This window comes from Anabrus simplex, chromosome 2 (genome assembly GCF_040414725.1).
Source record: "Anabrus simplex isolate iqAnaSimp1 chromosome 2, ASM4041472v1, whole genome shotgun sequence".
In the NCBI taxonomy this organism is placed as follows: Eukaryota; Metazoa; Arthropoda; class Insecta; order Orthoptera; family Tettigoniidae; genus Anabrus; species Anabrus simplex.
This window is the reverse complement of record NC_090266.1, coordinates 986,306,342-987,371,545: the sequence shown is the minus strand read 5'-3', so window position 1 is coordinate 987,371,545 and position 1,065,204 is coordinate 986,306,342. Positions and strand designations below refer to the sequence as shown.

The window sequence follows — 1,065,204 nt, the reverse complement described above, 5'->3', positions numbered from 1 at the left end:
GGGCGATTACCATATGTTATGATGATGGGGAAGTGGTCACTGGTGTAGGTATCAGATAATGTGTGCCAGGTGGTGACAGGGACCATGGTTGGACGACATAATGTAAGATCAACGGCACTGGGTGGAGATCCAGGCGGAGTTAAACGGGTCGGGGAACCATCGTTTAAAATAAACAGATTCTGATGATGTGAGGTAGCAAGTAAATTGGAGCATTTTATTGTATCTATGATACACCCCCATTCAGTGTGATGGCAATTGAAATCACCGAGAATGAAAAGGTGTTGGAATGTTGCAAATTGTTGGAAAAATTGCGTCCATTGGTTCTGAGTAATGTAAATGTGGGGGGGGGGGCAATAGATATTTATAAAACTAGTATTATGGTGTACTATCCCTACTGCATAAGTGTGTGGAATGAAATATTGCAAAGGGAATTGTGTAAAGGGTAATGAAGTTTGTACACATGTGGCGACTCCATCAAAACCGTTACCATCGTATCGGAATACTTGATAACCTCTTAAACTGAAAATGAAATGTGGTTGAAACCACGTTTCTTGTAAGCAAATAATATTAGCTTGCGTTTCGTTTATTAATATTTGTAATTCATGCCGTTTAGAGGTGGCACTTCGACAATTCCATTGGAGTATTGTAATCATGCAAGAATGTTCATGATAGAATCTCGTAGTTTATATAATACATGGTGAATCTGAGGCTCGTGGCTCATACTTTGAATAAACATTACCAGCAATTGCTGGATTTCTTGTTGAAGTCGTCCCTTGGTAGGAGGATAGCTTATATCTTGGGGGGCTGCCGAAGGTTGCTGCCCAGTAGATGGTGACAAACTTGATGGGTATGATAAGTGCAGAGGTTGTTGCATGGCACTCGTTGACGGGAATGAATTTACTGGAACCGAAGGTTCATTTCGCAGAATGGCCATGTATCCTTGTCGATCAAAGCCTGGCTCGGGTGTTGGAGGGGGAGATTGCATGATGACTTGAGTAAACTTACGTTTACGGGGGTTTGGTGACGGAGGAGATGAGGGATTCGATGGTAGTGGAGGGAACTGCTGTTCTTGTTGTTCGGAATGGTAAATTGGAAGGGCAATTCGAGCTTTAGCCTCGGGAAAAGACAGGTATTCAGTACTCATTAACCTTTTAATGTTAACTCGATACTTGTGTTCAGGACAAGTTGAGGAACCCGTAACATGATTTTTCTTACAGTAGGCGCATTGCGTGAATTGCTCAGTACAAGCCTGGGTTTCATGTTGCTGCGAACATTTCCCACAAGGTGCGTTTTTGGCTTGACATTGCCGAATTGTATGTCCATAGCGCTGGCATTTACGACAGCGAATAGGTGATAAGATGTAAGGTTCAACTGCCATATACACCTTATATAAGGCTACATGGGATGGTAGCGTTTGAGCCCTGAAAACTATTTTTATAGAACCTGTAGGAAGGTATTGGGTTTCTCCATCTTGAATTGCACGACGATTAAGACGTTGCACGCTTTTAACCGGTGCCTCAGTTTCCAGATACTGTAAAATTTCATCATTCGATGGGCCTTTTTCAACTCCACGAATAATGCCTACTCGTAATACTTGTGAAGATGGAATATAAGCTTTAATTTTTAGGGTTTCAAGCATAGGGTTACTCAAAAAGGCATTGGCTTGAGAAGCCGTATGGGAAGTGACTTGTAGTCTATTGCGTCCCTTACATTGGATAGATTTGACGTTGAGCTTAGTTTCATAGAATCGGCGACCAAGTGCCATAGGGTGTAAACTGCCTATGTTTTGACCATTAATGGATTCAACGAATACAAAGAAGGGTCCATGATGAAAGCGATTATAATATTCCGGGGGAGAAGTTACTGGGGACACCTCGGATTGATTGTTAAGTTGTTCTGGATTAGAACGGTCTGTCACTTCCGTACTACGCCTCTGTACAGTAGTCTCAGATGACTGAGAACCTTGCTGTTGTGTCGTATTACTATGTGAATCATTTATGGATTCCTCATCCATGGGGACGACAATCTCACGCTCCACTCGTAGATTATGCCCGGCCACTTTCAACGTTCCGCCACTATCGGTCTCCATGACTTCTCACTCCTTCACCACACTTAAGCAAAACACAAGTGATTACCACTACCGCGCACCACGGACGACGATTAAGACGTTGCACGCTTTTAACCGGTGCCTCAGTTTCCAGATACTGTAAAATTTCATCATTCAATGGGCCTTTTTCAACTCCACGAATACCGTGGGCTGCCACTCTCGTGTATAAATGGCGCAGCTGGTAGTTGGCCTTTTTCCATTCGTTGCTTGTCATCGCTGGGGTGGTGAGGAGTCCGGGATTGATGTACCTCGCTTTCTGTCGTACAACGGTCACTGCGTGACTGGCTGCTTATACTTCCTGCTCATTCGATATTCAAACGTGCAACCACGGCCGACTGGATACCTCGCTGCGCCCCTTTTATCGGCCTTGACAATCGCTTGTGAAGCCCAGCATAAAGCAGTAATTGGAAAGTTTCACCATAATGCCGCTGGAGCGCTGGCCTACTACCCAATGACAGGAAGCTGTATACCGAAAATTGCCGCATTTCCAGTTTTATTTTTTGGTTTTGCTGTCGTAAATGTTGGCAATGTGTTCGCAATGAATTGCTTGTTGGCTTGATAATGAGATCTGATCGTTATGCGCTAGTGAGTTTATTTTTCATTGTATAGTGTGGTGGTTATATTTTTTTAAATGTGTTTACAAATCTTGGAATTTGAGACATTCTTGTGCACATTTTCGTACTTCGAGCAGAAATTTTATAAATATAAATATAATTTTCATTAAACACATTGTGTACAAGGTATTAATTAATTAAACGAAATTAGCATCATTTGCATAGTGAGACAAAGTCAATGTCCTGTCTTTGCACTCAATGATATGATACGTGGTGCATGGTCCTCCACATATGGTGCACTGACATCTGTCGGTGGGGCTGTGGTATCCCTTGGTTGAACATATTCGGTGATGTAGTCCGTGGGCTGCCACTCTCGTGTATAAATGGCGCAGCTGGTAGTTGGCCTTTTTCCATTCGTTGCTTGTCATCGCTGGGGTGGTGAGGAGTCCGGGATTGATGTACCTCGCTTTCTGTCGCCTGTCTTCTAGAAATCTGGTGCTTTGTGGTGTTGATATCAGATCATGAGCTTTCGTCAGGTCTTCTACAAAGAAGGTTGTGTCTGCCAGGATATAGGTTATTCTGTTTTGCGTGTATTTTGAGACACAGAGCATTCTTTTCAAGTAGGCTGCTTTAATTCCCTTTAATCGCTTTAGATTTGAGTATGTGAGGTGGTTCCATATAAGCTGTATGCCGTATGAGACAATGGGAGCAATCTTTATGTCGAATAGTCTCAGGCTAGTTGTGACGGATAGTAGATTCAGTTTCTTTATCTCGAAAGTCGCCTTTATTGCTCTTACAGCTCTGTCTTCAATGTGCTTGGAAAAGGCATGTGCTGTCACTTGCAGTGTGAGTCCTAGGTACTTGTAGCTTTTGACTATTTCTAGTACTTCTTCCCCGCAAGTGAATCTATCAGTGTTTGCCAAATTTCCTCCTTTTCTGAATTTCATTATTTTTGGCTTTTCTTTATTTATAACTAGGTCATTTTCTTGGGACCACTCTTCCAATTTGTTTATGGCTTCTTGCAGGGGCTCTCTTCTTTCTGAGAGCAGGATCATGTCATCAGCGTACAACAACATCCTCACTTCTTCGGTTTGTATCCTTTGTATCACATCATGGGTAAGTACGTTAAACATAACGGAAACAAGATCAAAGAACAAAGTGATTTCTCGCTATAACTTCGTCCTGAACAAGGATTTTAATTTCTGTGCTAATTCGTTTTTTAATGGTGTGTTGATTTGCTTTTCTTTAACTGTGTTAGGAAATATTCGAATATATATTGCTGTGTGCCTTTTTTGTATTTCGAACAGGAAAAAACCAAAGGGACACTATCATTTCACGAATTCTCTGTAGACCAGGACAAAACTACGGAGTGGCTAAAAGCAGGTAACACTCTCGTCGAAGTTTTCCGTTTTTATGTCGGGTATTTACCTTCGTTCTTTCTTTCTCTTTTCTTACACTGTTTACCCCTCCAGCGTTGGCTTTTCTCTCGGACTCAGTGAGGGATCCCAACTCTAACACCTCAAGGGTAGTATCCTGAGGCGTGAGACTGCGGGTCGGGGATACAACTGGGAAGGATGACCAGAACCTCGCCCAGGCGGCCGCAATTTCTATGCTGTATAGGGGCCTTGTGTCCGCGATGGGAAGATTGGAAGGCATATCCAAGGAAGAGGGAAGGAAGCAGCCGTGGCCTTAAGTTAGTTACCATCCCGGCATTTGCTTGGAGGAGAATAGGAAAACTATGGAAAACCACTTCGAGGATGTCTAAGGTGGGAATCGATACCACCCTCCACACAGTTGACCTCCCAAGGCTGAGTGGACCCCGTTCCAGCCTTCGTGCCACTTTTGAAATTTCGTGGCAGGGCCAGGAATCGAACCCGGGCCTCCGTGAGTGGCCGCTAATCACGCTAATCAGGTATTTTTACCCATGAATTTTCTTTCATAGAATAATCCTTTAGGTGGTTTCGTATTTGCCATATGACAGAAACACAACACATTTTTGTTCAAGATAATCTGAACTTTAACACTTAAACATTGACAAGAAAGAATCACTGCTGCTATGACGGTAAGGCCAGCGTATGAAGTGTTGTTACCTGAGCAATGGGGCCGATGACCTAGATGTTAGGCCTCTGTAGACAACAATCATCATCATCATCATCATCGAGCAGAAAACAGTTTACATTTTATTTACTCAAAATACTTTTCTGTCACTGAATTTTTTAAAAAAATTCTTCTTCTTCTTTCGCTATTTGTTTTACGTCGCACCGACACAGATAGGTCTTATGACGCCGGTGCAATAGGAAAGGGCTAGCAGTGGAAGGAATCGGCCGTGACCTTAATTCAGGTACAGGCTGATGTGAAAATGGGAAACCTCGGAAAACCATCTCCAGAGCTGCCGACAGTGGGGCTCGAACCCACTATCTCCCGGATGCAAACTCACAGCTCCATGCCGCGCGGCCTACATGTTCCACTCTACTGCATTTCAAGTAAAATTTATTTTCTGAATTTAGCACGACCAGCTTGCCCGGTATTTAGTATTCTAGTGAAAGGTATGAATGAAATGTAATCTGAAATTATATATATTGAAATTAACATTTAAACATGTTTGAGTCAAAATCTTTAAGTTCTGCATGCAACGAATATGGAAAAAGTAAGACTCTTATGTTTTGTCAAGCCCCCTTCCTGAGAACAGCTCTAATTGAACAATGACTCTTAATCTCAATATTAACATCAGAGGACAAAAGCATTGTGGTAAGTTCTGCTATGTATCTAAATGCCATGATAATAACAACGATTACTATTATTCCTCACAATTAAGGAACGTCAGTTGGACTACTCCATCCTCCGCAGTTTCATTTCACGACGTTGTTTTGGCACACATCAATGAAAGTAGCCTTTAGGATTAATCATTTTAACAATATTAGTCAATGTAACATACTATTTTATTCCCTAAATTAAGATACATCGGCAATATCAGAACGTCAGCTGGACTAAGTCATCTCCCCGCAATTTCATATCACATCATTTTGGCAAATATCAACGAAAGTAACCTTTAAGATCAATAATTTTAACAGTATTAACACATGTAATATTCTCCATAGCTATAAATTGCGATAAATCGGCAACCAAAGTCAATAATTTTCCATAAAGCAATATGCATTTCTACCGCAAATAGGTCGGCCGCCAGCGCCACGTGTCGAGTTGTGTAACTACTGCGATTACAGTGCGTGGACCCGATTGTCAAGGCAGGTAAGGAGCTAGCTAGAGCGACGCATCAAGTTGGCCGTGGTGTAACACGACTTACAAACAATCTGCCGCTAGATGGCAGCACCAAACGTACCCAGTTATCGCGTGAATACAGCTAGATAAGCATACAAGCAAAATTTAAAATCTGAAAGTAACAGAAAAATTAAAGAATTGTACGCATAAAGTGGTGCTCTTGAGTGATAGCTTCAGGACTTTTCGAGAAAGAAGTTTCGTCGAACAAAAAAGCTTGGAAACTTTGTCTGTATGGTACTTCCCTATATTATTAAGTTGAGGTTTGACAAATTTGGCCACCACAGTTTCTAACACAAGTTCCTGGTGCTTATTGTTACTTATTTTTACTAAAACACTATAAAATCTTACACTGACACAAAGAGGGTAGAACATAGCTTTTTATAGTCTGGAGCAGACTTGCAGATTTCTTGCAGTACGGTAGAGCCGCCTCAACAAATTTCTGTAGCCCCATCCATTAGGCCAATAAATCGTTGCTGGGGATAGCGCAGGCCTCCTGATTAAGCTCATCAATGGGGATGCATTAACTGAGGTGGAAACGTCATTCAAGCACGTGCTGCATTCTGTTTTTTTCTTCGATTACACGCACTAAATAACCACACACTATAGAGCATCCAGGGTTAAGAAAAGACTACAGGTCCTATGGGCTTTTACTTCTATTCGTGTTAACCACTTTAATTCTAAATATATATAATAATTATAATAAATTCCTATCGAAATGTATATTTTTCCTTATGAAACAAACATTGGTTGTACCATACAATTCTGAAGAAGCCGTAAAATCAATTTGATATCTTTGAGTTTATCGTTTTAAATATGATATATGCAGTTCATTACTCGGAACAGCCGGCCATGCTTGTCGTATCGCGCGCCACATTTCAGCGTGTAGTGTGTATTGTGTACAGTAGTCAACGCGTGTAATAACTCAGCTTAACTACTGCGAATCATCATTGGTGAGGTCAGCGCGGCATGTTTCTCATTTTGCGTGTGTCACTCATTACAGTAATTGCTTATGTAAGGGAGATATTCGGCAGATTGGGATTGAAGTGATCGTCTTTCTGGGGTGCATAGTGTTTCGTTATAAATATATTGTTTCGTTTCTGGTGTATTGCATTGCTTTTGGTTGTGAATGTCGTGTATTGTTTGTGTCTGTTTAGTATTTGATATAATCAATCAGCCAGTAATATTTTTTTAAATTATGGCTGAACATGTGAAAAGGAGAAGTGGTGAAGTTCTCAGGAGGAAGAAGCGGCAAATGGTGCATAATACATTTTCATATTTGAAAATAAAGCATCCAGGACAAAGTGTAAGCTGGGTAGTAGACGAAGCCGCAAAGGCTTTAGGAATTTCGAAGTCTTCCGTCTTCAAAATAAAGAAGGAAGCCAGCGAAGCGCCACTCCAGAGTCCCAACAAGAAGCGGCAAAGGAAAAAGTTAATTCGCAATAATTCCAGACTCATTAAATACGACGATTTTGTCAGAAGCGGAATACGGCGCACTGTTCACGAATTCTATTTTAGAAATGAACCGCCAACTCTGAATACAATCCTCACTTCCGTAACATTAAACCCGAACTACCAAAATTTAAGAAATCTATGTTGCATGTTATTCTCAGGGAAATGAACTTTGTATACTAGAGAAGGGGAAATAGAGCAATGTTAATAGAAAGGGAAGATGTTGTGTCTTGGCGTCATAAGTACCTCCAACAAATTAAAAAGTACAGAGAAGAAGGCCGGAACATTGTTTATACAGACGAAAGTTGGGCTAACACTGGAATAACTGTTGCTAAAGAGTGGAAAGATAAAACAATTACAACGCCAAGACAAGCTTTTCTTGCAGGGCTTCCAATTGGGATGAGAACTCCTACCATTCGTGGGCCGCAATTTGCTTTCGTTCACGCCGGTAACGAAAACGGGTTCGTGCCTAACGCTGAATATATCTTTTTATGTAAAAAAAAATAATGCCGACGCACACGATGAGATGGACGGAGTGTGTTACGAAACATACTTTTTTAGAAAAGCTCTTGCCAAAATTGCTTCCAAATTCTGTTACCGGCATTGTTATTGATAACGCTTCTTATCACAGCAGAAAAAAGGAGCTTATACCGACAAGAAGCTGGAAAAAATGCGCTATGCAAGAATGGATGAGGGAACATTATATTCAGTACGAAGATGAAATGTTGAAAAAGACTTAATGGACATTATTGCGTTGGAAAAAGGAAATACGATAAATATAAGCTAGATGAATTTGCTTAAGAAAGAGGACACACAGTACTTCGGCTGCCCCCCTACCACTGCGAATTAAACCCCATTGAACTCGTATGGGCTCAGGTGAAACATTATGTGAGCTTACATAATACGGACTTCAAAGTGAAAGAAATTAATTAATTGAGGAAGGTTTAGCGTGTGTCAAACCAGATAACTGGAGGAATTATGTGAATCACGTTAAGAAAACTGAAGACGATATGTGGAAGGCTGATGAAATTCAGGACGACATCGAACCCATTATCGTCCACCTCGGTGACTCTTCAGACGAAAATTCCTCAAGCAGTACGTAAATGGAAGAGATGAACATTCCACCTCCGGCTTGAAATCTGCACATTGCTGACAAGGTAGAACAGTAGATGGAATTATTTTAAAATTATATTTTTATTTTACTGTATTTTTCTATCTGTGCTAGTGTGTTTTCGCGTTCTCATACGACTAGGTCATTCGGCATTCTGTGTTGTAGGTTGTGGAAGAATATTTACTGTAAGTTACGGTATCGTATTTTGTGATAAAGACGAAGCCCTTGCATCTGTTGTCAGTTACGAGTAAATTTATCTGAAATGAGCTGTAGGATACATCACCGAGATAGAGATATATCGCCGTCATCAATCCTCAACTGACCTTCCTGTGTTGTAACCACACAGTATTTGCCTTAACAGTGAAATGATTCTGGGGGCTAATAAACTCAGCACTGCGCTCCCTTAAAGCAAAGCAACGATCATGAAATTTTCTCAGATATAAGAAGCAAGACAATCATTTCCGGTTCTGGACACGCATGTTATTATTTATGTTACCGGTATTATTATTTAGTCTGGCCGAGGCGGTAAAGGTGTGCTCGGCTCGCCCGGAAGGACGTGGGTTCGAATCCCCTTCAGGAAGTCGTAAAAGTGTAAGAAATGAGATTACCACTTCCGGAGGTGCACATGGCCCTGAGGTTCACTCAGTCTATACCAAAATTGAGTACCAGGTTAATTCCTGGGGGACAAGGCGGCCGAGCGTAGAGCTAACCACTCGACCGATCAGGTGCCGCGGTTGCGGATAGTGGAAGCCTTTACCTTCCACCCCTCCAAGGGCCTTCACGGCCTGTACGGAGATGACTTTGCTTCTTTTATTAGTTAGTTTTCATCCCTACATGTTCAAACTCTTACTCTATTTCGAATGATACAGTCAGTGGGTTGATATCCTTAGAAACGTTATGGCAAAACGAAATTTCATAACTGTAATTTCATTAACAGAGATACTGGATATTGAGATAATAGGGCAATTATGTTATTATTATTATTGTTATTATTATTATTATTATTATTATTATTATTATTATTATTATTATTATTATTATTATTATTATTATTATTATTATTATTATTATTATTATATCTACTACACAGTCTTGAAACAGCTGAATCAAGCGATGTATAATTTTATGTCATCACTGTATATCACAAGCAGTGACAGAGCCGCGGTGAGTGAGCGAATATGGCAACAGTGGAAGACAGCAAGCCCATAAGGCCTGTAGTCTTTTCTTAACTCTGGATGCTCTATAATGCCTGGGAAGCAGTTTCCAAAGTGACACACACTGACTCAGGGGGCTCACGAACATCTTCCAGTAAATCAAGTACATACTCAGCGGGCATCACTGGTTCTGTTTCGTCCGGGAGAGGATACTGAGGCAGAAAATTGTGAATGTTGCTTGTGGATAACGTTAGCACCATCGGTAGACATTAAAATACCGGATTTCAAGATTCTCATTATGGAATTCTGAGTAGCCCAGGAGTCAGTCATGTCATTCCAAGCTCCTCCCAATCTTATAGAACTAAACATGGCTTTAACTGGATCTGCTACAAACGCCCGTGTCATGGAATGAAATACCACGGCATTCTGGTATCCTATCTTTGATTTGCAGGAAGACACGCAGCAGTACCCCATTTTCATTGAAAACTACTACAGTACTACCCTATTTCCCGCTATTGCATTCCGACAAGTCTGGAGCCGGTTGGTGCTGCCATCTGCTGTGGATATTTAAAAACGGAGTGTTTCATTTAGTGCCATGTTAAAATGTTGTAATGAGCAGACAGTATAAGCAGGCATCGGATGCAGTTCGAGCAGGCAGTGAGTAATTGGAAATTAAAAACAAAGCAGGTTGGATAGGGCGGCTCGGATCGCCGCGACATCTTACGGAGAACTTTTGTATCTTATGCTGTGTAATGGCGGAAAGGGCCGTGTCTTTGAACAGCTGTTTTCTAGTCGTGTACTTTCCTGCAGGGTGTGATAATTGCAAAGAATGTTATTTAACACCGTAAATCCTGCTAAAATTGACATGTTTCCGTGCAGTGTGCTGATTTCAATGAATGTCCGGCTCCGTGCTGGCCTTTGGTCCAAAGAGTCCCGCGTTGAGGATTTTAACATTCATTGGGTAATTCCGATGGTTCGGGGTCTGCTGTGAGTGCCATTTTCAGCATTAGAATTCATGATAGGTAGTGATGGGTTGCGACTGGAATCGCGAAGAGCCGATTTCATATGCCTGGGGAATCGGATACCCGATTGATTGATTGATTGAGTGATTGATTGTTTGATTGATTGATTGATTGATTGATTGATTGATTGATTGATTGATTGATTGATTGATTGATTGATTGATTGATTGATTGATTGATTGATTCAGAGAGACTGTTCTCTTCTTGCACTTCATTATGTGATATGTATCACACTGTTCATTGCACAATACACATATACACAATCCTGGCTGGCCCCGTGGTAGGATTTCTTGACACAGATACGGTGATGAAAGCCGTGTATTGCAAACCGTCTCACCATATGTCTCAACTCATATTCCTCTTTCATCCAATCCTTATTTATCAGTGCGTCCGTACTGTAAAAACTTTCCTCGATCGAGTCCCTTTTCTCTCGTAGTTCTCGTAACAGCTCCTCGTATGCCGCAGTTTGCTGTAGAGGCATTTGTAGTCTTAAATCCTCTATCAAGAAGGTTTCCCGTGCTAAAACATATAGGTACGTACCGGGATCGGGTGAATTTGGATACCCCTATGACCCTCTTAATGTATCTCGGTTTTATGCTTTCCAGTTCTCGTAGTTGTTTTCATGATAGACACTCCCATGTTACTTTTAATCCGTATGTGAGCGTTGGTAGCACTTTGACTTGGAAAAGTTTCATGGATGTCTCCAGTGACATTCTTTGCAGATGTTTGATTTCACTTATGCTTCTAAGTGCGGCAGCTAATCTCTTCTTTATGTGTACTTAGAAGGTCGTCCCGGAGACTTGTAGTGTGATCCCTAGATACGTGAACTGGTTTTTCGGTGTTAATGTGTGTCCCCCACGTGCAATGTAGTCACCTTTCGATAAGCGTTCTCCTCTCCTGAATACCATTAATTCTGTCTTCTTTAGATTCATCCTTAGCTCGTTGTCATCCGCCCATTGTGTGACAAGCTCCATTCCGTTTTGCAAATATTTTATGTCATCAGCGGCTAGTGCCATATCATCCGCATATATGTATATGCTTTCGTTTTGTGCTCCCTCTTTGATTTTTGTAGGGAGATCCTGGGTCAGCGCATTGAACATTAAAGGGCTCAAGGGGTCCCCTTATAGCACTCCGATGGTCTGATCTATCCAGTCTGATTGGGATACCCCGTCACTGAATTGCACTTGGTTTGCCGCTAGTATGTTAGCTATTAAATTCGTCATATCCGATCGTCCGACGAGGCTTTCCAGTTTCTCGATTAATTTCCTTCTATTGACAGTGTCAAAGGTTTTGGTTGTAATCAATGAAGATTACATACTTCTTCCCGTGGTCTTGTGTTCTTTCTTGTATGTCCTTTAGCAGACAGCTCGCCGCTATCAGGGTGGATCTCGTTTTCCGGAATCCAAATTGTTCATCAGGTAACAGTGGTTCCATCAGGTTACTTATTTTCTGTGCTAATAGTTTGGTGAGTATTTTAAATGCCACAGACTGCAGGGCTATCCCTCTGTAAGATTCTGGTTTGCTCGTGTCCCCTTGTCCTTTATATAGCATCTTTGTGGCTGCCTTCCGCCATGCATTAGGTATGTTACCAGATTCCACGCATTTGTTCATTACCATTGTCCACACTGGTTCTAAGTATGGTAATGTAGCTTTTAGATGTTCTGAGCAAAGTCCGTCTATTCCCGGTGCCTTGTTTACCTTGCTTGTTGAGATGTCCTTTCCCACTTCCTCACTTGTGAAGATTGTAGTTCTTTCTATCACTTTCCTCTCCTCTAACTTCGGTCTGGTTTTCTTAAGGGCTAACACACCTCTCATACGATTCTCCCAGGTCTCCATGGGTATGACTGCTGGAAATCGCGGCTGCCGTGGTCTGAGTGCCTTATAAGGGTTCTTCTCAGCATCTTTACAAGCTTTTCGTCTTCCTTTGCCCTAAATTCCCGTTTTTCAGCTTTAGTAGCGCCTTGAATTTCTTCCTCGCTGTCTGGTAGCATTCTAGGTCTCTTTTGCCTTTCGTTCTCATAGCTATGTGCAATTTTTCTAGGGTAATCCGCCTTTCAATGTAACACTCCTTGTCGAACCATTTTTTCGCTTTCCTGGTGTCATCACTTGCTGCATTTCCTTCTTCGATGAATTCCGTTATTCCTGCTATGGCCTCGTCCAGATTGCCCTCGCTGATATCTTGTAGTATGCGTGGTATCTTACCAGTGTTCTCCTGGAGCATATGTGGGTCCAAACTTCTTTGTATCCTTTGTGTTTTATTTGTTTATTCATGTGTGTGTAATGTAAGTTCGTTTTGATTTATAACCAGATCACTGTACAAGCCATGTCTGCTCTCATTATAGTGTCCTGGATTTATATACTCTAATACGACTGTTATTTGATCAGAAAATACGATTTCCTGTTTGAAATTAATCAAATTGTATGGATTGTCAACAAATCAAAACATGTACGGGGATTGTGACATAGTATAATACGGTACCAGTACTACTATTTCAACAAAATTCAATTTTACTAAAGATAGTACCTAAACTAATGTTAAGCTACCACCAACACTGTACCTTAATTAAGGCCACGGCCGCTTCCTTCACATTCCTAGGCCTTTCCTGTCCCATCGTCACCATAAGACTGATCTGTGTCGGTGCGCCGTAAAGCAAAATAGCAAAAAAACACCCACCAACACTTCTGTTCATGCTTCCCCTACTATTACTCGAACTACGACCGTTATGTCCCATTGCTCCCCACTTATGGCGTTTCCTTTCCCCATCCCACCCTCCCTTACTCAACAGCATGCAACATACCAACAGCCAGCTGAGGAAAATGCCACCGATAAGGACACAGCGTGCTCACCGCATCCACCATCACCGCAGACAGACCAGCATACCATCAATCACTACTGATCTGCATTTAGGGAAGTCGCCCAGGTAGCAGATTCCCTATCTGTTGTTTTCTTAGCCTTTCCTTAAATGATTGCAAAGAAATTGGCAATTTATTGAACATTTCCCTTGGTAAGTTATTCCAATCCCTAACTCCCCTTCCTATAAACGAACATTTGCCCCAATTTGTTCTCTTGAATTCCAACTTTATCTTCATATTGTGAACTTTCCTACTTTTAAAGACACCATCCAAACTTATTCGTCTACTGATGTCCTCCCACGCCACCTCTCCACTGACAGCTCGGAACATACCACTTAGTCGAGCAGCTCGTCTCCTTTCTAACAAGTCTTCCCAGACCAAACTTTGCAACATTTTTGTAACGTTACTCTTTTGTCGGGAATCGCCTAGAACAAATCGAAATATTTTTCATTGGATATTTTCCAGTTCTTGAATCAAGTAATCCTGGTAAGGGTCCCATACACTGGAACCATACTCAAGTTGAGGTCTCACCAGAGACAAATATACACTATCCTTTACATCTTTACTACAACCCCTAAATACTCTCATAATCATGTGCAGAGATCTGTACCCTTTATTTACAATCATATTTATGTGATTACCCCAATGAAGTTCTTTCCTTATATTTATACCTAGGTATTTACAATGATCCCCAAAGGGAACTTTCACCCCATCAAGGCAGTAATTAAAACTGAGAGGACTTTTCCTATTTGTGAAAATCACAACCTGACTTTTATCCCCATTTATCATCATACCATTGCCTACTGTCCATCTCACAACATTATCGAGGTCATTTTGCAGTTGCTCACAATCTTGTAACTTATTTATTACTCTGTACAGAATAACATCATCTCCGAAAAGCCTTATCTCTGATTCCACTTCTTTACACATATCATTGATATATATATTTTTAATACCCTTTATATTATTATGGACAACCATTAGACGTACTATCAAAGAAACGTGAGCTTAAACTATGCGTGGGAAGTGAAGTCACCTCGTATATTTTCTCGCCCCGAGCTAGAAGAGTGTGTGTGTTATGCTGCTACTAAATATATAGTGAGAAAAATATTATATCCACTTGTGTAGTAGATCGTATAATTATCTGCTTCTACTTGAAGACTGTGTTCGATTCACGGCATTACTATAAAATTTAAACAGAAGTATGCGAAATGTTTATTATTATTATTATTATTATTATTATTATTATTATTATTATTATTATTATTATTATTATTATTATTATTATTATTATTGCTCAGCTTTGCGGTATAGTGGTTTTTGTGATTAGCTGCTGCCCATCGGAGGCTCGCGTTCGTTGCCCAACTCTGTTACGAAATTTTAAAAGTGGTATGAGGGCTGGAACGTGGTTCACTCAGCCCTAGTCAGTGTTTAAGCCTTCGCTTCAGAGAGTCCCGGGTTCTATTCCTGTCTGTGATAGAGATTTTACTCTCGTTTGATTAATTATTCTGTCTCGGAGACTGACTGTGTTTGCCTCAAAAGTTTCCTCTTCATATTCAGACAACACAGTGTACTACCGAAATCCATATGTATATATCAGTTCGCACATGCGACCCTACAAGTAGTGAAGAACCGCAGAATTATTATTATTATTATTATTATTATTATTATTATTATTATTATTATTATTATTATTATTATTATCATACATCCATACGACACCTATCCAAAGGATGCATAAGTGCTAGTCATTTCTTCAGATAGATAGCGCTCCCTGCAATCCTACTTTTCTCCACGGCTAACAGAGTAAGAGTGTGCATGAGTCATCCGTTTTTTGCAATTCGTAGCTCTTACAGCACAGGCGAACTATCATTCCTCCCACGGTCCTGCCACATCCCCACCCGCAGGACCACGCTATAAAAAGTCGTAGCGGACGAAGGTTCAGCACCTATATACATAGAGTCTTTGTCGGTGCCAGTGGATGCCATTTTCTTCACCGTCAAGAACTTCTAGAACATCCTCGACGATGTGGAAGCTTCCACTATGAGTCAGCAAGCTTCACGTACATTACCTCCTGACATATATACTGAAACGGCGAAACAGACCAGGAAAATTACTCCAGAATATTCAGGCGGCAGGGAGAAACTACGTGCTGGAGACCCATTCTCAGTACCACCATCAACGGGATCTTGTTTTACATCCCACGGCTCACTCCTTCGCCAACCTTCTAATTCTGGCGCGGCTCTTGCCGAATTCGGATTTCTTCGGTTCTGAATCTGAACGAGGCCAACATCGTGGCCCCTTTCCATCTTCCAACTCGATCGCCAGCAGCTAGCAATCCGTACATGCCTTTCAATGCACGCAGATACGCTGAAACAGCCAAAAACCCAGGTTTACATCCGTATATTCGTCAGCGGAGCATTGTCACTCTAGTACCATTGCCAACAGTTCTTTTCTACGTCATCAAACTCATGCACGTCGATCTTGACAAGACCTATACTCGATCCATTTTTAACAGATTCACGCCAGACTTCAGCTCCTATAACCTAGAAATACAACTAACCCGGGACAGGTATTTCAATATCAAAACTTCAAAGCCATATTATAATCATCTAATCACCACCATCGGGTTAACACACTTTGGGGAGCACGCTGCTGCTACCAACATCACGCATCAAACACCGGCTCGACGCTCTGCTCCTCCATATCGCCCTACGCCTATTCTCACTGTGGTCGCCTGCAGGGTGGACAGAATCTGGACGGATGACGATATCGCAGCCCAAATTCAGCTTGCGGGCCATTCGATCTACAAAGTCGTCCGAATTCGCAATGCCCAGGTTCCCACGTCCCTCATCAGAGTGCTGTCGAGGGACGTAGCTACGCTACATGCCCTGCTTCGAGACGGCGTCTTCATCTACGGTCAACAACATTGGGTTGAACCGCCACGCTCTGCGCCACCCCAGAAGATCAGATGCAAGCGGTGCCACCGGTACAACAACGCCCCAGGTGCTCCCTGTGTAAATGACGAGGAATGTGGTATCTGTAGCTAGGAGGATCCTACTTCTCAGTGCACTAATAAGGCTTCTCGAAAATGCTTCAGTTGCGTTCAACCACATCCTTCCTTTTCAAAATCAAATCAAAATCTCTTTATTTGCAAATGAGATGTCTACCTCGGTGGCAAATGGTACACTAAAATACATTATTGTCAAGCACTAAATATTAAATTAACAAGAGAAGAAAATTTTCCTATAATACATTATTATACAATTTACGCTAACAATTTTTTCTATTAAACACACAGCTCATCCTTAATAAATTTATATTGTTTACAAAATTCTACTTATAATATCTCCTGTACTACTTACAAATATAGTCAACTGATATACAGTACGTGGAATTACTTCAAATGATACTGTACAACTGGTATAAGATTAAAATTTACATTGCATTTTATTTATTTATTATTGTTTCTTTACCCATTCTGGAACCTAAGTAGCATAACGACCTGCTGCGTCTTAACCAGAGCCCCTTTTGCCACCACTTTTCAGAGTTCCTGAAGGGCCTTCACAGCTACCGTAGCGGTCCCAGGGCACTCGAAGTCCCCACTGTACTTCACCCCTACAAGAAGTCCCCTACTTTGGCTGTCCAACTCCTTAGACCAGGGGATGGAATTAATTTATTCACACACATTTTTATTTATATGAACCTGCACTGGTCGAATGCCCTCTAACATTTCATTTATTTTCTCTGTTACTGTTTATTCTCTTCTTGAATATCTGTACAGATTTTGGAAAAGGATCAAACACTACCCCTGGCAAACTGTTCCACTCCTTCACACCCTTCTCAATGAATGAAAATTTACACCAATCGCTACTGCTAAAATTCCTTCTAATTTTATATTTGTGGTCAGTCCTGCCGATATAATTATTTTCCAACTGAAGCCTCTCACGGATATCTCCCCATGCTGCTTCTCCTGTATAGGCTCTATATAATCCTATAAGTCTAGTTTTCTCCCTTCTCTTACTTAAAGCTTCCCACCCTAGTTCCTTTAACATTTCTGATACACTACTCTTTCTCTTGAAATCCCCTGTTACAAATCTTGCTGCTTTCCTCTGCACACTATCTATTTCTTTTATTAGGTATTCTTGGTGAGGATCCCAAACACTGTTTGCATTATTCCAATAATGGACGAACCATACTTAGGTAACTTTTCTCTTCTAATTCTTTGTTGCATCCTTTAAGTAGCCTCATTATGACATGTAACGACCTGTATGCTTTCCCAACAATGTCATCAATATGACCTTTCCAGTGCAAATTACTTTCAAATCTCACACCTAAGTATTTGCATTTGCCATCTTTTGGGATAACTACCCCATCCAAAGTATATTCAAATTCAGTTTTCTAAAACTCCTGTTTGTAAATGTTGTAACAGTTGATTTGCCTCCATTAACCTTCATAGTATTCTCTTCAACCCATTGTTGGATACTCTCAAGGTCCCTTGGTAATTCTGAAAAATCCTCAATGGTATTTATTTCCCTATAAACAATTATGTCATCTGCATACAATCTTATTTTTGATGTTATATTATTCCCTAAATCATTTACGTATATTAAGAAAAGTAACGGACCTATTATACTACCCTGTGCAATTCCCTTCCAAACTTTCTCTTCCTGCGATATGTTATTTCCTACTTTGATTTTCTGAACCCTCGAATTTAGAAAAGTTTTTACCCAACTTGTAACCCTTACGTCCAATTCTATTCCCTCCAATTTCTTTAATAATAGTCCATATTCCACTCTATCAAAGGCTTTGGCAATATCTATGGCTATGCAATCTAACTGGCCTCCTGAATCCAATTGTTCTGATATGTCCTGCTGAAATCCCACCAGTTGTGCCTCACAAGAAAATTTCTTTCTAAATCCATACTGGCTCCTCATGAACCAATTTTTATCATCACATATCCCTCTGATGTACTTTGATATTAAACTCTCCAGTATTTTACAAACTATACAGTCAGGCTGATTGGTCTGTAGTTCTCGGGTTTCCTTTTATCACCCTTTCCTTTATAAATTGGTATTATTATAGATTCCTTCCATTCTTTTTGTATTACACTATTATGTATGACATAGTCAAAGAGAAATTTTAAATAAGGCACTATGTACCACCCCATTGCCTTTAACACCTCCCCAGTAATTTGATCACTTCCTGCTGCTTTTCCTTGTTGGAGCAGTTGGATTTCTCTGAAAATATCTTCATTTGTGAATGAGAAGCTTCTTGTTTCCCTCTGTGTCTCTCCCTCTCTATCTTCTGTTTCAGTTTCCAACTCCTGACAATCATCTACTGAATCTCTGAATTCCCTACTAAAGAGGTTTGCTTTCTCAGTATCTGTTAAATAGTGTTCACCCCCTTCTCCCACCATTGTAGGAATTTGGATTTCTTCTCTTTTTTGATTCCTGATATATGAATACAGCTTTTTCCATTTCCCTTTGTGGTCATTATGCTCTTGAAGAATGCCATTCATATAATTCTCTTTTGCTTCCTTTTTGACTCTATTCAGTTCCATCATTAGCTGTTTTCTACTTTCTCTACTCTCCCTACCTTCTTTGATTTTCCTGTTTACTATTCTACATTTTCTTTTTAATTTTCTTATTTCCCTTGTATAATAAACAGGGTCTGAGGTCATTTTACCCTTCTTAACAGGTACAAATCTCTTCTCTCCTTCCCAAATGATTCCTTTGAATTTAGCCCAAAGTGTATCCACATTACTCCCTTCACTTATCCAACAACTGAATTGTGATTTAAGGTAAGTCCCAAATTCATCAACATTAGTTTTTCTGTACAATTTCTTGTCTTGTGTGACCCTCTTGTTAAGCCTTTTTGGTACCAGTCCCACATCCATTATTACAGCCTTATGGTCACCTATTCCTTCAATTACCTCAGTTTCATCAACAATTTCCCATGGTTTAACCAAGTATACATCTAGTAAGTTATCGAGACGAGTTGATTCTTGTACTACTTGTGTAAATCCTCCCTCCCAAATTAATTTATTTGCCAGTTTATGTTCATGGGCTTCACTTGCAGCTCCATTCCATTCAACTTCAGGCAAATTTAGATCTCCCCCAATTATTACCATATCATTATTATTGTTTTTACAAGTATAATCTATTATTTTTTCAAAGATTTCCATGTCTCTTTCCTCTCTTCCAGGCCTGTATGTTCCTATAATTCCCACATCCTTCATATTATCACAAACTAATTTTATCCCTAATATTTCATCCCTTTCATCGGTAAACCATTCATGTGAACAGTAAGTTTCCTTCATCAGAATAAACACCCCCTCCCGTTTTATCTTCTCGGTCTCTACGATAGACTGTGTACCCTTCTGGAAATACTTCTCTATTACCCACCCCTTCTCTCAACACCGATTCCACTCCTATCACCATATCAGTCTCATAAGATTCCATCAATGTACCGAATTTTAATTGTTTATTTACTACACTCTGAGAGTTTACCAAGAGCAATCTCAGACCCCCTTCCTCCCTAAAACTTGACTGTTGCAATTGGGTAACTTGAAATTCCTTACTTTCCTGAGTTTCATTTTCTAGTTGGCTGAGCCAGCTTGAAGTACAGCTGGCTCTTTCTACTAGTTTTCCTGGTCAGTATTATAACTCAAGGGAGTTGCCTTTTTTACAGTACATATCTTAGATTAATAAAATCTAGAACAATATTTGCTATCTTTCGTTTACCTGAATTGTTTAGATGAAGGCCATGCTTTTTGTAACAGTGTCTCTCGAAACTGCTGCTATCAATTACATGTGTATTACGAAAATGTTTACAAATTTTAACCATATCTCTATTAACTTTGTCGACTTCAATGTTCACACACGAGTCTCTAATCAAATCATGCCTGTGGGGCACGTTCACCACAAAGATGTTAGTGTGAGTCAGCTTACCTAGTGTACATTTAAGTTCAGAAATGACATTCTTAGCGTCGTTGTGAGCTACGTCGTTCGTCCCGCCGATTATCACTACTGCATCACGACTTCCGAGATTTCTTGCCGCCTGCTCCGTGTTTTCCAATACCTTCTTCATTGTGGCCCTAGGATAGACGACAGCCGATGCTGCAATATCTATATTGTTCATTTTCTCCGCAATTCCCCTCGCTGGCTATCACCAAATATAAGAATTTTCGACACTATCGCCGGTGCACTGTGTGGGATTTTAGGCCTAACTTTGCCGCTTCTCGTAATGGAATTTTCGCTATACTTTTGACTGCTTCCCGTACGGATAACTTGCGTATCACTTACTTCCCTCAGAGCTGAAAATCTATTTTTGGTGTCAATTAAAAAATTGTCTTTATTTAAGTGTACACTTTTCCTCCTAGAATTTGAAGCAACTTGACACCACGCGCTAGAATTCACAGAGCAACCTGTGTTCTAATTGTTTACTGGTACCGGTACTTTCGATTCCAGTAAACGTACCTTCTCCTTTAAAATCTCATTCTCCGCTTTTAATGCTTGTAAATCCTGTTGCAATAAAGAGAGAATTACAAGTACATTATCATTACCTCCATCCTCTAAGGAATGAGACGCCAGCGATTCGTTGTCCGTTGTAGGCCTAGGTTTGTTACCGCTATTCAAATTGCTCTCGCCACAGCTAACACAGCTCCAAGTATCTTTATTTTTAGCAAAGCCAGCACTACATATACACTTAAAATGGTACCAAATTAAACACTTTTCACACTGTATACCATTCTTCACTCGCTTCTTGATTACACCACACTTATTCCCGATTATTTCGCAAGAGAACCGGGAGCTATCTTCACTTACATCCTTCGTTGACGCCATCTTCTACATCTACATATTCATATAAGTGTCGAGCCCGCCCTGCCTCTGACCCTACTAAACCTGATAGTGTCATCCCTGTCATTTCCCATGATCTTCCCACCCCTGCTGCCTCCTCTTCCCTTCCCACGCCCTGTTTTGAGAACATAATTCGGTTTATTATCATGGTTCTTCAGAACATTCTCCCTTTCAACCGACCTCATATCCTCTCCCAAGTCCAGCTAGCAGCGCGTTTGGTTTTCAACACCAATTTTGATATCATGTATACGGGCAATAAGATGCATTTTGCATTTTTCCCCTTAACGCGGTACCTCTAATGAGGTAAATGCTTCAAGTATATTTTGTTAATCTTCAATCTCTACAAACCAGCCCTGCTCTCCTGGACTTCGCCTTAAATCTGTACGCCCCGGACGTCTTTATCCTTAACGAATCTTTCCTGGCCTTCAACCAACAGCCACGTTTTACGAAATACCGTTTTTATTGTGCTCATAGGCTCTACGAACCCAGAGGCGGCGTGGCAGTTAATATTAAACATGGTATTACTACTAAACGTCATTATTTTACCTTCAATAACTATTTATCGGAATACATCATCCTTGAAAAGTTTCTTCCGAATAATTCTTCCACCACTTTCGTTACTCTCTGCCTTCCTCCTCGAACTCCTCCTATCGACCTCATTCTATATCAAGATTTTCGAGGTGTGTATATGCGCGATCAACTACCAGCGTGCCCACGTGAACTTGAAACTGCCGTAATTAACTTAGACTTAACTTAACTCACGTACTTGGAAATAAATACGTTGCCTATTTAAACGTAAATATAAAGTATGGTATTTCGATAGCTATGGAGACTTACACCCTCCATTTGAGCTCATACGTTATTTTGGAAGCAGTGCAGACATTGTTTACAATAAAAACCGTGTGCAAAGACTCAATACACGCATGTGCGGACGATTAGATCTTACGTTCTTATATCAAACCCAGACAATAGAGAAAGACTATTTGTGTGCACGTGATGACTAGCAGTGAAAGAACGTTTGTTGTACGTGGAGAAGGACCTGAATCAACCGTCTATTTTAATCCACGGATCGAACTTGGATATCAGCTACCTAGTGTTGGACTACATATCGTTTGAATGCTACAATAATATTTATAATGTGCGTGATAGTGTAAACAAGTTCTATTGCGATGAGTATGTGCTAACGCTACCCTCAGGCAGTTATTCAGCAGACGATATTCATGACTATATTGAAAGTTCGTTAATTAAACAGTTTGGAGAAGAGACTTTTAGTAATAATAATTACAAGTTATTAATTACTGTAAGCAACATTACACATAAATATGTTATTGAATCACATTTAAGATTGACTTCAAATCACAACCCGATTCGATTGGTCCATTGCTTGGATTTTAACCAAGGGAGCTCCTACCGAACGTGCGTACGTTATGAGTCTGATCAAACTATAACACTCTTCGATGATCATCATGTAAACATTACTTGCAAAATTATTACAGACTTGAATAGTAACCACAATCTTCACACGTCTTGCACTATTTCATTATTACAGAAGAACGTGGATATACAATTCGTGAGAAACCGGCAGTATTCCAAGATTCAGGTTATACGCTACAACAACGAAATTGAAGAAATGCTAGATATTATGAATACAGTAGAAACTCGTCAAGGTGTAGTACGAAGCGAGTTTCATTCTTATCAACCTTTTACGTTTGGTTTAAATAACAATGATGGAATTCACTTTATTATTAATCAGCAAGATATATACATCCTACCACACGAAAGCTACCTCCATACTGAAGGACGACTAGATAAGTCAGATGGAAGTGGACCAAGCACATCACAACTAAACAACCATGCTCTAACGTTTTTCTTTTCTGAAGCGCGATATGTAGAAACTAATGTCGAAAAGGATAGAACGAAGAATGTTGGTTTTGCAAGTGCAATGAAACTCTAACCTTCTTTTTCTGATGAAGAAAGTATTTTTTTTGCGGATGGCAGGATGGTATCCAAAAGCTACTAACAACTGGATGATTAATGAGGACGGAACTTTTACAGGTACGTTAACATTGAAACATATTTTTTTTACTTCGCAGAAGACTTTACACGTATTATGATCAACGCAAAACAAGAACTTATTCTGATCCGTGATCGAAGTGATTACAATTCTCTTAAAGCAGCAGAAACACCGGTAGACTAGAAAATTACACTTCATCGTATATTGGGGAGGATTCCAAATGTAACATTATCTGATCGTGAAAAACTTCGATTGCTCAAGATTGTAGAAAATGATACACTATCACTTATACGTTTTCGAAGTTGGAAGCTGAATGAATATCCTCTGTTACCACCTAAAACAAGCATATCTGGGATCTTAAAACGTCACGTTTTACTGAGAAGCTCTTGTATATTATTTTTGTATTTCAATTCCATCGTAAATTCAATCACGAAAAGAGATAGCTCACAGTTTGATCACTGTAAATGAAGAAATGTTAGACTATATCTCAGCGGAATTACGTATTCCTACGAAAATATGGACATTAATTTTGAGAAAAATAAATTTGGGATGCTCTATGACATGTTTTGTAAATTCCAATCACCGTATTATCAGAAAGAAACTTGTCCACTATTTTCGGTTCAAGAATTTAAAAATAAAGCACCGATTGCAGATATAGACTGCTCTTATCATGAATAAACTATAAAAGAATCTCCTGTCGATATTTGTTTAGAATTTGTAATATCTGAAAACATTCCTGCTAACACAGCAGCCTATTGTATTATTATTATTCATATGAGTGATGCTACTTACCATCCGCTAACGAATATTGTTACAAGACTATAAATAAGGATAGCCCTTTATCATCAACATTAGTGTGTGCTTCGACATCGTACGCTATGGAACAGAAAGAGTACACAGTTAATAACAAACAAAACTGTCAATGTGCATGCTGTTCGCATGCTCATACGCAACATCTTATTTATCTCACATGAGTAAGTGAGGCTATTAAGATCTTCTATAAACATAGAACCTTATATGAGATGCCAAAACACCTCATTCAATATTTACCGACAGAAATTTTATCTACGTACGCTGGCCCTTACGTGCACGCTTTTTGGGACATCCTTCCTCTACACAGTAAGATGTCAATCGATGTAGCTTTATGCAGAACCTGTCACGTCATTACAAGCATCGAGGAGAAGACGGTGATGATGATTGGGATGGAGCAAATCCGAGGATTGAACACTGCACACATTCTCTGGATGAACTTTTTCCATTCATTTCAGTACATGATGACGATGACTTAGAAAAGGAACAAGCAGCCATTTTGTGTAGTAGGCCAACTCAGTCAGCTTTCTCCATAAGAGCCTGAGTATATCCGCCGTCTTGCGCATGCGCCTTTAAGTCGTCTCATAAGAGACTATGGATAGCCGCCATCTTGCGCAATCGCCCATTTCCTAAAACATTCTTTATAAGGAGCCGTGTATAGTCGTCATCTTCTGCAATCGCCCATGGCATGTTTTTTTCTCCATAAGAGCCCATTTATAGACGTCATCTTGCGCATGCACTTTAAAACCGTCTAGCCGCCATAGTGTACAATCGCCCATGGCCAGCATCTTTCTCTATAAGAAGCCGTGTATAGCCGCGATTTTGCGCAAGCGCCCATGGCCGTCCCATAAGAGCCTACGTACAGCCGCCATCTTGTGCAATCGTCCATGACCGGCATCTTTCTCTATAAGAAGCCGTTAAAGCCACCATATTACGAAAGCGCCCCTATGCCGTCTCATAAGAGCAGCCGCCATCTTGTGCAATGAGCCCCCAAGCCGCCTCATTAGGAGCTGTGTATAGCCGGCATCTTATGCAATTGACGTCGGGAAGGGCATCTTGCCGTAAAACTACGTCCAGTAAATTTAAGCCCCTCCAAGATAACTACTGTCTTCGTCGAGAAGGGCATCTAGACGTAAAACTAAGGTTAGGTCATCCATAAGTTTAGGCTTGCTCTCTTAGGCGTCGGGAAGGGCAACTAGCCGTTAAAGTGAGGTCGCGCCCCACAAGACTGCGACTGTGAGGTTAGGCTCGCTCTCTTATGCAAAAAATCATCATTGCTCACCTACTATACTAGTGGTCAATGACCCCAGGCCTGAAACCGCCATAGCTACACTACTAGGTGCTGACGCAGCAGTCCCGTGACCCACAGCGCGGCATCTGATTGGCCCGCTGTTGAACTCTATTTGCCATGCTACTGATTGGATCCACACTCGTTGTATTCCAATAGTTTGCATTACAATACTTCACTAGCGCAATGATGTACAATGCGGTTCAACACTTAAATCTTGACCCTATTATAAGTTTATAGCACTTCATTGAATCCTCATAATCTCGAATACTACACATGAGCTGTTAACACTTTCTGAAACGATGTTCATCAGAAAGGTTTACCCTCTAAGCTTCCAGTTCGATGATTACGTTGCCACGTTGTGTCTATCAGAACATTCTAGAGTATACTGCGATCGAAATTCTGCGTAATGTCTTGCTGTGACGGTCGGTGGTTTGTAATATTACACCCAGTCGAATCTAATGCGATGTGATGTCGTACTTTGCTGATCCGTCCGAACGGTAATTTAATATAAACATACTCGAATGCAATAATGCCGTGCAGTACTGTTTCGCAGTTGACGAAATCCTACAATGCGACGTAGCAGTAACTCTCGTATTCAGTCTGTCTGTCGCGCAGTCTCACGCTAAAAATATTGTTTCTCTTCCTTGCAGAGAGATTTCAGTCTGTAGAGCGGTTTCATTCCTTCTGATTGGTTGACAGCTATTCTGCAACGTGGTTCGTCGTTCCATGTAGATGTATCTGGAATTCATTCTCCCTTCGTCCCCGGCGCTTGCTGCACGGCGTAAGCCGTATGACGTAATCTATGTCCTTGGCCGCCTGACCTGGTTTAGCTCGCTCGCAGCGGAACGGCCTGGTAACCAGCTGATGCTTGTTCGTGCGTATACCTGTATCAAATTACGGGAACTGAAGCAAACCTCTAAAAATCCTATAAAACACCATTTGGACTCTCCCTACCTTCCTTCATAACCTTTTCACCCTCATCTCCCAAGTAGAACATGCCCTCCATGTCGTTGACCAGCTTCATATTCCTTGCCCTTCTTATCCCCCCGAAGCTTTTTCATTACTTCTACTCGCCCATGACTATTATCGATCCATTAACGTACTCGTGACCCCGTGAATTTACGCGAACATTGACGTAATTTACGAAAGGCCAGGTCTTACATTAAAGCACTTACAAAAGACAATGGACGACAGCTTGTACCAACCCAAAAGACATACACGAGCCTCATAAATTCTGGACTAATTTTTGATGCTTGACTAAAACAAACAAACCTCTCCCGTCTTACCCTCTTCATTTTGGTCCTTCCCTATCTATTACTGACAAAGAAAATGCAGACGATTTTGCAGATCACTATTCATGTCTTTTCTCCCCTGAATCCATCCCACATTATTCCCATCCCAACGAGCCGCTTATCTTGCACCATACTAACCCTGATCAACCTCACTTGCAAACATCTTTTTTACATTTTCGAGATATTGATTTTCTCCATCCTCCTAATTTCCCTATTACCCCTTTGAAATCATCACTTTTATACGACATAAACGTAACACTGCTCCTGGACATGGTCACCTTATCTACCGCCATTTTTCGGGAAGCCCCTCTACTCCTCATCCATATTCTTTGCCCTATATATAACACAATACTATATACTGGTATGTATCCCAAACACTGGGGTCGTGTCATTATTGTTCTCTTCCTCAAACCTCATAAACTTTCCTCCGATAGCAATTCCTATCGACCTATCTCCCTTCTAACCGTCCTTTCTAAGATCTTTGAAGACACACTTTGCAAACGACTATCTCGTTATTTACACTCCCTTAACTTATTGTCCTCTTCTCGCGCCGCTTTCCGTTCCCATTTCTCTACTCAAGATCACCTTTTTCATATTACTGCTTACGTGTCTATTTATCTCAAAACCCATAAATGACAATTTGCCTCGACGTAGATAAAGCACTCGATTCTGTTTGGCATGCCGGACTTCTCTTTAAACTCAGTCATCTTCCTATCCCCACCACTTTCATTAGATTCATTTCGAATTATCTCCACTCTAGGACAGTTCGCATTTCCTTCCCAATTGATATTTGGTAAATTCAGATCTCCTGCGACAACCACATTCCCACATGCATGTGCATTACATACCAATCACTATTGCTTATCTTACTCTCGTTTTCCATTCTTTTTCGCAAGGTCGAAGCACCGCTTGCGATGGGAATGAAATAACTTACTTCCATTCATTCATTCATTCATTCAAGATTCAGTGCAACTTTCCGCAAGGAAGGCGGCCGTACCTGGCTAAGAATCCTGCAATATTTTTGGTCGATGACCGGAATGTGGTCCTCTGGGAGAGAGAAAAAAGCAATCTCTCTCTTTCTCTCTCTCTCTCTCTCTCCACCTTCCCATATTTTCGGCAGCGGGCTGGGAGGTAGCCCCGAGGAAGGGAGGACAGTACCCTCTTCACAATCCCAAAAGAACCAAAACCTCGATCCCTAACCTAATCCAATGGGGTCATAACATTACCTACTTGAGGTTAAGCCTGCTCACGTAGGTAAGGTTTGACGTCATAATGACGTCATTGACTATGGGTCAATGACCTCGCCTACACCAAACATGTTTCTGACTCAGCAAAATATCAAATTTCCTGCCAAATCCGTGGGAAAATGCTGAAGATGCACCCATTGTTTCAGAACATACTCACTTCTGCATTCTTTGTAAACATATTTTCTCAAATAACATGAAATTTTAAAATATTAAAATTAAATAGCAGAAAAGTAACAACCATCATTGATATATCTTATCACAAAAGAATATTCATCGGTTTGTTGTTGTCTTTAATGTCCTGCGGAACTCACTTGGTTACTCTAAAACTTAGTTCTTTCACAAGGAAACAAAAAATACGAGAAATAAGAAAAAGAGAAGGACACACACAAATAAAAACAATACTTTTTATAAATCACTGCACATTGTATTCCTCTAACATTGTGTTTTGTTTCTGTTCGAATTTCTGTGACTACCTTCGTGGAGAAAAACAAAAATGTACATTAGCCGCTTATAGCACTTCCTAAAATTGATACAAATTCATGCCAAGCACTGACTGGTGTGAACACTGTTCCACTACGTTCCATCTTTCATTACGGATAAGTTTCAAAAAATTTGCAAATGCGTGCTCCTGTAAATTATGACCACTAATGTTAAAGGAGATTGCCCCAGCTGTGAGCCACAGAACATCATTGAATTTCTGAGTTGACATTTTCTTGATTTCAAAATATTGGAGTTTCTTTCTACCTTCATTTCCTATCCTACAGGTACTAATCCTACTGACTGCATCGTGTGTCTATCTCCATATCATTGCTGCATATCCCCACGACGTTATTCGATGTTCCAGAGTGTCCAGTTGACCACACGACTGGCAGGCATCATCCATAATTTGAGGTGCCTTTTCAGCTTTTCGGTTTAGGTACAATCTAACCGATGTACTCATACCTGGTCATTCGCCACTCTGTTGGAAGTGATGTAATTTGAATTTCTTCCATGTGTTAGTTCAGTCCGTCGTTGGATATTTCATCTGTATATACGGAGTAAATGACCGTTCCTAAATTAGAACAAAATATATCGATTTGGACGTATAAGTTGTATGGGCATTTGTTAACTTGGTTGTTAATCTGTCGAGTATAGCTAATTCTTTGTTGAAGAATTCTTGCCTTTTTAGAATTATACTTTGCGAACTTGGCGCACGGAACTTAATGTAGGCAGTGTCGAATGGATCACCTTGTGCTATCTAGGCAAACCGAGTTTTTTCGGCAATGCAGCACAATTGTTATCAATAACTGCAATTTTCAGACCATCACGATATTCTGGCATATTTAATTGATATCTTCGAATTCTGTAACGGTATCCGGGCCGCAAGACGGACCCTACTGACATTTCCAAAAACTGGCATATCATGTATGGCGCCGGATGATTTGAGCAATGTGCCATTTTTTAGACATGGCATAGGTATTGATTTTTGTATGAAGTTCAATCTTCCTGATAAGTTTTCCTTCAGTTGAAATCTCATAACATTCCCAAGGATTGTCCAGTTATTACGGATAGTTTCTTTCATGTTAGGAAAGGAAATTATTCACAGAATTATTCAGTTGCCGTTAATTGGTATTTCTAGCTCATGTGGGTTTTCTGTGACTGCTGGTTCAGAGAATGGCATTATGCATGATTTGGAGAATTTGACTCACGCATCCAAAGCCTAGGAGAATGCATCCATTATTTGTTTGGCTTCTGTATGGTCTCCTTTGTCGGTGATTAATGCTGTTACATCGACTGCATATACAAGAATCGTTACTATTTCACCATTAATACAAAGACCTCTAAGGATTTTATCAAGATCAGGAATTAAGGGTCCAATGGCCAAAAAAATTGAACCACAGATAAGGATTATACTTGTCGGGAGGATTTTCGTATGAGAATCTTATGTGATAATAAACCATTTATCAAAATTCTGGAGATGGCAGGCTATACAGTCTTTGAATACACTGATTCAGGGTGTTGGGAAATCGAAAGTACTGCATTACTCTCCAATGTTACACATGCGCGACTCCATCAAAGGCTTTATTGAATTAGAATTAGAATTAGAACATTTCTTTATTGCCACGCTAGTTTGCACCTTCGGCTTACTAGCAATAAAGACAAAATGGATACAAAAATACAAAGGCAAACATACAATATCTACTATCCTCTCTTAAACTCTACCTACACTACCTCACTAAATCTACTACGATGCTCCTAACAAAGGCGGATGACCTGTCCATATGTTAGGGCACCAAACGATCACAGGTAATAAATAATGCAAAATACATAGAAATAAAAGAACAAAACTATAGTTAAACAATCACAACTCTACACCCCTTGAACTACTACCTACGTCCCTACCAATTTAGTAGCGTCACCCAGGCGGATAACCATACCATGGGTAACTCCATCCTACACTAAACAAACCATTAACTACCTTGGTGGCGCTGCAGAGGCGGTTAGAAAAGGCTTTATTGAAATATACAACCTGCGACTATAAAGTTCGGTTAGTGAAGTCAGAACGGTCGATCCGCCAACACTGGCGACACACAATGCTGGACCTGCGTAGCATCAGGTTGTGACCACCTACTCCCAACGTTGTTTACTTGAACATCTTGTGTGTGCCGTGTAAGACCTGTTTGACACAGTGCGTGTTTAGTGCGTTGGTTCTAAACTGCGAATAGGAACATGAACGACCAAAAGATCAATGTACAGTTTTGTTTTAAGCTTGGCAAGACCCGAAAGAAACGCATGCGGTGCTGGTACGTGTTTTTGAAGATCAAGCACTGTCCTTGCAGTGTGTGCGCGAGTGGTTCGACAGTTTTCGAGGAGGCCGGTAAAGTGTTTCTGGCAACCCCCTTAGCGGAAGACCGACAACCACTGTCAGTGACAAAAACATTGAGAAAGTGTGGACATTAATCACGAACGATCGGCGATTAACTGTGGGCATGATAGCGGATGAACTTCAGATTAACCTTGAATCCGTGCGACAAATCGTTACCCAGAATTTAGGGAAGAGGAAAGCGTGTTCTCGTCTTGTGCCAAATTACTTGACTGACGATCAGAAGCAGGCACGTTTAGAGGCTTCACAGGATTTTGTCGAAACGGTGGATGCGACACCAAATTTCTTGAACTGTATTGTTACTGAGGATGAAAACTGGTGTGTTACGTATGACACTGAAAGGAAACGGCAAAGCATGGAAAGGCGTTCTCTGGGAACGCCTCGTCGGAAAAAGGGCAGCGGCTAAAATTCACGCATCTAACTCGCTTCGAAAGGAAAGAGATTTGACTATATTCCTGACATCCAACGAAACGTGACGAGGCTTTTGAACACCATCTCAAAGGAAGCCTTTTTGCAAAGTTTCCAGGACATGTATCGCCGATCTCAGCAGTGCATAGTTATGCGAGGGGACTATTTTGAAGGACAGTAAGGTCACTGTCGTGCATTGTTCACCCATGTTGATAGTACAGGACTACTCATCGAACTTTATTGTCTCAGGTTGTATATTTGAGTGTGCAGCCCCTAAGTTCGCTCTTTCTGAAAAGTATAATATCTCTTATAACAGAAGCGTTGTGGATGATATTTTTGTCCGGCACTGCACAAGATTGTCTTGGCCAATCATAATTGGAAGTATGTTTTAATCCTGTTTGTTAGTACTTTGGTAAGCAATTTGTAGTCTGTGTTGAGGATGGTGATAAGGTCAGTAATAGATGATACCAGTAGCGATAGTTGTCTTAGTGATCAAGACGAGTATGCGTTCCGTAAATTTAGGTGTTGCTTCATTTTGAAATATGTAATTCAAAACTTGGGTCAGGTCATCTCCTGCTACTTCCTAGAAGTGTTTGTACCACTCATAGGGAATGGAATCTACTCCCGGGGCCATGTTGACCGCCGTCGCTAGTAAGGCAAATTCGATTACCTTTTCGTTATAGGTGATTGGAGATCCTTTATAGTACCCTCGTCCATGTAGCTTTTTTGTTGCCTGCAACTTATCATTCAGTTCTGAGTATGATATTTCTTCACCTGATATTAATTCACCGAAATATCTGTCTCGTTCCCTAAGAAGCTGCTAACTCATCTTTAGTGTTTCACTACTGCTACCTGTCCACTGACGGATGAACTGATTGGCGATTCGTGCCACGTCCTTATTTGGCGATGTAATACAGCGATAAACGTTATTTTTCAACCACGGCAGTTCTCTCGACGTGCTGTTTTGGATTCTCCAAACTGTTCCTTCATCTCGCAGATAACTTTCTCAATGCTGCTCATATTGACTGCCACATTTTAACCAGCCTGTTCACGATTATGAATGTCCTGTAAGACCATATCCTATAATTCCAGTTTTTTATTTGGGGCTCTTTCAGAGGATATTATTTTTGCAGTCGATAGTATGAGAGTCTTAACCATGTCGATCCACCATTTTGCTATATTATCCTATTGACTGTTATATTTGTGACATTAGTTATTAACATTATCAAATCGCTGAGTGTATTCTTCACTCTGAAAACATCTGGTGATTATTTTCTGAGTCCCTCGACCATTGAGATACTGGTGATTATTACCACACATTAGTGTAAATAAAAGGGCATGATGGTCACTGTATGGCAGGGGATAAACTTACATCTGTTTATTCTGTGTTTAATTTGGTGTGAAGTGTTAGCCTTGTCGATTCTCGAATTCCATGTACCTCTTCAGAAAATATATTGTACTTAATGAGTATATAGCGTACCGGTACTCAATATATCCAACAAAGCATAGACTGTGTCAACGACTGAAGTCCTGTAGAGAAGTAAAAAACCCCAACTTGACCCTGTGGATTCAATGTGCAGTTGATGTCACCAGCTAGGAGTATTGGAAGAGATGTAGTAATGTGTGGTAAAATGTCATGTCGAAGGAGGTGGTTTCCTTCATTTTTATTTATAGAACCCGACAGACTGCACACATTTATTATCCTGATATCATCCATTGTGGCAGATAACATTCCACCTGAAGAATGCGTAACTACATCTCATACAGGCATGCCTGTATGGTAAAGTATTATTATGCCACGACTATCTGGTCCTAAAATAATGATGTAATTGTGATTCACAAGGAAACTTATACTGACCTCGTTTACCTCCTGTAGAAAAATATAATCGATATCATCATCAATCCCTAGTGAACTGCATTTAGGGCAGTCGCCCAGGTTGCAGACTCCCTATCTCTTGTTTGCCTGTACTTTTCTTAAATGATAGCAAAAAATTGGAAATTTATTAATCGTCTCCCATGGTAATTTATTTCAATCCCTAACTCCCTTTCCTATAAACGAATTTCTGCCCCAATTTGTACTCTTGAATTCCAACTTTACCTTCATATTGTGTTCTTTCCTACATTTAAAGACACCACTCAGACTTATTTGCCCACTGATGTCTTCCTATGCCATCTCTCCACTGACAGCTAAGAACATACCACTTAGTCGAGCAGCTCGTCTCCTTTCTAACAAGTCTTCCCAGCTCAAACTTTGCAACATTTCTGTAACGCTACTGTTTTGTCGGAAATCACCCAGAACAAATTGAGCTGATTTTTTTATTTTTCCAGTTCTCGAATCGAATAATCCTGGTGAGGGTCCCATACACTGGAACCATACTATAGTTGGGATCTTACCAGAGACTTATACGCCCTCTACTTTACATCCGTACTACAACCCCTAAACACCTTCCTAACCATGTGCAGATATCTGTACCCTATATTTACAATCGCATTTATGAGATTACCCCAATAAAGATCATTCCTTATATTAACACCCATGTACTTACAATGATTCCCATAAGGAACGTTCAGCCCATCAACGTTGAAATAAAAATTGATAGGGCTTTTCCTATTCGTGAAATTCACAACCTGACTTTTAACCAAGTTTATCATCATACCAATGCGTACTGTTTATTTCACAACATAATCGAGGTCATTTTGCAGTTGCTCACAATCTTGTAAATTATTTATTACTCTGTAGAGAATAACATCATCCGCAAAAAAACCTTATCTTTTTTACTCATGTCATTTTCATATATATAAGAACAAAAAAGTCCAATTGTACTGCCTTGAGAAATTCCCCTCTTAATTATTACAAGGTCTTCGTCTACTCTAATACTCTGAGAGTTATTTCTTAGAAATATAGCCACCCATTCAATCAGGTATTTGCCTAGTCCTATTGCACTCATTTTTGCCAGTAGTTTCCCATGATCCACCCTATCAAATTCTTTCGACGCGATACAATCCATTTGACCTCCTAAAACCAAGATATCTGCTATATCTTTGCTGGAATCCAACAAGTTGAGCTTCAGTGGAATAAACTTATATCGATCCAGCTATTAATTTCGCAAACAACTAATCATAACATAGTCATAATCATACTCACGGACGAAACGACCTAACAGAGCTTGCGACAGAGGGTTCCTCAAACCACTGACATTCACGGTTTCAAATGTCAGTAGATGTAAGGCCATAAGAAAAATGAAGAAGAAATAATTATTGTAAAAGGTGCGTTGAAAATTTAAGTACAAATAAACAATTGGCTTTACGTCCGGTATTAATCATCTCTTCGCAGCATGCAGGCGTGGATCACTACCACCGTGCTGTGTAATCTACCGAGGAAGATTCTTTGGTGGAAATTTGGATGTCTCATTTCTTTTACTGATTGTGTACTAAAGAGAGCATGTGGTTGTGCCATTCTTATGTCTGCAGCTTTCAAGACGTTGTTTCGTATTCATATCTGCTGTGTCTCTTTTCCGGGACTCGTGTATTTTATCGCTGGTGTGTGTTTTTAGTACATCGCATTATTTACAAGGTGGAGTTGAGGTGGTATTTTTCCGGTCATGGGGCGTTATGGAGAATATCCTGGATCCCCGCAGAGGCATACAAGTAGAAACCATGCAGTAGCACAATGTATTTAGTAAGTTCCAATTCTACTCACCCTAATGATATGTAAGTGAACTTGACACAGGGATTCATTTTTCAAAATTCCCTGGTGACGTCACTGTAGAACTGCTCACATGCTTTCAAATCAACAAGATGATCCTTCTCTATAGACATCATTCCCAATGAAGAGAGACGACTCTGACCTGGAGAATTGCGGACGAAAGATTTTATTCGTTTTAGGGCTGAGAAGGAGAGTTCTACAGATGATGATGTACTGGGAATGTTTGTAACAAATGTGCACAATTTTCGAATCTCAGGAAGACCACGATGGAGACTACTGGTCAATCGGAACTTCTGTATTTGAGCCACAGTCTTATCTTTCAAATGTTCACAAGTTGACATTCCCGTCAATTCGGATTTAAGTCGTACTATATCAAAATATTTCCCATAGACTTCGACAAATTTACTGAATTGATCTATAGGAAAATCTCCAGAAATAATGAATTTTTTACAATCACTGTGCAGTGTCTGCAAAAATCGTTTGAAATATTTCAACTTAGAATTCTGGCCTGTGTGATCTAGATATCTAAGGTTCAAAACTGTGTGAATTTCTCTCAAAGAATTATCATTCTTAATGATATATGTGCCGCGTGACAGTACTTTTACGACAACAGTCACATAGGAATATTTTTAGATTCAATGCCGATATAGCCTGGTACTGGCATGTATTTTCAAATTGATTTTATTTGGCCCTATTTAAGGAACATGGAAAATGTCTTTTTTTTATTTTATGAAATCACATCTTGCGTTTTATAACGCTTTTATTCCAGCTCATATACCTTAAATTTTCTTTTAGATTAGCCTATAAACTGTGTTCAGTGAAACGGAATAAATTTTCTCCTCATTAACACTCTCAAGAGTAGAATAATGCGCCGGGCTCAGTGGCTCAGTCGCTTGAGGCGATGGCCTTCTGACCCCAACTTGGCAGTTTCGAACCTGGCTCAGTCCGGTGGTATTTGAAGGTGCTCAAGTACGTCAGCCTCGTGTCGGTAGATTTACTTGCGTGTGAAGGAACTCAAGCGGGACTAAATTCCAGCACCTCGTTGTCTCTGAAAACCTTAAAATTAGTTATTGGGCCGTAAAGGCAATAACATTATTATTAGTAGAATAATAGTAATATATGAGTTTTCTTATATGTTTATGTAAGAAAGCCAATACTACTGTAAACAGCATAGACCTGTTTGCTCAGTTTAAGTGTACGTTGGGCAGTCTTTACGGAATTTGGCAGCTGCTAGATTGAGTGTTGTCAGCCATCATGAAGTCACTAATTGGGTTAAAATGTCACTACACGAAATTTAGTGAGCTAGGTCTCCATCGAGGGAATATTGATCATTAAGTGGATGAATAAATACAACATACCTAATAAAATTGAAAGGACTCAGGTCCTGCTTCTGGTGTAATTGCTGCGGTAGACGACAAGATGATTCATTGTGTTGTTGCAATTGGAATATGCAGCTGAGGTTCTCATCTTACTTACTTACTTAGTTATCCGGCGCTACAGCCCAGTGTGAGCCTTGGCCTCTTCTACGATATTCCGCCATCTACTTCGATCCTGAGCGGCTGGTCTCCATGGGCGGATGTTCATTGCCCTCAAGTCAGCTTCAACTTCATCACTCCATCTATTACGGGGCCTTCCTTGTCGCCGTCTTTTGTCTACTCGGGATTTAACTACTTTTCTTGGCATTCGATCTTCCTCCATTCTTTCCACATGGCCAAGCCATCGCAGTCTCTGTGCCTTAATAAATCTAACTATATCCTCCTGGTCTAGTATGTTTTGTATTTCAGCATTCGTCCTTATCCTCCAACCATTCTGGTCTTGAATTGGGCCATATATTCGTCTAATAACCTTTCTTTCAAATATCTTTAACTTATTTGCGTCATCAGATAAAAGGTTCCAGGCTTCTGAGCCATATGTCACTACAGGTCTAATAAGGGTCTTATATATTTTGAATTTTGTAGGTTTAGACAATAGACGAGATTTAAATAATGAAAGATTAGCATAATAGGCCCTGTTTCCAGCTATTATTCTACGATGTATCTCCTCACTTATTCTATTATTATTTGTCAACATGGTTCCCAAATACTCAAAACTTCGTACATTCTCAAAATTATGTCCGTTTATTGTCAGATTATCTTGACTTCTTCTGCCCTCTATAACAGTCACATGCATATACTTAGATTTACTGTCATTCACCTCTAATCCCATCCGTTTTCCTGCTTCCTCCATTTCAAGAAACATTTCCTTCAAATATCTATCATTCCTGGCCATTAACACTACATCATCTGCATATGCACAAATTTGTTCTCATCTTACACAAGGCAAATTCAGAAATTATATAACTGAAGGGCTTATTTCTAAAGGAACGTAACTCCCCTTTTTTCGGATTTCAAACTGAAAGTGGGAATGTATTCCCACAATAATTCTTTATCATGTAGAAACGTATTTATTTCGAAAGTGGAGTGTACCCTGGTTGAAATGGCATCTAGGCTTTGGTTTTATTTCCAAAATGCCGCAAATCCACACGACCAATAGTCCGGCGCGCGCATATCACATGACTGCTTACCGATTTTGACGGTACTCCGCTCTTTCGCTTGTGGTTTCGTAATTTCTCTGCGGTTTTCTGTAATAGTGGCGAATATTATTGCATATGGTGACGTGTGATGAAGAAATTAAGAGGCAGGCCAATCATTACGCGCGGAAGGGAAACTAATATAGCAGAATGGCAGAAAAATATGGACATTCGAATGTGTTGAAGTGATGGTCGGCAGGCGGCGATCACGTGTAATCATAATGATAAGCGATGTCAGATACAGGGGCTGTATAAGAGAGAGTGTGGCAGCTTTCATGGGCTTTTTTATGAACTCAAAAGCAAAATTAGGCAAGACAATTTCACGTTGAATGCTATTGTAGTGCAGCCTGTTACAGGAAAACGTGATAAGTTGATTTCTTCTAAATCATTTTCTGAATATTGAAACCCTCACAGAAACACATTATGTCCTTCAACTTGAATGTAATAATAATATTTTTATTTTGTGAATTTATTGAACATGTGAAGTGTTTGGACCAATCGTTCCTTCCAAATATTTTTTCCCCATAAATGTATGTGTTCTGAAACACGAGACATAACTCAAGACAATCAACTTTGTTCATTACCAGTCATATGTTAGGTTTTGCTAAATTAGTTGTATGTTTTTATGCATTGTAGGCATTTTATTTTCTATTCGTATTATAAGCATTTTGAAATTAATAAATTGTGAATATATACAGCATTTGTGAAGTATTTGATTAAATATATAATTAATCGTTATACTGTATTTGATAGTTTTAGCACCTACATTGTAAACTAGCCTTACGCCGTCCCGCATAATTTGCACATCCTGCCCACTTTTGTTCCAAAGTGACGTAAATCAAAGACCCTCCCCTCCATTTTGTTGACATTCCTTGCACTACGATTTTAATCACCATGAAAAGCATATTTTGTTTAAAGTGATGTAGCTGCGTAGGAAATGTGAAGTACCTTATTAGGAATCCCATTATTAAAAAATTTCGTTTCTTGAAAATTTTCATTTCTTGAAGATGCGTCACTTTGGAAATGAGCCCTTCCGTTACTTGTAATAGGTCTTCCTAACACTTTTAAGATCATTTTTGGCGTGAAGCTTGACGCTGTTCTGACGTGGAGTCTGATATGCATCTTTATTTTCAACAAGTTCAGCTAACTAAATTACTTTATATCTCCGCATTAGAACAAGGTAGAGAAATATTGGCAACCCTTTGAATGGAGTAACAGCAAAATAATTTAAATGCAAAAAGACCTCCACACAGCTTCGGGCTGGCTATCATCTTAAGGCTATTCCTGGAAAATTTAGCAGCCATATGGGATCCGTTACCTCATCTCGCCAGTGATTAATCCGTGCTACCCGCTCGACGGTACCTTGGGCATTCTGACTTTCTCCAAGCTGCTAACAGTAAGTTGGCAAACGGTAGCTCGTGAATGGTGACAAAGATTCAGGTGCAGTAACATCATGCGCAGTGTTTCGAACTACGTGTGCCACCGAATGCAATTCTAAGATTGAATGCGTTACGTCTGTAACTCCTCCATTTGCTCTCTCTTCCTTTCTACAGTGGATTAGATGACGAGACTACATACGAGCCACACGTAGTCAAGTAACGTAACTAGTGCAGTTATGCGTATATTTTTAAATGTTGACAGATGGAATTAATAATTCTGACTTGAAAAATTCCTTTGCGCTATCATGACGCATGCAATGAATGCCTTGCATGCAAAGAAAATACTCCCCTGAGAAGATCCACATCTGTGCATAAACCACAGGCTGTTTCCAGTGATTCGACCGGGTCAGGAATGGAATGAATAAAGCCCCATCTAGCGGCGAGGATAGGAATTTTGCCGGCTTCCGTAGCCTGTTGCACTCCTCTGCGACAATGGTTAATTACTGACATATGAAATGAAATTAAACTGGAGAGTGTAGCTGGAATGAAAGGTGGTAAGGAAAACCGGAGTACCGGGAGACTAACTTGTCTCATCTCTGCTTTGTGCGGAGTGAGCGGGATTTGAAGCACCGAACCCAGCTGTGAGAGGCAGGCTTGATGCCCCATGAGTCACTGGGGCTCTATCTATATCTGTATATATTAATGTACTATAATATGTAACATAATTTGTGCTATGTAAATACAGTACCGTATAACTTTATATGCCCATTGAGGGTTCCGGAGAATCCCAGTCAATAAAAGCTGGGTGGTGTAAGCACGAAACAACACTTGTATTATGGAGTGAGGGCGATAGTTCGTATTTTAGATTAAGTTCGGAGTCAGGAATGCCGTTAACGACAGTTCGATACTTCGTAGAACAATGTTGCGATCGAATACGTGCTATGCCTGAAGTGTTCTTTTTCATTTCCTTAAACATGTTATTTACAAAGTACAACATACAAATTAGAAAATAACATTATAGCAGCAATATAATAACAAAAAACAACTACAAGTTCAATAATATATCTGAGGAGAAAATGAAAACAATGCAAGTTAAGAGCAGAAATGGAGATAGAAATAATAGAAACAACAGGTCAAAGTAATACATCATTACGAATGTAATGTACAAACTAGTAATATTCGTATTAAAGGAAAATAGCAATAGTAATAATAAAAACAGAACAGTATCAAATACAATTCTAATTTTTTATAATAGTGTTATATATTTATAAACATTATTTAAACCAAATACTGTGAAAACAAAATTAAACTATCATATCTCAAACACTCATAATTATAAGTATGCCATTCATTTCGGTGGAAAAACCACGGACACTTTCTCAGAGGAGTTTGGTCTCCTCATCTAGAATGGTCCCTCACCGTTGTGATTTTCTAGGTCTCTAGCATGTAGCAACCCAGTTAGTAACTGAAACATATGTACAAGTGGAATTACGAATTCAAGACATCCATTATGCTGATGAAGATCTCAAGTGATACGTAAAAGGCGACCAAAGGCTGCGCAAAGCTGTCTGTTCCGGGAAAGTCGCCATCGTTCCTTCCTCAGTCAGGGTTAGGGAACATTGGTTTCCTTTAACCAAAAATGATATAATGATTGACAGCGGCTAGAAACTTTAAGACTACGTTCCTTTCCTTGCTCGATTGTTGTGGAACGTTAAATGACGAGATCTCCTGTTGGAGATAATTATTAGCCTCTACCCCCTATATTTTGTTGATAACGTTCAACGTCCGTTTCTATATTACAGCATCATTTAAGCACGTAGTCATCTGGTGATCCAAAGTGTTTGTGGAATCACATAGATGACATCTATCATCCACTAGCTGCTCCTGTCTTCATTTTTTTTACCAAAAGGGATGATCTCATTTGCTGTATACCACAATCGCCATTGCATGTATTCTCCCAGAAAAATTGTTAGTTCATGCTGGGGTGTTTTAGTTGAATGTTTGGCTTCATGTTTCTACTTTGAGGCATGAAGTTCTAGAACTTTTTAACTTGATGATCAAAGGAGCCGTCAACGACTTGGTTACACGGAAGCGGTTCAATGATTGATATGGCTTTGTAACAATATTTAAATCACGGTTTCTTCGAAAATTAGTATCTTCTCTTAGTTGACTCAAATCACAATCGAAGGATTCTCCTCTCATGGCCTTGATGACGTGTTTGACGAAGAACGAACTAGATTTCAGTTCAGCTACGTGCAGTCGCAATCCGCCACGATGTTCATTTAAGTTAAACTATTCTCTTCGCACTCTGTACCGAAAGCCTTTCCAATGAAAATAGCCAATTGGCATTTCTATGCGTTGACAGTTAACATGCGGAGGAGATAGTATTTGGGGGATGTCATATTTTAGATAAGGAGTAAGTGTTAAAAAAACCAAGTTTTTGAAATAAATTTAGACTTCGTGCAAGATTTTCTTCAAACTGGAAGCGAAAACCATTCAGTAGAGCAATCAAATTTAGTTCTGTTGTCGCGCATATGTTCTTGCAGAATGTGATATCCGAGATTCTTCACTTGTTGGTCGTGGAACTACCGATCTTTTCTGCACGAATTGTGCGTCGCTCAGATCCTAGCAGGAGAATGGAGGACTTTTCAAAATTTACATTTGCCCCTGACGCATTTTTAAATTCCACTAGCACAAGATGCACGTATGAGGAGTCATGACCTTCGGTAAGGAATAACGTCAAATCGTCTGCATAAGCACGCAGCGTAAAATGTTCAGTGTTTAAACGAAGGACATTCAGAGTGCTGTGCAGTTTACGAATAATTTGTTCCACGGTTAGGATAAAGAGCAACATTGGCAGTGGACATCCTTGATATACCGACCTGTTAACTGATATTCGACGTGGCAAATGGTCGTTGATCAGCAACCATGTTTTAGCCGAAAGGTACACGCGATTCAAATCCGTTACAAAATTGTTCAGGGAACCGAAGATGTCTTTGGATTCCCAAATATAATTGTGCGACCTCCTGTCAAATCCTTTGCTGAAATCTATGTTTGCAATTACTGCAGGCTCTTCAAGTAAAACGGGATAATAAAGAATTAAGTCCCGAACTGCCAACAAATAGTCATAATAGTCTACCTGGGACCCCACACGTTTGCCAAGTACCAATCCATGTAGGAATGATCTGTTTTATTCTATTAGGTAACACTTTAGCAAGTAATTTATAATCAGTATTTAGTATCGTTATTGGTCTATAATCGGTCACGTATCAGCAGCTTACTTTCTTCGGAATCATTATTGTTACTGACTTTTCGTGGATCACAGAGAGGTGAAAGATGGTGCTGGTTTGAATGGGTCTATCTACGATAGTCAAAGATTAATTTAAAACTTTACAATAAAGGTTATATTTCTTTTCAGATATTAAATTTTAACAAACAATAAGATTTCAGGTACAGAGGTAGTTTCGTACAAAATAGAAAACAGAAAACCTACAAAAGGTTAGTTACAAAATCCGAGATTCCAGTTCCCTATTCACCAGGTTCCTACATCACTATTACTGCATTTAGTGAGGTAGGCAAGCAGATAAAACTCCCAATTTGTTCAACAAAAAATTTAAAGCATAATTTTCAAGAGCACTTTGCTCCAAAGGTTACAAGTTATGGCCTTCCTAAGGCACCATTCAATATTCACACAAATATACTTTACATCTGACGGAAAGAGCCTCAATGCCCTACAATTCTACCAAGGAGACTGCGCTCCCAAACCCTTACAGCCTACTCAAGGCAACCTTTAAGTTAAGAGATTAGGGCGTCGTTGTTCAATAAAATTTACACTTTCAGGCCTCTCTAGGCACAACCTACATTTAATAGTTCAAACAGATATCACTGTCTTCAACACTCAACAGTTTAGCCACTTAACAGAAAAGTTTTTACAGGAGTACAGAAAGATTCATTCTACCGGGCCTTGGTGAGAAGAAAACAAACAGGTCAAAGTTACTGGCCCGAAAATCAAAATGATGCAGAGGCGGACACTTGCGCTCCTTGAAATCAAAGATTAAAACCGTACTTGGACTTGTGGTCCGACGATGCAGAGACTAATCCTAAACTACTCCTGTGACTAGATCGACAAGCTAAGTTACAATTTACAATTGTGAAAAAAGTTACAGAATCGTAGTCACCTCAAGACTAATTGAAGGGGAACTCGAGAGGGTAACGCACTCTCTATCCCCGGTTTTCAGTTTAAGTAATTTTGACTTACTTGAACTTTTACACGAAAAGGAAGAAATTTTATATGTTAGGAAAATGACTATTGCATAGTTAAAGATTGGAACCTTCCCCTCGAGTCAGCTTGCGGAGGTAACTTCTGAGATAGATAAATGATGTTCTGCCTGCCGAAAAATGAGGGTGCCCCCTCGCCTCTTAACACACACACACACACACACACACACACACACACACACACACACACACACACACACACACACACACACACTCAGTAACACGACGATCAATAAGACAAGTTAACTCGAAAAGGCGTCAGCTTTTAACCATAGTGGAAGGTTCGAGAAGACTCTGGACTAAAACCGAACACACTCTCCCATTTCATTGGACAATTGAAAAGTTACAAGTAGCATTTTACTGGCTGAAAATTAAATACACAAAATTTTTGATTGGCCAGAATGCAAAGTTGGCGGGATCAGTAAGAAGTGTTGCAAACCGTGAAGTATCAATGACAAAGAAAGTCTATTCAGTTCAGAAAACCTATAAACACAAAATTTCCTTAAATTTTTAGTTATTCCACATTGCACCAGAGTGCATGACCTCAGTTCTTTAATAGAGACATCTATGGAGAACAGTCCCAAATTTTAGAAATAGCTGTTGTAAACTATATGTGTTAGATAACGTTCTTGAAGGTGCTTCATTTAAATGCAGGGATTTGAGGTGTACCTCCCGGTACAATTATAATAACGCCTTCTGTAAAATCTGGTTGTCAATCCTTCGTCGAATGCGCAGTTAAGGACTTGGGTAAGGTCATCTCCAGTCACACAACTAAGCGTTTGTACCATTCATAAGGAAGCCATTCATTCCGCGCGTCTTTACAGGGGCAGTTTTTTTGAGAATAGAATAGAATAGAATAGAATAGAATAGAATAGAATAGAATAGAATAGAATAGAATAGAATAGAATAGAATACTCCCATCCCCTAGTTGCGGATCGCCAGGAACTGGGGAAAGAGTAGGTAGTGATTTATTGCAATTCATATTATTCAGAATATAGCATTTCAATTTATCTGCTACTACCTTGAACATTACACTTAGAGCTACCAATTACTATTTTTAGCCAGTCTATAAATTCCAGGTTAAGGAATGACAACTATTTATTTTGTCCTAGGCTTGGACAGTGTTTTATTGTCTACGGCAGCAATTATGTATCTTACCTTTATTATTAATTGGCGCGAGAATTTGTTTGTTATGAATCCGAACGGTTTTCTCCTCAGCTTACAATAGACGCCGATAATTCTCTACCTTCAGCTACGGAGTTCCGGCAGCTGTGTAAGACACAGTTCATCCATTGAGAGCTAAGAAGATTCACATGCAATTTAGGACATTAACAGTGACAACAGCACTATAAAGATGATTCAAAACGTTGACTTTGTTCTTGGTTTCATTGCATACGTTTAGTTAGTGCTAATCTCCTTTCACTTCCTGCTGCCACATAATTCTTAAAATACAAATACAACTTTGCTATTCGTCCTGGCATAAGCCTTTCTTTGTTTAACAATTTAGCTAATGCAAAGAATTCCTTCTTTCTTTCTGTCTTTTGCTAGTGGCTTTACGTCACACCGACACAGATAGGTCTTATGGCGACGATGGGAATGGATATACGTAGGAGTTGGAAGGAAGCAGCCTTGGCCTTAATTAAGGTACATCCCCAGCATTTGCCTGGTGTGAAATTGGGGAAACCACGGAAAATCAACTTCAGGGCCGCCGACAGTGGAATTCGAACCCACTATATCCCGGATGCAAGCTCGCACCCGCGCGCCTCTACGCGTACGGCAAACTCGCACGGTCCTTTCTGTTTTAATTTGTATTCACCACAAAAATTTTAAAATCTAAGTTCATCAGTTCCCGTACATTCTCGCAATAGATGAACCTCTTCGAGTATTTGTCCACAGAGTAAACAATGATTTTCATTATGTTTGTCTCTCAGCCCCTCATTTTTATATATCCCCATTAGCTACCACACCACACCTTTTAGTTCTCTATTTGGGAGCCTTTCTTTTCTTATTGACGTATTTTGGATAATTACACCAAATTCTGATAATTTTCCTTTAGTCTAACATTCTTCCCTAATCACATTTTTCTCAATGTTCTTCACTCTTATCGTTACTTTTTTGATGAATCTCGTCTCTTTACTGTGCATCTCTTTATTCCAGTATTCTCCCATTCCTATTCGGTCTAGCATCCTTTTCACTTTCGACAACCAATAATCATCATCCAGGTCTTTCATCTGGTGTTGGTATGCTAGGATCGATATTTCCCTCCCATCTCCTCTTCATTATCTTAACCAACATATTACTACTTTCCCGGTTATATCTAAACCGAGCTCGATAGCTGCAGTCGCTTAAGTGCGGCCAGTATCCAGTATTCGGGAGATAGTAGGTTCGAACCCCACTGTCGGCAGCCCTGAAAATGGTTTTCCGTGGTTTCCCATTTTCACACCAGGCAAATGCTGGGGCTGTACCTTAATTAAGGCCACGGCCGCTTTCTTCCCACTCCTGGCCCTTCCCTGTCCCATCGTCGCCATAAGACCTATCTGTGTCCGTGCGACGTAAAGCAAATAGCGAAAAAGGTTATATCTAATTGGATGCTGCTTTCTTCGCATAGTCTTCTAGCTCCAATATTTGTTGTACATTCGGGTAGACCCATTATTATTTTACAGAATTTTATACATATCATATAATTCTTTTTTGTATACTTCGATACCGCATATTTCTGCTGCACACAGTGCTCTTGATATCACAAGCGAATTTAAATTATGTCTGTGGAACTTGTATTCAATATTTGGCATCATCCTCTCTAAAGACATTGTGCTTGCTAAGGCGGCCAATCCCTTCATTTTGGCACGTCTTGTTTGTTCCTGCCACATAGCATTCGATGTTAATATAATTCCTAAATATTCGAATTTATTGGCAACTTCTAATTCTACACATTCTAACCAGCAGAACCTTTCGTTTCTATTTAATTTACTTCCTCTTTTACAAACCGTTACTTTTGTTTTCTTGATTTTGATTTTCAAACACCGTGTTCTGCAATATTCAGCAGTTTTCTTAAGTCTACTGTTAGTGAGAGCAAATGGATGTCGTCTGCAAAAGCTAGGCCGGAATTTTTTAAATATTTAAGCAGTGGCTTGTCAAACCCTGCTTCCCCTGTTAGTCTATTACATCATTAATAAAAATAAAAACAATATTGGTGATAACTTACATCGGTGCTTAAGTGCAATATTCGAAAGTATCCTGCCTAACATTAAATCTTGCTTTATTTTAATCGAGCATATCCCTTCTGCATATAGTTCTTCTACGGTTTTAATCATTCTATTTGACATCCCTATCATAGCCAGCTTCGAAACGACAGCTCGCCTGCTAAACAGATGAAATCTATTTCAACGCCTATTGCTACAGTGTACCAGGTGAGACAGCCGCGCCTGACGTTTTAAGTTGTTAGGCATCCAAAAGTACGTCAGTGGGGTGATGGTCGATTTTCCTTTCCCGTATACCAAGATACAGTCGCTTTAAAGGATTTACTGCTTCATCACTGCACGGTTTTTGGAAAACATGTATGCGACAAGTATTTACACAATACATCAAACTGTCATACGGTTATGTAAAGTGTAAGTGCAAATTATAAACTTTCGATTGGTTACGAAATTATCGCTAAAAGCGATTGCATGCTTATAGAAAACGTGTGTGAGTTTGTGAAGCGGGACGTAGTTTTAGACCTAGTAATCTTTCTATAAACTAGAGTCGACAGTCACCGTGGTGTAGTGGACTAACCACAGATGTGTTGACGCTTGTTGCGTTGGTAGGTGGGTTCGAACCGCACGAGCGATACATACTTTTATTCACATTTTAAACGTTGATAACAAATAGGAGGCCATTCGTGCCCCATTCGACCAATAGCATTCATTCTGAATGTGCAGTGGCCTGACACTTGGTGTAGCCTAGCAATCCTGGTCATTTCTTCGCTATGTATTCAACAGATAATTATGTTGACATGCTCCTCATCTACGGCGAAGCAAGACAGAACACGCAGGATGCACAGCGCCTGTACCAGTAAAGATTTCCACACAGACAACAACCAAGCGCAAATACGTTTAGGAGGGTGGAGCGACGTTTGCGAATAACTTCGTCACTTTTCCGAACAGGTCCTGTGAGAAAGGCACCAGTTACGTCCGGTGAAACGGCTGAGATGGTTTTGGACACTTTCCGGGAGAATCCTCACACGAGTACCCGGGCATTAACACAACAGGCCAACATCAGCCAGTCGTCTGTTTTAAGGATATTGCATTCCAGATTTTTGCGTCCGTATCACCTGCAACTACATCAAGAACTACACGGACGAGATTTCTAAAGTCGCGTTGATATCTGTGCGTGACGGCTTTGTATCTCACATTTTATTTTCGGACGAGGCACGATTTCATAATATTTGCTCTGTGAATCGTCGTAGTATGCATTACTGGAGTGTTGAAAATCCCCGCGGGATAAAAGAGCCAGCATTTCAGACACGATGTGGGGTGAATGTCTGGTGAGTTATACTGGGTGATCACCTAATTGGACCATATTTCTTCGAAGAACATTTGACAGGAGCTCGGTACCTACAGTTTCTAAAAGAACAACTACCATTGCTGCTAGAGGATGTGCCCCTGGCTGAGCGCGTAACCATGTGGTATCAACACGACGGAGCTCCCCTCACATGTCAGCAGATGTTCGCAACTACCTGAATGTTACACATCCCGGACGATGGATACGATGGGGAAGACCTGTCACCTGGCCTGCTAGATTGCTCTATTTGACGCCACTGGATTTCTTCCTATAGTGTATTTGAAGGATGTAGTGTACGCTCAGCAGCCGGAAAATCCTGTAAGCCTTCGAAACCTACACCTACAATGCCAGATTTTGCCATACTACCACAGCCTCCTTCCCTGTTCGTCTGGTGTCCACAAGGATCTATTGGAGAACGAAATAATGTTCGAGGCAGCCCATTGGTTGCATGGAGATGTTATTCCCCGTAGCGAGCTTTCCCAGTCTGGCACAAGAATGCTGCAGTAAATTTTGACAGTGGTTGCTAGACAGAGCGATTGTACGCTAGTTGGAGGGATCTTCCTGGTTTACCTTCTGGAGTATTTAAACTGTTCGACTCTCTTTCCAGGACGATGGGCCACGAAGAATCATGAAATAAATGTTGAATATTGAGGCGAGGACTCAGTTTTTGTCGACCTGATTCCAATTGGCATATTAAAGGTAGTCAGGTCCCGGGGAAGTGTTGGGTGCTTTGCTGAGTCCCGTAGCGACTTCCTCTGGAGTTAGTTCGTCGATGGAGTCGACGTAATTCTCTTTTCTCGGTAATCTCGCGATCGCATCTGGGGCTGGGTCCTTAGTGTAGCCATTCCTGGTCCGGTGGACTTGCTCGATGTGCTACTCTAGCTCCTCACGCAAAGCTGCACAGTAGGGGATTCCTGTTTTAGGATCTGCCTCATACCCTTCCTTCGATCCATGTGGTAGAGCTTCTAGATCCTGGCGGGTTCCTTGGCTTCGAATTGTAGTGTACTTCGGCGTCATCGTCGAAATGATTGGTCATAGCTCGCTGGTGGTTGTCCTCGACAATCTTCGGAACGTTCGTATAGTTTGGCGTTAATATCTCTTTCTACAGACGGTATCAGTCAGTCAGTCAGTCAGTCAGTCAGTCAGTCAGTCAGTCAGTCAGTCAGTCAGTCAGTCAGTCAGTCAGTCAGTTCCTAGTAGTTTCAGTCGAATACCTTCCAGTGGGTAAGTCTTGAATTTCTTCAGCCATTCGGCTTGAATCTGGCTAACTATGTGGTTGCCAGTTTTTGGAGAGGCGTCGTCGTCGTCAAGATTAGGTGCGTTCTAGGAGTCGCTATCTCTTCCTTGGAATTCGTCAGAATTTTCACAAACCTGGGGCGCTCTAGTCGACGTCATCATCGTCGTTGCCGTCGTAAATTCAGACCGGTTGGGCTCCCTATGTGACGCGCTTGTTGAAGTGCCTGGGGTGCCAGTGTTGGTGGTGTGCTGCCTCACGCATCTCTGCGTCTCGTCCGGTGTGGAGGGAGATGGCTCTGCGTCTGCGTCTTATGGATGGTCCGAGACCAACTACAATCTATCAAACGTTAATGCAGAATACCACATGGCGGAAAATTTGGGCCACTGCCTTCTGTGGGACGGAGCTGGGCATTAATTCTTAACAATATAATTAAAGCTGATAACGTTCATGATCTTCGCAAAAAGAATTAGTATGTGAAATATACATCATGCTCCCATAGTTAGAAAACAGGAAATGGTTTAAAATAATATACCAAAATCGAAACAATTATTTGACCAACTTACATAATCCTGCACCAGTATATTTGACAATCACAAAATGCAAGTAATTCATATTCGTTTGTAAAACAACAACACACAACACATTACAAGAAAAACGCAAAACATCCATGACAGTGAAATGATATACCGTACTCAGTTTATAAGTTATTCACCAAGCAAGACTACTTTAAATACGCACCTGACTCACTAATATATCTCTACAACCCATGCACTGGAAATGGCAAACTTTAACCAACATTATTTGGTAAAGCACAACAACGCACACACAACCCATTATAAGAAAATCACCCTTAGCATAGAAATGGCATACCATAAATAGTAAATAAGAAATTCGGCTACTTATACTACTTTAATTATGCACACAATTAAATAACATAACCCTACAGCCAGACGCACGAAAATGACAAAATCTAACCAACATTCGTTGGCAAATCACATCAATGCACAACATATTACAAGTAAAACACAAATTGCACAGGGCAATGAAATAACATTCTCAACAAATCCATATTCACGAGCCTAGTCCTACTTGAAACATACAATTAAAGATGTATTTATAAGAAAATCACCATTATTGATAAACACATTTGCTAACAACTTAATGCACTTTTTAATAATTGTTTTCAACTTTATACCGCACTGGCTCTCATCAGCAAGGTTACATACACTACTCTCAATTAACTGAAATCCTAACACTACCTGCCTCTCTTTGTTTCTGTAATTTAAGAAATTGTGGTTCGTAATTGTCATTAATTAACACCTGGAAAAGTCCGAACAAGTTACCGTAGAAGGACATGATTATTAGTGATGGACACTTCCCTTCACTAGATTAAAATACGTTATCACTTCTCTATCAATATCCACAAGCAATTTATTTTCAGCCTGCATAATTTTATTGTAGACATCAAACATTTTACATAATATTTCAATCATTTGCAAGCTGGTGTAGCTGGCAACGCAAACCAAAATCCGTAGTGCTTCAAAGGGAACTGTCATGTGAACTACTGCTTCTAATGCAGGCTCTAACGCATCTAAATGATAAATAATTCAATCATGGCTATTGCTATAGACATAACGAGCAATGTTTTTCAAACAAATTTCACCATGATTCCCAGACCTTATATTCAATACACCTGACACTTTGAGATGTCTTTCAGACTCAAGAATTTGGTCCACAGAATTACTTTATGTGCAAACAATCAATCTCTAATAGGCACCAAATATTCCCTCTAAACTGTCTGTCTGCAATTTGGCAGTAAGCACATAAGGCCAGTGGTACTTACTGAAAATATATTTACACCGTTCTATCACTGTGGTAAGTATGATCTTCAAAGCAGTGCATGTTTCACTTGTCTATCTTCCTTCTGTTTGTGACATGTTCCACATGACTATACAATCTTCCTTCTGTTTGTGACATGTGCGACATGTGTATGTTTGATTTTAACAATGTAAGGAATTAAATTTTCATGTCATCAGGACCAGTAATTAGGGAATCCCCGTTATTTTTGGTGTATTTACCTTTCGTGGGATGCTGTACATTAGAGATGGACCACCACTTTTCAATTAATTTTAGAAACTGAATTGTACCATGAGATACATCCACACCTGGACTTTTAAGCTATTCCAAACCAGCAACATTCTTATGATCAAAGAATTTTACTGTTAATGACACATTCTGTTCCTATTGTTGTTGGATACAGAGCCTTCCTAGATAAATTTTGAGCCATTTTCAGTAACAATCTCTTCTCTGAAGGAAACAGCACTTTGATGTCTGAAAATTTGTTCTCAGTAGTTGAAAATTTACAAAGTGACTCTATACCAACATCGACATTGACCCATTCACTTAAAACAGAAAATGTGTTATTATTGCTTGGTATAATAAGAGAATGCCGCAGAACATATCAGTAGTTCTGGAGAGTATCTGATTTGATCAGTTACAGAGGTCTAACTGTTCCAGGACAAATTTTATTTTACTAGTTCTCTCTGCTTTAAATTCACAGTCTAACTCAAGTGCATTTTTTCAAAAGGTTCATCAAAATAAAAAGTTTATCAGTGAGACCAATGTTATCGTCAGAATAACTTGTGACATGACTTACCAAAGAGTCAACCTTCGTCCATCTGTCACATTTCAGGTCTTCACGAGCATCATATTCCATATTCCATATTCCATATTCCTAAAATGTTCTGTAGGCAAACACATCTGAAACTTTAAACTTTAAACCTCATTGGAACGGATGAAACGTTAATAAACGACTCATCATCCACCTTGACAAACAGCACATGACCTTCCTTCACTATTACAATGAATGGTTTAAAGCATTCATTCTGAAATTCACAGATGAATGTGATATAACCTGTATTTTTCCACTTTCACAACACTTACTGAAATAACCTCTAAATACTAAAAACATCACATCAATATATCTATATATCTAGATAACCAATAGAAATAACAATAACAGCACTACAACACAATTTAACACACAAAAATATTCGGCGGATAATAACATCGCGAATTCCAGTTGCAATATAATCTCAATCAACCACACATATTCCTATTTGCTAACACGGCGGGACAACGCCGTTGATGCGACACACAGCTCTGGTTGACACACATAGACCTTTCTAAAGCGCACAGCAACTCTTCGTCGCAGAATCTCCAAATATTTTTGCTCGGCCGCGTGGCTTCCATCTTTACTTCGCCAGCTCGCCGACCCCAATTAAACATATCAGTTGACACCTAGTTCGAAGTCAGCCTTCCCGACACCGTGTTTACCTGCATCATTCCCGATGTTGATCCCACCATATCTGAAGACGACATCTACAGCCACCTTCGCTCCGCCGACGACCCAGTTCACGATGCCTGCAGGCTGTTAGACGGCTCCAATTCATCACCATCATCGCAGATTCTTCTGCATCTACACACGTTTGCCGACATGAAGCGCCTGCTCGACAGCGGAGTAACTATTCACCAACCCTGCTACTTAGTGGAGCCAAGTCCTCAATCTATAATAGATCAGCACACCGCAGACCCGACTACCCTGCCAGTCGCACTCGCGCCTCAACCCAGGACATTGCAACAGCAGTCATCGTCTCCTTTATTCACTTACCCCACAACTACCACTACCACCTCCACGACCACTACATCAGATCATGCTCCTTCCTATGTTCCCATCACTTCTCTTACGACATGTAGTCCTTCGCCCACAATGACCACAACCCCCTATATCTTCAACCCCTGTATAACCTCGTCACCAGCAACTCCCTGACAACTCCTCGGACTCGCCAGCAGCAACGCTGCCATCGCCACCAACATCTTGGCAAGACGACGCCGCAGCAGCCGCCGCAATATCCTCATCGCCAACGCAGCCTCCACCAACCTTCCACGCTATGTCTAGCTGCGTCATTCGTGGCATAGACCCTACCATCTCTGAACGAGACATCCTTCGGGAATTTCAAGCCGCAGGTCCCCCCCCCGCGTTTAGGATTCGGAACGCCGACGGCCCTACGTATATGGTTCGACTACATCTTCCAGCTGCAGATTATGTCCAACACCTTTTACCACTGGTGCCAATATCTACTAGCATCGCTACAAAGTGGAGCCTTCTCGGTCCCCATCCCAAGTAATTCGCCATCCCTCCACACATACCCATCGTCGAAACCTGCCAGCCCCTCCCCGTTTTCAACCTCGTCAACCCATTTGTCCACCCCTTCCTTCAACTACTTTCTTCCCCCCACACTTTCCGACGCTAGATATCTTTCGACTCCTCATCACTTCCCTTTGTAATCTCACAGCCACCCTCAACCATCTAACCTTACATATATACCCTGGAAATATCATCTAACCTTTCCTCTTCGCCCACATCTCCTATCATTTCTCACTTCGTCTACCCACCTTCCTTCTCCATCACATCTCCTCGACCTGCTCGCTTCTATTGGCCATTTAGGTGGCCCGCCCCACCCTTCAGGGTGGGGAATGAAAACTAAACGCACTCACACTGTTGATGCCCATCATATCTCTACATGTGGACTGAATTCTCCTCCACAGCAAAGTATCTTATTTTTTCGGTCGAGTGTCGCCACAGCTATACCTTCGCACACCGACGACCTTAATCAAGCATATAGGCTGGTACCAAGTTGGAAGTCGACCTCCCCAGCATGTACACTCTTATGGTCGGTGATGTTAATCCCAATATTTCCGATGTCGATATCTACACGGAACTACGCTCGACAGACATCCATTCGGCCTCCAGGCTCTACGCCGGACCTGAAACATCGTCTGATGTACTCCTGTATCGTCCTTCTTCAGAAGACTACTTCAATCTTCTAGATAATGGAGCATGTATTCACCGCCGCCTAAACGAGTCGAAGCTACTCCTCGACGCAACCCATCCGCCTGTCAAAGTCGATTCTTTTACAGCAACCACGCCGCCTCCATCCACTACACCATCCCATCCTTTCCCATCTAGCTGCACTACCACCACAACCACTACAACCCCTCCTGCTCAAACCTCCCCCAACATTTCTATAACAACTTCAGTTATGTCCCATCCTTCCCCCTTAGGATGTCTCCACTCCCCGTCCCTCCGTCCCCTGATCAACTGCGTCCCCACTGAACCCTACTTCAGCCACCTGCCGATGGATCTGCCACCGATACTCCTGCAGATACGGCACGTCAATCATCGTCACCGCCGTCGTCCGACCGCCCTACCACCTACAGTTGCGTCATTCGCTGTGTGAACCCCAGCATATCATCTGAAGACATCTTCTATGAACTCCACCAAGTACGGTTACCTGTGTGCCGAGCGTTCCGGATCTTCAACCCAGATGGAGCAACGTATTTAATGCGACTCCACCTTCCTACATTCGACGTCGCTCAACGACGTATCCACCAATGAATACAGCTCTACGGCCGCCACCACCGGGTTGAACGGTTTCGTTCTTCTCCTCAACATTTAACCCGTCCTGCCACACCTAGTCGCCGTCTCAGAACAGCCCCTCCTCCTCAACCCCCTAGTACATATATCTGACCTTATCCACATCCACTCCGTTGCTTTTCGCCACCATTGCCAACCTCTCACTTCCTTAGCCTCCTACGCACTCCACTTGTTAACTTCCCCTCCTTCTATCACATCCTTGCACTTCATCTTATCCCTTGAAACCTTGTTTAAACCTTACGTTCTTTGCATCTTCAATATACACGTCTTTTTATTTGTAAATCTGTCCATAAACCACTAGGTAACATACACATACTTTATCCCCATCTCATTTAGTTATTCATACCGTCTTTTACCCATCTCCCTCTTCTCTCAATTCTTCCCAACCCCGTCTAATCTCCTGGCCGGAGAGAGTGCGTTACCCTTTAGGTGGCCCGCCCCACCGCTTCAAGGTTGGGAATGAAAACATTTGAACAACAACTGTTGATGAGCCACGACATCACATCTCTGTCGTTGCACTACTCTGCTTCTACGCAAGGCATTCTTTTTCTACGGCCAGGTGACTGCTTAATTTTAATTTAGCACCCCGCCGATGTAACGTAGCACCTGCCTTGCCCACAACATTCCTCTTGTATTATCAGAAGATGACATCCTCACTGCACTTCGTCCAACCGGCGCCCATGATATCTGCGGGCTCTACGAAGGGGCTCAACCATCTATAGATATGTATTTTCACTCTCCACCAGACCTTTCTACCGTCTACAAGAATGGAGCAAGAATTCGTCGCCACATTTATCAAGAGGAACCTACTCCAGAGCATATTCTAGCCCAGCTCCCGAAGAACGAGTCATCTTCACTGCAACCACCGCTGTGACCGACGCAAAGGCACCAACTCCCTATCCCTCACCACCGCCACCTTCGTCCTTCACGTCCAAACACCACTATTACTACCGCCACAATTACCACCTCAGTACACACCTCCTTCTACATGCCTATGACTACCACTGTTATGTCTCATCCTTCTCCACTCATGGCGCCTCTTCTGCCCTTCCCTCTCTCCCTCCCTCCTCTGATCTAACACACCACCAGAACGCATCGTTTTATTCGCCGGCCGAGGGAAATTCATTTCCAGATACTCCTGGAAACATGGCACATCCGCCATTGGTACCACAGCCTTCTGCCAGCACAACACTTATAGCTGCGTCGTTTGCGGCGTGGAGCCCAGCTTACCATCAGCATTCATCGTCCAGGAACTCCACCAAGGAGGGCTACCCGTGCGTAGAGCCTTTCATATGTACAACGCCGATGTTCCCACATATCTCGTCAGACTTCACCTTCCAACTTCTGAAGACGCCGCACGACTCATCGCCACCGGAATACACCTCAACGGCTGCCACCATCGAATCGAACCATCTCGTTCACCTCCCTAAACTTCACGTTGTCACCCCACACCTCGTTGCAGTCCCCGGTCTGCCCCACCTCCCCAAGCATCTAGTCCATCATTTCGCCCTTATCCACTAACGCCCATACCTAGTAACTTTTCACCTTTGACATCCTTCGCCTTCTCCTCACTTCCCTTGTTACTTTGTAACTTCTCTTCCTTCTATCATATCCTTGCACTTCAACTATTTTTATCTCAATTTGTTTACACCTCCCCTTCTTAGCATCGCTGTCATATCTACTCATGTATTGTGAATCGCTGTATAGTACTGTAATTTCATAACTGTATTATTCATAGCTCATAATAAAGCCATCACCTTCCTTAGCCAAGAGGCCGATTCTTCACATCTCCCATCTTCTTTTTTGCCTGTACCCAACTCCTTCTTCTAACAATTTTCCCCAACCCCGTCACCTCTCCTGGCCAGAGAGAGGGCGTTACCGTCTAGGTGGCCCGCCACACCCCTTCAGGGTGGGGAATGAAAACATAGCAAGCAAGCTGTTGGTGCGTCTTCCACCGTTCATAGACAGTACCTACACCGAATTCTAAAAAGAGAAGACATTATTTTAAAACGTATATAGGTAGGCGGACTGAGCTCCTTCGGCGGAAGAAGAAGAAAGAAAAGAAGAAGTATTCCCTACCACTGTGGCGATGTGTTCGACAAAAGTGTTGGTGTCTTACCGCAAGTAGGAACTACAGCCCTGCACATATTAAGGCTTGTGTTCGGTGACTCCCTTGTGTACAGAGGTTCACCCAAAGAGCCAGAGTAAAACAAGTACTATTCTTAAGGGACAGTGTGTTATTACACCACAATTAATTCCGTAACTAGCATCCCCGTTACAACCATCACCACCACAACCGCCGCCGCCAGTTCGAGCAGTATTAACATCGCACTTACAAACATTACACAAGCAAATCTCTCTGCAACTATTTGTTCTTCTGAAGATCTACCATCACCCGCATCACGCCATCTACTCTTTCCTCCTCCGCCAATACACAAGGGCTCAAACCGAATATAATACAAATGTATTCATCCTCAACAGGTCGCGGAAAAGAACTTCTTTTAAGGAGGTTAGCAGTCGACACCACTCCAGCAGGTTCCAATCACGAATCACCAGCAGCTAGCGACAGTGTTACAGCAGCAGGATCCAACCCAGAATCGCAGCCAATGGATGCAGCAATAATGAACACCGTTTCAACCACTGAATTTCCTCCTCTGTCACAAGCACCCCGTCTGATAAATAATATACGATTCATCCAACAACACTCTCGAGGGCCCCACCACTTCCTCCTCCGGAACCCAGTCCCCGAATTCCGATCCTCTCAGACGATCTTCAGTACTCTCCATCTTTTCAGTACGAAACGAGAGGAGATTGTCGATATTCAAACAATTTCAAATGGTTCCATTATCAAAATCAATGACTAGAAGGCCATCCACATGTTGGTCAACTCCATAATAGCCACTCATTCAGGTAGACACCAGGTTTCAACAGCTTTCAGAACCAAGCACCAACACTCCTCCACCAACCCCAGGCACATTCCCTTAAGCTTTGTGATCAAGGGAGTTGACCCGGACCTCACTGACGATGTCATTATTTATGAATTAAATGTAGAGAACATCCCTGCACGGAAGGTATTCCGAATAAGAGACTCGTCCGGTCCGATCTTCATGGTCCGCGTTTTGCTTCAAACCGCCTCGGCCGTCGACCACCAATTGAAATTTGGAGTTTAATTATTCAAACTGCCCTACAGACTCGAAATATCTCAGGCTCCTCAACCCCAACTAATTCCCCGTGAACGGAGTCTTTGGTAGCATCAGCACATCACCGCTTAATGCCCGGCCCAACAACCGGTCTGTGGACATTGACCCAAGCACACCACAATAACCAGTAACCCAACATCCAGGCCCAAACCGTTTGTAAAATTTGCGGCCAAGGCCATCCCACATATTCCCGCCTATGCAAAGCCGAAAACCGTCCAGACCTAGCAATCCCCGTGAGAACCATTGACCCACTTGCCCCACTGCACTCCTCCCAGTTCGTCCCAAAATCGATGGAAGACATTGTTTTCTTTTTCACCCTTTCACTCCTAAACAACTTTCCACACCACGGTCTTCTTGTTCTCACCCACCTGCAAGCAGCAGCCAACCAAGCACTGAGACTTAATTTCTTGACACCCTACCCCGGTTTAAATACTCATTTTCAATTCCAACGCCTCGAGACCGTTGTATGAGGGATAGCACATCCATCAGAATAAGACCCTCCCATCCAATCTCCATTAATTATCTTAATATTCAATCCTTCTCCTCCAAAGGCCCACACCTTCAGCCTCTTCTTCATCAACACCCTGCAGAAACCATTCTACTTAACAAAACCATGCTCCACCGCAACAAGCTCGCTCGCCTACCTAGTTTCACACTCTATATATCAGACCACCCAGATGGTGACGGTTATGTGGGTGCAGCCATAGCCACCCGCCCATCTCTCCCGATTCGTATTCACATCCCACTATACCCCTATTCATATCCAGAATCCATTATTGCACCTTTTTATTATAGATCTCGAATACTACACCTCGCAACTATTTATATCCGATACCGAACACCCCTACCCATCACATTCCTTAACTGCCTTCACACAACATTCCTCCATTTCCTGTCTTAGCAGACCTCAATCTCCACTTCAGATCAAACACTGAACTCCACAACTTTGACACAGTTCTTTATAACATAGGTGCTTCATTTATTCCACTCCCAGGACCATCCCTCCTTCCTAACAAACCACCTCCGATGCCATCATTGTTCATACATCTCTCATAAACTTCCTAAAGGTTTCATTCCTCCTCAGCATAGGCAGTGGCAATCTCAGTCTCAATCGAAATCCCTACGCATGGCTAATGTTCTAATCCCACTCCCCACGACCCACCACAAATTTCTCCAAAGCCAATTGGTTAGGATACCGAGATTCACAACTCCAGCTCCCTGTCACAACCACTTCCTGCTTCCACCGATGCCGATTCAGTGGAATCCTTAGCTCAGTTCATCCAATACACAATAACCAGACATTCCGCATCCCACATATCCACTTCCCTCAACACTCCCCACAAACTTCGACTCCCACCTAAATTCCGACACCTGCAGAAACTGTCCCAATCTTATCGGACAGAATATTCCAGGTCCCGAGGTCCTTACTTGCCCCACCTCCATCGTTAAACCATTCGAACCATCAACAACTACCTAAAGCTTTATCACAGAAAATCCTGATCTCAAACCTGTACCGAACTCGATTCCCATCGTGCATCCCCTTCCACTTTCTGCAGAAATATTTCCTCCCACCTCGCCAAACATCGACGCCTTCCTATACCATCCTCCATTATGGAAAGTGCTCCCCAACGCACGCCACGGAAAACTGGAGATCTTCTCCTCAAACTTCCAACAACGCTTCACTCCTTCCATTTATCACCTCTATTCCCAAACCGGTACAGTATTCTATCAAAACCTACTTTCCTCCCCTTCTCTACTATGCTCCCACACTCTTCCGTTCATAACCTTACACCCAGTGGCCTCAATACCCCAATCACGGTCACTGACATTTCAAACGCCTCATCCTCCACACGTGATACTGGTCCTGGTCCAGACCAAATCCACTTCCGCCATATCCGTCAAGCCCCAGAAGAACTCATAATAATCTCACACTCCCTATGAACCTTTATCCTTATCCCTGGCTTTTATCCCACTTCTTGGAAACGCTCCACAATGCTTACATTCCCCAAACCTGGAAATATCCTATACAACCCCGATTCCTATCTGCCCACCTGCCTGATTACAATCCTAGCCAAAATTCTCGACAAGATCCTTAAGCGCCGAATCCACTCCTACCTCCAAGCCAAACACTTACGGCCTCCCTCCCAGTGCGAAATCCGTCCTGGTCTCTCCACCACACACCCGCTCCACCGCCGTCTTCAATACATCGCCATAAAATTCAACCAAGCCCGAAGCAGCCTTCTTATCACTTTCTACTTCAACAAAGCAGTTGACTCAGTCTTTCATCCAGCCTTAACCTATAAACTTCATCTTTTCAATCTACCCACGTCCTTCATCCGCTTCTTCGCTTCCTATCTTATCAATAGAACAACGCAACATGTGTATCCATCTAGGGCCATCTCTCCCAACCCTTCAAATATCACTCGGAGTGGCCCAAGAATCCCCACTCTCTCCAATGTTATTGAACCTCTTCGTGGCAGACATTCCCCAACCTTCTCCAGCACTTCAGCTTCTCCATTTCGCAGACGGCACTGCTGCCCTTGCTCCGCTTTTATCAGTCCAGACCAAAGATCGTGACCTTCAACCGCACCACAATTTCCTTACCACCTGGTACGACCGATGGTTTCTATCACTTTACCCCACCAAAAAGCAATCCATCCTGCTTCGACCCCGGCCAAATATCTCCCATCCGCAACCCTGACCACCTTCGCCTTCAAGTCCACAAGACCACTGTTAATCTTCAACGTACTCTCAAATACCCTGATGTTACCACAGACCAGCACCTGACTTTCCTCCCCAACTTCCTTAACATGAAAACCAAAGCCTCCTGCAGATCCCAGCAGGTACCCGCTAGCTGGCCAAGCAGCTGTGTTCTCAATTTCAAACTACTGCACTTACCATATAAACCCGTCAATAGATCTGCAACCACCAACGGACACCCGACCTTGGTAGCTGTTGCCCACTCCCCGCGAAACTTTTACCACCCTCTCTTGTCCATAGAATGCCACCCTTTCCAAGTAGCCCTCCGTCTCCTGTGTCCCTCCCCTCCATCACACCTCAGACCATTGTGGCATCTTTTCCCTTCCTGAACTAGACACCCATATCTCCCTCCTTTCAGAGAGATTTCTAGACAAGGACCTAAGTCCGAAGAACCCACTCACATCCCAACTCTTTACACTTAAAACTCCCGACATATCATTTCTCCTCTTCATTTCCATCGTAACCTTACTCAACCCACACACCTTCCACCCCAATAATGCGGAATGTTACTGGGCAACCAATTCAACTTACCCACACCTAACCTAGTTGACTTTTGACTTTTGCTGCTGATGATGATGCTTGTTGTTTTAAGCGGCCTAACATCGAAGGTCATCGGCCCCCTTTTGAGTTTTTACATCCAACTTGGCCAATTTATGATTCCAGGTAAACCGGAACATTTTGGCAGCCCTCTCAGTCAACATGCACCATTCTAACTATACCATCCTCTTTCTTTTATCCATTATTTTTGCTACGGAGATATCCGTGGTAGTTAGAGGTGAAAGAAGGTGCGGGCTGGAATAGGTCTCAACTACAAAAGTTCGAAAGATGAATTAAAATTTCAACAAGGTTATATTTTCAAAACTTAACAATTGTAACATAGAATTTTGAGCGTACAACAAATAACAACAGTTAAATCAGGTACACAGCAACTTTACAAATTCTGGGCTACAAGCCCCAAAGTCTGAGCTCTCAGCTCACACCCACAATTTAACAAAGGGCAGAAAACCCCTTCACTACACGGAGCTCTTGCTCCCGCTTAATAATGTCAGGCCTCCTAGAGGCACCTTCCAAAATACCAGAAAGAGCTAACCTGCTCTCGATTTTTACAAGCCTATCAAAGGCCACAACAACTCTTACTACTAACTGCCCTCAAGGCACACAAAGAAGCAGGGGCATTTAATACCCAACCTATAGGGCCTTCTCATGAAGAAAACAAAACATCCGGTTAATTAAATGGCCCAAAATACAAAATTGAATGGAGGCGAATACCTGCACTCCTACACAAAAGTTATTAAAACCTAAGAGACACTAGGCCGATAATACAGGGGCTAATCCCAATCTATGGAGGTGACTCGTATGAGGAAACTTAACACATTAAGGAAGCGTAGAAACGGTTATGAAAACTTAGTTACCTCAATTTCAAGATGAAGGGGAGTTCGAGAGGGTAAAGCACTCTCTATCCCCACTTTACAGTAAAAGAGATTTGTAGTTTTAACATAGACTAAAAATGAATTTACATTTTAAAGTGGTAGGTTACATATTAAAGGTTTCGAACATTCCCCGAGAGTTAAACTGCTGAGCTAGCAAGAGATAAAAATGTTAAGAGGCCATTACCTTGATGAAGAGCTGGTGCCTGAAGAACGGGGCGCTTCCCGCCCCCTGCTACATATCAACACACTGAGTGAGATGTTATACTAGTGGCCCGGAGACAAGAAAATCAGCAGTTCTTATACCCTCCTGGAAAATTCGAGACCTTTCAAGAATGAATAGACACACCCCCTCAACTTTATTGGGTAGCTTAGAGCTACATATCCATATCGAAGAAGACATACATGGTTGACTGAGAATTAATTAATTAATTAAATAAATTCGGGATTGGCTAAGTTTAAACCTGCCAACCCAAAAATAAAAGAACAAACATTTAGTAAAGACAACAACTTTTGAATACAAAATTTCTTCAAGAAGGTTCATTCCTTTGCACACAGATAGGTCTTACGGCGACGATGGGACAGGAAAGGGCTAGGAGTGGGAAGGAAGCGGCCGTGGCCTTAATTAAGGTACAGCCCCAGCATTTGCCTGGTGTGAAAATGGGAAACCACGGAAAACCATTTTCAGGGCTGCTGACAGTGGGGTTCGAACCTACTATCTCCCGAATACTGGATACTGGCCGCACTTAAGCGACTGCAGCTATCGAGCTCGGTAACAATGTATCATTAAGCGACGCTCCAGTATTGGTTTTGGCTGATGCGTCAAAAACTACTCTGACTGATGTAGTTGTGCTTTGTTTAAATACTGCATGGTGTGGCAAGTAATAATGTTCAGAATCATTTGTTACATGTCGGCCTACCTCCCTCATGTGAGATAACTGTTCATAGTCGGACATGAAGTTCGCATACTGTTCATGCAATAATGGATTATTCTTGAATTTTGCTTCCAGATTTGAAATCGCTGTGTTACCATATCACGAGAATTTCCCAAGGGTGATCGAGTTTCTTTACGAGGTAACCTGACAGCGAATCTTCCTTCAGGAGTGCGTGTGGTGTTATCCTTGGAGTGATGTAAACACTTTTGTTCATCCTGAGTTTTAGGTTTGGTGTGCAATTCTTCTATTTCCCGAAATTTACGAAGTTGCTTGTCGTGTTGATCTTCCTTTTTGACAAAGAGAGAAGTGACTGTGTTGCATGCGGGGTGGCTGTTTGAGTAAGGGCATTTAACAGTAGTATAATACAGGGATTCGGGCGCCTCCTCCCGCGGGAAATTTGAATTCTGGCGGGAAATTTGAATTTTGCGGGAAATTTGAGTTTTGGCGCGAGATTTGAATTTGTAAACAGAGCCACGTGCTTTTTGACAGCTGTCATCGACAACAACGCATCGCTAACCTCACTGCTGCCATCTTGACGGGCCTAAACCTCAGTAGTGCCAACTTAACCTAACTAGCACGAGGTAAACAAAGCCACATGTTTTTTGACAGCCACGTGCTTTTTGACAGACAACAACACATCGCTAACCTCAATGCTGCCATCTTCACGGGCCTAAACCTCAGTAGTGCCAACTTAACCTAACTAGCGCGAGGTAAACAAATCCACGTGGTTTTTGACAGCCACATGCTTTTTGACAGACAACAACGCATCGCCAACCTCAGTACTGTCATCCTGACGGGCCTAAACCTCAGCAGTACCAACTTAACCTAACTAGCGCGAGGTAAACAAAGCCACGTGCTTTTTGGCAGCTGTCATCCGCCATCTTTAAACCACAGAGCACTGTGCTGCCCTCTTTACCGCAGTAGCTACAAATTCGTCACCTGTCATCGGCAGTGCTGCCATCTTGGCGGGTCTAAACCTTAGTGCTACCAACTTAACCTCACTAGCGCAAGATAGACAAATCCACGTGCTTTTTTGACAGCTGTCATCCACCATCTTTAATCTATAGAGCACAGTGCTGCCCTCTTTAGCTACTTACCTTTGAAATGTGGTGGTGGATAATTTGAAAAATGCTTTTTTGACAGCAGCTATTTTGCATCGCAAACCTCAGTGCTGCCCTCTTTAGCTAGATACCTTTGAAATTTGGTGGCAGGCTATTCCGCATGACAGCAGCCATCTTTAATCAAGAGAGCACCGTGCTGCCCTCTATGTGGTGGCTGCAAATTCTACATGCTCTTGTTTGGAAACAAACTCACGTGCTTTTTTGACAGCTACCATCCGCCATCTTTAATCAACAGAGCATAGTGCTGCCCTCTTTAGTTAGATACCTTTGAAATGTGGTGGCGGCAAATTCCACTTGCTCTTGTTCGGAAACAAAGCCATGTGCTTTTTTTGACAGGTGTCATCTTCCATCTTTAATCAACAGAGCACCGTGCTGCTATCATGCAGGCAATTTCGTCAGCAGTCCTACGCCATCTTTAATCTAGAGAGCACCGTGCTGCACTCTTTAGTTGAAATGTGGTGGCGGCTAATTCCACGTACTCTTGTTTGGAAACAAATTCTATGTGCTCTTCAGCTGTCATCCACCATCTTTTATCAAGAGAGCACCGTGCTGCCCTCTTTGTGGAGGCGCATAATTTGAAAAATTCTTTTTGACAAGCAGCCATCTTTAATCCAGAGAGAACAGTGCTGCCCTCTTTAGCTACTTACCTTTGAGGCGGTTAATTTGAAAAATTCTATTTGACAAGCTGTCATCTTTAATGAAAAGAGCATCGTGCTGCTATCTTGCGGGTAATTTTTACGTCACAGCTGTCATCCACTATCTTGCATTGCTAACCTTAGTGTTGCCCTCTTTAGCTACTTACCTTTGTGGCGGACTATTTGAAAGAAAAAATCTATTTGACAAGCCGTCACCCACCATCTTGCATCGCAAACCTCAGTGCTGCACTCTTTAGTTGAAATGTGGTAGCGGATAATTTGAAAAAATTCTTTTTTGATAAGCACCCATCTTTGAGCACCGTGCTGCTATCTTTATCGTAGTAGCGAGTAATTTAAAATCTAGATGCTTTTTTCTAACAGTTGTCATCCGCCATCTTTAATCTAGAGAGCACCGTGCTGCCCTCTTTGTGGTGGTGGTAAATTCCACGTGCTTTACAAACCCACGTGCTTTTTGTCATCCGCCATCTTTAAACAAGAGAGCGAAGTGCCGCACTCTATGTAGTAGCGGATAATTTGAAAAAATCTTTTTGACAAACAGCCATCTTTATTCAACACAGTTACCGCTATCTTACATCGCTTACCTCGGTGCTGCACTCTTTAGTTGAAATGTGGTGGCGGTTAATTCGAACAAGTTTAATCATACATCGGGGGAGCTAGAGTAAGCACGTGCTGCAGTGATGACGTCATCATGCATGTTTAGACTTGTCCGTTTTCTTAAGAATAAGTCGGTGTAAAGGAATGCAATAAGTATGCATCATAAAAACAAGAGTTTGCATGTGCTGCAGTGATGACGTTATTGTGCATGTTTAAACCCGTTCGTTGACTAAAAGCTTTAGTCTTCGAGAAACAGTGATAGAGAGTGGAGTGCAAACATGACGAAAACATTAATAGTTGATGTGCAAGGCTTTAAAGTAAACGGAAACAAATTTGTGTTTAAAGAGGTGGCTGTGTTAGATTGCAGTGTGTTGTGGGCACCAAAACTTGTTAGTTTAGTATTTAGTCCACCGTTCGCTTACTGTTTGCAAACAGATGAAGATAAAAATCAGACTCAGTGGATTGAAAACAATTTAGGTTTGAAGTGGGAAGAAAAAGGAATACCTTATCGTTTTCTACCTTTAATGATGAATGCACATTTGTCAAGAGCAGATCTTGTTCTTTTAAAGGGTTGTGAAAAGAAAGAATGGTTGCGTAATTTTCTACCATCATCGTGTGAAGTTATCGACATGCATGAATTGGGGTGCCCATCTTTTAAAACTCTTCCGAAAGAGCATAGTATAGAAACAAGTAAACAGTCTTTACAACATGTATGCATGCTATTTGATTGGTTGTGTTGCAGTGCATGCCGGGAAGTGAACAACATATGTAAACTGCAATGTCGAAATAACCTTAGTGTAAAAGAAACTTTTGTAGAGTAAAGACATCATGTCATTTCTAACAGATACTAAGTGTAACGCAGTTGAAAAGGCGATCGTAAAGTTTTATGCATGCAAAAAGAAACTAAACACTTTTACTGAAGAAGAGTTAAATGCATTACCAAAGACATTTTTGGTTAATGTAGCTGCGAATGCTGTAAAGAAGATTTGGGATAAGGTGCCTCGTGAGTGGACTCAAGATCCTGTTTTGTCAGAGCTTCAAACGTGTAGTTTACATCATGTACACGTGAGTTTAGGTAGAAGACCTTCTGTGAGACAGTGCCGTACATGTCAACTAATTAAACTGTATCACGGACCTAAAACTAACGAGTTGTCTTCGCTTATAAACACTTATCATGCCTGTGGAGAGAGTAAACAAGGAAAAGGTGAAGAAACGTGCTGGGAAAAAGATGAGGAAGCATGTTGGGCGTGGACTCATCAATAGAGTGATTGATCTTCTTTTCTCCGTGCTTCATCTCCCCTGCGGCCCTAGAACACGTTCGCCTGACACGTAGTTACATGCTGCCTGCATAGAGTATGTCGTGTAGCTGTTAAAATCTGCTTCGTAAAGTTATGCTCTGTGTGTGTGTGTTATTACCTAGTGCTTTAGCTGCTCAGAAGATAGCAGCACTTGTCGTTGTTGGTGCAATAAAACGAAAACTGAGTAACAAAGACCGTAAAATAAACAAAGGATAAAAATGTATATATAGTCTAAAATAAATATGAATTGTCAAAACATATTACAGGTGTTGTTTAATCCTACAGCATGTCCTAGTGACTTAGAAGAAAGGAGAGGTAGAGGATTAAAAGAAAACACACATAAGATTTAAAGTACATCCTCTTTATTAATCCATGAATTAAAGCTGTTATTAAAACCAAGGCATTTAACATACAGTTTATTGCCACGACGTCGAATAACACGTTCAACTAAATAGTGATCAGGATATTTTGTTTTCTGCAGTTCTTCGATGTAGAATCCTCCTTCAATAGGCTGTCCTCTGAGATCGCGAAGTAAATACGTAACTGGATTAGTAAGCTTAACTCTTCTGATTTGAAAAATTTCAGTGCTCCAGTTAGGTGTGTATCCTTTTGCAAAGATAGACTTGTGTTTGCTGATGCGAACAAAATCACCTTCTTTAAAGCGATGGCGACGTAGATCAGCTGTTTTAATTACAAGATGAATAGCATTTATACGAGGTGTATTCTTTGTAACAAGACGTGGCTTTGTTCCGATAGTGCGATGAGGTGTATCGTTGTAGGTAGATAAAATTCTAGGTAGCAGATCAATCCAACGATATGAAACTTGCGCTGTAAATTCTCGCCACATCATTGTTTTGAGTGTACGATTAAAGCGTTCTACAACACTTGCCTTGAGATTGCTGAACGTAGAGTAGTGTTGAATGCCAAGTAACTTGAGGTAAGAAGAAAAATCCTTGTTGTAAAACTCTTTACCTTGATCAGTTTGAAGAGGCCTTGGGCAGCGTTTCGATTCTTCAACAATATGTTTAAATGCTTCTTTAACTTGAGCTGCTGTTTTAGAACTCACGGGTTGTGCAAAAGCAAACTTCGAGTACACATTGATAACAGTAAGTAGATACTTATTCCCGTTATTACTAGAAGTATATGGAATCATTTCTACTAAGTCTGCTTGCCAGAGATCATCTTTTCCTCGTGTAATAACGCGTCTGCGACAGTAGGTGCGACGTGCTGGTTTATGTTACTCATGTGCGATGTTTACCTTTACAGGTGAGATCTTCTCTTGACGAGCCATTACAAAATAATACTGGCATAACGTAGTTCTCTTTCTATTTCTAGAATTTCTGATCCGTGACCAGTGTGACCAGCCTCTTGCGATGCTCTTAAAAGTTGTAATCGTTCAACGAGTAAGTTTGGGTCATTCCAGTATCTTACACCCACATACGGCAACAAAGGCTTGTAGATAACATCTAGACTACGTGCAGTCGGAAACAGCTTAGAAATAAACTCACGATACTTGTAACTCTTATTCGCATTTACAGCTTCTGTTCTGTTGTAATTACGTCGTGTTGAGTCAGTAGCAAAACGTATTGCTTTATATTTTTTAAGATCATCTTGTAAAATTATATCCTTGTCAGGTATTCGTGAGAAAAGAAGTTCTAAGAGTCCTTTCGTAGGTTTATAGGTAACACCTTTTACAATGAGTTTGTTGTTATTAATCTTAACATTTGAATTTCCTATCCGGAAACAGCCATCTTCGTAGCGAATACCGTAGGTAGTGTCAGTTTGTCCTGTAAAAAGTTTTTCTATATAAGGTGCAAAGAGAGATCCATAGGTATCTTGAATAAAAGTTCTAAACTGATTGCGATACTCTGGTGTAATCATAAACTCAGACAAAGATGGTAGATTTTGCGTCGATGTAGTAGGTGTTTCAGCAATAACATCTGTAGTTAAAAACTCAACACGCTTAGATGGTGATGTATCATTTAGTTATTCTTCTCCTTCTTCCTTATCTTCCTCTTCCTCTTCTTGATCTACATCCTGCTCCTTCTCTTCCTTATCTTGTTCATGCTTTTCTTCTTCATGCTTCTCTTTATGATATGATGTTTGCATAGAAGCAAAACTTGAAGTAGACTGCGGTAATGAAGTAGAAATCAAAAATGTCTTTGAGTGGTGTACTTAGTTGTGTTTTTAAAAATAAATCCGTGTCTGCGTGAATACGTTTAAGCTCTTGAAATTTCCGTCGGATATTGTTTCTAGCTTGGATGATATGTTTTGTGATCTCCGTGCTAGATGTTAACATGATGATGGTTTTTAAACAAGTAGTTACTGTTATTCTGTGTTAATGCATATAAAATGATCGAAACCCATGCGATATCGTCCATGCTGAACATCACTTTCTTTATCGATTGGACCACTGCTTGGATTTTCATCGAGGGAGCTCCTACCGAACGTACGTTATGAGTCTGATCAACCTATAAAGCTCTTCGATGATTATAATGTGAACATTACTTGTAATATTATTACAGACTTGAATAGTAATCTACAACCTTCGCACCTCCTGCACGACTTTATTGTTACAGAGGAACGTGGATATACTATTTGTGAGAAACCAGCAGTAGTTCTTTATCATCCTGTGTCTGTAAAACACATTAGCATCATTACTCTTAGACTTGTAAATAAACATAATCAGCTTTATTTTTAAATTCTTGAGGTGTAAATAGCGGACGATCTTTTTTCTGATAATACGATGATTTGAAATTTACAAAACATGTCATAGAGCATCCCAAACTTATTTTTCTCAAAGTTAATGTCTATGTTTTCGTAGGGATACGTAATTCCGTTGAGATATAGTCTAACGTGTCTTAATTTACAGTGATCAAACAGTGAGCTATCTTTTTCGTGATTGAATTTACGATAAGTTTGAAATCCAAAAATAATGTACAAGGGCTTCTCAGTAAAACGTGATGTTTTAACAGCCCAGCTATGCTTGTTTGTAGGTGGTAACACAGGATATTCATGCAGCTCCCAACTTCTAAAACGTATAGGTAGTGGTGTATCATTTTCTACAATCTTGAGCAATCGAAGTTTTTCACGATCAGATAAGGTTACATGTGGAATCCGCCACAGTATACGATGCAGTGTTATTTTCGATTCTACTGGTGTTTCTACTGCTTTAAGAGAATTGTAATCACTTCGATCACGGATTAGAATAAGCTCTTGTTTTGCGTTGATTATAATACGTGTAAAGTCTTCTGCGAATCCAAAAATATGTTTCAGTGATAACATACCCGTAAAAGTTCCATCCTCATTAATCATCCAGTTGTTAGTAGCTTTTGGACACCATCCAGCCATCCGCAAAAGATTACTTTCTTCATCACAGAAAGAAGGGTAGAGTTTCATTGCACTTGTGATACCAACATTCTTCGTTCGATCTATTTCAACATTATTTACTTCATATCGCGCTTCAGAAAAGAGAAATGCTAGAGCATGGTTGTTTAGTTGTGAAGTGCTTGGTCCACTTCCATCAGACTTTTCTAGTCGTCCTTCAATATAGAGGTAGCTTTCGTGTGGTAAGGTGTAAACATCTTGTTGATTAATAATAAAATGAATTTCATCATTGTTATTTAATCCAAACGTAAAAGGTTGATAGGAATGAAGCTCACTTCGTACTACACCTTCACGACTTTCTACTGTATTCATAATGTCTAGCATTTCTTCCATTCTGTTGTAGTAGTGTATATCCTAAATCTTGGAGTATCTGCTTATGGGTATCTGTTAACTCGATGAGTCTCTGCACACATGTAGTATGTCTTCGGAATGTACACCGTGTTTTATAGATAGTTTTCATACTGGTTTAAGATGTAGTTTGTAAGCTACGTACGCGTGCTGATCTAAATGAATAAGCTGATTATGCCAACTGAATGGAAATGAAATCTGAATTGAATCGATAATATGATCGATCGATATGAATTTTCTAAACCTTTATTATTTTAAGCATACAACTGAGTCACACACACAATATATAACATTTCCCGTTGCGAAACGTGTTCCTAGCATGAATTCTATAGTTGGAATTCAAGAGGACAAACTGGGGCAAATATTCATTTATAGGAAGGGGAGTTAGGGATTGGAATAACTTACCAAGGGAGACGTTCAATAAATTTCCAATTTCTTTGAAATCATTCAGGAAAAGGCTAGGAAAGCAACAGATAGGGAATCTGCCACCTGGGCGACTGCCCTAAATGCAGATCAGTATTGATTGATCTTTAAAAAAAATCTGGTGAACACCAAGTGGCTTTCCGTATATTCTTTCTCTGAAACCATGTACTCTTCACTACCACCCGAGTTTCCCATGGCAAAATCAGTTAGCTTCTGTCCATTATCATTTTGACTCATCATGCAAACTTTCCTTCCCAACTGTCTCCCTATAGGCTTCTTCTTTACCCACTTTAGCGTTGAAATCTCCAAGTATGATTTTTACATCTTGTCTTGGGATGCATTCTATTTCTTGTTCCAATTGTGCATAGAACATATCTTTCTCTTCATCCTCAGTCTCATCTGTAGGTGCATACACACATACAAGCGTGATATTGAAAAAAATGGGCCTTCTTCCTTTCATTTACAGGTTTAAAATTCAAAACTGCTGACTTATATCTGTCATCTACTAGGAAGCCTGTGCCATCTATTGTACCTCTGGCTCCACCATTATGCAGAACTGTATATCTACCACTTCTAAAAACACCATTTCCTTTCCATCTGACTTCCTGAATTGCTGCTATTCCAATATTATACTTCTCCATTTCTTGTTTCAGACTGTTTAGGGCTCCTGGTTTATTCAGGGTTCGTACATTTCACGTTGCTATATTCATATAATATTTCCGTTTGCACCATCCATTTCCTCGCGTGGGTCGTTTACCATTGTCATCAGTCCGGCTATTCTTGTCTATGAGTTTCGTAACGAGTTGTTTTTCAGATATAGGGTTGTTAGCCCCATGATCAACCCCTTACCTGGAGGACCAGGCTATCCTTCTGGCCTATCACCTATGATTTGTCCGGCTTGGGTGGTCCTACTAGGAGCTTATGATCCCGCCGGGATAGCTCTCAGGATCACTTAGGCACGGAAGCTCCCACATCGCGACAAGATGAAGATACCAGCGTGGGAGAGGGGACCATTTTACCTCAGGGATATTTTACCCGAGAGGAAAGAGTTGCATGTCCTCGGGAGTTAGTTACGGCTGTAATAATAATGTTATTTGTTTTACGTCCCACTAACTACTCTTTTACGGTTTTCGGAGACGCCGAGGTGCCGAAATTTAGTGCCACAGCAGTTCTTTTACGTGCCAGTAAATCTACCGACACGAGGCTGACGTATTTGAGCACCTTCAAATACCACCGGACTGAGCCAGGATCGACCCTGCCAAGTTGGGGTCAGAAGGCCAGCGCCTTAACCGTCTGAGCCACTCAGCCCGGCGAGGCCATATCAGTCAGTTGGCTAATTGGCCACGCAAGTTTCACCACCGCTGCACTGTCACTTCAGGGGGGTGTATTCCGGCTTCCCGCGCATTTGGTGGCAGACGAGTCAAGTATAACGTGACGTCACTGGGAAGAAAACAGGCAGCTGTGAACTCGCCACTCGCTTCGAAGTCTTGGTTGTGTTCAGTTTGTGGGTGATAAATAGTGAGGTCTATGTTATAGAATCTAACTTACCGGTGTAAACACTTCGTTTCTCATTTAACAGGCGATTGGTTTCTTTAGTGTTCTACGTATTCAAGTAAAATGAGTAAAAATAGAACTAACTGTGCCGTTGCTCTGTGTAATAATATTGGTTACAAAACTCAGGACATAGTTTACCATCGATTCCCAAAGAATGAGGCACTCCAAAATACATGGGTAGCTCGGTGCAAGCGAATGGACAGGATAAATATTAATAATGCAAGAATATGTTCAGAACATTTTCTTCCGGATGATTATGAACGAGACTTGAAAAATGAATTACTGGGTCTCCCAATACGGAAGATATTGAAATCGGATGCTGTTCCTTCCCAGAAAATACCGAATTGGCATGGAAATAAAACTGAGGCTAGTGCAGTAAGTCACATTCACTTTCCTTAATCTCGCCTTTAATTTTTATGTTTTTAAATTTAAAATTACATTTCAGACTTGAAATGCTTGTTATTAATAGTAGCATATACCGGGCGGGTTGGTCGTGCGGTTGATGGCTGCGCAGCTGTGAGCTTGTATCCGGCAGATAGTGGGTTCGAATCCCACTGTCACCAGCCCTGAAGATGGTTTTCCGTAGTTTCCCATTTTCACACGAGCCAAGGCCAATGCCACTTCCTTTCCACTCCTAGCCCTTTCCTATCCCATCGTCACCATAAGACCTATCTGTGTCGGTGCGACGTAAAGCCAATTGTAAATAAAAAACGGGCGAGTTGGCCGTGCGCGTAGAGGCGCACGACTGTGAGCTTGCATCCGGGAGATAGTAGGTTCGAATCCCACTATCGACAGCCCTGAAAATGGTTTTCCGTGGTTTCCCATTTTCACACCAGGCAAATGCTGGGGCTGTACCTTAATTAAGGCAACGGCCGCTTCCTTCCAACTCCTAGGCCTTTCCTATCCCATCGTCGCCATAAGACCTATCTGTGTCGGTGCGACGTAAAGCCCCTAGCAAAAAAAGTAACATACTAAGAAACCAACAATACCTTTCTTTTCTGTTTAGGTTATAACGGAACGAGAGCACCGCAGTGACACGAGATCAGTTAGGAAAAGGGCCGTAACAACATTAGACTCCTTATCTCCGAAGAAACTGAAACTAGACCAGGCAACCAACACAGAACCCGCTCTTCATCCAGATATATTAATGAAAGAACAGGAAATTTTGGAGCTAAAGAAAGAATTAGTGATTCTGCCTAAGAAAAATACTCTCCTGGAGCAAAAAATTGCTGCTCTGAGGAAAGTTAAATGTAAGAAACACGTGATATGTGCCAAGAGACCTATGCCTTACAAAATGAGACGTGAAACTATAAATAAAGAAGTAATGGTAATTTTGTCCCAGTGTTTTACACCAGGTCAAATACGATGTTTGCTGAAAAGGAAGAAGCGTGTCAGATGGAGCCCTGAAGATATTGCAAATGCACTCACTTTAAGAGCACTTTCCCCCAAAGCGTTCGCTTATTTGAGGAAAAGGAAATACCCTTTACCCTGCCGGTCAACTCTTCAGAGATGGACAAAAGAGTTTAAATGCAGACCGGGCATTTTGAAAGAAGTGATAAATTTAATCAAAGCTAGATCACAAATGTTTAAACCATTCGAGGCAATGGCTGTTTTAAGCTTGGATGAAATGAATATTGACGGTCGCGTGAGTTATGATTCCTCCGATGATGTGATACTCGGGCCGCACAAAAATGTTCAGGTGGCGATGATTCGCAGTTTATTTTCAAAATGGAAACAGCCTGTGTATTACGACTTCGATGTTACGATGACAAGCACATTGTTGCAAACAATTATCAAAGAGCTTGAAGGGGCTGGAGTGCGTGTAATTGCTGTTACTTGCGACATGGGGGGAAAAAATGCAAAAGCATGGAAAGAACTTGGGGTATCTACAAGCAAGACATATTTTTTCAACCCTGTGGACAGTAATCGGAAAATCTGGGTGTTCTTCGACGTCCCTCACTTGTTAAAACTATTACGTAATCATTTCCTTGATGATGGAATCACTTTGCCAGATGGGACTACTGTGACAAAGACACTAATAGAAGATCTCCTAAGGCATCAGAAAAGTGACCTTTCAATCGTACACCATATATCAGAGGTTCACCTGAACGTTACAGGACGTGCTCGTCAAAATGTCAGAATGGCTGCACAGCTGTTTTCACGTCGCACTGCCCAAGCAATTAAATATATTCTACACAAACATAATGAGGGGAATATTCTTGAATTAATAAATGATGTATTCGATGTTTTGAACTCAAGGGTCCCTAACGATGAAATCGCTCCCCTTAGAAGTGGTTATGGCCTCAAACATCGAAGTCAAGAAAACACTTTAAAACGATTTTTTGACATTTGCTCGAGTATGCGGCTGGGTTAAAGAAGCAGTCTCCTTCCGTTCCAGAAAGGGTTTTTAATATCCATAAACTCCCTTATTGGACTCTTTGGAGATGTGAAAGGGATTGGGGCAAAGTACATTTTGACTTCCAGACTGAATCAAGACTGTCTGGAAAATTATTTCTCTAGACTTCGGGGTCTCGGTATATTTTATAACAATCCCACTCCCTTCGAAGTGAAGAACAGAATGCGCCTCTTAATACTAACTGGGAACGCAAACGACATGCCTCTATCTCGTGGAGCTTCTGTTGCTCAGGACAGAAGTCAACTTTCTACATTTTCTGACCCCCTGACGCCTGACGAAGGAACTGAAGAAGAATTCCAGAATTTCCTTTCCAGCGAACTTTGCATTGAAGTGACTGACAACCCGTCCGATGTTATGAGTTTTGATAGAAGTGAAGAAAACTTGCTACTTGATACTGACCTAAGCAGTTTAACGATTCCCAATGAAGATGTAACACACGATGCTTTAAAATACTTGGCAGGTTACGTCGCCTACAAGTGTAAAAACATAGACAGTTCGTTGGGAACAAAAACGGATATATGTCGTCTTGATCCGAAACTATCCTCTGAACAAGACTGGATCACTATTATTTCTAAAGGTGGGCCTCACTTCTCCTTCCCCTGAGTGGTTGGCTATGACAATGGAGTTTGAAGTTATTTTTGCTTCCTTCCACGGGCACTGTATTTCAAGGTGCTACAAAGTAATGGAAACATTAACATCAACTATACACTCGAAATTTCCCGAAGTCGATAGGAAAATCATTGCCTTATATGTAAGGACAAGGACGTTCATTCGTATCAGACATTTGAACAAAAAGGCCAAATGGGAAGCAATGAAGAAGAATGCAGTAAAGAAGAACCTACTCTGGGTTGTATCTCCTTAACAGCCATATATTACATTTCATGCCTTAACAGAAAAGAAAAAAGCTTTAGCCGGTGACAGTGTCGACAACTTCAACTTTTGAAGGATATTTAGAACATAACAGGGCAAAAACAGCCCACTGAGCGCCGTAGCCTGTTAAGTCGTGGTAGCCTGCAGATAGTGGAAGGATAGCCTTGCGAAATCCACATCCGTCTTGTCTGATAAAGAAGAAAACTGTTAAAACAATTTTAAGAACTACCTATTCATTGCAATATGATTATTAACAACAAACGTGCCTAACTAAGGCTTACGAGGCTGGCACATACATTGTGCACTATAATTTGCCCTACGATAGATATTTTCTATTTTTCTCTCACTCATTACACATATTCATGATTTAAATATAAGTTCCAAGTCATGACAGAAAGACATACCAGTTTGAAAGCGGAAAAGAAACGATAAATGTTACTTTGCATTCAGCATTTAATGCAAGAGAATATTACAGACCGCAGATGTGTTCTTCCCGATGACGTCACAAGCCGTTGACCAATGGCAGCACACATGCCCGGAATGGCCTACCTGTAGAGTATTCTAAGTTCCTTGCTGTCACTTGCTATGCAGGCGAGGTGTTCCTTGATATCTGGTCTTATTTGTTATGTCTTTGTTATCATTTAATATTCTTTGATACATTCCGCGTTAATAACAACAGCGGCCAGTACGTGATTTGATTTACAATTGTACAAAAAGATTGACTTGTGTACTGAGAAGTGACGGAATGGAGAAGTGTCATCGAGATATTATTGTTTGAAAGGGCAGTTAGAAGATGTGTATTGCTTACATTTTGTGCATGTTGTGAAATATGATTCATGGTCTGGATGATTATTCGGGAATCAACCTGTGTTCTGGTTGATTATAAAAGAACGTTTTTAAGGTGGCTATTTTTCTTTATATTCTCGATATATCCTGCAGGTTATAATGTCCAGAGTCTGACAAGTGTTACAGAATATGTCCGTTCACGCCGTTGTTGTATGGGAATGGGAAAATCGGCAGGGACGTTGGCGTCCATATAGTCCTGAAGTTTCACAGCTGCTGGAAAGAGCATATTCGAAAAAATTAACGAGAGTAATATTAAGTGATGCCGACCCAGTGTTAGAAAGATATTATATCAATTTAAAAACAAAGACTCAGTGTTCTGAAGATTCTGGTAAGTGTACAGTGATGTATTCCTGTGTATATCTTTTGCTGTGATATCATAATTGTATAAAACTCTAAGAGGGTGGGTGCCAATGAACCAAAATGTACCGCATGATAGTCGTTCACCAAAAGCTACTATACCTGTAATATTGAAAGAAGCATTCTGACGGATAGGGCTGGGGGGAGGAGCAATGCACGTACCACTGCACAGTGTTGACACATTCCTGCTTTCCTATCTCCTTCTCCTCGCTTTCGGCTGACTTGTTTGTTCGATCAGACTGCTGTGTTCTATTGTACACAACTCAGAAATGAGGGGTTTGGCAACTCCAAACAACACGAGCCGTCCAGGAGGCTTATCTCCATGGCAACCGCAGTAGACCCGCCCACGTTTCCATGGCAACCATACACCCTATTCCCTTATTCCCACCCAGGCAGGTAGAAAGCAGACCTCCTTCTAAGAAATGTCCGAAGGCTTCTTTCAGTATTACGACCTTAGTCTCAACTAACAGTGAAACGCGCATCTTAACAAGTACTAACTACTTACGCCTCGCTTGACTAACCATATTTAACTTAATGTAAGCAGACCAGTAATCCGTTACCCTCAAGAGCCTAACAATAACAGGGCAGTGGCAGTGAATTAATATAGGCCTACATAGACACCGAATGAAGTCAAAACACTTGCCTCTTTTTGCTTCGCTCAGCATATACGCTTTGAGCAGTTTAAGGTACCCCTGAGTTAAGTCTAACCCTTTATGCCTGCTGCAAACAAGCCAGTAGTGTGTCATTCTACAAGAAATGACCACTGTTAGTTCAAATGTTGTACAGTATGCAAAACTTTTAGTGATACTTTGGCTCCCTAGTGCTGAATCGGTAGACCTTGGTTATCTTAGAGATTCATATTGGCAACCTCTGACATAAAAAAAAAAAGAATCGATTATGCATCGCCGTGAGACGTGGTGTTATAATTACAACACTTTAAATACTGTTGTTATACACCTGCCTGGCGTATGTACTGGCTCGGCAGGAATACTACATTGAAGAGCTTAACATGTAGTTGAATCTGCCTTCTACTGAGGCTTATCAACAACTATTGCATGAGCTGCAAGAGAAATGGAAGGAAATATGGGACGATTTCTATGCGACCGAAGCAATGATGCCGACTGACTGGATGGACTCGAATTACGAGCTGAGACATGTAGTTAGCCGCCTTGCGGTTTATGGGTTTCACCATAGAGTGTGTAGCATGAAGAAGTTCCATATCCCAGACATACAGTGTCTGTGTGAACTGTGCGGACGGCCATGTGACAGATATCACGTACTGTGGTGTAATCTACGGGGCTCCTCTCTAAGAAAGATCTGTGAAAATTAATTATTCCATGCCCATTGTGCAAAATTTTATACTATTATTATTTAAACAGCAAGGTCAAAATATATTATAAGCTTGAACGTGTGTGAGGAAATTCAAAGTAGGCCCTACATCACATGAACAACATAGAACTCCTACACGGAAAGGACGGTTTAGAAAATTCATATCGATCGATCATACTATTGATTCAATTCAGATTTCATTTCCATTCATTTGGCAGTATTACCGGTACCAGGATAGCTCCCTCCTTACTCCTCACCCCCGTAAAACGAAGTATCACTAAAAGTTTTGTGGACTGTACATTCAACAGAGGATACAGCAGATGTTTTCTAATGCTACTACAAAAAGAATGGACAAGTGTCCTGTATATCAAGTGCATATACACTTAATCCAGTTAATCCAGTCAGTTTACACCTGACTTGTATCTGCTTGTATGTATACTACATTGGAGTGGGTATTAAGACCTATAAAGAGCAAATGAATGTCAGGGAAGGAGTACAGTATTTAATAGAATATCAGCACTTCGAGTCATCACATTCCATCCCTGCCTTGTGAGGTCATTGTGAGCAAGTACTGTACTGCAGCATTTTCCTTGAGTACGAGGCCACTGTGTGGCTTTGCCTAGTTCAAATTCTGTTCAGAATCTGCAAATATTTACTAAAGAAACTGGTTTAATAGAAATGTAGTTAATTATCGTTATGTATGAGTATAATAAGTTAGTTAACTGGAACTTTCAGATGTCTATTGGTTCCCATTTTAGTTTTAATTTCCCACCAGACCTCAGTAGGAACATCACTTCTTCCTGCTAAAGCATTTAGACGCACATCTTATTAGTTATGTTTCTGCAACAGCAGTTACTAAATAGGGAGGATGGCAGACGAACTGTTGCTAAAAATTGACACTTCGAGACAAAGATTTTTCTAATGTGGAAATTAATGAAATCTTAGTCGTAAAGGTAATTCAACAGTATTCTGTAAGAAGGAAGTCAGCTCCCAGACGAAACTAACTTTGCTTTACGGGAGCGAAAGCTGGGTGGACTCAGGATATCTTATTCATAAGTTAGAAGTAACAGACATGAAAGTAGCAAGAATGATTGCTGGTACAAACAGGTGGGAACAATGGCAGAAGGGTACTCGGAATGAGGAGATAAAGGCTAATTTAGGAATGAACTCGATGGATGAAGCTGTACGCATAGACCGACTTCGGTGTTGGGGTCATACGAGGCTAGTGGAGGAGGATAGGTTACCTAGGAGAATAATGGACTCTGTTATGGAGGGTAAGAGAAGTAGAAGTAGACCAAGACGACGATGGTTAGACTTGGTTTCTAGCGATTTAAAGATAAGAGGTATAGAACTAAACGAGGCCACAACACTAGTTGCAAATCGAGGATTGTGGCGACGTTTAGTAAATTCACAGAGGCTTGCGGACTGAACGCAGAAAGGCATAACAGTCTATAATGATAATGTATACTGTATATGTATTTGGAATGCATCTCAGAGGAGAGATGTGTTCATTGCGATGTTCAGGAACCCACTATCTTGCCCCCAGAAATAGATTTACTTTTATAACCTAATGAAGAGCATTACACGCCATTTTCATTGCTGAAACACCTACTTGCATTCCTATTGGTGAGCATAAAATGGCACGTGATCTCATTCCTGTCAGTTATGCTAGTCGTATTCAGTTACCAACCCGACACAATAAAAACACTTAAGTAAATGTAACATGTTAAGAAATGAATTTTGTTTCCTCAGGAATGTAAAGGCCTAAGGCTGCATCGCGGCCCTAACCTGGGGTCTTACGCCCCCAGACCCCCTTTGCTTGCCCCTATATCACTGGTCTTGTCCAGGTCATATCCTAACTGTCCGCACGGCAAGAATCAGCCCAGACCAGTGGTGTTTCCACAGTAAAATAGAGACCTAAGCTCGCTTCGCGGCTCTAACCTGGCGGGTTACGCCCCCAAACCCCCTTTGCTTGTCCCTATATCACTGGTCATGTCCAGGTCCTATTTTAACCATCCGCACGACAAGAACCAGGCCAGACCAATGGTGTTTCCACAAGAAGGTAGAGGCCTAAGGCCACTTTGCGGCTCTAACATTGGGGCTTACTCCCAGTCACGAAAATTAATATTATTATTGGAATTAACCATTTAAGATTAAAATCCCTAACCCAACCGAGAATTGAATGCCAGGCCATTTGAACCATTGAGCTCCATTGAGCCAAGGAGCCAGACTGAAGGAACTCAAAAACATGTAAAATAATCATCCCCATTCCGACTCACACTTAAAGTTGGTTTTCAATGATTTCTACTACCATTCAGTATTCTAGTTTTTTTTTCTTTTTTTTGGTTGCTATTTTGTTTTACGTCACACTGACACAGATAGGTTTTATGGCGACGATGAGGCAGGAAGGAGCTAGGAGTGGGAAGGAAGCGGCCGTGGCCTTAATTAAGGTACAGCCCCAGCATTTGCCTGGTGTGAAAATGGGAAACCACGGAAAACCATCTTCAGGGCTGCCGACAGTGGGGTTAGAACCCACGATCTCCCGAATACTGGATATTGGCCGCACTTAAGCGACTGCAGCTATCAAGCTCGGTGGTTTTGGTTTCAGGATCACACAAACTTAATAGAATGGTTCAGTGTGGTGTATGTATCCCTCTTCTCGAAGCTGAGTTTACATCTTCCACACCACGAACCTGCTACGCAGGCGTAGCAGGGGGAGAGGTGATACTCCCACGTGGCGCGTCCCAGGTGGCGGATAGGGGGGTCCTCACCGGCTTGCCGGCGGATTTGAGGGAAATAAAATACCTCTCGCGGACCAAACACACTACCCCCTGCGGGTGGGGGACACACATGCAGAATACACCCGTAGTATCCCCTGCCTGTCGTAAGAGGCGACTAAAAGGGGTGACCAAGGGCTGACTGAATTAGAACCATGAAACTAATTTGGAATCGTACCATCACGCGGGGAACACCATAGGTTGCCTGTACTTGCGAGTAGTACCACTAAATTCGGTACGAAATAGGTTTGTGATTAGTAGCAGTAAAAGCCTGGCCTGGTGGATTCCAGTACCCGTGCGTCGTACCCATGTGTGCAACACCGCGGGTCTGGGCGTAGCCTGTGAGTTGTACCACTATATGAGCAGCACCGTGGGTCTGCGTTGCCTGTGATTAGTACCCACTGTGTGAGGAACACCACGGGAATACCGGCGCCCGTGTTTAGTACACCTAGGTGGGGAACCTTCTCGGTTTGCGTTGACTCTGAGTTGGGCCATTGTGTGAGACACACCATAGGTCTGCGTTACTTGTACGTATTGCAATACTTGTGAGTAGTACCATCTTTTGTGAAACACCGTGAGTCTTCGCAACTTCTGATTAATGCCCCAACATGACACATACCATGGTTCTATTTTACTCGCGACATGTACCATTCTGTGGGGCCTTAGACGTGGATTTTGCACCCCCTTTAGACACCAAGCATCATTGTGATTTATAAGTGGTTCCTTGGTCTGTAATACTGTTATTTTCGATCTGTATTGAGTCCGATCCACTGGTTTTTGTTTGTTTGTTTTGTGTTGTGTTGAGTTCCTGTCCATCCATTCATTCTTCATGCCATATTTTATTTTTATTTTGGTCAGTGGATGCCTTTGCAATTTTTGTTCTTTCATTTTGTACCATTAGGGGCCGATGACCTCGATGTTAGGCCCCTTAAAACAAGCAAGCAAGAAAGCAAAGCAAACATCTTCCACACATCGATTAATATTTGAGTACCAGTAAATACTAAAGCCTTAATAATGGGAACAAGCATAGTTGTGTTCATATGTTCGATTTGAACTGCCATTAATAATAACAACAGCAGCAGCAACAACAACAATTACATTGCAATTGTGAAATTTCATGGTGGCAATGCTTACTTGCAGTACAGCAGTATAACACTGAAATTTACATTAAAACAGTTTATTTAACAACATGGTATGTGGCTTGGGTTACAGTAGTCACATCCTAGTTAGGGAACCATGGGCAACAGCTGAGTGGCGTAGTAAGTGGTCCTGAGAGTCGGGATGCAAGTTGCTATGGATTGGGAGTGGGCATCTCAGACATGTTCTGAGTCATGGCCGTCCTTGTGCTCAGGTGGCTAGAACTATACAATCCACCGGTAGTCCCTAAACTGTTAAGAGGGGAGATCTTCACTTGGACTATGTGTCAGTAAGGGTAGCATCCTGCTTCACAGAATTTTCACCAAGCATGCTCAGAATGTTTTATTATGGAAACCTCGGACCTATGGGAGTAATGGAGCCCCACTATGTTTTGACCAGCGGGGGACTCCTTGGAAGCAACTTGGTGAACGAAATGGAATTTGATGGGAAGCTATCAATATTAATGGGGCTTATGGAAGAAAGAATATAGAACTAGCTAAGGATGCATCTGTTTGTGTTAGGAGTTAATGATAAATGGGTGACTTTAACCTACTTAGTACGAATGACACTATGACACTGATCAATTAGTAGATTTGTGTACTACTTGTAACATGACTGTTTTCCCACTACAACCCCGAATCGTGTGTATGCAACTAACTGTTCATCACACACACACTCATCGATCTCATTATAACAAACAACCCAGGTGAAGTAATAACCCATGGGCAAATCTCTGTACCATCCATTTCGACCCATGACCTTATATATTTATCCTATTCTCTCAAAGTACCTAAATACAAACCTAACTACATACCGGTAACTGTCAGATATATCACTATGTTTACACAAGGAGTATTTTATTACGCCACCTATTTAATACAATTCATTCCACTGTTGCATGGTCAAATGAACATAGAAACTACCAAATTTTCAAGGTACATGTTTTGCCTTTTTTTTTTTTTTTTTTTTTTTTTTTTTTTTTTTTTTTTTTTTTTTTTTGCTAGTGGCTTTACGTCGCACTGACATAGATAAGTCTTATGGCGACGATGGGATAGGAAAGGCCTAGTAGTTGGAAGGAAGCGGCCGTGGCCTTAATTAAGGTACAGCCCCAGCATTTGCCTGGTGTGAAAATGGGAAACCACGGAAAATCATCTTCAGGGCTGCCGACAGTGGGATTTAAACCCACTGTCTCCCGGATGCAAGCTCACAGCCCGGCGCCTCTAACTGCACAGCCAACTTGCCCGGTTACCCCTCTTTTATAGAGCGTTATCAGCCTTATTTAATCCTAAGAACAAAATTTGGTCTGAAGACCTTATCAAATTTGCAGTTCTTCACATGCCAATGCAAGGCTCTTAGTGTCATGAGTGGTTTCATTTTTTGGGGGGTAAAATTGATGACCGGGTTTTCCTTTTAACTGAGGAGTATGGTGAAATGTTATGACAATGCTTCACCTTTTCAGACAAACAAGACACATCTGCACTTGGACTGTGCTTAAGAATTTTGCAAGTATTCTAAGTTCCTATATGAGAATCCTTACTCACTATTTTGCTCCTGAATAAAGTAACCAAAGGGTCCCACTGCAGTAAAATCCTATCTAAACACCTTCTTAGTTGATAACCATTGAGTAGGCACGTGCTTCAGAATATTCCTGATCTCTGTGTTGTGTAAAGTCTGAAATTCTCTGAACTTTTCTTTCCTCTTTGCACTCCTTTCCAGATAATAAAATATATCAATTATACTTTCATCTACATTTACGGGCAAGCATGCTGCACCCTTCTCTGCAGCAAGATTAATTAGGTGACAAGAGCAGCTTACGATGATTATGTTACTATTTTCCTGCTTCAAACATCCTGCCACACCATTCTTTAATCCTACCATTACTGGAGCATTATCAGCACCAAGAGCTAGGCAGTTTTTTAATGGAATGCATAATTCCTGAAAAGTTGAGAGCAAAAGATTGGCAATGTTAGCTCCACTAGCATCCCCTCTTAAATTAGGCACAGAGAGAAGACAACTCTGAATTTCATTTTCTCTGGAAAAGATATAGGAATTAGGTAAACTGTTTGCAATATTCTGTCTAAAAAGGATTAAAATAAGAAATACTAAAAAAGGGAATACAGACTTAAAATGGGAATTCAAAACCGTGTAATTTGATTGGTGGAAGATAGGTTTGATGATGATGATGATGCTTGTTGTTTAAAGATCATCGGCCCAAGATAGGTTTGAAAACAGTAATTAATTATTTCATGTTGAAATAAAAAATGGGGGATTACCTTTAAAATCCAGTCTTGTAATGATGACTGTTCAAAGGGGCCTAACATCCAGATCACTGGCCTCTGAGGAACATGATGATAACTTGTGTAGGAAGCATAATAACTAGAGCCCGGAAGTTAGGCATTTATTTTTGGTTAAAATAGGCAGGCAAAAAGTCACTTGAAATACTGAAAATAGGCAGTACTGTAATTAAAATAGGCATTTATTACGAGTGAAAGCAAAGAGGACTCTCACTTGTTATTAATGAAAATATGTATTTTAAATATTCATTTCTTATTATCAATTTATCACATAATTAGCGTACATACTCTTACTTTCCTTGGTTACAAGCAACAACAAGGTGCTTTTTCAAACTATCAACTGTCATAGATAGATGCTTGTCAGAAAGAATGTCTTTCATCATGGAAAAGGAACGTTCTACTTCCACTGAAGTGATTGGCGCAAATTTGAAACGAGCTATTTCGGAAGGACACGTGCCAGTTAAAACAGAATTTTCACCTTTCAGAACATCACGAATGTTCTTCATTTTTTCAGTGTCCACATTAGCACTCAGAACATGTGTACGCTTTTCACTAACACTGCTTCCTTTTTCTCCTGGTGCTTGCAACAGTTGATTTACTGCATCTTCAAAGATTGCCATAGATGATACCAGCGAATCATCCCTTTTCTCCAACTTCAAGATTGCTTCTGGTATCACACTGTAATGTGCTGTTATAAATGCCAGAGCATTGCTGAGCTCTTCATGGTCCAGCAACTTTTTTACCTTGCGAACTGAAGCAACTTCGTCCACTGATACTGCATGAACTACCTCACGTATCTTGTCCAAATTGTTGCTGTAATATATGTCTGCTGAGATCCAGGTTCCCCATCTGGTGAGAACTGGCTGTGGAGGTAAAGGGAGCTCTGGTGCTACGTTCTTGAAAACCCGGATTCGAGAGGGTGATTTTAGGAAGATTTTCTTGGTATTTGAAACTAACTTATCCACGTGAGTATACAAACTTCTTATCTCTTCAGCAATTCTGTGCAGTCCATGGTCTAGACATGTGAAGTGGAGCATTTTAGGAAAGAGAACTTTCAAGGCTGTAGCTTCTTTTCTCATGTAAGGTGCCGCATCTGTGACAAATAGTAGGACATCATCATGCCGTATTCCATCCGGCCAGAGTAACATTAATGAATTTGTGAACAACTGTGCCACTGTGGAAAAATTTGCTCTCTCCATCTCTTCTGTCGTCAAAAGAAATACTGATGATAGGTCAGTTTGCTTTGCTTCCATAGTTCCAATGATGACGTTGGTCATGTAACGTCCCATTGCATCCGTAGTTTCATCATTGGAGATCCAGATATTCTTCTCTGCAACTCTGCTTCGAATCCTCTGCAGGGTCTCTATCAAATTCGTTTTTCTTAATGTGGATTCTCACGGAACTACTTCTTTAGTGTACTTCTGCAGAAACGTCCTGAGGGATTGATTTTCCAGTTTCCAGAATGGAATTCCGGAGTCCAAGAAAGCTTTACATAGATCCAGGGAAAACTGAGATTGCCTGCTGGATGTTGTAACTGCTGTTGATATTAAATTGATCTTAGGGCCAACAATATTTAACCTAGACTTATGTTTCGTTGTTGCAAAATGTTGAGTTATAAAGTACTTTTTTTTTGATTAATAGATTTTTCACAGATTTTGCAAAAGAGTATAGCTCCATCAGTAGAAAGTGTATCCGAATTTCCAAACATAGCCATGTAATTTACCACGCAACGATGAAAATTTTGGCATGATAAATAAGTCGGCGCGAACACCCGAGTTGCCTTTAACAAGTTCACCAGTAGACTAACCGCTTCTTATAATTTCAAAATCGGGAATACCAGGTAATTACACATTGTCACAGCAAAAGGGATGTGAGGAAGAAGAGACGTAGTTCCCTCATCCTCTCTCTTTTCTGGTATTCATTATGGTTGTGCATTCCTTTCACTAATGAAGGTTCTGCTATTTACAGAGGTTAAATGAATGGGTTGAGAAAATAAGCTTTCGAATGCCTGAAAACTAAACGATTTACAGGGAATGATATTCTAAATAGATATTTGAGACGGCAATATGTAATTTAATTTGTGCAACCTTTTTTGTCTTCGATGTACGGAAATTGATTATGTGCTTTTAAAAATGTGTAAACCGCAGAAAAACATTGCATAACGATCAAAAAAGGCAAAAAGAGCTTTAAATCATAAAATAGGCAATGGAAGCCACAATAGGCAAAAAAAGGCAAAATACAAATTGTCTCTACACTTCCTAAATGCATGAAAACATATTTATCTCTATCTGATTCTTCAATATATCCAGTCAGATAAAAAAGGCATTTTGCCTAACTTCCGGGCTCTAATAATAACTAAAACGTAGAAGTCCTTACATTTCATGATGAGGGTGATAAAGGGCAGTGATTCCTAGACGAAGGCACTGGGCTATTTATCGCTCATGAGGCCAATCCTAGTACATATAGCAGTCGCATGAAGTCTGTACCAAGGAGGGCTGATCATGAACCCGAGCTGGTATAGCAAAAGGCTGCGAGGTTCAAGCTTAATGATTTCAATCCTAGAAGTGGTGTAACAAGAACAATAGATAAACTTGTGTGGGAAACACTGGAGAGTAGAAAGAAAAGAGCACGGTTTTGTGTCATGTACAATGCCTATATGAATAAGCCAGCTTGGGGAGAGTTGAAAGCCCTGTTTGATAAGCGGCAGGCTAGAAAAAATAGCATAGTTATGTGCCATGTACAATGCTTATATGAATAAGCCAGCTTGGGGAGAGTCAACTAGAAAAGTCCTGTTATTCTACATAAGCAGGACCAATCATTCGCGTAAAGTGAAAAGTTGATTGCAGAATATGGTAAATATTTGTTTGTAAATTTAAAATAATCAGTGGATTTAATTCACAATGCCTTATTTTCTGATAATATGATGGCAAATATAGATTACAGTGGAATAAGGTATTGCCTTGAAGTGCAGCCATATATAAATGCAAATTAAAACAGAGTCCATAGAATAGTTAACAATAAAGTAAAAACTAATAGAAAATACTATACATGATAAAACAGGCTACTACCCTTTTAGGTCCATACACTTAACCTTTCCTGTTTTTATGATTTTATTTTGGTCTCCTTCTTCTTAATGATGTCCATACCGAGGTCGATAGCTGCAGTCGCTTAATTGCGGCCAGTATCCAGTATTCGGGAGATAGTAGGTTCGAATCCCACTGTCGGCAGCCCTGAAAATGGTTTTCCGTGGTTTCCCATTTTCACACCAGGCAAATGCTGGGGCTGTACCTTAATTAAGGCCACCGCCGCTTTCTTCCCACTCCTAGCCCTTTCCTGTCCCATCGTCGGCATAAGACCTATATGTGTCGGTGCGACGTAAAGCAACTAGCAAAAAAAAAAAAAGATGTCCATTATCACCTGTCATAAGAGCATCTGATCCAGGACAGTACACAAGAACCTCCTTTATCCGGCCCTCATTAATCCGGATCGAAAATAACAAAAATTTATTTTTACTTGTACAGTATTTCTTTTATGGGGTCGATTCTTGAATGTCTTTTCCGCCAACAATAGTTAAGGATAGCTATTCGAAGTAAGTTGGCTGTGGTCTATCAAAGGTACTGTCCCGGCTTTCGCCTGGAATTGAGAATGGGAAACCGTGGCAGCTTCTGAGTTCCTTGACACATTTGCACGCATTCCCGGAGGCTCGGACATAGATGTGAACAATATAAATGACTGGTTGAAAAACGACTGTAATTCAGGCTACGGCACCATGACAGATGAATAAATTATTGCCTCTTGTTCCTCGGCAGGTAATGGCGAGAGTGATAGTGAATTTGAAAATGAAACGAGCGCTCATCGGAAGAAACAATGACTCATGGAGATGCAACAATGCAGCTGGACAAACTGACGGCCTATTTAGAACCCTAGACTGAAACCGCACCGGCAGAACTGATGTTGGTAAAACATCTTCCTGATCGAACTGTGTGCAAATTCTATACAGATGTAAAACAGAAAAAGCTCACACATTTTAGTTCATAAAACAGTCGTAAATGTAAGAAAAGTGTTGTTATATTTTTTTTGTACAATTGAAAAAAGGTATTACTGTACAACTTATGTTAATATGTAACATGTACTGTATTTGTTTTTTAGTTTTCCGGATTATCCGGATTTTCGATAATCCAGACCAGTTCCGGTCCCACCATCCGGATAAACGAGGTTCTTGTGTATTGAAAGACCTCGTGCCTATGTTTCTTCCCATTTCATATGAGACCATATTTTTGTGAATTTATCTTCATTTTGTTATTGATTGTTCACTTATGCACTACATTTTGATTGGTTTTTAATAACCCCATGATCTTCAGAGTTTTGGTTTTTTCTGTATATTGTACAGTTGTCAGCAAACAGTCTGCAGTCACTTTAGATTTTATTCAACATATCGTTGATAAATGTCATAAATAGAAGTGGCCTAAAAGCACTACCCTGCAGGATTTCCGACATTGTAGAAACTTTGTTGGAATATTTACTTTCCACTTTCACCATTTTTGTGCAGTGTGTCAAAAATATTCAGATCCACAGAACCACCCTTTTATCAATATTTGTTTTCCATCAGTTTTCAGATTCAAATATCATGTGGTACTACACCAAATGCTTTAGCAAATTCAATCGTGTCAACTTGCACACTTTAGTGACTCCTTAATATCCAACAAGCAACATCCTGTGACTCTTGCAGGAGAATCTTCTTTTTTTTTTAATATGGAAGCCAGTATCAAGTTAATAGACAATGGAGAATAGCATCAAATAAAACAGTTTATAAGGAAATTGAACCAGTATTGAGCACGATTAGGAAAAAACCAATATCATTCTTTGGACATCTCATTAGAACACCTGGCACCAGAATTAGCAGAAGAATAATTGAAAAAATTAGGGAATAGCAAGACCAAGATTAAATGGATCATGCAAATTAAGGAGCATATTAAAGAACTACAAATACACTGACTGACAGAGCAAATGCAACACCAAGAAGGAGTGGTTCAAAAGGGATGAAAGTTGGGGAAAAAACAGAGACGGCACGGACGAATAATTGATGTTTATTTCAAACCGATATGCAGGTTACACAATGCGCACGGCATTGACTCAGTAGGATGTAGGACCACCGCGAGCGGCGATGTACGCAGAAACACGTCGAGGTACAGAGTCAATAAGAGTGCGGATGGTGTCCTGAGGGATGGTTCTCCATTCTCTGTCAACCATTTGCCACAGTTGGTCGTCCGTACGAGGCTGGGGCAGAGTTTGCAAACGGCGTCCAATGAGATCCCACACGTGTTCGATTGGTGAGAGATCTTGAGAGTACGCTGGCGACGGAAGCATCTGTACACCTCGTAGAGCCTGTTGGGAGATGCGAGCAGTGTGTGGGCGGGCATTATCCTGCTGAAACAGAGCATTGGGCAGCCCCTGAAGGTACGGGAGTGCCACCGGCCGCAGCACATGCTGCACGTAGCGGTGGGCATTTAACGTGCCTTGAATACGCACTAGAGGTGACGTGGAATCATACGCAATAGCGCCCCAAACCATGATGCCGCGTTGTCTAGCGGTAGGGCGCTCCACAGTTACTGCCGGATTTGACCTTTCTCCACGCCGACGCCACACTCGTCTGCGGTGACTATCACTGACAGAACAGAAGCGTGACTCATCGGAGAACACGACGTTCCACCATTCCCTCATCCAAGTCGCTCTAGCCCGGCACCATGCCAGGCGTGCACGTCTATGCTGTGGAGTCAATGGTAGTCTTCTGAGCGGACGCCGGGAGTGCAGGCCTCCTTCAACCAATCGACGGGAAATTGTTCTGGTCGATATTGGAACAGCCAGGGTGTCTTGCACATGCTGAAGAATGGCGGTTGACGTGGCGTGCGGGGCTGCCACCGCTTGGCGGCGGATGCGCCGATCCTTGCGTGCTGACGTCACTCGGGCTGCGCCTGGACCCCTCGCACGTGCCACATGTCCCTGCGCCAACCATCTTCGCCACAGGCGCTGCACCGTGGACACATCCCTATGGGTATCGGCTGCGATTTGACGAAGCGACCAACCTGCCCTTCTCAGCCCGATCACCATACCCCTCGTAAAGTCGTCTGTCTGCTGGAAATGCCTCCGTTGACGGCGGCCTGGCATTCTTAGCTATACACGTGTCCTGTGGCACACGACAACACGTTCTACAATGACTGTCGGCTGAGAAATCACGGTACGAAGTGGGCCATTCGCCAACGCCGTGTCCCATTTATCGTTCGCTACGTGCGCAGCACAGCGGCGCATTTCACATCATGAGCATACCTCAGTGACGTCAGTCTACCCTGCAATTGGCATAAAGTTCTGACCACTCCTTCTTGGTGTTGCATTTGCTCTGTCAGTCAGTGTAAAAATAGACAATCTCAAAAACAAAACAGAAAAAACTAAGATACTTCAAGACACATGCACCAGGCTACAGACAAAGATGAATAAAAGGTCTAATGGGAGGGTATTTTCAACAGAATGAAGGAATGCAGCATCTCTCAGAATGAAAAAATATTGGGCTGATAGGAAATCAAGAAATCATTTTTATAATTGACTAGAGTGGTCCAATGTAGGCCATAAAATGTAAAATAAAGTAAATAAGGAAGCCATACTTTGCAGTGTCGACTTAGTTTAATGGAACTTAAAAGCTTTTCAAACTGTCGAACACACGGTTAAATATAAATGTTACACTATAACACACCTGTAAAAATTCCACACTATTAAACAAAGGATCCTTTTCTAAAACCATGTTGCAGGTCATTAATCCACAAAGTATCTCATTGTTCCCTCAGATACTTGGGAATAAGGTCTTCCATTTGTTTACATACAATGGACGTCAGAAGAATAGGGTTATAGGTATTATCAGTCCCTCCCCTTCCCCCTTAAAAGTTAGATTACATTTATTGTATTATAGTCATCAGAAATATGCACATTGTTGATAGTTTCATTAAATACTACTGTATTTCTAAACAGCATATAATAAATCTGCCTCCCAGTTTGAGAACCTTCCCAGCAACATTGCCAGGCCCCTTTGACTTATTTTACTTTAACTTCTTAATTCTTTTCTGAGTATCTCTATGCCTTATTTGGAAGAGAGAACAGTCATTGTTATCATTAATGTCTATTGCCAAGCATTTTTGTTCATGAAATACATTGCCATACCAATCATTTAATTCATTAGCTGTAACTAAATTATCAGTAATTACCTCACCTTCTCTGAACATTACCATTGACACATCATGACTATTGTCGCGGCCACCAAATTAGGCGGGTGAGGAAAACTGCGCTGTCGTCAGATATGGGAACGGCGAAGCGACAGATGGTTCGAGAGTTGCTTAATACCGGGCACGGATTGGCAACGCTGATCGTGCAGTGCTGTCTAACTGAAGCCCATCCACTCCTGGCCATCTTACCCGAGTCATTCCCCGTCATTCAGCTGTTGAGTTCGCACCGTAAGTGCAGTTAAAGATGGATAGTTAATGTGAAGTGATTCGGGCTCAAGTCAAGAGAGAAGTGGCAGAGAGGAACAAAACATTCAAAATAAAGGACGTACACTACCGCTCATTAATTTCAATACACCCTGGTATTTAAGATTTGCAACACAAATCAAACGTTATTTTTCACAAAAGATAATTATATTAACTTACACATATATAATACAATCACAAACATTATATTTTACTTTCATCAAAGTATCCTCCTTTGGATTTAATGACTGCCTCACAAACTCGAGGGATGCTGTCAATCGGTTTTTGTAGGTATCGTGAATCTATATGATTCCACACATCCTTAACAATATACCAGAGATGTTCCTTGCTGGATATATTAACTTCCCTGATACATCTGTCCACTTCATCCCAGACAATTTCAATGGTATTACAATCGGGGCATTGGGACGGCCATACCATATATTTCAGTACTTTCTGTTTTTCCTTTGATGCAATGTAGTTCGTACAGTATGCCGACCGATGTTTTGGGTCATTACCCTGTTGTAAGGTGAACCCTTTCCATATTAAGCGCAATCCACTTGGTATTGCATGATACTGGAGTATGCGGTAGTACTGCTTCTGATCCATACATCCTTCTATTCTCACAATGTCGCCAACTCTATCTCCGCCAAAACATCAACAAACCATAATAGAATCTCCACCATGTTTAACTGTAGATAGAACACACTGCTAGGCTACCCTTTCCCCTACAAATTGGCGAACAAATATTCTCCTTTTGGTTAAAAAAATCTCAAACTTCGATTCATTCGTCCACTCTTCCGATGTCCAATTACGATGTTTTCTAGCCCATTCAAGTCTCTTATGTTTATTCATGGGCCTTGAAAGGGGTTTCCTTGCTGTGACACATCATTTCAAGCCGGCTTCTATCAGTCTCTTTTTTACTGTTGCAACAGATATTGTTGTCGTGTTCATTTCTGCCAATTCTGCACAAATTTGGGGCACTGTTTTGATTCTATTTATCTTACTGGTATTTCTGATATTTCTGATATATTTATCATCGCTTTTAGTTGTTTTACGAGGTCGTCTGGTCGTGGAATGTCCTTATTGCTGCCTGTTGTCTTCTGGTGGTGAAGGGGGTATTGCACTCCCCCTAAAGACACACTACACTGTTTCGCAATTTGGCGAACAGATAAACCTGCTTGGCTAAGTGCTACAATTGCAGCACGTTTTTCTATGGATATCTCCACTCGTGGAGCCATACTAGCGATGTGCACACTTCAACTGTCACGAAGGAACTGACATGCAGGAACCACATGTTATGTATCGTGGCAATGCTTGCCGTTCGCTGCAGATATCACATCACTACAGGGAACAACACAGGTGCACCAAATGCGGCGTCCGTCGGCAAATAGGTAAACAAACATATCCGATAGATACATAACGTTTATGTACACAACATTGTTTGTTGGATACTATTGTATCTTGATGACCACAGACAAAAATCATGACCTGTGTACAACTGTTGTACTATTCCTTTGCTTCCTCAACTGTACCCACGGTATTAGACCTTATCTATAGAGAAGTAGTTGTCAATTATTGGGTGTATTGAAATTAATGAGCGGTACTGTAGAAAAACTTACGTCAGAAGCTATCAACCGTGTGACTACTGAAGATTGGGAAAAGTGCTTCAATCCTCAAACAGGGAAATCAATTGTAATTGATGCTAAGTGATACAGTGCAAGAAGCTTTTACAAAAACCATTAAAAAAGCAGCAAGAATCACACCAAAATTTTCCATGCTCCTCTGCACAGGGGCATGAGGTAAAGACTCTTAATGAAATTAACCGTCATTGTCACAAAATCTAGCTAATCAGTGGATATGAGCTAACATAGCCAACCAGCAAATGTGCCCACACACATCTCAGTATGACCCATTACCTTCTCACCACAATGAGCTTAGTTGAAGTAAATTAGTGGGCCAAAGAAGATGAGAGTGATAATGTGATTGTTGTCATGATTGGTGCGCTTTGTGATTTTCATCACAAACAGTGCTTTCTCGTGAATAAGACCTAACCAGTTACTATCAGTAATTTCAGTTGTGGTAAAAATAAGTATTAACTGAATTCAAACCTGATCCTGCCAGTAACTGTGGTCTGCTGTAAACCAGAACCAAACTAGTCTTAAACAGTAACCATCAGAAAGGCCGTACACCCTGCCAGGTATCTTCAATAATGATCATTTTTGTCCACACCGTGGTTAGTGCACTGTGCATGGGTTATATTTGCAGCCGTGTAAACCCGTCAGTCATTGGTGCTCCAAGTGGAGAATAGTAGAGTGAGGAGAAAGTGAGAGGGAAAGATGGTGCTATGTTAATGTTCCAGTGTTGGTAACTTCCCTGACATGCTCTAACCCATGCATTTTTTGAATGACAGATTGATAAAAGAGGTCCAGAAAGGATGGTCTGCTTGATTTCTTGATATTAATCCCTTAGATATTCGGTTACAGGTATTTTTAGGAAACATGGTGTATCACCCTTGCTATGATTACATATGAATATAGGAATATGTGTTCAACTCGCCTTGTGAAATCTGAAAGTATTCTAGTGTACACAAAAATGTGTGTGTTATTCAGAGATGTAGGGTTGAAAGATAGTTGATGATGAAAGGTAACTATCTGCAAGACTTCTTGCAGTGATGAGAAAGGCCATCTTTTTACTTGCTCATGACCTACTATGAATTATGTACTTTTTTATAAACACAAGTAAATATGAATTGCCAACTGCTGAGCTTGAAAACATTTGCAAAATGCGTGTGATGTCATAATGATATCACAAAATATTTTCCGTTCTTGGTGTTATGCTAAGTAACTTTTATTCCTGGCATACACAGTTGCAAAAATTTGGACTTACTTTATGGATACTAATTTTCTGTCTTTCTCTTGTGCTTTATGATATCAAGTCATCATCACCATTATGATAATTTCCTCTATTCCAGCTGACACAAATATGGTTCCTCTCCACTTTGTCCCGTCTCTCCACCATTCCTCATCCAACACTGTGTTCCAGTCCGGCTTCTGTTGTCCTATGCTGATCTTCACAGAGTCCATCCATCGTCTTCCTCATCTTTCTCTTCCCTGTCATCTGTCATTCTAGTGCTTGTCTTGGCAATCTTTCTTCTTTTATCCTCTTAAACACTCTCAATTTGTTCTGTTTCAGTTTACCATTTAATTTTTGCACAGTTAACTCTTTGCATATGTCTTCATTTCTCACTATATCCCCCCCTTGTCTTCTGTACCATATTCTCAGGAATTTCATTTAAGCTGCCTGTACTCTACCCTCATCTCACTGAGTCATTGTCCAGGTTTCTGCTGCATATGTCATTTTAAGTAAGTAATATCCCTTGTAATATTACTTCTTTAGCCTTCATTTGTACATCTTTATTCCATATTAATCTCCATACCTGGTAGTAGAAGGCATCTGCCAGTTGAATCCTTCAACTAATTTCCATATCCAGTCTTCCATTTCCTGTCAGTTTGCTTCCCAAGTATTTGAAGTTTCTATCATTTCCAGTTTGTTGTCTCAAATTTTGACTCAGCTATTGTTGAACCTCCTCACCTTCTCTCCAGATCATATCATATCATCTGCAAACATCATTCCATTCATTCTTTCCCTCGCCTCTAATCTTCCCTTGCTGCCTTTACGATATCATCCATCACCATTATGAACAGTAAAGGTGACAGACATCACATTCCCTTGTTTTGTCCAGTGTCAGTTCCAAACCATTCTGATCTATCCACTGTGGTCTTCACACAGCTGCAACAGCTATCTTATATTGCTTGTATCATTGTTATTAGCTCCTTGCCAATGCCCCTGCATGTCAGGCTTTACCTCACTTTTGTTCTGGGGATGCTGTCTTATGCCTTTTGTAAGTCTATAAATGTCATTTACTATATCCTTGCCATATTCCCAGCTCATTACCATATTCTGTCTCAGAATGAAAATGGTTATTTTCAACTTCTGAATCCAGATTGTTCTCTTCTAACTGACTGTCCATCTTTTTTCTAGTTCTTCTTTTCATTATCTTGCCAACATGGGAGATGTTGGTGATTCCTTGGTATTTACCACACATCTTCTTATCTCCTTTCTTGGAATATTGTTATTATACCCCCTCCCCCCCTACACTTTCCCAATCCTTGGGCACTTTTTCCTCTCTTCGTACACACATGAGTATTCTATTAGTCCACTGAGTCTTGCTGATCCTACAGCCTTGATCATTTCTATGACTACTTCACTTATTCCCACAGCTTTTGCCATCTTCTTTCCATTTGCCCATTCCACATCTGTCATTGTAATGTCTGATTCCTTCTCTGTTACTTCTTCTATTCCTGCTGCCTGGATACCTTCTCCACGTCTGGTTTCTCACATTCAGCGGTTCACTTAAATATTCTTAATATCTAGACATGATATTGTATAGGCTTTTAGTCTTATGCCGTGTCAAGAAAATAAGGTGAAATTCATTACGTTTCGCAGAGAACTGTGCTCTGTGTCGTCAGAAGAAAATCTCGACTGTCCACGAGAAAGGCTTCTTAAACAATGCCTTTTTGAAATTTAGACGTTACAATAGAAGTGGAAATGGTACATTCATTTGTCACCAGATGGCTCACTAGACGTGGCACGGCGCTCTAGCGTTCGAAGTGGAAGCTGACTGAACCATCAGAATCAGTCTAAGAGGGTCACATAACATGTGTACATAACGTATGACATTGACACAAGCCTGGAATGAAACATCTGGCGATGAGGAACGTACGAATTTGGAAAACACCGAGACGAAATAACAATAGTGAAGGGACAGGGTAGGGAACTACCTATGTAAATCCTTAATGGCTGGCAACCAGGTATTACTTAATTGATAACCAGTGTCCCTATTGAAATTGTTAGGATTTCTACGTATTTCCACAGCTTCCCGTATAATGCTGGACCTGTAGTGTCTAGTGTGGTTAAGAGCTCGAGCATTTTGGAATATGACATCATGACCCAACGATACAGCGTGCTCAGCTATTGCCGATTTGTCTGGCTGGTTGAGACGAATATTACGTTTGTGTTCCTTGTTTACGGGTACCAATGGACCGGTATATTTGGCCGATGTATACCTTACCGCAAGTACAGGGAATTTTGTATAACCTAGGATGTAAAAGTGGGGACAATTTGTATTCGGTTTTACTCCGACTGTGAGCAATTTAAGTGGCGGTGCCAAAGATGGTTTTCATATTGTGTTAGCGTAGGACCTTGGCAATTCGATCTGTGCTGTTGTTAATGTAAGGCAAATAGGCAGTTCCCTTCACTTCTTCCTTCTGTGAGCTTTACTTGGTCGTTTCTCTGGGATGCACGGCTCTATGAATCTGCAAATCGCTGTAACCATTACCATTGAACGTGGTTTTGAGCGTGTGCATCTCCACCTGGATATTTGATGGCTCACAAATCTGTCTCGCCCTCTTGGCGAGTGTCGTGAGAATGCCTTGTTTTTGTGCTGGATGGTGGTGAGAATCTGCATGAAGTTAGCGATTGGTGTGGGTAGACTTATGATAGACGGTACGTCCTAAGTCGCCGTCTTGTTTCTTAGTAGAACATCCAAGAAAGGAAGACATCCGACCGGGGGAGTTGGCCGTGTGGTTAGAGGCGCGCGGCTGTGAGCTTGCATTTGGGAGATAGTGGGTTCGAGCCCCACTGTTTTCAGCCCTGAAGATGGTTTTCGTGTTTTCCCATTTTCACACCAGCAGAGGTGCCAACTATTACGGATTGTCCGTAATAATTACAGATTTCACTTTGTGATTACGGCATTACGTTCGATGGGGAAATTATTACGGAAAAGCAACATTGTCACGATAAATATTTTTACGAAGAAAAAAGGAAAGAAGTAAATAATGTTCAATTCCTTAGAGCATTACTGGTCAACCCTCCTCATTTCAATGTTTGTAAGTTGGCAACAAAACATATTTGGCAGTTATATGGTCGTCACTTCCTTTTGTTTCCCCACTTCCTTTTGTTTCTCGCGAACGTTGTGAAATCACAACCAGCTATATAGATATACGCTGCTCTCTTAGCTAGAATGACGCGGGAATGACTCATCAAGTCGGCCGTGAAGTAGGCTCTATTCTTTGCTCTGCTGTTCTCCAGTGCCCATTGTGTATATTTAGTGCATTTCAGTTCTAATTATCCTAGTCATTGATTCGAAAAGAAGTGATTGGTTTTGTAAATAGATCGAGTGGTATATTTAGCGCATTTCAGTTCTAATTATCCTAGTCGTTGATTCGAAAAGAAGTGATTGGTTTTGTAAAATGAAGCGGAGCAATTGTCAAATTGTATCTTCTTCTAAGAAGACAGCAGTGTTAGAGAAATATGGAGACGGTTACACAAAGGACATACAGTGAATCAAAATTACGAAACCAGTCTGTTTCATCGTTCTTCATAAAAGTAATGAAACTGCAGTGACAAATGCAGAATTGCTGTTCACATCATTTCTTTTGGATCATAATACTCTGGTATCAGTTTCAGACCACGCTGGAAATTTGTTTAGATCAATGTTCCCCGACTCTAAAATATCTCAGAAATATGGTTGTGCAAGAACTAAAACCTCTGCTTCAGTTCAATACACAGCATCTGAGGCAAAACTGGAAACAAGTGAACTTTTGCAAATAACGCCTTTTTCTTTGGCTACTGATGGTAGTACGGATTCAAATGCAGTTAAACTTTATCCTATAGTTGTCTCTTCCTTTAATGCTCATAGAGGCCAAATATCAACTCTTCTGTTGTCATTGTTAGAGAGTACCGACATTACAGGGGAGGGAATTTTCTTTGTTATTAATAGTGAATTGTATTCTTTAGCCATTCCATGGGAAAATTGCATTTATTTTTCATCTGACAGTGCATACATAATGTTTGTCCAACCCTTGTCCCGTTTCCCTACGGGGTCGGGTATGAGGTGAGATGAATTTGTCGTGGCGGTTTTTTATGACCGGATGCCCTTCCTGACGTCAACCTCATCAGAGGAGTTAATGAGAGATGAAATGAATGACGTGATATATGATAGTAGGGAGAGGGTGAAACCCGGTGCCGGCACATAGCCTACTCCTGTCGAATAGCACCAAGGGGTCTGCTCAAGGCTTAACGTCCCCATCCGACGGACGAATCACCATCAACAGCGTCATATGCCCTCACTCCATATGAGCACTGCGGAGAGGTTTGGAATTTAATCCAGGCTTTTGGCACGCAATCTAGTGATTAGAAATTGTATACCACCACCTCCCCTACCCTGCCGGCCAACATTCTGATGGTGAAAATTTTTTCGACCAACGGGACTCGAACCGGCTAACCTCGGTGTTAGACCGTTTTTAGACTTCAGCGCCTTAACGATCATGGCCACCAGGCGGGCTACAATGCATACATAATGATGGGGGCAAATAAAGGTGTTGCCAAATTTGTGAAGGACAGGCATTCTTCTGTTTATGTCCCAGGTTGTTCATGTCTTCTCATACACGTCTGTGCACAAAAAGAAGCAGTCCAATTACCAGTCAATGTAGAGAACATTTTGGTTCAGTTATATTACTATCTTGATAAGAGTTCTAAAAGGCAAAACATGTTGAAAGTTTATCAGGCTGTTTGTGGCACAGAGGGTCACAAAATTTTAAAATATGTTAGTACCCGTTGGCTCTCGCTTCTTCAGTCTATTGATAGAGTTCTTGAGCAGTGGGAAGCTTTGACACTCATATTTTGTAGTGAGACCCACCATAAAAGAGACAACCAAGCAGTTTGAAACTGTGAAATCTTTCATACAAGATCCACACACAAAACAGTTTTGCTACTTTCTTCAGAGTACACTTCCTGTTTTTAACTCAGTGAATGTATTTCTGCAACATGATGCTCCAGCCATACATCTTAGGAGGAAACTTACTGGTCTTTTAACTGGCCTGTTGGTCTGATTTGTTCAGCCATTCAGTCAGAGTCTACCTCCCTTTTGAGTGGTGAATTCAAGAGGAGGAAATACCAGAAAGCCAATGAGGACTTGGTAATTGGAGCAAAAGCTAGGGCATACTTGAAAGATAATGACTGTAATGAAGAGATGTTTTATAATTCTGTCAGAGAGTTTTATATGGCAGCTTGCAGTTACATTACCAGGAAATTTCCCCTTGATGATGAATTTCTTCATCATGCCGAAGTTGTAGACATCTCTCTCAGAATGAAGGTTTCCTATTCATCTCTTGAATATTTTGTTCGAAGATTCCCAACTTTGGTCAAGGGGAGTGAACATGACAAATTTGAAGAGGAATTTGCAATTTACCAGTGTGATACTTTCCCTGATTATATTGAACATGGACCTAACATTGATGTGAATTGGGGCAACATTGCAGAGGTTAAAAATGAAAGTGAACAAATCAAATATAAAACCTTAAGTAATGTTGTATTTGCAGTACTAACTGTACCTCATAGTAACTCTCCCGCAGAAAGAGTTTTCAGTGTTAGGAAAAATCAGACAGAATTCAGGCCTACATTAAGTACATCCACACTGGAATTACATATGGTTCTGAAGACTAAAATGTCATCTCAGGGGGAAGTATGTTTCAAGAAAATCTACACTGAAATGCAGCTGCTGGGTGCAAAACAAGCTACAAGGAATTTTTTATCGCAGAACTAACAGGCACCTCTGCACCAGGCAAATGCTGGGGACGTACCTTAATTAAGGCCATGGCTGCTTCCTTCCAACTCCTAGCCATTTCCTATCCCATCGTCGCCATAAGACCCATCTGTGTTGGTGCGACGTAAAACCAATAGCAAAAAAAAAAAGGAAGACATCTGTCCGACTCCATTCTCCATAGTGAATTTAATTGAATGATGTTGCTGATTTAGGTGGTTTAGAAATATATGAAGTTTCTCAGGACCTTCTGTCCAGACCACAAATGCATCATCAACATATCTCCACAATATCATAGGTTTGACGAGCACCGAAGCAATAGCCTCCTCAAAATGCTCCATAAAGGAATTAGCCACTACGGGCGAAAGTGAACTTCCCATAGCCACTCCATCCATCTGTTTGTAAAAATTCCCACCCCACAAGAAATAGCTGGAGGTCATGCAGCGGTAAAATAGCTTAGTAATGTCCTCAGGGAACAGGGGTTCATTGAGAGACATGACCGAGTCAATCGGCACTTAAGTGAACAAGGACTCCACATCGAAACTCAACAAAAGTGCATTAGGTTGAAGGGTTATGGTGATGATAATGATATGGCGGTGATGATGATAATGATTCTTAACTCATCCTCTTTCACTTCCTTTTTGTCCTAATGAAAATGGGAGAGCCGTAATGTAACCCTGGTGCGAAGATTTTAATTTCTACCAATAGTGAGATCATTCAAGATGGCTCAAGTTTTTCCACACATTCAGTTTTTCTCTCCCAAAACAAATGCATTCAAATCTCCAGCATAAACTGCTTTAATTTCCTTGATAATGATATCCATGAGTGTGGTGAAGAGTAGTGGGATGGGAAACTGCCTTGTTGTACCAGTCTCTTTGTTTTAAACCACTCCAATCTGCCATTTCCCACATGCACACTGCTCTCCCAACCTTCATACAACATTTGTATGTTCTGAAGTAGAGATTTTGGAACCTTTAGTTTGTCTACGGTCCCCTATATTTTATTTCTCGGCAGATTGCCATAATTCTTTTCTAAGTCAAAGAGCAGAACAGAATAGGCTTTCCCTCTTTTCCAGTATGTGTCTAAAGGCAAAGGTATGATCTGCCATCCCTCTGTTGTGTCTAAATTGATGTTGCTCTTAAAACTGGTGTTGTGCTATTGCTTTTAGATTTTTCCATTATCATGAGACAGTGCGACAGCAGTTGGTACACTTCCTTCTAATTCCTTTGTTAATAATGTTATAGTCAGCCCTTTTTCCTATCATTGGCTTGGTAAATACACAACTGACTTCAAATGACCCCAGGGAAAAGTTGTGCGTATTTAGATTGGAAGACCTGGCAGGAAATTGTATGGATCCATACCAACGAATCCAATCTTACCAAGTTACTTTCAGATGGTACTGCATGGTCCTTCCACAATGTGCTGGTGCTCCGTCTCGATGAAAATAAATGCATTCTTTGGAGTAGTTAGTTCCATAAGTGCACCCTGCAAGAAAGTGAGATGTGCGTGCATTTAGTCCGTCAGGCAGTAAATTTCCTGGTGCTCTAATGGTGTGATTTCGCCCAGTATCATGCCTACAAGGTGCTCATTTATTTATTTATTTATTTATTTATTTATTTATTTATTTATTAAATGTGCCAGTAACAGAGAGACACTCCAATTATAGGTGGCTATTACAAAGTATTTGACACAAATAACACCAATGTACCAAAAAGAAGAAAATATGAATATGATGTGTAAATGCGATGATAATGCTCTGTATGAAATTGATGAAACAGTATCTCATATACAGAAGTCTGTTACTACATTTTAAACAAATTGTAACCAAATCATGTAAATATTATACATATAAACAAATCACTTCAATGAGTACAGTTCTTTTAATGTGTTTAACATGTGTGTCATATTCATAAGCAATGTCAAGATCTGTATGATATTTATTAATTAACTTATTGTATGTTTCACACATGTTGATAAACGGAGAGTTCTTAAAAGATACAGTTTTGGAGACTGGAGTTACAACAATTGCCAAAATCTTAAATTTCCTTTTCTAACATTAAAGCATAACTCGTGAAGCAAACTATTATCATTAATTAATCCATTAACAATCTTATAGAGATAAATTTGTTGAGCTATTACACGCTTACTGGGTAGCGATATATATATATATATTCATTCAACAGAAATTCATATGAAACATAATTTCTAAAAGGGGATATCTTTTTTTTTATAAAAATATCTTAAAAAGTGGTTTTTTTTTTTTTTTTTTACTCTTTCAATTTGATTTCGTTTAGATTTATAACATGGAGAGCAAATTGTACATGAATACTCAAGTTTTTCCGCCTGTTTCCATTACTTGATGGATGCAGTATTTTTGTAGCCGTCTCTTGGTACAGGCCAGAGCAAAGTGTAGCTTCCACCGAAGTCCCAGTCTCATCCATGGCTGTGACAATATGGAAACTGCTGGGGTATGGGTGGTGCTGAGTAATGACATTTGAAGCACAACTAGTGGCTGAGTGTTATGAAAGGTGTTGCTCATAGGATCAGTCATGCTGCAGTGGCACCTGCTGGTCCAGTGAGGAAAGCAATGGCAAACTACCTCACTCCTCATCTTGCCTAGTACGCCTCATTTGGGCTCTGCCATTGGTTTTTGCAGTTTCCCTATAACTGCATAGCCTTCGATGGAGCTGTTTGAGGATCCAACCAGCCTCTGGGCTGATGACCTAACAGACAGGCACTTAAGTTTTGATCAGACAGTACTATTGAACAGTAAGATGAGTGCATATGTTATAGTGAAATCTCTTGAATTTCTGATTAAAAACCCAATTTCTTATAAGAATCATTAACCATTGTATTAATATGCTTCTTGAAAGGTGAATTTCTTGTAACAATTACCCGTAATTCATTAACAGAGTGAACAACTGAGTTCTTCATTATTCATTTTATACTTGTAATTCAATGCATTTTTCTTATTTGAAATTTATTTATTTACTTATTTCATTTATTTATATTAAATTGTATACAGTTTTCAATACTCTGTGTGTATAAGTAATCCAAATCATATTGTAATTTCAACATATCATCAACATTTTAAACCTCTTTAAACAACAAGCATCCAACTATAAAATTTGACATCATCAGCATATAATGAACACTGAGAAAACCTAATTCTAGTTGGCAGATCAGTAATATATATAAAAAATAAAGAATAAAGGGCCAAGGTTAGACCCTTGTGGTACACCAGAAGTAACATTGTATGCGTAAGACTTATGTTGATGATAACAAACATATTGTTTCACCGGGCGAGTTGGCCATGCGCGTAGAGGCACGCGGCTATGAGCTTGCATCCGGGAGATAGTAGATTCGAATCCCACTATCGGCAGCCCTGAAAATGGTTTTCCGTGGTTTCCCATTTTTACACCAGGCAAATGCTGGGGCTGTACCTTAATTAAGGCCACGGCCGCTTCCTTCCAACTCCTAGGCCTTTCCTATTCCATCGTCGCCATAAGACCTATCTGTATCAGCGCGACGTAAAGCCCCTAGCAAAAAAAAAAAAAAAAAAAAAACCATATTGTTTCCGTGCACCAAGATAAGATGCAGGCAGTTTTAACCAAGGAGGGGTCAGACCAAAGCATGACAATTTTCTTATTAAAATGCCATGATCTGATTTTGCAAAGTCTTTAGAAAAGTCTGTGTATATTACGTAGACCTGTCCTTGATTATTATTCAAAACAGCATATACATATTGTATGAATTTTAATAGATTAGTTGTAGCTGATCTACCTGGCATAAAACTATGCTGATTAAAATGTTTACCGACTCTCACATGATTAAATACATGCGTGCACATTATTTGCTCAAATACTTTAGCCGGTGAACATAAAATACAAACAGGGCAATGGTTTTCAATATTTTTACTGTCTCCACATTTGAAAACTGGACACACTTTCGCTATCTTCCATATTTTTGGAAAGGTTTGCGTTTTAACCACAACACATTCGAACATGCTTACTGAAGGTACAGTGCTATTCCATCGGCACTACATGAACCTTTTAGGTTTTAATTTTCTAATAGTTGACATGTATTCCTTTTTATCCACTAATTCTCAAGATAACGGATAATTAACATATAAATCAGGTGAATCAGGAATATCATAGTTTGGTGGAGGTTTTGAATATACCGATCCAAAAAAATAATCATCTGAAGACAGCATTGTAAAATGATTCTTCTTCTACTACTTATTCTCCTTAATTTATTTATTGGGTTCCGCTTTCGCGTTATACCCAGGCACTAGTCGTTTTATCGTGCAAACCCAAAACTATGAAGGATGATATATTCATTGTAAAGGGGGGGGATAAGAATTAGCTGAAAAAACTTACATGGGTATCATATACTGGGTCAGAAGCAAAACAAAACAAAACTTGGGAAAGAGCATGTACAGGGACCCAAGGTTCTACTCTTCACGCCAGTGTGATCCATCACGGTGGCTATCTACATCACAAACATGACCGGATCAACACATAGGCAATGTGGTCTTAGATTGTAATAATGGCTTTAAACAAAAACATAGACAGGGATTTAGCGATAGAGGGTCATTGTACACTGACTGACAGAGCAAATGCAACACCAAGAAGGAGTGGTCAGAACTTCATGCCAATTGCAGGGTAGACTGACGTCACTGAGGTATGCTCATGATGTGAAATGCGCCGCTGTGCTGCGCACGTAGCGAACGATAAATGGGACACGGCGTTGGCGAATGGCCCACTTTGTACCGTGATTTCTCAGCCGACAGTCATTGTAGAACGTGTTGTCATGTGCCACAGGACACGTGTATAGCTAAGAATGCCAGGCCGCCGTCAACGGAGGCATTTCCAGCAGACAGACGACTTTACGAGGGGTATGGTGATCGGGCTGAGAAGGGCAGGTTGGTCGCTTCGTCAAATCGCAGCTGATACCCATAGGGATGTGTCCACGGTGCAGCGCCTGTGGCGAAGATGGTTGGCGCAGGGACATGTGGCACGTGCGAGGGGTCCAGGCGCAGCCTGAGTGACGTCAGCACGCGAGGATCGGCGCATCCGCCGCCAAGCGGTGGCAGCCCCGCACGCCACGTCAACCGCCATTCTTCAGCATGTGCAAGACACCCTGGCTGTTCCAATATCGACCAGAACAATTTCCCGTCGATTGGTTGAAGGAGGCCTGCACTCCCGGCGTCCGCTCAGAAGACTACCATTGACTCCACAGCATAGACGTGCACGCCTGGCATGGTGCCGGGCTAGAGCGACTTGGATGAGGGAATGGCGGAACGTCGTGTTCTCCGACGAGTCACGCTTCTGTTCTGTCAGTGATAGTCACCGCAGACGAGTGTGGCGTCGGCGTGGAGAAAGGTCAAATCCGGCAGTAACTGTGGAGCGCCCTACTGCTAGACAACGCGGCATCATAGTTTGGGGCGCTATTGCGTATGATTCCACGTTACCTCTAGTGCGTATTCAAGGCACGTTAAATGCCCACCGCTACGTGCAGCATGTGCTGCGGCCGGTGGCACTCCCGTACCTTCAGGGGCTGCCCAATGCTCTGTTTCAGCAGGATAATGCCCGCCCACACACTGCTCGCATCTCCCAACAGGCTCTACGAGGTGTACAGATGCTTCCGTGGCCAGCGTACTCTCCGGATCTCTCACCAATCGAACACGTGTGGGATCTCATTGGACACCGTTTGAAAACTCTGCCCTAGCCTCGTACGGACGACCAACTGTGGCAAATGGTTGACAGAGAATGGAGAACCATCCCTCAGGACACCATCCGCACTCTTATTGACTCTGTACCTCGACGTGTTTCTGCGTGCATCGCCGCTCGCGGTGGTCCTACATCCTACTGAGTCGATGCCGTACGCATTGTGTAACCTGCATATCGGTTTGAAATAAACATCAATTATTCGTCCGTGCCGTCTCTGTTTTTTCCCCAACTTTCATCCCTTTTGAACCACTCCTCCTTGGTGTTGCATTTGCTCTGTCAGTCATTGTAAAATGATTAAGTATATGTATGTAAATGTCACACATATTCCAGCTTCTTATGGTCAGCTGTTGATGAAGTAGTTCTCATAATTTCCACCCGCAGCAGCACATTGCTATATGCACAGAGCCTATACTCTGAATATTTCCCTCACTTTCTGTGGATTTACTTCAGTTCCAAGTTATCTATTATTTCTTTAGAAAACCAGACAGGATATTTTGTGTGTTAAAATTCTTCCTTGGTACTGTTTTAGAAAATACGGAGTGTACCTGGGCATAAAAATACTCAACAGCCTGGTCAGCGTCTCTGAATTCAGCAGTTCTAGGACAATCCATTCACTCAAACATTTTATACATTTGAAAGAAATTAGCCCTTCCAAAGTCAAATAAATGCTTAGATTATTTAGGTTGTTGTGATACATGATTACGCTCTCTGTTTAATAGTAGTGTGACTGCAATTGGAGGATGATAACTATCCTCCTTAACAAAGGGGCACTCATCTCTATATACTGTTAATGTGTTAACATTCGTAATAAGGTAAAGGTAAACTCTTGTCCTCATCCCAAGGTGGTGCAGCTCTTTTCACGCACGCCCCCAATGGAGGTGAGCTGCATGTACCATTCCAACCACATATCAGCCCTCCTGCCAGTCTTAAATTTCTGGCAGTACCGGGAATCGAATCCAGGCCTCCGAGGACGGCAGCTAATAACACTAAGGCCGCTGTTAGCTGTGGGCAACTAGTTGCTCTGGCAAGTCACGGACCATTGGATCAAATGGAGCTTATTAGCCGCGGGCGACTAGTGGCGCAACTGAGCAACTAGTTGCCGGCCGTCATCTGAGCCGGCAACCGCTCTGGCGACTTTTAGTTGCCGACAGTTGGATTTGAACCCACTATCTCCCGGATGCAAGCTCACAGCTGTGCGCTCTTAACCGCACAGCCAACTCACCCCGTGTGTAAGTATTATGAAACGTTTACTACTCATATTGAAATACAGTATGCAATGCCCATATAAATTCTATAATCGTTTACATTTACAAGTACCATTGATCCATTATATGGCTCTATTAGTGAATTACAGCTCAACTGGGAAACACTTGTTTAGTCCTATGTCATTCCCCGTTATTTCTTCTTTTATGTGGCCAAGCATATTGCAAAATGACGACTTTGACATGCGCAGGTAATTGAAAAATTTACTATCATCCTCATTTAGATCGTCAAACAATGTATAATATAATCCTCTAGTCAGCCGAAAAACAAATATAGGATGTTTCCACACTTTCCTAACCCTTCAGTTTTTCCATTTTAATAGAAGAGCAAGAAGAAGAAGTTCTTCGTAGGACGCCATTCTCTCAACGGACTATTCCCCGGTATGAACCGAGCAAGTATTCACAAGTTGCGCCACTGATCGCCCGGTACTTAAATCCACTGGCAACTAGTTGCGCCACTAGTCTCCCACGGCTAATAGCGGCCTAACCGTTACGCTATGGAGGCGGACAACATATGTAATAATAAGATCAGGTGTATTTCCATTGGCATTGATAATATTATTGATCAAGTGCAACTGATAGTGACATAAACTCAGCTAAGGATCTATATACTGGTCCAAAATTTACAAGATTACTTTGCTCACCAGTAATTAATGGCAGATTAAAGTCACCAGCTATAATATCTAAATTTGAAAGGTCCTTATTAACTTCAAACAATCTATAGAAGTCCAAATATGCTTCCAGTTTAGTTGCAGGTGGAAAATACACTGACATTATTACATAACTGTGACCCACTACTCAGGCATTGCCAATTAACATGTCCATTTCTATAGGACAGCAATCCAGGTGTAAAACTACCTTGTAGTCTGAATGATGCACATGTGGATAGTGTTCTGCTTACTCATCCCTGCTCTACTCAGTACAGTGTGAGGGACGAACAGGCCAATATTGCATCCATCATGCTAAAACACAGAAAAAATTACAGTAGTCCTTCACCAGGTATGCTGAATGTGAAGACAGTTCATTATGAGTTTTACTTGTGAACTTGTATACAATAAGAGAAGGAAACGTAATGTGAATGAAAATGTGTAACAATTAATAAGTAAATGAGCAATTGTAAAGTAATAAAAATGTACACAGTTGGGGACTTGAACTGTAAGCCATACGCTCAAGAGAGACATTTTACTTCTGGGCTAATTCAGCAACTCGCTAATTGCTTTCCTCCTAACATAGCAAGAATACTATGCTTCCGATGTGATGTTGCTAGATGCTCAAATTTAACAGCCAATTCTGACTCCTCGAAACAACAACATTTTAACAAAGATAATTGGACTTAGAATACTCTATGAATTCATGTACTGGTCTTTTTTTATATGGCAGTTCCATAGCACTGTGTGTTGTGTTCTGTGTGTGTGTTGTTTTTTTTTTACCGGGCGAGTTGGCCATGTGGTTAGGGGCACGCAGCTGCGAGCTTGCATCCGAGAGATAGTGGGTTAGAATCCCACTGTCGGCAGCCCTGAAGATGGTTTTCCGTTGTTTCCCTTTTTCACTCCAGGAAAATGCTGGGGCTGTACCTTAATTAATTAAGGCCATGGCCAATTCCGTCCCATTCCTAGCTCTTTCCTATCCCATTGTCGCCATAAGACCCATCTGTGTCGGTACGACGTAAAACGAATTGCAATTTTAAAAAAAAATTCTTGTACAGTTTCTCTACTTAGTAACTTTTAAGATAAATGCAAAATATTGCCATTACTAAAGAAATTAGATACTGTACATAGATCTTCTTTATAGACCATTATGCCTTTGAGAATTCAGTCTGCAACCCTCTGTCAGTGAAATGGACACCTCCTTGACCCTTTATTTGCATCTAGCACTGTTCTTCTCCAAGATCACCTTCTTGGTCTCCCTCTCTTTCACATTTCCTCCGTAGTTGAGTCTGTTATTCTCGGGTAGTGTATCTACTTCTGTTCGCCTTTCATGACCCCATCATTGAAGACAGTTCATAGTTTCCTGCACTCATCAACACCTGTAGTTCCAGATCCATAGAAATCCTGGGTAGAACTCGAACTGCACGTTCCCAAACCATCTGGAACATGTGAAACTTACAGAGAAACTGCCTCCTGGCCATGAAGAATCTTGGGCTGTATCAAAGTCATTAAACAGGCTACGAGTTGGGATTGGGAGATCAAATGACAACCTATGGAAATGGGGTATTTTGCTAGGACACCTTGTGCAACTGTGGGGAACATCTCAGATGACATGACACCTGATGAACTACTCTTTATCCCCATACCAGTGCTCATCTCTTGATCTGGCACTAGGCAGCACCAACTCCATGAACATCGCCAAATTCTGAGCTAATACAAATATGTGGTAAATAAGTAGCACACACTGCTTCATCTATCAAGTTGATTCCATACTTAGCCTTTATCTCTTCACTTGTAAGTGCCTTCCTGCCATAGCGCCCAACCTGTTTGTACCAGCGATCAGTCCTGTTATTTTCAGGTTTGTTACTTTCAGCTTAGCAGAAGTTACTTAAGTTATCATGAGTCCACCTGGCGCTTACTATTGTATAGTTGGTTCTGAAAAAAAAGAAAAAGCATGCAAAAATACTGTGTTCTTGCCAGGCTGAGTGGTGCAGACGGTTGAGGCGCTGGCCTTCTGACCCCAACTTGGCAAGTTCGATCTTGGCTCAGTCCGGTGGTATTTGAAGGTGATCAAATACGTCAGCCTCGTGTCGGTACATTTACTGGCATGTAAAAGAACTGCGGGACGAAATTCGGGTACTGCGGTGTCTCCGAAAACCGTTTAAGTAGTTAACCGGACTTTCGGATTAACGGGACTCTAGTGTAATTAAAACAACACCACAGTGAGAAATAAAACTAGTTCAATGTAAAAATTAGTCACGATTCAAGGTCATCAGAGCTACCATCATCAGAATTTTGATCACTGTCACCTTCCCGTACTACCATCCATAGAATTTGAAATTCCATATTTCTTGAAACTTTTCCTAACCAAGTTGTTGGAGATGTGACCCCATGCAGTCTTTATCCATTTGCATAGAAGTTCCACTTCGGGTCGTTTCACTCGTCCAGTTGGTGTCAGTGCATGATCACCGGCAGATGCCATCCATGATATACTAACAATGCCATCCACTCGGTGTAGAGCTGCTTCATTGCAGCTTTGAAAGGCCGGTTCACACAAACATCCAATGGCTGTAGCATAGAGGTCAGCCCTCCTGGAATTATTACAAAATCAGTTTTTCCTTTACTAATCAATTCCTTTACGGTGCCTGAAGTATGCTCGCAGTAACTGTCGAGCATAAGCAGGCTGTTCTTCTGCAATAAAGCTCCCAGGCTACTGTAACCGTACGAAAGTACAATCCCCAAATTTTAGGTTAAAAAATTTCGTAAAATAATTTGTAATGTTGAAGTCATGAACATGTAATTTTGTTTATTTAGAATGTAAAAACATAATAGTATAAGAAGAATGTGTAGTTAGGGAATATTGCATATGTGCATCATTATATTTTGTATAAATTTCCGTTTGGGTAAGAGTCTGTAAATATGGCCTAGCCGTAAGGATTGTGCAACCGGGAAATTAGCGACTATATCGGGAAGGACAGTTGAAGTCAGTTGAATGTGTTGCAACAAAGTGGCTTGGAAACACGGGGTACGGCCAGGTAGTATAGGCTGAAGATTGGAGTGGATCAATGTGGATGTATGTGAGTGGACGTTCGATGTCACATCTGACGCACGATAGCCAATATGAGGGCTTTGTTTTAAGCGAGGTTGGGTTGACTGAGTGACGCGTGAAGAAGTGCCTGTGAGAGCGTTGCTACTAGTAAACTTTTCAGGACGCTATAACCACGTGCAGCAAGCCTATATAAGTTTGTACGCGTGTGCGGCAATTTATTCTGACTCTGATTCTGTTTCTGGTTGTGTTTGTGTTCTTGATTCTGTGTGTTCTCACTTGGACCGGCACGCTGGAGCTACTTTGCGCAGATTCCTAGGCGATGCTCTATTGTTCTTAAGTATATTTTACCTACGGAGTGAGCACGCTAAATATCGCTGATGCTACGAGTTTCTGGTGGCCGTTATGTAAAAGACGCTACTAAGTGTTTATTTGTAATTCCAACTCTGTATAATGATTAGACTATAATTCTTCTACGAGATAATGTACAGTGAATGTGGTGATGCATACCGAATCTACATTTGGTAGTGGATGTGTGGTCGTGCACAGAGCTAATTCTTGGTAAAGGAAATCGTCGGTCGAGTATGCAGTTTCAGTTGGAGAAACGTGAGGCGTTACACTAACCTGTGCGACAGTCGGGAAGGTCTCAAGACGTCGATGAAGAAGTGTGTAAATAAGGTTAGGGATGCTCTTCGTAAAGAAGGTTGAATCCGTACGTAGAGAAAGTCGTCGAACTTTTCTTTACCAGAATACGATTTTTGTTTTGTAACAGTGGAGAGTGTAATGGGACTCTTACCTGGAGGTATGTTAAGAAATGTATATCTAATGAAAGTAATGATTTTGTTGGTGGTAGTAGTGTGTATATTTGCCTTTGTAAACGACAAACGAGTAGGTCTTCTCAAGTACTGATTTATGTTGGTCGTAGTTGTTTGTAAGTTGCCTTTGTGGACGGCAGTCAGGAGTGGGTCTCATCAAGTAATGATTGTTGTGGTGTTTATTATTATATATTTTTATTATTTTGGGAGTAAAGTCATGGAATGAAACTTGCAGTAAATCTTTTTATCAGTGGAGTGAGGATGAACCTGGCATGCTACCCACATCTAATTTCAGGGGTAAACAGGTAAGGTTATAAAGTAAGTCTGGAGCTTCGTCAGCCTGATGACTGTCGTCTTGGGAGAGGGAGTTGCTCATTGCTCTACATAGTTATATATTCCTGTTATTGTTTTACAGGTGGCGCCCAGTCTCGGTATTTATACTTATTTTACTCACCGTTTATTCATTTCATATTTTCAATAAATTGTGGATGTTACAAGACATTGCCAAACACGCGTCACCCAGTCCTCAATTAACTCACTGTCCATCCAGCTAGATTCTTGTATTTGAATGAAAATATCAGACGGCAAATTTCTTTTCAGAAGTATTTTTCTTTTCAGAGCCACATCTGGAGGAAGTTTGGTTCCGTCAGCTAACATGCATAACATTACCATGCATTGTTGCTTTTCTTTACCACCTGTCCTGACAGTAATGATTTAGAGCCCTTGATGTGAACCATATTGTCTACTGGCATTTCAGAATAAAGGGGTGTCTGATCAGCATTCCCAATTTGAGAAACAAATGGGAATTTTGCTTCTGCAAACGAATAACGTAGCAATGAAAGGCCGTCAACTTTTCTTCATGGGCAACAGGGAGACTTAGTGAAATTGGTGTACATTTTTGCAGCATACACAATCCGTTTCTTCGATAAAAGTTCCTTATCCATCTACAGCTTGCAGTAAAACCCTCCTTTTTAAGTTCCTTTGTAACCTCTAATGATTTTAGTTGACATATTTCAGTCGATACCCCATAAGCTAATTCACACCTTTCAGTCACGTATTTATAAAGCTGTTCTTCAATTTCAGGAAACTGTGCACTCTGCCCTTGGAAACCTCTACGATCACTGTTACTTTTTAATAACATTTCCATTATCTTACTCCAATTGCAAATACATGATTAATCAATATATTTTCTGCTGGTGGCACGATTTCTGATAGTTTCAACTTCCATTACAGCTTAGTAAATTTCTCACTGACAGTAAATGACCATAAAAGTTTTTTGGAATTCATCAATTGTTACCACCGATTCTTCTTCACTCAGAACACAAAGTATTGATCAACTGCCACACCATGTGGTTCCAGTAACTTGGAAGTGAATGGCGGAGCGAGATTTCAGCCATTGCCATGTTGCGTGACATGAAACCACTGTTGACCTGTCTTCAGAACAATGTGTTATGAGAGCATGATATGAAAGGCTATGTACTGCACCAGAATTTAAGGAGCAATACTTCTGTAAAAAAAAAAAAAAATAGTGTGAGTAGTTCGGGATTATGCAGTATGTACCCTTTATCCTATAACCTTTCGTACTGACCAGCAGCTTTTCTTTTGGTACTAACACCTTCTCTAAATCTACGAAGCAGAAACACAACTGTCTATCCTTCTCGTAGACTTTTCAGTTGTTGGTATAAATTGGAAATCTGGTCCTGGCAGCCTCTCTGCTCTGTATTCTAAAAGCTCTCTGATTTTCATCCAAATTATTGTCCACCAGTGGCTCTTCCATTGATTACACTCTCTTTTTCTATAGTCTCTGAGCACCTTGTGTGGCATACTTCCCAAAGAAATGCTCCTATAATTGTCACAGTTCTCCCTGTTCCCTTGCTTGATGGTTGGTGTAATTACTGCTTTCATCCAATCAAAACATACCTTATCCAAATTCTCTCCTAATCCTTTTACTCGTAGAAGTTCTTGTTTGGAGCCTTTTTTCCCATTTTCAAATTGGTTAAACGCCTGTATTTTGATAAAGGCTATAGATGCTAAATTTTCATATCCTGAAGATTTTCCACCCTCATATGTGTGCAGTCTGACTTATATTTCTGAGTCTTAGCCTTCCAATATCAAGTTCGTAGCAGATCAGATAGTGTCAGCCCTGTGGTGTGGGGGTAGCCTTTTGCCTCTTATCCGGCGGCCCTGGGTTTGATTCCCGGCCAGGTCAGGGATTTTTACCTGGATCTGAGGGCTGGTTTGAAGTCCACTCAGCCTATGTAATTACAATTGAGGAGTTATCTGTCGGTGAGATAGTGTCCCCGGTCTAGAAAACCAAGACCAAAAGGATTTGTTGTGCTGAACACGAGACCTCGTAATCTGTAGGATTTCGGGATGAACAGTGGTCGTTTGGTAGGCCAGAGCCCTTCGGGCTGTTGTATCATGGGATTTGGTTTGTTAGATAGCGGTGTACAGTCATTAAGAAAAATCCCCACAGTACCAAAGAAAGAAGATACTGACAGTTTCAGTATTATTTAATGTGTGTAAAATTAAAACTAGGCAGCAAAGCAGTTTCCTTAAAGAACATACTGAATAAAATGATAATTGGTCAATGCTGGTTATACTTTAATGTGTAAAATGTGTATTTTTCAAGGTAATGTTATTTTTTCTGGTGGACTGTTCATTTAGAGTGACTTCATATTCAAATGTGCACCAATGATGTCTTACGATGTTGAAAGGACCATATTACTGTCAGTGCAGAATTTTGTATGGGTGTTGAAATGTAATGGTCATAAGAATTACGACATGAAATGGGAAATATAATTTCATGAACATTAATATACCGTTTGTGAGAGTGGAAATTTTGTTTGTATAAGTGCCAAGCTGGGTAGCTCATATGGTTTAGTGCTGCCCTTTTGACTTCAAGCTGGCAGGTTCAAAAATGGCTCAGCCCGGTGATATTTATATGCCAGCCTTGTGTCTGTTGATTTACCGACTTCTAATAGAACTGTAGGACAAAATACCAGCTCTTCAGAGTCTCCGAAAACCGTAAAAGTAGTTACTAGGATGTAAAAATAACATTATTTTTATAGGTGTTTGTTTTTAGTTCTAATTTTGTTTTTTAAGATGCTGGAATATTATCCTGTCATTGGTCAGCCTTAATATTATAAACATGTACTTGGGTGTGAAATTGTTATAATTTTTTTAGGAAAAGTTGCCTTTATAAGGTGAGACTACACCTTCCTTTCAAATATATTGTGTGTTTTCATTATACATTATACTCTTTCCTACCTGACCTCCCTTGGTCATTTCTTTTCCTTTTCCGACCCTGATGGTATTAGGTTTGCAGGGCCTAGAGAATCATTTGTTTTCACACTCTTCAGAGCCCTTCCTTTTCTTTTGCCAATATCTTTGTTCTTTGAAGTGTTGGGCCTCTTCCCTTTCTCTTCTGATCAGAATTAATAGGAGATGTATACCTAGTTGTACTTTCCCTGAACAGTCAGGACACTGTTTAAGAACAATGTAGCTATACTGTTAAAACTTACGTGCGCACAGCCAATATATTTATCGTAGTAAATAGAGTGATCATACTTATCTCTTTGGTGCAATTGGTTTGTCTTGTTTCCAAGATACCGAATTTGATCTTGGCTGAGTTCATTCGCATTTGAGGAAGTTTAAGTATAACTCTATGTTGTTGCTCTCCAAACTCTAATCATCTTTATTTCTCCTCATTACACAGGGGTGTAGCCGGTGGGGGGGAAGCGTTACTGTGGGTTAGAAACCCCCCTCCACATGGAATTTTTACAAAAAAGAAAATAAACAGAAACTCGCAATAAACAGTAAACTAAATACACATTCAGAGACATAATTGAGAACCAACATATCTGTAATTCATTTATTTATTCTCCAGTCACTATAATCCATAAGCACTGACAACGTTTTACGTGGTTCTTTATCTTGATCATATGTCTTCCTCAGAATTTCAGTGCTTTAAAAATGTGTGCCCTTGTAATGACAAGTCATGCATACACCTTCATTGTGTTCTACCATCATTTTGTAACTATTAAAAAAACCCATTGACCAATCCTGGCAACACTACTGTCATTACACAAACTTGTGATGGCGCAGCTCATGTACTTGATACTGTTTGCTTGTTTTTGGTTTTGTTTCTCCTACTTGACTCGGCATTTTCTCATTACAGATATTTGTTTCATCTTTGAAATTTCAATCCTTACACTAAGCTCCCTATATTACTGTTCAAATTCATGCTTATCTAACTGTAAACTTTTCCTAGAATCTGGTTACAAATAGGCCTCACCTTAAACTATACTTTATCCATGTTTTCCACTAACTGAAGACCCCCATCCCCACCATCCAAAGTATGCATTCAATAAATGATCCACATAAAAAGCTTAATGCAGTACTTCTGTAAGTATTTAAGTTCTAGAAATAACTATCATAATTCCTTTATAGCAGTCACATTCTCAAAATTGCTTGCAAATTTATTCTCCAGTCACTATAATCCATAAGCACTGACGTTTTGCTTGGTTCTGATCTTGATCATATGTCTTCCTCAGAATTTCAGTGCTTAAAAAAATGTGTATGTGTTATCTTCATCTTGGTGAGGAATGAATTATCTTAAATATTAAAAGAGAATTGAACTACTTGCTTTTCTTTTCCCCCAGATATGTGAATGATCTTAATTCAAGAGACATAGATTACAGGAAATCAGAACCTTGTAAGCTGTGAAAATCTCATCCATGTTACCTAGGATGTGAATTGCAGTCATTTTGATGAGAAGCTAGCGATGAAATTGTGGAGCTGTTTTGCCTTTTAATTTATTCATTGCACTGAATAAAGTATGATGCATTAGTTTACTTAATGATACAATTCTCACTAGATCAGTGCAGACAGACAAGTGGGAATGATGGATGAGGACAGTACTGATCATTGGTATGATGTATGTTGATGACAGTATGCATGGGTTTGTATAAATGAAAGTTGAGGAGATTATGACCCAATTGGAGGGATCTGAACTCCAAGAAAGTGGGTGTGAGGTGGCTTTGCACTTGCGCCAGCAATGTACTTTTATTATTTTAACATATGGATGCAATTATACCTTCTCGGAACATTTTGTGGGAGATGACACCCTTTTATGTGTAAACTATGGCTGTCAAAATGTATGTTGTAGAGCATTCATTGGAAATTGGTATAGGTTGTTATTTATGGTAGAAGACTATGTGACTTACATCTGTTACTTAGTAAGTTCCGCAGTTCATTGAAATTTGATTAATAGGCAATATGTTGGAGGAAAATTTTGTAGATTGTGGACAGTTTTATACAGGGTTATTCAGCTAAGTTGTCCACCTCAACTATTTTCTGATCCATTAACAATATAGATATTCTGTTTTAAAATTCCTTAATTGCACTAGGGGGCTCATAAAACACTTTCCAATTTGTCTCCATCAGATACGTAATTACCTAGAAACTTAAGCAACTTCGTTTTTTTAATGGGACTATACTAATTTCATCCAACAGAACAACTAAGAATCGAGCAACAAGTTCAGTGATGTGCTTATTGTGCAAATCTGATGAGTACTTTTGGAGATATAAAGGGGTTTTCTATGTGTAGGCATTAGACAGAAAGCTATGCGCCACTTGCTGTGATGCTGTGTGACTCACGTCTTGTTGATAAGCACATTTTGGGCAGGACCCGAGAAACAGTAGAATGATGTACAGTATTTTGAAGTTACAAAACTTTTGTTTCGTTGACAATGAATCTGAAAGAGATGAGATAACACAGTGAAATAGTAATAATTCAAGTGCTTTATTGTCATTCTCATGAGTACACAGTGCATGAAATTAAATCAACAATTTCAAAATCCAGTGAATGACATGGTCATTGGAAAAAATTAATGGAGAATGTTATTGTTAGGCTCCTTGGTCTCTTCTTAAAGCCAACATGTGAGATCGATGTACTTACAACAGGCATTGGTCAAGTTGAGAATAAATTACGCTGATATGCTAGCACACACCACTGTTTAGACAATTTGGTTCAGGTATTTTTATTTTTAGGAGCAGTATTTCATTCTCCCCCCTTCACAACCACTTCCATCACACAGGGAAATGTACAGTCACTCAAAAGTGGTTGACATATGTGACAGAGACTAATTCAACAAGGTTTTATGAGCTCCTTAATACAATTTAAGAATTTGGATCAGAATGTCTATATCTTTAAAGAATCAGGAGATATTTGATGTGGACAACTTAGCTGAATAACCCTGTATAGATATTCAAAGTTGAGAATAAGTCTAAGATAAATGAACAAGAACAAAAATGTGACAGCAATGGGAACTCAAACCTAATTCTCCCTGCTCCCTGAATGGCTGCGTTACCTATTGCATTTTGAAGATAAGAATGTTTTTTTATTATTTCAGGTGTCCCTCACAATGTGCGTCGAAAGTTCTATCTCCCTACTTCTCCAGCTGGGAAAGGCGCTAAATGGGAATGGGCAGGAGATGGGCCAGCTGAATGGCACACGTATGATATGGATATCCAGTGTTTAATTGAAGAAGCATGGGCCAGGGTGAGTGTGTTATAACGATAACCCATTGCATTAGAAAGTGAATTATTACTTTCCTTCTTTGGTTAGAATTTCGTTGTCCATCTTCGTTTCAGCGGGGCTGAGTGGCACAGACGGTTAAGGCGTGTTGGCTCTCTGTCTCCAAGTTGTAAACTCTTTCAAGAACAAAATGAGATTAGTTACTTGTAGAGTCCAAATCGGCCGGTTCGATCCTGGGTTCAGTCCGGTGGTATTTGAAGGTGCTCAAATATGCCTGTCCCGTATTGGTAGATTTACTGGCACATAAATGAACTCGTGCAGGACTACATTCCGGCACCTCAGCATCTAGGAAAACCCCATAAAAGTACACGCATGTTCATAAAAAACAGAACACCATGAAAGACTAGAGATAGGAAGTTCATATTCACGGGATATGTTCATTAGTATATTCTGCAGAAACGATTAGCATTTCAGTCACCTAGGTTCAGCATGTGTCCTGTTGCCTAGTACGCACTGGGTCCTCCATGGGCACTGATAACTTCTTGTATGCATGATGGCATCCTGGGGTATAGCCATCCATGCTGCATTCACCTGGTTCCATAGTTCATCTATGGTGGTTGGCATTGGGTCACAGCGCCGCACCTGTCATTTCACCATATCCCACACATTTTCGATTGACAAGAAGTCTGGTTATTGGGCGGGCCAGGGCAACAATCTGACATCCTGTGAAACAGGAAGCCACGTGTTCATGCAGCAACATGAGGTCGCACATTGTCCTGCTGAAATATGGCGTCTGGGGTGTCGTGTAGAAAGGGTATGGCTACGGGTTGCAGGATGTCATTCATATAGGTCAAACTGGTCACAGTGCCCTGGACATACACTCACTGTGATTTGTGGTTGTACCCAACAGCACCCCACACCATAAGGCCTTGAGTTGGCGCTGTATGTATTGTGCGAATGCAGTCAATATGATGCCTCTCCCCCTGTCTGCAGCAAACCAAAATGGAGCCATCATTTTCAAACAAACAGAACCTGGATTCGTCCGAAAACACTTATCTGCAGCCATTCCTGTCCTCACTGATGTTGTTCCGTACAACATTGCAATCTAGCATGTTTATGCATATTAGTCAAAGATAGGTGGAGAAGTGGACGACACGCTGGTAACTCAGACTGTAATAAACGGTGACGGACTGTCACTCCTGATAGCGTACGATATGCTACACTGTTCCACTGTTGCGCCAAAACCGAGGAGGACGCAGATCTGTCCTGCAATGCCCTTCAGATGAGGTGTGGATCTTCTCAGGGGATGGTCTAGGTGGTGCGACCAAACCCATCTCGTCGTGTTCTACGGCCTTCTGTGAACCATTCTGTACACACCCATTGCACTGCCAACACATTTTGGCCCACACGAGCAGCAATTTCCCTGATGGAAGCATCACATTCTCTCATGCCAATAATGCGCCCTCTTTCAAGCTCGCTCATTTGACGGTACGATTCTTGTATATGTCTGTGAGACATCCTGCATATCTGTTCAAGTCACACTGACCCATTACCTTCGGTTTATAGCGACGAGAGCCGCAAGCACATTTTACCAGTTGGTGTTGGTGCGCTGATATATCGATGTGGACCTTGAACCTGATGGCTGACATGGTTCAAATGCTAATAATTTCTTCAGATCATACTAATGCACGTGTCCTGTGAATATGAACTTCCTATCTCTAGTCTTTCAAGGTATTGTAGTTTTTATGAACACGAGTGTAGTTAATGGGACGTAAAACCAACATCATCATTATTATTATTTCTTTGACACTTGATTTTACGATGTGTGGAAGTTTTACAGGAAGAGCCCGTGTTAATACTGGAATAAGGCATAGTAGGCAAGTTCTAGAGATTGCTTTTGCTTCAGTTTAACGTTTATATAAAAAGAGGGTTGGTTCTGTAAGCTTTCCAAGTAAAAGAGAAAAGTAGGTACATTTTCATCGACAAGAGACAAATCTTCATACATGTAGGAGTAACTTTAATTTCACTCCCTTACAATTAAAATTGATAAAATTTGCCTGGAAGTTTGAGTCTTGTTGACCATTTTACACAATCATCTTTACTGCCAAAATTGACAGTAAATTTTGTAATGACTTAATTAGTTTAAATCTCTTCTGTTTAACTATTATTTGTTTCCTGCACAGACAATGGTTATCTACTAACTTTATATTCTGCTTCTCCTAAGAGAGATAACACATACAAACTAAACAAGTTAGCAAGCAAACTAAATGATTCATAAATTGAAATCTTGCTCTCATCACTCGGTTTCATTTTCCTGTTTTCCATACAATTTGCGTGTTTTTGAAGATTGTGAGTGCTCTCTGAAAGGGTTGTCATGTGCAATCGAAAAACAGTAATTGGCCATTATATGTACATCCCAACGTCCCTGGTAGCACCGCTCTGCATATTTGAGATCCTGGTAGAACATTTCATCTTGCTCTGTGACGCTAAGAAATGAAGCTTTAGGCTCGTATTACAACAGAGTTGGTTAAACTTGTCCAACCTTATGTTTCTTACAATTTCTTTTGTATAGATGGTCCTTAATGTTGCCTAGGAATTTTGTCACTACTTCTTTGAGTGCACTCCATTCATCTTCCTCAGTATTGGTCATAATTTCTGTGAAATTTTTGTCCGTCATCCGTTTATAAATCTGTGGTCCATCAAATATTCCTCCTTTGATTTTTGCATCCGATAATGTGGAAAATTTTGTGAATCTGAAGTGCGGACTATTTTTGTCTAATCCCTTGACATACTGTTTCATCATTTCCAGTTTCATGTGCAAGTGTGGAAATAACATTTTTTCATGATCAACAAGACTTACATTCCAGACATTTTTGGATCCTGATTGAAGTTGCTCCCTTTTGAGACCTATGTACAGTACCCCAATGCATATTTTTTGCCCTGCTATCCCATTCATATAGGAAATGGGAAATTTTGTTTACCCTTTTCGTTGTCCCAACACCAGTCCAATGACCTTCAAATCGTTGCAAATTTGCCACTAATTCTCGTGATATTTAATTCTTTCAAGCACAACCTTACTGTATAATGTTTAGGACAGCTTTGTGGAGTGTGTAAGTGGTATGGAAGCCAGAATGTTGTTGTTATGAACCAAAACAGCCTTAAGACTTCTTTTGGAAGAGTCAATAAAAAGGCGACAGTTGCTAGGATAATATTCTTTCTCTCCCAATTGATGCAGAATATTTCAAACATCTGTACAAAATACAAGTTGATCTTTTTTGTGAATAATAATTTTGAAATTCTTTCTCACAATTTCTGTACCAGGAAAATGTAACCCCAGATGCCAGCATATTCTTTTCGCATAGTCTTGAGCCAAGTAATTAATTCTTTTCTTTGGTTAACTCAAAATCCGTGATCAAATCATTCAATTTGGATCATGTAAATTTGTTTGTTGGTGTGCCGTATTGATGTGGTTCGAAATCCATTCCTTCAGCGTCCAATTGCAAGGAACTGCTTTCAATTTCATCACTCAAGTTATCTGTAGAGTAGGTACTGGAAAGCCAGGTCCATGAGGAACGGGCCGAATAGCTGACAAGAGGTTTGGACAACCTATTTAATTTTGTTTTTATTTTTATTATTGTAACCAACATAGTCATACAAAAATAACAGTCGTTAATAACGTTTCTGCTCTCGCGTTTGCATGTGTGGGGCAAACGGCACTGCATTTCATTTGCCCTCATACCAGTAATGAAGTCCCTCGACACAGGTATTGCATGCAGTATGAGGCGCGAAAAATTTGTTTTGATCTCCAACTTTCAATTAGAATTAAGAGAAATAAAGTTTCTTCACAAATGAGTCTATTTGATGCACCTTGGAATCGAACACACAAATTTCATAAATGTAGCAAAACTTTTGAGGACTTTGTTTACACTGCCTTCAGTGCACCTGATACGCTAACCATGACGGCCTAAAAATACTAATTTAAAAGTTTCATGAATAACGATCGATTGCAACACAGTTTTTATATTGATATTAATGCACGGATACAAATGAATATAAAACATGTACTAAACGCGTACTTGTTGGGGTGCGTTTCAAGCACAACTGACTATGAAAAGAAATGACAGCTCAATATAAACATCGGATAGGGACTGGTGTTTAAAACACTTCTGTTTATCCAATTAGCATTGGACAAAAGCAAAACTGACAATCAGTTACATGTTCCTCGGAAGCTTTGGTACCAATCGTAATGAAACTCGGAAACAATTGTTCTCTGTTGTCACACAAAAGAACTTGTCACAACCTTGGCACATTACTTTTGTTTTCTTCGTACAACCTTTGTTTTTACATCTTATGCTATTCTTTATGTCCATCATCACAGGCAAGGGTTGCCTTTTCTTTTGGCACGGTGTGCCATCAGTCCCATTGCTAGTTCTTGGTCTTTTGGCAGATACCTCATCTTTGCTGCCCTCAGAATCATTCAGTACATCTTCTTGAGATAAAAAAGATTCTGCAACATCAATCTTGAAGTCTAGAAATTGGTTGATATTCTTTCGTTGGGCTCCAACACCTAATCTGTCCATTTTGTATTGCACCCAGCTGTTTGCAATGCTGAGATCAATAAAATGAAATATTGTCCTCACCGTCCATTTCTTTGTTCTGCTGCTCATTCTATAGTAACTAATAATTCGATCAGTAAGATCGATACCTCCCATATAAAAGTTGTACAGTCTTACGATTGCAAGACGAGGAACAATGACCATCCTTTTTTGACCATAGATGGCAAGAGTCTTCTGGTTGCACTCCCATTTTCGTCGATGATAACAGAACAGCTTTCTGATCATACCACTTCACTATATAAATTGCCCTGTCCTCTCTAACAGACTGATCTGAAGTTCCTCGAGGCATTTTGCTCATCATCTTGTCATCAGTTAGATGCACTGCACGTGGCACCCTAGACTTCATTATTGTGCCCATGCTTGGGATATTCCTTTCTGCTAACTTTTATAAAAGTGGTAGTGATGTAAAATATCTGTCAAAAAATACATGTGTCCTACCTGGTAAAGTTTCACATAGTCTTAGGACAGCAGATCCACTGACACCAAGCCCTGAGCTCTGACCTGTTGCTTCAGGGAAGGTTCCCTTGCCTTGGTAAATTTTGAAATCAAGAACCAGACCTGAAAGAGCAGCAAGTACAAAGTTTTTAAGGCCTTCAGAATTTGACTTCCCTCTGACAAACTGTTTAAGTCTGCAAACGCCAGTAAATGGTATAATTTTCTCATCGATGGCTGCATTTCCGTCACGTGGCAATTTCAAACACCCCTCCTTCACCCTCTGTAATATTGGCCTGACTTTCCATAGCCTATCAGTCTTCTTAGTTTCTTCAGAGACCGTCATGTCATCTGTAACTTTTAAATTAGCCCTGATACAAAAATATATATCACGGGTTATTCTGTCTGCAATTGCCGGTACTCTTGTTGACCTGGCCCAATACTTCTTAATGTGTGGATAACCCAAACAAGACATAAGAATGCTGGCCCCAATAAAAACTAGCATTTCTTTGTCAATAGCAGAGGCTTCTCTGTCACTTGCAAGTATCTCATGTTAGTAAATTCTGTCATTTTATGCACAAAATCAAAATACTGGTTCAGGTAGTCCGAAGCCTTCCAGCCTTCACGTTCAAGTGGTGATTCTTCTACTGATGGTGCAGGAATTATAAGGCCATCAAATCTGGAATGCCATAATTATAGAGTTAGTAAATCATCTCGGCCTTAATCCCCACCACATGCTAGAAATTCTGAGAAAATCACAGCAGTGAAAATTTATGGGAGCATATTTAGATATACTTACCTCTCTGATTTTCTCCAAAAATGTCTTCTGCCTTGAAGTCTTTCCCGTCCATCATTATCTGCAACACTTGGAATTATTTTCTTCATTTGAAGCGTCTGTCACTTGCTGCAGGATAGGCGTAATCACATCTGAACAATCTTGTTCATTCTCGTCACTTAATTCAAGGTCTGATAAATCGCCATTTACGAGAATATCCAAAATACCATCTGCATTCAATGATCTGTACCCTGTAAAGTTAATTATTCTGCTTTAATAACAATAAAATAACCAATTTTATTTAATACTTGCTGAAATCACAAAACTGCTGGCTGAAAGTTTTAAGTTATTGTAGTCATGGTATTAATGTCAGCATGTACCGATGTCCATTACAATGGACATTCAGTTTTAATGAACATTGCACCTACTTACAGCATTTAAACATATCAATAAAGATTATAATATGAAAATATTTAATTATTAGTATAATTCTATGGTTTCAAAGTTTTAACGTCATACATTTTTGATTCTTATTAGGTAAATAACAAGGGACTCTTACCTGCCATGATTTCCCTCCACTACAGGAAACAAATGCTTGCTTGTTTTGCTTCTTACTTGAAGTAGCGGTCAACAGATGGAAGCACTATATAGTCTGTTTGCTTGGACACTGGGTTTCTATGCCAACAAATGTAAATTCAGAATACTGTGAAGAAAAACAGATGGACATGGGATCTCAGGAGGTTATACAAGTGGTCTGAAATAGCAACTCTACTCTGTCTTACCTGCAGTCCAACTTCCCTTGCACTCTTAATATTGCGTATCTAAATTTCTAAAAGTAGAACTCAGAACTTCTGCCCTCGCTTAAATCTCAATATGTCATCTTCACATACAGGAATAATCACGTGTTTCCCTCCCTTGATGCGTAACACACTATTATTCCAAAGTGTTGGGTGAGAATATCTCTCACCGTTACAACTTACGAATGTCGATACTACAAAACAGAATTGCAACAAAACTAGACGTGATACGAAAAAAAGACACTTTTTGGACTCAGGGCATCAATTTCCATTGAAAAACATACTTTATATTTTACCGCAAAATCATGTTTCTAGTGTAATCAGTGGATCTAATTTGCAATCCATTACTTTCTTATTAAAAAAATTAAATTGGATTAAAATATAATAGCATGAAATAATGCATTGACTTTGAAGTCCAACTCGTTGGCTGAATGGTCAGCATACTGGCCATCGGTTCAGAGGGTCCCGGGTTCGATTACCGGCCGGTTTGGGGATTTTAATTGCTTCTGATTCATTCTTCTGGCTCGGGGACTGGCTGTTTGTGTCCGTCCCAACACTCCCCTCTTCACATTCACACAACATACCACACTACCAACCACCACAGAAACACGGAATATTGATTACTTCCCTCCATGTAGAGTTTGTGTCAGGAAGGGCATATGGCCGTAAAACAGGGCTAAATCCACATGTGCGACACAGTTCGCACCCGCAATTCGACAGGTGTGGGAAAAAGCAGTAGGAAAAGAAGAAGAATGCATTGACTTTAAAGGGAAGTCCTGCATTTCAATCAGATTAAAAGTTTAAACAATATAATAAAAATACACAAAGATAGTTAAAAACAGAGTTAAAAAGTAAAAACTTTGTTACATATAAAATTATAAATAGATTGAAACATCACGTTTAAAACATGATAAAAAAAAGACCATATCCCTCATAAAACAGATGACGAGGTCTACTGACATCTCAGCCTATCTGTTGATTGCAGTTTTCTGCCACTAGCTTCCCTTTTCTTAATGATTGCTTTGTTGGAGGTCTCATTAAATTACTTATTTTTCCTCCCGATTCATCTCTTTATGGCTGTCTTTACTGTATATACAACCATGTTTCTGATGTTGTCTTGCTGGATTGCACCTGAACCCTTCACTTCAGCCAACATCTCAAACAGTTTCTAATCTCAACTAGTAGGTAGGTGATTTCTGATTTGCTCCTTGGTTATGTTGCTATCTCCAAGCATTCCACTTTATTGACCATGTTTGTTTCGGTTTCAGGCTAATCCTAGTTTGGCTTTTAACCAAGAAATATTTATATCATTACTTGACCCATATGGGCATTCCTCATGCCCAGTACTTGCCACCCTGAGATACCCATGTTCCTTTGTGCAACTCTCTGTGGGGGAAGAAAGTAGATCATTCCTCAAAAGCCTCGGCATTCCAGCAACAGAAGGCGTTGCTCTGGTAACGAGTCAAGATCTGTATTCTCTTCTCCCATGCTTGTACCAGCTACTGGCTGTCCTTCCTCTTGTGATTGCACTCACTGCATTTCCAGCAGATGATTCTTTTTTTTTTTTTTACAATTTGGTTTACGTTGCACCGACACAGATAGGCATACCTGCCAACTTTCCCGATTTAGGCGGGAGACTCCCGATTTTCAACAGATATTCCCGCCTCCCGATTATTATTTCTCCCGATTTTAGCTTATTTTTTGGTGAACTTCAAACATTTGTTTTCATATCCCGCCATTTCAGCTTTGTACGCCAGTGGCCAGAAGTCCTTCGCTCAATGGCCGCTTTCAAATGAAATATCGATGTTTATTAATACGAGAAATGCACACGAATGTGCGAGGTTTATTAAAACCTATATATCACGACGCGTATAGCGATTGTCAATCTCTTGTTCTTGCGTGCTATGTTCGTGTTCGTTCACTTCAGTCTACCGCAAAAAATAAATTTCATAATAAATCCGTATTGTCAGCCTCAATAAGAAATAAGGTCTAATTGATAGAGTTGATTCCACCTTTACAGTACAATACAGTATTCTCTTTTATTGTATTTTTAGAAAAGGGACATGTTTCGTCTCTTCTGTTGTGAGACGTCTTCATCCTAAGCTATTATGGTAAAAACACATGATAATCTTTAATACTAAAAACAATGACATAATATTAAAATGTTGAAGAGTCAAGGTGACTCAATCTGTCACATTTAAATACAGATTTTTAAAAAACACAGTTTTAATGTACAAAATCATGATCTGGGGTTTTAATTAAAAATATGCTAATCTGATTCAAAATTTCATGCTAAAATCAGAGTTCAAACTTGAAAAACATCGATGTCATCTTGTGTTGGAAGCCTTGAGTACGTGAATATCTGATCAAACAGGACTTGTTTATAGGTGGAATAACTCAATATTGAATTGTATTATGTGGTGGGACAATTCTTGCAATCGGTAATTATTTGAAAAATCTAAAAAGAAAAAAGGAACAAAAGGTAAGAGACTTGTACGAAATATTGAAATAGATAGTGTTTTTACGGCATCTGAGTATTTACTTCTCCGCCTTGTTTGTCTCTCTCCTTTGTCCGGCCGGCTCGCGTGTGGCTCCGTGAGGGACTGTTGTCTGCTGTTAATTGTGAGCTAGGAGCGGCATGTTCCAGAGCAAGGGTGAGGGGATTAGTAGTAGGGGGAGTCGAGTGGAGGGGAGCGGATGAACTAAGAACATTACAATTGTTGGTATTTTGAAAAAAGGTTTTTATAATTTCTTCAAAAAGGATGTTGTAAGCTTTGGAAATTTCGTTTTGATTACTGTTGGGGTTAATTCTTTGATCAATGTCAATAAAAATATTTTTTGTATATGTTGAGAAGAGCACCTTTATTAACTATTTTTAGGATGGAAAGATCTTGTTCAATGTCGGAAAATGAATGGTTGTATTCAGACATGTGACTACTCATTGCTGAGAATTTACCCTATTTTTTGGCATTAACGAGTTCTGAATAATGAATATAAAAGCTGCGTCCTGTTTGCCTAATATAGTTGGCGGAACAGTGGGGTACAATTCAGTTTATAGACTCCTGAATTAGAGAATTTAGATCTGGTATTGATTTTATGATGTTTGAAAAACGAAGTAGAATTATTATTAACAGTCCTAAAAGTTAAATTAAAGTTCTGTCTTTTAAAGAGATTTGCAATTTGGTATATGTTATCGTTATTGTGAGTAAATGTGATGTAATTCTCTCTTCTTTATTTTTCCGACGCTTTTCAAGTTTGAACTCCGATTTTAGCACGATGTGACCATCTTTTCAATTCGTTTTGTACATTAAAATTCGATGGGACTTTTATCATCCAATAATAGGGAACATGCATGATCCAGGGTTTTAATTAAAAATATGCTAATCTGATTCAAAATTTCATGCAGAATTCAAAAATGTGATCAGAATGTACAAATAATAACTCCAAACATGATAAAAATCTAAATCAATGTACGAAACTGTCACGTGACGCAAGTACGCGATCTCATTGGTCTGACGTCATCGTACAGGTTGACTGAATTAGAAAACGAAATAACACATAGTGTGCTGTGAGAAGCAGGATACACTTCACGTATTTCTACTTTATGTTAGTGTCTGGTATGGTTAAATTCGAGGTCTAGACATTGGATAATAATCTGAGCGATATATTTTAGGCTTAAAAAATGAATCCTGCACAGACAGTGAGGCAGAAAACCTAGAAATGGTGTAGAGTTGCGATATGCAATAGCACATCGCATACCATCCCAAACAAATTGTTTATAAATGTTCCAAAGACGCTAAAACTGGGGAGAAATGGATTTTGGCGTGCCGGAGAAATGCTGGTGATATATCGGAAAAGTCTACAGTTTATTTTTTTGAAGATTTTAACGTAAGATGAATTTGTTTGAATTTTCAATCACTTTTCCATGTCAGCTGTTGTAGTGGTAAAATTTTAATTTTAATGTATGATGCTTTATTTAAATGCTTCAATTACATCTTGGAATATGAAAGTAATAAACAGTGCATTAATTAATACTGATTATTAAAGTATTCTCCAAACCTAACCTATGTTTTGGGTGATCCATGTCAAGATAATAAATCAAAGGGGTTATGAACCATTTTGACAGCTCTAATTCTACCAATTTATCTTGGCATGCAACAGTTATTTATGTCTTTATTGAAGAGCTTAATTTGTAAAGAAATTTAGGCTATATCTAACTACACTACAATATAACAAAGAATAGGCGTGTACATCATGAAAGGAAACAACATGAATTTAATAAATGTATAACTCTACACAAAACCAATGCTTGTCTGTTGGGGTCCTATAAGTTAACAATGCTCAATTATAATAATTATCATAATATTAATGAAATAAATAACATAATTGCACACAGGTGAAAATAGTGATGTTGGTGTTTAAAATATTATCCAACTAACCTAAGTTTTAGGTTATACAACTAAGTCAATAAACCAAAGGGTAAAAATACCGGGCGAGTTGGCCGTGCGGTTAGGAGCACGCAGCTGTGAACTCGCATCGGGGAAATAGTGGGTTTCAAACCCCACTGCCGGCAGCCCTGAAGATGGTTTTCCGTGGTTTCCCATTTTCACACCAGGTAAATGCAGAGGCTGTACCTAAGGCCACGGCCGCTTCGTCCCATTTCTAGGCCTTTCCTGTCCCATCGTCGCTGTAAGACCTATATGTGACGGTGTGACGTAAAGCAAACAGAAAAAAGTCAAAGTCACAGCACCCAAAGACATTTCTGTATTGAACGACTAAAATGTCACCAGGATCCTTTTTTGCCTGATATGCTCAGCTTGTTAAAAGCCAAATGTAATTAATGTTATTGGCTTTATGCCCCGCTAACTACTTCTATGGTTTTCGGACACGCCGATGTGCAGGAATTTAGTCCTGCAGGAGTTCTTTTACGTGCCAGTAAATCTACCGACACGAGGCTGACGTATTGAGCACCTTCGACTACCACCGGACTGAACCAGAATCGAACCTGCCAAGTTGGTGTCAGAAGGCCAGCACCTCAACCGTCTGAACCACTCAGCCCGACTTGTGAAAACTAGACGAAGTCATATTTATCTTTATCATGTTTAACTTTTTCCCTCCACAAAGATATTTAATGTTTCTCTTTCATGGGCCCCGGAAGTGGGTAGGCCAGTTGTCCCAACCATAAATATATATTTTTTTGGGAATGATAGATTATAGCCCTATAGTACTATGATCTATCTTTCTTTCTTTCTTAATCAGTTTATCCTTCAGGGTTGGTTTTCTCTCGGACTCAGTGATGGATTTCACCTCTACCGCTTCAAGGGCAGTGTCCTGGAACGTGAGACTTTGGGTATGGTGATGAAACTGGTGAGGAGGGCCATTACCTCGCCCAGGCGGCCTCACCTGCTATGCTCAACAGGGACCTTGTTGGAGGATGGGAGGATCGGAAGGGATAGACAAGGAAGGGGGAAGGAAACGGCCGTGGCCTTAGGTTCCTGGAGGAGAAGTGGGAAAATACGAAAAACCACTTCCAGGATGGCTGAGGTGGAATTCGAAACCCCTCTACTCAGTTGACCTCCCGAGGCTGAGTAGACCCCGTAAAACAACTTGCAAAACAAAAGTTTTATTCTTCATACTAGCTGATGTACCCGTGCTTCGCTACGGAATTCTACATTGCATACGGAATTCTAGTGAACACGTTGTGAGCAAGATTGTTTTAAATTGATTAGCTTTTAACGTTGCCCTAGAAACACGACGGGGAAGATTTTTTTTCTTTACGTCGCACTGACGCAGATAGGCCTTATGACGACGATGGGATAGGAAAGGTCTAGGAATGGGAAGGAAGTGGCCGTGGCCTTAATTAAGTTACAGCCCCATCATTTGCCTGGTGTGAAAATGGGAAACCACGGAAAACCATCTTCAGGGTTGCCGACAGTGGGGTTCGAACCCACTATCTCCCGATTACTGGATACTGGCCGCACTTAAGCGACTGCAGCTATTGACCTCGGTAGGACGGGGAAGTCACCAAACATCTTTTCTCATATGAAGACGGAGTTAGGGAATTTTCTCTGTAATGGTAGACCCACTTGCATACCATCAGTCACAATCAGGTTGGGGAGTTTTCCTTATAATTGTAGACACTCACTCTCCACCTGCCATTTTACATCCTCAGAAAGACTGTCTTAGTGGTTTTCCCAACTGAAAGGAACATACATTACAATGACGTCAGTAGGAATGGCGCGATTAAAGCAATGCTTTCATATGAAATAGTCGATCAAATGAAACACCACATATTTTATCACTTTTAACGTACACTGCCGATCTAAGAGTCCAAAGTTCCAGAGCTGGAATGACCAAGCCGCAGACAGCCGTGATCCGTGAACACTCTTTGTCTATTTCTCGGCGGGGAGAGGGTCGAATAGTGGCGACTCCCAGGGCAAAAACTATGCCCTTTTACTAATCTGTTTTCTAGGAGTACCTGATGAGTCGGAAAATATCAATTCACTACAATGGCGGTGGAAAAATTATGTGACTTGGAGGCAAATTTTTCCTCCAAGCCAGAGGAGAAACCCCCTCTTCACTGATGATTTGGAAAAAAATGAATGTAGAATTTAATAAAAGTGAAGAGGAAGAAGCCTTTCCTAAGAAACGACTCTTTTCAGGGTTCAATTTTGAGTTATTTAGTGAAATGCGGTGCTATAAATTGGAATAGGCCTAAATTATTATCCTTGACCAGGTCATACTACTACTACTACTGCTACTACTACTACTACTGCTGCTGCTGCTGCTGCTGCTACTGCTACTACTACTACTACTACTACTACTACTACTACTACTACTACCAAGCTCGATAGCTGCAGTCGCTTAAGTGCGGCCAGGGCCCTGTTTCATAAAACATCTTTCACTAATATTATTAGTAAGAAACCAATAATATTAACTAATAATATTAGTATTATGTTTCATAAAATTGTTAGTTGTTTCATAGACAACATGACTAATAAAAGTCACTCATAATATTAGGATTATTTCCATGAGTGTATTTTGACTCATAATTCATATTATTAGTGAAACCAAAGTGAGTGGTATTTTAATATTTTGGCATAAAATCATGAAGGTCACTGAAATGGTAGACTCTGATTCAAATAGTGATAAGGAACGAGTGTAGGTATTCACCGTTCAATAAATGTTACGTCAAAAACAGCCTGTACTGACATGTAACAAACATATGAATACCGTTACAATGGGAGATTTAGGTTAGATTACATAACTTTTGAGTATTTGCTTGATTGGTAGGTAATAGAACGTTCCATTGCAAGGAATGAAGCATAACCTTAAAATAGCAGGTTCGCATTGCACTCCACCGGTTGGTAGTGATTCACAGTATCATTGTGTTTCTCTAGTGCAGTTCTGCTCGGACACTCCAAGTATCTTTTAAAATCTTGGCTTATATCACCAGTAAACCAAGATGATGCTGGTGATGATTATTGCTTTAAGAGGGAGTAGGCTACAACTAGGCAACCATCATCAATAATAACACTAATCAGATAGAAAAATGGAAAGGATCCAACATTTTGAAAAATGAAGGTATCGCCTAAAGAAAGAGAAGGGCCCTGGCAGAAGTAAGTTGAAGCAATGGCAGGACTCATCTCAGTGCCCCATGTTCGCCAACACACGCTCCCAAGTTGTGAGCCCTGGGACCCCTTTTAGTCGCCTCTTACGACAGGCAGGGGATACTGTGGCTGTTATTCTACCGCCCCCACCAACAGGGGTGGTAAACAAAGATTTTGCTAGTCCATCTCAACAGAGATTTTTAAGAGCACATGAAATAAAAAAGTAAAAGGAACAAGGAGACTTATAGTGTGCAAAAGGCTGCGAATAGTTGACGTTTTAACTCGATCACTTTCCGCAAAGAAATTTTCTTCTCACATTATTTTCTCTTCTTTTATCCATTTTCATATGTATTGAAGTTACAACAACGAAAATATCAAGTGAGCCTTTTGAACATGTGGATTAATAATCGGTTGTAGTCAAGCATTAGCCTGCAATAGACCGATTCTAACCTCCATTTGTATCAGCTGACTAATGAACTAATAATATTAGTGAAGATATTTTATTAGTCATGTGTAAATCTTTATGAAACAGAATTTGGTTAACTAATAATTATTTTTATGAGTTCTAATATTATTAGCTAATATTATTAGTTAGTTTTATGAAACAGAGCCCAGTATCCAGTAATCGGGAGATAGTGGGTTTGAGTCCCACTGACGGCAGCCCTGAAGATGGTTTTCTGTGGTTTCCCATTTTCACACCAGGCAAATGCCGGAGCTGTATCTTAATTAAGGCCACGGCCGCTTCCTTCCAATTCCTAAGCCTTTCCTATCCCATCATCGCCATAAGACCTGTCTATGTCGGTGCGACGTTAAGAAAATAGAAAACTTTTTTTTTTTTAATAAGTCTGCCTCTGCCTTAAGTATGCACACTGCTCATTCAAAACAGTGTGTCAGAGTAGGGATCGAACCGCTGGAATACTATGATGAACCAGTGAGTTACGTACCAGCAGTATCAGAAAATGTTTGAACCAGAGGAATGGAATGCTAAAGAAGAACGTTTTGTAACTCTCCAGCTATTTCCCGCTACTACAGTATTCAGTCAGGCTATTATACGCGGTACGCAGCAGTAATCCCATCTGTCGGAGTTGAGAGGCAGCATAAGAGACAAATAACATCACAACAAACAGTGGTCAGTGTAATGTTATTGTTGATGAATGTTATGCGCTTTCGATATTGTAGGCCTTCACATTTTGTTTTCTTCAGACTCTGAAATACCACTCATCATAGTCGGTACGGTAAAACTGAATAAAACATAAATGATCGGATATTGTATTCTTTGTAACTTTTGTTATCTAGTACTTTTCGATAGGGCCCAAAACACAGGTGTTTAAAAATGAAATTTTAGGCTCATTCCCCTTAACTACAATTTTATCCAAGGTGAATAAAATTGTTTATAGTTTAGACTGTGGATTATTATTCCCCGACTCTATATACCGATTTTCATTAAATTCTATTAACCCATTTTCTTGTGGCTCGGCGTCGATCTGGACTTAGCAACAAAAATACAAATTCATGAATATCTGTGTTATCATAGCCGGTACAGTAAAAATGTATAAGACATAAATGGGCAGAAATTTAATTCTATATAACTTGGTTATTTAGTATTTATCGATACAACCACAAATAATATCAATATTAGAGAATTAAATTTTAGGCCTTCCCCTAAACTACCATTTCATTCAGCGTGAATAGAATTATTTATAGCCTAGATTGTAGTGGCTTGTTCTCCGACTTTGTATAACAGTTTTCAATGAGATAGGACCACTAATGACGTAAATATTTAAGAATTAGATTTTAGGCCTTCCCCTAAGCTACCATTTCACTCGGTGAGAATAAAACTATTTACAGTCTAGATTGTATCGTCTTATTCACCGACTTTGAATACCAATTTTTATTAAGATAAGACCACTAATAACATAAATATTTGAAAATTAAATTTTAGGCCTTCCCCTAAACTACCATTTCTATCAGCGTGAATAAAATTATTAATGGCTTAGATTGTAGCGACTTATTCCCCGACTTTTTATACCAATTTTCATTAAATTCTCTTTAGTCGTTTTCTAGTGATGCGTGTACATACAAAGAGACAGACAGAAATTACGGAAAAGAAAAAAGTGCAATTTCTTTTTACTGTGGACATGACCGATACAGAAATACCATTCTTTCCAAATTCTAAGCAATGTACAGACAAAACTCTTATTTTATATATATAGATTATTGTTTACTACGTTTTATTAAATTTACTCTGTTTTAGTTTGTTTGTATATTTTAATGTGTTTTTTAAAATATTAATTTGCATGATATATCATTTTAAGGCAATGTCTTGTTCTACCATAGTCTATCATCTATCGTTTTACTGAAAGTAAGGCATTGCAAATTAGTTCCACTGATTATTTTAAACTCGCAATCATTGTTCATCATCCTCTGTTTTTAATTCTAGTCAGTGGATACATTTTAAATTTTAATTATCAAGTCATCCATCTTGTACCATTAGTGGCTGATGACCTGAGATGTTCGACCCCTTTAAACAACAGGCATAATCATCATCATCATTATCAAAACAGTCCTTGAATATTGTTTTATAATGAACTAAAAAAAACTTAATATTCAGCAGTTAAAATGAACGTGTTTATTGAGTACAGTCATATTTCCATTACTTGATGCGGTGTGCAGTACTGTTGTTACGAAGTTGAACTTCTTGTTTTTTACAGGGAGACCAAACTACGGATGTAAGCAAAATTTATGTAGCATTTCCATATATTATAAATTTCTGCAACCTTACCCAAGTCCGTAATAACACTGGTTATGTTCGCAATATAAGAAGAGTTCAGCAAGCTCCCTATCCTTTGGTAAAAGTTCAGTCTGATGAGTTAAGCAGTGTGACAGGTAGGTTTGCATTTGATCTCTATGTATAGTGAATAAAAATGCATTAGTATTTTTGTCTAACCTTTAATGGTGGTGGTTGTTTTTGATTCAGGTCGAAGAACTGTTCAGAGTAATAAGAGCCACCATTCCAAGGTCCCCACATCTGGAGGACTGAAAGATGTGAATTCTTTATCAAAGGAAAGTGGATCAGTGCCTAAAAAGCAAGGAAACCTTACTAATGGGAACGGCAAGAAGAACATTAAAAAGTACAAGAATTCTGGAGACGGTCCTGGAAATATAGCTCGAACTATACTTAGTAATCTCAATATTTTTGGTGTGTAACAAATATTTGTCTCTCTCTTTTCACCTGCTTATCACATCAAGTATTCCTTTCCTCTTTTACTTAAACTGGCAATTTTTAATTTTTTGTAGCTAATAAAGGAAATACTAATTCGGCTGTAACAAATGTCAGCACACCCGTGGCTTCTGGAGCTTTATCAGTGCCCACTGCATCTGTAATAAGCAAAGGTACTATACCAGCTCATCCAAATTGTGGAACTGATTCAGTTTTGGACGCTGATTCAAGTAGTACAAAAAGTGGACGACGACCTAGTGTAGATACCGTTTCCACATATCTGAGTCACGAGTCTAAAGATGGAGAGCTACGAGCTTCTCAGGTAAGCATTTCAATCATCTCACTCATGTTATATAATGTTGCATTTAGTTGTAAATAATGTAGTGAACCATAATGAATAAATTTGAGGCCAATTAATAACAAATTTTCACATCCCGAAGTCCACGTTCACTATTGGATTAAAATTTTATATCTCGTATGTTAATTGTTTAATGAGAACTCAAATGTAGGAACACATATACAACGTGCGTTCCATAAGTAATGCGACCAATTTTTTTCTGACGCAATTGTACACCGCAGCTTGTTCTAACCTGCTGGGCTAGGTGGAGGGGGGTGTTAGCTTCAAACACTCTTTGTCTCATTCGGCAGCAAACAGCCAGAGAGTCAGGACATGCGTTTCCGTCAAGCCCGTTTTGAGTTCATGTAACACGGCACAATGGATCGTTCTGTAGAGCAACGGTACGCTATCAAATTTTCCGTTAAACTTGGGAAGTCCGCCACCGAAACGTTTCCATTACTTCAACAGGCCTTTGGTACTGAATGCTTGTCCAAATCACAAGTTTTCTGATGGCACAGGTTGTTCATGGAGGGCCGAGAGGAGATAACCGGCGAACCTCGCAGTGGACGGCCATCAACCTCACGAGTCGACAAAAATGTGACGCATGTGCGCGATTGTTTGAACTCTGACAGACGGCTGAGCCTTCAATTGATAGCACAAACTTTAAACATGGCAAAAACAACAGTTTTCCGCATTGTGACTGAAAAGGAGGGTTTCGCGCTGCCGAAGCGACATCAGGGACACGTGGAAAGTTCATCACGACAACGCGCCGAGTCACAGTGCCTTCATTGTCAACGACTTCCTGGCCAGAACCAACACCCGATTGGTTCCCCAGCCTCCCTACAGTCCTGACCTGGCTCCCGCTGACTTCTTTTTTTGTTTCCTCGCTTAAAAGAAGTCATGAAAGGAAAACATTGGGACACGATTGAAAGAATCCAGGCGCATGTTACATCGCCTCTAACACATTACGGAAAAGGCCTTCCAGGATGCCTTCCAGGCATGGAAACACCGCTCCCAGAAGCGTATCGATGCAAGAGGGTGCTATTTTGAAGATTTTTGATAATTTGTACGAATATATTCAATAAATGATTTTTTATGAATTTGGTGACATTATTTATGGAACGCACCTTGTATATCTGTACATTCCTGACTTTCACCTGCTACTTTATTTTGAATGACATGGCGCGTCCCAGGTGGCGGATAGGGGGGTCCTAACTGGCTTGCCGGTGGACGTGAGGGAAATAAAATACCTCTTGCGGACCAAACACACACCTCCTGTGGGTGGGGGAGGCAGACGAAGAATTCACCCACGGTATCCCCTGCCTGTCGTAAGAGGCGACTAAGAGGGGCGAACAAGGGATCCAATTAGAACCATGAAACTACTTGTAACTTGTACCATCACGCAGGGAACACCATGGGTTGCATTTACTTGCGTGTAGTACCACTATGTTAGGTACGCAATAGGTTTGTGATTAGTAGCGACAGTTTGTGAATCAGGATGTGGGTCCTACAGTACCTGTGATTCGTACCCGTATATGAGCGACACCATGGTTCTGTCTTACCTATGCTCAGTTCCCTCTATGTGAGGACTTCCACGGGATAGTACGGGTCCCTGTGGTTAGTCCACTTATGTGCGGAACGCCATAGGTTTGCGTTGTTTGTAAATAGCGCCGCAATATGCGAAACACCATAGGTCTGTGTTACATGTGTGCATTACACTACCTGTAAATAGTACCATAATGTGTGGAATACCACAAGTCTCAGCTAATTTTGATTAGTACCGCAACATTACACATAGCATGGTTCTACTCTCCTAGCAATAAATACCATTATGAGGGGCTGACGACCTGGATTTTGGACCCATTTCGACTATATGCATAATCGATTCAGCATCGTGCTATAGAAGCAGTCCCTTGATCGGTAATATGATTGTTTTGTGCCAGCTTCTGTGCATGTGAGGAGGCACTGTAGGTCGGATCCACTGATTGTTTTTGTACCGGGAGGTACACCTCAACGCCGCGCATATAAACCTAGCGCCTAAAAGAACTCCTCTACTGGCGAAACAGTAAAATGGAAACTACACCTGCTTAGAACTTTACTCAGAAGATGTCTCCACAGAAATCTAATGTAATTTTGTTATTGTGAAGTTTCCTGTACTGTGTGAATTTCTACTTGTTTTGTTTGCCATTCATCAAGAAGTTTGGACATTCTTCCATATATGACACTACCAAAAAACTATGGTCATGCCCCCTGGTGCGAAGTGAAGGAACTTTTGATTTATTTGATTTATTTATGTAATTAATTTTCTATCAATCACAGTCTTCTTCGATTTTGAGTGTAACCTTTAATGTACCCAATAAAAATGAGAGGATGTGGCTAGTTTAATCTCTAATGGTCTCGAACTTTCCCCGAGGGTTTATAAACTGCGGATTTTTACGTCTCTTGGCCAATTGATCGTCATCTTACTGTGTGCGTGCGTCAAGCAGGAGGCGGGAGGCCTCTTCGTCAGCTGCTAGAACTTCTACAAGGTAATGGCCACATAACATCTTTCTTTCTTTCTTGCTAGATCCACAGTTTAACCCGAGGGAAAGGTCCGAATCATAAACTATGTAACCTACTTTTTTGAAAATGTAACTTCTGCCGGCTAATGTAATAACTTCATATAATCTTTAACTGTAAATTGGGGATAGAGAGTGATATACCCTCTCGAGCTCCCCTTCATCTTGGTTTGAGGTGCCACGCATTTGTTTCTGCTATGTATTAAAGTGATTTCCATGCGTGCTACCTCAGTAGTTTGAGAATAGCCCCTGTTTCGTTGGCCAAGTGCCCTATAGGTTTTAAATTTTTGGAGCTTAGCCTTCGACTCCATTCAAATTGTACTCGGGCCGTTTATTTAACCTGTTCTTTTTCACAAAGGCCCTGTAGGTTGGGTACTAGATACCTCTGTGTAATAAGATTTCTAGTTGTAAATAGTGCCTTGTAAGGCCAGAGAGTATTAGATTTTCATGCTATGTTGCCTTGAGTAGGCTTGGAAAACTGAGAGCACGTTAGCTCTTTTTCTAGTGTTGTAAAAGTGCCTCTGGGAGGCTTGATATTGTAATTTAGACAGCAGGTGCTCCATGTATTGAGGGATTTCTGCCCTTGAGTAAAATTGTGCTCTTTGTAAATTTGAACTAGGAGCTCAGGAAAAGTGAAGCGAGGGCTTGAAGCCCATGATCTGGTAAAACCACTAATCTTAGATTTTTCCCAATCTTGTTTAATGTTTGCTACTTGTACCTGTAAAAATTGCGAAGTTGGAAATTGTTGAAAACATAACCTTCAGTTCAAGTTATAAATCCAATTTTTGACATTGTAGTTAGACCCATTCACCCCAGCACCTTCTTTCACCTCTGCGATCCACGATACACCACGGAACAGTTTTAAATTCATATCCGTCCATCCATTCATTCTTCGTCCTCATGCTTTGAATTCTGGTCAGTGGAGGATTTTGGAATTTTATGTTTTCATTTCATTTTGTCTCATTTCGTACCATTAGGGGCCGATGACCTCGATGTTAGGCCCCTTTAAACAACAAACATCAATCAATCATTATTTTGAATGAGATGTATAATTATGAATTCTACCTTTAGTTTCATTTCTTTCTCTTGTTTGTGGAAGTGTTGATCCAAATCTACTGGAGTGATTGGCATGAAAGTTGGTATTTAATTAGAAGACATATCGTACAAATCTACGCTGCTATTTGTTACAATATTCCTAGGAACAAAAACTATCACAGGTCATTGCACTGTTAGAAAACATACATACATTATCATTAAAGACTGTTATGCCTTTCAGCGTTCAGTCTGCAAGCCTCTGTGAATTTACTAAATGTTGCCACAATCCTCTATTTGCAACTAGTGCTGTGGCCTCATTTAGTTCTATACCTCTTATCTTGAAATAGTTAGAAACTGAGTCTAACTATCGTCGTCTTGGTCTCCCTCTGCTCCTCTTTCCCTCCATAACAGAGTCCATTATTCTCCTCGGTAACCTATCCTCCTCTATTCGTCTCACATGATCCCACCACCGAAGCCGGTTTATGCATACAGCTTCATCCATTGAGTTCATTTCTATCATAGCCTTTATCTCTTTGTTCCGAGTACCCACCTGCCATTGTCCCACCTGTTTGTACCAGCAATCATTCTCGCTACTTTCATGTCTGTTACTTCTAACTTATGAATAAAATATCCTGAGTCCACCCAGCTTTCACTCCCATAAAGCAAAGTTGGTCTGAAAACAGACCAATGTAAAGATAGTTTCATGCGGGAGCTGACTTCCTTCTTACAGAACACTGTTGATTGCAACTGCAAGCTCACTGCATTAGCATTACTGCACCTTGATTCAATCTCACTATATTACCATTCTGGGAGAACACACAACCTAAATACTTAAAATTATCTACCTGTTCCAGCTTTGTATCACCAATCTGACCATCAGTTCTGTTGACTTTCTTACCTACTGACATCAATTTAGTTTTCGAGAGGCTAATTTTCATACTATACTCATTGCACCTATTTTCAAGTTCCAAGATATTAGACTACAGGCTTTCGGCACAACCTGCCATTAAGACCAAGTCATCAGCATAGGCCAGACTGCTTACTACATTTCCCCCCAACTGAATCCCTCCCTGCCACTTTATACCTTTCAGCACATGATCCATGTAAACTGCGAACAGCAAAGGTGTAAGATTATGGCCTTGTCTAACCCCCGTAAGTACCCTGAACCAAGACCTCATTCTGTTAGAAAAATATCATACTTTTCTTCTTTTCATTTAGCTTGTGGGGGATGTTTACTAACCAATTATCACATTTCAGAATGAGGATTTGGAGTGATAAACTTCAAAACACTCCGGTATCTGAAGAGGCACTTATCTCTGCTACAGTACCATTGAATACAGGGTCTTTGAACCTCTGACATTAGATTGCAGAGAGCGAAATAAGCCTTTATCTCATCGTCGTTAGTATCAAACAGCCACCGAGCAGAGTAGCCATCACCTTAACAGCGTCTAGTTTTACTAGCCTTGCGTTTCTGGATTTGGGAGGTGGAGGGGCTGGTCCACACCATTGGCTGTGTTGAGAATGGTTATCCATTCTCCTGCACTAACGCAAATGCCAGGACATATCATTTTATAGGCCATGACCACCATCCCCTCACACTTTCCACACCTCACTTAGCTACTTTAACGCTCTTTGGCCTGTGAGAGGGATAACCCACTAGGAGGGCTGCCGTACCGCTAAGGGTACGGAATGAAAATGTAGTAGTAGTAGCAGCATAATTTATCTTATGCACAATTGCTCATCATCATTTTCATTTCCCCTTGTCCACCTCCTGCCAGTTCAGGGTGTTGATGGCACTACTTCACTGTTGTTTCTCCTTCCATCACTCCTCTTCAGTAATTGTATTTGAGTCTAGTCATCTTTTTCTTACACTGTTCTTGACAGAGTCCATCCATCTTGCTCTGGGCCTCCCTTTTGCCTCTTTTGCTGCTGTCTTAGCCTACAACACTTGTTTTGGTATCCTTCCCTGCTGCATACTCATAACATGTCCAAACCATCTCAATTTATTTTTCTCCATCCTATCACTCAGTTTTTCTATCCCAATCTCTTTTCTGACCCTCAACATTTCTTACTCTCTCTCTGCTTGTCTTCCCTGTCCCACTCCTCAGGAACTTCACCTCACCAGCCTGAATTTTACTCTGATGTTTTGCTGTCAAAGTTTGTCTCTGATGTGTGCATTAATATAGGGGTATAGTGCATCCTGCACATTATATCTTTTTTCATTTCATAGGATATTCTCTGTTCCACTCCAGGTTCCTTACATTCTGGTAGAACGTATTTCCTGCTTGTACCCTTCTGCTGATCTTTTTATCCAGCCTTGCATCTTGAATAATTTCACTTCCCAAAAATTTGAAGTATTCAACAACCTGAAGATTTCGTTCCCGGTTACTAACGATTCCTTTTCCTTGTCTTTCTCCTCCTGTCATCACCAGTGGTTTGCACTTCTCCATACTGATTTTCATACCATATTTCTCAATATTGTCATTTAAAACCTTTAGTTGGATTTGCACTTCTGTATTGTTGACTCCCCAGATCACTGTCATCTGCAAGCAACAATATTTCAATCAATCAATACTGTAATGTATCCACACAGACTCACACGAGATGCTGTCAGTTGGTACAATTACTTTTATTCACATACTAGCTGACCCGACAGACGTCATTCTGTCAAAAATAAATGACAATGGAACGAACTCAAATTCAGTCTGTACTGCAATCAAAAATCAGAACAATGCAAATGACTACATTATCAATATCAAATTAGTTAATTTTCTACTGCTACCAAAAGTTAATTATCCCCCTTTGCAAATTGAGTAATTTGATACGTTGATGGCGTGAAGAATATGTGGCAAAACTTACTCCTCTTTCTTCGTTGGAAATAACTTATCGTAGAAAACACTGATTCCAATCAACACTATGAAGATATATTTCATTGTAAAGCTTTATGGTACACAATATTGTTTGTTTGATTACCTGGCGTGTAAACAAACAAAGTTGATGGTTTTCCAACATGTGAACAGGCAACATACAATTGGCCATGCAAGAAACATGGGTTTTCAAGATTAATGCAATGCAATGCAATTAATGCAATGAATGTAGCAATTGTATATGTGAGGACTTACAGAAGGCAAAATAACTTAATCAGCCATATATAAAATTATTTGCACATAAAGTTGGTGTCCAGGTTGAGGAGGTAATTAATACTGGTGAAGTACTGAAATATACTTATGGTAATTAAGATATTTCCAAAAGTTGAAACCTAGAAAGCAGCTGGTATTGATGAGTTTTCTGAGATACACTCAAGTCAATAGATTAGGATATAGTGTCTAATTTGAAATACTCATTTGATTGTTGTTTGCGTGAAGGGCCCATACAACATGAATGGAAAGTTGCTCTAATAGACCTGTTGTGTAAAGAAAAGGGGTGATAAACATAAAGCAGATAATTACAGGCAGTCAGCTTGACATGTGTTGCCTTTAAGCTCTGGGAAAGCGTTCTGTATGATTGTATTAGACACATTTGTGAAATTACTGTTAGATTTGGTAGAAGGCATTTCGGGTTTAGGGAAGGTTATTCCAATGAAGCTCAACTTGCAGGATTCCAGCAAGATATAGCAGATGTTTTAGATTGAGGAGTTCAAATGAAGTGTGTCGCTATTGACCTATCCAAGGCTTTGATAGGGTAGATCATGGGAGACTGCTGATGAAAATGAGGGCATTGTACTTGACAAAAGAGTGATTAAATGGATGGCAAAATTTGTAGAAAATGGAACTTGGAGAATTAGAGTAAGTGAAGCATTATCTAATCCTGTAATGATTAAAGGGGGGTTGCATTGAGTATAGTATTATTAGATTTTTATGTTTTCTTCTATGTTATGTAAAGGATATGAGCTGGTATCACAGTTAAAGATTTTTGTGGATGATATTATAGTGTATAGAGTAATAAATTAGTTCCTGGATTGTGAGCAAATCCAAAAAGACCTGGATAAACTTGTTAGGTGTGATGAAAAGTTAGGTTGCAAATTTTACCTAGAGAAAAGTTCTCTCATTTTTACTTATTGCGTTGATGGGGGAGAAAGTACCTGATGGGGATCACTTTAAGTACCTAGGTGTTAATATAAGGAAATATCTTCATTGAGGTAATCACATTGAGGTTGTAAATAAGGGTTGCAGATCTCTTCATATGGTTATGAGGGTATTTATGGGTTGTAGTAAGGATGTAAAGGGTGAGGGCGTAGAAATCATTGTTGGAACTACAGTATTGTTGGTCGAGCTAGTTAGTGGTTGGCTCTGTAGTATCTTTTGTGATGAAATTAGTTGGTTAATTTTGTGTGTGTGTGATCTATTTAGTTCTCTAAACATTGGTGTTTATTGTTTATTTTTAGTAATTGAGGTCAGTGGTATTTATCTAAATTTACATTATTTATTTACATTAAGTAGTTCCATAGGTGTCCAGTAGATTATGTATTGCAGGTTAGCTTTTACTTGGTTTTGGTTTGGGAGAAAGAAGTAATAATATCAATTTTTAAAAAAATAGATTTGTTGAAGACAGGATGTAAGAAGCTGTAACTTCCACAGCGTTAACATTCTTACAGGAAAGAGACACAGTATCTCCAAGGGAAATTTGTTTCTAACTATCATGAAGGCAAGAATTTCTGTAAATAATACAATGCCCTTCTAAATTTTGTTTAACGCTTTCGCTCCCAGCATCCGTATATACGGACATTGGCAATGTGTGCAAGAAATCCCAGCATCTGTATATACGGACGTTTCGTAAATATTTTTTAAAAAAATATAAACTCTCTCAAATATACGCGTAACTTACACCAAATTAATCGGGAAGAAATGCTCTACTCTCATATCAACTGCTTCAACAAACTTAAATATAGTATACAGTGCCAAAAGAAGCAAGCAAAATCTAGAAGGCATTGACCTTGTGCGCCAGCTGACTACGTTGCTCGAAGCAAGTGAACAGTGTTGTTTGTAGTTATGAAATTTGGTGGTTTTGTTTATTTTTGAATGTTCTTTTAACATATGGATGGTTAGAGGCCAGCTATCTTTTTGTATTTGAAATTTTGAAGAAATGAGAAAGAAATAAAAAACGTTCTGATTTGGTCAGTAGATTTTTGAAAATTTTATACCTTTTTTTGCATGACTATTTACTTTTTGCATTTAGTATCTTTTAGAGTATGTTATTCAAATAAAACATTAAAAAATGATTCAATTTGGACAATAAATAAGTGAAATATGCATATTTTAGTAAAATACTACAATAAAGCTAGAAAAGGGCCTGGGATTTCTTGCACATACCCTGTCAAAGTATCTGGGAGCAAATGGGTTAAAGAAAGAAATTCAACTCGATATACAGTATTTCACTGACGAAATAGTTAAGTCATTGTACTGTTATCGATTGGTGCTCTTCTTATTCAAATATTGCATTGTTAGCTATGTATGGTTGAGGACAAAGGATATAGTGTAGTCAAGAAAACAAAACTAATAAACAGCTGTTTCCTGTATTCCGATAACTAAATTGCAGTACTGTGTAGGTAGTTCAAGTCTCTGCCATAATTTATACGAGGGCTATCTGGAAAGTAGTACCCGTTAGCGCCGCATGAAGCACTGACAACTCGGGTAGCCACTGGGCAAGGTCAGACCACGTCAGTGGCTTGTCTGCCTGCTCTGTGCGAGGTTGCGTGACGCTGGCATTGCCTGTGTTGTGTCTGTGATCGTTTAAAATGTTTAAACAAATTGAAAACCCCGCCAGTTGTGAAGTGAGGGCCATGATTAAATTTCTTAATGCACGAAACGTTCGACCTTGTGATATTCATTGCCAGTTAACGGAGGTGTATGGAGACAATGTGATGGACGAGTCGTCTGTTCGGTGCTGGTGTCGCAACTTCAACCTGGGGAGGAGGAATACACACGACGAGGAGCGTTCAGGGAGACCATCTATCATTAGAGACCAATTGCTGAGCGCAGTAGACGAATGGGTGAAACATTAAAGAAATTACGGCGGGCAATACAAAATTGACAGCGAGGTCTATTGTCTACAGGCGTCATTCTCCTTCATGACAATGCCAGGCCTCATGCAGCTGCGGTAACACAATAACTTTTGCAGCAATTCAAGTGGGAAACCTTCGACCATCCCCCGTATAGCCCGGACTGGGCCCCTTCGGATTTTCATCTCTTTACGAAACTTAAAGACTTTCTGGCGGCAAAAAGATTTGACAGCGATGAAGAACTTCAAAGAGCTGTGACTACGTATCTCAATATGCTGGCAGCAGAGGACTATGACGCTGGAATACAAAAACTAAATTTGCTTGGAGATTATGTGGAGAAGTAGTGTAAAGTATGCTCTTTCCAATAAAAATGAGTATATTTGTTAATATTTACTCCTGTGTCTTTATTGCGCAAACGAGTACCACTTTCCGGATGGCCTTCGTACTTGCACCCTTGATCTTTCAGCACTTAAGAGCAGTTTCCATTTCTTTTAGCTTGTAGGAATAAAACGAAAATACTTTCTAATAAGGATTTAGTCTTAACTACATTTCTGTTGTTTCAGTTAAACAATAGGTTTTTTTTTTTTAATTTGCTTTACGTCGCACCGACACAGGCAGGTCTTATGTGTGACAATGGGAAAGGAAAGGCCTAGGAGTGGGAAGGAAGCGGCCGTGGCCTTAATTAAGGTACAGCCCCAGCATTTGCCTGGTGTGAAAATGGGAGACCCCGGAAAACCATCTTCAGGGTTGCCGACAATGGGATTTGAGCCCATTATCTCCCGGATGCAAGCTTACAGCTGCGTGACCCTAATTGCACGGCCAACTCGCCTGGTAACAATAGTTTTTAGGATACGTCTAAACACAGTTCAAAATCACTGTAGTGTAGTTATATCTAATAATATTCTTTCTTCCGCATATCAAAGAAATGGTGTTCTAGTATCGGCACAATCGTACTTACAGAAGTTCCGAGACCTGGGAGCCGGCTTTCTTAATGAAGGGGGAGCATCATCTGATGGTACTAATCTTCGTTATCATTTTCATGACTACCTAACTCTGAAGAATTCACGACTATTATGGAGAAACATATTCATGATTACTTGTAGAATGTTCATTCAGTTACTGATGCGATTAATTTTACAGCTTGTCTCTTTTTTCCAGCTGTATTATGAAGAGTGGAAAACTACATATTAAAACCTTTGTCAAAAGGAGGTCAGTTTAAAACCTTGAAATAATTGAATCATGACTTGTTAAAAGGGCTCAAGACTGGTTTTTTAGGGATTTTGAGTTAAGTATCAATACAAGATCTACAGACCTCAATACACAATGTTATGTTAAAACAACTTTAGTCCTGGAATCCTGCAGCATAATATTGAAGATGCTTTTCTGAGATGAAGTGTTAATAGGATTTAAGGAAACAACAATATCGCTGGAAACTCTGAAATGTTCTGTCCCACATTCTGAGAAGATAAGTTTCAAACCTACAGAGTAGAGGGAGTTCAAATACTCTGCAGATATGAAGGGTTGTGTAGTTACTTCTCCATACATCAGCAGTCCTGTTTGTCATATTTTCAGACTTGCACAGCCAGGAGTACAGGAAATAGTTCTTCCAAAGACTTGAGCATACCCACGGGGTAGTTTTTCCATCAACACAAAAAACTAGCTGATATTAAGCAGGTGCTAACGTACATTCCTTGTTGTACAGAAGAAGTCATATTTTACTGGGAGATTCTGCGGTGGAACATTGAAGAAAGAAGGGATGATGTTAGTGATGAAGTGCTCATGACTTCTAAAGTAGTTAGCCTTTGCAAATGGCAACATTTTATACAAATCTATTAAGTACTTTTACTATTTGTCACTTGTCTGTAAAAAGTGTGTCTATGTCACTTCAGTGGTATTAATATTAAAAAACAGACATAATGAAACTATTTGCATGTGTATGGTTTCAAACTCTGTCATATACTGACAATATTCAAGAATGATTTGTTAAAAAGGACTAAAGTCCATGTATTTTAAACACCTTAATCTGTATGTAAAATTGCATTAAAATTAAAGGACTTTTATCCTACATGTTATACATTACAGTTTGAATCATGAGAATAGTGCAATTTACAAGAACAATCTTAACTGGTTGATAAATAATGTTTTTTTAAATGTCTCTTAAAATTAGGTTCTATGGACTTATGCCCTTTAAAAAGTCATGATTCAATTCTTGGCTACATTGTTATCTAAAAGCATAGTGCCAACACAGAGCAGCAACATTTCAGTGCAAATCATCAAGCCAGGTCTTTCCTTTCACATCCAGCAAGGCAAGGTCGTCCCAGAGAAGGTGATAATCCAAGAGAGGAGAGGGTATGATTTATAGCTCCGTTTGGGTAGAAAGTGTCAATGATTCCAAGAATTGGTATGGTGCAACAATAGAGTTAGTAAAATATACAGTAGAGGTAACAATGGTGCTGCATTCGCATGCGAGTTTGAGCAAGTGCACTGTTTGGCAAAAGCTAGCTTGTGTTTGGCACTGTCACTACAACAGCTTCCTGATAAATTGAAATATGTACTTCTCTGAAGGAAAATACCAGTTTCTATGGTTGCACAGAGATGTTCATAAAGGGCAGTGGCATATCACTTCACAAGTATGTTTCTTTGACATTCATTTTCATGCATATTAAAAATATTTTGTTTGACACTTGTTGCCGACTTCGCGTTTTTTTTCCCCTATTGGTGTGAGTGAGATTTTTGGACCCTACCTAGAGGATGAAAATCAATCTTTTAGGAAATATATGGGTTGGCATTCTTCTTTCACTGAATGGCCATGCATTTGAAAGTGAATATCCTGAAAATCATATCATCAGGTTGATCAAGCTGATTGCAAAAGCATATACGAATATACATACGTGTGCATCGTGTTGGCAGGTCGTACATGCATGATCCCAGTGTTAGACGTAGGCTAATAAAACAATTTTGTTTCACAACCAGTAAGTTAATACACAGTTACTCTTCATTATTATCATAAGGTTATGTTGATTTCTTGACATATTCCGTACAGTACTGATAATATTGATGAGTATAATGTAATTGGTTGCTCATGCTTGTGAATATTCAGTTTTTAGAGATTAACCAGATGGATTAAATTACAGATAATTCCTTTCTTGGAATGCCTTTTCACCGGGTGAGTTGGCCATGCGGTCAGGGGCGCGCAGCTGTGAGCTCGCATCCAGGAGATAGTGGGTTCGAACCCCACTGTCAGCAGCCCTGAAGATGGTTTTCCATGGTTTCCCATTTTCACACCACGCAAATGCTGGGGCTTTACCTCAATTAAGGCCGCGGCCACTTCCTTCCCATTTCTAGGCCTTTCCTGTCCCATCATCGCCATAAGACCTATCTGTGTCGGTGCGACGTAAAGCAAATAAAAAAGCAGCTATGGAATGCCTTTGATGTACATGATAACTTGGAGTTGTGTATAGTGCTACGTTTTTCATTTTTTTTTTTTTGTTTGTATTTATAGTGGTAACAGCTATTTAATATTCTGTATTTTCTGTAAATACAGTTTGTTACTTTCCCTCCTTACAGTATGTGTAGAATCCCCCATTCATACCTTACCAAATATTTGCGCAACACCATGTGAACATCTGCATCCTTTATTATTATTATTATTATTATTATTATTATTATTATTATTATTATTTTTTTTTTTTTTTTTTTTTTTTTTTTTTTTTTTTTTTTTTTTTTTTTTTTTTTTTTTTTTAGATGCGAAAAAGACCAGAAAACTGATCACTCAAAGCTCACTTAGAAGTTGTGCAGCCTTCAGTTTTTCTCTCATTGTGGTTCTTCGTTCCACTTGGCTCCTGTCTTCTTCTTGTGGTTTCTCTCTAACTCTACTTCCCACTTGCTAATTTTCGTTCTGTAGCAAGTTCGGTCTGCGATGTTGGCTACTTTGATTCCTGATTTTTCCAGGTCTTGGCGGAATTTCGATGTCCACCCATTTGTTTTGATGTTTTCTGTTGCCTATAGTAAAATTCTTGTCAGTCAGAAGAGCCCAGAAATGGTATTATATCTTCTTGTGCTGTTAGGAGTTGTGGAGCTTAAAATTGTTAATGAACTAACTAGTCGCTTTTTCACTACCAAAATTGACATATGTCTGCTGGGAAATTTAAAAAATTAGAGTGCAATTTTTAACTTAGTTGCAGTACCTGTAGGATATGTCTTCTGTTATGGGAACCTGCAGCTGTAATTCACCCAAAATTGGAAATACAAATAACTGATATATAAACAGACTGTCAGAACAGTTATTAAAACTTAATCTCCATAAACAAATTGAACTGTATTGTTGCTGAAGTGAGGTTGATTGTGACTCTCCGTTTTGCTGTTATGTGATAGTACATATATCACGCCCTCGCACAGTATTCAGAAGTATGAGTTATTATTATTGTCAGTATTCTATTTTTATTATTATTATTATCATCATTAGTATTATTTCATTTGTATATTTATTCGTAATATTTTAAGCTGGAAGGTCTCCGTATGTGATATGGGTGATTTATTTTGTATAAATGGATGGGATAACTGCTATTTTAACTTGGAAACTTTGTATGAGTCATGCGGGCATCCCAGAGTCCGATGAGGTGGCCTTGTTATTGTCATGGAATCTGGAAGAGCTTCAGAGCGTGGTCTTGACCAGAGGATCTTCTACTCATGATTGTATGGGCAGGATCAATCTAGACGTATAATGTGAGAGGAAGGGGGAAGCTGAGGTCTATATAGGCATGTGATCAAACAGCGAAAAGGACTGGACTTCAAACTTTGGTGGAGAAGACTTGACTTCACACAGCAGAGGAGAAGATATGTAACTTTTGTGGAATGTGGTCTTCTTATGTTTGTGAAGTGTGGTAATAACCTGTAACAGTGGAGTGCTTAACACGTTTGCTGCTATGCAAATTACACATTCCCGCCCCCAAAAACTGAAAATGAAAAAATGATATAAAAACTTACCAAATAATGTCCAAATTTCAAACATGTGCCTATAAGGATGATACATGCCTAAATTAACATTTCTGAAGACGTCTAAGTCTGTGAGTCGGATTTGGCCCCTCAGCACCGTGCGCTACACCACTGATCACTATTTTGTTGAAAATCTTATGTTATAATGAAATATATTACAATAGTTACTGTTTATGACATGTTAAAAATTGTAAAATCCACATTTAGCTTTATTAATGTTGTTTTTTCACTATGTTTAATTTAATAATTTACAGCTCCACCCACCATCCACTATTTGGTCAACTTACATATCTTTGTGGTATTTATCAAAGCAACCAACCGGGCAAAGCCTCAGCAAGTCTGGACAGCCTGAACAGACACACGTTGATTGTTTTTTACTTCCTGCTTTAAAGCAGACCCTACACTTTTTGCGTTCGGTTCCGCCTTTGGAGTCTCACTCATCATTCTTCACCAACCGATGTAAGTTGTTCTTTCTCGGAGGAGTGCGCACTAGCTCTGCTTGACGGGGTGGCAGAAGTAATTCCACTGTTTGTAGGCGAAAGTCGTATAAAACCATTTTTGGATTTCCAAGCCTGGTATTGTGCATATTGTATAAGTGGAAAGCATTGATGATCATCAATTGAATGATGTGGACAAAAATTTGTTTGTACCAGCGAAGGGTTTTCCTTTCAAAAGGATAGTACACCTTCAGTTGGTCACACCGATCCGTCCCTTTCATGTGTGCATTATATTGCACTTTGGCAAAGGTCTTTCTTGGCCCCTTTTATTTGTGACAGTGACCATTGTGTTCTCAAATTGCAAGGAAATGTATTGTACCACTCGCTTCTCCCTCCATTTGCCCACCATAATTCCCTCAGTGTACTTAGCGATAGTTCCACCTTTAGGCAGTATTGCCGTCTTCACAATTGGAGGGTCAGCTCGGAGTGTTCGTGTACTGTATGTGTTTTCTGACAGCAGCTTAGAGGCTAGGGCAAAACTATTATAATAATTGTCCATGAACACGGCATGGCCATTATTCAGAAGTTGCTCCAAAAAATGCATGACCACTTTTGTAGAGTGTCCTTTCCCAGACAACTGGTCGTTGGCTCCGGCTAAATTTGAAAGTGAGGCCCTCGGGTTGATTTACAGCATGAAGTTTTATGCCGTACTTATGCCATTTCCCCTTTATATACTGCTTGAAAATCAAGCAACCCCACAAAAGTACCATATCTTCATCAGTGGACAGTTCCCGTGAAGGATAATAAATGCTAGACATTTTATTGTTGAAAAAATCAGTAATTTGTCTCACCTTTTCCAGCCTGTCTAATGACTGGGGTTTGGGATCATTGATAGGTCTAGCCGGCGAAAAGTGTAGGCATCGTAATATAAGTCATATACTGTCAAAACGCAGGAACGTTGAAAAGCCAGTGAGTTTTCCAATAATCATGTAGTCTGCTCATTCGCCATGTTCCAGTATGAATCAGCAAACCCAAAAATGTCTTTAGTTCATTGACATCAACACCCTTCCATCTTGTCTCACGACAAACAAATTCCAAAAAATTGTTATCAAGCAACAATTGAAACCAGTCAGTTGGCTTGTTTTCTCCCGGTATCAACACTGGCAGTTTGTTTTCTTTGCTAAATGGTATATTCTTTATGCCGAATGTTTGATTTGACCAGTTGGGTTGAGTTCCGGTTCGTCCTCACTTTCCGTTTCAGAATCAGCCCTTTCTTCACTCATAAACTCATCATCACTGCCGGACAAATCAACACAACAATGAGCCATCACACACTCACGATAAAAACAATTTAAATATAATTCAAAGTTATAACATATAGGCCCACTACTACCACAATCGTAAAATATCACCAAAAGATGTGAGCGATGAACAAAGAGCGAAAATATATCACGCCACTACTACTAAAGATGCGTGCGACATACGATGTGTCTTCGCCAAGAGCTGAGCTCACACCGACAGCTTAGAAATGGCATGGCAACGCGGACCAGATCTGGGTCACGTGCACTGGCAGGAAGCGCATTAAGTGCTGGATCCGGTCCCTCAGCATTGAACGTGTTAAGGCATTGGTATTGTATCACTTGTGGTGGTTTGGTATTCTATGTTTTGAAAGCTAGGGGTCCTGTATCTCAGACTTTCCATAATTTATATTCTGGAACAGCAAGCGTGTATTGCTTGAGTGAATGTATCTTTAAACCAAGTGTTAGAGTCAGTGAACACAGTATTATAATGAGAATATGCAAGTTGTGTTGATACACAGACACAGTGAAGGGTATTCATCCATATATATATATATATATATATATACTTTGTAATGAACTTTCATCGGGCTGGCTGCAAATAGCAGCTAGATCCTCGCTTTTGGTTTCCCACTGTTTTTGTTATTTTGTTGTAAATATGGAGTCTTCCAGCGGTATTTTGTGAGTGTACTTTATGTATATTGTGGTGTGTTGATGAGGTGCTCATGCACGGATATTGTTCAGAATATAGTTAATTATTTTTAGAATCAGTGAAGTTATTGATGAACCTAGGAGCAGTTCCTACCTATTTAGTCGTTTCCTGAGGGTTAGGTAAGGCCTGAAGCAGATGTACCAGTACGCAGCTTTATGTACACGCCCTGGGAGAGAGAGAATTATCATGCTCTATCAAAATTCGAGGGATCCATTCTGGTGAACTCTGACGCTCATACTACGGACATTTTGATTAATTATTTTTTAAAATTTATTTTATTTTAATTATGTTAGTGATTTATTCAGTATTTATTCATATATTTTGAATTAGATTACAATTCACGCCCACCGGGCAAGTTGGCCGTGCAGTCAAGGGCGCGCGGCTGTGAGCTTGCATCCAGGAGATAGTGGGTTCGAATCCCACTGTTGGCAGCCCTGGAGATCGTTTTCCATGGTTTCCCATTTTCACACCAGGCATATGTTTGGGCTGTACCTTAATTAAGGCCACGGTTGCTTCCTTCCAACTCCTAGGCCTTTCCTATCCCATCGTCGCTATAAGACCTATGTGTGTCGGTGCGACGTGAAGCCACTAACAGAAAAAAAAGAATTTTTACACCCAAGCGTGAGGCGGTTCAGTATTTTATTTTATTCATATTTGATTATTTTAATCATATTGCGATGGTTATGAATTATACTTATTATTATTTACAATTATTACAGTTAATTACTTTATAACACATGAGTATTGGCTTAGCTGGAAGGAACATATCACTTAATTATTGTAACTCTGATAAATTTATTTCCTTTTTAAAATTCCATTTGTTTGCCAACAGAAATGTATTAAAGTGATCCTTTATTTTTGATGCTTTCTTGTATTATTATTCTCATATTTCCTGTGTTTGTAATGCTGTAATTTGGATTCTATTTCAAGGATAATATTGTGGGTGTTTTTTGTTCTGCCTCTTGTTTCAGGGGGACCTCTTGGATTGTAGTACAGCTAGTGATGATGTGTTTGACTGTGGACATAAGATGGACAGAAGAAAAGATCATGATACAGGAATTGGTTCAATTGTTGGTGTAGATGCAGCAAGTGATGTCATATCCCGCTTTGTACGAGTAGTTGAAGAAGGCTGCTGGACTGATGCTCGCTGCCCTATCTGTTTATTGGAATTGTCGCCAGAGGGCACTTCCAACATGGTAGTTGCTTTGACAAGATGCTGTCACCAACTTCATCTTGATTGTCTCAATGCTATGCTTACAAGACAGTCTTCTTATAATAAAGTAAGTTTTATTGCTAGTAGGCCCTAATGATGATTTAGTTACCAGTCAGTGCATATTAATAAATATGCACTGCCTCAAAAAAAAAAAAAAAAAAAGCATAACACTTGATATTTGGTAGAAAGGTCAATTCAATTCTACATTGAATATAATTGCCATACTTTTTCCAATGCTTATTGATCGACTAGTGTTCTATGAACATTACTGAAGAAGAAGCAACAATGAATAACAACAGAAGGGAATAAACACAGAAGGCTTTTGAATGTAATTTTGTTTCCTATTCAAATAATGGTGAGTGCTCCCGCACATTTCTTATTTATTTTGCACCCGTTATGAAAACCATTATTTCAGCATTGTAGTAACTCTTGTCCCTTTGACGCTGATTGACCAGCATCTGAGCAGTACCTGAGGGGTATCTGAGCCATAAACAACTTACCAACATGCCTCTAAGTCCCGTGGACTCGGCAGAAGCATTGGCATTAGTGAATTTTTATAGTAGGGTTTTTAAATATATATATTACCAGCATTCATCGGGCTGTGAAAAGTTTTCAGGTTCATACCTACTACACAAAACGTGGTTCAGGCCATCCTAGGTGCCCTTCTGCCATGCAAGTTCGGTTTTTGAGGCTACAAGTGTTGAGGAACCAACTTCTTACAGCGGTTCAGGCTTGGATATTCTGATGCAGGTCCACGACGTAGCTGTGATTTGGAACATGGTCAGAAGGAGGCTCCATAATGCAAATTTAGTCTCTAGAGGACCAGAACTTCTGCCACAGCACCGGAGAGACCGTCTTCATTTTGCGTAAGTCCATGAACATTGGACTGAGGATCAATGGCTTCATTGACAAGTCCAGATTCCACCTGAGGTCACCTGGTAGAAGAGACAAGGTGTGGAGGAGGGCAGGAGAACACGTTCCCCCCCCCCCCCCCCGTGTGCCTTCTCTGAGATTACACCCTTTGGTGGAGGTTCCGTGATGTGGGATGGCGTAACTTCAGATAACTGTACCGATCTTCTACTCGTTGAGAATGGCTCCCTCACAGCACACAGGTACGTTCAGAAAATTCTCATTAGTATCTTAATGCCATTTGCATTTGAATTCAGTGAAAACTTCATGCTTATGCACGATATAATGCTGATCAGGGCATTAAAGAGTTTCTTCAGGATGTCAATATTCCCACTCTAGAGTGGCCAGCAAGGAGTCCAGACCTCAACCATATTGAGCATGTGTGAAATATGAGTTTTCAACAATCTGGCCATGCAAGAAGAATGGTAGAACATACCACAAAAGGACATACGGGGCTTGATCAGGAACATGCCCAGAAGACTCGCAGCGGTAATTGCAGCCATGGGTGCCAGTATCTCCTACTTATAATAATGTTATTTGTTTTATGTCCCACCAACTACTTTTACGGTTTTCGGAGACACCGAGGTGCTGGAATTTTGTCCTGCAGGAGTTCTTTTACGTGCCAGTAAATCTACCGATGCAAGACTGACGTATTTGGGCACCTCCAAATACCACCGGATTTTTGAGCCAGGATCGAACCTTCCAAGTTGGGGTCAGATGGCCAGCGCCTCAACCATCTGAGCCACTCAGCTCTGCTATCTCTTATTAATGACATAATCAACATCCAACAAGTTTCCAGTATATTTCCTTAAACTTGCTTCATTTAAATCAGTAATTTTGCTAATCCGAAAATCTGTCATATTCTGCTTTTTTAATTAAAAACGTATCTTCTCAAATCAAAATGTTTTGAGGATTGTTGTGTGTGGAATAGGTGTGAAAAGGTTCTTTCTTTTGTTCTGTAGCGATGTTTTAAAAATAAAAATGAATTTTTTCCACCCTAAACTGAGATTGTTTTAAAAATATGGTGTTATGCTTTTTTTTTTTTTTTTTAAGGTCAGTGTATACATTTAAAAATTGGTCTTTTCAGGATTCGTTGTAGTATTAATCTTCATCATCAGTGGCTGCTACTTGTTTCTGAGTATACCGAGCTCGATAGCTGCAGTTGCTTAAGTGCATCCAATATCCAGTATTCGGGAGATAGTGGTTCCGAACCTCACTGTCGGCAGTCCTGAAGGTGGTTTTCTGTGGTTTCCCATTTTCACACCAGGCAAATGCTGGGGCTGTACCTTAATTAAGGCCACGGCCGCTTCCTTCCCATTCCTGGCCCTTTCCTGTCTCAGCACCGCTATAAGACCTATCTGTGTTGGTGCTTCGGAAAACATCTTGTTAAAGGATACAAAAAGTATACAAATTCTGCTGCTTACAATCCAGTCGCACTCAGTGCTATTTGTGCTTGTACACTTGGTGACTGAACTAGCCAATTGTAGCATGAAGATTGCACTCGATGAATGGCAAAGGACGGGGCGGCATTTGACAGTGTATTTGTAACTGTCATTTAACCTCTTCATACCTGCAACACTCTTACTCAAACACTTCAACAGCAGTAGAGGTGGATTGGTGCCAAAGTGAGCGATCCTTGTCAAGTGTGTCCCAGGTTTGAAGGTTGATGTTTGTTTAAGCTGGTCATTATAATGCTTCAAAGGGGTGCCACAAGGTCTTGTGCCTGAGGGAAGTTCATCATAAAGGAATTTGTGAGGAAGCCTAGTGTCACTCATATGGCTCACATGCCCAGACTGCCGAAGCCCGATGACCAAAAATAGAGGCTTCTACACTCTTCATGCATGCTTTCTCAAGAACTGCATGTTTGGAGACATAGTTCTCCCATTTACACTGACTGACAGAGCAAATGCAACACCAAGAAGGAGTGGTCAGAACTTTATGCCAATTGCAGGGTAGACTGACGTCACTGAGGTATGCTCATGATGTGAAATGCGCCGCTGTGCTGCGCACGTAGCGAACGATAAATGGGACACGGCGTTGGCGAATGGCCCACTTCGTACCGTGATTTCTCAGCCGACAGTCATTCTAGAACGTGTTGTCGTGTGCCACAGGACACGTGTATAGCTAAGAATGCCAGGCCGCCGTCAACGGAGGCATTTCCAGCAGACAGACGACTTTACGAGGGGTATGGTGATCGGGCTGACAAGGGCAGGTTGGTCGCTTCGTCAAATCGCAGCCGATACCCATAGGGATGTGTCCACGGTGCAGCGCCTGTGGCGAAGATGGTTGGCGCAGGGACATGTGGCACGTGCGAGGGGTCCAGGCGCAGCCCGAGTGACGTCAGCACGCGAGGATCGGCGCATCCGCCGCCAAGCGGTGGCAGCCCCGCACGCCACGTCAACCGCCATTCTTCAGCATGTGCAAGACACCCTGGCTGTTCCAATATCGACCAGAACAATTTCCCGTCGATTGGTTGAAGGAGGCCTGCACTCCCGGCGTCCGCTCAGAAGACTACCATTGACTCCACAGCAAAGACGTGCACGCCTGGCATGGTGCCGGGCTAGAGCGACTTGGATGAGGGAATGGCAGAACGTCGTGTTCTCCGATGAGTCACGCTTCTGTTCTGTCAGTGATAGTCACCGCAGACGAGTGTGGCGTCGGCGTGAAGAAAGGTCAAATCCGGCAGTAACTGTGGAGCGCCCTACCGCTAGACAACGCGGCATCATGGTTTGGGGCGCTATTGCGTATGATTCCACGTCACCTCTAGTGCGTATTCAAGGCACGTTAAATGCCCACCGCTACGTGCAGCATGTGCTGCGGCCGGTGGCACTCCCGTACCTTCAGGGGCTGCCCAATGCTCTGTTTCAGCAGGATAATGCCCGCCCACACACTGCTCGCATCTCCCAACAGGCTCTACGAGGTGTACAGATGCTTCCGTGGCCAGCGTACTCTCCGGATCTCTCACCAATCAAACACGTGTGGGATCTCATTGGACGCCGTTTGCAAACTCTGCCCCAGCCTCGTACGGACGACCAACTGTGGCAAATGGTTGACAGAGAATGGAGAACCATCCCTCAGTACACCATCTGCACTCTTATTGACTCTGTACCTCGACGTGTTTCTGCGTGCATCGCCGCTCGCGGTGGTCCTACATCCTACTGAGTCAATGCCGTGCGCATTGTGTAACCTGCATATCGGTTTGAAATAAACATCAATTATTCGTCTGTACCGTCTCTGTTTTTTCCCCAACTTTCATCCCCTTCGAACCACTCCTTCTTGGTGTTGCATTTGCTCTGTCAGTCAGTGTATTATTTAAGATTGAACAAAGTTTCTACTGATGAAAATGTTCAAGTTTCTTGATGTAACTGCGGTTCAGGGTCCAGGTTTCACATCCATAGAGCAACAACAATATGAAGATAACTGCTTTATACACCATGAGTTTGGTATGAACTGTAGGTCTATATTCTTTCACGACCTGCTTGGATAGCTGACCAAATGCCAAATGAGCAGCATAGAGTCTGTTTTCCAATTCCTCTTGTGAGGTATATCATTGAGACAAGATGCTCCTAAAGTATGAAAAGTGATCTACCTGTTCTAGAATGATGTCTTGAGACAGAGGCATTGAACTCGTCTTGAGACAGAGGCATTGAACTCGGCAAGGCTAATCCCTGGGAAAGGTTGGGCAAGTATCTTTGTTTTTTGTGCGTTGATGGTGAGGCCAAAATGATCATACACTCTCTTGAAGCTATAGATTGTCTGCTGCAGGTCCTCAGGGGTAAGAGCAGGTGATGCAGTATCATCAGCTTACTGCAGTTCAGTTATTCTGGTCATAGGAGTTAAATGAATAGAATGAAGTCTCGTCAAGTTTAAGAGATTACAACTTAGGAATTTCACGTTGGTTCCGTATTGACAACATCAACGCGATACCTTAAATCACCTTAGCTGGCATACTGTAGTATTAATTAAATAATAATTCAATAATTGCTAGTATTAATTAAAATCTAAACTGTAACCTTTTTCATTTGCAGTATTGGTGTTGCCTTTATGCAGTTCACAGTGTACTTAATAATGCTTCTTGAAGAGTCATTTGAAGTTAGAAAGCAATTTATTTTTTTAATCCTGGATTTGTAGTTACCTTTTATTGTAGTAAATGTAGTTTTTGTATATGTCTTATTCTACTGGTTACCTGGATGTGAGATTTGACAAGAGCTATTTAAAGCTTAGTTGGCACATTTTAAGAGTAATTTGTGCAAGTTCATATAAGTATTCACAAGTTAACAGTGGATTTAACAGAAAAATATATATTGAAAACAGACTTTTTACAGAGACATATAGTACGCGAACCTTTTCTTGAGCTCTGAGCTCCATAGTGCTGAATGGGAACTTGGGCTCAAGAAAAGGTTCGCGTACTATACTGAGCAAGTCAATAAGAACGTCTACCTAAAATATCTCCAGATCACCGAACAAATTGGCCATCCGGTTAGGGTCGCCTAACTGTGAGTTTGCATTCGGGAGATGGTGGTTTTGAATCCCGCAGTTGGCAGATTGAAGATATCTGACCTTGAAAACACTGATGTTATTAAGCCCATGCAAATATAATAAGACGGTATGGTTGTGTTTATTGTATATGGATGTAATTTTTATTAACCCTTTGGCACTCAACCTATATGCAGGGGTTTGCTCAAAGACACTCAAACTAATTTCTGTGATTTTCCAAACCAAATTACAAAAAAAAACCCACGTAAACAGTTTAGCACACATTAAAATAAAATAAATCACACTAATACAGGAAACTATGAGCATTTCAGAAATGAATATACCTAGGACATAGTGTTATTGGTAAGGCCAAAAAAAAATTATTAAATTTTGAAAATAAATTTTAAAAATTAAATTATGGATTTGTAATGACAGAAAAATCAGACATTATTGCGTCTTCCATCTTTACTGTTAGACGTGAAAGAAAGAACATTTGATTCTGAATAATTTGATATCAATATGATGTGTGTGCTGCAATTCTTTCATGAAGCATGGCACAAAGATATTCACTGTACATGTAACGGTCATCGATGTCAGGTCCTTGCAGTCCGTTGCACGGTGAACAGCTGTGACTGTGTCATTTCCCACATAAAGGGAATGACTTTCGGCAAAAGGAGATCATTATTGCTGTATAAATCATCTGAAAATTCAAGGATATCGGCCTCATTCGGCCTTGAATATGGCCTAGGAATTACGATAAAAAGATTACGCAAGCACGTGCAAAAACAGAGTTATGAAAAGGAGTAAAATTATAGTTTACGGAGTACAGCGAACACATGATATACCAAAGAAACAAAATAAACTCTAAACTAAACTCATAGCAAGATCAAATTGTTGTATTCATAAGCCAACCAAAACAGATTCACGCAATAATAACTTCAAATAACCACAACATAAACATTCACGGTCAACAGATTTCATTTTTAATGACAGAAAAATAAAATAAAAATATTTTGTAGGGCTGGTGGATATATCTGTAGAGTAAAACGCAAATTCAATACTTTAAGGTACAGTTACGATCAACTGTTATGATTTGACAGCCACGCAAATGACCAAAATCCCTAAATAGGACAGAGCCGATGTATCGGCGCCGTGAGCTTTCTCACCATAACCTCTCGCGCTGATAGATCAGCACGCTGAGTGCGAAAGGGTTAAGGGTTCCTGGTATTGTTAGCTAATGGCAGTAGCAGTAATTACTTTTATTTCTTATTTCTAAATTGTCCGTTTAGACCAGCTATCTAAAAATGTGATATCCCAAAGTGGAGGTTAGTGATAGAGTTTGTGAAAAACATGTTAGAAGGCATGGGAAACTGCACATATTTAGCAGGGAGGAAGAAGATATATTTGCCGAACGTCTTACTGCAGTATCAAAATGGCGTTTTCTCTCTTCAGTCTGTTGTGGAAGTTTTTCACTGTTTCCCATTTTCACATCAGGCAGTGTGCTGGGGCTGTGCCTTAATTAAGCCTACAGCTGCTGCCTACCCAATCCTAGCTCGTTCCCATTCTTGCATTGCCGGAAACCTTCGATGTGTTAGTGCGACGTTAAACCACTTGCAAAAAAAAATCCAGATCTGATAAAGATTGACATCCTGTTTCGATATTCTTGAATGATATTAAAGGGCTCTTAAAAAATGGTATGTTCCCCTTTTTAATGAGATTATGTGTAATAGAGACATGGATATAAATGTGAAGCTATACTGGTTTCATCCACTTCAATGGCAGTGCTTTTAATGTACTATCATCGTTCCTTTGGGAGCAAAACAGTATTCCCAACCATGGTCTTTCAAACATGGTGCATACATTGAATATTACTCACTGCAGGATGTTGTGGCAGGTGGGAATGAGTCGCAGCATGTTGATAAACAAGTGATGTGTTCCACCCATTTGGGAAGACTGTACATAGATATGTCACACCATTGTCCATAAATCTGGTACGATGTATTCCACAATTAGGAGACTTCCATCGTAACAGTGGTTAATTGGAAACAAGAGATGAAGTTACAAGGATCATACAGTGTTAGTTAGTACGAAAATGTTTAACATGTTCAGCTAGTTTTGTTCGAGAAACCAGGTACTGTTCTACTGTTCTGTACTTTTCTACCCTCCACTCATCGAGGGGCATTATTGGTAAACTTTGAATGTACTTATGCACAGTACATAGTAGGAGACATATTACAGGTCATATTGCAATTTCTTGATGTTATTAATTTCATAGCAAATATGATTTAAAATTGTAGCTGTTTCAACGTAACAAATGGGCTTGAGTTGACCATCTATTTGAAATATGCGAGCCGGGCTGAGTGGCTCAGGCGGTTGAGGCGCTGGCCTTCTGACCGCAACTTTGCAGGTTCGATCCTGGCTCAGTTCGGTAGTATTTGAAGGTGCTCAAATATGCCAGCCTCATGTTGGTAGAATTACTGACACGTAAAAAAATGCCCTGCAGGACTAAATTCCGGCACTTCAGTGTCTCCGAAAACCTTAAAAATTACATTATTATTAAGTACCCGATAACACTGCCCTCGCACTTTCCCGGCTGTTTTTGGCCATACTGTCATAAAGATTGCTTGTTTACATTTGTTTTATAAAGACTTTAAACTTTATTTTTAACACAGTTTTACTGAGCGAGTGGTTTTGCGGTTTGGGTCACGTAGCTATCAGCTTGCATTCAGGAGATGATTGGTTCAAGCCCCACTGTCGACAGCCCTGAGGATGGTTTTCTGTGTTTCCCATTTTCACACTAGGCAAAGGCTGGGGCTGTACTTTAAGGCCATGGACACTTCTTTCCCCTCTCCTAGCCCTTTCCTATCCCATCCTTGTCATGAGAGTCATTGCTTCGCAAAGCAAATTAAAAAAAAAAAAATGTAAGAAACCCATACAATTTTCAATCCAATTTTAAGTTTACTGTTGGTAATACAAGTGCATACATTCTATCGCAAAAAAATTGAGTGAAAGGATGTCTAAAATTAGTTGATACTGCAGGCCCGGAAGTTGGTTTCGGATATCCTCGTAATTCTTCCGCTCTTGTCCAAGTAGTGTTGTTTTGCTAACACGCATAAATCAAATTTTGGGGATGGAAATTGCCATTTTGATACCACAGTAAGACGTTCAGTGATGATTTCTTCCTCCTTGCTCAGTATGTGCTGTTTCCCATGCTTTCTACCATATTTGCCACTAACTTGATCACTAACCTCAACTTTGGGATACCATATTTTTAGGTAGCTTGTCTAAACGGACAATTTCTATGCCTTAATAACCTCAATCGCAGTTCTAGGTGTGGAGACGTGTCTCCCATCGTAACAATGTATCCACTTTTGCATGGGATGTTGCTAAAACAGAGCAATTCATTCAATTCACACACAAGGCACAGAAATTGCACCAATTTGTTTGCAAGAATAGCAAAGTGGGCGACTCAGTACGAGAATTGAATTTCTTTGCATAATTCCATTTTGTTAGGGAAAAAAGAATTATTACTACTGTTGCTAGCCAACAACCCTTCATTACAATTATGTACATATAGGTACAATAAATACAACTGTGCTGTATTATTAAAAGTTGGACAGACTTATTCATATTGGTGTTTTCAAGTTCAGATATTTTTTATTTGCTAACAACACGTTAACATATTTTTGGCTGCTCCTGCCACATGACTGAAGCCTCTGCTTCATCGGTGTGTGCATAAGTTGGGTCTTGGATACATTAGAAGAAGAATATCAATGTTTGATTGTAATTTTGACAAATTGGCCAGATCTATACACCCTGGCCAGTTCAAGCTCACTTGATGGTCCTGTGTTTTCTTGCAAAATTAACCCACTTTGTTTATTAAAAATATATGCGAGAAATGTGGGTGCATAAATTATTCAACTAATTCAGACATACACAATATTTATTTGCAATTTATTTAAATTTAAAATGAGACATCAAATATACTATACAGAAAATTTGTTCAACTCATTTGCACTAATTGTCATTTGGCATAAAATTACTCCATAAGGCTTCTTCTGAACAATCAAGTAATGTACATCAAGTCGGACATGAGGGTTTGAAGTACAGACTATGGAAAAATGTTCTTCCCTTTACTAGCTGACAACTTGACTGGAAGCAAAATAAATATGAATTATCAAAAGTACCAATCACAAAAGTCATAATGACATGCATTACATATACATTTGTAATGGAAATAGGGTTACTAACAGTCCGGCTTTTGCCGGACATGTCCTGCTTTTCAATCATTTTGGTTATGTCCGGCCGGCATTTCTAATTTATCGACATTGTCCGGCATTTTTCGTTACAAGATTGCTCACTTATGTTTTAGGCTGAAGACAGTATGTTATTGTATCGTACATCAACTCCATGTGCTCAGGGCGCTACTTCCGAGGGTGGAAATAAGTACTACTAATATTCGATATATTGAACTCGAAGTCCAGGCATCGATCAACCAATCAACGCGCTTCATTTCCACGTTTATGTTGAGAGAAACCGGAAGTGTCGAGAGCTACAGTTTACATGTGCTTGCCATATGATTTGCAGCTATCGTGTTTGGTTATCTGGTTGTCGCCGTAAATTATAGTGCGAGTATGCAGCGAGTAGAGTGAAATATTAATCTCATTGCATCCTATTACGTACTGGTATGTCATCTTTGCAACCTAAAAGGAGTGAATCTAAAAAAGGACAGTGTAAATTTTCGGATAAACTAAAACATAAGTATCCTTGCTTTACTCACGGACACATTGAAAGTGAAGTGAAATGTGCAGTGTGTGATAGTTATGTTAATGTCGGATACAAAGGTGTTGGTGACTTGGAAAGACACGTTAACAGTGAAAAACACAAAAAGACGGTGAGAACTAGGTCAATATCATGTTCAATGTTATCATTTGTCACTCCCAAATATTCACCAGATGATACAGTTCCAGCCGCAGAAGCTACAATGTCATTTCATACAGTTTTCCATCACCAGTCATACAAATCAGTGGACTGCACAGCTAAATTGAATAAGAGTATGTTCTTAGGTTCTGAAGTAGCACAGAAACTCACCTGTGCAAGAACTAAAACAGAAGCCATAATAAATAATGTTATTGCTCCTCACTCGACAGATATTATAATTGAAACTCTTAAGAATAAAGTTCCATTTTTTGGCCTAGGAACAGATGCAAGCAATCATGGTGCACTAAAGTTGTTTCCAATTGTCATCCAATTCTTTGATTACAAAAATAATGGCATTCAGATAAAAGTTCTTGGTTTACAAGCATGTCCAAATGAAAGTTCTGAATGTATTTCCTCCTATATTTCAGATACTCTCAAAAAGCATACAATTACTTCTAGATGCATTGCATTTTCTGGAGACAATGCCAGTGTTAATTTTGGAGGCCTTGCATGCAGGGAAGGGAAGAATGTATTCTCTGCTCTCAAAAAAGACTTGAATGAAAACATAGTAGGTGTTGGATGTCCTCCTCACATTCTACATAACTGTTTGCAACATGGAGCTGATGCTCTTCCTGTTGATATTGAGTCTGTGGTGATGAAAATTTCAACTTCTTTCATATATATGCAGTGCGTATTCAGGAACTAAAAGACTTTTGTGAATTTGTTGATGTAAATTATCTGCAGCTTTTAAATCATTCTAAGACTAGGTGGTTAACATTGTATCCAGCAGTTGAATGAATCTTGCAATTGTTCCCAGCTCTGAAATCCTTTCTTTCTCAGGGTAGGAAGTCAGTGCCTTTATCAATTAGAAACTTCCTTGAAAATGACTTTTCAGAGCTCTATCTTTTGCTTCTTTCCTCAACCATGTACATTTTTCACTATAAAATTTTGTCACTTGAGAAAAAACATAATTCAGTTGTAGAAGTGCTTGCACTATTAGAATCTGTCCAATCTTCATTGAAAGGCAGACTTGAAGGTCAATTCATTCCCCTTAAAGTCAGACAGATGTTAAATACATTTTCAGAAGATGGTTTGGATTAAGAATGCAAAGTGTTTATGGAGAATGTATCTTGTTTCTATGAAACCTGCACTGAGTACTTGGATAAATGGAAGCATCCTATAGAGAAATTCAAATGGTTGAAACTTCAAAACATTAAAGACCTGAGCTTTGACGATATTGTACCATGTATTCAGTACTTACAGTCAAGAGGTGTAGAAATAGATTATTGAAAATTATTCGACCAGTTCTGCAACGTAAGGGCTTATTCTAAAACTTCAACTTTGGATAAAGATACAACACTAGACCAACAAGGGTCTGTTTTTTTTTTTTTTTTTTTTTTTTTTCTCTCTTAGTAAGTGCCAGAACATTGAGGTATTTTCTGAACTTTTGAACATTTGCCAGTTTTTTTGTTTTTTTTTGCCATACCAGGCAGCAATGCCTCCATTGAATGTGTGTTTTCATTCATAAATGCTCAATGGACAAAGGAAAGGAACCGTTTGTTGGTAGAATCATTGAAAGGAATGTTACTTGTGAAGTTCAATTTCAAAGATGTATCATGTGAAGAATTTTATAAATATATACCTCAAGAAAATAACTTGCGTCTTCTTTCAAAAGTAGGTTCTGTTGAAAAACACAGCTTCAAGGAAATGAACTGCAGCAAGGACTGATAATTAAGTAAGGTATTTCCTTTTGTAAAAAGTTGTGTGTAATATATGTATAATTTTGTTATCGATTGAAATTGTCAGGCATTTTTCTTAAATGTCCTGCTTTTTGCTAAGCAATGTCCTGCATTTGGAAATTTTCAGTTGGTAACCCTAAATGGAAAGGAAATACTGATATCAAAGTGGATAGGAATATATTCACCAGACAGGGTGCATCAAAAGAAAGAAGTCTAACACTTTCGAAGAATAATTGTTTCCGCTATCACTGCTCACATCTCTCCATAAGGACGTCATTTTCACTTCCATCTAATGTATTTGAGATTCCCATTTTCTTGAAGCTTCGATCAATCGCCTGCAAATAAATCATGTCCCAAGTGTGCAGTATCCACTTGCAAAGGAGTTCCACAAATCATTTCTCAATCTTCCCTGTTGGAGGAAGTTCGTGCACACTTTCTGCCATCCAGCACTGATAAATTTTTCACACATTGTCCTTGAATAATTTATGTATCGAAACAACTTAAGGTTGAAGTACCAATGTAAATCTGCCAGGAATCGCTGCAAAATCAGTGTTCAGGATTTCCACAATTTTCTTAGTGCCGTCGGTCAGGTGGCTATGAAAACGGTTCAACAGAAGGAGTGCTGGGCATTACAGGAAAGACCCCACTCAATTTCCCCAAACTGTTCGTATCTTATCTTGTACGAGTGACGTGTTCATCCACCATTTGTCTTGGATGTGAACATGGATCCCCCTTGGAAATTTAACATTCAGCATTGTTTTTCTTTTCGGAAACGCTCTCTACCATCAGCTGTTACAGCAAGCATTTCAGTACATCATTGTTCTGCACTTCCAGTAGTGCGTACGATAACTCTCGTCCCTTTTTATCGGTTGTTCGACATTGTAGCATATGGTATCCAAACTGACTGGCATGTGACCTGCATTTCCTATTTGGGAAGGCAAATATTTCTACACTTTCTGCTTCCCAATCACGAAGCAACAAAACTTAATGACTTCTTAGTTAAAATCATTTTCATTCTTTGGCATGTTCATCATCGAAGAGAAAGGTCATTTCTCTTCATAAAATCAATCAACCGGCCTCATTTAACCTTAAAATCTGTGGTGTTGATCTCACTTGTTGCAGCTATTTCTCGTCCTTTAAAAATACAGCATTTTGTGAGAAACAGCACATCTGTTGTTATGTAACAAAATCACATATATCTGCAGATCCTCCACTACCGAGCTCGATAGCTGCAGTCACTTAAGTGCGACCAGTATCCAGTAATCGGGAGATAGTGGGTTCGAACCCCACTGTCGGCAGCCCTGAAGATGGTTTTCCGTGGTTTCCCATTTTCACACCAGGCAAATGCTGGAGCTGTACCATAATTAAGCCCACAGCCGCTTCCTTCTGATTCCTGGGCCTCTCCTATCCCACCGTCGCCATAAGACATATCTGTGTCGGTGCGACGTAAAGCAAAAAAAAAAAAAAAAAAAGGTCCTCCACTTGCGGAAACTTACCGGTTTTTGGGTCGCGAAATGCTGTGTGAGACTTGTTAGTCGCTTGAGGTGCAGGTTTCTGTTTTCCACCAGTATCTTAAGTTGCACTCAGATACTGAATACTTGCACCCCACTGCCCTATTTCCATATATTTTGGCATCACTGGTCACTGCAAGTTTAAATGATGCAGTATTTATTAAATACTCGCTCACTGTGGATTAACGAACAATTCTGATACCACAGAACAGGCATGTAGCTGAATCACTCATAAAATATGTTTGTACCAGACTAGAATATCTAGTCAGGTTTGCTCTGATTAACTCAGTTAACTAGTTCAATGGTAATTCCTAATGGGTGGTAACAGGAATTTGCACAGTATTTGGAATGCCAGGTTCAGGAAGCTTGCTACTTTACATCTTTATTTTGAAATGCAGCTAGAACTGCGCAATGAATCACCAAGAAAGTGGCTGCATCAAATATGCAAACATTTCTTTTTCTCCACTTTGAACCATATAAATTGGGGAGTAGTGGATTTTGGATGGTTCTACCTCTGCCTCACACACCTGGGAGAGGCCTCCACCTCGTGGAATATGCTGAGAAAGGGTGCATGCCTAACCTCACATGACGTCACTTAGTGAGCGATTTGAGAAGTAGAGTGGCTGGCTACATGTGTAGGCTTAACCTTACAAGTATGTTAACCTTATAGACCCAAGTTTGAGTCTAAGAGTACAAGCTTAACCTAGCAGACTCAAGGTTCGACATCCAGGCTAACCATATAAGACTGTAAGCTTAACCTCACAGGCTCGGATTCAATCCCAGGCTCAACCCAACTAGCCAAGATGGCTTTTATACACTTTTCTTATGGACCTAAGTCAGCAGAACTACCTTAGGGGCTCACAACTTGTAAATAGAGCTAGAGAGGTGGATGGCGACAATTCATTTTTCGTATGGCACTAGGGACGTTTTGTAAGGTCTAATGCATATGCATTGCTTTTATATAAGAATAAGGCTTATATAGGAATAACTTTGCAAGTCGACTCAGGGCCTTGTAGCTGAGCTGGGAATTCTGAGCAAAATGGTGACTATACATTGTTTTAATGGGACTAGGGAGATTGTGCAAGGCCTAATATGTATGCATTGCTTATATAGGAATAACTTTAGAGGGCGACCATAGGGCCTCCTAGCTGAGATACTACTTTTGAACAAGATGGTGAATATACCTTGTTCATATGGGACAATGGAGGTGGTGTAAGGGCTAATATGTATGTATTGCCATATGGGCGTAATGTTGGAGGGCTACCGGAAGGGCTCAAAGTTAAACTTGGAATTCTGAACAAGATGGCAACAATACATTGTATGGGACTAGGGATGTGGTGTAAGGCCTAATATGTTTGCATTGCTTATATGGACGTAAAGTTGGAAGGCGATCTCACGGTCTTGGAGCTGAGCAACCGTGGGGTCAACTGCAGTAGCATTTGTGCTGATGTGTGATGCTCTGTTGGTTTTGGTGTCCGGAACACGCCTAGTTGATTTTAACTTTTTGAGCTTCTAGATAATACCAATGTAATTGGTCCCTTATTGGACATTATAAATTTTCCAGCTAACTTATTCCTGCCAGCTTATAGATGTCGTGTAGTACAGTTTTTCGGTGCAAACTCTTTAAAAGCCTGTGCAAGAATGCTTCTAATGGCAAACGTCCTGAAGAAGCTTGTAGTGTAGCTTCATCGAGAAATACTTTTAAAGAGCTCAAACCTATTCAAGCAGATAATAATTTATTTATGAATAGTACAACTCTACAAAATATTTTAAATTCTACTTAATTGTCTAGATCTACAACAAATTCTGTTCCTGTGCTCACATCTCAAGATAAAGAGAAGCAATATAAAGGAAGAAACAGAAGATCTCACCTTTTTTTACTATCAGAGCTTTTTAATTGTACATCATTATCTAAGCCTACTACACTTTCTATGCCAGAGCAGCAGGATTAGATAGAAAATGAAGAAAACAATGAAAAAGAAGATCTCGCCATCTCTTTGCCAACAAAGCAGGTTAAGTATGAACCTACAAATGCTACTGCACAAACTCCTATTACATCAAAACAAGTTCTACTGTTTCCTATACATCATCTGTCTGCACGTAGTCTCAATGCTGTCTATAACCTATGTAGACGTAACATACTGCAAAGACCCTAGCCTATTCATAGAACGTCAGCAACTGCTACAATCCTATTAAGATGCTGGTCTCACAGAGTATAAAAAATTTAAGAAATAGAAAATGAATTACATCATGCAGGTTATTAGTAATAGCTTTTCAAAGCGAAGCGAACACCTTATCTGCAAACTATCTCTCTTACAGTACAGTTCCCTAAATAATTTCATATATTCTTACCGCTACACATAAACTTTTTATGTAGCATATATTAGAATATGATGCAGACTCTTTTAATAACCTCCTCCCCTTAGGGTGTTTAATCTGCCTCTAGCTGTAGAGCCGGTCTCAAGCCCGGATAAAGGACAAGAAATATCCCAGATAGTAGACCAGCTGAAATGGTAGGTTAGAGGGAAAGTTCAACTGTGTTAGTAGCCGTTCTATCGAAAAAGATACCACATAACCCAAGTTGTAGAAAATAAAATTCCTAATTATTTTTGTCCTAACATGGATTTCTGTGCAGGCTCAGAGATAATCGTGAATTTAGACTTTTGTTGTGTTGTACAAATTGTAAAAAAAAAAAAAAAAAAAAAAAAAAAAAAATGCTTAGTCTGTGCTCATTAGTAACTGCTCATCAGCCCATGCACAATTGCCCCTGGGATGATTTTCAAACTCAGGGAAGATGGATAGGTGTTTGTAGTGTATTCAGAATTAAATAGCATCTTCTCAGCCTAAGTTAGTCTACATAAAGTTGATATCCTGGTAAGTTTTTAATGTCACCTCCGTCTGTCATTCTTAAATCAGCCTTTTAGGCTGATGACTATGCAATTTTCAAGTCTCAATAGGCTAGCTCAGCCTAAATTAGTGTACATAGACATGATGCTGCTACATTTCAACATCACTTCTGTATGGTCATCCTTAGAACATCTCTTTGGTTTTGATGACCGTGCTGTTTTTAAGACTGTTAAGGCTAGTGTTCAGCCGCTTGAGTTACTCACACTATGTCTATATAGAGTAGACATCACCTTTGTCGTTCTTAGATCAAGTCTTTGGGCTGATGACCCTTCAGTTTTCAAGACTCAAAAGGCTATCGCTTTGTCACCTGAGCTACTCAACCTAATTTGCTTTCAATCTAAGAAGTGGGCTGGGTGTTAGAATTAGATTCCATCTCCAAATGTGCAGGTTACCTATATAGCATTGAGTCAAAAACCAGCAGCCTCCCACTACAGTTGTAGCATGAATCTGTTTTTCACTTCTGAAGTTTTAATCTCTAAGTGATGTAAGCATTACAATACACAATTAGAAGTCTCCAACGTTCAAATCTATAAGCTTGAAAACTTAAAATCAAGAAGTGAGTGTTCCAAACACTAAGAACCACAGAGCATTACACAACAGCAGAAACGCTAGCGCAGTTGACTCCACGGTCACTCAGCTCCGAGACCCTGAGATCGCCCTTCAACAATCCATGCAAATGTATTAGGCCTTACACCATCTCCCTAGTCTGATACAAACAATGGATTGCCACCATCTTGTTCAGAATTCCAATTTCTGCTCCAAGTCCCTGAGGTAGCCCTCCAACATCACGCCCATATGAGCAATGCATACATTCGCCCTTACACCACCTCCCTAGTCCCATATAAACAAGGTATATTTGCTATCTTGTTCAAAAGTATTATCTCAGCTCTGAGGTACTTAGGTTGCCCTCCAAAGTTATTGCTATATAAGCAATGTATGCGCATTATGCCTTACACCACCTCCCTAGCCCCATTAAAACAATGTATAGTCACCATCTTGCTCAAAATTAGTGGCTCAGTTCCAAGGCCTGGAGGTCTCCCTCCAAAGTTATTCCTGTATAAGCAGTGCATACGTATTAGACCTTACACCACCTCTCTAGTCCCATACGAACATGGTATTATCGCCATCTTGTTTAGAATTCCAAGTTCAGCTTTGAGTTCCCGTGGTCGCCCTCCAATGTTATGCCCCTATGAGTAAAGTATGCCTATTGGGCTTTACACCACCTCCCTACTACCATACGAACAATGTATTTTTCCCATCCACCTCTCTAGTTCCATTTACAAGTTGTGAGCCCCTAAGTTAACTCTGTTGATTTAGATCCATAAGAATAATGTATAGTGGGCAACTTGCATAGTTAGGTTAAGCCTGGGATCGAATCCACGCCTGTTAGATTAAGCTTATCTTGGATATCGAACTTGGGTCTTTAAGGTTAACGCCCCTGTAAGGTTAAGCCTGCACACGTAGCCAGCCGCCCTACTTTTCAAATCGCCCACTAAGTGATGTCATGTGATGTTAAGCATTCATTCTTTGTCAGCACATTCCATGAGGTCGAGTCCTCTCCCAGGTGCACGAGGCAGAGACGGCGGCAGAACCATCCAAAATCTACTACTTTGGGGTGCAAAAATTATGCAGGGGTGTTAATTATGCAAGGATAAAGTACCGTATATATACAGACTGTGTACAATGTGAGGTTCAAGTAGGCACCATATCTGGTGAATATCTTCCTGTCCACCTTCTAGCTTTGATCTTTGATATCAATGTTTCCTTTCCGTTACAAATGTATATGTAATTGTTGTTTCATTAGGCATGAATTCATGGTGGTCCAGCACAGTCATGACTAGGTTCCTAAAGTTTGTCATGTAATATTTTTTCTTAGTTCCTTTAGGAAACTTAACAAGCACATTTTAGTAATTACCGATTGAAGTATGGGGGCACTTATTAGTCCTATAGTATTGTATTTTGACTGTTTGTTAAGGCTTCGGTCATATTTCTGTCACTTTATAACACGTCTTACTTTAGTGATATTTTATTCATTTCTGAAGCATTTGCTTACCAGTTGTTATCGCACATCGCTGAATTGTTACTTGAAACATCTCAAAATTTCCCTTAACATATTGTTGTCCGGGCGCGTGCTACTCTATTCTTTCCTGTGGACCGGCAACAGAAGCACACCTAACATGAGAAGTAGGATGAAATATAAATACATGTAACTTTTAAATGACATGAAATAAATCATTGAAACTTCTTGAGAGCACTTACCACTGTCACTGCTATCACTGGCATCTTCACTTATATTATTGTTGCCGTCAGCAGTCTCGTCTGAACTGAATGTCGCACTTTCAATTCCGCGCGTATATTTTTATGTTGGCGGACGCACATCTTCACAATCACTAATACGAGGTGCATTCAAGTTCTAAGGCCTCCGATTTTTTTTCTAACTAACTACTCACCCGAAAACGATGAAACTGGCGTTACTTCTCGACGTAATCACCCTGCAGACGTACACATTTTTCACAACGTCGACGCCATGATTCCATGGCAGCGGCGAAGGCTTCTTTAGGAGTATGTTTTGACCACTGGAAAATCGCTGAGGCAATAGCAGCACGGCTGGTGAATGTGCGGCCACGGAGAGTGTCTTTCATTGTTGGAAAAAGCCAAAAGTTACTAGGAGCCAGGTCAGGTGTGTAGGGAGCATGAGGGATCACTTCAAAGTTGTTTTCACGAAGAAACGTTTGCGTAACGTTAGCTCGATGTGCGGGTGCGTTGTCTTGGTGAAATAGCACACGCGCAGCCTTTCCCGGACGTTTTTGTTGCAGTGTAGGAAGGAACTTGTTCTTCAAAACATTTTTGTACGATGCACCTGTTACCATAGTGCCCTTTGGAACGCAATGGGTAAGGATTACGCCCTCGCTGTCCCAGAACATGGACACCATCATTTTTTCAGCACTGGCAGTTACCCAAAAATTTTTTGGTGGCGGTGAATCTGTGTGCTTCCATTGAGCTGACTGGCGCTTTGTTTCTGGATTGAAAAAAGGCATCCACGTCTCATCCATTGTCACAATCGACGAAAAGAAAGTCCCATTCATGCTGTCGTTGCGCGTCAACATTGCTTGGCAACATGCCACACGGGCAGCCTTGTGGTCGTCCGTCAGCATTCGTGGCACCCACCTGGATGACACTTTTCGCATTTTCAGGTCGTCATGCAGGATTGTGTGCACAGAACCCACGGAAATGCCAACACTGGAGGCAATCTGTTCAACAGTCATTCGGCGATCCCCCAAAACAATTCTCTCCACTTTCTCGATCATGTCGTCAGACCGGCTTGTGCGAACCCGAGGTTGTTTCGGCTTGTTGTCACACGATGCTCTGCCTTCATTAAACTGTCGCACCCACGAACGCACCTTCGACACATCCATAACTCCATCACCACATGTTTCCTTCAACTGTCGATGAATTTCAATTGGTGTCACACCACGCAAATTCAAAAAACGAATGATTGCACGCTGTTCACGTAAGGAAAACGTCGCCATTTTAAGTATCTAAAACAGTTCTCATTCTCGCAGCTGGCGCTAAAAATCCATCTGTCGTATAGTGCTGCCATCTTTGTGATGTTTTGACAACGAACGCGGGCTCCTTTTAAAACAATGCACATGTTTCTATTTCTTTCCAGTCTGGAGAAAATAAATCGGAGGCCTTAGAACTTGAATACACATCGTACTTACACTTTCACAATCAACTAGGGACATCAAATAAACTATCAGCATGCAATTCTCCAAATATTTCTTCATCGTTCAAGCTGTCTTTGCTACGGCACGCCATGCTGGCACCTGACAATACACTCGGTCACGCAGTACTGAGTGTTGTGAAACCACACTTCCTGAGCCAAAAGCGTTGTCAAGTAAAGAATATATCTGTCTAAATTCTGATCAACAGAGACTTTAGTTTGTAAACAACACGAAATATTTCAATTAATAAACTGCGGAGAGGATAAAATCACACAAGAATGAAGCAATGTGAGAAAACGTTAATTTACGTAGCCAGTCGCCCGCGCACCAATACAAAACTACGTTAATTAATGTAGTCTTAGAATCGCGCAGCCGTGAGCTTGCATCCGGGAGATAGTGGGTTGAAGAAGCCCCACTGTCGACAGCCCTGAAGATGGTTTTCCGTGGTTTCACATTTTCACAACAGGCAAATCAAGGCCACAGCCGCTTCCTTCCCACTCCTAGCTCCTTCCTGTCTCATCATCGCCATAAGACCTGTCTGTATCGGTACGACGTAAAGCAACTTGCATAGTGTGCTTAAGTTGGACAGGGTGTCCACCCGTATGGAAAACCTGGGAAACAGGGAAATGTCAGGGAATTCGATAAATAACGGGAAAACCTGGAAATGTCAGGGAATTCAGGAAATATTCTGGAAATTCATTCTTCTGCCAGATCCATGTAATATAAACACATTTTTCAGTTTTTATAACATTACTCTAGGGCATGTCTTTTATGCCAGGAATAAATCATAATGAAAAGTTAATAAATTGTGCTCTCGAATGTGAAGTAACCAATAATATCAATAGCTATATGATAGATTGATTGAATTTTCAATGTTTTGATCTGCTTACTATTGAATATTCTGTGTTGTTGAGGAATGGCGAGCTTGATGAATTTGGCCTATATTGCATTCTCAGTTTTTCTAATCGCTTAAATGCATGGCTTCCACAACAATATATGCATATAGACAAAATTCCACAACCCAACGGATGACTGTGTTTGTTTACTATGTAATGACTTGTGCGATAGTTACTACCTCGTAAAATGTAAAAACAGACACAAAACACTGACTGAATGCAAAAAAGTGTGAAATTCTCTTAAACTTAATACTCATTCAAGTGCTCATGATTATTATTATTATTATTATTATTATTATTATTAAATGCGCTGACGTAGGTAAGCCTTATGTAAATGTGTAGTGCATTGTAACACCATTTGGGCTGCGCCACGTTGAGTTTCCAACCTATCTTTCGTGTGAGGGGTTCGGAAGTTTTGAGGCACGACTAGTAGCTTGTAATAACATGTGTAATTTTGTGAATACAGAACAAGATTTAAAATAGTGACATCACATTGTGAGATGAAGGTTACCGGGCGAGTTGGCCGTGCGGTTAGGAGCTCGCATTCAGGAAATGGTGGGTTCGAATCCCACTGTCGGCAGCCCTGAAGGTGGTTTTCCGTGGTTTCTCATTTTCACTCCAGGCAAATGCTGGGGCTGTACCTTAATTAAGACCACAGCCGCTTCCTTCCCATTCCTAGGACTTTCCTGTCCCATCGTCGCCATAAGACGTATCTGTGTCGGTGCGACGTATAAAAAAGGATGAAGGTTGTTTGTTGGTTAAGAGATTTTGAGTTTGTGAAGTATGTTTGGATGTATTCAGTCTTGATCCAGCCAATCCCAAGCTGCCATTCATATTGATTTATATCGGTTGAGTGCAATTTCGAAACCTGGCTGACAATTGTATTGTCTACATCACCATGTGGTTAAGCTACCTCACTCTTGTGTGTGTGGTATAGGTTTAATAGTGTTCATTGTAGATGGAATTGTATTTACATCTGTGTGTTGGTTAGTATATAGTTAGTCTGTGTATCATACCTCAGTATAGTTAATGAAAGACAAGTGGCAAGAATGTGACTCAGCAAAAATTGGCACCGTGGTCTCGATCAGCCATATAACATCCTTCCTATGTCAGTCATTAGTCGCGAATAATTTATTTAGTTTATTCTTATTAATAATGTACCTATTCTTGTTTGTGTCGGATATTATTAGGAAGTGCATGCACTATCTTAGAAGGATTTGCTAATTTGTTTTCACTAGTGATTTGCGTGTGATTTTTGTAGTACGGTATTACATTTTACGAGGGCTGTGTGCCGCAGTTATATTGCATCAGCTGTTATTGAAGCAGTAGAGTGCTGGCAGCATAGATAAGGCAATGCTCACAGGTTTTACGAACTGTCAGTTTAGAAGAAAGCTGTGCAGAATTTAGGACTATTTAAAAGATTTTTTACAATATCCTTATCTTTCGTCTTTTTTCAGCTAACAATATCTTCATCAAAGCCAAGGAAAACTTTGTTTAATGAAAGGTGGCTGCTTGATGGTACTTTCAGAACACGGTTGAAACCCATGCCTCAAGACAAATTTTCAGCATATTGCATAATATTGTAATCTGCATAATATGTAAAACATCATTTACTGGTAGCAACATGGGGAAGCAGGCATTAAAAAGTCACATGGGAGGAAAGATCATGCCAGTAGTGTCAAGTTCAGCCAGTTCTCATCATCCCTTTCAAGTTATTTTAAAAAGGAACATTCGAATAGTGAAGTAACAAGAGACTTAAACTCAGTGCACAAGTTGCCCTCTGCCTGCCACAGCTACCACAACAAACTTTATCACATATGACTCCACTTCTTCTTCCATTAAAGAAGGTTCACCAGAGACAAGATGTCTACAGAATTATCTTTCAAGAGTGCAAGTAACCAAAGCTGAGATTATATGGTGCATGCATACTGTCATGCAACACCATTCTTTACGTGCCAGTGAAGCTAGTGTACGTTTGTTTCCAGTAATGTTTCCAGACTTTGAAACAACTTCGAAAGTTCAACTGCACAGAACATAAGTTGCATATAGAATCACTCACGGTTTAGCTCTCTATTTCCATAAACAAGTTCTTGAGTAAGTGCACACATTTCACCGTTGGATTTGACGAGTCACTGAATAAAGTTTCTCAGATGGACCAAATGGATCTTGTAGTTCATAGTTTCAATCCTGATACTAATGAAGTATGCACTTCTTATTTTGATTCCATGCTTCTTGGTCACTCTACCTCCTCAAATTTGTTAAATTTTTTTTTTTTTTTTTTTTTTGCAAGCACAGCAAGGACTCTATCTAAAAAAAACTTACAAATTTCAATGGATGGTCCAAATGTTAATTAAAAAAACTTCAGAATTTTGGTAATTTATTAAATGATGATCTAGATGCTCCTATTTTGTTGAACATTGGATCTTGTGGCTTCCATACTGTGCACAATTCATAGAAAATGGCAGTAAAAGAAATCCTAAAAGTTTCAGACAGATCTTCCATTTGCATCACTCCTTTATGAATCTTTTATTGATGATAAATGTCATGACAAGGTTTGTTAAGTCTGAGTTGCTGCAGTCTTCAGAAAATGTCCTAAAACGAATTTAGACAGAAAAGAAAATCTTCTGCCTGCATCTAAAATTGACATAGGTTCTGCTGCTAAAGCAGCACTTCATGGCACTCCTGGATTAAATGATAGAGATATGTTAGTGTTTCGCACAGGTTGTCTAAGTGGAATGGTAGCTTTATGCCAGAAGTTACTTGAAAGGTCACCGCTGGCATATCGTAGTCATCATCAACTGCAGTTTCCAGCTGTTGGCTGGGTCTGCTCACCGCTGGCATATAAACTGACTAAATTAATTTCTTGTTTCGATCTAAGTGTAGCCAAGTAGCCTGTAAGCAGCAGGCTGCTAAGGATAGCTTTAAATGCCTTTGTTGAAAACAAATGGATCTCGGGTAATGAAGCCGATCATGTACAAAGGGGGGTCACTTCAGTTTGTGAGAATGATACTTTGAAAGAAGAAGTGAATTCTTTGACTTCTAAAGACGAGAGGTTAGATCACTTTTGGCTTCGCACTGTTTTTCCAACAGTAAATTTGAAAACAGTAAAGTGGGCTTCATTTCTCAAAATGATACTAATACTGTTTCATGGAAAGGCTTCACTTGAACGTGGTTTTACTTTTAATAAAGAAATTATAGTGGAGAACATGCTACAAGTATCCCTTGTAGCACAAAGAATAATATATGATGCTATCCCAAAACCTGGTGGAATTGAAAAGGTCTCCATTAATAAGAACGCTCCATGCTGCAAGGAGTGCTCATGCTTTGTATGTTCAAAATCTAAAGGAGAAACGTGAAGCATTGGAAGTAGAAGATTCTTTGCAAAAAAAAAAAAAAAAAATATAATAATAATAATAATAAGAGAAAGGCCACTTTGTTGCTGAAAGAATTAGAAGAAAAAAGCTCGACAGTTGTTGGTGGCTATGAAGAAATTTCTTCACTGAAGCGGTAATGGTAGTACATTTTAAAAAAATCCTAAAGTGAATTTAATTAGACTAAATTAAACTTCCAAGTTTTGAAATTTAATATGCACATTAATTGCTTTTTTTAAAATGTATTTTAATATTACTGATACTTCCTTTATAATTTGGTTTTTTGTCATTTTGTGTCAGGGAAAAAACTGGTTTTTATGTCTGGAAAACAGGGAAATATCAGGGAATTTTAAAATCTGGATTTGGTGGACACCCTGTTGGACCTTGTAGTGACTTATTTGGACTCCAAGAGGTTTGGTGTCAGAACTAAGATCACCATACAGGATTTGGCATGAAAATTTTATATCACTTATCCGACGGACATGGCTAATCCATCTAAGCCGATGACCAATGATGAATGATTCCATGCTCTTGGTATACGCTTTCTCAAGAACACCAATGTTGGTGATATGGTCTTCCCTTTTGATCCTAAGGATGGATCAAAGTTTTTGTTGGTGGAAACACTCGAGCTTTCTCAAGTCACGTTGGTAAAGGGTCCACCTTTCACTCACAACCTTACAGCAATGTTGTAATGACAACAACGTGGTACACCATGAGTTTCCTCTTCACGGTCAGATCTTTATTCATGAACACCCGGTCTGATAGTTGTCCAGATGCTGCATGGGCAGCATCGATTCTCTTCTCTACATCCTGCTCATAGTTACAGTGCACAGATAGGATACTACCCAAATACGAAATGTGGTCTACCTGCTCCAGTGGAGTATCTGAGATGGAGATGTTGAAATGTGGAAGATTTGTGCCTGGTGAAGGTTGTGGCAGAACCTTGGTCTTTTGAACGTTAATGGTGAGACCAAAACGACCACATGCACTTTCGTAGCAGTTAACTGACTGTTGTAATTCTTCTGGTGTGAGTGTAGGTGATGCAGCATCATCTGCATACAGCATTTTGGTTAGATTTGTAACCTGCGTGAGCCTCTGGGAGGGGAGTCTTGCTATGTTGAAAAGCTCTCCATCGAAACGATACCTAACCTCTACACCTGGGTTGTTCGTAGAAGGGTAGAATGGCAGCCAAATATAATGCACATAGTTGTGGGGCAAGCACGCACCCCTGTTTCAGTCTATGAGTAATAGGAAATTCATCCAAGATCCTATTCTGATGGCAAACCTGTCTAGTCATGCTATCTTGGAGGGCCTGACCCAGATCACCGAAGCGCTGAGGACAACCAAAGCGTTTCAGTACCGCCCACATAGCCGGTCTTGCAACAGTGTCAAATGCCTTTTACAGGTCATAAAAGATGAGAGGATTCTTTTGCTCTCTGCATTTTTCGTGAAGTTGCCGCATTCAGAAGATCAGATCAGTTGTGCGTCTGGAATTTCAAAACCCGCACTGGGACTCTGGGAGGTCTCTCTCACAGGTAACCTGGAGGCCGTTAAGCAGAATCCTTACGAGATTTTTACCTACAATATACCGCGGTAGTTACCACAAACACTGCGATCACCTTTCTTGAAGATTGTGATGATAGTTGCATATTTTAGTTTGCCGAGTACTTCTCTGGCTTCACAAATTTTGGAAATGAGGGTGAAAATCCTCGTTTTGAGTGATTAACCACCAGCTTGAATGAACTCCAGAGGGATGTCTGGGCCAGGTGCCTTTCTGGGTTTCAGACGATTGAGAGCTGCACTGAATTCTCGGCAAGTTGGCGGAACTGTAATCCATGGTTGTTCGGGCTGTCGAGGCACGTCGCAAAGAAAGTCTTCATCAGCAGTGGAAGGATGATTTAGAAGGGTGGAGAAATGCTCTTTCCAATGCTCCAGGATTTCATGGCTGTCAGTAAGAGTGGTAGAGTTGTCAGCAGTTTTCAGTGTAGCTGTGAAAGTGCTCTTTTATTCCTGCATAGAAGTTTCTCAGGTCATGAGCATCAGATAGTTCCTGAAGTTCCTGAGCTTTATGTTGCCACCAGGTATTCTTAATTTCTCGTATCTTTGACATGTTCGTTTGAGTTCTAAAAAATGTGGTTTCTTCGTGTTGGAGGATGGATCTTGAAGATGGGATAGATAGGCTTTCCTTTTTGCATTGATGAGACACAAAATTTCCTCATTGTTCTCGTCAAACCAGTCTTGTCTCTTCTGCGAAGTGGCCCATTCTTGCTGAATGTCATTTGTGCTAGTTGGGTTAACTGTTAGCTGTACATTGATCATAATCTGAAATTCTGTGGCAAAGGATTCATCCTGAAGTTTAAGCGTTTTTAATTTTCTTCTGGTCAAGATGTGGAGATGCTTAGGTGGTTTAGGGCATATAGAAATTCTGAGTTGACATATAAGGAGTTTGTGATCAGTCCAAAAATCATCAATATTTCTTGCTGTTCTGGTAATAAGTACGTCCATTTGATCACATTGCTGTTTTATGACATAATCAAGAATGTGCCAATGCTTGGATCGAGGATAAATCCATGTGGTATTGAAGTGGTTAGGCAATCGATTGTGTCACCGGTTGGTGGGACGGAGAACTGAAACTACAGTGTGTTCGGAAATGTAAATTTCAATTTTTTTTATTTGTCAGAATGTCACCGGTTGGTGGGACGGAGAATTGGAACTACAGTGTGTTTAAAATTTATATTTCTAAAGTTTTTGTGTAACTGAAATATGTTTGTAAATTTTTTTTAATATGGAAACATCAAGAAACATTGAACTGTATGAACATTGCAACATGCAGAAGTGTTTTAAAGTGATTTTTTTTAAATGTAGTTTTTATGTAATCTGATGTAAAATTTGTAAGGTAATTTATTTTGGAGCATCCTGTACCTGTACCACACGTGTGGTTTCCTATGATGAAATTTTGGGTGTTGTAATCGTAATGTTCCAGAACTTGTGCAATTGCTAACGATGTTAAAATTACCATATATGGTAACGAGATTTCCTATTGGCAAAAAGGTCCAGGAATCTAGGGTAAGTTTGATCTTATTGGCTAATTGTAATCGGGCCATTTCCGGCCTTGTGGCCGGCTTCGAAAAATGATGCGTGTGCTCGGCGTCATTTTTCCATCCAACCGCCCAAGCGAGCGTTCGCGCTCGAGGGCTGCTGCCCTCGGGAACTCCTGCCTTTCCGAGGTATGTGTTATTTCAGTGTTTGCAATGTTATTCTCAATGTTTTCTGGTTTCGTTTCATTTAGTTTAATTCCTTTTGCGTTTCATTACTTTTTTGCTTAATGTCATTTTAAAGGTTAATTTAAAGTGTCCGAGTTTACCCTCTTGTTTCCGTGTCGTGGAACTGTATTTTGTAAAACTTTCTTGTCATTTTTAATATAGTTGAGCTAGAGGGTGTTTCTTGTAAATCTTTTCTCCCCCATAACGTCATACGTTCCCATGGACCTAATTAAGGGCTTCCCGCAGCTTCCACCATCCTGTCTTAGTTGTCATTTTTAGGCCTGTAAGTGTTCCCTGTATTTGGTTTATATGAATCCTCCGCCTCTGCGTCATTTTCCTATCTTATTTTTATTTATGTACACGCTCGAAACTAGCGGTTACATTTGGTAGCAGAGTTTCGAGCGTGTACATAAATAAAAATAAGATAGGAAAATGACGCAGAGGCGGAGGATTCATATAAACCAAATACAGGGAACACTTACAGGCCTAGAAATGACAACTAAGACAGGATGGTGGAAGCTGCGGGAAACCCTTATCGAGGTCCATGGGAACGTATGACGTTATGGGGGAGAAAAGATTTACAAGAAACACCCTCTAGCTCAACTATATTAAAAATGACAAGAAAGTTTTACAAAATACAGTTCCACGACACGGAAACAAGAGGGTAAACTCGGACCCTTTAAAATGACATTAAGCAAAAAAGTAATGAAACGCAAAAGGAATTAAACTAAATGAAACGAAACCAGAAAACATTGAGAATAACATTGCAAACACTGAAATAACACATACCTCGGAAAGGCAGGAGTTCCCGAGGGCAGCAGCCCTCGAGCGCGAACGCTCGCTTGGGCGGTCGGATGGAAAAATGACGCCGAGCACACGCATCATTTTTCGAAGCCGGCCACAAGGCCGGAAATGGCCCGATTACAATTAGCCAATAAGATCAAACTTACCCTAGATTCCTGGACCTTTTTGCCAATAGGAAATCTCGTTACCATATATGGTAATTTTAACATCGTTAGCAATTGCACAAGTTCTGGAACATTACGATTACAACACCCAAAATTTCATCATAGGAAACCACACGTGTGGTACAGGTACAGGATGCTCCAAAATAAATTACCTTACAAATTTTACATCAGATTACATAAAAACTACATTTAAAAAAAAATCACTTCAAAACACTTCTGCATGTTGCAATGTTCATACAGTTCAATGTTTCTTGATGTTTCCATATTTTAAAAAAATTTTAAACACACTGTAGTTCCAATTCTCCATCCCACCAACCGGTGACATTCTGACAAATAAAAAAAATTAAAATTTACATTTCCAAACACACTGTAGTTTCAGTTCTCCGTCCCACCAACCGGTGACAGAATGTAAAAGTTTCAAACAAATTTATTTTAAAACCACCATTCCAATACTTCAAAAATCTCTCTAAGTCTAAGATATAAATACTACATACGTGTTAAAATGGGACAAGTTTCGCTTAGGCTTTGTAAGCATCTTCAGCCATACTTAATCGAAAGCTAAGTCAGGGCCCTGAACTGGGTTTCTCATTAAAGTATAATACGAGATAAAACAGTCATAAAATCTAGTTTGTGGAAAAAGCAATACTTAAATGCAAATAAAATTCAATAATGCACTTGTCATAGTATTATATGTACATGGAATGAATACTAGTGTTCATCTAAAAAAGTACACTCAGAAGTGAAGCTTCCACGGTGTGAAAAATTATTTAATTTATTTTCCGGGTTGAACCGTGTTGTACTTGTACGCATATCACGTACAGTTTGCCGACGTTTCGAATACATTGCAGTATTCTTTGTCAAGGCTACAGTGTAATTCTGCCTGGGAGACTGATTACCTCGGATCGAGTAGGGGTATTTCAGTCGCCTTGACAAAGAATACTGCAATGTATTCGAAACGTCGGCAAACTGTACTTGATATGCGTACAAGTACAACACGGTTCAACCCGGAAAATAAATTGAATAAAAAAGTACACGTTAGTTATTTGTAGAACGAGACAGTCATAATGATCTGATATACAGTTGGATTGTACAGACTGTTTGACATTAATGAAGCATGGATTAATTTAAAATGTCGAAAAATAAATCTTCGAGCGTTGTTGACTGAGAATCGGGAGGTTCGATCCTGGCTCAGTCCGGTGGTATTTGAAGGTGCTCAAATACGACAGCCTCGTGTTGGTAGATTTACAGGCACATTAAAGAACCCCTGCAGGACTAAATTCCGGCACCTCGGCATCTCCGAAGACCGTAAAAGTAGTTAGTGGGACGTAAATCAAATAACGTTATTATTATTGAGAATCAGGTACGTAGAATACAGTGGAGTTGTTGACTCCAAGTGGCTGCGTAATAAGGTCAAAAGGCGCTTGAAGCAGCAGTATAGAAGTGTTGTGTCCCCTTCTAGAATAATCTTTGTAATGGATTGTAGTCGCGAGCTGTCTAGCGTAGATTCAACAAATAGGGTGTTCAATAAAGCCTTAGATGTGGGAGAATTCGCAATGTAGCGCGTGTTGAAAACTGAAATGTGTAAGAAAATAAATGTAAGTTTTGAAGCATAGAGAACATTCTATTAATGAGTGGAAGTTTAACAACGCTTACCCCTAGTGTTGACATAGAGGTGACTAGTCTTGTTGGTTGTTTGAGACGATCTGGCAGTTGTTATTCTACTGCTACGTGTATTGTAGGGGTGTGTCTGTGAAGGCGGAGAATGAGTCAGGAGAGGGGAGGTAGGCGGAGCATTGAGGATATTAGGAGTAGGTGGAGGGGGTGTGGCGTGAATCGGTGACTTGGGAGAGGCTACTATTGCATTATGGAAATTGGTGACGTGTATATAATTAAATATTTTCATGAAATTATTTGTATTTATGTTGAAGACTGTAATTTAGGGATTTGTTCAATTAATGGGCTATTTGTGTCAAGAACATCGTTTAGATTACTATTAATGTTATAATGCTGGTCTAGAAAAATGTAAGCGTTTTCAAACTCGGTCATCAGTTTACTCTTGTTGATGTGTTTTATAATATGAAGGTCATGTTCAATCGTGGTAAAGTTATGTCTGGTATCCTTCATACGATTGCTCATGGCGGAATATTTTCTTTGCTTTGAAGCATTGTAATGTTCCAAATATCTAGTTTTAAAACTGCGTCCGGTTTGTCCTATGTACGTAAAGTTACATTGGGCGCATTTGAGTCTATAAATTCCGGAATTCGAAAATTTATTGTGTATTGAATTTATGGTATTGGAGTTAAAAAATATATTATGATTCGTGTTACGAGTTTTATACGCGATTTTGACGTTATATTTCTGTAGCGGATTGGTTATAAGGTATATAGCCGGGTCAGTAAAGGTAAAAGCAGCAAAATTCGTTTTTTCGGGTTTTTCGCCTGTTGACCTTATTACGCAACCACTTGGAGTCAACAACTCCTCTGTATTCTACGTACCTGATTCTCAGTCAACAACTCTCGAAGATTTATTTTTCAACATTTTTAATTAATCCACGCTTCATTAATGTCAAACAGTCTGTACAATCCAAATGTATATCAGTTCATTATGACTGTCTCGTTCTACAAACAACTAACGTGTACTTTTTTAGATGAACACTAGTATTCATTCCATGTACATATAATACTATGACAAGTTCATTATTGAATTTCATTTTCATTTAAGTATTGCTTTTTCCACAAACTAGATTTTATGACTGTTTTATCTTGTATTATTATACTTTAATGAGAAACCCAGTTCAGGGCCTTGACTTAGCATTCGATTAAGTATGGCTGAAGATGCTTACAAAGCCTAAGTGAAACATGCCCCATTTTAACACGTATGTAGTATTTGTATCTTAGACTTAGAGATCTTAAAGTATTGGAATGGTGGTTTTAAAATAAATTTGTTTGAAACTTTTACATTCTGTAATCCAATACGGCTATCATAATGAGACTTGTAACGTGTAATATAACAGCCAACCAGGCAAATACGAAAAACAGATATCTTAATCTTAAAGTCAAGGTCTACAAAATTTCTAGGGATATCTATTTTTTTTAAAGAATGCTTGAAGCTTGGATTAATTCCAAAGTTTTAAAGACACTTACAAAGAAAAAACATTCCTTCTCATAATTTACAAAATACTCAGAAAAGAGTTAATGATATTTGGTTGAGAAATGAGGTCAAATTACATTACAAAAAGAAATCACTTCTGAATCTACAACTTTACAGAACACATTTGGAAACTTCTTCAAGTATGCCCCCCTTAGAATGGGATTCTTTTTCCTAATTTGTTAATGACAAAGTATCAGTTATAATAAATAAAAAACAAGAAACCCTGGCTAAGAAATTGGAACTTCTAAAGGACACACAATTAACTCAGCTAAAACAACCAAGTCACATTCGCCTCATTTAAACGATATTCCTATGACAGTTAATTTGTCTAACACTAGTTTTTCGGACAGTGAAATGGCTCTCGTAAATAAAGGGTTGAAATTCAATTGGCCTGTCCTAATAATACGAACGATTTAATCACTACAATTGCCGAAATTGAGTCCAATATTTCAAAACTTCCCGTTGATAAACAAAATGACATCAAATACGAAATAAAAAAGAAACTCCCTTCTTTAGCAAATGAACTAAGATCCAAGTCCAATCCGATTCTTAAGAAACAGATACGCGAGATAAAGAGTAAAATTAAGAAGAATATAATTGCTACGAAAGCAGACAAAGGTTCCACAACCGTGTTGCTTAATAAAGATGACTACATCAAAAAAACTGAAGACTTCTTTTCTGCTAATACATATACCATAATAAATAAAGACCCAATCCCTAGGATCCAACGAGATTTAAGGAATTTATTGAAAAATTCGTCCTTTCTTTTACAAGAACACGAATGTCACAAGCTTATTTTAATGAATCCCAAACTACCAACGGCCAAAGCCTTACCAAAAATTCATAAAAAGGAAATACCCGTACGCCCTATCATAAACTGCAGAAACAGCCTCACCTACAATGTTTCTAAATTCTTACACAGTTTCTTAAGTAAACACTTTAAATTTAATAACCTCACCTACGTCAAATATTCCATCGATTTTTGCAAAAAACTCTCTAAATTTAAATTACAACACAATCATATCATGGTTTCATATGACATTGTCAATGTGTATTCGAATATACCTATAAACAAAACTATCAACATCATTAAAACTAATCTTTCAAAACAGAATAACTTAAGTAAATTTGAAATAGAAGAATTCATCAATCTACTGAAATTTGTTCTAAACAATAACTTTTTCACTTTTAAGCACAAAATCTGCCATCAAAAGGGCCTCGCAATGGGCGACCCAGTTTCGGGTATTCTTGCCAATATTTTCATGGAGAACCTAGAAACGAATAAGATAATTAACAGTATCAATGGTCTTCAATTGTGGATAAGATTTGTAGACGACACATTCGCTATCATTGACAAACATCAAAATAACAGTGATAATATATTAAAGTACCTCAATGACTTTGACAGTAATATCAAATTCACTAAAGAAGACGAATCCAATAATTCTCTGAATTTCTTGGATTTAAATTTAACAAGGGCTAAGGATAAATTTATATTCCAAATTTGCAGGAAACCTTCGTCCGCTCTGTTGACTATAAAGAATGATTCTTTGCATCCACATTCTCATAAGCAGGCGACTTTTTTACAGTTTAATTCACAGGGCTCTAAAAATCCCACTGTCTAATGCAAACAGAAAGAAAGAACTTGGTTAGATTAAAGATCTAGCTGAACTCAACAGCTACAAACCAGATGGTCAATAAAATTATAGGTAAAATCAAACTAAAAGCTGCTTCAAAATTAACTCCCGAAAAAAACGAAAAAATGAATTTTGCTGCTTTTACCTTTACTGACCCGGCTATATACCGTATAACCAATCCGCTAAAGAAATATGACGTCAAAATCATGTACAAAACTCGTAACACGAATCGTAATATATTTTTTAACTCCAATACCATAAATTCAATACACAATAAATTTTCGAATTCCGGAATTTATGGACTCAAATGCGCCAAATGTAACTTTACGTACATGGGACAAACCGGACGCAGTTTCAAAACAAGATATTTGGAACGTTACAATGCTTCAGAATATAGAAAATATTCCGCCATGAGCAATCATATGAAGGATACCGGCCATAACTTTACCACGATTGAACAAGACCTTCATATTATAAAACACATCAACAAGAGTAAACTGATGACCGAGTTTGAAAACGCTTACATTTTTCTAGACCAGCATTATAACATTAATAGTAATCTAAACGATGTTCTTGACACAGTAATCTAAACGATGTTCTTGACACAAATAGCCCATTAATTGAACAAATCCCTAAATTACTCACAGTCTTCAACATAAATACAAATAATTTCATGAAAATATTTAATTATAAACACGTCAGCAATTTCCATAACTCAATAGTAGCCTCTCCCAAGTCACCGATTTATGCCACACCCCCTCCACCTACTCCTAATATCCTCAATGCTCCGCCAACCTCCCCTCTCCTGACTCATTCTCCGCCTTCACAGACACACCCCTACAATACACGTAGCAGTAGAATAACAACTGCCAGATCGTTTCAAACAACCAACAAGACTAGTCACCTCTATGTCAACACTAGGAGTAAGCGTTGTTAAACTTCCACTCATTAATAGAATGTTCTCTATGCTTCAAAACTTACATTTATTTTCTTACACATTTCAGTTTTCAACATGCGCTACATTGCGAATTCTCCCACATCTAAGGCTTTATTGAACACCCTATTTGTTGAATCTACGCTAGACAGCTCGCGACTACAATCCATTACAAAGATTATTCTAGAAGGGGACACAACACTTCTATACTGCTGCTTCAAGCTCCTTTTGACCTTATTACGCAACCACTTGGAGTCAACAACTCCACTGTATTCTACGTACCTGATTCTCAGTCAACAACGCTCAAAGATTTATTTTTCGACATTTTTAATTAATCCACGCTTCATTAATGTCAAACAGTCTGTACAATCCAAATGTATATCAGATCATTATGACTGTCTCGTTCTACAAATAACTAACATGTACTTTTTTTAGATGAACACTAGTATTCGTTCCATGTACATATAATACTATGACAAGTTCATTATTGAATTTTATTTGCATTTAAGTATTGCTTTTTCCACAAACTAGATTTTATAACTGTTTTACCTTGTATTATTATACTTTAATGAGAAACCCAGTTCAGGGCCCTGACTTAGCTTTAAATTAAGCATGGCTGAAGATGCTTACAAAGCCTAAGCGAAACATGTCCCATTTTAACATGTATGTAGTATTTTTATCTTAGAGATTTTAAAGTATTGGAATGGTGGTTTTTAAATAAATTTGTTTGAAACTTTTACATTCTGTACTCCAATACGGCTATCATAATGAGACTCATAACGTGTAATAGGCAATCGAAACCGAGTGTTGGTGATGAAGAGTTCATGTTCTGCACATAGACCAAGAAGCAATAGTCCATTTGCATTACAATTGCCAACTTCTTGCTTACACACCACATTTTTCCATTGCTGATTATCTCTCCCAACTCTGGCATTGAAATCGTCATGGAGTAAGAGCTTATCTGCAGATGGATACCTTGGTGATGGTTGTGCTCAGCTGATTGTAGAATTCATCCTTTACATCATCAGCAGCATCTAGGGTTGGAGCATAGGCAGATATGAGCATCATAAAAGCACCTTCTGAGAGTGAAATGCGAAGAGTCATATGTCTTTCGCTGATTGCAGTGGGAGTAAGTTTTTAGTCTTCACAGCGAATCCCACACCATGGATACGACGTTCTTGCATCTCCTTTCCCTTCCAAAAGATGGTATATCCTGAACCAAACTCAGTAATTTTGTCTTCCATGGACAGTCTGGTTTCACTTAAATCAGCAACATCTGTGTTAAGTCTAGACAGCTCATGGGTAACGAGAGCTGTTCTTCTCTCAGGCCTGTCTATTATCTGACACATCAAGTAAAGTTCTTACATTCCATGTTCCAATTTTCAGAGTGTGACTCTTTCCAGCTTATGATTTCTGAATTCTGTTTAGCCCACCTTTTCTAGGGCCTTCCCCATGTGGGGTGGGCAGCTGTAATCCTAAACAGGCCTACCCAAACACAGATGCAGGGCCGAATTCCTGATTAGTCACAGTCTCAGGGAGATGACCCATCACACATCTGCTGCCAACATGCAGATCCAAACTAGGGGCTTCCAGTTTCACTTGTAACCTTCCCCCACCACCCTTATCCCATCGCCACTGGACTTTGGAATTAGTAAGTGACATTTGAAAGAAGTGCCACTAGCATGGATTTGTTTAGGGTGGATCTCAGCTTGTCAGGAAGTGACCCACACTCTGTGATCTCAGAGCTGTGTCCTGCGGCATGTATGGAATGAGACATGCAGGATCAAACACCGAGACTGCAACGAACTGCTGCAGGCTCAAAGTACTGCTGAGGTGCGCCTTCACAGCCAGTTTGTCTGGCATGACCTCTTTTGCCTCCACGACTGTTGGGAACCAGGAGAGTAACAGATCCCTCCTCCGCTCATTTTGCCATTGGACCAAACACTTGTGATGGGTTCCAGTGTCATTTCCTATACTGACAGGGCCATCAACCTATCTAAAGGGTCTCATCCGCCCAAAGCCATTGGCCCCTTTAGGGAGTCAAGTTATTTACCGCCGCCTGACACTCGGTGTTGATTTGGGAATTATTTTTGACAGCAAATTAACTTTTAATAGCCATATTGCCAAAGTAATGAGTTTGGTTAACAAGATGCTTGGTTTTATTATTAGAAACTCCAAATTATTTACTCAACTGGAAGTAATTGTTAAGTTGTACACAAGTTTAGAACAAAGCAAATTAGAATATTCACCAGTAATCTGGGACTCCCCTTATAAGGACCAAATTCTTCACATGAGACTGTACAAAATACATTCCTATGGTATTTGTACACTGCCTGACAAAATAATTGAAGCACCGAGAAGGGGAAGAGGAAACGGAATAAAACTTCGCGTGTTGAGAGGGTATGTGATGTTATTTCAGTGATAACAAACTAGAGTCAAATTTACAAAGAACTTAGAAGTACAAACCCAATTATCAGTATGACTTTGCACCTCCTTTGGCCGGCATGTATGCACTGGTTCGGTTAAGAAGGGTGTCATAAAGCTATTGTACCCTCTCTTGATGCAAGCTGGCCCACAACTGTTGTAACTAGTCCTTGATATCCTCGATACTGACACTGGGACAGAGTTGACGTCCGAGCTGGTCCCACACGTTTGATCTAGGACAGATCTGGTGAACTTGCTGGCCACGGGAGTACCTCGACATCAAACAGATAGTTCATAGAGACTATGAACTATGGATGGGCATTGTCCTGTTAAAAAATGGCGCCGTGATACTGTAGCATGAGAGCTAACATGTGAAGACGTAGGATGTCAGTGACTTACCGTTGTGCCATCAGAGTTCCCTCAATCACTACCAGCCATGACCTGAAGTCATGCCCGATGGCTCCCCACACCATGACACCACAAGTAACACCACTGTGCCTCTCGAAAATATTGGAAGAATGGGACCTCTCACCAGGTCACTGCCATACTCGCAGACGATGGTCATCCGGGGTAATGCAGAACCGCGATTCATCACTGAACACACTGCGATCCCATTCATCAGCAGTCCATGCTTCTCGGTCATGGTACCACTCCAAATAATTGAAGCATCAATTGAAGCATCGAGAAGGGGAGGAGGAAACAAAATAAAACATCACGTGTTGAGAGGATATGTTATGTTATTTCAGTGATAACAACTAGAGTCAAATTTACAAAGAACTTGGAAGTTGGGAGCCAATTTCTTCTTCTTGGATGGCAGGCACAGATGTGAAGGGGTTACAGTTGCTTGGTGCCCAATACGGCGATCCTACCTTGTGGTATTCAGGCGTGGTCAACAGGAATCTTGACGGCGAGTATGCCTGCCCTCACATTCCCATGCAGTCCAACATCGCGCCACTGTCACATCCGAATGCTCCACAAATCTGGATATTGCATGATTCGACCAGCCAGCCAAATGGAGACCCACTATGAGGACCCTTTCAAACACTTGTCAGGTGCTGATAACGCTGTCTCACACGAGGATGTGGCATCTCCATGTCCTTCACAGTGATCACTCAACATCTGAAGCTGTTCACGCCCTTTATATACCCTACCAGGCCTGGTAACAACACTAAACACAAACAAAACTAATGCAATCTGGTGTCCATTCTACCTGTCACAGAGAATTTCAACTTTCATTTACATACCCGCCGATAGTGTGTACATGTACGAAGTTATGTTGACATCCAACTATTTCTTCTGGGTGTTTCAGTTCTTTTGTCAGGCAGTGTATTATAAAACTATTAATGTATTTTGTCCATTCAACATTTCAACCCAGTTTTTAGGAAATTTGTTTGATTTCGTGTCTTTGAAAAGCAGGAAAATATTAATTTCATTACAATATTGAGGAAAACTTTAAATGGAAAAATGGACTGTCGATTATTACTTTCTTTCATCCCTTTTTGTGTACCACAAAATCACAACGGCAAACACTATTTCACATCTTGAGATGTAGAAGCGTCCATTTTATTCCACCGTTAGTTAAAATATTCTTGGTTTTTAATACAATTGGTGCTCAAGTTGATTTATTCAATAAACAAATAAAGGCAATTTTTACTAAATCTTAATCGTTATTGAATTCCTTTTTGCTTGAACGCTGGGTACTCCTTAAGTTGTTTTTTGTTTGTTCTCTTTACCAATTTGTTTAGTAATTTTCTATTGCTAATCTTTAACCTAGATTATTATGTTTTTTATTTGTAGCTTTAAACATCAGTTGTTTACTTATTCTTCCTTCTTACAATTGGCTTTACTTCGCACCGACACAGATAGGTCTTTTGGTGACAATGGGCCAGGAAGAGGCTTGGAGTGGGCAGGAAGCGGCCGTGGTTTTAATTAAGGTGCAGACTCAGCATTTGCCTGGTGTAAAAATGGGAAACCACGGAAAGCCATCTATCTTCAGGGCTGCCAACGGTGGGGTTCGAACCCACTATCTCCCTAATACAAGCTCACAGCTGCGTGCCCCTAACCACACGGCCAGTTCACTTGGTATTCTTATTATTAGTTTTCTTCTTTTCCGTCTTTTTGGCTAGTTGTTTTACGTCGCACCGACACAGATAGGTCTTACGGCGACGATGGAACAGGAGAGGGCTAGGAGTGGGAAGGAAGCGGCCATGGCCTTAATTAAGGTACAGCCCCAGCATTTGCCTGGTGTGAAAATGGGAAACCACGGAAAACCATTTTCAGGACTGCCGACAGTGGGGTTCGAACCTACTATCTCCCGAATACTGGATACTGGCCACACTTAAGCGACTGCAGCTATCGAGCTCGGTCTTTTCCGTCTTGTTGTTATTTTTGTTTTGATATATTTAGAGTTTAAATCTGATATGTCAAGAAGGAACGTAATTAGGCTTAAGCCTGTGTACCTTTATATCGTTAAATAAGTAAATTATTACATCTTTCACTCATATAAAGAGAGCTGCATGTCCGAGTTAGTTATGACTGTAGTTTCCCATTGCTTTCAGCTGTGTAGCAGTATCAATATAACTAAGCCATGTTCAGTATTATTACAAGGTCATATCTGTCAATCATCCTGACTGCCACCCTTGCAACATCCAAAGAAGTGATAACCCCCACTTTTCAATGAACCATTTGTTGGTCTCGTCTCTCAATAGATACCCATCCGATACGGTTACACTGTGGCTCGGTTACCTGCTTCATTGGGACACACATGCCTCCCCACCATGGCAAGGCTACATGGTTCACAGGGAAGGAAGCTGTGGATGTATACTGGGTTTGTTGGTGGGATTATGTAAGACTAATGGAGGAGGTTAGTTGACTAGGAAAATAATGGAATCATCCATAATGGCATGGAGAATAAGATAAATGGAGAGAGAGAGACCAGAATGACAGTGATTACTCTTTTTTTTTTAGTGATTGAAAGTAAAAGGTATTGAACTAAACATGGACACAGGGCTAGTTGCAAATAGAGGGTATAATGAAGATATTTGTATGTGTGTGTTTTTTTATTTAATGAAGGTCCTGTCTACCTGCGTAGCATAACAGTTAGCATTATTAGCTGCCATCCTCGGAGTCCTGGGTTTGATTCCTGAAACTGTCAGAATTATAAGATTGGTAGGTGGTTAATAAGGTGCATGCAGCTCACCTCCATTGAGGGTGTGCCTGAAAAGTGCTGCATTTCCTCAGTATGAGGGCACTTTTTTTTCTTTTACATTGAAGTTCTCTATACTTTCTTTATTGATTGTATGTCTAAATGTTCTTTTATGATACATTTCCAGAATTTGTACATTCAGTGTCCTGTATGCATGACCATATATGGAGAAAAGACGGGCAACCAACCAGATGGGAGCATGGATTGGACAATTCTGAACTATTCACTTCCAGGACATCAAGGTTCACGAACAATACAAATTACATATAAGTGAGTAAATTCACCATTCACCTTTTTTGTAAAGTTTTTTATAATCTTTTCCTGCAAATGATTCAGAAACATTCAGCTCTGAGATGAGAGAACATGCTTTCTACAAAGATTGGCCTGCTGGATTGAACCTTACGCAGTCACTTTGGAGAGTTTAAATGTAATACCCCTACCAATAGATCTACTGTTGTGCTAAGGATCAATTTTCTAAACAAAATTCTGACACTTGCTTCTCTTAAAACTGAGAATAGCTGAAGGGGCGTTTACATGACATCATCACTGGGTTCTCACCTAGGTAGCTGCAATTCAAATCCTGTCCAATGAATGTGAAATTTTAGAAATAGAAAGTCACACTGTTTGGTTTGGCTGCTACATAAAACTGGAGGTTTTCATGGCTATGATCATAATACTGATTGTCATGTAAAACTGAAATTGGTCAGGAGAGTTCTGCCTTAACAGTGTCCTCAAGGATGTATATGAGTAATTATGCATCTAACCCCTGGTCAGTGCTGACTAATGCAAAAGTTACCGCTGCTCCTAAACCAGCTTACACATAGCTTCTTGGCACTGCATTTGGTACTCAAAGACCCTGTGTTAGTGTTAGCCAATTGAGGTAATGTTGTACTCTATTAAAAGACCTCTTTAAGGTCCAGGGAAGCAAAAGTAAGTGAATTATTTTTTTCTGAACTCGGAGCCATATTATATGAATTAAATTGATGTGCTACATCTTTTCACATTTCCTGCTTTGTTCTTGGTCATTGAACAATCTTTTTGAATCGATTTGTTGAGAATGATTTTGAAGGCATTGTGTGAATGGCTTGGAATTTGAACTAGGTTGTAATTACTACCTTCGACAAGACTTCCGTTTCTTTAGTAGATGAGTACGTTGATGGCTCTTTTTCCATTTGGTCAGTGTTCATCCTTCTTTAACAATTTGGTTGGAGGATGTTGTTAGCCAGCCTGCTGCATCCCATCTTTGAGAGCACCACAACTCTGCTACATGATCGTCTTGAATCTTGGGTTTAAGCTGACTTCCTTAGCTTCAGAACAGTCTACTTCAGCAGCATCAATTTGTTTGATGTGTCCTTCATGGACATTGGTGTTTGGGATTGACTACAGACAGTATTTTACTGTCGAAAAATTTGTAATATAACTATTCTTTCTTGTGCTCCCCCTCTTCAATGTCATTGTTCCAGAATTACATATTTTTGTCATTACGTTGTCATCCTGGTTTCGTTATTCCAAGAATAACGTGGCAGCTTGGTGAGCAGCCTCTTTCACTTCTGTCCAGCGTTGTTGTGGTAGACAGTCGTGTTATTCGTATTTACGATATCAGCCTCCTCCTCTTTAAAGTGCTACCATTTTATTTTGGTTGATCCTGTTCACGTTACATGTTTTGTTTTCAATGGCTTTAAACCCAACTTGCAGGTGATTGATCAGTGTTGCGTTGCTACTGTTTAGTACAGCATAACCTTTGTGTTTAGTATGTCTTTATAGAGTTCTTGATGCTTGACGAGGATTTAGTCTATTTTCGTTGCCTTTTAGCCACAGTAGTATACATGATTTAATGTGTGCTTTGTGTTGATGACCAGTTTTTGTGTTTCCATATAATCAAGGCTAGGCTGGCCATTCTTTGTTCTTCTCTCTGTATCTTTGTCTGCCATGAGCTGCTGTATCTTCCTTTATATGCCTGGCATGTCCACTGATATCGCCAGCAATGATGAGAGAGTCTGTTGGTAGCACTTCTGTGGTTTTCTCATCGATTGTATACGAAAGGCATCTTTGGTCATTGTTTGGGGGGTGGGGCATGATTATTGAAGAATTTGATTTTTCTTCCATGTCCAATGTAGATATAATCACTTTCATATTTCTCGCTTTGTTCAGGCCAAGTCTTTGTCGAAAATCTTCAGTGTGTTTCTTGGCTAGTTTGGCACACAACCTGCTGCCAATCATTTTAGATCAGTTTCCAGCAGGAATTGTGGCCACTCCTAACATGGGGTACAGGCATTAATTAGAAATGTATACAGCAGAATTTAGAGCCACAACGTTGATTTTGTTCCTGATTTTGAGGTCAACAGAAATATGGTGCATAGCATATTTAGTGTTGTAATAATTTTACATTAAATCTCAATACTGTCAGTAGAAAACACAGAATTTCACATTCATTTTGGGGAAAATTTGCAATGACTGTTTAATATTTCACATTTTATCCTAAATTGATTATCACATTGTCGCAACAATTATGTATTAATAGAATTTTTTAAAACATTTAAAGTTATATATTCTGTATTACTGTACGTTCATTTCTATGAGGAATAAGAATAGTGAGAAAAAGAATTAGTACCATATAAGTTTATAGATATAATTTGAGCAAATTTAGCTCGATCTTGCTGTATAGAGAAGTACAAATTGTTTTACTTTTGGTGCATTTATAGCTTTTATTTTCTTCATGTAGGTCATTATATTACTTTCATTCCTTGCCTTCCAGTTACTAACGTTTAAATTCTTCATGCAAAGATGTTATTCTGAGTTAACTAATGCAAAAGAAATTAAGATTCATGCAATACTGCACATTTTAATTCAGAGTTATTCAGTTTCAGTGCACGTAAAGCTACCTGCTAAGTGTCAACGAGCATTTGAAAATTATTTGACTCTCTCTGGTAAAGACTTTTGTCACAGTGTTGTCACCTTGTCTTTCCCTTCCTGGTTCCACCTGTAAAGACAGAGAAATTATGAAACATTACAGTAGTTATCATTAAGTGTTGTGTTTCTGTATGGAAATGAGAAATGATGAATAGCAAGGTAATGTAACATTGAAACAATTATTTTCATTTGAAACACCTTTATCATGAAAATTTGTCTTAGTAGTACAGGTATTTTTGCTATTTACTTCCCTTCAAATATTTGCCTTGTTGCTTTTTCTACTGTGTGATAAACAGTGTCCTGTAAGTGAAATTGGGTTGGTATAAACAGTTGTTTTGTCCATTTTAACTACAGTTACATTACTGTAAGTGAAATCGGAATCAAATGGAGAGCAGTGACTTACCGTGTAAGCACACATGGATGGAACAATTCTTTACTCCACTGATGAAGGCTGGAGTTGAAAATATTGGACCCATGTATTTCTTTTGTGTGTTCTCTTTCTATGCGTGCGTACCTATGCATGGTTTCTTGTACACATATTTTTGACCACTGTTAGCTTTCTTTTCTGAGCATTAATAAGAGCAATTGTTCAACTTTCTAAATCTGTATCTGGTAAAATATAGTTGCAATCGCACATATTGTAAATGACAGTCGTCTGGACCTTGTCCATATATTGTTTTAGGTTACTGTGAATTAATTTGAATGGAATATCCCTTAACCCTATAATTACTACTTATACCATTCCTTTGTCACTGAGGGCCAGTTCTGCCACCTACATGTAAAGTAACGTGTAATTTGCCCTCTGCATAAAAGATGTTTCCTTTCTACCACTCCCGGATAGCGTTAACGGCAGAATAAATCGTAGTTACCTGGCGTGTAAATTTTCAGCCACCTCAAGTGTCCAATGATACTTTGCCTGCTGGGCAAGTCTGGAGAACTGAACATTGTTACCTATTTTTTTGGTGACATACAATTTAAATTAGCTCAGTATGTTATAAAAACATGATACCACAACAGTGATTAGTAATGTATTGCAGGTTTTTAATAGTGAATGCTTCCTTTGAGTTATACAGTTACATCACACTCTCGCGTCTGCAGTGTCGGGGGCGCAATATGTCAATACGCATGTCAATACGCAATATGTATGTCATGTAGAACACTGCATGTATGTTTTTCATTCGCTCTTACTCGATTGAAGGTCGTGACTCACACGTTTACCCCAAGCGGAGAGCACTTGAAACGATGTTGACGAGCAAACTATGCTCACAAGAAGGGCAGTCACAGGAACAACAGGTAGTCATTTGAATTTTTATTAGAAAGTGATAAAATAATGCCATAACATTTTCGTTTGTTCTGATTTGTCTTTTTATTCCTTATATTGTATACCTTTGTTTGTTTGTTTTTTTTTTACGTCGCACCGACACAGATAGGTCTTATGGCGACAAAGGGTTAGGAAAGGGCAACGAGTGGGAAGGAAGCAATCTTGGCCTTAATTAAGGTACAGCCCCAAACATTTGCATGGTGTGAAAATGGGAAACCAAGCAAAGCCATCTACAGGGCTGCTGACAGTGGGGTTCAAACCCACTATCTCCTGAATGCAAGTTGACAGCTATATGACTCAAATTGCACTCACTCAGTAAATGCACAATATCTTTGGTTTGAATAGAAAATTAATGTAAAAATAACGAATGAGAGCAAAAAAATTAAATAACGATTTATGTTTGTTGTGTTGTGAATTCTGATTTTATATTTACTATTTGAGATTAATTTACATTTCCTTTGTTATATCAATGAAAATTAAATATGGACTTTCTCCAATATTTCAGACTTAAATGTAATTCCCTATTAAATGTTGTATTTCTGTGAAATAAAGAAAATATTTCCAGTTGCAAAGAAAATCAATTACATACAGCTATTGTATATCAACAAAATATTGATTCTGTCTGTGTCAAGAGAGCTTCTCTCTGATATCCAGCAGCACTAACATTTATCTCGCTTGCTGCACTAGACGCAGGAACAGAAAATATTATTTGGGCAATTGTTGCAAGTATGGGATAAAAAGTACAGTTTTTGTTCCACCATTTAAGTGGATGATCATAATCAATTGCATCTCTGACAAGGAAAAGTTTAACTTCATGTTTGCCTCATCAGTTTCAGTATCATGCCAATCTGCAAGTAATAATTTCATTCTTTGCTTGTGACTGGAGAGTTGTTGTGATGGATCAACCTCAAAAAGTAAAACAAGAATGTGAATACATTATACTGTGACAAAATAAAACGTATACATACAGATATGACTTTTAGCCTTACCATCACGGGGGTGAGGATATCAGAGCACATGTGCTTTATCATCCTCAGGCCCACGGTTCAAGTAAAAAAAAAATTTAAATACAATTTTTAAGTTTTCAGGGTGCAAGACATATCAGTTACAACTTATAAATCTCATTTTTGTCCCGTATTGGCATCAACTCAACTAATGTTAGGTTGAAGAAGAAACCCACTTTCCATTACTTATTTGTTGTTTATTGCTAGTCTGTGTAATCATAAAACATATTCCAGCTTAAAATCTAGTTAAATGATCTAAAAAGTACATGTTTTGTTCCTGATTTTGAACACCTTCAGATAAAAAATGTGTGTAAAGGTACAAAATATGGCATGTATGAAATAAAAAAACACTTATGATGATGATGATGATGAGGAGGAGGAGGAGGAGGAGGATGAGGATGATATAGAAATGTTCCTTCATGATGAGCTAAAACACTCAACAAGTCAATGTTCAAGTTTGTGATAAAATCTGTATGTAAGGGATCCTGGAAACTTACCTCCTTTCTTCAGAATGCTGGAGAAGTTGCTCTAGTATTCTAGTATGTACTTTAAATACCTTGCAGATGAGAATAGACTTAAAATTTAAACATACAATGACCGGGGGAACCTCCTTAAAAATAACCAAAGTTGAGGTTAAATCTTGATATAAAGTTTTAAGTGTTGAAGGGGATCTGTAACCAAAGGAAAGAAACATTGTTTTAGAAAAAGAGAAAAAACCTTGTGAATTTACGGTGGTGAAGTGTCAGAAGAACAATCAAAATACTTACCTCCCAGCCAGTCCCTCTATGTTTACTTCCCTTTTGTCGTGAGCTGACTGAGTGTGTATGTTATACTGTTGGCTTGTGAGAGGAGCATGAGACGAAAGAGAGGAAACGGAGGAGAAAGTAGGGGAAATATCATGGGGAGTGAAGCCCATGGGAGAGGGACTACGGGATGTTTTTACGGGTCCTTTGTGATGGCCTTCCTACATAAACCTAGATTGGAAGCCTCTTCTAACAGTATATTTATATTACCACTTTTCTCATTTACATTCTGACTAGGGTTTTATTTGTGATCAATCTCAATATTAATGTTTTCCAAAATATTCATCAATTTACTTTTATTTAAATTTTGCTAAATGGTTAAGTCTCTTTCTACTGTAGTAAAACTATGATTATATTTGGTCATTTGTAAGCTCATAGCTGAATATCTCTTGTTCTTTCAGCATTTGCATGTTCCTGATATCTTAGTAAATTTCGTCCTCTTTGCCCAACATGAGAAATGGTAGTCTACACACTTAAGTTTGTATATCCCCGAATTTAAGAATCTATTATTACTCGCAACACTATGATGATTAAATATTAGACGATGGTTATTATAACTGTTACAAAAAGCTATATTGAAACTAAGTCTCTTGAAGATGTTTGTTTCGAACCCCACTGTCAGCAGCCCTGAAGATAGTTTTCCGTGGTTTCCCATTTTCACACCAGGCAAATGCTGGGGCTGTACCTTAATTAAGGCCATGGCCGCTTCCTTCCCATTCCTAGCCCTTTCCCATCCCATCGTCGCCATAAGACCTATCTGTGTCGGTGCGACGTAAAGCAACTAGCAAAAAAAAGATGATGTTTGTGATTTGATAAATGTTTCCGTTATTATAGGTGAAAGTGGCAAAGTTCTTTTTATGCTCTCTTTTTTAGCTGTGTTTGAGGTTTACTTTTTATTTTGTTTATTAATCTATCAATGTAGTTTTTTGTATAACCATTTTCTTAGACAAGGGGATACTGTAGGCTCTATTCAACATGCTTAAAAAAGAACTTCTTTTAGTGCTTCAGGGTGATGTGAATCTTTACGTATAGTATTTATAGTTTGAGTTGGCTTTCTGAAAACCTAAAAAGATACGTTTTCTTCTTTTCTTTTGATAGTTAGATCTGGTAAATTTAACTTATTATTATTCTCAGTTTCTCATGTAAATTTTATAAAAGGTCTAAACTGTTGATTTTGTCTATTAAATTGGCACTACTATTGATTTGATCATCTGCAATTATGAAAATGTCATCAACAAACCTTAGTCAGATAATACTTTTTTTGTTGTTAATAATTTTATGATGAAAAGATGAACTTTGCAACCTTCACCTATGATAACAAAAATATTAATCAAATCCCAAACATCTTCAAGAGACTTAGTTAGAGTATAGCCTTTCGTACCAGTAATAATAATCAGCGTCTAATATTTTAACACCATAGTGTTGTGAGTAATAATAGATTTTTAAATTCGGGGATGATATTATTATTATTATTATTATTATTATTATTATTATTATTATTATTATTATACAAATGAACCCTATTTTACAAAGTATTTTAGGGTTATAATTGAAACATACAATTATAAATTAAACATAATGATGGTGATTTAGAGAACCAGTTTATGAAAGATGCAATGAATGAAAATTTGGAAATGTTTGTAATAGCATTTCTGTATGAAAATATGGTATAGTGGTTGTGAAAGCTGAATATTACAGCTCTTCAAATGAGAGTCCAAATCAAATTTTGCTCCCATAAACACAGGACAATCAAATACTAAATGATCAACTGTTTGAATGGACCCACAAAAGCAAGAATAGTCACCTGTCAAAATAATCTTAAAACGTTTGAAATACAATTTGAAATTTCCATGGCCTGACATAAATTGTGTTAAATCAAAATTTGGCACTAAAAGTTTGCACTCAAGTCGGTTGTACAATGTGGGAAAATATATTCTTCTAGTAACAGATCCATTTGAAGCAGAGGTCCAAAGGAGTTTCCATTGATTCAAGATACGTTATTTGATTGAGCAGCAGTTTTTGCTAGTTGATCAGCTCTCTCATTTCCGGTGGATCCAGTATGCCCGCGAATCCAGGAAATGCAGATATAACTGTTTTGGTGAGCTATAGTTCTTATAGCAACTGCTAGCGGGTTCATATTATATTTGTTATCTATAGACTTCAACACAGCATGCAAGTCACTGAGTACTTGGACCCTTTTGTTGTTATCATGACACCACTGTATTGTACATTTAATGGCTAGTAGTTCAGCCTGAAAGACCAAACAGCAAGAGGATAGTTTATACTGCGCTGTAAAAACTTCACTTTCGTTTTCACATACTACAAAAGCACATCCTTACCGCCGTTGCTTGCTGTACGAGAGCCATCAGTATAAATGGTGCAGTCATGAGTGCCTGTGCATTTGTTACGGAGAATCTTCTTGAACAATCATGGATGAACAATCTGTAAAAGGTGGCATTGTTGTTCTATAACAGTATTGATGATAGGCTGAGGTGATGGCCTATTTTTCGTAAATAATGTCAGTTCGGCTAGTCCAATTGCAGTCAAAAAGAGTGGCTCAATTTCAGAAATAATAAGTGCTGCATCGGTAGTTGTCCAGTAAGCTCGGAAGATCCGGAGCATAAAGCCTCTTTGAATTTGCAATGATTTATTCCAGGCCCATTTCTTTCCCAGTGTGTTTCGGAAAGAAGAGGCACAGTATAGGATCAGTGGCACAAATGCCGTATAATAAATTATTTTAAGTACTTCTGAATTCAGTCCCCACAACGGTCTGCATGCAACAGTTAGTCCCTGTAAAAATTTACTGGCTTTAATTTTTTAAGTTCTTGAAGTGAGTTCTGAATGTGAGTTTTTTTTGTCCAGGGTAAGGCCCAAAAATGATAATTGATCCTCAGTTTTTATCTGATGTCAATTCATAATTATTCTTGGTTTCTTCTGTTTTCTTTTCCTCATGAGAAACATCGCTTTGGTCCTCATTGCATTAAATTGCAGTTTGTTAGTTTCACCCCAATTAAAAACACTACACAAGGCAGAATTTGTTCAAACGGTGAGATCTCTCACATTTTCAGCTTCAATTAGAAGAAGAGCATTATCAGCATAGGCAATGACCCGACATACCGTTGGAAAAATTAGCTGTAAGAGGTCGTCATAAAGGATATCCCAGAAACCATGGATACATGTTGATCCTTGCAGACAGCAGACAGCCTTTGGAAACATATTTTTGGAGACTGCTGTTCCAGTCTGAAGCTTCACTCTTCATTTACAAAACTAAGACTGAATTAGGTTATAGAGATTTTTTGGGCATCATTTCTCCTTTGACTGGGACAAAATTTTGGGCCACCAAGCATTGTCAAAAGCACCACTTATGTCCAGAGAAATTAATACAGCAACTTTCTTCATTAAAAATATGTCTTGGATCCATTCTACCACATCATGAACAGCATCTTCGGTTGATTTTTGAGGGGTAAAGCCATACTGATTGAAACTTAGAAAACTATAGAAATACATGTGATACATAACTCGATCAATGAATAATTTCTGTAAGATCTTTCCAAGCACAGGTAGGAGACAAATTGGTCTGAATGATTTGGGAGTAAAATTAACTAGAGAACTTCCCTTCGGGATTATTTTAACAATTGCCATTTTCCAAGAAGTTGGAAAATGGTTTAGAGCCAGACATTTGTTGAACAGAATGTCAAATAAGGGAGGAGAGCAGTAGTGAATGTTTTTGATTATATTAGCAGACAGTCCGTCCCAGCCGGGAGCTTTCTTGTCATTCTGCTAAAGGATAATGCATTCAACTTCCTGTTGAGAAAATAGTGCATCATCTTCAGTATCAGGAGGAATTTCTGAAAACGTTTGAAATGATGCTTGTTGTTCTGAGTCATCTTTCTCATCTGAGAAGAATGTTTTTATCAGAACGTTGGCGGTATCAGCGAAATTTCTTGTGTAGCCGTTTTCAGTTTCAATTGAGGTGAGGTTGGTATTTAAATTTTCTGGTTTCCTAGATAATTTATAAATATACGAGGGTTGGGGCAAAAGTCATGGCAACTATTTTTTTCTTGAAGATACCAGTCCAGTTGGAAGATGTGACACATACAGATGAAAGGATAAGGTGTTAACTACATGTGTGGACAATGAATAGCACTGAAATATCGTAACACCCTAATTTATTACGGTAGTATACAGGGCAATATGGCCTTCCCAGTGCAAAAGAATGACAACACAGTACACCTAAAGTTGACGTGACAAACCGGGGCCTAAAGACACTCAAAGTAGTCCCCTACTACTGACACCACACGCTGCCAACGATGTGGGAGGCGCTGAATACCATCTGACTCAGCATTTGCCACACCATGTGTGAATCGCGTTACCTGTTGGCGCACAGCATTAGCAATGTCCTCTCGTGTTGCAAACCGCCTACCACGTAGTGGTTTCTTAATCTTTTGAATGAGATCAAAGTCACAGGGCGATATGTTGGGAGAGTACAGTGGGTGCTCCAATTCTTCCCATCCTCAACATTGCAGTAGCTGCCCTACACCCACTGCTTTATGTGGTTTTGCATTGTCGTGCAGGATTATTGCACTGTCTACAAGATCTGGACTTTTCTCCCGAACGCCACATCGTACCTGTCACACCAGGAAATCCCTGTAGTACTGTGTGGCCACTGTTCTGCCATGTGGAACAAAGTGGCAAACAATGACACCCCTGGTGTCATACGCGATGATCACCATCAATTTGACTGGGAAAGGATTCTGACGGACCTTCTGCCTCCTTGGTGATCCAGCATGTCGCCACTCCGCGGACTGACGTATCAGTTCTGGTGTGTATGCCCTGGCCCAAAATTCATCAATGGCGATTATTCGTGACAAGAATTGATTGCCATCCTGTTGCCAGCATGCAAGGTGGTCGGAGCATATTGCATAGCGCACCCACCTTTGAACTTCCGTCCGTCAGTGGGTACGGTACCCACCGCGATGCAATTTTGCGCAGTTGCAGCTCATTACGCAATATCCTGTGGATGGTGCGTTCCTCGATGCCACCTGCCCTCTCTAACTCAAGTAGCGTCCATTGTCTGTCTTCATCCAGGAGCTGCTCGATGACGGCACGCTCCACGTTGGCCCACACACTGACAGGTCGTCCCGAACGTTGCTCATCACTGGTCCTTGCTGAAACTTTCCTACCCACCGTGCTACTGTACGGTATGGTAGGGCATTATTCCCAACGGCTTCCACTAATTCACTGTGACATTCCATCGCATTTCTCCCTCGGAGAACGGCTATTTTAATGTAAGCGCGCTGCTTAACACGGGTTACTTCCATCTCGCACAACACTCACCAACTGACTAATTTCACAGCCCTCGCTGTGCTACTACCAGCTATCACACAGCCATCTGTTCTTCTGCATACTCACTATGCCTGCAGAACTTCCACACGACACATACACATTTGTGATCCGTTCACATATCTATAAGTAAAAAAGTAGTTGCCATGACTTTTGCCCCAGTCCTCATACCCCCAAGGGTTGTTTTTCGTTGGAGCAGAGCAAAATTCCTTCCGACATACTGATTTCCATTTTTGTATTAATTTTCTGTAGTCTTCCTTAGTTTTCAAGTATACAGTACTTCTTCATACCTCTGACGTAAAAGAGGGCAGCGACTTCTCCTATATCGTCTGTGACAAGCCAGTACTCACTTTTGAAGTATAGAAAGTTCTTCATCCACCAGAATTGTTTACATGGCTTTTGAGAGATCTTAGGTAAGTTAACCTCTGAAAGCTTTGTTATGGTTTCATTTAAGCAGTTTACTATGTTATTCAACTCGTTTGAGGATTTGCAGGCCTCTATCTTAGTTGCTTTTTTCCCAAGATTTCTTCTGCCTACTAAATGAAAGTGGTCCCATTTTACATTTTTTGTTCTATATAATCTTGTCACATAATTCGAAGCATTAATAGTAGGCCTGCTTGACATAGATTGTAATGTAGTCACAGTGATTGAAGCACGGTCTGAAAGTGTTGGAAGATCACTTACTTTCCAGTCTAAAATGAAAGGAAAAAGTGAAGGATTAAACACACTTACATCTAAAAAGCTCTGGGAATTACTTCGGAAGTAGGTTGGTTTGTCGCCGTTATTGGGAATAGTTAGGTGCCGAGCTCGATAGCTGCAGTCGCTTAAGTGCGGCCAGTATCCAGTATTCAGGAGATAGTGGGTTCGAACCCCACTGTTGGCAGCCCTGAAGATGGTTTTCCGTGGTTTCCCATTTTCACACCAGGCAAATGCTGGGACTGTACCTTAATTAAGGTCACGGCCGCTTCCTAACCACTCCTGACTCTTTCCTGTCCCATCGTCACCATAAGACCCATCTGTGTCAGTGCGACATTAAGCAACTTGCGATAGTTAGGTTATTGGCGCTACAAAATTTGTTAAAGAGTTTTCCTCGAGAATCTTCGATAGGGCTGCCACATAATTCGTGTTTGACATTGATATCTCCAGTGAAAAGAATTGGTTTTCCTTTCAAATCATCTTATATTCGCTGAAGGGCATTTGTGTCAATGTTGATGTCCCTTCTGGAATCAGAATACAGGGTATGCATTACATGTATAAAGTTCATGCTGATTGAAGATTGTGCAGATAACAACTCTGTCAGCAGGGCAGTATTGTGGTAACATTAAAACACTTTTCGATAGCTGCACGAATCTGTTCTTCAGGTGTATTATTTCTGGATACATGTATCTGAAATTCTTGACTAAATCCAATCACTTTATCTTTCCTCACATTGGGTTCTTGTAGGCATAAAACTATTCCTTCATCACGTTCTATGTTAAGGAGAAGCTCCTGCGCAGGCACAAGTGATTGTAAATTTTGTTGATATATTAATAGATTAACCGTAATTGATTCTTGATTTAATTATATTTAATATTTTCTTATAGATTGGACAGTCTATAGAAGTAGCAGGATGCTGGGTGTTAAGTGTGCCATCATGATTCTTGAAGTAATTTTCTGGTTTTGAGATTTAGAGTTTACACATTCAATCTTCGTTTTGTGACAACTATCGATATTATGAGCTTCTGAGCAATAGGAGCAGGTGTGTTGCTTTATGCAGTCAGTAAAGAAATGTCTGTATTGAGTGCTGCCATCTCGCGACTTCTCATAAAGCATAGTTGTATGTCGTCTTGGCCTTCGGATAACATTTGTTTCACAGCTGGATTCTGTTCAATAATGCACTCAATCACTTCATTCTCAGGGAGGTTAACTTCAATCCCGTGAATGATTATTCTGTGATTTTTCTTTTATGGAATAAAGGCTTTCAGTTTAGAGATATTGTCTTCAAATATTTGGACCATAGTTTTGCACTCATTTTCATTCCTTAGCTCAAGAACCACACCTTAATTTCATATCATTTTGATTTTGTTAACACCAACTTTCAGTGATTTGATTTGTGTTGTGGTTTGCAATAGTCTAAAGGTTTGTTCAGAGTCCTTAACACCGAGCTCGATAGTTGCAGTCGCTTAAGTGCAACCAGTATCCAGTATTCGGGAGATAGTAGGTTCGAACCCCACTGTCGGCAGCCCTGAAAATGGTTTTCCATGGTTTCCCATTTTCACACCAGGCAAATGCTGGGGCTGTACCTTAATTAAGGCCACGGCTGCTTCCTTCCCACTCCTAGTCCTTCCCTGTCCCATCGTCGCCATAAGACCTATCTGTGCCGGTCGACGTAAAGCAACTAGCGAAGAAGAGTCCTTAACTTCACTTTTGTCTTTAGGAGATACTATAACCACATGCTTAATTGACGTTATTTCATTTTTAGACTGTGCAGCATTAGCATAAGTAGCTTGTTGCGTACTGGGTTGTGTAGCACTCACCAGTCTAGTTAACTCTTTTTTAAAGGTATCCAATGTCAGCTTTATAATATTAATGGACGAAAGCACTTCATCACACCAGATTCTATTCATTCTCTTGTCTGATTTCAAAGTATTGTATATTAAATTAAATTAATTTTCGGCAGAGGGATACATTTCACGAACATTCTCAGCCACCGCCGTAAACTCAAGTGTGTAGACTATGCCATTTCTTATGTTGGGCAAACAGGACAAACTTTGCTCGGGAGATACCAGGAACATGTAAATGCCAAAAAACAAGAGATATTCGGCCATGAGCTTACACATGACCAAATATAATCATAGTTTTACTACAATAGAAAGAGACTTAACCATTTTGCAAACTTTAAATAATGGTAAATTGATGAATATTTTGGAAAACATTTATATTGAGAGTTATCAAAAACAAAATCCTTGTCAGAAAGTAAATGAGATAACTGATAATATAAATATACTGTTAGAAGAGGCTTCCAATCTGGATTTATGTAGGAAGGCCATCAAAAAGGAGCCGAAAATCATCCCGTACGCCCCCCTCCCATCAGCTTCACTCCCCATGACATTTCTCCTAATTTCTTCTCCGTTTCCTCTGTTTCGCCTCATGCTCCTTTCACGAGCCAACCGTATAACATACACACTCAGTCGGCTGATGATGTAAGGGAAGTAAACCTAGCGGGACTGGCCGGGAGGTAAGCATTTTGATTGTTCTTCCAACACTTCACCACCATATATTCACAACGTTTCTTTCTCTTTTTCTAAAACAATTTTACTTTCCTTTCGTTACAGACTCCCTTCAATACCTTAAAACTTTATATCAAGATTTAACTTCAACTTTGGTTATTTTAAAAGTGTTTCCCCAGTCATCACATTTTTAAATTATAAGTCTATCCTCATCTACAAGATATTTAAAGTACATACTAGAATACTATAGCAACTTCTCCAGCATTCTGAAGAAAGAAAATCAGTTTCTAGGACCGCTTACATACAGATTTTATCACATAATTGAGCATTGACTTGTTGAGTGTTTTAACTCATCATGAAGGAACATTTTATCTCATCATCATCAGTGTTTTTTATCTCATATATGCCAATTTTTGTACCTTACACACATTTTTTAGCTGAAGATGTCCCAAATCAGGAAAGAATCCTGTGCTTTTTAAATCATTTAACTAGATTTTAAGCTGAAATATGTTTTATGATTACATTGACTAGCAACAAAAAGCAAATAAGTATTGGAAGGTGGAATTCTTACTTCAGCCTAACCTTAGTTGTGACATATCAGTTTTATTTTAAAATATACGACATTGAGTTTGAAACTAGTTACTGCCCCAATACCATACGTAACCTACGGTATAGGTTACATAGGTTACAGTGGGTCTTAATGTTTATGATGGAAAAGTATGGGATTTTTTTTTAATGCTGGTGGTTACTTCAAAACACACTGAAGTAAATCATCAGTTTGTTATATTTATATCTCAAAATAAATAGATTAAAAAGATATGTTCATACAAAGTTAATACAGATTTAGGTTAAATGAGTTAACAGCACACTAAAGGTACACAAACCGAATACCGCACAACAAATCATAACTCATGCAAAAGTTTGTAGCAGTTCTGATTTGCGTTCATACAGAGAAACATCTACAAGTAAAACACATGACCCTGCATTTTGGATTATCACATACTGGTAGGTAATAGGAAGGTTTCACATTTTCGGGGATTTCCAGCAGATGATCGCAGTTCTTTTTGTGAAGACTGTCAGGATACAGAGATATTGTTGCCTTCCATTTTCGGGGCATCGTTCCAAATGTCATTTTGTTTGTATCATCATCTTTCAATTCCATCTCAACTTGTGATTGTTAGTTCATTAGTGAGTGTTGCAGAGCAGGAAGCCAGGACTCAGCATTCGAGAGACTAAGAGGGGCTACTGTCCTGAGAATGGTTTTCCATGGTTTTCCATTCTCCTGAACTAAGGCGAACACCGGGATAGTTTCTAACATAGGCCACCACCGCCAACAGCCTCATCTTCTCCACATATCTCCTTCACTGCTCTAAATCTCCCTGGTCTGAGAGTGAGCGTTACCCTCTAAGAGGCCCGCCGCACCCCTTCAGGATAGGGAACAAAAACTTTTGTAGTTAGTCAACTTAATGGTCGTCGTCAGATAGGTCTGTAATATTGGACATGTTTTCATTGACAATTTACAGAATCACATTGGAAACAAGGCCAAAAACAACAGAGCAAAAACAAACATTGTATAAAATATTACGTCAACTAACAAGGGACCATCAATCAATGTTAAGAAAACTTGAAACTGATTTTTAAACCATCGGAAGGAGCAAACTGAAATATGTCAAACCCTCGAATATTACATCCTGTCATGCATGTATGCACAAGTAACAGGGTGGTAAAGATGTGCGGGTGGGGGTCGTCAGTATCCAATTGGAGTGAATTTATTTTGAACTGCTGGTGCAATGTAAAGAGAAGCGGGCAAGAGAGAGTGAGAGAGAGAGAGGGGGGGGGGAGGGAGACAGCACTGTGAGTGCAGTGGGGTATGTGAACATTGTATGCCTGTTAAACTACGTATTCATTTCTTTTAAATCATAACTCGGTAAACAAAAACTTCAAATTAATATGTACATGTTTTAAAGACACAATTAAATACTAACCTGCAGTTGTGTTGTAATCGCATAAAAATATTCAAGGTAAACATTTAATCTCTATATGTATGAGTATGTATTGATTAAACAATTACATACTTGCCAGTAATGTGGCAGTCATGTTTAATCCCCGTCAACATTTATTGGTGGCAAAGTTAGGGCTCAAGGCCCTCTCTTACACTTAATCACTGGAGGAGTATAAATCTACGTAACTTATAATTACAAATAACACAAATAATAATAATAATAATAATAATAATAATAATAATAATAATAATAATAATAATAATAATAATAATAATAAGCTGATCACAATTATTATTGTCCTCCATAAGGAATTCGCAGGCACCAGTTTCTTTTCTTTCCTACCGAGCTGGATAGCTCCAGTCGCTTAAGTGCGGCAAGTATTCAGTATTCAGGAGATAGTGGGTTCGAGCCCCACTGTCGGCAGCCCTGAAGATGGTTTTCCATGGTTTCCCATTTTCACACCAGTCAAATGCCGGGGCTGTACCTTAATTAAAGCTACGGCCGCTTCCTTCCCATTCCTAGCCCTTTCCTGTCCCATCGTCGCCATAAGACCTATCTGTGTCGGTGCAACGTAAAGCAACTTGCAAAAAAAAAAGTTTATTTCCTAATACAATAGTCTGTGCTGTTCTCAAAAGTTTCTTTCGTGCTAATTAGGCCCGCTAATTTTCCCCCATGTCTATGGGACAAATGGAAGTGCGGTGAACATTCTTGATTATAGATCAATGACATGCGTTTGATAATATTGTTAAGCTGTTGCGTACCGAGTTCGATAGCTGCAGTCGCTTAAGTGCGGCCAGTATCCAGTAATCGTGAGATAGTGGGTTCGAGCCCCACTGTCGGCAGCCCTGAAGATGGTTTTCCGTGGTTTCCCATTTTCACACCAGACAAATGCTGGGGCTGTACCTTAATTAAGGCCACGGCCGCTTCCTTCCCACTCCTAGGCCTTTCCAATCCCATCATCGCCAAAAGACCTATCTATGTCGGCGCGACGTGAAGCAAATAGCAAAAACATAAGCTGTTGCAAGTTCACATCGATATTATTTAACACAGTGAAATCATAGATATGTCGGTCCATTGTTTTCAACATTCAGTAAAAATGCCTGTCTAACGGTTGTAATTCAGAAATTGTTTTTGTTGGAAAGATTTTCACTTTTAACTTTTCAGTTACTTTATGTATTAAATTATTATCTTTGTAAGGAGCCCAGGAATCCAATAGTAAACAGTTCAGTGGACCAGTGCGAGGTAAAAATGTCAACTCCAAAAGTATACGGAAAACGTCTTTTGTCATTTTTCCAGATTTCGACCACTGCACAATTAAATTAGATGCTTTAAACATATCCTGCTGGACAGCTTGACTTGGTGGCTTTGATTCCTCCAGTTCAATAAACAGACAGGGAAGGAGACGTCCCATGCATGATAAAATTGGCATAATTGTGAATGAATCTGTCTGTGCGCTTTGTGATTTCATGATATCACACACTATCTTCTTACCACGGCGATCAAGTTTTCTCCCAGAATGCAATTCTTTATTCATGCCAGTTTGGTCTGCATTATACTCATTGTCGTCACCATACTGGTCTATAAGCAACATGGTCTCTTCTCTCCAGGAATGCAGTATGTTGTTAGTAGTGTCATCTTTTTCTTTTTTCGTATGATAGACTGCGTAATTTTTCATTATCCTATTTGAAATGCTGCTTGAAATTCCATACCCATGTTGCACTTGCAGACAAAGGTAAATAAAGTGATTTGGCTTCTTCACGAGCCCATTTTTTTAAATTCATATCGTGCACTGTCAAGTTATTTGCATGAGCTTTCATAAATTTTGTATTATCTGTGACTGTTAAACTAGAAGATGGCTTGCCAATAGAATCCGTTATGCAATATCTTCCTTATTTAAAAAAATATTTTAAAAGTTTTTTACTGATATTTTCTTATTTTTCTTTCTTGTCTTGTTTTTTATTTTCTATTAAAGGATGAGACACACACAGTCCCCGAGCCAGTGGATATAACCAATTAATTTTTCCTCTTTCGAGTTGATGCCGTATGGGCGACTTGCCCACCTGTGAGGATGGGGCCCTACCTAGAACGATTTCTAATGCTTACAACAACAACAACAACACACACACACTCAGCCCCTGAGCCATTGGAATTAACCAATCCCCAACCCTGCCGGGAATCGAACCCAGGACCCCTGGACCAAAGGCCAGCACACTATCCATTTAGCCTCTTTAAAACGGTACAACTGTGTCTCATGCTTTAATCAAGGGTATCTGTTTTTTTTCATAGAGTTCCATAAGTGAGGAAATGTTTGCTTTGGCTTATGCTTCTTTGCATCCAGCCGTGTGTTTATAATCTATTAATCGTTCTTTTTTCTTCCAATGACCATTCTTCTCTATGTTTTTCTGGGCTCTGTGGAGCTTCTGATGTTGATTCCTGTTTTGATGAAGGTGAAGTAGATTCTTCTGACGGAGATTGGTATTTGTCGGGCAGTGACACTGTTTCAGATACTGGTTTGTATTCATTAATATCTAAAGTCGGCATATATATTATTTAACACATTCACTACATTAGACTACATTAGGAGGGTTAATTTTTTCTAGGTAGGAGGTTACTTCGGGATAACCCGTACACAACTCACGATACCTCACTGCAGTCGCACTGCTGCCTCCCTCCCTCCCTCCTCCCCCCCCCCCCCCTACCCTCTCTCTCTCTCTCTCTCTTCCAAAATACCTTCGCTCCGATTGACACCGACAACCCCCACCCGCACATCTTTACCACCCTGTAACTTGTAGATACATGCACGATAGGATGTAATATTGGAGGGTTTTACATATTTCAGTGTGCTCTTTCATATGGTGTAAAAATCGGTTTCAAGTTTTCTTAACATTGATGGATGATTGTAAGATGCACTGTAACCTATATGTTACACCATTACAAGATATACCACTGTTCGTTGCGCTTTGCCGATTCCTACAAAATTATTCATGAATTACATATTTGTGATCTTCTAGAATCATTATTATTCTTTTTAGAACATTAGATTTATTATTATTATTATTATTATTATTATTATTATTGTACCGGGCGGTACACCTCCACGCCGCTAATTCAAACTTTGCGCCAGTTGAAACTCCTCTGCTGGAGGAAGTCTGAACTTTATCTACTGTGTTAATTTTCAAGTTTCTCAGAAGATGTCACGACTTGGAAATTTTTGAGTTTCTGAACTGGGTCGTTTTCGATGTATTTTTGTTTTACCTGTAGTAAGAAGTGTGAACTTTCTCTTCTAGAGGACACTACTGAAGAACTACAATAGTGCACCCTAGTGCAAAGTGAAAGAACAGTTTTTTTTTTGGAGAAATTTTTATTTCAAAAGTTTGTTTCTTGTTAAATTTCTTTCTGTTATTGTTTAAGTTGGCTGTATAACCCTTTTCTTCCCCTTGTTTTGAATTTAGCCAATCCCGAATTTCTTTAATTAATTTATAACCAATCAGGTGTATCTTCCCCAAAGGGGATATATTGCTTAACCCTAGCCAATAAAGTTTTTGTGGGAGGGTGTTTTCATTCCTCAAACGCCTCGAACTTTCCGCGAGAGTATATAAACTGCTGATTTTCGGGTCTCTGCGCCACTTCAGTACCATCTTTCAGTGTGTAAAGTACATAGCAGGGGGCGGGAAGCGCCTCGTTCTTCAGGCAGCAGTTCAACCACAAGGTAATGGCCGTTTAATAACTTCTTTTCTTGCTAGCTCAGCAGTTTAACTCTCGGGGCGGGTCCGAAGCGTATCCACCATGTAAACTTTCCCTAAAATGTAAAGTTTCTTAGCATCTATTCTCTTTTAAAGTTACATATTGGGATAGAGAGTGCTTAACCCTCTCGAGCTCCCACCCATATTGTCTTGAGGTGAACTTATTTTTCACAACCGATTCTTCCTTAACGTAATGTAAATTGTTCTTTTCTAAAGTCACCTCTGTAGTATGGGATTAGCCCTTGCATTAGCGGCCTAGAGCCAGATTAGGTTTTAAACAAAATGTATTAGTAGTGCAGATCGCCTCCTCTCAAATTGTTATTTTAGAGGTCATGTAATTAACCTTTTTCTCACTTAATAGGCCTCAGTAGGTTGGGTATTTTACCCCTGTGTCTATGTCCTTAGAGGACAACTTGAAGGTGGAGTTTGGTGTGGCCTTTGATAGGCTTAAAGTTGAGAGCGAGTGGCTCTTTCTTGAAAATTGAGTTTGTATGCCTCGAGGAGGCTTTTCTGTGTAATTTAGAGCAAGTGCTCCTGGGCATGAATGGGGTTTTCTCCCCCTCTGTTAAATCTTGTTTTGGGGTAAAGTTGGGCTAGTTGCCCAAGAATTGTGAGTTCGGGGCTCGAAGCCCAAATCCTGTAAATACTGCAATTGTACTTTTGTTGCCTTGCTACTCTGTACCTGCCATGCTTGTTATTTCTTAATTTTGAAAAGAAAATATAACCTTGTTAAATTTTATCTTAACTTTAATTTCGTATTTTGAGGCCCGTTCACCCCCGCACCTTCTTTCACCTCTGCTGTTCCACAGATACCTCGGAACAATTATTATTATTATTATTATTACTGGAAAAGTGTACTTACTTCCACTGCGATGCGACTTCCGCCTAGAACCACTAGACTCCATTTTATAAACATTCATTGTGACCAAATGTGGAGAGAGAAATTTATGAAAATCAGCGTAGCGAGTGCCGCACCCTCTGAGATGGTATTGGAATCATTAGTAGTGGCTTCATTGCTTGGCGACAGAGAGAAAAAATTGGCAACCTAAGAAAGCTATAGGTTATGTGGGGCCTGAGGAGGTTATGGCACTGAACAAATATTATCTCTCTTGTTGGAGCAGAAGATTTAGTTTACGAAAAGATGGCCACGGGAAGGTGCCTATTTTGTTCACTTCATCAGTTGATACTTTCTCTTGCAAATAGTGGAGTGCATGTTCCTTAACTTTCCAAATCTCCTATGAAAATAGTAACAAATATAATAAAGACTTGTGCAGAAAAATGCTGAACTTAGTAAAGCATAATATTGTATATCTGTGTTTTTGTAAATGGAGCGTAAAATTTAAGCGTACCTCAGTACCCTCATTTGTTGGTCTACAGTGAAATTTAAGCTTATGTATCCACAGAAGCACCAATTGAATTGTCGAATAAGTATCCCCTTCGAGATCTTCAGTCGCCTCTTTAAGGAGTTTCAGAATGGTAACGAGATGTCCTACCAGGTCGTTATCATATCCTTCTATCTTATCGTAGGCACTTTTTGCTTTTAGTAACACACAAACTTTATCATATTTTACAAAAACTGAATTCAGCATAGTAACCAAATAGTTCCATTTAATTTTGATTTCTTGTTTTAGTGTTAGTTCAAAATAATTAATGTAACCAGTTTTCTTCATAAAACCAAGTAATTTTTTTGTAGCACTGATTGTGATGCAACATTTTCCTAATACAATTCCAGGTAAAGTTAATCGAAAACGTGCTTCAATACTCTGTTCAAACAGTATGCGATACATGGGTATTGACGGTAAGGTTCAAGGGCCTTCAAAATACAGGTACTTGATCCTCGATCAGTCGTGAAACAAATGTTGTGTAATTGTTCAGGCTCTATTCCCAGTTTGATGAGCTTGTCTTTGATTTCCTGTCTGATATTTTCTCCAGTTTTTCCTCTACTCTGGGAAAATGGATGTTGCTAAGACAAAGCTTTCTATCGTCCATTTAGTATCAACCTAATGAGCTGTCCAAAAATCTGCAGTACATGCACAGGCACAGTTTTCTATAGCATGAATAATGTCAGACATTATCTTTGCTCTTATTTCAGCGGCCTTTGTTTGTATGTTAGATGAGATGATTTTAGAATGGGGTAGAAAATCGACATTTACTCTTCCATACTGTGCACCAGTATTAACTACTTCTTGGGCCATTTCACGAAAGCCATCACCCTACATGACACTGATAGGACGTAAATCAGAATAAACAGTTGTATTTTAACATTTATATTGAATTTCAATACAGGCTCAAATATGAGAATATTTACTTAAAACTCTGTCAAATGCTGACTTCAAATCAATAATGCTGCAAATAAGTCTCCTTCCTCTTTTCTGCTACATTTCTCAAACAGAAAATCCAATCTTGTGTTTGCCGATGGGGTCTAAATCCAGCCTGTTCTTCCAGTTCTTCCTCCACTTGCTCTCTAAGTCTATTATAGTTGAATGTAACTTCTAGAGAACTGATGCTAAGCATATCGCTCTGTAATTATGACAGTCTGTTGAGCTCCCCTTCTTGTGAATGGGTACTATGATGTTTCACTCCCAATCTTCTGGTATTTTCTCAGTGTCTCAAACTAACTTGAAGAGATCCCAGATCCACTTCTCTAGTTCTCTTCCTCTGAATTTCAAAACTCTGGGTGAATATTATCCCAGCCTGCTGCTTCATCAGTCTTGATTGCCTTAATTGCCTCATGTACTTCCTTCAGTCTACTATCTTCTTCCTTTTCCCTCTCTCCACTGTTATCCTCTTCCATTGGTGTCATGCCCACCATTCTATTGCTTTCCTTGAAGGTTTCTGAGTAATATTTGCTCCACACTTCCAGGATGTCCTTTATGTTGGTTTTCAGCCTGTTATTTTTATCCTTAATCTTTCTAATTTTCTTTCCCCTTTTTCCCTTCAAGGTTTTCACCACATGCCAGAACTTTCCTTGATTTTCCTCATAACTTTCTTCTATTTCCCTTTCAAACTGTTCCCAGGATTCCTTTTTAGCTTCCTTGACTGCTCTCCCTGCTGCATTTCTTAGTTGTATATATGTTCCTTTGTCTTCCTCATTTTTGGATTTCATATATCTTTTCCATGCTTTTTTCTTGGCTGCAACCGCTTCCTTCACTGTTTCGCTCCACCATCTTGTCTGTCACCTATTTCATTCGACTCTGCTGATCCCACACACCTCTGTAGCTACCTGGTTAATCGTCTCTTTCATCACCTTCCATTTGTCTTCCACATTCCACATACCTCTGTGATTTTGCTCCTTCTGTAAGAGTTTTTCGCTCAACTTATTCTCATACTCCCGTCACTTGGAGATATCCTCTAAGGCAGATACTTTCACTTTGACATAATTCATTTTTGTTGATTCTGGTATATATCTGAACCGGCTTCCCATTACCAATAAACGATGTTCAGTGTTGAGTTACGCAGTGTGGAATACCCTCACATCCATTACATCATAGTGGGTATTCTTTGTGTTCACATAGTAGTGTACTGTACTGTACTGTACTTTGTGCATTTCTGCTTATTGCCTCGAAGGTAATTTAGTGGATCTGTTTATGAGAGAAGAAATAATTCCCTATTTGCATTTCATTATCTATGCAGAACTCAAGCATTCTCTTCTCATTGCTGTTCAGACTTCTGTCTGCCCCATACAACTCTTTTTTTTTTTTTTTTTTACAATTGGCTTTACTTCGCACCGACACAGATATGTCTTTTGGCGATGATGTGATAGGAAAGGGCTAGGAGTGGGAAGGAAGCGGCCGTGGCCTTAATTAAGGTACAGTCCTAGCATTTACCTGGTGTGAAAATGGGGAAACCATAGAAAACCCTCTTCAGGACTGCCAACAGTGGGGTTCAAACCCACTATCTTCCGAATACTGGATACTGGCCGCACTTAAGCGACTGCAGCTATCGAGCTTGGTATTCCCAACTCTAGCATTCCAGTCCCCCATTATTATCACCGATTCTATGGTATCTCCAGCTTTGTCCAATGTCCTCTGGAGGGCAGAGTAAAATATCTCCTATTCTATCTCATCACTATCTTCAGTAGGAGCATATATTTGTATGAGAGCAGCTTTTTGGTTATTATCCAGATCTAATCTCATTATCCTTGAGCTTACTGCCTTCCATTCCACTACTTTATTACTTAATTGTTCACTTGTGATAATTCCGACTCCTTCATTAGCTCTACTTCTCTTATTCTACTCCTGAATATCTCAAAACATATCCCTGGTCCAGTTCCATCTCCCCTGTTCCCTTTTTCTGCGCTTCGCTGATCCCGAGAATTTTGAGTTTGTACTTCATCATCTCCTCTACCATTTTCACTTTGTTGCCTGTCAGAGAGGTAATATTCCAGGTTCCAATTCTCATATTCCGTTTCTCGCCAATTCGTATTCTTGTGATTCGTCCGTCTTCAAATCTGATATTTCTCTGAATTGTTTTGAAATTCACTCCATACGGGTAATTAACCCTGTGATGGAGCTAGGACAGTGAGAGGGCTGCTCCCTTAAACCCTCTGTCCTTGCTTCATTTCATTTATGGGTTTACTCCCATAGCATTTGGGTCAAAACCCTATCCACAAGCCGGTGGATTGCCTCAGTTTGTCTGCAGGTGCTTATTTGGTATAACCTTATTTGCACCTGCACTGCATATCTACAAGAACTTCCCCTACTAACCATTGGGACGCACCATGTCGGGGTTGAGGCCCCCCATCCCAGTCTGTTCCCTGAAGAGTACTGACCACTCCTACTCAGTTCAGAACTAGTCCCCAACCGGGACTAGACAAGGCACGGGCATAAAGCTCAATCGTTGATAAAGTTGGAATCAAGGTACTATTGTAGGCAAGATATATATGAAGTTGAAGTATTCTAAAAGTACTCCTGTATTGAAAAATTAAATATTAAAATACATTGCAAGTTTGTATCCTGTTAAAATAACATAAGATTAGAGATGTTTCATTTGTCCCAAGAACAGGTGGTGTATGATGTGATGTGTAGTATAAAGGAAGTTCTCTTCAGAACCATACACTTAGTTTAAAACTTGTACAGGCATTTAGTAAAATAAGTAGAGTTCATATAATATGCTCTATGTTATGTAATGAAGTTGAATTAAATCTGAGGATTGACACCATCTTAACTATTATTGGATAATACTTGAGGTGGGGATTTTCCTGTAGTAGCAAATTAAGGCCGAACTGGTAACGTTTGATGTTAAATGTAATAAACATCCTCGCCGGCCTTATGCTATTTGCCAAAATGCTGTCTTCTATGACTGCTTATAGCTGATGTTTGAAAATTTAACTTTTAATATCTCGAGATTTGAAGTCCAAATAGGTGTTAAGCCAGTGTCAGACTTACAACAACTTGATTCAGGTCAAGTAGCATGAGGCCAACGAGGACATTTATTACGTTTAACATCATTCATTACCAGTCCCCCCTTATTTTCCCACTACAAGAAAAGCCCCTCTTCAAGTATTTATTCAATAATAGTTGACATGGTGTCAATCTCAGACATAATTCAACTTCATCAAATAACACAGAGCATGTTATATGAACTCTACTCATTTTAATAAATGCCTGTACAAGTTTTAAACTAAGTGTGTAATTCTGAAGAGAGCATCCTTTATACTACACATCACATCATATACCACCTGTTCTTTGAATAAAATGAAACCTCCAATCTTATAAGATGTTATTTTAACTGGATATAAACTTACGATGTATTTTAATATTTAATTTTTCAGTGTAGGTGTACTTTTAGAATAGTGTATTTTAACTTGGTATATATCTTGCCTAAAATGGTACCTTGATTCCAACTTAATCAATGATTGAGCCTTAAGCTGATGATGTTCCCTATGAAGAACAAAAATGTACTTATAATACATAAAATAACATTGTGAATTTGTATAGATGGGACTTTTCTGTTATTAAACAAGCCCAGTAAGGTTGACAATATGGACCAAATATGAAGTTTATAACTACTAATAATTATGCAGTATATGTGCTACTTACAGAAAGTGGTGATCTGATTAATATGATTAAACATCAAAATGAAATAAATTATTATCAATGAAGAGAAGCATGTAGAACTAATAAAGACCGTAGAGCTAGTTGCAAATAGAGGATTATGGGGAACGTATTTAATTCACTGAAGCTTGCAGACAGAATGCTCAAGGGCAATAAGTCCATAAGGAAGATATACAGGGCGTATCCGTGATGATGTTACAAACTTTCAGGGATGGTGGAGGACAGCAAATGGATCAATTTGAGATATAGAACTGCAGTCCGGAAACGTTTGAGTCAAAAGTAGTTAAAAATCCAAGTTTAACGTCCGTTTGTAACAGAATTAATTTTTCAATATAGGTGTACTTTTAGAATATGTTAACTTTGTATGTATCTTGCCTACGAGTCTACCTTGATTCCAACTTCATTAACGATTGAGCTTTAACCTAATGATGTTTGCTTTGGAAAACAAAACATGTAATATATAAAATTTCGTCCCGCAGTAGTCACCCCACTCGATTTCTTCTTGTGGGGCCATATGAAAAGCCTTGCGTATGAGACAACACCTGTTGAGACTGAAGAGGATTTCTTGGCAAGAATTCTCGCTGCCTGTGGTGCTGTTCAAACGACACTGGGGATATTCGAACGGGTATGACAAAACTTTATGCGATGATGCCATGTTTGCATTGATGCAGGTTGACGCCATTTCGAACATTTGTTGTAAATGGAGCAGCTTGTGAAACTTGTGCAGGTAAACGGAGTTAAATGAGTAGAATTTTGCTTAACTTTCAACTCAATTGTTTCTAAAATATGGTTCCTTATCTCAAATTGATCCATTTGCCGTCCTCCATCATCCCTGAAAGTTTGTAACTTCATCACGAATATGCCCTGTATATCTTCCTTTCTGCAGGCTTCAGTGAATTAAATAAGTGCCCTATAATCCTCTATTTGCAACAACATAGAGGTAGAAACAGTGGCATGGAACAAACATAACTTTGAATTTAAATTGTATTGAAGTACAAAGCCTAAATATTACTTTATTCTGTGTAACTTCTCTTTGCGGGTGAGCACTTTGACCACTCTACTATGAGAACGCTTACCAAAATGATGGCTTACATGACAGCTTATAACTGTTGTATGAAAATTTAACTGTTAATATCTCAAGATTTGAAGTCCAAATAGGTATTGATTTTGAACCCACATACATTAACCTCATGAAAGCGTGATATAAATCGTTGTCCGTAACACTTCAAACCACCGGGCGAGTTGGCCGTGCGTGTAGAGGCGCGCGGCTGTGAGCTTGCATCCGGGAGATAGTAGGTTCGAATCCCACTATCGGCAGCCCTGAAGATGGTTTTCCGTGGTTTCCCATTTTCACACCAGGCAAATGCTGGGGCTGTACCTTAATTAAGGCCACGGCCGCTTCCTTCCAACTCCTAGGCCTTTCCTATCCCATCGTCGCCATAAGACCTATCTGTGTCGGTGCGACGTAAAGCCCGTAGCAAAAAAAAAAAAAACACTTCAAACTCCCCTTGTTAGTCTTGTTGGTGATCATAAGCTAATGCAAGTACAGGAATACAAGACCGTCTAAATGAGCTTCATACATCTGATGATAGACAGCACCTCAGTTGAAAGCGAAAAATTACGGAAAATCAGTCGTCTAGCTCTGGGTAGCTAACTAGCATTTACGCTGAGGTGGTAGCATGCAAGTCAAAGTACCAGTAGATGGTTGAATTGGCCCTGATCTGAATGGTAAAATTTTAAAAAACCAGGATTCATTTTTGCATAAACTTTGTTAGTCATTTCTCAATATCCTCCTGAGGCACCCTGTCCATTTGAATGGACATCGTGGTATTCCTTCTAATATAATATTTGTTGAAAAAATGAAATGGCATATGGCTGTTAGTGCCGGGAGTGTCCGAGGACATGTTTGGCTTGCCAGATGCAGGTCTTTTGATTTGACGTCTCTGGGCGACCTGCGCATCGTGATAAGGATGTAATGATGATGAAGACGACACAGCCCCCGTGCCAGCGAATTTAACCAATGTTGACTAAGAATAACATGTTTCCATGGAACATCAACATGTGTGGTACATGTTCTACGTTCTTTACGGAATTAAAAATAAATTCAAGGTCTAAAATATGTGTATTGTCATAAAATGAAAGCAATAACTATACATTTTAGTAATCAGTATGAGATTTTAATTCAGTAAGTTGATGAAAGTACAGGTTAAAATGTATGTCCATTTTATTGGACATGAGGGCATGGTGCATTTATTTGTTGTTCTGCCATAACTTCAACTTTTACACTGTACATTGAATATTTAGTAGCCATTGTAAGATTTTAACCCAAGGAATAGATGATAAACAAAAGTAATGTGCCAGAGATGTGAAAAGTACTTCTGCGTCACTACAAAACAAAAAAAAACAAAAAACTGTTTCTGATAGTTACCGGTACATGAAAAGTGATGACTGATTGAAGAGAAAAATCAAGTAATAAAACGTCATATTATCATGTGCTCTATGTAATATTTGTTCTTTTTCTTGGCCAGTATTTACATTCTAATTGATTATTTTTAAACATCCATTACAATAGCAAGTATCTGTAGCAACTATGTGACTCCAATGTCTTTTTTTTTTTCCAATTTTTTAATGTAATTTTTGGCAAATGTTTTGTGTCACATTTTGTTGTTTGATGTTTATGTGTCTGTATATTTACTTGATTTCCCATTATTTCATGTAAATTGATTGATATATATACATATATATATTCAATAAATAGTGGAATATCAAAAATTGAGAAATAAATAAGTTCACTTACATTTTTACTGAAAGAAGACCCAATGTCCATTTAAATGGACAGCCCTCACTTAAGCCCTTGGGCATCAATATCAAAAAATTACTCCATAACCCTTTCTATTAGCATATTTCAATATGTATAAACAAGTTTCATCAAAATCTCTCAACCTGAGCTATGTTGGGTCTCAGGAGGTTATGTTGAAGCTCCACCGCTTGCTTACTCTATAAAGAAATATGTCTCAAATATTTCAGCTGTTTTACTTTCTGAATGTTTTCTTAAAATGTCTTTCTGTAATTTCTGATTGCAGTATTGTATCGGGTATCCAGGGTGCTGAGCATCCCAACCCCGGCCGACCATACTATGCTGTTGGCTTTCCTCGTATTTGCTATCTTCCAGATATAGAGAAAGGAAGAAAAGTTCTGAAGCTACTCTCGGTAGCATTTCAACGTCGTCTGATTTTTACAGTCGGCAGATCGGTGACTACTGGCCGTGAAGATGTTGTTACCTGGAATGAAATACATCATAAAACAGAGCCTGGACTTGCAAACAATGGCCATGGATATCCTGATCCAAATTATTTAGAGAACTGTTTGCGTGAGTTGGCTGTACATGGTGTGACTGATGATACTCTTCTATATCAGGAACTGTGTTGAAACAAAATGTCAGCACTTATTTTCATACTTCCAAAGCCAATCATTTCTGTATTCTACATCATGATTACTGTTAACAATTAAGTGGGTTAACTTATTATCAAAAGGCTTCTTTTTTTTTCCTGATTTTGTTTTGTATACTGTTTCATATATTTTATAAAATAAAAATTATATTTGGGGCCAATGACCTTAGATGTTACACCCCTTTAAACAACAAGCATCATCAAAAATTATAATTTGAACTGCAGCCAAGACATTTTTCCACCACTGTTGAAATCTCACATGAAAATATGTTTTGTGTTGTAAATTGCAACTTTAATTTAATCAAGATTTATATTATCTCATAAATCTGCATGAAATATTAAGTATTTAATAGACATTATGTCTATTAATATGGGCCAGGAAAGTTTCAATTTGAGTTTTTAATACATTGCTCTTTTGTTAACTAAACTTCAATGGTATCCTTTTAACAGTTATTAAGGTGGATTTTTTAATCTTTCCTGCAATCCTTATAAATTGAGTTTATGTTGATTTCTTTTTTCATCTCATCTTTTAATCATTTAGGCCATCTCCAGCTTCCCTTTTGAGTATATGTGCACATGCATAACAAATGCAACAACTTTTATTATGAAGCATTGCCACTTAAACTCTTTATACGATAGTGTGTTAAATGAATGTATTACTTTTAGAATAGTATTTTAGCGACACTCGTTTCTTCACCTCTCCTGCTCAGATCTCAATTTTCAGGATTCCTCTGTGAGAATTGGTTGTCTCCATCTGCAGACTTTGTCTCCACAGCTGGTCCAAACATGGTGTTATAATTAAAGATGCCTGTATACCTATTGTTTGTTAATATAATGAAAGTTAAACACATCTGGTATTTACCTACATAATTTTCCCACCCATAATTTTGAAATGGAATTTTAGGGTGAAATAAAAATTCAGTTAATTTTTTGACCTGATTATGTAAAAGGTTTCAGACGTCGAAGTGTTTCTTATTCCTCCTCTTCTTTTTTCGGAAATGTGCGGTGTGAAACATCTATTGTTTCACATCCGTTTGTGGGTGGTGACTGAGAAGCACAAGCAGCAACACTGTTGTAATGGGACTGCTCGGCAAGCTACGCATAGTGCTGGTCTGTGTAAGCATTGATAGTACACTTGTAGTAACCATGTGGGAGGTGCACATTTATCTATAATGTATACTAGTCTCTGTGCTAATTATTTGTACATACATGAGTGAATAGTGGTTAACAATGTGTAAGAAAAAATGGGGTAGGCACTGTCAATCAACATTAATAATTGTCTACATCCTCCTTGCATATTAGATACTGTTATTGAGCCTCAGTGGCCCTCTCTTGTGGCATTGTATGCAATAATGTCACTTACCCTTGTTAGCCCATCTATTTACGAATAGAGTGAGACTAAAATCTTTTAAATAGGTTGACGCATTCACTCGCTATGAAGTATCATCATTCATAGCAAGATATTCATGGTGCTTGGAAACGTATTTAGTGCCCGTAATTGAGTGCTGAAAGCATGAGACTCCTGCTGGGAGAGGTCGCATCTTTGCTCTAAATTTATAATTATTGTAACGTTTAGCTGAAGTCTTGAATTACCTAGCGATATCAAACTAACGTAGAGATAACCTAGCATAAAACGTGATAACTCATTTTGATGGTATTACAGGACAGCCCTTTTAAGCCAATACACTTATGGTATTCAGTGCCTCTTATTGTACCCTTATATGTTTACGTGCATAACTGTTACCAGTCGGTGGGTGTGCTATTTACCAACTGATGAGCCCAACTTAGCACACTGGGGCGAAATGCTGGCAACCAGAAATGAGTTAGCTGGAAAATATATAATGTCCAATAATGGACCATTTATAATGGTATTATAAATTTACTCATTTGGGACAAATATTTCAGGTTCCCTATGGGAATTAGCATCTATATCATCTGATGGCCAGGCAGGCATCAATTTTTGGTAATGAGACAAAGTCTCTCATAGTGCATTGGCACTGCCGGTGGCTCCAAATAGCCTACGCAGTGGCCTCCATGGGTATGCACTAGCCATGCGTCTTGGTGGGTGTGCTATTTACCAACTGATGAACCCAACTTCGATGCTTGGCATCTTAAAATAATGACGGTATAAACAATTATAATAAACATTTACAATAACTTCTTGGTTATATCACGTTATAAAATACAAACATCTAATTCTATTCTCAGAATAATGTTATAATACAAAAAACACATAACAAAAAACTTGTTAAAAGAGTCTATACCTGTGTAAAATTCTAAATTAATGCATCGAAAGACATTAAGTATTAGCAGCTCCAACTATTGACCTTCTCAATCATTAATTACTTCGTCCTTCCTTGGTTTCAGAAAGCTTGTCAAATATTCTATAAACAAAACAGGACCTTGACCTTCATTAACTTGGAAATCATGCAAGCCACATAAATCTATCCATCTCTTAATGGTTCGAATATTTGTCTGAAAGACCAAACTTGTTGCATACAGTGGTGTCAGTAGTGAGGAATGGAGGGAGTAAAAAAGATATACTAAATGAAAATAGAAAGGAAAAAAAGTGGCAGGCCAAAGAAATACAGTTACTGATTAGACACTGTAAAGAAATGAAACCAAAAAATATGGAACAGAATAAACAAAATTTGTAAAGATAATAAGTATAATACCCAAGAATGTAGTAATAATGAATAGATAGATTATTTCAAGGGATTATTAGGGGGTCAGGATTTACGAAAACCTAGGGAAAATGAGATTAGCATACATAGAACTAGGAGAGCACACTACTCTTATTAGATGTTCCAATAACTACGAAGAAAGTATTAGAGGTAATGAAAAACAGGAAGAGGGGAAAAGTCAGGTGCTATAAGTGGAATAACTTATGAATTTTGGAAAGAGATAGGCAACAGGTCATATGCTGGGAACTATAAGAAAAATATTTAACATAATTTTTTAATGGCAGGAAAATCCCAAGATTTTGGCAAGAAGGAGTATAAAGTCCCATATACAAAACGAAGGGAGAGATCCAATACAAATAATTATAGAGGCATTACTTTGTTGGACACACTCAGCAAGATTTATGCTGGGATATTAACAAAAAGACAAACAAGACTCCATATATCAATCCAGGTTCAGGAAAGAAATACTTAAAGAGAAAAGAGGGTAATTGGATATTACAGCAATAGATTTGCAGAAAGCTTTTGACTCTGTAAGCAGAGGGGTGTTCGTTACAAATGTGGATAAAATAGGAGTGTCTATTAAAATGATATTGCCAAAAAAGAACTGTATTCAGAGGTAAAATGTGCGATTAAAGTGAAAGAAGACTTGGCAGTGGGAGAGATATATTAAAAAATTGGTCTAAAGCAGGGGTGAAAATTATCACCTATATTGTTCATACATTTTATTGATATTTTGGAAAATGAAAGAAATAAGAACATGTTAAGCCCATGTCTTAACAATAAAGAAATTCCTTGCCTAATCTTCACTGACGACATCCTTCTGTTATCTTCAAAATCAGGTGGTATGCAAAGAAGCATCACAAAATCTACAGAATATTGTACAAAGTGGAATTTAAAAATAAATATTAAGAAAATGAAAGATATGGTATGTAAAAAGGGAAATAAACTAAAGAGAAAAGAAAGGTGATGGTTAGGTGTAGAGTTAGATGTAGTCAATAAGATACAATATTTAAGAATAATACTAATATCTGACGGTAAGTGGAAGGAACAAATAAGACGAGCAAAAATGAAAGGACTGGCAGCTTTATCTAGCACGAGATGTTTGGAGAGGAAGATGCCAAATACTGAATATAAAGTACGGAAAAATGTTCTAAATTCATTTCAAAAATCCAGAGCACTGTACTGTAATTGATTTATTACAGCTGATGGAAGTGTAATGGACTGGTATAACTTGGAAACAATTCTCTAAACCCATGGGTAAATGGTGGAAATATAGAGTTTGATTAGTAGTTGTTATTATTATCAGGGGCATATTTTCCTTGCATGCAAGGCATTCATTGCACGAGTTATGATAGCGCAAAGAACTGTCTGTAGTACATTTGTATGTTGTTTCAAGTCAAGTGTTATTAATTTAATCTCTCAGAAGTTCAAACATTCCGCGCAGCTGCACTAGTTCTGTCACTTGACTACGTGTGATGCTGGTATAGTCTCGCCATATAATCCACCGTAGAAAGAAAAAAAGAGTAAATGGAGAAGATAAGGTTGTAACGTATTCAATCTGAAAATTGCACTCATTGGGAAACATAGTTCTGAAACCCTCCGCATGATGTCACTGCACTTAAACCATTCATGTGCTACCCTCTGCCAAATGTTAGCATCTTGGAGAAAGTTGGAATGTCCAAGGTAACGTCAAATGGGAAGTACGGATTACCCTGGCGAGATGAACTCTGTTTTCCAGGACTGGCCTTAGAACGATAGCCAGCCCAAAACTGTGTGGAGGTTCTTTGGGTTTAGATTCTGTTGCTGTTAATAATCCATTCAAAGATTGCCAGCATTTCTCTACCTTGTTCTAATGCAGAGGTAGAAGGTCCTTTTAGTCAACTGAACTTGGTGAAAATAAAAATGGGTAATAGATTCCACGTCAGAACTACTTCAAGTTTCACGCCGAAAGGCACTCTTAGAAGTGTTAGGAAGACCTCTTATACATTATACATTCTCTGAATTCTCTGAAAGTGCTTTGCATAAGATAGGAACCTCAGCTGCATATTCATATTCCAATTGCAACAACACAGTGAGTACTCTGTCCTCTACCACAGCAACTACACTAGGCGAGGAACCTGAGTCTTCTCATTTTAATTAATTTAATGCTTCAGTATTACCCCCATGTAGTCCGACTCCTTGGCTGAATGGTCTGCGGACTGGCCTTCGGTTCAGAGGGTCCCGGGTTCGATTCCCGGCCGGGTCGGGGATTTTAACCTTAATTGGTTAATTCCAGTGGCCCGGGGGCTGGGTGTGTGTGGCGTATTCATCCTAGGTAGGGCCCTCATCTTCACAAACATGCAGGTCGCCTAATAGGCCGTCTACTAGAAAAAGGCCTGCACCAGGCCTCCCCGGAGGCCATACAGCATTAAATACCCCCATGTAGACCTAGTTCACAAAATTTTATGTAGTAACATTTTATTTTAACCCAATTAGTGACTGTGATAGTTAGCAACACTGAATCTAGCAGCTGCCCAAGTTCAGTAAAGACAACCGAACATACACTTAAACTGAGCAAACAGGTCTATTCAATTTACAGTAGTATTGGCTTTCTTGCATAAACAAATAAGAAAAGAACACAAACACAAATATTAATATTATTCTACTCTTAAGAGTGTTAATGTGGAGTAAATAATCCATTCGACTGAACATAATTTATAGGCTAATCTAACAGAAAAGTTAGGGCATATGAGCTGGAATAAAAATGTTATTAAATGCAGGATGTCATTTCATCAAATAAAAAGAGCATTTTCCATATTCTTTAAATCACACCAATTAAAAATGGAATCAATCTGAAAATATATGCAAGTACCAGGCTATAGTTTTTCGCCGTTGCGCCTGAAAATATTGCTATGTGACAGTGTTGCCAAACAAGTACTGACACGTGGCACATAGCCTATATCATTGAGAACAATAATTTTTTGATTAGAAATTTGCACAATATTGAACCTTAGGGAACTGAACCTTACAAGCTGAAATATTTCACACGATTTTTCTGGGCACCGCACAATGATTGTAAGAAATTTTCATTTTTTCTGGTGATTTTCCTAATGAGCAGTTCAGTAAATTGATTTAAGTCTATGGAAAGTATGTTGGTATACTACGACTTAAATCCGAATTGAGGGCAATTTTCACTTCTGAACACTTCAAAGATAAGACTGCGGCTCAAATCCAAAAATTCCTATTGACCAGTCGTCTCCAGAGTGGTCTTCCTGCGTTTTATAAATTGTGCACATTCGTTACAACTATTCCCGCTACATCATCATCTGTAGAATGCTCTTTCTGGGTCCTAAAGCGAATAAAATCTTTCATCCACAATTCTCAGAGTCGCCCCTCTACATGAGTAATGATGTCTATAGAGAAGGATCACCTTATTGAGATGAAAGCACGTGAGGAGTTCTACAGTGATGTCACCAAGGCATTCTGAAAAACGAATCGCAGGGTCGAGTTTACCTACATGTAATTAGGGTTAGTAGAATTGGAATTTACTAAATACATTGTGCTACTGCATGGTTACTAGTTGCATGCCTCCGTGGGGAATTCAGGATACGCCACTGATTATTATTATGACTTGGGAGGTGTGGCTATGAAGTTGTTTACCGTACGTCTTTCTATCTACGTAGTTATGTACGACAGGTTGTCGGTATAGACTTCATTTGGTATAAATCGTAGTCGTATAATTTATTATTTGTGTGTTTTATGATCTGTCTTCTGTAACAAAACGTGAGGTTATGTCACGATACATCTGCTGTATGTAAATAAATACGACTTTATTTAATGTAAGAACACATAAGTAAGAGGATATAATTTATTATTACATATAAATCATCATCATCATTGTACAGTTCCAGTTTCTCGGGTACTGTTAATGAGCCTCTTTCACTTCTTCCTGTCCATATACAACTTGTCATGGAGAATATCATCCACTGTCCATTCTCTGGTAACTAGATCAACCTTGATCATGTCCATCCATCAGGTTTTAGGTCTTCTTGCAGGTCTTTTCCCCTCCACCTGTCTTTCCAAATTTATTCTGGCTGTTCATGTAAGTTCCATCCTCATCACATGCCCGTACCACCATAGTCTGGATGTGCCAATTCGGTCTAATAGGGATGTCTTTATACTGGCTTCTTTCCTCACCTCCTCATTTCTTAACTTGGCCATCTTGGTCTTCTGGATGGTGGATCTAAGAAATTTCATCTCTGTTGCTTACAGTCTTGATGAATCCGGCTCCATGGCTAAATCGTTAGCATGCTGGCCTTTGGTCACAGGGGTCCCGGGTTCAATTCCTGGCAGGGTCGGGAATTTTAACTATCATTGATTAATTTCCCTGGCACGGGGGGCTGGGTGTATGTGTTGTCTTCATCATCATTTCATCCTCATCATGACGTGCAGGTCGCCTATGGGAGACAAATCAAAAGACCTGTACCTGGCGAGCCGAACCCGTCCTGGGATCTCCCGGCTCTAAAAGCCATATGCCATTTTGTTTCATTTCATCAGTTTGGCCGGTTTTGGAATCATGTCATCCCATAAAAGTGTTCTTACTTGTTGGTAGAATTCTGATCCCTTTTGCACTCTGCTCTGTTTGTAATTTCCTTTCTGACCAAATTATCACTCGAGATTACATTTCCAAGGTAAGGAAAATATCCACACACTCTAGCTGGTGGTCTCCTAGTTTTACACTTGCTGGACGCCCTTCTTTGTTGACTCCCATCACCACTGTCTTTGTCTCGCTGATGTTGAGGTTATATTCCTGGAACTGGGATTTCCATACGTTGAGTCTGGTCTGTACTTCCTCTTCTGTTTCACCCCAAATCATGATATCATCAGCAAAGGCCACTACATTCAGTTCACCTAACTTTTCCTTCATGTTCTCCATTATATTGTCCATAACAGTGATGAACAGTAGTGGGGACAGTGCACTTCCTTGCTGAACACCACTCTTGGTCTCAAACCATGATGATCGACCTTCCCCAATTTGTACACAGCTAGTACAGTCTTTGTACAACATCTGACTTTTCCTTACCAGTCCTTCGGGCACATTTCTTTTCCTCAGACATTCCCCGATCTTATCTCTTATAACAATATCCTAGGCCTTTTCTGTATCCAGGAATACAATGACCAGTTTCTTGCCTTTCTCCCAATACTTTTCCATCAGCATGTGGGTGCTAAAAATTAGATCCATTTTTGATCTGTTACTTCTGAATCCATATTGCTCGTCCTCTAACTGTGTTTCAGTGATGGTTCCCGATCTCTTTTCTAGAATTTTTAGCCCATGAGACAGTAGGGTTATTCCTCTATAGTTGGTGGATTTATGTCTGCTGCCTTTCTTAAGCAGGGGAATTATAACGCCCTTGCTCCAATCTGCAGGTATTTTGTTACCTGTCCATACGGCATTTAGTACTCTGTGCAGCCATTGTATATCCTGGATGCCTGCTGCCTTTATCATGCCCGCATTCACTTCATCTGCACCTGAAGATTTTCCTTTAGGCATTGATTTTAAGACTGTCTCAGTTTCTGTCCAGGTGATGCGAGGTGCGGGCTGCTAGCTAAGAGAGTGCTCGTAACTGTACATGACCTTACACTGGCTACTTGTCTAGGCTTAACCTTACAGACCTTGGGTTCGACTCTAGGCTTAAGGGCCTAAGGCCCAAGTTTGATGCCACAAAGTGCAAACTTACCCTAACAGCCAACATGATTATGGTTAAGAGGTGGGGGGGCCTTAACCTAACAGGCAAGACGAGTTTAGACTTAACCTCATAGATCCCGGGTTTGACTCCACTCCAGGCCTAAGGGTGTTAACCATACAGACCCTAGTTCGAAGCCTAAGAGTACAAGCTTTAACATAAGAGACTCAAAGTTCAACCCACGGGCTAATTGCGTAAGTGTAGAAGCTTAACCTAACAGACTTCAAGTTCGATATCCGGGCTAACTGCAGGCCTAACATTATGCTGACCACACGTTAACCTCCCAGGACTTAGAGTTGAACTTGGAACAAGATGGCGGCTATAAGGCTTAATACGTATGCTTTATTCATAGGGGTGTAACATCTTAATAGAAGGCTGATGCAGCTGCTAATGCAAAAGATGGTCGCTATACAAGGACTCTTACGGGACTAACTCTGAGCAATTGCATCTACACCCCATATGAATGTGTCAGTCAATGCAGGAGGCTCAATTTCATCAGAAATATAACATATTGCCTATATGAACATTAAGGGCAAGGCTATCACCCTTCAAAGTGCCAAAATGTTAACTTCTAAACAATTTCAGGTACACCCTATATCAAGGTGTAGATCGACGCAGGAGGCTAGATTTCATCAGAAATATATCAACATATTGCTTATATTAACCATAACGGTAACGCTATCAGTCTTTAAAGTGCCCAAATGTTAACTTCTGAACAATTGCAGCTACACCCTATATCAAGGTGTCAATCGATGGAACAAGATGGCAACACGGGTCTAGGGAGATCTGCTTTATTCACAGGTGTGTAACGTCTGAATGAAACCTCAGGGGCTTGGAGCTGAACTTGGAATTTTGAAAAAAGATTGTGACAATGCATTGTATGGGAGTAGGGAGGTGGTATAAATCCTAATAAGTTTGCATTGCTTATATTGATGTAACGTTAGAGGGTGATTTCAGGGTCTTAGAACTGAGCAACTGCAGAGTCAACTGCGCTAGCATTTGTGCTGATGTGGAACGCTCTGTTGTTTTTAGTCTCTAGAACACTGATTTTTTTAATTTTTACCTTTTGAGCTGATAGATTTGAAATTTAGAGTCTTCTAATTGTCTGCCGTAATGTTTACATCACTTAGAGATTGAAACTTAATGTTCACAACCGAAAAACAGTTTGCACAGCAACTGTAGTGGGAGGCTGCGGGTTTTTTACTTGATGCTAAAGGGCAGAGGGGGAACCCATGTAGATACCGGCTTTACGTGGTACTAGGGAGATATTGTAATATAATACATATGCTTTATTCATAGAGTGTAACGCTGAAAGGCGACCTTAGGTCTCGGGGCTGAGCGACCGCGCCCTTCTCATTGCCGTGGCAAAAGTGCTCCTCCTCGTAAACTTAGTAGTGTATGACTACCTCCTCCTCCTGAGTGCAAGCTTAACCTAACAGGCATGGATTCGACTCCAAGTTTAACTTTACAAGGGGCTTTAATGCTACTTCAAGTTTTGAAGCTGAGTGGCTGCAGAATCTAAGATGCTAGCATGCGAGCTGATGCATAACGCGCTATTTGTTTTTGGTGTTGGGAACAATTTTTTATTGTTATATTTCGAGCTTATAGATTCGAACTCTAGAGACCTTCACTTGTCTACTGTGATGATGACATCACTTAGACAATGCAGATCTCAGTCTTTGAAGAGACATGAACTGCTCTGATTATACAGTTAGAGAAAAATACAGTGAATGTTTCAGTAACACAGCAAATCTACCTACCAACCCGTCTTCCACTTGTGAGTGTGTGGCCTGCTTCTTTGAACAAGCGAATAACACATTAGTAAGTGAGGCTATTGATGCCTCTTATAAACGTAAATTTTTGCTGTATATGATAAAGCATTTACTACCCTACCTACCATCTAATTTTGTGGCAAACTATGCCTCTAACGATGTAGAATATTAATGTAACCTGCTACCACTTCACCTTAAAATGGCACACGAAGTTGCTGCTTGTCAAAGTAATCAACATTAATTTGGAGAGGAAAAGATTGCTTCGAAGATTGGGATGGACCATACCCTATGATCAAAGACTGTTCACATTGTACCTCACAGTAATGTAATTTATTTGTGTTGTGTATATCTATGGTTATTTTTCACTAAACAACTTCATTGAATGATCTACCAGACTTACTGTTTTGTTGTAGTCCTACTATGAGCTGTCACAACCTAAGCTGCTTAACATTTGTATTATTCCTACCACAAATACACGGGAAGCTGATGACCCACTTGACCTAAAATGAAAAGTTCACCGTGCTAATGACCATACTATCCTCACCATAAGATTGTACTAATAAGACTAGGGAGATTATGTAAGACCTAATACATGTCCTTTATTCATAGGGGAGTAGTAGAGATACACGGGTTCTAAACCACCTCGTCAGCATTTTTTGTGCTGAGTCAACACCCGAGGTCATTGGCTCCTAGTATAGTAGTAGTGAAATGGCAGATTTTGCATAAGAGAGCAAGCCTAACCTTACAGACGCCATCTTCGAGGTGCTTAACCTCACTTTTACTGCTAGTTGCACTTCCCGACGTGGATTTTGTCTGAAAGCAAGCCAAACCTCACAGTCGCCATCTTGGAGGAGTCTAACCCCACTTTTACGAGCAGCTGCCCTTTCCCGACGCGGATTTTGCATAAAAGAACGAGCCTAAGCTCACTTTTACGGACAGGTGCCCTTGCGGACGGCAACAGTCGCCATCTTGGGGGTTTAACCTCACTTGAACAGGTAGATGCCCTTCCCGACGTCATCTTGAGTAGTAGGGCATTGGGGATACTTGCGACGCCAGCTTGAGTAGTAGGGCAATGGGGGATTTGAATAAGAGAGCATGCCTAACCACACGGATGGGACTTAACTACACAGGACCTAGTTTTACGGCTCGGCGCCATCTTGAGTAGTAGGGCAATGTGGATTCGCGTAAGAGCGAGCCTAATATCACTTCCGGCTAGATGCCCTTCCCGACGCCATCTTCTGTAGTAGGGCAATGTGAATTCTCGTGAGACAATCTTCATTAATACGACAATGGGGGATTCGCATAAGAGAGCACACGTAACCTCATGGAGGGACCTAATTTTACGGTTAGATGCCCTTTCCGACGCCATTTTGAAGGGGCCTATCCCCTCGTACACTATTTTGGTGGGGTCTGGCCCAGTCCTACTCTGCTTAAGGCTTCACGTCTCCATCCGACGGAAAAATAGCGTGACGTTACAGCGTGAGTGATTTTAGAAGGTCAGCTCATGGCTTTATGTCTCCACCATCCGACAGTAACGAACAAGTCTAAATATGCATAACTATGACGAAGTGATCTTATGATTAAGGCTTTACGCCCCCATCCGACTCAATCCCTCCTCCTCCTCACAGTTTTACCGTTATCGGACAGATGGCCCTCCCCGTTAACTATTTTTGAAGGAAGACTAACTACACCGTCACTAAGGCTTTACGTCTCCATCCGACGCGTGACCTCCCATCCTGAACAAGTTAAAACACGTTGTTAATCAATGCTGTTACAGAGGACCTGAAAAAGTGCATTGTGCTGTGCCCCTCTACAAACAGCAACTTTTTGTGTTTAGAACATATAACCTGTTGTTATCTTACAGTAAAGATTTGAATAGTCAGCATACATTCCCCATCGTGTTCTGAACAGAAAAAAATTACCTTGATTATAAATATATGATAGAAGGAGGGCGTGATATCTTGTCGATAAAAAGAAGAGAAATTGACAGGCAGGCAGATGATTAATGGATTTGAACACTAATCTCTCTGTTGATTGTCAGATTAAAAAAGAAAATCTCTAACACATGCATCAGAAAAAAATCTGTATTGTAGTTATGGATTCGAACTCTGATTTCTCTTATTTAGTCACCGTAACAGAATAAAAAATCATGGATTCAAATCCTCTGCTCTCTGTTCAGAGTTAGAATTTTTAAAGTCTCAAATACATGCAACACGTGGAATCGAACCCTGATCTCTTTGATTAATAGTAGAATAAATATACCTTACTCCTTATTTCGTATGCTGGTTACACATGATTCATGGCACACAGTTTCCATAAAAATAATGCATGCATAGAATCGAACACTGAAACTCTGATGTGTAGTAGATAACATCAATAAACTATGAAATGTGGAAGATATGAACAGACTATACATGTTAACAAACACACTACACCACTTCTTTTTGTGTTATACCCAGACACAGGCGGTTATAATTTTGAAACACACTACCGTAAAAATCGAACACTAGTTATGAAATACGGAAATGAACGGTGCATCAAAAAAATATATATTTGTAGATGTCAAGCAAACTGCTGTAAGCTGCTTCTCGCACACGTACATGTTTTAAACACCGTGCGCAGTAGAAAAATCTAAGATAATGTATTCACGCACATACACTTCATTCACATTTTTAGTATTTGTTTAACTTAGATTATCTTTATACTTACATATGAAATTAATCATGTTTTAAGGTGGACTTCCCTTCTTATGATTCTTTCTAATTGCTCTAATTTTCCTTATTTTTGATGTAGAAATTGCCTTGCTTCTTTCCTTTATCATTATTATAAGTTGATCAAATATCCTATCATGATCAATTAATAGTACAATATTTCTATTTATCTTATTATTAGGATTATATCATGAATGAAATCAAGGTGCCTTAGAATGAGCATATTAGGGTTGTAGTTAACTATAACATTTGATTTGCAATCAGTTTCGACCTGATCTTAGATGATTACTTCCTTATTTACCTTTAATTGATACCAAAGTAGAGGTATATTACTGTTAATAATATTATTGAAATTTATTTCCAATTAAAGAAATGTGTTGTTCAAATTAAAGCTGCTAACTTCTTATTTTAATGGTTTAATTCCATTAACATTTCTCAATTTATATAGTTTAAATAAAAACAATATATTTTCATTGTATAAATAATATATTATATTTATAAGTACTTAAAAGTCAATAAACTTCCCCAACATCTTCAGTGTTCTGCTCTGCATAAGCTATTTAAGTACAAAATCAACATAATCAGTATAACCATCCACAATACAAAACTAATTAAATAAATTGTAATACTATTATTTTGTCAATTTTGAATTACCCGAGAATATTGAACAGATTGATTATAAATTATCTGGCCACCCCAGTCCTCACTCCAACCTTGATCCGTAGTCTTAAAGATTTGTTTCCCTAAATATAAAGGCAGGTAGCTTACCACATAAGTTCTAATGAAAGGTATAAATCATATTGATCCTAAAAAATTAGATACCATAAATGTCTTTAGTGATAATAAATTATAAGACAAAGAAAACTTAGCAATCTCGTACCCTAATCAACCTCCCAATACTCTTAAAATCAGTGCTAATAATTTTAAAGTAGCTGGTAAACAAATTATAGCAGCTGATGGAAATAAAACCCAACTTAATATACATCCCCCTAAAATTGCTATTATAACCAATACTAGCATTCTCTTTAACATGATTCACCCTTCGTAATTTAATGGATGAAAGGATGTAGAATTAAATTCATCTGTCATCGAATAATACACTAATCGTAAAGAATAATATACAGTCAAACCTGTAGAGGAAAATAGAGAAAAACTAAATATATTAATATAAGATAACCCAACAATCTCCAAAATTAAATCCTTGGAATAGAAACCGGACAAAAAAGTTGTGCCACAAAGCGCAAGATTAGAAATATTAAAACAAACAGCCGTTAGTGGCATTTGATTACAAATATTTTCTATGAACCGAATATCCTGAGAATCCTTTATATTATGAATCAATGAACCAGCACACATAAATAAAAGGGCCTTAAATAATGCATGTGTTAAAAGATGGAAAAAAGCCAATTTAGGAAATCCTATAACTAAAATTCTCATTATCAAACCCACCTGTCTTCAGGTTGATAAAGCAATAATCTTTTTAAAATCAAACTCAAAGTTGGCTCCTAGGCCCGCTATAAACATAGTAAGACCAGCTATAAGTAGTAAAAACTTTGACAATCAAGTATCAACAAACGCTCCATTAAACCGAGTCAACAAGTAAACTCCCGCCGTACCCAATGTTGATGAATGTACTGAAGCTGATACGGGTGTTGGAGCAGCCATAGCCGCCGGTAATCATAAAGAAGAAGGAATTTCAGCACTCTTAGTTATAGCAGCTAATACCACTATAGCACTAATTAAAATTATAATAAAAGAACCCTTACTAAAATCCAAGTAATATACATAATTCCAACTCCCATACGCCATTATCCACGTAATAGCTATTAATAGTGCTACATCCCCAATTCGATTAGATCGTTAATAAACCCGCATTATAAGATTTAACATTTTGATAATAAATAACTAAACAGTAAGAAACAAGCCCTAACTCATCTCATCCCAATAAGATTCTAATTAAATTTGGTTTAATAATTAAAAATATTATTGATAATCAATTATTAATACCAAAATAATAAATCGATTAATAGTTAAATCACCATGCATATATTCATCACTATAAAAAATTACTAATGCTGAGATGAACAATACGAACCCTATAAACAAAAGCGATATTCAATCAAATAAAAAAGTCATAACAACTGAACTTCTATTAAAATTTAATACTTCTCGCTCAATAAAAATCACTAAATCGTACATAATAAAATAAAATCCTATAATAACTCAAATTATCGCCAGAATAAATTAAAAAACGCAAAAAAAAACAGATAGACAATGATCATAAAATGGTTTGAAGTAGTTACCTACATCATTGGAATCAAAAACAAACATTTTATATTAAACTATTTAAACATAATATGCATAAATCTCCCTTTAATACTAAAATATTCAATGGTAATGAAGTAATAACAAAATAAATTCACGACTACATCCTCTTGAACAAGAGTAAATTCCAGAATATATTATACCATGTTGACTATAAGCATATAAATATAAAGTATATACCGCTCTAAAAAAGATAACGACATTAATATAACCATAGACACTCATGATCAAGCGACTAGTCTACTAAACAGGCCAATTTCGCCTATTAAATTTAAAGGAGGAGGCGCAGCCATATTAGAAGAACTAAGAAGGAATCACCATCTAGCCATTGAAGGTATAAAATTCATCAAACCCTTACTTACTATCATTCTTCGTCTACCAAGACGTTCATACGTAATATGAGCTAACACAAACAAACCAGAAGAGCATAATCCATGAGCAATTATAAGTGTATAATTTCCTCTAAACCCTCAAACACTTAGTGTCATCAAACCCCCTAGAACGATCCCTATATGAGAAACCGAAGAATAAGCAATTAAAGCCTTTAAATCCGTTTGGTATAAACATACCAGGCTAACTAGCACGCCCCCAACTAAACTAATTGCAACTCAAACATAGTTATACTTTAACCCTAAAGAAATTATTATTGAATAAACACGTAATAATCCATATCCTCCTAACTTCAACAATACTCCCGCCAAAATTATAGACCCGGATACTGAGGCTTCCGCATGTGCTTTCGGTAGTCATAGATGAACGATAAATATTGGAAGTTTTACTAAAAAGGCCAAGATTAAAACCAAGTAAAATATAACATTAAATAAATTTACATTTTTTAATAAACTTAAATCCAAATCACCGTAAATTCTATATACATTAAATAACCCTACTAACAAGGCAAAGGAAGCTAATAGAGTATAAACAATAAGTATACTCCTGCTTGTTACCGCTCAGGTTCGTATCCTCAACCTAAAATTAAAAACAAGGTAGGAATCAGACTACTTTCAAAAAATAAATAGAAAGAAAACATACTCATTCTTCTAAAAGTACAATATAACATTAACAGCAAAAATAAAACATAAATTTGCTAGGTTCATATAAAGTGAACGAGTATCACCACGTTTGCCTGCACGCTGCTACCTCGACTGGATGTTCTGACTCAGCATATCTACATCTAAAATAAAATATCAGATGTGTTTTGAAATGTTACAGTTTCCCCATCTTGAACCCACTTTTACGGTCAGATATCCCTTGTTATTCTGACTTGCGAACGTTTTACTTTGAAAATCTGAATCTTGCTTGTAATGATTACCGTTCATTTACCAAGAAGTTTCAGTCCCCAGCATTTGCTTGGTAACAACCGGTGGCAATGGAGCAATGAACTTCCAGTTTATATCAAATTGTACTCAACTACGTAATTTTCATAACTCCCTTGTCAATCTCGAAGCTTTGCTAAGTCCCTCTATCCGTAATATACTCGTACTGGCGTTCAATTCATGTGCGCTACGCAAGGTCTGTAGCTGGATACTCTTCTAGAATGAACCCCCTTGCAAGGCGAACTCTCATTCTGTACAAAGGCGAGGTGCGGGGAAACGTCGGCCAGCATAAGGCAAGACTAGGATATCGCAGAAACGGAAATCTGTGCTTTACGCATGCGCAGTATGCCACTCTCAAGTCTCGCAAGTCGTGTTGTTCGGATATGTGCCTGCCATTTGTTGCCCTTACGGAATTTGACTAGGCAACTGAGAATAGTGCACTTAACTGTTTGTTTATTTGCTTCTTGTTTAAAGGGGCCTAACATCGAGGTCATCGGCCATGTGCACGTAACTAACACTAGAGTTGAAAAGTATAATTACTACCAAAAGTCACATTAAACTGCCAAATTCCAATTGATATCTTGTCCCAAATATACCAATACTTACCAAACTTCTATTCGTTTGCCTTCTTTGAAATAATTAAATTTTGGAGAGAAACTTAACTTACAAATTGTTGAGGCAAAGAATAGCGGCAAGGTAATACCAATGAAAACTTTTAAATATAGTTATTACTATTCCCATGGCGACATCGGAAGCAGAGAAGTGCTTCTCTACCCTGAAGAGAATAAAGACTTTCTAGCGCAGCACAATGACCGAGGATAGACTTAATGCTCTTGCTATGTTCTGACCCCACATCATCACAGCTCAGCATTCTCGAGGAGCTCTGGCTTCAAAAATCTCCGAAGGCTTTTCACCATTTTTGTTGCCGGCCGGGTGGCTCTACATATTTAATTCAGCTCCCCGCCGGACTCAAAAGCATATAGGCCTGACACCGAGTTGGAAGTCGGCCGTCCTAACACCATGCGCACCTGCATCATCCCCGATGTTCATCCTGCCATATCCGAAGATGCCATTTGCCGCGCCCTCCGCACCGCTGGCTTCCCAGTCCACGATGCCTACCGGATGTTGGACGCCTCAACTTCATCACCATCATCGCAGGTTCTTCTTTACCTACCTACGTTGGACGACTGGAAGCGCCTCCTTGACACCGGAGTGAGTATTCACGATCGATAATACCTAGTGGAGCTTATTAACCAGCCCATCTTAGCCCAGCTTACAGCAGATCCCACCACAGTGCCCGTCGTCAACGCGCCTCAACCCAGGCCACTGCTACAACAAACATCGCCCTCCTTTCCCCCTCATCACACACCTCCCACTACTACCACCACGACCGCTACGATGTCAGCCACTACCGTCCACCATATTCCTGTTACTACCGTTACGTCATGCCATCCTTCGTCTGTAAAGATATCATCCTTCTCTTCTACCCTGACTTCTGCAGAACCTTGTCCCCAGCAAATCCCCGCTAACATCCTAGACTCCACCGCCGCGTCACTACCAGACGACATCGCAGCAGCCGCCGCAACATCATCGCCTCTGTCGCAACCACCACCCCTCGACACTATGTCAAGCTGTGTCATCCGCGGCGTAGAACCTACCACATCGGAACGGGACATTCTCCAATAACTCCAGGCAGCAGGCATCCCCGCTCGTCGTGCATTCAGGATTTACAACGTCTCCGGCCCTACTTTTATGGTCCGAATACACCTTCCCACCGCCGATGATGTGGAGCAACTTATTAACACTGGTGCCTACATCTTTCGACATCGTTTCAAAGTGGAGCCCTCTCGTCCCCTCCCCCCCCCCCCTCCCAACCTTTTCTCCATACTTCCAACACTTCGTCGCTCCCGGCCAGCTATTCCTCCATTTCAACGTAGTCAACCCGTCCGTCCACCCCTACCCCCACCTAATTTCTTCTATCAACCTCCTCCGCAACTTGAACTCCTCAGACTCCTCACCACCTCATTATACAACATAACCGCAACATTACACCTTCTAACTCTTCAATTCCATCCTAGCCCACTCATCTAAAACTTGTCGATCATTGCACTCTCCTCTGAATATTTAATCCTTACACAGATCACCGATAATTAAATACTATCCGCACACACCTAATTACATACATCAAATTACCATCCTCCCCATACCATCACTCCTCCAACCTGCCGAAACACCTGGCCAGAGTGAAGGCGTTGCCTTCAGAGTGGCCCGACCCTCCCCTTCAAGGAGGGGAATGAAAACTAAAAAAATTGTTGTGAATTGAAAGGGACTTTGTTCAAGACTCTGCGGACTTCAATGAAACAGTTACAGATAGGTTTGCATCCTTCGAGGAGCGCAGGATGGATTTTTTAAATAAGCTGTCTGCATAGGGTAAGTTGATTGTGAAACATTTCTTATTTTGCATGTGGTAAATTTCGGCATGTAGGCCTACCGTATTTGTTTGCTTCTCTCGTATTTGAATACACTTTTAAAAATTTCTGCCATCTTACAAAATTCCGTCATATCGACGTTATCTGTCTACAACTTGACAGATTCGATCCTGGCTTATTCTAAAGGCGCTTACATACAACAGCATTGTAATGGTAAATTTACTAACACGTTAAAGAACACCTGCGGGAACAAAATTCCGTTACCACAACGTCATCTGACTACTCAAGGTAAGTTTTTCTGATTAAAACACAAGGGCTTGTATGCTGACTGTTTAAAAAATGAAAAATCTACAACCTGTTTTCTTGTCAATAACCGGGTCGAGTATGGGAAAAATGAAGCTCTAAAAATGCAGCAAAGATATGACTTGTGTCGGCTGCCGAGGCTTGTCGCTGTAGTCAGCGTAACGTTAAGCCTGCAGCCCGGGTATCGAACATAAAGTCTAAATGTTCGGGACAAAATTTTGTTACCACAACATTATATGACTACTCAAGCTAAGTTTTTCTGATTAAAACACAAGGGAATGTATGCTGACTGTTCAAAAATTGAATAACCTACAACCTGTTTTCCTGTTAATAACCGGGTCGGGGATGGGAAAAATGAAGCCCCTAACATGCAACAAGGATAGGAATTGTGTCGGCTGCCGACGCTTGTCACCGTAGTCAGCGTAACGTTAGGCCTGCAGACCGGGTATCGAACTTGAAGCATAAAAGCGTACTATGAAGACTTACAGCCGCTGTCTTGCCTCGGAAGCCGAAGCACTGGGAAGACTATCTTGCGCATTACTCCCTAGGCCGTCTTCTTAAGTCCTCACATAAAAGATAACGTCGAGAAGGGTATCTTCCTACCGTGTAAAGGTTATGCTCTTTTAAGATAACATTGAGAAGGTCGTAAACTAATGTCTCACATACAGTGTGCGGGATTTTTAATACTCGGTATTCAGCGATAGGCGGCCAGCGCGCTGCCGCCTGAGCTATAGAGGCATATAACAATGCGAATTGAATTAGGCACTCCTAGACATGATACATCTATAAAATAAAAGGATTCATTTATGTTTTAAAATGATGCATTGCGGTAGTCTTATGCATTGTCTTATCAAGTGAATGAGCGTGGCCGCCTTGCTTGCGCGCATGTCTCCCTGAGGTCTACAACAGGAAAATGGGTTTCATTTTTCTGCAGAGACAGCGCTCACAGTCCCGCAGCTTTGTTCACCATGTAACATTCTCTAACATACAGTAGAAGTGAATAATAAAATTAATCAAATATGATTTTAAAATTGATGCACCGGCCATGTAGTGTCGGCGGTCAATTCCCGGTCAGGTCAGAATTTTTTAACCTGCATCTAAGGGATTGTTCGTAGCCGGGAGTTCGATTCCCTGGTTATGTTAGGTTTTTTTCTGAGTAGTCTTCTCCTCTGCGCAAATGCTTGGGATAGTATCTAACTTAAGACAACGACCTGCATGTCACAAGAGACTACTAAGAGGGAGCACAACTAAAGAATATGTACCTTGTCCGCCTCTGTAGTGGTTATCTGCTACCCACAGAGACCTAGGTTCGATTTCCAGCTCTGCTACGGGGTTCGCTCATTCTTAGGTTAACTCAGTAGAGGTGGGTTCGACTCCTACCAAGTTGTAGACAGATAACGTCGAGGTGACGGAATTTTGTCCCGCAGGCGTTTAACGTGTTAGAAAATCTACCGTCCCAAGGTTGGTATATTTGTGCACCAACATATAACATTAGAATGAGCCAGGATCCAATCTGTTAAGTTAACGTCAGAAGGCAAGCGCTTTAACCGTCTAAGCAGCTCAGCCTGTCGAGTGTAATTAGTAGGATATAAGATCAGTTAATTAACATTACACCGCGCGAGTTACAGTGTTAAGGGCTTTTAGTGGATCTAGTTAGAGAGACTGGCTACCCATGTGCTATACAAAGCAAATGCCGCGACTGTAAATAAACAGCGACGATACCAAGTAAATGCTGCAGTAGGAGCATAACAATTATTATCCGACTCCCGTTGCAGAATGCTCAACGTCGTTACCAAGCAAATGCTATGACTGCATCAAGGAAATGCTGGGGACTGAAACTTCTTGGTAAATGAACGTTCTTTTTGCTAGTTGCTTTACGTCGCACCGACACAGATAGGTCTTATGGCGACGATGGGATAGGGAAGGGCTAGGAGTGGAGAGGAAGCGGCCGTGACCTTAATTAAGGTACAGCCCCAGCATTTGCTGTGTGAAAATGGGAAACCATGGAAAACCATTTTCAGGGCTGCCGACAGTGGTGTTGGTAAATGAACGGTAATCATATAAACCGAGATTCATATTTTCAAAGTGAAACGTTTGCAAGTGAGAATAACAAGGGATATCTGGCCGTAAAACTGGGTTCAAGATAGGGAAACTGTAACATTTTAAGACATATCTGATATTTTATTTTATTCTAATTCTCTGTACTATACGGAATCGGTACTCAACGTAAGGTAGAAACAGCGAAGTTATGTACTTGTTTGCATGTGCTGTATCAGAACATCCGGTCGAGGTAGCAGCGTGCAGGCAAACGTGGCGAGACTCGTTCACTTTATATGAACCTAGAACTGAGAGTAGAGCTCTTCCTGCGCTGTGTGTGCAAATCCACCGTAAAACATGATTAACTTCCCTTATTGTTTTCATATGTAAGTATAAAGATAATCTAAGTTAAACAAATACTAAAAATGTGAATGAAGTGTATGTGCGTGAATACAATATCTAAGATTTTTCTACTGTGCACGGTGTTTGAAATATGTACGTGTGCGAGAAGCAGCTTACAGAATTTTGCTTGACATCTACAAATATATATTTTTTGATGCGCCGTTCATTTCCGTATTTCATAACTAGTGTTCGATTTTTACGGTAGTGTGTTTCAAAATTATAACCGTCTGTGTCTGGGTATAACACAAAAAGAAGTGGTGTAGTGTGTTTGTTAACATGTATAGTCTGTTCATATCTTCCACATTTCATAGTTTATTGATGTTATCTACTACACATCAGAGAGTTTCAGTGTTCGATTCCATGCATGCATTATTTTTACGGAAACTGTGTGTCATGAATCATGTGTAACCAGCATACGAAATAAGGAGTAAGGTATATTTATTCTACTATTAATCAAAGAGATCAGGGTTCGATGCCATGTGTTGCATGTATTTGAGATTTTTAAAATTCTAACTCTGAACAGAGAGCACAGGGTTTGAATCAATGATTTTTTATTCTATTACGGTGACTAAATAAGAGAAATCAGAGTTCGAATCCATAACTGCAATACAGATTTTTTTCTGATGCATGTGTTAGAGATTTTCTTTTTTTTAATCTGACAATCAACAGAGAGATTAGTGTTCAAATCCATTAATCATCTGCCTGCCTGTCAATTTCTCTTCTTTTTATCGACAAGATATCACGCCCTCCTTCTATCATATATTTATAATTGTACCATTTCACTGTTATGAGAAGTTACGACCGTAAGTAGAACAAAGATGGAACCCATGTATCTTGGAATAATTAACGCCGAAAGATCTGAATCATACCGCATGTGAAGGCGAAAGTGCTCACACCAAGTGGGAGAGAAGAAGAAGTAAGATCCAGAAAGCAGTGAAAAGGATCGAACGGGAATATTGTTATTAACAATTATTTAAAAAAACGAGATTGGATTGCTACCTAAAATATACGAGTTGAAGACGGAAGTAACTGCACCAGAATCTTAAGGACGGCACAACAACATATCAGCTCCGCGGGATAAAGAAGGAATTTTTAGAAGCTACATTGCGAATTGAACGGGAGACTAATAATTTCATTCAGCGAACTCCAAGAGACGTGAAGAGAGGAAAATAACAGCAACAAGCTTACGTCACTGCAGTCCCTGCTGACGTACTTCACGATATTACCGAAGTGAAGAGTTGCAAAGGGAATCCTACAATAACTCGAAATTGAGTGAAGAAAGAGAATTAATCATTTCAAATTCTAAAATTACATCACCCTAAGGAAAATATTCGACCAGTAAATCAACTCTTTCAGAGGGAACAATCTTAACATTAGACAGTTTCTCACAGTTATTCACAATGGAAATGCTAATTAATCTCATATGCCATTCTATTCCAACTAGACCACAGATGAACATGAAGCTCTAAGGAGATGATAAGCCAGACTGCCCAAATGGGTGCCGCAGGATGACGTTGCCGACCGAGATGACTGAGCCCAGAGGAGGAATATGCGAATATTTCCCGTCCATCCAGGGAAATAAGTAGCGACGTTTCAATATGTCCTGTCAGCTGGACATATGACGGCGACTGGAGCTGCTGAATTCAGATAAGTCTTACTTTTAAATCAGTGTAATAATGTTTGTATTCAACTGTAAATGTAGTATGATTTATTAATTTGTTCGGTGCGAAATGATTAAACGACAAGAGTGGTATGATAAATTAGAATGAAGGTGGATAGGTAATCTTCAGATGTGCATAACAAATCCTTAGATAGGTAGTCACTCAGTGATAAAAGCCTACGTTCGAAATGTGATCCATGTAGAGTGAAATTCTGAGTTAGTCATAGTGACAGTAAGTTGTATGATAAATAAAAGAGCGATATAGATACGTGTGTACATTGGTTATAGTCAATGGATGTCAAGTTAGGAACCAACAGTAGGATATTTTTACTTCGCCATATTTATGAAATATGAAATATCTTTATTGCCCACCCTAGTGTACACCATCGGCTTACAGGCAATAAAGACAGACAGAGCGAAACAAAGGAAAACAAGCAATAATAACAACTACATATCTCTTAAAACTACTTAACTACATTTACTACCTCTACATCTACTCAGTATCATCCCACACGTACGCGGATAGCCAGCACACATGCAGTAGGATATGCTTGCTAGGTAGACAAATCTGTTTATGATAAATGGTGGTTATGACTGAATGAAGGTCATAGTATTTGGAAATGTGACCATGAACCGTAATTGAAATAATAAGGGCCACTATGGCAAGAAGTGAACCCGTGTTAGTAAGGAGACAGATTATGGTTTTGAAAGTATAATAGTAATATTTTAAGAGAAGTTGATACGTGATTGATGATTGAGAATAATGATAGTTATTGATTCTTCGCGAGGATGAACACGGTGACGTGGCTATGCACTTAACGGTTTTCATGTAGAGTTTTGCTAATTAGGAAATGAACGTGTAGCAATTTCATGTTCTGTTTATCTCACGAGCAAGCATGTAGAAATACAAATAAGATCTGGGTGACATCTGTTGGTTAGAACGCTCTCTTGGTAGTGTCAACAAAATCTCAGTTAGGAGGACGAACTGAACACATGTGCTGTCACAATTTTTTTTCTTAATACCAATCTATTCTCAGACGAGAGGAACGTAGTAATTTCTTAGGCGACATCCCATCACTGATGACTAAATGGAAATGTAGGAATGATTTTCAACGGTCAAGTCTTCACACTATACTCCACTCTTGATAGCATATTTCAGACGAGACTAGTAGGGTAGTCATTAACAAGTATAATATCGCACCTATGTTTAGCTTAAAATGACGAGAGGATTTGGATCTTTAAATGATATATGTGTCTTATTGGTTCTGATTGAACTTTTATGAGAACTACATTGATTTGAAAGGGGAACTTATCGGAATTCATGCAGAATAAACGGACGTAGACAAAGAAGCATTAATATTCAACATTCAACATTTAATTAAATTTTCAATGGTCATTATTCCATATCCAACATTGTGATTTAATTATGTATGGAAACATTAGGGAACTATCCTCCCAGATTAGCACCCATAGGTATTTATTAGCATGTTGAGAAGGATAGGATTATTCTATGGCAGTAAATAAATATGAGCTCCGAGGGAGAGCTAATAGTTAATTCAAACCTCATATGTAGTAGGGAAAAATTCCAATTCTTGAAATATGGTTATAAGTCTCAAAAATGCGTCCTGGATACCATGAAGAAGACACCCTCAGTCTATATTTTGCTTATTGGAACTCTTGTTGTAAATATTTCTTTCTTTTTTCTTTGCTAGGGTGCACCCAGACCAATAATTTTTTTTCTTGTTACCCAGATAAGTTATTAACTATACAGATAAGTTTTTCTTTAGTTATCCAAGTAAGTTTTCAATTACTTATACGAATTTTTAATTACCTATGTTAGGAAATCCTTCACTAATTTAAGTATTCAAACATACTCGACTTCGTTTCAATCCATTAATTGAACGCTTTATTCCAATTTAATTATTGCTTTAAGGGCCTAAGAGGGAGAATTTGACATTTTCTTTTGGACTTATGGGTTTTAATTTGATAATTATGAGCTGGAGCATAATAGTATTCAACTTAATGGTGGCCTATCCAGAACTTAATACCTTGCCATACATTGCATTCTGTCCCTGATTTTGTGGGCAAGCATGACCTGAGCACTTAACGTAATGGATTCCAGTAGATCTATTACAGATGATGACGAGATCAAACAACTTTTACTTTAGAATGCATAGTGGGCGCTGGACGTGCCAAATACTGGTAGATTTTCCATGAACATTACTTACATATATTTTTGCACGATACCGGCCTTTTTGATTCTTCTTTCTACCCAGAAACGTGGAAGGGCTGAATAAAGGAGTGATATAGAGCAATTAAAAGAAAAAAGGAAATGAGTAATTAAATATTGAATGGAGAAATAGGTAGACTTATGAGGTTAAGTCCATGTTCCCTCGAAATAGGCCAAGTGAACAGTCGACCATACAATTTCCTTTACCAGATTTTTCTTTTTATGGAGGATAGTTCAATATTCGAATTCTGGATTGAAACATTGATATAATAAACAAATGTAGAAAATGTTAAACAGTTCTTTCAATGTGTTTGTAGTATAGAGACCTAGATTTAAGTAAATGAGAGCGATAACATCTTGATAGCATAAGAATTAGAATAAGTAACATATGAAAGTCGTTTCTATAGGTGATTTAAGTCTTATTTGGCTCCGCATGGTATATCTTTCTCTGATTCGGAACTCAACACCCAAATTATTGAACTGTTTAGTTGGAAAGATCATAATTAAGCTAGCCTGGATATTATGCGTCCTTTCAGGGAGCCTGGAACGGCGCATAATCAAGGTAATTTTTTTCTGTTCAGAACACGATGGGGAATGTATGCTGACTATTCAAATCTTTACTGTAAGATAACCTCTGCGAACCATGTGACCTTGCCGCGGTGGGGAGGCTTGCGTGTCCCAATGATGCAGATAGACGAGCCGCAGGTGCAACCATATCGGATGGGTATCTGTTCCGAGACCAGACTAACAAATGATTCATCGAAAGGGGGTAGCAGCCTTTCGGTAGTTGCAAGGGCGGCAGTCTAGATGATTGACTGATACGGCCTTGTAATAATACTCAACATGGCTTAGCTGTGTTGATAGTGCTACACGGCTGAAAGCAACGGGAAACTACAGCCGTAACTACCTCACGAGGACATGCAGCTCTCTCTGTATGAATGATGTACTGATGATGGCTTCCTCCCAGGTAAAATATTCCTGAGGTAAACTAGTCCCCCATTCGGATCTCCGGGTGGGGACTATACGAGAGGGGGCGATCATCAGGAAGATGGTTACTGACATTCTGCGAGTCGGAGCGTGGAATGTTAGAAGTTTGAATCGTTGTGCTAGGTTAGAGAATCTGAAAAGGGAGATGGATAGGCTAAAGTTAGATGTAGTTGGTATAAGTGAAGTACGTTGGCAGGAAGAACAGGATTTTTGGTGAGGCGACTACCGAATTATCAACACAAAATCAAACAGGGGAAATGCAGGAGTTGGTTTAATAATGAATAAGAAAATAGGGCAGCGGGTAAGCTACTACGACCAGCATAGTGAAAGAATTATTGTCGTCGAGGTAGACACCAAACCAATGCCCACCACAATAGTGGAGGTCTATATGCCTACTAGTTCAGCGGATGATGCAGAAATCGAAATAATATACGAGGAGATAGAAGATTTAATACAATATGTAAAATGTGACGAAAATCTAATTGTGATGGGAGACTGGAATGCAGTGGTAGGCCAAGGAAGAGAAGGTAGTACAGTAGGAGAATTTGGATTGGGACAAAGGAACGAAAGAGGAAGTCGGCTGGTTGAATTCTGCACTGATCATAATTTAGTCCTTGCCAATACTTGGTTCAAACACCACAAACGACGGCTGTATACGTGGACGAGACTTGGAGACACTGGAAGGTATCAAATAGACTTCATTATGATTAGGCAGAGATTCAGAAACCAGGTGTTGGTTTGCAAAACTTTCCCAGGAGCAGACGTGGACTCTGACCACAACTTGTTGGTCATGAAATGCCATCTGAAGTTGAAGAAATTGAAGAAAGGAAAGAATGCAAAAAGATGGGATCTAGACAAGTTGAAAGAAAAGAGTGTGAGGGATTGTTTCAAGGATCATGTTGCACAAGGACTAAATGAAAAGGCTGAAGGAAACACAATAGAGGAAGAGTGGAGAGTCATGAAAAATGAAGTCAGTAGGGCTGCTGAAGAAATGTTAGGAAGGAAGAAAATATCAACTAAGAATCAGTGGATAACTCAGGATATACTAGACCTGATTGATGAACGACGAAAATACAAGAACGCTAGAAATGAAGAGGGCAGGAAAGAATACAGGCGATTAAAGAATGAAGTGGATAGGAAGTGCAAGGTAGCTAGGGAAGAATGGCTGAAGGAGAAGTGCAAGGATGTCGAAGGCTGTATGGTCCTGGGAAAGGTAGATGCTGCATACAGGAAAATCAAGGAAACCTTTAGAGAAAGGAAATCTAGGTGTATGAATATTAAGAGCTCAGATGGAAAGGCACTTCTAGGGAAAGAAGACAAAGCAGAAAGATGGCAGGAGCATATCCAACAGTTGTATCATGGTAAAGATGTAGATAATTTGGTTCTGGAACATGAAGAGGCTGTTGATGCTGATGAAAAGGGAGACCCAATTTTAAGGTAAGAGTTTGACAGAGCTGTGAGCGACTTAAATAGGAACAAGGCACCTGGAATTGATGACATTCCCTCTGAATTACTGACTGCCTTAGGAGAAACCAGCATGGCAAGGTTATTTCATTTAGTGTGCAAGATGTATGAGACAGGAGAAGTCCCATCCGATTTTCGGCAGAATGTTGTTATACCTATTCCCAAGAAAGCCGGTCCTGACAGGTGTGAAAACTACCGCACCATTAGTTTAGTATCTCATGCCTGCACAATTTTAACACGTATTATTTACAGAAGAATGGAAAAACAAGTTGAAGCTGAGTTGGGAGAAGATCAATTTGGCTTCGGAAGAAATGTAGGAACACGTGAAGCAATCCTGCCTTTACATCTGATCTTAGAGGATCGAATCAAGAAGGACAAGCCCACGTACATGGCATTCGTAGATCTAGAAAAGGCATTCGATAATGTTGATTGGACCAAGCTATTTATGATTCTGAAGATGAAAGGGATCAGATACCGAGAACGAAGAATTATCTACAATCTGTATAAATATCAGTCTGCAGTGATAAGAATCTAGGGCTTTGAAAAAGAAGCAGCAATACAGAAAGGAGTGAGGCAAGGCTGCAGTTTGTCCCCTCTCCTTTTCAATGTTTACATAGAACAGGCAATAAAGGAAATCAAAGAGAAATTTGGAAAGGGAATCACAGTCCAAGGAGAGGAAATCAAAACCTTGAGATTTGCCGATGATATTGTTATTTTATCTGAGAGTGTAGAAGATCTCGAGAAGTTGCTGAATGGTATGGATGAAGTCTTGGGTAAGGAGTACAAGATGAAGATAAATAAGTCCAAAACAAAGGTAATGGAGTGCAGTCGAACGAAGGCAGGTGATGTACGAAATATTAGATTAGGAAATTAAGTCTTAAAGGAAGTAGATGAATATTGTTACTTGGGTAGTAAAATAACTAACGATGGCAGAAGTAAGGAGGACATAAAATGCAGACTAGCACAAACAAGGAAGAGTTTTCTTAAGAATAGAAATTTGCTCATTTCAAACATTGATATCGGAATTAGAAAGATGTTTTTGAAGACTTTCGTGTGGAGCGTGGATTTGTATGGAAGTGAAACATGGACGATAACTAGCTCAGAAAGAAAGAGAATAGAAGCTTTTGAGATGTGGTGTTACAGAAGAATGCTGAAGGTGAGATGGATAGATCGAATTACGAATGAAGAGATACTGAATCGAATTGGTGAGAGGAGATCGATTTGGCTAAATTTGACGAGAAGAAGAGATAGAATTATAGGACAAATCTTAAGACACCCAGGACTTGTTCAGTTGGTTTTTGAAGGAAGTGTAGGTGGTAAGAACGGCAGGGGTAGACCAAGGTATGAATATGACAAGCAGATTAGAGCAGATGTAGGTTGCAATAGTTACGTAGAAATGAAAAGGTTAGCACAGGGTAGGGTGGCATGGAGAGCTGCATCAAACCAGTCTATGGACTGATGACTCAAACAACAACAACAGATTATATGTTCTAAACACAAAAAGTTGCTCTTTGTAGAGGGGCACAGCAAAATGCATTTTGCAGGTCCTGTGTAACGGCATTGATTAACAACAAGTTTTATCTTGTTCAGGGTGGGAGGTCACGCGTCGGATGGAGACGTAAAGCCTTAGCGACGGTGTAGTTAGTATTCCTGCAATAATAGTTAACGGGGAGGGCCATCTAGTGCAGGAGGGCCACCAGTCCGATAACAGTAAAACTGTGAGGAGGAGGAGGGATTGAGTCGGGGACAGTCTGTCGGAGGGGGGCGTAACGCCTTAATCATAAGATCAAGTCATGTTATGCATGTTTAGACATTCGTGACTGTCGAATGGAGGCATAAAGTCATGAGCTGACCTCTTTTAAAATCACTCACGCTGTAACGTCACGTTATTTTTTCCTTGGATGAAGACGTAAAGCCATAAGCAGATCACTCGGTAACACAGGTGCACAATTAAGCAGTATGTCGGATGGAGACATAAAGCATTAACCTGACCTCTTTCAAAATTACAGATAGCGACTGTGTAGTTAGAACCCTCTTAAATAGAAACGGGCTGATCGTAAAACTATGCCAAAAATGACGACTGTATTTAGACCCTCCAAGAATTGCGAGGGGAAGGGCATCTATTCGTAAAACTGCGCCCAACAGGGCGACAGTGCTGCTAGGCCCTTTCAAAATGTCGTCTGTGAGGAGAGAAGGGATCTGACCGTAAAACTGAGCGCAAGATGGCGACGGCAAGGGCATCTGTCCAAAAAACTGGGCCCAAGATTGCGACTGTGTAGTTAGGCCCCTCCAAGATTGCGTCTGGAGGTGCATCTGCCCATAAAACTTGGCCCAGTATAATTATACTTCTCCAGAATGTCGTCGGGAAGGGCATCTAAACGTAAAACTACGCCCTTGTAGTTACGCACCTCCATGAGGTTAGGTTTTGCTCTCTTATGCGAATCGCCATTGCCCTACTGCACAAGATGGCGACGGGAGGAGCCACATTGCCTACTAGGCAAGATGGCATCGGGAATGCATCTAGCCGTAAAACTAGGTCATGTGTAATTAGGCATGCTCTCTTACGGGAATCCCCCATTGCCCTACTACTGTTGCCGTCGGCAAATGAATTTGCCCGCAAAAATGACGTTTGTCCCCTGTATGGTGGCGTCTGTGATGGTAGGCTCGCTCTCTTACGCAAAATCCGCATTGGGAACGGCAGCTGGCCGTAAAAGTGGGGTTAGACCCCACGAAGTTGGCGACTGTAAGTTAGGCTTGCTCTCTTATGCAAAATTCACGTCGGGAAAGGCAACTAGCCCTAAAAGAGGGTTTAGACTCCTGCAAGATGGCGACTGTGAGGTTGGGCTGGCTCTCTTTAGCAAAATCCACGTCGGGAAGGGTAATTAGCCGTAAAAGTGGGGTTAAGCCCCTCCAAGATGTAGTTTGCAAGGTTAGGTTAGCTCTCTTATGCAAAATCCGCGAATCGGCATTGCACTACTGCTACACTAGGCGTCAATGACCTCTAATGAGACTATTCATAGGTACACTACTAGGGGTCAATGACCTCGGTGCTGACTCAGCACGAAAAATGCTGGCGTTGTGGTTAGAGCACTTATAGCTCTACTACTTAGGGGCATAACGCTGAAAGGCGACCTTAGGTCTTGGAGCTGAGTGACCGCATAAATGGCAAAAGGGTGAAAGGGCTACATGTCAAAAGGGAAAAATGGCTAAAGGACAAACAGGCTAAATGTCAAAAGGACAAAGGTGTAAAAAGGCAGAAGGGCAACTCCTACTCTACCTGCTAGCTCGATCCTCCTTATAGAACTAGTAGCTTAAAACTAGTTCCTCCTCCACATAAACCGAGTAGCGTATGACAACCTATTCGTCCTCCTTAAGGACTTAGACTTCCTCCTCCTCATAGACCTAGAGGAAAGAGGTTATGTATGGTCTAAGGCTTCGAGCTGAACTTGAATCAAGTTGGTGACATGGGAGTAGGAAGATGGTGAAAGGTTTAATACTTGTGCTTTATTCATAGGGACATAGCGGCTACTCATTGTACTGGTAGGACTAGGGAGATGGTCTAATGATTAATACGTGTGCTTTTCGATAGGGACTTAACTTTAGAAAGCTACTTCAAGTTCTTGAAGCTGAGCGGCTGCAGAGTCAAAGATGCTAGAGTGTCAGCTGATGCGTAACGCGCTATTGGTGTTTGGAACACTGAATTTTTTTATTGTAACGTTTCGAGCTTATAGATTTGAACTCTAGAGATTTACAATAAATTGTCTACTGTAATGTTGACATTACTTAGATATTAACACCTTGTGTTCAGAACTGAAAAACGTTTGCGGTTTACACGACTGGTAATGGGACCCAGGGCTCTTCACTTTGGACCGATGAGAATCAGGCTAAATAATTGACTGCGAATTGAAAACGTCCGTTAAATTCAAAAACACCCAACGTTCGATCAATGAGAAATTTAAAACTCGTCGACCCGAATAGGAAGGTTAAGCCTGAACAAAGACCCAGCGTCATGTGAGTTTAAGAGTGCGCGCTTAACCTCACATAACCTTTTGCTCTTATAGCATCAAATAAAAAACCCGCAGCCTCCCACTACGGTTGCAGCGCGAAATTTTTTCGGTTCTGAATATTATCAGTTTGAAAATTTTAACTCAAAAATACAGAGCGTTCCACATCAGCACAAACGCTAGCGCAATTGACTCTACAGTCGCTCATTTCCGAGACTCTGGGATGATCCTCTAACGTTACATCCATATAAGCAATGCAAACATTTTAGGCTTTATACCACCTCCCTGGTCCCATACAATGTAATGTCACCATATTTTTTCGGAATTCCAAGTTCAGCTCCAAGCCCTCAGGTTTCATTTCGACGTTACGCACCTATAAATAAAGCAGATATATTAAACCTTACGCCAACTTCCTAGACTCATGCTACCGTACCTTTCGACCGATTGACGCCTTGATATAGGGTGTAGCTGCAATTGTTTAGAAGTTTTTTTGGCATTTGAAAGCCTGATAGCCTTACCGTTATGGATCATATAAGCAATATGTTGATATATTTCTGATGAAATCGAACCTCCTGTGTCGATTGACACCTTGATATAGGGTATACCTGAAATTGTTTAGAAGTTAACATTTTGGCAATTTGTAGGCTGATAGCCTTGCCGTTATCGGTCATATAGGCAATATGCTGGCATATTTCTGATGAAATCTAGCCTCCTGCGTCGATTGACACCTTGATATACGGTGTAGCTTTAATTTTTTAGAAGTTGATATTTTGGCACTTTGAAGGCTGATGGCCTTAAAGTTTATGAAAAAATAGTCAATCTGTTTCGATAGAAATATCGAAGTAAGGGTTGATCTTTCCAATGTTGCACTTATATTAATTATCTCATGATGGGAAAAGGGTATATATATTTTTGATAGTAAAATTTCATGGCTGATAGCCTTGCCGTTATGGTTCATACAAGTAATATGTTCATATATTTCTGATGAAATCAAGCCTCCTGCGTTGACTGACACCTTGATATAAGTTGTAGCTGCAATTGATCGGAGTTAGTCCTATAAGAGAACTTGTATAGCGACCATTTTGTGCATTAGCCGCTGCGTCAGCCTTCTATTATGATGTTATGCCCCTATGAATAAATCACACGAATTAAGCCTTATAGCCGCCATCTTGTTCTAAGTTCAACTCCAAGTCCTGGGAGGTTAACGCATGGTCAGGTTAACGTTAGGCCTGCAGTTAGCCCAGGTATCGAACTTGGAAATCCGTTAGGTTAAACTTCTACTTTTACGCGGTTAGCCCGGTGTTGAATTTTGAGTCTCTTAGGTTAAAGCTTGTACTCTTAGGGTTCGAACTAGGGCCTGTACGGATAAGGCCCTTAGGCCCGGAGGCGATGCCGGGATCTGCGAGTTTAAGTCTAGACACGGCATGCCTGTTAGGTTAAGCCCCTCCTTTTAACCATAATCACGCTGGCTGTTAGGTTAAGCCTGCATTTTTTGGCATCGAACTTAGGTCTTAAGCCCATAATCGAACTCCATGTCTGTAAGCCTTAGCCTGAACACGTAGCCAGTGTAAGGTCATGTAAGGTTAAGAGTACGCTCTTACTCAAATAAGGTTACGGGCACGCTCTTAGCTAGCAGCCCGCACCGCGCTGTGACGTGACTCGCCGGATCAGGCCTCGTCCAGGGTAGGATAGTGGTGGTGGCCGCAGAACTGCCAACTTTACACTACTGTAGTTCATTAATGTGTGTAATTGAAACGGGAATGCCCTGTTGACATTCGCCGTCAAAGTATTTTGTACCGGTACGCAACTCGCGCTATCTCCCGTCTGCTATGGTAATAAAATGAAATGTCGTATGGCTTTTAGTGCCGGGATATCCCAGGACGGGTTCGGCTCGCCAGATGCAGGTCTTTCTATTTGACTCCCGTAGGCGACCTGCGCGTCGTGATGAGGATGAAATGATGGTGAAGACAACACATACACCCAGCCCAAGTGCCATTGGAATTAACCAATTAAGGTTAAATCCCCGACCCGGCCGGGAATCGAACCCGGGACCCTCTGAACCGAAGGCCAGTACGCTGACCGTTCAGCTAACGAGTCGGACGTCTGCTATGGTGTGAAAAGACCGCTTTGTGCTCCGGCAGCGGATGTGACGGCGAGGCAGGTGATCGTTCGCTGCAGGGAGCCAGCCGAGGCCAAGTGACGTCATGATCGAACATTCCATTGCTTCTATTTCGTTATCTGCAGAGTAGAATGTCCGATAAAAATTTTAACCGCGTCATCATGTAGATCCTTACAACAGATAATAATGTACCGAGTTTTAAGAAAATCGGCGGAAGAATGGCCGAGTTATTAAGGTTGAAGAATCTTGTATTTGAAACTTCGCAATCAGACCCACGGCGTATAAAAGAAGCGTGCTGGCTCAATAGAATTCATTTGTTTCCAGCGAACTGCAATACTCAGTCTTAAATACCATGTAAATATTGTAAATAGTATGCAACCAACTGTAAATACTGTACATATTGTAAATAATGTGTAACTAACTAAGATACTGTTCAATGGTACCGTGTAAACAATATGACATATACACATGTATACCGGTACTATACATATTGCAATGATCATAACCTCTGTATACTAACAAATCTGTAAATATTGTAAATATCCTAATAACCCCCAATAAAGTTATTTAAAAAACCGGGGGAAATGTATATAATTTCAAATGTAAATTGTAAACAACTCGATATTGTAACCGCGTAAAAATAGCTGTAAAATTTGTAAAATATCACCAGTAAATATGTAAAGGAAAATGTAAAAACACATATTGTAACAGTGCATAAACAAAATATAAAAACTCAAAATATGTAGATCGCAGTGGCGTATGCTGCAATCAAGACATGGGCTATCACTAGACTTAGGTTACTCAGTTTCGATAGTTGGTTTAGTGAACGTCAAGCCTTAAGGGTTTTGAGCTGCAGCTAATTGCCATCGGAATAGCCTGCTATGTTAAGGATGGTTCACAAGACCTAGCCTCTGCTACTGCCAATACTCAAAACCTGATCAATGTAGATCGTAGCCAACGAATCAGCCTCATCGTACTCTTAATTCCCCTAGCTCGGGGGCTGGGTGCTTATGACGTCCTCACCATTCATTTCATAAGGTCACCATCAAGCCTTATTATTATTATTATTATTATTATTATTATTATTATTATTATTATTATTATTATTATTATTATTATTATTATTATTATTATATTGCGAATGAGCCCATTAGGACTACGCAAAGTACTTAGAGACAGGCATTTGCCTTTCTTTGTGCCCACACTTCCTTCATTCGTTTGCTGTGTGCTTCTTTTCTCTCTTGAGACCATGTTGTTCCGGTTTTCTTCTTTGATTTTTCCTCTTGGTCAACTTGCCACTTATGAACTTTGGTTCTGAAGATAACCCGGCTTTGGATGTCTTCAGGTGTAATTCCTGCCAGTTTGAGATCTGTTTTAATTTCGCCAATCCATTTTATTGTGTCCGTTTTAGCTTTACTTCGGTTTTCATAAAATTCAACTATTTGCTTGGTAAGTCTCTGGGTTCATCCTTTTTATATGTCCAAAGAATCTTAATCTGCGTTTTCTGATGTCGCTGTGAATGTTAGAAAATTGTTTGATTTCCTGTTTCCCTCTAAGGCGGTACTGTTCATCTACGAGTTTTGGGCCTAAATTTTTTCTAATGATCTTGCGTTCCTTTTTCTGAATATTTTCTAGATCAGTTGTCCTGTTCAAAATTAGTGTCTCTGATCCATAGAGGCATTCTGGTTTAATAACTGTATTATAGTGTCTTAGTTTAGCATGCTTGGAGAGACACTTTTTGTTATAGATATTTTGGGTGAGTCTATACGCAGTTTCCATTTTTTGGCATCCAACTTCATTGGCTTTTGTTTCCATTCCATTCTCCTGAATTATTTCACCGAGATATTTGAATTGCTGGACCCGTTTTATTTTGCCATATTTTGTCTCCATGAATTTAGGGGCTTCTTTGCTGCAGGTCATGTATTCAGTTTTTTCAAACGATATTTGGAGGCCGACTTTTTCCGCTGTTTCTTTCAGGATTTCGATCTGGTTTATGGCTGTTGAAACGTCACGAATTAAGATTGCCAGATCGTCCGCAAATGCCAGGCAGTCTACTGCTAATTTGCCCCTACCAAGAGTGATTGGTTGGTCAATCTTGAGGGCAGACTTCTGTTTGCGCCATTCCTGTATTACCTTTTCAAGGACGCAGTTGAAGAGTAGTGGAGAGAGCCCATCTCCCTGTTTTACTCCTGTTTTGATCGGAAAAGGGTCTGAGATTTCCCCCATGAATTTAACCTTATATTTTGTGTCTGTCAATGTCTCTTTTACAATTGCGAGTGTTTTCCGGTCTAGACGCTGTTCTTTTAATATCTGAAACAGTGATTGACGATCAACTGAATCATAGGCCTTTTTGAAATCAACAAAAGTACAAACTACATTTTTGCTACAAATTCTCTGATGCCTTAGGATTAACTTTAGGTTCAAAATTTGCTCTGGACATGAACGGCCTGGTCTGAAACCTGCTTGATATTCTCCAATTTTTGGTTCTAGTTGCTGTTGGGCTCTATCGAGAAGGCACTGAGATAAAATTTTGTACGCAACAGATACCAATGAGATTCCTCTGTAGTTATTTACATCTGTTCTGTCTCCTTTCTTATGTAAAGGATGAATTAGTGCACTTTTCCAATCTTTTGGAATTTGTTCTGTTTCCCAAATCTCTTGGATGATACCGGTGAATTCTTTTATAGTATTTGGGCCTGCTGATTTGAGAATTTCTGCTATGATCCCATCCTCACCTGCAGCTTTATTCATTTTAAGTCGTTTTATCTGTCTGGTAATTTCTTCTTCATCCGGTGGTACTGAATTTGGGTTTGTGAAGTCAGGTTCCTGCGGTGGAAATCTTTGTGTTGGCTCTGGGCAGTTAAGCAGTTCTTCAAAATACCTTGCAAGTTCGGTGCAGTTTTCTTGATTGTTCAGTGCAAATTGCCCATTTACTTTCTTAAAGCAAAAGTTTTGTGGCTGATACCCTGTTAGCTTTGTTTTGAAGTTCTTGTAGAAATTTCGTGTGTGGTTTCTTTCGAAGTCCTTTTCAATTTCCAGTAGTTGATCTTTCTCGAATTTCCTTTTGGTCTGTCGGATTAATTTCGCTGCCTCTTTCCTGACTGCCAAAAACATTTTGTGATTCTTATCGGTCTTTTTGCTGTTCCACTTATTGTATGCATTCTGCCATGATTGGATGGCTTGTTCACAGTCTGCGTTCCACCAAGGGTGTTTTTTTCTTTTCTGCAGAGGAATCAGTGTTTGTGCTGTTTCAATTAGTTTGGTCTTGAGTTGCTGCCAATTGTTGGACTGCTTTTTCTCTAATTCTTCGGTGAGAGATGGCTGGATCTGACTGGTATCAAATTTCGGAATTATTTGCTTCCTTCTTCTGAACCTTTGGGGTATCAACTGTAGTTTGACTCTTGTCAGATAGTGGTCTGAGTCTATGTTTGCACCCTTCCTTACTTGGACATTCATAATTTCTCTGTGATTTGGGTACGAAATTGCCACGTAGTCAATTTGAAACTCGCCCAAGAGGGAGTTGGGTGATCTCCATGTCATTTGTTTAGAAGGTTTCTTCCTGAAGTGAGTTGACATGACTTTAAGGTTGAATGCCCTGCAGAATTCGACTAATCTCCGTCCATTCTGGTTCGTCCATTTATGTGCTGGGAATTTTCCAACTGTTTTCCTGTATTTCCTTTCCTTGCCTAGCTGAGCGTTGAAATCTCCTAACAGAATTTTGACGTGGTTTTGAGAAATTTTTGATGCTGTTTCTTCTAGTATTTCCCAGGATTTGTCTACCTTCTCGCGATCTGTTTTATTGTCTTCATTGACTGGCATATGTGCATTGATCAGTGTGTATGATTTGTTTGCACACTTCAGGGTGATTTTCATTAGCCTATTGTTTGCACATTTCACACCTATTACTGAGTTAAGTATGCTCTTCTTGACTGCAAATGCAACTCCTAAATGGGGTGTGTTTTTGAGAATCCGTTTGTCTGTTTTACTTTTGAAGAGTCTGTAGTTCCCGAAATCCATTGCGTGTTCGTCAATCAGCCTCGTTTCTTGGAGTGCCAGTATTTCTGTTTTTTGATCATTTAGGGTTTGCTCTAGTTCGTACAACTTCCCTGCCCGCAAGAGAGAATTTATGTTCAGTGTTCCGAAAAATGTTTTGCTGTTTGGGCGAAGTTGGCCAGAGGTCTCCGACTCCCTCTGTTTGCGTGTCCAGCCAGACTCCCCAGAATCCGATAGTCTGGTTGTGCTGCTAATGTCAGCAGTGGATTGGTTACCACCTGGGGTACAAATTTGTTTTCTGCCACGCCTCATGGTACTTGATTATCCAAGTATTGGACCGTAGTCCAGTTTCTTAGGACTGGAGTGGATAGTTCCAGAACATACATTTCCAGCCGCACCTCTGGTGAACAGACGCTGACCACTTTGCCGCTTGCTGCAAGTCAGACGCGAAGTGGATTTCAGTCAGTTCTTCCGCCCTCTCCGCCATCGGGATGAATCCTCTTATGCCGTCGAGGCCGTTGTCCATTTTCCTTGTTCCCTCAGTTGATCCGCGGGTGCTTATTTGGTTATGCCTTATTCGCACCTGTCCTGCATATCTACAGGAACTTTCCCTATCAGCCATTGGGACGCGCCGTGTCGGGGTTGAGGGCCCCCACCCCAGTGTCTTACATAGAGTTATGCCTAACTCCTACTCAGTTCAGAGCTAGACCCCCACACATGCTGACCGGGCACGGATTATTATTATTATTATTATTATTATTATTATTATTATTATTATTATTATTATTATTATTATTATTATTATTATCTCTTAATCCGTTTGTCCTTCAGGGTTGGTTTCTCCCTCGGACTCAGCGAGGGATCCCACCTCTACACTCAAGGCCAGTGTCCTGGAACGTGAGACTATGGGTCGGGGGATACAACTGAGCAGGAGGACCACTACCTCGTCTAGACAGCCTTACCTGCTATGCTGAAGAGGGACCTTGTGGGGATGGGAAGATCGGAAGGGATAGACAAGGAAGAGGGAAGGAATCGGTCATGACCTTAAGTTAGTTACCAACCCGGCATTTGCCTGGAGGAGAATTGGGAAACCATGGAAAACCACTACAAAGAATTCTTGCTGCCATTGCAGCATTAACAAGGCATTACATTATTTTCCCCGCAATAAAAGAATGCCCGAAAATCATTCAAAACATATCAATTATCACATTTCCCCGGTGATGTAGGAACCTTAGATTGCACTCCTACAAGAATTAGGCATTATCGAATGTTGTGATATAACAGTCCGTTATTTCATTTTTTAAGCACACTCGCATAATTTTAAATTAAAACTATAACATTTGTTTCGCATTCGTCATAATAACGCTGTTGTTGCCTCTTACTTGACATGTTTACTTCTTAGCGGTCTCCGCTAACCATAACCTATAATAATGTCAACCATGTGTCTGTGTGACAAAATACTATTTTAACACGCCACTAGGAGCGCTATATGTAAAAAACAAAAGACGCTCACTGCCAAACGCGTTCAGAAATCTTACGGAAATGTGTTAATTTGTCTTTAACAATTGTTTCGTAACAAATGTTGGAAATACGTTCGTGAAACAGGGTACTTTTAAACGAAGTGTTAAATTAATAACAATTGTTAGTTAACATTTGAGCAAAATGTAACACAGAGTTGAAGAAACCGGGCCTAAGTGTTAGAAGTGCGATCTTAGGACTTTAACTTCGTGTGAGATTGAAGGAGGCGAATTATCTCTAGTTATTGGTGGTGATTAACTTGTACAAACAGTGATACAAGAGTGATAAAATTGGTTTCATAAAGTGTCGAACTGAAAAGACTTAGATGATTGATGTTTTAAACAATCACGAAGCGACTTGTGAATTTCATTTCAGTTCGCAAAGAGTGTACCTTAGTTTAGTTTACGGGAATGTTCCGCATGAACTTTTCTCAAATGACTGTGTTTTTCGTAAGACAGTGCTTAGCTCAATGCTCAATCTTTTCGTAAGACTGTGGCTCAGTGAAAACTTAATTTCCTTCCATAAGACTGTGCCTTCGTGAAAACTTAGTTTCTTACCATAAGACTGTCCTCAAACAAGACTGTGCCTTCATGAAAGAACGTAATTTCTTTTCATAATGTTGTGTGTGCTCTAACTTGCATTCATAGAACTGTATATTCATTTCATCATGTTCAAGCATTACGTTAGACTGTGTCTTAGTGACTTAATTTATTTCTTTTCATTGGACGGTGCCAAAGTAATGGTGTTCATTTCATTTCGTAAGGCTGAACCTTAAAAACTAAGTTGTCTAAGAGAATAGTATGTTAAGAAGAGCAGCTCGGTAAGTATGTTGAGAAGAGTTGCAGTAGGCTAAGCATTTTTTTTAAATCTCTGTTCGAATCGATCTTCTTAAGACAAAGGTATCTCTTGCTAAGCAGCAAACATGTTCTGAACACAACGATCAGTGCTCTGAACACCTGTTGTAAATAACGGCATCGACTATAGTGTTCGATTCTAGTCTTGTTACCATTGCAGTAGACGATATATTTTTTTCTCTGTTAGAATCTACCTTCTTAGGACATAAGTATATCCTGCTAAGCAGTAAACATGTTCTAAACACAATAATCAGTGTTCTCAACACCTGTTGTAAGTAACATCAGGTTCGTTTCAATATAGTAAGTATGTTAACAAAGTCTTAGGGTGTTGAAAACAGCAGCTTCGTTTAAGTATACCAAAAAACTAGGTTCTCTAAGATAATAGTATATTGAAAAGCGCAGCTCGCTATAAGACGGTAAATATGTTGAGAAGGGCACCTTGCTATAACATAGTAAGTATGTTGAGAAGGGAATCTTGGTTTATAATTAAGATGGTAGTATGATGAAAAGCGCAGCTTGCTTGCGGCGTGGCTAGGTCCCGTCAAGATCAATTTAAATTCCGTGCTACAAAGTTTACTTCTGTTAAGATAGCAGCATTCGAGTAGGCCATGTGCACGTAGTTGAAGATAGCGGCTGTTATCTTGACAGATACGAACAAAGCACGTGGAATTTTTCAAATTGCCCGCTACTACATGCAAAAGGTAGCAGCTATGAAGATTTAGCCCCGTCCAGATTCCAGCACTGAAGTTAACGATAGTCTGTTTTTAAAAGATGAAAGCTATCGCCTTGACAGCTGTCAAAAAGGCACGTGGAATTTCAAATTGCCCGCCACTACGTGCCTAAGGTAGTAGCCATGAGGTTTAATGCCGTAAAGATAGCAGCACAGTGCTTCCTTGTTTAAATATGGCAGCTTTCAGATTGACAGCTGTCAATAAAGCACGTAGAATTTCTCAAATTGCCCGCTACAATCTGCATAACGTAGCAGCACGATGCTCTCTTGTTTAAAGACCGCAGCCGTCACCTTGACAGCTGTCAATAAAGCACGTGGAATTTTTCAAATTTTGCGCGTCCACGTGCATAAGGTGGCAGCCATGAAGGTTTAGGCCTGTCAAGATGGCAGCACTGAAGTTAACGATAGTCTGTTGATTAAAGATGGCAGTTGTCATCTTGACAACTGTCAAAAAAGTACGTAGAATTTCAAATTGCCCGTCACCAGATAAAGATAGCAGCATTGAGGTTAGCGATGCTTTGTTGTTTAAAGATGGTAGCTGTCAGCTTGACATCTGTCAGAAAAGCACGTGGCTTTGTTTACAAACAAGAGCACGTGGCTTTGTTTACAAATAAGAGCACGTGGTCATGACGTCACAAGGTCAATAGCTGGGGTCAATTACCTCGTTTGCTGACGTAGCAGAAATATTGCTGACGCCATGTGCTTTGAACATTTTTTTGCCCTACTACTTTTAGTACCATTTAAACATCCCGAAAAGACTGCGCGATTACTGAATTAACCTAAAGCCGAAGAAACAGTTTAACAGATATAAATGCAATTATATCAGGGCGTGTGAAGTAATGAGGGAACGACTTTATAAACTGTGAATAATTAGAGCGGTAAAACATACAGTAGCGTGATCAAAGTAACAGGGAATAATTTTAGCCTAATTTATGGTAGTTAAATATGTGGAAGCAGTAAAAACGCCCAGATAATAGCAATGTCTTTTAGGCTGATTACAGTGTGTAACGGCGCTTCATTCGGGAGAAAGAATTGTGGAAGTGGTTAACGTGCGAACGAGGGGAATCGAACGGTGGCTGTGTAAACGGAGGAGAACGAGACCCATCCAATTCATTCCAGCAGAGAAGACGACATCACCATGGATTGCAGTGGAAGACGTCCCAGAGAGCTTCGAACCATGGACTACCAAGCTGCTAAATCAACCTATGGTCTTTTGGAGATGAGGCCGAGAGGCAACACTTGAACAAGTTAATTTCTAAACCGATGTAATCATGGGTTTTAGCAAGTTTCAGTAAATTTTCATGTAAATAAATCATTTATTTGAATCGAACCATGTGTTAGTCTAAATAGGTTTCGGGACGGTTGCATGTATAATTTTAGTGTAAATAGTTTTGCTTGCATTGTGTTTGGTTATTTGAGTGATATATGTTAGATAGATGTGTTTCACTGCATATTATTTAATGTTATTCTTGTCTTGGGTGGAGTCATGGTAGTTCGAGTGCTACGACCATTCCGAGAATAAGGACGAAAGGGCATTATAGCAATTGAACTGGGAGAAGATCCTTGAGAGGAATAAGCAGCTAAAGGAATAGGATTTGCATGGCAGATTATTGATTTGCATGATATCTCAGAGATCCAGACGAGGGTGAGGACGATATGTCACGGCAGATTAGTTCACAGCTATGTGGGAGGTTTGAACCGGGGCCAAGTGAATGTGAAATGAAGAAATATTGAAAATATTCCAGATAGTCCGATCTTAGAGTATACTTCGTGGTCTATCTGATGTGAATTTCAAGTCTGGGGATAATTATACCAGATAGCGTGATGTTATTGTAAGAATTGTATGGGAGGTTATGACCGCCGTGATTGCTGAATTTGCCCCAGTGAAAACAGGCTTAACCGAGATCAGCGTCCTTGTTTTACGAGTGAAGGAAGGAGCCAGGCATGTGTTGAAAAACGAGCCCCCCCGCTGCATGAGCGCCTCGTCGTTAGTTTTTTAGGTCTGGAATGTGGGTTGTATTTACTGCCTCTTAAAGGGAACCTGATTTGAAAGATAGCCGCCACCCGACGACCTTGCGGATCTGCTGGTTCATTGTGGTCTATGACCTTTCTCGGAGATAATCAGATAAACCAGATGTGATCAATCCGTCAAGACAAGTGCATTTCCATTCATGTGTGTTTACAGGCAGTGTTTTAAATGCGTAATTTCATTGGTGTGTGCTTGACTTCATTTCTTATTATTCTTGGCTTAGTCGTATTTTGTCCAGGGAAAATAACCCCGTATGCTCTTAGCTGGGATGCGAGTTTCTGAACTCATTCATTTGCATATTGGATACCGGGCCACTATTAGAGTCAGTGAATATTTTTGGGAGGAAATTTACGGTCCTGAAAAGTGTTATGCGTGTGTGTCCTTTAAGATAAGGGAATTATGTAGTGCGAACCTTGACGACCTATGCCCATGTTATATTACATTTTCTGTAACAAATATGTTACACCGGATTGGACTAATTTTATCACTGGTGTGAAGAGAAAGGGGAATAAGATGTCACGTCTCTAAGAAACATAATGTGAACTATGTTTGTATGGGGAAAGTCCCATCAGTTGGTAAATTTAGTAATGTTTATTTCGATAAAGTATTTATATATTTAAAAGGTGAATTTCTATGTTTTTTCTGTTGTAATAAATTTTGGTCCTTTAGTAACATGTTGATTTGTCATTCACAAGTTAGTGTATTAGTTTCCTGTCCTGCTTCGATTTCCATACTATTATTATTTAATTTTTATTAAATCCACTGGAGAAGCGTTCGCGAATATATCATTGGACACCCGGCCGAAGAAAGCAAAATATCAGTAAGGTCCATACATGGCGCTAGTTACGTGGGGCAATCTGAAGGGTTTTCCTGAAGAGAAAGATGTTATGAATGTCAATCTTGATAACCATGTAGACAGGGACATAAGTGGCCCACTGCCATGGGACGTTACCATTGTTACGTTGGAACAGCAGGGTTGGTTCGCAACTTGGTAAGCAGTAATGAGTGATTCGTTGAAAAATTTTAAGTTAGATATATGTAAATGATAAATAGATAGGACCAGTGAATGAAAATAACCTATCTGATCACTCTATGGACATGTCGAACATTTACATGCAATCTATTAGTTTGCTGGAAACAACGGAATGTCTACCCAAACTTATGAGGTACCACGTGCATGGTTATCCTTCAGAAAACCATTACCGCAGACATGATAAACATTACTAACCATGGAAACGGTGCAGCCGCAGTCTCACATTAAGAAATGACAAATATTACGTCGGTGTCAGCGGTTCAGGGCCTTGTGAGCCAGTGTTTCAGAACACATTCGCCTACAGTCGAAGGTAGTGACGGGATATTTGGTATATACGGTGTGTTGTACATAATATTCTGGGCCCAAGTGTAGGAGTTTTTTAACAGACTAGGGGCAAATTAATGTCAAATTATTGAATATTTACGGGAATTTCTGTTATTCTGAAAGACATTAAAACATAGAAAGTGGTTCGAATAGACAGTTTCGGAACGGATGTTTACACTTTTGGATTAGTGTGTGATTTTTTAAAAGTAATGTAGCAGAAGCAAAGGAAAATAAAGTAATCTTTAAGGGCGAGACGGGACGTGAGATATCTTGGTAGATTGTCGCGGAGCTTTATCCCGAAAGATCGTTTTCTTAATAAAAGTAGTTAGTGATGGCAGTGACACCAGAGAATTTGTTGGCGCGGATAGATGAGGCCGCGAGAGACAGTAAGGAAAAAAAATGGAAAATACCGCACGTGAGAATCATAGACAATTATCAGAGTTAGCCCAGAGTGTGAAAGAAAATAAGGAACAAATGGAATATACCACACGTGAGAACCAAAGATCAGAGTTAGCGCAGGGTGTGAAAGATCAGATGTTACAACTAGAAACAAATACTAATTAAGGGTTAGATACGATAATGGAGGACAATAAGACTACAAAACAATCACCAATAGAGTTGGACATGAAAATCAGGGTAGTTAGGACATGTTGTGAAGGGAGCGCTGGGACGCTGGCAATGCAAACTGAAGCAGTGCAAAGTGGAGCGCAGAAAAAGATAGAAGCACTTGCGGATTCACACGGGACACTACACAGTAGCGTAACAGAGAATTCCAATTGCGCGGAGACGAAGTTAACTGCATTTTGTGAAGACCTCCCAGGTCTCAAGGAAGAAATGAACCGAAATATTCGTCAGATCGAATCACTTGGGAAGGAAATTGAGAGGAAGTTTCGCAAGATGTCGAACGAAGTTAGTGATAGGATTGCACGGGCTCAAGAGAAGATAGAAGGGGGCGTGAATTTGGCAATGGAAACGGCAGGAAATTAGACAGCCCAGAAGGTGCAAGACATCAGGGGACAGATGTAAGTAGTATAATTGGACAGCTCTGCGGCCGCCTCCGCCTCAGGGCTCCCAGAGGCCCCTTCCACCTCCGCCTCACGGGGGGCCCTCCCAGAGGCCTCCTCCGCCTCCCGAGGGGCCTTCCCAGAGGCCTCCTCCGCCTCCCGCGGGAAATTTGAATTTGTAAACAAAGCCACGTGCTTTTTGACAGCTGGCATCGACAACAACGCATCGCTAACCTCACTGCTGCCATCTTGACGGGCCTAAACCTCAGTGGTACCAACTTAACCTAACTAGCGCGAGATTTGAATTGGTAAACAAATCCACGTGTTTTTTGACAGCCACGTGCTTTTTGACAGACAACAACGCATCGCCAACCTCAGTACTGCCATCTTGACGGGCCTAAACCTCAGTAGTACCAACTTAACCTCACAAGCGCGAGATAAACAAAGCCACGTGCTTTTTGACGGCCACGTGCTTTTTTGACAGCTGTCATCCGCCATCCTTAAACTATAGAGCACCGTGCTGCCCTCTTTATCGCAGTAGCCGCAAATTCGTCACCTGTCATCGGCAGTGCTGCCATCTTAACGGGCCTAAACCTTAGTGCTACCAACTTAACCTTACTAGCGCGAGATAAACAAAGCCACGTGAATTTTTTGACAGCTGTCATCCGCCATCTTTAATCTATAGAGCGCAGTGCTGCCCTCTTTAGCTACTTACCTTTGAAATGTGGTGGCGGATAACTTGAAAAATGCTTTTTGACAGCAGCCATCTTTAAGCACCGTGCTGCCCTCTTTAGCTAGATACCTTTGAAATGTGGTGGCAGGCAATTCCACATGACAGCAGCCATCTTTAATCAAGAGAGCACCGTGCTGCCCTCTATGTGGTGGCGGCAAATTCTACATGCTCTTGTTTGGAAACAAACTCACGCGCTTTTTTGACAGCCGTCATCCGCCATCTTTAATCAACAGAGCACAGTGCTGCTCTCTTTAGCTAGATACCTTTGAAATGTGGTGGCGGCAAATTCCACGTGCCATGTGCTTTTTTGACAGCTGTCATCCGCCATCTTTAATCAACAGAGCACCGTGCTGCTATCATGCGGGCGATTTCGTCAGCTGTCTTCCGCCATCTTTAATACACAGAACACCGTGCTGCCCTCTTTATGGCAATTTGAAAAGTTCTGTTAGCTATCATCCGCCATCTTTAATCAAGAGAGCACCGTGCTGCCATCTTTAGCTAGATACCTTTGAAATGTGGTGGCGGCAAATTGAAAACTTTCACGTGCTCTTGTTTGGAAACAAACTCAGGTGCTTTTTTGACAGCTACCATCCGCCATCTTTAATCAACAGAGCATAGTGCTGCCCTCTTTAGTTAGATACCTTTGAAATGTGGTGGCGGCGAATTCCACGTGCTCTTGTTTGGAAACAAAGCCATGTGCTTTTTTGACAGGTGTCATCTGCCACCTTTAATCAACAGAGCACCGTGCTGCTATCATGCGGGTAATTTCGTCAGCTGTCATACGTCATCTTTAATCTACAGAGCACCGTGCTGCACTCTTTAGTTGAAATGTGGGGGCGGCAAATTCTACGTACTCTTGTTTGGAAACAAATTCCATGTGCTCTTCAGCTGTCATCCACCATCTTTAATCAAGAGAGCACCGTGCTGCCCTCTTTGTGGTGGCGGATAATTTGAAAAATTCTTTTTGACAAGCAGCCATCTTTAATCCAGAGAGAACAGTGCTGCCCTCTTTAGCTACTTACCTTTGAGGCGGTTAATTTGAAAAATTCTATTTGACAAGCTGTCATCTTTAATGAAAAGAGCATCGTGCTGCTACCTTGCGGGTAAATTTTACGTCACAGCTGTCATCCACCATCTTGCATTGCTAACCTTAGTGTTGCCCTCTTTAGCTACCTACTTTTGAGGCGGACTATTTGAAAGAAAAAATCTATTTGACAAGCCGTCACCCACCATCTTGCATCGCAAACCTCAGTGCTGCACTCTTTAGTTGGAATGTGGTAGCGGATAATTTGAAAAAATTCATTTTTGACAAGCACCCATCTTTGAGCACCGTGTTGCTATCTTTATCGTAGTACCGAGCAATTTAAAATCTAGATGCTTTTTTCTAACAGTTGTCATCCGCCATCTTTAATCTAGAGAGCACCGTGCTGCCCTCTTTGTGGTGGTGGTAAATTCCACGTGCTTTACAAACCCACGTGCTTTTTGTCATCCGCCATTTTTAAACAAGAGGGCGCAGTGCCGCACTCTATGTAGTAGCGGATAATTTGAAAAAATTCTTTTTGACAAACAGCCATCTTTATTCAACACAGTTACCGCTATCTTACATCGCTTACCTCGGCGCTGCACTCTTAGTTGAAATGTGGTGGCGGTTAATTCGAACAAGTTTAATCATACATCGGGGGAGCTAGAGTAAGCACGTGCTGCAGTGATGACGTCATCATGCATGTTTAGACTTGTCCGTTTTCTTAAGAGTAAGTCGGTGTAAAGGAATGCAATAAGTATGCATCATAAAAACAAGAGTTTGCATGTGCTGCAGTGATGACGTTATTGTGCATGTTTAAACCCGTTCGTTGACTAAAAGCTTTAGTCTTCGAGAAACAGTGATAGAGAGTGGAGTGCAAACATGACGAAAACATTAATAGTTGATGTGCAAGGCTTTAAAGTAAACGGAAACAAATTTGTGTTCAAAGAGGTGGCTGTGTTAGATTGCAGTATGTTGTGGGCACCAAAACTTGTTAGTTTAGTATTTAGTCCACCGTTCCCTTACTGTTTGCAAACAGATGAAGATAAAAAGCAGACTCAGTGGATTGAAAACAATGTAGGTTTGAAGTGGGAAGAAAAAGGAATACTTTATCGTTTTCTACCTTTAATGATGAATGCACATTTGTCAAGAGCAGATCTTGTTCTTTTAAAGGGTTGTGAAAAGAAAGAATGGTTGCGTGAATTTCTACCATCATCGTATGAAGTTATCGACATGCATGAATTGGGGTGCCCATCATTTAAAACTCTTCCGAAAGAGCATAGTAGAGAAACAAGTAAACAGTCTTTACAACTTGTATGCATGCTCTTTGATTGGTTGTGTTGAAGTGCATGCCGGGAAGTGAACAACATATGTAAACTGTAATGTCGAAATAACCTTAGTGTAAAAGAAACATTTGTAGAGTAAAGACATCACGTAATTTCTAACAGATACTAAGTGTAACGCAGTTGAAAAGGCGATCGTAAAGTTTTATGCATGCAAAAAGAAACTAAACACTTTTACTGAAGAAGAGTTAAATGCATTACCAAAGGAATTTTTGGTTAATGTAGCTGCGAATGCTGTAAAGAAGATTTGGGATAAGGTGCCTCGTGAGTGGACTCAAGATCCTGTTTTGTCAGAGCTTCAAACCTGTAGTTTACATCATGAACACGTGAGTTTAGGTAGAAGACCTTCTGTGAGACAGTGCCGTACATGTCAACTAATTAAACTGTATCACGGACCTAAAACTAACGAGTTGTCTTCGCTTATGAACACTTATCATGGCTGTGGAGAGAGTAAACAAGGAAGAGGTGAAGAAACGTGCTGGGAAAAAGATGAGGAAGCATGTTGGGCGTGGACTCATCAATAGAGTGATTGATCTTCTTTTCTTCGTGCTTCATCTCCCCTGCGGCCCTAGAACACGTTCGCCTGACACGTAGTTACATGCTGCCTGCATAGAGTATGTCGTGTAGCTGTTAAAATCTGCTTCGTAAAGTTATGCTGTGTGTGTGTGTGTGTGTTATTACCTAGTGCTTTAGCTGCTCAGGAGATAGCAGCACTTGTCGTTGTTGGTGCAATAAAACGAAAACTAAGTAACAAAGACCGTAAAATAAACAAAGGATAAAAATGTATATATAGTCTAAAATAAATATGAATTGTCAAAACATATTACAGGTGTTGTTTAATCCTACAGCATGTCCTAGTGACTTAGAAGAAAGGAGAGGTAGAGTATTAAAAGAAAACACACATAAGATTTAAAGTACATCCTCTTTATTAATCCATGAATTAAAGCTGTTATTAAAACCAAGCCATTTAACAGTTTATTGCCACGACGTCGAATAACACGTTCAACTAAATAGTGATCAGGATATTTTGTTTTCTGCAGTTCTTCGATGTATAATCCTCCTTCAATAGGCTGTCCTCTGAGATCGCGAAGTAAATACGTACCTGAATTAGTAAGCTTAACACTTCTGATTTGAAAAATTTCCGTGCTCCAGTTAGGTGTGTATCCTTTTGCAAAGATAGACTTGTGTTTGCTGATGCGAACAAAATCACCTTCTTTCAAGCGATAGCGACGTGGATCAGCTGTTTTAATTACAAGATGAATAGCATTTATACGAGGTGTATTCTCTGTAACAAGACGTGGCTTTGTTCCCATAGTGCGATGTGTATCGTTGTAGGTAGATAAAAGTCTAGGTAGCAGATCAATCCAACGATATGAAACTTGCGCTGTAAATTCTCGCCACATCATTGTTTTGAGTGTACGATTAAAGCGTTCTACAACACTTGCCTTGAGATTGCTGAACGTAGAGTAGTGTTGAATGCCAAGTAACTTGAGGTAAGAAGAAAAATCCTTGTTGTAAAACTCTTTACCTTGATCAGTTTGAGGAAGCCTTGGGCAGCGTTTCGATTCTTCAACAATATGTTTAAATGCTTCTTTAACTTGAGCTGCTGTTTTAGAACGCACGGGTTGTGCAAAAGCAAACTTCGAGTACACATCGATAACAGTAAGTAGATACTTATACCCCTTATTACTAGAAGCATATGGAATCATTTCTACTAAGTCTGCTTGCCAGAGATCTTCTTTTCCTCGTGTAATAACGCGTCTGCGACAGTAGGTGCGACGTGCTGGTTTATATAACTCATGTGCGATGTTTACCTTTACAGGTGAGATCTTCTCTTGACGAGCCATTACAAAATAATACCGGCATAACGTAGTTCTCTGTCTATTTCTAGAATTTCTGATCCGTGACCAGTGTGACCAGCCTCTTGCGATGCTCTTAAAAGTTGTAATCGTTCAACGAATAAGTTTGGGTCATTCCAGTATCTTACATCCACATACGGCTACAAAGGCTTGTAGATAACATCTAGACTACGTGCAGTCGGAAACAGCTTAGTAATAAACTCACGGTACTTGTAACTCTTATTCGCATTTACAGCTTCTGTTCTCTTGTAATTACGTCGTGTTGCGTCAGTAGCAAAACGTGTTGCTTTATATTTTTTAAGATCATCTTGTAAAATTATATCCTTGTCAGGTATTCGTGAGAAAAGAAGTTCTAAGAGTCCTTTCGTAGGTTTATAGGTAACACCTTTTACAATGAGTTTGTTCTTATTAATCTTAACATTTGAATTTCCTATCCGGAAACAGTCATCTTCGTAGCGAATACCGTAGGTAGTGTCAGTTTGTCCTGTAAAAAGTTTTTCTATATAAGGTGCAAAGAGAGATCCATAGATATCTTGAATAAAAGTTCTAAACTGATTGCGATAATCTGGTGAAATCATAACCTCAGACAAAGATGGTAGATTTTGCGTCGATGTAGTAGGTGTTTCAGCAATAACATCTGTAGTTAAAAACTCAACACGCTTAGATGGTGATGTATCATTAAGTTCTTCTCCTTCTTCCTTATCTTCCTCTTCCTCTTCCTGATCTACATCCTGCTTCTTCTCTTCCTTATCTTGTTCATGATTTTCTTCTTCATGCTTCTCTTTATGATATGATGTTTGCATAGAAGCAAAACTTGAAGTAGACTGCGGTAATGAAGTAGAATTAAAAATTTCTTTGAGTGGTGTACTTAGTTGTGTTTTTAAAAATAAATCCGCGTCTGCTTGAATACGTTTAAGCTCTTTAAATTTCCGTCGGATATTGTTTCTAGCTTGGATGATATATTTTGTGATCTCCTTGCTAGATGTTAACATGATGATGGTTTTTAATCAAGTAGTTACTGTAATTCTGTGTTAATGCATATAAAATGATCGAAGCCCATGCGATATCGTCCATGCTGTACATCACTTTCTTTAACAATAACTAAAAAGCTGTAACGGTGTAATGACCAACATTTAGCACATATACTTTTAAAGTCATCGAATGTCATATCAGTGTTAACATGATCGTTATACACATGTCGCATGTTGCGCTCATCTTGCCGAAAAAGCACAATAACATTTGCGTTGGCGCGTATCAACTGCTTAGGCACACGAGAATAGGTTTGGCACAAATAGATGCAATCAACATATTTATGCCGACCCATACTAAAGAATGCACGAATAACGTTTTGCTGTTCTGTTGCGACGTCATCAAAGATCATAAGAGAATTAGGAAGCACATCGTCTGGTGATGGTACTTGCTCATGTGAATTAAATTTAAAATATCTTATTCCATCTTTAACTAGATCGTGCATTACAGTTTGTAGAATAGTATATAGCGGCTGATAGAGTGACTTTGCGAAAACGTAAATATTCTCGAAGCGTACACCATTTACAGAAGTAATAAGTGTGAGTAAAAGATTTGTTTTCCCGCATCCCGACGGACCTGATATAATACATCGAACAGTAAAAGGAAACAACGTTCCATGACTTTTTCCTGTAGTTGTACTAGAACTAGGTAAGAGATGAGGTACAATGTCGGTAACAGGTAGCGTGTCTTGCTGCTTTATAATCTTCATGATAACTGAATCATAAAGTATGTAATAGTAATATATATATTAAACGAAACAAGAGGTAACGGTTAGTTTATGATTTGCTCACGACTAGTAAAGTCGTGTCCAGCATGGTGAAACAACGATATCCAAACGACATGAAGAAGAAGAAGAAAGTAAAAACTGTTGGATGGAAAGATGTTATAAAGGCTGCGCAAAAAGCTATTCGAGGGGAATGCAATCCTCGTGTAGCTATTACTAAAGCGTTACTCGCAGCAAGAGCGAGAAATTCTCCAAAGTGCAGAGCAATATTTAGTAAACGTGCACGAATTATTCCTGTACCAAAACGAGGAGGATTTCTTCCTGCGCTGTTTGCTGGCTTAGCAGCTTTAGGGTCATTGCTAGGTGGTGCTAGTGCTGTAGCGAGAACTGTCAAAGCTGTAGAGGAAGCGAAACAACAGTTGAAAGAGAGTGAACGTCATAACAAGACGATGGAGGCAATTGCTTTACAAGGCAAAGGTGTGAACATGAAGCTAGCGCCATACAAGAAAGGGCTTGGTATCTACATTTCTCCAAAAAAGTCTACTGAATGCACTGCCATATCGAGCTCTAACGCATGATGAAGTTTTTACGTTTGCTAAACAACTAGGGATTCATTATTTTCGAGGAGTGTATATGCGCGATCAACTACCAGCGCGTCCACGTGAACGTGAAAGTGCCGTAATTAACTTGGACGACAGTCGTGGACCTGGGACTCATTACGTTGCTTATGTAAAACGTAAATCTAAAGTATGGTATTTTGATAGCTATGGAGACTTACCTCCTCCTTTTGAGCTCATACGTTATTTCGGAAGCAGTGCAGACATTGTTTACAATAAAAACCGTGTGCAAAACTTTATTACACGCATGTGTGGACGATTATGTCATATGTTCTTATATCAAACCCAGACAGTAGAGAAAGTGCATTAGTGTCTACGTGATGATGAACAGTGAAAGAACGTTTGCTGTACGTGGAGAAGGACCTGAAACAACCGTCTATTTTAATCCACCAATCGAACTTGGTTATCAGCCACATAGTCTTGGACTAGTATCGTTTGAAAGCTACAATAAAATCTATAATGTGCGTGATGGTGTAAACAAGTTCTATTACGATGAGTATGTGCTAACACTACCTTCAGGTAGTTATACAGTAGACGATATTCACGACTATATTGAAAGTACGTTAATTGATCAGTTTGGGGAAGACAGTTTTAGTAATCATAATTACAAGTTCTGAATCACTATAAGCAACATTACACATAAATGTGTTATTGAATCATCATTTAAGATTGACTTCAAATCACAACCTGATTCGATTGGACCACTGCTTGGATTTTCATCGAGGGAGCTCCTACCGAACGTACGTTACGAGTCTGATCAACCTATCAAACACTTCGATGATTATAATGTGAACATTACTTGTAATATTATTACAGACTTGAATAGTAATCTACAACCTTCGTACGTCCTGCACGACTTTATTGTTACAGAGGAACGTGGATATACTATTTGTAAGAAACCAGCAGTAGTTTTTTTTATCATCCTGTGTCTGTAAAACACATTAGCAACATTACTCTTAGACTTGTAAATAAACATAATCAGCTTATTCATTTAGATCAGCACGCGTACGTAGCTTACAAACAACATCTGAAACCAGTATGAAAACCATCTATAAAACACGGTGTACATTCCGAAGACATACTACATGTGTGCAGAGACTCATCGAGTTAACAGATACCCATAAGCAGATACTCCAAGATTTACGATATACACTACTACAACAGAATGGAAGAAATGCTAGACATTACGAATACAGTAGAAAGTCGTGAAGGTGTAGTACGAAGTGAGCTTCATTCCTATCAACCTTTTACGTTTGGATTAAATAACAATGATGAAATTCATTTTATTATTAATCAGCAAGATGTTTACACCTTACGACACGAAAGCTACCTCTATATTGAAGGACGACTAGAAAAGTCTGATGGAAGTGGACCAAGCACTTCACAACTAAACAACCATGCTCTAGCTTTTCTCTTTTCTGAAGCGCGATGTGAAGTAAATAATGTTGAAATAGATCGAACGAAGAATGTTGGTATTACAAGTGCAATGAAACTCTACCCTTCTTTCTGTGATGAAGGAAGTAATCTTTTGCGGATGGCTGGATGGTGTCCAAAAGCTACTAACAACTGGATGATTAATGAGGATGGAACTTTTACGGGTATGTTATCACTGAAACATATTTTTGGATTCGCAGAAGACTTTACACGTATTATAATCAACGCAAAACAAGAGCTTATTCTAATCCGTGATCGAAGTGATTACAATTCTCTTAAAGCAGTAGAAACACCAGTAGAATCGAAAATAACACTGCATCGTATACTGTGGCGGATTCCTCATGTAACCTTATCTGATCGTGAAAAACTTCGATTGCTCAAGAATGTAGAAAATGATACACCATTACCTATACGTTTTAGAAGTTGGGAGCTGCATGAATATCCTGTGTTACCACCTACAAACAAGCATAGCTGGGTTGTTGAAACATCACGTTTTACTGAGAAGCCCTTGCACATTATTTTTGGATTTCAAACTAATCGTAAATTCAATCACGAAAAAGATAGCTCACTGTTTGATCACTGTAAATTAAGACACGTTAGACTATATCTCAACGGAATTACGTATCCCTACGAAAACATAGACATTAACTTTGAGAAAAATAAGTTTGGGATGCTCTATGACATGTTTTGTAAATTTCAATCATCGTATTATCAGAAAGAAGATCGTCCGCTATTTACTCCTCAAGAATTTAAAAATAAAGCACCGATTGTAGTTATAGACTACTCTTATCATGAAGAATCTATAAAAGAATCTCCAGTTGATATTCGTTTAGAATTTGAAACATCTGAAAACATTCCTGCTAACACAGCAGCCTATTGTCTTATAATTCACATGAGTGATGTTACTTACCATCCGCTAACGAATATTGTTACGAGACTATAAATAAGAATAGATCTTTATCATTTTCATTAGTGTGTGCTTCGAGATCGTACGCTATGGAACCAAACTGTAAATGCCCATGCTGTTTGCATGCTCATACGCAACATCTTATTTATCTTACACGAGTGAGTGAGGCTATTAAGATGTTCTATAAACATAGATCGTCGATGCCGAAACATCTTATTCAATACTTACCACCAGGATTTTTATATACGTACGCTGCCTCTTACGTACATAATTTTTGGGACATCCTTCCTCTACACCGTAAGATGCCGATCGAAGTAGCTTTATGCAGAACTTGTGAACGACATTACAAGCATCGAGGAGAAAATGGTGATGATGCTTGGGATGGACCAAATCCGAGGATTGAACACTGTACACAGTGTATGAATGAACTTTCTCTAGTACATCATGATGATGATGATGATTCCGAAAAGGAATAACACCAAGGTAAGAAGTATATGATCTTCTCTGTAAAGCATAACATACTTAGTATAATATATTTCTAAATGTTTTGTTTAATTTGAATGTTGCAGGAGGGATTTCAGAAGCATACGTTGTTAAGAAGCACACCAACCTTGTCAGCAGCAAAAAACGATCACTGTTGTAGTACATTTGTAAATAAATATTTGATCGCATTCAAAAAATGTTGTACTTATTGCATTGCTTTACACCGACTTACTCTTAAGAAAAACAATCAGGTCTAAACATGCACAATGACGTCATCACAACAGCACGTGCTTACTCTAGCTTTCCCGATGCATGTTTAAACTTGTTCGAATTTACCGCCACCACAATCATTTACACCGACTTACTCTTAAGAAAACGGACAAGTCTAAACATGCATGATGACGTCATCACTGCAGCACGTGCTTACTCTAGCTCCCCCATGTATGATTAAACTTGTTCGAATTAACCGCCACCACATTTCAACTAAAGAGTGCAGCGCCGAGGTAAGCGATGTAAGATAGCGGTAACTGTGTTGAATAAAGATGGCTGTTTGTCAAAAAGAATTTTTTCAAATTATCCGCTACTACATAGAGTGCGGCACTGCGCTCTCTTGTTTAAAGATGGCTGATGACAAAAAAGCACGTGGGTTTGTAAAGCACGTGGAATTTACCACCACCACAAAGAGGGCAGCACGGTGCTCTCTAGATTAAAGATGGCGGATGACAACTGTTACAAAAAAGCATCTAGATTTTAAATTGCTCGGTACTACGATAAAGATAGCAGCACGGTGCTCAAAGATGGGTGCTTGTCAGAAAAGAATTTTTTCAAATTATCCGCTACCACATTTCAACTAAAGAGTGCAGCACTGAGGTTTGCGATGCAAGATGGTGGGTGACGGCTTGTCAAATAGATTTTTTCTTTCAAATAGTCCGCCTCAAAGGTAAGTAGCTAAAGAGGGCAACACTAGGGTTAGCAATGCAAGATGGTGGATGACAGCTGTGACGTAAAATTTACCCGCAAGATAGCAGCACGATGCTCTTTTCATTAAAGATGACAGCTTGTCAAATAGAATTTTTCAAATTAACCGCCTCAAAGGTAAGTAGCTAAAGAGGGCAGCACTGTTCTCTCTGGATTAAAGATGGCTGCTTGTCAAAAAGAATTTTTCAAATTATCCGCCACCACAAAGAGGGCAGCACGGTGCTCTCTTGATTAAAGATGGTGGATGACAGCTGAAGAGCACATAGAATTTGTTTCCAAACAAGAGTACGTAGAATGTGCCGCCCCACATTTCAACTAAAGAGTGCAGCACGGTGCTCTGTAGATTAAAGATGACGTATGGCAGCTGACGAAATTACCCGCATGATAGCATCACGGTGCTCTGTTGATTAAAGATGGCAGATAACACCTGTCAAAAAAGCACATGGCTTTGTTTCCAAACAAGAGCACGTGGAATTCGCCGCCACCACATTTCAAAGGTATCTAACTAAAGAGGGCAGCACTATGCTCTGTTGATTAAAGATGGCGGATGGTAGCTGTCAAAAAAAGCACCTGAGTTTGTTTCCAAACAAGAGCACGTGAAATTTTTCAATTTGCCGCCATCACATTTCAAAGGTATCTAGCTAAAGATGGCAGCACGGTGCTCTCTTGATTAAAGATGGCGGATGATAGCTAACAGAACTTTTCAAATTGCCATAAAGAGGGCAGCACGGTGTTCTGTGTATTAAAGATGGCGGAAGACAGCTGACGAAATTGCCCGCATGATAGCAGCACGGTGCTCTGTTGATTAAAGATGGCGGATGACAGCTGTCAAAAAAGCACATGGCTTTTTTTCCAAACAAGAGCACGTGGAATTTGCCGCCACCACATTTCAAAGGTATCTAGCTAAAGAGAGCAGCACTGTGCTCTGTTGATTAAAGATGGCGGATGACGGCTGTCAAAAAAGCGCGTGAGTTTGTTTCCAAACAAGAACATGTAGAATTTGCCGCCACCACATAGAGGGCAGCACGGTGCTCTCTTGATTAAAGATGGCTGCTGTCATGTGGAATTGCCTGCCACCACATTTCAAAGGTATCTAGCTAAAGAGGGCAGCACGGTGCTTAAAGATGGCTGCTGTCAAAAAGCATTTTTCAAGTTATCCGCCACCACATTTCAAAGGTAAGTAGCTAAAGAGGGCAGCACTGCGCTCTATAGATTAAAGATGGCGGATGACAGCTGTCAAAAAATTCACGTGGCTTTGTTTATCTCGCGCTAGTAAGGTTAAGTTGGTAGCACTAAGGTTTAGGCCCGTTAAGATGGCAGCACTGCCGATGACAGGTGACGAATTTGCAGCTACTGCGATAAAGAGGGCAGCACGGTGCTCTATAGTTTAAAGATGGCGGATGACAGCTGTCAAAAAAGCACGTGGCCGTCAAAAAGCACGTGGCTTTGTTTATCTCGCGCTTGTGAGGTTAAGTTGGTACTACTGAGGTTTAGGCCCGTCAAGATGGCAGTACTGAGGTTGGCGATGCGTTGTTGTCTGTCAAAAAGCACGTGGCTGTCAAAAAACACGTGGATTTGTCTACCAATTCAAATCTCGCGCTACTTAGGTTAAGTTGGTACCACTGAGGTTTAGGCCCGTCAAGATGGCAGCAGTGAGGTTAGCGATGCGTTGTTGTCGATGACAGCTGTCAAAAAGCACGTGGCTTTATTTACAAATTCAAATTTCCCGCGGGAGGCGGAGGAGGCCTCTGGGAAGGCCCCTCGGGAGGCGGGGGCGGAGGAGGCCTCTGGGAGGGCCCCCGTGAGGCGGAGGCGGAAGGGGCCTCTGGGAGCCCTGAGGCGGAGGCGGCCGCCGAACTGTCCAATTATACTACTGAGGTATAAAGCCATAGCCCTAATGAATGAATAAATTATTCGCAAAGAGGAAGGGCTGAAACAGATGATTAACGCCCACCGTAATGTTTACAGAGCCCAAATATAGAATTTACTACGAAAATACAAACTTGGTCACAAATTGAAGAGAAGACGCTGACTAAAGTCGATGGATTGTGCACGAAAGTGGAACAATTGCAGGAACACATGGAGTTATTGGAATTGCGGGAGACTAGGGTTGATAGCTTGAATAAACTGCTACGTCAGACTAATGAAACCAGGGAGGAGACACGACCGGAAGGACCAAATACGGTAAGAGGGGTGTGAAAGACCGAATACCAGAAAATGAAGTTTTGCAAGCAGCGTAACCTGAATTCCAGACTTCGACACCTGAAAGCCGAGGAGGAGTCCTGATATATACCGTTATTAGAGCACAGGAAGATAAAGCAAAGAAGTATACGGAACATGGAGGAACCACGCCACGTACATTCTTAAGGGAGCTGGAGGAATACATGAATGATTGTGGTATCCCCGAAGAATAGCGCTTACGCACAGAGGAGAAATTTATAGGTGACAGTGCACTCCAGTGGATGATTGCATTTAAGTATACGTTTGGAAGCTACAATAACTTCAGAGGCATTTTGGAAAAAATTGGGGGATAGGATGTACATCCTAATTTGCAAATGGAGCTAAATTCGCGCAAATACGCTACGACACTCCCAACTAGACTCTCTCCAAATTTCTTGACTCATCTTATTAAGATGAGGGAGTTTGATAACCCTTTGGAAGAGGAATTAATTGCTGTAATCGGAAAGCAGTTACCAATAGAAGTGCAGCGAACGTTAATAGCGGCAGACGTGAAGACGGCATTTGAAGCGGAGCAAATCTTGCGGCGAATGGACAAAACTACAGCCCAGGCACAACCCAGGAAGCGACATACGGAAGCCGTGAATTCCTTTGAGACTGTGCCAGATGAGAGACCATGGCCATGTAAAGAAAATAATATCGGTCAAACCACACGGACGCAAACAACCCGAAATGAGGAACGGGAAAACTACAGAGGCTATCAGCGTGGATCGAACTGGGGACGCCATCGTTACCAGGGAAGGAGGAGAGACTTCCAGAACGGAAGGGACACAAGAGTGGGACCGTCGGCTTATAAGTACCAAGGCCAGTATAACAGGGCATACCGGTACCCACAGAATAATTACGGAGGACGGAAGAAGCCTTATACACGCTGGAAGGAACGAGATGGTAGGAATGAGAGACATAGGCCGCAATATATTCTTCCGACGGGGGGTGAGAGAGCTCACGAGTCTCAACGTTACGTCAAGGAGTTGACAGAGAAACGATGGGAACAAGAAAGATGGAAGGAGGCCATAAGAAAACAAGCTGAACAGGGGGCGTGCAGTTTGGAATACCAGACGTTCGTAAACAGAAACCAGGGTACAGCTTTAGACCCAAGGACGGAAGAATACCCAGGGGACGGAAACAGATACAAAAAGCAGAAATGTGAAGAGGGGAGATAGCATGAATTTCAAGGAGGAGAACTCTAATGGAGAGTGGACGACTGTTACAATAGATAGCTGGATTATAAGACCCGACGATCTAATTGACGACCAAATCAAAGTAAATGTGAGGACAATAAAGAAATTACCAGTAATACGTGTTAGGATAAACGATCTTAAAATTTGCAGTCTGGTAGACAAAGGTGCGACCGCAAGCGTAGCTTTCCGTGCACTTATTAATGAAATCCAGACTAGGGCGCATATTCCAGTAATACCAATTTCTCATTTGAAAGTTCGAGGTATTATTCCAGACAAAACTACGATATGCAAGGAGAAAGCCTATTTAGATGTTACAGTGGGGAACTCAGTCCTGTCACATCCATGTGTAATGCTCCCAAGAATGGAATAGAACCTCATTCGGGGAGCGGATTTTCTTCGGGAATATCAGGCTGTTAACGACATGGGGACGAATAAAATTAAATTTAGGAATGAGGATATTCAAGAAGAAATTACGCTGAATAAAGTCACAGAAGGCAATTCGGAAGAAAGGGTATGGTTGACAACCGCCGAAGAAGGGGGAAAGGTGTGGAACGAAATTTCACCCGAATGGTTAGGCAATCACGAGGGTATCCTTCAAGAGTTTGAAGTAATTGTCGCAAATTTGGAGGAAGAGAATGAGACAGAGATATTTAGAAATTTACCACCGAAGATAGATATGGGAAAAATTGGTATAGAACACAAGGAAAATTTACAGGACATTTTGGAGTGCCATGAACCCGTTTTTGGAACGAAGTCGGGGAAAATTCCCAACTTCGAGTACAAAATTAATGTAAATACTTGGGAACCGTACAAACAGAAACCGTATCCGATCCCAGAAAAGCTTTATCCACAAGATAAAGAAATTATCGAAGAAATGGAGAAAAATGGCATCATTTCAGTCAGTAACTCCGTTCATAAACCCTACTCTCGCCGTGCCTAAACCTAACGGTTCATTTCAGCTGTGCTTAGATGCGCGGGCCATAAATAGAAGATTGGTACCCGAGTAGGATCAGGCACCGGCGATCAAAGATCTCCTAAGGAAATTTGGAAACAAGGAATTCCTTAGTACAGTCGATTTGGTGTCGTCTTTCCACCACATTGGCTTGGATATGGAAAGAAGTGTACTGATAGGATTCATGTTTAATAATCAAACCTCTATCTTCCGAAGCCTTCCCGTCGTATTGGCCAATTCGAGTTCAGCCCTAATACGCGCATTGGAAATGAACCTAAGTCAGGAGGTAAAGAATTTTACAATTTAATATGTAGATGACATCATGATTAGTTCAGAGGCTCTAGAAGAACACTTGAAGCAAATTGACCTATTACCTACGGACCTCAAACGTAGTACCTTCAAAATAATTTGAATAAGTCCCGTGTCTGTCAGGCAGTGTTTTAAATGTGTAAATTTCTTGATGTGTACTTGACTTCATTTTTTATTATTTTTGCCTTAGTCGTATTGTGTTCAGGGCAAAATAAGCCCATATGCTTTTAGCAGTGATGCGATTTTCTGAACTCATTCATTTGCACAGTGGATATGAGGTCAATATTAGAGTCAGTGACTATTTGGGGGAAATGTATGGTCGTGGGAAAGTGTTATGCATTTTTGTCCTTCAAGATAAGGGAATTATGTAGTGCGAAACTTGATGACCTATGCCCATGTTATATTAACGTTTCTGTAAAGGCTGGTCTCCACTAATTAACATTTAACACCAACATGTTAAATTTAATGCGTTACAGTTAACATGTATATTTTGATTGTTTTCCAATTGACTTTGCTTGTTAACTCAGAATGTTGAGGTTAATACTTTTAACATGTTGGCGTGTTTTCCGCTCCAAGTGGAAAACATGTCAAGTCAATTCGTTGTTCGTGAGATGTCGGCACATCTCCGGCAATTTCCGTGCCAACAAATAGCCTAAACGACGAAAACCACGTGCTTTTCGTGAAGTAGGATTATAGTTACAACACTGCGCAGCACTCATTCTCTTTGTTATAAGCTACAAATACAGTATGCGCACGTGTGTCGTTCTCTCTGCACTATACTAAAAATTAGTCAGAAATGGAGTGGAGCAAGGAGATTACTCTGGACTTAATTAACAATATAATAGAAAGGCCTTGTTTGTGGGATGTCTCATCAAAGGAATACAGAGATAAAGCGAAGAAAGCCGACAGGTTCCAGGAACTGGAAATCATCTATAATTGTTCCCGCGAGTGCATCGAAAAAACTAGACCCCTCCGCTCCCTGTACAGTCGATGATTGCAAAAGGTTCAGAAAAGTCCGGGGCAGAAGTGGACGAAGTTTATACTTCAAAGTGGTTTGCTTTTGAAGCAATCAACAGGATGAGGGGAGGAAATGTGCCTAATAAAACTGCATTTATAAATCATAACAAGAAGCAACGGTGGCAATAACAAAGGCCAAATCCTCTTCACCTATGTCCATTGTCCTTGTTTGAAAATACTACACACGACCTAAATGTATTACGACAAATTGGATATGATGAACTACCTGTATAAAAACAGAGGAAGTCAAGTTTAACATGTTATATTAAGTGTGGACACAATGTTAAATGATACAGTATTTAACACTTAACATGTTGATGGTGTCACCAGTTAAAATATGTTACACCAGTTTAGACTAATTTTATCATTGGGGTAATAGAAAGGAGAATAAGGTACGTCACTCCTTTAAGAAACATAATGTGAACTATATTTGTACGGGGAAAGACCCACCACTTGGTAAATTTAGTAATGTTTCTCTCGATAAAATATTTCAATATTTCAAAGGGGAATTTCTATGTTTTTTCTACTGTAATAAATTTTGATCCTTTAGGAACATGTTGATTTATCATTCACAAGTTAGTGTAATAGTTTCCTGTCCTGCATTGACTTCTATAGTATACACCATACACGAATCTACCATTGGGCAGCCAGACAAAGAAAGCAGGATGGCAGTACGGTACACTATGTTGGAAAAATATTGAGAGTCATTAATGAACCAACTGAAGGGAAAGAGTATGAAGTAAAATTTATGAGATGTTCAAAAAGATAATGTGAAAATGTATTTCTCCTCAAGAAGATGACATTGCAACAGTGGCACATTCTGATATCTTGTTTGTCCTGCACAATCCTCAAGAGTTTGATAAAGAAACTCACGTCAATGATCATTCATGAAATCCCAGTAAAATTTAACTCATTCAATAAGCGCTAGAGAGACGGCTGTTAATTTATATTTAGAAGTTTTGTATTCAATGTTAATGATCCTTTCTCAACCATTCAGTGACTAATATGATTTATGAATACGTTTCTTAGTTATTTATTTGTATTCTTGTTTTAATCGCATTTTCCTTATCATTTCATTTGCAGTTATTTTTTATTGATTATTACAGTTATTATTTCTGTTGTAGTTATGTTTTACTATCTTCAGTAACAATGCTCAGATTGTACATGTTAATTAAATATCCTTTTCAACTTTCTTTACAGACATTTCTTGACCAAATCTACTTCTTGTGTGTGGGCCCCATTATGCCCCCATGACTGACTAATGGTGCCCCAGGCATGCAGTACTGTAGGTCATTTCTTAGGAAATGACTTTTATTTCTTGATCAAAAACCAATCAATATTTAGCCAATATATAAAATGAATTTTAAAATATAGATGATTCATTAATTATAAAACAAAACGTAGACAGATAATGTTGTATTTAAAATAACATTTGAGGGTTTATATTTCAGTGGCACATGGTACCCAAGTTTCCCCTAAACACTTATATCAACCCTTAAGCTATCAAGAGGAAAGCCAGTGGCAGCTTAAAATGCAGCAGCTTTAAATGAACAATTGGTGTTAGAGTATGATCATACCCTCTACTCAGAGACATAATAATCAGGCAATTTTACAGTGAGTTTTTTCACAGGAATGGACATGACTTCGTCATACTTTCACATCTTACCAAATGAACACAGTAGACTATTCACAGGGTTTTTATTTGAAAATTTTACCTACATTATCGGCTATGTTCCATTTGGAATTAAGGACTCTGGTGCTGTCTTAATTAGAACCTAGGAAAACCAATTGTCAGATGAGGTTAAGGCTCTCACTGCCATTTAAGCAGACGACGTTCTCATCACCTCTGATACATGGGAACAGCACCAAAAGGATATTCACAAGGTTCCACAAGAACTAATGCATCTACAACACAGCCAACCTCAAGAAATGTTTCTGAATTTACCAAATGTCAAATAAGTTGATCTGGAAGGACAGCTGAATCAGAAAGTGATGGAACAAACTAGAGGGAAGGATATTCTAGATGTGGTGCTTGTTAAACCAAATGAGCTCTCTAGAGAAACCGAAGTAATAGATGGTATTAATGATAACGAAGCTGTTCTTGTCGTAGTTAAAATAAATGTGACAGAAAGGAAGGTCTTAAAAGTAGGATTATTAGACAGTACCATATGGCTGATAAGATAGGCATGTGGGAGTTCTAAAAAAGTAATTATGACCAGTGGAAAACAGTAAATAAAAATGTAAACAGACTGCAGGATGTATTTAAAGCAATTGTTGAGGAATATGAAAACATGTATGTACCTTTAAAGGTTGTAACGAATGGTAAAGACTCACTATAATATAACAGAGAAGTAAAGAGTCTAAGAAGGAGGTGCAGGTTGGAAAGAAATAGAGTTAGAAATGACTGTGGAAGTAAAGAGAAATTGAAGGAACTTACTAGGAAATTTAATCTAGCAAAGAAGTCAGCTAAGGATAATATGATGGCAAGTATAACTGGCAGTAATACAAATTTTAGTGAAAAATGGAAGGGTATGTATAGGAGGTACTTTAAGGTAGAAACAGGTCCAACAAGGACTTTCCAGGAATCACTAATGAACAAGAAGAGTGTGTATGCAAGGAACTTCAGAAGGCAGAAATATTCACTCAGCAGAACGTAAAGATTGTTGGTTACAAAGATAATGTCCAGATAGAGGAGGTGACTAATACTAATGAAGTAGAGTGTTAAAATTTACCTATGATAACAATGACATTTACAATAAGATACAAAATTTGAAAACTAGAAACGTAGCTAGAATTGATAAGATTTCTGAGGATATACTAAAGACAATGGGATGGGATAGAGTACCATATGCGAAGTACTTATTTGACTATTGTTTGCATGAAGGAGCTATTGCACGTTATAAATTTCATATTAGAGCCCGTATTGTCAAAGTATCAACTTGTGAAAATTTAGATTTTATAATTCCACCTTTTCAATACAGTATTGTAAAGGTGGAATTATAAAATCTAAATTTTCACAAGTTGAAGGAGCTATACCAAGTGAATAGAGAGTTGCTATAGTAGCCCCTGTGTATAAAGGAAAGGGTGATAGACATAAAGCTGAAAATTACAGGCCAGTAAGTTTGACATGCATTGCATGTAAGCTTTAGGAAAGCATTCTTTCTGATTATATAAGACATGTTTGCAGAAGTAACAACTGGTTCGATAGAAGGCATTTCAGGTTTAGGAAAGGTTATTCCACTGAAGCTCAACTTGTAGGGTTCCAGCAAGGTATAGCAGATATCTTGGATTCAGGAGCTCAAATGGACTGTACTGTGATTGACCTATCTAAAGCATTTGATAGGGTAGATTATGGTAGACTACTGGCAAAAATGAGTGCAACTGGACTAGACCAAAGAGTGACTGAATGGGTGGCTGTATTTCTAGAAAATGGAACTCACACAATTAGAGTATGTCAAGCATTATCTGATCCAGTACCGGTAACCATTAAGAGGGGAATTCTTCAAGGCAGTATTATTTGAGCTTAATGTTTTCTTATATATATATATATATATATATGATATGAGTAAATATACTTAAATATACTTACCAGATACTGTAATAGGAGTTGAATCATGGCTGAGAAATGATATAATGGATGCAGAAATTTTCTCATGGAACTGGAGGGTGTATCGCAGAGATAGGATAGGAATGGTGGGAAGGGAGTATTCGTTCTGGTGAAAGCAGAATTTATAAGCTACGAAAAAGTTAAAGATGACAAACATGAAATTCTAGGGGTAAGGCATATCTTTAAAGATAACAGGAAACTTGTTGTCTTTGGAGTGTGCAGACGAGGAAAGGGTAGCGCAGATGCTGATTCAGAATAATTTGATAATATAATCAGCTATGTGGGAAACGATAAGGAAAGGAACGTGATTATAGCGGGTGATCTCAATTTACCACATGTCAATTGGGAAGGTAATGCAAACGACAGGAAGCATGACCAACAAATGGCAAATAAATTAATATGGGAAGGGCGCCTGATTCAGAAAGTGATGGAATCAACTAGAGGGAAGAATATTCTGGATGTGGTGCTGGTAAAACCAGATGAGCTCTATAGAGAAACCGAAGTAATAGATGGTATTAGTGATCATGAAGCTGTTCTTTGTAATAATTAAAAATAAATGTGAAAGAAAGGAAGATATTAAAATTAGGACTATTAGGCAGTAACATGTGGCTGATAAAACAGGCATGAGGGAGTTTTTAATCAGTAACTATGATCGGTGGAAAACGGTAAATAAAAATGTAAACAGACTCTGGGATGGGTTTAAAGCAATTGTTGAGGAATGTGAAAATAGGTTTGTACCTTTAAAGGTGGTAAGGAATGGTAAAGATCCACTATATTATAACAGAGAAGTAAAGAGACTATGAAGGAGGTGCAGGTTGGAAAGAAATAGAGTTAGAAATGGCTGTGAACGTAGGGAGAAATTGAAGGAATTTATTAGGAAATTGAATCTAGAAAAGAAGTCAGCTAAGGATAACATGATGGCAAGCATAATTGGTGGTCATAAAAATTTTAGTGAAAAATTGAAGAGTATGTATAGGTACTTTAAGGCAGAAACAGGTTCCAAGAAGGACATTCCAGGAATCATTAATGAACAAGGGGAGGGTGTATGTAAGGATCTTCAAAAGGCAGAAGTATTCAGTCAGAAGTATGTAAAGATTGTTGGTTACAAGGATAATGGCCAGATAGAGGGGTTGAATAATGCTAAAGAAGTATTAAAATTTACCTATGACAGCAATGGCAGTTACAGTAAGATATAAAAGTTGAAAACTAGAAAGCCAGCTGGAATTGATAAGGTTTCAGGGGATATACTAAAGACAATGTGTTGGGATATAGTACCATATCTGAAGTACTTGTCTGATTTTTGTTTGCATGAAGGAACTTTAACAAATCAATGGAGAGTTGCTATAGTAGCCCCTGTATATAAAGGAACGGGTGATTGACATAAAGCTGAAAATTTCAGGCCAGTCAGTTTGACATGCATTACATGTAAGCTTTGGGAAAGCATTCTTTCTGATTATATAAGACTTGTTTGCAAAATTAATGACTGGTTTGATAGAAGGCAATTTGGGTTTAGGAAAGGTTATTCCACTGAAGCCCAACTTGTAGGATTCCAGCAAGATATAGCAGATATCCTGGATTTTTTTTGCTAGTTGTTTTACGTCACACCGACACAGATAGGTCTTACGGCAACGATGGGACAGGAAAGACAGGAAATGGCTAGGAGTGGGAAGGAAGCGGCCGTGGCCTTAATTAAGGTACAGCCCCAGCATTTGCCTGGTGTGAAAATGTGAAACCACGGAAAACCATTTTCAGGGCTGCCAACAGTGGGGTTCGAACCTAATATCTCCCGAATACTGGATACTGGCCACACTTAAGCGACTGCAGCTATCGAGCTCAGTAGATATCCTGGATCCAGGAGGTCAATTGGACTGTATCATGATTGACCTGTCTAAGGCATTTGATAGGGTAGATCATGGAAGACAACTGGCAAAAGTGAGTGCAATTGGACTTGACAAAAGAGTGACAAAATGGGTGGCTCTGTTTCTAGATAACAGAACTCAGAGAATTAGAGTAGGTGAATCTTTATCTGCCCCTGTAATACTTACGAGGGGAATTCCTCAAGGCAGTATTATTGGACCTTTATGTTTTCTTATATATATCAATGTGTACAGAAGTGGAATCAGAGATAAGGCATTTTGCAGATGATGTTATTCTGTACAGAGTAATAAATAAGTTACAAGATTGTGAGCAACTTCAAAATGACCTCGATAATGTTGTGAGATGGACAGTAGGCAATGATGATGATAAACAGGGTTAAAAGTCAGCTTGTGAGTTTCACAAATAGGAAAAGTCCTCTCAGTTTTAATTACTGCGTTGATAGGGTGAAAGTTCCCTTTGGGGATCATTGTAAATGTATGTATGTATGTATGTTCAGTCTTCAACTCTAAGGCTGGTTGGATCCTCAACAGCTCTGCCATCAGCTGTCATAGATGGCCCAGGCATCACTGAAGAGGCGTACTAGGGAAATGAGAAGTGAGGTAGTTTCCCGTTGCTTTCCGCACCAAGCCAGAAGTTGCTATTACATATCAGTCTGCCAAGCCCACTGAAATGCATGCACCAACTGACCCTATGAGCAACGTTTTCACACCATTCATAGCAGGGACTGGCTGCACAAGGAATCGCATTACTAGCATCGCTCATACCTCTGTCACTTTCATATCGTCAAAGCCAAGGATAAGACAGAAACAGATTAATGAAAGTAATAAAATTGCTCTAGCCCATACCAGACGACATAGTGCACTGTAAACACTAGGTCCTGCCAGCAAAGGCATCATTGTAAATACCTAGGTATTAATATAAGGAAAGATCTTCATTGGGGTAATCACATAAATATGATTGTAAATAAAGGGTACAGATCTCTGCACATAGTTTTGAGGGTATTTATGGGTTGTAGTAAGGATGTAAAGGAGAAAGCATACTTGTCTCTGGTGAGACACCAACTACAGTATTGTTCCAGTGTATGGGACCCTCACCAGGATTACTTGATTCAGGAACTGGAAAAAATCCAAAGAAAAGCAGCTCGATTTGTTCGGGGCAATTTCCGACAAAAGAGTAGTGTTGCAAAAATGTTGCAAAGTTTGGCTGGGAAGACTTGGGAGAAAGGAGATGAGCTGCTCGACTAAGTGGTATGTAAAAAGTTTCAAACAAATTTGTTAAAAACCACCATTCCAATACTTTACAATCTTTAAGTTTAAGATACAAATTTTACACAGATATTAAAATGGGACACGTTCTGCTTATGCTTTGTAAGCATCTTCAGCTACACTTAATCTAAAGCTAAGTCAGGGCCCTGAACTGGGTTCCTCAGTGAAGTATAATACATGCTTTAATACAAGATAAAACAGTCATAAAAATCTAGTCTGTGTATTACAAAGATTATTCAACGTTGCTGAATGAGAATCAGGTACGTAGAATTACAGTAGAGTTGTAACTAAAATTCAATAATAAACTTGTCATAGTATTATATGTACATGGAATGAATACTAGTGTTTGTCTAAAAATGTACAAGTTGTTTATTTGTAGAACGAGACGTGGTCATAATGATCTAACATACAATTGGATTGTACAAAATTAGTTGATATTAATGAAGCATGGATTAATTAAAATATCGAAAAATAAATCTTCAAACGATGCTGATTCAATCAGGTACGTAGAATTACAGTAGAGTTGTTGACTCCAAGTACTTGTGTAATAAGGTGAAAAGGTGCTTAAAGCATCAGTGTAGAAGTGCTGTTTCTCTTTCATGGAATAATCTTTGTAATACATTGTAGTCATGAGCTGACTAGCGTAGATTCAACAAATAGGGTGTTCAATAAACCCTTAAATGTGGGAGAATTCGCAATGTGGCGCGTGTTCAAAACTGAAATGTGTAGGAAAAATATATGTAAGTTTAGGAACACAGAGAACATTCTATTAATGAGTGGAAGTTTAACAACGCTTACCCCTAAGTGTTGACAGAGAGGTCCTTGTTGGTTGTTTGAGACGATCTGGCAGTTGTTATTCTGCTACTACGTGTATTGTAGGGGTGTGTCTGTGAAGGCGGAGAATGAGTCAGGAGGGAAGGGGGGGACGGCGGAGCATTGAGGACATTAGGAGTAGGCGCAGGGGGTGTGGTGTGAATCGGTGACTTGGGAGAGGCTACTATTGCATTATGGAAGTTGCTGACGTGTTTATAATTAAATATTTTCGTGAAATTATTTGTATTCATGTTAAAGGCTGTGAGTAATTTAGGGATTTGTTCAATTAATGGGCTATTTGTGTCAAGAACATTGTTCAGATTACAATTAATGTTATAATGCCGATCTAGAAAAGTGTAGGTGTTTTTGAACTCGGTCATCAGTTTACTCTTGTTGACGCATTTTATAATATAAAGGTCTTGTTCAATCGTGGTAAATTTATGGCTGGTATCCTTGATATGATTGCTCATAGCAGAATATTTTCTGTTTTGAAGCATTGTAATGTTCCATATATATAGTTTTGAAACTGCGTCCGGTTTGTTCTACGTACGTAAAAGTACATTGGGCGCATTTGAGTCTATAAATTCCGGAATTCGAAAATTTATTGTGTATTGAATTTACGGTATTGGAGTTAAAAATATATATTATGATTCGTGTTTCGAGTTTTATACGTGATTTTGACGTCATATTTCTTTAGCGGATTGGTTATACGATATATAGTCGGGTTAGTAAAGGTAAAGGAGACACCGAGGTACATCCCAGAGAAACGACAAAGCAAATCTCACAGAAGGAAGAAGAAGTGAAGGGAGCTGCCTACTTGCCTTACATTCACAACAACACACATTTAATTACCAAGGTCCTTTGCAAACACAATATAAAAACAGTGTTTGGCACTGCCACTAAAATTGCTCACAGTCTGAGTAAAACCAAGGACAAATTGTCCCCACTTTTACATCCTGGGGTATACGAAATTCCATGTACGTGCGGTAAAGTATACATCAGCCACACATGCCGGTCCATTGGTACCCGTATCAAAGGACATGAACGTAATATTCATCTCAACCACCCTGACAAATCGGCAATAGCTGAGCACGCTCTATCGTCGGGTCATGATGTCATGTTCCAAGATGCTCGAGCTCTTACCCACACTAGACACTACAGGTCCAGGATTATACAGGAAGCTGTGGAAATACGTAGAAATCCTAACAATTTCAGCAGGGACACCGGCTATCAATTAAGTAATATCTGGTTGCCAGCCATTAAGAATTTACGTAGGTAGTTCCCTTCCCTCTCCCTTCACTATTGTTATTTCGTCTCGGTGTTTTCCAAATTTGTACGTTCCTCGTCGCCAGATGTTTAATTCCAGGCTTATGTCTATGGCTTACACCTGTCATATGTTATGCAAAAACCTTATGTGAACCGCTTAGTCTGATTGTGATGGTTCGATCAGCTTCCGCTTCGAACTTCTACTTCTATCTTCTATTATAACGTTCCAAATTCAAAAGTGTCATTGTTTAAGAAGCCTTTCTCGTGGACAGTCGAGAATTCCTCGGAGTACAGTACGCAGAACACAGTTTACTGCAAAACGTTAAGAATTTTACCTTATTTTCTTGACACGGCACAAGCCCAAAAGCCTATACAATATCATGTCTCTAAGTACAGGCCGTAAAAGCATTAATGGCAACACATTCATCTTACCAAACACTCAGAAGATTAACAAGGAAGCTGCTGATGGTAGTAGCAGACCAAGCAAAGAAAAGCCCGCATCTTCCCAAAAACCCTTTTCAATGAAAAGAGGCGTTCATCAACGTGTGCTATACAGAGAGTTGAATAAGAGAACCATGCCTACACATTCTGTACGTCCAGAATTTATTAGTCATGCAAAATACTTAATTTCGCTCTGAGATTAGTAGGCAAATAGAAAAAAAGGATAGCAATAAATCCATGCTTTTCCACAAAAATAAATATGAGTAGCCATCCTACACAGTTCACTACTAAGGGTTAATTTTGTTTCAACAACTGCGATATTTTCATTTCCGCCTTGTTCCCTTCTGTGCTCAAGGTTACAGTTTAACTTCTCAGCGCTGTTGATTGTCATTGAACAGTGCTTAAATGTGAGAGACTCACATCAGTATATGTACCAACACAAAAAATTAATTTTGAATGTCAAAACTCCAGTATTCAAGTGTTTCGTAAGACCAACAGTAATAGTTAAAGGAATGATAAAATGCCTAGCAACATCTGCTTGTCACAGATGAAACAAGCCACAAGTGACAGGAAAAGTTTATGGTGTATAATTTCAGAATACATTCTTTAAAGAGAGGCTGCATCATTATGGTGTAACAATCATAAATATTTTTTTATTATTTAATTTTTTTGTTAAATTCAATGACATTTTATTATTATTTATTATATACAATACACATATCTTATGTCATGATTTGAAGAACTAAGCTGACAGCAATTTTGAACCCAAACTACCTCTGTACAGGTTTCAAATGGCCCTTGGAAGAGTGGAAGGTAAAGGCTTCCAATATCCGTAACCTTTGCACTAAGCAGGATAGTCATTAGGTATATGTCTGGCCACCTTTGACCCCAAGGAACTAACTGGTACTCATTTTTGGTGTAGGCTGAGTAAATCTTAGGGCCAAATGCCTCTTCAGAAATGCAAACCTTGTTTCTAAATTTTTGATTTCCTGATTGAAAAGAAAGTTGGAAATATAGCTCAACAGAGAAGGAACCAATACATACCTGACCTACAGAACAATATTGTAATATCTCTTGTGCTCTGAAAATTGCCTAAAATTCAAGATGCGAAAGCAATTGCAAAGACTATGTTCCATACATAGCGGGTTTCTTAGTCAAGGTATGAAAGCACACTTTGTTTTCCTGAAAAGATGCAAGTTTGAATTCCCATCACAAAGACAAGAAATTTAGAAACAAAATTTTTACTGCTGTAGACCACATGGCCCTGGTATTACTAACCTAGAAACAGAAATAAGTATTGTATCAGGTTAAATGGAACTTATTCTGTTATGAGATGGGATGAAATATAAACGGGATTGTATTTTTTATTTAAATTCATTTATTGAAAAGCACAAGGCGATAAAATTTATTTTTCCACATAGTTTTCTGCTTTGGAAATGCATTTATTTCAGCGTATGGACAGCTTTTTGATTCCCTCATCGTAAAAAGAACAAGGTCGTGTCACCACCCAGTTGCGCACAAAGTCTTCCAAACTTTCATCATCTTCAAATCATTGCCCTCCAGAGCTTCTTTAAGCGATCCGAACAAATGGAAATCGCAGGGCGTAAGTCCGGGCTGTAAAGAGTATGATCAAGTGTGGTCCAGCGCATTTCCTGTAGCTTGGAGACAGTTAGAGCTGCAGTATCGGGCCGCGTATTGTCGTGGAGGAGGATGACCTGTCGAATCGGTTGGTCTCGTCTTTTGAGGCGATATGCAACCCTCGCCTTGTTCAACAGCTCGCAGTAGTAAGCAACATTGACTGTACATCACTCATGCAAAAAATCAATCAGTAAAATGCCTCACCAATTGAAAAAAAACGGTTACAAGAACCTTGCCAGCTGACAGTCGAGTCTTTGCTTTCACTGCGCTACCTCCCCTTGCCTCCACCAGGCCTTACTGGCTTGTTTAGATTCGGGAGTGTAGTGGTGAACCCATGTTTCATTGCAGGTGACGATCCGATTAAAAATGCATCACCATTTTCCGCAAACCTTCCTGTAAGCCTCCGACAGACCTCCAAACATCTCAACTTCAGATTTTCGGTCAAAGGGCGAAACACCCACCTGGAACACACTTTATGGAACTTTAGGTCGTTTGTGATGATTGCTTGACAGCTCCCATAATTAATTCCGACTTGTTCTGCAATTTCTGATACACTCGCCCATCGATCATCGTCAATAATGTCTTTAACTGCACAAATGTTTTCTTCTGTAATGCTGATCTGAAGACAGCGATCGTGTTGGTGATTTTCCACACGTTCTCGTCCTTCCTTGAACATTTTATGCCAGGCAAACACACGTGTCCTTGATAATGCTTGATCACCGAACTGTGCAGTCAATCTCTAGCAAATTTCCACCGCTGCAACTCCTTCACGAGCAAGAAATTTTATAATTATGCATTGCGCAGTGGAGGGGTGCACCCGTTGCTCCGACACCATGAGCGATACTGATGAAACAGCGGGAAATATCTAACAGCATGCTCTCCCCACTCCTAACGGTCTCGCCTATACATAGCAGAAGCATGGGGCCAGTCCTACCAACTGTTGGTGTTCAGGAACAAAAAACCTGTTTATATTTAATTGACCTTCGTAATAATGTTGTGAGTAGTAGAAGCTTTTAGCTTCCTTTCCTCCTTCTCCACTTGAACAGAAATTGCTTTATATCTTTGAGAATGTTTAGTCAATGAATATTATTTCAAAATGATTCTATCCTATGGTTTATTCTGTTATTAGTCCCATTTTCTGATACGAGGTCCGGGATGAGGTGAGAAGAAATTATGTGGCCTATTTTACAGCCAGATGTCCTTCCTGTTACAAACCTCAGCTGAGAAGCTAATGAAGATGAAATAAATAATGGTGAACGAAACTGAGTATGAAGGTGGAAGGAATTGGCTGTGGCCTATGAATAGGAACTGTCCCAGCATTTGCTTGGAAGTGAAAATGGAAACCACAAAAAACTATTCTCAGGACAACTGACGATGGGTTTCGAATTTACCCATCTCCCAAATGCACAGCTTGGCTCCATAGTCATAGCACGTTAACACGTGTAGCCACTCTGCTTGGTGTTTTATTTCTTATTATTAACATCTCAAAAGTGAAACTTTCCTAATTTGTACTTGGAAAATAAACTAAATATTGAATAAGTCAAAGGTCTTTGATATATCTTGGTTATTCAAAAGAAACAAATCCTTTAAAAAATGTATAGAACATTCACACTTATTTTTCATTCACATTTATTCTGAAATAATAATATTCTGTTCTTGTTACATGGCAAAAAATTATTCCTATCCAATTCAGTTATAAAGTAAAGACCAGTCTCTTAAGCTCCTTATATTGATATATATTTTCACCAACATTATCTGTAATATCAAATGATACAATAAGGTTTTAGAATTTGTTTTGCATACATTTTTTGATCATGTGAATTTCCTCTTCAGGCTTATTCAAATTTTATTCCCTGAGCTAAAGGAAGTTCTTTACTGAAGTTGATTGTAATGGTTGAACGTCTCATGTACTGTTTCCACGAATCTGAGCCAGATTCACGACCTCCTCCTGTGTGTTTCTCTCCACCAAATGCCCCTCCAATCTCAGCACCACTTGTTGGGATATTGACATTCACAATGCCACAGTCTGATCCTTTTGGTCCAATCCACTTGCAAGAAAAATAGAGAATTATAGTATAAAATTAATAAATAGAAAGAACATAACTTTCCTGGAACATAACAGATTTACGAATCAGTGAATGAGATTTTAGAATATTCAGCACATAGAATCTGCAGAACCTGTCTTAAAAAATGTTATATACATTTTATAACAACAACAATACCAGTAATATTAATGTTTACAGAGTAAAGTAGATATGTATAACCAGGCTGAAGATGTAAACCATCAGCATTTCAATAGAAAGAAGATTAACTCACCATACATCTCATAAAGCCTCATGTTGTTGTTTGAGTCATCAGACCATAGACTGGTTTTGGTGCAACCTCCATACCACCCTATGCTGTGCTAATCTCTTCAATTCTATGTAACTACTGCATCCTACATCTCTTCTAATCTGCTTGTCTTATTCATACACTGGACTACACCTACCGTTCTTACCACTTACATTTCCCTCAAAAACTAACTGAACAAGTCCTGGGTATCTTAAGATGTGTCCTATCAGTATGTATTTTTCTTGTCTAATTTAGCCAAATTGATCTCCCTCACCAATTTCATATAGTACCGTATCTCTTTATTCATGATTCGATCTGTCAATCTCACCTTCAGCATTCTTCCGTAATACCACATCTCAAAATATATATTTTATTTTCTTCCTTTTTGAGCTAGTTATTGTCTATATTTCACTTCCATACAATGCCATGTACCATAAAAAAGTCTTCAAAAACATCTTTCTAATTCCTATACCAATGTTTGAAATGAGCAAATTTCTTTTCTTATGAAAGGCCTTCTTTGTTTGTGGTAGTCTGCATTTTATGCCCTCCTTACTTCTGCCATCTGCCTTGTCTTCCTCCCCTAGAAGTGGTTTTCCATCCAAGCTCATAATATTCATACACATTGTTTCCTTTCTCAAGAGGTTTCCTTAATTTTCCTGTATGCAGCATCTACCTTTCCTAGAACCATACAACCGTGAACTTTCTTGCACTTCTCTTTCAGCCATTCTTCTTTAGTTGTCCTGCACTTTCTCCTTCATTGCACTTCATTCTTTAGTCACCTGTATTCTTTTCTGCCTTCCTAATTTTTTACATTCATGTACTTTTGCAATTCATCAATCAGATCTAGTATTTCCTTAGCTATCCATTGATTCTTAGTTGATCTTTCCTTTCTTCCTAAACTTTCTTCAGCAGCCTGACTGACCCCATTCTTCATGACTGTCCGTTCTTCCTCTATTGTGTTTCCTTCAGCCTTTTCATTTAGTCCTTGTTCAACATGTTCCTTGAGACAATCCCTCACACTCATTCCTTTCAACTTGTCTAGATCCCATCTCCTTGCATTCCTTCCTTCTATTTCTTCAACTTCAGATGGCATTTCATGACCAACAAGTTGTGGTCAGAGTCCACGTATCTCCTGGGAGAGTCTTGCAATCCAACACCTGGTTTCTGAATCTCTGCCTAGTTATACTGAAGTCTATTTGATACCTTCCATTATCTCCAGGTCTCATCCACGTATAAAGCCGCCGTTTGTACTTTTGACCAAGTATTAGCAAGGATTTCATTATGATCGATGCAGAATTCAACCAGCCGACTTCCTCTTTCATTACTTCGTCCCAATCCAAATTCTCCTACTGTATTACCTTCTCTTCCTTGGCCTACCTTTGCATTCCAGTCTCACATTAGATTCTCGTCGCCTTTTACATATTATATTACATCTTCTATATCTTCATATATTCATTTGATTTCATCATCATCTGCTGATCTATTAGACATATAGACCTGCACTATTGTGGTGGGCATTGGTTTGGTGTCTATCTATCCTTTCACTATGCTGGTCGCAGTAGCTTACCTGCTGCCCTATTTTCTTATTCATTAGTAACATTTTCAACACTAACATATTTTAACATGGACCCTCGCAGTGAACTGGGTCTTTTTCCTGAATTTAACTTACTACACAACAGCAAAACATAGTAGATACCTAATTTTTGTATTACATGAAGGTGTCAGCTATCCAAAAAGAAGATGTTAATCAGGAAGTACATATCTAAAGGAATTATACTAGTCTTATGTAAAACATCAAAAAATATACAGAAAAAATCTTTTACATTCAAGTTATACCAACAAGCCTGATCAAACAATAAAAATTAATCATTTAATGTGACTACATAAGCCACAAATAAATGCAATTATATTTGAAATACAAAATTTACCTATTTAGGATTAGTTTGTTTTGGTATGGTAGCCCTGAAAACATTGGGCTTGCACTCCTTGCATCACCGCCTACTTTCTTTTCGTGGTACAAGTGACTCATCAGGCTGTGCCTCTTCATCTAAACGAAAAAATAAGCCCAAATTTCTGGAGAGGTGAAGTATTTCTATTGTTTGTATTCAGGATAAAATAATGCAGCTAAAAACTCTCATTCAAAAGTGATGTAACAAATATAAATTTTGCCACGTATCCAGTGATGCCATCACCATGGAACTACACATCCAGTGATGACAGACATTCTTGAAGTCTGATGACTGCCACTTGTATCTCAAAGTGAGGGTTTACAAGTGGAGAAGACAGTAAATATGTTGGAAGATAGTCCGCCTAGTCAATACAATTCATTTATTTACCTTTCACCTTAACATCTAGTACATATTTCGAGAATATTATGCATTCTCTTCCTCAGCTAGTGGATTAAAATTCAGTATACAATAAGACCTGACTAAAATACGGGGGCCCCCCATTAAAATTCAAAACAATAAGTATGACAATGTGACACTTAAAAATTTTGGATAGTTTATTTATTTATTTATTTATTCAGGATCAGCAACAGCATAACGCCGAATTACAACGATCTGAGCTATGTACAACAGATATGAATCTAAAATGAAAGATATATAAATACTTACAAAGGACACAAATATACACAATAAAAACTGCACAATCATATATAATACATATTTACATAAACAACGTTATTAACAAAGAAAAATACATTTACAGTAAATACAGGAGCAGAACGGGAAAGAACAAGAAGGAAAATTAAGTTATATGATAAATATCATGACAGAAGGAAGGAAACGTTACGAAGAGATCTAGGTTGTTGTTGATAGATAATGTATTAAACATTGCTGGAATACGTACCGAAAGGGACCTTTGGGTGAGAGAAAGCCGGGAGTAAGGAGTATGGAATAGGGTCTTCATTCTGGTATTACGGGATGGGACGTGGAGGGGAAATAAGGAAGCTAAATCTGGAGACCTAAACAGACCATTAACTGCTTTGTATAGCAGCTTTAGGTCGGCTACTTTCCTCCGAGCAGAAAGAGTCTTGAGGTTCAGTTTCCCAAGCACTTGGATAGTGCTTAGATTGCGACATGCAGGGACCCTGGCTCTGACGATAGCACAGAAAAATGATTGTACACGGTCAAGGTGGCAGAGGTTAGAAGAAGCAGAAATGGACCAGACTGGAGAGGCGTATTCAACAATAGGTAAGATACAGGAAACGTAGAATGCTCGGAGGGCATTCACATCTGTGATGTCAGAAAACCTGTACAGTAAACCAAGGAGTGACATAGCACGTGAGGTAACCCTGTTTATGTGCGAGACAAACAACAATTTACTGTCAAAATGCACTCCTAAGTCTTTTTGATTGTCAACAAGAGCAATCGGTTGGTTCAGTAGGTGATATTGTTGTAGAACGGGGGATTTACGAAGTGTGAACGAAATGGTGGAACACTTGGAGGGATGAGGTTTAAGACGCCATGTAGTACACCAACCTGATAGTGAATCAAGTGCATTTTGCAATTGGATCGTATCTGTAGGAGAATCGATCTGCTTGAAGATTTTACAATCATCAGCAAAGAGCAGTATTTCACATGAATGGTGGGAAACAGTATCGATAAGGTCATCAATAAACAGGGCAAAAAGAAGTGGACCAAGGACACTACCCTGCGGGACACCAGAGAGGGTGGTGGTGAGAGAAGAACTGCATCCATCAAGAACAACGCGCTGTAGTCTTTCGCTCAGAAAGCTATTAATTAGAGCTAGGAGTCTCCCATGCACGTTAAACCGTTCAGAAAGTTTGTGCACAAGAAGGGTGTGATCCACGGTATCAAAGGCCTTCGCGATGTCGATATAGCATACATCAAGTTGAGAGCCCGCGTGGATGGCAGACGTGGCATGATGGAGGAGGATAGCCAAGTTAGTTACGCAGGAGCTTCCAGGAAGGAAACCATGCTGCTGAGGGGATATATAGGGATTTGTAAACGCAAGCAAATGCTGATGGATGATCCTTTCACAAATGATTGATAAAGCAGGTAATATAGAGACCGGGCGATAATTTGCAATATCCGACCTCTGTCCACCTTTAAGAACTGGTGTGATATACGCAAGTTTCCAGGAGCTCGGAAAGTAGCCGACTGAGAAGCACCGATTGAATATCACACTAATAGGGTATGAAAGACTTACTGCTGTATTCCTAAGGAAGATAGGACTGAGACCATCAGGACCAGTGGGTTTATTTTCTGACAAAGACGAAAGTAGGGAGTACACTTCAGATTCAGTGGTAGAAATATTACTGAGGCTATGGGAAGTAACAGGTTTACATTTAGGAAACTCAACATATTGCACAGGTTTAACAAAATTAGAGGTAAAATATTCATTAAATAATTCAGATCTATCTGCTCCACTGGCTACAGACTGGTCCCAGGTTACTACTTCCGGTATTCGTTTATTGTCTCTTCTGTTATTTATAAGTGACCAGAACCTTTTACTGTTGTGTCTTACTTCAATGCAGGCTCCGTTAATATAGTCAGAGTAATCCCGCCTTAATAAGTACTTGTGGTGTTTGCGAAGGTCCGAGAATATTTTATAATTACTCTCGGAAGGTGCATTCTTCCATTGTCTCCAGGCTACCGATTTTTGTAGTTCAGCACTTTTTGTATCACTCTTCTTCCATGGAGGGAATTTTCTGGACATCGAACGAGTAGGAATGAGGTCCCGAATCACAGCAAGCGTCCAATCATAAAATAAGTCCACCGCATCTTGAACTTCACCCACATGCAACAAATGCCATGGTAACAGGGACAGGGTACGATTCACAGTCTGCCAGTCAACTTTACGCCACACAGGCACAGAGCTCCTAAGGACAGGTCGATGACATCTCGGAGCACGGGGAGGGGTGAGAGTGAAAGTTGCTTCAAAGGACTTGTGGTTGGAGTTAAAAATATTTCGTCCCACAGAAACAGATGAGGGCTCGTTATAGGAAAGCAGGTAGTCAAGAAGACTATTTCCGCAGGTGTTTTCCAAGACATGCTGTTTGAAGTTCAGTCCAGTAATATAGTGGTCAAATTGGTAACCCAATACCCTAGTAAGAGGCCAAATGATGTCAAGCGTGTAAGGGGGGAAGTATGACTGTAGTATCACGGGCGGTTCCTTCCACCCCTCCTTCCATCCAACACGCAACCCAATGTAATTCTGTAACCAGTTGCCATACAACATCAGGTGCCTCAACATCTATCTAACACATGCATGCCACACGTAATATTTACATCATCACACTGGTAAAGTTTAATATTTTTACCCCGTTGTATTCTCATTTGTTCATGTCGGAGCCTTTTGTTATTTTGAATTAATATCCTTTTTATAGACCATTTTAACCTATTTTCAACCTGGCTGCATAAGACATCTATCAACCGAAGATAATATCAGGACTCCAAGTTTTAACGCAACTTCATTTATTCTTGTACAAATCCAATTGAACTACGCAAGATAGTATTATAATTCCTAGGACACCGTAATTTCGCCTCATTATACGACGCTGTGTCCAATATTTTTTAATTTAAATAACTAGTATAATTGGACAGTTCGGCGGCCTCCTCCCGCGAGAAATTTGAATTCTGGCGGGAAATTTGAATTTTGGCGGGAGATTTGAATTTTGGCGCGAGATTTGAATTTGTAAACAACGCCGCGTGCTTTTTGACAGCTGTCATCGACAACAACGCATCGCTAACCTCACTGCTGCCATCTTGACGGGCCTAAATCTCAGTAGTGCCAACTTAACCTAACTAGCGCGAGGTAAACAAAGCCACGTGTTTTTTGACAGCCACGTGCTTTTTGACAGACAGCAACGCATCGCTAACCTCAGTACTGCCATCTTGACGGGCCTAAACCTCAGTAGTGCCAACTTAACCTAACTAGTGCGAGGTAAACAAAGCCACGTGTTTTTTGACAGCCACGTGCTTTTTGACAGACAACAACGCATCGCTAACCTCAGTACTGCCATCTTGACGGGCCTAAACCTTAGTGGTACCAACTTAACCCAACTAGCGTGTGGTAAACAAAGCCACGTGCTTTTTGACAGCTGTCATCCGCCATCTTTAAACCACAGAGCACTGTGCTGCCCGCTTTGTGGTGGCGGATAATTTGAAAAATGCTTTTTGATAGCAGCCATCTTTAAGCACCGTGCTGCCCTCTTTAGCTACTTACCTTTGAAATGCGGTGGCGGTAAATTCCACGTGCTTTACAAACCTATATGCTTTTCTGACAGCTGTCATCCGCCATCTTTAATCCAGAGAGAACAGTGCTGCCCTCTATGTGGTGGCGGCAAATTCCACGTGCTCTTGTTTGGAAACAAATCAACATGCTTTTTTGACAGCTGTCAACCGCCATCTTTAATCACCGTGCTGCCCTCTTTAGCTACTTACCTTTGACAGCTGTCATCCGCCATCTTTAATCCAGAGAGAACAGTGCTGCCCTCTTTAGCTACTTACCTTTGAGGCGGTTAATTTGAAAAATTCTTTTCGACAAGCAGCCATCTTTAATCCAGAGAGAACAGTGCTGCCCTCTTTAGCTACTTACCTTTGAGGCGGTTAATTTGAAAAATTCTATTTAACAAGCCGCCATCTTTAATGAAAAGAGCATCGTGGTGCTATCTTGCGGGTAAATTTTACGTCACAGCTGTCAACCACCATCTTTAATCCAGAGAGAACCGTGCTGCCCTCTTTACCTACTTACCTTTGAAATGTGGTACGTCACAGCTGTCATCCGCCATCTTGCATCGCAAACCTCAGTGCTGCACTCTTTAGCTAGATACCTTTGAAATGTAGTGGCGGCAAATTCCACGTGCTCCTGTTTGGAAACAAACCTATGCGCTTTTTTGTCAGCTATCATCCGCCATCTTTAATCTAGAGAGCACCGTGCTGCTATCTGTGTGGTATTGGAAATTCTACACGCTCTTGTTTGGAAACAAACCCATGTGCTTTTCTGACAGCTGTCATCCGCAAGAGAGCACCGTGCTGCCATCCTTAGCTAGATACCTTTGAAATGTGGTGGCGGAAAATTCCACGTGCTCTTGTTTAGTAAACAAAGCCACGTGCTTTTTTGACAGCTATCATCCGCCATCTTTAATCAATAGAGCACTGTGCTGCAATCATGCGGGTAATTTCGTCAGCTGTCATCCACCATCTTTAATCTACAGAGCGCCGTGCTGCTCTCTGTAGTAGCGGGCAATTTGAAAAGTTCTGTTACTTGTCATCCGTCATCTTTAATCAACAAAGCTTCGTACTGCTATCTTTAGCTACATACCTTTAACATGTGGTGGCGGATAATTTGAAAATAAAAAACTTCCGTTAGCTATCATCCGCCATCTTTATTCAACAGAGCATCGTGCTGCTATCTCTAGCTACATACATTTAACATGTGGTGACGGCAATTTGAAATTCTATCTATATGCCATCTTTAATCAACAGAGCACCGTGCTGCTATCCCTTTGAATTGTGGTGACGGATAATTTGAAATTCCGTTAGCTATCATCATTAAACATTAGTGCATTCGCTAACCTAACCTCTCATCTACTATCTTGAAGGAGATTATACGACACCTCCTCTACCTCTTCCTCCTCCTCCTCCCCTACCACCTCCGCCTCCTCCTCCTCCTCTGTCAAGGCATAACTTTATCGAACACGCATCGCGAAGGCAAGAGTGTGCAGCGATATGCATGTTTAGACTTGCGGATTACGAAAGAAACATAACAAGACTTGAATCGAACCCTGCACTCGATGTCGTTAACTTCAACATGTGATTAAAACATTGTCTGGTGTGTTCAGAACACTACATAAGTAGAATCGAACGCTGTACAACATGTTAGGGGATACCTTTGTTCTAAGAAGATCAGATTGAAACATAACAAGACTAGAATTGAACACTGCACTCGATGTCGTTAACCTTAACATGTGATCAGAACATTGATTGATGTGTTCAGATCACTAAACAAGTAGAAGCGAACACTGTACAACATGTTAGGGGATACCTTTGTTCTAAGAAAATTAGATTGCAAAATAACAAGACTAGAATCGAACACTACACTCGATGTCGTTAACCTTAACATGTGATCAGAACATTGACTGATGTGTTCAGATCACTAAACAAGTAGAACCGAACACTGTACAACATGTCAGGGGATACCTTTGTTCCAAGAAAATTAGATTGAAACATAACAAGACTAGAACTGAACACTGCACTCGATACAACATGTGATCAGAAAATTGATTGATGTGTTCAGATCACTAAACAAGTAAAACCGAACACTGTACAACATGTTAGGGGATACCTTTGTTCTAAGAAGATCAGATTGAAACATAACAAGACTAGAATCGAACACTGCACTCGATGTCGTTAACCTTAACATGTGATCCGATACAACATGTTAGGGGATACCTTTGTTCTAAGAAAATTAGATTGAAACATAACAAGACTAGAACCGAACACTGCACAACATGTTAGGGGATACCTTTGTTCTAAGAAGATCAGATTGAAACATAACAAGACTAGAATTGAACACTGCACTCGATACAACATGTGATCAGAAAATTGATTGATGTGTTCAGATCACTAAACAAGTAAAACCGAACACTGTACAACATGTTAGGGGGTACCTTTGTTCTAAGAAGATCAGATTGAAACATAACAAGACTAGAATCGAACACTGCACTCGATGTCGTTAACCTTAACATGTGATCCGATACAACATGTTAGGGGATACCTTTGTTCTAAGAAAATTAGATTGAAACATAGCAAGACTAGAATCGAACACTGTAAGAACATTGTTTGATGTGTTCAGAGCAAAAGTACAACTTCAATGATTTACCTAGTGTAAAAATCAAAAACACACACTGTACACATATCGCATAGCTATCTCGCCTATCACTTGCCTAGTATGAAAATCAAAAACACACTGTGCACATATCGCATAGCTAACTCGGCAACACTTCAAATGATTTGCTTAGTACGAAAATAAAAAATCTATACCGCGTAGCTAACTCGTTCATCACACTGCTAAGACGCTTAGTCATTGCAAATACACTGATATATGTCATACGAAAATCAAGAAAGCATACTGCGTAGCCAACTCGCTCGGGTCACTCGCTTAGTAATTGCAACACGACTAGAACACTGATACACGTTACTCTTTTTTTCTCGAAACACACACACACACACACACACGGATAAGAATGTTCCGAGATACTACATACTTACATGTTAAAAAAATAGGGGGATGAAAGATCATAAATTATACGTACACATGTTGTCTCCTCCAAGCTGTAAGACGAAATAGACGCAGTACTGCGAGTTTCCGCTCTAGCTGGCGAACGGAAGTAGCATGATATCTCAGCAAAAAAAAAAAATACGCTTGAGCTTGCATACATGCAAGTCAGACACAATGATGGATACCGCGATTCAAATCCTGGCAACTTATGCTGTCAGGAAGGGCATCCGGCGAGCATCTAGCTGTAAATCCCCGATTCTCATGTTAGAAAGGGCAACTTGTTGAAAACATTCTTAATCCCAGTTCTTTGACGTCAGGAAGGGCAACCGGTCGAAAACAATAGTGTATGATGTAAGAGGCTAGATACTGCCAGTTTTGCGTCAGGAACGGCAACTAGTCTTAAAAACAAATTCTTTCGATTTAAAATCTTAGTTTTGCGACAGGAAGGGCATCCGGCTGTAGAACAATACTTTGTGATACAGCGATTTAAAATCTAAGAAGAGCATCTAGCTGTAAATCCCCGATTCTCGTGTTAGAAGTTGTAAAACAGATTCTTAATCCGAGTTCTTTGACGTCAGGAAGGGCAACCGGTCGAAAACAATAGTGTATGATGTAAGAGGCTAGATACTGCTAGTTTTGCGTCAGGAAGGGCAACTAGTCTTAAAACAAATTCTTGCGATTTAAAATCTTAGTTTTGCGTCAGGAAGGGCATCCGGCTGTAAAACAATAGTTCGTGATACAGCGATTTAAAATCTAAGAAGAGCATCTAGCTGTAAATCCCCGATTCTCGTGTTAGAAGTTGTAAAACAGATTCTTAATCCGCGTTCTTTGACGTCAGGAAGGGCAACCGGTCGAAAACAATAGTGTATGATGTAAGAGGCTAGATACTGCCAGTTTTGCGTCAGGAACGGCAACTAGTCTTAAAAACAAATTCTTGCGATTTAAAATCTTAGTTTTGCGTCAGGAAGGGCATCCGGCTGTAAAACAAAAGTTCGTGATACAGCGATTTAAAATCTAAGAAGAGCATCTAGCTGTAAATCCCCGATTCTCGTGTTAGAAGTTGTAAAACAGATTCTTAATCCGAGTTCTTTGACGTCAGGAAGGGCAACCGGTCGAAAACAATAGTGTATGATGTAAGAGGCTAGATACTGCCAGTTTTGCGTCAGGAAGGGTAACTAGTCTTAAAACAAATTCTTTCGATTTAAAATCTTAGTTTTGCGTCAGGAAGGGCATCCGGCTGTAAAACAATAGTTCGTGATACAGCGATTTAAAATCTAAGAAGAGCATCTAGCTGTAAATCCCCGATTCTCATGTTAGAAGTTGTAAACAGATTCTTAATCCTAGTTCTTTGACGTCAGGAAGGGCAACCGGTCGAAAACAATACTATATGATGTAAGAGGTTAGATACTACTATTTAAAATCCTAGGAGGGTATCCAGTTGTAAGACAGATTCTTGTGATTTAAAATCTCGCGTCAGGAAGGGCAACCGGTTGAAAACAATAGTGTATGATGTAAGAGGCTAGATACTGCTTTTTAAAATCCAAGAAGGGCATCCTGTTGTAAAACGGATTCTTGTGATTTAAAATCTCGCGTCAGGAAGGGCAACCGGTCGTAAAACGAATTCTTGCGATTTAAACTCATGCGTCAGGAGGAGGCACTCGGCTTTAAAACATATTTTTAATTCCGGTCCTGCTACGTTAGGAACCATATCTAGCTGTAAAAACAGGAGCTTCAAACATTTACAGTTTTAAGCTTTAGGAACGGGTTATGGGTTACATTTTCTGTTCTACTACATAGAACACTATCCTTGAAGTTGTATCGGCGCAGTCATTCAGAGCGAGGTATGGAATGCATGTGTTAGCTGAAATTGTACACTCGGCTTCCGGCTGCACTAACCTTGAACGAAGACACGGTGTGCTGATGAGCGACTTGTAACTCACGTAGCCCGTGTAAGCTCCTAACATAAATTATCATGATTGTACGGAGAGGTTAAAACACAGTGCTAGCATATAGCCCCCCTCCTATCGAAAGAGCCTGCACGGCGCCGGCATGTAGGCATCTCCTGTTGAAGGAGCCTGTACAAGGTTTAACACCTACCATCAAGAGCCCTTACTTAATACTGGCTCTTTTTTTGCACGCCCTCGAAACTACCTAAGAATGTAATATACTACCGTAGGGAGAGGGTAAAACCCAGTGCTGGTACATAGCCTACTCCTACCGAAGAAGCCTGCACACAGCTTAACGCCTCCATCCGACAAATGTATCACCCTCAACACACTTGTACTCACAATCATTTTCGAAGGAGTCTGCATAAGGTTTAACGTCCCCATCAACAACCCTTACTCAATGCTAGCTTATTTGCACAACCCGCCTCTTAGATCATACACCATAGTTTTACGACCGGTTGCCCTTCCTGACTAGGATTTTAAATCGCAGTATACGCGATAAATTTGTTATAGCGGGTTTTATAACTAGATATCCCGGTACCGGCACATAGCCTACTCCTACCGAAGAAGCCTGCACAAGGCTTATTGCCTCCATCCGACAGATGAATCACCATCAACGTCTTGTACTCAAAATCATTTTCGAAGGAATCTGCACAAGGTTTAACGCTCCCTATCAACAGCCCTTACTTAATACTGGCTTTTGTTTTGCACACCCCGCCTCTTAGATCATACACCATAGTTTTACGACCGGCTACCCTTCCTGACTAGGATTTTAAATCGCAGTAAACGCGATAAATTTGTTGTAGCGGGTTTTATAACTAGATATCCTAGTGCCGGCATATAGCCTTCTCCTACCGAAGAAGCCTGCACACAGCTTAACGCCTCCATCCGACAAATGAATCGCCCTCAACACTCTTCAATCATTCCCGCTACTTCGGGAGATAGCAGGTTCGAACTCCTACTGTCGGAAGCCGTAAAGAAATAGCAAATGCTAGGCGAGGGACCTGCGCGATCGTCATAACATGATCTAGCCGGATGCCCTTCCTGACGGCATAAGTTGCCAGAATTTGAATCGCGGTATCCATCATTGTGTCTGACTTGCATGTATGCAAGCTCACGCGTATTTTGTTTTTTGCTGAGATATCATGCTACTTCCGTTCGACAGCTAGAGCGGAAACTCGCAGTACTGCGTCTATTTCGTCTTACAACTTGGAGGAGACAACATGTGTACGTATAATTTATGATCTTTCATCCCCCTATTTTTTAACATGTAAGTATGTAGTATCTCGGAACATTCTTATCCGTGTGTGTGTGTAACGTGTATCAGTGTTCTAGTCGTGTTGCAATTACTAAGCGAGTGACCCGAGCGAGTTGGCTATGCAGTATGCTTTCTTGATTTTCGTATGACATATATCAGTGTATTTGCAATTACTAAGCGTCATAGCAGTGTGATGAACGAGTTAGCTACGCGGTATAGATTTTTTTATTTTCGTACTAAGCAAATCATTTGAAGTGTTGCCGAGTTAGCTATGCGATATGTGCACAGTGTGTTTTTGATTTTCATACTAGGCAAGTGATAGGCGAGATAGCTATGCGATATGTGCACAGTGTGTGTTTTTGATTTTTACACTAGGTAAATCATTGAAGTTGTACTTTTGCTCTGAACACATCAAACAATGTTCTTACAGTGTTCGATTCTAGTCTTGCTATGTTTCAATCTAATTTTCTTAGAACAAAGGTATCCCCTAACATGTTGTATCGGATCACATGTTAAGGTTAACGACATCGAGTGCAGTGTTCGATTCTAGTCTTGTTATGTTTCAATCTGATCTTCTTTGAACAAAGGTACCCCCTAACATGTTGTACAGTGTTCGGTTTTACTTGTTTAGTGATCTGAACACATCAATCAATTTTCTGATCACATGTTGTATCGAGTGCAGTGTTCAATTCTAGTCTTGTTATGTTTCAATCTGATCTTCTTAGAACAAAGGTATCCCCTAACATGTTGTGCAGTGTTCGGTTCTAGTCTTGTTATGTTTCAATCTAATTTTCTTAGAACAAAGGTATCCCCTGACATGTTGTACAGTGTTCGGTTCTACTAGTTTAGTGATCTGAACACATCAATCAATGTTCTGATCACATGTTAAGGTTAACGACATCGAGTGTAGTGTTCGATTCTAGTCTTGTTAATTTGCAATCTAATTTTCTTAGAAGAAAGGTATCCCCTAACATGTTGTACAGTGTTCGCTTCTACTTGTTTAGTGATCTGAACACATCAATCTTTGTTCTGATCACATGTTAAGGTTAACGACATCGAGTGCAGTGTTCAATTCTAGTCTTGTTATGTTTCAATCTGATCTTCTTAGAACAAAGGTATCCCTTAACATGTTGTACAGCGTTCGATTCTACTTATGTAGTGTTCTGAACACACCAGACAATGTTTTAATCACATGTTGAAGTTAACGACATCGAGTGCAGGGTTCGATTCAAGTCTTGTTATGTTTCTTTCGTAATCCGCAAGTCTAAACATGCATATTGCTGCACACTCTTGCCTTCGCGATGCGTGTTCGATAAAGTTATGCCTTGACAGAGGAGGAGGAGGAGGCGGAGGTGGTAGGGGAGGAGGAGGAGGAAGAGGTAGAGGAGGTGTCGTATAATCTCTTTCAAGATAGTAGATGAGAGGTTAGGTTAGCGAATGCACTAATGTTTAATGATGATAGCTAACGGAATTTCAAATTATCCGTCACCACAATTCAAAGGGATAGCAGCACGGTGCTCTGTTGATTAAAGATGGCATATAGATAGAATTTCAAATTGCCGTCACCACATGTTAAATGTATGTAGCTAGAGATAGCAGCACGATGCTCTGTTGAATAAAGATGGCGGATGATAGCTAACGGAAGTTTTTTATTTTCAAATTATCCGCCACCACATGTTAAAGGTATGTAGCTAAAGATAGCAGTACGAAGCTTTGTTGATTAAAGATGACGGATGACAAGTAACAGAACTTTTCAAATTGACCGCTACTACAGAGAGCAGCACAGCGCTCTGTAGATTAAAGATGGTGGATGACAGCTGACGAAATTACCCGCATGATTGCAGCACAGTGCTCTATTGATTAAAGATGGCGGATGATAGCTGTCAAAAAAGCACGTGGCTTTGTTTACTAAACAAGAGCACGTAGAATTTTCCGCCACCACATTTCAAAGGTATCTAGCTAAAGATGGCAGCACGGTGCTCTCTTGCGGATGACAGCTGTCAAAAAGCACGTGGAATTTGCCACCGGCATAAAGAGGGCAGCACGGTGCTCTCTGGCGGTTGACAGCTGTCAGAAAAGCACATGGGTTTGTTTCCAAACAAGAGCGTGTAGAATTTACCACTACCACATAGAGGGCAGCACGGTGCTCTCTAGATTAAAGATGGCGGATGATAGCTGACAAAAAAGCGCACAGGTTTGTTTCCAAACAGGAGCACGTGGAATTTGCCGCCACTACATTTCTAAGGTATCTAGCTAAAGAGTGCAGCACTGAGGTTTGCGATGCAAGATGGCGGATGACAGCTGTGACGTACCACATTTCAAAGGTAAGTAGCTAAAGAGGGCAGCACGGTGCTCTCTGGATTAAAGATGGTGGTTGACAGCTGTGACGTAAAAGTTACCCGCAAGATAGCATCACGATGCTCTTTTCATTAAAGATGGCAGCTTGTTAAATAGAATTTTTCAAATTAACCGCCTCAAAGGTAAGTAGCTAAAGAGGGCAGCACTGTTCTCTCTGGATTAAAGATGGCTGCTTGTCGAAAAGAATTTTTCAAATTAACCGCCTCAAAGGTAAGTAGCTAAAGAGGGCAGCACTGTTCTCTCTGGATTAAAGATGGCGGATGACAGCTGTCAAAGGTAAGTAGCTAAAGAGGGCAGCACGGTGATTAAAGATGGCGGTTGACAGCTGTCAAAAAAGCATGTTGATTTGTTTCCAAACAAGAGCACGTGGAATTTGCCGCCACCACATAGAGGGCAGCACTGTTCTCTCTGGATTAAAGATGGCGGATGACAATTGTCAGAAAAGCATATAGGTTTGTAAAGCACGTGGAATTTACCGCCACCACATTTCAAAGGTAAGTAGCTAAAGAGGGCAGCACGGTGCTCAAAGATGGCTGCTATCAAAAAGCATTTTTCAAATTATCCGCCACCACAAAGAAGGCAGCACTGTGCTCTATGGATTAAAGATGGCGGATGACAGCTGCACGTGGATTTGTTTATCTCACGCTAGTGAGGTTAAGTTGGTAGCACTAAGGTTTAGGCCCGCCAAGATGGCAGCACTGCCGATGACAGGTGACGAATTTACATCTACTATGATAAAGAGGGCAGCACAGTGCTCTGTGGTTTAAAGATGGCGGATGACAGCTGTCAAAAAGCACGTGGCTTTGTTTACCACACGCTAGTTAGGTTAAGTTGGTACCACTAAGGTTTAGGCCCGTCAAGATGGCAGTACTGAGGTTAGCGATGCGTTGTTGTCTGTCAGAAAGCACGTGGCTGTCAAAAAACACGTGGCTTTGTTTACCTCGCACTAGTTAGGTTAAGTTGGCACTACTGAAGTTTAGGCCCGTCAAGATGGCAGTACTGAGGTTAGCGACGCGTTGCTGTCTGTCAAAAAGGACGTGGCTGTCAAAAAACACGTAGCTTTGTTCACCTCGCGCTAGTTAGGTTAAGTTGACACTACTGAGGTTTAGGCCCGTCAAGATGGCAGCAGTGAGGTTAGCGATGCGTTGTTGTCGATGACAGCTGTCAAAAGGCACGTGGCTTTGTTTACAAATTCAAATCTCGCGCCAAAATACAAATCTCCTGCCAAAATTCAAATTTCCCGCCAGAATTCAAATTTCCCGCGGGAGGAGGCAGCCGAACTGTCCAATTATACTACTTAAATAGACATTAATTTAACACCCATTAACGGTGGATATCGGCAGTTTTAATGCAATTTCATTCATCCTTATCTCAACATTTTTGAACTACGCAAGGCAACTTCAAGGACACTGTGAATTCATATCATCACAAGACGTTGTATTTAATTAGACATTAATTAGACGATATTGTGTTTTTAATTTGTACTTGACAAAATGGGATTTTAATTCTATGTTTGTACTATCCAAAATTTTTAAGTGTCACATTGTCATACTCATTGTTTTGAATTTTAATGGGGGCCCCCGTATTTTAGTCAGGTCTTATTGTATACTGAATTTTAATCCACTAGCTGAGGAAGAGAATGCATAATATTCTCGAAACATGTACTAGATGTTAAGGTGAAAGGTAAATAAATGAATTGTATTGACTAGGCGGACTATCTTCCAACATATTTACTGTTACTAAGTCAATACGGATCCAATCCCGACCATCATGGTCAAGATTATTAATAATGATTATGCCAGCCAGGCTAGAAAAATGATAAACAAATTTAAGAACACCAAGGTTAAAATTCTTAGTATTTCAAAAGACCTGAACTTTCTTAAGAAATGTATTAAAAGTGACGTTATACCTAAACATTTGAATTCCGTACAAAAGAGAGGTAGATTGCTGCGTCATGAAATGAGAACACAGCGGAAAGTAAATCACTTGTGGATTAAAGATGAAATCAGGTTCTTACACCTCAAAAAACGAAGCTGAACAACACGCTTTATGAATTACACGTACACATCACTAGTCAAATTTCGACTCTGGAATGGGAGGAGGCGCAATTTAACATTGACCTCTCATTATTTACAATATTAAAGAAAAAACAAGATATTTTAGATAGAAAATACCAGAGGCTCATTGAAGACAAATGCATCACCAAAGATGAAATACGAAATAACAACACATACACGACAACACACACATTTTATCCGCCACTCAAAAACCTGACCAACGTTGATTTCAACGATGACAAACTCGAAATCTTAAGTAAGGGTCCCAAACGTAACTGGCCACACACGAGTAAGACTGTCCAAAATAGAGAACTAGTGAAACTGATAGAGGAATCTGAAGTAGCAATTGCAGAGGTACCCATAGACGAACAAGAGAACATGAGGTTCGAGGCTAAAAATAAAATTTGTAAAATAATGGAACATAAAACCATCGCAGATACCCACACTAATAACAATCTCCGAAATATTAATAAGAAGATTAAAGATAATAACATAATTGTCACGAAAGCTGACAAGGGTAACACTATAGTTTTAATGAATAAAGATGATTACATCAGTAAAACGAATGATTTCCTGAAGGGAGACAACTTTCGTCAGATAAAGAAGGACCCCACTAAGAACATGCAAAAGACTTTCAAACAAATTTTAGCTAACACTAATTTTTTGATGAATTCGAATGAAACAAAACACTTGGTAAATATGAACCCAGGATTACCGAAATTGAGGGCTATGCCTAAGGTACACAAAGAAGGCATACCTATTAGACCGATTGTTAACTTCAGAAACATTCCTACATATAAAACGGCCAAATTTGTACACACGTTTTTAAAGAAACATTACAGATTTAATGTAGATACAAGTCTCCGCAATACCGTAGATTTTTGTGATAGGACAAAAAATTTAATTTTATCGCAATATAATACTATCCATAGCTTTGATGTGAAAGATATGTATTCGAATATTCCGATCACGGAGACTATCAACATTGTTAAGAACAACTTAAACACACATAGTTCATTGAGTAAAGTAGAAATTGATGAATTCATCAACTTATTAAAGTTTATATTAGAAAACAACTTTTTTACTTTCAACAACAATGTGTACAAACAAGTTAATGGGTTGGCCATGGGATCACCAGCGTCTGGTATCCTTGCAGATATATTTATGGACCATATGGAATCTAATAAAATAATCGGTAAAATAAAAGGATTAGACTTATGGTTAAGGTTTGTTGATGACGCGTTCGCTATCATTAACGAACAAGAACTCAAGCCAAACGAACTGTTAGACCAATTAAACAACCTTGATAAACATATAATGTTTACAATCGAGTCGGAAGATAATAAAAGTCTAAACTACTTAGACGTAACATTAACTAGAGACAATAAAAACCTGATTTATCAAGTATTTAGAAAACCTACACACACAGATGTTGTTATTAGGAAAGACTCGAACCACCCAGGAGAACATAAGAAAGCGGCATTTTACAGCTTCATCAATAGAGCAGTAAGAATACCATTAAACAGAAATGATTTTAATAAAGAGATAAACATTATACAAGATATTGCCAAAAGAAACGGTTACCCCAAAAGCTATGTCAATAGGATAAAGAGTAAGGTCGCGAATAGACCTAACACCCTACTTGTAAATAAGGAAGAAAAAAAGAAATTCGCTACATTCACTTACATTAATAAACAATCATACAGTTTGGCTAAACTATTTAGAAAACACAATATCCATGTATCATTTAGGACAGACAATAATAATAATAATTTATTGTTCAATTCGAATAGCGTAAACACCAACAGTAGGTTCAGTAAATCAGGAGTATACAAACTGTCGTGCCAAGATTGCGGAAAAAAATATGTCGGACAGTCAGGTAGAAGTGTGGTGGTACGGTATAAAGAGCATGTCAATGCACGAAAACATTCTAGATACCCTGCAATGTGTGAACACATGCATGAAAGCAACCATCATTTCACAAATATTGAACGTGATATGACTTTATTACATTCATTAAGCAAAGGCAAACAAATGAATGCCTTAGAGAAATTAGAAATATACAAATTGCAAAAATTTGATAATGAGAACAACCCAAACGAACACATTGCAGAAGACAATCAGTTGTTAAAATTGGTAACCCAATACCCTAGTAAGAGGCCAAATGATGTCAAGCGTGTAAGGGGGGAAGTATGACTGTAGTATCAGGGGCGGTTCCTTCCACCCCTCCTTCCATCCAACACGCAACCCAAGGTAATTCTGTAGCCAGTTGCCATACAACATCAGGCGCCTCAACATCTATCTAACACATGCATGCCACACGTAATATTTACATCATCACACTGGTAAGGTTTAATATTTTTACCCCGTTGTATTCTCATTTGTTCATGTCGGAGCCTTTTGTTAATTTTTAATTAATTTCCTTTTTATAGACCATTTTAACCTATTTTCAACCTGGCTGCATAATACATCTATCAACCGAAGATAATGGCAGGACTCCGAGTTTTAACGCAACTTCATTTATTCTTGTACAAATCCAATTGAACTACGCAAGATAGTATTATAATTCCTAGGACACCGTAATTTCACATCATTATACGACGCTGTGTCCAATATTTTAATTTAAATAGACATCATTTTAACGCCCATTAACGGTGGATATCGGCAAGACTTCAAGTTTTATTGCAATTTCATTCATCCTTAACTCAACATTTTTGAACTACGCAAGGCAACTTCAAGGACACTGTGAATTCATATCATCACAAGACGTTGTATTTAATTAGACATTAATTAGACGATATTGTGTTTTTAATTTGTGCTTGACAAAATGGGATTTTAATTCTATGTTTGTACTATCCAAAATTTTTAAGTGTCACATTGTCATACTCATTGTTTTGAATTTTAATGGGCCCCCCGTATTTTAGTCAGGTCTTATTGTATACTGAATTTTAATCCACTAGCTGAGGAAGAGAATGCATAATATTCTCGAAACATGTACTAGATGTTAAGGTGAAAGGTAAATAAATGAATTGTATTGACTAGGCGGACTATCTTCCAACATATTTACTGTTACTAAGTCAATACGGATCCAATCCTGACCATCATGGTCAAGATTATTAATAAAGTGGAGAAGATACACAGAAAATACAAATCTTGAAATAAATCATAGTTATGTCCAGTTAAATTATTTCCACTTGGCGAAGTTCAAAGTTAATTCATTACTAAGAGCGCAGAGGAAGAAAAAAAAGTTTGTATATGTTGAAAATAAATGCAAGTCTCTTTGTGTGGGACGTACAAATAAATGAAGTTACTCAATATTAAGTTGGAATAAATTAAAGCCTATTCATCATTGGAAACACTGTTCATGCATTAAAAAGAAACAGAGAAAAAGCACAATTTTGTAGAAGTCATACAAGGAGAGAATATTCACAAGTTCCTAAACATAATCTGTACAATTGAATAAACACTTGAAAATTATTTACACCATTAAAATATATAAGTTCTTGAACACTACCTCTAAGCATGAAGAAATGACTAATAATGAAACATATTCACAAATTTACAAGTTTTCGAGCACTGCCCTGAAGAAGTGATTATCACTGAAAATTGCAAGTTCTGTCCCAGAGAACAAAGAAGAGAATTATCCTAAGATTTCAAGTCTTGGGATGAAGTATTCACAAAGTGAAATATCACAAGTGTCAATTTGTAATATGCGACCGCAGAAAGTTTAAGTCTCTGCACAGTACTTGACATGAGGTAGCAATCTAGTCAACAGTGAGCAGACTATCCAGGAAGGCTGTAGATCATTGACTGGATATCTGGTGTAGTTTTCACTGAGTTTATATAGTTGTGATGCGGAACCTGTGAGTCACGTCTCACTTACTGCATCAGCTTACTTAAACCTTTAATAAATACTACAATATTCTTACGATTGCTGTAAAAACTAGTGAGGTTTGTAGGCATTATAAAACACACACATTGCCATAGTCCGTTCTTTTGTATCATAATAATTAGAGGAGATATTAAATGAAATACAATATCAGCTGGGCCTGGGTGACGTGTAACTTGCTGTGGCCGGAAGTGGTGCAGCATACATCATTAGCTCTATGTTGGAAGTTGTGCAAATGATGTATTCTCAAGCGGTAGAAATACTTAGTTATATTTAATGCAAAATAAATTCTGTAGCGGCATTACTGATACAGATCCCCCTTCTTTAGCAAAGAGAAAATTCAGATAGGATTTTCTTATCAATCTTCCTTCTTGAAGGATTTCTTCAGGTTTGCAACGTTATAAATGCCTTCAATGGTTCCATCCATCTGAGCGACTTGGTAATCTCTGTTCATTGTTACTTCTGTTAGGTGGTAGGGTCCTACGTACTCTTAACAGAATTTAGTGTATTCTTGTAACCCGTAAAAGATAACTTGCCACGACATTGCCTAGCTTTGAAGGAGAGGAGGATGATCTAATTCTAGAACTGGTCTCTTGTTCAATGCACAAGCATCGAGACATATACATATTGTGACCGTTCATGACCTCGTCACACGTATATGGAGACATCCTGTAGAGAGAATATGCCGTTTTCCGCGCGGTTCTACGTTAAATAGCCGCCGAACGGGATAATCTTGACGGTTGCGGGATGCGAGCCGCCCCCCGTAGAGTCACGCGCCTCTCCTCTCGTTGCGCGTAATTGAGAAAACAGGGAGTACAAGCGCCCGTAAGTGGAATTCTTTCTCTCTGAGCGAAAGAGTTGGGGCAAGCGAGATGTCACATGACTGAGAGGTGAGGTCACGAAACAGCCTCAAGGAAGTCGTCCCAACATTCGAGACGATATCACCCCATGTATTCCCCTAAATATCTGGTGGCACCAATGTATAGCTTTCAACTGTTTCGAGGCTATCAACATTAATAACTCGGAAACACTTGATAGATAATTTCGACTTATAGCTTCGATGAAGAAGATTTTATGTGGATTTGTCATCCAGAGAACCATTCTACATAATAAGAATAATGGGAAGTGCGCAGGTAGTGAATGTCTTGAAGTGAGAAAGACCAGATGCCCGGCCCTGACAGGACCAGGAAAACTAAAAAATCCCTGGAGTCAAGCTCCACCTACTTTAAATAGGTACTGACGCTTTGATAATTACAGGCGAACCCGTGAAGGATTCGCAATGAAAATTGATCAACGGAAAGTGGAATGTACAGGCTTTAATTTGATACTAAATTCAACGTGTAAATGTATCTGCTAGCGGATCGATGTATGACAAGACGGCGTGGACTGATTCCCCCTCCAGAAATAATTCTTTCCACCATATAGGCGAGAGGCAAGAGACCAGTGTATCCCAGTATATTCTGTGCCTTCGGGCTAATCAACAGGCCTATTCGTGAGTGAACAGTTAGTATGAATACTCAGTGTTTTACATTGTGGAAATTCCTCATCGAACAGTGATATGTAATAATAAATGACAACACATAGTGTTTGACAGTGCGTTGCAAGCTAGATATTTATCATGCTTCTAATGCAGTCTGCAATGATCTGGATGTGAATTTTTTATTCGGATTATGTATCAGAGAGGCGCGGGGTGTTCAAGATATAGTTCGATCACAGTGTTGCAGTGAGGTTCGAACCGACGACATCAGTGACTGGCATTCAGCCATCATTTTTTTTGTAGACCGGGCAGTGTCCATCCGTATTCGCTCTAACGCAGTGAGTTGCACATTGTATTAAAGATTATTGAAGCGGAGTGGGCCGATTGATGACCGATAAAAAAAAAATATTAACACGTATGTTCAAACCCTGTGAGTGCGTCCTAGTGTGTGGTGCTCGTAGATTCAACTACAGTATTTATGGAGAATTAGTGTGTGCAAGGGAAGGCAATGGTGTCGAGCTGCAGGACAGATTAACAATCTAGGGCTAGGATACTTGAATCTATGAGTACCGTACCATTAGCCGAGACAGAATTATAATGCATGACACAATTAGTGCATTTATAACGCATTAATCCTTCCTCATTCCATATTTGACCTCCGAGAACTTCAGGGCTGGTGAGCGGTCCGCTGTATAGTCACTTCAACACATCAGGTATACTCTGGACCTTCCGACGACATCTGAGGATCCAATCGGCATGCGGACGAACCGGCAGATGAGGACTCTGGACAACCCTGCAGATATCAACGCCCCGATGACCGCCTAAGCTGATGGATGTACTCCCTGAGGGTAGCTGATCGCAGAAGTGATGAGTACTCTTTCATTTATCTTGATAGCTAGTCACGTGTAGGGAAGTAAAATCATTTGCATGTAAATACTTTGAATATCATTTGAGTATAACGCAGGTTTCAGGGATTATAGTTGATAAGATTTTCCTGTGAGATTTTCTTCGTGGCTGGAGCCACTCATTTCATTAATTAGGGGATAGAATGCATGCTAATTAATAAGGCCCTAGTATAATTTACAGGTGACGTGATGTAAATAAAAGGGAATAAGGTTTCATAATATGATCCGATCGTCCAAGGCAGAGTTTAAATGCTACGAATCATCACAAATTTCCCGATTAGTTATTTAGGATGATACGTCACCTGATGATAGAATTTCCTCCTGTATAGATTTAAGGCTGCATACTACAAGACGGCAATGAACCAATTGTGGGGTGTACTCGAACTACATAGACCGCGATTAACCATGAATTTTTCTTTCTTTTTTTGTCCTGAAGGCTAGAGTCTTCTATTTAAATGTACATAGTTTTCGGAATATGAGGATCGAAAGGACGGTACTTGATTTGTGAGTTCGTAAGTATGAAACTACAGTGGTGTTTACATATGTGGATTTCCCCGGTACACCTGGGTACTTAGCAACATGGCGGATAGATGTGTGAAGTGCTCCGAGAAATTTAAAGATAATAATATGAAGGTAGGCCTAAAGTGTAAAAAGTGCCTTAAGTGGTTTCACATGAAGGAAGAATGCATGAGGTCAACCAAACACGAAATAGATCGCCTCCTTAGTCTTCCAAAAAAGGATAGGCTATGGATATGTTTGACCTGCAACTCGGCGTCACTCGAACCTGAGCTTAACGTTCCACCTGACTCAAATTTACAAGATTCCATTTCCACAAAATTCAACGTAATATTAAGAAAACTTGGTGAACTAGAGTCAGTGTATAAAGAACTGAAGACTTCTGTTCAATTTGTCAGTGACAAATTTGACGATTTTAGTGTTGAGGTGGGCAAAATGCAATCAGAACTCATAGTGCTGAACAACACAGTACAAGACTTAAAATCGAATAACCGCACCCTTTCCGGAGAAGTGACACAGCTGAAACTGGACGTTGAAGAACTAAAACAATATTCAAGAGCTAATAATATGAAAATATCCGGGATTCCGTACCACTCAGAAGAAAACTTAACCGAAATTGTCCAGAAAATTGGAGAAATCCTTGATGTACCAATACATCCGGACAGCATCGACATTGTTCACAGGGTTTCTTCTTTCAACAAAACCAGTGTGAAGCCCGTAATAGTCAGATTTGTCCAACGCTGGAAAAAGGATGCTCTTTTGCAATCAGCAAGACGCCAGAAGAACCTAACCTCTTCTCTCCTAGGCTTTGGTGGTCCAAAAGTGAATATATACTTGAACGAACACCTTACGCCCTACAATGAATCTCTCTTCAAGAAGGCTCGTGATGCTAGGACAAAGGGAATTGAACGTGCATTTGTGAGACAAGGGAGGATTCTGGCAAAAATCTCTGCCACCTCCCTCGAAGTATTTACAATAAAATGTGAAGACGATATTGAAAAATTGATTAGGCTCGCAGCATCTAGGCCTAAATGAGCTGTCAGTCTTCACAGATTCCTTCTTATGTTTTATATTTATGTATATTTGTTTCTCTTCCTCTTCTTTTAAACTACACTAATGACAGAAAGACAATGGAACTCATACTTTCAATATAGCGATTTGGTTACCTCACTTGGAACAGTTGCTCCAACCTTGAGAATAATGTATCTCAATTCACGTAGCATACGAAATGGTAAGTTAGAGATGATTGCTGATCGCATAGAGTTAATTCAGAATATCGATTTTATAGTTGTTGTCGAAACATGGTTGTCTGTAAACGGTGATGAGTCTAACTTTTACAATACCCCAGGTTATGAAGCATTTCATTCCTTTAGAATTCCTTCTGAAAAATCACTTAAGGGTGGGGGAGTATCAATTTACACTAAAAACAAATTGTGGCAATGTAATATCATCTATAATGTCCAAAAGCATCATAATATTCTGGTTCTGGAGATTTCTAAGTCAGGGTGTAGTTATATTATTATAGCTGTTTACAATCCATTCACTTCAAACTGGACACAGGTATGTGATAACATAGAAATAATACTCAACAAAATAAAACATAGAAATATAATTGTTGTTGGTGACTTTAACATAAATTTACTCTCAAATGCAGTATTAACTAATGAATATAAATCGTTCATGCAGAGCTATGGCCTTAAAAACTGTAACACAATATACCCTACCAGACTGAGTTCGAACAATTCACTAATCGACCACTTTTTATGCAGCATACAACTTAATAACTGGTCTGTAGATAACATAATTGATGATATGAGTGACCATAATCTCTTACTCTTTAGTTTAGATATTTCAAAAACATCTAATTATAGGCCTACTCCCAGTGAGCCAAAACGACACTCATATAAACATTTAGATTATGAAAGGGCTAGATCATATTTTGAGCAACACCAATTCCAGTGGGTAGATGGTGGGGACATAAATGCTTCATATGCTGCTTTAACCAGATACATTCAAAGTGGTCTTGACTATGCATCGACAGTTAGAAAATTTCATCATCAAAATGCACACACCATTCTGAATGCATGGTGCACACCAGAACTTGCATCACTCTGCAGGCATAAAGCACTTCTCTACAGTAAATTGAGAAAACACCCACACAACAGTATAATTAAAGAAGAATATAAAAGTTACTGCAATAGAGTTACAACCCTGAAAAGGACTCTCAAGAAGTCGTACTATGATAATCAATTTAAAAACAATCTACACAACACTAAACACACCTGGCAACTCATAAACGAAGTTCTTGGTAAACCTTCAAAGTCAACAATCAATATTACACGTATCAAGCTAGGGAATGAATGTTTTGAAGACAAAAGTGACATTTGTAATGCCCTGAATAATTTTATCTCAGTCCCTGCCACAATGTCTTCAAATATTGTTCCACATCCTGAACATACTGCTACAATCAATAATCATCCTAATTCCCTTTTCCTAGAACCATGTTCTCCAGAAGAAGTGTCTACAATAATCAATTCTCTCAAACATGCTCGCTCAGTTGCAAGTGATGGTATTTCCAGTAAACTTCTCAAAATCTGTAATCGAGCACTCTCTGGTCCAATATGTGAATTTATCAACTGCTCTTTGGCAAAAGGCATTGTCCCTGATTCATTAAAGATCTCTAGAGTGGTTCCTATACACAAACAGAATGATAGATCCGACCCTGGAAACTACCGAACCATCTCAATACCACCTGAATTATCTAAAATCTTAGAAACTGTTGTCAAAGTTAGGCTTATTAGTTACCTCGAAAAATGCAATTATTTTTCCAGATTTCAATATGGCTTCAGAGAAAAGGCTGGGGTGAATCCTGCCTCAATGGACATTATAATTGAGCTTCAAAATTATATTGATAAAGGTTACAAGACTGCTGGGCTGTTTATTGATTTAAAAAAGGCTTTTGATACTGTTAGCCATGAACTTATGATATACAAACTGGAAAAGGCAGGTGTTAGAGGTCCCTCGCTGCTCTGGTTTAAGGTTTTTTTATCAAATCGACAACAATATGTTCAGATTGGCATGAATAAAAGTGAACTACAAAAGATCTGCTTTGGTGTACCACAAGGTCCCATATTGGGTCCAATTTTGTTTCTTATATATATTAATGACATAGCCCTGTGTTCTTTTAAGGGTAAAATATCACTTTTGGCAGATGATACTTCACTGTTCTATTCATCAAATTCTGAAGATGAAATAGTTGCAGATATCCAGCATGACTGTTATATCTTAGATGAATGGCTGAGAAAAAATCTTCTAACAGCCATTTACTCAAAAACTGTCTGTATGATGTTCGATAAATCACAAAATGACCTAAATGCAACTACAAATATATTATTTGGCACTACGAAGTTGAAATGGGTTAAAGAAGTTAAATATCTTGGACTAATAATTGATAGTGCCCTCTCCTGGACACCTCATATATTAAACGTAAAAAATAAAATCTCTGTCTTGGTTGGTATCATTGGCAAAATTAAGTACCTACTAACAATTGACACTCTTCGTCTAATTTATTTCACAATGATACAATCTCGACTTTCTTACTTGTGTTTCATTTGGGGCAAAGCAACCCAAAATAACTTAAATACTTTGGAGGTCTTACAAAACAGGGTTATTAGATTTATGTATGGATTTCATCAACTATATTCTCGAAATAAAATGTACTCTGAAACAAATATATTACCTCTTAAGAAATTAATCTCATTAAACGCATCACTTCTTATTCATAAAGTCTTGCATAACAAAATGTTCACCAACTCTGAATTTCCTAAAGTCACTGACATCCATTCATATAAGACAAGGCAAAAAAATAAATTACATGTTCATCAAAATTATACAACAAGGTTTGGCACTAAGGGAGTGCAACACTTACTAATATCTGAATATAACAGCATTCCTGACAACATAGCAATCATCTCTAAAACTGTGCCATTTCGTAATAAGCTTAAGAAGTACCTGTTAGGCACTATAAATGTGTAACTGTTATTTCTCTGATATTTTCATTTCCAAATCTTAAAAGTCAAAAAGTTGTTCCTCATGTATTGTTACTCTGATGATAATCCACTTAATATAATCCTATCCATTAGATAAATTGTGATACTTAAAGTATATGTAAAACCACTATTATTACTTTTTCACTTTTAGACCTTATGCGTTAATCCGCCATTGTTGTGATTATCTATGTATTGTTCCTCTTGACAGAGCTCTTGCTCTCTGGAACCCTATTTATCAATAAATAAATAAAAAATAAAATAAAGAACAGATACCATATATGGGACGATGGAAATGCCGTCATATGAATGAGATGGCTGAGGCCATATGTAGGATGTCATGCTGACAGCGCCAATGAATCGCAGAGAAAAAGTTGTTTTGCGATAATATGAGTATTTAAATATAGCAAGTAAGTGAATAGCCTTGCTTTGCAGGGAAGGAAAAAGAAACAAAAGGGAACGGTCGGGCCGACACGTCTGACAGTTTTATGGCCCTCTGGGGAGCAAACGAAAACATGCATAATTCAAGATAAAGACACATATCTTAGGTTTGACAAATGAATGAACTCCTTCCACCTTTGTTATTATTATTATTAAAATAAAAACCGTGATAGGATTTTCAGTTTTTTGTACACCCCACATATGGAAGTCCTGAGCTCGAGGCTCCAGGGTTCGAAGGAGACTGTTGCCCACATGTGGTAACTAAGCTGAGCTGTACCAAGATCCTGTGTTGTTTTTTTTCTTCTTTCTTCTCTGGCATGGAGAAGCAAATGCAAGGTGTTATGTTATTTCTTCCAGTGAGTGTATTATATGTTAGGTGATGCAATTTATTGGTTGTCGGTTGATATGCCTGTTATTTTTAGGAACATCGTTGAAACGAAATGTCACGTGTTATATTAACGCCTAGGTAAATCCCTGTGAAACAGGCGTTATGAGGGGCTAATACTCAGCGTGATAAATCAGACGAGGTTATTAGCATAGAGAATGTGACATAGCTATCATGTGTTTCAAAGTGTACTCGATAATTTCAACGACCCTCAATTAACATGGTATGATTAACTTGAGTGATACAACTCATGCCGTAAAGAAGATATGCCCTTGTAAATAACATATGTGTAAAATGCTTAATATAATAAGATCTTCGTGTGTTAGATAATTCAACGGGGACGCCCTTTTCAGTGTGTTTAATGATTTGAAGGTTATGAAATGATAAATGCCGGTCTGAGAGAAAGACAGAAAAGGACATTCAAGCTCAGACCTGATTATGAAGTAGTGTAGTGTATTAATAAATATTTCGGCATATCTGTATGTAATGCAATTTCAAGTGTTTTCCTTAGTTAATTAAAAGTGTTTCTGCAAAATAGACGGTACTCCTTCTCACTAGTAATGTGTTCGTATTCCTATGATATCCGAGACTCTTTCCCCTTACTTGGAATTAAATAGTTTAAGCTCCCTTCCGGACATACCACGTATCCAAGCTCTTGAGCAAGCCGAGGAAAACTCAAGTAGGGGTGATGGTTTTCGATTCCAGGGAATGTCCAAGGGTCTTGTCGAATAAATCCTTACAGCCACTTTATAAGCAATTAATATAAATTGTTATGCACTGGAGCCCTGGACAGGTGCAATATACTTCCAGTTGGCTTATGTACAGCAGCAAAAGAGTTAATGCAAGGAGTTATACATTTAGAAATAATGTCATCTTTCATTTACCTGATAAAAGTTCTGGCTTTGCCTTGATATTTTTCTGGTGTTGGATATGGTTTACTGTTGTATGGTGAATTATTTTTGATATTCAAATGGTATTTAAAGTCTCTGATCTCTTTGGACTTGTCATAAAATACATCAGGTTATGTAGCCTCTGCCAATTCAGTGTTGCAATCTGGGCTTGCAATTACACGGGTGATCAATGTAATATTCCTGACTTTCATCATAAATCTCCTCTATAACGGGCAGCATATTATCCTCAATGGGTCCCTCTTCACCGGGATCACCCTCTTCAATATTAATATTCCCAACTGGTGCAGCATCGCTTTCCTTGCATGCCTCTATTGCACCAATGGAATCTTTGTATGGGGTTCCAAACCCTTGGACTGTAATGTTTTCTCCATCTACCAGTTTCAATTCTACAGAGTCAACATGATATAAATGAATGACATTGGCAGAGTATAATAGGGTTTGAAGGATAGTCCACCATTCAACACAGTACTTGAAATTTATTAAGGCTCCTTTTATAGTTACATGCCACATGCTACACGCCACATGCCAAGCAGGTGAATTAACATTGTTTAAATGGAACCATTTTATACTTACCTGCTCACGTCTCGCGGTCGCTTCCTCCCGCCAGGTATGTGATTGAGGCGGGTTGGGACGAGTAGGTGGCCGCCACGCCTGACATGTCATGCCACGCGGGTGGGACCAAAGCCTTATGGGAATGTTTATAGTTGACGTGTCAAGCTGGGCGGTTCAGTGTAGTTTGTGGTCTAGTCGAGTGCTAACGAGGACAATGGATGCTGGTTTAGATACAGAGGTGCTCATTAGCAAAGTGCAGAGTAGACCGGTATTGTGGAATCCAGGCAACGTCTACAAAAACTGAGATCTTCGGGAATAAGGCGTGGGAGGAAATCTGCAGAGTTATCATCCCTACGTATGAAGAAAGATTCATATAATGCACACTCCCGAAACCAAACAGATTCGGGTCAGTCCCAATTGAGTTATGTCCTCCCGAAAAAAACCTTCTACATCTTTGTCTGATCCAGGCCAATTCCAAATTCACTATATTCATCCATATCAACGCCAGTTATCATATGTGTATTTGTTTAGATGAATCTACACATTCTTGGAAATCAGCAAGTACCGAATAATGTGAAGTGACTAGTCAGCAACATACAAAGGACAATGAACTTCACTCAAAGCCAAAGTTACAAACATAGTATTAGAAATAATTTATATTTAGTTATTTACATGGTATTTTATATAATGTCTTTTGTATTTAATACATCTGTAGATTGTAGAACTTAGTTCTACTGTGTATGCCGAAAGAAAAATATACATACCCCAGAGTTACACAGAACCGCTCTATTGGACGAATGGGCATGAAGTGTTTTCTTGTAATATGGAACTGGCATTCTATTTTTCCAAAGAATTCATCAAATGATTTTGGGGTCATCCTAAAATAATTAAAACATTGTTTCGTCCTCTCGTAGGTCAGTGTAAAGGGTTTCGATAGCTCCTGAAAATGAAAACCTACAACCTGTTTTCCAGTTATTGACCGGGTCAGGGATGGAATGGATGAAGCAGATATAGGCTGTTAGTACGATGGGGTTGCCACTCCCAAAGTGATTTATTAATGACTGATAGATGCTATGAAATGAGAATGGAGAGTGTTGCTGGAATGAAAGATGACAGGGAAAACCGGAGTACCCGGAGAAAAACCTGTCCCGCCTCTGCTTTGTCCAGCACAAATCTCACATGGAGTGACCAAGATTCGAACCACGGTATCCAGCGGTGAGAGGCCGATATGCTGCCATCTGAGCCATGGAGGCGCTTCGAAAGCTCCTCTCATATATATTTGAATGTTCAGAGGATGAAAATTGAAATGACTTTTCCTCTTCGTTTTTCTTGCCATTATCTCTCAGAGGTATGCAGCTGCGAAAACTTTAGTTGTAAACTCTGCCATTGTACCTGCTCGACCGATATGAAACTATAAAAGGGTCCTTTCCAAGGGCTAACGCCACATGCCTGGCTTCAAGCATGTAGCATGTTGCATGTAAGTATAAAAGGAGCCTAAGCGAAGACCAGTTTTGACTCCCTTGGAGTCATCATCAGTTCTTGTAGAACAATTAAATCAAAGGGAATCTGATAACAATCATCATGAGGATTGCCTACATACATCTCAATGGGTTGACATAAAACATAATGACAAAATTATATACACAATGGCATTTGCCTAAATACATATCAATAGATTGACATAAAACATAATGACATTATATACACAATGACATGAAACGCTTGGCAATTTAAGAAAGTTCTTGGATCTGGGTTAAAAATACTGTCGTGCGTTTGTAGAACATGGAACAGACTTGTCGGTCTTGTTTCAATTAACTTGAAATCATAAGAACTAGTTGAAATAAAACCTAATATAATTTGTATAAAACCTAATATAATTCGTCATTAGGTATTATTTCAACTCGTTCTTATGTTTTCAAGTTGATTGAAACAAGTCCAACAAGTTTGTTCCATGTTCTACAAAACACACGGCAGTGTTTTTAACCCAGATCCAAGAACCTTCTTAAATTGCCAAGAGTTTCATGTCTTTGTGTACTTAATTTATCATTATGTTTTATGTCAGCCTACTGATATGTATTTGGGCAATTGCCATTGTGTATATAATTTTGTCATTATGTTTTATGCCAACCCATTGAGATGTATGTAGGCAATCCTCATGATGATTGTTACCAGATTCCGTTTTATTTAATTATTCCACAAGAACTAATGATGAATCCAAGGGAGTCGAAACCAGTCTTCGCTTAATAAATTTCAAATATTTTACATTGTATTGAATGGAACATCCCTAAAACTCTATTATATTAGTTATACATCAGCATCAAAATGAAAATCAAAATCTATGATATGCTTGGCAGAGTAGTCAATGATCCCTCCATATTTCACTATGAAGTCAGATCCTGGGATTAAAATGATTTACATCCAGAGGCAACACCTGAAAAACGTGTTTCAACTGAACACACTCAATACAAAATTGCATGAAAGCCTGTTGTTTACATTTAACACTTCTATCAGGTACGATTCCCTTGATTTTTATCTGTGCTACTGGCATTACTAATGTGCTATGTTTTTCCTTTATAAGTTCTAATAACTTATCAGAAATGAGCGAATCTTGAGCTCCCGAGTCTATCAAAGATGTGACTTTTATGTCTCTTATCTCGATATCTATAACTATGGCTCATTCCACGTTAAGAAAACAGTATTGCTCTTACGGACCTACAACGAGTGAAGATACCCCCCTCTGAGACACCCATAAGTCCTCGTGATTAAGGGATGTTATACTGTACTTTGCAAAGTATTATGAAAGATAGATAAAAAAGATGAGGCATTTTTGACTATGAGATATCAAAATAACTATATGACATTTTATTTTTCATAAATACATTCGTAGGGAGGAAGTACAATGGCGGGAACAGCCATCGCTTCGTTGCCTTGCTTCATTTGACTTCTATGTTGCTCTGGTACAAGCATCTGTGAACTGCGGGCAGCTCACTTCTGTAGTGAAGTCATGTACAATATTTCTTTATTGCATGTGTGTTTTCAGGCTGTGAATCAGTGCGTACTTGTCCTGTGTTTAGTGATAGTTATGGGATAAGCCTGTGTAGGTGATTTCTTTCTTTAACATTAATACTGTGATCTTTTGTAGACTCATCTACAGTATTCATTTGTTGCATCTGTTTTCTGGCCTTTATATCAGTGCATACTTGTCTTGTGTTGAGTGAGTGTTATGCAATTAACTAGCCTACTTGTGTGATTTCTTTCTTTTAACATTAATACCGTGATTTCTTATGTAGAGATGTCGTTTACGGTATTTGTTTGTTGCGTGTGTTTTTCAGCCTTTATATCAGTATAGAGGCTTAATGTATTTTGTTGAGTGAGTGTTATGTGATTAGCCTAAGTGTGTGATTTATTTCTTTAAATATTAGTAGTGATTATTAATAGTGATTTGTTTGCATTATGGGTGAGAACATCCATAAAAATAAGCAGGGAGAGATACTTAGGAGGAAACAAAAACAAACTGTGCTTGACGTACTTAATTACCTTTCTCGAAAGAATCCAGATAAAAGTCTCAGCTGGGTGGTTAAAGAAACTGCTGAAGCAACAGGCATTTCTGAGAGGACTGTTTATAAAGTGCGATCAGCAGCCACTACAGGACCTTTGGCTTCTTTGATTAAAACAAGAAAACGTAAAGCACCATGGAAAGGCAGCAGGTCATCAAGTTCAGTGATTTTGTACGCAGTGGTGTAAGGCGTAAGGTGCAAGAGTTTTTCCTTAAAAACAACCTCCAAACTTGCAGAAAGTCCTACAGTCTGTGAATAATGATAAAGACCTTCCAAGTTCAAAATAACAACTTTGTATCGTTTGTTGAGAGACATGGGTTTCCAGTACGAAGAGAAAGGGAATTCAGCTCGTTTGACGGAAAGAGAGGACATTATATCTTGGCGTCACAAGTATCTGTCAACAGTTAAGAAATATTGAGACGAGGGAAGGAACATCTTTTACACTGATGAGTCATGAGTTAACATAGGGCACACTGTTGGGAAAGAATGGAAAGATAAGACCATTTCAACTCCACGGGATGCTTTTCTGTTAGGACTCCATTGCGGTCTTAAGTCACCTACAGGTCGTGGTCCACGGTTAGCATTCTTGCCGGCAGCGAGAATAGGTTCATGCCAGGGCAAAGTACGTGTTTCAGTGCAAGAAGAATACCGCAGATGCTCATGATGAAATGGATGGCGATTGTTATGAGGAGTATTTTAAAGAACGTCTACTACCGAACCTGCCGCCAAACTATGTCATTGTTCTTGACAATGCCTCCTATCAGAGCCGCAAGAAAGAAGATCTGCCTACGAAGGCATGGAAAAAAGAGAACTTACGGTCATGGCTTCGAGGACGTGGTATAGTGTATGATGACAACATGCTGAAAACAGACTTGATGGCCCACGTAAACAGTGTGCGATGAAAGTACGATCGGCACAGAATCGATGAAATGGCAAGGGAAAGTGGTGTCCGGTTCTTCGTTTACCACCATACCATTGTGAGCTGAACCCTACTGAACTAGTTTGGGTGCAAGTGAAGCACTATGTTGCTATGAACAACACCACATTCAAAACAAGGGAGGTGGAAAGACTCATCGATGAAGGTTTCCTATGGGTGTCTACTGAAAACTGGGCGAACTACGTGAAACACCTGTATGTATTGAAGCGGACATGTGGAATTCTGATTTGATCCAGGATGAAATGGAGCCCTTCATCACTGCTGTCGGCAGTAAATCTTCGATATGCTTACAATATTGTGATTATTTATTCCACCTTTTCAATACAATTGGTTTTATGTTCTTAGATCATAATGCTACAACACTATTTTATAGGGGCATGTTTCGCTTGAATTTCAAGAACCCTCAGTTTACATAATCATCTCAAGGTTAAGACCTGTCATATTTGATTTGCTTTGACAAATTTGTGCTAAACTATAATTCTAAAATTAAGTAATAAAATATATAAACACAGGAATTTATGAACACATTAATAGTTTAACAATATGAGTGACTATACTAAAATTGGAATAACCATTAATTCTAAAGATATTGACGTCCAAAACACAGTATCTTCGAATGTTGAAAATTTGGCTAAAATTGTTTTCTCAAAGTTCCAGTTTATTAAAAACAATTGTAATTTGACTTCTATGTTAAAATTTGAGTCGTAATTACAGTTAAAACTTATTAGTGTCTGAAGATTAAAATCTTGGAATTCAGCTTCAAGTTTTAATTTTGTGACTTGCTACTGTAATTTAAAAGTTCTGAACAGGAAAATGTTGAATTAGTTAGTTTCATCAAACTAGTCTTGTTTTTACAATCAGATTTTTCGTTGGTAGTAGTTTGTATTTATGAGGGTTTTAGTCAAAAGGGACTTCAATCCAAAATCTTGAGGAGTTGATTTGTTTCTTTCATAATATTTGAATGATGGTGCGTCTGTAATCAAGGAAATTTACGTGAATAATGTTGTGTGTTATTGTGCTTATACAGTGATCTGATGGTATGCATTCACTTACCCCTTTGACTGCTACTACAAAACCTCGTGTTTCTACTCCTTGTGTTATATGTATGGAAAAGCTGTTGTGAAGGGCGGGTAGGGGATTTATGGGAAGAAATATCAGGCGGGGCGTTTGACATTGGCCTATCATGTGGTGAGGAGTCCTTATCTGTTGTCGAGGTGGGGGTAGGGGAGGAGACGGTAGGCGGGGCGTTGGGCCTTGGTGTGTTGTGTGGAGGGGAATCTTTATGCATTGTCGAAGTAGTTTCTGTGGTGGGAGTTTTCAGATTAAATATCTTAAAGAATTTACTATTATCTGATTTGAAAGTTTGTAATAATATTGTCAATTGCTCTATTAACGGACTTTTTATATCGACCGCGTCATTCAGGTTTCTTCCTTATTAAAATATTGGTCCAAATAAATATATATATTTTCAAACTCCGTCATTAGCTTCCCCTTTTCAATCCTTTTGATTATTGTGAGGTCTTTGTCTATTGAGGTATATTGATGGCCGGTTTCTTTCATATGGTTACTCATTGCGGAATATTTATTGTGTTTTATGGCGTTAAAGTGTTCCATGTATCTAGTAAGGAAGCTGCGGCCAGTTTGTCCAACATATGAAAATTTACACTGTGTGCATGATAGTCTGTATATTCCGGAGCCTTGAAATTTGTTATTGTTGGAGTTTACTATGTTATGATTAAAGAATAAGTTTTTATTGGTGTTGTGTGTTTTGAAGGCTATTTGCATATCCTGTTTTTTCAGTGGGTTTGCTATTTGATGAATCGTTGGACTGGTGTAAGTAAAAGTTCCGTATTTTGATTTTTTAGTTTTTTCTGGTGTGAGATTTGTGGCTAATTTGAGTTTTGCTTTATTGATGATTCGTTTTACCATCTCTATTTTGTATCCATTGACTGGTGCTAGTTCTTTTATAAAATTTAGTTCCTTCGTGAAATTCGCGGGTGATAAGGGTATTTTCTGAGCTCTTGTAAACCATACTAAAAAAGGTAGCCTGTTTGTGGGATTTCGGGTGGAGTGAATAATTTCTTATTGTTATTGAAGTGTGTGTTGGCTTTCTGAATATTTGGAAATTGAATTTAGAATTTAAGCATGTTATGGTAACGTCCAGGAAATTTAATGAATGGTCTTTCTCGTCTTCTTTAGTAAATTTTATTTTTTTGCTAGTTGCTTTACGTTGCACTGACACAGATAGGTTTTATGGCGACGATGGGAAAGGGAAGGGCTAGGAGTGGGAAGGAAGCAGCCGTTGGCCGTAATTAAGGTACAGCCCCAGCTAGTAAATTTTATGTAACTGTCAATATTATTTAAAAAATCTAAGATTTTTTCGCTATTATTTTTCCGGTTATCTATTATTACGAACGTGTTGTCTACAAATCTTAGCCAAAGGCAGAGTCCTTCCATGTTCGGTTTAATTATTCTATGTTCGATGTTGTCCATATAAATATCTGCTAATATCCCTGAGCTTGGGTCACCCATAGCTAAACTCAACTGGTGGTAAATTTTGTTGTTAAAAGTGAGTTTTTTTTTTTTTTTTTTTTTTTTTGCTAGTTACTTTACGTCGCACCGACACAGATAGGTCTTATGGCGACGATGGGACAAGGAAGGGCTAGGAGTGGGAAGGAAGCGGCCGTGCCCTTAATTAAGGTACAGCCCCAGCATTTGCCTGGTGTGAAATTGGGAAACCACGGGAAACCATTTTCAGGGCTGCCGACAGTGGGGTTCGAACCTACTATCTCTCGAATCGAATTTAAGTAGTTTAATAAATTCATCTATTTCAAGCTTACTTAGGTTACTATGTTTGGAGAGGTTTGAATTAATAATTTCCACTGTTTCTTTAATAGGGTTTTTTGAATACATATTAGTAATGTCAAATGAGCTCATCCTATGGTGGGGTTGTAAGTTGAAGTTCTTAAGTTTTTCGCAAAATTCAATGGAATTTTTAACTGAGGAAGTGTTATAGAACTTTTAATGTTTTTTAAGAAACTGATGTATAAATTTTGACATTTTATATGCTGGGCTATTCCTGCTGTTTATGATTGGTCGAATAGGTGTGTTGGTTTTGTGTATCTTGGGTGGTGCCTTTGCCTAAGGTATTGTCGGGTTCATGTTAACCATTTTTTGTTGTTCTTGCTCATTAAATAAACAAGTTGAACTTTTAAGGATTGTTTTTAGATTTCGTCGAATTCTAGAAACCGGGTCTTTATTTACTATAGTGTAAGATTCATTAGAAAAGAATTCTTCGTTTTTTTTAAATGTAGTCGCTTTTATTTACTAGGACTTTTGTTTCGCCTTTATCCGCCTTGGTTACAATAACGTTGTTATCCCTTATTTTTGTTTTTAATTCCTTTATTTGTTTTGGGAGGGTCTGGTTGGAGTTGGTTTTCATTTCTTTTTTAAACTTGGGAGTTCCTTTTTTACTTCGAATTTAATATCATTTTGTATTTCTGCCAGCAATTTCCCTATATTTATTTCTGATTCCGCTGTTGTGGTTGTTAAATCTTCCGTTTTTTGCAAATTGGACCAATTGAATTTAGCTCCTTTATTAAGTATGTTCATTTTATTTTCAGAAAAGTTGGTGTCTGATAAATTAATTGTCGCGGGGGTGTTATTCATTAAAGAAATCGGGTCTTTTTCTCTATTTACGTGTGTTGTTGAATTTTTTTGAGCTTCTCTTAGGTTTTCTAATTTGTTTTTCAGAGTTTTTTGCTTTCTGTCTAAGATGTTGGAAAGTTTTTCGTTGGTATACTGTTGAATTGAACTCCATTCTAATGGGGATGTAAATTGGGACGTACTTAAGTGTACTTTGTAAAGTTGCAAGTTTAGTAATGATTTCTTTCTATATAGCAACTTTATTTCATTTTTTAGCCATATTTTGTTTACTCTGTTTTGGGTGTCAAGAGATTTTGAACTTGATATGTTCTTTCTTTGGGTAGACCTTAAAAACTTAGGTATTGTACTGCACTTTAAACATTCTTTCAAAAACCATATATATTTAGCAATCTTACTGACTTTAACCTTGAGGTTAATATACCTGTTTGTCTTAGTTTTTGCCTGGTTGGCTATCATATTACATGTAACTAATCTCATGATTAGACCCGTATTGAATTTGCTATAATATGCTTACAATATTGCGATTATTTATTCCACCTTTTCAATACAATTGGTTTTATGTTGTTAGATCATAATGCTACAACACTATTTTATAGGGACATGTTTCACTTGAATTTCAAGAACCCTCAGCCTATATAATCATCTCAAGGTTAAGACCTGTCATATTTGATTTGCTTTGACAAATTTGTGCTAAACTATAATTCTAAAATTAAGTAATAAAATATATAAACATAGGAATTTATGAACACATTAATAGTTTAACAACATGAATGACTATACTAAAATTGGAATAACCATTAAGTCTAAAGATATTGACGTCCAAAACACAGTATCTTCGAATGTTGAAAATTTGGCTAAAATTGTTTTCTCAAAGTTCTAGTTTATTAAGAACAATTGTAATTTGATTTCTATGTTAAAATTTGAGTCGTAATTATAGTTAAAACTTATTAGTGTCTGAAGATTAAAATCTTGGAATTCAGCTTCAAGTTTTAATTTTGAGGCTTGCTACTGTAATTTAAAAGTTTTGAACAGGAAAATGTTGAATTAGTTAGTTTCATCGAACTAGTCTTGTTTTTATAATCAGATTTTTTGTTGGTAGTAGTTTGTATTTATGAGGGTTTTAGTCAAAAGGGACTTCAATCCAAAATTTTGAGGAGTTGATTTGTTTCTTTCACAATATTTGAATGATGGTGCGTCTGTAATCAAGGAAATTTACGTGAATAATGTTGTGTGTTATTGTGCTTATACAGTGATCTGATGGTATATATTCACTTATCCCTTTGACTGCTACTACAAAACCTTGTGGACTTTGTTACATTATGGTGACTGTTATCTGTTGTGGTTCTACTCCTTGTGTTATATGTATGGAAAAGCTGTTGTGAAGGGCGGGTAGGGGATTTATGGGAAGAAATATCAGGCGGGGCGTTTGACATTGGCCTATCATGTGGTGAGGAGTCCTTATCTGTTGTCGAGGTGGGGGTAGGGGAGGAGACGGTAGGCGGGGCGTTGGGCCTTGGTGTGTTGTGTGGAGGGGAATCTTTATGCATTGTCGAAGTAGTTTCTGTGGTGGGAGTTTTCAGATTAAATATCTTAAAGAATTTACTATTATCTGATTTGAAAGTTTGTAATAATATTGTCAATTGCTCTATTAACGGACTTTTTATATCGACCGCGTCATTCAGGTTTTTTCCTTATTAAAATATTGGTCCAAATAAATATATACATTTTCAAACTCCGTCATTAGCTTCCCCTTTTCAATCCTTTTGATTATTGTGAGGTTTTTGTCTATTGAGGTACATTGATGACCGGTTTCTTTCATATGGTTACTCATTGCGGAATATTTATTGTGTTTTAAGGTGTTAAAGTGTTCCATGTATCCAGTAAGGAAGCTGTGGCCAGTTTGCCAACATATGAAAATTTACACTGTGTGCATGATAGTCTGTATATTCCGGAGCCTTGAAATTTGTTATTGTTGGAATTTACTATGTTATGATTAAAGAATATTTTTTTATTGGTGTTGTGTGTTTTGAAGGCTATTTGCATATCCTGTTTTTTCAGTGGGTTTGCTATTTGATGAATCGTTGAACTGGTGTAAGTAAAAGTTGCGTATTTTGATTTTTTAGCCTTTTCCGGTGTAAAACAAGACAACATAATTTCCAATACATTCCTCTTCCCGCGATCTATTTAAATTCGGAGCTCTTCTATTTTATGCCATATTTTAATATATTACCATCTCCTGTTGGTTGCAGATCATGAGGCAAGCTGCCCTAATCAGAAGACCGCCATTTTATATAACAGAGAAGCTACCATAGGACTTTTGCAAATCAAACAATCAACACATCCTTTTACCACAATCTAAAGAGGAATATTTGCAAGTCAAACAGTCAACACGGCCTTTTACCATAAGGCATAGATATCAAGGATAATTAAATAAAAAACCACCTATTCAATACTTTCCACGTTTAATGTGGTTATTATCTACATGATTTTATGTAGACTCATTTGGTCAGGTACATGTTTCACCCATTATTTTGGGCATCTTCAGCCTGTAAACAACCTTTAGGTCAAGGTTTGGGACCTTTTTAACTAATATAAACATACTAATATATACACTATATACAACATATACATTATATACAATATATACAAACATAAGTCAATACAGTAAAGTTTTTTGGTCCTAATCTATTTAATATGGAAAATGTCCAAAACTAAAATGGATCTTCTTTTCGGTGAAGAGGATTGCAAATCGGGGTTTATGTGACCCCTATATCATATTAAGTACTTGACGTATCGTGTCTGGTGACAGGATGTGTCGTCAACAATAAGAGGAGATTTGAACTGATTGTAGGTTGGTCAAGATTGAAAATATAAATTTAAATTGAATGTGTTTTTACTTGGCAGTTCTGGTTAACTTAAAATGTTCAAAACTAAAAATAAAATGAAACGGATCTTCTTTTTTCTTCTTGAGAAGGGGTGATATTAAAACTGGAGCTTGTTTGACCCACGATTTTCATTTTCATGTTCTTGACGTAACTAATATTTAAATGTGTTGTCGTGTACAAGTGGAGATTCAAAAGTCTACATGTTTCACCCATTATTTTGGGCATCTTCAGCCTGTAAACAACCTTTAGGTCAAGGTTTGGGACCTTTTTAACTAATATAAACATACTAATATATACACTATATACAACATATACATTATATACAATATATACAAACATAAGTCATACAGTAAAGTTTTTTGGTCCTAATCTATTTAATATGGAAAATGTCCAAAACTAAAATGGATCTTCTTTTCGGTGAAGAGGTTGTTTACATGCACGAATACACACCTGCACTGCCACCAGAATGGGATGCACTGTGTATTGATGCGACTATTTGGGCACCCTTCACTGTGACGTGTGTTTCATTTGGTCTGAATTTGTAATAATATACTCCTGCAATGATGAACTACCTGCCACATCACTTGTGAATAAAATGACCTTATCCTTGTGGATGTTTCAGTTATTTTTCTGGCAGTGAATTACAAGTGTTGATTTGTAATACACGACCATAGAAATTTTAAGTCCGCGCACAGTACTTGACGCAACTTAGCAACCTAATCTAACAGCGAGCAGACTATCAAGCAAGGCTGTGGATCGCTGACTGGATATCTGGTGTAGTTTTTGCGGAGTGTATATAGTTGAGATGCGGAACCTGCGATCATTTTCTCCCTTATTCCACCTGGGCTTCTCTACCGGTGCATACAAATTGATGACTGGCTGTTGAAACAAATGGCCAGACAAGTGTTTTTAAACGCAACAATTTTTATGGTAATGAACGTTAGGTTTTATTCTGTTTACCCCGTCTAAACTATTTGTTAAATAACACAGTTATTAGTGCAGTAAAAGATACTGGTTTCAGAACATGCCAGCAACACAATGTATTTTTATTGCAGCTGCCTTTGTTGTAAGGCCTTGCTATAGACTAGTGGATTTTCGAAGAAATTGTTTTAAAAAATCATGACAGAATTATGCATGATATCAAAAGAGACTGTTTAGTTAATGGTTTTCAGATGATATCAGAAACAGAAATGACAAGAGAGAATGGTGGAAACTTTGAATAACTGGTGATCAACACAGACTCTCGCACACTATGTTACTTAACATACTTTTATGTAGCTGCTAAAAGTTGCATTTTTACTGGAAGATTATGGGCCACAATCCATTCACCTGCATTTTGACCTTTAAAGCGGCTTTGCATTTCTATATTATGTGATAAGTTCCATAGCGTCTAGCCACATCATACTGCACACTACTGAATCCATACTTCTTGCGTTATTTAACAGACAAATGTTATGTTTAAGAATGTCAATCTTACTGCATGTTTAGTATTTTCATGACAGCACATTTTGCAAGAAAAATAATAAAAATAATGGAAAACACATTGATGATGGAACACTTTTACATAATCATGGCAGGAAAATGATGCAAATTGTTATTTTCCCCCAACTTTCCATTTCAAAATTAAGGATGGAGAAATTATAGGAGGGAGAAAATTGGATGGGTAAATATGGTATTAAATAACTTACTTAAATCTCTCTTGAAAGTCGGCTATTGTATTACCGTATTTAATAGCATTACATCATCCCCTGCGCCCCGCACATAATTTCGCCCCCAAGAATTTCTGAACATATTTTCTGAATCTTATTATTCTTGCATTTTTGGCATGTCGCATTATTTCCACTAGCATCTTTGGTAAGAAATCGGATATCCCTTGCACCTAACAAGCCTGTTTCCTAGATTCCAAGCATCTATAGATACCTCTGTGAACAGAAAATCCAAGGCCATTAACCATATCTTCCAATTACCTGTCACTCTGGCCTGTCTCCAGGCGGGACCAGGCTGCATTCAGTCTCGCACAGCAGCAAGATGAGGAAGTTGTGAAGTGATGTGCAAAAAATATAAGTGCAGATTAAACTTACAGTTATTTGTTATGCAGAAAATAATGGAATCAAGTGTGCAGGAAGAGAGATTGGTGAAGAATCAAAATTAATTCACTACTGGCGGGCTCAGAAAGAAGAATTAAAGAAAGCTAAATCCATGCGTCTCATTTAGTGGCCCAAAGTGTGGAAAATTTCCCGAGGTCGAGAAAGAAGTGTTTGACTATGTAGCAGAACTGAGAAATGGTGGCATTGAAATATCCTATGAAAAGATTCACATGAAAGCATTCACATGAAAGCAAAGGACGTAGAAAAAAAAATGGCATTACAAGTGCAGAATTTAAGGCGAGCATGGGAGTGGGCTGTTCGTTTTATGCGAAGACATGGATTTAGTCTTTCACAAGTTCGTCATCAAAGATAAGAAAATGGATTTCTTCTTTCTCAAATTGGAAACATAAACTCCTGTTTATTTTGCTATGCCATGCAGTATGACAGGGCATATGAATGGTACATCCAGCATATTAATTAAAACAACAGGCGTGGAGAAATTACGGTGTACTATCACGTTGGCAGTAACGGCAGATGGTAGAAAGCTAGCACCCTTTGTAGTTTACAGTAGTAAAAATTTACCAAAGTACAAACTTCCAGCTGACAGTGTCGTTCGAGTGCAGGAACAAGGATGGATATCAGCTGAGGTAATGAAAGACTGGCTGAAAGTTTTGTGGGATTGATGTCCTGGAGCTTCATAAAATAAACATGTCTGTTCTGAACAGTTTTTGTGGCCATTTAGCAGAGCCTGTTAAAAATGAGATGTCCCATTTCAACACCATTCCCATCATAATACCAGGTGAGCTAACATCAGTTTTACAGCTGCTAGACATCTCTATGAATAAACCATTTAAAAATCATCTCCATAGGTTTCATGGGGAATGGATGGCATTTGGTTCCTTAGAACTGACAAAAAGGGGCAGTGGTGCAAAGAGCTTCAAGAAGACCGGAATATATAATGTAATGGACGGCTCAGAGGATGACTTCATGTGGGACGATGCAACAATGAAGATTATTTCTGTACCGGTACATCTTCTGAAGAAAGCTGGGAAGAGTACAGGACAGATACTTTGATATTACTAACGTATGAATATGCTGATTTTTGATTCCTGCACTTTTTATGCCTGATATGTATTATGCAACATTTGTGTTGCCAGGGTTGACCCCAAGATCAAGTTTACCTGTACTGCCGATGAATTTGAACATGAATACGGCACGGTGTTTGAAGAAAAGTCTCACAACTGTTCAAATTTTGTGTTATTTTAGTTATTTGCTTTTAAATATTCATTTAAAAATAAATAAATGATTTTGAAGTTGTATATCTCCATTCTACATACAATTATTTTTGTATTCATCAGGTAATGTCCGCGTATTCCCCCCCACCCCCTCAAGTTTTGTCCTCTAAATTTTAGGGAAAAAGGGGAAATAATGCAACTAAATATAGTATACAGTAATTCCCTTTTGCCAATTTTCTGGGACCAATTTCTCTCTCCATACCTTCTTGAGCAGTCTTACTTTAAGTGAAATCCTGAAGGTTTCTGCTGTAATTACATCTAATCCCGTACCTCTATGCAGTACCATCTTTTTAACACTGAAAATAAACATCCTTAGGACTTGAAATGGTGCACATTTTTCAATTTTGTATTATATCTAGCATTCAGTTTCCTTAGGTTTCATCGGAAATGCTGAATTTTGTATCATACCCATGGCATTTTATTTTGAATTCCAAGTAACTGGATTACAAATTTTTGACAGTCTACCATTATGACCAAGCCATCAGCTGCTTGCAACGTCTTCACCCAGCTGATTTCCAAACTTCCATTTCATGACTTTCAATAAATGATTGATGCAGATTTTGACCAATTAGAATAAAAAATTTCAGCCTTGCACAATCCTTGCAATTTCTTTAAACTGCTGCTTGATTTATTAAATTAATGTAGTAATGGTCCACCTTTCAATACTATAATATGCAATATTCTAAATTACATTAATTAGGGACTAGTTTCGGCCTGGGCTGGCCATCTTCAGCCTTAATGTAAAACACCTAATAACTAAACAAATGTACATGCACACAATTGACATAAAAACAAATGAAAACAAATATATACAAAGTGACATTAAAAACTGGGATGGAATATGAATAAATTTGAAAATGAACTAGGTTCTAACATCTTGAGTATGTTCATCATTGAGAATAATTTCAAGTATTAAGTATTAATTTATATACACAGAACTGTTAGTTCTAATACTGCTGATCATTTCAATAGGAACTGGTAAATGTTGATCCTGTAGTTTGTCATCAGATCTACATGTGTGGTGTTAGCTATATGTAATCCATTGGACACTGCTGTAAATAACCACTAGCTGACAGGGAACTGTTAGATGTTGTTTCATCTTCAATCAAAATAATAAATGAGATGCTCTCATGGTGCTTGTTAAATCTTGCTGAAATGTTGTTGGATATTGTCAGGACAGCACATGAAGATGTGGTTAAAACAGATACATTGTGTCTGGTATAAAATTTTTGCGATTCATTGCGGTGCCCATGAAGTTAACCTGATAAATTAGATAAAATTAAATTAATGAATTGAATGAGAGAATGTGTTAGTTAGATGGCATAGGTTATATGAGACTTACCTCTCAATACAGCATGAGGTGTGTGGTCCATTGTTGAGTGGGTTTTTTTTTTTTTTTTTTTTTTTTTTTTTTTTTTTTTTTTTTTTTTTTTGCAAGTTGCTTTACGTCGCACCGACACAGATAGGTCTTACGGCGACGATGGACAGGAAAGGGCTAGGAGTTGGAAGGAAGCGGCCGTGGCCTTAATTAAGGTACAGCCCCAGCATTTGCCTGGTGTGAAAATGGAAAACCACGGAAAACCATCTTCAGGGCTGTCGACAGTGGGATTCGAACCTACTATCTCCCGAATACTGGATACTGGCCGCAATTAAGCGACTGCAGCTATCCAGCTCGGTATTGTTGAGTGTGCTTCAGACTAACTGTTGTGAAATTCAAATGAAAAGGAAGGAGAGGGGAGGGGAAGGTCAGAAGGAGAGGGGGTTGGGGAAGGGGGGGGGGTTAAGGTGGGGCTGAAGGATGTGGGAAAAAGGATGGTTGTTGAGGAAATGTGCTGTGAATATTAGGAAAAACTGAATTATGACTTGTTGGTTTGACATTGCTGAAAATGGGAATTAGAAGGTCAAAAAGGATATTTGGTTTTTCTGAAATTTCATTAAGATTATGATTTGGGTTGAAATATTGATCTAAATGTATGAAGCAGCTTTCGGTAATGTTAAGGAGGGGTCCTTTACTGATGATTTTGAGAATTTCCATATCTTGTTTTATGTCTGTGAATTTGTGCTTATAGTCATGCATATGCTGTCCTACAGCTGAAAATTTATTGTATTTCAGGGCATTGACGTGTTCTGAGTACCTTATTTTAAAATTTCTCCCGGTCTGTCCGACGTAAGAAGAATTACAGCTGTTGTAAGTGATCCTGTATACTCCTGATTTTGAATAACTATTGAACTTGTTTATGGATGTGGCATTATGTAAGATTTGTGCATTCCTATTCTTTGTTTTGAAAGCTACTTTTACATCGTGCTTTTTAAAGATGTTGGTGACTTGGTAGATTTGTTCGGTGAAGGTAAAGATAGAAAGAGAGGAGTTGTTTTCCTTATCTTTTTTCAAGGTGGTAGAAGGGCGGTATTTATATTTATTGATTATTTTTTCTAAAAAGAACCTGCTGTATCCATTGGATTTAGCTATATGACGAATAGTGTTCAACTCATTTTTGAGGTCTCTTTTAGACATTGGAACATAGTTGAACACTATTCGTCATATAGCTAAATCCAATGGATACAGCAGGTTCTTTATAGAAAAAATAATCAATAAATATAAATACCGCCCTTCTACCACCTTGAAAAAAGATAAGAAAAACAACTCCTCTCTTTCTATCTTTACCTTCACCGAACAAATCTACCAAGTCACCAACATCTTTAAAAAGCACAATGTAAAAGTAGCTTTCAAAACAAAGAATAGGAATGCACAAATCTTACATAATGCCACATCCATAAACAAGTTCAATAGTTATTCAAAATCAGGAGTATACAGGATCACTTGCAACAGCTGTAATTCTTCTTAAGTCGGACAGACCGGGAGAAATTTTAAGATAAGGTACTCAGAACACGTCAATGCCCTGAAATACAATAAATTTTCAGCTGTAGGACAGCATATGCATGACTATAAGCACAAATTCACAGACATAAAACAAGATATGGAAATTCTCAAAATCATCAGTAAAGGACCCCTCCTTAACATTACCGAAAGCTGCTTCATACATTTAGATCAATATTTCAACCCAAATCATAATCTTAATGAAATTTCAGAAAAACCAAATATCCTTTTTGACCTTCTAATTCCCATTTTCAGCAATGTCAAACCAACAAGTCATAATTCAGTTTTTCCTAATATTCACAGCACATTTTCTCAACAACCATCCTTTTTCCCACATCCTTCAGCCCCACCTTAAACCCCCCCTTCCCCAACCCCCTCTCCTTCTGACCTTCCCCTCCCCTCTCCTTCCTTTTCATTTGAATTTCACAACAGTTAGTCTGAAGCACACTCAGCAATGGACCACACACCTCATGCTGTATTGAGAGGTAAGTCTCATATAACCTATGCCATCTAACTAACACATTCTCTCATTCAATTCATTAATTTAATTTTATCTAATTTATCAGGTTAACTTCATGGGCACCGCAATGAATCGCAAAAATTTTATACCAGACACAATGTATCTGTGTTAACCACATCTTCATGTGCTGTCCTGACAATGTCCAACAACATTTCAGCAAGATTTAACAAGCACCATGAGAGCATCTCATTTATTATTTTGATTGAAGATGAAACAACATCTAACAGTTCCCTGTCAGCTAGTGGTTATTTACAGCAGTGTCCAATGGATTACATATAGCTAACACCACACATATAGATTTGATGACAAACTACAGGATCAACATTTACCAGTTCCTATTGAAATGATCAGCAGTATTAGAACTAACAGTTCTGTGTATATAAATTAATACTTAATACTTGAAATTATTCTCAATGATGAACATACTCAAGATGTTAGAACCTAGTTCATTTTCAAATTTATTCATATTCCATCCCAGTTTTTAATGTCACTTTGTATATATTTGTTTTCATTTGTTTTTATGTCAATTGTGTGCATGTACATTTGTTTAGTTATTAAGTGTTTTACATTAAGGCTGAAGATGGCCAGCCCAGGCCAAAACTAGTCCCTAATTAATGTAATTTAGAATATTACATATTAGTATTGAAAGGTGGACCATTACTACATTAATTTAATAATTACATTGTACTTGCAATTCAATACGGATCAGAACCATGAAGTTTATAACCTATGCTGCTTGATTGTCAATACCTTTCAGTATGGCCATCTTTTTTTCCTTGATATTCTGTTATATGTCTACTTTAGACAAAGCTTAAGTGTTTAATTCTTTTATAGTGTTTTCCAAGTATATGGTTGATATAGAAGATCTGGTCATGACAACCCCTTTGAGATCAGAAACCGGACACATTTACCACCACTGATTGGACACTCTTCTCCAAAATACCTGTAATACTTTGTCTGGTGCGCTGATTGTATATTGTATACTTCAGCAGTCAGATTTCTGCTATAAATTAAGTAAGTGCCCCCATAATCCTCTTTTTCCAGCTAGACTTCTACCATCTTCAGAGTCACAACTCTCACTTTCTTCTTATTGTTATTATTATTATTATTAATAATAATAATGTTATGGGTTTTATATCCACTAACTACCTTTCGGAGATGCCGATATGCCAGAATTGTGTCCTGCAGGAGTTCTTTTGCGTACCAGTGAATCTACTGACACGAGGATGACATATCTGAGCACCTTCAAATATCACTGGACTGAGCCAGGTTTGAAGATGCCAACTTGACTCGGATGGTCCGCACTCAGCTCGGCTTTCTTATCATTAAAGACAGAGAATTACCATTATCTTCTTGGTCTTTCCCTATCCCTGCAACCCTTCATTGTCCGATTACATAAATCTCCAAGGTAACAAACCATCTTCAATTTGCCTCACATGACACCATCATTTATGCTGTTCATACATACAGCTTCTTTCAGTGTGTTCATTTCAAATTTAGGCTTCCTTTTTTCATTACAAAGCTCTTCCTTTTTCTAAGGCAATTATTGTTGTTGCTTTCATGCCCAATATCTCCAGCTAGTCAAAAAGAGATCTGGACTCCACTGAGCAGTCGCTCCTGTTGTATAGTAAAATTGGCCTGGACACAGAGTGACATACGAATTGTTTGGTATGCAAACACTAAATTTCCTCATACAAAGTATCACTGATCACAGAATTGCAAGGCCAATACCATTATTTAACTTATTTCACCTTGCTTCTTCTCTGGGAGAATGCACAACTAAGTATCTGCAATTATAAAATTTTGCATTTGTTCCTACCATTCAAATTCCTTACGCTGTTCCCAACTGACATCACTTTAGTTGTATATGATGGCATTTGTCCTATGCTCAATGCACATTCTAACAAATTAGATGGAAAGTTTTCAACACCATTTGACATTACAACCAGGTCAGGACTCCTAGCAACAATGATGAGCCAAGTATCACTGTACCATCAAATTTCACAGCAGTCTGATTGTTGGCATAAATGATTTGAATTGTCTGAAATATTCTGCCTTTGAAGCTAAAATTATAGTGATGATCCCTAAATCATGTTGTAGTTCGTGAACCATGGACGACAACTGAGAGGCCTAGTAAGCGATCCTGAAAATTTGGATACCAGTTACAATGGAATAAGAACAGGTATTTTGGACATATTCTGGGTAATGGTCCTTCCCATACCAAAGTAATTAATTCTACCTAACTGAAAGGTAGTTGTAGTCCTTAAGCTATTAGTTTAAACAGACCACTGGGACTATGAATTTTAAGCACTTCTAAATCATTCACTGAAACATGCCAAAATTAGTTTCATAAACGAACTACTTGAAGCACTTACCTTGTATACTGATTGAAGATTTGAAGTAAAGATGCTTGAAGACAATCCTTGCAATACCTCATTGTTCCACTTGATTCCATCATCAATACTTGATACTCGCAACACATAGACAATAGGAGCAAATGTTTCTCTGTGTACTACACTGGCATTGTGAGGTACGTTACTTATAATAGTAGGTTCCACATAAAATCCAGGTCTTTCTAATGCCTATAAAGGAATAAAGAAGAAAACACCCTGAAATGGATGATTTACCAACAATCTTCTCAGTATATTTCATAGGAAAAGAAAAAAATTCATAATCAGTCATATTCTATCATACCTAGGATAACAGTAGATATGTGAGGTATGAAAGGGTGAAAATAATGTGTTATCACTCCCTCATTAAGTCATATAACTAGAAAATTATACAGTGCCAACCCAAGAGATAAAACAAGGAGATTTTATAAATATTTCAGGCATCAACACTGCACTGTATTTATCCATACTATTAGATGCACATTTTTTCCAATTAAGACAACAAGAATCTTTGGTGCAACTATGAAGCAAGGGAAAATTTCACCATATGATATGCGAATGAAATTTCTGAAAAATCAAATATATAATTTGACATAATTACTCCACTCTATGACAAACATAAACCTAGCGTGAACAGAAACCCCAACATCTCCACTGCTACTATATTACCCCTCCATTCCCCTCCAACCGCCCATTCACCAACCCTCCAGCTTGCACACTTAACTGCCAGCCTCGGTTCAATCTCGTACTCAGTGCGGCACAATTTGCTTTCTTTTCCAGACATCTAATCTAATCTGGTCAAAAAATATCTGATCTTAGTCAACTGTCTGAATTTCTTCTAAATGGGCTACGTTTGCAACAGTTCCTGTACTACATGATATCCCTTTCAGCCAGCCTTCGTAACAGTTGTTATAGTATCACATCTTAACAGCACTCACATTTAACTATTCTGGAATTCAAAAAACGACTGGTTGTTATTCACACTTATAATTTGATAATTGTGCAATTAAACTTAAAGAGTACTTTTAATCATTTTCTCAAAAGACATTAGTATTCCTCAAATCATTGTAACTAAATGGCTATAAAGATTTTATGAACTTTTTAATATGTCTGTGTTTATCATGTTTTAGATGTTTTTTTTGTACTTTTCAGTGTTTATCATTTTATTATTTTTCCAATTTTGTGTTATTGTAAATGGCTGAGGATGACCTTATTACTAAGGGTCAAAACTAGTTCCAAGAGCTTTTAATGAAAATATAGATTATACTTATCATTAACATTTTGTATTGAATAGATGGACCCATTTCTACCCCATTATACGAGGAAAAATTTGTGACAAAAAAGTTATACATATTAAAACATGCACCATCTCTAATGTGAAATAATCAATAGCATCAATAGTGATGTAGCAAACCAATATCAGCTACAAATGATGATTCAATGGTCTCTCTACAAATGAGTCAACAATCAATAACTAGCATCAGTTAGCTGTGTAACTTACGTAATGAAACGCAGATGGCATACATCATACCATACGGTTAGTGACCCTACAAACTCACTGTATGATTGGCAAACTGAAAATAAATTACAGCAGCAATTATTGACAAAACAAAATATCTCTAACACTATATTACTAACACTGAGCTCGATAGCTGTAGTCGCTTAAGTGCAGACAGTATCCAGTAATCGGGAGATAGTGGGTTCGAGCCCCAGTCGGCAGCCCTGAAGATGGTTTTCCGTGGTTTCCCATTTTCACACCAGGCAAATGCCAGGGCTGTACCTTAATTAAGGCCACGACCGCTTCCTTCCAATTCCTAGGCCTTTCCTATCCCATCGTCGCCGTAAGACATACTGTGTCGGTGCGATGTAAAGCAAACAAAAAAACCTAAAAAACACTATATTACTACTATTAACACGTAGACTTAACCTCATTCACTATCAATTTCAGCACCACTGTCATCCTCACCCCCCCCCAAAAAAAACCACAGCACTCAACGCCCTTGAAAGGGCCTTGGCCTGCCCAGCGACCACTGCTCAGCCTGAAGGCCTGCAGATTACGGGGGATTGTGTGGTCAGTACGACGCATCCTCTCGGCCGTTATTCTGGGCTTTTGAGGCCGGGGCCGCCATCTCGCCGTCAGATAGCTCCTCAATTCTAATCACGCAGGCTGAGTGGACCTCGAACCAGCCCTCAGGTCGAGAGAAAAATCCCTGACCTGGCCGGGAATCGAACCCGGCGCCTCCAAGTAAGGGGCAGGCACGCTACCCCTACACCACGGGGCTGGCACCACTGTCATCACCCATCACAAATTCATATTTACATTAAAAAGAACCAATTGTGATGCGAGTTTTCATGCAATGTTGTTATAAATCTTGAATTTGAACCTGACTGCTGCATCCTTCATTTCTCATCATTAGGGGGCGGATTTCTATGACCCAAAACTGCATGAAATACGTTTGCATTCATGACCTAAGAAACATAAAAATATTATCTATAAATTTCAAAATATGACTTAATGACTAGCATTTACATTACATTCAAGAATACTTTTGTTACAATTACTACAGGCTGTAATTAATGTAGAGTTAAAATAGTTTTAATTCTTCAAAATCCTTAACCCAAAAATTAACTATAATGCTGAATAGTTCATGAACTCATTAAGGGGAGTACCATAGGTGGTCTGGGTGAAAAGAAATGTTGATTTTTTTTCATGGAAATTTTTTTTTTTTAATTTTAGTTCTCTCTTTAATTTTATGTATGTTTCATTGATTTTGGATGACTGTAAGTATTTTACATTTATTTTGAAATAATGTACTGCACAAGTAATTTATACAGGATCTGTGAGCATTTGTTCGGTTTAAGACAAGATATCTCGGGAACTATCTGCTCTGCTCTGCTGTTGATTTATAGTAAACATATTGCTGCATAGGTTGTTTTGGTTGTTGTGATATTACAGCATCCAAATTTTGTAAGACGCATTCTGTCTTTTGTTGTGTATAATTGGATTTGTTACTCACTGAGTTGTGTTTCTCTCTTAGATATGTCTCCACAAAAGGTAATATTTAAGAGGAGAAGAAATAATGGAAATAGATTCTCCAGAACATTTCCTGCTGGAAATTTACAACCAGAGAATGAGGGGGGGGAAAGCAAAAATAAACAAAGTGTGGGCAATGTTCTTCCACAATTCATTGGTGTAAATACCGCTGAGGCAGCAGGAACCGTTAACCAATATACCCACAGAAACACCATCCCTGAAGCTGTTGGAGAAGTAATAAAACCACTATACAGAGATTTAGGACATCCAGATCTTCTGAAGAAATGCCTCACAGGAAAAACTCATAATGTAAATGAGTCTTTCAACAATGTTATATGGACCACGGTGCCCAAAAACATATTTGTGGGCTTGGAAGCACTGAAGATTTAATTACCCATTAGAATTAAAGACAACACAAGGAGTGTACTGAATCATGAGCACATGCTTTCGTGGAAGTAGAACATCAGAATTAATTAGCTAAGTAATTAATTTGAGAAAAAGGGATCAGAGCAACCTTCTGTATTAATGATATTTGTTCATTCGATCAAAATTTCAATATGACAATTATACTGACAGGATTCTTGAAAATCACACAAAACATCTGACATTACAGTGATTAAATGTAACTCATAATCTTGGAGTGAAAATATAAAAATTGTATGATTTATTATTGTTAATTTTAACCAGGAAGGCTAATGAATGAATATTGAATTTATGAAATATGATTAATTTAGGATTTTTAAATTAATTTCAGAATAATTATTTTCATATTGATCAAGGTGAAATCAATAATTATTTTCTTAACGAGTCTATACAACTACACTTCAAAGATTGATAATGAAGTGACGTAGTTGCTAATTTAGAAAACTTGACCCAGAAAGTAAAGAGTGTTTATATTAATAGCACAGGTATGAATGAATAGTGTGTGAATGTTTTAAAACACGAAGTGTTCATAAAATGCAAGTGATATTTTTAAAATTATTTATACCCAATCATCATGCAACCCTAATCCAGCACGCCCTGAGTCCCTTCTCATCTCTATTCCTAACCCAGTAGGGGCACAATACAACTCGTTAGCAGATTCTCTCGGAGACACATCTTCAAATGTAGATGAACAAACTGGAGCTTCATCTCACTGAATAGAGATAGATCTCAGAATTTCTTGAGACTGCCCAGTAGGTGACTCAAAGTGATAGAGATCAGGCTGAAAACACAATGGTGGACGTAATGATCGTTTTACAACAGAGAAGAAAAAAGCACGAAGAGATTCTCTTGAACATAATTAAAATATCTCTATGAGTTTCATGAAGAAAATGTGGATTATCACAACATTCTGGAACCAATACATGAGAAAAGGTGGTAATCTTAGAAACGAGGAGAAATATATGTTTTTGGCTTAATGTAGGTGTAGTATGGTATGGTGGTGTGGTTTAGCTGAAGATATAAGTTTCAACCAGATTGCTTTGGCAGGTAGTCAGAGCAATTAGGTCATAAGCAGGAGCCTGGATGCAATTTCCAACAACTATACAAACATTAGAAAGTTATGCATTTCATAATGCTATAGGAGCAGTTGATTGTACTCCCCTTGTGGCTGGGATGATATAATACATCCACGATATCCCCTGCTTGTCGCAAGAGGTGACTAAAAGGGTGCCCCAGCAGCTCTTAACTTGGGACCGAGGGTTGGGGACCACGAGGCCCTAGTTGAGTCTGGTACTGTTTTGACTTATTGGTGCCAGGCTCCTTCTCCTTCCATCCAACCTCCCTTGGTCAACTCCTCTTCCTTTCCGACTCTGAAGCTTTGTGAACCATATGGAGTCTTTAATTTTCTTGCCCTTCGTGCCCCTTACGTTCCTTTCGCTGATGCCTTCATTTTGGTGGTGGTAGTGATTATTATCCCATGGTGTAGGGGTATCATGCCTGCCCCTTACTTGGAGGCCCCAGGTTTGATTCCTGGCCAGGTCAGGGATTTTTACCTGGACCTGAGGGCTGGTTCGAGGTCCAATCAGGCTAGGTGATTAGAATTGAGGAGCTATCTGACGGTGAGGTAGCGGCCTCGGTCTCGAAAGCCAAGAATAATGGCCAAGAGGATTTGTCGTGCTGACCACACGACACCTCGTAATCTGCAGGCCTTCGGGTTGAGCAGTGGTCGATTGGTAGTGTCAGTGATTATTATTTTAAAAGAAAATACAACTGGGCAACCATCCTCTCTTAACTCTAATCAGAAGGACGAAAGGAAGAGGTCCAACCCTTAGAAGAACGAAGGAATTGGCAAAAGAAATGGAAGAACCATTAAAAATGTGAAAATGAAGGACTCATAAAACTAACACCGTTGGGGTCGGCAAAGAACAAGAGTTAACCGAGGAAGGTCGGATAGTAAGTGTAAATATGAAGAGCATGGAGCAAGTAACTGGAAGCAATCCCAGACTCGGCTAAGGACTTCGTGGTTGCCAACTCCTAGTTAAGAGTCCGTGGGTTCCCCTATAAACACCTATTATGTCAGGCAGGATATGATGATGAATGATAACAACAACAATTCAGATATACATTTGAAGGTATGATAATTTGACACCATGCAGGCTGCCTATACATCAGTTTCAAACTTCTGTTTTACTCTATCAAAATCAAATCAATCACTACTGATCTGCATTTAGGGCAGTCACCCAGGTGGCAGATTCCCTATCTGTTGTTTTCCTAGACTTTTCTTAAATGATTTCAATGAGATTGGAAATTTATTGAACATCTCCCTTGGTAAATTATTCCAATCCCTAACTCCCCTTCCTATGTTTTCTCGTAATTTCTCGAGTCTCCAATAATCTATGAGTTTCCTGCTAACAAAATGCAGCTATTTTTCTATTTTTTAAAAAGTTTTTTTTTAAAGTTTTCAACAGTCATGGCAACACTGTGGTCAAGGGGTAGGGGTAGCGAGTCTGCCACTACTTTGAAAACTCGGGTTCAATTACTGGTCAGGTCAGGGATTTTTACCTGAATATATGAGCTTGTTCAAGGTCCACTCAGCCTACATGAGAACAGCTAAGGAGCTATCTAAAGGTGAGGCAGTGCCCCAGTCTAATAAAACTAAGAATAATGGGCAAGAGGATTTGTTGTGCTGAACACGTGTCTTCTCATAACCTGTAGGCTTCAAGTTGAGCAGCAATTGCTTGGTAGGACAAGACCCAACAGGGCTGTAGCACCATGGAGTTTATTTTTGATTTATTTCAATAGTCACACTTTGTTATTTGCAAGGATATCTTTCATAGTGGAAAATTACTGCTCTATACACATGATTTTCATACTTATTACCTTTATAAATATTTATGCTGCCATTCACTCGGTATTTAAAAGATCACAGCATTCGTTATATAAGCAACCTACGGCGGTGGTTTTCCTGCAGCACATTTCGGGAAGTTGAGACTATAAAGATCAATGATGATAATAATAATAATAATAATGGTGTTATTGATTTTATGTCACACTAACTACTTTGATGGTTTTTGGAGATGCCTAGGTATTGGAATTTTGTCCCACAGGAGTTCTTTTACATGCCAGTAAATGTACCAACATAAGGCTGACTTACTTGAGCACCTTCAAATACCACTCAACTGAGTCAGGATCAAACCTGCCACGTTGGGCTCACTATAAAGATCACTTCACTGTACTTTTGTATAATCTTGATCAAAGGAGCGAGAATCTCCACAACTTCACCCTCCATCACCATTGTTCTCAAGTAAACTAAATTAGAAGAACTCTAAATGACCAAGCCACATCATGAGATGTTTAAAATCCTTCCTCTACTGGGTGGTATTTATTTACATAACTGTGGTGTCACTTGACCAAGGCTAGTGTGTGAGATACATCTCAAGCGAAGAAGAAATATTTCATTAGTGGGAAACAAATTTTATTCATCTGCATGGCCAGATCTATCCCACAACTAACTTCAGTCTCAATCCTCCTTTGAGATCTTTCGCACAAGATACATCTCATTTTTATTCATATCACCCAGTAGTTACACGGCCTGAACCATGCAGCTAACTCGCTCTGTGTGGTGTATCTTCTTTGAAAATGGACGTCAAAATGTTCATCTGGAACTATGGGGCATGCACATTTCAACACTTAATCAAAATCATTTGTATTTATCCTGATCAGCCTTCTGTGTATTACTGAGTACTTAAATTACTCACAGCTGAAATAATAATTCATCATAATCATTATTATAATCTATTTCAAACTCTACACCTTGATAGACTTTATAAATGAAACTAAAGAGTAATTAATTAATTAATTCATTTGTTTATGCTTTTAAAAGTGACAAAGTTAAAGCTCTTGGCCCTCTCTTACAATTAACCACTCGAAGTAACTGAAAGGAATTGTGCATAACACATTAGCAGAAAATAATATCCAAACACCAAGAAGGGGTTGTGCTAGATTAACGAACGTTGCTAGGCATGTTTATACATCTGAAAGATAACGTTGATTCAAATTTCCCGCAAATCGCATTAGCGTGGCGCTAGTAGCAGCCCCATGATGTTGCACATCAGATTCGCTTTAAATACAGCCTGTACTGTGCGAGAGAGTTAGTTACTATGATATTGGACGGAGTGACTGTGAGTGGGTCAACGATGCCTTTACGACGACGAAGAGGCCAGTATTAACAGATCACTGCGGTTGAACAAGGCCGGATAACAGAGCTACGCGAAGGTGGTTTTCCCTTCTGCACTACTGCAGAACAACTTTGCAGGAATGTCTCCACTGCACATGAGTGCTGGCAGCAATGGTCATGAGAAGGTACACTCGCAAGAGGACTGGGCTTTAAATGTTCCCGTGGCACAACAGAGAGGGTATTCGGCGTATGGCTGTGGTGCAGCGGAGTGCATCTGCAGCAGCAATTCGAGCAGCAGTTGGCACCACAGTGACACAACAAACTGTTCGAAATCAGTTACTTGAAGGACAGCTCCGAGCCAGACACCCTGCAGCATGCATTCCACTTACCCCAAACCACCGCCGTCTGCGACTTCAGTGGTGTCAAGCGAGAGTTTATTGGAGGATGGAATGGAGGTTCGTTGTGTTTTCTGATGAAAGCTGGTTCTGCCTTGGTGCCAGTGATGATTGTGTGTTGGTTAAAAGGAGACCAGATGAGTGCCTGAATTCCAACTGTCTGCAGCGTCAACACACTGGACCTACACCGGGAGTTCTGATCTGGGGAGAAATTTCCTATGACAGCAGGAGCACTCTCGTGGTTATCCCATGCACCCTGACTGCAGATGTGTATGTCCGACTGGTGATTCAACTGGTTGTGCTGCCATTCACGAACAGCATTCCCGAGGATGTTTTCCAATGGGATAATGCACGCCCTCATACTGCTGTTGTAGCCCAATGTGCTCTACAGAGTGTCAACATGTTGCCTTGGCCTGTTTGATCCCCCGACCTGTCCCCAGTCGAACATGTATGGGACATCATTGGACAACAACTCAAGCGTCATCCACAACCGGCATTAACCATCCCTGTATTGACCCACCAAGTGCAATAGGCATGGAACTCCATTGCACAAGCTGACATCTGGCATCTGTTCGACACAATGCATGCACGTTTGCATGCCTGCATTCAACAGTCAGGCGATTACACTGGTTGTTAATGAATCAACATGGCATATTTGCAATGGCTTCTCTTGTGCAGATATTAACCCATAATCTTGTACCTTTAATCAATGAAAGATGTTACCTCAAAAAAATTTCCATATTCTACATTCCTTATTTCATTACACCAGTGTAAGTTAAGAGGAAAGCATATTGGTGTAAAGACACTTCGGAAGTACATTTCACTGGACTTTGTTAAAATTGATAATATGGTATTTACCACAAAAACTTAAACAACTATCATTATTAATACCCATGATTGGTGGGTAAATAACAGGCATGTACAGAAGAAGAGTATTCTCTTATGGCTTCAATTACACACTAATTTTAACAGTCCAATTAATATACCTGAACGTTTATTCTCACCATTTCCTTTTAAAATTATAAGAAAAACTTACCTTGCCTCCAAATTCAATCTTCCCACCACTACTGACTGCTTCTTGAATTGTAGCTTGATATGCATGTACAGCAGCGGAACTATGCAAGGGACCATAAAGTGTTTTCTCATCTAAAGGATCTCCCACACGAGACAAAATCTGCTGATAGGCTTTCTTCAAGCGAGTTAAAACTTCATCATAAACCTGCCAATCAAAACAGGCAATTAATTTTCATAGGATGCTTTGACCCTTTTTTAACTTTTAGAAGGAGACTAAACCAGAAAGATGAAGGGACAAGGATACAGAAAAGTTTGGGTAAAACAAGAGTCAAATAAAAAATGCATTTGTGTTAGAGTTTCTCCATTATATATCTGAGTTTGCAAAAGAAGAACATTGACAAAGGAAATATGATGAGCAACCTAAACGAAAAATTCCAGTAAAAATGTCAACAAATCAATGACCTATGAATGGCTTTAAGAAGAAATGTAGTATGGTTGTTGTTCTCGTATTCTTTGTTACAGTTTACTGTTGAACTTATTTTAAGCAAGTAAGTAAATTAGTAAAATATGTATCTTATTAGTATCATCTCCCAGTAATATATCATTTTTAAAATGCTGATAATAATGGGTCAAATCTAAAAGAAGGAAACTATTAGAATTTTAACCATATCATGCATCATGTTCATAATTTCTAACTTTTATGAGGCTAACACGTCCCACATGATAAATTTCATATTTTAGCCCATATTGTCGTTAAGTATTAACTTGCAAAATTCTTACATCAAACGTTCGACCTTTACAATACTTTGAATCGTCTTCATTGTTAAGACTACGTAAAAATACATCAATGAGACGTTTCGTCCTGCTTTCGAGACATTTTCAGTCACAATCAAGGACCATTAAAAATATACTAAGGACATAATAGAACCATGATGCAAGTTTAATGGACTAGTATAACTTGGAAACAATTCTCTAACCCATGGGTAAATAATGAAAATATCGAGCTCAATTATTATTATTTACGTAGTTATGAGCGGACTTTATTCGGTATAAATTGTGGTCGTAACTAAACATGTGAGATTATGTCACGACATATCCGCTGTATGTATATTAATATGAGTTTATTTAATGTAAGAACATGTAATTAATAGTATATCATTTATTATTACCTGTAAGTATGATGTATAAATCCAGCGTAATAAGTGGAGGTCAAGGAAAGTTCTAGGCCACTGACCACCTTCATGACACTGAGAGGATTGTACCAGTTTACAGTAATGCCTTTTGGACTGCAGAATGCTCCTGCAACCTTCATGCGACTGATGGATAAGATGATATCAGGATATATGGGAGATTTCTGCCAAGTGTATCTCAATGACATCTTAATCCACAGCAAGAATTTTCAAGAACACCTTGTGCATCTGAAGAAAGTGCTGGAACGACTGAAGATTCATGGACTGACTTGCCAGCTGGAGAAGTGTCACTTCACCCAGTCCCGCGTAGAATATCTTGGCCATGTCCTAACATCTAAAGGGGGGTCGATGACCTGCGATGTTAGGCCCCTTAAAACAACAAGCAGCAACATCTAAAGGCTTAGAAAGGCAACTGGAGAAGAATCGAGCTATTGAGAAAGCTGAACGCACGCAGACCAAGTGACAAGTACATTAGTTCCTTGGCTTGTGTGGATGGTATAGCAGCTTCGTGCCACACTTTGAAGAGAAGGATATACCACTCACCGATCTACTCCATAACAAGCACCTGTTCCGATGGACCAGCAAGGAAGAGGCAGCATTCCAAGGCATCAAGGCTGCGATATGCAACGCTCCCAGTCTAGCCCTCGGCGATTTTAACATAAATCTCCTGACCCAGACTAGTGACTCGGACCGAATTTGCAGAGTGTTCATTTCAATGAACATGACCATCTTACCATTAGGCGCAACTAATCATGTACACACACGTAACGGCTCAACCCGCACTCTAATTGACTACTTAGTGACAAATAATCCCCATAAGGCTGTCAAGCATGGACAAATCTCTGTCTCTGGTATCTCTACACACAATCTTATCTACCTGTGCTACTCACTGCAGGTGCCGAAGTGTAAAGCTAAGTATATAAACTACAGAGACATGAAAAATATAGACTTAACTCAACTACAACATGACGCATATAATTTGCCTTGGGACGACATACGACAATTGTACAACGTGAACTTGAAGGTACATCGATTTAACTCCTAATTGTTAGGACTCTATGACAAGCATGCTCCCGTTCTCCAGGCAAGGGTTTCTCGCTCTCCTGCTCCGTGGTTAACCACTGAGATAAAAGCGTACAGAGCAACAAAAGAGGAAACGGATTTCGAACAATACTGTCGTTTACGGAACAAAACCAAACAATTAATTAGAAAAAGTAAATTTAAATATATCAGAAATCAAACCAAAAACCTCAATACAGTTAATGCGTGGAATCAGTTACATTCAATAGGAATAGGAAAAATTAAAGAACCTCATATTCCAACAATATCGCTGGACACACTTAACTCTCATTTCACTGGTAAACAAATTAAAGTAACTCGACCCCAATCCAGAATCCCGTTACACGAAGATGGCAATTACTTGAATATTGAACCAACATTCTCATTGCGAACTGTCAGTATAAACGAAGTAAAATGAGTCTTAAATTCCATTAAATCTCAAGCGAAAGGAGCAGATCATATTCCAATAAGCTTCATAAAAAAAGTCATCGGTACAGTATTGGCGATCATTACTCATATCTTCAATTATTGCATAAATTCAGGAACTTTTCCAGACATTTGGAAGGATTCTCTAGTGATTCCAGTATTAAAGAACACCACATCAAATTATTCATCAGACTACAGCCCTATATCAATACTCCCTCCGCTTGCGAAAGCCCTTGAACGACTAATACACGAGCAACTAACTGAATATCTCACAAATCATTCACTACTAGACCCGTTGCAATCTGGCTTCAGGAAGGGCCACAGTATGACGACAGCACTTCTTCGGATAACAGATGATATCAGGCTTCCTATGGTTAAAAGGCAGGTGACGACACTCACGCTCCTTGATTTTAGCAGTGCATTTGACGGTCAACATACAACTCCTCCTTTCAAAATTGCACTGCCTTGGCGTCGCCCTAAGTGCGTTCAATTTCTTTATATCCTACCTCACAAATCGTCGTCAGTGTGTCTCAGTAAACGATGTTACGTCCAAATGGGCTATCAGATTATCTGGCGTGCCTCACGGATCTGTGCTGGGACCTTTATTATTCAGCCTGCATATCAATGATATTTCATCCCCACTTGTCCACTGTAAATACCATCTGTATGCTGATGATTTACAGGTATATTACCATACTAGTGTAGATAGTATATGCGAAGCAATCCAACATATGAATACAGATCTAGGACGACTCACAACGTACACCAGAAAAAAATGCCTTACTCATCAACCCATGAAAGACCCAAAGCATAATAATTGGACACAAAAAATTACTATGTGCTCTAAATAGTAATCACAATCCTCCTCCAATTACCATTGATGATACCGAAGTGCCATACTCCAAGATAGTTACAAACCTTGGGGTCACCTTAAATGAGACTCTGACCTGGAATGAGCATATAACTAATATGTGCAGAAAAGTACATGCATCAATTTATCCTTTGAAGCATCATAAAAATGTTCTCCCACTGGACCTTAAATTAAAACTCATACAAACACTTCTATTTCCAAACTTTGACTACTGTGACAGTTTATTGACTGACCTAACCTGTGAACAAGGAGTAAAACTACAACGTGTACAGAACTCTTGCATTTGATTTGCCTTCCAGCTCCGACATGATGCTCATATAACACCATACTACAAAAAGTTGGGATGGCTACGTTTAAATGACCGTAGAAAAACCCACCAAATGACCCTCATCTATCAGTTGCTTTCTTCAAACAGCCCCACCTATCTATCGTCCAATTTTAGGCTTCTTTCTTCATTCCACGAAATTAACACTCTTTCCGGATCACTACTTGAAACAGCACTGCATCGAACAAATACCTACAGCCATTCATTCTTGTCTCTGCTTCGAGGTTATGGAATGCGATCCCGGAAGATATTAAAAAGCCTTGCTCGTCTAGGGCATTTAAAACAGCCTACCGTAAATTCCTCCAGAGTACATACAACTGACTCGAATGAATGTAAGAGTGAATGACGTGTGAATGAAAAAAAAAAATTACGTACTAGATCTAAGTTCTTAGGATATCCCATTTACGTTCTTACTACTCTCATTTAAGGTTATAAACTGTTCCTAGAAATAGACTACGTAGTAAGATAAATTTTAGTATACTCAGATTGTAACATACTAATATTCTGTTAATTTATTTTAGCCTTATATTTGAATAAGTTTTCCTTTAAGCTAGTTGTAGATATATTCTTTAGGTTATAAGTTGATATTTTTTTGTTATTATCCACTCTCTATTTATCCTATAATTTTTCATTAGTATTACTCTTAATTAATTGTATCATTGTAATTCCTTATCTGACTTACATATCTCAATAACAGTAATTGATTACAATGATATTTTAGATTAATACTGTAAAAATAAAAAATTGGATGTGGTTAAGTGTAAGAGAGGGCCAAGAGCCCTAACTTCGCCACTTAATAAACACAAATAATCATAATAGCCCATCCCGACCCCTCAACGGAAGATGTGCCTGCAGACGGACGCCAGCGACTCCGGCTTAGAAGCAGTGGCTTCAAATAGCCTATGCAGTGGCCTCCACGGTATGCACTAGCCTTGCGTCTTGGGTGGTGTGCTAAGCCCCAACTGACGAGCCTAACTTAGCACACGAGGGCGAAACGCAGGCAACCAAGAATGAGTTAGATGGAAAATTTATGATGTCCAATAACAGACCATTATATTGGTATCAACACTATTGCACCGCTGAGAGGGAAGTCTTAGCCGTGGTGTGGGCCATGGGCACATTCAGACGTTACTAGGAGGGAAGGAATTTCCAGCTGCATACTGATAACAGCTCTCAAACGGTTGAACTCGGTCTCTGCCTCAAAATCTAAACTGATGTGATGGGCTCTGTTAATCGTAGAATTTGACTTTGATGTCTGTCACATCCCAGGATCAACGAACGTAGGAGCAGACAGTTTATCTAGACACCTACGTGATGGAACCTGAAGCCAGGAGCACCATTGTCGAGAGGGAGTTTCCACAAAAACACCAGAGCGAACCCAGTGATCATGTACTTATGATCATCAAGAAGGAACTTGATCTGGGAGTGATCAAACAGTGGCAGGAACAAGACAAGCCCTGTAGGACCATGACACAGTGGATTAGGAGACAAAACACCGATAGTCGACTCGTCCCGAGAGAATTCAAGATATGCTACAAGAACTTCCGGGTTGACGGAGGGTCTTAATTGAACCCAAATGGTTCATGTCATTGGCATATAATTCTTGTAGTTGGACAAAAGTAATATTATATGAGACAGTCTATATGGGAAGCAGGATGTTGTAATCCAGCTTGCTAAAATTATATCTTTGACAGCGCACATGTAAAGAACAGCGGATATTGCATCAGAAAGAAGGCGATGGAGCCTTCCACTCTAGTGAGAGAAACGTGAGATCAACATGCGGCAGAGATATTAAATTAAGCTGGCAAAACTTTCAAACCAGTGAATCAGAAGATAGCGCCACGAAGGAAGAAATGAGGCAGCAGCAGGGACATCAATATGAAGGCGCTGTGATATAAGCTTAAATCCGTAAGAAGTGATTACTGAGGACAAATAAAACTTTCATATAAATATAAAAATGCAATAGAGATATCCTGGCAAACCTTTTTAATTAAATATGTGGCTACTGGAAGCAGGATATGATGAAACTGGTCCGGGGAATCCCAAGACGCTTGTTCCATGAGGCACGTGGGCAGGAGGATGCCAAGTGGTGAGGAGCAGCACTCCACTCTTAACTTTGGGACTGAACGGTTCAGAAGCATACTGTGATCATCGCTGGAGAAAAGTGGACTGAGCATTTATCGACGTAAAGGAACAATAACCTATTTAAATCTGGACTTAATCCGCAAGGATTATTCCCATAATGGGAATTCATTATATTCAAATTGCCTTAGATTTGAATTATTACGTGTAAAGTGCCGATAGACTTGTTCGTCAAGCAACAGTGAACATGGTTATAGATGAAGTTGCGGGGCATGTTGGAGTTTGATTTACCATTGAATCACGGATTCTTCCTGAAATAGGATGTTAATTAGACTGTTCCGGGAACTGAATGCGCGCGAGAGAGGAGCATGTATTTTTGTGTTTATAATTTGTATCATAATTCATTTGTACCTATTTTTGTATGCTCAGTGATTACCAATTGTGTGTCCGACTCGTTGACTGAATGGTCAACGTAATGGCCTTCGGTTCAGAGGGTCCCAGGTTCGATTCCCGGCCGGGTCGGGGATTTTAACCTTCATTGGTGAATTCCAATGGCTCAGGGGCTGGGTGTTTGTGCTATCCCCAACATCCCTGCAACTCACACACAACACATAACACTATCCTCCACCACAATAACACGCAGTTACCTACACATGGCAGATGCCGCCCACCCTCATCGGAGGGTCTGCCTTACGAGGGCTGCACTCGACTAGAAATAGCCACACAAAATTAATTATTACCAACTGTGTGCGGACACATGTATACCAATTGTGCCGTACGTAAATTTTGACAAGAACATGGACCTCAAGAGGAGAATTTTTGCTGACGGTGATGAGTAGAGACGGGAATTATAGGCACGAACAGGTTAGAATGCAAACGTATTTGAAGAAGGCGCAAGTGTACTCTAGCCACTCTACAGTTATGTCGGGGAGTTGCATAAATTTTAGGGGTTCTGTTTGTCCAGATCGATTATATATGCAAATCTCACCGCAGAACCGTCATGCGGGTAACATGCACCTGCGCCTTGGTTAAATATGTTTCATTCTAACCTATTCGTGCCTATAATTCCCGTCTCTAGTGATGAGAGTGTGATAAACAGATATAACTTGAAAATAATATTCCCTCAGCCATGGGTAATTAATGCAAATATCGAGCTTTGATTATTATTATTATTATTATTATTATTATTATTATTACTTGTATGTGTGGCTATGAAGTGATGTACATCCAGTTAGTATTTGTATTATTATTACTACGATATTATTGCGCTGTTTGTCAGGTTATGTCATGAAACATGTGCTGTACCGTACATAAATATTCATATGAGTTCAGTTAATGTAAATACCTGTAAATTAATATTATAATTTATTCTTACCTGTATATAATCTATAATCCATAATTATGAAACACACTGTAACTTCCAGAATGGTAATAGACGAGAACGATTGAGAATATTCTGTACATTAAAATCTATGTATTAGGCACTCTAGAATTTTCACAATGATATTTCCTATGAAGTATATTTCTGGAAGCCTGGCCAGGATATATATAAGGAGACGATTTTGATGGCATGATTTAGTTACTGACAGAGAGTTATTAGTTGACAAGTTATTGTTCAGTAGAGTTATGGTGTAGCAAGGATATACTTGTGAACTCGTGACATGCATTGGATGCACAAATGCAATGAGAAGAAGGCTTCCACCTAATCAATACATTATTATTATTATTATTATTATTATTATTATTATTATTATTATTATTAAAAAATTAAAATTAGGACCAGTTTTGACCTTTCTAGGTCATCATCAGCTGGTCACACAATCACATATAATATATCATGCAATACAAACATTACCAAATCCAACAAGGAATGTCATAAGCGACAACATGTCAAATAGTTCATGAATGGGGACAATCGTTGGATTAAAACTTAGTATACATTGTCTTAACATAAGTGGCATACATAAAAGATATCTATAAAAGTTAAATTGCTCATAGGCATGAGATATCAAGTTAGGTGCTAGTTTTTGTAAAATATATATGATATCACAAAAGGCATGTGTATTAATCACAATTGGTTGGTCTTGTGGAATGTTGTGGGTTGCACTTCCTGTTCCATGTGCCTTATACACTGTAATGAAATCTTTTCCAATATTATCTTGTTCGTGAGTAACATACGTAAAACATGTTGTAAAATACGTTGTAGGAATATGAATTGTTCATAAACGTGAATTACTTGATGTTAGGTCCTATCTTCATAAGATATGTAAAATAAATGAGCTATACATTTCCTTGCCTGCTGATAGTTTTTATTTTGACTTTTTAAATGGTGACTATAATGGACTAAATTATTATCTGTCACAGTTCAGCTGGAAGGTGATGTTTCAAAATGTATCAATTGATAAAGCAGTAGAAACCTTCTATTCAGTACTACATTATGGCATGGAACTTTACATCCCTATACGGAATTTTAAGAATCCTAAATTCCCAACGTGGTTTAATCATAAATTGAAGTCCCTGATTATTGAAAAGAAGAAAGCACACAAGCGATACAAAATATCAGGTCTCAATAGTGATTATCAGCATTTCTCGAAATTAAGAAATGAATGCAAGTCTGAATATAAATCTTGCTATGCAATGTATGTCTCCAACTGTGAATGAAGTATTACTTCCAATCCACAGAAATTCTGGCAATATCTAAGTTCTAAAAGGTCATGTAATAATATTCCTTCAACAATGCATCTTAATGAAGTTACAGCAGATACTGGAGATAATATTGTCAATCTTTTTGCTAACCACTTTTCATCTGTTTATTCTTCTTATCAGAATAGTAGTAGTATGTCATATGATTATCCTTTCTCTGTCAATCTATCAGTTACAAACATTAGTAAGGCAGAAATTTACAACAAACTGATATCTCTGGAATTAAAGAAAACTGTAGGACCTGATGGTGTTTCAACTTACCTGCTCAAGTACTGCTCATTTATTTTATGCGGAGCACTCTTTTATCTGTTCAACTTATCATTAAACCAAGGCGTTTTTCCAGTGGAATGGAAGAAAGGATTTGTTAGTCTAATTTTCAAAAATGGTGATAAAACTGACATAAAACAATACAGACCAGTTATAATTTCTTCTCATATTTCCAAAATTTTTGACTCAATAATTCTTGACAAAATCACACCTCTCTTTAGAAACATCATCATTGATGAGCAACATGATTCTTTTCAGGACGGTCAACCTGTAGCAATCTTCTTTTATTCTATCAGTTCCTCTTGGATGCAATAGAGAACCACTCCCAAGTGGACTGCATTTATACAGACTTCTCAAAAGCTTTTGACAATGTCGACCATGATATCTTGCTGCAAAACCTAACAGGCTACGGAATTAATGGGCCTCTCCTCTCATGGTTTGAATCATATCTTAAAAATCGCCTGCAGATTGTTAAAATAAGGAATCATTTTTCTGTGCCTACTATTGTTACCAGTGGAGATCCTCAAGGGTCTCACCTCGTGCCCTTACTTTTTACTCTCTAGATAAATGACATTAAAAATATACTTAAGAATTCTGAATTGCTTTTGTTTGCTGATGATGCAAAAAAATTTATGCAAATTAATTGTCCATTTGATTGTTTAAAACTTCAAGAAGATTTACATCATCTGGAAAAGTACTCTATTCAAAATGGGTTGAAACTTAATCATGAGAAATGTAAAATAATATTGTTTTTTTAAAAACAAGAAGAAAATATCATTTCAGTACAAATTTAGTAATAACAACATTCTAACCCCCGTTTCACAAGTTAATGACCTTGGTGTTTTATTCAGTTATAAGCTATCGTTTAATGAACATATTGAAAATATTTGTAAGAAAGCATTTCAAAGATTGGGTTGCATTACTAGATATTCTAGAGAATTTTCAAACTTAGCTACCTATCGATTGCTGTACGTATCTATGGTACGCCCTATACTAGAATACTGTACACCTGTTTGGAACCCTTCTCATCAGACCTCTATCCATAGATTAGATACAGTACAACATAAATTTCTTTGTTTATATTCATTTAGAGCAGGATTCTCATATGATAATGTTGATTATACATCCCTACAACAGTCCTTAAATCTGCATAGCCTGTCACAACGCCGTGCATTATTGGATACACTCTTCATTTTTAAATTGCTTCATTCCTTGGTGAATTGTCCACAACTCCTTGCAAAAATTAACGTACATGTACCAGACAGACGCACAAGGTTCAAGAATACATTGTCTACAAATTGGCACAGAACTAACTATGCATTCAATGGGCCAATTGAACGAATGTCAAGATCTCTAAACAAAGTGGATATTGATATATTTAACTGCTCATTGTCAAAATTTAGAAATCACTTACATAATCTCCAGTATTGACTATTACTTTCCTGTGATTACTTGTAATATAACCTGTGTATATATCTGTACATATTTTTCTACTTATACTCCATTGAACTTTCTTTTTAGTGTGTTTTGTTTTGTTTATTCTTCTCTACTGTTATGTAAAATGGTCTTACCGTTAATAAAGTATTATTAAGACAATGTATACCAAGTTTTAATCTGACGATTGTCCCCATTCATGAACCATTTGATATGTTGGATTTGGTAATGTTTGTATTGCATGATATATTATATGTGATGGTGTGACCAGCTGATGATGACCTAGAAAGGTTGAAACCGGTCCTAATTTTAATTTAATAATAAGTATTGATTAGGTGGAAGCCTTCTTCTCATTGCATTTGTGTACAATATCAATACGGAATGAAACTTATAGATTACAATGTAGTGGATGCAGTTGCCGTATTGAAGTGTCAGGCAGTTTTTTAAATGGCGGTTTGTGATGTGAGTGTTTTGTTGTGACAGCAGTGATTAAGGTTATGTGTGTGTTTAATTTTTAAATAGATGTGAATAAAGTAACTGTACCGACTGACAGCATCCCGTGTGCATCTTTGTGGATACGTCAATGGTTGTGTTTATATGATGGAGTGAGCACCGCATCGATGGGCCGACTCGATGGCTGAGGTGGTGGGTGGCTGGCTGAACATGGAGCGAACCAGACCAAGATGAGTATTTCTGATTATGCATGAATCAACTTGATGTGTAAATTTGTAAATAATAACTTCTTGCATGTGATGGTTAAGATTTATTTGTTTTAAAATGTAGCAAGGGTCAGCTAGATTTAGATAGTTAATTTTGTAGTACTAATGCCTTGGGGGTGTGTACTTTGTATATATAATCTGTGTGTGTTAATGTTATTTTGATCCTTAGAATATAGTCCCAAGCGTGTGTTGTGTTATACGATCTTCTGAAATGATGTAAGCATGTGGCAATGATCTTTTGAAATAATATCAGTGTGTGTTAATATTTTAGTAAGGATAAATGGCATTTAGTACATTTAAGTAGTTCTTGGGGCATATTAATTGTAGTAATGGCATGTTGCATGAGTATTCCCAATCTTCGAGAGAAGTTCATTTATATTGTGCTCCAGATTTGAATCAGCGGCCATCAACGAATATTACAGTATATATTTAGAGTCTATGTTCATCGATAAGTGATTTGATTTTGTCAGGTTAATGATATGTGCTGTGAGTTAATTTATATCTTTTAATATTTCATTATTAAGTTTATTCTTGAGCCTTGAGATAGGGTACTTTAATACTCAGAACACTAGTGAGAGGAAGTGAACCAATGATAATGTGGAATGAGATATTGTCAAGTATATTTGAATGTAAAGAGATTAAGTGCTCTCAATGAATAATAGTGTGAATCCTGGTGAGGTTTGAACCAGTGGACATGATGATTGAAGGCAAGACATTGTCTATTCCAAAATGTAGATTGCAGGAATATTTGGTCACAAGCACAGTGAAGGCTGGATTATATGAAGTATTATTTGAAAGAGATTGAATGAGCTCGCCGAGAACACGGAGATATTGTCAGGTGATGACAGTCATATAGCTGAGGCGCAAAGGAAATAGATGTGTTTATATTCCAAGTCGAAACTTCTCCACAGTACTACGTTCTCACGTGTTAAAGAATAAACCCCGTTGGAATAGGGTCATCAAAGAATAGTTACCATGTCATTTATTACCTAATTCTAATTGATCAGGTAGGCTACAGCATATAGATATTTAAAGATTTTACGTCATTTGTAATACTCTGGTTAAAGGTAGGGATTTTCAGGTAATGAAACACCTCGATGAACGCCACTTCGACTCTCGACCAGCTCAATGGACTTGGGATTTCCTGATGGTTATTATTGCTGGATTTATTCTGTTGTTATATGTGAACTGTGTTTATTGTACATTTTGGTAATGCAAATTTTGATTTGTGGTTGTAGTAATTTTTGATTTGTGGATTCAGTTCCATATGGCAGGAGTTCTATTCCCACTGCAGTAGAATCAATGTAGATGTAAGTTTTTGGAGTATTTTGTGTTATTTGTATCATGTAGGGCCCTTTGCTACAGACTGTGTTTCATTTAGTGAGACTAAGAAATAAAATAGCTGATTATGTATGTGTGGAGTTAGTATTTTCCTTATTAAAAATCAGATATTCTCACGTAGTAGTCGTATCTGATGTACTCATCAGTCCACATTCATTTCATGATAGTTGTTATAGATGGAATGGAGTAAGACATGATAGATGATGACTTAATGGACGATTAATGAATTAATGTACAGTGAAAAAAATGTAACTTAATGTTTTTAATGAAATGTAATTCAAATTAATTGATAAGGATAGCACAGGTCAACTATATTTTGGAAATAATGTTAATAAATTAATGACAAAACCCAATAAGAGGTAATTAAAATTTAATTAATTAAATTGATGTCGGCTGAATTTTTTGTAATGAAGTCGTAAATGTAGATTTATCAAATAATGTAATGATGTTTCAACCACTCAATATGTATTTCTATGGAGTTGGAGTTTATGAAGAGTATTATTTTTCTGTCAGTAATTTAATGAGTGGAATTGGATTAAATTTGAAACAGGCCGACTTATTAAACTTAACATATAAAACATTGGGGCTTAATGGAAATAATATCAAATGGATATTATCGATTTGTAATATTGATCTATACTATGGGTTTCAGTTGACCTAGTGAGAGTGAGTAATAATTTTTATTTCTGAAGTGTTACCATATGTTTTATTTTCGTATTCGCTTTGCCAAAGTTTTCTTTTCAGTAAATTTGTTTGCAAAAAGGTTCTCATTCATAATCTTTTTATTATTTTTTTCTTTTTCTCTCTTATCCTTCCTGCTTAGTGATTTAAGATTAGTTTATTTTTTTCGAAGATATCACCGGGGATCACCTGTGTACGACCCTGGGATCATAGCCGGCGCCCAATATCATAGGCTAGAAGGGTAGATAATGTACAGATCACACCTCTCCGACATGCCTGTAGTAGTAGTGATCCCTAGACAGCAGACGACGGGCATCCTTGAGAAGTTCCACGACAGCACTGAAACCCGACATCCAGGAGGTGAAGAGACATACCATTCTATCTGACAAAGATTCTTCTGGGTCAACATTTGGAAAGACATCCTTGATTATGTGAGGGTGCTACATCTGCGCCTGCACCGAGCCGAGCAACAGGAAGGCAGATTCCAGTCAGCAAGGAAGATGGCCGCAACGCCCTTGGGAGGTCATAGCCCTGGACTTGATGGGTCCTTACCCTAGAACACCAAGGGGTAAAACAGGACTCCTAGTAATCACCGACCTCTTCACAAGAGGTACCAGAAGCCATGACAGGATGCATCACCAGTCTTCTAGAGTGCATTCTGTCAGACAAAGGGAGTCAGTTCACATCAAGGAAGTGGCAGCAAATGATGAATGAATGGGGTGTGGAGCACTGGACCATCCCTATCTATAACCCAAGGGCCAATCCAACGGAATGACGGAACCAGGAGCTAAAAAGGATGCTATGGGTCCACCTAACAGACAAGGAACATCGACTGTGGGACCGTCAGATACCGCAGTCACACTTTGCCCCATGACAACGCATCAACCGTGTCACCGGCTATTCCCCAGCAGAGCTGTTCCTTGGTCGACAGCTATATGGCACCAAGGATTTGGAAATTCGTCCACCACTCACTTCTGGTTAAGATGAAGCAGCTGTTTCCCTAGCTGAATGGCAGCATAAGCAGCAGCAGGACAACAAGGAAAAGCAAGCTTTGGCCGAGAAGGATCCCTTACCCAGGCCAAGACTCAAGATGTCGAAGAGACCCAGATCTTCCTACAATGCCCAACAAGTGCTGCAACGTAACCACCTAGTCAGTAACAAGATTGGAGGGTTTCACACAGGTCTTGCACCTAAGTGGGTTGGTCCCATCGAGGTGGATAAGCAGTTTGGGCCATGGTGTTTACTTACAAAAGACCAACCTTCCTGTCAAGGTCCACACATCAGAGTTGTGGTGAATCACCCAACCACTGCATATACAGAGTAAGCCTGATACTGCCACGGGCCCACCTGGAGGAGAGGCTACTAATGACACAGCACAGTCTGGTCATGAGGAGAAGAACGCATTGACTACCACTGAGGAAGAGGCTGGCAGCAAGGCAACACCGACCCCCGACACGGCACGATCTGATCAAGAGGAGGAGAGCACACCCAGCGACGTCGAGGAAGATATAATATACAACCAAGGCAAAGTCGACGAGTGTGATAGACTGTTGAAAGTATTTCAAGTTATAGTGGGGGGGATAGTGATGCAAATGTAATGGACTACTATAACTTGGAAACAATTCTCTAATCCATGAGTAAATAATGTAAATATCAACCTTGATTATTATTATTTACGTAGTTATGTACGGACTTTATTTGGTATAAATCGTGGTCGTAAGAAAACATGTGAGGTTATGTCATGACACATCTGCTGCAGGTATATTAGTATGAGCTTATTTAATGTAAGAACACGTAATTAATGGTATAAAATGTATTATTGCCTGTAAATATGATGTATAAATCCAGTGTAATGTTGTGCGACGCACAGTAACAATCCAGAACAACACCTCTTGTCACTAGAATTGTATAGAAAATTCCTTTAATTGTAAATAAGCTATTGGTGACTCTAGAAATTATGAGAAAACATGTGTCATATTCTTCTAGAAGCCTGGCCAGGCAATGTATAGAAAGAGGCAGTCTTGGGAGTTGGAGTCGAGTTGTTTAGCGAGACTTGTAGTGGAAGTCATTAGCTGAGTGTGTGAACCCATGATGTGATTCTGTTGTGTTGGTAATCGGTTGAAATGCTAATGGAGCAGTCTTCTTCTTCTTCTTTGTAGTAGTGTTTTGTCCAAGACGGCAGTTTAATTAGTGTGTGTGTATAAATTGTATATAATTTGTAAATAAAAGTTATTTACACAGGGACACAGCACAGACTCCACGACCGCATCGAATCCTATTGAGGATGGTCCAAGTTCTTCTCGGGAGATCAAACCTTGAATTAGGTGGGAAGAAAGGCCAGAGATGATCACCTGTTTTTGAGATCCATTCTTCCTTCCATTGGACAAAGGGGTTGAAATTATCTTCTGTGAGCTTCTGAGTGAACTTAACTGGCGGATGTCTAGATTTCAACCGGTTCCTCTGAAGATCAGGAATACTGGAGTGAGTGGGCAAGTCAGGGTTCTCATTTATCTTGGAGTATTCTCTCAACAGTGCTTGTAGTCTACAGAATGAAGGAGGCATGATGTTGCTCAAGACAGGAAGCCAGTGGGTAGGAGTTGATCTTATTACGCCTGAAATAATCCTCATTGTGTTGTTGAGCTGAGTGTCCACTAGTTTCACATGGCAGCTGTTGATCCACACAGGTGCACAATATTCTGCTGCAGAGAAAACTAAACCAAGGGCAGAACATCTCAAGGTAGTTGCAGAAGCACCCCAGGTTGTACCATACAACTTCTGCAGAATGTTGTTATGACTCCTAATCTTTGCTGCTGTATTTACTAGATGTTGCCTGAAGGAGAGTGTCCGATCTAATGTTACCTAAGTACTTTGGGTAGTTATTATGTCTGAGGACCTTACCATTAAAAGATACTTGGAGAGTACAGCTTGCCATTTTGTTATTTAGATGAAGGCAGAGCACCTCAGTTTTGCTGGTGTTTGGTTGGAGTCTCATTTCCAAAAATAGTCACTAAGAATGGAAAGGTCATCAGTTAAAATGTTCTCTGTTTCTTTCAGGTTACTATGACTTGTAGCTAAAGCTATATCATCAGCATAGCAAAATTTTCTAGATTTCGTTGGTGGCAAATCTGATACATACAGATTGAACAAGAGAGGAGCCAAGACTGATCCTTGAGGAAGATCATTATTCAATCTTCTCAGCTTGTTAGTCCTATTCCCTAGAACAACCTGAAAGAGTCTATTATTAAGCATGTTTCCAATTAATTGTACCGTGGTTTTGCATGGAAATACCTGAAGAAGTTCATACAGCAGCCCTTCTCTCCAAACCGTGTCATAAGCAGCAGAAAGATTAAAAAAGAAACAGCAGAGGTTTTCAACTGTTGCTGAAAGCCTGCTTCAATGCATGTTGTGAGTGCAAGGACTTGGTCACAACAGCTAAGATTCTGCCTAAAACCAGCTTGGTTAACAGGAATATGTTGATTAATTACAATGCTAATTCTGTTGTATAGTAGTCTTTCAAGGAGTTTATAGTAACAGCTGAGGAGAGCGATTGGTCTGTAGCTTTGTGGCATATCTTTTTGGTTTGCCAGGTTTCAATATGGCAAGGATTTTAGTCTTCTCAAACTCCTTAGCAAGAATACCTGCCTGAAGTATGTGGGTAAAGAAGCACGTCAACCACCTTCTCGCATTCCGTCCCATATTTACGATAAATTCAGGATGTATTCCATCGAAACCTGGTGCCTCACCAACTTTCATGTCCTTTAATGCTGTATCAACCTCATCAATCGTGAAGGTTTCAGAGTACTCGGAAGAAGTTGGAGAGGTACGTTTAAGCATCCTTAGGTTCTTCTTCACTGTTTTTTGAATGTTTTTTTATCTTTAGTAACCCTTGAAGTTAAACCAATATGGGAGGCTATTTTGTTTGATGAGATAGTTGACTTCTGTCTAACTCCTGTTGAGCTTCCTCCAAGTTTCCTCAGTAGGCTCCAGGCTTCTCTACTGGAATGAGAGAAATCCAAGTTACTAACTGTTTCTGCCCATTTCTGTCTATGATTTTCATCCAGGCTCTGTAATAGCTCCTCACCAGTCATACGGGCACCTGTTTCAAGAAAATCTTTGTATAGGATATCGCTCTGCTCACTCCATCTAGGAAGGTATTCTTTCCTGTAGCCTCTTGGGATGTGCTTTTTGGCTACAGATTTCACAAGCCCTACAAATCTCTGATAATTATCACTGACAGCAGGAATCCATCTGATGCATCTGTCCAGCTATTCAGAGAATTTCGTCCAGTTTGCCTTTTTTAAAGTTCCAGCGTGGTCATGGGAAAGTTGTAATTAAGAAGGTATTAACAGAGATGTCCATTTCAAGGAAGACTGGTCTGTGTTGACTATTTGGGAAGTCCCCCATAACTTCATTCATCATGGGTACAGGGTTGCCTACAGAGTCACATGTGACGAAAAAGAGGTCTGGGTTGGACTCGCGCTTCCAAGCAGCAGATCTAAACGTGCCTTTGTCTTTGGCTTCAAATATAAGATATACATTTTGGTCTTCTGACCATTCTACTAAAGCCATGCCGCAATCATCGTTTCTTGCATATTTCCAAGTTTCATGATGGCTATTGAAGTCACCAGCATAGATAGTTGGATGACTTGCATCTGGAAGAGCTGGGGTTGACCATGAGATGGCTGGAGGTTCGTAGATATTTGCGATGAATACATCTTGCAGTTTTATTGTTACAGTATGAATATTATTAATTGTACTAGATGAGATGAATTCAACCTCCTCCAAGTTTTTACGGGCATATGTAGCAATTCCATATACAATGTCAAAGGTAGCACCAATAATACTTAGCTCATCTTCTGTAGCAGCATGTGTTTCTTGAATGAGTACCAGATCAATGTCATTATTACGAAGCAATTTTGACAAAACGTCACACTTAAGATCTACTGAAACCTTCAATATTGAGTTGACAAATTTTAATACCATGTCCAGGTTTTCGAGTCATTTGGCTCGTAAAAGAGCTGTTGAGTGGATTACTTCGTAGAGTACCGAGTTCGATAGCTGCAGTCGCTTAAGTGCGGCCAGAATCCAGTATTCGGGAGATAGTAGATTCAAACCCCACTATCGGCAGCCCTGAAAATGGTTTTCCGTGGTTTTCCATTTTCACACCAGGCAAATGCTGGGGCTGTACCTTAATTAAGGCCACGGCCGCTTCCTTCCCACTCCTAGCCCTTTCCTGTCCCATCGTTGCAATAAGACCTATCTGTGTCGGTGTGACGTAAAGCAACTAGCAACTTCATAGAGTTTGCATATTTGCTGGGAGATCTTTAGGTCCAGCACCCAATGTTGTTGCTTCCTTAGCAACACCCAGGGGTCACATGTAGGGCTTTTTAAGGTTTAACCTATGGACGTGAAGCAACAAACTGAAATGTCAACAATGTCCCGAAAATTATGCGGACCAGACAGGGTGCAATTTTCCCATCAGATATAAGGAACATGTTAATGTGTTGAGATATGGCAGATTCTCAGCAACGGGTGCTCATACAGTGTACACAATTGACAGCATCTCCTGTGAGCGTCTTTGCGGTTACAACCATTAGATAAAAAAGTCTTTGTATCTTGTTGCAACATGACGTGTATACCTACGGTATGTCAGACTTGAATCAAAAGAACAAATTAGATACTATTTATTTAATAAAAAAAAATAAAAAAAACGGGCTTAACAGGCAGTTTGTAGACAAAATTACAGACAACAAACAATGCTCATCTTTTTCATAATCATCACACTATCAGCAAGGTCAATAATAAATTTCAGAGATCTGGAGTTTACAAACTGAAATGTCAACAATGTCCCGAAAATTATGCGGGCCAGACAGGGCGCAATTTTCCCATCAGATATAAGGAACATATTAATGTGCTGAGATATGGCAGATTCTCAGCAATGGGTGCTCATATGGTGAATAGTAATCATACATTTACAGATATAAAGTAAGACCTTTGAATTCTCCAACTAAGCAACAAAGGCAATCTACTGAATATTTTTGAAAATATTTTTATAAATATTGATCAAAAATGTAACCCAGCACATAATCTGAATGAAATCTTGCAGTAAGCTAATATACTTTTCGAAGCGATAATCAATAAATTCTTTACAACGAGGTGCCAAGTAAAACATTACAACCTCGCACCTCTCCTCTGGCTTCAAACTCTCTACAACCTCCCCTCCAAGTCAATTCTCAATGACCTTTTCTAGTACAGCACTCAGTTAGCTCCTACACACAATGTGAATCGGACGGCATGGGATGGGCGAGGAGGTGAGTGACTTGATGGGCACACACTTAATGCTTCACATTTTACTTATTCATTTCCATTTTTCTTTTTTTAGGCTCATATTGTGAACGTCAGCTACAATCAACTTATGCAATTCAACAAAAGTCCACCTGTCTTTGACTCATTACATGAAGCTACTTTGATTTGGATATGTTCATAGTCTTTGTCTGCAACTTGGAAATTTGTCTTAACACATACCACACCTTTCGGCAGTGCTATGTTGAATATACTGTTTGTCAGTGAATTCTCTGTCCTCTGTACTTGCTGTGCTTGGATATTCAGCACTAGGACTAGGATGAAGCATATGTTTTGAAAAGAAAAGTGCGAGAACTTATTTCAGCAATAGATTTTGCTTGAAAGTGCAAGCTCTTGGATGTTCAAGTGTCTTATTTCTCTTTTAATTCCAATTTTTTTTAGGAATTCATTTTGTTGAAGTTTATCTGATGTACAATTAGTTAGTGGTGTAAAACCTTTTCTTTGGTATTTAGAAGCTCAGGTCGTTTTATCTTGTTGGGAAATTCCTTTTACATGAGTTGGAACTTAAATAGTGGCAACACTGCTGTGGAGACGCTATGCAACGGAATCTAATATTGTCGCTGATAGCACACGTTGGTTACAAACCTACCTTACCTCAGAGCAAATGGACTCGCCATTCCCACATCACCTGCGTGCGCATAAGCAAGAGAAACACAGTCACATCTGAGCTAACGGTCCAACGTAACGTTATCACTATGTTTTCCAAACAGGAACAACGGAGTTGGATCAAGACGGAATGTGCCAGAGGTCGTACAGCACGGCAGTGTCATCAAGATCTTCAAGAGGCTTGCGGGGAATCTGCATTGCCTTACAGAACAGTGGCACGTTGGGTAAAAGCCTTCAACGATGGTCAGCAAGCTGTGGTGGACATTCATCAGGCAGGTCGTCCTACAAGTGAAGAAGGAGTGGATGCTCTTGCCGCGTTACTGGACAGTGATCGTGAGCATTCGCTTCAGAACTGTTGCAGAGATTTGACACGCAGTAGACCACTCCATTCGCATCACAAACAGAGTAGGCTCTGCTAAAGGTATACTACGACTTCCACATCGCTGGCAATGGGTTATACACAATGCTGGTGACTACATTGAAGTACAGTAAAGGTTGCTAACATGTAACTCTTTTGTATCTGTTGTAAATAAATAGTTGCCACTATTTACGTTCTAACCTTTGTATATAAATCCTGTTTTCCCAATCTAGTCAGTGCTGCATTAATTATGGTTGTACTGCAGTTGTGCATAAATTTCCATTGTGGTCTTGTGTAACATTAACATTAATGGTGCTATTTTATAGGAAGAAGTATTTTAATCAGAGCTTGTTTTAACACCTTTCCTCATTGTATTGTTACTTTTACACAATAAAAAGTACAATAATGATGCTGATGAAAGAATGTACTACAGAAAGCACAAATTTATATTACTGGGTAACTAAATTAATATGACGCCTTTCAGTTGACCTAATAACTGTATTTCCTTGCTCTCCTGACCTGGCTTATTATTTTTAGGTGTTAGAGCATAAGTGAATATAACTGTTGTGATCCTCAATTCATGGTGGTGTGCCTCTGGCAGCATTCACCTTCTCGCCGTGTTGCTTCATGAAATTCTGCTATTATGTCGTGGCCCAGTCAGCTGTTCTGTCATGACCTTAAGTAATCTACGCTCCTCTCTCTTGTGCTCTCACTTCAATGCATGAAGGCAACCCTAGCCTCAGAGCTTTCAGGCCTCATTTTTTGACCCATTAGAGAATTGACTTTGTTGTACCATATGTGTAATTTTCTCTTTATTTGGTCTATGTTTTTCTTTTATACCTCAGTTGTCAAAAACTTACTGGAAATTTGTTTTGTTTTTAGTCCTTAATCTTTCTCAGGGTTCTTATGATCCACATTTTCCATTTCCCACACCAAGTTGATACACTGACTCCTTATCTCATCACTATCCCCGTACATAGTCATGACGGGTGGCTCAGAGGCATGTTGGGAACTATTAACCTAATTCATCCATGGCTTAAAGGCCCGGAAATAATTTCTTCTATATTCATCCAGATGCCGTTCGTGAAAGCCTAAGTTGTTATATTTGATTTAAAGATCAGTTCATTTTCATAATGACTGCAATAACTATTTTGTTGTACAATAGGTTTGATACAGAACAACTTAACTGTTACAGAATTTCGAGCAACACTTTGACTTGTAGCTAGAGCCTCCGTGGCTCAGGCGGCAGCACTCTGGCCTTTCACAGCTGGGTTCCGTGGTACAAGTCCTGGTCATTCAATGTGAGATTTGTGCTGGACAAAACAGAGGCGGGACACGTTTTTCTCCGGCTACTCCGGTTTTCCCTGTCATATTTCATTCCAGTAACACTCTCCAATATAATTTCATTTCATATGTCATTCATTAATCATTGCCCCAGAGGAGTGCGACAGGCTTCGGCAGCCGGCACGATTCCTATCCTCGCCGCTAGATGGGGGCTTCATTCATTCCATTCCTGACCAGGTCAAACGACTGGAAACAGGCTGTGGATTTTCATTCATTTTGACTTATACCTGTTATGACAGATGCTTTTCAGAAGTGGTCTTCTTAATTACTTTTTACACATGTCATAAGCTCACACAACAGATTTGCTTTGACATGCCAATAGAAGCTGTATGTGTCATTTTCATATTGACAGAAAATTGTTCCTCACGCTGTTCTCCATTGACATGCACAAATCTACAGGTGTACATCTCTCACATCCCTGAATGTTGTAAGGAGTAGCTACCAGTGGCACATATGATAATGATAAACCATAGGCCTGAGCCAGGATCAGGAGTTTAGAGCACCAGTGCTCTACCATCTGAGTCACTCACCCTAACTCCTTTCCATTTTACCATTTCATGTTTCACAATCCTGATTCCTAGAAGACTCATTCACTTCTTGATGCATTTCTTCTGCACTTAAATTGTCTTCCAAATTCCTTTAGTCACATCTTAGATTCTAGCATGTTTCACGATAGTTTAAGATAAGACAATTAATTATGATAGATACACAGTCCAAGATTTGATATCAATACTTTTGCAGGGCTGTTGTAAGTTTATCGCTTCCTATGATTCTCATAGAAGACTATGCAATTAGAACTTGCCTTCCTACAGAGACTCTTTTATGATTTGATTCTCATACGTGTTTGATGGATTTTTCTATGACAATCTAGCTAGTTCTTCATGTCCTTACATTCTGCACATTAGTCTTCCTTTGACCAAAAAAGTTATACAATGAATTATTTTCAAAATATTACTTCTCATGATGTTCTTCGACCATAAAGCTCCCCTACATACTTTATATCTTTCAACTAATAGTTTATAGATGGTGAAAAAGTTCAAGCTGAAACTGACCATGATGTGAACATGGCAACATTTGGTAGATGATACATGGGCTATTCTCCATGTATCACATGCCTGTCACCGAGTACATCCACATCCTTGACATATTTTGAAGTAAGATCAGCCTATTATTAATGTTCAGGATGGATGTAGGACATGATTATATTTTTTTGTTGGTTTCCAAAAGGTAGTTAATAATGAAAATTTAAGAGGTCTGTTCAATCCTTCCAATTTTTGTCTATATTTTAGATTGGATTTGAAGGTGGCCATGGTCTGACTTTCACCCAATGCACGAGGAAGTTTTAAAATAAATTATAAAAATGTCCCTGTGATGTGAACTCTTGTAAAACTGGAGGTGCCCAATATCCACAGGCACATGAAAATACAAGCTTACTTTTTAAAGTTATATGACTCAGTTCTTTGGAGATTTCTACTTCCCAGTATGATTTATCTTTCATCTGTCCTCCCCAGATATACTCTCCTCACAAAATTATTTCCTTTTACTGTTCAGCCTTTTCCATTTTTAATGATGACAAAGTGATTTTATATTTTCCACTAACTACTCCTATGGTTTTCAGAGAATACTGAGGTGCTGGAATTTTGTCTTACAGGAGCTCATTAACATGGCAATAAATCCGCCGACAAGTAATGAACTTCAATCTGGTTCCGTATTGACTTTAAATATCTAGAAGCTAGTGTATTCGAGCACCTTCAAATATCATCGGACTGAGCCAGGATCAGGAGTTTAGAGCACCAGTGCTCTACCATCTGAGTCACTCACCCTAACTCCTTTCCATTTTACCATTTCATGTTTCACAATCCTGATTCCTAGAAGACTCATTCACTTCTTGATGCATTTCTTCTGCACTTAAATTGTCATTTATCAACCCCATTTCTTCTGTTACATTAAAATTTTCCTAGTTGTTTCATTCTATCATATTTTTAATGTATTCATTCAAGAAGCCATAAATAAGTTTAAGGCAAATACCACAGGAGTAAATGTAAATGGGCACCATATCCAAAGCATTTGATTTGCAGATGACATAGCAATTGTAGCAGACTCCAAGAAAGAGTTGTCTAAGATGCTGAATGTATTGTCATCAGCACTGTCAGATTCACGCTTAAACATTAATGTCAAGAAGACCAAGATAATAGCTGTGAGTAAACATCCTGAACGAATTCACATCAACATCAAGCTTAGTGACAAAATAGTGGAACAAGTTACCAGTTTTCCGTATCTAGGAAGCCTGATCACCATTGACAACAGGTGCAACAAAGAGATCAAAAGGCAAATAGCACTTGCCAAACAGGCGTGTAGTAATAAGATAAATCTTTTAATCAGTTCAAAAGTAGAGTTTGGAATTAGGAGGAAATTTGTGATTTCTTTTGTATGGAGTGTGCTATTGTATGGCTGTGAATCTTGGACAATCAGAGATCAGTATTGGAAATGACTGGAAGCGTTTGAGATGTGAGTTTGGAGACAAATGCTAGGGATTAAAAGGATTGAAAAGAGAACAAACAAAAGCATTCTAGAAGAAATTCAAGGGAAGAGAGAACTGATGTTAATGATACAATGAAGAAGAGCTAAATTTGCTGGCCACATCTTGTGACACAATACCTTTCTTACCAATCTGCTCGAAGGAAAAATCACAAGGGAGAAAGGCCGAGGACGATCGAGGGAAAAATTCCTTCAAGACTTGGCACAGAGTCTCCATTATGGTTCTTATTATGAAATGAAACGAGGAGTTGAGGACAGGAAAGAATAGTTGCATAGACAATGTGTGCACTGATGATGATGATGATGATGATGATGATAATGATCTTTAGAAGATGAGGCAGCAATCGCTGAACGGAGTTATGAAGTTATGGTCTTTCTCACTGTCATTCCCAAACCACTCCTTTCTGCTCTATTCCTTACAACTCATTTACAAAGTCTGTTGAATGAGTTGCCTATTATGTGTTGCTAGTGTTGATAGCTTTTCAAAGAAAAAAAAAATTCTATTTTAGGTTATACCATTTCAAGCAGCTACAATGGCATACTGGAACTTTGAAGAGTCACCCGTTGTATTAATAAATTGACATCCTGAATTTCAGAGATGAAGCAATGAATATACTGTATTAAGAAGTGTTTCCTGAGAACGTTAACCTGTATAATGATGGAATGTTAAACAGGATAGAGGAGATGGGAATTCTGATGGACGTCCATTAACAACACACAACTGAAGGTGAACAAAGTCAGAAAAAAATTAGTAAAATAACCCTTATTTTCGTTTTTCCAATGTAGATTAATGCAGATTCATTTGTGAATGTAGTGATTTCTTTTGGTAATTTTATTTTGTTTGTCATTTAGTTATCTGTGATACATTAAACTGTGACCAAATTATTTGAAGGAGTGCACATTGTCCATGTGAATGTCCACATAAGTATTACAAAAATGGTAGTTTGCATGTTCTTATCAATAATTACAACTTGAAGTCCAAAGGTGTCCATCGCATATAGGTCAAGATTTTAACACCAACACTAACACAAGGTTAGAACCACATCAAAGGACATTGTAACAAATACGATAATCAGAGGAACATTTTTAATAACCTCCCTGTTTTAACTGTGCAGTGTTTACATTATATGTACTTTTTTACGTCAAGACAACATTTTTTATTACATAGACAGGTGACCCCAATAAATTTTAGATGCATGTGCAAGCAATATCAATCTGAATAGACCCATATGTAACCACAAACATATTACAGGACATAAGTCAACACATACCAACTGTAATATATTATTTTATTGGTGATTGTAATTTGCATGAAATGTCTTTTCTATTTATGAAATTAAGGCTGAAGATGACCCAATACAATAGTGTTGAAACTACTCCTGATGAGTAATAAGTAATAACATCAAAATAATGGTAGTGAATAAGTGGACCTTCCCATTATTGTTGACAGTGATCAATCATCAATATCGACCAAAATGAAATTCATTTCATATGAGTTTCAAGTGATGTTGTAATGGTATCTTAATAATAACAATCATGTTTAACAGCTGCGCATGGACATTCTTTGAGAGTTGATTAATGAGGTAGCCATTGAAGCTGATAGAGACATTAAAGGTTAAAATGCAGAATTAAGAAGATATAAAGTAATGAAGTTACTTCAACATTAGTGACAGCTTTAAAAGATTTCAGCAACTGAAATTATAATTGATGAGGGTAAGTTATGATTTATACATCTGAGATATCATTGGAACAAAATTACATTTTATGTTTACAAGTGTAACAAAGAGTTACTGTAAACTGAACCCTTCATGGGCAGTGGCAATTCATGACCATAGGCAGCGAAAAAAATTGAAAAATAAAAAATGCGCACAAAATTTCTTAAAATTTAATAAATCGATGAAAATATACCCAAATTAACCACATGTCTTATTTAAGAGTGCAAACCCAACTTTGAAGTGGTCTGAAGACAAAATAAATATCCTCTTATAATTTTTTCATTGGAAGAATGGCACAAGGGACACTCCATGATATAATCTTACGATGGTTAACGTTAAGTACACATTAGTCCTCGGTATGTCTACCCGTTAGTCCCATTTCCTGATAAGGGGCTGGGGATGAGGTGAGATGAATTTATATGGTGCATTTGTACAGCTGGATGCCCTTCCTGATGACAACCTCATTTGAGGAGCTAATGAAGGTGAAATGAATGATGGTGAATGAGATTGGGTAAGTAGCTGGAAAGACATGGCTGTGGCCTACAAACAAGAACTGTCCCGGCATTTGCCTGGAAGTGAAAATGGGAAATCATGGATCATTCAATATTGACATTAATCTATTTTTGCAATTTATAAATTTAATTCTGGGTTTCTGTATTAGCATTAAACTCAATTTTGGTTTCAAGAGATGATTTTCACCTTCCAATACTTTTTAATGGCTAATCTATGATTACATAAACTTAGCTTATCATCTATTTTGGACTAGGTTAACATCTAATTAGTACATGTTTCATCCCAACTTGTGGGACATCTCCAGCTAAAAAGTGTGCAATACAAAAACTGAGACAGACAATAAAACATTGGGTAATTTAAAATCAATTAAAATATGTTCAACACTGGTAAAATGTTTGGTAATACTTGAGAAAGTTTGGTAGCATTCCAATCTATGAAGAATAACGTGCACTAAAGAAATGTTTTGCTGAGTGGTTTTTTTTTTTTCTTCCTCTTCTAGGAGAATGATGTTATTGTCATTAACACTGCATTGTATTTGATTAATATTTATGGTTGGTTGAACGTATATATGTAAAATGAGTGCTCTTTACTTACGTTCTTATGGATTTTAGTTTGTTTGGACAAGGGGAAATTCCTTTAAATCATAGTTGAAGTTTGGTAGGAACGTAGTGTTATCCTTTGATGATAATGTGTAGTTAAGAGTTTGAAATAAAAAGAGGAGATAAGAATGGTGTAGAAGTGAAGAAAAACCTTGTTGTAGTGTTGGAAATGGCGAATGTATAAGAGATTAGTTCATAATTTATGTTCATAACTTATTTTTCAGATCTTAAAAATGGAAGTAATTGTTTTAAACAGTGCATGAATATATTCCATGTTGTGGATCATAGTCACGTCTCTAATGATAATTTTTTAAATTTACATTTCAAGTTATTTGTTGTTTAATATCAATAAATAAGAATTATTTATTTATAGTAATTCTGGCATTATTATTTCGATATATGATAAGATTTTATGATTTTAGAGAGTTTTAATTGGGGGGATTATCATCCTCTATTTAATTAATTGACATATTATCCTTAACTGTACTTTAGTTAAATTCATTGTGCCCGTACCATGTATTATCTGAAACGTACACCCTGCAGATGAGAAAGAGATCCCTGAAGAAACATGGAAGCTCACGATGAGGATTGAAAATAAGGAAGGATTTCATATTCATCGAGCTTAGCCGTGGTCGTTGATTTATCTTCTGTCTGTACGTACGCGTACAACCTTTTTATAAGGTGACATTGCATTGTTTGCTGCCAAAAACAAGCTTGATCTCCAATGACAAACCAAAATATGTCACACTGTTGTAGTATTGAATAGGTGGAAACAATTACCCTCACTCCTTAATGTAAACCTGGATTCAATATGGACCAAAAATGGAAGTTTTTGATATTAAACAGGATAGCTTACCAAGCAAAGACTAAAGCTCAATAATATATGAGCTTAAGAATAAAAATAGGAAAGTTGAGCAAGGATATAAACTTTATTAAAAAGTGTATCATAAACAATCTGACACCTAATTAAAAAAAATGGAATGAAAAACAAAACAAAAACATATGACATGAGACAAAAAAATATTGAGAATAATCCAACACAATAGTGAAGGCCTCTGTAAGTTTTAAAGTTCAGATATACTGGGTCTATGATTGTTGACGATGCCCAACTTTTTGAAGAAGTGATTGCAAGTACTTTTCTTTTTTTTTTTTACAAATTGTTTTATGTCACACTGACACAAATAGGTCTTATGGCGACAATTGCAAGTATTAACACAGTCTGAACAATGATAGGGATCATTTGTGATAACTGGATGATAAAATACATCAAAGCAAAGATCTATCACACTGTCGCCCAATATCTCGCACTCTTATGTTAGAAATGCTTGGTCGACAACAAAAAGGACTATCAACAGTAAGATACAAACTCAACATCTCCCAAAGACAAGCTGACAGTTACACAACACATACTGTATAGCCAACCCACTCTATAAACTTTCCTAAATCTGTATGATAATTGAGGCATCATTTCAATGATTCAACATTTAGCTAGAATCTGGCTGAAGTGGATTGCTCAACTATTTTATAATTTTTTATTTATTAAATAATGCCGTTGTGCCTCCTCCTGTTCTCATAAAATATTTAAATATAACGAGAGTACTAATGAATGGTCTGGTAAGAACATGAAATATCTCAGTTGACTTTCCAACAGCAATTCACTGATGAAGCAACGAGAAGGGCAAAACAGGTTTGATATTTAACTTCAATTAAAATTGTAATCAAGTACAGTCATGACTTTTTCTTTTCCTCAAACACTGAGATGAAGTAAGATTAGGAAGAATGTGACATTAATTCAATATAGAATAAGAGGAACATATTCTTATTTTATACAATATACCTTATCATGGATAATAAGTCTTCTAGTGGTTGTACATCGTTGACCTGCAGTTCCAATACAAGCAAACACAGACGAACGGACAACCATATCCAAGTCTGCATCTTCTGCAACAATTATTGCATTGTTGCCCCCTAATTCTAGTAGAGGACGTCCAAATCTATTTTGCACTTCCACCCCAACCTAGAATGAATGTAACAAAAGCTATTAATTATTTTGTTTAAGAGTAATAAAGAAACCAAGAGCTCAGTGAGAGAAAGGAAGGTGAGGGGATGGAAGGAGGGATGGATGGAAACTAACAGTAAAAAGAAATGAAAGGCAAGAAACTGTGGGAGTAGATGAAGTTGCAGTAGATAAAAATAAATAAATAAATAAATAAATAAATAAATAAATAAATAAATAAATAAATAAATAAACATACAAACAAATAAATAAATAAATAAATAAATAAATAAATAAATAAATAATCTGCATTTAGGGCTGTCGACCAGGTGGCAGATTCCCTATTAATTGTTTACCTAGCATTTTCTTAAACATTTTCAAAGAACTTGGAAATTTATCGTACATTTCCCTCGATAATTTATACCAATCTTTTACTCCTCGTCTTATAAATGAATATTTGCCCTAATCTGTCCTCTTGAATTCCAACTTTATCTTCATGATCTTTCCTACTTTTCAAAGCTCTGCTCAAGCTTATTTGTCTACTTAAGTCATTCCACGCCAACTCTCCTCCAACAGCTCAAATCATACCACATATTGCATATTATAAACTTCATTTTTGGCCTGTATGGACAGAGTTATACTTGAAAATTGTATCAATTAATCATCGATCGATCACTGATGATCTGCATTTAGGGCTGTCGCCCAGGTGGCAGATTCCCTATTAATTGTTTACCTAGCATTTTCTTCAATATTTTCAACGAACCTGGAAATTTATCGAACATTTCATTTGATTTTTTATTACAACCCCTTACTCCTCATCTTATAAATGAACATTTGCCCCAATCTGTCCTCTTGAATTCCAACCTTATCTTCATACTAGCAAGATACCCGGTGCTTCGCTTCCACCGTCAGCTGAGCCTGTCAAATACGTCCTCAGTTCGTACATCAAATGGTTTTGGGGGAACGACTATTTATTTTATAATCTATCACTCACTTGAACCTCATATGGAAGAAATTGAATGTTTTAAACAATATCTGATTTTAACATCTAGGGCGTAAAAGCGACCAACCTGTGAAATTTTGATTTTGTACATCAAACCGTAATGGAGGAATTAATACTTTTTTAAGGGGTGAATGTTTTGAAATATTTCTTAACATTATAACATCATTAAAAAAGAGTTATGTTTGTGCATGAAACGGTTTCAGAAGAATGGATATTGTATTTTTGAGAGTCAACTACCATCTAAACCTCTCGATGGAGAAATGTTTTGAAGTATGCGGTATTTTACACGTGGAACATAAAAGAAGACCCTTCTTATAAAATTACAACTTTGTACGCCAAACAGTTTTGGAGGGATGGATAACTTAGTTTACGAAGCTAACCTCATTTGACACTTTGGCCTCCACCCAGAACACGTCCTCCCATTTCCCCTTCACACTCACTGCTCAACGTAGCAACTACCAGTACTTGTTTTCAATTCAAATAGACACATACCTCAGCAGAAGTGAGTCCTTTCCCGCGCATTGGGCCCAATAACAAGGAAGTAAGTAATACAATTTAAATCATATATTATATTATTTCATCTTCCATCTCTCTTTACTTATACTTAGTTTTTCTTTGAATTTCAGACAGAACATTATTCAGTTCCACAAATAACTTTACTGCTTCGGCCCCATGTTAACTTGAAATCCTGGAACGTTCAATTCTAAATACAATTTAAAGGAATGTCTATCAAAGATCTTAAGGATTTTTTTTGTCAAGAAATACTTTGAATCCAAGTTTTTATTCACTACTATATTCATCTTACGATTTTATGAATACAACTGTTAGTTTCCACAAACTTTATCATCAAGAATTTTAATTAAAAAAGTGAAGTGTTGATTATGCAGAGAAATGGTCAACCTGAAGGTTACATTGAAATAGAGGGTAAAGAACTCAAGATGTCCAACAAATTCAAATATGTAGAAAGCATGATATCAGCAACAGGCTCCACTGAAGAGGAACTTACCAGCAGGATTCATGCTGGAAGAACATTCTATAGAGTTGTTCAAGACCTGATATGGAACCCAAAAATACCATTGAGATGCAAGCGAGCAATTTATCTGACTTATTACATGCCAATTTTGACATATGGGAGTGAGACATGGACCATGAGGAAAAAGGATGAAGCAAGGATTCAGGCAGCCGAAATGAGATTCATCCGAGCAATGGTTGTCAAAACAAGACGAGATAAAATTCATAATGAGAACATCAGGGACATGGCTCAGGTTGGCAGAATGCAGGATAACATAACTCTGCATAGACTCAAATGGTATGGTCACATGTGAAGGATGGATCCTGATCGCATACCCAGAAAAATGTACGATCTGCAGTTAAAATATTCAAGACCAAGATGGCAGCTGAAATGAAATGGCGTATGGCTTTTAGTGCCGGGAGTGTCCGAGGACAAGTTCGGCTCGCCAGATGCAGGTCTTTCGATTTGACACCCATAGGTGACCTGCGTGTCGTGATGAGGATGAAATGATGATGAAGACGACACATACACCCAGCCCCCGTGCCAGCGAAATTAACCAATTAAGGTTAAAATTCCCGACCCTGCCGGGAATCGAACCCGGGACCCCTGTGACCAAAGGCCAGCACGCTAACCATTTAGCCATGGAGCCGGACAAGATGGCAGCTAAGAATGCGATATACAGACATGGTGAAAAACGACATTCAGCAACGAGGAGGGGACTGGGACAACAACGAAGAAGGAGAAAAGTACAAAGACAGAAGTTGGTGGAGAGGCTTCATTCGCCGACCCATCATATAGATGGAACGACGTGGGATATGTATGCATGTAATGCACATCCATTTTATTGACTATGACTTGAAACTTTAACACAAAGTTTGCTAATAATTTAAATGTCCTAGTGTATAAAAGTATTTTTAATTTGTCTTATCAATCTAGTAATGTAATTTTTGTATCTGTATTGTGAGATTTATTCTAGCTGATGATGCCCCTTAGGGGAAGAAACATGTACTAGATTTAATAAATTATATATGTATTGAATAGGAGGACTGCTTAAATATAATATTTAAGTTATTCTTAAATATTCCCTACTTTATTTTATAGTCAAAACAGGTTTTTATCTAAAATGAAGATGTTAAAACTTGTTACATGTAATACATATATGTGTGTTTAATTCTTAATAATCAAGTTAATAGCTATGTTAATAAGCTTTTATTGTGTCAATTAATAATAATCAATTTGATTTATATAAGTCTCAATGTCTTTGTTCTTCCAGAAAAAAAAAAAATTCTTAGACATAATCTGCTATATCAGAATCACTAGCAAAATTGCTTACATTACTTTGTTTCTCACCAAACAGAGCTTTTTCAATTTCAGATCCCAAAATCAATTTTTCTCAGAACTGGCCCACCAATACATCCCCTGATAATATTCACCTTCTTCTTTTGACTATATGAAGTTTAAATTCTTAACACAGATGGCAGTAAAGATTAAGGCACCTAAGAGTAGATAGTTTCTAATTTGTCTCAACAGAGTGCATAGGGCAAATTATTCCTCTCTTCAATTGTGCATAAAAGCGGCAGGCTTACAAAATATTTACTATGAAATATAATGTCGTCAGAAAGATCAAGGCTTCTAGAACTCATTGGTATACACAATTTCCATGAACGCTTGGTACATGCCGTACAAATGCTGATTTCACCTAATAGTCTGTGGAGATTACAGTATATGAATACGGCATATCGACGCAGTGATTATTAAGTGCAAGCGTACACATGTAGGAAGACGTTAATGAGTATGTGGTTATAACCAGTAACAGCCATGTACATTATGGCATACAAAAAAAAAAAAAAAAAAAAAAAACACTACATATTTCACAAAAAATTTAATGTTAGTCCATTTGAAACGTGGTAAAATTCAAATAGTTTGATATTACAACAATGTGGCAATGTATCATAAATTAATAATAATAATAATGTTATTTGCTTTACGTCCCACTAACTACTTTTACGGTCTTCAGAGACGCCAACGTACTGGAATTTAGTCCCTCAGGAGTTCTTTTACGTGCCAGTAAATCTACTGACACGAGGCTGTTGTATTTGAGCACCTTCAAATACCACCGGACTGAGCCAGGATCAAATCTGCCAAGTTGGGGTTAGAAGGCCAGCGCGAAGTCAAGTAAGGATGACATAAAATTGTTAGTGGTAAAACTGTAGAAGTATTGCAAAGAAAGTAATAGAATTAAGTAATTTAATATATATACTGTATATTTAACAGATATTGTAAAGAGAATTGAATCAAGGCTAAGAAGTGATATTATGGATGCAGAAATTTTCTCACGGAACTGGAGTGTTTATTGTAGAGACAGGTTAGGAATGAAGAACAGCCAGAATAAATTTGGAAAGACTGGTGGAGGAGAAAAGACCTGCAGGAAGACCTAAAACCTGATGGATGGACATGACCAGGGTTGATCTAGTTACCAGAGGATGGTCAGTGGATGATGTTCTCCATGACAGGTTGTATATGGACAGGAAGAAGTGGAAAAGGCTCATTAACAGTACCCGGGAAACTGGAACTGTAGAATGATGATGATGATGATGATGATGATGATGATAATGAGAAGGGGGAGGGGGGGTTGAATGCTCATACTGGTAAAAGAATAATTTGTAAGGTACAAAAAAGTTAGGGATGAGGAACATGAAATTCTTGCTGTAAGATTTATCTAAATAATAAGTAATAATGTTACTGTTTTTACGTCCCACTAACTATTTTAATGATTTTCGGAGACAGCGAGGTGCTGGAATTTTGTCCTTCAGGAGTTCTTTTACGTGCAAGTAAATCTACCGACATGGGACTGTAGTATTTGAGCACCTTCAAATATCACAGGGCTGTCAGACTTGAACGTGCCAACTTGGGTTCAGAAAGCCAGTGCCTCAATCATCTGAGCCACTCAGCCTAGCTTATCTGTAGGGATAATAGGCAACTTCATGTTACTGGGTTGTACAGACCTGGCAAGGCTGGTGTTGACGCTAATGCAGAATTATTAGATAAGATAATATAATCAGCTATGTGGAGATTGACACAGAAAGGAACGTTATTTTAGCGGGTGATCTGAACTTACCAAATGGTAACTGGAAAGGGAATTACAAACAACAGAAAATATGCCCAACAAATGGCGAATGAGTTAATATGGGAAGGACAGCTGAATCAGAAAGTGATGGAACAAACTAGAGAGGAAAATATTCTAGACGTGGTGTTGATGAAACCATATGAGCTCTATACAGAAACTGAAGAGATAGATGGTTATAAGTGATCATTATGCTGTTTTGTCATAGTTAAAAATAAATGCGATGGAAAGGAATGTTGTAAAAGTAGGGCTATTAGCCAGTACCATATAGTTGACAAGAGATGCATGAGTGTAAAAAAAAAAAAAAAAAAAAAAGCACTTATGATCAATGGAAAATAGTAAATAAAAATATAAACAGCCTATGGATGGTTGAGGAGTGTGGAAACAGATGTGAACCTTTCAAAGTGGTAAGGAATGCTAAGGACCCACAGTATTATAACAGGGAAATAAAGAGATTAAGAAGAAGGTGCAGATTAGAAAGAAATAGTTACGAATGGTTGCTGGAGTAAAAATGGATTGAAGGAGCTTACTAGGAAATTGAATTTAGCAAAAAAGTCAGCTAAGGATAACATGAAGGCAGACATTATTGGTAGCCATATGACTTTTAGGGATCAATGGAAGGATATGTATTGTTACTTTAAGGCAGAAACAGGTTCCAGGAAGGACATTACAGTGATCATTAATGAACAAGGGGAATGTATATGTGAGGACTTGCAGAAGTATTCAGTCAGCAGTATGTAAAGATAGTTAGATATAAGGATAATGATAGAGGAGACAACTAATACTGGCAAATTATTGAACTTTACTTATAATAATAAAGACATTTACAAAAAGATACAGAAGTTGCAAGCCAGAAAGGCAGCTGGGTTTAATAAGATTTCTGGGGATATATTAAAGGCTATGGGTTGGGATGTAGTGCCACATCTGAAATACTTACTTGAGCGATACCAAATTACCAAAAGAATGGAAAGTTGCAATAGTAGCCCCAATGTGCATGAGAAGGGTGACACACATAAAGTGGATAATTGTAGGTCAGTCAGCTTGACATGTTGTTTGTAAGCTCTGGGAAAGCATTCTTTGTGATTATATTAGGCATGCTTGTGAAATTACTATCTGGTTTGACAGAATGCAGTTCGGGTTTAGGAAAGGTTATTCCAGTGAAGCTCAACTTGTAAGATTCCAGCAAGATATAGCATATTTTAGATTCACGAGATCAAATGGACTGTAACACTATTGATCCATCCAAGGCTCTGGATATGGTAGATCATGGGAGATTACTGACAAACATTAGGGCTATTGGACTAGACAAAAGAGTGGTTGAATGGGTGGCTACATTTCTAGAAAGTAGAACTCAGAGAATTAGAGTAGGTGAACTGTTATCTCATCCTGTAATGATTAAGAGTGGGAGGTTCCACAGTGCAGTATTATTGTACCTTTAGGTTTTCTTACATACTTCAGATGTCCCGCGAGCACCGTACTCTCTACTTATAAATGTCCCGCATGCAGTAATGATGAACGGGATGTCTACTAACTGATTTTTACAGGCAGATTACATCAGAATATGAAGAGATAACACCCGGATGAATGCTTGCAGCATGTTCCTCAGCACTACTTGTCTAATGCGCCCCCTTGGATTACCAAACCTTGTTTTCAACCTCATAGTACTAGCACTACATTTGCTGCCTGCATATCAGAAATGGCTAATGTGTTCAGCAACGATGAACACACAGATATCACTTTAATCTATAGAGAATCTGATCGCAATGTAGCTGAAGCTCGCAGATGGTATGCGCATGAGTCTCCAAATAGACGCCCATGTATTTCGCTGAATAGAGCTGCAATTGAGAAGAGCTAACAGATTTTTCAAGGCACATACCAGCAGGGACAGACCCATCTGCCATAATGCTGACGTTGTGCAGAATGTACTGCTATAGTTTGAACACAATCCTTCACATGGTAAGATGAACTTCACCTTACTGTGATGATGATGATGATGATATATAAACCATCGTTGTTACAATGTGCACATGTTTAATGTTACATAGGGCAAAGAAGACCTGCAGATGAGCTAAGAGTATACCCAACATCAATACAAAGGATCAGGAAGGAGAGAATATGGCACCCACATAATGCACACCTACATCTATTTTTTTTTTGCTATTTTGCTTTACGTCGCGCCGACACAGATATGTATTATGGCGACGATGGGATAGGACAGGCCTAGGAAGGGGAAGCTCCGGCATTTTCCTGGTGTGAAAGTGGGAAACCACGGAAAACCATCTTCAGGGCAGCTGACAGTGAGGCTCGAACCCACTATCTCCCGATTACTGGATACTGGCCGCACTTAAGCGACTGCAGCTATCGATCTCGGTCACACCTACATCAGCAACTCAATGGAGATGATTTCGATCACAGGGTAACATATTGCTGAAGAATAGCTGCGGCATTACTGCAGGATTCATATTTTATAAGGAATAACCTGTGGAGTGATGATGTTACTTTTCAAATGATTCCATCGTCAACACTCACAATCTCCATTATTGGGCTCCTGCAAATCCCCACTGGGTTCGAGCACAGCATATGCAACTCCAGTGGGAGTTAATGTCTGGTGTGGTATTCTGGGAGAATTCATCATTGGGCCTGTGCTTATAGCTCCAGGTTCACCAGTAGGCGTTATCTGGAATTTTTAGAGACCGACTTGTCTCTAGAAAACCTTGTAGAAGATATTCTACTGCAGCTAATGGCAGAATGTGTGTATTCAAATGACTGCTACTGGTTTCACAGCATCCAAACTACAGCACGTTGTAATGCTCCTTTGAAAACAAGTGATTAGGCATCTCATACATCACTAGTGCATGTGGGACATTTGTAAGTGGTAAGTACGGCGTTGGCAGGCCGCCTGATATAAATAGGACTGGAATCACAGATAAAGCTATTTGCAGATGATATTCTACTGTATAGAATAGTAAATGAATTGCAGGACTGTGAGCGACTGCAGGGGGGACGTAGATGATATGGTGAGATGAATAGCTGACAATGGTATGATGGTATATTGGATGAAAAGTCAGGTTGTAAGTTTCACCAAGAGGAAAAGTTCTCTCAGTTTTAATTACTCCTCATGGGGAACACTAATTACAAAGGCGTTAATATAAGAAATGATCATTGGGGTAATTATATTAACCAGGTTGTTACAAAAGATTACAGATCGCTCCACATGGTAATGAGAGTATTTAAGGATTTAAATGACGGGGCGTATAAGTCTCTGGTAAGACCCCAATTAGAGTATGGTTTCAGCATATGGAGCCCACACCAGGACTACTTGATACAAAATCTGAAAAAGAAGCAAATGAAAGCAGCACAATTTATTATTATACTTTATTATTTTCATGTCCATATTGATGAAACTCACAATTGTATAATGGGGATAATTCCACCTAATCAATACTACCTGTTACAAGTAAAATGTATTTACATTAACAATACACCATCTGCAGGACCGGTTTTGATCTACAATTGATCATCCTCAACTGCTTGAGAACATAAGATAATACACTGACTGACAGAGCAAATGCAACACCAAGAAGGAGTGGTTCGAAAGGGACGAAAGTTGGGGAAAAAACAGAGACGGCACGGACGAATAATTGATGTTTATTTCAAACCAATATGCAGGTTACACAATGCGCACGGCATCGACTCAGTAGGATGTAGGACCACCGCGAGCGGCGATGCACGCAGAAACACGTCGATGTACAGAGTCAATAAGAGTGCGGATGGTGTCCTGAGGGATGGTTCTCCATTCTCTGTCAACCATTTGCCACAGGTGGTCGTCCGTACGAGGCTGGGGCAGAGTTTGCAAACGGCGTCCAATGAGATCCCACACGTGTTCGACTGGTGAGAGATCCGGAGAGTACGCTGGCCACGGAAGCATCTGTACACCTCGTAGAGCCTGTTGGGAGATGCGAGCAGTGTGTGGGCGGGCATTATCCTGCTGAAACAGAGCATTGGGCAGCCCCTGAAGGTACGGGAGTGCCACCGGCCGCAGCACATGCTGCACGTAGCGGTGGGCATTTAACGTGCCTTGAATACGCACTAGAGGTGACGTGGAATCATACGCAATAGCGCCCCAAACCATGATGCCGCGTTGTCTAGCGGTAGGGCGCTCCACAGTTACTGCCGGATGTGACCTTTCTCCATGCCGACGCCACACTCGTCTGCGGTGACTATCACTGACAGAACAGAAGCGTGACTCATCGGAGAACACGACGTTCCGCCATTCCCTCATCCACGTCGCTCTAGCCCGGCACCATGCCAGGCGTGCACGTCTATGCTGTGGAGTCAATGGTAGTCTTCTGAGCGGACGCCGGGAGTGCAGGCCTCCTTCAACCAATCGACGGGAAATTGTTCTGGTCGATATTGGAACAGCCAGGGTGTCTTGCACATGCTGAAGAATGGCGGTTGACGTGGCGTGCGGGGCTGCGCCGATCCTCGCGTGCTGACGTCACTCGGGCTGCGCCTGGACCCCTCGTACGTGCCACATGTCCCTGCGCCAACCATCTTCGCCACAGGCGCTGCACCGTGGACACATCCCTATGGGTATCGGCTGTGATTTGACGAAGCGACCAACCTGCCCTTCTCAGCCCGATCACCATACCCCTCGTAAAGTCGTCTGTCTGCTGGAAATGCCTCCGTTGACGGCGGCCTGGCATTCTTAGCTATACACGTGTCCTGTGGCACACGACAACACGTTCTACAATGACTGTCGGCTGAGAAATCACGGTACGAAGTGGGCCATTCGCCAACGCCGTGTCCCATTTATCGTTCGCTACGTGTGCAGCACAGCGGCGCATTTCACATCATGAGCATACCTCAGTGACGTCAGTCTACCCTGCAATTGGCATAAAGTTCTGACCACTCCTTCTTGGTGTTGCATTTGCTCTGTCAGTCAGTGTATATACAAATCATCGAACATCACTTAATCTAAGAACATAGTTAGAAACATAGTAAACAACACTCATAACAGGTTAAAATCAATAAAATTTGATGGTCATGTCCATAGATCTGTTATAAGGTTCGTTATACTTTTGTATTGGAGTTCTATATCTTCTTTATGATTAAACTGTGTTTGAAAGGTTCCGGTATAAGTTACTGATGGAATACTTCATCCTTGGTGTAATACCTATGCTGGCGAAGTGCAAACTTATAAGAAATAAATTGACAAGAAGGTCCACTTTTTTAATACAATATATCAAGTAAATGATATTACATCATCTTGGGACTAGTTTCAGCCACTTAGTGGCCATCTTCAGCCAAATAAAAATTAAACAGATTATGTGATAACTAAAACATATGTATATCAGACAAAGACAATGTTGGAGAAATAATTATAACTAGAGCCCGGATTTCCATGCAAATGCATGTTTTTAAATAAGTTGGTTACAGTTCTCAAACTTTGCAAATATTCGTTGTATGACTTAACGATTCCAAGTAACCGTTCTTTTTCCGTACATGTTTGCATGTTTTGGCCTTCTTAAGGAGAAAATTCATGCATAATGCATATTTTTTAAAATTTTGGATTTAATAGCGAATATTTCGACATTTAATATTGCATAATATGACTTTTCTTCTGACTTTGGATCATATATAATGTTAACTTGCATGATAGTGCCTTTTATGAATGTTGGTTTGCAGAATTCAGGATCATTTTCCCTCGTTATACATATGTCTATTACTGAGGGACAGAGAGAATGTATTCCTGGCATCCTATGTGACAACTAAAGTTAGTACATACGGTAGAGGTCCTATAATCCAATTAACCAAGCACTTTCTTATCTGTTGCTTGAGTAAACATTGATGTAAGCCAGAAGACCCTACGTCGATCTCTGTAATTCTTAGGAATAAGGTGTCCCAGTTATACATTGCTATAAATTGAATCGTAAATTGTGCATTACTCATTGACAGAAATGATCCGTTGAAATCGTTATTTTGAATTCGTCAAGCTTATAAAGGACGTATTGTGATGAAAAGGCAAAAGACGTGCAATTTGACCTCACTTTGTCCCAAATGTCTTCATTTAAGTATGCACCTGTCACTTCTTGTGACGGGGAAAGATCATTTTCTGTACTTAAAAATGTGCTGACAGATGAACGGATGAGCTTAAATCAAGACACTTTGGAGAAATTACGGTAGTTGTACAAAGTTTCAAAAGGAACTCAATTTTGATAGTGCATATTTTTCGGTTTATTGTGCATGTTTTGCCATATGATAGTGCATGAATGCATGCATATTTTGAGATTTGATAGTGCATGGAAATCCGGGCTCTAATTATAACATTAAAATACATTTAAGAACAAAAATTATATGATCTTCTTGTCATAATATGATGTCTTTAAGTTGACTTAGGACCTCAGGCAAAGAAGTAAATCTGGACATGATAGCCAGAATTAGGACTACATGAACATATAGAAAATAAATTTAAAAGGAGAAAAACTATTTATGAGACTCACCTCTAATGTGAGCACTGATTTGCTGGAGGAAACAGACAGGCCATGTAAACAAAGGAGTTGATAGGGAGAGGAGGGGAGGGGGTAAGGAAGAGAAGGGGGAGGGTTCGAAGGGAGAGGTGAAGGAGAGAAGGGGTGTCTAAGTTGGGGCTGAAGGATGAGGAAAGAAAGACTGCTGCTGAGAGGGAAATTTAAAAAGATTATAAAAGAAAGAATTCTTTTTATCTGAGATATGATTACTAAAGATAGGAAATAAAAGGTCAAATAAAATGTTGATTTCTCTGAAATTTCATTTAGATTGAAGTTAGGATTGAAAAACTGTTCCAGATGGATAAAACAATTTTCTGTAATATTGAGCAGGAGGCCTTTTTGTATAACTTTGAGAATTTTCATGTCTTGGTTGATATTAGTGAACTTACGGTTAGTATCACCCACGTGCTGTCCCATGGCCAAAAATCTGTTATATTTCAGGGCGTTAACTTGCTCTAAGTAACTTGTATGGAAGATCCTACCTGCTTGGCCGACATAAGATGCATTACAATTATTACAATTGAGTCTATAAACACCTGACTTGGTGAACATATTGCTTTGATTAATAGAATTGGTATTGTGTAAAATATCTGAGTTCCTGTTATAAGTTTTGAAGGCTATTTTGATGTCATGCTTTTTAAATATGTTTGTGATTTGGTAGATTTGTTTATTATTCAACGTAAAAGTAGATAAAAAATTGTTGTGAGTTTTTTTTGTTAAGGTGGTTGAAGTTTGGTGTTTATGTTTATTAATGATTTTCTCTATAAAGTAGCTGTTGTTGTCATTAAATTTAGCTATACTGCAAATGATGTTTAATTCATTTTTAAGTTCTTTCTTAGACAGGGGTGTACCATACTATGGCATGCTGCACATTTATGGGCATGTGGGTGTATGGAATCTTGATGGATTGTGCTAGCAGTTTGCGATGGTTTTCTGAAAATCTTGTAGCTCAATGAACCAGGTTGTCCGATGATTGTTAGATCTAAATAATTGAGTTTTTTATTGCTCTCTGATTCTAGTGTAAACTTGATATGTGGGTCAATGTGATTAATATTGGATAGAGTGGTGATGGCACCAGTTGCACTTTCATTTATGATCACATATCTTGTCCAAAAACGAATATTACTAAAGATGTTATTGTTAATTTTGATGTGTTCTAAATAATCCAAATAGGTTTCAGCTAGGATGCCTGATATAAAAAAGTTTCAAACAGATTTATTAAAAAACACCATTCCAATACTCTACAATCCTTATATTTAGGATACAATTGTTACATAGATGTTAAAGTGGTACATGTTTCTCTTAACTTAGTAATCATCTTCAGTCACATATCATCAAAGTTAGGTCAGGGCCCTGAACAATTATTTCAAATTTGATAATACCATTTATCAGCAAAATGGGTTAGCTATGGGATCGCCAGCATCAAGCATCCTAACTGAAATCTATTTGGATCATTAGAACACACCAAAATTAATAATAACATATTTAGTAATATTATTTTTTGGACAAGATATGTAGATGACACTTTTGTGATCATCAACTAAAGTGCAACTGATGCCATCACCACTCTATCCAACCTTAATCACACTGACCCACATATCAAGTTTACACCAGAATCAGAGAATGAGAAAAACCCAATTATTTAGATCTAATGATCATCAGACAACCTGGTTCATTGAGCTACCAATTTTTAGAAAACCAACGCAAACCGCTAACACAATCAATCAAGATCCATACACCCACATGCCCATAAATGTGCAGCATACCATAGATGTTAAACACAATCAATCAAGATCCATACACCCACATGCCCATCTCATCTCACATGCCCATAGCATCTCACTGTCTAAAAAAGAACTTAAAAACGAATTAAACACCATTCACAATATAGCTAAATTTAATGACAACAACAGCTACTTTATAGAGAAAATCATTAATAAACATCAACCTTCAACCAGCTAAACAAAAGAAAAAACTCACAACAATTTTTATCTACTTTTACGTTTAATAATAAACAAGTCTACCAAATCACAAAAATATTTAAAAAGCATGACATCAAAATAGCCTTCAAAACTTGTAACAGAAACACAGATATTTTACACAATACCAATTCCATTAATCGTAACAAGTTCACCAAGTCAGGTGTTTATAGACTCAATTTAATAATTGTAAAGCATCTTTAGTCGAACAAACAGGTAGGAGCTTCCATACAAGATACTTAGAGCATGTTAACGCCATGAAATGTAACAGATTTCGGACCATGCGACAGCACATAGGATACTAACCATAAGTTCACTAATATCAACCAAGACATGAAAATTCTCAAAGTTATACAAAAAGGCCCTCTGCTCAATATTACGGAAAATTGTTTTATCCATCTGGAACAGTTTTTCAATCCTAACTTCAATCTAAATGAAATTTCAGAGAAATCAAACATTTTATTTGACCTTTTAATTCCTATCATTAGTAATCATGTCTGTCCGACTCGTTGGCTGAATGGTCAGCATACTGACCTTCAGTTCAGAGGGTCCCGGGTTTGATTCCCGGCCGGGTTGGGGATTTTAATCGCTTCTGATTAATTCTTCTGGCTCGAGGACTGGGTGTTTGAATCCGTCCCAACACTCTCCTCTTCATATTCATGCAACGCACTACACTACCAACCACCACAAAACATGCAATAGTGATTACATCCCTCCATATAGGGTTGGCATCAGGAAGAGCATCCGGCCGTAAAACAGAGACAAATCCACATGTGCGACGCAGTTCACACCTGTGACCCCACAGGTGTGGGAAAAGCAGTAGGAAAATAAGGAGAAGTAATCATGTTTCAGATGAAAAAATTTTTCTTTTACAATCTCTTTAAATTCCCCTCTCAGCAGCAGTCTTTCTTTTCTCATCCTTCAGCTCCCACCTCAGACACCCCTTCTCCCCTCCCTTCTTTACCCCCCTCCCCTCCTCTCCCTATCTACTCCTTTGTTTACATGGCCTGCCTGCTTCCTCCAGCAAGTCAGTGCTCACATTAGAGGTGAGTCTCATAAATAAATTTTCTCCTTTTAAATTTCTTTTCTGTATATTTATTCAGCCCTAATTCAGGCTATCATTTCCAGATTTACTTCTTTGCCTGAGGTCCTAAGTCAACTTAAAGACATCATATTATGACAAGAAGATCATAACTATAATTTTTGTTCTTAAATGTATTTTAATGTTATAATTATTCCTCCAACATTGTCTTTGTCTGGTATGAATATGTTTTAGTTATCACATAATCTGTTTAATTTTTATTTGGCTGAAGATGGCCATTAAGTGGCTGAAACTAGTCCCAGAACTGATGTAATTTCATTTACTTGATATATTGTATTGAAAAGGTGGACACTCTTGTCAATTTATTTCTCATAATTGCACTTCAATATGGAAAAAAATGAAATTTATAGCTTATAAGAAGTGTAAACTTTTACAGGTCATCATGGTTGTTCCGAATTGAATGACGTTATTCAAAGCACGCACTGTAATTTTAATTTTGACTATAGTCTTTTTAATATGTTTACGACTGTTCAGGGACATCATTTTAAGATTAAAACAATTAAGGCTGAAGATGCTCTTTATATGAGCGAAACATGTCCCTAAGAAGAATTAATAATTATGAAAGTGTAAACAGCAATAAAGGTGATTTGTATTGAATAGGTTGACAAGAAATACTTCTTATTATAATTGCTGTGAGGTGTACTGTAAACTTGTTGAATATGGTAATGAGGTACATTGTGGAGATCTCCACAAGCCAATGTTTACCAATTTAGAAGGGTAAACAATGGCAATTTAATTCATTTTGTCTTCAGGACAGCCCTGCTAGCGCTAAATGTAACGTAGCAAATTTTCAACGGGTTCTCTTCGATATTATGACAGCAATTTTAAATTAACCCTTTCCGCTCGTGTGTCGACCTGAGGTCGACAGCCGTCACTTAGCTTTATAGTTCGTGTATGTTTCGGCGCTCGTTGCTAGGTTACCTGGAATGCCAGGGCTTTTGTACTTCATTTTGTAAGTGCTGGTCCCTTCCGGAAACCATAAGAAAACAAATAGGTGTGTTTTAGTTTTTCTTTGCTTGGCAAAATTGGTCCGTTTCCTTGACAGTGGAAAGCAGTCACGTGAAGCAACATGGCGGCGTACAGTCTGACCGAAGCTGAGATTCTTGCTTCTATTTTGGCTGATTTTTATTATAGTGACCATGAAAGTGATGAAAATTTTGAATCTGGCAATGAAAGTGATATATCCATTAATGATTCAAATGACAATATTGATATCAGCATCGCAAGAAATCATGGAGGAGGCGATAGTATTGTGACTCGTCCCGGTCCCAGTCATACCGTGCTGATTTCAAACATACCTTGGAGATCACGTAGAACGGGTGATGCAGGATTAGCCAAATTTCCTTACAGATTAGTCAGTGGATTCGTAAGTTGTGGCAAAAGACCTAAAATAGAACTAGAGTACTGGTAGCTATTTTTTACTGATCAGTTGATCACCTCTATTGTCCATGAGACAAACAAATTGGCTGAAATGAAAATACAGCAAAATACTCCACTTTAGAAGAGCTGAAGGCATTTGTTGGTATAATTATCAACATGGGGATGAGCAGTAAGGCAGAAATGCAAGATTATTTTAGTGAAGGCTGGTTGGATAAGCAAGCAGGGCTCCATCCAGGCATTTGCTTTGAATGCTTCCACACACTCAAGACATACCATTAAGAAAGTGAAAAACATTATTTTGTCATGTAAATACCATACATTCATTAATTTTGTAGTTCCTTGCTGTATATATTGCTACAACCAGTACTTAATACCAGGTTTTAAAATATGAAGAATGCTGACAGAAATAAATGCGAGTTGGGAGAAATCAGGCCTTACAAGTAATTCGAGTGGAAAGGGCTAATGGTTATTAAATATGCGGAAATAAAGAATAATTGTGCACCCCTAGAAAAATGCGGCATTACTAAAGCCAATATTCGGCTTGGCGTGAAAACAAAGGTAGTCTAAAAATGCGTAGTATACAAGAAAGGCATTCAGTGGCCCACAACAAGGAACGTGAAATTGTGAAGTTTGTGCGCAATAAATGCAGTCGGAATGTCAATAACACAAGATGCGATACGAATGCGGGGTCACGAATAAGCATTCCCCAATCTTACAAAGGCAGTATCAGATACCTCTAACGAAAATAATTAGGGAAGTAGGTAAGATTTACATGATATTTGTGTGTGTTTATTTTATTTTTTAAATTAAATTTGAAATTTGTCAGAAATAAAATCACAATTTCTCAAAACTTATTTTAAGTCTGATTTAATTTTTTTGAAGGAAGAAGTGAGGGTCGTCTTGCATTCAGAATTGTCTTGGATTTGGAGAAATACAGTAATTCACTCTTTTCTTTGTTTTTCTCTAAATCCCTTGTCAAATCATTCAATTCGGATTGTGTAAATTTGTTTGCTGGTGTGCCATATTGATGTGGCTCGAAATTCATTTCTTCAGCGCCCCAGTCTGCATGGGGTGTAACTCCAAGTTGCAACCCTATGTTGAGCCAATGTGTTGTGGGAATGACTCCTAACATGTCTCCCAAGCATATCCCAGACATGATCTATGGGGTTTAGGTCAGAACTATAAGCAGGCCACAATCTGCACTCAATTCTGACTTCATCCAGGTAACGTACACAGATGGCAACGTGTGGATGAGCATTCTCATGCATCAAGATGAACTTCTCGCCAATGACAGGTACAAAAGGAACCATGTGATGCACTCAAATCTCCTCGATGTATTGGTGAGCTGTCAGACTCCCATTCTTGGCACACACTCTGTGCACACATCAGCGGTAATCCCAGCCCAGACCATCACAGAGCCTCCATTGAATGGTGCCCTTGCAGAAAAAGTACAGATGAATAATGTTTCCTTCCATCTGGTGCCCTCAAACAGAAACTGGATTCATCCATACAGCACTGAGCTCCACTGTTCCACAGTCCAGTTTCGAAGGGCACCGACAAATTGCATCCAAGAGGCATGGTCCTCACATCCAAGCAGAGGATCTGTAGCGGGTCTCTTGGGCTGTAATCCCACTTCATACAACCTCCTCCTTACTGTCTTTTTGTTGACATTCGTGTCCTGTACTTACTGCAAATGATTTCTGACCTCCACAGTTATATATAGTCTGTCCTGGCATTACAAGAAAGCAATAATCGCGCACAGTAGTGCTTCTCCTATGGCCAGAACTGGGCCTACTGGTGTGGATATTGTCCTCACTGTACCATTTAACAGTTATGTACATTTCAGAACAAGACAGGCTTATAACGTCTGTTTTGTAGCGTATACTGTGCCTATTCTCCACCAATGCCACGGACCTCACTGCGTTTTCACAAGAAGGAGCCATTATGACGTGACTTAGAAGCGAGACAAACTGTTGTAGACAAGCCATTATGTCTACAAAAATATGTGACATGAGAACTGACAGCTATAAACCTTAAGACAAGCTGTCTGTGGTTATTCCTGTCCGAAGGCAGAAAACAGTATTATTGGTGTTGTGATTATCATGATCAATAATATTTATTAATTATTGTTCTGAAACTTCTGAAAAGGGCTAATTAACTCATGATACATTGCCAAATTATTGTAATGTTACAATATTTAATTTATGCAAGGTTCAAAACAGACCAATATTAATTTTTGTCTGAAATTCGTAGCATTTCACATTTTATGTCAGGAAGTGTAGTTGTTGTCTTTCTTCATAACGATGTCTAGGAAGCCGACTGCTGCTGCTTTTCTCACCGAGCTAAAAGGGGCAATTATATACCTCGTACCAGTCTGCCAAGACCACTGAAACATATACACCAACCAACCCTACTAGCTATACTTTCACACCATGTATCATAGGGACTGGCTGCATGTGAAATCATGTTACTAGTATTGTTCATATCTCATTCGCATTTAGACTGACACAGCCAAAGATCAGACTGAGAAAAATAGATGTAACAAACATGTTCCAGTCCTTTCCAAAGATATATTGCACTCTACCCTCAGCAGACATAAAGTGGGTATAGTAGTAGTGAAATAATGAAAGTGAAATGCTACTATACCTGGCGTCCCACTTTAGTACTTCCAGTGAAAGACAGAAGAGGGAGTCTAGTATCCTTTGCCATGGCTTCTCCTATGTCACTGCCTCCGGCACATAAACTACAGACAGCACCCGGCAAATTGTTACGTTCCAGGACAGATGCAATCACCTTGGTAGTAGCTACTGATACAAGTGATGTTGATGGGGCTCCTTTCCACAGAACACAATTGCCACATACCTATAAGAGTAATGAAATTTAATCATAAACATGTCACACAACTAGTTCAACATCATGCATAAGAAATACATGCAACTTCAAACTTGTTTGGAACATTAAGTCCCAAAGTTATATTTTGAACATCTTGAATGTTGAAGTCAAACACTCAAAATGATGTCATCCTTCCAAGCAGCAGAAAATGTTATGTTTAAGTGATACTTATTTTCCAGCAAAAATTTACACTACATAGCAAAACGTCTCTGGACACCCCACTGAATACGCTCTCTGTGACTTCTGGCTATGCATCCCAGGGTATATAAGTGCGGCCACAATGTGTCAATATCACAGACATATTTTGTGTCAGAATGAGTCAAAGTAAAGAATTGAGTGAGTCTGAATGGGACACGACTGTAGGGAACCATAAGTTCAGGCATTCTGTAAGAGAGATTTCACAGGAGTTACATGAGCCTAAGTCCACTCTTAGCGATGTTTTATGAAGTTGAAACTTCAGGGAAGCACCAAATACAATCATCACTCTGCTAGACCTAAGAAATCAACTGATAGGGACCATCAAACTGTAATTCGTACTGTACAAACCAATCTACAGACATCGTTGTCAACTAATGCAAAGGGCTTCTTTTGCAAGTCATGGACAGAGGTCAGTGCCAAAACGGACCATCGGGAGTTGATAGCATTCAGTTTTCAGGGTCATGTTGCTGTCAGAAGCCACTGATGACATGAACGAATGCACAACGTTACTTAAGAGTGGTGCAAACAATGCTGTTATTGGTCTGTGGAGCAGTAGGAGAAGGTTTTATGAAGTGATATGTCATGCTATATGCTGTGGCACTCAGAGGTGTATGTTGACCTGGTGGATGCCCAGTGAATGGTATTTATCTGAGCATGGTGTGGCAACAGTGAAATTCAGTGGAGGTGGTGTGATGGTTTGGGGGTGCTTTATCTGGCTTGGGCTCAGACCATTAGTTGTGGTCAATGGCACAATTAATGCAGGTATTTGAAAACATTTTCACCTTTTCTATATCAGCATGATAACAGTCCTGTCCACACAGGAAGGGCCACTGCATCGTAGTTTGAAGAAAATCAGGTGGATGTGCTGGATGGGCCTGTTCTAAGCTCCGACATGAACTGATAAACTATAGCATCAGTTGCATACCAGATCAATTCGCCCAAAACCTGACAACAATTATTTATCATGCTTCAGGAAGAATAGAAACAAATTCCAGCTTCAGTGTATCAGAACTTAGTGGTAAGCCTTCCAGTAAGAATAAATGCTAGTAGCAAAAGGAGGTCCTAAACGCTATTAGTTACATGGCTAGCATCTTTGGCAAGAACAGTGAGGGGTATATATATTTTTTTTTTACAAGTTGCTTCACGTCACACTGACAGAGATTGGTCTTATGACGATGATGGGATAGGAAAGGCATAGGAGTGGGAACAAAGCGGCCGTGACCTCCACTAAGGTACAGCCCCAGCATTTACCTGGTTTGTAAATGGGGAAATCACGGAATACCATCATCAGGGGTGCTGACAGTGGGGTTCGAACCCACTATCTCCCGAATGCAAGCTAACAGCTATGCAACTCTATCTGCATGACCAACTTGCTCAGTAGTGAGGGAAGTCTGGATACTTTTGGCCACATAGTGTACCAATGATTACCAATTACTACTTTCACAGTATAGTACAGTACATGGAAATACCACACACGACTTTTTAGGGCAGGTGTAAAACGTCTTTTGTATCATGACTTTAAGAGATTTAATGTTATGAAATTATTATTGCACTACACTGGACAAATTTCTTAGAATGAGTCATTCTAGTGAGTATGTGCCACTTACAGTAATAAGGCATTCATTCCGAGTGTGAACTATGGTGGATTATTAGGGTCCTTAAAATTAAAATCACTACTTTGAAAGGTAGCACAGTTTACTATCCCCTTAATTTAATAAAGTACTATTTACATTTGTTTACAAATTTATTTGTGTTTCAGTTTTCTATTGGACACAGTTTTTACTCATGATCTCTTTGTACACACAACCTGGTGGCATGTTAAATTCCTGTTCACCAATAAGACTTTCCATGGTGCAGCCTTCTTCCAGAACAATTCACTTCACAGCTAACAAGCCTCACAGATCTCTGCATAGCTGTCTGATGGACTCTCACTTTCCTAAATGAAACATCACTGAGTTGAAACCGGCACATAACTCTTTGCATTCACTTGCCACTGACTCGCTCAACATTGACTCCACTTTTTATACAGGCCAGCGGAAGTTTCTTGTAGTTTCCATTTCCAGATAATTCTGGCAGTCTACTCCATTGTTAGTCAACTTCCAGCTTCTTCTCAGAGCTTTCTTATCATGAGGCAGAACAATTCACCAATGTTATTGTTTTTCTCCTTGCTGGTCTGCCCATACTGTTGTCGCTGCCTGCCATTATCGCCTCTCACCAGCATTACTGACTTCAGCCGATTCCCCAAGCTCGGCCTTCATTGTCACAGTATTATGAAGATTTTGTTTTACTGATTTTTAACTGTTAAATAAGTGTTATTTTGTATGAAAAAAAACTATCGACCTATCTCCTTCCCTGCAAACCATGTCACCTTGCTGTAGTGAGGAGGCTTGTGTGTCCCGATGAAGCAGACAGCCGAGCTGCAGGTGCAACCATATCGAATGGGTATCCGTCGAGAGACCAGACTAACGAATGGTTTATCGAAAGGAGGGGTAGCAGCTTTTGGAAGTTGCAAAGGCGGCAGTCTGGATGATTGACTGATATGGCCTTGAAATAATACTCAACATGGCTCAGCTGTGTTGATACTGCTGCACGGCTACAACCGTAACTAACTCCCAAGGACATGCAGCTTTCTCTGTATGAATGATGTACAGATGATGGCTTCCTCCTGGGTCGAATATTCCAGAAGTGTCCGACTTGTTGGCTGAATGGTTAGCGTACTGGCCTTCGGTTCAGGGGGTCCCAGGTTTGATTCCCGGCCGGGTCGGGGATTTTAAACTTCATTGGTTAATTCCAATGGCCCAGGGGCTGGCTGTTTGTGCCGTCTCCAACCTCCATGCAACTCACACACCACACATAACACTATCCTCCACCACAATAACACACAGTTACCTACACATGGGAGATGCCGCCCACCTTCATTGGAGGGTCTGCCTTACAACGTCTGCACTCGGTTAGAAATAAATAGCCACACAAAATTATTAATTATTCCAGAAGTAAAATAGTCCCTCATTTGGATCTCTGGGTGGGGACTACACGAGAGGGGGCAATCACTAGGAAGATGGATACTGACATTCTCCGAATCCGAGCGTGGAATGTCAGAAGTTTAAATCATTGTGGTAGGTTAGAGAATCTGAAAATTTAGATATAGTTGGTATAAGTTGGCAGAAAGAGCAGATTTTTGGTCAGGCAACAACAGAATTATCAACACAAAATCAAACAAGGGAAATGCAGGAGTTCGTTTAATAATGAAAAAAAAAAAAAAAAATTGCAGCGGGTAAGCTACTACCAGCATAATGACAGGATTATTGTCGTCAAGATAGGCACCAAACCAATGCCCACCACAATAGTGCAGGTCTATATGCCTACTAGTTCAGCAGATGATGAAGAAATCAAAAGAATATATGAAGAGATAGAAGATTTAATACAATATGTAAAAGGTGACGAGAATCTAATTGTGATGGGAGACTGGAATGCAGTGGTAGGCCAAGGAAGAGAAGGTAATACAGTAGGAGAATTCAGATTGGGACAAAGGAAAGAAGGAGGAAGTCGGCAATTTAGTCCTTGCTAATACTTGGTTCAAACACCACAAATGACAGCTGAATACGTGGAAGAGATCTGGAGACACTGGAAGGTATCAAATATACTCCATTATGATTAGGTAGAAATTCAGAAACCAGGTGTTGGATTGCAAAACTTTCCCAGGAGCAGACATGGACTCTGACCACAACTTATTGGTTATGAAATGCCATCTGAAGTTGAAGAACTTGAAGAAAGGAAGGAATGCAAGGAGATGGGATCTAGACAAGTTGAAAGAAAAGAGTGTGAGGGACTGTTTTAAGGAACATGTTGCACAAGGACTAAATGAGAAGGCTGAAGGAAACACAACAGAGGAAGAACGGACAGTCATGAGGAATGAGGTCAGCAGGGCTGCTGAAGAGATGTTAGAAAGAAAGGAAAGATCAACTAAGAATCAATGGATAACTCAGGAGATACTAGACCTGATTGATGAACGACGAAAGTACAATAATGCAAAAAATGCAGAGGGCAGAAAGGAATACAGGCAAATAAAGAATGAAGTGGATAGAAAGTACAGGACAGCTAAGGAAGAATGGCTGAAGGAGAAGTGCTAGGATGCTGAAGGTTGTATGGTCCTAGGAAAGGTATGAATATTAAGAGCTCAGGTGGAAAATCATTTCTAGGTACAGAAGGCAAAGCTGAAAGATCGCAGGAACATATCTGTCACCGGTGGTGAGTTGATAGTCGGTGGAATCATTTTTGACTTGACAAAAGAAACTAAGGAACTGACATTTTTTGAAGAATTCGACTAAAGTTTTGTTGTAAAAATTATGTAAAATTTGTGTGTTTTATTTCTGATGAAGTTGTATTTTAAAGTATTTTCAGGACTCACTGAAGAGACAATTATTTACTTAATCATTGACATTGATATTGGAGATCTCCAGTAATATGTTTGTTTGTAACCCATTTTTTGTATCACCCTGTAGTGCCACGTGGAGGCTTCGATCACGAAATCGCTGAGTTTTGCAATCAAAAACTCTAGAATGAATTTCCCACATTACCATATATGGTGCTGTAGTTCTATTGGTGAAAATAACACTAATTTGTATTGGTGAAACTTCGGATCAAAACATAGGTAGCTTCCCTGATTGGCTGTTTGAGTATTTCCCAATTTCCGGCCTTTTGACTCCTTAGCAAGAGCAAGGCTCTGTTCAGCGTCTTTGGTTTTCGTACGTCGTAACGATCGGACGCACCTTGTAGCCATCACGGGGTAAGCATGTTTTCTGTTCTCAAGTGTTAAATTAAAATATAAATTCATTCGTTCGGAGTTTGCCTTAGACCCTGGTTTTCACTGCTTTTGATTTTGTAATGCCGTAGTTCGTCAGCTAGGCATATCCTTTATTTTGGAGGCAATTCCTTTTATTAACCTTTTGTGAATATGTAAACTTTAATTTTTTTTTCTTTCGAGTTGCCTCCAGTAATTCCGTATCAATTTAGTGCACACCTGTTGAGCTTTGCGTCCCTCACTGATGTGTATTAGGAGAGGACTGCTTCTCTATGGGCCCCTACGCTAAATTTAATTTCTGTTGTTTCCTTCCCTTGTAACATTTTCCAACTTGCCTTATATGATGTTTGTAATTAGGTCATTGCCCCCTTTAAATTTTCATTGTAAATTTCAACATGGAAATCATGCTCACTTATTTAAATGTTATTGTAATTTTGTGTAAATATTCACTTTCCTGAAGAAACGCTGATAGGAACCTCGTGGTTTGATTTGATTTTTTTATATTAATGATGTTATTTAACCTTGTGCACTTCATACCTTGATTCAATTCTATATGTTAAATAAATTAGACAAAGGGTTAATGTTCTCATGTTTCTTTCCCTACAACGTCACGTAAGATCTCATCCTCTGTAGGGCTTCCCGGCCTGCTTTCCATACTTCCTTTCTCTACTTGTCATGTTGGTTATCCAACGAAGCCACGTGTTGGTAAAAATTAAGATGTTTTCCTGGTTTATCATCGGCTGATGTCGTTCTGTAAAGTTTGTTATTTTGCATTATCAAATAATTACGTGTTTTATATGTATCTTTCATTATGTGCTCTCTTTTTTTAAAAAAGGGGGGGGGGGGGGTAACAATATCCAATGGTTGAATTAAGGTACAGACATAGTTGATATGGTTCTGGAACCAGAAGAGGCTGTTGATGCTGATGAAATGGGACACCAAATTATTAGGTCAGAGTTTGACAGAACTTTGAGAGACCTAAATAGGAACAAGACACCAGACATTTCCTCTGAATTGCTGACTGCTTTAGGAGAAACCAGCATGATGAAGTTATTCCATCTAGCGTGTAAGATGTATGAGTCAGGAAAAGTGTCATCAGATTTTTGGCAGAATGTTGTTATATAATATTTATTCAAAACAATCTTTGGAGGTAACCTCTTCAATACAATTTAATTTTATTTTATTTTTCTTTACAAATAGAATCTTTACATTAACATCGATTCAGTTGTTGGGATGTGTTCTGCCCTCATTTAGGGCATCATCAGCCAGTTTCTCAACTCAAAATCATCAAATTACAACCAGAATTCTGATTTTAAAAAATGTTAAAATATTTAGTTCAAGTTATTTTAAAATTTCTTGTTTAACAATACATGAAAGTACCCATTTGACTAGAATAACTACTTGTGTGAAGAAGAATGCATTGAGACAACGTTAATCCTTAAATAAAAGTTCTGGGATACACAAACTGACTATGAATTAAACACTGTTGAATCACCTGGGTAGTTATTTAAATTCAGTATTATTGTCTATTAATATGATGGTTCTTCCTTGGGCAAGTATCCTTGATAATGCACTTTAATGTTTATATTCGAAAACTTTTTTATTAAGGTGTTTTAACTGCTCCACTTCTGTTACCTCTTATTGAGAGAAAATATGTAAAATGGATATCCGTATATATGCTGTCAGTTTGAGATTGCAAATAGTTGATTAATTGACCTACTTGATACTGCATTCTCTGCTTAAAAGGGCTATTTTGTAACCATTTGTTAAATAACTTAAGAATCATTGTTGATTTTAACTGTCGAACCACTCTCTCCAACAACAAGCGGCTCACAACTTTAACAGTAAAACATCTATAACCAACGTGACAAAAAAATTTTATGTGCTTATTTTACTCACATAAATCAACAATATGACAGTCAACAGCGATTGCAGCAGGTCCTCTAGAAACCATTTGTACTTACATACTATGATCCTAGAAATGGACGAACAATTGTTTTCATTGTTAAGCTTTGAAAGACGCACTTTCCAAGTCATGGCTATGAATTTATTTTTTATTTTATTTTTTTGCTAGGGGCTTAACGTCGCACCGACACAGATAGGTCTTATGGCGACGATGGGACAGGAAAGGCTTAGGAGTTGGAAGGAAGCGGCCGTGGCCTTAATTAAGGTACAGCCCCAGCATTTGCCTGGTGTGAAAATGGGAAACCACGGAAAACCATTTTCAGGGCTGCCGATAGTGGGATTCGAACCTACTATCTCCCGGATGCAAGCTCACAGCCGCGTGCCTCTACGCGCACGGCCAACTCGCCCGGTATGAATTTATTTGCTATTGACGATTAAGATGCCAGATACCATACCACCTGGACTACATTTATGAAATAAAAAAAACATACGCCTCAACCCAGGATCGACCTCTCGACCTCTTGCATGCTAATCCAAAACTCTATCCACTGCACCAACTGTACAGCACGACTAATATGTGCTGACAGAGGTAGTTACCCTACATGTGGATACATGTGTTGCCAGATTGCCACTCTTCAACATCCTTTTTTCTGCCGGGTACACTCGCAGGACAAACTTTTGTGAGAGACATGTTTTTATTGTTGGCATGTGAGGAGTCGTGCTGCGAAGCCCGAGTGCGCAAATTTCGGTTCACCCTATATATACGTACATCATCATCATAGACCGTTATGCCCTTCAGTGTTCAGTCTGCAAGCCTCTGTGAATTTATTAAACGTCACCACAATCCTCTATTTGCAACTAGTGCTGTGGCCTCATTTAGTTCTATACCCCTTATCTTTAAATCGTTAGAAAGTGAGTCTAACCATCGTCGTCTTGGTCTCCCTCTATTTCTCTTACCCTCCATAACAGAGTCCATTATTTTCCTAGGTAACCTATCATGCTCCATTCGCCTCAAATGACCCCTCCTCCAAAGCCGGCTTATGCGTACAGCTTCATCTATAGCCGTGATCTCCTCATTCCGAGTGCCCTCCTGCCATTGTTCCCACAAGTTTGTACCAGCAATAAGTCTCGCTACTTTCATGTATGTTACTTCTAACTTATAAGATATATTGAATCCACCCACCTTTCGCTCCCATAAAGAAAGGTTGGTCTGAAAACAGACAGATGTAAAGATAGTTTCGTCCGGGAGCTGACTTCCTTCTTACAGAATACTGCTGATCGCAACTGCGAGCTCACTGCATTAGCTTTACTGCACCTTGATTCAATCTCATTTACTATATTACCATCCTGGGAGAACACACATCCTAAATACTTGAAATTATCTATATGTTCTAGCTTTGCATCACCAATCTGATATTCAGTTCTCTTGGATTTCTTACCTACAGACATCAATTTAGTCTTCAAAAGGCTAATTTTCATACCATACTCATTGCACCTATTTTCAAGTTACAAGCTGGAAGCTTTTGGCACAATCTGCCATTAAGACCAAGCCATCAGCATAGGCCAGACTGCTTACTACATTTCCATCTAACTGAATCCCTCCCTGCCACTTTATACCTTTCAGCAGATGATCCATGTAAACTACGAACAACAAAGGTGAAAGATTACAGCCTTGGCTAACACCTGTAAGTGCCCTTAACAAAGAACTCATTTTACCATTAATTCTCACTGCAGCAGAATTGTCAACATAAATGCCTCTGATTGATTTTAATAATCTACCCATAATCTCATAGTCCGCCAGTACGGAAAACATCTCTTCCGTCGTGCCATGTCATATGCTTTCTCTAGATTTACGTAACATAAACATGACTGTCTATTCCTCTTGCAGCATTTTTTTATTACCTGGCGCATACTAAAAATCTGATCCTGACAGCCCCTCTGTGGTCTGAAGCAACACTGGTTTCTGCCCAATTTCCTCTCAACCACTGATCGCAACTTCCCTTCCAAAATGCCAGTGAATACTTTGCTTGGTATACTAATCAATGAGATACCTCGATAGCTGTTTCAATCCTTCCTGTTCTCTTGCGTATAGATGGGTGCAATTACTTCTTTTGTCCATGCTGAAGGTACCTTACCAACACAAACTACTTCACCATTTCACGTCTAATTTCACCTATACCTGCTCCTTTATGACAATGGAGTTTATTTACCACCTTTATCACTTCCTCAAGTGTAATTTCACCAACATCATATTCCTCCTCCCATTGAGCTTGGTTGTTCGCGACACCACCAGGAAGATTACCTTTTACGTTGAGAAGATTTTCAAAATATTCCCTCCACCTGTCCAGGGATTCCCTGGGATCTATTATGAGTTCACCTTAATGACCCAAAACACTGTTCATTTCCCTTTTCCCTCCCTTTCTAAGATTCTTTATTACTGTTCAGAAAGGTTTCTCTGCTGCTTGACTAAGCCTTTCCAGGTTATTACCAAAATCATCCCACAACTTTTTTTGGATTCAACAACTATTTGTTTCACTCTGTTTCTTTCATTTACATACAACTCCCTGTCTGCATCAGCCCTTGTTTGGAGCCATTTCTGATAAGCCATCTTTTTACATTTACAAGCTGCTCTCACTTCATCATTCCACCAAGATGTTAGCTTTTTTTTCCATCTTTACACATAGTTGTTCCTAGGCATTCCCTTGGTGTTTCTACTACAGCATCCCTGTATGCGACCCATTCTCTTTCTATATTCTGAACCTGCTGACTGTCCACTGTTCGGAACTTCTCACTAATCATATCCATGTACTTTTGTCTAATGCCCTCATCCTGGAGATTTTCTACCCTTATTCGTTTGCAGACAGAGTTCACTTTTTCTATCCTAGGCTTAGAAGTACTTGGTTCACTACAGGTCAGATAGTGGACTGTATCATCGAAAAATCCCTGGAAAACCTGTACAATCCTAACAGATTTCCTGAATTTGAAGTCGGTTTAGATATAGTCTTTTTGGATCTGGTACCCCTAGCCTCCCATGTGTAGTGGTGAATAGCCTTATGCTTGAAGGATGTATTTGTAACTGCTAAACCCATACCAGCACAGAAGTCCAGCAAATGCTTCCCATTCCTATTAGCTTCCATATCTTCCCCACATTTACCAATCACTTATTCGTATCCTTCAGTTCTTCAGGTCCTATTAGCTTCCATATCTTCCCCACATTTAGCAATCACCCTTACGTATCCTTTAGTTCTATTTCCAACTCTTGCATTGAAATCGCCCATTAGCACTATCCTATCCTTGCTGTTTCTTTTTTTTTTTCTTTTTTTTTTTTTTGCTGCTGGTTGCATTACATCGCACTGACACAGATAGGTCTTATGGCGACGATGGGATAGGAAAGGGCTAGGAGTGGGAAGGAAGTGGCCGTGGCCTTAATTAAGATACAGCCCCAGCATTTGCCTGGTGTGAAAATGGGAAACCACGGAAAACCATTTTCAGGGCTGCCGACAGTGGGGTTCGAACCTACTATCTCCCGAATACTAGATACTGGCCGCACTTAAGCGACTGCAGCCATCGAGCTTGGTATCCTTGCTGTTGACCCTGACTATGATGTCACTCAATGCTTCATAAAACTTGTCAACTTCATCCTCATCTGCACCCTCATATGGTGAATACGCTAAAACAATTCTTGTCCTAATTCCTCCAAATGCCAAATCTACCCACATCATTCGCTCATTTACGTGCCTAACAGAAACTATGTTGCGTGCAATAGTATTCCTGATGAACAGCCCTACCCCAGACTCTGCCCTTCCCTTTTTAACACCTGTCAAGTACACTTTATAATCTCCTATCTCTTCCTTGTGATCCGCCCTTACCGGAATATCATTTACTCCTAGCACATTCGCCAAGTTCTTTCCAAGGAATCCCTCGCCTGTCAAATGGGATTGGGACTCTGTTACTCCCATAAGTCCCAGGCTTGCTTAAAATGTTCTGAGCTCGGTAAATTTGTGAAGCAGGATGCTACCCTACTTACACATAGTCCAAGTGAGGATCTCTCCTCTAACGGGTAAGGGACCACATATGGATTGTATAGTCCTAGGCGCCTGAGCGCAAGGAAGGCCATGATTCAGAATATGTCCGAGATGCCCACTCTCATTCCGTAGCAACTGGTGTCCTGACACTCAGGACCAATTACTAGGCACTCAGTCGTTGCCCATGATTCACAAACTAGGACATGACTACAGTAACCTACACCATGAATCATTACTTGCAAGAATTAGGGAGAAAAAAATGTTAAAAGGGTTTCAGTCTTCTTCACTAGCTTCTTCTACTGCAATCGAAATCGAAACAGACTTTCAACGTATTAGGTCGTGTTACATACATGTAGTACGTATTGAAGAGATGTTAAGTACAGAACAAAAATGGCCAGCCGGACACCAGTGGGATCCGAACCCACAACCTCCCGATTTCGCGTCGGTTGCTCCACCAATTGAGCTATGGTGGCCTAGGCCATCTTTGTTCTGTTTGAAAGGATCTGAGCTACAGGTCTGGCATATTCATTCTTCTACTGCATTTAAAACATCAAGCAAGAGTGTACTTTGAATGTTAAATTTTCTACCACTCTTAAATTCTTCATATACAGCAGAAAAGTCATTCAAAACTGTAATTGGGATCACTGAAATCCTCTCCCTGCTGTTATTTTAACAGTACGTCCATCTTTTTCTCCTCAAGCTCCAGCATCTTCCCATCGAATGGATCAAGTTTATGCTTTCAGGCTCTTTGCTTCGGCATTGTGGTATCTGAGGACCCATTTTTCTGCTATGATACCTCAACATCGCTGCCGATAGCATTATCACTTCCGCCCACATGAAGGGCGCTTGATGTTGATGGCATATCATAGGTAATTTCCCACAGTCGTTTACATCATGGTGTCGATAAACACCCAAGGTGATATTACGTTTGTTGCTTTGGAACCGCTGTTTGTCTTTGAAAGCTTCTGGAGTTCCTTCCAAAACTTGTCTTTCAAGCTCTTCCACTTGATTTTTGCCACGTCTCCTGAAGTAGAACACAAAAATAAATATTGAATAAATATTATATATGGTAATTAATGTAATCTGATATTAGCCCTAATGACTTAAAATACGAAGGTCGATTAAATATAAACAGGATTTTGGTTCATGAATATCAACAGTTGGTACGACTGGGCCTGCACTTCTGCTATGCTTAGGCGGGACCGTTAGGAGTGGGGAGAGCGTGATTTTAGATATTTCCTGCCGTTTCGTCAGCAACGTTCGCGATGTCGGAGCGACAGGTGCACCCCTCCACTGCGCAACGCATAATTATAAAATTCCTTGCTCGTGAAGGAGTTACAGCGGCAGAAATTTGCCAACAGTTTGGTGATCAAACATTGTCAAGGACGCGTGTGTTTGCCTGGCATAGAAAGTTCAAGGAAGGACAAGAACGTGTGGAAAATCAATAACACGATCGCCGTCTTCAGACCAGCATTATAGACAAAAACATTCAAGCGGTTAAGGACATTATTGAAGACAATCGATGGGCGAGAGTATCAGAAATAGCAGAACAAGTTGGAATCAGTTATGGGAGCTGCCAAACAATCATCCCTCGCCTTTTGACTGAAAATCCGATGTTGAGACATTTGGAAGTCTGTCAGAGGCTTACAGCAAGGTTTGCGTTAGAAGGTGATGCATTTTTGAGTCAGATCGTCACCTGCGACAAAACATGGGTCCACCACTAGACTCCTGAATCCAAACAAGCCAGTAAGGAGAGGCGGAGGAAAGGGGAGGCAGCACCAGTGAAAGCCAAGATTCGACTGTCAGCTGACAAGGTTCTTGCAACCGTTTTTTCAATTAGCGAGGCAGTATGCCGATTGATTTTTTGCATGAGCAACGCACAATCAATGCTGCTTACTACTGCGAGCTGCTGAACAAGGCAAGGGTTGCATATCGCCGCAAAAGACGAGACCAACCAATTCGACAGGTCATCTTCCTCCGCGGCCCCATACTGCAGCTCTTAGTGTCTCCAAGCTACACGAAATGCGCTGGACTACAGTTGATCATCCTCCTTACAGCCCGGACTTATCGCCCTGCGATTTCCATTTGTTTGGACTGCTTAAAGAAGCTCTAGCGGGGCAATGATTTGAAGGTGACGAGAGTGTGGAAGACTTCGTGCACAACTGGGTGGTGACACGACCCTGTTCTTTTTACAATGTGGGCATCAAAAAGCTGCCCATACGCTGGGACAGATGCATGTCCAAAGCAGGAAACTATGTGGAAAAAAAATTGTAACTGCCTTGAGTTTTTCAATAAATGGTTTTAAGTAAAAAATAAAATCCTGTTTATATCTGATCCCCCTCATAAAATACTTTAAGAATATTTCTAATAATGTCCTTATTGTCCAGGTTTCTAGTGAAAAGGGTTATAGTTTCGATCATTGGCATTTTTCTTCAGGGTAGAAAATCTACGGTCAGTGTGATAGTGAAAGAAACTTGCGAGGTCATCTGGAATTAATTGGTTGAAGAATTCTTGCCACAACCAGCTCAAGAAAAACTAAACAAATTGGCCACTGACTACTATTGCTTTGGTGCAATCAACAGGAAACACTGTCAAATAAATCGCCCAGCTAATTCCAGCTCCAGCTATTTCAACAATCTCAGATATTTCTCCTTAGAACTACGAGGTATTACTGAAGCAGACAAAAAAAATTTAAATACTGAAGTGGGGTTGAGAGGAAAGCAGAGTGATGGAGGCATTTTCACAACTTCCACTCTTTATAATTTATTAGAAACCAATAATTTCAATGTGCCTAGTGATAAAGGACTACCAAGCTCAGATGTAAAAGCGCCACTGGTACTTCTTGGCAATGAAGCCTACCCTCTAAAACTCTACATGTTGAGGTCATACCGGGGGAGAGGACTAACGCCTAGAAGGGAAAGATTTCTAGTGTCCAAAAATGTGTAGAATGTGTATCTGGAACATTACGTGCTAAGTGACAATTTTTGGATACAAATTACAGTTTATAACCATATTTTTTCTGAAGAGAATAACGTTGTCATGATGGAAGAAAACACCAATAACAAATGTGACAGTGATATTAAAAGTGATTTCAAGCTCATGGAAGAGGATGCTGTAGACTTTACCTAAGGAAAGTTGTTTTCCTCTTAAAGCTATCGAAAATACATGTACATAAATGCTAATTTATGTATGTATTTCAAATAGAACAAAAATGTACAGATTAAGACCCTATTGGAGCACATTTTAAACTTGTTTGACCTTTTTAAAAAACCCTCAATATTTTCATTAGCTTAGCATTTATAAAATAGTAGGTTACGCAAATTAGTAACAAATCAAAATGGCAGCACACAACCAGCTAAATGTAAGATATATTCGCAAAATCTATTATAATGACGAATTATTTAGGTCATTAATTTTACTGAGCGAGTTGGCTGTGCGGTTAGAGTCGCGTAACTGTGAGCTTGTATTCGAGAGATGGTGGGTTCGAATCCCACCATTGGCAGCCCTGAAGATGGTTTTCCATAGTTCTCATTTTCACACCAGGCGAATGCTAGAGCTGTACCTTAATTAAGGCCACGGCTGCCACCTTCCCATTCTTAGTTCTTTCCCAACTTTGCATTGCCAAAAACCTTCCGTGTGTTAGTGTGATGTTAAAGCACAAGGACGACATAATTAATTTTCATAACTCAGCACATTACAGGCTCATATACAGTCATACATACATATATACATTATCATTATAGACTGTTATGCCTTTCAGCATTCAGTCTGCAAGCCCCTGAGAATTTACTAAACGTCGCCACAATCTTCGATTTGTAACTAGTGTTGTGGCCTCACTTAGTTCTATACCTCTTATCTTTAAATCGTTAGAAACCGAGTCTAACCATCGTCGTTTTGGTCTCCCTCTACTTCTCTTACCCTCCATAACAGAGTCCATTATTCTCCTAGGTAACCTATCCTCCTCCATTCGCCTCACATGACCCCACCACCGAAGCCGGTTTATGCGTACAGATTCATCCATCGAGTTCATTCCTAAATTAGCCTTTATCTCCTCATTCCGAGTACCCTCCTGCTATTGTTCCCGCCTGTTTGTACCAGCAATCATTCTTGCTACTTTCATGTCTGTTACTTCTAACTTATGAATAAGATATCCTGAGTCCACCCAGCTTTCGCTCCCGTAAAGCAAAGTTGGTCTGAAAACAGACCGATGTAAAGATAGTTTCGTCTGGGAGGTGACTTCCTTCTTACAGAATACTGCTGATCGCAACTGCAAGCTCACTGCATTAGCTTTACTACACCTTGATTCAATCTCACTTACTATATTACCATCCTGGAAGAACACACAACCTAAATACTTGAAATTATCGACCTGTTCTAGCTTTGTATCATCAATCTGACATTCGAATCTGTTGAATTTCTTACCTACTGACATCAATTTAGTCTTCGAGAGGCTAATTTTCATACCATACTCATTGCACCTATTTTCAAGTTCCAAGATATTAGACTGCAGGCTTTCGGCACAGTCTGCCATTAAGACCAAGTCGTCAGCATAGGGCAAACTGCTTACTACATTTCCACCTAACTGAATCCCTCCCTTCCATTTTATACCTTTCAGCAGATGATCCATGTAAACTACGAACAGCAAAGGTGAAAGATTACAGCCTTGTCCAACTCCTGTAAGTACCCTGAACCAAGAACTCATTCTACCATCAATTCTCACTGAAGCCCAATTGTCAACATAAATGCCTTTGATTGATTTTAATAATCTACCTTTAATTCTATAGTTCCCCAGTATAGTGAACATCTTTTCCCTCGGTACCCTGTCATATGCTTTCTCTAGATCTACGAAACATAAACACAACTGCCTATTCCTCTCGTAGCATTTTTCAATTACCTGGCGCATACTGAAAATCTGATCCTGACAGCCTCTCTGTGGTCTGAAACCACACTGGTTTTCATCCAACTTCCTCTCAACGACTGATCGCACCCTCCCTTCCAGGATGCCAGTGAATACTTTGCCTGGTATACTAATCAATGAGATACCTCGAAAGTTGTTGCAATCCTTCCTGTTCCCTTGCTTATAGATAGGTGCAATTACTGCTTTTGTCCAATCTGAAGGTACCTTACCAACACTCCACGCTAATTTTACTACTCTATGAAGCCATTTCATCCCTGCCTTCCCACTGTACTTCACCATTTCAGGTCTAATTTCATCTATTCCTGCTGCCTTATGACAATGGAGTTTATTTACTATTCTTTCCACTTCCTCAAGCATAATTTCACCAACATCCTTTTCCTCCTCCCCATGAGCTTGGCTGTTTGCAACACCACCATGATGATTTCCTTTTACAATGAGAAGATGTTCAAAATATTCCCTCCACCTCTCCAGTGATTCCCTGGGATCTATTATGAGTTCACCTGAATTACTCAAGACACTGTTCATTTCCTTTTTCCCTCCCTTCCTAAGATTTTTTATTACTGTCCAGAAAGGTTTCCCTGCTGCTTGACCTAGCCTTTCCAGGTTATTACCAAAATCTTCTCATGACTTCGTTTTGGATTCAACAACTATTTGTTTCGCTCTGTTTCTTTCATCTACGTACCAATCCCTGTCTGCCTTGGCCCTTGTTTGGAGCCATTTCTGATAAGCCTTCTTTTTACGTTTACAGGCTGCTCTCACTTCATCATTCCACCAAGATGTTCGCCTTTTCCCATCTTTACACACAGTTGTTCCTAGGCATTCCCTTGCTGTTTCTATTACAGCATCCCTGTATGCCACCCATTCACTTTCTATATCCTGAACCTGCTTACTGTCTACTGTTTGAAGCTTCTCACTAATCATATCCATGTACTTCTGTCTAATTTCCTCATCTTGGAGACTTTCTACCCTTATTCGTTTGCAGACAGATTTCACTTTCTCTACCCTAGGCCTAGAAATATGGTACTTAGTTCACTACAGATCAGATAGTGGTCTATATCATCGAAAAATCCGCAAAAAACTCGTACATTCCTAACAGATTTCCTGAATTCAAAGTCTGTTACGATATAGTCTATTATGGATCTGGTACCTCTAGCCTCCCATGTGTAGTGGTGAATAGCCTTATGCTTGAAGAATGTATTCGTAACAGCTAAACCCATACTAGCACAGAAGTCCAGCAAATGCTTCCCATTCCCATTAGCTTCCATATCTTCCCCATATTTACCAATCACCCTTTCGTATCCTGTTTTTTTTCCAAGAAAGAATTACCTTTCTATAGCATTTCTAACAGTTATATAAGTTTTTTTTATCAATATTCCAAAACCTGTTATAAAGCACATGGCAGGTTTTGCAAATGGACTACTCATTTGTTATCCAAATCCTTCGCGTTTTATGACTTTCCACACTTTTGCATTGAGGATACAATCATATTATGCATTTTCTAAATTGAAGAATGTCATCACCATTTCTGTTCCACATTCCCAGTGCTTTTTCATCTGTCTCATACCCATAGCTTGGTTGGTAAGACTTTAAAAACCTATATAATATAATCAAGTCGTTGTCCTTTAAGTTCACTAATAAAAACAGAGATAACAATTCTTTAAACTGTCACTTTTATACTCTTACATTCCAAAATAAATAATTTATTTTTAAAATTGTTACTTACCATAGCAATAGCACTGTTCCATCCATACACTGCTATTGGAAAATTGAATGCAGAAATTACTCCAATGATACCTAACGGGTTCCACTGTTCTAGAAGCATATGGCCTGCTCTTTCTGAAGGAAAAATATGTCCAGAAAAATTCCGTGAAAGACCAACTGCATAGTCACATATATCCACATACTCTTGTACTTCTCCAATACCTTCAGGAAGAATCTTACCTGAAAATTTAAACAATTTACCTAACATGAGCAGACAGACATGTGGTTATGATTTATCAGATAGAAGAATATCAGTATGAAAACATTAATCATTTTACAAAAAACCTAACAGATGACTTGTTTTTGTTTTTTGTCCCACTGATGGCTCTTAATGAATTGTAAGTGCCACATGGTTTAGGGATATCTTTTCTTTAAACAACATTCCCCTGATGTTTATTTTTCAAGTATGTTCACAGCATTACACTCCAGTGATAATTTTTCCTTGATTTAATCCTAGGATTTGGTAAAATCCACTTCTCTTTTGCATGTTGTTAAGTAGCACAAGAAATAAAAGATCAATGCATTGCAAATTCATTATTTCTTTTGTTTTAAAGGGTAAAAACTGGGATTACCAACTTTTTACTCTGACTAATAAATCTTTTAAAATATTCAGTATTTTAATTTTCCAAAAACCATAAAAGTAGTTAGTGAGATGTAAAACTAATAACATTATTACTAGCATATTAATTAGTAAATTTTTATGTTCAGTAAGGCTTGTCAAAAATAGTACATGGGGTATATATCGATGGCTCCAAGTATTAACATTGTAACATTTCCTCTGTTCAAACATCATAAAAGAAGGTACAATTTTATTTGTGCTATCTTTCTCCTAGGAGACGACGCTAAGATCTGTTATTATTATCAGGAGAAAAATACTAAAGTAATGGCTTTGGTGATGATCGTAACTCATTTAGGCTATTCTCTGACTTACATTGTTAATACTTGGAGCCGTTGATATATATTTTTTTTCAGTATTCAAAGTCCTGTATATAAAGGATATTAAATGAAAAATCAGCACCTGTTCTGACATAATTTTGTTATGGATAACTCTGCAGGACAGTGGTTTTACTTTGAAAACATTTGTATTACTGTTTCATTGAAACTAAGTATGTTATTCATAACAATCATTTCCACTTTAACTGTAGACAACACAAGTGTTTTTTCAGACATACTCCTTTGAAGATAAATCTCTATCTGCTTTGTTATTAAGAAACTTTTTACTAATTCACATGTCAGTAAAAGGTTCCAACTTGAAATATCTTCACAGCCTCCTTAAATGATACTCTTCATTATTCGAAAATTATCTGAAACAATTACATGGCACCTGCTAGCTGCCTTTGTATAAATAAAGGAGAGTTTTGTGTAGCTCTTCCTGGTTGGGAAAAGGGGTAGGATTCTACACTAGTGTCCAAAAGTTAAGCATACATTACGAGTAAGCAGGGCAACAGGAAATAGACCGCAAATCGCACGACATATGCACCTACCAACCCTATGTGTTCGCTCTGTATAGGAAAGGAATGTTCCCTGCTTTGACTAGCAGCGTAACCACAAGGTAAACACAGCCAGTGCCTGCGCCCCACATCCCCTCAGTCATGTTTGCCCTGTTATAGTGTGCGGAGTGAACCCTCGTGGTGAACGTGACAACATAATGGCACAACGATGCCATTTGGAGCCCGTTTTGCAGGGTAGAATACTCGGCTGCCTGGAAGCAGGCCAGACACAGACCGAAGTTGCAGTATCCTTGAATGTGCCAAAAAGTGTCATTTCCAGGCTTTGGAGACGATTTTGAGACACAGGAGATGTTAGTCCTAGGCCAGTAACAGGTCGACCAAAGGTAACCACCTCAAAGCAGGACCGATATCTGGCCTTAACCGCCCGACGTAGTCAGAGTGCACCTGCAAGACAATTGTCGGTGGAGCTTACAGCCATCTCAGGGGTTGCCGTTTCCCAGCAAACTGTGTATCGGAGGCTCAGAACAGCAGGGCTGTTTGCCCGACATCCAGCGGTGTGCGTCCCGCTCACTTCAGCACAGAGACAGACCCGTTTACTGTGGAGCCGTCAACATCGAAACTGGACCATGAATGAATAGAGGCATGTGCTCTTCACAGATGAATCCCACTTCAGTTTGCAGAACGACTCCCGTCACATATTAATCTGGAGAGAACCGGGTAGCCGATAAACTTCCTCTTAATGGACGATAATGCCCGACCGCACTGCGCTGGTGGATGAATTTCTGGCTGGGGCAGACATTAATCGCATGGACTGGCAGGGAGGTCTGCGGATCTGAATCCTACAGAACATGCCTGGGATGCATTGGGAAGGCGAATTGCATCCCGTCAGCCTCCACCAAGGACCCTCCTAGACCTTCGCATTGCCCTTTCGGAGGAATGGGATCGACTGCCGCAAGAGCCCTTGGACCATCTGATAGAGAGCATGCCACGTCGCTGTGAAGCACGTGTGGCCGTTAGGGGTAACCATACACCCTATTAACAGCATATTTTGTTGTGGAAGACATTGCCAAGTTTTGTTAGTTGTTTTCAAAGGACAAGTTGTGTGACATATGGTGTGTGAGTCAGCTACCATTTGTTCAGCAATCCGTCTGACATTCCTGTCAGGTAGTATGGCCTTGTTTAGTGATTATGCTTAACTTTTGGACACTAGTGTATATATTCATCCACTTTTTAATGAGGAAATTTGTGTTATGTTATATATTTACTGGTGACTATATATTTTAAAACTAAAATTATATATTAACCCCATAAATATTCAAGGGGCCTAGGACTGTTGGCATGTAGTCATATTTTAATTTATACATTTCTGTCAACAAAGTGATTGTACTTGCGAATGTTGATATCGTGATCATAATCAGGGGATCTCCAGTTATGCATGGAATCTGAACCACAAAGATGTGATTTTTAATTTTAAAAATCCCACATGCATTGGTTGGGATTCAAACTGTGTCTACCTTGGTGTTAATATATCAGCAATGTTACACAGTTATTTACTGTTCCCTCTATAATCAACATCTTAAAAAGAGTGCTGTTCGGTAAATATGCTACAGTATATAGTTCGTTTTTTAAATGGAGAGAAAAATTTAAAAAATCAGGAAAAATCTTACCCATTTCAAGTGATACTAATTTTCCAAGAGGAACAATCTTCTGACGTAGTGCTTCTCCAATCTGTCGTACAATTTCTCCTCGTTTGGGAGCTGGCAGGTCAGCCCAGACCTCCCAAGCTTCCTTTGCAGATTCAATGCATGATTCATATTCTGCAAGAGTACCTAGTTGAACCTTGGCAATTGGCTCACCATTGGAAGGACATATTGAAGTCACCACCTTTAAAAGAAATCTTTAATATGACCTCTCTTGATCTGAACTGGAATGTGCTTCAAATTAAAATTTTATTTACTTCTTCATGCTTCAGAAAGTAATGAAAATACTAATGATAGGCTATATCAAATGAATATAGTAGAGGTTCAGGTAATTATACAAATAATTTAGTTCAGGCTCAGTGTTCTGTACAGTCTTAGGGATAATAAGGATAAAAACTCAAATGCATTATATATTGAGGAGGTGATAAGCAGAAATGAACATGTCCACAATGTAGATAAAAGAGATAAAACATGGAATGGAAGACTTTTAAGCACACTCAAACATATCCCATTATACAACCCATGAAAATGCATGTTTCAGTGCAAACATGAACCTATCCACATATACATGTTCTGCAAAGAACTAGTCCATACGGCCAATAGGCGACACTGATTCAAGTCACGTGATTTCCAGTCCACTTGCGGCCAGATGTTCCTGCGCAGAGCAGCTTTTAACATTAGTTTTGTATTTCTGCGTTAATGTAAATGTAAATCTACAGCCTGTTTCCAGTCATTTCACTGGGTCAGGAATGGAATTAATAAAGCCCTGTTCTAGCGGCGAGGATGGGAATTGTGCCGGCTGCCGAAGTCTGTCACACTCCTCTGGGGCAATGATTAATGAATGATTAATGGAATGAAATGATACTGGAGAGTGTTACTGGAATGAAGGATAACAGGGAAAACCTGAGTACCTGGAGAAAAACCTGTCCCGCCTCCTCTTTGTCCAGCACAAATGTCACTTGGAGTGACTGGGATTTGAACCACGGAACTCAAGGTGAAAGGCAGGCACACTGCCGCCTGAGCCGCGGAGGCTCTATTTCTGTGTTAATATTAATAATTATTATTATGCCAGTACTGTAGTTAGGCAGTGAAATGGGTGAAGAATGTGTTCTTGTGAAGAGCGCAAACAAGGGTAGCAGAAAGAGAAAGAAGAATAAATCACAACATGAAAAGGATAAGAGGAAGCAGTATGTTGCTCAAAGAGGATTTCATTTTTTTTTGTGCATGTTAACACAAAAAACAGTTCACTTGTCATGAAATACACCCACGAGGTGCATTGCACCTGAAACAGTTAATTTATGAAGATCAAAGAAAAGCACTTCAAGAGAGGATGAACGAATGATGCCGCTTAAAAATGTTCAACGAAGATGACCTTGAAACAATGTTGGTGAAAGTACACCTCACAAATTTAATATTAATTATATTTTTTTCGCACAAAATGGAATTATATATCCAGTGTGCAAGAAATATTTCATGCATATTACATTAATGAAACCAACTTGGCTGAATAGTATATTGAACAAAATAAAAGAAGGAAAATTGATAAAGGAATATAAAGGTGGAGATTACATCAGTCACAAATCCGCAAAGAATACTAACAGTGTTAGACAATTTATACACAACTTGCATTGCAATGAAAGTCATTACAATTAAAACCAGAATGGCTGTACTTGCACAGTGAACTAAATATAACAGAACTAAGTGTACTGTAAAATAAATCTGTGATTAATATTTATTTAATAGCGCACAAATGTGCATTAAAAATACATTAATCTTTCGCATATTCTAGTAAAGATTTTGTTCTTTTGTTGCACTTGCTGAAATGATAGCGATCGCAATGTTTGTCACACAACATACACACACAATGTAGAGACAGTTCATGGAAGCCTGATCGCCGGCATAGACGATGGTGAAACCCACGTACCGCCAGCCTATTCGAACCACTTCTCATGCCATTATTTGGACCGGTCCAGCTGCGGTCAATCATAGCATCAGTTGAGTAAAAGTCCAGGCTGATTTCTACTTGTTTCCTCTTTCTCTCTTGGAGAACTTCCTCTTCTTGCTGCGCATGTTGAAGCTGCATTCTCATTTTCAAATCTTCCAGTAAAAAAGTTTCATTGGATAATTCATATGCAAGTCGTGATGGTGACATTTTGGAGATGCCCAGTGTTCATTTCAGAAATCTGGCCATTACATTTTCAATAGTCCGAAGGTCGGACACCGTTAGTCTTTCCCAAATAAGTTCCATATCATATGTGAGAACTGGGAGAACCTTAGCGTAAAATAAGGCCATGGCTGTGTCTAGCGATAGTCTACTCGGGTTTGTAATGTCATATATGCTTCTGATGGCTGCTAAAGATCTTTCTCTTACGTGAATTCTAAATGAGGTGACCGTAGGTTGTAAAGTGACACCCAGATATGAGAACGAGTTCACTATGTCTAAGTCCACCCCTCCACATTGTATTCTGTCACAAGATGAAATTCTCCCCCCTTTCCGGAAAACCATCTGATCTGTTTTATTCTTATTTATCACAAGGCTGCTTTTGACTGCATACTCTTCAAGTTTGTCCATTGATCTTTGTAGCTCTTCCCTGCTACTCGAACCCATGATTAATGACATCTCTATTCCAAAGAATATTCATGAATGAATATAACATAGGGTTTAGAAGCGCAGCTTCTGATATTTGCAGTTTCTACCCAAGAATCGACGAGCAAAGGAAGGTGGCTTCAACGAAGCAAATGCTGCAACTTACCACACAGAAAAGAGTAAAGGCCTTCTATGAGCTTTTACAGGAAGAGAATGAGCAGGTTCAGAATGAGCACATTCTGTTTTGACCTGAGACAGATCCAGCCATTACCAAAGTGTTCCTTTCAAGAAGAATTTTACACCAGGCAGATAAGATTTTACAGTTTGTGCATTGTCAACAGGAAGTCAGAGTCAGTAGCATAGGCAGGATCGGCCAATGGTGATGATGACAGAATACAATGAATGTGCCTGCGCATGTGTGGTGCGTGCATGCAAGACTTGTCATTATAAGGACACCGATACAAATGAATTATGTTGATATTTAGACTGCAGTACACTATAAAATCTTACATTAAAATACAGAACAAGAACATGATCAAGGTCATCAGTTTTACAGCATATGGTATTGATGGTTATGAATTTCATGTTTTTGGTCCGTATTGAACAATATATAATAAGTAATAATAATAATAACTTAAATGTTTCCACCTTTTCAATACAATATATTCACAAAATTACAAAATTATACGGTACTAGTTTCGACCCATCTAGGGGTCATCATCAGCCGTATTGGAGCAAAGATCATTTGTGGCGAAATCCTAAGACAATATTATTTTAAAAAATAACAAGTGAAATGAGAATAGTTAATAATACAAGGAATATACATAATAAGACGTTTTTAACAAAGAATAAAGTATAAATTTAATCAAAGGTACTTTTCCAAGACAATTACACTTTCTCCCGCACCCTTCAGCCCCACCTTAAGCCCTCTTCCTAAGCCATATTTCATTTCAATACAAGAACTTACTGATTTCCATGATTATAATTTTTACAACACCCCATTTATACTTTATTCTTTGTTAAAAACCTCTTATTATGTATATTCCTTGTATTATTAACTATTCTCATTTCACTTGTTATTCTTTAAAATAATATTGTCTTAGGATTTCGCCACAAATGATCTTTGCTCCAATACGGCTGATGATGACCCCTAGATGGGTCGAAACTAGTACCGTATAATTTTGTAATTTTGTGAATATATTGTATTGAAAAGGTGGAAACATTTAAGTTATTATTATTATTACTTAGCATATGGTATGTTCAGTTTAGAATCTAAAATCCAACTTTCGAGGCTTCTTATAAAACAGATTCAGCAGATCTGTTGGTTCTACAATTATGTCTCTGAATGTCTATTTAGTTTACTGTTTATTGTGAGTTTCTGTTTATTTTACGTTTGTAAAATTTCCATGGGGGGGTTATAAATCCCAGTACCCCCCCCCGCCACCAGCTATGCCTCTGAAGTCAGTGGACCCTGTATTTTATATGTGGACAGAAGAGTTCGTAGGGCGGGATGCAGCAGAAGTGGTTTCAGCCTTGTTGCATTTTTTTTTAAACCTGTTGATTTTAAAGATAAGACTGTGGTGAAACCTTTTTGAGACAGGTGTGTGGCACAAAACAAGAACAATATTATGCTTCATACACTCATATTTTTTTCCCTAGGACACATGACTGTCCTGTTGAAGAAATTCATCCCACTTTTCCAATTCGAGGAAAAAGTTACTTACCTGTTGACCTCGTTTCTTGTAGAGAAACTACTATGAAAAAAGACAACAATTGTGACAAAGGGGGCATATAAAGAGGTCTGCCTGACAGTTGGTGAAGCAAGAAACCTTGGTGAAGACTCATGGACAGGAAATCCCTTTCTAAAGACCTACAAAATTTTGATCAGGTAAGTGAAATGAAGAGAATTTACATACAAAAGTAAGGAGCTATGGGAAACATTCATATTGATATGGATACAACTGCTGCATACATGTTCCAGCAAGAGCTACAGGCCGGTCAAAATCGACAATAAATTAACAAAACATGATGTATCTCAAATTTTTTTAGTATGTTGTTTGGACCCATTAGGACTATGTATACCCAAGTTTGCAACTCTCAAAAAGTTGTGGAAAATTTTTTACACACGAAAAACAGCAACATTTTTGGACATGTTTCAGATTCTGCACTATATCTCCTAATCCATGCATTTATCATCGAAAGCTTCTCCATATGGTTTTTAAAAGCATTAAATTTGTGACAAATTAAGCCCAACCGGAGCTCTGTAGGTCAATTGGTTACCGAATTACGGCACATTGAAAATAGGCCAGTTTTTCCAAAAATTGAAAATGTTAGTTTTAGACCTTCTTTGGACAGAAATTGCATCGAAACCGTTGATCCTATGAGTAGAACGTGTAGAATACTATTTGTAGGCAATTTAATTAGCTTTAAATTAAGCACAGAGCGGGGTCTGTAAGCCTCCTAGTTCACTCAAAATCTCATAAGCCCGTAAAACGTATAATCGCAGAAATGTATTTTAATATATATCCAATCCAACCCAACCCAACCCAACCCAACCCAACCAAATCAAATCAAATCAAATCAAATCAATCAATCAATCAATCAATCAATCAATCAATCAATCAATCAATCAATCAATCAATCAAATTAGACACATAGTCAAACTCGTCGCCTTGTTTTTGATGGCCTTGGGCCGTCACTTTCGTTGCTCTCTTCAATAGGTAGGATTTCATCCCCTATAGGTAGGTACTCCAGTATTGGTGGATCGTCAGGGTCGTCTTGAGGCTCGTCATCGTCATCCTCTTCAATGATGGTAAGGGCAGTGTTCTGGTACGTTTCCCCAAAGCAGGTAGTACACACAACAGAGCATCTAAGCCCTGCTTTCAGGCAAGTGCAGCCACCTCTGCAGCCCTTCTTGCATTTGCAAGAGAAAAGTTTCAGGAACTCTGCGGGGGCAGGAGCTCGTCGACTGGTAATGGGGATGAGTCCAGCCGACGTCAATTCCCAACCCCAGTCAGTGGCCTCTTTCTCCACCCCCAACCACTTTTGCACCTGGTGGCATGTGCGGCAGTGGTGATATGACGCAGCTTCTGTGGTTGGGGCAAACGGGCCAGATTTGCTTTGGCATTGGAAGCATACATCGTTGAGGGTGTCTGTCGTATACATTTGTTTTAGTGAATCCTAGACCGCAGAGGAGCACGAGCAAATCCACATCCTCTCCAAAGATGATGACGTGGTCACTGGAGGTACTTTTTTGCAGAGCAGTCATGACAATATCACGGTCTGCGTCTTCTTTTGATATTTTTGTCTAAATTCCCTCGAGATCAAAAGTCGAAAAGAGATGCTTAATGAGACGAACCTTGTTTTTGTCATTCGAGAGCATGTTCTCTTGGGGACTGTGATGATGGCCGATGCGTCAAGCACAGTTTCCACTGATGCTGCAGAATACCGTTGTGTTCGCTCTGCAAATTTGGCGCTCTTTTGCGCGCCATCCTCAGGATACCCGTCAAAGACTACAGACGCACATTTCTCCCAAAGTGGTTAAATATGTCGCTTATGTAGCTTGCTGTGATAGCCCGTATTGAATCATTCCAATGCCACATGACTTTATGGACGAGGTATCCTCCATCGAAGACAGTAAATGTTGGTTTTTTTTTTTTGCTAGGGGCTTTACGTCGCGCCGACACAGATAGGTCTTATGGCGACGATGGGATAGGAACGACCTAGGAGTTGGAAAGAAGCGGCCGTGGCCTTAATTAAGGTACAGCCCCAGCATTTGCCTGGTGTGAAAATGGGAAACCACGGAAAACCATTTTCAGGGCTGCCGATAGTGGGATTCGAACCTACTATCTCCCGGATGCAAGCTCACAGCCGCGCGCCTCTACGCGCACGGCCAACTCGCCCGGTAGTAAATGTTTTTGCCTGCACACTGACGATCTCTGTGGCTTGAGTGAAGGCAGCATAAAAAAACTGATTTTGTACCTTTACGCATCCCTTCATCGGAAAATAGGGCCATTGGATATGGAGCGAGCTCGTATGTGAAGTAGGACTTCAACTGTAGGTCTGACTGTTTCATGATACACATGCGCTGGAAGATGGTGAGTGGCTCGACATTGATTCTCTTCTTGTGGATTTTTATAGAGGTTGTAGGCGTTGAAAAAGAGAGGACTTTTTCTTTCCTCGAGATGCTCGGTTCACCCCTTTCAGTCCTTCTTCTCGGGCAGTGTGGCGGCCACCTACAGTGCCACTGCTAATGGATACGAGTTTACCTATCGATGGGAACGGTGGATGGTTATTGAACCAGGCTTTCAGTTTTTTCACGTCAGAGGTATCTCGTGCAATTTGCGCAGGTCGCATATCGACACGCTGATCACTTGTTGTGGAGGAAATATCCCAATACCCTTCTACCTCTTCACATATATTCAGCATATATACCATCCTGCCCGTCCAACGAGAAAGCACACTTGTAGAGATACCTCTGCCATGGCTTAGGCCACCCTGGCTCTTCACTGAACGTATCAATACCTGTTCAATTGTCAAGTCAGTCCACAAACCTGACCAAAATTTTTCGGATCTGCGGATGGTGAAGCATCCTTTCGTGAACAATTGATATTCTGTTGGGTCCATCCGGCCTTGCAGAGTGCCCATTCATCACTTTTTCGACACTGGTTTGAGCATATAACGTGGCAAGGAGCTATTTGAGGCCACTCCCCGCCATGATATTGCCAATTGCTCCCATATATGACATCAATAGGTGGAAGCCACCCAATCGTACTTCCACACCAGTCAATTCAGCACCGGGATAGTTTTAGACAATGTCCCTTTCTTTCATGTACAATTATTCAACTTACATACCTCCTATATGATCATAACACGTTTTGCATGTTCAAATCTCATTTCATGCAACAAAACAGTGGTTAGATACATTTCTGGAAAAATGATTTTAATTTATATGGTTTTTTTCAGATTTGGAGAGAACTACGAGGCTTACAGAGCCCGCTCTGCTCTTAATTTAAAGCTAATTAAATTGCCTACAAATTATATTCTGTAAGTTCTACTCGTAGGATGATCAATGGTTTCGACGCAATTTTGGTCCAAAGAAGGTCTAAAACTAAAATTTTCAATTTTTGGAAAACTGGCCTATTTGCAAAGTGCCTTAATTCAGTAACCAATTGACCTAAAGAGCTCCGGTTGGACTTAATTTGTCACAAATTTAATGCTCTTATAAACGTATAGAGTATCTTTCATCGAAAAATTAATGGATTAGGAGATATAGAGCAGAATCTGAAACGAGTCCAAACATTTTGCAGTTTTTCACATGTAAAAATTTTTCCACAACTTTTTGAGAGTTGCAAACTTGGGTACGGGTCCAAATAACAATAAAAAATCAGAGATACATCATGTTTTGCGAATTTAGCGATTTTTGTTGTCGATTTTGACTGGCCTACTACAAAAGTGGAAATCTCTTCTGAAACGTGGATGGACCCTTAAGAAACTCTTCTACCAACCAGCAGCAGAAGTACTCCTCAGCCACCCAGTCCCAAGAAGAAAGATGTTGATGGTTTACTGAAAACCATTTTCAGAGAAGACTGATGAAATCTGAAGGACTGAAGAATGTATACACCCATCATTGACAGTAGTCCAGCTCCTTGGCCAAATGGCCAGCGTAGGCGCTCTTCAGTTCAGAGGGTCCCAGGTTTGATTCCTGACCAGGTCAGAGATTTTAACCTTAAGTGGTTAATTCATTTGGTTTGGGGACTGGGTGTTTGTGCTGTCCTCAACATCCCTGCAACTCACACACCACACACAACACTATCCTCCACTATAATAATACGCAGCTTCCTACACTCGGCAGACGCTGCCCACACACGTCGGAGAGTCTAACAAGGTCTGCACCCAGCTAAAAATAGCCATGTGAAATTGTTATATTGACAGTATTCCCATACTGTGCAACACAGATGAAAAATAAATTTTGTGTGGTTGTTCAAAAGACAATTGATGATTGTGGTTTATGTTTTAGTCACCTCAAGAACCATTCTAATAATAGGTAATGCCATTGTTACATCATTCTATTTTGTCATGATTATTTGAAATATTTTAACAGTGACATAGTGAAAAGTATTTAGTTTGTAAGTGGAGAGATGCTTCTTAACCTAAACACCAACATCAATATCTACATCTGTGGATGTAGATGAATGCTCGACGTCGCGATTGACATGTCTAAAGCATTTGATAGGGTGGATCATGGGAGACTACTGGCAAAAATGAGTGCAATTGGACTAGACAAAAGAGTGACTGAATGGGTTGCTATATTTCTAGAAAATAGATCTCAGAGAGTTAGAGTAGGTGAAGCTTTGTCTGACCCTGTAATAGTTGAGAGGGGAGTTCCTCAGGGCAGTGTTATCGGATCTTTATGTTTTCTTATATATATAAATGATATGAGTAAAGGAGTGGAATCGGAGGTAAGGCTTTTTGCGGATGATGTTATTCTCTATAGAGTGATAAATAAGTTACAAGATTGTGAGCAACTGCAACGTGACCTCGAAAATGTTGTGAGATGGACAGCAGGCAATGGTATGTTGATAAACGGGGCTAAAAGTCAGGTTGTGAGTTTCACAAATAGGAAAAGTCCTCTCAGTTTTAATTACTGCGTTGATGGGGTGAAAGTTCCTTTTGGGGATCATTGTAAGTATCTAGGTGTTAATATAAGAAAAGATCTTCACTGGGGTAATCACATAAATGGGATTGTAAATAAAGGGTACCGATCTCTGCACATGGTTATGAGGGTGTTTAGGGGTTGTAGTAAGGATGTAAAGGAGAGTGCATATAAGTCTCTGGTAAGACCCCAACTAGAGTATGGTTCCAGTGTATGGGACCCTCACCAGGATTACCTGATTCAAGAACTGGAAAAAATCCAAAGAAAAGCAGCTCGATTTGTTCTGGGTGATTTCCGACAAAAGAGTAGCGTTACAAAAATGTTGCAATGTTTGGGTTGGGAAGAATTGAGAGAAAGAAGAAGAGCTGCTCGACTAAGTGGTATGTTAGGCATAGATATCAAGGATAATTTAATAAAAAACCACCTATTCAATACTTTCCACGTTTAATGTGGTTATTCTCTACATGATTTTATGTAGACTTATTTGGTCAGGTACATGTTTCACCCATTATTTTGGGCATCTTCAGCCTGTAAACAACCTTTAGGTCAAGGTTTGGGACCTTTTTAACCAATATAAACATACCAATATATACACTATATACAATATATACAAACATAAGTTAATACAGGTAAGTTTTTTTTGTGGTCCTAATCTATCTAATATGAAAAATGTCCAAAACTAAAATGGATCTTCTTTTCGGTAAAGAGGAATGCATATCGGGGTTTATGTGACCCCTATATCATATTAAGTTCTTGACGTACCGTGTCTGGTGACAGGCTGTGTCGTCAACAATAAGTGGAGATTTGAACTGATTGTTGGTTGTAGGTTGGTCAAGATTGAAAATATAAATTTAAATTAAATGTGTTTTACTTGGCAGTTCTATTCTGGTTAACTTAAAATGTTGAAAAATAAAAATAAAATGAAACGGATCTTCTTTTTTAAATCATAAGTCTTGAGAAAGGGTGATATTAAAACTGGGGCTTATTTGACCCACGATTTTCATTTTCATGTTCTTGACGTAACTAATATTTAAATGTGTTGTCATGCACAAGTGGAGATTTAAAAGCCGATTGTTGTAGGTAGACTGGTCAAGAACGTTGTGAATGAAACTGTTAGCGTCTTGACTTTGGGTCTCATGTGACGTCAAGGAATTGACAAGAGTACAATATTAAGCTGTTTCATAGTTTTAGGCTGCTGCTTAATTGAGAAGAAACTCCTAGACACTTGATACAGTCTTGTGTGAAAATTGTTCCCGTTGATGTGTTGCTTGGTCTTTGGGAGGGATCTTAAGAATATCTGTAATGAAGTGGAAAAAATAATTTTGAATTTAAAAATTTAGAGCACGCGTTGTGATAAAATGTATTAAATTAACACCTCTTAACTGTAAAATGACTTACTTGTTCAATTAATACTAGATGGACCTGTCTGTTCCGGCAGCGCCTGTCTTATCACCATTTCTACTCCTGGTGTTGTACTGGTGCGGTAATGGAGGGGCGGGGCATGGAGGGAGAGTGGGGGTAGGCTGGTCTATGGGCGTGTGTGCTGTTGCTGGAGGGGAGTTTCTAGAAGCAATATGGGCGGGTTTAACTTTTGGCATGGTGGATGAAGCATTTGAGTGTGGAGATTTAAATAATTGAGGGATTTTGTTTTGATCTGAATTCACGATATTAATTAATCTAGGTGAAACATGTACCTGACCAAATAAGTCTACATAAAATCATGTAGAGAATAACCACATTAAACGTGGAAAGTATTGAATAGGTGGTTTTTTATTAAATTATCCTTGATATCTATGCCTAACGGCATCTTCAATACGGAACAATAATGAGAGTTGTTACTTGTAAGTGGTATGTTCCGAGCTGTCAGCGGAGAGATGGCGTGGAATGACATTAGTAGACGAATAGGTTTGAATGGCGTTTATAAAAGTAGGAAAGATCACAATATGAAGATAAAGTTGGAATTCAAGAGGACAAACTGGGGCAAATATTCATTTATAGGAAGGGGAGTTAGGGATTGGAATAACTTACCAAGGGAGATGTTCAATAAATTTCCAATTTCTTTGAAATCATTTCGGAAAAGGCTAGGAAAGCAACAGATAGGGAATCTGCCACCTGGGCGACTGCCCTAAATGCAGATCAGTATTGATTGATTGATTGATTGTCCAGCCCCTCATCAGCAAATGATGTGATTAACGTCGAGAACTTCTTTGACGCCTTTCGGTGGCGGGATTTCCTCTTACGAGGGGAGTGCACCCATTTCACAGTAGATGGACATGCTGGCGCTAATGTATATCCTTAAGATTGAGGGTATGATTCCCCTTTTCCAGGAGGGGTAGGGAACCACCTGATAAGTCTGATAAGGTAACACTGTGAGTTTAAAGGAGACAATGAAAGCACCGGTGGCAACGTCTTTGCCATTGACTTTGAGTGTAATATGCTGGACATGTGTCACGCCCTGGTTCTTGTTCTGGTTTACAAGGGCTGGGAGACTTATTCCCAGTCCCAGTCAACAATGCAGCCTCCGCCGGCTTGGGCGTGGCTTTTGCCGACCTCTTGGGAGAGGGAGGGTTTGTCTTCCTCCTCTGCTGTGCCAGTTTAGGCATGGACTTTGAACTTTTACTCTTTGTGGCATCGCTCACAAGAGCAACTGCCGCTTTTGGTGTAGCGATCTTTACAGAAGGTGTTACTAGAATACGACAAACTAGAAAGACTCTGCGCTATAACATTAAAATCTATTTGCTTTGTGGGAGCATTCATGGAATTGAACTTACAGCGTACTTCCTGGTATGAGAGACCATCCAGGGTTATGATCTCCTGGATCTTCTTCCCACCGAGATAAGACAGGGCAATTTCTATCTTGAGGAGAATAAAAACCAGTGCAGTAGGAGCATGTGTTTGGAGGCGTGCACTGTTCCTTGCCATGAGGTTCTTATGTGTACAACACATAGACTTATTCGAAGAACAATATAAAATGTGTCCGAATCTTTGGCAGTTATAGCCAATGGGATCGAGATGGGATGTATGGCCTCATGTTGTAACAATAGGTTGTAACCTTGATTTTCTCCGGTAACACTGTGAGTTTAAAGGAGACAATGAAAGCACCGGTGGCAACGTCTTTGCCATTGACTTTGAGTGTAATATGCTGGACATATGTCATGCCCTGGTTCTTCATGTCCTCCATCAGCTCATCATCAGTGTTACGGATCAAGTCGCGGTGGAAGATGACATCACAAACCAGATTCAAGGTTTTGTGCTCTACCACCTTGACGGGGATTTCACCAAAGTGGTCACAAGTGAGCAACAGATCCGCTTGCACAGCTGTGCACGTCTTTAAGAACAAAGTAATGTTATGCATTTTTTTAAGCTCTTCCAGTTTGCCGTAATGTGTCTACTAAACAAAATAGACTTCACCAGCTTGAAGTCATTCGCATTGGTTCTAGTAGCAACCAGTAACCTAGGGAAGCTGGATCCCATATTTTCACTGTACTCCTGCTCTCAGGGGGCGGCTGCCACCCCTCCCCAGTGTCCCAGGGAATCAAAACTTAAAGACTTGGGTGGTGGACCACCCTGGACAGGTTTTGGTCATTTCGAAGCCATGACCACAACCATCCACCCACAATGCCACCCACACCGATCAGGGGCCTCTTTAACTGAACAAAGCAGCCAAAGCAATACCTACCTGGTCGTAGCAAGTATTGCCTGAGGTCCAATGTTGGACGGTACCTAATACGGATTGACTGAGGCAATGAGCACTAGGAGTCCCTTCCTCATATCATCTATAATAGCATGTATCTCATACAGTATACAGAGTGATAAATATAGATTTTTTTAAAAATCGATAATAATATGTTCTTCTCTCATTCAGTTGTGCAGGGACATGCTTTGTCAGGCAGATACTAGACCCCCTGTTCCTATCTGCCATCAGAATGGCCAAACTCATGTTAATGAAGAAAAATATAACATCTCCTCACCAATTCTCGAAACCTCAATGGAGAAGAACTGTCACTTCCTGGAAAAGTGGTCACCCTAGTATATTCAAGACTTACGTTTGCAATAGCTCCTCACTCAACCACAACTACTACATTTACATAGATGGCTCTCGCACACCTAATATTGCTGAATCTGACAAAGTGGGATGCGCATTCGTTGTCTATGAGAACAACAGTGAAGTGTTTTCAGCCCAGTATAAATTGTCATCCAGCTGCTCCATATTTCCAGCCGAGCTATGGGCCATCATGTGGTGTGAACAAAACAACAGCAGTGCTCGGATAATAAGTGAATCGCAGGCTGCATTGAAGACAATCAATGACAAGCAGAATGTCAACCCAATGGCTGCTGCTGTAAGATCTACAGCAACACAGTGCCCCACATCTGTCCTTCCTGGATCCAAGGACACTCTGATTATCCTGGAAATGAAAAGGCAGACATCCTTGCAAAAGCAGGCTCCTCATCCAATGTAGAAATTACCTGCAAAATATCACCCCCAAGCTATGCAAAACCCAAAATCAGAACATATCTAATAATTCAGTGGAACAACCTCTGGACATCAAGTACAAAAGTCACAAGATAATTATTTTTTCCTCAACATATATAGCCGACTCCAGTGCAAAACATTAGTGCCTGAATTTATTCTCACTCAGTTTCTCTCTGGCCATGGAAAGTTTAAGTGCTACTTTGAACACTTTAACATGAATATTGCAGACAAATATTTGTGTTTTTGTGGATCTCCTCAAACAGTGAACCATTTACTATTCAACTGTCCCACGTTTGGAAGGACAAGATTCGATCTTGAGTGTCATCTAAATAACTGTCATGTGGAGCTCTGAAAGTCATTATGCCATCTGTTCAGAAAATCCTCCTGCTATAAATAGTTCCTTGAGTTCATCGACAATAGTTTAGCTTCCTAATTTTTTGTCATCAATAATTAATTAATTAATAATTAATTAAATGATCACAACTATAAACCTAATATACACATGTAAAATAGGGTTCAAACTATTAGGATATTCAATAAATAATTCTCCAAGTTCTATTTTCTAGAAATATAGCCATTTAATTACTCTTTTGTCTAGTCCAATTGCCCGCATTATCATTAAGAGTCTCCCCTGATCTACCCTATCGAAAGCCTCGAGCGAATTGGTCATGTGGTTAGGGTTACACAGATGTGAGCTTGCATTTGGAAGATAGTGGGTTCGAATCCTACTGTCAGCAGCCCTGAAGGTGTTTTTCTCGTGGATTCCCATTTTCATACCGGGCAAATGCTGGGGCTGTACCTTAATTAAGGCTATGGCCATAATCATCCCAATCCTACCCCTTTCCCATCCTTCCATTGCCAAAGACTTTTGATGTGTTAGTGAGACGTTAAATAAGTAGAAAAAATCACTAAAATTTGTATGACTGCCAGTTATACTTGGTATTATGTACCCTTAGCTCACTTTTTGCTAAATGCAATTTGAAAGCGAGTTCCTTCAATTTTGCCTGACTTCCATAACCATAACTCTGTTTCCCTTTAACCTGAACTTCTTAATTTTTCTATTGTAATATAATGGGTGTTTACTACTTCTTCTTCTACCGCTTCTCCCATACCTGTGGGGTTGCGGGTGCAAACTGTGTCGCACATGTGGATTTGGCCCTGTTTTACGGTCAAGTCTAACACAGTCATCTCTCGTAACATGAGCACCACGCTCTCTCTAAAAGATCTGCGCCAAGTTATTACTGCAACTTATTACTGTATAAGAAAAACCAATGAAAATTGTACCATTATATCATATTTTAGACCTAGTTATTCCTGTTACTGTTTCTTCTGCAAAACTATCGTTTTTAAATTTTTTTTTTCAAGTTGATTTACGTCGTACTGACACAGATAGGTCTTACGGCGACGATGGGACAGGAAAGCGCTAGGAGTGGGAAGGAAGCGGCTGTAGCCATAATTAAGGTACAGCCCCAGCATTTGCCTGGTGTGAAAATGGGAAACCACGGAAAACCATCTTCAGGGCTGCGGACAGTGGGGTTCGAACCCACTATCTCCCGAATACTGGACGCACTTAAGCGACTGCAGCTATCAAGCTCGGTCATTTTTGAAACTGAGATTTATAAAGAACTATCTGTGAAATGGCATGACCCAAGACAGATTCAACAAACTCAGTCTCTTTAGCATCAGATGTGACATTGACTGGTGTCAATGAAATCTTCAAAGCGCTTGCATCCCAGAAAGTATATCGCATAATCCATTTTCTGTAGATTCTAATGTGAGTACAGCAGAGTTTTAAAAATATAAGATAGGCACACATATTGTATTTATTTATGGTGTATTTCAGACCCTACAAAATAATTTTTAAAATAAAATCCATTTAAGACCTTTGTATATATAATTGGATACAGATTGCATTGAAGTTATGCTTCTATCTGCTGTAGTTAATTTATGTGTGTTATTGATACGTTTTATACAATTTCATTGAGGGAACCAATTTTCTATCCTGCAGGCATGCCTGTATCATATTCGCTATGCATCTGTTGGTACAATTTTTGTTTGTATATTTTCAGAGCATAATATAGTTTAATATAATGGTATGATCACATCAAGGGTCATATAATTTGTGGCTCTGGTAATGGTAACAGAATTTTTTTTTTTAACTTTTTCATATTGGATCCTTAGATTCATCCAGAAAGACCATATTCCTGCTGATATGTCATATCTGGGAATACGATAATTACAAAGGAAACTACATTTTTAATAAAACTCACCATTGTGGCATTCATAATCTCAATTTATTTGTTGTTCATATTAAAAAACTCAGCCTTATGTTTGAGTTCTATTTGAAGAGGTTCAAAACCTTTCAAAATCAGCCGTGAAATTTGTCAAATGTAAGTCGCTTTCATTTGGAAGTGCCCTATTTCAGAACTAAGAAGAAATGGATGTAGAAGAACAGGAATTGATAAGGAGGTGTATGAAGATGTGGAGATTGTCCTTGTCATGTTTGTCTGATCTGTACTGATCTATCATAGTGTTCATCCTGTTAATGTTTATATCTTTCCCTACCAAACCCAATGGTGCTACAGCTCTGATGGGTCTTCGCCTACCAAGCGACAGCTGCTAAGCCTTAAGGCCTGCAGATTATGAGGTGATGCATGTAGAGTGCAATTAATCCTCTCAGCAATTAATTCTTGGCTTTCAAGACTGGGGCCACCATCTCATGATCAGATAGTTTCTCAATTGTTCTCAAGTAGGTTGAGTAGACATCGAATCAGACCTCAAATCCCGCTAAAAATCTCTGACTTGGCCAGGAATTGAACCTGGAGTCTCCAAGTAAGAGGCAGATTCGCTACCCCTAGACCACAGGGCCGGCATCATTTCTGTATATAACTTGATAATATGAGACGACGTAATAATGCGTGACAATAAAAATTGAAAAGATTGCTCCTCCTAATCAACTCAAAACATACTTCAAAGAATTATCTTTTATTCAGGACTAGTTTTGGCCCCTCTCATTGGGCCATCTTCAGCTTTATAGATAACCTTAAAATAAGTTATTAGAATTTGTTTTCAATAACAACTATTTCCTTTTGAATAATATAATTTACCTCCAAAATGGACTACCTATGGGTTCCCCGGTATAATGGCCGGAATTTATCTTGACCATCCAGAATATAATGTAGTAAATAAAACAGACAGCATCTTTTTCTGGATAAGATTTGTAGGCGATATCTTTGCCATTATAGGTGAGAGCAAAAACTAATGGTCAATTAATTCTAGATCAACTTAATTCTTAAATCCCTTAATAAAATATACAATGGAAACAGAATCTAATAGATCATTAGATTATCTTGATTTAACAATAACCAGAAACAATGACCATCTTTCATATAATATTTACAGAAAACCCACTCAAACTATCCGTACAATAAAGAAGGATTCAGTACACCCCAGTTCACAAAAGAGGTGTGCCTCTATCCAAATTAGACTTAAATAATGAATTAAATCTAATACATTCTCCTTTTCCTCCTACAGCTTTGTCCCACCGCTGTGGGGTCATGGGTGCGAACTGTGTTGCACATGGGAATTTGGCCCTGTTTTACGGCCGGATGCCCTTCCTGACACAAATGCTATGGAGGGATGTAATAACTATTGCATGTTTCTGTGTTGGTTGGTAGTGTGGTTTGTTGTCTGAATGTGAAGAGGGAAGTGTTGGGACTAACAAAAACACCCATTCCCCAAGCCAGAAGAATTAACCGGGAATCGAACCCGGGACCCTCTGAACCGAAGACCTGAATGCTGACCATACAGCCAAGGAGTCAGAAAATTAAATCTAATATGTTCAATAGCTAAAAAAACAATGGTTCCAAGAAAGAATTCATAGATAAAATAATTAATAAAGTTAAACATAAACCGAAATTTCACTTAAGTAACAAACCAAACAAAATAACTTTTTGGCACTCACATTCACATTTTATAATAATAATAATAATAATAATAATAATAATAATAATAATAATAATAATAATAATAATAATAATAATAATAATAATAATATGCATACATACATTATCATTAAATACTGTTATGCCTTTCAGCGTTCATTCTGCAAGCCTCTGTGAATTTACTAAACGTCACCACAATCCTCTATTTGCAACTAGTGCTGTGGCTTCATTTAGTTCTATACCTCTTATCTTTAAATTGTTAGAAACTGAGTCTAACCATTGTCATCTTGGTATTCACCAAATTACGAACATGTTCAAAAAACACTAAGTTAAAATATCATATAAAACTTCTAATAATAATTATACTTGGTTTTACAATTCCAAATCTGTCAACAGATCAAGTAAATTTAATGGTTCAGGAGTCTACAGATTGAAGTGCAAAGATTATCCAGCAAGTTATATACGCCAGACGGGAAGGATTTTTTGCACCCTTTACATGGAACATACTAATGTTGTGAGACACAACAGATATTCAGCTACGGGGCAACATATGGTACATTGCGGTCTCAACCAGACATGACTTCACAACATCGCTATCGCCGCAATACGAGGTTGAGTAACCACACTCCGCAACCATCTATATAACATTTGAAGAACCATACATCATGCCACATTCCAAATTTGTTCCAAACTTATTCCTGAGCCTTGTGATGGGTATTTCTATCTGGCATACTAGCAAACTTAGAAGACAAAATACTGTGTAGTTGATATACTTTGTCCTTGTGGCAGCTTCCTCATGGGAGAAGTTGTATTAATAAAATATTAATATTGAACAAGACCTTCAAGTATTAAAAGGTATGCAAAAGGGCAACCTACTCAATATCATGGAAGATTGTTTCATCAATATAGATCAGTAAGTCAACCTGAGCATAATTTGACAACAGAGAAAGTAAACATGCTTTTTAATTATGTCATTACTTGCATTTTCACAATTTATTTTAAAAAATATGCCACTCTGTGTAGCAAATAACTGCACCCCCCCTCCCCCTCTGCTCTTTATCCACAACTCCCTCCCATCGTTATGTCATCTGATTCCTCCCCAAACACCTTGCATCGAAGTGAGTAACACGCAGATAATAATGAGCAGTATACGGGGAACATGTCCAACAGGCGCTCCAAAAGAAGGAGTAAGTTTAAATTAGATAACAGGTAGACTACGCATTCCAAAGTTATTCATTCAAAAATTTGTTAATTTCTATGTTTCTTTTAGATATCCACTCTACCTTCAGCCCAATTCAAGATGTAGTTTTTAAATAGAGGAGCCCTTTCATTCAAATAACATTGGCAATTTACATTGGCAACTGAAATTGTTGAATGATGTCCCCTTATACAGTAAAGAAGTCAACATTTCAATACTATCAACACAGCTTCAAGTAATTATACCATTAAATACACACACAGAGCAATGACTATCAACTTTCAGGCAGTCAAGGATGTATTTTAAGTATAAGGAGACTGTACATGATGCTTATAAACAAGTTTTATAAATAGGTCAAATGGACCCGACTTTTATTCTCTTTAATAAAAGTTCAGACATATTCAGGTATATAAGCATACATTAGAGTCGACAGTGAACTTTAACAGGCAACTTGAAATTTTCTACCAGGATCAACACGAACTATAAACCGAACAAAAGATCGTTACATTGTAATGTAAACAGAGTTTTATAAATAAGTCATACAGACTAAGGTTTAATTACATCATATACAAAGGTGCATAAATATATATCAGTAACTTACTGATAAGATTCACACAAATCTTCACAAAGTTCAAACGGACTACACATTGAAACCTATGTTAAAGTTTTATCAAATATGACGTGCCCTTTTACGAGGGTAATCCCAAAAATAAGGTCTCCTATTCTTTTATAAATAGAGAACTCTGTTCGTGTGGCTGTTGGTTACAATATTGTGAAGAATGTTTCCCGCGCTCGCGTATACACATGCGCACGCTGCGCTGAGCCACTCGGTCTTGGCTTGGCAGCCGTTGAGAATGGAGCTCCCATTGTATGTTACTGCCAAGTGCGAAGTGTGCGCAATTATTCAGATTTTTAACACAAAAGGTACTGAACCGATTGAAATCCTTTACCAATTGAAGAAATGTATGGTGAGTCGTGCATGGATGTCAAAAATGTTCATAAGTGGTATAGAGAGTTTGCAGCTGGTCGGACTGAAATTCACGACGAACAAAGGAGCGGGAGACCGACAATTTCCATCGAGACAGTCGTGAAGGTTGAGCAAATCATGCGTGAAGATCGGCAGATCACCCTGAATGATCTCTGCACTTTGGTTCCTGAGGTTTCCCGAAGCGCCGCTCACAGAATTTTAACGGAAAAGTTGAAATACCGGAGGTGTGCGCAAGATGGGTGAAGACCACATGCGGCAACGAGTTGATTCTTCCCGTGCATTTCTTCAACGCTTTGTAGCTGAACAGGACAACTTTTTGGACTCAACTGTCACGGGTGATGAAACCTAGGCGTTCCACTTTACACCTGAGACCAAGCAACAATTACACCAGTGGCAGAATCCCTCTTCGCCAAAGCTGTGGAAATTCAAGCAAACACAGTCTGCCGGTAAAGTCATGACAACTGTGTTTTGGGATCGAAAAGGGGTATTGACGGTCGACTTTATGCCTGCTGGGACCACAATTAACGCTGACAGGTATTGTGAGACCCTGAAAAAACTTTATGGGAATCAACATCTATGGGTAATTCAAAACTGGAGAAGAGGAATGTTCAGCAAGGGCGTAAACATTCTCCATGACAACACTCGCCCGGCAAACCGTTGCTCTCCTGCAACAGTTGCAGTGGAACTTCATAACCCACCCAACCTATAGTCCCGACTTGGCGCCCAGTGACTATCACTTGTTCCCTAAGTTGAATGAACATTTGGCTGGAAAGCGGTTCAGCACCGACGATGAGGTGAAAGATGAGGTTCACAATTTCCTGAACAACATGGCGGCGAGGTGGTATGACATGGGCATACATAAACTGTCACAGCGTCTACAAAAATGCATCAACCGAAATGGTGATTATGTAGAAAAATAGCTAAATGTCCAAGCTGTAAAATGATGTAAACCATTGTAGAAATAAACAGGTCTAGGCCCTATGTATTTATAAAAAATAGGAGACCTTATTTTTGGGATTACCTTCGTACACTATGGTTGTTAAATGAGTTCCTTAATGTGTGCTAATTTGTATTTTATGTTTATCTATAAAGCTGAAGATGGCCCAATGAAAGGGGCCAAAACTAGTCCTGAATAAAAGATAATTCTTTTAAGTATATTTTGTGTTGATTAGGAGCAATCTTTTCAATTTTCATTGTCATTGTAAATTATCAACTAATAAATTATATAATCATCAATGTAAAGAGATAATAAACTTTTCATACATACATACATACATACATACATAAATTTTCATTATTGACTGTTACGCCTTTCAGACACACAAAACAACTACAAAACAAACACGTGTTTAATTTGCATACGAAAGTAAAAGAAGTAACAGGTAACTTCAAAACTTGACCTTACACTCAACTACCGAATGCAGCAAATAGTCTGATTCTAGTGAGAAGGAAGCAGAGGAAGAATGTGTGAACTATGTGCAAAATCTATTTGGAGAAGGAAAAAAAACACTTTTACCATTAGGCCTAGTGAGTACAGAACCTGGACCTGAAATTTTGATCAGTGAAGTGCAGAGGGTCGTAACATTATTAAAAATAATTTGGGGTGGAGGATTTACACAAGTAGTACAAGAACCGACTCGTCTCAATAACTTACTAGATGTATTCTTGGTTAAACCATGGGAAATTGTTAATAAAACTGAGGTAATTGAAGGGATAGGCTGTAATAATGGATGTAGGACTCGTACCAAAAAGGCTTAATAAGAGGGTTACACAAGACAAGAAACTGTACAGAAAAACTAAAGTTGATGAATTTGGGACTTACTTTAAATCACAATTCAGTTGTTGGATAAGTGAAGGGAGTAATGTGGATACACTTTGGACTAAATTTAAAGGAATCATCTGGGAAGGAGAGAAGAGATTTGTACCTGTTAAGAAGGGTAAAATGACCTCAGATACTGTTTATTATACAAGGGAAATAAGAAAATAAAAAATAAAATGTAGAATAGTAAACAGGAAAATCAAAGAGGGTAGGGAGAGTAGAGAAACTAGAAAACAGCTAATGAGGAAACTGAATAGAGTGAAAAAGGAAGCAAAAGAGAATTATATGAATGGCATACTTCAAGAGGCTAATGACCACAAAGGGAAATGGAAAAAGCTGTATTCATATATCAGGAATCAAAAAGGAAAAGGAATCCAAATTCCTACAATGGTGAGAGAAGGGGGTGAACACTATTTAACAGATACTGAAAAAGCAAACCTATTTAGTAGGGAATTCAGAGATTCAGTAGATTATTGTCAGGAGTTGGAAACTGTAACAGAAGATAGAAAGGGAGAAACACAGAGGGAAACAAGAAGGTTCTCATTCACAAATGAAGATATTTTCAGAGAAATCCAACTGCTTCAGCAAAGGAAAAGCAGCAGGAAGTGATCAAATTACTGGGGAGGTATTAAAGACAATGGGGTGGTACATAGTGCCTTATTTAAAATTTCTCTTTGACTATGTCATAAATAATAGTATAATACCAAAGGAATGGAAGGAATCTATAATAATACCAATTTATAAAGGAAAGGGAGATAAAAGGAAACCAGAGAACTACAGACCAATCAGCCTGACCAGTATAGTTTGTAAAATACTGGAGAGTTTAATATCAAAGTACATCAGAGGGATATGTGATGATAAAAATTGGTTCATGAGGAGCCAGTATGGATTTAGAAAGAAATTATCTTGTGAGGCACAACTGGTGGGATTTCAGCAGGACATATCAGATCAACTGGATTCAGGAGGTCAGTTAGATTGCATAGCCATAGATCTTTCCAAAGCCTTTGATAGAGTGGAACATGGAATATTATTAAAGAAATTGGAGGGAATAGGATTGGACGTAAGGGTTACACGTTGGATAAAAACATTTCTAAATTCAAGGGTTCAGAAAGTCAACGTAGGAAATAATGTATCGCAGGAAGAGAAAGTTTGGAAGGGAATTGCACAGGGTAGTATAATCAGTCTGTTACTTTTCTTAATATACGCAAATGATTTAGGGAACAATATAACATCAAAAATAAGATTGTATGCAGATGACATAATTGTTTATAGGGAAATAAATAACATTGAGGATTGTTCAGAATTACAAAGGGACCTTGAAAGTATCCATCAATGGGTTGAAGAAAATAATATGAAGGTTAACTGTTACAACTTTTACAAACAGGAGCTTTAACACTGAATTTGAATATACTTTGGATGAGGTAGTTATCCCAAAAGATGGCATGTGCAAATACTTAGGTGTGAGATTTGAAAGTAATTTGCACTGGAAGGGTCATGTTGATGACATTGTTGGGAAAGCATACAGATCGTTACATGTCATAATGAGGCTACTTAAACGATGCAATAAAGAATTAAAAGAAAAAAGTTACTTAAGTATGGTTCGTCCATTATTGGAATATGCAAACAGTGTTTGGGATCCTCACCAAGAATACCTAATAAAAGAAATAGATAGTGTACAGAGGAAAGCAGCAAGATTTGTAACAGGGCATTTCAGGAGAAAGAGTAGTGTATCAGAAATGTTAAAGGAACTTGGGTGGGAAACTTTAAGTAAGAGAAGGGAGAAAACTAGACTTATAGGATTATATAGAGCCTATACAAGAGAAGAAGCATGGGGAGATATCCGTGAGAGGCTTCAGTTGGAAAATAATTTTATCGGCAGGGCAGACCACAAATATAAAATTAGAAGGAATTTTAGCAGAAGGGATTGGGGTAAATTTTCATTCATTGGGAAGGGTGTGGAGTGGAACAGTTTACCAGGGGTAGTGTTTGATCCTTTTCCAAAATCTGTACAGATATTCAAGAAGAGAATAAACAGCAACAGAAAAAATAAATGAAGTGTTAGAGGGCATTCGACCAGTGCAGGTTATTGTAAAAAAAAAAAAAAAAAATGTGTGTGATTAAATTAATTCCATCCCCTGGTCTAAGGAGTTGGACAGCCAAAGTAGGGGACTGCCTGTAGGGGTGAAGTACAGTGGGGACTTCGAGGGCCCTGGGACTGCTACGGTAGCTGTGAAGGCCCTTCAGGAACTCTGAAAATTGGTGGCAAAAGGGGCTCTGATTAAGACGCAGCAGGTCATTATGCTACTTAGGTTCCAGAATGGGTTAAAAAAAAAAAAAAAAAGTAAATAAATGCAATGTAAAGTTTAATCTTATACCAGTTGTATAGTATCATTTGAAGTAATTCCACATACTGTATATCAGTTGACTATATTTGTAAGTAGTACAGGAGATATTATATGTAGAATTTTGTAAACAATATAAATTTATTAAGAATGAGCTGTGTGTTTAATAGAAAAAATTGTTAGCGTAAATTGTATTGTATTATAGGAAAATTTTCTTCTCTTGTTTATTTAATATTTAGTGCTTGACAATAGTGTACCATTTGCCACCGAGGTAGACACCTCATTTGCAAATAAAGAGATTTTGATTTGATTTGAACTGGATGAGCAGCAGGACCAGATGATATTCACCCTGAAATTCTGAAAGTACTTGATGAAAACAATGTTAGATTACTAACCAAGTTTTTTTTAAATTATATATATTGGACAGGATACATCCCACAAGAATGGCTGAAGTTAGTCCTAATTCCCATTCCTAAGAAGCCAAATGCAACAAAAAGTAGCCAATACCGACTCATTAGTTCCATGAGTCAAGTTCTTATATTGTTCCTAAATATAATACATTTCAGAATTCATAAAAAATGAAAACTGGACATAGGTAACGAACAATTTGTTTTCTGTAAGGGCTTTGGGACATACGAGGCCTTGTTCTGCCTGACGACACTTTTACAAAATTGTAGAGACCAGTCTAAAGAAGTATACATCTGCTTCATTGATTATGCCCTAGCATTCAATTGTGTCAAACATTCCAAACTCCTGCAAATTCTGAACACAGTAGGAATAGGTAGTGAAGATCTTACATTTCTCAAAAAACTATATGAACATCAAGAAGCTTCCGTAAGAATTAGAAACTCTTAGACTCGCGCTAAGATCAAACAGGGAGTATGGCAAGGATGTGTATTATTTCCCCTGCTATTTAATCTATACTCTGAGCGGATCTTCCAAGCTGCTCTTCAAGAAGTGGAAGATGAAGTAAAAGTTAATGTCAGGGAGATCAACAATCTGAGGTACGCAGATGACACTGTCATCTTGGCTGACAGTACTGAAGGTCTTCAGCATCTGGTGCACAGAATCGTAGCAGAAGGGGATAAACTTGGTCTCAAAATTAACACCAACAAGACCACGGTGATGGCCATTTCCAGAACACGTAACATGCATGAACAAGTGTGGAAGTTAAATTACCTTGGCAGCTGGATTACTGAGGACTTGGACCCAGATTTAGAGATCCATGTACGAATAAAAATAGCTTGTACTAGCTTTCTGAAAAATGAGGAATCTATTGTGTGACAGAAACCTCAATTAGGCGACACGTCACAACTTTACTTTACAAAAAACAATGTCACAACTTTGTCAGATGCTATGTTTATTCAGTGCTTTTGTACGGCGCCGAAACATGGATTCTGAAATGTAACACCATTAAAAGAATAAATGCCTTTGAGATGTGGGTGTTCTGAAGGATGTTACGGATCTAATACAAAATATTTGCAATTTAGGAGCAGTTTAGCTATATTCTTTATCGATAAAGCTTATTATTCCGTTGATGAATATTTGGAAAATTAAGACTTACATTACACCCAGCTATGTAGGCCTACTGGTATGCATTTGTAATTTTATCCAAATATTGTTAGAGGGCCTATGCATTTTAGATTAACGCTGTTTATCATTAAGTATAATTCTTGGATAACATTTATCACAGACACTCTAAGCTAAAAATGAAAATATTTTAGTTTAATTTTGAATAAAAAATACTGTACAGAGCAATAAAATGTACTTAATGACTTCAATGTTACAGGAACATAACAGAACTGCTTAAGTACTAATTAGTTGTAATTGTCTTGCCTCTCCGGATGCCGTCCATTTGCCATTGTAGACACCAGCATTTATCTTTTCTAATCCTAGATCCTGGAGAAAAGAGTATTTCGGATCCTCAATGAGAAATTTTGCTGAAGACATCATCCGGCGAAACTGAGCAGAAATAAGCCTATTTACTTTAACAGTTAAGACGATTACCATCTTCGAACTATAAAAGACTGACCGAATAATACAGTGTTGACAAATATAACATTAAAAATTTTTATAACTAGGTACAGAAAACTGAGAGGAACTAGTAAATGATACACAAATTAAATCGCGATTAATGTTGATACATTTAAGGTATGGACACCATGTTCACACATGATTACACGAATCAGAAAAATAGACAACAGTGTTCTAGGTTGAACTTTGGACTTTACTTTTTCAACCTAAATTGCGTATTTCTTGGAGGTTATCTCAAACTTCTTTTCTTCTTTTTATCCCTCTTGTTTGTGGCTGCTGCGAGATTCCTATCAACCGGGTATACAGTCATGCGGATTTGTTTACAATCCCGCGATTCAATTGGCCAATAGCAACGAAGGAGTGATGTTGCCATGGGAACGACAGAGACAAACGGCACGCTTGATGAATGTGTTAAAGCAATAATACTGTACTAGTGTACTGTTGCTACTGTTTGCTATCTTTGGACATGTACTTCAACCCTCCGTGGAATATTACGCCTACTTGTACTGCCAGTTATGTTTATGTTATGTAGAATAAATAGATATTCGAAGGCTTATGATACACTTGTATTTGTAAAATGAATAGTATTATTTATATTTAGTCGCTAACTGAATAATTATGATAAAAAACTTTCTTTTGCTATTGGTAGCACTCAAACTCTTTGATTGGTAGCGCTGTTTGTTGTATCTTTGGCCACACGGAGAGAGCACTCATTCCTGGTTCCTTTGATAGAGAGTACTGTGAATGGAGGCTGTTAGCTTTGGCATTCTCTTTGATCTTTGGTTATGTCCCAAAACTTTCGTCTCGGATGGATATCGCACCATTTCATTTAATTCATTGCATCGAAGAAAACAAGGGTTTTTATTTACCCGTCTGTATGATCAACCCGTATTTAAGACATTGTAATGAAATGCCATTACTGGAGGCAATTTTCAGTTGTGTGTAGGAAGTTGTACTAAAAAAGAAATGGATTCGCAAATAGTGTTCTTTTGTGGAACTGTTGTAGCTCTAGCAATAGGAGCGTTTATTTTGTGGGGCCCAAGTTCTCACAGGCGAAGAAAGCCCGGTACGTAATGCATTTAATGATTTCAAATTTAAATCAATTTTTTTTGTTGTCCATCTTGTATCCCCGCGTATTTGTTTTGCTCCACGGGTGCCTATAACCTGTCATTACGTTACATCTCGAGGTTAGGGGACAAATTTGTCAACTATTCAAAATTACTTGCTTCTCCGTTTCTATTCTGCCTAGCAAAGTCGTAATTTCCATGTAATGTAGAGGGAGATCTGTAAAGAGTTTAGGAACCCATCCTAATTTTGAAATAACATTTTGTTGTCCAGTGTGACCTATAATAACATAGTATTGAAGTCCAATTAAGCCTCTTATTATTTTCTTTTTATATTTTCATATTGAAGTGAAATTTGATGTTATGATGCATCAATATTGGGTCAGACACATTAGATCTCCGAAAGGAACCTAAACATTAGAGACATAAATGTATGAGGAGAAAGAGTTTCAGTGAGTCCTTTGTTATTTCCAGTGGTTGTAGTAGCCTGCAGAGGTTCTCAGATGACTGGGCACTCATCTTAAGGGACATAGACTTCAACCCTTTGGCAGGTTTTGTGCTCTTGCATTAGTGAAAAGCTCAGGTACAGGAGACAGAGTAATATGCTTATAATTTATGCTTCAAGAAGTAGGATATTCATTTGCAGAGGTTTATGGGTTCGTAATAGGGTGGCCACGTTTCTAAGAAAGCAAGCAGGGATTCTTCATAAAGCTAATGTTAGGAGGAATGTACGTGTGGTGTGTTTTTCGTGTATGTAACTTTCTGAATGAATTATATTTCTCAAACAAATTAGTATGAAAATACGACCAGTTGAAGTAAGTGAAGACTTGCACCAATTCAAATAGTATAAGTGTAGCCCCACTGATGTTTCAGGCTCTTCATAGCTATGACATATGAAAGCTGTTGAGGTATGGGTAGTGCATCTCAATATTATGAAAGGTGCTACTTATAGGGCTCATAGAAGAATAGCATTTTGTGTCCTAGAGAGAAAAGCAAACAAACAAACTAACTCGTTCTTCATCATGCTGTGTATGCCTTATCATGGTGCCGCCATCAGTTTTTTTGCAGTTTCCGTACAACCACATAACTTTCAGTGGGTAGTTGTCATTGTAACAACGTTGACGACTCACCATCTCCCCTCTTGCTCTCTCCTTACTCTGATATTCTCTGTTTGGTGTGCTGATGGCCAATGGTTTTACATGAATACTAACATAACAACTAACTGTAGTATGAACAAAAATGTCTGTTGGTCTTGATGTCTACAGGGGCTACTAATAACCCCACATAGTTACTGTTAGTGATTTGATAGGTTCTGGTTAATTGGGAAGTGCTGTTAGTGACAGGATTAGGTCATCCAGTGACCCAGAATATGTATAGTTGTTGTCCTGATTCTTCCTCATGGTCACTGTGAGTGACTGGTTTAAGATCTAATTTACCAGAAAGTACTGTTAATGACTGATAACATTATGGTTTACTGGAAAGCACTGTGTTAGTGACAGTTTTAGGTTAGAATGTGGTAAGTGCAGGTACCAGGCCTGCTACTGCCAGGCTAAGTAGCTCGGGCGGTAGAGGGATGGCCTTTTGAGGTTGATCCTGGCTCATTCCTGTGGTTTTTGAAGGAGCTGTAATAGGTCGGCCACATGCCGGTAGATTTACTGGCACGTAAAAGAACTCCTGTGGGCAAAATTCTGGCACCTTGGCATCTCCCAAACCATAAAAAATGTAGTTAGTGGGACATAAAACTAATAACATTTAAAAAAAATTGGGGCCTAAACACTTATAACTGTAAGTCATGAAGAAAGTCCCCCCCCCTCTAACATATGTTACATTGCATCAAAATACAGATAATTTGAATGCATGCATAGAAGAATGTGAGGACATGCTAGCAGGAATCTTGCATTTGTGGGATGGTAGGTTTGAAACCCACCATCTGAGTGAAGATGGTTTTCTATGGTTCAATAATTTCATACCAGGTTACTGCTGAGGGTGAGCCTTATTAAGGTTATGGCTGGTTCAATCCCAGCTCATTCATGAGGTATTTGAAGGTTCGGAATGTATGTCGGCCTGATGTCAGTAGATTTACTGGCACATTAAAGACCTGCGGGACTAAATTCTGGTGCTTCAGCTTCTGTGAAAACTGTAAAAGTAGTTAGTGTGACATAAAACCATTTTCAGACTTGCCATCTCCCCCGATTTAAGCAGAAACTCCCTAATTTTGGTCCTTCTTCCCTCTTTCCTAATCACAGAAACTTATCTCCTGATTTCAAAAACAGATTTTGTAGGCTATTCTTATCCTTTTGGAAAATCCCAGGTTTTCCTCCTCTTTTAAGTAGCTGGAGAGAATTTATAAATGAAATGTTGTATGGCTTTTAGTGCCGGGGGTGTCCAAGGACATGTTCGGCTCGCCAGGTGCAGGTCCTTTGATTTGACGTCCGTAGGCAACCTGCACGTCGTGATGAGGATGAAATGATGATGAAGACGACACATACAGCGAAATTAACCAATGATGGTTAAAATTCCCGACCCTGCCTGGAATCGAACCCAGGACCCCTGTGACCAAAGGCCAGCACGTTAACCATTTAGCCATGGAGCCGGACAAGAGATCAGCGGGCACTGGCAGGACAGATGCAATCAGCTGGTGTGTTCATAAATATGACAGAATCTCTAACATAATGCTTTTTATTTTATCATTTTTTCACATTGCAATGTCAACTGTGAGACCATTTGTTTGCATATTTACAAGGACAAAATCTCAGTTCAGATCAAAGCTTCCCAAAAAAGAATTTTAAAAAACCCACCTTAAAGGCTGCCACACACAGAGAACTAAGATAAGCTACGCTATGCTAAGCACTGCCAAGCTATGCTGTGCTATGTCTCGAATAAAAATCTAAGCTAAACTATGCTAGGCGGCGGATTAATTGAAGAGGAGGCTCTGTTATTGACCGCGGTAGCGGAATATGAACAAAGATAAAGAAACAGAGAGAAGAGATGATTCTGCATACATGAAATTGGAAAGAGAATAATTTGTGGTGTATTCCATCAAGCATTGTGGAAATGATGAAGAATTAAAAATTACTTTCATCTAAACCGGGAACAGTTTCATGAACTCCCCTATATTACTGAGGATGATATTAAGAAAAATTGAATCTAAAGGTACCCAAATTATAAAAATTAGGGTTAAAATGTATCTAAAAGTACCGTAATAAATCATACGTACAATCAATTTCCTAAGTTTGATGATGATGTTGCTTGTTGTTTAAAGGGGCCTGACATCTATGTCATCAGCCCCATTTCTAAAGTTTCATTTATTTCTTGTCAACAGTTGTCTTTCATGGTTATCTTTATAATTTGGCAGACAAGTATACTTTTGTGTCTCTTCATGCAGTCTTTCTTCCTTTCATCTGCCTTCCATGATAATTAACGAACACAGAAACAATTAAGCAGTAAAATAGGTACTGTATTGAGGTAATTCACAAAAACCACACACATGCTAGATGTCAATAAAAAAAGAGTTATTGTGCGCATGCACGAATCCAGCTATGAAAATCACCTCCTTGGCGATCTGTTAAATTTAGCTTGGCGTTGCTTATCTTAGCTTAGCTTAGCTTAGCTTAGCATAGCATAGCTGCCACTGTGTGTGCCATTCCAGGTAACTTCATTGGAGCAATTTTTTTCATTGGGTTGCATAGCATATCGTAGCTTAGTTAAGCTTTCTTGTGTGGTGGCCTTGAAACCTGTTCAGCAAAGCCATTGCTTTGAGCATAAATCTAGTTCAGAAATTTACGAAGAGTCCTAAGGCAGTTACAGTGAAGAGTCGTGTTCTAAAGCTCAGATACATACATTATTTCAGTATTTATTAGCTTATATTCACTGTTTTGAATTTTAGCCATAACACTGTCCATCGATTCGCATGACATGACTCAATCATTCCTTCATCCTTTTATACCTCCGAATTCCTGGCCTTTGTTCTTTGTAAACAAAAACTTATTCATCTGTGGATGAACAACATTGTTTGCAACTCAGTAAAGCAACCAAGGTCATCCTCCATAGTCAGCATACTTCACATTGAACATGCCCTGTCAAACAAACTGGAGCAAACACGGGCATTTTGATTACATGTTCCACTCATGCGCAATGGTGGTTGCATATGCAGCAAGGCAGATCTTGCTCTGTCTTGATTACCCGTCTCAAATTCAAATAATGTACGCCTCTAGTATCCAGGTAGGTGTACATCCTATCTACAGTTATTCAGAAATTATGCAGGGTTATTCAGCTAAGATGTCCACCTCAAATAACTCGTGAACTGTTTAAGATCCTGACATTCTGTTTTTACTTTCGTTAATGGTATTAAGGGGCTCATAGTTACACATGCAGTACTTTTCCAAGCTTTTAACAAAATTTATCTTAAAGCATGTTTCCATATGAGAACGCTGTTTCATCCAGTAACGGCTTATGATATACTATCAAGCTTACGCTCACTGGGTTGTCGCACAGATCGCAGCACAGAAGGACCGGTCTCGAGTTTCTTGTGAGAGTCTCAAGATCTGTGACGTGAGTCTCGAGCAAGAGCATTGTCCATCACTACTGTTTCTTGTTAACAGTTGTCTTTCATGGTTATCTTTATAATTTGACAGAAAAGTATACTTTTGTATCTCGTCAATCACCTATCATCCTTCCCTTTGCAGATGAGCTACTATAGCAACTCTCCATTCATTTGGAATAACTCCTTGAAAACGGTAAATTTTCCAACCCATTGCTTTTAGTATGTCCCCAGAAATCTTAATGAATTCCAGTTGCTATTCTAGTTTTCAGCTTTTGTACCTTATTGTAAATATTTTTTAAAATCATAGATAAATTTCAGTGCACAATTAGCATTAGTCACCTCCTCCACCTGGAGATTCTCCTCACATCCAACAGTGTTTACATACTGCTGACTGAATACTTCTGCCTTTTGTAAATCCTCACATACTGATGATTTACAACAATACTACTGCAGGTAGCATTTTCAGATTTTACATTAAAGCAGTTTAAAAGTTCCTGTTTATGCCAGAAATTGCCCAGGAGACTTATTGGCTGTTAGTGTGGTCTAGAATGCTGACAGCCATACGTCTCCGTAGTGATTTCTGGCATACACAAGCTTTTAATTTGCTTTATTGTAAAATCTGAAAAAATGCTAGTTATGATACTATTGCTCTGAACCATCGATTCCCCTTGTTCATTAATTCCTGGTATCTCCTCTTTGTAACCTGGTTTCTGTCTTAAAGTACCTATACATACCCTTCCATTTTTCACTAAAATCCATATGACTGCCAGTTAGTTTTCCATAATGTTATACTTCTTCGCTAGATTCAATTTCCTAGTAAGTTCCTTCAATTTCTCCTTACTTCCACAAGCAGTCCTAACTATTATTTCTTTCCAATCTGCACCTCCCTTTTAGTCTCTTTATTTCTGTGTTATAATATTGCAGATCTTTACTTTCCTTACGATCTTTAAGGATACATACGTATTTTCACATTCCTTAACAATACCATAAGCTGTTTACATTTTTATTTCCCCGTTTTTGACCGATCATAATTACTTTTTTAAAACTCCTTTATGCCTGTCTTATCAACCATATGGTTCCTACTTTTACAAACATACTTTCCATAGTATTAATTTTTAACTAACTTACTACAAAAACAGCTTGGTGATCGCTTGTACCACCTCTCTCGTCAGTTTCTCTATACAGCTCATCTGGTTTTTCCAGCATCATGTCTAGAATATTCTTCCCTGTAATTGGTTCCATCACTTCGTGATTTTTCTGTCCATCCCCGATTAACTTATTTACTATATGTTGGCTATGCTTCTTGTCATTCGCATTACTTTCCCAGTTTACATTTACAATTAATACAATACCATTCCTTTCTCCATCGTTTCCCACATAACTGATTTTGTTATCAAATAATTCTGCATCAGCGCCACCCTTTCCAAGTCTGTACACCCCAAAAGCATGAAGTTGCCTATTATCCTTTGAGATTAGCCTTACTCCTAGATACTCATGTTTCTCATCCGTAACTTTTTTGTATCTTACAAATTATTCTTTCACCAGTATGAATGGTCTTCCTGCTGTTGCTATCCTGTTTCTATGATAAACACTCGTGTTCCATGAGAATATTTCCGTATCCAAAATATCACTTACCGGGCAAGTTGGCCGTGCGGTTAGGGGCGCACAGCTGTGAGCTTGCATCCAGGAGGTATTGGGTTTGAACCCCACTGTTGGCAGCCCTGAAGATGGTTTTCCGTGGTTTCCCATTTTCACACCAGCTAGATGCTGGGGCTGTACCATAATTAAGGCCACGGCCACTTCCTTCCCACTCCTAGACCTTTCCTATCCCATTGTTGCCATAAAACATATCTGTGTCAGCGCGACATGAAGCAAATAGTAAAAAAAGAAAAATATCACTTCTCAGCCATGATTAGACTCCTATGACAGTATCAGGTAAGTATATATCCACAACCATAAACCAGCAAGATCGTATGACAAATCTGAAAATCAGGAATCTCAAACAAGCAATATGACTGAGTTGATAGTCATAAAGGCAGCACTATAGTAGTTATGAAAAAGCAGGACTGTATAGAAAAAACACACTCATTTTTCAAAACTAATAATTTCATTACAGTAAAAAAGGAACCCACACAAAAAAATCCAAAAGGAACTTAAATCTTTTATTTAAAATAATACCTTTTTATTTAAAGACTATGAAAAAACTAATAAAAATGCGTCCCAAATTGCCCATGGCAAAAGCATTGCCTAAAATATATACTGAAAATACCCCAATAATGCCCATTATGAACTTTCAAGCCAGCCCCACATACAGATTTGCGCAGTACATTCAACAATTCTTGAAAATTCATTACAGATTACACTCTTAACACGTCGATCAAAACTTCCATTGAATTGGTTAATGAAATAAATTTAAGTTTTCCCGAGCATCATACAGTACATTCTTTCGACTTAACAAATATGTATGCCACTATTCCTATAAAACTAACCATCAAATTAATTACAGAAATCCTAACTTTTCAGTAAATTAAGCTGGGGAAAAATAGACAAATTCGTCCAAATTTTGAAATTTGTTCTGAATAATGACTATTTTAATTTTAGTGGTGTAATCTATCAACAAACAGGCCTACCCATGAGATCTTCTGCATCAGGGATCATAGTAGACATTTACGTGGAGCATTTGGAACATACCCACATTTTGGAAAAAATTAATGAGATATAATTTTGGACTCACTAGGTCGATGGCGCTCTAGTAATCGTCTATAAACACATTAGCGATGGAAAATACATACTTAATAAACTTAATGAAAATAACCCTCCACGTTGAATTCACAATAGAAAGTGAAAAAGATAAATCTATAAACTACCTCAATTTGACGAAAGCAGAATAGGAGACTCTCTTTCAAAGTTGATAGGAAGCCTAGCCTGCTCATACCCACAACACTTAAACAATCTTTTCAGCACCTGGATTCCATAAAAGAGCAGCTTACAACAGTGTGGTCTATAGGGCCTTTAAATTACATTTGTCCAAAAAGAACTTGAACGAAGAAATCAAAGCAATTTGGGACATACGTCGCTCAAAGGTATGTTTTCAGTAAAGTTTTTATCAATAAGACTATCAACAACATAAAAATAAATTAAAAAAAAAAAACACTTTTACCGACGAAAATCAAAAAGGAAAATTTTTCACTTTCAATGATGATACCTCTTACTATTTTGCTAATACGTGGAGCGTTCAATACATAACGCTACACATTTTATTTCTTGGCCAAGTTCGGTTTTAAAAAAATGAAATTTTGATTGGGACATCTTTGAATATTCCTGTTTCGTCTCGTAGAGTTGCATTAATTTCCGATAGGTGGCAGCGCTATAACTACCCTTCAGAATGGCATCTGTCTGTAATGGAGGTGCATACCAAACAGAGAGCAGTTATTGACGTTCTTTTGGTGGAAAACCAGGGCATCACAGATATTCGTAGGCACTTGCAGAATGTCTACAGAGACCTGGCAGTGGACGAAAGCACGGTGGGTTGTTGGGCGAAGCGTGTTTCATCGTCACAACAGTATCAAGCAATCCTGTCTGATCTCCCACGTGCTGGCAGGCCACACAGCTGTGACGCCTGCAAGGTTGGAATGTGTGGACACCCTTATTTGAGGTGATCGACAGATCACAGTCAAACATCTCGCTGCTGAATTTGACATCTGTTGGTAGTGCTGACACACTTATCCACCAGTTGAAGTATTCAAAACTTTGTTCCGCTGGGTTCCTTGACACCTAACAGAAGACAATGTTTGACAAGAAATTGTCATCTTCAGCCTCATAACGAGCAAGCAATTCCACACAGATGTTTCTGCTTTGCTCTTTATGGTCTTCTGGATTCATCGCTTCAAACCGGAAACGACACAGCAATCCATGGAGTGGTGTCACACCAATCTCCCACAAAGGAAATGTTCAAAACTGTGCCCTCAGTTGGTAAAGTTATGGCTACGGTCTTCTGGGACTGAAGGGGTTATTCTGTTCAATGTCCTCCCTCGTGGTGAAGTGTATTGTGCTACTCTAAGAAAATTGAAGAAATGACTTCAGCATGTTCGTAGCCACAAAAATGCAAATGAACTTCTCCACGACAACGCAATTCCTTACACAAGTCTGCACACCCAACAGGAGTTCACAAAACTTCAGTGTACCGTTCTTCCTCATCCACCCTACAGCCCGGATCTCACGTCTTCTAACTTCCATCTATTTGGCCCAGTGTAAGATGCACTCTGCGGGATAGTACAACTTGAGCAAGCAACCACAGTGGACGTGTCGAATGGTGAGTGCGGTGTAACATGATAGGCATTGAGCAATATCAGGTGGTGATCAGGAGCTAGCAGCGAAGGCAGAAGAAAACGGCAGGATATGCGGCAAACAAGGGAGAGCCGTGGAAGGTGGGTGAGGCTATCTTGGTAGCAGCGGTGATAACAATGCTACTAATCATAGGAGGCGTGGAGATGAATCCGGGCCCTGACATGAGCTGGGAGGACTGGGAGAGAATTAAGGAGCTGATAGGGGACGCTGTTAAAGCAAATGCTGGAGATGGATTGGTAGAGGAAATGAGAAAGTAATAAGCAAAGGGATTTGAAGATATGAAAGCATGGTTCAAGGAACAGTGGGGAGTCACAGAAAAAAATAGAAAATAATGGAAGCGCAACTGGAGTGCTAAAGGAGCAGGTGAAAAATCTGGAAAAGGAGATGGTTTCTCCAAAGAAGAAGTTAGGTAATGTTAACCAAGAAAGGATGAAGAAATGTATATATATTTATGGGTTACAGGAAGAACAGAGTGAAAATAAAGTGAACCTTGTATATAAAGTGGTGGACCTCATCCAGAATAAATTGAAAATAAACTTCAGTGAAGTTGATATAGACGATGTTAAAAGAAGAGGGAAAGTGAAGGGTAGGAGACCAATTAAAGTGAAGTTAATGTCAACCATAATGGTGGAAATAGTATTAAAAAATACAAAGAACTTACAAGATGAAAGGATTTGGGTAAAAAAAGACTTGGGAAGAGAAGGGGTCGAGAACATGAAAATCCTTAAAAAAACATCTAGGTAGAGCTAGACATCAAGGTCTTAGAGCATTTATTAAGGATCAAAGGCTGGTGATATCAAATGGTGTCTGATGGAGAGTTTGGTCTGTGATAAAACTAAAAGGCATGGAGAAAGAGCTCAAGCAGAAAGAGGAATAGATGAAGCGGCCTAGAGACAGAGAGGAGAACGCCTAAAATAAGGGAGGAAACCTGGTTACGTTGGCTGAGGTGTTGAGGCAAGAAATCAGTGCAGTGCAGTGTAGTGTGAATGAAAAATCAGGTTCGCAGGTTCAGGAAGTGCTAGCAGCTAGTGTTCTTAAAGAAAAAACCGGATACAGTGATTGTTGACCTGACGGAGGGTAAGAAAGAGAGAGACTCTATGATCAAGGGGAGAAGCAAAAGCCTGAAGGACGTAGGGAAAAAGAAATAAAGGTTTAGAAGATAAGGAAAGGAAGGATGACAATAAGACGTCAAAGAATGATGGAAGGGAGGGGAAAGAACGAGAGAATGACGAGAAGCAAGAAAAAAGATGGCAGTTGGGAAGGTAGGGAAAAAAGGTTGTAACTAGACTGGAAGATAGGCTTTGTTAATATTGAAGGATTATTGGGTAAAATAGGTAACATAGAAGTGAAAAATTTAATAGGAAGTTTTGACATCGTAGCACTTTTGGAAACATGACAAGAAGTAGGCAGGGAGATAACTTGGGGGTGGGGGTGGGATTTACGGCGAGGCACAAGTCAAGAAAAAGATTAAGTAAAATGGGCTGTTCGCCCGGAGGAATAACGGTGCTAGTTAAAGAAGAGTTGAATGAATTTATAGAGGATATTGAGAGTGACATTGAAGGGGTTATGTGGATAAGATTTAACATGGGGAGAGAGAAACATGTGTGCTTGGATTTTGCCTACTGTCACCTGAAGGGATCTCCATATGCAAACGTTAAGTTCTTTGAGGAACTACTCGTAGAAACCAGTATCGTAAAGGAAGGTATGAGGAGGATGGAGTATTATTATTTGGATTTTGGAATACCAGAATAGGCGAGCGAAGCCCAAGGTTTAGTAAAGAAGGCGAGTTGACAGTAGGGTTAGGAAGAAGTAGTAATGATAAGGTAATTAACAGCTACGGTGGAAAACATTAAGAATTCTGTGAAGTTGGGAATTTCTTCATCCTGAATGGTTACTGGGAGGGAGACAGAAAGCAGAATATTAGTGAATAATGGGGGAGTGTTATTGACGTTGTAATGAGTTCGGAAGACTTACTAGAGAACATCAAAAGTATAGGAATGGAGGACTGGACTGAATCGCACCACACTTCCGAATGGGTTAGATTGGTGAGAAGAAGAGAGGAAAGTAAGGAGGAAGGGAGAAAAAGTCCTGGAGAGTGGGGTAGAGGTTCTACTAAATATGGACAGAGAACTGAAAAGGAGAGCTAGGCGCACTTATGGATAAAGAGATACAATTAATTAGAATTGATTGGGAAAGGGCACTAGGAAGGTTTTGCAATGTGAGTGAACGCTTTAGACTTTTTCAAAATAATTTCCACCACACTTAGTACACTTCTCCATACATTGAATTCGGTCACTGAACCAACTCTGCCACTTTTCTTCAGTTACATTTTCACACTCTTGATCCCATGCTGCCAGAAGCTCCTCTTCGGGTGCAAAATGCCACCCTTTCAGCTTCATCTTCACTTCTGGGAAGAGTGCGAAGTCACATGGGACAAGATCAGGACTGTATGGAGGGTGATCAAGCACTGTCAACCCTGATCTGGCAAGAAAATTCATTGTTACATTAGCACGATGTGCTAGAGCATTGTTGTGATGCAAGAGCCAAGTGTTGAGCCGTGACCTTGCACGGAGCTGCTTGAGAGCCTGGATGACTTGAGGCAGACAAGTCTCACTGTACCACTTCGCAGTAACTGTCCTTGGTGTTTCTAGCACAACCCGAGTCAGGAAGCCCCGTTTAGTGAAGAATACTGCAATCACCCTTTTTTTCACTGACCTTGACTTTCTCACAGTCACAGGAGTACCCTCATCTTCAAACAGCCACACCTTGTTCTGGGATTTTGTTGGGACATTGTAATAATAAAGCCAAGTTTCGTCACCTGTAACGATGCTATTGACGTTACGTGAAGTCCCATTTTCAAACTGTTTTAGCATTTTTCGGCACCATTTCACTCGATGTGCCCTTTGTTTCTCTGAAAGTGAATGGGGCACCCAAAGGGAACAAACCTTTCTAACATGGAGATCGTCGTGTAGAACTGAATGAATAGCTGGTGCAGGGATGTGGAGGGTTTCTTCTACCTGCCGATATGTCAACCACCTCTCTTGCTGCAACATTTTCCTCTCAGATTCAATGTTTTCGTCAGTCGCTGATTCAGACTGTCACCCAGAACGAGGATCATCTTCAACCCCAAAATTTCCCCCCTGGAACTCTTTGTACCAGCGGAAAATTATTGTCCGATGTGGACAGTCTTTCCCCAGCACAGGAGTCATTTCCTCCAGGCACTGGTCAACAGTCAATCAACGAGCAAAGTTGCAGCGGATAATTGTGCGATATTCACCTTTAGACTACACTGACATCTTAACTTGCTCTCAATCCCACTGCTTGGTAACAACTGGTGTGAGGGTCACGCCTTGTTTTCTAGACCGGTTTTCACCCCTCTTTTCATCCCTCACCATAACAGGGGTGTCCAGCCAACTGTTTTTGCGTATTGCAACTTTCCTAGTGCCCTATGTAATATAGATACAGTGCTGGAGTTAATAGAATATCCTATATGGAGAGTGGCACGGGCAGTCGAACGCAGCAGAAGGAAAAAAATGTAAGGTGATGGTTGGTATAACAAGGAGTGTGAAATATGCAGAAAGGCAGCGATAAGAGCATTAAGAGAATATAGGGCAAAGGGAGGGAGCAAAGAACGAGAAGTATTTTGCAGGCTGAGGAAAGAGTACAAGAGCAAAATCGCGGAGAGGAAGAAGCAGTGGTTGAAGGACCAATCAGAGCTAATAAACAGGGAATGCAGAACGAATCAAATTGAAAGAATATGGGAGAGAATAAATATTATTAATAAAGGAGGGAAGGACTGAAGAAAACGAATATTGATTATGTACAGTGGGTGACATATTTTGGCATGTTATTGGGAGGAGGAGACAAATGGGAGTATAAGGAAAGAAGGCAGGTCTTGTGGTCTAATATGGAAGTAAGTATACACGAACTAGATAAGGAATTCACGCTAGAAGAAGTCCAGGGGTTGATTGGTAAACTGAAGATTTAATCGGGGGGGGGGAATGGTATCAGCAATGTATTTTGGAAACAAATAAGTAAATACAACCAGATAGGAGAGGGAATTGTCCAGTATATAAGAAGAAAGGGAATAGAAACTTACCTAACAACTACTGAGGAATAACTTTTAGATTCATTGAGCAAAATTTATACAGGAGTCTTGGCTAACAGACTAAATTTCCAAATACCAAGGAGGATCCAGGAAAGGGAGGCAAACAATAGATAATATCGTGATTGTGAAGTTGATAGCAGAAAAATACACGGTTTGGGAAAGAGGTAGCGTATTTCTGGCAGCGGTCGATTTTGAGAAAGCGTTTGACACTGTGAGTAGAAGAGCGTTAATAGAAAAATTAGGGCGGCTGGGAGTTTCTAGGCAGATGATATGTGCGATAGAAGCGTGAAAGTATTTAGTAGCGTGAATTAGAAGATAAGTAAGCCGATAGAATGCAAGCTGGGTCTAAAACAAGGCTGCAAATTATCGCCTATATTATTCGTGTTATTTATAAATGATATACTGGATGGGCACGGAGGGGCTAACTGGGCTGTCCCGGCGGTGAGCAGTATAGAGATTCCTGGCCTGATATTTACAGACTATATTTTGTTAATGACTCTAACGAGGGGGGGGATTGCAGAAAAGTTTGGTTAAATTAGCAGAATACACAGATAATTGGTCGTTAAAAATTAACTGTAAGAAATCAAAGGTGATGATTATAAGTAAGAGGAAGAGGGCAAAAAATGTAAGAGAATGGGCGATACGGGGGTAAGAATAGAGGAAGTGGATAGATTAGAATACCTAGGAGTGCTACTAAATAGCAGAGAAGGATAGAATGATCACATCAAGAGATGCAAATTGAGAGGGGTTGCAACTCATGCTGAAATAAAAATTCTAGTTGCTAAATACCCAGGGGTAAGCTACAAAATACTGAGGCTAGTGCTAAAAACATTGATCCTAAGTAGAGCTTTATATGGCGTTGAATTATGAGGATTAGAAAAGAAAAGGGTTAGCTTGAACTAAATAATACATCAATTCAGCAAGACTGTTATGAGATTACCGCAATGTACAGCCAGTGTGGGGGCATTATAGGTCATTTTTGCTCTGATGGCAGGCGGCCTACATGCTGTCAGGGGAAGTGGGGTGCGGGCAGTATGTCACTGCCCAATCAGGTAAAAGATCGCCTGGCGGTGGCGCTGAGAACTACTCAGTCTCCCGGGGAGTTTGCCGCGTTCACTTCGCTCTCCGATCTGCTGTGTTGCTGAGTAGCCTTGCAGTGTGCATGTGGGTATTACAAGAGTTTGCTTGACGAGTTTTGTTTTAGGATAATTCTTGTTTTATGAGTAATTCTTGCCACATTGGCGTGCTCGTGACATGTGATGTGACGTTAGTTTATTTCTGTTTGCATTGTTCTATGTTCTTGTATGTAATAACTGCACTATGTATCTTACAATGGCAAAGAGGAAGGAGATAAGGAGCCAGAGTAGAAAAATGATCAGCAATGTTCATGAATATTTTCAAAAGGAAGCAGAAAATAATGGCCCTTTAGTCAGTGTGTATAAAGTGTAGCAGAGAGTGTTGGAAGCTTGCCAAGTTAGTACGCGGACCGTTCAGCGTATAGGAAAGGGAGGTAAAGACATTACCTACCCAGTCATCTGGTTCCATCTCATTTCAGTCACCGTGCAAACGAATCAAAAGGAACTGTATAACAAAGGCAATCGACGGATTCCGTAAAGATGTAATAAGAACTCTCCTCAGTTACGGTATTTTATTACATAAAGGGTGAATACCCGACACTGAACAAATGGGTTGTGTAACTCTGTACTTTTGAAAAAATTATTTTTCGGTTTGTTATCAATGCACTTTTTATATACATTATTAATTAACTGGTATCGTACTTCATCGAAGGTATAATAAAATATTAAAAATAAATAAATAAAAATATATAATAATACTCATCCACAGGCCATACTCGAATGCATACGAAGCTCTGTGGATTTCAACAGAACTTTAACAAGCGCGGGCACTCCTGGCGACGTTGTAATAGTGGTCTCGGTCTCTTTCCCCTAACGGCCTCTCACGTCGTGCTGGATTGGTCGGCCCCATGCTCCCCGCTTCCCCATGACAGCATATAGGCCGCCCGCCATCAGAGCAGAAAAGACCTATAATAATATGTGGAGAGATTATCAAGGTGGATTGCGTTAAAAGAGTAATGAATTATTGGTAGAGACTGAGAAGGGGCGAAGGTGGTATTTTGCTGCAGGAAGCATATAAACAAGAATTGAAAGGAATGTATGACGATTGTTGGCTAGCAAAAATTAAAACCTATCCGGCTCCATGGCTAAATGGTTAGCGTGCTGGCCTTTGGTCACAGGGGTCCCGGGTTCGATTCCCGCAGGGTCAGTAATTTTAACCATCATCGGTTAATTTCGCTGGCACGGGGGCTGGGTGTATGTGTTGTCTTCATCATCATTTCATTCTCATAACGACACGCAGGTCTCCTACGGGCATCAAATCAAAAGACCTGCACCTGGCGAGCCAAACATGTCCTCGGACACTCCTGGCACTAAAAGCCATACGCCATTTCATTTCATTACAGCCTATGTTGAGAATCTGGGTATGGGATATGTTTGGAGGGAGGGATGGAAGGGAAACAATAGCAGAACACAGAGGGCCTTGACAATGAGAATTAAGGACGTACAGATGCAGAAATGGTTGGAAGAAAGTAGGGAAAGGCCTTCGCTCAGTCTATTCCATGAGATCTACCAAATCTCTAAGTTAAGCATAAGATTTGGGGTAGGAAGATTAAGGTATGGATATTATGGTGGCTGATGGGGTTGTACAGAAATAAGGGATGGATTATGAGCAAAGAGAGTTCACAATGCATCCTCTGCGAGGAAGTCTGATGATCTGCATTTACTTTGTGCTTGTACAGATACAAAGAAGCTAAGGGCAAAGTTACTAAATGTGAAGCAACTAGAAATATGTAGGCAAAAAGGTGAATGAGAAATTTTAGTATTGATAGCGAACCAATGGAGAAAGGAAAGCTGCCTGAATAAGTTCCTTTGTGCGGTTAAAAAGCTATGCTTAAGGAAAGAGAGGTAGTGTATGATGCAATAACCTGGAATGTAAACAGAGGAGTAGCCAGCATAAGTAGATTAGTAGTTGATTGGCACTCAGCAATTTAAAATGTTATGATAACGTCAGCGTGTAGTGGTAACTCTACCAGACATTTTGACTGGGCAGGATGCAGAAGTAGGTCTTTACATGGTTGCTCAGTCTTTCTTCTTTCACTGTCTTTCGTCTTAGCAATGTGTCGTCTACCTTTTTTAAAGATTTAATTGTGTGTTACGTAACCTCAGCAGGGTACATAACATTTCCCAGTCATCTGGTCAGCACCAGACCTTACCCAGAAGTGAGCACTTCGGGTAGGAGCGCTTATCATTTTATTATCATTCCTAATAGTTCAGTTATTTAGGCTCGTGAGCAGCCTCACGTTTGCTGGTAATTCTTCCATTAGTTCAAAATCTATACTGTCGCGTGAGTAGCCTCACATTTCATGGCAATCATAGTTCATAGTCCCTTCGGGCTAAGCGGCTCTCTGGTAGTGAGTTGACCGTGAGCCATTTTGTTTATAATTCTAATTTAACTATTACTATCATTGTGATTAATATTCAGTTCTTGCTTAGTTGTATGAATTTGAACAATGTAATGGGCGAAGGCCTGTAAGTTCAAACTTCAATAAATACAAATACACTCTGTGGGAAGCACTACATGGATGATGGGGAAGTTATCGATGCAGCTTGACGTTGGCTCTGTCATCAACCAGTCGAGTGGTACCATGCAGGCATACAGGCCCTCACATTATGGTAGCATAAAGCCATAGCATTGAACGGAAATTATGTTGAAAAATAGGATATTGTAGCAAGAGGATTGGGGAATAACATGGTGTATTTGAATCCTCGATAAAATCAACCTGCGTTTAAAAAAAAAGTGTTGCATTATATATTCAACTCCCTTCATATTTTCAAAACACATAACATGAATGTTGCTTTCAAAACCGAAAACACCAATGAAAAACTAATATTTAACACCCATACCGTCAATGAAAATAATGAGTATTTGAACACGGAAGTTACATGCCAAACCTGCAATAGTACTTACGTTGGACAAATCGAAAGGGGCTTTGCCACAAGATACATTGAACATTATAATGCTACAAAATATAGAAGATTTTCCGCTATGAGCGCCCATCACACGGGTACCAATCACAAATATACCTACATTAAACAAGATTTAACAATTCTAAAACGAGAACAAAAAGGACCCTTGCTTGATATTTTAGAAAATCTGTACATTAGCATGGATCAATTTAGCAAACCCTCCCAAAACTTAAATGAAATTAGCAAAAGAAGAAGCTTGCTAATTGATACTTTCATTCCAATCATTTGTAACCAGACGCCTAACATACACCACCCGCAACACAGATGACCTGTAACCCCTCCATCACATTCTGCCCCTCCCAAATTCAATCACCGCTGTTTTCCCCTGCTAGCCCTGCCACTCTTAGTTTACAAAACTTTGCTTGTACTTGCGGGAACACCCTCTTTCCTGAATGTCTTTAGGGTTCTAATTACGTGCAGTTAGTTCATTTTTACAGGTTTCTTTACAGTGCACCACATCATATAGCAACGATGGGGTAGGAGTGGGAAGGAAATGGCCGTGGTCTTAACTAAGTTACAGCCCCAGCATTTGCCTGGTATGAAAGTGGGAAACCACAGAAAACCATCTTCAGGGCGGCCAACAGTAATGTTCGACCCCACTATCTCCAGAATTCAAGCTCACAGCTGTGAACCCCTGACCACACAGCCAACTTGCTTGGTCCAGTTTCTTAGTTTTTCACAATTCATTTTCCTATCCTTTCCCCTTTTCTTTATTTTTATTCTTTTCACATGAGCTATGGTCTTAAAACGTTTTTCCACCAATTCTATAGCTTGGTCCACATGATTGCTTATTAGTGCTTCCTCTATTCCACTCTTAATTATTTGAAATTCTTTTCCTCTTAAATATGTCTTTTTTTTTTTTTTTAGATGTGTTACTGCACCACTTATAACTATTGATTATTCTATTCTCTTTTTTTCTTTCAATATTTACCTGCTCCTGCCCCTCCTCACATACCGGTAATGTAATAACTACCAGGGAATGATATGAGTCAGCCCACTCTCTAATTTATATTTTACTGTATCATACCTAGAGCATCTCTTATGCACACAACCAAATCAATTGCACTAACCCCATGCATTGTAATATATGCCAGCTTTCCTATTTCATCCCCCCACCACCATCCATTCAGGATATATAAACTATATGTGGCACATATTTCTGTTCTAACAGTTTTCCCCACATTTATTCTGTTCTTTATCCTGACTGCTTTATCCCTTCTTTACTTTATGCTGGGATTGACTACCCTATTCGTGCATTCCAGTGTCCCATTATAATAATTCCTGCTTCCTCAAATTTAACTCTAATCAAGTTAATTTCTTCTGTTAGATCCTTAAAAAAAATTATGTTTGTATGCGGTGACCCTTGCAAATGATTTTATAGGAGCTCTATAAATATATATCTCTCCGTCTGCTAGCAGTCAGTTTGAGTTTTATCCAAACTAGGGCCTACATAATTCTTATCATTACATTCTTTGGCCTGATTTCTTTTTTTTTCTGCAAGCTGTTTTACGTCACACCGGCACAGATAGGTCTTATGGCGATGATGGGATAGGAAAGGGCTAGTAGTGGGAAGGAAGCGTCCGTGGCCTTAATTAAGGCACAGCCCCAGCATTTGCCTGGTGTGAAAATGGGAAACCACGGAAAACCATCTTCAGGGCTGCCGACAGTGGAGTGCGAACCCACCATCTCCCAAATATTGGATACTGGCCGCACTTAAGCAACTGCAGCCATTGAGCTCGGTGGCCTGATTTCTAATCTCCTCCTTTGTTAGAAGTTTCTTTCTCATGTACCTCTTTCTTTTCATTACACTTCTCATGCCATACCGTTTCCACAATAGTGTCATCCTTTCGGGCATCCATGTTTATGAAAAGGCAACTATCTCAAAATGATCAACAAGCTTGGACACTTCCTCATTCCCTAGTTTACTTAATAAACCTTCTATATTAACAAAGCCAACCTTCCATTGTAGTTATTTCAGTTTCCTGTTCTACTCTATATTTATGGGCTTTTCATATTGAACTATACAGTACATCCCTGAGGAGAAGTATCCCCCCCTACGACATTTCCTTCATGTTTCTGTCCCTTTGGATCGGTGGGATCTCCCTTCTTGGCCCAAATGTCTTCACATTCTGTCCTTATTTCTTTTTGTTTGGATCCTCTAGTTTACTACTGTTACTTACTGCTGCCAGGGTTGTACTGGTACAGGCTTCCGTTCTGACATCAGTTGACAATCACTCGCATGTTGTTCCTCACCACTGGTGACATTGCCCTCGATCTCCATAGCTGTCAGAAATACTGCTGGCATGCACTTCTCTTCTGCTCCTTATATGTCAGCAAACCTTTTCCTGGATTGTGGCAATATCAGTGCGCTGCCTTACCGAGCCATTGCCTCCAATTGTGTAGATGAGTAACTCGCCAACCGTTCCCCATGATGGTCCTTTCTCTCTTCAGGTCCAGTCTGTCTGTTGTCTGCCTCCATAGCTTTAGCGTTATTGGCTGCTGTCCTTGGAGGTACTGTCAGAGATTTAAGATAGGTAGGAGGGCTGGTATATGGTTAGAATAGCACATGGAGCTCACCTCCATTGGACTTATGCCTGAAAAGAATTGCACCACCTCGGAATGAGGACACAAATTTGGTCCACTTCTGTAATGTAATGTTTAGCACTATTAGCTGTTGTCCTTGGGGGCCTTGGTTTGATTCTAGGTACTCTCAGAAATTTAAGAATGGCAGGAGGGCTGGTATGTGGTTGAAATGGTACATGCAGCTCACCTCCATTCGGGGTGTGACTGAAAATAGTTGCACCACCTCAGGATGAGGATATGAGTTTACTTTTATCTCTCTGTTAATCCATACCTCCGTCCCCTTTAAATTCTTGGCATTAAGGGGAATCTGGTAGGCTTTCATCCTGGATGCTAGTTGCAACTTTATATGTCTATTTCCTAGTGCTGAGAATGATAGGAGCGGAGCAGTTGTTTCCGCTCTTCTTCCAGAGACCTCCGGTAGTCCTCCGATTGAATTCAGTGGTGGAAAATTCAAATGCTTTAATGTGGGCAATACGGTAACAGTGATCTTGGGTGGAATTGCAATTTAGGTTTCAGTACTAATTCCACAGATGCTTGTGTTTACCACTGAAATGCTGCAGTCATTTCAAGATTGCCGCATTATTTGTTACTCTATGAGTAACAGATTTTGATCTGTTGAAATTCAGTTTGCAATAGGTGCAGGTAGATAGAATAATGTAGATTGAATATTGCCATGTATTATACCCTTGCAAATGCACTTACAATATTATTAATAGTAAAAAAATGTTTAAGTAATAATTATATCCATTGCATGCAAACATGTATTAATACGATGTTCTTACATGAATTATACGCGTAGCTCATTTATTACTGAAGAGAAAGAACTGATTGGAATTTTTTGTATGCTGTACTGGGCTGAGTAGTTCAGACGGTAGAGTGCTGGCCTTTTGAGCGTAAGTTTGCGGTTTCAATTCCGACTTTGCTCGATGGTACTTGAAGGTGCTCAAATATGACAGCCTCATGTCGACAGGTTTACCGGCACATTAAAGAACCCATGTGGGACAAAATGCCGGCACCTCGACGTCGCAGAAAACCACAGAAGTGGTTAGTGGGACGTAAAATGATAATGATAATCATCTTTCTTTCCGGTTACCCTCCAGGGTTGGTTGTACCTTCAGACTAAGTGAGGAATCCCACCTCTACCGCCTCAAGGACAGTGTCCTGGAGTGCGAGACTTTGCGTCGGGGATACTTTTTTTTTTTACAATTTGTTGTAAATCCCACCAACACAGATAGGTCTTATGGTGACGATGGGATAGGAAAGGCCTGGAAGTGGGAAGGAGGTGGCCGTGGCCTTAAGGTATAGTTGCAGCATTTGCCTGGTGTAAAAATGGGGGAAACCACCTTTAGGGCTGCTGACAGTGGGGCTCGAACCACTATCTCCTGGATCCAAGCTCACAGCTGTGCGCCCCTAACCACACAGCCAACTCGCCCGGTGGTCGGGGATAAAGCTGGGGAGGAGGATCAGTACCTTGCCCAGGCAGCCTCACTTGCTATGCTGAACAGGGGCCTTGGCCTTACGTTAAGTACCATCCCAGCATTTGCCTGGAGGAATAGTGGGAAACCACGGAAAACTACTTCGAGGAGGAAATCGAACCCCCCCACCCTTCTACTCAGTTGACCTCTCGAGGCTGAGTGGACCCCATTCCACCCCTCATGCCACTTTTCAAATTTCGAGGCAGAGGCGGGGCGGGAATCATCTCCGGGGGTGGCAGCTAATCACACTAACCACTACACCACAGAGGTAGACAGTAATAATAATATTATTATTATTATTATTATTATTATTATTAAACACATTAAGTGAGAATGTATATATTTCATATATTCACGTTCTTTATACTTATAAAGCAGTATTTACTATGTCGCTAGCACATCCATTGCACACCACTACTGGAACTGCAAGCGAGCACACATTCAGTACTGTTCCTCCGTCCTCCGCTCGCTACCGAAACACTGATTGGTTTCTAAGCAACAGTTTACTACCACAGAATACCGGATGGAGCGCTGCACTCACACTACCGATTGCAGTCATAGGAGCAACTGCTCCATTCCCAGCTCTACAATTTTCTTCAGTCATCCACATCGTATTCAGTGCAGTTCACTCTCACTCATGCCGTTATTACATCCAACACATTTGTTAATAACGACAGTTTACTCTCGCCCCTCTTCTCCTTAATGCCATTGATGATGAGGCATCTTCTGCGTTGAATAAGTGTTGCTTTTTGGGCCTGTATTTCTAGCTCTCCTTTAACCTGCCCCAACACCATGACATGTTTGTTTAACATGTCCATGTACTATTGATATTCTTTTAGGCCTTCTCTTATCCCTGCCAGTACACCTTTCAGGCTATTTTTCAAGTTCTGAATATCATCGTTCTGGTTCATAATCAGCTCCATAGTTATGTCTGCTTGGCTCACCTCCTTTACCAAATTCTTTATCTTTCCAATATCTTCCCAACTTAGGAGCCCAGGATTTATCTCTCTACTCCAATCACCAATAATGCAGTGATCACTATTGCTAACATCATCATTTAGGAGAAATTTATGCCATTTATTATTCCATTTATCAGGTATTGTAAATGGTTATTCCATTGGTAGATGAACGCCACCGAGCTCGATAGCTGCAGTCGCTTAAGTGCGGCCAGTATCCACTTAATTGGGAGATAGTGGGTTCGAGTCCCACTGTCGGCAGCCTTGAAGATGGTTTTCCGTGGTTTCCCATTTTCACACCAGGCAAATGCCGGGTCTGTACCATAATTAAGGCCACTGCCGCTCCCTTCCAACTCCTAGGCCTTTCCTATCCCGTCATCGCCATAAGACCTATCTGTGTCAGTGCGACGTAAAGCAAATAGCAGAAGAAAAAAAAAAAAAAGAACCCCTTGTACAGTTCAATAGCTATTACTATTTCGCTTACACGCAGCATGCACACGTCTGCTATGCTTCCAAGGTTCTATAAAAAAAACCTATGAAAACAAATATTCAGAAAAATAGAAAAACTGCTGTTCATGATAATTTGTTTTCAGATATTGAAAATATCCTCATGTGCCTTGATAGAACTGATGATGACCAAATGTATTCCAAGACTATAAAATGATTCTGCAATCACACCAAGAGGAATGTCTGCAGAATCTCAAAATATATTAACTTCCACATTATCCTGTTGTTTGTAAATTCACTAAGTACCAACTTCCTTTCACTGTTTTTGGAGACACTGAGGTGTAGCTATTTTCTGCTGCCCAAATTCTTCTACAGTAAATCTGCCAACATGAGGGTGGCATATTTGAAAACCTTTAAATACCACCCTATTAAAACAGCATCAAATCCTCTAACTTGGGGTCAGGAGGCCAGCTCTCTTCCATCTGAAACACCGGCTAATTATTTTCAATTACACTGATGTAATATTTGTTCCTGATGGGGGTCTATTGCTGAGAATAGCTGGCCAAAAACAACCAGGAGCACTTCGAGGTAATTTATTTTCAGTGAGAAACAGTTGTGAGATTGGTGTAATTAATCATAATTTAAATAAAACATTCTTGTCTTATCCTTGAGAGTTCTGGAAAGTACAGTATTACCCCATTTGTACATTCCTGTGTTCAATTTTTTCCCATTGTTTACAACATTTTTTGTTGGTTCCCTGAGATTTCCTATGCTTACAATGTATTAAATTCCTCAAATTTAGGTTTGTGACATTTTATGCTTTCCGCCATTTACGCCGCATCAGGCTGTTTGAGAGGGCAAAAATTGGGGTAAAATGACGTCGCAACTAACCTAATACACTTCAAGTAACCATGGCATGATGATTAAATCAAACACCATTGTAAATTCTTAGCATGGAACTTCCCCTTTCCCTCATGGCTAGGCATGCGACGATGCTTAACCCACACACGTTCATTCTGTGAAATGCTACATTGATGAAGTTATCAAGTGATTCATTGTTCATCTTGCCCGTGTTCATTATTTAGTGATTTTTGTTTTATGCTTGCTTTTGCTGTTGCAGTTGTTAAAGTTATTGTTGCTTATTCGTCACATTTACCATATATACGTGAATACTACACCCATATTCTCTCCTGAATTTAGCGAAGAAAAACTTAGGTGCGCTATTATTTGAAATGCGGTTGGTATCAGTACTGCTTCACCTCAAACAATGGATCCTGTTATACTCTAGCGTCATCCGGCTTTCGTCTTTGCGACGTCTTTGCACGCTAGAAGTGAAATGTGAATACATATCAGGTAAGGCTACAGGTTCTCGTAATTTGCACGTTCAAGGCTACATATAACAAAAGTTTTCATTCCACACCCTGAAGGGGCAGGGTGGTCCACGTAGAGGGTTACAGCCTCTCTCTGGTCAAGAGATTTGGGTGAGTTGCGGAGGTGTGAAGGACGGAGGAGGTGGGTCAGACATTCCAACTCTCCGGATTTAAGCAGGAGACTCCCTAATTTTTGTCCTTCCTCCCTCTCTCTTGATCGCAGAGATTTATCTCCTGATTTTGAGAGCAGTGTTAGTATTCCTGTATTTTTTGACAATCCCATTTTTTTCTCGTTCTTTAAGTAGCTGAAGAGAATTGATGATCATTGGACACTGGCAAGACTGATGCCATCAGCTGGTCGTGTTCTTAATTATGACAAAATCTCTAACATAATGCTTTTTATTTCATCATTTCCCCATAGCACTGCCAACTGAGAGAGTATTATTAGCATATTTACAAGGACAAAAACTCAATTCAGACCAAAGCTCCCCGAAAAAGAATTCTGGAAAAAATTAAATCTTAAAACCCATTCAACAAGGCCAGTGCTTTGTGCATAAATCTAGTTCAGAAATTTATGAAAAGGCCTAAGGCAGTTACAATGATGAGTCATGTGTTCTAAAACTGAGATACATGCAGTATTTCAGTATTTATAAAATATATGCAACATTTCAGTATTTAAAAAATTAATTAATAGGTGAATTATGTAACTGAGCAGTATAATGTGTTAAATATTCTTTGAAGTTGCATCATCAACGATGTGTCATAACATGTCGGGATATGCCGCAGAAAGAACCTCCTGATTTTTGACTTTTGAAAGTTGGCACATCTGCATCTTTATTTTATTTTGTCATACACAGGAAGGAAGGTAATTTGTTTACTTTTGTTACATATACCAACACCAACTTTTTTTTTTTTTTAGCTAGATCTTAGTTTGGGAATACAATAATTCTACAGCGTTAACAAAAACTTGATTGTAATTAACCATTGTATCCTGCGCCTGGAATTCTAAGTATGGAAACAGACAGCAAAATTTGCAAGCATGCTACTGTGTTACATAATTGTTCTCTTGATACACTTACAAACCTACTCTATACATACTGTGGGTGGCAGCATTGATGATTATACAGATTCATTGAAGATGGAACTTATTTGCTAAAATGAGAGACCTGTGGGGATTTAAACCAGGGTTTCCAGACATGTAAAGTTGAAATGAGAATTTAAGCCTGAATGGGTGGTTGAGAAATATAGATTGAATGTTTGATTTGCTGCGGCTTGTAGGTGTTTGAGGACTAAGGATCTGTTGTAAGGGTGAATATTGAGCAATGAAATAGGAAACGGATGAGATCTTCAACTGCGGGTGGTGAGAAAAGGGAATGGTTGGGTGATGTGGGTGATTTGATGGTTCTAATTGGTGCTACGAGTTCTGGTTGGTTTTGGGGAGGTAGAGGGTAGCTTCTGCAACGGCGTGAGTATACTGGGTGAGTACCTCCATAGGTGTGACACTGGTTGGTTGGTTGGTGTGTGTTGGGACATCTGGGCATAGCGTGTTGTTGATTGCAGTGTCCACATAGATGTGCAGTGAGTGGTGGGATGATTCTTGTAGGCGAGGCATTACTCTCACATAATGAATTAGGGAGGTGGTATACGAGATGGTTTAACTTAATGGTGATGTCGGTGAGTGGAGACTCCACTGGCCAATACCCTGTCAATGTCTTTACGTGATGTAGAAGAATCCGTACTATGTATGTTGGACCCATTATTTTCTTGATCCGCAATGCCTTCGGTGTTTAGCGCGGAGAGCATGGTGTCTTCAGTAATAGAGGGATCTACCCCTCATATTACACAACTGAGGAGTCTGTAGCATTGAGGGGGAGATGGAGTTTTGAAACGTGGCGGTGAGAGCAGTTGAAGTGGGGTGGGGTGCTTGATCCCAGACTTTCAGAACCTATGGCAGTGGTGAGTAGATTGGCAGCAGCGTCCTCTTTGACCTGTATGGTGACTCCACTTGTAGTTCTTTTGATATCCGCTGTGTCTTCTCGGCGCATGTTGTATCTGAATACAATGGAGAATATGGTACGGCATGACTGGAAGTCAAGGGAGGGATCGGAAAATAAGAACGAATGTGTTACTGCTGGAGTGGGTTGGAGGAAGCAGGAATAATTGATAGGATGTCTAATGCTAGATATAGCAGAGAATGCAAACTTGGGAGATGTGGAGGTAGAGGTGGTGGTGGTGGTGGTGGTGGTGGTGGTGGTGGTGGTGGTGGTGGTGGTGGTAGGAGGAATATTCTGAATGGAGGTGCCCGTGGGTAGTGGTGGGTCAGTTGTTGTTGCTGGAGGTGCCAGTTCTAGGTCCACTGCCTGGGTGCTGTGAGCTCATTCCTCTTCTGGCGTAAATTGAGGTGTCAATCTCATAAATTGAAATTGGAATCTGGAGGTGTGCCACTGTGGACCTGGTGTCACTGGGATGAAACTGGCTTAATAATTAGGTGCTGCGTGACTGGACATTACAGCTGAGTGGTATGCAACTGTGGCTGATTGACTGAGTTCAAAGTTGGTAGTGGTTTTTGCTGTGGTGGTAGACAACAAAGAAAAAGGGATGAGTACCCGTACTGAGACAAGTGCAGCTGTGGACATCTAATGTAGATAACTGTCATCTGTAGAGGAAGGTAAAAATCATTTTCATAATCTTTATGAACTTGAAAAACAAATCGAGGACAAGAGAGATAAGAAGTATAAACAGAAATTGATTCTGGACTATTCCGGTTGTCACTGGTGGGAAACTTGGCTACTGTTTGTTCTGCAACCAACTCCTCCACAATTTTTTCCTCTGCTGTTAACATAGCATCATCCACCCAAAGAAAATCTTCAGTAGTGCAGTCTGACTTGCACAGTTTTCCATATGGAATAAATGTGTGTTAATGTTGTAAATAGGTACAAGAGCAGTAATTAAAATGTTCCATCCAGAGAAAGAACGTTTATTGCTTCTTAGATAATCCTATAGGTCTTCTAAGAAAGATAACCAGATTAAAAAATATAGGCTACTTTATTACACAATATTTTACCTACCTACTGGTACCATTTTCCTGGTCATTGGATGAGCAGAATTACAAAGGCAGTGTATTATCAACAGTTAGTTAACATTGGACCTTTATTTGAGATAAGTTAGTTAATAGCATTAAGATTGAAATACTCTATAAATGAATAATATGCATTTGTGTAACATTTCCCTCCTTTTCCAGAGCATTTATACGTACAAGAAGTTGGTTCCCTTGATTCATACTCCCACCTCATTTACATCATTAGTCGTTGGGTCCCTTGAAAAGTGTAAAAGAGGGTAATACCGGGGGATATTTTAGAAATCTGAATCATGAAGATTTTATAGTTGGAGCTGGAGGTGCAATAACAACCAGATTTGCACAGTTCTGTAAACTGTGTAGATTGAGGGCAAATTTATGAACATGGTGTCCTTAGTGGCTGTAAAGGCTTCAGTTGCATTTCTGAGGAATTATTGGTATACCAGTTATGAGCGTCACGTGGAAAACTGACCTTTCTTTGCTTTAACATATTCCTCTGTCACCATCTCAATTATAAAGACGTAGATGCACCAGTAGCTGACACTTTAATATATATTATTTTTAGATAATGTAGGCAAAAAAAATTCCTAAACTAGTCACTCATTATTTTTATATTCCATCAGATAGATCCCATTGTGCCCAACAAGATACATCAATAGAGAATATTCTTATAATCAGTAGTCATCCCTTAAAATTATTTTTTTAAATGTGTGTTTTCGTATCTGTGAGTTCTTTTTTCCTTGTCTCGTAAGGCCGACACTTTTTGCACCTATAGCTGACATAGATTATACTGTATGATGTAACTTTTTTTTTACTTGTTGCCTTACGTTGCACTGACCCAGGTAGGTCTTATGACGATGGGAGGGGAAAGGGCTACTGCAAACCATCTTCAGGGTTGTCGACAGTAAGGTTCGAACCTGCTATTTCCCAAATGGAAGCTCACAGCTGCGCGCCCCTAACTGCACGGCCCACTCACTCAGTATATAACAAAACAAATTACTTAGTATTAAAAACTTCATTTTTTGTCCGTATTGACTCAAGATTTTACAATGCTTGGTAAAGCTAAAGGTTCCACCTATTCAATACATTATCATAATGGTCTGTTTAGAACATCACATATTTATTTAACTTATTGTATTGCAAAATACATCTTTAGCTTTACCAAGCATTGTAAAAACAAATTACCCTTTAATTAACTAATCATTGTTTATTACGTTACAGGCTAAACATCTTCTATGTATATAAAATGAGAGTTTTGTCTGTACATTGCTCAGAATTTAAAAAGGATGGTATTTTTGTATCAGTCGTGTCCATAGTAGCAAGGAAATGCACTTTTTAATTTTCCGTAATGTATGTCTGTATGTATGTATGTATGTATGTATGTATGTATGTATGTATGTATGTACACACATCACGAGAAAACGGCTGAAGAGAATTTAATGAAAATCGGTATGTAGTGTCCGGGAATAAGTCGCTACAATCTAGGCCATAAATAATCTTATTCACGCTAAGACAAATGGTAGTTTAGGGGAAGGCCTAAAATTTAATTCTCAAAAATTTATGTTATTAGCGGTCCTATCTTAATCAAAATCGGTATGCAAAGTCGGGAAATAAGCTGTTACAATCTAGGCCATAAATAATCTTATTCATGCTGAAAGAAATGGTAGTTTAGGGGAATGCCTAAATTTAAATACTCAATTTTTTTATAATAGTGGTCCTATCTTAATGAAAATCGGTATGTAAAGTCAGAAAATAAGTCGCTAAAATCTAGGCCATAAATAATTTTATTCACGCTGAGCGGAAAGGTAGTTTAGGGGAAGGCCTAAAATTTAATTCTCACATAACGGTATTTGTGTTATTAGTGGTCCTGTCGACAAATACTGCATTACTTAAGTTGTATAGTATTACATTTCTGATCATTGATGTCTTATACATTTTTACCGTGACGTACCGTACCGTACTGTACAAATGTATTTGTATTTTTGTTGCTAAGTCCATATCAGCGCCAAGCCATGAGAAAATGGGTAAAAAAATTTAATGAAAATCGTTTATGTAAAGTCGGGGAGTAAGGAACTACAGTCTACGCTATAAATAATTTTGTAAGACGCCCTAATATCACAGAGTTGGAAGAAAACTAAATGTGAAGGCCTACAATACACAAAACTCATCTCTTAACATTGAACAACAATAACATCACATTGACCATTGTTTGTTGTGATGTGCTTTGTGCGGTGGCTTTGTGTCTTATGTTGCCAGTCATGTCTGATAGATGGGATTACTGCTGTATACCGAGTATTTCTTTTTTGAAATTTGCTTAACGTCGCACCGACACAGATATGTCTTATGGCGACGATGGGATAGGAAAAGGGCTAGGAGTGGAAAGGAAGCGGCCCTGGCGTTAATTACGGTACAGCCCCAGCATCTACCTGGTGTGAAAAAGGGAGACCACGGAAAGCCATCTTCAGGGCTGTCGACAGTGGTTTTCGAACCCTCTACCTCCCGGATGCAAACTCACAGCTGTGTGCCACTAACCGCACGGCCAACTCGCCCGGTCGTACCGAGTATAACAGCCTGCATGAATATTGGCGGGAAGTAGCTGGGGAGTTGGATAATTTTCTTCTTAAGCATGCCATTCCTCTGGTTCATAAATTTTCTGATACTACTGGTACGTAACAAACTGGTTCATCATAGCGTTCGAGCTATTCAATCCCTACCCTAAGGCCCTGATTGGAATGAGCAGTGTGTATATTTAACGGAACAACGGCAGAGGAGTGTTCACGGCTGTCTGCGGTCTGGTCATTCCAGCACTGGAACTTCGGCATCGTAGTACTGTTCGTTAAAAGTGAGAAAATGTGCAGTTTTTCATTTGATCGAGTATTTTATATGATAACATTGCTTTTAATCCGTACATTCCTACTGACATTTTTGTAATGGCCTAAGTTAACCGTAGTTAGGAAAACCACAAAGACAGTCTTTCCGAAAATCCCGTAGCGAAGCACGGGTACATCAGCTAGTTACAGATATAAGCAGGATACTTCCCCTAGCCTTGTACAGAAGAGTAGTTTTAGATACCCTGTATTTTGAAGCTGCTGTATTTACTGGTATTCTTCTTTTCATCCCATCCTATGCAGCAGCCATGGATGACTGGGTACTTTAGAATTTTACTTTGTTGAGGGGCCATTTTATATCATCACTTGAAAGATAGGTGTGACAAAAAAAAAAAAATACAGACCATGTATCAGCTTGGGGTTATGGTATTTATCGGCTGCTTACACCTGACGCATGGGATCAGCTTCAGATTCCCTTATTGGAGAATCACATAAACAGAAATATTGTATCTAGCTATTACGTATGTGTGTATGTACGAGGACAGATCAGATATAAATGGGTATTATTTTTTAAATTTATTGCATCAACCAAAAAAATGCGCATATAAACATCACTTTTCTGCATAGTGTCCTGCCTTCAATACACATTTTCTCCATCGAATTAGCAAGATTTTGATGCCGTCCTGATAGAAAGAAGAGGGACATGTGCGGAGCTAGTTGCGCACGAACTCTTCTACACTTCCATTATCATTGAACCGCTGCCCTCCTAGGTCTTGTTTTAGTGGTGCAAACAAATGGGAGTCGCAGGGCAATAAATCTGGACTGTACAGAAGGTGTTTCACAGGTGTCCAGTGAATTTCCTCCAGTTTTTCCTGCATTAAAGCAGCAGTATGTGGTCTTGCTTTGTCATGGAGAAGAATGATGTTTTGAATCAGTTGCTGGCATTGCTTGTTGCGATACGCAGCTTTTGCTTTATCCAAAAGGCAACATTAATAGGATGCATTTATTTTCCTTTGCATGTGAAGAAAATCCACCAACAAAACACCCGCGGAGTACTAGAAAACGGTTTCAAGCACCTTTCCAGCAGATGGGCATGTTTTGGTCTTGACCGGATCTGCTTCGTCTCTTTGCCGCCACTCCATGTTTGCTTGCTTTGACTCTGGGGTGTAATGATGCACCCAAGTTTCATCACAAGTCACAATACAATGCAAGAAATCCTCTCTTTCCTCCTCGACGCAGGAGTCTCTGACAAACTTCTTGGCGTTAAGTTTTTTGTTCCTGGTCGAGGAGACAAGGATCCCACCTGGCAGACAGTTTCCTGAAACGGAGTTCATCTCGGATGATGGTTTGAACACTTGTGTAACTTATTCTTACGGTTAAAACAATTCACAAAATTTTTATTCGCTGATCTTTACCAATAATGTCATGAATGGCAGTGATGCTTGTCTGCGATCTTTCAGGAGGTTCATTTTCCACAGCTTCTCTTCCTGCCACAAATTTTTTAGCCCACTCATACACTCGAGTCTGTGTAAGTGTTTCTTCCCGAAAATGTGCGCAGAGCCATCTCAAAGTTACGGAAGATTTGGTCCCTTTTTTGCAAAAAATTTGATGATGATGCATTGCACAACAGACGTGTGCATCTCTTGCTCACTCATACCGTACTGAAGCAGCCCAGCTCTCCACCATCATTTGCTCACGTGACCTTCTTCTCCAGAAACCCCCCACCAACATCCTGCAAAGCCCCGCCTCAGAATTATTACTAACAGTGCGGTACATTCAAATTCCAATTTATATTTGGTCTGCCTCCATCCAACCCTCGTCCTGTTTTTCTACAGGGTTGGGTATGAAATGATATGAATCTTCGTAGCAAGATTTTACGACCGGATGCACCTCCTCATGTCAACCTCATCTGAAGAATTAATGAGATGAGATGAAATGAATGACTTGTTATATGATAGTAGGAAGGGAGAGGGTGAAATCCATTGCTGGCACGTAGCCTCCTCCTGTTGAATAGCACCAAGGGGTCTGCTCAAGGATTCGTATCCTCATGTAATGAACGAATCACTATCAGTAGCGTCATATGCCCTCACTCCATATGAGCACCATGGAGAGGCTTGGAATTTAATCCAGGCGTTTGGCACGCAATCTGGTGATTAGAAATTATATAGTACCACCTCTCCTGCCCTGATGGCAAAATTTTTCGACGAATGGGACTCGAACTGGCTAACCGCGGTGTCAGACCAAATAGACTTTATGCCTTAATGATCATGACCACCATATATGTATCTAGCTAGTTTAAATTGCATATTTCTAATTTGAAACATACCAAAATAATTTTTCACCCTAAGCTGATACAAGGCCCACTATGGTGTACTAATTACATAATATATGTAATAATTTATAAAGGGGCTGCCTGGCCGAGGTGGTAAAGGTGTGCTTGGTTCGCCCGGAAGGACGTGGATTCGAATCCCCGTCAGGAAGTATGGATTTTCAGGCGTTTGCTCTATTAACCAGCGCTTCGTCTTAGGTCTGACACCAGACTCGTCAGAGTGGGATGTGTCTGTCATATCCTAAGGATATGGCAAGCTGGGGACTGGAAAGGGTTCTAAAATGCACTATACTCTACAATGATAACACCAAGTTAAGGTGGCTAATGCCCAGAATTATTATATTAAATTGCCCAAATTAATTCACCATACAATTATATACAATTATATACAACTCTTGAATGTTACTTTGATCTTGAATTTAGGAAACTACCTATTCTACTCAACAATCTCGTCTAGCTAATAAGTCCTTGGTTCCCTAATTAGTTCATTTATTACCAGATAATACTTATCTTCCGAGAGGATGAAGTCTTCCACGACGTCTTCTCTCTTGAAGCCTGAATTTCACTTTCACAATTTATCACACGCAGGTATCTGGTTCCCTTCACAATACCCAAGAGATGCAGTTCTGATAAGTCTTTGTGTTACTGTCCTTGTGACTCCCTAGTGTTGACCTCACGGCGTATACTGGAACCTGCCGCTCCGTGGTTACCTCTTCCCAACTATGTTGTCCAAATCTAGTACAGTTCGTTTCCCTGCTCGACTCTATGGTGGGCTCATCTGGGCCTCCAGAATTATGATTTCCCTTGAGTTCTCCGAGTAGTTGAGTGACTATTAACTGGGCTCCTCCAGAGACCTTCACCCGTAATAATGAACAGTCAGTAGCTTTTACCACTCTCCCTGTAATTTAAGTTCTTTCTAGCGGTAAAGCTTAAATGTTTCAATTGCCGATCAATATACCTGTACGTTTCCCTGGTCGCATATATACTTAATGACTTCCCGTTTGATTTAGCTGAATTATAAGTTTGCTGGTGTGTTCCTTTACCCTAACACTCTATTACTGGAGTGTTTAAACTTATTGGCACAATGCCTACAATCCCTATTACCAATGCTGGTAATACTGAGTTGAACTTTTATAAAGTTCTATTCGCGACCTGATCGGCTTATTGACCCCACCAGACTTCCAGCTTAACTTCCCAACTACCTCTTCTGACTGTGAGCTATGAACTAACTGATCACCTCTCTGAGTTCTCCCTTAAGTTAATTCTGTATTTCGCTGTTGCTATGCTCAGCCGAACTTTGAACCCTGTATACTTCTGATTTGTCTTATTCTCATTGGCTGGGCAGCATCCCTTCCCTGAGAGAATTCTCAACCTTCTCAATTGTTCCAGAAGGTCGAATCTCGGAATTTTCCCTGTACTACGTGCTGTTCAAGCTGTGCTCTGTCATTCCTTTGACCATTTACATACTGTGATAAGGAATGACCAATATCCTGTGTTTGTTCAAACATTTCACCACTGCGTGAAAGCTTCTACTGCTCAGAACTGCATCTCCTTAATAATTCCCAATGTATATTTCAATCACATTTTCTTACACATATAATTATTTCATCTTGATGCCTTAAGTTCTATTTCATTTTCTGACTCAAAATTTCTTATATCTACTTTTACTGCTGCATTGTGAGGTCGCGGTTCGAATTTATTTTCGAACCGTTTGCTCACGACTTATGACATGCGGGAGTGCCTGATCAGCGACACGACATGTCAGACCCCACCCACTGACGCTGGGTGTATGCAGGTGAACTTATCAGAAGCCTATTTAAGAGGCACAGTCTGATAACTGCATACGGGAGATAAAACTCCACAATGGAATTAATGCCCGCCTAGCAATTCCGAACGGAAATTCTAAGTTCCCATAGAGGGAATTAGATATTTTTCCACCAATAGAGCATATCAAAAATCAGATCAAAAATTAGATGTATGGCTTTTCAGGCGTTTGCTCTATTAACCAGCGCTTCGTCTTAGGTCTGACACCAGACTCGTCAGAGTGGGATGTGTCAGACCCCACCCACTGACGCTGGGTGTATGCAGGTTTTTGATATGCTCTATTGATGGAAAAATATCTAATTCCCTCTATGGGAACTTAGAATTTCCATTCGGAATTGCTAGGCAGGCATTAATTCCATTGTGGAGTTTTATCTCCCGTATGCAGTTATCAGACTATGCCTCTTAAAGGAGCTTCTGACAAGTTCACCTGCATACACCCAGTGTCACTGGGTGGGGTCTGACACATCCCACTCTGACGAGTCTGGTGTCAGACCTAAGACGAAACGCTGGTTAATAGAGCAAATGCCTGAAAAGCCATACATCTAATTTTTTATATGCTCTATTGGTGGAAAAATGTCTAATTCCCTCTATGGGAACATAGAATTTCCCCCGTCAGGAAGTCGTAAAAAATGAGTACCAGGTTAATTCCTGGGGGCAAAGGCGGCCGGGCGTAGAGCTAACCACTCTATCCCATCACATGCCGAGGTTAACAATGGTGGAAGCCTTTACCTTCCACTCCTCCAAGGGCCATCATGGCCTGTACGGAAGTGACTTTGCTTTGCTTTATGTATTAATTTATAACCTTCACTTCACCACTGTTATATAATTCATACAAATTCATTAAACATACTATCAAACATTGATTTAACTTTCAGAACCCAATAAAAATATATAATACCTTATTTATTTGCACTAATCTCCTTATAAAAAATGCTAAGGTTCCCTCCGAACTTTGTTTGCTGCTGCTCCCTTTCATACACAGGACTTGCAGATCTGGATCATAACTTTCATTGCTGCCAACACATTTATTCTTCCAAAGAGAAACATTTAGACTACAAACTGATGCAAAAAGAAATCAAGTATGAGTGGAGATATTCTCTTTTTTGTACATCTTAAGTTAGGCTGTCATCTATAGGTACAGGGTCAGGCATAGGTGCATCTACCTTCTGTTTGGAATGCTTTGTCTATTTAGCAGCCTCATGTTAGAGAAAGCTGAATGGTATATGCTGTTGAAAATACAAATTATGCAATTTTTTAGCATGTAAGTGGCCAACAACCTAGATGTTAGGCCCCTTTAAACAACAAGCATCATCATTAGCATTTAATGAAGACATGTTTCATTTTTGGTTTTCATTATTAATCTTCATTTTTATCAAATTCATCATCTTATCCTTATGACCAGATTGTTGATTAATTATGTTCTTTTAGTACATGTTCTGTAATAATAAATTTGTGTTCTTTCAGGATATATTGTGGGCCTTGTTAATGTAGGAAATTCTTGTTTCATAAACACACTGCTACAAACATTAGCCTCTTGTTCACATTTGATTGATTGGTTATCATCTCAGAAGAGGATACCTGGAAGTTTGGCTGATGCTGTATGTACCACAATTATGGGTAAGTTTGCTTGAAAGTTTGAGAGTCTGTGAATTCTTTATTTCAGTAGCCATGTCTGTCCTTAATTTTGGGTTCTTATACAAGCTGGTTTTCAATTTATTACACAAGCACGTGAGGGTTGTAAACTAGAAAGGAATAAACAAGTGATAAATCAAGTCTTATATACGATTACTTGATAGATTTAAATTATCCAAAATGGAATATCACTTGATAGTTTAACATTGAATTAAACATTTTACGTGAACATTTTTTTGTGTGTGCATTGATTAGAAATCAAAACTGATCTCAATCTTTTGATAGTTGGTAGTGTTACAGCATTATAAGTATTTCATGTCATTCTGTTTGGAATGATTGATAGCTATAATAATGTGAACGTAAGCTTCAAATACAGTAAAACCTTGATTATCCATGCTAATGCCTGGGAAGGGGTGAAAGGTTAATTTAAAAAAAACCCAGTATAATCCGTATTACTAACTTTAATGGACTTTAAAGTACATAAATTACATACCGTATAACCTTAAAATGCCATGCATGAAACCCTCTTTAAAACCAAAATGTAGTCAGTGCAATAATATTGGGACCTTTCCCACCGTCCCCCATGACTCATGGGACCATGTGACAACAAACTAACCCTGTCGGGTCACGAACACATGGGACCACGCTCCACGGAAAACGATAGTCAAGGGACCTTTTCGGCCTGTGACGATTTCCCCTCATTGGGATTGTATAATTAATCCACTCACATGAAAGGTCATCGCCCATACGGCACAGCAAGGTCGCTGCTAACTCTCCCGTTCCTAAGGTCTCAATCGCGGCTACTCAGGATCATAGACCGTCCGCAGCAAATAGAGAATATAAAACTTAAACTACCTTAAAGGCTTACAATGAACGGAAGAGGTTTCTGGATGCTAATTTTTCGGTATAGATAGGCACAAATAAGTTTCAAAATAAAAATTTACTAAAGCGCTCGGTAAAATTTACATAAAATTACTGACATCCTCGATAACCACAATACAACAGATATTACCAAAAAAACACACATATTTTATCAGCAGAGGAATCCGTGCTACCATTTATATCAGCGGTTGCCTCCACATTCCATAGAAAGATCTATGTGGATAGCAACTGATCGCTGATCACACCTCTAATATAATAAATCTTCCCTTAGGACTTGTACATTGATTGTTACCTCCTCTTTATGAAATGAAGTGTGTCCTAGAGGAGCACAATATTTGTTTACACTTCACATTTCTTTCATTTGGTTTGCATGTGACATTTCTATCCCATTGGTTTGCATGTCTCTTATCATCCCGGTTAAACATAAACTGTTGAGTATAAAAACATAGTCAAATAACCCTGAATTATATAGGCCTACAAGTATAAGCTATGCCCCTCCCAATGCAAGTATTCCATGGGACTAAACCCCTGATTACAAATTAAAAATTTATTTACATTAAAACAAACACAATCTCCGCATTAGAATGGTCGGCTCACTTAAATCTATCGCCAGAAAATATCTATAAAAGAAATTTTAAATTAAATTGGAGATAATTAATCCAAATGCTCCGACCGTATCATAAATCCATCACCCAAACACGAAAAGAATAAATGGTCTCAAGTCTTCCATAATTGAATTGAACACCGACTTGAAAAGAAAACTAATCACTTACAACCTCTATCCATGGACTTTCACGAAGTCTAGATTCAAATTGAGCATCGATTAACAATAACATGAACACACTCTGAAAAAGAAACATCTCATATACACTGACTGACAGAGCAAATGCAACACCAAGAAGGAGTGGTCAGAACTTTATGCCAATTGCAGGGTAGACTGACGTCACTGAGGTATGCTCATGATGTGAAATGCGCCGCTGTGCTGCGCACGTAGCGAACGATAAATGGGACACGGCGTTGGCGAATGGCCCACTTCGTACCGTGATTTCTCAGCCGACAGTCATTGTAGAACGTGTTGTCGTGTGCCACAGGACACGTGTATAGCTAAGAATGCCAGGCCGCCGTCAACGGAGGCATTTCCAGCAGACAGACGACTTTACGAGGGGTATGGTGATCGGGCTGAGAAGGGCAGGTGGGTGCTTCGTCAAATCGCAGCCGATACCCATAGGGATGTGTCCACGGTGTAGCGCCTGTGGCGAAGATGGTTGGCGCAGGGACATGTGGCACGTGCGAGAGGTCCAGGCGCAGCCCGAGTGATGTCAGCACGCGAGGATCGGCGCATCCGCCACCAAGCGGTGGCAGCCCCGCACGCCACGTCAACCGCCATTCTTCAGCATGTGCAAGACACCCTGGCTGTTCCAATATCGACCAGAACAATTTCCCGTCGATTGGTTGAAGGAGGCCTGCACTCCCAGTGTCCGCTCAGAAGACTACCATTGACTCCACAGCATAGACGTGCCTGCCTGGCATGGTGCCGGGCTAGAGCGACTTAGATGAGGGAATGGCGGAACGTCGTGTTCTCCGATGAGTCACGCTTCTGTTCTGTCAGTGATAGTCACCGCAGACGAGTGCGGCGTCGGCATGGAGAAAGGTCAAATCCGGCAGTAACTGTGGAGCGCCCTACCGCTAGACAACGCGGCATCATGGTTTGGGGCGCTATTGCGTATGATTCCACGTCACCTCTAGTGCGTATTCAAGGCACGTTAAATGCCCACCGCTACGTGCAGCATGTGCTGCGGCCGGTGGCACTCCCGTACCTTCAGGGGCTGCCCAATGCTCTGTTTCATCAGGATAATGCCCGCCCACACACTGCTCGCATCTCCCAACAGGCTCTACGAGGTGTACAGATGCTTCCATGGCCAGCGTACTCTCCGGATCTCTCACCAATCGAACACGTGTGGGATCTCATTGGATGCCGTTTGCAAACTCTGCCCCAGCCTCGTATGGACGACCAACTGTGGCAAATGGTTGACAGAGAATGGAGAACCATCCCTCAGGACACCATCCGCACTCTTATTGACTCTGTACCTCGACGTGTTTCTGCGTGCATCGCCGCTCGCGGTGGTCCTACATCCTACTGAGTCGATGCCGTGCGCATTGTGTAAACTGCATATCGGTTTGAAATAAACATCAATTATTCGTCCGTGCCGTCTCTGTTTTTTCCCCAACTTTCATCCCTTTCGAACCACTCCTTCTTGGTGTTGCATTTGCTCTGTCAGTCAGTGTACATGTACACATGATACAATGGCTGTAGTCACTCCTGTGTGACCCGCTGCATGAGCGAGCTGTCGGTCCCTTCTGTGCTATTCTGAGGTTCGAACCTACGACTCTGGTTATCTCCATCAAGGACACTGAAATAAAAACCCTAATTAACCTAATCATGTCATTGACAGTCGTAAAAAAAATTCTACATTGCTTTCGGGTCATGGCTCACGGACTGGGTATGGTGGTTACATCAGTATTCTGTCTTTCTTCTCACAGAAAACTACGTTTTAAAAGAAACTCTTCTCTGGCGAGGCAAGTTCTTTAAGCTGCTTCTCACTCGGGCAACAAATCACTGCTTGTCAAAGCTCCCTTCCACAGCACGGGCGAAAGGACATTTAGCACGCACAATAGCGGCAGTCACTGGATCAATAAAACCATACAATTGAGCTAATGCAGGGTACACCTGCTCGAACTAACTCATACTATCATTATGATCCAACAATTCATTTCTCAAATTAAGCAGCCATATTATCTCAAAATTCCCTCATTTTGCCAGAAGTCTGGAGTTCAACCACACATTTCTTCCTGTAGCCTTCATCGTACTTTCGTCAGCCTTTACCATAGAGCAATATCTCCTAATCTCTCCCCTTAGAGGCGAGGTTGTGTACCTGTCATAACTAGCCTGACATTTAAGTAGATCGGTATAAAATCATCGATCAAAAATATAAGAAGAAATAATAATAATAATTGTAATAATGATAATAATAATAATAATAATAATTTAAATGATTAAATCTTGCCAAAAACATTAAACAGACTTTCTACGTGTAACCTCACTAGTGTAGGGAGGACAGTGTTCGAACCTCGGCATAGCATTTCTCGTACATCTTCAGTTATAGCCAAAACTTATATACTAGCATGCAAACAAACTACTGCTTCTACTTTTACGAATATAGTGCTGTCATCTATTCCACCTGTTTTCTCTGTATGGGCACTTGTTAAAGAACCTGTCACCTGCTAATCCTGCCCGTCTTATGCAATTGCGCAGATGAGATCCACACCATGAATCTACACAAATTTCTATTCCTTTTTCCCCTTCAATTCCTTCTCAGCACTAATAAACAAAAACTAGTACGGCATGCAAATATGGGCACTAAAAGGGGTCCCAAAACCTATACATTACTACTGGATCACTCCCTTCCCATATCTATCTAATTGAATCAAAATGAACAAGGGGTCTCCCGACCATTCTAAGCGGGACTAGCCTATCAAATCACATGATTAATAATCCTATCCTATCATTACTTTTATTTACAAAGGGGAAATACTAGCATTGGAATAAAACATAACTTGGTACTCAACAGTCTGATGTATTCTAGCTTAAGCCAGTGAGGAGGACGGACGTGTCGTGTGGCGTGCGCCTGCTGAGTGGAGTGGATTAAGAGTGAGGAAGCGGTAAGGTCAAGCGGTCGGCAAGGAGATAGATACGATGAATTGGGTAGACGTAGAGGTTATGAGGAAAGTAGTAAGAGAAGTAATACAGGAGGTATGTCCGTTTGAACAATTAAAGAAAATGCTTCAAGAACAAGGCCAAGAGCAAGAAAAGATGAGACAGTGGATCCAGGATTATATGAAGAATACGAAGGCGATGATAGAAGGCAGCGAGAAAGAACTGGTGTCACTAAGAGAGAAAATAAAAAATATGGATGAAGAGATGGTAAACCTGAAGAAAGAAATCGAATTCTGCAGACAGGAGCGCAAGAAGAAATCCATATTTATTTATGGGGTGGAGGAAGACAAGGCAGAATCTAAAGTGGACATTATTTACAAAGTGGTAGATGTTATACAAAAAAAAAAATGAAAATAAATTTCAGTGAGGTAGATATAGACAATGTGGAGAGAGTTGGCAAGGTGGGAGGGCACAGGCCCATAAAAGTGTCGCTGCTATCTTCATTGATGGCAGACATAGTGATAAGGAACGCTGGTAATCTACAGTGTGAGAACATTAGAATTAAGAGAGATTTCGGAAGAGAAGAGAGTAGAAATTTTAAAATTCTTAAGAAACATCTTGTGAAAGCAAAAATTCAGGGATTGAAAGCGTATATTAGTGGTCAGATACTCGTGGTGAGCGACAGGAATTGGACCCGAAAGTGGACAATATCGAAACTGAAATTAATGGATGAGAGTTTGAGGCAAGAAGAAACTAGCAGGGCTGACAGTTCGAGGCAAGAAGAAACTACCAGGGCTGATGTACATACTGTAAATGAAGGAACACTGAGTAGATGGGGTTCCTGGGAAGAGATCATGAAAAGAGCTGAAGAAAAAGTAAATGCAAGAAGGATGGAAGTAGTCAGGAATTTAATGGACGAATTAGTGTCGGAAGTTTGCGCGAGGGAAGAAAAAGAACCACAGGGGAAGACAAGCGGACAGAATCGGAGCGAGAATAATGGTTTGAGGGAGGAAGCAGAAGTAAGAAGTGCCGGGATCAAAGGGAGAAGCTTGAGTTTGAAGGACCTATGGGACAAAAAAGGAAAAATGGAAGGAATAATTACGAGAAGTAAAAAGTCAAGTAACAGTAGTAAGTAACATAGTTTGCCTATGATGGAGGACAGAAGCGTAGTTATGGTGGTGTTTGTATGTGTGTATTTACTCAAGTAATGGTGCCTGTATGTGTAGTATAATTGTAATTGAAGTGATGGTGTCTTTAGGTAGAAGATGGATAGACCAAGTGTATGGTATTTATTCAAGTGATGGCATGACGGAGATCGTATTGGTGAGTGATTTATTAGTTAATGATAAGAGGTATATATGTAAGGATATGTGGTATGGAATTGAAGAGAATGATTGTGGAGTGCGATGGATGGATGATAAGAGAGGTAGTGAAGCTTAGAGGATATTATTCAAGTGAAGAATGATAAGAGGTAGATATGTATTGATGTTTAGAAGTTGGATCAGAGTTTAGATGGATGGATGATAAGAGAGGTAGCGAAGTTTAGATGGTACTTACTCAAGTAATGATGTCTATATGTGTAGTGTAATTGTTACGAGTTTGGAGATATAAAGGAGGTTGGATGGTATCTACTGGAATTGAAGTGTTAAATATGAAAGGTGATGATAATAGATATATGATGGATGAATGATAAGAGAGGTAGCGAGGTGATAAGGTGTTTTTAAGTGTACTGTAATTGTATGGCACTTATTCATATAATGGTGTCTTGAGATATAAGATGGATGGATTGTTGAGTTCGAAGGGCATTGTAATGGTTAAAGTAAAGAAGTGATGGTATCTGCATGTGTATGGTATGATGGATGAATGATAAGAGAGGTAGCGAGGTGATAAGGTGTTTTTAAGTGTACTGTAATTGTATGGTACTTATTCAAGTAATGAGACTTGAGATATAAGATGGATAGATTGTTGAATTCGATGGATGGATGAGAAGAGGGGTAGCGAAGTCTAGATGGTATTTATTCAAGTAAAGATGTCTTAATGTGTATTATAATTGTAAAGTGAATGAGGACTGGAATTGAAGTGTCAAGTATGACGATGATGGATGAATGTTAAGAGAGGTAGCGAAGTTTAAATGGTATTGGTAAGTGATTTATATAGTTAATGGTAAATCGGCAAGCAAAGTTGGTTTTAGATGATTATTTAATTAGATTAAGCATGGTTGAATGAGATGAGCAGGAATAGATAGGTAGTGTAGTGGTAAAGTTGCAACATGAGTAGAATACGTAGTAGCAGAATGTGAGTGCAACGGAAGTATGGAATCAGCAACCACGAGGGAGTCAAGTAGAGGAAATGTAGTAGGAATGGAATGTGCTAAGGTTAGCGTGTATGGGGTCTGTGACATTCATAATACCGCTGAAGCATGGAATCAGCAACCCTGAGAGAGACAAGTAGAGGAAATGTAGGAGGAATGGAATGTGCAAAGGTTTGTGTGTATGTTCAGCAGGGGCATGGTGGCGAATGGATGATAAGAAAGATAGCGAAGTTTAGTGGGTATTTATTCTAGTAAAGGTGTCTTTATGATAAGAGGTAGATATGTAATGATATGTGGCATGGAAATGAAGTGAATGATTGTTGAGTTCGATGGATGGATATTAAAAGAGATAGCGAAGTTTAGAGGGTATTTTTTCAAGTGAAGGTGTATTTATGGATATTAGGAAAGATAGCGAAGTTTAGAGGCTATTTATTCAAGGGAAGGTGTATTTATGTGTATTGAGACAGTATTGGTTTTGATTTATTAGTTAATGATAAGAGGTACTAGGATAGAATTAGTATAGATTTAATGTTGTAATTAGTTATAGGCTAAATTCAGATGTAGGGGGTGCCCTAGCATGTGAGCTGGTCATCCGTCCATGTTAGAGGCAGCTTAGGATAGATTAGTATAGATTTAGAACTAGTATAGATTTAATGTTGTAATTAGTTATAGGCTTAATTTAGGCGTAGGGGGTGCCCTAGCATGTGAGCTGGTCATCCGTCCATGTTAGAGGCAGCTTAAGATAGATTAGTATAGATTTAATGTTGTAATTAGTTATAGGCTTAATTTAGAGATAGGGGGTGCCCTAGCATGTGAGCCGGTCATCCGTCCATGTTAGAGGCAGCTTAACAGATTTAGCTAGGGGTGGAACCTTGCATGGTTGTCCGGTATTCCGCCTGTGTAGGGTCCACCAAGTTAGTAGTATGTAATTTGGCTTAGGCTGGACATTGTTATTTTTCTTTATAACGGATCAAATGGGTATTATTACTGTAGATCTAAAGAAAAATAATAAATCTAAATCTAAATCAGTCTGATGTATTCTGGCCCCGTCCGGAATTCCAGGGGCTTACTGATGGCGGTCTACTCCATGGTGCTGGCTCGTGGAGTCTTGGGTTCTAGACGTTCCAGATGGTTTCTTGCATAATCCATTTGAGTGGCACAGGAATCACTGTAAATATATTATGGTTTACACACCTATACACACTTCTTTTTTACACGACACCATAAACTTCCACCTCTCCGTTCTGTAATCACTGACAGTTGCGTGTTACTAATTACAGCGGCTACCTCATCAAGTCTACTTCAATTTTGAATCAGATATGACGGACCTTTTCAGTAGTATCACTGTTTAAATTACCACCCCGTATCGTCGTGACGCTAATCCACTGAATTTATCCCGATATCCTATTTAGTTCATTTGTACTGGAACACTTCTCACTGCCCACTAATGAACACTATAATCTCACCCGAGTTACTGTCCATGAATTAGCGTGGACTGTAACAGTACTTTCTCCGACGTCTACCTTTTTCTCTGTCAAAACAAGTCGTTGAATACCATATTTTTATTCCTATCTATTGTTCTCTTCTACAGCTACTGATAGTTATTTTAAAAGAGCGTTCTTCGTCAGAAGTTCAGTAATCCATGGTATGACTACTGTACAGTTATAGCCTACTTCACATTATCGCGTACTTACAGCCTGCTTCGCGGCCGATATATTACGCACGTCTTCTTAATATCAGTTTACTCACCTTATCAGCAATGTACAAGTGTAAAACACAAAATTTCACTCCCGCTTTGTTCACTTTCCGTACAAAAGAGCGGCAATATCGAATACGAACCGGCCGTCGCTCCACGTCGAAGGCTGCTCCATGACTACTCTGTCACCCTGGGAAGTGCAAAAACTTATAGGCAAGCCAAGGGTCGGGGAAGCCTGCGGACCTCACCCCCTCTCTTATTTTGACATCTCCTTGACCAACCGGCCTGTGGAAATCAGCAATACGCCAGATTGTGCGACTCGGTTAATACAAGTACACTATGTTGTGCGGAATTCGAAATGATCGGCAGTTTTGTAGCAATTAATTTATAAGCTCGGAGGGGAAGTGGGAAATCCCCGAAGGCATCTGGCGATACTCGTAGCGTCGGCACGCCGAGTCTGTTACATAAGCTCCTTTTAAGCGCATTTACATGGGAGATTATCTTCTACCTTGACTACTGATTTCATAATTCAACCAATATTCTTCACACTGCTCTGACAGATGAGTTCTGGTTAAACAATCCTTATTTACGCTGAAAATACCTTTAAATTCACCCCATCGCTTTGGCATCGCTGTACGTTGGCATTTGTTTCAAAGATGGAGTCCTCAAAACGGTGTTTTCTCCTGCTTCTTCTGTGACGTGTGCCTAGTTTGGGGGTTTTCTAAGCCACCCACTGGGTGCGTCAGGCGCCACTCTGTCGAGAGACTCGTTGTGCAGTATGATGCAACTGCTAGCATCCACACAAAGAAAGCTTCCAACCTGCTTCTATCCCAAGCATATACTTAGAAATAAATATTAATTGTGATGATACGGTCACAATATATATTAAATATTCAAGCCAAATTACCAGCAGAACATGAATAAATTAATTTACCTAGTGTCATTTAAGCTACTTTAAAAAAATCCATTTTTTTTTCTCTTTCTCCTACAACTTATTTTCTCCTTTATGTCCATTCTGAGCTTTCCTATTACAAGAATGTCTAAAGAATCCATATCGTCCTCTTGCTCCTAGAATTCCATTAAAGTTACAGCTGACTCCAGTGCGGTCTGAAACGGTACGCTATTATTTGTGACACACACTTCTTCCCCATCCCCCTCACTCTTACACTTCACTTCGCAGCTGACTGCCTCGTTGCCGTTCTCGCTTTTAGTTACTATTTCATCGTCAGTTAAACTGTGATGCCTAGGCAGTACATCGTCAGTATGAAGCCACTCCTTAACATTACTTTCATCCACTTCTCCAAAATGAATGTTTTTTTCAATAGTCTTCAGTATATCTTTGATCATCAGCCTTTCATTTTCATCATTAATGAACTAATCAAAATCATCGGCGAGCTCCTCGACATCAACATATAATTTTCTCCACGATCAAGTGATGTTCTGAGTGGTTACTAGATCCCATGATTTCTAGGCACGATAAAGCGCTTCTTTAAGATTTAGGTTTGTCCACAACTCAGACATCAACGTTTCTTCGAAAAGTAGGAGGTCTAGAATTTCGCGCTTATTATGCACCTTAAAGTTGCGATGACACTCTGGTCTGTTGGTTGAATTAATGAGACTACATTAAGTGGTAAATGGGAAACAAAAATGTTTCCGTCCTCTGATTTCAACTCTGTATCAACAGGGTGATAGGGAACATTATCAAGAAAAAGAACGACCTGTAATGGCAAGCCTTTGGACGCCTAGAAATCTTAAACCCGCAGAATGAATTTATTATGGTACCAAGTCCCGAAAATATTGCATGCTATCCATGCAGATTTGTTATGACAGTAATCTACTGGAAAACATTTCATCACTGTTCCTTTGAAAGAACACATTTGAACAACACAAGATGGGAATGTGCTCTTGACTAGACTTGTGACTAGGAGCTGATTTCTCCTACACAGCTGTTACTCTTTTACTGGGTAAGCACTTTCAGTACAGTCCAGTTTTATCGGCATTGTACACTTGACTTAGAACGGAATTGTATCTCTCAATTATGTGCTTAAACTCGTATCTAAAGTTTTCTGCTGCACTGCACTGCACTGCACTGCACTCCTTTGATGTTTAATTCTCGAATACCATGTCTGTCCTGAAATCTTTGTAGCCAATCGTTAGACGCTGGTGAGGACCCTGAGAGCCCCATGTTTTCTTGAAAAATTTGTGCCTGCCTTGTTATCATTGGACCATTAATAGGTACACCTTCGCCTCGCTTTAAAAAAAAAAAAAAAAAAAAAAAAAAAAAAAAAAAAAAAAAAAAAAAAAAAAAAATTGCTATTTATTTGGGGCGTTGACCTAAGAAAATCTTTTGCCCCTTCTTTGCACCATATGTTGTGAACCTGTGTGTATTTGGAAATGGCGGAAGTGTAAAGTGTTGAATGTGAGGAAAGGAACATTAAGGATGACACAAACACCCAGTCCCCGGCCAGGGATATTAATCATTTACAACTAAAAACCCCTGACACTGCCAGGAATCGATCCCGGGGCCGCCGGGTGACAGGCGGACGCGTTGCCCCCTACACCGTGGGGCCGACTTCGCCTCGCTTTAGCTGAAACCATGTGAACAACACAGCATCCAGTTCTTCTAAAGATGATGCTTTCCTTGCTTTTCTTTTAGCAAGTCCAAGCAAATTGTCAGATCTCGCCGCAAATCACAACACTTTGTCTCTATTCTTCATTAGGTCCCGCACTTTTGTCACACCAGCACCGAACTCTGCTGGTAAATTTGAGAGTAGTTCTTTCTTTAACTGTTCAGTTATATTCACTTTTTTCGATGGTTAAAACTACACGTTTTCTCTTTGCTGTAGATTCTGAACTCAACATTATTTGGCTGGTAGAACAAAAAATAAATGTTCATATTTATCAGTCACACTCACCTCTCCTTGCTTGGCACTACAGGATGTATCCTACCTGTCTATAAATAGTGGATGTTGACAATGGCGGACCGCTTGGCTGGTTTCCGATTCCTGTGCATGGTGAAATATTTTCAATACAGTAGCCTAAGAGGTGAAAATATTTCACCTTGACCGAGAACGAGATGAAAGATATGTACTCGGAGATGTTACACAGTATCAAAATAAGTTGCAGGTATTATTCTGAAGTAGAAATGACCAGCATACTGTACTGAACGCTGCTTGGGCTGGGAGAGGGTACATTATATTATTTGTCAATAATGGAATGGATAGTAAAATTTATGAATTCGAGTAGCATCCCTCTCTTTCATAACAGTTAAAAGTTAAATAATTTTACACAACATAAAATTATGTAGTAAAATATGTATGACGTCATATCTTCAACGCCGATTGCTGATCTATGCACGTGTACGTGCAGTAGCTGTTATAATGATGGACTCATGAGTTGGAGAGTCACTGTACTGTCACTCCAAAACAGAATACTTTATCACGATATCTTGACATCAAGATTACAACTTTTATTATAATTTGGATCCACCTTATTCCATACATAAAAACTGTTGTTTAGATGAAATTACAACATATTTTTCAATCAGAACTAGTTTTGACGCTATTTTTGCATCATCATCAGTTGATATAGGTTCTTGGAAAAATTGGCAATCACATAAGTTTATCTACGTCAAATTGAACACAGTTTAAAACCACATTAACAACTTAAAACTGTGTTACAATTATACTGTCTCAAAGTCCATATTTTCTACAAGTCCGAGACCTGCGAGTCTTGATGAAAACGTATGTAAACCGGTTTGCTCACTAATAAAATAACGTGGATTTAAAAGAACAACAACTTAAAAATAAAATAGTCTTGAAGAAACATCAGCTTAATTTAACACACTTCTTAAAATGTGACGTAGAATCGTATTAAAATACTTCAACGAAATCTTCAGAGTCGCTGTAATGGAGCAATCCTAGTGAGGGAGAAACGAGCAATCGGTCCTTTAAGACGTTAACAAGTACAACGTTCCCAGTTCAATGCGGACCTGAAATAATAGGAATGGAATAAACTATCACTTAACTAAAGAGGCAAAATATAAAATTACGTCTTACAACGTAAACGTTTTTACGTGACTCACCTCAAAAGATCGCTGTCCATGCGAAGCACAATGAAGCCTAGTGAGCAGTGTTGTGTTAGTAATCAAGTGTCCAAGGTTGGTCAGGACCGAAGGGGGGAAATAGGGGAAAGTGGGAGGAGCAACTGAGGAGCGGCAACTTGTTGGAGCTCCGGAGGGCGTGGCCATAAAAAGCAACTAGTAAAGCTATTACGCATAATATGAAACACCGTTCTATTGACCGGGATATGTACATTTTTAAAAAACTCAATAAGGAAATCAAAAAGAATATTTGATTTTTCAGAAATTTCATTTAAATTAAGGTTTGGATTAAAATACTGATCCAGGTGTATATAGCAACCCTCCATAACATCCAGCAAACTTCCTTTTCCTAAGTTCTCCAAGATCTCAATATCCTGTTCTATAGATGTGAATTTATGCTTTAGATCATGTACATGCTGGCCCACCGTGGAAAATCTGTTATATTTTATGGCATTGGTATGTTCCGTGTATCTAATTTTAAAACTTCGTCCTGTTTGACCTAGATATGTGCACCCACAGTCGTTACATTTAAATCTATACACACCCGATTTTTTATAAGGGTTCGATCTATTAACTGAGGCTGAATTGTGCAATACTGTATTATTATTATTATCAGTACGAAACGAAACCTGGACATTATGTTTCTTGAAAATATTAGTAAACTTATATATATCCTTATTATTATAAGTAAATATTGCGAACGCCTTCTGATTAGGTTTGTCTTTGGGCAAAGCAGTTTGTAAACGGTACCTGAACTTGTTGATGATACGTTCAATAAAGCATTCACTAAAACCATTAACCTTAGCCATTGATTGGATTATATTGTGTTCTTTATTCAAATTAGCTTTTGTCATGGGGATCCTAAAAGCCCGTTCTACTAAACTATTGTATGTAGAGTTTTTGACTCTGTGGGTGTTCTAAGTCTTGTCTAATAGTGACTGCCGTTTGCGTAGGCTTTCTAAAAATACTATAAGCAAAAGATGAATCCGATCTGTTGATTTTTAAGTCAAGAAAATTAATTGATTCATTACTTTCTGACTCCAAAGTAAATTTAATCTGTGGGTCAATGTTATGAAGTACATCTAGAGTAGCCGTTGCGTCCTTAACACGTTCGTCTAAAATTACTAATGTATCGTCCACAAATCTAGACCAAAAGAGAATGTTGTCAAATTCTCTGTCGTTCTCTATTATGTATGTTTCCAAAGAATCCAGATAAAACTCCGTCAAGATTCCCGAGGCCGGAGATCCCATTGCCAACCCATCCTGTTTATAAATGACCTTGTCAAAGACGAAGTAGTTATTATTTACAAGTAACTTAACCAATTTCATGAAATCTTGTATTTCAAGTTCACTTAGCTGACTGTAGGATCTTAGATTCTTAAAAACAATAGGAAGCAACTTATTGGTTCTAATACTCGGAAACATGTTGACGATATCAAATGAATGTAAGGTATGGTGAGCTTGTAATTTAAAATTGCTTAATTTATTAACCAGTTCTGTGGAGTTCTTTATGGATTTGTTTGCCGTAAATCTATAGTGTTGTTTAAGGAATTTCTGAATGAACTTAGCTAATTTGTATAGAGGACTGGGTCTGTAATTTATTATGGGCCGAATGGGAACCCCGGCCTTGTGAATCTTGGGGAGTGCTCTTGCTGTTGGAAGGCCCGGGTTCATATTTACTAGTTTTTGATTCTCCTGTTCGGTAAAGAGGAAGGAAGTATTCTTTAATGTTTGTTTTAATTGGCATTGTAGAGATTGCGTTGGGTCTTTCTTGATCAATAAAAAGTTTTCATTATCGAAAAATTGTTTAGTCTTGTAACTTTTGCAATTTATTGAAATACTGAACAGATAAACGTTGACTCAAATAAGTGTAAATAACAAGGATAATGGGCGCCACCTGCAAAACAATTGCAGGAATATCTAATTATGTAGAGCAACGAGCCACTCCCTCTCCCAAGGCGACGGTCATCAGGCTGACGAGGCTCCAGACTTGCTTTGTAACCTTACCTGTTGCTATATAACCCCTGAAATTAAATTTGGGTAACATGCCAGGTTCAGCCTCACTCCACTGACAAAAGACTCACTTAAAGTTTGATTCTATGACTTTACTCCCAGAATAAGAACTAATATGTGACAAACACCAACAAAATAAACACTTATGCAACCCACTTAGTGCTTGCTGTTTACATAGAGCTAATATACACAATACTACCCAACAAAATCATCTCTTCACGAGATTTATTCGTTTGCCGTCTACAAAGGCAAATTACACATCATTAAAATCATCACTAAAAATCGAACATCGAATAAGAACTAATATGTGACAAACACCAACAAAATCAACACTAATGCAACCCACTTAGTGCTGGCCGTTTACATAGAGCTAATATACAAAATACTACCCAACAAAATCATCTCTTCACTAGATTTACTCGTTTGCCGTCTACAAAGGCAAATTACACATCATTAAAATCATCACTAAAAATCGAACATCATTATACTTTTAACATACCTCCAGGTAAGAGCCCCACTGCACTCCACTGTTACCGTGAATCCTAATCTGGTAGAGAAAAGTACGACGACTATTTCTCTACACATGGATGCAACCTTCTTTACTAACAGCATCCCTAACCTTATTTACACTTCTTCGCCGTCTTGAATTCTTTACAATTGCTGGCTGGACAGAAAGCGTTACATGTCCGGAGGCAAGCAAACAGCAAAATTCTCCACCAACTGAAGCTGCATACTCAGGTGACAAGTTCCAAACAAACACTTTCTTTTACAGAAAGTCCACTGCAAAGCCGGTAAGTCGTTGAGATTATACCATGATCACTCCGTAACAGATACTCACGTACAATAGCAGATCGTATAGCAAACTGCGCAAATACGTCGCTCCCGCAGACCAGTACAAATGAGAAACACACAGTATCAGCATCAGAGTCAGAAACACAATGAGAATCAGAATCAGAATGACTCGCCGCACACGCGTACCCACTTATATGTGCTTGCTACACGTGGTAATCGCGTCCTGAAAAGTTTAGTGGTAGCAACGCTCACACCGGCACTTCTTCCCGCGTCACTCTGTCAACACAAACCTCGCTCAAAACAAAGCCCTCGCATTGGCTATCGAGTATATGATGTGACATAGACCGTCCACTCATGTATGTCCACATTGATTCACTCCAATTCTTCAACCGATACAACCTGCCGTACCCCGTGTTTTCAAGCCACCTGTTGCAACACATCCAACTGACTTCAACCGTCCTTCCCGATATAGTCGCAGTTTTCCCGGTTGCACAATCCTTACGGCTAGGCCATATTTACAGACTCTTACCCAAACGGAAATTTATACAAAATATAATGATGAACATATGCAATATTCCCTAACTATACATTCTTCTTATAATATTACGTTTTTACATGGTAAATAAACAAAATTACATGATTTTAACCTAACAAACTATATACGAAAATTTCCTAACCTAAAAACTCGGGGATCGTACATACGTACGGTTACAGTCTTATGAATGTAATCATCCTTATGCACGATTACCATCACATTACCTTATCTGCTTTAGTGATAATGAGCTCCTCATCTTTAACCTCCTTTTTAAGTTCTGTAATACACTTTTTATCAATACTGATCTCCTTGGAACTGTAAACGGCATTATCTTTATTATTAGTAACTAAACTATTGTGCAATTTTCTTTTTAAATCTAATCTAACTTCCTCCTGCACCTAAGTGAACTTGAAATACAAGATTTCATGAAATTGGTTAAGTTACTTGTAAATAATAACTACTTCGTCTTTGACAAGGTCATTTATAAACAGGATGGGTTGGCAATGGGATCTCCGGCCTCGGGAATCTTGATGGAGTTTTATCTGGATTCTTTGGAAACATACATGATAGAGAACGACAGAGAATTTGGTCTAGATTTGTGGACGATCCATTAGTAATTTTAGACAAACGTGTTAAGGACGCAACGGCTACTCTAGATGTACTTCATAACATTGACCCACAGATTAAATTTACTTTGGAGTCAGAAAGTAATGAATCAATTAATTTTCTTGACTTAAAAATCAACAGATCGGATTCATCTTTTGCTTATAGTATTTTTAGAAAGCCTACACAAACGGCAGTCACTATTAGACAAGACTTAGAACACCCACAGAGTCAAAAAACTCTACATACAATAGTTTAGTAGAACGGGCTTTTAGGATCCCCATGACAAAAGCTAATTTCAATAAAGAACTCAATATAATCCAATCAATGGCTAAGGTTAATGGTTTTAGTGAATGCATTATTGAACGTATCATCAACAAGTTCAGGTACCGTTTATAAACCGCTTTGCCCAAAGACAAACCTAATCAGAAGGCGTTCGCAATATTTACTTATAATAAGGATATATATAAGTTTACTAATATTTTCAAGAAACATAATGTCAAGGTTTCGTTTTGTACTGATATAATAATACAGTTGTATTGCACAATTCAGTCTCAGTGAATAGATCAAACCCATATACCAAATCAGGTGTGTATAGATTTAAATGTAACGACTGTGGGTGCACATATCTAGGTCAAACAGGACGAAGTTTTAAAATTAGATACACGGAACATACCAATGCCACAAAATATAACAGATTTTCCACGGTAGGCCAGTATGTACATGAACTAAAGCATAAATTCACATCTATAGAACAGGACATTGAGATCTTGGAGAACTTAGGAAAAGGAAGTTTGTTGGATGTTACGGAGGGTTGCTGTATACACCTGGATCAGTATTTTAATCCAAACCTTAATTTAAATGAAATTTCTGAAAAATCAAATATTCTTTTTGATTTCCTTATTGAGTTTTTTAAAAATGTACATATCCCGGTCAATAGAACGGTGTTTCATATTACGCGTAATAGCTTTACTAGTTGCTTTTTATGGCCACGCCCTCCGGAGCTCCAACAAGTTGCCGCTCCTCAGTTGCTCCTCCCACTTTCCCCTATTTCCCCCCCTCGGTCCCGACCAACCTTGGACACTTGATTACTAACACAACACTGCTCGCTAGGCTTCATTGTGCTTTGCATGGACAGCGATCTTTTGAGGTGAGTCAGGTAAAAACGTTTACGTTGTAAGACGTAATTTTATATTTTGCCTCTTAAGTTAAGTGATAGTTTATTCTATTCCTATTATTTCAGGTCCGCATTGAACTGGGAACGTTGTACTTTTTAACGTCTTAAAGGACCGATTGCTCGTTTCTCCCTCACTAGGATTGCTCCATTAAAGCATCTCTTGAAGATTTTATTGAAGTATTTTAATACGATTCTACGTCACATTTTAAGAAGTGTGTTAAATTAAGCTGATGTTTCTTCAAGACTATTTTATTTTTAAGTTGTTGTTCTTTTAAATCCACGTTATTTTATTAGTGAGCAAACCGGTTTACATACGTTTTCATCAAGACTCGCAAGTCTCGGACTTGTAGAAATTATGGACTTTGAGACAGTATAATTGTAACACAGTTTTAGGTTGTTAATGTGGTTTTAAATTGTGTTCAATTTGACGTAGATAAACTTATGTGATTGCCAATTTTTCCAAGAACCTATATCAGCTGATGATGATGCAAAAATTGCGTCGAAACTAGTTCTGATTGAAATATATGTTGTAATTTCATCTAAACAACAGTTTTTATGTATTGAATAAGGTGGATCCAAATTATAATAAAAGTTGTAATCTTGGTTCAATACGGACAAACAATGAAATTTATTAATTTAATTGACATCAAGAGGCAGGCTGAGTGACTCAGACGGTTATGGCGATGGCCTTGTGACCCCAACTTGGCCGGTTCGATCCTGACTCAGTCCGGTGGTATTTGAAGGTGCTCAATTACGTCAGCCTCATGTCGGTAAATGTACTGGCACATAAAAGAACTCCTGCGAGACAAAATTTCGGCACCTCAGAATCTCCGAAAACCGTCAAAGTAGTTAGTGAGACGACGTAAAATCAATAACCTTATTATTATTATTATTATTATCATTATTATTGATATAAAGTGTACGCTCATTCAGTTTTGGGGAGACTGTATATTGCCTTTAAAAAATCAATATTTTTTCTTTAAGGCGACGGATGATCTGCAGAACGGTTAATCAAGGTTTTACTGTGTCTGAATCGGGACGTTCGACATCCTAACCCTGACAGACAAGACCAAAGTGCTGGTAAGAGTTCATGAAAGTGAAGGACGTAGCCATCCATGGTCGTAGTGTAACAAAATGGAGAGGAAGAGGGGAAAGAAATATGAAGGAAGGATACAGGCTGTTTTACAGTGGAGGGCAGGATGCAGTAAACTGAGTAGGAATTATCATTATAACGGATATCCTGGAATATATGGAGGAGGTGAAGAAGATCAGTGACAGAATTATCATAGCAAGGATACAGTTTTAGACAGAAACACAAGATCTGTTCCAAGTAGGATATGCTCTACTCACTGGAGAAACAGGAGAGAGAGTAGAACAATTCTTTGAAGAAATGGAGAAGTAATTAATTATAATGGGAGATCCGAATGCACAATTGGGAAAAGAGTGAGTGGGAAGAGAAGACATTCTGGGGCCATATAGATATGGCAACAAGAATCAAGAAGGAAGAATGGACTTTTGCCGGAGGTATGAGCTAATAATAGGAAACGCATGGTTCGGGAAGGAAAGTAGCCAGAGGATTACCAGGTATGGATGGGGAGGCAGAAGAATGAAAACGTTGATTGATTAAATATTATTGGAAAGATGACATAGGAAAGATCTTATGTATGTTACAGCTATGTCTTAGGAAGCATTTGGGGGTGACCACAGAGCAGTGACAGCGAAGTTGAAAATAGGTAAGGTTAGAAAATTACAAGAAAACTACAAGTTTCTGGAGATTGAAGGAGAGTAGGTTCAGGAAGAGGTCAGGAAAGAATTACAAAAACTGATACCAAGGACAGATATTGGTCATGTTGAACACTAACTGAATAATTTTAAGAGTGCATTTTTATGGTGTGCAGAGAAAACCTGTGGCAGAATGTCAGGAAAGGTAAGAAGGAAGGAGATAAAATGGTGGAATGATGGACTGAAAGGTAAGGTAAAGGAAAAGAAGAAAATTTTGAAGGAATGGAAAACACAAAAGACTGAAGAGAGTAGTGCAAGATACATAAAAGCAGAAAGAGTGTGCAAAAAAAAGTAGTAGCTGAAGAAAAGTTTTGAAACATTTAATCAGGAATTAAAGGAATATTTAAACTGTAGGAAAAAAAAATCCCATTTGTAATTATAAGAAACAGTAGGAATGAAATGGTCAACACATATTTTGTGAAGAATAAAGAAGTAATACTGATAAAACCAGAAGAGATAATGAATGGATAGATAAAATACCGTATTTACTTGTGTATTAGACCCCCTCGCGTATTAGACACCCCCTGGCTTTTCAAGACGAAGAAAGTGAAAAAAGAAATCTTGCATATAAGAGCCCCCAACATAATTCGTCAGAGAAGAACAATGATTCCACTTCGAAGCGGGTACAAGTCTTATTACAGCTCTGATGACATCGCACAAATTTGTGAATAATTTCTTCGGTTCGACCTACGCAATGAAAACTCGTCAAATCCATGCGGTACATCTGTGTTTCGTAGTTAAGAAATGTCCGCCACCGTAGCGTAGGTCTACTGCAGGTCTGATGACGTCGCACAAATAGGTGAATAGGCCTAGCTTCGTGTCCGACCCGCGCATTGCAAGCATGCATCAGTCATGCTATATGTCTGTGTTTTTTAGTTAATAATGTCCGCCAGCGTAATGGTTAGCACAATTAGTTGCTGTTCTTGGGAGTCTGACTTCGATTCCCGGTACCGTACTGCCAGAGATTTACGAATGGCAGGAAGGTTGATATGCGGTAAAAGCAGTACATGTACCTCCCCTCCACTTGGGGTGTGTCTAAAAAGAGCTGTACCACCTCGGGATGAAGAAACGAGTTTACTTTAGTTGAGAAATATTTGCGCATTCGCGGTTATTGCTATTTATACAGCAGGCGAGATCATTAACGAAGTGGTTGTTTAATATCTCGTAACCCGGGCCAATATAGGTATATATACACACTGACTGACAGAGCAAATGCAACACCAAGAAGGAGTGGTTCGAAAGGGATGAAAGTTGGGGAAAAAACAGAGACGGCACGGACGAATAATTGATGTTTATTTCAAACCGATATGCAGGTTACACAATGCGCACGGCATCGACTCAGTAGGATGTAGTACCACCGCGAGCGGCGATGCACGCAGAAACACGTCGAGGTACAGAGTCAATAAGAGTGCGGATGGTGTCCTGAGGGATGGTTCTCCATTCTCTGTCAACCATTTGCCACAGTTGGTCGTCCGTACGAGGCTGGGGCAGAGTTTGCAAACGGCGTCCAATGAGATCCCACACGTGTTCGATTGGTGAGAGATCCGGAGAGTACGCTGGCCACGGAAGCATCTGTACACCTCGTAGAGCCTGTTGGGAGATGCGAGCAGTGTGTGGGCGGGCATTATCCTGCTGAAACAGAGCATTGGGCAGCCCCTGAAGGTACGGGAGTGCCACCGGCCGCAGCACATGCTGCACGTAGTGGTGGGCATTTAACGTGCCTTGAATACGCACTAGAGGTGACGTGGAATCACACACAATAGCGCCCCAAACCACAATGCCGCGTTGTCTAGCGGTAGGGCCCTCCACAGTTACTGCCGGATTTGACCTTTCTCCACGCCGACGCCGCACTCGTCTGCGGTGACTATCACTGACAGAACAGAAGCGTGACTCATCGGAGAACACGACGTTCCGCCATTCCCTCATCCAAGTCGCTCTAGCCCGGCACCATGCCAGGCGTGCACGTCTATGCTGTGGAGTCAATGGTAGTCTTCTGAGCGGACGCCGGGAGTGCAGGCCTCCTTCAACCAATCGACGGGAAATTGTTCTGGTCAATATTGGAACAGCCAGGGTGTCTTGCACATGCTGAAGAATGGCGGTTGACGTGGCGTGCGGGGCTGCCACCGCTTGGCGGCGGATGCGCCGATCCTCGCGTGCTGACGTCACTCGGGCTGCGCCTGGACCCCTCGCACGTGCCACATGTCCCTGCGCCAACCATCTTCGTCACAGGCGCTGCACCGTGGACACATCCCTATGGGTATCGGCTGCGATTTGACGAAGCGACCAACCTGCCCTTCTCAGCCCGATCACTATACCCCTCGTAAAGTCGTCTGTCTGCTGGAAATGCCTCCGTTGACGGTGGCCTGGCATTCTTAGCTATACACGTGTCCTGTGGCACACGACAACACGTTCTATAATGACTGTCGGCTGAGAAATCACGGTATGAAGTGGGCCATTCGCCAACGCCGTGTCCCATTTATCGTTCGCTATGTGCGCAGCACAGCGGCGCATTTCACATCATGAGCATACCTCAGTGACGTCAGTCTACCCTGCAATTGGCATAAAGTTCTGACCACTCCTTCTTGGTGTTGCATTTGCTCTGTCAGTCAGTGTATTTGGAGAGAAGTAAGTTTAAAATGTGATAAAAGCTATCCAGTTAAAACGATTGTTTTACTTGCCAATGTACCTAACAAATAATAATAATAATAATAATAATAATAATAATAATTTTATATCCCCATGTACTTTTAACGATTTTCGAAGACGCCAAACAAAACATACTAGGGTATGCGTTAATAAAAAGAAGAGACAACAAAGTACGAAATGAAACATTATGATAATAAAACACATTACCACCACACCTGTAGATATTCATATATGCGGTATATTTTCCTGTTATTAATTTTTATTCTTTCCGTCGAGGAACTTTTGGCACCCTGATTGCGATAATGTACCTAACCTAAAGAATGTGGTCTGTCTTATCTCATGGAGAGCTGTTTATAAAATCTTGATGTGATAAATGTAGAGAACAAGCATGAAATGTACTTAAAAATAGGAGTCCATGTTTCAACAGCCGCAGTTATCAAAAGAATGTTTCCAGTTCCTATGTATTACATTCGAAAGTACAACTCGTAACATACGCTAGTTATTAGCTGATGGTTTGGCACACAGAACACCGGTTTGGCATGCCTTCTACAGATGGCTTTATTCGGAAGGAGTAGCTTCTGCTACATATACACCAACTGGGAATATAAGAGACCATCTCCAGGAACCATTTGGGAATAGATTCACACTGTTTAGACTGTATAGTCAGGAACTAAATGATTTTTAAAAGCTTTAAATAGACGGGACCTCGTAAACTCTCGATTGCGGTGCATGGCTCAAAGAGAATGAAGCATGGCTGACGTGACTGACAAGATGGCAGTGAAGATGACGTCACTCAGAATTCCGACACGCTGTTAGCAGGGCAGGGAAGTTGGCGGCACAAGGCGATAATTCAAATGAAAGCAGTGATCAGGTTTACTGTTTGGTAGGCCTACTGCTGAACTGACAGAAACAAATGACTGGCCATTAAGTTATTTGGTATCAATATTTAATTATATGATAACACGATATCCTTATCCTTTTGTTCTACAGGGTCGAGTATGAAGTGAGACGAATCTTCGTAGAGAATTTTTACGGCCGTATGCCCTTCCTGATGTCAACCTCACCCGAGGAATTAATGTCATGTAACAAATGACGTAATATGAGTAACTAAAACGGACTTTTATATGTACCATAGATCTAAAAGTCGTGTTCACCCTTTATTGTCTTTTTACATTTAGAAATACTGTCTTCCGACGAAAATAGCCAGTATAATTTAAATAACATTCTAAGTTTGTTAAATAATAGTATAGAATGTTTACACGTACAATTTATAGCCTAGAAGTCATGTGTTCGCTGCAAAAAAATTTGAGGTTATCGCATATTACACCCCCCTTTACTATTTTTGTCTGTAAAAGTGGGGGGAAAAGGGGTCTAATATGCGAGTAAATACGGTATTTCAGTGAACTTCTGAACATGATAAACCAGGCATTTGGAGAAGGTGTCCAGGCAGCAAGAATAGAAGTAACAGAGAAGGAATTGGACATTACAGTGACAGAGGTGGAATGGCAGTTAAAAAGATAAAGATGGAAAAAACTGTGGGAATAGACGAAGTAGCCATAGAAATGATCAAGGCTGCAGGACTAGGTGGACTCCATTTGACTAACAGAATGCTCAAGTGTGTATGGAAAGAGAAGAAAGTGCCTGAGGATTGAGAAGAGGGGATTATAATACCAATGTTCAAGAAAGTAGATAAGAAGATGTGTGATAATTACCGAGGAATCACTATTATCTCCCATATTGCCAAAATAAGGGAAAGGATATTAGGAAGAAGAATTAGAGAAAAGATGGAAATTTGGGTACAAAAGGAACAATTTGGATTCAGAAGTGGAAGGTCAACAGTGGAATCCATTTTCATTCTGAGACAGATCATGGAGTAGAGCTGGGAATATGGGAAGGATATAATGACTTTTTTAGACTTAGAAAAGGCATCCCCAGAACTAAACTTTGGGAAAGCCTGACACACATGGGCATTGGCAAGGAGCTAATAACAATGATAAAGGCAGTATATGATAACTATTGCAGCTGTGTGAAGACAACAGTGGGTAGATCAGAATGGTTTGGAATGGACAATGGCCTTAAACAAGAGAGTGTGATGTCATCTCAACTCTTCATAATGTTGATGGATGACATCGTAAAGGCAGCAAGGGAAGATTATGGAGGGGAAAGAATGAATAAAATGATGTTTGTGGTTGATGGTGTTATCTGGGGAGAAGTTGAGGAGGAGGTACAACAACATGTGAATGTACTGAATAGAAGGATTAAACAATGGGAATTGAGAATCAATGTGGAGAAGAGCAAGACAATGGTGATGAGTAGAGAAATTTAATAAGGAAAAGGAGCTATCAAAATTGGAGACAAGGAACTGGAAGTAACAGAACTCTTCAAACACCTGGGAAGGGAATGGTCTGAAAATGGAAGACTTGATGTGGAAATTAGTAGAATTATTCATCTGGAGAGTGCCTTCTACCACCAGGTATGGGGATTAATATGGAATGAAGATGTAACAGTGAAGGCTAAAGAAGTAATGCACAAGGGATATTACTTACCTACAATGACATATGCAGCAGAAACCTGGTCGATGACTCAGAGAGATGAGAGTAGAGTGCAGGAAGCTGTAAGTTAAATTCTGTAGGAGTATCGTGCAGAAGACAAGGAGAGATAGAGTGAGAAATGAAGACATGCAAAAAGAGCTAAATGTGCAAAAATGAAAAGATAAACTGGAACAGAACATATTGAGGTGGTTTGGGCATGTCAAGCGGATGAAAGAAGAAAGACTGCCAAGACAAGCTCCAGAAAGACAGATGAAAGGGAAGAGAGGACAAGGAAGACCAAGATTAAGATGGATGGACTCTGTGAAGAACAGCGTAGGTACACGGAACCTGAACTGGAACACAGTGTTGGATGAGGAATACTGGAGAGACAGGACAAAGTGGAGGGGAACTATATTTGCCCCCACCTGGTGTTAGTTGGAAAAGGGGAAATGATGAAACTTCTTTTAGTTTGACAATAGATGGATTCTTCAGGGCTTTTTTTAAATTTTAGATTGCATACATATATACTGGGTGGTCCACCAGCCCCTTACAATCCAGTTTTATTCATCCCTTCACATTTACTACAATTCTGAAAGACATCGGTCCCTCTCCCTAAACCCAGGTAATATAACGAGATGTGTGTTTACGGGCTAGAAGACATCAGTAATCGTGAGCGCCACTAGTAATTCATTATGCATACCTCGATTGAACTCGTAAAACGATTACAGATACGCAGAACACGTACTTTAAAACAGGAGGTACCGGGCGAGTTGGCCATGTGGTTAGGGGCGCGCAGCTGTGAGCTTGCATCCAGGAAATAGTGGGTTCGAACCCCACTGTCAGCAGCCCTGAAAATGGTTTTCCGTGGTTTTCCATTTTCATACCAGGCTGTACCTTAATTAAGGCCACAGCCACTTCCTTCCCACTTCTAGACCTTTCCTATTCCACCGTTGCCATAAGACCTATCTGTATCGGTACAATGTAAAGAGAGGAAAAAACAGTCTGGGAGCACGGTACTATATAGGCTGGGAAGTGGGCACCGTACGTCAAGTGCCGCAGTAGCTCACATGGCAAGCGGGCGGGGGATATTTGATAGTGGACAGTGCTCGAGGTAGGAGGTTCGAATCCCGCATAAGAATTTTTTTAACAGCCATTTGCTTGGGATGTGGTAAGGTTGCACCATAATAGCTTCCAAGGACTGATTTGTTTATTTGACCCTGTAATCGTTGCATTGGGTATGGTGCTGGGTTAGACGAGGATGAGTAGCTGATGATCTGTGGCCATTTAGCTACGTCGTACATTTTCCAAGCTTCGTAGACCACTGGTAGGGCAAAGTATGCTCCATTGGAACGATAACCAAATGCGATGGCAGGTAAGGATGTAGCTGCACGAACTCCCCTCTTTCGAAGCGATTCACAGCACAAAGTTCATTCACATCCCTTGAGATGTATTCCAGCGACAAGTATGTGGATATGTTGCTTATCCATGGAGAAGCTAGACAGAATGCATACCAGGCACAACGCCTGTACCAAGAACGCTATCCACATAGACGACAACTGACGGGCATGACATTTCGGAGTGTAGAAAGACGGCTGCGGTATACTGCATCCCTGGGAAGGACACGGTCTGTTCGAGATCATCCTGTGACATCTGTTGACAATGAAGAGGTCGTGTTTGACGCTTTTCGGCATAACCCTCATATTAGCACACGGGCCATTGCACAGGAGATGAACATCAACCGAGCGTCTGTTATGTGGATATTGCATACCCAACGGTTTTACCCGTACCATCTGCACTTATACCAGGAGCTCCATGGTCATGATTTCGATGCCCGGGTGGTGTTCTGTTAATGGATCCTACAGCATGTAGACACTGATCCTGCTTTTCTAGCGACTCACTTACGGACGAAGCACGATTCCAGATGATTTTTTTCTGTGGGGCCATGTAAAACAGCTGGTGTTTGCAGAGGAGCTGGCCAGTCCTTGTCACCTTAGAGAGTTCATCACCGAGGCATGCCGATCTGTTTTGCCAGAGTGTTGCAACGGTCCTTACAACATCGCGCGCAGCTCTGGATCGACCATGGGGGTTGTCAGTTCGAACAGGTGCTGCATTAAACGACGTGGATATCTGAAATTCTGTCACAGGTTTCCTAGCCTCTATCAACCCAGCTCCATACCTACGGCCCTTTCCAGGGCCAAATAAACAAATCAGTCTGTGAAATATATCGGTATTAAGTAAACCTTGCCACATCCCAGGCAACTGGCTTAAAAAAAAAAAAAAAATTTGCATGGGACTTGAACCTTCTAATCCTCAAGCACTGTCAACTATCACACATCCTACAGCACGCTAGCCATGTGAGCTACTGCGACACTTGACCTACGGCGCCAACTTCCCACTCTATACAGTACCATGCTCCTGATCTGTGCGTCCACCTTCTGTTTTAAAATATGTGTTCTGCGTATGTGTACTCGTTTTATGGGTTCATTTGAGGTACCCATAATGAATTAATAGTGGTGCTCACTATGCCCAATGTCTTCTAGCCATAAACACACATCTCATTATATTACCCCGGTTTAGGGAGAGGGACCGATGTTTTTCAGAATTGTAGTAAATGTGAAGAGATGCATAAAACTGGATCAAAGGGGCTGGTGGACCATCCGGTATACAGTTTAATGAGTTTGAGTTGTTACATTTTCTCCACTGTAGTGAACAGTAATTTGAACTATGTTCCTGATTGTGTGTGTTTCTCAATCACTGTAGTTCTGAATGGTCAGCAGCCAATTGAAGGAGAATACTACACACCATCTATTGTATTGAAAGCTCTAAAGCTTCATGGGTGGGTGATTTCAGCTGGCGAACAAGATGCTCATGAACTATTTCATATAATTATTTCAGCATTAAAGGATGAAGTTCAGGCAACATCTTTTATGGTAAGTTCTAATTGCTGTTAATTATTTAGTATATGAATGGAATTGTGGAATGCTATCGGCAACATGAGCCCAATATGAATTTCATTCTGAATATCTATTATACTAATACTATTGGAGGATTGTCTTTTGTGTTGCATTATATTCATTATGTAGTTATATACAGATGTTCCTGAGATTCATACCTTCCATTCAGTAAGAAAAGATCCTATCTTAAATTGGTGAGTTTAGAGACGTGTGCAATTTTTCCATTCTCCAATGGTAAATGCATCGTTTGAAGTGAAAACAAGTCATATCCTCATTCTGAAGGCAAAATATAAACTTAATGATATCTCCAGTTAGTTTGAAAGCATATTGTGTTCAGAAAGAATTTCACCGGGTAGCAGTACTGTTTATGTCTTCCCGCTCTTATTGCAGCCGTTGTAAACCATACCTTTAGTAATCATTCTTTGTTATTGGTTGTGTTGTCCTTAAAGCGAGCAGTTCTGGATGTTGTTCTTCAGAAGTGAAATCTAAGACAAAAGAAGGGAGATACGAGAAACTGTGAGTGATATAAAATGGAAACAATGAATGGCAACATTTACCAGAGAGAATAATTTGAGGTGAAAAAAAGTGTTAAATATAAAAAAATGTGTTATGGCCTCTAATCAAACCAAATGGTAACTATTATAGTTTGAATTTATATCAACCTTCAAAAATATGTATGGGTATTACAAGAGAGTTTCTCATGATTTCAGATGCAGGATGAGTTGTTTCTCCATATTTACTCTGACATATAGCTGGAATTCTGAGTAACATAACAGATTTTGATGATTTGCCATCACAATTTCTTGTATTCACTTGCCAAATGTGAAAATATAGGCTTCAAAGAAAAAAAAAATGATAGGCATGTGATGAAACTAAATGTAAGCATTTGGAAGAATACCCTACTGGTTCACATCTTCTTATAAATAAAATTGTAGGGGTCCATTATCTGTAATGTTATTTATTTTGCCAAAGATGGATATATTTATCCGTTTCAGGTCAATTCAGGATCGTATCAATAGCTTTTAGCTTTCATGTCTGTTCTCTGTTTGTTTGTTTGTTTGTTTGTTTGTTTGTTTGTTTGTTTGTTTGTTTGTTTGTTCTGCCATCACGAGTAAATAGATGAATAGATCTTGATCAAACTTCATATTTAAAGGCTACTTATCCAGGAGCAGGTTTTGATATACATATCATTTAAAAATCAATGAATAGACTGGTGGTTTATAGGAAGACCAGAAGTTTTTTTTTTCAATTTTCTCTTACACTATTGATTCTATGTAAAATCTGTAGAATGTATGTGAAACGCCCCTTCATTTTAAATAATTATTGTTGTACATAATTTTGCTTACTTTTAAAGTGACTGAGAAAATTACTATTTTCTACGGGCTTCATGCTCTGCAGCCAATGACGGACACCCTCACAGATGTACAGTTATTTGAAGGATCCATGACAGGAGAAAATCAGAAGATGCATCATAATTCTCTCGGCTTTAAAATTACCCCCCCCCCCACCTAATGTATCTGAACACTGAGGTAACATGAGGTAGAAATGTCTGTCTGTCTGTCTGTCTGTCTGTCTGTCTGTCTGTCTGTCTGTCTGTCTGTCTGTCTGTCTGTCTGCTTGTGTACTCCTAAAAGTGGAAAACTGCTGGACTTGTTACAACCAATAGGATTCTACTCACTCAGAATTGTGTTATCAGGTGCATATGATATCATGGTAATCACATGGAGTTGTTATTTATAGGTAGATTATTCTCAAATATTTTTGTTAACATTAGGTCTATCAAAAGACTGTATGCAACAAACATTTAGAAATATGTTATTTCCGTTCCTTTATGCCATGTTCGTATTTGTCATATGACGGATAATAATGTAGGTGGTAACGAAAAATTGGATTTTTAGTCCCAAGTCCTGTGGGACATGTCGTGCATGTCACTTCAAGGTGGGCAACAGGAAAAACTAGACACATTTTACTCTTTTTGATAGGACAGATATTAAGGGAAGTATCACCAATGTCAAAGCTCCACAACAGTGGTCAGGGATACAGTATGCAACCTGAGAACCATGAAGAATTTCGCACAACTTTGGACCAGGAACTGTATCGTGCAATAAATTCAGAAATCATCAACATTCTCTCTCGACTTTCTTCAGCTTCATCATATTTCAAGTTACTGCCACATGCTTTCGTACGAAAATATCATTTTAACGTGTTGCATTAAATGTGTGAATAGAGCCATGTTACTTTGTATACATTTCTGAAGGTAACATGTAATCCACTGCAAATTCCCGTGTGAACAACGGGTACAAATGTTAGTTTTCTATAATTATGTGAGAAATCAAGTATGAAAAAAAGGCATTCGTTGCAATGCATGGAATCACAAAATCTCATGTTTGTAGCTGTTGCAAACAGTTGAAGTCAAGTTGAAGAATCCAAATTTATCTGGAAATGCCAAATGTTCGTGGTTCACAAAAGTTTAAAAAAAAAAAAAAAAAAAAAAAATACAAAAATTGATGAGGCAAAGGAGATTTGTTCTCATGAAGATACAGTGGGTACCATAATTTCCCACATGTATGATCCAGGTATTCAGCAATGGACCAGCTCTTCCTCCTGATTAATTAATTTTAGAAGTGAGTCTAGTGCTCCCATGCAAATACCCATTTTTTTCTTCTGTCTAAAATTGGTACAAATTAATTTATAGCTTTTAAATGTTGTAAAAGAGCAGAAATGGCTAGTCTCTAGTTGTACGCCTCGACCATAGTTCATAGAAATGATAATATTTTATTTTATTAAATGCAGATCCTACCTCTTCTAGACATTCATGTTCAGAGGATTTTTGTTACGGACAGCTATAGATTAATAATGTTTGTGTTCATGATTTGAAGTTTAATAAATCTGTCTTCTCTGCAGGAAAGAATTGCCTATAAAGATTTTAAAAATGTTTGTTTATTGTTAGACCTACTTGGTATGATTTTGAAAGAAAATGCACATACAGCTTTTCTGATGGATATCAAGGGTAGGATCAAAGCCACACCATCATGAAATTTCTGATGATCCTCACTCAATGCTTTAATGAAAATCACCACTATTTATCATTGCATGGACATTCTTTAAATTTATGAGATTGGAATATTTTCCCTATATAATAAGCTTACCGGGCTAAAAAATAAGTCACCCTAGTGTGCATGTACAGATGAATCGTTTAACCTGTACAGACGGCGCAGCAAACGAATCTCCTCCTCAACCGCACACGCACTGCCTATACGCAAGCATAAGGCGGTAGTGATCAGTGAGACATTGATGTTTCAAGCGGACAGTGTACGTCAACATGGGTAGATGTAAGGATGTGACAGAGTGGCAAAAAAGAGACAATATTGTTTGGCCGTGCCCATGGCCATACAGTGCGTGGAGTTGCTGGATTTGTTGCTGTTTCGCAGCGGACTGTTCAACGTGTCTACAAGCAATGGTGTACTACACTTGGCCTCTTCAGTTGGTGAATAGCACACCCACCAAGACGCATGGCTAGTGCATACCGTGGAGGCCACTGCGTAGGCTACTTGGAGCCACCGGCAGTGCCAATGCTCTTTAAGAGACTATGTCTCATTACCAAAAGTTGATGTGTGCCTCTCTATTGATACCTCCCTATAACCCTTCTAAACAACTTAGCACACGGGGGCAGAGCTTTGGCAATCAGTAATGAGTTAGCTGGAAAATTTATAATGTCTAATAACGGACCATTTATATTTGTATTATAAATTTACTCATTTGAGACAAATATTTCAGGTTCCATTTGGGAATCAGCATCTATATCACATACCACTTAGTCGAGCAGCTCGTCTCCTTTCTCCCAAGTCTTCCCAGCCCAAACTTAGCAACATTTTTGTAACGCTACTCTTTTGTCGGAAATCACCTAGAACTAATCGAGCTGCTTTTCTTTGGATTTTTTCCAGTTCTTGAATCAAGTAATCCTGGTGTGGGTCCCATATGCTGGAACCATACTCTAGTTGGGGTCTTACCAGAAACTTATATGCCCTCTCCTTTACATCCTTACTACAACCCCTAAATACCCTCATTACCATGTGCAGAGATCTGTACCCTTTATTTACAATCCCATTTATGTGATGACCCCAATGAAGATCTTTCCTTATATTAACACCTTGGTACTTACAATGAACCCCAAAAGGAACTTTCACGTCATCAATGCAGCAATTGAAACTGAGAGGACTTTTCCTATTTGTGAAACTCGCAACCTGACTTTTAACCCCATTTATCATCATACCATTACCTACTGTCCATCTCACAACATTATTGAGGTCATTTTGCAGTTGCTCACAATCTTGTAACTTAATTACTACTCTGTACAGAATAACATCATGTGCAAAAAGCCTTATCACTGTTTCCACTTCTTTACACATATCATTGATATATATAAGAACTCTATCAAATGCTTTAGATAGATCAATCGCGATACAGTCCATTTGACCTCCTGAATCCAGGATATCTGCTATATCTTGCTGGAATCCTACAAGTTGAGCTTCAGTGGAATAACCTTTCCTAAATCCAAACTGCTCTCTATCAAACCAGTTATTAATTTTGCAAACGTGTCTACTAAAATCAGAAAGAATGCTTTCCCAAACGCATACATGCAATGCATGTCAAACTGACCGGGCTGTAATTTTCATCTTTATGTCTTTCACCCTTTCCTTTCTACACAGGGGCTACTATAGCAACTCTCCATTCATTTGGTATAGCTCCTTCATGCAAACAATAATCAGATAAGTATTTCAGATATGGTTCTATATCCCAACCCATTGTCATTACTATATCCCCAGAAATCTTATCATTTCCAGCTGCTTTTCTAGTTTTCAACTTTTGTATCTTATTGTAAATGTTATTGTTATCATAGGTCAATTTTAATACTTCCTTAGTATTGGTCATCTCCTCTGTCTGGACATTATCCTTGTAACCAACAATCTTTACATACTGCTGACACACACGGTTTTGCGAATATTTTACCAGGCAATTAGTGAAAATGGGGGAGTTGGTAACCCTCCAGCTGAAACAGAACTCATATCAGCCATCACTAAACATTTCCCAGCTGACGTTCAACGGATGTTGATCGCAGCAAATGAAAAGACGGCTGTGAAGGCCGAACATGTCTTACGACACCTCGACCAAACATCGAGCGGACATCACCCTAGGGTCAGACAAACCGAAATGATTAATATGTTGCATTGTCAAGGGAAACAAAGCAATATCATAGTCAAAGATCAAGGCACGAATACCTGTGAGACATATGCTGGTTATCGAAATGTAAGGGACACCCAATGGAATTCTCGTTCTTGGGGAGAACCTAGACGACAATATGGCGGACCGCAGTACAGGCAAAATGGGTATAACATAGACCGTCGACCCTATTCTAGGTGGCCACGCCAGAATAACCAGAATTTCAGGCAGCAGAAAGAATACTAGCCAGGGGAGCTCGAAGATAGAAACGCAGGCTGACTCAAACGGCGGAATGCCAAGGAGCTCAGAGCCTCATGTTACAGAACCATAAAGCCAATCAGAATAGATTAAATCCTCATGCCCCGGAATATGATGGATGCTAAAGGAAATCCATCCTAAAAAAGCGCGATTGCTAAGCGAGGAGATAGCCGAGTTCCAGAGGCTATCAATTCTCAAACTAGCCGGGCTGAGTGGCTCAGACGGTTAAGGCGCTGGCCTTCTGACCCCAACTTGGCAGGTTCGATCCTGGCTCAGTCCGGTGGTATTTGAAGGTGCTCAAATACGTCAGCCTCGTGTCGGTAGATTTACTGGCACGTAAAAGAACTCCTGCGGGACTAAATTCTGGCACCTCGGCGTCTCCGAAAACCGTAAAAGAGTAGTTATTGGGACGTAAAACAAATAACATTATTATTATTAATTCTCAAACTTATACATGGACAATAGTAACGATCGACACGTGGGTGATACAGCCGGATGAGCTGTTGGAAGACAAGATCCGGATGAATACAAAGGTCGTAAGAGAACTGCCAGTAATCTACATAAGAGTAAATGGAGTAAGGGTTTGATGTTTAGTGGATATGGGCACAAGTGTCAGCGTAGTATCGAAGGCTTTTTTGGTAGAACTGGAGTTGAAAAACCACATTCCAGTGATTCAAATATCGAATATTAAAGTTCGCGGCGTGATTCCCGATCGAACTACGATTTGCAATACTCAAGCATTCCTTGATTTGGAACTGGGGGACAATGTTATTTCACATCCATTTAATGTACTAACGATGATGGAGTTTATTATTATTATTGGGTCAGACTTCCTACGAGAATATAAAGCCAGTATCAACATGGAAAGTAATGAGATTTGCTTTACATTTGATTCTGTCCAAAAGCAGATAAAATTGAATGAGGTTGAAAATTTAGATCTAGAAGAGATGATTTGGAATAGCCAATTATGTTCGCAAGAAGAGGAGGAGGAACATTTCTTAGAAATGGACGAGATGAGTAGGAAGATCTTTGATGAATCTGACATTATGATCGCGGCAGTTGAAGCAGAGGAAGAAGAATCGTTATTTGAATCATTAGTTCAGAAGAAGATAAGTGAAGCCAAGATTGGAGATGAAGATAGAATCGGCATGCAAGAAATCATAGAACAACGGAAAGAAGTATTTGGACCACGACCAGGGAAGATTCCAAATCTTCAATATACCTTAGTTGTAAACAGTTGGGAACCTTTCAGGCAGTGCCCTTACCCTGTGCCAGAGAAATACCATAATCAAGTAAGCCAGATCATCAGTGAAATGGAGGAAAGTGGACTGATTTGTAAATCCCCCACATAATTCTTAAACCCGCTTGTGATTGTAAAGAAGACAAATGGGTCACTACAAGTTTGTTAAGATGCTCGGGAAATAAACCAACATCTTGTTCCAGAATAGGACCAAACTCCTTGTATCAAGAATATTTTGAAGAAATTTCATCTTAAGAAGTTGTTCACAGCGGTCGACTTGACTTCTTCATTTTACCACGTGGAGCTTGATCCAAAGACTAAAATAATAACAGGTTTTATGTTTGATCAAACTACATATGTTTTCAACAGGCTCCCATTCGGCGTAATGAATGCAGGATCGGCCCTCATTAGAGCTTTCGATAGAAATTTGAGTGATGAAGTGAAGGGCTTCACAGTCAGATATGTCGATGACATTTTGATTGCATCGGAAACTGTATACGAACATCATGAGAATATCAGGAAATTACTCATAGATTTGGACCAAAACAATTTCAAAATTAACCTCTTGAAATCGCAATGTTGGCAAAGGAGCATTCTATTTTTGGGTTATGTTATTGATTCTGAACATGTGACCCCAAACCCAGTAAAGATTCAGGCCATTCAGAAGCTTCCAAGACCAACTAGGGTGAAACATATTAGGCAGTTTCTGGGTATTTGCAATTTCTTTGCGGACCACTGTCTGGGGTATACAGAGGTCGTGGCCCCTTTGAAATATTTGATGAAAAAGAATAATCGTTGGAAGTGGGACGATGACTGCAAGGTGGCGTTCATCAAAATGAAGGAACTCAGATGTGGGACAGTTCATAGATTAGTTAATAAATTTCATGAAATGGGAAATATTAATGATAAGTCAGTGTACAGTGGTGACAGAAGAAAATCATGAAGATATTGGACTATGCCTGAAGAATTCTCCTATGAAATCTCTTAGCTATCTTTCTTAGCAGACGGGAATTTCTTACTATTCCATACAAAAGGCTATAAAGTTACTTAAATTAAAACCCTATAAATGTACTGTGGTGCAAGAACTTAAAATGGGTGATCCTCTGTGTAGGATTAGTTTTAGCGAATGGATTTTGAATAAAGTGCATGTCAGAGAACATGTTTCCAAACTCATTCTCTTCTCAGACGAAGCATGGTTTCACTTCCATGGGTACATTGTTTTTCTTTTTTGCCTAGAAAACAGGATGAGTTTCAATTACTTGGAAATCATTCAGGCAGTCAGTATACCTTAGTTCATAGGTGCACAGTGAGAGAGCCTGCTCCTTGAGCCAACGGCTTGAGTGGGGAGAGAGCCGAGAGCAACTGACTTCTAATAGTTTGTGCTGTAAAGACTAAATGGTGATGTGGAGTCAGTGCACAAGCAAAGCCACAACAATATACCTGGCAGACAGATTTCTCAAATATGCACAAAATGGCTGTCAAACTATTATCAGTGTTAACTTTTGGTCCTAAGCATAACCTAATAAAATGAATATAATAAAATGCATTTAATTAGCATTTGTCATTTGTATACGCAGAATAATATATGCATACACAAAATTGTTGTGGCTTTGCTTGTGCACTGACTCCACATCACCATTTAGTCTTTACAGCACAAACTATTAGAAGTCAGTTGCTCTCGGCTCTCTCCACACTCAAGCCGTTGGCTCAAGGAGCAGGCTCTCTCACTGTGCACCTATGAACTAAGGTATACTGACTGCCTGAATGATTTCCAAGTAATTGAAACTCATCCTGTTTTCTAGGCAAAAAAGAAAAACAATGTACCCATGGAAGTGAAACCATGCTTCGTCTGAGAAGAGAATGAGTTTGGAAACATGTTCTCTGACATGCACTTTATTCAAAATCCATTCGCTAAAACTAATCCTACACAGAGGATCACCCATTTTAAGTTCTTGCACCACAGTACATTTATAGGGTTTTAATTTAAGTAACTTTATAGCCTTTTGTATGGAATAGTAAGAAATTCCCGTCTGCTAAGAAAGATAGCTAAGAGATTTCATAGGAGAATTCTTCAGGCATAGTCCAATATCTTCATGATTTTCTTCTGTCACCACTGTACACTGACTTATCATTAATATTTCCCATTTCATGAAATTTATTAACTAATCTATGAACTGTCCCACATCTGAGTTCCTTCATTTTGATGAACGCCACCTTGCAGTCATCGTCCCACTTCCAACGATTATTCTTTTTCATCAAATATTTCAAAGGGGCCACGACCTCTGTATACCCCAGACAGTGGTCCGCAAAGAAATTGCAAATACCCAGAAACTGCCTAATATGTTTCACCCTAGTTGGTCTTGGAAGCTTCTGAATGGCCTGAATCTTTACTGGGTTTGGGGTCACATGTTCAGAATCAATAACATAACCCAAAAATAGAATGCTCCTTTGCCAACATTGCGATTTCAAGAGGTTAATTTTGAAATTGTTTTGGTCCAAATCTATGAGTAATTTCCTGATATTCTCATGATGTTCGTATACAGTTTCCGATGCAATCAAAATGTCATCGACATATCTGACTGTGAAGCCCTTCACTTCATCACTCAAATTTCTATCGAAAGCTCTAATGAGGGCCGATCCTGCATTCATTACGCCGAATGGGAGCCTGTTGAAAACATATGTAGTTTGATCAAACATAAAACCTGTTATTATTTTAGTCTTTGGATCAAGCTCCACGTGGTAAAATGAAGAAGTCAAGTCGACCGCTGTGAACAACTTCTTAAGATGAAATTTCTTCAAAATATTCTTGATACAAGGAGTTTGGTCCTATTCTGGAACAAGATGTTGGTTTATTTCCCGAGCATCTTAACAAACTTGTAGTGACCCATTTGTCTTCTTTACAATCACAAGCGGGTTTAAGAATTATGTGGGGGATTTACAAATCAGTCCACTTTCCTCCATTTCACTGATGATCTGGCTTACTTGATTATGGTATTTCTCTGGCACAGGGTAAGGGCACTGCCTGAAAGGTTCCCAACTGTTTACAACTAAGGTATATTGAAGATTTGGAATCTTCCCTGGTCGTGGTCGGTGTGACGTAAAGCCCCTAGCAAAAAAAAAATGACTGATTCACCAATATCATTCTTACCATGCACTATACAAATTATTTTTTGACAGGCTTTTACCTCCATTTCATAAAAATAGCATCACATGCCAAAAAGTGCTAATTTTGCCCATCTGTATTCAGAGCACACAATTTCTGCTGATTGATACTCAAGATTACTGAGAGATGCAATCAAATAGCAACATTGTAAGTGGTTACAGAATAACTTGTGTTTTCATACACTATGGCAGCTTGCAAAATTCTGAAATGTAGAATTTTCCAGACATTATAGTGAGTTAGGCGTTACAGTTTTCTGTATTTTGCTCGGAAGATGTTAATTCCCAGACCATACAGTATTCAAACCAACTCTATTGCATTCAAGAAAATCTGGATACATTCGTGCTATCTTAAGTAACATACATGAAAGTATTTTAAGTAGGTAGTGGTATGGATGGGAGAAGAAAAATGGCAGGTCGTTTGGAACTTAGTTATATAGTATACTGTAGCTTACCTTTGTCATGTGATATTACAAACTAAAATTTCTTAGTGTTTGACTTATGTTTGTTTTTATTTTAATACAGGGGGTATCCATTTCTGATGCTTTGGGGGAGTCTTCAAATGATAGATTATTTCACCTAAGAGGCCATGCTGTTGGATTTAATCCCGCTGATGTTGACGCACCTGAACCGCCAAAGACTTTGGGGAACCCAGAAACGGCTGTTTGTCGTAAAATCCAAGAACATTTTAAGTCAGTGCTTCCTTTCCAAGGTCTGTTGACCAGCCAACTCAAGTGCTTATCATGCAATCATAAGGTATTGTGAGTTTTTTCATTTACAATTTGCATTGCAAATATAGGTGCACTCTAAAACAATTAAAAATATCTTTGTATAGTATATGTGAATGAATGAATGAATGAATGAATATTTGTGTAAGAAACAGTTTAGTATGTAGAATTCTTCAGCTTAAAAGGTATATTACGGTAATTGCACAGAAACATGAACTTTGTCTGTATTATACAGTATATTGAAGTTCAGGTTAAAGATACCTTTTTACACTAATGGACCATAGCTGACCCAGCTCCAAATAGAAATAATTCCCATTCTGAAATGAGGTTGCAGATTTTCACGTACCACTTTCCTACAAGAAAATTCACCTTGTTCAGGATGAAAAAGAAAATCCACAGCTTGTTTCCAGTCATTCGATCGGGTCAGGGATGGAATGAATGAAGCCCCCACCTAGTGGTGAGGATAGGAATTGTGCCGGCTGCTGAAGCCTGTTGCACTCCTCTGAGGCAATGATTAATGACTGACATATGAAATGAAATTATATTGGAGAGTGTTGCTGGAATGAATGATAACAGAGAAAACCGGAGTATCTGGAGAAGAACCTGTCCCGCCTTTGTTTTATCCAGCACAAATCTCACATGGAGTGACCGGGATTTGAACCACGGAACCCAGCAGTGAGCACACATCATTACTTCACAAAACGGAAGGCTGCGAAGGCTGCATCAGCCGTCGTTCCTCCAAGGACACAGTAGATTTTGTCAACATCAAGGTATGAAACCACTCTCTTATATACTAGGTTTCCTTGTGCAGAGTTAAAACATGCTTTTAAAAGCAATCTCCCATTTTATTTCATTTCATATTTCGGGGAAGTTCTTTTAATAATAGTATGGCAGCAATCGGCTTCAAGGATCCTGAATTAATTGAATTCAAGAGACACTTTTATAAAATTAAAACATACAACATTCACCTTGGAAGGAGCAAATTAAGAAAATATCCTTGTAAACTATAGAAAAGTGACAAAGGAAAAATTATTTTTCAAAAAACTTTTTTTAGTAGACATCAGAATATCATACAGTATATCATAGTGAAAAAAAGTGCTGGATACAAAAACGTTTTTATAACATCTATTTAAATGAATAGACATAGTTTTGAAAGTGGGCTAAAATAAATATCCATTTTCCCTCCCATTCACAACCCCATTCAACCATCCACATTGATTTTAATTGATTTCAATTTTTAAATTCACATAGATTTTAAGTAAAACAAGGTACTTATTAAGATGTTCTTAAGAAGATAAATACTTTGTAATTTCACCTAAGCGTTGTAATACAGCTGAAGATGTTCCAAATTGAATGAAACGTGTACTGTATATGATTAATTAACTTGCGTAATGCAAATATAACGATCAAAAATGTGTAAATTTACTGTTATTGATTCATTGTAAATAGGATTTGATATGGGAAATGAAGCTGATTTCTTGCAAAACGTACCACTTAGTCAACCAACTCGTCCCCTTTCTCCCAAGTCTTCCCAGCCCAAACTTTGCAACACTTTTGTATTACTACTCATTTGTCGGGAATCACCCAGAACTAATGTAGCTGCTTTTCTCTGGATTTTGTCCAGTTCTTGAATCAAATAATCCTGGTGAGGGTCGCATACACTGGAACCATACTCTAGTTGGAGTCTTACCAGGGACTTATATGCCCTCTCCTTTACATTCTTACTACAACCACTAAATACCCTCATAACCATGTGCGGAGATCTGTACCCTTTATTTACAATCATATTTATGTGATTATCCCAATGAAGATCTTTCCTTATATTAACACCTAGGTACTTGCAGTGATCCCAAAAGGAACTTTAATGCCATCAATGCAGTAATTAAAACTGAGAGGACTTTTCCTATTTGTGAAACTCACAACCTGACTTTTAACCCCATTTATCATCATACCATTGGCTTCTGTCCATCTCACATTATCGAGGTCATTTTGCAGTTGCTCACAATCTTTTAACTTATTTATTACTTTGTACAGAATAACATCATCTGCAAAAAGCTTTATCTCATATCATTGATATATATAAGAAAACATAAAGGTCCAGTAATACTGCCTTGAGGAATTCCCCTCTTAATTATTACAGGGTCAGCTAAAGCTTCGCCTACTCTAATTCTCTGAGTTCTGTTTTCTAGAAATATAGCCACCCATTCAGTCACTCTTTTATCTAGTCCAATTGCATTCATTTTGCCAGTAGTCCCCCATGATCTACCCTGTCAAATGCCTTAGATAGGTCAATCGCGATACAGTTGATTTGACCTCCTGAATTCAGGATATCTGCTATTATCTTGCTGGAATGCTTCCTGTTCCCTTGCTTATAGATACTGTGAGCTTGCATCCAGGTGCCTGGAAGGGGAGAATAATTCTCCTAAATAAATTTACAGTTTACCGCCTATAACCTCAGCCACCCTACCGCAACAATGACTTTTTTCAACTAATCATAAGGACATTGGAGCTTAAATCTACCGCACTATTCTGCCATATTAGAAATTAGTTAATATAGGTAGTTTGGAATATGAATGTTTCGAATCCCACTATCGGCAGCCCTGAAAATGGTTTTCCGTGGTTTCCCATTTTCACACCAGGCAAATGCTGGGGCTGTACCTTAATTAAGGCCACGGCCGCTTCCTTCCAACTCCTAGGCCTTTCCCATCCCATCGTCGCCATAAGACCTATCTGTGTCGGTGCGACGTAAAGCCCCTAGCAAAAAAAAAAAAAAAAAAAAAAGCTTATAGATAGGTGCAGTTACTCCTTTTGTCCGATCAGAAGGTCCCTTACTGAAACTGCGTGCTATTCTTATTACTCTATAAAGCCATTTCATCCCTGCCTTCCTGATATATTTCACCATTTCAGGTCAAATTTCATGTATTCTTGCAGCTTTATGAAGCCTTACTGATCCATTCCTCTTGCCACTGTGACCTGCACTGTAGTTCTGGGCTGTAAGTTGATGTGCTGTTTGAACGGATGGTGATTTTGATTTGAGATGCTGGAATGCAACAATGATGTCATCGTTAATGGGTGCAGTATTCTCTGGCCAGATTATTGTGCTGCCTTATCCTGGGAAGCTCAGTATGTCTCGGCGCAGGCAACCAAAATAAGTGGGTGGGGGTTGGTGGGTAGATTTGATTGTACCAGTAATGACTTGTATAATCTGGCTGCTTGGCTGAGTGGTCAGAATCCAGGCCTTTGGTTCTTAGGGTCCCTGATTTGATTCCCAGCCAGGTTGGGGACTTTAATCATGTCCGGCTAATTCCTCTGATTCAGGGAATAGGTATTTGTATTTTTCCCAAATACTCGCATCTTTAATATACACTCACAACACATTACACTACCAACTACCACAGGAACGTGCAATACTTAGGCTGACCAGACATCCTCCTTTCGTGATATCTGTCCTTCCAAACTTCGTGAGTATGGTAGAACACCCAAGCTTCCTAATCAGCAGATTGTAAACTTCAACTGTACCGCATTGTCATTACACGGCAAAAGAGTGAGACCTGTTTCGTACATTTGCTGCTAGTCTGTACAAATGCTGCCAACTAATCATGGTTATAGACATGATACTATATAGCCTTTTGGGCTTATGCCGTGTCGAGAAAATAAGGTGAGATTCTTTACGTTTCGCAGAGAACTGTGCTTGGCGTCGTCAGAAGAAAATCTCTGCAAAACGTAAAGAATTTCACCTTATATCTTGACACGGCATAAGCCCAAAATCCTATACAGTATCATGTCTATAAGTACGGGCCATGAAAGCATCAATGGCAATCATGGTTATATAAGGGGTCTTTAGTCATAGCAACTTTAGAATTTTCACAATCTCGGGTTGACAACATTTCTTCACATCATGAATTCTCTGGTTTTGATTCAAATTTCCATTAACATCAGTCTGGACCCTGGCATGCTCATTACATCTGTTACCATCAGCAGTATTAAATCAAAGCAAAAAATATAACACAACACTATAACATACCTGTAAAGGAACATATTAATACCATAATGATTATTTCATTCTACAAGAACGTAGTCGTATTCTATCAAATCACTTGTAAACATGCATATAAATGTACGCTACCTGACAAAAAAAAGTTGAAGCACTCCGAAGAAATGGTTGGATGTCAATGTACCTTCTTACAAACCATCGGTAGGTATGTAAATGATTATACAGTTGCAATTCTCTGTGTAAGGTTGAACGGCCACCAGAGTGCATTAGTGTTATTTGTGTTTAGTTTTGTTACTAGGCTTGGTAGTGTATATAAGGGGCGAGAACAGCATCAGATATTAAGTTATCACTGTGAAGGACACGGAGATGTGGCATACTCATGTGAGATATAGTTATCAACACCTGTCTGAGTTTGAAAGGGGCCTCATTGTGGGTCTCCATTTGGCTGGCTGGTCGAATCGTGCAATATCCAGATTTGTGGGGCATTTGGATGTGACAGTGGCTTGATGTTGGACTGCATGGGAACGTGAGGGCAGGCATACTCATCGTCAAGATTCCGGTCGACCACGTCTGACCACCACAAGGGAGGATTGCCGTATTGTGCACCAAGCACATTGTAACCCCTTCACATCTCTGCCTGGCATCTGAGAACAAGTAATGTTCTGCGTCCAACATTCTGTCTCATCCCGCACCATTGGTCGGAGACTAGCAGCAGTCGGACTAGGGAATTACAGTCTCATACGTTGGCTGCCATTAACACCACAACACAAACAGCTGCGTTTGGAGTGGTGCTGTGACCGGGAAAGATAGACTACTGCATTGTGTTCTGTGATGAATCACGGTCCTGCATTACATCGGATGACCATCGTCTCTGAGTATGGTGGCGACCTGGGGAGAGGCCCCATTCTTCCAGTGTTTTGGAGATGCACAGCGGTGTGTTCATGTTTAGTGTTGTTACCAGGCTTGGTAGGGTATATAAGGGGTAGGAACAGCATCAGATATTGAGTTGTCACTGTGAAAGACATGGAGATATGGCATACTCATGTGAGACGTTGTTATCAGCACCTGTCAGAGTTTGAAAGGTGCCTCATTGTGGGTCTCCATTTGGCTGGCTGATCGAATAGTGCAATATCCAGATTTGTGGGGCATTTGGACGTGACAGTGTCCTAGCAACAGCCGGACTAGGGAATTACAGTCCCATGTGTTGGCTGCCATTAACACCACAACACAAACAGCTGTGTTTGGAGTGGTGCCGTGACCGAATTCATTGGGTATGATTTCAGGTCATGGCTGGTAGTGATTGAGGGACTCTGATGGCACAACGGTACATCACGGATATCCTACGTCCTCATGTGTTACCTCTCATGCGACAGTATTGTGGTACTATTTTACAGCAGGATATTGCTCGTCCATACGTGGCACATGTCTCTATGAACTGTCTTCGTGATGTTGAGGTACTCCCATGGCAAGCAAGATCTCCAGATCTATCCCCGATAGAACATGTGGGGCCACCATGTACGTCAACTCCATCCCTTTGACAGTATCCAGGATATCAAATGCCAGTTACAACAATTTTGGGCCATCTTGCCTCAGGAGAGGATGCAACGGCTTTATGACATCCCAACCGAATCAGTGCATGCATCCAGGCCAGAAGGGTGCAGCATCTTACCGTTAAGTGCGCTCGTACTGCCAAGATTTTGTAAATTTGACTCGATTTTGTAATCATTGAAACAACATCACGTACTCTCTCAACACGTGAAGTTTCATTTTGTTTCCTCCTCCCCTTCTGGGTGCTTCAATTTTTTTTTTTTTTTGTCAGGCAGTGTATGTACAATATTGTTTACACTGTGTAAAATTGTCAGTGATAGTGAATGACTGATGTTTTGAAAAAAATGTGACAAAAAATTATATGAATGTTGAAGCCTATTATTGATACTTTCATATATTTGAGAAAGCTTTCTGTACTTAACGCTCTGTTTACACCTGTTTACACATGTCTGTTATCTTCAGTCAACAATCCTGGACTGATTTCATGTCATTGGCCTCAGTCATGGCTTGCTAACATAAACCTGTCTGTAAGGGAAGACGGAGGAGGAGTACTCTGTTCAGCAGAGAGAGAGAGAGAGAGATGTGGTACATGGCTGTAGCTTATTTGTCTTAATTAGTGTTGGAAATCATTGTATGCTCACGTTTATTGAAACCATATAATGTGCAGCAATGCATTAAAGAGCGCTTTCTATGACTTTATCCTTAATGATAAAATAATAGCCTACAATGCGATCCTGTTTGGCAGGTTGCTGCCTGAATTCAAAGTTTTTAGTACATTAGGTAACCCATAGTCCAGATGTATTTTGCGTCAGTGTAACCTCCAGTGGGATTAAGTGAAAGCTAAAGAAAAATAGTGTGAAATGTTGTTTTATTGAAATTAGAATTAAATAGTAGCACGAAGAGAAGCAAATTTTTAATGTGTGTATGGTTGTTGAGCTTGGTTTGTTTTTGTTTCTTCTTGTGATGTGGGCTATTGTGTTCTTTATGTTTAATGATTTGCTTTTATTTTTTATGTGTAAAATTTGTGGGTTCGTGTTGATGTCTGTGAAATTGTGGGAGCTGTCATATATGTGCTCTCCAAAGGCTGAATACTGATTTTATTTAAGTGCATTTTTGTGTTCTTTTTACCTGGTGTGGAAATTGTGTTTTGTTTTGCCTACATACATATTATTACAGTTTGGTTCTTGACATTTGAGTTCACAAACTCCTGAATTGCAAATTTTTTTAAAATTTTGTTTTTATTGCTCTTGCTAATGTGTCTTTGTAGCATGTTGTTAATTCTGAAGGCTAATTTTAGACCTTGCTTTTTGATAATGTTATTAGCTATCTTGTATGAGTTCTTGTTCACAAAATTGAGGATTATGTATTTGTTGCTTTTTGCGGCGAGGTATTTTCAATGTTTCCTTAATAATTGATCTTTGTTACTTGGGTGGTTGTTGTCTTTTGTGAATTGCTTTATTGTTCATATTTTGTTGTTGAAATCTTTTGTGCTCATTGGTATGGATATTCCTCTGTTTATCATTGTATTCAGTCCTGCTAATTTGTGCATGTGCTAGTGGTAGGATTCATTGTCAATTTTCTGTGAAGTCTGAGTGTGTTTCCTGTATATTGACGATGCACGAGCTACACCTCGTATCCCACAATGCTGTTCCGATCTATTATCCTCCTTAAGACTAGTCGTGCCTCCTAGCCACACATGGGTATTCAGTCTATGAGAACAATGTTCATTGTGTTCATTTTCCTATGTTAATGTGTAAAAGAAAATTAACCTTAACTGTAGGAGTACATAAATACTTCATGAACATATATATTCCTAGAGTACGGTACAATAAGGTTCATTTTTCTTTACATATTGGCACAGGAAAATGAATGCAATGAACATTGTTCTTATGGGCTGCATATCCATGTGTGGCAGGGAGGCGCAACCAGTCTTAAGGAAAATAATGCCGGGCAGAGTGCCTCAGATGGTTGAGGCGCTGACCTTCTGACCCCAGCTTGGCAGGTTCGATCCTGGCTCAGTCCGGTGGCATTTGAAGGTGCTCAAATACGCCAGCTTCAGGTCTGTAGATTTATGGCATGTACATGAACTCCTGCGGTACTACATTCTGGCACCTTGGAGTCTCCGAAAACCGTAAAAGTAGTTAGTGGGACATAAAACAAATAATATTATTATTATTAATCCTTCTTTAGTCACGCGAAAATTATTACGTTACTAGTCGCGCACGGAGGTAACCTCCGGGGCTAAAATGCGCATAATTTTCGTCCTTTGAGATGTTGTTTTGGCATGTTCGTTTGCAGTGTTCTTCGGTATAATAATTTTTTTTTTTGCTAGTTGCTGAACGTCGCACCGACACAGAAAGGTCTTATGGCGACGATGGGACAGGAAAGGGCTAGGAGTGGGAAGGAAGCGGCTGTGGTCTTAATTAAGGTACAGCCCCAGCATTTGCCTGGTGTGAAAATGGGAAACCACGGAAAACCATTTTCAGGGCTGCCGACAGTGGGGTTCGAACCTACTATCTCCCGAATACTGGATACTGGCCGCACTTAAGCGACTGCAGCTATCGAGCTTGGTTCGGTATAATTAAAAGAAACCCTTTTAAGTATTAGTAGGCTATTCTTACAGTTTGTTTGATCTAAAATCAGAATACTGTAGACCTTAACTGTGACGAATGGTCTTATGATATTACCTATGACGATCACATCATATGAAATATGAAATATTTTTTTTTTTAAATACGTTTAGAAGAACTGAACAACAAAGTCATCGACCTAGAAAATAAATAATATGCATTAAAATATAAGGTTTTTTGCTTATTTGCACACGGAGGAAACGTCCAGGTGATGTCACTTGTCACAACAATGATCCCACACTCGCTCACAGGATGCACGATCGCACCGAAATGCTGACAGGACGAGTCCAAATGAACAAGGAGAAAGGTATAGGGGTGGGGACACCAACAGTTCAACTGAGAAGTTCAGTACCATGCAAAATGTAATCGGCCCGGAGGAAATCTCCGTGAGCGACTAAAGGAAGGTTAAGGAAAATAATGGATAGGAAGAGCATTGTGGTATACGAAGTATTGCTCATGCACCGTCGATATTTTGTACGACATGTTATTATATGTACTAATTTTGATGTCAAAAATGTTGATCTTGTTAGTTTCAGGTTTCATTGTGAATTTTATTGACCTTTGTAAGGAATTCATTGTGTCCAAGAAGTGCTGTGCATTTGGGGCGTCATTGTATTTGAGGCATATTACGTCATTTATCTGCTCCGTTGTAATATCCCTTTATAATTGTAATTTATAATAATTTATAAATGTTTTCAGTGTTATGTAGGAATATGTTTGCTAGTTTTCCTGATAATGGTGGGCCTGTGCTGAACCCTTTCTTCTTTTAATAGATTTTGTCATTGAATTGTTTCAAATTGTTCTTAGAAGATAAGTTACCTCATTTGTTTCTTTAAGCTAGTATTCTATATTTTAATTTATTCTTCAATTGGCACTGTAGTACATATTGGTTATGTCAAAGGATATAATTCTTTTGCTCTTTGTTTTATTAATCTTAGTTATTCTGTTAGTTCTGTGGTGCTTTTCGTGGATGTATCATCTCTGATTGAACTTTTTTACTTAAGCATTTGGTTGAATAGCTTGCTTACATTGTAACTTGGTGCATCTCTGAAATGTACTATTAGTCACATGGGACTTGAGTCTTTGTATATTTTGGGAAGGGCTTGAAATCTCTTTATGGTCTTTTTTTTTTTCCTGTTTTGTGAGAATAAGTTTCTTAAATAATTTGTTTTATCTCATTGTGAAATTTATTTGTTGGGTTGCACTGGATCTCTTGTCTTCCATTGTTCTTAGTGAATTCCTGTGCTTTTTCTGTCTACTTGTCTTTTATCATTTTGACTGTTGTTCCCTTTGTCAGCTCTGGGGATGATTAGGTTCTCCATTTTTAATTTGCCTTTGATAATTTTTAAATATTGAGTTTGAAATTTTGAAATTCAGTTGTTGTAAGGAATTTTCTTTTCTATCTACTTTTTGGGCTTTATTGGTGGCTACATTTTTTAAATAATTTCTTTTAGTAGTAGTAGTAGTAGTAGTAGTAGTAGTAGTAGTAGTAGTAGTAGTTTGTGGTATGGGTTACTGTAGTCGCCCTAGTACTTGAACCATGGGCAGTGGTTGAGTGGCCTAGTAAGTGGTTGTGAAAGTCGGAATACCAGTTACTGTGGAATGGGAGTGGGCAGCTCAGACATATTCTGAACAGTGGCCCTCCTTGTGCTAAGACGACCAGGAATATGCAATCTACTGTGGTCCCTAAACTGTTAGAGAAGATATCCTTACTTGGACTATGTGTAAGTAGGGTAGCTTTCTGCTTCACAGAATTTTCCAAGCTTAGAACATTTTATGCAAGCCTACCAGTGGCAGCACCAGAGTCCCACTTCCATTTGACAGGCGAGGGACTCCTTTGGAACAATCAATCTGCTTCACAGAATTTTCCAAGCTTAGAACATTTTATGCAAGCCTACCAGTGGCAGCACCAGAGTCCCACTTCCATTTGACAGGCGAGGGACTCCTTTGGAACAATCAATCAATCAATCAATAAATACTGATCTGCATTTAGGGCAGTCACCCAGGGTGACAGATTCCCTATCTGTTGTTTTCCTAGCCTTTTCCTAAATGATTTCAAAGAAATTGGAAACTTATTGAACATATCCCTTGGTAAGTCATTCCAATCCCTAACTCCCCTTCGTATAAATGAATATTTGCCCCAGTTTGTCCTCTTGAATTCCAACTTTATCTTCATATTGTGATCTTTCCTACTTTTATAAACGCCACTCAAACTTATTTGTTTACTAATGTCATTCCATGCTATCTCCGCTGACAGCTCGGAACATACCACTTATGATATACTAACTGTACCGGGCGGTACACCTCCACGCCGCTAATTCAAAAGGTGCGCCAGTTGAAACTACTCTGCTGGAGGAAGTCTGAACTTTATTGACGGTATTAATTTTCTACTTTCTCAGAAGATGTCACTACCTGTAAATTTTGGAGTTTTAGAACTGTGTCATTTTTTATGTGTTTTTGTTTTGCTTGAAGTAAGAAGTGTGAACTTTCTCTTCTAGAGGACACTACTGAAGAACTACAATAGTGCACCCTAGTGCGAAGAAAAGAACTGTTCTTTGGAGAAAATTTTATTTCAAAAGTTTGTTCTTTGTTAAATTTCTTTTAGTCATTGGTTAAGTTGGCAATATTACCCCTTTCTTTCCCCTTGTTTTAAATCTAGCCAGTCCCGAATTTCTGAAATTAATTTTCCACCAATAATGTGTTTCTTCTTCATGTTGTGTAGGGGTTTCTCTTTATTCTCCAATAAAGTGATTGTGGGCGGGTGTTCTCATTCCCCTAACGCCTAGAACCTTCCGCGAGAGTATATAAACTGCTGATTTTAGGGTCTCTGCGCCACTTCTGTTCCATCTTTCAGTGTGTAAAGTACATAGCAGGGGGCGGGAAGCGCCTCTTTCTTCGGCAGCGGTCAACAACAAGGTAATGGCCAATTAATAACTTCTTTCTTTGCTAGCTCAGCAGTTTAACTCTCGGGGCGGGTCCGAAGCTTTTTCCATTATGTAACATTCCTTAAAATGTAAAGAAACTTGTATCTATTTCATCTTTTAAACTGCATATCGGGATAGAGAGTGCTTAACCCTCTCGAGCTCCCAATCATATTGTTTTGAGGTGAACTTATTTTTCTCAACCTATTCTTCGTTAATATAATGTAAATTGTTCTTTTCTGAAGTCACCTCTGTAGTATGGGATTAGCCCTTGCATTAACGGCCTAGTGCCAAGTAGGTTTTAAATAAAGTGTATTAGGAGTGCGGAGAGCCTCCTTTCAAGTTGGTATTTTAGAGGCCATATAATTAACCTTTTCTCACTTAATAGGCCTCAGTAGATTGGGTATTTTACCCCTGTGTTTATGACCGTTGAGGACAGCTTGAAGGTGGAGTTTGGTGTGGCCTGGGAGAGGCTTAAATTTGAGAGCGAGTGGCTCTTTTCCGGAAACTGAGTCTTGTATGCCTCGAGGAGGCTTTACGGTGTAATTTGGGGCAAGTGCTCCAGGGTTTGATTGGGGTCTTCTGCCCCGTTGTTGAAATTTGTATATCGTAAAGTTGGGCTAGTTGCTCAAGAATTGTGTTTTCAGGGCTCGAAGCCCAAATCCTGTAAATACTGTAATTGTACTTTGTTGTCTTGCTACTCCGTACCTGCCATTCTTGTTATTTCTGAATTTTGGAAAGAAAATATAACCTTGTTAAATTTTACATTTAACTTTAATTCCGTAGTTGGAGACCTATTCACACCCGCACCTTCTTTCACCTCTACCTACCACGGAAATCTCCGTAACAAGTGGTAGCAGAGCGTGGTTGAATGGGTCTCATTTTAGCCCCTTTTGACGGCTAAATATTGTTCTGTTCCGAACTCTAATCATTTTCTCAGTTGCTGGAATTTTTGAGGTTTTCAAAATTGTTCTGTCACCATGCCCAGCCCTCGCGATGTTCTCCATCTTAACTATTTGCGCAAGGAAGAGTTGATCTATGAGTTAACTATCAGAAATGTACAATCTGGAGGCACGGTTGCAGTAGACACAAACAAGCTTAGAGAGTCCCTAGATTTGCCCATTTCCATCCCCAATTTGGGAGAGAAAGAAATTGACGACTCTCTTTCCACGATCACGGAGAATACTACTGGGCTAGCTTCTGTAGTTAGTTTTTTTGATGAAAATGATCCTTCTCCTAATCAAATTAAGCGTGTGCAAGCTAGGCTGTTTCATTTTTCAAATAGAGTTAACGATCTGTTGTCTCTAAAGTTGAATGACGTTCAGAAGAAGGAAGCTAGTGCGCTGCTTGGAAATATTTCTGAATTATCTAGCAAGGTCACTCAATTGTTAAATGGGGAAGTTCCTCCCAAAACTGATCAACCCGCCACGATGAATGCTGGGAGCGAGGAAGAGCCTCCTAAGGGAGAAGTCAATAGGATAACCGTTGCTGCTCAAACTATCTCTGCCCCATTAGACAACGAGTCTGAACGCCGTAACTCATTGAATAATGTACGTTCTGAATTAACCTCTTTGCCACTTAAACCTTTACCGATTATGTCACCTGGGTTCAGTAGTTTGCCCCATCCATTGGCAATGTTGCTCAGGGGTATCTCTAAGTTTTCAGTTAATACCACCAGTGAAGTAATTTCATTTTTAAGATTTCTAGTTGAATTTCAGGATCATGCCCTTGTGTTTTCTCTTTCCCCATGTCAGATTTTGCAAATCATCTATTCCTATGCAATAGGTATTCTCTCAGACAAAATAGTTAGAGCCATTGCCGAGCAATCATCAATTGAAGACTTCCACGCCCACTTGCTAGCTAACTTCATCCCGGCTAGGGCAAGGTCCTCCCTTATTCAGAAGTACTATTATCGTGTACAGCGTTTGGATGAAAACTTGGCTGACTTCATCCAAGATATTAAATTCTATACTAGGGTGTTTGCTCTTCACTTTCCGGAGGACCAGATTGTACAAGCCATTGTGGAAGGCATTTCACCATCCTATAGGTCATATTTGTGTTTCGCGGCGTGCCCGCAAACCTTCTCTGAACTTGAGGCATTGGCCGTCTCAGCGGAAGGAGTTAGATACGCCGATTCATTGCGTGTCGCGAAAGAACCCCCGCCTTCTTTTAGTAATACTCGGCCTCCACCTCGCCGATCAGTCACACCCCGTAAATGCTATGCTTGCGGGTCGCCCGACCACCTTCGGAACAAGTGCCCATTGCTCAAATCTAGTGTGACAAGGAATGGAGCTGGTTCATCACAAGGCTGTTTTAAATGTGGGGCTTTCTCACATATCGCCAAGAATTGTCCCAATTCGAATAGCACCCCCTCCTGCTCAACTTCTGGTGCAACTTCCAACAACAATATAAAGTGACTAGTGCCTTCGGCTGAGTCGATTAATCCATCTTCCCGAGACTCAGCCCCGGGTAAACAGATCGAAAAATCAGGGAAATTTCAATCTTCAAATCCATCCCTTGAATGCCCCAAGGAGTGTCTTAGGATTGCGGCGGATACCCCCGCACCGGTTCCTTTTCTTAAGATTGAGTTAAATAATGAACCTGTAACAGCTCTCTTAGATTCAGGCAGTGTTTGTTCGATTATTTCGGCTGAATGGTATTCTAAATTGAAATCTGTTTGTAAACTACCTGACTATGTCTCATCTCCTGTTCAATATGTTTCGGCTAATTCATCTCCATTAGAAATTCTAGGTTCCGTACAGGTCAAAATTCGTATTTTTAAATTTACATGGAAAACCAAACTGTTTGTGGCTAAGCATTTGTCTTGCCCCATCATACTGGGAGCGGACTTTATTTCTCACACTGGTCTTGTGCTCGATCTTCAGAGTAAGTCGTGCACATTCAAATTTGCGTTCAATTGTAAAATTCCCTTGTTAAAGTGTAATTCTGTATCATGCTCATCTATTTCGCCTACCCAGGATGAGATGTTGTTAGACCTTAGACATCTACCTGAGGAGCAGGCTGATAGTATTCGTAAATTATGACAGTCATTTCCAGAGGTGTTCTCTGATACTCTTGGTGTTACTGACCTTATTGAATACAAAATCGAGGTCACGGATTCGATTCCTGTCCGTTTTCCACCTTATAGGCTTTCTCCACCTAAAATGAAGGCTCTGAAAGAAATCATCGATCAGATGTTGAAGGACGGTATTATTAGGCCCTCTAAGTCGGCGTATTCATCACCTATTTTTCTAGTCCCGAAACCCCAAGGAGGCTTCAGGCCTGTCATTGATTATAGGGCTCTCAATCGGAAGGTGGTGTTACAATCTGTGCCCCTTCCTGACCTTCATTCTTGTTTTTCATGGTTTCGTAAGGCCAAGTTCTTTACTATCTTGGACTTGAATCAGGCCTATAATCAAATTCCCCTTGCCGAAGAGTCTAAACAGCTTACAGCGTTTGCCACGGATTGTAATTTGTATGAATACAACCGCGTGCCTTTCGGGCTCCCTACGGGAGCAGCTGTACTCATTAGGCTACTAGATAGGGTCTTCTCCGACATCAAATTTGAGTACTTATATCACTACTTGGATGATGTCGTCGTATTTTCAGAAACTTTTGAAGAACATCTAGATCATCTGCGAGAAGTTCTCGATCGCCTTCGTAAGGCTGGGTTAACTGTCAAGTTGTCCAAGGTTGCCTTTGCTAAGCCCTCTATGTCATTCCTAGGGCATATTGTGTCACCTGATGGTGTTGCCGTCGATCATTCCAGAACACAGGCCATCCGTGATTTTAAACCTCCTAAGGACGTTAAAGATATCGCCAGGTTCATTGGTATGGTGAATTTCTTCAGGAAGTTTATTCCTAACTTCGCTAATAGAGCGGCGCCCTTGAACCTTCTTCGTAGGAAAGGCATCAAATTCGAGTGGGGTCCTTCTCAACAAGCCGCTTTTGAAGATCTTAAATTAGCTCTCTGTAATGCCCCTGTCCTTGCTATGCCGGATTTCTCAAAGAAATTCATCGTCCAAACGGACGCGTCGTCGTCAGCAGTAGCTGCAGTCCTTCTTCAAGAGACTGAACTAGGGAGGCGACCCATCGCCTATGCATCTAGGACTCTATCGGCTCAAGAAGCAAAATACTCCATATATGAGCTCGAAGGTTTGGCAGTCTTATTCGCCTTAGAGAAGTTCCATCTCTATCTGGAACATGTCAAATTCGACCTGGAGACAGATAATCAAGCCTTAAGCTGGGTCTTAGGTAGGCCGCGTCGTACTGGTCGTATAGCCCGTTGGGCCATCCGTATTTCTGCCTTCCAATTCGATGTCAGGCATATCCGAGGTACCGAAAATGTTGTCGCTGATGGACTCAGCCGTATGTTTTCCAACGACATTGAGAACCATGAACCGGTCGATAGTTCATCTCCTCCCGAGTCCATGTTATCTGATGTTAATGCCATCTTAACAGATGCCCCCATGCTTTTTAGGGATATCGAGAAATACCAATGTGAAGATCCGACGCTGGCTCCGATAATGGAAACCCTTTCTTCTGGGGAACGTGTGGTCCCTTATGTTCTGAGGAATGGTGTTCTATGTTGCCCTTCGAGGCAGGATAAGATGATGAAAGTTGTCGTTCCAGCTGTTCTTGTACCTATGATCTTCAAGTACTATCATGAGACCCCATTAGGGGGGCATCTTGGAATCTTTAAAACTCGTGAAAAGATTCGTGAAAGGTTCATCTGGAAGGGTATGGACGGTGAAATCCGTGAACTTGTAAAAGCTTGTAAATCTTGTTTGCTTAGTAAACCCACCATGTCCACCAAGGTAGGCCTTCTGTCTTCGCATCAAGCGTCGCGCCCCATGGAACGCCTGTATATCGATTATGTAGGACCCTTCCCCCAGTCGAAGGGAAATGCCAACAAATTCATCTTTGTATGTGTAGATGGTTTTACAAGATTTTCCTGGTTATTTCCGACTAAGCTGGCTACCGCTCAGTCCACCATTACTTGCCTAAATTCTATTTTTGCTTCTTTTGGTCCGTGCCAATATGTTGTGTCTGATAATGCTAAGGCGTTCACATCAAACCTTTTTCGTAAATTCTGTTTTGACTTGTCTATCTCTCATGTAACTACTTCTGCTTATTACCCTCAACCATCGCTGGCTGAACGGGTTAACCGTAATCTCAGGTCCGCGCTTATTGCCAATCATCATGAAGATCATTCCAGGTGGGACACGTCCTTGCATTGGTTAGCTTTTGCTTTGAATTCGGCGGTTCATGAATCACATAAGTTTACTCCAGCCTCTTTGATGTTCAAGTTTGTTCCCAACACGCCGCTCTCTAACCTCTGGTCTCTGAGTGACATTCTACCCGAGACAATAGATCCGGACAACATCAAAGATCTTTGGAAGAAGGCTAAAGCCAATCTTAAAGTCTCTCATGAAAAGGTTAGGGAAAGGTATGATCGTGGACGGAGACCCACCCCTTTGAAGGTAGGTGACCAAGTTATGGTCAAGAATTTTGTTCCCGCGGGCAAGCTTGCCCCCAGATTCCATGGGCCTTGTATCATTCTCGATTTCCTTACGCTGGTCACATTATTATTAAGTAATCCAGCCACCGAGAGGATATTTAGGGTTCACCTATCCCAGGTGAAACCGGTGTAATTTCTGTGTTAACGTGCTTCATATTATCTTGAAAGGAATATGAAGGTTATATTTTTTTTGAGTTTTCACTTTTAAGGCATTCTGACCCTTTTATAATATTTTCTATATTTAAGCATTTTTGTAAACCTCCCCCGATTCGTTAAACTGCCATTCTGTCCTTACCACGGCCATTACCACGCTCCCGTCTCCTGCTATACACACTGTGGCTTGCTTATATTAAATGCCATGGATATCTGCACGCCGCTGGCCCCTCAACCTCTCCACAAAGTCTGTGCCCTCAAAAAGATGATGGTCCAACAATATTCTGCCGCCTAGCTTTAATGTTTCAGTGCCCCCGCAGCCGCGCGGCGCTGTGCCGCGACTGGGTTTGAGGATGGTCCCCCTCGACCCCAGCGAGGACGACATGTGCACGGCGAGCCGGAGCTCTCCTCCCGGCCAGGGCTGATGTGCGGCGCACGACCTGCTACTTGCCCGCAGCCTGTATATCTTCACCGCGGGCGCGGCGTGTTTCAACACCACTGCTCCCCTCATGGTGCGGGCGAGCGGTATCTCAGGGTACTTGAGGGGTCCGAGCGGCCTCTCCCGGACGCAAGCGGCAACGGCCGATCTGGCCATTCAACTTAGTCTACATCAACTACATGGACATTCCAGTTCGACATTACTACCTTCTCTTGGATATTTCTGCAATACCTGGTGGACTTAGAAATTTTTTTTTTCTCAACTTTAAAAACTAAAGTTTATCTTCTGAATTCAACTTCTACAAGCATAAAGACTTTACTTCACCTGCAACAACAAAAATTTTGAAACTGAATTTAACCATATTAAGAAAATCTTAAAAATACTTCTGCAATTAATCTCCACATCTACATCAAAACTTGGACCTAGTTTTCAAACAAATTTCATGTGTCACCCCTGGAGGAACATTTGAGGGGGGAGGTCTGTACCGGGCGGTACACCTCCACGCCGCTAATTCAAAAGGTGCGCCAGTTGAAACTCCTCTGCTGGAGGAAGTCTGAACTTTATTGACGGTATTAATTTTCTACTTTCTCAGAAGATGTCACTACCTGTAAATTTTGGAGTTTTAGAACTGTGTCATTTTTGATGTGTTTTTGTTTTGCTTGAAGTAAGAAGTGTGAACTTTCTCTTCTAGAGGACACTACTGAAGAACTACAATAGTGCACCCTAGTGCGAAGAAAAGAACTGTTCTTTGGAGAAAATTTTATTTCAAAAGTTTGTTCTTTGTTAAATTTCTTTTAGTCATTGGTTAAGTTGGCAATATTACCCCTTTCTTTCCCCTTGTTTTAAATCTAGCCAATCCCGAATTTCTGAAATTAATTTTCCACCAATAATGTGTTTCTTCTTCATGTTGTGTAGGGGTTTCTCTTTATTCTCCAATAAAGTGATTGTGGGCGGGTGTTCTCATTCCCCTAACGCCTAGAACCTTCCGCGAGAGTATATAAACTGCTGATTTTAGGGTCTCTGCGCCACTTCTGTTCCATCTTTCAGTGTGTAAAGTACATAGCAGGGGGCGGGAAGCACCTCTTTCTTCGGCAGCGGTCAACAACAAGGTAATGGCCAATTAATAACTTCTTTCTTTGCTAGCTCAGCAGTTTAACTCTCGGGGCGGGTCCGAAGCTTTTTCCATTATGTAACATTCCTTAAAATGTAAAGAAACTTGTATCTATTTCATCTTTTAAACTGCATATCGGGATAGAGAGTGCTTAACCCTCTCGAGCTCCCAATCATATTGTTTTGAGGTGAACTTATTTTTCTCAACCTATTCTTCGTTAATATAATGTAAATTGTTCTTTTCTGAAGTCACCTCTGTAGTATGGGATTAGCCCTTGCATTAACGGCCTAGTGCCAAGTAGGTTTTAAATAAAGTGTATTAGGAGTGCGGAGAGCCTCCTTTCAAGTTGGTATTTTAGAGGCCATATAATTAACCTTTTCTCACTTAATAGGCCTCAGTAGATTGGGTATTTTACCCCTGTGTTTATGTCCGTTGAGGACAGCTTGAAGGTGGAGTTTGGTGTGGCCTGGGAGAGGCTTAAATTTGAGAGCGAGTGGCTCTTTTCCGGAAACTGAGTCTTGTATGCCTCGAGGAGGCTTTACGGTGTAATTTGGGGCAAGTGCTCCAGGGTTTGATTGGGGTCTTCTGCCCCGTTGTTGAAATTTGTATATCGTAAAGTTGGGCTAGTTGCTCAAGAATTGTGTTTTCAGGGCTCGAAGCCCAAATCCTGTAAATACTGTAATTGTACTTTGTTGTCTTGCTACTCCGTACCTGCCATTCTTGTTATTTCTGAATTTTGGAAAGAAAATATAACCTTGTTAAATTTTACATTTAACTTTAATTCCGTAGTTGGAGACCTATTCACACCCGCACCTTCTTTCACCTCTACCTACCACGGAAATCTCCGTAACAAGTGGTAGCAGAGCGTGGTTGAATGGGTCTCATTTTAGCCCCTTTTGACGGCTAAATATTGTTCTGTTCCGAACTCTAATCATTTTCTCAGTTGCTGGAATTTTTGAGGTTTTCAAAATTGTTCTGTCACCATGCCCAGCCCTCGCGATGTTCTCCATCTTAACTATTTGCGCAAGGAAGAGTTGATCTATGAGTTAACTATCAGAAATGTACAATCTGGAGGCACGGTTGCAGTAGACACAAACAAGCTTAGAGAGTCCCTAGATTTGCCCATTTCCATCCCCAATTTGGGAGAGAAAGAAATTGACGACTCTCTTTCCACGATCACGGAGAATACTACTGGGCTAGCTTCTGTAGTTAGTTTTTTTGATGAAAATGATCCTTCTCCTAATCAAATTAAGCGTGTGCAAGCTAGGCTGTTTCATTTTTCAAATAGAGTTAACGATCTGTTGTCTCTAAAGTTGAATGACGTTCAGAAGAAGGAAGCTAGTGCGCTGCTTGGAAATATTTCTGAATTATCTAGCAAGGTCACTCAATTGTTAAATGGGGAAGTTCCTCCCAAAACTGATCAACCCGCCACGATGAATGCTGGGAGCGAGGAAGAGCCTCCTAAGGGAGAAGTCAATAGGATAACCGTTGCTGCTCAAACTATCTCTGCCCCATTAGACAACGAGTCTGAACGCCGTAACTCATTGAATAATGTACGTTCTGAATTAACCTCTTTGCCACTTAAACCTTTACCGATTATGTCACCTGGGTTCAGTAGTTTGCCCCATCCATTGGCAATGTTGCTCAGGGGTATCTCTAAGTTTTCAGTTAATACCACCAGTGAAGTAATTTCATTTTTAAGATTTCTAGTTGAATTTCAGGATCATGCCCTTGTGTTTTCTCTTTCCCCATGTCAGATTTTGCAAATCATCTATTCCTATGCAATAGGTATTCTCTCAGACAAAATAGTTAGAGCCATTGCCGAGCAATCATCAATTGAAGACTTCCACGCCCACTTGCTAGCTAACTTCATCCCGGCTAGGGCAAGGTCCTCCCTTATTCAGAAGTACTATTATCGTGTACAGCGTTTGGATGAAAACTTGGCTGACTTCATCCAAGATATTAAATTCTATACTAGGGTGTTTGCTCTTCACTTTCCGGAGGACCAGATTGTACAAGCCATTGTGGAAGGCATTTCACCATCCTATAGGTCATATTTGTGTTTCGCGGCGTGCCCGCAAACCTTCTCTGAACTTGAGGCATTGGCCGTCTCAGCGGAAGGAGTTAGATACGCCGATTCATTGCGTGTCGCGAAAGAACCCCCGCCTTCTTTTAGTAATACTCGGCCTCCACCTCGCCGATCAGTCACACCCCGTAAATGCTATGCTTGCGGGTCGCCCGACCACCTTCGGAACAAGTGCCCATTGCTCAAATCTAGTGTGACAAGGAATGGAGCTGGTTCATCACAAGGCTGTTTTAAATGTGGGGCTTTCTCACATATCGCCAAGAATTGTCCCAATTCGAATAGCACCCCCTCCTGCTCAACTTCTGGTGCAACTTCCAACAACAATATAAAGTGACTAGTGCCTTCGGCTGAGTCGATTAATCCATCTTCCCGAGACTCAGCCCCGGGTAAACAGATCGAAAAATCAGGGAAATTTCAATCTTCAAATCCATCCCTTGAATGCCCCAAGGAGTGTCTTAGGATTGCGGCGGATACCCCCGCACCGGTTCCTTTTCTTAAGATTGAGTTAAATAATGAACCTGTAACAGCTCTCTTAGATTCAGGCAGTGTTTGTTCGATTATTTCGGCTGAATGGTATTCTAAATTGAAATCTGTTTGTAAACTACCTGACTATGTCTCATCTCCTGTTCAATATGTTTCGGCTAATTCATCTCCATTAGAAATTCTAGGTTCCGTACAGGTCAAAATTCGTATTTTTAAATTTACATGGAAAACCAAACTGTTTGTGGCTAAGCATTTGTCTTGCCCCATCATACTGGGAGCGGACTTTATTTCTCACACTGGTCTTGTGCTCGATCTTCAGAGTAAGTCGTGCACATTCAAATTTGCGTTCAATTGTAAAATTCCCTTGTTAAAGTGTAATTCTGTATCATGCTCATCTATTTCGCCTACCCAGGATGAGATGTTGTTAGACCTTAGACATCTACCTGAGGAGCAGGCTGATAGTATTCGTAAATTATGACAGTCATTTCCAGAGGTGTTCTCTGATACTCTTGGTGTTACTGACCTTATTGAATACAAAATCGAGGTCACGGATTCGATTCCTGTCCGTTTTCCACCTTATAGGCTTTCTCCACCTAAAATGAAGGCTCTGAAAGAAATCATCGATCAGATGTTGAAGGACGGTATTATTAGGCCCTCTAAGTCGGCGTATTCATCACCTATTTTTCTAGTCCCGAAACCCCAAGGAGGCTTCAGGCCTGTCATTGATTATAGGGCTCTCAATCGGAAGGTGGTGTTACAATCTGTGCCCCTTCCTGACCTTCATTCTTGTTTTTCATGGTTTCGTAAGGCCAAGTTCTTTACTATCTTGGACTTGAATCAGGCCTATAATCAAATTCCCCTTGCCGAAGAGTCTAAACAGCTTACAGCGTTTGCCACGGATTGTAATTTGTATGAATACAACCGCGTGCCTTTCGGGCTCCCTACGGGAGCAGCTGTACTCATTAGGCTACTAGATAGGGTCTTCTCCGACATCAAATTTGAGTACTTATATCACTACTTGGATGATGTCGTCGTATTTTCAGAAACTTTTGAAGAACATCTAGATCATCTGCGAGAAGTTCTCGATCGCCTTCGTAAGGCTGGGTTAACTGTCAAGTTGTCCAAGGTTGCCTTTGCTAAGCCCTCTATGTCATTCCTAGGGCATATTGTGTCACCTGATGGTGTTGCCGTCGATCATTCCAGAACACAGGCCATCCGTGATTTTAAACCTCCTAAGGACGTTAAAGATATCGCCAGGTTCATTGGTATGGTGAATTTCTTCAGGAAGTTTATTCCTAACTTCGCTAATAGAGCGGCGCCCTTGAACCTTCTTCGTAGGAAAGGCATCAAATTCGAGTGGGGTCCTTCTCAACAAGCCGCTTTTGAAGATCTTAAATTAGCTCTCTGTAATGCCCCTGTCCTTGCTATGCCGGATTTCTCAAAGAAATTCATCGTCCAAACGGACGCGTCGTCGTCAGCAGTAGCTGCAGTCCTTCTTCAAGAGACTGAACTAGGGAGGCGACCCATCGCCTATGCATCTAGGACTCTATCGGCTCAAGAAGCAAAATACTCCATATATGAGCTCGAAGGTTTGGCAGTCTTATTCGCCTTAGAGAAGTTCCATCTCTATCTGGAACATGTCAAATTCGACCTGGAGACAGATAATCAAGCCTTAAGCTGGGTCTTAGGTAGGCCGCGTCGTACTGGTCGTATAGCCCGTTGGGCCATCCGTATTTCTGCCTTCCAATTCGATGTCAGGCATATCCGAGGTACCGAAAATGTTGTCGCTGATGGACTCAGCCGTATGTTTTCCAACGACATTGAGAACCATGAACCGGTCGATAGTTCATCTCCTCCCGAGTCCATGTTATCTGATGTTAATGCCATCTTAACAGATGCCCCCATGCTTTTTAGGGATATCGAGAAATACCAATGTGAAGATCCGACGCTGGCTCCGATAATGGAAACCCTTTCTTCTGGGGAACGTGTGGTCCCTTATGTTCTGAGGAATGGTGTTCTATGTTGCCCTTCGAGGCAGGATAAGATGATGAAAGTTGTCGTTCCAGCTGTTCTTGTACCTATGATCTTCAAGTACTATCATGAGACCCCATTAGGGGGGCATCTTGGAATCTTTAAAACTCGTGAAAAGATTCGTGAAAGGTTCATCTGGAAGGGTATGGACGGTGAAATCCGTGAACTTGTAAAAGCTTGTAAATCTTGTTTGCTTAGTAAACCCACCATGTCCACCAAGGTAGGCCTTCTGTCTTCGCATCAAGCGTCGCGCCCCATGGAACGCCTGTATATCGATTATGTAGGACCCTTCCCCCAGTCGAAGGGAAATGCCAACAAATTCATCTTTGTATGTGTAGATGGTTTTACAAGATTTTCCTGGTTATTTCCGACTAAGCTGGCTACCGCTCAGTCCACCATTACTTGCCTAAATTCTATTTTTGCTTCTTTTGGTCCGTGCCAATATGTTGTGTCTGATAATGCTAAGGCGTTCACATCAAACCTTTTTCGTAAATTCTGTTTTGACTTGTCTATCTCTCATGTAACTACTTCTGCTTATTACCCTCAACCATCGCTGGCTGAACGGGTTAACCGTAATCTCAGGTCCGCGCTTATTGCCAATCATCATGAAGATCATTCCAGGTGGGACACGTCCTTGCATTGGTTAGCTTTTGCTTTGAATTCGGCGGTTCATGAATCACATAAGTTTACTCCAGCCTCTTTGATGTTCAAGTTTGTTCCCAACACGCCGCTCTCTAACCTCTGGTCTCTGAGTGACATTCTACCCGAGACAATAGATCCGGACAACATCAAAGATCTTTGGAAGAAGGCTAAAGCCAATCTTAAAGTCTCTCATGAAAAGGTTAGGGAAAGGTATGATCGTGGACGGAGACCCACCCCTTTGAAGGTAGGTGACCAAGTTATGGTCAAGAATTTTGTTCCCGCGGGCAAGCTTGCCCCCAGATTCCATGGGCCTTGTATCATTCTCGATTTCCTTACGCTGGTCACATTATTATTAAGTAATCCAGCCACCGAGAGGATATTTAGGGTTCACCTATCCCAGGTGAAACCGGTGTAATTTCTGTGTTAACGTGCTTCATATTATCTTGAAAGGAATATGAAGGTTATATTTTTTTTGAGTTTTCACTTTTAAGGCATTCTGACCCTTCTATAATATTTTCTATATTTAAGCATTTTTGTAAACCTCCCCCGATTCGTTAAACTGCCATTCTGTCCTTACCACGGCCATTACCACGCTCCCGTCTCCTGCTATACACACTGTGGCTTGCTTATATTAAATGCCATGGATATCTGCACGCCGCTGGCCCCTCAACCTCTCCACAAAGTCTGTGCCCTCAAAAAGATGATGGTCCAACAATATTCTGCCGCCTAGCTTTAATGTTTCAGTGCCCCCGCAGCCGCGCGGCGCTGTGCCGCGACTGGGTTTGAGGATGGTCCCCCTCGACCCCAGCGAGGACGACATGTGCACGGCGAGCCGGAGCTCTCCTCCCGGCCAGGGCTGATGTGCGGCGCACGACCTGCTACTTGCCCGCAGCCTGTATATCTTCACCGCGGGCGCGGCGTGTTTCAACACCACTGCTCCCCTCATGGTGCGGGCGAGCGGTATCTCAGGGTACTTGAGGGGTCCGAGCGGCCTCTCCCGGACGCAAGCGGCAACGGCCGATCTGGCCATTCAACTTAGTCTACATCAACTACATGGACATTCCAGTTCGACATTACTACCTTCTCTTGGATATTTCTGCAATACCTGGTGGACTTAGAAATTTTTTTTTTCTCAACTTTAAAAACTAAAGTTTATCTTCTGAATTCAACTTCTACAAGCATAAAGACTTTACTTCACCTGCAACAACAAAAATTTTGAAACTGAATTTAACCATATTAAGAAAATCTTAAAAATACTTCTGCAATTAATCTCCACATCTACATCAAAACTTGGACCTAGTTTTCAAACAAATTTCATGTGTCACCCCTGGAGGAACATTTGAGGGGGGAGGTCTGTACCGGGCGGTACACCTCCACGCCGCTAATTCAAAAGGTGCGCCAGTTGAAACTCCTCTGCTGGAGGAAGTCTGAACTTTATTGACGGTATTAATTTTCTACTTTCTCAGAAGATGTCACTACCTGTAAATTTTGGAGTTTTAGAACTGTGTCATTTTTGATGTGTTTTTGTTTTGCTTGAAGTAAGAAGTGTGAACTTTCTCTTCTAGAGGACACTACTGAAGAACTACAATAGTGCACCCTAGTGCGAAGAAAAGAACTGTTCTTTGGAGAAAATTTTATTTCAAAAGTTTGTTCTTTGTTAAATTTCTTTTAGTCATTGGTTAAGTTGGCAATATTACCCCTTTCTTTCCCCTTGTTTTAAATCTAGCCAATCCCGAATTTCTGAAATTAATTTTCCACCAATAATGTGTTTCTTCTTCATGTTGTGTAGGGGTTTCTCTTTATTCTCCAATAAAGTGATTGTGGGCGGGTGTTCTCATTCCCCTAACGCCTAGAACCTTCCGCGAGAGTATATAAACTGCTGATTTTAGGGTCTCTGCGCCACTTCTGTTCCATCTTTCAGTGTGTAAAGTACATAGCAGGGGGCGGGAAGCACCTCTTTCTTCGGCAGCGGTCAACAACAAGGTAATGGCCAATTAATAACTTCTTTCTTTGCTAGCTCAGCAGTTTAACTCTCGGGGCGGGTCCGAAGCTTTTTCCATTATGTAACATTCCTTAAAATGTAAAGAAACTTGTATCTATTTCATCTTTTAAACTGCATATCGGGATAGAGAGTGCTTAACCCTCTCGAGCTCCCAATCATATTGTTTTGAGGTGAACTTATTTTTCTCAACCTATTCTTCGTTAATATAATGTAAATTGTTCTTTTCTGAAGTCACCTCTGTAGTATGGGATTAGCCCTTGCATTAACGGCCTAGTGCCAAGTAGGTTTTAAATAAAGTGTATTAGGAGTGCGGAGAGCCTCCTTTCAAGTTGGTATTTTAGAGGCCATATAATTAACCTTTTCTCACTTAATAGGCCTCAGTAGATTGGGTATTTTACCCCTGTGTTTATGTCCGTTGAGGACAGCTTGAAGGTGGAGTTTGGTGTGGCCTGGGAGAGGCTTAAATTTGAGAGCGAGTGGCTCTTTTCCGGAAACTGAGTCTTGTATGCCTCGAGGAGGCTTTACGGTGTAATTTGGGGCAAGTGCTCCAGGGTTTGATTGGGGTCTTCTGCCCCGTTGTTGAAATTTGTATATCGTAAAGTTGGGCTAGTTGCTCAAGAATTGTGTTTTCAGGGCTCGAAGCCCAAATCCTGTAAATACTGTAATTGTACTTTGTTTTCTTGCTACTCCGTACCTGCCATTCTTGTTATTTCTGAATTTTGGAAAGAAAATATAACCTTGTTAAATTTTACATTTAACTTTAATTCTGTAGTTGGAGACCTATTCACACCCGCACCTTCTTTCACCTCTACCTACCACGGAAATCTCCGTAACACTAACAATTTGTTGGTTATTTTGATCCACCTTTTCAATACAAATTACAGTTTGTGTTGCTAAGTTGTAATGTTACAACACTAATTTACCAGGACATGTTTCGCTTTTATTCACAAGCACCATCAGCCTATACAATTGCCTCAAGGTTTGTCATATTTGGATTGTTGTTACAAATTTCATTACATTGAATGTAAATCTAATTTCAGTGATAATATTTAAAACACAAGAATAATATACACATTAAAAATTATGACAATATGATTTGCAATGTTAAAATGGAGTAACTCTTAATTCTAAAACACATTGACGTCCAAAACACAGTTTTTACAATTTGAAAATTTGGCTAAAGATTGTTTGCAATGTTAAAATAAAATTGATTCAACTATAATTTGGCTTTAAAATTTGAGTCATAAATATAAATATTGGATGTTAATATATAGGAGCCATAATTTCTGAAGTGCGTTGGTTTCTAGAATACAGTAACATTTCAGTATTGAGAATTTTAGTTAAGAATTGTGCTCTCTAAATAATGTTATTTAAAAAGACTGTAATTTTGCATTATGCGTGATTAGTCATGATGATAATCTAGAATTGAAGTCTTGGGTTCGTTGGAAAATGGCTTCTAGATTTGATGAGGCTTGCTGCTGCAGTTTGGCAATTTGATCAGAGGAAGTATTGACATATTTAAGTCTTGTTTGTAGCGACCAGACTCTCCGTTGGAAGTTGATTGTTTTGATGTAAGTTACGGTTAAAAGGGGCTTCAATCCAAATTTTGAGTATCTGATTATCTTTCTTTCGATTTATAGAATGGAAGAAGCATCTGGAACAAATGTAAATGAACTTAAGTAATATTGTGTGTGTGTTGTGCTTGTAATGTGAGTGTTGATGTTGCATTATCACTTACCCCTTTGTCTGCTGCTACAGAATCTTGTGGACCTTATTGCGTTACTGTGACTATTGTCTGTTGTGGCTCTACTCCTTGTGTTGTACGTATGAAAGAGCTGTTGTGAAGGGCGGGTAGGGGCTTGAGGGGAAGAGATGTTGGGCGGGGCGTTTCCTATTGACGTGCTATGTGGTAGGGAATTCTTATCTGTTGTCGAGGTGGGGGTAGAGGACGATCCTGCAGGCGGGGCGTTAAGCTTTGGCGTGTCATGTGGCGGGGGAAGTTTTTGCGTTGCCGAAATGGTTTCAGTTGTGAGTGTATTTAGATTGAATATTTTAAAGAATTTGCTTTTATCTGATTTGAGATTTCGTAATAATGTTGGCAACTGCTCTATTAACGGACTTTTTATTTCGACCGCGTCATTCAAGTTTTTTCCTTTATTAAAGTATTGATGCAAATAAATATATATGTTTTTGAATTCTGTCATTAGCTTCCCCTTTTCGATTCTTTTGATTATTGTAAGGTCTTTGTCTATTGAGGTGTAATGATGGCCGGTTTCTGTCATATGATTACTCATTGCGGAGTATTTATTGTGTTTTAAGGCGTTAAAGTGTTCCATGTATCTGGTTAGGAAACTGCGTCCAGTTTGGCCAACATATGAAGATTTTCACTGTGCGCATGTTAGTCTGTATATTCCGGAGCCTTGAAATTTGTTATTGTAGGCATTTACTGTGTTATGGTTAAAAAATAAGTTTTTGTTAGTGTTATATGTTTTAAAGGCTATTTGCATATTCCGTTTTTTGAGTGGGTTTGCTATTTGGTGAATCTTTGAACTGGTGTAAGTGAAGGTTGCGTATTTGGATTTTTTAGTCTTTTCCGGTGTGAGGTTTGTAGCTATTTTGAGCTTTACTTTGTTGATGATTCGATTTACTATGTCTGCTTTATATCCATTGGCTAGTGCTAGTTCTTTTATAAAATTTATTTCTTTTGTAAAATTCGCGGGTGATAAGGGTATTTTGTAGGCTCTGTAGACCATACTGAAAAAGGTTGCTTGTTTGTGGGATTTGGGGTGGAGTGAGTCATTTCTTATTGTTATTGGCATGTGTGTTGGTTTTCTGTATATCTGATAATCAAATTTGTATTTCAAGCCTGTTACAGTAACATCTAGATAATTCAATGAGTTGTTTTTTTCGTCTTCTTTGGTAAATTTTACGTATGTATCGATGTTGTTTAAAAATTCAAGGATTTTTTCGCTGTTATTTTTTCGGTTGTCTGTTATTACAAATGTATCGTCAACAAATCTCAGCCAAAGACAGATTCCTTCTATGTTTGGTTTTATTATGCTATGTTCTATGTTATCCATATAAATATCTGCTAATATTCCTGAGCTGGGGTCACCCATGGCTAAACTTAACTGGTGGTAAATTTTATTGTTAAAGGTGAAATAGTTCCAGCTTGGTCTTGTGTTAACAAGGAGGTAAACAAGATTAATGAAGAACTTTTGAAAATATATAAGTACTTCAAGAATGTAAAATATGTAAATATAAGTAATTTAGGAAGAAGGTTTTATACCTGGCATGGTCTATTTAGATTGGGAAAAATGTATGTTGTAAATAGTATAATAGACTCAGTTAATGCAATTCAAAATGTAGAAAAGTAGAGAAAGTGGCCAATGTCCGTGGTGCTGGAATCGAAGAATGGTATTAATACTCACGGTAGCCTGTACAGGTTAGGTTCTTTCAAGACTGCATTGGGGAATAGTGTTTATGTGCAAGGCAGACAGACTAGGTTAGGTTCTTATCAGATCAGTAAAGTGAATGAACCTATGAAAACAAAACTATCTACTATTAGGCCTATTGTGGAAAATGATACCCAGGATACTGATAGTGTCCAGAAGGCAGAAATTGACATTAGTTTACTGACTATCCTGCAGGTTAATATTCAGTGTATCAGAAATAAAGTTCTAGAAATAGAACATTTCTGTAAAACTGAAAAAATTTGATGTGGTATGCATGTTGGAATTTTAGTTAGGGACTGTTTGAAATTTGTTAAGGTTTACTTAGGACAATATTGTGCAGAATTAGAGTTTAGTTGTGTCAAAATAATACATCAGAATCTAATAATTGTAAGTTTGTATAGATCTCCAAAGGGCAGTGTTCAAGTATTTGTAGAGAATTTTGAAATAGTTATTTAAAAAAAAATTAAAATTTAATACTAAAGTAGCTGTCTGTGATGATTTTAAAATAGAAATGGCAAAGTCAGGTGAACAGACTTCAAGAACCTTTTAAGATCGTTAAATTTAACCTGTACAAACAAAAGACCCACACACAATAATGCGTGCATTGAGAATATTATTGTCAATTTCTCAAGAAATATGTATAATGTCAGGCTCGTTGGTGGGTCTTTTGCTGATCATGAACCATTGGTACTTTCTTTTTGCCAGAAGAATTTGCCTTATACAGACAAAAGAACCAATAGGGAGTCTGACATTTCATTGATAGGAACTCAGGAAGTTTGTTATTTAATGTATTCAGGGAAAGATTGAAGAAAGTTAACTGGAATTTTTTATATGAAAATAAAACTGACAAAACGAAGAATGAAATTGCTATTGAAACTTTCTTTAAAACTTATGTTGAATTATGGCATTCTTGCTCCCCCATGGTAAAGATCAGTAAGTGTGCACAGTTAGGAATTAGAAACTTAACTGGTATTCAGACGAATTGACGCAAATAAGGGAAAGGATGTTAATTCTGTATAGAGTTTATAAACATTTTTGTCCCACTGTCGGCAGCCCTGGAGTTGGTTTTCCATGGTTTCCCATTTTCACACCTGCAGGATAGTCAGTAAACTATTGTCTATTTCTGTCTTCTGTACACTATCAGTATCCTGGGAAAATCCTGCTTAAAATTTCTAAAGTTATTCCGGTCTTCAAAAGTGGTGACATACCTGGTGGTACCTTAATAAAGCCAGAACAGCAGAGGTAGAACCTTTACCCCGTCGGAATCCATATTGATTACTAGAAAACAGGGCGTGAGTTTCAAAGTAGTTACTAAGTTGACTGTAAATTACTGATTCAACTCTTTTAGGTAATATGGGAACAATTGAGACAGTGGTCAGTGTCAGTGGACAGTGGACAATGGTCATTTTGGGGAAGATGTTTGTCACCACTTTTGAAGACTGGAATAACTTTAGAAATTTTAAGCATATTCAGAAAAAAAAACCTATCTTTAAACGTATATTGATACTAAATGCTAGTGGTTCACAAATCATGTATTGTTTGTTTAATAATGTAATTGGACAACCAGTAACAGTCCATATTTTAGAATTTGATAATTTTGAAGCCGTCTTTATGATTTAATTTGCCGCAGTATCAACCCAATGGAAAGAGAGAGTATCCACCTAATTGGTGTGGACCAGGCCCAATGATTACAGATGTACCTGTTAACTCTTTCCGGTCTAACTGCGAGCTATGCTCGCAGCGGCCGAAATTACGTTCAAGCCGCACTGCGGGCATAGCCCGTAGTAAAGTTTGACAATTCACTAAAAATCGAGAACGAGCTATGCACGCATTCTGGTGGTTACATCGTGTTTCTTCATGTATTAGTTACGAGAGTATTTAAGCAGATGGCAGTGTTATATGTGTAAGTCAGAGAAGTTATGATATTTTCGATCAGCATGCATCAGTAGATGTTGTCACTCAGTGAGCTCTAAGACATGGCTTCTCGCGGCAAACATGTGCTTGACGAAAGTGATGTTTTCAATATTTTATGATATAAGTTTACACGCAAATGAACATATTGACATATGAATTCGAAACAACTTCTTACATTTCATTATGATTAGAGTTCGTTTTACGGCCTAGCGCATGTTCCTGCGTATTTGATATTTGCGTGAATACGAAAGATTGTCTACATACTAGTAAAGTAGTCTGTTTAGAGGACTGTATTTTCTCTTTCACAGAAGCCTTTTGTGGTAAATGGAACAATAATTTTACATTTGAGTAACTTCTGACAAAACTTATCAATTAAAATACAATTTCATAAGAGCTCCCATTTTCATTATTGTAATTATTACTATTGCTATTGAAAAATTATTATTTTTATATCGTACCCATTATTTTTGTTGTTTTGTAGTTGCAATGCACATTTTATATTAGCAAAATAGGGTAAATATAACAGTATTTCAGTAAACTGTACTTGCTTAGTTATCCGTCAGACCTTTCCTCCATTCACAAAACATCGTGTAATACATACATACATACATACATACATACATACATACATACATACATACATACATACATACATACATACATACATACATACATACATACATTATCATTATAGACTGTTATGCCTTTCAGCGTTCAGTCTGCAAGCCTCTGAGAATTTACTAAACGTCGCCACAATCCTCGATTTGCAACTAGTGTTGTGGCCTCATTTTGTTCTATACCTCTTATCTTTAAATCATTAGAAACCGAGTCTAACCACCGTCATCTTGGTCTCCCTCTACTTCTCTTACCCTCCATAACAGAGTCCATTATTCTCCTAGGTAACCTATACTCCTCCATTCGCCTCACATGTCCCCACCACCGAAGTCGGTTTATGCGTACAGCTTCATCCATTGAGTTCATTCCTAAATTAGCCTTTATCTCCTCATTCTGAGTACCCTCTTGCCATTGTTCCCACCTGTTTGTACCAACAATCATTCTTGCTACTTTCATGTCTGTTACTTCTAACTTATGAATAAGATATCCTGAGTCCACCCAGCTTTTGCTCCCGTAAAGCAAAGTTGGTCTGAAAACAGACCGATGTAAAGATAGTTTCGTCTGGGAGCTGACTTCCTTCTTACAGAATACTGCTGATCGCAACTGCAAGCTCACTGCATTAGGTTTACTACACCTTGATTCAATCTCACTTACTATATTACCATCCTGGAAGAACACACAACCTAAATACTTGAAATTATCGACCTGTTCTAGCTTTGTATCACCAATCTGACATTCAATTCTGTTGAATTTATTACCTACTGACATCAATTTAGTCTTCGAGAGGCTAATTTTCATACCATACTCATTTCACCTATTTTCCATTTCCAAGATATTAGACTGCAGGCTTTTGACACAGTCTGCCATTAAGACCAAGTCGTCAGCATAGGCCAAACTGCTTACTACATTTCCACCTAACTGAATCCCTCCCTGCCATTTTATACCTTTCAGCAGATGATCCATGTAAACAGCAAAGGTGAAAGATTACAGCCTTGTCTAACTCCTGTAAGTACCCTGAACCAAGAACTTATTCTACCATCAATTCTCACTGCAGCCCAATTGTCAAAGTTACCGTGTTTTTGCGGTAGTTATGCGTGAAAGAAGGTGCGGGTGTGAACGGGTCTCAAGCTACGAAATTATAGTGCATGTAAAATTAACAAGGTTATATTTTCTTTTCCAAATAACGAAATAACAATCATGGCAGGTACAGAGTAGCAAGGCAATAAAAATACAATTACAATATTTACAGGATTTGGGCTTCGAGCCCCAGCCTCACACTTCTTGAGCAATTAGCCCAGTTTTACCCCAAAACACAAGTTTCAACAGAGAGGCAGAAAACCCCATTCATGCCTAGGAGCACTAGCTCCAAATTACACAGAAAAGCCTCCTCGAGGCATACAACACTCAATTTTCAAGGAAGAGCCGCTCGCTCTCAAACTTCAAGCCTCTCAAAGGCCACACCAAACTTCACCTTCAAGTTGTCCTCTTAGGACATAGACACAGGGGTAACATACCCAACCTACTGAGGTCTATTAAATGAAAAAGGGTAATTACATGACCTCTAAAATAACAATTTGAGAGGAGGCGATCTGCACTCCTAATGCATTTGTTTTTAAAACCTAATCTGGCTCTAGGCCACTAATACAAGGGCTAATCCCATACTACAGAGGTGACTTAAGAAGGAAACAATTTACATTACGTTAAAGAAGAATAGGTAGAGAAAAAAAAAAAATAAGTTCACCTCAAAACAATATGAGTGGGAGCTCGAGAGGGTTAAGCACTCTCTATCCCAATATGTAGTTTAAAAGATAGAATAGATACAAGTTTCTTTACATTTTAAGGAAGGTTACATAACGGAAAAAACTTCGGACCCGCCCCGAGAGTTAAACTGCTGAGCTAGCAAAGAAAGAAGTTATTAATCGGCCATTACCTTGTTGTTGACCGCTGCCGACGAAAGAGGCGCTTCCCGCCCCCTGCTATGTACTTTACACACTGAAAGATGGAACAGAAGTGGCCTAGAGACCCAAAAATCAGCAGTTTATATACTCTCGCGGAAAGTTTGAGGCGTTTTAGGGAAGAAAACACCTGCCCACAATCACTTTATTGGGTAGGATACAGCAACATATTCAAGTTGGGGGAAGATACATCAGATTGGTCAGAAATTAATAAAAGAAATTCGGGATTGGCTAAATACAAAACAAGGGGAAAGAGAGGGGTATACAGCCAACTTAAACAATGACAGAAAGAAATTTAACAAAGAACAAACTTATGAATTCAAAATTTCTCCAAAAAAAAAAAACCAGTTCTTTCACTCCGCACTAGGGTGCACTATTGTTGATCTTCAGTAGTGTCCTCTAGAAGAGAAAGTTCACACTTCTTACTACAAGCAAAACAAAAATACGTCGAAAATGACACAGTTCAAAAACTCCAAAATTTCCAGGTAGTGACATCTTCTGAGAAAGTAGAAAATTAATACCGTAGATAAAGTTCAGACTTCCTCCAGCAGAGGAGTTTCAACTGGCGCACATTTTAAATTAGCGGCGTGGAGGTGTACCGCCCGGTACAGACCTCCCCCCCCAAAAGTTCCTCCAGGGGTGACACTGGCAATTTGTTTGGAAACAAGTTTCAAGTTTTGATGTTGATATGGAGATTAATTGCAGAAGTATTTATAGGATTTTCTTAATGTGGTTTGATTCAGTTTCAAAATTTTTGTTGTGACAGGCGAAGTAAAGTCTTTATGTTTGTAGAAGTTGAATTCAGAAGGAAAACTTTAGTTTTTAAAGTTGAGGAAAATTTTCTAAATCCACCAAATATTGCAGTAGAATACCCAAGGAAAGGTAGTAAAGTTGATCTGGAATGTCCATATAGTTGATGTTGATTAAGTTGGATGGCCAGACCGGCCGTTGCAGCTTGCGTCCAAAGGCGGCCGCTCGGACCCCTCAAGTACCCTGAGATACCCCTCGCCCGCACTATGAGGGGAGCAGTGTTGTTGAAGCACGCCGCGCCCGCCGTGAACATATACAGGCTGCGGGCAAGTAGCAGGTCGTGCGCCGCACATCAGCCTTGGCCGGGAGGAGGGCTCCGGCTCGCCGTGCACATGTCGTCCTCGCTGGGGCCGAGGGGGCCCTTCCTCTAACCCAGTCGCAGCACGGCGCCGCGCGGCTGCGGGGGCACTGAAACATTAAAGCTAGGCGGCAGAATTGTTGGACCATCATCATTTTTTGAGGGCACAGGCTTTGTGGAGAGGTTGAGGGGCCAGCGGCGTGCAGAAATTCATTTCAGATGCGAGCCACTGTGTGTAGTGGAGCAGGAGACGGGAGCGTGGTAATGGCCGTGGCAAGGACAGGATGGCAGTATAATGGTTCGGGGCAGGTTTAACAAAAATGCTTACATATGAAACAAAATACTAGAGAAGGGGCAGAAAGCCTTAAAAGTGAAACTCAAAAAAATATAACCTTCATATTCCTTTCACGATTATATGAAGCAAGTTAACCCAGAAATTACACCGGTTTCACCTGTGACAGGTGAACCCTAAATATCCTCTCGGTGGCTGGATTGCTTAATAACAACGTAACCGGCGTAAGGAAATCGAGAATGACACACGGCCCATGGAATCTGGGGGCAAGCTTGCCCGCGGGAACAAAATTCTTGACCATTACTTGGTCACCTACCTTCAAAGGGGTGGGTCTCCGTCCACGATCATACCTTTCCCTAACCTTTTCATGAGACACTGTGAGATTGGCTTTAGCCTTCTTCCAAAGATCTTTAATGTTGTCCGGATCTATTGTCTCAGGTAGAATGTCACTCAGGGACCAGAGGTTAGAGAGCGGCGTGTTTGGAACAAACTTGAACATCAAAGAGGCTGGAGTAAATTTATGTGATTCATGAACCGCCGAATTCAAAGCAAAAGCTAACCAATGCAGGGACGTGTCCCACCTGGAATGATCTTCATGATGATAGGCAATAAGCACGGACCTGAGATTACGGTTAACCCGTTCAGCCAGAGATGGTTGAGGGTAATAAGCAGAAGTAGTTACATGAGAGATGGACAAGTCAAAAACAGAATTTACGAAAAAGATTTGATGTGAACGCCTTAGCATTATCAGACACAATATATTGGCACGGACCAAAAGAAGCAAAAATAGAATTTAGGCAAGTAATGGTGGACTGAGCGGTAGCCAGCTTAGTCGGAAATAACCAGGAAAATCTTGTAAAACCATCTACGCATACAAAGATGAACTTGTTGGCATTTCCCTTTGACTGGGGGAAGGGTCCTACATAATCGATATACAGGCGTTCCATGGGGCGCGACGCTTGATGCGAAGACAAAAGGCCTACCTTGGTGGACATGGTTGGTTTACTAAGCAAACAAGATTTACAAGCTTTTACTAGTTCACGGATTTCACCGTCCATACCCTTCCAGATGAACCTTTCACGAATCTTTTCACGAGTTTTAAAGATTCCAAGATGCCCCCCTAATGGGGTCTCATGATAGTATTTGAAGATCATAGGCACAAGAACAGCTGGAACGACAACCTTCATCATCTTATCATGCCTCGAAGGGCAACATAGAACACCATTCCTCAGAACATAAGGGACAACATGTTCCCCAGAAGAAAGGGTTTCCATTATCGGAGCCAGCGTCGGATCTTCAAGTTGGTATTTCTCGATATCCCTAAAGAGCATGGGAGCATCTGTTAAGATGGCATTAACATCAGATAGCATGGACTCGGGAGGAGATGAACTATCGACCGGTTCATGGTTCTGAACGTCGTTGGAAAACATTCGGCTGAGTCCATCAGCAACGACATTTTCGGTACCTCTGATATGCCGGACATCGAATTGGAAGGCAGAAATACGGATGGCCCAATGGGCAATACGACCAGTACGACGCGGCCTACCTAAGACCCAGCTTAAGGCTTGATTATCTGTCTCCAGGTCGAATTTGACATGTTCCAGATAGAGACGGAACTTCTCTAAGGCAAATAAGACTGCCAACCCTTCGAGCTCATAGATAGAATACTTGGCTTCTTGAGCCGATAGAGTCCTAGATGCATAGGCGATGGGTCGCCTCCCTAGTTCAGTCTCTTGAAGAAGGACTGCAGCTACTGCTGACGATGACGCGTCGGTTTGGATGATGAATTTTTTCGAGAAATCAGGCATAGCAAGTACAGGGGCATTACAGAGAGCTAATTTAAGATCTTCAAAAGCGGCTTGTTGAGAAGGTCCCCACTCGAATTTGATGCCTTTCCTACGAAGAAGGTTCAAGGGCGCCACTCTATTAGCGAAGTTAGGAATAAACTTCCTGAAGAAATTCACCATACCAATAAACCTGGCGATACCTTTAATGTCCTTGGGAGGTTTAAAATCACGGATGGCCTGTGTTCTAGAATGATCGACTGCTACACCATCAGGTGACACAATATGCCCTAGGAATGACATAGAGGGCTTAGCAAAGGCCACCTTGGACAACTTGACAGTTAGCCCAGCCTTACGAAGGTGATTGAGAACTTCTCGCAGATGATCTAGATGTTCTTCAAAAGTCTCTGAAAATACGACGACATCATCCAAGTAGTGATATAAGTACTCAAATTTGATGTCGGAGAAGACCCTATCTAGCAGCCTAGTTAGTACAGCTGCTCCCGTGGGGAGCCCGAACGGCACGCGGTTGTATTCATACAAGTTCCAGTCCGTGGCAAACGCTGTAAGATGTTTAGACTCTTCGGCAAGGGGAATTTGATTATAGGCCTGATTCAAGTCCAAGATAGTAAAGAACTTGGCCTTACGAAACCATGAAAAACAAGAATGAAGGTCAGGAAGGGGCACGGATTGCAACACCACCTTCCGATTGAGAGCCCTATAATCAATGACAGGCCTGAAGCCCCCTTGGGGTTTCGGGACTAGAAAAATAGGCGAAGAATACGCCGACTTAGAGGGCCTAATAATACCATCCTTCAACATTTGATCAATGATTTCTTTCAATGCCTTCATTTTAGGTGGAGATAGCCTATATGGTGGAAAACGGACAGGAATCGAATCCGTGACCTCAATTTTGTATTCAATAAGGTCAGTAACACCAAGAGTATCCGAGAACACCTCTGGAAATGACTGACATAATTTACGAATACTATCAGCCTGCTCCTCAGGTAGATGTCTAAGGTCTAACAACATCTCATCCTGGGTAGGCAAAATAGATGAACATGATACAGAATTACACTTTAACAAGGGAATTTTACAATTGGACGCAAATTTGAATGTGCACGACTTACTCTGAAGATCGAGCACAAGACCAGTGTGAGAAATAAAGTCCGCTCCCAGTATGATGGGGCAAGACAAATGCTTAGCCACAAACAGTTTGGTTTTCCATGTAAATTTAAAAATACGAATTTTGACCTGTACGGAACCTAGAATTTCTAATGGAGATGAATTAGCCGAAACATATTGAACAGTAGATGAGCCATAGTCAGATAATTTACAAACAGACTTCAATTTAGAATACCATTGGTCCGAAATAATTGAACAAACACTGCCTGAATCTAATAGAGCAGTTATAGGCTCGTTATTTAACTCAATCTTAAGAAAAGGAACAGGTGCGGGGGTATCCGCCGCAATCCTAAGACATTCTTTGGGGCATTCAAAAGATGGATTTGTAAATTGAACGTTCCCTGAATTCACGACCTTTTTGCCAGGGGCTGAGCCTTGGGAAGCAGAATTAGTCGACTCAGCCGAAGCCACTAGTCATTTTTTATTATTGGCATAGGTGGAGTTTGCACCAGAAGTTGAGCAGGAGGGGGTGCTATTTGAATTTGGGCAATTTTTGGCGATATGTGAGAACGCCCCACATTTAAAACAGCCTTGTGATGAACCAGCCCCATTCCTTGTCCCACTCGATTTGATCAGTGGACACTTATTGCGCAGATGGTCGGGCGACCCGCAAGCATAACATTTACGGGGTGTGACTGGTCGGCGAGGTGGAGGCCGAGTATTACTAAAGGAAGGTGGGGGTTCTTTCGCGACACGCAAAGAGTCGGCGTATCTAACTCCTTCCGCTGAGACGGCCAATGCTTCAAGTTCAGAGAAGGTTTGCGGGCACGCCGCGAAACACAAATATGACCTATAGGATGGTGAAATTCCTTCTACAATAGCCTGTACAATCTGATCTTCAGGAAAATGAAGGGCAAACACCCTAGTATAAAACTTAATGTCTTGTATGAAATCAGCCAGATTTTCATCCAATCTCTGTACTCGATAATAGTACTTCTGAATCAGAGATGACCTCGCGTGGGCGGGAATAAAATTTGCAAGCAAGTGTGCATGAAAATCTTCAATAGATGACTGTTCAGCTATGGCTCTTACTATTTTGTCAGAGAGAATACCAATTGCATAAGGATAGATGATTTGCAAAATTTGACATGGAGAGAGAGAAAACACAAGGGCATGATCCTGAAATTCAACTAAAAATCTTAAAAATGAAATTACGTCACTGGTGGTATGAACGGAAAACTTAGAAATACCTCTGAGCAACATTGCCAATGGATGAGGCAAGCTGCTAAACCCGGGCGACATAGTAGGTAAAGGTTTCAATGGCAAGGAAGTTAATTCCGAACGTATATTATTCAACGATGCACGGCGTTCAGACTCGTTGTCCAATGGGGCAGAGATAGTTTGAGCAGCAACGGTTATCCTATTGGCTTCTCCCTTAGGAGGCTCTTCCTCGCTACCTACATTCATCGGGGTTGGTTGATCGATTTTGGGAGGAACTTCCCCAGTCAACAATTGAGTGACCTTGCTAGATAATTCAGAAATAGTTTCAAGCAGCGTACTAGCTTCCTTTTTCTGAACGTCATTCAGCTTTAGAGACAACAGATCGTTAACTCTATTTGAAAAATGAAACAGCCTGGCTTGTACACGCTTAATTTGATTAGGAGAAGGATCATTTTCATCAAAAAAACTAACTACCGATGCTAGCCCAGTAGTATTCTCGGTGATCGTGGAAAGAGAGTCATCAATTTCTTTCTCTCCCAAATTGGGGATGGAAATGGGCAAATCAAGGGACTCTCTAAGCTTGTTGGTGTCTATCGCAACCATGCCTCCAGAATGCACATTTCTGATAGTTAACTCATAGATCAACTCCTCTTTGCGCAAATAGTTAAGATGGAGAACATCGCGAGGGCCGGGCATGATGACAGAACAATTTTGAAAAACTCAAAAAATTCCAGCAACTGAGAAAATGGTTAGAGTTCAGAACAAAACAATGTTTAGCCGTCAAAAGGGGCTAAAAGGAGACCCATTCAACCACGCTCTGCTACCACTTGTTACCGTGTTTTTGCGGTAGTTATGCGTGAAAGAAGGTGCGGGTGTGAACGGGTCTCAAGCTACGAAATTATAGTGCATGTAAAATTAACAAGGTTATATTTTCTTTTCCAAATAACGAAATAACAATCATGGCAGGTACAGAGTAGCAAGGCAATAAAAATACAATTACAATATTTACAGGATTTGGGCTTCGAGCCCCAGCCTCACACTTCTTGAGCAATTAGCCCAGTTTTACCCCAAAACACAAGTTTCAACAGAGAGGCAGAAAACCCCATTCATGCCTAGGAGCACTAGCTCCAAATTACACAGAAAAGCCTCCTCGAGGCATACAACACTCAATTTTCAAGAAAAAGCCGCTCGCTCTCAAACTTTAAGCCTCTCAAAGGCCACACCAAACTCCACCTTCAAGTTGTCCTCTTAGGACATAGACACAGGGGTAACATACCCAACCTACTGAGGTCTATTAAATGAAAAAGGGTAATTACATGATCTCTAAAATAACAATTTGAGAGGAGGCGATCTGCACTCCTAATGCATTTGTTTTTAAAACCTAATCTGGCTCTAGGCCACTAATACAAGGGCTAATCCCATACTACAGAGGTGACTTAAGAAGGAAACAATTTACATTACGTTAAAGAAGAATAGGTAGAGAGAAAAAAAAAAAAAAGTTCACCTCAAAACAATATGAGTGGGAGCTCGAGAGGGTTAAGCACTCTCTATCCCAATATGTAGTTTAAAAGATAGAATAGATACAAGTTTCTTTACATTTTAAGGAAGGTTACATAACGGAAAAAACTTCGGACCCGCCCCGAGAGTTAAACTGCTGAGCTAGCAAAGAAAGAAGTTATTAATCGGCCATTACCTTGTTGTTGACCGCTGCCGACGAAAGAGGCGCTTCCCGCCCCCTGCTATGTACTTTACACACTGAAAGATGGAACAGAAGTGGCCTAGAGACCCAAAAATCAGCAGTTTATATACTCTCGCGGAAAGTTCGAGGCGTTTTAGGGAAGAAAACACCCGCCCACAATCACTTTATTGGGTAGGATACAGCAACATATTCAAGTTGGGGGAAGATACATCAGATTGGTCAGAAATTAATAAAAGAAATTCGGGATTGGCTAAATACAAAACAAGGGGAAAGAGAGGGGTATACAGCCAACTTAAACAATGACAGAAAGAAATTTAACAAAGAACAAACTTATGAATTTAAAATTTCTCCAAAAAAAAACCAGTTCTTTCACTCCGCACTAGGGTGCACTATTGTTGATCTTCAGTAGTGTCCTCTAGAAGAGAAAGTTCACACTTCTTACTACAAGCAAAACAAAAATACGTCGAAAATGACACAGTTCAAAAACTCCAAAATTTCCAGGTAGTGACATCTTCTGAGAAAGTAGAAAATTAATACCGTAGATAAAGTTCAGACTTCCTCCAGCAGAGGAGTTTCAACTGGCGCACATTTTAAATTAGCGGCGTGGAGGTGTACCGCCCGGTACAGTCAACATAAATGCCTTTGATTGATTTTAATAATCCACCTTTAATTCCATAGTCCGAACATCTTTTCCCTTAGTACCCTGTCATATGCTTTCTCTAGATCTACGAAACATAAACACAAGTGCCTATTCCTCTCGTAGCATTTTTCAATTACCTGGCGCATACTGAAAATCTGATCCTGACAGCCTCTCTGAGGTATGAAACCACACTGGTTTTCATCCAACTTCCTCTCAACAACTGATCGCACCCTCCCTTCCAAGATGCCAGTGAATACTTTGCCTGGTATACTAATCAATGAGATACCTCGATAGTTGTTGCAATCCTTCCTGTTCCCTTGCTTATAGATAGGTGCAATTACTGCTTTTGTCCAATCTGAAGGTACCTTACAAACACTCCATGCTAATCTTACTACTCTATGAAGCCATTTCATCCCTGCCTTCCCACTATACTTCACCATTTCAAATCTAATTTCATCTATTCCTGCTACTTTATGACAATGGAGTTTATTTACCATACTTTCCACTTCCTCAAGCGTAATTTCACCAACATCATTTTCATCCTCCCCATGAGCTTGGCTGTTTGCAACACCACCATGATGATTTCCTTTTACATTGAGAAGGTGTTCAAAATATTCCCTCCACCTCTCCAGTGATTCCCTGGGATCTATTATGAGTTCACCTGAATTAATCAAAACACTGTTCATTTCCTTTTTCCCTCCCTTCCTAAGATTCTTTATTACTGTCCAGAAAGGTTTCCCTGCTGCTTGACCTAGCCTTTCCAGGTTATTACCAAAATCTTCCCATGACTTCTTTTTGGATTCAGCAACTATTTGTTTCGCTCTGTTTCTTTCATCTACGTACCAATCCCTGTCTGCCTGGGCCCTTGTTTGGAGCCATTTCTGATAAGCCTTCTTTTTACGTTTACAAGCTGCTCTCACTTCAACATTCCACCAAGATGTTTGCCTTTTTCCATCTTTACACACAGTTGTTCCTAGGCATTCCCTTGCTGTTTCTACTACAGCATCCCTGTATGCCACCCATTCACTTTCTATATCCTGAATCTGCTTACTGTCTACTGTTCGAAACTTCTCACTAATCATATCCATGTACTTCTGTCTAATTTCCTCGTCCTGGAGATTTTCTACCCTGATTCGTTTGCAGACAGATTTCACTTTCTCTACCCTACGTCTAGAGATACTTATTTCACTACAGATCAGATAGTGGTGTAATATATAAACAATTTTAAAATCACAAGTGATAGTTGACATGATACAAACAGCGTTTTTCAAAATTAGATGCTCAAACAAGCACAAAGAAAAAAGAATAATTCAAATATCTCCTACAGGTTGTGGCGTAATGGGTCAGTATGAGGGCCGCTGAACGCTTGAGGCAAGCAAATATTGTTTCACTGGTGGAAACTTGTTAAACCACTGAAAGGCATATGGCCGACACCTAAATAAACTGTGAGAACAAGTTATATTTTTAAGCATAAATGACTAGAACAGGTAATATATAAATCAGTTGAAGGATAGGAAATACAAACAAATGATAAGGGCTCAGCCCACTTGACGACCAGAATACAGTCAAGACAAATAATGATTAAGAATTCTTGGGGATACCAATTATAATATTCAGCTAAAGCTGGAGACCCGTATTCAAAAGAGAAAACACAATTAGTACCTAATAGATTACACGACTTCCAATAAAAAGGGGGGAATTAGTACGCTTCACCATACCAATTAAGGGCCACTCTTACAATCTTTATTGAAACCTCAAAGAGGGAAAGAGAGCTAAAACACATTGGGAGGAAAGAGAATTACATTACTCAATATCGGAATAACTCCCACGCTGGTATCTTCATCTTGTCGCGATGTGGGAGCTTGCGTGCCTAAGTGATCCTGAGAGCTATGCCGGCGGGAGCATAAGCTCCTGGTAGGGCCACCCAAGCCGGACAGGTCAAAGGTGATAGGCTAGACTAAGAGGGATACCCTGGTCCTCCAGGTTGGGGGTTGATCATGGGGCTAACAACCCTATATCGGAAAAACAACTCGTTACGAAACTCGCAGACAAGAATAGCCGGACTGATGATAACGGTAAACGACCCACGCGAGGAAATGGAAGATGCAAACGGAAATATGATATGTATGTAGCAACCTGGAATGTACGAACCCTGAATAAACCAGGAGCCCTAAACAATCTAAAACAAGAAATGGAGAAATATAATATTGGAATAGCAGCAATTCAGGAAGTCAGATGGAAAGGAAATGGTGTTTTTAGAAGTGGTAGATATACAATTCTGCATAGTGGAGGAGCCAAAGGTACAATAGGTGGGACAGGCTTCCTAGTGGATGACAGATATAAGTCAGCAGTTTTGAATTTTAAACCTGTAAATGAAAGAATATGCACTCTAAGGATGAAGGCCCATTTTTTCAATATCACCCTTGTGTGTGTGTATGCACCTACAGAAGAGGCTGAGGATGAAGAGAAAGACATGTTCTATGGACAATTGGAACAAGAAATAGAATGCATCCCAAGACAAGATGTAAAAATCATACTTGGAGATTTCAACGCTAAAGTGGGTAAAGAAGAAGCCTATAGGGAGACAGTTGGGAAGGAAAGTTTGCATGATGAGTCAAATGATAATGGACAGAGGCTAATTGATTTTGCCATGGGAAACTCAATGGTGGTAAAGAGTACATGGTTTCAGAGAAAGAATATACGGAAAGCCACTTGGTGTTCACCAGATGGTGTCACCTTTAATCAAATAGAACATGTAGTAATTGATAGGAGACATGCATCTGACGTACTACAAGTTGACAGTTGTAGGGGAGCTGATTGTGATTCGGACCATTACTTGGTACGGGTAAAATACAGGCAACGTATTGCAACTTACAGATCTGCTAAGAAAGGGAAAGCTCCAAGGAGATATATGGTCTCAAAATTGAAAGATAAAGAAGCTGCACAACTATATGAATGCAGGTTGGAGAAGAAATTGGAGGCTAAACAACAAAGCTGGGCAGTGGAAAACATTGAAGGAAAGTGAATTTTATTGAGGGATGCATTGCAGGAAACTGCGGATGAAGTACTAGGAGTTGAGGTAAAGACCGAAAGGCAAGGATGGTTTGATGATGATTGCAAAAGAGCAGTTGAGGAAAGAAATGAAGCAAGGAAGAAAATGTTCAGCAGAAAAACAAAAACATATGTAGAAGAATTTAGGAAGAAGAGGAAAGAGGCAGACAGAATTTGTAGGAGAAAGAAGAGAGAGGCAGAGAGGAAATGGATTACAGATTTGGAGGAACAATATGATATGCAAGAAGTACGGAAGTTCTATGGGAAAATAAAGGACGTACAGAAAGGTTTTCAACCACATGCTGTATTCTGTAGAGATAAAGAAGGAAACATGATTGGGGGAAGAGACCGGATTCTTGACCGATGGGCGGAATACTTTAGTGAACTGTTGAATGTGGCTGCAGAGACGGTGAGATTGGAAGAAGTGGATGGGCAGCCTTGGCAGGATCCTAGCCTAGATTTAAAACCAGTGCCTGTACCATCTATAGAAGAAGTGAGGACGGCAATTAAGTACTTGAAGAATAATAAGGCTCCAGGAAGTGATAACATTTCAGCTGAGATGATTAAATACGGGGGTGAGCAGTTGACGCAACTTGTTCACCAACTAATTGTGGAAGTTTGGGAAACAGAACAAATGACAGAGCATTGGAGCTTAGCAATTATTTGCCCAATTCATAAGAAGAAAGATAAAGCAAATTGTGAAGATTATAAAGGTATATCTTTGCTTAGTGTGGTTTATAAGGTCTTAGCCAAGGTTTTGTCTATGAGACTCACTCCACTTTTTGAGCAGATACTAGGAGACTACCAAAGTGGCTTTCGACAGGGTAGATCAACAACAGATCACATCTTCACTGTCAGGCAAATAATGGAGAAATGCTATGAATATAATGTGGATGTGCATCAGCTGTTTGTGGACTTTCGGCAGGCTTATGATAGTGTGAAGAGAAGGAAACTGTATCAAACAATGATGGACATGGAGTTCTCAACTAAATTGATAAGACTGGTACAAATGACCCTAACAGGTACTAAATGGATGGTTAAAATGGAAGAAAATCTTACTAAAGAGTTTGAAGAAAACCAAGGTTTGCGGCAAGGGGATGTGTTATCTACCCTGCTCTTCAATGTGATTTTGGAGCGTGTGATGAGAAAGGTGGAGGTCAGTAATCCAGGCGGTACGCTGTTCAGCCGTGTAACACAGAATCTGGCTTATGCTGATGATGTTGATATGCTGTCTAGAAGATTGAAAGACCTAGAGGAAGGACTGGATAGATTAGAAAAGGAAGGAGGTGAAATGGGCCTAAGAGTGAATAATGCCAAAACTCGTTACTTGTTTGCATCTAGGAGGACCGTAGTAAGGGAAGACAAGTGCATAAAATTAAATGGGATTAACTACGAGAGATGTGAAAAGTTTAAGTATTTAGGAGTGCTGGTGACAAAAGATAATGACATGAAAGAGGAAATAAAAGCGAGGATTGCTGCGGGCAATAGGGCTTACTTAGCTTTATTGAAAGTGTTTAGATCACGCAGCCTTGGTAGAAGATTAAAGTTGACAGTCTATCGAACAGTATTACGACCAGTGGTAACTTATGGCTATGAAACATGGACAATGACCAAAGTAAATGAAGAACTGTTGAACAGATGGGAGAGAAAAATACTGAGAAAGATTTTTGGCCCGGTGAAGGAAGGGGAATTGTGGAGAATAAGGAAAAACAAGGAATTGGAAGAACTCTATGGACATCCAAGTATCGTAACCGAAATAAAAAGCAACATATTAAGGTGGCTGGGACACGTGGAGAGAATGCCAGATAATAGGGCTGTCAAGAAGATCTATAACGGAAATCCAGGTGGTAGAAGATGGAAAGGAAGACCCCGGAAAAGATGGCTGGATGATGTGGAGGAGGATTTAAGAAAGATGGGAATAAGAAGATGGAGGAGGCGTGCAGAAGATCGTGAAGATTGGGCTACAATCGTCAGAGAGGCCAAGGCCCTACAAGGGCTGTAGCGCCGAGGAGTAAGTAAGTAAGTAGTAATATCGGAATAAAGGAAAGAAAAAGGGGACAGAGTGAGTACGAAAAGAAAGGAAGAGAGAGAGAGGGGGGGGAATCCTTCCAGACTGCTTAAACACTACTACTTCGGTGATCTAAGCGACCACTCGGGCCTGTAGAAAATGTCCAAAAGGTGGCAACACTTCTATCATTCGTCCATGCACAATTAGTCTTTTAAAGCTATGAAATTTATTAAGATTTTCGGTCAGAAGGACTCTTTTACAATGGAGACTGAGAAGCCACAAAATGATCAATCATTCAAAGTTCAATTCTTGATTAAAAGAACGAAGGACCACAACAACTTATAAAAACAGCTATTCACAAATTAAAAGGAAATAAAACATCACTACGGGCCAGCTGCCAGCGAACAGTTTGCTCTCTCCACTTGAGTTAAAGTGCACTAAATGTCTGACCGTCGAAACGAAGGAATGGCTTGCTTATATACGAAGTGAAGAGATTCGAGAAGTTACTCGACGAAGATCACGAGGGTGTGACGTCACAGCCAAGCAGCAAGAGCAGTGCCGGAAACAAGCCAGTCAGTAAACAGCTGGGCGAGCGAGCAGTAGGATGCAACAGATGGCGGAAGGTAAGATATCGTAGAACGGTCGTAACATATTCCCTCCACGCGGCGAATCCGAAGGATGGGGGAGTTGACGATGACGGTCCAGAAGATCAGAAGAAAGTCCCATGTTGACCCAAGAAGGTAGCACCGCCAGAACTCGTAGAACGATGAAGCAGAAATGGAAAGCAAAAACCAAACAGGCATAAGCAGCAAGAAAAGGAAAAGGGAGAAAGAAAAAAAAGATAAGGATAGGGTGGGATAGAGGAAAAAAGGAAAAGAAGGGTATAAGGAAAAAGGAGGAGAAAAGGGATGTGGATAGAAAAGAGAAAATTACAAAAATATACATATATATAAAAAGGGAGTGGCCTTAATATATAAATTAACAAATGCAATAAAGATAGATGTTTCGGTAGGATATATGTGATTTTAAAGTAAAATTTCCCATATTGAAAAACAAAATGGGATATAAAACCCCGAAAATTGTATATGGGAGAGTCAGACATGGGGCAAGGGTAAGTGGAGAGAGCAAAACCGGGTGAGCAAAAGGAAAAGAGAGAAAAAAAAATATACAAGTATAGAAAACTCAAAAAGGGATGAATGAAAGAAGATAAATAACCTAACCAAAGGACACAACAAAGATAGCCTGGAAGAAATCCCTATCCCTGACCCTCAAGGAACAGAAAGAGGAAAAAATTTCTTCAGCTGAGAAAAATGAGCCTTCTTAACATCAGTAGGAGTGTCAAGGGATTGGAGAAGGGCAGTAGTCGGGGAGGGAAAGGAGAGGATACGAAAAGGGCCAATTGACCGGGGGGAGAGCTTAGCAGATAGATTGTGAGAAGTAGAACTAATAGGGTGATTCTTTAGTAATACAAAATCAGAAACCTGAAAAGATGGAGAGCGGACTCGGGAATTACAGGCCTTACGGTGAAGATCTCTGGCGTGAAGAAGTTGTTGAAGGGCATGATTCAGTTGGGTATTAGTGAGAAGATGGGGGGGTATCCAATAATGAGGGTAAGTTCCAAGATAAAGAAAGGGGTGTGTGTAACTCTCTGCCAAGAAACAACTTGGCAGGGGTAAAGGAGGTAGAAGAGTTAATAGTAGCATTTAGTGCCAAAAAGAATGGGGGAGTTCAGAATCCCAAGATTTATGGTCGGTAGAATGAAAAATAGAAAGAATGGTTTTGAGATTTCGATGGTAACGTTCTACCATGTTACACTGAGGGTGATATGGGGAAGTAAAAACTTTTTGATACCATGAGAGAAGCAAAAATTATAAAAGGCCTTAGAGGTAAAGATAGAAGCATTATCGGAAATTAATACTTTAGGAAGACCAATGATAGGAAAGGTCTGAGTGGATAATAAATTAATGATAATTTGTGAAGAAATATTTTGTAGCGGACGAACAATAAGAAACTTTGAAAAACCGTCGAGCAAGGTGAATATATAAGCATTTGCTTTTGAAGATTTAACTAATGGACCAACAATATCAATATAGAATTTCTCAGCGGAATGAGTGGCAGGAGAAGCGGCATAGGTACCATAGGGTTGGTGGTTGAGTGGCTTATGTTTTTGACAAGAATCACATAGACGAACCCAAGAATATATGTCTTTTCTCATCTGTGGCCAAAAAAATAAAGAGGCAAAACGAGCATAAGTTTTGGCCATTCCAAAGTGGCCCCCAAGAGGGGAACCATGAAAATACTGAAAAATCATAGGACGTAAATTTGAAGGGAGAACGAGGCGAGAAATAGCACTTGGAGTAGGTTTAAAGACGAGAAGATGATTTTGCAAACGGAAAGGACCAGAGTAATTTGGAAGAGAAAGGTCATGAATCAACTGTTGGCAATACGGATCTTGTTTCTGATGGTCTACACACGACTGAAAAGAAAGAGGAAAATTGGTAAGGGAAGAAAGAGAAGTAATAGCTTTAACCGGCAAAGAATCAATTTCAGGTTCATGGGATTGATTATCTTCAAAAAGGCGGGATAAAGCATCAGCAACTGAATTATGAAAACCCGATACAAACTTAACCCTTTTGCACTCAGCGCGCCGATCTATCGGCGCGAGAGGTTATGGCGAAAACACTTACAGCGCCGATACATCGGCTCTGTCTTATTTACGGATTTTGGTCATTTGCGTAGCTGTTAAATTGTAACAGTTGATCGTGATGGTACATTAAAGCGTTGAATTTGCGTTTAACTCAACAGATATATCCACCAGCCCTACAAAATATTTTTATTTTCGACAAATGAAATCTGTTGACCGTGAATGTTTATGTTGTGGTTATTTGAAGTTGTTATTGCGTGGATCTGTTTTGATTGGCTTATGAATACAACAAGCTGATCTTGCTATGAGTTTTGTTTATAGTTTATTTCGTTTTTTTGGTATATCGTGTGTTCGATGCACTTCGTAAACTACAATTTTACTCCTTTTCATAACTCCGTTGTTGCACGTGCTTGCGTCATCTTTTTATAGTAATGGCTAGGCCATATTCAAGGCCGAATGTGGCCGATATCCATGAATTTTCAGATGATTTAGACAGTAATAATGACCTTTTTTTTTTTTTTTTGCCGAAAGCGATTCCCGTTATGTGGGAAGTGACACGGTCGTAACTGCTCACTGTGCATCGGACCACGAGACCCTGACATCGATGACCTTTACATGTACACTGAATAACTTTGTGCAATGCTTCATGAGTGAATTGCCGCACACACATCATATTGATATCAAATTATTCAGAATTAAATGTTCTTTCATCCACGTCTAAGAGTAAAGAAGGAAGACACAACAATGTCTAATTTTTCTGTCATTGAAAACAATAATTTATTTTTTTAAATTTATTTTCGAATTTTAATAATTATTTTTGGCTTAACCAATAACAATACGTCCAAGATACATTCATTTCTGAAATGCTCATAGTTTCCTGTATTAGTGTGATTAATTTTATTTTAATGTGTGTTAAACTCTTTACGTGTTGAATTTTTGTAATTTGCTTTGGAAAATCACAAAAATTGGTCTGAGTGTCTTCGAGCAAACACCTGCATATAGGCTGAGTGCCAAAGGGTTAAGCGAAAATTTAAAACGAGATAACCGAAGGAGTCAACAACCAGTATGACCTATCTTAGCAGCATTATGAAGCAACCAGGATAAAGCTTGATTATCGGTATTTACTACAAATTCCCGACGGTCCAAGTATTCGGCAAAATGTTCAATGGCTAGAAGAAGCCAGAGAGCTTCTCTTTCGTAGACAGAATACTTTCGTTCGCCAGGAGATAAAAGACGGCTAAAATAGGCAATGGGTAAGGTTTGGCCATTAGAAGTCTGTTGTAACACAGCACCAAGAGCGACGTCAGAGGCATCAGTTGAGAGTTCAAAGGGGAGGGAAAAATTGGGAATTTGCAGAAGAGGAGCATGAGAGAGTTTTGATTTTAAGGTATTAAAAGCAATTTGTTGAGAATTAGTCCAATTGAATTTAACACCTTTTCTTTTAAGGAGATTTAAAGGTTCCGAGATTTGAGAGAAATTAGGAATGTATTTGGCATAAAATCCAACCATCCCTAAGAAAGAGCGCAACTGTTTCAAATTCTGAGGAGGGGGAATTTTGTGAATGGTGGAGACACGGTCAGGATCAACAGTGACACCCTGTGAACTGAGGATATGACCAAGAAATTTGATAGATGTTTGAGCGACAAGAACCTTGGAAGGGTTAACAGTCAAACCAACTGAACGAAGACGTGTAAGAACTTCACGGACATGCAGGAGGTGAGATTCAAAATCAGAAGAATAAACAAGGATATCGTCAATAAAAGGAAATAAATATTTGTACTTAAGATCGGAAAATAACGAATCAACAAAACGCTGCATGATCTGGGATCCAAGATTTAAACCAAAAGGAACTTTTTTAAACTGATATAAACCATTTGGCGTAATAAACGCAGTGTAGCGAGAACTAATATCATCAAGAGGAATCTGATTGTATCGGAATTGAAATCAAAAATAGTGAAATAATGGGAATTGGAAAAATGTTGAAAAGCAGATTGTAATTTGGGCATCGGATAGGCATCATACAGTATGCGGGAGTTCAATTTTCTATAATCGACAATAAATCAAAAGGATCCATCAGGTTTATTAACGATGAAGGCAGGAGAAGTGTAATTGGAGGATAAGGGAATGATAGTGCCATCATGAAGCATCTTATCAACTAATTCATTAAGAATTTTCATCCTTGGAGGGCTGAGAAAATATGGAGAAGAACGAACCGGAGTAGTGTCAGTCAGATTGATATGAGCAGTGAAGTTATTAACAGTACCTAAATTAGGGGTGATCACATCAGAAAATTCGTGGAGCAGCGACTGTACCTGATCAGAATAAAGGGAATTAATTGTGAGGGAGGAAGACTGATGGGAAAAGGGATAATCAAACAGGTTTATCAATGGAACAAACTTAGATGAAAAGTAAAAGGAAACCTGGGAGTTAACTGAATCAAGAATGAGACCAGTGTGAGAAAAAAAATCAAAACCTATGATAAGAGGAGACGATAAATGTTCAACCACAAGAAAGGTAAAAGGCCAGGAAAAGTATTGCATTTTAATGCTTAAAGATACAGTGCCAAGGACATGAAGGGGTTGGTTTGATGCAGAAATACATTGTCGAGAAGATGGAATATACTGCAAATGAGGAAAATTAGCTTTTAATGATTCAAAAAATGGTAAACTTATAGGGTATACAGCCACACCTGAATCTAAAAGAGCAACCAATGGCAAATTATTCACAGTTATCAACACATGAGAAGTACATGGAAGAAAGGAAGCACTATTTATAGTGGAAGAAAATTGAGGAACATTTTGAGCAGGAGAAGAGGTAGATGAAGGCAGGTTTTCCCCAATAATACGACGACTGCCTAACGACGTGGGTGGAAGGCATTTCCTGAAAGTGAGGCAGTACAATACTTAGAAATAAGTCCCTGACCTTTACAACAGAAGCATGTTATATTTGAACGATTGGTGGATGGAGAAGGGGAGACAGAAGGCGAAGGTAACGAAGTAGGTGAAGGAGGGGGGGCGATACTAGGTGGGGGAGTAGATGAATAATATGAAAGGTCTCCTAAAGAATTAATGACATGAGACTGAGCCAAATTATATAGCTGAAGCATGGTAGTGGGGGGCTTAAGTGCATCAATGAGCTGACGAAAGGTAGGAGCAGCATAAAAACGGACAATTGAGATTAACTCAGAAGTATTATAAGCGATGTTTAATACATCACTATAGGTGGTAAGAGAATCAAGATAGTCATGTGTAGATTCAGTGGGTAATTGGTGGCGACGGACAAACTCAGTACTTAATTTATAACGAATCTCATATGGCAAAAAATAATTGTGTATTATAGTGCGTAAGTGAAACCATGAAGAGAAATTAGACACATTATCAAGCCAAAATTTTGAAAAGAAACCAGTAGTTTTAGCCGACAAAAGGCCGATTAATTGAGGGAAGGAACCAAGTTTAATATTTTAAAAAAATTTACAGAAAAAAGCCAAATGGTCAAGCTTCGAGGATCAGTAGCCTGTAGTTGAGGTACAAGAAGCAATGACTGTTTAACTATCTGAATATTAAGTGCACTATCAACAGAATTGGGGTGAGGGGAGGAAGAAAAATGGGATGGTGGCGACGGAAACATTGCATGTTGAGAAAAGACTGGAGGAGGTTTTATGTCATCAGGGGAAAGCATTGATGAATTGAAGAAGGAGAGAAAGAAATCAAGTTCCCAACAGAAGGGTTGGGCAAGGACAAATTATGATATGAAGGAAGTGGTGAAGAATTCGAACTGTCACCCAGAGGAAAGTTATCGGAGAAACATGCCATAGCTAGAAGTAAAAAACGAACAGGGCATATAGTTAACCCCTTCGGTGGGTGATGCGGCCAGATCCGCGGCTACAAGTCGCATGCTCGGTGGGGAACGCGGATATATCTGCCGATTCGAATTATATTTTTTTTCTCAGTTGCCTGCCTGCAGAGGTTTATTTCCGCTTTAGCAGCGTATTCTGGATGAGTCTTCCCTCTGATGTGAATTTTTTCAACTATGTTCTCCCAATACCAATGTGTCATCCACGAGTTGCAACATAAAGAACGCAGGTGAGTCCGAGCAAGAATGACCTAAGGCCTAATACCTCCGTGCTGAAGCTTTAGCTCATCGCCTAATCATCCCTTGGATGTAATAATATAGCTGTAGAAGGGATTTCTAGAGATTATGACACTGAACAGACTTTTCTGATGACATTTTAGAACTGTGACCTGATTTATTATCCCCATTCTGGAGTTCATCCTTCACGACTGGAGTGTGTGTTTATCGCGAGTTACACAACATTTTATTATCGTATGCATCCGTAATACAGTCCTATTTCATGATTTCTGGCCAAACTGCTGAGACCAGGGTTCTATTCGATCCTTTTTCCTACATTTTTTCGTTAAAATATCTATAATGAATACCGGCTCCCACTGTTAGAGGAAGACGATTTACGGGTCATGATAAACAAAATGTTGGAATTTAGTGGGGAGAATTGTGATATTAGTGAAGTAAGTTCTGCCGAAGGGGAATTCGTAAGTGACAGGAATTTACATGGAAAATGTACTGCAAGCTCGAATATACAGGGTTTGGGCGTAGCTGATGCGAATGTTTAGCAGTCGCAGAAGAGATAACACGTGTTCGATTCCAGTTCAAGTAGCGATCATGACAGTGACAGTTGTGACGATAATACTGATTACAATCCAAATCTTGCAAGTTCTTCGTCAACTTTTAACTGAAAATGGACACAGAAATTCCCGCTTTCATCCAAATTTCCATCGTGATGTAAAAAGAGTGTTTTTAGGGAAAACAAAACAGAGCGAAATATTTCAATTACTTTCTTATGATTAGATATGCCAGAACATAGCTGAACAGACAAAAGATGCCGAGCAGGAAATCGCACATAAATCCCAGTTTTGTAAGACAAAAGGAAGGAATCGAGATCAAGACTGTGTCCGGACAAATAAGGACGAAATAAAGCTTCTTATGCCATACTGTTGCCGCAGGGGATTGTAGAGAAACCTAAATTAGGACACTATTTCCCTCAATCGCTTCGCCACTATGCCTACTTTCTATGAGCTGATGATATAGAAGAGACTTTTTTCTCGCCAGATTGAGTGGCCTGGCCAGCCTCCTGATACCCGGTGGTATTTGAAGGTGCTCAAATACGTCGGCCCCTTGTCAGTAGATTTCCTAGCATGCAAAAGAACTCCTGCGGGACTAAATTCCGGCACCTCGGTGTCTCTGAAAGCCGTAAAAGTAGTTAGTGGGATGTGAAGCCAATAACATTATTATTATTTATTATTATTATTATTATTATTATTATTATTATTATTATTATTATTATTATTATTATTAGATTTTCCTCCACAGCTATTTACATATCTCTGACAATGAGGTGAATAATGCAAAATTCCTCCCAAAATATACGAGATAAATGCAGTATTTGACCACGTGTTAGCAACATTTTCGGAAGCTTATACCCCTGGTGGCAAAATATCAATTGATGAAAACCTCTTGCTATGGAAAGAGTGGCTAGGGTGGAAAGTTTACATAATAAGAAAACGATCGCGTATCGTAATGGAATTATATAAATTATGCGAAGGCGAGACAGGTTATATTACATGACCTGCTTCCGTGTGTATCATAATGAACAGCTGTAAAAGACATAACACTGTGAAGACTGTAAATACTGTCAATATTACCTGTATTGTAGTGTAATATAGTCTGTTTATGCCACTTATGAATTGTAGGGAGGCAATATAAACTTGATCCCTCTAAAGCGCTTTCAACATAACAGAAAAATTCGTGAGTGTTATAATTTATTCCATTGTACATCTTTTAAGTACATGTAAACTTTGTAAATCTACAATTTACATATGCAGAAACATTTTTTACAGGCAGAGATTGATAGTAAACTGCCTAAAATATTCAGGTGAAAGTTGCTGTATAAACGAAAACCAGAGCTTTGCTGTTAGGAAGAAGCAATCTCGATTTCACAGTGTGAAAGCACTTAGTACGTTTTTGCACAAAGTATTGAAAAATTAAAATAATCGAATTTTTCAACAATTAAATACATTATATTCAAGTAAATATTTCTCTTTTGGCCCTTCAATAGTTCATTTTAGTCTGATTGTTTTTAATCAAGTAATTAAATATTTTCTTCAATCAGGGAAATCGCTCCCCACCTGGGAGTGAGCTAGTGTGAACTGAGCTCCCCGCTTAAGGGGTTAATAGAAAGAATTGTCTGCTACCATTTGTGGCGTAATGGGTCAGTATGAGGGCCGCTGAACGCTTGAGGCAAGCAAATATTGTTTCACTGGTGGAAACTTGTTAAACCACTGAAAGGCATATGGCCGACACCTAAATAAACTGTGACGACACCAAGAGAAATTAGTATATCTGGCTTAGCTTTATCCAATCGACAGAGGCAGCAGAAGCTTAGCGGGCTAACCGAGAGGGCTGTCCGTGGTAGGTACCGAATTAAAAAAAAAAAAGAATAAGCAAGGAGCGAGAGGACAGAGGATACATACATCAAAACAAATACAAGAGTGAAGAATCAATTTAAAACAAGTTATATTTTTAAGCATAAATGACTAGAACAGGTAATATATAAATCAGTTGAAGGGTAGGAAATACAAACATATGATAAGGGCTCAGCCCACTTGACGACCAGAATACAATCAAGACAAATAATGATTAAGAATTCTTGGGGATACCAGTTATAATATTCAGCTAAAGCTGAAGACCTGTATTCAAAAGAGAAAACACAATTAGTACCTAATAGATTACACGACTTCCAATAAAAAGGGGGGAATTAGTACGCTTCACCATACCAATTAAAGGCCACTCTTACAATCTTTATTTGAAACCTCAAAGAGGGAAAGAGAGCTAAAACACATCGGGAGGAAAGAGAATTACATTACTCAATATCGGAATAAAGGAAAGAAAAAGGGGACAGAGTGAGTACGAAAAGAAAGGAAGAGAGAGAGGGGGGGGGGGGGAATCCTTCCAGACTGCTTAAACACTACTACTTCGGTGATGTAAGCAACCACTCGGGCCTGTAGAAAATGTCCAAAAGGTGGCAACACTTCCATCATTCGTCCATGCACAATTAGTCTTTTAAAACTATGAAATTGATTAAGATTTTCGGTCAGAAGGACTCTTTTACAATGGAGACTGAGAAGCCACAAAATGATCAATCATTCAAAGTTCAATTCTTGATTAAAAGAATGAAGGACCACAACAACTTATAAAAACTTTGCTCACGATGCAGCTATTCACAAATTAAAAGGAAATAAAACATCACTACGGGCCAGCCGCCAGCGAACAGTTCGCTCTCTCCACTTGAGTTAAAGTGCACTAAATGTAAGACCGTCGAAACGAAGGAATGGCTTGCTTATATACGAAGTGAAGAGATTCGAGAAGTTACTCAACGAAGATCACGGTGTGACGTCACAGCCAGGCAGCAAGAGCAGTGCCGGAGAACAAGCCAGTCAGTAAACAGCTGGGCGAGCGAGCAGTAGAATGCAACAGATGGCAGAAGGTACGATGTCGTAGAACGGTCATAACAAGGTACAGAGATATAATGTTTTAAACATCCTTAAAAATGCCCAGTCCAGAACGTTTGTTAGGGATATTTAGGCCCAGACTGGAATGGGTTAAATTAACTTTATCACCTATTTCTTTCACTGTGTTCAAAAAGTAATCATTCATGGTATCTGGACCCAGTAATATATCATGTTTATGATTAGGAGTATTCTCTTGTACTATAATATCCCAAGCTGCCTTGCATTTGTTGCATAGTTTATATAGATCATCGACTGAAAGGTATTAAGTGGCAGGGAGGGATTCAGTTAGGTGAAAATGTAGTAAGCAGTTTGGCGTATGCTGACGACTTGGTCTTAAAGGTAGATTGTTCTGAAAGCGTGCAGTCTAATATCTGCAATTTGAAAGTAGGTGCATTGAGTATGATATGAAAATTAGCCTCTTCAAGACTAAAGTGATGTTTGTAGGTAAGAAACCTAAGTGAATTTAATTTCAGGATGGATGCCGGGCTGAGTGGCTCAGACGGTTAAGGCGCTGGCCTTCTAACCCCAACTTGGCAGGTTCGATCCTGGCTCAGTCCGGTGGTATTTGAAGGTGCTCAAATACGACAGCCCCGTGTCGGTAGATTTACTGGCACGTAAAAGAACTCCTGCGGGACTAAATTCCGGCACCTTGGCGTCTCCGAAGACCTTTAAAAGTAGTTAGTGGGACGTAAAACAAATAACATTATTATTATTATTATTATTATTATTATTATTATTATTATTATTATTATTATTATTATTATTAATTTCAGGATGTATAGTATAGTATAGTATAGGTAGTATAGTAAGTGAGATTGAATCGCGATGCTAATGCATCGAGCTCGCAGTTGCGATCAGCAGTATTCTATAAGAAGGGAGTCAGTTCCTGGACAGAACTAATTTTACACCAGTCTGTGTTCAGACCTACATTGCTTTACAGGAGTGAAAGAGTTGGATGGACTCAGGATTTTGTATTCATAAGTTAGAAGGAGCAGACATGGCAGTAGTGAGAATTATTGTTGGTACAAACAGGTGGGAACAATGGCAGGAGGGTACTTGGAAGAAGGAGGTAAATGTTAAAATGGGAATGAACTTGATTGATGAAGCTGTATGCATTAACCGGCGCCTTTAGTGAGGTCATGTGAGAAGAATGGAGAAGGATAGGTTACCTAGGAGAATGATGGACTCATTTGTGGCAAGTAAGAGGAGTAGATGGAGACCAAGGTAGCAGTGTTTAGACTTTGGTTCTAGTGATATTAAGATAAGAGGTATAGAACTAAAAGAGACCAGAGAGCTAGCTGCAAATATAGGATTGTGGCAGCGTTTAGTAGATTCACACTACCGAGGGAATTGGCTTGTGTGGTTAGGGACTCACAGTTGTAAATGCTTGCATTCGGGAGATAGTGGGTTTGAACCCCACTGTCGACAGCCCTGAAGATGGTTTTTCCGTGGTTTCCCATTTTCACACCAGGCAAATTCTGGGACTGTACCTTAACTAAGGCCACAGCCACTTCCTTCCCACTCCTAGCCCTTTTCTGTCATCTGTGATGATGCGACATAAAGCCAATTGTAAAAAAATTAAAAATAAAAAAATTCACTAAGGCTTGCAGAGTGAATGCTGATAGGCATAACAGTATATGCCTGGTGTAAAAATGAGAACCACAGAAAACCATCTTCAGACCTGCGGACAGTGGGTTTGAATCCACCATCTCGCAAATGAAAGCTCACTCTTACGTGCCCCTAACCACATGGTTTTTTATTATTAATAGTATTAATATTATTAAATATGAAAAGAATATTAATTAGTATTAATAAACTTGACCATTTTCAGTTCCTATTAAATCGATGTTGTGGGCCCCACAGTATACAGCTAACATGCCTGCCTTTTACCTGGAGTCCCCAGGTTCATTTCCCGGCCATATCAGGGATTTTTACCTTTATCTGAGGGCTGGTTCGAGGTCCACTCTGCCAACATGATTATAATTGAGGAGTTATCTGATGGTGAGGTGGCGGCCCCAGTCTAGTTAGTCAAGAATAATGGCTGAAAGGATTTGTCATGTTGACCACATGCCGCCTTGTAATCTGCAGGCCTTCGGGCTGAGCAACGGTCACTTGATAGGTCATGTCCCTTTGGGGCTGTTGCGCCATGGGGTTTGGTTTTATTAGATTCGAACATTCCTTGATTTGAAAGACAATAACAGACCTGTGAGAAGAACAGCACTTGTCACACATGAGCTTGGATGAATGAACATTGATATTGTTGCCTTAAGTGAAACCATACTGTCCAGCGAAAGTAAATTTACAGAGTTCAGCTCATGTTAAACAATCTTCTGGAAGGGAAAAGATGAGGGAAAACACTGCATTCTTGGTGTTGTATTTGCTGTGAAGACCACATTGGAGAATGATTATCAGCTAACTCCAACCACTATCAGTGAAAGAATTATGTCTCTCCAAATCCCCTCTCTGGTGCCAAATCTATGACACTCATCTCTACATATGCTCCCACCTGGGATGCTCATGTAGAAGCTAAAGACCAATTCTACATCCTGCTGAGCACTACCATCTCCAAAGTGCCACCAAGAGGCGAGCTCTTGCTACTTGGCAATTTCAACGCCAGAGTTTGTAACGATCGCCAATTATGGGCCAATGTGATGGGAAAACATGGACTTGGCAACTGTAATGCCAATGGTCTACTGCTCCTTGGTCTATGTGCTGAATATGAACTCTTTATTACTAATACCCAGTTCCGCCTGCTTAATCGCTACAAGACCACTTGGATGCATCCTTGCTCCAAGCACTGGCACAACCTTGACTATATCATCACCAGGCAATGTGATAAAAAAGATGCCCTTGTTACAAGGACCGCAAGAAACATCGATGACTGCTGGACAGGTCATAAGCTTCTGTTTTGCCGGTTGAGAACTTCAGTCTGTCGTAAACCAAAAAGATCCATCCACAACCTGCCCAGAAAGAAATTTGATACTTCAGAATGTCAAATTGAATCCATTGCTACAGATTACAGAAATGCAATCTGAAACAAACTGGCTAGTCATCCAGTCAGCAGTGAGAGTACAAATCAGGAGTGGGCTACAATTCAGAAGGTCATCACTGAGTCAGCTGAGGAAACAATTGGTTTTGTGAGGGGGAAAAAGACAAGACTGGTTGATGAAGAAATTAAGTGTCTGATCAATGCCAAACAGGAAGCCCATCTATCTTTCCTTCAAGATCTGTCTTCCAGTGTGAAGAAATCACATTTCCTGGAACTTAAAAGAATACGTCAGGCACAGATTAGTGTTCTATGCTGGCATAAAGGAGATATATGGTCAGATTTGATCTTCATCGGGGACAATGAAGACTGCTGGCAACTCCATCATTTTAACTGATAATGGAGAAATTTTAGAGCGTTGGAAGGAACATTTCTCTGCGCTTCTCCATCATGCCTCCAATGTTGCTGAGGACTTTCTTCATAATGTCTCTCAGCAGCCCCCAAAACCATGAATGGCAGTTCCACCCACATACAGAGACTTCACCAAAGCACTTAATCAACCAAAACCAAGAAAGGCTCCTGGTCCTGATAACATCCCTGTGGAACTGATACAAAATGGAGGTATACCCTTGAAGACTAGACTTTTCACACTCAGCCTCTTGATTTGGGAAACTCGAGAAGCACCTGATGACTTGAAGAATGCTACCATCATCACTATCTTCAAGAAAGGTGATCTTAGTTTATGTGGGAACTACCATCGTATATCGCTTTTGTCGGTTGCAGGTAAAATTCTCGCAAGAATTCTATTAAACCGGCTCCAAGTTATCTCAGTGAGGACTTTGCCTGAGTGTCAGTGTTGTTTGCGAACCTCCAAAGACACAACAGATATGACCTGTGCTAGACAGCTGCAGGAAAAATGCAGAGAGCAACAGCAGCCTCTGTATTTAGTTTTCTTGATCTGGAAAAAGCTTATGATTCAGTACCAATATCTGCTCTGTGGAAAGTATTGAGACATTTTCTGTGTCCTGAACTTTACGTGGAATTGGTTCAAGCTCTTCATGGTGGCATGTCTGGACAGGTTCTTCATCGTTACTCAGGATCAGATTCGTTCCCAATCATTCATGGATTGAAACAAGGCTGTGTGCTTGCTCCTACACTCTTTGCACTGTACATGGCTCCCATGCTGCATGAATCATCTGCAAACAACTTAGGCATGGAGATTAAGTTTCATTTTGATGGAGGCCTATTCAATTTGGCAAGACTTCGCTCACAAAGACGTACTCTGGTTACCAGGGTGACAGAACTGCAGTATGCCGATGACACCGCATCTCCTGGTCTAACACCTGCAGAACTACAGCAGCTGCTTTAAAACTTTATGTGATCGCTTTGGTCTTGCCATTAATGCAAAAAAAAAAAAAAAAAAAAGTACTTGCACAACCTGCCCCAGGATTGACTCTTCCCAAGTTCAGTATCTCCATCACTGGAGCAGGTTGATCACTTTTCATATCTTGGTAGCATCTTGTCTAAATGGTGTACCTGCGAACAAAATGTTGACAAAAGAATTGGAGCTGCTCATGCAGCATTCGGACAGTTAATGCGCAAAGTCTTCATGAATAACGACCTAAAACTGCATACCAAACTCGTGATGTACAAAGCTGTTGTCATTTCCATGCTACTGTATGTCTGTGAAACTTGGACACACTACCGCCGTGATATCAAAAAATTTCTGTGTGTCCACCAACAAAAAATGAAATACATCTTGAATATTAAGTGGGAGGACTATGTGACCAACACGGCAGTTGTCGACAAAGCGCAGCTAAATAGCATTGAGGCAACAATCATCGCTCATTAACTGAGATGGTTAGGCCATGTGCGCCATATGAGTGATATGAGGCTTTCCCACCAATTCTTTATGGTGAACTTTGCTCCAGCAGTAGACCTCATGGAGCCCCTCTTAAGCGTTTTAAGGACCAGCTGAAACACATCATGAAGACAACTGGTATAAATATACAGACATCGGAAGAATGTGCTGTGGACCATTCACTGTGGTGGAACACTACGTCCACCACTGTCAACTTGTTCGAAAGAGAATGCCACAGGCATCAAGAGGCCAAGTGACAAGCAAGAAAGCTCCATCAGTTACAACCCCGCCCTCCTGCATCCATTCAGTGTAATTTGTGTGGGCATATGTTTCATGCCAAGATTAGTCATTGCAAACACATCCATGAACTGAGTTCATCTGCTCGCCTTATGCAGGAAGAAGTTATATGTACACGGATTGAGGTACAGCCAATGACGATTTACTGTTAACATTGATCAACCTGTGAGAAGTAGGGCTAATAATATTCACCTTTCAATTCAATTGATTACAGAATTAGTATATACTGCTTACTACTTATTTAATTCATACTGTCATCATACATGTTTCAAGGTGTTTTCCATGTGACATTCATGGAAGTTGAACTTTAAGCCTTTCTCTAACAGGTTTATTTCCTTATTGTACAATCATTTGTAACCGCAGTTGGACCTTACTAGCCCTGTTTCTCACAGGTTGATGAATGGCAATTTTTATGTGATTGATAGGTGTTTTCCATGTGACATTCATTTAAGTTGAACTTGAAGCCTTTCTCTAACAGATTTATTTCCTTCTTCAAAAGGGTGGTCAGGTTATCTATTTTCTGGAAAAACTAGGAAAACAGGGGAAACACAAGAAATATAGATGCAGAAAATATACAGGTGAAACACAGGTTTTAAGCTTTTGATCTAAAACTGGGCTCGAACAGAATGATCGAAGTAGACTGATATGTAGACGTTATGCAACTTACATGCAGCGAGTGGTAATTTGGGAGAGAGAGAGAGAGAGAGGTAGAGACAGATAGTGAGCTTGCATGGTAGTGAAGGAGAGAGAATGAAAAAGATAGACATATTTGTGCTAACCACTCAATGGTGGCAGTACACGAGGCATGTGATGTATGTAGTATTGCATAAGTTCGAGTGTGGTGTAGCTTATTCATTGTTAATGATAACGTAGTTCCAGGTCTTCACTTCAGTAGTAAAATTGAATGTATGTAGATAGTAACTTTCCACCATTAATTTGTAATTGCCTTGTTCTCAATAAACCCAAACTTAAATAATACTAATGATATACACTTCAAAAGACGTTTTGCACCACTTGCAGTACCGGGTTTGCAGGGAATGCACGGTATGCAAATATACACGTTATGTCAAGCTTAGCATGATTGATGTAAAGAAAAAGTCATGACTGGCGCAACACAACCACTATTCTCAGGCAACGAGCATCTGCCTACTGAACATGGGAATCTAATTCTACCTCTTGGTATGATGTTACTCCACGCCGTGCAGTGAAGCATGGTTGGACCCATTGTGGCATGCTGTCCACAAGGGGGTTGAGGCTGTCCTGGTCGATCCTGTCCAGTTGACAGCAGCCCTCTGGCTAGGTGAGAAGTGGATTCATTTTTTTGTCGCACTGCCTGTTTGAGCATATCTCAGGCATGTCCATTGGGATTCATGTCCAGAGACACCGCTGGCCTTTCCTTCCAATGGATGTCGACCTCCCGCAGGGAGAGGTTCACAAGATTGGAGCAGTGCGTGTGCGCATTGTCACCTTGCAGAACGAATCTCTCGCAGAAATCTTGTTAGTATGGTTGAACAATGGGCCCGATGATTCTGTTCTGGTATTGTGTACCTGTCATATTGCCCTCTATGACAATGAGTGGCATCCATGTCCACACATAATGCCACCACAAATCATGGCGGATCCGCCTCCCTGATGGGCACGTGGGATGGCGTACAGGACTCGTCTGGCGTTACCTTGCTCTCTCCAAACTCTCCTCCAATGATTATCCAGCATCAGACACACTCGCACTCATCCTTGAAGAGGATATGCCACCATTCTTGTGGAATCCAGTCCAAATTCTCCCTTGCCCATCTGTACCTGGCACCACGGTGTTGGGGTGTACGTGCAAGTGTTCACCAAGGAACTCTTGAGTGTAGGTGGTCCTTATGGAGACTGTTTATGATTGTCTGCATAGACACAGCCCTACCAGTTGCCTGCCATAAGGCATTAAGCAGTTCTGTTGCGGTGTCTGCCAGTTTACTGCGAGCCAGGATTCACATGTAACAGTTGTCAGCTGTTCTTATTGACCTTGGACGACCACTGCAAGGACAATCTTTAACATTTTTTGTTACATGATAGTGGCTGTATGCCCTGACAACATCGCTATGGTGTACAGCAACCAGGCCGGCAGTTGCCTCCTCAGAGGGACTTGCTGATGCAATGTTACAGGGTCAAAAGCGGTAATGACTCCTCAAGGCATGTCTGTATACTGTACAGGACACAAATGTGCTCTTGTCGTGTTGTGTCCACAGGTGACAGTAACAGCGTACTCTTCTGGACTATTCTGAGACTGTGTGGTGTATTCTGTACATCTGTATTCTCTCCATGAGCATAACCCATGGTGGTTTTGCATTTAAAATTAGGACTCATTACGACTATATGTAAGGAGTACAGTGGGAAGTGTTAAAGGCAGGAAAAGCAGAAGTAGGACTGGAATCCACACAAGAGATGACGCCGCCTTTACGAGAGATCCATCAATCATCAGCTTCCAGATAACAGAGTCTACAAATGGTGAGCTAATGGCATAAATTACTGCAAGTCTTCACGCAACAGTTCATTTTCCTACAGTTTATTTAATTCCATTTTTATTTTGCTTCCGTAAGTTCAGATTTCGTTAATACGCCGTTACGTCACGTTTTTCATCCTAATAAATAGCTGCTTTAATTTGTATTTTCTGAAATTATTATTAATGATCCTTAAATTCCAAGTTAGTGTACTTAATGATTTGTGTTCCTTCACCCCACCCCTGGGAGTTTTTTGAGTCTCATTACGTATTATTATTAATTATCAACTATTGTTTTCAAGCCATAAGCTTGAAGGCTGGCGCCCACAGGATATTGTTTATGGAGAAACAATGAGATATCATTTATTTATACTAATATTAAGGTGACCTGCCACGTCATAATTTTGTCACATATCTGTGAGTCGAGTGGGTACGTCGCATATGCATGTATTACCTCCATGTCTACTAATATGTAGCATTACATGTCATTCAGATGTCTATTTTTCATGCGATAACTCTTAGAGCGAACATCCTTCATGAACACAAAAGGTACTGGTGGTGCAAAACTTTTGTAAAGGTGCATATTATAAATGAAAAAGACAATAACTCTTACCTTCTTAATGTCTTTTTCAAAATGTCCAGTGTTTTAAAATTTACCTATGTAATTTACATAAAGAGGTGCTAACCATTATAGACTGTCCATAATTATTACAGATTTTGCCTCAGTATTAAGGAGAAATTATTATGGAAAATCAAAATTATCACAGAAAAGAATTCTACAAATCATGGAATGTGTCAACGGTGCTTGTTTTTATGCGCACTAGTTGACCAGTATGTTTATTTGACCAACGCTTCCATTTACTAAAGAAACTGGGAACTTATTTCCGAGTTTCTGAACACTAACCCGTACGTTTATGTTACAAGTGTGTTTATAAACTGGCAAGCTCACTCATGTCAATTTCAAGAATAAGGTCCCTGATGAACACAAGGCGTTAGTTTGAAGAGTGATTGACTTATGGCTTGCTGTGAGCAATGTAGTCATTTTTTTTGGTTGTGATGTCTCTTGTAGTGGCTGTGTACAATGGATTACTCATAATCCACATCACAGCTTTGCACTTTATGATAAGTTATAGCTTGTTTGACTTATGATACATATATTTCAAGATTTCAGAGTATGATAAACATACTCTAGCGTCACTCTTATGTACTATGTCTCACTAAATTATTGCAGGGAATACACGAAAATCCCTTTGAAAATACAGGGAAAACAGACTTAAGTTACTAGTGGGCACCCTGGTAGTGTTACATCTATTGAATTTCTCTTGAGTGGAATTTAGTAAGTTTGCTGTCGTCTTCTGGCTTGGCTTGTTTGTTTAGGTTACTTATTTTTCTGTCAATGATCGGTTGTTTTTTGATTGTTTCTTTTTTAATAATCTAATAATCCATGTAGGGTGTCAGTTGAGTGGGGTGCCAAAAGTTTAGGTTTAGGTGAATGTTTAGCATTTGCTTGTTCATTTCTTATTCTTTATAAATGCAAATTTGATTTCTTATTTTTAATATAAATTGACTGTTGAGATGTTGAATTTTAGCTGATGTTTTGGTAGGTTTTGTTTTTATTGATACATATTTGGGAATGAGCTTTAATTCTAAGCATTTGTTATTAAATGCAGTGAATTTGTTAATGTTCACGTTTTTGATTTAAAATGATTTGAGATTCCCGGCTTTGTAATTTGCCTTTATTATACAACCTGTAACAATACAGTTTCGGTGGATGAAGTCAGGACGATCGATCCGGCAACACTGGTGACACACAACGCTGCACCTACATAGCAGCAGGTTTTGACCATCTGCTCCCAACGTTGTTCAGTTGAGCATCGTATGTGTGCCGTGTAAGGCTTCTTTGACACAGTGCGTGTTTAGTGCATTGGTTCTGAACTGCGAACAGAAACATGAACGACCAAAAGATCAATGTACAATTTTGTTCTCAGCTTGGCAAGACACTGAAAGAAGCACATGTGATGCTGGTACGTGTTTATGAAGATCAAGCACTGTCCTTGAAGCGTGTGTACGAGTGGTTCGCCCATTTTCGAGGAGGCCGGAAAAGTGTTTCTGACAACCGCCATGCTGGAAGACCGGCGACCGCCGTCAGTAACGAAAACATTGAAAAGGTGAGGACATTAATCACGAACGATCGGCGATTAACTGTGCGCATGATAACAGATGAACTGCAGATTAACCGTGAATCCGTGCGACAAATCGTTACCCAGAAGTTAGGGAAGAGGAAAATGTGTTCTTGTCTTGTGCCACATCACTTGACTGACGATCAGAAGCAGGCACGTTTAGAGGCTTCACAGGATTTTGTCGAAACGGGGGATGCGACACCAAATTTCTTGAACTGTATTGTCACTGAGGATGAAAACTAGTGTCTCAGGTACGGTCCTGAAATGAAATGGCAAAACATGGAATGACGTTCTCCGGGGTCCCCTCGTTGGAAAAAGGTCAGAGCTGAAAAGTCATGCATCAAACTCGCCTTGAAAGGAAAGAGATTTGACTCTTTCCTGACATCCAACGAAATGTGACAAAACTTTTGAACACCATCCCAAAGGAAGCCTTCTTGCAAAGTTTTCAAAACATGTATCGCCGATCTCAGCAGTGCATAGTTATGGGAGGGGACTATTTTGAAGGACAGTAAGGTCACTGTCATGCATTGTTCATCTATGTTGATAGCACAGGACTGTTCACCGAACTTTATTGTCACAGGTTATAGAAAGCCAGCTTAAAGAAAGAGAAGTACTTAACCTGAAACAAGAACAGTTTTGCATTCAATGACAAGATCTGTTGTCAAAAGGAAGGATTAAACATAGACTCACCATTATCAGGTATAATAGTTAAGACAAGATAGACCTAATACCCGTAGGTTATGTGAACGACTCATACCCATCGAATTTCATTATTCTTTCTTAAATTGAGTATAATAATTGTCTTAGGGAAATCAAGAGTCAAATTAATGGTGGATTAATAAATACCATTATTAAAACACAAACAATCTACCGGAATAAAATTAGTACACCTTCCTAGCTTTCCAATTCTCTCGAGATTTATTGTTGAAACAGTGCGTATGGTGTTCATGAAATGATTACATTTACACATCAATAGCTCAAGCAGTACTGAGGTACCAGGTGTCAATCCATGCTGAAACACTCATACTAGTACGTGGTGTATCCTCCACGGGTGACAATGCAGGCGCTGATTCTGGCATCCATTCGATCATACAGACGGTGAATACTGTCTTGGGGTACATTATTCCACGTCTTGTTCAACCTGTTCACGTAGTTCTGCAAGAGTTGTGGCTTGACGAGTTGCGCTTGTCAGTTGTTGTCCCATCACATCCCACACGTGCTCAATGGGAGACAAGTCTGGAGATCGTGCTGGCCAGGGAAGTTGCTGCACGTCTTGGAGAGCTCGTTTAGTTTCATGCGCAGTGTGTGGGCGAGCATTATCCTGTTGCAGCAACACATCAACTTCCTGTTGCAAAAATGGCAAAAGAACGGATTTTACAACATTTTGCACGTACCGAGCGCTGGTCAGCATTCCCTACACAAATACCAAAGGTGAACGAGAGTTGTAACCTATCGCACCCCAGACCATAAGGCCTGGGGTGGGGCCAGCGTGTTTTGGACAAATGAACTCGACAGGAGACAGCGTTCACCAGATCTACGTCATACACGAAAACGACCATTGCTTGCATACAGGTAGAATCTGCTTTCATCGCTGCAGACCACGGCCCGCCATTCTGTCTTCCAATGGTGGATATATTTCACTCGTCAGCTAGTGAAATTCGCAGACATCTTATGGACGCTTCATAGATAGTATGTTCCTTGTATCTTGTTCTATGCATTTGGTAACTGAAAGTTATACTTCTTTTCTTTGGTCATTTCAAATGTATAAACACTTTTCTGTTTTCATTTCTTCCTTATGTGTTTTGTAAATATGTATATATTATATATTGCTTAGTTATAATTAGTAATAGTAGTAAGTATTTTAATATTGTTATTACTTGAATATATTATATCATCTGTAATTGGATAATTAATAACTCTGTTGATGATAAATAAACAAATCAAATCAAGTGATCCTCTGACGTTACCAGTTGAGCCGTACACTTCAATGCTGTGATGTGAGTGGAGGACGGGCTAGAGGTGTGCGTGCCCGTAGTCCCACTGCTAGTAACCGTTCGGTAACAGTTCCTGTTGACACTTCTGGGCTCACAAACCCTCTTATCTGTGCTGTGGTAACTGTTTGAAGTGCCACTGCTGCCCTTACAATACGGCAATCTTGGTGGATGTCTGTGCTGCATGTCCGTCCAGAGCCTCATCTACGGGTGTGAGAATGTTCATATGACCATTGCAGTCAGCCTCGTTGCACAACTGACGCAGCACGTCCAACTTGTGTGGCAATTCTCCGAAAAGACCATCCCACCACTCGGAAGGCCTCAATTTGACCCCCGTCAAACTTGCTCAGTTGGCTGTTGGAAGCACAAGTGCATCTCCGTGGCATGGCGCCTGTGTGCATCACACGTTTACATCACACTGAGCCTTATGGCTGTAAACATTCCCTATTTAAAGGGTACATGCAGATGGCACACTGGCAGCTATTTCACTACGTTATCTGTTAGTGGACGGTGTTGAAACCATTATCACTACATCTTCTATCCCCCAGTTGGCATTTGTCATCGGATCAAAATCGATGTCATCTTTCCAGATGAACTAATTTTTCTTTTTCCGGCTGTGTATATTAGGAGAATCTATTGAAATATACTACATCACTGCGCTTTAGTGTCTCTCTTGTTTGTGAAGTCTTTCCATAATTGAAGTTCTTTGCTTTGCTTGATTATTATTTATTGAAAAATTCCAGTCCTTTCTGAACTGTATGTTTTTCCCATAATTCATTAATTAATATTAATATTAGTCCATGGGACAAACTAATTTTGGTGAAATACATGATTTAGTCTTAGCTCTTGCAATTTTCATAATATTGTTATTGATCCCGGGGTCATATTATTTTTGTCGAACTGAGCAAGTGGCTGTGCGGTTTGGGTCACATAGCTATCAGCTTGTATTCAGTTGATACTGGGTTCGAACCTCACTTTCGGCCGCCCTGAAAATGGTTTTCTGTGGTTTCCCATTTTCATGCCAGGCAAATGGTGTACCAGGCTGTACCTTAACACTTTGACTACCAGGGAGTAGCCAGGGCATTTAAACCTCCAGCCCTGCCATTTCTAAAAGTCCTTGCCTGCTAGTCCTGTCTTCTGCACTGTGGAACAAAAATATTTACTACTCCTATATTACGCTTTGAAATAATGTGAAAATTAGAACATACCTGGGGAAGGGATTCTACTATGATTTCAAGGTGTGATATCTGGTGTCACATGCTCCAGGGTGCAGAGGGATACTACACTTCTTGCAGTACCATCTTGTCCTACATACGTTTTTCTTCTTGAGACAAACTCTGCATCTTCTTGTCGGGTAAGGGTCAGTTTTCAGTGGTGGAAACTTGAGCAGAATATGTTCATTCACTTTTCCATGCAGACATGATGAGGGATCTTTAGTTGGTACTCTTCGTGGGGGGGCCTGGTGAATGGAATGCAGTGGGGTGGATGCTAGTGATGAAGTGTCGGAGAGAACTGGAGAGGCAGTTTTGACTTGGGTCGGAGCTGAGACTGGGACAGTGGCAGGAGGGTTATGAGCTTCAGGATAGTATCTGGAAACTGTCTGTATGAACTGTAGATAGGTAATTGTTGTCCGGGTATTAGACTTCTGGAAGAGACGGAAAGAATTGAAGAGGGTGCACGGTAGTAAATAGAAGAAAACCTTTTTCGGCCATTTACAAGTTTTTCTCATGAAAGGATATAGCGCAAGGTGTTGGTCACCTTTGTCTGTTCCATGCATGTGCTGACTGTAATCTGCAATGGATACTGGCTTCATTGTTTTTCTGCCGAACTTTGAAGTGACTTCAACTATTTCAGCAGAATGCATGGATGAAATCAGTGTGATTATTTTCTTGTCCATCCAACAGACAAGAAGAATTTTCCCATCATGTTTGAATGTCATTTCCCCTCTTTTCAAGGATTTTTGTCAGTCCTTAATGTCCTTTGGTACTCCCCCGTTTTGCCTGATTATCCCACCAATGGTAGTTATTCTGTTATTAAATGTTAAACAATTAATTTATTGAAACCACCTATTCAATACCAGTTAAGTCTTTATGACTATAACAGTGTCATTACATTAAGTTTGAGTATGGTACATGTTTCGCCTGGCATTGCAGGCATCATCAGCCATGAATTCTATCTCCAAGTCAGAGCTCTGAGTGGATGCTATATTAGGATTAATCATAGTAAATATTATTTACATAACATTGCAATGGAGTGATCAAGCCATCCATGTTTTAAAGCACTAATGTGACGTCCAAATCTTGTTCACATTTAATGGAGATAATATTAACTGTCAACATTCATGAGTTAGTAATGAGAACGGCATGATGCATGGGTTTAAACCATCTGTACATTTTTACAACTTATTGGAGATTAACTTGTGCTAGAACTATTCTTAAAAACTATTTTTTACACAATTTACACTAATGTATACAAACTTATGTTACGTTTTAGAACTGAACTGGTCGATCTTGTCTTGAAGTTTCAATGGGATGAAAATAATCACTTGTAGTTATTCTGTTCACGTAAGGTTTTCGCTAGAGCAACATTGTTGTAATAATTATCCATGTAAACGGAATACCCTAGGCCTAAATATGGGCTGAGAAGTTCAAGGACAGTACTATTTAAGGCCATTCCACTTGCGTCATAAATAAGCAATTTGCAAATATACCCAGTTTTTTTATTCACACACCATCCTAAGCATAATGCCATACGTAGTTATTTTAGATGGATTGTAAACTCGAAAACGTAACCGGCCTCTCCAAGCAAGCCCTCATCTAAAGTGATGTTTCGGTCGGGACTGTACACCACTGAAAACTGATCCGAAAGTTTTTCTAATATGGGCCTGATTTTACAGAGCCTGCTTGCACTGTTTACATAGTTACTGCTATTGCTAAAATGTAAAAACATCATGATACTCTCGAATCTGTTCCTGGACATTGTCTTGGAAAATACAGGCGTTGAAAACACTGGATCTTCGGTCCAGTACATTTTTAGATAAACCAATAAACTGTTTCATTTTGATCATTGACACAGGTTTCCAAGTTTGATAGATTGAATATTTAGTGAATGGACGCAATGCGCTACTGATAGCCTGCTGTGCATATAAGTTAGTCTGCTCACAAACATATGCAAAAAAAACTGTCACTGATAAATATATTTACAAAAGACATTATATCTTCACTGTTTGGAATCTCTACATTTAGGCCTACATTTCCTAGAAACTCGGGTAACGGGGGAGAATAGCTCGGAGAGGTGTTAGATAGAGGAACACTGTCTGGTATTTCAATATTATCGCGCACTGTTGTTTTGTCGTCACTTTCACTTTCATTATCTAAATCTGGGATGAGTTCATCACCAGAATCATCATCATCATAAATCATTTCAGCAGCCTCTTCAACAGATATAAACTTACTGCTCGCCATACTGTGTCTTGCTAGTGGCACTAACACAACAACATTGAAGTCAAGAGCGCGGGCTTGGAATGTGCCGGGGAAAGAATATTTGCTGGGTGATTCTAGATGGGAATTACTGTTTTGACATATGTTAATGAAGGTCAGAACCTTCATCTAACTACCATCTATGAAAGAATGAAGGAACTGCGATCTGTAGCGTGGTTTTTAACTTGAAATTTTCGCGCAAGTTCTTATCCGCCTTAAGGCGCCTATGGGATTCAATGTGTTAATTAAGGCCATGGTCGCTTCCTTCCCACTCCTAGTCCCCTTCTATCCCATCATTGTCGTAAGACCTATTTGTGTTGGTGCAACGTAAAGCAGATTGTAAAAAAGTTGGCGGTAGGCTGTCACTATTGTAACGGCCTCAGATTTTTTAGAGTTTCAGAGACTTTCTTATTAAAGTTGTTATTCTATACAACTGACTACAATGTATTCACAATGACATCTAATTCGGACATGTTATAGAGGTCCATCAGATAACCTGAAAACATGACCACTCTAGGAAGTCACCAGTGTTGTCATCCTCAGTCCCTCCTTACCATATCCAACTCCTGAAATGAATATTGGTATTGACTGTCGAAAGGAAAACAAAAAGCATACAGATTAATTAGACATCTAAATTGCCCTAGGCACAATTTCTGTTACTAACTAGCATATATAAATTATTTTCCTTCCACCAGTTTACTTCTCCACGTTCCCCTAATACGAAAACCTACAACTTGTTTTCCAGTCATTGACCGGGTCAGGGATGTAATGAATGAAGCAGATATAGGCTATTAGTACGATGGGGTCAACACTCCCAAAGTTATTTATTAATGAATGATAGATGCTATGAAATGAGAATGGAGAGTGTTGCTGGAATGAAGACAGGGAAAACCGGAGTACCCGGAGAAAAACCTGTCACGCCTCCGCTTTGTCCAGCACAAATCTCACATGGAGTGACCGGGATTTGAACCACGGTATCCAGCGGTGAGAGGCTGACGCACTGCCGTCTGAGTCACGGAGGCTCTATTCCCCTAATAATGATGAATAATTTTGTATTTCTTCCCAGTTGCATCCACTCTCAGTTCAATAACTTGACAATTGTGTACAGCTGATTATCATTATCAATTTTTCTCATATCCTCCTCATTTTCCCCCTTATTTCCCATGTCTCTTAACAGTCTTTTATAAAGTGTGCCCATCCCGTTTCTTCAGAACATAGGAAACATATATTTTTATCTCTATTTTATCTCTACGCTTTATTTTTTGTACACCCATTATGCATCATATTATGGCCCCTCATTTCCATTTTTTGTTGTATTATCTACATTTGTCCTCATTTTCCCCATTACATTACAAAATACCCGAAGTGACCTCATATTCTTACACTGTGAAGCAATTTGTTGCTTTTGAATATCCTTAGAACTTTTTTTTTACAAATTCTTTGCTGTTCTATGCAATCCCTTTCTCAGCAGTATCCCATTCCTACAGTTTCCAAAATGTTCCATACCCCAACTACCCAGTAACCTTGATCCTGATATTTCATTTATGTTGGTAGGTTATCTGTAACACTTCTCCCCCTGATCCCAGCTTCAGTCTCAGCCAATACTTGATTATCTTTTTAACAGTATCTGCCTGTAGACTTACGTCATTGCTCATAATTCTCACATCAAAGTTAGATGTACAACTGCATAGTCCCATAATTTAGCAAATCTTCTCGTGATTGCATCAAGTGGGGAGCTTTTTCTTCAACTCCCCAGATCTCTATCCCATACATACCCTAGATTCAACTAATGCATTAAAAACATTTTTTACACTGTGTAATCAGTGTTGGGCATCTTTTTATGTAAAATGTTCATGGCTGAAAACGCACTCATACCCTTTAGTTTTGCTATCAGGATTAATAGTGAACATGTTTGTAAATAGGATTGACAACAATTTCTTCACTAACCAGCTATGTAAAGGGATTTTACACTGGAGCAGACATATAGCTGAGAATCACCATTCTTTGAATTTAGGCTGCATCCTGCCAAACAGGACCATATTGTAGGCTATTATTTTACCATTGAAGATAGTCGTAGAAAGTACCCTTCAGTTCATTGTTGCACATCAAATTCTTCCAAAAATCATTTGCATGCATTCATTGTTAACACACGTTAAGACAAATAAGTTACAGCTATGTACCACACCTGGGCCGATGACCTTTGATGTTAGGCCTCTTAAAACAACAAGCATCATCATGTACCACACCAACCCCCCCCCTCCCCTCTCTCCCTCTCTCTCTCTCAGCAAGCCACGACCGAGGCCAACGACTTTAGGGACTGGAGAGAACACACTTCTGGAACCAGAGCATTAAGTATAGAAAACTTTATCAGATTTACTAAAGTGTCAATAATGGACTTCAACATTTATATAATTTGTCACTTTTGTTCATAATATTACTCAATCATAATCACTGACAAGTTTACCCAACATAAACAATATTTAACATAAATATATACGTTTATAAGTAATTTGATAGAATCTGAATATGTTCTTGTAGAATGAAACATGTCATTCTATTATGAATGTGTTCTTATTTTAGACGTTTGTTGTATTTTTTTTTTAATGCTATTTGTTCGGGGCATCGACCCATGTGGATCTTTTGCTCCTACTGGCACCATATATTGTATGAACTCCGTGTAATTGGAATGGCGGTAGTGTGGAATGTTGTGTGTGAGGAAAGGAAGATTAAGGACATCACAAACACCCAGTCCCCAGGCCAGGGATAGTATAATTAAAAAACCCTGACCCAGCTGGGAATCAAACCTGGAACCGCCGGGTGACAGGCGGTCGCGTTGCCCCGTACACCACGGGCCGGACGAGGTAGGTTATAGTGTTCTAAGTGTTATATTTTGTACTTTGACGGACTGAAAATCTTAACAGTTATATTCAGACAAGAAAGTACAATGTCTAAACGAAAAGTTACTTTTAACTGTGGCTTACAAGGAAAAAAATATCCATTTATCACAAAGAAATTTGGACTGTGATGTCTCATGTGAAGCATGTAGGGGAACTTTCAGTGTTGCACATGATGGTGCTAGCAGCATAACAAAACATTTAGATTCTACTTGCCATAAATCTGCTGAAATAAGAAATAAGTGCAAGTTCTCCAAAAGTGATGATCAGTTTCCTTAAGAATACTGCACCACCTATTTGTTCGGGGCATCGACCCATGTGGATCTTTTGCTCCTACTGGCACCATATATTGTATGAACCTGCGTGTAATTGGAATGGCGGTAGTGTGGAATGTTGTGTGTAAGGAAAGGAAGATTAATTGGAATTGCTGCATATGAAGGAGTTTGGGCCTGCCATATGATTAAAGAAAATCAAGTTTTCCCTGTAAATTACTGCTCTTTGAAACTAATTTAAGTGTGTTTTGATCTGGATTTTCATGTGCACATACTAAATGTGAGCCCATTGTTACAGAAGTGTTTGCACCTTTTTGTGTGCAAGAAGTAAAGCAGCAATTAGGAGAGGCATATTACTTTACTATGCTGCAAGATGGTTTAAATCAGACATTGTGAAATTGTTTCCCATTTTTGTTCAATTTTATTTATAAACACGTAGTATTTCCTATTAGTCTATATTATTGTTTACTACATTTTTATCCTATTGACTCTGTTTTAGTCTGTTTTTGTATGTTTTACTATGTTTTTAATATTAATTTGAATAATATACCAAGCTCGATAGCTGTAGGTGCTTAACCCATGAACGCCTAGCGTTGCATATGTGCAACGGCGTGCCGGTGCTCTTTTCTTTCATTGTATGAAGTTGTTTTCCAGTAAAATAATGAAAATTGCTCGCTTATTCGGTATAGGGAAGTGTTGTGCTTTGTTACGGGTCGGTTAATCAATAGTCACCGCTTGATTGTTGACGAGGTGTATGTTTGAAGTTCGCCGTGTGTTCCAGCTATCACAGTGGCATACCGTAAGAGGTAAGATTCGCCATATAATTTTATGATTTAGAAATAATGAACCTCTTTTAGGAAATCCAGGAAGTAAATTCATCGGAGTTTGAATGTAGCACGATTCCTTTTACAATTAATAACTCATGGGCGAGTGAGATCGACATATTCCCGGCATTGCATATTCGCAACGCTAGGTGGATCCGTTGTCAAATCACGCCCTCATGTACCAATTTGTTATTGAAGGGTTTGTTATTGACGTAACAACCTTTCGTTGCTGTACATGCAATTCAAACTCATATACCAGTTTTGTGATGCATATTATCTGGTCAAGAGGTTTTCCAGGGCAGATAAGAAAGTCATCATGTTAGAACGCCCTGTACTATTAGGAATTTATAATACATGTATGGGAGGAACAGATCTCATGGACCAGAGCGTCAACAGATTCTGTGTGGCAGTTAGGAGCAAAAAATTGTGGTGGGCAATTTCTTCCTGGATTTCAGACGTCAGCCTGCAAAATGCTTGGTACCTCAGCAACATGTCACGGCCTAAAATGACACAGCTTCAGTTCAAGCGGGAAGTGGCGCAGTACTACGTCAAATCCTACGGCACGGAGCCCAGGGGAGCGGGGCGCCAATCGTTCTCGCACACGGGGGAAGGTCGCGTACATGAAGTTGTACGGTACGACAGGCGAGACCACCTTGTGATGTATATCCCAGATAATAAAAGAAGACGGTGTGCATACAAGAAATGCTCTAGCATAGTCCGTACAGGGTGTGTAAAGTGTGACGTTGGGCTCTGCATAAGTTGCTTCATTCCGTTCCACATAAAGGGACATACAGATCACTGAGTCTTCAGAGAAACCCACAGCAAATGATCACACCAGTAAACTGAAGAATTCTGAATACCCTGTCAGTTTTCAATATCATTTTCCAATAAATATATTTATTTTGATTACCATATGTATATATAATAGGTACTGTAAATAATGTCTTACTGTATATAAACTATTTTATTTTATATCTTAGTAAATAATCAACTCAGCAATGACTTATATCTTCTTCTCCACGCTCACTGTCCTCTTATTTTCAGTATTTTCTTGAAGAAAACACCATATGTGTTGGTACTTTGCAGACTACTACTTAAGCGCCTAGTGTTGCATATATGCAACACCCTATATTTCCGAAACTAAACACGTTTGCTTCAAAATAAAGGATATTCCTCGAATAACACCCTATCCTAAGAATGTTTATTAAGAAAAACTGAACATTTCAAAAAAAAAAAATTTGGGCGTTCAAGGGTTAATTGCAGGCAGTATTCGGGAGATAGTGGGTTCGAACCCCACTGTCGACAGCCCTGAAGATGGTTTTCCATGGTTTCACATTAAACTCATAATCATTTTTCATCATCGTTTGTTTTAAATTCTAGTCAGTGGATACATTTTAAAATTTTGTTTCACCTCATACCATTAGGGGCCAACGACCTAGATGTTAGGCCTCTTTAAACAACAAGCATCATCATCATCATCATCATCATCATCATCATCATCATCATCATCAATTTTATTGACCATACAATGGTGTGGAAATGGAACTGTTGCATCTACAGCTGCAGCAGGAGAAAACTCAGATACTTAAGTGTAGTGCTGGTTGAAATTGATCTTACAAGTAAGGTTATTGCTTTCTGTAGTGGTAACACAAACAACAGTTTTGGTGGAGTTGAAAGAAAAGGACAGAACAATACATTCATAAAATTAAACACATATTTGGAAAGAGAATGGACTAGTATAACTTCGAAACAATTCTCTAAACCCATGGGTAAATTGTGAAAATATTAAGCTCGATTAGTAGGTGGTGGTATTCTTCTTCTTCTCCTTCTTCTTATTGTCTACGTAGTTATGTACAACAGGTTGTCAGTACGGACAACAGGTTGTCAGTACGGACTTTATTTGGTATAAATTGTGGTCGTATCATTTATTATTTGTGTGTTGTATGATCTGTCTTGTGTAACGGAGCATGTGAAGTTATGTCACGATACTTCTGCTGTATGTTTATTAATACAACTTTATTTAATTTAAGAACACGTAATAAATAGTATATAATTTATTATTACCTGTAAATATGATGTATAAATCTGACACAATGTTGTGCAACACAGGGTAAGAGTCTAGAACAACGCACCTTTGTCGCTCGAGTTTTACAGAATGTTCTATTCATTTGTATATAGGTTATTGGAGACTCAAGAAGATACGAGAAAACACGTTGTGTCATACTTTTCTGGAAGCCTGGCCAGGCAAAGTATATAAAAGGATGGTCTTGGGTTGTTGAGTCAAGTTGTTAGTGAGAGATGTTAGTCGAGTTAAGTATGTGAACTCATGTTGTGGCTTTGCCGTTGAAGTGGTTATGTTGGGTTGGTACCAAGTTTTCCATAGTTGGTTGACGTGCTAATGTGGCAGTCAGTTGTGTTCAAGATGGCAATTCATTTGATGTGCAACTATTAATGTGTATATAATGTTAAATAAAACAGTGTACACAATTGACAGCATCTCGTGTGTGCGTCTTTGTGAATACGACACACTGAAGCGCCAGAAAATCCCAAGAACCTCCGGCAACTCATCACAGAAACTTGGAGATCAAGAACAGCAGCCATGTTTTGGCGTGTTAAGAGATGTATTCAGCAGCGGGCCCAGATGCGCACAAACCAAGCAGCTCATCGTTTCGAGCATTTGCTGCCATGGCTAAACATTATCAGTATAGTTTGGTTCCCCCTACTTTCTGTTCGATATTTATCCAGCCCTGATGTCTAGTCGGTACTTCATAGGGCCACATACATTGTCATTCATGGAAAATATGCATAAAAGAGGATTTTTCATGTACATTGAGATAAAAATTACAAAAACAGAAATTTTAAAATGTATCTTTGTCCTGGATTCGAACCTCATACCTCACACACACAAGACCTGCCCGTTTCTTGCCCTTAGCAACTACGCTATAAGGCACTGCGACACAATGCATGCAGATTATAGCTCCTGTAATAGTTTTAACACGGTTATAATGCCCGCTTCGTGTTTCGCAGACGGTTCATTTTCATATAGTTTAGAGAACACATTCGTGATTGCCGTTGTTTAATAATGTTACAGCATAACATCTTCCTATTATAGTTAGGCGGTAAATACAAAGATGTAGGATGCTAAAAGGTTAGTTTTTTCCACCTATTCAATACATATAAATTTTATAAATTAGGAATTTATTATTGATTCCACTTGAGACATGTTTCGCCCTTCATTGAGGGCATCATCAGTCAAAATATCACCTCAAGGTAAAAAATCAGGTAACTGGTTAGTAGTTGACATGTACAAATTAATACATATTATTAATACAATCACAAAAATTAAGTATGGGAAATAGTTGTACAAAAGTGATGGTTGAACATATAGGTTTATAGATGAAAAGTCGGCACCAATGCCTAAAATTAACATAGTAGAGTTCGGCAGTGGTGCTCTGGAGAAACAGTTGACGCAATCATAGGAAAATAAAAAGTTAAAAAATGTTTACATTAAAACAATTAAGGGAGAAAAGGTGTAGTGTTCGGCGTCAATGTTTGTAACCAAAAATTAATGTCAAAGGTTGGTAACTATACAGTATTTACATTGTTCAATTGAACAGTTGAGATAAAGTTTTAAAAATATTTACATTATAACATTCAGCATAAATGCTACAGAAGTCAACTAAAAGAATAAGCGAAAGTTTCAACCCGCAACATTTTCCTAATTAGCAATTACCCATATAACTAGCAATTACCCACTAATAACTGTCACCATTGTTGCCGTTCAAACGCACGGAATACCCATGAATCTCCATCCACACTGACCAGTCTCCGTACCGACCTCGGCACTGCAACTGAAAAACTTCCAGCTTGATTCCTATAAAACCTCATTTGCCTATGAAATATTTCCCTATCCCCGGTGATTTTAACTAAAATAAACTGCTCTACATATTTCTGAAATGTCAATACTAATTCCTTCTTCCAACCTCTAAAACATCAGGACGCACTTGGTACTAAAAATTTTTTATCCTTGCACACCAGCTGCTCTTGTGTAATTATGTATATATTTGTAAATTCTCAACTATTCAATTAGATAATGTAATTACTATATAGTTACCAACTATTGACATTAGTTTTTATTACAAACATTTACACTGAATGTTATAATGTAAATATTTTTAAAACTTTATCTCAACTGTTCAATTGAACAATGTAAATACTGTATAGTTACCAACCTTTGACATTAATTTTTGGTTACAAACATTGACGCCGAACACTACACCTTTTCTCCCTTAATTGTTTTAATGTAAATATTTTTTAACTTTTTATTTTCCTATGATTGCGTCAACTGTTTCTCCAGAGCACCACTGCCGAACTCTACTATGTTAATTTTAGGCATTGGTGCCGACTTTTCATCTATAAACCGATATGTTCAACCATCACTTTTGTACAACTATTTCCCATACTTAATTTTTGTGATTGTATTAATAATATGTATTAATTTGTACATGTCAACTACTAACCAGTTACCTGATTTTTTACCTTGAGGTGATATTTTGACTGATGATGCCCTCAATGAAGGGCGAAACATGTCTCAAGTGGAATCAATAATATATTCCTAATTTATAAAATTTATATGTATTGAATAGGTGGAAAAAACTAACCTTTTAGCATCCTACATTCAGTATCTTCAATACGGATAGCAATGATTTTTATCACTTGCAAATACAAAGATGTCTATTTTGTTGCTCTGCATACAAGAAAGGCTGATATTTTCATGACATATATAAAACCTCTGGTTAGTTAGGCTGCATAAAACAAAATTAGTAAGCGCAAGACAATCACCCGATATACAGTGAAGGAGGAAGAATTCTGTACATTTGTGGACGTTGAACAGAACTTGGGACATATATTTAGGCCTAAAATTCTACATTCTCAGTCAAAGAAATGTGCCCTTTGTTACTGAGAATTTTTTTTTTTTTTTTTTTTTCGAGAATTTTGTCTCTGAACTATGACTACACAAGCTTTCAAGTTTCATAATGTTGTATTGAAGATGGAGGGTGACAGAACATCAGCAATTGTAGTGATGGATGCAGTGAGTGTTTTAAGAAGAAATATTGAAAGAAAATCACTTCCAGTTTATTCCTAGGAAAGTGAGTGTGCCCGTAACTTCACTGGAAGAAGGCGCCTAGTTAGAAAACAAAGTGTAGAAGAAACTGATGTAGCATTCTATGAAAAGTGTGTTGAGCTGTGGTTTAAACACTTCAAGGACTAAGAGATTTTTCAGTGGTCTTCATTGATGCATGTTCCTGTGTGGTCTGAGGTTGAAAATAGTGTTGAGTTTATTGCCAGGCAAGGGCTCTTTGATATAAAAAAGGATACCGAAATATTTTATGAATTTTTTTGCTTAACACGAGAAAAAATAAATCTGTTGAATAGTTTGGATGATCCTGTAGGTGTGGATAAACAGTGGATAGAAATCTTGGTCCACCTTTCGGGCATCATCTTTCATCAGTCATGCAGAACATACTTTCCTTGCCATGTACAAATGCATCTATAGATAGGCTGTTTTTCCAAGTAAACAGAATTTGGACAGTAGAAAAATCACATTTATAGGTATTGAACCATATCATACAGTGGGCATTGGACTATTTCTTAGCACATTTTGTGAGTGAAAGATACTCGCCAGGATGGGGGTGGTAATCCCTTGTCTCATAACATGTGATTTAACTTTATGTGTTCATGTGCCCTAGATTTGTTGGGATTTATTTAATTGATGAAGGTGAAATGTTATGCTATTTTTTTTTTGTATTGTTAGATAAGCAGTTACAAGTCCATTGGCCAGTAATTGATCCGCTTATTTAGTTGTTACATCTCCGTGCTATATTGTGTTTTGTTTTCTCAGTTTACAGTACATAATTTTTTAATTCATGCGGGTTTGAGACACTGTCGGATGGCATCAGCGAAGGATGTAAGTGAAGATAGCTCCCAGTTCTCTTGCGAAATAATCGGGAATAAGTGTGGTGTAAATAAGAAGCGAGTGAAGAATGGTATCCAGTGTGAAAAGCATTTAATTTGGTACCATTTTGAGTGTATATGTAGTGCTGGTTTCACTAAAAATGAAGATACTTGGATCTGTGTGAGCTGTGGCGAGAGCAATTTGAATAGCGGTAACAAACCTAGGCCTACAACGGTCAACGAATCGCGGGCGTCTCATTCCTTGGAGGATGGAGGTAATGATAATGTACTCATAATTCTCTCTTTACCGGGCGAGTTGGCCGTGCGCGTAGAGGCGCGCGGCTGTGAGCTTGCATCCGGGAGATAGTAGGTTCGAATCCCACTATCGGCAGCCCTGAAAATGGTTTTCCGTGGTTTCCCATTTTCACACCTGGCAAATGCTGGGGCTGTACCTTAATTAAGGCCACGGCCGCTTCCTTCCAATTCCTAGGCCTTTCCTATCCCATCGTCGCCATAAGACCTATCTGTGTCGGTGCGACGTAAAGCCACTAGAAAAAAAAAAATCTCACTTTATTGCAACAGGATTTACAAGCATTAAAAGCGGAGAATGAGATTTTAAAGGAGAAGGTATGTTTACTGGAATCGGAAGTACCGGTACCAATAAACACTCAGAACACAGGTGGCTCCGTGAATTCTAGTGCGTGGTGTCAAGTTGCTTCAGATTCTAGGAGGAAAAGTGTACAGTTAAATAAGGACAACTTTGTAAGTGACACCAAAAATAGATTTTCAGCCCTGAGGGAAGTAAGCGATACCCAAGGACTTATCCGTATGGGAAGCAGTCAAACGTATAGCGCAAAATCCGTTACGAGAAGCGGCAAAGTTAGGCCTAAAATCCCACACAGTGCACCGGCGAAAGTGTCGAACATTCTTATATTTGGTGATAGCCAGGCGAGGGGAATTGCGGAGAAAATGAACAATGAAGATATTGCAGCATCAGCCGTCATCTATCCTGGAGCCCCAATCAAGAAGGTATTGGAAAACACCGAACAGGCAGCAAGAAATCTCGGAAGTCGTGATGCAGTAGTGATCATCGGCGGGACGAATGACGTAGCTCACAACGACGCTAGGAATGTCATTTCTCAACTTAAATGTACACTAGGTAAGCTGACTCACACTAACATCTTTGTAGTGAACGTGCCCCACAGGCATGATTTTGATTAGAGATTTGTGTGTGAACATTGAAGTGGACAAAGTTAATACAGATATGGTTAAAATTTGTAAACATTTTCGTAATACACAGGTAATTGATAGCAGCAGTTTCGAGAGACACTCTTACACAAAGCATGGCCTTCATCTAAACAATTCAGGTAAACGAAAGATACCAAATATTGTTCTAGACCGAGCTCGATAGCTGCAGTTGCTTAAGTGCGGCCAGTATCCAGTAATCGGGAGATAGTGGGTTCGAGCCCTACTGTCGGCAGCCCTGAAGATGGTTTTCCGTGGTTTCCCATTTTCACACCAGGCAAATACTGGGGCTGTACCTTAATTAAGGCCACGGCCGCGTCCTTCCCATTCCTAGGCCTTTTCTATCCAATCGTCGCCATAAGACCTATCTGTGTCGGTGCGACGTAAAGCAAATAGCAAAAAAAAAATATTGTTCTAGATTTTATTAATCTTAAGATATGTACTGTAAAAAAGGCAACTCCCTTGAGTTATAATACTGACCAGGAAAACTAGTAGAAAGAGCCAGCGGTACTTCAAGCTGGCTCGGTCAACTAGAAAATGAAACTCAGAAAAGTAAGGAATTTCAAGTTACCCAATTGCAACAGTCAAGTTTTAGGGAGGAAGGGGGCCTGAGATTGCTCTTGGTAAACTGTCAGAGTGTAGTAAATAAACAATTTAAATTCGGTACATTGATGGAATCTTATGAGACTGATGTGGTGATAGGAGTGGAATCGTGGTTGAGAGAAGGGGTGGGTAATAGAGAAGTATTTCCAGAAGGGTACACAGTCTATCGTGGAGACCAAGGAGAAAAAAAGGGAGGGGGGGGGCGTGTTTATTCTGGTGAAGGAAACTTATTGTTCACATGAATGGTTTACCAATGAAAGGGATGAAATATTAGGGATAAAAGTAGTTTGTCATAATATGAAGGAGGTGGGAATTATAGGAACATACAGGCCTGGAAGAGAGGAAAGAGACATGGAAATATTTGAGAAAATAATAGATTATACTCATAAAAACAATAATAATGATATGGTAATAATTGGGGGAGATCTAAACTTGCCTGAAGTTGAATGGGATGGAGCTGCAAGTGAAGCCCATGAACAGAAACTGGCAAATAATTTAATTTGGGAGGGAGGATTTACACAGGTAGTACAAGAACCGACTCGTCTCAATAACTTACTAGATGTATTCTTGGTTAAACCATGTGAAATTGTTGATAAAACTGAGGTAATTGAAGGAATAGGTGACCATAAGGCTGTAATAATGGATGTAGGACTGGTACCAAAAAGGCTTAATAAGAGGGTTACACAAGACAAGAAATTGTACAGAAAAACTAAAGTTGATGAATTTGGGACTTACCGGTACCTTAAATCACAATTCAGTTGGATAAGTGAAGGGAGTAATGTGGATACACTTTGGGCTAAATTTAAAGGAATCATTTTGAAGGAGAGAAGAGATTTGTACCTGTTAAGAAGGGTAAAATGACCTCAGACCCTGTTTATTATACAAGGGAAATAAGAAAATTAAAAAGGAAATGTAATAGTAAACAGGAAAATCAAAGAGGGTAGGGAGAGTAGAGAAACTAGAAAACAGCTAATGAGGGAACTGAATAGAGTGAAAAAGGAAGCAAAAGAGAATTATATGAATGGCATACTTCAAGAGGGTAATGACCACAAAGGGAAATGGAAAAGCTCTATTCATATATCTGGAATCAAAAAGGAAAAGGAATCCAATGGTGGGAGAAGGGGGTGAACACTATTTAACAGATACTGAGAAAGCAAACCTATTTAGTAGGGAATTCAGAGATTCAGTAGATGATTGTCAGGAGTTGGAAACCGAAACAGAAGATAGAGAGGGAGAGACACAGAGGGAAACAAGAAGCTTCTCATTCACAAATGAAGATATTTTCAGAGAAATCCAACTGCTTCAGCAAGGAAAAGCAGCAGGAAGTGATCAAATTACTGGGGAGGTGTTAAAGACAATGGGGTGGTACATAGTGCTTTATTTAAAATTTCTCTTTGACTATGTCATAAATAATAGTGTAATACCAAAGGAATGGAAGGAATCTACAATAATACCAATTTATAAAGGAAAGGGTGATAAAAGGAAACCAGAGAACTACAGACCAATCAGCCTGACCAGTATAGTTTGTAAAATACTGGAGAGTTTAATAGCAAAGTACATCAGAGGGATATGTGATGATAAAAATTGGTTCATGATGAGCCAGTATGGATTTAGAAAGAAATTATGTTGTGAGGCACAACTGGTGGGATTTCAGCAGGACATATCAGATCAGTTGGATTCAGCCTTTGATAGAATGGAATATGGAATATTATTAAAAAAATTGGAGGGAATAGGATTGGACGTAAGGGTTACACGTTGGGTAAAAACTTTTCTAAATTCAAGGGTTCAGAAAGTCAAAGTAGGAAATAATGTATCGCAGGAAGAGAAAGTTTGTAAGGGAATTGCGCAGGGTAATATAATCGGTCTGTTACTTTTCTTAATATACGTAAATGATTTAGTGAATAATATAACATCAAAAATAAGATTGTATGCAGATGACATAATTGTTTATAGGGAAATAAATAACATTGAGGATTGTTCAGCATTACAAAGGGACCTTGAAAGTATCCAACAATGGGTTGAAGAGAATAATATGAAGGTTAATGGAGGCAAAACAACTGTTACAACATTTACAATCAGGAGCTTTAAAACTGAATTTGAATACACTTTGGATGAGGTAGTTATCCCAAAAGATGGCAAGTGCAAATACTTAGGAGTGAAATTTGAAAGTAATTTGAACTGGAAGGGTCATGTGGATGACATTGTTGGGAAAGCATACAGATCGTTACATGTCATAATGAGGCTACTTAAAGGATGCAACAAAGAATTAAAAGACCGGGCGAGTTGGCCGTGCGCGTAGAGGCGCGCGGCTGTGAGCTTGCATCCGGGAGATAGTAGGTTCGAATCCCACTATCGGCAGCCCTGAAGATGGTTTTCCGTGGTTTCCCATTTTCACACCAGCAAATGCTGGGGCTGTACCTTAATTGAGGCCACGGCCGCTTCCTTCCAACTCCTAGGCCTTTCCTATCCCATCGTCGCCATAAGACCTATCTGTGTCGGTGCGACGTAAAGCCCCTAGCAAAAAAAAAGAAAAGAATTAAAAGAAAAAAGTTACTTAAGTATGGTTCGTCCATTATTGGAATATGCAAACAGTGTTTGGGATCCTCACCAAGAATACCTAATAAAAGAAATAGATAGTGTGCAGAGGAAAGCAGCAAGATTTGTAACAGGGGATTTCAGGAGAAAGAGTAGTGTATCAAAAATGTTAAAGGAACTTGGGTGGGAAAATTTAAGTAAGAGAATGGAGAAAACTAGATTTATAGGATTATATAGAGCCTATACAGGAGAAGAAGCATGGGGAGATATCCGTGAGAGGCTTCAGTTGGAAAATAATTATATCGGCAGGACTGACCACAAATATAAAATTAGAAGGAATTTTAGCAGAAGCGATTGGGGTCAATTTTCGTTCATTGGGAAGGGTGTGAAGGAGTGGAACAGTTTACCAGGGGTATTGTTTGATCCTTTTCCAAAATCTATACAGATATTCAAGAAGAGAATAAACAGGAATAGAGAAAATAAATGAAATGTTAGAGGGCATTCGACCAGTGCAGGTTAATGTAAATAAAAAATGTGTGTGAATAAATTAATTCCATCCCCTGGCAGCCAAAGTAGAGGACTGCCTGTAGGAGTGAAGTACTGTGGGGACTTCAGGGGCCCTGGGACTGCTACGGTAGCTGTGAAGGCCCTTCAGGAACTCTGAAAAGTGGTGGCAAAATGGGCTCTGGTTAAGACGCAGCAGGTCGTTATGCTACTTAGGTTCCAGAATGGGTAAAGAAACAATAATAAATAAATAAAATGCAATGTAAATTTTAATCTTATACCAGTTGTATAGTATCTTTTGAAGTAATTCCACATACTGTATATCAGTTGACTATATTTGTAAGTAGTACAGGAGATATTATAAGTAGAATTTTGTAAACAATATAAATTTATTAAGGATGAGCTGTGTGTTTAATAGAAAAAATAGTTAGCGTAAATTGTATAATATTGTATTATAGGAAAATTTTCTTCTTGTTAATTTAATATTTAGTGCTTGACAATAATGTATTTTAGTGTACCATTTGCCACCGTGGTAGACACCTCATTTGCAGATAAAGAGATTTTGATTTGATTTTTGATTTTGATCTATGATATTGTTGTATTGCAAGGTGTTTTTTTTAAACTATGGACTCCGGTCTAGCATATCTATGTTTTAACACATTCCCTGCGGCAGTGAATTTCGATGACTTAATGTTACGTCGTATCGGCCCACCGGTGACCCGATGCTGCCTTTAGTTATTATCGGTTCGAGTCACCGGTGACCTGACGAATTTGACTTTGTTTACTCCCTAGTATGAAATCCTAAATAATGCATGTGCACTTGTTGTGTGCATTATTGTTGAGGAGACATTCCAGTGTATTTACCTGTGTGACAGTGTTCCGATTCAACAATTGCGTGAAACAGAAATGACCCCAGAAATAATTGTTAGATTCTCGTTCATTGATCTGTTTTTATGGGAATATGAGAGGCCTATGTTGATTATTTTCATATTATGCTTAGTAAAAAAAAGTAATATCACAAAAGAGAAAGGATATAAATTCAGAACAATATTTACTAGACACGAAAACAATCCCAGCTATTTACAGTAAAAATGGAACAAAAATATAACATCATTTGCCAGTACTCTTCAGAAAAGTCATCAAGTAAAATTAAGTACTGATTTCCCGATGAGATATAACACAAACACTCACCATTGCGTTTTACACGTTCACTGGCACTTGTTCACGTGAGTTTCATTGAAGCACTCGATACACATTTTTGGTGCTCCTGGACACTGCACAGAATGTCACCACCTTCTTTGTTTTGTTGTTGGCAGTTTTCTTACCATGCTGTGCAAATATCTTCTTGTAGCACACTGTGCAGTGTCGCCACATTTTTCTGGCTGGTCCTTCCAGTTTACCCAGTGTGTGCGCCCTGTTCCTTGTTGGAGGTGTACAAGATGTAGCAGTGCTGTACCGACATAGAGAGAAGCAAGAGATTCCTTAAAATGACAAAAAGATTTTTTTTTCCCAGAACTGCGCTAGCATTGTAGGATCCAGGCATTTACAACTGCAGTACCCAGGAGAAGTTCAATGGTAACTTTCCTCCACCATTTTACACCCTTTCTAAATGGGGTGTAATATGACAACATTTGATCACCACGATCAACACCCTTTTTGATCTTATTGTAGTGCAACACAGATTTTGGCTTCAAAATTGGATCTCCTTTCCTGTTCGTTTTTCCGTTGTCTTCCAGAATATCACCATGATCTGGTACAGTGGATATCATCAAAACTCTCCTCTTGTCCATCCAGTTAATTATCTTGACCCCCTTTTCATTCTCTGCTCCACAAATTTCTCCCCTTTGAAGACACTTATTAACCACATCTGTGGGGGGACCGCTCTTATTAGGTCGAATTGTTCCACAGAGAAGTGTTTGCTTGTCCAATTGATTCTGTGCCAATTGAACACTTGTATAAAAATTGTCAGCGAACAAGATGCAACATTTCCCATCAATGGCTCACACATGTTCATGACGACCGCTTCAGAGTGACCTGTCCCTTGCAGCTCATCATCTTTCCCTTGATAAACTCTTACTGCAAATGTATACCCATCTTCAGTGCACACTTTGTATAGTTGAATTCCATACTTATGTGATTTGTTCGGAATATATTGCCTGAAAAGCAATCTTTCCCTCCACGGCACCATATACCCGTCTATTACAACATTTTTCTCAGGGGTTAAGGCATTCTGAAAATATTCCTGAAGTTGGTCTACTAGAGGTCTCACTTTATACACTCTTTCATTTCTCTCCCTAGGGGCTTCATTATCACACAAATGCCAACAGGAGAGCAAATCTAAGAAGCGATCACGAGTCATAGTGGCTTTTATTACCTTATTCTCATATAAAGGGTTCTTCGACCAATAAAGTGCCAGTACAGGGACATAATTTAATCCCGTAACAAGTAATATCCCCAAAAACTTGGCCATTTCTTCCTCAGTGGTATCAGTCCATTTGGATAACCGTCTCCCTTTCTTTAGTGGACACTTTTCTAACTTTTGTGCAGCAAGTCTGTTTGTTTCACTTACCATAGTCTGCATAATTTGCTGTGTTACAAACATGTTATAAATATCAGAAGGGCTATCAAAATTAGTCACAATGTTCACTTCTGTGTCATCACAGAAAATGGGTATGCCAATGTCATGTCCCCCTACTGGACCCCACCTTGGCACATCGTCACTACTTACATCGCCATTACGAACAATCTGACTTGGAGAGTTATCACTTAGCGTTTCGTCCCCATAAATAGCTGACCCACATGCTTCAGAGTCACTGTCTGTGTCAGAAGGTTGTACGTAGGGTCATCATCAGATACAGGAGAGAAATCACTGTCACTGTCATCACTTTGTTCCAAATAATGAACAATTTGTCCGGGATCCAGTGCTGTCCTAACCCTCTTTCTTTTCCGTGCCACCGGTGTGTCAGAATGTGAAGGCTCCATGCCCAAAAAAGGACGTGAATTTTCTTGGAAATATTATCTATGGAAGATAATAAATATGTCAATAACTACTCCAATAACCTCTATTCGCTTACCTAAGAGCAATGTAGAAAGCAGATATCAGAAGGGTGGTACTCCTTAAACAACAATCTACCATCTGCGGGCAGCAACACTTGGCTTCATTCACCGTAACCGCGCTAAGTGATTCCCGCTTAAAAATATAGGTCAGACAACAATCGGGACTCGGGGTGACCCGAAGCGATATGAATGGAAGATGAAAGAAACTTCCTTCGGGTCACTGGTGGGCCGATCAAAACTAGCAGTTTGCCTCGATCCTTTACTTCAATTGGAACACTATGTTGCCATTAGTTAATGGAAATTTGTAACTAGGACGTAGTTACTTACTTCGCAATTTTGGGAAGTTCGCACCGACGGATAAGAGTAATTTGTTTTGGGGTGCATGGTGACCCAAACCCACACAGAACCTGTTAATCTAATAAATTTGTTCATACCACTTACGTCGAATAGCTCTCATAGCTCTCATATAGTTATGTTCTCAGATCCCTGTCATTATATTTAAGTTTTAGATATCTAGTTTGCGAGACCCATTCCAGACGCTCCTGATGAGCATTGCCAAGCCCCCTTTAGGACAGGCGGTTGGGTACAGTATAAACTCTAAAAAGCCTTTATTTTGACCAGGTATAATTTCCAGCAACTTTGCATTGAGCTTTCGATATACGAGGGCAGATCGGAAAGTAACACACAATAATGGTTTTTTCTCCCCTAGTATTGCAGCTGGAATGTTGAAATTTCATGATAATGTAGTTTGAAGTTTGCGCTACAGAGGGTGCATCTCTAGCAATAGAAGCCTGAACTATGAAACAAATATGACGTGCATGTTATTGTCGTCCATGTGTGAAGAGCAGCATAGTGTAGTTAGACATTTGTGGGCCAAAGGGCATATACCGAGTGAAATTCACAGGGACATGCGTGGCGTGTATGGGGACGACTGTCTGGACCATAGCAATGTCTCCAGGGGTGTGCATTCTTCCAATTGGGCCGTGTGAACCTTAGTGATTCGCCACGCTCCGGGCGACTGGTAACAGTTTCAACTCCGCAGAATGTCCGCGCCATTGAGGCAGCAATTTTGAATGACCTGCGTGTGCACCCGCGAACTTTATCACAGACGTTAAACATTTCCTATGGTGCGTTGTATGACATTGTTCATGACACGTTGAAATTCCATAAAGTTAGTGCTCGCTGGGTACCTAAAAATCTGACAGACAACTACGAGGGCCAGCGAATTATGACGTGCATGGATCACTTAACACGTTGCGCCGCAGAAGGAATGACTTTCTGAAAGGAATCGTCACTGGTGATGAGTCGTGTGTGTGCCACTACATACCCGAAACCAAACAGGCCTCTATGAAGTGGAAACATGCTGGTTCCGCAGCACGAAAAAATTCAAAATGACTCAGTCCGCTAGAAAAGTGCTTGTGACCGTGTTCTGGGACATGTTTGGTTTGTTATTGGTGGATTTTGCTGAATATGGGACCACTGTGAATGCTGCAGCCTACATGAAAACTTTGGTTAAGTTGCGTCGTGCCCTTGGTGACAAACGCCGCAACATTAATGCTGACAGTGTCAAACTTCATGACAATGTCTGTCCCCATGTTGCTGCTCCTGTTCGTGAGAAACTCGCCAAATATAGGTAGGAAGTGCTCCAGTATCCACCATACAGTCCAGACCTGGCACCGTCAGACTTTCATCTGGTTGGTCCCATGAAGAAATTCCTGGCCGGCGACATATGCAGAAGTGAAAATCAGCAGTCCACAGATGGCTATACTCCAACCAAACGGACTTCTACAAACAGGGCATATTGAAACTCGTACAATGATGGGAGAAATGTGTTGGAAAAACTTGGTGACTATGTAGAAAAGTAGGTCAAAGATGTAAGTTCATTAGTGATTTGTTTGGTTTTGGTACATATTAAACATTTTGAGAAAAAAATGATTGTGCGTTACTTTCCAATCTGCCCTCGTATATTTTTTTAAAAAAACCTGTTTCCCCTGTTTATTAAGGAAAATAACATCATTTGAAGAAAAGTATAATAAATTGTAATATCACTTTATCCTCTGTTAACACGTTGGAGACAGCCACATTTGAATGAGTTACCCGCCAGAAATCACAGGATTTTTAATGGTTTTTGAATTTTTTTCAATGCTAGGGAAAGAAATAATTGTTGTAATAACTTTTGTAATATTTAGGTATATAACACTTTTCTGTACACAAAAATGAGTTTTATTATAATAGTGCAGCAATTTTAAATATAAATTTATGAAGTTCTACAAACGAAAGCAAATTCTGATCTAGTTGTGAGTGCCAGTTAGGTTAATATTTTGAAATTTAACAAATATTGATGACACATCTACTAAACCATACTAACCATGAACCTACTACGCTAGCGTAGCAGGGGCAGAGGTGATACTCCCACGTGGCGCGTCCCAGGTGGCGGATAGGGGGGTCCTAACCAGCTTGCTGGCGGACTTGAGGGAAATAAAATACCTCTCGCGGACCAAACACACAACCCCCTGTGGGTGGGGGACGCAGACGAAGAATATATCCATGGTATCCCCTGCCTGTCGTAAGAGGTGACTAAAAGGGGCGACCAAGGGATGATTGGATTAGAACCATGAAACTACTTGTGATTAGTACCACCACGCGGGGAACACCATGGGTCACTATTACTTGAGCGTATTACTACGTTAGGTACCAAATAGGTTTGTGATTAGTAGCAATCAGGAGCACCGTGCGGTCAGGCTTTTACGGTACCTGTGATTAGTAGCACTATATGAGCGACACCAGGGTTCTGGCTTGCCTATGATTAGTACCCACTGTATAAGGAACACCACGGGATAGTACAAGTCCCTGTGGTTAGTACACACGTGATGAAAACCATAGGTTTGCGTTGTCTGTAAATTGCGCCGCTATGTGTGAAACCACATAGGTCTGTATTACCTGTGTGAATTTCATTACCTATGAGTAGTACCATGTGTGGAATACCGCGAGTCTACAGTTCTTTTGATTAATACCGCACTATGTCAAATACCATGGTTCTATTTTCAAGCGATAAGTACCATCTTGAGAGGCCGATAACCTATTGTTTGGACCCCTTTAGCTTGCAAGCATCAGTCAGTATTACTATTGTTCTCCGTCAGTTCCTGAGACTGAGGCATTGCGGGTCGGCTCCACTGATTGTTTTAACTTCATATCCATCTGTTCATTTTTCGTTCTCACGCTTTGAATTCTGGTCAGTGGAGGATTTTGGATTTTTATTTTGTCATTGCATTTCGTCTCATTTCGTACCATCAGGGGCCGATGACCTAGATGTTAGGCCCCTTAAAACAACAAGCATCATCATCAAACCATATTAATACAGATTCTAACGTAATGGGTCAATTGGCATGGGCATCCTTGTTTACAAACAGTAATTTCTTTTCCCACCATTCGTTGCTTGACAACAGGCTATAAACATTAAAATAAGAATAATAAATTACACCACCTTTCCAATACTTATCTTTCCTCATATTTAGGATATAAACATTACAACTGGTGTTGTAAGTTGGGACATGTTTCGCTTAACTGTCGTAAGCATCATCAGCTGAAATAAATCTTAGCCTAAAGTTAGGTCAGGGCTCCGAACCCAGTGTCCTTACAATATATGGTACCCTAAGATTCGACATTTATATTATAGAAAATCAAATAGGCTAAATCTAGTACCATATATTTTAAAGACACTAGGTTCGGGGCCCTGACCTAACTTTAGGCTGGATTTATTTCGGCTGATGATGCTTACGACAGTTAAGCGAAACATGTCCCAACTTGAACACCAGTTGTAATGTTTATATCCTAAATACGAGGAAAGATAAGTATTGAAAAGGTGGTGTAAATTATTATTCTTCTTTTAATGTTTATAATCTGACGTCCAATACGGTCTACAATGAGATTTATTACTTGTAATGATAACAGGGTCACAATGAGTTGATGCAGGTTGTCATCTGTACATGGGAAGCAACTCAAATTTTTAGGTTGCAGTATAAAACTATATCACAAAACCCTTCACACCAATTTGAAATTAGCTTATTGTGTAACTTTACTTGGTTGAAGCGGCAGAATCATAGTGTTCACTTGCTGTATAATTGTTGTCCTCGTCCTTAATTTCAGAACCGGAGTCTTCCATAAAATCATCCATTGTGGCTTTGTTGTCTAAATTTTGTACACTTGAATTAGACATGCTAAATAATAACAAGAATGATGCAAACAAACCTACCACTCGAACACACTCCGTTCCTGTCCTCACGTACGTACTTTCTCACTCATTTTGCAGCTGAGAGAGAATGATGGCGTAGCCTCATATTATTTAGGAACATGGCTGTGTTGTCAATATCTTGAAAGAAGGGCTCTCAACTGATGCTCGTAACTAGTACATATTATGCTTATAGAAGCATCCAACAGTATTCTGGTGAAGTCACAGCCCGCTGAAACAGTGACCACTATTTTTAACTACAGTAAAAATTGCTCCCGTAGATTCTCCGAGCTCAGCGAGCACCAATGAATAACGTGCCTGTAGTGAGAAAGTGTAATTTCCACCAAACTTCAAATGAGTTCTTGGATATTTTGAAGTGTTCCCCAATTTACTATTAGCATCATCTAAAATGTATAATACAGTTTAACGTAATTTTGCCCTCTCTTCAGAATAAATTATCTAGTAAAATAATGCACTTCATCGGTAATTGTATTTTATTTTTAAATTTGCCGGTGCAAAAAAAAAAAGAACTGAAGCATATTTCAGTTATATGAGTAAGGTCCTCTTTTAACCAAAAATAAATCTGGTCAGCCTAGTAATAACGAATACATCCCTCCACATAGAGTTGGCATCAGCATGACATCTGACAGTAAAGCAGGGCCAAGTCCACATATATGACACAAGTCACACCCACGGCCCCATCAGGGTGTGGGAAAAGCGGTAGAAGAAGAAGTGATGATTTGCATAGTTTTCTTAGCATTGTATCAATCTTCTTGACATGAGGGTTGTTCAGCAAAATTGCAGAGCAATACTCAGATGTAGAATGTACTAATTCCAATGCTGATGAATGCAGAGTGGATGCAGAAGCTCCCCATGATGATCCAGCAAGTTTGTAGAGGATGATATTCCTTGTTCCTAGCAATACTATTCGTTCGGACATTTCTTAAAGGATAATGTTCAATCAAGAGTAACATGAAGATATTTAGGATTACGGTTGTGAAGTAGCAGGATACCATTGGGTGAAACATGTAGGTTTTCATGAGCCTGTCTGTTATTGAGATGAAGGAAACAGGTTTCTGTTGTTCTGTTTTTGCTAGTGCTTGACCTTAAACACCACTTTCTAAAATACTAATGTCTCTAGGTTGGTTTTAGGTACCGAGCAAATGGCCGCATGGTTGGGGTCACATAGCTATCAGTTTGCATTTAGATTATGGTCATGGTCGCATCCTTCCCACTCCTAGCCCTTTCCTATCCCATTATTGCCATAAGACCTGTCTGTGTCAGTGTGATGCAAAGCAAATCATAAAAAATAAAAGATCTGTTTGTAGGTTAGCTGGACTGAGTAGCTCAGACGGTAGAGCGCTGGCCTTTTGAGCCCAACTTGGCAAGTTTGATCCTAGAAATTTTGAGTGTTACAGTTCAGTCTTTCTGAACTTAGACTACATTTATACACAAGCCTCCACATTTCATAATGTTGTATTGAAGGTGGAGGGTGACAGAACATCAACAATTGAATTGATGGATGCATTGAGTGACCTGAGAAGAAATCTTCCTGAAAGAGAATCACATCTGGTTTATTCCTAGTAAAATGGGAGTGCTCTTAAGTTCACTAGAAGGAGGAGGAGGCAGCTTAATTAGAAAACGAAGTGTAGAGGAAACTAATGTGACATTCTATGAATACTGTGTTTGCCTGTGGTTTAAACAATTCAAGGAATAACAGATTTTCCAATTGGCTTCATTGGAGCATGTTTGTATGTGGTCTGAGGTTGAAATGGGTTTTGAATTTATAGCCAGGGAAGGGTTCTTCAATATGGATACGGATATTGAAATATTTTATGAATTTTTATGCTTAACAAAATATGTAACACCAGAAAAAATAAACCTGTTGAATAGCTTGGATAATCCTGTAGGTGTTGTTAAATCGTGGATCTTTGTTCATCTTAAGGGCATCGTCCACTTTCATCAGTAATACAGTACATCGTTTCCTTATTAGTACAAATGCATCTGTAGGAAGGCTGTTCTCCCAAGTAAACAGAATTTGGACAGTAGAAAATTCTCTCTTAAAAGTATAAACTCTAAAAGCCTTTATGATGACCAAGTATAATATCCAACAAATTTGCAAATCAGTTCTTGAATTATTATTTTTTACTTTTGAGACCCTCCTTCATTTATTAAGGAAAATAGCGTAATTTGAAAAGTGCAGTATGTATGTTGGGTATTCAGCCCGAAGGCTGGTTTGATCCTCTGCAGCTCCGCCAACAGCTGTCATAAATAGCCTAGGCATCACTGAAGAGGCGTACTAGGGAAATGAGGAGTGAGGTAGTTTCCCGTTGCTTTCCTCACCGAGCCAGCCGCTGCTATTAAATATCAGTCGGCCAAGCCCACTGAAATGCATGCACCAACCGACCCTATGAGTGATATCTTCATACCATTCATAACAGGGACTGGCTGCATAAGCAATGGTATTACTAGCATCACTCATACCTGTCACTTTCATATTGTCAAAGCCAAGGTGAGACAGGTCAATGAAAGTAACAAATTTGATATAGCCCATACCAGAAGACATAGTGCACTGTAAACACTACATCTCGCCAGCAAAGGCATAAGTGCAGTATAATAAATTGTAATGTCACTTTGTCCTCTGTTATGAGTCTGAATAGCTTATGCAATAAAAAATAATACTCTACTCATCTCATTTAAGAGTAAAAGACTCTAAAAGTCTGGTAGTATTTGAAGGTGCTCAAATACGTCAGCTTGTAAAAGAACTTCTGCAGGAAAAAATTCCGGGACCTCTGCATCTCTGAAAACCATAATATTAGTTATTGGGACATGAAATCAGTAACATCCTCATCCTCATTATTATTGTTGTTATTATTATTATTATTATCATCATCATCATCATCATTCATTCATTCATTTATTTATTTATTTATTTATTTATTTATTTATTTATTTATTTATTTATTTATTTATTTATTTATTTATTTATTTATTTATTTATTTATTTATTTATTTATTTATTTATTTATTTATTTATTTATTTATTTATTTATTTATTTATTTATTTATCACAAGGTTACTGGCTAACTATTGCAAGGTCATCAGTATAGGCAGACTGATGTTGGAGAGTGCATGGCATGTCTGCAGTGTACAAGTGGTAGATGTAGTATGAAAATATCCAAGTAAATGATAGTCATAATTATAGTCATATAAACCTCAGCTACTGTGGGCAGGCATTTTGATCTGATACTGTTTAGGCTGCCTGCATACCACTTTCAACATTTTGTTTTACTCTACCAGATGACTGAGAAACCAGAGCTATAGTGGGTGAACTCTTGCTAAGATTTAATTCATTTTGTTAGGTGAGCACTGAATGTGTCATTAGAGATCTTTTATGTGTCAAGTTCGTACAACACGAAGTACCGAATGAACTTATTTCTGCCCTTCAAAGGTCTGACTACCTTTAGCGTGTTTGAACTAACAATCTTGGGATCCAGAATGTGACACACTTCCACAGATCCACAGAAGGAGCTAATCTTCAAGTGGTAGTACATCACCAACACATTCAGGCAGACAACTGTGAGAATTGTCGGACAGTATGCATTTCCTGACTAAAAACAATTAAAGAAATCTTCTGACCGAATGCAGGGAGGGCTGCTTAGCCAAGACAGTAAAGGCTTGTTCAGCTTACTCAGAAGGGTGTGGGCTCAATTCATTGCTAGCAAGTTGAAAAATTTAGAAACTTTTAATTCTGGAGAAGCATATTACCCTGACGTTCACTATGCTTACAAGAGAAATGAGCACCAAATGAATTCCTAGGGGCAAAAGTGACTGGACATACAGCTAACCCTTCCTTACTCAATCAGTGCCGAACTTACGAATAGTGGAAGCCTTTACCTTCCACTCCTCTCAAATTAATTAATGTCAATCCTTCAAAGGCCTTCATGGTCTATACAGACATGATTTAGCTCTGCTTTTCTGGTGAAACGGATAGTGTTATTTCTTGTAATCAGGATTATGAAGTTGAATTTTGGCACAGTTAATTGAATTTTAAGATTGCTTAAATGTGAGCGACTCTCTTCACTAAATTTACGTGCACTTTAAAGAACAACTGTTTGGGGCAATAGTAGTCTAAGTGAGCTTATGAACATCATTATCATCAGAGACAGTCTTCTTCAATGGATGATGGTTAACCTTCATACAGTGGTAAATTTTTCATATGTCTTATCATGTAGAATTCCGTTCGACTCATTGGCTGAATGGTCAGCGTACTGGCCTTCGGTTCACACATGGCAGATGCCGCACACCCTCATTGGAGGGTCTGCGTTATGAGGGCTGCACCCGGCTAGAAATAGCCACACAAAATTTTTATTTGGAATTCCAATATTCCATGAAATCCTACCAGATATTTTCCAAATGACTAGCTCATTATCCCCAGTGATCTCCATGGAAAACTTGTATGAAGGAAGAAAGATCATGCAGCCCTCGATCTACATGAATATGGCAAGAAGAATGACAGTGGTCAGAAAATCATCATTTGCATAGAAATACACAGTCTGGTCATCACCAATACCTGGTTCACTGCATGGTTCACATCTAATAGTGTACTGCAATGGTATAAAGGCAATGCAAATTGACTAAATTGACTCGTATGGCATTGAGATCTCAGGGGCATCCCAGATGCAGTCATACCATATGAAGCAGTCGCAAGGCAATACCAACCAATCATTTGCAAGTTATAGGTTAAACCATCAAAAACTGAACACACAGCATTAATGGGACATGTGAGAATTGAATGGCAGCATGTCAAAGAATAATGATGTGGCATGAAGAACACTGTTGCCTATTATACAGTTACGGAATACTGATCAAAAGTGGAAGAGGCTGTTCATGAAGCTGCTTGCTAGGATGATGGTGGATCAGAAGAGAAATTTGGCTTTGAGACAATGACATCAAAGATGTGATATATAAGAGGACGTTATATGATGAGTTTCTGGACGACAAAACCCTGCCTTATTGGAACACCTTCAAAGCAGCTTGCGGAAAGAAATAGTGATCACAACAAAAGCTGCTTTTTACATGAAAGACTCGATACACGTGAAGATGAATGTGACGTCGACTGACTTATGAAATGAAAACATTGCAAAAAAGAACACCTACAATATTTCTACAGCATCAGCAACGAAGCGATCAATTTGCTGGTCAAGTTAAAATGTTGCAGGTTTTTTTTTCCTCAGTGTAGATTTTAATGCTTATGGTTTATGATACTAATACAGTTCATGCTGTTCTTTGTTTTCTATAATAGAATTTTTTTTTTCCTTATCCATTGCAGATCTTAAATGTTTGTTGAATGGAATGTGAAATGTTTCCCTGCTATATTTAGTTCTATGTTCTTAACAGCAGATTTCTTGTTTTTGTCAATTACTAACATGCTCATTCTATCTACAGGCAGTGCATGAACTGAACCATAACAAGTACTAATAAGTGTCTACTCTATTGCACTCGAAGATGGTCTTTATTTTATAACTGTGCAGCAACATCACTCAAGCTACTGCGAGTTGCCATATTGACACTTGTCCGTTGACCAGTAAAATGCACACCATATCTGCACGTTACTCGGAGTCAAACAAGGCATAGCAAACTATTTCTGGTGAAACTAAGAGACTAAAAACTTACCTGACATGGAAGGAGATGGATAAGGTTTATGGCCCTCAGCTCTCAAATGCATTTGGCACCTCCTGAACAGGTTGCAGATATTTGGCAAATTTCATCTTATGAGATGTTCAATATAACTTGCTGAATGTTCCCTCTAGTTCTTCTCTTGTGCAAGATTTGTTGATGCCAGGAAATTCAATTTGTGAATGAATTATTGAACCCGACACTTCTTGAGAGATGAAGACTTCACATAGCACTCTTTGAAGACCCTGTTATTCTAATGCAGACATCAGTTTTTAAGCAAAACTATACTAATAAACATTAACACAGAAACTGCATTACCCCACTCAACTGTCAACCTGATGCTGCAAATAACTCTGCTGCTGTGGCTGCGTGTGATGAAGTCACTGTTAAACTACCGTACACAACTTTGAGATGAAGACCCTGTATTAACTGAAACTACACACACTTTGCTCTTCTGATTATGTTACCTTAATTTGATGGGACCAGTAACATCTAATTATTTTTATTTATTTCTATTGCTTTTGTACACTGTATATGGTATTGTATTTTTCCAGTTTGCAATATTGTTTCTTTAAAATGAACATATTCTTTCTGTAGATTTTTCTTCTTTTATTTTCTTTTCTTTCCAGTCCCCATTATTATATGACAAGTTTGACAGCCTGTCTTTGTCCTTACCAAGTTTGGGAGGATTTCTCTTCAAAAGACTGACACTAGCTCATCTTTTAGACAATTATGTTTCTACTGAGACAGTGAAAGGTGTGGAGTGTGAGGGTTGCAGTCAAGATCAGAAATGTTCTAGAGCCATAAAGAGCACTGCAGTGAAAACATTGGCTTTTGGCAAGGTCAGTATCACATCAGCTTTCAAAATATTACTTTTTCAGTTATGATACCTTATACCCTTCATTCCAGTAATAAACGATATGGATCTGGTCATTTTAATTCTGGCATTTGTTAGTTATGTGATGTCATTGATCACTTTTCCTTGTTTGTAGGATTGTAAATTAACATTTAGAGAGGAATTTTGTTTATTTGGATATCTTCTTCATTATAAGAGCTGTGTTGCCCCACCCTCAGATCAAAGAATGACTTCAATTGTTCCTCCTTACACAGAAATCTCTTCTACTATCTGTTATTATTAGGACTAAACTGGCTGTTTTCTCCTCGGTGCTTTTGTTCGTCTATAATTTTATACAAGACAAAATTATTAAAATCATCCCTATCAAATATTTCCCACATTGGACGTTGACTGATCAATTTAGGTTTCTTAAGATACGCGAACAACAAACATTGTAGCCATCCTGATAACTCCATCTTTTTTCCTTTTAAATATTCACTTACATTATTATCATGTCCATATTTTGTTTTGCTTTCAAACAACATTTAAAGCATCTGAAACCAAACAAGAGGTGTGCAGTTAGTTATCTTATTGAAATATTGTGGTTTAGAAATATTGCATGTAAATGTTTTTTAAAATCAAAACTTCCTAAATAGATGTATTACTTTGTTGTTGCTTCTTTATATGTAATATACATATGACTCATGTTTTGTTTGTAATGGAAAGGAACAAGCAATTGGCCTGGCCAGTTCTGCAGGAAATTGAAGAGAGCTAAGGTTTATTTTGTACTTCAACTATTTTTTATAGGATATGGTTTGCTTATATAGTTATCATCGTACTGTGATGTATCTTTTGTTCAAAAAATCAATTCCAAATTGTAGACCTTTTTCACTTGCTTTAGTTTCTACTGTAACAGATGTGCACAACTTTATTGGTTACCAGCAGGCTTCATTACAGTACTTTAAAAAATTAATTTTAATTTTCCACTTATACATAAAGAACTAAAGTTTTGTGGTTAAGTTTGCATGGGACTAATAATTCATCTCACTGTCCAATTGATAAAATAACTGTAACCTTAAAGAGTGAGTGGCTATGCACTTTGGGGCACGTAGCTGTAAGCTTGCATTCAGGAGATAGTGGGATTGAACCCCACTGCATCGGCCCTGAATATGGTTTTCCGTGATTTACAATTTTCACACTAGGAACACCTGGGCCTGTAACTTAAGGCCATGGTTGCTTCTTTCTTAGTCCTATCTCTTTCTTGTCCCATCATTGCCGTAAGACCTGTCTGTGCCAGTGCAGTGTAAAATAAGTAGTAAAAAAAGTTACCTTGATATTTTTCACTGTTCACTGCCTCAAGTGAAGGAAGAATTAGATGGGTTCTAAGTGCCATATCTACTTCAGTGATGTACGTTAACCAAAATTGTATCATGTTCATTTTCATTAAAGAGACTTGATGCTTTTATTGACAACAGGGGTGTACTCAAGCTGCCTTCCTTCCCAACTGATGTAAAGTTTGTGATTAGCAGCATGATCATTTGGATGGAAAAGAGTAATCATTGTTTTCTTAGGATTTTGCTTAAGGTTTACATGGTATTAGGAATGAACAGATCAAGAATTTTGGTGCAAAGACCTTGGAATGGTTAACTAATTTCTTCCATGTTTGCATCCATTCTGAGATGATCCCCCAGACCTGGCTTAAAGCAAATGTGGTGGCACTCTTGAAACCAGGTTAAGACACCAGATGTCCCCATAAACTTTAGGCCTGACTCTCTCCTGAGTCACCTTCATAAACTGTTTGAACATTTTATACTCAATAGAATGACTTTTCTTCTAGACAGTATGGTGATTAATCAAAAGTCAGACTTCAGACCAGGACGATTGTGCACAGAACAAGTCCAGACCGGTACACTGAGGATGGATTTCAGAAGGGCCTTGTAACTGGTGCTGTTTCCATTGACCTGACTGCTGATCTTGATAAATAATTTTCATTTCCATGTTGATGTTAACTTACTTGAAAACTACCTTAAAAAAGATGTTCCACCAAATCAATACTTGTTATGTACTGAACTAGTTTTATTACACTAGAGGACCAGTTTCAATCCATCAATGAAGTCCATTACTGGTCCTGACTGCTGCTTTTGATATGGTTAACCACCAACTTCTCTTACCTAAGCTGTTTAAAATGACAGAAGACTTCAAATTACAAGAATCATTCAATGCTTGTTATTGAACAGAAGATTCAAATTGACACTTCAAGGTAAAGAAAGTTGCTGGAGGAACCAGAAAATTGGTCTCCCACCTGGTAGTGTTCCTGTACCAATTATCTTCAATATTTACACTAATGATCAATCTATTTGACTGAATTCCAGGCATTTCCTATTTGCTGACAAATTTGGTGTTGGAACTCAGTCGAGATCATTTTGGGAGGTATAATCCAGGCTGTAGAAATGCCCCATTGAATTAGGCCAAAGTCAGGCGAGTTAGTGCACAGTGTGTGAGCTTGCATCTGGATGATAGTGGGTTCGAACCCCATTGTCGGCAGTCCTGAAGATGGTTTTCCGTAGTTTCCCATTTTCACACCAGGTAATTGCTGGGGCTGTGCCTGAATTAAGGCCATGGCTGTTTCCTTCCCTATCCTGTTGTTGCCATAAGACCTATCTGTGTCGGTGCGATGTAAAGCAACTTGCAGGTGATAAAATATCATTGTTAATCCGTATTGAAGATACTGAATGTAGGATGCTAAAGGGTTTATTGTGTCACCTGTTCACTTTAGATATTTAGAACACTATAATGCCCAAAAACATAATAAATTTTCCGCAATGAGTACCCACATGAGGGACACTGGCCACCACTTCACCACAATAGAACAAGACTTAAAAATCCTAAAAAGAGTTGAGAAAGGCAAACTAATGACTGAATTTGAGAACCTATACATCTTACTAGACCAACACTTCAATAAAGACAAAAACCTCAATGAGATAATAGATATAAAAAAAAACCCTTTATGATCAAATTCCCACCTTGCTTCAAAAAATGAATTTTCAAGGTAACAACTTTTCTAAAATCTTTAATACCACACAACTAAATCACCCAGCATGTTGACAGTCACCCCCCTCCCCCCTCCCCCCTACCTCCCCCATTCCCACCAATTCCCCCACACGCAATGACAGCAAGCCCATACCTCCTGCCACCCAAGCACTTCGCCCTCCACCACGACCCCATCGATACAATAGGAGAAATAAAAACCACATGACCATCAAAAACACAACAACACCCAACACAAGCAAATAACATTTCAACTGCATTAGTAAAAAGACATCAACACTATCCACGTAATTTTCGAGTCCATACACCCCCCTCTCTTTTTTTTTCAGCCAACACCTTATCAACCAATACTCCCAACACATTACAAGCTCACCCCTCCACTCTACCTCCCTCCATTCCGTCAGCTCTCTTCTGCGCATGAACTCCGCCCATGCTCCTCCCTCCCAGAGCTCCCCACCCCCCCCGCTGCCAAACGCCAAACACATGTGCGTATCACCGGCTGAGCCTCCTTCATAGTTAATCAACACTCACCAACAAAAAGCTTTTCAGTGACACATCAGGTATGTAACACAACATTTACTCTTCTTTATTTAATAAGATCTTTTCTTTACATACCAATTAATCATAATAACATCTCGATTTCAGATAACTTCCACTTCATACAACACAACTTTTAACAACACGCTAGAATCCAGCGCACACCGGCACGATCGTGGCGTGCCACTACGGCTCCTCTTCACAAACAGAAAAAGAAGATACCTCGTCCCAGCTATGACGCTCCGACTCTGTAGTAATGTACCATATTTACGCGAATAATACCTGCACATTTAAAAAAAAAATTGAGGCACAAAATTGGCGTGCGGGTTTTATTTGCGTCAATGTTGTCATTTTTTTTCAAAATCAGCCTTCCTAAAGTTAGGGTGCGGGGATTATTCGTTGGCGGGGATTATTTGCGTAAACATGGTATTTTTAATCCCTCCACTGCGGATTATACCATAAGCAACTCCATTCTATTTCACGAGGCCAGCAGCACAAAACTATAACTTTGTCCCGAGGTCCTTCATGTTTTCATTTACGGAATAATATCCATTTAAAGTCTCACTAGCATCTCACACTGATGTTTTCACATAGTATTCAAAGCTACATGAAGTTAACAGAACTAAAAAGCGAAAGACTGTAACCCGCAACATATTCCCAGTAAATACAATTACCAACAAATAACTGCCATCATTGTTGCCATTCAAATGCACCGTATACTCAGTGACACCCAGTGAGTCTCCGTCCATGCCGACCAAATTCACCATACTTATTAAGCCATATTCATGAACCCGCGACTTCAGCCAGACAACTTCCAGTATGACTATGTCTATAGAACCTCATTCGACATTCTTGAAAAAACGGTGAAATATTTTTCCCTGCCCCCTGTGGTTATAAACTGAGGTTGGACCACTCTGCATATTACTGATGTGTTAATGCTGCAATCATCAACCAACAACTAAAACAACAGGACGCACTTGATGCCAGACATTTATATCCTTTCTCACCAAGCTGCTCTCTTGTAAATATGTATATAAGCTAGTAATTTCTCAACTGTTCAATTGGATATTGGAAATTTACTGTATAGTTACCCTGTCAACCTGTAATTGTTCAACCAACAGCAGTAATTAGTGTCATGAACATTGACGCCAGATACTTTATACCCTTTCTCCCCTAAGTGTTTAAATGTAAATATATGTATAAACTTTATAATTTCCTATAATTTTCTAATGAGTAGCGTCAATTATTCTTCGGACCACCACTGCTGGACTCTGCTAAAATACCCAGTGATTTTATGCATTGGTGCCGACTACTGTGTCTATAAACTTATATTGTTTAACTGTATCATCACTGAACATGTTTTTCATTTTTGCTTAACTTTCCCATTGTAATGTATCTTAAAGTTTACAATTTAATTACTAATCAGGTACCTGATTTATGCCTTGAGGAGGTACTATGACTGATGATGCCCTCAATGAAGGGCGAAACATGACTTAAATGGATTTAATAATAAATTCCTAAGTGTTTGAAAATTTATAATGTATTGAATAGGTGACACAATAAACCCTTTAGCATCCTACATTCAGTATCTTCAATACGGACTAACAATGATATTTATCACCTGCAATGTAGTATGGGCCTCATTGTGGTCTCCATTTGGCCAGCTGGTCGGATCATCCAGTATCCAGTATGCCATTTTCCAACAGGGCAATGCTCGTCCACATACGGCACATGTCTCTATGAACTGTCTGCAAGAAGTTGACATACTTCTGTGGCCAGCAAGATACCCAGATCTGTACCCAATAGAATGTGTTGGACCAGCTCGGGTGTCAACTCCGCCCAGTGCTATTATCCAGGATATCAAGGACCAGTTACAAGCAACTGTGGGCGAGCATGCCTCAGGAGAGGATGCAACGGCTTTATGACACCTTATAAACCGAATCAGTGGTTACATCCAGGCCAAAGGGGTGCAACGGCTTACTGATAAGTGGGCTCGTACTGCCAAGTTCTTTGTAAATTTGACATGACTTTTTAATCGCTTAAATAACATCACATACCCTCTCAATATGTGAAATTTCATTTAGTTTCCTCCTCCACTTCTGGGTGGTTCAATTTTTTTGTCATGCAGTGTATTTGTCTGTCTGTGTCTGTTACAGAATCATGGGAATACGGATGGGTGAGTTTTAATGAAACTTGGTATTTCAGTTTATAATTAGGTTGAGTAGGATCTTGTCTATAAGTTGTCCAAGAAATCACTCCAGGAAGGTGTGCTCCAGAAGGGGCCTAAAGCATAAAACATAGTGTATATCTCTTACGGTTGGTTCTACACTAAAACAGCTCATGGTGAATGTTTGTACTATACCCTTTTCTGATACAGTAAAAAATAAGGAAAGTATTGGTGGCAGTGATGTGAAAGTTTGTCCAAGAAGTGTTAACTAACTGTGTAGACTGTAAAGTGTGTTGCCATGGAAATTGTTCTGGCTATAATTTTTAGGCTTTGTATATATGTCTGTATTTTTTTAATGTTAATCCGATAGTATCAAGATCAATGATAATGCAAACAAAAAATTATGAAACTGCAAAGGGACACAGAGAGCCAGGATGTGAGTACATCATGACAAGTCACTGACAGGGAGAGTCGTGCCCACTTATGTTCTTCAGAATCTGGGGAACAAGATAAAGGATGGGCAAAAACGTCGTCATCATGGACATGCTAAGTGTTTGTCCTATCAACGGTTTGTCCTATCAACGACGGGAACTACGTCTATTATGAATATAAGGTTGTTATTCAAGAGGACAAAGTGCCGGCAAATATTCATGGAATTGTTTACTAAGGGAAATGTTCAATGAATTTCCTAGTTCTTTGAAATCCTTTAAGAAAAGCATAGGTAAACAATTGATGGGGAATCTGCCACCTGGTCGACAGGCCGTATTGCAGATTAGTGACTGATTGATTGATTGATTGATTGATTGATTGATTGATTGATTGATTGATTGATTGATTGATTGATTGATTGATTGTTCTGAAATACAATTGCCGCATGCTACACTCTGTATAATCCAACCTGGATCTTCTTCTGCTGTTGTCAAAATATCTTCTTCCATGCCTAATTATACATGAATATTCAGGCCTTCAATTTCCTAAGCACTAAACCACAAATTCTGGTTAACAAATATACTGTGCTACCACAAGAAATGATGTTGGGTTTGACATTAATCTGTTGGGAAATTGTATGAATAAATTTGTTGAATATGTTGAATAACTTTTTGTCTCACTACAAATGAACAGTATACTAAAATAATGAGTACCATATTTAAAAAGTATTCATCATGCAGGAAATGCCACTATACTGTATTTGAAGACTAGGAATGTTCAACAACCCTCACCACATCATCACTAACCTAAACTCAATAGCTATTTTCTCGATTCAGGAGCCAGTGGATCTTGTTATGGCTGATAAGGAGAGTGAGAAAAAGATATGTAGGTGGAAATTTCCTCCCTAGAAGCACATGAGGAGGAACGAGAACAATATAGTAATGTTGATACATTGACAGTACATCCACGTAAGTTAGAAATAGAATGTACAATTCTCCAATATTGCATTATCGGCAGCTAAAGCGATTTTCCTAATGTCGGAAAGAAATACTGTGGTATTTTTCATCATTCCAAGTGTGTTACATGTCCTCCAATTATTATTGTTTGTTTGAATATAACTATAACATTATGAACAACATTACATGGAGTGTTTTGTGAACTTCAACATAGTAATAATTCCCTCTGTTACTCATCTGTTTCTGTCAAAGCTACCTCCCCTAATCCCTCATTTATATGAGTGCCAACTTTAGTGAGGTGTCTGTGATTTTGCTCTTTAATCCAATGATTCAGACTTCTAACATTCCACGCTCCGACTCGCAGAATGTCAGTATCCATCTTCCTGATGATCGCCCCCTCTCGTGTAGTCCCCACCCGGAGATCCGAATGGGGGACTAGTTTACCTCCGGAATATTTTACCCGGGAGGAAGCCATCATCAGTACATCATTCATACAGAGAGAGCTGCATGTCCTCGGGAGTTAGTTACGGCTGTAGTTTCCCGTTGCTTTCAGCCGTGTAGCAGTATCAACACAGCTAAGCCATGTTGAGTATTATTACAAGGCCGTATCAGTCAATCATCCAGACTGCCGCCCTTGCAGCTGCCGAAAGGCTGCTACCGCCCTTTCGATGAACCATTCGTTAGTCTGGTCTCTCAACAGATACCCATCCGATATGGTTGCACCTGCGGCTCGGCTATCTGCATCATTGGGACACACAAGCCTCCCCACCGCGGCAAGGTCACATTTTCTTATGTATATAAATAACACGAGTGAAGAACTGGAATCACAGATAAGGCTTTTTGTAGATGATGTTTTACTGTATAGTAGAGTAGTAAATAAGTTACATGATTGCGAGCAAATCCAAAAAGACCTCGACAGTGTTGTGAGATTGAAAACAAGAAAATGGTATGATGGCTAACGGGGTGTGAAGTCAGGATTGCAAATTTCACTAAACGATAATGTCCTCTTGGCTTCAATTACTGTGTTGATGGTATGGAAGTACCACGTGGGGACCACTGTAAGTAACTAGGTGTTAATATAAGGAAAGATCTTCATTGGGGTAATCATATTAACAGGATTTAAAATAAAGGTTACAGACCTCTTCATTTGGTTAAGAAGGTATTCAGGGATTGTAGTAAGGATGTGAAGTTTTTTTGCTATGGGCTTTACGTCGCACCGACACAGATAGGTCTTATGGCGACGATGGGATAGGAAAGGCCTAGGAGTTGGAAGGAAGCGGCCGTGGCCTTAATTAAGGTACAGCCCCAGCATTTGCCTGGTGTGAAAATGGGAAACCACGGAAAACTATTTTCTGGGCTGCCGATAGTGGGATTCGAACCTACTATCTCCCGGATGCAAGCTCACAGCCGCGCGCCTCTACACGCACGGCCAACTCGCCCGGTGATGTGAAGTTTAGGGTGTGTAATTCACTGGTGAGATCCCAAAGGGAGTATGATTTCAGTGTATGGGACCCTCACCATGATTACTTGTTTTGAGAACTGGAAAAGATCCAAGGAAAACCTGCATGATTTGTTCTTGGTTATTTCCAACAAAAGAATGTTACAATCTATTGAGTGGGAGGATTTGGTAGTAAGAAGACTAGCTCCTCACTGTCAGCAGAGGAGTGGCCGCATGGAATGGCATTAGTAGACAAATGGGCTTGTATGGAGTTTTTAATAGTTTCTTTTTCTTTTTTTTTTACAATTTGTTTTATGTCACACCAACACAGATAGGTCTTAATGGCGATGAAGCGCAGCTGAGAGCTTGCACCTGGGAGATAGTGGTTTCGAGCCCCACTGTCGGCAGCCCTGAAGATGTTTCCCATTTTCACACCAGGCAAATGCTGGGACTGTACCTTAATTAAGGCCACGGCTGCTTCCTTCCCACTCCTAAGCCTTTTTCCCATCATCGCCATAAGACCTATCTGTGTCGGTGCGATAAAAAACAAATTGTAAAAAAATATATATCGTAATATGAAGGTAAAGTTGGAATTCAAGAGGACAGTTTGGGACAAAAATTTGTTTATATGAAGAGGAATTGGGGATTGGAATAATGTACCAAGAGGTATGTTCAGTACACACTGATCAGAAAAAGTTTTTCATATTCCAAGATTTTGTATTTCTGAACACGTCCAGTAAATTATGTTGGATGTCTTTGTTCTGTATGATCTTTGAAATGTGTTACATCTGTTTTCCTTACAATGTGCTCATATATTCACTACTTAATAGAGATTCCGATCAGTTGAGAAGTTGAGCTGATGAAGTGCATTTGAAACGGAAGTCATAAATACTGTTTTACTGTGTAATTTAGTGCACCACAGTAATAGAAATATCACGGAATACGATTTCGGCAGCAGATAGAGTTCGAATAGTGGCTTTAATGCAACATGGTCAAGTGACACAAGCTGAAGTAGCTCAAGTGGTGCGATGCAATCAAAGTGACGTTTCCAGACTGTGGCGGAAACTCTAAGAGACACAATCCATAGCTGATAACCCTAGGACAAGTTGACCGTGCAAAACAACCACTGCTTAAGACCGATACATCCATGTTTCCGCTAGGAGACAACCTGGGAGCATAGCAACCACCTTATGGAGGGAGCTTCGAGCACCTACAGGAGTCAATGTGTCTACACAAACTGTTCAAAATAGACTCCACAATGTAGGACTGTTGTTGAAGGCCATTCAGGGGACGACGCCTCGAATATTACCACGACATCACCGTGTAGAATGGGTAAGAAGGTATGAAAATTGGACCCAGGAATAGTGGGCCCGAACAATATTTACTGATGTGATACATATTTCGTTGCATCCAGATGTCAAAAGTATTCATGTCTGGAGGGCAAATGGTCAATGTTTAAATGAAGCTTTCACTGTTGAACGCTACCAGCAAAGTGGTGATTCAGCACTCTTCTGGGGAGGAGTAATGATGGGCCACCGCACACCACAAGTCCACATCCAGGGCAATATGGCATTACAAAAATTTGAGGACAACATCCTTGAACCCATTCTTCATGGATTTAGAGCTGACATTGGAGCAAATTTCACTTTAATTGTCGACAGTGCTCGTGCCCACTGTGCACAGTCGGTGAATAGGTTCTTGGAAAGACATGGTATTCAAAGGATTATTCAAGGGATGGTCTGGCCTCCATCGTCTCCTGATTTGAATTGCGTGGAGCATGTATGGAGACAACTGAAAACAGCAATTTCCAACTGTTCCCAGCCACCTCAAGCCCTACAAGACCTTATCCTTGCTGCCATAGAGGAATGGGACAATCTTCCTCAAGATGTACTGGATACCTTGGTATTGAGCATGCCACACCGCCTTCAAGAATGTCACAGGGCTCATGGAGGCCACACACATTGCTGATTACACAGAAAATTGACTTTAATTGTGGTTTAAGGATTACGTGATTTTTGTTTACATTGCTGTATGATGAAATATTCTTTTTGCACTTAAGGCTGATGTTTTATCTCTAAGATAAAATGGTTTTATGTTTGTACTGTCACTATTGTAGGATAAACAATGTTGTTTTTGGTCCATAAATACAGAATCTTGAAATGTGCAGAACTTTTTTTGACCAGTATATTTCCAACTTCTTTGTAATCATTTAAGAAAAGGCTAAGTTAGGAAGCAATAAGAAATCTGTCTCCTGGTCATCATCCCTAAATGGCAGTTAGTGGCAATTCATTCATTCATTCATTCATTCATTCATTCATTCATTCATTCATTTGATGTCTTTCTATGCATGACTTTGCCACTGGTTTGTTCCATTCCATTACCTGACTTGAGACCAAGTTTTTACCACATATACTATCTTATTTTCCTCCTTTGAACTTGAAACCTTTGGTTAAAGCTGTATAATTTTTGTTTATATTTATGTCAATAATATTAATCTGTGGAATGATCTTGCAGCTACCGAAGTGCCTGTGCTTCCATATACAGCGCACCACATGGCAGCCAAACGGAGAAGCAGTGAAGCGCTATGACCACGTTGAGTTTCCAGAATTTCTTTCAATGGACCCTTACACCTTTAGTCAAGTCTATAAAAGAAAGGTAATGAGTTTCTATAATTATATTATGACAGGAGGTATGGAATGATTTTGTATTAAATATTTCCTTTGTAGATAATGTTACCAATTGTTGTCAATTTCTGTATATGCACTTCTTGCATTCCTTGATTTAGACTATGGCATAATTTGGGTTTTACCGGGCGAGTTGGCCGTGCGCGTAGAGGCACGCGGCTGTGAGCTTGCATCCGGGAGATAGTAGGTTCGAATCCCACTATCGGCAGCCCTGAAGATGGTTTTCCGTGGTTTCCCATTTTCACACCAGGCAAATGCTGGGGCTGTACCTTAATTAAGGCCACGGCCGCTTCCTTCCAACTCCTAGCCCTTTCCTATCCCATCGTCGCCATAAGACCTATCTGTGTCGGTGCGACGTAAAGCCCCTAGCAAAAAAAAAAAAAAATTGGGTTTTCATTATTCAAGTAATGTTAAAATTTCTCATTTTACTCATTGTGTGTAATTTGAAACAGTCATACAAAGCAGTGTAGCAGCAACAACAACAACTACTACTACTACTGACCTTGAAATATTAAGACTCAATCTAATAATTGCTGATCATTGTCTCTTTAAGACTTCCTCTTTCTTTTTTATCACCCCACACTATCATTATCCTCCGCCATTCACCTCATATGACCTAACCTCCACACAGTTTTATACAGCATGCTCATTTCTAAGTCTTTAAACCTTAGTTGTGACTGCGCTATTAAAACTGTTCCCCACTTTTAGTTGATGTGCAAGTGAAATAATGTAAAGGTAGTTTCCTCTGCAAAGTCGCTCACTTTGTACAAAATACAGTTGTTTGGAACTACGAACTTGCTGTTATTGATTTCACCTACTCTACCTCTCTACCTGGCATTCAGTCGTATTGTTGTAATATAACTCTGTCTCTCTCATATACACTGCCTTCCAAAATGAAAGCTTACACTTGGTATTTTTAAAAAAATCATCTCAATTTAAGGTAGTCAAATTTATTTTTATTTTCAAAATAGTATTTTAGATTAAAAGAAGGAATCTTTCCATACCTATCCCAAAGACAACAGTGCTCAAAACATTTTATTTTAAGAAGATATGGTTTTATAAATGAAAAGAAACAGAATCTGACAGATTTTCTGATTACCGGTACCGAAATTATTGATTTAAATGGTGTACATTCAAGGAAATGTACTGGAAACTTGCTGGATGTTGATTACATGATCAATAGGAAGTATTGCCAATCCTGGCTTCAGTTACCACCATGAGTATTCTGGGCATGCTCCTGATCAAGCCCTAAATGTACTCTTGTGTTATGTTATCCCATTCTTCTTGCATCACCACTGTTAGTTCAGTCAGATTGTTGAAAACTCAGTACCATAGGCAACAAAAAATAATGTCCCACACATGCTCAATAGGGTTGAGGTCTAGCACTCCTGGATGACCAGTCCAGAGTGGGAATATTGACCTTTTGAAGAAACTCCATGATACACTCAGCAGCATGGGGTCTTGCATTATCAGGCATAAGCAATAAAGTTTTTCCATGAAAGTAAATGCAAATGGCATTACGTGGCTAATGAGAATCTCCTTGATGTATTGGTGTGCTGTGAGGAATCTGTTCTCAGTGAGTACAAGATCAGTATGGTTATTTGAAGTTATATCACCCCACACCATCATGGAACCTCCTCCAAATGATGTAACCTTGGCAAAGGTACAGGGAGCAAAGCGTCCTCCTGCCCTTTTCCACACCCGATCTCTTTCATCGAGTGACCTCAGGTTGAATCTGGACTTTCTGTTCCCCTCCCACTATAACAATTTTCCTATCAATGGATTGAGTAGTTCAAGCTGCCAGGGAATAAGAATGGCCACTATTTGGAATATAGTTCAGATACATTAGTAATCTGTAGTAACTGGTATTCTGATTCTCAGGACCACTTTCTAGGCCACGCACCCATTGCTCACGGATCACCAGCTGGGATTTGACTGCAGGAACTCATGCCATTTACCATCATCTTGTTCATGTACGTTTCTTCCGGTTAATAGTTCCTCTGTCTCTATTTGATTCAGTCGTGAGCCATGTCGGGATGTGGATTTAAGCTCTTTATATCATTGCATAGCATGTTAGCCAGCTGCTGCTAAGGGCCTGTACTACGACACCCAGAGAAAAGTGTGGTTGAAATTTATGCAGCAGTTTGCACATTTATCTGGAAGTTTGTTTGAAAATGCATATTACGACTTTTGTGCATGTGCAGTCTGGGAGAATATTCTCTAGTTTAGCTATGCCAAAGTTAGAGAGACAGTTAAATCTCTTATCTGGGACTTTGTCCGGGACTCTGCTGTAAGAACCAAGATGGCTGCACATTGTGATAATCTGCATGTGCATGATGCTATATGAAAAATAAGTTGTTATAATGCAATGTATGTATAACAGGTATGAAATATATCATGATTCCTGTCCAGCTATCACAAAGCTTATAAAGACTTTCCAAGCTAGCAAGTTGTTGCCACCAACTATATGAGTTGCATGCAAGCAGCTCAGTGACAAGCTACCATAGTAGCCATAGTCATTATGGCATCATTGCTTGATGTGCCACCCTCTTATTTTACTTTCTAAATCAGAGGTACTCAGCTGAGCTGCCGGGGTGACCTGACTTAAATGTGGGCACCTTACATACCGAGCATACGTCGCAGTGAAGCGAGAGAGCAAACACACTTTGCAGGAAAGGAACAGTGACGTTCAATTATGACTACAAAGCTCTCCCCCTCTTCTCAATGAAATGCTGTTTAGGGTACACTATTTTTTTTAATGCTATAATCGCAAGAAAACTGACCTTTGCAAGATATTCCAGTTCAGTTTATACTGTGCTCAATATAAAGAGTCAGTTTTATTTTCTTATATTTATACATTCAAAGAAAACTGGCTTGTCATAATTTTTGTTACACTTTACTGAGATACGGGGTTTAAGCATACAAACTACAATTTACAATTCGTTGAATGTGCATTATAGTATTTCCATTTTTAAAAAAAAGTACAATTCCTGTTATTCATTCGGCAAAAGGTAATATATTTGCATAATTAAACAAGTTCAATGCTTGACTTTGCAGAGTATTGTAGTGTTAAGTGGCTTTCCCTGTTCACTGAATTTCTGATAATAGTATTTAAAACTTATCAGGCATCCGATGTCAATAGATAGCCTCTAAATGGCGAGGGAGTTTCATCACGTGTGAGGACATAGTTATTTACTATCCAAGATTAAAGTACAGCAATGTAAATGCACCTACCAAATAGCTATACAGTTTGTCTTAAACTAAATAACCTAACTGATGTTGTCCCCAGTAAGCATGATTGGATTGTTGGTGAGCGTATCAGATAATTTAAACCCAAGCGACCACAAGCCACAGCTTATCCACCTTAACTCCGTATTATATTAGAAATGTTTCTAAAGCACCTCTAAAAATATAATATTGAAAATTGTAATTTATCGATCAATCATCAGTAATCTGCATTTAAGGCCGTCGGCCAGGTGGCAGATTCCTATCAATTGTTAACCTCATATTCACATCTATATATATAAAATAACATGTCTTGACTGACCGACAGACCGATTCATCATCGCTGAGCCAAAACTACTGGGCATAAAGAAATGAAATTTTGGGGATACATTCATATTACAACATAGGTGCTCACTAAGAGAGGATTTTTGGATATTCCATCCCTAAGGGGGTGAATTTTAAATGAGTGTATCTATATCTCAAATACTGAACAGTTTAAAGACATGAAAATTGGTATTTGGAATCTGCTTTAAAAATACAGAAACACTTTTTTTTTTCTTTTTTTTTCCTTTTTTTAATCCTGTTAAGGGGGGCTGAAAAAAGGTGAAAAGAGGTTGAATACCTTTTATGTGGACTTCTATATCTCAAAAACTGAAGATGTTGCACTCATGAAAATTGGTGTTTGGAATCTCCTTTAAAAATAAGGAAACACATATTTTTGTTTGTTTTTGGACAGGAGATACAAAGGGGTAAATTTTTGAAATGAGTGTATCTCATAAACGTAACATGTTACAGACGTGAAAATTGGTGTTTGGAATCTCCTGTAAAAGTATGGAACTCGTATAATTTGTTTTCTGAAAATGCACTTAAGGGGAAGGAAGTGTTAAAGGGGGTAAATTTTTAAAATGAGTATATATAAAAAACTCAACACATTATAGACGTGAAAATTGGTATTTTTAATATCTTTTAAAAATAAAAGTAACACATATTCGTTTGTTTTTGGGAAAAACACTTCAGTGGGTGGGTGGGTGGGGGGGGGGGTGTAAAGAAGACTGAAAAAGTGGTTGAATTCTTTTTATGTGGATATTTGTATCTCAAAAACTGAAGATGTTACAGACATGAAGATTCGTATTTGGAATCCCTTTAAAAGTAAAGAAACACGTATTTTTTGTTTTTGGAAAATCTACTTAAGGGGTGGTGAACAGGAGTTACAAAGGGGTGAATCATTGAAATGAGTGTATCTCATAAACATAACATGTGACAGACGTGAAAATTGGTATTTGAAATCTCCTGTAAAAGTAAAGGGACATGCATAATTTGTTTTCTGAAAATCCACTTAAGGGGAAGTGCTAAAGGGGGTAAATTTTTAAAATGAGCATATACACAGTATATATCAAAAACTTAACATGTTACACACGTGAAAATTGGTATTTTAATCTGTTTTAAAAATAAAAGTAACACGTATTTGTTTGTTTTAGGAAAAAACCACATCAGTGGAGGGGGGTGTGTGTGTAAAAAGGACTGAAAAAGGGGTTGAATTCTTTTTATGTTGATACTTATATCTCAAAAACTGAAGATGTTACAGACATGAAAATTGGGATTTGGAATCTCCTTTAAAAATAAACACATATTTTTTTGTTTTAGGAAAATCCACTTAAGGGAGTGGGGTGGGATGGGTGAAGCAAAGCGAACCGAACCGAACCTAGTTGAATTATTTTTATTGGGAAAATACTGAAGATGTTACAGATGTGAAAATTGCTATTTGGAATCTCTTTTAAACGTTCCACCGCCAAAGTGTCAAATGAGGTTAACTTCGTAAACTAAATTATTCATCCCTCCAAAACTGTTTGGCGTACAAAGTTGTAATTTTATGAGAAGAGTCTTCTTTTATGGCCCAGGTGTAAAATACCGTATACTTCAAAACATTTCTCCCCTAAGAGGTTTAGATGGTAGTTGACTCTCAAAAACACAATATTGATTCTTCTGAAACCGTTTCAGGCATGAACATAACTTTTTTTAAGTGATGTTATGATGTTCATAATTATTTCAAAACATTCACCCCTTAAAAAAGTATTTATTCCTTCATTACTGTTCTACGTACAAAATAAAAATTTCACAGGTTGGTCGTTTTATGTCCTAGATGTTAAATCAGATATGGTTTAAAATATTTAAATTCTTCCATATGAGGTTCAAGTGAGTGGTAGATTATAAAATAAATAATCATTCCCCCAAAATAGTTTGATGTACGAACTGAGGACGTATTTTACAGACTCAGCTGATGGTGGACTCTTCAAACTGTAAAACTTTGAATAATAACTTTCATTTTAAAGCCGTAGCGAAGCACGGGCATCTTGCTAGTTTATTTATAATTGTTTACCCTGCTTTTCCTTAAACATTTTAAATGAACTTGGAAATGTATTGAACATTTCCCTTGATAATTTATTCCAATCCCCTACTCCTCATTCTATAAATGAATATTTACTCCAGTATGTCCTCTTGAATTCCAACTTTATCTTCATGTTATGATCTTTCCTACTTTTAAAAGCTCCACTCAAGCTTACTCTTCTACCTACGTTATTCCACAAAAACTCACCACTGACAGCTTGAAACATACCACATAGTCTAGCATCTCATCTCCTTACTCCCAAGTCTTCCCAGCCAAAAGTCTGCCACTACTCCTTTGTTGGAAATCACTCAGAACATTATTTATTTACAGTTTGCTTTACGTCGCATCAACACAGATAGGTCTTATGGCAACGATGGGATAGGAAAGAGCTAGGAATGGGGAGCAACCGTGGGCTTAATTACGGTACAACCCCAGCAATTGCCTGGTGTGAAAATGAGAAACCATGGAAAACCATCTTGAGGGCTGACGACAGTGGGGTTCGAACCCACATGGCCAACTCACTCGGTCCACCCAGAACAATAAATCATGCTGCTTTCCTTTGATTTTTTTTTCCACCGGGCGAGTTGGCCGTGCGGTTCGGGGCACGCGGCTGTGAGCTTGCATCCGGGAGATAGCGGGTTCAAATCCCACTGTCGGCAGCATTGAAGATGGTTTTCCGTGGTTTTCCATTTTCACACCAGGCAAATGCTGGGGCTGTACTTTAATTAAGGCCACGGCCGCTTCCTTCCCAACTCCTAGGCCTTTCCTATCCATTGTCGTCATAAGACCTATCCGTGTCGATGTGATGTAAAGCAACTAGCAAAAAAAAATAATAAATGTTTCCCAGTCTCAAATCAAGTAGTCCTGGTGAGGGTCCCATACACTGGAGCCGTACTGTAACTGCGGTCTTACCAGAGAATTATACGCCCTTTCCTTTACATCCTTACTACAACCCCTAAATACTCTCATAACGTGAAGAGACTTGTAACCTTTCTTAACTACCTCACTTGTATGATTTCCCCAATGAAGATCATTACTTATATTAACACCTAGGTACCTACATTGTTCCCCATGAGGTACTATCACCCCATTAACACTAATTTAAACTGAGAGGACTTTCTGTCTTGTTGAAACTTACAGCTTGACTTTTCATTCCATTTACATTCATACCATTGCCTGCTGTCCATCTCACTACATTGTTTAAGTCCCCCTGAAATCACTCACAATCCTGCAACTCATGTACTACTCTATACAATATAACATCATCTGCAGATATCCTTATCTTTACTCATATCATTTATATATTTAAGATAACATAACGGTCTAATAATCCTGTCCCCCAGGGCCCCCTTTTAATCATTGCAGGATCAGGTAATGCTTCACCTATTCTAATTCGCTGAGTTCTGTTTTCTAGAAATGTAGCCATCCATTCAACCATTCTTTTGTTTAGTTCAATTGCCCTCATTTTAGTCAGTAATTTCACATGATCTGCCCTATCAAATGCCTTGGAAGGTCATTAGTGATACAGTCCATTTCACCTCCTGAATCTAAAATATCTGCTATATCCTGCTGGAATCCTACAAGTTGAGATTCACTGAAATAACCTTTCCCAAACCCTAAATGCCTTATATCAAACCAGTTAGTAATTTTGCAAACATGTCTAATATAATCAGAAAGAATGCTTGCCCTGAGCTTACAAACAACAGATTTCAAGCTGACTGGCCTATAAATTTCTGCTTTATGTTTGTCACCCTTTACCTTGTACAGTGGGGCTACTATTGCAACTCTTCATTTGGTATCGCTCCTTCATGCAGACAGTAATCAAATACAGTAAGTGTTTCAGATATGACACTATATCCCAACCCATAGCCTTTAATATATCACCAGAAATCGTATCAACCCCAACTGCGTTTATATACAACTACATTTACACATTGCTGACTGAATACTTCTGCCTTCTGTAAGTAATTGCATTATACACTCCTCTTGTTCATTAATGTTCCCAGGAATGTCCTTCTTGGAACCTGTTTCTGCCTTAAAATATCTATACATGTCCTTTCATTGTTCATTAAAATTCATGTGGCTCCCAATTATGTTTGCCATCATGTTATCCTTGGCCGATTTATTTTGCTGAATTCAATTTCATAGTGAGCTCTTACAATCTCTCCCTACTCCAGCAATTATTCCTGCTTATATTTCTTTCTGATCTGCACTTCCTTCTTAATCTCTTTATTTCCCTCTTCTAATCTAATGGATCCTTACTATTCCTTACCACTTTTAAAGGTACATACCCTGTTTTTGCACTCCTCAACAATTGCTTTAAACCCAGCCCATAGGCCGTTTACATTTTTATTTACCATTTTCCACTGATCATAATTGCTTTTTAAAAATTTTCCCATTCTCTTCTTATCAACCATATACAACCTGTGACAATAAAGTTCAGTGAATAGTCCTGTACTATCAACGTAGATGAACAATGCACGACAGTGACCTTACTGCCCTTCGAAATATTCCCCTCCCATAACTATGCACTGCTGAGATCAGCGATACATGTCCTGGAAAATTTGCAAGAAGGCTTCCTTTGGGATGGTGTTCAAAAGCCTCATCACGTTTCGTTGGATGTCAGGAATATCGTCAAATCTCTTTCCTTTCAAAGCGAGTTTGAGTCGTGGGAATATGAAAAGGTCTGGAGGATTGAGATCTGGCGAGTATGGGGGATGTTGAAGTTGCACCACCCCCTTTTTTGCCATGAACTCTTCGATGATATTGGCTGTGTGTGGGTGAGTGTTGTCATGGACAAAATACCATGAACCTTGTTGTGCGTACTGGGGTCGTACCCTGCGTAGACGTTTCATAAAATGGCTCAAAATTTCAGTGTACCGTGCAGCATTCAGCGTCGTTCCCTCAGGTAGAAATTCCTTGTGGATAATGCCTTGACTATCGAAAAAGGTGATGAGCATCATTTTGATGTGTGTCTTTTCGGCTCTGACCTTTTTCCGACAAGGGGATCCTGGAGAGCGCCATTCCATGCTTTGCCGTTTCGTTTCAGGGTCATACCTGAGACACCAGATTTCATCCTTGGTGACGATTCAGTTCAAGAAATTTGGTATCGCATCCACCGTTTCGACAACATCTTGTGAAGCCTCTAAACGTGCCTGCTTCTGATCGTCAGTCTAGTGATGTTGCACAAGACAAGAACACGTTTTCCTCTTCCCTAATTTCTGGGTAACGATTTGTCACACGGATTCACAGTTAATTTTCAGTTCATCCGCTATCATGCGTACAGTTAATTGCCGATCGTTCATGATTGATGTCCTCACCTTCTCAATGTTTTCATCACTGACGGCGGTCACCGGCCTTCTGCTACAGGGGTTGTCAGAAACACTTTCCCGGCCTCCTCGAAAACGGGCGAACCATTCGTACACACACTTCAAGGCCAGTGCTTGATTTTCATAAACACGTACCAGCATCACATGCGTTTCTTTCTGTGTCTTGCCAAGCTTAAAAACAAAAATGTACGTTGATATTTTGGTCGTTCATGTTCCTGTTCGCAGTTCAGAACCAACGCACTAAACACGCACTGTGTCAGACAGGTCTTACATGGCACACACACACTGCTCAACTGAACAACGTTGGGAGCAGGTGGTCAAAACCTGCTGCTACGCAGGTGCAGCGTTGCGTGTCGCCAGTGTTGCCTGATCGACCGTTCTGACCTCATTCACCGAACTTCATTGTCACAGGTCATTCCCTCAGGTAGAAATTCCTATTACCATGCACCATTCAGCATCGTTCCCTCAGGTAGAAACTATAACTCTTCCATACAAACCTCCTAACTTATATGTACAATTACAGTTCAAGTGAAGGCCATCTGAGTGTAGGTCATTATCTCCTACCTGTCCATAAGGATCTACAAATCTCACCCCCAATTCCCACATACCCACTCCATATTCTAATATAAATCCCCCATTACCCTCAATTCAGACTCCTTCCTACACAGTATCTCACTGATCTCTGCTTCCTTAAACATCTCCAACTATGTTAGTACCAATACCTGCTTGCCGTACGTTGTTGGTACCAACATGGAAAATTACCACCTTCTCCTTACCCTCCTCCCTTCCTTCTGTTTTCCTCAACATCTGCATTAACTAATTCCTGGATAACACTCTACCCTGGTTCCCTTTCCTCCACATATTTTTCCCACATGTCTTAACAATTGAGTCAACCATGATGAGAGCTTCAACCCCACGCTCATTAGATCCTCTCCACTCCTGGTCTCCCTTAATTTCTCTAGCGTCTGCAGAACTCAATTTCTCTTCCCTTTGCTCCCTCTCACTACCCTGTTCCACCTCCCTCTTCCTGCCCTGTGCTCTACATTTCCCTTTCCTATTGGTCACTTTCCTCTTTCCCTCTTTATTACATACAGTACAAAAATATTGAGGCTGTAGGCCTAACTCTTTATTGTATCCGATCAAAATACATAAACTGCAATGAACATAAATAACTTATCTCTTACAATATGAATTGAAAAAGACGTGGTTTTTGCCCTCCTTCTTTCATTATTTTCTGCCTCCATTTCAAACTTTGGCTTCACCACAGTGATCAAGAGTGACAGGGAGAACTTTGCCCAACCTTCACGGCCTGCGACGTAATGAAAACGGCGCTGTAGTTGAATAGCATACACTCATTGTCTGCCCGCCTGCTTACAGTGCTGTGCACCCACAGGAGAAAATCCCCGTGTGAACATCTCTGTTCTGAATGTGTGAACATCTCTGTTCTGAATGTTAGTTGGCAGAGTACTACTGGTGATGGTATAAATTTCCTAATTACCTAGAGTGCATGTCAAAAGCTTGTGTTCTTCTCCAAACCTCTCCGCGGTGCTCATATGGAGTAAGAATATGTGACGTTGTTCATGGTCAATTTAGGTAAGGAGGCTATTTATTTATTTTTTCACTTCATAACAACTTACTACTAAGTATTTACGCTAAAGTGAGATAAATGCTTGCCGGTTACTATTCTAGAATTGTCTTAGAAAAATAAAGTAACTAATTATTCAATCAGCAACAATGTTTTGTTTGTCCAACCCTTGTTCCGTTTCCCTATGGGGTTGGGTATGAGGTGAGATGAATCTGTCGTGGCAGGATTTTATGACCGGATGCCCTTCCTGACGTCAGCCTCATCAGAGGAGTTAATGTAATGAAATGAATGATGTAATATATGATAGTAGGGAGAGGGTGAAACCCGGTGCCGGCACATAGCCTACTCCTGTCGAATAGCACCAAGGGGTCTGCTCAAGGCTTAACATCCCAATCCGACGGACAAATCACCATCATATGCCCTCACTCCATCTGATCACTGCGGAGAGGTTTGGAATTTAATCCAGGATTTTGGCACGCAGTCCAGTGAATAGAAATTGTATACCACCACCTCCCCTACCCGCCAACAATCTGATGGTGAACATTTTTTCGACCAACGGGACTCGAACCGGCTAACCTCGGTGTCAGACCATTTAGACTTCAGCGCGTTAACGATCATGGCCACCAGGTGGGCTATTCAATTAGCAACAATAAGTTAAATAATTAAAATTAAATTACTGATCGTCCGCTGCATGCATGCTGCCTACTAGTGATATCCAGGTTTTCCAATTTATTTTACATTGTAACAAAATTGGTGGCATTGATTTTGAATAGGCTTCAGTATTAACTTTACTTTTGCCGTAATGTGGGGAACTTATTATCTGAGGCTTTAGGTTCCCACTGTTTTCTAAGATTGAGACTGATTTGATCTAGCACTAAGTGAGATAACAAAACCTCATACAGAGGCACATCTATCTCTGTTACTTCAATAATGATACCCATAAATCCTTAGCTGATTCTGTTTGCACTAATGGAAGTTCCAGCAGTTGCTTAACATGTAGGTCTACAATCAGTTCAGAACTATTATATCTCTGAAAGATGAATTCTCACGCTACCTTGAAATTACTTTCAGTGACAGGCAGGCTTTCAATTAATTTGTGAGGTTCTTTCAATAAGCATGACAGTAAGTAATAGTACCTCTGTATGTCCGTTATTGCATGATTATTATTTTCCAGCCGGGCTGAGTGGCTCAAACAGTTGAGGCGCTGTCCTTATGATCCCAGCTTGGCAGGTTCAATCTTGGCTCAGTCCGGTGGTATTTGAAGGTGCTCAAATACGTCAGCCTTATGTCTGTAAATTTACTGGCATGTAAAGGAACTCCTGGAGGACTAAATTCTGGCACCTCGGTATCTCTGAAAACCGTAAACGTAGTTAGTGGGACGTAAAGCCAACAACATTATTATTATTTATTATGCTACTTACCAGGCTCTGGAAGGTATCCTGCTGACCCTGCGATGTAGGGGTAGTGTGCCTGCCTCTTAACCGGAGGCCCCGGGTTCGATTCCGGTCCAGGTCAGGGGTTTTAACCTGGATCTGAGGGTTGGTTCGAGGTCCACTAAGATTACGTGATTACAATTGAGGAGCTATCTGACGGTGAGCTGGCAGCCACGGTCAAAAAAGCCAAAAATAATGGCTGTGAGGATTCATTGTGCTAACCACATGACACCTTGTAATCTGCAGGCCTTCATGCTGAGCAGCAATCTCTTGGTAGGCCATGGCTCTTCGGGGCTGTTGCGCCATGGTGGGGTTTCATACAATAAAGGGAAATTAGATTGATCCACCTTTTTTCAGTACATGATGCATGATCACAACATTTTTATTCAGTACCGGTTTCGGTGTCTATGGTCACCATCATTAGCTGAAACAGGCCGCATGAACAAAGATATACAAGTATGTAGTACATATAATAGACCCTTGGTAATAAGTGACATTAACAGGATGAAGTAAAAATACAATACTTAAAATACTTACTACTTAAAATACAATACTTATTACCAAGGATCTATTATATGTACTACATACTTGTATATCTTTGTTCATAAGACCTGTTTTAGCTGATGATGGTGTCCATAGACACCGAAACCGATACTGAATAAAAATGTTGTGATCATTTTAACAACATATTATGTATTGAAAAATGGTGGATCAATCTAATTTCCCTTTATTGTATGTTATCTCCTTTCAATACGGACCAGTAATGAAGTTTTTAGTGTTGAATAGTGGGGTTTGGAAGGTACCCTGAAAGTGAACAAATTCAGAAAATAATTCCCTTAAATTTCAGCAGTGAAATTGTAAGGAGTTTTATTTCATGCATGCTACTAGTATTTGAAGAACTAGCTGTTGAGCGGGGAGAGGTACACTCGAAGTTGGTTCCAATAGAGTTTCCATCTTAGATTCTGTTTCCAGGATAAGTTCTTAAACGTATTCCTTGTTTACATCATGAACTTTTTTGGTTTTGTTAATCTCTAACTGGTTTTGAACATCGTTGTATCAGCCCTATTTGAACACAGCAGCCTTTGCCTAACTGGAAAATCATTCATATTAGACCTTCATTAAATGCACTGATGAAACTAGCTATATGCTTTGTTCAAGACGTAATAACTGCTCTATTCTTTATCAGACATATTCACTGAGCAGGATCCATGGTAAAGGATAACAAGTAATAATGGATATAAGATAAGGACTGGGAATGCCATACTACTTAAAGGTGGGGAGGTTGTATCATTCCACAGCAGGGCTGAAGATCAAAGAGCTGGGCTGCACTTTGGTTGTCACCTCTGGAACTACTGCTGTGGGTCTGGAGTGCTTCCCTGGAACCTCTACAAATTGTGTTGGCAAGACTATATTCAGCCAGTGCTGTAGTTAAGATGGCAGCAACACATGATTCAATCTTGAAGTTTAGAATTAATGCAAACTGTATTACTTTTCAATTAATCACATCACAACTCAGTGTTTCATGTAGAAAAACGGTTGTGAATTACAGATATGGTAAGTTAGTTTAATTCACTTGTTGGTATTTCACTACGCAGTAGTCACTCGAGGGTGGTTGTAGGCTTGGCTACAATACGAACACACTCGTACATTTCACAATTATAAACACATATAAATGAACTGTAATCACTAATATGGTAAATGCAAGGGTTATATGAGATATAATATTGCCACTGAATCATATCCAGCCAGGGGGGGCCAAAATGTTTGGTGTCATGTTTGACTTGGTTGAACAACCACGTGAGGCCTAGCTCTTCCCACAGTCCATATAAATGTACTTCATCAAGTGCAAAGGGAAGATCAAAAGAATGTGCATTTCATGATTAATGACAGTAAATACACTGTACACTGTATACAAATTGGACGCTGTGGTCCATGCTGTAGCACACCGGCACGGACAACCTCAACCCTACCTTACCCACCGCTAGTACTCTCTCGTAACTAAAGCCACGCCGGAGAGTAGCGTTACCTAGCACCCCCTTCCATGGATGGTGCAGCATAAATGCTGTCCTGGATTGGTGCTGCCCTCGTGGGAACAAACATATTCCTAACATTCAAACAATATACCATAAATCTTCATCTAGAGAATCACATGCTTACTTATTAGTGTTATGAACAGTGATGGTAAAAGTACAGAATAAGTGTAATTGGACTGAATAATAGTTACCTGAGAAATATTTTACTCAGTTACAATTGCTGTTTACTTTTTCAATAATAATTAGTAAAATTACTTCACAGAACATGAGTCTTTAGGAAATCTCTGACTTTGTTTCACATAGGACTGAAATGATACTAATGTTTGCAAGGAAAAATGCATTACTTCATTTGGTGCTTTTTGGAAAAGAGGTTTTAAATGGCTATCATCACCAAAAGAGACTAAACAAACATTCAAAATGATCTTTTCAAGCAAATTTTGCATGTTACATTCTTATTTACATTATTTTCATACATACATACATACATACATACATACATACATACATACATACATACATACATACATACATACCAAAGTCATCTCCGTACAGGCCATGAAGACCTCTGGAGGGGTGGAAGGTAAGGGCTTCCACTATCCGTAACCTCGGCACTTGGTGGGGTGGAGAGGTTAGCCCTACACCCGGCTGCCTTTGCCCCCAGGAATTAACCTGGTACTCATTTTTGGTGTAAGCTGAGTGAACCTCAGGGCCATGTACACCTCTGGAAGTGGGAATCTCGTTTCTTAAATTTTACAACTTCCTGGTGGGGAATCTAACCCACGTCCTTCCGGGTGAACTGAGCACGCCTTTACCACCTCGGCCAGGCAGCCCCTTTCGTACATACATCTTCATTATAGACTGTTATACCTTTCAGCATTCAGTCTGCCAAATAATTAAAAATATGTGTTCAAATACGGGAATGGAAATTCCGTAATCACTTCATCGTCACATGTTACTCCAGTTTCATTCTCGACCACATAGTACATCATTATCTAAATCTCAACTGGTAACCACAATAAGCTCAGAGTATATAAAAAAGTGTGCATCGTACCTATGGTTTTATACCCTTGGCCTTCCGATAGCTGAGGATCCTAAGTTGCCAAACATTCAATGAAATGTATATCGATTACAAGAATGTAACAATTACAATTTTTTGTCAAAAAGTAAATTAAGGGTAAAAATTACATTTTGTTAAAAGTAACAGTTAGTGGTAAAAATTACTAAAAAAGTAATCATTACAAGTAATTTGATTACTTTTACTCAATTACTAAAGAAGTCCAGTTATGAACAGTGTGATTTTAGTGTTAAAAATAAACCTAATTTTGTCACCAACTCATAGGTAATTACTACCATAGTTGATATCAGTATTATCTCCAAAGAATGACAATACTTATATCTAAGTTTCAGTCTTTGCTGAGCTGAGCTAGTTAGCAGACGTGTGTGGTAACAATCTGGAAATGCAGGGAAAGCAATATGGATGTTACAGTGCACCGTATAGAAGTGCGATAGGACGATGGCACAGCCGGGTCAAGTTGATCAAGACGAAGTGTAAAATAGGCAATAATAAAATAATAGGCCTGGCAGAATTATTGATGGTGGCAGGTATAGTGGCTACTCTATTAGTCATTGGAGGCATCAAAATGAACCAAGGCCCGTTGTTATGGGAGGACATAGAGAAAATCAAGGAAGCCGTGCACGAAGTTTCTTAGGCTAACCAGACCAAAGAAGTGCTTGAGGTGCAGTCTCAACAAATTAAGGATATGAAGGACAGCTTAACTGAAGAATTAACAGCTATAAAAGAGACGATGAAAGAAGACAAAGAAGAAAGTGCAATACTAAATCAGAGGTTTTTTTTTTCCTTGTTGCTTTATGTCTCACCGACTCAGATAGGTCTTATGGCGATGATGGGACAGGAAAGGGCTAGGAGTGGGAAGGAAGCGGCCGTGGCCTTAATTAAGGTACAGCCCCAGCATTTGCCTGGTGTGAAAATGGGAAACCACGGAAAACCATTTTCAGGGCTGGCGACAGTGGGGTTTGAACCTACTATCTCCCAAATACAAAATCAGAGGATTAAAGTGCTAGAAGAGCAAATTCAGGTTCTTCAATGGTGGGATAGCTGAAGAATGGAGGAGGAGAAGAGAAGAAACATTATTATTTACGGCCTGAAGGAAACTGAAGGAAAGTCCATGATGGAATTGATGAACTCAGTCTTAAAGCTGAAGAGAGAGAATGTAGGCATTGACTGTAATGAAAGGGATATAGATGATTTGTACAGGATGGGAATGAATAGGGGAAGAAGCCCTATTAGGATTTTGTTTTGTTATTAATGGCAAGCAGAATTTTGAATAGTGCGTGCTGAAGGGCAGCAAGGTTTGGATAAAAAAGGATATGGACAGAAAAAGTCTTCACGAGCAAAGAGTTCTACAATTTCATTTAAGACAAGCATAAAAGTCAGATCTACAGGCATTTATAAGAGGAATCCCCGTGCATATGATAGGAGATACCTGGGCGAGAACGTGGACAGGCAGTGATCAGGGCGATATGTTCAAAGAACAACGTAAGCAGTTTGGGTCATCAGCAGAAGCGCACAGTGTAGGAGTGATGACACGAGGGATTCTTGAGTTAACGTGCAGTGCTGGTGTTGATAACCCCGGAGTGGTGATTCACCGGTCTATGTCAGATCTTCCAGCGGAGTCAAATAACAGTGTGAGGAATGACGAGGCGTGCCGGATGTCAACAGCAGGTCCACGTGGAGCAGCTGAGGATACTTCCAGGCATAAGTCAGTGAGTCTAAATACTTTTTACAGAAGAAGGAGATGGGTTCAGGTAGTAGAGTAAAAATCCCAGAACAGCTATCTGAGAAGGATATTATTTGCTCTCCTGAGGGGAGTATAATGGAAGTGGAAAAATCTACGGTGACCTGAAGTAAGTCAGGTTGTTTAGTGGAACATAGAGGTAAAAAATTAAGTTAAAGGTAGCTTGTGTTAATATTGAAAGAGTATGGAACAAAATAAATAATGAAGGCTTTAAAGAATTACTGGAAAATGTGGACATCCTTGGAGTTGTAGAAACTTGGCTTGATTACAAGAAAGACCTAAAGACAGAAGGGTGTATTGAGTGAGTATGGATCAAGGCGATCCAACAGAGGAATATCGGCCAAAAGTTTGGTGGTAATTAAAGACAACTTAAAAGATAGGATACAGCTCTTGGAATCTGAGTTAAATGAATTAATCTGGATAAGAATATTAGATAGGGTCAATTGGAGGAATTAAATATGTACAGCTTTTATATATAATTCACCTTTGAGATCCCCATTTGCACAGAATGAATTTTTTGAGAATTTAGTGGCAGAATGAATGAGAAGTACGTATGATCAGGAGATCATTACAGTCATGGGAGATTTAGTGCGAGGATAGGGGACAAGAAGCCACTTTACAGCCAACATGAGGATGTGGTATTAGTAGTTAATAGAAATAGCCAGGATTAGGGGAAAAACTACTACAATAATACGCGGTAGAGGAGCTTTATTTATTGAATGAATGGAGATGAGAGTGGAAAGATAACGTGTACATAGTAGAAAATGGGGGCAGTATAATTGACCTAGTTGTATGCTGTAGGGATAGTCTGCAGGTTATCAAAGAGATACACATTAGGGATTGGGTGGAGGCAAACCATGTGCCCGTATCTAAAAAAATAATGAGTCAAGATATAAGAGTGCTGGAGATTGTTTATGATAGCTTAAAGGAGAGGAAGATACCTAGGTATCATTGGTGAGAGTAATTAGGAAATGAATTCACAGAGTTCTTCAGTAGAGAGAATTTTGAGATTTGGAAAATAGGTATTATAAAATTGATAGAAGAGAATAGAGTTGAAGAAGCCCTAATTAGGATAGAAAATTTAATAGGAATGGCAGGAAAATGTATGAATCTAAATCCAGGTAAAACCCAGATAAAATATGGATGGTATAATGCACAATGTGCAAAGAAAAAGCCACTATTTATAGAGACACTTAGGAGATACAGGGTAGATAGAGATCAAGTAGCTAGAAACAAATTTTGAAAAAAAAAAAAAAAAAAATAATAATAATAATAATAATAATACAGGGAAATATTAAGAAAGACAAAGTCAGAATGGCAATGAAAGATGGCTGCAGACATAAATAAAATGTGCAAGGACAATGATAGCAGGAAAGTATGGGATAAAATAAATTGGAAAACCAAGAAGAACTTGGGTTTTGGGTGGACCAATATAAATCATAGTACAGTCCAACTCGTTGGTTGAATGGTCAGTGAACTGGCCTTCAGTTCAGAGGGTCTCAGGTTCGATTCCTGGCCGGGTCAGGGATTTTAACCTTCATTGGTTAATTCCAGTGGCCCGGGACCTGGGTGTTTTTACTGTCCCCAACATCCCTGCAACTCACACATCACACATAACACTATCCTCCACCACAATAACACGCAGTTATCTACACATGGCAGATGCCGCCCACCTTCATCGGAGGGTCTGCCTTACAAGGGCTGCACTCGGCTAGAAATAGCCACACAATATTATAGTCATAGTACATGGGTTCAGTATTTTGAGAAATTATTGAATAAAGAAGACAAATGGAGAGCTCATCATGAGGGAATTGTGGTTCTGGGAGTTTGAGGGTCACTCTGCCTGAATTAGATGAAGCTATTTTGACTCAAGAAATAAGGAACCTGTTACAAGGTCCCAAAAAGGGAAAATCATGAACTATTTCGGATTTCACATATGAATTTTGGAAAGAGGTGGGAAAGCGAAACAGCATGATAAAAATTTTGACATGGTGTATTCAGTAAAATATTTGAGAAAGGGGTATTCCCTAAAGTGTGGAATGAGGAGATAGGGTATGTCCTATATACAAAAATAAAGGGGACAGATTAAATCCAGGTAACTATAGGGGATAACCTTATTAGATACATTGAGGAAAGTATATACTGGTATACTAGCAAATAGACTAAGGAACTGGGCGGAGAGACATTCACCTTGTCAACATTTCAAAGTGGTTTCAGAAGAGGGAGAACAACACTAGATAATGTTTTTATTGTACAAACTCTCATTGACAAATATGTAAAGGAAAAAGGAGGTAAGCTGTGTATAACATCAATAGATTTAGAGAAAGCATTTGATACTGTGAACAGGGGGGCAGCCGTTACTAGGTTGAGACAAGTTGGAGTTTCATGTAAAATGAAAAGAGCGATAGGAAAGATATGTGCTGAAGTAAAGTGTACAATGAGATCGAAAGAAGGAGTAGTAGTAAGAGTGATTATCTCTAAAATGGGACTGAAACAGGGGTGTAAATTGTCACTGATTTTATTTCTATTGTTCATTAATGATATACTAGAATTTGAAGGTGAGGAGAGATTTGCACTGCCATGTTTAGAAAATCAGGCTATTCCTGGTCTTGTCTGTGCTGATAACATACTCTTGTTCACACAATAAAGCCAGCTGCAATGCAAAAAAGTATTGATGGTATCGAGAAGTACTGTAAGCAGTGGAATATGAAGAAAATTAACACACAGAAAACTAGAGTAATGGTGTGTAAAAGAAAGGGAACAAATTGGCAAAACAAGGAAAAATGGTATCTTGAAGGAGTAAATCCGGAAGAAGTTAACGAGTTAGAATATTTAGGAATTAATGAAAACAAAAATCTACAGCCTGTATCCAGTCATACGACCAGGTCAGGGATGGAATCATGAAGCCCACATCTAGCGGCAAGGATGGGGATTGTGCCGGCTGCCGAAGCCTGTCGCACTTCTCTGATTCAATGATTAATGATTGAAAGATGAAATGAAATTATATTGGAGAGTGTTGCTGGAATGAATGATGGCAGAATGATGACCTTGTCCTGTCTCTGCATTGTCCAGCACAATTCTCACATGAAGTGACCAGGATTTGAACCATGAAACCTAGCGGAGAGAGGCTACTGCCTGAGCCATGGAGGCTCATTTAGGAATTACAATATTAGGAAATGGAAAATGGTCTGAACACGTCAAGAGGGCATAAAATGATTGGTGCAGCAGCTCTAGCTATTATATGAATATTAGATAACAGAATGCCTACTATTGATTTTAGGGTGCAAAGAAATGTATTCAATGCTGTGATTAAATCATGGGGCACGAAAAGGAAATTGGAATTCTTGATTCAGTCACTAGTCGATTTATTAAAATAATTACAGGTTTACCAAGATGTATAGCAAATAGTAATGTAAGATTTCTGTGTATGGATATTAGTATAAAGGTGAATATAATTAAGAGAGTAATAACATATTTGTTTAGGTTGTAAAGAGGCGGGGGAGAAATTCTAGATATAGCTTACTGACATCAAATAAGGTACCACAGGGCGAGTTGGCCATGCGTTTAGCGGCATGCAGCTATGAGCTCACATCCGGGAAATAGTGGGTTCAAACCCCACTGTCGGCAGCCCTGAAGATGGTTTTCCGTGGTTTCCCATTTTCACACCAGGCAAATGCTGGGACTGTATCTTAATTAAGGCCACGGCTGCTTTCTTCCCATTCCTAGGCCTTTCCTGTCCCATTGTCACAACAAGACCAATCTGTGTCGGTGAGACGTAAAAAAAAAAAAAAAAAAAAAAGAGGTACTAGGACGGGCACTGGGCAGGCAACATAAAGAAATTAATAGAAGGAACTGGAATGGAAAACTCATCATCATCATCATCATCGTCGTCGTTGATCAGCTCGAGTTTCCCAGGTCTGGTATACGAGCCCCTTAGATTTTGTTCGCTCCATGAACCATTCTTCGTTCACAATCCGCTCCCAATCCTGACCTCTCTCCTCTACGTCCTTCTTCACTAAGTCTGTCCATTTTTCTCTAGGTCTGCTCACTGGTCTCTTTCCCCTTATTTCTCTTTCATACTCCTTTCTTGCAGACCTGTTGGCACTCATTCTTTTCACATGAAAAAACCACTTCAGTCTTGCCTTTTGGATCTTCTGGAATAAGGAGTCTTCTAGTTCTACGTCTTCCCTGACTTTTTCATTCCTGATTTTATCCCTCCCGGTCTTCTGGGTCATTGTGCGTAGAAACTTCATTTCTGCTGCATGGAGTTTCGAGTTGTCCTTTCTTGTTAATGTAGCGGTTTCGAGGCTGTATGTGAGGATAGGGGTGTAGTATGATTTATACAGTGTCATCTTGGTTTTGAGTGGTACTTGTTTATCCCATACTAGCTGTCTTACTTGGAGGTAAAAATGTATTGCTTTGCTGATTCGACTGTTTACTTCATATTTAGCTAAGTTATCCTTGGACATTATACTACCTAAGTACTTAAATTCTGTGACACTTTCCAGCATAGTGCCATTTCTGGCTGATTGTCACCCTTGTGTACCTTCAGCACCACTGTTTTAGCCTTGTTGGTGTTTAATCCATATCTCTCAAACTCCTGACTCCACCCCTGCAGTCTCTCTTCAACATCTTTCTCTGAGTTACCCCAAATTACTACATCAACTGCAAATGCAAATGCTTTTAAGTCTTGTTGCACCTTTTCTTTTAGCACCTTTAATATTGTATACATTACAGTGATAAATAATAGGGGCGACAAAGCACTACCTTGTTGTACTCCTCCCGTCTTTGTCTCAAATCAGTCTGACACTCCAGATCCGATTTGTACACAGCTTTTGGTTTTCTCGTAAAGCACCTTAACTTTTGAAATTAGACTGTCTCGAACTTTGAGCTTTCTCAGGCACTCCCAAATAAGCTCCCTTGGTATGCTGTCATAGGCCTTTTCGATGTCAAGGAACGGTAGATATAAAGGCTTCTCTTTTTCCCAATATTTTTCCATTAGCATCCTGACAGTAAATATAAGATCTGTTGTTGATCTTTCAGGCCTAAAGCCATATTGTTCCTCTTCTAAAAGTGGTTCTACAATTTCTCGTAATCTATCCTCTATAATTTGTTCTGGAATTTTTAGTCCATGAGAGAGTAGAGTGATGCCGCGGTAGTTGGTACATTTCCGTCTGCTGCCTTTCTTGGATATGGGTACAATTATACCTTTCTTCCAGTCTTCTGGGATGGTATTTTGCTGCCATACTATATGTAGGAGTCTATATAGCCATTGGATTGCTGGAGTTTCTCCTGCTCTCAACGTGTTCACACTTATCTCATCTATTCCTGCAGCTTTCTCTTTCTTCATACTTTTAAGGCTCTTCTCTATCTCCAGCCATGTGATTGGTGGCTCCATATTTTTACTGGGCTCTTCACTTTTTCCAGATTCTTCTGTGTTTTTTGAATTACAGTATATTTGATGCCTCTCCATTCAGGAGCTTGTCAAAGGAGGTCTTGAATTCTCTCCTGATTCCATCTTCCTCTCGTACTACTGATCCATTGTCCTGCTCTATTACCTTGATGTCTTATAGGTTATTTTGGTTGTTTTTAATTACTCTGTAAAGAAGTTTCTTGTTTCCTCTGCTGTCCTCTTCCAATTTTTCCACAAACTCATTCCATTTTTTCTCTTTCTCTTCTCTTAGTATCCTCTTAGTTGTTCTTTTTGCCTGGTAGAGCTCCTGTACTTTAGTCATTTCTTGACCACCTGGATCTTGTGCATCTCTTTGCTTTTCTTTGTCTAGCATCTTTCTTGCCCAATTTCTCTCTGTTATAGCCAATCTGACTCTGTCATTCCACCAAGGAGTCTTTTTTTCTTTCATGGTTTATCCTGTTACTCCACATAGGTCTTTAGCTTCATCCACCAAAGTATCTTTAAAAATTTTCCATTCTTCTTCTACTGTATTCATTTCCCCTTTTGGTAAGTGTCTCTGTATCCTTATTTTATATTCTTCCTTCAGCTTGGCTTCTTCTAATTTCCAAGTCTCCATTTTACGTTTTCTTTTTCTTTTCTTCGGGGTTGTGTTAGCCACATGATTTAGGTCTGCAATCAATAATCTATGATCACAGTCCATACTCTCACTGGGGATAACTTTGACATCAGTTACATATTTCCCTCCTCCTTTGTTAGTGATGATGTCGATGAGAGACTTAGGTTTTCCATCCCAGCTATATCTTGTTATCTTGTGGCTATCTTGTTTTTGGAAGAAGGTATTTTTGATGATCAATCCATTTCTTCTGCACAAATCAAGCAGTTGATTGCCTTCTGCATTTCTGTTCCCAAACCCATGTGGTCCAGTGATTTCCTCATAACCAAGTCTGTCTGTCCCAACTTGTGCATTTAAATCCCCAATGATGATGACATTTACTTCATCAGTTATATCTTCTAGATCTTTACAGAATTGTTCCTTCTCTTGAGCACTACATCCAACCTGTGGTGCATATACCTGCACTTTCGTGTAATTTGTGGACTCCAGCTGCATAGATTTTTTTTTTTTGCTAGTTGCTTTACGTCGCACCGACACAGATAGGTCTTATGGCAACGATGCGACAGGAAAGGCCTAGGAATGGGAAGGAAGTGGCCGTGGCCTTAATTAAGGTACAGCCCCAGCATTTGGCTGGTGTGAAAATGGGAAACCACCGAAAACCATCTTCAGGGCTGCCGACAGTGGGGTTCGAACCCACTATCTCCCGGATGCGACTCACAGCTGCACGCTCCTAACCGCTCGGCCAACTCGCCCGGTCGTAGATAATTTAATGATCCTATCATTCTAATGGCGTCCATGTCTCTTGTTATCAGGAAAGCTACACCATTTCTGGCCTCTTCCTTGCGTCCACTCCATACTATTTTGTAGCCATCTCTGAGAATCTTGCTACCTGCCTTTCTCCATTTTGTTTCACTCATTCCCAATATGGATAGATTTTTCCTCTTTATCATATCGATAAGTTCATCAGTTTTTCCAGTCAGGGTCAAAATATTTACAGTCCCAATTCTTACATTGTTATTCGGACATATCTGTCTTTCATCGGAGCCCTGTTAGTCGTCATACCTTCCAGATCTGCTCAAAGACTTTGTCAATTTCGGTATTATTTTTTATCTCCATCTGAGGCTCGTTTGATTGTTGAAAGTAATTTGAAGACTCTACCACTGGCTTGCTAGGCCTACCATGGATCTTCACGTCGCTACTTTGTTATGCACTAGTTGGTCAGTGCCTGACACGCATTTCCTCATGTCAGTTAAGTCTATGGTTTACCCGTCAGTACTCGGGAGGCTGATTGCAGTGGTTGCCCACTGGGCGAAGGGGTTGCCACATCCCTACTATTGGGAAAAATGTTGAAGAAAGAAAAATATGTAGAAAAGTGGCACAGCGAGTAGCAGTATAGAAATACAAATGCTAAGAGCTGAGGGTAATAATAGGAGAACTCTGGATGAATTCGTGAATACATATCCAGGCATGAGAATAACACGTGATAAATTAACCAAAAGAGAATACAGGGGAATGATATGGTGGCTGATGAGAGTTTAAAAAAATAAGCCATTTAAAGAAGGGCTTTTTTTTTTGCCAGTGGCAACACAGATAGATCTTATGGCGATGATGGGATAGGAAAGGCCTAGGAATTGAAAGGAAGCATCCGAGGCCTTAATTAAGGTACAGCCCCAGCATTGGCCTTGTGTGAAAATGGTAAACCACGGAAAGCCATATTCAGGGCTGCCGACAGTGGGATTCAAACCCACTATCTCTCAGATGCAAGCTCACAGCCGCGCACCCCTAACCGCATGGCCAACTTGCCTGGTAAAGAAGTAGTGAAAACATGTTGGTTGTGTGAGAAGGAGTTAGGAAATGTACATTTCTTGAGACAGTGTGAAAGTACAAGTGTATTACGAGTTAAATATTTGGAAACGGAAGAGGTAAATAAAATGGAAAATTTGAATATTTTAGTCTTGTCAAAATAACGAACAGGGAATGGAGAAAGCCAGGGAAACTATCAAAATCATTGATAATTGTATACAGCTTATGGGAGGGAAATAAAGGCTGGTTTATTTTTTATTTTTTACAAGTTGCTATACGTCGCACCGACACAGATAGGTCTTATTGCGACGATGGGACAGGAAAGGAAGCGGCTGTGACCTTAATTAAGGTACAGCCCCAGCATTTGCCTGGTGTGAAAATGGGAAGCCAATGAAGACCATCTTCAGGACTGCTGGCAGTGGGGTTCGAACCCACTATCTCCCGAATGCTGGATACTGGCCGCACTTAACGACTGCAGCTATCGAGCTCAGTGAGGGGGGGGGGGGGAATTAAGTGGTGAATGAGTGAATGGTATATGCAGTTGAATGCGCAAATAATTAGGGACTTAACCTTGACAAGTAACAAACTGAAAACAGTGGAGTCAGCACGAGTACACATGGTTGAAATTATAATATAGGATTGTTAAACTACACATGCAGAATTGCATGCTAATATTTCAGGATAAACCAAGTCTCGTCTCTCCTGCCTCGCTCATCTAAAGTTGGAAGAGAGAGACCCGAAAATTGATAATTTACCTGTAAATTAAATAAACAGTTTAAAATTGGTCATATTTGAGTACAAACGAAATTATGAAAAATTATTCATCTCTTAAGTATCATCTCTGTATGGGGTAATAATAATAAGGTTTTGTAACCATGTATGTACATAGCAGAAATTTTGACTCACAGGTATAGAGTCAAAGTCAATAATGAGTAAGGTCGACAATAATTCTAATTTTAGTATCTTGTACTGTTTTTATGTTTGTTCAGTTTTGTTAGTGTTCCTTTTGTATTGTGTATTTTCTAATCAGTAGTATTTGTGTTCATCGATATCTACTCTATAGTGTATTCCTTTCTAATTAGGCTTGGCTTGTTTGTTTGTTACTGTAGTTTGTTTTGGCTCTAATAGGTATATGCCTAATTGCCAATAAAGTGAATACTTTCTTCTCAGATTCTGGCGATTTGATAGTGGAGGAGGATAGTAGTAGTAGTAATAATAATAATAATAATAATAATAATAATTTTGTGTGGCTATTTCTAGCCGAGTGCAGCCCTTGTAAGGCAGACCCTCCGATGAGGGTGGGCGGTATCTACCATTTGTAGGTAACTGCATGTTATTGTGGTGGAGGATAGTGTTGTGTGTGGTGTGAGAGTTGGAGGGATGTTGGGGACAGCACAAATACCCAGCCTCCGAGCCGTGGGAATTAACCAATGAAGGTTAAAATCCCCGACCCGGCCGGGAATTGAACCCGGGACCGTGTGAACCGAAGGACAGTACGCTGACCATTCAGCTAAAGAGTCAGGCGGAGGAGGGTAGTATTCTGTATCTAAGTTAAGCTTTTCAATTGATGTTAGATTAGAAATTACAAGGGAATTACAAAGGAATTGGAAGGTATTTTGTAAGAAGGAAATGAGTTTGCAGATGAAACTGTCAATACATTATTTCATTCCCAGGTTAACTACTGATATTCCCTTGTCCCTTTCTAAGATCCTAAGATTCTTCATTACCATTAAGTTTCCCCTCTACCTCATTACCTATAAATATCAAAATTGGAATTCACAGACTTAATTTGTTTTTGTGTAAACTTGCTGCTCCAGTAACTTTCAGTTTGTGATTAATATGAGTAGAATGCAGTTTCACATCAAATGCCCATAATGTCCTAATGAAAACACCTTCCTACACACAGCAAAAAGCAGCGGGTCCATTTTCTAGAACCGTATACAAGAATGTGAATTTTGTCCTTCCATCTGCTTTAAATATGTACATTTTGGGTGGGGTTTGTTTCAAGATTTATTTTGTTTCCTGTGCTAACCCATCATAGATATCATACTGAAATCTTCCCCAGAAATAGCTTAGTATTTTTGCTTAAAATTGTATCAAATGATTACTTAAAACAAGAAAATATGCACATAAATGCATGGAGCACATGGATAAGTGTCTCATTCATGCAGTTCACAGTAGACCAGCAGAAATAGTAAATTGGTTGCAATAGCACGGTGAAACACTCAGCTAGTCAACCTTCAGCAGATATCTGATGTAGGGAAAACTAAAAAACTCATAATTCATGGATTTATTTCATAATTTCAGATAAATTCGTGGAAAAGGGCATCCTTTATGCCGTGAGGCAGGAAAAAGGGAAAATGAACAAAAATCGGAATTTTCTTCTAACATTAGGAAAGTTTACTAGTTTAACACACAGAGAATTTCTGTAAGTGGAAACAGCATATTAACAGTATATCAATTTAGCAGGGAAGTCATTTGAAAGAGATTAAGTTAATTAAGTTCCAAGTGAATGAAATTTTTTTTTTTTTTTTTTTTTAATAAGTTCAGTAATTCCTTGAACAGGCCAATAGGATTTTGTTTACCAATGGAGGCACCTTCACTCATGATGATGTACTTCATGGCCACAGTGAGCATAGATGAGCTGAAAAGGATGGTGTACTCTAATCAGGCGGGAATGCTGGTGGAGGGAAACATGACGTCACGAGGCCATGTGATTTGATCTTACACACGTCTCGTAGCACGCTGAGAACATAGACTCTCAAATGATTCTAAAGTAATTTTATATTTGTATTTGTGAAAATTCCACGGCAGTGTTGAACACCAGGTTGCAAATCTAATTATCTCATAAAAGACTGTAAAAGCGAATACAGACACTCCTTCCTTTTTCCAAAAGAAAGTGCGTTACATAGGCAGTGGTGGAGAAACATTCTGAGAAAAGACTGAGCTCCTTCGGAGTCGACCATCATACGCATTAAACAGTTTTGAGCCATGCCGCTTACAACCTGAACTTAAACATAGGTGAAGAAAAGGATTTTGTCTATGACAATCCAAAACTGAAAGCTTGTTCCATTCCAGCAATTTTCGAAGAAACCGCCAGTAAGAAGAAAAAATCCAGATGATAGAGTTCTGGAAATTGGAGGTGTTGAAAAAGGCTGCTAAGAACTACAGTGTCGGAAATTTTGATCACTTTGTACAGGAAATTCCTCGTAAGTTGATGGATGTACAAAATGGAAAAAAGGTGCTTAATTTTAAATTGTTCGATGATAAAGTAGTGTTATATGCAGTGAAGTTTGACTCTATGAATGTTTAGTTTTATCCAAATATATATATACCAGGCGAGTTAGCCATGTGATTAGGGGTACGCGGCTGTGAACTTGCATCCGGGAGAGAGTGGGTTCGAACCCCACTGTCGGCAGCCCTGAAGATGGTTTTCCGTGGTTCCCCATTTTCACACCAGGCAAATGCTGGGGCTGTACCTTTATTAAGGCCATGGCTGCTTCCTTCCCAATCCTAGGCCTTTCCTATCCCTTCATCGCCATAAGAGTGTCGGTGTGACTTAAAGTCAATTGCAAAAAAATATCTAAATATAAATAGGAATATTAATGTTTCTACACATTTCAATGAAAATGAGATTGGTTATCAAGAGCCAAGTGAAACAGACTTCCAGAGTTACCAGTATCTGTACAGAAGCTGCTAAGAAAGAACAGGAAGAAAAAACATAGCTATTGTCACAGAATTAGAGCTCCAACACTTAAAAATTAAGTTAAGGCAGCACTCCTGATATAAACAGATATTTTTACCTAATGCATGGATTTTCATGAAACTTTGTGGGAATGTCACCTACATAAAAGTAGAGATATCATGAACATTTCTTTCATATACAATTAATAGTTTTTCCAAAATATTTTTTTTGAATTTTTTAAAATGTTAAATTCCATTTTTTCATGAAATTTAATTAGCATGTTAATGAAAATTTGTAATTAGGTAGATAATACTTCTTTAAAAAGCACTACATATCGATTTTTCTGTACATAATTTATATAAGGAGATATATTGTACTAAATGTTATGTAATTTTTATGTTCTAAAATTCTGGACTTAAAAATCTCTACTACTTGAAAAAATTCTGCAATAAAAAATTCCACATGTAGGTTTCCTAATATAGCTGTGATACATATACCATACAAATTTTGTTACATTTGTCAGAATATTATGGGAGAAAAATGGGATTTAAATGTAAAATTACAATTGGCGGAAAAATTAAAGCAGAGTTCAAGTGACGTTTTCTTCCTGATTCATTACCTAAAAGTTGCCAGAACCGTATGTTTTTTCTTCCTTTTCTTTCTTAGCAGCTTCTGTACGGATACTGGTAACTCTGGAAGCCTGTCTCTTCTTCTCCTTCTCCAAAGAACGGAAAATGATTCACCTGCATTTTGTTTTTCACAGTGGGACTTTTCCTGAGTAGAAATGATGGGGATTGTAGTTTCTGTCATGTCATGATTGTTGGCTATAGGTGCACTACTTACATGGCTCAAAGTTGATACAGCACTTTCCTGATGAGAACAATCTGATTTTGATAACATTTCATAACCTTTTGTCCCTGGTTTCTTCAATGGAGACTCCTGTTTGGTAATAGCTGATCCCCATCTCTTTCCTGTCAGAAGTTCAGCAATTTGTCACTTCGCTAAGGCTGATTTATGTTTACACATATTGTTTATACCCTTGGATACAAGCTATCAATTATTACAGCACACTATCTTTCAATAATAATAGTATCTTGACATGCAACTACAAGAGGTTACTTGCACGCATACTTCACAAAAGTCAACAGACTAGCTACCACCATAGAACTCACAATAAAAGATTAAACATATAAGAATAACGAAACTTACAGTTGTCTGGACTATTGTAGTACCATCAGGAAGATCAATGCAAGCATACAATGTTGCTCAGTGACAGTCGAGTACTGAAATATCAGTTCGTAACAGGTTTTATAATTTCATTCAAAATATGGTAGATCTTACAGCTGGATTCTGCATAAATATATCGGGAGGTGGGGGGGGGCTGTTGGCCCATCCCATGGATGTGTAATTGCAAAAAACAGGCATATTTTATTGAATGGACACGTGACAATGACGTCATTACCTAACAAAGCAGTTCAGCAGATGCCATGCCAATTTCTGCTGTGTGCAGACTGACAAACAAAGCATTATTGAAGTGATAAATTGTTTGAATTCAATGGAAAAACTTTGTGACAAGAAAGAAGAAACTCAATCCTTTCAATTCCAGTCATAAAAAAACTTTCCCCAAAATGACCAAAATATCAATTTTAATCTACGGTGTGTCGCCTTAAGTTATGAAAACCACAATGCCTTTAAATACATTAGTGAAAACTTTAAAGCTTCACTTCAGAACATAAAAGATTAGATGCTCTTAAAAACTGACACTGAAATTCTAACTGATCAAGTTGACTACATATCAGAACAATTTTCCTTAATTTTCTCTTCTAAAGAATATTATTCTCCAAGGATGATTTTGACAGCATTTCTTATTTACCTACAATCAAAAATGTGTTATAAGTATGGCTCGGATTTTAAGAAAATGCACATGCGCATATGCAAATGCATATTTTGAATGTTAGCACATAATTTGATCCACTGTCTAAGCCCGGATTTCCATGCACTATCCAATTTCAAAATATGCATGCATTCATGCTCAATCAAATGACGGAATATGCACAATAAACTAGAAAATATGCACTATCAAAATTCAGTTCATCATTGTTATATTTTCATTTCCTTTTGAAACACTGTACAGCAACTAATTTATCCACATTTTCTTCATTTAAGTTCATTTGTTTCTCTGACAGAACATCCTGAACACCGAAAATGATCTTTCTACGTCACAAGAAGTGATAGGGTCATACTTAAATGAAGACATTTAGTATGAAGTTTATCTGAAGTTATCTCTTTTAAAAAATTAACTTAGAAATTCCATTCCCTCAGTACATTTAGACACGGGTCTCTTCATAGAATTTTAACAGGTGGCATGACACAGACACTTCGCAGCACAGTCCAACACTAAATTACAATTTGAAGTGTATAAGCTTGCTGCCTTTCTACTTTCTTCTTTTCTCAATTATTTTGGGCTCAGGCCAGTGGGAGTCCGGAGTAGGAAATTCCAGGAAAACAAAACAGGATTCAGTGCAAAGCCAAGGTTTGTAAACTGTTATCTCAGAAACGCAGCATCGCAGAAGTGTGATTCAAGTTTGATTTCTTCGTTTAACGTAGATGAAGAAAAGAAATAGCCATCATTTTGTAATGCAAAATTTAGGGTTCAGTTTTTACTGGGACACCTTATTTCTAAGAATTAGAGCGGTCGACACGGGGTCTTCCTGCTTATGGTAATGTTTACTTAAGCAACAGATAAGGAAGTGCTTGGCTAACTGGATTATAGGACCTCTATGCATCTAACTTTGGTTTTCAAGTAGTATGCCAGGAATACCTTTTATTTCTCTCTCAATGATAGACAAATAACGTGGATGTACGATTCCACATTCTGCAAACCAATGTTCAAAAAAAGGAACTATCATGCAAGTTAACTTAATGTATGCGTCAAAGTCAGAAGAAAAGTTATATAATCCCATATAAATGTTCAATTATTCAATGTTTAATCCAAAATTTTCAAAATATGCATTATGCATGAATTTTCTTCCAAAAAGGCCAAAACATGCCAACATGCACGGAAAAGGTATGATTATTTGGAATTGATTAGTCATAAAACGAATATTTGCAAAGTTTCAGGAGTGTAACCAGCTTATTTGCAAACATGCATTTGCATGGAAATCCATGCTCTACTTATGATTGTATGAACCTTAGTTTAAGTAATGCACGTCAGATTTTTATTGAGCAGTTGGACCAAAACATGTATATTCTTTTTTAAGAATTGTATTTAAAACTTGACTCTGTCCAAAGACCTACTATGTAGGCAGTGTTGAGATGCTTGGGTTGCCCTGAGCACTTTGTTGGCCTGATTCGAGCTCTCTGTAATGGTATGTCTGGTCAGGTTCTCCATCAGAACGAACACATCTGATGTTTTTTATATCATACATGGACTGAGGCAAAGATGTGTACTACTGGGCGAGTTGACTGTGCGGTTAAGGACACGGAGCTGTGAGCTTGCATCCGGGAGATAGTGGGTTCGAATCCCACTGTCGGCAGCCCTGAAGATTGTTTTCCATGGTTTCCCATCTTCACACCAGGCAAATGCTGGGGCTGTACCTTAATTAAGGCCATGGCCGCTTCCTTCCAACTCGTGGCCCTTTCCTATCCCATCGTCACCACAAGACCTATCTGTGTCGGTGCGATGTAAAGCCACCAGCAGAAAAAAAAAAAGATGTGTACTTGCTCCATTGCTCTTTACTCTGTACTTGGCTGTTATGCTTTTTGATTCATCATGTATCAACACCTCTGGCATTTTAAGGTATCATCTCGATGGATGTCTCTTTACCTTGACGAAATTCTGTTTACGTCGCTTAACTCACGCGACCAGAATAACTGAACTGCAGTATGCCGATGACACTGCACCACCTGCTCTTACCCCTGAGGACCTTGCAGCAGTCAATCAATAGATTCAAAAGCACGTATAATCATTTTGGCCCTGCCATTAGTGCACAAAAAACCAAGATCCTTGTCCAACCTGCCCCAGGCAGTAGCCTTGTGAGTTCAATCTCTGTCTCGGATGTCATTCTAGAACAGGTAGATCACTTCTCATACCTTTTGAAATGATGCACCTCAGAAGAGGATGTGAAAAAGAGATTCCGTCCCGCTCATTTGGCATTTGGCCAGCTATCCAGGCGGGTCCTTAACCCGTACACAGCTACGCCTGAGATACCTCGTAAACGGTAGTATGTCACATCCTTTCTGCGCCTGAGATATCTTGTTGGCAAATTCAGCTGAATTTTTGAAAATGAAATGGATACCTTTGGCTTTCAAACTTGAGCGGCTGCAAACTGCATCTTTTGGGAACATAATAGACCATCAGTTGAAACGTAGGCTGCATTTCAATGCTACCTGCATTCAAATATCTAAAAGAATGCACTCAACTCAGTGCGCAACCTAGGTTGGCAGTCCCACAAAACACCTGTGTCCAGGGTTTGTAAAAATAGCTTCAAGTAGCGGTCGACTGGTGCTTTCGAAGTTTGAACTTATAGAAGCTGTGAAAACTCTTGAATTGGAAGATGAGTACTCAGATATCAGTGATTTGGGTAGTGATTATAGTCCTAGTGACAGCAATGACAGTGCTAATGCTGAGCCTAAACTACCGGCTCCGCAAACCAGGAAAGGAATTTGTTGCTAGCCTGCATTATTTCGATGGCGCACGGATAATATGTTTAGTCCTGTAATACACAGTTTTGATGACAGTCTGTATGGTATATCATTTGGTATGATTCATAATGAAACAATGGCTTTAGATGTATTTCAGTGCTCCTTTTCACGAGAAATTATGGAGCATATAATAGTTTAAAACAAGTTTTTTCTATTTGTTACGCAAACGATGCCACCATCTCCAAGTTCAAGGCTACAGAAAAAGAGGGAAACCACACCTGAAGAACTGTACGTCTTTTTCGCCGTGACAGTGCTTATGGCAAGAGTGGAGAAATTTACAAATCTTGAATATTGGTCAACCGGTCCTGTAATAATGAACCTTCTGCTCTCAGATTTCATATCTTAGAGTCAGGTACCTCTTGTTATTGCAGTTGTTATATTTCAATGACAACAACAGTCACCCTGAAGGTGATTGGCTGTATAAAATAAAGCCTGTAATACACCATCTCAGAAACGAGTTCAAGGAAACCTGCTTCCTATTTGAAAACATTTGCATTGATGAAAGTTTTATGCTTTTCAAAGGTTGATTTTCATTCATTCAGTTTATCTCATCGAAGAGAGACAGATCTGGATTAAAGACATTTTTTATCTGCAATTGTGAGACCGGATTTTATTGTTTACACAGGGTCAACTGCAGAAATAATTCTTGAATGTGAATTTGGGGTATAAGTTGCAGTTGTCTTGATGCTAATTGAAAGGTACTTGCAGAAAGGACATACGCTGTGGATAGATAACTGGTATTGAAGTTCACAACTGTATGATCACCTACACAAAAACAAAAGTAACACATGTGGTACCATCAGAAAGAAGAGAAGGGGTATGCCAAATCAAGAGCAACAGATAACATCATTGCCATCAGGTGGTTTGATCATAGGGAAGTTTGTATGTTGACCACACAACATACTGACAGCAAGAAACCCACAGGGAAGACAGGCAGGCAGACAAGATAGCCTATAGTGAAGCCCCATTGTATAATTGACTATAACAAGTATATTGGTCCTGTTGACCCATCAGACATAATTATTAGTTCTATGGAATTTGTGCGGAAGGCAATGAAATGCTACCCAAAAGTTCTTTTTCCACCGACTGGACATCACTGTTTTAAATTCTCATACTCTCTTCAGTCTCAAAACTGGACAAAACATACCTCTAGGAGATTTCCAGCTACAATTTATGAGGGAAATCGTCCAGAAGTACCAAGTTTCTAGACAAAGTAGTAAAAGAAGGCCAGGACGAGTGGCTCAGTTGGTTGAGGCACTGACCTTCTGACTCCAATGTGGCAGGTTCGATCCTGGCTCAATCTGGTGATATTTGAAGGTGCTCAAAAAGGTCAGCCTCTTGTCGATAGATTTACTGGCACAAAAAGAACTCTAGTGGGACTAAATTTTGGCAACTCAGCGTCTCTGAAAACCGTAAAAGTCGTTAGTGGGATGTTAAGACAATAACAGCAGTAGTAGTGGTGGTGGTGGTAGTAGTAGTAGTAGTAGTAGTAGTAGTAGTAGTAGTAGTAGTAGTAGTAGTAGTAGTAGTAGTAGTAGTAGTAGTAGTAGTAGTAGTAGTAGTCAAAATAAGAAATTTCCTACAAGATGCTGCCATGTGCTCTAACACAACTGGCGAAAAGAAGAATTGAGAGACCCGGTACATGTGCGTCAAATGTGACATGGCTCTGTATGTTCACCTCTGCTTCAAAAAACATTAGTAAGGTTTTGAAGACGGACACATTGGAGTGTGTTCTGTAAATAATGAAACAATTTTGTATAATTTATGAGGGTTCATATTTCAGTATTTATGGTTTTCATCTGCATTTCTTATTTGGTCAACCCTGACCTTAATTTAATATTTGTTACATTCTTAAATAATGAAATGTGCTTTGATTGCTTCCATTAGGAAATAATTGGTCAAACCCAATCTGTTCAATGTGATGACCAGTGGGTACTTTGGCTATTATGGACAACCGTGATTTGTTGGATAGCTAAAATGTCTGACATTTGTCATTTTTGATAGACCGTTGTGCAATATGGTCATAATTTAGCACTTGTGAAATATCAATTTTTTTAAGAGAGAATAATTTTTGCTCCAGTGGACAATCCTAATTTTCTCTGTTCTTAATTTAGTAAAAAAAAAGAATAAACTGAAAGCTATTCTGGAATTCTTTTGCCAGTTCAAATTAAATATCTTGTATAACCTTTTTGCTCACATTTATATATTTCATACATTTTTAGACATATCTTTAAAAAAGTAATTCAACACGGAGCGTTCTGATAGTCACTCACAATATTAGCAATGAAAAGGTTAAGAATAAAGGCCTCGACAGTCCATACCAAACTCATGGTGTATAACGCAGTCATCATGACATCGTTGCTCCATGGATGTGATCCTGTACTGCAGCGACTTCAAGAAACATGAATGTTTTCATCAGCAGAAACTTGATTCCATCTTTAATATCAAATGGGAGAACCATGTCTCCAGTCTTGCAGTACTTGAGAAAGTGTGCATGAACAGTATGGAAGCCTCTATCGTTGGCCTTCGGCTTCAGTGGACTCTTTGAGCAAGGGCATTGCAGACATGAAGAGGTTAAACAGGAGTTATACATACTCTGTCAGATGCAGCCTTGTCCACCCCCCATTCTTCGAGTGAAATCTGTATGGACACATGCTACATGCTATAATTGGCTTGTTCATTCATAAAAAGTACAAGCACAAGCTGCACTCAATGCTAGTGGATTGTAAGCAAGAGAATTTATATACTGGGAAACGAGTAGCAACTGATCACTGTTCACATCATCATCATCATCATCATCATCATTTCCAGTTGCAGTTTCCTGGGTGTGGTGTACAAACACTCGTCACTTATTCCTGTCAGAATATAGTTTCTGTTCCTGTATGTCCTCCCACTTGACATTCCTCTTGCAGATCTCTAATTTCACTGTGTTTATCCAGAGATTCCTTGGCCTCCCTATTGGTTCATTTTTCTGATGGATTTCATTTCTGTTGACTGAATTTTACTATTAGCCTTATTGTGTAGGGTACATGTTTTGAGTCAGGTGAGAATTGGAGTGAAGTAAGAATGAAACGTGGTCACTTTTGCTTTCTGAATTATTTTATATTCCTGCAGTAGATTTTTCATTTGAAAATAAATTTGAGAAGCTTTCTGAGTCCTATTAAGTATTTCTTGTTTTAGTGTGTTATCTTTAAAAATAGTATTTTGAAGGTATTTAAAGTTAAAAACAGACTATAACCAAGTTCCCACCAGAAAATTGTTTGAATCTGTGCCTTTCCTGTTGATAGTCATTTCAACATTTTTTGTTTTACTGATGTTCAGTCCATATTCCTTAATAGCCTGTTATGTGGAAGATATAATAACATTTCTATTGCATTGGCAATGTGTTTACTGAAAATGTAGTGAATTTAGCATGATGGTATACCTGTTCTTGGGTGTTTTCATTTGTTTAGTGCTATTTCTTTTGAAATTTTATTACTAGAGTCCAATATTAGACTCTTATTAGGCTATAATGTGGAAGTTCCAACCAGGAAAAGAATTACACATATGAAGAAACTTTAAAATTTATTAAATATGTAGTGAAACACTGAAAATGTTGTAGAAAATAAAAAAAGACTGAAAATGTTACATGGATGCAAAAGGTAAGATTCAAGTTATGTATCTTACCAAATAATTCCTGCCAATATAAGAGACTTTGTCTCTCTTGCAAAAAGTTGAAGCTTGCTAGGCTATCAGATGATATGGATATAGATTCTCTTAGGGAACCTGTAATATTTGTCCCGAATGAGTAAATTTATAATACTAATATCATGGGTCCATTATTGGACATAATAAATTTTCAGGCTAACGCATTCCTGTTGCCAGCGTTTTGCCCCATTGTGGTAATTTGGGCTTGTCAGTTGATGGCATCGGCACTGCCAGTAGCTTCAAATAGCCTAGGGCCTAGGCAATGGTCTCCACAGTATACACTAGCCATGCATCTTGGTAGGTGTGCTGTTTACCAACTGAACAGCCTAAATTAGCATACTGGGAGTGAAACGCTGCAACAGGAATGAGTTAGCCTGAAAATTTATAATGTCCAATAATGGACCCATTATATTGGTATTATAAATTTACTCATTCGGGACAAATAATTCAGGTTCCATAAGGGAATCTCAGGGTTAGAGCTAGATTTAGAATTTTCCTTGTCAGCCTGTTGTTATCCATTCTGTGTAGGTGCCCGTAGAATTTTAGTCGTCTCTTTCTGATGGTATCTGTGGTTTTTTCTGTGAATTGAAAAATTTTGTGTGGTTTCTTTTTCATCCAAATTCCATTTTCAAACTTTGGTCCTAGGATTTTTCTGAGAATTTTCTTCTCTTGTTTCTCAATGCTTTTCATTTGTGACCTGCCGCCAATGATCAGTGTTTCAGATGCATAAAGTGCCTCTGGTTTGATGACCGTATTGTAGTGTCGTAATTTTGCATTTTTTGATATACTTATTTTGTTGTATCTGTTCAATGTGATTTTGTAAGCCCTTTGGAGTTTAGCAGTTCTTTCTTTGTTAGCTTCCTGATTTAACCCTGCCGGCTGAATAATTTCACCTAGATACTTGAATTTGTCTACTTGGGAAATTATTCCACATTTGGTGATTAATGGTTGATTGTCGAATCTTGATTTAGTTCCTTCCATAAACTGCGTCTTTTTAAATGAAATTTGAAGTCCGGTTTTTGCAGCTATTTCATGCAATTTTTCTATGGAGTGGATTGCTTCTTGTCTGTTGTTCGAAAGGATCGCAAGGTCATCTGCGAAAGCTAAGCAATCAAGGTGAATTTTGTCTTTAAGAAGTCTGCCAATGTTTATACCTTTAGTTTCTTTTCTCCATTCACGAATAACTTTTTCCAAAACTAAATTGAATAGTAGTGGGGATAGTCCATCTCCCTGTCGGACACCAGTTCTGATTTCGAACGGTTCAGAAATTTCTCCCAAGAACTTAACTTTTGATGTTGTGTTGGTCAGAGCTTGTTTAATTAATTCCCTCGTTTTCCTGTCGACTTGAAATTACTCTAGTATGTTGAACAGGGTCTGCCGATCTATGGAATCATACGCCTTTTTGAAGTCAACAAAGGTGATTACTGTTTGTTTGGTTTTGCGAATCTGTAGTATGGTTTTTAGGTTTAGGATTTGTTCTGTGCAGGATCTCCTTTTTCGGAATCCAGCCTGATAATCTCCGATCAGGTGGTCTGTTTGTTTCTCTAATCTATTAAGTAGAGCTTTAGAGAAGATTTGATATACGAGTGAGAGGAGAGAAATTCCTCTGTAGTTATTAATATCTGATTTGTCTCCTTTCTTGTGAAGTCGGTGAATCAATGCACTTTCCAATCCTCCGGAATTTCTTCAGAAAACCAGATGTCCTGTATGATTTTTTGAATACTCTGGGCCAGTTTGTCACCACCAATTTTCAACATTTCAGCAATTATTCCATCTTCTCCTGGTGTTTTGTTATCTTTTAAATCTCTGATTATTTGTTTGACTTCTTGTAATGTGGAGGGGTTCTGAATCTGGATTAGGTGTTGATTTTTCATAGGTGAATTGTTCTTTCAGAGATTCACAGTTTAAAAGGTCCATGAAATGGTTTGCTAGGAGTTCACAATTTCCCTTATTACTTGTTTCCAAAGTCCCATCTGTACGTTTGAAACAGAGACAAGGTGCCTGGTAATTGGATAATTCTTCTCTGAATGTTCTGTAGAAGTTCCGTGTATTGTTTTTCTTGAAATCTTCTTCGATTTCTGCCAGTCTGTTTTGATCATATTTTCGTTTTTCAGATTGATGATTTTTGAGGTTTGTTTCTGTGTTTTGAAGAATTTATCACGATTTTGATCAATTTTATGAGAACTCCAGTTTAGCCAGGACCTAATTCTGGCTTCTATTGCCTTGTCACAGGTGTCATTCCACCACCTGTGTTTGCGTTTCCTTGGGGGGTTGCTGATGTTTTGTGAAGCTTTCAAGAGTGTGTCCTTGAGTTCTAGCCAGTTTGAAGGAGCATCGTTGGAGATATTCGCAAGGAAATTGTCTGAGTTCTGTCTCAGAAATTCAGGGTCGATTCTTGGGTTTCTGATTGTTTTGGTTTTCTTCCTGTTGGGTTGAAACTTTACTTTAACAAGAGATAGGTGGTGGTCGGACTCAATAATTCCCTTTTTGACTTTAACGTTTATAATTTCTTTTTGGTTTTTCTTGGAAATAGCCACATGGTCTAGTTAAAATTCTCCTAAATGCATGTTCGGGGATCTCCATGTCATTTTCTTTTGTGGAAGTGCCAGGAAATGGGTTGTCATCAATTTTAGATCGAAATTCTTGCAGAAGCCAATTAGACGTTCTCCATTTTTATTGGTTCTTTTGTGAGCAGGGTAAAGTCCTACAGTGGTCCTAAATTTCTTCTCTTTGCCAATTTGTGCATTGAAGTCCCCCAGCAGAATTTTGACATGATGTTTTGGAATTTTGGCTGTAGTTTCTTCTAGTAATTCCCAGAAGTCATCTACCTTCTGTGGGTCTTTTTGATTGTAATTGTTTGTAGGTGCATGTGCATTGATTAGTGTATAAGCTTTGTTTCCTGATTTGATTGTGATTAGCAAAATTCTTTCAGAAGGAGATGTAAAGTATAATACCGAATGTGTGATATTTTTTCTCACTGCAAAACCAGTGCCAAATTGTAATATTTTGTTAGGGAGGAGGGTAGCTGGTTTACCTTTATAAATTCTGTAGTTTCCTGATTCAAAATGATTTTTGTCACTGTACCTAGTTTCTTGGAGTGCCAGAATTTGGATGTTGAGTTGGTCTAATGTGTCTGTTAAGTGCTTCAACTTTCCAATTTTGCGAAGAGTGTTGATGTTTAAAGTGCCAATAAATTTTTTCCTTTGGGCGAAGAGATTTGGGAAGCTCCGATACATTCCCGCATTATGTTCTCGGTCCCCCAGAATCCGATGACCGATAAAACCTAGTATGAATACTAGGGCCTGGGGTAGTAGTATCATTAACTGACGTTGCCATCATGCTAGTAAGTTGAAGATAATGGGGAGATTGATCTTTGTCAATCTCATAGTTACCACTAAGGTATTGAGCCTCAGAGGTAGCCTCAAGATGTTTTCTGACTGTGCCTGTTTTTGGTCCGCGAGAAGTATTTTATTTCCCTCAATCCCTCCAGACAAGTCCGGCGAGCCCCCCGATCCGCCACCTGGGACGCGGCCGATAGGGGAACAGGCAAAAACTCCCACGGGAAGTGATTCAATTTATTATTGCTAATTTAACATGTAGTTATTTTATTTTTTCTATGAATATGTTAGAATAGTAATTGGCAAGCATTTATCTCACTTTAATGTAAATACTTAGTAGTAAGTTGTTATGAAGTCAAGAAATATAACCTCCTTAACGTTCTGGTACAAGGCATGAATCACCATGAACAGTGTCATATTGCCGTACTCCATATGAGAACAAGTAACTAATCTCATTTTGGTCCATATTGAAGATACAATAAGTAAAACACTTTCAAGATTAAAATGATTGTGTCCACCTCTTCAATACAAATATATATTTTTAGTGATTAAAATCTACATGAATTAAAAACACCAGTTAGGGACATGTTTTGCTCTAGTTATGGGCATCTTCAGCCTAATACTAAATCTTAAGGTCAAGAATTAAAACTATAAACATCGGAACTTAATAGTAAACTTAACTTAATACTAAATACAGTGGTCTTATGCTCTTTACATAGTTTACAATATGTACAGTATGTACAATATGTACATTAACTTTGCCAGAATTTACGAACAATGAATTAATTTATTTTATAATGACTAGACATCCAAATTGTAGATTGGATTGATCACAGCGTGAATTGGGGTTTCTCAAATTGTATTGATTAGAGATTTATCACAGCGTGAGTTGGGGTTTCTTCAATTGTTATGGTCGCCTGAGTCGTAAGAATTGTTACAAAATCGGAACCTTGGTTAAAGTCGTTTATGTTAGGGCATGAAACAGTTTGAATATTCCTTTAGAAAGAAGCATGGTTATGTATTAAGGTTGAAGCATGTATGTTGGAAACTATTGTTTACCGGATAACATTTTTGGAATATTACATCATTCTTGTTGATTAACTTCCCATTGGTGCATTGTTCAACCTTGGGAGGAATATGAGTTGTCTGTAATTGTCTTGTTGACGTTAGCTGGGACCAATTGTTCCGGTTGTGTCTGAACGATTAAGCTGCACCCCTCCATTACAGCATCAGTACTACGCTAGGAGTAGCAAGCTTAGTCGTTCAGACACAACCGGAACAATTCGAGGGATGAATCACCATGAACAATGTCATATTCCCTTACTCCCAGATGATATCCCCAACCCGTCGGGTGGGGGTGCCATGTACTCAGCAGTATTATCCGCCTGACAGCACAGGTTCCCGCCACAGCCAAATATCAGAAGAGCATATTATTATCTTTGTTTTTTTTCTATTTTTATCGCTCAGTGTACACTATGGGATACATGCTATTATGGATGATATGAGGAAGGGAGCCCTGGTGGGTGCTCATTGCCTGTCAGTCTATATTAGGCATCGTCCAATATTGGATCCCAGGCAGTACCTGCTACGACCAAGTGGGTATTGCCTTGGCTGCTTGGTTCAGCTACAGAGGCCTGTGATTGAAGTAGGTGGCTTTTGAGGAGGACAATTTCGGGCATGGCTGGAAATAAATGCCCCAAGCCTGTCCATGGTGGTCCTCCATCCAAGTCTTTAACTTTTGATTCTCTCAGAGGATCAACCCCCCTGGGAACAAGCGCAGCATGAAAATGTGGGTTCCAGCTTCCGTAGGTTTCTGGTTACTATCAGAACGGATGGGCAAGATTTTAAGCTGGTGAAGTCTATTTTGTTTAGTAGCGATGGGTCGAACCAGTTCATTCCTATGAACTACTTCACTCATTCACACTCATTACTGTGAACCGTTCAAATGAAGTAGTTTGTTCATGAAGTAGTTCGTCCATGAAGTAATCAAGCCTGATGAAGCTGCTGAGTATGTCGTTCAGCAGCGACTTCGTTCACAGTATCTCACTCAATAAAGCTTCATAATACTTAATAATATTTTTAACAGATGGCAGAGCTATGTAATTATGGACCAAATGGCTTACCTGCTTACAGCATCTAGATGATGGTTGATAGGGACAGGGAAAAAATAAATAGGGAGACCTGTTTTATATAACGAAGGAAATACGTTTAATCTAGGGTCATCTTATTCGCATGATGCATTCAACAGTGTCTTTATCTGCCACGTGATACCTTTTTTAGCTGTATTCGGGCAGAAAACACCAGGGTTACCAACATTATTCATCATATCATAACATTTTTTCTCTTAAAAATTCAATCCAAAATAGAATGAAAATGACTACCACTGCCATAAATGTCTATTTATCTACCTTGATGAATCTCCTGTGGGCAGGGGAGGTGGAATAACACCCACGGTATCCCCTGCCTGTCGTAAGAGGCGACTAGAAGGGGCCCGGGGCTCTGAACTTTGGAGAGTGAGTTGGTGACTACAGGGCCCTTAGCTGAGTCCTGGCATTGCTTCCACTTACTTGTGCCAGGTTCCTCACTTTCATCTATCCTATTCGACCTCCCTTGCTCAGCTTGTGTTCTTTACCGACTCCGACGTTATTAGAGCATTTGAGGTCTAGGGAGTCTCATTTCCACGCCCTTCGTGGCCCTTCTTTTCCTTTGGCCGATACCTTCATTTTTCGAAATGTCGGATCACTTCAGTTTTTTCTCTCTGATTAGTTTTAATCGAGGACGGTTGCCTAGTTGTACTTTCTTTTAAAACAATAATCACCACCACCACCACCACCACCACCACCACCTTTCATATAGTGTGCTGTCACTAACAAGTAGCTCTCATTTTTAATTGAAGTCCACTCATCCATTGTCAATACAACTGCTTCTGCAGACGACATTGCAAGCATAACACAAGTCTGCGAAGTGGTGAAAGTTTTCAAAGATTGTACTGAGGAAATGAGCAATGAAAGACTGGTCACTGCGTCAAAAGTTATACTCCTCATTCGGTCATTGAAAAGTTGGTGTTGCAGATTTGCCAGTAACTCTGATATTCGTGGTGATGTGAAACAGATGGCCAAGAAGCTAGTGGAAGAGGTAAATCGTCATACTTAAAGCACTCTAGGAGAGACAATTCCAGCTTCAGGTCTTTAAAAGTGATATAAAGTCCGTTCATTTTTATTTTTTTATTTAATTAGTCTATTCTCCAAAGTTTTAATTTCATGTGGCTATTTCTAGCCGAGTGCAGCCCTTGTAAGGCAGACCCTCCGTTGAGGGTGGGCAGCGTCTGCCATGTGTAGGTAACTGCGTGTTATTGTGGTGGAGTATAGTGTGATGTGTGGTATGTGAGTGGCAGGGATGTTGGGGACAGCACAAACACCCAGCCCCCAGACCATTGGAATTAACCAATGAAGGTTAAAATCCTCGACCCTGCTGGGAATCGAACCCGGGACCCTCTGAACCGAAGGCTGACCATTCAGCCAATGAGTCGGACATTCTCCAAAGTGAAATTTTGTTTATGTGATAAACATTCCTACAAGGATGATACTCTTTAGGCCGTGGATTCAAGGCATTCTTTACTTATAAGAAGTGATACAAAGTCTGTTCGTTTTTATATTTTTATTTAATTAGTCTATTCCCCACGTGCAGTTTTGTTTAATTAATTACCATAAGTGTTGTGTGAGATGAACACTCCTGCAAGGAAGATACTCTTTCAACTATGGATTCAGCGCATTTTTTACTTCCAGATTTACAAGGTAAGCATTTTATTTGCATGTCTGCTGTGGTCACTCTGTCGGGTTGTCATTGTCTTCGTATATTATCATTAATGGTGTAATAACACAGTTGACAGGTAGGATGTGACTGGGAGTAAAGGAGGAAATGAATTACGTAGCTAGTCAGAGGAGGGAAGAGAGAGAGAGTGAGCGAGCGACAGACGAATCGAATGAGTTGTGAATGATATGAAGTTTGAGAACTGTGAATGATATGAAGTTTGAGAACTGTGAAGTGTTTGAACTACCAGTTCATTGAAAATGAGTGGTTAGTTCACACTTCATAGGAGTGAAGCATTCAGTTTGAACGACTCAATCACAAGCTACCCGTCACTATTGTTTAGTATACACACTGAAGGTGTCTACGGCGAACTAGAAGACTTAAAGGAAAGCACTATTATAGCTTGTTATTGAAAACACACACTGCAGTTCAGGCTGATCACTTCTTCATGTGCGACTACTTTGGCAAAATCCCCATCAAAGTGGAAGAACTCAAAACCTTGAGAAATCATCTTCTATCGCGATCTCATCTTGAACACCGACGATGAATTGACGGAAGGCATGAAGCACCGTGGCGTGACACATATCTGGTGCATTATGCGCAAAGTCAACAGTGAAGGCATTGCCACTTGGTGCATTCATTATCTCCTTCAAGTTGTCAGTGTTACCAGCAAAAGTCAAGGTAACAACATATCACTGCGGTATGAGGCCATATATCCCACCTCCCATGCGGTGCCATAAATGCCAAAGATTCGGACATATGGTATCTTGATTTTCAAATCGGTCTGTGTATGGTACACCCGGAAGAGAAGCTCATGATGTGGAAGAGTGCACACCTCCGAACAGATGCACCTATTGCCCTATTCTCCTCGAGATAGGAACTGTCTGGTTTGTACTACACTCGTGGCAGGCGACATTTAATAGAAGAGTGTCCGTAAAAAATTTGAATCTTTAACTGCCATGTTCATCTCGAACTTCCGCAAGGTTTTGGTGTCTTGTATGTTTTTTAAGGGATTGTGTTTGTCGAGTCCTAACTTGTGTTCATACAGTTTTGAATCACCCTTCATGGACTGTTTTGATGACTGACAAGTTCCGAACTTGTTATTAACTATTTTATGTCTCTTTTTACTCTTATTTATTCATAATGATGTAACATTTTGTGTAATGTATATGTTTGCATGTATTCACCTATGCCTATTTCTCACATTTTGGCTAAATAGCCTTGAAACTAGTTCCAAGTAAATATGTTGTAACTTAACCATTATAACATTTATTTGTATTGAAAAGGTGGACCCTTTAAGTTACCTCTCTTATGTCCGGCATATCTCAGTGAGAAGAATATCCAGGAGATCAAGACACTGGGTGGTCTTTTCTACTACAAAGCCTGCTGTAAGTTTAATTCCTTGAATGCTCCTTCGACAGCACTGGACTTCAGCGTGATAGCACAGGGTCCACCAGGTTCGTCGTTTGTTTCGTCAACACCTGTGAAGATCGCTCCTCCAAAGTGGCAGTTGCTTTTGTGAGCAACGAGGCAAAGTATAAAAGCTCAAAGGTGGGTTCTATCCAGCCTTCGACCATCCAGCTCCCTCATAGGAGGAAACCCCGCTCCCGAAAAGCGTCGAAACATTTCAAGGCATACATCACCTCATGCACATCTGGCTCCATAACCAAGGCCATGCGTCCATTCTCGCTTCACCGGAGTGAAAAGGTTAAATGTGCTGATTGGCCAAAGTTCACATCACTAACTGTCTTTAACAATGCAAATAGATGGAGTGTAGACATCGATATAACTTATATCGTACAATTTTTGCTGTTGCTGAGGAGTCCATTCCATCATTTTCCAGAACTCCTCGACGAAAACTCCTTCCTTGATGGAGCGAAGAAATTGCAGCAGCTATAAAAGAACGACGTTGCGCTCATAAATTCTATCGTAGGCAGCCTACTGTGGCCAAATTCATTAACACTTTAAAAAATTCGTGCTAACGCACCAGTTCTTATTCAACAGAGTAAGGAAGCTTCAAGGGGCCAGATATGTGTTGTTCATGATGTCACATACACCATCATCTCAAGTGTGGACTAAACTTCGATGCATTTTGAGTGTCCATTGACCATCCTATGTACCGGCAATATCTTCGCCGATCCACCCTCGGTTGCTAATCATCTAGCATCTCATTTCGCAGACATGTCTGGGTTCCGGTAATTACCATCCTGATTTCCTTGCTCTGAATCGGGAGGCAGAATGCAATCATCTATGTTTTGCCACTCACGCTTCAGAGGATTATAACGTGTCCTTTATGTAGTGGGAATTCCACAGTGCCTTAGCTCTTTGCAAGGACATGGCTCCTGGACCAGATGTCAGGGGCAATCAGTTAAAACACCTCAGGGGGGATAGACTCTTACATCATCTTCAGACGTTCAACCTAATGTGGATAGAGGGTGAGTGTTTGTTACAATGGCGAGATGAAATAGTAATTCCTCTCCTCAAGCCTGACAAAGATCCTAAATATGCAGGAAGTTACAGACCTATTTGTCTCACTAACTGTATGTAAACAATTTGAGAGGGTGGTGAATTGCTGACTTGTCTGGTGTTCGTAGAAAAGAGGATTTCTATACCAATTCGGCTTTCGAGCTGCCTGCTCTACCACTGACCACTTGGTATGCATGGTCAGTTCTATCCAGGACGTGTTTCTCTGAAAGCAGCATTGGGTGGCTGTTTTCTTCGGTTTAGTAAAGGCCTATGATACCACATGGCAATATGTCAATTTTTCAGTCCTGTGCATCAGTGGAAATTCTGAGGTAACTTGCTGGTTTTTATTGTGAATTTTTTGTCCCTCCATCTATTCTGCGTCTGAGTAGATTGGCAGTATCATATAAAAAAAAGTGTAGTCCCAAAGGGATTGGTATGGGGCGAGTTGGCCGTGCGGTTAGAGATGCACGGCTGTGGGCTTGCTTCCAGGAGATAGTAGGTTCGAATCCCACTGTCGGCAGATCTGAAGATGGTTTTCAATGGTTTCCCATTTTCATACCAGGCAAATGCTGTGGCTGTACCTTAATTAAGGCCACAGCAGCTTCCTTCCAACTCCTAGGCCTGTTCTATCCCATCGTCGCCATAAGACCAATCTGTGTCGGTGCGACATAAAGCCACTAGCAAAAGAAAAAAGGATCGTTCTCAGTGTCACTCTCTTTGTGATTCCCATAAACTAGACATGTCATGGTCAATCACACATCAGGCAAGTTGCATGCAGGGTGTCTTTACTCCCGTGTGGTCTTGGCTGGCACACGCTGACTCAAGCGGAGAATTCAAATCTTCCCTTTGGAAGATGAGTGGTAGTCCGCCCCTCTTCCAGATAAGCTGAGGACTATTAGAGAAGCTACAGAGGTATGGAAGACTTCCCTTCGAGTTTCACGGAGAGAAGCAGTGGTATTATGTCGTCTTCAGATCGTCCACGGTATAGCAATGCACTCCTACTTACTGAAGGAAGAAGCCCCCACCGCTGTGTACTTGCCGCAGTCATCTGACTGTAATACACATACTTACGGAATGCGTGAACCTGGCTGATCTGGGCCGTAGTCTAAACTTCCGAGTATAATCTTCCTCATTCTGCGAGATGATGAGCAATAAGATCTGTTATTTTTTAAGAAAATAAGGCATTACGAATTAGAGCCACTAATTATTTTAAATTCATAGTCAGTTTTTCATCATCATTTGTTTTAAATTCTAGTCACTGGATACATTTAAAAATTTTAATTATTTTAACATTTCATTTCACCTCGTACCATTAGGGGCCGATGACCTAGATGGTAGGCCCTTTCAAAAATAAAACCCCATGGCACTACAGCCCTGAAGGACCTTGGCCTACAAAGGGACCGCTGCTCAGCACGAAGGCCGGCAGATTATGAGGTGTCGTGTGGTGAGCACGATGAATCCTCTCGGCCATTATTCTTGGTTTTCTAGGCCGGGGGTAGGCCCCATTAAATAACAATAATCATCATCATCATCATCATCATCATAATCAGTCCCAGATAAGAGGTCCAGTCACTGTTCCATCTTCAGCATAGCTAAACTAGAGAATATTCTTCCAGGTTGCATATAAATGAAAGTCGTAGCATGCGTTTTCAACCCAACTCTGGATAAAAGTGCCATCTGCCCCATAAATTATAACCGCATATTTATCTGGCTCTTGTAGAACAAGCCCTAAACTTGTCACTCCAAAGATTTAGTTTCTCCTGTACCTCTGCTTCAGTTTCTCCCCACATAAGTACATCATCTGTAAATATTAGACTGTTAGACTCTTTGTAATGTTCTTTGATGGATTTTATGATTTGAACCATGACGAGGATAGGATTGGTGATAAGGCACTTCCTGCAGGACTCCTATCTTGGTTCCTAACAAATCTAATCTTCCATCCCCTACTTGGACACAACTAAAGCATTTTTGATACAGCATCTTTACTTTATCCATCAAAAAGTTTGGCACACCTATACCTTCTTGGCATTCTCAGATCATCATCTTAGGGACACTGTCTTAGGCCTTCTCGATGTTCATGACCAGGGCCGAATTTAATTACTGCAACGCCTCTGGGCCCGAGTAATTTTGTGCACACCCTTCCTTATCACTTTAGCGTCGACGTGTACATTTGCTTCTTTCGTGGTAAATTGCTGAAATGCGATATACATTTTTCAGGTTGTTGTCGGCTACGGATGTTCGTAATTTCATTCGTAGATGATAAGACATAATTCATGTTCAAAGTTACTATTTTTGTGTCCCCCCATTGGGGTGACATATGGTTATCAGGTTGACTATGCAATAGAGAAAGTGCACGTTACCCCTTAGGGGTGACAGGACCTTTGTTGTTGTGGAACACTGTGCTCTGTGTTGTGAGCTGTTGATTTACGTGTCTTTCAACGAGTTCCTTGTAATGTACAGTTTTTTGACAAGAATTTAATTGGTGTTATGTGTTTCTGTGTTGAGTAAGCCATGATTACCAATAGAGAGATAGAAGAACAACTTGAAAAGGGTTCGAATGTTGAATCAAGAGATGTTGACATTTAGGATTTGCAATGTGATGCCACCTTTTCAGAGTCGGAATTCGACAGTAGTTTGTGTAGTGAGGACACTAGCAAAGAATCCGGAGCCGCATCGGTCAATGATTCAACCAAATCACCAGCCAGTGACAATTACTGGGGAACATTCTCAGGTTTGCAGAAACATTGTATTTATTTACATGTAGCCCCGGTTTACAATTTCATCTGAGTGCTAAATCTCAACCAGTATGTAAGAATAAAGCAGTAATAAACTTCAATACACATTATTTTCCTTGCCATTAATAATTGAATTCTGATGGTTGCGTACGGGGTGACAAATGTCACAGAAATTCCACTGTCTGTTGCACAATGCACAGCATGCTGAGAAAGGAATGGGCACTGTGCTGCACTCTATGAACACCTTACGTGAACAAGCAATGCAATACAACAGCGAATGGTAGCGCTAGTTTTGTGCGACAGCATGATGTTGAGAGGACTGGACACACTACCGTGTCACCCCATGAGGGGTGACATACTATATTTTGTATGAGGGTCCGTCCCCCCACATGGGGTGACATTGTCTTCAAAGTGTTAAACTTAATAAGACAAAATTTGTTTTACTGTAATGAATAAAGTAATACAGTAGATTGCCTCCAAGGTAAAATATAAAATATTAATACAATTAATAATAATAATAATAATAATAATAATAATAATAATAATAATAATAATAATAATAATACAACTGTGGTGATATTTATATTATCACTGACAGCTTTCACATAAGCGGAACGAAAATTTCGTTATTCATGTCGGGAGCTTTCGCTTTTTAATACTATGAAAGTGCGCCCCTTCTAAAAAGTCATTTTCAGACTATCAGAGCCTTTAATTTTTGCCATCCCATAAAATTGCTGCCCTGGTCCTGGGTCCCTAAGGCCCATGCCTAAATACAGCTCTGTCCATAATACTGTTTACATCCTAAAAGAGAAAAAAAAGTATGAAACAATTGGATAAACCGACAAGATCCATTTAAAACCTTCATGTTTCCTGATTTTGAAACTGCAGTAGACAGTGAGGAATCATTAATGAAAACAGAGTTCATCCACTTCAGAGAAATCTAAAAGGAGTGTAACAATATTTTGAAAAAATTGTACAAAATAAATTATAAAACACTACAACAGTATATCATAGCAACGTAGAGAGGCTGCAAGTGTTACTAGCTTTAAATGCTTTTCATGAAAGCACTAAAGCATCCGCTGTTGTAAATGTAAATGGACATACGGCCACTACACATTCATTTCATCATATGGAAATTGGTGGTCTATTTTCAATACAAAAAGTAGCAAAAATGGAATTCGGAGAATGAAGAAATTATGTGATCACTTGTGCTCCATTTCTGACTTCAGGTTCCTGTTCCTTGAAAATTTTGTCACCTGGGTACAAAATTGAATGGAACTAGGTGTGACTTTGAAATGTGGCTCTTTAACCACTGACTCACAGGGAGAACACTAATCAAGAGTACATAAACACTAACAAAAGCAATCAAGTTTTGTTTAGAAATTGAAAATGTAAAATATGTACTGCCTGCAAAATTTCAAAATGACAAATTAGAAAAATGATTTAGCATGTACAGACAAATTAGTGGTGGAAATTACAACCTTAAGGCAAAAAATATTCTTGGAATAAAATCTGCAAGAAATAGGATGACAATATTAAATTTTGACTCCCTGTATTTCAATTCTGAGAGTTCTGTGAAGAAATTCTATATTGTACAATCGGTGATATGGACAAACGCTCTCAAAATATTCTTAACAATTTATTACCCGTAGATGAGAAGGAAATTGATGACTCAGTGCTTCTCTATATTTCTGGTTATGCAGCTTACAAAATTTCTCTTATGTTGGAATGTGGTTGGAGAAAATATGTGTGATTCATACATAGATTATATTAACAGAAAAGGGTTAACAGTTCCAAGTGACTTAGATATAACTACTCCAAACATTGCAGTCAATATCATGAACACAATTGTTTCCAACTCCTGTAAGAAATATTTTATTATAGATTGTGTGAATCAGTGCAAGGTGTTAAATGGGCTAATAATGCATATAATTTAAGGCTCTGAACTCAGTGAAACATATGTAGGACCTGTATATGTAAAAGTGATGTTGCTAAAGTCATAAAAAAATTGTTAATGTTTTGTGTCGTTTTACTTTCCAACTGTATGAAGAGACACTATAATGTATTATCCCACAAGAAAGGAGTCACTTCTACAAAAAGACTGGAAACACTTCAATAAAAATACAAAGGTATGCAAATTGACATTAATTTTGAAAAAACCAAACCAAACCCCATGACACTACAGCCCTTGAAGGGCCTTGGCCTACCAAGCGACCGCTGCTCAGCCCGAAGGCCTGCAGATTACGAGGTGTCGTGTGGTCAGCACGACGAATCCTCTCGACCATTATTCTTGGCTTTCTAGACTGGGGCCGCCATCTCACTGTCAGATAGCTCCTCAATTCTAATCACATCGGCTAAGTGGACCTCGAACCAGCCCTCAGGTCCAGGTAAAAATCCGTGACATGGCCGGGAATCAAACCCGGGGCCTCCGGGTAAGAGACAGGCACGCTACCCCTACACTACGGGGCCGGCCATTAATTTTGAACCAATTATAATTGTATATAACTCCTGCAATGTTTGTGGATGAGTTCTTTTTTATACATTTTGTCGACATGGTTAAATCATGATTTGCCTAATCATAATTAGAATATTTAATCAGGTTATTATACCGGGTGAGTTGGCCGTGCGGGTAGAGACACGCGGCTGTGAGCTTGCATCCGAGAGACAGTGGGTTCGAATCCCACTGTCGGCAGCCCTTTCCCATTTTCACACCAGGCAAATGCTGGGGCTGTTCCTTAATTAAGGCCATGGCTGCTTCCTTCCAACTCATAGGCCTGTCCTATCCCATCGTCGCCATAAGACCTATCTGTGTCGGTGCGACATAAAGCCACTAGAAAAAAAAGATCAGGTTATTGGTATACCAATTATTATAAGTTTAATGAACGTCATAATAACGCATGTTTAGAAACAGTTTTTCCTCGTACTTTGCAGTAGCTTTCATAATTTTGAGCAGAGTGTATTCAGTCTATGCCTACACTTGTTAACTAAAAGTTTAATGAATGGAAAACATTCACTACTCCTTGTTGTTGTGTCTGGTGTTATGGCTATGACACGGTGTGCTATGACCCACAACCTCTGCAAACCAGCAAGGAGTGAGGGACGTATTTCTGCCTCTAATGTCTGTCTGTTAGGTCATCAGCCCAGAGGCTGGTTGGATCCTCAAATAGCACCACCAAAGGTTATGCGGTTATAAGGAAACCCCAAAAACCAATGGCAGCACCAAAATTAGACATACTAGGAAATATGAGGAGTGAGGTAGTTTGCCATTGCTTTCCTCACTGGGTCAGAAAGTACTATTGCAGCATGACTGACCCTATGAGCAGCACCTTTCATAACACTCAGATGCACTAGTCATGCTCTGAATGTCATTACTCAGCACTGCCCATACCCCAGCAACTTCCATATTGTCACAGCCATGGATGTTGACTGGGACGTCGGTGGAAGCTACACTTTACTCTGGCCTGTGCCAAGAGATGGATGCAAAAGTACTGTATCCTTCAAGAAATGACAGCAGGCAGCCTGCCTCTAATAGAGAATACTATAGCTGAAGAGAACACACGTGCCACTCACACTGGTAGGTGAGGGGTTCTATTTTCTCTGAATATATGGTGCAGAATTGTACTTGGTTAGTCCCCTCATTCTGCAACAACATTTAACAAGACCTGTTTACCATGACTTCCTTTTGAACACCTTACCAAGACCACTAGAGGGTGTACTCTTTTTTTTTTTTTTTGGATACAAAAACTCTGGTCCTGGCAGCTTCTCTGTGGTCTGAAACTGCACTGGTTTCCATCAAGTTTATGCTCTGCTATTGACTTATAAACCTCATATTGATACCATATTGGCTTTAACAACTAAGGTCAAAGGATTATTTCCACCTTCCAATACTTGTTTTATTTTTATACTAGTTTTATGCGTATAGAAATGTGTTAGCTTAAATTCTAGTTAAACATTATGAAGACTTGTTTCATTCCATTTTGGAACATCTTCAGCGTCTGGTTATTTTTCGCACGTCACTGCCATTTATTTACGAGGATCTAAAATGAGTTCACTTGATATACTCAAAATGCCATCCATTCCTCTTTTTCCTCTCGTTCTAAGATTTTAAGTTTCTTTATTACAGTCCATAACTGTTTCCCTGTCACTTGTCCTAACCTTTCCAGGTTGTTTCCAAAATCTTCCCATGGTTTCTTCTTGGACTTCACAATTATTTGTTTTGCTCTATTTCTTTAACCCATGTACTCTGTAGTAATGATAATAATAAATTATGGAAAGAGTTGACTGTGTGATTCAGGCTGTGTAGCTGTTAGTTGCATTGAGAATATGATGGGTTCAAACCGCACGCCTACCGAGCTCGATAGCTGCAGTCGCTTAAGTGCGGCCAGTATCCAGTATTCGGGAGATCGTGGGTTCGAACCCCACTGTCGGCAGCCCTGAAGATGGTTTTCCATGGCTTCCCATGTTCACACCAGGCAAATGCTGGGGCTGTACCTTAATTAAGGCCACGGCCGCTTCCTTCACACTCCTAGCCCCTTCCTGCCTCATCGTCGCCATAAGACCTATCTGTGTCGGTGCGACGTAAAGCAAAAAAAAAAAAAACACGCTTGACGGTACCGAAGGTGATTTTTTGTGGTTTCCCATTTCCACACCTGGCAAATGCTGGGGCTGAACCTTAATTATGGCCATAGTCACTTCTCCTAATCCTATCCCATCATTGCCAAAAGACCTTTATCAGTGCAACGTAAAACCAGTAGGTAAATGTTTAATTTTCCTTAAGTTGATATATATTTTTATGACACACTAAAATAATCAACTTCAGTTCTGGAGAGTTTTCTTTAACATGCTAGCAAATCCACTGGCATGGGTGTTGATCATGTAAGCACTCTTAAATGTGAACCGACTGTGGAGTTTACTAACCATTACACACACACATACACATATCCTACAACCCTAAGTATTGAAGATGAACATTTAAGCAACTGTGCTACACAACCAGTCCACGGGTATCATAGTGATCATTCACAACCGGAGTTAGTTTGTGTTCACTGTCTTTTCTCCTTATGTAGGAGCATGCACTAGAAACTTCTAACAGGCAGTTCTTAAATATTTTATCCTTTGTGTTAGTGGAATATTTTAGTTTATGTGTGTTTCTTTCTTCCCAGACCTTGTGTGAATTAGGTCATAGTGCACAGGAAGGCACCAAAGATGGAATTAATGAGAGACTGTCTTCATCTCATGCGAGGTAAGTGCTTCTAAAATTTGTTGGAGAATGTAGTTATTGGGCTTGTTGGTATTATATGGCTTTCATTATTAAAATGTTCGTTTTAACTCAGTTTAGTTCTCCTTTTAAGTTATTTTAGATCTTTAAATAATTTCTCACAGCACCAGCTACTCTTTGTATTTTATGGGATATGAGCAAGCATAAGAAATTATTACAGCATAATTAGGAAAAGAGATTTCAAAGTTACATAACTTTTGCAATATATTAGTCCTCTTTCTCTAATGCTTTTCAGTGTTATTGATGATAAAACACTGAGTAATGACTTTATGAATCTTGTTCATCAGCATTTGTCCCACCTAATGGCAGCGTCTACTAGGGGGCTGCACTGTTTCAAATTCATTCAGTCATGGTGATGTACGCTCTTTTTGTTATTGTGTGGCATACCTCATCGTTGGTTAGGTTGTTTCTTGGGTCTTTATCCGATGACTTGTGTAATTTCACACATTTTCTCCTGGATTACCACAGCACCATATCATTTTGTCATATATACATTGGAAATAGAACTCAGTCTAACAATGGTGGCTAGCAGGCAAGTTGACCGTGCAGTTAGGGGCGTGCAGCTGTGAGCTTGTATCCGGGAGATAGTGGGTTTGAATCTTACTGTTGGCAGCCCTGAGGATGGTTTTCCCATTTTCACAGCAGGCTGTACCTGAATTAAGGCCATGGCCGCTTCCGCCCCAATCCTAGGCCTTTCCTGTCCTATCGTCGCCGTAAGACCTATCTGTGTCGGTGTGACATAAAACAAAAACAAAAATGGTGGCTAACCGTCTTAGCAGCTTAGTCAATATTCTGTCTCTTTCATAATCAGCTAATATTCTGTACAATAGACTATGATAGGACGGACGATGTTGCAATAGGTCTTCAATTTGAGGTTGTCTTTCATCCGGTGATCATAGGTGATGCCTGTCATCCTTCACCATTTCATCCAGGATGCATATATCATTGTGTTCACCTCTTCAAGAAGCTGGTTATTGTTAGTAATCGTAGATTTAAAATATTTCAACAGTTGCTCATGGCAGGTTCTCACCTTTAACTTGGATTGTTTTCTTTGTGAATCTCAGGTTATATTGTTTTTATTTTCTTTGAGTCATAGCCCATAGTGTGTCAATCGATTATTCTTATCTTGGATTTGACGTTGCAGATCAAGTTTGTTTTCAGTGGCTGGCATGCCAGTGTCAGTGTAGAGAAGGGTCAAGGATATCAGTCAGTCCAAGTTAGTGTCCTTCACCAGGAAGAATAGAAATGATAGTAGCACCAAACTCTTGTGGATGCTAACTACAGTGTCAAAGTTACTGAAGGCTCCTGCAGCAATTACAACACAGTTTCTTGGCACTGTAAACTGTAAAGCAGCTGTACACAACAGACAAGGCATTTTCAGGGTCCAGAAAAGTGAGACAAAGTGATTTGCACTTCTCATGGCATTTCTCATTGGTGGTATTTCTTTTTGAAGATGGGTGCAGTGCTGATGTGTTTCCAATGATTATCCCTTTATTTAGACATTGGCTGAACAGTGATGTCAACCAGCCTTCTTCATCCCATCTTTGGGCGAATAAGAGCTCTGCCTTGGGGTTGTGTCTTTCTCTCTTAATTTGGTTCAAAACAGCCTTGAGTTATTAAAGGCCAAGGACAAAATATTACTGGAAACACTAGCTGAAATAGAAAGCAGATGGGAGGAATATATTCTTGACTTGTTAAATGTTAACAAACAGAGCAGAAAGCAAAGCCATCTCCGTACGCGCCATGAAGGCCTCAGATTGGTAGGTAGGTAGGTAGGTAGGTTTGCATGGCATACTCTGGGTTACTTAATTTACACTTAATACTCTTAATGTAAGTAATACAAGATTTGAATCCAACTTGTACCATATTGTACTATCTTATAAATAAAATTATAATTTTGTCTGTACACTTCAAAATTTTGGCCTCATACTGCATATTTGTCTCTGATTAGGTACTGGTATACAAAAGTCGAAACTAGGTTCAGTTCAATTGTTGTCTGTCTGGATTTTTATCTGAATATCACAGGAAAACAGTTTGACAGGATTTCTTGAAACTTGGTATTTAATTTCAGAGATATCCAAAGAGTGATCTAGGCTACATATTTTTTGATTAGTTTACAGTGGCTTAGAAATATTAAGGAGACCAAAATAGGAAAAGTAAAATTTCTTCATTAATATTAGTATTATTGAAAAACTGTAAATTATAAAGGTTGTGAAAAATATAATTTTCAGTCTTTTATGTTTTGTGCACTTTTACCTTATGAATAATAATAATAATAATAATAATAATAATAATAATAATAATAATAATGCAGATATTTGCAATGATTACATTTTTCACAAATTTCTAAATATCTCCAGAAATATTAATTCTATCTAAAAAGTGTACGTAACAATAATTATAGAAAATCTTTTCTCAATCCTTTATACCTGATACATTTTTACTGTACGAGCAATCATAATGGAGATATCAATGAATTTTAAGATTTTTTTGACACGTCCATCAATGACGAGCATCGTCGATGTGAAAATATTGTTCACTCATCATAATAACAAACTAGTTGTTGGTGGTGGTGGTGGTGGTTTTTCTTACTGATCAGGAATATGGAGGTTGTTTCCGATCTCCGGAAACAAAATTCATAAGGGCCTTACCTTAAGAAAAGCCATGTCTTCACCATCGGTCGTACTCTCTGATGTCCCTTCATATGAACTTCACCTCAGTTTCCACTGAAGAAGATTTTTATGTAACACAGCCAGGTCCATGTTGTTCCACTACTCCTCACAAGTTTCCATAAGCCTTCCACAGTACAGACAGTTTCTTTGCATTCTGCACACTATTTCGTCTGACCATTTTCACCCTTCTCCTTGTAGTAAATTGCAAGGTGTTGGTTGCAGTCACTTAGATAAACATATGCTTCATCTAATGTGATCACAAATTTCCATTTTTCACCTACCGGGTAATTCTAATAGAGTTTGCTACTGTTTATGGGCCATTCTGCCATGTGACGATCCAACAACTTGTGAACTCGGCCCCTTTACCGTTTATCTAATTTTAAATCCTGGGTGATTGTTGTGTTAACAGTTTTTAATGATGACTCCAACTTACTTGCTATGGCCCATTGGGTAGTTGGACAGCTGCTGGATACAAGGGTCTTCACCTTCCTTCTGACCTTTGGAGTACAGCTTGGGGAAGGTCGTGGGTTTTCTTGCTTCTTGTCCTTCGGAATTAATCCCATTTGAGTCTTTCCCTTCTTATGCAAAACACAGTTGATCCTTTTATTTACCACTGTAGCATTCCTCTTCCTGCACTGTTCAGTAATAGCAGAATAGCTATAGTTGGCGTCGGAAAGGGCCGCGATGTTTCCTTCCCAATAAGGTTCAGTTTTCTTTGACATTGCTTGAGCTGCAAGCTTGTGAACACTACACATGCACAAACAAGAGTGGTTGTAATAAACCTGCCCAACGTCACTTGCATACATGCCAAACTGCTACAGTGCAATCTCGAAGTCATTTCCAGAGATCGGAAACAACCTTGGTACAATGAAGACTATCGAAATGAGAAGAAAAACATAAAAGTATAATCACTCGAAGAATGGGGGGAGGATCATAAAAATGGGAGTTGGAAGCCTTGGCCTTGAATGCCTTACTATCTCTGAACCAGATGGAAATAAAATATGATGGCTTACAATGTCGTAAGTCCGTAAAGATTATCCACAGTGTAACCGTCCAGGCATCTCCAGCCCTACTAATTTAATATAATATCATTTTACGCGATATCATTTGATATCAAGTTTATCCGCCATCGGCAATTATTTGTAATAACATATTTATTCAACGTCAATCATTTGTAATCAAGGCTTTTTGGAATCATATTGTATATATAATAACATCGTTTTAGTATTTAAATTATTATATTATGTAGGATAAGAATTCATTATGTTGTAAGTACGGTCAATATGTTGAGACATAGTTGTTTTCATTTCATCTCATGTTTGTGTATACGGAGGGTTATTCTTGAAGCTTGGGATTTTGCGTGCGTCATGGGTTTATTGTATGACCAAGGCTAGTAAACAGCGCCCGCGCTCGAGGCTTGCAAGCTGGTCAGCTATATCATCGCCACGCCTTCTGGACTTGTCGAGGAGGAAGAGAAGGGGAGTTGATGCTTCGATCTATCGAATCAGATACTTTGTTGTATATGAGTTTTGAGATTGAACTGTTACCAAGAGTGGGGGTGAGCCCGGATATATACTGATTCTCAACACAAGAACGGGACCTTACGACCGTACGACCTCACAACCTTACAACCTAACTACGAGATACTCAATCACTACTACTTCTACTGTGAACATCTACTTTGTACGACGTGATGTGATTTTTAAAACAGTGTGTGGTCGCTCCGCGACATAAGTATTTTTGTACAATGTGTTATCGCTTCGATACAGTACTTACGTGCGGTAATGTTATCGGATCTACGTGAAACGAAACAAGCTTATGGCTTGTGTGATATTCAGTAAATATTGTGGACGAAGAACTATGTTTAGTTCAAGTCTACGGAATTTTGGTACAAGTCTGTACCGTATAAATTGTATAGCTCAGTTGGATTGATATTTCTACTAATATGGAAAAATTCATATCTCTGAATTTTCTCCTCATGCGATCAACGCTGATCAGTTTTTACAAGTATAGGGCCAATGTCTATTTTAAAGACTAGGCAGCATCCGGGAGATAGTAGGTTCGAATCCCACTATCGGCAGCCCTGAAGATGGTTTTCCGTGGTTTCCCATTTTCACACCAGGCAAATGCTGGGGCTGTACCTTAATTAAGGCCACGGCCGCTTCCTTCCAACTCCTAGGCCTTACCTATCCCATCGTCGCCATAAGACCTATCTGTGTCGGTGCGACGTAAAGCCCCTAGCAAAAAAAAAAAAAAAGACTAGGCAAGCAGGGAGTGCTAGTCCAGATAGCCTGTACCATATCAGAGAAGGAAGGAAGGATGTCCATGGAGCAAAGTCTACATCGAGAAGGAGAGAACGAGTAACCACGGAAACCAGATGACTTCAACGGAAGCTGCAATTGGTGAGCTTCAATTAGATAAAGCAAGCAATTAGTAAATTCAGTAAATTCTAAATCCCTCCACGCTGTAAGGAAACTTTTCCTATTCATCTCATTTTTTTTGTATAATAAATTCATTTGTATTTTATATTGCGTTAATTTTCTTTCATAAGCGATACTTAATGGTTAATTATTTAAAATCCTACCCCTGTGATTTAAGTATAAGTCTCTATGCTAGTAAATATAAATTTTGGTTTACAGTTTTAAAACTGTAACCATGGCGCCCAAACATTACATAGAGAAATGGGGAACCATGGAATGTTAATTGTTTCTATTTGCGTGGCAATTTGCGGGCAAGCCACAAATAGTTTATTTAATATTCATGTGTCCCAAGATAATAACTTTCATCTCGCCAAGTGTATTGACGAGAGGAAACAGTTACAACAGTAACATGACACTGACCGACTATTGTGTACTTTCTCTTTTCTGCTGCCACAAATCTGTGCTAGATGGTATTACTGTTGCAAATGTATGAAAACTACCCCTTCAGAAACGGGTAGGGCAGCTAGTCTAATGTACACTGACCCACACAAAATTGGGCTGCTAAAATTGAAGAATCTGCCACATTAGAGACCCATCAACAAGAGTAAACCTGTGCACGGCAAACCATGAAATAGAAGCATACATAGTATCTGCTTGTAGACATCACTGAGATATGATTTCTAGATGAACACAAAACACATAAACTACAAATAGCACATGAATTTTTTTCTAGAAGGTAAAGGAGCAGCTATATCTTTCCAATGAACCCATTAATAATAACGTACTTATTGATCTTGCATCCGGGAGCTGGTGCTGTAACTTAATTAAGGTCACTTCCTTTCCACTCCTAGACCTTTCCTATCCCATCATCGCCATAAGACCTATCTGTGTCTGTGCAACGTAAAGCAAATTGTATTTTTAAAAAAACCTCATCACTAAGTGGAGGTAGTGGAATGTATAGTATGTAGTAGCTTAGTTGGTAGAGGTGGTATATATGGGTGATAAGGTATAAATTGCAATGGTTCACATCCCCCCCACCAAGTACTCGCTGCTCTTCTTTAATCACTAAATATAACATCTCGTAAGCACAGAGGCTTTTTGGAATACTCTAACAAATTGGGGAACAGTTATCATAATTCCCTTATTTCTTTTCATTTCTCTGTATAGCAGTATGTATGATAGTATTTGAACCATTAATAGTTTAGGTAAGATGGTAAGCATAGAGAGAAGATTTATTTTTTATTTTTGTTATTACTTACTTGCATTTAATTAGACCCGTTATTTGATTGTTTAATGCATAAAACATGTTAGTTCGTCGCTACATTAAACATAGCCTTGTCTTTGATTCCTGTGATTGATAGCAGTAGACCAATAATGAGAATTGCTGTTTTTCAATAGAGGTATCTCAGTTTCAATTTTTCAGTCACTACTGATCTGCATTTAGGGCAGTCACCCAGGTGGCAGATTCCCTATCTGTTGTTTTTGTAGCCTTTTCTTAAATGATTGCAAAGAAATTGGAAAATGTATTGAACGTCTCCCTTGGTAAGTTATTCCAATCCCTAACTCCCCTTCCTATAAATGAATATTTGTCCCAATGTGTCCTCCTGAATTCCAACTTTATCTCAATTTATCTATGGTTAGGCCAGTGAATTATTAGCTCAGCCTGTAATATGATTGGATAGTGTCAGATGCTGTAGTTGACAGTTGAGTTTTGAATCCAAATCTCTGCCTTTTTTGTATGTTTAAAGATATTATTATGTTTGGCATTATTAGCTATCACATGATTCCATGGGGGAGGTAGCTAATTCACCCCTATTGTAATAAGAATATCTCACCATAGTGAGTTAATGACTGCTTCGATATTCTTATAGCAGGTGGAACATATATTTTTTTGTGGAATCCAAATAACCCTGCGAGTACATTTAGTAAGTTGTATAAAGGCCTTCTTTTTCTGTTACCGCTTGAAGTCTGCGTGGAAAGGAAGCCTTGAGATGCGCAATATACTGCTCGCTCTTGGCAGCCTCCTCCCAAGCATCAAGGGCTAGATCCCAAATATCATCTTGGTATCTTGGAGCGGTGTCAGACCAGTTCTCTCTCATGGCGCACTTTGTCTCATCCCACAGGTTTCCAGTTGGGCTGAGATCTAAGATGCAAGGAAACCAGTGTCTAAGGTTGATTTCTTCCTGTTTGGTGAACCATCTCTGGACCCTATTTCAGTAATCAGTTTAAGTCCAAGAGCCAGAAACTAAATCTGTAGACTAAAAAAAATGTTGCTCTGGAGATTGGCCCTGGCAATTTTTTAAAGGCTTCACATTTGTTAGTATTTTTTAATATTAACCCAAAACTTGGCTTTCTTTTATACCGGAAGGAACAGATCAAATTAAGATCAGCAATAATGCAACAGAGAGCAAGGAAGTGAGTACATCACGATAACCCACTGACAGGGAGACTTATGCGCCTTAGAATCTGGGGAACAATATGAGGGGTGAACAAAAATGTAATCATGCACATGCTAAGTAATTGTCCCGTCAATGATGGATACTACAGCTAGTCGTTAATATACATAAGGAAATATAAAAATCCAATAATACTCTCATGCGAAACCCTCTCTTAATTGTTACAGGATCAATTACTGCTTCATCTACTCTAGTTCTCTGAGTTCTGTTTTCTAGAAATTTAGCCACCCATTCAACTCTCTCTTGTCTAGTCCAATTGCTGTCATTTTTATCAGTAGTCTCCCATGATCTACCCTATCAGAAGCCTTGAATATGTCAGTAGCGATACAGTCCATTTGACCTTCTGAATCTAAAATAGCAGCTATATTTTGCTGGAATTTTACAAGTTTAGCCTCACTAGAATAACCTTTTTGAAACCCAAAGTACTTCCTGTCAAATCGTTAATTGGTAATTATGTAATTGTGTCTAATATAATCATAAAGAATTTGTTCCCAAAGCTTACATGCAAAACATGTCAACTTAAAGATAGGATTTAATCCACCTTGTTCAATACACAATGTTAACAAATTTTAAATTGAATACATAATTATCTAAAATGTAGACATGTTTTGGCCCTTTGGGCCATCATAAGTACATACAAATCTTTTCGAACATTAAAATTAAAAAATTAAAAAACACTTGTGTGCAACTACAAAGGGTCACAGAGAGCAAGGAAGCACGTAGGTCACGATAAGCCACTGACAGGTAGAGGCACGCCCACTTAAGTGCCTCAGTTATTCAAACACTAGAAGTAGTCAATACAGACCAAAATATGATTTTCATCACATGTAAAAACATGTCAAGTCGATTGGTCTGTAATTATCTGCTTTAAGCTTATCACCCTTTTCCTTGTACAGTGGTGCTACTATAGCAACTCTCCATTCATGTGGTATAGCTCCTTCATGAAATCGGTAATCAAATCAACTGGCAAGTGCTGGGCTCAAACAGGAACTATTCTAACTACTATACCATAGCACTCATGTCCCATGCCAATCAAATCACGTTATAAATTATAAATCATCATAAATCAGAGTCTGAAGCCTTCATATTACCTCTTTAATCCATAGGACAAGCAGCTTTTATGGACGTCAGAGGGACACTTGAACAAATTTTCAACATCAGACAAGTAATAGAGAAATCTGGAGAGTTTTGTGTTACTGTTCTCGTCTACTTTCTGACTATAAAAGGCCTTCGACAGTGTCAACTGGAAGATGATGTGGCAGGTACTTATGGAATATGGTGTCCCATCACATTTATTGGAACTGCTCATTGAGCTATATAGAAATCGCACTGTAGCTGTGAAAATAAGTGCCTGGTGTTTCCCAATTCTTCCGAATTTCTAAGGGTGTTAGACTGGGATATGTCCTATCTCCTCAATTATTCAATATCTATGCACAGCCTGTCATCAGCAAAACTCATGACGGGTGGGCAGGAGGCATCTCAATCAGTGGCAAATTAATATATATATAAAATAAGAGTTTTGTCTGTACATTGCTCAGAATTTGAAAAGAATGGTATTTCTGTATCGGTCATGTCCACAGTAACAAGAAAATGCATTTTTTACTTTTCCGTACTGTCTGTCTGTCTGTCTGTCTGTCTGTCTGTCTGTCTGTCTGTCTGTCTGTCTGTCTGTCTGTCTGTCTGTCTGTCTGTCTGTCTGTCTGTCTGTCTGTACACGCATCACGAGAAAACGGCTGAAGAGAATTCAATGAAAATCGGAATGTAAAGTCGGGTGATGAACCGCTACAATCTAGGCTATAAATTATTTTAATCATGCTGAGTGAAATGGTAGTTTAGGGGAAGGCCTGAAATTTTATTCTCAAATATTTATGTTATTAGTGACCGTGTCTTAATGAAAATCGCTAGACAAAGATGGGAAATAATTTGCTACAATATAGGCTATGCACGCTGAGAAAAATGGTAGTTTAGGGGAATGCCTGAAATTTAATTGTCAAATATTTATTTTATTAGTGGTCGTATCTTAACGAAAATTGGTATGCAAAGTCGGGGAATAGGTCGCTATAATCGAGGCTATCAATAATGTTATTCACACTGAGTGAAATGGTAGTTTAGGGGAATGCCTGAAATGTAATCTATATATAAAATAAGTGTTTTGCCTGTGCATTGCTCAGAATTTGAAATGAATGATATTTCTGTATCTGTCATGTCCACAGTAGCAAGGAAATGCATTTTTTACATTTCCGTAATTTCTGTCTGTCTGTCTGTCTGTCTGTCTGTCTGTCTGTCTGTACACGCATCAATAGAAAACGGCTGATGAGAATTGAATGAAAATCGGTATGTAATGTCGGGTGATGAACCACTGCAATATAGGCTACAAATTATTTTATTCACATTGAGTGAAATGGTAGTTTAGGGGAAGGCCTGAAATGTAATTCTCAAATAAGTTATTTATGTTATTAGTGGTCGTATCGATAAATACTACATAACTAACATAACTTTAGTTATGTCGTAAGTTAGTAGTAGTTATGTAAGAAGTTATTAATTTTCCGATCACTTATGTCTTATACATTGTTACCGTACTGCATATAATCAGAGATATTCATGAATTTGGAATTTTGTTACTAAGTCCATATCAGCGCCGAGTCACGAGAAAATGGGTAAAAAGAATTGAGTGAAAATCGATATGTAAAGTCTGAGAATAAGGAACTACAGTCTAAGATATAAATAATTTTGTATGACACCCTAATATCACAGAGTCGAAAGAAAACTAATGTGAAGGCCTGCAATATAGAAAGCTCATAAACTTTATCAACAATAACATTACATTGACCATTGTTTGTTGTGATGTGCTTTTTGTCTTCTGTTTCCTCTCATCCCCGATAGATAAGATTACTGCAGCGTACCGAGTTTTTTTTAAATTTGCTTGACGTTGCACCGACACAGGTAGGTCTTATGGCGACGATGGGAGAGGAAATGAATAGTGGTGTGAAGGAAGCAGCCTTGGCTTTAAGGTACAGCCTGGTGTGACTGGTGTGAAAATGGGAAACCACAGAATACCATCTTCAGGGTTGCCGGCAGTGGGGTTCGAATCCACTATCTCCCGGATGCAAGCTCACAGCGGCGCACCCCTAACCACATGGGCAACTCGCCTGGTCGTACCGACTATAACATCCAGCCTGTATATTGGCGGGAAATAGCTGGGGAGTAAGATAACTTTCTTCTTTAGCATGCCATTCCTCTGGTTCATACATTTTCTGATATATCTGGTATGTAACACACTGGTTCATCATAGTATTCGAGCTATTCAATCCCTACTCTGAGGCACTGATTGGCATGAGTAGTGTGCATATTAAACAGAATAATGACAGAGGAGTGTTCACGGCAGTCTGCGACCTGGTTATTCCAGCTCTGGAACTTTGGACTCTTAGATCTGCACCGTAGTACTGTTCGTTGAAAGTGAGAAAGTGTGCGGTTTTTCATTTGATCGAGTATTTTATATGATGACATTGCTTTCAATCACGACATTCCTACTGACGTTTTTGTAATGACCTATGTTGAATTCATTTAGGAAAACCACCAAGTCAGTCTTTCTGAGAATCCCGTAGCGAAGCATGGATACATCAGCTAGTTAATAATAATTTGAAATTTACTGAAAACACCAATCTCCTTGCCAGCAGTGAAGATGAACTTACTGACTTATTAGCGAGAGTGAAAAATGTGAGCACCTTAGTGAGTGCAAATTAATGATAATTGACAGAGGAGCACAGATCGAACTGACTAATAGATTAAGGGGACTGGTGGTAGTACACTATTTTGTCCAACTTGGATCAACTGTGTGTGACATAGGAAGTTGTGAGGCAGAAATTGTAACCGTTAGTTCAGCGGTCACACAAACACAGTTAAAGGGAGGAAAGTAAATCAAATTACAAGGTAACTTAAACGCTATCTACACCATAATCATTTAATGAAACTGCAGCGAAAACAGCACAAGTAAATATAAGGGAGGGCAACTTGACGGTAAGGAACAAGGAACGTGCAATGGTACTGGGAACCTACCAACGGCATGGAGATGTCTAGGTTGCGCTTTTCGGAAAAATCAACGGTGATCTTTGATTTTCAAAAATTTTATTTACAAAATGGACTTTACAAAACAAATTACGAACAAGTTCAGCAATACAGAAAATGCCGATACACAGTTTGTATAACACAAATTGCATGTTCTTTGAGACAAACAAATTAGACGTTCCTTGACAAGAGCTTCCTATAAGTTCAAAGAGTCAAGCGAATACCTTACGTCTAATTACAAACCAAGTTGTACAATACAATCTTGAAGGTAAGAAGAAACACAATATACTATTACAATATAGATTGAAGTTAAACGTACCTTTCAAAACATGAGGTTAATAGAGTGGCGATTAGGGCAATCTGCTGAGTGACACTTTAACGAAAATGAAATGCAAATTAAAACGGACTGAAAACAACCGTGCTTACCCTAAGGCCGCGCATCCTGAAAGCGAGGAGTCGCCCACGACGTCAAAACTCCGGCAGATGGGGGACCAAAGACAGACAGGCTTAAGACAGACCACGAAATGCTGCCTAGCTCCCATTAAAAAGGGAACCCTGGCCTTGGAGTAGCCAGTCAGAATACAGGAGCTTGCCCGGATTCACCAATCACAACTCTTTCTTCGGTCGCGATTTTTAAACCACTTTCTCGAATATGTACGATCGCGAATCATCCATTTCCAGAATAGTAAGAACATACTTCTAGAATGCATAACTAACAAAGGCCAACACACCCTGTTTTAAAATTCTGCAATACAGTCTTTCTGGACTGTTCCAGTTAATATAGAAATGTAATCTACTAGTTACAACCAACATATGTTAGAAAAATATTTTTTTTACACTGTACAGGTTAGGTAGCTGAAAGGAATACAAATAAGTAAGTACTACTTAAAAGATTTACAAATAAATAAGTACTACTTAAAAGGATTTACAAATAAAATCATCTACAAACACTTTCCACCTCCAAGAGTTTTTACACCTGTGTCATCTTCCTCCCCCCCGAAAGTCGAGCCGCGCTCGACCATTAACATAATACTACTGGGGTGGGAGGGAAGGGCGATCACTTCAGGAAACTTGCTCATCATAATCCAGATTAGCAAAGATACATGACAGTCACCTCACTAACAACCATGATTATCTTCAAGTTGAACTTCCAACAATAAATAAAAACAAACTCTCACTACACCAAAGGTCCTTTCAGTAGGCTGGAGTTTATGGTTTACCTATAAGTACCACATAAATGTCCACATGGATAATCATACTACACTTCAAAATGCCTTTTGAACCTTGTAAATTTCTTCGACTATTTCAACTCTGTCCACAGAAAGGATGTACACTTATTCCTTCTGCCCATTGTCAGTAATCCAGAACCTTTTCGCTTTCTTGTAAAACAGCGCTCAAGGCCTCCTTCTTAGCAGGGTTACGGACTAAGTCTATGTTGCACCATTTTTCACACCAATCATAGGATCAAAATTGCACAGCTAGGCCACAGGTTCTTGCTGATGTGGCTGCCAATACGGCCATTTGCCAACAGCCTCCATTCAAGTTCAGTCCAAACCAGGTAGCTATGCAAGTTGCAGTCCAACCGTATCTTGCACCAAATAAGCAGATGGGTGAGACACCGTCCAGTCAGACTGCCTCTATTAGGACATTTGTCACAGGATTGTGGTGCCGGATGGTAGTGCCCAAGGTATACAGTGTGCCTCCCAACTTGGCACTTTAGGTTGACGTCAGAAGAAATTGGTCACTGCAGCCACTGTAACACAAACCAACACGCAGCAGACAGGGGTTATACTTGAGGCAAAACTATGCTGCTGGGCTCTAAGACCTTGGAGACAAACAGTTTTCAAGGGGGGTTGAGATCATTCTTTAATTCACTGAGATGCATAGAGACACCCAATGGATGGCTCAATGAGTATGCAGTTGGGGCCCCCCTAGCACACCAGGGACATTAGGACGCCTAGCCCCGGGGTAAGCACTATCTCCAATCCATACATTTGACAAGTTTACGGTGGGGGTGAAAGGAAACTACAGGAGTTTACCCTAAGCCTGAAAAGTTAGGAAAATAAAGTACAATCAGTGACCCTAAACTAAAACCTACCTAACTTATTATAATAAATCCATTATACTAAGGGAGATAAGTGCTAGAGGATACCTAAAGTATTTACCTACACAATTACTTACAACTACCTTACAACAAAAATCTTACAAAAACCTTACAAGAAACTTATCATTACCTTACAATTAAATCTTACAAATAGCTAACAAGAAACTTATCATTACCTTACAACTAAAATCTTACAAATAGCTTACAAGTAAATCTACATGGTCACACACAATGGTATTTACCCCTCCCTACACGACTTAAGGTACCTTTACTTGGGAGAGGTGGACTCTGCTGATCCTTTTCCTTTCGGGATCGTTCACCAACAATGACACCGGGGTAAGGAACTTTAAGATGGTGCAGAGACCTCGAAATCTGGGGGCCAACTTACTGATAACATGGTCCGCAGCACTACTGACGGGGTGCGTTTTAATAAACACCTGGTCACCCACAGACAGATTGTGCGGCCTTCGCCCGTGGTTGTAATTACGCTGGACCTTAGCATAATAAACCTTAAAGTTCTTTTGTGCATGGTGCCAATTAGCTCGGATCTTTTCTGGGCTGGCATCGTCAGGCAGAAGATCATTAATTGACCACAGATTAGATAGTGGAGAATTTGGAGTAAAAGCCAACATTAACGAAGCAGGAGATTGCTTGTGGCTTTCATGGATGGCAGTGTTAAATGCAAACGACAACCAATTTAGTGATGGATCCCACTTAGCGTGGTCAGCGGAGTGATAAGCGATGAGGGCAGATTGCAGGTTACGATTCACTCTCTCAGCATAATTGGGCCTCGGGTAATACGGGGTAGTGGTTACATGAGCAATGGATAGATCAAAACAGAAATTCCGGAACTGGACCGAAAGCTCTTGCATTATCACTCACCAAAAATTGACAGGGTCCAAAAGAAACAAATATCTGTTTCAAGCACGAGATGGTAGTGTTCGCGTTAGCCTTACGAGTGGGGAACAGTCACGTAAAACATGAAAAGGTGTCAACGCACACAAGTATGAAATGATGGCCATTCCGTGATCTCGGGAAAGGACCGATCTAGTTAATGAACAATCTCTCCATTGTACGAGAAGCTTGCTCGGAAGACAAGAGACCTAGACGAGTATTCGGGACAGGTTTACTGATGTTACAAGTCTTACAGGATTTGACAAGGGTACGGATCTCACTATCCATGGATTTCCAAATGAAATGCTTACGAACTTTCTGTCTCGTCTTGAAAACTCCCAGATGACCCCCCCACTGGGAATTCATGAAAATACTTGAAGTGACCTGGAACCAGGTTAGTTGGGACTACAATTTTGGGGTCTCTGTGACCGCGAGCAGGACAACACAAGGCACCATTCTTAAGGACATAAGGCTCAACATGTTCACCGGATTTAATCCTGTCGATAATAGCTTTTAACTCAGCGTCGTCCCCTTGATGTTTGGTTATATCTTTGAAAAGGAGGGAGAGTCAGTGAGAACTACAGTCACAAAGGCTGATACTTGTTCAGGAGAGGGATCTGCAGGCTCTGATTGAGGGTCAGAGCTGCCTGGATAAAACATCCTACTGAGGCCATCAGCCACCACGTTTTCCATGCTACAAATGTGGCAAGCTTCAAATTGGAAGGCTGAGATGCGCACTGCCCAATGCGCAAGACGACCGGTCCTTCGCGGCTTGGCCAGTACCCAATTCAACGCCTGTTTATCAGTCTCAAGATCGAAAACGAGATGTTCCAGGTACATTCTGAAGCATTCTAAAGAGAAGAACACAGCTAAGGCTTCCAACTCATAAATGGAGTAATTTCGTTCAGCAGGATTAAGGCCACGAGAAGCATAAGAAATAGGACGATGCCCCTCTTGAAATTCCTGAAGGAGAACACTGGATATTTCTGAGGAAGAGGCGACAGTCTGAAGGATGAAGCGTTTAGAAAAGTCCAGCATAGCCAGTACAGGAGCGTTACATAAGGCGGATTTCAAGTCGCAAAAGGCTTCGCGTTGGGCACCACCCCACCCAAATTTGGCATCCTTTCGTCTCAAGGCATTTAATGGGGCTGCCCGTTCAGCAAAATTGGGAATGAATTTACGAAAAAAATTAACCTTGCCAATGAATCTGGCTACAGCCTTGACGTCCTTTGGCGTGGGGAAATTCTGGATGGCAGCAGTACGAGACTGATCGATTGAGACACCCTTCCCCGACACAGTATGGCCTAAGAAGGACATCTGGGGTTGTGCGAAAGAAGCCTTGGTGGCCTTGAGGGTTAGACCTGCTTTATGCAGTCTTTCAAGCACTTCGTTGAGATGGACAAGGTGTTCCTCAAAGGTTTTACTGAAGATCACTAAATCGTCAAGGTAATTATAAACGAACTCGTACTTAATGTCAGATAAAACATAATCCCAAGGGTTAGTCCGATTCGATAAGTAACGGCACTTCCAATAGATTTAAAAACGTGAAAATGCGTTAAATTTCGTCACATGCTGAGCAGGTAGAACATCAGCTATCAAATACATGACATATAATACAATAAGAAATAAAATATTGCCATGCAACTCAAAATAATTAATTTATTTCCTGATGAAGAAAATATTTATATCAAATGGCATAGGAAAATATCCATCATATCAACATCTTTATGGAATTATATTAAATTATTAAAACGTACGTGTCAGGAGACTTAATTACTTGAAGAACCAGCCCAAAGCTTAGCCTTCTTATTGGCATATTTTCTCAGTGCTAGTTCCTTACTCTTTGCATTAAAATGCCATATCCTAATAAATGTCCTGGTCCTTACGTAGAGACAAATTATATTGTCATGGAATACTGGAAATTTTGATTTAGTAATAGAAATAAGAGTTTTCATTACGTTTTTGCATCTGGATACAGTCGTACCGTGAAACACACCAAGTGAAATTTCGAACTGGGCTATGTTTTTAACCACTCATGACTGGGATGTGTGAGGCCCTCTTCTGAAATAACCAAGATCCAGTAACAGGTCTCTTCTCGCACTACATTTTTGTCTCTTTCTTCGTATTTACTATATATCGCATCACGGATACTGTATTATTTCACGAGCTTCGAAATATATTCAGAAATATAAGTTATTAGCTCATAATAATGTTATTGGATTTTACATCCCACTAACTATGTATTTGAGCACCTTCACCACCGGACTGAGACAGAATCGAACCTGCCAAGTTGGGCTAAGAAGGCCAGCGCTCTACCATTTGAGTTGCTACTCAGTCTGGCTATTAGCACATAACAATAATTATAGAAAATATGATTTTCATTCAGTTATTTATATCTGACACCTTTTTACCGTATGAGCTGTAACAATGGAGATATTCTAGAGTTTATTACAAAGTGTTTCAACTACCAGGCATTGCTGACGATGAAGTATTGTTATGCCATCACAGTAGCAAACTAACTGGCTATGATGGTTGTTATCGTTATTGTCTTTATAATATGCAAAATAATAATAATGTTATTTGTGTTACGTCTCACTAACAACATTTACGGTTTTCTGAGACTCGAGGTGCCGGAATTTTGTCCCACGGGAGTTCATTTACGTGCCGACAATTTATAGTGCCACACACGTTTCCAAAATATGTTGACTGCATTTTAATCAGTACAGTGGTTCTACTTCAGATACTGACAACACGAACACTGTTCATGTAGTGAACCACTATAAAATTATTATGTATCCGTGATCCGATGTACAGTAAATACGTAGAAAGAGACAAAAATGTTGGTCGGTCACTTGCTTTCTTGGCTTACGCTGCGTGAACCATCAACGATGGACCCCAAGTGTAAGCGTACGAATTGTAGAGCATAGAAACTTCTACAAAAAAAAGTCCGTGGTGGCACATACCTATTTCAAACCGGCTGCCCTCTAGAAGCGATTTTATGCTATAGTCCGCGGTAAAAAGTATAACTCCTTAAAATTAAATAAATATTTCAATATTATCTTCGAGTTCCTCATCAAAATAAATTGTTTGACCTCCTCCAGTATTTTATAAGGATTACAATAACCTTGTCAGGACATTATTTGCATGATTGGTTCAGAAGATACGACCATTTTAGACTGTAGTGGTAATACGTGTCAGCAGGGTGGGTGAGCGCTGCCTCATATCACATGACGTCACGCAGAAGGCGGCCAGGGAGAGAAAGAAGTGAGCGCGATGCGGGAAGAGACCCCCCTGACATAATCCAGTCAACGAGTAAGGACAGCAGCTCCAGTCGCTAGCCCGAATGTCACGTGCTCAAATTCATATAGGTTCCAATCGGTCGCAAAAGCTGTGAGGTGCTTTGATTCTTCGGCAAGGGGTATCTGGTAATAGGGTTGATTTAAATCGAGGGTGGTAAAATATTTTGCATTAGCAAACCAAGAAAAACAAGAGTGCAACTCATGAAGGGGAACAGATTGGAGGACCACCTTATGGTTCAACATCCGATAGTCCACTACAGGACGATAACCACCTTGCGGTTTAGGGGCCAGAAACATGGGAGAAGAATAGGCTGACTTAGAAGGGCGTATCACTCCGTCAGCAAGCATTTGATCAATAATAGCCTTAAGGGCTTTCATTTTTGGAGGTGACAGCCGATACGGAGGAGAGCGAACAGGTATGTTATCCGTGACTTCAATTTTGTATTCTAAGACATCGGTGATACCTAACTTGTCGGTAAAGACATCAGGGAACTTATCGCAGAGTTTCCTAAGTTGATTGCCCTGCTCTTTGGGTAAATGATTAAAATAAAAAGCTTTGGGTTCGTCAGAATCTTCAGGAACGGTGTTAACGTGATAAGGCAGAATAGGGGAGCGATTACACAGCTCAAAGTTTCTTGCACAAAATTTAAAATGGAATCTATTGAACTGCAGGTCCAAAATCATGCCAGTTTTAGCAATTTAATTGGCACCCAATATGAACTGACAGGATAAATCTTTAGCCACTAGTACTGGCATTTTCCATGTGAAATCACGGACTCTAATTTTGACATCTAGGGGGATCCTACAATGTTCAATGAGTTGGAATTAGCAGTATGGCAGGTTAAGGACACGGCTTCCAATGTAGGTAACTTGCACAAAGTTTTCATAGAATCGTACCAGGTCTCACTCATCAAGTTTATACTACTCCCGCATCTAGTAACGCACAGACAGGTTCATTATTTACCTTTATGCATAAGTACGTAATTTACAAGAAAGTAATGCAGAAATCCTACAAGATTGCAAGAAATGAGCACCAGAGTCAGACTGGGAGCAATCATTAGCCTCAGAATTAAATAAATCATCCTCCAAGGTACAGTCATGATTGACAAAACAAGAAAATGCTTTGGGGTTTACCATCAGAACTTGTGGTTGGTCATCTAGAACTACTATTGCCCGGGGGTCCAGAACCTGAAGTGTTACGTGGGCACTGCCTAGAGAAGTGGCTAGTTGACCCACAGTTACGGCAAGAAGTAGTGGTGGAAGAGCCTCTACCCATGGCAGGTTTTGCATTGCCTAAGGCTCGAACCTTAGGACAGTCCCGCTTGAGATGAGCATAGGACCCACAATTGAAGCATGAACAAGGATTACGAGAGTTGGAAGCAGGTGTAGGGGCGGTTTTAGAATCCTGAGGAGAGGGCATGCTCATAGGAGTTGGGGCTAATGCAAGGCGTAACTGGTCGGCAAATCGAACGCCTTCTTCTGAAACTGTAACAGCTTCCAACTTGGCTAAAGTTGCTGGTCGCGGTGAAAGAGCCAGATATGATCTGTAGTTCGGGGCGAGACCTTCAATAATGTTGGCTACCCTTTGTGCCTCTGAATAGTGGAGCCGGAAAATCCTAGCCTGAAGCTTAATATCTTGAACATATTCAGATAATGACTCGTTGAGATGTTGCACGCTGAAATAGTGCTTCTGCACTAATGCAGACAAGGAATGAAAAATTCAAGCACATGTGCATGAAATTGATCTACAGTACATCTTTCAGAAATGGCCCGGATGATATGCTCAGCAAGAGGTCCAGATACATGCGGGTATAGAATTTGAAATACGTGGGCGTTACTGAGATTGTACACTATTGGCTGATCCTTGAACTCAATTAAGGACCGAAGGAAGGAAATAACCTCATCAACGGAGTTAGCCGAAAATTTAGACTCTCCCTTAAACACAGTAGTCAACGGGTGAGGTAGGTTAGAGAAAATCTGGGGGATAACAGGTGTAGGAGGTGCCTGGAAAGGCTTAGAGTGGTCCAGATGGGTTACTGAGGCATCGTACTTTTGATTTGGGCGCTCTTGCAAAAAGGATGGAGTACAGAAAGTTAGGTTAGGGCTACCGTTAGCCTGCAACGTTACGGGCGCAGATAATTTTATTTGTGAAAGGTTCTCGCTAATCCTTGAGACCATCGGGGATTAACCACTTGTGTAGGGGGAATGCAACCTAAAAGGGGACTTGATACTGGTGGCGCTAAGACAAGGGGATGGTTTTGCATCATTGCATAAGAACCGGTTTGAGTAACAATAGAGGGCAGACACTGAGCCACAACAGAATTACCAGTTACCACAGGAAAGTTGGTAGAGGTACCAACAAACAAAGAAGATACATAATTTGAGTCACTTACAGGTGTCCTAGCTCCAGACAACGAAACAGAAGATTCAAGGTGAGCATTAGTCACATCAAACTCCTGAATAACACCAGCACTAGATGTCAGAGTACACACTTGAGCAGCAACAGATGCAGAACCAGAGTCAACACTTTCACATGTTTCAGATGGGATAGACACTTGAACTTCAGAATCTGTATTATTCAACATATTCCCTTCAAGCAAACCACTGATTTTGTCGAATATTCTCGAAATCTTTACTAATAAGGCTTCACATTCTTACCGCTTAACTTCTGGCAATTTGAGAGACAACAAATCCCTAATTCTGTCCAGGTAATGTAGTAACTGCGCTTTAACCCGCGTTAATTGTCTGTGCAAGGGCTCAGAGGCACAAAAGGACACAAGAATTGTGTTGAATTCTGCTAACCTGTCTTTAACCACGGCCAAAGACTCGCGCAACTCATTCGTAGTTAACTCAGGTATGGTTATAGGTAAGTTAAGAGACTGTTTCAATAGGCTAGTGTCATCTCTGACATTGCCTGTTGAATTAGTTTTTTGGATACGAAGTTCATAAACAAGCTCTGATTTTCTCAAATGGAAAGGATTAGGAACAGCACGAGCCATCCTGATGGGTAGAAACAAATTTTCAAAGCGATACATGAATCACAAACTTTACGATGTTTTAGGTTAGGTACGATCACCGTTCACTTTTCTACGTCCACAACCACGCTCTGCTTCCATTATGTAACCGTTACTTCAGCGGTCACACAAACACAGTTAAAGGGAGGAAAGTAAATCAAATTACAAGGTACCTTAAATGCTATCTACACCATAATCATGTGTTGATTTATGAATTTCATTTTCCGTATTGACATTTACCAATCATCATAAAAGGAAAGAAAAATTCCACCTAATCGATACATTTATTTTCTTGTAAAGTATTACAATCTAGGACCGGTTTCGACCCTTCATAGGTCATCCTCAGCTATATCAGAATCACATTTGCATTTCTATCTTATACCTCAGAAAGACAAATTTACAAGCGTTGTGTTAAAATTAAAATTACAAAACTTTGTCTATTATATACATGCACTTTGGCTGACAGAATGCGTCCTTGGGTTGATTAAGCATCTGTCTTAGGTATTGTTGCTTATTCTGTTGAATCGGTTCCCTTTTTATACTTATGTACAATCATGAATAGACTATCAGTAAAATTTGATAAATAAAACTTGCGTGATAATTACAATAAAATATCATGTTACATCTTTACACCATATTGCTGGAGTGATATTATTTTAGGTGGAATATAAATGCGTGTTGACCTCTATAAAATATTTTTACATAAACAAACTAATATATTTTAAAGACTAGAATACTTATTGCTTTGGTTCTTGCGTTGTTATGTGGTAAAATATTGTAACAATTTGTCTTTATATAACATCAGGTATTGATAATATTTAAATATGCCGTGTATGGTTGGCTTTTAAGTCTAATGATTAAATGTCAGTTCCTTCTTGCATAAAATTACAAGTTTCATATTATGTTGATTATGTATTGTATAAAACATAAATGTCTATTAAATAGAATGCTTATCATTTACTACAGAAGTTTTTTAAAAACACTTGAATGTCTAGTAATATAGTCAATGTATTAGTGACATTGAAACGTGTTGGCCTTGATTCTTGCGTTATATTTCCATAATTTGCCTTTTTTTATATATGTCGAATGTTGGTCTTTATAGGTTCCATTTGTAAATAACAGCACTGTCCTATAATTGTGAAATGGATCACTATAAGCTTGATATGTGTTAAATTATGCACTATAGTTTTAAGCTTGATATGTGTTAAATTATGCACTATAGTGATCCATTTCACAATTATAGGACAGTGCTGTTATTTACAAATGGAACCTATAAAGACCAACATTCGACATATATAAAAAAAGGCAAATTATGGAAATATAACGCAAGAATCAAGGCCAACACGTTTCAATGTCACTAATACATTGACTATATTACTAGACATTCAAGTGTTTTTAAAAAACTTCTGTAGTAAATGATAAGCATTCTATTTAATAGACATTTATGTTTTATACAATACATAATCAACATAATATGAAACTTGTAATTTTATGCAAGAAGGAACTGACATTTAATCATTAGACTTAAAAGCCAACCATACACGGCATATTTAAATATTATCAATACCTGATGTTATATAAAGACAAATTGTTACAATATTTTACCACATAACAACGCAAGAACCAAAGCAATAAGTATTCTAGACTTTAAAATATATTAGTTTGTTTATGTAAAAATATTTTATAGAGGTCAACACGCATTTATATTCCACCTAAAATAATATCACTCCAGCAATATGGTGTAAAGATGTAACATGATATTTTATTGTAATTATCACGCAAGTTTTATTTATCAAATTTTACTGATAGTCTATTCACGATTGTACATAAGTATAAAAAGGGAATCGATTCAACAGAATAAGCAACAATACCTAAGATAGATGCTTAATCAACCCAAGGACGCATTCTGTCAGCCAAAGTGCATGTATATAATAGACAAAGTTTTGTAATTTTAATTTTAACACAACGCTTGTAAATTTGTAAGTTTTTAAGATAAGTTTTCACTGAAAATTATGAAACAATATATCATGAAGGTCTTTCAGAGGTATAAGATAGAAATGCAAATGTGATTCTGATATAGCTGAGGATGACCTATGAAGGGTCGAAACCAGTCCTAGATTGTAATACTTTACAAGAAAATAAATGTATTGATTAGGTGGAATTTTTCTTTCCTTTTATGACGACCATAATCATGTAACGAAACTGCGGCGAAAACAGCACAAGTAAATATCAGTGAGGGCAACTTGACAGTAACGAACAAGGAACGTGGAATGGTACTGAGAACCTACCAAGGGCATGGAGATGTCTAGGTTGCGGTGTTCGGAAAAATCAACGGTGATCTTTGATTTTCAAAAATATTATTTACAAAATTGACTTTACAAAATAAATTCTGAACAAAATCAGCAAATATAGATGTTGATTCCCATAGGGAATCTGAAATATTTGTCCCGAATGAGTAAATTTATAATACCAATATAAATGGTCCGTTATTGGACATTATAAATTTTCCAGCTAACTCATTCCTGGTTGCCAGCGTTTCGCCCCCCATGTGCTAGGTTGGGCTCATCAGTTGGTACCTAGCACACCTACCAAGATGCATGGCTAGTGCATACCGTGCAGGCCACTGTGTAGGCTACTTGAAGCCACCGGCAGTGCCAATGCACTATGAGAGACTTTGTCTCACTACCAAAGTTTGATGCCTGCTTGGCCATCAGATGATATAGATGTTGATTCCCATAGGGAATATGAAATATTTGTCCCGAATGAGTAAATTTATAATACCAATATAAATTGTCCGTTATAGGACATTATAAACTGTCCAGCTAACTCAGTCCTGGTTGCCAGCGTTTCGCCCCTGTGTGCTAAGTACCAACTGATGAGTCCAACCTGCCAGTGGCTTCAAGTAGCCTACGCAGTGGCCTCCACGGTATGCACTAGCCATGCATCTTGGTAGGTGTGCTAGGTACCAACTGATGAGCCCAACCTAGCACACGGGGGCAAAAGGCTGGCAACCAGGAATGGGTTAGCTGGAAAATTTATAATGTCCAATAATGGACCATTTATATTGATATTATAAATTTACTCATTCAGGACAAATATTTCAGATTCCCTATGGGAATCAACATCTATATCATCTGATGGCCAAGCAGGCATCAAATTTTGGTAGTGAGACAAATTCTCTCATAGTGCATTGGCACTGCTGGTGGCTTCAAGTAGCCTACGCAGTGGTCTCCACGGTATGCACTAGCCATGCGTCTTGGTAGGTGTGCTAGGTACCAACTGATGAGCCCAACCTAGCACACAGGGGTGAAACGCTGTTAACCAGGAATGAGTTAGCTGGAAAATTTATAATATCAAATAACGGACTATTTATATTGGTATTATAAATTTACTCATTTGGGACAAATATTTCAGATTCCCTATGGGAATCTACATCTATATCATCTGATGGCCAAGCAGACATTAAAATTTGATAGTGAGACAAAGTCTCTCATAGTGCATTGGCACTGCTGGTGGCTTCAAGTAGCCTACGCAGTGGCCTGCATGGTATGCACTAGCTGTGCGTCTTGGTAGGTGTGCTAGGTACCAACTGATGAGCCCAACCTAGCATACGGGGACGAAACGCTGGCAACCAGGAATAGTTAGCTGGAAAATTTATAATGTCCAATAACGGACCATTTATATTGGTATTACAAGTTCAGCAATGTGGAAAATGCCGATACACAATTTGTAAAATACAAATTGCAAGTTCTTTGGGACAAACAAATTAGACGTTCCTTGACAAGAGCTCCGTATAAGTTCAAAGAGTCAAGCAAATACCGTACATCTAATTTCAAACCAAGTCGTACATTACAGTCTTGAAGGTAAGAAGAAACACAATATGCTATTACAATATAGATTGAAGTTAAACGTACCTTTCAAAACATGAGGTTAATAGAATGGCGATTAGGGCAATCTCCTGAGTGATACTTTAACGAAAATGAAATGCAAATTAAAACGGACTGAAAACAACCGTGCTTACCCTAAGGCCGCCCATCCTGAAAGTGAGGAGTCGCCCACGACGTCAAAACTCCGGCAGACGGGGGACCAAAGACAGACAGGCTTAAGACAGACCACGAAATGCTGCCTAGCTCCCTTTAAAAAAGGAACCCTAGCCTTGGAGTAGCCAATCAGAACGCAGGAGCATGCCCGGATTCACTAATCACAACTCTCTCTTCGGTCGCGATGTTTAAACCACTTTCTCGAACATGTACGATCGCGAATCTTCCATTTCCAGAATAGTAAGAACATACTTCTAGAATGCATGAATATGCAGACTTTACTACTCCCTACGAATTTGACTCATATATACACTGACTGACAGAGCAAATGCAACACCAAGAAGGAGTGGTCAGAACTTTATGCCAATTGCAGGGTAGACTGACGTCACTGAGGTATGCTCATGATGTGAAATGCGCCGCTGTGCTGCACACGTAGCGAACCATAAATGGGACACGGCGTTGGCGAATGGCCCACTTCGTACCGTGATTTCTCAGCCGACAGTCATTGTAGAACGTGTTGTCGTGTGCCACAGGACACGTGTATAGCTAAGAATGCCAGGCCGCCGTCAACGGAGGCATTTCCAGCAGACAGACGACTTTACGAGGGGTATGGTGATCGGGCTGAGAAGGGCAGGTTGGTCGCTTCGTCAAATCGCAGCCGATACCCATAGGGATGTGTCCACGGTGCAGCGCCTGTGGCGAAGATGGTTGGCGCAGGGACATGTGGCACGTGCGAGGGGTCCAGGCGCAGCCCGAGTGACGTCAGCACGCGAGAATCGGCGCATCCGCCGCCAAGCGGTGGCAGCCCCGCACGCCACGTCAACCGCCATTCTTCAGCATGTGCAAGACACCCTGGCTGTTCCAATATCGACCAGAACAATTTCCCGTCGATTGGTTGAAGGAGGCCTGCACTCCCGGCGTCCGCTCAGAAGACTACCATTGACTCCACAGCATAGACGTGCACGCCTGGCATGGTGCCGGGCTAGAGCGACTTGGATGAGGGAATGGCGGAACGTCGTGTTCTCCGATGAGTCACGCTTCTGTTCTGTCAGTGATAGTCACCGCAGACGAGTGTGGCGTCGGCGTGGAGAAAGGTCAAATCCGGCAGTAACTGTGGAGCGCCCTACCGCTAGACAACGCGGCATCATGGTTTGGGGCGCTATTGCGTATGATTCCACGTCACCTCTAGTGCGTATTCAAGGCACGTTAAATGCCCACCGCTACGTGCAGCATGTGCTGCGGCCGGTGGCACTCCCGTACCTTCAGGGGTTGCCCAATGCTCTGTTTCAGCAGGATAATGCCCGCCCACACACTGCTCGCATCTCCCAACAGGCTCTACGAGGTGTACAGATGCTTCCGTGGCCAGCGTACTCTCCGGATCTCTCACCAATCGAACACGTGTGGGATCTCATTGGACGCCGTTTGCAAACTCTGCCCCAGCCTCGTACGGACGACCAACTGTGGCAAATGGTTGACAGAGAATGGAGAACCCTCTCTCAGGACACCATCCGCACTCTTATTGACTCTGTACCTCGACGTGTTTCTGCGTGCATCGCCGCTCGCGGTGGTCCTACATCCTACTGAGTCAATGCCGTGCGCATTGTATAACCTGCATATCGGTTTGAAATAAACATCAATTATTCGTCCGTGCCGTCTCTGTTTTTTCCCCAACTTTCATCCCTTTCGAACCACTCCTTCTTGGTGTTGCATTTGCTCTGTCAGTCAGTGTACTTCCTTGCAACGAAATACCTACAAATGGTTTTCGGTTATTAGATGTAGATAACCGAACTGTACTTCCCATAAATACCCCTGTTCGAGTTTTAGTTACCACCGCTGACATCCTCCATTCTTGAACAGTCCCAGCCCTAGGAGTAAAAGTTGATGCTACTCCGGGTCGATTAAATCAAACACGTTTTTTTTATAAATCAACCTGGACTATTTTATGGTCAATGTTCAGAAATCTGCGGGGCCAACCATAGTTTTATGCCCATTGTAATTGAAAGAATTAATATTAACTCATTTATTAAATGAATCAATAACATAATAAATTCATCATCAGATGACTGAAAGTAAGTACTGGTCTCTTAAACCATTTTATAGTAATTAACACCTACTTCTGATGAAGAAATTAGTTAATTCATAACATTAGTATGTCATACTAAAATAATTAAATACTTTAATATTTCTTTATTCCTCAAATAATACCTATAAATTGATTAATTTTATTCTTTATATTTTCGTCCACCCTTATCTTATTCACCATTATAAATTATTACATTTTTTTAATATAATATTCCCTCACCAACAAATAAACCTTCATTAACTTCAAGTTTCATAAATTGAAAATGATAAATAATCTCTTCTCAACTTTTGACCCTACATCTAGTATTATAAACCTATCTCTCAATTGATTAAGAACATTCCTTGGGCTTTTAATATTACCTTTCTTCTACTGATTAATTCCCTCACATCTCACGATTACTTGATTTTCAGTTACAAATGCTCTTCATAATGAATTTAAAACTTTAATTGGGCCAACTGGTCATGCTGGGAGAACCTTCATCTTTATTTCATTATTCTCACTTATTTTATTTAATAATTTTCTAGGGTTATTCCCTTACATTTTCACAAGTTCTAGTCATCTAGTATTGACACTCACATTATCACTACCCTTATGATTATCTTTCATATTATATGGATGAATCAACCATACAACCCATATATTTGCCCACATAATTCCTCAGGGAACTCCCCCAGTCCTTATACCTTTTATGGTCTATTGAAACTATTAGAAATATTATTCGCCCAGGAACATTAGCCATTCGTTTAGCTGCTAATATAATTGCAGGCCATCTCCTTTTAACTCTTTTAGGGAATACTGGGCCTTCCTTAATTCTTTCTACATTGTCTATTCTACTTATTGCTCAAATCCTTCTAATAGTGTTGGAATCAGCCGTAGCCATCATTCAATCATATGTCTTTGCTACTTTAGCCACCCTTTATTCTAGAGAAGTAAATTATGTTAACACATTCAAATCACCCCTATCATTTAGTTAACCCAAGACCTTGACCTCTAATTGGTGCTATTGGAGCAATAGCAACTACTATAGGAATAATTAAGTGATTCCATCAATACGACAATTCCCTTTTATTCTTATGTTTAACTTTAGTTACTCTAACTATAATTCAATGATGACGCGATATCACACGAGAGGGAACATATCAAGGCCTTCATACCTTACCAGTAAGTAAGGGGTTACGATGAGGTATAATTTTATTTATTATCTCTGAAGTATTTTTCTTTATCTCCTTCTTCTGAGCCTTTTTTCATAGAAGTCTTTCACCTAGTATTGAATTAGGGAGACTTTGGCCTCCTTTAGGAATCCAACCGTTTAATCCCCTCCAAATTCCCCTTCTTATTACCACTATTCTTCTCGCTTCAGGAGTAACTGTTACCTGAGCACATCATAGCTTAATAGAAGGAAACTATAGTCAAACTACACAAAGATTATTTTTCACAATCTTATTAGGTATCTACTTTACTATTCTTCAAGCCTATGAATATATTGAAGCCCCTTTTACCATTAGCGACGCTGTATACGGATCAACCTTTTTTGTAGCAACAGGGTTCCATGAACTCCATGTCATTATTGGAACTACCGTCCTATTAATCTGCTTATTACGACATTTAATATGTCATTTCTCAATTAATCATCACTTTGGATTTGAAGCCGCTGCATGATATTGGCACTTTGTTGATGTAGTATGGTTATTCTTATATATTTCTATCTATTGATGGGGAAGATAATTTATTATTTATTTAGTATGTAAGTACATTTGACTTCCAATCAAAAAGATTGATTAATTCAAAATAAATAATCTGAATTATATTTATCGTCTCATCATTCACAATCATTCTTACATCAATCATCATAACGTTGGCCTCAATCCTCTCCAAAAAAACCATTAATGACCGAGAAAAGGCTTCGCCTTTTGAATGTGGGTTTGACCCTAAAAGCTCAGCCCGACTTCCCTTCTCCTTACGATTCTTCTTAATTGCTGTAATTTTCCTCATTTTTGATGTAGAAATTGCTTTACTTCTTCCTGTGATTATTATTATAAATTGATCAAATATTCTATCGTGATCAATTATTAGTACAATATTTTTACTAATCCTATTATTAGGATTATATCACAAATGAAATCAAGGGGCCTTAGAATGAGCACATTAGGGTTGTAGTTAACTATAACATTTGATTTGCACTCAAAAAGTATTGATTTCTCAATCTACCTTAAATAAGAAGCGATAAATTGCAATCAGTTTCGACCTGATCTTAGATGATTACATCCTTATTTATCTTAATTGAAACCAAAGTAGAGGTATATTACTGTTAATAATACACTGACTGACAGAGCAAATGCAACACCAAGAAGGAGTGGTCAGAACTTTATGCCAATTGCAGGGTAGACTGACGTCACTGAGGTATGCTCATGATGTGAAATGCGCCGCTGTGCTGCGCACGTAGCGAAAGATAAATGGGACACGGCGTTGGCGAATGGCCCACTTCGTACCGTGATTTCTCAGCCGACAGTCATTGTAGAACGTGTTGTCGTGTGCCACAGGACACGTGTATAGCTAAGAATGCCAGGCCGCCGTCAACGGAGGCATTTCCAGCAGACAGACGACTGCTGAGAAGGGCAGGTTGGTCACTTTGTCAGATCGCAGCCGATACCCATAGGGATGTGTCCACGGTGCAGCGCCTGTGGCGAAGATGGTTGGCGCAGGGACATGTGGCACGTGCGAGGGGTCCAGGCGCAGCCCGAGTGACGTCAGCACGCGAGGATCGGCGCATCCGCCGCCAAGCGGTGGCAGCCCCGCACGCCACGTCAACCGCCATTCTTCAGCATGTGCAAGACACCCTGGCTGTTCCAATATCGACCAGAACCATTTCCCGTCGATTGGTTGAAGGAGGCCTGCACTCCCGGCGTCCGCTCAGAAGACTACCATTGACTGCACAGCATAGACGTGCACGCCTGGCATGGTACCGGGCTAGAGCGACTTGGAGGAGGGAATGGTGGAACGTCGTGTTCTCCGATGAGTCACGCTTCTGTTCTGTCAGTGATAGTCACCGCAGACGAGTGTGGCGTCGGCGTGGAGAAAGGCCAAATCCAGCAGTAACTGTGGAGCGCCCTACCGCTAGACAACGCGGCATCATGGTTTGGGGCGCTATTGCGTATGATTCCACGTCACCTCTAGTGCGTATTCAAGGCACGTTAAATGCCCACCGCTACGTGCAGCATGTGCTGCGGCCGGTGGCACTCCCGTACCTTCAGGGGCTGCCCAATGCTCTGTTTCAGCAGGATAATGCCCGCCCACACACTGCTCGCATCTCCCAACAGGCTCTACGAGGTGTACAGATGCTTCCGTGGCCAGCGTACTCTCCGGATCTCTCACCAATCGAACAAGTGTGGGATCTCATTGGACGCCGTTTGCAAACTCTGCCCCAGCCTCGTACGGATGACCAACTGTGGCAAATGGTTCAAATGGTTGACAGAGAATGGAGAACCATCCCTCAGGACACCATCCGCACTCTTATTGACTCTGTACCTCGACGTATTTCTGCGTGCATCGCCGCTCGCGGTGGTCCTATATTCTACTGAGTCGATGCCGTGCGCATTGTGTAACCTGCATATCGGTTTGAAATAAACATCAGTTATTCGTCCGTGCCGTCTCTGTTTTTTCCCCAACTTTCATCCCTTTCGAACCACTCCTTCTTGGTGTTGCATTTGCTCTGTCAGTCAGTGTATTATTGAAATTTATTTCCAATTAAAGAAATGTGTTGATCAAATTAAAGCTGCTAACTTTTCATTTTAATGGTTTAATTCCATTAACATTTCTCCGTTTATATAGTTTAAAATAAAACAATACATTTTCATTGTATAAATAATATAACAATATATTTATAAATACTTAAAAGTTAATAAACTTCCCCAACATCTTCAGTGTTATGCTCTACATAAGCTATTTAAGTATAAAATTAACATAATCCACATAATCATCCATAAGACAAAACTAATTAAATAAATATTAATTCTATTATTCTGTCAATTTTGAATTATCTGAGAATATTGGACAGGTTGATTATAGATTATCTGACCACCTCAATCCTCACTCCAACCTTGATCCATAATTTTAAAAACTTGCTTCCCTAAAAATAGAGGTAGATAACTTACCCCATAAGTTCTAATAAAAGGTATAAACCATATTGATCCTAAAAAATTAGATATCATAAATGTCTTTAGTGATAGTAAATTATAAGACAAAGAAAATTTAGATACCTCATATCCAAATCAACCCCCTAATACTCTTACAATCAACGCTAATTATGAATTAATGAACCAGCACATATAAATAAAAGGGCCTTAAATAACGCATGTGTTAAAAGATGAAAAAATGCTAATTTAGGAAACCCTATAGCTAAAATTCTCATTATCAAACCTAATTGTCTTAAAGTTGATAAAGCAATGATCCTCTTCAAGTCAAATTCAAAATTAGCCCCTAAGCCCACCATAAATATAGTAAGGCCAGCTATAAGTAATAAAAACTTAGATAATCAGGTATCCACAAATGCTCTATTAAACCGAATCAATAAATAAACCCCTGCTGTAACCATTGCTGATGAATGTACTAAAGCTGATACAGGTGTCGGGGCAGCTGTAGCTGCTGGTAATGAAGAAGAAAAAGGAATCTGAGCTCTCTTAGTTATAGCAGCCAATACCACTATAGTACTAATTAATATTATAATAAAAGAATCCTTACCAAAATCCAAGTAATATACATAATTTCAACTCCCATATGCCATTATTCACGCAATAGCTATTAATAATGCTACATCCCCAATTCGATTAGATAAAGCTGTTAACAAACCCGCATTATAAGATTTAACATTTTGGTAGTAAATAACTAAACAATAAGAAACAAGCCCCAATCCATCTCATCCTAATAAAATTCTAATTAAATTTGGTCTAATAATCAAGAATATTATTGATAGTACAAATATTAATACCAAAATAATAAATTGATTGATAGTCAAATCACCGTGCATATATTCATCTCTATAAAAAATTACCAAAGCTGAAATAAATAATACAAATCCTATAAATAATAGTGATATTCATTCAAACAAACAAAAAGGTTATAACAATTGAACGTCTATTCAAATTTAATACTTCTCACTCAATAAAAATTACTAAATCGTACATAATAAAATAGAATCCTATAATTACCAAAATTATTGCTACAATAAACAAAAATAAAAAACTTAAAAAACAAATAGACAATGACCATAAAATGGTTTAAAGTAGCTACCTACATCACTGGTATCACAAACCAACATTTTACTTTAAAATATTTAAACACAATCACAATATACATAAATCTCCCTTCAACACTAAAATATTTAATGGTAATCAATGAAGCAGAAGTAAAATAAACTCACGACTATATCCTCTTGAACAGGAATAAATTCCAGAATATATTATACCATGTTGGCTATAAGCATATAAATATAAAGTGTATACCGCTCTAAAAAATGACAACAATATTAATATAACCATAGATACTCATGATCAAGCAACCAATCTATTAAATAGACTAATTTCACCTATTAAGTTTAAAGAAGGAGGCGCAGCTATATTAGAAGAACTAAGGAGAAATCACCACATAGCCATTGAAGGCATAAAATTCATTAAACCCTTACTTATTAACATTCTTCGTCGTCCAAGACGCTCATACATAATATTAGCTAATGCAAATAGACCAGAAGAACATAATCCATGAGCGATTATAAGTGTATAACTTCCTCTAAACCCCCTAGAACAATCCCTATATGAGAAACCGAAGAATAAGCAATTAAAGCCTTTAAATCCGTTTGATATAAACATACCAAACTGACTAACACTCCCCCAACCAAACTAATAGTAACCCAAACATAATTATACTTTAATCCCAAAGAAACCATTATTGAATAAACACGTAACAACCCGTATCCTTCCAACTTTAATAATAAACCTGCCAAAATTATGGACCCAGACACTGGAGCTTCCACATGTGCTTTTGGTAACCACAAATGAACGAGAAATATTGGAATTTTTACTAAAAAGGCCAAGATTAAAACCAAGTAAAACATAACATTAAACAAACTTACATTTCTCAACAAGCTTAAATCCAAATTACCATAAATTCTATACACATTAAACAACCCAACTAATAGGGGTAAAGAAGCCAATAAAGTATAAAACAACAAGTATACCCCGACTTGTAACCGCTCAGGTTGATACCCTCAACCTAAAATCAAAAACAAAGTAGGAATCAATCTACTTTCAAAAAACAAATAAAAAGAAAATATACTTATTCTTTTAAAAGTACAGTATAATATCAATAATAAAAACAAAACATAAATTTGAAATAATTGATTATAAAATTTAACTCGATAAACTGTCTCTCTTGCCGTAATCATTAATGCACAAATTCAAAATCTTAATAAAATAAGCCCATAAGATAAAATATCTCCTCCAAAACAATAGCTTAAATTACCAAAATCACCTGATAAGATGCAACGCATAAAAACTATAAAAGTTATAAAATATATCAAAGACTGAACCACCCATCAATAATCAACTAAAAAACATAGAGGGATTAAAAATACAATCATAAATATAAACTTTAACATTGTAAAACTCTAAATGTTTGAAAAAAATCATTACCATGAGTCCGAATTATAGAAACCAACACAGATAATCCTAAAGCCCCTTCACAAACAGAAAATGTTAAAAAAAAACCATACTAAAATACAATTCATAATCAAAAAAATTTAAATATAAATAAAGCAACCCAAATAAACTCAACACAATAAATTCCAAGCTCAACAATATAGACAATAAATGCTTACATTTAGAACAAAAAGTTCACAACCCTATTAAAAACACTAAAATCAAGACAACTCCACTTATATTTATTACCATTGTTTTAGTAGTTTTAATAAAAACACTGGTCTTGTAAACCAATATTAAGATTTTCTTTTAAAACTCAGAGGAAAGAAAAATTCTTTTCACTAATCCCCAAAATTAGTATTTTATACTTAAACTACCCTCTGAATCTTAAATTTAAGAATTCTTGTCTTCAATCTTCTTAATAGTATAATTTTTATACAAGCTAATCATCCCCTTGCTATGACCCTTATTATTATTATTATTATTATTATTGTACAAACATGCATTATCTCCATAACTGTCGGATTAATATCCTTCTCCTTTTGATTTTCCTACATCCTATTCTTGAATTTCCTAGGAGCTATATTAGTTCTTTTTATCTACATCACTAGTTTAGCTTCTAATGAACTATTCTATACTTCCATAAAAACCTTTGTCATTACTTTATTATTAATAACTCTAATTTTAATAATTTGGTCAATAAGAGATCCATATTTTACCAACATACTTACCAAAAATATGGACCTTACATCAATTGATCTAATATATAACACTTTAAATACAGAGGCCACTCCCCATTTAATTAAACTCTATAATAAACCCAACCATCTTATTACCTTAATATTGGTAAACTACTTATTCCTCACCTTAATCGTAATTGTAAAAATTACAAACATTTTTCAAGGTCCCTTGCGACAAAAATTTTAATGGCCAAACCTACAGTATACGAGTATCACACCCCCTTTTTAATATTGCTAATAATGCCTTAGTAGACCTGCCTGCCCCTTCCAATATTTCCGCTTGGTGAAACTTTGGATCGCTTCTCGGTCTTTGTTTAATAATCCAAATTGCCACAGGCCTTTTCTTAGCTATACATTATACTGCTAATGTAGACCTAGCTTTCTCTAGTGTAGCTCACATCTGTCGTGATATCAACTACGGTTGACTCTTACGCACTTTACATGCCAATGGTGCATCTTTCTTCTTCATCTGCCTTTATCTTCATGTAGGTCGTGGTATGTATTATGGTTCATATAACTATATGCACACTTGATCTACAGGTGTCGTAATCTTATTTTTAGTTATAGGAACAGCTTTTATAGGATATGTTCTCCCTTGAGGTCAAATATCTTTTTGAGGAGCAACTGTAATTACAAATCTTTTGACAGCTGTTCCTTATTTAGGTATTGATTTAGTTCAATGAGTTTGAGGAGGATTCGCTGTTGATAATGCTGTGACTTCCCCTCTTGGAGAACAATAATTGAACGAGAAATGCAACCATGCAAGCTAAGGGCGCCAATCTTTAAGTTGATGACTTAAAGATAAAAATTTATAATCAAGCTTGGACGGACTCTTATCACAGGGGGGGGGGGGGGTGATAGTGCACTAATCATTAAGCAGGAGAATTAGAAATCAAAAGGCTAATTAAGGCAGATTGATTAAAGTAAACTAGGAAAATACTATTTATTATATTGAATATAAATGACGACGGTTTAACGAGAACTGAATTTAAAATAGGAAATGAATTTAACAAAAAGTTGAATGACTCTACTTCGCGAAAACTTGCAATATTTTTAACTCGCTTGCTCACCATGTAGTCTTGTTCTGCTGGTCCTTGGAAAGCTTCCATCCTTGTAGCTGGGACATCACCGGTCGTCTTTGAGATATCTTCATCTGCAGCTAAGTACCATTCCTGCCTTGCAAATTGCATCAACCACTAATTGGATGATGGCTTTGAAACTATCACTCCCTGTTATGCTCTATCCCGTATATTGGAGATGAGCCCTAAGTCATAGTTAGAAAAACCTCCTTGGGTTATGTGGAGAGGATACTCAATTAATAATCCTTGCAACTTTACTGAAAATGTGCACTGAAGTTTCATTTCTATCTAGTTTAATACTACCTATTGTCTTAGACTGGTATAAACTGGTCTAATACAGAGCTGTTCGTACTTCCTGATGAGAGTGGCTATACACCCATCATTCAGAAATTCCTAAGTACCACGTCGTGGTAATGAAATAATGAATGTAGAAGTGATAAACTATCACACTAGTCCATTATGGTACAACAACCATAAGACAAGTTATCAGACCTAAAGCGAAATACAAGATAGAAGAATAATCAAGAAGATCAAGAATGATGCCAAGAGCTCCAACACGCCCTTTTATAACCTTTTCTGGCTCTAATTACAGGTCGCTACACGTGGTCCAATCAGTTGACACGTCTCTCCCCACTCCAGATATTAAAGTTGATGGGTCCCAACCATGATATCAACTGTTCTTCTATTGGCCCTTTCACTCCGTATCCATGGCAACATGACACTCCTTTGAAAATATAGGCGGTGATCAGTTTGAATTATTCTGGTCGAAATACAGTAGCTGTCGTTACAACGCTTGAACACGTGCTCGCTTTTCCCAGAATTTGATGTCTAAATTTGTCCTTCCTTCTTCCTCAGTGATGTGGCAAGATAGAGGAAAATCTACTGCAAGTTAAATTTAAACGAATGTCGCAAGAATCTAAGTTAATATTAGGATATTTTCAGCCCTCGTTTACAAGTCGTAGTTACAAAGTAATGAAATGATAGTGAGCAAATGATCAACCATGAATTATAATAAAATTACATACCAAGATAAATATCATTACGTTAAATTCCTGAATTAATTACACATAATAAAATTAACATAATTACACTGTGACGTCTGGAACGTTACAATGCTACCCGATTCTTCACCTTCCATTTTGTCTTACTATTCATTGTTGCTATGATAGTTATAATCCACCTCTTATTCCTTCATCAAACAGGATCAAATAACCCCTTAGGTTTAAATAGAAACTCAGATAAAATTCCATTCCACCCTTACTTCACCTTTAAGGACATTTTTGGTTTTTCATTATAGTGGCCATCCTACTATTATTAACTCTTCTTGAACCTTATATATTGGGAGACCCTGATAATTTTACTCCTGCTAATCCCTTAGTCACACCTGTCCATATTCAACCCGAATGATATTTCCTTTTTGCATACGCAATTTTACAATCTATTCCTAATAAGCTAGGTGGAGTAATTGCATTAGTAATATCCATTGCAATCCTTCCTATTCTCCCTTTTACTGCAAATAATAAATTCCGTGGAATCCAATTTTACCCGATTAACCAAATTCTATTTTGATCTATAGTTTCTATTGTCATCCTTTTAACATGAATTGGTGTTCGACCAGTGGAAGATCCTTATATTCTAACTGGTCAAATCCTTACCGTCCTATACTTTCTTTACTACATCTTAAATCCTTTAACTTTTTATATTTGTGATAATCTAGTAAACTAGTTATTAAGCTTATGAAAGCATATGTTTTGAAAACATAAGACAGAAGTTCAATTCTTCTATTAACTTTACTAAATAAAATCCATTAAATAAGTAAAGAAAATATATAAACCCTTTAATCCTAGGGAAAACAATAAAAAATTAAGTGATAAAGGTAAATAAGCCTTCCATGCTAAATATACTAATTTATCATATCAAAATCGAGGAAGAGTTCCTCGGACCCAAATAAATATAAAGGCTAAGAAAGTCAACTTAAAAAAAAAGTTGATAAAACATCTCCTCCCAAAAAGATTATACAAAACAATATTCTTATAAACAAAATAATAGTATATTCAGCTAAAAAAATTAATGCAAATCCACCTCTTCTATATTCAACATTAAATCCCGAAACCAACTCCGACTCCCCTTCCGCAAAATCAAAAGGAGTTCGGTTAGTTTCCGCTAAAAATGATGAAAATCATGCTAACATAAGGGGAAAGGTCAGAAATATAAATCACACATAACCTTGAAGACTCATAAATCTTATTAAACAATAATTATCTACTAAAAAAATAAATCTTAACAAAATCAATGCCAATCTCACTCCATAAGAAATTGTTTAAGCAAGAGCCCGCAACCCTCCTAGTAATGCATAATTAGAATTAGATGACCACCCCGCAATTATTAGAGTATACACTCCTAAACTTGTGCACACTAAAAAAAAAATCCCCAAATTAAAAGTAAATAAAGTTGTTAAAAAAGGATAAATTATTCAAGTCATTAAGGCCAAAAATAATCTAAAAACAGGAGAAAAATAATATATTAAATAATTTGATGCTACAGGGTATGTTCCCTCTTTAGAAAATAATTTAATTGCATCAGCAAAAGGCTGTGGCAATCCAATAAATCCTACTTTATTAGGTCCTTTACGAATTTGAATGTAACCTAAAACCTTCCGCTCCAATAAAGTAAGAAAAGCCACCCCAATCAATACACAAATGATCAACATAACGACCCCTAACATTCTTATTAAAATCTCTATTAACAATTCTACCTGTAATACTCTTACATTTTTGAATTCTAAATTCAATACACTTCTCTGCCAAAGTAGTATTAACATTTATCACCTATATTAAAAATAATTTTGAATATTTGGTCCTTTCGTACTAAAATATTCATCTATTATAAAGATAGAAACCGACCTGGCTTACGCCGGTCTGAACTCAGATCATGTAAGGATTTAAAAGTCGAACAGACTTATTAATTAAACTTCTACACCTAATCATATTCCTTAATCCAACATCGAGGTCGCAATCTTTCTTGTCGATATGAACTCTCAAAAAAAATTACGCTGTTATCCCTAAGGTAACTTTATCTTATAATCGCTATTAACAGATCAAATACTCATAAATCAATGTTTGTAAAACAAAGAGTTACATTTATCTTTGTGTCACCCCAACAAAATATGGTAAAATACATATTAATAATATCACTAAACAACATATGTACAATTCCATATAAAGATCTATAGGGTTTTCTCGTCTTTCATATTCATTTAAGCCTTTTGACTCAAAAGTTAAATTCCATTTATTACACGGAGACAGTTAATGTTTCGTCAAACCATTCATTCCAGCCTTCAATTAAAAGACTAATGATTATGCTACCTTTGCACGGTCAAAATACCGCGGCCCTTTAATTCCACTATCAGGGGGCAGGCCCGACCTTAAATACATCTCAAAAGGACATGTTTTTGATAAACAGGCGAACATTAAATTTGCCTAGTTCCTTCATATAAATTCACATTCATTAAATATCTTACACTTTTATATACTAATTTTATCATTATTACATTTACATTCATATTATGTAACTCACTTCAACACTCAACTTAATATTATTATAAAATTATATTGTAATAAAATAACTTATAACATTATTCAATTGATGGCTAATTTAAAGCCTACAATTCTTTACAACTCCTATAATAATTATAAATTCTATTCTAAAGCTTATCCCTTAAAATATTATATTCAATTAACAGTTAATATACTAATATAAAAACTACTATTAAATACTGAATTAAATTCATTTCTTGAAGAACCAGATATCTTAAAAACCGACTAATATTTCATTACAGATTTGTTATTCTTGATAATAATATTACATTAACCAACATAACAAATTAGCTCTTTTTAATTCGGGAAAAATAAATCTCTATTCCAATTTTAATAAACCCTGATACACAAGGTACAATATCAATTTACTTTTCTATAAATTTATTTTCAACTTTTTTTCAATTTCCCTTCACAGTACTACTCCACTATAAATAAATAAATTTGTTCTATTCCTATACTAAAACATATATAATTAATGTTATTTCAATTAAGTAAAACTTTCCCTGTTCATCAAATTTTAAATTGATACCTTCAAAATAATTCGAATCGCACGAACATCCTGTCAGTGTAAATGAAATGCTTTAATTGAAGCTTTATTTTGCATTCTAGATACACTTTCCAGTACATCTACTATGTTACGACTTATCTCACCTTTTAATGAGAGCGACGGGCGATGTGTACATGTTTTAGAGCTAAAATCACATTATCATAATATAACAATATTACTTTCAAATCCACCTTCAAATGCACTACTCCATTTAAATTTTTTTATTGTAATCCATCTCTTACTGATCTGACATTTACTCTAATAAGAGTTATAGAGAATTACCACTCTTAAAAAATAATCTTACGACGGCGGTATACAAACTGATTACAAAACCAAGTCGATTATAACGTGTATTATCGATTACAGGACAGATTCCTCTGAAAAGACTAAAACACCGCCAAATTCTTTGAGTTTCAAGAACATAACTATTACTACTCAAGTAACAATATTTACAATTGGAATAATAGGGTATCTAATCCTAGTTTATAATCCAATTTTCAAAGCTTCGTATACTAATTTTAAACCCTTAATAAATTCAAAATTCTACCTTAAAAATTTACATTTAAGCTTATTAAAAATTTACTAACTTCTACACTAATAATGTTCACTTTAACCCTACGTATAACCGCGGCGGCTGGCACGACTTTAGCCGGCTACATATTATATTACTAATTCCAAGTCACCTTGATAAATAATATTAAATACTGCAAATATATATATATATATATATATATATTTATATATATATATTTACTATTTAAGTTTATAAATCTATAATCACAAAAATTCACATGTAAAACATATAAAAAGTAAACAATTAAGCAAGAATAAAACTTTCTAAATTAATTATTAAACAATGGATCAAATAATTATATCACTAATTGTAACATAACATCACATAAATATTGATATACAATATAATGAACCCGTTTTGAGTATTTCCTGGCGTTGAATTTTCATCGCATTTTTCGCCCCTATACAATGAAAATATTCTCTTATCCACAAAATAACACATGGGACACATTCACTTAATACTAATTATTTTACTTTACAAACTTATAAATGTTGTGGGCGCCGCACCAAAGTGGCACGCAGTAAATATCTAATTAGAATAATAATCATAGTATATATATTTTTTTGTGTATATTTCTTGAAATATATACTTAAATAGGTATATTAATATAAATGCATATTTAAAATAAATTCTTTAATTTATTACCAAAAATTAAATAGATTATGAATATAGGTTATTATATATTTATACCTATATCTAAAGTATATATTATATAAACATTTATTAATATATAAATCTATATATAATATATATGTAGATATATACCCCCTACAATGCTAGAAATATCTATAAGATCCTCTTTTTCTCTCTCAAGTATATTTGTTATTAACATTATCGGGGGTTTGTATATCAATAAGTTATTATTAATGAATGTACCTTTTCTATATGTAATTAATATTATATAAATGTATATGTGTGTATATATATAAAAAACTGATACAAAAAACCTTATATCGACAGAAGCTTCCCTAAAATACTTCTTAGTGCAAGCTTTGGCATCCGCTGCACTACTTTTCTCTATTATCTTAATGTTTGCAGTCTCTAATATATAACTATTGTAACTGACCAAATTTTCTTACTAAAAACTATTAACTATTCCAAAAACAATCTTAAATATGGCCTTTATTCAAAAAATTTTAAATTTCAGATAATTTCAAAATTGTTACTAATCTTTATCAACTAAATCTATTTTAATTATTTTTTCACTAAGCTCAAAATTTCCAAAAATCCTTGATTACCAAAAATGCAAAAAAATGCGCACTTCTCAAAAAAAAATTTCAAAAAAATCCTCCTTTTTAATTAATTATTTTAACACTAACAATCACCTTGCACCAATTCTTACTATTCATACATAAAAGTTTTTAAAATGAAGTGCCTGATAAAAAGGATTACTGTGATAGAGTAAATCATGTAATTATTTACCTTCATTATATCTAATAGATTTAAACTATTTCCTAAAGTATCAAAAACTTTCGTGCTTCATACACCTAGATATATCCATAAACTTTAACAAAAAGGTAAGCTAAATATAAGCTAATGGGACCCCATAAATAGGATTGTCCTCCTTTTTAACCTTCATTACTCCTGCTAAAACTTTATTTACTGCAACTTTAATTTTAGGTACACTTATTGCCACTACATCAACTTCGTGATTGGGAGTATCAATAGGATTAGAAATTAACCTCCTATCTTTTATTCCCCTGATAACTGATACAAAAAACCTTATATCGACAGAAGCTTCCCTAAAATACTTCTTAGTGCAAGCTTTGGCATCCGCTGCACTATTTTTCTCTATTATCTTAATGTTTGCAGTCTCTAATAATCCTTTTTATATAAATACCGAAGTCTTTTCAACCCTGATATGTTCAGCATTATTACTAAAAATAGGAGCCGCCCCCTTCCATTTTTGGTTTCCAGCAACCATAGAAGGTTTAAGATGAAAAAACTGTTTTGTTTTAATAACCTGACAAAAAATTGCCCCTCTCATACTGTTAGCATATATTATTGAAATAAACATTTTCATTAGAATAATTATCCTTACCTCAGTACTAATTGGATCTTTAGGGGGGTTAAACCAAAGCTCCCTACGAAAGCTAATAGCTTATTCTTCTATTAATCTCCTATTGAATAATTGCTGCCATAGTAGTAGGAGAAAACCTATGGGAACTCTATTTCATTATTTACTCATTCCTCACCTTATCTGTTATTTTAATGTTTAATGTACATCGTATTTACCATATCAATCAAAACTTCTTAACAATAACTAATAACCAAATTACAAAATCTTGTTTATTCTTCCTTCTACTCTCTCTTGGTGGTTTACCTCCCTTCCTAGGATTCCTACCTAAGTGATTAATTATTCAAACCTTGGTTGATTTAAATTATCAATTTATTGTCATCATCATAGTAATTATAACCTTAGTAACACTATTTTATTACCTTCGATTAACATTCCTTGCATTCCTATTCTCCTATACAGAATTAAAATTAACTTTAGTTGGTTCCTTCAATCGTACTTTTTTACCCCTCCTATTAACCTTCACTGGAATTTCAACATTGGGGTTACCCTTTAGTTCCGTCGTCTATTTTGTGCTTTAAGGCTTTAAGTTAATAAAACTAATAGCCTTCAAAGCTATAAATAAAGACAAAAATCTTTAAGCCTTAATAGTTTTTGCTACTCCTTTAGAATTGCAGTCTAATATCATTATTGACTATAAAGCCTGGTAGGGGAGAAAATTCTCCTAAATAAATTTACAGTTTACCGCCTATAATCTCAGCCACCCTACTGCAACAATGACTTTTTTCAACTAATCATAAGGATATTGGAACATTATACTTCATCTTTGGTGCTTGAGCAGGAATGGTAGGTACATCTCTCAGCTTATTAATCCGTGCAGAATTAGGACAACCAGGTTATTTAATTGGTGATGATCAAATTTATAACGTAATTGTCACTGCTCACGCATTTGTAATAATTTTCTTTATAGTAATGCCCATCATAATTGGAGGATTTGGAAAATGATTAGTCCCTCTAATACTTGGCGCTCCTGATATAGCCTTCCCTCGAATAAATAACATAAGTTTTTGATTACTCCCTCCGTCACTTACCCTATTACTTAGAAGTAGTTTAGTGGAAAGCGGTGCAGGCACTGGTTGAACAGTTTACCCCCCTCTCTCCTCAGGAATTGCTCATGCTGGTACTTCTGTTGATTAAGCAAATTTTTTGTTTCTTCTTACCTTCAATATTATATTGTACGTCTTGGTTTGTAATTGGATGTACGGTACTCGCTTGACTCTTTGAACTTACAGGAAGCTCTTGTCAAGGAACATGTAATTTGTATTTCACAAACTGTGTATTGGTATTTTCCACATTGGTGAACTTGTTTGTAATTATTTTGTAAAGTCCATTTTGTAAATAATATCTTTGAAAATCAAAGATCACCATTGATTTTTCCGAAAACGGCAACCTGAGCTACTCCATGCCCTTTGTAGGTTCCCAGTACCGTTCCACGTTCCTTGTTTATTATCGTCAAGTTGCCCTCACTGATATTTACTTGTGCTGTTTTCGCCACAGTTCATTTACATGGTTATGGTGTGTATAGTGTTTAAGGTACCTTGTAAATTGATTTACTTTACTCCCTTTAACTGTATTTGTGTAACCGCTGAAGTAAAGTTTACAAATTCACAGCAGAGCGTTGACGGGAGGGCAGGAGGCATCTCAATCAGTGGCAAATTAATTAATAATAATTTGAAATTTACTGAAAACACCAATCTCCTTGCCAGCAGTGAAGACGAACTTACTGACTTACTAGCAAGAGTGAAAAATGTGAGCACCTTAGTGAGTCCAAATTATTGATAATTGACAGAGGAGCACAGATCCAACTGACTAATAGATTAAGGGGACTGATGGTAGTACACTATTTTGTCTAACTTGGATCAACTGTGTGCAACATAGGAAGTTGTGAGGCAGAAATAAGATGATGAATCAACTTAGGGAGAGTTGCCATGAAGAAACTCACCAAGATCTGGAAGAACTGATCACTGACAAAGAGCTCAAATATCCACCTTGTTGAAGCTCTCGACTTCATCTTTCTGTATAGTTGTGAAACAGGGACTCTTAAGGCCAGCTCTTCAGCAGACATTAAGAAGAGCTGAAAACCATCCAGGAGGGAGAAACATACTTAATAGGGTCAGAACGCTCAGAAATGTGTAAAACAACTTGTGATGATGACTAAAATGGGCTCGTCATCCACAGAATAATGACTGTAGTTTTATTTCTTAGAGATTGCTGTTTCCCTTTGTGTTTACTTTGCAATATTCTTGTATTGGTTTGTATTAATAAATGATCACAGGCAGGTTGCAGTTGATCACTCCTCACTTTAATAAAAGACAGTATTAATAGTAGTGTACTGGCAGCATATCTACCTCTTGCCTGGAAGCTGCTGTTTATATCCTAAGTTTTTCAAGGATTTTAATCATGAACAGAGCACTGGAACTTCATGAGGTTTACTGAGGATTGTCTGTTATAAGGAAAGAGTAAGACAAGTCAAAGAGAGTCATGCATGTAACTGTGGAAGTTGTTCTGCTCATTGTGTGATATGAATTTAGGGTTTATTTCCAGAGGTAAATAAAATTCAGATAAGATTGTCTGTCTGGTGCAGAATACAACATACATTCTTAGCAATCACTGTGATGATTGTCTTCCAAGAATAAGACATTGTAACTTGTACCTCTGGTAGAGATTGTCTGGCGCAGAATACAATGTACATCGTTAGCACTCACTGTCGAGATTGTCTTCCAAGAATAAGACATTGTAACTTGTACCTCATATGAAACAAAAGATTGTCTGTTTGGTGCAGCATGCGGCCTACATTCTGCATGGATTAACACTCTCTTTGGAGGTTGCCTTCATTGTTTTTACCTTCCAATCCACCTTCACAGATCTTCAGTAAAGTTTTCAAGTCATGAATGACTTTCTATGTCCACGTGGTGGAAACATTCGCGTACATATTTCTTTCTGGGTTTACAGACATTTTGGGGACATTCAAGGAATAACCCTTAACCTGCATTTTGTTCCTTTGAAACATTGAGTGGTATAAGTCTGTAAGTTTTTTTTGCTACGGGCTTTACGTCACACCGACACAGATAGGTCTTATGGCAAGGATGGGATAGGAAAGGCCTAGGAGTTGGAAGGAAGCGGCCGTGGCCTTAATTAAGGTACAGCCCCATCATTTGCCTGGTGTGAAAATGGGAAACCACGGAAAACCATATTCAGGGTTGCCGATAGTGGGATTCGAACCTACTATCTCCCGGATGCAAGCTCACAGCCGCACGCCTCTACACGCACGGCCAACTTGCCCGGTAGTCTGTAAGTTTGTAGGTAGAATGATGGCGCTTTTGATGTGACGCATGAGTTGCACATGTTTTTGTATCTTGAACATACTTCCTTTTGTGACTGGACACTTAAGAATTGTGTGTGATTGCTTCTTCCCTGCCTTCTAATTATTATGGAATCCACTGCTACTTCAAATGCAAATGGGTTATTCTTGCACATGACCATTGTTTCCAGATACTGTGGGTTCAGTCTCCAATTTTCTATTTGCTTCAACTAAAATAAATTAAACTACTAGAAAGGGACGTGTGATATGGTTTTTTAAAAAAATTAAAAAGTAAACTCTTGTCCTCATCCCGAGGTAGTGCAGCTCTTTTCAGGGACACCTCCAATGGAGGTGGGCTGCCATGTACCATTTTAATTATGTACCGGCCCTCCTGCCATTCTTACATTTCTGGCATTACCGGGAATCGAACCCGGGCCCCCGAGGATGGCAGCTAATAACACTAACCATTACACTACAGAGGCGGACTGTGATATGGTAAGTAGGCTAATAATGAAAACTGCAATTTATTGTAGATTATCAAAGAAAACTACATAACATAAGGGTTCTTCTAAGATGTGCCACAAGTCTAGAACTGTGAAAACAGTAGAGAAATTCTGAAATTTGAAAACTGATTTCTAGACCTTGGCAAGTGTTGTAGTTTTGAGTCATGAAAAGAATGCCAAAAACCACTGATATTCTGGTTCTGATCTACTTCTTTGATCACTAGATTTATGGGACTTAACTGTTGTTTGGAAAATAATTCTGTTTTACATTTACTGGAAGGAATTGTTAACGTATTTAAAGTGCCCTGTAAATGTATTCCCTCTTTTCTTTTTCAGGGACTCTCTTAAAGTGCAAATACTTTCTGCTGTTCCTATGAAGTGTTTATAATGGTAGTGATATGTGAATTTAGAAAGGTGGAAGTTTTGGACGTCATTTTAAAATGTATTGTTCTTCACATGAAGGGTTGATGAAATGTAATTTCAGTATGCTCCTTAATCTGCAGACTGCAATACAGTACTTTTTGTGTAGACAACTTGCATAAGGGTTATCATTTCTCTTTTAGTTGGTCTGCTGGGAAGATAAGGGCAATGAATCACGTAGCAACTTAAAAGTCACTTCCTTAGAAGATTTCTTAATTATCGCATATCTCCAAAGTATTCACTAGCGATCGTAGCTGCACAACGTGGGACTTTCACATGAATAAAATCACAACAAGAGAAGGAAATGTACTTACCAAAACAGTCCCAAGGTAGGCGTGAATGAATTAAATCAATCTGGACCCTGAGGTCAGCTGGATTAGTAAAATAATAAATCAAATCTACTGACTGGAATAAAAAAAAAAGACCGTAATTCCAGAATAACATTTTAATTAATTTTAAAATCAATTCAAATGAATTATTAATTAAGTTTTTAATCTTCTTTCAAAATTAAAATACTAAAGTGAAAAGGTTGACCCTGTTAAATTGCTGTACATACATTAATTTCTCCAAGAAATGAAACAATTATTTAGAAATTAAGATGGAGCTTAACATCATTTTCACGCAAACAATTCATTAATTAATCTGAATAGGATGGAATACTTAGAAATACTACAGGTTAATATTGAGTAGAGAATTGTTTCTCCATGACTTCCAATGCTCTCATAAGAAATGCAAATATTAAACCGCCACAAGGCTTAAATCTTGCGACATCAGAAAGGAAACAAACAATGACACACTTACGAAGGTTATAACTCCCGAAGGCAATATTATTTTAAGATATCAAAGCCATTAAAACCGAATCGCATACAGATTCAGGCAACTCAAGTCAAAATGCAATCCACAACTCAATCGTCGAAGCTCAAATGTTCAGTTGTCAACAGAGGACTCACCACATCCCTCCCTTTAAGTTTACAAAATGTAACCACCGAGCTCGATAGCTGCAGTCGCTTAAGTGCGGCCAGTATCCAGTATTCGGGAGATAGTGGGTTCGAACCCCACTGTCGGCAGCCCTGAAGATGGTTTTCCGTGGTTTCCCATTTTCACACCAGGCAAATGCTGGGGCTGTACCTTAATTAAGGCCACGGCCGCTTCCTTCCCACTCCTAGCCCTTCCCTGTCCCATTGTCGCCATAAGACCTATCTGTGTTGGTGCAATGTAAAGCAACTAGCAAAACAAAATGTAACCAATGGCAACCAGAACACGTGATCAAGAAAAAGGAACATGGCTGCCAAAGAATAGCTGGATAGTCACCAGAAACAATTTCCAACTCAGTGGGTTTACATATGATTTCTGCAAAATTTTCCACCGTTAAACATGATTTACAAAAGAAGGTTATTGAAACCAAATGTTACCAGATAATTAACTTAATGAGAGCCCCGAAAATAATGCCTAACACCAGTACATGCTTAACTAACACCTTTCACATTTTAAAATCTTGATTATTCAGTTACTTAATCATCAGAGTTCAATAGTTTTAAAGACTTAATGAGATTTTGAATTCGTCAGTCCGAAATAGTTATGCTCGATATTCCGAAGACCAAGAAAAATTAAAGCAACTAATTACAATTATTCCTTAAGATAGGAATACAAGATGTGGGAAAACAACAAAAAGATCTTGGCGCATCGCCAAATGGTGATTGAATCAACCCTGGTCAGGCATCTGCACCATCTCTTCTCCTTTCTTTACTTGATTTTTCTTAAACTTTCCTCCAGCGACCAGGGAACGACATTTCTTCTTCTACGATCCAAGCAGAACAAACGACACTCAAATCATTGTCATTTTACAATCAACTCGAGAAATGATGACACAAGGAGTAGCGCGCATGCAGCCAGATAGCACCAAAGTGCAGCCTAGATGGAACTCACTAATCGATCTTTAGCGCCCAGCGTGAATTATGCGTAGTACCAAGAGTTCAGTAGATTGCATCACGAATTACATGAAATAACTTTAAAGCCAACAAATATAATTACGCATCTAAATGCGTTTTGATACCAATTTCCAACTATGCTCGTCAGTCAAACATATATATACTTTGTATATATATCTCCGAAACATATAATAAACACGTTATACCCTCCATCCACAAAAACCAACACGGGGTTAGGCATAACTATTCACAAGTGATGAGTGTTCAACAGATAAGGTACCACGTGAATTATCTTCATTCGAAGGTTTAAACATAATTTGATATTCTTACTTGATACTGGTAGAAGTAACATACATAGTTGCTTAGCTAAAATATGCAAGTTGACATAGTAGAGGTGAGATGCCGACAGTTACCAATTTGGTTGACATTCGAGTCCATGAGCTAGGATTCTTGATTACACCGAAACACATCTCCAACACTGGGACTACCATACACTACTGCAACAGTCAATTTTAATAGCGGTAGCACATCAATAACTAAGGTTTCATCCATTTAACATTACACCAAGTTTCGAAGTGACATAAAATTAACTGAAAATTGGGGGCTCGATAGTTATTTTTGACATAGACCTAGAATTTAATCTATCAATACAGTTCTCAGCTTCCTTAATAGAGAAAGGCACATTACTTATGATTATAACATATTTGGTTATGCAAATTACACCCTCTTCCAATAATTTTTTTTTTTTTTTAAATTGAAAGGAAGCATGCAGAACTACAAACCAGTGAGTCAGTGCACAAAATGTCAATCAGTTAGCAAACTTAATAATCATATTATATCTCAATCACTTCACCAGCAGGTACCACACCTCACATAGTTCAAGGCTAAATGTAGAAGGAAAGGAAAGGTGGACATATATGAATGAATAAAGAATCGTTAAGCTATTAAGGGAAAATGCCATATTATGTAATAATAGGAGGAACAAGGTTGGGACTTAAAGTACTTTCAAAGATGTAGGTTTCTGGACAAGCTAGTCAGCAACAATGTATCCATCAACTAACATTAACCAACAGGGCAAAGCAAGATCGGAAACTGCACTCATACAATGAAAGCCCAAAAAAATACAGGGCAGAATATGGCCATAGGAAAGTTTCAGTGTAACAACCGCAAGGAGTTCCAGATGCCCTAAAATTAATCTTCTCCACAGGAAATTTTATATTCAACTCAACCCCTGGTGAGAACATCCGACAAATAGAAAAGACACATCAAATATCTCAGTCGGAGATCTAACTCTGGACAACTGAGATGTGATAGAGGCAGACCAATTCACATCATTGCTCTCTTGAACCACCGAACCTAGTTCTAACCTTACATAGGGGTATTCAACAAAACCACTTGTGGGGTATCACACCATCACAGATATTGTCTTACAATAATTAACATTGCCAGGCTGAGTGGCTCAGACGGTTGAGACGCTGGCCTTCTGACCCCAACTTGGCAGGTTCGATCCTGGCTCAGTCCCGTGGTATTTGAAGGTGCTCAAATATGTCAGCCTTGTGTCGTTAGATTTACTGGCACATAAAAGAACTCCTGCGGGGACTAAATTCTGGCACCTCAGCGTTTTCGGAAACCATAGAAGTAGTTAGTGGGACGTAAAGCAAAATCTAGCCCTTTGTGGCGCTATTTCACTCCAGATGATAAAAACCAGTACATAGTAGTGTGAGATATTTGTAAATCTTGTATATCGTTCAAATGGACGATAACATGTTTAAAACGGCACATGCTTCATCGTACCTGGAAGACCCCTTAATAGCTTTAGCCATAAAGTCAGCACCCATTATGACTTGACACGACAACTTAGAAGCCACAAGACAACTTATCTTCCACGTTAATTCAGCAGTTCTAATTTTGACCAACACAGATCAAAAAATTTCTAATATACTTCCATTTGCAGTAATACAATCAATCTTAGATGGTTCAATTTTAGGCAACTTACAGTAACATTTCATTCTGTGATACCAACTAGCATTCACTAGTGACACAATACTACCTGAATCAATCAGACCCAACACTGGTTCGTTATTGAGTTCAATTTGTACCAGGGAAGCTATAGGTATGAACCAACCTGAAATCTTTAAATCTTGAGGAAAACGAAAATAATTGACTACATTACTATCCTTAAAACATTTTTCGGGGCCGATGACCTTAGATGTTAGGCCCCTTTAAACAACAAGCATCATCATCATCAAAACATTTTTCATTTAAATATTTTGAACTTTCTACTAGTCACCATGAATTGTTTCTAGGTGAATTAGGACAATTTCTTTTCACATGCTGTTTGGAACCGCTTACATAATGACGGACACTAGGGTTTTGAACAGGTGGATTTCTAGGTTTCGTGGAAGGGCAGTTATTCCTAAGATGATCTCTCGATCCACACGCAGAACATTTCCAACATTTCCTTCCCAGCTTTTCAGTAGAATGATAAGGGGGAATAATGCTGTGAATTACTAAAATTTTGGGGAGGTGGATAGTTAACATGACGTGACTCATCACCATGTTTTACATCTTCAGCAAAGGTACGTGCCTCCTCAAGTTCAGCAAAGTTAGTGGGTTTTCTGGTTAATGAAAAATATGACCTGTATTGGGAAGCAATGCCTTTAAGTATTCTAGCTACCATTTCTTCTTCAGGTACTACAATCTTAAATACCTCACAATAAAATTTGAGGTTCAATTCATATGCCACCAAACTCTCATGAAGAAATTGTGTTCTTAAACAATGTTTTGGTATCAAACTCTGCAGTGCCAGAGAAGGAATGAATTTAGACAAAATCAATTCATGAAATTCGGTAATACTTAAATTGCTACCAATAGCTTTGGATATTTCTTTCTTTAGAATTCCTTTGCAGTTTGGAAATAGGACTCTAAAAATGCCTAGAGCATCCATAGAAAATACATTGGCAGTTTCTGTTAATTCCACCAAGAACCACAGAAATCGAACAGTTTCACCAATAGAATTCACAGAAAATATTTTTACATTTTTGAACAACTCGTTAATTGAGCCAGGGGTTGAATTTGGCTTAGCTAATAAATTTTCCAATACTGGAGTGAGAACACAGCAATGAGATGACTGATTACTAGGGCCCGGATTCAAATGCACTAAAAAATCCAAAAATATGCATGTACATGTGCACTAAAAATGTTAAAAATATGCATGAATATATGCACTAAAAAAAAATGCACTTACCAAACACATTGTTTAATTTTAACTCAGTGTTAAATTGATAAACATGTTCCTTGCAAAATGATGCGTGGCAGTAGGTTATCAACAGTTTTTCAATGTTTTCAGGGGTCAATGACTTTCTCTTGTCAGACAGAATTAATTTATATGCTGAAAATGATTGTTCTGCGTTGACAGACACTGACGGCTCGGAACATTCTTCTCGCTAAGACTGCCTGATTCCACTTATGTAGTTGCTTACGAATTGAATCTTCTTCAGTCCGGTGTATGAGCCCAACACTGTACTGAGTTTCCTTTTAATTTTTTCTACAGTTTCACTAGGGACACCATTAAAAAACTAATGGAGTTTTGAATTAACTGAAGGGATTCGTGTAGAAATGCACTGCCCTCGAAAGTGACGAATAATGCACATGGATGATACTGATAACTTTATGTACAGTTTCAGATTCAAATGCACACTTTTTTTATGAACACACGCAGTATGACTATCATCAGTACTTTTAACTACATCTTTCACTTGATTGAAGTTCTTGTGAAACGATAATGCGGATAACCAAGTTCCCCATCTTGTGAGAACAGTTTCCGGCGAAAGAGAAACCTGAGGCAGGGGAGTTTTGTACAACTGTACATGAGCTGGCGTTTTTAGGAACAGTTTTCTCCTACTTGAAATAACTTTGTTGACATAGGGAAAGAGGATACGTATCTCTTCTGCAATACAATGCAATCCTTAGGCCAAACATGTGACATGGATGAGATTTGGAAAAAAATTACTCGAAGAGACTGACCAACGTACATGAAGCGGCATCTGCGACTAAAAGGTGCACTTTGTAACAATCACTCTCTGATTCACCAGGCCACAGAAGTCGCAAGGAATCGTTGACAAATCGTGCAACTGTAGCATGATCGGATTTTTTCTAGGAATTTGCACGAAAGTAAATGATATTTGCCGGGTTCTTCTGGTCATCATTTACCCACTATGAAATTCGCAAAATATCGACCACACGAATCCACAACCATGCAGTGAAAGTTAATAGTTCTTCCTAAGGGTAGATTCATCTGGTATCTTTTGATTAGAACAATATCTTTCAAGACACGAGCGTAGATGTGGGTTATTCAATTTATGCAGCGGAATGTAGCTGCATACAAAAGGTCTACAAATATAAGCGGAAAATGTACTAACTTCACACCGTGTTGTCTCGTCTGTTAAAAATAGCTGTTGCATATTCTTAATCTGTTCTTTTGATCTGAGGCGTGAAATTGTTTTCGAATGCTGTTCAATTTGAAATTTTTATCGCGTTTTACACTCTTAATTGATTACTTTCACCATGTTGGTTAATCCCGTCCGTATTGACTTATATTCAAATTTCTGTAGAACACATTCCCGCCTTGTCAATACTTTACATGTTTTATTATACATAAATACCGTACATGTTTCGAGAGCTAAATACTCTCTTCTTCAGCGGTGCCAAAACATCAATAATCTTTGGACTTGGTACAATGGTACAAATATACTTATCAACAGAACAATTATATATAAATCTTGAAATTTTTAAACTATTTCTTTGTGTTTCAACTTTTACTTACTTACTATGTCATTTTATTTACATTTTATGGCCTTCATTGGACCACTCTAGCCAACTTTATAAAAATAATTTTTTAGTTTCCTGTCAGCCCAGTACTTCTTCATTCTCTCTGATCTTATCCTTCTTTCTTCATTGGAAATCACCCTTCCTATTGTCTGTTTGTTGATTCTGATTTGCAGTCTGGTTTGCTTGTCTGTGAGTTTCTTGATTTTGTCGGTTTTGTTTCTTAGGTCTTCCACTGTAATTTGTACTTCATCCATATCTTCCTTGATTTCTGTAATCCAGTTAATGTTGCACTTATTATTCCATAATTTTTCTATTATTCTCCTGATGATCCTGTTCTCTGGTGTCCTGATTAGATGTCCAAAAAATTAAATGCGTTTATTCCTGATTGAGCTCATTACTGGTTCTATTTCCTTGTAGACTGTTTCATTAGAAGCTACTCTCCAGTGTCCATCGTTTTGGTATGATTTGTTGATGCATGTTCTAATGCAGTAAGATGGCGACTACTGTGTGTGAGTCTGTGATATCCGTAGTAGATAATGGTGTAAGATGCAGTGAAAAATGTGGCAAATGCAGAAGAGTAGTTAAAAATGGGATTCTTTGTCGTAACTGTGATGAATGGTACCATTTTCGTTGTGCAAATATTGTAAATAGGACTGGTATTGAAGAAAGTGAGTGGCTGTGTCCCGAGTGTAAACAAACTGATAGTGAGGCAGAACAACAAGCAAGAGAGACATACGAAACTATAATTAAGATTTTAGGAGTGCTACAAGAAGACTTATGTGCTCTGAAACATGAAAATGAAAGCTTAAAGGGCAGAATAAAAAAAGTGGAAGATAAAGAAGACCTTGGAGAAGAAAGATCGCCGTGGACGGAAGTGACGCGTAGCCATTTTAGGCCTAATGTTAAACATATGGGAGAAACTACGTACAACTTAAAACCGGGAAAAAACTCTTTGCAGTGCCAAAATAGATTTCAGTTATTGCAGCAAATTCCAGAAGAAGACACACCATGTTTTCCAAATAATTTTAAATCCAGTGGAGGTAACCTATAGAAGAAGAAAACCAACCGAAAGTCAAGATCGCCAAAGATTCATCTCTACGCAGACAGTCAAGGGCGGGGTATGGCAGAAGGCATCAAGGATGAGCTGCAGAATCCAGAAACTGAGGTTTTAGGACTAATAAAACCAGGTGCCAAAACTGAAGACGTCCTTTCAAGTTGTGATCCTGTGTTAGAGAAGGACAATTATGTGGTGATTGTGAGTGGTATACATGACATTGCTGCAAATGAAGGTGAGGAACTAATTACAACTCTCAGAGGTAAGATTTCCAAACTACCTGACTCAAAAGTAATTGTAGTTAATGTGCCACCTAGGTATGACCTTTTAGAGGACTCATGTGTAAACAAAGCTGTACATGATGTAAATATAAAAATCAAGAGATTATGTAAGAGTTTTAGAAATGTCTATGTAGTAGATACTTTAGGTCTTGGTAGGCAAATGTTCACTAGGCATGGGTTACATCTGAATGGTAATGGAAAAGCAAATCTCTGTAGACAAATTGCTACAATTATCAACAGAGATTTGCAAACTAATCTGTACTTAAGAAAACCCATACCACTAAACTGGCACATACAGGGAAACTTGCCAGAAAACCCAGACCCTTAAATCAAGATCTATGTACAAGGATCTGGGTTCCAGGGATGTTCTCAACTCATGAGTCACACGTTACCCAATTGCAACAGTCAAGTTTTAGGGAGGAAGGAGGTCTGAGATTGCTCTTGGTAAACTGTCAGAGTGTAGTAAATAAACAATTAAAATTCGGTACATTGATGGAATCTTATGAGACTGATGTGGTGATAGGAGTGGAATCGTGGTTGAGTGAAGGGGTGGGTAAAATAGAGAAGTATTTCCAGAAGGGTACAAAGTCTATCGTAGAGACCGGGGAGATAAAAAGGGAGGGGGGTGTTTATTCTGGTGAAGGAAACTTGTTGTTCATATGAATGGTTTACCGATGAAAGGGATGAAATATTAGGGATAAAATTAGTTTGTCATAATATGAAGGAGGTGGGAATTATAGGAACATACAGGCCTGGAAGAGAGGAAAGAGAGATGGAAATATTTGAGAAAATAATAGATTATACTCATAAAAACAATAATAATGATATGGTAATAATTGGGGGAGATCTAAACTTGCCTGAAGTTGAATGGAATGGAGCTGCAAGTGAAGCCCATGAACAGAAGCTGGCAAATAAGTTAATTTGGGAGGGAGGATTTACACAAGTAGTATAAGAACCGACTCGTCTCAATAACTTACTAGATGTATTCTTGGTTAAACCATGGGAAATTGTTGATAAAACTGAGGTAATTGAAGGAATAGGTGACCATAAGGCTGTAATAATGGATGTAGGACTGGTACCAAAAAGGCTCAATAAGAGGGTCACACAAGACAAGAAATTGTACAGAAAAACTAAAGTTGATGAATTTGGGACTTACCGGTACCTTAAATCACAATTCAGTTGTTGGATAAGTGAAGGGAGTAATGTGGATACACTTTGGGCTAAATTTAAAGGAATCATTTGGGAAGGAGAGAAGAGATTTGTACCTGTTAAGAAGGGTAAAATGACCTCAGACCCTGTTTATTATACAAGGGAAATAAGAAAATTAAAAAGAAAATGTAGAATAGTAAACAGGAAAATCAAAGAGGGTAGGGAGAGTAGAGAAACTAGAAAACAGCTAATGAGGGAACTGAATAGAGTGAAAAAGGAAGCAAAAGAGAATTATATGAATGGCATACTTCAAGAGGGTAATGACCACAAAGGGAAATGGAAAAAGCTGTATTCATATATTAGGTATCAAAAAGGAAAAGGAATCCAAATTCCTACACTGGTGGGAGAAGGGGGTGAACACTATTTAACAGATACTGAGAAAGCAAACCTCTTTAGTAGGGAATTCAGAGATTCAGTAGAAGATTGTCAGGACTTGGAAACCATAACAGAAGATACAGAGGGAGAGACACATAGGGAAACAAGAAGCTTCTCATTCACAAATGAAGATATTTTCAGAGAAATCCAACTGCTTTGGCGAGGAAGAGCAGCAGGAAGTGATCAAATTACTGGGGAGGTATTAAAGACAATGGGGTGGTATATAGTGCCTTATTTAAAATTTCTCTTTGACTATGTCATAAATAATAGTGTAATACCAAAGGAATGGAAGGAATCTATAATAATACCAATTTATAAAGGAAAGGGTGATAAAAGGAAACCAGAGAACTACAGACCAATCAGCCTGACCAGTATAGTTTGTAAAATACTGGAGAGTTTAATATCGAAGTACATCACAGGGATATGTGATGATAAAAATTGGTTCATGAGGAGCCAGTATGGATTTAGAAAGAAATTTTCTTGCGAGGCACCACTGGTGGGATTTCAGCAGGACATATCAGATCAGTTGGATTCAGGAGGCCAGTTAGATTGCATAGCCATAGATCTTTCCAAAGCCTTTGATAGAGTGGAACATGGAATATTATTAAAGAAATTGGAGGGAATAAGATTGGACGTAAGGGTTATACGTTGGATAAGAACATTTCTAAATTCAAGGGTTCAGAAAGTCAAAGTAGGAAATAATATATCACAGGAAGAGAAAGTTTGGAAGGGAATTGCACAGGGTAGTATAATCGGTCCGTTACTTTTCTTAATATACGTAAATGATTTAGGGAACAATATAACATCGAAAATAAGATTTATGCAGATGACATAATTGTTTATACGGAAATAAATAACATTGAGGATTGCTCAGAATTACAAAGGGACCTTGAGAGTATCCAAGAATAGGTTGAAGAAAATAATATGAAGATTAATGGAGGCAAATCAACTGTTACAACATTTACAAACAGGAGCTTTAAAACTGAATTTGAATATACTTTGGATGAGGTAGTTATCCCAAAAGATGGCAAGTGCAAATACACTGACTGACAGAGGAAATGCAACACCAAGAAGGAGTGGTCAGAACTTTATGCCAATTACAGGGTAGACTGACGTCACTGAGGTATGCTCATGATGTGAAATGCGCCGCTATGCTGTGCACGTAGTGAACGATAAATGGGACACGGCGTTGGCGAATGGCCCACTTTGTACCGTGATTTCTCAGCCGACAGTCATTGTAGAACGTGTTGTCGTGTGCCACAGGACACGTGTATAGCTAAGAATGCCAGGCCGCCGTCAACGGAGGCATTTCCAGCAGACAGACGACTTTACGAGGGGTATGGTGATCGGGCTGAGAAGGGCAGGTTGGTCGCTTCGTCAAATCGCAGCCGATACCCATAGGGATGTGTCCACGGTGCAGCGCCTGTGGCGAAGATGGTTGGCGCAGGGACATGTGGCACGTGCGAGGGGTCCAGGCGCAGCCCGAGTGACGTCAGCACGCGAGGATCGGCGCATCCGCCGCCAAGCGGTGGCAGCCCCGCACGCCATGTCATCCGCCATTCTTCAGCATGTGCAAGACACCCTGGCTGTTCCAATATCGACCAGAACAATTTCCCGTCGATTGGTTGAAGGAGGCCTGCACTCCCGGCGTCCGCTCAGAAGACTACCATTGACTCCACAGCATAGACGTGCACGCCTGGCATGGTGCCGGGCTAGAGCGACTTGGATGAGGGAATGGCGGAACGTCGTGTTCTCCGATGAGTCACGCTTCTGTTCTGTCAGTGATAGTCACCGCAGACGAGTGTGGCGTCGGCGTGGAGAAAGGTCAAATCCGGCAGTAACTGTGGAGCGCCCTACCGCTAGACAACACGGCATCATGGTTTGGGGCGCTATTGCGTATGATTCCACGTCACCTCTAGTGCGTATTCGAGGCACGTTAAATGCCCACCGCTACGTGCAACATGTGCTGCGGCTGGTGGCACTCCCGTACCTTCAGGGGCTGCCCAATGCTCTGTTTCAGCAGGATAATGCCCGCCCACACACTGCTCGCATCTCCCAACAGGCTCTACGAGGTGTACAGATGCTTCCGTGGCCAGCGTACTCTCCGGATCTCTCACCAATCGATCACGTGTGGGATCTCATTGGACGCCGTTTGCAAACTCTGCCCCAGCCTCGTACGGACGACCAACTGTGGCAAATTTTTGACAGAGAATGGAGAACCATCCCTCAGGACACCATCCGCACTCTTATTGACTCTGTACCTCGACGTGTTTCTGCGTGCATCACCGCTCGCGGTGGTCCTACATCCTACTGAGTCGATGCCGTGCGCATTGTGTAACCTGCATATCGTTTTGACATAAACATCCATTATTCGTCCGTGCCGTCTCTGTTTTTTCCCCAACTTTCATCCCTTTCAAACCACTCCTCCTTGGTGTTGCATTGTCACTGTCAGTCAGTGTACTTAGGTGTGAGATTTGAAAGTAATTTGCATTGGAAGGGTCATGTTGATGACATTGTTGGGAAAGCATACAGATCGTTACATGTCATAATGAGGCTACTTAAAGGATGCAACAAAGAATTAAAAGAAAATAGTTACTTAAGTATGGTTCGTCCATTATTGGAATATGCGAACAGCGTTTGGGATCCTTACCAAGAATACCTAATAAAAGAACTAGATGGTGTGCAGAGGAAAGCAGCAAGGTTTGTAACTGGGGATTTCAGGAGAAAGAGTAGTGTATCAGAAATGTTAAAGGAACTTGGTTGGGAAATTTTAAGTAAGAGAAGGGAGAAAACTACACTTATAGGATTATATTGAGCCTATACAGGAGAAGAAGCATGGAGAGATATCCGTGAGAGGCTTCAGTTGGAAAATAATTATATTGGTAGAACTGACCACAAGTACAAAATTAGAAGGAATTTTATCAGAAGCGAGTGGGGTAAATTTTCATTCACTGGGAAGGGCATGACGGAGTGGAACAGTTTCCCAGGGGTAGTGTTTGATCCTTTCCCAAAATCTGTAGATATATTCAAGAAGAGAATAAACAACAACAGAGAAAATAAATGAAATGTTAGAGGGCATTCGACCAGTGCAGGATATTGTAAATAAAAAATGTGTGTGATTAAATTACAGGAGAAGTCCGTTATAGCGAGTACGACATATAACGAGAACCCCGTTATAACGATAACTTTGGTCCGTCCCTTCGAAATTCCTATATTAAACTGTGTATTATCCTTCGGTTGCAGCGAGAACCCTATCGCTGACGCATCCGTTATAACGAGCGATTATGCGCGCTCGATTTGTTCCGTTGCCGATGTTTATGCACCCAGTCATTATCCTACATGCGATCGATCATCTTCGTTACCGTACTGTTTTCTCGCTATGCCTACCAGCGAGCTCTCTCGTCGACATTCGAAGGCAATGTCGGAGTCGATTAGTAATACCCGTCGACTGCTCTTCCATGAGGAAAATGAAAGAGAAGAACATGTTTTCGTAATAAATGCGTAAATAACGTGTCCGATAGCCGTTTTTAACTCGTTAAGGATAAACGCTGAATAAACGATCGCTTAATTCTAATGCTAAATACCGCAATTAAGTAAGAATGTGATAGGCCTACACCTCAAGATATGGCAGAGTGCGTCATTGATTACGAGCTTCGTTTATATTTTCACGCGTCCGTTAATTTACGGAAAGGCTATTGTCATGTAAATTTATAGCGAAAAGGTTATAATTTCTTTACTTCCGCTTGAAGTATGTTTTCATCATACATAGTACAGATAAGTTAGGATATGCGACACTTTTTGAATAATAAAACTGAAACGTTTGCCACAAAATGCGATCGATCATCTTCGGTACAGAATAGTTTTCGCGCTACGTGCATTTGCGAGCTCTCTCGTCAACATTCGAAGGAGATATTGGAGTCGATTAGTAATACCCGTCGACTGCTGTTCTCAAAAGAAAATTCGAAATGAATGAGGATAAGACGTTTTCGTAATAAATGCGTAAGTAACGTGGCCGATAGCAGTTGTTAACTCGTTAAAAATAAAGGCTGAAGTAAACGATCTCTTAATTTTAATGGTATACCGTATACTGAAATTAAGTAAGAAAGTGATACACCGCAAGATATGGCAGGGTACTACCACTGATTTCAGAGGATAGTTTATATTTTCTCGCGTCTAGTTAAATTTCGGAAATCTATTCCCGTGTCAATTTTTAGCGAGGAGGTTATCATTTCTCTACATGCGTTTCAATTAGGTTTCCATGATACATATACGGTTAGGTCAGGTGATGCCGTTTGAAAAAGAAAACTGAAATGTTTGCCACAGAAGCCTCTGGAGTGATAGGCCCTACCGTATTTCTTCGAATAAAAGACGACGTTTTTTTTCTCAGAATATCGTGTGAAAAATCAAGGGTTGTTTTGCATTCGCGGCCTGATAGTAATGAACACCACTGGCAACTACCGCAGTAACCAAACCACGCTGTTTTTCTCCCCCGGTCCCCGTCCACTACCGCACGCGCACACACACACACACACACACACACACACACACACACAAAACTTGTTGACAATAAACGACCGCCTCTTTATCATTGGCCTACATCGCTATCCACGGCGACCGATCGTACAGTGCCTATGTGTAACGTCACTGGATCTCGGAAAATAGTGAAGAGAGAATGACATTCTATTAACCTCTACAGAAACATTTCTCAAATCTGCAGTATGGCATCAAAACATGATAGCCTTCGAATTCTTAGAAAGGCCACGACTATCAGTAGCAGAGTTATAACACGTCTGCTGTACCTGACGCTTAGTAAAATTAATTTTTATAGACAGCCGGAGTATTTTCGTGATGGATCGTCGTATTGTAAAGATACGTGGAACAGGTATTATCGGCAAATTTTCAACGGGTTCTCGTCGATGTTATGATACCAATTTTAAGTTAATGGCTATTAAACACTCGGAAATGTATAATAGTTGTGCAGCCGCAAGAAAATACGGCATAGGCCTAATTAAAGCCCATATTCGGCGTTACCGTGAAGACAAAGATAGCTTAGCAATGCGTACTGCACAAAAAATGCATTCAGTGCCCCGCAACAAGGACGCTTTAAAGAAGTTGAAGATGAAATTGTGAGGGATGTGCACAAAAATGCATGGGCGGAATTGCCATACCGCGGCGCAATAAACTCGTTCGTTAACTTTCAAATATACATCGCCAGCCGCTGAAGTTGGCCGAATCTGGCAAGCAAGACGTGCGTGTAGCGGCAGCCAGTTATATCTGACGCTGAGTGAAAGTACCGGTAACAGTTTTATAGTAAGCAAGAATATTTTCCTGGTGGATCGTCGTATTGTAGAGACGCGTTGTATTGCCGGCAAATTTTCAACGAATTCCCTTCGATATTATGATGTCAATTTTAAGTTAATGGTTATTAAACCCGCTGAAATAAAGCATAGTTATACAGCCGCCAAAAATACGGCATAACTAAAGCCAGTGTTCGGCGCCTATAGACCAAAAATGCGTACTGTATAAGAAAAGACATTCATATGATTTTACAAAGCACTTTTTAAGCCTGATTTTTTGAAGGAAAAAGTGGGAGTCGTCTTGGATTCGGAGAAATACGGTAATATATTTTTTTCAGAATGAAATTAAACACACACTTTCACGTAGTATCGGATTTCGAAAAACAACAAACAAGTAAGCCGCAGTGTGGATATTATCCGCGAAAACGGAAATTTTGAACAAAAGGATTGCCATGTCATACTGAATTTAATATGTATGGGGTTTTGCCGACTTTTACAAAAAAATCTGATATAACGACAATCCGTTATAGCGAGTAAATTGTTCGCCATTATGAATTATCGCTATAATGGACTTCTACTGTAATTCCATCCCCTGGTCTATGGGGTTTGGACAGCCCAAGTAGGGGACTGCCTGTAGGGGTGAAGTACAGTGGGGACTTCGAGGGCCCTGGGACCGCTACGGTAGCTGTGAAGGCCCTTCAGGAACTCTGAAAAGTGGTGGCAAAAGGGGCTCTGGTTAAGACGCAGCAGGTCGTTATGCCACTTATTTTCCAAAATGGGTAAAATATAAATATGTAAATAAATTCAATGTTAATTTTAATCTTATACCAATTGTATATTATTATTAGAAGTAATTTCACATACTGTATATGAGTTGACTATGTTCGTAAGATGATATAAGTAGAATTTTGTAAACAATATAAATTTATTAAGGATGATGTGTGTGTTTAATAGAACAAATTATTAGCGTAAATTGTATAATATTGTATTCTAGGAAAATTTTCTTCGTGTCTTGTTAATTTAAAATTTAGTGTTTGACAATGATGTATTTTAGTGTACCATTTGCCACCGAGGTAGACACCTCATTTGCAAATAAAGAGATTTGATTTGATAATGATTCTTCTCTCTATCTTGAGTATTTTGTCTATTTGTGCAGTGTTAATTGTTTGAAGATGGTTTCGCTTGCGTATGTTATTTCTGGTTGAATGACTGTTTTGTAATGTTTTAATTTTGTTGCTATTGACAGGCCGTTTTTGTTGTAGGTATTCTTGGTGATATATTATGCTCTGGTCAGTTTATTTATTCTGTTATGCCATGCTGGCTTTTCATTGAGGTTATATGTTATGATTTCTTCCAGATATTTAAATTTATCTACAATTTTGCTTTTTTTGGTTTCCTATAGGAATTTTGTTTGTGAGTGGTGGGTCAGTAAACATGATTACTGTCTTTTCAAAAGATATTCCAAGACCAATTTTCTGTGCTATTTCCTGTAGTGATATAACTTGTTGTCTGGTTTCCTGAATATTGCTGGACAAGAGGGCAAGGTCATCGGCAAAACCTAGGTAATTTAAACTTTGTTGTCTTTGGGTCTTCCAGTTCGGATGTTTTTTGGGTTACTCTAGTTCCATTCCCTCATTATATATTCCAAGGCACAGTTGAACAGCAGTGGTGACAAGCAATCTCCTTGTCTTAAGCCTGTTTTTATGATAAATGGCTCAGAGAATTCCCCTCTGAACTTGACTTTTGATTTAGGGTGACCTTGCCGCGGTGGGGAGGCTTGCGTGTCCCAATGATGCAGATAGACGAGCCGCAGGTTCAACCATATCGGATGGGTATCTGTTGAGAGACCAGACTAACGAATGGTTCATCGAAAGGAGGGTAGCAGCCTTTCGGTAGTTGCAAGGGCGGCAGTCTAGATGATTGACTGATACGGCCTTGTAATAATACTCAACATGGCTTAGCTGTGTTGATACTGCTACACGGCTGAAAGCAACGGGAAACTACAGCCGTAACTACCTCCCGAGGACATGCAGCTCTCTCTGTATGAATGATGTACTGATGATGGCTTCCTCCCGGGTAAAATATTCCGGAGGTAAACTAGTCCCCCATTCGGATCTCCGGGTGGGGACTACACGAGAGGGGGCGATCATCAGGAAGATGGATACTGACATTCTGCGAGTCGGAGCGTGGAATGTTAGAAGTTTGAATCGTTGTGGTAGGTTAGAGAATCTGAAAAGGGAGATGGATAGGCTAAAGTTAGATGTAGTTGGTATAAGTGAAGTACGTTGGCAGGAAGAACAAGATTTTTGGTCAGGCGACTACCGAATTATCAACACTAAATCAAACAGGGGAAATGCAGGAGTTGTTTTAATAATGAATAAGAAAATAGGGCAGCGGGTAAGCTACTACGACCAGCATAGTGAAAGAATTATTGTCGTCAAGATAGACACCAAACCAATGCCCACCACAATAGTGCAGGTCTATATGCCTACTAGTTCAGCGGATGATGAAGAACTTGAAAGAATATATGAGGAGATAGAAGATTTAATACAATATGTGAAAGGTGACGAGAATCTAATTGTGATGGGAGACTGGAATGCAGTGGTAGGCCAAGGAAGAGAAGGTAGTACAGTAGGAGAATTTGGATTGGGACAAAGGAACGAAAGAGGAAGTCGGCTGGTTGCATTCTGCACTGATCATAATTTAGTCCTTGCCAATACTTGGTTCAACCACCACAAACGACGGCTGTATACGTGGACGAGACCTGGAGACACCGGAAGGTATCAAATAGACTTCATTGTGATTAGGCAGAATTTCAGAAACCAGGTGTTGGATAGCAAAACTTTCCCAGCAGCGGACGTGGACTCTGACCACAACTTGTTGGTCATGAAATGCCATCTGAAGGTGAAGAAATTGAAGAAAGGAAAGAATGCAAAAAGATGGGATCTAGACAAGTTGAAAGAAAAGAGTGTGAGGGATTGTTTCAAGGAACATGTTTCACAAGGACTAAATGAAAAGGCTGAAGGAAACACTATAGAGGAAGAATGGAGAGTCATGAAAAATGAAGTCAGTAGGGCTGCTGAAGGAATGTTAGGAAGGAAGAAAAGATCAACTAAGAATCAGTGAATAACTCGGGAGATACTAGACCCGATTGATGAACGACGAAAATACAAGAATGCTAGAAATGAGGAGGGCAGAAAAGAATACAGGCGATTAAAGAATCAAGTGGATAGAAAGTGCAAGGTAGCTAAGGAAGAATGGCTGAAGGAGAAGTGCAAGGATGTCGAAGGCTGTATGGTCCTGGGAAAGGTAGATGCTGCATACAGGAAAATCAAGGAAACCTTCGGAGAAAGGAAATCTAGGTGCATGAATATTAAGAGCTCAGATGGAAAGCCACTTCTAGGGAAAGAAGACAAAGCAGAAAGATGGCAGGAGCATATCCAACAGTTGTATCAAGGTAACGATGTAGATAATTTGGTTCTGGAACATGAAGAGGCTGTTGATGCTGATGAAATGGGAGACCCAATTTTGAGGTCAGAGTTTGACAGAGCTGTGAGAGACCTGAATAGGAACAAGGCACCTGGAATTGATGACATTCCCTCTGAATTACTGACTGCCTTAGGAGAAACCAGCATAGCAAGGTTATTTCATTTAGTGTGCAGGATGTATGAGACAGGAGAAGTCCCATCCGATTTTTGGCAGTATATTGTTATACCTATTCCCAAGAAAGCCGGTGCTGACAGGTGTGAAAACTACCGCACCATTAGTTTAGTATCTCATGCCTGCAAAATTTTAACATGTATTATTTACAGAAGAATGGAAAAACAAGTTGAAGCTGAGTTGGGAGAAGATCAGTTTGGCTTCAGAAGAAATGTAGGAACACGTGAAGCAATCCTGACTTTACGTCTGATCTTAGAGGATCGAATCAAGGAGGACAAGCTCACGTACATGGCATTCGTAGATCTAGAAAAGGCATTCAATAATGTTGATTGGACCAAGCTATTTATGATTCTGAAGATGAGGGCTTTGAAAACGAAGCAGCAATCCAGAAAGGAGTGAGGCAAGGCTGCAGTTTGTCCCCTCTCCTTTTCAATGTTTACATAGAACAGGCAATAAAGGAAATCAAAGAGACATTTGGAAAGGGAATCACAGTCCAAGGAGAGGAAATCAAAACCTTGAGATTTGCCGATGTTATTGTTATTTTATCTGAGACTGCAGAAGATCTCGAGAAGTTGCTGAATGGTATGGATGAAGTCTTGGGTAAGGAGTACAAGATGAAAATAAATAAGTCGAAAACAAAGGTAATGGAGTGCAGTCGAACGAAGGCAGGTGATGTAGGAAATATTAGATTAGGAAACGAAGTCTTAAAGGAAGTAGATGAATATTGTTACTTGGGTAGTAAAATAACTAACAATGGCAGAAGTAAGGAGGACATAAAATGCAGACTAGCACAAGCAAGGAAGAGCTTTCTGAAGAAAAGAAATTTGCTCACTTCAAACATTCATATCGGAATTAGAAAGATGTTTTCGAAGACTTTCGTGTGGAACGTGGCATTGTATGGAAGTGAAACATGGACGATAAGTAGCTCAGAAGGAAAGAGACTAGAAGCTTTTGAAATGTGGTGTTACAGAAAAATGCTGAAGGTGAGATGGATAGATCGAATCACGAATGAAGAGATACTGAATCGAATTAGTGAGAGGAGATCGATTTGGCTAAATCTGACGAGAAGAAGAGATAGAATGATAGGACACATCTTAAGACACCCAGGACTTGTTCAGTTGGTTTTTGAAGGAAGTGTAGGTGGTAAGAACGGTAGGGGTAGACCAAGGTATGAATATGACAAGCAGATTAGAGCAGATATAGGATGCAATAGTTACGTAGAAATGAAAAGGTTAGCACAGGATAGGGTGGCATGGAGGGCTGCATCAAATCAGTCTATGGACTGATGACTCAAACAACAACAAGGTGAGTTCAATCACTTGGATTAATTTTGGATGGAGCCCGAAATTTCTTAATATTTTTAACATTGAAGGTCTATGGATACAGTCGTAAGCTTTTTTAAAGTCCACGAAGGTTATTGCAAGAGGTTTGTTTTGCTTCTTGTAATATGCTATGACTAATTTTAAAGTGATGATTTGTTCTGCTAATCTTCTCCAAGGTCCGAAGCCTCCTTGGTATTCACCTAATTCTTCCTGTAGTTGCTCTCTGATCCTCCTGTATAGGATTCTAGATAAAATCTTGTATGTGCAGTCTAAAAGAGAGATAACTCTGTAATTATCTGGATTGCTTTTATCTCCTTTTTTGTGGAGTGGTTGGATTATGGCTGTGGTCCAATGTTCGGGGAACTTTTCTGTTATCCAGATTTTTGTTAGGGCCATGTGTAAGGATGTTCGAACTGTCTCACTGGCATATTTCCCTGTCATTTATTACACTTTAAAATAAAAATTCTTAAAATCATAAATGAATAAAATCTATTAAATAAGTCACTACATACATACATACATTATCATTATGGACTGTTATGCCTTTCAGCGTTCAGTCTGCAAGCCTCTGAGAATTTACTAAACGTCGCCACAATCCTCGATTTGCAACTAGTGTTGTGGCCTCATTTAGTTCTATACCTCTTATCTTTAAATCGTTTGAAACCGAGTCTAACCATCGTCGTCTTGGTCTCCCTCTACTTCTCTTACCCTCCATAACAGAGTCCATTATTCTCCTAGGTAACCTATCCTCCTCCATTCGCCTCACATGACCCCTCCACCGAAGCCGGTTTGTGCGTACAGCTTCATCCATCGAGTTCATTCCTAAATTAGCCTTTATCTCCTCATTCCAAATACCCTCCTGCCATTGTTCCCACCTGTTTGTACCAGCAATCATTCTTGCTACTTTCATGTCTGTTACTTCTAACTTATGAATAAGATATCCTGAGTCCACCCAGCTTTCGCTCCCATAAAGCAAAGTTGGTCTGAAAACAGACCGATGTAAAGATAGTTTCGTCTGGGAGCTGACTTCCTTCTTACAGAATACTGCAGATCACAACTGCGAGCTCACTGCATTAGCTTTACTACACCTTGATTCAATCTCACTTCCTATATTACCATCCTGGGAGAACACACAACCTAAATGCTTGAAATTTTTGACCTGTTCTAGCTTTGTATCACCAATCTGACATTCAGTTCTGTTGAATTTCTTACCTACTGACATCAATTTAGTCTTCGAGAGGCTAATTTTCATACCATACTCATTGCACCTATTTTCCATTTCCAAGATATTAGACTGCAGGCTTTCGGCACAGTCTACCATTAAGACCAAGTCGTCAGCATAGGCGAAACTGCTTACTACATTTTCACCTAACTGAATCCATCCCTGCCATTTTATACCTTTCAGCCGATGATCCATGTAAACTACGAACAGCAAAGGTGAAAGATTACAGCCTTGTCTAACTCCTGTAAGTACCCTGAACCAAGAACTCATTCTACCATCAATTCTCACTGAAGCCCAATTGTCAACATAAATGCCTTTGATTGATTTTAATAATCTACCTTTAATTCCATAGGCCCCCAGTATGGCGGACATCTTTTCCCTCATTACCCTGTCATATGCTTTCTCTAGATCTATGAAACATAAACACAACTGCCTATTCCTCTCGTAGCATTTTTCAATTACCCGGCGCATACTGAAAATCTGATCCTGACGGCCTCTCTGTGGCCTGAAACCACACTGGTTTTCATCCAACTTCCTCTCAACGACTGATCGCACCCTCCCTTCCAAGATGCCAGTGAATACTTTGCCTGGTATACTAATCAATGAGATACCTCGATAGTTGTTGCAATCCTTCCTGTTCCCTTGCTTATAGATAGGTGCAATTACTGCTTTTGTCCAATCTGAAGGTACCTTACCAACACTCCACGCTAATTTTGCTACTCTATGAAGCCATTTCATCCCTGCCTTCCCGCTATACTTCACCATTTCAGGTCTAATTTCATCTATTCCTGCTGCCTTATGACAATGGAGTTTATTTACCATTCTTTCCACTTCCTCGAGCATAATTTCACCAACATCATTTTCCTCCTCCCCATGAGCTTGGCTGTTTGTAACACCACCATGTTTGTGGGTTACTGTAGTTACGTCCTAGTTCTTGAACCATGGGCAATGGCTGAGTGGCCTAGTAAGTGGTCCTGAGTGTCGGGATACCAGTTGCTATGGAATGGGAGTGGGCATCTCGGACATATTCTGAGTCGTGGCCCTCCTTGTGCTCAGGCGGCTAGGACTATACAATTCACTGGTGGTCCATAACCCGTTAGGGGAGAGATCCTCACTTGGACTATGTGCAAGTAGGGCAGCATCCTACTTCATGAATTTACCGAGCTCAGAACACTTTAAATTAGTCACTATATACTAAAATTTTAAATCCGCTCTGCTCTTGGAAATTACGTCCTTATTTACATCTAAAAACGAAATAAAATAAATATAATTGAGTGTTTGAGTCATCAGTCCTTGGACTGATTTGATGCAGCTCTGCATGTCACCCTATCCTGTGCTAACCTTTTCATTTCTACGTAACTATTGCATCCTACATCTGCTCTAATCTGCTTGTCATATTCATACCTTGGTCTACGCCTACCGTTCTTACCACCTACACTTCCTTCAAAAACCAACTGAACAAGTCCTGGGTGTCTTAAGATGTAACCTATCATTCTATCTCTTCTTCTCGTCAAATTTAGCCAAATCGATCTCCTCTCACCAATTCGATTCAGTATCTCTTCATTCGTGATTCGATCTATCCATCTCACCTTCAGCATTCTTCTGTAACACCACATTTCAAAAGCTTCTATTCTCTTTCTTTCTGAGCTACTTATCGTCCATGTTTCACTTCCATACAATGCCACGCTCCACACGAAAGTCTTCGAAAACATCTTTCTAATTCCGATATCAATGTTTGAAGTGAGCAAATTTCTTTTCTTCAGAAAGCTCTTCCTTGCTTGTGCTAATCTGCATTTTATGTCCTCCTTACTTCTGCCATCATTAGTTATTTTACTACCCAAGTAACAATATTCATCTACTTCCTTTAAGACTTCATTTCCTAATGTAATATATCCTACATCACCTGCCTTCGTTCGACTGCACACCATTACTTTTGTTTTGGATTTATTTATTTTCATCTTGTACTCCTTACCCAAGACTCCCTCCATACCATTCAGCAACTTCTCGAGATCTTCTGCAGTCTCAGATAAAATAACAATAACATCGGCAAATCTCAAGGTTTTGATTTCCTCTCCTTGGACTGTGATTCCCTTTCCAAATGTCTCTTTGATTTCCTTTACTCCCTGTTCTATGTAAACATTGAAAAGGAGAGGGGACAAACTGCAGCCTTGCCTCACTCCTTTCTGGATTGCTGCTTCGTTTTCAAAGCCCTCATCTTCAGAATCATAAATAGCTTGGTCCAATCAACATTATCGAATGCCTTTTCTAGATCTACAAATGCCATGTACGTGGGCTTGTCCTTCTTGATCCGATCCTCTAAGATCAGACGTAAAGTCGGGATTGCTTCACGTGTTCCTACATTTCTTCTGAAGCCAAACTGATCTTCTCCCAACTCAGTTTCAACTTGTTTTTCCATTCTTCTGTAAATAATACGTGTTAAAATTTTGCAGGCATGAGATACTAAACTAATGGTGCGGTAGTTTTCACACCTGTCAGCACCGTCTTTCTTGGGAATAGGTATAACAACATACTGCCGAAAATCGGATGGGACTTCTCCTGTCTCATACATCCTGCACACTAAATGAAATAACCTTGCTATGCTGGTTTCTCCTAAGGCAGTCAGTAATTCAGAGGGAATGTCATCAATTCCAGGTGCCTTGTTCCTATTTAGGTCTCTCACAGCTCTGTCAAACTCTGACCTCAAAATTGGGTCTCCCATTTCATCTGCATCAACAGCCTCTTCATGTTCCAGAACCAAATTATCTACATCGTTACCTTGATACAACTGTTGGATATGCTCCTGCCATCTTTCTGCTTTGTCTTCTTTCCCTAGAAGTAGCTTTCCATCTGAGCTCTTAATATTCATGCACCTAGATTTCCTTTCTCCGAAGGTTTCCTTGATTTTCCTGTATGCAGCATCTACCTTTCCCAGGACCATACAGCCTTCGACATCCTTGCACTTCTCCTTCAGCCATTCTTCCTTAGCTACCTTGCACTTTCTATCCACTTGATTCTTTAATCACCTGTATTCTTTTCTGCCCTCCTCATTTCTAGCATTCTTGTATTTTTGTCGTTCATCAATCAGGTCTAGTATCTCCTGAGTTATTCATTGATTCTTAGTTGATCTTTTCTTCCTTCCTAACATTTCTTCAGCAGCCCTACTGACTTCATTTTTCATGACTCTCCATTCTTCCTCTATAGTGTTTCCTTCAGCCTTTTCATTTAGTCCTTGTGAAACATGTTCCTTGAAACAATCCCTCACACTCTTTTCTTTCAACTTGTCTAGATCCCATCTTTTTGCATTCTTTCCTTTCTTCAATTTCTTCACCTTCAGATGGCATTTCATGACCAACAAGTTGTGGTCAGAGTCCACGTCTGCTGCTGGGAAAGTTTTGCTATCCAACACCTGGTTTCTGAAATTCTGCCTAATCACAATGAAGTCTATTTGATACCTTCCGGTGTCTCCAGGTCTCGTCCACGTATACAGCCGTCGTTTGTGGTGGTTGAACCAAGTATTGGCAAGGACTAAATTATGATCAGTGCAGAATTCAACCAGCCGACTTCCTCTTTCGTTCCTTTGTCCCAATCCAAATTCTCCTACTGTACTACCTTCTCTTCCTTGGCCTACCACTGCATTCCAGTCTCCCATCACAATTAGATTCTCGTCACCTTTTACATATTGTATTAAATCTTCTATCTCCTCATATATTCTTTCAATTTCTTCATCATCCGCTGAACTAGTAGGCATATAGACCTGCACTATTGTGGTGGGCATTGGTTTGGTGTCTATCTTGACAACAATAATTCTTTCACTATGCTGGTCGTAGTAGCTTACCCGCTGCCCTATTTTCTTATTCATTATTAAAACAACTCCTGCATTTCCCCTGTTTGATTTAGTGTTGATAATTCGGTAGTCGCCTGACCAAAAATCTTGTTCTTCCTGCCAACGTACTTCACTTATACCAACTACCTCTAACTTTAGCCTATCCATCTCCCTTTTCAGATTCTCTAACCTACCACAACGATTCAAACTTCTAACATTCCACGCTCCGACTCGCAGAATGTCAGTATCCATCTTCCTGATGATCGCCCCCTCTCGTGTAGTCCCCACCCGGAGATCCGAATGGAGGACTAGTTTACCTCGGGAATATTTTACCCGGGAGGAAGCCATCATCAGTACATCATTCATACAGAGAGAGCTGCATGTCCTCGGGAGGTAGTTACGGCTGTAGTTTCCCGTTGCTTTCAGCCGTGTAGCAGTATCAACACAGCTAAGCCATGTTGAGTATTATTACAAGGCCGTATCAGTCAATCATCTAGACTGCCGCCCTTGCAACTTCCGAAAGGTTGCTACCCCCCTTTTGATGAACCATTTGTTAGTCTGGTCTCTCAGCAGATACCCATCCGATATGGTTGCACCTGCGGCTCGGCTATCTGCATCATTGGGACACGCAAGCCTCCCCACCGCGGCAAGGTCACATGGTTCGCAGAGGAGGCAAATTACGCATCTAAATGCGTTTTGATACAAATTTCCAACTAGGCTTGTCAGTCAATCATACATATATATATATATCTATCCGAAACACGTAATAAACACATAATATTAATGAAATATCCATCCCATTATCTTGAAATCACTGTGGTAGTCTTGGTGAATATAAATTTGAATTCTAAATATACTATATTGTTGTAGTAAATGATTCTTAATTGTGGGAGCTTGCGTAAAATATCACAATTTTATACACTGATAGGACTTGGTTCATAATATTTTTCTTACAGTGCCTTGAATTCATGTATATAAATAACATTTTGTGTGCAATGCATTTCTCATTTTCTATTCCAGAATTAGACACTTGTACAGACTTGTGGCAGTCATTGTGCACACTGGCGGTGTGCAGAGTGGACACTTCATCACTTACAGGAGAGCTCCTTTTCGTGAGCATTGGTGAGTAGCCATCATCATCATGTATTTTTTTTTTTTTAACTACTGCTGTGGAAAAATGTATAGACAGCCGAGTTAATTTGTTAATAAATGTTTATCCTTTGCCTCACATAGAAACAAGCTACACCAAAATGTAGCTTATTTTATTCTACGTTTAATTATGTGGAGTAGAAATTATCATACCCAGTTAATATTTGAACGCAGGTTGAATAAAAGAAGTGCCGGTATTTTTCCCATTTCCGATGGAGCGTTAACTTTGAAAATTCATAACTTTAAAGAAGTATTGATCTGACCATTACCAAACATTAATATGTCTTAAAGTAACTTATTATTGATCTGTATACCAAGTTTTTATTTCATCTGATATTTATGAAAAAGGTGGTTGTAAATTTTGTAAAACAAAATTTTCGCATTACTGGATAATCATCGACGAAAAAAAATTGCTTGTTATGAAGCTCATGGATTTGTCCGGCTCCATGGCTAAATGGTTAGTGTGCTGGCCTTTGTTTCAAGGGGCCCCTGGTTCAAATCCCTGCCGGTCAGGTATTTTAACCTTAATTGGTTATTTCCATTGGCACGGGGACAGAGTGTGTGTATCACCCTTAAATAGAAAAAGGAAAGAACAAGTAAAGAATGAAAAAATAAGGGAAAATATGAAAAAGAGCACAAAAAAGAAAAATGCACATAAAATATAGTATGTCAGGCTAAAATTAAAACTACTTTTTGCCTGCATGCAAGTGATTTATATTTAATATGGTGGTCGTGTGAGAAGAAAGCAGCCTACCGGCCAGCAACAACAATGCACTTGGCCCTGGAAACCCTAGCAACGTTGCCGGGTTGAACATCTTGTACTTCTGTACAATAAGTGGATGTTTCTTGTTTTCTTGTTTTGTCACTTCTCTAAAACTTTTATGGGATTAGCACTCACTATATAAATAATAGAACTACATAGTATATCTCGCATTTCACCGTAAGTTCCGGTTTATGAGATGGACCTCTTTGTTTCTTTAGTGATTAATGCAAAGTTCTGGGTGATGATAGAAAATACACTCTTCGTCAGCTAGCATGTTATTCCCTTATTCCACTTTCTCACTCCACAACACAACACATTCATTGGGAAGTTGCTCTGCATGTCTCAAAGCTGACACAGAGCAGTGAGAGTTCAGTTGGTGCGGCAGATAGACCAAATAGGCAACACCGCTCGGCGGTTACGCTGCTTTCTTCTCTTAAAACCACGCAATTAAAATAATATAAATCAATATAAAATCAACAATTGCATGCAGACAGAAAGCAGTTTTAATTTTAGCCTGACTTCTCACGAGCTTCATCACAAACTCAGTTATTTACGGCTATGATCACTCAGTAATGAGAAAATGTTGTTTTACAAAATTTACAACAACCCTTTTCACAAATACAGTAGAAGTCCACTATAGCGAGTACGGCATATAGCGAAAACCTCGCTGTAACAACAGTTTCTGCCGGTCCCTTCAAAATTCCTATATTAAACTGTATATTATCCTTTGGTTACAGCGAGAGCCCTATCAATGAACGCATCTGTTATTACGAGTGATTTTTTTCCGTTGCCGATATTAATGCACCCAGCGATTATGTTACATGCAATCGATCTCCTTCGGTATAATTTCCTCACTATGTCTAGTAACGAGTTCTCTCGCCGACATTCAAAGGCGATGTCGGAGTCGATTAGTAATACCCGTCAACTGCTGTTCTGCAATGAAAATTCATAATGAAAGAGAACGTTTTGCATGATAAATGCGTAAATAACGTGTCCCATAACAGTTGTTAACTCGTTAAAAATAAAGGCTGAGGAAATGATCGCTTAGGGCTGGTTTACACAGGTAGAGTAGCGAGGCGAGTAGAGTAGTTAGTGGAGTAGCCACGTTAGTCTACTCTACCGCTGTCTGGTAGAGTTGACACTCGTATCGTTCATACGGGAGTAGAGTCATACAGTAGAGTAGAGTACGGTAGTAGCACCATGTCAAGATATAAGCACATCGCAAGGAAGTGTTTAAAGACATTTACAAACATATTACTGCAAGAGGTTAGTGAAGCGTTAGAAGAAGAAGTAAATGAGGACAAAAGGGAATGGGTAAGAGGCTGGCTTAGTAGGAGAGATACACTCGGGGCATCGGCATTAATTCTGAGAGAACTTGGCAATTTGGAGAAATATGGGGGGACAAACTCGACACAGTTGGTCAAGAACATGAGGGATCGTCTCAGGAATCATTTTGTTAATGAAGGAGCAGTTCCCTGGCAGTACAAGCATGTATTTTAATCCAGGAACACAAACGATTGAATTTATATGACTTTATTCATTATTGTACAAAAAGTAACGACAGTGTAATCATCCCCTCAGGATTTTACTAGTCTTCGTCTGTGAATACTGTAGTGGTGATTTCTAAGATAAAACTATATGAACGAGCTCCAGTCTAATTATAGATCATAATTCTGGCGAAGGTTTTTGTTCCACGGTGAAGGGGTGACGTACTCCTTTCCCCAGTTAGACTGTAGTGATGTTTCTATTTCCATTTTTTGTATTTCAGCCAACCTAAATCTTATCCGAATGAAATTTTACAGAATTCATTTCAAAAGTTATAGAAAGAATACCCATTGGCCATCAGTGTGTCGTCTCAGAACCCACGAGTCTCAAAACTCACGAGCAGAGTAATCGGTTGCGTCACGAATAAATTTTTCGGTGTAAGTGTGTCGGATGGATAATCAATTGAATAATGTGAATAGATGAAAAATAGAAATACGCCTCTTTTTTGCAATCCATGAAGTCCAATGCTGAAGACGGCACAAACACTCAGTTCCCGAGCCATATTAATTAACAAATGAAAGTGAAAATCCCGGCCAGGAGTCGAACCTGGGACTCCATGGACCCATTGGACCACAGGCCAGCATGCTAACCATGTATCCATGCAGCCGGACGACATAAAATTAAAGTAGGTATATTGCCTGCTGCTAGTTAAAATAAATTTTCAGCTGGTAGTAATTACCGGAGCTTAGTTCTATTATGAGGCCAGAAGACGGCATTTACTTATATAAGAAACTTTATTTTACCGATATTAAATATTACGACTGTTAATTCACTCATTTAGTTTCATTAGAGAAGAATTTGGTCATGAATCTCATCGCAGGGAAATTAAATTACTTATCTCCATTCCCTTCAGAAAGTGGGCGAGTATGATGAACGGTCTCTGATACGCTTTCCGAAAATAATATGAACTCATGCTCCACACGTATGACTGAGTCATATACTCTCAGATGCCTTACTTAGCATAGATTAATATATTACATCACGCCACCACGCGATTACACGAAACGCAATGTTATATACTCGTAGTATTGACTACTTGGGTCACCAAATTTATAAAATCATAAATTAACATGTGTCAGAATTTTATCTAAAATATAGCGAAGTAGCCAATTGCTATCTTTGACGTTCTGTTGCTATATGACTTAAAAAAGACTCCACAGCGCTGATGTTGATGATATTTTATGATGGTGGTTCTTTCCCCAGCCAAGAAAATGTGGAAAGGTTCATTAAAAATCAATAAGTGTTGAAAACAATGAAGGAAAAGGTGGTGGTGGTGATTACTGTTTTAAGAGGGAGTGCAACTGGGCAGCCATCCTCTGTTAATACTAATCAGAGGGAAAAAATGGAAGGTGGCCCATACTTCGAGAAAATGAAGGTTTCGGGCAAAGAAAGACAAAGGCCTTTTCTAAAAAATGTAAGTACCCCTGGGGCCCCTTTTAGTCACCTCTTACGATAGGCAGAGGATACTGTGGATGTTACTCTGCCACCCCAACACACAGGGGAATATAATGGTCGGTGAATGACACAGAGGTGTATTATTATTATTCGCTAGGGGCTTTACGTCGCACCGACACAGATAGGTCTTATGGCGACGATGGAATAGGAAAGGTCTAGGAGTTGGAAGGAAGCGGCCGTGGCCTTAATTAAGGTACAGCCCCAGCATTTGCCTGGTGTGAAAATGGGAAACTACGGAAAAGCATCTTCAGGGCTGCCGACAGTGGGATTCGAACCTACTATCTCCCTGATGCAACATTATTGTTATTATTATTACTATTATTATTAGTAGTATTATTATTACTATTATTATTATTATTATTATTATTATTATTATTATCATCAAAACATTTTTCTGTGGTCTTAAAGGTAATATAACGTATTTTTCCTTTTGATATAAATTTAATGTTAATGGTATCGTGGCCTCAGGAGAGGCCTGGTGAGTGAGTCACCACGCACCTCACCCCTCCTGCCGTCATCGCAGGCACCTGCTATCCGAAGTCGTGAATTTTGAGACTCATTGGAATATTAATTTAGCTGTTAGTTTGCAGTCGTGAGTTTTGATACCATTTGCTACTAATTTTCGCACGTGAGTTTTCAGACGTAACCGGCCATAAGTACACTGTAAATTACGCTGGCGTAGGCCTAATTTGCAGTAGCTTCTTCGCTATAAATATCTCAATTATTGATCTATTTAATTTTTTTTGTTCGTTGCTTGTATGGCCCAGGTATAGAGCTTAAGCTTCTAGATCTGACACTGTACTGTAAACAACAATTATTTTGGATATTCCAAACAACATATGGAAACTATTCAATTTGTTGGGGAAATTACTGTTATTGCTGAAAATTAACGGCAGTGGCAAGTGATATGTAGAAGATCCATGTGTATGTTATTAATATGATTAATGTACACAGTCCTGCACCATTGTATTGCCTAACTTAAACATGTCGAGACACATGATGAACACGCTGTGTAACATTGAAACTTGAGAAATCTTCATATTAAGTGAAAATCCAGCTGACACTTGTTTATATTTTATGTTGCATTTTCGAGTGTAGATGTCTGCGGCACCACCTCCAGACTTCTTGGATCTTCGTATTTTCATGAGTTCTTGATTGTATGTACATCGTAATTTTTTTTATTTTCTGTTTCAGTTCCGTTAACCCAAAACCCTCTTTACCCATTTTCGCAATCAAGTCCTCTTCCGCCGCCCATCTCATATTCTTATTTCTATAAGTAACGCTGTTTATGTTCCATAAACATTCTTTTTCGCTGTAGAGCTCCACAAATTTGCAAGTTTCTTCTTCCGTCCACTTCATTTTGCCGCCAAATAAACGCTCAACGTAATACCACCGTCTGCACACACATGCAAATACAGCAGTCGAATGACGCGGCAGCTGAAAAATCGAGCGTCCTCGGACTTCTCCGCCAGCTCTCGGAGCTTGGTTCCGGTCGAGGGGGAAGGATAGTGGTAGAGTTACTTTACCGCAGCGGAAACCCACTCTACTCTACTGCCTACTAACTACTCTACTCTACTTGCTACTATCCCGGTCGTTTACACGATGCTAGTAGGTCTACTATCCACTCTACTCGCCTCGCTACTCTACCCGTGTAAACCAGCCCTTAATTTTAATGCTATATACTGCAATTAATTAACGATGGAATACACCTCAAGATATGGCAGCGTGCATCATTGATTTCAGAGGTTAGTTTCTATTTTCTCACGTCTGTTAAATTTCAGAAAGGCTATTATCTTTTAAGTTTATAGCGAGAAGGGTATTTTCTACTGGCGCTAGAAATACGTATTTGCGATAAATATAGTACAGTTAAGTTAGGTGAGATCACGCTGTTTGAATAAGAAAACTGAAATGTTCACCACAAAATGCGATCGATTATCTTTGGTACAGTATAATTTTCTCACTATGTGCATTTGCGAGCTCTCTCGGCGACATTCGAAGGCGATGTTGGAGTTGATTAGTAATACCCTTCGACTGCTGTTCTCTAAAGGAAATTTGAAATGAAAGAGGATAACACGTTTTCGTAATAAATGCGTAAATAACGTGGCTGATAGCAGTTGTTAACTCGTTAAAAATAAAGGCTGAAGTATACCGTCTCTTAATTTTAATGTTATATACTGAAATTAAGTAAGAATGTGATACACCTCTAGATATGGCAGAGTACATCACTGATTTCAGGGGATAGTTTATATTTTCTCGCGTCTAGTAAAATTTCAGAATGGCTATTCCCATGTAAATTTTAACGTGTAGGTTATCATTTCTCTACATGCGTTTGAAATATGTTTTCATCATACATATACAGTTAGGTTAGGTGACGCCGTTTGAAGAAGAAAACAGAAATGTTTGCCACAGAAACCTTTGGACTGATACCGTATTTCTCCGAATCCAAGGCGACAATTTTTTTCTCAGAATCTCATGTGAAATATCAAGGGTCATCTTGCATTTGCGGCCTTGGCAACTACCGTAGTAACCCCGCTGCTACTTTCCAGCCCCCCCACTGCATGCACACAAAACTCATTGACAATAAAGGACCTTCTCTTTATTATACATCGCTAGCCGCGGCGACCAGTTGTACAGTGCCTATGTGTAATGTCACTGGATCTCGGGAAATAGTGAAGAGAGAATGACATTCTATTAGCTTCTCTACACAATCGTTTCTCAAATGTGCAGAATGGCATCAAAAACTGCGAACCTTCAAATTCTTAGAAAGGCCATGGCTAGTCAGTAGCAGAGTTATAACACGTCTATTGTACCTGACGCTTAGTAAAATTAAGTTTTATATATAGCAGGAATATTTTTGTGATGGATCGTCATACTGTAAAGATACGTGGAACAGGTATTGCCGGCAAATTTTCAACGGTAGCTCGTCGATATTATGAGATGCCAATTTTAAGTTAATGGTTATTAAAAGCTCGGAAATGTAGGATAATCGTGTAACCGCAAGAAAATATGGCATAAGCCTAACTAAAGCCAATATTGGGCGTTAGCGTTGAAGACAAGGATAGCTTAAAAAAGCGTACTGCCCAAAAAATGCATTCAGTGGTCCGCAACATGGACGTTCTAAAGAAGTTGCAGATGAAATTATGAGGTATGTCCACAAAAAGCACAAGGGCGGAATTGCCATACCGCGATGCAATAAACTCGTTCGTTGACCTTGAACGTCCGTGATTAGGCCTATACATCGCTAGCCACTGAAGTTGGCCGAAGCTGGCAAGTGAGACGATAGTGGGTTCGAATTCCACTGTCAGCAGTCCTGAAGATGGTTTTCCATGGTTTCCTATTTTCACACCAGGCAAGTAGTGGGACTGTACCTTAATCAAGGCCATGGCCACTTCCTTCCAACTCCTAGGCCTTTCTTATCCCATCGTCGCCATAAGACCTATCTGTGTCAGTGCAACGTAAAGCCATTAGCAAGTGAGACGTGCGTCTAGCGGCAGCCAGTTATATTTGACGCTGAGTGAAAGTAACAGTTTTATAGTAAGCAAGAATATTTTCCTGATGGATCGGCGCATTGTAGAGACGCGTGAAATAGGTATTGTTGGCAAATTTTCAACGGGTTCTCTTCGATATTATGATGCCAATTACAGGTTAATGGTTATTAAACCCGCTGAAATAGAGAATAATTGTGCAGCTGAAAAATAATATGCCATAACTAAAGCCAATGCCCGGCGTCATAAAATAACTTAAAATGTTTACTGTATATAAAAAACATTCATATGATTTTACAAAGCACTTTTTAAGACTGATTAAATTTTTTTTGAAGGAAAAGGTCTTGAATTCAGAGATAATTTTTCAGAATGAAATTAAACATACAATTTCACATAATATCAGATTTAGAAAAATAACAAACAAGTAAGCCGTTAGAGTGGATATCCGTGAAAATGCAAGTTTTGAATGAGCTGACTGTCGTTTCATACTGATTTTAATGTGTATGGTGGTTTTGCCAACATTTACAAAAAATCGGATATAACGACAATCCGTTAGAGCAAGTAAATTTTTCGCTGTTATGAATTCCCGCTATAACAGACTTCTACTGTATCAGATTAAATAAAAACCTGGCGTAGCTATCAACAATAAGTTGTTCTTCTTCTTCATTTCTTCATGGGGCCTCTAAATATTAGTTCCTAATTAGCGTCGACCTCTAAGATCTTTTGCTACCATGTTTTTTCCTTCATTCCCACCTAGGTATACCTGCTCCCTTCACAAAGTTGCAGGTTGTTCTGTAACTTTACTGTTAATAATAATAATAATAATAATAATAATAATAATAATAATAATAATAATAATAATAATAAAATAAATAACTGAATAAATAAAATTACTCAAAAATGTAATAAAATTAATAAACATAATTAATCGAAAAGTCCGTAGTATGGGCGCCAGAGTTCACGAGAATGGATCCCTCGAATTTAGATAGAGCATGATAATTCTTTATATCCCAGGGCTTGTACATAATGCTGTGTACTGGTACATCTGCTTCAGGCCTTACCTGACCTTCTGAAAATGACTAAATAGGTAGGAACTGCACCTAGGTTCATCAATAACTCCACTGATTCTAAAATACCTAACTATATTCTCAAAAAAATCCGTGCATGAGCACCTCATCAACACACCAAAATACACTTATAATACACAAACAAAAGATTGCTGGAAGACTCCATATATACAACAACAATGAAAACAGTGGGAAAACGAAAGCGAGAACTAAGCCACCATTTGTAGTTAATTCGTTGAACAATGTACATATATGTATATAAGAACCCTTCACTGTCTCTGTATCAACACGACTTGCCGATTCTCATAATCAGCACTTATAAAATCACACAGATACTGTACCTTGTAATACTGTGTTCACAGACTTTAACACTTGTTGTAGAGATATATACATTTGAGCAACACACGCTTGTCGTTCCTTAGCATAAATTATGGAGAGTCTGAGATATAGCACCTCCCAGCTTTCAGCAACATGTAATACCAGGCCACCACAAAATGATACCATACTAAGTTGTATGCCAGTCACTTCTCACAAACATAAAAATGCATCCCCATACAGTGTGTCAGCATCCTTCTTTCCCGTACCGTGTGTCAGCACTCCTTCTTTCCCATACCGTGTGTGTGGTTCCCGCCGTTTGATCAATCTTAATAGACAACAGCATTCCCCTTCCTCTCACATGATACGTCTCAATTGATCCTCACCAGCCAATCAGGGTAGATCCTCTTGTCAAGACCGCGCCGTGAACTCCTTCTTGGTCCCAAGACATAAACAAACTCTCTGGGGTGTTTCACATGAGTCATAGAACTTTCCTAGTACAACAACAAGCTCATCTCATCAGACTGGGATATTTACATGACTCATGCGAAGTTTCAACTTCCAATATAGCTATGTTTTCCCAGCCGTATGATCAAAATAAATTACTCATATTACATATATGGAGACCTCCCAGCTTACAAATATTAATGACAAAATATACAACTGAAATACAGATAATAATAATGATGATAATAAATCAAATACTGGCAATGAAATCTCTCACCTCTACATATAGTGCGACGGTGTGATATATGTACTATCACATAACGCCCCCTTGGTGAATCGATGATATCACATATTATGATTCACCATAAAACGGAACTTCATAAATAATATAACTGAACACTTAAACTACTGTGATAAAGATATATACATTGCATCTACTGCATTGTATTCGCACACGCGAAATACAATTTGTCCAAACAATAATAATATGGCTATAGACACACCACTCCGATTGTTTCATATACCCATGAATACAATCCCTTCTTACTACTGAACACATAACTCATAATTGATAATATTTACATCAAAGGTGCAGATCCTATCTCTTATATCTGCGAAGACTATAGATATTAAATGTCCCAAGGACCTTCTTGTCAGCAGTTAGGAGCCTGTAAGCACACTTGCCTATTCTGCTGTTCACAGTATACGGACCCTGATATAAAAATTTTTAAACTATTTATAAACTTAACATCAGCATCGATTGACAAGGAATACATACCGCAATAAAACTAACTACGTCTAGAATCCAATCTATCTCATACACAAGCATTCATCCCATCCAGTCACACAAGAATCATACAAGCTTTCATTCGGAACATTCATAACAAAGAAATCCCTATTTCTGAAATATTCGGGAATCTTACTATGTTTTCTCTTCCACAAACACACATTCCACATTGATATCATTCAACACGTCATTCAAATCATTCATACAACTCTCAGCCTTAAATAGAACGTAACACACTCGCTGGGATAGACTTTCCTTCATCTCGCGCCCACTTCCATTCTCACTCACGCTCTCTCTATTACACAAATTATTACCATAATTCACTTTGAAGTTGCTATCATTACTACTTAATGACCCACAATTAATCCATCTTCACCACCTTTCATATCAGCTCCTACTCGCACCACTTTCATGCCAACAACAGTGCTACTCTCGACTCTCTTACCAGAAGTTTCATTAATCTCAATTTACCATATTCACACATAATCGACCTAACCTTAATCGCCTCACATACAGTTAAATCAACAAAATCATCCTCATGATGTATACTCCGTAAAAACTCTTCACTCACTAAACAACCTTCATCAACTTCACAAAAAACTTCACTTTCAATTTCAGAAACTTCTGTATGATTATCATTCGCAACACTGCTATTACCATCACCACTAACACAAAGTAAGTCATCCGACACATCTTTCTTACTTTCATAACACCCCCTATACACCAAATCACCGTGATCACAAAACGCACGGTCATTCAATAATTCCTCTTTCATGTCTACATCATAACTTACCTGTTTCATTGCGTGAATAGGAATTTCGGTATCGGACTGCCTATCTGACCCAACTAAGAAGTCCGATTCCGGTTTAAATTACTTGACATGACCTGTTCACTATTACCATGTCTCTGCACTTGATCTGGAGGTCTTTCATCCGTATGCCCCCTACTTTCTGATTCCCCTTGATTAGGTCTTCTGCCCTAATATTTCTGGTGATTAACTCCCTGATTAGAGTGTCTGTTTCCCCTTCCGGAATTACCACCCTGATTCCCTTGCCTAGAATGACTGAAATTCTGATTACTCCTATCTCCCCCTAGCCGATTACCTTGTCTCCCATTATCCCCGTAATTTCTACCTTCACTTTGCCTAGTCCTCCCCTGCCCTTCCAAAGCATCAAATCTCTCTAACAGCTGCTCTCATTCCTTAATCGTAACAATATTCTGCATACATGCAGCTAATCCGACCTTCTCAGAAAAATGCCTCAATATCTGGCGGACTGTATCTCTCTCCGATGCTAGACCTTCAATATTCTGGCTGATCAGAATATGCGCCAAGAAATACTCCGTCATGGACACTCCTTCCTGAGGTCTTTATTTGCCAAATAGCACACGATCCCTTTCCCTTCCCTGAATAGCTTCACTCCAAAATTTAGAACTAAATTTCTCCCTAAATTCCTCCAAACTCAAAATACCCTGTCTGTAAACTTGAAATCAAGATCTCGCTTCTCCAACAAATGCAACATCCAACATCTCATCAACTATACTCCACTCAATCAAACCATCGTCAAGATTCTTGGAAAACCGTTTCTCCACCGTTTTCAAGAATTCCATCGGATTAAACTGCCGACTATTAAACTTGGGTAATTCAGAGTCCTTCGTACCAGATACGTACGTACTACATATATTGCTACCTACTTGGATTTGACTGATCTCCTGTCTCAACACATGACATGCTTTAATTCCTTCTTCAACTACCATTCTGGCATTTCCTTCTACTGACTTGGGGTCTTTTTCCAATTTCTCAGTCTTTTCGTCTATTCGCTTTGCTAAAATATTCTGACTGGTTTTAATTCTATCTATTTCTTCGACTTTATATTCCACTATTTTTATTCTCTTATCACATTCCTTGCTGTTTTCAACAAATTCCTTCCTAACTACATTAAATCGGCATTCAATTTTCTCAGTCAATTCCAAGCATTGAGCTTCTACCTTATTATTGAACTCCTGAATTTCCCTGCTTTGATGGTCAAACTTCTGGTTTAATTCATCTATTCTACCATTCACAGCACTGCTTAAACTATCAATCTTACTAAACAATTCTGTACTAACTGAATTTAATTCACTATTAATACTGTGTATTTCATTTCATTCACTCTTCAACTCGTTACTCTGACTATCAATCTTACTGGATAATTCATCACTCTTACTGTTAACAAAATTTCATTCAACACTCGCTGAATTTAACTCCTTACTCTGGCTATCAATCTTACTGTTAACAACATTTAATTCACCCTTCACTTCTTTAGTTTGGATAAGAATCAACTGAAGCATACCACGAATGGAAGCATCCTCTGGATCCCCCCTACATTCTGAGTTTGAGACAGGTTACTCGATTCCTCACCTATCTTAGCCGATTGATCTTCACTGCTGTTAGCCATTTCACTACTCTCACTTAAAATAGATAAACTGAATGTGCTGGAATTCTTTTGACTTCTCTTTTCCTGATTCTTAGTACCAGGAACTTTAACAACCTCTCTATTTCTTAATTTTGTAATACTCGACTCGCTACAACATTTCTTCATACTTCAACATACATATCACGTACATATAAAACACTTCACTGATATAGTTTGCAGAATTCCAACCATACCTGACAAGTGCACCTACGCTTATAAGCCTAACAGATGTATCAATCATTCAGCCACACGTTGGGCAGCCAATTGTAACTTTACTGTTATTATTATTAATAATAATAATAATAATAATAATAATAATAATAATAATAATAATAAAATAAATAATTGAATAAATAAAATTACTCAAAAACGTAATAAAATTAATAAACATAATTAATCGAAAAGTCCGTAGTATGGGCGCCAGTGTTCACCAGAATGGATCCCTCGAATTTAGATAGAGCATGTTAATTCTTTATATCCCAGGGCGTGTACATAATGCTGCGTACTGGTACATCTGCTTCAGGCCTTACCTAACCTTCTGAAAATGACTAAATAGGTAGGAACTGCACCTAGGTTCATCAATAACTCCACTGATTCTAAAATATCTAACAATATTCTCAATAAAATCCGTGCATGAGTACCTCATCAACACACCAAAATACACTTATAATACACAAACAAAAGATTGCTGGAAGACTCCATATATACAACAACAATGAAAACAGTGGGAAAACGAAAGCGAGAACTAAGCCACCATTTGTAGTTAGTTCGTTGAACAATGTACATATATGTATATAAGAACCCTTCACTGTCTCTGTATCAACACGACTTGCCGATTCTCATAATCAGCACTTATAAAATCACACAGATACTGTACCTTGTAATACTGTGTTCACAGACTTTAATACTTGTTGTAAAGATATATACATTTGAGCAACACATGCTTGTCGTTCCTCAGCATAAATTATGGGATGTCTGAGATATAGCACCTCCCAGCTTTCAGCAACATGTTATACCAGGCCACCACAAAATGATACCATACTAAGTTGTATGCCTGTCACTTCTCACAAACATAAAAATACTACGTTCCAAAAACAAGACTACCTTCCACAAACGTTTGAAGTCCAATCCAGTATAGTGCAGCAGTGTCACTCCAGTACCATGTATCCAGTTTCACTCCCGTGTGTGTTCGCACTCCTTCTTTCCCGTACTGTGTGTCAGCACTCCTTCTTTCCCGTACCGTGTGTGTGGTTCCCGCCATTTGATCAATCATTATAGACATCAGCATTCCCCTTCCTCTAACATGATACGTCTGGATTGATCCTCACCAGCCAATCACGGTAGATCCTCTTGTCAAGACCACGCCGTGAACTCCTTCTTGGTCCCAAGACATTAACAAACTCTCTGGGGTGTTTCACATGAGTTATAGAACTTTCCTAGTACAACAACAAGCTCATCTCAGACTGGGATATTTACATGACTCATGCAAAGTTTCAAGTTCCAATATAGCAATGTTTTCCCAGCCGTATGATCAAAACAAATTACTCATACTATATATATGGAGACCTCCCAGCTTATAAATATTAATGACAAAATATACAACTGAAATATAGATAATAATAATAATAATAATAATAATAATAATAATAATAATAATAATAATAATAATAATAATAATAATAATAATAAATCAAATACTAACAATGATATCTCCCACCTCTACATATAGTGCGAGGGTGTGACATATGTACTATCACAGTTCTTATCGGGTCTTCTTGGATTTTCTCTCTCTCTTCCCCTGGTAGTCCTAGAGTGGAGAGTCTGATTCTACCCAGCGCCTCACATTCGAAAGGAATGTGTTCAGCTGATTCCTCTGCTTCGTTGTATTTCCTACATACATTGTCTCTTATTACTCCAATTCTGTGTAGGAGTTTTTTCAGATGGCAGTGTCCTGTCAACAGTCCTACTACCCATCTTATATTTTCTCAGCCAAGTTTCAACAGTTCTTTAGTGTGCTTCATGTTTGGTCCTTTTATCAGTTCCTTTGTAAGCCTGCATCCTGGAGTATTTTTCCAGTTCTCCACTTGTTTCTTTTGTACCCATTTCCTATGTAGTGTCGGGCTTGTCCATAGGAAATCCCACATACAGGTTCTGGGCCTACAAAATGTGTTTCTGCCCCTTTCCTGGCCAGTTTATCTTCATTTTCATTTCCTTCAATACCTGCATGCCCTGGTACCCATATTATTTTGACAATGTACTTTGAGAGCTTCAGGAGAAGTGAATCGCGATACCAGACAATTCTGGATATTATCCGGACTGCTTCTAGTGCCTTAATGGCCGCTTGGCTGTCCGTAAAAATGAAAATGTTCTTATTAAATGTAAGTTACTTTAAGACATATTAAAGTTTGGTAACGATCAGATCAGTATTGTTAAAGTTATGAATTTTCAAATTGAGTGCTCCAATGGAAATGGAAAAATTACCAGCACTTTTTTTGTTCAACTTCCGTTGAAATTTTAACTGATTACGATAAAAATTTCTGCTCCACGTAATTAAACATAGAATACAATAAGCTGAATCTTGGTATAGCTTGTTTCTATGTAGGACACAGGATAAACTTTTTATTAACCTATAAACTCGGGTGTCTATACTTTTTTCCACGATAGTAATTGTCTAACTTACTGCTAGTTCTTCTTCATGTAGAAATGTATGTATGTGTCATTTGAAAACTTGTAACTTGTCAGAATAATTTTTATAAATATAATGTAAGCAGTCTTTTCTCATTTAACTTCAAATATTGCTGTCAAACTGAACGGTATGTTGTTCTTCGCCCAGTTAGCTTTTCCTATTGGAATTTAGCTCTTTCCTTGTTTATGATTATCCATAGTAATTATGCAACAGAGAATCTGTCCCAAATTATTCTTTGAACATGTTATGATTAGCTTTAGGGGGAATATGTAGCGAGGAATGCAGTGTGTTGTTATATCCAAGAGATTTACATGAAGTGAATATGGGAAATCATCTTATAAATGTACAAACTGAAAATGATGCACTTGTTTTATATAAACAATGGCTCTAGACCTTTACTTCGTGGGTAAATTTTCAGTAACCAAAATCTCAATATTTGGGAAAGATTTCCTTTAAGTGTGAATAGTGAATTCTTTGTATTACCATTTCTTGTGGATATTGAAACTAGATGACTTTGCTGGTGAGATGTAATGTTTACAGTGCACTATATCTTCTGATACGGGCTAGAATACATTTTTCACTTTCATTGACCTGTCACAGTCTCATCCTTGGCTTTGACAACATGAAAGTAACTGAGGTAATGAGCGATGCTAGTAATACCATACTTTATGCAGCCAGTCCCTGTTATGAATGGTCTGAAAACATCGCCCATAGGATCAGTTGATGCATGCATTTCAGTGAGCTTGGCAGACTGATATGTAATAGCAACTTCTGGCCAGGTGAGGAAAGCAACGGGAAACCACATCACTCCTCATTTCCGTAGTATGCCTCTTCAGTGACACCTACGCTATCTATGACAGCTGTTGGCGGAGCTGTGGGGGGTCAAACCAGCCTTTGAGTTGAATACCCAACATACTTTGAAACTAGTATCAAGCAAGTTAGCTGTGCAGTTAGGGGTGCGAAGGTGTGAGCTTGCATTCGGAAAATAGTGGGTTTGAACTGCACTGTTGGCAGCCCTGAAAATAGTTTTACTTGGATTCATCATCATCATCATCATCATCATCATCATCATCATCATAAAACCTGTCTGTGTCGGTGCAATGTGAAGCCAATTGTACTGAAACTAGCCCTTGCTAATATGGAGATAACAGCTGGTAAATACATCAAGTGAAGGCTTGAAACTTATATTGTGTTGTTTTAAGTAACTACAATTGAATTACCAGAGAGATAACACATATAAACTTTTAATACTGAAGTCTGGTAAGGCAACTGAAAATTTTGAATTAAACTCTCCAAAAATATAAGAGAAGACACGATAGTTCTAATCTATATATATAAAATATCACGTCCTGACTGACTGACTGACTGACTGATTCATTATCGCTGAGCAAAAACTACTGAAATAAAAAATGAAATGGCGTACGGCTTTTAGTGCCAGGAGTGTCTGAGGACATGTTCGGCTCGCCAGGTGCACGTCTTTTGATTTGACGCCCGTAGGCGACCTGTGCGTCATGATGGTGAAATTATGATGAAGACGACACATACACCCAGCCCGGTGCCAGAGAAATTAACCAATGATGATTAAAATTCCCGACCCTGCCGGGAATCGAACCCGGGACCCCTGTGACCAAAGGCCAGTACGCTAACCATTTAGCCATGGAGCCGGACACTACTGAACATAAAGAAATGGAATTTTGGTGATACATTTATATTCGTGTAGGTGCTCACTAAGGGAGGATTTTTGCTATTGGCTTTACGTCGCACCGACACAGATAGGTCTTACGGCGGCAATGGGACAGGAAAGGGCTAGGAGTGGGAAGGAAGCGGCCATGGCCTTAATTAAGGTACAGCACCAGCATTTGCCTGTTGTGAAAATGGGAAACCACAGAAAACCATCTTCAGGGCTGCCGACAGTGGGGTTCGAACCCACTATCTCCCGAATACTGGCTACTGGCCGCACTTAAGCGACTACAGCCATCGAGCTCGGTAAGGGAGGATTTTTTTAAATTTCCGTCATTAAAGGGTGAAGGGGGGGGGGCTGAATTCTTTAAAAGAGTATATCTATATCTCAGAAACATAAAAGTTTACGGACATAAAAATTGGTATTTGGAATCTACTTTAAAAATAAAGGAACAAGTATTTTTTGTTTTCGGAAAATCCCATTAACGGGGATGAAAACAGGTGAAAAAGAGGTTGAATTTCTTTTATGAGGATACTTATATCTCAAAAACTGAAGATGGTACAGAAATGAAAATTGGTATTTGGAATCGCCTTTAAAAATAAACACGTATTTTTGTGTTTTGGAAAAATCCAATTAGTGGGGGGTGAACAGGAGGGACAAAAGGGGTAAATTTTAAAAAGACTATATCTACAGTATATCTAAAAAAAATTACATGTTACAGACATGAAATTTGGTACAGTAGACACGTTTTTTTCTGATGACACATGGTAAATATTTTCGGTAGTTAAATGTCGAAATAAAAATGCATAAACTCTGTTAAGCAAAGGTGCATACTCTATATTAACATTAAAATATTTACGTAAGTATAAAATCAGTGATTTACTTCTGAATTTTCTTGGTACAATGCTGTTGTGCAGCTATGTCGCGTCACCGTTTAATCAACCATACATCAGCTGGTATAGATACATTGCTTTATTCAACAAAGCGCAAAGCAATCTGAAATGATGAAACAATTTTTTGTTACTACTGAACTGAATACTGTATACAGTAATTTTATTACAGGACTGTAATTGAAGCGTATGGTACTGTATTTTTTAAAAAATTCAAAATCAATCTTACCTCCAGTGCATTAAAACCATCTTCTGCTGTAACTCATTTCTCAGAACTGCTATTTTCAAGGTCAGAGTCGTCTACATAATCTTCATGATGAATAATACAATAATAATAATAATAATAATAATAATTTTGTGTGGCTATTTCTAGCCGAGTGCAGCCCTTGTAAGGCAGACCCTCCGATGAAGGTGGGCGGCATCTGCCATGTGTAGGTAACTGCGTGTTATTGTGGTGGAGGATAGTGTTATGTGTGGTGTGTGAGTTACAGGGATGTTGGGGACAGCACAAACACCCAGCCCCCGGGCCACTGGAATTAACCAATGAAGGTTAAAATCCCCGACCAGGCCGGGAATCGAACCCGGGACCCTCTGAACCGAAGGCCAGTACGCTGACCATTCAGCCAACGAGTCGGACATCATAATAATAATAATGGTGATGATAATTATGATAATAATAATGTACAGTAATAATACTTCCTGCTTGTTCAAGAAAAAATGTATCATGGAACAAACTAGATGGTAAGAAACTGTTTTGTTTTATGCTACACATGCATTCTGGCATAAGTCGTAATATAAAAGTAGGGTTTGCCTAGTAGCTCTCAGCACATATAGCAAGAGAATTACTAATATCAAAGGCTAAGAATGAGAGGGTAAAAACAAAATATTAAAATATAATTTTGCAAGAGCATTTCAGTTAAGCCGGGTTTTGGTTAAGTGAAGTTCAGTTAAGCGGGGTTCTACTGTATTTGAAATCTCATATAAAAGTAAAGAAACATAGATAATTTGTTTTAGGAAAATCCACTTAAGGGGAACTGAGAAAGGGGTTGAATTTTTATAATGAGAATATCTACAGTATATCTCAAAAACTTAACATGTTACAGCCATGAAAATTGATATTTTTAATCTTTTAAAAATAAAGAAACATGTGCTTTTTTGTTTTCAGAAAAACACTTAAGTGGGGGGTTAAAAAAGGACTGAGAAGGGGGTTGAATTATTTTTATTAGGATACTGATATCTTCTTTAAAAAGTCTTCTTTAAAAATAAAGAAATACATATTTTTTTGTTTTTGGAAAATCCACTTAACGAGGCGGGAGGGGGTGAAAGATTTGAAACATTAGCTGAATTCTTTGTTTGATGATACTTATATCTCAAAAACTAAACATGTTTCAGATGGGAAAATTGGTGTTTGGAATCTTCTTTAAAAGTAAAGAAGCACGCATTTGTCTGTGGGAAATCAACTCAACAAGGTGGGGGGGAGGAAGGAGTTGAATTATTTTTTAAGAGCATCTCTCAAAAACTGAAGATGTTACAGCTGTGAATGTTGGTATTTTGCATCTCCTTTAAAAATAAAGAAACACTTTTTCTTTATTGGAAAATCCTCTAAAAGGACTGAAAAGAATTGAAGAAGTGGGTGAATTTTAAAATGAGTACCGGGATATCTTCAGTATATATTAAAAACTTAACATGTTACAGATATGACACAAGGTATGTGGAAAGTCCTTTAATACTTTTTGTTTTCAGAAAAGGCATTTAATGGCAGTGAAAATAAGTGAAAAATTAATTGAATTTTTATGTGTAGGTGGGGGTGGGGTAAGGAATGATAAAGGGGTTGAATTCTTGTTATGGGGATACTCATATCTCAAAAACTGAAGATGTAATAGACGTGGAAATAGGTATTTGGAAACTCCTTTAAAAATTTAAAAAAGTTTTTTTTTCTTTTTCAGCTTGAGAGAAGACTGTTTTTCACATGTACAGTTCTATGTCGCCCAAAAGGCAGTGATACAAACCTGATTTACAAAGAGTTTTTGAGATAAATTTAACTCAATTTTTTGGTGAGTTTTTATACTTTAGGGATTTTTTAGATAATGTCTTAGTAACGATTACTTTTATCAAATTACAAAATCATTGCGAGTGAAACTGCGGGTAACTGCTAGTATCTGTATAAAGAAAGAAGATACTATAATTTTAACTGTACACTTCAAATTTTTGCCTCATTATTATTGATTTAAGCCCACTAAGGAGCGCTGATGACTAGTTCTTCCTTGATGCTCTTCTTTGTTCCCAATATCTCTTGAGCCCCGCTGATAATTTCTCCTTTCTCTCCTGTGAAAGGGGCTTCCGACTTCTAGGAACTCTAGGTGGTGGGGTCCAAGACTGTACTATAGCACAAAATTTGGAACGATCTTCTATATCAATGTCTGAAATTCCAGCCGAATCCAAGTCCTTCTGTACTTCATTAAGCCACAAGCTTCCAGTCTTGTAGCTTTTAACCAAACAGAAGATCTTCTTGGTAAGCCTGTTGCTGTCCATTCATTGTAGGTGTCCGTAGAACTTAAGCCTCCTACGTCGCATGCTGGTATTGGCTGATTCTAACTGTCGATACAGCTCAGAGTTCGATTTAAGTCTGTAGGTTCCATCTGGGAGCAATCACGGTCCATGAATTTTCCTGAGGATACATCTTTCGGCTTTCTCTAGATCATCCATGGTGCCTTTTTTGTTCATCAGGAAGGTCTCTGAGGTGTACAAAAACTGTGGTCTGACTACATTTTTGTAATGACAGATCTTAGCATTTTTCGAAATGCAGCTCTTATTATAATGGTTGTGGGATAGCTGCATTGAGTTTGTTACACCTTTCTAGGATGGATGTACCGTCTCTACCATTGGGGTGGACCCATTCACCAAGATAGCGGAAGTGATTGACTCTCCCAATCGTTCCATGTATGGTCGTTAGGGTGTCCCTTATTTTACAAAGTTTTAATTTTGCAATGCATAGGTTATTGTTTTATTCATTCGGGCCTAAAACGCCCGAAAACAATTTTTTTCCTTATTTGGAACAGTGCAACCCGTGCCGACTCGCGCGCAAACATGTCCATACAAGTTGCATCACAAGAGTGGCACGCTCTCACTGTTATTGTCACTTAGTTTTCGCTTATCGGGTAGCTAGCATGGATTGTTTTATATTTCGAAGATGTCAATGGAACTAAGGAGCAAATAAAAAAGCATTTTCTTGGTTGGTAAGGTAAATCACCAAATAATAGGCGCAAAATTACCATCTAATCGTCAAGTTCTCGCAGTTCTATTTTTCAACATACGTGAGGTTAAGTTGACTGTTAGTGAAAGCGTAAATCTTGTCATTTGGGAGTGCAATATATTCTAGGAAAATGCTAGAATACCTACCAGAGCTGTGCCTAATTGTGTTAAGAAGTTAGTGGATCTTTATCACGTCTGGAGAGAATTGCAAAAAAAAAAAAAAAAGCAAGAAGAATCAGGATTTACATAGGCGCTGTGAACGGAACTTTCAACTTGAATTAGATAATTTATTCGATATCACACATGCTGATGCAGTTGAAAGAATAAAAACCGGGTGTTGACAAAAAGTTGGCTGATATTGAAGAAAGGGCCAGGCTGAGAAAACTCGCAGAAGATAAAAAGAAACTAAAGCAAATGCCTTCCGCGAGCTCATTGGAATCGGCAACTTTTGATACACATGAAGACGCAGAAGAACCATCCACAAGCTCTGAAGAAAGCCTGGAAGAATCTCTGCCATCCACATCTGAATCTGTAAGTTCTTTAGCTACGTCGACAAGAAGAGGAAGAAAAGATTTTATCACCTCTAAATTAGTTGCAACTTTATACAGATGTCAACTAAGCATCAGAGATTCTGTTTATATAATTCAGTCTGTAGTAGAAGCACTTGGTCTTAGTTCTGACAGTTACTCTATCAACAAATCTTCTATTCAACGCATTCGAACACAAATGAGAAAAGATAGAGCGAGATCCATTAAATCCGATTTTCAGAATAACGTGCCCGAAATAGTTACTGTTCATTGGGATGGAAAATTGTTACCTGCTCTGGACGTAAGAAGTTCTAAAGAAGAACGCCTACGAATTATTATTTCATATGACGAGGAAGAACAACTTCTTGCTGTGCTGAAGTTAGACAACTCTTCCGGTAAAGAGCAAGCGAAAGCAGTGTCAAATGCCCTTCATGACTGGAACCTGGATGATAAGGTACAAATAATGTGCTGTGATACAACAGCATCTAATACAGGACACTTGAACGGAGCTTGTGTGCTTTTAGAGCAAAAACTAGGGGAGAGTTGTTACTCTTTCCTTGCCGCCATCATATTTACGAACTGGTGCTCGAAAGTATGTTTGAATCAAAGATCCAACAAATCACTAGCAGTCCTGATATTCCGCTGTTCAAAAAGTTTAGACAACTGGAAGAATATTAATCCTAGTGCCATCGAACCGTGCACTGATTTTGTCCAACAACATCTCTGTGAGGCAAATATTATTGAATTGGTGACTTTTTTTACAATGAGCTGGCAAAATCGACTGTACGAGATGATTATCGCGAGCTCATTGAGTTCGCTATTGTTTTTCTGGGTGGAGACATTAAAAATAAAATGAAAATCAGACCTCCTGGTGCAATGCATCAAGCACGATGGATGGCAAGAGCTATTTACTTTTAAAACTGTGTTTACTGAAGTTCCAGTTTTAAATGATCGCTAAGGACAAACAAGCTTTACAAGATGTTTGTTTATTCATTGTGGCAGTTTACGTGAAACCCTGGCTTGGATGTAGTTTGGCGATAAAAGCACCAAATCAAGATTTTTGTTTTTTAAAGACCTGAAAAGATTACGAGAAAGTTGACAAGTTGATTTCCAATGCGTCTTTAAACAGGTTCAGTCAACACTTGTGGTACATGTCAGAGGAAATAGCGATCCTTTCAATTTTTGATAATGATGTTGATGAGCAGACTAAAGAAAACATTGTAGAAAACTTACAAAAAGAAAGCTTTGATGATTCCGGAAAGAGATATGTTCCATCGAAAGAAGAGATGTCTGGCTCTCTATATGGTACGTAGTAGACTAGTAGTGTTTAATCTGGTATTTAACTTAGAAGTTATTTGTTTTATTTATAGGCACTACAAGTATTTTTTATCTTGTTTCAGGGAAATCTTTGAGTGATTTTGTTTCTGTCAAGAGTAAAGATTTATTTTCACGACTGAAACTTAACAGTGGTTTCCTTCAAGAAATTGTATCTTCATGGAAAGACAACGTGGCATTTGTGGAAGCTAAAAAGAAGGTTTCTACCTTAAAAGCAGTTAATGACACAGCTGAAAGAGATTTTAAACTAATGACAGACTTTCATAGTTTGATTACCATAGATGAAGAACAGAAGCAGTTCTTATTACATTGTGTGCCAGAACATAGAAAAATTTACCCAGACTGTAAAAAAGAGACTTCGAAGAGGAAATATCCAAATGAATAACTATAAAAATTGTATCTTTTTTTGTTACTTACAAGAAGAGCATTATATAAATTTCTGTTTTCATTTATATTTCTCTAAAATAATTGTTTTGAGTGATCAACTACAACTACATTTAAGAGACCCTTTACGCAGCTATTTTCTAAAACTTTTAGGCCCCGTCAGCACGGGTTAAAATGAATGTAGGAAGTTGGAATTCTGTACTTGGGTAACTAATAGACTAATAAACACAATAACGGGGTATGTGTTTCAATAAATCAAAAAAAAAAAAAAAAAAAATTGCCCTTTTAAGGGACACTCTAATGGTCGTCAAAGGGGGTTTCCGGGATGCCGAGTCTCAAAGTACTTAGTTTTGTCGTACGATATGTGTAATCCTGCCTTCACCGCTATCTCGTGCAGGGCTTCGATAGCAATGACAGCATCCTTAGAGTTGTTGGTTAGGATTGCAATGTCATCTGCGAATGCTAGGCACCTGATCTCAATCTTTCGGGTCCCGGCTCCAATGGCAACTGGTTTGATTTCTAGATTCCTCAGTGTACATTCCCAGTTCTTGATGACTTTATCAAGCACTAGATTAAACAGAATGGGTGAGAGGGCATCACCCTGTCGTACTCCAGTTTTTATCTTGAAACTCCGAGATAGTTCTCCCCTGAACTTCACCTTAGATGTTGTATCTGTAAGAGTCTGTTGGATGAGGGTGCGTGTGTTGTAATCAACACCTCGTTCTTGCAGTACGGAGAAGAGTGTTTGGCAGTCGGTGGAATCATAAGCTTTTTTAAAGTTGACGAAAACCACAGCGATGTTCATACTCCTTACTTGTTTTAGTTGGAGAATGGTTTTTAAGTTCCAGCGGTTACAGGTGACCATCTCCCCGTCTGTATTCTTAAAGTGAAGACATTGTGGTTTATAACCTGAGAGTTCCTCTTTGAAGGCCTGATAACAGTTTCTGGTGTTTCTGGAGGATTGGGCAGTAAAATCCTTGACAGCACTGTTTATGCTACTGACAGCAGAGATATCCCTCGGTAGTTGTTGACATCACTGCGGTCACCTTTTTTATGTAAAGAGTGTATGTTAGCTGATTTCCAGTCATCAGGGATCCTGCCAGGCTCCCAGCAGTCGATCAAGATCTGGTGTATGGCCTCTGTGATCATATTTCCACCTGCTTTTAGAGCTTCGGCAATGATGCCATCTTCCCCAGGTGCCTTGCAGTTTTTTTTTTCTTTTCTTTTTTTTTTTTTTTTTTCCTATGGGCTTTACATCGCACCGACACAGATAGGTCTTATGGCGACGATGGGATAGGAAAGGCGTAGGAGTTGGAAGGAAGTGGCTATGGCCTTAATTAAGGTACAGCCCCAGCATTTGCCTGGTGTGAAAATGGGAAACCACGGAAAACCATTTTCAGGGCTGCCGATAGTGGGATTCGAACCTACTATCTCCCGGATGCAAGCTCACAGCCGCGCGCCTCTACATGCACGGCCAGCTCGCCTGGTCCTTGCAGTTCTTAAGATGTCCGATTGTATTAGCAACTTGCTGCATTGTTGGTGGGTTAGATGGGGGCTGTATCTCTGGAGGATCTTCAACAGGTAATCTTTCCGTGGGCTCTTCGCAATTGAGCAGCTGCTCAAAGTAGTTTGCCAAAAGTTCCACGTTCCAGCAGTTACAGGTGACCAACTCCTCGTCTGTATTCTTAAAGTGAAGACATTGTGGTTTATAACCCGAGAGTTCCTCTTTGAAGGCCTGATAAAAGTTTCTGGTGTTGTACATTTTGAATTCTTCATCTAACTTCTCCAGTCTTGACCAATCATAAGATCTTTTCACACGTCTGATGGTCTTAGTCGACAGAGTCCGCATCATCCTGAAATTTTCCGTCTTCCTTTTGTTTAGTCGAGTACCACTTCGTCCACGCTGCGGCGCGCTCATCAACTGCAAGATCGCATTCAGTATTCCACCATCTATGTCGTCTCTTCCTTCGAGGTTGTCCAAGGTTATTGGTCGTTTCGCATATGGTGGACTTCAATTGGTTCCAGTCTTTCATATTTTTTTGCAAGATGTCAGTTGCAAAACGTTCTTTATTCTCCAACAGGAATTGGGGATCAATTCTTGGTGGAACTGTGGTAGAAGGTATCTTTTGTTTGGGCGGTAATCTGGTCTTTATTTGTGTGAAGAAATGGTCAGAATCAACATTCCAACCTTTACGAACTCTGACATTCATAATCTCTTTCCTGCATTTTACACTGATTGCAACATGATCGATTTGAAATGATCCTATAGCTGCGTTCGGTGATTGCCAGGTGGTCTGGTATTTTGCCTTTCTAGGGAAAACTGTGGACATGATCTTCAACTGATATAATCTACACAGTTCAATTAAGCGCTTGCCGTTGGTGTTTGTTCGTCTTTGTGCTGTGTAAGGCCCCAATATATCTTGGTACTGTCATTCTTTTCCCAGTTGAGCGTTGAAGTCACCTACAAGTATTTTGACTTGGTGACCAGGGATCTTACTGATCTCGTCTTCTAGCATCTGCCAGAAACTTTGGACCTTTTCAGGGTTTTTCTTATTGTCATCATTAACTGGAGCGTGTGCATTTACAATAGAGTATCCCTTGTTGCCACATCTTAGAGATAACACGGAGATGCGTTCGCTAGCTGATGTAAATCCAATGACAGAATCCATTATATCACGACTTTTGCCTCATACTTTGTATTTATCTTGGTTCTGTTTGTTTGCCTGTGTCAACATCATGGGAAAATGCTTAATAGAATTTTTTGTAACTTGGTAGTGGCATAGTGATGGTGAGGGTTCAAAACGGGGATTACCAGGTGAGTTGGCCATGCAGTTAGGGACACACCGCTGTGAGCTTGAATCCGGGAGATAGTAGGTTTGAACCCCACTTTCGACAGCCCTGAGATTGTTTTCCGTGGTTTCCAATTTTCACACCAGGCATATGCTGGGGCTGTACCTCAATCAAGGCCACGGCTTTTTACCGTGAGAGGAATACTGTAATAACAGAGGTATTGGTGATTATTATATTTTTCTCAAACTTTTAAGTATCTCCAGAAATACTAGTTCTATCTAAAAATGTCTAAAACAATTATTGTAGAAAATTTAATTTCCAGTCATTCGTATCGTGTACATTTTACAATACGAATAACAATAATGGAGATAATATTCAAGAATTTAGATTTTTTCGAGTCCACCATTGACGAGCATTGCTAGCTTGGAAGTATTCTTCAGTTGTCATGGTAATGATTTAATTGCTGGGTGAGTTGGCCATGCCGTTAGGGCCGCGCAGCTGTGAGGTTGCATCTGGCAGATATTGGGTTCGAATCCCATTGTCGGCAGCCCTGAAGATGATTTGCAGTGGTTTCCCATTTTCACATGAGGCAAATGCTGGGGCTGTACCTTATTTAAGGCCATGGCTGCTTCCTTCACAGGCCTAGGCCTTTCCTAATTCATCCTCGCCATAAGACCTATCTGTGTTGGTGCGACGTAAAGCAAATTGTAACAAAAAATATATATATTTAATTGGCCATAGTGGCATTTGTTGTTATAATTGTTTCCATAAGCTGCAAAACCATGTGGTCATTAGACTGTATTCATCTGGAATTTAATAAAGATGACTATCGAAATGAGAAGAAGAACGTGATGGAACAGTTACTTGAAGAAATTATGGGAAAGGTAATCTTTGGTGGCGGCTGGGTGTGGGGTTGTAACTCCTATCATCGCCAAGCCAGAAGAAAACAAAATGTGATGGCGTAGTGTCCTTAGCTCATAAAACTTATCAACAGAAACATTATACTGACTATTGTTGTTACGTAGTTGAGGTGTGCTTCGTCTCTTCTACTGCCACTGCTGCAATTACAAAAACTAACCTGTCATTGATGGGTACACAACAATTAGTCACTAACAAGAACTTCCCTTCAATAGCATAATTTGAAAGGAGTTCTAGTTAGAGCTTCAAAGCTTTGTTCATGCAGATGAGATAAATGCTATTTTCTCACGTATGTCAACTATCCCATTTCACATGACATACTTGAACAGTACCATCACTGGCCATAAACTCAGATGGATTGGGTATTTCCAGGTTTTGAGGGATGACAGACTTCCTCGACAAAGCTTGTATAGTGAACTTAGTACAGGTAGGAAACCTTACGGTGCCCGTCTGAAGTGCTATAAGTAAGGCTCGGATAATTATGTGCTAAAATATTAATTATTTAACTAAATATGTGTTACACGCAGTATACTTCATGATGCTTCTGACTTGCATATACTCCTAAGAGAATCATTCTAATGTTCCGCCTATTCAGTACACTTATAAAATGACTTTACACTATTAAATAATGGAAAGACATTTATTTTGTATTTTACCAGGTTATGTTTCAGTTCTTTTGAACCTTCTTCAGCTGGTTAATATTAAAAAATGGACAAAAATACATTCTAAAATACTAAAACAGTGATATAGAAATACTTATTTAGAGTTAATTACAAGTAGGACCAGAGGTCCCTTTGGCTGTAACTAACTGCCACTTCAACTTAAATGTATCATTTAATATTCAAAATCTAATGAAAATAAAATGTCATATGGCTTTTAGTGCCAGGATATCCCAGGACGGGTTCGGCTTGCCAGGTGCAGGTCTTTCTATTTGACACCCGTAGGTGACCTGCGTGTCGTGATGAGGATGAAATGATGATGAAGACAACACATACACCCAGCCCCCGTGCCATTGGAATTAATCACTTAAGGTTAAAATCCCCGACCCGGCCGGGAATCGAACCCGGGACCCTCTGAACTGAAGGCCAGTACGCTGACCTTTTTTTTTTTTTTTTGAGGTACAGCCTGGTGTGAAAATGGGAAACCACGGAAAACCATTTTCAGGGCTGCCAACAGTGGGGTTCGAACCTACTATCTCCCGAATACTGGATACTGGCCGCATTTAAGCGACGGCAGCTATCGAGCTCGGTACGCTGACCATTCATCCAACGAGTCAGACATTCAAAATCTAATAATAATACATAAAAGAGGATAAGATATATTTTTCTACTGAGGAAAAAAAGAAAAGTTTAAAAAACTATACATCTAGGAGATTACAATATTACTTTTACCATTTTAGAAACATAGACTAAAAAGGAAGGGAAGACGTAATAGAAACCTAAGGTACATTTCAATGCTGAGGCTGAAATAGGAATAAAACTGAACATTTAAAATATATCCAGGAGATTATGATATCTCGTACTATTAATTAATTTGGTGAAAATTCACTTACTTGGCTTAATAAGTGGAAAGGTAGCACGGCATTTAAGACATTTTTTCTGAGTTTCAACACTTACTTTGCTCTGTTTCATATAGTTTAAGGTCATTGTATAATTGAGAGGCAGTGACAATGAACGACTTACTACAGGTTACCATACAATGCTGTGGAATCTGGAGGGTGTTAGCTGTAAACCTATTGACCCAATCATGCACTTGATTAATCCGAAACCGGGCGAGTTGACCGTGCAGTTAGGGATGCACGGCTGTGAGCTTGCATCCGGGAGATAGTAGGTTTGAATCCCACTGTCAACAGCCCTGAAGATGGTTTTCCGTAGTTTCCCATTTTCACACCAGACAAATGCTGGGACTGTACCTTAATTAAGGCCACGGCCGCTTCCTACCAACTCCTAGACCTTTCCTATCCCTTTGTCGCCATAAGACCTATCTGTGTCGGTGTGACGTAAAGCCACTAGAAAAAAAAAAAAAAATCATCTGAACAAAGGACTTGGTCAGATATGAGGAAGCATTAGATTTTCAATTCTCAGCAGTAAGCAAGCAGCTAAGTATGATTGTCTATCCCTGAGTTTCAAACACTCTGCGACTTTGTAGTAAAATGTTACGTGAAAGTCTTTTCGAATATTGAAGACGAAACACACACAGGCATTCTGAACTCGCTGGAGTTTGGTATTATATTTCTCTGAGATATAGCTGTAAATCACAGCACCGTAATCTAAGATAGGAAATACCATAGTTTGGATCAACATCCTTCTCACCGAAAAAGGAAGATATGGCAAGTTTCATTGTAATTGATGCAATATACCAGGCACTTTCTTGACCAAATGCTTGGCGTGGAAGGTCCAGGAGAGAGTATTATCCATAAGAATACCTAAATTCTTAACACATTCCTGATACTTGACTACAGAACCATTTACAGTTACTGGAGGAATGTTCCTGTTGAAAAGATTTGATAAATTTCTTCGATATCCTAGAAAAATAGCTAAGATTTTGTTTTCATTTAATAGTAAATTATGACTTAGTGTATATTGATGTATTCTTTCTATATCTAGATTTATTTTACTAATACTTTCGTCAACACGATTCACAGGGAAATGGTAATAGATCTGTAAATCATCGGCGAACATATGATGTCTTGTGTGACGAAAAACTCTAGGCAGATCATTTATATACAGTGAAAACAAAAGGGGACCCAGCACAGAACCCTGAGAGATGCCAGAATATACACTAGACCATTTAGAGAAATTTTGTTTGTCAAATACTACACGCTGAGACCTCCCTTTCAAGAACGCTTCAAACCAAGAAAGACCTGATATATGCCCATTGTGTGTAATTTAGTCAGAAGGGGGTCATGATGAACTCTATCAATCAAATGACTTGCTTAAATCGAATAGTACCAGAAGTGTTAGTTCCTTTCTGTCCATTGCAAACTTGATATCATCGGTGACTTTCAAATATGCCGTCATAGTGCTATGGCATGTTCAAAAACCAGACTGAAACGTGTTAAGAATAAAATGAGTATTTAAATACGAAGTGAGTTGTTGATAAACAATCCTTTCTAATCCTTTACCTAATATTGACAAAATACTGATTGGTCTGAAATCATCAAAGTTTTGAGGAGAATGAACATTAGGAACAGGTCAGACATTGGCCATTTTCCAGACAGCTGGAAAGACCCCTGACTGTAAAGAGAAAATATACAGGTGGGCTATGACCAGAGTGATTATATCTAAACAGTTCATTAGGAGGGAATGTGATATACCATCTGGTCCAACAGCCTTGGTATTCATGCTCTTAAATACTTTGACTACATCCTCTGAGTAAATGTACGAAAAGTGAAAGAGATCATGTTGAAGTTCATTTGTGTTTGTGTAACTATGAATAATTTTGGATATTCTGTGAGAATTGTTCTGTGGTGAAATTTTTAAGAAATATTTGTTTTGTAATTCTAAAGATATGAATGAGGATGTAAGTTGTGGGCTTTTCTTAGCAATACCTAGATATTTTATAGTTCTCCATAGAGCAGACAGAGTTGATCTCTTACTGAACAAAGAATGCATGTGTTTAACTTTGGCATCTCGGATCGCGAGTTTGGTTTTATTATGCAAGATGCGATAGGTTCCAAAGTCTTCAGGTTTCCTGGTTTTGATGTTCTTTCTTTTTGCCTTGATTCATCTGAACAAAGGACTTGGTCAAATATGAGGAAACATTAGATTTTAAAATTCTCAATAGTAAGCAAGCAGCTGAGTATGATTGTCTATCATGCACAGAATTAAAACTGCGGAAATCTCTAAATGTGATCCGTTTCCTTTCATATGTGGGTATTGATAATGAGAAGACAGCATATAGCATATTATCATGTCGAGAAATTCCACTTGCTGAGGTCTGCCTAAATTTTAGAAGGGTATCATTACAATTTGAAGCTATGGTATCGAGATTAGAAAGTAGAGAAGAGAATAGTGAATAGAACATACTAATTTAACTTCAGCAAGGAGAGATCTTTTCAAGTTCAACAGTATTTTTCATACGGTGTTCAACAACCCCTTGTAGTACGATAACTGTACCATCAGAAGTCCATACCTGCTTTTCACTGAAGATAGAATTACGACAGTAATTGCAGATGTTATCCACAGGTTAGATGGGTGTTTGGCTCAAATTACTTTTAATGGGGCATGCTCAATCAATCAATCAATCAATCAATCAATCAATACTGATCTGCATTTAGGGCAGTTGCCCAGGTGGCAGATTCCCTATCTGTTGTTTTCCTAGCCTTTTCTAAATGATTTCAAAGAAATTGGAAATTTATTGAATATCTCCCTTAGTAAGTTATTCCAATCCCTAACTCCCATTCCTATAAATGAATATTTGCCTTTATGTCCTCTTGAATTCCAACTTTATCTTCATATTGTGATCTTTCCTACTTTTGTAAACGCCACTCAAACTTATTCGTCTACTAACGTCATTCCATGCCATCTCTCCGCTGACAGCTCGGAACATACCACTTATGTAGGATGCTAAATGGTATATTTTGTCACCTATTCAATACATATACATTTTACATTTAGGAATTTATTATTAATTCCGCTTGAGACATGTTTCGCCCTTCATTGAGGGCATCATCAGTCAAATTACCTCCTCAAGGCAAAAATCAGGTACCTGATTAGTATTTAACATGCACAAATTAATACACATTACAATGGGAAAATTAAGTACGAGAAACTCTTGTACAATGGTGATGGTTGAACAATATAAGTTTAAAGAATAAGAAGTCGGCACCAATGCTTAAAATTACTGGGTAATTATAGCAGAGTTTAGCAGTGGTGCTCTGAAGAATAATTGATGCACTCGTAGGAAATTATAAAGTTTATAAAATTATTTACAGTATAACAGTCGGGGGGGGGAAAGGGTATAGTGCTCGGCGTCAATGTTTTTAACAAAAATTACTGCCAATGGTTGGTAACTATATCGTAAATTTACATTACCCAATTGAACAGTTGAGAATTTACAGTTTATATACATATTTACAAGAGAACAGCTTGGTGAGCAAGGATATAAAAAAAAAAGTATATTACCAAGTGTGTCCCGTTGCTTTAATCATTGGAAGATGATTGTAGCATTGACATATCAGAAATATGCAGAGTGGTTTAATCTTAGTTAATAATTTTCCCTGCCCCCTGTGATTATTAACTAAGATTAAACCACTCTGCATATTTCTGATATGTCAATGCTACAATCATCTTCCAATGATTAAAGCAATGGGACGCACTTGGTAATATACTTTTTTATATCCTTGCTCACCAAGCTGCTCTGTTGTAAATATGTATATAAACTGTAAATTCTCAACTGTTCAATTGGATAATGTAAATTTACTGTATAGTGACCAACCATTGGCAGTAATTTTTGTTAAAAACATTGACGCCGAGCACTATACCCTTTCCCCCCGACTGTTATACTGTAAATAATTTTATAAACTTTATAATTTCCTATGAGTGCATCAATTATTCTTCAGAGCACCACTGCTGAACTCTGCTATAATTACCCAGTAATTTTAAGCATTGGTGCCGACTTCTTATTCTTTAAACTTATATTGTTCAACCATCACCCTTGTACAAGAGTTTCTCATACTTAATTTTCCCATTGTAATGTGTATTAATTTGTGCATGTTAAATACTAATCAGGTATCTGATTTTTGCCTTGAGGAGGTAATTTGATTGATGATGCCCTCAATGAAGGGCGAAACATGTCTCAAGCGGAATTAATAATAAATTCCTAAATGTAAAATGTATATGTACTGAATAGGTGACAAAATAAACCATTTAGCATCCTACATTCAGTATCTTCAATACGGACAACAATGATTTTTATCACTTGCAACATACCACTTAGTCGAGCAGCTCTCCTTCTTTCTCTCAATTCTACCCAGCCCAAACTTTGCAACATTTTTGTAACGCTACTCTTTTGTCGGAAATCACCCAGAACAAATCGAGCTGCTTTTCTTTGGATTTTTCCAGTTCTTGAATCAGGTAATCCTGGTGAGGGTCCCATACACTGGAACCATACTCTAGTTGGGGTCTTACCAAAGACTTATATGCCCTCTCCTTAACATCCTTACTACAACCCCTAAACACCCTCGTAACCATGTGCAGAGATCTGTAACCTTTATCTACAATCCCATTTATGTGATTACCCCAATGAAGATCTTTCCTTATATTAACACCTAGATACTTACAATGATCCCCAAAGGAACCTTCACCCCATCAACGCAGTAATTAAAACTGAGAGGACTTTTCCTATTTGTGAAACTCACAACCTGACTTTTAACCCCGATTATCAACATACCATTGCCTGCTGTCCATCTCACAACATTTTCGAGGTCACGTTGCAGTTGTTCGCAATCTTGTAACTTATTTATTACTCTATAGAGAATAACATCATCTGCAAAAAGCCTTACCTCCGATTCCACTCCTTTACTCATATCATCTATATATATAAAGTAGCTTGTCCTGACTGACTGACTGACTGATTCATCATCGCCGAGCCAAAACTACTGGACATAAAGAAATGAAATTTTGGGCATAGATTCATATTAAGATGTAGGTGCTCGCTAAGAGAGGATTTTTGGATATTCCATCGCTAAGGGGGTGAAAAGGGGGATGAAATTTTAAAATGAGTGTGTCTATATCTCAAAACTTTAAAAGTTTACAGATGTGAAAATTGGTATTTAGAATCTTCTTTAAAAATAAGGAAACACGTATTTTTTTGTTTTCAGACAATCCCAATAGGAGGGGTGAAAAAGGGTGAAAAAGGGGTTGAATGCCTTTAATCCGGATACGCTACTTATATCTCAGAAACTGAAGATATTACAGACATCAAAATTGGTACTTTTGATCGCTGTGAAAAATAAAGAAACACATATTTTTTTGTTTTTGGAAAATCCAATTAATGCGAGGGTGAAAGGGGAGTGAATTTTTAAAATGAGTGCATCTATATCTCAAAAGTTTTAAAGTTTAGAGATGTAAAAATTAGTATTTAGAATCTTCATTACAAATAAAGGAACAAGTATTTTTTTGTTTTCGGAAAATCCCAATAGGAGGGGTGAAAAGGGGTGAAAAATGTGTTGAATGCCTTTAAAGAGAATACATATATCTCTGAAACTGAAGATATTACAGACCTCAAAATTGGTACTTTTGATCGCTTTCAAAAATAAAGAAACACATATTTTTTTGTTTTTGGAAAATCCAATTAATGCGAGGGTGAAAAGGGGGGTGAATTTTTAAAATGAGTGCATCTATATCTCAAAAATTTTAAAGTTTAGAGATGTAAAAATTGGTATTTAGAATCTTCATTAAAAATAAAGGAACACGTATTTTTTTGTTTTCGGAAAATCCCAATAGGAGGGGTGAAAAGGGGTGAAAAATGGGTTGAATGCCTTTAAAGAGAATACATATATCTCAGAAACTGAAGATATTACAGACCTGAAAATTGGTACCTTTGATCTCTTTTAAGAATAAAGAAACACGTATTTTTTTGTTTTTGGAAAATCCAAATAATGGGGGTGAAAAGGGGGGTGAATTTTTAAAATTAGTGTATCTATATCTCAAAACGTTTAAAGTTTATAGATGTAAAATATGGTATTTAGAATCTCCTTTAAAAATAAAGAAACACGTTTTTTTTGTTTTCGGAACATCCCGATAGGAAGGGTGGAAAAGGGTGAAAAAGAGGTTGAATGCCTTTAACGAGCCTACTTATATTTAAGAACCTGAAGATATTATAGACCTGAAAATTGGTATTGTGGATCCACTTTAAAAATAAGGAAACACGTATATTTTCGTTTTTGAAAAATCCGGATAATGGGGGGTGAAAAAGGGGGTGAATTTTTAAAATGAATGTGTCTATATCTTAAAACTTTAAAAGTTTACAGATGTAAAAATTGGTATTTAGAATCTCCTTTAAAAGTAAAGGAATAAGTATTTTTTTGTTTTCTGTAAATCCCAATAGGAGGGGTGTAAAAGGGTGAATAGTGGGTTGAATGCCTTTAATGAGGATACATATATCTCAGAAACTGAATATATTACAGAACTAAAAATTTGTATATGGGATCTCCTTTAAAAATAAAGAAACGCGTATTCTCGGAAAATCCAATGAAAGGGGGTGGGGGGAAAGAATTCTAAAATTAATTGACTTAATTGTATGAGAATACATACATCTAATAAAAACTAAAGTTGTTACGGACGTGAAAATTGGTATTTTGATCTCCTTTAAAAACAAAGAAATACGCGTTTTATGGGGGAAACCATCTTGGGGGGGGGGCGGGAGTGGAAAGGAGTTGAATTCCTTTCATGAGGACACATAAATAAAAAACTGAAGAAGTTAGAGTCGTGATAATTGCTATTTAGAAGATCCTTTACTATTAAAGAAACAAGTATCTTTTGCCGGAAAATTCACTTAAGGGGGGGGGGAGTGTGAAAGGAAGTAAAAAAAGCGAATTATTTTTATGGGGATACTTATATCTCAAAACTCAAGGTAATAGACGTGAACACTGGGGTTTGGAATCTCCTTTAAACATAAAGAAACACTCCTTCTTTTAATTTTTTTTTTGGGGGGGGGTAAATAAACTTAACGGCGGTGGGGTGTAAAAGGAGGTGAGACCAATTGATTTTGCTGTTCATAATGTACTTATAAGGAGCCTCCGTTGCTCAGGCGACAGCGCGCCGGCCTCTCACGGCTGGGTTCCGTGGTTCAAATCCCGGTCACTCCATGTGACATTCGTGCTGGACAAAACGGAGGCGGGACAGGTTTTTCTCGGGATACTTCGCTTTTCCCTGTCATCATTCATTCCAGCAATACTGTCCAATATTTCATTTCATTTGTCATTCATCGATCATTGCCCCAGAGGAGTGCTTCGGCAGCCGGCACATTTCCTACTGTCGCCGCTAGATGGGGCTTTATTCATTCCATTCCTGACCCTGTCGAATGACTGGAAACAGGCTGTATATTTTTGATGTACTTATTCTGATCATAAACCGATCTTTTTAATCTTTCCTGGGTTCGTTTTCAACAGCCAACTTTTCCTTCGGAGAACATTCTTATATTACAGTAGATTCTCCTGGCATATGAGTAAAAATTTAAACACATTTGAAATAAACGATAGGAATGAGATTGACCGTCCAATTGTTCACCTCTATAATAAGGTCAATAATGCACGGAAGTATGTCATTCGTATCGCCAGAAATCCTGCACACTTGCCTACGCGCGACATTGGTGCTGGTCACATTCTCAACAATAACAATGGCAGCAGATGTAATTTACCGCCAAGTAGCGGTCTTGCATCTTGCTGTGGGATCCAGAACATCAATAATAATAATAATAATAATAATAATAATAATAATAATAATAATAATAATGTTCTGGACCGTCGTCAAATGTGCGGACCGCGGTGGAAACGGGTCCTGGACGGGTAATGACTAAGAATGCAGTCGGGCCGCGGGTTCAGTACCGCCAAGGCACCCAAGACGACACCACGCCGGATCTCCTGAAGGATTTGTTCCATATTAAAAATGCTTATAAGAAAAGATGGCAAAGATTTAGGGACCCAACTGACAGGGTGGAATACCTGGACCTAGCCTGGGAAGTACGAAATCGATTGCTGGAAATAAAGATTGAAAAGTGGGAGGAAACTTGCCATAATCTATTAGAAAACGAGTCAGATCGCGAATTTTGGCGGATTCCCGCAGAAAACGATTCAGATCGCGAATTTCGGCTGATTATATATCTAAAACAACATTCAATTATAAATTTCAGTATAATACCGTAGCGAAGCACGGGTATCTTGCTAGTTTATATATATAACATAAAGGTCCGATAATAGTGCCTTGAGGAATTCCCCTCTTAATTAATACAGGGTCAGATAAAGCTTCACCTACTCTAATTCTGTGAGATCTGTTTTCTAGAAATATAGCAACCCATTCAGTCACTCTTTTGTCTAGTCCAATTGCACTCATTTTTGCCAGTAGTCTCTCATGATCCAACCTATCAAATGCTTTAGACAGGTCAATTGCAATACAGTCCATTTGACCTCCAGAATCCAAGATATCTGCTATATCTTGCTGGAATCCTGCAAGTTGAGCTTCAGTGGAATAACCTTTCCTAAAACCGAACTGCCTTCTATCGAACCAGTTATTAATTTCACAAACTTGTCTAATATAATCAGAAAGAATGCCTTCCCAAAGCTTACATACAATGCATGTCAAACTTACTGGCCTGTAATTTTCAGCTTTATGTCTATCACCCTATCCTTTATACACAGGGGCTACTTATCGAGATTACAATGACAATATGCGGCGTGGTATGTGTCATCAAATAGTATTCTTGTCAGATTGCATGAGTCAAGTGCTTCATCAATTACTACTTTAATTAAGGCCATGGCCGCTTCCTTCTCACTCCTAGGCCTTTCCTATCCTCTTGTCGCCATAAGACCTATCTATGCCGGTGCGACGTAAAGCCAGTTGTAAAAAAACCTATGTGAGCGGTCAGTATTTTCTGCGCTTAAGGGGACCTTCAATTTTTGGGCCACATTGAGCACTAAGTGAGTTTTATCCTCATCAGATTCTTCAGGCAACCCAAAAATTCTAATACTATTTGGCCTTTGGTATTGCTCAATTTCATCCATTTTATGATTTAATAAAGAGAATAAAAACAGCGTGGGAATCAAAACTCCACTTGTTAGGTGACTAAATGCTTATTGCTCATTCCATTTGAATGTTGTTCTTTGTGGTGCGAAGTTGACGATCCTCCTCTTGTAATTCTTAACACACAGTGTGTATGAATAAAAGTGGGGTTGTCTTGTTGCAGTCTTATATAAATTCTGGTTCACCAATGTGCCAATTTAATATTGTGGTAACCCCTCGAGTGCATTGCAAGTATTTGACATATGATGGAACCTATAAAAGTGTGAAATAAGGAAATATCTTTCGTTGTATTGTGTTTTGCAGGAATCTAGGAAGAAAAAAGAAATGCTATTTATAAGAGTGAATGTGAAAAGGGGTTAAGCCATTAGAAAATGCTGAATATAAGTACTTACTCCCACATCCTCTTGACCCTCGATCAGGCTTCGTCCTGGGTACGCTTTTACTTGTATTGAGGTTTGACTGAGTGCTTACAGGTAATGAGGGCAGTTTATTGTTATTGGGAAGAGGGGAGGAAAGTAGGAGGGGGCAGGTATGAGGGAAGAGCCATCGCTTGTCCTTGATGCATAGGGAATTTTCTATTATTTGACATGAAATTCATTAATGAAAACGTTGATTAATTTAATAACTTAATCTATCAGAATGTTGGAATACGTGTTATTATTAAAAGAGTGTTTGGTGTGATGGGGTTGTAACTTTAATTGTTTAGAAATACTGCAAAATTGTATTGTGTTTGATGGAAGCGCTGTTGGAAAAATGGTAATGTTTTGGCAGAAATTTTTGAATGAATTGGGCAGTTTTATAAGTGAGACTACTTCTGAAATTTATGATTGATCTTATTGGAACACCTACCACGTGGAGCAAGACTATATATACATGTGCGTGCGTTCTACAAGATTCATTCTGAGAACATTATGAGATCTTTACGAGGTCATTTTCTCTGATAATTCTGTGGAAGATGCTGCAAGGTGTTCATTTGCTCATTCATTCTCTGGGAGAATGTACAGTGTGTGGTGGTTTATATGTGTAATCTGGAGCTAATGTGTTATTTCACACCGAAGTGATTATTGCTAGATGAAACAGTAGGCTAAGTGTTCATTGCTTCATCATTCTTTCATTGATTTGACATGAGATTTGTCGTTCATGATTCTATATTTTGAAGTTGTTTGGATAGATTCACATAGTATAGAGAGGTAACTGGGGTTCTTTTTTGTACCTCATGTAGTTACAATACATGGTAACTTTATTCCATGCTGATGGTGTTATTTTGTTCATACAAAGGAGGTTAAGAAGGGACAGCAATCTCATGCATATGAAATCATCACTTTGAAACCTGGCCTTCAAAACTATGTATATTCATCTGTGAACCAAGAAGGCGATTCATGTATATTAATGTCTGGGAGCAAAGTGAGGGGCCGGACCAACCTTTAGAAATAGTGGGAAGCTGTGAGGACTGAAGGCGTCAGTGAAGAAGGGGGCATCCAAGTGTAAGGAAAGTCATCGCACCTATCCTTACTAGATAAAGTGGAATTCTAGTAGCATCAGGCAGTACCTATCGAACTAGTACCTTGAGGTATGTTATAAGTAAATATGTACATCAGAACTAAGTGTATCTAAATTGTTGGTATATTGTACATTCGTATTTGTCTATAATGTTTACGAGTTTGTTTAAGCTGCAAGACTAGCTGGTATCATCAGATTATGATTGTAGTTGTTTATTTGTTTTGTTTTGGGAGTAAATTCACATAGTTAAACTTATGGCAAATATTGGTGGTGTGATTCATTTTCAAGACAAATAGTGGCAAGTAAGGTAATGAAGCAAGTTTGAAACCTTGTCAGCCTTATGACTGTCGCCTCGATAGGAGTTCATTCATGCTCAACTGAGTTATTTATTTCTGCAAGTATTTTGCATACCATCACCCATTTCATTAGTAATTTTGTTCTTTAAAATGCTGCTTTCTTTTGTGACTCTGGGTGGAGAGAATCTTGTTTTATAACATTAATAGTCTAGGTGGGCTTCCTAAAAATGTCGACCCCATGTGGGTGGGGGACGTAGATGAAGAATACACCCACGGCATCCCCTGCTTGTTGTAAGAGACGACTAAAAGGGGCCCATGGGCTCTCAACTTGGGAGTGTGGGTTGGCTACCATGGGACCCTTAGCTGAGTCCTGGCACTGCTCCCACTTACTTGTGTCAGGCTCCTCACTTTCATCTATGCTGTCTGACCTCCCTTGGTCAACTCTTGTTCTTTTCCAACCCCAATGGTATTAGAGCATTCGAGACCTAGGGAGACTTTCATTTTCACACCCTTCGTGGTCCTTGCCTTTCTTTGTCCATTACTTCATTTTTGAAAGTGACGGATCCCTTCTTTTCTCTCTCTCTCTCTCTCTCTCTCTCTCTCTCTCTCTCTCTCTCTCCCCTTGTGGGTGGGGAACACAGACGAAGAATACACCCATGGTATCCCTAGCCTGTCCTAAGAGGCGACTAAATGGTGCAACTAAGGGATGATTGAATTAGAACCATGAAACTACTTGTGATGAGTACCAACACGCGGGGAACACCACGGGTCGCCCTTACTTGCGAGTAGTACCCCTATGTTAGGTACACAATAGGTTTGTGATTAATAGTCGCAGAGAGTGGTTCACTGTGGGATTACAGTACCTGTGATTAGTATCACTGCATGCGGAACACCACAGGCTTACGTTGCCTGTGATTAGTACCATTATTTGAGAAACACCACGGGACTGGGCGTTGGCTGTGATTAGTACCACTATATGAGCTACACCATGGGTCTGTGTTGCCTGTGATTAGTACCCACTATGTGAGGAACACCACAGGAATACTGGTGCCTGTGATTAGTACACCTATGTGGCGAACACCATGGATTTGTGTTGCCTATGGGAGGCGCCATTATGTGAGAACCACTATAGGGTTGCGTTACCTGCGCGACATAGAATACTTGTGAGTAGTACCATAGTGTGTGGAACACTGTGAGTCTATGCTACTTTTGATTAGTGCCCCAATATGAGAAATACCGTGGTTCTACTTCTAGCAGTAAGTACCATTTTGAGGGGCTGTTGACCTGTATTTTGGACCCCATTAGATAACAAGCATCATCGATTCATGATTGTGTGGGAAAGTGGTGCATTGCAGGTTGGATCCACTGATCGTTTTAAGTTCATCATCATTGTTCATCGTCTTCTTTTTCAATTGTAGTCAGTGGATCGATTTGGGAATTATTTTTTAACTTTCGATATTGTAAGTTGGATGTGATAATTATTTTAAATTCATATTCATCTATTTATTCTTGATAATCTTGTTTTGAATTCTGGTCACTGGATGAATTTTGGACTTTTAAATTGTCATTATATTTTGTCTCATTTTGTACCATTAGGGGCCATTGACATAGATGTTAGGCCCCTTTAAACAACAAGTATCATCATCTAAAAATGTTGAACATAAGATTTTTTGTTTCCAGTAGTTTTTAGATCAGGAAAATTCAGATTTTGGTTATTTTTGAACTCTATGGTGAACTTGATGTGGGGTTTTAGGGAATTAAGACTGTCTAGCAAATTTTGGCTGTCAGTGATTCATTGGTCTATGACTGCAAAAATGTTGTCTAAAAATCTTGCCCAGAAGAATATTCCTTTCATTTTATTGATGATCTTAGACTGTTCCAAATTGTCTATGCACACTTTGGCCAAGATTCTCGAGGCTGGCGAACCCATAGGTAAACCACTTTGCTGGTATATTACATTATTAAATGAGAAAAAATTGTTGTTTAGCACGAATTATAAGATGTTCTAAAATTCTTCAATATCTAGTTTACTGAGGTTGCTGTGTTTGTTTAAATTGTTGTTGATCATGTGTAATGTAAACACTAACCAGGCTAAATCTGTGATGAATCTATATCTTAATACTAAAATATTAAAAGTTGGCAAAGACAATTCTTTTCTAAAACATTGCTTACTTGAAAATCTAACACCCAATTTTCTGAACTCGAATCAAATGAAACTTAAGAATAGCAAAAGGAATATACAGTCTAGAATTAACTTTTTTCAGATTAGAAATAAAATCAAACTCCTTTACAGAAAGAAGACCATTTTAAACAACAAATTTTATAGGACATATTTGGCAGCTCCACGTCCTTTGGCCCCCTTAGAGTGGGATTCCTTCCAGCATCATGTAGAATAGTAACTGTTTCATATATTTCATAAAAAACAATGAACCTTAAATAATATGTTGGGAAATCTAAGGACCGAAAACACAAACAAATCTTCTGGATAGGAATACAACCCAGGAGCTACATCAACACTCATGTTTGTCACTCACCTGTTCAGAATATCACAAATATTCCTTTAAATGAATTTGAGCAGTCTATTCTAAGCAAAGGTCCCAAACACAGGTGGAATTCACATAATCCAAATAATCCAAATCATTTAATCACTACCATAGCCAAAACGGAATGAGCCATAAATAAATTATCAGTAGAGAAACAGGATGAAATAGCATACAAAATGAAGAGAAAACTAAATAATCTTGGTAAAGAACAGGAGTTCGACAAGCCCAGCATTTCTAATAAACAGATTGGGAACATAAAACGAAAAATCAAAAACAATATTATCATCACTAAAGTTGACAAAGGAGTTAATTATGAAGAATGATTACGTCGAGAAAACCAAAAGTTTATTTTCAAGCAATAGTTTCTCTAAAATTGCAATAGGCCCTACTAATAGAATACAAAAGCAATTGAAGCAATTAGCAATTACTTAACAATTCAAGCTTTCTTCTCAATGAATATAAAATTTCAAATTTTTAATTATGAACCCAAGACTCCTTACTGCACGAGTATTACAGAATTTCATAAGGAAGGTGTTTCAGTAAGACCAATCATAAACTTCAGAAATAGTCCCACTTATAAAACTGCCCAATTCATTCAAATATTTATGGCAAAACACTACCATTTTTCCAACAAAGTTTCCATCAAAAACACAATAGAATTTTGCAGTATTTCTTAACAAAGTTACTACCCCATCACACCATACACTCTTTTGATAATACCAATATGTATTCCAACATTCCAATAGATTAAACTATTAAATTAATCAAAGACAGTTTTAAAAAACACAACAACCTCAATAAACTAGATAATGAAAGAATTTTCGAACATCTTAAAATTTGTGCTAGACAACAATTTTTTCTCACATAATGATGTACTGGTAACATCATCATCATCATTTTCATTTTCCCTTGTCCAGCTCCTACTAGATCGTGGTATTGAATGGCACTTTTCCATCGTTGCCCCACCTTCCACCACTCCTCTTCAGTAACTGTATTCCAGTCCACTCTTCTTTTTCTTATACTGTTCTTGACAGAATCCATCCATCTTGCTCTGGGCCTGCCTCTTGCCCTCTTTCCTTCTATCTTAGCTTCCAACACTTGTTTTGTTTTTCTCCACACTGATTTTCATACCATATTTCACAATATTGTCATTTAAAGCCTATAGTTGGATTTGCACTTCTGTATTGTTGACTCCCCAGATCACTATGTCATCTGCAAACAACAATATTTTCATATCCCCTCTGTATCTTGCCTTTAATTTCATTTAGAATTTCATCCATAACCATTATAAACATAAGTGGAGACAATACACTTCCTTGTCTTAGTCCAGTTTGGTTTGTAAATCAGTCTGTTCTCCCCACTGGAGTCTGGACATTACTGAAACAATTCTTATACATTACTTTCACTAGTTCCCTTGATTGTCTTCCACATCCTTTTCTTTCCAGATTTCCCACGCCTTTTCTCTATTAACATTGTCATATGCCTTCTCTAGATCAAGAAACACCATCACCAGATCTTGCTCTACTTCTGAATTTCTTTCCACCCTTCCACTCGTTCTCATCCTCCTTTCTGTTATTCTCTCCAATATTTTGGCTACTTGTGACAACAGTGTAATTCCTCAATAATTGTCACATACCTTCCTGTCACCTTTTTTAAATACTGGTATTATTACACCTTTACACCAATCATTAGGTACTTGCTTTTTCTTCCATATACACCTTAGCAGCCTATATAATCAATGTAGACCAATAGGTCGTTCTGCCTTTGTCATTTCCGCACATATTTCGTCCATCCATGCTGCTTTACTTGTTTTCATTTGTTTAACACCCATATGACAAAATATGTATGGAGATGACAAAGGTAGAACGACCTATTGGTCTACATTGGTTATATAGGCTGCTAAGGTATATATGGAGGAAAAAGCAAGTACCTGATGATTGGTCATTGCAATATCACTCTCCATTTCTGGTTCATCTTCATTTACCACTACACTCTCTTCTCCATCATTTCTCACATTCAGGAGTTTATCAAAATACTCTTTTCACCTATTCTTTACCTCCTTTGGGACTGTTGTTATATTTCCATGTTCTTCCTTCACTTGTTTTGTGTAGATTTTTTATTTTCTCTTATTTTTTTTCAATCCATACAACATCCATTTCCAACTCTTATGTGAATCTCTCCCAACATTTTTTAAAATTTTCCTCATTTATCACTGTTTTACACTTACTTTTAATTTTCCATTAACTTAACGAGAAATTTTACCTGAAATTACTGTCACCTGCCAAATTTGTGAGACATAGACTGACAGTGTGGAGTTCTCATTTCAGTGAATGAAATGTGTCCAAAAAGTGTGAGGAGTGTTACTTTCAGCCATTTTTTGGAGATTTTCTAAAACTGGCTAAACTGTATTATTTTGTAACATTTGTGAGAAAATTCTACCAAGCAAGTGGCTGCGCAGTTTGGAGCACGTAGATATCAGCTTGCATTCGAATCCCACTGTCGGCAGCCCTGAAGGTGGTTTTCCGTGGTTTCTCATTTTCATACCAGGCAAATGCTGGGGGCTCTACCATAATTAAGGCCATGGTCGCTTCCTTCCCACTCTTTGCCCTTTATAACATATGTTTTTGTTCATCCTTTTCAATGCAAAATGTTATATACATCAAATCACCAAGGATAATGAGTCATGTTAAAGTGTAGGACATCCTTTGTCCCCTTTTTGGGACATCTTCAGCTACATATAACTTCAGTGATAAAAATATACACATACAAATTTAAAAAGTGCACTCTGTTGCATTAATATTGAAATTGAAAATTTGTCATAAAATCCATCCATAATAAAAGTATATGAACAAAATTGTCAGTGTAAAATACAACACTTTTACAAGACACATGTAAGATAATGGGAAATGCATTAAAGGCTTACCATGTTCAACTGATATCTTGAGGAAATACAGCTTTTGAACCAATATCACCTTGAGCAGCTGTGATTGTTATACAAACTTGTGAGATTCAGGCAGTAAACAAGTCATTTTGGGGCGAATATACTGGGGAACACCTCTCATAAAGTGAAAGTGAACGACAATGTTCTGGAATAATCTTAATAATAATTAATAATTTATTAAGGTGCGCTCGAAAGAGCATTACTTAACCTAGTAAAAACATTTACAAATGAGCAATTTTTATATTCTCAGTTCAAAACTTTAGAGTTTTCCCTACTATATTCGCTAATTGATTTCACCCTTTTCGGACATTCCGTTATGTGATATAAACTGCACTTCTGATCACAGAGGGAGCAAACACACTCATTGTTTGGTTTATGAAAGGTGGTATTCCTGCAAATACAGTGATGAAAGCCATGTATGGCCAGCCTGGTAACAACATGCCTTTGCTCTTGACCTTCTTTAGTCCAGTTTCTGTCACATATAGCGCTTTGCGCTATAGAACTCCTCTTCTTAATGTAGCTATGGATTGAAGGAACTAAGTCCTGAAGATAACTTGATATTGGCATATTGTGAAAGTGATGTTGCACTAGACATGAAAGAGGAGTCTAAAGATTAAAAAGGAAAAATAATATGAAATGGGAACCGCAAACATCAATACAGAATTCAGTATGAAGTTCATTACATGCTTCACTATACCATCATTGCTACAAGACCTATCTGTGTCAGTGCGACGTAAAACAAATTGTAAAAACAGAACATCCTGGCTGGAGATATGCATTCACAAGTTATGCAACTTACTGCAACACCAAAGTGCATACACATTATTAGCTTTCTGAAATGCTAGATGTGAGACCTGGTCCAGCAAACTGCCAATTCTCACAAGATATTTTTGTCAAATATTTCTTGCAGTTGATATACCACCTAACAGACTGCAGCATCCGGAGCTACATGAAACATTAGAGAAGTATGTCAGACTTGCTCTCTTTGATGAGTCAACACTGCGTAAGTACTCTTTACCCATACGTGCCAAGGGCGGAACGTTCTGTATAGAGGGATGATTCATATTCTCTAAGACAGTACATAGAATTTACAGTGAAATTGTCAACAACACAGTATGGATTACAATTGACAAGATGACTGGTGCTTCTGGTATGTATGTTGGGTATTCAGCCTGAAGGCTGGTTTGATCCTCCACAGCTTTGCCAACAGCTGTCATAGATGGCCTAGGCATCACTGAAGAGGCATACTAGGGAAATGAGGAGTGATGTAGTTTCCCGTTGCTTTCTTCACGAAGCCAGAAGTTGCTCACATATCAGTCTGCCAAGCCCACTGAAATGCACGCCCCAACCGACCCTATGAGTGATATTTTCATACCATTCATAACAGGGACTGGCTGCGTAAGGAATGGTATTACTAGCATCGCTCATACCTCAGTCACTTTCATACTGTCAAAGCCAGGGATGAGACTGAGACAAGTCAATGAAAGTAACAAATTTATTCTAGCCCATATCAGAAGACATAGTGCAATGTAAACACTATATCTCGCCAGCAAAGACATTACGCCTCTGGCCTTTACGTACCGACTATGATGTGGATTACGTAAAGAACCTTCTGGCCTTTACGTAATCCACGTCATAGTCGGTGCTTTATAATGTAATTCAATACGTTCATTTTTACTAATAATGGTTCACCTTGAGAAAACTAACATTCTTACAGTAGATAAGGCTTTTAATAAGGCTGTGGTGCTTCTGTGGCCTAATGGCATCAGTTATGATAAAGTGCATCTATTAATTACAGACACTGTACCTTACAAGATTAAATCATGCCAAGGGTTGAAAATTCTGTATAGCAAGATGATTCATTTAACTTATTTGGCAGACAGTATGCACAGTGTTGATGAAACAGTAAGGAGTATTTTTCCAAATGTGTACAGATTAATAACATCTGCAAAAAAAAAGTGTTCATTAAAGCAACCAGGCATATGAGTTTATTTAAATAGTGTGCCGCTGATTTGCCGTTACCTCCGCAACCAGTGTGCATCATATGGTGTACTTGGCAGGATGCAACATGCTATTATGTGGACTTTTTTTTTTTTTTGCTTTACGTCGCACCGACACAGATATGTCCTATGAGTTGATAAGATCAGTTCTCAAAAAGCTAAACAAAGGTGATAATTTGTGTGAGGGGAGTTAGAGGAGACATGGTGTACATTAAGTGTAGCTTTGCTTTCTTAAGTTCCACAATCATGAAACTTGAAAAGAAAGATGTAACACTTTTGTCAGCTCTTGTGCAAATAAGTAGTGTGCCCTTGGTGACAACAGAGATTTGGAGCCCAATGAAGAAGAATTTTCACTGTCAGATATTTTGTCCTTCAAATATGCACCAGTAACCTCATCCAATGTGGAGAGAAGCTCTTCGCGATACAAAACTGTTTTAGCTTCCTATAGGCGGAGCTTTCTTTTTGAAAACTTGAAAATTCTGCTTGTTGTGTATTGTAATGTGGAAGTGTAGAAAGCAGCTTAGACTTGTGTAATTTACTTTTTTCTTTTGCACTTGGAATGACAAAGAGAGTGTTCTTCTTCTTTTTTTTTACATTAAGCATGGCTTTATTCGTGAAGTCAAAGCAGCTTGTTCGTTCTGTACATATATTTACGTGTATGTTAGACACAAGCAAATTGCTTTAGTGTATGGCTCTGAGTGGCATAGGAAGTGTGTTTTTCTTTTATTATTATTTTGTTTTAGACATTGACAGTCAGTTGGAGGAATTGCTGATATGTTCTTTATGTTACCACTTGGAAATTTTGAAATCCTGTGTATTTTTGTGTGTATATGTTTTACGTGTCTTGCACCTGAAAATGCTGTTGCAGTATTCTTCTTCCGTATGAGTGTAATTTGCATTTTAGTGCATCCGAGAGATATTCATGGATAAAGGTGTTGCTGTGTTTAACTCTCCAACTGTGCATGTTTGTGTAGGCATATTGGGAGCAAAATTTAATTTACTTTTTACGTCATTTGATCATATTTAGGTAATCTAGTAGCAGTGTGGAAGGTTCTGAAGTGAACTTTTCTTCCACTCCGTACTATAAAATTTGAAACAGCACTTTCGCATCATGCATTCCCAGTAAGCATTGTATTATTTGGAAACTCCGCCAAGTGCTAGCCTGTTAAGCAGGAAGTTTGTCTGACAGAACATTTGTACTTATTCAAGCATTTGGACGTTTCAACTATTGTTTTGTGTAACAGGGGCTATAAATTTAAGAGCATATTTTGGAAACATAATCAAATATTTTTCCACTTTTTAAGCACATGAATAAACACATGTTTCTGAAAAGTTATGCACATAATTATCCAAGACCTAACTACATGGTTCTACTCAAGAAGAGCTTGAGGAGCACAAACATTGATCTGTGTAATTGGTGTGCCATTGCAGAAGATCATACTCGCTTGCACACAACCACCTCAGCTGCTGGTACACAAGTTCAACATGAACGTCAAAGACAAGAAGAAGAGAAATATCGGCGATGTAAACCACGCCAGGCCCAGCCACATCTTCCCCCTTCCATTCACATTGAATGCACATTCAATGTGCTGCATGTTTCATGCTAGGATTGGTCTGCTAAGCCATCAAAGACATCTGATTAGAGCATGCAGATAATGAAAGAATTTTAGGGGAGAAATGAATACTCGGATAAGAGTATGTCTGACAACTTTTGAGTATTGCAAGAAATAAAAATTCATTTTTAATCCATATTGACAATAATATTGATGTTAAGTACATGAGTAGTAGTCCACATTTTCAATACAAGTTAATATTCAGAAAAGAATACAGTTATAAAATCATCTACAGTATATGTTTCATCCCTGTGCGAGGGACATTTTCAACTGTGTGAAGATAAGTTACAAGAAATCCAAATAGTTAAGATATACATTAAAGATTGGCCAAAAATATAAAATAAGCATGCACTTATTAAAACACTAAAAGTCAATGTAATTCCATTATTCAGGGTACCCATTTTCTGAAAAAACAAGGAAAGCACAGGGAAATAAAAATGTAGAAAATATACAGGGAAAAGACTTGTCACATCAAAATTAAGCTTTTGATCTAAGACTGGACCCGAACAAAACTGATATGTAGATGCTACGTGAGTCATACGCAGTGAGTAGTACTTTGAGAGAAAAATAGAGACAGATATAGTGTGTGCGCATGGTAGTGAAGGCAAGTGAACGGAAAAGATAGGCATAATTGCACTAACTGCTCAAACGTGGCAGTACACGAGGCATGTATCGTATCTAGTGTTGCTTTAGTTCAAGTGTGGTGTAGCTTACAATTCACTGTTAATAATAACATAATTCCAGGTCTTTACTATGATAGTAAAATTACTGTAAATGTTTGTAGATAATAACTTTCTCCCATTAATTTGTAATTGCTTTGTTCTTATTAAACCAAAACTTAAATTTTAACAACAGACACCTCAAAAAACATTTTTGTACTACCTGGAGTTCCGGATTTCTAGGTTGCTGATGACCCCAGGGAATGTATGGGATGAAAATGCACACTTTATGTCAAACATAGCACTATTGGTGTAAAGAAAACCAATGAAGGGCGCAACACAAAAACTACTTTATTCTTCGGCAATGTTCATCCACCTATTAAACACGAGAATCTGACTCTGTCCGTCAGTATGGTGTTGCTCCACCCTGTGCAGTGAAGTATGATAGGACCTGTCGTGGCATGCTGTCCACAAGGCGGTTGAGGCTGCCTTGGTCGATCCTGTCCCACACTTTGACAGCAGCTCTCCGGCCAGGTGAGATGTGAATTCGTTTGTCATCGCACTACCTGTTTCAGTATATCCTAGGCAGGTTCAATAGGATGTCTGGAGGCACTGGCGGCCAGTACATCCAATGGTATGGGCCTCCCTGAGGAAGAGGTTCACAAGACTGGAGTGGTGGAGGCACGCATCTTGCAGAATGAATCTTGTTGCCAAAATATTCTCAGTACAGTTGAACAATGGGCCCAAGGATTCTGTTCCGGTATTGTGTACCAGTAATATTGCTATCTACGATGATGAGTGGTGCCCGATGTCCATACATAATGTTGCCCCAAAACATGATGGATCTGCCTCCCTGATGGGCATGTTGGATGGCTTACAGGACTTGCCTGGCATTACCTTGCTCTCTCCAAACCCTCCTCATATGATTGTTCAGCGTCAGACACATTTGACATTCATCCGTGAAGAAGACCCACCCCCATTCTTCCAGAGTCCAGTCCAAGTGCTCCCTTGCCCATCTGTATCTGATGCCATGGTGTTGGGTTGTATGTGCAAGTGCTCTCCAAGGAACTTGTGTGTGTAGGTGGTCTCTACGGAGACAATTTCTGAAAGTCTCTGTTGACACATCCCTACTAGTTGCATAAGGCATTATGCAGTTCTGTTGTGGTGTCTGCCGGGTTACTGTGAGTGACGATTCGCATGTTATGGTTGTCGACTGCTGTTGTTGACCGCAGACGACCACTTTGAGGATGATCTTCAAAATTTTGTGTCACGTGATAGCAGCTGTATGATCAAAAGCAATAATGACTCGTCGAGGCATATCTGTATACTGCACAGGACACAAATGTGCTCTTATGTTGTCTCCACCTCACACTCATCTGGATTGATCTGAGACTTTGTGTATTATCTCCACGTCCACTAACAGGTAGTGTTTTGTGTCATTTGGTTGTCTGTTTGTCATATAACAGCTGTTAGAGCAAACATCCTTCACAAACACAAAAAATAGAGGTGCTGCAAAACTTTATTTGAGGTGTGTATTGTAAATTAAAGAGGCATTAACTCTTATCTTCTTAATGTTTTTCCACGAACCTACTACACTGGCGTAGCAGGGGGAGAGATGATACTCCCACATGGCACGTCCCAGATGGCAGATAGGGGTCGTTAACCAGCTTACCGGCAGACTTGAGCGAAATAAGATAGCTCTCGCGGACCAAACACACAACCCTCTGAGGGTGGGGGGTTCAGATGAAGAATACACCCATGGTATCCCCTACCTGTCATAAGAGGTGACTAAAAGGGGCGACCAAGGGATGATGATATCAGAACCTTGTGATTACTTGTGATTAGTACCATTAATTGCAGAACACCATGAGTCCACGTTACTTGAAATGAGTACAACCTTGCGAGGAAAACTATGGCTCTATGTTACATAGAAGCAGTACCATTACGCGAGAAACACTGCAGGTCTGGGCGTTGTTTGTGACAAGTGTCATTGTGTGCATTCTGCCGGTCAGTTCCACTGTGTTCAGAATGGGTCTGCGTTACCTATGAGTAGTACCACTTTATAAGGAACCCAATGGGTCTGCGTTGCCTGTGGTTAGCACCACTTTGTGATGAAAACCATGGGTCTGCGTTATCTGAGAGTAATACCATTATGTGAGGAGCACCATGGGTTTATGTTGCCTGTGGGCATACCATAATGTGTGGTACACCGTGGGTCCACATTGCCTATGATTAGTACCACTGTGTGAGCAACACCATGAGTATATGTGGCCTGTGGTTAGTTCCACTAAGTGAGGAACTCCGTGGGAATACCGACGCCCGCGGTTAGTCCCACTATGTGAGGAACACCGTGGTTCTGCATTGCTTGTGAGTAGTACCCTTATCTGCAAAACACCATAGGTTTGTGTTACCTGTGAGTGGTGCCATTGTGTTTGACATACCGTGGGTCTACATTACCTGTAATTATTACCACCATGTGAGAAACACCATGAGCCTACGTACCACTATAGGAGGAACACCGTGATTCTGCTTTATCAGTGATTAGAACCATTATGAGGAGTCGGTGACCTGGATTTTGGACCCCTTTAGGTAATGAGTATCGTCCCAGTAATGAAGGCATTGTGAACAGGATTCACTGATTGTTTTTGTTTCACAATCATTTTTTTCATCGTCATTCGTTTCAGACTCTAGTCAGTGGATACATTTGGAAGTTTTAATTTTCATTTCATTCACCTTGTACCATTAGGGACCTAGCTGTTAGATCCCTTTAATCAACAAACATCATTTTCATCATCATCATCTTAATGTTGTTCTGAAAACGTCCAGAATTTTAAAAGCTACCCAGGTAATTTACATAACGTAGAGGTGCTAAGTGTAATGGACTGCTCATAATTATTATGGATTTTGCCTCAATATAATTATTATGGAAAAGTGAAATTATAACAGAGAAGAATTCTGCAAAGAATGGGATGTGTCAGTGGTGCTTGTTTCTGTGCACACTACTTGACCAGAATACACTTCCACATGCTAAAGAAACTGCAAACTAATTCCTGAGTTTCTGAACACTAAACCCATACATTTCAGTTATGAGTGTGCTTAGAAACTGCAAGCTCACTCATGCTAATTTCAAGAATACGGTCCCTGATGAACATGGGCATTAGTTTGAAGAGTGTGACTGATGGCTTGCTGTGAGCAATGTACACTGCTGGAAAAGGAAAGAAAAACATGCAATATCCTCAAGGACTGTATTCTGTGGCGCCAGGGTATAATATGTGCATACTGAGGGGTTTTTGTGATTCATTTGTCGTGGACATCGACGATCAGATAGTGCTCAGGAGAACTGTCCGTGCGCACTTTGTTTTGACTCTGCAGGCAGTAACTGTGCTGAGGTTACAGGTGAACGGTGTTTTCAACATTCATTCTAGGGTACAACCATGCCCTGCCGACGAGTACGTGCTCCTGTTGAATAACTGCAGTCATTTGAACGGGGTCACATTGTGGGCCTGCTGAAAACTGGATGGACGTATCGACGGATTGCTGTACATGTTGGGCACAATGTATCGGTGGTGTATCGCTGCTTTCAGCAGCGGTCTATGGAACATTCACACGTGTAGACCAGGCTCCGGAGGTCCGCATAGTACAGACTCACGTCAAGATCAACGCATTGTGCGAGCAGTGATGGCCAACCGAATATCGTCCAAGAATGAAATCCGGTCACATGTTGGACCTCCTGTGTCACCAAGGACCATTGGGAACCATCTGCTTGCAGCAGGTTTACGATCACATGTGCAATATCTGGTCAGGCTACCACTGACACTACGACACTGCCAAGCTTGGCTACTCTGGTGTTGTGAAAGAGTCGACTGGAGCGGGGAATGGCACTCTGTTGGCTTCGGTGACGAGAGTAGGTTCTGTCTGTATGCAAGTGATGGACATACACATGTACAGCATTGACCTGGTGAGCAGCTTTTTCCAGAATGCATTCGCCCACAATACCCAGGTCCCAACCCAGGCTTCATGGTGTTGAGGGCCATCAGTTATAACTCACGGTTACAGTTGGGGTTTCTGCAGAGTAAAGTATCCAGTGCCCACTGTATTGCACAGCTTGTTGTCCCTGTGATATTGACATTTCTTCGATAGGAAGGTGATGTGCTTTTTCAGCAGGACAGTGCACACCCACGTACAGCTGCTGTGTCGCAATGTTGTAACTACTTGGTGAAATTTGAAACTAAATCTGGGTAATGAAAATCTTAACTTGAAATAAATATATATAACAAAATTGGGTGCCACCTGCAAAAGATTTACAGAAATAATTGACTCTGTAGAGCATGAATGATCTCCTTCTCCCAAGGCGATGGTCATCAAGGTATGTATGTACACCTCCTTATTTCTCACATTTTGACTGAAGATGACACTAAATAGCGTTGAAACTAGTTCCAAGTAAACATGTTGTAACTTAACCATTATAACATTTATTTGTATTGAAAAGTTGGATCCTTCAAGTTACCTATCTTACGGTCATCAAGTTGACGAGGCTCCAAACTTTGCTTCGTTACCTTAACTGCAAATATTTAATGCTGAAAAAAAAATTTGGGTAGCATGCCAGGTTTTTCCTTACTCCACCAATGAAATATTTGCTATCAGTTTCACTACTAGAATTTACTCCCAAAATAAAACAAACACTAACAATAATCATCACGTGATGAGACCAGTATAAACATCTACAAACAACATCTACAAGTTATACACCACAACTATGCAAAGTTCTGTAAGGCTACGCTTCAAATTGATGATTTCTTACGTATAAGACAACTGTCCATTCTGAACCTTATTTTACATTAGTACGAGGGGAGATCAAAGATAAACGGGATATTATTTTTTATTTAAATTCATATATTGAAAAACACAAGGCAATTACTATTTATTTTTTCATATAGTTTCCACTTTTGGAAATGCATTTGTCCTAGCGTATGAGCAGCTTCTTGATGCCCTCATCATAAAAAGAACAGGATCGTGCCACCAGCCTGTTGCGCACGAAGTCTTCCACACTCTAGTCATCTTCAAATTGTTGCCCTCCTAGAGCTTCTTTAAGCGGTCCAAACAAATGGAAATCACAGGGCGATAAGTCCGGGCAGTAAGGAGGATGATCAAGTATAGTCCAGTGCATTTCCAGTAGCTTGGAGACAGTTAGAGCTGCAGTATAGGGCCGCGCATCGCCGTGGAGGAGGATGACCTGTCGAATCGGTCGGTCTCGTCTTTTGTGGCAATATGCAACCCTTGCCTTGTTCAACAGCTCACAGTAGTAAGCAGCATTGATTTTACATCGCTTATGCAAAAAAATCAATCAGCAAAATGCCTCGCCGATCAAAGAAACGGTTGCAGGGACCTTGCCAGCTGACAGTCAAGTTTTGGCTTTCACTGGTGCTGCCTCCCCTTTCCTCCGCCACTCCTCACTGGCTTGTTTGGATTCGGGAATGTAGTGATGGACCCATGTTACTTCGCAAGTGACGATCCGACTCAAAAATGCATCACCTTCTTCCGCAAACCTTGCTGTAAGCCTCTGACAGACCTTCAAACATCTCAACTTCAGATTTTCAGTCAAAAGACAAGGGACCCATCTGGAACACACTTTACGGAATTGTAGGTCGTTTGTGATGATTGCTTGACAGCTCCCATAACTAATTCTGATTTGTTCTGTGATTTCTGATATCTTGCCCGGCGATCATGGTAGATAATGCCTTTAACCGCACAAATGCTTCGGTCTGTAATGCTGGTCCGAGGATGGCGATCATGTTGCTGATTTTCCACACATTCTCGCCCTTCTTTGAACTGTTTATGCCAAGCAAACACACGCGTCCTTGACAATGTTTGATCACTGGACTGTGCAGTCAACCTCTGGCATTTTTCTGCCGCTGTAACTCTGTCACGAGCAAGAAATTTTTCAATTATGCGTTCCGCAGTAGAGGGGTGCACCTGTTGCTCCGACATCGTGAGCGTTACTGACGAAACGGCAGAAAATTTCTAACAGAATGTTCTCCCGACTCCTAACGGTCCTGCCTAAGCATAGCAGAAATGCGGGGCCAGTTCTACCAACTGTTCATGTTCAGGAACAATAATCCTGTTTATATTTGATCGACCTTCGTACAGTTAGCATCATCAGCATGGAATCTATTTATCCCGGGTTATAACTGTGTGTTAAAACAAAGCCAGTCACCTCACTATACTCCGTTAATCAAACAACTTCACCTTGTTAAAAACACTTCTGTGGACTAGATGGCAAACAACTGCTATGTCAAATCAAAGAACTACCAAGCGCTGAACACTTGGCCTACAATTTATTTTAGCAATAGTCAGTTCTGTGTACAACAACACATTATCTCCAGATTACACCTATAAAACACCACCCACAGTGTGCATTTCTTTGGAGAGGTACACTACGTAGCATCTTCCAGTGACTGCTCACCGGGAACTTGTTATTACTGAGTAATGCCCTCATCATGAATCCGTAATGGTTCGGTAATGCACCTGTAAAGAACTCGTACAGCAAAGACTTTGTAGTGGTGATTGTCATGAACAGCAACCACACTGGTCATGAACAGTAATAGTAATCAACTCGTTGCAAACACACACATGTATATATAGGCTTGCGCCACATGGTTGTTATGTCTGCTAAAAGTCCACTGGAAGCAACGCTTCAACTGTCACATCTTCAAGCATCACTCGGTCAACGCAAGCTCGTTCAAACTTTGAGCTTCCAGATTCATCCATATTGATGAATTACAATCTTCATCTTACACTTCCCGGCCGTACCCCCTCCCCCGGGTTGCAAAACTTTTAACCGACTTCAGCTGTCTTTTCTGATATAGTCACTGCTTCCCAGGTTGCACAATTTTCACTGCTTGGCCATGTGTACAGACTTTTACCCAAAAGAATAGTTCTACATATGTGAGGATATGCATATTCAGTATTCTGTAACCACAAATCCTTCTTGTAATAATATTTTCTTACATCTTAATTTAACAAATTCACATGATAATCACTACTTGATACTACAAATTATTTACGAAAATTTCGTGACCCAAAATCGGGGATCGTACTTATGTACGGTTACAATACCTGCCCTTGATTTGAGATAATTGGTATGCTGGCAATTGAGCAAATCACAAATATAACAGGCATGTCTGATAGCTCAGGCTTGTCAGACAAAATGAGAAATATATACAACACATACAAGTGTGACAAACTACCTGTCATCTTACATAATGCCTTAAGTTACAGTATATATAGGACCGGGTGAGTTGGCCGTGCACGTAGAGGCACGCGGCTGTGAGCTTGCATCCGGGAGATAGTAGGTTCGAATCCCACTATCGGCAGCCCTGAAGATGGTTTTCCATGGTTTCCCATTTTCACACCAGGCAAATGCTGGGGCTGTACCGTAATTAAGGCCACGGCCGCTTCCTTCCAACTCCTAGGCCTTTCCTATCCCATCGTCGCCATAAGACCTATCTGTGTCGGTGCGACGTAAAGCCCCTAGCAAAAAAAAAAGTATATATAGGTGCCCACCACCTACTTCTCATTATTAACCAGGCAGTATGAACATTCACCCATCTTGCTTACAATAACATATGGGTCCTCACAGAGCCTGAAACACTTGTAAGCTCGATAGCCGCAGTCACTTACGTGCGGCCAGTATCCAGTATTCGAGAGATAGTGGGTTCGAGCCCCACTGTCGGCAGCCCTGAATATGATTTTCCATGGTTTCCCATTTTCACACTAGGCAAATGCTGGGGCTGTACCTTAATTAAGGCAACGGCCGCTTCCTTCCAACTCCTAGGCCTTTCCTATCCCATCATCGGCGTAAGACCTATGTGTGTCGATGCGACGTAAAGCCACTAGTAAGATAAAGAACTTTCAAAGGTACCTTCTCAACAGAGGACAGACCTACCATGGTTGCCAACCTGAGACAAAACTCTCTTCCCATTCTTTCACACACAACTTACACAGACTGTCATTCGGAATGCATATAAATTTCACATCCAAAACATCCCACCTCTTCTGAAAACACACCACAATCCTACATCTTACATTGATACTATTCCATATGTCATTCAAATCATTCATACTACTCCCAGCATAGGATATTCCACTAAACATACATTTGATTCGACATTTGATCCCATACACATTGCCATTCTCACTTTCCTTGATCTTTCCCCACAGAGCCAAATAATCTCCAATACTAAAATATTCAAACCCTAAATCTCCAGAATATTTACCATCTATCTTATGACTTCCATTATGCACAAAATTTGACCTAACCTTCCTGTCACAAAGGCTTTCATCCACAACAATGATAGTTTTAGTCCACTCACTCTTATCCAACATACCAGCTTCAGTCACTTCAATCTGCTTCACACAACTCTTCTCACACCATCCCTCACTCAATCTCTTCTTCTTACTGAACTTGCTACCATAATTCACTTCGAGATGCCCATCATTACTACTACATTCCCCCACAATTACAACATCTTCCATACCGTTCATCTCACATCCCACTAGCACATTATTCGTCATCAACACTGTTGCTCTCAACCCTCTTAACGGAAGTTTCATTAATCTCAAAATCATCCATATTCTAACACATTATCGGCATAACGTTAGTCTCCTCATTTACACTAACATCAACAACAAATACGGTATCTTGTTCAAGGACCCTTCTTTCACCTAACAACTTTCATCACCTTCATGAAAAACTTCCTTTTCAATTTTAGCAACTTCCTCAAATGCATCAATTACCACAATCTTATTGCCATCAACACTATCGCATAGTAGGTCCTCCGACAAATCCTCCTTAATTTCTTCACACCCCTTACCACCAAAATCTCTCTGATTATCAATTTCCCTCTTTACATTATCAATTACCTCTCCTAATCCACTTATCATTTTACAGTTCCCATCAAGTGTCTCCCTTAATTCCTTCCATTGCCTATTGATTTTATCACTCAATATTTTAAATAATTTAGCCATCTTCTCCATCATCTTCATAAACTCATCATTATTACCCCCATACTAATTTGTTTTTTCCCACTATTTCTCCCCCCATTACTGCAGAAAAGAAACAATCTCCCCAAATGATTCACTCTTATTACAATCTGCACTCTGTATACTTGTGCTTAAGCTATTACTGCCACTACTTCCACTCACATACATAATTTTCAAAACCTCAAAACATCGGATTCACTCCATCTCCTTCTCATAGCCTCTAAATACAATCACTTCAACGCAAGCGTACCTTATTTGCCTGTGCATACCTAGATAATGAGCAAATCTGGACCTCATTCATGCCTCACATTGACGGCGCCAACTGTAACTACTTGGCGAAATTTGATCACTAAACCTGGATAATGAAACAAATATTAACTTGAAATAAATATAAATAACAAAATTGGGTACCACCTCCGAAAGATTGACAGGAATAATTGACTCTGTAGAACATGAATGAACTCCTTCTCCCTAGGCTTCATTAAATTACCTGCAGCTATAGTATTTAATGCTCAAAATAAATTTGGGTAGCATGCCAGGTTTTTTCTTACTCCACCAATAAAATGTTTGCTATCAGTTTTACTACCAGAATTTACTCCAGAAATAAAACAAAACAAACATCAACAATAATCATCACGTGATGAGAGCAGTATAAATATCTACAAACAACATCTTCAAGCTTTACACCACAAAGTACATAGTACTGAAGGCCACACTCCAAATTGATGATTTCCTATGGATAAGACATTTGTCCATTCTTAACCTTATTTTACATTAGTACAATTAGCATCATCATCGTGGAATGTATTTATCCTGGGTTAAATTGCATGTTAAAACAAAGCCAGTCACCTCACTATAGTCTGTTAATCAAACAACTTCACCATGTTAAGAAAACTTCTGTGTACTAGATGCAAGACAAATGCCACAACAAATTAATCAAAGAATGACCAAGCGCTGAACATTTGGCCTACAATTTCTTTTCGCAATAGTCAGTTCTGTGCACAACAACACATTATCTCCAGATTATACCTATAAAACACTACGAACAGTATGCATTTCCTCAGAGAGGAATAATCCAGAAACTTAACAAATAGCGTCTTCCACCAGCTGCTCACCAGGAAGTTGTAATTACTGAGTAATGCCCTCATCATGAATCTGTAATGGTACAGTAATGCAACCATAAAGAACTGGTACTGCGAAGACTTTGTAATGGTGATCGTCATGATCAGCAACCGCAGTGGTCATGAACAGTAATAGTAATCAACTCGTTGCACATGCGCACTCGCATGCTATATATAGGCTTGATCCACATGGCTGTTATGTCTGCTAAAAGTCCACTGGAAGCAACGTTCCAACTGCCACATATTTAAGCATCACTCGGTCAGCGCAAGCTCGTTCGAACTCGGGGCTTCCGGATTGGTTACCGAGCTGCCAATCCGCAAATAGCGATCTTGCACGTTCGTCCACATTGATGAATTACCATCTTCATCATATACTTCCCGGCCATACCCCCTCCGGTTTCTAAACCACTTGTCTTTCCTGATATAGTCACCGTTTCCCAGGTTGCACAATCTTCACTGCTAGGCCATGTGTACAGACACTTACCCAAATTAAAAATTATACAAATATAAGGATACACATATTCAGTATTCCGTAACCATTAATCCTTCTTATAATACTATGTTGTTACATTTTAATTTAACAAATTCACATGATATTCACTACTTCAAATTATTTATGAAAACTTTCTAACTTAAAATCAGGGAACATACTTATGTACGTGGTGTACAACAACTACCCTGGCCAGCAAGATCACCATACTCTCGCCAGTTGAACACGTATGGGACATGATGAAGCGGGAACTTATGCGGTCTCCAGAGCCTGCAAGAACCATTGCCGAATTGCATCAATGCTTGGAACAATCTGTTGCTGGGGGGTACACTGTGTATTGATGCAAATGTTTGGGCTCCCTTTACTGTGACGTGTGTGTTTCATTTGGTGTACCTGTCACGTCGCTTGTGAATGAAGTGACCTTGAGTATGGTTTTTTTCTTCAGTAGTGTAGTTCATTTTCATTTTCGTTGGTTTGTAGTTTTCTTGTAGTGGCTGTGCACAATGGGATTACTGATAACACAATTCACAGATTGGCACCTTATGATATGTTCTAGTTTGTTTGGCTTATGATACATTTATTTCAGGTTATTTATGCTTCTGTAAGTGTTCGTGCAAAATGTTTCAGGATAATTATTCCAGAGTATGACAAACATACTCGAGCATCACTCTTATGTACCATGTCCCACTAAATTTAATGCAGGAAAAACGGGAATATCCCAGCGAAAACACAGGGAAAACAAACTTAGGTTACTAGTGGGCCTCCTGTATATTTGAATGCTTGGTCCAAAATGAGTTAACACTAATCGCTAAAACAGGCTATGAAGAGTGGATTTGAAAACACACATTAAAAGTGAACAAAATGTCACTTTGAAATACTGTAAGTGAATTTACATGAGGTTACACATTAGTAAAATCATTCCTTGAATATTCAGGTGTTGTGTCATTATTAAAGCTTGCTGAAAACAGGGGAACTCCTCTCTAATTTAAGACTCAAGTGAGTCTCACACAAACATTGAAAAACTTGAAGATCAAGAGAAGCTGTGGTAAAAGACTTTAGAGAGGAGGAGTTCCCCTGCTGGTCCCGCTGTTCAGGTATGCGTGGTAACTCGAATGAGAGAAGGTTGGTGGCTATTATTGTCAAGTTTTCCAGCAGTTTATCCTTCTGGAGATTACCCTGGGCTAGGTATCTGTCAATTTAGTGGGCAGTAGATATACAGGGTTTCTCAAATAAACCCAGACCGTCCAGTGGCGTTTTTAATCTCCGAGACTTAAGCAGCAGTACGGAAGGCGCACGCATACTACTTGACCTTGCAAGGAGCGTGCACGTGTTCTACCTAGCAGTCGCCAGTCTGAATCTCAGCTGTTAACATGGTGAGACAGTTATTTTCGTATGTAAAAGTTATTTTAAGTACGAGCCAGCTCGGCGGGTACTCGATGCATTTGTTCAGCAATTTCGTGGTGAAGTGCCATCTCCACGAGCTCAGATTCATGTAATTGTAAATAAATTTGAAACTACTGTCTCAGTTCTCAATAAAAACACATGTGCACATACAAACAGTTTTAACAACCTGCTGATTCATCCACAAGAGAATGGTATCTTGCATCATTGAATTATAGTTTATTCGACCCACAGCTTGTGCTCTTTTCAGATGAGGCCTGGTTTCATCTTAACAGTCATAACTCTCTCTATTGGTGTGTAGAAAATCCTAATGGTGTTTATAAAGTCCCTCATTATGATAGGAAGATTGGTGTTTGGTGTGCTGTTTGTGCAAGACGAATAATTGGGCTGATGTTTTTCAAGATGACAGTAAATGCAGTGTGTGATTTTTACTTGTGGGGTAAACTGAATGAAAAAGTGTATCGAACAAATCCTCACACATTGGGGGAATTGAACGAAAATGTTACGAACTAAATCAGAAACATTACAGTGGCAGAACTCGCTCGCGTCAGCCAGAATTTGGTTACTAGGTATAATGCTTGTATAACTCAGGAAAGGACGACACTTCCAGCATCTTTTATAAGGTAAGATTTCATATAATATTGTATACACGCTTAAAGCATGGCGGCTGCGTGCAACTTAAGTTCGGCTGAGGCAGCTGCCGCAGCGCAGTGTACAAACATTGTACGCTCAGTCTGGGTTTATATGAGAGACCCTGTAGTCAGCTAACAACATGAAAATGGGAAGCCAATCCTAGTAAGAGCATTATATTGTAATTTATCTCAGTTTATCAGCAAAGGTTAAGACATTTCATGTCACATGCCATTTTCAAGATAATTTATAGAATAAACCCTCTGTATACATCTCATAACCTAGAATGCAAGGTTCACATTCTTTCATTCTTGTGCATAGAGTTAATAAAAATAATGCTACTAACCTGCTTAAAAATTTCCCATAGTCCAAATGAAAATATTACAGTAGGCAACAAACTCATCAATGTGATACAAACTACTTCTGGTATACTTTTTGAGACACATTTAAGGAGAACTGCAGTACAAGCTAAGTATTTCAACAATCTACCACACACACTAGCATACTTATAGCTTACTACTGTCTTACCAGAAAAAAAAAAAAAAATCAGAACACCTTGTGGGAGGTTTCCAGTTCACTCAAAGATTTATTGTAGAAACAGTACATGTTGTGTACATGAAATGATTATATTTTCAGTTCAGTAGTTTAAACAGTTCCTAATACTGGGTACGGACCCATCCTGAAACACCTGTATGTGATGTAGGTAGTCTCCACAGGCAGCAATGCAAGCACTGACTTTGGTATGCAGTTGATCATATAGGTGGCAAATAATGTCTTGGGATACATTATTCCATGTCTGCTCAACTTGTTTGCTTAACTCTGCATTATGGCGGTCGAGTCACAGGCATAACTTTTTGTCCCATCGTGTCCCACACGTGCTCGAGTGAAGATAAGTCCAGTGATCTTGCTGGCTACTTACTGCTCATCTTGCAGTGCATGTTGAATTGCATGGGTAGTGTGTGGGTGAGCATTATCCTGTTGAAACAACACATCACCTTTCCCACTGCTGCCTTTACAATATGACGATCTTGGTGGGCATCTGTTCTATGTGGACATCCAGAACCTCATCTACATGTGTGAGAGTGTTCATTTGTCTGCTGTTGCCACTATCGCTGAACAACCGATGCAACACATCCAGCTTGTATGTCAATTCTCTGGAAGGACCATTCTGCCACTCGAAAAGGCCATAATTTGACTCCTCTCAAACACTCTCATTTGGCTGAAAAAAGCATAAATGCATAGACTTGGCATGGTTTCTGCTTGCTCTACATAAATGGTGCTCTGGTGGTTACACTGCCTGCTGATGGACGACGATGAAACCCGTTATCAGCCTACATCTACTTGCCTCCAGGTGGCATATGATGTCTTCAGATCAAAATCTCAGATCCTTCATTGTATTTAATCAGCATTTTTAGCATAACAACAAATTAATTAATCAGAAATGCATAAATGCTGAACTAGTGCAAGTGGATCCATTGCAGAATAGGATAGAGGAATTGAGTTTTAAATGGTTTGGTCTCATGAAGAGAATGGAAAAGATGATGATGAAGGATTTGAAGGACCCTAATATCTAGGTCATCGGCTCGAATGAAAAAGAATAGGATACCCAGGAAGATGCATGAGATGGGAGTGAAAGTCAGGAGAGCAAGAGGAAGACCAATGGACAGATGGCGGAAACGAGTAGAGGTACGGGTGAAGAAAATAGGGGAGAACTGGACCAAAGTGATGACTGAGAGATGGTGGGAAGACAGATGATGATAGAGAGACTTCTGTTCTAAACAGACCTGGCCAGTGGTTGGAAGCTGCGCATGGTGGTGGTGGTGGTGATGATGATGATGATGATGATGATGATGATGATGATGATGATGATGATGATGATGTAATACACTAACAGAATAATTTGACAAGCCGATAATTTGTGCTGTCACGGACTTCTGTTTGCATCCAGTGTTGATGCTTAAGCTGTCATGAGTTTAGTAAAACAACTCTGTGAATTAGTTTCCAAAAGACTCATTTTACACCACATTAATGGTCAATCCACCTGGAGCAAGAACAAGGTCGTCAGTTCATTTGCTGACTCTTGACATAGATGGCAATATTCTATTGTTGTTAGTCTCTTCCCTAAGCAGATGCAATTTTCTAGCATTTTTAAAAGTAGAATTGATATTGCATCTCTTTCAAGTCAGTATGTCATTCAGAAACCCTGTAAATGCCTGTCTCCTCTCACTATAATGTAACAGTACCTGTGATTTAATCTGTCACCCACCAGAAAGTAAAGAACCAGTACCGACAGGAGTTGCTTGTCACTGCAAGCAATGTGGCCAACTTATGTCAGTGAAAAGTAAGAACTGCATTGCAATACATGTGAACTGGAAGCAATGGAACATATCCAAATAATTCCACCTATTGTGTTACCAGTTGTCACGAATATTTTAAAAAATCACAAATATCCCCATTCAAATAATGAAATAATTCATAGTTCCATTTGTTGAAAACTGTTTGATTACTGGATAGTATTTTCCACCTGTTGCTATTTCTTGATGGATGCAGTATTACTTTCATCAGTCTCTTCACTCATGCCAGAGTAAAATACAGCTACTACCGAAGTCTAGTCCCATTTATGGCTGTGACAGTATTGTTATCACTCAGTCTTCTTCTACTTCTTCTTCCTCTTCTGCTTCTTGAATTGGATGCGCTTGTGAACGGTTGGCTGTTGAGAGAGCTCTTGCATTATTGTAGTGAAAAAGTAGTTAAAACCTATTGAAATAATTTAAATTTTGTGTGTGTGCATTCCATTTAGTGCTATTTGTATATTGGTGTTTAGTGCTTGTTGGTAGAAATTGAGAGTAGTGTTATTTATTTGAATTTTATAACAAGTAAATTAATTTGGTGTTCAGTAGATTATGTTTTCTAGATTAAGTAGGCTAGCTAGGTGTACTTTGTTTCGAATTTAGGTTTAAGAAATACTTTAGCTAATAATATTAACTTTAAAACAATGTTTTTAAATATCTGTAGGTTCGTTGGTATTATACTTACAAAGGCAAATTATCGTAAGGTGTTGTAACTCATTGTAATTTCCGCCGTTACTTTTCCGATATTTCGTACAGATATCCGTTCAAACTATCACGAAGGTAATAATTTATTACATTAAACAACACGATAAGCCTGTAAACATCGATTTTAAGAGAAGTTAAAGAGAATTCACAGTAATTTCACTGGATAATTATGGTACTTAACAGTTTTTGGATTGTTGACGATTGTTGTTACATGCACATGATAGTAGTGTAAATAAATACAAAGTCAGCTGATTCATTATTCCGATAATTTGTAGTCTTAGTTCCCTGCATACTTTGTACTTTCCACCTTTGTTTATTAACCGAGTAAAAGTTAATAATCAAATTCCTATATCCCAATAATATTGCACTTCAAAACCCCGGCGTGGTTTTGACAGAAATTATAGTAGTCAGCCTCTTATTCTCAGCATGTAAGGACACTTTTATTCTCTGTCCCACGTAGTAGGGAAAATAATACTAATCCACCAGCGGTAAAAGTTCATATAACCACACTTCAGCTGAAAATTGTAGTGTAGATACATTGTAGTATAGATACAGTACATTTAGATAGTGCCGTATCTTGCCTGCTATATTCGTGTGTTATCTTATGTGTGTATCTATTAGAACGTAGTATTAATAATAATTTGTCTAAGCCTTTAGCTTTGTTGGTAATCTTTGAGTACAGTAATTTTTCCAAATTTCATTTCTGTTTGTGCTTAGTAGTGACATAAGGTACCGGTATCGTAATTAGGATACGTCTGAAAGTAGTTTAAAAATTACTGTAGTGTACTGTACAGTAGTATACAAGTAATATCCTATTAGAATTTAGTGTGCTTATTTTATTATTGTAAAATATTTGTGTAGTACTGGTGTAGTAGAGGTATCTGTAGAAACTCTTACTAAAATTCTGTTGTTGTAATTAGGATAGGCTTAATTGCAGTTTGGAATTGTGTAGTTCTTGTGTATTACTTTTGATATTCAGTAATTAACAGCAGTTTTTATCCTGTTAGGGGTTGTAGGATAAAAAAAAAGTGTACGACTAAGTAGTATTGTAGTGTAGTCGTATATTTATTACCTTATTGTACTGTGATCTTTGAGTACTATCCCAGACAATATATCCCTCCGTTCATTTATTTTTTGCAAATAAGTTATTTAAAAATTATTTTTTTTCCATAAAGAATGGCTAAGGAGTGCGAGTGTACAAATTGTGGGTGTGGCGAGGCATTGAGGGGTATGAGGGAGGAGTTGGAGAGTTTGAGGGAGATAATTAGGATTCTCACAGAAGACAGGAAGGAGGATAGGACTCCCTCAAACAATGTACAGGTTACATTAGGTGTACAAGAGGGAGGGGAAGGAAAGGGGGGAGTTGTAGAAGACAGGTGGTATAATGTTCTAAGGGGAAGGAGATTGCAGGCTAAGGGCTCTATTCAGGATCAGAATTCAGGACAGGTGCCTGTGCGAAATCGGTACGAGTCACTCCAGGTAGATCAACAGAGGGAAGATGAGGGACAGGGAACTGTTGCTGCGATGTGTGGAAGTAGGAGAAAGGGAAAAGGTAGGAAAGGGAAATGCAGAGTAGAGGATAGGAAAAGACAGGTGGAACAGGGTCATGGGAAGGAGAAAAGGGAGGAGGAAGTAGCTTCTGCAGCTATCAGGAAAGATAGGGCTGACCAGGAGGGGAGGGGATCAAATGAGGTGGGTAGGGTTGAGGCTGTGGTCATGGGGGATTCCATCGTTAGACACGTGGGAAAAGTGTGTGGAGGAAAGGGAACCAGGGTAGAATGTTATCCAGGAATTAGGTTGAGGCAGACGTTGAGGAAAGTAGAAGAGAGGGAGGAGGGGAAGGAGAAGGTGGTAGTGTTTCACGTTGGTACCAACAACATAAGGCAAGCTGATATAAGTACCAACATAGTTGGAGATGTGTGGGATCTGGTAAATGCAGCACGGATGAAGTTTAAGAAAGCGGAGATTGTTATTAGGGGAATACTGTGTAGGAGGGATACTGACTGGAGGGTGATTGGGGATTTAAATGAGACTATGGAGTGGGTATGTGGGAAACTGGGAGTGAAATTTCTAGATCCTAATGGGTGGGTAGGAGATAGGGATCTGCGCTCAGATGGCCTTCACTTAAACCGCAGTGGTACGTATAAGTTAGGAAATTTGTTTGGAAGGGTAATAGGGAGGTACATTCAGGGAAACAGGGTGGCCTAGGGAGCGGTGATAAGGGAACAGGGAACTGGAAATCAAGTAGGGATGACATAAAATTGTTAGTGTTGAACTGTAGAAGTATTGTAAAGAAAGGAATAGAATTAAGTAATTTAATAGATATATATTTACCAGATATTGTAATAGGTGTTGTAAACAAGATAAGGTTTACAAGAACACAACTTATTTATTTTGCTTCACACAGAATTCTACAGTATGTACAGGAATAAAACATAAAATTGTCTTGAAGCAACGTAGATGATTAATCTTGAGAGAGTTTCTGTTTCTGTACACTATGTACACTCGGAATGTATTTACACTCACTGTTATCTTGAAAAGATAGTTCTTGGGAAAGATATAGTTCGTGATAGTTGAAAACTATCATTTGCACTAGCATAGATTAGCTAAGAGAGTTCCTTTTAACTTGAAGTGTCTGAGTTCATAAGCTTGTACTAAATGAAAGCTATGTTCACAATTAGAGAATCTAATGTGTGTGTCGGAGCTTGAGTGAGCTTGGGGATGTGTGGCATACAACATCGTGGCTCGACATGGATGAAGGAACGGGAAAGTGGTGTAGTGACCTGAGGTGAAACCTCATACTACCAGAATTCCGTCCACCTGGTCGAGACACATTTTTAAGAGGAGTAGCCTCCGTGTTCGACGTTCAGTATATTCTGGAGCAGGACACTCATGAGTGACAGACAGGGAGCTCCTTATATACTGCACACGACGTAACAGACACGCGCACTGAAGACTGCGCGTCGAGTCTCGAATGATCCACGCTTGCGTGCGTGCGGCTGGCTGGCGCTGAGCGAAGAGAGCGGAGGGCATAAAACACCCTCCCCTCCTAAATACGCCGATACAGCGTGAAGCGGCGCTGGCGGCGGCTACGATGCTGGGCAGGAGCTTCTGACGTCTCTGTTGTATTGTCCGGAGCTGTGACTGGGCGGAGTGGCGCTGCATCGTCCTGAAAGGAACCCATGGTTATTAAATGGTCTAAAGCTCGTTCAGCAATAGATTTATCTGGCTTGACAAGAGAATCAATAGCCGGATATGGACGGTAGCGCAGGCGTATCTGGTCCTGGTGGTGGCAAATGCGTTTCTCAGCAGTCTGAATCTCGTAGAGACGATGGCCCAAAGATCTGCGGATGACACCAGGTAACCAGAGTGGGTTTGACTTGAGTGTCCTTATGTAGACACTGTCGGTGACGGTGAACTTTGTTGGCGAGGTCTTAGGCTGGGCCGGAAGAGGCTGCAACAGAGAAAGTAAAGTTCTGTGAGGTCGTCCATGGAGCTTTTGTGCGGGAGTGACATTATCAGCGCCGGACAGAGTTCTGTAGTTGCTTAAGAGTTGTAACAATGCTTGGTCTTTAGTTAAGCCTGAAGAGACAGCTTTTTTCATACTTTTCTTAAAAGTTTGTACAAAGCGTTCAGCTTCACCATTAGATTGAGGGTGAAAAGGCGGTGCTAGGATATGGCGAATGCCATTATATGTACAGAAGTTCTTAAAAGCAGTAGCTGTAAATTGCGGTCCATTGTCAGAAATTAGGACTTGAGGTAAGCCTTCAGTTGTAAATATTTTCTGAAGAGCACGAATGGTAGCTTCTGTAGTAGTAGTCGAATGCTTATCCACTACATAGGGAAAGTTCGATAGAGAATCTATGACGATGAGCCACATGGAATTGAGGAAAGGACCTGCGAAATCGATGTGAACTCGTTTCCATGGAGAAGTAGCAGGAGGCCATGAAGCTAGATCAGAAGACGGGGCGTTCTGATTAATTTGACATTGTTCACAATGCGGATGAGCTTTTTGATGGCGGCATCAATACCAGGCCAGTAGCAGTGTTGACGTGCCAGTTGCTTAGTGCAGGATATACCCCAATGATTTTGGTGTAACAAGTCGAGAACTTGTGTCTGTAGACTAGGTGGGATAACCACTCGGAAGGTGGTGCCGGTTTCGAGGAGTATAACTCCGGCACGAGTCGTAAGACGATGCTGAATACAATGATAAGGCGCAAGGTGGGCAGGAAGTTTGTTCTGAAGGGGCCAACCATTGTGGATGTAAGTACGTACCGTAGCCAGTGTACTGTCCTTATCCGTAGCTTTAGCAATGCAGGTAGCGTCAATAGGAAAGGTGGATATGGTGTCTTCGAGTTCTATGTCTAACTGAAGACATTCGGATTCTTGAGAATCGAAGGCGGTATCAGGACCGACTGGTAAGCGAGAGAGGGCATCAGCATTACAATGCTGGGATGTGGCACGATAGGCGATCTGATAGGAATAATCAGAAAGGAACGTGGACCCTCTTTGAAGTTTTCTGAGGGAATGCTCAGGGATCTTATTACCAGGATGGAATATGTGTACTAGAGGCTTGTGATCAGTAATGATCAGGAAATGGTTGCCATAGAGATATTCATTGAAACGGCGAATACCAAAGATGATTGCTAAAGCTTCTTTTTCTATCTGGGAGTACCGACGTTGATGCTCATTAAGTGTCTATGAAGCGAAGGCGATGGGGCGTTCCTTTCCGTGACGATCCTTCTGGGAGAGAACGGCGCCGACGCCGTAATCTGATGCGTCAGTAGCTAGCGTGATGAGCTTGCCAGGCTGAAAATGAGTGAGTTTAACAGCTTGAACAAGGGCTTTGTTGATCGTTTGCCAGGCCTGTTGGCATTGCGGAGACCACTGAAATTTAACACCTTTTTTGCGTAAGGCGTTTAATGGAGCTGCAACTGAAGCAAAGCGGGGAATGAACTTGTTTTAGTAGTTCGCTTTGCCTAGGAAGGATTGGAGCTGCTTGATGTTCTGTGGTACAGGCATGTTTACAATCGCCGAGACATTCCGTTCACTAGGTTGAATGCCGTTTTTATCGAGGATGTGTCCCAGGTAGTGAACTTGCGGCTGAAAGAAAGTGCATTTAGCGAGATTCGCTCGTAGGCCATTGTCTTTCAACTTTGTGAGAAGGAGGCGCAGATTATGGAGATGTTCTTGATGATCTGCGCCGGTCACAATAATATCATCAAGGTAGTTAGCACAACCGGGAATGGAGGCGGTGAGTTGAGCTAAATAGCGCTGAAAAATAGCAGCTGAGGAAGAGACGCCGAACGGGCGACGCTGGAGCTGGAGCAGTCCGATAGGAGTGTTGAGTGTGAGAAATTGCTTGGATTCTTCGTCTAAAAGTAGCTGTAGATAGGCTTCTTTAAGATCCACTCTAGAGAAGAATTGTCCACCAGCTAGACGACGGAATAAGTCCTCTGGACGGGGAATTGGAAATATATCTGTGTCGATTTGTGCGTTGATCGTAGATCGGAAATCACCACAAAGTTGTACATTGCCATCAGGTTTCTTGATTACAACTAGTGGAGTGGCCCATTGACTGAAATTGACTGGTACCACTATTCCAGCTTCTACCCATCTTTCTAACTCCTTAGTGACCTGGTCTTGAAGTGCCAGGGGTACTGGACGTGCTTTGAAAAGGCGCGGCTTTGCTCCCGATTTCAGCTGTATGTGAGTTGTATAGTTTTTGGTGGTTCTGAGCGTAGAGTCGAAGACTTCAGGAAACTGCTCGAGGAGAGCCGTAATATCAGAAGTAGGTTGCAACGTAGATACTACATTGATGTTGTCATGAATCTGGAAGCCGAATAAATTAAAGAGATCCATGCCCATAATGTTCGATGCGGTGTAGTTGTTGACTACGAGTAGTGGAATGACCTTCCGAATTCCTTTATAACTGGCGGGAAGCGTGATTTGGCCTTTAATGTCAATCTTCCGTTTGTTAAATGTAACAAGCTGGATGTCAGCTGGAGAGCATGAAGGTGAACCTAAGTCATGATATGTAGCCAGGTTAATGATAGAGACAGGTGATCCAGTGTCTAACTGAAAATTGACAGAGCGATCAGAGAATGATAGAGGAACGATGATCTTGTGAGAATTCTTGGTGGGAAGAATAAGATTTATCTGATCAACTTCCATGTCCTGTCGGGGCTGTATATGCTTCTGGCGCGCTGCAGGAGTCTTAGCAGGGCGGAGCGAACTCTGACATACAGTCTTGATGTGTCCTACTTTATTACATCGTTCACAAGTGGCTTTGAAAAAACGACAGGCACGACGTTCATGATGTTTGAAACATCCTCTGCAGGAAGGCAGGAGTTGCGACTTGCTCTTAGAAGTGGGCTTCCTTGGAGAAGAACGAGAGGGAACCGGGCGAGAATGCTTGGCAGAGAGCGACTTGGCTGCGCAGTTCAAGGTAGCAGATGACTGGCGGGCTGGAGTAGAGACTTGAGCGACTTCATGTTTAGAAGCTATTTCTGCCGCAGTCTTGGTAGTAAGTTCGTATACCGTAGCAATACGCTGGACGTCTTCTAAAGAAGGGTTACTCTTCTTGACAGCGTCAAAACGAACTTTGTCCTCAGGAGTATGCAGAATGACCATATCCCGAATGAGGGAATCGGTATAGGGTGTACCACAACCATCCTTGGAACATATAAACTGGCAGGGTTTAGCTAGACCTCACAATTCCGCTATCCATTCAGCATGAGTCTGATGCAGTTGCTTCCTGCTCTGAAAAAATTTGTAGCGAGCGGCCACTATGTGCGGGGCTTTAGCATAGTGTTCAGTGATACGGGCAAAGAGCTGTGCGAACGGCACTTCAGAGAGTTGCTCCTCTGGACTTAATTTTTGTAGTAATTCGCACATAGCATTGCCAACCGAACTGAGAAATAGTGCACGTTGGCGCTTGTCATCCGTGACGGAATGGCATATGAAGTGTTGCTGTAGGCGGGCGAAATAGACTGACCATTCTTCCTTAGCCGGATCAAAAGCAGACAACGGAGGAATTGCTGAGGGCTTTGTAGAAACAGAAAGAGTTTGCATAGCTGTGAGCAATGCCGCTTGTTGTTGCTGCTGTAGAGCTTGCAATACGGCAGCTAGCTGCTCGGCTGTAGCCATGTTGAGATGCGTGAGAGAAAAGAACTTGGCTAGCAGTGTGTACTAAGCTGGCTGTAGGCGAGACCTTCACCGGAACAGCTGGGAGTGTGTGCGAGAGCAAGCAAGCTGAAGTGTGCCGAACAGGTGCTGCGAGCGAGAGAGAGCCTTGGAATGTCGGCTGACTGTCCATAGTTTGAAGGAGGCTAATAGTTGCACTGTAGAAAAGGCTAACTGCTGGTAGAGGCCGTACAGGTTCCAATGTGGAGTGGTGATAGTTATGGAGTATAGTGTCACTGTGCCAAGGAGTGGACGATATCCTGTAAGAGTTTGTTGCCCTGTTGAGAATGAGTGGACGACAGAATGTAATCAGTTTTGTACCTTGTTTCGAATGAGTGGGCGACACACTGACCACTGTTTGACTTCGTCCCCAATGTGTTGGTGGCAGATGGCACGTAGTTTTTTTTTTTTTTTTTACCTCGTCGCCAATGAGTTGTGTTGTAAACAAGATAAGGTTTACAAGAACACAACTTATTTATTTTGCTTCACACAGAATTCTACAGTATGTACAGAAATAATACATAAAATTGTCTTGAAGCAACGCAGATGATTAATCTTGAGAGAGTTTCTGTTTCTGTACACTATGTACACTCTGAATGTATTTACACTCACTGCTATCTTGAAAAGATAGTTCTTGGGAAAGATATAGTTCGTGATAGTTGAAAACTATCATTTGCACTAGCATAGATTAGCTAAGAGAGTTCCTTCTAACTTGAAGTGTCTGAGTTCATAAGCTTGTACTAAATGAAAGCTATGTTCACAATTAGAGAATCTAATGTGTGTGTCGGAGCTTGAGTGAGCTTGGGGATGTGTGGCATACAACATCGGGGCTCGATATGGATGAAGGAACGGGAAAGTGGAGTAGTGACCTGAGGTGAAACCTCATACTACCAGAATTCCGTCCACCTGGTCGAGACACATTTTTAAGAGGAGTAGCCTCCGTGTTCGACGTTCAGTATATTCTGGAGCAGGACACTGGGGAGAATCCTCATGAGTGACAGACAGGGAGCTCCTTATATACTGCACACGACGTAACAGACACGCGCACTGAAGACTGTGCGTCGAGTCTCGAATGATCCACGCTTGCGTGCGTGCGGCTGGCTGGCGCTGAGCGAAGAGAGCGAAGGACATACAACAATAGGAGTTGAATCACGGCTGAGAAATGATATAATGGATGCAGAAATTTTCTCACGGCACTGGAGTGTGTATCGTAGAGATAGGATAGGAATGGTGGGAGGGGGAGTATTCATTCTGGTGAAAGAAGAATTTGTAAGCTACGAAAAAGTTAAAGATGAGACACATGAAATTCTAGGTGTAAGGCTTATTTCTAAAGTTAATAGGCAACTTGATGTTTTTGGAGTGTACAGACCAGGAAAGGGTAGCACTGACGCGGAGTCAGAATTATTTGATAGGATAGTCGACTGTGTGGGAAACGACATGGAAAGAAATGTGATTGTAGCAGGAGATCTGAATTTGCCAGATGTCAATTGGGAAGGAAATGTGAATGACAGGAAGCATGACCAACAAATGGCAAATAAGTTAATATGGGAAGGACAGCTGATTCAGAAAGTGATGGTACCAACCAGAGGGAAAAATATCCTGGATATGGTGCTGATAAAACCAGATGAGCTCTATAGGGAAACTGAAGTAATAGATGGTATTAGTGATCATGAAGCTGTTTTTGTCATAGTTCAAAATAAATGTGATAGAAAGGAAGGTCTTAAAAGTAGGACTATTAGGCAGTACCATATGGCTGATAAAGCAGGCATGAGGCAGTTTCTAAAAAGTAACTACGATCGGTGGAAAACGGTAAATAAAAATGTAAACTGACTCTGGGATGGGTTTAAAGAAATTGTTGAGGAATGTGAAAAAAGGTTTGTACCTTTAAGGGTGGTAAGGAATGGTAAAGACCCACCTTATTATAATAGAGAAATAAAGAGACTAAGAAGGAGGTGCAGACTGGAAAGAAATAGAGTTAGAAATGGCTGTGGAAGTAAGGAGAAATTGAAGGAACTTCTAGAAAATTGAATCTAGCAAAGAAGGCAGCTACGGATAACATGATGGCAAGCATAATTGGTAGTCATACAAATTTTAGTGAAAAATGGAAGGGTATGTAAAGGTATTTTAAGGCAGAAACAGGTTCCAAGAAGAACATTCCAGGAATAATTAATGAACAAGGAGTGTGTGTATGTGAGGATCTTCTAAAGGCAGAAGTATTCAGTCAGCAGTATGTAAAGATTGTTGGTTACAAGGGTAATGTCCAGATAGAGGAGGAAACTAAGGCCAAAGAAGTATTAAAATTTACATATGATAACAATGACATTTACAGTAAGATACAAAAGTTGAAAACTAGAAAAGCGGTTGGAATTGATCAGATTTCTGGGGATATACTAAAGACAATGGGTTGGGATATAGTACCATATCTGAAGTACTTATTTGATTATTGTTTGGTCAGAGGAGCTATACCAGATGAATGGAGAGTTGCTATAGTAAGCCCTGTGTATAAAGGAAAGGGTGATAGACATAAAGCTGAAAATGACAGGCCAGTAAGTTTGACGTGCATTGTATGTAAGCTTTAGGAAGGCATTCTTTCTGATTATATTAGACAAGTTTGTGAAATTAATAACTGGTTCGATAGAAGGCAGTTCGGTTTTAGGAAAGGTTATTCCACTGAAGCTCAACTTGTAGGATTCCAGCAAGATATAGCAGATATCTTGGATTCTGGAGGTCAAATGGACTGTATCGCGATTGACCTGTCTAAAACTTTTGATAGGGTGAATCATGGGAGACTACTGGCAAAAATGAGTGCAATTGGACTAGACAAAAGAGTGACAGAATGGGTTGCTATATTTCTAGAAAATAGATCTCAGAGAATTAGAGTAGGTGAAGCTTTATCTGACCCTGTAATAATTAAGAGGGGAATTCATCAAGGCAGTATTATCGGACCTTTATGTTTTGTTATATATATAAATGATATGAGTAAAGGAGTGGAATCGGAGGTAAGGCTTTTTGCGAATGATGTTATTCTCTATAGAGTGATAAATAAGTTACAAGATTGTGAGCAACTGTTGCGTGACCTCGAAAATGTTGTGAGATGGACAGCAGGCAATGGTATGTTGATAAACGGGGTTAAAAGTCAGGTTGTGAGTTTCACAAATAGGAAAAGTCCTCTCAGTTTTAATTACTGCGTTGATGGGGTGAAAGTTCCTTTTGGGGATCATTGTAAGTATCTAGGTGTTAATATAAAGAAAGATCTTCATTGGGGTAATCACATAAATGGGATTGTAAATAAAGGTTACAGATCTCTGCACATGGTTATGAGGGTGTTTAGGGGTTGTAGTAAGGATGTAAAGGAGAGGGCATATGTCTCTGGTAAGACCCCAACTAGAGTATGGTTCCAGTGTATGGGACCCTCACCAGGATTACCTGATTCAAGAACTGGAAAAAATCCAAAGAAAAGCAGCTCGATTTGTTCTGGGTGATTTCCGACAAAAGAGTAGCGTTACAAAAATGTTGCAAAGTTTGGGTTGGAAGAAATTGAGAGAAAGAAGAGCTGCTCGACTAAGTGGTATGTTCTGAGCTTTCAGCGGAGAGATGGCGTGGAATGACATTAGTAGACGAATAAGTTTGTGTGGCGTTTATAAAAGAAGGAAAGATCACAATATGAAGATAAAGTTGGAATTCAAGAGGACAAATTGGGACAAATATTCATTTATAGGAAGGGGAGTTAGGGATTGGAATAACCTACCAAGGGAGACGTTCAATAAATTTCCAATTTCTTTGAAATCATTTAGGAAAAGGTTAGGAAAACAACAGATACGGAATCTGCCACCTGGGCGACTGCCCTAAATGCAGATCAGTATTGATTGATTGATTGATTGATTGATTGATTGATTGATTGATTGATTGATTGATTGATTGATTGATTGATTGATTGATTGATTGATTGATTGAGGCTGCTGGAGTATGGGTGGTGCTGGTTAATGACTACATATCGGAAGTTCATGACCTAAAAACTGTATAAATATGTATGCATTTATGCCCTAAAAAGTACCTAAATATGCATCATCAATTTGAGCTTATTTCCATAAAATAAAATTATTATCTGTAACTTGCATAGTTATTCCATGAATTTTGACATGCCAGCCTTACCATGGACGAATTCTTCACTATTCCAATTAACAGCTAGGGAGTGACGGATGCCTTCCATGGTCAGTCTTCGTCTGTTGTCCCTCAGCAAAGCTTTGTTGCACGAGAAACTCTGTTCTACATCTCACAAAGTGACGGGCATTCACAAATGCTGCTAACTGTGCTGTAGATAATGATTGTTCTGTTGGTGTTGTGGGTGCTTTGCCTTCTAGAACATCAACAATTTCAAGCAGTATATTATACCCATGATTTTTGGAGAGAACATTTGTTACTTTCTATTTCACTGTTTCTCCTACAACACCCTGGAACTGTTTTTAAAGTGGACACAGTTTTGTCAAATTTTGCAAATGATTGGTGTAAAGGAATCCCAACTACTTCCAATGATGTATTAGCTTTAGGAATACAGTGCAGATGAGCTGTTATAAACACGAGGTTACTTTCTAATTCTTTGCTGGACAATGTTTGCTTAGGCAGCTCAATAAATGCTGCTTCATGAGGATCTAATGCTTTTGCAACTTCTCTAATTTTCTGTAAATGTTCAGAATAATAGAACGCAGCCTCAAGCCATGATCCCCAGTGTGTGAAAATAGGTTGTTATAGTAACGGAATATCAGATGCTATTGTTCTGAATATCTAAACCCATGATGGAGCTTTTAGAAATACTTTCTTAACAGACGACACTAACTTGTCCACTAAGGGATAGCATGAACGAATAATCTCTGCTATGTGATGGTGTCCATGTGCGAGACATGTTAAATGAATTAAATTAGGAAAAATACCTTTTAATGTTTTCCCCAATTTAATCATGTAAGTAGCTGTGTCAGTCAGAGTCCTGCAGCCAGACCCACCCCGCAGCACTTCAAAACCACGGGCTCCAGCAGCCCAGCCCGTGCAGTGCCATTCTCTTCTGACGCGGCAGTGTACTGGCCCACAGCACTGGGCTCATACGGCCCACTGCAGTCCATCGCACTGGGCGGGCTCAGTAGAATAACCTTCAGTACTTCTCCACAATAACATGTGCGCTGTGCACAATGAAATGTTCACCTCACACTACTATTTGGATCATTCACTCTACGAATTCCCGTGCGCTAATAACATATTTTAAAGTAGGCTAATCGCATTTGGAAATTAAACGGTAGAGATTTCTCCCGCACTGTAATAATAATAATAATAATAATAATAATAATAATAATGATTGAAAACAAACAGAAACTTTATTATAAACTAATATTTGTTTGCAATTGACACCAAGTTGACTGAAAATGAATCTAAATAACACGAAGCATATTCATAGGACTTCATTTGCGTTTACCTCAAAATAAAATACAAACACAAATGACATGCAATATGCCAACAACAAAAACAAACCTGAACATAGCTTTTACTTAGTGTGCGTAGTTTATTAGTCATTGTTAATGGTGGTGGAATGGAATTACTGTGAAAGAAAAGAAGAGCATCGGCAATTGTCTGGTTGTAGAAGAGAATGAAGCCCGCTGAACTGAAGTTTCTCTCTGAAGCTGAACTTTATGCTTGCATACATATTACTTTCTTACAGATCTGGTGAAATTTTGAATAGTTTTGTCCGTTTGTTCTCCAATAGAATGCTATATCCATCTTCTTCCATTCCACAATTTTGCTTTAAATTTATTTCCAGCTCATCTGTTGGAATAGGAGCATCATTAACGTCAGTCCACGAAGAAGACTTCATTACTTTGGCAGGTTGTGGCATAGTCGTGGAGTCTGATGACATGTAAACATTAGAATGCGTGTCATTCAAGCACACCTCATTCATCGTAAAGTTTTTATCTAATCATAAAAAGACAAAATCAGTCCAACTCCTTTAATCTATACTAATATAGTAAAGAGAGAGTGCGAATTTTGTTAGTTTGTGTATATCTGGAGGGTAATCTCAGAAACTACTGGACCGATTCTAAAAATCCTTTCACTAATATAAATATACACTATCCCTGAGAGACATGGGCTGTATTTTATTTTCAAAACAATTTGAGGTGGGGGGAGACGGGGGAGATATAAAAATAATAGGCTAATATAGGCGAAATATCGAATTTGTCGTGCAAAGACAAGACTAAGCTCATTTTAAGCCCCTTGATGCAAAGAACAAATCTCGGTAAGCCCTATGGGCCCGAAAACCCTGTTTTAAGGCCCTAAAACCGACTGTTATGGAGATATTGGCGCCACACTACCCCTGCTCTCAGAATCGGATAAGGAAATGAACTGCCTTAACCATGGCCAGCTCCAGGATTCTACAGCAGCGAGATTATGCGTGTATGTTTGGGCATAGCTGCCAACCAAAATTTGTACACACAATCCCTGAGCATACGTACAATATATCTCGAAAACTTAACATGTTACAGATGTGAAAATTGATATTTTTAATATTTAAAAAATAAAAAAACAGGTATTATTTTGATTTTTGAAAAACCACTTAACATGGGGGGGGGGGGCTGAAAAGGGGGTTGAATTAATTTTATTAGGGTACTGATATCTCAAAAACTGAAGTTATTACAGACATAAGAATTGGTATTTAGAGTCTCCTTTAAGAAGAAAGAAATACGTATTCTTTTGGTTTTGGAAAATCCACTTAAGAGGGGATGAAAGGACTGAAATATTAGTTGAATTAGTTGTATGAGGATACTTATATTTAAAAATCCTAAAGATGTTGCAGACGTGAAAATGGGTATTTGAAATCACCTTTAAAAATAAAAACTCTCATTTTTTGTGGTAAAATTAACTTCAGCAGGAGGTGGGGGCGAGCATTGGAATAGGTGTTGAATTCTTTTCATGAGGATACAAATATCTCAAGAACTGAAGATGTTACAGTTGTGATAATTGGTATTTGGCAGCTCCTTTATCAATAAACACGTTTTTTTTGTTTTCGGAAAAACCACTTAAGAGACTAAAAAGAATTGAAAAAGCAGGTGAATTTTTAAAATGAGTACCGGTATATCTACAGTGTATGTCAAAAACTTTACATATTACAGACATGGAACTTGGTACTTGGAATGTCCTTTAAAAATAAGTAAACGTGTCGCTCCCTTTTTTTGCGGAAAATCCACGTAGGTGGGGGTGGAGGAAGGGCTGATAAAGGGGTTAAATTCTTTTTATGCGGACACATATATCTCAAAACCTGAAGATGTTACAGATGTGGAAATATGTATTTGTAATCTCCTTTAAAAATAAAGAAACCTGTTTTTTTACTTGAGAGATGACGTTCTCACGTGTACAGTTCTATGTCGCATGGTCAAGCCCCAAAAGGCAATACCATACACTTGGTTTACAAAGAGTTTCTGGGGTAAATGAAACTCAGTTTTTCAGTGAGGTTTTATACTTCAGGGATTTTCAGATAATGTCTTAGTACAATACCGAGAAACGATTACTTTTATCAAATTACAAAATCCACGCGAGAAGCCGCGGGTAACTGCTAGTGTGTACATAAAGTTCACTGCAGATCGTACAGGACACAAAATTAACGTCTTTCCCATCACCGTCAACTGCAGGCTTGAATACCAACCAAATACGACTTTTAAGTTTAGGATCTGGTTCAGAAGTCACCGGCTTTTTGTGTTCGAGCCTTTCAAAGTCCATTGCAGCCTACTGCCGAAGCAGCTCATGGGCTGGGCGCCTCTGCAGGACTCTGGTGTCCATTTCCATGAGGAGTTGTATCTAATACAATCGGACCACTACAGTTTCGTTGAATCAATGACGAACTGAGATACTCTTTTGTTGTTAGTGACCTCTAGCTGTCCTACATTAAGAAGATATGGGAAGGGCTCCAACTACTAGATTTGTTGCAAAATGACCTTCAGAGTTTGTTGTTTCATCAATATTAACCCACACGTATTGTTTTCTTAAAGACTTCTGAATATTGGACATTACTTTCTCATTACACCAGCTGACATAAGGTATGCATAAAGTGCTTTCATTTGGAATATGTTAATTTTTGCATTTCTGAAGGAAATTTCTGAGGGTTGGTTTGTTGAGCTTAAACAGAGGAATATCTTCTGCTAGAAAGGTCTGATAGATGTGTGAGGAAAACTGTGTTAGGCTACTCCCGAAACACTCCACAAGCTGTTTTTGCATAGGGCCTAGTAGAATTTTTATTACATTTCCTAGTGACTGACTCCTTTTGTTTGAATGGATTTATATTGTCCCCTTTCTGGGGTCACTCAGTCATCAAGCACAAGGTACATCAGTGTGGTAAATTCGAAAGTGATTGACATTTATAAAGAAAATTTATAATACGGGGAAATGTGGCTGGAATAGGCTCTTGGCATGAATAAAATAAATATTATTTCAAATAAATATCAGAATTAACAAATTCTTCTTCTTGCAGTATTTGTGAAAGTTGGTTTGACAAAAATGTATTTCCTTCTCTTGATGTGAATTTATATAAATCAGATATGACCTGTACTTTATATGAGGCTTGTCCTTCATAGCTGGATTCTCCACTGTTAATGATAACTGAAAATTCCACTAGAAAAGAAAAAACATCATGAGTGGTAATATCTTAATAAATTATTTCCTCTTGAATTGACTACAAAATTTTTTACCAATAGTAAAAGTTTATCATAACCATCTCAAATAAACTAAAATGAAATGGCGTCTGGCTTTTAGTGCCGGGAGATCCCAGGATGGGTTTGGCCCGCCAAGTGCAGGGCTTTTGATTTGACGCCCGTAGGCAACCTGCACATCGTGATGAGGATGAAGACAACACATACACCCAGCCCCCTTGCCAGGGAAATTAACCAATGATGGTTAAAATTCCTGACCCTGCTGGGAATCGAACCCAGGACCCCTGTGACCAAAGGTCAGCACGCTAACCATTTAGCCATGGAGCCGGACTCAAATAAACTGTATTAAACACATAGTATAATTAAGCTGCCTGCTGTCATTTCTTGATGGTTACAGTACTTTGCATCCATCTCTTGGCACAGGCCAGAGCAAAGTGTAGCTTCCACTGAAGTCCCAGTCTCATCCATGGCTGTGACAATATGGAAGCTGCTGGGATATGGGTGGTGCTGATTAATGACATTCAGAGCACAACCAGTGTGTCTGTCAGGAATGGTGTTGCTCATAGGGTTAGTTGTGCTACAATAGCACTGTCTGGCCCAGTGAGGAAAGCAATGGCAAACTACCTCACTCCTCATCTTGCCTAGTACGCCTCATTTTGGTACTGCCATTGGTTTTTGTGGTTTCCTTATAACTGCATAGCCTTTGGTGATGCTATTTGAGGATCCAACCAGCCTCTGGGCTGATGACCTAACAGACAGACAGACAGACAGACAGTATAATTAAGAAATTTTAATTCTCCTGTACAAGTCATGTACTCCAATTTGACCATGCTGTCACTTCTATGTGGTTTCAACCATTGACCTTTGTTATTTTATGTACATTTATTTACATCATCTTGAACAATTATTAATTATAATCTTCAATTTTATCACTAAATTCTTCTTCTTGCGTTCCGGCCTTCTAAAGACCACGTTACAATTTCAATTGTTCCTCCTTAGTTGTTCTTTCCTTTTCTTCCAGTATTCTTTCATTGTTTTACTGTGTTTCTTTTTCCTGTCTTCATTCCACTTTGTGCCTGTCTTCTTTTCCTTCCTCCCTTGGAATCCTTCCATTTGTAAGACTTTCTTCCTAAAAATCTTTCTTTCCAATAATTCTTCTTCTCGTATGTTGTTCCTTTCCAGGTCTTTCTTGACTTCTTGAATCCAGGTGGTAGTTGATTTCTTTTCCCAAAGGTACTTGAAGATTTGTTTACTTAGTCTATTGTCATCCATTCTGTAAATGTGTCCAAGAAATAGCAATCTCCTTTTTCTTATTGTTTCTGATGTGTTTTCTACGTTCTGGTAAATTTCATTGTTAGTTCTTAATTTCCAAAACTCTGCAATTCTTAGAGGACCTAATATTTTCCTTATAATTCTTCTTTCTAATTTATCAAGCTTGTAGTTCAGTGCTAGACATTCGCTGGCATAAAGGCATTCTGGTTTCACTACTGTGTTGTAGTGCTTTATTTTAAGTTTTCTTGATAAGCACTTTTTGTTGTAAGTATTCTGAGTTATACCGTACGCTCTTTCCATCTTTTGTATCCTCTCCTCTATAGCAGATTTTTCTAAACCATTTTCTTGAATTGTCTCGCCCAAATATTTGAATTTCTTTACCTTTTCTATTTGACCAATGTCCATTACTAAAATCTTTGGGGCACTTTTTATATTTGTCAAAAATTTTGTTTTCTCGGCAGAGATTCTCAAGCCCGTCATGTTGGCTGTCTTTTCAAGGAGATTGACTTGCATTGCTGCATCTGTAAGGCTTTCTGAAAGTATGGCAAAGTCATCTGCAAATGCTAGGCAATTTATTGCAACACCTTTGTTCTTCTTCCCCAGCATGAGTGGCAATATTTTAGATTCTTTCACTAAATTAATTATTTACAAAAAAATTACCTCAGATTAGCCTCAAGTGGTCCTGATCTCTTTCAGAAATAATTCTCTTTTAATTATCTATAAGATCATTATTAATCTCCATTTTATTTTTAGAGTCATTATTGAAATAAAAATCCACAGCCTGTTTCCAGTCATTCAACAGGGTCAGGAATGGAATGAATGAAGCCTCCATCTAACGGCGAGGATAGCAATTGTGCCAGCTTTCGAAGTCTGTCACACTCCTCTGGGGCAATGATTAATGAATGATAGGTGAAATGAAAGGATATTGGAGAGTGTTGCTGGAATGAAATGTGACAGGAAAAACCGGAGTACCCAGAGAAAAACCTGTCACGCCTCCTCTTTGTCCAGCACAAATCTCACATGGAGTGCCCGGGATTTGAACCACTGAACCCAGCGGTGACAGGCTGGTGCGCTGCTGCCTGAGCCACAGAGATTGTAGAGTCATTATTATTTATTTATATTCCTTAAATCATGAATGAATGAATCAATATTATTAGGCAAATTTATCCATTATTATTAAGGACTTAACTTCCATTTTTATTCCAGTTTACATCAATGTTATTCTTAGTCATGGCTTTTATTCAGAATTAATCTTGTAATATTCTCAGACATTATTATTATTCTTGTTATTATTAATAATAATTTTTATCACAGATGATTAGCTCGAATAAAATAATGAATATTTTGGTTGTAAATTATTCAGTTAATTCAGAACCTTCTTTTTCTTTCATGTATGTTTTGTTTGGCATTTCTTCTATATCTAGATCCAAGTATGCCATATTTGATAAGGTTCACTATGATTCTCAAAAATATTAAATCATTTCCTAACACTATTTTGATTAAATCATGGTGTAGGGGTAGCATACCTGCCTCTTACCCGGAGGCCCCGGGTTCGATTTCTGGCCAGGTCAGGGAATTTTTCCTGCATCTGAGTGCTGGTTCAAGGTCCACTCAGCCTCTGTGAAATTGAGGAGCTATCTTAATGTGAGATAGCAGCCCCGGTCTAGAAAGAATAACAGCCGAGAGGTTCCGTCATGCCGAGCACATAACACCTCGTAATATGTAGGCCTTTGGCTGAGCAGCGGTCGCTTGGTAGGCCATGGTCCTTCGGGGCTATTGCACCATGGAAAAGAAATTTTTTTTGGTTAAATGGAGCACTGATATTCCTAGTCATACAGTAGTAACATTCCTAGCTTCATTCGATCTGATCCTCCCACTACGATGAATGCATGGAGTTCAGACAATCAAGATGAATTATACATGAATATATCACATGAATGAATATGGTCACAAGTATCCAAATAGTACACTACTCATGCAATTACCTCACGATTTTATTGATCGGTTACTCATTGTAACCATTAATTACAGTCGATAATCCTACTGGATTTTTCCATTTCTATACCAATTTTCACTGTTGAAATTAGTGATAAGAAAATATAGGAATCACTTTCATGGAATAATTCTCCTATATCAATAACTTCATTTTAGGAATTACCAATATTACTATCCTATTTAACAAAGATTACTCTGTTAATCATTTTATCAATGGTTGTTCAGCCCTTAATGGAATGACTTTTAACTCTCTAGGTAACGTCTGCCCATGTGGCAATACGTTGTAACTACTGCAAGCTACTGAAAATATGAAATGAATAAACGGTGAGTAAAATAAGTATAAATACCAAGACTGGGTGCCACCTGTAAAACAATTACAGGAATATATATCTATGTAGAGCAATGAGCAACTCCCTCTCCCAAGGCGACAGTCATCAGGCTGAAGAAGCTCCAGACTTACTTTATAACCTTACCTGTTTACCCCTGAAATTAGATGTGGGTAGCATGCCAGGTTCATCCTCACTCCACTGATAAAAAGATTTACTGCAAGTTTCATTCCATGACTTTACTCCCAAAATGTCCGACTTGTTGGCTGAACGGTCAGCGCACTGGCCTTCTGTTCACAGGGTCCCGGGTTCGATTCCCGGCCGGGTCGGGGATTTTAACCTTAATTGGTTAATTCCAATGGCACGGGGGCTGGGTGTATGTGTTGTCTTCATCATCATTCCATCCTCATCACGACACGCAGGTCGCCTACGGGTGTCAAATAGAAAGACCTGCATCTGGTGAGCCGAACCCTTCCTGGGATATCCCGGCAATAAAAGCCATACGACATTTCATTTATTACTCCCAAAATAAAAAATATATAATAAATACCACAATAATCATCACTTGATGAGACCCACTCCTGATTGCCGTCCACAAAGGCAACTTACAAACAACTACGACCAAAATAAATCATTACTTGACAAGATCTACTCGTTTGTCGTTTACAAAGGCAAATATACACACTACTACCAACATCAAAATCATTACTTGACGAGACCTACTCGTTTGTCGTTTACAAAGGCAAATATACACACTACTACCAACAACAAAATCATTATTTGACGAGACCTACTCGTTTGTCGTTTACAAAGGCAAATATACACACTACTACCAACAACAAAATCATTACTTGACGAGATATACATTTCTTAACATACCTCCAGGTAAGAGTCCCACTCGCCACTGTTACAGAACAAAAATCGTATTCTGGTAAAGAAAAGTACGACGACTTTCTCTACGTACGGATGCAACCTTCTTTACGAAGAGCATCCGTAACCTTATTTACACACTTCTTCATCGACGTCTTGAGTCCTTCCCGACTGCCGCACAGGTTAGTGTGACGCCTCACGTTTCTCCAACTGAAACTGCATACTTGGCCGACGATTTCCTTTACCATGAATTAGCTCTGTGCACAACCACACATCCACTGCCGAATGTAGATTTGGTACGCATCACCACATCCACTGTACATTATCTCGTAGAAGAATTATAGTCTAATTATTATACAGAGTTTTAATTACAAATAAACACTTAGTAGCGTCTTTTACATAACGGCCACCAGAAACTCGTAGCATCAGCGATATTTAGCGTGTTCACTCCGTAGGTAAAATATACTTAAGAACAATAGAGCATCGCCTAGGAATCTGCGCAAAGTAGCTCCCGCGCTCCGGTCCAAGTGAGAAACACACAGAATCAAGAACACCCACAATCAGAGTCAGAATGAATTGCCGCACACGCGTACATACTTATATAGGCTTGCTGCATGTGGTTATAGCGTCCTGAAAAGTTTACTAGTAGCAACGCTCTCACAGGCACTTCTTCATGCATCACTCAGTCAACCCAACCTCGCTTAAAACAAAGTCCTCGTATTGGCTATCGTGCGTCTGATGTGACATCCAACGTCCACTCACGTACATCCACATTGATCCACTCCAATTCTTCAGCCTATACTACCTGCCGTACCCCGTGTTTCCAAGCCACTTTGTTGCAACACATTCAACTGACTTCAACCGTCCTTCCCAATATAGTCGCTGTTTTCCCGGTTGCACAATCCTTACGGCTAGGTAGCGGTGGGCAAAACTCTCGTTCGAGATACTCGAGACTGACGTCACCACTCTCGATGCATCTTCGAGGTCTACGTAGGGATGGGCATAACTCTCGTTTGAGATACTCGAGCCTGACGTCATTGTCTCGATGCATCTCGAGGCACGCTCCAATTGGACCTCAGCCAGGACGAATATGGTAGAAACAGAAAGGATTAGCAAACATTGAACTCGAGCTGTTAGTTTGGCTCAGTTGGCTAAATATCATCGTTGCGTATTATCCTCCGCTACGTTTTGTGGTGGTTCGAATCTTCTCTTCAAATATTTTTGTTTGTTTTTGTTTTGCAATCGGAGTTTCGGCTACCAAACACACGCCAACCCTGGAGGGTAAACAGATTAAGAAAGAAAGAAAGAAAGGCGTTCTTTAACATGCTGGAAGCCAACGATATGGAATTGTTACCTTTAAAACAGTATGACAGAAAATATTGAACACACTGTGATAAAAGTGTACGTGTTTCTACAGTGGGTTATCGCATTACTGTTTTTTTTTTTGTGTTGTACGTTTTGGTTATTACATATTACAGGCTTTGCTACTCTGGGTTTCGTGTTGTACGTTTTGGTTATTGAATATTGCAGGCTTTTTCTCTGTTGTGAAGATATTTCAACAGAAATAAGGTTGTTTGCGGTAATAAAACCGAATAAATCATAATTTAATTACCGGTTCTACTCTATAACGAGCCACCGGAGACCACGGTTACCTTCTACCAATATACACAGAAGGTTTCCCTCAACAGTTTCCGAAAGTTTGTCGACGGAGTTCGGCTTCATGCTGTGATGTGCCTTCAGGTCGGATAATTATTTTTCATGGAAACGATCAACTTGTTACCATACTTATATAAAAGTATCGATAGTCGAGAATGAGACTTAAGCCGAGAACGAGTCCCTTTTCAGATACATGCACACATACACCAGTATCTTTATGCCATTACCGGTATATTTTCCTTTCTGTCCAAATTATTACACAACTCTGTGCGTCGTAAAAGAAATGGTTTCAATAATATGTTAAAAATATGTCACACTCTTCATTACTATTTATTTCACATACCCAGTCCCCGAACCATAGGAACTTATCAATGAATAATAAAATGTCTTACCTAGCTGAGAATTGAACCCGGAAGCCCTTGGACCAAACGCCAGCACGCTAACCATTTCGCCGTGGAAGCGGACAGTGCAAAAGTAAAATACAGGAAGTACAGGTAGTAAGTTGACTGCGAGTAATTAAAAAGAAGTGGGCGTATCGTCATTAATTGTTGTAATGATGTCATTTGTTTTACGTCCCACTAACTACTTATTAAGATTTTCGGAGACGTCATTAGTTGATCAGCAGGCGTAGTATAGTCGAGGGATAACATGCGCATGATGTCCCGATTCAAACTTCGAGATAGGATTACCGGTACGAGTCATGGACTGCATCACTTGCTCGAAATGCATCGAGAGCTCTCGATACGTTTCCCAGCACTGCCTCGAGACAAAGGACTCATACCCCTGACGTCACTATACGGCATCGAGATAGCATCATGAGGCACGTACTGCATCGCTTGCTCAGAATGCATCGGGAGCTTTGCATCACGCGACCCATCACTACGGCTAGGCCATATTTACAGACTCTTACCCAAACGGAAATTTATACAAAATATAATGATGCACATATGCAATATTCCCTAACTACACATTCTTCTTATAATATTATGTTTTTACATTCTAAATAAACAAAATTACATGATTTTCATGACTTTAACATTACAAATTATTTTACGAAATTTCGCTGCCTAATTTATGTCATCAATTCTTAAAATAATGGATTCCTACCATTCTGTAGTTTTCCAATGGAGAACTGAGCACTTTATAATTACTGTACAGCAAATTATGCACAACACTATTACATTTATTTGCTCAACAACTGGGTTAACTTTCCTGATTTGATTCTCAACCTTGCCGTTATTATTATTATTATTTACTTATTTTAATTCCTATTATTGACTTGATCTAGAAGAATATCGAAGAAGAATAAATTTTTGAAGACTGAAATCTTTCCTTTCTCCTTTTTAATTTATTTCATCAATGAATTATTTCCATTTTACTTTCTAAGTTATGGCTTCAGATTATTTTTATAATTGTGATTATGAAGGATTACCAATGTTTTAGTAGTTATTTCAAAATAATTCACTAGCATTCAAATACTAAGGTATTGCTACTCCATTTCTATGCTACTTTACCATTACCAAAATAGAATAAGTAAAAGGATCTAAATTCAGAAAATATCTACGTATCTAGAAGAAACAATTTCATCTAAGGAAATGAAAGAATTATTTTATAAAATTGTACTTAATTTTAGATGATTGAACTGGATTCTCTCTACCTAGGTCATAAGTTGGCAGATGACCGTCTCCTTAGGTTTGGATGGAGTGCCCCATTGCACGGGTCGTGCAATGTTGGATTTAACTGCTCATGTTGACCTCGATGTCCCTCAGTGAATATTGCGAGTGATACTCCATTGTTGATGGGTTTGTTAATATCCTTTGTAGTCTCTTACCCATGATGATCTTATGCATGACCATTGGTAGTTACCAAAAACTAACACATACATTTTAGAATAATGCACTCCAGAATTGATTTCCCTTACAGTTTGTGGTAAACCAATACTTAACTTGCTGGGCTGAGTGGCTGAGTGGCTGAGACTGTTGTGGGGCTGGCCTTCTGACCCCAACTTGGCAGGTTCGATCCTGGCTCAGTCCGGTGGTATTTGAAAGTGCTCAAACAAGTCAGCCTCATGTTGGGAGATTTACTGGCACGTAAAAGAACTCCTGCGCGACTAAATTCCGGCACCGCGGTGTCTCTCAAAAACCGTAATAGTAGTTAGTGGGACGTAAAGTAATTAATATTATTATTAATACTTAACTTTCATTTACTGTTGCTTACAACATTGCACTGAATTTGCGTAACATTTCACTGTCCACACAGACTTCCAGGATAATATTCGCAAAGACGAGAAGACATCTATCTGAAAGTAAAGGACGAATTGCTTCTCTGCAAAGTTCCCTGCCTTGCTATCCTCACTGCAGCTTGGAGTTGAACATCGCTTGTTTCCCACTATTCCTCAGTGAATTGAGTTTCAATTTTGCTGACTAGCCTTTCCTTAACATATGGAAAGACTTCCATGATGTAGAGGAAATATAAGATACTCGTACTTCGTTGAACTGTTCAGAAAATAGTAGTACGATAATGTTACTCGTAAGTGTAGAAGTAATAGTATCTGAAAAAAGTGAAGAAAAAAGGAGCAGAGAATTCGTACAGTATTTCACATAGCTTATATAAACTGCACTTGGTAGATGTGAACATTTATTTCTAGTTCTTATTGGCTCGTATATCACTTTTAGACATCCAGTGATTCAAATCTCACTATGGAAATTTCTGGAGTTCCTGCTCTTAATATTGCATTGTGCGCATGGGGTGTCGTCTTCTCTCATCACGTGGTTAACTTCGGTATCTGGCACTGGCTGTAAACCAAATAGAGAAATAAGTACTCCCTTCCATCTTTCACGCATGCGGCTTGCTGCTGCCTGGCTCTAGGTTATTGCCTCAGCTGTTTAACCTATTTTTCACCGATGTAGGTCAGGTGTATTAAAATTATAAAATTTTACTTACAACCACCTATTCAATACATTACAATATACTCATTAGATTATAGTATAATCATGACATATCTAGTCTTTGTGCATTAATGGCTGATGATGTTTGCTATGCCGAACAAAACATGTTCCATTATTTAAGATACTTCATGATTATACTATAATCCAATGAGTATATTGTAATGTATTGAATAGGTGGTTGTAAATAACATTTTATAATTTTAATATACCAATTTCAATACGGTTCCATTATGAGATTAATTACATCTAGGTCAGGTCTCCCGTTGCGAAATGAAATAATGATTACTCTCAATTAATTAAGACCATTTTAGACCGGTACATAATGCTGCAATACTTGATACCATTTTTCACTGTCTACTTTCTTCTCACATGCTTTACAAAATAGTATTTTTGAATCTATAGAAATAAGTTCAGAAGAAAACTCGATTTGGTAGACTTTAAGCCTACATGCACTATTAAATTTAGGTTTTGGCATGATGTACACTATGAGAATATTAAAATCAATGTATACACACACTTAACATTTAGTCACATTCCACATGCACATGCACATGCACTCGGCACTGTTAACATGACTGGGCTAAACAAAATATCCTATCAGCTGTTACCGAAGCTGCATCACTACTATAGTGAAAGACTGATTTGCCACGTGAAGCCCTCACAGTTGCTGCTCAGCCATGGAAAAGTAGCTAAATCCCTATACCAACAACGATAAGTCAGTTTTTTGTAGCTAAAGGTCTTCAAAAAGTAGCTAATCCCCTGTACAAGCAGTACTGAATTTTCAATTTGTTGTAGCTAAACAATAACTCAAAACCACTTGGTTTAGTGTAAAATAACAAGACTGCCAACACTGATTCCCAAGTATGTGTGGGGAAACACCAGGATTACATCATACACATGACATCTAGCTTCGTGCATCAAGTATTGTTGGTGAGTCATATTTCCCTGCTCGCTATCCTGCTGTTCCTTGCTGAAGCATATTTCCCACTTCTTCGTACTGCTCAGGTAAATGCTAATTTCTTATCTGAATGAGCCCTCTTACCTATGAGTTATCATTGTCATCAGTCACATTCCTTACACTCGTGGAACATATTACACATTAGTAGAAAATGCCTTCCAACGATTTGCATAAGCAGAAATGTATCATGAAGAAGAAGAAGAAGAAGAAGAAGGAAATGCCTGGGCATGCATTTATAGGCATAATAAAAATTATAACATCCTTTTAACATGCCACTTTAGGACATAAAACACGAAATATGATGCATATATTAAGGTAAGGTAGGTAAGGGTTATTCTGCCCGAAGGCAGGTCCGAACCTCCGCAGAGGTGTTCCTGAGCCGGAGTTTACGTGCGGTAGGGTGGCCAGTTCCTTTCCGCTCCTCCATTCCCTTACCCCCCACCAACAGCGCGTGGCAACCCATCCAACTCCTGACCACGCCCGATGTTGCTTAACTTCGGAGATCTCACTGGATCCGGTGTTTCAACTGCATATATTAAAAAAGACAAAATATGCATTTTTATGCACCATAAAAGTAGCCATATTATGTTCAGATAATAGTGTAAATCCAAAGCATGTTTCTAGTCATTTGACCAGGTCAGGAATTGAATGAATGAATGAATGAAGCAAGCCCCATCTAGCGGGGAGGATGGGAATTGTGCCAGCTGCCGAAGCCTGTCGCACTCCTCTGGGGCAATGATTAATGAATGAGAGATGAAATGAAATGATATAGGAGTGTGTTGCTGGAATGAAAGATGACAGGGGAAACTGGAGTACCCGGAGAAAAACCTGTCCTGCCTCCACATTGTCCAGCACAAATCTCATATGGAGTGACCGGGATTTGAACCACGGAACCCAGTGGTAAGAGGCCAGCACGCTGTTGCCTTAACCACGGAGGATATTCAGATAATAGTGATTTGCATAAATAATTTACCTGCATATTCATACGAACGGTGGGAAAAATATATGCAAATGCATGAACTGCCAATCCCTGTTATTGATATTCAGAGCACAACTAGTGCATCTGAGTGTTATGAAAAGTACTACTCCGTCGTAGGTACAACATCCTAACTGCTGTAAAACCTTCAGTTACTATGTTTAATATATTTTAATTATATTTTGAATTATATTTTATTAAATGCTAAATTATCTTTTATTCAATGTTAAATATGACTAATACATGGTTTCCCTGTAAATATGTGTTATAAATTTGTATAACCTCAAATACGTATTAACGAGCTCGATAGCTGCAGTCGCTTAAGTGCGGCCAGTATCCAGTATTCGGGAGATAGTAGGTTCGAACCCCACTGTCGGCAGCCCTGAAAATGGTTTTCCATGGTTTCCCATTTTCACACCAGGCAAATGCTGGGGCTGTACCTTAATTAAGGCCACGGCCGCTTCCATCCCACTCCCAGCCCTTCCCTGTCCCATCGTTGCCGTAAGACCTATCTGTGTCGGTGCGACGTAAAGCAACTAGCAAATAGGTATTGTGTATAAGTTTCTCAAAATCTATATAGTCAAAAGCTGTTGAAAACTATAATGTTCGTATATTTGGTGTATTCTGATATAATTTGGTACGTATGAAGGATTCTGGAAACTTACTGTAAGGTTTATTATCCAGAAACATGTATAGACATTAGGAATGTTGGAGAGATTTCAATGTGTATCGGTAAACAGTAATCGAAAGTTCGAGCTGGATCCATTACTGTAGTACTCCATTCAACTAGCTAGTCGATCAATGTTTCGAGTGTGTTCCATTTACAGCGTTGTAAGAACCCTTCCAGAAATCTATAATTCTAGACGGTTGATCAAACAGCATATATATCGACCTGTCAGTCAGTGAGTCAGTCAGTTCGAGAGAGAGTGTGTGTTATAGTGAGCGAGTCAGTGTTGTTGATATGTTTACCTGTCAGAATCGACTTCAGGGTACTCCGCTATTAAGTGTTGTAGTGTTACTTGCTATTGTGTGTAATTGTGTGTTGTGACTTAGTGACAATAAAGTAGCTTACACAAGGAATTGAACGTGTTCTTGCGTGATATTTATTTACGTCAAATTAAATCGCATTTGAAAACGATAAATTGGTGACTCAGCAATGAAGATCGACCAAGTGTCCGTGGCGATTTTACGAAAAGCGCTGGCATCCCGAGGTTTACCGATGGCTGGAAGCAAAGCGGACTTACAAGAGAGGCTGCGCCAGGATTTGATAGACAACGAGGAGGACCCAGGCAGTTTCGACTTCGAAGTCACCTCGGAGGAAGAAACCAACGACCGGGTAAGCATTATGTTCGCACAGCTAACTGCTTTGATTCGATGCTTGCTTGCTGTTTAAAGGGGCCTAACATCGAGGTCATCGGCCCAACTGCTTTGATTCAGGACCAGTCTGAATCAGTCGAGGCCCAGTCCGAAAAACTTGAGGGGAAAATTGAGGCCCAGTCTCAAGAAATAAAGAGCCAAATCGATTCTTTAGTCAAAGATCTGAAAGAGGATATTTCAAAAATGAATGACAAAATCAGCAGCTTAGAATTAGACGTAAAGTAGTAAGTGATATGCACACCTTGGAAAACAAAGTCGAGTAGAAGATTGGAGAAATTGAGTGGGAATCCAACAATTTTAAAACCGAAGTCGAGTAGAAGATTGGAGAAATTGAGTGGGAAGCCAACAATTTTAAAACCGAAGTAGGCCAGAAATTTACAAAGTTTGAATCTGTGGTTAATAGAAAAATTTTAACCCTGGAGAAAAACATTTCTTTAGGCAGTAGTCAACCTGGCAGAGGTATGGACCTCCCCCTTGGGATACCGGTTGATCCCAGTGTAATCAAAGACAGCCTACCGGAATTTCATCGGAGGCTCGAGGAGTATCCTAAAACATTTCCTACCGGGCGAGTTGGCCGTGCGCGTAGAGGCGCGCGGCTGTGAGCTTGCATCCGGGAGATAGTAGGTTCGAATCCCACTATCGGCAGCCCTGAAAATGGTTTTCCGTGGTTTCCCATTTTCACACCAGGCAAATGCTGGGGCTGTACCTTAATTAAGGCCACGCCCGCTTCCTTCCAACTCCTAGGCCTTTCCTATCCCATCGTCGCCATAAGACCTATCTGTGTCGGTGCGACGTAAAGCCCCTAGCAAAAAAAAAAAAAAAGAAAACATTTCTAAAGACATCGGAGTCTCTACTGGGTAGGACAAATATACGTACGGAAATATACTTGCAAATTGTCAGCCAGCAACTAAAAACATCAGCAGGGGCTTAGTGGCAGAACATTAAAGGGCTAAGCCTCGACTGGGAGGAATTCAAGAAAGAATTCATCTAGAGATTTGACTCGGAGGCTGTCCAAACTTCGGTACAAAAAAAGTTCCTAACTGAAGCACAACCCAGCGGAATGAGAGCAGGAGCTTTCATAATTCAAAAACTGCAGCTCTTTAAGAGAGTCCAGGAGGAGGAAAATATTGGCACGAGCGTCCTTTATATAATTGAACTGCTACATGATAAGTTTCGATCACTTGTTAAGGTGGCACAGCCAAAAATATTTGAAAAGCTCCATCACATTGTAGCAAAATTAGACGAAGAAACAAGTTACCATGTCTCAAAAATGAAAGTCTCAACACCGGAGGAACCCCGGAAATGCTACCCTTGTGGGCGGACCAGGCATTTAAAAGACCGCTGCCCGGAAAACTAGCTTGGGACCATTCGAGTCAGGGCAAGGATGATTTCAGAAGAAGGAAGAAGCCCCAAATACATTACACGTGGCTAGAAGGTAAACATATTGGTCAAATCTATAGCAGTGCTGAACCTAATCCACCCCACCTGGCTATTATCTTGATGATTAATGACAAGCCTTCCATCACTATCCTTGACACTCAAGTTTCACACTAGTTTGTGAACATGAATGTGGCAAAATTATTAAAACCTGTTCGTCCTGCTAAGGTGGCAACAGTCAAGGGGGCAACCCATGACATACATTACAAGATTGAGGGTTGTACCTTTCTTCAAGCCAAGTACTCTACTGAAGTCATAGATATACCGGTAAAGGTTATCAAGGATTTGATACCTGACATAATATTAGGGCAGGACTTCTTAACTAAATATGGGGTAGTGATAGATTATACAGTCAATGAAATATTCTTTGGTAATAAAAACAGAATTAGATTGGCATGGGTAGAAAATTAAGCCTTTGAGTCAGAAACTTTAGAAACCAATGTACTGGCCGAACTGAAAACAGGGCTGTTGAGGGTGGAAAGAGAAGGAAGACCTTGAGAAGTTGCTGAATAAGTTCCCTGAGTTCATTACTGATAGAATAGGGTTTACCACAACGGTAAAACATAAAATAATTTGTAAGGATAATGCCCCAGTTAAACTAAGGCCTTGCCCACTTAACCCAGATAAACAAAAATTTGTAATAGAGAAAGCCAAGGAAATGGAGAACCAAAGATTGATTGAACCTTCAGTATCAGGATGGGCTTCTCCAATAGTACTACCTAAGAAGAAAAATGGTGATTACCGACTTTGTGTGGACCTATGTCAGGTAAATAACAAGACTATATCAGATGCCTACCCCATTCCGGATCTCCGACATCTGTTAAAGCAAGTGAGTGGGGCAAAAGTCTTCAGTACCCTCGATTTGAACTCTGGCTACTGGCAAGTGGAAGTTGAAGAAGAGTCTCGACCGATGACTGCTTTTTTCCACCCCAAGAGAACTCTTTCAATTCAGAGTCACGCCCTTTGGTCTTAAGAATGCTCCATCCACCTTTATGCATCTGATGGACAAAGTCTTGTCCGAATACACAGGCGAATTTGTCCAGGTCTATCTGGACAACATCCTCGTGTACAGCAAGACATTTTCGGACCATTTGGAACACCTAGCTAGAGTCTTAGAGAGGTTGAGGATTCACAGACTTACCTGCCAAGTCAAGAAGTGTCAGTTTGCATCAAACTCAGTTGAGTACCTAGGTCATGTATTGACGGACAAGGGCTTGGAGGGACAAACTGAGAAGAACAAGGCCATTGAGGAACAGGAAAGGCCTCGTACAAAACGCCAGGTACATAAATGTTTAGGCCTCTGTGGGTGGTATAGTAGCTTTGTACCACACTTGGAAATAAAAGCTGCTCCGCTAACCGACCTCCTCAATAAAACATACCATTTAAATGGACCCAAAGGGAAGAAACAGCCTTCCAGAAAATAAAAAGATCTATTTGAGACACTCCAAGTCTAGCTTATCTGGATACAAGCCTCCGATCTGCTTGAAGACGGATGCGAGTGACATTGGTCTTGAGGCTGTACTGTTCCATGAGAGAGGAGGAGGACAGTAAATTGAAAATGTTAAGGATCCACCTTTCCAGTACAATGACAATTTATTGATGTGAGTTAGATCACATGTCGTTTATACAAGATTGGTAATAGTTTCGACGCTCATTGCACATCATCAACCAATGAATCAATTGAGCAAATCACAACTAATCAAAAAACAATATAAAACACATGCCAGCACCTACAATGACAAATGTTAAATTGTAACAAGTTAAAATTGTGGTACAAGGTGATGAGAGTATGGTGCGTCTGACCATAAAGTAAAATTCTATAAAATCTGAGAAGGTAACTCAGTGGTTAAGTCTTGATACACAAGAAAATAGTCCAGCTTGAGGCGTATAGATCAGGTGTATATTTAGTCTTGTTAAAAATAAACTGCAAAAGATGTGTTGTCCATGCGAAGAATAAATCTTATTCTCTTAATCTGTGGTATTCAGCTGGCTTAACTCAGATGGTTCCAAAGCAAGCAATGTGAACGTGTGAAGATCTTAATTTGAACCATTGTTATGATTCCCAGTTTGATATGGAATCGTGAAGACCTGATGAAAAGATTGAAAGGCAAATTAGGCATGATAAAATTTACATAGACAAAAAGAAAGTCAAGTGAAAAGAGGCAAACTCACCTTGAGCAGCATGTTAGCGCAGTTGTTGAAAGGAGTGGAGCTGGGCTACTGACGAGTGCAATAATAGAGGCCGAGTAGCGGAGGGGAAGGGAGAGTGAAGAGAAGGGTGGGGGGAAGAGGAGGAGCCAAAGCAGGGGAGTAGGGCAAAGGTGGAGCGGAAGGATGAGGTAGTGGAGGTAATTGACGGAGATGCATTTTGCGCATAGCTTGAAAGATCACGCTCATGTTTGGAATTCTGATATTTTTAAACCAGTTAATTAGGTAATCAAAAAGAATGTTAGGCTTCTCAGAAATTTCATTTTAGTTGAAGTTAGAATTGATCAAAATGGATAAAACAATTTTCAGATATATTCATGAGAGGCCCTTTATTAGCCATTTGAAGGATCTCTGAATTGTGTTCAATGTCAATGAGGAATTGCATTTGTTGCACTTGAATCTGTAGATTCCAGACTTTGAAAAAGTGTTGGATACATTAACTGATGGGGAATTGTGCAGAATTTTGGAATTCTTGTTATTTGTTCTGAAAGAAATTTTTACTTTATGCTTTCTGAAGAGATTAGTAATTTTGTAGACATCGTTGTTGAAAGTAAAAGTGGAAGAGTCCGGCTCCGTGGTGTAGGGGGCAAAACGTCTGCCTGTCACCCAGAGGCCCCGGGTTCGATTCCCGGCTGGGTCAGGGTTTTTTAATTGTAATGATTAATATCCCTGGCCTGGGGACTGGGTATTTGTGATGTCCTTAATCTTCCTTTTCTCACACACAACATTCCACACTACCACTATTCCAATTACATGCAGGTTCATACAATATGGTGCCAGTAGGGGCAAAAGATTCACATGGGTTGATGCCTTGAATAAATAGCTTTTTTTTTTTTTTTAAGGTGGAAGAAGTGAAGACATAAGGAATGTACAGGATAGATATTAAAGGTTTTAGGGGGGATAATTGTCGTAGGTACAACATCCTAACTGTTGTAAAGCCTTCAATTGCTATGTTTAATATATTTTAATTATATTTTATTAAATGCTAAATTATCTTTTATTCAATGTTAAATATGACTAATACATGGTTTCCCTGTAAATATGTATTATAAATATGTATAACCTCAAATACATATTGTGTATAAGTTTAACCTCAAAATCTATATAGTCGAAAGCTGTTGAGAACTGTATAATGTTCGTATATTAGCTGTATTCTGCTATAATTTGGTACGTATGAAGGGTTCTGGAAACGTACTGTAAGATTTATTATCCAGATACATGTAGAAACATTAGGAATGTTGGAGAGATTTCCATGTGTATTGGAAAATGGTAATCGAAAGTTCGAGCTGGATCCATTACTGGAGTACTCCATTCAACTAGCTAGTTGATCAATGTTTCGAGTGCGTTCCATTTAGTGTTGTAAGAACCCTTCCAGAAATCGATAATTCTAAACACTTGATCGAACAGTATATATATATATATATATCGAGCAGTGAATCAGTCAGTTCTAAAGTGTGTGTGTTATAGTGAGCGAGTCAGTGTTGTTGATATCTGTATAAGACCGATAGAAGAGATCATTTGTCTGTGTGGACACTGAATGTGTTTACCAGGGTTCTTTTACATACTGACATATACAACATATCTCCATGCCTGGTTGCATTTTTATCCTCTGGGACAGCATGGATTTAATCATTGGTTTCAAACTACATCTACCTTTGCACACTCTGGTGTCAATCTGCAAAGTATCAGAAGCTACCAAGAACGAGCCAAACACCCAGCTGAACAGAGCTCGGCCGGCGGATGCAGATAATTAATGTACTTAGTCATTGGTTTCAAGTCCGGCTCCATAGCTAAATGTTTAACGTGCTGGCCTTTGGTCCAGAGGGTCCCGGGTTTGATTCTGGGCTCGTTCAGGGATTTTAACCTTCATTGGTTAATTCCGATCAATAGAATTCATCACGAATAGGGTCCCGTCCTCATAGATGTGCAAGCCGCCTGTACGGTGTCAGCTCGAAAGACCTGGACCAAGCTACTATTATTATTATTATTATTATTATTATTATTATTATTATTATTATTATTATTATTATTATTATTATTATTATTATTACTATTATTGGTTTAAATCTGCAGCAAATTCTGCACTCTCAGGTGTCTAGTTTGTGAATTACTATAATTTTACTACCACTTACCTAGAACCAGCCAAACACAGTGGCAACAATTGGTGGGGGGTTGCAGTTGACCCCCCCCCCTCCCACCTACTTCTTTTTCTACTGCTTTTCCCACACCGTTGACCCCTAAAAGTAGGAATTATAAAAAGTTTATATAAACGCTATTGTCTTATCACTAGAGCCTGGATTATATGTAATATAAAAATAAAATTGACAAAATTTGTAGTTAAATATGTAGTAAATAAAAAATATGTAACTTAATATCCAAGCTTTATTTGATGTATTCTTGTAGACAGAAAAGGAAACAAACCCAAAAGAAGTTAAAAGTGTAGATCTTATTCAACCTCTAATTTTCATTTGGGAGCACAATTATTAACTATTTTTTTCCAAATTTTCTGCGGTCATCAAATGTCTTCTGTCTGTTAGGATGTTCATATATATATAGAAAAAGATCTTTCACTTCACATGAAGTCACTGGCGCGTAATTCGGCCATTTTTGTACTGTACTTAACATCTCTTCGGTATGTACTATTATGTATTGAGCACGACCTAATACGTTGAAAGTCTACTTCGAGTAGGTACAAAGTGTTCGTGAAAATTAAATGTTCATTGAATTGGCCCACAACAGGCGACTTGTGCACACTCTACAGTTGTGATGGCAATAGTGCCAGACCTGTAGCTTAGATCCTTTCCAACAGCAAAATTATGACCTAGGCATTTGGCGTGAAATCGGAAAGTTGGGGGTTCGGATCCCACTGGTGTCCGGTTGGCCATTAATTTCTGTACATAACATCTCTTCAGTATGTACTATATGTCCAGAACATAACCTAATACGTTGAAAGTCTATTTCAAGTGTTATTCTTCATTTGATTATACTTTTATTATTTCACATATCACCTCTCACTATTCCTTCTTATTAATTTCCAACCTTTTCCATCACAAATGAGACAAAGCTGAATGTACCTGTTGCTGCCATAATCTTCATAATCATGTGCATATTTATAGAACTACCCCTGATAAACATATTACTTTTTATTTTTCAGCTGGTATTATGCTTCAGATCATGATGTACGAGAATCTTCGTTGCAGGAAGCTATGCAAGCATGTGCATACATGCTATTCTACACTAAATTAAGTAATAATAAATCATCTAGTGGACCTGCTGTGCATTCATGATGTGTGGAGTTAATGAGGACAGTCGCATGTGTATTTCCTGTGAAAGTGTGCTATTCACCGTTTACTGTATATGGTTGAACAGTTCTGGGAATATTTGTGTCATGAAGTAGGCTGCACTAATTAGACTTATACTAGATTTGAATAAATTTTATTTATACTTAATTTGTATCCTTTTGACCATAAATGAATTATTGTGCACATCAATGATACAAGATAGCTTCAAGAAATTGGGAGCAAGAGCTCGTACAGAGAAACTTTATTTTACAGGCAGATATAAAAATACACAGTAGTAGGGCACTGATACGTATTACTGTTCAACATAGTTGCCATTCTTGTCCAAGCACTAGTTCCAACAGTACACCAAGGCATAGAGGCCAGTATGGAAAAAATCTGTGCCTATTCTTGAAGCCACGTCATGATAGCATGCTGAACAGCTGTAATGTCACTGAATCATTTATCACTCAGGTGCTTCTTCAACAGTCTGAAGAGATGGAAGTCACTAGGTGTTAGTTTGGGACTATAGGGAGGCTGTTCCAGTTCCTCCCACAGGAAATGCCATAAAAATTCACACGTGCTGTTGCTGTGTATGGTCTGACGTTATCGTGCAGCAACATGATGTCTGTAGAGAGAATTTCAGATAATTTTCTATGAATAGCTACCCATAAATGCTTCAGTGTGTCACAGTAACTGGCAGCATTCATCATCGCTCCCCTAGTGAGGAAATAAAGCATCTGGATCATCCTACCCACAGCCCTGACCTGGCACCCTGTGATTTCCACCTCTTCTAACCATTGAAGAAGCCCCTGGGTAGTAAGTGATTCAATGACAACACACCTGTTCAGCATGCCGTCATGACATGTCTTCAGGGATTAGATGCAGATTTCTTCCATGCCAGTATCGATGCCCTGGTGTACCTTTGGAACGAGTACTTGGACAACAATGTTGACAATATTGAATAGTAATGCGTATCGGTGCCCTACTATAGTCTACCTTTATCTGTGCTTGTAAAATAGAATTTCTCCATGTGAGCTTATTTTTTGAAGCATCTCTCTACATTAAGATACAGTATACCTGTTCACTTTCTGTGGTAGAGATGTAATCTAAGATAGAGAGCTAAGATGTAAGATAGAGAATATTGTTTATAGTCAAGGTTAGTATGTAACAGGTTATCCATAATGACTAACTTGCGGTCATTGGCTGTTCGAGCGGCTCTCTGCATGTCGCCCACTTTTGATCGCAGGAACGCTTCCCAAAGGGGTATAGGGATTGCTATATGTTTTAACCGAACAATTCTTGGGTTGTGTGCCTTGTATACCTGCTCAAACTGACTTTGCAATTAGTGGATAACAAACACGATAATGTACAATACAATACAGCTAATCATGTCGCAAGACCGTAGTTATTGCTAAGTGGATGTTAGTTGATACACCGTGCTACTGAAATCCATTAAAGAATTCTGAGTTAAACAAAACTGAGTATTAAATATTACCGTTAAACAAGCAATCGAATGATAGAATAAACAAACAGTTCTATTATGATAAAGTGAATAATCTTACCTTAACTGGAAAGTCTCTTCATTTTTTTTATCTTCTTGACTTTCACCCCCATAATATTGACACATTTGCTTCCACTTTTTCCTTTTTCTCGCATTTGATTACAAATTTTATACGAGCATATGTCCTCGTTTTTACAAACATGGCACCACTTAAATTAGGATCACTTTCACATATTAAGGAAACTAGGTTCTATGTTACTCCCAACCCACTTCGGACTGTAAGTCCAAGATAAGAACAGAAGCATGTTTCTATATCTTGCACAGTTTGTAACTATTGAGCTGCTGGCTCTGTAAGACCACTGTATGACAGACTTCAAACCCAGGACCCCGAACAATACGTACTGCGATCTGTTCCTCCTATGTCTGTTTGGGAACTTAAATGTGGATGAGTGTTTTTGTGCTTTTTAGTCATCCAACCTGCAATGTAATTCAAATCTTCGACCTCCATTACAGTGTTAGTTTCACTGGTGAATGTTGGAACAGTATCCTATTTGCCTTCTACAAAATAACTCTCAACAGAAGAATATTTTAACTCACAACATGTTCCTCTGCACTTCCATGCCATTTGTGATGAGAGATATTCATCAGTGGTTTCTGTTTGCATGTTCTTGTGTTTTCTCTATTTTACCAGCATTATTTCTGAGAATAATCATCCAAAGATGACAAAGAGCATTCATCGCGGTAGGATGGTCATATAATCTTCCTCGAGAACAGATCTGGAAAAACGAATCCTCATGAATCTTGGTTAATTTTGGTGGGTTAAAATGTACTCCATTTCTAGATTCTGAACTTCTGAGTTCAGATATTTCAAGGAGGAGATAGTCACAAGTATATCTTGCTGGAACACTTGCTTAACATTTTTCCCCTTGTAGATCATACTGTTAATAAGGCCACACATTTTATCTAAAATTTCACCTTGTTGTTTTAACTGAAGACTACGCAATTTTGCTAGGGATTTTAGAAACTGCTGGACTGTAGGAATTCATGAGATCATACCAATTATTAACAGTTTCAATTAATTCACTCGTGCTTTCAGCAACAGTTGCATCATCTCCTAATTTGAAATGATGTAATGCTGTAGCTACTCTGTGTGACATTAATTCTGCAGCTTTTCTTATGTTCATCCATTCTGTGCTCTTACAGTTCAGACATCATAACCGAGCATAGCTGAAGCCTTCCAAATGCAGAAACTCCTGTTCTGGGCAACCTGTTATATGCAAACTTTGGTTTATAGTGGTTGATTATTCTAGAAAATTATTTATGTAGGTTTCTCTATACTCTCATGCCTATGTTTACCCATCCTTGACATACACAACCCACTTCCGAGCCCCTGTCTCCACTTACTCTTTTTGTATTCATTTGTTTCCTTTGTATGATATTACACAGTACTCAAGACAAGTTTTGCATATTATGATTTTACATACTTTGCCATGGTACCTCAAACATGTTTTACAGTATGCACTGTAGTCCAATGTCTGAGACTCATACACTAAACCCAGATCAGGTTTAATATTTGTCCAATAACAGGCATTTGTCATTTCAGTTACTTTAACATCACCACTTGTGAGGTTGGTGGTGTACACACAGCACATACAGGATTGAAGTAAATATGACAAGAGTACCTATTTCTAGTACTGACCACATTTGAGTTGTGACCTTGCTGCAAGAAGGACAGTGACAGGTAGATGATGCTGCTCGTGTTGAAGCGAGTTATATTGACATCTCCAGAATTTGGAAGAAGTTCAGAGAGACACAGGCATTTGCAGATTGACAACAAATGGGACACCCATGCAAAACATCTCGCAGTGAGGATCGGTACTTGTTGCTTTTTGCACATCATAATCGCACCACTACTGTCACCTCATTCCGCCAGGATTTTCCGAGGACCGCCAGAGTGAATGTGTCAGATCAGACAGTGCGTAATTGGCTGCACGATCGAAGACTGATATAAAGGAGGTTTGTGCCAAAAGTTCCCCTTAAACTACAACGTTGGGCAGCTGGTGTCATCATAATCATCATCATCTTCGGTTCCTTCTGTGCGAAGCACATAGGGCAGCCATTCTCTCCCAACAAGCCCTACTTGAAGCGGCATTCTTGATATCGTCCCACCTGATGTTAACAATTCGTAGGTCTTCTTTGAATGTTTAACGCCATGTTCTGTGTAGTGATCCTATCTTCTACCTGCCTCCTGATGGTTCCCATCACATAGCTTTCTTCAAGTATCGTCTGTCTGGTAAGCAAAGAATATGGCCAGCTAGATGCATTTGACATTCCAACACAATATTTTGCAATTTCCTGCAGCTACTCTGTCGTAAAATTTTGTCATTGGTGACTTGGTCACACCAAGTGATGCCTAAAATTTTGCATACACAACGCTGGTGGAATACTTTGAGTTTCTGTGCTATCTACGCCATGTTTCACTGTCATAGATTGCTGTTGGCATGACGGGTGTTTTTTAAAGTTTGATGATCATTGAAGTGGACAAGATGATTCGCAAGCGCAGAAAGACTTTCGAGGCTTTGCCACATCTGTAGTGGACATCTACATCTACACTGCCATCTTGCAATAAGACGCTACTGAGGTAACTGAATTGTTTCACTTATTTGACTGGCTACTGCCCAACGGTGATCGGTAGACAGGTACTGGTTTCCACCAGCAATGCAACGTCATCGGCAAAATTGAGATCACCCCCTGCGGGTGGGGGACGCACATGTAGAATACACCCGCGGTATCCCCTGCCTGTCGTAAGAGGCGACAAAAAGGGGCGACCTTGGCGCGGACATGGATTGTGGTTTGGTATAATGTGTTGGACCTTCTGTGGATGGGAGAGGTTGAATACATCCATAGGTAATCCCTGCCTGTCGTAGAAGGCGACTTAAAGGGTTATGTGGCCATGGTCCCCTCTTTATTTTTTATTATTTTTCTGAGGGTCAGATGTAGACCACTCAAAATTTTGATGTGCGTGCTGCTCGGCGATGGAGCTCCTATGTGTGTGACTACGCTCAAAAGCCCGTGCCAGCAACCACCCAGGACGCGGCGGGTGGGAGTGTCATGTACCCGGGCAGTGGTATCCGCCTGACAACGCAGGTCCCCGCACAGCCGAATGCCAGAAGGACATATTATTATTAATTATTTTTATTTTTTTCTCTATATTTAGTGCTCTGTATACGCTATGGGGTACATGCTATTGCGGGTGACTGGAGGAAGGGAGTCCTAGTGCTCATTGCCTCAGTCATCCCGTATTAGGCATCGTTCAACATCGGACCCCGGGCAATACCTGCTATGACCAGGTGGGTATTGCCTTGGCTGCTTGGTTCGGCTACAGAGACCCCTGATCGGAGTGGGTGGCATTCGGGGAGGATACTTTCGGGATGGCGTCGAAACAACTTCCGCCAGCAACCTCGGGTAGTTCGCTACCCAAGTCTTTAACTTTGGATTCTCTAAGGGGGGCAACCCCTTGGGAACAGGCGCAGCGATTGAATTTGGGATCCAGCTTCCCTAGGTTCCTGGTTGCTACCAGAACCGATGGGCAGGACTTCAAGCTGGTTAAATCCATTCTATTCAGTAGGTACATCGAAGGTGTATATGGCGAACTTGCGGACCTGAAGAAAATGCGCAGTGGTGGTTTGCTACTGAAGACGAGCACTGCGCTCCAGGCCGATCAATTGCTTGAGTGCGACCATTTTGGCGACATCCCCGTCAAAGTGGAAGAGCACAAAACATTGAATCTGGTTCGTGGAGTTATTTTCCACCGTGATCTCGTCCTGAACACTGACGATGAATTGATGGAAGACATGAAGCACCGTGGCGTGACCCACGTCCGGCGTATCACACGCAAAGTCAACGGTGAAGACGTCGCCACGGGTGCGTTCATAGTCTCCTTCAAATTGTCAGTGTTGCCCGAGAAAGTCAAGGTAACAACCTATCGTTGCGATGTGAGGCCGTACATCCCGCCTCCTATGCGATGCTATCAATGCCAGAGATTCGGACACATGGTATCTCGTTGTTCGAATCCGTCAGTGTGTGGTACATGTGGGAAAGTAGCTCACGGCGCGGAGGAGTGTACACCTCCGTTCAAGTGCACTAACTGCTCTGGTCTTCATTCTCCTCGGGATCGGAATTGTCCGACCTATCTGAGCGAGAAGAAGATCCAGGAGATCAAGACCCTGGATGGTCTTTCCTACCAGGAAGCACGCCGTAAGTTTAATTCTCTGAATGCACCGGCCAAGACACTTGACTTCAGCTTGATAGCACAGTCCCTGCCAGGTTCCTCATTTTCAACTGGAACACCTGCCCAGAAGATCGCTGCGCCCAAGCCAAAGAGAACCAGCTCGAAGGTGGGTCCGTCCCGGCCTTCGACCACCAACATACCTGTGCCGGCTAGGAAACCTATGCCGGCACAAAAGGGGAAGGAGACAACGTCTCCTTCCCTCCCGAGGTCGGCGACAGCCGAGCCCAAGCCGGCGGAGGCGGCATCGTCGACCAGGGCTGGGAAACCACCTCCCAGCCCGTCTCAACAAGAATCGACTGTGGGGAAGAAGAGCGACCTTAGCAGGCGTTCTTCCACTTCTCCTACGAATGGGGCTTCACGCCCTCCACCCGGAGGGCCTGATTCCACGCCAGCGGGTCTTCCTCCTAGAAGACCTGCGCGCTCCCCTCGTAAGAGGAAACCCCACCCCAAAACAACGTCGAAGAAATTGAAGGCATGCTTCACCTCGTCTAGTGGCGTGGAGATGCACGTGGAGCATGAATCTCCATCCTCGGATGGGGAGGTGAGTGTAGGTTAGGTTAGGTGGCATTACGCTGCTCTTAACCTAAACCACAATAGTCCACACTTACATTATGGCACTGTTACAATGGAATTGTAATGGTTATGATAGGCATCTTGCCGAGTTGCGCCAGCTCATTAGCGAGTATTCGGCGAGTATAGTCTGTATTCAGGAAACAAATTTCCGACCTGGTCATCATACGGTACTGAGAAATTTTCGACTATACTCGACAGAACGACATTATGCTCACCGGGCTTCCGGTGGCGTTGGCATTTTTGTCCGTTCTGATACCTACAGCGAGGAGGTTCCAATACGAACCCCGCTGGAGGCAGTAGCTGTTCGCGTACCGCTGCCTGTCATAACTACAGTGTGTAATGTTTATTTTCCACCAGGTGAGGCTCTTAACATCAATGATGTCACTGATCTTCTAGATCAGCTTCCACCTCCCTTCCTCTTGTTGGGCGATTTCAGCGCCCATCACCCCATCTGGGGCTCTGAGTCACCTTGCCCCCGGGGAAGAGAGCTGGAAACATTAGTAACAGAGCTGGATTTATGTATTTTGAACACAGGGGAACCAACACACTTCAGTGTACGTTACGGCACTTATTCTTGCATAGACGTAAGTCTGTGCAGCCGAACGTTGGTTCCGCTGTTTCGGTGGAACACACATGACGATCTTTGTGACAGTGACCATTTTCCCATAATTCTTACTTTGCTGAACCACAAATCCGTCGAGGCTCCCCCTCGATGGATTTTTAAATATGCTGATTGGCCAAAGTACACATCACTAGCTGTCTTTAACGACAAAATCAGGCGGACCGTAGGCGAGGAAATAACTTACATCACCCAGGTTATTCTTGCTGCTGCTGAGAAGTCCATTCCGTTCTTCTCGGGGACTCCTCGCCGAAAGCTTGTTCCTTGGTGGAACGAAGACATAGCAGCAGCTATCAAAGAACGCCGTCGCGCTCACAAACATTACTGTAGACAGCCCACTGCGGCCAACTTGGTAACATTTAAGAAACTCCGCGCTAAGGCGCGAGTTCTTATTCGCCAAAGTAAGAAGGCTTCATGGGAGAGATATGTGTCGTCTATGACGTCACATACTCCATCATCTCAGGTGTGGACTAAGCTTCGACGTATTTCGGGTATCCAAGGATCATCTTCTGTACCGGGAATTTCCATTGAAGGCAATATCGTCACTGAACCCCTCCTGATTGCTGACCACCTCGCTAGTCATTTCGCGGATGTATCTGGCTCCGGGAATTACCATCCTGATTTCCTCGCTCTGAAGCGAGAGGCGGAACGTTCTCACCTTAGTTTTGCCTCTCAAGCTTCAGAGGACTACAACGTGCCCTTTACGGAGTGGGAACTCCGCAGCGCCCTAGCGCTTTGCAAGGACACGTCTCCTGGACCGGACAACATCCATAACCAGATGTTGAAACACCTTAGTGATGATAGTCTACTCTATCTCCTTCGTGTGTTCAACCGAATCTGGATGGAGGGTGATTTTCCGTCTCAGTGGCGAGAGGGCATAGTTATTCCTGTCCTCAAGCCTGACAAAGATCCTAAGTATGCAGGAAGTTACCGACCGATTTGCCTTACAAACTGCCTGTGTAAGCTGTTTGAGAGGATGGTTAATCGCCGGCTTGTGTGGTGTCTGGAGAAACAAGGACTCTTGTCCGAGTACCAATGTGGATTTCGAGCCGCTCGATCCACCACTGACCACTTGGTATGGCTGGAAAGCTCTATCCAGGATGCGTTTCTCCACAAACAGCACTTGGTGGCTGTTTTCTTTGACTTAGAGAAGGCTTATGACACCACATGGCGATATGGTATCCTTTCAGCCCTGCATCAATGGAGATTCCGAGGTAACTTGCCGGCGTTTATTGCGAATTTCTTGTCCCTCCGTCTATTCCGTGTCCGAGTAGGGAGGACATATTCGCAATACCACGTACAAGAAAATGGAGTCCCACAGGGATCGGTCCTTAGTGTCACTCTGTTCGCAATTGCCATCAGCGGTATTGTTGCTGCTGCTGGTCCAGCAGTTATACCGTCGCTATATGTGGACGATTTTGCTCTGCACTATAGCTCGCGTAATATGGCAGTCGTAGAGCGACAATTACAACACGCTATTAGGAGGGTGGAGCAGTGGACCTTAGAACATGGCTTTCGGTTTTCTGCCGCAAAGACCTCCGTTGTCCACTTTTGTCGTCAACGTACTCTTCACCCCCATCCTGAGCTTTATTTAGACAACGTCGTTCTTCCAGTTGTTGACACTTACCGATTTCTTGGGCTCCTTTTTGACAGTAAATTATCGTGGGAGCCACACGTGCGGCAGTTAAAAGTGCGATGCACTAGGAAGCTTAATATCCTTAAGTTTCTTAGCACCAAGCGTTCTTGCGAAGCTGAACAGTATCCACCACAGCGGGGTTAGGTTGGCGACGGGAGCTTTTCGTACAAGCCCCATCGCTAGCCTGCTCGCTGAGTCTGGTGTGCCGCCTTTACACCTGAGGCGCCAGCAACTTCTACTTACATATGCTGCAAATTTGCGACAGATGCCACTTTATTCAAGCTATCCTTGCGTGTTCAACAATGACAACCGTTTGTTGTACGCTGCTCGTCCTCGAGCGACGCGGCCGGTTGGGATACGCTTGGATAGCATTTCCGAATTGTTTGACGTACCTTCGGTTCCTTGCCTTGTCAGACAACCAAGTGGGGTACCTCCGTGGGTCGTACGACGACCTGAAGTAATCCTGGATCTGCACACTGGCCCAAAGGAAAACACGGACCCTTCGATTTATCGGAGGCTCTTCCTGTCCGTTGTTGGCCGCTATCCAGGTTCAGTCGTCGTCTACACGGATGGTTCAAGGACAGATACGAAGGTGGGCTGTGCGTTCGTTGTTAACAATGATAGGTTCCTTTTTGCTCTTCCGGCAACCTGTAGTGTGTACACAGCAGAGCTCTATGCTATCTAGGAAGCTCTGCGGTACGCACTGTACAATGAGCGCCGACACTTTCTTCTGTGTACCGACTCCTTGAGTTCGCTCCAGTCTATAGATACCTGTTTCCCTCGGCACCCTCTGGTGCAGCTAATCCAGGACCTGCTGGCCGGGTGTTGGGATGCTGGCACCAGAATCACGTTTCTGTGGCTCCCAAGCCACATGGGCATAGAGGGAAACGAGTTAGTAGATCAGGCTGCCAAGGAGGCAGTTACACTGCCCCCGTTGCCTTTCCAGGTTCCAGTAAGTGATATTCGCTCCCAGCTGCGACATCTTGTTGTGTCCCATTGGGAGATGGAGTGGCAGGCCATTCCACTTCCCAATAAGCTGAGAGCGATAAAAGGAACAACGAAGGTATGGAGGACTTCCCTTCGGGCTTCGCGGAGGGAAGCCGTGGTATTATGTCGTCTTCGGATCGGCCATGGTATCTTGACTCACTCGCATCTTTTGAAAGGAGAACCCCCTCCGGTGTGTACCTGCGGCGACCATCTTACCGTGGTACACATCCTTACGGAGTGTGTGGACCTGGTCGAACTGCGCCGTAGTCTTAACCTTCCGAGTACTATCTCCCTTATCTTGCGTGATGACGAGCAGTCAGCAGACCTCGTCGTCCGCTTTATGAGGGATAGTGGACTGTTTTCTCGTGTGTGATGCTGTCCTTTGTCCTAGTGTGTTTTGTGTCACTTTCGCTTTTATCCTATTGACTTAATTTTAGTTTGTGTTGCGTATTTTAATGTGTTATTTTAACGTCTCTCGTAAATTATGTACTACCAGGCAATGCCTTATTCTTTTGTTTTCCTGTAGATTCTCTTATTTTATTCGAAAATAAGGCATTGCGTATTAGATCCACTGATTGTTTTAATCTCACCCTCATTTTTCTCCATCATTTTTTTAAAACTCTAGTCAGTGGATATGTTTTTTAAAATTTTAACATCATCTCTCATGTCGTTTATCTCATTCCATTAGGGGCCGATGACCTTCGATGTTAGGCCCCTTTAAACAACAAGCATCATCATCATCAAAATTGAGATCAGTGTGCTGCATGTGGTCATTTCAAGTGACTCCAGCGCTTGGTCCATTCAGCATCTTCCACGTAATAAAATCGATGGTGAGGAGAAACAGAAAGGGTGATAAAATACAACCCAGTCTGACACCTGTATCGATGATGAAGAAGTTCGTCTTACCATCAGCTCCAACACAAAAGTTGCTGTTATGATGCATGCTTTTAAAGACGTTGATAAATCTGTCTGGTATACCATAGCTTCCTACAATATTCCATGAGTCCCGATGTATGCTATCAGAAGCTACCTTGAAATCGATAAAATTGAGATTAACTGGTTTTTGGAACTCAATACACTGTTCACTAATGTTACGTAGCCTGGAGATTTGTTCAAGAAATGAGCACCCATGATGAAACACAGCCTATTCCTCTCCCAACAGTTCATCAACTGCTTTTTCCAAATGCCTGAAAAGAATGATCGAGAACACTTTATTAGGTACCAAAAGAAGGGTGAATCCTTGCTAATTATTGCAGTCATTGAGATTGCTTTTTTTGGGGAACTTTACAATAACATCTTTCAACCAATCTTCAGATATGCATTGTGCACTCATGTAACCATCTAATTAGCTATATTACAAGATCTCCACAAGCCTTCAAGAATTCTGCTGGGATCTGGCCAATGTCAGCAGCTTTTTTTATTCTTCAGAGATTTTATCACGCACCTGACTTCGTCATTTTCTATCATTCTCAACTCAGTGCTCAATGGAGCAGTGGTATCAGCAGTGTCGAAGTCATGGGTCACACTTGGGGCTGGTTGTGCAAAGTCTCCTTGAAATGTTGCACCCACCCACCTCCTCTTCTTCATTGGCAAGAAGGCTTGTGCTGTCCTTGTTCTAAATGGGAACGTGTGAGCTGCTTCTTTGGTTAGTTAATTCACTAACATTATGTTCTAGCGTCTTGGTGTCATTCCAGTCTACCGTCTCTTGCGCCTCGGGCCCCTTGTGCTCCAGCCATGCTCTCTTGTTGGCCTGGCAGCTCATCTTGACCTGGGAGTCCAAGTTGTGGTATTCTTCTACTGCTGCTGTTCTTCTGATTAATGTCCTTGCTTGGTCCCTCCAGACATTTTGCAGGCATGGGATTGTCAGTGATTTTCCAAGTGCGGTCTTTAATGCATCGCTCCCTATTTGTACTTAGCCTTTGACTGACCACTTCCTCTGCACTATTGACAGTGGCTCATTTGAAGTGTGTCCAGTGATCTTCAATGTCCACAGCGTCCTGTAGAAGCGACTGAAAGCAGCTAGTTTATTTGAGTCATAACTGTGCAACTACAGCAGGGTCCTTCATTTTCCTGATGGCGAAGGGGAGTACCGATTTGTGTTGTTGTATCTTCTTTAACCAAAGGCAAAATGTAGTTATGATTAGATAGTGGTCTAAGTGAACGTCTGCTCCTCTGTAGATATGTACGTCTAGCAATGCAGAATGCCAACGCTTACTCTCACACACTTAATCAATTTTGTCATGTTGCCTTGTAAATCTGCTTATGCACAAAATAGGTGTTCATGCCACACAATAAGATCAGGCATTCACCATTAAAATTCATTTGTACTGCCGAATCATATGGGCTAATGACATGTTCAAAGCCATGCCTTTCTCTATAGATCTGAAGCTGATCATAAACAGAATCTTTATCAGCTTCTTCGGCCTCCTCTGTTGTTGCGTAGACCTAAACTGTGGGTGACTTTTGGGTGGCGTGATTGGAAGCGGGCGGTGATATGATCATTAACAGTCTTCCATCCAATCAATACATTTGCCGCTCCTTTTTTTCAGGATCAATCCAACACCACAAATATGCTGACTCTCGTGTCCAGAGTGTATAATGACGTTCCCATCACTAACCAGTCAATCTCAACCCGTCTGTATCATTTTGCTTATGCCTAGAGTATCCAGGTGGTGGTTGTCGAATTCATGTAGTACTTACACCAACTTACCAACTTTAGCCAGGATTCAAATGTTCCAGGTTCCAATTCATGTGATAGTTTTGATGTTCAACATCAGACCCTGTAGAGGGCGCAAGTCGAGCACTGTCAAAGGTTAAACAATATCAATAAACTGGTTATCTTGAGATCGACAATATCTTGAGCTGCTTCTTGCTGTTTCCATAGTGGTATACGTTTTTACGGGATAGAAGTGTTAATCCTGCACCCATCCTTCCTCCTTTAGTCCATCACTCAAAAACGGCTAAAACTTATATTATGTTAAAAAATAAATATCTGAATCAAATAAAGGTTAAAACGAGTACTGAACGCTTGGAAGATAAATCACATACCTCTAAATTTACCAGGTTAGGTCAATCAAAATCCTACTATTTTCACATAGTTCCACAAATTACTTTGCTTGCTAGTGGCTACACACCTGCCAATTGAGTAATGCAATCATACGAGACACATTTCAGTGGGATCAACGTCAGCAATGGATTCCAGTTATTAATAAATATTTAACCCTGTGTGGCAACCGTAGGTAGGTAAGTAAACAACTAATGTGTATAGTAATAGCGACAGATTTCAGCTTTAAAATCCTAAAAATACAATGTAATTCAATACAAAGCACACATGCACAAAACGCTGAAAAAGTCCCATAAATTACATCAAACCAAAAATTACAAATAGCAAAGTTCAAAGACTAGGTTGAAATGAAAATTCACAGCCTGTTTCCAGTCATTCGACCAAGTCAGGAATGGAATGAATGAAGCCCCCATCTAGCAGCGAGAATGGGAATTGTGCCGGCTGCCTAAATCTGTCGCACTCCTCTGGGGGCAATGATTAATGAACGACAGATGAAATGAAATTATATTGGAGAGTGTTGCTGGAATGAAATATGACAGGGAAAACCAGAGTACCCAGAGAAAAACCTGTCTTGCCTTCACTTTGTCCAGCACAAATCTAACATGGAGTGACCGGGATGTGAACCACGGAACCCAGCGTTGATAGGCCGGCGCGCTGCCACCTGAGCCACAGAGGCTTTCACTAGGTTGAAATATGAGAGTTAAAAGATTTCCATCACCGCCTTCGAGCTGGTGTGAGGTGTGCAACAATTCATAGGTAGGAACATCATAAAGTGCTGAATAGAATGCTTTATTCTCACTGAAAAATACTTAACAGGTGGTGAAAAAAATGGTAAACAAGACAAGAAATTGTATACAAAGTCATTAAATAAGCTGAGATAATTATAAAATGCATCATGAAGTAAATATTATAAACTTACATAGGCCTAATAGCAGTAACAATACTAGTAGTAATAGCAATGGGTGTGCCCAAGAATTCTAGAAAATTCACTGTCCTACTCAAACAATTCTGTCAGAAATTAACCCTTTTAGCATAGAGCATATGCATGTTGAGTCCCCATCCCAAGAATGATTGTAACCTCAACAGATCCACCATCAGCTGTCATAAGTAGTGTAGTTGTTGGCAGCCCTGAAGATGGTTTTCCATGGTTTCCCATTTTTCACACCAGGTACATGCTGGGACTGTATCTTAATTAATGCTGTGGCTGCTAGCATCCAAATCCTAGCTCTTTCCTATTCTTACATCGCCAATAACCTTCAACATGTTAGTTTGACAGTAAACCACTAGCAAAAACAGCCAAGGTGTGACTCGCGGCATTCTAGGGAAATGAGGAGCGAGGTAGTTTCCTGTTGTTTTCTTTGCCAGGCCAGAAGACACTGTTGAGTATCAGAATGCCATACCCATTGAAATGCATACACCAACCAACAATATGGACAATACTTTCACACAATTCATTTTTTTTTGCTATTGCTTTACATCGCATCGACACAGATAGGTCTTATGGTGACGATGGGATAGGAAAGGCTTAGGAATTGGAAGAAAGCGGCCGTGGCCTTAATTAAGGTACAGCCCCGGCATTTGCCTGGTGTGAAAATGGGAAACCACGGAAAACCATCTTCAGGGCTGCCGACAGTGGGGCTCGATCCCACTATCTCCCAATTACTGGATATTGGCCACACTTAAGCGACTGCAGCTATCGAGCTCGGTCAATTAATTACAGGGACTAGCTGCATGGCATAAAGGGGGAGAGATTCATGTAGCATAAAGGGAAAGGAGACTGTAAGGATAATGCCTATGTGGCATCGTAATGGAATGTTTCAACATATGACTCCAAGAGCAATATATCCTGAATAACTTTCACTAGAAACCATACACTTGTAAATTTACAAAGCACACTTCACATTCAAAGTTACTCAGTACCACGAAGGCCTAACCAAATAGGAATGAAACAACACAAGGACACAGGCTGAGAAATATTCGGCATCATGAATCATGACACGAGAGTCAGGATGAAACAACATACTATCCTTTCAATTGATACTAATTTAATAATCTGTATACAGGATCTCTCTTATAAACTAAGACCAAACGCGCGGTGTTTGTACTCTGTGCTTCGACAGCTGCCTCAGCCAAACTTATGTCGCTCGGAGCTGCCTTGCTTAAGTGTATATACAATCTTACATGAAATCTTATCTTATAAAAGATGCTAGAAGTGACGTCCTTCCTGGGTTATACAGACATTGTATCTGGTAACCACATTCTGGCTGATGCGAGTGAATTCTGCCACTGTAATATTTCTGATTTCATTCATAACGTTTTCTTTCAGTTCCTCTAATGTGTGAGGATTTGTTCGATACACCTTTTCTTTCAGTTTACCCCCCCCCCAAGTAAAAATCACACACTGATAGATCTGGAGTTCGAGGGGAAAATAGACCAGCACTGATCACTCTGTCTGCAAACACTTCCGAGATTGTAAGAAAGGAATCTTCTGCTGTATGAACCGGGGCTGAATCATGTTGAAACCACCCTTGCGATTTTTCTTCTTCTGTTAACTGATGGAAGAACAGCATCAAAATGTCATCTTGGTACCTCTCTCCATTTACTGTTGTCTCAAAAAAGATAGGCCCAATTATTCATCTTGCACTAACAGTACAGTACACAAAACACCGATCTTCCTATCATAATGAGGGACTTCATAAACCCCATTAGGCTTCTCCGCACACCAATAGCGAGAGTTATGACCGTTCACATGACCATTAAGTTGAACCAGAAATTAGTATTAATTGTCTTCTGTATATGTTTTACATCATGAGCTACCAGAGAGAGATGTTGTTTTACCAGCAAACAAACAGTAAGGTTTTTAGAAACGATCATAACTTCCTAACTCTTAAATACTGTATAGTTACCAACCATTGACATTAATTTTTGGTTACAAACATTGACGCCGAGCACTACACCCTTTCTCCCTTGATTGTTATAATGTAAATATTTTTAAAACTTCATATTTTCCTATGATTGCGTCAACTGTTCTCCAGAGCACCACTGCCGAACTCTACTATTTTAATTTTTACGCATTGGTGCTGACTTCTTATTCTATAAACCTATATATTCAACCATCACTATTGTACAACTGTTTCTCATACTTAATTTTTGTAATGTGTATTAATAATATGTATTAATTTGTGCATGTCAACTACTAACCAGGTACCTGATTTTTGCCTTGAGGAGATAATTTGACTGATGATGCCCTCAATGAAGGGCGAAACATGTCTCAAGTGGAATCAGTAATAAATTCCTAAATTGTATAATTTATATGTATCGAATAGGTGACAAAACAAACCTTTTAGCATCCTACATACAATAAAATGTTTGTCTAGTTATTCAAATCCACTCGGGCAGCAAAAAGAAAGTGCCAGAGTTTTGTAAATTTAAAAACATACACGCATGTATATTATAGAAGTGCAAGAGACAACATGGGAAAGTAAGTGTTGGGACAGTGACTTTCTTATGTGTTTGTTTGAAAAATTGTTCTTATTGTATTTGTTATGGTATTTGAATTATTGAAGTAGTTTGTATGTGTCCCGCTCAGCTGCTCTGTCGGACACCCTTAACAGTAGGCTGAAGTCTTGGCAGCAATGATTGATTGTAGATTTGAACTTGAGCTACTATGTTTCGCTTATGGCTCTGTTAGCAATGAACACCACGAGCCATTGTGTTTCTATGGATAATAAATTAGTATTAATTGTCTTCTGTATATGTTTTACATCATGAGCTACCAGAGAGAGATGTTGTTTTACCAGCAAACAAACAGTAAGGTTTTTAGAAACGATCATAACTTCCTAACTCTTAAAATAGAGAAAATAGTACCTGAATAAACCCTTCCCCAACTGCAATTCTGTGTAAGCACAGTGTTCCCACAATGTACGAATATTGTTAATATATAAGGGAGCTCTTGATATATTCAACCAACAGCACCTGTGTTATCATTTTCCTTTAAACCTTAAGATAATACAGAATAAGCAAAAACGGACATATCCTTATTAAACCACAGTTTAAGAGTTCACAGAGTTTTCATGCATATGCTAATTCAGCAAGAAACTGCATGTCAAGCCTCACAATAGCTCACTTGACAGGAGCACATTGGGAGTTGAGATAGTGGATGGTGCTTGAAGGTTCAAATCCCACACAAGAATTTTAATATTTTATTTTTCCACCAAATGCCAGAGGTGTGGTAAAGTTGCATACTTGATAGCTTCTACAGACTGATTTGTTTACTTGGCCTTGTAATGGGCTGTATGTATCATTGCATAGGGTATTGAGCTCAGTTGGACGAGGATGAGGTGGTGATGGTCTGTGGCTAGGACACAGGTAACCAATTAGCTACATCATACATATTCCAAGCTCCACAGACCACATGTAGGGCAAAGTGTGCCCCATTGGAACGATGACAACATGCCATGGCTGGTAAGTATGTAGCTGCACAAACTCCCCTCCTTCAAGGCAAGTCACAACACAACACAAAGCTTCTACACTGCCTTGTGATGTATTCCAGTGATGAGTATGTGTTACTCACCTATGGAGATATATAGATATTGCATACCCAGCGGTTTCACCCGTACCATCTGCACTTACGAAAGGAGCTCCATGGTCATGATTTTGAAGCACAGGTGGTGTTCTGTCAATGGACCCTACAGCATGTGGACATTGATCCTGTCTTTTTAGCGAACATATTTATGGACAAAGCACAGTTCCACAACAGTGGAACCGTTAATCGGCATAATGTGAATTACTGGAGTGTGGATAATATCCATTGGGTATGACAGGCAGCTTTTCAGGTACAGTGGAGCGTGAACATGTGGTGTGGCATCATACGTGATCACCTCATTGGTCCCCATTTCTTTGAGGGACCTCTGACGGGAGAACACACTCTGCGGTTTCTCCGAAATGACCTACCACCGTTCTTGGAACATGCGCCACTCCTTGACCACTGAAAGATGTTATTTGAACATCATGGAGCTCCGTCTGGGCATTCATCCAGAACCATCTCTACGCGATATATCCTGATAAATGGATAGGATTTGGCCCATCAGATTGCGCGATTTTACGCCTCTGGATTTTTCTGTGGAACCATGTAAAACACCTGGTGTATGCACAGGAGTCAAGCAATCCTGATCACCTTAGACAGCTCATCACCGAGGCATGCCGATGAGTTACACCAGAGATGTTGCAACATGGCAGATGGTCACAACATTGGGCGCAGCTCTGTAATGACCACGGGGTAGGTGCTGCATTAAAAGATGTAAGTATATGAAATCCTGTCACATGTTTCCTAGCCTCTTCAAACCCAGTTCCATACCATATGCCACCATACCAATGGCCCTTTTCAGGGCCAAATAAAAGAATCAGTCCATGGAAGCTGTCTAGTAAGCAACCTTGCCACATCCCAGTCAACTGGCTATTAAAAATAATAACTGTCATAGTATTCGAACTTATGAGCACTGTCCATTATCAAAACTCCCACTGCGTCCCTGCCAAGTGAGCTATTGCGAGGCTTGAAATGCAGCGCGCAGTTTCCAGCCTTTATAATACCTGTTCTTGGTCTGTGTGTGCACCTCCTATTGTAAGGTATATATTCTTCATACCTGTGCTAATTTTATGGGTTCATTCATGGCACTTGCAATGAATTAACTGTGGCACTCACAAATCCTGCTACCGAGCTCGATAGCTGCAGTCGCTTAAGTGCGGCCAGTATCCAGTATTCGGGAGATAGTAGGTTCGAACCCCACTGTCGGCAGCCCTGAAAATGGTTTTCCGTGGTTTCCCATTTTCACACCAGGCAAATGCTGGGGCTGTACCTTAATTAAGGCCACGGCCGCTTCCTTCCCACTCCTAGCCCTTCCCTATCTCATCGTCGCCATAAGACATATCTGAGTCGGTGCGACGTAAAGCGACTAGCAAAAAAAAAAAAAAACAAATCCTGCTGGTTCTTAGCCCATGACCACAGATACTGTTATATTACGCCCATTTAGGGAGAGGGATCGATGTATTTCAGAATTGTAATAAACCCGGCAAGATGCATAAAACTAAATTGCAAGGGGCTGGTGAAGCATCCAGTATGAAATATTTAAGGCGTTTTATTAATTTTTCTCATAATATTAGATCCAAAAGTCCACAATTCCTTTCACTGTTATACCTTTTTGCAATATGGCTCCAATAATATGTCAAGAGAGATTGCTTACCTAAACAAAAGAAGTTTATACTGCACAGCCACTTAGCTGTTTCTGACACTTGTGAACTCTAATCAGCTGTGATAATTTAGAGTTAAGAAGGTAGGCCTATGTCTCGGTATTAAGAATTTAAAAAATTCATCTAAAATAGTGAGAATATACAAATTTCCTTCCGATGACCGATGACCTAGTGATTAGTCCCACAGTATCAAAGAAAAAGGTTTCCGTCAGATATGTGGTAGGAGACTTGAACTAGACTCTACACAAAACAAGCATCATCCAATACAAAAATAAAACTGAATAGGGCCAGAACTTGCTTAGATTACAAACATAAGGACATAGAACGGTTAACTGAATATTCAACCGGGGTAAGATTGGTCCATTATCTGTGTTCATTTATGTTTTGATTGTGTTGAAACTGATATCTAAAATTGCAAAAGTTTAGAAAAATTCTGTTATATAAAATAATCTAATATAGAATTAGTCTAATATTTAATAAACCAAGAATGTATCATATGACTTGAGATAAAGTCAGAAAAATGTGGAACAATCTTTGGTCCATATTGTGAATACACCTTTTACAGATGGATATTTCACTCTGGAATAATGTCACCCCTACACCAGGTAAGGTTGAATACATTCTATGATTAAAGTACCCCAAAGAATTACGTTTATTGTACAAAACATAGAAAACAAAAGGGAGAATATCCACAAACTTAAATTCAAAACCATTCTTTAAACACCAGTGTGTAATGGTCAAATGAACAAAAACTAAACATATTTAACACAGTTCTAAGTATTAGTAAGACCTTGTTAAAGTACTGCACCCATTAAAATTCTACTTGTTAGGCCCCTTCAAACAACAAGCAAGCAAAATTCTACTTAAACAAAAGAATTTAATTCTGGCATACTGAAAAATCCCCTTTTACTTAATAGTTTAGGAGGGGCAATTTTACTGATTACATTCTCCCATTCATATTCTAGGGAATCTTCTTTCTTAGGCCATTTCCAACTTTTAACAGACTTCTCCATACAGCTGACAGTAGGTAGCTTCTGGATAATTCCTGGATACTCTTCTCCATTGTAACGAACAATTATAAAGTCACCTTTCTTCAACTCTTTCTTCTGTTTGAATGTCAAGGATGATGTACTGGTAGTTGAATGATTGAAGTCTTGATTCTCTTCATCACTGAAGGTCTCACTCAAATGGTCGGATCCCAGTTCCATTTCTATGGAATCATTTGAATCATCACTTGTATTCAGATCTACTGCTTTTTTGGGATGTCCAGGTTTTCTCTTCACCTTTTCTTTTTCAGACTCGGTTCTCAAATCTTCAAATGTAATACTCTACCCAGCAGGCACTCTTAGTTTTTTCTTTCTTTGCTTTCCAGTATTGACTCCTTCAATGTCTGTAGGTTTCTCCAGTAGGTGTTTTAGAAAAGCATCCCCTATGGTATTCATGTCAACCTCTTTGAGCCTCTGAAATCTGTCCAAAAGTTCTTGTTTGTCCAGTGGAAAGATACTGCATTTCCTGAAGCCTGAAATCAAATTTTGCTTTACATTGGGGGAGATTGCTTCAATTAACTTCTTTAGAAGAGAAAGAAAAATATCTTTCGGGATACTGGATACTCTGCTACCACTCTCGGTTTCTCTATATTCTGAGAGAATTCTTCGCCATGCCATTTTCACTGGTCTAAATACTGCAACATGTAATGGCTGCATTACATTAGTAGAATTGGGTGGCAGGCATATGAAGCAAATATTAAAATCTGCACAAGCTTTAAGAACTGTTTCACTGATATGGGAAGCAAGATTATCACCAATTATTACTTTTGGACCATCCAGTCGTTTTAACCTTTTTAAAAAAATCATTTATTTCTCACAAATAACAAGATACATTATTAACATACAAAAGTAACACAACAAGCAAAGCACTCAATCTCTTATTACAGTATAATGTTCACTAGTCACAAGTCCTTCTGTCCTTGGAAAAAAAAAAAAAAAAAAGAAAAAAAAACACCTTTTCCCTCGTATCTGATTGTGCTAGAGAATAGTCATTTCAACTGAAAAAAAAATCTATTGGCACAAAACACATTGCGTGAAAAACACTGCACGACCATTCGACTGGTATAATGAAACACTCTCCAGTTCCTTATCTTGATGTTTCTCTCTCGATGGTACATGTTTCAGTAATTGTTGTTTGGCATCTTTTAGAAGACGAATGAACGTGTTCAGGGAGCACTGTTCGTTTGTCTGGACATAATAAAGATACCCCATGACAAGCCACGTTTGCGCAAATTTCAAGTGCTGCGTACCGAAATCTAGCTCCAAGGCTGCTCTGTAAGCTGCATTAGGATTAGCTGATCCTGTCATCTGTCTTAGCACAGAACAAAACCACTTCCAGATTACTTTGACATTTCCACAGGTAGTAAGTTTATGCCTCTGTGTGTCCACCTCCAGACATTTTTTACAGAGTGGGGATTGGGTGATGTTTTGACGGAATTTTTTATCTTCTGTGGGGATAATTTCATTTATAGCTTTATATGCTGCTACTTTCCAGTCAGTTGGTATATGAGGATCTTTGAAATTTCTCCAGATTTCATTCTATTTCCTATTTGTGTACTTCTCCATGATCCGGGGTTGTGTTTCGTTCTTCTTTAATAGATGATTGTATATTACTCTTGTAGGAGGAACGTTGTTTCCTGTCACTCGTATCGTATCTATCGCTTGCAGCGCTCTTCTAAAACATGCGTGTCGGCACTAAATACTTCGGGTTTTGCTGACGTGTATTCCAAAATTGAGTATTATGAGCAGCTCCTACTCCTGTCTTCGCAATCATTATCTCTCGCATTAAAAGGGTTTGGCATTTTTCGCCGGCTGCTATGAGACCCAGTCCTCCTTGCGCTACGGATTTTCTCACTTGTGATCTTGCTACACGAAACCTACATCCGCGCCATAAATAATAACTAATACAGAGTTCCACTCGCTGCCTTATTTTTACCGGCATGGGTAGAATTTGTGCCACATACCTCAATTTAGATAAGGCAAAAAAGTTTATATGCCACACCTTTTGGATGATGTTCAGGTTTCGACTCAAACTGATTGACATTGTGGCGCGTACCCTTGAAACTATGGTTGTCCAGTTTATGTCAATATATTGGGACATATTAGGGGTAAACACTAATCCCAAAATCTTAATTCTATCTTTAACTGGTACGGCCGCAATCGTCATCTCTTGTGACCAGTTACCAAGCGGTAGTATCTCAGATTTTTGATAACTGACTTGGGCATTAGAGGCTTTCTCGTAAGTTGTTGTTATGCTCTTCAACTGTGGGGCAACGTTTGGTGTCTGCAGTAATATGGTGACGTCGTCAGCATAGGCTGCAACCGTGAACAGGCTCTGGGGGTTGGGAATCGTGCACAGTACAAAGTGGACTGCCTGAATAAAGGGCTCAATACTTAAAGCAAAAGAGTCATTGATAGGAGGCATCCTTGTTGTGCCGATGTTTTAATTGGAATTGGTCTGGAAAAGTCCATTAAGAAGTATTCGAGAATGCGCCAAACTATACAGGGTTCGAATTAGACTGCATATTGCGGTTGGGAGACCCAAGCGTTGCAGCACTGCTAACAAGTACCCATGATGCACTCTGTCGAAAGCTTTTCGGAAGTCCAGGTTTAGAATCGTGCCCATTTCAGTTGGTTCTGCTTCAAAGTGTAACACTGCATTTCTTACTGCTGTAGGATGTAGGTAATTTTCCTTTCGTGAATAGCACATGTTTGCCCTACTTTGATGATGTTATTAAGGTAGGGTCATATTCATCTCGCCAGTATTTTCATGAAGAGTTTGTAATCGGTGTTGAGTGTTATCGGGCGGAAATCCGATACAGTTCGTGGTGCAGGGACTTTGGGTATAAGGATTATAATTCCTTCATTAATGCCTGTGCAATCTTGTAGATTGGCGAACAATAGTTGCATTAGCGTTAAAAGGGTTGTTTTCAGGATGTTCCAGTACTTTCTATAGAAAAGGTAAGTCAGACCATCAGGGCCTGGAGCTGACCTCTTACTGGCCGATCGTAGGGCCTCGAATAGTTCACTTTCTTCAATTGGACGGAGGAGCTGTTGCCTGTCGTTATCACTGAGTTGTTGATCGACGAAAGACAGAATGGTCGTTTGATCTAGCGGGGAATTCTCACAGTCCCGGAGAGATTCTCTAAAGTATTTCTCAGTTTCATTTAGACAGTCTTTAGTAGATAAGAGTTGTCTGTTGTCATCTGTATGAAGAGTAAATATTACTTTGCTCTTCCCGTTCCTTTTTTCATTGGCTACATGATAAAGCTGAGCTTTTTCTTCTGCTAAGGGTGAATTAGAACAAGAACGAACTAAGGAACCCTGTAGAATGTTCTCCTGAATGGCTGTTATTCTTCGTTTAATTGCGGCTATGTGACTGTTTACATTGTAACCTGCTTGTTGACGCACAAGAAGGTCAGTTAGTATAGTGTAGTAAGAGTGCAGAGTTTTCCGTCTGTTACGTGCTTTTTCTGCTCCATGTTTCTTAAAGAAGGATTGAATCACCGGTTTAACCGTATGCAACCACTTGTGTACAGTTAAAGGTCCCTGTTGGGTGAGACGACTGAGCATATTTGACCACATCTGTTGAAAGTTCTCTTTCACTTGCTCGTCATCAAGCAATGCATTATTTAGTTTCCAATATCCCTTCCCCGATAGCAGGTATTCTGCTAGTGGTACGAATCTTCAGTAGGACAGCGTGATGATCACTGAAGGGTACTATTTTAACACTGATATCATGTACATGCGGTGCTAGGTCTTTGTTTATGTAAAATCTATCAATTCTAGAAGCCGATGCTCCTCGTAAAAATGTAAATTGTACGAAATTGCCATGTTTACTTTCCCATCCATCACGAAGCTCTAAGGCCTGACATATCCTGTCAAGTGCAGGAGAAGGATTGAATTCTCCTCTCTGGTCTTTGGCGTGTAAAACACAATTAAAATCCCCACCGAAAATTAAGTCTTTGTAGTTATGTCGTAAATAGAATGGTAGGTGTGTGGTCAGGAATTCCTCTCGCTCGTGACGACGATGTGTTCCAGAGTGCAGGTAGATGTTTATGTACAGTGTGCTATCTTCTGTTAATATCGACGTGATCCTCCCACTAGGGTGTGTTTCACAAAGTTTAATGTGTAATCCAGATCTGTATATAATTGCAGTACCTCTCGAGTCTTCCCCAGGATTGGCAATATATTGGTAATTGTTCCTAAGGTAAGGCAAAGTAAAGACGTTAACTTCTTGTAGGAAAAGGATATCGATATCATGATCTCTAAGAAATTCTTGTAATAGTACCGGTACCTGTTTGCTGCGACTTCTCAGGCAATTTACATTAAGTGATGCTACGGTATGAAGAAGTAGAATGGTAAAGGAAAACAACACAGCGCCAATCATAATGATTAGTTTGGATATGGAGACGAGTGCTGAAGTTATTCATTCGGAACATGTTTGATAATTTTAGTGCCTTTCTTTTTGCCAGTGTCATCTACCGGCCGCTTTAACCTAGGATCCCTTTGGCTAACTTGAGGTACTTTTGTTTCCGTAATTTCCATTTTTTCTACCTACGGGGGTCTCTCGTTTTCGAAAGTCGGTGATATATTATGCTCTTCCCTATGTGGCATGTTACTGTCTTTGACGGATGTTGGTGGTGTCAATACATCTCCGCCCTCTGTTTCCATATCCTGAGTTATTGGAGGCTGTAACTGGTTATGATTTGTTTCTTGGGGTAGCTGTGCTGGCAGTACGGCATCTGACTCGATCGCGGGTAGCCTTTCCGGTTGCGGCATAGTGTTCTTGTGATCATGTTGTGTTTCCTGTGTAGCTTCATGTAAGTCACTATAGGTGATGAATTGTGTGAGTTGTCTTCAGGAGTCAACTGCATAGCTTGCAGCGGACTGCGCTGTGTCGGCAGTTTCCCACTGGCCAAGGTCGCCCAGGTGGGACTAGCAGGCTGTTCGCTTAGCTGGACAGGTTGTTTACGTCGTGTGCATTGACCCCGTAAGTGTCCCACTGCATTACAGGACGAGCACGTAGTAGGCTGATTTTCGTAACTGATCAGGGCTTTATGCCCACCAATATCTAAGTAAAACGGTTTATGTTGCTTTAACATTAGTCGAATTGCTCGTACACCATTATGAACCTTGTACCGGAAACCTGAGCTCCACGTTTCATCCTGAATCGAAAAATTGTCCTATATTTACTAATTTGTTCCACAATTATTCTATGGGGTACCTCCATCGGAAGATTAAAAATTCTCACCAACTTTGTACCAAGACCCACAGAATCAATAGTCACTTTGCTACGGAACCCATTACTGTTTAAGAAGGAGTGCTCACCTGCATAATCCTGTAGCAGTTTTTCAGTTGTTTCCTGCTTCTTGCATTTTATGTACACTTGCCTCGATATACCATTAAGCTGGATCATCTCGATGTCACTTTCTTCTAAGTGCAAGGTGTCAAAAATCCAGTCATGCACTTTGTATGAGGCTGGTCGGGTCGTGTCTCTGTCGGTGAAGTTGATCACAATCGTATTCTTCCTTTCCACTATCATGATCTTTTAACTATGGACACGTAGATATCTTGAACAACCCTATCTGTCACCACTGTCAAGAGTTTATCAGGTAGTCACTTACACACAAGTAAAAACAGACTCGTTAGACCGTACACTCAGTTCGAGAGCTCACTAGCTGCCCTGACTTGCACGCACGCTGGTCCAAGCAGTACTGTGACCTCGGCAATATCAGATTCATAAACCAGTCCTCGAATGTGGAATTGTCGAACCAGCCACTGCTCATTCTGTTGTAGTGGCAATGTTTGGGCGCATTCAGTGTCCAAGTATCCCACATATACTCCCCCTTATATACAATAGAGGGAGGCATCAGTTCCCCACTAGCACTGCCTGCAAACATCACTGAAGTAGATGTTTTTGTTGTATTACAGACCTGCTCTAAATACTTAGTCCCTCTGCAACAAATTACATGTTTTAGACCTGGATCATCTTGCAGGTTCGTTTCATCATAGTTCCAGACGTGTGTTGGTGGAATATTTGCGATCTCTTTTGCCAAAGTGTCTTGGTATTCCTCAATAATTTATTTGTTGACAGCAGCTCTTAATCTTTTTATGATTGAAGAAAAGCGAGATGTTAGAATGGGATGACGTTCTAAAAATAATTTTACCCAATCAGGCCCTGGCATAATATTTTCAAATTTGGAGACAACTCTGCCAGTCTTGACTAAGTAATTCCTGATGGAGAACTGTAAGTCTGTTTCAGTAACAGGAAATCCAAATTCTACAAATTTCAACAGATGGCTCTTGAAACCCTCCTCTTCCTGCGAAGTGAACACTTTTGGCCCTCCAATAACTGAGCTGCGCACACCTTTCAGCTTGTTTATTATTGTACTGCGGGGAATACCATACTGTTCTGCAGCTTCATTTGCTTAATGTTTCAGCTGAATATCTAATATAGGGATGAGATCCAACCACATGTTTGTACTTTCTAGGCATGATGAGCTGAAAGTAAGAAAAAGTTCATTCTATTAAACTTGGTTTGGTAAACTCAATTAACATCATTGGATTCAATTCATCAACTCCAATGTATCAAATTTCTTTCCTTCAACTAGTTAACCTAAAATGGGGTGACATTGTTCCAGGACCAGAGTCACCCTTTTTAACCTCAAAATTGTCTTCTTAACTAATTTGTTAATTATTGCAGAATATAGATATTTATTCTTTAATATATTGGCTGCTTCTTGATCAGCGTAATATTCAGCACTAAATGTATACTTACCAAATTTTTGCCACTTTTCTTGCCAATCACACATGTGAAAGTTATCAGATGTTGTTCCCGCCACCGAGCACAGAATAGCATAGAGATGGCAATGTGACGTCTGAGTTGAAGTCAGTGGACAAAAGCGGCCGCCATGTTGTTTGTACCAAAACATTGGAGACCAGTTAGTGTAACTAAGTGAACAGTGCACCACGTGTGAAGTAAATAAAGGAAGTTTGTGTTATGGTTTTAAAATGCCGACTTGTGTAGCGTATGGATGTGCAAACAGAGCTTCAAAGAAAATACCAGGGATAACTTTTCACAGGTAAGCAATATGTTTTTGCGAATATTCAGTGCCGAATTGTTTTCCCCTTGCACATGCAGTATAGGTTAAGAAGCCCCTTTATCATTTACAGTTTTCCTAAAGATAATGAACGACGGAAGAAATGGATAAGAGCTATACGAAGGGAAAATTGGTCCCCCACACCTTTCAGCACTATATGTTCAGCTCACTTTACTGAACGTGATTTTGATCGTACTTCATTGTGTGTCGTAAGACTGAGGGAATGGGCTGTGCCATCTGTGTTTGCTGCTTTCCCAAAGTACCTACAAATACAATCAAAGGTTAGTTTCTCTTCATTTTAGCATTTGATTGAGAAATATGTCGAAATACATATTTATAGAGTAAGCCTACTATTTCTTAAATTTATTTTACAGGAGAGAAGGGTCCTTAAAATCATAAAGACTGTTGAAATGCCTTCATTAGACTCCTCTACAGCTGTCCAGGAAGTACCTGTTGTGGAAAAATCTATCTGTAATAAAAGTGCAGAAACGTGTTTTAGTGCTCAAATAGATCATATGAAAACCAAAGAAATTGCGTACAGAAAGAAAATAAAATTATTGCACCAGAAAAAGAGGCGAATGAAGAAAAAGGTGGCTGAATTAAGTACTGTTGTAGATAGTCTTAAAAAGAAGGCTCTGATAGATGAGTACTGTGAAATGTTAAGTGGTTTGTCAGATACCTCATTGTGTTTGTATAAACGACAACAAGATAAGGCTTCATGTAACAAAGTGCAAAAGTTGTATGATGAGAAGTTAAAAGCATTTGCCATTACTCTTCACTTTCTTTCTCCAAAGGCATATTCATTTGTGAGAAACACTTTTGACACTTGTCTTCCACACCCTAGAACATTATCTCGATGGTATCAAAGTGTAGATGCTAATCCTGGGTTCTGTGCTGAAGCTTTTCAGGTACTTAAATCATACACAGGCACTAAGATTTGTGCCCTTTTATTTGATTCCATGGCTATAAGGAAACTTTTGGAATGGGATGGCAATAAATTTCATGGGTCTGTAAATGTTGGGATTAATAATGAAGATGACACAGCACCATTAGCTTCAGAAGCCTTAGTTTTTCACTTAGTATTTGTGAACAATTCCTGGAAGATTCCTTTAGGATACTTTTTGTGCACGGCATAAAAGCTGCACAAATAAGTGCTCTTACAGAACAGTGTTTGACATTGCTGCATGATTCTGGTGTGACAGTGACTTCATTGACTTGTGATGGTGCTGCAACAAATATTGCTTCAGCTGAAAACCTGGGTTGCAACTTAGATGTAAGTAACATGGTTACTCATTTCCTCCACCCAGTTACCAAACAGCCAGTTTATTTTTTTCTGGATGCTGCCACATGTTGAAATTGGTTAGGAATACTTTAGGTGACAGGAAATACTTATGTTTTTTTTTGCTAGGGGCTGTACGTCGCACCGACACAGATAGGTCTTATGGCGACGATGGGATAGGAAAGGCCTAGGAGTTGGAAGGAAGCGGCCGTGGCCTTAATTAAGGTACAGCCCCAGCATTTGCCTGGTGTGAAAATGGGAAACCACGGAAAACCATTTTCAGGGCTGCCGATAGTGGGATTCGAACCTATTATCTCCCGGATGCAAGCTCACAGCCGCGCGCCTCTACACGCACGGCCAACTCGCCCGGTAAAAAAATACTTATGTAATGGGTCAGGTGAGGTAATAGAGTGGAATTTTATTGAGATGTTGGACGAGTTGCAACAAAAGGAAGGTATGCATCTAGAGAACAAAGTCAGGAATTCATACATACATTATAGGAAAATGAAAATGAAGGTCAAATTAGCTGCACAAGTTTTAAGTCAGTCTCTTAGTGATGCTGTACTGTATTGTTCAAGTAAACATATTGAAGGTTTCCAGGGTTGTGAGGCTACAGCAGAATTTATACAGATATTTAACAATCTCTTTTATGTTCTAAATTCTAGGAGTATAAGGGGTAAATACTTTAAGAAAGCTCTGAATTTACAGAATATTTCTGAAATCAAAGATTTCCTTTTGAGGGCCAAACAGTACATTATGCAGCTACAGGAGGGATTCAGTGACAAGCCCGTGTACTTATCTACCAGAAAGACAGGATTTTTAGGGTTTCTAATTGATATTGAGAGCACCATTTCAATGTACGATACCTTTGTAGGGTACTCATCAGAAAACTTTCCACTGAAGTATTTTCCTTTGTATAAAGTAAGTCAAGACCATCTTGAGAGACTGCTTAGTTTAGATCTCAGGGTGCACATAATAATAAACCCGCTGTTAGGCAATTCACTGCTGCATTGAAGAAAATATTAATTTGTTCTGAGTTACATGAATCTAGAAATGGCAACGCTCTCCCACTGGACAAAAATCAGTACCTATTTTGACTGCTCAGAGCAAGTCACCTGAGGATGTGAAAAATGCATCATTCCCTAAAGCAAGAATGCTAGAGTATTCATCTGAGGTATTGTCCCAAACATCTCTTCAACATTGCCTTCTGGATCATGACTATATTGTATTACCTGGAAAAACAAACTACAATGACATAAGATGGGACATCTCTGAGTACATTGAAGGGCTTGTAGTCAGGAGTTTAGAAAGTAAGATTCTATGTCCAGAATGTCTCAGCATCCTTATAGACACTAGTGACAAGTTAAATGGCCTTATTTCAGTCAAATTTAGGGGTGGTTTAGTGAAACCATCAAGAAAGTTTTACAAAATTTGTAAATTTTGTGAAATTGCATTCAGACAAAGTATGAGTATTAGGGATGTTAAAGTTCCTTCTGCTCAGAGTTCATTTAAGGTTAAGCATCTGGTTTGTAAAGTGTTACAAGAGTGCATAGGAACTGACATTTTTGAGGATATTAAAAGCCATTTTCTTGACCAGGAACTTGAAACTAATCATTTCCCATTGCTAATTGAAGCAATTGCCAACACATATTTGACCATAAGGTTTCACCACTTTTATAGAAACTACAATGATCAAATGCATCCCTCTCAAATTTGCCAACATTTTACCCAACTGGTATTGTTTTCTGGACAATAGGGAAAAATGAATTCTTTGTCTACTGGTATGCGACACACATAGTGAAATAAATTTAATTAGAATGTATTTTGTGTGTTCTGACCAGTAAAATATTAGGCCTAGTCATGTGTACATTATTGTATATGATGTAAATGTCATTGAAAGTGTAATATTTGTGAGTGTTGTATGTACCTTATTTTATCTCACTTGAAGTCCATATAGTTATATAGTTATTTATGGTATGGTTATTTTATTTCATTACATCACAACAACTATCGAGGTATCTCATTGATTCGTATACCAGGCAAAGTATTCACTGGCATCTTGGAAGGGAGGGTGCGATCAGTTGTTGAGAGGAAGTTGGATGAAAACCAGTGTGGTTTCAGACCACAGATGGGCTGTCAGGATCAGTTTTTCAGTATGTGCCAGTTACTTGAAAAATGCTACGAGAGGAATAGGCAGTTTTGTTTATATTTCATGGATCTACAGAAAGCACATGACTGGGTACCGAGTGAAAAGATGTTCGCCATACTGGAGGACTATGGAATTAAAGGTAGATTATTCAAATCAATCAAGGGCATTTATGTTGACAATTGGGCTTCAGTGAGAATTGATGGTAGAATGAGTTCTTGGTTTAGGGTACATACAGGGGTTAGACAAAGCTGTAATCTTTCACCTTTGCTGTTCGTAGTTTACATGGATCATCTGCTGAAAGGTATAAAATTGCAGGGAGGGATTCAGTTAGGTGGAAATTTAGTAGGCCTAAGCAGTCTAGCCTATGCTGATGACTTGGTCTTAATGGCAGATAGTGCCGAAAGCCTGCAGTATGGTATGAAAATTATCCTTGCGAAGACTAAATTGATTTACAAGTCGTCCATTTCATGACCGTATCAATGAGTATAATCAAGAAGTGAATATCGATTAGGTGGTTCTTTATATTAACTTCTTGACTAAATTGATGTCAGTAGGTAAGAAATTCAACAGAATTGAATGTCAGATTGGTGATACAAAAGTAGAACAGGTCAATAATTTCAAAAATTTAGGCTGTGTTTTCTCCCAGGATGGTAATATAGTGAGATTGAATCAAGGTGTAGTAAAACTAATGCAGTGAGCTCGCAGTTGTGATCGATAGTATTCTGTAAGAAGGAAGTCAGCTCCCAGATGAAACTATCTTTACATTGGTCTGTTTTTTCAGACCAACTTTTCTTTACGGGAGCGAAAGCTGGGTGGACTCAGGATATCTTATTCATAAGTTAGACGTAACAGACATGAAAGTAGAGAGAATGATGGCTGGTACTAACCGGTGGGAACAATGGCAGGAGGGTACTCGGAATGAGGAGATAAAGGTTAATTTAGGAATGAACTCGAAGCTGTACGTATAAACCGGCTTCGGTGTTGGGGTCATGCGAGGCGAATGGAGGAGGATAGGTTACCTAGGAGATTAATGGACTCTGGTATGGAGGGTAAGAGAAGTAGAGGGAGACCAAGACGACGATGGTTAGACTCGGTTTCTAACGATTTAAAGATAAGAGGTATAGAACTAAACGAGGCCACAGTACTAGTTGCAAATAGAGGATTGTCGCGACGTTTAGTACATTCACAGAGGCTTGCAGACTGAACGCTGAAAGGCATAAGTCTATAATGATAATGTATGTGTGTATACATTACAAAATAATCCTTGAGATGACCGGCTCCATGGCTAAATGGTTAGCGTGCTGGCCTTTGGTCACAGGGGTCCCGGGTTCGATTCCCGGCAGGGTCGGGAATTTTAACCGTAATTGGTTAATTCCGCTGGCACGGGAGATGGGTGTATCTGTCTTCATCATAATTTCATAATTTCATCCTCATCACGACGTGCAGGTCGCCTATAGGCGTCAATTCAAAAGACCTGCACCTGGCGAGCCGAACTTGTCCTCGGACACTCTTGGTACTAAAAGCCATACGCCAATTCCATTTCAATCCTTGAGGTGAATGAATTAATTTCATCAAGTGTACTAATGAGAAATATTTCCCTGTTTTTGATATGATTTACTTGGCTCAGCAATTCTTTAATGATTAGGCCTATTTACCTCATACTTCTGGTCTTCCAGGATATCTTTATTATTGACCGTGTATTATTTTGTTTATAGGCCTACAGACTGTGTATATTTTTATTGGGTATGATATTATGTGTGGATGTATACTGTATATGGTATCTCTAAAATAGGTCTTTATGAAAATGTTCCATTATTTTTAGCTGCACCTTGCAAATCGGCGATTCGTTTGAGCTGAATACAATCTGATATAATAACAGGCTATTTGTGCTCATATTTCCGATTTTTTAACTACCATTACTGCGATTAAAACAGTGTTCTGGATTGTCCCGTGCTTATAATTATGACTAAGGCGCTTTTCTGCTGCGTTAGATATGTTAACCAATGAAATAATGTTACAGAAATCTTTTAAAATGACAGACTCTGATAGGAATTAACGTGACTCGGATAAGAATTAACTAACACTGCGGGTAATACCAACATGGCGATGCGCGCAAAACTCGGCTTCAGCGAGCCAATGCGTTGCGGTAGGCATTGCCATCTCTATGTTATTCTGTGCTCGGTGGTTCCCGCCAATGAAATACAAAGTCAAAACAAACTAGTGCTGCCCCAATGGGAATTTTCCTGAAAATGAGTTGTTTCAGTGTGGCCAACATCTGTCCTTAAAAACATGAGAGGCCGCAAAATCCAAATTTCCCCCACCGACTACAAAGGGAAAAAATATATTTAAAACTTCCCGAAGTGGACCAATCTCACCCCGGTTGACGGTATATAATTTCCTTGGCAAAACAATAATCTGTGACTGAATTGCAAAAAAAGGAAAAAAACAAAGTGTGGCTTTGTCCTGAATACGCCCGGGAATCGAACTAACAGTCTCCTGAGCGTCATTGGAAAGTCCCTGAAAAACAAAACCCAATCTAAATTCATTACAAGGGTCGTAACGCAATTCTATCAATCCGACGTTTGGTTCCTTAATTAGTTACCCAGTCTTATGGTGACCTAGTGCAAACAAAATTGGAGTCTGCATTCTGTTTTGAGATGTGAAAAAGATTTGAACATAGTGTTTGGTCGACCTTTCCCCTTGTCTGAAACAAGGCCGGCGCTCTGCCACTCTCTCGTCTAGTCGCCGTAAATTACCGGACCAGCCATCCAACCACGTTTATCGACTACGGCAGACACGGTTCCTCACGTTTAAAAGGCCCTCTTCTAAAATATATCTGTATGCTTTCTACAAGAATATTCATTCGACGGACATTTTATTTATTTCCTTCAGGGCATTACTTTATAAATCAACTCTGACTACCAGAATAATCTATTGGCAAGCATATAGCATTATCTCCCCGTGTGACATTAGTCCTTAAACACATGAACCATTAAGACGCCCATAGCCCTCGGTTCATATCTCATAAATTTTTCCTATCCGAAATAAGGGAGGAATTTCCTCACCTCCTAGACTCTTAATTCCTCTCTGTTACAAAAACCACGTAATGAAACATCGAAAATTGACCTAAGTAAAAGAAACCTAATATTGACGGGGACCGAAACAAAACGAACATACCGTAGCTAAATCGGATTGGGTGGATATTCGATTCCAGGCGGAATACACTTCACCAACTGTTATGACCATACACGAATGACATTTATAATTAAACACGAACACCTTGCTTACACAAACACAGTATTGAAAAGTGTCTCGTGATACACTGACATAAAGCAACCTCTACAAAGAATAACACAGTTTCTATATAAATGCTGTGGTCGACATGCGCGCATTCTACTGGGATATAACAGTCTCCCACGCTTAATTTTGAAGAAGAGAATTTGGTGATCATTTAAGTAGCATAGTCCTTAAGGTCCTACGGCGGACGGCGTGTCCTATCTGGTCGGCAGGTTAGGTTTGGGGGTGGAGGTCCGTTTTCTTCTGCTTCAAGTCTTCGATTTTGCAAGTTTTCTTCTGCCTCGAGTCCTTGATTACTCTCAGGGATTGGCTCATTCATCCAGTCAATGAAGATGAAAAGTTGTTTATATTCAGGATGTTGTTCTTGTTGACTTGGCCCTAATTGCTGATCAGTGATTGTACCTGTCTTCTTCGGAACCTCCGTTCTAAGTATTTGGTCAATGTGTCTTTTGAGGCTATAACCTTCGTCTAGCTGAATCTGGTAATGTAAATGACCGAACTTTCCAATGACTACTCCATACTTCCATGACATTCTATTCCCTTCATAGAATTTCACTTGGACTCTGTCTCCCACGCTTAGATTGCGATGTCCATGAGTCTCCTCTTGATTTCCTTCCTGTTTGATTGTGCGAATAACGTCTAATTTGATTCGTAATGGTCTGTTCAGGTACAGTTCAGCTGGTGATTTTCCACACTCTAGAGGGGTGGCACGATATTTCAGAAGGATCTCTTGCACTTTTCTGGATATAGACAAGGGCTCATTCGACAAAGCTTTTAGTCGACGTTTTAGCGTCTGGATATTTCGTTCAGCCATTCCATTAGTTGCGGGATGTCCAGGAGCTGTGAATTTTTGGAATATACCGTGTTCTCTACAGAACGATTTGAACAGGTCACTTACAAATATTGTAGCGTTATCAGAGACTATCGCTATTGGGAATCCATGAAATGAAAATATTTCTCTTAATAGCTCAATTGTCGTCACAGATGTCGGAGCTTCTCGAATTACTTTGATTTCTGCCCACCTGGATTTCGCATCAACAATTAGAAGGAAGTAGAAACCTTGAAATGGACTTGCATAATCCATGTGGACGCGGCTCCAGTTGTCTGTAGGGACGTCCCAATGGTGAATCGGTGCTTTCGCTAGAGAGGATCGAATGTCAGCGCAGGCCTGACAAGATTTTACCATTTTCTAAATATCCTATCAATATTCTTCCAGTAGCAATAACGCCTTGCTAATTGTTTTATTTTTGTAATCCCTATGTGTGTGCTATGTAATTCCTTCAGGACTAATGGCTGGAGTTTTGACGGAATGACGACTCTTTGACCCTTGAATAAGATTCCATCATCTAGCGTGAATTCATTGCCTATGGATTCAGATGACATGAGCTCTGCTTTGATTTTTGATAACAATTCATCGTTTTCTGTTGAAATTCGAATACTGTCAGGATTTAATTCCGTGGTTGCTATTTCAGCGATGGTTGAATAACAGAGTTTATGAACTTCGTCATTGAACACTATATCCTTTGAAATGTGTGACTGAATGATCGCTGCTCTTGACAAGCAGTCAACGTTGGTATGTTCTGAACCTTTTTTATATACAACTTCATAGTCAAATCCCGAAAGAAATGAAGCATATCTTAATAATCTAGCAGAAGTCACAGCTGGTAATCTTGAATTCTGATGGAAGATTCTGGTAAGTGGACTATTGTCTGTTATCAACTTAAACTTGCGCCCAAATAGATACATATAAAAATAGTTGACAGCAAACATAATTGCTAGAGCCTCACGATCCAGCTGGCTGTAGTTACGTTCAGCTGAAGACAAGGACTTTGAAGCAAATGCGATAGGCTTTTCAACATCATCAACAATGTGTGACAGGACTCCAGCAATACCTGTCGGACTGGCGTCACAAGCTAGAACCAGTGGTAGATCTGCATTATAAGGTATCAGCACTCGATCACTTGCGATCTCGTCCTTTAGTTTGGCAAATGCTGATTCACAAGAACTAGTCCAATAAAACTTCATATTCTTGCAGAGAAGCTGCCTCAAGGGGTAGGTCATAGTTGAAGTATTTGGAATGAATCTTGAATAATATGTTATCATTCCAAGAAATCTTCGAACATCGTCCGTACTGACCGGACGAGACATTTCAAGTATTGCTTTAACTTTTGCTGGTGACTTCATGATTTTATTATATTCAATAACATGGCCCAGATATTCGATGCTGGTTTCAAAGAATGCACACTTCCTTTTATTTAGATGTAAGTCGAATTCTTTGAACATTTGAAGGCAGGCAAATAGGTTTTGTTGACATTCTGTTCTTGTAAAACCATGAATAATAATGTCATCAAAATATGAATGAGTTTTTGATAGTCCAGATAATACTTGATCTATGATTCTATTAAATTCAGACAGAGCTGTTTTTATACCAAAGGAAAGACGATGCATGCGATATGTACCTCGATGTGTTGATATGGTTTGGATCTTGCTGCTCTCATCATCAACCTGGAGATGAAGATATCCTTTATATATGTCCAGGCGGCAAAAGTACCTCGAGTTCTTCAAGCTATTTAGGATGTCATCCACTTTCCGAATTGGGTAGTTTGCTGCTACTAATTTGTCATTGACGCCTATCTTGTAATCAACGCAAAGTCGAACTCCGCCATCGGACTTTGGAATCACTACTAGTGGCGAACCCCAATCACTGTAATTGATTTTTGAGATTATCCCACCTGTTTCTAAATCTTCTCATTCTTTTTCTACTTTCTCCCGTAAGGCATATGGAACATCACGTTCTTTATGAAAGACTGGCTTGGCATCCTTTCGGAGCTGATGAGACACTTTCAAATTTGGCACACACCCTCTCTTTTCTTCGAAAATTTCTGGTAATCTCTTGATTATCTCAAGAATACTACCGACTGACTGTATATCGATATGACTAGTATTTGATTCCTCTTCACGGTCAATTTCTTGAAGATTAATACAAAGGTGACGGATCCAGACACGCCCCAGAAGCGGTTCGAAGTCGCCGGTACTACATATAACTCTTCAGATGAAGTTCTATTCTGATAAGAAACAATAACACTAACCTTGCCATCAGGTAAAAACACATTCTTAGTATAAGAACGAAATGCAACATCTGCTTTCTGGAGTTGTACACGTAAGTCAAGCGCTTTGAAACTAGAACGTGATAGCAAGGTAAAACTGGCTCCAGAATCTACTTCAAATCTCTGGGGTATTCCTTCTATAAGAACTGTAGCATAAAATTTCTTCGCATGTGGATATTCGTGATATTGAAAGTTGTCTATTATTTGGCTAACACCGAATGTTTGAGTAATATCTTCTTCCTGAAGAAAATGAGAGTCGATTTTGGAATTCCTTCTCGTTGCTAACAAAGTACGTATACACACTTTCTTAATGTGGCCGAATTTCCCACATGAACTGCACTTCAGATTGTTAAAATCAGTCCTACAGTCCTTCGCTAGATGATTGTTTCTACCACAACGTAAACACGTATTTTGAATTCCCAATTCCTTGTAGTCAATTATTGATCTGGCCTTGCTTACAGGTGTTGCTTGGCTTTGATCATCGTGAGATACGTCCTGTCTTGATTTGTGAGTGATTTTTTGCACAGAATCATTATAAGTACCCTTGTATACAGCTGATGGTAATAGTACCTTGCTGTCTAACTTACATGTTTCAAGAGCGATAGCTTTTGTTACAATTTCATTAAATTCTTGAACATTTGCCTGGAGTAATTGTTCACGAAATGAACTGTCATAAATTCCCGTAATGAACTGTGCTCTTAGAAATACATCTGCAATGCTTACCTTACATTCACATGTAGAATTGAAGTCGCAGTCAATTGTAGCACGCCTTAATGTAGCAATAGTCAGCAAAAGGTTGATTTTCAAGCTGATACGTGGATAAAAACCTATGATGGGCTACCAGAACATTCTTCTTAGGACAAAGATGTTTTTCTAGGGTTTCAATTAAATTGTCATAATCGAAATCACTAGGTGTTTTTGGTGCCACTAATGCAGATAATATGTTATAACTCGTAGATCCAATTGAATTAAGTAGCATCTGAGCGGCGTATTTCTTGTTGGTGAACACATTTTTCAATTGTAGATAGTTTTCGAAACGTTGCCGGTAATTTCGAAAGTTCTCTGCTTGTGGGTTAAAACATTCGAAGGGTGGAATTAGAAATGTATTGGAATTAATAATAGGTTGAGTAGATTGAACTGGTGCTTGAGTTCTCAGTTGATCTAAGAGTGCCTGTTGATTGGCATGCATTGCTGCCAAAAAATGCTTAAACTGGTCTGCATCCATGGAGAAATGATTGAGTTATGTTTCCCACAAAAATAATTGAAGGTTGGGAATATGACATTTACGTAGTTGAGGTTATATACGTAACACGACAGTCGTATTCCCGTTCAGTCACTAATCGCAGAACATATTTGTATTCAGACACAATATTATCATTTTCCTCTGACGTGTTGAAAGTTTTTCCTCGTCGCCAATTGCTTTGACCATACACGAATGACATTTATAATTAAACACGAACACCTTGCTTACAGAAACACTGTATTGAAAAGTGCCTCGTGATACACTGACATAAAGCAACCTCTACAAAGAATAACACAGTTTCTATATAAATGCTGTGGTCGACATGCGCGCATTCTACTGGGATATAACACCAACAATCTACATTTTCACAGTTTAACTTCTTGCATGCATAACTATGTTTATCACTGAGTGCTTGCCTATTCCTATACTTCACATCCCACTACATGATATATGATGCAACATGCGATTGTAGCCTAATAAAATCCCCTGAAGTCATAAAAAATTATAAAGCTCTTTCTTCCAGTTCAAGCACGTACCGGTATCTACATGTAATATGAGTATCCCCAACATAGGCCCTTATCTCCTCCTCAACACTTTCTAATTAGTATGCATACTGAAAATAAAAATTTGAACTCTAATTGCATACGGTATCTTTAATACAAGGAAATTGTATTAAGAATACTACCCCTATCTAAAGCGGCCATAACTCTAGTTAATAACTAGGCCTGACTGCGGCAAAAATTCAAGTCTGAGCTACATTATCTACATTTTTATGTACAGACGAACCCTTACCGCATTCACTACTCTACATAATATCTTAAAGTATACTCATGATGGTGATACAGTTGCCAATGGTTCGAGCCCTGGACAGGCACTCACGGTGTCTTTACTGCTCCATAACGGCTGCTGGGATGTCTGGATTAACACTCATGGACTCGATCACCTTCTATTGCTCCATTCTTCTAGGCAGCTTCCACAGGTAATCGCTGTTACCTAAGAACACTTCTTTAATCACAAACTTAGCATGCACAAGGAAATGTGAATCAACTGTTCGAAGGTTAATGCCAATTTGCCGCGCTTCTTGTGTCTAGCCTCACACATACCTCTGGACTTTTAATTTCGTGTGGCTATTTCTAGCTGAGTGCAGCCCTTGTAAGCCAGACCCTCCGATGAGTGTGGGCGGCATCTTCATGTGTAGGTAACGGCGTGTTATCGTGGAGTGTTACGTGTTGTGTGTGCGTTTCAGGGGTGTTGGGGTTAGTACGAACACTCAGCCCCCGGGCCATTGGAATTAACCAATGAAAGATTTTTTCATTTCAATATAGGCACCTGAGCCAAGGCTCTTCTTGGTGCAATACAAATAAATTACAATGGCAGCTATATTCACAATGTAATTACAAAATAAAATACAGTAAGTATATAATTTAACATGATGCAATAGGTAAGATAGGACAAAGCTTCCTAACCACAATTACCATACTACTTCAAGTATTTAGTTACATTACTCTTGAAGATAGATAAAGTTGGTAACATTTTTATATTTTTTGGAAGCTAGTTATACATAGTTATAGAAAAATGCCAAAGTGAATTTTGACCATAACTAGTGGAATGAACCTGATTGTAGTGAATATTATAAATAATTCTTGTTTCATAATTATGAATCTGTGAATTAGTAATTACTGATGTGTTTGAGCGGACCAATTTGTTTGAATTTTATCGATCATAATTATAGAAGCCTTTATGCGAAGGTTTGGAAGTGATAATATATTACAATGTTTATACAGATCTTTAGTCGGTGTCAGAATGGGCAGTTTGAAAATTATTTTTAGTGCTCTCTTCCTAAGGACTTTTACCCCTCCAAATAATTATTTATTACAGCATGCCCAGACATGTATCATGTAAGAGATGTGGCTTTCAATAAGAGCATGGTAAATACCCTTCAACAACCCACGAGAGAACTTATATCGCAATCTACTGAGGATACCAATCACAGGGATAATTCTATTACAAATAGTCTCCACTTTATTACTCCACGACAGATTTTCATCTATAATCAGTCCTAAGAATTTAGTACTGTGCACTTTCATTCCTCTGTGATTGAAGAAAAGCAGATTTTTATCCAAATCTAATACATATAAAGGTTTGTGAAAATTTATGTAGTTTTTTTTTGTTAGATTTATAGTTAATCGGTTGGAATTAAGCCATGTTTCAAGTAATCGAATATCCTGCTGCATATTTTGTTCGAGTTCATGATTGCTAGAGCCTGTATAAAAATATTAGTGTCATCAGCAAAAATGGATAGTCTTCCATTTAATTTAAAGTGACCAATATTCATTCATTCATTTATTTCAATTAATTCAACGAGCCCGCAGGTTCATACATAGGAATTGTACAGGATATTACATACTGGCCAGCACTTACACATCAAAATATAGTTTGTGTATATAAGATTATTAGTAAATGGTTGAGCATATAAACACATACAATATATAAAATATATACATCATCAATATGAGGATTACAGAGAATTATTTCTGACTGTATTTACATTTACATAACAAGAAGGTTGCAAAGGTAATAAGAATAGATTACAGACTATTTTCATTTACATAACATAAGAGTTGCAGAAGTACAAGAATAGATTTCAGATTATTTACAATTACATAACATAAAAGTTGCAGACGTACAAGAATTGATTACAGAGTATTTACAGTACATATACATAACACAGTGTTGCAGAGGTACAAGAACAGATTACAGAGTACGGTATTTACATTTATATGACATAAAAGTTGCAGAGGTACAAAATTAGTTCCGGACAGTTTGCATGATTGTTTGGGAGAATAACTTAAATGACAACTGATATTTTGATTTAAAGGGCACTGTACCTTTCCCAAAAAATAATGCTTGACTCTTTGTTTGAATTTTGCCAAAGTTGGTGCTGTTTTTACCTCCTTAATGAAGATAAGAAACAATAAAGGCCCCAGCACAGAACCCTGAGGCACACCAATTTATATCACCTTTATATTACTCTGAGTATTATTACATGTAACAAACTGCTCCTTATTAGAGAGGTAATCAACAAACCAATCCAATGCAATACCTCTAGTGCCTGCCATTTCTAATTTATGTAATAAAATTTTATTGTCAACTGTGTCAAAAGCCTTTTGAAGATCTATAAGTAAACCAGCTGCTAACATACCTGAGTCTAAAGCTTGTTGTAGTTTAATAATAATATCCTCAGTAGAGTTACTGGTACTCGAGTGAGGTAGGAAACCATACTGAAATTGATAAAAATATTTATTGTTTAACAAAAAATCTAATAATCTTTTTTAACCACTTGTTCTAAAATCTTACATAAAGGAGGTAGTACCGAGATTGGTCTGTAATTACTTACATTAAATTTATCCATGCCTTTATAGATTGGTACAACTCTGGCGATTTTAAGTTTGGCCGGTACTCTGATAGAGATTTGTTAACTAATTTTGTGATGTGAGGTATAAGAAATTTAGAGAGTCTCTTCATAAGAATATTACTAATACCAAAACAGTCAACACTACAACTGTTTTTAAGATTATTAATTATTTGTTCAATTTCATTTTCATTAGTAGGGGTTAAAAACAAGGAGTTAGATGGGCCAGGTTCAAGGTGAGGGTATTTACACTGAGGAATGTTCTTAGTTAAGGACAGATCCATATCAGTGAAATATTCATTAAATATAGTAGAAATTTTACTAGAGTCAATCACCAACTTATCATTTACTTTCAATTGTATTTCTTCATTGTTACAGTTATTAGTTGTTAAAATATTATTAATAACTTTCCACTGATTATTTGTGCTGTTTAACCTATTGATATAATAATTATTTTCTAGATCTCTTTTCATTCTAGTAACCCTGTTACGTATGTCTTTATAGTCTTGTATTAACTGCTGTGAAATATAGTCACATCCCATACTAAATCTCATCTGTTGTCTTTTAATTTTATAATATAAATTGTCTTTTGTTTGATTAAATTTAACAGCTCTGAAGTAAACCATGGGCAAAAGGGTCTAACTTTCTTATTTAGATTAGGACTTTCATTTTTAACTAAAGCAGTACTTTCTTTAAAATATGTCATTAATTTATTTGTTATGATATCCGAGCCATCCTCTTCATTTATAGTTAATGGCGTTTGAGACATGTATTTTTCCATAGATGGGACATGGTATTTTGTAGGTTGCATTACATAATTTCTTTGTGTATTCATTTTGGGTGTAATATTAATATTCAGGATTAATAAATTGTGATCACTCAGATAATTTATTATGTTATATATTTTATATTTGCAGACACTGTTTACATAAAAATGATCTATAAATGTACTAGTTGTCAATGAAATTCTAGTAGGAAAGAGAGTGTTTCATGAACTCTGATTATAACACCCACAAAGATTCTGAAGCTCAGTAGATATATGACTCTGTTCTAATTTATTTATATTAAATTCACCAACAGTAATACAAAATGATTTACCCATTTTATTCCAAATATCTTCTAAACATTTTAGAAAATCTTTGGAAAATTTGGTATGAGGGTTATATACTGCTACTAAGTGAATGTCATTCACAAAACCCTTTATCTCGATTAATAATATACTATATGAACTGGCATTACTGTTAATAGAAATAATACATTAGCCTTAAATGGCAATTCCACCACCCCTATTATGTGATGTAGAGCAAAAGTGACCATCATATCCATTCAGATTGATATATTTTTCTTCCTCAGGAGAAACCCATGTTTCAGCAATTACAATGATTTCAGGATATTGTGCTTCCTGTACTGTATAAAGTAAATTACTCCACTTATTACGAATACTTTGGGAGTTGATGTATAGAATTCTAGTTCCATCTTTGCTAGTAAGCCCCTGTAGTTCACTTAGTTGGAATTCAGAACCTTCCATAAAAAATAACGTGGATTATTCATGGACCTACAAGTAAATAGACTACCTAAGTCCTAAGGGGAAGAGAGAGCTAAGACATCATCTATGTTTCTGATATGTATAATACTAGAAGTATCATTTCTCCGTACAAAAATTCTCCCTCCCCTTGACCACACATACGTGAAACCTTTTGCTCTAAGGTCTTAAGCTCTCTTAAGAAGACCTTTAGATTTAGCTGTTAGGTGGTCATTGATGTAAATAGTATGGCTAGTGGCATTAATATTAAGTGCAGTGGATGAAAGTTGCCTAACATTTTTCTTTGCAACCATAAGTTCATGCTTCTTCCATCTATTCACGAACTTAACCACAATAGGTCTAGGCAGAGATTTATTGGATGTTGGAATTCTATGAGCAATGTCAATGTCTGTTTTATTGATCACACAACCAACTGCTGACCCAATATCCGTGACTAATTTATACACATCTTCACTTTGTAGTTCTGGTATACCATGAATTTCCACGTTATTACGTCGTGAGTATTGATTAAGATCAATCTCGTCACAAGATTTGGATTTCATAGTTTCCAGTTCTAATTGCAGTTCTTTTATTTTTGTATCTTTTTCATTTACTACCTTTCTAAGATCTTCAATAATCTTCGTATTGAAGTCGATGCTGTCCTTAAGCCTATCAATTACTTTATCGATTAGTCGCTCAAGGATGCAATCGAAGAACGTAGAAGTACTTAGTATTTCACGAACAGTTGATTCTAGATTTCAAGTCCACTTTCAGCAACTCGGATGTTAGTTTCGTCCACTTCGAGACACTGCAACTGACCCTGGGTATCCATCATGCTGCTGTTCTTGTTCTTATTATTTTGCTTTTGCTTATTCCGTGACATAACCTACAATTACACTATCACAAAGCGAGAATACGAAATTGTATAATTACACAGCATTTCAAGGTTAGCCAGAAGTACGTAATTTTTCCTTTCAATAGTCACTCGAATATGCACATTATTATAACGTAGGAAAACTTCAAATTACTTTAATTACCCGCCACAAACACTATTTTAAGAGACAAACATACATCACACAATATTAGAGCCGCCATACGTTCCTAATCAGCAGTTAAAATTCCCGACCCGGCCAAACCCGTGACTCCCTGAACCGAAGGGCAGTACGCTGACCATTCATCCAACGAGTCGGACATCTCTGGACAGATGTCATTATTTACCCCTTTTTCTCCGAGAATACTATATATTTTAGAATGCTTCTAAGTATTACGCACTTTTTCACGAATCAAACATTAACGATGCTGCCAGATACTCAGTATAATTTTATAGTTCAGACCCTGCCCCACTTTCACAACACAAACTGCTCAAAGACGAGGTAAAGCGTACCACACGAATGTCTCAACAACTATCTAGCTCGATCACGAATCGTGCACTTGCGATGGGGGGAATCTCGTAATTTCCCATACTAAGTAATTTTCTAGTTCTTTCAATTTTTATCACGGCCACAGAGTTTATAAGGTTTACTACACTCCAGAAAGAAGAAGAGTTCTATTCCACTGGGCGATACACCCGAACAGCAAGCGTTCTGGATGAAGAATGACCTCCCTCCCCGTGGTCTGGGTCCCTGCTTTTAAGTAAACACCCTAAACTGGTGAAGAAAGGATGCAGAGTCTCCCACCCTAATTTGTATAGGCCTATCTAGGGACCTAGGACTTGTCTGATATCGGTGATGCTGTTAAAGTGTGGTTAATTATCTCCCATGACGGATTATGAGGTGCGGAATCAAATCCGTTCGTCGATTAAATTAAAATATTTGTTAGCATAGTCTGACATCTTCTGTGGATCCCCTCTTCGCCATTGGGTTCTCAGCTAGCGTCTGACGCTCTACTAAGGCTTCTCTTTAGCGCGCAATTTCAGTTCTACAGATTTTATAACCTTTTACAATTTTCAATTTGAAGCTAAAATGTTCTTGAATGAATTGCCGATCTTTCACGGAGTAACGTTTGCTGCGATCTCGGAACGTCCTGTCTCAAATTATGTTATCATGTTGGCACTCCGTGTATTGCGGCCTTATTTGTGAGCGGGGCGATTATAATTCATCTTCTCCCTCTGTCTAACTTGGGACTGTTTCGAGACTTGTTAAAAGAATTCGGGATATTTTTTGCGTTCCCTCGCCCTGATACTTAAAACTTAGTGACAGTGAATCGGGGATCTAGACTGGGGTTGCGCAATGTTACACCACATAGCTTGCCACATGAATAAAAGAATTAGAACGCACCATGCACCATCAATCCTATTGAACGTTTCCATATGCCGCCCTCTCGAAGAGAAAAGTCTCTAGACGTATAGAGTTTTCGATCTCCGTCATAAATCGATATCCGTTTGTGTAAGATGTTGTCTCTTGGTTTTCATACTTTCATTTTTCGTACTGTTGTTTCCTTCGGGACGCTGTTTTTCCATGATGTTGATCTCGTCTTCGTCTATATAAGATATTGCGGAAAGTAAACGTAGCTAAGTCTATTTTATCCTTAAAAAATTTGGGGAGCTTAGGCAAATCATTTCCCTTCGCTGCTACGTTGCTGACTCCTTTTTCTTCTCATTCGCTGCAGTAAGCGCTACTTTCTCGTTCCTCATGGTCGCATTCACCAATTTGAAAGCCTCCTTAATCCATATCTGCCGTTGATATTCAGGACAAGGACCTTCCTGACATGTTTCCTGAACTGTTTCCTGTATATGCATTGTTGACGGACAAATGATGTTAACAGCTTCTTCTCCTGGATTACCGTGGTAGAGGTCTTCACCTTCTTCATTTTTGTCTTCTTCTGCTGAATCCAAGTCAACTTCCTCTGGGCTGTTTTCTGGAAGTTGCCCCGATGTCATCCGCTGTACATTATTTACACGGGCGTCCTATTCGAAATGAAATGTCTCTGATAGTAGAGACTCGCGGCGTCTTAAATGATACCACGCACCGGGTTTTGTCATACTCCCTGATCTTCTATTTTCGTTCGGGTTAATGGTTATTTAGAATATATACAGGTGCTGCGCACTCCTTGCATAGTAATCGCGATTGTTTTTGAACTGTGCGGCCTCATTCGCCTTGTATACTGTGGTGTGTGGGTTGAACTCATCATTCGCCTTTTTCGACTGCAGTGTACGACGTTTGGTCCTCTGGCACTGTGCCGTTTCTATTAGCCTTTGGATGGGCTTCTCCCGAATATCATTTTCCGTGCGTGATTTCTTTAAATCTCTGATGTACTGCCAAGAATCGCTCTTCCTTTCCTTTAATTCTACTTGGTAGTATTCCCTCTGCGATTTCCGAGAGTACGACGCTGCCATCGATGGTATGGTCTACGGTCCCTATTTTCCGGCCCTTGCCAATGTGGTCGGTTTCCATAAAATCGCTTGGGTTCTCCCCACCTTTTTGGTCACCATCATTTCCCCTTTGCTTCTGACCCTCGTAGGCGCCTTCTCATATGCTCGTTCCTTGGCTACAGATCTTCGTATTTGGTTCTTCATTTCGACACTCAAATGTATTTTCCATCTGCCTGACACTTAGATGGTGAGTGTTCGATGTGAGATCGAGCTGTCTCAAAATATGCTCCGCCTCAACAGCAGTCCTCACACTCGCCGCAATTAGCATGCGTTGACATTCCGCAGGAAACTGTTTGTTGATTGCTTAAATCAGTTCGTTTTTCAATGACACGTAGTTTCTTATCAGGTCATACACGATGGTCTAACATATAATCATCCATTTCTCTAAAGAATCGCTTGGGAGTCATATGGCAACCAAGCTTAAAACGTTTAAGCTTATCATCCTCCATTCTAATCAAATTGTAAACCGGTACCGGTTCCTGGATTTATGGTGTCGACTTCGTCCTTGCTTGGGTGAGAATGTACTTCCACTACCATCTGAATCTCCAAGTATCTCTATTTCTTCAGGTTTCACCTCATCGTATGGGTCACCATATTTCAACTTCTCCGGAAGCGACTGTTCCAACGGCTCCCGTCTTAAAGCTATAGTTTCTCTATATCTTCCCTTATCTCTTGGATGAGATCCTCGTGAATATCGACCTTGACCTTGGCCTTCTGTACCATGTGTAACCAATCCTCTTACTCATCCGACGTTCTTTCCTTGAATTTTCGCATATACGTTTGGATCTCGGTAACCTTTTCATTGATCTCATTTTGAACTCCCGACATCCGTTTCTCCAAACCGTCGGCGACGTTCTGTAAATCCATGACATTCTGTTTCTTGATCTCCTGTATCTCAGTCCTATTCTTGAACATTTCCACGTCGTGTTTCTCATTGACATCGATATATCCGTCCAATCTCTCCATCATGGTCCCAGTTTGAGCCTCAACACAGCTAACACGCTCAATCACCGGTCCTATTTTATCTTCGAATTCTAAATGCTTGTTTCCCAGATCTTTTATCTGTCCCTCAGATTTATTTGCGTTCTCGTCACATCGAGCCTGTTCCGCCTCGATTTTCTCCCACATTTCCGACCGAAAATCGCTCAATTTTTGTATGACTGCATCGCGTCTTTTCCTATATACCTCCTCAACTCCCTTTATGCATTCTCTCATGTCCACATTACCTTGTTGGATTATATTCTCAAGTCTATCCTCAAGTATCTTTATATCTCCTCTTACGTCTACCGCATTAATATCCGTACTAATCTGTTCATTTATCGCCTGTAACCTTACCATGGCCTCATTGATTGCACCTACATTGTCCTTAAGTTCTCCTACGGCCACTATCAATGCGTTAATCACTTCCGCATCCATTTCAAAAATATGCATAATGAGAAAATGAACCTTCCTAAGCTCGAACCTGCGGACTAAACAAACACCATCTCGTGAATATAAAATGTCTATTTTTAATACTAAATTGTTTATACAGCTTCGCTAACCTTTACGTTATTCTAGTAAAATCAAATCTTAGCCTCCAATAGCTGTCTCGAAACTGCCTAAATATTCTAATTTACCAAGGGTATTCCCGTATTCAAACCGCGAACCGAAATTTGGAAATGAATCAATTATTTGCCATAAATTACATTATTAAAATGTTGCCGGATTCAAACATATACTAAGTGGGCACGAATTTTAAATACCACCACGTGTGGTATATGTCAGTAAATCAAGTACAAAAGAGATACATGTTACCAAGTTTTATTGCCCTTCAAAGTAGTCACCAGCATTGTGCACAACCCGTTGCCGGCGATGTGGAAGTCGTTGGATACATATAGCAGCGCCTGTTGTGTTGATAGTTCGAATGGAGTGGTCTACTGCGTGACGAATCTCTGGAACAATTCTGTAGCGAATGCCGCCACCTGGTTCCCTTATCCTAGAAATCAGGTTAGACTCACTAGGGCTTATGTCAGAGAGGTACGGTGGATAGTATAGCAATTCCCTGCTTCATCGACCGAACATATCAGCCACAGCTTGCGCTGTATGCGACCGAGCGATGTCGTGCAAAATGATGGATGGGTACTGCAGAAGTTCCGCCGCTTCCTTCTCAAAGCTGGTAGCAGGTTGTGTTCCAAAAATGAACAGTAATACTGCGAATACTGTGCGTTGATGGTGTGCTGTGGAAGAACGTAGTGAGTTACGGTGACACCATAACAGTCGTACACGAGACTAAACTGTAAGTTTCACATTGTTGGGGTTATGACGAAATTTCGATCTTCGTCGTGGCCCGTAATGACGCCATTCGTTCGACTGGCTTTTCAGTTTTAGCAAACACAGTAGAGACAATACGCGACACTCTGCGAGATATCGAGGGACGGCGATTATCTAGCGGAGTGACCTGGAGTTACTGATTCTGACATAAGAGCACGTGTATTTGTTTCTGAAATTTTTGACATTATTCATGCGTTTGCATTAAGTTGACATAAGTAAATAGTAGCGTGTGTCATTCCTTTATATCTCCTCTCGATTTGAGTGGAAAGATATGTGCTCTGTTTGGCTGCAATACCTATGAAGTGCAGAAGGTTTCGTGGTCTTTCTTCCGTTTCCCTCGTGACAAAGAAATCTAAGTAAATGCAGAAATGCCATTTCCGTCAAATCATACGGAACACATCGTGAAGTAATTTTTCTCATGCGCAGTCGTATGCGCTAATCTAGTTTCTCGGGTCAGCTAACGAATCATACATGGCGTCGATTAGGGTCTAGTAACGCGGCAAAGAGCATGCAATTCCTCTTCACTGACACTAGCATTTCCTGTCCCACGCATGTCTGCCACATTTTGGCGTCAGTCGTTGAAGGCTTTTTCCACCGTGCCACTCTTCTGTAAGAGAATGCATATCCCCGCAAGCCTCTTGAAGACCTTGACGACACGTTCGTGCTGTACGACCTCTGGCACATTCCGTCTTTATCCAACACTGTTGTTCCTGTTTCGAAAACATCGTAATAACACTACCTTAGACCATTACCTAATACGAGGCTCTGTTCGCCTCACCAGTTCGCATATGCATGATGTGGGAAGGGAGAATCTGTGTGCTCTGAGAAGAGGTAGGTACCGTATGTAATTAATATGTGCTATCAGCGACATTTGAAGTTCCGTTGCATGGCGTCTCAACAGCAGTATTGCCACTGTTAAATTTCCGATTTACGTATATATATCTGCTTAATATAGAGCACCTCCGCCTCAATCTCTATATACAGCCTGCTCTGTGCCGCGAGAATTGCGTTTACAGCGACATTGCAGATGGCAGTACTTACCGCACCAAAAGCACATGTTGGTTAAATGGGAGTTCGTCTGAACACCAAAATAAAATGAAAAATCTTTAACATGTTGCTAATTGAGAAGATAATGCACATAGAGAAACTAACATTTCACATTTGAGCTTAGCTTACGATATAAAAACGTAAAATATAAATTATTTTACCATTTACAGTAGATATATTAGGATCACCCCCTGCTGCATGGTACATACAAATTTCAGATTTTTCTCGACTCGAGTAACGGAGAACCTTTACAGTCCTTTTCTTACTGTTATTTACCAGCAATTGACGCTCAAAGTTTTCTATCACTATTTCGCTGATCTTTTGTTTATGACCAGATTTCAGGATGTGTTCTATAACACATATTGCAGTGTATGCATCTTTCATGTCATTAAGCCACCACCCAATCTCATTGCACTAAATAGAGCTTCTATTGCGTCTCCAGAAAATCATCTAGTGAGAACATAAAAGAACCCATTTTGTAACAAATAAGACACACATTCCACTATAGATTTCACAGTTAGTGAGACAGCATCTGCCGTTTCATTAGTCAGACAATTCAGTTTTGCACGTTTTGATTCCAGCTGAATTATTTTAACGTACCCGATGAGATCATCATTCAACCATTGTAGTATTTAACCTGCGGGTGAATAGAAATACACACAATCTGGATTGTTTTGCGCAATGTGCTGAGTTCTGTCAATGACGGTCGTGAAATGTGAAAAATTTGTAAACTAAATCCATGAAGCGCACCGTCGATCCCCCACCTAAAAAATCAAACTTGTTTATAAATGGGCATGGTTTTCTTTTATGAAGCGAACAGCAGCAGTAACCGCGGGGGAAATATTTGTACAGCAGAACATTCATCTTTTCAAAATTCCTCTGTTCGATGTGTTTTTTCGTAATTCCAAACAGGCTTCAATGTCAAGTCCCTCTGGAGGCGACAATCTTCTTTCACATATCTGGAGGTGATTAAGCCATTGCTGTCCCTTCTCTGTCTAGTAACTGGGATCTCAACTTCTTTATCAATGGTAATAATGAAAAGATGTATACAACTGTGATCACATGGATGAGTCACACAGGTTCTCACTGATCCCTCTCCAAAATATTTAAACATCGGGATACTACTCTCCACGCCACACAGTACCGTATGATTTGTTCTGACTGCACTGTATTCGTCCTGCGAAAATTATATGGATTTGATCTCAAAGATAAACGGCCTCTTGTTCACAGTACATGTGATTTGTTCTGACTGCGCTGTTTTTGTCTTTCTAAAATTATATTTAACTGCTTCCTTTACAATTTTCAGGTGATCAGTTTCTGGGATGTATTCGAATTTTCTCCATAGTCTTTTAAGTTCATTATAGTTAGTCACCAACTTTCATCGCAGTCTCAGAATTCTCGATCGGAGCCTCTGATGTATGATTTTCTGATGACTGCTGTCATTCTTACTCGTTGGAATATTGACTTGGATTGAGACATCGTTGTTTACATAAATTTCGTACTCGCCATCCAATGTATTTGCTGCGGTTGAAGAGCTTGTTTCTTCATAGATTTGTTTCGAGAAAATATCTAGTCGCTGTCTGTTCTTTCGCGGAGCTATTCTTCTGGTTTGAAGGTAATGGAATAATTCGAAAACAGACTGGGCACACTCTCTGACTTCAATATATTTTTCTTTTAGTTTTATCTCCATCGCTAAAATTCAGTATACAAACACGAGAATAATCGGACGGAATCCATTGACTACCCTTGGTTGATATAGCGTTAAGTCAATTTTCCCTAAGATCTTTAGTTGGGGGGATTTCATGAAACCTCACACCTGAAGAATTTGGATTCCTTACTATGGTATACAGAGAGGAACACAACAATTCATCATTTTACAACCAGAGACACACACACATAAATACCCGACGCAACCACACGGGAACACAACAACGTGGGTACGGAGCAAAACTGGGTGCGGTAGCTGGCGCCCCTAGCAGAAGCTTGTGACACTAAGTGCTCACGCTGGGCAGCATGTTAACCGCATAGCATAGAGCAGGCAGTATGTACGATTGAGACGGCAGTGATATAGAGAATATGGTAATTGAAAGTAGGATGATCACTGTACACGGCGTAGGACCTGAATTAACCGATTACTTATCCGCCTATTGAACTGAACCGTCGTCCCTTTGTATTGGGACTCGTTTCTTTTTAAAGTCATAATAGAATCTGTTACATACTTCAAAACATCGACAAGTTCTACTACGACGAGTCTGTGCTATTTTTACCAACCGGTGGTTTTCCATAAACGATATACGCGAACATATTTACGGCGTTTTCGCTGGTGAATTCGGTGTACAAGCCTTTCTCACGGGAAAAAGCAATTTGAACTATATGCGAACAACGCAACACATCGCATTGCATTCGTATCCTAACCACGTTTAAAATCCATTTTTCACGACTAGATTCTATTGGACGGCTGTTAGGCTTTTCGGCACGGGAACTTACGCCAAACGTGCCACATCAGTCCGTTCAATCGACAAAATTACTTGAAAATCACCACGTATCTATTACGTGCAATAACGTCGCAGACGCATTTCACATTCGCTGTACGATTTTATCTTAACTTCGCCTACCAACTATATCATACGTAAATCTCCAGCTATAATTCTTTACCACCTGGTAAGTGCGAACCACATTAAAGAAATAACCTTAAGTCTGGTAAATAAGGACGGACGTCTCATTCAGTTAGAATATAACATGCCCATAACGTAAAAACTGCACTTAATGCCATGAAACAGGTGTATACAATTCACCGACCAAAATACAGAAAGTAAAACCATATACCAATAAAAATGAAATGGCGTATGGCTTTTAGTGCCCTGAGTGTCCGAGGACAAGTTTGGCTCGAAATATGCAGGTCTTTTGATTTGACTCCCGCAGGCGACCTGCACGTCTTGATGAGGATGAAATGATGATAGAGACAACACACACACAGCCCCCGTACAAACGAAATTAACCAATTATGGTTAAAATTCCAGAACCTGCCGGGAATAGAACCCGGGACCCATGTGACCAAAGGCCAGCACGCTAACCATTTAGCCATCGAGCCGGACGCCCAATAAAACCACTGTAAATAAAGTCGAATGTTGTCAATATATAGTGTATATGTTGACTGAAAGTAGAACGATCACTGTAAATGGCGCAGGACCTAAACTAACCGTTTACTTTAACCAGCCTATTGAACTGAACCGTCGTCCCTTTGTATTGGGACTCGTTCCTTTTCAATGTTTAATAGAATCTATTACATACTTGAGTAGTATAGTTCCAAAACCTGCCTTCTCCATTTTCACAAATTTTTCAGGAGGGAGGAAAAACCGTTTCTATATGATGCTGATGTATTAATGATACATGTCTTATGCCACCGATACCGATATGAATTGTACAACCAGGAAATGTTAAATCTATTTACTTTAAAGAAACCTGTTATTAAATATGTAAAGTTTAAGTATGGATAAGACACCTTTTGGAATTGTACATGGTGGATGACTGTTTTTGGAACAAACATGGTTGGATAAGGCAGTGTATGGAACAAAAACGTCAAATATGCAGAAGGCATGTTTTGGAACTAACAAGAAAAAATGACATTTTCTGGAATAAACTTTGATGGTGTGGACTGGTTTTGGAAACTACATAGTGAAGGTTACATTGAGTTATAGGATTAAATTTTCATGGTTAATTTATCATGTTAAAAATATTAAATTGTCAAGGTTAATTTATTAGGTACATGTTAAAAGTATTACCCTTTATTACATAAAAACTTGAAAATTAATGTAAATTACAAATATAAAGCAGTATCAAGAGGTACTGAGAATAGAGTACAGATTTGATTAACCTAGACTCTCTGTTCATTGTTCTCAAAACAGTCTTCTTGATGTTCGCACTGTTGGTCAGCTTCAATATCATCTGCGGAGGAGTTATTCAAAACTTCTACATACAAAGGCAGTTCATGCAAGTTCTTCCAATCTTCACCGTAATGACTTTTCAACAAATTGTCAACATCTCTAAGTTTGGCCGCTTTTAGAGCATTTCCTTTATGTATTGGAAGTGGATGGATGTCACTAATTACTTTGTTCTTCCGAGTTACGGATTGTGGTTTGTTAAGGTCACTCCGATAAGAAACTTCTCCTCTAACCAAAGTATTTGTTCTCCTTTTGTTTCTACTAATAATGAACCTTTTTGAAGCATTAAACTGAAAATGCCATTTTCCCGGTGGCTTAAGGACCTCTCCGACAGCTTCTTTCCAATTAAAGTTTGGGGACTCAGATCCAAGGTTAAACACGGTACAGTAATTAGAGTAAATGTCCCTATACTCCTGGGGGGAAATAATTGTGTCCTTCTTGCGGATTTCTTTTTCAAAAAATGCGAACACTCTATCAGAGGGCATAAAGTAGCGGCCAGGAACAGGAAAGATAAGCTCAACTTGACCGACATTTGCTGGTGCATGATCAAGTAACCACTTTGATACCATTCCGATGATAATGGTGTTTTTATTCTGGCCCCCACAGCCATCTGCAAAGAGGCGCACTGTCTTAATACTAGGGCTTACTGCTCTAATATTAAGGGCATTGAAAACAGCACTCGCAATTTCGTTAGAGCCTTTTGGGTATTCATGTTCACACCAGGTGTATGAAAAGACGTTGTCCTTACCAAGCCTTTCTTGTGACGAACCTTCGACAACTGTGAAATTGTACATATAAAGTTGTCGAGAATAGTATGCTCTCTGATCAGGTACTTTAGGTAGTACCTGATTCTTTTGAAAATCATACGAGAGGACTAAAGTGTCTTCAGTTGTCTTTTTCCCAAGCATTTGAAAAAATGCTTTAGCTTGAAGGCTATGAACACGTTTTTGAGTCATAAGGTTTTGTTTTTCAATTGCACTTGTTGCACGTTGCAATTGTTCCTTAAATCTTAAGCAGCGTGAGCATGCATCCACTGCTGGAGCTCCGAACTCAATATTATAATTCATATTAATATGATTCCTGAAAAAGTATTTTGTGACTTTTAAAGTTACATCTCCATCATTTTCACACCTGGAGTTGTAAAGTCTCCACAACTTATTTATATTTAAGTCGCTAACCATGTATTGTCTTTGTGACTTGCCCCTGCAATAGTACTTTTCTATTACTTGAATTTGGCCCATAAATTTACCAATTGCCTCTCTTTTACTGGTATACTTTTTTGACCTGGTGTCCCCAACTCTGTTGTCTTTAAAGGAGATACCTTGCATGTGCTTCCTGCAAACATTTTGAATCCTTGTCTTTTTTATGTTCAAAATTTTCATGAATGTCTTTTGACAAACTTGTACATTTGCTGGAGCTCCAGGCTTCAGGGTTGCCTTTTTTACAAAATAAGAAATTGTCATACCTTCACTTGAGCTGTATTCTAACTTTTTCCTACGTCTTTTTGTTGGTGCTATGTGGCAGTATTTCACAATATAGTTGTCTTGAATAATCTTCTTAGGAGTAGAATAAAACGTCCTGTGAAAGTGTTGCACATCCCTTTTAGTAAGTGTCATACATTTCATTTTATTGCTCTCGTGACTACAATCCGGATTAGCTGGAGGTTCTTGAGATGAGTACCTGAAACAAAACCAAAATATATAATGCTATACCTATATAATATAACACAATAAAATTCAAATAGTTGTGGTGATCACTAAATAAGTACAGTATGCTGTACAAAGTTTGAGGTTTGGCCTAGGCTAGGTTTGAACAACATAACCTGTTTATGACTCTAATGGAACTTACCTCTCTCTCTTCTCTTTATTTTTCTCCAATTTCCAACATCTCTCACTCGTTTTCTTCCTCTTTCTTGCGGAACAACAAAGCTGGAATTATTATTATCCATTGCAATGGGAATCTTTTAGCAGCTCACAACGATGACAACAGAAAACAACGAACTATACCGAAATACATTACTGATGGTTTACAAACAATGAACAGCTGTTTAACTCAGACAGTCTGGCAAACTCCTAAAACAGAAATATTGGCCAAACTCAGTGATCCCTATATAAATTATTAGAGCTCAATTACTGCCAAACTATACGTTGAAAATATAAAATCAGTAAAGTGGATAAGGCACCATTTGGAACAAACTATCAAATGGTATAATGGAAAGCAATGGGAGTAGACTGCTTTTGGAATGAAATGGAGAAGGCATCTTTTGGAAGTAACTTTTGGTGGAGAAGACTGTTTCTGGAACAAACTTTCATTTCCTTATTGGTTTTTGAACAGGAGAAGATTTTTTGGAATCCATTCCTGGTTTTAAACAACGCACTTTAGAATGTACAATAAAATGGCGTCATTAACTAAATTTCCGATTTTTGTGGAGAAGGCAGGTTTTGGAACTATACTACTCACTTCAAGACATCAACTACAAGTTCTACCACGAAGAGTCTGTGTCATCTTTACCAACCGGTGGTTATTCGATAGTCGATATACACGAACATGTATTACGCTCCAAATTTAATTTTTCAAAGTTCAAATCCAGTGCGTCGTGCGGAAAAGTAACGCCGTTCAGGTAAAGTCGAACGTTTCGCAGTGTAATATGGTCGAATTGCGATGCATCTTGTTCCTGGTGATACTTCTGATCGGTTTGAAAACCAACAATAATGTACAGAATGAATAAAGTTGAGAGAAAAGATTTGTTTAATTTTAAAATCCATTTCCTGAAAAATTAATTTTTCAATGTTTATGTACCTTTTCTCAGAATCTCTAAAGGTTGGAGCAATAAAACTTTGCACAATTATTCCTATAAATATGCTTAACGTTGTCACAGGAGAAAAATTTTAAAATTCGAAGTGTAAGCTGAGATATGGAGCGAGTACTTAAAATTTTGCATGGATATAATTTTATCTTTACAGACTTGTAGTTAAAGCATTGTTAAAATTCTGCTGTATGTTATATTCATAAAATATATTGTGATATGAACCTGTATACGGAGATAACACATGGAAAATTTTGTACACATCTATTGAAGAGTTTCCTTCATAGAAACTTATGCAGGGTGCGTATAGAAGGCTGTGATGTATATCCCTGGATCATGGAACAACCTTGGCTTTGTAGACCATCAGTGGATGATACGGTACTTGTTTTAATAATAGGAACGTAGGGATGATGAAGGTATTGGAGAGCATGGGTTTCAGGATAGGAGCATTTATTCAACACATCGTGAGAAAATTTGAATCAGCGCCTCACTGCGGCTGAAAGTTGAAGAAGTGATAAAGGATAAAAGTTAGAAAGGAAGAAGCCAGAAGTCACAGTCTTACCTAGACAGTCAGCAGGTGTAGACGTGCTGAGTCGGGTGTGCCGGTAAAGCGGGAGTGGAGTGCGAGCGGTGCGTGGAAGAAGGAAGACGGGAGTGAAGAGGAGGATGATTGGTGTAGATCAATGTCGGGCAGTTATCGGAAGTTGGAAGGGGCGAGGGCAGAAGGAAACAGCCAGGAGTGAAGGAGGTGAAGTGGAATCTAGATTAAAGGGTGAGATGATAGTGGTGGCAACGGTCATTATGCTATTGCTAGTCATAGGGGTGTGGAAGGAAACCCCGGACCGACTCCCAGTGGCACCATGAGCTGGGAAGATGTTGAGGTAATAAGGAGGGTGATTAGGGAGGTGGTGGAAGAAGTATGCCCATTTGAACAAATTAAAAATATGTTGAAGGAACAGGGGAATGAATTTGAGAATATGAGGCGATCGATACAGGGAAAAACTGATGAAACAAGGACCAAAGTAGGAATCAACGAGAGAGAAATTGCGTCACTTAAGGGGAAAATAAGGGACATGGAGGAAGAGGTGGTGACGCTGAAGGCTGAAATAGAAGGCAGTTGCCAAGAACGAAGGAAGAAATGCTTCTTTATATATGGAGTGCCAGACAAAAAGAAGAGGACAAAGTGTTGACGATCTACAAGGTTGTGGAACTCATCCAAGAAAAAGGATGAAAATCAACTTCAGTGAAGTTGATATAGACGATGTAGAAAGGATAGGCAAAGCACGGGGCAACAGGCCGATAAAAGAGAAGTTTTTTCCACCCTGATGGCGGAAATACTGATAAGAGGCGCGGATAATCTACGGAGCACGAAAATTTGGATCAAAAGAGACATGGGAAGGGAAGGGAAGGGAAGGGAAGGGAAGGGAAGGGAAGGGAAGGGATGAGGAACACAAGTAGGCCCTACCCTCAAAAACATTTAGTCCGGGCCAGACTTCAAGGGCTAAGAGCTTATATTTAGGGGCAACATCTAGTGGTATCCAGTGACGAAACTACGGGATTTAGAAGAGAATGTGAAGAGAGAAGGAGAAATGGGGAATAGAGTGGAAGAAAGGCAAGTTATGGTCAGCAGCCTTGGAGAAGATGGACACGGTGATAAGGAAACAACCAATGGAAGTAGGAAGTTAGCGAGGTAAGGCAGGGAGATGTGCATGGTGAAAGTGTGATTGTACATAGTGAAAAGGAAAGTGCAGTATATAACGGGGTGAAAATAGGAAGGCTTAGGAATACCGGTACGGACATAGACAGTGAAGAAGAAAGTCAGAGAGGCGAATGCAGTGAAGGAATGGATGTGCAGAGTGAAGAGGTAAGAGCAGCGGAAACCTGGCAGAGAACAGAGCTGGTTTTGAGCCACGGGAGAAGCAGGAGCTCACGGGACATGTGTGGGTTGAAGAAAATTGAAGAGAGTAGAGTCACAAGAAGTAAAAACCCTAAGAAGTTAGTAAGTAAGGGAATAGTGGTTGAAATCATGCTGGTATTATAAGGAAAGATAGTTAAGTAGTTTTAGATCATATGCGTCTGTATTTTAGGGCCTAAGCAAGCTGGGTAATAATGAAAGGTGATGCGAGGAGGTGGTAGAATATGTGTATTGATTGTATGTGAGGTAAGAGAGAGGAAGCAATTGAACTGTAATTTAATGTGGAGTATGGATTGGTGTAATTGGATTGTTATTCATAAGGGGTTTATTTGGTGATATGTGAGAGTGATTATGGTAAGTGGTAGAGTGTTTATGTTAGTTGTATAAGAGAAAGTAAATTTTATGGTGGAAATGTATTGTCATTTGTAAGGGAAGGTGAAAAAGGATATAGTTAGAAAGTGAGTGAAGTACGGTTGGTATAGCGCTGAAGGTGGAGAGATTTGGTGACAAGTTTGGGCTAATGATGGTGAAAAAGTGGTGGAATAAGAGGTTGAATTGGTGGTATATAGTGAGTGAAGTGAAGGTTTGAAATTAATAAGAGATTATGGTTGTATATGTTTGAAGGGAAAGTTGTTTATTAGCAATCAAATGGTATTTTAAGAGAATATACTTTTAGCAAGTTAATGGTGGATTGGTATATAAAGTTGGTTGGTTGTCGATACGAAATTAAACTTTAAAATGTAGATATGGTATTTTGAGTGGAAGTAGAGTGTGATTATTATGGTTATTGGAAAAGAAGAGGGCATATAATACAAGTGTGTACAGTTGCATATGTATGTGTAGAAAGTAGTGGGTGGATGTAACTGGAGTGATGCGAGGAAGTAACACGCGTTTATGAGGAAAAATCATGGAAAAAGTGGTGGAATAAGAGGTTGGATTGGTGGTATATAATGAGTGAAGTGACGGGTTGAGTTTAATAATTGATTATGGTTGTATATGTATATTTTAAGTGAATACCTTTAGCAAGTTGATGGTGGATTGGTATATAAAGGTGGTGGTTGTTGATACGAAATGTTGCCAAAAAACGATATGGTATTTTGAGTGGAAGTGGAGTGTGATTATTATGGTTACTGGAAAAGTAGAGGGCACATAATATAAGTGTGTACAGTTGCATATGTATAAATGGCAAGTGTTTATTAGCAAGCTAATGATAATTTAAGGGTATATGCTTTTAGAAAGTAATGGTGGATCGGTATGTAAACGTGGTGGCTGTAGATATGATATGATGGTTAAAGGATGGAATTGGAATGGAATTGGAGGTTGATTATTCTGGTTATTGGAAAAGTATAGTGCACCAAACGGTTCAGTGTAGTCTTGATTGATGTGATCGGGTAATAGATGCAAATTACATTTGTAAGGAGTATTGTATTCATAAAGGAGTTGGCATAGTGATTAAGTTTAATCTTACGTAGTGGTCAAATGTGATTATAAGCACCAAATGGAAACAGGAATGTAATGAATGTCACAACTCAGCAGTAATGCAACGTGATGACTGGGCTGCAAGTGATAGTAGATTCAGTGAGGAGAGGTAGATGTGGAATGTAAGGTCTTACTGTGTCAGTCAGACGAAGTGAAGGAGGACTTTGTCCCCCGTATGGGTGGCCTTGTAACAAGAGTTCGATGTGCCGTTCTGCCTTAGTTCATTTTATTTTGTCATTTGCCTTTGTTATTTTTGCCTCCTTGCCTTATGCTCATTTAAATTGCTGCACTAACATGGCTATCGGTTCTCCAAGAGGGAGATTCCCGTGGGCCAACTGGCAGTAATTCATTTAATGCCATTTTATTTATTTTATGAGAATCTGCTCTATGTGTATCTTAGATAATGCCTGTCTAGGTTGGGCACTATTATTTTTTCTCCATTAATGGATCAGTAAGGTAGAAATACGGTCGATCTGGAGAAAAAATAAAGAATAAAGAATAAAAGAAGCCAGAAGAGAAGCCTTGGAGGAAAATGTGTTACTAAATACAGTTCTGTGGCCTTCTGAGGAGGAACCATGACAGAAAAGAATTGTTTCATTTTAAGATCCATTTCCTGATAAATTAATTTGTCGATGTTTAAATCAAAAGCAATGTTTAAAGAAACAGCAAATATTCCAACGCAAAATCGATAAAAGCACTATTAGAATATCACAGAAAGAAGAAAATGCGATGGACTTAAAATCAGAAGCAGAAAAAGGTACATTTATAAATTTAAAATTGGATGAACATTTACAGAATTGCGTCTAAAATCCTGAAAACATTACGGCAAGTATGTTAATATAATGCCAAGCATGCTACAAAATTTCATCTCCCTATCTTCAAAATTGTGTGTTTGTTGCACCGTTATATGTGTTTTTTGCATTTCATATACGTCCCGAATTAATAAACTGGGTTTTCCCCGTGTTTGGAAATACGACGACTTCGAGATCTGCTTTTAAACCAAGCATTTCCGATTATCAACATGCAAAAATTAGAAACTTACTACGGGGCACGCATTCTGTCAGTGTGACGACTTTTTTCATTTTTCTACTTTGTCAGTTTGCAGAAATACCGCCAGCAACACAGAATCAGATAATAGTCTTACTATAAAATATCGAAGCATGGTAAACGGTGCCTTATTAGTGCAATTTGAAGAAGAAAAGCAAATATTCCAAAGTGAAATCGATAAAAGCACTATTGGAATATCATAGACAGATGAAAGTGCGATGGACTTAAAATCAGACGCGTTTCGACTGAACACTTTTGAACGATGGCGTGAAGTTTATAATGCCATCGAAATTCGCCGCACACGGTTTTTATTTTACACACGAAGCGGGTAAGGTTTAATGTGCTTTTTGTACAGCATGGAAAGGTTATTGGAAGTAAGGAGATAATCCATTCAAAGACTATCAGCAGCGGTCTCCGTCCTGCGCTTATATCCGCAAACTTCAGGTCGGAAATATATAACTTGAACCAGAACATACTGCTATTATTCCTACTGCCAACGCCGACGTTGGTTGCGATTTTTGCAAACCGTATATTCAAGAAATCTTTCCTCACAGCGAACCATACTCGCCGGATTGAACACTTTTTAAAATTTTCATTTTTATTGGTTATAGAATGTCCTAAAGAGGGACTTCCCTTTACAATCACAGATGGGCAGCTTTTAGTTCCAGTTATCAGATAAGGCATAGGCCTACATACTGTATATAACAAGGAATATTTTACAAATATTGATTTACATCATAATATCATTATTTTGCATGGAAAAAAGGAGATATTCAAAATAAACTAAACTTAGGTTGAAAAATAGCTACACAGTGGTTATCGATTTATTCTCCAACTTACTGCTCAAGGAAGTACCTGTACAATTTATTGATTTGTTTCAATTTTGGAGGTAGATTGTTAAAGGCTATACTTGCTGAATAAGAAATGCTTTTAACACCATGTTTGGTAGTGTAAAACTGGTTTGCTGATCTTGTGTTATGGGTGTGAATATCTTTGCTGTATCGTAGTTCTGTATTAACAGAAATCATATTATTTTTATACCTGAACATAAATAAAGCTTCTGGGTATTTAATATGGCATTGTACTGGTAATATGTTTGTTTCCCGGAAAACTTCCACAGATGGTTTTAAGATGGTTAAGCTCCCCTTTGGATTATTTCTAGTTCATTTACAGCCTCCTGTGTACAATTTCCCCATATTATATTCATGTACATAGGGCAGGGGTGGCGAGTGGTATTGTTGCAGTGTTGCACGACTCCCAATAATTTTACACTTCATTTATCGTCTTTTCTTCTGGTGTTTTAGTTAAATAAAGCTAATATATATAAGAAAACATGTTAAAATTAACAGTCATTGGTCATTCGCTGTACTAATGCTTCGTAACGCTGCAGGCTTCGAATCAAACTCAGGGGGTTTGCTTCCCTACGGCAACTCCATAGCGGACAGCGCGGCGCAATGTACCTCAGCAGGGACGAGCCTAAGCCTGTACAGCATCAGGTAACGTGACGTTACTCGCAGCCCCTGCTCCTTTACCCACGAGCAATGTAAGTTCTGTGATGTAGTCCTATATACCCGCTCATTATCTTCTATGGTGGCTTCAGATTTCGTGATTGGTGGAAGTGAATCAGACGATTTGGGCGGAGTCCGGCCACGGAGAGGAGCCAAAATTCGTCGTAATACTACAAGTCCTTGGTAAGCTTTCATTATACATTGAGTAATATCTACATTACAATCATCTATTTGTTTTATCCCATCCTTAATACTAGATCCTTTAGTTGTTGTGTTATATTCTCTGTCCTTCCCAATTGTAGACCCGTTCTCGTATGTCAAAGTAGAAGACGCCAAGATGGGTCACTTCGGCGCGAAGATGTAGTACATTGCGTCCACGTGCTTACTCCTAAGTTCATTACCTTTACACCCACAAGATGTAAATTTTCACCCATACCAATGATCTTTGTACTAAAGTACTTTCTAAATAGTCCTACGGTTCCATCAATACATGATAACAAACAAGAGGTTCACAGTTTTCCCAGCTTTAACACCTGTGAGATAAAGTGTTTATTAGTCACCATAACTGTTTCTGAGTGTTCGGTAGTGTTTCCTATATAAAGTATTGGAACTGGGTGTTAGTTAAATACAGAGCCCAACCAAATATCAAGAAGAAAGGAGAAAGAGCCAAAATTCGCAGTATTGGGCGGGTAGTGTGAGCAAAATTCAAATTTTGTGAAGCGAAGCGCATTAAATCATGAAGGAGAAGAAACTTTGTCCACTGTAACGCTTCTTTATTTGGATCAAGTGCTCTGTGAACGAAGGCCTAATTTTTATTTTATTTGTGGTAAAATTCTGTGAATGTGTGGTTGTAAGTAAGTAGTATTTTTACTCCTCGTGTTCTGAGCATCCCTGTTTTCATTTTTGGGTAAAGTTCGTACTAACGAGTGCTTTTATTTTGCGGCAGTAGCGTTTCACTGCACTCCACATGTTCTTTGCGGGGCTATTTTAAATCCGCCTCGTGTTAACTGCCATTATTTAATTTAACGTTTAGTGATGCTTTCTTCTGTTGCAGGTTATGACTTCCGAACACCGCTGTTTTCCGTGTTTAATCCGTAGTTAGTGGGAGCAGACTTCATATGTTTTGCCAAGGAACGCTTCGTGTGTTTAAATTGCTCTACTGTAAGCCCTATTTTTTATTTTTGTTAAAATTCAGTGAATGTGTAGTTTTGAGTATAGTTTTACACCACGTGTTCTGATCATCCCTGTTTTTAGATGGTGGAAGTAGCGTTTCGCAGCTTTCCAAGTGTTCTAAGCGTGGCTGTTTTTTAACCTTTATTTTGCGGTAAAATCCAGAGATTGTAATGCCTCGTATTAGGTGCCTGTTATGTAATTTAACGTATAGTGATGCCTTCTTCTGTTGCAGGTACTCAACGTGTTCTGACTTTTGAACATAGCTTTTTCCCCATCTTTTGTAGGAAAATGCAGTGAAAGTATTTTTATTTCGTGTTTTGTACGCTGTGTGTGTGTATTGTGTTCTGTATTTTGACACTGGGTTGGTAAGTAGCGTTTCTTACAGCACTCCATTGTGTCTGCATGGCTATTTTTATTTTTGTATTGAGGTAAAATTCCGTGGACGAAATGTCACCTTCCGTCAGCTGCCGAATTTGTGACAAAACTTTTCCCAGAATGTAAAATTGAAACGACACATTTCTATAATTCATCCTGGAGTGGAATATAATCCACAAGAAACTAGGCCTATAATGAACCCGCCAGTTAATCCGTTTAGCTGTCAATTTTGTGACAAATCTTTCCCCAGAGCGTTCAATTTAAAAAGACACATTTCTAATATTCATCCCGGAGGTGAATATAATCCAGTAGAAAATGTATCATGCCTGTTTAAGTGTGCAATTTGCCAGCAAGATTGTTATGACCTTGACATTTACAAGGAGCATATGTGTGAGGCCCATGATATTACAATCGAGACAGGAAGTCACGAATTTCTATCGGAATCAGAATTTTATAAGTGGAAGCAGACGGTTGAGCATAAGGACAATGTATCATTTGTGATACACAGACAGGGCAAGACTCTATGTGGTAATTCTTCTGTTGTAACATTGTATTGCCATCGATCGGGGAAGTATAGGACAAATGTTTTGCCAGAAAGTTTTTTTTTTTCGCTAGGGGCTTTACGTCGCTCCGACACAGATAGGTCTTATGGCGACGATGGGATAGCAAAGGCCTAGGAGTTGGAAGGAAGCGGCCGTGGCCTTAATTAATGTACAGCCCCAGCATTTGCCTGGTGTGAAAATGGGAAACCACGGAAAACCATCTTCAGGGCTGCCGATAGTGGGATTCGAACCTACTATCTCCCGGATGCAAGCTCACAGCCGCGCGCCTCAACGCGCACGGCCAACTCGCCCGGTTTGCCAGAAAGTAGACAAAGAGAATCAAAAATACAAGTAACTTCAAAAACAGGTGGTTATTGTCCTGCTAACATGAATGCAGTTTTTTAAAATGTGCACGTAGCAGTAGAATTTTGCATTACTCGTATAGGACACCAAAACGAACTGGCAAAACTTTCTTTAGGCCCAGCTGAACGCAGTGATTTAGAAACAAAAATTGCAATGAAAGTGTCTCAGGGTGATATATTAAATCAAGTAAGATCGTCCGTAAGTAAAGATGGACATTATAATTGAGCTTCAAAATTATATTGATAAAGGTTACAAGACTGCTGGGTTCTTTACAGACTTAAAAAAGGCTTTTGATACTGTTAGCCATGAAATTATGATATACAAACTGGAAAAGGTAGGTGTGAGAGGTCCCACGCTGCTTTGGTTTAAGGATTTCTTATCAAATCGACAACAATATGTTCAGATTGGCATGAATAAAACGAACTGCAAAAGATCTGCTTTGGTGTACCACAAGGTTCCATATTGGGTCCAATTTTGTTTCTCATATATATTAATGACATAGCCCTGTGTTCTTTTAAGGGTAAAATATCACTTTTGGCAGATGATACTTCACTGTTCTATTCATCAAATTCTGAAGATGAAATAGTTGCAGATATCCAACATGACTGTCATATCTTAGATGAATGGCTGAGAGAAAATCTTCTAATAGCCAATTACTCGAAAACTGTCTGTATGATGTTCGATAAATCACAAAATCACCTAAATGCAACTACAAATACACTGACTGACAGAGCAAATGCAACACCAAGAAGGAGTGGTCAGAACTTTATGCCAATTGCAGGGTAGACTGACGTCACTGAGGTATGCTCATGATGTGAAATGCGCCGCTGTGCCGCGCACGTAGCGAACGATAAATGGGACACGGCGTTGGCGAATGGCCCACTTCGTACCGTGATTTCTCAGCCGACAGTCATTGTAGAACGTGTTGTCGTGTGCCACAGGACACGTGTATAGCTAAGAATGCCAGGCCGCCGTCAACGGAGGCATTTCCAGCAGACAGACGACTTTACGAGGGGTATGGTGATCGGGCTGAGAAGGGCAGGTTGGTCGCTTCGTCAAATCGCAGCCGATACCCATAGGGATGTGTCCACGGTGTAGCGCCTGTGGCGAAGATGGTTGGCGCAGGGATATGTGGCACGTGCGAGGGGTCCAGGCGCAGCCCGAGTGACGTCAGCACGCGAGGATCGGCGCATCCGCCGCCAAGCGGTGGCAGCCCCGCACGCCACGTCAACCGCCATTCTTCAGCATGTGCAAGACACCCTGGCTGTTCCAATATCGACCAGAACAATTTCCCGTCGATTGGTTGAAGGAGGCCTGCACTCCCGGCGTCCGCTCAGAAGACTACCATTGACTCCACAGCATAGACGTGCACGCCTGGCATGGTGCCGGGCTAGAGCGACTTGGATGAGGGAATGGCGGAACGTCGTGTTCTCCGATGAGTCACGCTTCCGTTCTGTCAGTGATAGTCACCGCAGACGAGTGTGGCGTCGGCGTGGAGAAAGGTCAAATCCGGCAGTAACTTTGGAGCGCCCTACCGCTAGACAACGCGGCATCATGGTTTGGGGCGCTATTGTGTATGATTCCACGTCACCTCTAGTGCGTATTCAAGGCACGTTAAATGCCCACCGCTACGTGCAGCATGTGCTGCGGCCGGTGGCACTCCCGTACCTTCAGGGGCTGCCCAATGCTCTATTTCAGCAGGATAATACCCGCCCACACACTGCTCGCATCTCCCAACAGGCTCTACGAGGTGTACAGATGCTTCCGTGGCCAGCGTACTCTCCGGATCTCCCACCAATCGAACACGTGTGGGATCTCATTGGACGCCGTTTGCAAACTGTGCCCCAGCCTCGTACGGACGACCAACTTTGGCAAATGGTTGACAGAGAATGGAGAACCATCCCTCAGGACACCATCCGCACTCTTATTGACTCTGTACCTCGACGTGTTTCTGCGTGCATCGCCGCTCGCGGTGGTCCTACATCCTACTGAGTCGATGCCGTTCGCATTGTGTAACCTGCATATCGGTTTGAAATAAACATCAATTATTCGTCCGTGCCTTCTCTGTTTTTTCCCCAACTTTCATCCCTTTCGAACCACTCCTTCTTGGTGTTGCATTTGCTCTGTCAGTCAGTGTATATTATTTGGCACTACGAATTTGCAATGGGTTAAAGAAGTTAAATATCTTGGACTAATAATTGATAGCGCCCTCTCCTGGACGCCGCATATATTAAATGTAAAAAATATAATCTCTGTCTTGGTTGGTATCATTGGCAAGATTAAGTACCTACTAACAATTGACACTCTTCGTCTAATTTATTTCACAATTATACAATCTCGACTTTCTTACTTGTGTTTCATTTGGGGCAAAGCAACCCAAAATAACTTAAATACTTTGGAGGTCTTACAAAACAGAGTTATTAGATTTATATATGGATTCCATCAACTATATTCTCGAAATAAAATGTACTCTGAAACAAATCTATTACCTCTTAAGAAATTAATCTCATTAAATGCATCACTTCTTATCCATAAAGTCTTGCATAATAAAAAGTTCACCAACTCTGAATTTCCTAAAGTCACTGACATCCATTCATACAAGTCAAGGCAAAAAAAAATTACATGTTCATCAAAATTATACAACAAGGTTTGGCACTGAGGGAGTGCAACACTTACTAATATCTGAATATAACAGCATTCCTGACAACATAGCAATCATCTCTAAAACTATGCCATTTCGTAATAAGCTTAAGAAATACCTGTTAGGGACCATAAATGTGTAACAGTTATTTCTCTGATATTTCCATTTCCAAATCTTAAAAGTCAAAAAGTTGTTCGTCTTGTATTGTTACTCTGATAATAATCCACTTAATATAATCCTATCCATTAGGTAAATTGTGATACTTAAAGTATATGTAAAACCACTATAATTACTCTTTCACGTTTTACTGTCCAACAGGTCATCTACAGGCTACAGGTTCCTAAGATCTCTTAATATTTTGCACCTACCTCACCAAAAAACCTTTAAAACTTACATTGGCGATTCCATATTTCCAAAACACTTTAAAACACCTTTGTAAATACGTATAAATTCGTGTTGACTGTGGGTCCATACTACGACTCATAACTTCAAGATACTGATGTAATTAAGTTTCCAAAATGACACGTTAATATCATATTGACAAGATAATTTGCACTACTTTAAAAATGGATCACGAGCAACATTCAAAACTCGTGGTTTCTCCGCAAGTATCATAATTGGCTATGTATTAGCGAATTTCCACAAGCACTTGTCACAAAATCCATGCTGAACATAGGAACACACTTAAAACTTGTGTCTAAGAAAAGCGATCCTAGCGGAAGAACTGAAAACTAAATTCGGTGAACCCACTTCTCATGGCTCATTTCCCAGCCTTGTATAATAGCGTAAGCAACGGCGTGGATGCATGGGTAGAAACAGCTGGGATCTAATAGCGTTCTGTTTTACAAGCCTCAGAACGTAGTCCTACCTGAATACCCATTTTTGTCAAGAAATGCTTTCTTTATAGCCATATTCACGGAGGCACAGCAGGAGATGCTGCAGAAATTTGGCTCGGACTGTATCTGTGTGGACAGCACTCATGGTTTGAATGCATATGGGTTCGAGATGGTTACGGTACTTGTTTTAGATGATCTTAGGCAAGGGCTGCCATGTGTTTTCTTTATAGGTAGCAAAATAGATTCTGTAACGCTCAGAGTATTTTTAGTTGCATCAAAGAGAGAACTGGAGTGATCAGTTGTAACGTATTCATGTCGGACATGGCAGAATCGTTCTATAATTCATGGCAAGAAGTTATGGGCGAATCCAATATGCGTTTGTTTTGCACATGGCATGTCATTCGGGCATGGAAAAGAAATCTGACAAAAATTAAGGACACAGGAAAGCAAAAACTAACTTTCGAGAGTGTGTGATCTCTTCTGCATGAGACAGATGAAGCCACATTTAACATTGGGATAGATGAAATTACACGTCAGTTATTGGAGGATGAGGAGACAAAGGATTTTGGCTTGTATTTCCAGCAGCGGTATGCAAGATGCTGTAAGGCGTGGGCATATTGTCATAGATTGAATTCCGGCATTAACACTAACATGCATTTAGAGGCAATGCATAGAACTCTGAAACACGTGTTATTGAAAGGACAACCAGTAAAACGACTAGACAAAGCAATTCATGCTATAATGCAATTGGTTAAAACTAAATTGTTTGACTGTCTGGTTGTTATAGAGAAAGGAAAAGTGCCTGTAAAGTTAAGGGATCTTAGGGATCGTCATAAGAAATCGTTACAATTGAGGTCCGATTTGGTATCGGAAAATGGAGACGGTGGTTGAGCTATTGCCTCGTCAAATGTTCCACAGTTATATTATACTGTGAGGCTTGTGCAACCAGACTGCAGTTGTTTCATTACATGTACACACTGCAAGGCTTGCATACACAAATTTAGTTGCACTTGCATTGATGCAAGCATTAAGTGGAACATGTGCAAGCATATACACTTGTTATGTCATACATTAGCACCTTCTGAATGTACCAATCAGTCTTCAGGAAATGCTAATATGGGCGAAGAACATATTGTAGCTACCGAAAGAAATGCAATTTTAAATGAAAATGGCAATGGTGAATTAATAAGTAGACCTGTAGTAGTCGATATTGCCATATTAAGAGCAGATTTGACTTGGCAATTTAATAATGTTCTCCTTAAAGTTAATAATGTAGAGCAATACAACATCTGCAGTCAAAGTCTGAAACGGTTAGTTCCTCTTCTGAATGCTTCTGAACAGCATATTGCAACTTCACCACAGACCAAGATCAATGTTAGTAAGAAAATTGAACTTCAGAGGTGCTTTAAATGCACAATGTAGAAATTTAAAGGTAAAAAAACTTCGAAAGGCACTGACTATGCCAGAAGCAATTAACACTGCAGCGAGTACAATAGTCTCTCGAGGAAATGACTAGGACAATGGCCTAGATGTTAGGCCCCTTTAAACAACAAGCAGCAAGCATCCTCATTAATATAGGAGAAAGACGATTATTTCATTCTTCTTGTAAAATTTAGCTTTTAATGGACCCCACTAGAGGTAATCTCTGACTGAAAGGTCTGGAATGTGGGTTAGGTTATACTTATCCATACCAAATTCTTTGAATTTGGGCACCGGCACCCGGTATTAATGCCGGGCAGGACCGTTATGTAGAGTATGATTCTATCATTAAACATAAAGTTCTACAAAGTATAGTACCCACTTTTAATTCGTTACCGCACATGAACTTATTCCGGAATTGTTCTCGGTGTATTCATTTTCTACTACACGTAAAGAGAGACAGTCTATAACCACACATCGCCTCTCTCTCCCTCTCGGTTAAACGTGCCACACACATACACACCTTTCCCCTAGCTTCCCTCTACCAACAGATTCTACTCTTTGGGAAGCTGCGAGGGAGGCAACGGCATATCACCAATTTGTAATCACTGGCAATTTGACCTAACATAAAAATATTGCACATATATAAGTTAAAAAGTGATTTGAAACCTGCGATAATTATGTCATTAATGTTGGGTACTTTAGTTTTTCTTAATCTTGTATTAGTTTTAGACAGATAGGAAACCACCTTATGTAAATTGATTTTATGTACTATAAATAGAAATAAGAAACAGATTGTATGGAATTTCCTAGTTTTTCTTGATCTTGTATAAACTTCAAGGTTGTGTATGAAGAGATAAGACCTGTAAATAGTGTTTATTTTATTCTCTAAGCTGTAATGACAGAAAATAGGTTGTAAGGTATTTCCTGGCTTTTCTTAACCTTGTATTAGTTTTTGACATTAGGAACCAGATTACCAAGAAAATTTATAGAGAAACTCTGGAATCTCAAGCAACAAGTAGGATGGATTAAGGAAATTAGAGAGGATATGGAAGAACTACAAATAACTCTGGATGATTTGTAAAACAAAACTGAAAATGTAAAGAAACTGAAAAACATAGAAATAAGATTTAAACCATTAGGACACAAATGACGTGCAATGAGATGGGTACTAACAGATGTAGAACGACAGAAAAGATCAGAACGAATAGCTACTGGGCAATTTGGAAACAAAATCCATTCAAGATGACGACAAGAGAATGATGGACTGAAGTGGTCCAATGAGGCCGTAAAAGAAGAGAGGCGACCTCCAAGTAGTGTGTACACTGAACGAGTTGGGCCGTTCAGTGGCTGTGAGCTTGCGTTCGGGGGATAGTGGGTTCGAGCCCCAATGTCGGCAGCCCTGAAGATGGTTTTCCGTGGTTTCCCATTTTCACACCAGATGAATGCTGGGGCTGTACCTTAATTAAGGCCACGACCGCGTCCTTCCTGCCCATTCCTAGGCCTTTCCGCCATAAGACCTCTCTGTGTCGGTGCGACTCAAAGCAAATTGTAAAAAATAGAAGAAGTGTGCATTTGCTTTATCCTATGTGATGCCATAAGAAAATAGTTTGTAGGGTGTTATTTATTTCTGTATTTTGTATTACTTTTCAATAGATGGGAGAGCTTGAAGGTTTCATTTGAAGAGAGATAGCACCTCGGGCAAAAATCTTGTAAGAATTGTGTTGTGTTAGGTGTAAAGTTTTGCTAAAAATATTGATGTTATGTGGCCATTCCCCATCCTAGATGAGCTCTGAAGCTTTACATGTTTTAAATCTATGAATTAAATAGATTGCCACACTGGTTCTGTTGTTAAAGTAAACCTTCAGTTTTCATCTTAACCAGCATTTTGGTAAGGGTTTTTCATTAAATAAAATATTTATTTTCTTAATTGCTAATTTTCAGGAAATGTTTTGATATGTTTCGACACTGGGAGTAGATGAAAGCGTAAAAAGGTTTTTAAAAAGTCAAAACGATTGTGATCTTGGCTTACAGGAGGAGATGGGTAATTTTGGGATTACACCTTCCTCTATCCCGTGGGAGAGGGTATATAACTGCCGAAGCTTGTTACTATCAAGAGCATAGGGTGCTGGCTAATGCAAGAATGGTACTCAGATTTAGAAACTGAAACCAGCATTAACACTGCAAGAAGAGCGTTCCTTGTGTGCTACTGTTACCACAGATTTCAAACTTGTTGTGAAGTGTTGATTTACCCTTGCAGCTATACAGTGTGGAAGGGTGAACTGGCTCAAATGTAGGTGTATCGCAGAATGTTGGAGATCGTCTGCCATGCCGGGGAACCGTGTGCATTCTCTACCCCCTCAAAACTCAAGAAATATGGCAATGTAGAAGGGACACCATGTGCGCTGGCAGAGAAGATCATCCTGTTCACGGAACAGTTCGAAGTCTGTGATAAGATAAACTCGTGAGGTCATCGATGTCTGAATACATTTGTTATACTGTGACGTTCGAAGGGACCACTTCTTTGACACATGGTCACTGGCAAGGGATTAACTTCCTTGTAAACCACTCTTTCACATCATCTTTATAGTTTAAATTGTTTTTATTTGTGGCAACAGAAATTGACACTTGTTATTTACTAAGAAGCGTGTGGGTTTTTCACCACCCAAAGGCTAACAGGCAGAGAAACGTATGCTGCTGGCAGGGACCCACACTGTGTCCTGCCTTACTTTGCTATCTGTCTTTTTAAGTCCTCTTCCTGCTCAATGTTAAATGTGAACCCTTTGTAACTATTCATCCTGTTGTACCAATTACCTTGAAATCCAACTCCATAAAGAAATCAATAATCATAATAATTATCTTCTTTCAGCTTTATTGTTTTCCCTGGTAGGGACCGATAAATTATTATGAACCCTATTTGAAAATTGAATTCCTTAAAATATATGTAACCAGTTGGCTTACCTCAACACTCGTAGGCATTATGTGAGGAGATCTAATTAAAGAAGATGGCAAGTTTGTAATCCTTTGGTGATAATTGTCAGAAAGATCTTACATTTCCAGTGGGAACTCCCACCTGTCATGATCCTTTCTTGATGGGTTTTTACCCCTTCATTCCTCTATTTCTTCTCCTTATTGATCTTTCATTGCACCTAAGGGTTGTATCAACTCTTTATACATTAACGATTTCATTTTGGACTTTACATATGATTAGTATTGCCAGAGTAGGGGAAATAATTCTACCCTATTAATGTACATTTTCTTTCAGGTGTCAGTGACTTGCCAATCGTCGCCCTCGACAAGTGATCTGCTGCCGGGTGAAAAAGATGTTTTGGTGTTTTTCAACTAGATTGATCTGTATACTATGTAACATTTGTAACTTTCCAGTGTAAACATTCACCTAACAGGAACTGTAAACTTCACTTTTGAATAAATGTGTTGGTTATTTAAAAATATAAACTGTGTACTTTGTTTTGTATTTAACATTTTACTGTTCCATTACTATTAGTGTCATGGGGCGAGGGTGAACCAGGAAATTTGGTTGTGTAAAATGGGTATCCTTGGGAAGTATTTTGGTAATTATAGGTAAACTGACCAGGCGTCACAGACTAAACACAACAATCCTGTGTTTGGATGTTTACTTCACAATTGCTGATGTCTCATTTTCAAACATCACTGCTCTGGCGATGGCTGTCCAACCAGTTATTTCTTTTTCTTGAGTAGTTTGATCACATATTCTGTTCTACTGCATGCAGTCAATCTGGGGTAGGCGAGTTAGCCGTGTGGTTAGGGTGGCGCAGCTGACAGCTTGCCTTCGGGAGATAGTGGGTTCGAACCACATGTTGACAGCCCTGAGGCTGATTTTCCATTTTCACACCAGGCAAATGGTGGTGCTGAGCCATAACTAAGACTACGGTCATTCCCTGTCCCATCGTTGCCGTAAGACTTGTGTCAGTGCGATGTAAAGCAAATTAAAAAATATATATATTGCGGGTAGTAATTTGTTTATCAGTTGACTGGATTTTCTCCCTCTTGAACAAAGTGGATATTATACTTAAATGTGTGCTAAAATTTAACTCTCCAAGTATAGAAACTAGATCTTGGCATTTTTGTTTTCAAACAATTGTTTGAGAATCTTTGCAATTGTTGTACAGTACAAAGATTGAACTTTTACTTTTTTTACAATTTGCTTTAGGTGCACTGACACTGATTAGGTCTTATGGCGATTATAGGAAAAGACTTGGGGCGGGAAGCAAGTGACCGTGGCCTGGTGTGAAAATGGGAAATCACGGAAAACTAACTTGAGGGCTGCCGACAGTGGGGTTCAAACACACTATCTTCTGAATGCGAGCTGACTGCTGCATGGCGCAAACCATGCAGCCACTCGCTCTGTCAAGTTTGAATCAAAGTGAATCTTTGATATTCAGAATTAATAATGGATAACAATAACATGTACCTGTGCTGATATTCAACCTCTGAATTCTTAAAACTTCCAAATACCACTGTCTCAGTTTGTCCCTCCTGACATTGTCAGTTTACAGCAATTGTCCTACTCTGATTTTTCCAAACTACTCAGTTCTGTTTTTATATGAATATTATTGCAATGTTCATTAATCGAAGATTGCATTACTAAATCTATATGTGGAAAATTCAAGTAAAATGGTAATGTTGAAGGAATGATGAAGACTCCTGTAAAGGAAGCATGATTAATGTATGAATAACTGAAATATTGTTATCTGACAATGCCCTTCCTATGCATTATTTTCCTTGAGACCGGTCACTCGTCTCAGCCTCGTGGTTAGGTGATCCTATGAACGTTTTTTTCTGTGTTCATTTCTCAATGCTTACGAATAAGCGGGGCACAAGTACGTTGTGCAAACGTGCATTCATACAGTAAGGTTCATGATGGTTATTTGCATCTCCTGGATACCTTCATAGTCACATGCTTGTACAGGGGAATGAAAGGAATCAAATGGAGGCTTATAAGTTCTTCCAGGTAAGTGTCGAACGAGAGAATGAGGTAAGTATTTGACAAGTATAGGTAAAATCACAGGACAGTTATTTCCTATAGCCATTAAGTAGTGCTGTTTCTTGTGTGCGTGTGATTCATGGTGTGCGTTACTGTAGTCACGTCGTAGTTCGTAACCCTTGGGTAACGGCTGAGTGGACTAGTAAGTGGTCCTGAGAGTCGGGATACCAGTTGCTATGGAATGGGAGTGGGCATCTCGGACATATTCTGAATCATGGCCCTCCTTGTGCTCAGGCGGCTGGGACTATGTAATCCACCAGTGGTCCCTAACCCGTTAAAGGAGAGACGCTCACTTGGACAATGTGTAAGTAGGGTAGCATCCTGCTTCATGAATTTACCAAGCTCAGAACATTTCAAGCAAGCCTCGGACCTATGGGAGTAATGCAGTATGGCTTACGGAAGAAAGTAGAACTGGATGAGTCAGTAAACAGGATGCATCTGGATGTGCTAGGAGTAAGTGATATTTGGGTATGGAGAGATAACAAAGAAGAGATAGGAGATATAAAATGTACTTGACAGGTGTTAAAAAGTGAAGGGCTGTTCATCAGGAATACCATTGCACGCAACATTGTTTCTGTTAGGCATGTAAATGAGCGAATGGTGTGGGTAGATTTGGCAGTTGAAGGAATTAGGACGTGAATTGTCTCAGTGTATTCACCATGTGAGGATGAAGTTGGCAAGTTGTATGAAGCATTGAGCGACATCGTAGTCGGTGTCAACAGCAAGGATAGGATAGAGCTAATGGGCGATTTCAATACGAGAGCTGGAAATAGAACTGAAGAATACGAAGGGGTGATTGGCAAATGAGGGAAAGGTATGGAAGCTAATGGGAATGGGGAGCGTTTACTGGACTTTTGTGGTAGTATGTGTTTAGCAATTATGAATACATACTTCAAGCAAAAGGCTATTTACCGCTACACATGGGAGGCTAGCGCTACCAGATCCATAATAGACTGTATCTTTACCGACTTCGAATTCAGGAAGTCTGTTGGGAATGTACAGGTTTTTCGGGTATTTTTCGATGATACAGACCTCTATCTGATCTGTAGTGAACTAAGTATCTCTTAGGCCTTGGGTAGAGAAAGTGAAATCTGTCTGCAACCAAATAAGTGTAAAATATCTCCAGGATGAGGAAGTTAGAAGTGCATGGATATTATTAGTGGGAAGTATCGAACGGTGGACAGTAAGCAGGTTCAGGATATAGAAAGAGAATGGGAGGCATACAGATATGCTGTAGTAGAAACAGTCTAGGAACAACTGTGTGTAAAGATGGGAAAAAACTAACATCCTGGTGGAATGATAAAGTGAGAGCTGCTTGTAAACGTAAAAAGGAGGCTTGTCAGAAATGGCTCCAAAATGGGAATTGTACATAGATGAAAGAAAGAGAGCGAAACAGATAATTGTTGAATCCAAGAAGATTTCGTGGGAACATTTTGGTATTAACCTGGAAAGGCTAGTTTAAGCAGCAGGGAAACCCTTCTGGACAGTAATAAAAATTCTTAGGAAGGGAGGGAAAAAGGAAATGAACTGTGTTTTGGGTAATTCAGGTGAACTCATAATAGATCCCAGGGAATCAATGAACTGGTGGAGGGAATATTTTGAACATCTTCTCAACGTAAAAAAGAAATCTTCCTGGTGGTGTTGCGAACAGCCAAGCTCATGGGGATGAGGAAAATGATGTTGGTGGAATTTCGCTTGAGGAAGTGGAAAGGATGGCAATTAAACTCCATTATCCTAAAGCAGCAGGAATAGATGAAATTAGACCTGAAATGTGAAGTACAGTGGGAAGGCACGGATGAAATGGCTTCATAGAGTAGTAAGATTAGCATGGAGTGTTGGTAAGATACTTTCAGATTGGACAAAGCAGTAATTGCACCTATCTATAAGCAAGAGAACAGGAAGAATTGCAACAACTATCGAGGTATCCCATTGATTAGTATACCAGGCAAAGTATCCTCTGGCATCTTGGAAGGGAGGGTGCGATCAGTGGTTGAGAGGAAGTTGGATGAAAACCATTGTGGTTTCAGACCACAGAGGGGATGTCAGGATCAGATTTTCTGTATGCGCCAGGTAATTGAAAAATGTTACGAGGTGAATAGGCAGTAGCTCTAGAGAAAGCATATGGCAGGATACCGAGGGAAAAGATGTTCGCCATACTGGGGGGGGGGGCTATGGAATTAAGGGTACATTATTAAAATCAATTATAGGCATTTATAGACACGATACTGTACAGGCTTTTGGGCTTATGCCGTAACAAGAAAATAAAGTGAAATTCTTAACGTTTCGCAGGGAACTGTGCCTTGCGTCCTCAGAAGAAATCTTGGCTGTCCACGTGAAAGGCTTCTTAAACAATGACACTTTATATTTGGAACGTTATAACAGAACTGGAAAATGGTACGTTCATTCGCCACGAGGTGGCCCCGAGGAAGGTGCAACGCTAGTGTTCGAAGCGGAAGCTGACCGAACCATCACAATCAGTCTAAGCGGTTCACATAACGTGTTTGTGTAACACATGACATTGGCAGGTGTATGGCATAGACACAACATACATATATATACATACATTATCATTATAGACTGTTATGCCTTTCAGCGTTCAGTCTGCAAGCCTCTGAGTATTTACTAAACGTCGCCACAATCCTCGATTTGCAACTAGTGTTGTAGCCTCATTAAGTTCTATACCTTTTATCTTTAAATCGTTAGAAACCGAGTCTAACCATCTTCGTCTTGGTCTCCCTCTACTTCTCTTACCCTCCATAGCAGAGTCCATTATTCTCCTAGGTATCCTATCCTCCTCCATTCGCCTCAATTGACCCCACCACCGAAGACGGTTTATGCGTACAGCTTCATCCATCGAGTTCATTCCTAAATTAGCCTTTATCTCCTCATTCCGAGTACCCTCCTGCCATTATTCCCACCTGTTTGTACCAGCAATCATTCTTGCTACTTTCATGTCTGTTACTTCTAACTTATGAATATGATATCCTGAGTCCACCCAGCTTTCGCTCCCGTAAAGCAAAGGTGGTCTGAAAACAGACCGATGTAAATATAGTTTCGTCTGGGAGCTGACTTCCTTCTTACAAAATACTGATGATCCGAACTGCGAGCTCACTGCATTAGCTTTACTACACCTTGATTCAATCTCACTTACAATATTACCATCCTGGGAGAACACACAACCTAAATACTTGAAATTATCGACCTGTTCTAGCTTTGTATCACCAATCTGACATTCAATTCTGTTGAATTTCTTACCTACTGACATCAATTTAGTCTTCGAGAGGCTAATTTTCATACCATACTCACTGCACCTATTTTCAAGTTCCAAGATATTAGACTGCAGGCTTTCGGCACAGTCTGCCATTAAGACCAAGTCGTCAGCATAGGCCAAACTGCTTACTACATTTCCACCTAACTGAATCCCTCCCTGCCATTTAATACCTTTCGGCAGTTGATCCATGTAAACTACGAACAGCAGAGGTGAAAGATTACAGCCTTGTCTAACCCCTGTAAGTACCCGGAACCAAGAACTCATTCTACCATCAATTGTCACTGGAGCCCAATTGTCAACATAAATGCCTTTGATTGATTTTAATAATCTACATTTAATTCCATAGTCCCCCAGTATAATGGACATCTTTTCCCTCGGTACCCTGCCATATGCTTTCTTGAGATCTACGAAACATAAACATAACTACCTATTCCTCTCGTAGCATTTTGCAATTACCTGGCGCATACTGAAATTCTGATCCTCTCAGCCCCTCTGTGGTCTGAAACCACACTGGTTTTCATCCAACTTCCTTTCAACGACTGATCGCACCCGCCCTTCCAAGATGCCAGTGAATAATTTGCCTGGTATACTAATCAATGAGATACCTCGATAGTTGTTGCAATCCTCCCTGTTCCCTTGCTTATAGATAGGTGCAATTACTGCTTTTGTCCAATCTGAAGATACCTTACCAACACTCCATGCTAATTTTACTTCTCTATGAAGCCATTTCATCCCTGCCTTCCCACTATACTTCACCATTTCAGGTCCAATTTCGTCTATTCCTGCTGCCTTATGACAATTGAGTTTATTTACCATCCTTTCCACTTCCTCAATCGTAATTTCACCAACATCATTTTCCTTCTCCCCATGAGCTTGGCTGTTTGCAACACCACCAGGATGATTTCCTTTTACATTGAGAAGATGTTCAAAATATTCCCTCCACCTCTCCAGTGATTCCCTGGGATCTATTATGAGTTCACCTAATTACTCAAAACACTGTTCATTTCCTTTTTCCCTCCCTTCCTAAGATTCTTTATTACTGTCCAGAAAGTATTCCCTGCTGCTTGACCTAGCCTTTCCAGGTTATTACCAAAATCTTCCCACGACTTCTTTTTGGATTCAACAACAATTTGTTTCGCTCTGTTTCTTTCCTCTACGTACAAATCCCTGTCTGCCTTGGCCCTTGTTTGGAGCCATTTCTGACAAGCCTTCTTTTTACGTTTACAGGCTGCTCTCACTTCATCATTCCACCAAGATGTTCGTTTTTTTCCATCTTTACACACAGTTGTTTTTAGGTATTCCCTTGCTGTTTCTACTACAGCATCCCTGTATGCCACCCATTCACTTTCTATATCCTGAACCTGCTTACGGTCTACTGTTAGAAGCTTCTCATTAATCATATCCTTGTACTTCTGTCTAATTTCCTCGTTCTGGAGATTTTCTACCCTTATTCGTTTGCAGACAGATTTCACTTTCTCTAACCTAGGCCCAGAGATACTTAGTTCACTACAGATCAGATAGTGGTCTGTATCATCGAAAAATCTGCGAAAAACTTGTACATTCCTAACAGATTTCCTGAATTCAAAGTCTGTTAAGATATAGTCTATTATGGATCTGGTACCCCTAGCCTCCCATGTGTAGTGGTGAATAGCCTTATGCTTGAAGAATGTATTCGTAACAGCTAAACTCATACTAGCACAGAAGTCCAGCAAATTCTTCCCATTCCCATTAGCTTCCATATCTTCCCCACATTTACCAATTACTCTTTCGTATCCTTCAGTTCTCTTCCCAACTCTCGCATTGAAATCGCCCATTAGCACTATTCTGTCCTTGCTGTTGACCCTGACCACGATGTCACTCAATGCTTCATAAAACTTGTCAACTTCATCCTCATCTGCACCCTCACATGGTGAATACACGGACACAATTCTTGTCCTAATTCCTCCAACTAACAAATCTTCCCACATCATTCGCTCATTTACGTGCCTAACAGAAACTATGTTGCGTGCAATGGTATTCCTGATAAAGAACCCTACCCCAGACTCTGCCCTTCCCTTTCTAACACCCGTCAAGTACACTTTATAATCTCCTATCTCTTCCTCATTATCTCCCCTTACCCGAAATATCACTTACACCTAGCACATCCAGATGCATCCTCTTTGCTGACTCAGCTAGTTCTACCTTCTTTCTTCCATAAGCCCCATTAATATTGATAGCTCCCCATCGAATTCCATTTTGTTCGCCAAGTTGTTTCCAAGGAGTCCCTCGCCTGTCAAATGGGAGTGGAACTCCGTTACTCCCATAGGTCCGAGGCTTGCTTAAAATGTTCTGAGCACGGTAAATTCATGAAGCAGGATGCTACCCTACGTGCACATAGTCCAAGTGAGGATCTCTCCTCTAACGGGTTATGGACCACGGTGAATTGTATAGTCCTAGCTCCCTGAGCACAAGGAGGGCCGAGATGCCCACTCCCATTCCATAGCAACTGGTATCCCGACTCTCAGGACCACTTACTAGGCCACTCAGCCGTTGCCCATGGTTCAAGAACTAGGACGTGATTACAGTAACCCACAAACATGAACCATGCATAGTCACAAGCCTGGAATAAAATATCTGGCGACGAGGAACGTACGAATTTTGAAAACACCGAGATGAAATAACAATAGTGAAGGGACCGTGAAGGGAACTACCTACGTAAACTCTTAATGGCTGACAATCAGGTATTACTTAATTGATAGTCTGTTGAAATTGTTAGGATTTCTTCGTATTTCCACAGCTTCCCGTATAATCCTGGACCTGTAGTGTCTGGTGTGGGTAAGAGCTCGAGCGTCTTGGAACATGACATCATGACCCGACGATAGAGTGTGCTGAGCTATGGCCGATTTGTCTGACTGGTTGAGACGAATATTACGTTCATGTTCTTTGATACGGGTACCAATGGACCGGCATGTTTGGCCGATGTATACCTTACCGCAACTGCAGGGAATTTCGTATACCCCAGGATGTAAAACTGGGGACAATGTGTCCTTGGTTTTACTCAGACTGTGGGCAATTTTAGTGGCGGCGCCAAACACGGTTTTTATATTGGCAATTCGGTCTGTGGTGTCGTGAATGTAAGGCAAGTAGGCAGTTCCTTCACTTCTTCCTTTTGTGAGCTTTGCTTGGTCGTCTCTCTGGGATGTAGGACTCTATGAATCTGCAAATCGCTGTAACTATTACCATTGAACGCGACTTTGAGCGTGTCCATCTCCACCTGGATATGTGATGGCTCACATATTCGTCTTGCCCTCTTAGCGAGTGTCGTGAGAATGCCTTGTTTTTGTGCTAGATGGTGGTGAGAATCTGCATGAAGATAGTGATTTGTGTGGGTAGGCTTACGATAGATGGTGTGTCCTATTGCAATAACCTTCTCCTCAAAATGCTATTGCTTCGGCGCCCGTCAAGCCTATGATGTGGTGGAGGTATGTTGATGATGCATTTGTGGTCTGGACTGAAGTTCCTGAGAAACTTCAACTTTTCCTAAACCACCTAAATCAGCAACATACGTCAATAAAATTCATTATGGAGATGGAGTCGGACGAATGCCTTTCTTTCTTGGATGTTCTAGTAGGAAAGAAACCGGACAGCTCCCTAGGACACACCGTCTATCATAAGCCTACCCACATAAATCGCTATCTTCATGTAGATTCTCACCACCATCCAGCACAAAAACAAGGCATTCTCACGACACTCGCTAAAAGGGCGAGACGAATCTATGAGCCATCACATATCCAGGTGGAGATGGAGACGCTCAAAGTCGTGTTCAAGGGTAATGGTTACAGCGATTTGCAGATTCATAGAGCCCTACATCCCAGAGAAACGACCATGCAAAGCTCACAAGAGGAAGAAGTGAAGGGAACTGCCTACTTGCCTTACATTCACAACACCACAGATCGAATTGCCAAGGTCCTTCGCAAACACAATATAAAAACCGTGTTTGGCACCGCCACTGAAATTGCTCACAGTCTGAGTAAATCCAAGGACAAATTGTCCCCACTTCTACATCCTGGGGTATACGAAATTCCCTGTACTTGAAGTAAGGTATACATCGGCCAAACATGCCGGTCCATTGGTACCCGTATCAAAGAACATGAACGTAATATTCGTCTCAACCAACCAGACAAATCGGCCATAGCTGAGCACGCTCTATCGTCAGGTCATGTTGTCATGTTCCAAGATGCTAGAGCTCTTACCCACACCAGACACTACAGGTCCAGGATTATACAGGGAGCTGTGGAAATACGTAGAAATCCTAACAATTTCAACAGGGACACCAGCCATTAAGAATTTACTTAGGTAGTTCCCTTCCCGGTCGCTTCACTACTGTTATTTCATCTCAGTGTTTTCAAAATTCGTACGTTCCTCGTCGCCAGATATTTCATTCAAGGCTTGTGTCTATGCCATACACCTACCAATGTCATGTGTTACGCAAAGACGTTATGTGAACCGCTTAGACTGATTGCGATTGTTCGGTCAGCTTCCGCTTCGAACGCTAGCGTTGCCACGCCCTGGTGGCCTGTACCAGTTTCCAGTTCTGTTATAACGTTCCAAATTGAAAGTGTCATTGTTTAAGAAGCCTTTCTCGTGGACAGTCAAGGTTTCTTCTGAGGACACAAGGCACAGTTCCCCGCAAAACGTTAAGAATTTCACATTATTTTCCTGACACGGCATAAGCCCAAAAGCCTATAGATTATCATGTCTTTAAGTACGGGCTGTGAAAGCATTAATGACAACATTAGAGGCATTTATGTTGAAAATTGGGCTGCGGTGAGAATTCTTAGTTCAGGGTACCTACAGGTATTAGACAAGGCTGTAATCTTTCACCTTTGTTGTTCGTAGTTTGAATGGATCATCTGCTGAAAGGTATAAAGTGTCAGTGAGGGACTCAGTTAGGTGGAAATGTAGTTAGCAGTCTGGCCTATGGTGATGACTTGTTCTTAATGGTAGATTGTGCTGAAAGCCTGCAGTCTTATATCTTGTAACTTGAAAATAGGTGCAATGAGTATGGTGTGAAAATTAGCCTTTCAAAGATTAAATTGGTGTAGTAGGTAAGAAATTCAACAGAACGAATGTTATATTGGTGATAGAAACCTGGAACAGGTAGATAATTTCAAGTATTTAGAATGTGTGTTCTCCCAGGATAGTAATATATATAGTAAGTGGGACTGAATCAATGTGCAGTGAGCTTGCAGTTGCGATCAACAGTATTCTGTAAGAAGGAAGTCAGTAACTTTCAGTGAAAATGAAAATCCACAGCCTGTTTCCAGTCATTCGACCGGGTCAGGTATGGAATGAATGAAGCCCCCATCTAGCGGCGAGGATAGGAAATGTGCCGGCTGCTGAAGCTTGTCGCATTCCTCTGGGGCAATGATTAATGGCTGACAGATGAAATGAAATGTTAATGGAGAGTGTTGCTGGAATGATAGATTACAGAGCAAACCAGAGTACCTGGAGAAAAACCTGTCCCGCCTCCGCTTTGTCCAACACAAATCTCACGTGGAGTAACCGGGATTTGAACCACGGTATCCAGCAGTGAGAGGCCGGAATGCTACTGCCTGAGCCACGAAGGCTCAGTAACTTTCAGTAACAGCTCCAATTTTTCTGAAATTTTCCAACTGTTTAATTATGAAAAACAAGTGCAGAATTATTTTGGGCTTGATAACTTCAATCAATCAATCATTCATTACTGATCTGCATTTAGGGCTGCCGCCCTGGTGGCAGATTCCCTATCTGTTGTTTTCCTAGCCTTTTCTTAAATGATTGCCAATCAATCAATCAATCAATCAATCAATCAATCAATCAATCAATCAATCAATCAATCAATCAATCAATCAATCAATCAGTCAATCGATCAATCAATCAATCAATCAATCATACAATCAATCAATCAATCAATCAATCAACTTAATTATGCATCAGTATCACCTTTTTATTTGTATTTGGTCGAGACATTTTCTTTAAATAATAACATACTAAAGGAAAGTACAAAAAGTTTTCAATGAAACACTTCACTTCCTGCTACTTCATATCACTTCAAAAACTCAAACCAAGCACTATTAATACTACAATGCGAGTGATCAACAGTGTCTCTCTCATTTTTACTGCAGTAACTTAACCAGTGGTAAGTATTTGCTATGAAATCAGATTCTTGTGACTGGCTACACTGTGTCATGTTCACTGTCATAATGTTGTCCAACAGGGAAAGGAGGAGAGGTGCAGGTATACAATTTCTAATCACTAGATTGCGTGCCAAAAACCGGGGTTCGATTTCGAACCTTTCTGCAGTGCTCATGTGGAGTGAGGACATATGACGCTGTTGATGTTGAACGTAAGTACGATGGAGACGTAAAGTTTTGACCAGACTCCTTTGTGCTACTGGACATGAGTGGGTTATGTGCTGGCACCAGAAACTGCTACGAAGATTCATCTTACTTCATACCCAAGCCCCCAGACAAATGGGACAAGGAGCCAAGCTCCGCATTCAGGAGACAAGTGGAATCGGACCCCACCGTCAGCTGTCCTGAGAATGGTTTCCTGTGGTTTCCCATTTTCACTTCCAGGCAAATGCCAAGACAGTTCCTATTCATAGGCCACCTTCCACCTACTTACCCTCATCCTATTTCATTCACCATCATTCATTTCATCTTCATTAGCTCCTCAACTGAGATTGGCATCCGGAGGGTGTCCGGCTGTAAAAAAAAGCCATATACGAGGGCCATCCGAAAAGTAGTACCCGTTAGCGCCGCATGAAGCGCTGACGACTCGGGTAGCCGCTGGGCAAGGTCAGACCGCGTCAGTGGCTTATCTGCCTGCTCTGTGCGAGGTTGCGTGATGCTAGCATTGGCTGTGTTGTGTCTGTGATCGTTTAAAATGTCTAAACATATTGAGAACCCTGCCAGTAGTGAAGTGAGGACCGTGATTAAATTTCTTAATGCACGAAACGTTCGACCTTGTGATATTCATCGCCAATTAACGGAGATGTATGGAGACAATGTGATGGACGAGTTGTCTTTTCGGCGCTGGTGTCGCAACTTCAAACTGGGGAGGGGGAATACACATGACGAGGAGCGTTCGGGGAGATGATCTGTCATTACAGACCAAGTGTTGAGCGCAGTAGACGAATGCTTGAGGAACGATCGGTGCGTCACAATTGATGAACTCTGTGAACATTTTCCTAATGTGTCTTGAACAATTGTTCATGAAATTTTCAAAGACCATCTGCATTATTCAAAAATGGTGAGTCCCTCGCATGCTTACAGAGGAGCACAAAACCAAGCGTATGGCTGCAGCATTGACGTTTCTGGGACGTTATTCCGATGAAGAAAACTCTTTCCTGACTCGCATCATTACTGGGGATGAAACATGGGTTTGTTATGCATTACCTGAGAGTAAACAACAGTCAATGGTGTGGCATCATGCTCATTCACCAACCAAACCAAAAAAATTCAAGACACTTCTGTCCACCAGGAAACTCATGGCAACCGTTTTCTGGGATCGCCGAGATGTACTGCTCATGGATTTTATGGCCCGTGGAGACACAATTAATGCTAATGCGTATTGTGAATCATTAAAGAAATTACGGCGGGCAATAAAAAATCGACGGCGAGGTCTATCGTCTACGGGCGTCATTCTCTTTCATGACAATGCCAGGTCTCATGTAGCTGCGATAACACAACAACTTTTGCAGCAATTCAAGTGGGAAACCTTCGAGCATTCCCCGTATAGCCCGGAATTGGCCCCTCAGGATTTTTATCTCTTTATGAAGCTTAAAGACATTCTGGCGGGAAAGAGATTTGACAGCGATGAAGAACTTAAACGAGTCATGACTACGTATCTCAATATGCTGGCGGCAGAGGACTATGATGATGGAATACAAAAACTCGTTCCACGTTATGACAAATGCCGAAATTTGCTTGGAGATTATGTGGAAAAGTAGTATAAAGTATGCTCTTTCCAATAAAAATGTGTATATTTGTTAATATTTACTCCTGTGTCTTTATTGCGCAAACGGGTACCACTTTCCCGATGGCCTTCGTAATTTCATCTCATCTCATCCCTGACCCCACATCATGAAACCAGGACTAATGGGTAGGCATACGTACATTGTACAATCTATTTTCCAATCTGATTTTCCAGGATTTTCAAGTAACTGGAGTCTAAAAGTTCTCACGCCACTACCGTAACATGAATGCAAAAATAAGAGATCATTTCAACAGTGGTGTAGCGTGAAATAAAAAATGGGAACATTATAGATTAAACACCCTAGTGCTAGAAATAAAATATGGAGGTTGATACCCCTGCATTTTTATCAAATGGCACTCCTGTAAAATAACTTTAAAAATCAACAATGAAATCAACAAATAACAATGTTATCTCTCTCTCTCCTCAACCTGATGGTTGGTGGGTAGCATGACTGTCCTCGTCCAACGACCTTCTATCCTGAGCCAGCTGCTTGATTAATTGATATGGACGTCACCCTTTAATGCCATGAGGAACCCTGTTCTTGGTCATACTTTTCTAGTCTTTCCTTCCAATTTCCCTTCAAGCAGTGTGGTGCACCATGATGAATGCCAGAGTAAATGACCTATCCAACTACATCTTCTTTTCGTGATCATTTTCTCTAGATCGATGGTTTCTTCAGCTCTCTTGAGAACTTCATTTCTTAGCCTGTGAGTCCAGGGTATTCGTAACATTCGACGCCAGCACCGCATTTCAAATGCATCTATTCTTTCCTTATAAGCCTTTAATAGAGTCCAGGTTTCAGAGCCATAGGTCGCAATGCTCCAAATGAAGCTCTTGATGATTATTATTATTATTTAGCGTATGACATTAAAAATAAAAACACACAATCACAAATTAAATATACAGTACACTATGTAGGTTAAAATTTCACCATCAAGCTCTGCAAATAGTCTATACAAGAAGGATTTGGGTCAAGAAAGTCTTTTGGGCTACCCTGATAAGTACTCAGGGGGCACTGTTCCACTATATGACAAACTGTTTGCTTAGGGGCACCGCAGCTACATTCCGGGGAGGGAAGTTTGCCCCATTTATAGAGGAAGTCAGCGCACTTTCCATGGCCTGTCCTGATACGATTGAGGGTTGTCCAGGTTTTGCGAGGTAGGTCAAATCCTTTTGGAATACTTGTTATACAGGGGAAGTTCTGATACTCAGCTGGAGCCATAGAAGTCCATTCTTGAAACCAATCCTGCTGCAGGCTGAATTTGTCAACCAGGATTTTGGCAGTCCTTATTGGTGGATTTCTGGACCGAAGTCTGTTGTTCAAGGCGTAGGGTATATCTCAATGAATTGGCAGATTGGAATTCCTCGACAGCTTCTGGTACTCATGCAACAAGGCATTCTTTCTCCGTACGTGAGGTGGAGGAATATGGCTCAGAACTGGTAGCGACGGGCGTAATCAATGCGAGCTTATGACTCGCGCTTACTGGGAATTCCTCGTTCATCGGGAACAATTGCAAGCCCTAATCCCTAGCACGAAGGAGGTTCAACGGGTTTTCCGGTCCTTTCGGACTAGGAGGACACGCTGATTCCTTCAGTGTAGCGCGCGTGCGGCCCAGAACATCTAAGGGCATCACAGACCTGTTATTGCCCAATCTCGTGTGGCTAGAAGCCGCCTGTCCCTCTAAGAAGATGTGTTGTCGCCGGTAGCACGAACAGATACCGGATGCGACTATTTAGCAGTCTAGAGTCTCGTTCGTTATCGGAATAAACCAAACAAATCGCTCCACCAACTAAGAACGGCCATGCACCACCACCCACCGAATCAAGAAAGAGCTCTCAATCTGTCAATCTTTCCAGTGTCCGGGCCTGGTGAGGTTTAAGTGGGGGTAGATTTTATCCCGATATAATAAGCAAAGTATGATTTAGCTGAGTATCAACCAGTTTTGTGTAGCAGCTGTTCAGTCAGACTGGAGAACAATATTCTGCAGTTGAGAAGACAAGGGCAAGGGCTAAAGTTCGTAAGGTCGAAGCAGAAGAACCCCAGGTGGTGCCACACAGTTTGTGGATGATAATTTTTCCGTGCCTGGAGTTGAGCTTTTGTCATCTTCAGATGTTCCTTGAAGGACAGTGTTCTGTCAAGGGTTACTGTGAGGTATTTTGGGTGTTTGTTGTGGGGAAGTCTAGCGTTCTGGAATTTGACATTAAGTTCACGGTGGGCCAGTTTGTTGTTGAGATGGAAACATGAGACTTCAGTTTTACTTAAACTTGACCTAAGTCTCCACTTACGAAAGTACTGATCTAAGGTGGCGAGATCAGCTGTCAGCGTATCTTTGGTGTTCTCCATAGATTTGCCCTGCGTTGCAAATGCCCAGTCATCCGCATAACCAAATGCTTTAGAGGCTGTTTTCGGTAAGTCTGATATATATGTTAAACAGCAGAGGTGCTAGTACCAATCCTTGAGGAAGACCGTTATTATGGATCCTTTCCCTACTTGTCTTGTTTCCCAAAATTACACGAAACCTCCTGTTTATAAGCATGTTTGCAATGAGCTTGGCGATTTTCTTGCAAGGTATTACTCGAAGCAGTTTGTAGATGAGTCCTTGTCTCCATACTGTATCGTATGCTGCAGTAAGGTCCACGAACACAACTGAGGTTTTTAGTTGATTTTGAAAACCAGCTTCAATATGTGTAGTCAGAGAGAGAACCTGGTCTGTGCAACTTCGATTTGGGCGAAAGCCCGCTTGTTCAATGGGTAGATGGTCAAGAACTACTGAGCCAATTCTATTGTAAAGAAGTCTCTCCAGTAATTTGTAAACCACACTCAGAAGTGCAATTGGGCGGTAGCTTTGAGGATTTTTACAAGATTTACCTGGTTTGAGAATGGCGATGATCTTTGTCTGTTTCAGAAGTCGAGGGATGGACCCTGTTTCTAAGATATTGGAGTAGAACTTGGCTAACCAGATCATTGCATATTTCCCAGCATGCACTAAAAATTCTGAGTGAATGCCATCAAAACCAGGGACTTTTCCTGATTTCACATCTTTTAAAGCCATAGCAACTTCCTCTCGAGAGAATGGACAGGAAAATCTGCTTCCCTCAAGACTGTCTGATTTCAAGGATCTGATTTCCCTTTTGATTGCAATGGTATGGCCGCGATCTTTAGGAGCATTTGAACTTGACACGATATGAGATGCAACTTCGTTGGGGTTTATAGGAATAATGTCTCGAGCTACTCGGCTCCCATCTCCTAATTTCCTTAACAAGGACCATGCCTTCCTGCTTGAATGTTTGAAGTCGAGGTTTTCAACTGTTTCTGTCTATTTCTGTCGGCGAGCAGTGTCCAGGCTGTGTAATAGTTGATCAGCTGTGTTCTTGTCTCCAGTTGTTTGGAATTCTTGATACAGTCCTCGCTAGCTTCGCTCCATCCAGGAATATATTCCTTGTGATAACCCCTAGGTATAAACATCTTTTCTGTGCTTATTACGGCACCTGTGAAACTCTCATAGTTGTCACTTGTTGGGGGAATCCATCCCAATACCTTATCAAGCTGTTCAGTAACGGCAGGCCAGTTTGCCCTTTTGGAAGTTCCAGCGTGGATGAGGAGTAGTTGAAACAATAGGGATTTTTATTCCGATCTTTAATACAACTGGCCGGTGCTGGCTATGAGGAAAGCTGGAGAGAACTTTTTGCGTAACTGGTAGGGAGGTGCAGTTGTTATTAGACACAAAACAGAAGTCAGAATTAGACTCTTGTCCCCATGCTGCTGATCTAAAAGTGCAGAGGTCTTTAGCATCATAAATAAGATGGAGGTTGTGATCCTCAGCCCATGAAACCAAATATTCCCCATTCTCTTCACTAGAAGTGTATCTCCATTGTTCATGATGACTGTTAAAATCTCCAAGGTAGACAGCTGGATGTGGCTGGTGTTGGAGAACACTAGGGGGCCATTGCTCAGCTGGAGGTTTATACACATTAGTGACTGTAATGTCTCCTATTGTGGTGATCACAGAGTGGATGTTTTCAGCAGTACTTGTAGAGCACAGCGAGGCATTTTCAACAGCGTGTCTTACATATGTTGTGACCCCGTATGCAAGATGGAATGTAGCTCCTAAAAGATCATAGCCAGGAATTTTTCCTCTAGAGTGCAGTTGATCTTCATGTGCTGCATGAGTTTCCTGGATAACAATCATATAAATATTTTTATCGAGGGATATTCTCGATAGTAGCTCACCCGTAGCTCGACTCATTCCTTCTATGTTGAGCTGGAGAATTCTGATCATTGGTTCTAGATTTCTATTTAGCGGGCCCTTAGAAGGATCATTTCCATTAGATTTTGTCATTGTGAAGAGTTTTAAGCCAGGCGATCACTAGGATTATCTGGCTGTCAAATGCAGACGTTCAGTTCGGTAATGGAAAATATTTTCCAACTACCTTAACAGGGGCACCACGGGCAGGAATCAGCTTCACCCCCAACTCTTGATGAAATGCTTTCTTACTGGTAGGGATATTCCCTTGGAGGTCAACAGGTTTCTTTTTTTTATTGAAAGCTTCTTTCGCCTGGGCTATTCGACAACGGACATCCTTTCCACACCTCCCATCAGATGCAATGATGCTTCCCAAATAACTGAACCGATTTACTTGAGCCAATATTTCTCCTTCCAATCAAACATTAACATCCTGTTTACCATCCGGAGTACATTTCATTATCTTGGTTTTTGTTTTGTTAACATTCATGTTACATTTTAGTACTACCGGGCGAGTTGGCCGTGTGGTTAGGAGCGCGCAGGTGTGAGCTTGCATCCGGGAGATAGTGGGTTCGAACCCCACTGTCGGCAGCCCTGAAGATGGTTTTCCTTGGTTCCCATTTTCACACCAGTCAAATGCTGGGGCTGTACCTTAATCAAGACCACAGCCGCTTCCTTTCCATTCCTAGGCCTTTCCTATCCCATCGTCACCATAAGACCTATCAGTGTCGGTGCAACGTAAAGCAAATAGCAACCAAAGGAAACCATTTAATATTAGTAGATCATTCAATTTCTTTTTTTAAATAATATTATTTGCTTTACGTCCCACTAACTACTTTTACGGTTTCCGGAAATGCCGAGGTGCCAGAATTTAGTCCTGCAGGAGTTCTTTTACGTGCCAGTAAATCTACCAACACGAGGCTGACGTATTTGAGCACCTTCAAATACCACCGGACTGAGCCAGGATCGAACCTGCCAAGTTGGGGTATGAAGGCCAGCGCCTCAACCGTCTGAGCCACTCATCCCGGCATTCAATTTCTTTGGTGAGGTCTCTATCTCTTTCTCAGTTTCAGCTATGAGAGCAATATCATCCGCGAAACATATTGTTTGGTATAGTTGGCCATTTTTTCCATGGGTGGAGGTGGATGAAAACACTTTCATTCCTTCTTCTAAATGCACATTTAATAATAGAGGTGACAGACCACATCCTTGCCTTACTCCTTTTCTTATTTTCACATTGATTTGCTCCTTTCCTATAAGCGCTGTCTGGTTCTTGTACAGCTGATAGATGATTTTTCGATCTCTATAGGCCTCTTTAAGACGTCTAAGGGCTTTAAACATAATATTCCATTTAGCATGATCAAATGCTTTCTCTATATCAAAGGAAGCAATTAGGATGTTCTTATTGATTCTTAGGGCTTGTTCAATAATTGTTATAAGCCTCAGAATTGCTTCTCTTGTTCCTCTGTTTCTTCTAAACCCGAATTGATCCTCTGAGCGATTTTCTTCTATTCTATTCTCCATGTAATGGTAAACAATTCTTGTAATAATTTTTACGGCATGTGTTACCAGGCTTAATATTCTATAATCTTGACATCTCTTTGCATGAGTACTTTTTGGGATTGGTATCAACACAGTTTTCTCAAAATCTTCCGGTATTTCTCCGCTAGTATAAATATCATTTACTAGTTGATATAAAGAAGTTTTTGCCTTATCCCCTAGAGCTTGTAGTATTTCACATGGAATTGAGTCTACTCCAAGAGCTTTCCTTTGTTTTAGCTCATTCAAAGCTTTATCAAATTTCTCTCTAAGTATACATGGTCCCAGCTCATCTTGTTCTATCTCACTATCATTTTCTGTTTCATCGCCATCTATTTGTCCTTCATATAGGCCTTCTACATATTCTTTCCATATTATAGCTATCTTATCCTATCTCTGTTGATTCCTTTTATTGTACTCAAGGGCTTTATTTTCCTTTGGAACTGCCTCCAGACTTCTGAAAAAGCTTTTTCAGTATTTGGTTATATTTTCATCTATCTGTTTACATTGTGTTTCGATTCACTCTTCCTTTGCTTTTTTAGTTTCTCAATGGATTTTATTTCTTATTTTCTTGTATTCTTATGATTTCCTTTCCTTTTGGCCATCTGGCGCGCGTTCATTAGTTCCAAAATGTGGGGTGTAACCCATGGCTTATAGATTTTCCTCTCTTCTTTTCCAAAACAATCTTCTGCTGCAACAGTTATTTATTTCTTCCCATTTTTCTTGAGCACTACTTCCAGCCAGTACTTCAGTATTAATTTTGTTATTAGTTTCTTCTTTGAACATTTTGATAGCCTCGCTGTCTTTTTTTAATTTACTCAAATTCCATTTTGGGGTGCGTCATTCTATTCTTCTTTTCTGAAGTTTCAGTTGGCCTGTCAATTCCACAGGGTTATGATCGGAGTCAATATCAGCCCCAGGATAGCTTTTACTTGATTTTGATACGGTTCTCTAACTATTATATAGTGTATTTGGTATCTACTACCATTTCCAGGCATTGTTCATGTGTATCTTCTCCTTTTTGGCTGTTCGAAGAGAGTATTTGTAATTAAAAGGGAGTGACTTCGACAAAATTCGATGAGCTCTTCTCCCCTTTTGCTTCTGGAACCAAGACAATAATCGCCCACTGTATCATCTTCTCTGCCTTCTCCAAAAACTGTGTTCATATCTCCAAGGACGATGAGATTTTTCTTCATCCTGGACATTTAGCAACACTTCTTCCAGTTGATCGTATACTTCCTCCACTTCGTCTTCTGTGTATGTAGAGGTGGGCATGTACGTCTGGATTAGAGCTGTAACTCTAGGTTCTGTCTTTAAATTTATGAACAGTATTCTTTCATTATATTCCCAAATATCTGACTCTTGCTGATAACTCGCTGTTGTAACTGCTTTGTCAGTATAAATCCAATACCACCTTTTCCGTCTGAACAGCCAGAGTACAAAACTCTGAAATCTCCGCTATCTGGCCACCTTACCTCACTCATTCCCAAAACAGCCATTCCTAGTCGCTTCATTTCGTTCTTCACATTCTCCAGTTTACCACACTTTTTCATGGATCTCACGTTCTATGCGCCTACTTTGTAGGATTTGCTCTTTGCCTTCTCCTGTATCCCCCTCCGGAGATCCAAATAGGGGGCTATTCCAAAATATTTTACGGTCAAAGACATCATGCTTTGTATTCTTGGGATATCACAAGGATCTTTAATGTGGTGGTTTCCCGTTGCCTTCGACATCCTATGCCCTTGTCCTACAATTAGGTTCATCCGCCTTAAGAAGTAAGTTTTTACTCCAAGAACATCAGGGTCCCTGCCCTCTTTCCGCTCATCCGCCCCCAAAGAGGCCGTTGGCACTTGGAAGAGGTGAGCCACTTGTACCGGTGGTTCCTCGGTGTCATACTCTATTAATCCCGAGTATTGGGTTGCCACTTCCGCTATCTATACCATACCGAAGTCCATCTTCTCCGCCATAGATGTCGTTGAGTTCTTCACTCGTAACCCTGAGCTGGGACCCATACCAGATTATACACACCGGGTCAGTACTCTCTGGGACTCACATTGGCAGGGACGCCACTCCCTGGGTAGGGCTGCCTCCGAGGAGGTTCCCTACATTTTACCTGTAACAATGTTATAATAACGGTTATATCAAAACATTCTAACACTTACCTAAACTGTCTTATACACCAAATCCATCCATTAGTTCTTCTTTGCTCTGAACGTGTCAATGACTTTCCTAAAAAAAAAGGCGGCATCAGAGGACAGTTCTTCTACAGATTTTTCTTTTCTACAGCTAAAATGCTTATATCACACAAACAGGGGTTCGTTATTGAGTCTCTTAACACGTTTGCTGCCACCATTTTCTAAAATATCTTTCTCAGGAGCTGTTTTGGCAGTATCAATAAATCCTAATAAATGGCACTACATTTTATCAAAAACGTGTCCATAGAGTTTAAAAACCTTCATGAAAAGACATAATATTGGTTCATCAAATATTTCTGGCCCTTTCACCGAAGAAGAGCTACTGTCTCGGTTCTGAAGATAACAAAGAACCACAAAGCACTTGGTTTTGATGGCATTCACCTTGAATTACTCAAGCATTGTGGGAAGTACACAAGGAAATGGTTGTTACGGTTTTTCTCAAATACTCTGATTACAGGCAAACTCCCTCCAGAGTTCAAATGAACCAAGATTCTGGCTATTCTGAAACCAGGTAAAACTTCTGATTGTCCTGAAAGTTACCATCTAATTGCACTAATGAGTGTTTGTTACAAACTTCTGGAACGGCTCATTTACAATAGAATAAGCCCTCTAAATTTACGATCACTCCCAGCAGAATAAGCTGGTTTTAGACCTAACCGTAGTTGTGAAGACCAAGTTCTTGCGTTAACAACCCACATTGAAGCAGGGTTTGAAAAACGACTGAAGAGTGGTGCAGTGTGCATAGACCTTACAGCCGCTTATAATACGGTTTGGAGAGAGGGAGTTGTGTATAAGTTTTTTAAACTTGTTGGATACAGAGTAATGTCACAACTCATAAACAACATGCTGTCAGAATGATCCAGGAATTTATCGATAACAAACATAGTAAAGTTAAAAAGCTCAGCGATCTGTGCCCTCTCTATTGCTGTTTGATATGTACATTGCCGATATACCTGGCACTACATCACGTCAATATGCTTATGCGAATGACCTAGCAGTAGTTACTCAGCAATCCAATGTGAATGAGACAGAAGCAATTCTAAACAGAGATCTTGACATTTTGAGCAAGTATTTTGATAAGTGGTGTTTGATGCCTAGCACCAGTAAAACAGAAACCTGTCTCTTTTACCTTAATAACAGGCAGGCAAACATAACTTTGAATATTTCCCTCAATAACTCTCCTCTACCACACAATCCTAACCCAGTGTACCTTGGAGTAACACTATCCTTCAAGAAACATTTAATGAATACTGCTGCTAAGCTGAAGACCAGGAACAATATCATTCAGAAACTCGCAGGTTCTACGTTGAGAGCAACAGCATCCACTCTTAGATCGTCAGCATTGGGACTGGTATAGTCTACAGCTGAGTATTGTTCTTCTGTTTGGCTGAATAGCCCTTATGTTAATGATATTGATGCTGTTCTGAATCAGACGATACGCACTGTCAGCGGCACAGTCAGATCTACTCCTCCTTTTTAGGTGCCAGTTCAGGAAGAAAACAATGAACCCAAGTCTTCCCATTCATGAAGACATGGCTGTTAGATATGGGCATCTGAAGATCTCCACCCATTCAAAATGCAAGGGAACTCATCAATAGGAACTTTAATGGTTCTGACGAATGGCAATTGGAGTGGACCAAAACAGCTCCAGATGAATGGCAGACCGTCTTTAGTCTCAGCATCAATCTACTGGTTTTAATCTCCCCAGAAGTACTTGGGTTCTTCTCAACAGAGTCTGTACCAATCATGGACAACGTGGGTCATTGTTGCATAAGTGGGGTATGAGCTCCTCCCCTGAGTGAAACTGTGGTGAGAAGAAACAGACCATCTATCATATTGTCATTGAATGTCCAAAGAGGTCATACTCCAGTCAGTTGAAGGCATTTGTGTGCTTCTGACAGGGTTGTACAATGGTTAGCCAGTTTAGATTTGAGTTTGTGAACTGTTTTATTGAGATTGGTTGAAGTGTTATATTGATTCCTATGTTTTTATATACAGTTATGTAGTAGCCATCAGCTAAATAAACTGAAAATCTGATCCTGACATACCCTCTGTGGTCTGAAACAACAATGGTTTTCATCCAACTTCCTCTCAACCAATGATCGCACCCTCCCTTCCAAGATGCCAGAGGATACTTTGCCTGGTATACTAATCAATGGGATACCTCGATAGTTGTTGCAATTCTTCCTGTTCTCTTGCTTATAAATAGGTGCAGTTACTGCTTTTGTCCAATCTGAAAGTATCTTACCAACACTCCATGCTAATCTTACTACTCTATGAAGCCATTTCATCCGTGTCTTCCCACTGTACTTCACCATTTCAGGTCTAATTTCATCTATTCCTGCTGCTTTAGGATAATGGAGTTTAATTACCATCCTTTCCACTTCCTCAAGCGTAATTCCACCAACATCATTTTCCTCCTCTCCATGAGCTTGGCTGTTCGCAACACCACCAGGAAGATTTTTCTTTTACGTTGAGAAGATGTTCAAAATATTCCCTCAACCTGTTCAGTGATTCCCTGGGATCTATTATGAGTTCACCTGAATTACCCAAAACACAGTTCATTTCCTTTTTCCCTCCCTTCCTAAGAATTTTTATTACTGTCCAGAAGGGTTTCCCTGCTGCTTGACCTAGCCTTTCCAGGTTAATACCAAAATGTTCCCACGAAATCTTCTTGGATTCAACAATTATCTGTTTCGCTCTCTTTCTTTCATCTATGTACAATTCCCATTTTGGAGCCATTTCTGACAAGCCTCCTTTTTACGTTTACAAGCAGCTCTCACTTTATCATTCCACCAGGATGTTAGTTTTTTCCCATCTTTACACACAGTTGTTCCTAGACTGTTTCTACTACAGCATATCTGTATGCCTCCCATTCTCTTTCTATATCCTGAACCTGCTTACTGTCCACCGTTCGATACTTCCCACTAATAATATCCATGCACTTCTAACTTCCTCATCCTGGAGATATTTTACACTTATTTGGTTGCAGACAGATTTCACTTTCTCTACCCAAGGCCTAAGAGATACTTAGTTCACTACAGATCAGATAGAGGTCTGTATCATCGAAAAATACCCGAAAAACCTGTACATTCCCAACAGACTTCCTGAATTCGAAGTCGGTAAAGATACAGTCTATTATGGATCTGGTAGCGCTAGCCTCCCATGTGTAGCGGTAAATAGCCTTTTGCTTGAAGTATGTATTCATAATTGCTAAACACATACTACCACAAAAGTCCAGTAAACGCTCCCCATTCCCATTAGCTTCCATACCTTTCCCTCATTTGCCAATCACCCCTTCGTATTCTTCAGTTCTATTTCCAGCTCTCGTATTGAAATCGCCCATTAGCTCTATCCTATCCTTGCTGTTGACACCGACTACGATGTCGCTCAATGCTTCATACAACTTGCCAACTTCATCCTCACATGGTGAATACACTGAGACAATTCACGTCCTAATTCCTTCAACTGCCAAATCTACCCACACCATTCGCTCATTTACATGCCTAACAGAAACAATGTTGCGTGCAATGGTATTCCTGATGAACAGCCCTTCACTTTTTAACACCTGTCAAGTACATTTTATATCTCCTATCTCTTCTTTGTTATCTCTCCATACCCAAACATCACTTACTCCTAGCACATCCAGATGCATCCTGTTTACTGACTCATCCAGTTCTACTTTCTTCCGTAAGCCATACTGCATTACTCCCATAGGTCCGAGGCTTGCTTGAAATGTTCTGAGCTTGGTAAATTCATGAAGCAGGATGCTACCCTACTTACACATTGTCCAAGTGAGCATCTCTCCTCTAACGGGTTAGGGACCACTGGTGGATTATGTAGTCCCAACCGCCTGAGCACAAGGAGGGACATGACTCAGAATATGTCCGAGATGCCCACTCCCATTCCATAGCAACTGGTATCCCGAATCTCAGGACCACTTACTAGTCCACTCAGCCGTTACCCAAGGGTCACGAAGTACGATGTGACTACAGTAACGCACACCATGAATCACACGCACACAAATGCAGCACTACTTAATGGCTATAGAAAATAACTGTCCTGTGATTTTACCTATACTTGCCAAATACTTACCTCATTCTCTCGTTCGACACTTACCTGGAAGGACTTATAAGCCTCCATTTGATTCCTCCCATTCCCCTGTACAAGCATGTGACTATGAAGGTATCCAGGAGATGCAAATAACCATCATGAACCTTACTGTATGAATGCACGTTTGCACAACGTACTTGTGCCCCGCTTATTCGAAAAGCATAGAGAAAAGAACACAAAAAAATTGTTCCAAGGATTACATAACCACGAGGCTGAGGCGAGTGACCGGTCTCAAGGAAAATAATGGATAGGAAGGGCATTGTCAGATAAAAATATTTCAGTTATTCATACATTAATCATGCTTCCTTTACAGGAGTCTTCATCATTCCTTCATCATTACCATTTTACTTGAATTTTCCACATATAGATTTAGTAATGCTATCTTCGCTTAATGAACATTGCAATAATATTCTTATAAAAGCAGAACTGAGTAGTTTGGAAAACTCAGAGTAGGACAATTGCTGTAAACTGACAATGTCAGGAGGGACAAACTGAGACAGTGGTATTTGGAAGTTTTAAGAATTCAGAGGTTGAATATCAGCACAGGTACATGTTATTGTTATCCATTATTAATTCTGAATATCAAAGGTTCACTTTGATTCAAACTTGACAGAGCGAGTGGCTGCATGGCTTGCGCCATGCAGCAGTCAGCTCGCATTCAGAAGATAGTGTGTTTGAACCCCACTGTCGGCAGCCCTCAAGTTAGTTTTCCGTGATTTCCCATTTTCACACCAGGCCACGGTCACTTGCTTCCCGCCCCAAGTCTTTTCCTATAATCGCCATAAGACCTAATCAGTGTCAGTGCACCTAAAGCAAATTGTAAAAAAAGTAAAAGTTCAATCTTTGTACTGTACAACAATTGCAAAGATTCTCAAACAATTGTTTGAAAACAAAAATGCCAAGATCTAGTTTCTATACTTGGAGAGTTAAATTTTAGCACAAATTTAAGTATAATATCCACTTTGTTCAAGAGGGAGAAAATCCAGTCAACTGATAAACAAATTACTACCCGCAATATATATATTTCTTAATTTGCTTTACATCGCACTGACACAAGTCTTACGGCAACGATGGGACAGGGAATGACCGTAGTCTTAGTTATGGCTCAGCACCACCATTTGCCTGGTGTGAAAATGGAAAATCAGCCTCAGGGCTGTCGACATGTGGTTCGAACCCACTATCTCCCGAAGGCAAGCTGTCAGCTGCGCCACCCTAACCACACGGCTAACTCACCTACCCCAGATTGACTGCATGCAGTAGAACAGAATATGTGATCAAACTACTCAAGAAAAAGAAATAACTGGTTGGACAGCCATCGCCAGAGCAGTGATGTTTGAAAATGAGACATCAGCAATTGTGAAGTAAACATCCAAACACAGGATTGTTGTGTTTAGTCTGTGACGCCTGGTCAGTTTACCTATAATTACCAAAATACTTCCCAAGGATACCCATTTTACACAACCAAATTTCCTGGTTCACCCTCGCCCCATGACACTAATAGTAATGGAACAGTAAAATGTTAAATACAAAACAAAGTACACAGTTTATATTTTTAAATAACCAACACATTTATTCAAAAGTGAAGTTTACAGTTCCTGTTAGGTGAATGTTTACACTGGAAAGTTACAAATGTTACATAGTATACAGATCAATCTAGTTGAAAAACACCAAAACATCTTTTTCACCCAGCAGCAGATCACTTGTCGAGGGCGACGATTGGCAAGTCACTGACACCTGAAAGAAAATGTACATTAATAGGGTAGAATTATTTCCCCTACTCTGGCAATACTAATCATATGTAAAGTCCAAAATGAAATCGTTAATGTATAAAGAGTTGATACAACCCTTAGGTGCAATGAAAGATCAATAAGGAGAAGAAATAGAGGAATGAAGGGGTTAAAACCCATCAAGAAAGGATCATGACAGGTGGGAGTTCCCACTGGAAATGTAAGATCTTTCTGACAATTATCACCAAAGGATTACAAACTTGCCATCTTCTTTAATTAGGTCTCCTCATATAATGCCTACGAGTGTTGAGGTAAGCCAACTGGTTATATATATTTTAAAGAATTCAATTTTCAAATAGGGTTCATAATAATTTATCGGTCCCTACCAGGGAAAACAATAAAGCTGAAAGAAGATAATTAGTATGATTATTGATTTCTTTATGGAGTTGGATTTCAAGGTAATTGGTACAACAGGATGAATAGTTACAAAGGGTTCACATTTAACATTGAGCAGGAAGAGGACTTAAAAAGACAGATAGCAAAGTAAGGCAGGACACAGTGTGGGTCCCTGCCAGCAGCATACGTTTCTCTGCCTGTTAGCCTTTGGGTGGTGAAAAACCCACACGCTTCTTAGTAAGTAACAAGTGTCAATTTCTGTTGCCACAAATAAAAACAATTTAAGCTATAAAAATGATGTGAAAGAGTGGTTTACAAGGAAGTTAATCCCTTGCCAGTGACCATGTGTCAAAGAAGTGGTCCCTTCGAACGTCACAGTATAACAAATGTATTCAGACATCGATGCCCTCACGAGTTTATCTTATCACAGACTTCGAACTGTTCCGTGAACAGGATGATCTTCTCTGCCAGCGCACATGGTGTCCCTTCTACATTGCCATATTTCTTGAGTTTTGAGAGGGTAGAGTACGCACACGATTCCCCGGCATGGCAGACGATCTCCAACATTCTGCGATACACCTACATTTGAGCCAGTTTACCCTTCCACACTGTATAGCTGCACAGGTAAATCAACACTTCACAACAAGTTTGAAATCTGTGGTGACAGTAGCACACAAGGAACGCTCTTCTTGCAGTGTTAATGCTGGTTTCAGTTTCTAAATCTGAGTACCATTCTTGCATTAGCCAGCACCCTATGCTCTTGATAGTAACAAGCTTCGGCAGTTATATAGCCTTTCCCAGGGATAGAGGAAGGTGTAATCCCACCATTACCCATTTCCTCCTGTAAGCCAAGATCACAATCGTTCTGACTTTTTAAAAACATTTTTACGCTTTCATCTACTCCCAGTGTCGAAACATATCAAAACATTTCCTGAAAATTAGCAATTAAGAAAATAAATATTTTATTTAATGAAAAACCCTTACCAAAATGCTGGTTAAGATGAAAACTGAAGGTTTACTTTAACAAGAGAACCAGTGTGGCAATCTATTTAATTCATAGATTTAAAAAATGTAAAGCTTCAGACCTCATCTAGGATGGGGAATGGCCACATAACATCAATATTTTCAGCAAAACAATCTGTTTCTTATTTCTATTTATAGTACATAAAATCAATTTACATAAGGTGGTTTCCTATCTGTCTAAAACTAATACAAGATTAAGAAAAACTAAAGTACCCAACATTAATGACATAATTACCGCAGGTTTCAAATCACTTTTTAACTTATATATGTGCAATATTTTTATGTTAGGTCAAATTGCCAGTGATTACAAATTGGTGATATGCCGTTGCCTCCCTCGCAGCTTCCCAAAGAGTAGAATCTGTTGGTAGAGGGAAGCTAGGGGAAAGGTGTGTATGTGTGTGGCACGTTTAACCGAGAGGGAGAGAGAGGCGATGTGTGGTTATAGACTGTCTCTCTTTACGTGTAGTAGAAAATGAATACACCGAGAACAATTCCGGAATAAGTTCATGTGCGGTAACGAATTAAAAGTGGGTACTATACTTTGTAGAACTTTGTAGAATTCAAAGAATTTGGTATGGATAAGTATAACCTAACCCACATTCCAGACCTTTCAGTCAGAGATTACCTCTAGTGGGGTCCATTAAAAGCTAAATTTTACAAGAAGAATGAAATAATCGTCTTTCTCCTATATTAATGAGGATGCTTGCTGCTTGTTGTTTAAAGGGGCCTAACATCTAGGCCATTGTCCTAGTCATTTCCTCGAGAGACTATTGTACTCGCTGCAGTGTTAATTGCTTCTGGCATAGTCAGTGCCTTTCGAAGTTTTTTTTACCTTTAAATTTCTACATTGTGCATTTAAAGCACCTCTGAAGTTCAATTTTCTTACTAACATTGATCTTGGTCTGTGGTGAAGTTGCAATATGCTGTTCAGAAGCATTCAGAAGAGGAACTAACCGTTTCAGACTTTGACTGCAGATGTTGTATTGCTCTACATTACTAACTTTAAGGAGAACATTATTAAATTGCCAAGTCAAATCTGCTCTTAATATGGCAATATCGACTACTACAGGTCTACTTATTAATTCACCATTGCCATTTTCATTTAAAATTGCATTTCTTTCGGTAGCTACAATATGTTCTTCGCCCATATTAGCATTTCCTGAAGACTGATTGGTACATTCAGAAGGAGCTAATGTATGACATTACAAGTGTATATGCTTGCACATGTTCCACTTAATGCTTGCATCAATGCAAGTGCAACTAAATTTGTGTATGCAAGCCTTGCAGTGTGTACATGTAATGAAACAACTGCAGTCTGGTTGCACAAGCCTCACAGTATAATATAACTGTGGAACATTTGACGAGGCAATAGCTCAACCACCGTCTCCATTTTCCGATACCAAATCGGACCTCAATTGTAACGATTTCTTATGACGATCCCTAAGATCCCTTAACTTTGCAGTCACTTTTCCTTTCCCTATAACAACCAGACAGTCAAACAATTTAGTTTTAACCAATTGCATTATAGCATGAATTGCTTTGTCTAGTCGTTTTACTGGTTGTCCTTTCAATAACACGTGTTTCAGAGTTCTATGCATTGCCTCTAAATGCATGTTAGTGTTAATGCCGAAATTCAATCTATGACAATATGCCCACGCCTTACAGCATCTTGCATACCGCTGCTGGAAATACAAGCCAAAATCCTTTGTCTCCTCATCCTCCAATAACTGACGTGTAATTTCATCTACCCCAATGTTAAATGTGGCTTCATCTGTCTCATGCAGAAGAGATCACACACTCTCGAAAGTTAGTTTTTGCTTTCCTGTGTCCTTAATTTTTGTCAGATTTCTTTTCCATGCCCGAATGACATGCCATGTGCAAAACAAACGCATATTGGATTCGCCCATAACTTCTTGCCATGAATTATAGAACGATTCTGCCATGTCCGACATGAATACGTTACAACTGATCACTCCAGTTCTCTCTTTGATGCAACTAAAAAATACTCTGAGCGTTGCAGAATCTATTTTGCTACCTATAAAGAAAACACATGGCAGCCCTTGCCTAAGATCATCTAAAACAAGTACCGTAACCATCTCGAACCCATATGCATTCAAACCATGAGTGCTGTCCACACAGATACAGTCCGAACCAAATTTCGGCAGCATCTCCTGCTGTGCCTCCGTGAATATGGCAAGAAAAATATCATTTCTCGACAAAAATGGGTATTCAGGTAGGACTACGGTCTGAGGCTTGTAAAACTGTACGCTATTAGAACCCAGTTGTTTCTCTGTTTCTACTCATGCATCCACACTTACTGCATCATTAGGATGTTTAACAGCATCACTATTTAGAGAGAAAGCCCTTTCGATATTGTAAAGATCTTGTATTGTGATTAAGTGCTCTCGTTTGAGATTATCTTTACTTACGGACGATCTTACTTGATCTAAAATATCACCGTGAGACACTTTCATTGCAATTTTTGTTGCTAAATCATTGCGTTCAGCTGGGCCTAAAGAAAGTTTTGCCAGTTTATTTTGGTGTCCTATATGAGCAATGCAAAATTTTACTGCTACGAGCCCATTTTAAAAAACTGCATTGCCGGGCTGAGTGGCTCAGACGGTTAAGGCGCTGGCCTTCTGACCCCAACTTGGCAGGTTCGATCCTGGTTTAGTCCGGTGGTATTTGAAGGTGCTCAAATTGGTCAGCCTCGTGTCGGTAGATTTATTGGCACGTAAAAGAACTCCTGCGGGATTAAATTACGGCACTTCGGCGTCTCAGAAAACTGTAAAATAGTAGTTAGTGGGACGTAAAACAAAAAAAAACATTATTAAAAACTGCATTCATTTTAGCAGGACAATAACCACCTGTTTTTGAAGTTCCTTGTATTTTTGATACTCTTTGTCTACTTTCTGGCAAAACATTTGTCCTATACTTCCCCGATCGATGGCAATACAATGTTACAACAGAAGAATTACCACATAGAGTCTTGCCCTGTCTGTGTATCACAAATGATACATTGTCCTTATGCTCAACCGTCTGCTTCCACTTATAAAATTCTGATTCCGATAGAAGTTCGTGACTTTCTGTCTCGATTGTAATATCATGGGCTTCACACGTATGCTCCTTGTAAATGTCAAGGTCATAAAAATCTTGCTGGCAAATTGCACACTTAAACAGGCATGATACAGTTTCTACTGGATTATATTCACCTCCGGGATGAATATTAGAAATGTGTCTTTTTAAACTGAACGCTCTGGGGAAAGATTTGTCACAAAATTGACAGCTAAACGGATTAACTGGCGGGTTCATTATAGGCCTAGTTTCTTGTGGATTATATTCCGCTCCAGGATGAATTATTGACGTCCGAAATGGGGGAGGAGCTTACGGTCAGCTGTTTCCAATATGGCGGCGAGATAGTGACGGGAAGTAAACACGACAGTGATCGGGTGTGCGTCTGTAGTATTTATTAAGTGTTCAAAATGTCTTTGATGTCGTATGCGCAACTGTTGAGAGTTGTCGGAATTTCACGCGTCCATTATTGGAAGGGGAAGAAATATTCAAGCGTAATTACTTGATATGTGTAGGTAAAAAGTTTGAAAAAGAAGATGAAGCTGGTGTTGTAGCGTTGTATTTACAATCATCCCACATCGATTCAAAAACCCACAAAGTTAATGTTGTCTTGAACAAAGGGGGTGAAAATGTGAAGTGCAACTGTACATGTAAAGCGGGTTTTCAGAGAAATGTTACCGTTGTTACGCTAATTCACCTTAACAGTTAAGCTACTGTAATTTTCCACTATTAGAGGTTATGGAGTAATTTCTTGTTGATTTGGTCCATGCCAAAGCCTTAGCCAGGTGACGGGGGAGTTACCTGTTTTGTAAACTATAATCTTGGGGAAGAAATAAAATAATAATTCTACTAAGTAAATGTTGTAAAGCAAATAAATCCTAGGCTTTATACAGGCTTGTGTTGGAACAGCCCACATAATCTTAATGTTCTTCCATTTTTACCATCAGCACAAAAGTTAGAACTTAGAACCGACCATAATAAGTATAAAACTTATAACTACCTACAGAATATGCAGAGCAAAGTTTGAAAATTATAATTTAAGAGTACTATAACCTCTACAGTCACAGCTGTTTGGCGTTGAAGAATACTTGGTTTGTCCAATTCTACCAAATAATTAGGTTATGGCTTCTAATTTATGATGACCGGGCGAGTTGGCCGTGCGATTAGGAGCGTGCAGCTGTGAGCTCGCATCCGGGAGATAGTGGGTTCGAACCCCACTGTTGGCAGCCCTGAAGATGGTTTTCCGTGGTTTACCATTTTAACACCAGGAAAATGCTGGGACTGTACCTTAATTAAGGCCACAGCCGCTTCCTTCCCATTCCTAGACCTTTCCTGTCCCATCGTCGCCATAAGACCTGTCTGTGTCGGTATGACGTAAGACAAATAGCAAAAAAGGCTAATTTATAATGGCAAAATACTACATATTTTCTTTCATTGATAGAAGTATTTTATAAGCAATTTAAATGCAGTGCTTAATTACTACCAATTAAAGATATTATTCACGTGTAGATAGTTAATTTACTGTTTGCTGTTACACATATGAAGAAGTTTATAAAGAGCGGATTACATTCTATGTGCGGCACAGAAGTATTAGGCTACAAGTTTATCAGTATTTTTGATGTAGCTAAATCTTTGTGAATACAAATTAAGGTCAATAACTATCAATGAGTACAATAAACAGTACCGGTACCTACGCTGTGGGAGGAAGTCGTCTTCACGATAATGCAGACTGCACACTGTCATGTATCGCGTAACGCGTTTTCCAATTGACAGCTCGGAAACTCATCTTTTTCTCTGAACTTTTTGTACAGGAAAGTAGTGAAGAGATTTCGCATCCGTTTTATACCATTTGCTACCGTATGCAGAGCAGTGCCTCCTCAAATTTGACAATTTTATTTCTGTTTCCATCACGACGTCAATGCTTCGCCATGTAAATAAGCTTCACCAATCACTATGTTGCAGCTACAACATTCTACCGCATGGCTGCGCCATCCAACTTTTCTGACGTCAATAGAAACGTGTCGTTTCAATTTTACATTCTGGGAATAGTTTTGTCACAAATTTGGCAGCTGACAGAAGATGGCATTTCGTCCACGGAATTTTACCTCAATACAAAAATAAAAATAACCATGCAGACACAATGGAGTGCTGTAAGAAACGCTACTTACCAACCCGGTGTCAAAATACAGAACACCATAAACACACACAGCGTACAACACACGAACCAAAATACTTTCACTGCATTTTCCTATAAAAACAGGGGGAAAAAAAGCTATGTTCAAAAGTCAGAACACGTTGAGTACCTGCAACAGAAGAAAACATTCTTCTTCTTTTCCTTGATAATAATGGACTTTTTTACTGTCGTCCAGCCACTATGCGTATAAAAAGGAGATCACACGCCAAATAGAGTCCAAAAAACATAGGATAAGTGCATTTCGCACATATTATAGAGGGTTGAAAAATCTTAAGTCTTTGAAAGCAGTCTAAGGGTTCACTGTTCACATACAACCGAAAATTTGCAATGGATTCAAAGATGGAAGCCAGAACAGAACGCAATAAAGATAGGTATAAACTTGTGGAGAGAGCAAAATATATGGAGCACCAGTAAATATGATCGAGCTGTGGAAATGTCATGTAAATTCTCGTATGGAACGCAACAATGTAAAGCAGTTGAGAAGGGGGGAAATAACGGTGTGTGACACAGAAAAAAGCACAGGGACACAAAGGTACTAAACTTCACGCCGAAGTGGCCTGTCTTGGCGACTTGTCTACTACTCAAACAAAACACCGGGCCTACAATTGGGATAGACAAACACTTATGAAAAATGTAGTAGGGAGAAAGGAAAAAGTTAATGCTAATAGGAGTATTAATTGAAGGAATATGGAGGAGTTGAGGTATAGACCAAAGAATTTAGTGCAGAAACGAGAGTACTATCCTAAAAACAGTAATGCGCAATGCTCTGATTTAGTTGGTGAAAGACGAATGTACCGGATTTACGTATAATAATGTTTGGAGCACGAGTAACGGGAGTAACAAAAGACTGTAGCTGTGGGAAGTAGCGAGACAAACTGTAGCGACTAAAGTGAAGTATAACGGGAGACAAAAGAATCCAAGATCAAATGAAAATTGGTGAATAAATGTATATACCAGTAAAGTAATTAATTAAATGACCATAAGCGTGGATTGATTATAGGATCAAATGAGCATCGTCTATAAATTGATTGAGAACTGCAATGATATCAGATGAGAGATCAACTAATAGACAAGTAAGACTTGTAGGAAAAGGAATTTTCATTCGTGTCAGACTAGCGAGTAGCTTACGCCGGGGTGGAGAATAGACAGGACATTGAAAAAATAGATGGTTACTATCCCCTTCCGATTCACCACGTACACAGTTAGGCTGATTAACAAAATGAAAACGAAACTTGTATTGCGGCGTAAGGGAATGATTGAAACGTAATCGAATTATGTTAGTGATATGTCGACGTATGTAGGAACCTTTGGCAAACCAGGGTTTTGAGGTAATATGTGGTTGTAGCTGATAATAATACGTGCCTCTAGAACGCGCAGTTTGATTCCAGTCATCTTGCCAGGAGCTGAAGGCGGTGTCCTTAAGACTGGGATAGAAATCAAGAGGGGGTATAGCTACTGTGAGAGGGGGCGTGGGGAGTCGACTAGCTTCTTTAGCAGCAGTGTCCGCTAGATCATTACCAATAATATTGGAATGTCCCGGTATCCATACGAGTGTAATATACACTGACTGACAGAGCAAATGCAACACCAAGAAGGAGTGGTCAGAACTTTATGCCAATTGCAGGGTAGACTGACGTCACTGAGGTATGCTCATGATGTGAAATGCGCCGCTGTGCTGCGCACGTAGCGAACGATAAATGGGACACGGCGTTGGCGAATGGCCCACTTCGTACCGTGATTTCTCAGCCGACAGTTATTGTAGAACGTGTTGTCGTGTGCCACAGGACACGTGTATAGCTAAGAATGCCAGGCCGCCGTCAACGGAGGCATTTCCAGCAGACAGACGACTTTACGAGGGGTATGGTGATCGGGCTGAGAAGGGCAGGTTGGTCGCTTCGTCAAATCGCAGCCGATACCCATAGGGATGTGTCCACGGTGCAGCGCCTGTGGCGAAGATGGTTGGCGCAGGGACATGTGGCACGTGCGAGGGGTCCAGGCGCAGCCCGAATGACGTCAGCACGCGAGGATCGGCGCATCCGCCGCCAAGCGGTGGCAGCCCCGCACGCCACGTCAACCGCCATTCTTCAGCATGTGCAAGACACCCTGGCTGTTCCAATATCGACCAGAACAATTTCCCGTCGATTGGCTGAAGGAGGCCTGCACTCCCGGCGTCCGCTCAGAAGACTACCATTGACTCCACAGCATAGACGTGCACGCCTGGCATGGTGCCGGGCTAGAGCGACTTGGATGAGGGAATGGCGGAACGTCGTGTTCTCCGATGAGTCACGCTTCCGTTCTGTCAGTGATAGTCACCGCAGACGAGTGTGGCGTCGGCGTGGAGAAAGGTCAAATCCGGCAGTAACTGTGGAGCGCCCTACCGCTAGACAACGCGGCATCATGGTTTGGGGCGCTATTGCGTATGATTCCACGTCACCTCTAGTGCGTATTCAAGGCACGTTAAATGCCCACCGCTACGTGCAGCATGTGCTGCGGCCGGTGGCACTCCCGTACCTTCAGGGGCTGCCCAATGCTCTGTTTCAGCAGGATAATGCCCGCCCACACACTGCTCGCATCTCCCAACAGGCTCTACGAGGTGTACAGATGCTTCCGTGGTCAGCGTACTCTCCGGATCTCTCACCAATCGAACAAGTGTGGGATCTCATTGGACGTCGTTTGCAAACTCTGCCCCAGCCTCGTACGGACGACCAACTGTGGCAAATGGTTGACAGAGAATGGGGAACCATCCCTTAGGACGCCATCCGCACTCTTATTGACTCTGTACCTCGAGGTGTTTCTGCGTGCATCGCCGCTCGCGGTGGTCCTACATCCTACTGAGCCGATGCCGTGCGCATTGTGTAACCTGCATATCGGTTTGAAATAAACATCAATTATTCGTCCGTGCAGTCTCTGTTTTTTCCCCAACTTTCATCCCTTTCGAACCACTCCTTCTTGGTGTTGCATTTGCTCTGTCAGTCAGTGTGTATGCCATTTTGTTCAAGGTGATACAGTAGGGATTTAACAGTATAAATATATAATTTTAAGGGTGGAGTAACAGAGGATAGTGCCTGTAATACACTTTTAGCGTCGGTATAAATAGTAGCTTATGGCAAGGAATGTTGTTGTATGTAAATTAATGCTTGTTGAATGGCAAATAGCTCTGTAGAAAAGATGGAGAAAGTAGTCGGAAGATGAAAACGTCCAATTGTGTTGGAATCTCTAATAACAAAAGCAGCACCAACTCCTTGGGGGTGTTTTGCCCCATCTGTGTAAAAGTCTACACCGATATCAGAGGGAGATATGCGCATTCTTTTTGACATGGGGTAGGAGCGATCAGCGATAGCTGACGAACCTGTTAATAAAGATGCATGAGAGAAAATTATTGTGGGCGTGTAGTGTAAGCTTGCATATGGAGTAGAATACATGGGTATGGAAAGAGTTCTAAGTATCGAAGTGCAGGATCTGTTGATAATGGTATATGCAGTATATATAGCTGGAACGCGTCCCGATCTAATTGGACATTGTTGATAGTAGTCATGTAAGAGTTGTAGCTTTGGAATTAAAGGGGAAGATGAAAAGGCAAGCCTTTTAATCAGATATTTTTGTGAGAGCAGTAAACGCCTTATCACAAGTGGGACTTCACACGTTTCCACTAATAATGCATTGGTTGGGGTGGTCTTAAGTGCTCCAATACAAAGGCGTAAATCTTGAAATTGAAGGGTATTGAGTGGAATAAGCGAGGTAACTGAAGCGATGTCTATTATGTGAGCTGAATAATCAAAAATGGAGCGTATAGATGCTTTGTATAAGGAAAGAGCAGTATTGGGGTCGGCGCCCCAGTTACGACGAACTACAGTTTTAAGAATTTTGATAAATCCATTAACTTTTTGACGTAGCATTGTGATATGTCGTTGCCAGGTGAGTTTGTGATCAAGGATGATACCAAGGTATTTATGATGAGTAGTGAGAGGGATACTATATCCCTCAAAAGTAAAGGGAGAGTGATCATATGAACGCTTGCGAGTAAATATCATTGCCGCACATTTTTTGATGTATAGTTGAAGGCCATTATCTTGAAACCAGATATGCACGTCACTCATGACCTGGTTCATCAGCTGTCGGGCAACATCAATGTTGTCTTGCGATGTGTAAAGAACTATATCATCTGCATAAATAAGTACTCGGGCATATTGTGAAATGAGATGTTCCAATTCACTGACTTAAAGGGCAAATAAAATTCCGCTTAATATATCACCCTGAGGCAAACCATTACAAGCAGAGCGGCTGGGTAAGTGATGATTCGATGATTTAATATTTAATGAGCGATATGTATATAATTTTTGGAGGATAACAATAAAGGCAGGAGGTATGCACTTCGCCGCTAATTTTTCCCAAAGACAGTGGAGTAAAACCGAGTCATATGCACCTTTGATATCTAAAAGTATAGAAAGAGTACTTTGCTTTCGATGTTTGGCTAGGAGCAGGTCAATAGTAAGAATATTAATAGGATCGTGGGTGCTTTTTCTTTTAAGGAAAGCATATTGATATTTAGGTATTAACTGATAATACTCAATAGTCCATAATAGTCTTTGTAATAATACTTTTAAGAATGTCTTACGAATACAAGATCCAAGTACAATACCACGATAACTGTTTGGATCTGTTGGGGAATTTTGTGGTCTGAGGATCGGTATCAGAAAAAATTCAGTCCAATGTGGTGGAATATGCACATTCGGTAAAATATCATTATAAGAATTTAGAAGTGCATTTTGTGCTCGCAAGGGTAAGAGCCGGAGCATAGTGTATGAAATATAGTCCGGGCCTGGGGTAGATTTAGAGGCGGAATGGAGGACAACTGATATTTCACTTAATTGAATGGGTTGAATTAGAGTGGAGTACTGTGGGTGAACATTATACGAGGGAAGTTCAAAATTAGGTATTACATAGTCGGTGGTCAGAGAATGCAGAAACTTATTGATGATATCACGTGGGATGATTCGATGTACTTGATGTTGAGAGGCACACGACAACATACGAATAGCGTTCCATAAATGCAGAGCTGACATATGAAAATTGAGAGAGGAGATGAACGACTTCCACGCAGCACGTCTTTTCTGATTAAAGATAAGTTTAGTTTTGGCAATATGATTCTTTAGACGTAAATAATTATCTCGCGTTAGAGAACGACGATATGTGCGGAATAAAGCCTTGCGGGTAATTTTAATTGGTGACATTCCCTATCCCACCAATGGATATATTGGAACGGGCGAGGAGTAGAAGAGGCGAATGGTTTGGGAGGATGATAGATATCAAGATACTGATGAAGAAGTGACACAAGGGAAGAGTACGTGTTGATACGCTCAGAGCTATGACGAAGATGATATTGCATATAAGATATATATGTTTGGTCATCAAATGATCGTATAGAACGTACTTTGCTGGATGACATTGAAGTGGGCTGGTCTTGTATGGGTCTACCAACCCCATACGTAATCCATATAGGATAATGGTCACTAGTGTAGGTATCTGAGAGTCTTGACCACGTAATAATAGGGGTCAAGATTGATCGACAGAATGTTAAATCAACCGCACTAGGTGGAGATCCATGTACAGTGAGGCGAGTGGGGGATCCATCATTAAGAAGAGTTAGGTCATGCTGCTGAGACGCTGTGAGGAGATATGAGACTCGTGGGGTATCACTAATGCCACCCCATGCTGTATGGTGCAGATTGAAGTCCCCGAACATGATAATATGTGACAAATGATGAAATTGTTGGAAAAAGCGAGACCAACTCCAACTCGAAATATAAATATCAGGGGGGACAATAAATATTAATAAGGTGTAGTTGCCGATAAGAAATGGCGAGAAGAAAAGTATGTGGAATATAATACTGTATAGGTACTGATTGATATGAGATCGTAGAATGAATAAGAAATGCCGCCCCTCCATACCGCGGGCCATCATGCCGCACAAGATCATATCCTGGGATTAGAAAATTTGTTTGTTCGGAAAACCATAGGCAATAACATGTGCATGAGTTTCATTGATTATTAACTGAATATCACTCTTCTTATGAAGGACACTCCTAGCATTCCATTGGACGATATTGATCATATAAAGAAAAAATATCACTTAGCCGGTCACGTAATTGGTAAATAACATGCTGTAAAGGAGGGTGACCGCCTACCGCCTGCAGTAGTAGGATAAGAATTTTACGTATGTCCTGTTGTAAGTCGTCTTTTTTGGAGATAAACGGGACGTTGTGGCTGGTCAGAAGATGGAAGGGGGGAAATTACATTTGCTAAAGGAGCCGGGAATTGCGGCTCTGAAAGGGGTGGGGGAGGAGCATTAATGTTCATAGGGACAGTAAGTGAATTAGGGGGTATCCCGAAGGATAGCCATGTGTGCAGCTCGATCATACCCCTGAGCGGGTTGCGGTCTGGGTGATTGAGTAATAATCTGAGTAAACGTTCGTTTTCTCGGATTTGAAATAGGAGGAGGGGAGTGTTCAGCAGCAAGAGGGGGAAATTGTTGGGGGTGTTGCGCTGGGCAGTAGCTAGGTGTTGAAATCTTGGACTTGGCCTCAAGAAAAGATACATGCTCGGTGCTCATTATTTTCGTAATAAGCTGGTGTTGTTTGTGCTCAGGGCATGACTCATGTCCTGTGGGATGGTCCCCATTACAATGAGCACATTTGGTATACTGCTCCGTACACTTATCCGTAGCATGCGACAAGGTACATTTGCCGCATCGGAACGTTTGCGAACGACACTGTCGTACTGTATGGCCGTATCGCTGGCATTTTTTACAAATTATGGGATTCAAAGTAAATGGTTCCACCTCCAGAAAAACACTATATAGAGAGACATATCGTGGCAACTGCTGGGATCGAAAAACTACTTTTACTGATCCAGTAGGAAGGTATTCGACAGCCTCATTAACAACCGCTTTTCGTTTTAAGCTCTGGACAGATTTAATAATGTCGTCAGATTTGAGATGTAGGAGTATAGATTCCTCAGTCAAATTTTTATCAACCCCTCTTATGATACCAACACGGAATATGCTTGTGCTTGGAATATTTGCACGTGCACAAATAGATTCTAATAACGGGTGACTCAAAAATGTATTTGCTTGGGTAGCATGCTCAAATTGCACCTGAAGACGATTTCTGCCCTTACGTATGATGGATTTTACTGGTAAATTTCGATCATAAAATAAACGACCTAAGGTCATAGGATGCAGCTCTCCAACATTTTTGTCCGTTACAGATTCTACTAGAACAATGTATGGACCAGAATGTTCTCGAGTGTATTCGTCCGAACTAATCAAAGATGTCGACTTTTGAGTATTCTGAGTTGTTTTCTTTGTTATGTATTGGATCTTGAGAACTTTGATTATTAGATTGACTATTTAGAGAAACATCGTCCATTTCCACCTAAATCTCCTTTTCAACTGGTAACTTGAAGATATCCAGAAGAGACCTCCCATCACTGGCGGCAGCCATCACACGCTAACTTCACAAGGCACAAAGCACGAACAAACTCCTCGCGACCACCAAGTAAATAACGTGCACACTGTACAACCGAACTGATTCGAAGCACAGTGTAGACTCGGACATACAAGGCATTACGATCTCTGGACTTTACCGCAAAATAAAGGTTAAAACAGCCACGTTCAAAACGCTTGGAAAGCTGCGAAACGCTACTTCCACCATCTAAAAACAGGGATGATCAGACACGTGGTGTAAAACTATACTCAAAACTACACATTCACTGAATTTTAACAAAAATAAAAAATAGGGCTTACAGTAGAGCACTTTAAACACACGAAGCGTTCCTTGGCAAAAAATACGAAGTCTGCTCCCACTAACTACGGATTAAACACGGAAAACAACGGTGTTCGAAGGCCATAACCTGCAACAGAAGGAAGCATCACTAAACGTTAAATTAAATAATGGCAGTTAACACGAGGCGGATTTAAAATAGTCCCGCTCAGAACATGTGGAGTGCAGTGAAACGCTACTGCCGCAAAATCACAGTCGTCTTGGAGACAGTAAAGAGTGCGGATGTGCTGAGTAGTGCGCGGAGCAGCGGAACAATGGGTATCACGTTGACTCAATACAGGACAGCGATTGGGAGATGGAACGCCATAAAGGGAAGCAAAATGGAGACAAGAATGGAGCGAAAAGGTGAAAATAGAAGGGTGGTGGCTACTCTACTGGTGGCGGCGGTGGTGATGGTGTTATTGATAATAGGAGGTGTGAAAATTTATCCTGGCCCAGGACCAGTGGGTTCCATTGGACGGGAAGAATTGGAAGCAATAAGAGAGATGATAAGAGAGGTCTACCAGACAGAACAAATAAAGGAAATGTTTAGAGAGCTATCCATGGACTTTATGGACCTAAAGTCGAGTATTAAATAAGACGTAAAGAAGATACTAGAAGAAGAAGGATGTAATAAAGATGAGTTGGACGTGTTGAAACAGAAAGTAAGAAGTTTGGGGCGAGACCTGAGAGATACTAAGAGACTAGTAGAGAAGAGTGTGCAAGATAGTGTGAGAAAAAATATTTTCATATATGGTGTCCAAGAAGAAGAAAAAGAAACAAAAGTGGAACTACAAAGTGGTGGAAGTGATACAGAATAGAATGAAAATCAATTTTAGCGAAGTAGATATAGACGATGTGCATCGTGTGGGGAAAATGAAGGGCAAAAGGCCAATCAGAGTGAAATTATTATCCACCCTGATGGCTGACATTGTGATAAGGAACTCGAGCAATTTAAAAGGAGAGAAAGTGTGGATACGAAGAGAGATGAACAGAGAAAACATCGAGAAGAACAGGATCCTAAATAGACACTTCAAAGACGCAAAAAACAAGGCCTCAAAGCCTATATCAGAGGACAACAATAGGTGGTTGGAGACGGAAGATGGAATCGTATATGGGGAGTAAACCAGCTAAAAAACTTGATGAGGATCTTTTACAACAACAGAAGGAGCCCGGGACGGCAGAGGGAGCAGCAAGGAAGGACACGAGGAAAAGTAGTAGTGACGTAGTGGAGTGTGATATTACGGAAGTGAGTGAAGTCCACATCATATCAGGTGCAGAAAGCAGAGAGCTGCTGACCAGCAGAGCCAGCAAACAGATGGTCGGGACTGCGGAGACCTTGAAGAGTCAGCGAAGCGTAGAGACACAGGAAGCAAGTAATGTGTCACAAGTGGTGCTGAGTGGAATGAAAAGTCTAATTGAAAACAATAGGAGCCAGGGTAAGGATACATCCTCACCGAATAAAAGGAATACAGAAAACAAAATAGAGAGAAGACAGGTATTAAATAAGGAAAGATCATTAAGTTTGAAGGTTTTAGGGGGAAAGAAAAAAGGCGTAGGCACGGGTAAAGGGAAGGAGGACGAGAGGAATGAAGAAGGGGATAGAAATGGAGAAGACTTACAAGAAAGGGTGACAAGGAGTAGGGGTGGAAGTGGAGAAGTACAGAAGCAGAGATGGGAAGGGAAAAATAACTAGAGATGACAATAGGGTTGTGGAATATCGAGGGGTTGATGGGGAAACTAGGAAATAAAGAAATAGAAGAATTAGTCAACGAGTTTGAGATCATTGCCCTAGTAGAGACTTGGTTATGGAAATATATTGAAATCAAATGGGATGGGTATAGAGTAGTTAACGTCACTAAGAAAAAATAGGGAGGATGGGAAGGAATCCGGGAGGGATAACTGTCTTAATAAAAAATGAGATAGTAGGGAGAGTAGAGAGAATACAGAATGAACTAGAAGGAGTGGTGTGGTTTAGAGTTAAAATGGGAAGAGGTGAGGAGTCAATTTGTATAGCTTTCTTGTACAACCATCCTAAGGATTCAGTTTATGCGAATACGAATTTTTTTGAAGATTTGATTGAAGAAATAAATAAAATTAAAGGTACATATGTAGAAGATGGAATGATACTAATAGGAGATTGGAATGCAAGTGTGAGCAATGGGGTACCGAATTATGGGAGGGAGGATACTGAAGTGAGAGGATACAGAAGAATCAGTAAGGACAAAGAGATAAATAGTAATGGAGTAAAGTTGCTAGAACTATGTGCTATAGAAAAATTACATATTTTAAATGGTTGGATGAAGGGAGACAGTACGGGAGAATTGACATTCATTACATCAAAGGGAGGGAGTGTGGTAGATATAGGAGTAAGCTCGGAAACAGCTTTAAGGAAAATAATACATTTTGAGGTGGTAGAATGTGGGTCAACTGATCACATGCCCATTAAGATAAAATTAAGAGAGGAAAATGGCGAAGTAAAGAGAGGGTTAAGAAAAAGCATGAGGCATAAAGAGAGATCGAAGTATATATGGAATGAAACTACTATTGAGAAACTGAGATTGGAGCTAAGGGAGAGGGGAGATAGTATAAGAGTAGAAGCAGAAAGAATGCTGCAAGAAGAGGACATAGACAAAGCTTTAAAAATAATAGAGCGCCCAGTATAGGAGGTGGGAAAGAAATTGAAGATGAGAGAGGAGGGAGACAGAAACAGAGACACGGGATGATTCGATGAAGATTGTCAGAGGGAACGTGAGATAGTTATGTCAGCACTAGCAAAGTTTAAGAAAGGAGGGAAACAAGAAAAAAGAGAGGAATATTGTAAATTAAGAAGAGAATACAATAAGCTACTTAATGAGAAAAAGAAATGCTGGAGAGACGGAAGCAGAAAGTGTGAACAGATATTGCAAAGAGAAAAGAATTGAGAGGATATGGGAAACCATAAACAAACTTAAGAGAACTAGGCCTACGGGGAAGGGAACAAGCATAGAAGAAAACGAGTGGGTAGGGTATTTTGCAGGTCTTTTGAGTGGGAGAGGGGACTGGCATGGGGAAAAAGTAGGACATTTATCCAAAGAGATTTGCAAATAGGAGTACAGTTATTAGCTGGAGAAATAACAATTCAAGAAGTAACCAGTGTGTTAAGTAAATTAAAAACGAAAGTAGCGGGTGGGGCAAATGTTATTACTAATAGAGTATGGGAAGAAGTAGGGACAAACGAATCGATGTTGAAGGTGATGGTTAAATTTTTTAACAAGGTATGGGAATCGGCGAAATTTCCTTGTGAATGGAGAAAAGGAGTATTATGCCCCATTTACAAGGATAAAGGGAGTCGAAGTGATCCTAATAACTACAGAGGGATAACACTCCTGGATACGTTATCGAAGGTATACACAGGAATTTTAACCAATAGGATTTTTAATTGGGCAGAGAAGTATGGAAGGATTTCAGAGTATCAAAATGGGTTCAGAAAAGAGAGAAATTCTGTGGATAATATATGGATTTTGGATACCCTAATTACGAAATATGTCAGGATAGCAGGGATGAGATTATATGTAGCAGCAATAGATTTGGAGAAAGCCTTCGATACAGTGAACAGGGAGGCGTTGTTTACTAGGCTAAGGGATATTGGATTATCAACGAAAATGAGAATGGCAATAGAAGGAATATACGAGGAAGTAATGGTGACGATTAAATTACAAAGGGGTGAACTGAGTAAGTGTATTGAATCCAAGAGGGGTGTAAGACAAGGCTGTAAACTGTCACCGATATTATTTTTATTGTTTATAAACAATATAATAGATGGTCATAGAGGAGAGTGTTGGCAATGTCCATGGATAAGCAAACGGGAAATACCGGGACTGTTATTTGCGGATGATTTATTGATTTTGGCACTAACAGCACGGGGTTGAGAAAAGGGCTAGAAGAGGTGGTGCAATATACAAAAAGATGGGCACTTAGAATAAATGTACAGAAGACACAAATAATGGTATGCAGGAAAAGGAAAGACAAGAAAGAAAAAAAATTGGATAGTAGAACAAGAAGAAATCAGACCAGAAAGAAATTGAGTATTTAGGAGTGAAAAGTAGTAGCAACGGAACATGGAAGGAACAGATCAAAACAGCTAAATTAAAAGGGAGAAGAGCATTGGCTATAGTGGGGGTATTAGAAAATAAATTCCCGGATATTAAATACAAAATTCAAAGAATGGTGTTTCAATCAATGGTTAAAGGAAAAATGTTATATGGAGTAGAAGTGTGGGGATTGGAGGAGAATAGAAATGAATTAAACCGGGTGGTGGCTAAATTTAGTAAGATTATGATGGGGGTTCCAAACTGTACAGCTAATGTAGAGACTAGATTAGTATGTAAAGAATCGATAGATATCACTCTAGCAAAGAGGGTAATGACGTATTGGATGAGATTGTAAGAATGAAAAGGAGGAGATTTATTACAAGAGGTGTATAGGTTCCAGAAAAGTATGGAGAACGAAGAGTACTGGGTGAATAAGTGCAAAAACAAATTACGAAGGATAGGATTAGAAGAATGGTGGGAAAGATGGGGAGAGAGGAAAGATTGGGTATTAAAAAAGTAGCAAAGAGAGTGGCTGATATAAAAAGACAGACTTTAATTATGGAATGTAGGGAAAGAGACTCATTATCAGTTTTAAACAAATTAGTAGAAACTACGAACCCAAGAACCGAATTTGAGGGTAGGAGGAGAAAAAGAGGATTATAGTGGTGGATTTTGGGAATTCCAAAATTTTTTGGATGGATAGGTCGAGAAAAAAGGATAGATGTATCTTATGTGGAGAGGGATGGTCGGATATGCATATTTTTTTCTAAATGTAGCGAATTAAAAGAGATGAAAAGGAAAGTGTTGAATGAGAAAGAGATAGAAAAGTAGAAATGGGTCATAAGATAAAGACGTGGCTGTGTAGAGAATGGGAAAGAGAAACAAACATATCAAAATATTTAAATTTGGTTAGAGCCAGGTTTGTAAAAAATTAAGTCATCAATAGAAAGGTGTTATGTTCCAGATAATGATTGCCAAAAGGAAAAGATTGTATTATAGTGCTGGAAATATGAAGAATGTATGATATTTAGGCTAAGCGACGCAAAAAAATTATGATAAATAATTTTAGGACGAAGAGTTGAAAATAAGAAACAAGTGTGCTAACTATAATGGATATGTATAGAAATGTTTAATAGAGAATGATTTTATGAGACTAAGTGATGTAAATATAAGGAGAGAACTATGGTGTGTAAGAGAAATTGTTGATTTGTGGACAAGTTCGATGAAAAAATGAAATAGATTATCATTAGATCATCATAGTGAATGGAAAAAAATAAATAGGATAAACAGGTACATCGAGATTGGTAATTTAAAGAAATGTGTAATCAATTAGTGGTAAAAAATAAATAAAAAATCTAAGAGATATAAATAGGATGAAAGGACGGTGAGGATTAAGGAAACACTAAAAGTGTTGACAGTCCAGTGTTGCTCAATGGTGTATAGAAAACAAACTCTAAGACATAATGTTGTCAATATAGTGGTTAAGTTATTATAATGTAGATGAATAGGTGTAAGTGAAGAAGAGAGACGGGAAGATGTGAATAAGAGAGGGAGTGGGGATTATAAGGGGAAGGATGGGGTGAGACCGACCTATCCTAAAGTGTGATAAACAAACATGTCCGTACATAAAAAAAACGGAGGTTCAAGATGGGAGAGGCAATGCGTAACAAGACGACACAGATTAGATTAGTAGGCGGGACAATAGATAAGAACGTGACGAATCGCTGGACGGTCCGGCTTCCACGTCGGTGATTCGTCACACAAAGAAGGGGAGGGAAACACATTGTCATAGAGGTTTAGGTGGGGACGGTATCTGACCCACGGGTGTGGCTGAGAGTGGTATGATGGCAGGAAGGCGTTCCCTCATCACCAAGGATACCGCGATCAGCCAGGTGTCTCTTTTCTTTTTGTTAGGTAGTTGTAGGGAGTAGAAATTTAAGTTTTAATGAAGCGAGATGCAGTTGATGGTCTGGAGATCCGCCTCAGCAGCATCTTCAAATTAGTTTAAGTGTGTTTTTGTGTTTTTTGTCTTTTTTATCTCTGCTTTGTTTTGTTCAAAGATAGAATAGATTTTGTTGGTTTATGTAGCCTAGTGGGCGCCCTAACATGTTGTCAGGACATCCTCCCTTGTTAGGAGAATCGTAGTAGATTTAGTAAGTGTGTTTTTGTGTTTTTTTAGTTTCTTGTCTTTTTTCTCTCTGCTTTGTTTTGTTGAAAGATAGAATCGATTTTGTTTGTTTATGTAGCCTAGTGGGTGCCCTAACATGTGGACAGGACATCCGCCCTTGTTAGGAGCATCGTAGTAGATTTAGTGAGGTAGTTAGGTAGTTTTAGGAGAGTTATAATAGATAATATATGTTTGTATGTTTGCCTTTGTTGTCTTTATTGCCTGTAAACCGAAGGTGTAAACTAGGGTGGGCAATAAAGAAATGTTTAATTCTTTAATACTGCCGCAAGATAAAAGCACTCGTTAGTACGAACTTTACCCAAAAATGAAAACAGGGATGGTCAGAACACGAGGTGTAATAAAACTACTTACTTACAACCACACATTCACAGAATTTTACCACAAATAAAATAAAAATTACGCCTTCGTTCACAGAGCACTTGATCCAAATAATGAAGCGTTACAGTGAACAAAGTTTCTTCTCCTTTATGATTTAATGCGCTTCGCTTCACAAAATTTGAAGTTTGCTCACACTACCCGCCCAATACTGCGAATTTTGGCTCTTTTCTTTCTTTCTTGAGGAGATTGGTTGGGATTGAGTGTTCTGTTTCCCAGTCTCAAGCCATACATAATATTTCACTTAATTCACTTTACGATACACACGCTTCAGGAGTAAACTTTATGTGTACAAGTATACCAGGTAATATGAAATATTAAGAAACACTACAACACCTTCAAAATAAGAAAATATGTGGGCGAAGCCCTTGGAACCTATAGAAGTGCCACTTCCATGCACGCAGGGAAACAAATAATTGAATGTAGCATAATTACAACCGGATTTGAGTAGAGTCAAGAAAATTGTTGAGGATAGTGATTATCTGTGGTGATGGTTGATATAACAAGACTGAGACTCGCGTAGGCAAAGGTACGTGAATACTTACTAATTTCCGAATTAAGAGTCGTTGTTGAGGTGCATATTGTGGACAATGAAAAAGTAAATGATCACTATCGCCATTAATGTATCCACAAGTATTATCCGCACATTTTATCTTGTGCATTTGTGTGCGGGCGTTGCTTACGAGATATACAAAGCCGGGAAGTGTGCGCTAGTTCTGAGCATAAAAACCGTCCCCAACCAGGTTCGTAGTACCGCCGCCAGATGTCTCGACATCGTGCTATAGTTTTCATGTATTAACATATGGAGAAAAGTGCTTTTAATACGTTGACTTATAAATTCCACTTACTGGTAGTGTTCAAATGAACTCGAAGTAAATTTCATATACTATATAAATAATGGTATACCGTAATGAAGTCCAATTCGTAAAAAAAAGGGAGAACAATTGGAGTTTTCAATCATTTCCAGCCGATCCAGTTTTAAAGGAGAAGTGGATAATTGCTACATCCGGACGGGGGAGGTCAAATTAGTTTCGCTTTGGTTGCCTGGGACGTCATCCAGAGTCTGTAATTTACATTTTAAATATTAGGACTTCAGATTATGGGTTACAGATTCATTAGATCAGTCCACTGCCTCCGACTACTGCATCAAACGACACGAATTAGGCCTATGTTGGCTTTTCGAATCGAAAAAACTAGAATACTTACTAATGCATTAAATATCCCCCTGTGGGTGGGGACAGTAGAATAGCAACCACGGTATCCCCAGCCTATCGTAAGAGACAACTAAAAGGGGCCCCAGGGGCTCTGAACTTTGGGGCATGGGTTAGCGACCACGGGACCCTTAGCTGAGTCATGGCATTGCTCCCAGTTACTTGTGCTAGGCTCTTCACTTTCATCTATCCTATCAGACTCCTCTTGGTCAACTTTTGTTTTTTCCGACCCCCACGGTACTAGGTTCCCCAGGCCTAGGGATTCTTTCATTTTCACGTGGTCCTTGTCTTCCTTTGGCCGATATCTTCATTTTTGAAGTGTCGGATCCGTTCATTTTTTCCCGAGGATTAGTGTTATATAGAGGACGGTTGCCTAGTTGTATTTTCCCTTAAAATAATCACCACCACCACCACCTCATTAAAGAAAACCTCCATTACGAAGCCATGAATTTGACATGCGTGGAGGAAACGTTAGGATCCCTTATCATAGATGAAATTGCTATCAAGCCCAGAGTACACTACAATCGGAATCCTGATCAGCAACAATTCTGGAAATAGGAATACTTGATGAGACGCTCGAAGGTAATTTAACTAATCAATTCGCGATTATTCTATTTTATTTCAGATATACTATTTCTAATAGGCCTAAACTATCTGGAAGATTTTTGCTATTGGTTTTACGTCGCACCGACACAGATAAGTCTTATGGCGACGATGGTATAGGAAATGGCTAGGAGTGGGAAGGAAGCGGCCGTGGCCTTAATTAAGGTACAGCCCCAGCATTTGCCTGGCGTGAAAATGGAAAACCACGGAAAACCATCTTCAGGGCTGCCGACAGTAGGATTCGAACCCACTATCTCCCGGATGCAAGCTCACAGCTGTGCGCTCCTAACCGCACGGCCAACTCGATCGGTAGTTTTATATTATCTTAGATACTACTGATATTAAAAATGACACCATGCCTTTTCAGCAAAAAGCTGTCACTCTGGAGTTGTCTTCCTTGGCCATGATATGTGGTTGTCATGTTCGAATTGCGGAAGAAAATTCCAACTGTGAATCATGCTTGGGACAGATATCCTCGGCCACTACTGACAGTCCATTGATGTGTCTCATTTGGATGAAAGATCGTGGAGCATTACGCTACCCCTCAAAAGAATTTGTTTACTTCCTGCAAAATATGCTGAATTTTACGCGTCACTCATTACGTTATATGGGAAATACGAATTTAGTTTAAAAACTTCACGTTTTTGTTGTTCCAAAGTTCATTGAGGCATTTAAATGTGAAGAGTGTGATCAGAGATCACTGACTGTAACTCTCATTACAAAACTTTTAAAACCAATACTCCTCGACAACGAAACTCATACAATTACAGATGCTCATGACTTGGAAAAGAACTTCAGGACGAAGCCTTTAAGTTGGAAGATCTTAAAAATGTGAGTGATACGAGCAGTGATCATGGTAACTCATTTTTACCGCATTACTTTTATTAATTACCGCACTTGACTTCGCCTAAAATAATTCCAAATGCCACTTAAATGTGTTTTACTTTACATCCAATCAATCGAAATCACATTTAGGTGGTCTTAACTTCATTATTTGTAGATTTTTACGTCTTTAGAAACCAACATGTACTATTAATTGAATGTATTTCGCGCGAGCAGCATAGCAAGATGTCGAGACCTCTGACGGATATTCGTAAAACTACTTGCTACCCGCATTTCTATCGTTCCACTTCCCGGCCTTCTTCTTCTTCTTCTTGGTTAGTTTTTGGACATCGTCGTAAGACGCTACGTCCAGTCACTGGTTTGCGGGATAAGTAATGTCTGGGAGAGGTACCAACATTAGAAGAAAGTAGTACACTACGAGATAGTAGGGTTAGCTATGGAATGAAGCTAATTACAGCGGGCAATAATGAAACGGAGGAAAAAAACCAATAATATGGAGGCTAAACTATCAAGGCATAACACAAAAACACTGGGACACAGGGTTCTAATGCTTCACGTCTGTGTGGTCTGCCACGACGTCTTACTACAAACAAACTAGACCGACCACAAATAGGGGTGGGATGCGAAAGTTCGTACCCATAGGGAAGGAAAGGTTACAAGTGGATGTTACAGATAACTAAAAAAGTAAGTATGAAGTCTACAACGCGAAAAGTCGGTTGAAACACTAAACACGAAACATTTAAAGGCAGTTGGTAACCCGCATGAAGAAACTTAGCTATGAATTCGCGACGGTGATGTTCATATGTCTGACACTGAAAAAAGATATGATTGACAGCACCTACTGCCCGACCGCATGGACATAAGTTACTGTCGAGAAGATTAAGGCGATAGAGATGAGCAGGTGTACACACATGATTGAAGCGGAGCCGTATGATTAAAGTAATATGACGCCGAGTGTAGTTACCAAAGGCGAACCACGGTTTATTAGGAATATCAGGCATAAGCGTGAATAAGTGCTTACCTTTCAACTGGGAAGTTCAGCGCCATTCTGCACACCACTGATCGTGGATGAAGTGACGACAGTGTTCCCATAAGTCTGTGTGTGAAACTGCGATATAGTAGTCCAATCCAGTACCCTGGGCGGCCTCTGTAGATAGGATATCCGCTGTGACGTTACCGTGTATTCCAGAATGGCCCGGAATAGATGCGAATAATACGTTAACATGACAGAGGGACAAGTCATAACTTAATTGGCGTAAATTTTGAATGTACCAATTATGGGTATGTTCGGGATTGTCTAAAGCCATTAAGGTTTTTAAGGAGTTAGTACAAATGAGAGTTGTTAATATTCCAGAATATGTTACGATGTTTCTTATTTAATATGCTCCGACAATTCCATTGCAGTATCCGCATGTTTTACTTGGCAGTAGGGGAAAATCCCACTGATAGAAAAAACTCATCATATACTGATTTTAACTTATGCTTCCATGGGTCGTTTGGGCCCATTTCTGCGAGTACATCTGCAAGGTCTTTAAGGGCGTTTCGACACTGTTCATCAGAATTAACGTTTGATTTACAATGTAAAGCCATGACAGAGGGAGATGCCAATATTGGCTCGTGGGGAGCTGACGGTTGCCCTTGAGGACTTGGCTTCCGTGATGTAGATGCAGGCTCGTTAGAAGTGGCAGGTATTAAACGCACGACTGGAGTGCCAGAATGTTCTGGAACCGTCTTCGGATTACTGATCAAATTAAGATATGATGCCCTGTCATAACCTGGTTTAACGGGTGGGCGGGAAGGGTTACTAACCACCATAGTAAATTTACGCTTTCGAGGGAGAGTTTCGTCCGATTGAGATGGTCGATTGGGTAAAGGAGGAAAATGTTGGGGCATCAGAAGGGGGTTAGATAGGGACTGTAATGGGGCAAAATAGTTTTTCACTTCGAAATATGATTTGTTTTCAACACTCATAATGCGTTTAATTTATTTTTGTTGTTTGTGGATGTCACAATGTTCTGCTCCCGCAGGATGATTTCCGCCACAGTTAGCGCATTTAACGACTTGGTGAGTGCAATCTTCAGTAGAATGATTAAGGGAACACTTTCCACATCTCGGCTCCCGGGAACGACAATTAGTAGCGGTATGTCCATACCGCTGACATCGTTTGCATAATAAAGGAGAGAATATAAAGGCCTGAACCTCTAAAATGACTTTGAAAATGGACACACTTTTCGGAAGTTGTTGACTTTCGAATACAACCTTCACAGTACCTGTAGGGATATATTCAGTTTTTCCTTCTTTGGATGAACGTCTATTTAGACGTTGTACTTTCACTACAGGATAGGGTGAATCTAAATAAGTGAGAATGTCGGATTCGGAAATAGTAGTGTCTACTCCCCGTATTACCCCTACTCGCTGAATATTCGAAGACGGAATAAAAGCTGTCAATTTCTTTTCTGTAAGAATGGGATGAGAAAGAAAGGCGTTTGCAGCCTTACTAGACATGAAAGTAACTTGAATTCTATTTCTTCCCTTCCTATGGATGGCCTTGACGTCACCAATTTGCCTCTCGTAGAAAATCCGACCCAGAGTCATAGGGTGAATATGTCCTATTTTATTTTGAGATGCAAGCGATTCGACAAAAACTATGTAAGGGCCAAGATGAGTGTTAGAATAGGTAGGTACAGGAACGTGCGAACGCTGATCCATGTCACGTATGGTATTTTGAGAACTGTCTCGTTGGGTATCAGTATTACTAGTGTCCATGTGTAAATCCTTACGCACGGCATCTTTACCAATATCAGGAGGTCGTCCTAACGGGCCCCCGCCACTATCTACAGACATAGTAGTCCAAAAGGGGATTACACTATACTAGCTCCGAAACAAACACAAAAGAAAAATTACTAGGATACAAACACAAACATAAAACACTCTACTTATCTACAGACAGGAAAAAGCCGCTGCACCAGTGACCGGAGCGAGACGTGTGCACTGCACAACAGCCGAACACCGAATCACTTCCCGGCCTGGTATATCTCGTTGGTAACGGTACGGGTGTGAGGAGAAAGGAGGGAGCTGTCCCGGTATCGATAGTGCTGCCTGGTGCTGCCAACTGAATGAAAATGAAATCTGAATTGAATCGAGAATATGATCGATCGATATGAAATTTCTAAATCGTTATCATCTTAAGCCAACAACTATGTCACATACACATTATATAACATTATAAAACATTTCTCGATGCGAATCTTGTTCTTAGCATGAATTCTATACTTTGGCTTTGTTGTGTAAACAACAACAGTACTAGTACGTAAAGTGTACGCCACATGTCGTACAACGATGCTTATTTAAGCGATTCATATTTTGTGTTTCAAGGGTTGCCGGTACGTATCTCGAAGATCGCCGAGGTCGACCGATTCAGCACTAGGGTGTAAATGAACCAAGATAAAGTGTGCGGATAATACAAGATGGACTGTTATCGATATGGAAATGATGTTTATAAGTGGGGGTTAAACAGTGATTAAAATGTAATCGTATAATATTGATAATATGTCGACGCGTGTACGTACCTTTAAAAAACCATGGTCGTTTCGGAATGTTAGGCTGCAATTGGTAATAATGTTGTCCTTTCGTACCTGCAGAAAGTCGCGATAGTGTATGCCACGCCCAACGAGCACAGAATAACATAGAGATGGCAATGTGGCGTCTGAGTTGAAGTCAGTGGACATAAGCGGCCGCCATGTTGTTTGTACCAAAACATTGGAGACCAGTTAGTGTAAGTAAGTGAACAGTGCGCCACATGTGAAGTAAATAAAGGAAGTTTGTGTTATGATTTTAAAATGCCGACTTGTGTAGCGTATGGATGTGCAAACAGAGCTTCAAAGAAAATACCAGGGATAACTTTTCACAGGTAAGCAATATGTTTTTGCGAATATTCAGTGCCGAATTGTTTTCCCCTTGCACATGCAGTATAGGTTAAGAAGCCCCTTTATCATTACAGTTTTCCTAAAGATAATGAACGACGGAAGAAATGGATAAGCGCTATACAAAGGGAAAATTGGTACCCCACACCTTTCAATACCATATGTTCAGCTCACTTTACTGAACGTGATTTTGATCGTACTTCATGGGAATGGACTGTGACATCTATGTTTGTTGCTTTCCCAAAGTACCTACAAATACAATCAAATGTTAATTTCTCTTCATTTTAGCCTCTGATGTGAGAAATATGTCGAAATACATATTTTTTAGTGTAAGCCTACTATTTCTTAAATTTATTTTACAGGAGAGGAGGGTCCATAAAATCATAAAGACTGTGGAAATGCCTTCATTAGATTCCTCTACAGCAGTCCAGGAAGTACCTGTTGTGGAAAAATCTATCTGTAATAAAAGTGCAGAAACATGTTTTAGTGCTCAAATAGATCACATGAAAACCAAAGAAATTGCGAAAACCAAAGAAATTGCGTACAGAAAGAATGGCAGGAGGGTACTCGGAATGAGGAGATAAAGGCTAATTTAGGAATGAACTCGATGGATGAAGCGGTACGTACAAACCGGCTTCGGTGGTGGGGGCATGTGAGGCGAATGGAGGAGGATAGGTTACCTAGGAGATTAATGGACTCTGGTATGGAGGGTAAGAGAAGTAGAGGGAGACCAAGACGACGATAGTTAGACTCAGTTTGGATTTAAAGATAAGAGATATAGAACTAAATGAGGCCACAGCACTAGTTGCAAATAGAGGATTGTGACGACATTTAGTAAATTCACAGAGGCTTGCAGACTGAACGCTGAAAGGCATAAGTCTATAATGATTATGTATGTTTACATTACAAAATAATCCTTGAGATGAATTAATTAATTTCATCAAGTGTACTAATGTAAAAATATTTCTCTATTTTTTTATATGATTTACTTGGCTCAACAATTCTATAATAATTAGGCCTATTTACCTCATACTTACTGGTCTTCCAGGATATCTTTATTATTGACCGGTACTATTTTATTTATAGGCCTACAGACTGTGTATATTTTTATTATTTCTCTATTTTTTTATATGATTTACTTGGCTCAACAATTCTATAATAATTAGGCCTATTTACCTCATACTTACTGGTCTTCCAGGATATCTTTATTATTGACCGGTACTATTTTATTTATAGGCCTACAGACTGTGTATATTTTTATTGTGTATGATATTTTGTGTGGATGTGTACTGTATATGGTATCTATATAAATATTCATGGTCCATAACCTGTCTTATTCTTTCTCTAAAATAGGTCTTTATGAAAATGTTCCATTATTTTTAGCTGCACCTTGCAAATCGGCAATTCGTTTGGGCTAAATACGATCTGATATAATAACAGGCTGTTTGAGCTCATATTTCCGAATTTTAAACTACCGGTATTGCGATTAAAACAGTGTTCTGGACTGCCCCGTGCTTATCATTATGACTAAGGCACTTTTCTATTGCGTTACATACGTTCACCAATTAAATAATTTTACAGAAACCTCTTAAAATGACAGACTCTGATAGGAATTAACGTGACTCGGATAGGAATTAACTAGCACTGCTGGTAATGCCAACATGGCTATGCGCGCAAAACTCGGCTTCAGCGAGCCAATGCATTGCGGTAGGCATTGTCATCTCTATGTTATTCTGTGCTCGGTGGCCACGCCTGATTAGCGTCCATCTTAATACGTGAAAATAGGTCTGAAATCAGAATTTTATTTTGTAGTAGATTTGAGGTATCATTACTTGCCTCTTTAGCTGCCGAATCGGCTTTATCATTACCGAAATTATTAATGTGCCTTTTTATCCAGATTAACGTTATATAAAAGCCTGACTTCTCGAGTTGATAGATCTGGTGTTTAACTTCGTATATATACATATTATAAGTTTGTGAAAAAGATTGTAACGCCTGGAGAACACTTTGGGAATCGCTAAATATTTTTATCTTCCGGAATCTCAGTCTTTGAACATATAAAAGTGCTTGATAAATCGCATAGAGTTCAGCTGTAAATATAGTTATACTATTCGGTAGAGGATATTTGGAACTTAGTTGTACTTGAGAATCAAAGAAGGCTGCTCCTACTCCATTATGTGATTTTGCCCCATCGGTAAATATATTATAATCTTGTGAATGTAATAATCCTTTACATTTTTTATGAGAAGGGTTATACGAGTCGATTTCGCGTGAATATTGGGTCAATGGACAGGAAGAAGATATAATTATGGACGGTCTTAATGTAAGAATGTCATAATTGTACGAATACATAATTAAGCGGGGTGTTCGTAGAATGGATTCATGAATATTCTGCATGGCAACATATGCCATATATATCGCTGGGTATCGGTGAGTTGTTGGGGAACGCTGTTGATAGTATTCATACAATAATTTTAGTTTAGGAAATATAATAGAGTTCGATCTACCGATATGTTTGAGCAGAATTTTTTTTGCAATTTTTAATCGACGTATATAAAGAGGTTCTTCTGTGGCTTCAACCAACAAAGCGTTTATAGGTGTTGTTTAGAGTGCACCAATACTTACACGTAAAGCGGAAAATTGTATTCTATCTAATTTTAAAAGATTTTGTTTGGGTGCTAAGTCAATTATATGTGCACTGTAGTCCAATGTAGATCGAATGGTAGCGCGATATAACTGTAAAGCTGAAGAGGGGTCAGCACCCCAATTACGCCTAGTTACTGTTTTCAAAATGTAGGTATAACGTTCTGACTGTCTAGTTAACCGCTGAAGTTGATAATTCCAATTTAAATTTAGCAAAAGCTAATATAGGGCATAAGGTGTTACAATAGTTTCAAGTTCCTGCATATATAAAGCAAATAATATTCCACTCAAGATGGACCCCTGTGGTAAATCGTTCGATGTTTGACGACTATCAGTTTGATAATGAGTAGACTTGACTGTTAAAGTACGTTTTGTGAATAATTGGTGCAAAATAGATATAAAATTAAAGGGAAATCCATAACTAGATAATTTTTCCCATAATATATGCAGAAACACTGAATCATAAGCACCTTTGATGTCCAGGAAAACGGCAATAGTAGTTTGCTTCCGCCATTTAGCTAATAAAATATCAAGGATCAATATAGTGATAGGATCTTGTGTACTGCGTCCTCGCATAAAGGCAAATTGATACTTAGGAAACAGGGAGTAATATTCTAACGTCCACGCCATTCTTTTCAGTAAAATATTGCAAAATGTTTTGCGTATGCATGATCCTAATACAATTTCCTAAAATTTTCAGGTGCATTTGGACGTTTGGTGGGTTTTAATATTGGGGTTATAAAAAATTATTCCATTGCGATGGTACTTGAAGAGACGTAAGAATATCATTATAATATTGTAGTATACCGAGGGAGAAGATGTTCGCCATACTGGGGAACTATGGAATTAAAGGTAGATTATTAAAATCAATCAAAGGTATTTATGTTGACAATTGGGCTTCAGGGAGAATTGATGGTAGAATGAGTTTTTGGTTCAGGGTACTTACAGGGGTTAGACAAGGCTGTAATCTTTCACCTTTGCTGTTCGTAGTTTACATGGATCATCTGCTGAAAGGTATAAAAAGGCAGGGAGGGATTCAGTTAGGTGGAAATGTAATAAGCAGTCTGACCTATGCTGACGACTTGGTCTTAATGGCAGATTGTGCCGAAAGCCTGCAGTGTAATATCTTGGAACTTGAAAATAGGTGCAATGAGTATGGTACGAAAATTAGCCTCTCGAAGACTAAATTGATGTCAGTAGGCAAGAAATTCAACAGAATTGAATGTCAGATTGGTGATACAAAGCTAGAACAGGTCGATAAATTTAAGTATTTAGGTTGTGTGTTCTCCCAGGATGGTAATATTGTAAGTGAGATTGAATCAAGGTGTCGTAAAGCTAATGCAGTGAGCTCGCAGTTGCGATCAACAGTATTCTGTAAGAAGGAAGTCAGCTTCCAGACGAAACTATCTTCACATCGGTCTGTTTTCAGACCAACTTTGCTTTACGGGAGCGAAAGCTGGGTGGACTCAGGATATCTTATTCATAAGTTAGAAGTAACAGACATGAAAGTAGCAAGAATGATTGCTGGTACAAACAGGTGGGAACAATGGCAGGACGGTACTCGGAATGAGGAGATAAAGGCTAATTTAGGAATGAACTCGATGGATGAAGCTGTACGCATAAACCGGCTTCGGTGGTGTGTTCATGTGAGGCGAATGGAGGAGGATAGGTTACGTAGGAGAATAATGGACTCTGCTATGGAGGGTAAGATAAGTAGAGGTAGACCAAGACGGCGATGGTTAGACTCGGTTTCTAAAGGTTTAAAAATAAGAGGTATAGAACTAAATGAGGCCACAACACTAGTTGCAAATCGAGGATTGTGGCGACGTTTAGTAAATTCACTGAGGCTTGCAGACTGAACGCTGAAAGGCATAACAGTCTATAATGATAATGTATGTATGTATGTATGTATGTATGTATGTATGTATGTATGTATGTATGTATGTATGTATGTATGTATGTATGTATGTATGTAGTAATAAGACGTGAGCTTGGGAAGGAAGTAATTTCAGCATATTATACGTAATAGCATCCGGTCCTGGCGATGAACTGTTGACATTAGATATTGCGGATTGAAGCTCATTATAGGTTATTGGTTGTAACAATGTAGTGAATTGGCGGGAAGAAAGGGATGGTGAAGGTAAAAATGGAGGAATAGCCGAAACCACGGTGATCGATTGCAGAAATTCTTCTAAGACCATACGAGGAAAGGGATATTGAGCTTGATATTAAAACGTTCTCGTTATCATACGAATGGCATTCCATAATTTTGCTGAGGGTAGCTGAGGGGTTAATGAAGAAATAAATGCTTGCCAAGCCTTACGTTTCTTGGTATTAAAAATGAGTTTCGTCTTTGCGATATCCTTTCGTAATTGCAAATAATTGTGTTGAGTCATAGACTGACGGTATAATTTAAATAGTTGTTTTCTCTTAATTATGAGATCATGACAGTCTTTATCCCACCATTTAATGACGTTAACCGGGGGAGGACTAGGTGCTTTGATAGTTCTGCAAGGGTGAAATGTATTTAAGTATTGGGTCATATAATCAACTAATGATGTAAAAGTTATAAATTTACCACGTTCCTGCTGCAGAGTATGAGTAAAGGCCGGTCTCCACTGATTAACATTTAACACCAAAATGTTAAATTTAACATGTTACGATTGACATGTATATTGTGATTGTATCTTCCAATTGACTTTGCATGTTAACTCAGAATGTTGAGGTTAACACTTTTAACATGTTGGCGTGTTTTCCGCTCCAAGTGGAAAACATGTAAAGTCAATTCGTTGTTAGTGTGATGTTGGCACAGCTTCGGCAACTTCCTTGCCGTTTCCATGTCAACAGATGGCCAAGCGACGCAAACGACGTGCTTCTCGTGAAGTAGGATTATAGTTACAACACTCCGCAACACTCATTCTCTTTGTTATAAGCTACAAATATAGTACCGGTACGCGCACGTGTGCCGTTCTCTCCGCACTATACTAAAATTTATAGTCAGAAATGGAGTGGAGCAAGATTACTTTGGACTTAATTAATGATATAATAGAAAGGCCTTGTTTGGGGGATGCCTCATCAAAGGAATACAGAGATAAAGCGAAGAAAGCCGATAGTTTCCAGGAACACTAAATTTTCTATAATTGTTCCCGCGAGTGAAACCTAGTGTCCCTCCGCTCCCAGTACAGTCGAGTATTGCAAAAAAAAAAAAAAAAAAAAAAAAAAAAAATCAGAAGTCGGGTGCGGGAGCGGACGAAGTTAATACTTCAAAGTGGTTTGCTTTTGAAGCATTGAGCACGATGAGGGGGGCAATGTGTCTAATAAAACTGCATTTCTAAGTCAAAACAAGAAGCAGCAGTGGCAATAACAAAGGGCCATTCTCCATATTTGAAAATACTAGACACCACCTAAATGTATTGCCACAAATTGATATGATGAACTACTTAGGGCCTATATATAAATAAAGAAAGTCAAGTTTAACATGTTTATTAAGTGTGGACACAATGTTAAATGAAACAGTATTCAACATTTAACATTGAACATGTTGATGGTGTCACCAGTTAACATTTAACACTTTTAACATTTAACATGTTGTTGTTAAATGTTAATCAGTGGAGACCGGCCTTAATATATGCACGATAAGTTTGTGAATTGAAATTTTTGTATGATCGGACATTACTTACTGTGTGCAAGGCTAATGATGTAGGGACATATTGTCTAACTCCATAAGTTATGATAATAGGGAAATGATCGCTGGTGTGAGTTTCTGCCAAAGTATGCCATGTGGTAACGGGAACCATATTCGCACGGCAAAGCGTCAGATCCACCGCACTAGGTGGGGATCCGGGAGGTGAAAGACGAGTCGGGGAGCCGTCATTTAAAATGAAAAACTCGTGTCGATTAGACATTAATAATAAATTTAACCCTTTTATAGTATCTGTTGTACATCCCCATTCGGTGTGATGACAATTAAAGTCACCTACAACGAAGATATGCTGAAAGTGTGCAAATTGAGCAAAAATTGTGCCCATTGTCCTTGGGTGACATAAATGTGCGGAGGACAATATAAATTCATAAAACAAATGTTATTATAAACTATTCCTACGGCATAAGTGTGTGTGATAAAATATTGAAGAGTTAGCGTGGTATAACTTAAGGACTTCTGAATGCACGTGGCTACACCGTCATAACCGTTACCATCATGTCGTATGACCTGATAGCCACTTAATCGAAAAGGAGAGTTAGGTTTAAACCACGTTTCCTGTAGCCTGAGTCTCATTTATTAATAAATGCAATTCATGTTGTTTGGAAATGACACTTCTACTGTTTCATTGCAGTAATCTGATCATGAACTGATAGTCATGATATGATCCCTCAATTTATAGATGACATTACTTAATTGGGGTTTGAATGCGTTGAATTTCGTTGTGAAGGTATTCCTTCGTGGGAATATAACTTATAGCTTGGGAGGCCGAAATATTTCTCTGACCGCGTTGCTGAGACGGAATATTTTGTGTCTGTAACACTGGTTCAGGTGCCACCATTGTACTCGAGGACGGAGTTGGTCGTTCTGAAGGTGCATGCTCATTCCTAAGAATGGCTAAATAGCCCTGCTTATAATAACCAGGCTCAGGTATGGAGGGTTGAGATTGTAAGACAACTTGAGTAAACTTGTGCTTTCGTGGATTTTCTATTGGTGGTGATCGATTGTCGTATGGTAATGGATTTTCACGCGGTAATGGAGGAAATTGATTCGGCTGTTGATCTGCGTATTAAACTGGGAGTGTTATTCGAGCCATTGCCTCCGGAAATGAGAGGTATTCCGTACTCACAATCTTTTTAATTTGGACTTGATATTTATGCTCAGGACAATCCTGTGATCCCGTAATATGGTCCTTCTTACAATATGCACATTGAAGAAACTGTTCAGTACAGTCCTTAGTTTCGTGTAATTGGGAACATTTTTCACATTGGGAATTTTTTGCTTGACATTGTTTTATAGTGTGTCCATATCGCTGACATTTTCGGCAACAGATAGGTGAAAAAATGAAGGGCTCAACTTCCATATAAACTTTATATAAAGCTACCTGTTGAGGTAGCATTTGAGCACGGAAAACAATCTTAATAGAGCCGGTAAGCATATACGTTGTTTCACCGTCCTCGACAACCCTACGATTTAACCTTTGCACGGACCTAACTGGTGCTACAGATTCTAGATGGTTAAGAATTTCCTCATTTGTGATGCCCTTATCAACCCCACGTATAATCCCACTCGTAATACTTGGGAGGAGGGAATATACGCCTTAATTTTCTATGTTTCTAAGATGGAATTTCGCAAAAAGCATTGGCCTGCGTGGCATTATGAAAGGTCACCTGGATTCGGTTTCTGCCTTTACGCTGAATGGATTTGACATGTAAGTCTTGTTCATAAAAACGGCGACCAAGGGCCATGGGATGTAACCTACCGACATTCTCTTCTACACTACATTCAACGAACACTATATATGGCCCATGATGGAATTTGTTATAATACTCAGGTGTAGGCACTTCTTGTTGCGTTGTTGATTGTTGATTAGGCTGTTCGTCATTAGAACGAAGTTGTACTCCTGTATCTAAACGTCGATGGTCACGCTTGGTTGAATTAGATAACGGCAGTTGCTCGTTATCAGACGATTTCTCAGACATGGATTCTTCTTCCAATGGAAGTTCAATTTCACGTCCTACTACTATCTGATCACCCGTCACTGGCTATGGACCTCCACTGGAGGCAGCCATGGCCTACCACCCACTCACTACTCACACTCAAGGAAAACTAGTCACCAATACCGTACACGACTAACAGTCACTCACTAGCTAGTGTATCGCACGGCGAGCAAACACGAACTGAGAATTTTGGCTCCTCCCCGTGGTCGGACTCCGCCCAAATCGTCTTGAACAACGAGCACAGAATAACATAGAGATGGCAATGTGGCGTCTGAGTTGAAGTCAGTGGACATAAGCGGCCGCCATGTTGTTTGTACCAAAACATTGGAGACCAGTTAGTGTAAGTAAGTGAACAGTGCGCCACATGTGAAGTAAATAAAGGAAGTTTGTGTTATGATTTTAAAATGCCGACTTGTGTAGCGTATGGATGTGCAAACAGAGCTTCAAAGAAAATACCAGGGATAACTTTTCACAGGTAAGCAATATGTTTTTGCGAATATTCAGTGCCGAATTGTTTTCCCCTTGCACATGCAGTATAGGTTAAGAAGCCCCTTTATCATTTACAGTTTTCCTAAAGATAATGAACGACGGAAGAAATGGATAAGAGCTATACGAAGGGAAAATTGGTACCCCACACCTTTCAGTACCATATGTTCAGCTCACTTTACTGAACGTGATTTTGATCGTACTTCATGGGAATGGACTGTGACATCTATGTTTGTTGCTTTCCCAAAGTACCTACAAATACAATCAAAGGTTAGTTTCTCTTCATTTTAGCCTCTGATGTGAGAAATATGTCGAAATACATATTTTTTAGTGTAAGCCTACTATTTCTTAAATTTATTTTACAGGAGAGGAGGGTCCATAAAATCATAAAGACTGTGGAAATGCCTTCATTAGATTCCTCTACAGCAGTCCAGGAAGTACCTGTTGTGGAAAAATCTATCTGTAATAAAAGTGCAGAAACATGTTTCAGTGCTCAAATAGATCACATGAAAACCAAAGAAATTGCGAAAACCAAAGAAATTGCGTACAGAAAGAATGGCAGGAGGGTACTCGGAATGAGGAGGTAAAGGCTAATTCAGGAATGAACTCGATGGATGAAGCTGTACGTATAAACCAGCTTCGGTGGTGGGGTCATGTGAGGCGAATGGAGGAGGATAAGTTACCTAGGAGATTAATGGACTCTGGTATGGAGGGTAAGAGAAGTAGAGGGAGACCAAGACGACGATAGTTAGACTCAGTTTGGATTTAAAGATAAGAGATATAGAACTAAATGAGGCCACAGCACTAGTTGCAAATAGAGGATTGTGACGACATTTAGTAAATTCACAGAGGCTTGCAGACTGAACGCTGAAAGGCATAAGTCTATAATGATGAGATGAATTAATTAATTTCATCAAGTGTACTAATGTAAAAATATTTCTCTATTTTTATATGATTTACTTGGCTCAACAATTCTATAATAATTAGGCCGATTTACCTCATACTTACTGGTCTTCCAGGATATCTTTATTATTGACCGTGTACTATTTTATTTATAGGCCTACAGACTGTGTATATTTTTATTGTGTATGATATTTTGTGTGGATGTGTACTGTATATGGTATCTATATAAATATTCATGGTCCATAACCTGTCTTATTCTTTCTCTAAAATAGGTCTTTATGAAAATGTTCCATTATTTTTAGCTGCACCTTGCAAATCGGCAATTCGTTTGGGCTAAATACGATCTGATATAATAACAGGCTATTTGAGCTCATATTTCCGAATTTTAAACTACCGGTATTGCGATTAAAACAGTGTTCTGGACTGCCCCGTGCTTATCATTATGGCTAAGGCACTTTTCTATTGCGTTACATACGTTCACCAATGAAATAATTTTACAGAAACCTTTTAAAATGACAGACTCTGATATGAATTAACGTGACTCGGATAGGAATTAACTAGCACTGCTGGTAATGCCAACATGGCTATGCGCGCAAAACTCGGCTTCAGCGAGCCAATGCATTGCGGTAGGCATTGCCATCTCTATGTTATTCTGTGCTCGACGGTCTTGAATCACTTCCAGCAATCACGAAATCTGAAGCCACCATAGAAGATTAAGAGCGGGTATATAGGACTACATCACAGAAATTACATTGCTCGTGGGTAAAGGAGCAGGGGCTGCGAGTAACGTCACGTGCATCGGGTAGCATGCTCGCCGGTATTGGTCTCAAGGAGCTACACGAGACTACAAAGTTCCCTGTCGAGAAACTGTTCCAAATGTCCCCGTTAGATTGTGCCACTCTGTGGAGATTACTACACCTACTCTCTCTCCTCTCGCAAAGGTAATTTCATTTCCATTTCTTAAATTTACAATTTTTGCTTTACGTTGCACTGACGTAGATAGGTCTTACGGCGACAATGGGATAGGAAAGGGCTAGGAGTTGGAAGAAGCGGACTGTGGATTTAATTAAGGCACAGCCACAGCATTTGCCTTGTATGAAAATGGGAAACCGCGGAAAACCACCTTCAGGGCTTCCGACATGCAAGCTCACAGCTTCGCGACCCTAACCGCGCGGCCAACTTGATGGGTAATTGCTTTTCCACGCCATGCCAGACCACCCACAATATTACCAACATCTTCCTCCAATGGAGAACAGGACGGCAAATTTCCAGTTCATGTGAGGCAACAGTAACTGTGCCAGGCTGAGTGGCTCAGATGTTTGAGGCGGTTGCCTTGTGACAGCAACGTGGCAGGTTCGATCCTGCGTCACTCCGATGGTATTTGAAGGTGCTCAAATACGTCAGTTTCTTTTCAATAGATTTACTGGCATGTAAAAGAACTCCTGAGGGACAACATTCCGGTACCTCGGCGCCTCCGAAAACCGTAAAAATTCATTAGTGGGACGAATAGCCAATAAGACTATTAATAAGAGTGACTGTAGTTATAGTGTATAATTAGCCTCTTATTTCCTGGGTTATAATTGCCAGATATATATAGCAGTTTTAGTAGGAATGTAGTTCATTACTTATCGATAATATAGTTTCTTGTTATTTCTGTAAGCTATAAAAATGTGACGCTGAAAAAGTTTGGTGCAACACCCAGCTTCAGATACCACTAGCCGCCACTGACATAAGGTGTGAATGTATGAGGGAGGAATATACGTTTCTTGGTTGGTTGTTTATTCCATACTCCTTCTACCGTTATAATTTGTGTAGTTTGAATAATTCATATAATTTAAAACTCATGGCAAGGGCGGCGTTTACATGAACATTCCTTCAAAGATATAATACTTATTTTACTGATAAAATCATTAACTTCTTAACGTTTTTGTGCTTAGAATGGCAGACAGTACACTTTTCATTTAATGCCTTATTTATAAGCCATAATCAATCAATTTTATACGATATCTGATTAAAATGGTAAATAGTTATGTTTTTAAGTAATGCCTTGATTAAAGCTAGGAATGGGCTATTTTTCAGATATTGCGATTATTTATTATTGTAATTAATCATATACAGTCGTATAAGTACATTAAATTTTATTTCAAATCGGTTTTCGGACTCTTAAGTTGCATCACCAGTGTTGAGAATTATTTTTAAAACAATTCATTTCACATGAGTGTGTTGTCACAATGAGTTAAAGTAAGTTTAAAAAAGTTAAAATGGATCCCTGTTTAGATCATCTGTAAAAGAAAAAGAAAAAACAAGCCTCGATTTTTCAAATGTTTCCAAAATTATGGAAACAGTTGTGAAAAAAATACTTTTGGCTTTTCTAAACAAAAAGAATTTCTTCTATAAGGGGCAATATGGGTTCAGGGAGAAGTCTAGTACCGAAGTAGCTACTGTTGATCTCATTACAATGTTACAATCCACCGAGACAACAACAACATTGCAGCAGGCTTATTCATTGATCTTACCAAGGCTACTTGTTTGCTACTGTTGATCATAGTATTCTTTTAAGAAAATTAATAAATGCTGGAATTCGTGGCCTTGCCATGAATTGATTTCGAAATTATTTAACAGGACGAAAGCAAGTTGTTACCGTGAATAATTACTCGAGCTCCACCAATTATGTAACCCATGGTGTCCAACAAGGTTCCATACTAGGTCCTATTTTATTTCTCATTTATATAAATGATATTTCTTCATGCAATCTAAATGGCTATATCACATTATACGCTGATGACACCAATATCTTCTATAAGGGCAAAAGTAACGACACAGTTTTATAAAACACGCAGCAGGGCATACTCTCTTAACACTGGTACCAGTGTAACAAATTGACAATGTATCTGCAGAAAACTAAATACATAATTATTTCAAAACAGAAAATCCTTCACTGAAATAATGACAAATTACTCATAAATGATACGGAAATAGAAAAAGTGGATTAATTGTTGATGAGAACCTGACCTGGAATAATCATGTTGAATACATAACTAAGAAAATCGCCTCAGTTCCTGGCTTACTAAAAAGACTGAAATATGTAATCCCTTAACACCTCCTCCTACAAATTTATTATTCACTAGTACATAACCACTTGCAGTACTTATGTACTATTTGGTCACATTGTATAAGTCTTCCTTGAATGAACTAATGGTGATACAAAACAGGGCAATAAGGAACATATTTAACTTACCATTGTACACCCCAGTAGAAGACCTGTACACTCAGACCAAAATTCTACCTCTCAGCATAATTACAGTGCTTAATTCTGTCATACTAATGTATAAAATAAAAAGAAACATAATATTTCACAACACTACTTTACTAACCAATTCAGACAATCACAGGTATCAAACTATACATGCAGATGATTTGGCCTTGTATCACATCCACTCTTCAAAATATGGGAAGAACAGTTGTAAATTCTCAGCAACTCAAGCATACCACAAACTTCCTGCTGACGGAAAATTGCCCCTACTTTAATAACTTTCAAACGAAAGACAAAAGGAAAATCTGTGGAATTGATACATCGTAGGTCAAATATAAATAGGTAATGTTTAAAACAACCACCCGCCCCGCTTTGTCAACCGTGTTGCATTGTTACTCACTTGTAGCACTAAATAGTTTAATTATCTTAGTATAATTAAGGAACTATATAATGGTATTTTATTTTTTACACTTTCTGTATTGGTATCTCTACTTTTACTGTTTAAGTCACCTGATTACGTCATTGTAAGTATCAGAGTTTGTAGATCCGCCATTGAATATATTATTTATTGTGCAATTCCTCTGTATGAGCCTTTGGCTCGTTGGAATTAATTATTGAAATAAATATCTATCTATCTCAACAGGGCTCCATTTTAACTGTTTAAAACTTGATTTAACTCATTGTGACAACACACTCATATGAAATGAAAAGATTTTAAAATAATTTTCAACACTGATGATGGACCTTGGAGTCCAAAAACCGGTTTTGAATTAAAATTTAGTGTGCTGGTAAGACTGTCTATGATTAATTATAATAATAAGTACTATAATGAACAATGTTAATAAGATGGCTTTGATATTTTATAATGTTTATACTGCGATTATAAAAACAGCTTTCATGTACTGCTATGACTAATCGCAAAATAGACCAGTCTTATGAGATATAGTAAATAAAATGAAAGATAGTTCAATTTATTCAAATACACAGTTCAAAAGACTTGAAAACATTTAAAATCGATCAGTTGGTGGCCAAGTGATCAAGTTTTAAAATTATTTCTTCACGTTATATAGGGAACTCAATAAGGTACACTATACAAACATACAGTTTAAAGACTTAGAAAATTTTACCATTGTTATGGTAGGTAACTGAAAAGATAATAAAAAATAAATAAACGAAAGCGAATCAAATTGAATTTTGCGGCCCGGTACCAAACTGAAAAAACGATTAGTCCTTGGGGCTGTGGGCATTAATGAACTTGACGAGGCTTGTAAACAGCACGATGTCACATATGAAGCGAGTAAAAGGGAAATAAGAAACGTAGCCCGTCTAATTCCACTTAAAAAAGCAATGCAACTCGCAGTGTCGTCGACGACACCGCTAGCGAATAGTATGGCTGCATTAGTGATCGCTGCTGCTATGAAAAGAAAACTTGCCAATAGTGGACATTGTTTTATAATATCGTATAGGAGACGACGTAAAATTATTTGAAAAAATGTTATATACATACTTTGTGTTATTAATGCATATCAAATAGGTACACAACGAAAGGTTCGTCTTATATTATCACTCGCCATTTTCCCTTTGCAGAGCATAATGTCCATAAGCATACATATTTGTACCATCGTCTGCTATTACTCTTTTATCATTAGGGGACAAGTCAATTTTGTTTTGAAGTACCGTCAATATGTTATGCAACTTTGAAGTAATGTTACTCATGATCCGTTTTTATACATTTTTCTGTACAAGACAGTCTCTAAAACCTTTAAAGGGAATGCATTTTTTTACAACACCAGCATTAATTACCTTAGTTTTCTGTTTTCCAATTAATGATGTCCACCGCTTACATTTTAGCTCTAAGTCCTACGAATGATCGAATAACGTGTACCTTGGCTTCGTTTTCAGCCGAGTAAAACTTGTGTTTGCGTGAGTGATCAGAAGTATCCAAATGCTCTAAAAGTGTAATTATTTGTCTTCTTAAACATCTTCTCTCTTCACTAAATATACGAACAAATCGGTGTCTCATCCATAATGTGGAAGGAGAACATCGTAGTGAAAAGGATACATTACAGCCTTAGAAATATCTAACACAAACATGCCTATGTTAAAAAGGCTTGTTAAAGTAGACTTCTCGGTTTGCAATATGTATACCTACAAGATTTCGTCGTAGATCGTACTATCAATGAAGCCACAGGTTTCACCACCTTCTTAGCATCTGATATAAGGCGAATGTCTACACTTTTGCGAACATTTGCCACAGCTTTGTCGAACATTGCATTATTACAGAGTTTATACAAGTCCTTCTTAAAATTCTCTTTCGCTTGTAATCTCAGATTGTTATTGAATTCAGCGTAACTTTTCATCCAGCCCGACCGGCGAAACCACAACACGCGGGGTATCTTTTTTAGTTTCAAACCATGTTCCAGTGCTTGTTTAAAGTCATGTAATGCACGACATAATAAAGTCGTTCCCCAAGATGTGCCACGATTAGACGACACTGTAGGTTTTTTACACTCCGGCAGACATGGCAATTCGTTATGAATATTGTGGAGTTCATGCAGATACTCGACGTCTACTTCCAGTAAGTGACAAAACGGGTCGTTTTTTCCATTGCCGGGCTGAGTGGCTCAGACGATTGAGGCGCGTGCCTTCTGACCCCAACATGGAAGGTTCGATCTTCGCTCAGTCCGGTGGTATTTTAAGGTGCTCAAGTACATCACTATCCTGTCGGAAGATTTATTGGCACGTAAAAAACTCCTGCGGGACAAAATTCCGGCACCTCGGCGTCTCTGAAAAAGCCTTTAAAAGTTGTTAATGGGACGTTAAGCAAATAACATTATTATTATTATTATTATTATTATTATTATTACTTTTTTCATTGCTTTCACATCAACCTCATCTGGGTCTTCCCATCGAGCTTTACCGAAAGGAAGCTGTTTCGACAAGGCCAGGCCGTAAAGTCTGTTCACGTCATCGTAAGTAATGTACTGGCTCGGTTCGCCAAGGTTGAAGCCACACACGTACTTATTATTTGCTTTCGCATTTCGATGCTATTCTTGGCACAAATCACCTCGTGTACCAGACTCCATCAAGAGCAACTGTTCGTAATCGGTCAGTAACTTAACTGAAGTTTCATCCCAGTGAAAAGTAACATTGCATCCCATGTATAACCAGGCTGTGCTGGGTCTAGTCTGTGAGTTTACATCCTGGTGCTCCGAAACGTTACAAAAACATCTGCCAAAAGGAGCACGTTATTCCTTAAGTAAAGGTTGCTATACCCGCCTAAATACTTAAATTTGCAGCTCTTCTAGACATTTTAGCACGTTTATGATCGAAATCGGTAAACTCTTTCTGGGATAATATCCTGAGAAATGTTTCCTTAGGCGATATATACTTTTCGTCGATTTTCTCCCACGAACTAATAAAACGGCTTTTCTAGTCACGAACTTCGCATTTTCAGTTCCAAAATATTTCTCTGTTTCCGGGCATGTATCTTGGTTTTCGGCTAATTTTTCTAAACTCTCTGGCATTACCCTACGCGTGACAACAAAGCTCAGATTTATATTACCAACGTGTTTAGTGAAGGAGATGTACGTCTCACCATTACTAGGAATGACGTCATTTTTCTTCTGTACAGCCCAGATGTTTCGTAAAGAAATGAGCATCATATTTACTCAAATTGTGCAAGAACAAAGGAATATAACGACTTGTTTTCATTTGATATTACAAGCACTGTGGGCTGCACTTCGGTACTTTCCAGACAAACAATGGTCGCGCACTTTCAAGTTAGCTCTTCCGTCTGAAAATTCTCCATTACAAATGTAGTATTTCGTAGACGTTTCGTGAGCCTTTTCTTCGTCTCCTGTTAAGTTCATTGGGGAATTATTTTTGTATATCCGACTTATTTCAATGGGTATACTGGTGGTCATAAGTTGTTGAATAAACCCCCGAGGCGCGTCTTCGCCTCGATATATGATGATGATGATGATGATGATGCTTGTTGTTTAAAGGGACCCAATATCTAAGGTCATCGGCCTACCTCGATATATCACGACTTCTGTTAGGAAGTTGGATGTTACATGTGCGGGCGATGGAAGCTATTTAACGTATAAACCGAAACTTGAGGGAACGCGATTTTTAGTAACGCAATGTATAACTTGCATCAAATACAGTAGAGACTATACGCGACACTTACGGATTTAGCCTTGTTAAAATGGGAGACAATTCGACGGTGGCGCTCCTAGTGACTTGACCTGAAAAAATCGCGCTAAATTCAAATATCAATGGAAATGTATGTACGGAAATGGATAAATAAATTACATCTAGAAAGAAAGTGTTAATGAGATATTAATTTCGAAGTTGCTAAAGCAATTCTGGATAAATTAATGAAGTATTATTTAAAAGGTTATTATTCAAAGACTGAAAGTAGACATATAAACAAGCTGTGAAATGGACTGCTGTGAAATGGCTTGATCTTTCATTTATGCATTACTTTTTAGCTTTAGCATTCCTGCCTGAACGGTTACGGTTAGATTTGTCTTTTTTCTCATTTAAAAACATTGTATCATCACATTGAGACACTTGTCAATAAAATATCGGCACATTCCTTACACATATGATGCAATGAATTAACATTTAATAGCTGGACAATTTTCCCCTTAACATGAAGCCTACTAACAGAAAGAAAATCTATAAAATCCCGACTTTAATCTGAGAATGGGGATAAAAGAAAGAAAAGTATGAAAATGTTGTCGATAGTGATGCTTTGAGGAATATCTACGTACAATTTGAGTAAAAATGTAACATACCCTTAGCTGTATAGTCGAGGATTCCTAAAGTCGCTGGCCTAGAAATGATCTGAACAGATCTTATAATTCTTATATAAGCGTAACGTCCGTTCTTACTTGTACACCTTATCCCAATCACTTCTGTGACATTTCAAAACCCACAGAACACACCTACAACAACACATCGGTATTGAAGGTTAACTGCTGCACTATACAATAAAATATGCGTATTACATTTTAAGCCAGTTAAAATATGAGTCGAGCAGGTCAGAAGATTATGAAGTACTATAAAGATCTCTGTCACTGGAAGAATATATATGCAAACACAATGTTACTTACATTTTCTTGTCACGAGGGAACCTGAAGAACGACCGCGCATTCTTCTCTACTTCATAGTTACTACAGTCAAACACAGCACATACCTTTCCCCTCATGTTGAGAGGAGATATCAATGAATGACACACGCTACTATTTACTTATGTCAACTCACTGAAAACGCATAAATAACACCAAAAATTTCACACAAAAATACACGTGCTTTTATGACAGAATCAGTAGTTTTCAGGTCTACTCGCTAGAGAGAGCTCCAATAGCTGTCCGTCGATATCTCGTTCAGTGTCGCGTATTGTCTCTACTGTATTTGCTTGCATCAACAGCAGACTTACATTACGATTACGGTATTTCCTTTTCTACAAGATAGGCGTCAATTATATCCCTTGACGTACATTTCGATTCTGGAACTTTATTTTTCTTAAGATGTTTATGAATTGTCTCTCTAGTCGGCCCTGATGTTTCAGAAACGATTATAGGTTCGAAATCTGCATAAATCGCGTATTGCACACTCACGAATTATTGATAGCTTTTAAATTACAGAATGGAATTTTCAACGCTAGGCATTACTTCTGTAGCAATTTAATGCTGGACACACAATCTTTTATGTTCCTTCAGTTTTTCTTCAGCGGTTTGCCCGTATCGTTCATCGAAATGTGAGAAACATCGTTTACATATAAGAACCCACTATTCATACTTTGTTATTTGACTCCCGAATAACCGATTGAAGTATTTAATGCATACGTAATGGCTACGGTAACACGTATTGGTTATAAGCAATAAGCCACCATGAACTCCTAACTCTGCGTTAGCTACTTTTAAAGGATGTTATTTTTCTCATCCATTCCGAAAATATTAATGGCAATATTATTCTCTTCAAATTTACGTATATCCTTGAGAGGGGTTGTAAATGAAACTTTCGAGAAGTCGTACTTATTCACTAAGTCCTCATAGCTATCAACGCATGCAGGGTTATTATTTGTAACTTATTTTGCCGGCACCGAATGAAAGAAACCCTTCTCATATTGATCCTTTTAAATATTTATACACGAGTTTCTACTAGCTATTGTTTGGGGCAAAGGTACGGGGAGTATAGTTTAAGAATTCCCACTTCCGTTCACAGCCCGTCGGAATCCCCAAGCGGATGGCGTATGCCATGTGTCAAGCCTAGCGTGATAAGATGTGTTGACAGCTAAGCCAGCAGGATGTTTAGCGCTGTCGCTCGGTTCGCTAATAACGATTGAACTTTTAAAGGTGTGTTGTAAGGTTATTATCACGATGGTTACGTACACTACAGGACAGTGGATATTTTTAATTGAGTGTTATTTGCAAAAGAAGAAGAAGAAACTACCTAAAAAGTTCCTTCGAAAATTCCGTAGACAGTACCGCGGTTGTACAAAACCATCAAAACGTTACGTGCATCAATTCGTTCACAAGTGGCGTAGTACAGGTTCCGTAACTAATACGAAAAAGCAGCGAAGGAGAACAGCTCACACAAAAGAGAGGTTAGAAGATATAAAGGCAAGACTGCAAGTCAGTTCACATATGTAGTTTCGGAGACTAGCTCAGGAAAGGGTTATTTCACATTCATCAGCATGTAATGCAACAAAATTATTACATTTACGACCTTACTTGTTGGGGAGTTATGTGTAGGGGAGGTAGGGTAGTGTTTGACGCGTAGTAATAAGTCTTGGATAGAATTTACATAAAATAGTAAAGTCAATTAAGTAGATTTTTGGAGACAGTGCTTCAAAACCATATACACCAAATGCATGCATACGTCATGCTTAGCCATTTCAAAGAGGGTCGATTACAGTATCAGCAGAATGCAGGGATAGTGCTGGGAACCCAAAGGATTCCGTGGTAGGTACAGAGTGATGATAAAAAATAGGGAACCATAACAAAGAAAAAGGGAACATAGACGAGTTTTCAACAAACTATGGACAACTTGTATTTAGAATCTGAGAAGTATAACAATTCTTTTAGAACAAGTACTGTTGTGTGGTCTGGTACAAGTTACTGACTGAGTGGACTGAACAACCGTTTCCCTGAAGTTGAGCTGACACAAATAATCACTCGGACCTTAATAATCCATGAAATAGAATTCACATTGATTCATAAACATTGATTATATACACTGAAACACTTGACAATTGAACTACCTGATAAAACTGCACATAGCTATGGAGGCATCTTAAAATCACGCGGATCACGCGTGTATCAAACCCCATGTTGTCTTACATGTCTCTCTCTACCGAAAGTCATCCCCAGCCCCACGGGAACACATTGGTGGAGGCGAGTGCTGCCTGGAAGGCGCTGCACTCAGGTAAGCAAATATTGTGTTACACAATAATATTTGATACAAAATAACATTCTCCCCCCTGTTGATTGTTCACAATCAAAACAAAGAGAAGCACTACAAGTTTTTACACACTGAAATAACAAATGTCAAAAGAAAACACAAAAAATTAACACAACACACTAAAAAAACTGTCAGTGACAGTTAGCAGATAGTTCATTCAATAGCTAAGGGACTAAGTTTCACAGTGGGTCGTTTGAATTGACCATTTGCCATTTTTACAGTTCCCAGGATGAAGTTCTTGCACCAGTGCAAGCTTCCACTGCAGGGGTGGCAGGTTGTCTCCCTTGACTGCGACCACAGTTCCAACCCTAAGGTTGGGTAGCTGACTGAACCACTTGGGCCTCTGCTGAAACTGAGTAAGGTACTCCTTGTACCATCTGGATCAGAAATGCTGCACTATCTGCTGAAGACGTTTACAATATGTTAATCGATTGCTGGGAACAAGTGTCAGACTGGATTCAGGGATTGAGGATAGATTGGTTCCGATCAGAAAATATCCTGGTGTAAAAGTCTTAGGATCTGTGGGATCAGAGGACAGAGATGTGAGCGGTCTTCAATTCAAGCAACTTTCAATTTGTGTAAGCACAGGACACATTTCTTCATATGTTAGAGCTGCGTTATCTACAACTCTGCGCAAATGATACTTTACTGATTTAATGCCTACTTCCCAGATTCCACCGAAATGCGGGGTTCGTGGAGGTATGAAATGCCAGTTAATACCTTTATTACTCATGTTGTTTGTAACTTCCTCCTAGAAATGGTTTGATGACATGAGCTGATGAAGATCTTGCAGTTCCTTGTTGGCTCCAGTAAATGTTTTTGCATTATCACTGTATATGTCAATAGGTTTCCCCCTTCTCGCTATGAATCGCCGCAAACTAGCTAGAAATGCTTCGCTTTTGAGGCTACTCACTACCACAAGGTGAACTGCCTTAGTAGAAAAACGGACGAATAATGCTATATATGCCCTTATTCGCACCTTCCTACTTTTGTTGATGGAGCGTAAAAGAATAGGGCCACCATAATCAATTCCGATGGTTGGGTAGGTCGGCCATGGTTTGCTGTGCGGTTATTGCTCTTAATCTGTGACATCTTATGCATTTGTGTATCTGATGTCTTATCACATTTCTACCATTCAGGATCCAATATCTTTCCCGAAGACAAGCCAATAACTATCCTGGTCCTGCGTGGGACTGTTGAAGATGTTCATGCCTTATGATGAGCTCTGTGAGATAATGTTTAGACGGCAACAGTATTGGATGTTTGGATGAAAACGGAATCGATGCATTCTTCAAAATGCCTCCGACTCTTAGAATATTGTTGTGTAGGAAGGGACATAGGTTCCTTACCTGGCTCTTCCTAGAGGCTACGCCTCTGATCTTTTCTGAGGAGGTTGCATATTTTGCAATATGAATGCAGACTTCTAATGAATGTTCCAATTCTTCAACATTTAAAGGGCCAATTTTCTTGTCCCTTAGTGTTAAGCAAAAATCTGTAACCATAAGCTATTAATTGTTGCAATCTTATTAAGGATGATAATTTCTCAACAATAGTTCCAGCCTGCGTCACTACTGACAGTGTGGATGATTGTTGCTGCTCTGCTATGGCGAGCGAATCCTCCTCAACATTGTTGTTCTGCGGCCAATTTAATTCAGAAGTGGACAACAAGGCGGGTCCTGACCACCAAATGGTTGAGTTTTGCAGATCTGCTGGTCTGACGCCTCGAGAAATCAAGTCCGCTGGATTATCTTGTGATGGTACATGATGCCAGTCACTAGTGTTCGTTGACTGTTGAATGTGAGCTGCCCTGTTTGCTACAAAGGTCCTCCAACGTGATGCTGGTGATGCTAACCATGACCATGATAGTAGTGTCCGTCCACAAATGTGTTTCATTAATGGCCACGTTTAAGAATGGCATGGGTTTGTGTACCAACTGAGCTAATAATGCTGCACCGAGAAGTTCTAGACGAGGAAGAGTGTCTCGTTTAACTGGAGCTACGCGAGATTTAGAGCATATCAGTTTGACTGATACTTCATCCTCCTGATTCACTGAACGAAAGTAGTTGCATGCGCCATACGCTCGCTCGGAAGCGTCTAAAAATCCATGAACTTGAATATTTGTCAAATCATCCTCAATTAATACGTGGCGTTCTACTTGTAGATTGTTGATGTGTGCGAGCTGCATTGGTAATTTTGCCCAGTCTGATGCTAATGGGTCTGGCAGTGGCTCATCCCAGTGAAGATGATGTAACCATAAGTCCTGCAAAAATATATTGTATGGTATCACTAATGGGCTGATCAATCCTAATGGGTCAAATATAGATGCTACAACTGAGGTTGCTGTGCGTTTAGTTACTTCCTCTTGTTGTAAGATATGTTTAACCTTGTTGGCAATTTAAAATGTGTCTGATGTTGGGTGCCATGACAATCCTAAAGCATTCACAGCGCTATCATTATCAAAGTGGAATGGCAAATACATTTCCCTGTCTGTGGGTGGAACGCCTTAGAGAATGGCTGCATGATTAGCACACCATTTTCTGATGGGAAAACCTCCCTTGCTCAGTAATGTTATTAGTTCTTTCTGCAGCTGTAGTGCTTCTTTGATGTCTGATTCTCCACACGATGCATCATCTACATAAAAATCCCTCTGCAAAATCTTAGATGCCTGTGGATAAATGTGTGCTTCGTCTTCAGCAAGCTGATTCAGACACTGTGTTGCTAAATATGGCGCTGAGGCAGTGCCATATGTCACCGTTTATAGCTCGTAGGTTTTCAGTGGCTCTTGTGGGGATTCTCTCCATAATATTCGCTGTAATTTTGTGTCAGCTGTGTGAATTCTGATTTGCCTATACATCTTTTTAATGTCTGCTGGGAATACAATGTTGCGTGTTCTAAATCGTAGGACAATTGAGTACAGATCCTTTTGTACAGTTGGTCCTACCAGTAAGATATCATTGAGTGAAACACCTGTGCTGGATTTTGCCGATCCATCAAATACAACACTAGTTGCGGTGGTGGAGCTGTCTTCTTTGAATACTGCATGTTGTGGTAGATAGAACTGAAATGTATCCTCATCGTTAGTGATTTGTACTTGTTTCATGTGACCTAGTTCCTCATATTCGGTCATGAACTGTACATAACATTTGTGTAAATCAGGATGCTTGTTAAGTTTGTACTCTAGTTGGTGGAATCCCCGAACTGCGTGGTCGTACGACTTTCCCAACTCTTGATGATTCTCCGTTAGAGGTAGCCTGACTATGAACCTCCCCTCACTGTCTCTTGTTGTGTTGTCCTTAAAATGTTGCTCGCATTGTTGTTCTTCCACTGTTCTGGGTTGTGTGTTCAATTCTTCGATTTCTCAAAACTGACGTAGCTGATGATCAAGGGTTTTCTCACTTCTTATGAAACATGATGTCACGGTGTTGTTATTTATGGTATGGCGTTGAAACTTGCCAGAAACTATCCAACCTAACTCAGTATTTTGAAGTACAGGAAAATCACCTGTATGAGTCTTTCTTTCCATTATCAAAATGCCATGAAATAGTTCCGCCCCAATAATTGTACCAATGGTAGCCGGGTGGTAAAACTTAGGATCTGCTAATGTAATGTGATCAGGAATGTTCCAAGACTTGTACTCTAGTGGCATTGTGGGCATCTGTCCTGTTATGACTGGAACTACTAAACAGTTAATTAGCCTTGAACGAGGTTCCAATGGAATGTATCTCAAAGTGAACGCTGTGTGTAATTGACGAAGAGGCCTAATTAATCCCTAGCACAATTGTGTTATTTCTCTTGGTTCTTAACTGAGGTCAGTTGACGATGTCTTCAGATATTAGATGTGTTTGACTACCACTGTCCAGAAGCTCTCGTACCTTGTGAAATTTTCCATTGCGGTCTCTAATGTCAACAACAACAGTTAACAACAATACATGTGGTGTACCGTATCATTATGATTTGACCTAGGTATGTTTGTTGCTGTGTGCACGCTGGCGATGACTACATCATTAAATCTAGGATGAGTAACCTGTCTACTTGTACTGCCGCTTCCACGGGAGGTGTTAGTGTCTATGTGCAACAATGTATTGTGAGATTTATTACACCAGCGACAATGACTAGAGTTGCACTTCTTAACTGCATGATCTGGTTTTAAGCAATTAGAACATAGTTTATTATCACGTACTGTGGGGAGGAAGAAGCTCTGCTATAATACGGTGGTGATAAGTGATCTGATGATCGTACAGTGGAGTACAATATGATATTAGCAATACGGTAGGGAGTTCTGAGTACCAAAGTACAGTAGTGAGATAATATAATATAGATGATAATAATAATAATAATAATAATAATAATAATAATAATAATAATAATAATAATAATAATTATTATTATTATTATTATATAATTCGCTGGGGCCATCAAGGACCACGTTAAGTCTTGTTGCATTTGACACTGAACTTGGCCTTCTTTAGAGCCCAAATTTCCCTCATTCTTTGTGAGTGGGCCTGCTTACGCTCCTCTGTCCAAGGGGCACCGTGTCTTCTCTTTGGTTGCTCGCCTCGGTGTAGCCCGTTCGTCAATATTTTCTTGCGGAAGAGATCTCTGTTAAGGGCATCTTCAGCTGAGATATGTAGCATTTGCAGGTCTTCTTTGGTATTTCTAAACCAGGGAATTGTGGTTTTGGGGTTTGAATCAAAAAAGTGAAAGATTTCTTTAGTTAACTTTCTTCCGTCCATTCTTTTCAGATGACCGTAAAATCGTGCCCGTCTTTTTCTGATTGTGTCGGTAATTTTCTCTATTTTACTGTAGACTTCCTCGTTGGATCTCTTTTGATGGATTCCATTTCTGTACTTTGATCCCAAGATTCCTCTCACAATTTTGCGTTCTTTTTTCTCCAGTTCTTCAAGGAGTCCTTTGTTGGCATTTAGAGACAGGGTTTCGGCTGCATATAGAACTACTGGCTTCAGAACGGTTTCATAGTGACGTATCTTGGTGTTTTGGGAAAGGCTTTTTTTGTTGTAGATTGTGCGGGATGTTTGGTAGGCTATTTCCAGTTTGCGTACTCGCTCCAGAAGTGCTTCTTTGTCCAGTCCATTTTTCATGATGATCTCACCCAGGTATTTGAATTTGTCTACTCGGGTGATGTCCCCGTATTTTGTATGGAGTTTTGGAGGAGCCGCTTTGATGTTAGTCATTACTTCTGTTTTCTCAAACGATATCTGCAAACCAGTTTGTTCGGCAATTTCCTTTAAAATTTCAACTTGAGCTCTAGCGGTTTCTATGTCGTTTGAGAGAACAGCAATATCATCGGCAAATGCTAAGCAGTCTGTTGCGATCCCCTTGGATTTGGTTCCTATTCTCAATGGACTATAGTTGGTTTCCTGTAATCTCATCCGCCAGGTTCTGATGATTTTTTCAAGAACACAGCTGAAGAGTATCGGGGATAGCCCATCACCTTGTCGGACTCCTGTTTTGATGTCAAAGGAATGCGAGAGACATCCGTGGAACTTCACCTTGGATTTTGTATCGGTCAGGGTGGCTCTAATTAATGCCAGCAGTTTCAAATCAACTCCGAATTCATTTAACATGTTTCGCAGGACTTCCCGGTCAATGGAGTCGTACGCTTTCTTAAAGTCCACAAAGACAGACACATACTGCTTGGACCTTAGTGTACAATATCTGATGATCGTTTTGAGATTTTGGATCTGCTCGGCTGTTGAGCGACCTTTTCTGAACCCTCCTTGGTATTCACCTATTTGATGTTCGACATGTGCTTCCAAACGCTCCAGGATGGCAAGTGATAGAATTTTGTAAGTCGCGGGTAGCAAAGATATTCCTCTGTAGTTGTTGATGTTCTTCATGCTGCCTTTTTTGTGTAATGGATGGATCAAAGCTATTTTTCAATCTTCGGGTAGGGTCTCCTTGTTCCAAATTTCTTCTATTTGCTTTTGCAAGATATCAAGTGATTCCTCTGGGGCATATTTCCATAGTTCTGCTACTACTGAGTCTTCCCCCGTCGCTTTGTTATTTTTGAGACGGGCAATGTGGCGCTTGATTTCATCCCTGTCGGGTGGTCTGGAATCTGGGTACCTGAGTAAGTGTTCCTTGGTCTCAATGGGGCTTTGCGGTTTAGAGCAATTAAGTAAATTCTTGAAGTAATCTGCCAGAATGCTGCAATTGTCTTCATCTGACGTCGCCAGTGTGCCGTCCTTTCGCTCAAAGCATAGAGATGGTGGTTTATAGCCAGTGAGTTTGCGTTTGAAGGCTCTGTAGTACTCTCTGCTTTCATTCTTCCTAAAGTTTTGTTCTATCTTTTCAGTGAGAGATTTTTCGTATTTACGTTTCTCAGTTCTGAACACCCTAGCTGCTTGGGCACGTTGGTTTTTGTAGGTTTCCCAATCATTTTCTGATTCCGTAGAGTAGTACTGTTTCCAAGCATTGAGTCTTTCTTGGAGGACTGATTCGCAGGTACCATTCCACCAGGCATGCTTTTTGCTTCTCTTGATTTCTGCAACGTCTTTGGCGGCCTCAACAAGGAGACTTTTGGCGTTGTTAAAGTCACAGTCATTTGGTCTAGCCTTCTCCTGGAACTCCTCGACCCTTTGTCGAAGTTTATCATTATCGAAGCGTGTGATCTGTTTGGTTGTCTTCCTTGTGTTTGCGGGAATTGGTTTGAATTTGATAAGAGACATATAATGATCTGAGGCCACATTGATGCCTTTCTTTACCTTGACATTTATAATCTCAGGGCTGTTTCTCCTGGAAATTGCAACATGATCAATTTGGAACTCTCCGAGAGTTTGGACGGGAGAACGCCAAGTCATTTGCTTTCTGGGTAGATGACGAAAGTGGGTTTACAAGACCTGCAGGTTGTGATTTTCGCAAATGGACACCAGTCTTTTGCCATTGGTATTGGTTCTTTTGTGAGCAGGGTAATTTCCTATAACTTTCTTGTACTTCTGTTCACGACCTAGTTGGGCATTGAAGTCACCCAAAAGAAGCTTGACATGGTGTTTGGGGATTTTGTTTAATTTTTCCTTCAGTAGGTCCCAGAAATTATCAACTTCGTCTGGATCAGACTTGTTCTTATCGTTTGTAGGAGCATGTGCGTTAACTAGAGCGTAGGTTTTGTTCGCGCATTTAATTGTGAGTATAGACAATCTGTCATTCACAGGTTCGAAATTTGCAACCGATTTAAGGATCTTGGTTCTAACAGCAAACGCAGTTCCAAGCATCACAGCTCCATTGAGGATTCCTCTTTGCGCTTTGCTCTTGAAAAATCGGTAGCCTTCGGATTCAAAAATCTCTTCATCTGGGTATCCTGTTTCCTGTAGGGCCATTATGGATATCTGATTTTCGTGAAGAGCTTTGGTGAGGGTTTTCAGCTTGCCAGTGTGTGTAAGTGAATTTATGTTGAAAGTTGCTAGAAAGGTTTTAGATTTTGGTCTGAGTTTTTGACTCTTCGGGGTACACCGAGACGCTCCGACTCGTCTCTTGCATGATGTCGAGTCTCCCCCAGAATCCGAACGAGACTCGTGCGCCGTGGCGTTCACGACGAGGGATTTATCCGAAGATTTACCCCCTGGGGTATGTTTCTTGAAATGTTGTGCCATCATGCTTTTTGACTTGACTTTGCTTTGGACGGGTACCCATCCTTTTACAACAACTAGTGTTGTTAGCCCTAGAGGTTGCCTCAAGATGTTTTCTGGCTTCTGGTCATTTACCAGTCTTCGCCGTAACCCTGGCAAGGGACCAATTTTTTTTCACGGTGGTATTTTATTTCCCTACTACCCTCTGACTCTGCTGGCGGCAGAGCCAGCGAGCTTCCCCAATTTCAATGAAACGCGCCCGATGGAGGTAACTGGTAAATCCCCACACGGGAATTATTATTATTATTATTATTATTATAAATGATATAAACCAAGGAAACGCGCACTAAGAAGGAGCTAGGCCAATTAACAATATGAATAGAATATATTTAACAATCAAACATTGTAACAAAATAAATAAATCGTAGAGAAATTTTAACAAATGGTGAAAGATAAAAATACAAAACTAGAGAAAAATCAGAAAAATGTGCCACATTTACAAAATGAATTTGCGAAAAACCTATTGAACAAATACAAGCGTACAGAAACTGAGTAAGAAAGTGGGAGTAAAGCCCTGAAAGAAAGAAGCGCAAAAGGGAGGGGAAAGGGAAGTGGGATAAGGATTAGAATGGGAAAAGAATTTTCTTCACCGGGTATTCCAGAATTTATCAATTGCATAGGTCTAGGAAGACATTTGAAATGATATTAAATAATTGTATATTGTCCGTAGCGCAGTTCGTGTAGAGGTGCAGTCTATGTTATGAGTAACGTATTAAGTCGACGGAAGAAAAATATAGCGGGAAATAGCCTCGATGAAAATTTGAAGTCCAAATGAAGATAAATAACGATAAATCTTGCTCACCAAACAGCTTGAAGATATAGTCCAGATGGAATTGATATAATACAAGTAGGCACAGTATTTAGGTGCTACACCACTCCGCGAGGAAACCCGACTTAAATGTGGATTTTTTTTTCTTCGGGGGGGCCCCCGAAGCCCGCTCCCCCCGCGTGACCAACGACTCAATCTACATGGCCTCCGACATGCTATTATTTCTAAGAAGAAGAAAGAGATAGCAGGGAAGAGTGGGAAGTGATACAAGGAGTATCTGCCGGTTTCCGAGTCAGACTCGCTACCACGGCAAAGTTTGTGTTGGTTGGATAGTGTTAAGGTATGGTATTGAAGGGTCAGGGAAAAACCACATAGGCAGAAAGAGCCTACATGTAAAACCTGACATCTTGTGATAGCACATGCAAGGATGTGGGCTGGAAAAAGACCAGAGGTTGTGTTAGTTAGGAACAGGTAACATGCACAAAAACATAAACCAATTCCTCGCCATTCCATCGCCTGGGGATCAGTCCGTCTGGGCACTGCTGGGACTAGCGTGGTCCTTGCCGGCTGCGGAGCCATGCGTCAAGTACCACTAGGGCCTGTCGCACGACTCCACCTCCTTGGGGTACCTCGTACCCAGTCTCCGATCCCGGAGAATGAGGCCAAGCCCGCCGAGGCGGGGGCCTCCTGGAATGGGGTGGGTCATGGCGCCGGGCCTCCCTCCTCTCTGCCCGCGCCATGGCCCTGTAGACTGGGCAACTGCGGTGGGAGGCCGGGTGGCCCCCCGCGCAATTGGCGCACACCGGCGCCTCCTTAAGTGTTGCGCAGGCCGTGTAGTGGTGATCACCACCACAGCGGTTGCACTTCACTTGGAGTTCACAGCTAACTTGACGGTGGCCCCACCTCAGACAGCGGAAACACTGCAAGAGCTGCTGAGGGGGACGTTTGACTCTCACCTGACTGCCGCTACCCGCTGAGGTCCTCTCCTGATTGGCTCCTCGGTTGACTGCTGTCCTGGGAGCAGTCCTGGGTTGCGGCTTGGCGGTCCTCTCCTGGTGAGCCAGCGACGCCTTCTGCTTCCTGGTGCGGCGTCGTCTTCTTCTTCCCGGGGGTTGCTTCTCGGCGGGGGAAGAGGCCTCGTCCTGGTGGCCCTCCTCCCGGCCTGGTGACCCCAGGGTAGCTGATGGTTCCGCTGCGTCGCCGTCTTCTTCCTTCTCCTGGCTGGCGGCGGCGGCGTCGGTCACTGCTAACGCTTGACTGCGTTCCCTGTCCTGTGGGGCGCACATCGAGGTCTGCAGCTCGACAGACGTGCTGTCAGGCTGGGCCTGGACAGCAACCTCAGAACGCCAGGGGGCGTCCTCCTCCACAGAAGTCGCACAGTCGCGACGCCAGGGGGCGTCATGCCCCACCTCCGTGGTGGCGTCGCTGGTCGCCGGCTGGGTGGCCAGGACTAGGTCGGTATTAACCGCCCTATTCCTTAGCCTCCTCGGCGTCTCCCTGGTCTCCGTCGCGGCCCTGACTGCGCCGGTGTTCATCCCTGGCACTCCGTCCCTCCCTGGTAGACGGATGACCTGGAACAGAGAAGAAAGCTCCCTCTCTGCGTCGCGCATTCGCTCCTGGTCGTGATGCCTGATGATGAGGCCTCCTGGTAGGAAGCTCTCGACGGCCATGGTTGTCGAGATGATCCTGCCTCCTCGGCGAGGGCGCCGCATTCTGTCCAGGACGAGGCCCCGTTCAGAAGTTACAGGGCGCCCCGGCCTGTAGTACACGAGCAGCGCTTCGTGCGGCGGGTCGGTGTAGCCTTCGGAGAAGAAGAAGCCGTTAGGGGGGTCACACCCGTCCCTGTAAGGCTCCGTCTCCACCTCGATCTCCGGGTCCTCCTGTGCCAGCTCCGGCTCGGGTGCCGGGGTCTCCGGCACAGGTTCCAGCGTCTGCGGCTCCGTGTTGCTCTCCGGTGACGGTGTCATGCCGGTGAAGAGATCTCGGAGCAAGTGCCCGATCGCCACCGCCCGTTCCTGGGTCGTCATCGTATCCGCCTGGTTGTCCATCCTGGTCCTCCTGTAACAAACTCTGAAAGAGAAAGAGCGAGCACTGAGAAGTGCTCAGCTCAGACAATGCTCTTTCGAAGATGTACTAACAAGTACAGCTGCCTGACTTGTACTGGGAAAGTACAGAGCGCCTGGCAAGGAGAGAGAGAGCGAGCGGGAGGAACACGTCCTTCCACTACGGCTGTCGAACTCGTCCTTTTAAATGTGGAGCAGCGGAGTGGGAAATATATAGTGGTGTAGAAAATTCCAGAAAAGGTGAGAAGGCTACAAGCCATCGAGTTCGAGAAATATAATATCACGTGTTCACACAGCGCACAGGCAACGAAGAAAGCGAAGTGTAGCGAGGATGACGTAATAGTCACGTGATGAGTGGCGCTGGCAGAGGACAGGTGAGCAGAGTAGTGGAATGCTTGATGCGGCGAGGACAAGATCGAGACGAACAGCAGTATGCAAGGTAGGGCATACGTGCTGTAAATACGGCGATCGTAACAGTACACACTGTATCCTTTGATTAGTGCCTAATTTCTGAAATATTTCACATGCAAACAATTTATGTTTTTGATTACAACAAGGGCAGTGACCTTCAGTTGGAGTCATACATGTGAAGGTATGAGGTTTCCCCTTACACATGCGAGTCTTAGAAACAGAAGATCCTGATTGACCTTGACTGGAGCTGGATTGTATGCTGTATAATGCCTGACATTTATGCTCTAATTGTTTAAAAAGGGGCTGGAGTGTTGGATTTTCCATAGAATCGAACTCAAATTCCCAGCCTCTCCTTGTTTCATAATGGTCAATGAAGGGTATCACAGACGTCGAAAACCCAAGAAACGATATATATTTGGATTCAGAAAACAATGGAGAATATTATAGGACCAAAATTTAAAGAAATCGATTTTTTGTCATATGAGAATACACGGTGTCCTTAACATAAGCCGGCTCCATTATTGAAACTGCTCGTCAAATTGATAATATCGTTATTCGTTTGTGAGGAAGTAGAATCATCATTTAATTTGTTTTTTATAAAAAAAGGAACCAGTTTGGTACTACGCCCCGTGAAGGTGACTACCTTCCAGGTCGCAGATATTTCAATTACGGGAGACTCAAGGCCAACTCTATTGCACCCACAAACAAGGCTGTATCTTCCCCATCCCCTGTTTTTCTTAACTCTGTGAGTGCCGGAAATCGAATATAGGATGCCGTAATTCAGATCTTAAAGTATGGAGAAATAAAAGTAAACAGGCGGCCCCGCGGTGTAGGGGTAGCGTGCCTGCCTCTTACCGGAGGTCCCGGGTTCGATTCCCGGCCAGGTCAGAATTTTTTTTACCTGGATCTGAGGGCTGCTTCGAAGAACACTCAGCCCACATGCTTATAATTGAGGAGCTATCTGCCGGTGAGATGGCGGCCCCGGTCTAGAAAGCCAAGAATAACGGCGGAGAGGATTCGTCGTGCTGACCACACGACACCTCGTAATCTGCAGGCCTTCGGGCTGAACAGTGGTAGCTTGGTAGGCGATGGTCCTTCCGGGCTGTTACGCTATGGAGTTAGGTTTGGAAAAGTAAACAGAGAAGGAACGACATCACTGCAAGGCTCTTTAGCTTCCAGCTAGTTCTTCCGTCCGGCCTCGTGCATTTAGGGCAGTTTGAAAACCTACGCAATAATTAATGCTTCTCATAAAACCTTTGCAAATATACTAACTGCATCTGTTTATAACAATAATAACAAACGCCTCCTTTTCACGTGGCTCAGTTGGTTGAGACGCTGCCCTTCTTGAGTCCGAACTCGCAGGTTCAAATCCCGGCTTGGGTCGGTGGCCCTTACAACGGTGTTGAAATGGCAACAGTCCCATGTTGTTGGTTTCTGGCACGTTAATAAAAATTAAACATACGAATGTTAGCGTCCCAAAACTGTAACTTTATACAGGCTTGTGAGGAAATTTTTTTTTTGCTAGTGGCTTTACGCCGCACCGACACAGATAGGTCTTGTGGCGACGATGGGATAGGAACGGCTTAGGAGTTGGAAGGGAGAGGCCGTGGCCATAATTAAGGTACAGCCCTAGCATTTGCCTGGTGTGAAAATGGGAAACCCCGGAAAACCATCTTCAGGGCTGCCGACGGAGGGATTCGAACCCACTATCTCCCGGATGCAAGCTCACGGCCGCGTGCCCCTACCAACTCGTCCGGTATGAGGGAAAATAATAGGACAAGGTAAACCCTACCTAGCATATATTTTAACGTGTATTTTTATTTACCAACTAACAATATATCTATACCAATACCCCTTACATTCTATATATATGTTGTTCTTCTTCACTGTATTATTTGTATAAAATGTCACTTCTTTACGGCTTATCACATGACCATTATAATCAAATTTCTGTATTTATTCTATACCAGAATATTGCGTCTTTACTCAAACTATATATTCTTGCATTCATTTCACTTGTACTCGGAATTTATGAAATGTTGCAGTTACGTCGGGATGGGAATAACAGAGGTTCGCGGGGGGTATCGTCCAGGGAGTCCAGAGATTCCAGGAGTTTTAAAGAATGTACTTTTATTAAGCATTTTGTAAAGTATATTATTATTGTCTTCCAGAATCCGCACAAATCCACCACTCTTACTTGGATCCAAGGATACTCATTTCCTTTTAGGTATTCTATACCATCTAAAGTCTGTAAGTTTGGACACCTATCAAAATAAAATTCTGGATGAAGAACTACATTAACGCCCCCCCCCCTCCATCCAAACTGAAATCCTGGCTACGGTACTGGTAGCGACTGACTCCTAACCTTCGGTTCTCCCTTGGCAGTCGCAAGGATCAGAGATGCGTGAGAATGCTGTGAAAACAGCTCATACGCGGCGGCCGTCGCTAGAAGTTCTTGCCACTCTTGCTGTTCAATGTGTGTCTGTGGGGTGCGAGGCACATTGACAAATTACACTTTCGAAAGCGGCATGCTTTTTCGGGAGTGATGAGCCTGGTTCCGTGTGTGTAGGTGTTGGGAGATTTCTAAATCTAACTAATGGGCGCGGGCTTATCAGACATGAATAGGAGCCCTGGACGACAGAATGCCCTATCTAACCGTAGGCACCGAGAAGTGGTAGCCGGTTGGGTTAGTAGTATAGACTCGAAGGTCTGAAAATTCTCGCAGTAAGGCGTATAGCACACCAGCACTACACGCAGCCGATGAAAGGAGAGGGAGAGGGGGCGCAGTGAAAGGCACGTACGTCCTTTCTCTGTCAGCTTGCTCCTCTAGAGATGAGGTACTTTCGGGGGCCCCCGAAACCTGCTCCGCCTCCGTGGCGATAAGAAGAAGTAGAAGCAGCATGATGATGTGGCATTTAGGAAGATAAAATGGTTGCTCTTTAATGGGAGGACGCTACTATTGAGTCAGTGTTCAGTACATGGCACAACAGCAGGATGCAGCAATACGCACTTAAAAGTAGGAAGAATGCTGATCCTATTCTGAAGCCTGTAATGATTTGTGATTGTACCGACTATATGGGTGTAGGGGACATCTCCGACCACTATATGTCAACGGTAATTTTGTGAGGATATCTTACAGATGGTGCTGCAAACTTTTCTTCTGGTTGCAGGATGTCTGTGTGGTAAACAGCTTCTTACTATTCAACGTGGAGATGAAATCACAGCAGCAGAAGTCAGTGAGACAAAGGAATTGCAGGAAAGATCTGGTACGAGAGTTGGTTAGTGATGTCCGTAACCAAGATATCAACAAGAGGGGATGATCACAACCGTAGTGAAGAAGAATGACTGAATGGGAAGCCACAGTCCATACATACAGTATTCTAACTCCAACATTAAAGTCTAAAGATAGTGCGGTTTAAAAAAGGGGTGGGGGAGAAGAGAAACAGTGACTTTTGCAACACCTACAGCAAGAAACCTGGACTTCACACTGGAATTTGCTTCGAGAAGTACCACACGGAGAAGAAATATAAGCAGGAATGCAGCAAACTGTCCCCTTAGCCACATGCTTATTGCTTATAGTGTGTATCTTGATTATAAAATTAATTCATATTGAAGAAAATATTTTGTATTTTCATGCTGCCTCAACTGTAAACAACCAGTTTTCTTTTGAAGAAAAAAATATTACTAGTGAATGACCATGCTAAAAAAATTTTTGTTTGTGAAGGATTAAGGTGTCTTTGGTCATTCTAAATATCTCCAGACATATTACTTTTTAGACCAAGAATTAATTTCAAAGAGATGCTTCACTAAAGACTTCTCCAGCATATTTTAATGTTGATATAAGCCATTACTTGTATTTATTACGTTTCTTTTGTATTTGACAATCTTCACCTGAGACAAGTTGAAATAATTTTGCCCCAAAGAAGGAGATCTGGTATTTTTAGGGAATACATTTTTAGGACAAAAAATTTCAGGCTAAATTCTAAAACTCTTGCAGGTGCTGATATAATATTTGCAACAAATTTGAAGAGAAATCAGGACTACCATGGTGCTATGAAGTCACAAAGTTCGGGCAAGGGTGGAAACTCAATTACTTATAGGATTAAGAAATAAAGGGTCCTGTCACACTGTCATCATTAATGTAGCACACCACTGTAAACTTATGGTACAGCTACCGACAACAAAGTGGAGGAAGGATCAATTAGTGGTAATTAAAAAACCCAGTATAACAGCCATGAAGGGCCGTGGCCTACCATGTGACCACTGCTCAACCCGAACGTCTACAGATTATGAGATGTCGTGCGGTCGGCACGACGAATCCTCTTGGCTGTTATTCTTGGTTTTCCAGACCAGGAATGGTAATTATACTAGAATGATATTTTTCTTCCTACTGAATGACATTACAGAATTAATTTTCCTTCAATTTATAGTCATGGTTGAGACAAAACAGAGTGTCTCCACAAAAAAAATTGTAATGAGAGATGAGCTTCAAAGGTTGTGTTGTATGACTCAAAGTCACTTAAAGAGGTATAGCATCTAAATATGAGTTTAGCTAATATTGTTTATATACATTTATGGATAAAAACATGACCTAGTTTTAAAACCATGTTACCGACGAGATGCTAAGCAATGAATGTCTGTTCTACGACTTGCTATCACTCATTTTTCAATGCTATAAAACTGGTATGGTCTGTGACAAAGCAGTATTAAAACAAAACAGTGGTTTCAAGGTCAGACCATGGATTAAATAGAGTTAGAACTTTATGGAAGGAGTCTCTTGATCAGGTAGGCTAAGTGGAAGTGTTATTAGATATTGGCATGTGGACCTTTATCAGATACTTGTCAGATTGTGATGGTTAAATATACCCAACAGATGACAGCAGAGATTTGGAGAAATGAAGTAAAACATGCCAAGGAGGTAATTGTGAATTACTTTAATGAACAGGTTAGAGGTGTTCCTGAAGTGGAAGAATTAGTCATTTATCATGGAAGCTGTGAGTTGGAGGAGGAATAACAGAAAAAGTGGACGAGGAGTTAGTTGTAACACTGTACGACCATTCTATGGAAATAAGGGTATTCCCACTTTGCAGGGATATAATTAACTGCCTTGTACTTTCTGATAAAAAATTAACGTATGAAAAATATAGGAAAGTGCACACTCACACATTCTCTCTCATATATATATATATACACATACACTGCCTGAAAGAAAAGTTAAGCACCTAGGAGTGGTCCAATATTATCCCATTTCAGTATACTCTACATGCATACCATTGATGCGTGAGTAAATGATTAGATATACAAGGATCTGTAATGTGTAGAACGCCCGCCAGATGTTGATAAGTTGTTACTAGTCAACTGGTGTGAGTCATACAGTTAAGCAAGGCGTGCAGAGAGGACTACGTACAGTACAGTACAGTACAGTACAGTACGAAGCACCCGCGATGTCTCTCAGATGTGTTAGACAGTCTATCCACCAATTGACAGCATTTCACAGAGGCCGCATTGTGGGACTGCACGAGGCTGTTTGGTCGTATCATGCAATAGCCAGGCATGCGGGCCATTCAGATGTCACAATGGCCCCATGTTGGACTCAATGGGTACACGAGGGCACCCAATCACGCCGTGCAGGTTTGGGTCGACCAAGAAACACACTTCAGTACGGAACAGAAATGAAATTTGTAGCTTATAACAATAAACACCAATCCGAGGGAGGACCGTCGTATGGTGCGCCAAGCATTGTGGAATCCCGTAACTTTGGCACCCGCCATCCGCGAACATGTACTGGAGACTACACCATCCTGTGAGTTCCCACACAGTGTCTCGACGACACGGATTGGGGCCCTACTGCTCCACGTGTCAGTTGCAATTAACACCAGAACACCACCGCCTGCGTTTGGAGTCGTGCCTTGCCCGGGAGGCATGGCCAAAGGACGAATGGCGTTGCATCATGTTCAGTGATGAGTCCCGCTTCTCCACAACCCCCGATGACCATCGTGTGCGGGTTTGGCGGCGTCAAGGGCAAATCCTGCCTGTATTGTGGAAACACACATAGGCTTAATCCATGGCATCATGGTATGGGGAGCCATAGGATATGCGTTCAGGTCACCTCTAATAGTGCTTCGGCAGACTTTGACGACACAGCGATACGTAACAGACATTCTGCATCGCACGTCCTAACTCTTATGGCACAGCACCCTGGGACAGTGTTCCAACGAGGTAATGCACGTCCACACACAGCATGTGACCAAGCACTGCCTAGTGCATGTCGAGATTATCCCTTGGCCAGCAAGATTCCCAGATTTCTCCAAACCGGGCGAGTTGGCCGTGCGGTCACGGGCTGTGAGCTTGCATCCGGGAGATAGTGGGTTCGAATCCCACTGTCGGCAGCCCTGAAGATGGTTTTCTGTGTTTTCCCAGTTTCACACAAGACCTGAAATGAGGCCGCGGCCGCTTCTTTCCAACTCCTAGGCCTTTCCTATCTCATCGTCACCATAAGACCTATCTGTGTCGGTGCGACGTAAAGCAACTAGCAAAAAAAGACTTCTCCATCATTGAATACATGTGATGACATTGGATGGGGCCTCCGTCCCAGTACCAACCTGCGGGATCAGGAGGGACAGCTGCAACAACTGTGGATGAACTTGCTTCAGGAGGGGATCCAAAGGCTGCTTGACACCATTCCGAACCACATGAGGGCACGCATTGCGGCCAGGGGGGTTTCGACGCCCTACTGACCTGGCACCAACATTCCACTTGTAACTCTGCCAACGGCCTTCTCTTTCAACCCATGTTGTAACAAAGGCATGCGGTCTTTCAGCGCCGGCCCCGTGGTGTAAGGCTAGCGTGCCTGCCTCTTACCCGGAGGCCCCGGGTTCGATTCCCGGCCAGGTTAGGGGATTTTTACCTCGATCTGCGGGATGGTTCGAGGTCCACTCAGCCTATGTGATTACAATTGAGGAGCTATCTGATGGTGAGGTGGGGACTCCGGTCTCGAAAGCCAAGAATAACGGCCGAGAGGATTCGTTGTACTGACCACACGACACCTCGTAATCTCCAGGCCTTCGGGCTGAGCAGCGGTCGCTGGGAAGGCCATGGCCCTTCGGGGCTGTTGCGCCATGGGCTTTGGTTTCTTTGGTCTTTCAGCATATGTAATTTCATTCATTTTCAACCACTCCCAACCACTCCTTCTGGGTGCTTTACTTTCTTTTGTCAGGCAGTGTTTACATATAGCATAAATCAGTAGATATAACTGAGACCTAGCGGGTGTTTGGACGGTTTGGGTCGAGTAACTCTCAGCTTACATTCGAGAGATAGCGTGTTCGAACCTCACTGTTGGCAGCCATGAACATGGTTTCCCCATTACACACCAGGCAATGGCTTGGGTTGTGCCTTCTTTAAGGCCACGGCCGCTTCATCCCCGCCCCTATCCCATTATTAGCATATGATTTGTCTGTGTCGGTGTGACGTAGATCTCATGTATATACAGGCTGTTAGGGGTATACGTGCAGATATTTTGGTAGTAGGCTAAGAAAAATACATCTCACAATATATGCTAAGTACTTTTACCTTGTCCTATTAGTTTTCCCATAACTGAGCCAAATGTTTCAGGACTTAATATGTTTTGAACGGCCGTAGCAGGATACGCCGGTTATGTCACTCTGTCCACGTGTAGTGGAAGTACAGTAGCAGAGTATAGGGATTGTTGAACCTGTTTCTTATCGCAGGCCAACACATGTTGTGCAAATCCCCTTAAAGGCTTGGCAAGTAGGGGAAGTTGACTCTTGTGCCACGCCACTTGCTGTACTCGAAAACCGGTCTAGGGTACTCTGTCTGAAAAGTACACAATCCTTACAGTGACGTTGAAGATCCGTACCAACACATACATGCGAACCAAGTGTTGTGTAGTTGTGTGTGATTTATACGACGTCAATGGCATTACTCAGCGATCCAAACTGACAAAATGAAAGGAAATAGTTAATGAGTAAATTAAAAATGGGCGCAACATTTCTGTGCTCTTACTGCGACAGTCTACGATCAATTTCTGACAATGGACCATGCGAGTTGTCCATGGTTATTCATAAAATTTTGAGGTCAATGAAAGGCCGGTAGATTCTGAAAGAAAAGGCTATAAGTATTCAGTGAAATTGTTCTTAATGAGACAAATTTCAAAAACCGCAGTTGCATCCATGCGTGAACATTGCTCAAAGGAAAAAGAGTTACTGTGGAATTGCCGCCGGGTATTTGTAATAGAAGGCTTCTTCTTCTCCTTCTTAATCTGTTTACCCTCCAAGGTTGGTTTTCCCTCAGACTCAGCGAGGAATCCCACCTCTACCGCCTCAAGGGCAGTGTCCTGGAGCGTGAGACATTGGGTCGGGGGATACAACTGGGGAGAATGATCTGTACCTCGCCCAGGCGGTCTCACCTGCTATGCTGAACAGGGGCCTTGCGGGGGTATGGGTAGATTGGAAGGGATGACAATGAAGAGGGAAGGAACCGGCCGTGGCCTTAAGTTAGGAACCATCCCGGTATTTGCCTGGAGGAGAAGTGGGAAACAACGGAAAACCACTTTCAGGATGGCTGAGGTGGGAATCGAAACCACCTTTACTCATTTGACCTCCCGAGGCTGAGTGGACCCCGTTCCAGCCCTCGTACCACTTTTCAAATTTCGTGGCAGAGCCAGAAATCGAACCCGGGCCTCCGGGCGTGGCAGCTAATTCCACTAACCACTACACCACAGAGGCGGACATAAGGCTTATTCCTGGACAGTAAGTGCCGATAGGTAAGACGATGACTGTAATTGACCTGTTTAATTAGAACTTCCGTAATAACAATGTTACTACTACTACTACAACTACTAATAACAATAATAATGTCATTACGTTCCACTAATTAATTCTCACGGTTTTCAGAGACGCTGAGGTGCCAGAATTTTTACCGCAGTATTTTTTAATGCAAATAAATCTACAGACACGAGACTAGCGTATTTGAGCACCTTCAAATACCACCGAACTGAGCCGCAATCGAACCTGCCATGGTAGGATCAGAAGACCAGCGCTCTATCGTCCGAGCTACTCAGACCGGCATTAGAGCTTAGAGTAAGTTGGTCGTGCGGTTAGGGGAGCGCAGCTGTGAGCTTGCATTCTGGAGATAGTGCGTTCGAACTCCACTGCCGGCGCCAGGAAAATGGTTTTCCGTGGTTTCCCATTTTCACATCAGGGAAATGCAGGAACTGTACCTTTATTAAGGCCTCGAACTGTTCCTTCCCACTTATATCATTTTTCTCTCCCATCGTTGCCGTAAGACCTATTTGTGTCGGTGCGACGTAAAACATTTTGTTAAGTACATATTTCGGTAATTTCGGAGACATGTCCGCAATTATAAGATTAATAATAATTCGGAATTGTTGACAGTTCACTATTTTCTTCAGTGTTTTCTGACAGATTACGAGCTACGAAGTTTGAGTGTGGCGATTAACGTTTATTTTCATAATAGTAATAATAGACTAACACATTTATAATAATAATAATGCTAGTGGCTTTACGCCACACCGACACAGGTAGGTCGTATGGCGACGATGGGATAGGAAAGGCCTAGGAATTGGAAGGAAGCGGCGTTGGCCATAATTAAGGCACAACCCCAGCATTTGCCTGGTGTGAAAATGGGAAACCACGGAAAACCATCCTGAGGGCTGCCGACAGTGGGATTCGAACCCACTATCTCCCGGATGCAAGCTCACAGCCATGCGCTCCTATCCGCACGGCCAACTCTCCCGATAATAATAATAATAATAATAATAATAATAATAATAATAATAATAATAATAATAATAATGTTTATGTCCCAATTGAGACGCGCAGTGTCCGAATTTTTCCCACTGGTATTCTTTAACATGCCTGTAAATCTACCGATTAGAAGCGGACGTATTTGAGCACCTTCAAATACCACCGGACTGAGCCAGAATCGAGTCTGCTGAGTTCATGAAACCAGTGCTTGAACCGTCTGAGCCACTCAGCCTAGCAACGTATTTTTTGATACGTGTAATAGGCAGTACAAAAGCAGTAGTAAGCTAGAATGCTTTAATTTACCATTAAACATGTTATTTTCGCTTGGAAGAACGAAAGGAAGGTACGTTTAATTAATTTATAACATGTCCCTTATTGGTATGAAGCAGAACGTTCGATGTGCTTTGACAATTCAATTTCGATACTACTCACTTGGATATCCTATCCCATGCATTCCTTCGTTGACATACGAAACTTCATTTACGTACACATCAACACGCTTTTGCCTAGCAGACTAACCAGGCATCCTATACGTTTTGTGTTTGAGCTATGTTGTGCATTATAGCAAAATGAAGAAATGACGTCCGGGGTGTTTCTGCACACGGCGAGTTGGTCTCCCAAAAATCAATGAAAATGACATCACGCTTTGGGAGAATATTCAACGTAAGCAGTTCAACAAGAGCACTAGACGTGTCACGTGCCGGTTCGGTTGTCTGCCGTTCCTAGCGACGGGGATGTGGTTGGACGTGTTCCCGCCCCCTACATAAAACCGGACTAGAGGTATGAGCTGCCTGCCTGACCTTCACCTGAATTACAGCTATCAGAGAGGAGAATTGTCGTCCGTACTAGTACGAGAGTTACTTCGTAGTAACCACTTGTGGGTGGGGGACGCAGATGAAGAATACAGCCACGGTATCCCCTGCCTGTCGTAAGAGGCAACTAAAAGGGGCACAGGGCTCTCAACTTGGAAGCGTAGGTTGGCGACCACGGGGCCCTTAGCTGAGTCCTGGCATTGCTTCCGCTTACTTGTGCCAGGCTCCTCACTTTCATCTATCATGTCCGCCCTCCCTTGGTCAACTCTTGTTCTTTTCCGACTCCGACGTTATTAGAGTATTCGAGGCCTGGGGAGACTTTCATTTCCACGCCCTTCGTGGCCCTAGTCTTTCTTCGTCCATTAATTCATTTTTCGAAATGACGGATCCCTACTTCTTTCTTCCTTTTTCTCTTTGTCTGCCCTCTGTGGGTGGGGGACGCTGGCGAAGAATTTACCCACGGTATCCTCTGCCTGTCGTAAGAGGCGACTAAACGGGACGACCAAGGGGTGATCAAATTAGAACCATTAAACTACTTGTGATTAGTACACCCACGCGGGGAACACCATGGGCCGCTTTTACTTGCGCGTAGTGTCACTATGTTGGTACCAAATAGGTTTGTGAATAGTAGCAAACGAGGGCTCAACGGCTTTTACAGTACCTGTGATTAGTAGCACTATACGAGCAACACCATGGGAAGAAGGAACTCTTGGTTCTGGCTTGCCTATGATTACTATAGTATATGAGGAATACCACGGGATTGTACGAGTCCCTGTGGTTAGTACACTTAGGTGATGAACACCATAGGTTTGCGTTGCATGTCAAGGGCGCCGCAATGTGCGAAATCAATCCGTCCGTCCGTCCGTCCGTCCGTCCGTCCGTCCGTCCGTCCGTCCATCCATCCATCCATCCATCCATCCATCCATCCATCCATCCATCCATCCATCCATCCATCCATCCATCCATCCATCCATCCACCAAGTTTTGATTTGTGGTCAGTGGAGGATTTGTGTTTTTAATTTGTCGTTTCATTTCGTACCATTAGAGAACGATAACCTAGATTTTAGGCCCCTTTTACAACAATCAATCATCAATCTACTTTGTAGTAGTAGTAGTAGTATTTGAATAATGCCAGTGTATGAATACAACGAATACCATCATATGCTGCTGGTGTATCGTGCGGCAGAACAGAATACGGGTCGCGCTCCATGAATTAATCGGGAAAGGCATCCTAACAGACGGGTGCCGATTCCAGCAACGATACTTGCTGTATTGCAGCGTATTCGCGATACAGGTTGTGTTACATCACGCTTTGAAAAGCGAGGGCCGTGAACGGCCACGTGTAATCCTAGACGCGGAAGAAGACATCTTGACAAGGGCGCCGTACGCGTAGTATAACACGTGTCGTTGGTGTACCAACTCGGACCATACGTAGGACACAGCATGAAGAGCGAGTGCATCCTGACAACATTCAACGGGTGCAGTGTCTTTCACCAGCTGATTACCATTTTTTTTACAAGTTGATGTACGTCGCCACGACACAGATAAGTCTTACGGCAACGACGGGACAGGAAAGGCCTAGGATCGGGAAGAATCAACCGTGGCCTTAATTAAGATACAGTCCCAGCATTTTCCTGGTGTGAACATGGAAAACCACGGAAAACCATCCTTAGGACTGCCGACTGAGGGGTTCAAACCCACTATATCACACTCATGGGCTGTGGAACATCCCCATTTAGTAGGACAAGACAATTTCCAGCACCGGTTCTGAATGAATACCTGGATGGGTATAGTAGGAGGTCGGTTACGTGGACTAATCATCTTTTTATTAATTACCTGGCTCCTGTAGATACAGTACGTTACTGGAGCTTTTAGAGGACGTGTCGCTTCGACTACGCAGAGCCACGTGAATTTTACACGATGGTGCAGACATTTCCTCAACGGTGGACAGGGCTATATGGAACTATACATTTGCCAGCCAGATCTTCAGACCTTATTCCAATGGATTCTTATGTCTGGGGGGGGGGGGCATGACACACGAAATATACCGAACTGGAATAACCACTTCGGATGACCTCCGTGAACGTATTGTTTAAGCAGCAGATGATATTCTGAACCACTCTGGTGTCTGGGCTCGAATGCGTCGCAACTGAATTCGGAGAAATGAAGCCTGCAGAGAAGCCCAGGGTGGTCACTTTGAACAATTGCTATGCGTTCTACTTTGGTATGCCATTTTTTACACCATTTCTGCAGCGTAAGGACTTGGGAGTACAGTACAGAATCGATATAGTATTTTGAGTCTCGATAGTTCGATATTCTCATAAATCCGAGCAGAGAAATTGATGTACCGGTAAGAAAAATTATAAATCAGCAGTTTCAGTGCGCGAGTGCCTTGTACGTAAGAAATCTAAACACAACACACGGAAGACGTGCTTGTTAAAACGCTAGACATTGACCTTGAACGCAGTTCGACAGTTTCCCAATCCTACCTTGCACGTGGTTTGGGGTCATTACGTGTGTTCGAGCAGTTTATATTTTGTTTCTTGTTCACTATGAGTTAAAACAGAAGACAATTTGCGTTTTTAAGGGCCGATGACCTTAAAACAGCAATCATCATCATCATTAGCACGTTTAAAAATTCAATAAAATGCTTGTTTTGTGTAACCGGTCTTTCAGCGGTTACACGATACACAGTTAAAAGGGAGGAAAATAAATCAAATTACACGGCACTTTAAAACCCTAACACACAATAAATATCAAATGGACCGCACCAGGACACACCAACAAACCAGGTTGGACAACGTGACGACTATAAACAAGGAGCATGGAACGGGCGCTGGGTAACCTACCAAATGCCATAGAGATGCAAAAGTTGCGGGTTACCACAAAAATCAACGGTGATGTCTTGTTTTCAAAATATTATTTTCCGAAATAAACATTACAGGGTAAATTCCGAACATATTCATCTATCCACACAATCCAGATACACAATTTACGAAATACAAATTAGATGTACCTTGCCAAGAGCTTTGAAATGCGGTCAAAAGGTTAACTAAATATATCTTAGCATAAATCAAGTTCTACAATATGATTTTGAGGGTAAGAAGACACACAAGATACAAATAAAATCGTAAATGAAAATAAACGTACTTTCTAAGACCTCTGAGAGATTGAGTGGCGAGTCTGGGCGGATAGGGCAAACTCCTATGTGAAAATACAAGCGGACATTAATTGTAAATAAAGCGGAACTGAGATCAAGAGTGCTTACTCCAAGGTAGCCCATCTCGGGAGCGAGGATCCACCGACGTGCGCCAAAACACTGCACTGACGAGCGAACAAAAGGCCACGAAATCCTACCTCGCTCACTTAAAAAGGGAAGTCTGGCCTTGGTGTGAAGACCGAGTGACCAATCAGAGCACAGGAGCCTGCCTATAGCCGCCCAGATCCGCCAATCATAACCCTTTATCCAGTCGCGATGTTTTGACTATGTTCCAGAACATACATAGACACAAATCACGAACTTTCCATCTTCCAGAGTAAGGAGATATTGCTAGAATTGACAATCGAAACTGACAATCCACGTCAAAACCTTTCTGGACTGTTCCAGCTATTACCGAACAATATTTTACAATCAAGTACCTAGTTACATAAGTAGGTAAAGGGAATACAAATAAAATATACTACAATAATATTTTACACCATACAGGTTAGGTAGCTAAATGGAATACGAATAAAGTATTCTACCACAACATTCCACATCATATAGTAAACATTCCATACAAGATTTAAAAATAAAATATTCTCACAAAAACATTCCACATCACCCAGGAAATATTCCTTAAAAATGGACTTCGCATAGGTCTCATCCTTCCTCCCCCGAAAATCGAGCTACGCTCGACAATTAACATCAGATTACTGTGGGGGGAGAGGAGGGGGAAGGCGTTGATCACACCAGGAAACTTGTACACCATAGCACAGATTTGTAAAACATAACGCACGGATAGTTCTCGGAAAGTTCAACAGTCACCTTACTAACCACCATGATTTTCTTCCAGTCGAACTTCCAACAATAAAAAGACAAACTGTCACTACACCAAAGGTCTTTTCAGTAGCCTGAAGTATTTTAAGGTTTACATATAAATACAACATAAATATCAAAGTGTGATACATTGCAAAATGCTTTTGCCAATATTTCAAAATGCTTTGACCGTTTTAACTCTGTCCACAGAATGATGTGCACTCCTTTCTTCTGCTAAATGTCAATAATTCAGTGCCCATTCACTCTCTTGTAAGAATGCGTCCAATGCCTCCTTCATAGCAAAGTTACGGATAAGTCGATCTTGCAACACTTTTCACACCAATCATAGGATCGAAATTGCACAACTAGGCCACAGGTTCTTGCTGATGATGTGGCTGCCGACATGGCCGTTTGCCAACAGCCTCCATTCAAGTTCAGTTCAAACCCTTTTGCTAGGTAAGTTGCAGTGCAGCCCAGCCGTATCTTGAACAAACTGGTAATGGGCAGAGGGGTGAGGCGCAGTCTAGCCAGACTGCCTCCATTTGTCACATTTTGCCACAGGATTGTGGTGCCGGATGGTAGCGCCCAAGTTATGCAGTGTGCCTCTCAACCTGCCATGTTAGGCTGCCGTCAGATGAAGTTTGTCACTGCAGCCACTGTAACATAAACCAATACGCAGCAGACAGGGGAATACTAGAGGCAAAACTACCATGTCGGACTAGAAGATCTTGGAGAAAAACCGTTTTCAAGTAGGGTCAGAGTTCTTTCTTTAATTTACTGACTAGCATAGCATGTAGAGACCCCCTCCCACATCAAGGACATTAGGGCACCTAGCCCCGGGGTAAGCACTATCTATACATTTTAGAGAAGATTACGGTGGGGGTGAAAGAAAACTACAGTTTACCCTGAGCCCGAACTGTTAGGGGAATAAATTCCAATCAGTGGCCCTAAACTAAAACCTACCTAACTTATCATACTAAAGCGAGTACACTAAGCCAAGGGAGATAAACGCTTGAGAATACCTAATGTATACACACACACATTTTATGCCCAGTTTACACAAATCACTTATGATTAGGATATAGATATAACTAATACTTGCTGGCCAGCATCTAAAAACTTACAATTACCTTACACCAAAAAAACTTACAACTAAAATGTTACAAATTCCTTACAATTAAATCTTCAAGGTCATGAACAATGAAACTGACCCATCCCTACGCAACTTAAGGTACCTTTATCTGAGAAAGGTGGACTCTGCTGATCCTTTCCTCTCGGGATCACTCACCAATAAAGACACCGGGGTAAGAAAATTTAAGATGGTGCAGAGAGCTCGAAATCTGCGGGCCAACTTACTGGTAACATGGTCCGCAGCACTACTGACGGGGTGCGTTTTCATAAACACCTGGTCGCCCACAGACAGGTCGTGCGGCCTTCGCCCGTGGTTGTAATTACGCAGAGCTTTAGCGTAATAAACTCTTAAGTTTTTTCGTGCACGGTTCCAACTAGCTCGGATCTTTTCTGGGCTGGGATCGTCAGACAGATCACTAATTGACCACAGATTTGACAGTGGAGAATGAGGAGTAAAGACCAACATTAATGAAGCAAGAGTTTGCTTGTGGCTTTCATGGATGGCGGTGTTAAAGGCAAACGACAACCAATTTAGTGATATATCCCACTTAGAGTGGTCAGCGGAGTGATAAGCGATGAGAGCAGACCGCAGATTACGATTCACTCTTTCAGCATAATTTGGGCTCGGGTAACACGGGGTAGTGGTTACATGAGCAATGGATAGATCAAAACAGAAATTCGGGAACTGGACAGAAATAAAAACTCTTGCATTATCACACACCAAAAATTGACAGGGTCCAAAAGAAGCAAATATCTGTTTCAGGCACTAGATGGTGGTGTTGGCGCTAGCCATAGGAGTTTGGAACAGCCACGTAAAACGCGAAAAGGCGTCAACACATACATGTATGAAACGATGGCCGGTCCGTGATCTCGGGAAAGGACCAAAGTAGTCTAAGAACAATCTCTCCATTGGACGAGAAGCTTGCTCGGAAGTACACAGACCTAGAAGTGTATTAGGGGCGGGTTTCTTTGCTATGGGCTTTACGTCGCACCGACACAGATAGGTCTTATGGCGACGATGAGATAAGAAAGGATTAGGAGTTGGAAGGAAGCGGTCGTGGCCTTAATTAAGGAACAGCCCCAGCATTTGCCTGGTGTGAAAATGGAAAAACACGAAAAACCATCTTCAGGGCTGCCGACAGTGGGACTCGAACCCACTATCTCCCGGATGCAAACTCACAGCCGCGCGCCCTTAACCGCACGGCCAACTCGCCCTGTAGGGGCGGGGTTAACTGATGTTACAACTTTACAAGTTTTGACAAAGGCACGGATCTCACCATCCATGGATTTCCAACTGAAGTGCTTACTAATTTTCTCTCTAGTTTTGAAAACGCCCAGATGCCCCCACTTCGGATTCATGAAAATACTTGAAGAGATTCGGAACTAGGTTAGTTGGGCCGACAATTTTGGGGTCTCTGCGACCGCGAGCAGGACAATACAAGACACCATTCTTAAGGACGTAAGGCTTAACCTGTTCACCAGATTTAATCCTGTCGATAATACCTTTTAACTCAGCGTCGTCCTCCTGATGTTTAGTTATATCTTTGAAAAGGAAGGGAGAGTTAGTGAGAACTACATTCACAAAGGCTCATACTTGTTCAGGAGAGGGGTCTATAGGCTCTGATAGAGGGTCAGAGCTGCCTGGATAAAACATCCTACTGAGGCCATCAGCCACGACGTTTTCCGTGCCACGAATGTGGCAAGCTTCAAATTGGAAGGCTGAGATGCGCACTGCCCAGCGTGCAAGACGAACGGTCCTTCGCTGTTTGGCCGGTACCCAACTCAACGCATCAGTTTCAAGATCGAAAGGGAGATGTTCCACGTACATTCTGAAGCGTTCTGAAGAGAAGACCACAGTTAAGTCTTCCAACTCATAAATGAAATAGTTTCGTTCAGCAGGATTCAGGGCACGAGAAGCATAAGAAATAGGACGACGCCCCTCTTCAAATTCCTGAAGGAGAACACAGGATATGCTTGAGGAAGAGGCATCAGTCTGAAGGATGAAGCGTTTAGAAAAATCTGGCATAGCCAGTACAGGAGCGTTACATAAGGCGGATTTCAAGTCGCAAAAGGCTTCACGATGGCATCACTCCACACAAATTTGGCATCCTTTCATCTCAGGGCATTTAATGGGACTGTCCGTTTAGCAAAATTGGGAATGAATTTACGAAAAAAAATTAACCATGCCAAAAAAATCACGCTACAGCCTTGACGTCTTTTGGCGTGAGAATATTTTGGATGGCGGCAGTACGAGACTGATCGACTTGAGACATCCTTTCCCGACACAATATGGCCTAAGAAGGACGTCTGGGGGTGTGCGAAAGAAACCTTGCTAGCCTTAAGTGTTAGACCTATTTTACGCAGTCTTTCAAAGACTTCGTTGAGATGGACAAGGTGTTCCTCGAAGGTTTCACTGAAGCTTATCAAATCGTCAAGGTAATTATAGACAAACTTGAATTTAATGTCAGACAAGACATAATCCAGTAACCGAGTAAGAACTGCAGCTCCCGTAGCTAGCACGAATGGAACACGCTCAAATTCATAGAGGTTCCAATCAGTGGCAAAAGCTGTGATGTGCTTGGATTTCTCGGCAAGAGGTATCTGGTAATATGCCTGATTTGAATCAAAGGTGGTAAAAATTTTGGCATTAGCGAACCTAGAAAAACAAGGGTGGAAATCAGGAAGGGGGACAGATTGGAGGAATACTTTACGGTTCAACATCCGATAGTCAACTACAGGACGATAGCCGCCTTGCGGTTTAGGGACAAGAATAGGCCGCCTTAGAAGGGCGTATCACTCCGTCAGCGAGCATTTGGTCAATAATAGCCTTAAGGGCTTTCATTTTGAGAGGTGACAGCCGATACGGAGGAGAGCGAACAGGTATGTTTAGCGTGACATCCATTTTGTACTATAAGACATTGGTGACATCTAACTTGTCGGTACAAGACACCAGGAAACTTATCGCGGAGTTTCCTATGTTGGTTGGCCTGCTCATCGGGTAAATTATTAAAATCAAAAGCTTTAGGTCCGCCAGAATCTTCAGGAACAGCCTTAACGTAACAAGGCAGAATAGGGGAGCGATCACACAGCTCAAAGTTTCTTGCAGAAAATTTAAAATGGAATCTGTTGAACTACAGGTCCAAAATCACGTCAGTTTTGGCAATAAAATTGGCACCCAATATGAACTGACAGGATAAATCTTTTGCCACTAGTACTGGCATTTTCCATGTGAAATCACGGACTCTTATCTTGACATCTAGGGATCCTACAATGTTTAATGAGTTGGAATTAGCAGTATGGCAAGTTAAGGACACGGGTTCTAATGTAGGTAACTTGCAAACGGTTTTCATCGAATCGTACCAGGTCTCACTCATCAAGGTGATACTACTCCCAGAGTCTAGTAACGCACAGACAGGTTCATTATTTACCTCTATGCGTAAGTACGGTAATTTCCAAAAAAGGGTATGGCAGAAATCCCACAAGATTGTAAAAATGGGCACTAGAGTCAGATTGGGACCAATCATTAGCCTCAGAAGTACGTAAATCTTCCACCAATGCACAGTTATGACACAAAAAAGAAGCCGTACTTTGGAGTTTACCATCAGAACTGTCGGTTAGTCGTCTAGAATTACTATTGCCTGGAGGTCCAGATCCTGAAGTGTTACGTGGGCACTGCCTAGTTGACCCACAGTTACGGCAAGAAGTATTGGTGGAAGAGCCCGTACCCATGGCAGGTTTTGCATTGCATAAGGCCCCAAGCTTAGGACAATCCCGCTTGAAATTACCAGTGGGGCCACAACTGAAACATGATCGAGGATTACGCGAGTTGGAAGCAGGTGAAGGGGGCAGTTGTAGTATCCTGAGAGGGCATGCTCATGGGAGGTGGGGCTAATGCAACGCTTAACTGGTCGGCATATCGAACACCTTCTGCAGAAACTGTGACAGCTTCCAACTGGGCGAAAGTTGCAGGTCGCGGTGAAAGTGCGGGATATGACCTGTAGTTCGGGGCGAGACCTTCAATAATGTTGGCAATCATTTGGGACACAGAATAGTGGCGCCGGAAAATCCTAGCCTGGAGCTTAATATCCTGAACTTATTCAGATCATGACTCTTTGAATTGCTGCACTGTGAAATAGTGCTTCTGCACTAATGAAGACAAAGCACGAGAAGGAATGAGAAATTCAAGCACATGTGCGTGAAATTGATCTAGAGCCCATCTTTCGGAAATGGCCCTGACGATGTGCTCAGGAAGAGCTCCAGATACATGCGGGTATAGGATTTGAAATACGTGGTCGTTACTGAGATTGTACACTTTTGCCTGATCCTTGAACTCCATTAAGAACCGAAGGAAAGAAATAACCTCATCAACGGAGTCAGCCGAAAATTTGGAGACTCGCTTAAACACAGTAGTCAACGGGTGAGGTACGTTAAGGAAAATCTAGGGGAAGGCTTAGAGATCCTGAGGTGTTACAGCTGCAACGTACCCTTGATTCGGCCGCCCTTGCGGAAAGGATAGAGGACAAAGTTAGGTTAGGACTACCTTTAGCCTGCAACTTTACAGGCGCAGGTAATCTCATCTGTGAAAAGTTCTCGCTAATCTGAGAGACCATCCGATCATAACTACTTGTGTACGGGTTATGCAACCTAAAGAAGCAAATGATGCCGGTGGCACTAAGACAGGGGGATGGTTTTGCACCATTGCATAAGAACAAGTTTGTGTAACAATAGATGACAGACACTGAGCCACGCCTGCATTACCAGTTACCACAGGAAAATTAGTAGAGATACCGGCAAGCGAAGAAGATACATTATATGAATCACTTACAAGTGTCCTAGCTGTTAACAACAAACCAGAAGATCCCGGACGAGCATTACTCACATCAGGCTCCTGAATAACACTAGCACTAGTTGCTACAGTACACACTTAAGAAGCTGCAGATGCGGAATCAGAGATAATACTTTCACCCGTTTCAGCAGGGGTGGACACTTGAACCTCAGAACTAGTGTTAGTCAACTCCTTCCCTTCAATCAAGCCTATGAATTTGTCCAATAATCTTAAAAACTGTACTAATAGGGAGTCACACACCTGCCGCTCATATCCCGGCAATTTAAGAGACAACAAATCCCTAATTCTGTCTAGGTAATATGAAAACTGTGCCTTAACCCGCGCTAATTGGCAACGCGGGGGCTGAGGCAACAAATTTATCTTTAACCACGGCTAAAGACTCACACGCAACTCGTCCGTAGTTAACTCAGGAATGGTTACAGGTAAAGCAAGGGACTGCTTCAATAGGCTAGTGTCATCCCTGACATTGCCTGTGGAATTCAGATTGCGGGTACGAAGTTCGTAATTTAGTTCTGACTTTCTCAAATGGAAAGGATTAGGAACAGCACAAGCCATCCTGACGGGTAGAAACTAAATTAAAAGGCGATTTACGAATTTGAACTTTGCCCCTTATTAGGTTAAGTCTGATCACCGATCACTTTTCTTTCGTCCGCAATCAAACACTTGCTCGGCTACTAATACACTGACTGACAGAGCAAATGCAACACCAAGAAGGAGTGGTCAGAACTTTATGCCAATTGCAGGGTAGACTGACGTCACTGAGGTATGCTCATGATGTGAAATGCGCCGCTGTGCTGCGCACGTAGCGAACGATAAATGGGACACGGCGTTGGCGAATGGCCCACTTCGTACCGTGATTTCTCAGCCGACAGTCGTTGTAGAACGTGTTGTCGTGTGCCACAGGACACGTGTATAGCTAAGAATGCCAGGCCGCCGTCAACGGAGGCATTTCCAGCAGACAGACGACTTTACGAGGGGTATGGTGATCGGGCTGAGAAGGGCAGGTTGGTCGCTTCGTCAAATCGCAGCCGATACCCATAGGGATGTGTCCACGGTGCAGCGCCTGTGGCGAAGATGGTTGGCGCAGGGACATGTGGCACGTGCGAGGGGTCCAGGCGCAGCCCGAGTGACGTCAGCACGCGAGGATCGGCGCATCCGCCGCCAAGCGGTGGCAGCCCCGCACGCCACGTCAACCGCCATTCTTCAGCATGTGCAAGACACCCTGGCTGTTCCAATATCGACCAGAACAATTTCCCGTCGATTGGTTGAAGGAGGTCTGCACTCCCGGCGTCCGCTCACAAGACTACCATTGACTCCACAGCATAGACGTGCACGCCTGGCATGGTGCCGGGCTAGAGCGACTTGGATGAGGGAATGGCGGAACGTCGTGTTCTCCGATGAGTCACGCTTCTGTTCTGTCAGTGATAGTCACCGCAGACGAGTGTGGCGTCGGCGTGGAGAAAGGTCAAATCCGGCAGTAACTGTGGAGCGCCCTACCGCTAGACAACGCGGCATCATGGTTTGGGGCGCTATTGCGTATGATTCCACGTCACCTCTAGTGCGTATTCAAGGCACGTTAAATGCCCACCGCTACGTGCAGCATGTGCTGCGGCCGGTGGCACTCCCGTACCTTCAGGGGCTGCCCAATGCTCTGTTTCAGCAGGATAATGCCCGCCCACACACTGCTCGCCTCTCCCAACAGGCTCTACGAGGTATACAGATGCTTCCGTGGCCAGCGTACTCTCCGGATCTCTCACCAATCGAACACGTGTGGGATCTCATTGGACGCCGTTTGCAAACTCTGCCCCAGCCTCGTACGGACGACCAACTGTGGCAAATGGTTGACAGAGAATGGAGAACCATCCCTCAGGACACCATCCGCACTCTTATTGACTCTGTACCTCGACGTGTTTCGGCGTGCATCGCCGCTCGCGGTAGTCCTACATCCTACTGAGTCGATGCCGTGCGCATTGTGTAACCTGCATATCGGTTTGAAATAAACATCAATTATTCTTCCGCGTCACAACCTTTCTGGACTGTTCCAGCTATTACCGAACAATAATTTACAATCTAGTACCTAGTTACTTAAGTATGTAAAGGGAATACAAATAAAATATACTACAATAATATTTTACACCATACAGGTTAGGTAGCTAAATGGAATACGAATAAAGTATTCTACCACAACATTCCACATCATATAGTAAACATTCCACACAAGCTTTACAAATAGAATATTCCACAACATTCCACATCACCCAGTAAATATTCCTTAAAAATTAACTCCACATAGGTCTCATTTTTAATATTCATCACTACTGAAATAGGAACTATAAGTTAACATTTAACTTAACCCCCTACTGCATACTGTTGCCTTTAGGCAACAAAGAAATTTTAACCTGTATAAATGGATAAATATTGTAGACAGAGTACCTCTGGCTCAACCTTAAAGACATTACCGACCTACGGTTCTGCAAGCTGTACTTGCGCGATGCAGTACGTACCCATGGCCAGTAGGTAGTAATGTTCGGTCTTTGAATGTTAAAAGCCTAGCGTAAAATCGTGAAAAATGGTATATATATTCAACTATGGCAATCCACATCACATAAGAGAATTAAGCTGTTAGCCCCAGTTAAGAATTGCTGGTACATCTAATACACTTAACGTATGTTGAACATTAAAGCTTGAAATTTTCTTCACCAAACGAAAACTAATTCATGCAGTAGAGGGTTAAGAAGGTTCCCTAGTGTTTGGTTAATTTACAACAGGCTGTTTAAAATTTCTTTTAGTGTAAGGCAATCTGTATTTTTTGTTTTCTAAACTGTTGTAGTGTAATGTTTAACATTGGTACATTTGCTTTGTACACAGGCGCTTTCGTGTACGTTCGCAAATCCGTGCTTTTCTATTCGAGAAAGTCTTGTTACCGTCCACCTGGAATTACGGAGCCTCTGCTGTATGTTAGTTCATTCTTTTCTACAGCAGAGTGTCACTATTGCGACTGTAGTTTCTACGACCACGCCACTCTTTGTCTGTGTCACTAACGTGTGCCTTGTTCGGCCACCCAGTCCGCCAATCATAACCCTTTATCCAGTCGCGATGTTTTGACTATGTTCCAGAACATATACAGACACTAATCGCGAACTTTCCATCTTCCAGAGTAAGGACATATTTCTAGAACCGACAATCGAAACAAATCCGCGTCACAACCTTTCTGGACTGTTCCAGCTATTACCGAACAATAATTTACAATCTAGTACCTAGTTACTTAAGTATGTAAATCGTGAAAAATCGTATATACACTGACTGACAGAGCAAATGCAACACCAAGGAGGAGTGGTTCGAAAGGGATGAAAGTTGGGGAAAAAACAGAGACGGCACGGACGAATAATTGATGTTTATTTCAAACCGATATGCAGGTTACACAATGCGCACGGCATCGAATCAGTAGGATGTAGGACCACCGCGAGCGGCGATGCACGCAGAAACACGTCGAGGTACAGAGTCAATAAGAGTGCGGATGGTGTCCTGAGGGATGGTTCTCCATTCTCTGTCAACCATTTGCCACAGTTGGTCGTCCGTACGAGGCTGGGGCAGAGTTTGCAAACGGCGTCCAATGAGATCCCACACGTGTTCGATTGGTGAGAGATCCGGAGAGTACGCTGGCCACGGAAGCATCTGTACACCTCGTAGAGCCTGTTGGGAGATGCGAGCAGTGTGTGGGCGGGCATTATCCTGCTGAAACAGAGCATTGGACAGCCCCTGAAGGTACGGGAGTGCCACCGGCCGCAGCACATGCTGCACGTAGCGGTGGGCATTTAACGTGCCTTGAATACGCACTAGAGGTGACGTGGAATCATACGCAATAGCGCCCCAAACCATGATGCCGCGTTGTCTAGCGGTAGGGCGCTCCACAGTTACTGCCGGATTTGACCTTTCTCCACGCCGACGCCACACTCGTCTGCGGTGACTATCACTGACAGAACAGAAGCGTGACTCATCGGAGAACACGACGTTCCGCCATTCCCTCATCCAAGTCGCTCTAGCCCGGCACCATGCCAGGCGTGCACGTCTATGCTGTGGAGTCAATGGTAGTCTTGTGAGCGGACGCCGGGAGTGCAGGCCTCCTTCAACCAATCGACGGGAAATTGTTCTGGTCGATATTGGAACAGCCAGGGTATCTTGCACATGCTGAAGAATGGCGGTTGACGTGGCGTGCGGGGCTGCCACCGCTTGGCGGCGGATGCGCCGATCCTCGCGTGCTGACGTCACTCGGGCTGCGCCTGGACCTCTCGCACGTGCCACATGTCCCTGCGCCAACCATCTTCGCCACTGGCGCTGCACCGTGGACACATCCCTATGGGTATCGGCTGTGATTTGACGAAGCGACCAACCTGCCCTTCTCAGCCCGATCACCATACCCCTCGTAGTCGTCTGTCTGCTGGAAGTGCCTCCGTTGACGGCGGCCTGGCATTCTTAGCTATACACGTGTCCTGTGGCACACGACAACACGTTCTACAATGACTGTCGGCTGAGAAATCACGGTACGAAGTGGGCCATTCGCCAACGCCGTGTCCCATTTATCGTTCGCTACGTGCGCAGCACAGCGGCGCATTTCACATCATGAGCATACCTCAGTGACGTCAGTCTACCCTGCAATTGGCATAAAGTTCTGACCACTCCTTCTTGGTGTTGCATTTGCTCTGTCAGTCAGTGTATATTCAACTATGGCAATGCACATCACATATGTGTGTTAAGCTATTAGCCCCAGTTAAGAATTGCTGGCACATCTAATACACTGAACGTATGTTGAACATTAAAGCTTGAAATTTTCTTCACTAAATGAAAACGAAAAATAATTCATGCAGTAGAGGGTTAAGAAAAATGTCTAGAGTGTTTGGATAATTTACAACAGACTGTTTAAATTTTCTTTTAGTGTAAGGCAATCTCCATGTTTTTGTTTTCTAAACTGTTGTGGATTGTAATGTTCAACATTGGTACATTTGCTCTGTACACAGGCGCTTTCGTGTACGTTCGCAAATCCGTGCTTTACTATTCGAGAAATTCTTGTTACCGTCCACCTGGAATTACGGAGCCCCTGCTGTATGTTAGTTCATTCTTTTCTACAGTAGAGTGTCATTATTGCGACTGTAGTTTCTACGACCACGCCACTCTTTGTCTGTGTCACTAATGTGCGCCTTGTTTGCCCACCCAGTCCGCCAATCATAACCCTTTATCCAGTCGCGATGTTTTGACTATGTTCCAGAACATTTACAGACACTAATCGCGAACTTTCCATCTTCCAGAGTAAGGACATATTTCTAGAACCGACAATCGAAACAAATCCGCGTCACAACCTTTCTGGACTGTTCCAGCTATTACCGAACAATAATTTACAATCTAGTACCTAGTTAGTTAAGTATGTAAAGGGAATTCAAATAAAATATACAATAATATTTTACACCATACATGTTAGGTAGCTAAATGGAATACGAATAAAGTTTTTTTTTTTTTTTTTTACATAACGTAAGACAAAATAGCCCTACAACCAAAGGTACTCCTTCCACCCCGTCAACATCCAACGCGAACCAACCACCGTTTATTTTACGTGGGCCCTCCCCATCACATTACCACAGGCTTCAGGAGTACCTCTGGCTCAACCCCAAAGACATTACCGACCTACGGTTCTGCACGCTGTACTTGCGCCTTGCAGTACGTAGCCATGGCCAGTAGGTAGTAATGTTCGGTCTCTGAATGTTAAAAGCTTAGCGTAAAATCGTGAAAAATCGTATATATATTCAACTATGGCAATCCACATCACATATGAGTGTTAAGCTATTAGCCCCAGTTAAGAATTGCTGGTACATCTAATACACTAAACGTATGTTGAACATTAAAGATTGAAATTTTCTTCACCGAACGAAAACGAAAAATAATTCATGCAGTAGAGGGTTAAGAAGGTTGCCTAGAGTGATTGGTTAATTTACAACAGACTGTTTAAAATTTCTTTTAGTGTAAGGCAATCTGTATGTTTTCGTTTTCTAAACTGTTGTATTGTAATGTTTACCATTGGTACATTTGCTTTGTACACAGGCGCTTTCGTGTACGTTCGCAAATCCGTGCTTTTCTATTCGAGAAATTCTTGTTACCGTCCACCTGTAATTACGGAGCCCCTGCTGCATGTTAGTTCATTCTTTTCTACAGGAGAGTTTCACTATTGCGACTGTAGTTTCTACGACCACGCCACTCTTTGTCTGTGTCACTAATGTGCGCCTTGTTCGGCTCTGTCCTGCTTGACTATGTGGCTCTCATTACCTTCGTTTTGCTCTTCTTCTACTGGAGCCTTATGTCTTAACAGGTATACTGTATTCCACGGACATGATCTTAACACACAGTAGCGTAATCTGCTGCGATTTGTTATTAGAACCATCATAGTGAAATGTAGGATATAGTTGTGGCGGAATCTTCTTAGATACGTTCGACATCTGTGAATTGTGTATAATTTGATAACTCATCTTGTACTCGTGAAAGCAACCATCGGTCTGGCGTTCAGGTTAATAGCTACATGTCTCTAACGTGTAACCTTGTGTTCATCATAATTGTTGATGTGTATATTTGATGTTTATACACAATACGATGTTACAACTGACTCATCCCCACGAGCCTTAACTGATTCTCGCCTCACGCATAGTAATCTGTAGTTAACTACTGCGACCGATGTTGCCTCACGTGACGTATATTTCATCTTGTTTCCTCCTAAACCACGCATATTTTACTATTTTCTTCCATGTATTTCAGCTCTTACTGACCTGATAATAATAATGTTAAGTGCTTTACGTCTCACTTTTACGGTTTTCCGAGACGCTGAGATGGTCGAATTTAGTCCCGGTAGTTCTTTTTATGTACCAGTAAATCTACCAACACGAGGCTGACGCACAGTACTTAAGCACCTTGAAATACCACACGACTGGGCCAGGTTCGAACCTGCGAAGTTGGAGTCAACAGGCTGGCACCTCAATCGTCTGAACCACGAAATGTAGGTACGTTCAATTTATTTAATTGTATAACATGTCCATTATTCGTTTGAAACAAAACGTTCGATGTCCTTTGATAATTCAATTCCAATGCTACTCATTTGGATATCCTATCCCATGCATGCTTTCGATGGCGCACGGAACTGCCTTCTTTCATCTACCTTTACGCAATACACAAAGGGGATCGTACCGTATTTCACGTCTCGGCGCGCTTATCCCAACCAATAATTGTATCCCACGCTCGTACAGGTCCCGCACCGACACAGGTTTTTCAGGTCATTTCCATACTCACTAGACCACGGGGCTGATGACCATAGATATCCCAATCCCCTAAAGGACGTAACAGCAAATGAACCAGTATTAATGCTGACAATTCGATACATCTCCAGGGTCCGAAACCGATGACGAGGGTTGTAGAAAGCCCCTAAGACGAAAACTAAATACTAAGAACAAAACCAGCCTGGCGAGAATGTAACGTAAAATGGCATACACTAGTCTCCGGACCACCTTTTGAGCAGACTAAAGCGTAAGTGAGTGTATAGACCAGGGGATGGCGCGGGCGACAGGGGCAGCGCCTACGGTGTTGTCACACGGTAGGTGAGGGGGCAAGGGGGGTGTGCTACTCAGACCGAGTTTTGGCAATGGTGCAGTCAATGCGGAGCTGCCATACTTACTCACTCTGTGGATGTCTTGAACACGTGGGTTTAGTTCCAATCATAGTCTGTTTAAAACAGCAGTGAGGGAATTTTATCAGTGTGCTTCGCTTTTACAAAAAGAATGTATGTGCGTATTGTGTGCTAATTCATAATTCTTGTAGTCCCTTGTACGTTTGTAGGCTTCTTCTTACTCGTTATTGGATATTATTGTACAATGCATCCGAACAAAACTTCAAACTGTTATCAGTTGAACAAGAAACGCAAGATTTTTACGTCCGGCGAGAGAAACATGATTGTGTCTGTTTATAAACATTTCCGAGCGAATAGTATTGACGGCGGGATTGGTTTACCTCGTGTGCTGAACCCGGCTCTGATTCCGACTTGGATGTGCAGCCACTCGACAGTGACAGATTAATTACTGCGGCACAAGGTAAGCTGACGCTGAAACCTCCTGCATGATAATAATAATATGTAATAATTTTATAAAAATATATTTGTAATAATTAATTTATTGAAATTGGGCTGGACAAAGCGGAGGTGGGACAGGTTTTCGCCTGGATCCCTAACTTCATTTGTCAGTTTCAAGTTAATTCCAGTACGAGTACATAATCCTCACTTCTCTCGCTTATTCATAAATCGCCCGTGAGTAGCAGCTCATTTCAATCAGGAATCCGGCCATATATTTAGATAATAATAGTGAATAATAAATAATAAAATATTAAGTTATATGCAGTATATATATTGATAATAATAATTATAGAATAATTTAATGAATGCAATGCTTACTGTTTATGTCAAAATAATTCGTTCGCAGTGCTTTAAGCGTGAAATTGTAGTTAGTACATTAAAATTGTGAAAGCCATGTGGCTCAGGTGGCAACGCGTCGGCCTCTCAACGCTGGGTTTCGTGGTTCAAATCCCGGTCACACCATGTGAGATTTGTGCTGGACAAAGCGGAGGCGGGACAGGTTTTTCTCCGGGTACTCCGGTTTTCCCTGTCATCTTTCATTCCAGCATCACTCTCCAGTATCATTTAATTTTATCTGTCAGTCATTAATCATTGCCCCAGAGGAGCGAGACAGGCTTCGGCAGCCGGCTCAATTCCTATCCTCGCCGCAGGATGGGGCTTCATTTCTTCCATCCCTGACCCGGTCATTGACTGGAAAACAGATTGTAGGTTTTCACATTTAAAATGTAATTCAGTAAATTAATTGTTTAAAGATGTAAAGCCTTAAAAACTATGGGATTCTAACATGCATACGTTAATGTATTAATCATTTTAAATTCATTCGAGGTTCAATCCATGAGCTGTGCCTGTATTATAGTGGTGGAGTACAACTTTGAATCGTGCGCCGGCTTATTTGGCAACCACGGCAAGTGACGACACAATGACGTCACTTCCGCTTTAGTCTGCTCAAAAGGTGGTCCGGAGAATAGTAGCAGCCTCCAGCTGTTATCGTAGTTGCTCTTAAACATAAAACCAGTTCGCCAAGTATGTTACGTAACATCTCGTGGCAATGCATAAGTAGCGTTCAGCTGTTACAGTAGTACATTTGCTCGTAAATATAAACCAGTTTGGCACGGATGGCACGTGACTTGCCTGTTATCAAAGGAAGGCTATTTATTCACAAGAACAAGGCATACTATTTCTTCTAAAAACATCGTATCCCTTTTCTCTCCTGTAATGCCATCTTCTCGGGGGGGGGGTCCGGGTGGTGCGACCAGACCCATCTCGTCGTGTTCTACGGCCTTCTGTGAACCATTCTGTACACACCCGTTGCACTGCCGACATACTTTGTCTCACACGAGCAGCAATTTTCCAGAGGGATGCATCACATTCTCTCATCCCAATAATGCGCCCACTTTCAAACTCACTCATTTGAAGGTACGGTTCTTGCATACATCTGCGAGGCGTCCTGCATGTCTGGTCAAGCCACACTGATCCGTTATCTTCGGTTTATAGAGACGAGAGCCACAGGCACATTTTACCAGTCGGTGGTGGTGCTCTGAGATATCGATCTGGACCTTTAACCTGAGGGCCAACAGGGATCAAATGCTAATCTTTTATTCAGAACATACTAATACACATGTTCTGTGAATATGAACTTCCTATCTCTAGTTTTTCAAAGTATTCTGGTTTTTAAGAACATGAGTGTATTATTACTACAACACATCTTCCTTAAAATGTAAACATACTAACACCTAATGACAAAGATTTTGTTTATATTCATCTTTTATGAAATTAATAAGTTGCATTGGAATCATGCTATGATATCAGCTAACTGATTAAACCCTGAACACATGATACCATAATAAAGAAAACAAAACATGACAATCATAGTTTGGTGGCGTAATAATTGCTTTTCTATCCCTTGATTGTATATACGGTACCTTATCTATATAAGGAATAATTGTACTGTTACATATTCATTTTAGTGAAATGAGAAGTTTACAGTTTTGATAGTGTCTGGCCTGTTACTGGACTACAGAACATTTCTTGAATATCTCAGCACTGAGTATGGTAGATTTACTGACATGTTTAAGAACTACTGTGGGGCAAAATTCTGGCAATCTGGCATCTTCCAAAACCGTAATCGTGGTCAGTGGGACGAAAAACCAATATTATTATTATTGTTGATATGCACACAACATGAAACATACAATAATACTTTTACAATATCATGTTTGAGATGACAATACCTAAAAAAAAAAAAAAAAAAAAATGAAATTGACTACCCTTGCAATGAACATGACTCCCTGTTTCCTTATCACTCGATTACCTCTCAAGAGATATCAATCATTAGAGGTGGGTATCTGTAGTGCCTTGGTCTGCTGCAGAAAAGGGAAGGTTATATTCAATAAAAAAAAAACAAGTGAAATAATATTCAGCCAGTATATCACTAGAAGTAAAAAATATTTTAAAATATGATGCATCTTGCATTGTCCTTCTGATGCATTCATATTCTTCATGTTTCCTGGATCTCTCATGGCGTCCTAGAGTTATCAAGTCCACTGTGCTTACCTTAAAAAAAAAAAAAAAAAAAAACCCACACACCTGTTTCACAAAACATGAGATTCGGTGAAATTTTGGATGAATGAAATCACTCAAACTCTTCCGTATACCGCTTTCAATAATGCTGATTTACTACAGATCCATTTTTGCCTACGGTCACTGAGCTCTTCATCGTTATTACGTTTACATGATATTTTATTTGAATTGGTTGATAAAGAAAGCGCGTTAGTCCATTTGAGCTAATTGTTTGTAAATCAAGAAAAACTATCTGGACTTTTTACTATCATAATAGAAATGTAAAAATTGTTACCATCAAATAGAGAATGTGCATTAGAATGCCTCTGAACATGTTTGATGAATTTATCATCAGTAGTTGAATTATACACATTTTTTAAATCTTGTGGAGGTTTACAACTGAGTAGCTTTATTTAACCACTCACAGTTACTATACAGCCTTATTTTGTTCACAGAAAAATGTTAGAATATTATAATATAACAAAATTCCTAGTCCCAGGATGAAGAATCGCTACTGAAATGAGACAAAATCTTCCGTGTCCTCCTCAGGTAATCATCTTCATTGTCATCTCCTCCTGTCATAGTAGGCCAGGAAGTTAGCTCCGTGAAGTAATCCTGATGTTCATCAGGTATATACTCGACCAGTTTCTTCAGATTATCAATTTTCATCTTCTTAATAGCTACCTTTCCTGCTGGGTATGCAGAGTTTATTGGTAAAAATGATGGCACTTGAGTGGAGCTACCTAGTCTGAAATTGTTTATGCTGAAGCCATCAATGAATGGCCTAGCAATGATAACACCCTTAAACCCTGAATTATAAGAAATATGTGAAAATGTTTGAATATTAAAATTAATTTTATCTTTCTTCTGGATCATTCTACTTCTAGTCTCCTCTGAAACTACAGTTTTGAAATAAAACTGAGTCCACCAGCTTTAGAAATCTAATATGTCAGGAGTCTGAATGTACTTCACAATGAATTGTGGAGATTATTTAAACTATGAATAAACCTCTACATTATATCTCTCATGGTGCACACATGATATACTCTTTTCAGTGACCTCTTAATGATAGTGAAATCTCGATTGCATGGCATGAAGCTGGAAAAAATTGTTCAATTCTTTTTAATCTTTCTGTATCTGTCAGTGCACAAATATACTCGGAGAGGGCATGATTCTTATTTTGGCCCCTGCAATTATCAGAATAAATATGCAATTCTTCAGCAGTTGTGGGGACTTCATTGTTATCTCAATTTATATAAATTTGCAAATAAAAGCAGGTAACAAAAGTATTAATCTGTGTAGGCCATTCATTACTAAATTACAATAGAACATACACTGAATACGTATGCTGGGAACAAACATTATCACAGAATGTCATGCACGTAGTTAAAGGTTGTAGACAAATGTCGCTACCTTGCCATTTATTCACCAACTATTTCCATCAAGAATTGCTGTCGGCAATAATTCCATTGTGGAGATTTATCTCCCGTACGTAGTTATCAAATTGTGCCTCTACTAATGGGCTTACGATAAATTTACTTGCATACACCCCAGCATCAGTGGGTAGGGCCTGACATATCGCACTGTGATGAGTATAGTCAGGCCTAAGATGAAACACTGGTTTTATAGAGCAAACGTCTGATAAGCCCTACATCTAATTTTTACAATTTTCCATTGGTAAAAAAGCATCTGATTCCTTCATCAGGAACTTAGTAAATCCATAACAATCAGTACCACTTCCATATTGGCGTAAAATATGAGAAAAACCCGTCGGTATTATGGAAAATCCGTAGTGGTAGGCATCTCTGACCACTGGAAAACCACACTAGAAACATCAAAGTAGCTCCCCTAGTTCCCAGGTACTGAGAGAGCCACTTCTGTAACCAGTCCCAATTTAGAGAATACAGCCTCTTATCATCAATGAAAATATAACTATCAATGAAAATATAACTATCATTAGGCATGAGAAGTACTAGAAATGGGAGAAGACTAGTATTACAAAGGGCAAAAATAAACTTTTTGTTAATGGAATGGATATCAGATTTCTCAATTACATTCTAGTCAATAATATAAAACAAGGACTGCCAATAGCTGTCATGAAATAATGGCAAAGACAGACAATAATAAAAGTAACTGCAAGAATCAGTCTTGGGGCAAATAAAACAAAATTAAATCAGAGAATACTTGATTTAATCAATAACAAAATATGACACAATGCAAACCATACTGGTAAAAATGCATTACAATAAACTTTTAAAAGTAATACAGAAAAATACTAGAAATAGAGAAGAATGCTAATCTTACACAAAATCACAGGAAACTATTAAAATCTCATAATCCCTTGTGATAGCATCAAAAGTTGAATACATTTTTGTAAAATATGATCAAAGTACAATAATGAAATAGTCTATAAAATTCAAAAATACAAAAAAACAGCAAGTTAGCAATATTCTGACAGAGTTTATAAAGTACAAAGTCAGTTGCTCTGGGCTGACATGAGACATCTATTCTATAAGTAGAAATATAATACCTAATAATGGGAAAGGAACTGGGTCTTCTAACTTACTGCAATACTTGTAAATTACCATTAAAGCATGGTGCACATGTGTCACCATGATTATTGAAAGCATTTGGTTCATTTTTAAGAAACATTTGGTTCAATGTTGAGCAAAAGGAACACAGAGTCCCTACATAAAACAAAGAAAAAAGAAAAGTCGTACACATCAAACTAAATGTTATAACTTGTATCACAGTTATTGTACCTCCTACTGCTAGATCAGAGGTGCTCAGCTGAGCGCCCATTGAGGCTAGCCCAGTGCGGCCGGGCTGGCGTGACGTAAATGTGGGCAGCTCATGTAACAGGCATACGTCACAGTGAAGCAAGAGAGTGAACACACTTTGCAGGAAAGCAAGGGAACATTGACGTTCGATTGGGATTACGAAGCTCTCCTCCACTACTCACTGAAGTGCTGATTGGGATACATTATTTAGAATAAAACTCTATAATCACAACAACAAAAAACCTGACCTTTTCAAGACATTCCGGTTTGATTTATACTGCCCTCGATATAAACAGTCAGTTTTATTTTCTGATATTTATTCATTCAAAGAAAACTGACACATTGTAATGTGTGTGTTACCATCTATGACGGTACAGGGTTTAGGTGTACAAGCTACGATTTATATTCCCTTGGATGGGAATGATGGTATTTTTATTTTTAAAAAAGGTAAAATTCCTGTTATTCATTAAGCAAAAATTAATATTAATTACATAATGCAACAATTATTTTGCAGTGTTGTAGCGTTGTATGACTTTCCCTGTTCACTGAATTTCTGAAAATTGTATTTAAAATTTAACAGGCGTCCACTGATAATAGCTAGCCTCTGAATGGCGATAGGGAGGTTCATCACGAGTGAGGATATAGGTATTTACTATCCAACAACAGCGTAAATATATCTAACAGGTAGATGTACAGTATGTCTCCAAATAAATAACCTCATTGATGTTATTCCCGGTATGCATGATTGGATTGTTGGCAAATTTATCACATAATTTAAACCCAAACAACCACAATTAACAGCTTATCCACTCCAACTCTGTATTATATTAAAACTGTTTCTAAAGCACCTCTTAAAATGTAATAATGAAAACTGTAATTTGTTACGTACATTTTAAAATGAAAATGACGTGGATTTCTGCCCTCTTTCTTTCATTATTTTCTGCCTCCATTTCAAACTCGGGAATCACCGCAGTGGTCGAGAGTGACTGGGAGAACCTCACCCATCCTTCACGGCGTGACGTAGCCTCAATGTCACCGTTGTCTTATAGAATACTCAGCGCTCATCACCTGCCAGCCCACCCACTTACAGTGCTGGGCACCCGGGGATGGAATGCCCAGAATGAGCACCTCTGTGCTAGATGATGGTGTAGGAATATCAATGAGTAGAAATGCAATCTGTTGTCTATCAGACATATGATGTCTGCAGTATAGCTTTGTTTATTGCTTGACAAGCGTGTTATTTTACCCACAACCAAGGAGTGTACCTACCCCATGATGATATTACACAATTAACTGCATTTCTTGAAGTTGATGAACATGAGTGTTGGTTACAGCAAGACGGTGCCACATGTCACACCTCTAATGAAACATGCAGTTCTTGTACACGTTTATCGGTGAGCATCTTATTAAGAAAGGATTGTGGCTCCCACGCTTGCACAATTTGTCACCACCAGATTTCTCCTTTGGTGTGGGGTACCTTAAAGGAAATGTCTCCGAAAACGACAGTGATTAACAGCATCAGTGTAGAGGTGAGCCACATAGTTGCCTTAAACATAGCAAAAAGAACTCATGCATGCATTACTGAACAGGAAGGCCATTTTGGGTGTAAGTTGTAAGGACAAGGTTTGATTTGGATGTAAGATTACAAACATTATTAGTAAGTGCAGTACATCTAGTAGTTTATGCATTAAACCACTACGGCTAACTGTGATGTGCATGACTTTTCGATTATCCCGTATATATATAATTAGCTAAATCTAGAACAATTTATACTGATAAAGGAACTCAGACTTCTAAATTGCAAATTCTTGAAATCTTATGTACATAATCATTGCACAATTAAATTAACTCTATAAAGAAGTAGGTGACTGAGATTCAGTAACTTGTAGCAAGATGACAGATTTTTCAGCAACATTTTAACCTATGTCATATAAAGAAGATATTTATACACAGAATCTTCTAACATCACTAACAAGAAAATGAAGTTAACTGTACAAGATGAAAGTGGATTACTGTATAATCACTAGGGTGCAGGAGCACCAGAAGACAACAAGATACAAATGAAAATATGAAAGCACATAGCAATTAAACCGCAAGTGGTCGCTATATGAGAATTTCTCTCACATTATTTTGTATTGTGAGTTAACTTCTCAATGATGCAAGGGAGGTAACTATTCCCTCTTCTAGCTGATTTGATAACTGTCGTAAGGCGATTCACATTTGAAGGGTAAGCATCTCCTCCTCTAGTCGGAACAAAGATTCGTATGAGTTTGTGTGCCCTGTGGGAGAGGTTCTCTCATCGCGCGACTTGTGGCATTGGTGTTATGTTGAATTCGAGAGGGAAATTTTATCCTGTAGCAAGCGTTAGTATTTGACTTAAGTCGCACGCAAAATGTTCTCCACTTGCAGTTACTGATGTATGAGTCTTCAAAAATTATGAGTTGAAGAATGCTGGATAATAAGCACTGTTATAAATTCCAGCTAACTCAAATGTTAGAGAGAAGACCTATTGTGCTTTATTCTTGTATTTGTATTGCATCTGTTAGAAAGTTCTATATTAATAACAATGTTATTGATTTTAGGTTCCAATAACTACTTTTTACAGTTTTTGCAGACGCCGAGGTGCCAGAATTTTGTCCCATAGGATTTCTTTTACATGCAAGTAAATCTATAGCTGACGTATCTGAGCACCTTCAAATACCACCGGACTGAGCCAGGATCGAATCTGCCAACTTGGGCACAGAGAGCCAGCACCTTAACCGTCTGAGCCATCCAGGCCAGCACTCTTGTGAATATTACATACTGACATGGGACTGAACTAATGACTAATTTCCATTGAGTAGGTAGTAATTTGTTTCTGTAATAGACAGTTAATAATTTCATTTTTAAAAAAATCTAAAATCTATAACGGAGACTTTGCGTCTCAGTAATTCATTTCACTCTTACGCCCTGAAAAATTGTGGAAGATATATTTTAAATGAAGTTTAATGTGAGAGAAAGTCTCATGTGCAACCACTCGTGTTGCAATATGCGATCACTCATGGGTTAAGAAACATTCATTATTCCTTAAATGAACAGAGGCAGCATTTGGTCTATGGAACATAATTGGCAGTTAGAACAGCAAATTCATTTCATCCACTTTTCAGAAATATCTCAATTATACAAGGTGTACAAAAAATGGTATTTAATATAATTCCTGTTGAAGAGAGGACTTTATACCGATTAATTTAAATATATGCATTTGCCTTGTATGAAAATGGGAAACATCAAAAAACCATCTTCAGGGTGGCTGAGAGTGGGGTTCGAACCCACTATCTCCCGAATGGAAGCTCACACCTGTGGACCCCTGTACACTCAGTAGGCGTAATGATGTTATAAGGTTGGACAAATAGGATTTACATAAACAGTTGCTCAAAATGTCCATCACTGATCTCAAGGAATCTCTTTACTTGATCCACAACCCCCTAGGTTTCCCTGTGCACCTGTTCTTCATGGATGGTAGAAACATCTGTATGCAGTTGAGCGATGAGATCGGGCTTGTTCCCCCTACGCAAGCATGGATATTGTTTATTCATCTCCTGGCAGGAGGTGCACAGTCATGCTGGAAACACATACTACGTCATACTGCATAAGGAATGTCTTCAGGAGACTGGACAGCATTTACTAAAGAAACACGGCATAGTTTCTGCCATTCAGATGTTCAGGTAGGAGGTATGGACCCGTCACCATGCATGAGCCCTGCCCACAGGTTTATCCTCCAGCGAACTTGGTGTTCCCTTTCCGGCACAGCGCATTGGTTCTCGTGGGCCCAACTGTGGCTGGTGTGGGAGTTGAAAACACTGTATTTTACATGTTATACAAGACTTTGTAAATAAGGCATCATTGGACCGCAGTA

General features: G+C 39.6%; 3 protein-coding genes, 2 long non-coding RNA genes and 2 pseudogenes across 8 annotated transcripts; 4 read left to right on the top strand and 3 right to left on the bottom strand.

Annotated features, from left to right (window-relative positions):
- Positions 1–76,130: 76,130 nt before the first annotated feature.
- dx (deltex) lies at positions 76,131–224,575 on the top strand. Its single transcript, XM_067141850.2, has 8 exons — positions 76,131–76,684; positions 118,345–118,493; positions 135,411–135,585; positions 135,677–135,898; positions 135,997–136,241; positions 154,261–154,569; positions 194,665–194,807; positions 224,013–224,575. The coding sequence occupies exons 1-8, from the start codon at positions 76,486–76,488 to the stop codon at positions 224,356–224,358; spliced, it is 1,788 nt and encodes a 595-aa protein (XP_066997951.2). The 5' UTR covers positions 76,131–76,485; the 3' UTR covers positions 224,359–224,575.
- Positions 224,576–237,802: 13,227 nt separating this feature from the next.
- On the bottom strand, positions 237,803–239,549 carry LOC137498497 (NADH-ubiquinone oxidoreductase chain 5-like; annotated as a pseudogene).
- Positions 239,550–245,979: 6,430 nt separating this feature from the next.
- LOC136863233 (uncharacterized) lies at positions 245,980–288,225 on the top strand. Its single transcript, XR_010859177.2, has 2 exons — positions 245,980–246,064; positions 288,055–288,225. It is a non-coding gene; the product is annotated as an uncharacterized lncRNA (long non-coding RNA).
- Positions 288,226–299,374: 11,149 nt separating this feature from the next.
- On the bottom strand, positions 299,375–454,443 carry Aldh7A1 (aldehyde dehydrogenase 7 family member A1). The gene is made up of 8 exons (XM_067141845.2): positions 454,096–454,443; positions 428,220–428,436; positions 425,064–425,281; positions 407,248–407,463; positions 388,313–388,492; positions 359,364–359,546; positions 350,284–350,490; positions 299,375–299,810 (listed from the first exon to the last, which is right to left on the bottom strand). Exons 1-8 carry the CDS (start codon positions 454,267–454,269, stop codon positions 299,598–299,600), a joined length of 1,608 nt encoding a protein of 535 aa, XP_066997946.2. The 5' UTR covers positions 454,270–454,443; the 3' UTR covers positions 299,375–299,597.
- Positions 454,444–454,739: 296 nt separating this feature from the next.
- LOC136864611 (ubiquitin carboxyl-terminal hydrolase 30) lies at positions 454,740–868,352 on the top strand. 3 transcript variants are annotated; one of them, XM_067141846.2, is made up of 9 exons: positions 454,752–455,359; positions 490,811–490,963; positions 518,524–518,693; positions 529,120–529,350; positions 629,679–629,891; positions 640,974–641,114; positions 695,367–695,446; positions 768,077–768,178; positions 868,063–868,352. In XM_067141846.2, the coding sequence occupies exons 1-9, from the start codon at positions 455,260–455,262 to the stop codon at positions 868,193–868,195; spliced, it is 1,323 nt and encodes a 440-aa protein (XP_066997947.2). In that variant the 5' UTR covers positions 454,752–455,259; the 3' UTR covers positions 868,196–868,352. The 3 variants fall into 3 exon arrangements, with proteins under 3 accessions (XP_066997948.2, XP_066997949.2, XP_066997947.2); XM_067141847.2 differs by lacking the exon at positions 629,679–629,891 and having other exon boundaries at positions 454,740–455,359; XM_067141848.2 differs by lacking the exon at positions 529,120–529,350 and having other exon boundaries at positions 454,746–455,359.
- On the bottom strand, positions 726,827–727,793 carry LOC137498628 (NADH-ubiquinone oxidoreductase chain 5-like; annotated as a pseudogene).
- A 26,722-nt stretch (positions 868,353–895,074) lies between the features above and the next one.
- LOC137498405 (uncharacterized) lies at positions 895,075–930,872 on the top strand. 2 transcript variants are annotated; one of them, XR_011017783.1, is made up of 3 exons: positions 895,075–895,237; positions 895,329–895,536; positions 930,780–930,872. It is a non-coding gene; the product is annotated as an uncharacterized lncRNA (long non-coding RNA). The 2 variants fall into 2 exon arrangements; XR_011017784.1 differs by lacking the exon at positions 930,780–930,872 and adding an exon at positions 895,630–895,726.
- The last annotated feature ends 134,332 nt before the right edge of the window (positions 930,873–1,065,204 follow it).

Coding starts and splice junctions, on each gene's coding strand:
- dx (XM_067141850.2), top strand. CDS start 76,486: ATGTCCGTTCACGCCGTTGTTGTATGGGAATGGGAAAATCGGCAGGGA. Junction 76,685..118,344: donor TCAGTGTTCTGAAGATTCTG/GTAAGTGTACAG, acceptor TTATTATTTCAG/GTGTCCCTCACAATGTGCGT. Junction 154,570..194,664: donor GACAGTCTTCTTATAATAAA/GTAAGTTTTATT, acceptor ATACATTTCCAG/AATTTGTACATTCAGTGTCC.
- Aldh7A1 (XM_067141845.2), bottom strand. CDS start 454,269: ATGGTAATCGTCTTAACTGTTAAAGTAAATAGGCTTATTTCTGCTCAG. Junction 407,464..425,063: donor GGAACAGTGCTATTGCTATG/GTAAGTAACAAT, acceptor TTACTCTTATAG/GTATGTGGCAATTGTGTTCT. Junction 299,811..350,283: donor ATCTTCAATCAGTATACAAG/GTAAGTGCTTCA, acceptor TTTTCTTGCAAG/TGGATTGGACCAAAAGGATC.
- LOC136864611 (XM_067141846.2), top strand. CDS start 455,260: ATGGATTCGCAAATAGTGTTCTTTTGTGGAACTGTTGTAGCTCTAGCA. Junction 455,360..490,810: donor TCACAGGCGAAGAAAGCCCG/GTACGTAATGCA, acceptor GTGTTCTTTCAG/GATATATTGTGGGCCTTGTT. Junction 529,351..629,678: donor GCTTATCATGCAATCATAAG/GTATTGTGAGTT, acceptor TTTTCTTTCCAG/TCCCCATTATTATATGACAA.